This window comes from Bubalus bubalis, chromosome 11, assembly GCF_019923935.1.
Source record: "Bubalus bubalis isolate 160015118507 breed Murrah chromosome 11, NDDB_SH_1, whole genome shotgun sequence".
Classification (NCBI taxonomy): Eukaryota; Metazoa; Chordata; class Mammalia; order Artiodactyla; family Bovidae; genus Bubalus; species Bubalus bubalis.
This window is the reverse complement of record NC_059167.1, coordinates 62,454,601-63,608,033: the sequence shown is the minus strand read 5'-3', so window position 1 is coordinate 63,608,033 and position 1,153,433 is coordinate 62,454,601. Positions and strand designations below refer to the sequence as shown.

General features: G+C 36.9%; 3 protein-coding genes, 1 long non-coding RNA gene and 1 pseudogene across 4 annotated transcripts; 1 reads left to right on the top strand and 4 right to left on the bottom strand.

Moving 5' to 3' along the window:
- Nucleotides 1–25,781: 25,781 nt before the first annotated feature.
- RPL10L (ribosomal protein L10 like) lies at nucleotides 25,782–26,571 on the bottom strand. Its single transcript, XM_006066160.4, has one exon. The coding sequence runs from the start codon at nucleotides 26,502–26,504 to the stop codon at nucleotides 25,860–25,862; it is 645 nt and encodes a 214-aa protein (XP_006066222.2). The 5' UTR covers nucleotides 26,505–26,571; the 3' UTR covers nucleotides 25,782–25,859.
- Nucleotides 26,572–103,271: 76,700 nt separating this feature from the next.
- On the top strand, nucleotides 103,272–108,549 carry LOC123328293. Its single transcript, XR_006543139.2, has 3 exons — nucleotides 103,272–103,441; nucleotides 107,156–107,214; nucleotides 108,247–108,549. It is a non-coding gene; the product is annotated as an uncharacterized LOC123328293 (long non-coding RNA).
- A 91,733-nt stretch (nucleotides 108,550–200,282) lies between these two features.
- On the bottom strand, nucleotides 200,283–1,112,330 carry MDGA2 (MAM domain containing glycosylphosphatidylinositol anchor 2). The gene is made up of 17 exons (XM_025295819.3): nucleotides 1,111,914–1,112,330; nucleotides 731,034–731,173; nucleotides 631,538–631,712; nucleotides 562,948–563,144; nucleotides 547,786–547,918; nucleotides 518,715–518,984; nucleotides 468,296–468,625; nucleotides 434,175–434,468; nucleotides 338,682–338,951; nucleotides 295,697–295,845; nucleotides 258,463–258,640; nucleotides 253,575–253,595; nucleotides 245,975–246,130; nucleotides 245,352–245,510; nucleotides 215,707–215,837; nucleotides 204,881–204,986; nucleotides 200,283–202,211 (listed from the first exon to the last, which is right to left on the bottom strand). Exons 1-17 carry the CDS (start codon nucleotides 1,112,191–1,112,193, stop codon nucleotides 202,123–202,125), a joined length of 3,078 nt encoding a protein of 1,025 aa, XP_025151604.2. The 5' UTR covers nucleotides 1,112,194–1,112,330; the 3' UTR covers nucleotides 200,283–202,122.
- LOC102411540 lies at nucleotides 347,742–377,951 on the bottom strand (annotated as a pseudogene).
- On the bottom strand, nucleotides 1,040,330–1,041,575 carry LOC112587857 (thymosin beta-4-like). Its single transcript, XM_025295820.2, has one exon. The coding sequence runs from the start codon at nucleotides 1,040,726–1,040,728 to the stop codon at nucleotides 1,040,609–1,040,611; it is 120 nt and encodes a 39-aa protein (XP_025151605.2). The 5' UTR covers nucleotides 1,040,729–1,041,575; the 3' UTR covers nucleotides 1,040,330–1,040,608.
- Nucleotides 1,112,331–1,153,433: the final 41,103 nt, after the last annotated feature.

Genomic DNA, 1,153,433 nt, shown 5'->3' with positions numbered 1-1,153,433 from the left:
GAAAAGCTTGCCAACTTCTGGTCTGTGTCATACTAAATATTTGGATTTTTTTTTAAGCCCAGTAATTTTATGGTAATCTCAGAATTTTCCTAAAGGTTTATTATTGAAACGTTCTTCTTTTCTTCAAGGATGTCAGTGAGCCCAAACACAATGGAAATCTTGATACTTCGCCCTGATCCAGTACTTTTCATCTCTGCTAATAGCACCAAGTTTCCTAGAGAAAATTTTGATTTATATCCTTTTCTCTTATCCCCACACTACTATTCCACCTTCATGTTTTATGGAAACTAGCTCCAAAATATCTCCTCACACTCTTCAATCCTCTTTCTTCCCTCCCCCATTCTACTCCAAGTCATCTCTGTATTTATTTGCTACTGCTACTGTAATAAGCACGTGTACATTTAATGGCTTAAAACAACCAAATTTTTCCTAGTTCTGGAGATCTGAAATCTAAAGTGGGTCTCACTAGGCTAAAATCAAGGTGATGGCAGCTGGATTCCTTTCTTAAATCTCTGGAGATAATCCATTTCTTGATCTTTCCCTTTGCTAGAGGTCCCCTTATTTCTACAAAGCTAGCAATGATCAGCTGAATCTTTCTCATGGACAAGCCTGCTCTCCAGTTCTGAATCCCCTGCCTCCTTCTTTCTTACTGTGGACCATGCCAGCATCTGGATAATCCAGGGAAAGTCCTAACCTTAAATTTGGATATTAGCAGTATTATCTGATCTACAGCTTTATTCTATCTTCCTCTTCTCATTTAACATAAAATATGTGTTGTATTAATATATCTTAAAACTTCCAAAGAGGTAAATCTGACATTGTATTCCTTTTGCCAAAAGATATAACAATCAATAAAAGGGTGAGTGGAAACATTTGGAAGAGAGAAATAGTTATGTGGCCTACATTGTAAGGATAGTTTCTAGGAAGTACGCTGTGCTGTGTGCTGAGACGCTCAATCATGTCCGACTCTTTGTGACTCCATGGACTGTAGCCTGCCAAGTTCCTCTGTCTATGGGGATTCTCCAGGCAAGAATACTGGAGTGGGTTGCCATGCCCTACTCCAGGGGAGCTTTTCAACTCAGAAATCAAACCCAGGTCTCCCACATTGCAGGCAGATTCTTTATCATCCGAGCCACGAGAGAAGCCCAAGAATACTGGAGTGGGTAGCCTATCCCTTCCCCAGGGGAACTTCCCAACTCAGGAATCAAACTAGGGTCTTCTGCATTGCAGGCTGATTCTTTACCAGCTGAGCTACCAGGGAAGCCCTCCTGGAAGTATATTTGTCTCCAAATTCATCAAGTTGTATATATTAGTTGTATACAGATTTTTTGTACATCAAAAATTTTTAGTAAAATTTTAAAAGTTATACATAGACTTATTATATGACCCAGCAATTCTACTCCTAGATATATACCTAGAAAAAATAAAAATATATGCCCACACAAACTTATATACAAATATTCACTGAAGCATTTTTGTAACAGCCGGAAATTGAAATAACTCAAATGTCTACCAGCTAATAAATGAATAAACAAAATGTGTTATATCATTACCATAGAAAGGATTCAGGAATAAAAAAATATATGGAGTACTGATACATGCTACAATATGCATTAACCTTGAAAACATGCTATACGAAGAAACCAGACACAAAAAGCCACACATTGCTTGATTTCAGTTATATAAAGTGTCAAAAATAGACTATATATATATATACATAAATATATATATAGAGAAAATAGATTAATGCTTGCCTAGAATTGAGGGTAGGAGAGAAATGGGAGTGATTGCTAATGAGCACGATGTTTCTTTTTGAGGGTGATGAAAATATATAGCTATTTGTGGTAATAGTGGCATAACACTAAGTATACTAAAAATCACTGGATTGAACTTTGAATCTGTGAACTGTATTGTGTGTGATTATATCTCAAGGTGTCATTAAAATAAAGATTAAATTACAAATGGAATTTGTTTTTTTTACTCAGGGGAAAATATTTTCCATTTAGAGACATACAAAAAATAATAATATATTAAGTCTAGTCAAGGCTATGGTTTTCCCAGTGGTCATGTATGGATTTGAGAGTTGGACTGTGAAGAAGGCTGAGCACTGAAGAATTGATGCTTTTGAACTGTGGTGTTGGAGAAGACTCTTGAGTCCCTTAGACTGCAAGGAGATCCAACCAGTCCATCCTAAAGGAGATCAGTCCTGGGTGTTCATTGGAAGGGCTGATGCTAAAGCTGAAACTCCAGTACTTTGGCCACCTCATGCAAAGAGTTGACTCATTGGAAAAGACTCTGATGCTGGGAGGGATTGGGGGCAGGAGGAGAAGGGGACGACAGAGGATGAGATGGCTGGATGGCATCACCTACTCGATGGACATGAATTTGAGTAAACTCTGGGAGTTGGTGATGGATAGGGAGGCCTGGTGTGCTGCAATTCATGGGGTCGCAACGAGTCAGACACGACTGAGCAACTGAACTGAAGTTGTATATAGTGAATTCCCAATAATTATCAGCTAATACTATATGATTATTATTTTCTCCAGTAGAAATAGTTCCCTAATTTTGTTTTCAAAGGTACATTAGGGCCCAAGAGCAAGGGTAAGGAGCAAGCAGATGATTGTAATACAACAGCTAATGATTATTTTTATTATTTTATGATCACTGTGTGAAGCACTATAGTCTTCCCAGTAGTTGAGTATGGTTGTGAGAGCTGGACTTTAAAGAAGAGAATGCCAAAGAATTGATGTCTTTGAACTGTGGTGCTGGAGAAAACTCCTGAGTCCCTTGGACATCAAGGAGATCAAACCAATCGATCTTAAGGGATATCAAGCCTGAATACTCATCGGAACCACTGATGCTGAAGTTGTAGCTCCAGTATTTTGGTCATCTGATGCAAACAACCGACTCACTGGAAAAGTCCCTGATGCAAGGAAAGATTGAGGGCAGAAGGAAAAGAGGGCAGCCGGGCATGAGATGGCTGGATGGCATCCCCGATGCAGTGGTCACAAACTTGGGCAAACTCTGGGAGATGGTGAAGGATAGGGAAGCTCAGCATGCTTCAGTCCATGGGGTCGCCAAGAGTCAGACTCAACTGGGTGACCGAACAACAACAACATGAAGCACTTTACAGAGATTATCTCATTTTTAACTTTGCTCCAAATTTACACAAGGAGAATCTCACATTTCAGGAACTTTCACAACTACTCAGTGGTAGTGATGGGGGAAACAAAACACATCCAGATGCCCACAGAAACTCATGAGCTCTGGGCATATGAGCTCAATTGCCGCAAAGGAAAGGAGGATTGATTTTGAGTTGTTTAGACAACAAAGAAATAAAAACACCTAAAATATGAGGAAATGAACTTAGGCAGAAGAGCATTTTACATATATAGTGAGTGGGAAGTGGGACCCTCTCCTAAACACACTCCAACCTTTGTCTTGGGTCCTGCCATAAGTTAGAAAAAAAATTAGTAAAAATGTTATTCTAAGCTAATGATAACTGTAATAAAATTCAAAAGTGGCTTATAATTGTTTAAACTAAAGCTGTCCCTAAAATCAAATTAAAATGTGTTCATATATAAAAAGGCTTTCAAATAATGATAAACAAGAACAGTCTTGAAACAAACCCTGAAATGCAGCAGGAGAGTATGTCACCATTATAAAAATGCAGCTTCAAAATGCCCAGGGTTCCAAATTCACACAACAATCACACAAAAATGGATATGGAGCTCATGTCTATTTTCGAATACATCATTTGTCTTCATTAACAACTAACGAATACATCTATCATGCACTCATATTGATATCTGTGTAGGAGTCAAAATTTTATCAATTTTGAAAAAGTAAAAGTTCTCTCAACAATGATATCACAATTAACCATACAAAGCCACCACTCGTGTATGTAAATCTCCTTCCTTCTTGCTCAAAACATTTCTTCTCCCCTCTCCACCTTCTCAACTTTTAAGCTATGTGTGATGGTGTGTATGTGTTTGTGTGTGCATTTTGTGGAAGACAAAATTCCTTAATGAGATGATTCTATTCAGGCTATTGCAATAAGGACAGCATTCTTTAATGAGAGACAACTCAGAAAAAAAGAAAGGAAGAAGACCTGGGATTTTATAGAGACAAGTAGACAGTGGAGTCTCATTGAGATTTTGTTTACACAAAGTAGTAGGCAAGACTGTATAATATAATGACTATAGGTACAAACATTGACAGCAAGCTTAAAAGCAAAGCAAAGGAATTATAAAAATCAGAATGGAGTCCTTTTAAGGAAGAGGTAGGAAAGGGGATCTGTGAATGATAAACAGGCCATTTCTAAGATGCTGGCAATTTTCATTTCTTATTCTGCGTGATGTTTTCTCCTTGTAATTACTCTTTAAATTCTGTTTATGTTTTTATTGTTGTTACTGTTTAGTTGCTAAGTTGCGTCTGACTCTTTTGCAATCACATGGACTGTAGCCCACCAGGTTCCTCTGCCCACGGGACTTCCCAGGCAAGAATACTGGAGTTGGTTTGCCATTTCCTGCTGCAGGGAATCTTCTGACCCAGGGATTGAAACCACATCTTCTGCATTGGCAGACAGATTCTTTACTGCTGAGCTACCAAGAAAGCCCATATATGTTTTTATAAATCCTCTATGAATTCACAAGTAACAAAAGTTAATTTCATTTTAAAACTATAGTTTGTTGGTTGTTCTTCCACCACGTATTGAAACAGTGCATCATTTACTCAGTGATCTGTAATGCTACTTTTGTACTATATCAAGTATTTATATAACTGAAAGTAAATGCTAAATTCAATTTGAAAATTTGATAGTAGATTAATATCTGGTATACATGTAGAACTTCCTCAAATCAATAGACATTTGACTGTTAGCTCTTTAGGAAAATGACAAAAGACATAATCATTTCACAGAAGAGGAAAATAAGTGTCCTCAAATAACATGTATATTAATGTAATTAAAATCGTATAAAACCCAACCTTCACTTTTTTAAGTCAATTTTTTTTTATAGAAGTTTTAGGGTCACAGAAACTGAACAGAGAGTATAGAGATTTCTCACATATCTCCTGCCTTGATATTTATAGCCTTGTGCATTATCAACATCCCCCACCAGAGGAGTACATTTATTATAACTGATGAATCTGTATTGACACATCATAATAACCCAAAGTCCATAGTTCTCATTGCCATTCACTCGGTATTATACATTCTCTAGGTTTGGACAAATTTATAATGATATGTACCCATCATTATAATATCACACAAAGTATTTTCACTGCCCTAAAAATTCACTGTGCTCCTTCTATTTATCCTTCCACTACCACCCCTCACTGACAGTAACTCCAGACAAACCATGATCCTTTTTAGTATCTCAATAGTTTTGCTTTTCCAGAATATCATACGTTTGGAATCATATACTTATGCATACAAGTTTCCTCTATGTCTTGAGAGCTCATTTCTTTTCAGGGAGAAATAATATTGCAATGTCTGGGTATACTACAGTTTATTTATCCATTCACCTACTGAAGGACATCTTGTTTGCTTCCAAGTTTTGGCAATTATGAATAAAGTTGTTATACATATCCACACCCAGGTTTTTGTGTGAACACAAGTTTTGCACTCCTTTGGGTAAATACCAAGGAGCATGATTGCTTTAGTTTAGTTTTGTAAGACACCTCCAAACTGTGTTCCACAATAAGATACCATTTTGCATTCCCAGTAGCAATGAATGAGAGTTCCTATTGTTCCTCTTCCTTACCAGTACTTGGTGTCAGTGTCCTAGATTTTGGCCATTCTGATAAGTGTGAGTGGTATCTTACTGTTGCTTTAATTTGCATTTCTCTGATGACAAATGATATGGAATATTTTTTCATATGGTTATTTGGCATCTGTATGTCTTCTATAATATTTATTCTAGATAAAACTCTATGATGACTAGAAAAGGACTTATTTAATCTGATATGATGTAATGATGTATCTATTGAATCACACAGCAAATATAAAGCAAATGGTAAATGTTAACGTCAATTCATAAAATTATGAGCAGAACAAAGATGCTTGCTCTATTGGGCTAGAAGCCTTGTAGGGCTTTTCAAATTCCTTTGAGCCTCTTCTTCCCTCTTGGTTAACACCCCTCCAGTTTCAGACTTAGACAAAACACTTAATACAGATACAAACAATAGCATAGGACATGGGATCTGACTTCCAGAGTAGCCACTAGATAACATAAAGCAGAAGTTCCATCAAGAGTGGGACTTGCTGGCGAAAAGTAAGGAACAGGAGAGGGCTAGATAAATTCTCCTCCCCTCTCTTCTGGAGAAGATTCTAGCATGTAGTCCCTCCTTCTCTGGAAAAGCCCCACATGCCACACCTAATTATCAATACGCTACGATTCTTTGTGGCTCATTGTCAGTCATTCAGTTCAGTCGATCAGTCGTGTCCGACTCTTTGCAACCCCATGAATTGCAGCACGCCAGGCCTCCCTGTCCATCACCAACTCCCAGAGTTCACTCACTCACGTCCATTGAGTCAGTGATGCCATCCAGCCATCTCATCCTCTGTCGTCCCCTTCTCCTCCTGCCCCCAATCCCTCCCAGCATCAGAGTCTTTTCCAATGAGTTAACTCTTCTCATGAGGTGGCCAAAGTACTGGAGTTTCAGCTTTAGCATCATTCCTTCCAAAGAAATCCCAGGGCTGATCTCCTTTAGAATGGACTGGTTGGATTTCCTTGCAGTCCAAAGGACTCTCAAGAGTCTTCTCCAACACCACAGTTCAAAAGCATCAATTCTTCGGCACTCAGCCTTCTTCACAGTCCAACTCTCACATCCATACATGACCACAGGAAAAACCATAGCCTTGACTAGACAGACCTTTGTTGGCAAAGTAATGTCTCTGCTTTTCAATATGCTATCTAGGCTGGCCATAACTTTCCTTCCAAGGAGTAAGCATCTTTTAATTTCATGGCTGCAGTCACCATCTGCAGTGATTTTGGAGCCTAGAAAAATAAAGTCTGACACCGTTTTCACTGTTTTCCCATCTATTTCCCATGAAGTGATGGGGAAGCCTAAAAAAATAAAGTCTGACACTGTTTCCACTGTTTCCCCATCTATTACCCATGAAGAAGAGAAGCAAAAAGCAAAGGAGAAAAGGAAAGATATAAGCATCTGAATGCAGAGTTCCAGAAACTAGCAAGAAGAGATAAGAAAGCCTTCCTAGCGATCAATGCAAAGAAATAGAGGAAAACAACAGAATGGGAAATACTAGAGATCTCTTCAAGAAAATTAGAGATACCAAGGGAACATTTCATGCAAAGATGGGCTTGATAAAGGACAGAAATGGTATGGACCTAACAGAAGCAGAAGATATTAAGAACAGGTGGCAAGAATACACAGAAGAACTATACAAAAAAGATCTTCATGACCAAGATAATCATGATGGTGTGATCACTCACCTAGAGCCAGACATCCTGGAATGTGAAGTCAAGTGAGTCTTAGAAAGCATCACTATGAACAAAGCTAGTGGAGGTGATGGAATTCCAGTTGAGCTATTTCAAATCCTCAAAGATGATGCTGTGAAAGTGCTGCACTCAATATGCCAGCAACTTTGGAAAACTCAGCAGTGGCCACAGGACTGGAAAAGGTCAGTTTTCATTCCAATCCCAAAGAAAGGCAATGCCAAAGAATGCTCAGACTATCACACAGTTGCACTCATCTCACATGCTAGTAAAGTAATGCTCAAAATTCTCCAAGCCAGGCTTCAGCAATATGTGAACCTTGAACTTCCAGATGTTCAAGCTGGTTTTAGAAACGGCAGAGGAACAAGAGATCAAATTGCCAACATCCACTGGATCATCAAAAAAGCAAGAGAGTTCCAGAAAAACATCTATATCTGCTTTATTGACTATGCTAAAGCCTTTGACTGTGTGGATCACAATAAACTGTGGAAAATTCTAAAAGAGATGGGAATACCAGACCACCTGACCTGCCTCTTGAGAAATCTGTATGCAGGTTAGGAAGCAACAGTTAGAACTGGACATGGAATGACAGACTGGTTCCAAATAGGAAAAGGAGTTCGTCAAGGCTGTATATTGTCACCCTGCTTATTTAACTTATATGCAGAGTACATAATGGAAATGCTGGACTGGAAGAAGCACAAGCTGGAATCAAGATTGCCGGGAGAAATATCCCTAACCTCAGATATGCAGATGACACCACCCTTATGGCAGAAAGTGAAGAGGAACTACAAAGCCTCTTGATGACAGTGAAAGTGGAGAGTGAAAAAGTTGGCTTAAAGCTCAACATTCAGAAAACGAAGATCATGGCATCTGGTCCCATCACTTCATGGGAAATAGATGGGGAAACAGTGGCTCATTGTAACACATTGTATTTATGGTATCTTGTTGTTTTTGCAACTTACCTTGCTTCACTTCCTTTTTTTGTCACTGTTACAATTGTAGGCTTGCTTATACAGTAAGTTTCCCATGAATGAATGAGTTCTGTTTTGACAGCACATTTGTAAGTTCAATTTGTTTGTAATTCCAACAGAGTTAGCCTAGGTACTCAACTATCACAATTGGCTATATAGTACTGTAATGTAATAGGTTTAAAATACTTTTCACCCAAACAGTACATAAAAACAAATACAAAAATAAACATTTTATATCTTATAGTACAGTACCTTGAAAAGTACAGTAGTACAGTACAATAGCTGGCATACAGGGGCTGGCATCGAGTCAACAAACAAGAGAGTTACTGACTGGAGGAGGAGGGAGAGATGGTGGGAGATGGTAGAGCCAAAAGATCATTAGCAGTAGGCTACAGAGAACAAGGTGCGATTTCACTCACGCCTTACCTGATTGGACATGTAAGTACATATTCACATGATTGAAAGTTTGTAACTTGAGAGTTCATTTGTAGGGGACTCATTGTACCTCACAAAAATAGTACTGAAACTGAGCAGGACCCCTTGGGCTTCCTGGGCATGAGAGGCTTTCTATTCAGCCTCCATGATCTTCCTTGAGTTCTAAAGGACAGGTTCAAACAGTTGCTAATCAGGGAAGGGAGGGGGTGTAGAGACAAGGGAGGAGCAGCCAAGAAACAATAGAACAATCTTGGGGCCGAGTCCTAGTTCCCCCTCAGGTGATACACAAAGCAACATCTTTGAGCTCTTCCACAGAACCAAAACCTCCCACCCAAGGGAAGAAGTTAACTAGTTGTCACCTTGCCTATTTAATCAACAAACTCAAGTATGCAAATGATACCCCTCTAATAGCAGAAAGTGAAGAGGAGCTAAAGAGCCTCTAAGTGAGGGTGAAAGAGATTGAAAAGCTGGCTTGAATTTCAACATTCAAAAAACTAAGATTGGCTTTCAGTCCCATCACTTCATGGCAAAAAGAAGGGGGAAAAGTGAAAGCAGTGACAGATTTTATTTTCCTTGGGCCCCAAAGTCACCTCAGATCATGACTGCCATGAAATTAAAAGATGCTTGCTCCTTGGAAGGAAAACTGCTTTGCAGACAAAGGTCCATGTAGTCAAAGCTATGGCTTTTCCAGTAGTCATCTGGGCTCCAAAATCACTGCAGATGGTGACTGCAGCCATGAAATTAAAAGACGCTTACTCCTTGGAAGGAAAGTTATGACCAACCTAGATAGCATATTCAAAAGCAGAGACATTACTTTCCCAACAAAGGTCCGTCTAGTCAAGGCTATGGTTTTTTCTGTGGTCATTTATGGATGGGAGAGTTGGACTATGAAGAAGGCTGAGCGTCAAAGAATTGATGCTTTTGAACTGTGGTGTTGGAGAAGACTCTTGAGAGTCCCTTGGACTGCAAGGAGATCCAACCAGTCCATTCTAAAGGAGATCAGCCCTGGGATTTCTTTGGAAGGAATGATGCTAAAGCTGGAAATTCCAATACTTTGGCCACCTCATGCGAAGAGTTGACTCGTTGGAAAAGACTCTGATGCTGGGAGGGATTGGGGGCAAAAGCAGAAGGGGATGACAGAGGATGAGATGGCTGGATGGCATCACTGACTCAATGGACATGAGTCTGAGTGAACTCTGGGAGTTGGTGATGGACAGGGAGGCCTGGCGTGCTGCGATTCATGGGGTTGCAAAGAGTTGGACACGACTGAGTGACTGATCTGATCTGATCTGATCTGGGACTTCAAGGAGATCCTAAAGGAAACCAGTCAACCCTAAAGGAAATCAACCTTGAATATTCATTGGAAGGACTGATGCTGAAGATAAAGCTCCAGTACTTTGGCCATCTGATGCAAATAGCTGACTGATTGGAAAAGACACTCATGCTGGGAAAGATTGAAGGCAAAAGGAGCAGGGGGTGGTAGAGGATGAGATGATTAGACAACATCACTGGCTCAATGGACAGGAATTTGAAACACTAAACTCCAGGAGATAGTGGAGGTCAGAGGAACCTGGCATGCTGTAGTCCATGGGGTCGCAAAGTGTCAGACATGACTTAAGGACTGAACAACAACAGCCACAACTACATGATGAAGCCCTCTTCATCCCAGAGACAGTCACAGTTTGCCCACCTTACACTAGACAATCTAGATTGAAGGAATGAGGGCCCTGCACACACCCTGATCCTTATCAGTAACCCCACTCCTTGACTATAAAATTCCTCACAAACTACTCTGGGTTGGGACGTACTGTTTTGCAGGCCTTAGCCAGCAGTGGTCCCCTTTGCCTGGCAAAACAATGAAGTTATTCTTTTCTACTTCACCCAAAACTCTCTCTCTGACGTTTAATTTGATGTCAGGGTACAGAGCCTGGATTCAGCTTCAGCTGAAAGCACATTGCTTGGACCAAGAACCTCTTTCTACCCAAGTTTAAAGGCAGGAATATATCCCAGAATCATGAACCTCATTTTGATCATTTATACCAACTCTGAGTTGATCAATTTCTATATTGATAACCAGTCTAATACACTTTTTTTTTTAATACCCAAGAGAATCTTACTCTTGATAATACCTCTATCAGGAGCTGAAATCCTGTGGCTTACTCCAATTCTCAGGAATTATGTCATAATATCTATTGACAAACCTTTCTTGCACTGAGATTACTAAACCTCATTAGTCTTAGAATTCCCATAGTCTTTCTCCACCAGCCTATAATGATGCCTAGAACTTTCTTGAAATTGTATCAATTCTATTGACTATTTACCAAGTGTTACTTGTCTCCATATTCTCTACCCTCTAAAAGTTTTACTATCATTCTAGTGACTGTATTTCCACATTTCACTAGGTCTTGGTCTTGGTCTGCCACATCCCACTATAGATACTCAGTATACTGCACAGGTTCACTTAATAACTATTTGATCCAAAAGCACACTCATCTTAACAGAATACTATCTACCTTTTAAAAAGATACTTCATATTTTCATGAACAATGCATTCATTTTTTGTTGGTAAGAATGAGCTTCATTATAGTATTCAGACTGCATTTTGTTATAAGACCCCTCAAGGACATTATTGTAATCAGTTAGTAAGCTCAACCAGGTCTTCTAAAAGTAAATTTTAATTCATTTTTATTATAGGGTAAAATTTACCAGCATTGCAATTCTTATTTACTGCTCAAGATTCAAAACATAATACTTAATCTTATAAACATTATAAATATTTAGGCAAATGATTCATATGTAAAATTTTTTGTTCCAGAAGAAGTGATTTTTTCTTTCTTCCTTTTAGTTGATTGGTATGTTATTAGATTGGATGGAATATGATACTACTGAATTTGCTAGAGTACTGACTTACTGACAATTTCGAATGTATGTGTATATGTTGTCATATATATTCACATAGAGAGAGAGAAAATGTTTCCAAATCAGAATTTAGCATGAAGACTTATTGTAATTGTGTGTGAACTAGTTGCCTTGGTAAGGTTAAGGTTAAGTCCAAAATGAAAGACAATGTTTAGGCTAGCATTCTTTATGATCTTATGATTGGAGTCTATGTGTTTTATGACTTTAATTTATACAGTTCATTATTACATTTTAATATACCTTTTAAAATGCATGATGATAAATAAAAATTATTTTTCTAACATGATCATAAGTTTTCATGCTTCATCAAACCTATAAAAATATATACCAATATGCTCCTATAAGTTATAAGTTGGAAATAGTAAATTTTTACATTTTACACTTCTTTAAAATAATTAATTTTTAATATTCCACACCAATAATTGTTTACATAATTACAGTTATATCTAAGTGCTTCAAACAATATAGTAACAGGAAGTAAAAGGTTAAAATATGGCAAAATTGTACAGGCTGCAATAGTTATTTCACAGAAATTTTAGGTGCCTTCAGTAGAAAATCAGAATTAACTTACCAGGGAATACTGAGTATGAAAGCTATTAGACATTTTCACACTTGGATTCAAATATTTCATTATTGAGCTTACACAGAAAAAAATAGGTGTAATGTATACTTTAAATATGAATTTTTAAAATAACATAAAAATATTTTGATATTCTGCAATTAGAAATAAGTATATTAATATTTTAGATTTTACTTCATGGTCAGGATAATTATATTAATAAGCATAGCTAATACACAGTGAACTCCTTTAAAGTTCTAATCATTTAATAATAAATGATGATAATAAGCAACACTTATTCTGAGCATACTATGCAACAATAACTGTGTTAAATGCATGCTCTCATAACTGTCACAATAAGCTTCAGTTATGGTTGAGATTGTTTTGAAGTTTAGACAACTTACTAAGCCTCTGAAAACTTCAATAAACTGCTCAAGGTGAAAGAGTACCTAGAGGATAGAACCAGAATCCAAATAAAAGTCTAGGTATTTCAAATGCTTTATTTTTTCAATAGCTTCACCAAACTAATTTTTGACATGTTCTTGATTTTAGCAATCATTCCTATATCAGCTAGAGTTTGCTTAGGGTATACTAAGTGTAATATGGAATAAGAAATGTATTTTAGGAATTAAACTTTGCAGAATAATGAGAACAGCTGGGAAAATAATTCTGAAGGGGATAGTAGGGTGATCAGACAAAAGTCACAAACCAGGAACCATAATGAAGTCTACAGCCTCTCTCCTTGCAAGGGCCCTGAAATTATCCCAAGCCAGAAAGACAGGCAATAGGGAGGGAGAAATCTAAATGCAAAGTGAAGAGAAATATGGATAAACTTGATCCCATAGGCAAATGAAATTCATGAGGGCAAATGGAACTCCACAAGAACAATCTGGAATCCAAGTCTGTCTGTGTATCAAATTCCAACAGTGTTACTAAACACTAGTCTGTTCCCTTCAGCACAATTGCACACGTGCCTGGCCTGGGTCTCAAAGAAAGTAAACGGGAAAATCTACTGCTGCTGCTGCTAAGTCGCTTCAGTCGTGTCCGACTCTGTGCGACCCCATAGATGTCAGCCCACCAGGCTCCCCCGTCCCTTGGATTCTCCAGGCAAGAACACTGGAGTGGGCTGCCATTTCCTTCTCCAAAGCATAAAAGTGAAAAGTCAAAGTGAAGTAGCTCAGTCATGTCTGACTCTAGTGACCCCATGGACTGCAGCCTACCAGGCTCCTCCGTCCATGGGATTTTCCAGGCAAAAGTACTGGAGTGGGGCACCATTGCCTTCTCCGGGGAAAATCTAGCAGGGGCTATAAACTGAAGTGAGGATGTTGCCATCCATCAGTGAGGTGAGTCAGCATATCAAAGACAACATTCATGAACTACAGAGGAGCCTGTGACTCTGCACCAACTTCGAGAGTTTAATTGTTGTTGCTTTCCTTTTGCCTTCCAAATATCATGCAAATTTCTTTGTGATCAAGCATGCTAGGAAGAAGGGAAACATATTTTCAGCTTTTGTAGAGTAAGATAACATAGTAAAAAGCCATTGCTTTGCACACAGTAATTCAGATCTAAATTTTGAAAGTAGGCAATGCAATTAAAAACCTTATAATATAATATAATATGAAATCTGTATATATAAAGTAGGGTTAAGTTACATAGTTTTTTTTTTTTTTCAAGGTACATGCACCAGATTTTAAAATATCACAGAATTTCCACTTAGTAGGAAGACCATAAGTGTACTTCCAAGTAAAATATAATTAGTTTCTGCCTATAATCTTAACTTTAGTCACATTTCTAGGTTGCCTAGAAAATAAGAAATCTCAAGAGACCTAAAAATAGAAGCAAACAAACAGCAGCAAGTTGATATTGAAGCAGAAACCTGTGAATGGTTAGAGCATTCAAAGTGGAGGGGATATATTTTCCAGACTCACACAATAATATATAATCTTTACAGAACCTACATGTAGCGAAGTCAGAAAGCTTGGCCTGAGAACTCCACAGTCTTGATCCCTCATGACAAAATAAATTGGTTCCAGTATGATAGTGTCCCAGGGAACAGGAAAAATCCACTACAAATCCTTTCTGGTGGAAAAAATACCCAACGTAGACCTTGGTATGCCAGAGAATAACTTAAGCAAGATATATCTAACAATGACAAATAATGTTAAAAGAAAACAAGCCAATATGAAATAACAATGAAAGTAAAAGCAACAAATAATAAATTTAGATCCTCTATGATCTCAGATACTGAAATTATTAATTATAAAATTAAAGCAATAATGTATAAGAAGAAGGAAGAAATACATATGGAATAAAGAAAAGGAGTAGTGAAAATGTTATTGTTTTAAGAAAAAGCTATAGCTTCTGAAATAAAAAATGCAATTCCAGAAATTAAAATCTTAACAGATTGGTTAAACAACAGTCTAAAGTAAGCTAAAGAAATAATAATGGACCGGAAAATAGTATATTCAGAATTATGCAAACTACATGCAAGGAAACAAAGAGATGGAAACCTGAAAGAAATATCAGGAGACATGGCAGGGGGGGAGGGGTGGGGAGGGTACAATAATATCTAATACATAATCTGAGTTCCAGAATAAGAGAATAATGAAATTAGAAGAATAGTAATATCTGTAGAAACAATAGATGAGAAATTTTCAGATCTGAAAAAAAGAGCTCTACAATCAGAGACAAAAAAGAATAGGTTACAGCAACCAGTGTTACATAAAAAGAGAAAGTAAAAAAAAAAAAAAAAAAAAAAAGAGATAGATGATAGAACAATACAGAATAGCTAGGGCCCTGGGGCTGTGATAACCCATTACTAGGAAACATTCAGGAGTCACCAACATCCTCATTCAATACCATTTAGACCTGCAAACTTCAGCATCTGTGAGCTAGAGGTGGGAGAGAGACCAGTGCTAGGCAGAAGGACACTGCTTCCAATTCCATGATTCTTTCCTGCACATTGCATTCCAGGAAGATTCAGTGGAGGATGGCCTACAGGTATCCTGTGGCATCTAAATGCCACAGGAGCTAACTGCTGGCTCTCAATTTTATCTTTGCTTCAAGAGACTGAGGACACTTCCCAAGCTAGAGTCAGTGGGAGTAGCCTAGGGTCAGCCTGGACAGACTGTGGTACAGTTCTGACCTTTTTGTGTTATAATTCCAAGCTTAGAAACCTGCCTCGGTAGAAATCTTTTGTTTTTATTTGGCTTTTTCAATATTGTGTTGGGCACTTTTACCCTCCGGTTATTGTAAATGGAAAAATTTTAGTCATATTTCCTTAGATATAATTTTTTTTCCTTCCAATCATTTGCTTCTGCAATTTCTTTCTGCCTAATTACATTGCAACATGACCAGAGGCTCAGTGCCCCTACTGTCTGGGTCACATGCCACTTGGTTTCTTCAGTGCTCTAAATAGAGCAACCAGGTGTTTGTTGTTTTAGATTTTATATATATATATATATATTCCTATGTAATATACATACATATATATATATATATACCTCCACAAAAATATAAAAGTCAGAATATTTTCTAAGCACTTTAAACGTTAGATTAAGGTAAAAATCTTCCCTAACACAAACACACACACACACCCACACACACAGACACACACACACAAAACAACAGGATCAAATGTTCAAAACAGAGTTCTAACAAACCTTTCAGGGAAAATTATAACAGTATTATAAGTCTCTTCTAAAATAGAAACGAGGGAACAGTACATACTAACTCAATTTATGAGGCAAGAATATCTTTGAAATGAACATGAAATAATAGTATAATATCAAACTTATTCAAGCTGAGTGTTTAAAAAATTGCACAACCAAATTAGATTTATCCCATGAACAAATGGGTGGTTTATTATGTAAAAATATATTAATGCAAATCACATCATTTAGATATTACTACAGAAAAACTTGAAGTCATCTAAACAGACACACAAAGACATGAAAAACATTCAACTTTTAGATTTGAAAAGACTGAAGAGAGAAAAAAGAAAACAAATAAAAGAAGCTAATTTTGGCCAAAATTGAAAATTTCAAAATTTTTTTATCCTATGGAAGAACATCTGTCACAAAGATACAAGGAATATCATCCTTAAAAGTGGGAAGTTAGAGGAGAAAGTTTAGGATTAATGTAAGAATACTGTTCACTGCTGCTCCTGCTGCTGCTAAGTTGCTTCAGTCGTGTCCAACTCTGTGCAACCCCATAGACGGCAGCCCACCAGGCTCCTCTGTCCCTGGGATTCTCCAGGCAAGAATACTGGAGTGGGTTGCCATTTCCTTCTCCAATGCATGCATGCATGCTAAGTCGCTTCAGTCGTGTCTGACTCTGTGCGACCCCATGGACAGCAGCCCACCAGGTTCCTCTGTCCACAGAATTCTCTAGGCAAGAGTACTGGAGTGGGTGCCGTTTCCTTCTCCATTCACTCCTACTATTTCTATTCAAATCATATAGAATCATCATATGATTTAAATCATATAGAAGCAACAGTAAGAATAAGAAATGTATTAAAATATAAATATTTGAAAGCAAATGGCAAAATTATTAATATTAGCAGATATTTTGATGTCTATGCAAAATATGCAAGAGAATCAACAGAAAGACTATTAAAGAGTTAGTAAAAGAGCACTTTTAAAATGTAATAAGTAAGATGACCTTTTCAATACCAACAACAAAACATAAGAGCAAATCTAACAGAAGATGTGTAAAACAATGATGGAGAAAATTATAAAGTATATATTGAAAAACATTAAAGGAGACCTAATAAATTAGAGGTACAATTTGGAAAGAGGAAGACTCATTTTCATAGAGATGTCAGTTCTCAGATTACTCAAGAAAGTTACTATAAATTCAATAAAAACTTTATTAGGTATTGTTGAGTGTGATAATTTCACAAGCTGTTTATTGAATTTATCTGGAAGGGGAAAGTTCCAAGAATAGTCCTGACATAATGAAAATAATGAGCTGCAAAAGCTCGCTTTCAAAGAGAAAATATTTATTATAAAGTTATCATAATTAGCTAGTCATATGGGGAAGAAAAGGATCTCTTGGTAAACTATACAAAACAACAAATTTCACAGGTTAAAGATTAAATCTGAGTAGTAAGATTTAACCTTTGTAAATAAATCAGAGTACTAGATTTCAATATCAGGATAGATATAATTTCTTAAACAACACAGAAAAAAAATGCTAGCAACTAAAGAAAAAATTGATAAATTCTACTACACTATAACTAAGAATATATGTATTGCAATCTATTATTTATTAGTTATCTGTTATTGCATAACAGTTCAGCACAAATTTTGGGTCTTAAAATATACACGTTTGTGTTACCAGTTTCAGTGAGTCAGGCGTCTGAGCATAGCTTATCCTTAGTCTTCTGTAAAGTTGCAAAGTGTTGGCTAGGGCTGAGTTTTCACCTGGAGGCTGGACTTGGGAAGGGTCAACTTAGAGATTCATTCAGTTTGTTGACAGTTTGCTTATTGGTAGCTCTAGGACTCCTAGCAGTTTGCTTCTTCAAAACCAGTAAGGAGAACCAGACTCCAGAAAAGTTTAGTAGGAAAATGTCCTACCATAGTCTTATATGTAGTATCATAGTTCTGGGAGTGACATTCCATCACTTTGGTTATATTTTGTTAGTTAGAAATATTAATAAGTCACAGGTCCTGCCCACACTCAAGGGGAAGAGATACATGGGCATGAAATATCTGGAGGTAGGAATCTAGAGAGTCACATAAAAGTCTGTCTGCCACAGGTTTGTCCATTTTGAATTACAATAACTAAATAGATACCCTTGAACTCAAACTCCAAAATATAAATTAAAAAATTACTAACATCATTTAATCTCTTGTGTGTACCTTCCATAGACCATGTCTATTACTCCCATGCCACACTATGTCCCACCCAACCAACCATTAGCCTGAATTGTTGTTCTTAGCATTCTTTAAGAAAACTAGATTTATCATGTTTTATACTTTTTTCCTCTAGTTTTCCTTGTTTGTTAGCTTAAAAAAGCTCATTACACTATTTACAGTCTTTTATTTTCTTTTTTTCACTTAACACTTTATTTCTTATGTAAGTCTCATAGAGATTTATTTATGCTGTATCTGTAGTTCATATAGTTTCACTCTGTATATATCCCCCATTGTGAATATACCCCAGTGATTATATTTGTGGATTTATCTTAGGAATTAAGAGTTAGTTTTGGGCTTTCTTCACTTTTTGTTATGATGAACAGTGATATCAAAGCTCTTGCATACATCTTCTGATTCACTATTGGGTTTTTCTAGTATAGATATCTAAAAGTGGTATTTCTTTCTCTTAGGGCACAAGCCTCTTCAAATATATTATGTAATTTTAAAATTATTTTCTGAAGTTAGAGGGTTGATAGACCTCAAGTTCATTAATTCATTTAATAAGTGGTGGCACTTGTCACAAATATGTCATTAGATGTAGTTAAGAATCAAATTTATATAACCTCAAATTTGCTTTTTAAATAAACTGGGTTAGGACTTTGTACATACTGTTATATTTTGATGATTTTCTATTATTTTCAATGTCTTGAAAAATATATAAAACTGTGGAAATGGCATTTTTATCAATAATCCAGTTTTGCTTCAAGAACATGACTTGTAATCACAGAGCAAGTAGTTCATAAATTGAAGCAGTCCATTGTACATAAATCAAATCCCTACCAACTAGACAGAAAATAAAATTAATAGACATTGTTTATGGGTAATTTGAATAGAGCCACGTGAACATGGGCTTCAGTGACAGAAATTTAAAGCACGCTCACACTTAAGGTGCTCAGATATGGTAGAAAAGTAGAGGGGCCACAGGTAAATGGAAGTTGTTTAGAAGCGATATGGAAATTTCTTTTTGTTGAATGAGGTTTTATTTTAGTCTGGTGAAATTTCAATGCCTTCTAAATTTTAGTAATTCAGGCATTTACTGGCATGGTGTGTGGAATTTTTTCATCCAAATGGTTTGACAGGAGAAATATTGAAGTGAACATGAAATTTTATTTTCCTGGAAAAACTACCAACTGTGCTCCAGTGAAACCATATTGCTTTTACATTAGCATGTTTCCTTAATAATATCTAACCCTCATCTGCAACTTTTCAATCACTTTCAATTCCTATTCAAACCTCCCATCTGTTACTTTAAAGCAGCCTAGACTAGTAGTTTCAGTTTCTTAGAGCAGGAAAGAAGAAATTGCCTGCTCTTATTCCCCTAGCTCACTCTCCCTCATTCCTTGATATGTATTACTGACAACAGAATCTGAGCATAGACAACATTCACTGTGTTAAATGAAGGCTCCAAGTCACAGAAAACTAGTTCCTTTTCAGAACTGCTGGTGATCTTTACAGCGCTGCCTCCTGCTTCTCTATGGATCTGATGTCCAAATGCTCACTCTTACGAGGTCTTTTTGTAGGTTCTTTAGAAGAGACTGGAGTTCCTCTCCCTATTAAATCCCCTCAAGAGAAATCTGGTTAAAGCATGGCTCATTCCATGCCTTTAGCTGCCACCACAGAGGAAGTCTCCGGGGCATAGAATCAGCAGTGTTACATAAAGAACCAGAATGGCCCCATATCATGGGATATTTAAGTCTTATCCTTACTATGCCAGAAGTTGAGGACTGTCCCCCAACACTCTATCTCAGTCCCACCATCTCTTTCCTGTCTTCACCCCCAGTACCGTCTTCTTGTTTGTGGTGGTGGTGGTGGTGATGGTGGTCAGTGACTCACAGCATTCAGGTAAAAGAAAATCGTCATTGGGAATTCCCTGGTTGTCCAGTGGTTAGGACTCTGTGCTTTCACTGATGAGGAGATAGGTTCAATCCCTGTTTGGAGAACTGACTGCAAGTCATGTGGTGTGGCCAAAAAAAAAAAAAAAGGTCACCATTTCCTAACAATTCAACGTCCTTTTCCCCACTCCATTCACCCAGAGAAGGGAAGGGATCCTTGTTCCTTTAAGAACTCTGCATTTGTGCAAAAGACACTATCCTCCTTCACAATCTCTAATATTCTCTTCATCAGTGACCAGTCATTTTAGGACAACAGGGAATTTAATGAATAGGATACTTGAAGAATTTGATAATATTATCTAAAAATACAGTAGTTTCTACCGTGAATATACACCTATTCTTTAAGTATTTGGAGCATAAAAATATCAATAACTCTCAGGTGTCATTTTAACATATAATTAAATTATGTAATTAGCTGATTAGGTAATTATTACATAACAACATAAAAGTTGTCAAGACATGTATGAACAGAACACAAAATTTATATTTCTAGAATTTATATTAAAAATTCTTCAGTATGAACATATATGCATAATTTGTATTTCTAGATGTTATATTAAAAATTCTTCATCTTGATTATCATAGTCATTTTACCTATAACTTTTTGAGATCCACACCAATAAAAGATAACCAGAAGTTGCTACAAAACATGTGGAAGCATATTTCTACATGATTTGTTTTAAAGTTAAAATTTCCAGAAGTAGATAACTTTTAGTATGATATTAAGACAACTTCTGGGTGAATAAACTGAAACAAAACAGGATCAAAGAATCTCCTTCTCCAATATAATGAAGTGAATGATATAGAAAAAGAAATACATCTAAAACCCACCAAGGAAAGGGTCATGTCATAAATTTAGGAGAGAAGACATAAAATGAAGACAGTATTCTCATGTGTTCTTCTAGCACTGTTTTTTTTTTAATTAAAAATTTGACTTCAATAAAATGTATATAGAAAAAATTCTGGCTAAATAGCTTTAATATAATTACTATAATTATATATTTTGATGTGTGGGGAGAAATAATAGATTATATAATGATGATTTATGAAATGTACTTCTTCAAATTCTTAGAAGCATTCCTGAAGAAACATGAAAATTTAAAATGCCTCACAAATGTCCTAATATGGAGAGAAATGTACTGTACATATAAGTTGTTACATAAGGGAAAACTGGGAAAATTCATGGACAAGTGTAGCTCCAAATACCACCAAAGATCCTCAGCATTTGGATGTGCCATTTTCTAGGGTTCCTCACTGAATAGGCGCAAGGTCAGGATAAGAAATACACCATAGATAGACGAGCAGACTGCACACTTGAAAGACAGGAGTGAGCTGTGATGTAAGAATATTTAAAGGGATTTCAGATGAGGTGTCTGTCATCCATCAAAGGCTGTAACTATTAATCCTTCAATTTCTCTCCTATCCTTATCCCTCTCATCCTGAGGGTATGGAAAAGAAGATAGATAGCAATACCCAGTCCTCAAACAATGCCATGCAAAGAGAAGGCTAAATGAACCAAACACTGCAAAAACTTTGTGAAAGGGTGACTAGAGATGTTCCACTATTTAAAATTTCAGAGTAAATATGAGGTCTGGGTAGAACAGTATATATATCACACATATGTAGTAGGAAAATAATGTCAGGACAGCTATATAATCAGTCTCTTGAGAAAAAGGAGAGGAGAAGTAAAGAAAGAAGTAATAAATATTGAATGAAAAAGATAGGTAAGGTAAATTATCTAGTTTGGAAGGAAAACATAGATAATAAAACAAATCTCCATGGTGAATAATAATCATATGTAGAGGATAACTGGTAAAGCATAACATTTTTTCAAAATAAGTTCCAAAAAGAGATGACAAAATAGAAAAATATGAAAATGGAAATTTATAAAACTAAGGAATATAAAACCAGAGGGAATTATGGTTGCAAAACAGAATATTAACAGTGTCAGGCTTTATTTTTCTGGGCTCCAAAATCACTACAGATGGTGACTGCAGCCATGAAATTAAAAGACGCTTACTCCTTGGAAGGAAGGTTATGACCAACCTAGATAGCATATTCAAAAGCAGAGACATTACTTTGCCAACAAAGTTTCGTCTAGTCAAGGCTATGGTTTTTCCTGTGGTCATGTATGGATGTGAGAGTTGGACTGTGAAGAAGGCTGAGCACCAAAGAATTGATGCTTTTGAACTGTGGTGTTGGAGAAGACTCTTGAGAGTCCCTTGGACTGCAAGGAGATCCAACCAGTCCATTCTGAAGGAGATCAGCCCTGGGATTTCTTTGGAAGGAATGATACTAAAGCTGAAGCTCCAGTACTTTGGCCACCTCATGCGAAGAGTTGACTCATTGGAAGAGACTCTGATGCTGGGAGGGACTGGGGGCAGGAGAAAAGGGGATGACAGAGGATGAGATGGCTGGATGGCATCACTGACTTGATGGACGTGAGTCTGAGTGAACTCCGGGAGTTGGTGATGGACAGGGAGGCCTGGCGTGCTGCGATTCAAGAGGTCGCAAAGAGTCGGACACGACTGAGCGACTGATCTGATCTGACCTGATCATGAAAAGAGTAACACTACAAACAACAACAATTAGGAGAGAGGCAAGAACAAATGTAACAACAATAACTTCAGATTCAACTGTTATAAGTTAACATTGATTTTGTGTACTTATGTGCAAGCCACAATCCTATTCATTTTCTCAATGAATTATCTCATATAGTCCTAAAAACAACCTATAATTATAATGTCCTAATCCTATTTTATAGTTTAAAATTAAGGAATAGCTATACTAAATAACTTGCCTGTAAGTGAAGTAAAGAGATTCAAATCCAGCCATCCTGACATCAGATCTTCCCTTATTATCCACTGTTAAGCACGATAATAACCTCACTTTGAATTATGATTAATGGTGCAATATACTTTTGGCTTTGCTCATTGATTTTTACATTATTTACTTAAAAAAAGAATGTGTAGATATTTTTAGGAAAACAATGAAGTCATTACTCTAAAATAAAAAAGCATATGTTATTAATATAAAGGCAGGAATGATCTCTCATCTCAATCCTTAGGTCAGTATTTGACACTCTTTAAGAGACAAAAAGCCCAACTTGAATTGTGTCAGGGCAGGCAGTACAAAGCTGCTAAAGTAGAAATAAAATGCCTGCCAATATTACTGATAACCAATTCATGTAAGAGCTGGTGTATATTTTCATAAAAATTAAGGATTTTAAGCAGGATTTGCTTAATATAATTCCATATTTTGAGAGAAGGAAAGAAATGGTGGATTATACAATAATTATTGGTGGAATATGTTTTTCAAAACTAAATTGGAATGATACATGGTCTCTTTCCTAACAGATTCGGCCAGTATTTTCCATAAAATCTGAAGAACTCCAACAACTAAATCAGAGGGTTTTGCAAGGCAATATTTGCTTGAATTTAGTCAACTGTATTTGGGTTTTTATTTTAAATAGGCAGATAGTTCTGTTTCATTGCAGTAGTGGATGAAATTCTGAATACATATGTTCCAAAATTAAATTTTCCATTTTGAATAGAAATTGAAAAATAATGAAGAGCTCTACAATATAAAATTAAATTTCAGTTCAAATGTCTTATCAATTTTTAATAACTAGAAAATAGGAAAATGCTGATAAAACAAAATTATGGCTTATAGAACATAAGTTAGCATGATGTTTGTTAAGAAAAACAAGTGAAAATCTTCTATCAAAGTTAAAGGAAATAACTTGATGACACCTTCCTCCTAGATGTTTAATGTACTAATTTTTCATCTTTAATTCACCTTTCATTCACCTATCTATACGCAATAACAATCATAGTTACCAACCTCTTAGAGCAAAGACATTCATGGGCTTATGCGTTCTGTATTTAGTGAGTATAGAGCTCCATATATGAAGGTTAAAATGTTTAGAATGTTTGAGACTGAAGATAAGGATAAATAATGAAGATAGAGAATATTTTCAAAGCTGCATCATATTTGTATTAACATGTGACCAAGGAAGTGCTTTCTTTGGCATTTTGATTTTTCTGAAGCTGAGGGTTTTTTGTTTTTTTTTTTTTAAAGATTATGTGGTAAAAAATTAACAGGACTGGACAGGAGTCAGAAGATCTGGCTCAAGTATACTTTAATTTGCAAGTTGCATAGTACTTAATCTCCTAGAAAATTTCAGGAGATTTAAAGTATTAATATCAAGTAAAACATGTCAAGTGCTACTTAAGCTGAAAGGTCCTTTCTATATATTCATGTAATTTAGTACCTGCTATTCTTTTTGTTTGAGCTTCCCTGGTGGCTCAGCAGTAAAGAACCTGCCTGCCAATACAGGAGATGCAGGAGAGGCGGGTTTGATTCCTGGGTCGAGAAGATCCCCTGGAAAAGGAAATGGCAACCCACTCCAGTCTTCTTCCTTGGAAAATCCCACAGACAGAGGAGTCCAGTGGGCTACAGTCCATGGGGTCACAAAGAGTCAGACAGGACTGAAGCGACTAAACCACTGCCATCCTTCTTGTTTAGGTATAATAATAAGTATAGCTTAAAACAGCAACTACACAAGTAGGTAATATAGTAAGAGCAGAAAAGAAGTATCAAGGCAGACACAAAATTTTAAGATTGACATAGGAATTTTAACTAAATGAAAATAATTTTAAAAGGATGTCTTTCGATACTGCTTATTTAGTATTCCTTTTGTTCCTTAAATACAATGACTTCGAAAATGAGTAGTTATAGAAAACTGAGGGCACTGTTTGCAGGATTGAAATTTAGAAAACTAAATAACATTAAGAACCAGAATTTTAAAATGTAGTAGAGACCCAGAAACTTTAGTTTATGTAATTTCTAAACTAAAACATAAACAACTAAAAACCCCACTTGCATCCACAACATAACTCTAATGTAGGGCAAGCACCGACAGATTGCAAATTATCTCTGGGATCTTTTAAATCTGCACAGATACCTGATTTAGTGTCATTTTCTTTTCTGTTCATTCTACTGGGACTCAGGTCAAGCAATATGAACTTGGATGTCAACCTGTGACCTTTCTGTGATGAAGAAAAGATTGGATTGTCCTCTCTTGAGTGTGAGATAATGAAAGGCTTGTCTGGGGAAATCTTTTGCAGTGATCCCCAATTGTCCCAAGGCTGATAGTTGGAGTTGATAGGTAGTTCTAAAGAAAGACAATGTGCAGAAATGTATAAGGAAAACCTAAGCAACAAGTTTATTAGACTTTTTCATTTCAAAGAGATCATAGTTGAAACATGACTAATGCCTACCATGATTTTCATTCCTATTATTTTCTATAAAAGTAATTCTTTTCTGTAAATCTCAGATTCTTCCCTACTTTTTTATTCAAGGTAATAACTGTGTAATTTATGACTTCTCTAAAAACAAAACTTCTTACATATTTCCCTTGGCTCTCTAGGTTAACAGCATGAATTAGAACTGCAATAGCTTTCCCTATGAATGGCAAACAAATCGTTCACTTGAAAGTAAATTATCATTTGTTATTTAAATTCTTTCTGATAATTTTAATAGAAAAATTATTTCTCTAGTAGTCTATGTTTTAAAAATTGGATATTTTTAAATGTTTAAAATATTAAAAAATCAACAATTACTTTTTGCCAGTAAATACAATTTATTGGTGAACAAAATTTAGACCAGCATGGCCAAAGTTGGCAGTGTTGTCAAAGACCTCAGGAGTTCAGAGCTCGCCACTTGTCCAAAGGTCCACGGTTGGGGACATATTTGACTCCGCAACCATCGGGAATGAGGCGCTTCTTAGCCACTTTGTCTTCAAATTCATCAGCATTAAACCTGGTAAAGCCCCATTTCTTGGAGATATGAATCTTCTGGCGCCCAGGGAACTTGAACTTGGCCCTGCGTAAAGCTTCAATCACATGTTCCTTGTTCTGAAGCTTGGTGCGGATGGACATGATGACTTGACCAATGTGGACTCGGGCCACCGTACCCTGGGGCTTTCCAAAGGCACCTCGCATACCTGTCTGAAGCCTGTCAGCACCAGCACAGGACAACATCTTGTTGATGCGGATGACATGGAATGGATGGAGTCGCACTCGAATGTGAAAGCCATCTTTGCCGCAACTTTTCACCATGTACTTGTTGGCACAAATTCGGGCGGCCTCCAGGGCTTCGGAAGAGAGCTGCTCATATTCATCAGACACCATGTGGCCACAGAGTGGGAACTCATCCACTTTGGCCTTCTTCCGACCCAGGTCAAAGATGCGGATCTTGGCATCGGGGACACCTCGGCAGAAGCGAGACTTTGGGTAAGGCTTATTCTTACAGTACCGGTAACAACGGGCAGGGCGGCGGCCCATGACAACAGGAGGAATCTCTGAAGTGCGTAGTAGTGAAGGAGGCGCTCTCGCTCATGCCTGCGCATGTGCTATATGTACATTGCCCATCTTTAGGTGCGGGAACCATAGAGTACTTGAAGACTCTCTTTCACAACATCCCCACCATAGATGCAGATATACTCTACGCATGCGTGTGGGAGATTTGAAAAATGAGCAGGACCGAGAGGCTATTGACTCAACTCCAGTGTTTTTGCCTGGAGAATCCCAGGGACAGGGGAACCTGGTGGGCTGCCATTTATGGGGTCAGGCAGAGCCGGACACAACTGAAGTGACTTAGCAGCAGAGAGGCTATTGAATATATTGGCATGCAGGCATCCTGGTGAAGCAGTGAGCTTTCCAGCAGCGGCCCTGTAAGGCTGTTTCCTTCCTCCTGTTCATCTTGAGCCTAAAATGTTTGCTGTAAGGTTTGTCATAGGTATAAAATATGTACTTTCCCAGAATTTGAATGAGGAAGGGCTCTCTACCTAGTAAATATACTTTGTGTCTGGTTTGTTCAAATAATGCAAGAGCTCACATCTCCTATCACCGATTGTAGATCAATTGCTATTTGTCAGAGTATGTGCTCACCTTCATGGATAAAGTGGTTTCTTGGTATGAGCTTCCTGGTGAGGCTCAGGAAGAGATGAAAGTAGGGGGGAGAAGGAGAAGTTATCTGTTGTACATGTTGCTTGATAATTGTTTTAGAAACATGAGTTTGGTTTTATTTATTTATTAATCACGTGGAAGGATTTTATTGTCAAAATGTCATCCATAATATTGGAATACCAACTAAACGTTTTAACTTTAAGGCTGTTTGCATTTTCAAATGTTGCTGCTTCTGGGAACTGTATAAAAAGTAACTGTTGGGAATTCCTCCATGGTCCAGTTGTTAGGACTTGGCACTTTCACTGTCGGGTCTGTGTTCTGTCCTTGGTTAGGGAGCTAAGATTCCACAAGCCAGGAGGCAAGGCCACACACACACACACACACAAAGTAGCTATTTATGCTTTATTAATGTATTACACCTTACTGAGAAAGAGCTTCATAGTTTGTTTTCTTCTATTATTTGATTTTATAAAAATATTATGATCAGGATCAGAGTGTGGGGAAAGAGAGAAATGAGAGGGAGAGAATCTACAATTAGTCAGTCAGTTGAGTTCAGTTGGTCAGTCGTGTCTGACTCTTTGTGATCCCATGGACTGCAGCACAACAGGCCTCCCTGTCCATCACCAAGTCCTGGAGTTTACTCAAACTCATGTCCATTGAGTCTGTGATGCCATCCAGCCATCTTACCCTCTGTCGTCCCCTTCCCCTCCTGCCTTCAATCTTTCCCAGCATCAGGTTCTTTTCCAGTGAATCAGCTCTTCGCATCAGGTGGCAAAAGTACAGAAGTTTCAGCTTTACCATTAGTCCTTTCAATGAATATTCAGGACTAATTTCCTTTAGTATTGACTGGTTAGATCTCCTTGCAGTCCAAAGGACTGTCAAGAGTCTTCTCCAAGACCATAGTTCAAAAGCATCAATTCTTCAGCCCTTAGCTTTCTTTATAGTCCCAACTCTCAGATCCATACATGACTACTGGAAAAACAATAGCTTTGACTAGACGGACCTTTGTTGGCAAAGTAATGTCTCTGCTTTTTAATATGCTGTCTAGGTTGGTCATAACTTTTCTTCCAAGAAGCAAGCGTCTTTTAATTTCATGGCTGCAGTCACCATCTGCAGTGATTTTGGAGCCCAAAAAACTGTTTCCCCATCTATTTGCCATGAAGTGATGGGACCAGATGCCATAATCTTAGTTTTCTTGATGTTGAGCTTTAAGCCAACTTTTTCACTCTCCTCTTTCACTTTGAACAAGAGGCTCTTTAGTTCTTCTTCACTTTCTGTCACAAGAGTGGTGTCATCTGCATATCTGAGGTTATTGATATTTCTTCCGGCAGTCTTGATTCCAGCTTGTGCTTCATCCTGCCCAGCATTTCTCATGATGTACTCTGCATATAAGTTAAACAAGCAGGGTGACAATATACAGCCTTGACGTACTCCTTTTCCTATTTGGAACCAGTCTATTGTTTATGTCCAATTCTAACTGTTGCTTCCTGACTTGCATACAGATTTCTCAAGAGGCAGGTCAGGTGGCCTGGTATTCCCATCTCTTTAAGAATTTTCCACAGTTTGTTGTGGTACACACAGTCAAAGTCTTTGGCATAGTCAATAAAGCAGAAGTAGATGTTTTTCAGGAACTCTCTTGCTTTTTCGATGATACAGTGGATATTGACAATTTGATCTCTGGTTCCTCTGCCTTTTCTAAATCCAGCTTGAACATCTGGAAGTTCATGGTTCACATATTACTGAAGCCTAGCTTGGAGAATTTTGAGCATTACTTTACTAGCGTGTGAGATGAGTGCAATTGTGCAGTAGTTTGAGCATTCTTTGGCATTGCCTTTCTTTGGGATTGGAATGAAAACTGACCTTTTTGAGTCCTGTGGCCCCTGCTGAGTTTTCCAAATATGCTGACATACTGAGTGCAGCACTTTCACAGCATCATCTTTGAGGATTTGAAATAGCTCAACTGGAATTCCATCACCTCCACTAGCTTTGTTTGTAGTGATGTTTCCTAAGGCCCATGTGACATCGCATTCCAGGATATCTGGCTCTATATTGGTGATCACATCAGCCTATTTATCTGGGTCGTGAATCTCTATTTGGATTTTTCTAGTTGTTTGATTCCTTTTTGCTCTTTCACAAATCCATGACATCATGGAAAAAAATCCTTCCAGTGTGAATATATTCTGCTAGTGCTTTCTGTTTAACAGGGAAACATAAGTTGTGAGAAAATAACTCCTGCTCTTAAAGTGAGGTTTTATAAAATACCCATGTTAGAGTAGAAATATTAAAACTCCTAGTGTAGTGAACTTCCCCACATTATGTAGAAGCTTGCTTAATTCCCATTCCTTCCATCTTTTCTGCCTTTCTATTTTGCTCTTCTATTAACTGTATAAACTACTATCTGTGGAAATAGAACAGCAAGTAACATTGCACTGCCCTCATTGGGTTTACAAGTCTACAGGATACACTATATGTTATTCAGATAATATGTCATCATATTACAAAGTACAAATTATGGCAAAAAGGAAAGGCAAGGTGAGGTCTGAAAGCCTGGGATGAAACCCTAATCTTGACTGAGGATTGGACAGGAAAAATGAAACAGGCTTCACATAGTGATAAGAGCACATGGAGCCTGGTTTTGCAGAGACAGTAAAGCAGGAAGAACATGGACCATTTGAGGAAGGAACTAGAATAAGGGCCATATGACTATGAATGAGGGGGTGAGTGGCATAATGTGACTCCAGTGGGAGCGGCAGGGGGGCGGGGGGGGCTTTCATGTCACAAGGGCCATTTTAACAAGGTAGTGATCCTACTCTTCTGTTTGAGAACAGAGTAGCTTTACACAGGTTTTATCACTTGATATATATGATATAGTCAATAGAGTGGGGGCTTCCCGGGTGGCTCAGTGGTAAAGAGCCAGCTTGCCAGTGCAGGAGTCGCAGGAGATGCAGGCTCCATCCCTGGGTTGGGAAGATCCCCTTGAGAAGGAAATGGCAACCCACTCCATTATTATTGTCTGAAAAATCCAATAGACCAAGGAGCCTGACAGGTTACAGTCCATGGGGTTGCAAAGAGATGGACATGACTGAGCAGTAGAGCACACACGCACGATAGACTGTAAGGGGCCAAAAAAATGGATGCAGGGAAGTCAGGAAGGAAGGCTTTTCAACACTGAAGAAAGTAAGTGAATGTACCTTGAATATGTTTGTAATATCTTTCACTTTAAAAACATATTTATATCTTTTTTTTACTACTACATGCCCAGAATATATCATAGTTCTGGAAGAGATGAATATGTGAGGTCAAAGGAAGGTACCCAGCTGCAGTTCATGTGCTATCTCACACTCACCATCACCTGTCTAGGTCATGCTTTGTGGTTTCAAAACCCTAGAAATCTCTGACCAGCAGATCTGTGACTATCTGGACCTGCTTGCATAACCCTCTTTCCTTAATCCAAAAGATGACTGATCACTGTTTGCCTGGGACTGTACCAGTTTTAAAGCCCTGCATTCCCCCGAACCCCTCAATCCAAGGCAAAATGAGGGGGTTGATCACCCTACCACATTTAAACATGGGCCCCCTTACAGTTGTAGGCTGGAGTCAGAGGATGGGAAGTGAAGGGGAGAGCCAGACTGGGGTTCTCTGTTTAGACTCTTTTCGTCTTAGTCCTACAGATATTAGAGGGGAGCCTGTGGAAAATGGCCGAGCTACACCATTCTACTATTCTTCTATTAAAAGCATTATCCTCAATCAGTTCCAAAGTTTTGAGTGTTCCTCTGTCTCCCAACTCCTGGTACCCACAATGTGCTTCATTCTAAGCAAATCTTGCAACAAAGTTTAAAACTTATCTGCTTTGAAATAACCTGAAATATGGTCAAGAAGAAACACATGGGAAATAATTTAGATCTCATTTATAAAATTTATTACTTTGGTAATTGCAATAAAAGTTTAGCAAAGGGAGACACTGCTGCTGCTGCTAAATCACTTCAGTCGTGTCCGACCCCATAGACTGCAGCCCACCAGGCTCTGCCATCCCTGGGATTCTCCAGGCAAGAACACTGGAATAGGTTGCCATTTCCTTCTCCAATGCATGAAAGTGAAAAGTGAAAGTGAAGTCGCTCAGTCGTGTCCAACTCTTAGCGACCCCATGGACTACAGCCCACCAGGTTCCTCCATCCATGGGATTTTCCAGGCAAGAGTGACATATAAAATAGAGATGTCTTAAAGAATAATTAGAATATGTGAAAGTGAAGTAAGGAATCAGGTGAGAAAGGGGCATGGCAACTGCATAAGATTGATTAGATCTAGGAGAACAAGAAATTTGTTTAGGTCATTGGTTTTGCTCCCTATTTTTGACAAATTGTGTGACCCATAGTACAGTTTTTTAATTAGTACCCAGGACTACTGAGGGACAACTATGTTGGTCAATGCTTAACAACCTGCCCCTTGAGGAGTGGGGTGAGGGGCCCCCAACTTGTCGTGCTTGTTGATATCTCTAGTGTAGATACTCCATTATCAGTTTCAGCCACCACTGTGATAATGAACATGAAATGGCAAGAGACACACAGTAAGCTCCTGTGTGTCACTGGGTAGCTGGCTCTAGCATGCTACCATTTTGCTGTGCATACCCAAGAAAAATAGAAAAAACAAATTTGACTAAAGCTAATAATCATGTTAGAATAATGCATTTTGGCATAGGTAGGGAAAGATCATTTTCTTGGAGCCCTTAAAAAGCAGGCAGGGAAACATGTTTAGACAATGATTCAGGCTGTGAAGTCTTTCCTCCATGGTTTCACATTCCTGTTCCATAATTCCCATAGAAGAAATCTGCACTATTCTGTACTTACTGATTATGTATTATTCATCAAGGCAGCCTTTATGTACTTAGAATTAGCACTGTATAGTATTAAAAATACAATCAAATTCCCAGTATCCTCTGCCTTCATGCAAAGCCTAGAAAAGAACAGTTCTGTGTATCAGTTCAGTGCAGTATTTCCTTTCCTTCTTTGATTTCACAGTTCAAACATTTCACAAAGAGCTAAACCTGATTTTGTTCTCAAAGAATATGCACTGGAGTCTAATGTATTGACTGACGTGCACCCTGGATACCTTCTCCTGCTGCTGGGACCGCCTGCATTGTTGATCACTGAGTCATTAAGTAGCGTTCCATCACTTGGTGTTTGACAATATACTGTGATTCAGAGAGCATGTTCCCACTTGGGCTCTCAATGAAGTGTGAAGCCTCCACTGATGATGAACAGTCATTTTCATCTGTGTTTTTTAGTAACTTCACCATGGGAGCTGTAATCTCAATATTTTTAAGAGTCTAGATGAGCAACTTGGCTGCATTTTCCTAGAGTTGAGTTGTGACTATAAAAGAGTCATGGTTATGCTGGCCTTTTCTTCAAGTGAGCCAATTTTGTCTATTGTCGTGGCTAAGGTGTGGTCCCGCTTAGCTCATGTCTCACACACCTGATTCACAATGGTCTTCTTTATCTGTTTGAGAAATGTATATTCTCTGAATAGAAACACAGTCAGGTGATTTTAACTGTTTAGTCCCGGGGGCCTAGTGAATTTTCTTCTTTGACTGATATTTTATACATTTTGATTATTCTCCTTTTGTGAATCTGTTTTTTATTTTGTATCTAGGAACTGAGTATATATACTTAACCTTTATGCTTTTGTGGTATAGGATGAATTCTTCCCTGATGAGTGAATTTTTTTTTTTACATTGCTCCATAAAATTGGGGAAAAAATATATGAGGATTAAATCAGGAAGAAGTAATGCATAAATATGCTCATTAGAATTTGAGTTTAGTTTGTAAGCTTTACTTGTTCATGTTTCATCCTTGTACAGAATTTATAAGCCATTAATCAGTTTTGGTATTTAGTTAATGTGTAGTTTTAAAATTATAAATATTTAAGTAATGCTGTAACAAAGATATAATTTATAATATATAATAATCATAATGTTATAGAAAAGCATACACATAAAAATGCTATACTAAAGATGGGCCTTTGCTTCTGGCTCAGCTAGTAAAGAATCCGCCTGCAATACAAGAGACCTGGGTTCAATCCCTGGGTTGGGAAGATCCCCTGGAGAAGGGAAAGGCTACCCACGCCAGTATTCTGGCCTGGAGAATTCCATGGACTGTATAGTCCATGGGAGCACAAAAAGTGTGACACGACTGAGCAACTTTCACTTTCACTTTCATACTAAAGATTAATTGACTCAACATAAATAATCTACTTATACCTTTAAAAGTCCTTCTCTTTTAATGCTACCAAACCAAAACTTGGATCTGCTTTCTGGTGTGTAGTAATGCTAGTCTACTGACTCCATGCTGTGTGAAGCAAAGTACAGTGTTGTAAGGTGCCATACAAGTAGTCTGGGACTGGTGATGCTCAAAAATTCCAAACTCCCTGATGGCTTTTAGCTCAAATGCTCCTTACATTTTCAGGGCAAGGTGAGGCAGGGGAGTCCCTAGGTACAGTTATCAACTCTTACACAATTCACTGATTGCTTGTTGGTAACAGGGGGGTGTCATAGGGGTTAACTTATCAATCCTTGGGCTTCAGTGGGCCTGGGGGCCCTGTGTTGCTGGTCATCAAGTAGTAAATTTCTTTCATTTGGTGAGGAGTTTGGCCTCTGTAAAACAACTCAGGAAATGTGCATTAGATACTATTGTCTGTGTACTTCAGAGAGGAGTTAAAGCAGAGGATGTGGGGAAGGAGGGGGTCTGTCCTGGGAATGCCTCATAGGGTCCTGTTCATTAAAGGGCTTAATTCAGCCTGAAAATTTCAGAAACACAGATTTAGGATCAGGGTGCTGTGTATGAAGCTTGTCCTCCCACATATTGAGTACATGGACTTTCTCTCCTTTAGATCCAAGTCTTCGTTCATTTATTTTAAAAGGCAAAATGCTGTTATTTTATCCCTGATGCCCAAGTTTCTTGCCAATAGTATTAATATGAAGTTTTATGTGGTTTACTAGGTTTACAGACATGCTTAAAGCAAATGTTTAGTTAAATACTGAGATTACATATTGACATACCATGATGCCCAATTGTATTTCAAGTTGAATGAATCTTGTATGTTTAATGGATAACCTCTTTATCCTCTGAACTGAACATTTTCTTTGTGAAAGTGTTTCTTTATGAAAGTGTTTCTTTATGAAAGCATCCTTAACATTAGATGTAAGCATTCTTTAATTACAAAATAAGTATTCCAATTGATAAAGTGCTGACTTTGGAAGGCTTTTCAAAAAGCTTTGCTTCACCTATCAAACATTTTAATCCATTCATATTTTGTTTTTTTCCCTGGGAAGCAAACATTAAGAAGTAGATGAGAGATAAATTACCATGCTAATTGGTATACATGGTAAACAAATACCTGCTTAATCCCTATGTAAAGAATTTGGCCCTGCCCAATTTTCTGTATTTTCCTTGAGCTCCAAAATCACTGCAGATGGTGACTGCAGCCATGACATTATAAGACAAGTGCTCCTTGGAAGAAAAGCTATGACCAATCTAGACAGCATATTAAAAAGCAGAGACATTACTTTGCCAACAAATGTCTGTCTAGTCAAAGCTATGGTTTTTCCAGTGGTCATGTATGGATGTGAGAGTTGTAGTATGAAGAAAGCTGAGCACCAAAGAATTGATACTGTTGAACTGTGGTGTTGGAGAAGACTCTTGAGAGTCCCTTGGACTGCAAGGAGATCCAACCAGTCAGTTCTAAAGGAAATCAGTCCTGAATATTCATTGGAAGGACTGATGCTGAAGCTGAAACTCCAATATTTGGCCACCTGATGCAAAGAACTGACTCATTTGAAAAGACCCTGATTCTGGAAAAGATTGAAGGCAGGAGAAGGAGATCACAGAGGATGAGGTTGTTGGATGGCATCACCAACTCGATGGACATGAGATTGAGCAAGCTACAGGAGTTGGTTATGGACAGGGAAGCCTGGCATGCTGCAGTCCATGGGGTCACAAAGAGTTGGACATGACTGAGTGACTGAACTGAACTGAAAGATTCTGGGCTTCCCTTGTGGCTCAGCTGGTAAAGAATCTGCCTGCAATGCGGGAGACCTGGATTCGATCCCTGGGTGGGGAAGATCCCCTGGAGAAGGGAAAGGTTACCCACCCCAGTATTCTGGCCTGGAGAATTCCATGGACTGTATAGTTAATGGAGTTGCAAAGAGTCGAACACGACTGATTTTCACTTCACAAAGCTTCTGGGAGGTAATTTCTAGTGTCTTTTTTTGCCTAAGGACTTTGGTCATATTGGCTGGTCTGACAATGTGATTTAGAGTGAGGGCTGACTGTGCCAGAAAGACCGCTAATGTGATGTAGGTATCGTTATCTTAGAGACTTACAGCAACCTTTTGCAATCAGTCAATCAATCATGGCTGTATAATGGAGTCTCTATAAAAACTCTGGGGCTTGGGCAAATTTTCTGGTTGGCAGTGTTGTTCTTGTTCAGTCACTAAGTCCTGTCTGCCTCACTGAGACCCCATGAACTGCAGCATGCCAGGCTTTCCGTCCTTCACTATCTCCCAGAGTCTGCTCAAACTCATGTCCTTTGAGTTGGTGATGTCATCCAATCATCTCATCCCTTGATCCCCTCTTCTCCTCCTGCTTTCAATCTTTCCCAGCATCAGGGTCTTTTCCAGTGAGTCAGCTCTTTGCATCAGGTGGCCGAAGTATTGGAGCTTCAGCTTCAGCGTCAGTCATTTCAATGAATGCTAAGGGTTGATTTCCTTTAGGATTGACTGTTTTGATGTCCTTGTTGTCCAGGGGACTCTCAAAGAGTCTTATCCAGTGCCACTGCATGTGGCCATTGCTGAGTTTTCCAAATTTGCTGGCATATTGAGTGCAGCACTTTAATAGCATCATCTTTTAGGATTTGAAATAGCTCATCTGGAATTCCATCACCTCCACTAGCTTTGTTCATAGTAATAATTCTTAAAGCTCACTTGACTTTACACTCCAGGATATCTGGATCTGGGTGAGGACCATACCAATGTAGTTATATGGGTCATTAAGATCTTTTTTTGTATTGTTTTCTGTATGTTCTTGCCACCTCTTCTTAATCTCTTCTGCTTTGGTTAGGTTCTTGCTGATTCTGTCACAGATCAATGTTAGAAGAATAATGCATCTTGATTCAATGGGGAGAAGGCAATAGAAGCTCCCTTGGTTGATTATAGTCTGTCTTGTTTCCCAGCAACAAACTGTAAGCATAATCACCTGCAGTGAGTTCTGTGAATTCTTATAGTGAACGATCAAATCAGATGATATTTTTGGAAATCCCCCAAACTTGCAGTTTGTGTAAAAGGTGAGGAAAGTCTTGGGGACTGTGAGTTCTCGCTTTGTAGTTGACTCAAAAGCTCTGGGATTTCTGTTCCTCACCCCTAGAAATCTAAAAATCCATTTGTAAATAAATGGTGCGGCATTGAAACACAGAGGAGAATGAAATCTGGTTTATAGTATCTAGTAGAGTTAAAATATAATAGGCTTAAAAAGTCATAGTATTTTCTACTTAAAAGTATAATACAAATTTATTGAAGAATTAGCATATAATTCATGACAAAAATATAAAGATAAACAAGATTTGGGTGTGTTTTCTTGCAATAATTTTATATGTACCATTCTTATATCCTGATTTTTCTTTTCTTAAGCTGTTTCTGTAAGAATGCTTTTCACATTCTTGTAATAATGGCAAAATATATTTTATAACGTGCTTAGTTACAGATCCTTATATAGATATATTTACTTTCTAGGTGTCCATTTCATTGTGCTAGTTATATATTCAAGAGCTAATACCACAGAACTGTATAAAAGGCAGCTTCAGCTTATTTACTGTGATAACTTGAGGTCAACATTCAGGAGCTAATTAGGCCTAAATACAGGCTCACTGCTTCTGATAAAATAGTCTTTATTTATTTATTTATTTTTTAGAAGTATATTTTCTTTTATATACAAAAACAAAGGCCCCAGGTATGATTTGCTGAAGTAGCCATCCACAAGATGTTAAATTACTTTTCCTTTGCTTTGGTTAAAACAGTCTAGGAACAGCAATCGGTTCCCCTTCTATGAAGAGCATATCAGTCAGTTAAGCAGCAAAACGGAGATTAGCTACAAATAGTGCTAGTGATCAGCATAGGAAAAGTGATGGTGCAGGGAAAAGCACAAATGAAAATGAGCAAAATAAGTCCGTGACATGCCTGCCAGTTTTTGGTAAAAGTCTTGATTTCAAAGAAATAAGAATTTGTAATTCTTTACTGGACAGTGGGAGGATTTGTAAAATACTGACTCAATCTGGAAGATAGCTGCTTCATATTTCTTTCAGATTGTGTAAAATAATATTTTTAAATTGTTCTATAGGCAATTTAAAGGCATTCAGGAGCAGAGCATATCCCAAAACTTTATTTTCTCACCATCTTATTTGAAAGCCACCTTATATCCTTTATGGAATGAGGTAGACTAACTATTTTTGCATGTATTTTATTAGTAAAAATGTGTGTCTTAACAAATTCATTTGAATAGGTCATTTTAGCAAAATTAAATTATATTACCAGGCTGTTTCTGGAAATTTAGTAAGTTTTGAAGATCATTTGTTAAGTTCACCATAATACCACAACATAACTCATGTATATATTAATAAATTGAGTAGAGCTGAGCTCAGGGATGACATATATCTCTTTATAAAAATATTTTCCCATACATTACTTCCCCAAAATAATTATCTTGCAAGGCATGGAAAGGCAAGTTAACCTGATTTTCAAAGTGAATAATTGATACTCAAATAGATGGGGAAACAGTGGAAACAGTGGCTGACTTTATTTTTCTGGGCTCCAAAATCACTGCAGATGGTGATTGCAGCCATGAAATTAAAAGACACTTACTCCTTGGAAGGAAAGTTATGACTTAGAGTCGGACACGACTGAAGCGACTTAGCAGCAGCAGCAGCAGCAGCAGCAGACAGCATATTAAAAAGCAGACACTTTTTTTTTTGCCAACAAAGGTCCATCTAGTCAAGGCTATGGTTTTTCCAGTGGTCATGTATGGATGTGAGAGTAGGACTGTGAAGAAAGCTGAGCGCCAAAGAATTGATGCTTTTGAACTGTGGTGTTGGAGAAGACTCTTGAGAGTCCCCTGGACTGAAAGGAGATCCAACCAGTCCATCCTAGAGGAAATCAGTCCTGGGTGTTCATTGGAAGGACTGATGCTAAAGCTGAAACTCCAATACTTTGGCCACCTCATGCGAAGATCTGACTCATTTGAAAAGACCCTGGTGCTGCGAAAGATTGATCAGGAAGAGAAGGGGACGACAGAGGATGAGATGGTTGGATGTCATCACTGACTCAATGGACATGGGTTTGGGTGGACTCCGGGAGTTGGTGATGGACAGGGAAGCCTGGTGTGCTGCGGTTCATGGGGTCGCAAAGAGTCGGACACAACTGAGCGACTGGAATGAAGTGAAGTGAATTGATACTCAGAAACAATACTCACCAAAATGTAAGATTTGGTAAGTGGTAGATCTTGAAGAAAACTCAATTCGTTTGTGAACACTTTTTCTAAAATTTTTTCTTCCTCAAAATTTGCCATTGGATGTCAGCAACACTGCAGCAGTCTACTCACTTAACATCTGATGGTTAAGCTGGCTCTAGGAGAATCCATGGATGGAGGAGCCTGGTAGGCTGCAGTCCATGGGGTTGCAAAGAGTCAGACACGACTAAGCGACTTCACTTTCACTTTTCTCTTTCATGCATTGGAGAAGGAAATGGCAACCTGCTCCAGTATTCTTGCCTGGAGAATCCCAGGGACGGCGGATCCTGGTGGGCTGCCATCTATGGGGTCGCACAGAGTTGGACACGACTGAAGAGGCTTAGCAGCAGCAGCAGCAGCAGGATGAATTGTAAATCAATAATGAGGCCCCTTCAGGGCCTGTTGGATCTGAAACTGATACAATTCTGAGGGTCCTCTTTAAGGAAAAAGATGCAAATTATTAATACAAAATTGAAGACAAAGAAAATATTTATTTTAGAATGAGAAAACAAATTGCAAATTATAACTAGCTATTAAAACTTAAAACACACACATTTCAAAAATAATATATTTTCATTAATTGCCTGATCCACTTTTAAAACCTTTCTTCCTTATATTTTCTGGCTGCATACTCTTTGGTCTTTTCTCTATTGGCCATTGTTTTCTAATATTTTTATGAATAATAAAAACTCAATTCAGTTTCCTTCTGTGGGATTATTGAAATTTGCATTGATAAAATGCAAAAGTTTCTTTCAACATCATAACTAATATCACTAGTGCTATGTACATCTTTAAAATTGTTGTCAAATTGAGGGAAATCTTTCTTTTTCACATATGAACTGTCATATATCTAAGAACGTCAGTTTTCTTTCGGCCACGATTGGCTGCAAAATTTATTGGACAATTCCTGTGAACCAATGTACAGTTGGTATCGTCCTTGCAATGTGGTGTTGGGAAGATATGAAGATATCTTCCACTAATTCCATCTGTACTCAAAAGAGCTGATTGTGTGCCTCTGCTTCCAACTTGGAGCTCAGTGATATCATATTGGTAGGTTGATTGGCTGTGATGGAAGTATTTACACCACTAGCAAAAACTAGAAATCAGCTTCTTTATGTTTTTTTTCCAGAGAGCCAGTTATTACATGTGTACCAACACACCATTGTTAATACCTACTCTCAGGTCTTCACTGAGATCAGCACTCCATGTCATGTCAGTTGGAAATTCAAATCTTTTGGTAATAAGTTCAAACAATTTATTATTCTCTATTAGGTGCATTTGGAAACAATCCAAGGGTCTATTTATAACTTCAGTTACAATTTTTGTTTAATTAATTAAAGCTGTTGATGGGATCTGAAATTTATCTTGGCAATAATTTGTTTCTTGATTACAGAAAACTTTCTATGATATTGTCTATCTTTATTCCAGTATCTTATAGTCCATCAGTTTTTGCTGTTTTGCTCATTTATTTAATAAGTAAAAGCAATGCCAAATGAGGAATCTGTTGTTTTCACTTGTGCCAAATGAGATGTCCCAAAATGTCTTTCCAGATTGCAATTAAAATAGTATATTTTCAATTGTGTCAAAATAGTACATGTTCAACTGTGTCAGTTATTTAAATAAACACCTCTTTGACCATGTGTTTTTGAATCACAATGGTAGACGAGTCAGCATACAGAATAATCAGAATATTCTTAGAAGCAATTTCAACACCAGAACGACTAGCAGCTACTAATCTGTATGTTGATATGACTGTCGACCACATAAATGTGCCTACTAAGCCATACTAAATGCATCCTCTAATAACTTCCTTTTCGCCAGAACCCCAAATTACAAAAGCCATTTCAGTACTGTCTGACGTCAGGCAGAGTGTGAAGGAAAGGAAGTGGGAATGCAGAGGAGACTGCAATTTTTATAAAAACAATGTGTGAACACAGTACTAGGGCCCATCCTAGAGCCTTGGAAGGAACCTGTGTAAATGAAGGGGCTTGAATCTGAAAAGATGCCTATAGAATAGGAGAAAGTGCTTTTAAATGCATATCTATTCAAACTGATTAACATATTCTGGCTAATTTTATGTAAGATTCAACTATGGTGTTCTCTAAACAAAATTTTTAATGACTTAAACCAAATCATAGCATAATTGGGATGTATCAAAATATATATTGGACCAATTCTAACAATTGTTTTTAAGCAAATTGAAATAATTCATGAGATGTACAGAGCGTCCTCATTAATAACATATTGCAATAGGGGAGCTAGCCTGCAAGCCTGCTAGCTTGCCTCTACTTTATGCTTTGATATTTTTAATACAAATAAAATACATATGTTTAACAAAAGAAAAAATAGTATTTTGAAAAACTGTATGATACAGATTTTGTTCAGGCTCAACTCTTCCTAGAAATAAATGTTAATATTAAAATGTGGATAGAATTAAATCTAAATGCTTTGGAGTATAAAATATTAAAATATTAAGGAAAGAAGTGATTATTGATCTACTTAGGATAAATGTGGAATAATACTCTTAAGCAAATTACTGAGATACTAGTTTAGCTCTTACTAATTTTGAAAAACATCAACCAAGTGTTTCAGGACACAATTTTTCTTCCATAAAACATCATTATTAGAAGATATAATTCTTGATATTCTAGATGTTGTAGCATTTAGATTTTGTACAAATTATTTTTGTCACTAATGTAATCAACTGATATTTACTTATGATAAAACAATTATCAAATAGTTAACAGTTAATTATTATAAAACAGGTTAATAGCATAAATATTTGAAGTTGAAATATATAAGACATAAATATTATAGCACATCTTTTCATCCTTCTCATTGATCCTGTGTTGCAGTCCAAACTTATCAGTACTGTGTGATGGATAGCTTCACCCTCCCAGGAAACAGAAAGAATTTCACTGTCTGGCACATCAAAATCCACACATTCTCTTGTAATTATAACAGTGGCGGTACCTACTCAAGCAGTGGTGTCTACTCGATAAGTGGAACCTACTCAATCAGTGGTACAGTGAATCAGATTCTCTCTCTTGAATACAGCTGCATAATCTGTCAGCCTCAAGCTTATTAAATTTCAGTGCTTGGAATGACATTTCTTTATTTCTTAAACAAAGTCTCTGATTTTAATTAAGGTTTAAACTAAGATATAAAGTAAGATAAAACCTAGGTTGTGAATGAATTGCATGCTTTTTACCTAATTTAGTTAGCCACAGGTAGAATAGTTTTGAAATGTTTTGAAAGAGTCGAAGGCCAGTGTTACAAAATTAATACTGTAGATACGTTCTCACAACATCCTTGTAACATCTCTGTTTACAAATGCATTTATTGAAATTTCAGTTGACTTTGGATCAAATTAAAATTAGTAAAGTTTTTTGTATAGAATTCAAATGATCCAGTCAATTAATCAACAGAGATCTGTTGAGTGCCACATGCTCAGTTCTTCTCTACTCTGTGCCAGATATGTGGGAGAACATTATAAGAATAGATGTGCGGAAATCTAATTTGGAAGATAAGAACTTCATAAGAACATGACAGATAACTAAAAACTCAAATCACGTGTAGTAATATAACATGTGCTTTGGGTACATGTTGGTACATGGTACAATGTAGTTAGTACAATGTAGTATTCACAGTTAGAGCTATAAAAATTCAATAAAAGTAATAGTTCCCAGGAAATTTGACTTTGGAGGCCAATGGGGCTTGATTACAGAACTCCCACGATGGTTGAATGGCATGACTGACTCGATGAACTTGAGTTTTAGCAAGCTCCAGGAGTTGGTGATGGGCAAGGAACCCTGGCATGCTGCAGTCCATGGGATTGCAAAGAGTCAGACATGACTGAGCTACTGAACTGAAGTGAACTGAATAGTTCCTTAAGATTAGGTGATGCAAAATCTTATGGAAGAGTGTCTGATCATGAGCCCAAATGAGCCCTCTTTTGTTTATTCAAAGATGACATTTCTGAGTAGTGTCTGATAGTATCTGACAGGTAACTTATTTTTAAAGTTTCTGTATTTCCAGAGTCTCCCTTCCTCTTTTCTTTCTCTACCATTGGCAGTACCCTACAACCTGCTAGAATGAATGACACCATTTTTTTTTTTTTGAAAGAAGTGCTTAGACAAAAGTCTTGATATAATCACTAATGAGGCACAAAAATTAGATTTGCAACATGGTTAATAATGAACAGCTGTTGAGGCATACGCATACACTCATTTTTCTCCATTTCGTTTTTGGAACCTCAGGCTGGGGACCTTCAACAAGGTCTTCCTCTGATAGGAAGAAAAGTGGGAATCAGCTTTTCTTGTAGTTTACTTGCTTCTAGAGAGCAAATATATGTTTTTTATGAGTCTTTTTCTATAGTTTCTGGAACTACCTTAGCTAGATAACTATTACTTTGTTTGACAGGCATGAAGGTCTGCAGCCCATGCTAATATTTTTTCATTCCAGCACATCACCTCTTGATGGAATACTGTAAACTACTTCTACTTGTTGCCCTTGGTTCTGCCTAACATAACTTATGCTTTCAAGAAGTTTGGCATTATGCTCAACTTAAGTCTTTCTGAGGGGGAATAGCTTAGATAAATAGCACACTAAATTATTATTATTTGTTATTTTGTCACATAACTGTGTGATTAACAAATGCATGGTGATTTTGATTATCTTTATTAGTAACTACTAAATATATCCTATATACCCTATCAAGCATAGAAGAAATGATTCATGTTTTGTTTGAGACTAACAAGGTTCTCTACATTATCATTTAAGCTCATGTCACTCAGATTAGGTGAAAAGGGTAAGAGAACAAGTTTGCCTTAACTTAGTGCTAGACAATTAAGAAATTTATCAGTAATACTTAAAACCAAATCAGGAGAAAATGCAGTTTTAACCTTGTTAGTAGGATAAATGTTTCTGACTGTGGCAATTCAGTTGGGCATTGGGAAAAAGGAGAGGAACACAAGACTTGCAATAGGGAAGTGGCAAAAGAAACATATCAGAGCTGGGCTGTCAGGTAAATAAGAAAGTAGTTGTTTTAATCATTATTTTTCTAATTGTAATTGTTAATAACATAGTAATTATATTGATAAAAAATAAAAAAAAAAAAAAAAAAAAAGAAAGTAGTCACAATAATACAATACAGAGTGAAAGAAACCTTAATCCAGACAAAGGAGGGCATTATGTAAAAACAAGACTAACATTCTGGGCTGAGGAACTTGCTTAAGAACTGTGATATAGTGTGAGTTCAAAATATATTTGATTTTTTTTAAAAGACTCCTCTTAAAAATTGTTTTTCAATTAATTAGTATATTTTCTATTTAAAATAGGTACCAACCAAATAGGCAAAACTAATCCATCAGTTTAGAAGTTAGGTTAATGGTTACCCTTTCATGTTAATGGTTACACTTGACAGGGGGAGAGAGGAAGTTAGTGATAGAGTTAAGGTGTGCTTCTGGGGCTGGTAATGTTCTATTTTCTTGAACTGGTTGTGCTTACACAGGGGTGTTCTCAGATGGTGTAAATTCATTTTTATATTTACTAGATGTGTACTTTTTATGTGAATACTATTCTTCTATAAAGGGTTTTTTTGTTTGTTTTTAAGTAAAAAATTGCTAGATTTAAAAGGAAAGCCGTGCCTGTATTGCATCTACCTTAAGTGAATGGTTTTGTAGGGTACTCTCAAGCCCAGGAAAATGAGCCCGTGCAGCAGGATGGTTTCTGCCTCTCTTCTCCCTAGCCCACATCTATACTTCATGCATCAATGTCAGCTTAGAACACTAATGTGGAGAAGGCATCATCAGTCTGTGTTGGGGGAGAGAAATTACAATAATGACTTTGATGCTTCCCCACTCATGATACTAAGATAGGATATCCTCAAATACTGGGGCATTTTTCTCAAAGTAGACCTGGCTAACAGTGTATATTTGTAACCCCAGATGGACCAGAAAGTGACTGTATTTTGCTTCCGGGTTGTTGTGGTTGTGGCTATTGTGTTTCACCATGGACACCTTGAGCAGCTACATTCTGTAACCCAGATCTTAGTTTTGTTAGTGCTCCCTCCTCCCTTTGTTCTACCCCTGTCCCCCACACGCCATCCCCCGCCCCCCCCCAGCTCTTGTCCTTTATACTATAGTCAGGCTGTCATGGACCCTGTCTTCCACATGTTATTATATCCAGAGTAAAATCTTTATGTTCTATTGAATTTTTCATTCAAGTCAGATGGATATGGTGTGAGAATTCATGTGTCAACTTGCCTGGGGCACAAAGTGCCAAGATATTTGGTCAAGATTATTCTGGGTGCGTCTGTAAATATGCTTTTGGATGAGATTAACATTTGAATCAATAGACTGAGTAAAGCAGGATTGCCTTTCCTAGTGTGGGTGACCCTTCCCCAATCACTTGATGGCCTGAATAGAATAAAAGGTGGAACCTCCCAAGAGTAGATAGAAAGGAACTCCTCCTTCCTGGTTGGGTGAGCTGGAACACAGTCTTTCCTTGCCTGCAGAATAGACCTGAAACGTTGGCTCTTCTGGTGTCTTATGGGTGCCAGCTTTCAGACTGAAACTTACACTGTCATTTCTGCTGGTTCTCAGATCTTCATATTCAGACCAGAACTACACCATTAGCTATGCTGCTATCCTGGGTCTCAGCTTGCCAACTTTAGGTCTTGGGACTTCTCAGCTTGTGTGTGTGTGTGTATGTGTGTGTGTGTGTGTGTGTGTGTGTGTGTGTGTGTGATGTAGAAGGACAAGGTTATGATAACTAAAAATAGGCAGAACAAAATCAAAATATTATTCTAGCCAGCCAGATTGTATTAACTAATATTGATGTTACTTATCCACAATATCTAATTAAAACATAATTAAGCTGTTTTAGGAATAAAACCAATATATTTAATAGAGGAAAATTTCCCCCTCACAGGTTCACAAGTGTCAAATTTATGTCTTTTATTTCAGCCAAGTTTAGATAATCATACACAGAATTTTAAGAAAAATGTTTTTCTCCAGTGGACATGCTAGAGAAAGAGGAAGAATGTGGTATCTCTGGATAACAGCGGAGGAGTGATAGGTTATCCCTATTAAGAGTTGGTAGAATGACAAGTGGAGTGGCATATTTGAGAAAGCTTCTTTTTTAGTTAGAACCAAGAGCAGGGTCAAGAAAGGACTCTGCAGGTTTTTTAGACCTCACTATCAGGCAGACTGAGACTTTTTCTTAGAGGTGATAGTTATCTATTTCTGATAAAGTCAAGTACTTCCACCCTGGAGTGGGAAGTATTTATTCTGTCATTCAGCTGTTGTAGAGTGAAAATGACTACAAAGAGTTCTTGTTCAGGGGAAAGAGAAGTCAATTTGAAAATTTAACTTACATGCTAAAGCTTCAGATACTGAACCTGGAGAGCTAAAATGAAAAAAAAAAAGAAAAAAATGAAAAGATAGGAAAGGCACCTATTTGAGCTGTTATATAATAGGGATGTATACCCTGACTTTTTAATTTAGGGCTTATTTTGCACAGAGATTGTATTCAGTTCAGTTCAGTCACTCAGTTGTATCCAACGCTTTGCAACCCCATGGACTGTAGAATTTCAGCTTCCCTGTCCATCACCAACTCGTGGAGCTTGCTCAAACTCATGTCCATCACATCAGTGATGCCATCAAACCATCTTATACTCTGTTGTCCTCTTCTCCTCCTGCCTTTAATCTTTCCCAGCATCAGGGTTTTTTCCAGTGAGTCAGTTCTTCGCATCAGGTTGCCAAAGTATTGGAGCTTCAGTTTCAGCATCAGTCCTTTCAATGAGTATTCAGGACTGATTTCCCTTAGGATTGACTGGTTTGATCTCCTTACAATCCAGGGGACTCTCAAGAGTCTTCTCCAACACCACAGTTCAAAAGCATCAATTCTTTGGCACTCAGCTTTCTTTATAGTTCAACTCTCACATCCATACATGACTAGTGGGAAAACCATAGCTTTGACTAGAAGGACCTTTGTCGGCAAAGTAATGTCTCTGCTTTTTAATATGCTGTCTAGAATGGTCATAGCTTTTCTTCCATGGAGCAAGCATCCTTTAATTTCATGGCTGTAGTCACCATCTGCAGTCATTTTGGAGCCAAAAAAATAAAGTCTGTCTCTGTTTCCATTGTTTTCCCATCTATTTGCCATAAAGTGATGGTACTGGATGTCATGATCTTAGTTTTCTGAATGTTAAGTTTTAAGCCAACTTTTTCACTCTCCTCTTTCACTTTCATCAAAAGGCTCTTTAGTTCTTCTTTACTTTCTGCCATAAGGATGCTGTCATCTGAATATCTGAGGCTTGATGTTTCTCCCAGAAGTCTTAATTCCAGCTTGTGCCTCATCCAGCCCTGAATTTAACACAATGTACTCTGCATATAAGTTAAATAAGCAGGGTGACAATATACAGCCTTGATGTACTCCTTTCCCAGTTTGGAACCAGTCTATTGTTCCACATCTGGTTCTAACTGTTGCTTCTTGACCTGCATACAGATTTCTCAGGAATCAGGTAAGGTGGTCTGGTATTCCCATATCTTGAAGAATTTTCCACGGTTTGTTGTGACCCACATAGTAACAGACTTTTGCGTAGTCAATAAAGCAGAAGCAGATGTTTTTCTGGGACTCTCTTGCTTTTTAGATTATCCAACAGATATTTGATCTCTGGTTCCTCTGCCTTTTCTAAATCCAGTTTGAACATCTGGAAGTTCATAGCTCACATAATTGTTGAAGCTTGGCTTGGAGAAATTTGGAGCATTACTTTGCTAGCGTGTGAAATGAGTGCAATCGTGCAGTAGTTTAAACACTCTTTGGCATGCCTTTCTTTGGGATTGGAATGAAAACTGACCTTTTCCAATCCTGTGGCCACTGCTGAGTTTTCCAAATTTGCTGGCATATTGAGTGCAGCACTTTCACAGCATCATATTTTAGGATTTGAAATAGCTCAACTGGAATTCCATCACCTCCACTAGCTTTGTATATAGTGAATCTTCCTAAGGCCCACTTGACTTTACATTCCCAAATGTGTGGTTTTAGGTGAGTGCAAACAACGTCATGGTTATCTGGGTCATGAAGATATTTTTTGTACCATTCTTCTGTGTATTCTTGCCACCTCTTCTAATGTCTTCTGCTTCTGTTAGGTCCATACCATTTCTTTCCTTTATTGTGCCTATCTTTGCATGAAATGTTTCCTTAGGACATCTAATTTTCTTGAAGAGATCTCTAGTCTTTTCCATTCTATTATTTTCCTCTATTTCTTTGCATTGGTCACTAAGAAAGGCTTTCTTATCTATCCTTGCTATTCTTTCAAACACTGCATTCAAATGGGTGTATCTTTCCTTTTCTCCTTTGCCCTTAGCTTCTCTTCTCTTTACAGCTATTTGTAAGGCCTCCTCAGACAGCCATTTTCTTTTTTGCATTTCTTTTTCTTGGGGATGGTCTTGATCACTGACTCCTGTACAATGTGATGAACCGCCATCCATAGTTCTTAAGGCACTCTGTCTATCAGATTTAATACCTTGAATCTATTTGTCACTTCTACTGTATAATCATGAGAAATTTTCTTTAGGTCATACATGAATGTTGTAGTGGTTTTCCCTACTTTCTTCAATTTAAGTGAATTTGGCAATAAGGAGTTCATGATCTGAGCTACAGTCAGCTCCTGGTCTTGTTTTTGCTGACTGCATAGAGCCTCTCCATCTTTGGCTGCTAAGAATATAATCAATCTGATTTTGGTATTGACCATCTGGTGATGTCCGTGTGTAGAGTCATCTCTTGTGTTGTTGGAAAAGGGTGTTTGCTATGACCAGTGCATTCTCTTGGCAAAACTCTGTTAGCTTTTGCCCTGCTTCCTTTTGTACTCCAAGGCCAAATTTGCCTCTTACTCCAGGTATCTCTTGACTTCCTACTTTTCCATCTTAGTCCCATATAATGAAAAGGACATCCTTTTTGGGTGTTAGTTCTAGAAGGTCTTGTAGGTCTTCATAGAAATGTTCAACTTTAGCTTCTTCAGCATTCCTGGTTGGGGCATAGACTAGGATTACTGTGATATTGAATGATTTGCCTTGGAAATGAACAGATATCTTACTGTTGTTTTTGAGGCTGCACCCAAGTACTGCATTTCGGACTCTTTTGTTCACTATGAGGGCTACTCCATATATTCTAAGGGAATCTTGCCCACAGTAGTAGATACAGTGGTCAACTGAGTTAAATTCACCCATTCTAGTCCATTTTAGTTTGCTGATTCCTAAAATATTGATGTTCACTCTTGCCAACTCCTATTTGACCAGTTCTAAACAGTGAAAAAATGCAAAATGGCTGTGTGAGGAGGCAGTACAAGTAGCTGTGAAAAGAAGGCAAGTGAGAAGCAAAGAAGAAAATGAAAGGTATACTCATTTGAATGTAGAGCTTCAAAGAATGGCAAGGAGAGATAAAAAAGCCTTCCTCAGTGATCATGCAAAGAAATAGAGGAAAACAGCAGAATGGGAAAGACTAGAGATCTCTTTAAGATAATTAGAGATACCAAGGGAAAATTTCATGCAAAGATGGGCTCAATAAAGGACAGAAATGGTAATGCCCTAACAGAAGCAGAAGATATTAAGAAGAGGTGGCAAGAATACACAGAAGAACTGTACAAAAAAGTTCTTCATGACCCAGATAATCATGATGGTGTGATCACTCACCTAGAGCCAGACATCCTGGAATGTGAAGTCAAGTGGGCCTTAGGAAGCATCACTACAAACGAAGCTAGTGGAGGTGATGGAATTCCAGTTGAGCTATTTCAAATCCTAAAAGAAGATGCTGTAAAAGTGCTGCACTCAATATGCCAGCAACTTTGGAAAAATCAGCAGTGGCCACAGGACTGGAAAAGGTCAGTTTTCATTCCAATCCCAAAGAAAGGCAATGCCAAAGAATGTTCAAACTACCACACAATTGCACTCATCTCACATGCCAGTAAAGTAATGCTCAAAATTCTCCAAGCCAGGCTTCAGGAATATGTGACCCATGAACTTCCAGATGCTCAAGCTGGTTTTAGAAAAGGCAGAGGAACCAGAGATCAAATGCCAACATCTGCTGGATCATCGAAAAAGCAAGAGAGTTCCAGAAAAACATCTATTTCTGCTTTATTGACTATGCCAAAGCCTTTGACTGTGTGGATCACAAGAAACTGTGGAAAATTCTGAAAGAGATGGGAATACCAGACCACCTGATCTGCCTCTTGAGAAACCTGTATGCAGGTCAGGAAGCAACAGTTAGAACTGGACATGAAACAACAGATTGGTTCCAAATAGGAAAAGGAGTACATCAAGGCTGTATATTGTCACCCTGCTTATTTAACTTCAATGCAGAGAACATCATGAGAAACGCTGGGCTGGAGGAAGCACAAGCTGAAATCAAGATTGCTGGGAGAAACATCAGTAACCTCAGATATGCAGATGACACCACCCTTATGGCAGAAAGTGAAGAGGAACTAAAAAGCATCTTGATGAAAGTGAAAATGGAGAGTGAAAAAGTTGGTTTAAAGCTCAACATTCAGAAAATGAAGCTCATGGCATCTGGTCCCATCACTTCATGGCAAATAGATGGGGAAACAGTGGAAACAATGTCAGACTTTATTTTGGGGGGCTCCAAAATCACTGCAGATGGTGACTGCAGCCATGAAATTAAAAGATGCTTACTCCTTGGAAGGAAAGTTATGACCAACCTAGACAGCATATTTGGCCACCTGACACGAAGAGTTGACTCACTGGAAAAGACCCTGATGCTGGGAGGGGTTGGGAGCAGCAGGAGAAGGGGACAACATAGGATGAGATGGCTGGATGGTATCACTGACTCGATGGACATGAGTTTGGGTAAACTCTGGGAGTTGGTGATGGACAGGGAGGCCTGGCATGCTGCAATTCATGGCGTTGCAGAGTCAGACACTACTGAGGGACTGAACTGAACTGAAGACAGCATATTAAAAAGCAGAGACATTACTTTGTCAACAAAGGTCCATCTAGTCAAGGCTATGGTTTTCCCCGTGATAATGTATGGATGTGAGAGTTGGACTATAAAGAAAGTTGAGCACCGAAGAATTGATGCTTTTGAACTGTGGTGTTGGAGAAGACTCTTGAGAGTCCATTGGACTGCAAGGAGATCCAAACAGTCCATCCTAGAGGAGATCAGTCCTGGGTGTTCATTGGAAGGACTGATTTTGAAGCTGAAACTCCAGTCCTTTGGCCACCTGATGCGAAGAGCTGACTCATTTGAAAAGACCCTGATGCTGGGAAAGATTGAGAGCAGGAGGAGAAGGTGATGACAGAGGATGAGATGGTTTGATGGCATCAATGACTCAATGAACATGGGTTTGGGTGAACTCTGGGAGTTGGTGATGGACGGGGAGGCCTGGCATGTTGGATTCATGGGGTTGCAAAGTTCGGACATGACTGAGTGAATGAACTGAACTGAACTGAAACAGTGAAATGAATGCACATTTGTAAAATGTGGTACATTACCTTTTTGGATTGTAGAAGTTCTAAAATATGCATTAATTAACTCAACTGATGCTTTAAGCTAACTGCCTGACCTAATTTGGCTCTAAGGGCACCTAACCAAGTCTAATTAATTTTAGTGATGTCAGATATCACACCAGTTTAATAGAATTTATGAGTTTTTAAATGAATAGCAATCAAATATTTTGACAGAAAGCATACTCATTGTCACAGGATATTTTGGAGTCTGCCTACCAGCTTAACAAAGTAGTTCCTAGGGTGTATAGCATACTTATTGAAATATATTTCCAGCTAAACCTAGTGTTACAATGCTTCTTCTTAATTCAGAGGCTTCCTACATAGAAGTGTTGAGAAAACAGATTCTCTTTAAAATAATTGAACACTTGTAAAGCTTAGGAGTGTGTTAGATTTTAAATTTGTTAAAACGGATAGCTATTGTTTGGATGCTCTTCACAGACATTTCAGTGATCAATGGCTTATTATTAAACTTTCAAATTAAAATGTTTCTGCATCATACTCATGAATAAAATCTGAAAACAACAAGAATCCCAGGGACCGCGGTGCCTGGTGGGCTGCTGTCTGTGTGGTAGCAGAGTCGGACATGACTGAAGTGGCTTAGCAGCAGCGGCAGCAAACTTCACATCCTCATGGATAATGTGTAAAAGGGATAAATGATTGATTGGCTCTTCATCGTAAGAGTAGTACAGATTTAAGGGAAAAACAAGCAACATTTAGAAAAGTGGATAAAAATAGCAATGGAAAGATATGTGTAAGCAGGCATTTTAATTGTTCTGTTGATGGAAGTATAAAATGGCATACCTTTTAGGATGAATAATCAGGAAATTGTAATCCCAAATTTATCATGTGCAAACTCTTACCTTACTATTGTATCTTTAAAGTTTTATTCTAAAGAAAAAATAGATAAGATGGTGTATTTTTAACTAAAGTAGAAAATTAATAGAAAATGTATATGTCCCAAGGTAAGAAATAGGAAATAAATAATATAGTAATATACTGTTTAAAGCTGTTATATTAATGAATGTTAAAATTGTTTAAAAGGGTAAGATTGCACTGACATTGATGTGAGTTAATTAGACTATAAAATAAGCAAGCAAGGTAAAAAAAAAAAAAATTGGATTATTCTAGGTAAAAATCCCTAAGCACTGTCCACCTGATTTGTCCAAGCACCTGAGAGATTTCTGTGGCCTTTGGAATATGCTCAGCAAGCCTGAAATGCCAGGAAGTTCATGCTCATGTGGGTATCCTACAGCCTAAGTAATACCTGGGAGTTTGTGAGCTTCCCTGGTGGCTCAGATGATAAAGAATCTGCCTCCAATGGAGAAGACCTGGGTTTGATCCCTTGGTTTGGAAGATCCCCTGGAGAAGAGAATGATTCCACTATTCTTGCCTGGAGAATCCTATGGACAGAAGAGACTGGCAGGCTGTAGTCCATGGGGTCACAAAGAGTCAGACATGACTGAGCAGCTAACACTTTCACTTTATTGGGCCCTGATGGCTCAGATGTTAAAGAATCTGCCTGCAATGCAGGAGACTTAGGAGACACAGGTTTGATTCCCTAGGTTGGAAAGATCCCCTGGAGGAGTGCATAGCAAACCACTCCAGTATTCTTACTTAGAGAATCCTATGGACAGAGGAGGCTGGTGGGCTACAGTCCACACAGTTGCAGAGTCCAACATGAAACGACTTAGCATGGATGCACTTAGTTTCTCACTGGCTGGGGCTTCAAATCATGTTCACTACAGTTTTCCTGAGATTCCCAGATGGATTGGTCTCTGTCTCCCACAGGAGTAATTTATCCATTAATTCCCATAATCTCTCACAGGGGTAACTAATCCATTAACAGTAGACTTTCTTTCTGTCCGTATATCCCTTCTGCTCTATGGGTGCTCCTGGATTCACCTCCCAGATAAAACAGATTCCTCTGTAATTTTATTCAGAGTCTGCTTATAGGAGAATCCAATGTGAAACAATACTTTTGTGTGTGTTGTATGGCTTGTGAGTATGTATATAAGGCAATAGAAATGGACACCAAAATGTTAACATTCTCCATGTAGAATGATTATAAGTGCTGCTTACACTTGTCTGTGTTATATGATTTATTTTTCAAGACAGTGTGTTATTTGTAGAAGGAAATTTTATGTACCAGAAGAGGCAGTGCACTGGGCCTTCTGGGTATACTGAGTCCTAGACTGAGGAAAGAAATGCTTCAGATGCGGAGGGAAGAGGTTTGTAGTTCATATAGTTCCTTCTTCCAGAAGGATTGCCCCTTCTGTTCTGGAACTTCACAGGGTATAGGCTGAAGGTGAATTCCTCAGTGGACCTGCAGTGAGCAACTGGAGCAGGCAAAAGTAAAGGAAATGAGGGGCATTCATTATAAAAGAAAGAGAAACTCAAACTCCTGGCTTTCCTATAGCTGGTTGACTTAGCCGGCAGTAGGAATGATGTACTAAAAAAAGAATGATTTCTTCATTTCTTTTCTTGCTAGAAGACCCTGTCAGTCTTCTTTACTGCTGTTTTTTGTAATTGCTTTTAAATACAACTAACCCATTTAAAATAATTGAAGTTCATTAAAATAATGTAAAAGAATATGCTTATCAGTGTCTTCATGTCATGGTGAAGACATATTTATAACAGTAGCATACGTTCACATGAGGAATGTCAACACTGAATATATACTTTGAAGAGAATACAAATGTTTAAAAATAGAACTACTGATTACTTACAGTCTGCATTAATTTTTTCATTTTGAAAGACAGTGATTTATTATATTCCTATATATTTTACTTGCCTGTAAAATTCTCTATTTACTCCCTAATAATTAATAGTATAATAAATTTTTGTTATAAAAATTAGACATCTTGCTCAAAATTTGATTTTCACTTATTAAATTAATGAACTGAAAGATAAATTTAAAGACATACTTTTCTGTTATGTGATTCATTAATGTCATGGATTGGTGATTTTATGTTATTAAGCATTAATGTGCTGTTCACACCATTTAGTTCTATATTGAACAAAAGTTTAGCAAGATTTTTTATTTACTAAAATTGTACATATCAATGGTTCTAATATTTATTTTGTTCTACTCTAAAACTGAGACGGCAGGAAAAAACACAAGTTGGTTGTAAGTCACATTTTCAAATACATGAAATCTATACCATAAACATACTAAGTCAAGTAGACAGTGTTTGAACATTTTTGTGGAAAAATATAACAATATACATTTTGGTATTTTGATTCAGTTCAGTTTAGTTGCTCAGTCATGTTTGACTCTTTGCAACCCCATGGACTGCAGCACGCCAAGCTTTCCTGTCCGTCATCAACTCCCAAAACTTGCTCAAACTCATGTCCATTGAGTTGGTGATGACATCCAACTATCTCATCCTCTTTCTTCCCCTTCACCTTCTGCCTTCAATCTTTCCCAGAGTCAGGGTCTTTTCTAATGAGTCAGTTCTTCACATCAGGTGGTCAAAGTATTGGAGTTTCAGCTTTAGCATCAGTCCTTCCAATGAATATTCAGGACTGATTTCCTTTAGGATTCACTGGTTTTTTTGATTATGGAACAGAAAAACAAAAAAGATTAACTGCCAAATAAAATTTTATCACCTTTGTTATTGTGATACTTGCATTATATTCTATTACTGTCTATTTGGTCAAGTTAAATTTAAAGTTCTATCTGTTGCACTACTGAATGTCTATGGGGCAAAATTGTATTTAAGAAACATGTCATAAAATAATGCATAGGAGTTCTCTGTTATGTGTGGATTCATATTATTTGCTGAAACTCCGAATTGTTGTCACAAAGATTTAGCCTAAACTTTAGTACCAGACACAAGCTGATTTTGAAGTACTTCCACTTTGTGTATCAAGAAAGTAAAAATTTAAAATAGAATCAGTGACTCTCCTTGGGCACAATAGAAAATGTTGTTGTTGTTCAGTCACCAAGTTGTATCTGAGTCTTTGTGACCTCATGGATTGAAGCATGCCAGGCCTCCCTGTCCATCACCAACTCCTGGAGCTTGCTCAAACTCATGTCCATGGAGTTGGTGATGCCATCCAACCATCTCATCCTCTGTCATCCCCTTCTCCTGCCTTCAGTCTTTCCCAGCATCAGGGTCTTTTCCAGTGAGTCAGTTCTTCACATCATGTGGCCAATGTATTGGAGCTTCAGCTTCAGCATCAGTCCTTCCAGTGAATAGTCAGGATTGATTTCCTTTAGGATAGACTGGTTGGATCTCCTTGCAGTCCAACGGGCTCTCAAGAGTCTTCTCCAACACCACAGTTAAAAAGCATCAATTCATTGGTGCTCAGCCTTGGTGGCTCAGACAGTAAAGCGTCTGCTTGCAATGCAGGAGACCTGGCTTTGATCCCTGGGTTGGGAAGATCCCCTGGAGAAGGAAATGGCAACCCACTCCAGTACTCTTGACTGGAAAATCCCATGGACAGAGGAGCCTGGTAGGCTACAGTCCATGGGGTCGCAAAAAATAGGACATGACTGAGCGACTTCACAGCCTTCTTCATGGTCCAACTCTCACATCTGTACCTGACTACTGGAAAAACCATAGCTTTGACTATATGAACCTTTGTCAACAATGTGATTAAGCAAGGTTTATTATTAAGAAGGTTTTTTTATTACAAGGTTTATAATTAAGGCTACGACAGAGGATGAGATGGTTGGATGGCATCACTGACACGATGGACATGAGTTTGAATAGGCTCCAGGAGTTGTTGATGGACAGTGAGGCCTGGCATGCTGCAGGCCACGTGGTTGCAAATAGTAAGATATGACTGAGCGACTGAACTGAACTGAACTGATTATTAAGAATAAATTATTATAGTGTAAACATGGGATTTTATGTACTGGTTTATCTGTAAAATTTGATCTAATGGAACTAAAGGCAAAAAGTTGGAGTAAATATTTTAAAATATATAATAGAAAACATTTCTTATATAGGGCATTTTTATATGAAGTTTTAAAAATATAATATTTGATAAATTTTAAATATTTTATTTTAGCAAAACTCAAATGCAAATGTTTAGGGCAAGGTAAAAAACACATGCTGTTGAATAGACCTAGGCAATGTCATTTTTGTCAGTATATACAAATTGAAATATTCTTAAAACAAGCATGTGCTGTGTTGCTGCACTTAGTTGTTCAGTCATGTCTGACTCTTTGCGACCCCATGGACTATAGCCTGCCAGGTTCCTCTGTCCATGGGGCTTCTGCAGGCAAGAATACTGGAGTGGGTTGCCATACTCTCCTCCAGGGGATCTTCCCAACCTAGGAATCCAACCGGGGTTGCCTGCATTGCAGGCAGATTCTTTACCAGCTGACCTATCACGGAAGCCCCAAAATAAGCATAGAGAGCAAAAAGATGAAGCTTAGCTTGGGGAAATATTAATTGCAAATCAATCCATTTATTAAAGTATGCATTACAGAACAGCTTATAGAATAATGTTAGGCCTACTTTCTGATGTTATGAATAGAGCTGTGCATTTAATTAAAAGATAAATTCTAAATTAAAATTTCCTATTTGGAACAAAAAATTCTTGTTTGGTACAGAAAAGTCTCAAGTCTAAGACAGTGAACTGATTTTTTGTGTGCTTTGTGCATCTGTAATATTTTAACAGTCTAAAGCTCTGTCTGGGAGTTGGTGATGGACAGGGAGGCCTGGCGTGCTGCCATTCATGGGGTCTCAAAGAGTCGGGCACAATTGAGCGACTGAACTGAACTGAACTGAAAGCTCTGTCCTTGTTGACATTTCATTTTACTTGTATGACTCAATTTTAATGTTAAAAGAGATAAAGAGATAAATGATTAAAAGTACAGTGAAAGTAGCATATTATTTTAAAAAACATTTTTGCCTCATAAAAGAACCTCTAATTTCTTGTATTTCCATGCTTGACTAAAATGGAAAAAATAGAATAACCATCTGTTTATTAAAATGGAAATAATAGAATAACCACCTATTGTTATTAATTGTGGTGGTTATTTTATTTACTAATTGTCAGGTATTTTGCTAAGCATTTATAATACATTAATTCATGCAGTCATCAAAATAGCCTGGTTAAATAGATCATTGTTCCAGTTTAATAGATAACATTGTTGAAGCTAAATGCCCATCAAAGATCACATGACTTCTCTGCAGCAAAGTTGGGATTTCAGTAGGTTTATTTCAGAATGGAGGCTTGGATTACTTAGTATAACAGTGAAATATTCCTGTTGCTTATATGTAAAGACCATGCTGCTTTCCCTATTCTTGTGTTTGCAACTCTTTATAAGATTTTAATATTTTATAAAATTTTTTATATTTACAATATACACTTTTTTCTATATCCTTTGAAAGGCTGTCATATCAAAACACCATCCCAAAACTATTGATAACATACATCTTGTACTTAGTCTCCCTTCCTCGATTTCTAAGATTAAGAGAGAGTTTTCATTTTAAGAATAAAGTTCTGTTTTGTATGGGCAGTGACCAGGCCCATCAGTGTAAGGTGGTTAAAAAAAAAATCTTTCCTACCATTAGATTGCTGCCACATCCTTGTTCTACCATTTACCGACCAGCTGCCACTGGAAAAGTTAATTATCTGCTCTTTGCCTCTGATGCCGTCTTTGTAAAATAAGCAAACCAACAATACTTCTGGAGTTGTGGTGATGATTAATGTACATGCTGCTAAGTCACTTCAGTCATGTCCGACTCTGTGGGACCCCACAGACGGCAGCCCACCAGGCTCCGCCCTCCCTGGGATTCTCCAGGCAAGAACACTGGAGTGGGTTGCCATTTCCTTCTCCAATGCAGGAAAGTGAAAAGTGAAAGTGAAGTCGCTCAGTCGTGTCCAACTCGTAGCAACCCCATGGACTGCAGCCTACCAGGCTCCTCCGTCCATGGGATTTTCCAGGCAAGAGTACTGGAGTGGGGCGCCATTCAATGTACATACACTGTTTCAAATCGTGATTAGTACTTTCAGGTATTATAATGAAGATGATGATAGCTAATAAAATATATCAGGTGCTCATGTACTTACTCTGTACCATGGATTCTTATTACTATTTATTTTTACTTTATTTCCTCTTCCTTTTAAAATCTTGATGACTTGTTGGGGGGAAGATACTTCACTTTTTCGTTGCATTAAATGTACAAGCTTCCTTGACACAAAATAAAAACAAAACTTAGTGGCTTGTAGGAAGTTTATATTGTTTCTGTTCTTTTGGTCCAGTGTACCAAGTATAAATTCAGCTACTTTCTCATCAATCACTGCAAGTATGTGGGTTTGGCATTGCATACTGGTTGGTTAATAGCTCTAATGATGTTCTCAGCGGTAGGATGGCTTTTTTAGCACAAGTCTCAATCTTCACTAATATTACTGTGCAACATTCTCTTTTATCATTTTGTCACTTTCCTGATGGATTTTTGTACACTGAGGTATTTGTAAAATCTACCACCTGTCAATTTTAGTATTACATTTTCATTACAAAAGGTAAGCTTTCTAAATGTTTCATTTCTAGCTTACAAATGTTCACTTCTTTCCCTTTCAGGAGAATCATTTCCTTCTTGCCATGAAACAGTTTATAAAATCCAAATTCATCCTAAATTTCTTCTTCTGCAAAGGTACACAATAATATGTATCTTTTAGGTATTTTCAAGTAACTCTATATTCCTTTAGGTTCCATATTCATCATTATCCCAGTGAATTAGTAAAAATAAAATCATCTTTTGAGATGAAAAGAAAATGCCTTTAAATGTTCCTAGAATCAAACTAAGAGGATACATCTGCAGGGAAATTCTAATTAATCTATTTCTTATTGTATTGTCTTATTGTAAAATTTAGCATTCAGAATTAACTATTTGAGCAGAAGCTCCAGTACTTTGGTCACCTTGGAAAAGTCCCTGATGCTGGGAAAGAAGGAGTGCAGAAGGAGAAGAGGGCATCAGAGGAGGAGATGGCTGGATTGCATCACAGATGCAATGGACATGAACTTAGGCAAACTTCGGGAGATGGTGAGGGACAGGGAGGCCTGGCATTGTTCAGTCCATGCGATCACAAAGAGTTAGACCTGACTGGGCAACTGAACAACAGAAATTTTAAAATTTAGATCCATTATCAGCAAGATATATTTTGGTTGTTTCTGATGATTAAGTATACTTACATAGATAAACTTATTGTGTATCCCATTAAATTTAAATTTAAAAGGAATTGATTTTTTTCTCTACCAAATTTAATGACATATTCTTAGGAAAAAAATGTTAACTATTGAAGAGAAAGCAAGGCATATATGTCCTGGACCCTTTTCAAAATTACTTCTGAAACTTACTAAGGAAGGCTAATAAGCTAGAGTAGGTAGTAAGTAACAGACAGGAAACCAAATGATTACAGATGCATATGTAGGCAAACCACAAAGAAAGTGGAAATATTATTTTCATTAAATATAGACTCATCTAATAATCTAATTGGCCTTATCATTTTGAGGCTCCCAAATCCCTTGAAAACCTGATGATAAGTATGAACTAACCCCCTGCCACACACACACACACAAACCCGGAAAAATGCACATCCCAAAGTCTATCCAAAACAAAAAACAAAAACAAAGGTCAAGAATAATCTTAGTTCTGTCAACATAGCAAGTAGCAGTAAAGTTTATCCCCACTATCTTCAGTGGTACGTCCTACTTATCTTTAAATAAACTGAGATTTTCTTAGATCTGTGCTGTTCTGTTTTTTCATGCCCATATTTCAGTAGCCAACAACAATCTCCCAATTCAGTTTTCTCATCCCCATCAAATTATTGTAGAGGACATAAGTCCCTTGATCCCTCCACATTTTCACATTTAGTCTTCTGAGCAAACCGGTTTCTCCAGAGCTCAGAACTATTAACCATTTCAAATTCTCTCCCTAATTTCTCTGTGAGTCAGTTCTTGATTTCATCATATTTACTTGAGAACAAATCACTTTAAATCTGTCTTAGGATCTATCCAGGTTACTTCTACTCCAGGCTGAGTAGTGTTGCTAGAAAAAAAAAAAATAATGTATCTTCAAAATAAGTAGTTTATTGTCACTACAAATTTCTGATAGCACCAGTTATCCTCTGAAATTATTTTACTGGTTTTTGGTCAATTCAGTCTCCCACTCTTGTTTTTTTCCAAATACAGGCTATTTTTTCCAAATACAGGCTATTTTCCTTTAAGCCTTCTAACTAACTCTTAAACCTATTCACCAATGGGCAGATAATTCTTTTATTTCAAAGAAGACAGGTTCTATCATATGGTAAATACCTAATGATCTAAATTCTAAGTTGCCAGCAGAATGATCTTTCAGAGAGGGAGAAAAACACAACTACTTCCATATATTCTAAAAGGTAGTAGTAATAAGAAAATGGGGACCACAGTGGTACAATTGCTAGAAATTGATTCTTCTAATGATTAGAATGAATGATTTAATAAAAGATATTCATGTTAAGATATCCAATAGTAAGTTGGGTATTTAGATTCCATAACCTTCGGTTATACAGGTTGAAGTTCAACAGAGAAATTTTATTCAATGTGTAAATCAGATTACTATATATTAGAGCTGTAGCTCAGTTTGATAAGATTGTCAAGAGAGCAGACTATGAAAAACACCTGACTGATGGTCAGTATTCTATTCTAATCCATAGTCTAGTAGTTGACCCCATGTACTACTGCTGCGTCGCTTCAGTCGTGTCCGACTCTGTGCGACCGCATAGACGGCAGCCTACCAGGCTTCCTGTCCCTGGGATTCTCCAGGGAAGAACAGTCCATGGAATTCTCCAGGCCAGAATAGTGGAGTGGGCAGTCTTTCCTTTCTTCAGGGGGTCTTCCTAACCCAGGGATCGAACCCAGATGTCCTGCATTTCAGGCAGATTCTTTACCAGCCAAGTCACAAGGGTAGCCCAGTCTAATCCATAGAAAGTAACATTATCAAAGGGAAAGTTTTACAATGGTTTGCATTCAACTTCCCTTCTGTCCAATGGGGCAGACTTCAAGACATTCTTCTCTCTTGTTTAATCTTTTGTTAAGGTACAGAGTTTGTTTTGACCTAAGTTAAAATTTTTTACTGACAGCATAGTGGATACTTGTCATGGTTTCAAAACAAGCATTCCTTGTTTTGACTAGGTAAATATATAATTCATAAACAAATTAAGACAATTTTAGGAGAAAATAAAATATGAGCTATTAATAAATATACCAGGCCAGGACCCAGGACATATCTAGACAAACTGTATTATGCAGTAACTCTAATTTTGAGTTTATTTTCTATTTTCTATGAAAATAAAGAATTTAAACTAGGCTAGACTGGGATCATTTCTCTTGATTGCTTTTACATCCTAGAGAAGAATTTAAATGTCTCAGAAATCAGCGTCAGTGAAATCTGCCAACCTTGTCCTTTTTCCTAATCTTCTAGGATTTGTTCTCAGATTTTGGCAACTTCTAACAACTCTTGGGAACACAAAGAGTGCATTCTGTACCTTCACATTAGAGTTTGACCTCTCATCAGCAAGAAACCCATCTCCTTACTGCAAAACAACAGCAAGAGCAATATTAATCACTGAAGTGTTTTTCTAAGGGCTGACAACTCTCCTAGAATAACAGTTAATCCGTTTATTCCCTCCTTTGCATTCACACTCTTCCTCTGTCTCTTCAAGTGAGCAATCATGAGCAAAATCTTTCCCCTACAACAGAAACAAAATAAAATATGTATGTGAAATCCTCAATTGTCATTCTATCTCATTTCTTATAATGAATGCTTTCATCCATTGTGGCAGCCACTCTGGTTTTCCACCCAGTAGGCACTCCATCTGCCATTATTCTTCCTCACTGGAAAGAGGAGGAATTAATTTCCTTTGGGTAATCTTCTGACATGCAATCAGGATCTCAGAAGTTATGGTTATAATCCTTACTTACCTTGAGGCCTTGGGGTGAATGATGAGTGGTCTAAGCCAATCATAAAAGTCTTATTACTCTAGCTATTGATTGGTTTAAGTACAGCTCTGTGTCACAAACATAAGCAATGAGATGAGATAAAAATCTTACTTCTTAGAAAGTGTTCTTTTGCTAGACAAAAGATGAGAAAAATAAATAAAAAGCCCAGTACAACATCAGATGATGTTTCTCATGTGTTGCCTAAAATTGTAGAAATCATCATTTATTAATAGACTGAGACTTCACTGGCTAAGTAGGGCAAGAAAAAAGGATCAGAACATGCTCGATACCATTGAGCCCTGAAACCACTGAGTCCTGAATTAACTTTCCCTGGAATGACCTCTTCTCTGGACTTCATTATGTGTAAAAACAAAGGGCTAGTATTTAGCCTACTTTTACTTGGGTCTTCAGTGAAAGAAACCTATGTGACATATCCAAATTTCTTATACAGGTAGCCTTGAAAATATGTTTGTCTACTTATAATAAATATTACATTGTTATAAGCTTTAATAATAAACATAATAAAATCAAATGCATTCAACTGATGGAGATGTTATCATATCAAAAAGAGTCACCTGTGTGTATATCAAATTATGCAGTTTCTCATTTCCATTACCAGAAAATCAGATTCTTCATTGAAAATAACTATAGATCTAGAGTTGGTTAATAATTCAAACTATCAAAAATATTGGTCATATTTATCTAAGTTTTTACTTCTTCAAGGAAGTTGTGACTACACTGTCAGCTACTTTTTCTGAAAATTACACTCTTTTTCTTTTATACAAAATGTACATTTATTTATTTTGTGGCGACAAGTTTTATCATACATAGAACCAAAGGGCCTCCATTGTTTTCTGTTTATCTGTGCAGGAGAGAATCACCTTTATTTTTTTCACTTGCTTCTATTTTTTTTTTTTTCACGTGATCATCTCTCCCCCTGACAAGGATGTTATCCTGGAAACTTTCTGAGCAGTAATAGGAGATCCTTCTATCTAAAACTGCTCTTGTTCTACATCTTGATGCATATTCTTGTTACACGTCTTAGCTTTCATAAGCAACTCTGGTGAGTCACTTAAAACCACACAGGAGAGTTATAGTCCATTCTTCTGTGAGAAGTATATCACCTCCAACCACAGAAAATTAACACTTCACTGAGGGAGTAATTGCTTATGTAGGATTGCCAAAACACTTCCCCCAAATTTTGCACTTTGAAGTAGTGGAAGATTTTATTCTTTGTTTGAACTGAGCTTAAGCTTCTTGATGATGTAGTTATTGCTAAAATTTTGGTGAGCATGTTATTTACTGAAATAGTGCTTATTTTTTATAGAGAATCATGGTGATTTAATATCACTTGAGTCTTGATATCAGGGATTGTTATGCTTCTTTTAAAAAAATGATTCACTTTAAGAAATCATGTTGTTCCTTCTTTGAGTAATTTTCTAGAAACCTCATGAGTGCTCAGTCACTAAGTCATGCCTGACTGTTTGTGACCCTGTGGACTGTATAGCCCACCAGGCTCCTCTGTCCATGGGGACTTCCTGGCAAGAATACTGGAGTGGGTTGCCATTTCCTCCTCCAGGGATCTTCTTGACCCAGGGATGGAATCCGATCTCCTGTGTCTTCTGCATTGGTAGACAGATCCTTTACCACTGAGTCACCCAGGAAGCCCCTAAAAAACCTCAGAGGTAACAATATAGCCTATATCTAGAAAAGTGTAACCATAAAATGTATGTATAATTAATCTCACTCTGTTTCTTATTTTTATTGCTTTTCTTCTTGTCTTTAAGAGCAATTTTTTTAAAAATTTTGTGTTTATCATTCCTCTGCTTAAAAAAAAACTATTAATTTATTATTTATGGCTGCACTGGATCTTTGTTACCATGCAGGCTTTTCTCTAGTTGCAGTGAGCAAAGGCTATTCTTCCCAGCAGTGTGTGAGCTTCTCATTGCAGTGGCTTCTCTTGCTGCAGAGCACGGGCTCTAGAGCATAGGATTCAGGAATTGCGGTACCCCAGCTTAGTTGCTTGGTGGCACATGGCATCTTCCCAGACCAGGGATCAAACCCATGTTCCCTTCATTGGCAAGTGGATTCTTAACCACTGGACTACCAGGAAAGTCCCAACACTTAACTTTTGTTGAAATTTCCTCACTGATTTACCATGTCTCACACCTCCACCCTACTGCTGCTGCTGCTAAGTCGCTTTAGTCATGTCTGACTCTGTGCGATCCCATAGACAGAAGCCCATGAGGCTCCCCCATCCCTGGGATTCTCCAGGTAAGAACACTGGAGTGGGTTGCCATGTCCTTCTCCAATGCATGAAAGTGAAAAGTGAAAGTGAAGTCGCTCAGTTGTGCCCGACTCTTAGCGACCCCACCCTATTCTAATTCAATTTGTCATCAAATTATGAAGGTTGTTAAGTTTAAATCTCTTATTAAATTATTTAATTTCCAGTAAAATCATATTAGGACAGGTTCCTAGAATCTCTTTTTTAAAGCTATAAGAGTTATCTATGTTCCCGTTGGTTCCTCTCTAATCCATTCTGCTCACTGAAGGCAAGTGATCTTTTCAAAATAAAATTATAATTGTGTGCTTCTATACCATAACTTCTGTCAGAGCAAAATTAAACATAAAAAAATCTTCAAATTTTTCTAATTGCCCTGTATAAAACCACCAAATCTTTCAGGATTACAAGGCCTAAGGGAAGCTGTTTCCAGTGTCTCTTTGTTACTGGCCGAGATGATGAAAGAGAAACTTCCAACCTCTTAGAAGATGAGAAGGTGGTTTCCACCCTTCCTTCACTCTCCTTCCCTGTTCTTCACTAAAGATAACATATTTTATCTGGTTGGGGAGTTTGAAAAAGAGACTGAGAATACATATTTCACATCTTCTGCACACTTTCTTTGTCTCACAAACAAATAAATGTAAGTCTCCCCTCAAGGGGAATGTGTCAACTGAAAAAAATGCACAACCTAAAAGTTGAGAATTATGTTTTATTCAGCAAACAAAGCTGAGGACTTCAGTCCAAGATATAGGATCTCAGATAACTGAGAGACTGTTCCCAAGAGATAAGCAAGGAAGCAGGATATATAGGAGTTGTTGCAACAAAGATCAAGTAATCAGAACATCAAAAAGTTGCTATTAATTAAAGAAAACTAGATACCTCAAGGAATTTAGTGTTTATCTGTTTATGGAAAGATGGAAAAATCAGTACTCATTGAAATACGTTCTTTGATATGTACTTCTGCTATCTGGGGTCAGTACCCTCTGCTTTCTCATCCTGAGTCTTTCAGGTGCACCAGTTGGGGGATGATGGCTTCAGTGGCTAACTGCAAGATGGCAGGCATCCTGTTTCTATCCTGAGTTCCCTCAGGGCTCACCGTTGGGACAGCTGTAATGTGATGGTTTGATGGCTGCAAGCATCATTTACTGATATGGCAGGCAACATTTTTTTTTTTTTTAAATATAAATCCAAAGATGGGCTTCCCAGGTGACTCAGTGGTAAAGAATCTGCCTGTCAATGCAGGAGATGTGAGTTCAGTCCCTGGGCTGGGAAGATCCTCTGGAGAAGGAAATGGCAACCCACTATAGTTTTCTTGCCTGGGAAATCCCCTGGACAGAGAGGCCTGATGGGCTACAGTCCATGGTGTTGCAAAAGAGTCAGACACTGCTCAGTGACTAAATATTAGCAACAACAACAACTCCAAAGCTAGAGACTTGGCAGGCAGGAGTGGTGTATTCATTTCCTAAGGCTTCTGTAACAAAGTACCACAATGTGTGTAGCTTAAAACAAGAGAAATGTATTGCCTAGTTTTGGAGGCTAGAAGTCTAGAATAGAGGTGTTGGTAAGGCCAGGCTCCTGTAGAGGAGAATTTTTCCTTGCTTCTAACTTCTCTTAATAGTCATTGATCATTGAAGTTTTGTGGTTTGCTGCTACATCACTCCAATCTTTTCCTCTCTGCTCACACAATATTATCTCTATGCGTCTCTGTTTCTCCATATGACATTTTCTTCTCTGTGTCTCTGCCTTTATTTTAAATAAGGATTCCAATCTTATTGGATTAGGGCCCATGCTACTCCTATGTGACCTCGTTTTAACTAATTACATCTGCAGTAATCCTATTTCCAAATAAGTTTATATTCTGAGGTACCAGGAGTTATGGTGACTGCAGCCATGAAATTAAAAGAGGCTTACTCCTTGGAAGGAAAGTTATGACCAACCTAGATAGCATATTCAAAAGCAGAGACATTACTTTGCCAACAAAGGTCCGCCTAGTCAAGGCTAAGGTTTTTCCAGTGGTCATGTATGGATGCAAGAGTTGGACTGTGAAGAAAGCTGAGCGCCAAAGAATTGATGCTTTTAAACTGTGGTGTTGGAGAAGACTCTTGAGAGTCCCTTGGACTGCAAGGAGATCCAACCAGTCCATTCTGGGGGAGATCAGTCCTGGGTGTTCTTTGGAAGGAATGATGCTAAAGCTGAAACTCCAGTACTTTGGCCACCTCATGCGAAGAGTTGACTCATTGGAAAAGACTCTGATGCTGGCAAGGATTGGGGACAGGAGAAGGGGACGACAGAGGATGAGATGGCTGGATGGCATCACTGACTCAATGGACATGAGTTTGAGTGAACTCTGGGAGTTGGTGATGGACAGGGAGGCCTGGTGTGCTGCACTACATGAGGTCACAAAGAGTTGGACACGACTAAGCAACTGAACTGAACTGAATATCATTCATTTATTCAGATCTAGAAACTATCTACTCTACTTAGGCTCTAAGGTAGGTGCATAACAGAGATAACTGTGAGGATAAATACCCAAACACCAGTTACAGCATAGTGTGATAAGATAAGAGCTGTAATAAGGCCGTTAAACAAGTTTTATGATGCAGCTGAAGATGTGGAGGGTCAGTTAGAAGCCCAAAATTGACTTCACAGAGGCAAGCTTTGAAACAGTGGGAGAAAGATGTCAGGGAGGTTAGCTGAAGAAAGGCATATCTTGTGCAAAATATACAGGGACCTGGAACCCACCATAGAGGATCTACATTGTGTGTTACAAGATACCATTTCTTCAATCTAGAAGGCTCTGGACTCTCTCTCAGCCTGACAAATTCCTTCACACATATCACATCAAGTGATAACTTGAATAAAGGTATCCATGATTCCTCCAGGCAGATCTTATGCACTTTGTTGTTTACTGTTTGGAAAAATTTGCTTCATTCTCTTGTGAATTATTTGCTAACATGTATGCCTTTGGATTGGGAGGTAATCCTGGGCGGAGAGCATTTTCCCCCTACTATATAATAGTGCCTGTTGTATCCCTTGGTACAGAGCAGGAGATCAATAATTACTTATTGAATGAATGAATATCTACTCACAAGAGAAGTGTGGAATTGAAGTTCCCAGACTAATCCTTTAAGAATGTGTCTCTGAACATGAACATAGTTGAAAGTGTCATGAAGATTTTGTGTATTTGGATAATTATATCCAAAGTTCATTTTTCACAGTAAGAATTTTTCAATACGGAAATGATATTCAAGATTCAGTTGTGTCCAGATACAGAAAATACCTGTTTTCTAAATGAAGAAAATAGATATTATAGCCATAATTAATGTCAATGCAGTTGGCAGGAAGTTAGCATGGGAATATATTTATTCTGTCTTTAAAAATATAGATGTTATTTGAGTTAGTCCTAATGCTTCTCTTAAATTATATAAAACCTTTCATCAGTATTAACAACTGAATTCTATTTGGTCCCTATTTTTAACTGTCATCATGCTAGTCAAAAATTTTAGAGGCTGTGTTCTTCCAAAATATTCATTAGTGCTTTTGAATGAAGCTGTATTATTTTGACCAGGAATTTAATGTTTTATGTTTTATTTGAATAGCAAATTACCTAGGAGATCAAGATAGTTTAACCCATTTGATAGTTGTCAATTATACTAGGTTCTTCACTAATGTGGTGATCCACACAGTCAAAGGGTTTGGCATAGTCCATAAAGCAGAAATAGATGTTTTTCTGGAACTCTCTTGCTTTTTCGATGATCCAGTGGATGTTAGCAATTTGATCTCTGGTTCCTCTGCCTTTTCTAAAACCACTTTGAACCTCTGGAAGTTCACGGTTCACGTATTGCTGAAGCCTGGCTTGGAGAATTTTAAGCATTACTTTACTAGTGTGTGAGATGAGTGCAATTGTGCGGTAGTTTGAGCATTCTTTGGCATTGCCTTTGTTTGGCTTAAAGCTCAACTTTCAGAAAACTAAGATTGTGGTATCTGGTCCCATCACTTCATGGCAAACAGATGGGGAAACAGTGGCAGACTTTGTTTTGGGGGGCTCCAAAATTAGATGATGACTGCAGCCATGAAATTAAAAGACACTTGCTCCTTGGAAGCAAGGAGCCAACCTAGACAGCATATTAAAAAGCAGAGACATTACTTTGCCAACAAAGGTCCATCTAGTCAAGGCTATGGTTTTTCCAGTAGTCATGTATGGATGTGAGAGTTGGACTGGGAAGAAAGCTAAGTACTGAAGAATTGATGCTTTTGAACTGTGGTGTTGGAGAAGACTCTTGAGAGTCCTTTGGACTGCAAGGCAATCCACCAGTCCATCCTAAGGGAAGTCAGTCCTGAATATTCATTGGAAGGACTGATGCTGAAGCTGAAACTCCAGTACTTTGGCCACCTGATGCAAAGAACTGACTCATTTGAAAAGACACTGATGCTGGGAAAGATTGAAGGTGGGAGGAGAAGGGGACAACAGAAGATGAGGTGGTTGGATGGCATTACCAACTCAATGGACATGAGTTTGTGTAGACTCTGGGAGATGGTATTGGACAGGGAGGCCTGGCGTGCTGCAGTCCATGGGGTCACAAAGAGTTGGACACGACTGAGCGATGGAACTGAACTCACTAACGTAGAGAAGTTATAATATTTGATGAAATTCCCTCTACTTTCAGATCAGTTCTGATCTCATTGGTATCTATCTAGGAAGGGAAATAAGCAAAGACAAAGAACCACAAGTTGAACAGTCTATGATCAAAGTTGAAAAAAATGAATCTTTAGAGCATAGAGAACATTTTTTATATCACATTAATTATCTAAATAAAACAGAAAGGAGACCAGTTCACTCATTTCTTTCTTTTTTTTTTTTTTCCACTCATTTATTTCTAACCTAGATGTTTTGTAGAGATGTCAGGCACAGACATACGTTTGGATAACACAAACTACACATATTGTAGTTATCTAATGGGTGCACTTTAGGGCACTTTACAATCACTTTGTATAAAAACACACTCCCTGAAATTTAGTCACTACATAAAAAATTATATTTTGTATCTAAAATGTGATTCCCTATCTGTCTTAATTTTTATCTAAAGAAAGAAAGTGAAAGCGAAAGCTTCTCAGTCGTGTCCGTCTCTTTGTGACCCCATGAACTATACAGTCCATGGAATTCTCCAGGCCAGAACACTGGAGTGGGTTCCCTTCTCCAGGGAATCTTCACAACCCAGGGTTCAAACCCAGGTCTCCCACATTGCAGGTGTATTCTTTACCAGCTGAGCCACCTGGAAGCCCCCCTCCCCCTTTTTTTTCATCTAACTTCTCTGTAAAAATTCTGTATGAACCTCACAATTTTTGTCTTGAAGCAAAGATTTGCATTTCGGCCTTTATTTTTTTCTAAGTGTTAGTTTACTCACCAAACTAAAAGCAAGTTCCATATCATAATACATTTGCAGTATATTGTCTTTAAAGGTACTACAGAAAAAAATGATTGGGAATTTTAATAACTTCTCAGGTACTTCAGCAGCAAAGAAACTATTTAACAGAATTTGAATTATACAGGCTTTTGAAAATAATTTGCTCCTAGAAAATATAAATATGTTTATGCACATCAGAGAATAAGATATAACTAAATACAAAAAGTTAATCTTCAAAAAAATCAACAAGATGGGAGGCATAAGTTTTTATTAAGAAAATTGTTAAATAGTATATTATATTCTATATAAATAATAAGGCATAATTATCCTCCAAATGTTATCCTCCAAAAGTGGCAAATGAAATAAAAAATTAAAATTGAGCCCCCAAAACTCCAATTCAGACAAATTGAGTTTTTAAAGTGTAAACTAAAAGTAGAAAAATGTATGAGATTTGTCAGTAAACATAATTTTCAATTAAAATACTTCTAAGAGAAGACTAGGGAAAATATTTTATATGTGAATATAAAAGTCTCAATTAACATTGCATTTCCCCATAGGAACTTTGGGCAGAAAAATCCCATGGACAGAGGAGCCTGGCAAGCTACAATCTGAAGGGTTTCAGAGTTGGACAAAACTCTGAGCTTATGAACTTTAATGAAACTAGTGAGACAGTGCTTTTTTTTTTTGGATGGTTTGTAATGACCAATACAATTGCTTCCTTACAGTAAATGTAATAATAATATAATAGTGCTCAATTGTGAACCTCTCTAATGGAACCTGAGTTTAAAATTTATTTTCTTTCCTTCTCTATTATCCTGATGATGATGTTGAACAATAATTAGTATTAAGGCTGCAAAGAATAAAGATCTTTTTTTGAAGTCTTAGGAATTGCAATTCAGGAAACACAGATTTGGGTAATACTGAAAGAGTGTTCCAGGGAAGAGAAAGAGTCAGGAAGTTACAAAAGCTAAAGCAACAGTGTTGTTAAAGTTGTTTTGAGAGAATAACAATTGCCTCTGATGCAAAAGGCTTCTCTGATGGCTCAGATAGTAAAGAATTTACCTGCAATGCAGGAGACCCAGGTTTGATCCCCTGGTGGGGAAGATCTCCTGAAGAAGGGAGTAGCTGAAGTGTTGAAGTGTTAGTCACTCAGTTGTATTTGACTCTTTGTGACCGCATGGACTGTAGCCTGCCAGACTCCTCTGTCTAAGGGATTCTCCAGGCAAGAATATTGGAATGGGTTGCCATTTCATTCCAGTATTTTTGTCTGGAGAATCCCATGGACTGAGGAGCCTGGTGGGCTACAGTCCTATAGTTCTGGAGTCGCAAAAAGTCAGACACAACTGAACAGCTAACACTTTCACTGATGTTAAAAGGAAACACTTGCCCTTAAGGCACAGGCTGTCACTATTTAGTGTCAAAGGCTCAGATTCCATCTAGACTGAGATGTACCATTTCCTTAAGGGCCTCCAGCCTCCATTATAGAGAGTCTTTTAGCAACACAGACTCCATTGTAATTTTCTTTTTTCACTTGGTCCTAAATGTAGTCGAATAGCAATCAGATATAATTCTATGAGTCTTGAAAAAACCACACACAAAAAGTCTACTTGATTTTGCTTTTTCTCTTGATATTTCTAAAGATATAGCCTTTATTTCTTTCAATAGTCCATTGTTTTAAATAAAGTGTAAGTATATAGAAAAAGTCTTATTTTAATAGCTTCAATGGAAATCCATTTTATGTTTTAGTTGATTAAACCAGAAAATTAGCTGCATTTTTTTGTTTCCTGTATTATATCAACATTATGTTCTCTCAGATTTAAATTCTCATAGAACAGAATGTTTTATTTATTGTTTTATCCTCATCATCAATTTTAGGAACAACTAAATAGTTTATTAAATTAAAGTGAGCTATAAAAACCAGTAGTGCACCACTCTCTGGTAGTAGCTATTCCAAAATCCCAATGGAGGTATATTTGGCCAATTAAACAACATTTGAATGAGAGCAAATAGCACATTGTCTAATATCCTTCAAGTTCACAGTTAGAAAATCCTCTTAAATTTCTAGGAAAATAGCAGTGATATGTTTTCAAATATTCTGTATTGACTCAGTGAACAGCCAGAGGTAATGTTATCAATTGCTACCTTGGTTATACTCAATTCAAAGAGCCATTTTTTTAATCTGTCATGAAGCCTATATTTCATTTGAACATCAGCCTGGAATATCCTTGCAATAATTTGGGCACCTGTGTTTTTTATTTTAAATGCTGCAGAGTAGAGAAACATGTTGGGTTGATACAGAACCCACAGCTCACTGTAAAACAATCACAGGTAGCTATAGATGATCTAGTAACACAGGAGCTTATTCCCAAGGGAACAGTCATTCTGGTAGACTGGATAAAAGCCATAGAAAGTATGTTTATCCTGAAAATGGGGACTACCAAAATCCCTCTATAAATGCAAAATAAAACACCCCAGACAAAGCAGCAGATAAGCTTCCTATTCAAGTCAGGTGGGGGCTTGCCAGGTGGTACTCATGGTAAAGAACCTGCCTGCCAATGTAGGAGATGTAAAAGACTAGGCTTCAATTCCTGGGTCAGGAAGATCCCATGGAGGATGAAATGGCAACCTACTCTGGAATTCTTGCCTGGAGAATCCCATGGACAGAAAAGCCTGGTGGGCTACAGTCCACAGGGTTGCACAAAGTTGGACACAACTGAAGTAACTTAGCATGCATGCATTCATAATCCAAATGGGGCTGGCTTTATGATGATTGACAATTGGATGTTTTCACATTTGAAAATGCCCATAATCTGAGTGTTAGAAGAAATAATTTTCCTTTACCCTTCTATGTTATTTTGCTAGGTCTAAAAATGAAATTGATGTAAAACAAATCGATAAGAGAAAGTCAAACATAAGTTTAATAACATGAATATATGGTCAGTTCAGTTCAGTTGCTCAGTCGTGTCTGACTTTTTGTGACCCCATGAACTGCAGCATGCCAGGCCTCCCTGTCCATCACCAATTCTCGGAGTTTACCCAAACTCATGTCCATCAAGTCAGTGATGCCATCCAGCCATCTCATCCTCTGCTGTCCCCTTCTCCTGTCCTCAATCTTGCCCAGCATCAGGCTCTTTTCCAATGAGTCAACTCTTTGCATCAGGTCCTTCCAATGAACACCCAGGACTGATCTCCTTTAGGATGGACTGGTTGGATCTCCTTGCAGTCCAAGGGACTCTCAAGAGTCTTCTCCAACACCACAGTTCAAAAGCATCAATTCTTTGGCCCTCAGCTTTCTTCACAGTCCAACTCTCACATCCATACATGACCAATGGAAAAACCATAGCCTTGACTAGATGGACCTTTGTTGGCAAAGTGATGTCTCTGCTTTTGAATATGCTGTCTAGGTTTAGTCATAACCTTCCTTCCAAGGAGTAAGCGTCTTTTAATTTCATGGCTGCAATCAACATCTGCAGTGATTTTGGAGCCCAGAAAAATAAAGTCAGCCACTGTTTCCACTGTTTCCCCATTTATTTGCCATGAAGTGATGGGACTGGATACCATGATCTTCGTTTTTGAATGTTGAGCTTTAAGCCAACTTTTTCACTCTCCACTTTCATCAAGAGGCTCTTTAGTTCTTCTTCACTTTCTGCTATAAGGGTGGTGTCATCTGCATATCTGAGGTTATTGATATTTCCCCCGGCAATCTTGATTCCAGCTTGTGCTTCATCCAGCCCAGCATTTCTCATGATGTACTCTGCATAAAAGTTAAATAAACAGGGTGACAGTATACAGCCTTGATGTACTCCTTTTCCTATTTGGAACCAGTCTGTTGTTCCATGTCCAGTTCTAACCGTTGCTTCCTGACCTGCATACAGATTTCTTAAGAGGCAGGCCAGGTGGTCTGGTATTCCCATCTCTTTAAGAATTTTCCACAGTATATTGTGATCCACACATGTTTAGAGAATAAAATTAGCTCAGTAGACTGAAATATAGGCAAAGCAGACAAAGCAAACATTGAAAAGATATGAAAGACCAGGATTAGAAAGAGCCTTGAATAGAGGCCAAGATAAGGAGATTGTGTGTGTGTGTTTGTGCTCAGTCATGTCTCTTTGCTACCCCATGGACTGTAGCCCACCAGGTTCCTTTATCCGTGGAATTGATGTTCAGTTATTAAGCAAGCAAATCTTAGAAATATTATTTTCCTCAGATATCTTCTTCCCTGTTCATATCTAATCCCACCTTAGATAACCAGAGTCCCAAGTTAATGGTTCCCTAATGTGCCACAGAAACTTAAATATTGCTACCAAGCTGCTGCCCACCCAGTGTAGCACAGCCTATAGTCCAGTGCTTCTGAAGTTATTATACAAAGTTTGTATTAAGATTACATTCAAATGATGGTACATTGATCAAAGGGGTTTCATTCCCCCATTGTAGCACTTACCCCATCATATACAAAATCTAATAATACAAGATAGCTCATGCATATAAAAATGACAAAGTTTGTCTGCTATTTCAATTCTTTCAATCTGATTTTAGATTTCTCTTGTGAAAGGTGTATCTGAGTGAACAGAGGAAAAATGGTACTTCTTACACTAAAGCATAAATTTTAGCCTTATTTGCAACTGTCTTCCCAGCGTCAAGATGATTTTCCTTACTGGGTGGGTACCTATATCAATATTATTAATAACAATATCAAGTACTTATTAAGCACATGTACTTTGCAAAGCTCTCCAATATCTCATTTAGTCTTTCCACAACAATTTTCTCATTTTTCATATAAGCATATTTATAGATAAATTAATTCCCTAAAGTCACACAGTGTAAATGAAGGAACTGGTTTTTGAACCCAGGCCCATCTGATATCAAAACCTGAGCTCCAAATATTGAACTCTGTCAGTTACTGCCTCTCACTAGACCATGTACCTTCCATTTCTTAAAACGGAAGATTCTTTTTGATTTCTCATATGATTTGGGAGGAGATATAGAACAAATATTTAGCTTCTCCAATAAAGAGTAAAATAAAAACTATGCCTTTGTTGTCTACACAATGTTGTGTTACCTCATGTTTGCTTGTTTTCCTGGAAATCATTAAAATATTAGGAATAAAATTGCACGTGAAATCAACATTTTTCTTCTGGCTCTAAAGGATGTCATAACTTAGGTTTTATCATTTGCACTTCTGAATAAGCAGTTCCACCATAGCCACAGGCAGTACTTACTTCTTCTAAGGTATCATCTGACTGAATCAGACTACAGGAAAAGGAAATAATTTCTATGTTTTAGATCTTCCTCCTTACTTTAAGCAGTTTTAATCTTTGATTGTTTTGATAAGACTTATATAGCAGTTGCATATTTATCTTTCAATGAATGGTAAAATCATGACCTCTAGATATTGGGAAAATACATGCCAGTGTGATACTTTCAAAATAATTATCAAAATTATCTCTGTCATTTTACCTTGAGCAAAAATTATGGATAAAACTAAAAAAATATATTTTCAAGTGAGTAAATTTTCAAGTGAATAAAAACTTAAATTTGACATTGAGATTCCCAAGGAGGCCAGGTCTAGAACTCTGACCAGCCATTTGTCTTCACTGATACTTCATTTCTGATTCTAAGGAGCTAAATCATATTGTGCAAGTTTCTGTAGCTAAGATGTTCCTCATTTTTCTCATCTGTGAGTAAGTAAGAGGTTGGATAAAGTGAACTCCCATCATGTCATCTATTTCCAAAATAAATCAGTTCTCTGATTTATCATTCTCTTCATAATTTGGATTCTCCACTAAATTTAACTTTACATGCCTCATATATCTCTTCTACAATTTCACCATGCCTACCTTAGAGTTAGCCTTTTAAAACCTTTGTTTAAACTATTGTCCTTACTGTAGTCTCCCTATTCCAATCCATATGTTCTATCTTCATTGTATACTAATTTTCTGTGATACTACGAATCAATAAAGGGTGTGGTTTAAAGTTTTTATAGGATTGAAGTTTATATTTTCCTAAATAAGATCATTAAAATTAATATATATTTTATAGTCTTTTCAATAAATAATACAAAGTAGGAAACAACTTGTAAAAGAAAAAAGTAGTCTTTGCCAAGACTTTTTGATGATTTTTTTTCACATTCCTCTAGAACCAGAAAGGGCCTGAACAACTAATATGATATTAGTAATAAGTAGTGAAATTAAGAAGGCTTCCCCAATGTCTCAGTGGCAAAGAATATGCCTGCCAATACAGGAGACCCAGGACACATGGGTTCAATCACTGGGTTGGGAAGATCCTCTGGAGAAGAGAATGGCAACCCACTCCAGCATTCTTGCCTGGGAAATCCCATGGACAGAAGATCCTGGGGGGGTACAGTCCATGGGATCACAAAGAGTCAGACACGACTGAACAACTGAGCATGCATACATGAAAAAGGTCAAGAAGTAAAAATTAAATCCTATTGCAACAAAGTTTAAGATTTAAAAAATTTTCTCCTCCTGTTTGCTGTTTTATTCCTTGGAAAGTATACCATTATTAAGGCTTAAACACCTTTTCATCTAGAAATTTTTGGTAGAGTGTTACTTTGTGAAATAGATTTTTGACCTATAAGACTTTAAAATGTTGTTAAGGGGAAAATGTGTTAAAGCACTTGAAAATAGTCCTTTAAAGAAAATTATAGAGCAGTTCAAGTACTGTTACATACCACATACAATTACCTGGTTTCATCTGGAATGTGATCAGTGAAATCCAATTGTAGAGCAAGAGTTGACTCTGGTATCTTTCCTAGTATCTAAGAGAGGGTATGTGTCTATGAATTGCATCTACTGTATACAAACCACATCAATGTTTCAGTAATCTGTGCTTTTCTGATAAGTGAAAACTTTACATGGAATTTTAGTAATAATTTTTCAAATGATCTTGTTCCTCTTCAGGATCATATTTTTAATTAATCATGAGTTGAGAATTAATCTGAATATAGTCATTAATCCTAGAAAATACATCAGTGGGTTTTATATGCAATTTTCAGGAGCAATAATTATTTACGAGCAATAATTTTTAAATTGGATTTATAAAAATGAAGTAACTTGGTAACATTAATGCATGGACATAAGGCAACTGCCAAAATGGCATTTATAAATAATTACACTGATTCAAGATTACATATGGAAATTATAGTTCACTTTCTAAAAGACTCTTTTAACAGTGTTTGAAATGCTGATAAGAAGAAATTAATCCCTCAAAAAAGTTCACTGATATCTAGTACATTATTGTAAATAGTAGAACTTATATGGATTAAGAGTTAATTTTTACCTATTTTCTCAGATGATAAATTGTAGCAAGACTCTATAGATATCGGAATTAAATATGTTCTGCTACCTATTCAATAATGCTCATTCAATAATGGAAAATCACCACCTTTAAAGCTTATTCTTATTAATCAATTGAAATTAATTTTAAAACATTCAAAACTTAGAGGTCAATATTTTTTTAAATGACAGTAGGGAGAATTTTATATTGTTAAGAGAATTTTTTCACATGACTTAAAAATTTTAGCCTTTTTTCCCAAAGGAAATTAGTGTTTAATGTGTATTTTCTATTCAGACTTACATTTGTGATTTTCAAGATGAAACTCATTCCTACCTTGGAGCCTAGTGTCACTGTAGTGATAAGAAAAAAGATTTTGTAAACATTATTTTCACAGTTGATTATTATCTTAGAGGTATATTTGGACTAAATCTTATTTCATATGTTATTATGGTGTATACTATAATACAGAAAATATTAAACCTTATGAGCCAATTAGCAATTAAAAATTAAATGGAAAGATAGTTCTATGAGGCACTTCTAGCAAGTGAATAATCCTTCAACTTAGCTATGACTATTTAACAAAGCTTCCTGGCTATCATCTCTGTCATGTATTGAATATATGTCTGTTTTTATCGGTTGGCTATGAGTTACATTGGGCTTCCTCGGTGGCTCAGTGGTAAAGAACCCACCTGCCAGTGCAGGAGGTGCAGGTTTGAACCCTGGGTTGGGAAAACCTCCTGGACAAGGAAATGGCAACCCACTCCCATATTCTTGCCTGAAAATCTCGTGAACAGAGGAGCCTGGTGAGCTACAGTCCACCAGGTTGCAAAAGAGTTGGACAGGACTTAGTGACTAAACAACAACATGGGTTACATTATCTGTTTCTTTAAAAAAAGAGTGTTGACTCGTTTTGCAGGTAGTTACTTGTAGATAAGCTTGTTTGAGTGGGTCAAAATTGCCTTTGCTGCAGCTGCTAAGTCGCTTCAGTCGTGTTCGACTCGGTGCGACCCTAGAGACGGCAGCCCACCAGGCTCCCCCATCCCTGGGATTCTCCAGGCAAGAACACTGGAGTGGGTTGCCATTTCCTTCTCCAATGCATGAAAGTGAAAAGTGAAAAGTGAAAGTGAAGACGCTCAGTCGTGTCCAACTCTTAGCGACCCCATAGACTGCAGCCTACCAGGCTCCCCCGTCCCTGGGATTTCCAGGCAAGAGTACTGGAGTGGGGTGCCATTGCCTTCTCCGAAAATTGCCTTTACTTTAAGGCTAATCCTAAAGCATGATATTTTTGAGTTTTTACTGATTTTCCCTAGGTTCAGCATATCTCTTTTCTCTGGTGAAAATTTGAATAGTTTCTAGACTGTAAACTCAGAGAAATGTTTAATTTATAGCTCCCTGGTGATTGTTTTCTTGGTCCTATGGAGTTTCCCCCTATTAATGTGCAGATTAGTATTTCTTTTTTTTTTTTTTTTTTTTTCTGGAAGGCCATGCATTGCCTTCATTTATTGTATTTCAAATCACTGTACATTTACTTTTGTGAAAACACTGCCTGCATTTTCTAGTACAAAAAAAACCTAAAAATTGTTTCAGGAATGTAGACTCAAAAGGGATCTCTTGTGAAGTTCTGAAGCTTTTTCTCAGCATTCCCTTGTTTCTGATACTTTGTCCTGCAACTCGGGCTTCCTTTGTGTCCCTAAACTCTGAACTGTCTCTTCACCTCATCAGGATTTCCAGGCTCTTTGGACTCTCCTTCCCTATCAGAATATTTCATCTCACTAGAAAGTTGATATTTGTAGAGTTTCTCTTATGTATTTCCCTTCTCTCATGGATCATAATTGGACATTGACTCTTGTCCAATATGTGAAAACTTTTTTTTCGTGTTTCTTTACTTTTATAAGTATTTGCAGTGAGAGAAAGTGTATAGGCTCATTTACTCCTTAATAAGTAAAAGTAGGAAGCAATTTTTATAGCTGAATATAAGAATAGTAAAATTTTGTCAGATATATTGGAGATTTGGCATATTTGTTTTGAAAATATGAAATATTACTCATTACTTAATTCATACCTAATATTATCTGACCTGTGTCCTAAAGTGGTCATCAATACCAGCAAAGACGTCCTTAATCTTTATTTTGAAAACAGGATTGTCTTTTCAGATACGTGAACTAGTATATGAAATCAGTTGTTTGAATTCCACATTGTGGAACATATGTGTTGGGATTTAAGAAATTTTAAGATTTGATTTTACCAAAGTATTAACAAATGTCATTCAAAGAAGAAGATCTCTTAAGATTGTCTGAATTTCAGTAAGAATCATATTAAAGAGTTTTCAGCATGAATTGGAACTGGATAAGACCACATTGTGTCATTACAGAATAAATTGATTTACTGGCTGTCTATTTGACATTGGACGCTTTCTATTTGACATTGGAAATTATTAGTGTCATGATGCCAAGGTATTCTTCCTTGCCAAAATTAGCCAACATCCCAAATGTTTCCTAAAGAAACTCCTGGACCAGTTTAACACAGATCAAACCAACAGTATGGAGATATAAGTGAATACTTTTCTTCTCATTTACTTTTATAGATTGGTATGCATTCAGTTGCTAGAATAACAGTAGTAACTTATTTCAGAATGAAATTTAAAACAAGGTAAGAATATGCTAATTTTTTATTCTGTTTGGTGGTTAGGATTTAGAATTGAAATTTTATCACTTAACAGTTTTTGTTTAGTCTCATAATTTCTGTTGTTCCATTCTAGAGACTTAGAAAAGTTGTTTAGACTGAGAGTCCTATGGTCACAACTTATCAAAGTGACCCATCTTGTCAGACTTTAAATAGTTTAAGTAGTAAAGAAATGCATGTTACATACACACTGTGGTGGCAAAGAATAGCTAATTATTCATCAATCCTGTTTTCTGTTTTCTTTTGAGCACACATGCAGACAAATTGCCCAGCTTTCTTTGCAAAAAAACTACTTTATTAGTTGAATCTAGGTGGCCTTTGAACATTGGAATGTGAGAGTAGGTAGTGTATTTCCAGGCTGATTCATGATTAACCAGGTTATTCTCTCTCCTTCCACTCTTATCTCGCTGGCTCTAGAGAACTCCAAAAATATAGAGGGGACAGCCCAGTGACAGAAAAAGAGTCAAAGTCTCTGAATGGAGCACTACTCACACCCTTTCCCATGGAGTAGACTTCATATGATCAAGAAATAAACCTCTTTTGTGTTAAGTCACTGAGATTTTGGAGTTGGTTTGTACTGCCTGATTAACATAGATTTATAAATTCAAGTCATAAATAAACTGCTGTAAATTGTAAAGAGGGAGACCCGTGTTAGGCAGTGCCAAACATTTAGTTGGATAAATCTAACATACTGACCCTATAGCTCTGGGGGCAGTGGTTGGAAATACTCAAGGAGTGTTAGGTATGGCTTTTTATTTCTAGTTTTAGCAAAAGATTTCATGAAAGGAATAAGCTTAGTAAAAACTGCCTGGTTTTCAGAGAACAAAGATATTAGTAAGAGTCGAGAGAACATGGGTTTTGCAGGCTTGGAGAAGCCAACTGCCACTGGGAATCTAAGTGGTAAAAATAAAGATGAAAAAGGTTTGAGCCACAATGTCACAGTAAGACTTTTCAACTGAACAAAGAAATTCTGCAATAAAGCAAAGATCAGCTTAGGGGTATTATAGTCCCCTCAAGAACTATTCCAGATGACCTTAAATTAACCCACTGAGTTGAGAGAGATTTCTAAGTAAGGAATCAAAGAAATAAAGCAAAGACAATTATGTCAAGGAAAAAGTGAGTATAATTCCAGGCACATGGAAAGGCATTGCAGTAGATCAGAAGCTAAAGTAAATCGTTGAGAGAACTGTAATATTTGCACAACTGTGCATGCATGCACACATACACACATACACAGTCTTAGTCCATTTGGGCTACTATAAAAATAGAGACTAGGTAACTTATAAGTGATAGAAATGTATTTTTCATAGTTCTGGAGACTGAAATTCCCAGCTCAAGAGTGCTGGTATGTTTTTGGGTGGGGGACCTTCTTGTGAGTCACAGAATTCTTGTAACATGGTGGAAGGGCTAGGGAGTTCTGTGAGGTCTCTCTCTCTCTCTTTTTTTTTTTTTTTTACCAAATAAACTATTTTATTGTTTCTTTTCCATTGTGATTTATTACAGGAGATTGAATATACATCCCTGTGCTGTGAAATAAGACCTTGTTTACCCATCGCACATATAATAGTTTCAGATCAGTTCAGATCAGTCGCTCAGTTGTGTCCGACTCTTTGCGACCCCATGAATCGCAGCATGCCAGGCCTCCCTGTCCATCACCAACTCCCAGAGTTCACTCAGACTCACGTCCATCGAGTCAGTGATGCCATCCAGCCATCTCATCCTCTGTCGTCCCCTTCTCCTCTTGCCCCCAGTCCCTCCCAGCATCAGAGTCTTTTCCAATGAGTCAACTCTTCGCATGAGGTGGCCAAAGTACTGGAGTTTCAGCTTTAGCATCATTCCTTCCAAAGAAATCCCAGGGCTGATCTCCTTCACAATGGACTGGTTGGATCTCCTTGCAGTCCAAGGGACTCTCAAGAGTCTTCTCCAACACCACAGATCAAAACCATCAATTCTTCGGCGCTCAGCCTTCTTCACAGTCCAACTCTCACGTCCATACATGACCACAGGAAAAACCATAGCCTTGACTAGACGAACCTTTGTTGGCAAAGTAATGTCTCTGCTTTTGAATATGCTATCTAGGTTGGTCATAACTTTCCTTCCAAGGAGTAAGTGTCTTTTAATTTCATGGCTGCAGTCACCATCTGTAGTGATTTTGGAGCCCAGAAAAATAAAGTCTGACACTGTTTCCACTGTTTCCCCATCTATTTCCCATGAAGTGATGGGACCGGATGCCATTATCTTCGTTTTCTGAATGTTGAGCTTTAAGCCCACTTTTTCACTCTCCACTTTCATCAAGAGGCTTTTGAGTTCCTCTTCCCTTTCTTCCATAAGGGTGGTGTCATCTGCATATCTGATGTTATTGATATTTCTCCCGGCAATCTTGATGCCAGCTTGTGTTTCTTCCAGTCCGGCGTTTCTCATGATGTACTCTGCATATAAGTTAAATAAACAGGGTGACAATATACAGCCTTGACGAACTCCTTACATCTGCTAATTCCAAACTCCCAGCCCAGCCCTCCTTTGCAGCCCCTTGGCAACCACAAGTCTGTTCTCTAAGTCTCTGAGTTTGTTTCATTGATATATTCATTTATGTCTTACTTTAGACTTCACATATAAGTGATATCATATGGTATTTGTCTTTCTGACTACCTAGTATGATAATGTCTGAGTCCATCCATGTAGCTGCATATGGCATTATTTCATTTTTTTGTGGCTTTTTATAGCTGAGCAGTATTCCATTGTGTATATATGTATATATACACCACATCTTCTTTATTGCAGTGTCTCTTTTGTAAGAGAACTAATCCTATTCATGACAACTCCATGCTTTTATCTCTGAAGCCTCTACTTCCTAGTATCATTATATTGGGCATTAAGATTTCAACATATTAAATTTAGGGAGACATAACCATTTAGACCATAGTATTCTGCCCTTGGACTCTCAAAATTCATGTCCCTCTTACATGCAGAATACTACCACCAACTTAAAAAGTCTTAGTTTAAAGTCTCATCTAAATATCACTTAAACTAAATATGGGTAGATGATTCATTTTGAGGCAAATTACTCTGTAGCTGTTAATCTGTGAAATTCAACATGTTATTAATATGTGCTTCCAAAATACAATACATAAGATAAACACCGTCATTCTAAAGAAGATAAATATGAAACAAGAAAGGGATAACATGTCCCAAGCAAGTACAAAACCTTAAAATTGTCACCTTTCAGACATAATGGAACATGTATTTGTTATAGGAGCAGACCCACTTCTCAACACCAGCTATCTTTCTTAACCCTTTCAGACTGCTGCAACAAAAGACCAGACCTTATGTTGTTTAGTCGCTAGATTGTGTCTGACTCCATGCTACCCCATGGACTGTAGCATGCCAGGCTCCTCTGTCTATGGGATTTCCCAGGCAAGAATATTGGACCTAGAGATGGAATCTGAATTTCCTGCATTGGCAGGCGGATTCTTTACCACTAAGCCATCAGGGAAGCCCCAGGTAGCTTGTAAACAGGAATTTATTTCTTACTGCTCTGGAAGCTGGAATTCTGAGGTCAGGCTGAGGGCTCTCTTCCAAGTTGCAGACTTCTTTCTGTATTTCTCACATGGCAGAAGTTCTAAGGAGTTCTTTGAGTTTCTTTCACAAGAACACTAATCTCAATAGGACTCTACCTTCATGATTTAGGCACTTTTTCAAGAACTTTACCTCCTAATACCATCACACTGGATGTTAAAATTTCAACATGTAAATTTGGGGTAACACAAACATTCAGACCATAATGCACGTGCACACATACATATAAGCCCAGAGAAAACATCTTGGATTGTTTGAAATTTAATGTAGTTCTCAATCTGCCAAGGGCTTCCCTGATTCCTGGATTGGGAAGATCCACTGGAGAAGGGATAGCTACCCACTCCAGCATTCTTGGGTTTCCCTTGTGGCTCATCTGGTAAAGAATCTGCCTGCAATGAGAGAGACTTGGGTTCAATCCCTGGGTTGGAAAGATCCTCTGGAGAAGGGAAAGGCTACCCACTCCAGTATTCTGGTCTGGAGAATTCCATGAACTGTATAGTCCCTGGGGTTGCAAAGAGTCTGACACAACTAAGTGACTTTCACTTTTCAATCTCCCAAAATCACTTAAATAGAAAACCAGCTGTGAATCCTGCAATACTCTCAGGAAAGTATATTCCCCAATATTGACTTCTCCTATGTCCATACATGATGATGGTCTGGGAAGATCCTCTCAGAGATAGATTTGGAGTATAATCAAGGAGCATGCACTAGTCCCAGGGAAGAGGACCTGCCAAATACCTGCCAGGCAGAATATCAGAATTGATAGGGAACAGTAACTATTTCAGTTTCCCCTCATCTCCTTTTCAAGTGCAAGTTTTTATTTCAGTTTTCCTAGTCCTATTTTGACATTCCATATCAGGCATCGGGGAGAGAGACAACTTATCCTTTAGGTAATAAGGCATTAGACCTTAGAGAAGTACCTCCAGATCTTATGGCCAGATACAGAGAATGGCATATCTTCCAGCGATTGATCCTGGACTTTTGCTTGATACAGTGACTGCATGGGGCTTGGGGTTGTTTCACTTGGGGAAGAAGTGAGTTTGTTTCAGTATGTGTGGGGGAGAAATGAATAGATAATTGTGGACCTCAGGGGCAGAATGCATTAGAAAAGCTGGTCGTTCAAGTTGTTCACCAAACCTGGCTCCTCTTCCTTCTGATACAGAGGCAAGCTCCTTTTCCTGTCTTCACTTGGAGTTTGGTATCACCATTAACTATGAATGTGGAAAGTGGATGGAATTGATATAAATCATATCACTGCTCCAACCACTAGGCAGATGAAAAAGACTGTGAGGGTGTATGAAACGGGGAAGGACAATTTTCCTCTTGCACCACCCAGACTTGCTCCAGAATCCCCCCACCCAACCCCCACACACTCTGATTAGACTTTACAAGAGAACAAGTTGAATTTTCATTGTGCTAAATCTCTGAGATTTCAAGGCTAACAGATTGCAGCATTTAGTGTTACTTTAATTAGTACACATTAGCACATATGCATCCTTATATACAAAGCAATATAGGAAATAGCAAATATCATGGTGATTTAAATGCTTTTGTCTGATATTTGATATCTCTGAGTGCAGAATAAAGCTTAATAAAGTAGAGAAGTGAATTTATATATCTCTAACATTAATATCTACATTTATTGAGTGATCTATATGCTAGTCATTTATTCAATACTATTAAAGTGAGGATTATTGTTTACACTGCACTAGGCACTGCATAGTGGAGATATGAACAACATGGACAAAAGGCCTGCTCTTACGATGCTTTTGTTTTATTTAGACATCATATAAATCTGTTGTTGTTATTCTGTATACTACAAATGATTAAATGACAGCCCCAAAACTAAATCATTTGCCCAGACTCATACAATTAGAAAATGGTTAAACCCACATCTCTGATTATCAAGCTTTTCATAATTTTAGATATCTGAACATTTCAAATTAAATTAAATACTGCTCTTTACTTGTTTAAAATTTGCCTCAGTTATTATTTGGGTGTGATCACGTGGTCCATTGTTTAGCTTCAGTCTTTAATATTACTCCACTGTAATATTTGGTACAAATATTTCTGGTATAAACTTGATCCATTTAAGTCACAAAGCATAATTCAAAGCACAAAAAACTTTTAATAATTAAGAGTATGAATCACCAATATAATTTTGTATATTATATTTAAACAGTTGAATTTTTGACAAATTATGGATTATCCAGATACTTTTTTTATTTTCACTTTCTGCTTAATATATAAGGAAAGTCTAGAACTGATTGCTAGAATGAATGGATAAGCATATATATTGATAGTCACTGGTGAATTCTTGCCTTTCACTGTTTACATATTACATACTTTGAACTTGATTCTTTTTATTACTATGAAAATCTTTTGTGAATATTGTCTCATAGAGTAAGGAACTGCTTACGTAATATATGACAAAAATGCAAACTATAAATTAGAAAATAAAATCTTAGTTGATTTTCTATTGTAATTCAAGTGTGAATATGAGCAAATTAAAGGAATTTTATACACTTTGGTTCCATAATAGACTGTTGGTGAATGAAGTTTCCCCTTGTCTTATGGAAAGCTGTTAGATTTCATACCCTTATGTCAGATTTGACAAATGATGCACTGAATTAAGCACTCAGATTACAAATGAGAAATTATTACTCCAGGAGCAAATTGAGCGTTAAGAATATCACACATCACTTTCTGTTCGCCTCTCCAGAGAAAGTAATTAGTGAGAAAGTTGCTGAAATTATAACAATCTATATTGTAGTTATTTTAAAGATAAATCTAGAAGATTTTAGTTTCAGTTTGGTTGCAGTTATTTTTCAATTAACAGATTGGAATAATGAACCCTAGAGTTTCAGCACAACTCATTGTATTTTTAACCACAAAAATAAAATATTCCTAGTAAAATGGTTCCCTAAAAAAGAAAAAAAAACTGCTACCTAAGGAGACATTTAAATAATCTTTGCTTTTTTAAAGTCTTGGTTTCCAGTGAAATGTTACATAAACAAAATTCAGTTCAGTTCAATTCAGTTCAGTCACTCAGTCATGTCTAACTCCATGGACTGCAGCATGCCAGGCCTCCCTATCTATCACCAACTCCTGGAGTTTACCCAAACTCATGTCCATTGAGTAGTGATGCCATCTAATCATCTCATCCTCTGTCGTCCCCTTCTTCACCCACCTTCAATCTTTCCCAGCAGCAGTGTCTTTTCAAATGAGTCAGTTCTTCACATCAGGTGGCCAAAGGATTGGAGTGTCAGCTTCATCATAAGTCCTTCCAATGAACACTCAGGACTGATCACCTCTAGGATGGACTGGTTGGATCTCCTTGCAGTCCAGGGGACTCTCAAGAGTCTTCTCCAACACCACAGATCAAAACCATCAATTCTTCAGTGCTCAGCTTTCTTTATAGTCCAACTCTCACATCCATACATGACTACTGGGAAAACCATAACTTTGACTAGACATATCTTTGTTGGCAAAGTACTGTCTCTGCTTTTTAATAGGCTGTCTAGGTTTGTCATAACTTTCCTGCCAAGGAGTAAGTGTCTTTTAATTCATGGCTGCAGTCACCATCTGAAGTGATTTTGGAGCCCAAAAAAATAAAGTCTGCCACTGTTTCCATTGTTTCCCCATCTATTTCCCATGAAGTGATGGGACCAGATGCCCTGATCTTAGTTTTCTGAATGTTGAGCTTTAAGCCAACTTTTCACTTCCCTCTTTCACTTTCATCAAGAGGCTCTTTAGTTCTTCTTCATTTTCTGCCATAAGGGTGGTGGCATCTGCATATCTGAGGTTATCAATATTTCTCTTGGCAATCTTGATTCCAGCTTGTGCTTCATCCATTCCAGCGTTTCTCATGATGTACTGTGCATAGAAGTTAAATAAGCAGGGTGACAATATATAGCCTTGATGTACTCCTTTTCCTGTTTGGAACCAGTTTGTTGTCCATGTCCAGTTCTAACTGTTGCTTCCTGACCTTCATACAGATTTCTCAAGAGGCAGGTCAGGTGGTCTGGTATTCCCATCTCTTTCAGAATTTTCCACAGTTTGTTGTGATCCACACAGTCAAAGGCTTTGGCATAGTCAATAAAGCATAAGTAGATGTTTTTCTGGAACTCTCTTGCTTTTTCAATGATCCAGCAGATGTTGGCAATTTGATCTCTTGTTCCTCTGCCTTGTCTAAAACCAGCTTGAACATCTGGAAGTTCACGGTTCATGTATTGTTGAAGCCTGGCTTGGAGAATTTTGAGCTTTACTTTACTAGCATGTGAGTTGAGTGCAATTGTGTGGCAGTTTGAGCATGCTTTGGCATTGCCTCTCTTTGGGATTGGAATGAAAACTGACCTTTCGAGTCCTGTGGCCACTGCTGAGTTTTCCAAATTTGCTGGCATATTGAGTGCAACACTTTCGCAGCATCATCTTTTAGGGTTTGAAATAGCTCAACTGGAATTCCATCACTTCCACTAGCTTTGTTCATAGTGATGCTTCCTAAGGCCCACTTGATTTCACATTCCAGGATGTCTCGCTCTAGGTGAGTGATCACACCATTGTGAACATCTGGGTCATGAAGATCATTTTTGTACAGTTCTTTTGTGTATTCTTGCCACCTATTCTTAATATCTTCTGCCCCTGTTAGGTCCATATCATTTCTGTCCTTTATTGAACCCATCTTTGCATGGAATAGTCCCTTGGTATCTCTAATTTTCTTGAAGAGATCTCTAGTCTTTTCCATTCTATTGCTTTCCTCTATTTCTTTGCACTGATCACTGAGGAAGGCTTTTTAATCTCTCCTTTGTTATTCTTTGGAACTCTGCATTCAGATGGGTATATCTTTCCTTTTCTCCCTTGCCTTTCACTTCTCTTCTTTTCACAGCTATTTGTAAGGCCTCCTCAGACAGCCATTTTGCTTTTTTGCATTTATTTTTCTTGGGGATGCTCTTGATCCCTGTCTCCTGTACAATGTAATGAACCTCCGTCCATAGTTCATCAGGCACTCTATCAGATCTAGTCCCTTAAATCTTTTTCTCATTTACACTGTATAAAATTACATACCTAAATAAAATGGGTGTATTCTAAAGACTGGGCTCCCAGGTGCCTCAGTGGTAAAGAATCCACCTGCCAATGCAGAAGATATAGTGACAGAGGTTCAAACCCTGAGTCGGGAAGATCCCCTGAAGTAGGAAATAACAACCCGCTCCAGTATTCTTGCCTGGAAAATCCCATGGACAGAGGAGCCTGGCGGGCTACATACCATGGATTGCAAATAGACACGACTGAGGAGAGCACATTCTAAAAGTCGTCTTAATGTGTATTTTATTAACCCATGGAAGGAATATCTGTCTTCTAAAAATATTATTTTGAAACAATATTCAACTTGGTAGACTTAAATAAATTATTTATCATTCCATTCTATTTTAGTTTGCTATTGTTATTGTAACAAATTAACACACATTTAGAAGTTTAAGACAACATAGATTTATTATTTATAGATCTGGAAGTCAGAAGTTTGAAATGGGTCACACGGCTATGTTTCTTCAGGGAAGAAACCATTTCCTTAACTTTTTGAGTTTGTAGAGGCTTCCTGCACCTTTGGGCTTGTGGCTCTGAGTCTCTGGCCTCTGCTTCTATTTTCATACTGTCTTGTCTCTTTTGTCATTAAACTGGGCCTGTCCAGATAATCCAGAATAATCTCCTCATTTTAAAATGCTTAATTTACTTACATCTGAAAAGTCCCTTTTGCAAAAGTAAGGTAACATTTCATGAGTTCCAGGAATCAGGATGTGGACATCTTTGGGGAATGTCATGCATCTTTGGGGTCACAAAAGTTTGGACATGACTTAATGGCTGAACACACACACATATGCCATCTACCACACCTTTGTTTTCTGATATTTATTGGGCATCAGTTTTTTTTGTTTTTTTTTTTTAATGCACTGATGTTTTAGGCAATACAAAATTGAGAAAGACCTGATTTTATATTGAGAAGTTTATGAGATAGAAAGGAGAGAGAATTCAGACCTTGCTAAGCATTATTACAGATATAGAAAAAATGTTATGCAAGTTCAAAAGAATTACCTTGTCAAGTCACAACCAGAGTGTTTTTACACAGTCCTACAGTCCGAGGAATCACACTCAGTTACAAAGAGTAGCATATTCAGCCAAATAAATTAGAATTGTTATAGAAATAAGATAAAAAATCAAATGAAGCAAAAATGAAAAGAACTAAAAATATTTAATTCATGAAAGGAGCTGTGGTAACTATATTTAAATGTTTGAGGAAAAGTCATTTGGAAGTTGCCATAAACTTATTCTTTTTAATTGCAAAGACAAAACGAACACATTTAAATGATAAGAAGTCATACTCTCTTAATTCATTCAGGCTGCTATAACAAAATACCACACACTGGGTAGTTTATAAACAACAGGAATTTATTTGTCACCATACTGGAGGGTCAGGGTACCAGAATGGTTGGCTGAGGGCCATCTTCCAGGTCATCAACGTCTTGTCACATCCTCTCATGGTAGAAGGGAGCTTTGTGAGATTTCTTTTAGGAGAACATCAATCCCATTCATAAAGGCTCCACCTTCATGGCCTAAATATCTCCCAAAGGTCTCACCACTAAATACCATCACACTGGGCATTAGGATTTCAACATATTACTTTCAGAGGACAGAAACATTCAGATCTCAGCACATTAGCTCAAAATATGAACCATACTTTCTGAAAGTATCCAAAAGATGAGTGGACTTCTTCAGGAAGAAGGAAATTATTTTGAAATGAAACAGGATAACCATTTAGTCATATTATCATACAGAAGCTTCAAAAGTCAGAAGTGTGTTTGAAATAGATGACCCTGAGTTGCTCTTTTGTAAGATCTTCAGTTGTATGATTAAGAGAAATCTTAGAGGAAGTTGTAGTTATGACTCATATAGAAAGTCAAGTAGAATTTAGAAATCTTTTACTAATGAGAAGATGCATCAAATTGAATGAAAAGCATGAGCCAAAACAGCCAGCAAGGTGAGTTTGGTCTATAAATTCTCCTGTCAGAGTGCGCAGCTTGAGGTGAGGTGTGTGCAGCGTAGTGTTCAGGCATGTCCAAGGACATCTCAAGAGTTACTGGGCTAAGTCGGCTAAGTGTCTATTGTTTATTCACCTGAGAGCTCAAGAAATCTCCTGGCAAGGGAACAAAAATATAGATTCTCTTTTGTAACTAAGATCATTAGAAAAACAGATATAAATGATTCCTTCAGCTACTTCTCTTAGATTTGTTTTACAGTAATCTAAAGGGCTCTACTATTCCTGTAAAGCATTGAGCAGGAGAAATTTCCTTTCCCCTTGTTCTGAATTCCTGTGTGAGAGACTTCAGTTGAAGGAACATACTTGGCCTTTCTTTACCTTTTTTCCTCACCCTACCTAACGGTTCATAGGAGATACGTGAAGGGGGAGGGGATACGGTAGGGGATTGGACGACAATGAATTCTATTAGTGAGGTAGATGAACAGCTAAAGAAAGGAAGCCCAGTTTCTTCTTTTCATCCCCTTCTCTTTGTAATTTATCTCCCTCAAAACTCAGACATTCAGTTCCATCCTTCACACCAAATGTTTCACAAGGATAAGTCCCTACATGAAGAGGTGCATGGTTTACTGGCTGTTGTCAGGCTGAGTAATTCCTCTTAATTCTGGGGTTCAGTACTAAGAAGCTTCTTGTTTCCATACATCTAAAAGCCAGTTTCTTCAACATCAGCTTTATCGGTAATAAAAATGTATTCTGAGCTCCCACTGCTTTTCAATTGTTTCTGTGTTTAAGATCGTGGAAGAAGAGCTATTTATTAGAACTTTTCAAACACCAGTAGTGATGCAGTTAGAGGAATATTGATTTGTGACCGTTAAATTTAATGCTTTAGGCAACTTGTAAGGTGTTAATAACACTGCACAGATTATCTTTCTCATTTTATTCTTATCTGAATCAAAAGTACTTGCTGCTTCCCTTGATGCTTCAGAATTTTTGAGATTTTCAAAGTATTTTTAAAGTCTACACATAAAAACATATATAGAATATTCTATCAAGCATTAATCCAGCAAACAATTCAATGTCTTCAACTGTAGATAAATAGCAATGGAAGAGAACAAGCCATAGTTACATTCAAATAACCTGGATGACTCTCAAAAATGGAATATTTAGGTAGCAAGGCACTGAAAATAAATATAGTGTGTTTCAAATTATAAAAAAAAAATACAAAAAGTAGAACTAAGCCATATTTCCTAGAGGTGCGTACAAAGATATTACAACTACAAAGACAAGGAAATTGTAACATTAGAATAACAGTCCTAGGGGTAAATGAAGACATGGCAATCGAGCAGGGGCATGTGGTGGGTATCTAGGGTTTTAGCAGCATTCTGTTTCTTTACGTCAGTAGTAGTTACATGAGTATATGCCTTTGATGTTCTCTGCACAATTCAGACCTGTATATTCTTATTCTTATTCTTCACTTAACTTTTATCCTCCTTAAATTCTACTACTATTCAGCTATACCTGTTGGAAATTATAGTTTTCTCCTTTCTTTTTTGAGGAAGATAGTTCATATCCACTGTCTACAAATCTCATGTCTTCTTTTGTGATAGTGGCACACATTGAGGAGTAGGAACAAAAGTATCTTAGCATTTTTAGTTTTATTTTTCCCCACCTGCCCCTCCCTCTTTTCCTTTTTTTTTTTTTTTTTTTTTTCTTGCTATCCTGTCTGTCTTTCTTTTAACTCTGGTTCATTTATTCTAGGAATTTCCTCCCAGAGTCCTGGAGTACCATATAAAATTAAATCTATTTTTTAACAATAGAAATAGCTTATTTTAGGCCATATGCAGTTTAACTACAAGAAAAAGATAAAATGAATTTATAAGCACATGTCTAAAATCAAATTCTCTGTCACATATGAAGTAAACAAACCAAAAATCACAGTACCTAAAAGACAGGTAGGAAAAGCAAAGATGAAAACAAAACCCTACAACATTTTTTTTTCTTTTTACATGGCTTTAAGAACACATTAAGATGGCATATGCATCTGATTATATTTTGTATTAACATTGATAGTAAATGGGTACTTATGGTAAATAAACAAGTTACAGTAGTTTTTATGACTTATCTTTTGGATCTGGACTCTAAGTGAGAAAAAAAGCTGTAGGAAATTTTTCTCAGTGAGTCTTGATTAGGTGAGTAGTTGAGAGGAGCTACAAAAGGTTATAGATGTGAGTGAGTGTGTATGTGTGCGTTTGGAAGAGAGTGAAAATAAAGAAAGACAACAGCATTCTATATGCTGTTGATGGTCAAATCCTTATATCCAGTCTACATTTCTCTTCCTAGGTTCTTTTCTATGTACTCGGTTACTTTCTGAATTTTTTCATGTGAATATCTAAGACATTCAAAAACCAAATAATTTAAAATTAAACATATCAGTAATGAAACCTATTTCTCTTTATGTTTCTCATCATTTCATATGAATATACAACAAGCTTCTCTCTGGTCTAAGTCTCTAATTTTAGAAGTTCAACTAATTCCCTATCGTGCCACCACAATGATCCTTTCTCCTTCCCTTCCTTCTTTCCTTCTTTCCTCCTCCCTTCTTTCTTTTTTCATAGTGAATATGGAATTTATTATACAGCAGGACTAGATTCCTATATATCAGCAAGATTGCTGTTTTTGAAGGGGCAGATGCAATGTGGTATCCTCCCCACCTTACTTGTCTGTGCAGATTTGAGGCTCCATGACATCCAGCCTGAGTTCCAAGCCTAAGAAGAAACCTTCTCCACTGTCCTTGATGTCGAGACAAGAGAGTCTCACCAACATTGAAGTCCAGTACACTTCAGCTGGTAGCAGCTCTGACAGATCACATTTGTTTGGTTTTAGAAAATGACTTTGCAATTCATTTTATTAACTGTAACCTGCAAGATTTAAGAGCTGCCAGACAGACTGCTCCTGCTGCTGCTAAGTCGCTTCAGTCATGTCCAACTCGGTGCGACCCCATAGACAGCAGCCCACTAGGCTCCTCTGTCCCTGGGATTCTCCAGGCAAGAATACTGGAGTGGGTTGCCATTTCCTTCTCCAATGCATGAAAGTGAAAAGTAAAAGTGAAGTCGCTCAGTCGTGTCCGACTCTTAGCGACCCCATGGACTGTAGCCTACCAGGCTCCTCTGTCCATGGGATTTTCCAGGCAAGAGTACTGGAGTGGGGTGCCATTGCCTTCTCCGGCCAGACAGACTAGTTTGGGGAATATAAAACAGTGGGTTGATGTCACCATCAAGGAAATACCACACGGAATAGATGTGGGAAGTTCACCCTTGGAGGTACTGGAAAGAACAGGAACCTCATTCATTCATTCCCACAACAATCACCTGAGTGTTTTGGTTGGCTGTAACCAATGTGTCTCCAAATATGGTTCCAAGCAAAACTCCACCATCATATACCATTCATGTGGGTGCATCAGGTTTCATTCCAATTAGATTTTTATTCCAGATCTCAATGAAATTGGGCAAAACCCCAACCTAGGTGGATTAGGAGAGGGTCCATATGTGTTTGTAGATCCTTCATCACAGTGAAGTTATTGACATTGAGGTACCTGGATGTAGAATTATTGGCATTGTTCTGTAAGAACTTGGGAAGGTAACTAACTGAAATGTGCAGAGAAGTGTTTTTAATCAATATCACCGTCTTACAGCAAGTAGTGAGCACAGTCATATCAGACAAAACCATGTCAACTGTCAACTCAAAATGTGAAAGTTAGACACCTTGGTAATGCCTGAAAGTCTAATTAAATATTGGATTTTCTCTGGAAAAATTCAGCTGGCTCTGTGAACAGAGAAAAGTTGGCTTCTTTTCCTAAGAGTGGGGAATATGAAACACATATCTAATTATGTTATGTTTCTAAATTTTTGAGAATCAATCTATTGCCTTACAAATAAATTTATCTTCCTTAAAATAGACCCAATAAATCCCTAAATACTCTCACTTATACTTACTTTTCCAGGACCATCTACCTCATCTTTCCCACCTCCACCTCTCTCTAGCTACACTAACCTGTAATTTGTCCAAGTCTGCATGGTCTCTAGCTCCCATAATTTTATAACTTCCCCCTACCTCCACCTCATTCATCTACTTAATTATTACTAACCAACCTTTAAAATCTTCCATGTTCTCTTAAGAGCTTTCCCTGACTCTTAAATTTAGATTAAATCAATCACCGCATTTGATATTGTTACATTATGGACAGTGTTGAAATTTACATGAACTGTATAATCACAGAATACAAAGATGGCTGAGAAATCTCCCATCTCTTTACATCCAGAGAAATATCTAACTGCCAAGAATATTCCCTGCCATATGCCCAGAAAAGTCTCACCACCCCCTTGTTCAGTGTTGTTTATTTGCCTCTGTTAAACCTCAGATCAAACACCAATACAGTATACTAACGCATATATATGGAATTTAGAAAGATGGTAACAATAACCCTGTGTACGAGACAGCAAAAGAGACACTGATGTATAGAACAGTCTTATGGACTCTGTGGGAGAGGGAGAGGGTGGGAAGATTTGGGAGAATGGCATTGAAACATGTAAAATATCATGTATGAAATGAGTTGCCAGTCCAGGTTCGATGCACGATACTGGATGCTTGGGGCTGGTGCACTGGGACGACCCAGAGGGATGGAATGGGGAGGGGGGAGGGAGGAGGGTTCGGGATGGGGAACACATGTATACCTGTGGCGGATTCATTTTGATGTTTGGCAAATCTAATACAGTTATGTAAAGTTTAAAAATAAAATAAAATTTAAAAAAAAAAAAAAAACCTGTAAAATAAACAGATCACCCCAGACTTCTAATTCAGCTTACCTCCAACCTGTTCCAGATTACAAAGGGAATTTCCAATATAACATAAAGTAGGAATCAGAACTTGAAAATATCACCCATAATTCAAAAAAATAAATGAAAAAATAACTATAAAAAAAAAAAAAAAAAACCTCAGATCCTCTTCCTTTTGTTTGTTTCTCCATCATGAACACTCTTCCCACTGCAACTCACTCAATAAATTCATCTTACCCATCTGGTGCATCTTTAATATTAAGCACTGTCTCTGTAATATGTAGGACTTGGTATACAACTAAATAGGAATTCTCTGTTGCATGTTTTTTACTCTATTAGACTACTATTTGAAAAAAGAAACCATATCTGTCCTTTCCTCTGTAGTCTCTCTTGGACCTAGTGCACACCAACATCACTCACTTTTATTTAGTACTCTATGAGCTTTACCTTTATTAACTTATTATATCTTCACAACCATACAATGATCTAGACAACAACACAATTCACACTTTATAGATGGGGAAAATGAAACATGATGGAGGCAGACTAACTTCCACAAGATCAGACAAGTGATAAGTGAAGAGAATCTCTTCAATACTAACATAACTCCTGTTTCTGAGTTCCTAATCACTCACTAATATTCTCTCTCTTTGGAGAAGTAAATGGCAACCCACTCCAGTATTCTTGCCTGGAGAAGCCCATGGACAGAGGAGCCTGGTGGGCTACAGCCCCTGTGGTCACTTAAGAGTAGGACACGACTGAGCATCTAACACACATGATATTCTCTTGTCATGAATTTGTATTGGTTAAAAAATGAACAAGAAGATTCTAGAAAGACAGTAGGAGTTACAATATACAGTCTTGAATCTTAAGTCTCCACGTTAAAAATGAATTAAAAATGTAGCATGTAGTTAGCAAAACTAAACTAAAATTGTTTAGTCGCTAAGTTGTGTCCAACTTTTTTGCAATTCCATAGACTGTAGCCTGCCAGCCTTCTCTGTCCATGGGATTTCCCAGGCAAGAATACTGGAGAGGGTTGCCATTTCCTCCTCCAGGGGATGTTCCCAACCCAGTGATAGAACTATTTCCTGCATTGGCAGACAGATTATTTACCACTGAGCCACCAGGGAAGCCCAAAATTAGATTATCTTATATATAAAATAAGATAAAGCTGATAACTGTGGGCATTTTAATTCTATCATAATTGGTGTCCTTAAGAATTAGACACCACACTCTTGGTGTGGAATAAGGGAGGTACAAATATGATGAGAAGCTAGGTAAAAACCTGTAGCCTTGGATTTGTGTTGTATTAGTGTGAATTTATAGTTATCTTTATACATACATATTGTTCATGTATATCTTTATACATATAACTTAAAGGTACAGAAATATGACCAACTCAATATTCCAAGCCCCTAGATTGCAGTCTTAAAATATAACTTCCTATAGAAGAAACAAAACTTATTGGGATAATGCTAATATCTGGCCTAGAGCAGGAATTGTGTAATAGAGGGTAGGAGTTTTATAAAATCTGAAAAATAAGATCTCAAGGAAGTTATAGGAGGTCATGATTATTATGTTAATAGGGCTCAGAAGCCAAAATGAAGAAGCTCTTTATGGTTAAAGATAGGGCAATTTACAGTTTATTTGGTATATGAAGCACAATGGAATGATATTTATCAAATACACTTATAATTTTCCGTTCATATTGATAGTCAAAAGCCACAAATAGGCTAACTTCTTTGGATGACAGAAACACAATTTACTATCTTGAAAACCATGCAAATAAAATGAAGGAATCAATCACATTTAAAATCTTTCTGTATAAAACTACTTGGTTAATAAGTGAAATAATATGAAAGGATTAGAATATCGAAATTTTGCAATCCCCAGTGAATTAATGGATCTGGGCAACAAACATTAAAGACTGGTAATTTTACAAAAAAAAGAGAAACCAGACATTATGTGTACATATAGAAAAGTATAACAGTTTATAGTGTTGCAAAAGGGAATGAATATGAGTTTAATAAACCCGCTGAATTCAGTTGCCAACTTATTGGAAATACAGAGGACCAATAAGCATGCTGAGTAAGCCATGAGTATGCCATCAGTGAAGCCCAGATTTTCTGAAACTTTATGGGTAAATGCCCTGGGCTCTCTAATAGGTAAAATTAAAAGCAAGGGAAAGTTCATGGAGACCTACAAACAGATATTTAAAGGACATATCAAGTTAAATAGAAATTCATGGGAAAGACTAAACTGTACTGTCTAGAGATATAGAGATAAGAAAGCCTTCCTCTGCGATCAGTGCAAAGAAATAGAGGAAAACAATGAATGGAAAAGACTAGAGATCTCTTCAAGAAAATTAGAGATACCAAGGGAACATTTCATGCAAAGATGGGCTCAATAAAGGACAGAAATGGTAGGGACCTAACAGAAGCAGAAGATATTAAGAAGAGATGGCAAGAATACACAGAAGAACTATACAAAAAAGATCTTCATGACCCAGATGATCACAATGGTGTGATCCTCACACTCACATCCTGGAATGTGAAGTCAAGTGGGCCTTAGAAAGTATCACTATGAACAAACTAGTGGAGGTGATGGAATTCCAGTTGAGCTATTTCAAATCCTAAAATATGATGCTGTGAAAGTGCTGCACTCAATATGCCAGCAAATTTGGAAAACTCAGCAGTGGCCACAGGACTGGAAAAGGTCAGTTTTCATTCCAATCCCAAAGAAAGGCAATGCCAAAGAATGTTCAAACTACTGCACAATTGCACTCATCTAACATGCTAGTAAAGTAAAGCTCAAAATTCTCCAAGCCAGGCTTCAACAATACATGAACTGTGAACTTCCAGATGTTTAAGCTAGTTTTAGAAAAGGCAGAGGAACCAGAGACCAAATTGCCAACATCCGCTGGATCATTGAAAAAGCAAGAGAGTTCCAGAAAAACATCTACTTCTGGTTTATTGGCTATGCCAAAGCCTTTGACTGTGTGGATCACAACAAACTGTGGAAAATTCTGAAAGAGATGTGAATACCAGACCACCTGACCTGCCTCTTGGGAAATCTGTATGCAGGTCAGGAAGCAACAGTTAGAACTGGACATGGAACAACAGACTTGTTCCAAATAGGAAAAGGAGTATGTCAAGGCTGTATATTGTCACCCTGCTTATTTAACTTATATGCAGAGGACTTCATGAGAAATGCTGGGCTGGATGCAGCACAAGCTGGAATCAAGATTGCCAGGAGAAATATCAATAGCCTCAGCTATGCAGATGACACCACCCTTATGGCAGAAAGTGAAGAAGAACTAAAGAGCCTCTTGATGAAAGTGAAAAGGGAGAGTGAAAAAGTTGGCTTAAAGCTCAACATACAGAAAACTAAGATCATGGCATCTGGTCCCATCACTTCATGGCAAATAGATGGGGAAACAGTGGCTGACTTTAATTTTTGGGGCTCCAAAATCACTGCAGATGGTTATTGAAGCCATGAAATTAAAAGACACTTACTCCTTGGAAGGAAAGCTGTGACCCACCTAGACAGCATATTAAAAGGCAGAGACATTACTTTGACCACAAAGGTCCATCTAGTTAAGGCTATGGTTTTTCCAGTAGTCATGTATGGATGTGAGAGTTGGACTATAAAGAAAGCCGAGTGCTGAATAATTGATGCCTTTTAACTGTGGTGTTGGAGAAGACTCTTGAGAGTGCCTTGGACTGCAAGGATATCCAACCAGTCCATCCTAAAGGAGATTAGTTCTGGGTGTTCATTGGAAGGACTGATGTTGAAGCTGAAACTCCAATACTTTGACCACTTGATGCGAAGAGCTAACTTATTGGAAAAGATGCCGATGCTGGTAAAGATTGAAGCTGGAGGAGAAGGGGATGACAGAGGATGAGATGGTTGGATGGCATCACTGACTCAATGGACATGGGTTTGGGTGGACTCCGGGAGTTGGTGTTGGAAGTTGGGAGTTGGCTGGGAGTTGGGAGGCCTGGCGTGCTGCGGTCATGGGGTGGCAAAGAGTCAGACACGACTGAACTGAATAAAAGTATTAAAGAAATTCAGGGAAGTAATTTAATTGCCTTGGAAGTTCAGCAGGAAAAAGGAGTTGTGAAAGGGATCAAGAAGGGATTTCTGGAGTAGCTGACAACATTCTTGGAGAAGGAAATGGCAATCCACTCCAGTGTTCTTGCCAGGAAAATCCCCTGGACAGAGAAGCCTAGTGGGCTGCAGTCCATGGAATCACAAAGAGTTGGACACAACTGAACAATTTCACTTTTGACAACATTCTCTATGTTCTCAGTGATGTTTACAACTATGTTTACTTTATGTGCTGTGCTTACTCACTCAGTCATGTCCGACTCTTTGCAACCCTATATACTGTAGCCCACCACACTCCTCTGTCCATAGGGATTCTCCAGGCAAGAATACTGGAGTGGGTTGCCATGTCCTCCTCCAGGGGATCTTCCTGACCCAGGGATCGAACCCAGGTCTCCCACATTGCAGGCAGATTCTTTACCATCTGATCTACCAGTGAAGCCCAAGAATACTGGAGTGGGTAGCCTATCCCTTCTCCAGGGAATCTTCCTGACCTAGGAATCAAACTGGGGCCTCCTGCATTGTAGCAGATTCTTTACTAGTAGAACCACCAGGGAAGCCCTTGTTTACCTTATGCTACTTCACAAAGCCATGTGGTTTCTAAGCCTGTTTTCTCAATTTACCTTGATTTTAAAGTACAGTTTTTAAAAGTTCAAAAATAGGAGCTCCTAATGGTCACATCTGGAACAAAATAATGGTGGTATTGAATTATAACCCCAAATATAAAATCAGTATCTGTGAATCTGATGCCAAAAAGCTTGGCTTTCTGTGCACCAAGGCCAGAAAGAAATACAGAGACAGAGTTTTGGAGGAACAAGAAAAATGGCTTTAAGCTTTGCCTGGCAAAGGAAAAAACACAGCAGGCTAGTGTCTCAAGAACTGTGCCCCTTTCTTTGGGGAATAGGGAGAGATTTTACATCCCACAGAAGGTCTTGCTTTTTTTTTATCTTTTGCAAGATTTCAAAATGGTCACAGCTGGCATCAGGCAACTAGGTCTGTTGTTCCTGAAGTTATCAGCCAGTGACCTTCTTTTTGAAATGCAAAATGCTACAAGAGAGTGTAGGCAGGGAAGACTGCCAGGTGCAGAGAACAGCTCATATGAGAGTCAGAGAGCAATCAGCTTTGTTCAGCCTTGTGAAGGAAAAGTCCAGCCACAAGTGTTTGTTACCAGCAATAGCTAAGGAATAACCAAGATTGCTTACCTTTTTCAGGCCTGTTTATGTTGTTTCCTCAGCCTGTTCATCATTTCCTTATTTTCCTTCTTAATTAGAAAAGTCTCATTTCCATTTAAGAAAAGTTTCCTCTCTATTTTTGCTGCAACGAATCCATGCTGACAAAAATAAATGATTAGGCACATTGATAAATAAGGGAGATAGGATTATTCATTTTACAGAATTCTAAGTAATATATGTAGATACTATCCCTACTAGCAAGGGCAGCTTAATTCACCCTTTCCTTGAATTTGAGTTGGACTCAATTCTAACCAAAACTTAAGGAAACATAAAATGGTAACTTTATGTAGAGAAACCTGGAAGACACCACCTTAATCAAGTGACCAAGATTGACATCATTTTCTGCTATTTATCTTTTTAGAAAAGCTATGACAAACACAGACTGCATGTTAAAAAGCAGAGACATTACTTTGCCACCAAAGGTCTGTATAGTCAAAGCTATGGTTTTTCCAGTAGTCATGTATGGATGTGAGAATTGGACCATAATGAAGGCTGAGCAGCGAAGAATTGATACTTTTTAACTGTGCTATTGTAGAAGACTCTTGGGAGTCCCTTGAACTGCAAGGAGATCAAACCAGTTGATCCTAAAGGAAATCAATCCATGGATTTCCCCTTTGTTCCTTTTTTTTTTTTTCCTCGGCTTTTCCCTTTCTTTGTCTGTCTTTTAGCTACTGCCATTTTGGACTCTTTCTCTATTCTAACTACCTAAAAAGAGAATATTACAACTAAGACCTGGAGCAGCCAAATAAATAAAAATAAGCATTTTATAAAAAACACAGACCCAAACTGAGGGGTAAGTCTACAAATCACCTAACCAATACTATGCTATTCAAAATTACAAGTTCATAGTGAAAATGAGAGTAACTCAGTCGTGTCCGACTCTTTGTGACCCCATGGACTATAGAGTCCATGGAATTCTCCAGGCAAGAATAGTGGAGTGGGTAGCCTTTCCCTTCTCTAGGGGATCTTCCCAACACAGGGATCGAATCCAGGTCTCCCACATTGCAGGAGGATTCTTTACCAGCTGAGCCAAAATAGTAACAGAAATGGTAAAAATTGGAGTTGTCTAAGGAAACCTGTGGGCTTCCCTGGTTGCTCAGCGTAAAGAATCCTGCCAGTGCAGGAGATGCAGGTTTGATCCCTGGATTGGGAAGATACCCTGGAGACAGAAATGGCAACTCATTTCAGCATTCTTGCCTGGGAAATCCCATGGACAGAGGAGCCTGGCAGGCTACAGTCCATGGGGCTGCAAAAGAGTCAGACACTACTTAGTGACAAAAACAACAAGGAAACCTACAGCTGAATGCAGTGTGGTCTTCTACACTGGATCCTGGAAAAGAGGACATTAGTTGGAAAACAGATGAAATCTAAATAAAGACAGGAGTTTAGTTAATAGTATTGTAGCAATATTCCTTAGATTTGATAAATTTGCCCTGGTCATGTAAGATGTTACTATAAGTAGAGCTGGGAGAAGGGTATACAGGACTCTGCTATTTTTGTAACTTTTCTGTAAATTTAAAATTGTTCAAACTAAAATGTTAAATAATGATTTTGATGTACCAAAAAAATGAATGAAAAGAACTTCTGGTTCAAGATTTAATATCTCTTTCCTTCACTTATATATTAATTTATTCAACCATTCAGTGAATCTTTAAAATTTTATTATGTACATGTCAAACATATTTTAATTGTCCTTTTTAATTCTCCATATGAATGTTTTTCACTTAGTTCTTCAAATTTTCCATTTTGTTATTTCTTAATACTTCTGGTATTTATTTCAGTTTAGAAACTTTCACCACACATTTAAACTCATTCAGTAATATCCTTACTTGATTACTCATTATTAACAACCTCTCCGCACAAACTGATCTTATTGAGTCTCAATACTGTTGCTATAATAAATATTTTGATGAAGTTACTATTATCTAAATTCACACACATCCACATGCACACACACATATACACAACAAACACAACTGTTTTTAACTCTGGCTTTACAGGCTAAATAAACTGTGAGCTCCTCACTGGGGCTCTAAAGACTACAGAATCTGGATCCAAAATACCTTTTAATCTTATGCATAATTGTTTAGATTTCCAGGCCTGCACCCCAGGCAGTCCGTTCTTCCTATCTTCTGCATACAGCTTGTTTTTCTCAGCAACATTTCACCAACTGCTTAATATTTTTACCTTAAAAATATAAAGTTGTCCACTCTTTTGATACAAAATTGCACGCCTTTAAAAATGTGAACAGTGTTGAAAGTTTGTAATGCTTGTAAAAGCCTAGAGAAAGAAATAAAATCAAAGCAAGTTAAATATGCATATGAATCTATTATATTACTGTTTGAAGTTTTTGAGATTCCCCAAATGTTTACCATTTTGGTAATTTATTTCATGCTAAAATGTTTTGGGGCAAACAGAGTGGTTTGCAAACAAGTAATTAGATGTATGTGTGGGTTCTAAGTCTCTTCAGTCATGTCTGCCTCTATGAGACCCTGTGGACTGCACCCCATGGTATTCTCCAGGCAAGAATACTTGATTGGGTTGCCATTTCCTTCTCCAGGGGGTCTTCCTGACCCCAGGATCAAACCCTTGTCTCTAACATCTCCTGCATTGGCAGGTGGGTTCTTTACCATTAGCGCCACCTGGGAAGCCCAATAAGATATAGGATGTAGTCGCTCAGTCGTGTCTGACTCTTTGTGACCCCATGGACTATAGCCCGTCAGGCTCCTCTGTCTGTGAAATTCTCCAGGCAAGAGTACTGGAGTGGATTGCCATTCCCTTCTCCAATGAGATATATAGAACTCTACAAATTAAAATTATGGAATAATTACCCAATTCTTATATTTCCACAGCAATTATGGTGAGTATAGTATTTAATAATACAACACAGTATTATATTTATTTACTGCAAGATTACTTTGTGTATATGCAAATTGATATTTTTAAAAGTCACACTTAAGAGTGTTTAACACTTTAAATGTCATTTTGTAGAAAATCCATTGTTACTAAATTAGGTATAAATCATTATTAGATCCATTAGCTAAATAAAATTGCTCCTAAAATTAATACCAATTAGCTATAATGGTCTAAATAACATACAGGGAATTTTAGTATCCCAGAGATCCAGCTCTAATATTTTATTAATGAGTTTACAGAACACAATTTTATATTCTTGATATGTATATACTAAAATACAGCTATTTGTTAAATCAGTAGTTTTTATAAGAGAAGGAATAATGAAAATTCTTAAAAGTATGTTTTGTTTGGCTGTTTTTTTACAAAGTTCAGATAAAGATTTATATATCTTATACAAGGCATGGCCACAAATGTAAAACTAAATTTTTGCCTTGAAAAGGTAATTTTTAAAAAGATACTCCGAAGAAAAGCCATAGTGACAAAAATGATTTTGTTAAAACAAATCAGCTTGGCTCTAGAATGAGTATGATCAAAGTATCATCTAGCAATAGCAGAGACTGAATTTGAGATTAAAACTGGAAATATCAAAACTGGTCTCATGGTTATGATGAATAGTTTTAGACATTATGTGGGGAATAATTCATCCAAACTTTGGAGAAATCTAGGCAAAATAACTTGATACCTCAAACAACCTCGGCCAATGTTTTCACTTTTTCTATTACCACATGATCTGTTACTAAAAAACTGTTTGCCTAAGATGTTGTTCAGTTGCTAAGTCATGTCCAACTCTTTGCTACCCCATGTACTGCAGCACGCCAGGCTCCTCTGTCCACTATCTTCCGAAGTGTGCTCAAATTCATGTCCATAGGGTCAGTGATACTATTGAACCATTTCTTCCTCTGCATTCCCGTCTCCTTTTGCCTTCAATCTTTCCCAGCATCAGGTCTTTTCCAATGTGTCAGCTGTTCCCATCAGGTGGCCAAAGTATTGGAGCTTCAGTTTCAGCATCAGTCCTTCCAATGAATATTCAGGGTTGATTTCATTTAGGATTGATTGGTTTTTTTTGCTGTCCAAGGGACTCTCAAGAGCCTTCTCCAGCACCACAATTCGAAAACATCAATTCTTCAGTGCTCAGCCTTCTTCATGGTCCAACTCTCACATCCATACATGACTACTGGAAAAATAATAGCTTTGACTACACGGACTTTTGTTGGCAAAGTGATGTCTCTGCTTTTGAATACGCTGTCTAGCGTTTGTGATAGCTTTTCTTCCAAGGAGCAAGCATCTTTTAATTTCATGGCTGCAGTCACCATCTGCAGTGATTTTGAAACCCAAGAAAATAAAATCTGTCACTGCTTCCTCTTTTTCCCCTTCTATTTTCTATGAAGCAATGGCACTGGATGCCATGATCTTAGTTATTTTCATGCTGAGTTTCAAGCCGGCTTTTTCACTCTCCTCTTTTACCCTCGTCAAGAGGCCTAAGTGGAGGCATAGACAATTTTCTACTTCCTGAAATAGTTGTTAACAATTTTATTTGTAGTTCACCCACAAACACATACACAGTGTGATGCAGCTTACTAAGTGCTATGTAATACATTGGTAGTAAATGAGAAAAAGCTTTCCTTGCTGTTTTTTATTTTCTAAAACCATGTATCCCACCTTCATTTTAAAACCTAGTAGAATATTCGCTATTTCATGTGATATAATCAGTGTCTCGTATCTGAAAGTTACAAGTACTCAATGCATTGTTACTATTTGAGATATTACATAATATTTAATGTATATTCCTGAGCAATGTAAGAACAAACAAGAAAATTTAATACAGTTATCCTTGATACATTCTAAGTATGCTGTGTGCTTAGTTATTCAGTCGTGTCTGACTTTTTGCAACCCCAGGGACTGTAGCCTGCCAGGCTCCTCTGTCCATGGAATACTCCAGACAAGAATACTGGAGTGGGTTGCCATGCCCTCCTGTAGGGCATCTTCCCAACCCAGGGATCCAACCCAGGTCACCCACATTGCAGGTGGATTCTTTACCATCTGAGCCACCAAGGAAGCCCTTCTAAGTGTAAGGTCTCGAAATTATATGAGTGGTTTAACTTAGTTCATATTAATAAGAGAAATAGAAACAAGCACTATAAAAGTCTGTTTAGATATGGGATAATTAAGATGTTTAGTTACACAGTTAATTTTTAATGGCTTCTATAGCACAAAATTTAACTTGATTATTTAATTTTGAAATAAATGGTAAGGCATGCTGGAAAGGCTATAATTTTACTAAAGGAGATCCATTGAATATTAAGTTCAAACTCTGTGCCAGTGTTGCTTGAAGATGACCATCAAACACTTAGAAAACATAAATCACATATTATTTATGGTTATAAACAGCATCGCTAGTGCCACTTTTCCATTTCTACCTCTTAAATCATTCTGCTTCTTAATCGATGATCTTCCTCTCATGATTTAGCATACTCATGTATTTTATGATTTATTCTTTCATGGATATATAATGAAAAAAAATTCTAAAAGATATAGATATAGATAGATAGTAGATAGATAGATATTTGATGCCTTCTTTATCCATTTATCCTTTGGACACTTAACATTTTTCCATATCTTGGGTGGATGGCGAAAAGCTGCAGTGAGCATGGGGGTGCAACTGTCTCTTAGAGATACTGATTTTATTTCCTTTGACTACATACCCAGTAATATGTAGTTTCAAATGGTAGTTCTATTTTAATTTTTTGAAGAAACACCTTATTCTTTTCTACACTGTTGGCAGGAATGTAAAATGATAATTTATCCTGAGTTAAATTTTTCATACTTAATGATTCTGAGTTTTCTGTTCCACTGGTTTGCTTCTGCATCAAATTCAGTATTGATTTTCCTCGTGTAGTTCTTCCTGTGTGCTCTCCTGCAGCTGTCTATTCATCCCATCATATTACGTACCCCCACTGAATTGTAATTTTGTATTTTCTGACTCCTTTATACTCATTTTTGACTTCAAGTTCATGCGTGTAAGAGCTGTATCGATAATGTGCACTCTGCCAGTGCCTGGGGCAGATTAATCATAAAAATGTTAAATACGAGAGGGAAAGACTCTTCAAGTCTTCCTTTCAAAATTTTATGAGGTATTTCGCATATTTTCCCTTAAATTTCAGAATTATTTTGTTAAGCACCTCTCCTGACTCACTATAATTTTGCCTGGTATGATGATATTAAATATATGGATTCATTTGAGAAAAATATATAACTTTTGATATTGATTCAAAATTTATGACTTCTCCATTCATGAAAGTAGAGTGCATATTTTTTGAGATTTCTTCTAGGCTTCTCACTAAAATTTATACTTTTTCTTCATTTAGATTTTGCATGTTTCTTGTGAAGTATATCATGTGGTACTTATTATTTTATAAATGAGATAGTTTTTTGTTAAATCTCTCAACCATTTATTGCTGGTATAGTAAATTCTTATTAATTTGAATAGATTTATACTTCATTTTCATGGGTTTCCAGGTACAAAATTTGTCCTATGTACATTTTAAAAATATGTATCACTTTTCTGATATTGACTACTCTGGTTTCTTTTTATTGTCATTGACAGACTAGTATTTCCAGAATAGTGAGCATTATTTTTCTGTTGTCTTAATTTTTACAGAAATGACTCTAGAGTTTCAATATCGAGTTTAAAGTTGGCCCTTTGCTTTAGTGAATCAGGTATGAAAAATTTTTTTCAGTCATTTGTAAACGTTACTTTGTTTTTCTGGTAGTGATGAGAAACTTAACAAACATGTTGATAAGTGTCTTTGAAAATAATTGAAGCGCACTATTTAACCCCAAAATATTTTTTTCTGCTACTGCAAACCATGGAATAGGTCATTTTAAAAAGTATATTGTGCAACAAATATTTGGGCTTCCCAGGTGAAGCTCGTGGTAAAGAACCCACCTACCAATGCAGGAGACACAAGAGACGCAGGTTTCAGTTATTGAACTGTGATTTTTCAATGTAAAAATGCATTAAAGAAGAAAGTATGATATTAGAAATTGCTTGTTAAAGAACTATGTAGGCACCCGATCCTTGGGGCTGATTGGCCAGTTAAGTGTTTTCAAATGTGTCAGCTTTTAATCTCTTGAAAAGCCTATCACATCCAAAATAAAGATACAAACTCCAGGCCAACAGAACTAAATCGTTTCATCGAGGATTAAAAGCTGATTCCAGCAAATACTTGAAGAAAATGCGAGGGAAGTCCCATATTTGAATGGAATAGCCCCATATTTGAATCGAAGCCCCAGAACTAATCATTTTAGTGCTATCTTTAACTTGCTACTTACAAATGGGTTGCTATATAAATATCTTTGCTTAAGTTCTTTATTTTACTATGACTATCCCAACTGTTTGAAAGCAAATTCCGTGTAAAACTGGACCATGGAAGTTTTGTTCCTTGCTTTGGCACAGACTAATTTCTGCAAATCCAATTGGTTATGCTAAGATTCTCTTTCAGTTGTTTTAAATCTTGGCTGTAAAGTAGAATTACCTAGGGAGATTAATTTTAAAAAAATAGCATATCTGCATCTCCTCCATGGAGATTCAGATTTGATTGATCTCAGGTGCATCCTGGACATGGGATTTTCTTTTCCTAACTGTTCCTGTTTACTTTAGCCAATGGCAGTTTGAGAATCACTGATCTAGTCCATGATTCTTAAAATCCAATTAATACTTTTGAATATCTTATCTTCTCTTACTTGTAGGCAAAAAAAAAAAAAAAAGAAGATGCTTTCTTTGCTTCAAATTCCATGGAACAAAAGATATAAACACACAGTTTTGCAGAAAGGTAAAGATTTTTTAAACCTTTAAACCTAAAGGTAAAGGTCCAGGTAAAGATTTTTTAAACCTAATGCAATGTCTGATTCTATTTATATTTTCTTGACTATTTCTTTTAACCTCTTGAGAGACAGAGGAATAGAGAGAGATCTTTTTATCCTGCTATTTTCAAATACCCATAGTTATGTATCCTGAATGTATCTATAGCCTCTGGTCTCATATGTTATTTGAAGTTGTAATTTTTTTCCCACTCAAAGCAACCACATCAACAAAACACAAATGTTCTTTTCTTTCTTGTTCTAAGCATTACCTTGGTGAACTTTCAACGGCTTGTGCCATGATCACTACCATATCTAACCTCGAATATGCTTTTTACAAGCTTGTATTGAATTGAAAAAGCACTTTAAGCATTTTGAAACTCTTTCTCATTGAGAAATAGGAGTCCCTGAATGATTACAGAGAATAAAAGTTGTTCAATATATCAAAGACATTTCATCCTCATAACTGATGTCCCTCATGAGAGCACTGATAGCATGATAGCACCCCCAAGACCAATTCCCAGAATATGAATAAGATTGAACACAATCTGAGCTATACCTCTGTGTCAGAGCCCTCTTTTTAATTTTGAAACTCACTTTGACCAGGCAGAATGGATTCTGATAATATTATTCAAACAAAAGTGAGGCATCATTCTCTAAGTGATGTACCCAACCAAAAACATAAGCATCATCAGAGAACTTGTTAGAAGCCCAAATTCTCAGGCCCCAACACACATTTGGGAGAAATCTATGTTTAAATAAGCACCTCCCAGGTGATTCTGATACATGTTAAGCTTTTATTTTAAGTGTTGTTCCAAAGGGAAGATGGCTTTCTGGTGCCTAGAATAAACTAAATTCAACCCATGTAGGAGAAAGGGAGAAGACAAATAGGTATTCTTTTGTGCACTTGACACCTTCAAGAGTTGTGAAGTCTAAAAAAGGAAACATTTACCCCACATTTTAAAAAAAAATGATTAAAGAGTCACATTGCAGGTTGCTACAGTTTGAAGGGTGTTTAATGGTGTTATATAGAAAATAGCATGGCATTCAGGCCTCTGGACCATGGGAGGATTCTATAGAGGTTAGACCCAGTTAATCCCATTAATTCCAATGTGGAATTTAATCTTTCAGTCAAAAGGAATTGAGATATAATTCAGCTCAGTCAGAACCCACAAGAAACTGGCCAGGGGCACAAACATGTCTCAAAGAGACAGAGAACAGAGTCCCCAAGTGCCAGCCTACTAGACAACATTTCCAGGAAATAAGTTACCGGGAGAAGACATTTTCAGAGTACCCCTGAGGAATAAAGCTACCTCCTGTATGAATTCTCTGAAACTCAAAGCACAAGCAGCTGAAGCTCAAGAGATGGGTCAACAAAATCTGTGTTTATACCCATCCTTCTGCCAAAAGAAAAAAAGAATCACTAATGGCTTATTTTTTTATGTCTTTTTATAGAAACATCTTATCTTGAAATCTGAGTTTTATAAGAGGACTATTTCCTGCAAATAGTATGGAATAAGATAACATAAGATGATTAGTCTTGCCTGTCCACTGAAAGGAACAGAAGACGTTATGCAATAGTGAGTGTAGATCTCCATATGTGGCAAATTACTCACATGCAGTTATTCAGAGGCTTATATGAAGAAGGTTGGTGTTCTCAAAGGAGTGGTGTGGATAGCAGCTTGCTTCTATACTAGCTGGAGAGATTCAGAGGGATTTGAGTTTTCAACCTCATTCATGCCTCCAGCACATGTTGCCAGTCAAACATGTATCCTAAGGCCCTGCTCCTTGCCTTCTAGTTCCCCTGCTCCTGCTGCTGCTGCTAAGTCGCTTCAGTCGTGTCCAACTCTGTGCGACCCCATAGACGGCAGCCCACCAGGCCCCGCCGTCCCTGGGATTCTCCAGGCAAGAACACTGGAGTGGGTTGCCATTTCCTCCTCCAATGCATGAAAGTGAAAAGTGAAAGTGAAGTCGCTCAGTTGTGTCTGACTCTTAGCGACCCCATGGACTACAGCCTACCAGGCTCCTCCATCCATGGGATTTTCCAGGCAAGGGTACCGGAGTGGGGTGCCATTGCCTTCTCCGTCTAGTTCCCCTACCTTAGCTGAAATCTGTGCCTCCCAGTTGCCAAGAAAATCTGCATGCCAATGTGACACATTCTGAAGAGACTTATTCTGAATTCCATCAATACATACATATTTCCACCAGGATTACTGAGAGAATCTTTCATCTTTTATTCCTTTTATCTTTAAAAATAATACATGTTTGGAAAATAAGAACAATATTTGTGAGAGAAATTACTTTTTCACTGTGGAGTAAGAACAGATATTTTAAAATGAAAACATTGTGGGGAGAAAAGAGATGTTAAGGTTATGGCAGTTTATTCCTATACAGTCTACTGTTTTTCAGTGCTATCTTTTCTCCTTAAATTTTATTTAAAGCAAAATGGCAGAAACTTGCTCTTTTAAAAAATTCTATTTACTTAGTGTCAGTTAAGGAAAAAAAATCTCATATGTGAGAATAGTAGAGAGGATATCAATAGATATTTCACTTTCCATATGGAGAACATAACCCAATGGATTAGGTCTAGCTGTGACCACAGGAGTTTTCTAGCTGGAAGCAGATGGTTAGTTATAACTAGCACATACATAAAACAGCTACCTCCCTTAAAACCTCAGCAGTAATCTCATTTTATTTTCAGACTAGTTTTTCAAAAAGTGTATCTAAAATGTGGAGCAATACATATAAATTATAAAACTGAAAAAAATTGCTTTCTTTTTATCTGGGAGGAAGAGGTCATGTGTTACACTATAGCTGTCTTTTGGTGAGAATATCACAGCTTAATTTGATTTGATGCTTTTGAACTGTGGTGTTGGAGAAGACTCTTGAGAGTCCCTTGGACTGCAAGGAGATCCAACTAGTCCATCCTAAAGGAGGTCAGTCCTGGGTGTTCTTTGGAAGGAATGATGCTAAAGCTGAAACTCCAGTACTTTGGCCACCTCATGCGAAGAGTTGACTCATTGGAAAAGACTCTGATGCTGGGAGGGATTGGGGGCAGGAGGAGAAGGGGACGACAGAGGATGAGATGGCTGGATGGCATCACCTACTCGATGGATGTGAGTTTGAGTGAACTCTGGGAGTTGGTGATGGACAGGGAGGCCTGGTGTGCTGCGATTCATGGGGTCTCAAAGAGTCAGACACGACTGAGCGACTGAACTGAACTGAATTTGATTTGAATATGCCTTAATTGAGGCATATTCTTTTGAAATCAGAATGAATATATTCATAAGAAAACAAGCACAAAACTAATTACCTTGGTATAGAAATGGCTGTCTGGTTGGTTGTTGGGCAAAACCTGGAATGTATGTAACTAAGACTATAATTTTTATTATGGTTTACCTTATTTTCTAATGAATTATTTTACTCTTAGATGCAAATCACATTCTAGATTTTTTGCAGTTTTTCTTGGATTACTTCTTTCTTAATATAGAATTCAATGAGTCACTTGCTTAGGTGAAAAGAAAATCAGTACTACAAATATCCTATTTTTTTCCATAGAAAATCCCAAGAGAAATTATTCTATAATCCAATAAATTTCTTAGTGAAGAAATATATTCTATTACTCAGAAGTATGTACTCAATATGTCCTTAGTCATTTTACCCTGTAATATTTAATTATATTGCCACCCTGTTACAACAGTGTAAATAATTTTCTTTTATCTGTATACAGCATACTTTTAAGTTATATAATTCTTAGGTAACCTTTCAATTGGGGTTAAAAATGTCAAGGTAAAGACTGCCCTCTAAAACTGAAAACTGTAAAATTCAGTACATACATTAGAATACTCAAGTTCTTTATTCTAAGAGACTACCTTGAAATTAATTCTTAATGAAAATGTTTTGTCATCTCTAGTGAATCTGGGGGCCTCTGAAAACACCATAATCAATAGAACTATTGACCACATAAATTAGGTAACTGTTATTTTGACAAAGTAAAGGGCTGCTGATATTCAGAAGAAAAATCGTTAGTTAGAAGTGTTATTACCTCTTCAACAAGAGGAAAACACCTTATCCAGCTTACAAAGATTTTTATCCTCCTGAAAAATTTAATCAGAGTTTATCGGGTTTCTAGTATGAAGTGCATGTTCAGTTGCTTCATTTGTGTCTAACATTTTGTGACCCCATGGCCTGTAGCCTGCCAGGCTCTTCTGTCCATGGGGATTCTCCAGGCAAGAATACTGGAGTGGCAAATGCCCTTCTCCAAGGGATCTTCCCAACCCCAGATTTGAACGTGTGTCTCTTATGTCTCCTGCATTGGCAGGTAGGTTCTTTACTCACTGAGCCACTTAAGAAGCCCTCTACTATGACAATCTAGCATTAAAACCTTGGTTACAATTCTTCATCATACCTATGCTTAGCAAATAACTTCGGGTCATAATTTTATTTCCTTTATAAAGATCCTTAAGAGTGAAGGAGTAGGCTGATGATGTTATTTAAAATTTTTGTCCACTTGGCAGTTATACTCAACAGTGTAAACTAATACATTTTTAGAATGAAAAGCAATCATTCAGGATTTATCATGTCTGTTTCACAAAGCCCAGTTGCTTCAAGATGAATTAATAAAATCAATGTCAATGTTTAAAGACCAGGTATTAGATGTGTAAGGATCACATGAAAGTACTAAGACTTTGTTAGATTATATCTGAAATAGCAAAATGACTTCTGTTTTAACTTTTGCTGCACTTATTGTTTGAACAACTATAGAGCTATGTTCCAGGCAGTAGTCTAGACACTAAAAACACAAAAGCAGACTGGCAGACATGAACACAACCACAGTTAGTAAAAGTGTATTATAATAGGTGTTTTAATTGAGACATAGTTGGCATCTAACATTATGTAAGTTCACACTGTATAAATTTAAGGTGTGTAATGTGTTGATTTCTTTGCATTGATCACGGAGGAAGGCTTTCTTATCTCTTCTTGCTATTCTTTGGAACTCTGCATTCAGATGCTTATATCTTTCCTTTTCTCCTTTGCTTTTCGCTTCTCTTCTTTTCACAGCTATTTGTAAGGCCTCCCCAGACAGCCATTTTGCTTTTTTGCATTTCTTTTCCATGGGGATGGTCTTGATCCCTGTCTCCTGTACAATGTCACGAACCTCATTCCATAGTTCATCAGGCACTCTGTCTATCAGATCTAGGCCCTTAAATCTTTTTCTAACTTCCACTGTATAATCATAAGGGATTTGATTTAGGTCATACCTGAATGGTCTAGTGGTTTTCCCTACTTTCTTCAATTTAAGTCTGAATTTGGTATAAGAAGTTCATGGTCTGAGCCACAGTCAGCTCCTGGTCTTGTTTTTGCTGACTGTGTAGAGCTTCTCCATCTTTGGCTGCAAAGAATATAATCAATCTGATTTCGGTGTTGACCACCTGGTTATGTCCATGTATAGAGTCTTCTCTTGTGTTGTTGGAAGAGGGTGTTTGCTATGACCAGTGCATTTTCTTGGCAAAACTCTATTAACTCTTTCCCTGCTTCATTCTGTATTCCAAGGCCAAATTTGCCTGTTACTCCAGGTGTTTATTGACTTCCTACTTTGGCATTCCAGTCCCCTATAATGAAAAGGACATCTTTTTGGGGTGTTAGTTCTAAAAGGTCTTGTAGGTCTTCATAGAACCGTTCAACTTCAGCTTCTTCAGCGTTACTGGTTGGAGCATAGACTTGGATTACTGTGATATTGAATGGTTTGCCTTGGAAACGAACAGAGATCATTCTGTCGTTTTTGAGATTGCATCCAAGTACTGCATTTCAGACTCTTTTGTGACCATGATGGCTACTCCATTTCTTCTGAGGGATTCCTGTCCACAGTAGTAGATATAATGGTCATCTGAGTTAAATTCACCCATTCCAGTCCATTTAGTTCGCTGATTCCTAGAATGTCGACATTCACTCTTGCCATCTCTTGTTTGACCACTTCCAATTTGCCTTGATTCATGGACCTGACATTCCAGGTTCCAATGCAATATTGCTCTTTATAGCATGTGACCGTGCTTCTATCACCAGTCACATCCACAGCTGGGTACTGTTTTTGCTTTGGCTCCATCCCTTCATTCTTTCTGGAGTTATTTCTCCACTGATCTCCAGTAGCATATTGGACACCTACTGACCTGGGGAGTTCCTCTTTCAGTATCCTATCATTTTGCCTTTTCATACTGTTCATGGGGTTCTCAAGGCAAGAATACTGAAGTGGTTTGCCATTCCCTTCTCGAGCGGACCACATTCTGTCAGATCTCTCCACCATGACCCGCCCATCTTGGGTTGCCCCACGGGCATGGCTTAGTTTCATTGAGTTAGTCAAGGCTGTGGTCCTAGTGTGATTAGATTGACTAGTTTTCTGTGAGGTCAAGTGGGCCTTAGAAAGGATCACTATGAACAAAGCTAGTGGAGGTGATGGAATTCTACTTGAGATATTTCAAATCCTGAAAGATGATGCTGTGAAAGTGATGCACTCAATATGCCAGCAAATTTGGAAAACACAGCAGTGGCCACAGGACTGGAAAAGGTCAGTTTTCATTCCAATCCCAAAGAAAGTCAATGCCAAAGAATGCTCAAAGTACCGCACAATTGCACTCGTCTCACATGCTAGTAAAGTAATGCTCAAAATTCTCCAAGCCAGGCTTCAGCAATACGTGAACCGTGAACTTCCTGATGTTCAAGCTGGTTTTAGAAAAGACAGAGGAACCAGAGATCAAATTGCCAACATCCGCTGGATCATGGAAAAAGCAAGAGAGTTCCATAAAAACATCTATTTCTGCTTTATTGACTATGCCAAAGCCTTTGACTGTGTGGACCACAATAAACTGTGGAAAATTCTGAAAGAGATGGGAATAATAATAATAAACCTGACTGGCTTCTTGAGAAATCTGTATGCAGGTCAGGAAGCAACAGTTAGAACTGGACATGGAACAACAGACTAGTTCCAAATAGGAAAAGGAGTACATCAAGGCTATATATTGTCACCCTGCTTATTTAACTAATATGCAGAGTACATCATGAGAAACACTGGGCTGGATGAAGCACAAGCTGGAATCAAGATTGCCGGGAGAAATATTAATAACCTCAGATATGCAGATGACACCACCCTTATGGCAGAAAGTAAAGAGGAACTCAAAAGCCTCTTGATGAAAGTGAAAGTGGAGAGTGAAAAAGTTGGGTTAAGCTCAACATTCAGAAAACGAAGATCATGGTATCCGGTCCCATCACTTCATGGGAAATAGATGGGCAAACAGTGGAAACAGTGTCAGACTATTTTTTTGGGCTCCAGAATCACTGCAGATGGTGACTGCAGCCATGAAATTAAAAGATGCTTACTCCTTGGAAGGAAAGTTATGACCAACCTAGACAGCATATTCAAAAGCAGAGACATTACTTTGCCAACAAAGGTCCATCTAGTCAAGGCTATGGTTTTTCCTGTGGTCATGTATGGATGTGAGAGTTGGACTGTGAATAAGGCTGAGCGCTGAAGAATTGATGCTTTTGAAGTGTGGTGTTGGAGAAGACTCTTGAGAGTCCCTTGGACTGCAAGGAGATCCAACCAGTCCATTGTGAAGGAGATCAGCCCTGGGATTTCTTTGGAAGGAATGATGCTGAAGCTGAAACTCCAGTACTTTGGCCACCTCATGCAAAGAGTTGACTCATTGGAAAAGACTCTGATGCTGGGAGGGATTGGGGGCAGGAAGAGAAGGAGAAGACAGAGGATGAGATGGCTGGATGGCATCACTGACTCGATGGACGTGAGTCTGAGTGAACTCCGGGTGTTTGTGAAGAACAGGGAGGCCTGAAGTGCTGTGATTCCTGGAGTCGTAAAGAGTCGGACATGACTGAGTGACTGAACTGAACTGAACTGAATGTGTTGATTTGATACACTTATATATTTCAAAATGATAACCACCATAGTATTAATTAACACTTCTATCATATCACATATTATTTCTTTTTGTGGTGAGAACAATTAAGTTGTAGTCTCTTAGGAACATTGAAGTTTATAAAACAGTATTTTTACTATACTTTCTGTGTTGTGCATTAAATCTCTAGGACTTATTTTTCTACTAGGTGCAATTTTGTATCCTTGACCCCTGGTAACCACCATTCTAGTCTATGCTTCTACAAGTTTGTTTGTTTGTTTGTTTTTTAATTCTACATATAAGTGACATTAGCAACATTTGGGTTTTTTGGTCTGATTTATTTCACTTAACATAATACTATCAAGGTCATTTCATATTGTTGCACGTCCTTGCCAACAATGGTAATCTCTTACCTTCTTGATGGCAGCCCTTCTGAAAAGGATATGGTGATATTATGGTTTTGATTTTCATTATCTTGGTAACAAATGACACTGAGCATATCTTCAAGTACCTGTTGGCCATATCGATGTGTTTTTGGCAAAAATGTCTATTTAGTTCCTTTTCTAGGGGTAGAGTGGGGGCATCTCAGGGAATCCTGGTAATCCAGCTTGCCAGTGTGTGTGTTAGTTGCTCAGTCGTGTCTGACTCTTTGTGACCCCATGGACTGTAGCCCTGTGCATGGAATTCTCCAGGCAAGAATACTGGAGTGGTTTGCTGTTCCCTTCTCCAGAGGATCTTCCTGACCGGGGATCGAACCTTTAGATTTTACCATCTGAGTCACCAAGGAAGCCCAGTGTGCCAGAGTAGAGGCCAAATGAAATGTTGGAGGAAAAATTAAATAGGCCGGTTGAACCTAAACTGAAAAAATCCTTAAATTTCACATTTAAGAAGTGAGTGTGGACTCTTCAGCCTAGTGAGCAAGAAATAACGTGATCTGATCTGTGAAAATAGGGACAGGAGAAATGTGAATTTGAAGGCAGGAAACAAATCAATAATTATTAAAGACCATTTCAATATTCAAGGCAAGAAATGATGAGGATATGGAATGCAACTAATGGTGTGAGAAGGACCTTAGCAACATATTGGAGGTAAAATCAGGTGGGATTTGGTGGTAAGTTCATATATATTTGGGGATTCTCAGCATATACAGTGTGGTTAAATATAAGTTGATGGGATAAGGAAGAAAATGTAATGTGAGGAAAGGATGTAAGACAGGCTTCTTTACCACTGAGCCACCTGGGAAGTCCTTTACATAATTATAGCACACACAAGCATTCCGACTATAGCAGGCCTTGTAATATCTTGTGAAAGTTGCTCAGTCGTGTCCAACTCTTTGCAACTCCATGGACTGTAGCCCACCAGGCTTCCCTGTCCATGGAGTTCTCCAGGCAATAATAAGAATGGGTTGCCATTTCCTTCTTCCATGTAATATCTTGCCCCTAACGAAAATACAAATTTGAAGTCAGCCAAAATGGTCACAAATTGGTAAAATCAGATGATAACATAACCTGGAACATTCTAATTTTTTTTTTCAAACTGATCTTATGTAATTAAACCATTCCATAAACTATTGTGCATCTACCATATATCACCAAAAGGAGGAAAACAGTGAGCAAAGCAGAAATGGTACCTGCCCTCACATGTTGTACAGCCTATTCTGTAAATGAACCAAAGATGGTCACTGTGTTTTGGCCCTTAGCTTGTTTATTTCTTCAAAGCAGACTGAGGCCCATTAGCTCTAAAGCTTACTGACTCCAGACTCGTATTTTTACACGTTAAAGGAAAGCTCTTTCTCTACACACAGAATACATCTGGCACCAAATGTGTGTGTGTGTTTTTTTTCCATACTAACAACACATTCTCCAAGTTTCTATACACCAACTGAGTATCCTACAATTTAATTCTGACAGAAACTACCTCGAGTTAATACCAACCCCAAAGGTTAAGGGCCCAGGCGGACAAACTTTGGATGCAAGTGTGAGTCTTGGGTTGTCATCTGTATTTCTCACCAACCAGTTATGAACTGAGAGATTCCATAGTCCATTCTTAAGGCTCGATAATTTGCTACAACAGCTCACAGGCCTCAGGGAAACACATTCCTTTGATTACCGGTTTACTGTAAAGGATATTATAAAGAATACCAATGAATAGGCAGATGAACAGGTTCATAGGGTGAAGTACCAAAGGGTCTCAAACTCTGTAGCTTCTGTCCCCATGGAGATAGGGTATGTACCTCCCTGATACTGTATTTCTGCTGAACATGTGTGTTAATTTAAAAAAATGCTTCAAAATTTTAAAGTGCCATATTTGCATGGTATGAGAAGCTCTTTTTTTTTTTTTTTTTTTAATGTAGCCATGGGGATTGCATACATTTTCTCTTATCACTACAAGTTAACTCCCTATTTAGCATCAACTAAATGATTCTTATTTAGCATAGATCAAACTGAATACAGAATAGAAATTATATTTCCATTCCTTTATGAAAGAAAGCCACTTTCAGTTTAAAATTTCACTCTTATCTAAGATATCAGCCAAAACATCAAAAAACACTGTTAGTATTTGTATCTTGTGGGCTTTTATTACTATCTATCTAACCAATGTATTGTGGAAAAGACTAATGATTTTCTAAGAAAGATTTATATACAGAGTCAACTACTTTAAGAGGAACAGTACAATTTTAATTATTTTTATCCTACAATGTCTCTTTTGAATATATGTCACGTCTCTTGAGGAAAAAAGACTTTAAGTATTCACATAAAATAGGATTATTGATTCATTCAGCAGCCAATATATTGCCTCATAATTGAATTTCATGAAAACCATTGTGTTAAATATTTTAACTTGTTCATGCCAATTTAAAACTGTCAAAATGTACCTTGAAAGAATGACCAACCTGGAATCAATGGCAGGAATTTAAAACTTTGTTATATTTGTAATCCTTTTGAAAAGACCTGATCATTTCAATTGCTATATAAGGATGAAGAGACTCAATAATTATCTGGATAATTCTATACAATAAAAGTTCTCAGAAAAATAGAGAAAATTTAGGTGGATTTAAATGTATATGATTTTCCCCTTTAAATTGAAGTTAGTTGTCCTTATTTTGTGTGCAAAGAAATAAAATCAAGTCAGTTATTACTCTGTTAGAAACTCCTGCTTTCAGCATTCCTGATTTTTGTAAGCCTGTGTAGGCCTTTGCAGTAAATAAGCTACTTATCATTCCAATTCTCCACATTTTTAAAACTTGTGGTAACTATGTTTAAATAAAACTTCTGTCTCAAATATTTTCCTTCATAGAATATAAATAATTCCAAAGAGCATCATATTGTTTTAAGTCTCAATGAAAATTTTCCTTCAACTTTACTATATGCCTGTGAAAGTCGCTCAGTCGTGTCTGACTCTTTGCAACCCATGGACTCTATACAGTTCATGGAATTCTCCAGGCCAGAATACAGGAGTGGATAGCCTTTCCCTTCTCCAGGGGATCTTCCCAACCCAGGGATCAAACCCAGGTCTCCTGCATTGCAGGCGTATATGCCTAGGCTCCAAATAAATTCTGAAATCAATAGATTAGACTCATACAGATATGAAAATAAAGGGGACAGTGGTGATAGCTTACTTACCATTGTATTACTTTTACATATTCTCTGGATGATATATTTTTATTAAATAAGATGATGGGTGCTAGTTGATAAAACCATTAAGAATTGGAGATCTACCTAGGACATTTACTAAAGCATTCATAAATACATGAATATAAATGAAACAAACATAATTTCTTAAAATATTTTTCCTACCATACAAAAATTAATGAAAGAAATATGCTAATATTTTATATATGTGCTACTTATCCAAGCTGAATCTACATGTTTACTCCAAAACACTTGGGGGAAAAAAAGGTCGTTTGATATTTGATGAGTCAGTATTAAGCTACATTAAAGACTCCTTATTTGCTTGACCAATTTTTATACTCAAATTCAGACTTTCCAAATTCCTTAAGAGTTCAAATCAAATTCACATCAAATCTTTGAATCACACTGAAGTAGCTTTTCCAGACAAAACATGGCTAAGTGAAATATAGCATTTCATCTTTTTTTCACTTCCCTTAAAAGTAATACACTTATTCAGACTTTGAAAGTATTTCAGGTTCTTTGTATCACATTCAAACAAGGCTGAAATGCATAAAAAGAAAAATGAAAAATATACCACTTAATTCTGCTTTCAAGTTAGCCAGTATTACATTGTTAGTTAACTTTTAGGCCCTAAACTAAATATTCTGAATTAAGTACGATGAGATAGCTTACCACAACCTCATACCCCTAATTTAAGATCTCAGGAGTAGAAATATTAATGGATTAATATTTATCAATGAGATCTGAGTTCTCATATAACTTTAAGATAAAAAAATTTATAAAAAATTGTACTTTGTCTTGAGACAATTGTGGCCTTGAACTAGGTGCTCTTTAAATTCTCTTTAAAATTTAAACTATTGATTCCATAGTAATTCCAAAGTAATCTTTATTTCTGTAAGGATTACATTGAATCTATAAATCACTTTGGGTAATATAGATATTTTAAAATAGCTTTTCCAATATGTGAACACAGAAAGTCTTTGATTTTTTTGTGTCTTTTTCCATTTCTTTCATTGATATCATTTAGTTTTCAGTGTACAGATTTTCTACCTCTTTGGTTAAATTTATTCCTTAGTATTTTATTCTTTTTAATGATACTGTAAGTGGGACTGTTTTCTTAATTTTTCTTTCTGATAGTTCATTGTTAGTATATAAAAATGCAACTAAACTTTCTACACTGATTTTGTATGTTACTTTACTGAATTTGTTGATTAGTTCTAACATTTTTTTGGTGGAGTATTTAGGGTTTTCTATATATAATATTAGGTCATCTGCAAATAGAGACAATTTTACTTTCTCCTTTCTGATATGTATCTTTTTATTTATTTTTCTTGGCTAATATCTCTGGTTAACTTTTTTGTTTCATTTCTAGTACTGTGTTGAATAAAAGTGCTGAGAGTGGGCTTCTTTGTCTTTATCTTGATCAGCCATTTGCTGTTAAGTATGATGTTAGCTGTGGGCTTCTCACATATTGTCTTTACTATACTGAGGTCCGTTCTCTCTATATCCACTTACCATAATGAAAGGATAATGAGTTTTGTCAAATGCTTTTCTATATTTACTGAAATGATTATATGATTTTTATACTTTAGTATGTTAATGTGGCATATCACATTTATTGACTTGCATATATTGAACCATTCTTGCATCTCAACAATAAATCCCACTTGATCATGGTTGTGAGATCCTTTCAATATATTGGATTCATTTTGCAAATATTTTGTTGAGGAAATTTGCATCTATGTTCATTAAGCACATTGGTTTATAATTCTCTTTTCTTATAGCTGATCATTACTTCATGAATAACACTTTGATTACAATTAGAAAGATAGGAAAGCACTGAGACATTATTCCTGCTAAGAATTTATAATATGTATTTAATCCAGAGTATGATATTAGTAAAATAACATTAAAAATTATATATTTTGATTATAATTATCACTTACATAAATACCACACATACTTAAGAGTATTAGCTCAATTAATTCAGAAAAAGCAACTGAAGAAAATTTTACACCCATTCATAATAAAACTCTTAGTAAACAGGAATACAAAAGAATTTCCTCAAATTGAAAAAGAACATTCACAATAAAACCCAGAGCTAACAACATACTTGTGAAAGACTGAATGCTTATATTCTCACCATTTCTATTCAACAATGTATTAGAGTTTCTAGCCAGTGCAGTAAGGCATAACAAACAAGTTTACCATGTCCACATTAGAAAAGAAGTAAAATTCTCTTTATTTTCAATAACATTATTTGGCATGTTGAAAATCCAAGGAATCCCTCAAAATCAACTAACAAGCAAATTTAGTAAGGTTTTTTTTTGATACAAGATCAATGTCCAAAAATCAACTGTATTTTTGTGTATTAGCAACAAATAATCTCTCAATGAAATTAAGAAAGAAATTTCATGTATAATAGTATCATAAGAATAAACAATTCAAACAGAAATAGAAATCAGTTCAACAGAAAATTAATTTTAAAATATATACACTGATACCACATAACATTGCTGAGAAAAAAACTGTTTATGATTATTCAAAGACTGAGTACTGTCAAAATAGCAGTTCATCCCCAATTTATGTCTTTATTCAGTGAAATTCCTATAAAAAATCCCGCAGAAATTAAAAATGGAAAATAACCCTTAAATGCAATAGCTAAAAATATAAGACTTCCTGAAGAAAACAGGAGAGAGCGTCCATGAGTTTGGATTAGGCAAAGAGTTCTTAGATATGACCAAAAAAAAAAAGGACAACCCGTAAAAGAGCAAAAATTACAAATTGGATTTCAATATTTTTAAAGAGCATTTGAAAATTTAAATTGCGTTAAGAAGATACTTGGGAAAATTCTTTTTTTTTTTTGCTATTATATATTCAGAATATGTAAGGGCAAACAACCATTAAAATATAGGCAAATATCTAAAAGGACATTCTATCAAAGAAGATTTGTGAATGGCTAATAAGTGTGTATAAAGATACTTAACATTCAGTTCATTTCAGTCGCTCAGTCATGTCTGACTCTTTGTGACCCCATGAATCGCAGCAAGCCAGGCCTCCCTGTCCATCACCAACTCCCTGAGTTCACTCAAACTCATGTCCATCAAGTCGGTGATGCCATATATCCATCTCATCCAATGTCGTCCCTTTCTCCTCCTGCCCCCAATCCCTCCAAGCATCAGAGTCTTTTCCAATGAGTCAACCTTTTGCATGAGGTGGCCAAAGTATTGGAGTTTCAGCTTTAGCATCAGTCCTTCCAAAGAACACCCAGGACGGATCTCCTTTAGAATTGCCTGGTTGTATCTCTTTGCAATCCAAGGGACTCTCAAGAGTCTTCTCCAACACCACAGTTCAAAAGCATCAATTCTTCGGCACTCAGCTTTCTTCACAGTCCAACTTTCACATCAATACATGACCACTGGAAAAAGCATACCTTGACTAGATGGATCTTTGTTGGCAAAGTAATGTCTCTGCTTTTGAATATGTTATCTAGGTTGGTCATAACTTCCCTTCCAATGAGTAAGCATCTTTTAATATCATGGTTGCAATCACCATCTGCAGTGATTTTGGAGCCCAAAAAAATAGTCTGACACTGTTTCCACTGTTTCCCCATCTATGTCCCATGAAGTGATGGGACCAGACGCCATGATCTTCGTTTTCTGAATGTTGAGCTTTAAGCCAACTTTTTCACTCTCTTTCACTTTCATCAAGAGGCTTTTGAGTTCCTCTTAACTTTCTGCCATAAGGGTGGTGTCATCTGCATATCTGAGGTTATTGAGATTTCTCCCAGCAATTTTGATTCCAGCTTGTGCTTCTTCCAGCCCAGTGTTTCTCATGATGTACTCTGCATAGAAGTTAAATAAGCAGGGTGACAATATACAGCCTTGATGTACTCCTTGTCCTATTTGGAACCAGTCTGTTGGTCCATGTCCAGTTCTAACTGTTGCTTCCTGACCTGAACACAGATTTCTCAATAGGCAGGTCAGGTGGTCTGGTATTCCCATCTCTTTCAGAATTTCCCACAGTTTATTGTGATCCACACAGTCAAAGGCTTTGGCATATTCAATAAAGCAGAAATAGATGTTTTTCTGGAAATCTCTTCCTTTTTCCATAATCCAGTAGATATTGGCAATTTGATCTCTGGTTCCTCTGCCTTTTCTAAAACCAGCTTGAACATCTGGAAGTTCACAGTTCACATATTGCTGAAGCCTGGCTTGGAGAATTTTGAGCATTACTTTACTAGAGTGTGAGATGAGTGCAATTGTGTGGTAGTTTGAGCATGCTTTGGCATTGCCTTTCTTTGGGATTGGAATGAAAACTGACCTTTTCCAATCCTGTGGCCACTGCTGAGTTTCCAAATTTGCTGGCATATTGAGTGCAGCACTTTCACAGCATCATCTTCCAGGATTTGAAAGAGCTCAACTGGAATTCCATCACCTCCACTAGCTTTGTTCGTAGTGATGCTTTCTAAGGCCCACTTGACTTCACATTCCACGATATCTGGCTCTAGGTGAGTGATCACACCATTGTGATTATCTTGGTCATGAAGATCTTTTTTGTAGAGTTCTTCTGTGTATTCTTGCCACCTCTTCTTAATATCTTCTACTTCTGTTAGGTCCCTACCATTTCTGTCCTTTATTGAGCCCATCTTTGCATGAAATGTTCCCTTGGTTATCTCTAATTTTCTTGAAGAGATCTCTAGTCTTTCCCATTCTGTTGTTTTCCTCTATTTCTTTGCATTGATCGCTGAAGAAGGCTTTCTTGTCTCTCCTTGCTATTCTTTGGAACTCTGCATTCAGATGTTTATATCTTTTCTTTTCTTCTTTGCTTTTCGCTTCTCTTCTTTTCACAGCTATTTGTAAAGCCTCCCCAGACAGCCATTTTGCTTTTTAGCATTTCTTTTCCATGGGGATGGTCTTGATCCTTATCTCCTGTATAATGTCACAAACCTCCATCCATAGGTTATCAGGCACTCTATCTATCAGATCTAGGCCCTTAAATCTATTTCTCACTTCCACTGTATAATTATAAGGGATTTGATTTAGGTCATACCTGAATGGTCTAGTGGTTTTCCCTACTTTCTTCAATTTAAGTCTGAATTTGGCAGTAAGCAGTTCATGATCTGAGCCACAGTCAGCTCCTGGTCTTGTTTTTGCTGACAGTATAGAACTTCTCCATCTTTGGTTGCAAAGAATATAATCAATCTGATTTTGGTGTTGACCATCTGGTGATCTCCATGTGTAGAGTCTTCTCTTGTGTTGTTGGAAGAGGGTGTTTGCTATGACCAGTGTGTTCTCTTGGCAAAACTCTATTAACTCTTGCCCTGCTTCATTCCATATTCCAAGGCCAAATTTGCCTGTTAACCCCAGGTGTTTCTTGACTTCCTACTTTTGCATTCCAGTCCCCTATAATAAAATATAATAAAAGGACATCTTTTTTGGGTGTTAGTTCTAAAAGGTCCTGTAGGTCTTCATAGAACCGTTCAACTTCAGCTTCTTCAGCATTACTGGTTAGGGCATAGGCTTGGATTACTGTGATATTGAATGGTTTGCCTTGGAAATGAACAGAGATCATTCTGTCCTTTTTGAGATTGCATCCAAGTACTGCATTTCGGACTCTTTTGTTAACCATGATGGCTACTCCATTTCTTCTAAGGGATTCCTGCCCACAGTAGTAGATATAATGGTCATCTGAGTTAAATTCACCCCTTCCAGTCCATTTTAGTTCGCTGATTCCTAGAATGTTAATGTTCACTCTTGCCTTTCCTGTTTGACTACCTAACATTAAGGAAATAGAAACTAAGATCTCAATCTGTATAGTAGCTAAGTCTTGTCTGACTCTTTGCAACCCCATGGACTGTAGCCTGCCAGGCTTCCCTGTCTATGGGATTCTCCAGGCAAGAGTACTGGAGTGGGTTGCCATTTCCTCCTCCATAAGATCTCAGTAAGGTAGCACTATACATCCAATAGAACGGTTATAATCAAAAAGGTAGGCAATAACAAGTGATGGCAAGAGCACGTAGAAACTGGGACTCTTACACATTGCTGAAGGATCTAAAAGGTTACAGACACTTTAAAGAAAATTGTCAGATTCTTAGAAAGTTAAGCATGAATGGAGCATAAAATTCCATAGTTCCACTCCTAGGAATGAAGGTACCTTAGAGAAATGAAAACATATTTCCATACAAAGATATGTATGTGTTTTTCATAGGAGCATTGTTCATAATAGCCAAATGTTCACAACTGGCAAATGGATAATGCAAATGTGATGTGTCCATAAAATGGGACACTATTCAGTGATAAAAAGATGAAGTACTGATGCATACTACAACATGAATTAACCTCAAAAACATTATGGTAAATGAAAGAAGCCAGATGCAAAAATAAATACTTGTACTCTTCCTTTTGTATGATATATCCAGAGAAGGCAAACATAGAAAGCAGGGAAGTGGTTGCTTAGGGTTGAGGGTGGGAGTGGAATTACCGCTGGACATGAAGGATCTTCTGAGGGCAGTGGAAATGTTCTTAAACTGCAATGTTGTATAGTTGTGCAACTCTATAATTCATTGAAATTTATTGAATCATACATTCACAGCAAGTGAATTTTCTGATACTTGAATTCTCTTAATAAAGTTGTTTAAAAATTGAAAGTAAAATAATATAAAGAGGCAAGAAGTGATGGAAGGTATACATGTGATTAGCTGATAATTGTTAAAGATGTAAATGTATAGGTTTTCACTTCTTTTTATGGTTATCTAAAATTTCACAGTGTGTTCTGGATTTAGTTCTATTTTGATTCATTTTCCTGAATCATAGTTCTTTGGAGCTGGACTCTGAAAAGTATTCTTCTAATTTTTACCTCTATGTCTCCATTCATTTCCTGTTTCTCATTTCTGGGAATTGTCATTGGACAGCTGGCCTCCTAGATGGGGCTATACTTGCCTTTTTGTTCTTTTCAGTGTTTAATGTCATTTAACTTTGGAAGAAATTTTATTAACGTTCTCTTACCTTTCTATGGTCTGTTTTCTAACTTTATACATTTTACTCTCCAAGGCTGATTCCTAGTCTCTGAAAGTTTTCTTTTCTCGTAGCTTGCATTATTTTATCTCCCTAAGAACACTGATTATAGCCTTGAGACTTTTGTCTGCTGTTTTCAATTGTTATTTGTCTCTTAAGCTGTCTTCTGTACTGGATGCTTTCTTTTAATATCTGGTGTTACTTGACTTTCATATTTAGAGTGAGATTCTGAAAAAGACTGAAGTAGATGAAGGTGTGTGTGTGTGTATATGTGTGTGCATCTGTGTGTGTGTGTGTGTATGATTGCTCATGGTGACTTTCTAGAATTTCACTGGAACATCAGGTTTCACTATGTGTAGGGTTTTGTTTTGTCTTTTTCTTTCCAAAGCCCCTCAGTTTTTACATAGATGAATTCTGTAATCTATTACCTAAAGAAGACATACATAACTACTATGTTGCTGCGAACTGAGCCAGAGACAAGGCCAGAGTGAGGATGTCAATGTTCAGTATATATTGTCTTTCATTTGCTACCATTATTTGCAGTAAAGTACCTCAACATTTCATGCTGCTTAGTCTCAGCCTTTTTTTTTTTTCCTGTAGATATGGGAGATTGGTGGTTTCCATCTGCACAGATTTGCAGACAAGCTGGAAGTTTAACTGTTTTTTATAATGTCTTAAACCACCATCCGAGTTTTTGCTCCTTGCTCACACCCACTTTGGCTCCTTTTGCAGCAGTTTCTGAGTCCAGGTTTCTCTAGGATGAAGCAGTGGCTATTCGCTGGCCCTTCACTGTTGTTTGCTCTGCTGTGTCAGTCAATATGTCTTCCCACTGCTTTCCATTTTCCAAAATACCTGTTGAAATCTCCTGTCCTTGTCTACTCTTCTGTTCTCTTTGTGGTTGTAGATGATTATTAATTTTTAAAATAAATTATCCTTTTGCTATTCCTATAATGATTTTTAGAAGGAACAGAGCTATGCCCATGGAATTAAATCTGTTACTATTAAGACTGAATGGAAATCTAAATGATAGTCAAAAATCTTTGTTAAAAAATCCACGGATTCTGCTAGGAAATGGTAGCTATAGAGCAGAGGAAGTGAGAGTAGCTTCTGAACTGTCTAATCTTAATTAATAGATAACTGTAACATATGACTGCTAATGAGACCAATGACTGAAACTCAAAGAACATATTCCACAGCTTGTAAGAAAAATTATAGTATTAGCATAATCACAAAGGTGCTAATCTTTTCCGTGTTAAATTTGAAAAATACTGCAGCACTTTATTAACTTTAAAAATAAGATAGAAATATTGGGAAATGTAACAAAATGTCCAATATGATGAACAGACATCCTGTACACCAACAGCAGTCTCTGTTTTACATATTCTGTGTGCATCCATATTTTTTTTTATAAAATAACCAGCATTTGAAAATAATATTACAAAGAAGTACATATTTCTGCTCTCCTGAAATATCAAGAGATCTGGCAAATTCCCGTTAATGGTAGCTGAATCTGGGAATTACTTGCTCCTTCAGTTTGAACAAAAATGCTCTTTGGTGTTTGGTCACAACTCACATGTTGATACCAGCAAGCTGAAATAGAGCTAACCCAGAGCCCAGGCCAATGAGCATATGAGGAATAATGCCTTAGCTCATGGGAACTTGGTGGAAAATAATGTCCTTGCCCTCATGCTTGGGTGATGAGAGGGGAAGGGCAAGAAACTTTTAATGAATATTTAATATAATTGACTAAATTATAAATTTCAAATTGCTAAGTTTACTTAAATTTTAAAAAATTCTATAAAGTTGACCAAATTCAGTTTTCTTTCAGTTAACAGAAATGGGGCCTCATGAGCAAAGGGGAGTTTTGTTATAGACAAATTAAGAAAGTTACATTTGCTCTACTTATATTTGTATATAAACTTTATACTCACTATAGTTATACACAATTATAATCATATTATCCTCATATTTGCTAAATATTAATAAAGATTTTTCAAAATAGCTTTGTTTGCTTTTGATCTTTTTATTTCAGTGTTTATTTTCCAAATTAATTTGCCTGTAAGGGCTTAACTTCACATTCTGAAATCCTGTTTGGGAAAAAAATGCCAGCTTGGACAGTAAGATTTCAGTAGATGCTTTTTGCATATAAGAGTGAATAAATTTAAGGACAAGGAGTACTGTTTCAGTGGTTTTGTATACTAGATCTAGATCTATAGGTTACAGGTAAATTAAACAAGTTACTTTAAGTGTTTTGATGCCTCTGTATCCCCATACGTAGATTTTATAGTAACTTTTCCAACTTTTATAAATGTAGAGTGATGCTACACAAGTTATAATTATGTAATATCTCTTTAAAGTGATAAAGTAACATATATAATACTATTCATATTTTAATATGAATAATTATTATCATATTGAAATAATCCCCAGAAGTTTTCAATAAGACTAACTCCTTAAATTCATTCTTTCAAGATTGTGTCATTGAAGATGGAAAAGTAATTTGAAATTAGAATGCAAGATATAACTAGGGTTTATTTTCTTGTTATTGAATTAGTTCATTGATAAAAATTAGGTGCACCTATGAGAGATTTTTGGAGAAGGAAATGGAAACCCACTCCAGTACTCTTGCCTGGAAAATCCCATGGATGGAGAAGCCTGATAGGCTACACAGTCCGTGGGGTTGCAAAGAGTTGGACACGACTGAGAGACTTCACTTCACTTCACTTCACTTCATTTCATGAGAGATTTGGGGGCTTTCCAGGTAGTGCTGGTGGTAAAGAATTCACCTGCCAATGCAGGATATGCAAGAGATGAGGGTTCAGTTTCTGGGTTGGGAAGATTCCCTGGAGGAGGAAATGGCAACCTACTCCAGTAATCTTGCCTGGAGAATTCCATGGACAGAGAAGCCTGGTGGGCTACAGTTAATTACACCACAGAGTCAGACAGGACTGAGCACACACATTTCCATTGCCATGAGTCAGATGGAGAAAAAAATGTAGATTAGAGGGCAAGTTTCTGAGGGAGGAGGTGATTTTCTGTGGCCAGAATCGATAAAAAGTATTTCTTTCTTAGCAGTTAGCTTCCCATTCATCAGCTTTTGAAACTTCCTCAAGTGTGTCAGAGATAAAGTAATTCTTGTTGCTGGTAGTGATTGGTGGGGGCACAGTCTAGAGACTTCTCCTCCAGGTCTCTAAATGATGATGTAAACACCTAATTTTCTGTAGTATGTACTTTTTGATAAAACTAGCTAGATTGGATTTGTTGATTTTGTTGATTGGTTGACTCGTTAAATATTCAAGCATCCTATTGTATTTAGACAACTTTACCCCATTGTTTGACTTTTCAGGATTAGTTGAGTTCAGTTCAGTTCTATCTCTCAGTCGTGTCCAACTCTTCGACTCCATGGACTGCAGAACACCAGGCTTCCCTGTCCATCACCAACTCCCAGAGTTTACCCAAACTCATGTCCATTGAGTCAGTAATGCATCCAACCATCTCATCATCTGTTGGCCCCTTCTCCTCCTACCTTCAATCTTTCCCAGCATCAGGGTCTTTTCAAATGAGTCCATTCTTTGCATCAGGTGGCCAAAGTATTGCAGTTTCAGCTTCAACATCAGTCCTTCCAATGAATATTCAGGACTGATTTCCTTTAGGATAGACTGGTTGGATCTCCTTGCAGTCCAAGGGACTCTCAAGAGTCTTATCCAACACCACGGTTCAAAAGCATCAATTCTTTAGTGCTCAGCTTTGTTTATAGTCCAACTCTCACATCCATACATGACCACTGGAAAAACCATAGCATTGACTAGATGGACCTTTGTTCGCAAAGTAATGTCTCTGCCTTTTAATATGCTGTCTAGGTTGATCACAACTTTTCTTCCAAGGAGCAAGCGTCTTTTAATTTCATGGCTGCAGTCACCATCTGCAGTGATTTTGGAGCCCCCCAAAATAAAGTCTGCCACTGTTTTCACCATTTCCCCATCAATTTGCCATGAAGTGATGGGAACAGATGTCATGATCTTATTTTCTGAATGTTGAGTTTTAAGCCAAGTTTTTCACTGTCTTCTTTCACTTTCATCAAGAAGCTCTTTAGTTCCTCTTCGCTGTCTGCCATAAGAGTGGTGTCATCTGCATATCTGAGATTATTGATGTTTCTCCTGGCAAACTTGATTCCACCTTGTGCCTCCTCCAGCCCAGCATTTCTCATGATGTACTCTGCATATAAGTTAAATAAGCAGGATGATATATTCAGTCTTGACATACTCCTTTTCCTATTTGGAACCAGTCTGTTGTTCCATGTCCAGTTCTAATTGTTGCTTCCTGCCCTACATACAGATTTCTCAAGAGGCAGTTCGGGTGGCCCGATAGTCAATTGGGCCTTATGAAGCATCACTACACTATGATTTTCATAGATTTATTGTTCTATTTTATAAATATTATTGATTTGGCTAGTAGATGTCCCCCATGACTGCCACCTCCTGGTATTTATGTCTGAGCGACTTCACTTTGACTTTTCACTTTCATGCATTGGAGAAGGAAATGGCAACCCACTCCAGTGTTCTTGCCTGGAGAATCCCAGGGACAGGGGAGCCTGGTGGGCTGCCATCTATGGGGTTGCACAGAGTCGGACGCGACTGAAGTTACTTAGCAAGTGTAGATAGCCCTCAGTCTCACAGTCTACAAGTAACTAGAGGCAGCAAATAAAGACATGAATATGGTAATAGAGTCTTCCCCAGTCAAGCATCAAATGATACTGCAACCCAGGTTGACACCTTTGACTTGAGCCTTGCAGACAAACCAACTAAACAGGGCTCAGAAACTGAGCCAGCAAATATGTGTTGTTTTAAAGCATGACATTTGTGGTTATATTGTTAAACATCAACAGATGACTAATCTAGTTGTTTTAATGTAATTATAATTGTATTGTACCATAGAACTGAACACTTTTTTGTATTCTAATTAGACAGTGAAACACGGCATCTGAACCACGTAAGTAATGAGTAAAGATCGTTTGCATTTATAACACTTAACAGTACATTGTTGTAAACAACTGCTTCTAACCAATCCAAAATTATATTCAGAAATAATGTGTTAGAAAGTTTTTTATAGAATGATAATGGTTTCTAAAATACAGTTTCCTACAGATAATCTCCTGAAGAGAAATTCCATTTGGCAATAATGTTCAATAAATACATATTAAATATATGGATTTATTCCTGAATGACTTTTGTTGCTTTTTTATTAATGGGATATATGACACAGAGTCATACTTGTGTGAGTTCATCAAATTCTAACTGCATGACATTGTTTGTTCATATAAAGGCATTAATTAATTCACATTAAAATTATTATAAAAATATTAAATATACAACAAAGAAAAGTAATAACATAATTTCCATGAAAAAAATCATCTAACTTCAACAATTGACTCATACCAGTCTGATTTAGTGCACATCTTGATCTATTTCTTCAGACTTCATACAATTGCACTTGTAAATATTTCAATATGCATTTCTAAATTCCAAATGAAAAGCACACATAATTTTAATATCTTTCTCACAGCTACCAAGGTTCATAATTTCATCAAATATCCTGCTAGTGTTCAAATTTCCAAACATCTCACACAAATGTCATATTATTTACAGTTTGTTCATTCAAATCTTGAGCCATATAAATCACACAGAATCTTTGTTTAATCTATAATTTCTCCCATTTCTTCCTTTTTTTTTCTTGCAAGTTATTCGATGATGAAACCCAGTTTTTGTTCAGCATCTTTTTCACAGTATGGATTCTGTTGATTTCATCCCCTGTGGTGCTACTCAGTACATTTCTCTGTCTCTGTATTTTCTATAAATTGGTGTTTTGGCAAGATTACTTCACAGGCAGTGTTCGTCTTCTAACAAGTAGCACATGATGTCAGGTAGAATTTAATTTGTATTTTTAATTGAATAAACTGAAAAATGTAATAAGTGGTCAGTTATTTGAAAGCTTTCTAACTTTTGGGAATGGAGGGTGTTATTTCTCTTGTTTTTAATAGTCTAAGAAACCTTGCCATTGTCATTCTTTTAAGCAGAGTAACATTAGAAAAGCAAACATTATGTTGCATTTATGTATTAATTTCAATTTGTGAGTTCAAGCAAAATTACAATCAGTAAATCTCTTTTCTAGTGTATAGAAAGTATGCAATATTTTATTTTAGAATATTCAGTGTATTATAAATGTGTTACGGGAAGCACACTGACTGAAACTGCCCACCCTGGCCAGGCACCATAGTAACCATATGCATGAGTTGTTTAATGACAGGAGGTCCTGGTAAGGAACAGGGAACTAATAAGCCACCACCAAAAGGAAGAGTTAAGGAAAGGACAAAAGGAGACACCACATGTCCGACCACCTCCCAGAATCCTTCTCTCTTGCATGCATCTTGGCTGAACAAGGCGTGCACCACCAGTAAGGACTCTGAGTCAGAATGATTGGCTAAAGACATCCCGGAAACTAATCACTTCACCATAAAACCCGACTGCGAGCCACGTGGCAGAACTGTTCTCCTGGGTTCCCTTACCCTACTGCTCTCCACGCGGGTGCCCTTTCCCAATAAAATCTCTTGCTTTGTCAGCACATGTGTCTCCTCAGACAATTCATTTCTGAGTGTTAGACAAAAGCTCAGTTTTGGGCCCTGGAAGGGATCCCCCTTCCTGCAACAAATGGACCTATAGAACTTTACAGAGATGCTCAAGTGAGAGTAGTGTTTCATTCCAACTAGGTTTTTAGTGCCAGTTTTCATAAGCAGAACTCCAAAGGAGTAAAAACTTATGCAAAAATTTGAATGCCTCTTCAAGTTTTATTTATAATTACCTTTGATAAGTAAAACCACAAACACAGAAGGAAAGAGATGTTCTGTTGTTACAGAGGTTCTAAAATGCTGGACAAATAGTGAAATGTTTTTAATAATAAATATTTTCTTTAAAATTACACTTGAGCTTGCTAAGTGGTTTAATGTATGCAATAGAGCATTATGGATTTCCTAGTAGTACTCAAAATTGTTCGGTTTGAAAAGGGGGATTCATACATATTGCTTCCTTAGAATGCTACTGTGAAAACATTTTAAATGAAAAACAGATTTCCACTGAGATTTCTATAACAGAATTTAACAAAAGACAAAAATTTTCACTGAAACAGCAAAAACAGTATTTGTTCTATAAATTTTGTACCTTAAAATGTATAGAACAGTCTTATGGACTCTGTGGGAGAGGGAGAGGGTGGGAAGATTTGGGAGAATGGCATTGAAACATGTAAAATATCATGTATGAAATGAGTTGCCAGTCCAGGTTCGATGCACGATACTGGATGCTTGGGGCTGGTGCACTGGGACGACCCAGAGGGATGGAATGGGGAGGGGGGAGGGAGGAGGGTTCGGGATGGGGAACACATGTGTACCTGTGGCGGATTCATTTTGATATTTGGCAAATCTAATACAGTTATGTAAAGTTTAAAAATAAAATAAAATTAAAAAAAAATATATATAGAAAAGTTCTAGAGTTTTTATTATAATTACAGAATTTTTATAACATATTATCCACAGCTGTATATTTCTTTTGCCTTGTCCACCTAAAAATCTTAGAGAATTTCAAACTCTGAAGAGTTTGAAAGAAAAAAAAAATATATATATATATAGTCACTTATCAGACAACATTTGTTAGAGACACATCTGTCTCCCACATAAACACCAAGAGATAACAAAGATCCAGACAGGTAGATTAATAAACCAGACTGCTATTTGATAAACATATTGTATAATGTACTTCCTTCAAGTTTTGCTAGAAAATTATTCTTAGTACTTCCCTCACCTTCTCAACTTAAAAAACTGCAAAAATCTTCCATCAGAATTCCTTATTCTCCTTACTCTTTTTTTTTTTTTCTGAAGCACTTGTCACCTTATAATCCACTATGTTATTTATTTATTTAACATCTTTCATCTCCATCTTCACCCACTAAAGTGTCAATTCTTATGGATGGGGAATTTTTACTATTTTTCTTTCTAGCTGATTTATGCCCAGCACTGAAAGCAGTGACTGGTTCTTATTAGCTTTCAAGAAATATAAATGAGTGAATGAGTTCCAAAAAGCAAAAAGAAGAATTTATGGTGACTCAGGTTTTTTACTTTCTTGATTCTCAGATTGGTTTGGTGTAGGTGACAGGTTCAGTATAGGTGACAGTTTTGGTGTATCTGATGCCAGTGAAGGACAGAATTAGCTGTTATTAAAGTGATTTGCCTGTCAGTAACCAATGTAGATATAATACCAGAATGGAGTCATTAGTACAAATTCTATAGACATTAAAAAAATAATAAAATATTTTAAATGTATTTATTTCATCAATGAAAAAAATCTCTTAAAAGTTTGATGGGAATGTGTGAGCAAAGTGCTAAAATTATTGTTTCCTGCTTGTAAGTAATTAATGACAATCATGTATATATACTTATATTTAAAAGGGGATCCACCATATGAACACTTTCCTTGCAAAAGTAAATATTAATGTTCCAGTAAAATTATGAAATTTAAGAAATGTTCAGTAAGTAAAATTGTTTCAAACATTTGATTGACAAAAATGAATGGAACTTATATTCTATATTAAAAGGAGTTTTGATAAATGACAACTCTAATACTCTACTAACAAATGTATAATTGACGTCTTTTTTAGAGGAAAACCCAAAGATGTGTGTAAAATTTTTGAATATGAATATCCTTCTATCCAGGCAATCTACTTGCAAAACTGTATTCTTAAAAGAAACAGAACATGAGTACAAAGATATAGATTCAAACATGTTGGGTAAGCGTGGTTCCAAACAGAGGGAATTATTTATTTAGAGGCAATTTTGAAAAGAAATTATATTCAAGTGAAATACATTAAAATTATCAAAAGTGATGCAGTATTAAATTTATTATATATTATTAAAGGAAAGCAGATCACACATGGGCTTCTCTGGTGGCTCAGTGGTAAAGAATCCATTTGGCAAGGCAGGAGACATGGGTTTGATCCCTGATTTGGGAAGATCCCCTAGAGGAGGGCATGGCAACCCACATGGCAATCCAGTATTCTTGCCTGGAAAGAGGAGCCTGTAGGCTACAGTTCATGGGGTCACAAAAGAGTTCGATATGACTTAGTGAGTAAACAACAACAAAGATTACATGTATCCGCAGTATTTTTATTATGACTGCCGCTGCTGCTAAGTCGCGTCAGTCGTGTCCGAGTCTGTGCGACCCCTGAGACGGCAGCCCACCAGGCTCCCCCGTCCCTGGGATTCTCCAGGCAAGAATAATGGAGTGGGTTGCCATTTCCTTCTCCAATGCATGAAAGTGAAAAGTACAAGTGAAGTCACTCAGTCGTGTCCAACCCTCAGCAACCCCATGGACTGCAGCCTACCAGGAATAATCACCACTTTGTACAATCACAGAAGCACCATTCACCTACAATACAGTGTGAATGGCGCCTGGTGCATATCTGAAGAAAGGGGTTAAGGGCAAGAGCTCTGCCTCTAGCCCCTGTCTCCATGTCTGAGCTGTGTAAACTTAGGCAATTTATTTTTACCTCATGGGGCTGATGTGGAGATCAAATGAGCTAATTCAAGCATGTGCAGACCAATCAAATGCTTGACACAGATATGCATGAGTGAATTAGTTTTATTCTTCATTGTAAACTTCATGTAAATTCTGTTTTGCTCTCCACTGTATACCTAAATATAATTGATTTTTAATGTTTCGGATGTTGTCTATTTAAAAAATTTAATCCAAGTGTTCAGTGTTTATATGTATTTAGAGAAAAAATTCTAAGAGACATATGTCAAAATGTTAACAGCAGTTATCACTATTACATATAATTTTATTTTTCCTCTATATCTATATTTTATAAGGTTTTTAACTTGAATATGTATTATGTAAAATGTATAGTAAAACAATAAGATTACACTGGACAAGCTTGAGCACATAATTGCCCTTTAGCTCAACAGTTCTATTCATAAATGTTTACTGCAAAGAAATGGAAACAAGCAATCCTAAAAATCTTTTAAGACTTATCCATAAGCAAGACTGCTTATCCATAGCAGAAGTGAAGTGAAGTGAAGTCACTCAGTCGTGTCCGACTCTTTGCAACCCCATGGACTGTAGCCTACCAGGCTTCTCATCCATGGGATTTTCCAGGCAAGAGCATTGGAGTGGGTTGCCATTTTCTTCTCCAGGGGATCTTCCCGACCCAGGGATCGAACCCAGATCTCCCTCATTGTAGGCAGACACTTTACTGTTTGAGCTACCAGGGAAGCCCCCATCCATAGCAGTCTTGTTCACAACAGGCAAAAACTGGAAACTAGCCCATTTCCCATCAATAAGAGAATGAATAAACAAACTGAGGTACTTCATCTATATAAGAAAGTACTACTGCTCAGCAATGGAAAGGAATGTACTACTAGTACCTGCAACAACCTCTGTATTTATCTGTGTATCCTTGTATGCATTTGTGTATGTGTGTATTAATATGTATATATGTGTGTTTATTTATCTGCTGAGCCAGGCAAGTATACACCCATCTATATTATGATACCTTTATATCAAAATTTATAACAAAAGAAAAATAAATTGTGAAAAAAGTAAAAACAATTATTATTTCATGGAAGGTAGACTAAGGTTTTCCTGGGAAGGGTGGGAGGAATTTCCTGGTTATGATATAGTTCTGTATCTTGATGGGCTTTGTATTACACAGGTTGATGCATTTTTTAATGTATACATGCAGCAAAGTACACCTATGATTTTTGCTTTTCATGTGCATTTTTATGTAAATGTTACCTCAACAGAAAAAGACTGTAAGTGAATATTGAATACAAGTTAACATGCATGCAGAAGTGTTTAGCAGAAAGTACTCTGATGAATTGATGGATGAATAGATACATGGAAGATTAAAAAAAAAAGGTTAATAATAGAATCTAGGTAGGCTATATAGATAGTCTCTCTTAAATATAAAATTTCAATCTTGTGTATTTGAAAATGTCACCATCATATAATGTTGCCTAAAATGTGCAATAAATCCATAAAAAGAGATATGTGGATCCCTCATTCTAGACCCAAATTAAATGTGTTTAAGTAGTGGCAGAATTAGAGACATAAATAGCCCCTTGCAATACAGGAGCTGTCTTACAGATACAGGAAATCAGTCCTGAATATTCACCGGAAGGACTGATGCTGAAGCTGAAGCTCCAATACTTTGGCCACTTGATGGGAAGAACTGACTTACTGGAAAAGACCCTGATGCTGGGAAAGACTAAAGGCAGGAGAAGAGAACGACAGAATGAGATGGTTGGATGGCATCACGACTCTATGGACATGAGTTTGAACAAACTCTGGGAGTTGGTGAAGGACAGGAAAGTCTGGCGTGCTGCATTCCATGGGGTCCCAGAGTTGGACACGACTGAGCACTGAACTGAACTGAACTGAACAGTGTTTAGAGCTACAGTTTTAACTTTATATTCTTTGACATAAAATAACTTTAGTCAGTATAGCCTATAAGTAACAGTTAAAACAGTTAACTCTTACAGATTTAGTTTTATGTAAAATTTAAAAATGTATATTTCTTGTACTTCAAATGAAATTCTATTTATTAAAACTATTTGGTGCTTGTTCACCTCAGGCATATAAATATGTTTTTATTATTTATTCACAAATAAGTGCTTAGAATTTGAGGCTTAATTTATTTCTAAATAAATACAAGCTTCTTAGTATAGAGTACCTGACTTTGTGGTCTTCAAGGGCATTGAAGTGCTGGCTAGTCAGCTTTGGAGAAAACTGAAATGTATTTCAAGGGCAATTGTATTTAATAGTAAATATGAATTTGGCCTTCATTAACATTACCTATTTTAGGATTGTTAATTGGTGAATGGTTCTTTGGGTAATACTGTAAACTGACATTGTCATCTTTACAACTGCAATGAGAAATTAAATAATGTTTAGCTTTCTATATAGGGGGTTCTCTGGTGTCTCAGACAATTAAGAATCTGTCTGCAATGCAAGAGATCCGGGTTTGATCCCTGGATTGGGAAGATCCCCTAGAGAAGGAAATGGCAACCCACTCCAGTATTCCTGCCTGGAGAATCCCATGGACAGGGGAGCCTGGCAGGCTACAGTCCACAGGGTCTCAAAAAGAGTCTGACATGACTGAGTGACTAGCACTACTATGACTACTACTTTCTGTATTAATTAGAATAAAGGAATGCCAATTCCTTTTTAAAAGTTTTATTAGTGTAAGCTTTTTTTTTTTTAATGAAGTTCTTCACAGGTAATAGGAGCATGTGATCACAGACCTGGACTACACTTTGGAAGATTAGGCAAACAATACCTTATAATCATTTTAAACAGATTAATAGTTTTGCATTTAGAATTCAATTAAGTTGACACTTTTATTTACATTGCTCACAAAAAGAAATTTAAAATTCTCAGTATCATATGATGTTTGGCAGAGGAAAGGAATAATGGAGTAATTCATTCTTCCTTCAGAATTCCCCAATGTAAAGAAGGGCAAACTGGAACACAGCTGGGACATTGTGTTACATAGTTAGAGTCTGCTGTGTTGTGCTTAGTCAGGTTGGACTCTTTGTGATTCCGTAGACCAGGCTCCTCCCCAGGCTCCTCCATCCATGGGGATTTTCCAAGCAAGAATACTGGAGTGGGTTGCCGTGCCCTCCTCCAGGGGATCTTCTAAACCCAGGGATCGAAACCAGGTCTCTCGCATTGCAGGTGAATTCTTTACCAGCTGAGCTACCCAGGAAACCCAAAGTAAGTTTAGTTAATATCTAATCCCAACCTTTTTCTCCCTTGCTTTAACTATAAAGGTTGGGTAAATAAACATTAGCCTCTTCGCAGTAAGTCTTGACCATGTGACTGTCCTGAGTATAAAGTAAAAGTGCTTTTAACTTTTGGAAAAGTTTGAGAAGTTACTCTTTTCTCAAAGAAAGTGGTGTTTCAGTGCTCTTTTGCCATCTCAGAAATCAAACCCAAACATTTTGGATTAAAATAGGGGTTTGCAAACTAGATTCCTAGTGGTAAATAAAGTTTATTGGAACATAACATATTGTTAACATTAAACTTTTAAATCAAACTGTTAAATGTATTCAATGCAATCTTAATACAACAGCAATTTTAGGTATCATTTTGTTTCAAAATCATGAAACAGCACTTTTTTTAAAATTTTATTTTATTTTTAAACTTTACAATATTGTATTGGTTTTGCCAAATATCAAAATGAATCCGCCACAGGTATACATGTGTTCCCCATCCTGAACCCTCCTCCCTCCTCCCTCCCCATACCATCCCTCTGGGTCGTCCCAGTGCACCAGCCCCAAGCATCCAGTATCGTGCATCAAACCTGGACTGGCGACTCGTTCCATATATGATATTATATGTATTTCAATGCCATTCTCCCAAATCATCTCACCCTCTCCCTCTCCCACAGAGTCCAAAAGACTGATCTATACATCAGTGTCTCTTCTGCTGTCTCGTATACAGGGTTATTGTTACCATCTTTCTAAATTCCATATATATGCGTTAATATACTGTATTGGTGTTTTTCTTTCTGGCTTACTTCACTCTGTATAATAGGCTCCAGTTTCATCCACCTCATTAGAACTGATTCAAATGTATTCTTTTTAATGGCTGAGTAATACTCCATTGTGTATATGTACCAACCCTTTCTTATCCATTCATCTGTCGATGGACATCTAGGTTGCTTCCATGTCCTGGCTATTATAAACAGTGCTGCGATGAACATTGGGGTACACGTGTCTCTTTCCCTTCTGGTTTCCTCAGTGTGTATGCCCAGCAGTGGGATGTCTGGGTCGTATGGCAGTTCTATTTCCAGTTTTTTAAGGAATCTTCACACTGTTCTCCATAGTGGCTGTACTAGTTTGCATTCCCACCAACGGTGTAAGAGGGTTCCCTTTTCTCCACACCCTCTCCAGCATTTATTGCTTGTAGACTTTTGGATCGCAGCCATTCTGACTGGCATGAAATGGTATCTCACTGTGGTTTTGATTTGCATTTCTCTGATAATGAGTGATGTTGAGCATCTTTTCATGTATTTGTTAGCCATCTGTATGTCTTCTTTGGAGAAATGTCTATTTAGTTCTTTGGCCCATTTTTTTCTGGAATTGAGCTGTAGGAGTTGCTTGTATATTTTTGAGATTAGTTGTTTGTCAGTTGCTTCATTTGCTATTATTTTCTCCCATTCTGAAGGCTGTCTTTTCACCTTGCTTATAGTTTCCTTTGTTGTGCAGAAGCTTTTAAGTTTAATTAGGTCCCATATGTTTATTTTTGCTTTTATTTCCAATATTCTGGGAGGTGGGTCATAGAGGATCCTGCTGTGATGTATGTCAGAGAGTGTTTTGCCTATGTTCTCCTCTAGGAGTTTTATAGTTTCTGGTCTTACGTTTAGATCTTTAATCCATTTTGAGTTTATTTTTGTGTATGGTATTAGAAAGTGCTCTAGTTTCAGTCTTTTACAAGTGGTTGACCAGTTTTCCCAGCACCACTTGTTAAAGAGATTGTCTTTAATCCATTGTATATTCTTGCCTCCTTTGTCAAAGATAAGGTGTCCATATGTGCGTGGATTTATCTCTGGGCTTTCTATTTTGTTCCATTGATCTATATTTCTGTCTTTGTGCCAGTACCATATTGTCTTGATGACTGTGGCTTTGTAGTAGAGCCTGAAGTCAGGTAGGTTGATTCCTCCAGTTCCATTCTTCTTTCTCATGATCGCTTTGGCTATTCGAGGTATTTTGTATTTCCATACAAATTGTGAAATTATTTGTTCTAGCTCTGTGAAGAATACCGTTGGTAACTTGATAGGCACTTTTTAATAATTGAAATTTTACACAATTTTTTTATATTTGAACTTGTATTTCAATTTTCCATAGTGCTTTTTCAAATATATATTTATGACTGAACGTCTTTAAACTGTTTATCTTATGATGTATCTCAGCCATAAATTTTGAAAAATATGTTTTTTCTTATGACTATTTGGCTCTAGGAATCACAGATGGTTTTCTGGATTATTTTAGCATTCTTCGGTCACTAAGCCTTGTCCAACTCTTTGCAACCTCATGAACTGCAGCATGCCAGGCTCCTCTGTTCTCCACTATGTCCCATAGTTTTCTCAGATTCATGTCCATTGAGTTCGTGATGCTAACCATCTCATCCTCTGCCGACCTGTTCTTTTGCCTTCAATCTTTCCCAGCATCAGGATCTTTTCCAGTGAGTCAGCTCTTCTCATCAGGTGGCCAAAATATAGGAGCTTCAGCTTTAGCATCAGTCCTTCCAATGAATATTCAAGGTTGATTTCCTTTAGGGTTGACTGGTTTGATCTCCTTGCAGTCCCAGGGACTCTCAAGAGTCTTCCTCAGCACCACAATTTGAAAGCATCAGTTCTTTGGCATTCAGCCTTCTTTAAGGTCCAGTTCTCACACCTGTATGTGACTACTGGGAGAACCATAGATTTGACTATATGGACCTTTGTCAACAAAGTGATGTCTCTGCTTTTTATTAATAATATGCTATCTAGGTCTGTCGTGGCTTTCCTTCCAAGCAGCAAGCGTCTTTTAATTTCATGGCTGCAGTCATTGTCCACAGTGATTTTGGAGCATAAGAAAATAAAGTGTGTCACTGTTTCCACTTTTTCTAGTGCCAGGATCTTAGTTATTTTCATGTTGAATTTTAAGCCAGCTTTTTTACTCTACTCTTTCACCATCGTCAAGAGGCTCTTTAGTTTCTCTTCGCTTTCTGCCATTAAAGTGTTACTATTTGCATATCTGAAGTTGTTGATATTTCTCCCGGAAATCTTGATTCCAGTTTGTGATTCATCCAGCTGGGCATTTCAAGAAGTGTGACAACACAAAGCCTTGTTGTACTCCTTTCCAATTTTGAACTAGTCGGTTTTCTCCGTTTCTAACTGATGCTTCTTGATCTGCATACAGATTTCTTAGGAGACAGGTGTGGTGGTCTGGTTTTCCCATTTTTTTTTAAGAATTTTCCACAGTTTATTGTTGTGTGTTGATCCACACAGTTAAAGGCTTTAGCATAGTCAATGAAGCAGAAGTAGATGTTTTTTATGGAATTCCCTTGCTTTCTCTATGATCCAACAAATGTTGGCAATTTGACTTTATTTTAGCATTGCAGTTACATAAATAATGATCCAAACAACATAAGCATATCAAATTGTTTGAAAAATGATTATTAAACATAAAAGTACAATGTTATATGGAATGCATGTTTTAATAAAATGATTGTGTATTATTTTTTCCTCGTGTAATTCATTATGTTGATATAATATTACTTGTTGCTAGTACACATGATTAAAAATTTCTCAAGACATGTAAATGGACAAAAGAGATTGCAACGTGTCATTTCAGTGGAAATCCACAGATCCTCTGATTCTGTAGTGGCAGGCAGATTTGCAGAGCTTTCTCTTAACTACTCCATTTATAACTAAGGCTATAATGTCCAAAGTAAAAATTATAGAAGGCATTGCAATCTATAAAATTCCCATTCATGGCAATGAAAAAGACTTTTATCTGGTAAGGAGTGTAAATCATTTTTTTTAAAGATGATATTTGAATTCAATGTTTTTTAAATTTTATTTATTTATTTACTTACTTGGCTGTACAGGTCTTCATTGCAGCATACGGAATCTTTAGTTGCTTCATGCATACTCTTAGTTGCAGCATGTGGCATCCAGTTCCCCAACCAGAGATCTAACTTGGATCCCCTGCATTGGGAGTGTGGAGTCTTTGCCACTGGACCACCAAGGAAATGGAGAAGGAAATGGCAAACCACTCCAGTATTCTTGCCTGGAGAATCTTGTGGACAGAGGAGCCTGGTGGGCTGCCATCTATGGCGTCCCACAGAGTCTGACACAACCTACGTGACTTAGCATGCATGCATGCATTGGAGAGGGAAATGGCAACCCACTCCAGTATTCTTGCCTGGAGAATCCCAGGGACGGAGGAGCCTGGTACGCTGCTATCTATAGGGTCGCATAGAATCGGGCACGACTGAAGCTACTTAGCAGCAGCAGCAGCACCAAGGAAGTCCCAGTAATGTAAATCTTAAGTCAAAATCTCATATGAACAGTGTTACCGAGTTCCTCATTAATTAAAGAGTTAGAAAAGTCCTTGAGAGGTCTTCATTTTATATTTAAGAGTTATGATTTATGTTTTAAAAGTTGTAATTGAGCAAAAGAGACAACACTCATCATCAATTCCATTTATTTTTTTTTTGATGTAAGAACCGAGAAGACTCGTTAACATTAGAAAAAGATTTAATAATTACTTTTTTAAACTCTTTCAGAGTTATATGTCAAATATCACATATAATCTATTATTATATCAACTTATTATCATGCTCATAATATTAATAAATTTCATTTATTATTGAATTATTTTTAATGGTTGATTTGCTAACAATATTGTTTATTTACTATTGCTAAAAGCAAAGATTGAGAAACTACCACACTTGAAAAAAGATCTGTCACCCAGTCATTTGACCAGCCCAGAGGTTTCTATGTCTGGAGGCAATTTTCCAGTAAGAGGAAAAAACAGTAAGAGTAATAGTAAGTGTAGGAAAAAAATGAGTTATTCCTTCTTTGGCTTTGCTCTTAATTTGTAGGCATGTAAGTCCAGAGAATGGTACTTATCTAATCTACTTGAAAACTAATTCCCTTTCTCTCATTAAGAAAAGCTTCTTATAGATTTGGTATTCAGCATGCATCAGATTATTTTGTTTGTTTGTTTGTTTGTTGTAAGCATATATTCAAGGTAAAAAGCCCCTACAAGGACAAATCAAAGATCTACTATTTAAACTTTTCCCCTTTATCTGATTTGTATTTTGATATATGAATATACTGTTTCCTTTTACGCTGCAGAATCATTTTGAGATAAATAGTATTAATATATTTTTAAACATTCACATGATTAAATGAAATTCTGCAAATATCATTGAAACTTGTACCTAGAATGACCACAGATAAAGTATACATAAAGCATAGTTTGTTGTTGTTTTTGTGTTAGAGCTGATTCTGATTTGTAGTTTACTCACCAAAAGAAGTATGAGAATAATTAGGCTAAGTATTCAATATGAAAAGGTGAAAGTGAAAGTTGCTTAGTTGTGTCCGACTCTCTGCAACCCCATAAGCTGTACAGTCCATGGAATTCTCCAGGCCAGAATACTGGAGTAGGTAGCTATTTCGTTTTCCAGGGGATCTTCCCAACCCAGGGATTGAACCTAGGTTTCCTGAATTGCAGGGGGATTCTTTACAAGCTAAGCCACCAGGGAAACCCAATATTCAATATGCAGGGTTTTAAATGAAGCTCTTTTATAGGAGCAGAGGCATTCATAACAGGACATGGTCTTAGGGCTATTTTGTAGTCAGTGTTGTAAAAACAATGATTTTTAACTTGTAACTATTTTATAAGGAATACTTATAGCATTTTTACTTAATTATTTTATCTTTTATTCAGGATAAATTTGAAAGAGTAACTTTAATAGACCTGGTGTTTTGGGGGAACTGATAAAGCTACTAATACACAGAATTGAGTGAAGTTTCTTTCATGATGCCTGCGTCTATAAGGAGCTGACTTGTGAGGTAACCAAGAAGACCTTAGAATTGCTACAAATGTATATGGGGACCTTTGCAATAAAGCTGGCTAGAACTTGGGCAAAAAAGAAAACCCATAAATGATATATGACTGGACAACAAAACTGACCCATTTGAAACTGTCCTCATTTCTGATGTCTAGGGCAGAAGGAAGATTGACAATATTTTCCATGTAGTTAGTGCTTAATAGATGTTTTCTAACTTGAATTTTATCTAGATGATATCTCAGTATTGTTTTTCCATAATAACTTTTTACTCAAGGTGATTAGCCCTTTCAATTCTAGTTTCAATTCCTTAGCCTCTGTAGACACATCAGTTATTCCCTGATTTGGCATTCTCTTTTAGATATTTTTTTAAGACACTTCTGTTGTTTGCTGTGTATGTCTCTACACTTTGTCTTATGTGCTTTTCAGTGTGTCCTGTTCTACTTGGTTTTCATCACTCTGCTAGTGCCTTCCACATTCTGAAAATCTGCTGTTTCATAAGTCAAATTTTATGCCATTTTGATTCTTATATTTATTTGTTTCATTGATTATTCTAATTTCTTTATAGAAAAATTCAACATTAAAAAAATCATGATGGATATTTTCCTATCTTTGCATGTGAATAAACAAAAATTCTTTTTAAAAAATATTCATGCATTTCCTGTGGGAGTTTTGCTTTAAAAGGCTGATATTTTCTGTATGATTTTCTTTATTTTTAAATGATAGTATAGTTATTTTCATCGAGGTCTATAAATTTATTTTTCTCTCCTTGCTAATGTTTGCTTGCAATTATCTTGCTAATCAAAAGTAATTAAACGTAATAAAACATTGAGTACCGGGGCTGAGCAATCTATATACATTATTTTACTACTATGTCAAAAGAACTCTGTAAAATTGATACCACCATATCCACCTTTCTAACTGAAACTGAGGATTATAGGTTTTAAGTATATTTCCCAGTCTGGTGTTAGAACAATAGAAGACCTTAATTTTAAATCCTGATTTTTTTTAACTCTTCATTTTGTATTCTTCAACCATTCAAACATGCAGTTCATATTATTGTTCGGTTAATAACTGATGGTATCCATTTTGTTCAGATTCTAATGGTGCCTTTCATCAGCTCACTTAAAGGAAGAATTGCCCATGTAGACAAAGGACAAGTGACATGGCCCTTCAAGTGCTTTCTTTAGCGCACATTTGTAGGATTATATCTTAACAAGCATCCTTATTTGAGAAAAGGGCCACAGTTGTTTATCTGTTACTTAAGTTTTCTAACACTTCATGGATATTTTAATGAGAAATAGAAGCAATTACAAGCACGGGGACTCAGCTAACAACTTCTGGAAGTCTTGGCTTGTGTTCGTTGATGCAAATGTAATATTTGGACATCAAAGAAACCTTTGAAGTCAGCATTTTCTCACCCAGATATTAATTTAAAAATCTTTGCTTTTCCTGCCTGTTTCTTGGACTATTTTGTTTCAGATTAATACATTCTATTGCTCTAAATACATGTCTAAAACATAAAAAGATAAACTATATTAATCTGATTTTTAATGAGAAAGAATCATATAGAAACACTTCCCAAAAGAAAGAATTTGATAGAAATAATGGCATCAACATGAATAATGTAATTCAATTCTAAAGTAAACTGTCACCTTTATAATCATCTTCAAATTTTTTTAAAGAAACATGACTTAATTTAAACTTGAAAATTTATTCACAGATATTACCATCTGCCTGATAATAAATGCTATGAGATTCAAAACTCTAAGTCTGTTAACTAAATATTATTCCTGTTCTGAAAAGCATAATCTGTGTTTTGAATAATAAGAAAAAAATAACTTCTTGTCTCAGATCATTTTCAGCAAACTGTTTCTTAGTCCCTTCGATTGTGTGTGTCAGCCATTTTGCTTTTCTACCTTTATCTCTCCTCAGAGATTTTTCACACACAAAAATTAATTTCTATAAATTTCTATGTTTCCTGCCTCCTATCCTTCCAGCCATCAGCCAGGCTGTTTTCCACACTATGACCATTTCTTCTTGCCTGGCACCCACATACTTAGCTACTTTCCATTTCTCTATGGATGCAGCTATTCATTTCCAACCCCTCAGAGGTTTTCCTTCATCCCAAAAGGTCTGATAAGAATACTCTAGCTCTGAGCTCCACTCTCTGCTATTCCAGACCAATTTCATTCTTTCTTGTTGTAATGCTACTAACATTTCTTTCCATTAAATGCTACTTCCTGTCTTTTGCCCATCCCATTTTTGTAGACTCAGTTAAGCTCTATCTTTTACATGAAATCTCTGGAAAATACAAATGCTAACTGTCCTTTGGATTTCCAAACCCCTTATGATTAATACAAAAAGGTAAGACAAGACCTTAATTACTTGCTGTTGTTTAATTGCCAAGTCATGTCTGAATTTTTGTGACCCCATGGATTGTAGCCACCAGGCTCTTCTGTCCATGGGATTTCCCAGGCATGCATACTGGAGTGGGTTGCCATCTCCTCCTCCAGGGAATCTTCCCAACCCAACCCAGGGATTGAAACCGCAGTCTCCTGCGTTGGCAGGTGGATGGGTTCTTTACCAGTGAGCCACCAGTAAAGTCCAGAGTTACATTATGAGAACTCAGAAAGAATTAAGAGAAAGGTATTTGACCACACTGCTCTTCTCCATCTTGGTTTGGCTCACTCTTCTGGTTTGATTTTGCTACAAAGTACATATGGATAAGTTACCCTGTGACACTTAACAGGTCAGCAATCAGCCAACAAAACACAACCCAGCAGCCACCAATTCTGTCAAATAAACTTGACTAAAAAGAGCAATCTCTTTTTCTTGTGAAATATTTTGAGCTTTCCCTTAATAAAACTCACTCTTGCTACTCTTGCTTTTATTTAGAGTTATGACCTGTATGGAGGAGGTTGTCTCTTACGTATATGTATTGATATAGTTTTCAAAAAGATAAAAGCATGACTTTAAAAATTAATTCATCTCAAAGATTTTATTTCCTTAATTATTAAAGAAACGATATGAATTCAAATTCAAATTTGACATATATATGTCACATATATACATATATATGTATTTGCTACTGGGCAATGTGTTTGCATAACTATATACAACAAGCTCGTGCGGAGTTATCACTCTCCTACAACCTAAGTTGTTTTATAGCCCAGAAATCAAATACATTAGTCAAAAATAATGAAAGAATATAATACTATATGTCAATTATACTTCAATTATACATTTAAAAAAATGATAATCACCAGAAAGGTATACAGTATACCTAACACTCCATTGTCAGACCAGGCCACCACCTTTGCCCATTTTCTGACAGAGTAAATTAAATCTTCAGCCTTTTAGTAGTTTCTGAGCTACTCTTTGATAGTTATTAAGCAAGAATCAAGTTCTAGTAGGAATAGGAACTGAAGTTGCAAAGATATTTTGAAAAGAGGAGACAATGTTCTGATTCATAAGCAGCTCACAGTTATAGTAGAATGACATGTAAAATGAGACATAAGGCAATATTACAAGAAAAGATAAAAGTGTAGCATTGACATATATACACTGCCATGTGTAAAATAAGAAGCTACCTGGAAGCTGCTGTACAGCACAGGGAGCTCAGCTCCGTGCTATTTGATGGCCTAGAGGGGTAGAATGGGAGGGTGGGTGGGGGGCTCAAGAGGGAAGGCCTATATGTGTGCCTATGGCTAATTCACAGTGTTGTACAGTAGAACTAAACATTGTAAAGCAATTATACTCCAATACTTAAAAAAAGGTAAATGTATGAGTAAGTAAAAAAAACTGTTTATTTTTTAACTGGGAGTGTTATTGTAAAACACTGTTTTAAAAATAGATTCATTGAAGTTAAAAATAAGTGAAAGTGTTAATTGCTAAGTCACGTCCAACTCTTTGTGACCCCATGGACTGTAGCCTGTCAGGCTCCTCTGTCCATAGAATTCTCCAAGCAAAAATACTGGAGTGGGTAGCAATTCCCTTCTCCAGGGAATCTTCCGGACCCAGGGATTGAACCCAGGTCTCCTGCATTGCAGGCAAAATCTTTACTGTCTGAGCCACCGATGAATTAGACTCATTCTTTTTTTTTTTTCTGTTTGTTTCTTTAAATAAAAACAAATCTAATTCAAGAAAAACATCAAGCATCATGTAATAAAAGTAGGGAAGGCAGTACTCAGCTGAAATTTCTGAAAAACTGCAAGAAGCAAAAACAAATATGAAATCCATGTTTCAACATGCAGCAAGTGACTCAAATTCCCTCAGACTTATGATTGCCTTCCTCAAGTCTTCCTGCTTCTAGACTGTAAATTCTGCTCCCTTTTGGGGTCTCTGGCTTCTGCTTTTGTACCTTATAATGTCTTTACTGGAGCACAATTGTAGGTCTCTGAAAGCCTTGGCATCATTTATTCCTGTTTCTTTGTGTTTTTCTTCACCATCCTCTTTCCTTCATTATTGCTTTCACAAAATTATTACTGTGTTTGTTTATCTTTAGGGAGAAAAAAATAAAGGCTCTGCTTATTCTAGGAATTTTCCCTAATATATATGTAAAATTCTTACATAGGATTTTTTTTTTTTTTTTTAGTTTCAAGACGAGTAATCAAGCAGTCTTAAACATTTTCTTTCTTCAGGACCTGCACTTTCTCTAGCTTGCCTTCTTCACATCAAGTCAGAAAAAACACAAAACTAAACAATAAAAGGAAAATAGCTTCAGATGTTGTGTCTTTTGTTCTGTGTATGATTTATACAAGCCTCTAATATTATCTTTTCTTCTATAATAATATTAATTTGCATTATCACAATCAATTGTAGTCATTTTTTCAAGTCTCTTACTCTTTTTACTTTCAATATATTTGTTATTGAAAGAGGAGATTGAAATTATAAGAGGATTATAGGAAAGGATGAAGTTTCTTTGCAGATGCAAAGACTTGACCTGAGCCATCTTTGATGAAAAAAACATTAAGGAGATATTTTATTAGTACACATAAAAATATTGTGAGAAGTACATCAGAGAGCACAACTTCCGATTAAAATGCATTTAGAGATCTATCTCCAACTCTCCTTTCTGTGTCCTCTGTATTCTGGCTTTATTCTAAGTGTATTTCTCAAAAAAACTAGCATTTACTTTTCCAACTCTAGGATCATGTACTCACAACTTTGTGATAAGTGATAAAAGATCTCTTTTCTCCCACATACCATTGAACAAAAACCATGGAAATAAGCTTCTTTCTCTGACTTTAGTTACATGTTTGTATTTTGGACCACTTTGTTTACTGAAATGATCATATGAGTTTATTCCTTTATTCTATTAATATGCTGAATAAGATTAACTGATTTTCAAATGTTAACCCAACATATATTCCTGGAATAAACCACATTAGGTCAGTTTTCCAGTTATCTATTGAATAACCAACCATCCTAAACTTGTTGTTGTTATTCTGTTGCCAAGTTGTGCCTGACTCTTCATGACCCCATGCAACATGCTTGTCCCTCACCATCTCCTGGAGTTTGCCCAAGTTCATGTCCATTGAATCCGTGATGCCATTCAACCATTTCATCAGGTGCTATAATAACAAAAGTGATTTATTTATATTTGATGGTGCAGGTGGATTTTTTTTTGCTCACAGCCTCATAAGGTTGCAGTCAGATGGTGGTCCAGCTGGAGTGCCCCCAATCTTCATCAATGTGTAAGGGAGTTGATGCTTTCCGTAGGATGTGACTTTAGCAGAGGCTGCAAACTGTAATGTGTGTGTGCATGCTAAGTTGCTTCAGTCATGTCTGACTCTTTGTGACCCTATAAATTATCGCTTGCCAGGCTCCTCTGTCCATGGGATTCTCCAGGCAAGAATACTAGAGTGGATTTCCATGCCTTCCTCCAGGGGATCTTGCTGACCCAGGGTTTGAACCTGTGTCTCCTGTGTCTCCTGAATTGGCAGGTAGGTTCTTTACCACTAGTGCCACCTGGGAAGCCCACAAACTGTAATAGCTACTGGAAATGTCTCCAAGTGGTCTTGGCTTCCCTACTTTAATGACTGGATTCCAAAGGCACTTAGTCCTGAGAGAAAACTGGACAGGAGCTACTTTGCTCTTTAAAAATTGGCCTAGAGCCATGAAGCATCAACCATACTGCTTCCTATACATTAAAAGCAAGTAACTAAATCAGCCCATATCCAAGGGAAGAGTAAATATTCTTGTTGTGAGACAGTGAAAAAAATTGTGGACTTGTTTAAAAGCCATCACAGTCACGATTATCCTTTTTATTGAATCTATAACTAGGTGCAATTTGTTAATATTTTGTTTAGGATTTTTGTATCTGTGGTTGTGAAAGAGGCTGCTTAATAATTTTGTTTCTTGTAATTTCTTTGTGTGTGGTTGGACAGGATTCCCTCTTCTTTTTTTCCTGTGGAAGAGTATGTATGAGCTGGTATTATTTCTTTATAATGTTTGGCAAGATTTAGCAATGAAGATTTCTGTGCTTGAGGTTTAGTTTCTGAGAAAGTTTTTAATCATAAAGCCCATTTTCTGAAAACAAACACTGTTCAGACTTTTCTACCTTTTGTCTACTTTGTTACAGTTTTTTCTTTCTAGGTATATTTACATCTTATAACTTGTCAAATTTATTGACATATACTTTCATTGACATATACTTGGTAGTTTTCTAATGTTAATAAAATTTGTAGATGTGTATTCTTATTTCTGAATTAAGACAGTTTTCTGTCTTTTTCCCATGATCATAATTTTTCAATTTAATTTAACTCTTCAAAAATCCAACTTGGTTTCAGTTCTCTAGCTCCTTTTTTCTAGCCCTTTGATTTATTTACACATGTATTTTATTCTTTCCTTCTACTTATTTTGTTTTTTTTTTTTCTTTTTCTAGACTCATGATTTGGTTCCTTATTTATAGCTATTTTTAGAAAATATTACTTTAGTAACTACAATATACCTCATTAACATCTCATACTCACCTTGAGTATGAGATTTTACCATTTCACCATTTTAAATATAATGTAAGAAATTTACAATAACATACTTCCTTTGACTCCTTCTGATACTTTGTGTTATTATTGTAGCCTTTTTTCTCATATTATAAACTAAATAAGATATTGTTAAGAGTTTGCTTTATAATATAATTTGTAAGACTTATCAAGCAAGAAAAGTCCTATTGGCTCTACCTTCAAAATATATCAAGAATCTTGAGAGATGGATGTATGGATACCTGTGTGCTTCAGCACATATAATAAAATGTTACCGATGGAATATGGATAGTAAGTATATAGGTCGTCACTCTATAATTCTTTCAATTCTGTTCTACATTTGAAAAAAATTGTATACAACACTTTTAAGAAATGTCTTTTTAAGTAAACAAATATTGAGAGAATTCATCAAGTGTAGATCTACACTATAAGAAATGTTAAAGGAATTTGGGGGATGGGGGATGGATTTTGCATGTCCCCATAATTATGAGAGTTTTCTATCACTCTTCCTGTGGCCTATATTTTGCTTCATGGGAGAGAAAGGTGTGTGAAACTGTCTGGGTCTCTTTTCTAACTCTTGCTCTGCTCCTGGTCTTTCTTAAAAGCATTTGGTGATGACTAATGGAAAAGCTCTTGAGACTGAATATGAAATCACAGGGTTTCAGGAGACTCATATTGTCTAAGCTATCTTGTTAGCTTCTATTTACTCTTTAAGAATGTTTTAAATTTTCAGCTGATGTTTTTTCTTAACTGATTTTACAATATTCACTTTTTCTTCCAGTGCTTTGTCCAAAGTAAAACAGTTCCTTTATATCATCTCTTCCCAGGGAAATTTGTCACTCTAGAATTGAGAATACTTATTGTTTTGTGACCCTGTATCTCTAATGAACTTAAAACAGACAACAAAACTTTATATATTGTTCAACTCTTTTTTTCATTGTTAGTGAAGTAACAATATTTTCTTGGGGTTTTCAACATTGTAAACTGAAATGGAATTGTCAGCTTCACTACTAATAGATATTTTTGATAGATACAGAATTTTATGTTGACAGATCTTTTTGTTTTCTCTTCAACATCCAAAAGATATCTTGATGATAAGTAAAAAAAAAACTGGCTTTTGTCCATTTTTATTATGTCTCTTCTTTGGCTGGTATAAATAACTTTTTTCTTTATTTTGATTTTCAGCATTTGACTATCAATTATCTAGATGTAATGTTTATCATCCATCATTCCAGTAGTCACGTATGCATAGAAGAGTTGGATCATAAAGAAACCTGAGTGCTAAAGAATTGATGCCATTGAACTGGTGGTGTTGGAGAAGACTCTTGAGAGTCCCTTGGACTGTAAGGAGATACAATCAGTCCATCCTAAAGGAAATCAGTCCTGAATATTCATTGGAAGGACTGATATTGAAGCAGGAACTCCAATCCTTTGGCCACCTGATTGAAGGACTGACTCATTGGAAAAGACCCTGATGCTGGGAAAGATTGAAGGCGGGAGGAGAAGGGGATGACAGAGTATGAGATTGGATGGCATCACCGACTCAATGGACATGAGTTTGAGTAAACTCCAGCAGTCAGTGAGGGGCAGGGAGGTCTGGCGTGCTGCAGTCCTTGGGGTCGCAAAGAATCAGACAGGACTGAGCGACTGAACTGAACTGAGTGTTTATCACGTGTGTTTATCATGTTTGAAATTTTCTGAAATTCTTGGATTTATGAGTTAATAATTTCTTAAAATTTTTTATCAAGGTATTTCTTCAAGTATTTTTTCCACCTCAATTTTTATCTTCTTTTATTTTCTTCCTTTCCATTAAAGATCTCTTAGACTCTTTAATATAGCCACTTGTTTCCTTAAGGCTTGATCATATATGTATTGTTGACTGAAAAAATTGCACAGCCTAAAAGTTGAGAATAATGTTTTATTCAGCAGACATTCTGAAGAATTCAAGCCTGAGAGACAACTTCTCAGATAGCTCTAAGGGACTGCTCTTAAAGGAGGAACCAGGATATATTAGAGTTTATGTGACAGACACCAGGGAGACAGCAAAAGATAACTGATGATTAAAGAAAACCAGACATCTCAAATTAAACTTGGCTTTTCTATGTAAGAAAAATCTGGGCTCATTTAAGTCACTCCCTTGATATGTACCTCAGCCATCTGAGGTCAGTATCTGGTATTTTCCCATCCTGAGTCTCCTCAGGGTATATGGTGGTGGGCTGGCTGCAGTGGCCGATGGCTTGATAGCAGGCATCCTGTGTCCATCTGTGGTCCATCAGGACTCACTGTTAGGATGGGGATGGGGACTGTAATGTGATGGCATGGTGGCTGCAACATCCTTTTGTCTACTGATATGATCGGCAGGTACCATTTTTCATTTTCAGTGTATATAAACAAATAATGAGCCATGAAAAAAGAAATATGGAACCTAAGTTAGTTTTGGATAACTTAACTAAGTTTCCACACAGATTCTCTCTGTTTTAATTAGGATAGTTTTTACTTATCTTTTTTTTTTGCAGTACCTAATTTGCTGTTACGCACGGTCAGTAAATTTTTCATTGAATGATTTCCATTTTCTTCTTTGTTTATATTCTTTCATTTTCCATCTTTTTACTTATTATATCCATTGTTTCCTTTATATACCATTGACCTTTATATCATTTATAGTTGTGGTTTTAAATTCCTTGTCAACTTATTTCAAACTATACAGTAAATGAGTCTGTTTTTGTTTGTTTCTTTCTTTCTTTTCTTTACCATTTTCTTTCTTTTTTTGTGAGGGGTAGGAGACTCTCTTGGTTATGGGTCATGTTTTCCTATATCTTCATATTTCCAGTGATTAATTATATGCTAGACATTGCCAATCCTATGTTGCTTGTGGTCTGGAATTAATTTTTTTCCTTTAAAGGATGCTAACCTTCTTTCTGGAAGACTGTTGTTAATAAAATGATGAATAAGCCTGACTGTCTCAAGAGTGTTTCAGGTTTTTTGGGGGACATTCTAGCCATTTTCTAGTGTTATGGTAGCCTTATTTCCAAAGTATAGTTTTCATTTATAGTTACTTCAGGCTGAATCTTCTTTCAAAACCCTTTGTTTTCTTTATTTAACTCTAAATTTACTACTAAGAGAAAAAATATTCCTTCTTGGTTTGTTAAGACATGGTATCAGAGAGTTGGAAGGTTTGTCTGTGCTGAGTTTCATTTGTTCTATTGTGCATGAATTCAGACAGAAGGATAGTGGAGAACACTGATCTCATGCTCACTGTTATGAGCACTTTCTCATGAGCAATACAGACCAGACCACTTTACAAACCGCTATTACTTTTGGAATAGCTCCCAGTATGGAAGCGAATAATTCTCTCACTTCATCTTTAAGAAATTGTTGGATTTTGGTCATTACCCTCATTCTTTTGCCTTAAAATTGAATTTTTACTTTCATAGCATCAAAACATATGAGACCAGTGTATTAAAATGTATGAAGTCAGCTGAATAAACTAGGGCTGACAGTTTTAATTCATTTCCACGGCAGTCAATATGCTCCAAAATGAAGTAATTTATAAAAACAACTCAGAAAGCACTTCACAGGGATTGGTTAGTACTACATGATGAAAAGATAGTTTGAGCTTGTCTTACACAAAGATAAAAACAAATTTGCTACTTGGAATTAATAAAAAAGAAATTAAAGACTTTCTGCTATAAATATAGGGCCAGATGCATGCTTTTCTTTTTTTCTTCCTCTTTTTAAAGTGAGACTGGGCCTTATATTTGATGGGCCTTAAAATATGAAAAAAATTCAAAGTAAAAAATGTTCTTTTTCTTTTTTTTTTTTTACTTTAAAAGTGATGTTCTCTTTTATTTTATTTTTTTATTTTTTTTAATTTTATTTTATTTTTAAATTTTACATAGTTGTATTAGTTTTGCCAAATATCAAAATGAATCCACCACAGGTATACATGTGTTCCCCACCCTGAACCCTCCTCCCTCCTCCCTCCCCATACCATCCCTCTGGGTCGTCCCAGTGCACTAGCCCCAAGCATCCAGTATCGTGCATCAAACCTGGACTGGCAACTCATTTCATACATGATATTTTATATGTTTCAATGCCATTCTCCCAAATCTTCCCACCCTCTCCCTCTCCCACAGAGTCCATAAGACTGTTCTATACATCAGCGTCTCTTTTGCTGTCTCATACACAGGGTTATTGTTACCATCTTTCTGAATTCCATATATATGCATTAGTATACTGTATTGGTGTTTTTCTTTCTTGCTTACTTCACTCTGTATAATAGGCTCCAGTTTCATCCACCTCATTAGAACTGATTCAAATGTATTCTTTTTCATGGCTGAGTAATACTCCATTGTGTATATGTACCACTGCTTTCTTATCCAGTCATCTGCTGATGGACATCTAGGTTGCTTCCATGTCCTGGCTATTATAAACAGTGCTGCAGTGAACATTGGGATGCATGTGTCTCTTTCCCTTCTGGTTTCCTCAGTGTGTATGCCCAGCAGTGGGATTGCTGGATCATAAGGCAGTTCTATTTCCAGTTTTTTAAGGAATCTCCACACTGTTCTCCATAGTGGCTGTACTAGTTTGCATTCCCACCAACAGTGTTAAGAGGGTTCCCTTTTCTCCACACCCTCTCCAGCATTTATTACTTGTAGACTTTTGGATCGCAGCCATTCTGACTGGTGTGAAACGGTACCTCATAGTGGTTTTGATTTGCATTTCTCTGATCATGAGTGATGTTGAGCATCTTTTCATGTGTTTGTTAGCCATCTGTATGTCTTCTTTGGAGAAATGTCTATTTAGTTCTTTGGCCCATTTTTTGATTGGGTCATTTCTTTTTCTGGAGTTGAGCTGTAGGAGTTGCTTGTATATTCTCGAGATTAGTTGTTTGTCAGTTGCTTCATTTGCTATTATCTTCTCCCATTGTGAAGGCTGTCTTTTCACCTTGCTAATAGTTTCCTTTGATGTGCAGAAGCTTAGCAAGTTACTGCTTGATTGAATGTTTTCACTAAAAATGAAAGCTTTGTTTCATATGCTTTACTAAAAATTCCTATTAAAAATATATATTTATGAAAAGTAAATACATATATGACTTCTTATGTAAAAATAAATTATGTTAATAGGCAAATATATCTTAACAATTTTTAGTCACAATAGGATTTAATTTGATGCATATATAATTGTTAAACACAAAATAAAATTTTGAAGTACCAAACATATTCTATAAGATAGTCTTCTGAGGATGTCTATTTCTGGCCAATGGTGACAGAAATTCATTTCTTCGAATGAGTAAAACATTACAGAATATAGGAAATAATGTTTCTCAAGACACTGGACACGAGGCAACCAAGAACAGCGATTTGTGGGAAATGGGAGTCAACAAAGATGAACCCTGGGGTGACCCCAGCTTACTGCATGTAGAAATATTTCAGGCCAGAGAGCAGCTGGTGAGGCTAAGAGAAACACAACAGACCAGATGAGTGGATGAGGTAAAGCTCTGTGTTCAGGGAGGTAAAGAAAATACAGTGCTTAGGGCAGAATAATAGAAAGGAAAGAGCTGCTCATGGGATGAACTCTGATCGTTTGTAGTCAGTATCGCTCCAGAATTCAGCTAAGTAATAATTAACATTTACATATGAGGGAATTTGAGGTGAAGGAAGGAACACCTGAAAGAATTACCGGAACATCCCAGTGCTTCCGCACAGCTGGTCTAAGTGCCTTTTCACAACAGCCATCATCAGCCCAGGGTATTGAGTAAAGTGCTCAGAAGTATTTGTCTCTGGAAATGTGCAAATTGTCCCTGTAATTACATTGTTCTGGTCCCATTCAGTAAAGATTAAAACTTAATCTGCACATTTCAAAATGTTTCCAAGCATCTTAACTAAATTAAGATGAATAACATGGCAAAATTCACAGTACCTGGAATTTGATAAAACATTACTAAGCATGCTAAGAATCAAGAAAGTGCTACGCATAATAAAGAAAAAAATTGATCAGATATATTGACTTTGAAATGACAAATGTATAAAATGATGATCAGTTGAATAAAAAAGAACATTAGCTTAGTTTCTGTCACTGTATCCCATACGTTCAAGAGGATAGAGGAAGACTGAACATGATAAGTAGAAACAAAGAAGAATCAAAAAGATATAATTTAATTTTTAGAAATGAAACTATTCAATATAATGTCTAATTTAATTTTGAGAAATGAAACTATTCAATATAATGTCTAAGATGAAAAGTACACATGATACAATTAACAGAAGATTAAGTATTACCAAAAAAAATAGTGAATTTAAAGATACAGCAATAGAAATTATCTAAAGTAAAACACAGGAAAAACAAAGATAGAAAATCTAATGAATAGAGTATCATTTAGCTAAGGGACAATTTCAAGTGCCAAATATAATACCTGTGTAATTGAAGGAATTACAAAGGAGGAGTGGTTTTAAAATATGCCCACAAATTCCTTGCTAGTCCTCCTATATGAGATGTAGCCTAATCTCCAGTCCTTTGAACATGGGATGGACTTAATGACTTGCTTCTAATGCATAAAATAAATTGGCAATGGTTTTCAGAGATTAGGTCATAAAGGTCCTATAGATTCCTCTTCAATCACTCTCTCTTGAGGACATTAACTGCTGCAAAAGGCCCATGTGGAGAGAAATGAAAGCCTTCTGCCAGCAAGAATCAAGAAATTGAGACCTCCTGTCATCAACCAGATGAGTGAGTCATCTTTGAAGCAAATTATTGTTTTAAGCTACTAGATTTTAGTAGTAATATGGTATGACTCAGTTCAGTTCAGTTGCTCAGTTGTGTTCGGCTCTTTGCGACCCCATGAACAGTAACACGCCAGGCCTCCCTGTCCATCACCAACTCCTGGAGTCTACCCAAACCCATGTCCATTGAGTCGGTGATGCCATCTGACCATCTCATTGTCTATCGTCCCCTTCTCCTCCTGCCCTCAATCTTTCCCGGCATCAGGGTCTTTTCAAATGAGTCAGCTCTTCGCATCAGGTGGCCAAGGTATTGGATATGACTAATAGATGACTCATACATATTCTGGTACCTTAAAGCAGGGAATGAGCATAAAATTATCCTATAGGTAGGAGTGGCTTTAAAACCGGGCAATGGGAAGAATCTGGGAAAATTTAAGATTGTTTGTAAAAGCCAGAAAAGCCTAGAAGAAACTTTATAGAAGCACCATTGATTTTGAGGAGGCCGTGGATGAGGACTTAAAGAAAAGTGAGAAAAATCCTATTGAAAATTGGAGGAAAGTAGATACTTATTATTTAATGGGAGAGAACAATACTGCCTCCTCTGATAATATACAAAATGGAAAATATACTTAATGAACTACATGATCTATCTAAGGATATTTCCAGCCTAAGTGATGCATGCAGACTGGGTGGTATCTTGCTGCTTAGAATAAAATGTGAGGAGACAGACTATTACATAAAAATCATCAGAAGTTTTATATGGTTGAAAATTCTCAAACTTTCCAAAGGACTATATATTATATATATATGTAAAATAGAATTTTTTCTCATTTGATAAATGTCTTTCTCCCTACAAATTTAACATTTTTATTGAAGTATAGTTGATTTACCAAATAGAAGGGGGAAAAGTGTAGGCTGAAGTTAAAGTTCCATACTTTGGCCACTTGATGTGAAGAGTTGACTCATTAGAAAAGAACCTAATGCTTGAGCAAACTCTGGAAGATAGAGGAGGACAGAGGAGCCTGGCTTGCTGCAGTCCATGGTGTTACAAACAGTCAGACATGAATTAATGACTGAACAACAGAACTTGATTTACAATGTTGTGTTAGTTTCAGGTGTACAGCAGAGTGAATCTGTTATATATATATATATATATATATATATATATATATATATACCCTTTCTATTTTTTTAGACTCTTTTCCCATGTAAGCTATTATAGAGTATTGAGTAGAGTTCCCTGTGCTATGCAGAAGGTTCTTATTAGTTACCTATATTATATATAGTACTGTGTATATGTCAATCCCTATCTCCCAGTTTATCCCTCCACCACCATCACCTGGTAGCCATAAGTTTGTTTTCTACATCTGTAACTCTACTTCTGTTTTGTGAATAAGCTCATTTGTACCTTTTTTAAAGATTCCATGTATAAGTGATATCATATGATATTTGTCTTTCTGTGTCTAATTTACTTCACTTAGTATAGCAATCTCTAAGTCCATCCATGTTACTGTAAAAGGCATTTATTGGTTCTTTTTTATGGCTGAGTAATATCCCATTGTATATTTGTTGTTGTTCAGTTGTTCATTCTTGTCCAACTCTTTGTGACCCCATGGACTGAAGCATACCAGGCTTCCCTGTCCTTCACTAACTCCAGGAGCTTGCTTAAACTCATGTTAATTGAGTCAGTGATGCCATCCAACCATCTCGTCCTCTATCATCCACTTCTCCTCCTGCCTTTAATCTTCCCCAGCATCAGAGTCTTTTCTAATGAGTCAGTTCTTCACATCAGGTGGCCAAAGAATTGGAGTTTCAGCTTCAGCATCAGTCCTTCCAATGAATATTCGGGATTGATTTCCTTTAGGATGGACTGGTTAGATCTCCTTGCAGTCCAAGGGACTCTCAAGAGTCTTCTCCAACACCATAGTTCAAAAGCATCAATTCTTTGGTACTCACCCTTCTTTATGGTCCAACTCTCACATCCATATATAACTACTGGAAAACCATAGCTTTGACTATATGGACCTTTGTCAGCAAAGTAATGTCTCTGCTTTTCAATACACTGTCTAGGTTAGTCATAGCTTTTATTCCAAGGAGCAATCATCTTTTAATTTCATGGCTTGCAGTCACCATCTGTAGTGATTTTGAAGCCCAAGAAAATAAAGTCTGTCACTGTTTCCATTGTTTTCCTATCTATTTGCTATGAAGTAATGGGACTGGATGCCATGATCTTCATTTTTGAATGTGCAGTTTTAAGCCAGTTTTTTCACTCTCCTCTTTCACCTTCATCAGGAGGCTCTTTAGTTCCTCTTCGCTTTCTGCCATAAGGGTGGTGTCATCTGCATATCTGAGGTTATTGATATTTCTTTCAGCAATCTTGATTCTAGCTTGTGCTTCATCCAGTCTGGCATTTCACATGATGTATTCTGCATATAAGTTAAATAAGCAGGGTGACAATATACAGCCTTGACATATATACAATGACCCATTGTATATATGTACTACATATTCTTTATCCATTCCTCTGCTGATAGACATTTAGGTTGCTTCCATGTCCTAGCTATTGTAAATAGTGCTGCAGTTGAACATTGGGGTACGTGTATCTTTTTGAATTATGGTTTTCTCTGAGTATATGTCCAGGAGTGGGATTGCTAGCCATAAGGTATCTCTATTTTTAGTGTTTTAAGGAACCTCCATATTGTTCTCCATAGTGACTGTACCTATTTACATTCCACCAACAGTGTAAGAGGGTTCCCTTTACTCCACACCCTCTCCAGCATTTATTGTTTGTAGATTTTTTTGATGACGGCCATTCTTATCAGTGTGAAGTGATATCTCATTGTAGCTTTGATTTACATTTCTCTAATAATTAGTAATATTGAGCATCTTTTCATGTGCTTTTTAGGCATCTGTATATCTTCTTCAGAGAAATGTCTGTTTAGATCGTCTACCCATTACTTTTCCCACAGAATTTCAAGGTGATTTCTTTTCCACCATTTTTGACACAGTGCTTACATTAAGGCTTGAATATAGTAAAGCTTCAATAAACATTTATTCAGTAAAAATTATGACTTGCATTGTTATTAACACAACTGTGTTTAATGCAGTTTATATGATTGACAGTAATACAATTATAATAAAATTATTATTTTTATATGATCTGTTTTTACTCATGACACTTCTGACACCAAATATATGGGCTTCTTCCACACCATCAGGCAATTCTCCAACACTCTAATCACCAAACTGGGTGTCCTACAGTTCAATTCAATTCTGGCACCAACTATAAGGAGTTATTGTCCAGACTCTACAACTTAAAGGATTCAGTCCCCTTTCCTACCCATAATCCCCCATCCTTTCAGAAAATTGGGTAGAATGGCTCATAGAATTCAGGAAAACACTTTACTTACTATCAGCGGTTTATTATAAAGGGTGCAAATGAAGAGGTACATAGAGTGAGGTCTGGAAGAGATTCAAACACAGGAGCTTCTATCCCCATGGAATTGGAGTGCACTATCCTCCAGTGTGCTTGAAGTGCTCACTATCTGTGTGTTGCTCTGAACCCCTTTAGAGAGGGATTTTTATGGGGATTTCATTATGTAGGCATGATTGATTAAATCAGTGAACACTGGGGATTGACACAGTCTTTAGCCTTTGTCCTCTCCCTGGTGGTTGGGGGATGGAACTGGACTTCCAAGCTTCTAGTCAGACTGGATCTTTCTGGTAACCAGGGCCCTTCCTGAAACTTCCTAGGAGTTCTTGAGCCAAGAGCCATCTTATTAACATACCAAAAATACCACTGTCACCCAAGAGATTCTAGAGGTTTGGGGCTAGGACAAAGACCAAACATTTATTTATTTATTTTACCTCACACAGGGATAAAAAGTGTGATTAGAATTGTTTATTGGGCTTTCCTGATGGCTCAGATGGTAAAAAATCTGCTTGCAATGCGGGAGACCCAGGTTCCATCCGTGGGTGGAGAAGATCCCCTGGTAAAAGGAATGGCTAACCACTCCAGTATTCTTGCCTGGATTATACATGACAATTACTAGGAAAGAAGTTTTTCTTATATTTATACTGTCATTAATAAGAAAAAGTTTGAATAATGTGCTTGTCTACACAGATTGAAGTCTTTCCGATTTTTGGAGGCAACACAACAACAAAAATCCAGTGTTTCCTAAAACAGAACTGACTCAATTTCTCAAATATCGGTTAACTATTTTATTCATATATATATATATGGAACAGATAAACTTCCAAAATTACTTTGAAGTGATATTTTATAATATATATGACTTTAGTTTGCTTACTTCCCTGGTGGCTCAGATGGTCAAGAATCTGCCTGCAAGTGCAGTAGACTCGGGTTTGATCCCTGGGTTGGGAAAAGACCCTGGAGAAGGGAATGGCAACCCACTCCAGTATTCTTGCCTGGAGAATTCTATGAACAGAGGAGCCTGGAAGGCTATGTCCATGAGGTTGCAAAGAGTAGGACACAACTTAGCGACTAGCACTTTCACTTTAGTTTGCTTAGCTTATTTTTGTTAGTTTTAGTCTTTTGGAAGAGATATTCTTCTGTGTCTTGTTTTCTCATTGGAAATCTGAACTGTTAAAATGCATCCAATAATTTAAAATTAGATAGGCCTAGCTTGGAAGATGTTGAAGGAATGATATCGGTTTTCATGGAACTTGTCTCATTCTTCAGCCAACGGGGAAAAGAAAACAAAAACCAAAACAAAAGAGAACTTAAGCTTTCAGTTAGGCTTCTGAGAATTTCCACTGTTTTTGTCTGTTATATCAGGAGATTGAGAAGAAAACAGACAAAAGAAAATGACTTTACCAATGCCAGTGGTGATACTGTTTCTTTCCCAGCAAGGTGTTGAAATGTTAATAGCTGTTAAAAGAAAGGCATATGCAATTGACCTTTGAACATGGATTTTAACTGTGTGAGTTCATTTATAAGCAGATTATTTTAGATAAATATACTGAAAATTTTTTGGAGATTTGCAACAATTTGAAAAAACAAACAACATAGCTTAGAAACATCAAAAACATTAAGAAAAGTGTATGTTCTACTATACACATGCTGCTGCTGCTGCTAAGTCGCTTCAGTCATGTCCGACTCTGTGTGACCCCAGAGACGGCAGCCCACCAGGCTCCCCCGTCCCTGGTATTCTCCAGGCAAGAACACTGGAGTGGGTTGCCATTTCCTTCTCCAATGCAGGAAAGTGAAAAGTGAAAGTGAAGTCGCTCAGTCGTGTCTGACTTTTAGCAACCCCACGGACTGCAGCCTACCAGGCTCCTCCATCCATGGGATTTTCCAGGCAAGAGTACTGGAGTGGGGTGCCATTGCCTTCTCTGACTATATACATAAATATACATAAATCTACTATAAAAAGTTAAAATTTATCAAAACTCGTGCACACGCTTATAGACTATACATGGCACCATTCACAGTTGTGAAAAATGAAGCAAATGCAAAGATGCTGTGTTCGATCATAACTGCATAAAATTAGCTGTGACACATATTGTATTATTGTACTATTCTTTAGACACCTCCTGTTGCTATTCAAGTGAGGTCAAGTGATGCATGTATCTGCTTAAACGATCATGTGAAGGCAATCATCTCTCTGACCAGTTGGTCTCTCCAGTATAGTGCATACTGCAGTAGAAAATGATCTCTTGCAGTTCTTTTGTATTTTTTCATTGTGTTTAGTGCACACAAACTCATGTGAATAACACCATGGGGCCTATTTAAAGTGCCAGTAGTGATGCCGGAAGTGCTCCCAAGAAGCAGAGAAAAGTCACGACATTATTAGAAGTTGAATTGTTTGATACCACAGATTGAGGTCTGCATAACGTGATTTGAGAAAAAGCAAAGTCATTATATGACAACTTAAAGTAAATATAAAGTGAAGGACCTAAAACTTGAGAATTTAATGCCAGCAAAGGATGGATTGATGATTTTCGAAAGAGGTTTGGCTTCAAAAATGTCAAGATAACAGGAGAAGCAGCTTCTGCTGACTAAGAGGCAGCAGGTGAGTTCCCAGATGCCATAAAATCATTGAGGAGAAAGGATATCTGTATGAACAGGTTTTTAATGTAAATGAAAGTGCCCTATTCTGGAAGAAAATGCCACAAAGGAAGAGAAGCAAGAACTAGAATTTAAAGCAGGATGGAATAGCTAACTGTTCTTTTGTGCAAATGCAGTTGGGTTTGTGATCAGGACTGCTCTTATCTCTAAAGTTATTAACCCCTGAGACTTGAAAGGAAAAGATTAACACCAGCTGCCAGTCTTTAGATAACAAAAATGCTTTATCTGCATTAGTTCCATCGATGCTTTGTCTCTGAAGTCTGGAAGTACCTTGCCTGTAAGAGACTATCTTTTAAAATTCTTTTGATATTGATGATGCTCCTAGACACCCAGAACCCCATAAGTTCAATGCCAAAATTGGTGAAGTGGTGTACTTGTACCAAAACACAATGTTTCTAATTCAACCTCTAGATCAGGGGTCATAAAGTGCCTTTAAGGCTTATTACATCAGTACTTTATTGAAAGGATTGTCAACTCTATGGAAGAGAACCCCATTAGAAAGAATATTATGAGAGTCTGGCACCATTGAAGATACCACACTGACATTTGACAGTCTAGCAGAAGAGATCCCATTATATCAATATAAGATTGCTTTTGACTTCTTTTGCACCATAGACCCTTCTATGATACAGGTACTGAAACTGAATCAAAAAGGGGAAGGGCTTTACTGTATAGAAACAATTTTATCCAAAATGAAAAAGTAAAACAGTGTTTCACATTGTATTTCTGTAACGTTATACCAAGCATGCCTGTCTTCTTGCCTCCCTTTCCACCTCTTCCACCTCCTCTGCCTTTTCTACTATTAAAACAGCATGACCGTCCCCTCCTCCTCCTCCTTCTCCCTCTCCTCTTCAGCCTACTCATCATGAAGATGACAAAGTTGAAGACTTTTATGATGATCCACTTCCACTTTATGAATAGTAAATAATCATCATCATATGCATACAGACAATTTATCTGTTGTATGTGTCTTCATGTGAAAATCTAATAACTGTGTGGTAAGAATTGGATGAAACATTTTTGTGTCATCATCATCACCTAAGCATTCACTGGGTGAATTATTATACACAAGACTTGTATTGGATAGTCTATCCTTACACAGGCATAATGTGAGTGATATTTAATATAAAATTAATGTATTGGTTTTCTTACTGTTTTATAAAACTCTGTTCAAAGAATTAGGGCTTCTCCAGTGGTTCAGTGGTGAAGAATCTGCCTGCCAGTGCAGGAGATACAGGAGTCATGGGTTCAATCCCTGGGTCAGGAAGATCCCCTGGAGGAGGAAATGACAAACCCTTCCAGTATTCTTGCCTGAAATATCCCATGGACAGAGGACAGTCCATAGGGTCACAAAGAGTTGGGCACAACTGAGCACTTCAAAAATTACAGTACCATACAGTAAACCTCTCTCATAATTGGGGAGCAGTAAATCAGCCTATTCACAGGTAAATTATTTTTTACTAAACAGCCTCTTGATGAAAATGAAAAAGAGGAGAGTGAAAAAGCTGGCTTAAAACTCAACATTCAAAAAACGAAGATTATGGCATCCAGTCCCATCACTTCATGTCAAATAGATGGGGAAACAATGGAAACAGTGAAAGACTTTATTTTTGGGGGCTCCAAAATCACTGCAGATGGTGACTGCAGCCATGAAATTAAAAGACACCTGCTCCTTGGAAGAAAAGCTATGACTAACCTAGACAGCATATTAAAAAGCAGAGATATTACTTTGCCAACAAAGGTCCATATAGTCAAAGTTATGGTTTTTCCAGTGGTCATGTATGGATATGAGAGTTGGACTATAAAGAAAGCTGAGCACGAAGAATTGATGCTTTTGGACTATGGTGTTGGAGAAGACTCTTGAGAGTCCCTTGGACTGCAAGAAAATCAAACCAGTCAATCCTAAAAGAAAGCAGCCCTGAATATTAATTGGAAAGACTGATGCTAAAGCTGAAGCTCTAATACTTTGGCCACCTGATGCGAAAAACTGACTCCTTGGAAAAGCCCCTAATGTTGCAAAAGATTGAAGCCAGGAGGAGAAGGGGACAACAGAGGATGAGATGGTTGGATGGCATCACCAACTCGATGGACATTAGTTTGAGCAAGCTCCAGGAGTTGGTGATGGACAGGGAAGCCTGGCATGCTGCAGTCCACGGGGTAGCAAAGAGTCGGACATGACTGAGCAACTGAACTGAACTGATAGCAATGTTTCCAGTACTCTCTCATGAATATGATTGTAATAGTGTATACTATAAAAATTGTATAACAGTTCTTTAATTAGTGTATAGTTTGCTGCTGCTGCTGCTGCTGCTAAGTTGCTTCAGTCGTGTCCAACTCTGTGCAACCCCATAGATGGCAGCCCACCATGCTCTCCCTTCCCTGGGATTCTCCAGGCAAGAACACTGGAGTGGGTTGCCATTTCCTTCTCCAATGCATGAAAGTGAAAAGTGAAGGTGAAGTCGCTCAGTCGTGCCCAACTCTTAGCAACTCCATGGACTGCAGCCTACCAGGCTCTTCAGTCCATGGGATTTTCCAGCCAAGAGTAGTGGAGTGGGTTGCCATTGCCTTCTCCGAGTGTACAGTCTAGGCTACCATAATCCAATATTATTGCTACTTCTTTGTTATCAATGCATGAGTCATTATATTGTAAAGAAATATGAATTTCTTTTTTGCATTATTTTTATTTTGATGTAATGTCAGTAATATGCATAAAATCTATAATGTTTTCTATCATATAGGACAAGATTAATGTAAGTACTGACAGACAATTCATCTTATAAACAGACAATGTAAGCTATGGTATTGGTACACTGCTGTACTGTAAATGCATTTTCTCTTGTAATTTTCTTAATAACATTTTATTTTCTTTAGCTTACTTTAGTGTAAGAATACAGCAAAAGTGTTAGTCGCTCAGTCACGTCTGACTCTTTGTGACCCCATGGACTATAGCCTGCCAGGATCCTCTGTCCGTGGAATTCTTCATGCAAGAATACTGGAGTGGGTTGACATTTCTCCAAGATGTCTTCTCAACCCAAGAATAGAACCTGGATTGCCTGCATTTCAGGCACATTCCTTACCATCTGAGCCACCAGGGAAGCCCAAGAAAACAGTACATATATATACAAAATATGTGTTGTTTATGTTATTGGTATGGTAATTAACAGTAGCTACATTTATTACAGTTAGTTGCATCTTGGGGGAGTCAAAAGTTCTGTGTGGATTTTTGACTGCACGGGGAGTTAGCACCTGTAACCCCTATGTTGTTCAAGGGTTAATTGGTGAGTTTACCTTGCTATGATTCCATTGTTTAGCACATTCTGTAGTCCTATCTGAAGAACTTGGTTTTATAACATTATCAAATATAACCTGAAATGAGAGTAAAATAGTAGAAGACAGATTCTATCAGGATACAGTACAGTTGTTAAACATAATCAAGGAATGTCCCCATCATGTGCAAAAAAAGACAGACACACAGAGAACAGTTGAGCCACAATCACGCACATCCTTGAAGACCTGCTGCCCAGGTGCTTACCAAAGCCTTGGCTTCAGAGGGTATTCTAGTCCCAGCCACATAAAATTCCTCTTACGTGGATGTGGCATGCCAGGTCTCTTACACCCATGTATGTCCTTAATCTTACTCTTCACTGCCAGAAACATCCTGCGTGTCTTTATTCCCTATGATTTACATTATTTAGCAAAAACATAAGGAAATGGACTAGATTATGGACTGAAGTATTCATAAAATCTACTTCAAAAGAATTTCAGATCTCACTTAATATGTAATGAACTTATAAAATTATAACTGAGGAATATTCATGCAAGAGACTTGATTATTAAATATATTCACTGATATTCATCAATTATAACCACTTTTCAAAATATATTTACATAAAAATAACTAGTTGCAAGACTGTGTATCAATAATTCTTAGGATATACTTATTTTCACTTAGAAAGGCAAACCCAAGGGAATCATATGCAGTGATCATATTCAGGCTTCTCTTTGAAGCCTGAATTGAAATATGAAATTAAAACAAGCCAAGTTAATTCAAATGTCTGTAAATATTCAATATATATACTGTATTTATTCTTTTGCATTCTAGGTAGACTTAAAGTCAAATGTATTTTTTTCTTATTAAATGAATGACCTTTAATGTTTAGTTTTCTACTCACTAGTGGTTTCTTTTTCTTTACTTTTGAGGACCTTCAGATTCTGTTTAACAAGATAGTTCTTCCTTGGAATCTTTATTATTCTAAAAAGCTTGACTTCGTTGACTATAATTTTTCACATCAAACTTAATGAATATTCTAAAAATAAGGCTTTTAAAATCTCTGACTTGTCAAAAATCTGCAATTCCAAAACTGTTTATATTATGTATTTTTGTCTCTTTTGTTTTTCAGCACTCATTTTTAACTCCCCTTATTCTGCTCTTCTTGAATATACAGATGATCCAAGTGGAAATAAAGTGAGTGCTTATCTTTGTGGGGTGCATTAGATTTTTCTGGCCACTTGAGTCCATTTAGTAAATTGCTACTCCGGTGCATTAAGTGGAACTCCAATAGCCTAAAATCATTAATGCACTAATAATTTGGCATTTGCAACTGCCAGTGAAGGCCGTACATTTGCTTTCAGATTCTCATAGCAATAATTATGAAGAAAGAATTTGTGTCCCCCCAAAATCCATGATTAGCTATTAGAATTATGTAGGGCTTGTTAAATTTATAATAAACCCCTTTACCATCCAATACTAAATAAAAGATACTTCACCAGACATGGCGAAAGACTTTGTTTCTTCTCAAAATACAAAGTTTACTCCTGTTTCTCCCTGCAGTGAGAGAAACCACATACATATACTCTAGTATTTCAGTGCTTTACTTTCATTCTCTTTTCATACTTAACCAAATTACCACTTGAAAAAATCATGTAGTCTCTTTAAGCATTGGCACAGTAAAGAATTTAATGGTTTTGGTTGACAAGGGGCTCAATCCACAAAGTAGGAAACAAATTTTTTAATAGAAAAATAATAGTTTTTTTTTTAACATACATTGAAGGCATAATCACATAATTCTAATTTTGTATGGTTAATTTTAAATGAGTACTGTGTTATCATAGGCAGCCACCGGCGCCAAGTAATTAGTTTTAGTCAATAGACTGGCTTTATGGCTCACTGAAGGCCACTCATTATCTCTCACTACAGTGTGATGCACCTTTGTCAATGTAACATTCAGGGAAAAAGCATCTTTAGGATATGCATTTCCCTAAGGATAGGCAATGGCACCCCACTCCAGTACTCTTGCCTGGAAAATCCCATGGATGGAGGAGCCTGGTGGGCTGCAGTCCATGGGGTCGCCAAGAGTTGGACACGACTGAGCAAATTCACTTTCACTTTTCACTTTCCACTTTCATGCATTGGAAATGGAAATGGCAACTCACTCCAGTGTTCTTGCCTGGAGAACCCCAGGGATGGGGGAGCCTGGTGGTCTGCCATCTCTGGGGTCACACAGAATCAGACACGACTGAAGTGACTTAGCAGCAGCAGCAGCAGCAGCAAGGATAGGCAAATATTACAGGAAATCTAAATCACCCTCCAAGTTCTAATTCTAAAAGCTCAGCAAAATTCAGTATGTGTTTTTATGTATCTTCATTTCCTGGTATTCACTTCTTAATTAGTGAGAGGTAAACCAGGCTATGTAATCCCAGGGGGAATTGATGTGAGGGCTGAGTTTAATTGATGGTTTAGAATCCTTGGAAATTGCTGCTATCCTTAGAGTTAAGGTGTCTATCTATCATACTGGTGTCAGTATGAGTAGCCTTTATGGAGCATGACTCAATTTTTAAGCCTGATCATGAAACTTCTTCATATGCTATGCTTTTGTAAATTTTTTTGCTGTGCTCTGTGAAGTGTTTCATCTCAGATATAGACATAAAATTATTTTATTTATAATTGTTACTCACTTTGTTCTGTAATCACCATTTTTGCTGGAAATCAAAATTGCTTTTGGACTTCTCATCTGCTTCTACAGGTTTGTTATTCACCTTAGGTTATTAAAACAGCTCTATTCAGTTATTGAAATCCTGTTCTCCATGTTTTAAAACAGAGGTTCATGGTTGACTTAGTGTTCTTCCCATGCCCCCACTGCAGGCTCAGTGAGGCCCCAGTAGCTTGTCTTATAGGGGTTGGTGAACTTGGTCTGCTTCTTCCGATGTTGCCTTTCCTCTGTCTTTACTCCCAGGAGATAGGATAAGGAAAAGAAAGAGGTTTTGATTTTGAGTGTGTATGACAGTTTAGTTAATTCCTTGAGTTGTAATGTGGGCAGCAATACATTGAAGGTAGTTAAGCTGAGGTCCTTTTCATGGTGGTCATTGTGTCTCATCTATTTTGTGGTTTAGAGAATCAGTGAAAAGACAGGCAAAAACCTTACTGAGAAGATCCTGAATCTGGATTTTGTGGCTTATCATCAAGTTAACATTATTGCCAATGGAGTTGATTTATGCTTTACTTCAATGGAATTTAATTCAACAACCAATCAATCATTAAACATTATGTGCTGACTTTGTTAATCTTATAGAGGCAGACTTGAAAAAGGAGTCCACAATCACGAGAGAGAAAGATGTCTAAAGAGATACTTAAAAATAATTTAGGTGGATATACATTATATTTGGGGATCATTAAGGAAGTTGAAACTCATCAACTGAAGAGATGTATCATGGAAGGGGGGAGTATAAATCGAATCTTATGGAGTGATTAAATTTTGAGTTGCAAGATTAGGTTTTGTCCCCTGCAAGAGTATCAGCCTCCCCCAGTATCCACTCAGAGAATGTGTAGAAATTCTAGGGCTTTGTTTTCCCACCATAGTAAACTAAGCCACAGCATATCCAGCATTTGCCAAGAATTAAATCAGTAAAAAGCAGTACTGAACTAGAACAAGATGAAACAATATAAACTACCCTAGTGAATGATGAGAGAACATGCCCAAGTGAACATGAAATCAAAACGAGATTTTAGTGGGCAATAGTTAGTGAAGGATGGATCCTTGAAAAAACTAGTATTTGAGACAAACACCGAAGTAAAAGTATGCATAGGACCATTTTGTGAGCAAAGAAAAGATATCTTGGAAAGGAAAAATATAATCCCATTGTCAGGAGGGCAAAGGCTATAAATATCAGTAATGCAAAACAGGTGAGAAGAGGAATGCATTGGTAGAATCTGTGACTAATTAGATAATAGAAAATTAGGTGGCTCAGATGATAAATAATCTATCTGTCTGCAATGCAGGAGACTCGAGTTTGATCCCTGGGTTGGGAAGATCCCCTGGAGAAGGAAACAGCAGTCCACTCCAGTATTCTTGCCTGGAGAATTCCATGGACAGAGGAGCCAGGTGGACCACATGGGGCTGCAAAGAGTTGGAAATGACTGAGCTACTAATACACACAAGGAAACAAAGAAAGGAGTTGAAACTTGTCCAAAATTTTGAATATTTTATTTGGAGACATAGAGAAAAGTTTAAATATAAAAAAGTGAAAGTATTAGTTGCTCGGTTGTGTCCAACTCTTTGTGACCCCATGGACTGTAACCTACCAGGGTCCTCTATTCAAGGGATTTTCCAGACAAGAATACTAGAGCGGGTAGCCATTCCCTTCTCCTGGGGATCTTGCTGACTCAGGAATCAAACCCAGTCTCCTGCATTGCCAGCAGATTCTTTACCATCTGAGCCACCAGAGAAGCCCCATAAATATAAAGGCAAGTGATAAAAATTCAGAAGTCCAATGGAGTCAGAGTAATTGAAACAGAGCAGGTCCTTACCACGTCTATGAACTTGCCTGCCTTTTGTCTGTGGAAAAATTTTAGCCAAAGAATAAGTTTAATCAGAGAAGTGAGGAAATGCATAAACAAAGGGAAACCATCAAAGGAGACCAACTAATAACGTAATCCTTAAGCATAGTCAAGAACTTTTAGTTCCTTCTCAAGGGTTATAGATAATATTGTAAGCCATGTCCTCTGAGCTGTCTTATAGATACTGAAACTCCCACCAAGTGGAAGAAGTTAACAACATGATGACCAGACTGTAGCCATGACAAAAGCTGCCACAATTTCAAGAACTGGCCTCAAGAAATGGAAACAAACCAACCCTGGAACTGAAGATTAACTGTACCTAAAACAATTAAGATGACACTGGTCAGACCAGCAACAACCAATATGAACATGACTGTCAGAGCTGACTGTGCTGTTTCTGCATGTAGCCCCTTCCCTCTCTATATAAAATTTCTTGCTCCTGATTGTTGGGGGTGGAGGTGGGGTGGAAGTCAGCTTTTGATGAGACATCCAGTTCTCCACACCCCACCCCACTCCCTGGTTGCCAGCATCCAAAATAAAGCAAACTTTCCTTTCCAGCTTTTGAGCATGAGCAGCTGGACCTTTCTCATATTCTTTCTCATATTCTTTCTCATATTCTTGTAACTTTGAGAGAGGCAAGATTAAAAAAACAAAAACAAAAAACCAATCAAAGTAAACAAATAATAAGACCCACTTTATATTTGATGATTTTATATAATCTCTCTATCTCTTCTATACAATAAAAGTCAGCCTCATGAGATGAGCTGAGACTTTATATATTTAAGAGGGCACAGGTAGAAGCCCTTGTTACCTATCAAATAAATTTGTAAGAATCTAGAGTAGCCTTTTTTTTTCTTTCACATTTCTTTTTCTTGGGGATGGTCATGATCCCTGCCTCCTGTACAGTATCACAAACCTCTGTCCATAGTTCTTTAGGCACTCTGTCTATCAGGTCTAACCCCTTGAATCTATTTGTCACTTCCACTGTATAATTGTAAGAGATTGGATTCAGGTCATACCTGAATGGTCTAGTGGTTTTCTCTACTTTCTTCAATTTAAGTCTGAATTTTGCAATAAGGAGTTCATGATCTGAGCCACAATCAGCTCCTGGTCTAGTTTTTGCTGACTGCATAGAGTTTCTCCCTCTTTGGCTGCAAAGAATATAATCAATCTGATTTTTGTATTGACCATCTGGTGATGTCCATGTGTAGAGTCTTTTGGTTGTTGGAAGAGGATGTTTGCTATGATCAGTGGTTTCTCTTGGCAAAACTCTATTAGCCTTTGCCCTGCTTCATTCTGTACTCCAAGGCCAAATTTGCCCATTATTCCAGGTTTTCTTGACTTCCTACTTTTGCATTCTAGTCATCTATAATGAAAAGGACACTTTTTTGGGGGTGTTAGTTCTAGAAGGTCTTGTAGGTCTTCATAAAACTGTTCAACTTCAGCTTTTTAAGCATTATTGGTTGGGGTATAGACTGGGATTACTGTGATATTGAATGATTTGCCTTGGAAATGAACAGAGATCATTCTGTCCTTTTTGAGCTTGCACCCAAGTACCGCATGGAGGATTCTTTGGTTGACTATGAGGGCTATTCCATTTCTTCTAAGGGATTCTTGCCCACAGTAGTAGATATAATGGTCATCTGAGGGATTCTTGTCCACAGTAGTAGATATATTGGTCATCTGAGTTAAGTTCACCCATTCCAGTCCATTGTAGTTCGCTGATTCCTAAAATGTCGATGTTCACTCTTGCCATCTCCTGTTTGACCACTTGCGACTTGCCTTGATTCATGGACCTAACATTCCAGGTTTCTATGCAATATTGCTCTTTACAGCATCAGACTTTACTTCCATCACCAGTCACATCCACAACTGGGTGTTGTTTTTGCTTTGGCTCAATCCCTTCATTCTTTCTGGAGTTATTTCTCCAGTAGCATGTTGTGCACCTACCGACCTGGGGAGTTTATCTTTCAGTGTCCTATCTTTTTGCCTTTTTATACTGTTCATGGGGTTCTCAAGGCAAGAATACTGAAGTGGTTTGCCATTCCCTTCTCCACTGGACCATGTTTTGTCAGAATTCTCCACCATAACCCTTCCATCTTGGGTGGCCCTACATGGTATGGCTCATAGTTTCATTGAGTTAGACAAGCTGTGGCCCATGTGATCAGACTGGTTAGTTTTCTGTGGTTGTGGTTTTCAGTCTGTCTGCCCTCTGATGGAGAAGGCTAAGAGGCTTATGGAAGCTTCCTGATGGGAGAGATTGACTGAGGGTGAAACTGGGTCTTATTCTGATGGGTGGGGCCATGCTCAGTAAATGTTTAATCCAATTTTCTGTTAATGGGTGGGGCTGTAATGGTTGTCTGAGGAGGCCTTACAAATAGCTGAGAAAAGAAGAGAAGCTAAAGGCAAGGGAGAAAAGGAAATACATACCCATTTGAATGCAGAGTTCCAAAGAATAGCAAGGAGAGATAAGAAAGCCTTCCTCAGTGACCAATGCAAAGGAATAGAGGAAAACAATAGAAGGAGAAAGAGTAGAGATCTCTTTAAGAAAATTAGAGATACCAAGGGAACATTTCATGCAAAGATGGGCCCAATAAAAGACAGAAATGGTATGGACCCAACAAAAGCAGCAGATATTAAGAAGAGGTGGCAAGAATACACAGAACTATACAAAAAAGATCTTCACGACCCAGATAATCACGATGGTGTGTTCACTCACCTAGAGCCACACATCCTGGAATGCGAAGTTAAGTGGACCTTAAGAAGCATCACTACGGAAAAAAAAAAAAAAAAAAAAAGAAGCATCACTCCGAACAAAGCTAGTGGAAGTGATGGAATTCCAGTTAAGCTATTTCAAATCCTGAAAGATGATGCTGTGAAAGTGCTGCACCCAATATGCCAGCAACTTTGGAAAGCTCAGCAGTGGCCACAGGACTGGAAAAGGTCAGTTTTCATTCCAATCCCAAAGAAAGGCAATGCCAAAGAATGTTCAAACTACCACACAGTTGCACTCATCTAGCAAAGTAATGCTCAAAATTCTCCAAGCCAGGTTTCAATAGTACGTGAACTGTGAAATTCCAGATGTTCAAGCTGGATTTAGAAAAGGCAAAGGAACCAGAGATCAAATTGCCAACATCTGCTGGATCATAGAAAAAGCAAGAGAGTTCCAGAAAAACATCTCTTTCTGCTTTATTGACTATGCCAGAGGCTTTGACTATGTGAATCACAACAAGTTGTGGAAAATTCTTCAAGAGATTGGAATACCAGACCATCTGATCTCCCTCCTGAGAAATCTGTATGCAGGTCAGGAAGCAACAGTTAGAACTGAACATGGAACAACAGACTGGTTCCAAGTCAGGAAAGGAGTGTATCAAGGCTGTATATTCTCACCTTGCTTATTTAATTTATATGCAGAGTACGTAATGAGAAATGCTGGGCTGGATGAAGCACAAGCTGGAATCAAGATTGCTGGGAGAAATATCAATAACCTCAGATATGCAGATGACACAACCCTTATGGCAGAAAGTGAAGAACTAAAGAGTCTCTTGATGAAAGTGAAAGAGGAGAGTGAAAAATTGGCTTAAAACTCAACATTCAGAAAACTAAGATCATGACATCTGGTCCCATCACTTCATGGCAAATAGATGGGGAAACAATTGAAACAATGGCAGACTTTGCTTTATTGGGCTCCAAAATCACTGCAGATGGTGACTGCAGCCATGCAATTAAAAGACTTGGAATTAGGAAGACTTCCAAGCTTGCTCCCTGAAAGGAAAGTTATGACCAACCTAGACAGCATATTAAAAAGCAGAGACATTACTTTGCCAACAAAGGTCCGTCTAGTCAAAGCTATTGTTTTTCCAGTAGTCATGTATGGATATGAGAGTTGGACTATAAAGAAAGCTGAGCACGAAGAATTGATGCTTTTGGACTATGGTGTTGGAGAAGACTCTTGAGAGTTCCCTGGACTGCAAGGAGATTCAACCAATCTATCCTAAATGAAATCAGTCCTGAATATTCATTGGAAGGACTGATGTTGAAGCTGAAACTCCAATCCTTTGGCCACCTGATGTGAAGAACTGACTCACTGGAAAAGACCCTGATGCTGAGAAAGATTGAAGGCAGGAGGAGAAGGGGATGACAGAGGATCAGATGGTTGGATGGCAACACCAGTGTTATGGACATGAATTTGAGTAAACTCCGGGAGTTGGTGATGGACAGGTAGGCCTGACATGCTGCATTCCATGGGGTTACAGAGCCAGACATGATTGAGTGACTGAACTGAACTCAACTGAGAGTTGCCTTACCTTACTGCTATAGCTAGAAAGTGAAAGTTGTTCAGTCATGTCCGACTCTTTGCGGCCCCATGGACTGTAACCCACAAGGCTCCTCTCTCCGTGGGAGTCTCCAGGCAAGAATACTGGATTAGGTTGCCATTCCTTCTCCAGGGGATCTTCCTGACCCAGGGATTGAACCTTGTTCTCCTGCATTGCAGGGAGATCCTTTACTTGCTGCTGCTACTGCTACTGCTAAGTCACTTCAGTCGTGTCTGACTCTATGCGACCCCATAGATGGCAGCCCACCAGGCTCCCCAGTCCCTGGGATTTTCCAGGCAAGAACACTGGAGTGGGTTGCCATTTCCTTCTCCAATGCGTGAAAGTGAAAAGTCAAACTGAAGTCGCTCAGTCGTGCCCAACTCTTAGCGACCCCATGGACTGCAGCCTACCAGGCTCGTCGGTCCATGGGATTTTCCAGGCAAGAGTACTGGAGTGGGTTGCCGTTGCCTTCTCTGCCTTTACTTGCTAGGCATTTTTCAAATATCTACAGAGAAAAGTGATGCATTAAGAAATACCAAAGGCTTCAGAAGTTCGCTGATGTTCTTGGATGGACCCTATATGTTTAGACCACTCTTACTCCAGAATTGTTATTTTATTTACTTTTATGAACTAGAACTCAGTAAAGTCAAAATCAAGGAAAATGATGAACTAAGAAGGAATCCGAGCTGATTTTCAAGTCATAAGTCTGTGGAAGAGAATGATGGAAAAGTAGAAATAGTTATGTGTTGTTCTTGTGTTCCTTTGCTCTAGTCACACCCTGTGAAGGTAGGAAAGCCTGTCAGGAATGATGAGTCCTTGTTAATGTCTTTTTTTTTTTTTTTTGTATATGCTACTACAAACTAGCACCAAAAATGATATCATGAGAAGTAGCAAAGGAAAGTATATGTGTGGTTAGTTGTGTCCAACCCTTTAGGCTGTAGTCCTCAGGCTTCTCTGTCTATGGTGCTTTTCAGGCAAGAATACTGGAGTGGGTTGCCGTTTCTTTCTCCAGGGGATCTTTCTGATCCAGGGATCGAATCAGTGTCTCCTGCGTCTCCTGCACTGCAGATGAATTCTTTACCTGCTAAGCTACTGGGGAAGCTCAAAAGAAAGTATATAAAGTATATATTATACTAATATCAACTAAGTTCTAAGGCTCAGAGTTCATTTCTAATTTATGCAAATAAAGAAAATATATAAGATTAATTCAATAAGCTTTGTGTTCTTTTAATTTATTATTTTTTCTGTCAAAATATTACATCTTTGAATCTGTTCTCAAAGGTAGTTATACAGTAATGTAATAAAGGCACAAATATCTAAAACTGATGAAGTCTCAAATAATCACTTCAAAATTTAAAAATCAAAAGTGAGAAAAATTTCAAGTAATTCCAAGTCAATTTACATTTTTAAATAGAATTTTAACTTCAGAGATTCCCGATGATGTATATGCCTACATCTGTGATTTTGTTTTGTACATCTGAAGGGACTCAACTTTTCAGCCATCTAAATTGTAATAGATCACATAGAATTTTGGAAAGATAGAAGATTTGAAGGTTTGAGTCTTGATTTTGTGCTTTTGCTCAACTCATTTCTAATTATCAATACATTATCTTAGGTTCTTTGAGCATTAGATCTTAATCTATGATACTACTACCATCTTGTGTGTGTGTATGTTTTAGTCACTTAGTCATGTCCAACTCTGTGACCCCATGGACTGTACCTGCCAGGCTCCTCTGTCCATGGAATTCTCCAGGCAAGAATACTGGAGTGGGGTGCCATTTCCTTCTCCAACTAACATCATAGTAGTTAACAAATGCTAAGGGATAAGTGGGGCTTCCCTGGTAGTTCAGACCGTAAAGCGTCTGGCTGCAATGCGGGAGACCCAGGTTCCATCCCTAAGTCAGGAATATCCCCTGGAGAAGGAAATGGCAACCCACTCCAGTACTCTGCCTGGAAAAATCGCATGGACCGAGGAGCCTGGTAGGCTACAGTCCATGGGGTCGCAAAGAGTCGGATAGGACTGAGCGACTTTACTTCAAGGGATAAATATGTGAATGCATTGTTCTGAGAAATGTACATGTTTTAATCCATTTAATTCTCATATTAATTAGTCTGTGAGATACATACTGTTATTATCCTATTTTACAGATGGGGAAATTGAGACATATAGAACAGCAAATAAATAGGATCAAAAAGCTAGTAAATAGTGGAGCTAAGACATACCCAGGCTGGTCAACCTTAACCTAACAAATTTACTTTAAATAGTGCATAGTAATAATACTTAATTCATAGTATTATCCTACATATCAAATCAGGTAAAGTAGGAAAATGTTCATTGCCTGTGAGATGTGATCATTGATTTAAAATGTTGGTTAAATTACACTTTGCACAAAAGATTGTCCTGAATGAAGTCTAATTTTAAACATGATTACTATATTTAAAGGTTTACACACATTTGCATAAAGATTGTAAAAACCATCACATACTTCTACTTAATTTCTCCCCATATACAGAACTGTGATATATGTCCTGCTGATTTATGGGACAGTCTAAAGTCATTAGACACCCAGCTGTGACTTGGTATGCAATATATAGTTAAGACAAATCATTGAGATACATTTGCAAGTAACCAACACAGATTTGTCACAGTGCAAAACATTCTTATGTAAGCTAACAATAAATATGAAATTCAATGTTTAAACTACTTTTTATAAGTAGGCAGTAATTTGACTTTTATTTCTGATTTTCTTCTTTCTAAATTGACACATTGGAAGTTTGAGATGGCTTACATGTATCTGAATATTCTGTGGCCAAAAAGTGAGAACTTATTTAAAATTGCTATTTTCACCTCTTCTCTTAAATAAAAAAAAAAAAGTGACACAGCAGAAGGAAGTCATAGGTGCACAAATGATTTTCATATCAATATTTCATATTTGCGGAGAAGGCAATGGCACCCCACTCCAGTACTCTTGCCTGGAAAATCCCATGGATGGAGGAGCCTGGTAGGCTGCAGTTCATGAGGTCGCTAACAGTCAGACACGACTCAGCGACTTCACTTTCACTTTTTACTTTCTTGCATTGGAGAAGGAAATGGCAACCCACTCCAGTGTTCTTGCCTGGAGAATCCCAGGGACAGGGGAGCCTGGTAGGAGGCCGTCTATGGGGTCGCACAGAGTCCGACACGACTGAAGCGACTTAGCAGCAGCAGCAGTAGCAGCATTCCATATTTGAAATATGAAAATTTTTATATGAAGATTTTGTACTTCCTATTTAATAAAAATAAATTTCAACTTTAATCATTTTAGAGCTTTTTAGTTTCAAATCAGTTCTAGATAATGTGCAACTCTTGATTTTCATTTTTTCTGCCTCATTCCCCCAACATGGGAAAAAAACAAAAGGTGAATTTTCAGATAATTTTTATTGTTTTGTAATTTGATAGAGAATGAATATGTTTTTTTTTTAATCATTATTGCTGTATCTTTCATTGTTATCCATTTATTTCATAAATTATTCTCCAACTTATTAAGGGCAAATGATGGCATCAGTTCAGTTCAGTCGCTCAGTCCTGTCTGACTCTTTGTGACCCCCTAAATCACAGCACGCCAGGCCTCCCTGTCCATCACCAACTCCTAGAGTTCACTCAAACTCACATCCATAGAGTAGGTGATGCCATCCAGCCATCTCATCCTCTGTCGTCCCCTTCTCCTTCTGCCCCCAATCCCTCCCAGCATCAGGGTCTTTTCCAATGAGTCAACTCTTCGCATGAGGTGGCCAAAGTATTGGAGTTTCAGCTGCAGCATCAGTCCTTCCAGTGAACACCCAGGACTGATCTCCTTTCATACAATTCCAATACTTTCTTCTCCCCTGCTGTTTTTTTCTTTTTCTTTTTGTTTAAGTAACACTGTCCCTCTAACACATAATGTAATTTAGTTACTTTGTTGATGTTATGCTCCTTGTTGTTTGTTGTGGCAGTGGTGATGCTTATATTTCTACTTCCACTAGAATATAAGCTCTATAATAGTAGATTTTTGTTTATTTATATGGTTATGTTATTAGTATATGGTCTAATGCTAAGCTCACAGAAGTCACTCATTCGTGTTGTTAAGTGAATGGATGGTTGGTGGGTAGATGGACAGATGCATGTATACATCCATCAACTTAAAGATGCCCCTCACATTAGTTGTAAATAGACACATTTTATTACAGTTTAGTAAATCAATCAAGTAAAAGTTACATACCTTTAACCATAATGTCACTATGAAATGTCACTTCACAAAGTTATTGAATCTGATAGCAATTTTTATGGTTTGGGGACAAAATAGAGTTGAAATAAAATATAGCACGTGCTTAATTGCTCAGTCATGTCCAATTCTCTGTGACCCCGTGGACTGTAGCCCTCCAGGCTCTTCTGTTCATGGGATTCTCCAGGCAAGAATACTGGAGTGGATTGCCATTTCCTTCTCCAAGGGATCTTCCCAACCCAAGGATCGAACCCACATCTTATCTCTTTTGGCAGATTCTTTACCTGCTGAGCCATCAGGGAAGCCCAATAAAATATAGATTGTTGTCTAAATCCCCTGATATTATTTCTAGATTATCCTTCCTTCATAGTTGCAACTCAGTTCTGAAAGGTTTGATTGCAATAGCTAATCAGATAAGTATTACTTTACTTAAGGATAAGGAAAGTCAGTCTTGTAATAGCTTCTTCAGAAAAAGGCATATTTAGCCAGAGACTCAATATAGCTTCTTTCTCAGTTGACTGCACAGCATCATAGATTTCATTAAGCTCCTGGTAAGTATATTTATTTTTTTTAAGTTGCAGTTCAGAGCTAACCTCACAAAAAGATAGTTATGGTATGTCTTCAGAATTTTTAATACATTTGTTTCATATGTTTTACTAATAAGTTTCCAAAGTATCAGGACTAAAAAATGAGAGAACTCCCAGAAAGTACCTTCACAGATCCTGTCAGCACCCTTTCCTCACATGTGATCTGAAGAGTCTTTCCTTCCACTTGTGATCACCCAACTTTGGCTACTGTAACTGGTTCATAAGCTGATAAAAGACATGCTGGGTTAATGAGCTGAGTCCTTTGAGACTTTTTAAGAATGGTCCAAGAGAATAGAGTGTTACCCTATTTTCAATATGATCCCTATAAGTTTTGTCATGAAAAACAAGAGTGGAATCAACATACAGAAATACTAGGGTGGAGTATACTTAAAATATATTTACAGAAAATTGAATAGTTGTTGTAAGGCATACATGTAAATCTTTTACTCAAAGTTTATTACTGTCTATTTTCCACCCAGAAATTTGAAACTAGATTACCTTAACAAAGCAAAAGCCCAATTAATTGATAATATTAACTTGAGAATGGGCAGTGTCTTCCATCTTATTCACAATGCATTCCTGGTTCTTAGCATCTTGCCTGGCTCATAGTAGCATATTAACACAGATCTGTTCAAATAATGCATACTTGAAAAGATGAATCCAGAAGTGAAAAGGAAGTAGAATAGTTATAAATTCAACATCATAGCTGTAAAGCCTATAATCTAGTTAATATAGGCAATCTACCTGCCTTCCCCATAACACTAAAGACTCAACCAAATCACAAATGGGCTTTCCAGGTGGTGTTATTGTAAAGAATCTGCCTACAAATGCAGAAGATGCAAGAGACACAAGTTTGACCCCTGGGTCAGGAAGATCCCCTGGAGAAGGAAATGGCAACTTGCTCCAGTATTCTTGCCTGGAGTATTCCATGAACAGAGGAGCCTGATGGGCTACAGTCCATGGGGCCAGAGAATCAGACATGACTGAGTGACCAAGCACAAATCACAAATATAAAGAAAAGAAATCCAAATATAAAAAAATTACAAATTCAAATTTGTTGAAACATTTGACAAACCAAATTGTACTATTAAAACTATTTTAAAAGTTTGTCGGCAATTTTTAGAATAGAACTTTCCTTTCTAACCAAAGAGATTATGTTTCATATGGGGCACTGGTCTTATCCTATCAAGTTGCAAAATCAGTATGTTTTTAATCTAAAGGATAGTACATAAATTCATTTAAAGAAATAGTTGTAGAATATTAGATCTTTTACAAAGAAAAATGACATTCTTCTTGGTTTTTATAAATGTGAACAATCTCCACTACCTCATGAAACTCATCTCTATCAATTTCAACACACAATTAACATTTTAGAAATACTTTTTGATACTTATAGCCAGATAGAAATATAGAAATAGTCATAGTACTTCTCAACAAACTCTTTTTGGGAGGAAAAATTGATTTTCTTTCCATTGCTTTGGCAACATCAGTGCACTTGCATGCACTTAAATCTCTTATTTCCACCAGGTTCTCAGTGTGAGTGTGTCAGACAAAAAAATCTTTTATATATTTTTTAGTATCAAAACATTTCATGTTACCACTGTGACATTTCCAATTCTTCTTTTGAGCTTGTGTTCAGTGCTGAGGATGAATGAAGATGGCTGTTGAAGTTTAAACACCCTATCTTCCTTGTATAATTTCCAGTGTGGCTCTAGGTCCAAATTGCAAAGTGTCACAAAGAATCTGAATCTGGTTTATTCATGTTCAGGCAACTGTGTACAAACAATGCTAGAAAATTGAACTGGTTACAGCTATATGAGCCCTATTTTATGCTGCTATGTTACAGATAATTTCAAACTAAAATGAACATGATTATATTTTGATGAGAATAAATCTTTCTCAGTTTGTCTCCTTTGAGTTACTATATGATATAGGAATTGATGATTTATTGTCAAGAGATGAATATGGCCCTTAAGAGAGTCACTAAAACTGTTCTTCTAAAATCACAGAAAGGTTGGGAAAGATTATTGTGTCCCTAGAATTTACAGATGTTGCATAATGCACACATGCTGATATACATATATATACACAACCAACTGTGTGTATATACTTAACTGGAACAACTGATACATTCTCATTGTTGGCAGTCTCTGTTAAAGAGTTTTTCCAATGTTCCTATCATATTTCAGAATATCCTGCAAATATATTCTACATATAACTCTAGATAAAACAATTTAAAGCATTCCATTCCATTTGTGCATTAATTCACTTTACATTTGTAAACAAATAATACTGGGATTAGGAGACACTATGTTATGGAGACAAATGTCAAAATACCCTGTTTTTAGTTTTCCAGGGGATCTTCCCGACCCAGGGGTCAAACTCAGGTCTCCTGCATTGCATGCAGAGTCTTTACCATCTGAGCCACCCTTAGGCTCATGTTATGGTGACAAATGTCAAAAGATCCTGATTTTAGTTCTGACCTTCTTATCAGTTATGCTACCTTTAGTAGATTAGTTATAAAAATCCCTGTTCTACAGTTTCCTAACCTATAGACTGAGCATGCTATTATTTGTTCTATCTGACAGAACATTTGGGAATATTACATTAATGGTTTTATAAAAATTTTGAAAAAAATTAAATCATATGAACATAAATAATATTATTAAATCATATAATAAAACAAATGATACAGCAGGAACAATAAATTCTTTATTCTATACATTCTGTTGAACAAATTTCAGTAATTTCTTGAATATTTTTGCTATATATATACATTTTGCTTAGTTTGATTTCCTACATATTTAGTTTAATTCAACAAATATTAATTGAGCACCTAATATATGTCAATTCCTGAAACTGGCATTGCAAGGAACATAAAATGAACAAAATATAATTCCTGCTCTTAAGGAGCTTATAGTCTTTATTCAGGAAATAAGACAGGGGCTTGATTGTTATAATGTAAAGCAAAATATCTATTCCATAAAAGAAATGCCAAAAGATGTTATGAATTTCAAGAAAGATATCAAGTAAAAAGGTAGCATTTGACATGAATGTTCAAGAATGGGTAGAACTTTCCCCTCCCTACCACTCCTCACTCCCAACTCCCAAGACCATAAGCTAGAAGTCACTTAAGTCAAGTGGGATAGTAAGATAAAACTCAAAGAATTTAGAGAGGATGAATATGTTCTAGGAAATGTATGCTCTCTAGTAAAATTTCAACATATAGAAATCTGGCAAGATGTATTAGAAACATTTAAGAAGAGTTGTGGGTATACACTTAGGCATTTGTACCTTAGTTAGTATATAAAAGGTAGACACTAAGAATCCATGAGGAGGGGACCAATACACGAAGGCTCCACACTCTTCTAAAGCAGTGGGAGTCTAAGAAGACCAACTTGACATAGTTACGGTGAGGAATTTGGGAACAGGGTGCCTAAGAACAATGACATGATTTAGGATGCTATTACACTGTCTATACAGGAGAAAAGTCATTTTTGGTGAGAGTAGAATGGAGGTTAAAAAGAGTTAAAGATGACAGAAATGAGAAAGCAAGACTGATTAAATTTAAGACACAAGGTAAATGGAGACAGACAACTCTCCAGGTTTTGAACACAGTTTAACATGGTTCATTGGAAAATGATAGAACAACGGTGGTCAAATTAATGAGATGGATAAGTCAAGAGAAGAACTGAGAATTCAGGAGACAGATTTGGTTTTCAGGGATTAGAATGTTTGAGGGGATTATTGGTTTGGACTATAGAGATAATATTCAGCCTAAATCTTGAATCTATATAAAATATGCGGGCTTACAGAATGATGTCAATTTGGACATCATCCATTGAAGAGTTCTTCTGGTAGTGGATGGGATGGGACTAACAAAAACAAATTTAGACCACTGGAAAATATTTACACTTGAAGATAGAAGAAGAAACAGGTGGCATGCAGGTGTTAGTTTCCAAAGCAAGCAGGAAAAGCCTGCCAATATGATAACATGCAACAATGTTGGGTATTTTAAAAAGTTGGTAATTTTATAAGTGTGATAAGAATTTATCAAAAAGTAAAGAGAATGGATTTAGGGGGAATGTCTTTGGATGTGGCTTCTGAATGATCAGAGTGGGGAGAATATATTCATTCATCAATGCCTTACAAATATCTGACATCTTGTTCTGAATGTTTAAAAGATGGTAAGGAAAATAAGCATGTTTCCTCTGGCTTCATAGAACTTACAGTAAAGTAAGGGAATTCATAATAATCAACGCACAGATATTCAATTAAACATTTGAGAAATGTTTTAAGGCAAGATAGTGGGAATATATAATAGAAGAAACTGATTTGGTCTAAATGATAACGACAGGATTCCCAGAGGAATTCTTGTGTAAGCTGAGATGGAGAACAAACTGGGCAAAGGGGAACGAGGGCTGAGAGGATCTGAAACATGGGAAAGCAAGCAAAAGGCCCTAAGTGTGGAGGCAGCACTGGAGAAACTGAAGAAATGATGTGTCTGAAGCACCGTGGGCAAGTGTGAGAGTGGTTAATCATTCATTCCTTCATCTTAATTTATGAATGCCAATACATTGAGGGCTTCCCAGGTGGCGCTAGTGGTAAAGAACCTGCCTGTCAATGCAGGAGCCATAAGAGATGTGGGTTTGATCCCTGGGTGGGGAAGATCCCCTGGAGAAGAGTATGGCAACACACTCCAGTATTCTTGCCTGGAGAACTCCATGGACAGAGCAGCCTGGTGGGCTCCTGTCGATAGGGTGGCAAAGGGTCAGACATGACTGAAAGAAGTTCATACATCACAATGACAGAATGCATAATATGACAGGTATTGGGAAGTACCAGTGCCTAATGAACAAGTGAGGTGAGGCTGCTGCTGTTAAATCACTTCAGTCGTGTTTGAATCTGTGCGACCCCATAGACGGCAGCCAACCAGGCTCCTTGGGATTCTCCAGGCAAGAACACTGGAGTCAGCTGCCATTTACTTCTCCAATCAATGCATGCAAGTGAAAAGTGAAAGTGAAGTCGCTCAGTCATGTCCGACTCTTCGCGACCCCATGGACTGCCGCCCACCAGTCTCCTCCATCCATGGGATTTTCCAGGCAAGAGTACTGGAGTGGGCTGCCATTGCCTTCTCCGAGGTGAGGCTAGATTGGTGAAAAGAAGCCAGATCATACAGATCTTTCTTATGCTACTTTAAAGAATTCATTTTTCCTTGGCAAGCAATGGGAAGCCATTCAAAATGTTCAAGAAGAGGAGTGAACTTATATTTTTATTTTAAAATGTATTTTTACCTAAGCTACAGGGTGAAGAATGAGTGTCAGATGCAGAAATCCACAATAAGAGGCGAATGCAGTATCCCAGTGAGAATTCAGAGGCACTCTGTCTAGGGCAGTGACATCAGAGATGGTGCAAGAAGACAGATTCGGAATTTATTTAGAGGCACAATCAAGGCATGGTGATGGATTGGATACAGGGGTGAAGAAAAAGGAGGCATCAAGGATAATTCCCAGGTTTCTGGTTTACTTTTAATGACTGTTAGTGCTATTCTAGGTATAAGGAAAACTGAAGAAGTGATGGGTGGTGACCAAGGTAAAACAAGGTTTTGAAATTTTTATTCTATTACTGTGATGATGAAAATCATCAATTTAGCCACACAATCAAAGTCCTATTTCTGACCAGTACCAAGTGTTAGTTTGACTGAGACTATCAGTGTGTATCCATAGTGTTCATCTCTCTATGCACAGCTAATTAGGGGTTTTTGAATCTGCAGGACTGGCCTCATTAGCACAAGACCCAATCAACAGAGCTAACCAGGACAGAAAGATAAAAAGAAATGCACTCTTTGTGATGGAGACTACTTCCATGTGCAGGACACTATTTTCCAGAACAAATAAATATAGTAGAGAGATTATAATTGAGATCAACAAATAATTAAGTGTACAGGAGGGAAGAGAAAAAAATAGTCTCAAGGAACTTGTATATTATACTCTAAAACAGGAATTTTCCATTTCCTCCTGGCATGCAAACTCTTTATTGTTATTCATAATCAATGCACATGTTATCATTTTCATTAACTTATAAGCAAGGTTTTCACTTTTTTTTTTCAATTAATTTTTCAGTCTAAACTTTGAATGAAGTATGCTGCATTAAGTAGATGATATTTTGACTCTACAATATTATCCAATTTCCCCAGGCAACATTCAGTGATATTTTGGCCTGGTAATTATCCTGTCTTCACTATGCCAGCACATGGTGTTTCTCCTCACTCTCTTTTGCCTCCATGTAGAATGCCTAAAGCTATATTTTATTAGGCCATCTAAATCTAGAAAAGATCCAATTTTGAAAAAGGAAAAAAAAAAATCTTTCCCTATGCTGAGTCATTTTCCTCCTTTTGTCTCCCCAGGATTTTTTGTTACATTTTTTTGTTTTGTTTTTTTTCAGACTACAGAATTAGCATATGTTTAATGTCCAAAAAATTGAGAACCCAGGAATGAAATGAAATAGAATATCAAACTTTGCTAAACAAAACCTACCAGACAGGAAGAATGTTAGGAATTTGAGAGATATATATTTTTATAAATATATCAAACTATGTGTGATATTATGTAAGGTTTTAATCCAACAAAATATAGTAAATATAATTATGTTATATGAAATTCAAGCCCATTTAAAAAAAGAGATTTCTGCTTCTTTCTCCTACAAATAATTGTCTTAGTCTGGTTCTTTCAGAAGCAGGCCTTAAGACAAGGTTTAGTGCAATATTTTATCTGGAAGGTGATTCCAAGAAATTCTAGTAGGGATATGAGGAAGTGATAAAGGGAAGGAAAGGCAATCAATAAAAAAATTTCTCTTATTGAAGGAACACTGTTGTTAATGAATTTAGTCCTATTGGAATTCTGGAAATCTGTAGAACAGGCATCCTGTCATTACTCTTCCTTGGGGCTAGGACATTGTGCATTGGTTGAGGATTGCTGGTGCAGAGCAATGGAAGGGTTGGTTGTGGTGGTGGTACTTCCTGGAACTTTTGAACAATAGTGCATGGTTAGATCTCAGCTCCCGAAGAAATCTCCCATACAATTGGCAGTCTTGGGAAGAGCACAACCAAGTTTTATTCAACATTCCCTACTGATAGGCATTTATATTGTTTCGCGTTTTCTCACTGTTATAAGTGGCCACAATAACCTAATACATGACTATTTGCCAGGCTGTCTGACTTTCATTACACAATTTCTATAAATGAAATTAAGGAAGAATTAAAAAAAAAATGAAACCACTAATCTTTGGGTATGTTTTGAGATGAAGAGACATGACTTTCTTCTCTTTATATGGTTGTATCATATAACTTTAAATGTAACATTCAAAATTTTGATTTAATATCTAAAATATCGAAATTGTTAACTTCCTTTATTGCTTTAACATCTCCCACCATTGCTATGAGAAAATATTAGTATTTTTGAACTAAAATAAATGTACCTAACATTATAACAGGACTCTTAAAATGTATCCGATTTTCCATTGTAGGATAAAGACAACATTGCTTTTAAAAAACAGAGAGAAAATCTTTAATATCTAGCAATAGACAAAGAATTCTTAGACAACACCACAAGCATGACCCACAAAAGGAAAAAATAAGTTGGACTTCGTCAAGACTAAAACCTTTGATCTGCAAAATACCATGTGAAGAGGATGGCAAGACAAGGTGTATGTTGGGAGGAACTACTTAAAAGTCACATATCTGGCAAATGACTTTCATACAGAATATAAAAAGAGCTCTAAAAATTCACCTATTTAAAAATAGAATTAGAAAACAGCTAAACATTTCACAAAAGAGGATATTCAGATGGCAAATGAAAAGGTGCTCAACTTGATTAGACGTTAGGAAAATGCGAAACCTCAATGTGATAGCATGACACCTCAGTCAGGAAAGTTGAAGTAAAAAAAAAGTGGTGACACTAAATTTGGTGAGAATGCATGGAAATCAGATCATTCACACATTGCTGGTGGGAATGGAAGCTGGTGTGATCACTCTGGGAAACAACTTGACAGCTTCTTATAAAGCTAAACATACAACTACCATGCCACCCAGCAGTGGCACTCCTGAACATGTATCTTGGGAATGGAAACTTCCATTCACCAGACAATGTATACATGAATGTTCATAGCAGCTTTGTCTGTAATAATTCAACATTGGAAAGAACCCAGATGTCCCTCAATGGGTGAATGGTCACACAAACTGTAGGTACGTTCATGCTTCACAATACTGCTCTGCAATATAAACGTGCAAACTGCTGATACATGCTGCAATGTGGATAATTCTCCAGAGAATTAAGCTGAATGCAAAAAGATATTGCACTTATATAGTGCAAACTTAATATACTCCAAATTTATATAGTGTGTGATAGCATCTATATAACATTCCTGAAATGACAAAATTGTGGAAATGAAGAGCAAATTAACTGTTGTCAGGATTATAGGATGAATTGGAGGAGGGAGGCAGAAGGGAAGTGAATGTGGTTATAAAAATACAACACTATAGGGGTTCCTATGGTGACAGAAATGTGTATCTTGTCTGTGGTGGTGAATACATGAACCTACAAATGTAATAAAAATACACAGAACTAAATATACACATACAAATACACGATGTTATCACTGGGGAAACAGGATCTCCCTATATTATCTCTTGCAACTACATGTGAATCTATAATTATCTCAAAATAAAAGTTTATTTTAAAAAGTGAACAGCATCCCTGTCTAGAATATAAACACATATGCAAATATGAGTGGTTACCTTTGAAGGATGCCAAACTTGTACTTATTTACTATTGTCTAATTTTTCTAACAATTGTTTGTATCCTAAAATGAGCATAGCTACTCAAAAATTTTATATTATAAAGTAATGCCATGGGACTTACTTCATTTGAGGGGCTAATATACTTCATGCCAGATAAATAAGAACATTAAAATACTATAGAACATTCTTCCCTGGCCATCTCCAAGATAAGGAAAAGGAAATACGGATTAGCCATGAAAAGAAGTTTTAAAGAACTTAATTTGAAAGATCTCCCTTTATTAAGCCAATATCTAAAAAAAAAAACAAAAAAACAAAAAAACAAAAAACCACTTTTTGCCACATTCTTAGGCTGCATTGCCTCATTTACTCATCCCGGTGTTATGAAGTAAGTACTGTTATTATTATCCTGTTTTTGCAGATGAGCAAGAAATTATTTTGGAGCTCCCCTGGTGGCTCAGCTGGTAAAGAATCTGCTTGCAATGCGGGAGACTTGGGTTTGATTCCTGGTTGTGGAAGATTTGCTGGAGAAGGGATAGGCTACTCACTCCAGTATTCTTGGGCTTCCCTTGTGGCTCAGCTGGTAAAGAATCTGCCTGCAATGCGGGAGACCTGGGTTTGATCCCTGGGTTGGGAAGATCCCCTGGAGAAGGGAAAGGCTGCCCATTCTAGTATTTTGGCCTGAAGAATTCCAGGGACCATTTAGTCAGTACATGGGGTCCCAAAGAATTGGACAGGACTGAGTGACTTTCACTTTCAAGGAATTATGTAGTGCTTGTTAAAGACCAGCAGTGTCCTATATGTTTAACGTATATTAGTTCATTAATTAGATAACCCCATTTTATCTATAAGGGAGCTGAGGGAGATGATGTAATGAAGAACCTGATTGTCTGAATCTGGACTGCTCTATGGTGTCCCCAGGAACACTAAGGCATAGGACTTTTAAACCATCTGTTCAAGGTCACATAGCTACTAGCAGTAAAAATCAGGATTTGAACTTCCATTCTTTGTGCTATACCAATCTCTATCAAATCGTGGCTGTTTTGATCACAAATGTAAGAATTTTCAAGTGGCTTGTTTAAGATCCCATGTCTTCCCCTTTCTCCAGCCCTACTGAATCAAAACCTCTGGTGCCAAGACTCTGGAATCTGTATTTTCAACAACCAGTCTAAGAGATTTTTATTCACATTTAAGGCAGAATCCAACTGCTTAATAATACACAGGACAGGTTTCTGTAAGTTTCAAATGCAATATCTAGTACATTAAAAATAATGCCATATTCCATTAATCTTAAGATTCAGTTTTTTCACAATTTAACATCTTTAAAATAGGACTGCCTGTTATAACTGATGGTGTCTTGCAATCATATTAAAGATGTGTTTTTTTCCCCTTGTTAGTGATACACAAAATAATGTTGTTTTAGATTTCATATCATATGGAGGCTCCCTGTATAATAAAATACCAAAAACATTGCTTATTAAACATTGTTATTTTCAGTCCTGGATCCCTCTGAACAGACGGCCACCTACGTGTAGTGAGACTGAGAGGCAAGATGATGGAAAGAAGACAGGACATCATCTATCACACCTCAGTTCACACACCATGGAAAAGTCACCAATCCTCCTGGGTTAGAATAGATGAAATAATGTGTGTGAAAACACTTTGAAAATGATAAATCATATTAATGGCATATATAAATGTGTGCATATAAATGGGCTTGAAGTAAAATCATTAGAGAAAGTGAAAATAATTTGAAAATGCTCTGACACTTGTGGACAGGATAGACATTATGATTCTCAGCTTTACTCTTCTGTCTCTAAGAATATCATCCTATCAATAAAAAGTGTTCGTTCTCTTTACAACAGCCAAGACATGGAAGCAACCTAAATGCCCATCAACAGAGGAATGGATAAAGAAAATGTGGTACATATATACAATGGAATATTACTCAGCCATTAAAATGGATGAGATGCCATTGGCAGCAACATCAATGGACCTAGAGATTGTCATACTGAGTTAAGTAAGTCAGATAAGGAGAAGTATCATATGCCATCCTTTATATGCAGAATCTAAAAAAAAAAAATGATAGAACTAAACTTACAAAAAAGAAAGAAACTCACAGACATAGAGAATGAACCTATGGTTGCTGGGGGGGAGGATGCAGGAAGGGATAGCTAGGGAGTTTGGGATGGACATGTACACATTGCTATATTTAAAATGGATAAGCAACAAGGACCTACTGTGTAGCACAAGGAACTCTGCTGAATGCTATGTGACAGCCTGGATGGGAGGGCACTTTGGGGGAGAATGGGTACGTGTATATGTATGGCTGAGCCCCTTCACTGTTCACCTGAAAGGATCACAACATTGTTAACTGGCTATACTCCAATACAAAATAAAAAGTTAAAAAAAATAAAGTTTTTAAAAGTGTTCATTAATGCTTTGATATTCTAGGAAATTAAATGTCTTATGCACCTTATGTCATTTGAGCTTTCCGGCAGTCCTATGATATTATCCCTATTTTACAGAAGAGGAAACTGAGTTGTTAGGGACATTAAATATTAACTAAAATTATATAATTAAAAAATGGTGGAGAAAGAGTATGAACAGAGGCAGTCTGAAACAGAAACTAGCTTGTTGAAATACATCTTAAAGGAAAATGTACTCTACAGACTAAACTATGTACTACGAGTCCACAGAAGCAGAAAAGAGAAAGTGGACAGAGAAGCCATGTTGTAAACATAGTCACTGCAAAGGAAGGAAGAGAAAGCAAGAGGAGCATGTGGTGAATATTTGTATATATATGTATTGTAGCTCCTTTTCAGACTTACTTAATCTAAACATTTTATTTTCATTTTTTAGGTTATGCGCCTCTACAAAATACATCTGATTGTGCAATTTTCCCTTTTTCTCCTTTCTACTAGTGTGAACAATCTGGTGCGATCAATTTCATTTTAAAATGCATCCATCCGCATCTATTTGGAGAAGGCAATGGCACCCCACTCCAGTACTCTTGCCTGGAAAATCCCATGGACGGAGGAGCCTGGAAGGCTGCAGTCCATGGGGTCGCTAAGAGTCGGACACAACTGAGTGACTTCACTTTCACTTTTCACTTTCATGCATTGGAGAAGGAAATGGCAACCCACTCCAGTGTTCTTGCCTGGAGAATCCCAGGGATGGGGGAGCCTGGTGGGCTGCCATCTATGGGATGGCACAGAGTCCGACACGACTGAAGCAACTTAGCAGCAGCAGCATCCGCATCTATTTATATCGTCCCCTCTCTGTGACCTCATTGTTTATGTTTCCATCCCAGAAGCTCTCCCACTCTGTTCTTTGAGCTCTTGCCTATGTCTGACAGCCTGACATTCCTCTTATTTATATACTGGATAAGTAATCTGGACCTGTCCTCAGGAAAACTGTGAAATGAATGCAGTCTTTGAAATCTCACGCCTCTCCTCTCTGCATGTTTCTCCTTCCTGCTCTTTAGCCCCTTCCAGTAGGTCCAGGGTTTTCTCAGTCTATGTTGCTAGATGTTCGAAGACTGAGCTCATAAAATGTCACCCAAATAATAGGGACTAGTATGTTTTCCCAATGGGAATATTTATAGTTTGAAAGAAGATTAAATGTAGGAAGCTACACCAGGCATAAAGGACTGGGCTCCTGAGTGAGGAATCGCATGCCCTGGTGTGGGAGTTGACTCAGAATGGATACCCTTCCAGTGTCTCGAATACTCCGGTACTGCAAAAGCCTTTTGAGTACATATAACATCCCACTCTTGTATACAATACTGGCAAAAAGTAAATGAAAAAGAAAGGATGCAAGTTTATCTCATTAAAAATTATAACAGTGTACTACTTATTTTTTAATTAACTGTTTATTATCATTTTTGCCACATACTAGCACTGTACCATCTTTTATTTTGGGCTCATTGGGCTGTTGAATTGTGTCAGTTTTTGAAATCGAGACATATAATTCAAAGCAGAATCAAAATAAAATATTAAAATTAATAGACATCTGTTACCAATTTTGAAAATTGAATTATTTCTCATTATTTTGTTCCATGTTTAAGAATCTTGTATTTGATACCTAAAATATTATCCAGAACTAAATAAATATCTTAGTTTTATAATTCATTATTATTCAACTCTAAAATATTTGCATACTAAAATATACTTCATTTCAAATCTAATGGATGATTGGATCCCAAGATATATATATATATACACACACACACATACTACAGCAAACTCTAGAAAGGAGCTAAGGCTGAATTTAGCTCATGTGATCTCCTGAATGTAAAATTAAGCATAACAGTCTATAATTAATATATTTTGATTAAGAGAAGGGATTCTATGTCATATTATTCTCATGTATAAGGATAACATCTAACACAAAACATGCAGAATTAGACTCCTTTTCCTTAGTTTGTTTGTGGAAACATTAAAAAGGTTTGCCTTTTTATTAAGAAATACAATCATTTTCTTTTAAAGTAAGAAGTGCTTGAAAATTGTGTTGGAAATGGGTAAACTAATATTTCATTTGCCTCCATTCCTTATTTTTCTCAGCACCTAGGAGATGTCTTCTGTCTGTGAAATGTCACTGATTTTATAACTGAAAGTTGACATGACTGCTTATTTCCTGTGTTCATTGAATAAGTTCTATTTTAAATGTAGGTCTAAATCAAGAATTAATTTGGTAATCATTAATTCAATAACCTCTGTAGAACCTAGGTAAACTGGAAGCTCTTAAATCTGTAAAAAGACATAGTCCTTGCCATGGAGGTGGTTAACAACTTCAGCTGGGAAGCAGATGTGCCGACAACTAAAGAATAATTTAAAGAACATAAGTACCATAGGAATCAAATATGGACAAAGTCTTTAATTTGACTATTAAAACCGCTCATGAAGAATAACCAGGACTTTAATAGGCAGTTATGGAGCAATTAGGTAGTTGATTTCTGAGGATGCTTAATAGGTCTATTACTGTTAACTGTATTTCCAAAGTTTCAATGGATATAGAGCTATAACACCAAAGATGAAGGAAAAAACTAAGCTAAATAGGCAACAGGGAAATAATAATAAGCAAGTTTTAGGATTCCACTTATAGTTTGTTTCACTCCAATCATTGCCAAGCAGTGCTGTTATTTTCCCTTGGAAGACCTACATTCAGCACAGTGCCTCCATGAAATATGTGATTAAAACTTTGATCCTGGAAAACAGTAGTACTGTTAATCTGTAGTCAGTTATTTCACATACCATACAGAAACCCACAGTTACTAAATTGAGCCACCATTCTTAAATCACAGTTTATTCAGGAAAATTTTAGTGCTTACTTGTTTAACACAATCTTATAAATGATCCCTCAGAAAGGATGTAAAAATCAACACATATCTTTAATGGGCTAATTGTGCTTCACTGCAGTGTTGAGTCTATAAAAGCTGTTCAATAGTGAGAGAAATGATGGCATTTTCATCTTAATTTGAAAATATAATTGCTATTCGAAATATCTTTTTGTTTCTAACCTAAGTGCTTATTAACAGCAGAAATTTCCCCAAAACACTAGAAGAGTATTTAACATAATTTCATTTATTGAAAGAAAATCCAAGGGAAGATTACATACAGCTATCTGCAACTATTAGCAGAAGGAAAATATCAAAAGGAAAAGTAAGTTAAATCTAAACTTTGAGATCTAAAATGTAACTAATATTCGATATGAATTTAACAGCATATATTTTATTGAACGTATACATTTAAATATACTGATGCCTCAAGAAGTAAAAATGGTATCCTGGAAATCCAGGACAACAATTGAGAGCCATACTGAAACAAACTGAAACTAATAGGCTAATCCCTATTTCATAGAATTTCCCATCACTTTATTGAAAAATAAGATTACATTTAAACTCAATTTATGGAAAACTAGTACAATTGAAATTAAATTCATCAGTTGTAAATGTTCCTTTAAGAAAAACTATTTCAGTTTTTACCCAGAGTTTAACCCTTGCCTTATTCAAATTTTGAATTCCAATTCCTTAATTCCAATATACGCAATGTAGATTCAGAATAATGAAATCACCAATCATGATTTATTAAGCCTTATATTAATGTTAATAAAGAAGTCCATATACAAATATATGGAATATTTATCTCTCCCTAACCTAACTTTCACTTCTGTTTCCAAACAGACATGTACATATGATGGATTGATTCTGAACTGGCATATTTCACATTAAAATTTCAAGTTTTTAAGTCTTAGTTTTTCTATGTAATAACATACATATTTACTTATAAATATTATGGATATCAGCAGAGAACTTTTTATACCATATTTGAAAAAAAGTTCTAATCATTCTGCAGTAGCTTTTCTAAGTAGAAGTAGAAAATGCCAGAGACATTGCTTTTTAAAAATAAGCACTAAGAAAACTAATCAAGCCAGTTAGTCACAAAGGGAGCATTTTAGGAAAGGAAATAACTTGGGATTGAACCCTATGATTTTATTGTTTTCACAGAAAATGCAATAACTCCTCCTTGACATCAACTACCCAGTTGCAAGAAGAGTATACCTTCTCCCTTGTTGAGATGCAGACGAAGCAATTAGTAAGAAGTAGCCATCACCCAAGAAGAAAATGAATTCAGAACAATTTTTTTCCAGTTTAAATGTCTGTTGAGAGGCTCTGATCTTTGAAAGGCACATTAAAAAAAAAAGTTTGTTGATAAAGAACATGCATTCAATAGAATCCTCTGAAGTCATTCTATCAACTCTGATTATGTAGTCTGTCAGTATCTTTCAATTCACTAATCAAAACAAACAAAAATTGATCATGAAAAACACCACAGCCAGTTTCATACAGTCTTAAGTATGGAACTAAATTAATTGTTCTTCAAATTACACATTTTGACAGATAAGTTTATTATAAAGTCTTTAAAATAAAAATGCATGTTTGGTGAAAAGTTAGTACAGTTGTCATTCATATTTTGTCATATTTTAAAATATAAAAGTAAAGAATGGTATTTTTTTTTTACCATTTTTAACATGATGTAACTGACCAGCTGGTTTGCAATTCTCATTATTGTAATTATCACAATTCATTGCCATGCCAAAGTCGATGCTGTGATGTAGGTGAAATGAAATACCATTAGTTTAGCCTATTACATGATATTGTGATGCACCATGCATTTTTCAAATCTCTGAAAGAAATTTAATGGCAGGCCAAACTTCTAACACATTAAGTGCTATGAATCACAGAAAAACAGAAAACATTTTAATCCAGGGGTACGTGGCATATTGTAATTCATGATAGAACTAAAATACAGGTAGCAGGAAAAAAAGAAAAAGCAGGTCTAGGTTTGTATTATAATGTATGTAAGAGAAGACTCAGATTTTTAAAAAGAATAAAATTAAAGTTATGTTATTTTTAAATAATGTGTATTCAGTAAGTAATATAAATCCTACAAATATGAAGTGGCTATTATTTCTATTGAAAAGTAATAACACTGGGCAGGATTTGAAACTTTTGGAAACTTTGGTGAGTTTCAATAACTAAGATGCCATTGTTTTTAGGATGCACTCTTATTTTATATATCACTACACAGAAATGCTGCTAGTTGTAATTAAAATATGCCTGATTGCAGAGATGTTAGAATGTGGAGAAACAAGCAGCTTTGAACTGATGAAACAGAGTAATGCTTCTTATTAATTAGGATCAACTACTGGCAGTAGATCATATGATATAATCTTTCTCCCAGGAAATTAAAAGCTCCATTGTCTAATGCCTTCCTATGAGAGAACAACAACAACAAAATACTGGCATCAATTACACTTAAAATATTATCAAAAAGGAAAAGGGGATACACTGGAGAGTTCAACTCATATACAAAAGTATTAGGAAAAGGAAGGGAGTTGGTAAACAGATTAAGTGCTTTAAAGTTGTCATTATTATAACTAATATTAAAGAAGGGAATACCTCACAATTTATATTTCCTGTATGCCAACCTTTTAAAAATTTCTGCATTTTTATCCATTGCCTTTCAATTAAAGCAACTAAACATTTACTCTGAGTGAAAAACATTGATTCTATGTTTGTTGGTTTATATAAGCAATCTAGAACCCATTTGAGTTATATATTTTAATTTATTACCATACCAATAAAGTTGATTGATTTGCAGTTCTGATTACTCTTTTGTTTTTGGCACTCATCTGCAATTTCTCATTTAATCAAAATTACTTTTTGGAGTACCAGCCAGTTCTCATGAACTTCTGAAGGTTTGTGTATTCTTACTGTGTGAAAGGTTATAGAAAGACTTTACTATTTTGTGAATGTTAAGTAGTAGAACTGTATCTTTTGCTGACAGCAGTTTCTTTGTGCAAGGTGACTTCGGAGAAAAGACTTGATTCTTTTTCTGGGAAGGACATATACATATCCAAATATTCTGAATGTAGATTTTGTTTTGTTGTGATTTTTGCAAAAGCCTCACTCAAATAAAGATCAAGGAAAGAAGTCCAGGTATAATGAGTTAAGCCTCTCTTTTGATCTAGAATATTTTTATTGATATTATCAGAAATGAATATGCAGAAAATAAATCCAAAAAAATGATTCACAAATATGGGAGAGTGGAGAGAAGTGGTTAGTTGCCACATAAAATGGAAGTCAAGCTGAAGGGAGATTTAGTAAATATTAAGCTAAGTGCCTCAAATATTGTTTACTTTAATTTCTTTGGTTTGATAAAATAAATAGGTGACTATAATTTTGAAATTTTTTTCAATATGCCTGATCTGTTCAAATATGTTTTTAAATTCATCTGTTTATTCTGCTTAATTTAAAGAACTTGAGTTAGCTTGATTCTATTACTACTGGAATATTCAGACTGGTCCCCTCTTTAACTATGAAAATACACATTAAATTCCAAGTTCATATTTGTTTCATATTTTACTTTCAAAAGTTTGATTTTTTTAACATGTATTACATATAAGGGAGAGTGCATCAGAGATTCCCTATCAGAATTTCTTCCGGCAGGCATTACAGTATATGAAGCACTGAAGATTTATCCCATGGTAACATAACCAGTAAATTGTATAACTAGGCTCATTTTGGTGATAAGTGAACGTTGTTCAACAAACACACATACTGCTTTTCATACCTTACCTGGAAAGAGGCTTTATTGAACATAGCTGTAAAATTATCTTTTAAGTTGAATTACTGAATTTGCACAAACATTTCTACAGAATTTTCTTTTAAAAAAATCAAGCGTTGTCATTTTTCCACTACATTTTGTTGTGCTTTTTATGTTAATATTTGCAAATGTTATAATTTAATACTTATATCCCAATTACTTGCATAATCAGTTTTTTAATCCTGGGGTGTTGAGAGAACATAATAATAATAATAGTATTCTTCTTTAGACAAAGTCTTTTTAAATGAAGTTAAAAGCTGAGATAATTTAAGGAAAAAGATCTTCAAATTTTCATAACCAACAGGTTTAAGTGAAATTTACAATGCATTGGAAAACTGGCTGGTTAAAGGTATGATTTGTCCTCAGGTAGCTCAAAATCATTTTTACAGGTTTTTGTTTTTTTGTAAAAGTGTTTTTTAATCTTGGCAAAATAATAAAATAATATTTCACAATTTGCACAGAGTCTGACTAAAGGGCAGAGGCATTTTACCCTCAGTGTTTAGAATAAAGCCAGATTTTTCAGGCCCAGTTCCACTGTAGAGTTTGTATGCACTGCATTCACAGACATTTTCTTGTTCCCTCTAAAGCTAGGGCCAATTTCATTTCAAATGGAGGTTAGAGTAAAAAATCACGCTTGTGTTTTACCACCTTCTGCGCTAATTATTATCTTAACAACCTTTTGTTCTGGTTGACCCATTTAATAACCTGGAAGAAAAAAAGTGTTGCTCCCATGTCTGGTCTCAATGGAAGTTATTTTCTAATGGACAATAAGCCAAAAGGCCATGGCTGTCTAGGAGGTCAAACAACAAATATCTCGTCTGCATGGGCTTACGCAGCAGCTTCGGTCCTTTCTTCTTCAGAAGCGGCTTTGTTGTCTTGCCTGTAATTTGCACATTTAGGCTCTGTAGTTTGTTTATAAAATAGTTTTACACAAACCACTCTTAGCAGTGCAAGCTTCTGAGTTGAAAATTATTCAGGCTTGTCTCATTGAAGGCACTTGGTTTCCATGGCAATTTATAAAAGATGGTGGTTTGGTTTCTTCGTTGGAACAGATGACTTAGTTTGGGTGTTCAAGTGGCCGCAAGCAAACTCCGATAAGCCTGTGTAATGTGTAAGCCCAGGTTTACCATCCTGGATAGTAGTGCATGCAAAAAGAGACAGCATACAGTTATCTAGCTTAGCCATGGGAGGAAAACAAATAATAATAATAAAGTGGGGTAGGGATAAGGTGGGGAGGAAGAAGAATGTTTTAAATAATTCTGAGTTCGGGTTATTGTCAAGGAAGGGTAACAACCAAAGGTAAAAGGGCCTACGTTTATTTAATTCTCTATGCAAAACCTTCTCAAAAGGAAAATAAATGCCAGCTCTTCACGTACCCTGTTTACAGTGAGGTTTTCGTTGGCAGGCCATTAGGTTTCCATAGTAACAAGCAAACTATTCATTTGAAACAAAACCAGCCATGACTTTGTGCTTTGACAAGGATTTCTATAGCTCTTTTTTTTTTTTCCGAGTTCAACCAGATGACCAGATGATGCTGTATGTAATCTTTTTAGCCATAGAAGCACCTGAAGGTCTCTTCTCTACTCAGGTCAAGAGTTTCTTTTATTTGTAGTGTGGAATAAGTTATATTTCCATGATGTCTTTTTATCCCCAGTGCTTAAAAAATTTGTTTTTATTATTTTATTTTTGAGTCAGTAGTCAGTGGAGGAATCTTTGGTAGTTTGTTTTTTCAGTGTCCATTTACAAAGACTCTTTCTTCATGCTAGTGCCTGGTGAATCTTTTATAGCCTCTGCCAGGGTAAGGTCACCTTCGAGGACTTAAGATAGAGATGAGGACGATAACCGGAAAAAGCCATATATGTACTAAAATTCCAACAGCACCATCAACGGAATCTAAAGACAAGGAAATAAATGCCAAGAAACAAATGGAAAACGAGACTAAGTACCCCATGTAGCTACCAATACAACTTTAGTGAACTAACAAAACAATTTTAGTGCACAGAAGATATTTTTGGAAAACATTTGTTGTTTTGGTTTGGTTTGTTTTATTTATCAGATTCATTTCCAAGACAAGTGAAAAGGAAAATAACTTGAATATATGCCTAGAAATTTGATAAAAAACTATTTTCAGATTTTTGAATTGATATGATATGCTACAAAACCTGTTCAGAAGATATTTATATGAATTTGTGGCTTAGCTCAACCTGAGTTTTTTTGGCCACATGAAGGCATGCACACAGAGAAAATTCTCAAAAATCTAAAAGGTCAGCTTTAAAAAAAAAAGTTTTCAGAGATGTTTAAGCTTAAAGACCACTGAGAGAAAATCTACTGTATGAAAACTAGGTAGAGATTATTATGGGTAAAGGAATTAACTACTGCAAATAGTGGATTATATATATATATGATCAGTCAATTATCTGTAAATTAGGTAAATAATATTCTCCTTAGTGTAATTTTTTAAAGTGCTATGAAGTCTGTTCTAACTAAAAATTGTTACACCGATAAACCTTGAGATGCCTCCTGTAGCTGGTAATTTAAATTTCATATCCAGATGATACCTCTTAGAATGTGTAGTTTACCTAGGAGGACTAACAAGGACAAACCCAATAATTCATTAACCTGTCTTAAGTTACAAAATGGGTCTCACCTAGGAGTGAGCTGGGGTTACAGAGAGACACACAATCTCAGCTTTTGATAGCATGGCCAGAGTGCTACATTTTCTACTAGAGAGGGATTGGGAGCCTGAGCAATTAGGAAGAGGCCTTTGGTCTCCAAGCTGGTTTGCACTTAAAAATTAACATAAATTTAATATTCATCCAACAGTTTTCATCAAAATGAACTTTAAAAGTGATAGTTAAAGAGAAACAAATGTAATAGAATATTATCTCATAGCAAAGAATTTTTTTTGTTCAATTAGATTTATTTTCTCTGATTTACAGAGGGTAAATAAAGATACCGCCAATAAATACAGATATCTTACTTAAAATAGTTACACATTTTTCTGGACTTAGTAGTTTAGGAGAACAAAACTGATTATGAAACTGTTCCATCATATAATAATAAAATGCCTATGGGTTTTTATGGTCATTTCATTATGGCTACATTTCTCCTTTCTCCTTTTGGAAAAGTAAATTATGTTCTCTTGCTTTCCACATTTGGAAAGTGTATTTGATTTATAATAATTTTCAGTGATTTAATTATCAAAATGTAAGATTTCTGTATAAGATGGTAACTATCTTCAGTTAATATAATGTTACTGTCATGGATCCATGTTGTGAAATTCAAAAGATATCTGTTTTCCCTCTGAGAAGAATGCTTGCTTTTCTGTGTATTTGATAAACCTACTTCATTTGGATTTAGCTACTGGTTTTCTAAAGCAAAATTACCCAGTCATAAGGAGAAATTTTTACTAAAATTGTTACTTGAAATGTTAAGTGTAATGACAAGAAGGTGAAAAAAATGAGGAAAATGGCTCATTGTTATACACAATTTTAATTTTTGTCTCTTAACAATATTCAAAAATGGAGTCAATTCAGTTTTTATGGGCAATCAGTGGATAGTTGTATAAATTTGACTTTCAACATACAGACTGATATAATTTCTCACCAAATATACTCAATTAACAAAGACTCTGATTTGCTCTAGACTTATATAAAGTGGATTTTCATGCTGTTTTTGTAAGTGTTAAATAATTAATAAGTTATTTGTACATATTTAGTTTAATTGATACCTCTTTAAATAACTACAAAATTAAAGATTCCAGATGGTTCTATGAAAATCCTTCAATTGGAGGAATTTTTCATAAGAATAATTTTAAATTTCTCATCTTCACATGAATAACATAATGAGGATTTAAGAAAAAAAACAGCCCAATACATAAATGATACTTTTTGCATTATTTATAATTTTCTATATAAACCTCTTTTACTAAAAATGAATTTTTGGTGAAAAAAATACAATTTGAATATATCATTATATCATAATACTCAAACCAGAATAAACAGTGAAACCAAATTACTAAACAAGATTGTGATGCACATAGGAGATTAATCATACCAGGAAAAAAATCAGGCTACTCCATTACTTAATACATATATACTAAGACTCATCACAAGATTGAATCTGTTAAAATGGTTGGCATAAGTTAGACCTATAAAATACATTCATGAACTTGGGGGAATAAAAATAGCCATGGCTATATAAATGTAGGTTGATTATTTGGATTAGCCAGATATTTTAATAATAGTTTAAAAATCCTCTGAAATTAATAATATAAACAAAAAATATTTAAAAACCATAATTAAAAATCAAAGTGTGCTTGCCTTATATGAACCAAAATCAAAATTACTTTTATTTTAGGTCAAATAACTGAGGTCTAATGTCTACCACTGGATTTAATAATTTGATTTTAAAATATGTTTGAAATTTTAGAGTTTCATGCATAGGAAATTTTTGAATAAACAAACTAAAAATAAATTCATTTTAACAATTAGACCATATTGGCCTAATAGTCATTACTTTACTTTAACATCACACCAACAGATCCAAGAAGAGACACTTACTCTTAGTCGTCAGGTCTTGTTTTGCACATTCTCCTTCTGCAATTGATACATCATCAATGGCAATGTCACCTTCTATGCCAGGACCTCGAATACCTTCAAAAATGAGCTACAAATATGAACGAAACAAACCTAAATGTAGAACTTTGATTTGCAGATGAATTTTTACTGAGAAATAGAGGAGCCAAACCTAAAATTGACAATCCTGGTATCATTTATTATTGGTAGTCTTCAGAATTCTTGTTTGCAAAAAAACTTTCTCAACAAAACCAATAATAGGATCTTCCTTGTACAGCAGTTTTCCATTTTATAAGCTCTGTGACAATTTTAAAACGAAACTAAACCTAATTGAATAATAGAATAAAAACAGCTACAAAAAACAAATTATATCACTTTTTGCTTTCAAGGGTAAAGAATTTTTTTTTCTTCAAAATAGATTCCCTCCAATGTTCTCTAAACATATCTCATAACACTGGCTTTCTATTAAAGATACATTTTATGGATGAATCAGTTCCAGGTTCACTGTGCCAGTACTATGTTTACAGAAGCCCAGAACAAGTGTTTACACAGTGAATAAGTTAATCATATTCCCCATATGCTTTGTTTTTAAATACTTGAAGATATTTATGTCTTTTTAGTGGCAGATCTTCAAACTTCCAGTATCTAGAACAGTGGATGGCACTAAGTCTTAAGACATCAGTGTTGAAAGAGTAGATGGAATGAAATCAATCTACATTTATTACTAAATTCTGGATACAAAGTCAATATAAGGACAATTAACAATTTTTTATTTCATTTTTATAGACATAAGACTCTTCGTAAATTTTCTGTCTTGTCTCACAAATTCGCCTTGCTTCCAGTATCCTTTTGATAGAAAAAGTAACCTATGCACTTAGTGACTATATTCCCAGAAAAATTTCTATGTACCAAAATGAAATACCTAGTTTGTTCCTTCTGAAGAAAACTTAGCTTAATAAAGAGTTATGTTCAACATCAAACTAATGTGTGTAATTTAATTCGATCTCTAATCTTATTTCTTTGCAACAAATTACAGCAAAAGTCTATTTTTATGAATACAAAATTTTTTGTTTCTGTCTTATCTTGAGGGTTTAATATGACTCCTTAAAGGTAAATTTGTGGTGATTTTTCTGAGGACTTTCCTTTCCCTACTTAAATATGGTACATAAGAATGAGGATAAGTTTCATGATTTTATAGGATAAAAAGATTTGAGAAGTTTTTTTTATTATATTATTATTATTATATTTAATTTAGAATTAAATTAGATACGGAGAGGGTTTCTTGCTTACCTATTTTTAGACAAGTATTATATGTTAATAGTGTCCAAAGCCATTTCTTTGAAAAGCATCCAATTTGTCTTATATCACTGAGGCCAAAATAAAATGGCAGACCAGAGTTAAAATATTTAGAACCAAGTTGGCAGTGTATAAATGCTCCATCCTTAGACAGAATCAGGACTGAAGCCTTAGTTTGGCTGCCTGGGAATGATAATTTGCATTTGACTTAGGGTGGTGTTTTGGAAGATATCTGGGTAGTGGCTAAAAAACCCTCAGACGACTATTTAAATTACAAGAGAGAAGATTTAAATAAAAAATAAATGGTATAAAAATTCAAAAGCACTGAATATGGAAAAGGAGAAGTCATTTTAATGGCAGCAGAATAGTCCATGTTATTGATAGAACAAAATTTATTTAATCAGTATGTATTGTTATTATTGTTAGACAATAAAATTATTTTCTGTTATTCTGAACAAGGCTGAAATGAATATATTTCACATAATTATTATACACAATTATTTGGAACACATGGTTCTTCAGGATCATTTTAAATTGCCCTTATCAGCAGTCTATCTGTGAGAAAGTACTGCCTTTTTCCTAACCATGGGTTTTTAAGTAATGGGGCTTTTTTCCTTTTTTTTTTTTTTTTTTTAACACGTGCTGCTTACCTGGTAAAGAATCAATGTTAAGAGTAAATCAATGGTTATTCCCACCCCCTTCTTAGTTTCAGTCATGTGATGCTGAGTCTTCTCTCCTGAAGATAACAACATGAATGGAATGTTATCTTGGAGAAAGTCAGAACTCAAAATTCATGCTATTATGAGTCTGATTCCACAAAATCAAATATTTTCCACTTTCCCCCAAGACAAATACTTTACTGAATAGAAGTAGGATGTTATCATCACAATTTTTTCTTTTATGTGTGTATTTTAAAGATTGAATGGAAGAAAGTGTAGATTTCTGCCTCCCAGTCAAATTTTAATCCTGGAAGGAAGCATGAAGAAGGATGTATTATGCAAACTTTCCTTTCCACCAACCTGGCCTTATATTGACTATTAAGCAGTGAGCAGCCAGACTCTACCTTTCAGTAAAAGAATGATCCTGCCATTGCTCAAAGCATTTCATAACTTCTGTTACTGAGTTTAAAGTATTAAACACTTCTATTTTTCCTATTAATTCTCTTTTTCTTCCCCTCTTTCTGCCTCCCTGTGCAGCTTGACCAAAAACACAAGACTGAACCTAGGCTTGTGCTAAAAACAAAGCTCTCCAAGCAGCAAGGCCGTGAAGGATGCTGCCACCCTTCTTTTCTGGTCAGATTGAGAGGGAGTATTGGGGAACCTTTTATGGTAAATGTCAGGGAGTAGACTGACTGATGTATTTCAATATGTGTGCTGCTTGCCTACTGGCAATGTTGACCACAAGTGTGTAGTTGAATGAACAGCAGAAATACAAATCAGCAAAAGTTGAATTGTCATATGCCCAGAGGACTGCCTCTATCCAGAACACTCTTTTATAGAAATACTTCATGGTGATCCTAAATGAAGTAGTAAAAACTGATTTGTAAACTTATTGTTTATATTTATCTGTACAACTATAGATAATACAGTTTGTCTTCGAATAAAGTTGATTACTTTCCATATTTTTAGTTATTGTGTGGAAAAAAAATCAGAGAATTAGTAGCAGTTATTACTGGGATGATAAAAATAACTTTTGACTATCAAACTCTTGGTACAGTTATAACTGGTATTTTTAATATTTATTTGAATCTTGTGATGATAGGGAGATCCAATCCAACAGGCTAGAGAAACACTGTAACCTTCCTGATGGTCCTGCTTGGACAAGAAGAAAGAAAAATACACTGTGCAGTGTATTGATTTGTTTCCTTTAATTTCCATAGCAGCTTTGTTATTGGGAAGATATAGATTGTCTTTTTAACTCACTAGATTCTCACAAAGAAATATTTATTACATTATTCTCTTTATGCTCTGAACACCAACTACAATGCTATCTGAATTATTATGACACAGATTCTAATAGACTTATAAATGGCTTTGAGACAGAGACCTAGAGGGACACTTTCTCCTTTATATTGTTTTTGACTACGAGATAGATAACAGAGATAGGATGTATACATATTAAATTTAAATAATGTACCTTGGCCAAACTTTCAAGTGCTTTTAAAAATAAATCCTTGATGACAAACATCTTTTTCCTCAAATACAAAGATGAGAAACTATAATAGTCCATTATAATATGATGTATCTCAACTTGGAAGATATGATCTGTATGCAATGAAAAAAGTCTGAATTATATTCACTCAGAGAAGAAATTCTTTCTAATAGCTTAAATTATGTCATATTTTAATTAAGTACCATCATGATTCTGACTACTATTACATTGCAAGGATAAGACTACGTTCCTTTCCTCTTCAATACTTCTGACACATTTGGCTTAATTGCCTTCAAGAAGCAGTTAATGGCATCTAGATTCTCAGGGAGAGAATGTTGACGTTTAGGTCTCCTGAAAGAGGGTTCAAATTACTCAGAGCCTGTTCTTCACACAATCACACTGATCTTATTTAAAATGGTTTCCCTTAACTGAAGTGACAAATTTAAAATGGTAATATTTTCACAGTGTGTGCATGCAATTCAGCAAACTTAATATGTGAGAAATATTGCATGATCAGAAAATTAATTCCTAGTGAGTAAATGCTAGTGGGAGTTTAAAAAAAAAATGTGAATTTCTGTATTAGAACTACACTACATAAAATTAATTTAAGTCATCGATTGATAGTTTTTTACATTTATTTATAATGCTTTAAAGCATAAAGATATAGATATCAATATGTAGGAAAATACAGATGATGCTATTAGAGCTGATGTTCAAATATAACTTCTCAGAAAAGTGGGAAGAGCTACATGTAGCATTAATGAGTAAAAGCAGATGGGGAGTCAAAGATTACAACACAATTCTGATGATCTGACTTCAACATTAATGGTGCCTTCTGCAAATGTTTTCTTTCTGATGACATATATTGGTTCTGATCATTACTGCTAAGGCAAAGACTTGGAATGCAGTTTTAAAACTGACAGTGTACATCTTTGGAAAAACTTCAGGATGTGAATAAATTTGAAAAGAGCTATTAACATTAATAATTTTACCTTCATTTTATTACTGGTTCAGCAAATAACTATCCTTCCCCGCTCCCTTTTTTTTTTTTTTTTTTGATAGGCAACATGTGGATTTGTTCAGATGCAGAGAGAAGCGCACTCCACAGAGTGTGGGCCATCGCAGAAGGGGAGTATGGCCTTTTCCCTTAAGTGCAAAGAGCAGGAGAACTATCCATAACTAATACAGAAGAGATTTGAAGAGAGGTAACATAGTAAACAGGATAGGACAGGGAGGTCTGGCGTGCTGCAGTCCATGGGGCTGCAAAGGGTCTGACATGACTGGGCAACCGAACAATAACAGCAACAACATAATAAACAGGTGGGTAGCCTAAATTTTGATTTTTTATTTTTAGTTTTTCTTTTTTTTTTTTTTTGGAGAAACTACATAAATATTAACACTGAGTGTAACTTCTCAAGACTCTGCCAGTCCAACTTGCTGGATACATGTCAGTTGGTTGTCAAAGCTTCTAATCTCAAATAATAACATGAGATTTTGGCTGCTGGCAAAAACAGAAAGAACTAGATGGCACTATCAACTGCAATTAGAAAATGTTTTCAATTGTTAGTTACTTCAGGAGCCATCATCATGTCTATAACTGTCCTGGAATTTGGCTTAAAATGTCAGATATATATCTACACAAGCATGCAATGTCTACTAAGGATAACATTTTCTGGATTGTTATTATTCTTAGATAAATATAAAAGCAGAATGATGTGATGAGAGCATTATAATCTCTTTTCCAATCCCTATTTAACGTTAAGGATTTGTGTGATTTAAGATAAATTGTCTCAAAGCCTACTTCCAAATCTTTAAATGAGAGTATAAGAATAGAAGATCTCCAGAATTCTTTTTGCCTGTGACTAAGAAAATGTAAAGGCAGTCTCATAATGCCTCTATACTTTTCCCTCAGAAAATGTCTGAAAGGTACTGTGAAAGAAGTAAAGGATTAAAAAGGGCAGTTAAATATTTTCCTAGGTGTAGGATATAAAACAAAAGGGACACTGGAAGACTAACACTGTATTAATTTTACTTTTTAGAAACTTTTCCCCCTAATCCTTCTGAATATAGCTAAATATATTTTCATTACAAGCACTGATCATGCTAAATTAATTCTAGAAAAAGAGCCCTAAAGAAATTTTAGTAGGAGAAAATTTCTATTTGCCTGAAAAAGCACTACACAATAATGTTATTGTCAGCTAAGCAAATATATTGGACAGACTTAGACAAAGAAACTTTTCAAGTGGTAGTTTTTTATTTTTATTTTTTAGAGTTTATGATCAAACTAATTTGAATGTATACAAACTCCTAACAAATAAAACAAAATGTATAAATGTTAACAGAGGCTCAGAATCACTTATTTTTCATTTAAAATTCCAAGAAGTAAGAGAAACCCTATCCACTTGAATTAAAGACATCCTTGGATGCCACAAACCTACATTTGAATAATATTAAAACTTCTCACAACTTAATTTATATGGCAATATATTTCATACTTTTTTTTGCCATATTTTTCTGGTAGGCATCACACACCAAAGAAAGATTTTTGAGAAGCTTGATAGTTTATAAATGGCTTTTGAGGAAAAAAAAAAACAGTTGGAAAAAAAGTTGACAGCAACGAGAAACTTGAAAACAAAATTAAATTTTAAAAAATGGGGTTGGATGCCGCAGTTGTGTTTCCTTGAACAATCAAAATTTATGAAGTGAAGTAATCCTTAGCCAATAGACCTTGAAATGTCTTGGAGATAGAAGAACCTAGAGATCCAATATAAAAAATATTTTATCTTCATTTTTCATTAGTAATTTAAACAGCTTAGAAATTCATTGATTCAAAATCTTCATTTTTTGATTGGCTTCCCTCTAGGATAGAGTAACAGAAACCAGATTTACCCTCCCCACTGAAACAGCCAAAGAACTTGACAAAAATATTGAAACAATGGTATTGAGAACACTAGACGACATCAGGTAATTAAGAACAGTGAACCCTGAGTGACAGAAGTCAAATGAGGTCTGCTGTATGACTGCCCTATACAGAATTTATAGATTATGAAGAAAGCAGAACAAAGGTAGAGCCTACTAGAAAATCTGGGTTGAAGAGAGACCTGAGAGTCCAAGGCAGCTAGAGTATGTAGGGTAGAAAACCAGCAAAAAAATAACTGGAGAGAAAGAGACATCTGCAGAGGAACCCCCTGAAGTTCTCAGCAAAGTCCTGATTGGGACTCGAATGAAAGAAAAGTATGTAAGGCTGGGAAAGGCCCAGAGGGATGCAATTAAGGGAGCAGTGTCCAGCTAACACACTTGGGAAAATCTCATAATTCATGGGGCATTGGATAGAGTACTCAGAAGAGAAACAATCAGCCTGCTAGCAAAGACTATTCTAATCTCACCTAACAAATCTTTAAAGCAAGAACAAAAATTATCAAAAATTTTCTGAGTATTAATAACTAAACTACATCCACAGGACTTTCTCTGGTGGCTCAGTGTTTAAGGATCCGCCTGCCAATGCAGGGGACAAGGGTTTGATCCCTGATCCAGGAAGATCCCACATGCTGCTGAGCCACTAAGCTCCTGGGCCACAACTACTGAGTCCATTTGCCTGAAGCCTGTGCTCTGCAACAAGAGAAGCCACAGCAATGAGAAGCCCGCACACTGCTTACTACTAGAGAACAGCCCCTGCTCTCTGCAATTAGGGAAAGCCCACATACAAAAAAAAAAGACCCAGCAGAGCCAAAAATAAAGTAAGTCTTGAAAAAAAAAAAAAAAAAGCTACATCCACAAATAAGCTCAAAAATAAATACAAAAAAAAAAAAAAAAATCCATCACCTATCAAGGTAAAATTTACAATGTCTGACACCCAGTCAGACTACCAGACATGTAAGAAAGCAAGAAAATAATGACTTGTAAAGATGAGAAAACATTAATCAATCAAAACCAACCAAAAACTGGCACAGATGATATCATTAGCAGACATTAGTTATTATAACTGGACTTAATATGCTCAAAACATTAACTTAAGATATGAAAAGTATTTTGTAAAAAGATTCAAACTGAACTTAAAGAGATGGAAAGTATAATAGCTAAGATGAAAAATACTCCGAGTAGAGTTAAAAGTAGATTGCGTGAGTGCTAAGTCGCAGTCCTGTGCATGGACTGGAGCTCGCCAGGCTTCTCTGTTCATGGGATTCTCTAGGCAAGAATACTGGAGTGGGTAGCCATTTCCTTCTCCAGGGGATCTTCCCAACCCAGGGAAAGAACCTAGGTCTCTTACGTCTCCTGCATTGGCAGGTGGGTTCTTTTACCACTAGCACTGCTTGGGAATCCCCTGAAAGTAGATTAGATATTGCAAAAGAAATGATTAGTGACTGTGAAGACAATTAATTATGAATAGTGAAATAATTTTAGATAAGATGGTGGTTTCCTAATTTTCTTACCACCTGATGCATTTCTTAAGTGGGAACTCTCTGTAAGGACCAGTCATCTGGACTTGACCTGCTTTCCAGTTTGAGAATCACAGTTTTCAAATTCTGTGGGCACCAAACTTTCCTGGATCTTTTCCTTGTAACTCTAAAAAATACTACTTAGGTTCAAACTGTTCTTCCACAGTTTATTATTGATGATTGGTTTGTGTTCTATGTGGTTCTACTGTCTTTAATAACTGTTCAAATATGTACACTTTTCCTTGGAAATATCAATCATTCCCATAGTTTTGGGGAATGCATAAAGCCTAATGACTTACACACATGTTTGTCTTCAAAGTTTCAGAAAAATATATACAATAGCCCTCTGCACATCGTTAAGAGGACATTGCACAGGCGTGTTATATTAACATGTCCAGAACAGAAATAACCCTAATCATCCCGGAATTTTTTCTCTTTGTTATTTAAGATAATGGGTAAAATAACAGGCATTACTCAAGATTCTCTAGTTAGAAACTTCTTGGTCACTCATGGCTACTTCCCAAATTCCCAACATAAAAATGTTCTGCTAGTTTTTATACCCAAATATATGCAAAGAGTTGACTCATTGGAAAAGACTCTGATGCTGGGAGGGGTTGGGGGCAGGAGGAGAAGGGGACGACAGAGGATGAGATGGCTGGATGGCATCACTGACTCGATGGATGTGAGTCTCAGTGAACTCCGGGAGTTGGTGATGGACAGGGAGGCCTGGCGTGCTGCGATTCATGGGGTCGCCAAGAGTCGGACACGACTGAGCAACTGAACTGAACTGAACTGATATCTTGAAATTATCCTCTTTTCTTTGTACCACTTCCCTGGTTTGTCCCTTCAATATCCCTTATGTGAATTTTACAAGTGTCCTAACTGGTTTGCTGGCCCAATTCTACCTCCTTGAATCATCTTCCATACAACCACCTAAGTGATGCACCATCCCACCCCCTGAGTAAAATCTTCCATGACTCCCCAGTGCCTATGCTCTTGAGGTTCCTTAATGTCATCTCACATCAGTCTTTATTTTTGTATTCCAAATTCCAGATAAACATCTCCATGTTTCTCTGACAAATCCTGTGAGATATGACCTTCATGTTTTACTCTGAACTCTGCATTGATATTAGTATTAGCCCCTTTTCTGAGTTGCAATCCCTCTCTCCAGTTCAGGTTTCACCCCATGCTACAGGCTCCTCTTGCTTTTCCTCTATACTCTTCTTGTTCATTATGTGTTCTCATAGAAACTTCTGCATATTTTACTACTGACATTATTACATTATGTAATGCATGTGTTTAGATATGTATTCCCACCAATCTGAAGTAAACAATCATTATTAAATCTTTATGCCTAGCAATGTGCCTGACATACGGTACTAGCTCAATAAGTATTGAGTTGTTGTCTGTGACAATAAATGACTGTCCTGAAGGTGTGGTGGTGTTGGTTTAGTCGCTTAGTCATCTCCGACCTTGCAACCCCATGGACTGTAGCCTGCCAGGTCCCTCTGTCCCTGGGATTTCCTAGGCAAGAATATTGGAGTGGGTTGCCATTTCTTTTTTCAGAGGATCTTCCCAACCCAGGGGTTGAACCCAAGTCTCCTGCATTGTTGGCAGATTATTTACCACTGAGCCACCAGGGAAACCCATCTTGGAAGTACTTAGACTAAATTGATGTCTACAGCATCAAGGAATGACTCTGAAGGAAACATTAATATAACTATTTCCTTAAATGCTTAACATATATATATTTGATTTAATAATTTTGTGTTAATTAAGGCAGTGATATAGAAAGCAAAAATATGTCTTTTTAGAAAGATTTTTTTGATGCCTATAGAGGTATGCACATTTTAATATTAAGGTTACTTCTATCAGTAATGCTTTGGCGTTCCATCTTTACAAGTTTAATTTAGTTTAATAATATGCTGCCATATATTCCATTTTTACTATTTTATTCTTTTTCATAGAAAAAAATTATTAGGATCTATTTGAGTTGCTTTTATGTGTTTTTAGATAATCAACTAGACTTACTCCATTATTCCTTACCAGAGTGAACAACTGAATGCATTTTTATCATCTTGGTAAGTTTTAGTAATGCAATTTCTAAATCAAAATCATTACAGCTTTATAGATTAGGTTACCAAAAAAGAATATTCCACCAATTAAAAATTAGCATAATTGACACTGTCTGAATTTTCATACCCTTACTAAATGACATAAAATGCAATTAAGAACTCCCCAGTATGAAAAAAAAAACCTCAACCTGATATATAAAACACATATATAAAGTTATTAAAATCAGTAAACTACATTATTTTCTTCATTAAAACAGCTTCATGATAAATTGTTTCTAGCCATGATGACCACTAGTATAAACACTAAAATATTTTTTATATATTTGCAACTAGTTCTTTCTCTTAATCCTATCTAAGCCTTTCTTTTCTACATAAAAACAAATAAAAGCAATTTGTTTAAAGTTCTCTGACATTGAAAATCAAAGTAATAAATTACTAAAATGACAAAGATACACATTTTGTTAAAGCATACAAAATTCCATTAAGTAAAATTCAGATTGAGAACTGATTATCCAGCTTCTGTTATATAAGAATCTATGTTGTTTGTCTTCAGGGAACAAAATATACACATATGATTTTATAGAAATGGATAACATTTTCTCCAGGCAAATCATTTGAATTCAGATAGACCATTATTCAAACATATTACTTGAGAAATGTTACTTAATAAAAGAAAAGGGCATTTTCCCTTTATAACACTGCTTTTAGAACTAAAGGGAAACAATCATGTGATTTTTGTGATGCTTATATCAGAATTTTTACATACTATTTTTCTAATTTTGCTCAAGTTCTGCCTTTAACATTATGCTCAGGTGCAACAATTTATCCACAGACACGACTGTTGTTTTCTTACCTGAAATGAAGTAATTGGATATATATTAACATGTGCCTCATTCCATCGTTGTCCTTTGTTCCCACTTGAAGACCACAGTGGATTCTCTATGGTTGTCTGTCCTTTCAAACGTAGATAGACATTTAAAACACCTAAAAATAACAATGTAATTTTATTCTGTGTATTTATTTTGGCTTCATACTTGTTTCTCCTTAACTGAGCACTTGTAAACTTTTAAAAATGAAATTTCATGGAATACTCCAGTGTCTCCTCTTCTCTTCCTCTCTCATTTCCAATCTTCCTCTTAGGACACTTGGCATACATGGCGGGTCTCCAGAGATGATCTCACGCTAATCTATATAGAACCTCTGAATGTTATCTTATATGGCAAAGAGACTTTGCAGATATGATTACATTAAGAATTTTGAGACAGGAAGATTATTTCAAATAATCTCAGTGGGCCCTATGTTTAATCACATATATCTTTTTTTCTAAGATGGAGACTTGATACAGGAGAGAAGGTCATGTGAATGAGAAGATGCAACACTGCTGGTTTTAAAAATGAATGAAGGAGCTACAAGCTGAATGCAAGCAGCCTTTGGAAGCTAGAGATGACAGAGAGACAGGTTCTCCCCTAGAGCCTTCAGAAGACAGCAAGCCTGCTGACATCTTGAGTTTAGCTCCATTATACAGCACCCCACTCCAGTGCTCTTGCCTGGAAAACCCCATGGATGAAGGAGCCTGGTAGGCTGCAGTCCATGGGGTCGCTAAGAGTTGGACACGACTGAGCAACTTCACTTTCACTTTTCACTTTCATGCACTGGAGAAGGAAATGGCAACCCACTCCAGTGTTCTTGCCTGGAGAATCCCAGGGACGGGGGAGCCTGGTGGGCTGCCGTCTATGGGGTCGCACAGAGTCAGACACGACTGAAGCGACTTAGCAGCAGCAGCAGCAGCAGCATACTCATTTTAAATTTCTGTTCTCCAGAACTTTAAGATAACACGTGTGGTTGTTTTAAGTCATGAAGTGTGTGGTAATTTTCTGGCAACAGAAAACGAATACAGCATGTAGTCATGTACTGTCTTTAATGGTCAAAGTTTATCGAATTTTTTATCATCAGTTAACATCAGTCTTAGTTCATTTTCAGTTTACTTTTCATCCAAATCTCTTTTTCCCTAAAAGAATTGTCTTAAGAGAAAATGAAAACAGGTTTTGTCTCATGATTTGATGTATCTCAACAGTCTCATGTACTGCACATAGTACTAACAGTAATAATGATAATAATAATATGATATGTTGAACACTTCAGGTAAGAATGAATCCTCTCAACAATTCTGTGAAGTGCTTAATACTGTATCCTCATGTTATAGATAAGAAAACAGAGTGATTCAGTAATTTGCCTTATATCATACAATGAGAAGATAGCAGAGGCAGAATTTGAACCCATTGAGTTTTAAAATCTGGTATTTTAATGCTAGGCAATCAGTATTTTAATCGATGCAATTTAAAAAGTCAGCTTTATTAAGGTATAATTTACATGCAATAAAATTCATTTTAAATGCACAAGTCAATAATATCTGATCAATATATATTATAGTAAGCATCAATTCAGCAAGATAGAGAACATGGCAGGCCTCAGGGTCCCTCACTATTTTCTGGAGTTTTCCCAAGTTCATGTCCATTGAGTCGGTGGTGCTATCCAGACATCTCATTCTCTGTCATCCCCTTCTTCTCCTGCCTTCAATCTTTCCCAGCATTAAGGTCTTTTCCAATGAGTCAGCTCTTCACATCAGATGGCCAAAGTACTGGAGCTTAAGCTTCAGCATCAGTCCTTCTAATGAATATTCAGAGCTGATTTCCTTTAGGATTGACTGGTTTGATCTCTTGCAGTCCAAGGGAATCTCAGGAGTCTTCTCATTGAAAGAACTGAAAGCATCAATTCTTTGTTGCTCAGCCTTCTTTAAGGTCCAATTACCACATCCATACATGACTAGTGGAAAAACCATGGCTTTGACTATACAGACCTTTGCTGGCAAAGTGATGTCCCTACTTTTTAATACACTGTCTAGGTTTGTCATAGCTTTTCTTCCAAGAAGAAAGTGTCTTTAACTTTCATGGCTGCAGTCACCATCTGTAGTGATTCTGGAGCCTAAGAAAATAAAGTCTGTCACTGCTTCCATTTTCCCCCCATCTATTTACCATGAAGTGATGGAACCCGATGCCATGATCTTAGTTTTTTGAATGCTGAGTTTTAGGTCAGCTTTTCACTCTCTTCTTTCACCTTCATCAAGAGGTTCTTTAGTTCCTGTTCACTTTCTGCCATTAGGGTGATGTCATCTGCATATCTGAGGTGACTGATATTTGTCTTGGCAATCTTGATTCCAGGTTGCACTTCATCCAGCCTGGCTTTTTTCATGATATCCTCTGCATAGAAATTAAATAAGCAGGGTGACATACACAGCCTTGAAGTACTCCTTTTCCAATTTGGAACCAGTCTGTTGTTCTGTGTCCAGTTCTAACACTTGCTTCTTGGCCTGCATACAGGTTTCTGAGAAGGCAGGTAAGGTGGTCTGGTATTCCCATCTCTAAGAATTTTCCAGTTTTTTGTGATCCATACAGTCAAAGGCTTTAACATAGTCAGTGAAGCAGAAGTAGATGTTTTTCTAGAATTCCTTTGCTTTTTCAGTGATCCAATGGACGTTGGCAATTAGATCTCTGGTTCCTCTGCCTTTTCTAAATCCAGCTTGTATATCTGGAAGTTCTCAGTTCACAAACTCTTGAAGGCTACCTTGAAGGATTTTCAGCACCACCTTGCTAGTGTGTGAGATGAGCACAGCTTATGTACAATTATATGTTATAAAGTAATTTATCCTCCAGATTTTTAGATCAATTTTGCTTAATTATTTATTCATAAGACCACCTGTATTCATATTATACACAAATGAATAAATACAAACACCTAATTTTTAAACAATAAAAACATTGCATTCTTTATATCATAACTTTCACTTTCTAACTGGATGAGCTTGACGTGGTCTCTTAATCTCTCGCCCTTAATTTCCTCATCTAGTAAATGATTATGATGAGCGTAACTAGCATAAGTTTTCTGTGGAAACTGAAATTAGTTATAGTATATAAACCATAAATTGTCTCAAACATTATCTTCAGTATATTTTATCTATGAAGATATCAAATACTACCTCTTTATTTCTCTCTCAATGCAATAGATTACATCAGTATACATTTCTTAATGTTGAATTATGAGTATACTACAGGAATAACTTGGTAATAGACTACTATTTTCTTATTAGGTTTGATTTGATTTGCTAGTATTGTCTTTAGAAGTAATGCATCTATATTTACATATAATATTATCCACTTTTCTTTCTTGTTTTACCTTTCCATGTTGCATGTTCACTTTTTGCTTCAGACTCTATCATCTTCTATCTTTTTCCATCAGTGTAACAGATAATCTCAGGCTTGTCCTTCATAGTACAGTACTGATTCATTTCCCACAATTTGGATTCTATCCTTCTGCTCCTAATATCATCTTGATCCAGCTGTATTATTTCTGATGTTGCATTCTTTTCTGATCTTATCAAATTCCCCTTTATTTTGGTCCTTTATCTATTCCTTCTTTTCTAATTTCATTCTAAACAGTGAATGATTCCACTGTTGTATCATTCTTATCTTTTTAGTTTGTTTGTTTCATACAGTTCATTTTACACTTTCTTGAAAATATAAATTGTAATTCTTCTTTGACAATATGTGCTTATTTTACTGTGTACCTGTTAGCTTCTTTTTATACTGTGGGATCAAGCCTGATTTTCTCTCTCTTTCTCTCTTTTTTCTCTTCTTCCTCTTTATTCTTCTTAAATAGTTCTAAGTAATCCTGTGGCATTTTCCCTAAAACCACTAATGGGGCTTCTTTTATATGCGCAGCATGGGTGTGGATTGTTAGCTCCTCCTCTAAAATTTAAAGCTATAGGCCAGCTGCATGTAAGGTTTCACTACTATATAATGATTCAACAATCGAGAATAAATGGAAAAACATTTGTACCTTTGAGCCTTTTAAGAGTCGAACTTTCTGGGGTTTTTTCCCCTATACTCCGTGAGCTATTGTAACAGGGAGTAGCTTTCTAAATTCATCTTTGCTAGACACTCAGTGAGGCTCAGTTTTTCTTGCTGGCTGGTGGTGGTCCCTGTGTATCAGATATGCAATCTTATACCAAAAGGAAAAGTCACCACAGCACATATTTCTGTGTGGTGTAATTGCATTCTCTTTTTAAACATGAATCCACAATGGGGAGCGCTCCCAAGGAAATCATGCCCAGATGAAAATAAACTGTGTTAAACATTAAAGTGATAATAATTTTTTGAACCTGTTGTCATTGGATGAACAAAGTGTTATGTAACAAATACCTTTTGAAAATTATGTAGTGAAATAATATGTGTGGGGATTAAATAGGAAAGGACTGCTTGTCAATTCCATGGCCTGCCTCTAGCTATAACAGTGATAACTGTGCTGAACTAAGATCATTTCTACTGATTTCTACTTAAACTGCATTGCTTTTCCAGAAAGGAAAGTATCAATTATCTTACATTAATTTTTTTTTTTTTTTGTATTTCTTAAATGTATCACCTTAGCTTTTTTACCCAGTAGAGGTCTTTCAATAGCTTGCATGTAAAAAAATGAAAGGTGCTTCCTCTAAGCTACCAATTCAGTTCAAGTTATTCCATACATTAAAAAATTACCACTGGATACTTTAGTAAATGAAGTACTAATGTAAATAGATGGCAGTGAGTGAAATAACATTTTATACACAGTCTTATTTCTATTTTGATTGCAGTGAGAGGAATCAATTCTAACACCAAATCAATACACAGCAATATCTCTTAAATGTTAATAAAATGATGATATCCTTTTTAGATCTATTCATTTTAATTAGGCTAGCCAAGCACTGTTTACTCCATGTCTTTTATAATTTACTTACATAAATACATACTTTTGAAATGCTACTGCTAAGTCACTTCAGTCTGTCCGACTCTGTGCGACCCCACAGACGGAAGCCCACCAGGCTCCCCCGTCCTTGGGATTCCCCAGGCAAGAACACTGGAGTGGGTTGCCATTTCCTTCTCCAATGCATGAAAGTGAAGAGTGAAAGTGAAGTCGTTCAGTTGTATCCGACTCCGTCCACGGGATTTTCCAGGCAAGAGTACTGGAGTGGGGTGCCATTGCCTTCTCCGACTTTTGAAATAATATACATATTAAAAGATATGACTTACCACTACTATATCAATACTAATAATTATTATATCAATAGTGAATGCATTTTATCTCAGAGAATATGCTTTACCTGTGATCATGTTTACTTTTTTATTAACATTTTATTTTTACCTATGTAATATAAACTCAAACTTGGATTATTTCTATTTCTATTTACTAAATATGTACTATGTGAAAAGACTTTTCTTAGGTCTAAAGAGGCCAGGCTGAATTATCCTAGATTTTGAATTAATTTTTGAATAGATTTTATGGGTAGATTTTATTTAAAAGGAAGTATTACTTGTGTTTTAACAAAAAGACACTAGAAATATAATTGATTTAAATAAGTTCTTACAAATATATTATAATGTAATGTCTATTCCATTATCCAAATCAATAAAGACAAATTATTGATTCACTAGTCTATTTTAGAGTTGATGACAAAAATACTATTAATAGACAAATGATAAAAGGGAATTCAGTACCAGAAGTTACTTAAATTTATGTCCAGATCATCTTGGTCAACAAAGTGAGGACTTGAGAAACAGAATAAAGCTATTCAAGAGAAATTCAATTCAGCAAAGCTGATTCAGCCCATTATTATAGTATTATAGTAAGAAAATTCCAAAGTGAATATAATGGATTGTGTTAATACCCTTTAAAAGTAACTTTAAATCCTCAGAGGCAGTGTGTTTATGCTTTAGTAAGCACCAGATATCAATAGGTGTGTTTTTAATCATCCTGAAGGATTTTCAAACATTATGTAGTGCATGAAACAAGTTTGAAGTTGGTAAGCAAAACTTAACTGTATTTTTCTTCTGGGTTTCCTATTTCTTATCTTTTGGTCACCAGTCTTTAAGAGTCAGGGGCCAGAGTTAGGACACATTTGTTTATCTCATGCTTGGGGATTACAGTCAGAAAGACTAAATGACCTAAATGCTGTATTATCTCATGAGCTGTGACCTGCGTTTTGGAGTTATTCCTGGTGCTATTCAATAACACAATTCTTATTTTAGTACTATTTCATATAAACTGCAGTATAAAATATAATTTGCTTAAATATTATTTATAATTACTATTACCAAGTTCTCTTCCTTCATTAAGTCCTAAACATAAACTTGCTTCTAATTATTTTACTATAAGTATTTTTTATATATTTTAGATAAATAATTTAAATATATGTCCTAAAATGGGCATACTCTTTTAGAATAGATATTTGAAATTACCAAATTCATATAATCTCTAGCTTGCTTTACTCCAAAGCCTAGGGAATCACTTGCATATAAATTATGTTTTCATTCTAATCAGTAATACAGACTCATTAATTTGAGCTTCAAGATGTGCTGAAATCATCTAGCTCCAGGCAAGAGCTATGTCTATTGATAGGTAATTGGTAACATCATTTGTATTATACACACAGACAAAATGGGAAATTATAAAATCATTATTTTCTGCCTGAATAGAAACAGCTGCAACCCTTCATTGTTATTTTTTAAATATATAATTGAAATGATATCTTAAATTTTAAAAGTCAGTTTACTTTCTCCAGTCATTACCATGCCTTCTTGTATCCAGTTGAACCTCTATATCAGTATCCAAAATTTTACTAAAACATAGCTTTCATAAGACTTTCTATTTCTCCAATATATGTCAGAGACCATTATAGATTTTGTCACTATTTGCTTCTAAAACAGAGCAGGACCCTATGGGGCCCTCCCAGGTACAAATCCTTTTCAAGTCTGCCATTTTTTATTTATAGGAACAAGGCTTCAGTGTCCTAGACCTTCTGGGTCTACCAAAGGGCAGATTCAAATAGTTGCTAATCAGAAAAGTGAAGAAAGGCAGAAGCAAAGGAGGAACAGTCAAGAAAACAGAAGGGCAATGATGGGGCAGGGTCCTGGGTACCCTGAAGAAATATACATAACAATATCTTTGAATTCTTCTGCAGGAACAAAGGCCACCACCCAAGGGGAGAATGCTAACACCAGGCTGAACACAAGATTCCTGGAGCACCGCCTCATTACCTCACCACCAACCAATCAAAAGAAAGTCTCACACCCTGCAGTCCTCACCCCAAATTTTACCTATAAAACACTTCCTTGAAAACCTTCAGAGAGTTTGGGCTTTTTAGCTTGAGCTGTGCTTTCTCCTTGTCTGTTCTGCAATAAACTTTTCTCTGCTACAAACTGATATGTGGATTTGTTTGGCCTCCTTCTCTCTAAGGGCACATTAACTTGCTTGTATTCAGCAACAATTCTCTTAGAGGATGGCTTACATTTCCTTTCTTCCTTAACTTTGCTATTCTAGATGTTCTCTCCCTTGTTCACCCATGGCATGGGCTTGTCATGCGTTTTTGCTGTATATTACATTTTGACTTTTATTTTATTCAGCAATTTGTTATCCCAAATAAATAACAGACTATTTGATGGATAGTTCTATCATCCTTTAAATTTCTCTAAACTAGGCACAAAGCATGTTGAACTCATCTTACTGACTAGAAATGAGTGAATCTAAGACCTAATGAGACCACAAAGGGCCCTGTAGGGCTCCTGGGCACAAAGTATTTCTGTATCCCCCCATTTCTTTGATTACAGAAAACAGCCTTCATTCAGCCTCCATGTCCTTCTCTGAATTCCAGTGGACAGATTCAAGCTGTTGTTACTCAGGGAAGGGAGGGGATGTGAGACCAAGGAGAAATAAGCAGTGAAGAGCAGCCTTGAGGTAAGGTCCTGATTCCCCATCAACAGATACACACAAAGATATCTTTGAGCTAATTCCAGATATTGAAACCCTTCCAGGTAAGAGAAATGAACAATTACAAGCATGTAGATCCCAGACCAGTTAGACCCGAAGGTTGATGATACTGATTCCTACTTACCTCACCACAAACCCATCAGAAGAATGTTGTTGTTCAGCCACTAAGCTATGTCTGACTCTGCAACCCTATGGACTGCAGCATTCGAGACTCCTCTGTTCTTCACTCTCTCCTGGAGTTTGCTCAAACTCATGTTTATTGAGTCGGTGATACTATCTAATCATCTCATCCTCTGCTGCCCCCTCCTCCTTTTGCCTTCAATCTTTCCCAGCATCAGAAGAATGCCCATGGACTAACTGAGGAAGGAAGTAGATGCTCTCCACCCCCAGGGTAAGGTGATAGGAAATTTATTCCCTGTAGACCCAAAGTCGAAGATGAGAATAGCAGGGAAACTAAGAAAGGAGACTGGGCCTTTCCCAACCACATATTTCTCATTTTCAAAGTCGTGAGAACTCCTCAATTACACATAAACAGAAAGTCTCCTTGGAGGTCAAAAGGGGAGAAATGCTAACTGATGTTAGTCTACCCACAGGTCTCTTCAGTAGAATCCATCTTGGTTAAGAGATTCAAGTGCACATATGTGAAGATCCTGAGATATAACTAAACATGGTTCAGGTAAATCAAAACCAGAAAAAATGCCCCATAGGAGGAATTCAAACTGAGATAGGAGGTAGATGAGCCCCACCAGGGTAAAGTGATAGGAGATTCATTCCCTATCGATTGAAACTCCAAGATGAGAATAGCAGGACAGTTAAGGGAGGAGGCTGAGTCCTGCCCAGGCCACATATTTCTCGTTCTCAAAGTCAGGAGACCTCCCTGACCACATATGTGTGACAGCCTATTGGGCTGGCCACTACCCAGAAGCCCAAATTATAAACTTTGTAGTTGCTCAGGCACAAGGAATAAACTCCAAAATAGGAAGAATTATCTTAGGACATAAACTCTATAGACAAGGGATCACTCCAAGTCCTGGCAACTGGTCTACTCTCATTCAAAAGCTCTTCTCTGGCCATTCTGGGTTGGGTGCCCTGCACAGGGTATCATGGGAGCCAGATACAGTGTCAGAAATTGATGGGAGAGGAGAGGATGCTTGAAACCTCATTGGGATCCAAGGGATTTAGGGAATGCTCTGAATCCCTTCAGGTTAAAACCTCCTGGTAAATGGTTCCAGGACACTGTATTTCATTCTAGGAGCACTCTCTTATTCTTGGTTGCAAGTTACTCAACATGGGAGGATCCCTCTCCAAGCCAGAAGAAACATCTCTGGAGTGTTTCTTTAAGAACTGGAAATTCTTAAATCAAAGAGTTAAAAAAAGAGGAACTTATATTGTACCCTAGCAATGCCTGGCCTTTGTATAAGTTGAGGAATGGAGAAAAATGGCCTGAAAATGAGTCTCTAAATTATAAGACCATTCTGCAATTGGATCTTTATTGCTGCAGGATGGTTAAGTAGAGTGAGATTCCCTATGTTCAGGACTTCATGGTCCTTTACCAAAATATTGCCCTACACAGCTCTTGTAATTTAAAACCTGGAAAACCAGAAAACTCTCCCAACATTTTAGATGATCTCTTTCTAAGCTCTTCCATCTCTCCAGGGAGGAAACCTAGCTCTTCCTGTTCCTGACAATATCCCTACATCTCTGGAGCTATCTACTTCTCCCAGTCCCTCCCTCCAATTCCAAACTCCACCTCCCTATATCCTTCCATACCATCTGTTACCCCAAGAAACAGAAGTTAGTCCTGCTGGGGTAAGTTACAGTGGAGCTTCCTATCACCCAGGATCAGGGAAATTATGCCCTCTTAAGGAAGTGACAAATGGCAGAGACAATTAGAGTACACGTGACCTTCACTTTAACTGACTTAGCTCAATACAAATAGAAACTGGGTCAATTTTTGAAGACCCTTGTAAGTTTACTGAAGGGTTTCATGCCCTCACCCTGGTCTATGATTTAACTTGGAAGATGTTCAAGTAGCTCACAGAGAATCTGGACACCAGCTAGGGGCATGCTGATCAGCTTGCCAGAGTCCAATCTGAACATTATGCTATGAGTAGAGATGTAGTCCTGAATCAGGAACACTTTTGGAATCATAATTCTTGGGAGGGAACAGAAGCCAAGAAGCACATGATCCAATGTATATTAGAAGGCATGAGAAAGCATATCAAAAAATGAGTTAACTATGAAAAGGCTAAAGGAGTGACCCAAGGGGGAAAAAAATCCAGCCCTCTTTCATGGGTGGCTTGTGGAGGCATTTAGATAATATACCAATATATTGCATGCAGTCCCCCCATTTCCAAAGGTCATTCTCTGCTGGGACAGCATTTTATTAGCTAGTTTCCCACTCATATTGGGTGGAAACTCCCAAAGTTACAATTTGGCCCACAAACAACCATGCCCCAGCTATTAGATGTGGCCTTTGGGGTATTTAATGATGGGGACCAAGATAAGGAGAAAGAGAGAAACCAACAAGAGAAAAGACAGGCCAGTGTTCATGCACAACTGATAATCTTTGCTGTCAGCCATGCCTTGCAACCTCAGGACAGCCCAAGGGGGCTGATGAAGTCTACCTATCCATCCAACAAGGGGGAATGCTGTTACTACAAATGCACATCAACCAGCCCCAGGGCCTGAGATTGCCAGAAAGAGTCCCCTGGGCCATGCCCAACCTGCAAAACAAACAGGTCATTGGAAGAGGGACTGTCCTCAGTCTGGAAGAAGAAATGGGGTGCCCACTCCAGAGATGGCCATACTGAATGACTGAGGTGGCCCAGGGATTCTGGTGGCTCCTCCCAACCAGATGCCTATTTTAATGGAAGAGCCCCAGGGAGTCCTTGACATGGCAGCTAAGAAAGTCAATTTCTTAATTGATACAGAAGCTACTTACTCTGTGTTAATTTTTCACACTGGGTCTCTCTCCTCTAAAAGCTGCACTGTGACTGGTGTCAATGGAAAGTCTTGCACTCATTTCACTGGACACCTCACTTGCCAATTTTAGCAGCAGTTGATTTCGGATGCCTTTCCAGTTATGCCTCAGTGTCCTACCCCTCTCCTTGGGAGGGATCTTCTGAGTACCCTTGGAACCATACTCAGGTTAGGAGGCCCCAAGCAGCCCCTTATTTTAACTCTGACTGAGCCAGACCTGGGCTTCCCAGGTGGCTCAGTGGTAAAGAAGCCTCCTGCCAATGCAGGAGCTACAGGAGACCCGGGTTCAATCCCTGGGTAGGGAAGATCCCCTGGAGAAGGCAATGACAACCCACTCCAGTAACCTTGCCTGGAAAATCTCATGGACAGAGGAGCCTGGTAGGCTACAGTCCAGGGGGTTGCAGAGTCAGCCACGACAGGAACTGAGCATGCATGCAGAAACTGCCTATCTTAACAAGAGACAATATCCTAAAAATCGAAAGCGAAGAAGGGTTTACAACACTTTGTAGATAAATTCTGAAGGCCTCTTGGTGTTCTGCTGGTCTCCATACAACACTCATATTCCAGTTGTTGAGCCAAATCGGGTCTATAGAATGGTATAAGACCTCAGAGCAGTAAACAACGCAGTAGTCCCTATGCATTCCCTTGTGGCCAATCCTTATAGTATGTTAGCCCAAATCCCTGAGAATGTTAAAACAGTTCACTGTACTCGATCTCAAGGATGCCTCCTCTTGTATACCAGTTCATTCCTCATCAAAATATCATTTGTCCTCGAGTGGCCTAATACTGACTCAGGCCAAATGCAACAATACACCTGGACAGTATTGCCTCAGGGGGTTGGGGACAGCACACACCTGTTCACTCAGGCCCTAGGAAAGGAACTAAGGGAAAGAAACCTAAAAAGAGGTGTTCTTCTATAGTACACAGAAGATATATTAATATCTAGTCTCTCCATGGAGTCCTCAGATCAAAATACCATCGAAGGCCTTAATTTCTTTGGGGCCCAGGGTTATAGAGTCTCTCAGAAAGAGGCACACATTTCAAAGCAACAAGTTAAATATCTGGGATATATTTTAAACCCCATAATAGACAGTTATCTCCAAAGAGAAAACAAGCTATATTAGGCCTAAGCTGTTCCAAAGACAAAGAAACATCTCTATACCTTTTGGAGCATGGCAGGACTTTATAGAATTTGGATTCCAGGATTTGGGCTAATGGCTAAGCTCCTGCATGAAGCCACTAAAGGTCCAGACACAGAACTGTTACTTTGAAACAGGGAACAGGAACAGACTTCTAATGATATCAAGCAAGCTCTCAACAGAGTCCCTGTTTTGGGTCTCCCCAATTTGAGAAAGGCATTCACCTTGTATGTCACTGAAAAGCAAAGGACAGTTTTGGGGGTCCTTATACAGAAGCTAGGGGAAGCTCCTCAGCCTATAGGATACTTTTCCAAGCAACTAGATAGACTCCCTGCCCCTAGGTTGGCCTGCCTGCTTCCAGGTGGTAGCCGCCACATATTTATTGATGGAAGAAGCGAATAAGCTTACCTTTGAACAGCTGCTGAAAATCCAAACCCCTCATCAAGTGCAAGGGGTCTTAGTGATAAAAGGCTACCATGGGCTAACTGGAGGTCACCTTATCAAGTACCAGGCTCTGCTCCTTGACTTCCCAGAGCTAACCCTCAAAATCTGCCACATTCTTAACCCAGCTACCTTACTGCCTGCCAAAAGCTCAGAGCTAACATATTCTTGCCTCAAAACCCTCGACCAGGTCTATGCCTGTAGGTCTGACCTAACAGTCCAGGCCGTAGAAAACCAACAGTTCACTGATGGCAGTAGTTTTGTTAGAGGTGGAGTCAGGAGGGCAGGGTACGCTATCGTGAGCACTCATAGTGTCACAAAAGCAAAACCTTTGCCACCAATCGCCTTGGCACATAAGGCTGAACTGATAGATCTAACCCAAGTCTTAACCCTAGGGGAAGGATACATCAGATCAGATCAGATCAGTCGCTCAGTTGTGTCCGACTCTTTGCGACCCCATGAATCACAGCACTCCCTGTCCATCACCAACTCCCGGAGTTCACTCAGACTCACGTCCATCGAGTCAGTGATGCCATCCAGCCATCTCATCCTCTGTCGTCCCCTTCTCCTCCTGCCCCCAAACCCTCCCAGCATCAGAGTCTTTTCCAATGAGTCAACTCTTCGCATGAGGTGGCCAAAGTACTGGAGTTTCAGCTTTAGCATCATTCCTTCCAAAGAAATCCCAGGGCTGATCTCCTTCAGAATGGACTGGTTGGATCTCCTTGCAGTCCAAGGGACTCTCAAGAGTCTTCTCCAACACCACACTTCAAAAGCATCAATTCTTTGGCGCTCAGCCTTCTTCACAGTCCAACTCTCACATCCATACATGACCACAGGAAAAACCATAGCCTTGACTAGATGAACCTTTGATACATACACAGACTCAAAATAGCTTTCCTTGTTTTATGTACCCACATAGCTCTCTGGAAAGAGAGAGGACTTCTAAATGCAAGAAACCTCCCTATAAAATATGAGACTGAGATCTTACATCTCACAGAAAGAATCCAAAAACTGAAACAGGTAGTAGTCATCCACAGCCACAGGCACCGAAAGGGAAATTCTCAAAGTTCCCAAGGAAACCACAGGGCAGATGGGGAAGCGAAGGAAGCAGCCCTGATGCCCATAGCCAAAATGGCTCTAGTCGCATCTCTTAGCCCTTCTAACATTATACTCGGGTACTTGACTTCCAAAGAGAACTGGGAAACAGATAGAGGGGGACTGAGGGAACGGATGGCTGGTGGCTCATAAATCAGAAATTGCTTATAAATCTTTCTGACCAATGGAAAATTATTAAAGGGCTATAGAATTCTATCTGGGGAGAGATGCAATGTTTATGATTGTTTTCCTACTTTTTACAGGGGAAGAGTTACTAGAGACAATTAAAAGAGTCACTTAAGTCTGTGCCCTATGCATCACCCATAATCCAGGAGGCAATGTCAAGCCTCCTCTGCTTGTTAGCCATGATGAGGGACTTACCCAGGAGAAAACCGGCAAATAGATTCCACTCAGATGCCCTCCTTCCAGGGCTTCACATACTTACTAGTCTTTAAAGACATTTTTACTGGATGAATAGAGGCCTTCCCTACTAGAACAGACAAGGCAACTCAAGTAGATTTCGGTTTCCCTGCCACCTTCAGAGTGACAATGGACCTTCGTTTGTAGCAAAGATCACAAAACAGCTTTAGCAGGCTTTAGGAATTAAATTTACCACCTCCATTTGTCCCAGAGACCTCAGTCCTCAAGAAAAGATGAACAGACTAATCATACTCTATAAAGAAAACCTCAGGCAAACTCTGGAAATATCAGTCATGCTATCGCCTGCTGCCAATAGGCCTCTTAAAGGTCAGAGCAGCTCCTAAAACATCCACTAAATTGAGTCATTGTTACTCTGGACATGCTAACTAACCCAGAAACCCCGGCTCATCTTAAATACGTTATAAACCAAGGCCCGATTCGGAAGGCTCTACAAGCACATGGCAACAGAGTGCAGCCCTCTCCAGACGACAGCCCCAGGTTTTGTTGTTTGTTGTTGTTCAGTCCCAAAATCTCGTCTGACTCTTTGTGAGCCCCATGGCCTATACCCACCAGGCTCATCTGTCCATGGGATTCTCCAGGCAAGAATACTGGAGTGGGTTGCCATTTCCTTCTCCAAGGGATCTTCCTGATCCAGAGATCAAACCTGTGTCTCTTGCATCAGCAGGCAGATTCTTTACACCGAGTCATCTGGGAAGCCAGCTTTCCTATACCTATTTCCCCTATCTACAGGTTGTGAACCAAAACTCCAAGACAAGAACTCAGTACAAATAATAGAGGAGGCTAGGTCCTTCTCAGACCACATATTTGTCATTCTCGAAATCAAGAGACTTCCCTAAATACAGAAGCACAGAAAGACCCCTTGGAGGTCAAAAGGGAAAAGATGCTACTGATGGAGGCTACCCATAGGCCTCTTCAGTAGGATCCATCTTGGCTAAAAGATGCGTGTACACACATGGGTGGATCCTGAGATACACCAAATATGAACTCTGAAGCAGGCAAATCCAAAAGACTGGCTAAAAAAAAGAAAGTGATATACAATAAAAGAATTCAAACCACCATAAGGGTGTGACTCAGGGATTCTCTAAGTCTGCCTGTGTGTCTATCCACACACGTACAGTATTCTTTTCCTCCTAATAAATACTTTACTTGCTTTACTACTTTCTGTCTTTGTGGGAATTCTTTTCTGCAAAGCCAAGGGTCAGGGTCTTGTTACTGACCACTGGTCTGGTGGCTAGGATTCAGTGCTTTCACTGTACAACCTGGCCTCAATCTCTGGCTGGAGAACTGAATCCCCACTTTAAGCTGATGCAGGTAGAGGCCATCAAAAATCATGATTATGCCTTCTTTGAATAATTACTATAAAACTTCTCAATATCTTCCCCAAGTTGGGACACATAGTTTTGAGGGCATTAGCTTACTGCATCTCCCTTTGCCTGGCAAAGTAATAAAGCTATCATTTTATGAATAAATGAGTGTTTAGTTGCTTAGTCCTGTCCAAATCTTTGTGACTCCATGGACTGTATTCCACTAGACTCCTCTGTCCATGGAATTCTCCAGGCAAGAATACTGGAGTGGGTTACCATTTCTTTTTCCAGGGCATCTTCCCCACCCAGGAAGCTCCTCGGATCTCCTCAATTGCAGGGATTTATTTATTTATTTTTTTTACCATCTGAGCTACCAGGGAAGCCTTATCATTTTCTACTTCACCCAAAACTCTTGTCTCTAAGATTCATTAGGCACCAGTGTACAGAGAAGCTGAGCTTTCAGCATCACTAAGGATACAAATATTCATCACAATAAATTTATATTTTAAGTTAAATTAGTTTCAAAAAGTATACTGGATGAGAAACAAAAGCTTTCAACTTATTTGCTTACCATTAATTCAATTGATGAAATAATACTGTTTATTAATTACATTGAAAATGAGATGTATATTTGAAACATCAGACTTTCTCAGTCACACTGTTAATTTTGTTTAAACATCCTTCTACAATACCTTGACCATCCCCAAGAAAAAGAAATGCAAAAAGGCAAAATGGTTGTCTGACTAGGCCTTACAAATAGCTGAGAAAAGAAGAGAAGCTAAAGGCAAAGGATAAAAGGAAAGATATAAGCATCTGAATGCAGAGTTCCAAAGAATAGCAAGGAGAGATAAGAAAGCCTTCCTCGGTGATCAATGCAAATAAATAGAGGAAAACACTAGAATGGGAAAGACTAGCGATCTCTTCAAGAAAATTAGAGATACCAAGGGAATATTTCATGCAAACATGTGCTCAGTAAAGGACAGATATGGTATGGACCTAACAGAAGCAGAAGATATTAAGAAAAGGTGGCAAGAATACACAGAAGAACTGTACAAAGAAGATCTTCATGATCCAGATAATCACGATGGTGTGATCACTCACCTAGAGCCAGACATCCTGGAATGTGAAGTCAAGTGGGCCTTAGGAAGCATCACTACAAACAAAGCTAGGGGAGGTGATGGAATTCCAGTTGAGCTATTTCAAATCCTAAAAGATGATGCTGTGAAAGTGTTGCACTCAATATGCCAGCAAATCTGGAGAACTCAGCAGTGGCCATGGGACTGGAAAAGGTTAGTTTTCATTCCAATCCCAAAGAAAGGCAATGCCAAAGAATGCTCAAACTACCGCACAATTGCACTCATCTCACATGCTAGTAAAGTAATGCTCAAAATTCTCCAAGCTAGGCTTCAACAGTATGTGAACTGTGAACTTCCAGATGTTCAGGCTGGATTTAGAAAATGCAGAGGAACCAGAACTCAAATTGCAACATCTGCTGGATCATCGAAAAAGCAAGAGAGTTCCAGAAAAACATCTATTTCTGCTTTATTGACTATGCCAAAGCCTTTGACTGTGTGGATCACAAGAAACTGTGGAAAATTCTGAAAGAGACGAGAATATCAGACCACCTGACCTGCCTCTTGAGAAATCTGTATGCAGGTCAAGAAGCAACAGTTAGAACTGGACATGGAACAACAGACTGGTTCCAAATTGGGAAAGGAGTACGTCAAGGCTGTATATTGTCACCCTGCTTATTTAACTTATATGCAGAATACTGCATGCAAAATGCCGGGCTGGATGAAGCACAAGCTGGAATCAAGACTTCCAGAAGAAATATCAATAACCTGAGAATTGGAGATGACACCACCCTTATGGCAAAGAGCAAAGAAAAACTAAAGAGCCTCTTGATGACAGTGAAAGAGGAGAGTGAAAAATTTGGCTTAAAACTCATCATTCCGAAAACTAAGATCATGGCATCTGGTCCCATTACTTCATGGCAGATAGATGGGAAAAAAATGGAAAGAGTGAAAGACTTTATTTTGGGGGCTCCAAAATCACTGCAGATGATGACTGTAGCCATGACATTAAAAGACGCTTGCTCATTGGAAGAAAAGCTATGACCAAACTAGACAGTGTATTGGAAAGCAGAGACATTACTTTGCCAACCAAGGTCCATCTAGTCAAAGCTATGGTTTTTCCAGTAGTCATGTATGGATGTGAGAATTGGACTATAAAGAAAGCTGAGCACCGATGAACTGATGCTTTTGAATTGTGGTTTGGTCAAGATTCTTGAGAGCCCCTTGGACTGTAAGGAGATCCAAGCAGTCAATCCTAAAGGAAATCAGTCCTGAATATTCATTGGAAGGACTGATGCTGAAGCTGAAACTCCAATACTTTGGCCACCTGATGCGAGGAACCAGCTCATTGGAAAAGCCCCTGATGCTGGGAAAGATTGAAGGCGGGAGGTGAAGTGAAGCGCAGAGGATGACATGCTTGGATGGCATCACCGATGCAGTGGACATGCATTTGAATAGGCTCTGGGAGTTGGTGATGGACAGGGAGCCTGGTGTGTTACACTCTGTGGGGTCTCAGAGAGTCCTACATGACTGAGTGACTGAACTGACTATACCTTGCCTGAGAGAATGTAGGGGAGCAGAATTTGACACTCTAAAACATGTCTCCTTGGCATATTAATTGTTTTAAGCCTCTTATTTTCTGAAAATCAGCAGAAATGGGAAATTCTCTGAAAAGCAAGTAGGAGCTGCTGCTTGGTAAGAAACATGTACACTTAAAAGGGAAATCTCCATCTATAAGACTGGGCATACATATGCATGCCTGCATGCATGCCAAGTCGCTTCAATTGTGTAACTCCATGTCCAGTTCTAACTGTTGCTTCTAACTCTTTGAGACCTGAAGGACCACAGCCCGCCAGGCTCCTCTGTGCTTGGGATTCTCCAAGCAAGAATGCTGCAGTGTGTTGCCATTTCCTCCGCCAGGGTATGGGTCTTCCTAACCCAGGGATTAACCCACACTTCTTAAATCTCCTGCATTGGCAGGTGGAGTCTTTACCACTAGAGCCACCTGGGAAGCCCACATAAGAAAGAGGACAACCAAATCTCTGGAAAGGCTTAGCAATGGTGAAGGTAATGACTTAAATCTGCATCACAATCACCCTTGATTACTGTGCTTTTCCTCTTATAAATGACTCCCCAGCCTCAACATCCTCTTGTCTTTAGCAGAGAAGGTTATTTAAAATGAGGACTTTGGTCATTTCCTCATTTGGTCATTTGGTTACTGTTTTACAGGGTCTCTCTCCTGTATACAGATTACAAAACTCTGTGTGATTTTTCTCCTGTTAATTTATCTCAGATCAGATCAGATCAGATCAGTCGCTCAGCCGTGTCCGACTCTTTACGACCCCATGAATCGCAGCATGCCAGGCCTCCCTGTCCATCACCAACTCCCGGAGTTCACTGAGACCCACGTCCATCAAGTCAGTGATGCCATCCAGCCATCTCATCCTCTGTCGTCCCCTTCTCCTCCTGCCCCCAATCCCTCTCAGCATCAGAGTCTTTTCCAATGAGTCAACTCTTCGCATGAGGTGGCCAAAGTACTGGAGTTTCAGCTTCAGCATCATTCCTTCCAAAGAAATCCCAGGGCTGATCTCCTTCAGAATGGACTGGTTGGATCTCCTTGCAGTCCAAGGGACTTTCAAGAGTCTTCTCCAACATCACACTTCAAAAGCATCAATTCTTCAGTGCTCAGCCTTCTTCACAGTCCAACTCTCACATCCATACATGACCACAGGAAAAACCATAGCCTTGACTAGACGAACCTTTGTTGGCAAAGTGATGTCTCTGCTTTTGAATATGCTATCTAGGTTGGTCATAACTTTCCTTCCAAGGAGTAATTTTAATTTCATGGCTGCAGTCACCATCTGTAGTGATTTTGGAGCCCAGAAAAATAAAGTCTGACACTGTTTCCACTGTTTCCCCATCTATTTCCCATGAAGTGGTGGGACCGGATGCCATGATCTTCATTTTCTGAATGTTGAGCTTTAAGCCAACTTTTTCACTCTCCACTTTCACTTTCATCAAGAGGCTTTTGAGTTCCTCTTCACTTTCTGTCATAAGGGTGGTGTCATCTGCATATCTGAGGTTATTGATATTTCTCCCGGCAATCTTGATTCCAGCTTGTGTTTCTCCTAGTCCAGCGTTTCTCATGATGTACTCTGCATATAAGTTAAATAAACAGGGTGACAATATACAGCCTTGACGAACTCCTTTTCCTATTTGGAACCAGTCTGTTGTTCCATGTCCAGTTCTAACTGTTGCTTCCTGACCTGCATTTCTCATGTCAATTTAATTCTTAGACCAGTCAGAACCCAGAAAGATAGAGTTAAATTTCTTCCTCCTCTGCAATACCATCATCAATGAATAATTAAGTAGGAAGAAACTATATTTAGGGGTAACTGGTGGTTCATAATCGGAGACTTAAAAGGTAAATGTACTAGATGTTACATATAGTCTTGTTGGAGAATCTGTGACAAGGTTCTGTAATAATATTTTGATTATAAGTGGTAATAAATCAGGGTTAAATTCTATCCACCACCCCCTTAAAAATACAGCTTAATTTAACAAAGCAATTTAGGGAATTAACGTCTTCTTTCTACCATTATTTCCTCACTGATGACACTGGCATTAGCAGTATTAACTATAAACAAGACTTCGCTAGAAGCATTATCTAATTCTTAACAGAAAGAGTACTTTAATATCAATTATTAACAAATAGCCCACTGTTGGTAACTATTCTCTTGTATTTAAGTGTAGAATATTAAACAACCTTATCTAGACTCCCAGCTACCTGAGAATTGTCTTTTGCAAGGGCCTTAATTCTGAGAAGTGGTCCAAATGCAAGTGTCTCAAAATTACACATTTATTTTGCTGAAGTACTTCTATAGTCAATGTAATTAAGACCCTAAAATAATAGCATCTTAATTTTTTTTTTTAAGCTCAAACTCTCTCACATGGTGTTTAAATCCAAAGAGGCGATAAAAAAGTGTATGAGCAGATTTTCTGTTTGATGAATGTATTTGAAATATAAGCAAAAATGTCGATTTAAAATTACTGATCAGAAGAAGTAGGATCTTTGCCTAAAACAACAATAAAAATCAGACTCCTAAAATCATGCAAAAGATTGTCACCTTTGTTTTCTTTATATCTTATATAAAAACATTTAAGTCTCCATTTAAAAACCTTTGAATGTCAGCATGGAGAAAGCTTTGATTCAGCTCTTGCTAAGGGATAAACTGAATATCATATTAAGAGAAACTTATCAAGAGTTTAATTTCAGATTCATTAATTTTTTCAGATTCATTAAATTTTATTTTTACATTTTGTTAGATCTTCATAATGCAACATATCTGTATCACAATATTTCAGCTGAAAACCCAAATTTTATTATCTAATGTATTATGCCCTATTAGTATATACAATTTTACTGTACATGTTTTATGGTTTTTCTTAAAGTTCTAAGTGAAGATATTGCTAAGAGTATAGCAATATCTATATAGTATAGAAATATTTGGGCCTCCCAGGTGACGCTAGTGGGAAAGAACCCACCTGGCAATTCAATAGACAGTAAGAGAGGTAAGTTCAATCCCTGGGTCGGGAAGATCCCCTGCAAGAAGGCATGGCAACTCCAGTATTCCTGCCTGGAGAATCCCATGGACAGAGGAGTCTGGCAGGCTACAGTCTATATGGTCATACAGAGTCAGACACGACTTAGTGACTTAGCACACATCCATGTAGCAATATCTATATTGCTTATAGGTACTGAGTCCTTTCCAGAGAGGCAATGGCATCCCACTCCAGTGCTCTTGCCTGGAAAATCCCATGAACGTTAGAGCCTGGTGGGCTGCAGTCCTTGGGGTCCCACAGAGTCAGACACAACTGAAGCGACTTAGCAGCAGCACTGAATCCTTTCACCAAGTACTGAGTACTTTCATAAAGATAAGTTTCCTTTTGAATTGTTAAGAAATATGCGACACTTTTGTTTTAGTCTTTGGTTAAGCTGCCATAAAACTTGAATTCACAACCAAGTTGTCAATGATTAACTCCTATTTTTTCTCCAACTTATCCTATAAGGTCTTGGTGAAACTACTTTCAATTTTCAACCTAAACTCATGCTTTCATTTCCCTCTTTTTTTCACTCTTTTAGAAGTTAGAAGTTAAAGTACCTGTTTGTATCATTTACAAAAGTCTATTGGGCAATTTGTTTTTTCCAGACGATTAAATATGAATAAATCATGCTTATTTCTCTCAAGGAGCTTATGGTCTATCAGGGGTCAGGGTAACAACAAACATGTGTACCAAACATGTGTACGAAGATGTGGACCAAGTGTTATGAGAACAGAATGAGCAGGGATGATGGGGAAGAAGTTTAGCAGATGTCCTTGAGATGGATTTTGAAGGAAGAATATGAGTTACCTATATGATTAAAGAGAAGTACTACTTCTACCATATGTTTTAAAAAACATTCATTTACTTAATAAATATTGATGGAGAGGTCACTTAAACATTTACATTTGCAGAGTACCATGTGATGGGAAGAAACATTGTTTCTGCTCTCCCCAAGCATACAGTTCAAGCAGGATAAAAAAAAAAAGAAAAAGCAGGAGAGAGACTGTAAAGAAGCTCTAGATACAACACAGATCAATTTGGAGAAATTCATGCAGAATTGGAATAAACGAGGGAGCCTCCCCAAGGAGAAGCCAGGGGATCATGCATCCCTGAGGTCTTTATGTTGTTAGTTTTAGAAAATGATCTTTACCCCCAGAAACTTGGGGCTAAAGAGACAACAAGGAAAGTAGTTAGCAGACTAATTCGGTACAATACACAAGAAGCGATGTAGAGGGACTTTCCTGGTGGTCCAGTGGCTGAGACTATATGCTCCCAATGCAGGGGGCTGGGGTTTGATCCTTGGTCAGGGAACTAGATCCCACATGCCACAGCTCAGAGCCTGCATGCAGAAACGAAGTTCAAAGTTTCCTGTGTCACAACTAAGACCCAGTGCAGCCAAATAAATAAATAAGGTATTTTCACAGGTATACATGTGCTCCCCATCCTGAACCCTCCTCCCTCCTCCCTCCCCATTCCATCCCTCTGGGTCGTCCCAGTGCACCAGCCCCAAGCATCCAGTATCGTGCATCGACCTGTGGCGGATTCATTTTGATATTTGGCAAAACTAATACAATTACGTAAAGTTTAAAAATAAAATAAAATTGAAGAACAAAAAAAATAATAAAATAAATAAGGTATTTTCAAAAAGAAGTGATGGAGAGTCAAACTGAACATTCTATACCAAAATACATTTAAAAAGGCTGAAGAATGACTTCTTGATCTCTAATCTCACCAGCTCTCTATATCCCTGATCAGTATTTCTTTTCATTTATCACTTTTTAAAAATGGCTTACTCTTTAAAATGCAACATTTGCATTTTAAACAGAAAACAAACTGTTAGGAAGACAAATTTTGCATCTATTTGCTGGTTTTTGCAACAAAGAATGAATCAGAAGCAGTTTTAATTGTTTTTATCCCAATTCAGTGGAAGAGACATGAGTATCTTTTTCAAGGCTAACCCCCACTAGATTTTTAAATTCTCATCTCTTCAAGAAACTTGCTTCATGCTGCTTTATGTATCTCTAAACCTACCTTTTCTATTAACTTCTTTTCCTCTTATTTACAATCCCACGTCATACAATCCACCTCACTCTGCTGTATCACTTCTGGCTCCCTCTCAGGATTCATGAGAATAGATTTCATTAATGAACTCCTCCTTTTCCTTACTTCCTATTTGTTTCATAGTGAAGGTAGCTTTCTAGAGACACAACTGTATTGAACCATTGTTATCAAGTTCAATGACTATATTCATAAGTGTCTTTTGTATTTTTATATTTAAATTCCTGGTATGGTTTGATGTTTATATTTCACATTCTTATTTTTAGAAATAAATGAAATATATATTTTACTGATTTTTAATAAGTTTTTGTCATATCCAGTGAACTCATATGAGGTTCAATTTCTTTGCAAGAAAGTTAGAAATTTAGCTGATTAATCAAGAATCAAATTGCTTACTTGTGGTTTAGGACTGCTGAAATAATCTTATGTTATTACAAATAGTCAGATATTGTGTCATGTACCTATGAATCAACAGTTAGTTTAAAGGTGACACATTATAGCTCTCATTTATTTTTTTCTCAAATCAGTTTTGATGAAAACTTAACAAGAAACTGTAAAAGTGTGGCAGACAATCTCTAAGATGCCACCCAATGATTTCAACCTCTTAGGATTAACACTTGTGTATCATTTCCTCCCCCGAATGTGAATTGGGGTGATCAACTCAGTTGTAATAAATAGAAAAAGACAGAAGCTATGGGATGTCACTCGAGTAACTAGGTTATAACAAATGTTAGGTGTGTATTTGCTCTCTCTCATGGATCACTTGCTTTGGAGGAAGTCTGCTGCCATGAGACAGTCTTAGAGAGATGTCCATATGGTGAAGAACTGAGAATGGCCTCTGGCCAACAGACAGCAAGAAATCAATATCCTTAGTCTAACACCTGTGAGGGAGTGAGACCTGCCAAAATGCTAAAAGGTGAGCTTAGAAGTGTATCATCCCCAAGTGAAGTCTTTGACTTAGGCTGAAGTCCTACCTGATTGCTTGTCTGCAGCCTCATGAGAGACCCAGAGCTACAAGCACTCAGCTAAGCCATACCTATACTCCTGACCCACAGAAAATGTGAGATCATCAATCTTTATTGTTTTAAGTCACGAAACATGGGAGAATCTTATCATGCAGCAATAATAGATAAGTAATATAACATATTTGACTTCATTTCAAAAAGGAAACTTTAATAAATAATGAATAACTGATCATCCATTTTTGTAGTATTTAAAAATTTGTGACTCTTTTCAATGATATATTGTCCATTAGTGCCAATCAAAAGAGCAAAGATTACTCATGGTTACTCAAGAAGTAATAATTGCAAGTACGTGATTAGAAATCCAGGACAAATCATTTTGAATCTTGTTTTCCAAAAGAATGGATAAAACTGAGACTAGTTTGTAAAACCAGTGATGATAAATGCCCACCCCCACCCTCCACCCCAAGTTAACAGATGAATGAATGTCTTAGAATAATATTTGCAAAGAGGGAAGGTTTTAGATACAGGCAGTATCTTTCTAATGAGGTAACTCACCTAACTGTTATTGACTGAGCAGTCAATGTCTGCGACAGATATTTTTGCCTAGATTTTAGCAGTTCGATTGTTTCTGCTGAGAGGGGACCCTAGTGATACACCTAATACCTGCAAACTTTAGGCCTCTGAGGAAGCAGAGAAATGGCATAGGTATCAAAATAGTAGATTTTTGAGAACATGGAAAAAATGGAGAACTGCCTTTTCTTTGAAATAATCAGAACAAAACTGCAGAACAAGTTGGCATTCATTGACAATAAAGTGCATAAGAATAACAGTGGTGAAGTTAAAAGTATACTGAAATTATCTTGAAACTCGGCATAAATATGCAAAACATTTGAGAGGGAATCAAAAGAAGCCAGCCTCACAAATAAGGTAAATGCATAGCTTGCTCAATTAAAGTAATTCAAAATATTCATCTTGAAATTATTTTTTGAAAACATTTTAAAATATGCCTGTTTCAAGGTATACTGGAAGAAAAGAAAAAAAAAAGTCCATGAAATATAGTCAAAATAGAGTATGTGAAATCATACCTGATTAAAGAGAAGAATTAGAGTTAAGCTAATCCTATATTGGTAATAAAACAGTAATCTCACAATAAATAATATGGTCTGGTAATTGTGTTGAGATTTATTTCCTTTCATAGTTCAGGCTGCAGTGAACCCATGACTAGTCTCATAGCTTTTTAATTGCTTTTCCAGTCTGTATTCTGTTTCTCAATACTTTTACCTATGCTTACGAGATTTATTTCCTCAAATCATAGATGTCACTGTACATGTTGTCTGTAGAAACTCTGTAGTAAGTTTTCCCTGACTGACAAAACAGCTAAGCTTTCAGGATATTCCAACAGTCTCCTTGCAGGTGAAGCAGGCAGACTACATGTCCAGCTTCCCAGATTAGTATTATGGCTTCACTACACATGGGTTCAATTCCTGAGTCAAGAAGATCCCCCAGAGGAGGCTAGGACAACCCACTCCAGTATTCCTGCCCGAAGAATCCCATGGACAGGAATCTGGTGGGCTACAGTCCATTGGGTGCAAAGAGTTGGACATGACTAAGTGCAAACACACACTTATCAGTTATGATATGATCGGCATGGTAACTAATGTTCTCGGTATTTTAATTTCATTATCTATAAAACAGGATAACATTTTTAATGAGTCTAAATGTCTATTGTAAAAATTAAGAGAAATAATTTATCACATGTTAGGAATAGTGTCCTGGTCCATTATGAGTATTTCATAAATATTAGCTATTATTTTATGATTGCTAATATTGCTCCTCTTTGAAATTCAAAGTAACCTAACATGAGTGTCTACCATCTGAGAGAAGATTTCATGTACATTATCTTATTTAACTTGAATTACAACAGTCTTTTTTTTAAAAAATTCATACTTAATTTTTAAAGATATTTTTGATGTGATCATTTTTTAAAGTCTTATTGAACTTGTTAAAATATTGCTTCTGTTTTTTTATGTTCTGCTTTTTTGGCTGTTAGATATGTGGGATTACTAATTCCCTGACCAAGGATGGAACACATACCAACTGCATTTGGAAGGCATAGTCTTAACCACTGGACTGCCAGGGGTGCTCTGAAACTACAAATTTCTGAAATAGGAATCACTATTCATATTTTAAAGATGAGGAGACCTAGATCCAGATATTTTAAGTGAATTCTGTACATTCTTACAAAGACTGAGTGCTACAACCAAATTCCCACACAGATTTCCTGACTTCATGTTGAGGGCATATTTTTTTTTTCACTGCACAGGAGTTTCCTTTTTTGAGTTTGTCACCTACTACTCCATTGTAAAGAATACTGGTTAATAATTTTGGCTATGAATTTGAAACCAGCATAAACAATTTTGTAATTCATACAAATTCACAAAGGTTAAACTTTCTTAAACTGTAAAAGATGGATAATGATGCTCATCTTTACAAACTTATTAAAAGGATTACTTCACTTAAATAAGTATAATAGCTGGTAATATGTGCACAAATTTATTAATTTATAGGAAAATGTTTATATTTTTAGGGGCTTCCTTGGTGGCTCAGTGATAAAATATCCACCTGCAATACAGGAGACATAGGTTCCATCCCTGGGCTGGGAAGATCCCCTGGTGAGGGAAATGGCAACCCACCAGTATTATTGCCTGGGAAATTCCAAGGACAGAGGAGCCTGGAGGGCTACAGTCTATAGTGTCTCAACGAGTTGACCACGACCTAGTGACTAAAGAAAAACAACAAATTTTCAGTTTTATATTTGTTAAATTTATATTAAGACAATTAATATTTCTCACATCCACATTTTGTTTTTTCATTACCAGACCCTAATCTTCCTAAGTCAAGTGGGCCTTAGGAAGCATCACTACGAACAAAGCTAATGGAGGTGATGGAATTCCAGTGGAGCTATTTCAAATCCTAAAAGATGATGCTGTGAAAGTGCTGCAGTCAATATGCCAGAAAATTCGGAAAAAGCAGTGGCCACAGGACTGGAAAAGATCAGTTTTCATTTTAATCCCAAAGAAAGGCAATGCCAAAGAATGTTCAAACTACCACACAATTGCATTCATTTCACACGCTAACAAAGTAATGCTCAAAATTCTACAAGCCAGGCTTCAACAGTACATGAATCAAGAACTTCCAGATGTTCAAGCTGGATTTAGAGAAGGCAGAGGAATGAGAGATGAAATTGCCAATATCTGTTGGATCACAAAATAAAGCAAGATAATTCGAGAAAAACATCTATTTCTGCTTCATTGACTATGCTAAAGACTTTGTTTGTATGTATCACAACAAACTGTGGAAAGTTCTTAAAGAGATGGGAATACCAGACCACCTTACTTGCCTCCTGAGAAAACCGTATGCAGATCAAGAAGCAACAGTTAGAACCGGACATGGGACAACGGACTGGTTCCAAATTGGGAAAGGAATACATAATGGCTGCATATTGTCACCCTGCTTATTTAAGTTATATGCAGATTACATCATGAGAAATGCCGGGCTGGATGAAGCACAAGCTGGAATCAAGATTGCCGGGAGAGATATCAATAACCTCAAATGTGCAGATGAGACCACCCTAATTGCAGAAAACAAAGAGGAATTAAAGAGCCACTTGATGAAAGTGAAAGGGGAGAGTGAAAAAGCTGGCTTAAAACTCAATATTCAAAAAATGAAGATCATGGCATCTGGTCTCATCACTTACTGGCAAATAGATGGGGAAACAATGGAAACAGTGTCAGACTTTATTTTCTTGGGCTCCAAAATCACTGCAGATGGTGGATTGCAGCCATGGAATCAAAACACACTTGCTTCTTGGAAGAAAAGCTATGACAACACTAGACAGCATATTAAAAAGCAGAGACATCACTTTGCCTCAAAGGTCCATATAGTCAAAACCATGGTTTTCCCACTAGTCATGTATGGATGTGAGAGTCGGACCATAAAGAAACCCAAGTGCCAGAAAATTGATGTTTTTGAATTGTGGTGTTGGAGAAGATTCTTCAAAGTCCCTTGGACTGCAAGGAGATCAAACCAGTCAATCCTAAAGGAAATCAGTCCTGAATATTCATTCGAAGGACTGATGCTGAAGCTGAACTCCAATACTTTGGCAACCTCATGCAAAAAGTCAACTCATTAGAAAAGCCCCTGATGCTAGGAAAGACTGAAGGCAGGAAGAGAAGGGGACGACAGAGGATGAGATGGTTAGATGGCATCACCAACTCGATGGACATGAGTTTCAGCAAGCTCTGGGAGATGGTGAAGAACAGGGAAGCCTGGTGCCCTTCTCTCCATGGGGTCGCAAAGAGTTGGACATGACCGAGTGACTGAACAAAAACAATCTTCCCTATGCTTATCTCTGTCTATTGAAAATGTACCCTTCCTTCATAGAGAAATGTTTCCCTTTGTCCCAAGGCACTGCCTTATCCTCCAAATAGATAAAGATCCACAGTCCTGTGCCAAGCTCTGTAGAGCTAGATACGCTTCACCATTCAGAATTTTATCTTATTTTGTAGTTAAGAGTGTGTCTTATGTAATATATAATCTGTTTTAGTTCTTAAAGTTTAGTTCTTTAGTTCTTAAGAACTAAAACAGAATCCCACAATTAAACACAATAATATTTTTGCTGAAAATAGTATATATGTTCATATTCATTTGGATAAATAAAGACTATACATGGGTTTATATCAGTTCAGGTCTTACATTCTAACATATGCAGATCAGGCTAGAAAGTGGTTGCCAAATAATTAAATTTAAAACAGTTTGTGTTCAGTTGTTTTGATTTTATAAAGAATTCTTTACACATAAAGAATTGTAGATCTGTATGAACTCCTTCTGTCCCCTACCTCCCTACTCTTAACAGGTTTATTAGGTTCTTTCTTGAGGTTATGTGGTATTCTGCCTAGCATGATTGTGTAACTACTCATCTTAGCTTCTGTCACTCTTAGGATCTTTAAGGGAAGGAAGTGTGTCTTCAACTTTGTATGTTTTTCAGGATCAAGGATATTCTTAAATCCTACTAGGTATGTTAGGCACACTTTACAAACAAGAAGCTATCACACCAATATTTCAAATGTGTACATATTGCTAAAAGCACTTGTCTTCCAAATGGGGCAATATTGCTTTTCACGGTCATTAATATACATTGAGTCATTATCCAGGCACATTTCTTTGGAATGAAACAGTGTAAATTATGCTGATATTGAGTTCCAAGAAGATCTCATGAAGAACTTAACCTAATTTAGGTTGGCCTAAATTAGGATTCCAGAGGAGGTAGGTAATGCACCCAAATTTCAAATTCTAATCTAAATTTGGGAAATTAGAACATGATGGGCTAACATTCTTTGCATCTCATTGTCAATGTGCAGTTGAGCCATTAAAAATTTAATGATGATATTGACTAAAATTGACTTCATCCTATGTGTTTGTGAACCTTTTTGTTCCAAGTTATGATTTACTTTAGAAGAAACAGTAATTTTTGCCATCTCACCTATATGTTGTCCATACATGTGATAAAAGAAGCTGAAACAATACGCAGTGTTTGTGGGTCCATAAGGGTTTTTGGGAGCTATGCTGAAAACAGGGCTGAGAAGTCGAGCCTTTTCTCCTTCCAATCTGGGTCGAGATGTCTCAATGTACATATAAAAACCTTTGAAAAGACAAAATGTGTAGACAAATTATTAGTAGGTGACATGAAATTTAAATTCACTGAGAGGTTAGAATTTTCATATATATTAATAGTAAAATTGATAGGCGAGTCTGCATCTTATTTATAAAATCTATATATGTAAACATAATACAAAAATAAATAATATACATAATTAAAAATAAAATTTTAAAAATGAGGCAAAACTGGAATTTTTAACTTGAATTGTCAAAAAAATTCCTAATCTCTTTATACAGGTCAGTAAGTTCTCAGTGAAAATTAATGATTACATACTTTGGAAATAACTGAATACTTGATACGGTAAATAAAAAATTTCATGTTTTATTCCAAAATATTTAAATCTATAGCTAAACATTCTCTTGCATTTCACATTTAGCATAATAGCATTTTTAAAAGTCCAGGCTAGAGTATGATTGATATGAACACACCGTTTCATACCCTCATACCTTCTTTGGAGCCACTACGATCAGCATTAGGTCCAGTGTTTGGAGTATATTTTGTATTTCTTGTTGCAGTACTTTGTTTTGTCCAGTCAAAATTATCTGTATCATCTTGGGTGAACAAACAAATGTTACCATCTTCAAATCCACAGTGAAATTCTCCTGTTGGCAAATTTTAATTACAATAAGTTAAATTAATACAAACATTGCAATAGTCTTCTAAGAAAAATTTAAAACATACAGCAATAATAATGCAAGGTTGCAATAATGGCACCATAGCCAAAATAATGTGCAATATGACAACTAAACCTAAAGCTACTTCAATTTTAATGGAAATGAAAAATAATCTTGATATGTAAATCAGCCTCTTATTTAACAATTTAAACCCAAACCATTTTCCTCTGAAATATCCAACTAATTGAAAATAAAGAATGTGCTGCCTGATTGAATTATGGCTGAAGAATTCCCCAACTTTCCTTCTTCAAGTATAGGAACAATCCAAACAGAACAATTAGAAAACAGTCTTAATTAAATTACCTGATGGTACTTTAGCTATCTACCCTCAGCCTACAGTATTTCATACCACGTCTGCAGATGCTGTCACGCATACTCATTTGCACAAATGGAGGCTTACTTAAGGAAAGATAATAGCAAATTATTTTTAAAAAGTAGTTATCTTTCATACTTTATTTGAATGTGGATTTGCCAGATGCTTACAATTCACTAGAAATAAAGTAATGAAAGTTACTCAGTCATGCCCGACTCTTTGCAACCCGTAGACTGTCTGTGGAATTCTCTAGGCCAGAATACTCCAGGGGATCTTCCCAACCCAGAGATCGAACCCAGGTCTCCTGCATTGCAGGCAGATTCTTTACAAGCTGAGCCGCAAGGGAAGCGGCTTGGACAATAAAGCATCTGCCTGCAATGCGGAAGACCCCGGTTTGATCCCTGGCTTGGGAAGATCCCTTGGAGAAGGAAATGACAACCCACTCCAGTACTCTTGCCTGGAAAATCCCATGGACAGAGGAGCCTTGTAAGCTGAAATCCATAGGGTCACAAAAGTTGGACATGACTGAGCAGCTTCACTTCAAAGTAATGAAAAGATTTTATGAAGAACCTGTGGAAGAACTGGGATTTCTTGGATGCCAGCCACATGCTGAGCTCAGACCAAACAAGAAGTTCAGAGAATGGTAGTAATATTTCTAGGTATTAAAGGGTTTTCTTACTGGAATGGGCCCTGCTTGAAACACAGGAGTAACTAATATCTTTAACTGAAAAAAATAAAGAAAGCTTGCATTATTTCATTCAATCTTTAAGAACTCTATAAAAATACAGAAATACTAACTCATGAGGTTCACAGAAAAGAAAGTTTTGGCTAATGTCAGCTAGTAAATAATGAAGTAAAAACTGAGTACAGATTCCCTTCAATTCACAAAGTTATAGACATCTAAATAATAAAGACTCCCATATTTTCCCCCTGCAATGGGTTAAATTTATGACATAGTCTTGGGAGTGGAGCCCTTGAGGTTGGAACCATGCTCCTGAATCAATCTGTGTCTCTACACACTAACAATGAGCTGCCAGAAAAGGGAATTAATAAAATTATCTCATTTTCAGCAGCATCAAAAAGAATAAAATACTTATGAATAAACTTAGCAAAATATATGAAAGATTTATACATTGAAAACTACAACACATTGATGACAGAAATTAAAGAGGACACAAATAAATGGAAAGACATCTTACATTCTTGGATTGGAAGAATTAGTATAGTTAAAATATCTTTTCTACCCAAGGTGATCTTTAGAATCAATGCATCCTCTCTGAAAATACCTGTGGCATTTTTTTTTTTTAACAGAAATAGAAAAAAAAAAGTTCCTAAAACTCTTATGGAACCACAGAAAACTTGTATACTATTGGTTGGAATATATATTGGTACAGCTATTATGAAAAACAGTATGAAGTTGCCTTAAAAAAATATTATCCAGTAATATCTCTTAAGAACATACATCCAAAGAAAATGAAATGAATACCTCAAAAAGATATGTGCTCTCCATATTCATTGCAGTATTATTTGCAAAATAATATTATTTGGAAGTCAAATGTTATTTGAAAAATAGTATTATTTGAAAGTTGTTCAGTCATGTCCGACTCTCTGCGACCCCATGGACTCATACAGTCCTAACCCAAGTTTCCATTAATGGATAAATGAGTAAAGAAGTTATGGCAGATATATGCAATAGGATATCATTTAGCCTTGAAAATGATTATCCTGGCATTTGCAATAACATGGATGAACCTGGAGGACAATATGGTTCTCTTAACAACAAATGATATTTGGTTTTAGTTAAAAATGCCAATCAAAAGAGTTTTTTTTTAAAAGAGCCTTCTGAATAGAAAGACCTCCTCAATTAAACTTAAAACATAAGTTTTTTGAGGCTAATGAAGAACAAGACTTACTCTATATAAATATTTTGGAAGTGGATATTTAGGATAAATAAGTTGATTTAAAGACTATGTAAGTCAATAAAATGCAAAAGGGCATTTAAGAGTAACTTGATTTATTGCCAATATATGAGGTCTCATATCACAATTATTATCATATTAAATGTAATATATATTTAAATATATTCTTGAAATCATTTTATTATATTAAACAGAATTGCAAATAAACTATAATTTTATATGTAAGCCAACATAAATTCAAACCATTTAAAAATTTTATTATCAAATGATCTTTTTTGGAAGAAATATTGCTAAATAGTAGTTTAAGAGTTAATGATGCATAAGTCACTTATCAATTATAAATAATATATAAGAAGAAAGATTTGGCAACATTTTCTTCATTTTAAGAAATAACTTAGAATTATAATAGAAATACTTAATGTTTGTATCATTGCTGTTGTTCATTCATTAAGTCATGTCTGGCTCTTTGCAACCCCATTAACTGCAGCATTCCAGGATTCCCTATCCTTCACCTTCTCTCCGAGTTTGCTCAAACTCATGTCCATTGAGTAGGTGATGCCGTCCAACCATCTCATTCTCTGCTGTCCCTTTTTCCTTCTGCCTTCAATCTTTCAAAGCATCAGGGTCTTTTCCAAAGAGTCATTTCTTCCCATAAGGTAGCCAGAGTCCTGGCGCTTCAGCTTCAAGAAGCAAGCATCTTTTATTTTCATGACTGCAGTCACCATCCACAGTGATTTTGGAACCCAAGGAGATAAAATCTTTCACTGCTTCCACTTTTTCCCCATCTGTTTGCCATGAAGTAATGGGACTGGATGCCATGACTTTCATTTTTTAAATGTTGAGTTTTAAGTTTTAAGTTAACTTTCTCACTCTCATCTTTTACTCCACTAGGGGGTTCTTTAGCTCCTCTTTGCTTTCCACCATTACATGGTATCATATGCATACCTGAGGTTATTGATATTTCTCTCTCACAATCCCAGCTTGTGAGTCATCCAGCCTGGCATTTCGCATGTATTCTGAATATAAGTTAAGATAAGCAATGTGACAATACACAGCTTTGACATACTCCTTTCCCAATTTTGAACCAGTCTGCTGTTCCATGTCCAGTTCTAACTGTTGCTTCTTGTCCTATATACAGGTTTTTCAGGAGCCAGTTAAAATGGTCTATTTCCATCTCTTTAAGAATTTTCCACAGTTTGTTGTGATCCACACAGTCAAAGGTTTTAGTGTAGTAAATAAAACAGAAGTAGATGTTTTTCTGAAATTCCCTTGCTTTATTCTATGATCCAGCAGATGTTGACAATTTGATCTCTGGTTCCTCTGCCTTTTCTAAATCTAGTTTGTACATCTGGAAGTTCTCAATTCATGTACTGTTGAAGCCTAGCTTGAAGGATTTTGAGCATTATTTTTCTAGCAAGTGAAATGAGTGCAATTTTAAGGTAGTTTGAACATTCTTAGGCATTGCCCTTCTAAGGGATTTGAATAAAAACTTTTCCAGTCCTGTGGCTACTGCTGAATTTCCAAATGTGCTGGCATATTGAGTGCAACACTTTTACAATATCATCTTTTAGGATTTTAAATAGTTCAGCTGGAATTCCATCACTTTAATTAGCTTTGTCTGTGGTACTGCTTCCTATGGCCCATTTGACTTCGCCCTCCAGGATGTCTGGCTCTAGGTGAGCGATCACACCATCATGGTTATCTGGGTCATTAAGACCTTTTTTGTACAGTTCTCCTGTGTATTCTTGCCACCTCTTTTCAGTTTCTTCTACTTCTGTTAGGTCCATAACATTTCTTTCCTTTATTGTGCTTATCCTTGCATGAAATGTGCCCTTGATATCTGCAATTTTCTTGAAGAAGTCTCTAGTCATTTCCATTTCATTGTTTTCCTCTATTTCTTTGCATTGCTCATTGAAGAAGGCTTTCTTATCTCTCCTTGCTATTCTCTGACATTCTGCATTCAGCCGGGTATATCTTTCCCTTTTTCCTTTGCCTTTTGCCTCTCTTCTTTTCTCAGCTATTTGTAAGGCCTCATAATTTGTAAGGCAAGACAATCACCTTGCCTTCTTGCATTTCTTTTTCTAGGGGTTGGTTTTAGTCACCTACTCCTGTACAATGTTACAAACCTCTGTTCATAGTTCTTCAGTCACTCTGTCTATTATTAGATCTAAGCCCTTGAATCTATTTGTTACCTCCACTGTATAATCATAAGGGGTTTGATTTAGGTCATACCTGACAGGTTTAGTGGTTTTCCTTACTTTCTTCAATTTAAGCCTGAAGTTTACAATGAAGAGGTGATGATCTGAGCCACAGGGAACTCCAGGTCTTGTTCTATGTCACTATATAGAGCTTCTCCATTTTTGACTGCAAGAATATAATCAATTTGATTTTGGTATTGACCATCTGGGGATGTCCATGTGTAGAGTTGTCTCTTTTGTTGTTGAACGAGGGTGTTTACTATGATCAGTGTGTTCTTCCAAAACTCTGTTAGCCTTTGTCCTGCATAATGGTTTTAATTACAGTGTTTTCTCAGATTTTTTTTTTCCTTGAACTGCTTCATTTTCATTTTCACTTCAATTTCATTAACAATATCATTACTGGGAAGGTACCTTTTAGTAAACTGTGGAGAATAAATACTAAGTAAGTTGTAGCTAATTTATAGCAAAATAATAGTAACATAAAACAAGTTTGCCAGGGGCTGAGGTACAAGGAAGCTGAACTACAAAGCAACACAAATTTTAGGGGTAATGAAACCTTGTGGTGATGCTTACATGACTGTTTAAACTGGTCAACTCTTTTTTCATAAGTGTACACAAAATATGGTAAATTTTATCACGTGTAGGTTATACCTTGAAAATAAATGACAAAATTTAAAATATGTAGCATTTAAGGAAAGTAGGTAAAAGTAGTCTTAGGGAATGAAAAATTAACTTTCCCTAGCAAAAATCTAAACTAAAACATGACCTTCTTGTACACACTGGCCTATTTTCTTTTCTTACTGAATAATGCATAGCTAGTGTATTAAGAACCTAAATCTATAACGAATGACTTTGATAGTGTACTGTTATCTGTGTTTGGGATCTGGAGGTAGTAATGAAGGTTAAAAAAATCAATTAATAAGAAAAAATGCATTTGACTGTCAAAAATATAAAAATAATTACTTCCTTTTGATAACTTAGAGAAATCATTAGGTAATATTTACTCATTTCTTTTTTCTAAACAACTCTCATATTCTACCATATTGACTATCATTAAAAAAAATTCAAAAGGTACACAGCCAATGGAAATTTTGGTATAGAATGTTATGTTGGAAATTACTTTAAAAATAGAAAATCCAATGCATCATTTGGATTTCCATTTTACACATGTGAAGTCCTTGCTCAGGAAGAGAAGTTGATAACTGTGATCTGAAGGACACAAGTTTTAAAGGAAACATTCAAATTCTAATAAATATTGTCCATATTTAGGGCACATTTCTGGCTTAAATAACTTTTGAACATTGTGCACCAGACAAATGGAGCTTTGTTCAGTTATTATGTATGTGAACATGATCTCCTTTTCAATGACAGGCGAGCCTTTCTTCACCTTCTTTATCTGAGGGACCTCTATTAAACTTTCAGGATCCAGCTTTGATATTATCTCTTCTGTAAGATTTTCTCAGCTGCCATAAAATAATGGTGCTCATTATATTGGACTGCAGTAATCAGTTAGCAGTCACTTCCTGTCTATAAATATGTATGCATTTTGTTCAGTAGATAGACTGTTCAAAATTCTTGCCTTGAATTGAAATACTTGTCAACTTTCCCCTGTATTTACTTTTAATCTTTCTGTGATAACTATTTTTAAACATTTCCACTGAAAGTGCAGTCAGAGAACTTACCTTTAAAGGAATCATAGTCAATATAGTAATTAATTAGCAATAGTCCCCTGAGTAGAAGCCAGGGAGAATTTTATTTACGCCATTAATTCATCTTGAAACTGTCATGTATTTTGTTCTTTTAACAAATGATCACTGAACACCTGCTAAACATGAGATGCCATTATAGACACAAAGATAGTGAAACATAGAGAGAAACTAGAAATGGATTTAGTTCTTAAGTATCTTACAGTTTACTGGAGGATATGAGAAAATAAAAAATAACTTCCACATAGATGAAGATAAACTGTAATTGAAAATCAGAATGAGGGAGTAATTAGTGGAGGAAGAAGCATTTGTGCTAAACATTATAAGAAAAATGAACCTCAAAGAGCTGATAAGAATAGCTGCATTAAAAGGTCATTGGGGTGATTAAATGAACTTTTATGCATTGAAGCAAGATGTGAACAATAAAGATCTATAAAAATATTCAGTATTAGTGTTTGACTATGCAAAAGCAGAGTAAAAGAGGATCTTTGGGAGGAAACACAGCAGGAATGGAGGTTATGTAATTTGGTCTTTGTTATATAATCAGTTAAAGGCCAAAACAGAAAAGAGAATACAGTAAAATGAAAAAACAGATTTGGACATTTTCTTCACTAAGGATAGGAAATTGAGAATGCTGAATGGATAGGAGTAAGAGTACAAAGATTGCTCTTCTTTCTTTGTTAGACCAGAACAATATCTTGCTAGACACAAAATAGGGGACAAAAATCAATTCTTAATTTTAAAATGAAATATTATTAAGAGGATGTAATCAAATTATTTTTTCTTCATATAAGACTGGAATATGGAATAGTGATTAGTGAAAAATCTTGATTGAACCATTAAAATACCAACTTTATAAGTGAATATAATATTTCATGAGTTGAATATAGAAATCAAATGGTGAAAATTAAAGAAATAAATAATAGCAATACAAATAATATACAATGCCACAAAAGGAATAAATAAACCACAGTTACACAAATAATAACTGTTAAGCATGTTGGAAAAATGGCTTAATATTTAGGAAAAGTTAAATATCTATATTAAATTATTTGTCTTTATGTCCATAGGCTTTGGAATTCAAAGTTTACAATTAACGCCAGTTTTACTATTTCTAAGACATTCTATGTCAACCCAAATATGAACAATTGATAAACAACCTTTTTATGTTTATGCATTTTTTATTTGTATAAATTGTCAAGTATAGTGCCATTTTTAAAGTGAAAATATACTTACTCAAATGAGGATTAACAGGAGCTACAAGAAAAGCAAAAAATAATGTTAGCATGGCTTAAATGTCTTTTATAAATAAAAGTCTAATCAGCATCTCATAAGTGCCTAACTAAAACTTAATGATCTTCCCCACTGTGGCCAGAGAGAATTATATCTGCAATCCATTTTGTTCTAGAAGACTGAATAGAATCTACTTTGGAACTCAGCAATAACAGCCTCAAAGTACCCAAATGATCAATGCTAAATGGCTCAAGGGATTTGATCATTTTCCAAGGTATAGAATAGCTGATTTTTTATGTCTTAACCAGTGTTAAACAAAACCAAGTAATCAAAACTGAGGCTGACAAGCTATACTCGTGGTGTTCTAAGAATGAATGCAATTATCTAACAGAGAACACACTTTAGTTTTTTTTTGCTATTGTCTACTTCTGTTTGAAATATATGGTATATATGAAAATAAAGCAATCCTCATATCATGTCATTGTGTGTGAGCCAAAACAAATAGCTACTTTGATGCTGTTTTAATTACTTTCACACACACACACAGTTTTCAAATGATAGGTAATGCATTTGCATTTTTACAATATTTATCTCAAGAAGAAATATTTATCTCAAAAAACTAATTGTGTTTACAGTGCCAATTGATTTCTACCTGAAAAGAAATGAATACTGTAAATATTTTTTTTAATTTTATTTTATTTTTAAACTTTACATAACTGTATTAGTTTTGCCAAATATCAAAATGAATACTGTAAATATTATTGAAGCAAAAACAAAACTATATCTAACCTAAGAGACAAAATGGTATCTGTATATATCGATTAAGCATTTATCACTCTGAGAGAAAATTTCATTCTGGATGAAAGAAAGCATTATTACAGTCTCCTAAAGAAGCAACAGTTAGAACTGGACATGGAACAACAGACTGGTTCCAAATAGGAAAAGGAGTCCATCAAGACTGTATATTGTCACCCTGCTTATTTAACTTCTATGCAGAGTACATCATGAGAAACGCTGGGCTGGAAGAAGCACAAGCTGGAATCAAGATTGCTGGGAGAAATATCAATCACCTCAGTATGCAGATGACACCACCCTTATGGCAGAAAGTGAAGAGGAACTAAAAAGCCTCTTGATGAAGGTGAAAGAGGAGAGTGAAAAAGTTGGCTTAAAGCTCAACATTCAAAAAACGAGGATCATGGCATCTGGTCCCATCACTTCATGGGAAATAGATGGGGAAATAGTGTCAGACTTTATTTTTTTGGGCTCCAAAATCACTGCATATGGTGACTGCAGCCATGAAATTAAAAGATGCATACTCCTTGGAAGGAAAATTATGACCAACCTAGATAGCATATTGAAAAGCAGAGATAATACTTTGCCAACAAAGGTCTGTCTAGTCAAGGCTATGGTTTTTCCAGTAGTCATGTATGGATGTGAGAGTTGGACTGTGAAGAAAGCTGAGTGCCGAAGAAGTGATGCTTTTGAACTGTGGTTTGGAGAAGACTCTTGAGAGTCGCTTGAATTGCAAGGAGATCCAACCAGTCCATTCTGAAGGAGATCAGCCCTGGGTGTTCTTTGGAAGGAATGATGCTAAAGCTGAAACTCCAGTACTTTGGCCACCTCATGCGAAGAGTTGACTCATTGGAAAAGACTCTGATGCTGGGAGGGATTGGGGGCAGGAGGAGAAGGGGACGACAGAGGATGAGATGGCTGGATGGCATCACTGACTCGATGGACTTGAGTTTGAGTGAACTCCGGGAGTTGGTGATGGACAAGGAGGCCTGGCGTGCTGCAATTCACGGGGTCACAAAGAGTCAGACATGACTGAGTGACTGAACTGAACTTAACTGAAGACTAAAATGGGCTGCTAATCTAACCTCCAGAAGATTGTCTATTTTGTCCCTGGTTCCTAGTGTTTGCCATTAAGCACTTTTGTTAAACTTGGACATAGTAGTAAAATACAAAATGAATGTCATAAATGTACAAACATGCACAAAGTATCTTCATATAAAATTTTTACATTTAGTACACTGAGATCAATTTTAACAAAGTGATTAGTTTATCAACAAATTACTTTTTACTATTTCTACATCAAGAAGACAGAATATTCCCATTATTTTAGCTGTTCTACTTGTACTTGCCCCATTGCTAATTATGAAATGAATAACATAGAGAAAGGACTATACATTTATTAGTTCCACTGAAAAACAAACAAAAATAATCCCTTTCTTGCAAGGTGCATGCGTGCTAATTTGCTTCAGTCATGTCCAACTCTTTGGAACACTATGGACCATATCCTGCCAATCTCTGTCCATGGAATTCTCCAGGCAAGGATACTGGAGTGGGTTGCCAGGCCTTTCTCCAGGTGATCTTCCACACCCAGGGATCAAACCTGCATCTCATTATGTCCCTTGCATTGCAGGTGGGTTCTTTACCACTAGCACCAGCTGGAAAGCCTCAAGGTATCAGTATATTTTAATTTGAAAATTAATTATTGAAATTAAATTTATTTTATAATTAGGATAATATAAATTTTAATTTTATATGTTGTTTTTGAAAGAAGTAAACATCTTTGAATTATAATTTAGTTCTAAGCAATGTCACAGCTATATGTTACCTGTGACCAGACTGAATTTTGAGACTTCTGCAATATTTTAGTCAGCAAATGCACTACAACCATCATGATTAATCTGGTAAAAATTTGCTATTCTAATTTGAAATATTGCAGTGAGTCTTCGTTTCTTCTTTAAAACTATCAATAGCATGTTGAATTTCTTACGGATGCCTATATACAATGTATGCTTACACACACTAAAGTATACTTTACCCAAATCCATAGTATATTAAAGCAAATTTCAATTAAAATGTTTAAGATTTTAATAAGCATGACAAGTTATAAAGTTAGTTTAAAAGAAAGTTGGAACTAAACACAGTACTGATTTTCCAGATGTATTTTTCATTTCTGTTTGTTACATCAGAGTTTTCAATAAAAATTAACTTGAGTTTCTGAAGATTTTTCCTATATCTCTGTAAGACAAGTTCTATAATTCCTAAACTAAGCAAACAGGTCAAGATTTCTGTCATTTAGGAGTGATCTCTAGTTTTCATCAGTTAGTCATGTCATATAATTGTTTAACGTGACAGGACACTGAACTTTCTGGGTCTTAATATCTTCACCTTTAAAAGAATGAGTATTAATTATGGTTTCCAGTGCCCTCCATATTACGTAGTTTACAGTTTTACACCTTGGAGGACAGGGAGCATAAATATTAGAAGGAGATAATTCATATTTTATAAAAATATTTGATGCTAAAACTTTAGACAATTATACTGAGATGTTTGTTGGATGAAATCATGAAAGTAGTTACAGAATAACAATTGCTATTTTGCTCTAATATTTATATCATTAAGATAAAAATGTACATTTTAAAAAGAATCATATTCAAGAAAATATATGCAGTGATTATAATGTTTTTATATTCCTTGATCTTGTATGAATATTCCACTATATATTCTATATTTCATTTTTTAATGAAAATTGAATTTGTCATGCCCAATGTGTACTCTGGTGAGAGCAAATACAGGTAATCTTATAACTCTAGTGAGGTTTTAATAATTTCACTTTATTTTTTACTTTGACAGTATTCACTGTTGCCCCCGTAAGTAGGAAAACGTACTTAATGCTAAACAGAATGGAAAACTTCAGCTGCCAAAACCCTCATTCTATTATCTTTTAAACTCAAGCCTTGATCAAAAAGAAAAATATTCCACTGAGGTAACAAAACATACACAACCTTGCAAAATACATTGATGATTTTAGAGCTAGGCTTTGAACACTATAAATTTCAGCCGAAAAATGCATATATATTTCAAATGATAAAATATTAATCTGTCAGTTATATATAAAAAATAATATCAAATCAATCAACATTATTCCTATTTGAACTATTATAAAGTTTTTGATCAACTTTGTTACAGTTTTACACTATTTTCTACATTTGTTTAAGGAGGACATTTAAATAGTAAAGAAATAGTAAATGCATATTGTTTATAAAGGAAAACTATCACTAACACATACACATTAAATTTAGTGTTCTAAAGGAAAAAAAAGTGATGAAAAAAAATCAACTAAGATGTTGTTCAATAAGTGAATGGTTAAACAAACTGTGGTACACCTATGCAATGGGATATTACTTGACAATAAAGAATAATGAGCTATCAGGCCACACAAATATATGTAAAAGCTTTAAATGCATATTGCTAAATACAGTAAATCAGTTTGGAAAGGTTATATGTTGCATGATTCCAACCCAACATTCTGGAAAATGCAAAACTGTGTAACATAAAGACTGATTCCTGATATAAACTATTGACTTTTATAATGTACAATATTTGTTAATCAATTGTTAACAATGTGCCACATTAATGTAAGATGTAGATTGTAGGGGAAGCTGTGACAAGGGAGAGGGCATATATGGGAACACTGCACTTCCTACTCAGTTTAATGTGAATTTAAAACTACTCCAGAAAATGAAAAAAACTTAAAAATTCAATCACATTTCCTAACTTCTTAATGATATAAATTTTAAAATCATTAAGAATTTGTAAAAAATGTATACATACTGCCTCATAACTATGACATAGAAAATAATAAGACATTCATGACATTATCTCTGAGGTCCAAAGTTAATTAAGCATTTGTCTATACCTCTATATTCAAAACTAAATATTACAATTTATGATTAAGTACTACGGGATTTTTTCTCACTTGACTAACGGCTCAGAAAATCAGTATGTTAAATTTTACTTTGTGTCTATATTTGGTAGATAGTTACAACTTTTTAGATAGTTTAGTATATAAATAAATTCTTTTAAACAAAAAGCTACTTACCACTATATTTGATGACACGAATTGTTGAATCTCCTTCGCCAAATTTGGTGAGAGGAGTCAGTCGGACTTCATAAGCCTCTGGTTTAATTAGCTCAGTCAAGTTATATGTAATTAATTCTCCCTTTTGGATATTTCCATTTATTTTAATCTCTTGTTCCCACCATCGCTGTTGTCCAGCCTGAAATTAAAAGAATTATATAATAATGTTTCTGATATTTTTAACTATATATTGATCATGTGGTTAAGAATACTATTGCTGGAGATTCTTTAGGGCCTAGGACAAAGTTATATTTCATTAAAGATGTACCTTTGTTTCTGACATTCTGCAAGGGGCATTAACAGTATGGTTCACTTTTACTTTAAATATCAAACCTTTGGTGTCACAGATTAAAATGAAGATGGTCTCTTTTTTTGGATGCTAAGCCAGTTCAGTCACATCCAACTCTTTGTGACCCTATGGACTGTTGCCCAGCAGGCTCCTCTATCCATGGGATTCTCCAGGCAGGAATACTAGAATGGGTTGCCATGCCCTCCTCCAGGGGATCTTCCCAACCCAGGGATCAAACCTGTGTCTCTTATATCTCCTGTGTTGCAAGGTGGGTTCTTTATACCTAGTGTCATCTGGGAAGCCCTTGCTTTGGATAGGACTTGGGTTTTCATTCCTTACCACTGCCAAACTATAAGAATCAAAGTTCAAGTTTGTCTGGGTTGGTTAATAACTGAAGGCAAAAGCAATATATATACTATATATGTTAATATGTATATACCATTGTTGTTGTTTACTCACTAAATCATGTCTGACTCTTTGGGACCCCATGGACTATAACCAGCCAGGCTCCTCTGTCCATGGGATTTCCCAGACAAGAATACTGGGGTGAGTTGCCATTTTTTTTCCAGGAGATCTTCCTAACCCAAGGATTAGACCTGTGTCCCCTGTATTGGCAGACAGATTCTTTACTGCTAAGCAACCGGTGGAGGGGGAGGGGGGGCGGAAATAACATATATATGTATGTGTGTGTGTATATATATATATACACACATATATATTTTTTCATATATTTGTTTATTTGCTTGTTTTCTGAGGGTGGGTTACTGTTAATTATATAGACTAGCCTGTTATATTTCTAGAAATGAAAATCTCAAGTACATGCTATTAGCACAAGATTAGACAAATGACAAACAAAATAATGAAATGGAACAGAAAGCCCTTATATTAATTTATGTGGGGAATTGTTCACATAGAAGACATGAAAATATATACCACTCAATTGCTTGGGTATATAAAAAAATACATGAATGTGATCCCTATCACATATCTTAGAAAGAATAGTCTCAGGAAAATCAAATACATTTAAAAGATAAAAGTTAAATCTTTAGAAAAACACAGAAGAATGTGATTATGATCTCACACAAGGTGTTATATTCTTAAACAGAATAGAAAAGCACAAAGAAAAGACTGATAAATTAGTCAATCTTAAAATTGAAATTAACATTAAATTCAAAATTTTAACATAAACATTTCATCTCATCAGTGCTGCCCAATAAACAGGTAAAATAAAGGCAGAGGTTTGGAAAAAAGATACTTAGAACAAATACAGTTAACCAGAATGTATGAAAAACCCCTATAACAAAATAAGAAAAATAATTCAATAGCAAAGAGTCTAACACGAACAGGTATTTCATAAATGAGAAAGCACAAATAAAGAATTACAGAAAAGTCCTAACCTCATTGTGAATCAAGGAAGTGAAAATTAAAACCACAATATTATTTCCCAGAAAAACAGAAGCTTATAAAGATAATAAAATTAAGGTTTGTTGTTAACACAAAACAATGAGAATATTTATACCTGTAAAGAATCTGGAGCAGGGGATGGTGGATGGGTAAGATATTAGTCTACTTACAAGCAAACAAGTTAGCCTGCAATAGTATCATGGGCCATGAGCAGAAGAATTCTGAATACTGGGGCAGAGAAAAGGATTCACATCACAACACAGAAGACAGCATAAGCTTTACTTTCAAACCAGTTCCCTTTGTCTCCCTATTCCCCCACCGTGATGAAGAAGTGACTAGTTGGATCTTGCATGTACTTTCTGTTTGTATCATATCTCTGGGATCCGGAGCTAAAAAGACTTGAATCTTTTATAAGTGACAATAAGAACCCAAATCTGTCCAACCACTGCCCAAGAGGGAGACATATTCATTATACTAGACATTAAACAAGCTTTCCTTCTGCTCCACAGGAGGTCTCTATATTCTAAGGATGTTTGCTATGAAAATAACCTTGAAAAGATAGACTGGAATAAAAAGACAGTGCCTCTGCACATATGATATGCAAAAAATCAAGAGATCTACAGAAAGCTCTCTTCTAAAAATATAGTCTTGAGTATGTAAATTGGTCTAAGTATGGAGAGCAATTTGGCAATAAAAACACAATTACAATGAGAACAGATAAACTTGTATACACAGGAAACAGAAATATTTATGGCATAGAAAACAGAGAATTATCTAAACATCAGTAGGAGATAGGATAATCAAATTGTAAACTTTTAATAAAACATAAATCAATATAGAGCATGAAAAATGAACCTACGCCACAATACATCATCATAGATGGATTTAACAAAAGTAATATTGAGGTAAAATCAACTTTAAAGCAGATGTATTATAAAATTTAAGTTCAAAATATGTACTTTGAAAAGGGATGCATACATATATAGTCAAGTATAAAGAAATGCAGAAAATAGTAAATACTTGGTCATGTGGGATAGGAGAGCATCAAGAAGAGAATTTGCAATTGTGAGGGAATAGTCGGACACGACTGAGCGACTTCACTTTTACTTTTCACCTTCATGCATTGGAGAAGGAAATGGCAACCCACTCCAGTGTTCTTGCCTGGAGAATCCCAGGGACGGGGGAGCCTGGTGGGCTGCTGTCTATGGGGTCGCACAGAGTCGGACACGACTGAAGCGACTTAGCAGCAGCAGCAGCAGCAAAACACTCAGGTGATTTTTAATTTTTTAGATTGGTAGCAGGTATATAAAAATACATTATTTTGCCTAAGCCTAAAATATTTCTTTGCTTTTCAAAGAGAGAATTTCAGAATAAGAGTTAGAAACAGGCAACCATGAGTTTTCTTAAAGCTTTTTCTCCCTTGAATTTTAAGACTGTTTCCTTGTATCAACAGCTTCCCTCATCTACATCTGTGGCTACTCATCCACTTCTGTGCAGCTTTTCCTTTTCCTGAGTTCAAAATGTTGATAGTCTCTGGAGTTTTGTATCTGGTGTGGTTAATACTCTGTATTAATGGTTCTCATTTTTAGGCAAGCATGAGAGTCATGGGACAATTGTGATTAAAAACCAAAAATTGCAAGTCTTAGCTACCAGTAAGTATTTTGCGTCTGTGAAGTCTAGAAACAATTTTTTGGTGAGTTTAGAAATACATAATTTTTTAAAAAGCACCTTCTCCTTTACAGGGTAATTTGGAAGCAGGTGATCCAGGGTCTGTATTTGGTGCAGCTCAGCAGGGCTAGAGTTTTGTCGCTAACTCTTGTCCAACTCGTGCGACCCCATGGACTGTAGCCCATTAACTCCTCTGTCCATAGGATTTTCCAGGCAAGAATACTGGAGCAGGTTGCCATTTCCTTCTCCACAGACAGGCTAGATCACAGCATTAATACTAGTGGTTTCTTCTATACTTTTACATTGATTACTGTCTAACTTGTGATTTCAGATTAGATAATAAACAACAAAAACATCCTGCTACATTAATTTGTATGTATCTGCATACTATGTCGGAGAAGGCAATGGCACCCCACTCCAGTACTCTTGCCTGGAAAATCCCATGGACGGAGGAGTCTGGTAGACTGCAGTCCATGGGGTCGCTAGGAGTCAGACACAACAGAGCGACTTCACTTTGAGTTTTCACTTTCCTGCATTGGAGAAGGAAATGGCAACCCACTCCAGTGTTCTTGCTTGGAGAATCCCAGGGACGGGGGAGCCTGGTGGGCTGCCGTCTCTGGGGTTGCACAGAGTCGGACATGACTGAAGCGACTTAGCAGCAGCAACTATGTTTCCGCCAGGCACCATGTTAACTGTATTATATCTACTGTATTTAGTCTAGCACAACCCTTAGTAAGCAGGAACTAATACCAGCCCTATTATACAAATTGAGGAAACTGAGGCAGAAGGAAGTTTCTGTAGCTCTCCTAAGGTTGTCTGGAGAGTAGCAGCTACAAAATTTGGTTACACCCAAAATCACTTTATCTAGCATCATCTTCTCCTTTGCTTTCCCAGAATTTATTACTCCCTTGTTTTCAGTAGTATTTTTATATATTTAGTTATAATACAGTTAATAGTACTTTTTTGCAGATAGATTATAAACAGGAACAATTTCTTATTAATTTTTTTTTACCTATAGCATCTGGTCATTAACTTCATAACGATGTGACAAGATTAAATTCCAGTACACAGTGTATATTCAACTGACCCAATGAGTGGAGCAGGAAATCTAACAGTGATAACTGCATACAGTCACTATATTTACAAACACTGGTAAAAATGTACATAAAACCTAATTCAACAGAAAGTAATTTACTTATGCATAGCTGATACCAGACATTACAAAGTTCCTATCTGTTTTGGAGACTAACAGTTCTATAAAATAATATAATATAATTGAAATTTTCTTTCCTTGTCTTTGGACTTTAAATTATTATGTGTGAACTAAGGGCAATGTACTATTATTTCAGATTATAAAAGTAGTTTAAAGCCACAGAATTTTAACATTGTTTTATTATCTAAAGGCATGCAATTTTAATCAAGGTATACTTTTCTGGATGTTAAATACGTTTAATATCACTCAATATTTATAACAGATCCCAAAAGGAGACTGTAGGTATTCTGTTTCTATAATGAGATGCTCTACTCAAGTAATTTTAGTTGGCAGATACATTGATGCTGTTATTTATTAAAACTCTTCAGTATATAACTTCATATGTGTATTAAAAAAGCAATAACTGATTCTAAATCTTTAACTTACAGCTATAATGAAAGTATATACTTCAGCAGTTGAGGAATAAGCAATTAAACACTTAATATCATACCTCAGTGAACTGTGCAAAATGTAAAAATAGAAAATTAAATGCATATACACAAAAGAAAATACATTAGCCCACTGTTTGGAGGCAATACCACAAAACCCCAAAGAACATAGGACCCAAACCATAACCACAGTTGACAGTTCCAGAGCATACCCGTGAGCATGTTGATATGAAAGCAATAAAGTATTTATCATTTCAATTTTTAAAAAAAAATTATGTAACTTCTTTTCCTAGCAGATATGTTCCTTTTGCATAGTCTAGAGGACCTTTTTCACTATTTGAAGATGAAATGAGCCATAATTTTTCTGAATGCTAAGATCTGTAACCTGAAGCACACACATTATCTGGAAATTCTGACTTCTAGAAAGGCTCAGAATAATTTTATAGCATGACATAGAAGAGTATTAGAAAGCTATATTCAGTAGTAACTGGAGAAAGTATCAATTTCATATGCACTAATGTGCTTCTCCTCAAAATTGGATATTCTTTATTTTTCTAAAATTGAATTCTACTTACCTCATTTCTGTTGATGAAATACTAATTCTTGCCAATCCAAGTTAAACTCAACATGTTCAGGGTTTGAACTTGATAAACTTAACCCAATCACTTTGTGTAGTGGTTATCACCTAGGGAAGTACTTAGATGGGGCAGAGGCAGGGGAAGCCCATACCCCAGCTTAAGTGCCCTTGGCCTGCTGGTGCAGGGGACAAGTGTTGCTTGGATTACTGTTTCCTCCTGATACTCTCTCGATTCAGTCAAATTCATTGGCTCTTTCTTGTTGGTACTAGCATCCCTAGTTTTTGCAACTGCCTTGGCCTACGGTCAATATTTGTATTAAATCTGCATCTTTCTTAGACAAATGATAAGTTATTTTGGTCTAAAAGCACCACCTCTGCCCTTTTTCAGGGCTTTGGGGAATCCTGTTTCACCTATAACACAGTAAAGCAAAATACTTACTAGACCCTAGTCTCTGCAAATCAGAGTCAGTCTATGAATACTCAAGGGATACTACAATACTCAAGGGATCCCTCAGGCAGAACCCAAAAAGGCAATTCCCGTAGTCTTTCAGAGCTACCTATGGGAAAGTGAGCCCACTTCTTTCTTATTCAAGTGGTTGTAGTTACCTTTCTCAGGAAAATTCTAGGACTTATGTTCTTGTTCTTTACTAAAATATTCCTTATACCTGAGGATTCTGTGTATTTGCACTGGAATATCTTCCTATATTTTTATTCTGAAACTCAATGCCTTTCCTCACTCAACCACCTCCAGCTCACTTATATGACCTCTTGTTTGATTTAAAATCTAGGCTTCTGAAGCTACCAGAGTTCCTTAGGTTTTATAAAATCTATTCAAATCTCATTTACTATCTTTTTAATTTTATACTGCTATGCATTTATGGGTTTGTGTTCATGTACTTGGACTATAAACCTCATCCTCCTTTGTTGTGATTTTAAATAATGAGACGGTAGCAGATAAAAGAGAATGACAAGATAAAAAGTGCATTTGTTAATATGTCAAATTCCCAATTGTCTTTTGAAATCAACATTTTAAATTTACATGGTATATGAATGTCAATCTGCATTTAGCTTTAAATATTTTGAAACTTACTCCCTGTAGTTTGTCTAATTTATATTTCTTATCAAAATAGTTACCTGATTAAAAAACAAAACAAAACAAAAACCCTCATGTAAAGACAGCATGGGGTGGGTATACAGCTTCAGTGAATCTGTCTTTCATGAAGTTTTCTGTCCTTGCCTACCTTGGTGAGCCTTTGCTGCCAGACAGAGGGCTACAAAGTGGATATACAGAAGTCTTTGGCAAACATCATGGTACATAGATGAAAGACCTTGTAAATATTTTTCAAGGATGATTTAAAAATTTGAGAACTAAATATTAGGTACATAGAACAAAGTCTTTAGTGACAACCTAATGAAATAGGACTGCCCAGTGATCCCAAAAATGGAAGAAATAGAAGTAGAAAAAAAACTAAGTCTAAGATTTCCTAAATATAGTGTGTGCCATGGCTTAAGGATCAACATTCAGATAAAACTAAGATTATGGCATCCAGCCCCATTACTTCATGGAAAATAGAGGGGAAACAATGGAAACGGTGACAGACTTTATTCTGGGGGGCTCCAAAATCACTGCAGTCATGAAATTAAAAGACACTTACTCCTTGGAAGGAAAGCTATGACAAAACTAGACAGCATATTAAAAAGCAGAGACATCACTTTCCTGACAAAGGTCCATATAGTCAAAGCTATAGTTTTTCCAGTAGTCATGTACAGATATGAGAGCTGGACCATAAAGAAGGCTGAGTGCTAAAGAATTGATGCTTTTGAAGTGTGGCACTGGAGAAGACTCTTGACAGTCCCTTGGACAGCAAGGAGATCAAACCAGTCAATCCTAAAGGAAATCAGTCCTGAATATTCATTAGAAGGACTGATGCTGAAGTTGAAACTAACACTTTGGCCACCTGGTGTGAAGAGCTGACACATTGGAAAAGACCTTGATGCTGGGACAGATTGAAGGCAAAAGGAGAAGAGGTCAGCAGAGGATAAGATGTCTACATAGCGTCACTGACTCAATCGACATGAATTTGAGCAAACTTCAGGAGATAGTGAAGGACAGGGAGGCCTGACATGCTGCAGTCCAGGAGTCGCAAAGAGTCAGACATGACTTAGTGACTGAACAACAATACGGCTTGAAGTTAAAAATACAGTTCTAGAAAAATGATGACAAATATTAGAACAGAACTCCAGATAAAAGGAGTTTTATTTATAAGATAAAAGGAGTTTGCTGCTGCTGCTGCTGCTAAGTCGTTTCAGTCGTGTCTGACTCCGTGCGACCCCATGGACTGCAGCCTACCAGGCTTCTCCGTCCATGGGATTCTCCAGGCAAGAACACTGGAGTGGGTTGCCATTTCCTTCTCCAAAAGGGAGTTTAGCACCCTACAAAATTGAATGCTGTGCTTCCTTGGTGGCTCAGTGGTAAAGAACTCACCTGCCAATGGAGGAGACACAAATTCAATCCTTGGTCCAGGAAGATTCTGCATGCCGCAGAGTAACTGAGGCCATGTGCTACAACTCCTGAGCCTGTGCTCTAAAGCCTGGAAGCCACAACTACTGAGCCCACATGCTGCAACTACTGAAGCCTGCGTGCCCTACAGCCCCTGATCCACGACAGAAAAAGCCACCATAATAAGAAGCCTGCACACACAAGTAGAGAGTAGCCACCACTCACTGCAACTAGAGAAAAGCCCATGCAGCAATGAAGACACAACGTGGCCAAAAGCAAACAAGTGAATAATATAAAAAAGTAAAGTAATGCTCAAAATTCTCCAAACCAGGCTTCAACAGTATGTGAACTGTGAGTTTCCAGATGGTCAAGCTGGATTTAGAAAAGGCAGAGGAACCAGAGATCAAATGGCCAACATCCATTGGTTCATCAAAAAAGCAAGAGAGTTCGAGAAAAACATCTACTTCTGCTTTATTGACTATGCCAAAGACTTTGACTGTGTCGATCACAACAAACTGCGGAAGATTCTTCAAAAGATGGAAATACCAGATTACCTGACCTGTCTCCTGAGAAATCTGTATGCAGGTTAAGAAGCAACAGTTAGAACTGGACATGGGACAACAGACTCAGATTCCAAATTGGAATAGGAGTATGTCAAGGCTATATATTGTCACCCTACTTATTTATCTTATATGCAGAGTACATTATGAGAAATGCTGGACTGGATAAAGCACAAGCTGGAATCAAGATTGCTGGGAGAAATATCAATTACCTCATATATGCAGATGACACCACACTTATGGCAGAAAGCGAAGAATGAAAGAGCCTCTTGATGGAAGTGAAAGAGGAGAGTGAAAAAGTTGGCTTAAAACTCAACATTCAGAAAACTAAGATCATGGCATCTGGTCCCAACACTTTGTGGCAAATAGTTGGGGGAAACAATGGAAACAGTGACAGACTTTATTTATTTATTTATTTTTGGCTCAAATTCACTGCATATGGTGACTGCAGCCATGAAATTTAAAAGACACTTGCTCCTTGGAAGAAAAGTTATGACCAACCTAGACAGTAAAAAGCAGAGACATACTTTGCCAACAAAGGTCCATCTGGTCAAAGATATAGTTTTCCAGTAGTCATGTATGGATGTGAGAGTTGGACTAAAGAGAAAGCTGAGCACCGAAGAACTGAAGCTTTTGAACTGTGGTGCTGGAGAAGACTCTTGAGAGTCCCTTGGACAGCAAGGAGATCCAACCAGTCCATCCTAAAGGAAATCAGTTCTGAATATTCATTGGAAGGACTGATGCTGAAGCTGAAACTCTAATCCTTTAGCCACCTGATGTGAAGAGTTGACTCACTGGAAAAGACCCTGATGCTGGGAAAGCTTGAAGGTGGGTGGCGAAGGGGATGACAGAGGATGAGATGGTTGGATGGCATCACGGACTCAATGGACATGAGTTTGAGTAACTCTGGGAGCTGGTAATGGACAGGGAGGCCTGGTGTGCTGCACTCCTTGGGGTCACAAACAGTTGGACATGACTGAGTGACTGAACTGAACTGAATGTTTCTGTAGTAGGTAAACATTGAGTAAAGACTAGAATTTTATACAGTCTTAAGTGTTTAGTGGGCCTCCGTGGTGGCTCAGAGGTAAAGAATCTGCCTGCAATGCAGGAGATGCAGGTTTCATCCCTGGGACAGGAAGATCCCTTGGAAATGGAATTGGCAACCCACTCCAGTATTCCTGCTGAGGATATCTCATGGACTGGCAGGTTACAGTCCATTGGGTCTCAAAAGATTTGGACACAACCTAGCAACTAAACAACAACAACAAATGCTTAGTACATATTTATCAATGTGACTTTACATTCTCAATGTGACTTTATAATGGAAGAGTTACATAAGAATATTTTAAATAGTTAATGTTTATTGAGTGATTGCTATGTACTAGGATATTCTATTTTGTTATTTAATTTAACCACAAACAATTCAAAGTGGTAGGTAAATAATTAACTTTAGATTTATTATTACATTTCCACTTATTCTATTAAATACATATAATTATTGTTTCCCAGATAAAAATATCTGATAAAAGTAAAACAATATAAACAAGGAGAAAATACTAAATATGGTACCTCAGAAGACATATAGAATGAATTGAATTTCAAATGAATCTTGCTAGTCTTTTTTTCCTGCCCCTTGAATGAACACTTTAGATACTTTCTAACATATTCGGCATTTGAAAGGTAACTGTTAACACAATTTAGGGAATGCTTCAGGGGAAAAAAGTTTTTTTCTTAACCCTGCAGAATATGTGTATCTTGTTATATGAATATGAGATAATTTCTTTTCTGTTTTATGAAGTTCGCTAAGTCGCTTCAGTTGTGTCCGACTCTGTGTGATCCCATAGATGGCAGCCCACCAGGCTCCGCCATCCCTGGGATTCTCCAGGCAAGAACACTGGAGTGGGTTGCCATTTCCTTCTCCAATGCATGAAAGTGAAAAGTGAAAGTGAAGTCGCTCAGTTGTGTCCGACCATCAGCTACCCCATGGACTGCAGCCCACCAGGCTCCTCAGTCCATGGGATTTTCCAGGCAAGAGTACTGGAGCGGGGTGCCATTGCCTTCTCCGGTTTTATGAAGTTAGTAATACTTTAATGGTGAATTGTAGGCATAAATGTAAACTATATCAGAAAATACAGTTTAAACTCACAATTAGATAGAATTTAAAAGTTCTTATATTTAATAGGACATATGAAGATATTGATTTAATACAAAAATGATCTTTGATTCAGTTTATAAAGAGTAGTTTTTTTGTTTTGAGTTAGTAATATAAAGTCCTAATAACTACACTTCATCTCCCAAACCATTTTCTGATGGTTTCACATTTTTTGGATAATGATGCACTTTATACTATGATTATAGTAAAATATTTTAAAGTTTATCAAAATTTGAACATATGGAAAAGCTCCCATCTAAACAAACATGGAGAAGGCAATGGCACCCAACTCCAGTACTCTTGCCTGGAGAATCCCATGGACCGAGGAGCCTGGTGGGCTGCAGTCCATGGGGTCGCGAAGAGTTGGACATGGCTGAGCGACTTCACTTTCACTTTTCACTTTCATGCATTGGAGAAGGAAATGGAAACCCACTCCAGTGTTCTTGCCTGGAGAATCCCAGGGATGGAGAGCCTGGTGGGCTGCTATCTGTGGGGTCGCACAGAGTCGGACACGACTGAAGCGATTTAGCAGCAAACTTAAGCACATGTGTTAATGTGTAATACAAATTAATATGGGTGGTTCTAGCTCAGAAAAATTGTCACTTTGGTCCTGGTCAAACTATCGTAACTCTACCTGTGGTGAAGTGGTCCCATTATGAGAAACATGAATTCTAAAGACACAAGAGGGATTTCCCTGGTGGCTCAGTGGTAAAGAATCTACCTGCCAATGCAGGAGACATGAGTTTGATCCCTCATCTGGGAAGATCCCACATGCCGTGGAGCAACTAAGCCCACGCACCAAACTGGCCTGTGCTCTAGGGCCTGGGAGCCATAACTTCTGAGCCCACACACTGCAACTGCTGAAGCCTGTGTGCCCTAGAGCCTGGGCTCTGCAACAGGAGAAGTCACTGTAATGAGAACCCCGCATACTGTTGCCGTAGCCCCCATTTGCTGAAACTAGAGAAAAGCCCCACACAGCAACAAAGACCCAGCATAGCCAAAAATAAAAAAAATAAAGAAATAAGTAAAATTGTAAAACAAAGACACAAGTGATGAGTCTGTTAAAAATGGAATATAAGTTTCTTTTAAAGAGTATAATACAACACTCATTTTTAATTTTAAAAATACAAATACAGTATATTCATATTTCAATACTATATCTAAAATTCTAGGAACAAACTTGACAACTATGGTGTTCTTTACATAGGCATTAAGAAATTAATCAAGAAGATTGAGCTTACATAAAGATTCTGTTTAATTATATACTTTCTTTGAGTATCAGTTCAGTTCAGTCGTACAGTCATGTCCGACTCTTTGCAACCCCATGAATTGCAGTATGCCAGGCCTCCCTGTCCATCACCAACTCCTGGAGCTCACTCAAACTCACCTCCATTGAGTTGGTGATGCCATCCAGCCATCTCATCCTCTGTGGTCCCCTTCTCCTCGTGCCCCCAATCCGTCCCAGCATCAGAGTCTTTTCCAATGAGTCAACTCTTCGCATGAGGTGGCCCAAGTACTGGAGTTTCAGCTTTAGCATCATTCCTTCCAAAGAATACCCAGGACTGATCTCCTTTAGAATGGACTGGTTGGATCTCCTTGCAGTCCAAGGGACTCTCAAGAGTCTTCTCCAACACCACAGATCAAAAGCATCAATTCTTCGGCACTCAGCTTTCTTCACAGTCCAACTCTCACATCCATACATGACCACTGGAAAAACCATAGCTTTGACTAGATGGACCTTTGTTGGCAAAGTAATGTCTCTGCTTTTGAATATGCTATCTGGGTTGGTCATAACTTTCCTTCCAAGGAGTAAGCGTCTTTTAATTTCATGGCTGCAATCACCATCTGCAGTGATAATTAGGATCCCTCCAATTCTGACTGCAGGGAGCTGGGTGCATTAATGATGACTTCTGTATAGTACGCCTTTTAATTCAGCCCCTGAACACAAGAAAGGCTGATCCTCTAAAAGTATGTTCAATTCATTTCCACAGTTTATGGAACTTTGGTAAGACAGTTGGTCATACTCAACTAAATTATTTAAGTAATTTTGTCTACTAAGAGAACTAAAAAATACTAGCTACTGAAGATTTTATACACTATTTTTCATTTAATTTTTATAAAACTCCAATGAGGTTAGAATTATTATATTTATTTCCTCAGTCAAGGAAACTGACACTTAAAGAACTTATAAACTTTTCTAGGTGACACAGTTGATAAGAAGAAAAAGATGAAATAAGAACTCAATGTTGTTCAATTTCAAGGCTACCCTTTTAATCTTGATCACTATTATTTTGTTCCTATTATTTATATTAATATGTTACCTTCACAAATTTTTCAAATCAATGTGTACTTTATTTGCATTCCCTTGGAAAAGTGATAAAGAATTTTTACACTTAGGAAGGCCTAATTATGTTGAACTTAATTACATAGCAATGGGTGATAGACTTAAGATAATGAATCTTTCTTTTGGAGGAAGGTTAAGCATACAAAAGGTTTTGATTCTGTGAGTCCTGACAGTTTAAGAGAATTCAGATTCTGCTTTTGAATTTTATTTCAGGACTCCAATGAATGTATGCTCTGTTTGTGCTGAGCTCTGCGCTCATAACTGTTACATAAATCAGTAAATGACAGAGTATTTTATATTGCCTCAGGAAGAAATTTGCATGTGTTATTGGTGTATCCCTTCAACCATGCTTTTTTTACTTTCATCTGTTGAAACAAAACAACTGAAAACTACCCAAAAGACCATGAATAACAGTAAAAATAATCATTCTTTAGCAGGTAGTGATAAATCACTATAGAAGAAAAACTCGTTTCCTATCAAGTTTGGAATTAACAATCTAATTGTTTTCTTGCCATGCTTAGATCAGCAGGTGCAAGGACGCCTCAACCTAAACCTTAATTCATCATGCATTTCTACTCTGATACCTTGGAATTAAGCAGTTCAAGCACCGTCTTTCTTCACAAGATACTCTTTTCAGGATATAAAATAGATCACTATTTAGGGTTTTGATTTTGGCATTTCATCTTGGCATATCATTTCTCTGATATAAAGGGGATCATAATAACACCTTTCCTTTTATGCATGTGTACTGCTTTGCATCTATTTTTTACTACTGCTATGCTCTGGATTTATAACTGATAGCCTTGTATTTTGACCCTGCAAATACTACCTGACCCCTCCGCATCTCATTAATAACTTTCTCTAACAGCCTTTTCATTAAATTTACTACCAGTAAATTCTGATTCTTATCCATCCTATACATTGCCACCAAAGTAACTTAATCTTATTATCCTGCTCCAATTATCTGAGTGCAATGATTTTGGAATGTTATTTATAATAATAGCTAACATTATTGAACACTTACTGGGTACATTGATGAACTATTCAGCTAAACTTTGTTGAAATCTACAATATCACCATGAATATTTTTAGGTTTTTTTATAATATGTTAGCATGATACCACTTAAATAGACAAATAGTTATCCATTTGGGCAATCAATTTGACACCTATAGAGAGAAGCCTCAAGTTAATATATTTTCATAAACTTTATATAATAGAAACTAGCTATATAGCAGTTAAATGTATTTAAATACTATAGTTTCATTTCAATATGCATATGACAAAAGTCTTAATCATCAAACTTTTTTCAAATTATAGGCATAGAAGAAAAGACAGTAACAAAAATAATGCTTACACAAATATATAAATAGAGATTAGCATCTCTTACTGCATTTTAGGAAAAAAACAATAATATTCTTTTTTCATAATAAACATTGCACAACAACATTGACAGATATTATTGCTCATTCTGATTTTTTTAATGAATGAGCAATAATATCTGTCAATGTTGTTGTGCAATGTTTATTATGAAAAGAGAATATTATTGTTTTTTTCCTAAAATGCAGTAAGAGATGCTAATCTCTATTTATATATTTGTGTAAGCATTATTTTTGTTACCCTGTGTATGAGACAGCAAAAGAGACACTGATGTATAGAACAGTCTTATGGACTCTGTGAGAGAGGGAGAGGGTGGGAAGATTTGGGAGAATGGCATTGAAACATGTAAAATATCATGTATGAAACGAGTTGCCAGTCCAGGTTCGATGCACGATACTGGATGCTTGGGGCTGGTGCACTGGGACGACCCAGAGGGATGGAATGGGGAGGGAAGAGGGAGGAGGGTTCAGGATGGGGAACACATGTATACCTGTGGCAGATTCATTTCGATATTTGGCAAAACTAATACAATTATGTAAAGTTTAAAAATAAAATAAAATTAAAAAAAAATCACCTAATTAGACTGGCATTAAAAAATGAAAATAAGGAGAAACTAAGCAAAATTCTTGTAACAGATACTGTACCTGTTGAACTGAAAATGGATGGTTGAGGAACAAGACAATGAAAATATGACATAAAACATTTTTAATACAGTTCAGATATAATTTCAAGTTCTGTGTACATTTTTTATGAGTCTTGGGAAATTTAGATTTAAAAATTTCCTGAGATACAAAACCATTACAGTTAGTGAGTTTATGGCCAATAAGATAAAATAATTTTTCTCAGTAAATGAATAATGTCACTAAAGCTGCTGCCGCTGCTGCTACTGGTGCTGCTAAGTAGCTTCAGTCGTGTCCGACTGTGTGTGACCCATAGACGGCAGCCCACCAGGCTCCCCCGTCCCTGGGATTCTCCAGGCAAGAACACTGGAGTGGGCTGCCATTTCCTTCTCCAATGCATGAAAGTGAAAAGTGAAAGTGAAGTCGTTCAGTCGTGTCCGACCCTCAGTGACCCCATGGACTGCAGCCTTCCAGGCTCCTCCGTCCATGGGATTTTCCAGGCAAGAGTACTGGAGTGGGGTGCCAGTGCCTTCTCCTAAGTCTAGTTAGTTGTTTTTAATTTCTATTTTATAACTATGAGTTGCTTTATCGGACCCATCAAGAAATTTGAGAGCTGCAGTTTCTTCAGTAGTGGTGAGGGTGGTCTTTAAAGTCCACTGCAGCACTGAAACTGATGAATATTTGAATATTATGTACTATCTAGTTCTATAGATGAGCTCCATTATTCATGCTATATCATAATCGACTATTTTTTTCTACTAATAACTGAGCTGGGTGAATACTTACTGTAAGTGTTTGAAGATCATTAGACTTGTGACCAGAAAAACCAACCATCTGTACTATGGAAACATTTTAATTTTAAATACTTTTGAAACTATGAAAAAGGTTAAAATGCAGAAACATATAGAGAATATATAAACTAATAACCATGTATTTATCAATAAAGTGAAATCAATATTTTATCATATTTTTCTTAGATATCCTTTAAAAACAGATAAAATCTTACAGATTTATGTAACCCCACAATCTACCTCTTACCTGATACATTTTTTTTTTCACTCACCACAAAAAGAACTATACATGGGATGTGCTTTTTTATCTTTTCCCAAATATGGTTTTATACTTTTCCAACATATATTTGAATACATAGAAGTTACATTGGTTGAAAAAGAAAAAACTATCTTCTTCCAAAATACAAGCTTTTTTGCTATGATAAAAAAAAAATTCGAAGACCTCCCTTGCAGTCCAGTGGTTAAGACTCTAGGCTTTGACTTCAGGGGCCTTGGGTTTGTTCCCTGGTTAGGGAAATAAGTTCTCACATGCTATGCAGACAAAACAATTTTAAATAATAATAATTTTTCTGTAACTGAGTTTTTGTTTTATTTTCCAAAACAACTGCACCTAAATGGTCATGGCATTGTGTTGATGTAGAATGTATATACACAAGTACCAGAATTCTTCCCGCTATTTGTCTATCTTTATGGTTTCATATGACTTCCCTGGTGGCTCAGATGGTAAAGCAACTGCCTACAGTGCAGGAGACCCAGGTTCAATCCCTGGATCAGGAAGATCTCCTGGAGAGGGAAATGGCAACCCACTCCAATATTCTTGCCTGGAAAATCCCATGGATGGAGGAGCCTGGTAGACTACAGTCCACGGTTTCATATATGGGTATAATATCCTTATATTATCAACTAATAATGACTAAGAATCTGCTCCATGTTCAAGGTAATGCTATTGAGCACTTTACAGCGGAGCAAATATGCATTTTTTCAAGATTGACACTACTTTGTATGGCAGTACTTCATTTGCTGCATTCTCCAATGCACTGAGAATATACAGATCTAGCTATATACACAGCGTAGTCAGTGTTTCTCTTTTCTCTTAAACAACCTAATTTCCCATTTTAATAGATTTCACCAGAAAATACAATTATCATTTTTATTATGTCAGGAAATATATTCTTTTAATTTCAGTGTTAGGGGAGAGTTAGCCCAGTGTAGCCTTTACAGATAAAATTGATGGTTTGTTATGTGTTTTGACTTTTTACTGTCTCAAAATAATAACTTTTATTTTGATACTTCAAAAGTTTTATTTTCTAATCTTGACCAAAATGTCCAATTCTATACTTGACTTGAGGTAACTTTATTCTGTTTCCAAAGAAAGTATTTTCCTTCCTCACTTCCATTACAGAGCCACTGTGTCAGATGGCCAATATAATTTACTTATTTTTCATCAAGAACTAGTTGAACTTAGACTAATACATGTGCTCATCATGTTATGTGTAAAAGTTCCTACTTTATCTTGTGTTGTGGTTTTGCTAATTAACTAAGCATTATTTGATTATTCATTATGTTAGTTTGGTTTACAAGGAACAGTTTTTTGAAGTAGATGTGATACTAAATACAGCAATTTTTTGATGGTTGCTTTTGTATTCATCTAATTAGAATTGTCAAATCTATAACATATAAAATAATTTTATACTAGCTAAAATGAATAAGCTTTTAAATTATTCTGAGTCAATTAGAATCACTTTGTAAACAGAGGTAGTTTTAAAATAAACATTTGTTAAAAAAGAAAAAAAAGATTATAAAAAGCTTCATAAAAAGAAAAATTTATGAGAATTTAAATTTTCTTTGAAATATTTTGTTACAAATCCCAGTATTGCCTTTATTAACATTGGAATTAATAATAAAAGTGATAATTTTAAACATTTTAACCCATAAAAGAATATATATATACCCAGAGCATGTCAGTGAGGCAGACTAAGTACTTTTCTGAACCTAATATAATTCTCAGATGAGGAACTAAAAACAGAATTATTTTAACATATTAAGAATAATTGAGAAAATTCATATGTGAGACATTTATTTTTATCAAATATTTTAGATGTTTTTAATCTACAAGTTAAAATATTTCAATGTTCACATTAGCAAGTTTCCCTTTAAAGAATTAGGGGTCCATAAATAGTGAAGGGACATTCATGCAAGGATGGGCACGATAAAGGAGAGAAACGTAAGGACCTAACAGAGGCAGAAGAGATTAAAAAGAGGTGGCAAGAATACACAGAAGAACTATACAAAAAAGTCTTAATGACCGGGATAAACATGATGGTGTGGTCACTCAATCTAGAGTCAGACATCCTGGAGAGTGAAGTCATGTGGGCCTTAGGAAAGCATTACCGTGAACAAATCTAGTGGAAGTAATGGGATTCCAGCTGAGCTATTTTAAATCCTATTAGATGATGCTATTGAAGTGCTACACTCAATATGCCAGCAAATTTGGACAACTCAGCAGTGGCCACAGGACTGGAAAAGGTCAGTTTTCATTCTTATCCTAAAGAAGGGCAGTGCTTAAGAATGTTCAAACTACCATACAATTGTGCCCATTTCCCATGCTAGCAAGGTTATGCTCAAAATCCTTCAAACTAGGCTTCAGCACACCTGAATTGAGAACTTCCAGATGTACAAGCTGGGTTTAGAAAAGGCAGAGGAACCAGAGATCAAATTGCCAACATCTTGTTGGATCATTAAGAAAGCAAGAGAATTCCAGAAAAACATCCACTTCTGGTTCATTGACTATATGAAAGCCTTTGACTGTGTGGATCACAACACTGTGGAAAATTCTTAAAGAGATGGGAATACCAGATCATCTTACCTGTCTCCTGAGAAACCTGTATGTGGGTTAAGAAGCAACAGTTATAACCTTAAATGGAACAACTGACTAATTCAAAACCGGAAAAGGAATATGTGAAGGTTGTATATTGTCACCCTGTTTAATTAACTTCTATGCAGAGTATATCATGAGAATGCCAGGCTGGATAAGCTACAAGCTGGAATTAAGACTTCTGGGAGAAATATCAACAATCTCAGATATGCAGATGATACCACTCTAATGGCAGAAAGTGAAGAGGAACTAAAGAACCTCTTGATGAGGGTGAAAGAAGAGAGTGAAACAGCTGGCTTAATGCTATGTTTTCATGACTGCAGCCATGAAATCAGAAGACACTTGATTCTTGGAAGGAAAGGTATGACAAATAGTATATTAAAGAGCAAAGACATCACTTGGCTGATAAAGGTCTGTATAGTCAAAGCTATGGTCCTTCCAGTAATCATGTACAGATATGAGAGTTAGACTGTAAAGAAGGGTGAGCACTGAAGAACTGAGGCTTTCGAAATGTGGTGCTGGAGAAGACTCTTGAAAGTCCCTTGGACAGCAAGGAGATAAAACCAGTCAATACTAAAAGAAATCCACTCTGAATATTCATTGGAAGGACTGATGCTGAAGCTCCAATACTTGGCCTCCTGATACAAAAAGCTGACTCATTAGAAAATACCCAGATGCTGGGAAAGATTGCAGGCAAAAGGAAAAGAGGGTGGCAGAGGATAAGTTGGATGGCATCACTGACTCAATGGACATGAACTTGGGCAAACTCTGGCAGATAGTGAGCGATAGGGAGGCCTGGCGTGCTGTAGTCCTTGGGGTTGCAAGGAGTAGGAAATGACTTAGGTACTGGACAACAACAACAAATAATGAATAGCATATATCATTCCTAAAAAAATTCATAAACTCATAAGATAAAACTTGACTAAATGCTCCAGACTTTTTTTTTTTTAATGCTCCAGACTTTAGTGAACTCTCCTTATCCAACTACAAGGTCTCAACAAACTTGCTTTTTAAAAAAATTACACTTGAATTCTTAGAAGTCTATTTCCTAGTCTCCTAAGTAGTATTACCAGGGTAGACCATGTATAACCATTGGAACTAAATATGAATTTCTGCTGCTGCAAGAAGGCATTGAGAAGTTCACAGCTCTATTAAAACAAAATTAATGGAAACATATAATGATAACCCCATGCAAAACAGATAATCAGAAAAAAATTTCAATCTCCCAGAAGACTCCTCTCTACACCTAGATGCTTATCCTTCATCTCACTTCATTCTCACAAGATCATTAAGTTATTTTGAAATAAACTGCTAAGTCTTTAAATTAGATGAAAAGTCCAGAATTTCACCTTATTTGGAGTACTCAGTTTATAGAAGAAGATGAATAAAGACAGAAAAGATTTCAAATGTTCAAAGCAATATCCTATGGTGCAGTGTCAAGATTGGGAAAGCTATTTTTGAGCATGTGGGACTTCTTGAAATCTATGTGAAAATACTAGGAAGTAACCCTCACATGAACACAAATAAAACCATGCCTCATTTTTTTTTAATTTGCCAAATGTACTCATTATCTTTTAAATCCATTTTATACTTTTATTTATATTCTTCTGATTGCATGCAAACTGTCTCATATGTAATTATTGATATCAATTTGTGTCATTATGCATAGGCAAACTAAACCCATACACACTGGAAATAGAAGCAAATGTAAGTCAATCAAAACAGAGGAGTGCACAATATTTTTGAAATATTAAAATATATCAAAATATTATTTAGCTATACAAAATGGTAGTAAAATATAGTGAACTACAATTATTTTATTGCCATTTGCTTTTAGCAGCAATATAACTGCTCAGGTAGTGACAGAAATAAATAATGGAGCATTCATAAGCATGGGCTTCCCCAATAGCTCAACAGATAAAGAATATGCATTCAATGCAGGAAACACAGGAGATATGGGTTCAATCCATGGGTCAGGAAGATCCCTTGGAGGAGGAAATGGCAACCCACTTCAGCATTCTTGTCTGAAAAATCCTGTGGACAGAGAAGCCTGGAAGGCTACAGTCCATGAGGTTGCAAAGAGGTGGACATGACTGAGTGACTTGAGTGTAATTTATTAGAACTCACTGCTTTTTATAACTGTCTGAAACTGGGTTAATTTATCCTCTATAATGCAAACTCCACATAGCAAACAATCTTTTTGTCACTGTGATATTCCCACAGGATAGCCTTGTACTTACTGAATTGATGTATTAATATAAGCATTATTGTATCAGTTACTCAGTAGAAAGATGTATCTTACTTTCTCGATAAGAAGAGAGACATTTTGCCCATCCTAATAAAATGTTTTGCCATTATTTAGATTACTGACAGCTAATAAAAACTCAAGTCCAACATCAAAATTAATTAACAACTGTCTCTCATTGAGCAAACCCAATTATGAACAAAGTTTCATTCTTTGCTTGTTTTAATTTCTGGAAAATCAGCTGTGGACTCTTCATTTTCATCTTCCATATAATATATCCTCTATCAGTCCTCTCATCTGCTAATCACGTTTCTAATTAGCAAAATGTCTTATTCTCTGCAGCTGGCCTTTTTGTTATTATAATAATCAGATTCATACAAAAAATTTTGTATTTGGACCTTCATTGTTTCTTTTAATAAAACTACTCTATTTTTCTAATAGGTACTGACAGATAAAGTGCTTGCAAAACTAAGTATAAAATGCATAATTTACATATGCATTTATTTCCCTCTGATATACTTATGTGTTGCTTTCATCTCTAAGTTCAATATTTTTCTGGCTCATAATTCTTGACTTTACTCATATCTGTATTCAACATCAACTCCTAAGAAAGGAGCCCCTGACCACACTCTCTCATATGGTACCAATATCACTCTTTACTCCTTGATCTTACTACATTTTACCCCCAAAACATTTTTTTAACTATCTGAAATCATAATGGTTGTTTGTGGATATGATTTCCTTATAAATAAAAAGGAAAGTTTCACAAGGTAAGGAGCTTTACCTGAGTATATTGTTAGGGCTGTTTCTATCTTATCAACTCAAGAGTGGGAGGCACATCTTTGTTCTCAGCTGCAGGGTATTAGGTACCAATTTAAAGGCAACAGAAGGAGTTCCAGGCAACATCATTGATACAATGTCCCACAGATGTCCCCCCATATCATCATACCACTGTTAGCAATGAAACCAGATGTTAATAAAGCCACATATATTATTTAACCATTTATTGGTGATAAAAACAAAATCATCTTTAACATTACTGTTCTTTGTGTTTGTAAGAAAATATGAGCTAAAAACTCAGAGTACATAAGACCTCATCCAGAATTTCAGAAATTAAAGGTCACCAAAAAAATTCCATTTGCCATAGTTAGAGCCATCTTGAAGTGGGGAGTAGCTACAGTTCTAATTGTCTATTTCTTAGTATCATGCATGCTGCTTTGGGCAACTCTTTCCTTCTCAGTTTTATCTTTTGTCACCTGTCTCTTAGCAGCTTGATACTCTTCTCTGAGTCACTTTTTTTTTTTGGGGGGGGGGGGGTTGGGGAGCTATTTAGGCTCATTATCCTAATTAAATAACTTTAGTTTTGGAATGCAAAATTCAAAATAATTATTTAAATAAGCAAGGAAATACAGTTATAATTGAAGCATTAGGAGTCTCAACCCTTTTGAAAGTAGGCCTTCTTGTCCACACAATAATGCCTCTTAGAATCTCATATGTTCCTCTTAGTTGTCAAATTCTTGTTATGCAAGTGATCTGCCTTGCAAAGTGTTGCATGGGTTTTTACATACTGACCAGTCAAAATATGTTCTCAACATATATAAACTGTATTCCAACTCAGATTTTTCCTTTTATTCCTGAACATAGTTAAGGATTATGAATGTAGCCACTGAATTTTTGGGTTATTTACTTTATTTCATTTAGTTTTTAGGAATAAATAACATGATGAATGCAGGAAAAGTTTATTATTGTTTAATTTTAGCTAATGTACTTGATTATTAAAAATTAGATTCCTTTTCACCAGACTAAATTATAAGTCCACTTCATGAGAACATGGTTTAAAAATTGTTTCAAAGTTATGAACTTGTGGAAAAAGTAGATAAACCTCCTGTTACTTCTCAAGTTTTCATAAGATTCTTTGAATACAGAGTAAATTTTTAAGATAACCAGTTTTCTTCTGTCTCTGTGTGTTGCATAGCATGAATCAATTTCTGGTAATATTCTATTGATTTATTATTTTGCTTTATCTTATGGTATCTTTGATCTGGTCTCTACCAGAATACAAAGTTCATGAGATTGTGGACTTTTTCTTCTTGGCTTACTTTGTATTCCACGTATCTATAATAGTATATAACATTTACTTACAAAATAAGAATTAATGTTGAGGCTTAGATTCTTAGAGAAGCCTGTGTAAGATTTTAGTATCCTTTTATGTAGATCATATGTATAATCTAATCTTTATTTATTGACTCAGGCACTGTAAAGACATGAAGGTCTTTGAATTCTTTATGCTTTCATTATTTGAAATAAATGGTACAATTTCATAGATAAATCTTTTTTTTTAGTATTTTAAAAGTCAATTAAAGAAGCAGATCTTTCTGAGATTATATTTTCAGCATAAATTCAAATGATATTTTAATATATTCAGTCAAACACTGCCTACCATAGAGACAGATCTGGGTAGGAATTTGAGCTCTTCACAAATACTTGATCCTTATATTCCTTGCCGTACATGAAGATAACACTTGTTTACCTTGTTTGGCCTCAGATCATGTCATAGGGCTTACTTTGGACAAGGATATTTGAACAGAAGTGATATGCGCTCTTTTCAGGGAGGATTATAAAACCTGGTGCATATTTTCAGCATGCTCTCTCCAAAAAACAACTGATATTGTAATGATTGTTTTGTATCAAAATATAGAAGTACTTAACCTAGTATACCAATATTTGTGGGATACTAGGTACTCTTGCCTGGAAAATCCCATGGACAGAGGAACCTGGTAGGCTGCAATCCATGGGGTCACTAAGAGTCAAACACGACTGAGTGACTTCACTTTCATTTTTCACTTTCATGCATTGGAGAAGGAAATGGCAACCCACTTCAGTGTTCTTGCCTGGAAAATCCCAGGGACGGGGGAGCCTGGTAGGCTGCTGTCTATGGGGTCACACAGAGTCAGACACGACTGAAGCTACTTATCAGCAGCAGGACACTTAAGGAAAGAGTGACCCATAGGTCATGAAGATCCCCTGGAAGAGGGCATGGCAACCCACTCCAGTATTCCTGCCTGGGGAAACCCATGGACAGAGGAGGCTGACAGGCTATAGTCCACAGGGTAGCAAAGAGTCGGACATGACTGAAGCAACTCAGCATAGGTTCATGTGCATGCACACAAGGAAAGGATAATACAAGAAGTACAGAGGAGATAACATAATGGGGAAAAAAAACCCACAAAATTATGTGTTAAGTGAAACTATTCTTATCAAAAAATCTTCTAGACTTTGTTTGTTAAATTTAGGACCCTTTATTGCAGCACCTTATAAAAACATACAGTAAGTCCCATACACATGAATGAGTTCTGTTCCGAGGGCATGTTTGAAAGTGCAACTTATTTGTAAGTCCAAAAAAGTTGGCCTAGGTACCCAATTAACACAATTGGCTATATAGTACCATAATGCAATAGGTAGATAGTATTTTTCACACAAATAGTGCATAAAAACAAAAACAAAACCAAAACATTTTTAGCTTACAGTACAGTACAATAACTGGCATACGGGGGCTGGCATTAAGTGCACAGTTAAGAAGAGCTTCTAACTGGACAAGGGAGAGGGATGGAAGATGGTTGAGCTGAAGGATCATCAGCTAGAGGGCAAGCTGCAATTTCATTCCTCTTCACCTTGATGGCACAGGTTCTGGTTCCTTGCTGGATTCAGTTCTAGCTACCCTCTTGAAAAAAAACCACAGTGACGTCTGGATAGCAGCTCTTTTTTTCTCATCATAGAATGACACTATAGCACTGGATTGCATTCTGAGCTGCAACCTTTGTGTAGCTATTCTATGTTCTGGTCCTATGCCTCAAAAATTAACAGTGCTTCCTCAAATAAAGAAAATCCCTTTGCCATTTCCTGCATCATGACTCTCTTCACTTCTTCAGTTACTTCTTCCTTTTTTCTTTGTCCTGTCTCTCGGCCTCTGCTGGGAGTCAGCGTGAGGAACTCTGCCTGTGGCAAAGGTCATGAGGAAGGAGGCTCGGCATACGCAAAGGCGGGATGGAGCCTCAGGGGTCCCCCTGGAAATTCTCGAGCATCTACCCCCAAAACCAGAGTCTGCCTACTTTACTGCTTTGTGCTCTCACCTACACCTCTGACTTTATGGGGGGCTGTCCCCCACCACCTCTCTCTGAAAAAGTTAACTTACAGCTCCAGTTAATAAAGTTCCTGGGCGTGACAAGAGTGTTTCAACCTACAAACTCCTTTGGAAGTCCTCTAGCCTGCCTGAACAGGTTCTTCTGGCCACATGTGATTGTTCACAGCCTCCCAACTGTGAGAGGCATGAGATGTTCTAAACTGACTAAATACAGATTCCTTTGAGCAGTTAAAAGATTGATTAGAAATTGTATTGGTGAAGAGTTTTTCACTTGTTGGGCCAATGTTTGCTGCTAAGTTTCCATATCCCTTACCTACTGTGTCCCTGGCAGTGTATTGATTAATATAATTGGTATATAGGAATATAAATAGTAGCTTTAATGTTTGTAACCTTGGACCCTTGAGTTAATTCTTTTCTTGTTATAGCCCACCACACCTTTACCCTATAGGAATGCAACTTTATCTAATGCTTTTGGAGGGTGGCACCTGACTTTAGAATAATCACCTTTAGAGAAAAATAAGTTTTCTGAAGAAAGGGTCATAAAATGTTAACAGGCATCCTGGCCAGAAGATAATGTAAATCACCTAAACTTTTGCATATGATAAGTTTGCAGGAAGAAAGCCTGGCTTACTGCATGACTCTACCCCTTCCCCCATTAGCCTCTATGCACAACTTAAGGTATAAAAACTACTTTGGAAAATAAAGTGCAGGCCTTGTTCACCGAAGCTTGGTCTCCCCATGTCGTTCTTTCTCTCACCTTCTGGCTGAATTCCCATCTGGACTGTGAAGGCTCGTCAAGCCTACTAATTTTGCCTGGGCTTCTAATATCTGACTGGGGAGGCCTTAGTGTCTCCTCTGCTTCGGGAGAACTGGAAGACGCCTGCAGCTTACGTAGGTGACGCAAATTCCTTATCTTGGAATTTTATTAGCTTTCCACGTAAACCAAGTTATTCAGCCTCTTTTCTCCACTGAATTTTCTCACTGAGCTATCCTTATTTAACCACTCTTTATATCTTTAATTCTATCATATCCTGATCACCGAAGCCATCTCCCCTTTGAAACCCCTGAATCCTGCCTGGGCTGGACCCCGGTAGGCCTCCACTTCCATCTGGTCTTCATCTGTAAGCTCTTCCAGTGGCGCAGCATGGAGTTCAGTGAAGTCATCCTTTTGCAAACCTAGGTCCAGGTTCTCCCTGAGGGTCACTGAGCTGTTGAAGACCCCTTTGGACTCCTCAACCACCTACTCAAATCCACAAAAACAGTGAACAAACTGTGGGAAAAGATTCTTCCAAATCCTTTCATGGTGATGGCTGTAACTTATACCAAGCAAAGTCAACGTGTTTCTGTGGCCTTGTAGATGTTATAGTCCTTCCAAAAGTGCCACAAAGTTGTTCCTGATTTGTCACTTGCCTTTACTGCCTGATGAAAAGCATGACATATTTTTTGAAAGTTGCTATGACTCCCTGGTCTCTAGGTTGGATACGTGAGGCACGTTTGCATCTTTGAAAGTTTGTTACTTTAAGGTTCATATGCAGGGACCTTATTGTATATGTTTGAATTTAGTATCTCTAAGCAAAGAAGCAGCTAACTAAATATAAGAACACTTCCTATCAATTTTTTAAGTCATTTTATTAAGACACATATCTTTTAGAATAAACAGTAACCCACTCCAGTGTTCTTGCCTGGAGAATCCCAGGGAGGGGGAGCCTGGTGGGCTGCCGTCTATGGGGTCGCACAGAGTCAGACATGACTGAAGTGACTTAGCAGCAGCAGCAGCAAGCTAAGCATACTTAAAACATTAAAAAATATTGCATAGATATATTAGTTCTTTATTTTACATTATAAGATGAAGCTTTCTTCAGATTTTATGTTTTTAAATTTCATCATTTTATACTTCCTTGAAAATATTTCATTAAATATATGCCTAATATTCATTTCAGTAACAGCTCATTTTTCTTTCAGTATAAACAATCATATTTAATAATATTTTCTTAACATATAAAGATAAGAAAACAAATATTACCATGTTTTAACCTAAGATTTTCTAAAGACAAGCACTTAGGTAGTGAATAGTTTCTTCATCTCTGCCTTCATGTTCTCTTCTTTTCTGCAACCTACACTTAATCATCAAATCCTTCTCATATTGCCATATGAATCTGTCTTCAATTGCCAATGCAGCAGCACTGATTCAGGTTGTTAATTTTCACTCGAAGTAAAACAACAGCTTTTACTCTATGGTGTCCCCTATTTTGTACCATTACTTGACTCCTCTGTTTTGGCTCTTCATGTGTCTCCCCACTTCTCTCAATGTAAAGTCCAATTTCTTTGGACCAGTTCATATGGCCCTCCATGATCTCAGTCCCTTGTATCACCACTTTGTCTCTTCTTTCTCTCTTGAACTATCAGGAAAGGTCTAGATATACTGTATTATTTTCACTTCTTAAATTTTATCCAGCTGGCTTTGTACCCAGGCACCTGTTAATTTCTCCAAGTCCCCTGATATGTGTAACTTCTCTTCAACCCTCTGGTATCAGTTTGCTAGTATTTATTTCATTCAGCATTGCTCACATCCAAAAGTTAACTTAGGTTTCCCTCCAATGTTTTCTAGTAATACCTTACAACCACACTTATTATCATACTTATCAAACTATATTGTAGTTTGATATCTACTTGGTTGGGCTTTTCCTGTGGTTCAGTGGTAAAGAGTTCACCTGCCAATGCAGGAAACCTGGATTCGATCCCTGGGTTGGGAAGATCCCCTGGAGGAGGGCATGGCAACCCACTCTAGTTTTCTTGCCTGGAGAATCCCAGAGACTGAGGAGCCTGGTGGGCCACAGTCCACAGCATCACAAAGAGGCAGACATGACTGAAGTGACTGAGCATGCCTGTATCTATTTGGTTGACTATCTCCTCTTATGTTTGTTTGTTTGTTTTTCTTAAATTTTTTGAAGTGGACCACTTTTCAGAAGTATCTGTTGAATCTGTTACAATATTGGTTTTATTTTATGTTTTGGTTTTTTGGCTGTGAGACATGTGGGATCTTAGCTCCCAGACCAAGAATTGAACCTAGACTTCCCTCATTGAAAGATGAAGTCTTAAACACTGGACCACCAGGGAAGTCCCTCTTCTCATATGTTTTAAACTCTCTGAAGACAAGAACTACATCTTAACTTCTGTAAGATTAGTTCTGTACCTAAACAATAGTGATAATACCTATTTTACAAAATGTTTTGATATTTAATATTATACTTAAATATTTTCCTAATTTACATTTTTATTCTTTTGAATCCAATTATTCTATTTCCATTTATCATTAAAAATTTTTAAAAGATATGATCATATCATAATCAAACAACTTATAAAATTAAAAGCTGAGGAGGGGCTTCCCTGGTGACTCAGTGGTAAAGAATCTGTGAGCTAAGGTCCATAGGGTCACAAAGAGTCAGACATGACTGAAGCAATAGCACACGCAAAGCAACTGAAGCACTTTGTTATATTTTGCATTTCTTGTTTGAACTTTTTAAAACAGAACAGAAATTTGGAAAAAAAAAAAAAAACAGCAATCCATAATCAAGCAAGCATGCAGCAGTAATTTGATGTAATTTTATTGATAATTGTCACATTCAACATTTATCATTTGAAGGTAAAATTGTTTCAGATATAGCAGTTGAAATATTTTAACTGCTGAAAAGAAGACACATTTCTGGTATAGAAATAGTGTGGAAGAAATATACCATGTCATGGATTGGAAGAATCATTATAGTGAAAATGAGTATACTACCCCAAACCATCTATAGATTCAAAGCAATTCCTATCAAGCTACCAATGGTATTTTTCACAGAACTAGAACAAATAATTTCACAATTTGTATGGAAATACAAAAAACCTCGAATGGCCAGAGAAATCTTGAGAAAGAAGAATGGAACTGGAGGAATCAACCTGCCTAACTTCAGACTATACTATAAAGCTACAGTCATCAAGACAGTATGGAACTGGCACAAAGACAGAAATATAGATCAATGGAACAAAATAGAAAGCCCAGAGATAAATCCATGCACTATGAGCACTTTATCTTTGACAAAGGAGGCAAAAATATACAATGGAGAAAAGACAATCTCTTTAACAAGTGCTGCTGGTAAAATTGGTCAACCACTTGTAAAAGAATGAAACTAGAATACTTTCTAACACCATACACAAAAATAAACTCAAAGTGGATTAAAGATCTAAGTGTAAGACTAGAAACTATACAACTCCTAGAGGAAAACATAGGCAAAACACTCTCTGGCATAAATCACAGCAAGATCCTCTATGACCCACCTCCCCGAGTAATGGATATAAAAGCAAAAATAAACAAATGGAGCCTTAATAAACTTAAAAGCTTTTGCACAATGAAGGAAACTATAAGCAAAGTGAAAAGACAGCCTTCAGAATTTGAGAAAATAATAGGAAATGAAGCAACTGACAAAGAATTAATCTCAAAAATATATAAGTAGCTCATGCAGCTCAATACCAGAAAAATAAACAAACCAATCAAAAAGAGGGGAAAAGACCTAAACAGACATTTCTCCAAAGAAGACATACAGATAGCTAACAAATCAAAACCATAATGAGGTACCATTTCACGCCAGTCAGAATGGCTGCTACCAAAAAGTTTACAAACAATAAATGCTGGAGAGGATGTGGAGAAAAGGGAACTGTCTTACATCGTTGGTGGGAATGCAAACTAGTACAGCCACTATAGAGAACAGTGTGGAGATTTCTTAAAAAGCTGGAAATAGAACTGCCATACAATCCAGCAATCCCACTACTGGGCATACACACCAAGGTAAACCAGAATTAAAAGAAACATGTGTACCCCAGTGTTCATTGCAGCACTATTTACAACAGCTAGGACATGGAAGCAACCTAGATGCCCATCGGCTGGTGAATGGATAAGAAAGTTGTGACACATTGCTGTGGAATAGTACTCAGCTATTAAAAAGAATGCATTTGAATTTAATGAGGTGGATGAAACTGGAGCCTACTATAGAGAGGGAAGTAAGTCTGAAAGAAAAACAACAATACAGTATATTAACACATATATATGGAATTTAGAAAGATGGTAACGATGACCCTACATGCAAGACAGCAAAAGAGACACAAATATAAAGAACATACTTGTGGACTCTGTGGGGGAAGGTGAGGGTGGGATGATTTGAGAGAACAGCACTGAAACATGTATATTACCATATATTAAATAGATGACGAGTCCAAGTTTGATGCATGAATCAGGGCACTCAAAGCTGGTGCACTGGGACAACCCAGAGGGAAGGGATGGGGAGGAATGTAGGTGGGGGGTTTGAGATAGGGGACACATATACACCCGTGGCTGATTCATGTCAATATATGGCAAAAACCACCACGATATTGTAAAGTAATCAGACTCCAAGTAAAATAAATAAATAAATTAAAAAAAAAGAAATAGTGTAAAAATAAGTATGACTCCACATTTTAAAACAACTTAAGAAACCTAAAGAAATACAACTGAAAATGATAAAGCTAAACAAATAGTAATTTATATTTTAAAATGAAAGGAAGCAATAGGAAATAGTTATCAATTCAAGACAACTCTGAGATTCATTCTTGAAATTTGAGGGAATGTTCACTGAGAAGTTGTATTTTCAGGTAGTCACACTCCTATGTAAAGCACTGAATTAGTCATCAGAATTACCAAATACAGTTTAGTTTGCACATACCATAATAAAGTAACTTTTAATATCTCATTAATATGTTTGTTATTTAAAAAATAAGTCTTAGAAATATATTCTAATGTAAGTCTAAGGAACTGAGTATATCTTGCCCAAAAGAACTAAAGAAAATATTTGCTTGCCATTTGGGTTAGTTCTCAGTCCATGGAGTAAATCTTGAAACTTAATAGTGGACTGAGCACAATATTTTACTAATCACTGGATTTGGAAATGCATCAATCCAGGCATAACTAGAGAATGCATCTCTTGTTGGAACTTAATATGTGTGTATGCTCAGCCATGTCCAACTTTTTGAGCCCATGAACTGCAGCCTGGCAGGCTCCTCTGTCCATAGCATTCCAAAGAATACTGGAGTGGGTTGTCATTTCCTTATCTAGGGGATCTTCCTGACCCAGGGACAGAACCTGGGGATCTTCTGCATTGCAGACAGATTATTTACCATCTGAGCCACCAAGGAAGCCAGTATTTATGAGATGATTAATTTAGTAAGAGTTTTGTTGACTGACTGGATAAGAATGTGAACATGATAACTCTAAGTATTTTAGTGTCAAGGTTTAGTAAGACAGGAACAGGGTGAATTAAAGTATTTTATTCAATTAAATATCCCCTATTCCAAAGATGAGAGTCAAAAAATCACATTCATTGTGGGTCTCTAAGACAGAGTATAAAAAGAAAACTATAAAAGTCTAAAATCCTTCATTTTTAGAACCTATAGTGTATATGTTCTGCTGCTGCTAAGTCGTGTCAATCATGTCGTTCGACTCTGTGCAACCCCATAGACGGCAGCCCACCAGGCTCCTCCGTCCCTGGGATTCTCCAGGCAAGAATACTGGAGTGGTTGCCATTTCCTTCTCCAGTGCATGAAAGTGAAAAGTGAAAGGGAAGTCGTTCAGTCGTGTCTGACTCCTCGCGACCCCATGGAATGTAGCCCACCAGGCTCCTCCGTCCATGGGATTTCCCAGGCAAGAGTACTGGAGTGGGTTGCCATTGCCTTCTGCAAGTGTATATGTTGCTGCTGCTGCGGCTAAGTCCCTTCAGTCGTGTCCGACTCTGTGTGACCCCATGGACGGCAGCCCATCAGGCTCCCCTGTCCCTGGGATTCTCCAGGCAAGAACACTGGAGTGGGTTGCCATTTCCTTCTCCAACGCATGAAAGTGAAAAGTGAAAGTGAAGTAGCTCAGTCGTGTCCGACTCTTAGCGACCCCATGGATTGCATCCTACCAGGCTCCTCCGCCCATGGGATTTTCCAGGCAAAAGTACTGGAGTGGGGTGCCATTGCCTTCTCCGAGTGTATATGTTAAATGGAGTTAAATGATACCTATGTTGTCTTGTATACTCGAATAACTCAGAAACAGTTTTTGTTGCTAAGTCACTTCAGTCGTGTCCGACTCTGTGCGACCCCATAGACGGCAGCCCACCAGGCTCCCCCGTCCATGGGATTCTCCAGGCAAGAACACTGGAGTGGGTTGCCATTTCCTTCTCCAATGCATGAAAGTGAAAAGTCAAAGTGAAGTCGCTCAGTCACGTCTGACTCTTGGCAACCCCATGGACCTGCAGCCTTCCAGGCTCCTGCGCCCATGGGATTTTGCAGGCAAGAGTACTGGAGTGGGTTGCCATTGCCTTCTCTGAGAAATAGTTTTGCTTGTTTCTTAATTCTTTAGATACTAAAAAAGCAGACATTCAAATAACTTTTTTCTCTTTCCTGTTAAGCAACAAAAGAAGCAAATAGTTGGGAAGCTAGTAGCTGTCTAAAGAGATTAAACAATTTCTTAGCTGAGCTTAAAAAAGTACAATTTAAGGACTTTAAGATTTTTAGAAAATTTTTTTCCATGCATTAATTTTTTAACTTCACATGAAATATCTGTTCTTTTTAAGTTTTTTAAAGCAGTGATTTCAGAATTCTAGTGCTTTTTTATAGATAGACTGCAGCAACATTTATGAAAAGTATATAAGCCAATAATCAAATTCTAAAATAACTTTTCTCATTATATTTAAATAAAGACCATACAATTTAATCAAAAGAGTCAGCTAATTTTACCAAAAATTTGGAGGAATGCTGGGTATAGTTACCAAACCCACCCAGCAAGGAGTTTAATGATACAGTACTGATTTTATAATCTTAATTTAAGAATAAATAAGTTTCTAACAGTTTGTGGATTAAAGAAAAGGTGGGCTCTTTTGAACTGAATTTACCATGAGTCTTTAAAGGTCAAATTTACTTTTCATGCTTCAGCAAATCAAAAATGTGTTGTATAATTAAAGTCATGCTTGATATTAAAAAGGAAAGTACTTTTCATTAGATAATAGAGATAATTTATGGATAAAAGAAATTATTTATATATATAGGCTCAAAATAAAAATATAGAGTAAAATAATGATTTTAAAATCATAAAGTATGTAATATAAATTAATAATCCATTAAAAAAACAGTCTCATAGTCAAAGACATAAATACTAATTATTAGAGAAGAAATCCTTTTTAAAAATTTATGTTGCTTAAATTTAAAATTTATTTTGTAGAAATATAAAATTTGCTACATTCCTAACATCTTTAAACATCATCCAAGTTACGTTGGTTACATTCTGAAGCTCATTGATTCAAAATTCTAACTCTGGGACATGAAAAGGCCATATTCATGTCATATAAAATCTCCACTACAATAATCATCAGATCAGAATTAAAGAAGGATTATGTTAAATGCTAGTATTTGATTGTGTCTTAAAATAATGTTAATATCTAAATGTGCATACTTGAGGAAGTAGGAATCTAAATTTTCTACGATAATATAGAAAAATGATTTTACTTAATGACTTTGTTTCCTATTATTAAACAGAGAATATTCTTAAAAATTATATCAATTTCATTGTATCTAGAATGCTTCTGCCCTACGGTCCTCAACTTTGGTGTGCAAGAGGATCTTCAAAAGAAATGATGTCTACTGAGGCCATTTTTGCATGTTTAGATTTTTCATGAAAGGGTTAAATGTAAAGAATATGGGAGTAGAATATGGAAAAAGAGTAGTGTTTATACTTGATCTTTCTGTTCTTATAATATATCTACAAACATTTCCTTTCTTTCACATTGGCAGGACAGTGGAAGGCCATTATTCTTTATTGAAACATCCCCAAAAGACAAATCAAAGTTTTTCTTCCATGGCAAGATACAGTGTCTGGGTAAATTACCAATTAAAATATAGTATAACAAAAACAAAGCATCCTAGGAAAAAATAATACTCGTTTATAAATGTAAAAGAAAATCCTAACAACAAAGAAAACCAGAAAATAATGCTAAGGCAAGTAAAGAGCTAGCTTCAGAAACTGTAAGAAAAAGGATTGTTTTTGAACCATGGTTTGTAACACCAGAAATATGTCTTCCTCTGGTGGATAGCATGAATCTCACAAACTTGGAAAGAATACTATTAGCATCAGGCTTACTGATCCGATCAAGAAAGCTTTAAAATAACTGATAGTGGAATAGAAAAATGTGAATCAGTAAAATGGATATTAGAGAAGACAATAGTTTTGAAATAAAAATAAGACAAGTGAAAAAAAATGGCTAGAAATTATTTTGTGAAAATCATGGCTTGGAATACTACTTAGATCCAGGATATACAGTGTTCTGAATAAAGCTGAAATAAAAATAGTACATATGTTAAACTCTTAAAATGCACTTAAAAACAAAAACAAAAACTGTTAACACATCCCAGGAAGATGAATTTAAGAATTACCACAGATGTTTGTGTAAGGAGTGCCCTGCATAAGGGAACCTGGCCTGTGGTACAAGTGGGGAATATATTTTACTCCACACTCCAATTACCTGACAGTATTATTATCTTTGACTTCCCAGGTAGGAGTCAAGGCTTCAGTATGTTCAGAAATACTGAATAGTACTCAAGGTTATATAACTCAATATGATAAGGCTAGATTGGCTAGAATTGGAAGCTAGGTGTGCAAGAAATTCATAATTTCAGCAAAACACAGTAAGGAGAAATTTATACACTACATGCATGCAAATATAATGCATTCTAGTGTAGCAGAATGGGGGGAAATTAACTAATTTGTTCACAAGGATGAACACAGTGACTGGGAAGTGTGTGTCACTACATATCAGGGAGTTATAGACTAGGTTTATGATCAGGAAGCAAAGACAGGAATTTAGAGATGTTCATGACAGGAAAGGAAAATTAAAAAAAAAAAGAGAAACTCATTGGAAAATAGCATGGCAATCCCAGGAAAAAATATTACAGAAGATAGTGTATTAATAATGAGTACAAGATATGGACAAGAAGGAAGGACTTTAAATAGTTGGATCCCTCTTAGGAGGAAGTTTAAAATCTCTCCATTTGAGGGGAGGACTTAGCTTGTAACTCTTCTGTCAAATATGATTTATAGAGAAGGTGATTTGCATACATAATAGACACTTTGGGAATGAAAGTTTTAATACTTTTAGAATAAAAGAAGAGAATGATAAGTAGGGTTGGGTAAATTAATTCTGCAGATGTAACCAGACAGCTCTTCAGCATACAGAAAGCAAAGGGCAGTTACCCAGACACTTTAAGAAAATATAACCAAGGAAGAAAGTGAGAAATTAAAGATGAAATTCTAACTCAAATGTTGGAGAACAACCTATAACCAGAAAAAAGGAAAAGACACCTAAATAAAATGATTCATTTTTACATTGCAGTTTGGCATTGTGTGTTGTGTTAAGTCGCTTCAGGCATGTCTGACTCTTTGCGACCCTACAGACTGTAGCCCACCTGGCTTATCTGTCTGTGTTATTCTCCAGGCAAGAGTACTGGAGTGGATTGCCATGCCTTCCACCAAGGTATCTTCCTGAACCAGGGATGGAACCTGCGTCTCTTATGTCTCCTGCACTGGCAGGCAGGTTCTTTACCACTAGCGCCACCTGGGGTCCTTTGTTTTTTAAAAACATGTAATAAAAGATGAATACGATTGCCCAAATCACTGGGTAAAGACTTGGAAAGGAATGTGAGGTATCTAAAGTCAAGAATGTGCTAAGATGCTCTAAATATAAAGGACCTAAAACCACTAACTGTGTTGAGAAAGAAAAATAAAAAGATAAGCCAATAAACCGGGGGAGAAAGGGCTGCTGAACTTTTTTGTTTCTATCCTTCCTATCAAGAAAAATTACCATTAAATTCTAACAAGTATAATAGAACAATTTTGACATGTATTTGGTATTTACTTAGGGACCAAAATAAATAAGGGTAATAGAGAAAATTTCCAAATGAACAATTCCTGCCTACCATGCCTGTGATCTGTGAATACTTAGACAAGAAGGATAAGAATATTTAACTTAAAATGTATCTTAATTTTAATGATATATCTTGCATAGTCTTTTATTATAACTTTGTTAACAAGATTAAAACAAACAATAGTTTTATGATTGTGAGACTGAATGGATTGGTGGTGATGGATCAATCTTTCTCTAAGCAAATTCAATGTTTTCTACTTTCGAAACTCAAAATGCTATTGTATGATTTAGCTATGAAAGTGGAAAACACATTTCACAAATCTCTGCATAAAACAAACATGTAAAAGAAAGCTAACAGCTTATGTGATAGTCAAATAAATTTTCAAAAATGTTTTATTATGCTGAAACAATCTTTCCAGATAACTTACTATATAACAGGAAATAATGAAAATACCTACATTTAAATTTAAAAAAAATATCATTTATAGCAGCAAAGGATAACTGAATTTAACACTGGTTCATTTGAAAAAGCTATGATATTTTTACAGACTCTATAATCTTCAGCTACTTTAGGAAAACACCCTACTTCATTGTTTTTTTCTCATTTTACCAAAATATTTCTATTCTTCAGATACATTAAATTAGCTTTTAAAAATCAGATATACTTTGAATCCCTGAGAATAAAAATATGTAGGATTTCTAGGAAATGAGACAAAGAATTACTCAGTGCAGGTAAATGTAAGCACATGTTAAATAAGTTTCTTTCACAGAAATTATACCATGCAATTTATATAGCATATCTAAATGATGAAGTATTCCAGAAAGCTCACTTTAGTATGTCTCACATCATAGTAAAAATGCATAAATTAATTTCAAAGATTTGTAAATAATTTGAAACAGTTCTTGGTAGTGTACTGTTACCTTTGATTTAGAAAAAATATGGTCTGAAATTCATTGAAAAATGATTAAAATTTATATCAACACATCATCATAACAAGATCTTCAAAGAGAATCACATAAGCACAAAAGAAGATAATTAAATGCCTCACCTGCCTAATACCCAACCGGTATGCAACAATCCGATCCACTGCATCAGGATTCATCTGAGTCCACTGTAAACTGTAGGAGTAAACACGGTGTCTGTTCTGCCACACAGGATTGTAGGTATCGTAATAGAATTCTGGAGCATAGGCCTTCCCTAGAAACAGAAAGAGACCTGAAAGTACACAGGATTGTAGGTATCGTAATAGAATTCTGGAGCATAGGCCTTTCCTAGAAACAGAAAGAGACCTTAAATTTAAATGTATATTACAGTCAAACCTAATTACTCTTTTTGTACCTTTTATTACTTTCTACTTCATGTTCCATAAGTAATTTTTATATTTAAAAAGTCATATGATTAAATTCAAATTAATTTATGGAGAATTTGAGAACAGATGCAAGATGATTTCCTGGTAGGTTTGATGAACAGTGTGAGAGGAAGAGAAGACCCAAGAATGACTACAAGTTTTTTGGTGTAAGCAACCAGAAGAATCAAATTTCCATCAACTGACATGAAAAGCTATGGGAGGATCAAATTTGGGGGGTCAGAAAATTATTTTTGAACAATTTGAATGATCTAAATGGAGACATCAAGTGAGCTACATTGGACTAAAATGCATGAGGGGCCAGGCTTGGAAATATAATCTTGCCAAATTTATATATGTTTAATTATTTTCATTGGAGCATAGTTGCTTCAAAATGCTGTGTTAGTTTCTTCTGTACAGCAAAGTGAAACAACTAAACATATACATATATCCCCTATTTTTTGGATTTCTTTCCCATTTAGGTCATCACAGAACAGCCAAAAACTTTATCAGCAAGTGAATGATAAGTCTGCCAAAAAAAAAAAAAAATCAGTGAATATGACAATCTGTGTTTATATTATCCATGTCTTTGGTCAGTAAATTGAAACTAACCAAACAAAACCTTAACAATGCAAGAACTCTGATCAATAACAAAAGTATTTTTTTTTCTTTTTAAGATTTTAAGGATATGTGAGGTGTGTGTGTGCTCAGTCGCTTCAGAGGTATCTGACCCTTTGAGACTCTAGGGGCTGTAGCCTAACAGGAGCCAGGATCCTCTGGCCCATGAATTTCTCCAGGCAAGAACACTGGAGTGGGTTGCCACACCCTTCTCCATGGGATTATCCCAACCCAGGGACTGAACCTGTATCTCCTGCATTGCAGATTCCTGTGGATTCTTTACCACTGAGCCACCAGGGAAGTCCCCATACATGAGGTACACAGTGTATGTAACCTACATAAACCATCTCAGGTTTTTCTTTTAATCGCCAAATTGAAAAATGTACAAATCATTGGGAATTATGGGTCCAACTCATTAATAATCTGAAATATAGACTTTTTACACCTTATATTTTACCAATAGTACATTTATTTATTAAATCAATATTTATTGAGAGTCTATTGAATGGCGAGTAGTGTTCTAGGCAATGAACAAAGAGGTATGGCCTTTGTCTTCCTAGAAATTGCTTCCATTTTCTCAGACCTTTCAGATAGCTTTACAATTTTTACTGGATTTATGATTTAATAAATTGTAAATTATTCAACAGACTTTATTTTTTTGAAATTAGATTAAATATTAAATGTCCTCCTGAGGTTTTCCTCCTGGGTTCCTATTTGCAGGGAATTTTCTTACCTGGTTTTCTTTTTCTTCATCATTAGTCACCTAACATCTAGGGATTAAACAAGAGCTGATTCATAAGAATTTATAACAGATAGTTAGAGAATGAATTTTGAAGACTAAGAATGAAATTTATGGTCTCTATTACCCTAGAGAGGTTTACCAGGAAAAAAATGTTAGATGAACTGAAGTTAATTTCTGATAAATTTACTAGTAAAATTAAATACATTGAATTAAATATATGAATTTTTATAACATTTGGTAAAGTCTTACATCAACATTGTGTGCTTTTAAAAATGTTCTATGAATGTTCATTCATTTTAATTGAAAATGGATTATTAATTCTATACAAATTATCTTGCATAGGAGGAAAAGAGCCATCACATTTGTTTTATTGCTTCTGTATTTTGTATATTTTTTACTTATTATTAACTAAATGATAGTGCAAATTCATGTTCACATCACTTAGTAAAATCTAGATGAGAGGAACACAATATACTGAATGAAGGGATCAATACCCAAAATGTCATTGACAACTTGCATTTGAGACAAAATTTCCCAAACCTGTTGAGGAGGTACATTTGATAGAAGCCTATATAATGAGTCAGGGGTTTTGACTAAAAGTAAATATCCAAAATGTATAAATGAAGTAATGAGCTGTTTAAGTGAGTAATGTCAATATACAGTGTTTTCATTAGAAATTAGTGTCTAGATTGAATTGAGGAGGCAACAGTATCAATGGTTGGTTTTTCATTTATTGCTTTTTATTTTTGCTTTTTAATTGAGGGGAGCAGGGAAAGAGGGGATTGCTTTTGTAACTTAGCCATGAGGGAAATACAAGGAGTATTAGATTTAGTGCTATCATTTGTATTTTCATTAAAAAAAATAGGATCAAGTAGAAATAACAAAAGAATAAAATCATAACCAGAGGCTATTTAGCATGAAAAAGAAAAAAAAAAATCCCTCAAAACCTGGCAAATGAAGTTTTCTGAGAGTTGAAACTCCACCACAGAGAAAGAGAATCAGACTATATTTTAACAGATCTATGAAAGATGAAAGCCAGTGCATATTCAGAGAGGATGCATATTCTGATTTAGGAATGTTCTAGCAATCCTCTCTGAATATGGACTATGAATTTTCCCTTCACTAAAGGTATGGCTGTCTGAGGAGTTCTTACAAACAGCTGAGAAAAAAAGAGAAGCTAAAGGCAAAGGAGAAAAGGAAAAATATACCCATTTAAATACAGCGTTCCAAAGAATAGCAAGGAGAGATAAGAAAGCCTTCCTCAGTGATTAATGCAAAATAACAGAGGAAAACAATAGAATTGGAAAGACTAGGGATCTCTTCAAGAAAATTAGAGATACCAAGGTAATATTTCATGCAAAGATGGGCGCAATAAAGGACAGAAATAGTATGGACTTAACAGAAGCAGAAGATATTAAGAAGAGGTGGAAAGAATACACAGAAGAACTATACAAAAAAGATCTTTATGACTCAGATAACCACGATGGTGTGATCACTCACCTGGAGCCAGACATCCTAGAATGCAAAGTCAGTAGGCCTTAAGAAGCATCACTATGAACAAAGCTAGTGGATGTAATGGAATTCCAGTTGAGTTATTTCAAATCCTGAAAGATGATGCTGTGAAAGTGCTGCACTCAATATGCCAGCAAATTTGGAAAACTTAGCAGTGGCCACAGGACTGGAAAAGATCAGTTTTCATTCCAATCCCAAAGAAAGGCAATGCCAAAGAATGCTCAAACTACCACACAATTGCACTCATTTCACACGTTAGCAAAATAATGCTCAAAATTCTGCAAGCCAGGCTTCAATAGTATGTGAACCATGAGCCTCCAGATGTTCAAACTGGATTTAAAAAGGCAGAGGAACCAGTGATCAAATTGTGAACATACACTGGGGCATTGAAAAAGCAACAGAGTTCCAGAAAAATATCTAGTTCTGTTTTATTGACTATTTCAAAGCCTTTGACTGTGTGGATCACAACAAACTATGGAAAATTCTTAAAGAGATGGGAATACCAGACTACCTGACCTGCCTCCTGAGAAATCTGTATGCAGGTCAAGAAACAAGAGTTAGAACCATACATGGAACAATGGACTGGCTCCAAATTGGGAAAGGAATACGTGAAGGCTGTATATTATCACCCTGCTTATTTAACTTATATGCAGACTACATCATGTGAAATACTGGGCTGGATGAAGCACAAGCTGGAATTAAGATTGCTGGGAGAAATACCAATAACTTCAGCTATGCTGATGACACCATGTTTATGGCAGAAAGTGAAGAACTAAACAGCCTCTTGATAAAAGTGAAAGAGAGTGAAAATGTTGACTTAAAACTCAACATTCAGAAAACTAAGATCATGGGATCTGGTCCCATCACTTCCTGTCAAATAGATGAGGAAACAATGGAAACAGTGAGAGAATTTATTTTCTTGGGCTCCAAAATCACTGCAGATGGTGACTGCAGCCATGAAATTAAAAGACGCTTGCTTCTTGGAAGAAAAGTTATGACCAACCTATACAGCATATTTAAAAGCAGAGACATTACTTTGCCAATAAAGGTCTATCCAGTCAAAGCTATGGTTTTCCAGTAGTCATGTATGGATGTGAGAGTTGGACTTTGAAGAAAGCTGAGCACTGAAGAATTGATGCTTTTGAACTGTGGTGTTGGAGAAGACTCTTGAGTCCCCTGGACTGCAAGGAGATCCAACCAGTCAATCCTAAAGGAAATCAGTCCTGAATATTCACTGGAAGGATTGATGCTGGAGATGAAACTCCAATACTCTGGCCACCTGATGCGAAGAACTGACTCATTTGAAAATACCCTGATACTGGGAAAGATTGAAGGCAGGAGGAGAAGGGGATGACAGAGGATGAGGTGGTTGGATGGCATCACTGACTCGATGGACATGAGTTTGGGTAAGCTCCAGGAGTTGTGATGGACAGGGAAGCTTGGTGTGCTGCAGTCCATGAGGTTGCAAAGTGTCGGACATGACTGAGCAACTGAACTGAACTGATCTGAGAGTTATTTAGTCAATACCTAACTACCATTTAGCAGGGATGAAATGGGTGGATGATTGCCAACAAAATGGCCTTTAAGGTAGGGCTCAGTCTCAAGTCTATAAGTTGCTATGAAGTATTTGCCTACTGTTTCTTGTATTACTTCAATTGTTTTAAGCACAATTGAATTTACTTATAAATTCCATTTAATATTTCTATTGGATTGGCCAAAGATGTTAGATAAAACCCTATTGAACTTTTTGGACAAGTCAATATTATCTATAGTCTGCTGCTGCTACTGCTAAGTTGCTTCTGTGCGACCCCACAGACGGCAGCCCACTAGGCTTCTCTGTCCCTGGGATTCTCCAGGCAAGAACACTGGAGTGGGTTGCCATTTCCTTCTCCAATGCATGGAAGTGAAAAGTGAAAGTGAAGTCACTCAGTCGTGCCCGACTCTTAGCGACCCCATGGACTGCAGCCCACCAGGCTCCTCCATCCATGGGATTTTCTATCTTATATTGACTGCTAGAAGAGTAACTGGCACATTAGTATTGGCTGCCTGTCATAAACGCAAATTGGCATAATCCTAGAACTGATTGTTTATCTAAATAAATCCTTTTCACATTATTGAAGCAGTTTGACACTGAAGTTAGAAAACAATTGGCTTGACCTATGTGAATAATATGAATTTGTTTATCAAAATCCCATTTTCAAGGTTGTGAAAAATTAAGATACAATCTAACCCTCATTTAAATATTCCAAGTAGATCACATTTTCCCATAACATATCATCACCATCATTATATTTAATGGTAGATTAATATAAAGCCTTTTCAATATATTCATGAAATATTTTATTTGTACTGACATATCTACATTATGTATGAGTGATATCATATATAATATATCTTCAGGAAATATTAGATTAGAGAAAGAAATAAAGATTACCAACTCCAATATCTTGTATGATAGATACATTATGGAACAGAATAGAAAAGGTGACAATATATGGATGTTGATATAAAATTTTATTTTAGTTGAATAACTGCATCACCTTGTTTTAGAATTTTAGAAATGTTTTTAGAATTAAAGAGGAAAAAAGCATTTTAGATAGTTCATAAGGAATATTGATTAGCAATAAATAATTACTGATAAGAAATGATTTTGAGTAGTTATGGTTAAACATGGACTTGCTTGCTATATCTCAGAGAAAGCATATCTATATTTTGGATAAATGTGATATACCTCTTTTGGATAAACGTGATAAAAGAAAGATACTTTCTGACTTCATCTGAGAAATCTATCTTAAAAGTAAAAAAAAAAAAAAAAACCCACAAATTTCCTCTCTGCTTTAAGAGCCACTCACATGCAATATTTATATACTCATTTTGTACGAAGCACATAGTACACGTAGTGATACTAAGGAAATACTGTTATAATAATCATAGGCTTTGACAAACAAACATGACATCTGCTGGTTGAACAGGGAAATAACTCATAATTTTCCTTCTTTTTTTATCCTTTAGGCATTTTTTTTGTTCTTTTAGCAAGCACACCAATTTTTTTCTCATTCTCTCTTATACCCCAGTTTTATTTTATGCAACATTGTTTGAGTTTACATCTTTTCAGATTAACTGACCTAAAACTACAGTCATTATCTAAAGTAGCAAATAAACTTTAGACATTATGCATGATTATCTATAGATTTTGAATTTTAAAATATTCATAAAATACATATATAGAGAAAAATTTAATTGTTCAAATTTTTAAATAAGATTTATGTAAAAGTAAATTTATTCTATTTTGCAAATAGCTTCTCAAAAAAGAGGATACTGAGTTTTCAAAATATTTTATGCACAAAGCTCAAAAGTAAAAGAGATGTTAAGAATATGCAACATGTCACTTTCCTAGTCTAAAAATGTTCGATTAAAGTACAACAAAAATCTTTCTTAGATGCATTTCTAAGTTTACAAGTTGAAAGGGAATTATTTATTAGGGGTCAAAAAAAAAGAACTGAAAATCAGACATTGAATAGGAGCTTAGGGAGAAAAATTGTTCTTGGCATTTGTACTCTTAGGAGTTGGAATTTTAAGTCCATAGGAGATGAGGTTAATGGGCCAACTCAAGATAAGTTGAAAACGAGACCCCACATATGAGTATAATCAGTGAAAAATAGCATTCTTAGCTGTAGAATATACTAGAAAAAAAGTGTACCTAACCAGCATAGGAAAATGAAAAATATATTCATATGAACAAAAAATAATTCTTGGCTAATGATACCACAGGATGGCTTGAGTAGATACAATATCAATTTGCTCTTTTTTGAAATTTAAGTATAGTTGATTTACAATGTTAATTTCTGCTGTACAGCAAAATGATTTAGTTATACATATATAACTGAATGGTTATGGGGTGGTATATGGATGTGGATAAGTTAAGCCTGACTCTTTGCGACCCCATGGACTGCAGCCAACCAGGCTCCTCTGTCCATGAGATTTTACAGGCAAGGATACTGGAGTGGGTTGCCATTTCTTTCTCCAGGGGATCTTCCCAACCCAGGGATTGAACCCGGGTCTCCTGCACTGCAGGCAGATTCTTTACTGACTGAGCTATATGGATGTGGATATAAACATGCATATACATATGTATGAATGTATATATATATATAAATACATTCTATTTTTAATATATTCTTTTCCACATGGTTTATCATAGGATATTGAAAATAGTTCCTTATGCTATACAGTAGAACCTTGTTTATCTCAATCTAAGACTTTTCAAATGTGTCTTTATTAGTATAAAAAGAGTAACTACATAGATCTATGGCAAATATCAACACTGATGATGCACTGATTAAAAGAGTTCTAAAAAGCATGCAGGAATCAGCTCTCTATGCATTTTTAGCAAAAGCTAACTGAAATAGTCAATTGCTTAAGAACCAGAGGTATATACTGCATTTAGACACAAAGACTAGCTGTGGATTACTCATAGCAATCTATTAGACATAATATACAATAAATATCTATGCAGTACTCAGTCCTTTCTCTGTAGGGTAGAAGAAAGAACATGTAATTGTTGAAACCATAACTATTTTCTCTTCAAATCAGTGAATCTCATTGTTGTTCTGGTTTCCCTGGTAGCTCAGTTGATAAAGAAACTGCCTGCAGTACAGGAGACATGGGTTCAGTATCTGGGTCAGGAAGATGCCCTGGAGAAGGAAATGGCAACCCACTCCAGTGTTCTCACCTGGAAAATCCTATGGACAGAGGAGCCTGGTAGGCTATAGACCATGGGGTCACAAGAGTTGGACACGACTTAGCAACTAGACCATCACCATTGTCGTTCAGTAGCTCAGTTGTGTCTGACTCTTTGAGACCACACGGACTACAGCACACCAGGTTTCCCTGTCCTTCATTATCTCCCAGAGGTGGCTCAAACTCATGTCCACTGAGTAGATGATTCCATCCAACTATCTCATCCTCTGTTGGCCCCATTCTCCTTCTATCCTCAATCTTTCTCGGCATTAGGGTATTTTCCGATGAGTCAGCTCTTCACATCAGGTGGCCGAAGTATTGGACTTCAGCTTCAACATCAGCCCTTCCTATGAATATTCACGGTTGATTTCCTTTAGGATTGACTGGTTTGATCTCCTTGCAGTCCAAGGAGGTCTCAAGAGTCTTCTCCAGCACCACAGTTCGAAAGTATCAATTCTTTGGCATTCTGCCTTCTTTATGGTCCAACTCTCACATACATACATGACTACTGGAAAGACTAAAGCTTGGACTATAAGGACTTTTGTTGGCAAAGTGATGTCTGTGCTTTTTAATATGCTGCCAACATTTGTTGCAATTGGACAGTTCTATGAAGACCTGCAAGACCTTCTAGAAGTAACACACACTAAAAACTGTCCTTTCCATCATAGGGGACTGAAATGCAAAAGTAGAAAGTCAAGAGATACCTGGAGTAACAGACAAGTTTGGCCTTGGAGTACAAAATGAAGCAGTGCAAAAGCTAACAGTAGTTTTTCCAAGAGAATGTACTGGTTATAGCAAACACTCTCTTCCAACAACACAAGAGATGACTCTATACATGGACATCACCAGATCGTCAATATTGAATTTAGATTCATTATATTCTTTGCAGCCAAAGATGAAAGTTCTATATAGTCAGCAAAAACAAAACCTAACTGTGCTAACTCGTGCACAGATAAGGAACTTCTTATTGCAAAATTCAGACATAAATTGAAGAAAGGAGGAAAACCACTCAGCCTTTCAGTTCAGTTAGTTTAGTTGCTCAGTCATGTCTGACTCTTTGAGACCCCCTGCATGCCAGGCCTTCCGGTCCATCACCAACTCCCTTAGTCTATCCAAACTCATGTCCGTTGAGTCGGTGACGCCAAATAACCATTTCATCCTCTGACGTCCCCTTCTCTTTCTGCCCTCAATCTTTGTCAGCATCAGGGTCTTTTCAAATTAGTCAGCTCTTTGCATCAGGTGGCCAAAGGATTAGAGTTTCAGCTTCAACATCAGTCCTTCCAATGAACACCCAGGACTGATCTCCTTTAGGATGGACTGGTTGGATCTCCTTGCAGTCCAAGGGACTCTCAAGAGTCTTCTCCAACACCACAGTTCAAAAGCATCAATTCTTCAGGTCTCGGTTTTCTTTATAGTCCAACTCTCACATCCATACATGACGACTGGAAAAACCCATCTTGTCTAGCCTTGACTAGCTGGACCTTTGTTGGCAAAGTAATGTGTCTGCTTTTTAATATGCTATCTAGGTTGGTCATAACTTTCCTTCCAAGGAGTAAGAGTCTTTTAATTTCATGGCGGCAATCACCATCTGTAGTGATTTTGGAGCCCCCCAAAATAGTCAGCCACTGTTTCCCCATTTATTTCCCATGAAGTGATGGGACCAGATGCCATGATCTTAGTTTTCTGAACGTTGAGCTTTAAGCCAACTTTTTCACTCTCCTCTTTCACTTTCATCAAGAAGCACTTTAGTTCTTCTTCACTTTCTGCCATAAGAGTGGTGTCATCTGCATATCTGAGGTTATTGATATTTCTCCCAGCAATCTTGATTCCACCTTGTGCTTCTTCCAGCCCAGCGTTTCTCATGATGTACTCTGCATATAAGTTAAATAAGCAGGATGACAATTTACAGCCTTGATGTACTCCTTTTCCTATTTGGAACCAGTCTGTTGTTCCATGTCCAGTTCTAACTGTTGCTTCATGACCTGCATACAGGTTTCTAAGAGGCAGGTCAGGTGGTCTGGTATTCCCATCTCTTTCAGAATTTTCCACAGTTTATTGTGATCCACATAGTCAAAGGCTTTGGTAAAGTCAATAAAGCAGAAATAGATGTTTTTCTGGTACTCTCTTGCTTTTTCAATGATCCAGAGGATGTTGGCAATTTGATCTCTGGTTCCTCTGCCTTTTCTAAAACCAGCTTGAACATCTGGAAGTTCATGGTTCACGTATTGCTGAAGCCTGGCTTGGAGAATTTTGAGCATTACTTTACTAGCGTGTGAGATGAGTGCAATTGTGTGGTAGTTTGAGCATTCTTTGGCATTGCCTTTCTTTGGGATTGGAATGAAAACTGACCTTTTCTAGTCCTGTGGCTATTGCTGAGATTTCCAAAGTTGCTGGCATATTGAGTGCAGCACTTTCACAGCATCATCTTTCAGGATTTGAAATAGCTCAATTGCAATTCCTTCATCTCCACTAGCTTTGTTCATAGTGATGCTTTCTAAGGCCCACTTGACTTCACATTCCAGGATGTCTGGCTCTAGGTGAGTGATCACACCATTGCAATTATCTTGGTCGTGAAGATATTTTTTGTACAGTTCTGTGTATTCTTTCCACCTCTTCTTAACATCTTCTGCTTCTTTTAGGTCCATACCATTTCTGTCCTTTATTGAGCCCATCTTTGCATGAAATATTCCCTTGGTATCTCTAATTTTCTTTAAGAGATCTCTAGTCTTTCCTATTCTATTGTTTTCCTCTATTTCTTTGCATTGATCACTGAGGAAGGCCTTCTTATCTCTCCTTGCTATTCTTTGGAACTCTGCATTCAACCTGAATAAAATGTTATGATTATACAGTGGAAGTGACAAATAGATTCAAGGGATTAGGTCTGACAAGACAGAGTGCCTGAAGAACTATGGACAGAGGTTTGTAACATTGTACTGGAGGCACTGACCAAAACCAAGAAAAAGAAATGCAAAAAGGCAAAATGGTTGTCTGAGGAGGCCTTACAAATAGCTGAGAAAGAAGAGAAGCTAAAGGCAAAGGAGAAAAGACAAGATATACCCATCTGAACGCAGAGTTCCAAAGAATAGCAAGGAGAGATAAGAAAGCCTTCTTGAACAAACAATGCAAAGAAATGGAGGAAAATAGTAGAATGGGAAAGACTAGAGTTCTCTTTGAGAAAATTAGAGATACCAAGGGAACATTTCATACAATGATGGGCACAATAAAGGACAGAAAGTGAAAGTGAAAGTGAAGTTGCTTAGTCGTGTCCGACTCTTAGCAACCCCATGGACTGCAGCCTAGTAGGCTCCTCTGCCCATGGGATTTTCTAGGCAAGAGTACTGGAAGTATGGATTTAACAGAAGCAGAATAAAGTAAGAAGTGGCAAGAATACATAGAACTGTATAAAAATGGTCTTAATGACCTACACATCCACGTTGATGTGATTACTCATCCAGAGCCAGACATCTGGAGTATGAAGTCAAGTAGGCCTTAGGAAGCATTACTATGAATAAAGCTAGTGGAGATGATGGAACTCTAGCTTAGCTGCAAAACCCTAAAACATGATTCTGTGAAAGTGCTGCACTCAATATGACAGCAAATTTGGAAAACTCACCCTAACCCTAACCCTAATTTCCAGCCACAGGACTGGAAAAGGTCAGTTTTCATTCTAGGACCAAAGAAGGACAATGCGAAAGAATGTTCAAACTACCTCACAACTGCACTTATTTCACTTGCTAGCAGGGACTTACCTCATAGCTCAGTCAGTAAAGAATCTACCTGCAATGCAAGAGACCTGGGTTCAGTTCCTGGGTTTGGAAGATCCTCTGGAGAAGGAAATGGCAACCCACTCCAGTATTCTTGCCTGGAAAATCCCATGGACAGAGGAGCCTGGCAGGCTACAGTCCATGAGGTTGCAAGAGTCAGACATGACTTAGCGACTAAACCATCACCACCACCACCACCACTTGCTAGCCAGATTATGCTCAAAATCCTTCAAGCTAGACTTCAACAGTATGTGAACCATGAAATTCTAGATGTACAAGCTGGATTTAGAAAAGGCAGAGGAACCAGAGATCAAATTACCCACAACGCTGGATCACAGAAAATGCAAGGGAATTCCGGAGAAACATCTACTTCTGCCTCATTGACTACGCTAAAATCTTTGACTGTGTGGATCACAACAAACTGTGGGAAATTCTTAAAGAGACGGGGATATCAGACCACCTTACCTGCCTCCTGAGAAACCTGAGTGCAGGTCAAGAAGCAAGCGTTAGGCCTACATGGAGCAAAGGACTGGTTCAAAATTGGAAAGGAGTACATGAAAGCTGTATATTGTCATCCTGCTTATTTAACTTATATGCAGAGTACAGCATGTGAAATGCCGGGTTGGATGAAGCTGAAGCTTGAATCAAGATTGCCAGGAGAAAAATCAGTAACATCAGACATGCAGAAGACACCATCCTAATGGCAGAAAGCAAATAGGAACTAAATAGCCTCTTCATGAAAGTGAAAAAGGAGAGTGAAAAAGCTAGTTTGAAACTCAACATTCATAAAACAAAGATCATGGCATCCGGTACCATAACTTTATGGCAAATAAATGGGGAAAAAATGGAAACAGTGACAGACTTTATTTGCTTGTACTCCAAAATCACTGCACACAGTGATTGCAGCCATGAAATTAAACATGAATCTTAAGTGATACTTTTTTAAAAAAGAAAATAAATGCTTCTACCGAAATGTGGATTTTTCTGCTTGTAATCAGGAATGTGATAGAAATCTACTTTTATTTTACAACTATAACTGGTGAGAAAGAAGAAAACGCATTGGATTAGAAAGAAACCCTCAGCAGGAAATTCAATAAGCGACTGTCTTAAAAAAAGAAAAGAAAAATGTGATCTGGAAAATGAATAAAGGCTGATTAATTCAAAAATCATTGCAGACAAACAACTGACCAGTACTTGTCCTCTGACTAGTACTGTGAATACACTCTTAAATTTCAACCATCAAAGACTAAAGGGACACCAGAGTCTCTGAGTTGAAAAATGACTTTATGCATCTCATCCTGGAAGAAGAATGAAGTATGATAACTCTTTGGATCCTATTCTACTGAAAGCTTATCCTTTTGATTCAAAGCCATGTAAAAAGTGTCATGAAGATGGTGTAAGGCATACTCTGAGGCTGCAACATTTGATCTGTGAAGTCAAAGGAAATTGTTTTAAAAAGAATCAATGTCCTAATCTTATTACCTATATTTGGTATTTAGTTATTTGACATTGAATATTAGGCCTAAATATTTAGTGAATATATTTAGTGAATATTTTCACTAAAAGTAATAAAGGAATTATTACTGAATTGGTGGTTCAATTTTCATATGAATAGAAAGGTGTAAATTAATATGAAGAAGGAATTAAAAAATTGAAAGTATGTAAATAACACTTAACAAAAATATTATTGTATCTGATAAGTGACAATTTATCTTAGAATTAAGGTGACAGTCCAGAAGCAATAAAATGAATGCCATCAAGGGTTTGTTCAACAATGGTAACTTGGAGATAGCATGTAAGAAACAAAAACACAAGATAAAAAAACATATAGCTGGGAAGTCAATGATATCTCTCAGTTAATAATTATTTGAAGTTTGTAAAAAAAAATTGCAAGACGTGACAATTTATAACTCAACTAAATCATTTAGGTGAAGTGCTTTTGTACTTGAAACATAGAACTGTTTATCCATACTTTGTCTTCCCATACGTTTTCAAATAAGCAGACATTGGGACATTATTTTTAAATTGCAACCCAACTGGTTTTATTCCATCCTCACATGGATCCATTTTCTTCTGCCGCAGTCAAAGCTATGAATACCATATTAATGGCAGACTGCCCTATGACCACACTTTAGCACTCAAGAACTTCCTTAGAATTTATATCCCTGGAGAACAAGTGTATTGATTAGATAAATAACAAAAAATATTGACAATACTGTCAGTCTCTACAAATCCCCTGGATCTTTGTAGAAAGCTGTTAAATTTGCTCAAGTATAAGGAATAGTCGCTTTGTTTACATTGTGATTACACTGTGATTTCTTTTGTAGGTTATGTCCTTTCAAAATAAAACAGCCAAAAAACAGGTTTCTCACTCTTCAATAAAATGGCTTAATTAAAAACATTTTGTTTTCAGTTAGTTCTCCTATTTCCTACATGGAAAAACTTCAAAAAAATTTTAGCACTATTTTTCTTTAAAAATCCAGTCACTGGAATAATATTTTCAATACATATATGTTCATGAATTTACTTTATGAACTGCTAAATTTCTAATAATATGCACAATGCATTTTTATAAAGGAAATAAAACAATGGGAACTTGGAAGAAATGTTATGGGATTTAAGTCTAAATTCCTTTATAAAACAAAACTTTGCCCATTCATCTTTGCCTCTTTTCTCTGTTGCATTTGAAGATTCATCCTTAGATTGTCTATTGTTTGTAACTATTATAGTTTATTCTAATGGCATCTAATTTCGCTCATCACTTCACACCATCAAAATACTTCTAACTCGGTGTTCCTTGTATAAATGAAGCAGTAAACTTCTCTCCAGCTTGTGCTTCTCTTGCCTATAGTCTCGTGACTCAGCTTGCCAGTGACTGAAATTTCCTAAAACTCTAGTTTTAGTCTCACACACATTTTGACTCCTTAAACTGAATGTCTTTCCTGGTATATATTTTATCTGCTTTTCAATTCTTTTGGTACCCAATCATGACTATCATTCCTTTCTTGATCTTTTTTCTATGATAATTATTTATACTATCATACTTAACACTTAATTAGGAAAACACAACACATTGTAATATTATACTGATATATAAGTACCCCTGAAAACATTTTCTAATTAACATTTTTTTTTCTGATTAGAGGCTCTTTCCCAGGTTTAGATATAATGTAATTGCCACCAGTAGAGCAGACTGAACAATGTAAAGCAACTACAGTCTTGTTTTAATCTTGATGTTTCAATTCTCACACATATAAACTTTAAAAAATCAGAATTGTGCTATAATAGCTAATATCTCTAAGTAAAGTCAGTTTTAATTAAATTTCAGCCATTAAATAAATTTAATGCTACTGGCCAAGAAAAACTTACCCTAGGCATACCTGTGTTTTTCATATTAATCTGTCAATGAAATATTTAGGGTGATTTTTGCAAAGAAAAATACATGGGATAGTTATTGTAATATGAATATCAGATTTACATGTTTTCATTTCTGATGGTTATTTAAAACATTATTTGGAGAGTTTTGATAAGGATACATTAACATAAATATTTATAGGTAAGGGAAGAAAAAGTTAACAACTCTGTAACTTGCTCCCTTTCTCCTCAAGGATGTCTGAGGTGCTTGTGACTCTATCAGACCAACTTCTAAACCAGGGTTTCAGCAAACATTTTCTGTAAGGGATCTGATAGCAAATATTCTAGGCTTTAAATTGTAATCATAAGATATTTGACACAACTATTCAACTGTGATATTCTGAAGAGGAAGTAGTCATGGACAATACTGAATGGACATGACTGTGTTCCAATAAAATGCTATTTATGGAGACTAAAATGTGAATTCTATACATTTCACATTTACTAAATTATTATTGCTCTTTTGATTTTTTGACCACCATTTAAAAATATTAAAAAGCATTTATTTATTTATTTTTTAGATCACAGGACATACAAAAGAAGATGGTGGGCTGGATTTGTCTCATGGGCCATGATAAACCCTATTATAAATCATTAGGGGATGTTAGAGTTTGTAATATTGTTTGTTTCTAAAAATTCAGGATGCAGTATATAAGCATCTGAAAATGCCTTGATTAAGCTCTATCTGCCCTATGAAATTGCTTATTTTTAATAAATATATTTATGAAGCAAGGCAGCAGTGAAGAGGGGAAGTTAGCTACACACCAACTCTCAAGACACCAAACCTATATTTCCTGGGCTAATCACATGTGTCACAGGAAATACCAAAAAAGGCAAAAGGAATATCAGAAGCTCCATCTGTTGGATTTGGGGATTCATATACAAATGCTACATCTGCATAAATTTCTTGCTTGTATACTGGGCTAAATATTAGTGAAAGACTTATGATTTGTATGAGCTTGTTTTGACAGAAATGGTATTGACATAACAGAAGCAGAAGATATTTAGAAGACGTGGCAAGAATACACAGAAGAACTATACAAAAAAGATCTTCAAGACCCAGATAATCACGATGGTGTGATCACTGACCTAGAGCCAGACATCCTAGAATACAAAGTCAAGTGGGCCTTAGGAAACATCACTTATGGACAAAGCTGGTGGAGGTGATGGAATTCCAGTTGAGCTATTTCAAATCCTAGAAGATGAAGCTGTGAAAGTGCTACACTCAATATGCCAGTAAAACTTGGAAAACTCAGCAGTGGCCACAGGGCTGGAAAAAGGTCAGTTTTCATTCCAATTCCAAAAAAAGGCATGCCAAAGAATGTTCAAACTACCACACAATTGCACTCATATCACACACTAGCAAAGTAATGCTCCAAATTCTCCAAGCCATGCTTCAACAGTACCTGAACCATGAAATTTCAGATGTTCAAGCTGGATTTAGAAAAGGCAGAGGCACCAGAGATCAAATTGCCAACATTTGTTGGATCATTGAAAAAGCGAGAGAGTTCCAGAATATCTACTTCTGCTTTATTGACTATGCCAAAGCCTTTGACTGTGTGGATCATAACAAACTGTGGAAAATTCTTAAAGAGATGGGAATACCAGACTACCTGACCTGCCTCCTGAGAAATCTGTACGCAGGTCAAGAAACAAGAGTTAGAACCATACATGGAACAACAGACTGGTTCCAAATTGGGAAAGGAGTATGTGAAGGCTGTATATTGTCACCCTGCTTATTTAACTTATATGCAGAGTACATCATGTGAAATGCTGGGCTGGATGAAGCACAAGCTGGAATCAAGATTGCTGGGACAAATATCAATACCTTCAGATATGCAGATGACACCACGCTTATGGCAGAAAGTGAAGAAGAACTAAAGAGCCTCATGATAGAAGTGAAAGAGAGTGAAAATGTTGGCTTAAAACTCAACATCAGAAAACTAAGATCATGACATTTGGTCCCATCACTTCATTTCAAATAGATGGGAAAACAATGGAAATAGTGACAGACTTTATTTTTTGGGGCTCCAAAATCACTGCAGATGGTGACTGCAACCATGAAAATAAAAGACACTTGCTCTTTGGAAGAAAAATTATGACCAACCTAGACAGCATATTAAAAAGCAGAGACATTACACTGCCAACAAAGGTCTGTCTATGGTTTCTCCAGTAGTCATGTATGAATGTGAAAGTTGGACTATAAAGAAAGCTGAGCACGGAAGAATTGATGCTTTTAAACTGTGGTGTTGGAAAAGACTCTTTAGTCCCTTGGACTGCAAGGAGATCAAATTAGTCAATCCTAAAGGAAATCGGTCCTGAATATTCATTAGAAGAACTGATGCTGAAGCTGAAACTCCAATACTCTGGCCTCCTGATGCAAAGGGCTGACTCATTTGAAAAGACCCTGATGCTGTGACAGATTGAAGGCAGGAAGAGAAGGGGACAACAGAGGATGAGATGGTTGGATGGCATCACAGACTCGACGGACATGAGTTTGAGTACACTCTGGGAGTTGGAGATGGACAGGGAAGCCTGGCATGATCCATGGGGCTGCAAAGAGTTGGACATGATTGAGTGACTGAACTGAACTGAAGACAATTTAGTTTATATCTCATAAACATTTGATTAAAGTACCAATTATACTTTGCAGATACATACAAGCAATAGTTTAAAATTTTTTCTAGGGCAAATTGATGTAGATTTAATATGTGCTGTGCTGTGCTGTGCTTTGTCACTCAGTTGTGTCCAACTCTTTGCAACACCATGGACTTTAACTTGCCTGGCTCCTCTGTGCATGGGGATTCTCCAGGCAAGAGTACTGGAGTGGGTTGCCAATGCCCTCCTCCAGGGGAGCTTCCCAGCCCACGGATGGAATCCAGATCTCCCACATTGCTTGCACATTCTTTACCATCCAAGCCACCAGGGAAGCCCATGAATACTGGAGTGGGTAGCCTATCACTTCTCCAGGGGAGCTTCCATACCTAGAAATCAAATCAGGGTCTCCTGCAATTCAGGTGGTTTGTTAACCAGCTGAGCTACCTGGAAAGCCCAGATTTAATATGTTCTTAGTGTATTTTCCTTCCAAAGTGGTCAATTGCTATATTACAGCCTTTTGGTATTCAGTATGGTATTCTCTGATATATTGACATCAGTAAATAAAAAGAAAATTTTTTTGGTAAATAATAATATATTTAGAATAGAGATTTAATGAGATGTTTAAAACATCACAATTTTAAACCTTTAAAAGAAAACATAACTAAAATAAAGCACTCATTTCTCATGCTTAAATCATTTTATACAAGACCTTGTTTAATGATGAATAAAAGCTAAAGTACAAGACTCCACTAGTCACACATACATGAAATTGAAGAGAGTTATTTTCACTGTATGTTCAGTAGATTATAAATACCTTGATGGCAGAAACTTCACTTTTTATATACTCTTCCTTCGGTTGAGGTTTTGAAGAAAAATAATTAAACTCATAAACTATCTCTGCTACAATTTTTAATGCAAATGGTCCTTTGTATGGTATTTTTGGGGGGTGGAGTGAGGAGTTATTCAGAGTTGTCATCCCTAGTACATTAACTGAAATTTTGTTGACCGGGAAGAGATTTTTAAACTTGTTAATATTATTGATGAAAAGATCTCCTCAGAACAGAACACTCAAATATGTACTGTCGATTTCTGTCGATCCTTGAAAGACTATTTCATCATTTTCCAGTTGTAATGTAGAAAAGAGTATTTTAGCCCAATTCCTTTCAATTTATTTTTAGAGTATTTTTTAGGATAAAAAAGTAATGTCAATTTAGTTGTAGTCTTGTCAGTGAAAGCCTTTCCGCAAATTTCCTTTTAAGTTTTATTTAAATAAATGAAAGTCACTGGAATAATCAATAGGTCATCAAATAATATTACTGGAATAACAAAAATTGATGCAGAGCAAAATAGAATAATGAGTTTGTACATTACCTAGAACTTGACAAATCTCAATTATTCTTGCTTGATCTGCATAGGTGTGAAGCTGATTAGGACTGGTAACATAATCATATAAAATGCATTTGGAAAAAACACCAAATAGCAAGATTCTCATGACATGCTAATGAAATAGCATCATAAAATTCATACTACTTATTAAAATGTGTTACCATGAAGGGTAACAGTTATTAAATCATTAAAATTACACAGATACCAATGCTCTTTTCCTAATTAATGACAACAAAAACAAAAAACATTAAAAGAAGATACTTAGACTTGTGTGGAAAACTTTAACTTAGTCTTTCTACAGTTTTCTTCAATAATTTAACAATCCCAGGGACAGAGGAGCCTAGTGGGCTGCCGTCTTTGGGGTCGCACAGAGTCGGACACGACTGAAGCGACTTAGCAGCGGCAGCAGCAACAGCATATAATTCAATTTTCCTTTACAGATACTTCCTAAAATGATTAGATATGTACAGTAAATGTGTTTATAGAAATATCTACTTGGAAAATTATTTAACCATAAGGAGTTCAAATTGTCTAAATTAAAATATCATTTTTAACTCGTTTTTTGAAACATGGAATGAACATAAGACTCAATTTTATAAATTTCCCTAAAGACATCTTCATTTGTTAATAATTTAGCCTTTTCCTTAATCTTTAGGAAGGCAGAGGCCATTAAAATAAGACCAAAGAATATGGCCTCTAGGCCTATTCGCTAGGAAGTAAAACTGAAAATGATGATCAGGTGCAAAGACTATAGAACTTACCAAGAATTCTGCCTTTGGTTGTCAAGAAGCAAATCACTCTGATTGAAATAGGTAGGCAATCAAGTAGGGTTTTCAGAAGTATTATGGCTTAGTTATTACTTCTTGCAAGAAAAAGGTCCATTTTATCAAATAACTAACTGCTCACGCCACACATATCCATATCAGTTGGAAGCTAATGTGATCTGTTTCTCACTGTAAAAAAAAAAACTGCCCCAAATTTATGACACTTCTCAGAAGAGTTCATGCTTTTATTTGAGTAGGGATCCACCATACAAAGTCAAGATTCTTTATTTAATAGAATATAGAATTAATGGCTTCCCTTGTAGCTCAGTTGGCAAAGAATCTGCCTGCAATGCAAGAGACATGGGTTTGATCCCTGGGTGAGGAAGATCCCCTGGAGAAGGGGATGGCAACCCACTACAGTATTCTTGCCTAGAGAATTCCATGGACAGACAGACCATGGGGTGGCAAAGAGTCACAAAGAGTTAATGAGCACAGTACAATCAGCCAAATAATGATAGATTCATGTGTAACTGTAAGGACTATTTCAATTAGGTTTTCGGGGTTCAAAAATAATAATTATTTCATAAAGTTAGCCCAGTTAAAAGATATTACTGGAGATGCAAATGGATCAAAATATAAAATTTATTCTGTTAAAATTACTGGATATAGTCTACATAAAATATCTAGTATCACACTGGGGAAATAGTATTTATTGAACATTAATCTCCATTGCACCCTCTCCCACAAAGAAAAAAAAAAGAACATAAAATTCTCTAGAAAAAGTTCCATAGTTTGGTTTCCTTTTTACTGTTTAAAAGCACAGAAACTTGAAGCAATGTAAAAAACTAAACTAGACAAAGTTAAATGAGTTCCTATTTGGTTTCTTTAAACTTTAATTAAGCACTATTTCAATACAGTTAAATTGCTTCTGACCTCTTTTGGGCATCAGCCTAGAAAAAAAATATATGCAAAGTAGTTATTGGCTTACACACCAAATATATACAGTTGTCTTGGGTAATATAAAGTAAATGTATGCACTTATCAGATAACATTTCAAATTAAATGAATGACCTTTTTACTCTAAATCCCTGAATGTACTTTGTCAAAAATGATGCTAAATATGAATAATCTCAAGGTTTGTTTGTTTTTTTTTTTTCCAAAATTGGCTTAAGTTAGGATCTAGTCCAAAAATATATAAGGTGATTTGGATTTGATGAAAAAAATAGCTTTTACATTAGGCATATAAATAGGAAATTGTTAAGGAATTAGAGGAAGTTTTGAAATAAAAATTATACATCCATTGATATTTTACTTGGAAATATCTAAGTAAGTTTTATGTGTATTAAAAAACACATGTTTTAAAGAAAAATAATCTGAGCACTCCTCTGGGAAAAAGGATGGTTGACTTTTGGATGAGAGACGTGTATAAAGAAAATGAAAAGTCAGCTCTTACATTCTGCACTTCAATTATATCTTTGTATAAGATATAGCTGGTCCAAGGCTTTTGCTCACTACTATTTTGTCCAGTATTCGAGACACCTACTGGAATTATTTGTCTAGGATTGCCACTAAAAGTTATTCCATTATAATTTACCATTGCAACCATGGGCTCACGGTGCAAGAAGAATCTTGAGAGATGAAAACTGTATCTTAAATTTGTATAGGAATTTACAGTTAAAAAGCACTTCCACAAATATTCACTTTTTTTTAGTCTTCACAGAAGTTGGAAGGGCAAATATACAGAGGGATATAACTTGGATTGATATAAGAGGGATATAACTGCAAGCCCTGGAAGTTAATGTGCATAACATAATTACCAAAATAAAAGGCAGACTACTATCTTTGTCCAGTCTGTGGATCATCCCTCAAAAAGATTCAAATGAGTATTTTGTGACAAGAAAGAGAGTTTACACCATTTGTTTAAATTTGCAAAGGTAGCTGGCTTACATCCCTACCTTCCTCAATGTATTTTATTTCAAAGATGTTAGAAGAAAATAAAATTATTAGAAATCTCTTTTTGGAAATATTGTTGCAAATACTCCCAAGGCAGACCAAACTTTCTTGTCATTGGTGATGGAAGCACAAGGTCAGAGTGGCTGTCTGGAAAACCACACTTGGCCATGTCACAACCATAGCTGTAGACTGATTTTGTCATTCTCTTTTGCTATCCCTTCAAGACTTATACCATTTCTTTCATATATCACAACTCTGCTTGTTAATGAGTCAATTCTAGAATATTTATGTATGTACTGGCATAAAGGGCTTCCCAGGTGGTGCTAGCAGAAAAGAACCCGCCTTCCAATGCAGGAGACATAAGAGATGCGGGTTCAATCCCTGGGTTAGGAAGATCCCCTGGAGGTGGGAATGCAACCCACTCATTAAAGACAGAAGCAGATTAAGAAACAGCAGATGACTAAATATATATGGGGCCCAAAATCCTGTTGCTTAGTCACTTCAGTTGTGTCTGACTCTGTGCGACCCTATGGACTGTAGCCTGCCAGGCTCCTCTGTCCATGGGATTCTCCAGGCAAGAATATTGGAGTGGGTTGGGATTTCCTTCTCCAGGGGATCTTCCCAAACCAGGGATCAAACCTGGGTCTCCAGCATTGCAAGCAGATTCTTTACTGCTGAGTCACCAGGGAAGCCTCCCAAATCCTGGGCTAAGCACAAATCCATTTTGTAGCAAGTATGCTGTTTTGTAAAAGTAGTGAGTGCACCTTTTCTCTCTGACCATGTCTATTTCCTCTGGCTAGTCCTATACATCCCTCACTTAAGAAATGCTGCTAGAAAATCACTGAAGTAACTAGCAATCATTTATTTAGAAAGTCAATCACTAAGACTTATATGGCCCAGAAGGAAAACAGAAATACTATTTGCATTCCCCTTAAATATGAATATTTATGAGCCAAAATATGGAATAACCAAAATCTCTGCTTATTTACCAATGCCTACATTTTTATAAAGCTCCAAAATATTTCTCTTCCTTTTTCTGGGAATCCCCAAAGGGTATTTCATATGTAATTCAAAAGCTAGTGATTTTAGGCTTTCTTGCCTTTTCTTTCCTATTCCAGTTTTTATCAAAGGGACACTCAGAGAATTTCTCCCTTGAGGTAGCGTATAGTGTGGGGAAATTTTATGTAAATCTGAATTACATAAAAGAAACAGTATATGAAAATCATACCAATGTTCAGATTTGAAATAGAATTTAAGAAAAACCACACAATGTTATATTAGAGATTCAATTTACTTTTATTCAGCTTTTTAATATCAGATACTGAAGGATTTTTTCCTTTCTTTTCATATAACACATGTATGTCTGTATATGGACAATTTCTCATAAAATTTTCATGAAATGCTTTCTTCTGGGGTCTTCCTCTTTGTAAGCCTGCTTCCAGTGTTCTATCTGTACACAGAAAATATTCTGATTGTGACATTATGAGAAAGTTTAGGGAACAAAACAATTCTTTCTAGATGCTTGATCTCTCCCAGGCAAAAATAAGACTATTAAAGGCACTCATGTGGTTGATTTTTCTATTTGCCAGGTACCATGTCAACCACTTGCATTACATTATGTTTCTTAATGTTCAAAATGCCCTGCAGGATGAGAATATTCTTATCATTTTCCTTTCACAAAAAAATGAAAGTAAGGATTAGAAATATTAAATGACTTGCCCTGTAGTAAGCAACTGTGGAGTAACAAAGTGGCGTTCTGAAACCATGTCCGAAGTCCCTTTTATTCTAACCCCCAGTGTCTTTGGATAGGGTTGCCACTACCATGGGTGACTGAAATCCAGGCTCTATTTCTCTTGTAATCACTTGTGTTCTGGTATGGGAGTTACAACTATTTGAAGAAAGGGGCACCTTTTCACTAATTCACACACACAATCTGTGCAGGCTGGTGGATTTCCTGATAAGATGCTACTTCCACTATTCTCAAAAGGATTCCTGCTTCCTTACTCTGCCCACTGTGAATAAAGAAACTTGAACTACAATTTACCTATAGGACTAAACCAGATTGGCCATACTACATCATTATCTGAGAGTATTATCAAGTCAGGAATTTCTAAAGATAAGGACTGACTAAATCTCTAGAATGAGAACTACATGTATTTAATTCAGAAGTAATGAATAGATAATCAGCTGCAAATAATTCAGTCTTTCCTAAAGCTTTACATTCCCTAAGAACATAGCAGTTCTAAAGTATCTAAAAGCCTGTGTTCCTTTAAAGGATCATTGGTTGGGGTGTGTGCATGGATGGGGAACAGATGGATGAACTGACCCAGCCACTCTCAGGCTGAGAGGACTGAATGTTCAATGGTGTACTTATAAAGCACATTAACTTCTTGGCAAGAGCCGCTGCTGCGCATGTGGGTGGTCCATTGCTGAATATGAATGTGCTGAATATCATTTAGGCAGGGAGCAAGAGGTGTTCAAGAGTTGGAAAGGAGCCCAGAAGGTATGCTGTTTATCTTCTAGGAACATTTATTTTCTCCAAAACATATAACTTGAATTAATAAAGTGGATTTAGACGTGAATAAAGAAAACCAGTTATTGAAACTGAATAACTGTGACTCTCTAAGAATAACCAAAAGATCTGTGAATATGTCTCCTGGAGCAAGAAAAAGATTACAGCACAAATAACCGCTCTTACCACATTGATAAGAAGCACAGGTCCAGATCCAACTGCAGAGCTGGTATCTGCCTGGAATTAGATCCTGAGGCTACTAGTAACGGTCATTTTGATGAGTTCTTTAGAAATAGACAAAGTTCATTGGAATGATGAAAGAAGGTGATTTAAGTAACACTTACATAAGGAATGTAAAGTTATAAGATTTTGGTTATATCCTCCAGTCCTAAATGCAAAAAGAATCTGTAAAAAGAAGATCTCTTTTGACTTTCTCAACTTACTGCTACGTCACAAAATATCCCTTGAGAAAAGACAATCAATCAGGTTGTGGGCAATTATCTGTGGGAATTCTCACCTGATTACCTTAAGTCTTGTTTCTGGCATATCTTTGGAACAAGTTTTACACTGTCCTCATCCATTAATCATCTCTCCAGGGTGATGGACAAAGGCCAGGTGCTTAAATAGACACTTGGGAGTGGGGGTGGGGGTTGGGAGACGGCTGTGATTACATTGAATTTAAAAAGTCCTTTGATTCTTTCACAGATGGATTTATTACTGCCTGTTATCCACTGAAAAAAAATCCAACTGAACTAAGTGTTATACATTCTCTTAAGAACAGAAATACTAAACATGTAATATTCATATACATAACGTGTTCAGTTCTATATTTGGGCTTCTTTGTTTTCTTCTTTTCTGGTGTCAAAGAATATTATGAAGATTCTTTCCTCTCAGGGGAAGCTATTTGTGATTTCAAACTCCTTATCCTCTACAAACTGAATCTAATGCCTGCTCGAAATAATATGAGGAAGCTGTGAGAGATAGTTGTGGAATATTGCGTCCTACCCTGTTATGCTGACATCTCTGTCTTCTCTCTATTCTACCCAGCAGTGACAGTATCATTTACAAAATGGTAATTCTCCAAAAATCTGCTTCGTATCTTTCTGATTTCACTTTGTATACATGACCTTTGTTACCAACGAACTGGGTCGTTCAATATTCTTAACGCAACAGTCACTATCTCTTAAAGAAAGGGATATACATTTGGGCAAAGATAGTAGCGGTTATCCTGGGAAGGGGAACTACTATGAAGATAACCAGTTTCGTGTCTTCTCCAAAGCATGTAATTTAGAGGTTAGGGGAAGGAAAAGGTACACAGGATTCTTGAGGAGCAATTGATTTTTTTAAAGAATCAGCACAACATGGATTAGAAAAAGTGTATATATAATAACATTAAACACCTCCTATTCCCAACCCTAGCTTATTTGTCAAATACTGTCCATTTTTTCAGTGAGACTTTATTGAAGTATAATTTACATACAGCAAAATGCATGTGTTTTAAGTGCAAATTTCATTGAGTCTAGAAATCTATGTAACTATAAAATCACCCATCAAGATACAGGGGATTTTCATCACTGCCGAAAGTTGTCTCCTACCCCTTTGTAATCAATCAACTGAACTTTCCAGCCCCAAAGAATGTAATTTCTAATACTAAGGGTTAGTTTTGTCTGTTCATGAAGTTCATATAAATGGATCATAAAGCATGCACTTTCTGTGTCTGGTTGTGTTTATTCAACATATTGTTTTTGAAATCCATTCATTCATGTATTGTGTATGCATTTTTCTCTCAGTTTTTATGAATTAGTAAAATTTTGCTATATGAGTAGATTAGATCACAAGTTGTTTATCCAATCAGCTGTTGATGGATATTTGGTTTGTTTCTAGTTAGACACTATTACAAATAAAGCTGCTCTTAAAGTTTGAGTATAAATCTCTGTAGAGACATTTGCCTTTCACATCTGTTGAGTAATCATCTAGGACCGGAATTGCTGGATCACTTGGTCAGTACATATTTAAGTTTGTGAGAGACTGACAAGCTATTTTAAAAAGAGAAATCCCATTTTACACTCCCTGGTAATAGTGTGTGATAATTCCAGTGACTATGATATCCTCACCTACAGTTGCTATTGTTAGTCTTTTTAACTTCAGTCATTATAATGCGTACGTAGTGGTATCTCATTGTGTTTTAAATTTCATTTCTCTGGTAACAAATGATGCCTCACTTTTAATACAAATGTTACTTAATTGTATGTCCTTTGTGCAATGTATATTCAAATATCTTACCAAATTTAATTGGATGGTTTGTCTTATTATTGAGTTTTAAGAATTATTTATATACTCTGGATAAGAACCTTTTGTCACAAACATATATTTTAAATATTCTTTTTTCCAGTTTCTGGCTTGCTTTTCCCTTTTTTTTGTTTGTTTCTTTAGACCAATAACTTGAAAATTTACTTGAGTATAGCTGATTTATGATGTTGTGTTAGACTCAATTATACACATACAGATATCCACTTATTTTTAGATTCTTTTTCTATGGAGGTCATTACAGAGTATTGAGTAGAGTTTCCTGTGCAATACAGTAGTACATATACACAGCTGACTACTACTTTACCATAAAAAAAAAGAATTAAATAATGCTATTTGCAGCAAAATGGATGGACCTAGAGATTGTCATGCTGAGTGAAGTCAGACAAAGAAAGACAAACATCATATGGTATTGCTTCTACATGGAAGCTTCTCCTTTTATAATGATGTATGTGAAGAGCAGAAAGACTGTAGTTTGAATGATGCTTGTATTGCTATTATTATTTATATTATTTTTAATTGATCAGTGATATTTTGGCTTACTTTCTATTCCAAATTTGCCCAAATCTTCTCTTAAGTTTTCTTTTATATGGCAAAACCAATACAATATTGTAATTAGCCTCCAATTAAAATAAATAAATTTATATTAAAAAAAGCTTTTTAGAATTTTACAACTTTAGCTCTCCCTGTTTATAGCACAGTCAATTTTAAATTAATCTTGTTGGTAATGTGAGGTATTGTTTAAAATTTATTTCTTTAATATGACTATCCAGTTGTTCTAGCAGAATGTATTCAGTAGACTAATCTTTCCTAAAGAATTACACAGGCTACTTTGAAAAAGTCAGCTGACCATATGTGTATTATATCTGAAGGTCTATTATAACCATATCATAACCATGAAGGTCTATTCCTAGATTCTTTATCCAATCTCAATGATCCATGTGTTCATACAAAAAACACACTATATTAACTGTTGTGACTTTACAGTAAGACTTGAAATTGTGTAATTTAAGTCCTCTAACTTTGTTCTTTTTCCAATAGGTCAATGTGGAGGGAATAAGTATGAAAACAATATTGATTTTTTCCAAAACATGAATTAGGGATATTTCCCCACTTATTTAGGCTCCTTTCCCTTAGTAATTTGGGGGTAGTTTTTAGTGTATCTCTTGTGTGTATTTTATTAAATTTATTCACACTTTGATGTCATTGGAAATGGTATATTTACATTTGCATTTCAGTTTCACATTTTTATAGATATTATGTGGAAATATGATTGATTTTATATACTAAATTTGTATCCTATGCTTTTGCTAAATTATCTTAATTCAAGTAGACTTTCTCATAGACACTTGAGTATTGTCTACAAAAACAATCAGATAATCTGTGAAAAGAAGTAACTTAACTTCTTTTCTGCTTTTTATGTATATTATTTACTTTCCTTGTATTACTGTAGTGGTAAGGACCTGCAGTACAATATTTGTGACTAATGAGAATGGATATTTTTCCCTAGTTCCCAATTTTAGAAGTAAACTGTTTGATCAGTGTATTGTCTATCTTGGTTAGCACTCCATGTGCACTCCATGAGCAGTCGCTAACTCATGTCTGACTCTTTTTGATTCCATGAACTGCAGCACATAAGGCTTCCTTATCCTTCACTATCTGCCAGAGTTTGCTCAAACTCATGTCCATTGAGTAGGTGATGCCATCCAACCACCTTATCCTCTGTTGTCCCTTTCTTCTGCCCTCAATCTTTCCCAGCATCAAGATCTTTTCCAATGAGTTGGCTCCTCACATCAGGTGGCCAAAGTACTGGAACTTCAGCATCAGCATCAGACCTTCCAATGAATATTCAAGGTTGATCTCTTTTAGGATTAACTGGTTTTGATCTCCCTGTTGACCAAGGGGCTCGCAAAAGTCTTTTCCAGCACCACAATTTGAAAGCCTAGTTCTTCAGCACTCAGCCTTCTTTATGGTCCAACTCTCATATCCGTACATGACTACCAGAAAAATCATAGCCTTGACTATATGGACCTTTGTTGGCAAACTGTCTCTTCTTTTTAATATGCTATATAGGTTTGCCATAGCTTTTCTTCCAAGGAGAAAGTGTCTTCTAATTTCATGTCTGCAGTCTTCATCCTCAGTGACTTTGGAACCCAAGAAAACCAAATCTGCCACTGTTTCCATTGTTTTCCCATCTATTTGTCATTAAGTGATGGGACCAGATACTATGGTTTTAATTTCTTGAATGTTGTGTTTTAAGGCAGCTTTTTCAGTCTCCTCTTTCACCCTCATCAAGAGGCTCTTTAGTTTCTCTTTGCTTTTTGTCATCGGAGTGGTGTCATCTGCATACCTGAGGTTGTTGATATTTCTCCTGGCAATCTTGATTCTAGAGTGTGATTCATTCTGCCTGGAATTTTACATGATGTACTCTGCATAGAAGTTAAAGAAGTACTCTGCATAGAAACCTTGACGTACTGCTTTCCCAATTTGAAACCAGTCTGTTGTTCCATGTCCAGTTATAACTGTTGCTTCTTGACCTGCATACAGGTTTTCCAGTAGGCAGGTTAGGTGGTCTGGTATCCCCATCTCTAAGAATTTTCCACAGTTTGTTGTGAGCCACACAGTCAAAGGCTTTAGTGTAGTCAGTGAAACAGAAGTAGATGTTTTTCTGGAATTCCTTTGCTTTCTCTATGATCCAACAAATGTTGGCTATTTGCTCTCTGTTTCCTCTGCCTTTTCTAAATTCAGCTTCTTCATCTGGAAGTTCTTGGTTCACGTACTGTTGAAGCCTAGATTGAAGGATTTTGAGCCACACATATTTAGAGCTGGGTAATTTTCCCTGAGGAGGGAATGGCAACTCACTCCCATATTCTTGCCTGGAGAATCCCCATGGACAGAGGAGCCTAGTGGGCTACAGTCCATGGGGTTGCAGGGAGTTGTACATGACTGAGCAACTAAGCACAGCACAACACAGCACAGCAACCTTCCTTATAAATCCCTCTTTTGCTATTACTAAAATTTCCTCCTTAATTCTTACAATTGTTCTTTCTTGTAGTCTACTTGTCTAGTAATAACATAGCCAAGTCAGCTTTCTTATGTGTCCTTTACATGTTATAAATTCCTCAATCCTCTCCTTTCAGTTTCTTTGTGTCTTTATATTTAATTTTTGGGTTTTTTTTTAATAGATAGCAGTGTCTATCTTCTATTTTTTGTTGTTTTTCTTTTTTAAATCCAGTCCAGTGACTTCTGATAACTGAAGTGTTAAGTTCTTTTACCTTTCATGTAATTATTAATATAATTGGGTTAATGTCTACCATGTGGCTCATTGTCTTCATTGTCCCTTCAGTGTTTTTGTTGTTCATCTATTGTGCTTTTCTTATGATATTTTGAGTAAATTCAAATGTGTTTTAGTTTCTTCCATACAACCCTTAAAAAATTTTTTTTTGGAAGTCTCTGTATGGCAAAAACTATGCAACTTTAACTTACTGATTCCATTTACAGTCAATATGGTATCACTTAACTGAATTGAACATATCAGACTTCATATTTCATGCTTCTCTGAGGTCCCATTGGCTTCTCAGTTCCCACTTCACAACTAATATAAACTTAGAACAATGTAACTCAAATTAACCTCATCATTTATGCTATTGTTGTAATACTTCAGTTAGAAAGATATTATAAACCCAAACTTATAAAAATGTTTTTGCTTCAAACCAAGTATTGACAGACTTTTCCTCAAAGAGCTATATGGTAAATATTTTAGGCTATGAGTCTTGTGGTTGCCGTTACAGCTACTCACCTCTCCTGTTGTAGCATGAATGGAGTCACAGACAATGTATAAGCAAATGAATAGAGCTATGTTCCAGTTAACCTTTATCTATAAAAACAGTTGTCAGGTCCCCAGCTGTAATATTCTGACCATTTCTTGTGCAGCTGTTTATTAAGGAAATTACAAAAACAAAAAAACAAACACAGTCTTTTATCTTTACCTACCTATTTACCGGATCTGAACATCATTCCATTTTTACCCAGCTTTATTGAGGTATAATTGGTATATAAAACAACTGCACATAATTAACATAATACAATTTGGTAAATTTAGACATAGGTACACCTCATGTTGCTATCAGCACAATCCAGGTAATAAATAAAAGTTTCCTTGTGTTCATGTGTGTGTGTGTGTGTGTGTAGTAGCCCAGAAATAAACTTTACTCATATGTGCTCAACTGGTCTTCATCAAGGGTACCAACAATATACAATGGAGAAAGCACAGTCTTTTGAAAAAATGATGTTGAAAAAACCAGATATCTGCATTCAAGAATGATATTAGACCCTTGTCAAAATTAATGAAATTGGATCCTTGCCTTTCTTTCAGTACACATAAAATTTAACTCATAATAAATTTAAGATTTGAACATAAGATCTGAAAACATAAAACTCACAGAAAAAAACACAGGAAAAAATCTTAAATGAGAAATAAAGAATCTTCTTTATTTCTCTGTGCTATCCTGGTTTCCACTGATAACTTTTCCTTTTAGTGTGAAGAATATACTTTGGCATATTTTGTGGTGCAGTTTTATTGACTACTAATTCTCTAGCTTTTATTTTACAGAAAAAATTATTTAACTATTTTCAAAGCATGTTTTCACTGGAAAAAAAATTATGAACTGACAGTATTTCAAAGAGGTTTAAAGGTTTAAATTGTTGTTTCATTGTCCTCTAGCCAACATTGTTTCTAACAAGAAGGCAACTATTATGCATATATTCAAAATGTCAGTTTTATTCTGGCTGCTTTGAAATTTTTCTGTCTTTGGTTTTCTGCAATTGGATTATGATGTGCTTAGAAGTGATTTTATTTACATTTTTTTCTTGCTTTGTGTTCCACAATATACTTGAAATCTATGGGCTTGAAAAAAAATTTTTTTGGTCCCACTCTCAATCTCTTATAGAACTTCAATTGCAATGATCTCAGACCATGTTTTATTATCTCCCATGTCCTTAGGTCTCTTTTCTTTAGTCTTCAATCATTTTTCTATCTATAAGATTGTCTCAGCTCATTTAATTTGCCTTCAATTTCACTGACCCTTCTATCTTTTCCAATATGTTGTTTATTCCATCTATGTACATTTTTGCATTTCTATTTTAGTTAAAGAATTTGCATTTGTTTTGTTTTTAGAGGACTTTTTCCCTCTGCTGAAATTTCTTATCCACTTGCTCATAAATGCTGTATTTATCTTTAAACCTTTGAACATATTTTCCTTTAATACTTAGATATTATTGTAATAGCTAGGTTTTGATATATGCATCTGGGCTAGCTCAGGGTTAGTTTTTAAAGACCACTGTTATTCTTGACTATGGACAATATTTTCCTATTTTCTTTGCATGTCAGATAACTTTTATTATTTATTAAGCAATTTTAGTAATTATTACCACATTATTCCTCTGTAATATATGCTATATAATGCAGATAACTGGACTATGCCCGTTACTTCTGAAAAATTTCAATGTTTATTCTAGTAAGTAAATCACTTACCTGCTGACCACCTTACACTTTTGTATTCTGCCTTTTTATATTTTATTTGGATGAGATGTACATAGAATGTAAAGTATTGCTCATCTATATTGGTGGAACTCTACTTCCAAATTCTACTTCCTTATGAATCTTATCAGGGCTTGGAGTTTGTCTTTGTTCAGGAGTATCTAGAATAAGCCTTTATTCTTAAGCATGGTCCTTATTCCTAAGGCTTAATCATTCTGATATCTCAGCAGGACGTTGGGAATTTTAAGAAAGTATATCCTCTTTCATGAGCTGAAAAAATCTAGCTTTCTCCAGCACTTCTTGAACTCTACGTCACTTCATGGCAAATGATGGGGAAACAATGAGAACAGTGAAAGGCTTTATTTTGGGGGGCTCCCAAATCACTGCAGATGGTGACTGCAGCCATGAAATTAAGAGACACTTGCTCCTTGGAAGAATAACTATGACTAACCTATACAGCATATTAAAAAGCAGAGATGTTACTTTGTGGACAAAGGTCTGTCTAGTCAAATTTATGGTTTTTCCTGTAGTCATGTATGGATGTGAGAGTTGGACTATAAAGAAAGCTGAGCATCGAACAATTGATGCTTTTGAACTATGGTGTTGGAGAAAACTCTTGAGAGTCTCGTGGGTGCAAGGAGATCAAACTAGTCAATCCTAAAAGAAATCAATCCTGAATATTTATTGGAAAGACTGATGCTGAAGCTGAAACTCCAATACTTTGGCAACCTGATGCAAAGAGCTGACTCATTAGAAAAGACCCTGATGCTGGGAAGGATTGAAGGCAAGAGGAGAAGGGGATGATAGAGGATGAGATGGTTGGATTGCATCACCGACTCAATGAACATGAATTTGAGCAAGCTCTGGGAGTTGGTGATGGACAGGGAATCTTGGAATGCTGCAGTCCATGGGGTGGCAAAGAGTCAGACATGACTGAGTGACTGAACTGAACTGATCACTTTTCTGCCCTGAAGCTGAAATAGCAGAGTGTGCTAAGCCTCAAAGGTTTCACTTTATCTGTGCAGCCCAATCCTCAGGAAAGGACTAGAATGAAATCAACAGTAATTCCTATGACCTTTTCTTTAATCAGCATTTTCTTCTCTGGTGTATAAAATAATGTATAAGTTAGAGAGAAAAGTGAAAGTGAAGTCGCTCAGTTGTGTCTGACCCACAGACTGTTGCCTACCAGGTTCCTCTGTCCATGGGATTTTCCAGGCAACAATACTGGAAATGGGGTGCCATTTCCTTCTCCAGGAGATCTTCCCAACCCAGGGATTGAACCCAGGCCTCCCACATTGTAGGCAGACACTTTACCATTTGAGCCACCTGGGAAGTTAGATTCAATATTAAAGTAAAGAGTTTGGTAAAATGTTTGCTAAATGATAGTATTAATTTCCTTAACTAATATTTACATTTTTATTTCTACCTTTTCAGAGTTATCATGGACTCACCTATATTTTGGGGCTTCTCCAGTAGCTCAGTGGTAAAAAAATGTGCCCTGCAATGCAGAAGACTTGGGATTGATCCCTGTGTTAGGAAGATCTCCTGGAGGAGGGCATGGCAACCCACTCCAGTACTCTTGCCTGGAGAATTCCAAGCACAGAGGAGCCTGGTGGGCCACAGTCCATAGGGTCGCATAGAGTGGACATGGCTACCACAATTAAGCAGTGGCAGGACCTACATTTGATCTGGCTTAATTATCCAAAAATTCAACTCCTTTAGAGTCACTAATAAAACAGTCACTGAAGTGTGTCAAAAAGAACTTGATTTGCAGTCAGAAGATACATATTTTATTTTTGGTTTCCTTAACCTCTATTAGCTTACCCATCATAGAAAGGTGATACCACTTCTACACACATGGCAGAATTGTCTGAATAAAAAGAATATTAGTGGAATCAGTTTATACAACATAGAATACATTGAGTTGTTACCACATATAATGAATTTTCTGCTCTCCAGTTTTCACACAATTGTAATTCATAAGGCTGACAGAAACACTGGGATCCATTAGACTATCTGTTATCATCATAAGTAAATTCTAATAAATTTAACACAATTCTAGCCCCCCAAATATTTGATTTGACATTGATGATTTTGCTTCTAGAGTTATCACAGGGAATTTTATTATATACTTTTGCATCAGTTCATTTGCTCTTACTTCTGGTAGTTCTAATGATTTTCCCATAGTGTTGTGCTGTTCATGTTTAGACTTAACAAACATGTATTCAGCTTAATAGTGCAAACATATGCATTGCAAGAAAATAAAATATATTTTCTATCTCATTACTATACAACTCAGTCTGACTTTAGAAAACAAGAATAAAACATTTTGATTTGGAGTCTAATGTGATTTGTTGTTTCATCCTTTTCATTCTTTAGAACTAAATAATGCTAAAATAATCCAGCACCTGTCTTAGGCACATTACAGTTCTCATTCATCTCTGGATTTCTTTACATTCAGAGTGATAGTATGTACTTCCTTTCAAAGAAATGTCTCACTCTTGCTTTATTTGTTCTTTAGGATCTATTTAATTTTTTATTTGTCTGATCTGCTGGTGCTGAATATGGAGAAAAGAGTAATCGCAAAATGTCAATCTGAATATTGTAATATATCAATTGAAAATTAGAGGATGAATAATCCCACTATATATACTTCTAAATTAGAGGTGAAAGCAACAGTCACAAGCAAATTTTTGTTGGTAAAACCCTGTTTGCCATGTCTATTGACAAGGGAATAAACTATGAGAGATTTCTTTAAATATTGCCATAGATAAAGCAGTTTGATACATAGGTTGTGTTTAGAGTATTCCTAGCAGCCAGAAAAGTTGATATTATGTGACAGACTGAACCTAAGGGGACTCCAGTGATTTCCACTTCTGCTTTTCATATCTTTGTATATAATTCGCTCCTTTTGAGTATGGCAAATAATTGTGATGGGATGTTCCTTTGGTAATTACGTTATTTTATATAAGATTCTGGGGCTCCCCAGGTGGTTTAGTGGTAAAGAGTTCACCTGCCAATGCAAGAGATACAGGAGAAGTGGGTTCGATCCCTGGACCCCTAGGTCAGGAAGATCCCCTAGAGGAGGAACTGACAACCCACTACTGTATTCTTATCTGGAAAATCCCATGGACAGAGAAACCTGGCAGGTTATAGTCCATAGAGTCGCAAAGAGCTGTGCTCTACATGACTGAGCACATAGGAACACATTTAAGATTCCATCTTAACAGACTAGAGCTAGAGATTCTTCTTCACAGCTTGATAAGTGAAGCAGCCATGCTGGAAAAGCCCACATGACAAAGAATTACAGGTGACCTCTAGGACCTGCAGAAATCTTCTAATACATAAGAGTGGTCTTCACTCAACAACCAGCAAAATCCTAGGGTCTTCTACCATGCAACCTTTAGAACGTTAAATCTTTTACTAACCTTAATAAGTCTGGAAGTGATTCAACTTCTTACCTGAGTTGAGCCAACAGATACGAAAATTTCACAAACATTCCGATTGCAGTCTTGTGAGATCCAGAAGACAGTATCTAGCTAAGTCATGCCTGTTCTCCTGATCCACAGAAATTTTGAGATATAAATGTATGCTGTTTAAAGATGTTAAATTTGCACTAATTGGTTGAACTGTAATAAGTAACTAACACAGTATCCTCAATTACATTGTTTACCAGTAAAAACTCTGTTGTTCACTTGCTTAGTCATGTCCAACTCTTTGTGACCCTGTGGACTGCAGCACACCAGACCTCTCTGTCCTTCACCATCTCCCAGAGCTTAAAAACTCTCAAGAATCTGTATTAAGCCAATTTAAAAAAATTCTAAATCTGAATGACCATGCCCCTGAGAGATGATTCTGATGATCAATGATGGTGTTAAGTATTACAGAGATAAAACCAGAGATCCTAAAGTTTCCTTGTCAAGCTCAATTTTATTTCATGAAACAGTTTCAATAAAGGCAAATTAAAAAAAATATATATATATATCTCATGTATATGTGTGTGTGTTACCTAATCTTCCTAGAATAAAATTATACCCACAGTTTTTATAGCAGTTATCACACTATGATTAAGTTGCCTCCAATGAGTGAAGAAGAACTAAAGAGCCTCTTGATGAAAGTGAAAGAGGAGCGTGAAAAAGTTGGCTTAAAGCTCAACATTCAGAAAACTAAGATCATGGCATCCAGTCCCATCACTTCATGGCAAAATAGATGAGGAAACAGTGGAAACAGTGGCTGACTTTATTTTTCTGACCAACCTAGACAGCATATTAAAAAGCAGAGAAATTACTTTGCCAACAAAGATCCGTCTAGTCAAGGCTATGGTTTTTCCAGTGGTCATGTATGGATTTGAGAGTTGGACTGTAAAGAAAGCTGAGCGACGAAGAATTGATGCTTTTGAACGGTGGTGTTGGAGAAGACTCTTGAGAGTCCCTTGGACTGCAAGGAGATCCAACCAGTCCATCCTAAAGGAGATCAGTCCTGGGTGTTCATTGGAAGGGCTGATATTGAAGCTGGAACTCCAATCCTTTGGCCATCTAATGCAAAGAGCTGACTCATTGGAAAAGACCCTGATGCTGGGAAAGATTGAGGGCAGGAGGATAAGGGGACGACAGAGGATGAGATGATTGGATGGAATCACCAAATCAATGGACATGGGTTTGGGTGGACTCCGGGACTTGGTGATGGACAGAGAGGCCCAGCGTGCTGTGGTTCATGGGTTGCAAAGAGTCAGACACGACTGAGCTACTGAACTGAACTGAACTGAATGAGATGCAATGGAGAAGAAAATGGCAATCCATTCCAGTATTCTTGCTTGGAGAATCCCATGCACAGAGGAGCCTCGTGGGCTACAGTCAATGGGTCACAAAGAGTCAGACACGACTGAGCAACTGAACAATGAGATGTAAGCAGAAAAGATAAATATAATAATAATAATGAAAAAAAACACTACTTGGTGGCATCATTAAAAAGAGGGGGAAAAAAGAAGGAATATGCTGAGATGTAGAACCATATTCTACATGCTAGAAGATGCTAGTAGAAGATGTAGCTACTTAAGTAGCTGTTAAAGCTATGAGATTGCCATCTACGGATGATGGTCAAGTAGAAAGATGGAAGGAATCTGGACCCCTGAGGACTTTGTGGGACAGAGCTACTACATTAGTTTCTGAAATAATACTTCAAGGTTTTAACCTGAATGAAATAATTTTCTATTCTATTTAAATCATGGTTTCATTGTTCAGTCCCTAAGTCTGACTCTTTGTGACCTCAAGGACTGCAGCACACCAGCCTCCTCTGTCCTTTACTATCTCCTGGAGTTTGCTCAAATTCATGTCCATTCGGTTGGTGATGCCATACTCGGAGTTTTACAGATACTTTCAGATACTCAATAAATATTAACATATATAGTTTATTTGTAAATTGTAAAATAATATATTATTACAGCCTACATTTCTGTATCTGGCTGAAGAGCAAAGGTCAATATAATCCTTGTCAAGGTACAAACAAAAGTCATCATGAATCTAGTAGAGGAATACACAAAGAGCTAGTATTTTAGAATAGAGTATCATGTGAACAAAGGACAGAGTCCTGAAATTCTGTAACTTAAGAGATGGCAGCAGAATCTAGTTTGACTGGAGTTTAAAGTAATTGATAGCATTGAAGGAGAAATGATAAACTTTTTTTAGGATATTAATGAATGGTTTAAAGATCCATGAAAATGAGTTTGCATTTCACCTATAAGCCGCAAACATTTATCACTAAGAGTAAGATCTATTTCCTGGAAAAATAAAGGCCAGTAGTATAGAAAATAGATTGAAAGAGATAAAGATTAAAAATTCAGCTAGCAGTTAAAATATATATAGAGGACATAATATCTTAGATAAGAGAATATAAGGCTAACAGGAGCAATAGGGTTAAAAAGAAAATGGTGGCTGCAGAGTACTGTGCAAATATAAAAATGACAAGACTCAGAAATATACATGCTAGGGGAAAGATTTTGAGAAGAGGATATTTATTGTTTTACTTCTGGTGTAATCTAGTACCTGACAGTCAGTAGGTACATAGTAAATAACTTAAATATTTGTCAGATTGCAAAGAAAATCAGTAGCAAAGGGACAATAATGGTTGTTTCATGCTGAATTATAATTTGTAGTTATGCAATAAAAAATTTTAATAGTATACATAATATTACCTGTTGAAAGAGACACCACTGTTTTATTATTTTTCATTTAATAGAATTTAAAACTGTCTTCATTGATTGAATCTTATATGATTCACAAGTTTCTGCATATGTAACTGTGTATATATACCCTCTGGAAGTTATAAAGACATTCTGTTTTTGCTCCTGGGCTATAATTGACAACCATGTTATTCTGCTTTTACTTTAACTGACTTAAAATATAGTTTAATAAGTACCCATGTATATACTGTCACATGAGAGCTTCCACATTTTATTCAAGTAACTAATTAAAAGAAGTAAACAGAAAAATTCGATTCCTTTCCTTGTCCAATCTGCTTTTAAGTCTTAATTTACTAACATCCATAAAATTTCAACAGATACATATTGTCAGAAACAAATTTGTTGAAGGAAAGAAATATGCTTATGGGATAGTTTAGAACTACCATCTCAATCACTAAATAATTTAAAAGACATAAGTAATTTAAAATTTTATTAATCAACTGTTGTCATTACTGTTTAGTTACTAAGTTATGTCTGACTTTTTGCAAACCCATGAACTCTAGCCTCTCTGTCTCCTTTATTCATGGGATGTCCCAGGCAAGAATACTGGAGTGGGTTGCTATGCATTTTAATTCAGATAGCCTATTTTTTCATATTCAAGGAAGTCATAGTGCATCTTCATTAAACCTGGGCATTTCAACAGAATCTGCCAACAGATTCTCTCTCCTCTGTTATCCTGTGTAATCAAGCTGCTGCAGACATCTTATCTTCACTTTATTATATAATGGGCATAACATTTCAATCTTGAAGCATCCCTTAGGGGTCTTTACCAATGTAGAGCTTAAACCAACATCAGTGACAGATGCAGGGGGTGATGCAACCTCCCAAGGTGCTTTTCCTCCCAGGCTTTAGCAGTTATAGCCTTGTTTCAGTTAGCTCTTTAGGAGGTAAAAGCAACCACTGTTTATAACTTTTCTGAGCTGTGAGAAGTTGCTATGCCTATTGTGCAGGGGTTTAGCCTGAGTAGGGTATCAGAGTTGAGGATATCTGGCAAAGCAGTTCTATTTAACTTGAAACATTTTAAAGAAAGGAGTTTATCGAAACACTGGTTTAACTGCATCCCTGCCTCTGTACTCACATTGCCTTCTCCTCTCTCAAAATTCCCTCTGCCTTATGTATAAGGTACACATTATTGCATTTAAGGCCAACATCAACCATCCAGGAAAAGCTGCTTGTGTCAAAATCCTTAAATTAATCATGCATTACTGTGTAAAATGATATTCACAGGTTTTAGGGACTAGGACATAGATTTACCTTCTTGAGGGACACTATTTGGGCTTCCTAGCTGGCACTAGTGGTAAAGAACCCGCCTGGCAATGCAGGAGACATAAGAGACACAGGTTCGATTCCTGGGTCAGGAAGATCCCATGGAGGAAGGCATGGTAACCCATTGTAGTATTCTTGCCTGGAGAATCCCACAGATAGAGGAGCCAGGTGGGCTACAGTCCATTGGTCACAAAGAGTCTGATACAATTGAAGCAACTGAGCACACACACAGGACACTATTCAGGCCACTGCATATTTTCACCTTGAACTATCCTTTTATCCTCATTGTTTCCTAATAAAGAAATGATATTCAGTAAGAGTCCTTCCATCTAATCATTCATCTTGGCCATCTGTTTCATCATCCCAGATTCCCTGGTTTTCTTTTCTGGATCAAGCTGTGTGCCAGGATCTAACCTAGCATGTTATTCACTCATATCTATAATATAATGAATGTGCCTACATATTTTGGAGTATTTAAAAACATTTCTTCCAAATGTTAATTTGGAGCATTTGGACCTGTGAGAAAGTGAAATCCATGCTCCAGTGGAGTGACATGCTGAATAGTACAGAACTATTTATTAATATAAAAATACTTATGTCTATGTATTTATACATATGTACTTAGAATTTCACATAAAAAGTGGATTTATTCTAATAAATTAAAATTCCACATTTATTTTTAGAACTTTTAAAAATTATTTAATAGAAAAATATGATAAAATGGTGATTGCATTATTGCTATAGATCACAAAGGCTTAAACCACAGAAACAAACAAATAAACACCAGGCTTAACTTCACTATAACAATACTAGAAAATAAAATAAATGAACTACACAGTACTTTGTAATATTATAGTTAATATTTCCTAACATAGATGGTGGATTACAAGCTAGGCTGGTCATTGTTCCTAAAATACCTTGCTTACTTTCTTGTTTTCCTTTCTAGGGAAATATTCTCACACCCTGCCTGACTTCTCAGTAAACAAAACCCTCCTCTTCTACCACTGAACACTGACACATATCACATACTCATGATATATATGAAGACAACAGGCCCAAACTTTTGAGCTTTCCCAGGAGCTAAAATAAATATAGACATGCGGCTGCCATTGCCTTTGTGTTCAGCTTTATACATTTTGATGTACAGTCAGACCAAATCCACTTTCAGGTGACTACATGATATTCACAACAAGCAAGTGGAAGTGTGTTCTTAAATTTGGTAAAATAGTTTTAACGATGAAATTTTAAATGTTTCTTAGTTAATTTGGGCCTCAAGGAAGGAAAGAGAATTGTCTTCAATGACCAGTTTTTTGGGTAAAGGACACATGCATAATGAATATATGCAGCCTTGCATATATTATATTTCCTAGTTCTCTTCTGCATAGCTTCAAAAAGTTTTGAATTGTGGGGAATTGCTACTAATTCTATATTATATACTAATTCATAGTATTGCTAATTATGCTATGTTTTAGTAGAAAAAGTAAAAGGCCTTTCAAAGTTTCTTCCAGATGTCTGATTCTATGGATACATTAATTTCTTTATATATTTTCTGGAATTATACTGTATTTGGGATTCAATAATTTCCTTTTCTCTTCTTCAAAACTTTGTTAGATTTTATGTGGAGATCTTGAAAAAAATGAAGCTGACCCAAAGACTGAAAAATGCACACTGGAAACAAATTAATGCCTGGGGTTATTTTCTTTCCCTCCATGGGGCAATCCACAACAGGTTTATCCCTTTCTGCAGCTATTGAAATCTACTTACCGCACCCCATGAATCTGGGATGGGAGAATGGAGCTAGTGTTTCTTCCAGTCTCAGCTTGTCTTCTAGCTCAAGAAATAGGATTTGGATCATATAATAAAGAACAAATGAAAATCTCACAGAGGAGCATAATCTAATATAGTCCAAGTTAGAAAACAGTGTCACCAAAGAAAAGCAGAATGTGTATAAAGCTGAAAGAATTGGAGAAAAGAGTTTAGTTAATTTTATGGGGTATTTTTATTTTGGAGGGATAATGAAAGAAAGTAAAGTACTCCATTTGTACCATTATGTGAAAAATAATTGCTTTTGAAAGATTCTTATTTCTTTGGAATTAATATATATATATATATATATATATATATATATATATAAGGAATGAAAGTATATCATGCCATTTAAATTACCCCTAGAGTAATACATTACATTCTCTTACCCTTTTAAATATTCCTAGGGATAAAAATTAGATCATCATGTAAGTATCAGTCCTAGGGATTTTTTAATTTTAACAGTCCACTTGAAGAATTATAGTAGAAAAGCCTTAAGTTCAACTGAATGTTAATAAAAGAGATTGCAAAACCAAGAGGTGGTAAGATCCAGTGGAGAGGATGTCTTCATATTCTTTGGTTAGTCAATTATATTTTACCTATTAATACCTAATATCCTATTTCAGGAAGTTAAATGTCCCAAGGCAATCCATATTAGAGAATTCTCTTATGCGTGAGAACTTATTAATAAGAATTTATATTACCAATGAACAAGATTTAATTAAGTTTGAAACATTTTAATCATAATTTTTGTGATTGCTTTATAGATAACATATAATATCCAGTTTCTTCTTTTAGTAGCATAAACACTATAACTGTTACAACAAACTTTATCTAGGACAAAATAATAATGAAAAGGAGTATATTCTTTTAAGATATGCCTAAACTCTAGCTCAAAAATAAGAGATTTAGATTACAAAAATAATTTAAATAAATATATATAATTTAACACAGATTTACTATCTCTTTAAATACAGTAAAATATAATGACATCAAAAGTGGTAATTTTCTCAATTCATTATATACCAAATACAACTATATTGATTTCCCTTTGAATATCTGTGATCCTATTGTAAGCCAATGACAAAATGTACATTCACCACACATTGAGTTAATAAATAAACAAGAAAAAGAAAGCACTCTTAAAACCAGCACAGATAATGGATTGCAAGAGCTTTTAGACTTGCAGAAAAAATATGTGTTAATATTTGCAATTTGATCTAAAAAAAAAAAGCTGGTTAAGATTTGTCACTTTATTACTGTGATACTCAAAATAACCAACCTCATCACCAAATCTATTCAAATTCACATAAGCTTCTGTTCAATTTTATAGGCACATAAACTATCTTAACTACTAAAATAGACTTGCCTTGAAAATAAATGAGTAGACACTCTAAATAGAACAGGCAAGCTGTTCATAATATGCTCTGTGGATTTGCAAAATGCTTTCATTCTTACACTGTCAAGAGCCTAAGCTCCTATGATCTAAAAAAAAAAAAAAGAAAAAAGCAAAATATTCAGCACCTTACCTGTAACAAGAAAGCTGCATCTCCCTGCTCCAGCTTCATTTATGATGCTACAATTATAAACCCCATAGTTTTCATTGGAAAGACTCTTCACTGGGTATTCTGTGTATTCTTGAGAGTCAAACTGACCCGTCCGCAATAATTTGTTGCCCAAGCGCCATTCATAGGTCAGCACCCGTATTGGATAGGCTCTTAGGACCCTGCAGCTCATAGTGACACTTCGGTCTTGTCCTTGCCGGATTTCCAGAAATGCTGGTTCCACAGCAGGAGGATCTGTAGAAAGAGATATTATAACAGATAAAACGGGTGATCTGCAATAAGCCAATGGCTACTCTTACTGTGAGAAGCTATTTTCAAGAATATATCTAGCCAAAGGAAAGGGCTATTATCAGATAGGTGGAGAACATACTTAGGTTAGGAGATTTTGGCTTGGGTGAAAGTGAAAGTGAAGTCGCTCAGTCATGTCTGACTCTTTGCGACCCCATGGACTGTAGCCTACCATGCTCCTCCGTCCATGGGATTTTCCAGGCGAGAGTACTGGAGTGGGTTGCCATTTCCTTCTCCAGGGCCTGGGTAGGGAAACATAATTCCTGAGAGTGGGCAGTGAATAGGATTAATTGCCTTAAAATAGCATTTGCAGGTGCGTGTGTCTGTGCTTAGTCTCTCAGTCATGTCTGACTCTTTGTGACATCATGGACTGTCATCTTCCAGGATCCTCTGTTCACGGGATTTTCCCAGCAAGAATACTGCAACAGGTTGCCATGTCCTCCTTCAGGGGATCTTCCAGATCCAGGTATTGAACCAAGTTCTCCTGTATCTCCTGCACTGGCAGGCAGGTTCTTTACCACTGAGAGACCTGGGAAGCCTCAGGTGAATCTAGAAGAGCTTTTTTTTTTTTTTTTTTCTTTCTAGCTGCTTCCCAGAAAAAACTGTCATCTGTGTGTTTGGTTTATAGTGTGTTGTGCTTAGTCACTCGGTCATGTCTGACTCTTTGCAACCCCATGGACTATAGCCCACCAGGCTCCTCTTTCCATGGAATTCTCCAGGAAAGAATACTGGAGTGAGTTGCGATTCCCTTCTCCAGGGGATCTTACTGACCCAGTGACTGAACCCAGGTCTCCTGCATTTCAAGTAGATTATCTACTGTCTGAGTCACCAGGGAAGCTCTGGTTTATACTGTTAGCAACCAAATGATTTTCTAGGTATAAAAACAGAGTATCCACACTAGCATGAAATTCTGCAGCAGATGAAGCCATTAGTTCATGTAAGCAAATTCTAATTATCCCATATGAATCTCAGTCCTTAGGATTCTGGATACCAAGTATTTAATAATATGGGTAACACAAGTATATAAATTTATTTTCTAAATTATTTGGTCAGAAAAAATGTGACAACAATTTATAATATTCATGTGTAAGCTTTAAGGAAAAAGAAAATTATACTACAAGTGGATATGGATTTCAACCCACTGTAATGGTTCATTTATTTGGCTTAATTGGGAATTTTTTTCCTGTACAATTAGAACTTGCTACATTAGGTACCTAATCTTTTTGTTTTTGATGGGAAGATTTCCAAAAGGTGTGACACACTTCTCTCATCATTTAGGTTAGGCAAAATATAGGCCTTTACTTAATGATGACTCCCAATGGTCATAATAAATAGTATTTATTTTCTGGGATCTAATGACATCATTCATTTAATCAAGGAAATCAGGTACAACCAATCAGGGTTTTCTGCAGTCAGGACTGCTCCATGCAACACAACCATATCCTTGACGAGATGTGTATGACACCCTCCTGAGTTGCGCAGTATCAATGCTGGACAGCTCTACCCGGAAAACCCTTCCTTGAAGGTGCTAACAGGTTTTAGGACTATCACACCAAATGTGCCATTTGATATTCTTTACGTGTTATTCCATCTACTTTTTATAGCTTTGCTCTCCTTTCTCACAACCAGTCTACTGACTGACCCTTCTTGCTTCTTTCAATAAATATGTTTAAGCTACCACATCAATTTTAATTTTATTAATAAGTTTAACTTTTGAGTCTTTCTTATATAAATGCTAAGAACAGAAAAAATGAACAAGAAAAAATCCTCTCTGCATGTAGTTTACAACTTAATACAATAGATAAAGATTTAAATAGCTAATTTAAAAATTGGAAGGAAAAAATATTCTATGGTAGAAAGTGAAGAAGTGAATAATACCATAAGGACTGATCAGGCAAGGAATGTGATGCTTGAACAGTATCTCTCAGGATATGTAGGAAATTGTCATGTGGGTAAACAACAGGAAAGGACATTTCACGTAAGAGGATAAGTAGGTACAAAGGTAGGGAGGAGACAGGGAGCAGGGAGTGTTCAGGGAAGTATAAGTTATAATAGTATAACTAGTGTACAAAAGGTGCATGAGAGTTTGGGAGGAAATAAAAATTAAAAAAAAAAGCAGAGATTGTCAAGGATCCTTGAACATCATGTTACAGAGTTTGAATTTTATCCTTGGTATTTAAGGCCTTTAAAAAGTTTTAAATGAAAGCTTTATATGAGTAAACCAATCTTTTAGAAAAAATAGTGTGCAGATAGGAGGAGTGTGAACCTCAAAGAGAAGAAACTCGAAGACTTGAACTAAAGCAGTATCATGGGACCATAAATGATGCTTTAGACAATGATGGGGATGAGATGAAGATGGGGAAAAAAGGAAAGGTATTTTGGAACTTGATAGACATATTAGATTTGTGCACGTATTAGTCACACAGTAGGGATACCTAATAGGCAGTTCAGTTCAGTTCAGTTGCTGACTCATGTCCGACTCTTTGTGACCCCATGAACTGCAGCACGCCAGGCTTCCCTGTCCATCACCAACTCCCAGAGTCCACCCAAATCCACGTCCATCGAGTCGGTGATGCCATCCAACCATCTCATCCTCTGTCGTCCCCTTCTCCTCCTGCACTCCATCTTTCCCAGCATCAGGGTCTTTTCAAATGAGTCGGCGCTTTGCATTAGGTGGCCAAAGGATTGCAGTTTCAGCTTCAAGATCAGTCCTTCAAATGAACACCCAGAACTGATCTCCTTTAGGATGGACTGGTTGGATCTCCTTGCAGTCCAAGGGAATCTCAAGAGTCTTCTCCAACACCACACTTCAAAAGCATCAATTCTTCGGAGCTCAGCTTTCTTTATAGTACAACTCACACATCCATATATGACCACTGAAAAACCATAGCCTTGACTAGATGGACCTTTGCTGACAAAGTAGTATCTGTGCTTTTTAATATGCTGTCTAGGTTGGTCATAACCCTCCTTCCAAGGAGTAAGCGTCTTTTAATTTCATGGCTGCAGTCACCATCTGCAGTGATTTTGGAGCCCCAAAAAATAAAGTCTGACACTGTTTCCACTGTTTCCCCATCTAATTCCCATGAAGTGATGGGACCGGATGCCATGATATTAGTTTTCTGAATGTTGAGCTTTAAGGCAACTCTTTCATTCTCCTCTTTCACTTTTTTTTTTAAATTTTATTTTATTTTTAAACTTTACATAACTGTATTAGTTTTGCCAAATATCAAAATGAATCCGCCACAGGTATACATGTGTTCCCCATCCTGAACCCTCCTCCCTCCTCCCTCCCCATTCCATCCCTCTGGGTCGTCCCAGTGCACCAGCCCCAAGCATCCAGTATCGTGCATCAAACCTGGACTGGCTGATGTATAGAACAGTCTTATGGACTCTGTGAGAGAGGGAGAGGGTGGGAAGATTCGGGAGAATGGCATTGAAACATGTAAAATATTATGTATGAAACGAGTTGCCAGTCCTCTTTCACTTTCATCAAGAGGCTCTTTAGTTCTTCTTCACTTTCTGCCATAAGGGTGGTGTCAACTGCATAAATGAGGTTATTGATATTTCTCCTGGCAGTCTTGATTCCAGCTTGTGCTTCATCCAGCCCGGCATTTCTCATGATATACTCTACATATAAGTTAAATAAGCAGGGTGACAATATACAGCCTTGACATACTCCTTTTCCTATTTGGAACCAGTCTGTTGTTCCATGTCCAGTTCTAACCATTGCTTCCTGACCTGCTATACAGGTTTCTCAAGAGGCAGGTCAGGTGGTCTGGTATTCACATCTCTTTCAGAATTTTCCACAGTTTATTGTGATCCACACAGTCAAAGGCTTTGGCATAGTCAATAAAGCAGAAATAGATGTTTTTCTGGAACTCTCTTGCTTTTTTGATGATCCAGCGAATGTTGGCAATTTGATCTCTGGTTCCTCTGCCTTTTCTAAAACCAACTTGAATGTCTGGAAGTTCACGGTTCACATATTGCTGAAGCCTGGCTTGAAGAATTTTAAGCATTACTTTGCTAGTGTGTGAGATGAGTGCAATTGTGCAGTAGTTTGAGCATTCCTTGGCATTGCCTTTCTTTGGAGTTAGAATGAAAACTGACCTTTTCCAGTCCTGTGGCCACTGCTGAGTTTTCCAAAGTTGCTGGTGTATTGAGTGCAGCCCTTTCACAGCATCGTCTTTCAGAATTTGAAATAGCTCAACTGGAATTCCATTATCTCTACTAGCTTTATTCATAGTGATGCTTCCTAAGGCCCACTTGACTTCACATTTCAGGATGTCTGGCTCTAGGTGAGTGATCACACCATGGTGATTATCTGGGTGGTGAAGATCTTTTTTGTACAGTTCTTCTGTTTATTCTTCCCACCTCTTCTTAATATCTTCTGCTTCTGTTAGGTCCATACCATTTCTGTCCTTTATAGAGCCCATCTTTGCATGAAATGTTCCCTTGGTATCTCTAATTTTCTCGAAGAGATCTCTAGTCTTTCCCATTCTATTGTTTTCCTCTCTTTCTTTGCATTGATAGGCAAGTGCTTATTTATTTTCAAACATATGTGTGCTCAGTTGCTCAGCCATGTCTGACTTTGTGTGACCCCAATGGACTCTAACCAGCCAGGCTCCTCTGTCCATGGGGGTCTTTGGGCAAGAATACTGGAGTGGTTTGCCATTTTCTCCTCCAGGGAATCTTTCAGACCCAGAGATCGAACCCATTTCGCTTGTCTCCTGCCTTGGCAGGTGGGTTCTTTACCACTAGCACCACCTGGGAAGCCCCCCTTTACGAACATATACTTATGTTTTATTTTCTCCCTGTTTTTGTGCTTAAATGAATTGTATTAAGAGAAAAAAATTCGTATGTTTTCAAATTTCTGAAATTTGCTAAAAGTGTTTTATTGTCAAGTATATTTTTAATTATTGTCCTGTGTGTGCTTGCAAAGGAGGAGTAGTCTGTTGTTTGGAATGTGATGAGAATCTATTGGGTTAAGTCTGATAACAATTCTATCCATATCACTTGTACAGTTGTTACATTTTCTGTGGGTTTTTTTTTCCCCCACCCATTTATTCTGCTTGGATTAACTTAGAAGTGTCAAACACTTCTAAACGGATGTAGCTTTTAAAATTTTTCTTCTTGTAACTCTGTTTCCTTTTTGCTTTACATATTTGATGCTATTACAAATGATGCTACATACAAATTTACAAATGATGCTACATACAAGTTTATAAATATTCTACATACAAATTTAAAACTGCTTTTTGTTATTGATTATTTGAAGCATTTATCATTGTGAAATATAATCTTTTATCTTTATTAATATCTTACCATTTAAAACTCTGTCTTCTATTTATATAAAGTTACTTTGGCATTCATTCAGTTGATATTTACATATTATGTTTTCCCCATCCATTTATACTTTGGTTCAGTTCAGGTCAGTTCAGTAACAGTCATGTCCGACTCTTTGCAGCCCCATGGACTGCAGCATGCCAGGCCTCCCTGTCTATCACCAACTCCCAGAGTTTACCCAAACTCACGTCCATTGATTGGTGATGCCATCCAATCATCTCATCCTCTATCGTCCCTTTCCTCTCCCATATTCAAAACTTTCTCAACATAAGGGGCTTTTCAAATGAGTCAGTTCTTTGCAGCAAGTGGCCAAAGTATTGAAGTTTCAGCTTCAACATCAGTCTGTCCTATGAACACTTGGGACTGATCACCTTCAGGATGGACTGGTTGAATCTCCTTGCAGTCCAAGGGACTCTCAAGAGTCTTCTCCAACACCACAGTTCAGAAGCATCAATTCTTTGGCACTCAGCTTTATTTATAGTCCAACTCTCACATCCATACATGACCACAGGAAAAACCATAGCCTTGACTAGACAGGCATTTGTTGGCAAAGTAATGTCTCTGCTTTTTAATATGCTGTCTAAGTTGGTCATAACTTTCATTCCAAGGAGTAAGCGTCTTTTAATTTCATGGCTGCGGTCACCATCTGCAGTGATTTTGGAGCCCAGAAAAATAAAGTCTGACACTGTTTCCACTGTTTCCCCATCTATTTCCCATGAAGTGATGGGACTGGATGCCATGATCTTAGTTTCTGAATGTTGAATTTTAAGCCACCTCTTTCACTCTCCTCTTTCACTTTCATCAAGAGGCTCTTTAGTTCTTCTTCACTTTCTGCCATAAGGGTGCTGTCATCTGCATATCTGAGGTTATTGATATTTTTCCCAGCAATCTTGATTCCAGCTTTTGCTTCATCCATCCCAGTGTTTCTCATGATGTACTCTGAATATAAGTTAAATAAACAGGGTGACACATACAGCCTTGACATACTTCTTTTCCTATTTGAAACCAGTCTGTTGTTCCATGTCCAGTTCTAACTGTTGCTTCCTGACCTGCATACAGGTTTCTCAAGGGGCAGGTCAGGTGGTCTGGTATTCCCATCTCTTTCAGAATTTTCCACAGTTTATTGTGATCCACACAGTCAAAGTCTTTTGGCATCGTCCATAAAGCAGATAGATGTTTTTCTGGAACTCTCTTGCTTTTTTGATGATCCAGAAGATGTTGGCAATTTGATCTCTGTTTCCTCTGCCTTTTCTAAAACCAGCTTGAACATCTGGAAGTTCATGGTTCACGTATTGTTGAAGCCTGGCTTGGAGAATTTTGAGCATTACTTTACTAGCATGTGAGATGAGTGCAATTGTGCAGTAGTTTGAGCATTCATTGACATTGCCTTTCTTTGGGGTTGGAATGAAAACTGACCTTTTCCAGTCCTGTGGCCACTGCTGAGTTTTTCAAAGTTGCTGGCATATTGAGAGCAACCCTTTCACAGCATCATCTTTCAGGATTTGAAATGGCTCAACTGGAATTCCATCAACTCCACTAGCTTTGTTCATAATGATGCTTTCGAGGGCCCACCTGACTTCACATTCCAGGATGTCTGGCTCTAGGTGAGTGATTGCACCATCATGATTATCTGGGTGGTGAAGATCTTTTTTTATAGTTCTTGTGTGTATTCTTTCCACCTCTTCTTAATATCTTCTGCTTCTGTTAGGTCCATACCATTTCTGTCCTTTATCAAGCTCATTTTTGCATGAAATGTTCCTTTTGTATGTCTAATTTTCTTAAAGAGATCTAGTCTTTTCTATTCTATTGTTTTCCTCTATTTCTTTGCACTGATCACTGAGGAAGGCTTTCTTATGTCTCCTTGCTTTTCTTTGGAACTCTGTATTCAAATGGGTATATCTTTCCTTTTCTCCATTGCTTTTGGCTCCTCTTCTTTTTACAGCTACTTGTAACGCCTCCTCAGACAGCCATTTTGGTTTTTTTTTTGCATTTTTTTTTCCTGAAGATGGTCTTGATTTCTGTCTCCTGTAGAATCTCATGAACTTCCTATCCATAGTTCATCAGGCACTCTGTCTATCAGATCTGGTCCCTTAAAACTATTTTGCACTTTCAGTAACCTTATATTTTACAAGGACCTCTTATATTTTTATATTTATTTATTGTATGTTTAGAGTAGAGATTTTATCTTAGAAGGATAAAGGTTGGAGTTGCGATAATGTTTGGCATTTAAATTCAGGTTTGTTTTAAATTTAATGTTAATCCATGCTGTGTATCAGTAAGAACAATACAAATTCTGTAGTTGTGGCTCCAGTCAGACATATATCTAGTAGTACAAATTCCCTACAAGTTACGCATATTGAACAAGAGGTTGAGTTAGCAAAGGAGGAGGGGTAGTGCTGGATTAAGAGGGTAGGAGAAGAAAGAAAGAACTGAACATGGATGCAGGCTTTTTCATACTACCTCTAATGATAACTTGCTTTGAAGGGAGAGTAAAATTAGGCAAGGATGAGCAGGCATGGATTGTTGACTTGTTACTAGAACCATACTTTTTAGCAATATTTCAGCAGAGTTTGAAACCCTTTTTTATAGCAAAACCATTACAACAATCCCCCAAACAACCTTTAATCACCTCCATCTAACATCCAATTAATTTTAAACACTGGCATAAAGTTCTACTTGAATAATCAGAAAAAGTGAAAATGATACCACACACATCTCTTCAGTGTGATTTACCTGTCTCTGGAGAAGGCAATGGCACCCCATTCCAGTACTCTTGCCTGGAAAATCCCATGGATGGAGGAGCCTGGAAGGCTGCAGTCCATGGGGTCGCTGAGGGTCGGACACGACTGAGTGACTTCACTTTCACTTTTCACTTTCATGCATTGGAGAAGGAAATGGCAACCCACTCCAGTGTTCTTGCCTGGAGAACCCCAGGGATGGGGAAGCCTGGAGGGCTGCCGTCTATGGGGTCGCACAGAGTCGGACACGACTGAAGTGACTTAGCAGTAGCAGCAGTAACAGCAGTACATGCTTGCATCACCTGAAAGTCTAATGGTTTTCAAATGTAACTTTCACTTCTAATGGCTCTGTTGCCATATCTGGCAGGAGACAATATAGTAATGCTGAAAAGGCCCTTATGCAGTCTTGTTAGTGTTTTAAAGAACCTAATGCTTGGGACCAGTGAAATCCACAGAAATTCACTCTTGCCTGTAAGAACTTATGAAAATCGTTTAAAAACAGCAACAAACCAAATAAGGCAGGAGCCTAAATTCTGAGACTGAAGGTAAAAAGTCAGATTTTGTGGTTCTCAGTGACCATTGGTGGATTTCCTAGAAGGGTGGGATGGGGAGTGTGGAGTGTTCAGAGGTGATTTCTCTTGTTGCCTTTTATGTCTCACAGATTTTCATCTTACACATCCTGCAGCACTTCTTTATTCTGCTCTTCACCATCACCCTGATGTCTGAAGTCCACAGTGCCAGATTATTACATAATACTGCTACTGCTACTGCTAAGTCACTTCAGTCGTGTCTGACTCTGTGCGACCCCATAGACGGCAGCCCACCAGGCTCCCCCATCCCTGGGACCCTCCAGGCAAGAACACTGGAGTGGGTTACCATTTCCTTCTCCAATGCATGAAAGTGAAAAGTGAAAGTGAAGTCACTCAGTTGTGTCCGACTTCGCAACCCCATGCACTGCAGCCTACCAGGCTCCTCCGTCCATGGGATTTTCCAGGCAAGAGTACTGGAGTGGGGTGTCATCAGCTTCTCCGTATTTAATAATAATTGCATGGTAAATGTAATTTTTATAGTTTTATTCACTCAACATATCCAGTTCTGCAACTGCGCCATCAAAAGCTGCTTTTGCCAACCTGCAGGCATGGTTTGTGGGAATTAAGAATTTCATAGTAGAATACAGAGAAATTGAGAGCAAGACCTAAGCAATTGGGATGTGTCGGTGGAAGTTCTGTTACTGCAATATCACTAGGAGCTTTAAAGCCACTAAGTTGTTCTCCGTAGCCTCCTTCTTCTCATTTCCAGAGGCAAATTCAGCCAGATACCTGTGGTAGTCCCCTTTCATTTTATAATAGGAAATCTTGGACATGCCAGTGTTAGCTGCTGGAATGAGGGGTTTGTTCAGTACATCCAGAATGTCACAACAGATTAGTTTAGCCCCAATCATTTGCCAATATTCCCTAATCATTTTGAGTTTGCCTTCACCTCCCTCATTTTCTTCTTTCTGTTCAGTGCTGCTGATTATTCTCCAGGAAGCTCTCTTAGCTCCAGTAGCATTTTCACATGCAACAGATGAGAGATTTCTTTATTCAACTGTCAAGTCCACATCCAATCCTGCTTTTTTCTTCATGGATTCCACCGTTTCGTCCTATTGCTCAGCTGGCTGGGCCAGCTCCTCCTGGTACACCAGATCCTCCCATCACCCATAACAGCAGTGGGTCAGGCAGGCTTTGAGTGATGGACGGAAGTGTAGGGTGATAGCGTCTGGGACTTTCAGTCTCTCACTTGACGTCCAGGAAGCAAAAATCAAGCACTTCTTTTAAACAGCACACAGTTATATTCTATTTTTTTTTTTTCAAAAAAGTCTGATAATATTTTTATTTTACCCAGAACACTTCGCTTTATTCATTTAGTATATTGACATATTTGAGTATAAGTGTTCCTTTTCATTTCATAATTTCTCTTTTTTGTGTTTCCTTTCTTTGTCTTTTTCATATTAATGGACTATATCATTATTGTAACCCTTTTCCAGATATTCATTGGGACTTTAACAGTTTCTATTATTTTGTTGATTGTCTTAGAGCATGCAACATACATATTTAAGTTATCTAAAAATATCAATTAATATCTTTACCATCCTCTTAAAATAAGAATCTTAGAACATATTGCTCCTTTAAATCCGATTCTCACATATGTTACTGAGTCTTGATTTTACAACTATTGAATATTATCATAACCTTAAACCTGTACTATTTTTTAAATTACCCATATATATGCTAGCTTATAGTAAGATAAGTTAAGTGAAAGTCGCTCAGTCTGTCCAACTCTTTGCGACCCCATGGACTATACAGTCCATGGAATTCTCCAGGCCAGAATATTGCAGTGGGTAGCCTTTCCCTTCTCCAGGGGATCTTCCCAACCCAAGGATCGAACCTAGGTCTCCTAAATGCAGGTAGATTCTTTACCAGCTGAGCCACAAGGGAAGCCCAGTAATACTTGAGTGGGTAGCCCATCCGTTCTCCAGGGGATAGTCCCGGCCCAGAAATCCGACTGGGGTCTCCTGCACTACAGGCTGATTCTTTACCAACTGAGCTATCAGGGAAGCCTTATTTGCACTTAATTCCTTCTTTCATTATAGACCTTCCAAATCTATGATCACTTTCCTTTCGCCTACAGTATATCATATAGAATTATCTTTAGTGAACTTTCTGATCTTTATTTTCTAAAAATTTATTTTTAATTTCATTCTTAAAAGACATTTTCCTTGTATATAGGGTTACATGTTGGCAGTTATTTTTTTTTTTTTTCAGCACATCAGGATATAATTCCACTCTCTTCAGAAGGCCATTATTGCTGTAGAGAAGTAAGCTCAATGTCTCACACTTTGAAATGAATGAAATGAAGTGAAATGAATGCCTTTCTCTTCCTCCAGCTACTTTCAAAATCTTTTTTGTTTTTGAGGTTCTACAGCTTCAGTAAAATGTTTCTAGGTTTAGGCTCCTTTCTATGTTTAGTTTGGATATATTGGGCTTCTTAAATCTCTTGATTTATGTTTGATGTCTTTCATCTAGGAAAGTTTTGGAAAATTCTCATCATAAGCTCTTCAAATAACCCCTGTATGTTTTTCTTTTTACTCTCACTTGAAGATCATTTTTATTCTGTCTTCCATGTCTCTCAATCTCTATTCCAAATATTCCATTTGAGGTTTCTGCATTGCATTATGAATAAATTCTCTGAGCTAATTCATTCACTAATTTTTTTTTTCAGCTCTGCTTAATAGGCTAAACTCATCCATCATGTTATTACATCAGTTATTAGTTATTAATAACTAATTATCAATTTTCATTTATAGATGTTATGTGTAGTCCTTTGGTATACTTTTATACCAATGTTTTAGTACATTTTCATTACCTGCAAAGGTAGTAAGACTTGCCTTTTATTTCTTTAAACAAAGTAATTGTTTTAAACTGTCTGATATTTCTAATTACAGTGTTGAGACAGATTTTCTCTTAACTTTCTCTCAGGGCACCTTGTTTCTGTGTATTCTTTGTTAATTTTAACTCTGTGCTACTCATTGTCCTTTAAAATTATTTATGAGAATATTTCATGCCAAAGATTATGGCTTCATCCTCTAGAGATCCATGTCCACAGGCAGCTCTTAGCATCAATATCTCATTGTTGTTCAGTGACTAAGTTGTGTGACACTCTTTGTGACCATATGGACCGCAACATGTCAGGCTCCTCTGTCTTCCACTATCCCCCAGAGTTTGCTCCAATTCATGTTCATTGATTTGGAGTTGCTAGCTGACTATCTCATCCTCTGCCACTCCCTTCTCCTTTTGCCTTCAATCTTTTCCAGCATCAGGGTCTTTTCCAATGAGTCAGCTCTTCCCATTAAGTGGCTAAAATATTGGAGCATCAGCTTCAGTATCAGTTGTTCGAATGAATATTTAGGGTTAATTTCCTTTGGGTTGACTGATTTGACTTCCTTACTATACAAGCAATTCTCAGAAGTCTTCTACAGCACCACGATTTCAAAGTATTAAATTTTTGGCCCTCATCCTTACTGGTCCAACTCTCACATCCATACATGACTACTGGAAAAACCATAGTTTTGACAGTGCAAACCTTTGTCAGCAAAGTGATGTCTCTGCTTTTTAATACACCATCTATGTTTGTCATAGCTTTCCTTTCAAGGTGCAAGTGTCTTAAAAGCCATTTCATGGCTGCTGTCATCATCTGCAGTGATTTTGGAGCCCAAGAAAATAAAATCTGTCACTGCTTCCATTTTTTCCTCTTTTATTTGCCATGTAGTGATGGAACCAGATGCCATAATCTTACTTTTTTAATGTTGAATTTGAAGACATCTTTTTCATGTTCCTCTTTCATCCTCATCACGAGGCTCTTTAGTTCCTCTTCACTTTCTGCATTAGAGTGGTATCTTCTGTATGTCTGATGTTGTTGATATTTTTCCCAGTAATCTTGATTCCAGTTTGTGATTCATCCAGCCTGGTACTTCACATGGTGTACTCTGCATATAAGTTAAATAAGCAGGGTGACAATATACAGCCTTGTCATACTCCATTCTCAATTTGAACCAGTCTGTTGTTCCATGTTCAGTTCTAACTGTTGCTTCTTGACCTGCAAACACATTTCTCAGGAGATAGGTAAAGTGGTCTGGTATTCCCATCTCTTTAAGAATTTTCCACAGTTGGTTGTGATCCACACAAAGGTTTTACTTCAGTCAATGAAGCAGATGTTCTTCCGGAACTCCCTTGCTTTCTTATGATCCAGCAAATATTGACAATTTGATCTCTGGTTCTTCTCTTTTATATCCAGCTTGTACATCTGGAAGTTCTCAGTTCACGTACTGCTGAATCCTAGATTGAAGGATTTTGAGCATTACTCTGCTACATGTGAAATGAGCGCAATTGTAGGGTAGTTTGAGCATTCTTTGGTGTGTCCCTTCTCTGGGACTGGAATGAAAATTGATCTTTTCCAGTCCTGTGGCCACTGCTGAGTTTTCCAAATTTGCTGGCATATTGAGTGCAGCACTTTAACAGCATCATCTTTTAGGATTTGAAACAACTCAGCTGCAATTACATCACCTCCACTAGCTTTGTTCGCAGTAATGCTTCCTAAGGCCCACTTAACTTCACACTCCAGGATGTCTTGACTCTAGGTGAGTGACCACACTATGGTGGTTACCCTGGTCATTGAGACTTTTTCGTATAGTTCTTCTGTGCATTCTTGCCACCTCTTCTTAATAGCTTCTGCTTCTGTTAGGTCCTCACTGTTCCTGTACTTTATTGTGCCCATCCTTGCTTCAATATTCCCTTGATAGCTCCAGTTTTCTTGAAGAGATCTCTAGTCTTTCCTATTCTAATGTTTTCCTCGGTATCTTTGCATTGTTCAGGTAAGTAGGTTTTCTTATCTCTCCTTGCTATTCTCTGGAACAGTCCTTTGAGTTCCAACTTCCATTGTTAGACACTTTCCCAGGAAACACCCTGGGTTTGGAATTCTACTCCTCTTGCCCCAAGATGCCATCAAAACTGAAGTTCAAATTTGCCCGTATCAGCAAATGCCCCCAGGACAAAAGTAGTCTCACTGTACTATATTCACATAAACTTGGCATGGCATTTTTAGCAACCACTTTAATGCTTTCATAATATTTTACCACTTTAATGCTTTCATAATATTTTAAGAATATTTCCTAGCATTTTCAGTTGTTAGCATTGAATGGGTTTGTGGCGTATTTTGGCTATTTTATGCTCAGAAATGCATGCCTCATATTGCCAAGAGGAATGTGTGTACATGCTCAGTCATGCAGTCTTGTGACACCTACCAGGCTGGTGTGTCCATGGGATATTTGAGTCAAGAATACTGGAGTGGGCATTTATTTCCTCCTCCAGGGGATCTTCCTGATTCAGGGATCAAACCCACGTCTCTTGCACCTCCTGCATTGGTAAGCAGATTCTTTATCCACTGAGCCAACTGGGAAACCCATCGATCTAAACTTCAGAATGGAGCAGTGACTGCAGGATATAGTGTTGTTAAGATATCTCAAGGTAAGTATAAACAAAGGCATTGTGTGTCTGTGGGTGTTCAATTGCTTAGTCGTGTCCAACTCTGTGTCTCCATGGACTGTAGCCTGCCAAAGTCCTCTGTACATTGGAGTTTGAATACTCCAATAAGTTTTATATATAACCAAAGAATACTGCAGTGGGTTGCATTTCTTACTCCAGAGGATCTTCCTGACCCAGGGATCAAACCCGCGTCTCATGTGTCTCCTATATAGGCAGGTTGATTCTTTACCACTGTACCACCTGGGAATCCCATAGTAAAGGCATAGAGAATGTCAAATTTGAATTTACTCTTGAATATAATCACAGAGTTTGAGGAAAATAAAAGTTCCTAAAAGAAAATAAACATAAACTAGCATAGATATATGCGGATCCAGAGAGTTGTGTTACAAAAATTAAAGTAGTCGTTTGTTTCTAAGAACAGGAAGTAATCAAATATGCCAAATCCTAGCAAGTCAGGAATTAATACTGAAAATATGTACTGTTTTTGACAAATTCAATATCATAATGATTATGGTGAAAGCACTTTCTGTGATGTATTTATAGTCTGGTTTACAGGGTTTTGGCATGTGTGAGGATGGTTAAATAGTAGAGGTCATCAATGACAGCTATTTGTTCAAAAATGTTGTCTGTGATTATAAAAGATGGTTACTTACATTGATTATACCTTCAAAATACATTAGGAGTTTGTTCATTTCTCTCAGTCTTCAACACCACCACTGTTACCTTTCACATGTGTGTGTTAATTGCTCAATCATGTCTGACTATTTGCGACCCCATGAACTATAGCCCACAAGGCTTGTCTGTCCATGCCAAGAATACTGGAGGAGGTAGCCATTCCTTTCTCCAGTGGACCTTCCCAACCCAGAGGTCGAATCCTGGCCTCTTGCATTGGCAGGTGGATTCTTCACCATCTGAGCCACCACAAATGTCCTGCAACAGTCTTCAACCAGGCCAACACGCTTCTTCTTTTGACCTTCTCTCTACCTTCTGAGATTGGCCAGATATTCTTTCAAAAGAGAAATCAGCTCCTTTATTCACCTTCTTAGAACATTTTATTGACTCACCCCTGCTTGTTAACCAGGCCTACCAGGCCCTACAATTTCTGGGTCTGGCCATATACCCATCTACTCTCATCTTGAACACTGTGCTTTAAAATTATATATTTTCTTCCTGCTTCTGTATGACAAACCCTTCTGGACAACAAACCTCTGATGTTCTTCCTTCCTAATTTGTTCTTTTCTTTATTCTTTCCTTTTACTCTTTCTTTTACTATTTATAAGTCTCATGTTTTAGATTTTTTACCTTGAGAAAGTCTACCCTTGGTCAACAGCAAGTGAAGCATCTCTCCTCCTGTGAATAATACAATGTTATCATCCATTGTATTTGCCTCTTGTGTTAGCTTTATTATAAAGAAACTTACACATTCCCAGTCATTGCATCACCCCGCTGAATCCATCAAGTATTATATTTGTGTGCTCAGTCACTTCAATCATGTCCAACTCTTTTCTGACCTGTGAACTGCAGCCCGCTAGGCTCCTCTGTCCTTTAAATTCCCCAGGCAAGAATACTGGAGTGGGTTACCCAAGACCTCCTCTAGGGGATCTTCCTGACCCAGGGATCAAACTCATCTCTCTTATACCTCCTGCATTGGCAGGCAGGTTCTTAACCACTAACGCCACCTGAGAAACTCCACCTAGTTTTTTATCTAGTGACAAAAATTATTGATTAGCAACCAAAAAAATGATTAAATTAATTGCATTGGTGTTTGAACACTGTTTTGGATCTCTTATCTCTCTTTTCTCCCTGAAAGTCAAGGAGTGGGGCTAAAAGTTCCAATCTTCCAACAATGGCGTGGTCTTTCTGGAGACCAGCTCACATCCTGAAGATATCTAGGGATCAGCCAAGATTCACCTTACTAGCATGAATTCAGGATGGTTGGAAAGAGCTTGTTATAAGTAATAAAGGGTGATCCTTTCACTCAGGAAATTCTAAAACTTTTAGGAGGTTGGTTCCATGAATGAAGAACAAAGATTTTATATAGATATATATCTCATCAATTTACAGCAATTAGTTATTGCCTTCTAAGAATTTGCACATTGATTATATTAAATTGTGTATACTTACCTATATTACAATATTATCTTTACACTGATACTATAAATTCCATGTTAATAGGAGTCATTTTTATTCATTTTTTAAAATATCTTATTATATAATCTCTCACCCAACATTATCTAAGAATCTTATAAGTTTGGGCATGGTTGATAAAAATAAAATATGGGTATTTTGAACATATATCTGTTTAGTAACATAAAGCTTCAATGTATCACATGGTCAGATCTAAATGGCTGTCTTAAAGGTAAATTAGCCTAGGTTCAAATATGTTTAGTGTCTCTCAATGGACATAAACAGGTTACTTTCATTCATCTTTTTAAAGTTCAGTTTCCTTAACATCGTTGTAGCTGTTCAGTCACTGTCGTGTCTGACTCTTTGCAACCCCATGGACTGCAGCATGCTAGACTTGTCTGTCTACCACCAACTCCTGGAGCTTACTCAAACTCATGTTGATCGCATCGGTGATGCCATCCAACCATCTTATCTTCTGTCATCCCCTCTCCTCCCACCTTCAATCTTTCCCAGCATCAGGGTCTTTTCCAATGAGTCAGTTCTTTCCGTAATTGGCCAAAGTATTGGAGTTTCAGCTTCAGTATCAGTCCTTCCAATGAATATTCAGGCATGATTTTCTTTAGGATTCACTGGTTTGATCTCCTTGCATTCCAAGGGACTCTCAAGAGTGTTCTCAAACACCACAGTTCAAAAGTATCAATTCTTCAGTGCTCAGCTTTCTTTGTAGTCCAACTCTCATATTCATACATGACTACTGGAAAAACCATAACTTTGACTAGATGGACCTTTGTTGGCAAAGTAATGCCTTTGCTTTTTAACATGCTGTCTAGGTTGGTCATAGCTTTTCTGAGCTGTATCCTTTATAATAAACTGGGAAGCTTAAGAAAAAGTGTTTTCTCAAGTTCTGTGAGTCCTTTTAGAAAATTATCAAAATTATCAAATGGGAGGAACTGCCAAGTCATGGGAACTCCCAAATTTATAGTTGGTTTGTTAGAATGACAACTGGGAATTGTGACTGGTGTCTAAAGTGGAAGCAGTTTTATGGCACTGACCCCTTTAGCTGGTAGGCTCTACACTAATGCTAGGCAGTTAGTGTCAGAAGTGAATTGATTTTTAGATACCTAGATGACATCAGAGAGTCAGAGAACAGGTGTTAGAAAATGCACCTCTTACTTGGTATCAGAAAGAACAGAACTGCTAGTCAAGTCTTAAATAAGCTTAATTTATTCAATAGGGAAATATATTATAAAGAATGGACTTGGAAAAAGATGACTGAGAAGTTTGTAGGATCTGGCTAATGTATCTAGAAAAGATAGAGATTGAAATGGCAACACTTATCCATTAATCTACTCTATATGACTGTGCCAGCACGTTTCACATACTTATTACCTCATTCAATCCTTACAGGAACCTTGTAAAATGTGTGTTATTATCTTCATTTTACACATAAAGAAACTAAATGTGAGATGCTATATTCTCAAGCATCCCACACAGCCCAGGTGACAGACTTCAGACCCAAAACAACATGACTTCAAAGTCCATGTTCTTTCCAACACAGCAGACTGAGGAAACAGTGCCAAAAGCAAACTGTAAATTAGTCTCTAACATAATGTTAGTCTAACATAGAAGCTTTTCCATTTCTTTTTCATGGGAAAGAAATGCAAAAAAGCAAAATGGCTGTCTGGGGAGACCTTACAAATAGTTGGGAAAAGAAGAGAAGCGAAAAACAAAGGAGAAAAGGAAGATATGTGCATCTGAATGCAGAGTTCCAAAGAAGAGCAAGGAGAGATAAGAAAGCCTTCCTCAGTGATCAATGTAAAGAAATAGAGGGAAACAGAATGGGAAGGACTGGAGAGCTCTTCAAGAAAATTGAGGATACCAAGGGAACATTTCATGCAAAGATGGGCTCAATAAATGACAGAAATGATATGGACCTAACAGAAGCAGAAGATATTAAGAAGAGGTGAGAAGAATACATAGAAGAACTGTGCAAAAAAGATTTTCATGATCCAGATATCACGATGGTGTAATCACTCACCTAGAGCCAGACATCCTGGAATGTGAAGTCAAGTGGGTCTTAGAAAGCCTCACTACGAACAAAGCTAGTGGAGGTGATGGAATTCCAGTTGAGCTATTTCAAATCCTCAGAGATGATGCTGTGAAAGTGCTGCACTAAATATGCCAGCAACTTTGGAAAACTAAGCAGTGGCCACAGGACTGGAAAAGGTCAGTTTTCATTCCAATCCCAAAGAAAGGCAATGCCATAGAATGCTCAAACTACTGCACAATTGCACTCATCTCACACGCTAGTAAAGTAATGCTCAAAATTCTCCAAGCCAGGCTTACGCAATACGTGAACGGTGAACTTCCTGATGTTCAAGCTGGTTTTAGAAAAGGCAGAGGAAACAGAGATCAAATTGCCAACATCTGCTGGATCATGGAAAAAGCAAGAGAGTTCCAGAAAAAACATCTATTTCTGCTTTGTTGACTATGCCAAAGCCTTTGACTGTGTGGATCACAATAAACTGTGGAAAATTCTGAAACAGATGGGAATACCAGACCACCTGATCTGCCTCTTGAGAAATCTGTATGCAGGTCAGGAAGCAACAGTTGGAACTGGACATGGAACAACAGACTGGTTCCAAATAGGAAAAGGAGTACGTTAAGGCTGTATATTGTCACCCTGCTTATTTAACTTATATGCAGAGTACATCATGAGAAACACTGGGCTGGATGAAGCACAAGCTGGAATCAAGATTGCCAAGGGAAAATCAATAACCTCAGATATGCAGATGACACCAGCCTTATGTCAGAATGTGAAGAGGAACCAAAAAGCCTCTTGATGAAAGAGGAAAGTGAAAAAGTTGGCTTAAAGCTCAACATTCAGAAACTAAGATCATGGCATCTGGTCCAATCACTTCATGGGAAATAGGTGGGGAAACAGTGGAAACAGTGTCAGACTTTAATTTTTAGGGGCTCCAAAGTCACTGCAGATGGTGACTGCAGCCATAAAATTAAAAGACGCTCACTCCTTGGAAGGAAAGTTACGACCAACCTAGATAGCATATTAAAAAGCAGAGACATTACTTTGCCAACAAAGGTCCGTCTAGTCAAGGCTATGGTTTTTCCAGTGGTCAAGTATGGATGTGAGAGTTGGACTGTGAAGAAAGCTGAATGTGGAAGAATTGATGCTTTTGAAGTGTGGTGTTGGAGAAGACTCTTGAGAGTCCCTTGGATTGCAAGTAGATCCAAACAGTCCATCCTAAAGGAGACCAGTCCTAGGTGTTCATTGGAAGGAATGATGCTAAAGCTGAATCTCTAATACTTTGGCCACCTCATGCAAAGAGTTGACTCATTGGAAAAGACCCTGATGCTGGGAGGGATTGGGGGCAGGAGGAGAAGGGGACGACAGCGGATGAGATGGCTGGATGGCATCACCGACTCGATGGACATGAGTTTGAGTGAACTCTGGGAGTTGGTGATGGACAGGGAGGCCTGGCGTGCTGTGATTCATGGGGTCGCAAAGAGTCGAACATGACTGACTGACTGAACTGAACTGAGCTGAATCGAACATAGAAGCTGGCAATATTGGAAAATGTAGTTTAACAATAAAATAGTCTATAGCATTTGTAAATAATTAGCAGGAAAGCAACCCCAAAGATCTGGTAATACACTTTACAAAATTATTATTTGCCTCTTTTCATAAACATTTTGAGATTGATAATAATCATTACTTCATATTTTAAGTAGTTTTCTCAGCAGGATAACATTTGGAGTTACAGTGTAGAATGATTGTTATGTGACTGAAAATATTGGTACATTTGTATTGTTCACATGAAGCACATGATGCATAATGTGTAGAACTGCTGCAATTTCTTTCTCATAACAAAAATGATAGTATACTCAGTACTCAAACCTTTTATGGAAGTTTTGCTTCTTATGATTATAGATACTATTTATTATTTAGCTCTAATGTTCCTAAGTGTAAAAGAAAGTGACAAATAAAACAACTCTAAATAATTAAAGGATGTTTGTCATAAAACAATTGATTTAATTATTTGGATTTTTCTAGGATATTAATTATGAATAAAATGGACTTAGCATCTGTCCATATAGGCAGTATAGCCATAGAAAGAATCTAAATGGAGCTCAAAATATTTTCTTTCTAACTCACACAACTAGATTCTTGATATATGTATAAACAGATCTAGAAACATCAGTATTCATGATGATAATAAAGGTCTTCTAAACCAGAAGAGAAATACATTTCTATTTTTATTTTTGTGTATGTTATAAGATGGTTGAATGGCATCACCAACTTGGTGGACATGAGTCTGAGCAAGCTCTAGGAGCTGGTGATGCACAGGGAAGCCTGGCATGCTGCAGTCCATGGGGTCACTAAGAGTCAGACATGACTGAGTGACTGAACTAAACTGATAAGGGTCCAGCTTCACTGTTTCACATGTGGTTCTCCAGTTTTTCCAATACCATTATTAAAAAGACTATCATTTCTCCATTGCATATCCTTGATGCCCTTATCAAAGATTAGTTGACCATATTACCTTGGGTTTATTTCTGGGCTCTCTATTCTGCTCCATTCTCCAAATGGTGCTGGAGAAGACTCTTGAAAGTACCCCTTGGACAACAGCGAGATCAAACCAGTCAATCCTAAAAGAAATCATGCCTGAATATTCATTGGAGGGACTGATGCTGAAGCTGAAACTCCAATACTTTAGCCATCTGATGCAAAGAACTGACTCATTGGAAAAGACCCTAATGCTGAGAAAGATTGAAGCCAAGAGTGAGAAGGTGATGACAGAAGATTAGATGGTTGGATGGCATCACTGACTCAGTGGAGATGAGTTTGAGCAAGCTCTGGGAGATGGCAAAGGACAGGGAAGCATGGTGTGCTACAGTTCATGGGGTTTCAAAGAGTCAGACACAACTGAGCGACTGAACAACAACAATATTCTGTTCCATTGGACCTGCTGAAACAGAAAGAGTCCCTTGCCTCTTGTTTGTAAAAAAAAAAAAAAAAAAAAGCCTCCTAGGCCTTCCCCAAGTTCCAAAGATCAAATTTAATCAAAGAAGTCATAGTTTAAATCAGAAAAATCAATTTTTAAAAGAAAATTCAGAAACAAAGAAAGTAGTCAAGCAAGATCAAATAATAACAGTTTAACCACAAAACAAAATCAAAGACCTTTAGTTCCTCCTCAAGGGCTATAGATAATATTCTAAGCTGTGTCTTTGACCTGTTTCTCACATATTAAATGCTCCACCAGGTAAAAGAAGTTAACTGCATGATGACAACCAGTAAGTAGACCCCAAAGTGGTTGGAGCCAGATAACTGATAATTGAGATTCCTGAAATACCTCCATGTTACCTCTCCATCAACCAATCAGAGAAATGTGCATGAGCTTATCAGGCACCCAGCAACCTTCTCCCTTGCATTGTTTTTAAAAACCTCTTTTTAAAAGATATTGGGTATTTCAGGTCTCTTAAGCTCTGGCTACCCATTCTCCTTGATTGGTACTCTTCAATAAACATTGTACTTTTCTTTACCAGAATCCATAGGATGGCTTTGCCACATGTCCAGCAAGTAGACATGCTTGGTTTGGTGTCTGATTTTATGCCAATATTGTATTGTTTTGATTAATATAGCTTTGCAATATAGTCTAAATATAGGAAGTACAATGACACCAGCTTTGTTTTTCTTTTTCAAGATGCTTTGGATACTTGGAGTCTTTTTGGTTGCATAAAATTTTAGGACTGTTGTTCCTATTTCTGTAAAAAATGGCACTGAAATTTTGATCATGATTGCATTAAATCTATAGTTTGTTTTGTGCAATACAGATATTTTAACAACATTTATTATTCAAATGCATGAGTTATTAATATCTTTTCATTAATTTGTATCTTCTTTATTTCATCAGTGTCTCATAGTTTTCAGTGTATAGATCTTTCAATTCCTTGGATAAACTTATATCCAAGTATTTTATTCTTTTCATGTAAATTGGATTATTTTCTTAATTTCTTTTCTTGACAGTTCATTGTTAGTGTATAGAAACTCAACTATTTTTCTATATTGATTTTGTGTCCTGAAAACTTACTTGATAGTAAAAAAAATCTACTCAAAATGGATTAAAAACTTAAACATAAGTCCTGAAACCATAAAACTCCTAGAAAAAAACTTGGTGGGTAAACTCCTTGACATTGATCTTGGCAATGTGTTTTTAGATTTGAATCCAAAAGCAAAGACACCAAAATCAAAAACAAATGAGTGGAATTACATCAAACTAAAAAGCTTCTGCACAGCAGAAAACAAACAATTTTTAAAAAGCCAAACAAATAAACAGAAAAAAAAAACCACTAACAAGCTGAAAAGGCAATCCATGGAATGGGAGAAAGTATTTGCAAACCACATATCTGATAAGAAGTTAATATTCAAAATATATGAACTATTTTATTCAGTCATGAGAAGAAAAGGAAATATTGCCACTTGCAACAACATGAGGACCTTGAAGGCTAAGGGAAATAAGTCAGGCAGAGAAAGACTTATATTGCATGATATCACTTATAAATGGAATATATCTATAACTATGATTATATCTATAATTTAAAAGGTCAAACTCATAAAAATAGAGCTAAAAAGTGGTTGGCAGGGCTTGGGAGGTGGAATAAATAAGTTGGTAAAGGGTACCAATTTTCAAGTATAAAATGAATAAGATCTGAGGATCTAATATATAATATTGTCATGACAGTAAATGACACTGTACTGTGTAATTGAAATTTCCTAAGACAGAATAACTAAATGTTTTCACACACACACACACACACACACACACACACACACACCCAGAAGGTAAATACATGATATAATGGATGCATTATTTCTTCTTGGAAGAATCTTTTCACAATGTATACATATATCAAATAATCATGTTACATCTTAAATATTATAATTTTATTTGCAACTGATACCCAAATAAGGTAGAAAAAATCTATTTCTTATTCTTTGTTCCTGTTTCCTTCTCATTGCCTTGTTTACATTTTTCTTGAGGTTTAAATGGTTAATGGTCAACTTTGTGCAAGATGTTGTAATCCTGAAAGATGATGCAGTAAAAGTGCTGCACTCAATATGCCAGCCAACTTGGAAAACTCAGCAGTGGCCACAGGACTGGAAAAGGTCAGTTTTCATTCCAATCCCAAAGAAAGGCAATGCCATAGAATGCTCAAACTACCGCACAATGGCACTCATCTCACATGCTAGTAAAGTAATGCTCAAAATTCTCCAAGCCAGGCTTCCGCAGTATGTGAACCGTGAACTTCCTGATGTTCAAGCTGGTTTTAGAAAAGGCAGAGGAAACAGAGACCAAATTGCCAACATCTGCTGGATCATGGAAAAAGCAAGAGAGTTTCAGAAAAACATCTATTTCTGCTTTATTGACTATGCCAAAGCCTTTGACTGTGTGGATCACAATAAACTGTGGAAAATTCTGAAACAGATGGGAATACCAGACCACCTGATCTGCCTCTTGAGAAATCTGTATGCAGGTCAGGAAGCAACAGTTGGAACTGGACATGGAACAACAGACTGGTTCCAAATAGGAAAAGGAGTACGTTAAGGCTGTATATTGTCACCCTGCTTATTTAACTTATATGCAGAGTACATCATGAGAAACACTGGGCTGGAAGAAACACAAGCTGGAATCAAGATTGCTGGGAGAAATATCAATAACCTCAGATATGCAGATGACACCACCCTTATGGCAGAAAGTGAAGAGGAACTAAAAAGCCTCTTGATGAAAGTGAAAGTGGAGAGTGAAAAAGTTGGCTTAAAGCTCAACATTCAGAAAACGAAGATCATGGCATCTGGTCCCATCACTTCATGGGAAATAGATGGGGAAACAGTGGAAACAGTGTCAGACTTTATTTTTCTGGGCTCCAAAATCACTGCAGATGGTGACTGCAGCCATGAAATTAAAAGACGCTTACTCCTTGGAAGGAAAGTTATGACCAACCCAGATAGAATATTCAAAAGCAGAGACAGTACTTTGCCAACAAAGGTTCGTCTAGTCAAGGCTATGGTTTTTCCAGTGGTCATGTATGGATGTGAGAGTTGGACTGTGAAGAAGGCTGAGCACCGAAGAATTGATGCTTTTGAAGTGTGGTGTTGGAGAAGACTCTTGAGAATCCCTTGGACTGCAAGGAGATCCAACCAGTCCATTCTGAAGGAGATCAGCCCTGGGATTTCTTTGGAAGGAATGATGCTAAAGCTGAAACTCCAGTACTTTGGCCACCTCATGCGAAGAGTTGACTCATTGGAAAAGACTCTGATGCTGGGAGGGATTGGGGGCAAGAGGAGAAGGAGACGACAGAGGATGAGATGGCTGGATGGCATCACTGACTCGATGGACGTGAGTCTGAGTGAACTCCGGGAGGTGGTGATGGACAGGGAGGCCTGGCATGCTGCGATTCATGGGGTCGCAAAGAGTCGGACAAGACTGAGCAACTGATCTGATCTGATCTGATCTGATGTAATATACGTGGGGAAAGTTTGTTAACAGCTATATAATTTTTTAAAATGTATGAGCAGTGTCTTACTAACAAAAAAGTGATACATTCCAAAAAAAAAAATCCTTGTAGTTATTTAGTTAACATACATGCACGTGGATATGTTTAAGAGATATTTTAGTGAAGTAGCATGATAAAATCGCAAAGGACATTAAACTTGTTACACTAGTGTTCAAGATTTATGATTATGGCCACTGATTTAACTAGAACATTTTTTGTTTTCAGCATTCATCACAACAAATCTGAAGCTTTCTCCTGTGTACTCAGTCACTCAGTCATGTCCAGCTGTTTGTGACCCCATGAACTGTAGACCGCCAGGCTCCTCTGTCCATGGGATTGCCTAGGCAAGAATACTGGAGTGGGTGCCACTCCAGGGGATCTTCCCAACCTAGGAATTGAACTTGCATCTCCTACATTGGCAGGCAGATTGTTTACCACTGTGCTACCAGGGAAGCCCTTCTTTAGGTTACTCTCTTTTAAAGCTGCTACCTGAAAAGATGTATCCCCTTTCCCATCTCCTTGCTTCTGTTGTTGTTCCCTGTAGTTGAATATTTTAAAAAAACAAGTTTAAAAAAACATCTACTAAGTGAGAAGGATTTCTCCAAAAGATTTATAAATGACAAAATTTATATCTGTTCACAGTTTTGCAGTTTCTGACTTGATCTTTTGTATAAAAATATAATGAGGGTGAAACAATATAATGAATACAATTCATACATAATTAAATCACACATAGGGTCAGAAAGAATCATGGTTTCACATTCAGTCATCTGTTTAAAGACTTTATTAAAGCTTTACTGAATATTGATTTACAGAAACAAGCTAAATAAAAAATAAAATTGAGGAGTTGCATGCTAAACAATTCACCTTGTCAAAACCTTATGCTTCTCATTTTTGTTAAAAGAAAAAAAAATCTTTGTTTCTCTTCTAAATTTCCTCTGTTAAAACTTCTTATCCTCTTTTCCATCCACACTGTACTCATTAGTTTGTTTCATTTTATTCTCTACATTCTTCTTACTGTGACCAAATGTCCTCAACATGTAATATTTTCACTATGTATAGCTCCCCTGGGAAGCAGCATTCTTCACCCTTTTCCATTGCTTTGATCAGGGGAATCAGTGCAATTGCCTCACTGTCTCCAACACTATCTCAAGTTTTAGTTAATAAAATTCTCTGACACGTTGCAAACACACAAGAAAAAATGTTGAGTCAGAAGAAAACACTTGGACTATTTCCATAATTTTTAAATTAAACATATAGCGCTTTTATTCAAAAGACCAACATAAAAAAGAGAAAATTTGACTGCAATATCACTCTTTGATGAAACTGGAGCCTATTATACAGAGTGAAGTAAGCCAGAAAGAAAAACACCAATATAGTATACTAACGCATATATATGGAATTTAGAAAGATGGTAACGACAACCCTGTATGCGAGGCAGCAAAAGAGACACAGATGTATAGAACAGTCTTTTGGATTCTGTGGAAGGTAGGGGGGATGATTTGGGAGAAAGGCATTAAAACGTGTATAATATCATATAAAAATAAATAAATAAATAAAATAAAAATGGAAGTAAAAAAAAAAAAAGTGGAGCACAAGCCCAACTAAATTACAATAGTGTATCCAAAGATTCTTTGTGCTCTTTTTCTAATATTAGGAAATGAAACAGGATCAATCATTTAAAATAGCTATTTCTACTTCAAAACTATGTACATATGGCTCAGCAAATAAAGAATCCACCTGCAATCCAGGTGACACAGGAAACTCGGGTTCAATCCTTGGATCAGGAAGATCCCTTGGAGGAGGAAATGGCAACCCATGCCAGTATTCTTGCCTGGGAAAATCCCATGGACAGAGGACCCTTCTGGGCTACAGTCCAAAGGGTCACAGAGTTGAATATGACTGAGCAAGAGCACAACCTACATTTGAAATGGTAGATGATTACTCTGAAGTATTACTTTTTTATTAAAAAATTATAACTGTGTGGTGATAGAAGTTAACTAGACTAATGACAATCATTTAACAATACATACAAGTATTAAATCATTATGCTATACATCTGAAATGTTATATGCGATTTATATCTCAATTTAAAAAATTGATTGGGGGCAGGAGGAGAAGGGGACGACAGAGGATGAGATGGCTGGATGGCATCTCTGACTCGATGGACGTGAGTCTGAGTGAACTCCGGGAGTTGATGAGGGACAGGGAGGCCTGGCGTGCTGCGATTCATGGGGTCGCAAAGAGTCGGACACGACTGAGCGACTGATCTGATCTGATCTGATCTGATGTATAGTTTAATGTTGAGGGACTCCTGGCAACATATATTTGGTAATAATTTCCCAGTGTAAAAGGAATTTTTAATAAGAGTAATATAACACCTATTCTTTCTGGGTGACCTTTTATATTTACTTCTTTGTTAATTTAGGAGGAAAGTATATTTAACACAGACATTGTAGAAACATTCAGCTGATAAGTTCATCCCAACCTAGATAGCATATTAAAAAGCAGAGACATTACTTTGCCAACAAAGGTCCGTCTAGTCAAGGCTATGGTTTTTCCAGTGGTCACGTATGGATGTGAGAGTTGGACTGTGAAGAAAGCTGAGCGTGGAAGAATTGATGCTTTTTAACTGTGGTGTTGGAGAAGACTCTTGAGAGTCCCTTGGACTGCAAGGAGATCCAACCAGTCCATCCTAAAGGAGATCAGTCCTGGGTGTTCATTTGAAGGACTGATGCTAAAGCTGAAACTCCAATATTTTGGCCACCTCATGTGCAGAGATGACTTATTGGAAAAGACCCTGATGCTGGGAGGGATCGGGGGCAGGAGGAGAAGGGGACAACAGAGGATGAGATGTCTGGATGGCATCACCGACTCGATGGACATGAGTTTGGATAAACTCCAGGAATTGGTGATGGACAGGGAGGCCTGGCGTGCTGTGATTCATGGGGTTGCAAAGAGTCGGACAGGACTGAGCAACTAAACTGAACTGAACTTGCCTTATGAGAAAAAAGGGCAACATGAAAGGAAGAAAATGTATCCTCAATATTATTATTCAGAAAATATTTTAAGGTCAATCATCTAGAGTTTTAGTAATTAATGTATAGTTTGAGGTTAAAGTCTGGTTCAAAAACTGTTACAGTTATGTGACAATATAAGGAGGTTGTACCAAAATGTAAACTAATTACATCACAGCACACTGCTAAATTCAGCTGATAATTTGAGTGGGAAACTTAGGAAATTGGTAAAAGCAATTATACAATGTATTTTTATTGATGAAGTCAGTTGTCTGATTTCCCTTTAAAGCCTCTTAGAGCTATCTTGTGGGTCTATATAATTCAACAAACTTGTCTCAAAGCTAAAATTAAAACTTAGATGAAAGCTGGAAAACTGAATTGCTAACAACAAAGTCAAACAATATCTGAGATGAAGTTCTAGCGATGATGCAGAGGATCCACAAGAAACTAGTCTTCAAAACCTCAGCCTGTACTGCCCTTGGTATTCATCAATGAAAGGAATATTTCAGACTCAGAAGCAGTAAGAGTCACTTCAATCAAACTGGCCTTTTATAATACTTAAACTCTAAGCCAACCAGTAGGTTCAATTGAGCAGAATAACATTCTCAGAAAATAAAATTTCAATACCCTCAACTTGTGCTCATGTTTGATTTTATAACACAAAGCATATGAAAAACAACATACTAGATTTTACTAAATTTTGAACTTGGTCTATAGACTATGATATCATGTAACTGTCCTTATATTTTGGAACTTGATGCATGCCAAAAAATTTTAGTTTAAAAATTAGTTCAATTTACTAAAATAGGTATACACCAATAAAAAATAAAAAGAAAAAATAATTAAATTTTAAATAAACTTAAAATAAACAGGATTGACTCATTAACCTATCACCTTAGAACAGGTTTCAGGACTCAACAAAGCATGGTAATCATCTAGTTCACCTTTTATATAATGAAAAATGACTCTATAACACAGAAGGATCTGCTTTTAAAAGATGTAGTAGCTTACCAATGATCACTGAACTAAACCTTAAAATCTGGGATAGGAAATTTTATATTTTATATTAAGTTTTACATTTAAGAAGTGACAACTTAATTGTTTCATGAAAAAAGTTTCCCAAGAGAATTTAGTTTCTGATGGAATTAAAGAAGAAATGAGAGATCTATAAAAGTTATTTGGACATAGAAAATTATATTTTTAACAATTAAAAAAAGGGTTGTTGAATACTGTATTTCCAATATGCAAGTAAGATATAAGAATAAGAAACATGAATTTACATGTGTGACAGGAATTCTTCTAGCAAATGTGATTCCTATTGGAGATGTCAAAAAAAAAAAAAAAAAAAAAAAGAGAAGAGACAATAGAAATAGGAATGTGAAGTAACCAGAAGGCAAGGTCAGAGAACACATTTTATGAAAATGTATTTTGGCAAAATAAAGGAAAGAGGGAAAGTTTAAGGTATTCAACAGAGTAGACATCCTGCATTTTTTAGGAAGGAAAGGTCTGTGGCACAATAAAGAGAGACTGATATATTCCTTGAGTACAGAGGAAAGAGAATAAAGTAGATCGAAGATACCCGTGCATCACCACTGTAGAAACTGAACCAAGGCTAATCCAGTTTTTTCACCCACTAATAGTGAACAGTCACTTAATAGGCTCCTCTGGAACGAATGGTTGCATTTGGTGTGTCTTTATAATTTGAATCAAAAAGTAAAAAAGCAGCCTAACAGTGGGTTAGAGGGCCAGGCAGGAGTTTGCCTTATATATCTGCAATATATGAAAACAAATTTACAACTAAGTCTTTGAAAACATAAAACAAGGCTGGTCCTCAAAAGTCTCTATAATGTCAGACATTAGCACATATAATGCCACTAGTTTAGTATACTGCATTTAGTGTTGTTGTCTTTATTGTTTTATTTAATGTCTTCCATTTGCTCACTCATTTTCTCAGTTGCCTAATACAGTTTTTGTTCTCATATTTTGCTGAAAATAGTTCTAAAATGGGTTTTTTTGAAACATAACTTAACAATTAGGAAGGAAATATTCTTTTCTTACTCATCTGCTCTTTAAGATTATATGTGTCATTATCAAAGATAATCTGCAGATAGTTGGAGATTGCAATTTTAATAAATTTGGTTTTAGGTGATACACAAACTGTTGCTTTATATCTTTCAAACGTCATCATTTGCTTGGAATTTAGGTAAGAACTTGAGAGATATTCAATCCAAATTACATTATTAAGAATATGGGGGCCAAGTTTTCAATTATGTGCTATATAAATTATATTTAATAAGGTAGGATATTAGGATTAACACAACCACATGCATGTCTATTGTCAAGCTCAGAAAGAGTAAAAGTTAACTCTAGAACTTTAGGAAAAAAATGTCAGTTTTCAAATCCTAGCCTCAGAAATCCTTTATAGTGTTACTTTTAGTAGTTAGTCTAGAGTTCAAGACTCTAACTTTTTTTTTTTTTTGAAGGATAATGTAAAGTATCTTTGAAAACATTAAATAAATGGACTTAAAATGAGAATGTTAAAATTTTTAATATTTTCTTCCTTTCACATAGACAAATATTAATAATAAAAAACACAGAGAGATTGCTCATTTTCTATGTTTATGTAAGAAATCATAATTTAAAAATCCACTTATTTTATTTCACCCCATATTTCTACACCCAAATATGAAATGGTTATTTGAAAATAGCCTCAATAGGTAAAACATGAAACCATGTGGATTTGCCAAAAATATATTTTAAAGGTTGCATTTTATATATAGACTTATTATACATAGGCATTTTGTGTTTGCTCTAAGTCAATGGAATATACTTAATAGATTGCTACTTTGACAAATGAAATATTAATTCATTCATCCTTTACAAATTAGATATCTAGATACTATGGATCAATGACACTATAGTAAACTTAGTAGATGTAGAAATTTTCAGAAATAAAGAGAGGGACTCAGAAAAAGTATTATCCTTGAAAACCCTGCTATGAAATTGAAAAGCCTAATCTTGGGCTAATCTTAGTGGAAGATATTTTGCTTTAGTCTTTCTGGGTTTGATCCCTGGGTTGGGACTATCCCCTGGAGAAGGCAAAGGTGACCCACTCCAGTATTCTGGCCTGGAGAATTCCATGGACTGAATAGTCCATGTGGTCTGAAAGAGTCGGACATGACTGAGCGACTTTTACTTTCACTTAGGCAGCAAAGAGCTATAAAAAATGAACTCCATCACCAAAATATTAGAAAGTAGAAGTTGCATGGTTTTCTGTTTTTTGCTCCTGGCTCCTTCAAAGTGCTTTTTTGGGGGTACATATTTAGTGGATTCTTTAGTTATCTTATTTTCTTTGAAGGTTAAATACTCTTCATGTATTGTCTATTTATACAAAAATATTTTCAACAAAAACAACAAATGAAACAAAGCAAGAAAACCAAAATGATTATAATACCTGTGGCTACAAATTACATCATCAAATATAGTTACCACATTGTTTTATTTTATTTGTTTGACTTATCATAACAAAGATAAATAGTCTGATGAAAAATACTAACAGGAACCACTCATAAGGAGAAAATATTTAAATTAATAAGTTACTCTAATTTAGGCTTCAAAAAGAGCATCTCAATTTCTCTTTCTGATTTTTCATTGTTAGTATATAGAATTTAAGAGAAATCAGGGAATCAATCCCATTCACCATTGCAACAAAAAGAATTAAATATCTAGGAATAAACTTACCTAAGGAAACAAAAGAACTGTATGCAGAAAATTATAAGACCCTGATGAAAGAAATCAAAGATGACATAAACAAATGAGAGATATTCCATGTTTCTGAGTAGGAAGAATCAATATTATAAAAATGACTATACTACCAAATGCAATCTGCAGATTCAGTGTGAGCCCTATCAAATTACCAGTGGCATTTTTCAAGAACTAGAACAAAAAATTTCACAATTCATATGGAAACGCGAAAGACCCCGAATAGCCAAAGCAGTCTTGAGGAAGAAGAATGGAGCTGGAGGAATCAACCTTCCTGACTCCAGGTTATACTACAAATCTATAATCATCAAGACAGTATGGTACTGGCACAAAAACAGAAATATAGACCAATGAACAAGATAGAAAGCTCAGAAATAAACCCATGCACCTATGAGTAACTTATTTTTGACAAAGGAGGCAAGAATATAAAATGGGGCAAAGATAGCCTCTTCAATAAATGGTGCTGGGAAAACTGGACAGCTACATGTAAAAGAATGAAATTAGAACACTTCCTAACACCATACACAAAGATACACTCAAAATGGATTAAAGACCTAAATGTAAGACCAGAAACTATAAAAGTCTTAGAGGAAAACATAGGCAGAACACTCGACATAAAGTAAGATCCTCTATGACCCACCTCCTAGAGTAACAGAAATGAAAACAAAAGTAAACAAGTGGAATTTGATTAAATTTAAAAGCTTTTGCATAGCAAAGGAAACTATAAGCAAGGTGAAAAGACAGCCCTCAGAATGGGAGAAAATAATAGCAAATCAAACAACTGACAAAGGATTAATTTCCAAAATATACAAGCAGCTCATATAACTCAATTCCAGAAAAACAAACAACCCACTAAAAAAGTGGGAAAACGACCTAAATAGACATTTCTCCAAAGAAGACATACAGATGGATGACAAACACATGAAAAGATGCTCAACATCACTGATTATCAGAGAAATGCAAATCAAAAGTTCAGTGAGATATTACCTCACACCAGTCAGAATGGCCATCATCAAAAAGTCTACAAACAATAAATACTGGAGAGGGTGTGGAGAAAAGGGAACGCTCTTGCACTGTTGGTGGGAATGTAAATTGATACAGCCACTATGGAAGATAGTATGAAGATTCCTTAAAAAGCTAGGAATAAAACCACCATATTACTCAGGAATCCCACTTCTAGGCAAATACCCTGAGGAAACCAAAATTGAAAAAGACACACGTATCCCATTGTTTATTGCAGCACTATTTACAATAGCTAGAACATGGAAGCACCCTAGATGTCCATCAACAGATGAACGGGTAAAGAAGTTGTGGTACTTATACACAATGGAATATTAGCCATAAAAAGGAACTCATTTTAGTCAATTCTGATGAGGTGGATGAACCTAGTATCTATTATACAGAGTGAAGTGAGTCAGAAACAGAAAAATAAATACCATACTCTAACATATATATACTGAATCTAGAAAAATGGTACTGAATAATTTATTTACAGGACAGCAATGGAGAAACAGGCATAGAGAGTAGATTTATAGACATGGAGAGAGGGAGGAAGGCAGGGAGAGGAGAGCATCTCTACTTATCATAATTTAACAAAGCATTCAGCATACATGCTAATAGTCAAGAAGTACATTAAATATGCTTGGGTAGAAGTGGGAGATATAGGTAGTAATTTAGATAGCCATGTGTTATGCTATTGACATTAATTACAGGGCCCTATAGTGGAGCTTTCAGGATATACTTCAGAACAGCTAGTAACTACCAAAAAATCCCACCTATTGTTTCACTATATTTTACTTAGTGATAATGGCAGAAGAAGCAAGGCACTTTTTAATCTGCTCCAAATTTTTGTATATCAAGTAACTATAAATCTGAAGTTGCAGCTTCTGGGAGTTATTGTTGGTAACAGAGGAAGAGATGTTTTTATTGCTTCTGCGAAGTCAGCGATGCTACATTTGCAAACACTGGAAAAATATTACAGAAACCCTATTAAAAAGTGCTAAATCTTTCCTGAATAACGATTCAGAGATGCAAGGTAATATTTATATCTCCATTCACACATTTTTCGATGTATTTTGGAAACTGTACATTCATATTAAATACTGAATTTTAAAAATAAGCCCTTTCCTAGACTTCCTGTATACATTAATAGATGCATTGACTGAACCATAAACACAGTTGGGTTAGTATTTGACTTCATAAAAATGTCTATATTCAAAATTTTGAAAAGTTCTGACCATCCCTGATTTTAAAGTACCTATTATCTTACCTTGGGAAAAAAGTACATATTTATGTCAATAAATAGATACACTGAGATGAGGAATTATGTGAAACAACCACACAGGACATTTTTTTCTACCTTTTAAGAAACTCTGAGCCCGAGCTAGTAGATAAGAAATAAAAATATAAGTTATACATCATAATACTACCAAATGCTAATTGTTCTGTCAAGCAATGTGACAAATCAGTTACATTTCAATAGAAAATTTAAAAACATAGAGAAGAGAGTTTTGACTAATTTTCTTCTTCAACAAAATGCAACCTCATAATACCTAGTGGGGTGCTCAATGAAATTATTTTGAATATTAATTTATTATTAACATAGAATTAATAGCATTGGTATTACTTTATATGTGAAAGTCTCTCAGTCATGTCCAAAGCCTCCAGGCCAGAATACTGGAGCAGGTAGCCATTGCCTTCTCCAGGGGATCTTCCCAATCCAGGGAAGATACTTTATAAGACTCCTTTTAAGACTATAAGTATATTAGTACTTTAAAGATACTTTTAAGATACTTTATAAGCATATTAGTAACAATATAGATTGGGCTTCCCAGGTGGTGCAGTGGTAAAGAATCCACTTGCCAATGCAAGAGATGCAGGTTAGATCCCTGGTTTGGGAAGATCCTGTGGAGTAGGAAATGGCAACCCACTCCAGTATTTCTTGCTTGGAAAATTCCACGGATGGAGAAGTCTGGCAGGTTACAGTCCATGGTTTGCAAAGAGTTGCCCATGAGTGAACAACTGAGCACACAAGAATATAAATACATAAAACATTTGCATGGTTCCAATGAATATCTCAAATTAGATTTCTGCTTTCCACACTTCAGGACATACCTACTGGCCTTTACATCCTCAGTCTTGACTCTTCACTTATTAAAACACTATACTATACGCAGTACTCAATTTTCCTGGTATTTCAAAACAGTATCTGACATGTATTCCTAATTCTTCAAACTGTAGTAGGTAAATAAAGCAGAATTGTAATCTCCAGGGAAGTGTTAATAATCCTATTTCCATTTATAAGTATTTTCTACTTTCTATGAAATGTTTAAAATGAGGTTATATGGTTTCCTCAAGCTTCTTTGCTTACCTTTATCTAACTTTATCTAACTGTAATTTTATGGTAAAGGTGCGTGCTCAGTCATGTCTGACTCTTTGCAACCCCATGGACTGTAACATGTTGGGGTCCTCCGTCCCTTGAATTTTCCAGGCAAGAATATTGGAGTGGGTTGATATTTCCTACTCCAGGGGATCTTCCTGACTCAGGGATTGAACCTGCATCTCTTATGTCTCTTGCATTACACACAGATTCTTTACCACTGTGCCACCTGGGAAGCCAAATCTTCCAAAAATAACTCTGGCCTAGGTTTTGCACTATCCTATAAGAAAATGTCTCAATGAAAGCTTATAGACGCAACACGGTATATGTTGTTGTTGGTTAGTTGCTAAGTCATGTCCGGCTCTTTTGTGACCCCACGGACTGCAGCCTGCCAGGCTTTTCTGTTGATAGGATTTTCCAGGCAAGAATGCTGGAGTGGGTCACCATTTCCTTCTTCAGGAAATCTTCCCAACCTAGGGATGGAACCCATGTCACCTGCACTGCCAGACAGATTCTTTACGACTGAGGAAACCCACACATGAGTATACCTTCTACGAAATCTCTCCCTTTTCCATGCGTATTCTCTTCTCTAAGACTGTTGAGTGTAAGTCCTTATTATACAAATATGAAAAATATAATCAAAGCACCCATAAAATTTCCACTTGGAAAATAAATGATTCCTGCTCTCATGTCTATAATCAGTAGATCAATGTCATCATGTCCAAATCAGGACAATGATTTCCAGTGGATACTTGTATCCAGTGATCTCCATCACATTTCTCAAGAATATTTACACAGTCCATCCATTCACCAGTTAAAATCTTATATAGTTGATTTATAACACTGTGGTTTCTCCTTACCTATTGAACTGGATGTGCTCTAGCAACCATATCAAAATATTGCAATAAAAAATGCTTGCAACTGCCAACTTATAAAAGAACTAGAAGTTATTTTCATGTTTAAATTTCATGTTAACAAATTTACAACATTTATATACAAGTGAAGTTTATATTTTGCTCTTTCATCCCTAATACTCAAGTCACCCACAAATTTCTTCTAGCTGCCCCTGTAGCATGTGGGATCTTAGTTCCTCAACTAGGGAATAAACCTGGATTGGGAGCACAGAGTCTTAAACAATGGACTACCAGTGAAATTTCACCAACAAAATTTTAGCATAAACTTAGTAACAGTCATTCGAAATTGTAGTTAGTACTGAAATCTCTAAGTAAGCGTTTGTTGAATTTCCCTCACAAATTTTCTTTTAAATAGGAATTGTTCTTCAATATGCAGTAGTGTGTTTTTGTTTTCATTTTTTCTCATTCATTTTCTGCTTTGGGGCCTTCCGAAGACAATAACATAGAAGTAAGAGAAGAATAAAGTACAAAGAGCTATAGACAAGGAACCAGAAGTCTCTTCCTACTACTGAAGCTGAGAGTCTAGGTGACTGGGAGCAAGTCACATACTTTTAATCAGGTTCGATTTTCTAGTCTATTTTGTGAATTTTAGGTACAGACTCAATTCTGTCTTTGTCAATGAGTTCTCATGAAGATTGAATGAAACAGATGTGAAAGTGGTTAAAAAGAAGTAATAAAAATATCAGTATATATGCTGTACATACTATACAGATTAGCACATATGAAAGATGCATGCTAAGAAATTTTATAGAGACATTCAATAAATATAGAGATTAGTGATTGTAAGCATTAGAGAGAATATTTAGATATTTTCTGACTTTATATATAGTTGACATAATAAATGTTCAGCAAGTGATGACCACTGTTACTGTGCAAAATTAGTATCATATTCTCTTCCTTGTTTAATAATGAAAGTGAAAGTGTTAGTTGCTCAGTTGTATCCAACTCTTTGCCACCCCACAGACTGTAGCCCACTATGGCTTCTCTGTCCATGAAATTCTCCAGGCAAGAATACTGGAATGGCTTGCCATTCCCTTCTCCAGAGGATCTTCCTAACCCAGGGATTGAACCGGGTCTCCTGCATTGCAGGCAAATTTCTTACCATCTGAGCCACTAGGTAAGCCCTGTTTAATAATAGCTGTCATCCAATATTGGCCCCAAAAGGCTGTGCTTAGCTTATTCTTAAACTGCAGGGAACATCTAGCTCAGGTCCATGCATATAGTAATATTTTTAAGAAAAGTTTAATTTTTCCTATTACATTCAGTTGTATTATTCTAATTTAGCAGTTTTAATAAGGAATACATTTTGATATGAAGACTGAATAAAGAAGTAATAACAATATAAGAGAGTACCATGGCAGGGAATAATTGATTTGTCAACATTATTTTCTGCTAACTTATTTTGTTTGAGAAAGCCAGTACAATTTTGTGAATATAAGTGTTTCTCCTAGAAAAAATGTTGGAAAAAAGTGAACTGACCATAAAGGAATATTCATTTATAAGTAATTTACAGGCAAGCATTTAGATGCCATAGGATGCTAAACTGATGTGCAAATATCTTGCTTTATCTTATTAAAGTTCCTGCTAATGTTTCATTTTTTAAAAATTCTAGTGGGTGTATGTTACAATGATTTATAGTGTGGTTAGGCCAGATAAGTTTTTGGAGGGAGGTTATTAATAGTTTTCTTAAATGCACACTCATCCCCTCCCTGACATACTGCTACCCAAAATAGCCTGTGTTGGACACAAGATACTGTGCACTTACAAAGAAAATGAGATCACAATGGGAAAATCCACTCTCCATGTAAGTAGTGGAATATGGCATCTCTCCTGCTGCTGCTGCTGCTGCTAAGTCGCTTCAGCCGTGTCCGACTCTGTGAGACCCCATAGACGGCAGCCCACCAGGCTCCCCCGTCCCTGGGATTCTCCAGGCAAGAACACTGGAGTAGGTATGGCATCTCTCCTACAACTGAGCAAACCTGTACTTGAATGGTTTACCCTGGAGCTAATAAATAATTGGCCATCAGAGGATATGGGGCAGAATTATATATTGATTATAAATATATAAGGAACATCTTCACAAATTCTACATTATTTCAATAATCATGTATTCAAGTGAAAAGGGAGGCACTGTTGGAAGAATCACAGCTCTCACCATCTTATCCTACAGGATTAACACAGGTGTCATCCACCTTATCAAGTCACCATTAACTATCTGCAACTGGGACATTTTTCCAAGAAAATAAAGGATTACGTTTTCTTGGGTTTTACATATTGCTCCATAAAAGTGATTCACCACCGTTCTGAGTACTATCCTTGCCTACTTAAAAGCATCACTACATTTTGTAAAGCTTTGACACCCTGAGGAATCCTTCCTGGAATATCAGGTTTCAAGTGAGTAGCAGAACACTGCAGTGCTCACAAACCACTGTTTTTACCCTATGGTGCCAGCACTTGGCACAAACACAAAATAACAGATGGCATGGAGATATCAATTGATTGCCATTCACGAGCAGTGTCATATACAGAACTCAATTATGCACAAATGGATACAGAAGCCCTTGGTACAAGAAGTTTTATCAGCTACCTTTACATCTGTGCCTTTATTATCTGTACCGAAAAAAAAGAACCCCTTCAGTGATTTTTTCTGGGTTAAGCTACCCCATTTAATTATAAAGCACTGGGATGCTTTACTCAGCACTAATGACCACATAAAATGCAAGAACAATATGAAGGCTGACAACCTAAGCAGCTGCCAACACTGATCCCAGAAAATCCAAATCACCTTCTCTGAAAATACTGGTGCAAGATTTTCTTTCTGATTCTCATTTACAGGCCGATTAAATTCATGTTTAATGTTATGGGGTACTATTGAGGAAGAAAGCTATAAAAGAAATATCCAAAAGAGAAACATCTTTGAAAAATTAAAAGTCTAACCGAAATTATCTACCCAAAAGGCACAAGTAGGTTTTTAGCATGCTATCTTTGTTTTCTTACCAACACGTCATACATTGTCCCTAAGTATCAGTGGTAAGCTATATCTGATTTGCTAGGACTGATTTAACTATTGAAGTCAATAGAACTTACTTGTTCTACACTTTTTAGCATAACCTGTCAAGAGTGTCTGATTTTCTATCAGAAATTATGTAGAAACCTTGGTTAAGAATGTTGTTGATTTTCAGGACCATTCTGGGGAAAGAACTTCACAATTCTTCAATGCAACTTCTCACATTTCCTCAAAGCAGCTTTAATTTGATTTCAAGCTATTACAGTGATGCTTACAACTTTGTCCCAGTCTCTGTATGTCTATTTGTCTATTTATTTGTCTGTCTAATGTGCTATCTATTGGAGAAGGAAATGGCAACCCACTCCAGTGTTCTTGCCTGGAGAATCCCAGGGGCAGGAGAGCCTGGTGGGCTGACGTCTATGGGGTCACACAGAGTCGGACACGACTGAAGTGACTTAGCAGCAGCAGCAATATGCTATCTATCTTTTTGCTTATTCATTAGCAGTTCACCTGACAAAATCTGTATTTACCTCAACTTATTTTAAGAAATTTATTCACAGAAAGATTATCTGAACTATCATTCTCTCAAGTAAAGGATTAAAGTATTAATATGCTCAAGGTGAATTTTGGGTGAAAGGCTTGCTGAGCAAACGGAGCTGAATTTCTCATTGCTAATACATTAGCACATATGATGAGTCAGTCTCATTACTATTGAGACTCTGTCACAAAATATTTTTTGTGATATGCCCTGTTGAGATGTAACTGAGAACTTGGCATTAAAATGGCCAAGGCAAAAAGTGTCATTACCATCACATATTCATATTATCCACAAGACCTATTCCTTCTCAGAAACCGTGGAGCAGTTTAAGATATTCTCTCTCCTATGCAGATGGGTGTAAGGCCTGGGTTCTGAATGTTCCAGGGTACAGAAGAAGTAACTGATACTTACCATATTGATAAATTGAGAAGAAAGTTACCTTGATGATCTGAAAACAGAAAATCACTTTAAGGAGCAAAACTAGTGTACATAAAATTTTCGCTTAATTAATTTCCTAAATATGCATAAGATTCACAAAAATGCTAGAATAATACCCACTTTGATAATCCATGGAAATGAATTTTAGTGATATTTACTAAGTTCCTACTATGTACTGGGATTTTAACCAGTACTAAATTACATCAAAATATAGTAATATAACACCATTAGGGCCTCCAAAAAGCAACATTGTTTTTCACTGATAAATTATTATGTCTTGTAAGGTATGGAAAATATGTACAGAAAAGGGTGCTGAGATAGAATATCCTAGAATATAATTTAATGTAAAGCATGCTACAGTTATTTAGGGTGAATATTAGTATGTAATGGTGTAATAAAATATAAATAATAGTGCTGAAATTAATACCATTAACATAATATCATGTAACATATTATTTAAAAATTGTCATAGAGAGTAGAATCTATTGAGACCAGAGTAAATGGAAACTAGAAGCTTGTAATTCTGATGTTATGTGGGAGCTGAGGATATGTCATGGAGATGGAGATAGATAAGAAAAGAAGACTAAGATGAAGGTCTTAATTTTAAAAGTAGAAATCAGACTGAATTTGTTTAATACAACTATTTCATAACATTTCAATCCACTCTAGAAAAATCTAATACACTTACTATCCTTTCAGAGAAAAGTAACATATTGTCAACATGACATTATAGCCAATAAGTAGATAATTATCAAGAGTTTAAAATACAAAAGTGAAGAGGCTATGATAATCACAAATAAAGACAAATAATATGTGTCCAAAACTAACTGTGAAAGGAAAAACAGAATATTAAATGTTCTAAAATAAGCATTATAGCATTAAATCAGTGTCCAATGGATATAAGCATTCAAAGGATGCAAAGTGAGAGTCCCAATACCTCCAATCAATAAGCTCATTCATTTGAACACTTTCAGTCTCCTGTCTTTGGCGTCATTTACTCTAAACATTTATTTTCTCTTTCTTCTCCCTTCCTCTAAACACAGTCATGAAAACAGAAAGACAGGGAGGACTATGTGGGAGAACAATCTAGAGAGGTCCTTCTCAGGAAGGCTTTCTGTCTCCAACCTGCCCACCACACCCACCCCATTCATGTCAACCTACACCCCTCCATCTGTTCAACACCTTGAAATTTCTCATGCCTACTCATCCCACTCTTATTTCCTACTCTTCTATGCATTTCCCTGTTTCCCCTCTTTTATTCTTTCACTTACAACCTTTGCCTCCAATTCACTCAGTGAAATTTACAATTTCAGCTTGCAGACAAAATTAGCATAGGAGGAAAGAGGAAATATGCAGTCAGAGTTCTAAGTAAGTATAAAAAGTGGAAGTGTTAGCTGCTTAGTCGAATCCGACTCTGTGATCCCACAGACTGAAGCCCTCCATGGCTCCTCTGGCCAATGAATTCTCCAGGCCAGAATACTGGAGTGGGTTGCAATTCCCTTCTCCAGGGGATTTTCCTGACCCAGGGATTGAACCCGGGTCTCTAGATTGCAGGCAGACTCTTTACTATCTGAGCCATCAGGGAAGCCCTAAGTATAAAAAGGGTAAATATAAATTTTGAAAATGTCATAAGTGAGTTATTACTCCATCATAAAGAATGTATATGAACTTATTGTAGCTCCAGGGAACCATGGTCCTAAATGACATTACCAACTGTCTTCAAGAAAGAGTACCTTTCAAATTTTCAGTACACACTCTCACTACTATCATAATGAAGATGGCATTTTAAGATGGTACTAGTTAGCAAGGCCATGTAGGAGTGTGGGAGAAGGGTTGTCTTTTGTCCACTTTCTGTAGGGTTGGATATTGTGTCTTCAGATTCATAATGGGATAATTGTAACGATTATTCCAAAAATTATAAAGAATAGGAATAAAAAATCAGGGTCAAAGAAAATTAAGCAGAATAATTAGGAGATATATACATATATATATATAATGGAATGGCTAGGACGTTGGAGTTGATGGAAAAAATCAAGTTTATTAGTTTAATTTGGAATCTACAACTCAGACAGCTATGATCACAAAGTTGAATTTGGTGATACAAAACTTAATAGAAACTGAGATACCAGGAAATCAAAGGTTATACTCTGCAATGTTGGCTGATAGAAAGGGTGCTGATGCTGTGTGTGTGACAACAGAGTTTCAGGTCGCCAGAGACCCAGTGCAGCAGTCTGATGCCAGAATAAGAATGTCATGTATCATAGACAGGAATAAGCTAAACAGTGGCAGAAAAACTTGCAGAAAACTAAATGCTAATAAGAAGAAGGAACAGGTACAGCTTTTAATATATGATAGCAAGGGTACCGTACATAAGATGGTAAGAGGGATGAATGAAGCAGAGCATTAAGAAATCTCAGGAGGATCTGATTTACCTGTATCTTCTCAGGTAGAATTGAAATTTATGTTATATAATGGTTTTACCAGTTGGAATGAGACCCATTTCAAACAGATATGTTTAGATGAGTGATTTTCAACTGTTTCTGCACCCTAACACCTGGATAATGTGTTCTCAAACACAACACAGTCTCATGTATGAGGAGCGAGGAGTGTACAGCACTAAATGATACATGCAGTTTCTGGAATGCGAACGTTACCTCCATCCTTCATTTTAAAGAAAGCACATCAAAGGCATAACCCAAGATTTGTTCTAATTTCTTTTATATTGGAAGCAAATCCAAGCAAATCACTACCTTATACCAATAAATATTTACTCATCACATGCACCTGTAATTCTCTGCCTAGTTTTCACTTTCTTTGTGTCTTTCCAGTAAGCTCTACAAATCCCAATGTCATTGTAAACTTCTGTGTTCTAGGTCTACATGCTGCCGCTGCTGCTGCTAAGTCGCTTCAGTCGTGTCCGACTCTGTGAGGACCCCATAGATGGCAGCCCACCAGGCTCCTCCATCCCTGGGATTTTCCAGGCAAGAACACCGGAGTGGGGTGCCAGCGCCTTCTCCACTGGGTCTACATAGTTAGCCCTAATTCTACTAGCAAGTCTCAGTGGCCTTTTACATCTGTATGGGTCAGAAATATTTACAGTGAAGTGATGGGGAAATGGAACTTGCCTAAAATATCAGTACAAGACAGTTGCAATGAAATAAAAGCATGCATGTATAGATAAACAGACGTTTATAAATAAAACAGAAGTTTCTGAGGAAATTCTTACTAGAAAATGAACAAAACATAAAAACACAAGGTGGCAAGATTACATTTTTTAATCTTGGCAGTTGACAGTACATGACTAATCTCTGTTTCAAAATCTCCTGAATTACATAATGTTAGCACTATGATGGGAGAGACTAAATATAGCATCAGCTTAAATAGTCTGTTGGCAAGAGCTACTCAAAACACATCCAGTTAACTCCTCAGTGACTGTACCAATGGAAGAACAAATGATAGAGGTAATATAAATAATGGATTGCTTCTTTCCAAATAGGTTCCATTTAGACTGCATTTTATCAGAGCTTGAACTACATACAGGCATTATACTTGCATTAAATGGTTAGCTACATAGGACCACACTGGCTGGCAGAGGATAAAGGTGGCAGGAACCACAAAGAGTGTCTCAGCAAGTGGATCTTGAATATTTCATAAAATCACAGAACTCTCAGTGTTGAGAGAAACATTAAAGTCAGAAGTTCAACAGCCCACTAGTGCCTGTTTTCCTGCTACTATTTTCTCAACTCAGTTTATTGATTTTATGAAACTAAAATTACAGCTTCAAATTCAATATATATGGTGCATCTTATGCAGGGCAGGTTATTATAAAGGCTCAGTCTTTTATATAATTTAGGGTACTTTAGAGTTCTGAGACATGAATCCAGATTTTATCCCTTGCTAGACATATGAGAGTGTGCCAGAAGAACTATGAACAAAGGTTACAGGAAGGGGTGATCAAAACCATCCCCCAAAAAAAGAAAGGCAACAAGACAAAATGGTTGTCTGAGAAGGTCTTATAAATAGCTGCAAAAAGAGAAGCCTTAAAGATATACCCATCTGAATGCAGAGTTCCAAAGAACAGTAAGGAGAGATAAGAAAGCCTTCTTAAGTGAACAACGCAAACAAACAGAAGAAAACAATAGAATGGGAAAGACTAGAGATATCTTCAAGAAAATTAGAGATACCAAGAGAACATTTCATGAAAAGATGGGCATAATAAAGGACAGGAACAGTGAGGACCTAACAGAAGCAGAAGCTATTAAGAAGAGATGGCAAGAATGCACAGAAGAACTATATAAAAAGTCATAATGACCCTGATAACCACCATAGTGTGGTCACTCACCTAGAGTCAGACATCCTGGTGTGTGAAGTTAAGTGAGCCTTAGGAAGCATTACTGCTAACAAAGCTAGTGGAGGTGATGTAATTGCAGCTGAGCTGTTTCAAATCCTAAAAGATGATGCTGTTAAAGAGCTGCACTCAATATGTCAGCAAATTTGGAAAAGTCAGCAGTGGCCACAAGACTGGAAAATGTCAATTTTCATTTCATTCCCAAAGAAGGGCAATGCCAAAGAATGTTCACATTATTGCACAATTGTACTCATTTTACTTCCTAGCAAGGTAATGCTAAAAATCCTTCAAGCTAGGCTTCAGCAGTAAGTGAACTGAGAACTTCCAGATGAACAAACTGAATTTAGAAAAGGCAGAGGAACCAAGATAAAATTGCCAACATCTACCTATCATCAAAAAAGAAAGGGAGTTCCAGAAAAACATTTATTTCTGCTTCATTGATTATGCTAAAGCATTTGACTGTGTGGATCACAACAAACTGGAAAATTCTTTTTTTTTTTTTTTTAAATTTAATTTAATTTTATTTTTAAACCTGAAACACTGTATTAGTTTTGCCAAACATCAAAACGAATCCGCCACAGGTATACATATGCTCCCCATCCTGAACCCTCCTCCCTCCTCCCTCCCCACACCATCCCTCTGGGTCGTCCCAGTGCACTAGCCCCAAGCATCCAGTATCGTGCATCGAACCTGGACTGGCAACTTATTTCATACATGATATTACACATGTTTCAATGCCATTCTCCCAAATCTTCCCACCCTCTCCCTCTCCCACAGAGTCCATAAGACTGTTCTATACATCAGTGTCTCTTTTGCTGTCTCGTACACAGGGTTATTGTTACCATCTTTCTAAATTCCATATATATGCGTTAGTATACTGTTATTGGTGTTTTTCTTTCTGGCTTACTTCACTCTGTATAATAGGCTCCAGTTTCATCCACCTCATTAGAACTGATTCAAATGTGTTCTTTTTAATGGCTGAGTAGTACTCCATTGTGTATATGTACCACCGCTTTCTTATCCATTCATCTGCTGATGGACATCTAGGTTGCTTCCATGTCCTGGCTATTATAAACAGTGCTGCGATGAACATTGGGGTACATGTGTCTCTTTCCCTTCTGGTTTCCTCAGTGTGTATGCCCAGCAGTGGGATTGCTGGATCATAAGGCAGTTCTATTTTCAGTTTTTAAGGAATCTCCACACTGTTCTCCATAGTGGCTGTACTAGATTGCATTCCCACCAACAGTGTAAGAGGGTTCCTTTTTCTCCACACCCTCTCCAGCATTTATTGCTTGTAGACTTTTGGATCGCAGCTATTCTGACTGGTGTGAAATGGTACCTCATAGTGGTTTTGCTGTGCATTTCTCTGATAATGAGTGATGTTGAGCATCTTTTCATGTGTTTGTTAGCCATCTGGATGTCTTCTTTGGAGAAATGTCTATTTAGTTCTTTGGCCCATTTTTTGATTGGGTCATTTATTTTTCTGGAGTTGGGCTGTAGGAGTTGCTTGTATATTTTTGAGATTAGTTGTTTGTCAGTTGCTTCATTTGCTATTATTTTCTCCCATTCTGAAGGCTGCCTTTTCACCTTGCTAATAGTTTCCTTTGATGTGCAGAAGCTTTTAAGGTTAATTAGGTCCCATTTGTTTATTTTTGCTTTTATTTCCAATATTCTGGGAGGTGGGTCATAGAGGATCCTGCTGTGATGTATGTCGGAGAGTGTTTTGCCTATGTTCTCCTCTAGGAGTTTTATAGTTTCTGGTCTTACGTTTAGATCTTTAATCCATTTTGAGTTTATTTTTGTGTATGGTGTTAGAAAGTGTTCTAGTTTCATTCTCTTACAAGTGGTTGACCAGATTTCCCAGCACCACTTGTTAAAGAGATTGTCTTTAATCCATTGTATATTCTTGCCTCCTGTGTCAAAGATAAGGTGTCCATAGGTGCGTGGATTTATCTCTGGGCTTTCTATTTTGTTCCATTGATCTATATTTCTGTCTTTGTGCCAGTACCATATTGTCTTGATAACTGTGGCTTTGTAGTAGAGCCTGAAGTCAGGTAGGTTGATTTCTCCAGTTCCATTCTTCTTTCTCAAGATAGCTTTGGCTATTTGAGGTTTTTTGTATTTCCATACAAATTGTGAAATTATTTGTTCTAGCTCTGTGAAGAATACCGTTGGTAGCTTGATAGGGATTGCATTGAATCTATAAATTGCTTTGGGTAGTATACTCATTTTCACTATATTGATTCTTCCAATCCATGGACATGGTATATTTCTCCATCTATTAGTGTCCTCTTTGATTTCTTTCACCAGTGTTTTATAGTTTTCTATATATAGGTCTTTGGTTTCTTTAGGTAGATATATTCCTAAGTATTTTATTCTTTCCGTTGCAATGGTGAATGGAATTGTTTCCTTTATTTCTCTTTCTGTTTTCTCATTATTAGTGTATAGGAATGCAAGGGATTTCTGTGTGTTGATTTTATATCCTGCAACTTTACTATAATCATTGATTAGTTCTAGTAATTTTTGGTGGAGTCTTTAGGGTTTTCTATGTAGAGGATCATCTGCAAATAGTGAGAGCTTTACTTCTTCTTTTCCAATTTGGATTCCTTTTATTTCTTTTTCTGCTCTGATTTCTGGGGCCAAAACTTCAAAACTATGTTGAATAGTAATGGTGAAAGTGGGCACCCTTGTCTTGTTCCTGACTTTAGAGGAAATGCTTTCAATTTTTCCCCATTGACGATAATGTTTGCTGTGGGTTTGTCATATATAGCTTTGATTATGTTGAGGTATGTTCCTTCTATTCCTGCTTTCTGGAGAGTTTTTATCATAAACGGATGTTGAATTTTGTCAAAGGCTTTCTCTGCATCTATTGAGATAATCATATGGTTTTTATTTTTCAATTTGTTAATGTGGTGTATTATATTGATTGATTTGTGGATATTGAAGAATCCTTGCATCCCTGGGATAAAGCCCACTTGGTCATGGTATATGATCTTTTTAATGTGTTGTTGGATTCTGATTGCTAGAATTTTGTTAAGGATTTTTGCATCTATGTTCATCAGTGATATTGGCCTGTAGTTTTCTTTTTTTGTGGGATCTTTGTCAGGTTTTGGTATTAGGGTGATGGTGGCCTCATAGAATGAGTTTGGAAGTTTAAGAGATGGAAATACCAGACTGCCTTACCTGCCTCCTGAGAAACCTGCACGCAGGTCAAGGAGCAACAGTTAGAAATGAACATAGAACACACTGGTTCAAAATTTGGGAAAGGAGTATATCAAGGCTGTATATCATCACGTTGCTTATTTAACTTATATGCAGAGTTCATCATGAGAAACGCTGGGCTGGATAAAGCACAAGCTGGAATCAAGATTGCCAAGAGAAGTATCAATAACCTCAGATACGCAGATGACACCACCCTAATGGCAGAAAGCAAAGAGGAACTAAAGATCCTCTTGATGGAGGTGAAAGAGGAGAATGAAAAAGCTGTCTTAAAATTCAACATTCAAAAAAACGAAGATCATGGCATCCAGTCCCATCACTGTGGTAACCAGATGGGGGAAAAAATGGAAACAGTGAGAGACTTTATTTTCTTGGGCTCCAAAATCACGGCAGATGGTAACTGCAGCCATGAAATGAAAAGATGCTTGCTCCTTGGAAGAAAATTTTTGACAAACCTAGACAGCTTATTAAAAATCAGAGACATCACTTTGCCTTCAAAGGTCCGTATAGCCAAAACTATGGTTTTTTCAGTAGTTATGTTTGGATGTGAGAGTTGAACCATAAAGAAGATTGAGTACCAAAGAATTGATGCTTATGGACTGTGGAGCTGGAGAAGATTCTTGAGAGTCCGTTGGACTGCTAGGAGATCAAACCAGTCAATCCTAAAGGAAATCAACCCTGAATATTCATTGGAAGGATGGATGCCGACGCTGAAGCTCCAATACATTGGCCACCTGATGCAAGGAGTTACTCACATGGAAAAGACCCTGATTCTGGGAAAGACTGAAGGCAGTAGGAGAAAGGGACAATAAAAGATAGGATAGTTGGATGTCATCACCAATTCAATGGATATAAGTTTAAGCATCCTCCAGGAGATAGTGAAGGACAGGGAAGCCTGATGCTGCATTTCATGAGGTGGCAACGAGTTGGACAAGACTGAGTGACTGAACAACAAAGACACATGACCTTGAAATATGTGAACTAAATTTCTATTAGGCTTCATGGTCACACTTGTAAAATGAGACTGATAATAGTTCTTAAGCCTCAAGTTTTTTATTTTTTGTAAATTAAATGGAATAACAAATATGAAGCATTTAATGTATTTCCTTGCCCCCAGTTTGAAAGACACTATAAAGATTCTGTAGTGCACTAGTCCTAGGAGGTTAATTACAACAACATAAGCTCCATGAGAGCAGCAAACTTATTCAGGGTTGTTTACTATGGAATTTCAAGTATTCATTATACACCTCTTGAATAAATCAAAAGGTAAAAGTTTGAAAGTAAAATTTGTTTGGAAAATTCTGCTTGTTCTATTCTTCTCTTGAGAATTCACACTATACTTTAAATCAAAGACGTTGAGAAGTGTTATAAAAGGTACAGGTAGTAAAACCTGTTGACATTTGTTAAGCTTTTTTCAAAAATGTTAACCATTCCTTTTATTTTTTGAGTTTCTGCTAATGTCTATAGTTATATGCAATGCACAATGGAAAATTATGTCTTTGAAATATTATATTTTAAAAAGTAAGATGAAATATGTAAAATAATTTCTAGCAAGCATATTAGGTACAGATAGGTAACAAAATATATATTTTATTTGTAAAATACGTCAAATTTTGCTGTGTTACATATAGTAATATGCTTAATTATTAAATTAAATGCTAGAACAGGTATAATGATCAAGCTTCTAGTTATTAAGCTGTCTTTATATAGAGAATCAAACATAGAGAAGACACATAAAACAGAGTTAGGAAATACAGGAGCAAGCTGTTGTTGATCACTTCCATAAACGATTATGGGATCGTGGCTATGTGTCAGAGCACACACTGAATTAGGCTTTCTGCTCAGTGATTTTTTTCCTGGCTACCATCTGGCCCTTCAACATGGGATAAGTACTGTTAGTATATTTACCTTGTCTTACTGGGGTCATATAGCTAGACACTTTTTATTCTAATGAATGTACTTCCTGTTCTGTTCTTTAATATTTCTATTTAAAGTTCTGTGGAAATTTATACAGCAATAGAAACTTTAGGATACCAAATAATAATAAGAAAGACATCCTTTTCTTTAGAAAGGTCATCTCCTAAGGATTATTTAAATTCTTGATGAAATATAAAGAAGATCTTATAGTTTCCAGAAAGAAAAGAAATAGTATTCTCATCTCAGTACTTAGAACACAATTATTTTGTTTCATATGGAGTCGTCCAGATAATTAATCACACAGAACCATTGTCAAATAGCAAAACCAGCCATAACTCAATAATTTACCTTAATAGATCCTAATATCTCTTTTCTTTTTTAATTTGTGTCCTAAGTCAAACAGGTAAGTTCAGTCATTGATAGCCTTAACATTGAAATTATTTGGTAACTTTATATCCACTAATGAAAATATGATAATTTTCATCATACCTTTGAGTTTAGTACAAGACTCTTTTGGATCCCTTTCAAAGTTTGAAATACAAAAAGAGCCTTGTATGTTAGCTTTTTGTCATGGAGTCAGAAAAATGAATAATTGTGTGACTTAAATAGGAGAAAAATAATTGCTTCCACCTCATATTTGATGATTTGGTGAGAACAGCTAGTTTTAAGTACAATCTTTTTGTCAAAGAGTATAACTGACAGTTGCTATCAGCAGTTGAGTTATACACCATGACAACAAAACTGCTTCCAGTAATAACAATTAAGAAATTCTCACACAGTTCAAATCCTTGGTGTGAGCATAAGTAAAAAAAAAAAAAAAAAAAAAAAAAAAATGCAAAGGAGAACAATTCTCAATGCCAAGTTTAAATTGAAATTTCACTGTTTGGAAGTAACTGGAGTTAAAATATATACAGTGAAAATAAATCTGCATTTTTAGTCAAAAGAAATAGAATAGACTGGGCAAATTCTATCAACATTACCAGAAGAAATACATGGTAATTTTCTATTTAAGTAATTACCCTAGAATTTTAAACAATATTTTAAAAATCTTAAGAGTTTTCTTTCTACAGCTTACAGTTCCATGTTTGTTATAATTAAGTGCTTCCCTGTTGGTTCAGATGCTAAAGAATCTGCCTGCAATGCGGGAGACCTGTGTTTGATCCCTGGGTTGGGAAGATTGCCTGGAGGAAGACATGGCAACCCACTCCAGTATTCTTGCCTGGAGAATTCCCATGGAGAGGAGACTGGAGGACTACACTCCATGGGGTCGCAAAGAGCTGGACATGACTGAACAACTAAACACAGCACAGAACAACTTTCTAATAACTTATATACTACAGTAGTAGTTGTTTAGTAGCTAAGTCATGCCCAGCTGCTTTGCAACCCCATGGACTATATAGCCCACCAGGCTCCTCTGACCATAGGATTTCCAGGCAAGAACACTGGAGTGGGTTGCCATTTCCCTCTCCAGGGAATCTTCCTGAGCCAGGGATGGAACACTACAATCTTGTCTTGGCAGGCAGATTCTTTACCACTGAATCACCAGGGAAGCCCATATACTACAGCAGTTTGTGATTTAAAAAAAAAAAAAAAAAAAAAAAAGCTCAAATTTATTATCCAGTACAAATGTTTCAGTGTAGTTTTTGAATGAGTGGTACAGCATGTGGGATCTTAGTTTCCTGACCAGGGATTGAACCCTTGCCCACTGAAGTGGAAGCACAGAGTCTGAACCACTGAACTGCCAGGGAAATCTCAGCAGTACAGTTAGTTTTATTTGTACAATGATTTTCCCTCTAGAAGAGAATATTCTGTCATATTGTTCTGATCATTTATCAGTACATTTTCAGAGTAGTTAGACAGATACCTGAGTTCAACAATAATATACTTATTTGTACTTTGCTAAAAGCTTCTATGTAATGAACATACCTATGTAAATTGTGTCACTTTCTATATGTCAGAGGAATTAAATTTTGAGCTCAGCTCTAAGCAATGAATTGTGAGACAAAAATAGCTTCAGAATTGTCCCAATGATTCTTGAACTATGCATGAAGTTGATTAATGACACAGCAATATGCCTTGACTAAACTAATCACTTATATATTTAATACTGACAAGAGGAAAATGAGTGATATGAAAACATTTTCAACCAAATATCCTGAAATTATATACCTCTTTCTCCAATCACTGGATTATTATTCCTTGAGCTTGACTTGTCTCTTTGATTATATATTGTGGAAATACACACATACAACATTTCTTCTAATACACTAAAAAAGAGTCACCTCTGATGAAAAAGATGTTAGATTATTAGGAAAAGATTAAATTTTTTATTTTTCTACTAATATGATGATTAGAGCATTCTTTTAATAAAATGACACTATTTATTAAGAATATCTTTCAATTGCATCCAAGTTATCCATAAAGTGATATGAATTGCTAAAAAAACACGTAAAAACCATTTCTTCTATCAACATTTCAATTCCAAAATGTTCCTTCACTACCTAGTTCAGTTATATTCCTAAAATGTTTCATACTGAATGTGTATGTGTGTCTACTAAGCAGCTTGAGTCATGTCCATTCTTTGTAACACTATGGACCATCGCTCACCAGATTCCTCTGTCTACAGGATTCGCCAGGCTAGAATACTGGAGTGGGTTTCCATGCCATCCTCCAAGGGTTCTTACCCACCCAGAGATTTAATCCACCATTCTTAATGTCTCCTGCACTGGGAGGCATGTTCTTTACCACTAGTGCCACCTGGGAAGTTCTCATACTGAATGAAACTGTGAAAGTCCTTCACTTCTGTCTGACTCTGTGACCCATGGTCTGTAGACCACCAGGCTCCTCTGCCCATGGAATTCTCCAGGCAAGTATACTGAAGTTGGTAGCCATTCCATTTCCAGAGGATCTTCCCAACTTAGGGATCAGATCCTGTTCTTCTGCATTGAAGGTGGATTCTTTACTGTCTGAACAACCAGGGGAGTAATTAATTTCAAAACCTATGCATTTAAATTGCTATTAAATAATATTTACAATGAATTTCACAAAATTATCAGTTTTTTTCCTATACTGTTCTTTATACTAGGGACCATGTTAGCTATCTCTAACTCATTCAAGATTTTATCTTTCTGCTTTAAAGAGCTGTGAGAAAAGGTGGCAAGAATATTCAGAAGAACTATACAAAGAAAAAAAAGTTCTTAATGACCTGCATAACTAGGATGTGTGGTCACTCCCCTAGAGCCACATATCCTGGAGTTGAAGTCAAGTTTGTCTTAGGAAACATTGCTACAAACAAAGTTACTGGAGGCGATGGAATTCCAGGTGATCTACTTAAAATCCTAAAATATGATATTGTTAAAGTGCTGCACTCAATATGCCAGCAAATTTGGAAAACTCAGCAGTGGCCACAGGACTGGAAAGGGTCAGTTTCATTTCAATCCTTAAAAAAGGCAATGCCAAAGAATGTTCAAACTACTGTAAAATTGCCCTCATTTCACATGTTAGCAAGGTAATGCTCAAACTCTTTCAAGCTAGGCTTCAGCAGTACATGAATTGAGAACTCCCACATATAAAAGTGAGATTTAGAAAAGGCAGATGAACCAGAAATCAAATTACAAACATCCACTGGATCATAGAAAAACCAAGAGACTTAAAAAAAAAAATTCTGCTTCATTGACTATGCTAAATCTTTGACTCTGTGGATCACAATAAACTGTGGAAAATTCTTTAAGATATGGGAATACCAGACCACCTTACCTGTCTCCTGAAAAACCACTATGCAGGTCAAGAATCAGAAATTAGAACTGAATATGGAACAATGGACTGGTTCTAAATTGGGAAAGGATTATGTCAAGGCTGTATACTGTCATCCTGCTTATTTAACTTATATGCAGAGTACATCATATGTAATCCTTGACTGGATGAATCACAAGCTGGAATCAAGATTGCCAGGAGAAATATCAACAGCCTCAGATATGCAGATAATACTACCCTAATGGCAGAAAGTGAAGAGGACCTAAAGAGTCTCTTGATGAGGGTAAAAGAGGAGAGTAAAAAAGCTGGCTACAACTCAACATTCAAAAAATGAAGATCATGGCATCCAATCTCATTACTTCATGGCAAACAGCTGGGGAAAAAGTGGAAGCAGTGAAAGATTTTCTTTTCTTGGGCTCCAAAATCACTGCAGATGGTGGTTGTAGCCATGAAATTAAAAGATGCTTGCTCCTTGGAAGAAAAGCTATGGCAAATCTAGACAGCATACTAGAAAGCAGAGACATCACTTTTCTGACAAAGGTCTGTATAGTCAAAACTATGGTTTTTCCAGTAGTCATATATAGATGTTTTAGTTAGATCATAAAGAAGGCTGGGCACCAATGAATTGATGTTTTTGAAATGTGGTGCTGGAGAAGACTCTTGAGAGTCTCCTGAACAGCAAGGAGAACAAACCAGTCAATTCTAAGGGAAAGCAACCCTGAATATTCATTAGAAGGACTGATGTTGAAGCTGAAGCTCCAATACTCTAGACACCTGATGTGAAGAGCCGACTCACTGGAAAAGACCCAGATGCTGGGCAAGATTGAGAGCAGGAGGAGAAGGGGTTAACAGAGGATGAGATGGTTGGATGACATCATCCACACAGTGGACATGAGTTTGACCAACCTCCAGCAGATACTGAAGGATAAAGAAGTCTGTCATGCTATAGTCCATGGGGCGGCAAAGAGTCAGACATGACTTAGGGCGTGAACTACCACAACAGTAAATAAGCCTTGACCAAGAGTGTTCTGGCTTTGACTTTCAGATTCTGGGATATACCTACACCATAACAAATAGAAACATCTTTATTCAGGGTGGGAGCTGGCCATACCAGACAGTCTTGAGTTTGTCACACCAGAATGACCACGTAATTTAGGGTGGGAGCTTTGGATTACACAGAATTAGGTAATGTGGAGACTGACTTCAATTAGGTGGGCAATCAATCATGACTGGTACACAAAATCTCTAAACATTGAAGCCTGAATAAATTTCCCTGGTTGGCAATACTCCATGCATATTGCCACACATTAGGTCTGAAAGGGTAATGCATACTGGCTCTTTGGGGAAGACGATGGAAGACTCACAGGTGGATCCTTCTGTGTCTCTTCCTCTGCCTTCCTCTTTAATCCATCTCCTTTGCCTGTAATAACTGTAACTTTGAATACAAAGCTTTAAATGAGTCCTATGAGTCCTTTTAGCAAACTACTGAATCTAAGAGTGGTTTAGGAGACACCCCTGAACTAACTCTTGCAATCGGTGTCAGAAGGAAGGGCAATCTGCAGAGAACTGTGTCCTAAAATTTTGTCGTTTGGTTGACTCCCAGGCAGAAGTGTGTAGATGACACATGAACTGAAAGCCAAACATACACATGAACACACTGAAAAATACCACACAGAAACTCAGTCTCAACATAAAAATGAACATAAAATCAAACCATAGATCAATAAATGTCAATAACGTACTCAGTTCTATATATGTAGGCTCTGAACACTTACACTTTAGAGTTTAATAGTTAATTCAAGTATTTATGCAAAAAAAAATTTAAGTATAAGAGCAAAACCCTTAAATAAAAGACAGAAATAGAAAGCCTTTAGAATGGAAAGTATAAAGCATTAATTTCATGTCTTGATGCTAAGGAAATAACACTTGACAAAGTGGAAAAATTCAATTAAATGTAACTGCTCATAATCTTTTCATGTTTTTAAAACACAAATGATAGTTCCTTTAATCAATTCTCTGAAGACATTATTTTCAGACCTTGCCTCATTACAGTATTATTCTTGTAGATGCATACATTTGTCAACATCAGTATTAAAATAAAATTTAAATATTTGTAATTCTTGATTCCAAATTTAGCTCGTATAGCTCAGAACAAAACGATATTCCTGAAATCTGATCGGAGTAGAAAGACATTTCTCTAATCAAAAAGGGAAGGTATACCATTAAATGGTTATGAACATTATTTTATGAAAATTATGTGAGACAGCTTTAAAACAGATGAATTAAATCAGAATTTTAAAATAAATCAAAATTAAATTCTATTTGCTCTGCTTTCATTTATGTTCTCTTAAATGATCATCTACTACAATGCCTTTAATGAAATTGTGTCCATTTGAACCACTAGTGAGTTTTTGGTTTCCAGATAATAACCTACGATATTCTGAATTGGCAGATTGGGTAGGATTCTGGGTTGCCACATTTTAGCAAGTTCTCTAAATGATTCTCTTGAATATCAAAATTTAAGGACTATTGATCAACTAAAGTTTCTTGAGGATTGGACCTAGCATACTGCTTTGGACTAAAATAAAATGTTCATGGAATTTTAATAAATCACATTCTAAAAGTCAAAATTTTCAAAACTGTACCATTTAATCAACTATGATTATTTAAATAATTTTTGTGATTTTGGTATGGTATTATATGCGTTTATTTCTATGACAATAGCTTTGTTGGACAGTATCTTTTGCTGAATTCATTATCAGAAGAAAACACGTGCTAGTTATTCTGAATGTTTTAAAGTTTCTTTTGATAATATTATAATCAGAGATTTTTTTCCAACAGAAACATCTTTAATATAATTTTATGAATGTGAAAATTCATTTATTCACATATATTAAAATAAGGCAAGGATAAATATAAGGAATCTATCATTAAGAGTTTTATGAAACGAATTAAAACAAAAATGGAATTAAAAAAAGTGCAACAAATTTCATTAATATAAAACTATCCTTTATATTAGTCATATAATAGGATAATAAGAATTTGCAATTAGGACAAGTTAGAGAGTAATTTTCTTGAATTCTAACGTGTTGCTTATAAAAGTAAAGTGCTTAATAGAGTTGGCTGCAAAAAACTGGGAATGCCATTCCAATTTTTTACATTAAAAAACTGGTCTATAGCCAAAATCTATTCACATAAAAAGCAGTGGTCAGTGTCTTGACCATATACATCATTAGTTATATGAGTAGGAAAATGTGAATAATTTCATAAAGTATTTAAGTATTTAATAATTTCATAAAGTATTATATCTAAGAATGATGATAGCAGTATTATTTTTATAGTCTTCAGGAAAAGCTTTTTATTCTCTAAGTTTTGCATATGCTCTCAAAAATCACTGAATTTCTGCTGAAGGGAAATTATTTCATTACTGAATTATTGCTTTAATTTTAAACCTCTTGTGAGCTCAACATTATTCCTATTCAAAATGCAAAGGGAATTTAAAGTATTTCTTGTGTTCTCAAGTATTACCTGTGGAATTCCATAAAAATGGAAAGGAATTAGGATGGATAAATTCTAGGTGTGACAAGTATCAATATCATAAACAATCAATTCTGCTGTGAATACTCCAAATTCAAAGGTCTATGAATGCAAATATTTTGTATGTATTTCATATTTATCAGGAAATTGATGGCTTTGTAAGATTAAGAATAATTTCTATGAAATATCTTCAGAAAAAAATGAAAACCAAAAATGACAAATTTAGACAAAGAGAAATGGATGGTGGAGAAGGAAAAGAGAATTGTTTTAAAAGAGCTCTAAGGAATAAAAACAAAATGAAGTGAAATATCATAAGGCTTAGAAAACAATTTCTCTATTTCATTGAGGAGTGAGGAAACCTAGCCACTTCTAAGAAAGTTAAATTCATGAAGCTATCTTGGGAGACCTGGGGTTATATAAACATATCTGTTGGAGAAAAGTCTAGAAACATATTGCTCAAAAAGTTTAATAAAGCTGAGTACCTTAAGCAAAGGTTACATAAACTTTGTTCAGTCTTAAAACTGCAAGATCAAGCTCTTCTGCATTTCAGAATTCAATAAGAAGACCATAAGCTAGAAACTATTAACAGCAAGTCATAAAATGAGAAAGATGGAAGATCAGATACTCACTCATAATTCCTTTAAAATAGGTATTTTCTGCAAAAATAAAAAGATACAAATAGCTTTTGGAATTTCCCACAAAGGAATCTAAAATTTATTTTATCAATTATGTATAATAAATGGGCACTAATTATATATTACCCATGACTACTAATTAATGGCTGTAATATCATTTATATGATTTTAACTGTGGATTGAATTTTTAATTATTTTTAAGGCTTTTAAAATAAAGGCCTTAATCCTTTATTTATAACCTTGATCTCCCATTTCTATTTCCCTATGCAATCTTAAGTTTGTTGTTCAGTCACTCAGTCATGTCTGACATTGTGACCCCATGAACTGCAGCACACCAGGTTTCCCTGTCCTTCACCAGCTCCCAGAGTGTGATCAAACTCATGTCCATTGAGTTGGTGAGGCCATACAACCAACTCGTCCTCTGTCATCCCCTTCTCCTCCTGCCTTCAATCTTTCCCAGAAACAGGGTCTTTTCCAATGAGTCAGCTCTTCACATCAGATGGCCAAGGTATTGGAACTTCAGCTTCAGCATCCATCCTTCCAATGAATATTCAGGATTGATTTCCTTTAGGATTGACTGGTTAGATCTCCTTGGGTCCAAGAGACTCTCAGGAGTATTCTCCAGAACCATAGCTCAAAGGTATCAATTCTCCCGCTCTCAGCCTTTTTTATTGTCCAGCTCTCACATCCACACATTACTGCTGGAAAAACCATAGCTTTGACTAGATGGACCTTTGTAGGCAAGGTAATGTCTCTGCTTCTTAATACACTGTCTAAATTTGTCATTGCTTTCCTTCCAAGACAAACAAGTGTCTTTTAATGTCATGGCTAGAGTCATCATCTGCAATGATTCTGGAGCCAAAGAAAATAAAGTCTGTCACTGTTTCCATTGTTTCCCCATCTATTGCCATGAAGTGATGTCCACTGGATCCCATGATCTTCATTTTTTGAACGTTGAGTTTTAAGCTAGCTTTTTCACTCTTCTTTCACCTTCATCCCTGGTGAGCTTCCCTGGTGGCTCAGATGGTAAAGCGTCTGCCTGCAATGTGGCAGACCTGGGTTCGATCCCTGGGTTGGGAAGATCCCCTGGAGAAGGGAATGGCAACCCACTCCAGTATTCTTGCCTGGAGAATTTCATGGACTGAGGAGCCTGGTAGGCTACAGTAATGGGTTGCAAAGAGTTGGACACGACTGAGCAACTTCGCTTCGCTTTCACCTTCATCAAGAGGTTCTTTAGTTCCTCTTCACTTTCTGCCGTAAGGGGGGGTGCCATCTGCATATCTGAGGTTATTGATATTTCTCCAGGCAATCAGCTTGTTTTTCATCAAGCCTGGCATTTCGCATGATGTACTCTGCATATAGGTTAAATAAGCAGGGTGACAATATATAGCCTTGACCTTGACGCACTCCTTTCCAAGTTGAATTTTAAGTTTGTTCAACTATAAGTTGTTCTACCATGGGAGGTCACTGGAACCTAACCTTCCTAATCGACTGTTTATTAAATTATCTCTCTTTAAAAAAAGAGTGGAATACAAATGCAGTTGGAATGTAATAGATGAAAAATACAATCTCAGATATAACCTAATTATCATTACTCCTTTGATTCTCCAGCTCAAATAAAACTTTTGAATGTTCTGTAAAATTTAAAACCTGGCAACTTGAAATATGATTTAAGTATAAATTGCAGAATCAGAAGGCCAAAATTTTATTATTATTTCAGCAAGTAACAAAAAATAGCTGCAATGTAGTCTATTTATTTTGCACCATACTCCTAATAAAGGTAATAGCTGATATCTTCAATATAATTTTTTTGATATGTGAAATCATAGGCAATATTAGAACACAGGCACTAACAGATAGTTACATAATATGTGGTTTGATTTTTTTTTAATCATTAAGTTTAAGTGCTTAGAAAGGTTTTTCAAAATTACAGATTTACCATTAATAGCCCAAACAGATGTAAAATTACTTGATTCTAAAGCTGGTGCAACATCTCAAAAAAATATATTTTTTTAATATAACTAAAGTCTAAAAACGTGTCTGTTTTGCTATTCCACTTTGCAATCTATTGATAGACATATTTACAATGAGGTAAACTTATAAGAATTATTGGACAACAGTAAATCCAATATTAAATATTTAAAATATTCTGAAGGAAATAAGGAAAGCCATATATTTCCTCTTCTGCCAGCTTGGAAACTACAAAAATGGCAATATCTCTCATTCTCTCTCTCCTTTGTCTCCCTCTACCTCTTCCGAAATTTTGAATCATCGTGACACAGATTTAAATTTATGTAGAGATAGCCAAGCAGGGCACAAATACCTAACAAATTAGGACATACTAGAACATCTACCGGAGAAGGCAATACTCCAGTACTCTCCCACTCCAGTACTCTTGCCTGGAAAATCTCATGGACAGAGGAGCCTGGTGGGCTGCAGTCCATGGGGTTGCTAAGAGTCAGACATGACTGAGCGACTTCACTTTTTCTTTTCACTTTCATGCATTGGAGAAGGAAATGGCAACCCACTCCAGTGTTCTTGCCAGGGACGGGGGAGCCTGGTGGGCTGCCGTCCATGGGGTCGCACAGAGTCGGACACAACTGAAGCGACTTAGCAGCAGCAGAACATCTACACTATCTACCCGCATGCGTTTTAGACAGTTGAATTTCATGAGGAGGATATATGCTCATCAGATACAATGAATAGGATTTAATTGTGGTGACATTTAAAGCAAAACACCTGGGTGGGAATCCTAGCATTGACCTTTGTTTACTGCACAGATTTTATGTCATTTATTCTTTACAACTTTAAGTTTTACTTCTTAAAAAATTACTGCAATTTTATGTGTAAGAAAAGAAAATATATTACACTGAAAAGCTATACTAATACTAATGGCTGCTATTTATTTGATACTTACTGTGTGCCAGGCAGATTTAATTCTCACAGCACTAAGACATTCTGGTATCTATTTAATACACAAGGAAGCTGAAGGGTAGAAAGCTTGACTTCAGAGTACATTACTGCTATTAAGAATGATAATACCTTCTTTAAAAGCCTAGGTTCCAGGCAGCTGTGAATATATTATTTAAAAATGTATGCAACTTCTTTGCAAATTAAATTGCTAACTGTGAGGTGTTAGGTATTATAATATAGCTCCCAAAAATATATAAGCTTTCAAAGTAAAAGGAGTTGTTCTAATCCCTAAATTCATGAAGAAATAGTATAGAATAATTATAGAATTTTTGAATCAGGAGTAAAGCAATATGTTATGGTAAAGGAAAGTAAGCAATTCAATAACATTTTATATTAAAATTTTAATTTAATATATTTTACATAGCATATCTAGTAAGATCTTTTTGGAAATGAATATATGCATTATTAGAGTAGCCTGTATTACCACTTTTATTGAGGTTTAACTAAAAAATAAACTGCATGTAAAGCATACAGTTTAATATGTATTGATATGTATTTTGACAAACCTATGAAACCATCATCAGAACCAAGATAGAGGACATGTCCATCACCCACATGTTTCTCTACACTGCTTGGTGATTCCTCCCTCCCAACTCCCCTCATTCCCAGGTAATCTGCTCTCTGTCAATATAGATTAGTTTGCATTTTCCAGAATTCAGGGTAAGTGAAATCAAGCATCACACATTCTTTTTTGTCTGGCTTCTTTCACTAAGACTAATTATTTTGAGGTTCAAACATGTTATTGTGAGCATTTAGTTCATTCCTTATACAGACATACCACAGTGTTTCTCTATTCACCTATCTGTGGACATTTGGCTTGTTTCTAGTTTTTGGCTATAAGATTCTGTGAATTTGTGTACCAGTCTTTGAGTAGATGAAAGTCTTCATTTCTCCTTAGTAAACATCTAGGAGTGGAGAGACTGGATCATAATGATAGGTGAATTTTTAATGATTAAGAAACCCACCAAACTGTTAGCCACATTTGTAACCTTTTACAATCCCAATCGCATAGTATGTGAGTTCCACCTATTCACATTTGCCAGCATTGGTGTGGTCAGTCATTTTAATATTAGCCATTAATAAACAACAAGTGTGTAGTACATCACATGTGGTACATCACTGTTTTAATTTGCATTTCCCTGGAGGAGGGCATGGCGACCCACCCCAGTATTCTTACCTGGAGAATCCCATGGACAGAGGACCTGGTGGGCTGTAGTTCATGGGGTCGCAAAGAGTTGAACACAACTGATGCAACTGGCGAATACAGTACTAATGTTGAGTAAATTTTCATGTGATTATTTGCATTCCATATATCTTTGGTGAAGTGTCTATTTAAACCTTCAGTTCAGTTCAGCTCAGTCCCTCGGTCATCTCTGACTCTTTGCAACCCCATGAATCACAGCATGCCAGGCCTCCCTGTCCATCACCAACTCCCAGAGTTCACTCAAACTCATGTCCATCGAGTCAGTGATGCCATCCAGCCATCTTATCCTCTGTTGTCCGCTTCTCCTCCTGCCCCCAATCCCTCCCAGCATCGGGGTCTTTTCCAATGAGTCAACTCTGCGCATGAGGTGGCCAAAGTACTGGAGTTTCAGCTTTAGCATCATTCCTTCCAATGAACACCCAGGACTGATCTCCTTTAGGATGGACTGGTTGGATCTCCTTGCAGTCCAAGGGACTCTCAAGAGTCTTCTTCATTTAAACCTTACCCACATTTTATTGTTATTTTATCATTATTGAGTTGAGAATTCGTTACATATCCTAGATTTGCGAATATTTTTCTCCTTTCCATGGTTTGTCTTTTCATTCCTTTATCAGTCAATGCCATTGAAAGAACAAGCTTTTTTTAAATAATATAATCAAATATATCTTTTTTAAAATAATGTTTTCATTGCTGCACAAAGCTGCAAAACTTGTAGAAGAAAATACAGAAAAAATCTTTGTAACCATAGATTAGGGAAAACTTTCTTAAATACAACACCAAAACACAATTTGTAAAATAAAGAAATGATACACATTACCAAAATTAAAAAAAAATTCTATTAAAAGAGACATAAAAGAATAAGAAAGACTGGGACAAAAAATTTGCAAGTCATATATTTGATAAGAAAAAAAGTGTGTATCCAGTGTATGTAAAGAATTTTCAAAACTCAATAGTGAGAAAACAACTTGATAAAAACTTCATAAGCTTTGGACAAAACTTTACCAAAAAAAAAGATATATGAATAGTAAATAATCATATGAAAAGATACTAAGCATTATTACTCACAAGGAAAATGCAAATGTAAATTCATGATAAGTTTTGTGTTATTTTTTGTTTGTGGAGCAAAGGATGTATTAAGGTTCATTTTGAAAATTCAGTTATTATGGAAACTTTTGTTGAAAAAATTATTCTCTCGCCAATAAACTGCCTTTACACATTTGCCAGTAATGAGGTGTCCCATATACACGTGGGTTTATCTATATTCTAGATAATAGTTCCATGAATCTATTTTTACATGAAAACCACACCATCTTTACAATAAGCCTTGAGATCATCCAACTTTGTTCTTCCTTTTAAAGTTGTTTTGGCTACTGTAGTTCCTTCATATTTCCACATGAATTTTAGAATCAGCTTGTTGATGTTTACCAAAATAATTTAGAATTTCAAATGAGTTTATTTGAATCTCTATAAGTTAAACTGATGACGATTGAGATCTTAATAATACTGAGCCTTATAATTCATGAACACATATATCTTCCACTTATTTAGGTCTTTAATTTCTCTCAATAATATTTTAAAGTTTTTTGCCATGCAGGCCTTTCTCATCTTTTGTCAAATTTCCTTTTGCATCATATAGTAGCATCTCATTTTAAAATTTTATTACAAATGGGATTCTTCTCTAATGCATTGTCTGTGTATTTGTTGACCATATATAGAATTACAATTGTTTTATACATTGACATTTTATCCTGAAATCTTGCTAAACTCAATTATTCTAGAATCTTTTGTAGAGTCTACTAGATTCTTTACATAGATCATCACATCAATTGTAACAAAAGCCTTTATATTTCTTTGTTTTCAACAAAGATGCCATTTACTTCTGTTCCTTGTCTCTTTGTACTAGCTAGAATCTCCAGTATGATGATGAATAGACCTGGTTAAAAAAAGACATTCTCATCTCTTCCTTAAGAAAGAAATCATTCACTATTTTCCCCTCATTAAGTATGATGATATCTCTGTTTGCTCTTCTTTTTAACACAAGTAGGAAATTTCCTTCTATTGCTAGTTTTCTAACAATTGTTTCTGCCATTTTTTTTCTTTTTTAGAAAAAGTTGTTGGATTTCAACAGATGCTTTTTATACATTTATTGAAAGAAGTATATGATTTTTCTTCTTTAACTTGTAAAGGGAATACCACAAAAACATCTACTTCTGCTTCTGTGACTGCGCAAAAGCCTTTGACTGTATGTATCATAACAAACTGGAAAATTCTTAAAGAGATGGGAATATCAGACCATCTTAGCTGTCTCCTGAGAAACCTGGATACAGGTAAAGAAGCAACAGTTAGAACCAGACATGGAAGAGTAGGTTGGTTCAAAATTGGGAAAGGAGTACATCAAGGCTGTGTATTATCACCTTGCTTATTTAACTTATATGCAGAGTACATCATGTGAAATGCTGGGCAGGATGCAGCACAAGCTAGAATCAAGATTGCCAGGAGAAATATCAATAACCTCAGATACGCATATGACACCACCTTTATGGCAGAAGGCAAAGAGGAACTAAACAGCTTCTTGATGAAGGTGAAAAAGGAGAGCAAAAAAGATGGCTTAAAACTCAACATACAAAAAACAAAGATTATAGCATGTGGTCCCATCACTTCATGGCAAATAGATGAGGGAACAATAGAAATAATGAAATAATTTATTTTGGGGGGCTCCAAAATCACTGCAGATGGTGAATGCAGCCATGAAAATAAGACAATTGCTCCTTGGAAGAAAAGCTATGACCAAAATAGACAGCATACTAAAAAGCAGAGATATTACTTTGCTGACAAAGGTCCATATAGTCAATGCTATGGTTCTTCCAGTAGTCATGTATGGATGTGAGAGTTGGACCATAAAGAAGGCTGAGAGTTGAAGACTTGATGCTTTTGAACTGTGGAGTTGGAAAAGACTTTTGAGAGTCCCTTGGACTGCAAGGAGATCTAACCAGTCAATCCTAAAGAAAATCAACCCTGAATATTCATTGGAAGGAGTGAGGCTGAAGCTGAAAATCCAATACTTTGGCCACCTGATGCACATAACCGACTCATTAGAAAAGACACTGATGCTGGGAAAGATTGAAGGCAGAAGGAGAAAGGGACAACAGACGATGAGATGGTTGGATGGCATCATCAACTCAATGGACATAAGTTTGAGGAAGCTCTGGGATATTGTGAAAGACAGGGAAGTCTGGCCTGCTGCAGTCAATGGGGTTGCAAATATTTGGACAGCACTGAGTGACTGAACAACAACATAACTCAACAGATGGTTATCCGGCCTGAACAGGCTGAAGACTTAGATAAGCTCTCTAAAGGGTGATTTAGGCAATGCTGTTTCTCAATGCAACCATCTTCTTCCATAAAATTATATAGATACAAGAAATTTTTTGGAGGGCACATTCCTTATATAGAGTTCAGCATTCTGGATGACTGATAAACTGAGTTCTATTGGAAAAGACTCTGATGCTGGGAGGGATTGGGGGCAGGAGGAGAAGGGGATGACAGAGGATGAGATGGCTGGATGGCATCACCGACTTGATGGACATGAGTTTGAGTAAACTCCGGGAGTTGGTGATGGACAGGGAGGCCTGGAGTGCTGTGATTCATGGGGTCACAAAGAGTTGGATACGACTGAGCGACTGAACTGAACTGATTAAAGAAAACAAGTTGAAAAACTAGTGTTCCTTCAGGATTTGTATCATATGGAAGTAGAAATTCTGGTCTTGTAAGTGAAACTCAACTCATGAGTCAAGATTTTTACAAAAGAAAAAGAAAAAAGGACTAATGCAGAGAGGTGACTGATTATGCAGAACATATATTGACAAAGCCAAATTATAGACATCTAAAACAAAGGATTTAAGAACACAAATCCAGTCCAAATTATTGCTACCCTACAATTTTTCATATCAATTATAATTAATTAATTGAAGGTTGAGATTTTATGTTGCATTTCTTCTATGTTATGATGCATTTGCTATAGGATTTGGTGTGTCTGGTGAGTAAAGGTAACAGAAAGTAGTTTGGTAGTTGCAAAGTGCTTACTATATACCTACATGTAAACCTAAAGGCTATTTTAATCAATATTAAGATTACATGGTATCCTGTTATTTGTGAGGGCAATGTGGATCACTTACTAGAGATATTTACCTGTGAACACTGCACTATAGGATTTAAGGAACTTTACATAGATTGTTCCTAATGTTACCATCTTGACTAAAGCAAGTTTGTTTCTTCTCTATGATTAGAGAATGGAAGAAGACCAGTCAGGTCAGATCAGATCAGTTGCTCAGTTGTGTCCGACTCTCTGCGACCCCATGAATCGCAGCACGCCAGGCCTCCCTGTCCATCACCAACTCCCAGAGTTCACCCAGACTTACGTCCATCGAGTCAGTGATGCCATCCAGCCATCTCATCCTCTGTCGTCCCCATCTCCTCCTACCCCCAATCCCTCCCAGCATCAGAGTCTTTTCCAATGAGTCAACTCTTTGCATCAGGTGGCCAAAGTACTGGAGTTTCAGCTTTAGCATCATTCCTTCCAAAGAAATCCCAGGGCTGATCTCCTTCAGAATGGACTGGTTGGATCTCCTTGCAGTCCAAGGGATTCTCAAGAGTCTTCTCCAACACCACACTTCAAAAGCATCAATTCTTCGGCGCTCAGCCTTCTTCACGGTCCAACTCTCGCATCCATACATGACCACAGGAAAAACCATAGCCTTGACTAGACGAACCTTTGTTGGCAAAGTAATGTCTCTGCTTTTCAATATTCTATCTAGGTTGGTCATAACTTTCCTTCCAAGGAGTAAGCGTCTAGGGAAATGTAATAACATTTAAAAGCACTGGTATTTTTCAATGATCTCTAGATCTCTGCTCTTGCTGCCCAATTATCATGATGTTTGGGTAGAACTTTTATTGATATAAATAAGTATCAGAGTATTTTATTGAGTGTGTAAATGACACTCATTTTAAAGCTGTGAGTTGTTTTCTCTGCTGGAAGTGTATTAAGTTTAGGTGAAGCAAATTCTAAAAATATTCAACTATATTCACTTCCAAATATGATTTAGGTTTCCCTAAATAAGCACAGGGTGAATTTTCCTGTGATAAAAATTACTTGGAAAACATCCAACTTCTAAATGTGTTTGTTTTATTTAGAACTTTCATTTGTGTCTACAAATCAAATTTTAAGTTTATTATAAAATGGCAAATGTTAAACAACCACTGTATAATCATACCTTTAAATATCCTATAATATATAAATGTACTTAAGTATAATTCTATACACACTTTATGAGGGCAAGATGTATGCTTTGGACAAAAGTGCACAGAGGAACAAAAACAATTCATAGGTCCTCAGGATAAAAAGGAAGAACAGTTATGAAAAAAAAAGTATAATTTAAATAAAAATTCCAAAGCTAAGGGTAGATCAAATATTCCTAATAGGCAGTGTTAGAGTAATTAGCTAATGTCTAACTGTTTCTGTTCCTGAAACTGGCTCATACAAGTAGATAAACAGTGATAACTCCCCTCTATATTTGGCATGTGGAAATAAGTTTTTGAAACCAGATATTCCCTGAGCCACTTTCCTAGTCAGTGTCAAATTACTAGGATTGGTCTGAGTGCACTGATTCATTCATATCCTTTGGGCTCTACAGTCAAAGAGCATGGTGTAGTTTATGTTTCTGCACAGCACAGACTTAAATATTTGAATATTTTGTAGAATTTGGCAGTATTGACATGAAAAACAACACTGACAGTTCCTGGCCCCAGTTCTGCCACTAATCAGGTGTATGATTTAGTTAAGTCATTTAACCTCTTAAGCTACCATGTTATTATCTACAAAATATCTTCTCTGGAAGTAAAGATAAAACAGAGTAATGTTCTTAAAGGAGTTTTTAAAAATTAAAATACTGTATAGTTAAAATTGTAGATCTTTCTATGAGATCTCACAGTCCCTTCAATAAAGTGTCTTTACTCTTTGTAATAATATTCATTTTATTTAAAAATATCTAAGATCCTGTATTGTTATTTAGAATTAATACAAATATTTATTCCTCCATGAGCACATCTTTGCTGTTAAATCATTAAATTTTATTTGGCAATTTAAGCTAACATGTATTCTTTCTATTTTTAACCTAATAACATGGAACTACATAAAAACACTTCCATTACCCAACTCAAACTTCATAAGCAAATATCACCAGGTTAACTTTGCTTAATCAGGTAACATAATTTGATGCAATGTTTATTCCATAGATCAATAAAATGGTATAGTATGGCACTCCAATAGTCCTATTAGTTTATATTATCACATAAACTGAGTTGGCACATACAATTTTTTTTTTTTACTTATCAGATTATCCTGTTTTCTAGAATAATGAACTATGGAAATGATCAAATAAAATGATTAGATGTCCGAGTAAAGTTAGCTTTTTCTTAAGATTTTTTCTTTAAAAAACCCTGTGGTTTTTTTAAGGTCACTATAATCAGAAAAAATCATAAATACAGGTGACTTCAATTTGACCACTCTTTAAACATGTGCCTTATGGATCAGATTACCTGAACCCTTTCCAGCTCCTTTGGTAATCAGAGAATCTTGACATGTAAACTGGCCTCTCTGGCCCCATCTTCCCAATATTTAAACCTGATGAATATCCACTTTTCTCTAGCACATAGCAAACATTATATGTTGTATTAGAAATACAAAGTTTAAGAAAAAAAATCAGACCTATAGTGACTAGGACTTCAGAAATATTATGCTATGATCAATGTGATAAAATGAGCGAGCACTATTTGTACATTAAACTGTGATTCCATCTCTCCAGGTAAAAAAGCGCATTTAATGTCCCTGTTGAACATATTTACTGAATCCTATTAAGTGTAGGCAAAAATTTTCAACTCAGTATCTCAGGCCAAGAGGACAGTGGAAGAGACACTCGGCTCTGTAGCTAGCATAGCAGGGCTTCATTCCCTGGTATCTTTCTAGCCACAGCTGTGCCTTCTTTGTCTTCAATTTTCCTCTAGCAGTACTGACTTCCTCTGTCATTCATAAACAACATGCTATTTCTAGTCCTCTAAGCCTCTGCTCATTCTGGTTTCTCTGCCCCATACACTGTCTCCAATCAATTAAGTCCTGATCATCCTTCAAATCTTAGTTTAGACATCACCTTAAGAAAGATTTCTAATTCTTCCCATTCTAGTAGACAAGACTGAATCTCCCTTTATTGATGTTCTCCACTGACTCTCAAGCCCCAGTAGAACATTTCCCCTTACAGACTAGCAGAGAAATGATGGATATTCTGACTACTCAGCCACATAGGAAATTCTTAAGTATAGAAACTAGACCTTAATAACACTTGTGCCCTCAGTACTCAGTCCAATTGCTGACATGTTCAATATATGCTTTTTGAACTTTTCTGACAAAATAGCTTAGAGATAATCAGAGAAGCTTTTGAGAGCTTCTTAAAAAGGAATTTAAATTAGATATACAAAAAAAGAAATTTCTAGGACATTAAAGCTGAATGTGTACACTCTGAGGTTGAATATTATGGTGTCTACCCAGTGAAAATAAGGGTCAAATTCATCTTTCTGATATATTTCAATAAGCAAGTCAATTTTTTCTTTAAGTCTGTGTATTGCAGAACTAATTACTTCAGTTCATAACTACAACTTCATAACCGAGTTTTGTTTCCTACAGTACTTGGGGTATTAGGTGAGGAGAGGTAGTCAATAATTCCAGTTATTTAATATAAAGATTGCATAGAAATGTCAGTGCTTTGAATGCCAACTTCCATTTTTTAACCAGGTAAGATTATGTTCATTAAGCTTGGTGTTTTAAATGAAAGTTACATATATCTGTGGTCTGCCTTAAGAATGTGTAACTCATTCTACTCGTACGGGAACAAAATTTACCACCATAAAATATGTCGTTTTGGCACGAGGATTAACATAGGCTGGTTAGTTTTTTCTTTTTTTTAAAGAACGCTCAGGAAGTTTTTCTTATTACCTCTCTCTTAACTGTTTAAAAGAATTTAGATAAGGGACTTGTTCTGGGAACAGAGCTATCAGATGGAAGAGATGCTTAGGGCAGGGTGTGCTAAAGGGCAAGGCGCTGCATGCCCTCTCCAGCTAAGCCATTCTTCCAGCGTCTCCACAGGGTCACTCTGAACCCCACCCTTGTGGGGTCTTGTCGAGGCATCATTAGATGGGCACAATTGATTAAATCATTGACCTCTGGTGACTAAACTCCATCTCAAGCTTCTCACCCCTCCCCAGTGGTCAGAGGTGGGACTGAAAGTTCTAACACTAATAATTATAACAACCTACATTTGAGCTTTGAAGAGTAACAAGGAGTATAACCATGTATATAAGTCTATTTTTTGTTAAGGAAAACAAGAAAAAAAAAACATAGATAACAATGAATAGTTTTAATAATGACAATTTAATCCTTTGAGTAATTGTTCTTATTTATATGATCCAAATTATATTATTGATAATACTTAAAATATTAATTTTTCAAAGAAGGTAGGTTCCATCATTCTATAGCATCCTTAGATCTATTAGATTTTCAAGGTTTGCATAGCACACTAGGCTAGACAATTTGTCTATTATTCAGATATTTTATTTTTATTTCACTTCGTATAGTGAACATAGATTTATCATTGTATATGAAATTAGAAAATAAATACACTGGAGAAGATGTTAGTATATATGTTTCAATGACTACCCTGCATATATTTTAAAATTTCCATTGGAAAAAGGAATAGAGCTTAAAACTATCATTATCACTCAGTTAATTTGGAATCTGCAATAATGCAGTTTAGAGCTTGGAAAACTGTCTTACCAAAGAAATTCATAGTGAATATAGCTAACATGTGTGCACTGTGTGTGTGTGCACGCCGTCACTTCTGTGGTGTCTGATTCTTTGCTTTTGAAATGAAGCTGTATCATCATTTTTTTGTAAATATGAAAGCATGAATCTAAACTTCTGATATATTTGTTAATACACCTAGGATATGTTCAAAATTAATAGAAATTATTCAAATTTTATATAACTCACAGACAAGCGCTTCCAAAACACTTGCCTAAAATACTTTCATATTTCCCTTTCTTGGTAGTCTTTTTTATTATTTTCTTCCACATTCTATACATTTTTCCTATTTATTCTTTATTTAAAAGAATGTTTCCATGTTGCAAAGTACCTGTATTTTATGGTACCACCTTTCTTATTTAGGAAAAGTAGATATCATATATCTATGTATGACTCTATTTCTCCTGGTTTCCATTTGTGTTTATCTACCCTGATTCACTTTTATCAAGGCACTTTATCCTTGAAATTGACTTTTCAAGCTTATCAAAGGAAAACATTTTCCTGAGTTCATGCTCTCTTGCTACCCATAGAGACAGGTTTCATTTTAGATTGAGTTAGGAAAACCTAGTTGCAGTAAAAGCCACCATCCAAGGGGTCAAAAAGAATTATTCTAGGCTCATACAAAGAAAAGGAATAAAATTCAAATCTACTCTTTATTTTTGTGTTGTTTTTGAAAAATATCCCATTAATCAATATTTTAAATCAAGTAGGAAAATATATAATAAAATACATTCTAATTCTATATTACACCCAGCTGTGAAAGAGATACAAACATAAGAAGAGAGAACTGAAAAAGCCAGAGAAATCCTGGTTGAATCTCAGGATTTAACCAAACCCTAACTTCAGAGTTCTCAAATTTATATACACACATGAAATTCAACATTTACGAGGGAAAAGGTATGAAAAGATTTCAATCTAAAATGGAATCAGAGGATATGAAATGGTGAACTTGACAAAAGAAGGCAGAAGAACATATTCATTTGATTCCTTAAGGAAATGGTTTTAAAATTCCACATAAAGCTGAAAAATACAATTATTAATTTTCTTCTTTTGTTTTCATTTATTAGAGAGATAAGCCCTACTTTCATGTTCCAATATGTGGGAAATAAATGCTTCAAATTTTAAGGGAAAGGTTTTACATAAATAGATTAACACTACCATCTTGTTTTGGTTAAATTTCAGTGTTGTTTATAGTGATATTTAAAACACAATGCATGAAGTAGGACCTATATGCTGCCAAGTTGTTAAAGAGGACCCCCAAGCAAAATCTGGACATTTGCTTTGGTATTCTCCTTTTATGGTCACTATATTGAATTTTCTATTCAATGCTTGTGGTGGTTGTTACTTTCTTCTTTTCCCAGTGCATTCTTCCTGCTCTATTTTTGATATGGTTTTCTGTAGACACAGACTTACACACACACACACACACACAAATATATACAAACACACAGAAACATATATTCACATGCCACACAGAGAAGGAAAGTAAAAATGTACTGTTTTAAAGCCCCAAGCAATTATATTCTGTGGAAATGCCTTTTTCTGGGGTAATTGTCTTTTTTTAATATATATCTTTTACTAGTCTGCGTAAAATAGTCTAAACAGGAGGGCATCACCATGAAAAGAATTAAATTGCTATGCATAATAAGAAAGATATATATGAGTTGTGCCTGCTACTGATGTCTCAGGGTTAGGAAGTAAAGATGTCACTTATAACGGAATTAAGGAAACAGCAACCAGAGAGTGATTGCTTACAGAAGGAAATTATAATGATGATTACTTAGGAACTCTGATAACTCATTCTACTCTATCGCCCAGCTTCTGGAAAGTTTCAGTAATCTCTTTTGCCTCTTGACCTTAGATTAAGACTACTTTAGGGAAATTATGAAGGGAGATTTTGTCCAATAAATTAAATTATGTGAGAGGAAAATTATAATTTGCTAAGGGAGGGATGATGGTGATGGGAAAGCTGAGAACATAGGAGGAATTCAGATTGAGAGATTCACAGAATTAAGAACCCCAGAAATTCTCAGAAATATTAGAGAAGCAGACTAGGAAACATCTCATAATTAACTGTAGGGCTCCAGTCACTTTATAAAGTTTATGCTGAGAGAATCAAAATGAAGTAACAGGATTGAAATAAAACTTTTATACATTCATACCTATCATTATTGGTGAAATTAAATGCAACAATACATACTGCAATATGGCTGTCAGGACAAAGCATAATTAGCTACCACAACCACCTCTTCTTTAATAATACGGTACCTATTACATAACTTATGTTCAAAGTATCTGTTTGATTTTACACTACATAATTCTCTTACCTGCATACAGACTACTTTTCTTTCTTATTTGAAAATTATCCTTACTATGAAACAAAAATTGATAGGTTATCAGTAAATATTCATTGAATTATATTAAAGCTTTCCCATTTAAATACCAATTAGCATGGAAAGAAGAAAAAAGTTTCATTACCTTGGAAAAGAATAAAACATTTAGCAATTAATTAAACATAACTAAGCCAGGAGTCAAGACAATGCCAATGTTTGAGTTTATAATGTAGGAAGAATTGTCACTGTTTTGAGCAAAACAGATGAAAGTGGAAGTATACAAAACAATCATGGTGAGGCATAAAAAACATACTGCAAATAAATGTTCTTTTGTACTCTGGCATCAATTTTAATTTAGTTCATTGTTATTTTTATTTTGTTATTTTTGTTTTAACAATGTATAAAGAGATTTGAAACTATCAATATTCTATATTCAAAATAAAGTCAAATTATTTACTAGATAAAAGAGATGCTGCTGCTGCTGCATCGCTTTAGTCGTGTCCGACTCTGTGCGACCCCATAGACTGCAGCCCACCAGGCTCTGCCATCCCTGGGATTTTCCAGGCAAGAACACTGGAGTGGGTTGCCATTTCTTTTTCCAATGCATGAAAGTGAAAAGTGAAAGTGAAGTCGCTCAGTCGTGTCCGACTCTAGCGACTCCATGGACTGCAGCCTACCAGGCTCCTCCATCCATGGGATTTTCTAGGCAAAAGTACTGGAGTGGGGTGCTATTGCCTTCTCCAAAAGAGATGAGACACTTTCAAAAACTAGCATCTCATCTACACTAAATTTATGTAACTTACTATTGCTAAAAGGGAAAGAATATACATTTCTATTCCTATCAATTTTAGTATATTCTGGAGAAGGAAATGGCAACCCACTCCAGTGTTCTTGCCTGGAGAATCCCATGGATGGAGAAGCCTGGTAGGCTGCAGTCCATGGGGTCGTACAGAGTCGGACATGACTTAAGCGACTTAGCAGTAGCAGCAGCAGGTGAATAACAAATCTCTATTTGAATTTTATGGAGAGACTGACTCCAACTTTTCAGCCCCCACTCAACATTAGAGCTGAAAATTCAAGGCACTGATATTTTGAGATCTAGTGTCAACAAAGAGCATGCATATTCAGATCATCAAATCTATTTGTTTTTTTCATTTAAGGGACTCTATCTAACAACCATATGAATAAGCACATCAGTGTTAAGAAATTCTGAATATGAACTAATTAAAATGCAAAATATGCAAAAAATTATTGCAGCCCAGAGTTGGGGGCTATATGATCAAATAAGATTCTTAAGAAACACTGGTTTATACAATGAGGTACCATCTCAGGCTGGTTAGAATGGCTGCTATCCAAAAGTCTACAAACAATAAATGCTGGAGAGGGTGCAGAGAAAAGGGAACCCTCTTACACTGTTGGTGGGAATGCAAACTAGTACAGCCACTATGGAGGACAGTGAGGAGATTCCTTAAAAAATGGAAATAGAACTGCCATATGACCCAGGAATCCCACTGCTGGGCATAAACACCAAGAAAACCAGAATTCAGAGACATGTGTACCCCAATGTTCATCACAACACTGTTTCCAATAGCCAGGACATGGAAGCAACCTGCAGATGTCCATCGGCAGACAAATGGATAAGAAAGTTTGGGTACATACACACAATGGAATATTACTCAGCTATTAAAAATAATGCATTTGAATCAGTTCTAATGAGGTGGATGAAACTGGAGCCTCTTACAGAGAGTGAAGTCAGTCAGAACGAAAAACATCAATACAGTATATTAACGCATATATATGGAATTTAGAAAGATGGCAGTAATTACCCTGTATCTGAGACAGCAAGAGACATAGATATAAAGAATAGGCTTTTGGACTCTGTGGGAGAAGGCGAGGGTGGGATGACTTGAGAGAATAGCACTGAAACATGTATATTACCATATGTGAAACAGATCACCAGACCAAGTTCAATGAATAAAACAGGGCACTCAAAGCTGGTGCACTGGGACAACCCTGAGGGATGGGATGGGAAGGGAGGTGGAAGGGGGGTTCAGGATGGGGACACATATACACCCATGGCTGATTCACGTCAATGTATGGCAAAAACCACCACAATATTGTAAAGTAATTAGCCTCCAATTAAAAGAAATAAATAAATTAAAAAAAAAGAAACACTGGTTTATTCAGTCATCAATGTCAAAATCCAAGAATTATGATCAAGTTACAAATTAGGATCATTTGTGCTCCATAGCATGGGATGGCTTGGTGCTCATCTTCAGAAGTAGGCAGAAAGGAAAAGATCAATAATTTCTCATGTAGAATTCTAAAGTATACTAGTCTGATTACTTAAAACAGACAATGGCAAGATGTGTTCCATCTTCAAAGAGCAACAAGCTCAAATTATAATCACATAAAAGTGTGCATGTACATATACATGTGTGGAGATATATATATATATATATATATATATATATATATATATATATATATATATATGGAGACGGGAGACAATATGGCAAGGCTTGGGGGAGGGAAGAGACAGACACACAGACAGATTTTCGGAAGGTAAGATTCTTCTGCTTCTGTTGCTGCTAAGTCACTTCAGTCGTGTCCGACTCTGTGCAACCCCATAGACAGCAGCCCACCAGGCTCCACCGTCCCTGGGATTCTCCAGGCAAGAACACTGGAGTGGGTTGCCGTTTCCTTCTCCAATGCAGGAAAGTGAAAAGTGAAAGTGAAGTCGCTCAGTCCGGTCCGACTCTTTGCGACCCCATGGACTGCAGCCCACCAGGCTCCTCCATCCATGGGATTTTCCAGGCAAGAGTACTGGAGCGGGGCGCCATTGCCTTCTCCGTCTGCTTCTGTTAGGTCCATACAATTTCTGTCCTTTATTGAGCCCATCTTTGCATGAAATGTTCGCTTGGTATCTCTAATTTTATATGCAGGTCAGGAAGCAAAAGTTAGAACTGGACATGGAACAACAAACTGGTTCCAAATAGGAAAAGGAGTACATCAAGGCTGTATATTGTCACCCTGCTTATTTAACTTATATGCAGAGTACATCATGAGAAATGCTGGGCTGGAAGAAGCACAAGCTGGAATCAAGATTGCCAGGAGAAATATCAAGTACCTCAGATATGCAGATGACACCACCCTTATGGCAGAAAGTGAAGAGGAACTCAAAAGCCTCTTGATGAAAGTAAAAGCGGAGAGTGAAAAAGTTGGCTTAAAGCTCAACATTCAGAAAACAAAGATAATTACATCTGGTCCCATCACTTCATGGCAAATAGATGCGGAAAGAGTCGAAACAGTGTCAGACTTTATTTTTTTGGGCTCTAAAATCATTGCAGATGGTGATCACAGCCATGAAATTAAAAAACACTTACTCCTTGGAAGGAAAGTTATGACCAACCTAGATAGCATATTGAAAAGCAAAGATATAACGTAGTCAACAAAGTTCTGTCTAGTCAAGGCTATGGTTTTTCCAGTGGTCAAGTATGGATGTGAGAATTGGACTGTGAAGAAAGCTGAGCACTGAAGAATTGATGCTTTTGAACTGTGGTGTTGGAGAAGACTCTTGAGAGTCCCTTGGACTGCAAGGAGATCCAACCAGTCCATCCTAAAGGAGATCAGTCCTGGGTGTTCTTTGGAAGGACTGATGCTGAAGCTGAAACTCCAGTACTTTGGCCACCTCATGGGAAGAGTTGACTCATTGGAAAAGACTCTGATGCTGGGAGGAATTGGGGGAAGGAGGAGAAGGGGACAAGGGGACAACAGAGGATGAGATGGCTGGATGGCATCACTGACTCGATGGATGTGAGTTTGAGTGAACTCTGGGAGTTGGTGATGGACAGGGAGGCCTTGGGTGCTGCAGTTCATGGGGTCACAAAGAGTCAGACATGACTGAGCGACTGAACTGAACTGAAGACTATTGGAGGAAACAACACATCTCTTTTAGTATTGGCACATGACTTATTACATGTTACTTTGGATGTAGCCCAAGGTCAAAACGGTTATTTCAATTAACATATTTTTCAAATCTAGACAAATACAGCATGTATCCTGAACAAATTAGGTTTTGGTTTTTTTAACCCAAATGAACTGATATATTAATATTTAAAGTACTAGAAGCAGAACTTTTTTAAAAACAGATTGCTCTCTCTGTTAAAAAGACTCAGGAACTTCTCAAAAAAGATATACTTGCTAAAGCAAACAGCTGATCTAATTTTAAAATTAGGTACTTGACATATTCCGGTGTTATTTTTTTAAGAAGATACTGGACAATATATTTATATTCTTTAAAAATATGTAATTCCAAAGTAATATATATTTGCACATACAATGCTTAGACTAGTACATATGTCCTATTATACATAGTGATCATTGTTATACAATGAAGTTAATCATAATTAAGAAAAGGGGAAAGTTTCAGGTAAAATGCAGAAGGCAACATCTTATATATATATTTAATTTTAATTTATCAGGCACTGAAATGTTGTCATTAAATGTACCAGGAATGCTTTTCCAGTAAGATTTAAAATGTGTTGCAATTTCTTTAATGAAAGAGATGCAAAAGAACCAAGCATGTAAAATTATAGGTGCCTCTAGTCTCCTAGTTTATCTTTTCTTTTATCTTTACTCTCATCTTTTAATTAAAACAGACATTTGGGTTATTTTAACCCTGAGTACTTATGTGATGAAATGTTTTCATCCATGTATCTTCTTTTTAATTCAAGTATGTAGTTTCTAGGAGACTCCTGAAACAGTTACTAGAATATGTGTTTTCTTTAATACATACATTAATTATAATGGCTTATTGTTAACAATTTGAAACTTCAAGAACACTAAGAGATCACCTTACTAAGTTCTTCACTTGCATAAAGAAATTAGTGGCAGAGACTAAGACAAGACTAATACAATTTAAAATGTCACCCCTAGAATTAGAACCCAGTACAGATTCAGAATCTATCCTACAATTTATAGTCTGCTACTGCTACTGCTAAATCGCTTCAGTCGTGTCCGACTCTGTGTGACCCCATAGACGGCCTCCTACCAGGCTCCCCCATCCCTGGGATTCTCCAGGCAAGAACACGGGAGTGGGTTGCCATTTCCTTCTCCAATGCATGAAAGTGAAAAGTCAAAGTGAAGTCGCTCAGTCATGTCCAACTCTTAGCGACCCCATAGACTGCAGCCCACCAGGCCCCTCCATCCATAGGATTTTCCAGGCAAGAGTACTGGAGGGGGGTGCCATTGCTTTCTCCGCAATTTATAGTCTATTTCTCCCCTATTCTAGTGTGTGCCCATATTCACAGTTCAGGTAAAAACTATGTGTAGTGTAACATTTTCATTAACAAAATTGTAACTGAAAAACAGCCAAAGCCAGAAGTACATATTTCAAATCGTTATTAAGTAATACAGTTACTGCTCTAGGCTCTTTTGGAAGAACCAATTATGATTCATGAAGGGAAGAGCTTATACTCTAGTGAGAAAAAGACAGAAAAAGGGAGAACAGAGACATGCATAGATAGATATAGATACAGATTCATAACATATATATCTGTATCTCTATCAATTTATCTATCAATTAGTAGTTAGAAGGTTGACATTACTAAGAACAGAAGAAAGGTCAGATTTAGAGGATAAAAAGATTACACCTAGCTGGAGGTCTCAGGTTACCATTAGAGAAAAGATATTTGAATGCTGTTTTGAAGGTGGTAAAGAGTTAGTTCATAGAGGTGACTCTTAAGAATATTCGTGACAAAGAATTTCGAATTACAAGCAACAGCAAGTTCAAAAGTACAAGGGGTAACGAACTGCTCACCCTGAGCGGAATATGGTATATGATTTCAGAGAAGGGTGAAGGATATTGTATTTCAATTTAGGAGTCTGAATTTTGAATCACAGGTAATGAGTAGTCATATAGAGTTTTTAAACAGAGAAAGAACAAGGAATGCTTGCATTCATGGTTTTGCATAAATTTGGCTTGGTTATTCAGGCCAAGAAAATCATGTCCCATTGGAGTTAATCCTTGATGAGAAGAAAAAGGGGCAAATTTGTCTGTCTGTTTTTTCAGGTACAGCTGGAAATAATGAGAACCACTAAATAACACAAACACACAGAGAATTGAGCTGATGGTTGAGATGAAGGTAACATTTAAGCTCCTGGAATCCACACTTTATTGCCCATAACAGTTAGAAAAGAACTTTCTGTTATTTTCATCTGAAAATGTTTTTGCTCATAAAGCAACATTCATCTGCTAGAAATGTTCTGAAGGGAAAGGGAAGATCAGAGATGGGGGAAATAGGATTTCTTGCAGGAGATAAAAGGGCTTCCTTTGGTAAATGAGAGTGGGACTGGAGAGGCAGGGATGAATTCAGAGAATGTTTGAGACATGACAGCTAACATTTAGTACTATCTATGAGTCAGGTCTGAGGAGGACTTACAAATAGCTGTGAAAAGAAGAGAAGCGAAAAGCAAAGGAGAAAAGGAAAGATATAATAAGCATCTGAATGCAGATTTCCAAAGAATAGCAAATGCAAAGAAAAAGAGGAAAACAACAGAATGGGAAAGACTAGAGATCTCTTCAAGAAAATTAGAGATACCAAGGGAACATTTCATGCAGAGAGGGGCTCAATAAAGGACAGAAATGGTATGGACCTAACAGAAGCAGATGGTATTAACAAGAGGTGGGAAGAATACACAGAAGAACTGTACAAAAAAGAGCTTCATGGCCCAGATAATCACAATGGCGTGATCACTCACCTAGAGCCAGACATCCTGGAATGTGAAGTCAAGTGGGACTTAGAAAGCATCACTACGAACAAAGCTAGTGGAGGTGATGGAACTCCAGTTGAGCTATTTCAAATCCTGAAAGATGATGCTATGAAAGTGCTGCACTCGATATGCCAGCCAACTTGAAAACTCAGCAGGGGCCACAGGACTGGAAAAGGTCAGTTTTCATTCCAATCCCAAAGAAAGGCAATGCCACAGAATGCTCAAACTACCACACAATTGCACTCATCTCACACGCTAGTAAAGTAATGCTCAAAATTCTCCAAGCCAGGCTTCAGCAGTACGTGAACCATGAACTTCCAGATGTTCAAGCTGGTTTTAGAAAAGGCAGAGGAACCAGAGATCAAATTGCCAACATCTGCTGGATCATGGAAAAAGCAAGAGAGTTCCAGAAAACATCTATTTCTGCTTTATTGACTATGTCAAAGCCTTGACTGTGTGGATCACAATAAACTGTGGAAAATTCTGAAACAGATGGGAATACCAGACCACCTGACCTGCCTCTTGAGAAACCTATATGCAGGTTAGGAAGCAACAGTTAGAACTGTACATGGAACAACAGACTGGTTCCAAATAGGAAAAGGAATATGTCAAGGCTGTATATTGTCACCCTGCTTATTTAACTTATATGCAGAGTACATCATGAGAAATGCTGGACTGGAAGAAGCACAAGGTGGAATCAAGATTGCTGGGAGAAATATCAATAACCTCAGATATGCAGATGACAGCACCCTTATGGCAGAAAGTGAAGAGGAATTAAAGAGCCTCTTGATAAGGCAATGGCATCCCAGTCCAGTACTCTTGCCTGGAAAATCCCATGGATGGACGAGCCTGGTAGGCTGCAGTCCATGGGGTCGCTGAGGGTTGGACACGACTCAGAGACTTCACTTTCACTTTTCACTTTCATGCATTGGAGAAGGAAATGGCAACCCACTGCAGTGTTCTTGCCTGGAGAATCCCAGGCATGGGGGTGCCTGGTGGGCTGCCGTCTATGGCGTCACACAGAGTCGGACACGACTGAAGTGACTTAGCAGTAGCCGTGATGAAACTGAAAGAGGAGAGTGAAAAAGTTGGCTTAAAGCTCAACATTCAGAAAGCGAAGATCATGGCATCTGGTCCCATCACTTCATGGGAAATAGATGGGGAAACACTGGAAACAGTGTCAGACTTTAATTTTTAGGGGCTCCAAAATCACTGCAGATGGTGACTGCAGCCATGAAATTAAAAGACGCTTACTCCTTGGAAGGAAAGTTATGACCAACCTAGATAGTATATTGAAAAGCAAAGATATTACTTTGCCAACAAGGGTCCGTCTAGTCAAGTCTATGGTTTTTCCAGTGGTCAAGTATGGATGTGAGAGTTAGACTGAAGAAAGCTGAGTGCTGAAGAATTGATGCTTTTGAAGTGTGGTGCTGGAGAAGACTCTTGAGAGTCCCTTGGCCTGCAAGGAGATCCAACCAGTCCATCCTAAAGGAGATCAGTCCTGGGTGTTCATTGGAAGGACTGATGCTGAAGCTGAAACTCCAATACTTTGGCCACCTCATGCAAAGAGTTGACTCATTAGAAAAGACCCTGAAGCTGGGAGGGATTGGGGTCAGGAGGAGAAGGGGACGACAGAGGATGAGATGGCTGGATGGCATCACTGACTCGATGGACATGAGTTTGAGTGAACTCTGGGAGTTGGTGATGGACAGGGAGGACTGGCATGCTGTGATTCATGGGGTCGCAAAGAGTCGGACATGACTGAGCGACTGAACTGTACTGAACTGATGAGTCAGGTGGCTTCCCTCATGGCTCTGTGGTAATGAATCTGCCTACAATGCAGGAGACACAGGAGATGCGGGTTCGATCCCTGGATTGGGAAGATTCCTTGGAGAAGGGCATGGCAGTCCATTCCAGTATTCTTGCCTGGAGAATCCCATGGACAGAGAAGCCTGGCGGGCTACAGTCCATAAGTTTGCAAATAATCGGACACGACTGAAGCAACTGAGCATGCACGCACCCATCTGTGTGTCAAGTACTGAGGTAAACACATATCAAACATCATCTAATTTAATCCTTGGATAGACCTATGACATAATGAATGAAAATAAATCTCTCTCATGATAGGTATTGAAAAAAAAACAATTATTGAGAGAAATGATGTTTAAAGTAGCAAAGCTAGAATTTAAATCACGTCTAATTTCAGAATCTAATATTCTAATTTTCAAAGGCATATTTAGAAAAAGGGAAAATCAAATAGTGACTCTATTTTTTTTTCCCCCTCAGGTGGGAGGCAGCACTCCCTGTGACTCAGTCCGCACATCTAGGCACATGAGGATTGCTGAGGCCAGCAGCAGGGAAGGAGGGGTGCAGAGAAACTCCACGGAGCTGGTCCTCACATCAGCAGCACATCATAGGTCTCCAGTTCACTGGGCAAGGTCTAGTTCAAAACCAGGATTCAGGAGGAACAGTAGCAGCCCACCCACCCTTCAAAGGATCCTCCCACATGATCTGAAACCACTACCAGGAGGTTCTGGGCTGTCTGGAGGCAGCTGGTAACCACTCTTGGGGTGAGGAGCAGAGTGCCAGCATGAGGGAGTTGGGTCTGGTGATCACTCAGGTCCCCACAGCGCTGCGGCCTCAAATCCAGGAGACAGCATCTGCTCCTCATGGCTGGCAGGCTCCTGCAAGGATAGAGCAGGCTATACTCTGGAAGAGAAAGCACTATTCCATCGACAGTGACTTGAAAAGGGAGGAGAGACATTCTTTAAGGTGAGACAGGGAATTCAAGAGGAGAAAAATAATAAAGGGACATAATTATAAACTTATTTTAGTCACATTAAATTTTAGAATTCATTAGGAGACAAAACTGAAATTTCACAGAAGCTGTCTGAATGTCTCAGATATACATGGAATAAGATCTGCGTAGCAATGATAGTTTAAATCATTATATTGCCAACCGAGACAGCAGAGTAGAACAATATGAGACCAAAACCTAATTTGGGGAAATAAAGATAAATGGCAGTAAAGACACAGTGAAAGTTGCTTAGTCTTGTCTGACTCTGCAACCCCATGGACTATACAGTCCATGGAATTCTCTAGGCCAGAATACTGGAGTGGGTAGCCTTTCCCTTCTCCAGGTGATTTTTCCAACCCAGGGATTGAACCCAAATCTCCCTCATTGCAGGCAGATTCTTTATCAGCTAAGCTACCAGAGAAGCCCTAATAAAGACACAACTTGAAGGTAAAAACAGAACTAGCATCTCAACATCATAAAAGACAAAGAAGAAAAAAACAGTAATGAGTGCTCACTCAATAAACATGCCCTCTTCAAGGAGCCTACACCAATTTAGATTGATAGACATTCTATGTATTTATATCTCTCTAAATATTTTCATAAAATGCATCTGTATCTATTTATATGTGATCAATCAGTTTATACATTTGTATCTTATGGTTTCAAGTTAGCACTTCAAGCAGAAACCTCATATAGTTAAATTACTTCTATTTTTAACTGAACTGTGGGGCTTCCCTGGTATCTCAGCTGATAAAGACTCTGCCTGTTATGCAGGAGACCCTGGTTCAATTCATGAGTCAAGAAGATCCACTGGAGAAGGGATAGGCTACCCACCCCAGTATTCTTGGGCTTCCCTGGTGGCTCAGCTGGTAAAGAATCAGGCTGCAATGTGGGAGACCTGGGTTTGATACCTGGGTTGAGGAGATTCCCTGGGGAAGGGGGATGCTACCCACTCCAGTATTCTGGCCTGGAGAATTCCATGGACGATATAGTCCATGGGGTGGCAAAGAATTGGACACAACAGAGCAACTTTCACTTTCACTGAGCAGTAAAGTGTTATATTTTATCTTATGTTGTATCTTATGTTATACACAGAGCAGTTAGCTTATGTTTAAGAACATATACTTCAAACAGAAGGATCAATAGGGAACATATTGACACAAACAGAAAGAAACTCAGAACAGCTGAAGAAATCAGATTACGTCTACCACTTCAACCATACATTTTAATACAAATAACTAAATGCTAAGAAATAACTTGGAAGAAAAGTTATGACCAACCTAGACAGCATATTAAAAAGCAGAGACATTACTTTGTCAACAAAGTTCTGTCTAGTCAAGGCTATGGTTTTTCCAGTAGTCATGTATGGATGTGAGAGTTGGACTATAAAGAAAGCTGAGCGCCAGAGAATTGATGCTTTTGAACTGTGGTGTTGGAGAAGACTCTTGAGAGTCACTTGGACAGCAAGGGGATCCAACCAGTCCATCCTAAAGGAAATCAGTCCTGAATGTGCATTGGAAGGACTGATGCTGAAACTCCAATACTTTGGCTACATGATGCAAAGAGCTGACTCATTTGAAAAGACCCTGATGCTGGGAAAGATTGAAGGCGAGAGGAGAAGGGGACAACAGAGGATGAGATGGCTGGATGGCATCACTGTCTCAATGGACATGAGTCTGAGTAGACTCTGGGAGTTGGTGATGGACAGGGAGGCCTGGCGTGCTGCAGGTCCCAGAGTTGGACATGTCTGAGCGACTGAAGTGAACTGAACTGAATAAATACTGTCCCATTTTTCTTAAATGTTTTTCTATTTTCTGCTTAATTTTGAACATTTTCTTCCCCTGATTAATTCTGCATATTTAAATTCCTCTTAAATTTAAGTACTCATGCTACATAATTGTCCTTCTCAAGAAAAAATACTTTTACTTAATTTATTGAGAAACAATATTAAAGAACAAAATCCACATATTGACCGATTTTCAAGATCATTATTTGACTCCTTTCCTTTTGGAAATACTCTGTAATTAAGAAGAAAGTAATTTCCAATTTTAAAATAATTCTAATAAGTGTGAAATCAACAGAGAATGTCTTTCAAATTCACAATACATGGTCAGTTTAGGTTTCAAAGTTTCCTGTTGAAGGATTTTTTGCTTTTGCCTATTAGAATCCTTAAAGTTTCAAGGAAATACTCATTTGCCAGAAGAAAGAAATTCATAAGATGATCAAAATGATCCAAGAATGAAATACAGCTACTGCCTCCCAAACCCAGATACCTGCTGAAAGTCCAGCAAAGAAAGAACATAAGCACACCAGTAAAACAGGAAATGAACAAATAGCAAGTTAAGAGACAAAAAGTAAGGTATATTGGAAACATACTTTCATAATTTATACAAAAGTAATTATTATGATAAAATGAAGAAAAACACTAAAGCAAAAGAATTACTAAGAAAGTTTAACAGATGCATTTGGAAAAAAAAAAAAATCCCTACTGCATGAGACTCTGACCTTCTTTTAAAGTTCTAGCTCTGATCTCCATGACAAGGGAAGAATGCCAACTATGTTTTTAAGCAACATTTCTGTATTAAGTTGTTTCTGGATTGAGAGGAACATTAATGTCTGATAAGATTAGACATAAATTAGAGCTTAGGGTAGTTGGTGACTCTTCCAACTTCAGGGACTTTGGAAGTTGTACCTATAGATTTGTTACAAGAGACATTGGTTCCTGTGGGGCAGAGAATTCTGCCAGAGTCCCCATCTCCAAATTACAGAGATCTTGTCTCCTAATACACAAGCTATCATCTAGGCAGAGGTTCTCAATGGGTATAATTTATACCCCTTTGGGTACAATTTTGCCCATCACAAGCATATCTGATGTGTATAATTTTGATTATACCTGGTATAATTAAGCATACCTGATGGGTACAGAAGACATCTGGCAAGGTCTAGATTTACATTTTATTGTCATGATATGAGGGAGGGGTGTGCTACTGTACCAAAAGATTAGAGGCCAGGGAAACCTCCAAGCATCCTAAAATTAACAAGATCTATTCATTAGATGCCAGTAGCATCCCTCTTCTAATTATGACAATCAAAATTTGTTGACAATTTTCAAGTGTCCCCAGAAGTGGGGACAGGTGGACATGCTGGCAAGCTGTGGTTCCTGTCTTATATCTGCAAAAGTGTATTTGAGTCCATATGTGTCTATAGTAACCCCATGAGTTGAGTTTGAATGTAGTTGAAACTAAGAAGACCCTCTGGTAGGTTATACAATAGAACAGTTCACTACTAGGTTAAACGTTATTCACATAATATAATATAATCCCCAATAATATAATATATGCAAAACTCTTTGGCTGGTGTTAAATATTAAAATATGATATTGACTCAAACAGCTGATAATACCTAAAGAAAAAATTGCTAGCACATAAGCTAAAATTCTATATGAGCAATGTTCGTAAGTGGATTAAACATTGGTAAATGCATCTCTCTTGCTGAAGTCATAGGAAATCATGTCTTCCTGTGACAATATCAGTCTTTGATTTCTCATTTCCTGATTGGTTCCATGCACTGACTGAAGTGCCTTTCTATCAACCAATTTCTTATATTGTTACCTAACTTCTAAGGTGCTTATGCTGTTTTTCCTAACCAGAAACTCATGTCTTTTGCATACTTTATATTTTCCTTTGCACGAAATGTTTCATGGCAGGTATATTTATAAAATAAACTGATCAAGTGACAAGCATGTTCATGGAATATATTATTGTAAAACTCTGTGTGTGATTTATTTATTATTATTATCTTTTTATTTTCATGGGAGAAAAGCACACTAGAAAATGCCTCAATTCTATATTTGGGAGGAATACATTTATTTTTGGATGAGGGAATAAACCCTTTTTTAACTAAAAATAATTTAAAAAGGCACAGGATTTTTGTAGTTACACACATATATTTACAAACATGTTTATGTTTACTTCTCTTAGAGGATGTATTTTTATAAAGTGAGGAAGGGAGAAGGATAAGAAAATAACCCAGGGAGAGAGGCAATGTAAACCTTCATTCAAACAACATTTAATCACATATATGAAGGCTTTCAAGAGAGAAAACCATCTTTTCAGTATTATGGAAATTCTACAATCTATTTGAATTCATATCTGCATAACAGGGGTGGGCAGAAGTACTTAACTGACAACAGCAGTCAACAAATACTTGTCTGAGTTAAGTTGTCAATACTTTTAATTATACTGTTAAAACTGGCTGGTTCCTATCTCACTTCTTTTTGCATAGATGCTGAAAATAAAACTTTTAATGAAAGGTTTTTTTTCTCCTAAATATTAAACTATGGCTGTATTCTACATTAAGATGGAAGCAGAGATGGCACCAGGAAAAAAAAAAATATGTGCTTATTTTCTTTACAAGATCCATATACTTGAGGAACTGATCATCTTTCCCAGTGATCTGTGCTTCACAGTTCAGTGAAGACATCTTGTCGGTGTTCTGCATTGAGAAGCTCTTTAGAATTGGGAGGTTAAAGAATCCATCTGCAATGCGGGAGACCTGGGTTGGGAAGATCCTCTGGAGAAGGGAAGGGCTACCCACTCCAGTATTCTGGCCTAGAGAATTCCACGGACAGAGAAGCCTGGAAGGGTACAGTCCATGGGGACTCAAAGAGTGGGACATGACTGAGCAACTTTCACTTTCACTTTTCACTTTAGAATGAGAATTTCCATTGTCTTTGACAATTTCCTTAGATTAAATACCCGATTGCCATCTCTGAAAGAGTGAGAACCAGGAAGCAAGAGGATAACCCAGGATGGCTGGAGCAGTTCAGTTCAGTTCAGTTGCTCAGTCGTGTCCAACTCTTTGTGACACTATGGACTGTAGCAGGCCAGGCTTCCCTGAACATCACCAACACCTGGAGTTTACTCAAACTCATGTCCATTGAGTTGGTGATGCCATCCAACCATCTCATCCTCTGTCGTCTCCCTCTCCTCCCACCTTCTATCTTTCTCAGCATCAGGGTCTTTTCAAATGAGTCAGCTCTTTGCATCAGGTGGCCAAAGAATTGGAGTTTCAGCTTCAGCATCAGTCCTTCCAAAGAAATCCCAGGACTGATCACCTTCAGGATGGACTGGTTGGATCTCCTTGCAGTCCAAGGGACTCTCAAGAGTCTTCTCCAGCACCACAGTTCAAAAGCATCAGTTCTTTGGCACTCAGCTTTCTTTATAGTCCAACTCACATCCATACATGACTACTGGAAAAACCATAGCTTTGACTAGATGAACCTTTGTTGACAAAGTAATGTCTCTGCTTTTTAATATGCTGTCTAGGTTGGTCATAGCTTTTCTTCCAAGGAGCAAGCATCTTTTAATTTCATGGCTGCAGTTACCATCTGCAGTGATTTTGGAGCCCCCCCGAAAATAAAGTCTGCCACTGTTTCCACTGTTTCTCCATCTATTTGCCATGAAGTGATGGGATCAGATGCCATGATCTTAGTTCAGCTAAAGTAAATTCATCATAAAGACTCTGCAAAATATCATGTCCACTTGGGACATTCAATTTTCAAATATTCAGGAGGAACATAAAAATAAAATCTTTAAACAAATATTTTTTTTTCAAGGCAGCTCCATTATAATTTCTCATTAAAATTCTGGGAAATGCAGTGAAGGATACTTATATGACATATTGACATGAGAAAAAAAAATTAGAGTATTTTATACAGTTTAAATTGTACCCTATCATATAAGGCTACAGTTTCTTCTTTTTAAAGACAAGATCTTAACTACTTGGGGATGTGGAAGCTAAGAGAGGAGAAAATAGCACAAATATTAATGTTCTCAAAATATTAACACTGCCTCAAGGTTTCATTGATTAATGCTTTTAACCTCTGCAAACATCAGAAGAACAAATATGGCAACTTAATTCAAATAAAGGAACTGTGTGTAATAAATACTGAGTTCCATTTAATAATCATTCATGTTAAAATATGAAAAGTGAATGCTTAAAATATTATTATCTTGGTAAATGTAAATATTTTCCCCAATCTATATTCACTTGAGAAGATAAAATTTTACATTTCTTATTACTAAAGTTTTAACTTTAACCTTATGTCAAGTACGGAGATCCTGGAAATGGATCAGTTAATCAAGAATCTACCAATTTTACAGCTGCTCTCATGCTAGAAATGTAACAGCTGCTTTGGCCCACAAAGACCTTAAGTTATAGCAGGAATGGATCAAAGGGTCTTTAGAGAAGGAAACAGGAAACAGTAAGGTAGAGGAGGAATAATTTGCACTAAGAAAATGGATAGTTTACATTAAAACATTTCAGAACTGATACATTAAAATGATAATCATCATTTCTATTTTGTGCTGCCTGGTGAGCAATATTCTAGAAGCTTTGCAAAGTTATTTCAAATAAATGTTAATTGAAAATGGAAAACATTTTTCTTTTCTTAGAAATAGAAAACTGAAGCTCAAGATATTAAGATATTGGCCATGGGCCATATACATATAATGTTAAATTCATTAAACAAGGAGGCCATTAGACTGAGGTGTAAGCAAACCAAAATCAAAGCCTATGAAAGGATCAAGGTTACAAAACTGAAATCTAAAGATGACCAATCACAGACAGACAACCAGGCTTGAAACTTTGAAAGTAAAAGTGACTCAGTTGTGTTTAACTCTTTGCAACCCCCATGGACTATACAGTCCATGGAATTCTCTAGCCAGAATAATGGAGTGGGTAGCCTTTCCCTTCTCGGATCTTCCCAACCGAGGAATTGAATGGGGGTCTCCTGCATTTTGGGTGGATTCTTAACCAACTCAGCTATCAGGGAGGCTTTAAACCGTAGCCAGTCAATATCTTGCTTATTTGTTTTTACATTTTCTATACGTGTCGCCACAAGCTCCTGTCTATGGAGCACTCCTAATCACTTCCAGTTTGGTGCTGGTGGATCAGAATCAATTTCTGCTCTAATATGAGTTTAAGAGCTTGCTTAAAATTTTCAACATGCCTCAGTTTACCTTTTAATAACATGGGTTGGGTGCGTGTTTGCTTAGTCATGTCTGACTCTACAGTCTATGGACTGTACCAGGCATTGTAAGGGATAAAAGCCATGATTCTGTGGGTCAAAGAAAATTCTTTAAATGAATACTCTCTTTAAAGTTATCATTCATACAGGGGCAGTGGTTGTATACTCTTTTGCTGTCATTACCTAAAATGTAGAGAAAATAAACTTGAACTTACCATTTCTGTATCAAATATACTCTTTTGAATAACCTTAAGGGTTTGTCTTCAACTTTTGAGTATAAATTTATTTTATGAGAGTAAACTAAGTCTTTTAGAATCAAGTCATACTGGTGAAAGAAATAAATCCATGAGAAGGACTTTTTGTGTTGTTCAAACTCATTCTATATGCCATAGTACAGAGGGTTTTGATGAAGTCAACAGTGAAATGGCTAGATAGCATCACTGACTCAATGGACATGAATTTGAGTAAACTCCGAGACATAGTGAAGGGCAAAGGAGCATGGCATGCTGCAGTCCATCCTCAGTCCTTGCAGTCCGTGCTGCAGTTTGCAAAGAGTCAGACACAACTTAGTGACTGAACAACAACAGTGAAATAATAGCCAATGGTTTTGAAAGAAGTATATCTTCTAATGTTATTGTTGTTGCCATCTAATAGGCATGTTGCAAATGCAGTTTTACTTTGAAGTTCTAACAAGGAGGGCCCTTCTCAGTAACTAATGGGCTTACTAAAGGGGGAGGACTGAGGCAGGACTTAAATGGTTAAAGAGTTGAAGAACTGGTGGGAAGAGGAGAATGGGGGTATAGAAGTCTACGATAGAGGCATCATTGAATTACCGTGTCTATGAGGCTGAGAAGAGATGGGATGGGATGAATTAATATGAAAAATAAGAATACATCTGAATAAGTAGAGCATTCCAGGTTATGTTAGAAGGCTTATTTTGTTCTTTTAAGTAAAATTATTGTCCATTTACTTATACATCCCCTTGTATAGCCTTGAACATCACCCTGTGTGAATGTGGCAAACTGCCCCCTTGTTTCCTCTTTAATCAACACCTTGTCTCTCATATTATCTTTAGATCAATTCAGTCACAATAGTTTTAAAATAACCCCAAAAGAAGTTATATTTGTTCAATTCAGTTATTCTGTATATCTCAACACTGTAGAAAATTACTCAGTAATTCATCTAACAATAGTCACCATGTCTGTTACATGATATTCCAATCTGTCTTTAATTTTCCTTTTAAGGCCCATGATATTCTGCTTTGGTTGAATATTCATTTGATTGAAAGAAATAAACATGCACTCTTCAATAAGCTTCTTGAGTAAAAGAGTAAGCGATAATGGCTTTAACCTATGGTTCGCTCCTCTTCATACAATTTCTGGTCTTGCTTTGGAAATAGTTGAGGAACAAGGGTCTTTCAATAGCTCTGATTGTTTCCTTTCATAGTTTTCCTTCATTTGGAAAATAGAAATTGTAAGTAAAGGGAGCATGGAATCTCATTTGAAGATAGCTGAAAGTACACACAAAAACTCCAAAACTGACAAGTGTTAAAATGTATTAACCATCTTTCAGTTGAGTTCAGTTCAGTCGCAAAGAATCGGACCCTACTGAGCAACTGAACTGAACTGATCTGAAGGATAGTTACTTAATACATTTTAACACTTGTCAGTTTTGGAGTTTTTGTGTGTGCTTTATATCTTATAAAAGAAATATCTTTAATTGTAGGTGCCTACAGATAATAAAGCTTTGGTTAAAACTGACATCCAATGTAGTATATATCTTCTTCAGCTGATTTTCAGGAAAATATATCTCAAAATATATTGAAATATATTTCTTCACTAAAATATTTCTTACTTCACTGAAAGATTTTACCAGTGTTTGAGATTAAACCATTTAAAGTTTGGCTTTTATTAAAAATAAAATGCTATAGTTTATGAAATCAAAATCACAGTATATAATATATATATATTCACTTCAAAGAGCAATAATTTCTTTTAGAGGACCATAGGCATAACTGGACTTCTTCATTTAATATAAATATTTGAATATATTCTTCCAATGACATTTTCACTTAATTACTATTTATATGATCATTATTTTACTGGATAAATGTAAAAATCACTTTAACTACAGCTACTCTGTTTAGGAAAGTGTTCTAGTTTTGTTCAATAGGCTCATGCATATTATAATTTTTAAATAATGAACTGATTAACCTATGCAACATTTTTATTTTCAATGATCTATTCTAATACTGCTTCACATAAATATAAGCAAGTTAAAAGAATTATTACATATTTTCAAAAAATGTGAATGAAATTAAATAGTGGCTGAATATTTAAAGGTCTGTTATTAAAACTGTACAATATATGTTGCAATTTCATCTAGCATTTTTAAAAATTTAGATGAATTTTAAACCACTATTTTTCAAGGCCTTATATTGAAACTTTTCATTCCAGTCTGTATCATTTGTCCTAACTTGCTATTGTAGAAATTAAAAATATTATAAAATAAGCCTCAGCTTTCAGGAATGAGCACTGTGCACAAAAATTTAATAATTTAAACCATTTCATTATGGTGATTAAGCTACTCTTAATAGGACATAGAAGGGTGTAAAATACCTCTAGGCTTCTGTCACTTGCTAAATCACTATCCACACATTTTAAGAAGAAGCAAATTAACTGGGGATAGTAAATAATTTAAAAAGTTTTACTAAAATGACTACTGTATAATTTTAACACATTGGCTAAGAACAAATCTCACTTGAAGATTTAGAACATTAAGCTAAGTGGACTGTTTCATTTTTTATGCAATATGAAAACAATTATATTATTTATACTTAGGCCTTACTACCTCTGCTCATCAATTACTAATACAATTACTTCTTTTGGTTGGTTATTGTTTAATTGGACACAACTAAAACTTAACAAGGGGAAATATGCTTTAGAGACACATTTTTGAGTGTTTTTTATCTATTATGACCATCTATTTTTCATTTTCATATTTCAAAAATGATACAATTATATATAAATATATGTTTTTAATATATATATATACATATTTTGTGTGTATATATACATATTGTGTGTGTGCAAAATAGACTGTCCCAGAATTTGTCAGTGTAATATATTTTAGGAAAGGAGATCTTAATAAACTAAAGTGTAGAGTTCACATACTGAAAAATGTGTTAGGTACAAGTCAGAGTATTTGACATCTCCTCCCTTCATACACTTGAACATTTTCAGCTGTCAAACTGTTATGTGGCTAGTCCTCAGATATTCCTGAACCCTAAATAATAAAGAACAAATTATACAAGAAGCAAGATATATATATATATATTCCATATATATATACATTCATTTGTTATATTTACTCCATGCATTTGCTGACTAGCTATAATATAAAATATATTATGCTGAGAATACAAAATGCATAAACCATAGCTTTATATATCAAATGGATATATGATATATAAAGTATATGAAATGACTTATTTTATATTCTATATGAATTATTTGCATATGTGGCACACCTATCCAAATTAAGCACAAATACCATATTATTTTCATTCTTTTAAGAAATCCCCATAAAAGTTAAATTGTTTATCATTTTAAAATATTATTAAGATTTCTGCATGACTAGTTTTACAGGAATAAGCCTTAAGTAGTTAAGGCTTCTGGAGTTGTTACCAGTTATTTGTACCTGGCAGATGCTCAGACACATAACCAGATTCTTCAAAAGAGTTGGGAATACATGAAAGCTTTTTGAAAGACATTAGGGCATTCTCACCAGCAACTGGCCAGGCTGCTGGCACCCAGCCGTGTTTCCTTGTAGGCTGGGGAACTTGCCTCTGAGAGGAAGTGTTGTTAGATTATACCTTCTGCTCTGCAAAGTCACCTTGGGATGCAGATCTTTTCCTGTGCATTAAATGAATTTGGCTTTGCCTATGTCTATTGATGTCTTTTAGTCAATTACATCCTTGTGACACTAGAGACAACTGTGCCAATTCATCTGATATTAACAGGATTGAATTTTAAGATCTGGTGCTGAACTTATTATATCTGAAATCTATTAGGAAGCAAAAACAGGGGAAGTTAGGTCACCAAAGGAATCCTAGAGGTTAGTATATTCTATGGAGATTAAAGATCCTGGCTCTTGAAACTTTAATTCAAAATTCCCTAGAGCCAATGGGTTCCACAGCTTTTATTTGTGTCAGAGCTTCCACAGAGAGGTGTGAGCAGAGTGAAAACAAATTGCCCAATAGCTTTAGGAACACTGAAACTTCCTGCATAGCTCTAGAGGAAAAACATATTCCTGTGATTACCAACAAGAATGAAGTACTCCAAAAAAAAAAAAAAAAAATGAAGTACTCCAAACTGTATCCACGTCCTGATTACCTGAGGGTGTCTCTTATTTATTGGAGAATTGAGGAGAGGTTTCTTTAAAATTTTGTTTTTCTTTCTGAAACTTGTTTTCACATGAACCTCCTACCCTATGAGTTTATTATCATGAGTATAAAGGCCAGTGAGAAAAAAAAGGTAACATTCAACTGTGGAATGGAACTTACCATTTAAGAGCTGCATTCTTTACAGATAAAACTAGTAAGATACTTGACAAGTATAAGTTTGCTTATCTATAGGACAAACAGCACTTTGAAAGCTGAGTTTCTAAAGTATAGGGACAAGAAAGGGTTAAACAGCAGGCAGAACCTTGCTCCTCCCATTACTCACACTCACACTCCTCATACATAAACATGTGTGTTATCTGTTGCAAACATAACCCTTCCATATTTCAATTATCTTTCCAAATTTAAAGTAAGATAATTCAATATGCCAACACCTTTAAGACTAATATAAAAATAGACATTTTGGACTGATTTCTATTTTCCATTTTCTGCATTAGGAAAGAACCACAAAAGAAAAGAACATCATTGCTTATTGAAGTGTATAGTTACTTCCACTTCATTCTTTTTCTTAAAGATTTTGCCACCATGTAAATAACAAATAATACCTCAATTAAAATTTACAGCAACATTCCTGAAGTTTGAACAGATTGTGCTTAGCTTGCTTCTTCTCTTCAGTATAACCCACACCACCTGCTATCCAAAATACCAGGGCATCATTCTCTAATAACCCAACACCAGTGGCATTGTTAAACTTCTTAATTTCATGAGTTTAGGCATTTTTACACTAAAAGCAAATACAAAGCACACTATGTCAGCATTTTTTTAGCCCTTTCAATGAAAATAGTTAAAAATCCATCATATTCAGCTCTCAGAGTTAAATAATTATCTGTTAGGAAAGTAAAGCAAAAAATCAGCACCTAATATCTGCCTGAATTATCTCAATATTACTACAATTATGTAATCTACTCTTACAATTTCAGATAGCAAAAATAGCATTGCAATGATTAGGTCTCCACAATTTAAGCAAAGGACACCCTGAGATAGGTGAATAATTTGGGCAAAGGACAGGCAATTGCTGAAGCAGAAACATAAACAGTGAAAACAAAGGAGTATTATAATCTGAATTAGCAATTACTTCCAATTTCCATTTTGCTTCATTGCACACAGCCAGTTTTTAACCATTAGGCTTGTTGATTCTTTGGCCTTAACCAATGACATAACACCATCATAATCATCACACACATACTAATACAATTCTTTTCCATTAGTGTGTATTGGCTCAAGTAATAGGCAGACTTGGGGAAATTATAGTTTAAATTGGGTAGCAATAATGTAGAAATATTGGGTCCTAATCCAACTCCAAAAATTATCTAATTTTCTTCCCTTGTCCCCCCAATAGAAATACATAGAGAAAAATGTACTTACACTGCACGATGAGCTGCACCAAGGCTTCTCTTGGTTTCACGTTAAATCCATTATACTGGCTGGTCTGACATCGATACATTCCTGACATTTCCCTAGATACATTCACAATTCTCAGTGTTCCATCATAACTCTCCATTTGCATATTCCCATCAGGCATTGCGACTTCTTTATCCGCTCTAGACCAAAGGATGATGGGTTTAGGTTTTCCAGTTACTTGACACTGCAGTTCTATTGTGTCTCCTTCTCTGGTGACCAAAGGTGATTTTTCCTGTGGAACAGTCAGATTGGGTGGAACTTGAAATGGGAAAAAGAAAATTTTTCAAGGTTAGTATATACTGGTAAAGCATATTCAAACACAGAAAATCATAAGGAAACAATTTCTGCTGGTTGAAGAAGTGTGACAATTCAGATGACAAAAATTACAGAGACCTTGGGAATAAGTGGCACATACCCTCATTTAAGTAATTCTAAACTGTTTTCATGTTCTCAAATGAGGACTTCAAACATTAGCAAGATAAATAAGCATTAAACTGGAACGCGAATGATCAACATAACAACAATCTACTCCATAATTTGTCATTATCAACCATTAACTGGGTCTTTAACATCTGCATTGCACAGAAGAGTGATCCTACTTGCTAAGTAAGGTAAGATTAAGTTTTTCAGTCTTCTCTAGGCCATTATCTCTTACCCAAGGATGCCATAAGAAGGGGATAAGAGATATTATAGACTTAGTAGGTACAGTAAATGCAATAGGAAGGGGGAAAAGAAGAACCTCTGATATAAAATCCAAAGTTCTGAAAACTGATTTTGAAACTGACCAAACTGCTAAGGTTTAGGATTTGTTCTCTCCCCTGAGAAAATGAAATGGAACAATGGATTACAATACCACACTCTGACAACTGAACGTATTAATCTTTTTGATTTTTAGTATTTTTTGACATTTGAATTTCATATGATTTGCCTTGAACACGTTTTGAGATCATTGTAAATAGGTTGTCATGACATTGCCGCTATTTCTATAAAATGTATTTCAAGTGAGTTTTGAAAAATATATTTCAGTAATTTAAGAATGTACTTTTCTCAAGTAAAGCTAATTTCTGATGTTACCGAAGATATTCATTAGATGGCTCAGATGGTAAAGCGTCTGTCTACAATGCAGGAGACCCGGGTTCAATCCCTGGGTTGGGAAGATCACCTGGCGAAAGAAATGGCAATCCACTCCAGTACTATCGCCTGGAAAATCCCACGGACAGAGGAGTCTGGTAGGCTACAGCCCACGGGGTTGCAAAGAGTCAGACACGACTGAGCAACTTCACTTTCACTTTTAGGTTGACTTTAAAAAATTGTGTATTATTATTTATTTTGGCCGCGCTGGGTCTTTGTTGTGTTGCGGTGGCTTCTCTAGATGCGGCGCGTGGCCTCAGTAGTTGTGGTGTCCAGGCTTATAGTTGCAGTATGTGGGATCTTAGTTCTGCCCAGGGATCCAACCCAGGTCCCCTGTACTGGGAGTGCAGATTCTTAGCCACTAGACCATCAGGGAAGTACTAGATTGATTTTATAGTAAGTTAACTTTACCACACTTGAAAACATGAACTAATAAAAGGGAAGTATTATTCAATGAGTTTTTTTTTTTTTTTTAAGGTATCTTCTGTTCCACTGGAAGACTTTTACTTCTCATACAAATGTATATGAATTCAAAAGTATTTATACAATAGAGGATCTGTAAGAAAAGCATGGGCTAAATTAGAATGGTAGAATAAGAATAACCAGAAACATACACATAATTCTATCCCTGTGAAAATGTCATGCATTTTCCCCTTTGGAGGTAATACTGCATATAAATAAAAAGGCAAAAATTTTATTTGCCCTTCTAGCATTACTGTGCTCCAGTGCCCAGGAACAAAAACAAACATATTTAACCTTTAATATATTTTTCTACTAATGTTGAACTATTTTTCTCTTCTACATAGAAAACAAAATTTACAAAGTGATATCAGAATTAATTATCTTGCTGTTTAAATATCTTCATGTCTACTTTTCCATTTAATTCCTTCATTTACTTCTAGTTTAAAAAACTATTTAACCATGCACAGCATCTTAGAAATTAGAAAACATGAAACGTTTATCACTATCTTCTTGAAATATATATAAATTCTAGGAAACGGCATAAACAAAAACATGTTTAAATATGGCTGCATTAAAAAAACCTATATGATTAAATCATTTACTCTTGTAAATATAAACAACTAAATAATGTAGCTAAATAATTTGTTCTTTTTGTAGTGAATCACCAGAGAATGATACAATACTAAACAAGCATCACCTTGTAACAACAGGATCAAAAAAAAGCTGAAATATTTATTCACCCTCCATGAGAAAGGATACAGAATAACAGCAATAACCTCAACATTTAACATTAATTATGCTTCTATTGTGTACCTGGCATAGTTAGGAATTTTACATTTTCATGAATTCTCATGACCATCCTTGAGTCAAATGTTTAATAATAAAATTTAACAAATGAGAAAACTGAGAATAAGAGAAGATAAATACTTTGATTTGAGCAGAATTAAAAGTGAGGCAAATTGATAGCAGGTAGCTGATGTAGAGATATGAACCCTGAAGCAGGCTTTAGCAAGCAAACTATGGTGTTTCAAAGGAATAACGAGTTAGCACTGGACTCCTCTCCTTTTGCTCATAATTACTTTGTTTCTATGGACAAACTGGAACAGTTTTCCCTGCCTGTCTCTTGGTTGGAATCTCAGGGACAATAAAAGAGTCTAGGTAGAAATGTGATGGAGTATGTAACACATATGTTGCAAATTACCTTATCTTTCTATGTTGTATCTTATATATCTGCCTTAAATATCTATATATAACAATACTAGAATAATTCCCATATATGGCAAAATAAATATCCAAATTATTTTACATTTGTACAAAATAAATGAAAATAAATTATACATTAAAAGACTATTTAATGGAGTGTTATTTAAAATCGAAAAATTTCACCTCTTACAAAAACAAGTCACACGACTTTGGCCAAGCTTAAACATTCTGAGTATGAATTTCTTCATTTTTGAAACTAAGAATTTATATTTAACCAACTCCAAGGGTATTAATGTTCTGATTATAGGAACAAACAGCAAAATATTAAAGATAGGAGAGGGCTAATAAAAGTATCCATTTTCTGATTTAATAAGATGAATATTCAAAGATCTTATTACATTAGGCCAGTCTAACAAAAAGAGATCCTTGGCTAGCTATATTCTTTTTAAGTTTATCATGCTAAATAGTTTTAAAAAAAAAAAAAAAAAAAAAACTCCCTTGTAAATGTAATCATTTGTTAGATAAACTTTTCTCCTTTTGTAATAAAAATTATAGAAATGTAAACCTCAGTTTTAATCTAGGTAAGTTACAAATTTATTTTTAATATATTTGCTCATTTTAAAATAAATACCAAAGTCCAGTTAAAATACAGCTTATTTTTCACCCTTTCCATGATGTTTTTGAAATTTTTATTTCAGAGTTAACCCTTTCTTTGCAACTTTCTTGGCTAAGAAGGTCCTAAAATGTTAAGTTTTTATAGGCTTCCCTCTTTCCACACTATATTTTCCATTTTCTAGAATGCTCTAAATTATCATTATTATTATATTTTTTTCTGTTAGGAGATTTTGTTTGTTCTCATGAATATCTCTCTGTTTTGTAGGGTTATAATAAAAATTATAACTTTACCTCAAGATTCTTTCAGTCTGTAATTGCAGCCTACTATGATTTTCCAAAATTCTTGCAAGTCCTTAAACCTTAACCTTAAGCACTATTTATTTCTTGACTTAGTTGATAGCTAATTATGAGGACACTTGATCTGCTAATTAAAAACCATAGACTTTTCTTTGTTTCAGCATTTATTCTAACTCATCACTTCCAATCAGCTGCTTTGGTTTGTCTATCAAATATCTCTCTTATATCTCCCCATTTCTTTTCATGGCTATAGGAAGATTTCTTAGTAAAGCCATCATTATTTCTTCTTGAGACAATGTCCTAAGTGGTCTTTCTGTCACCAGTCTAATTCTTCCTGTCCTCCTGCTTCCCTGTCATAAGATTTATCATCAGAAATGCAATTATATTTCTGTCACTATGAAAATTTCAATCCTCAATGAGAGTGCTCATCCTAATACTGCTTTAATTAAAAAAGATAAACTGAAATCAGACTGACAGATTTTATTACAAAAAATCATGATATAGTCACATAATAAATTATGATGCAGCATTTGTAAATGATGATGTAATTGACCCACATTTATTGATAAAGATATTTATATTGTTAAGCAAGAAAAGCATTCTTGTGAATAGTATGGCCAGCTATAACCACTATTAATAAGTGAGTAAAAGATGTTACTGAACCATATTATATTTTTATATAGAAAAGACACAAGCCAATGAATGTCATCAGAGCTTCTTAGAGGGGAGAATATACATGATTCACCTTTATATTTGCAGAATCCCCCACTCTCTTTTGCAGTCTCTGAGTTAATAGGAAGTCAGTAAAAATGTTTATACCAAATGTACAAATTAAGACAGTGAGGCAGTTGATCACTGAGTTAGAGAGGAAAATAAGACTTACATGGGGGACAATGTAGAGGAAAAGAAAGCCTAGAAGGAACTACGCTGAAACACTAACAGTAGTTCTCTCTGAATATGGAATTATTGGTAAGTTTTAGTTTTGGTATATTTTTCTTCATCTTTCACTCTTCTATAATATGTGCTATATGATTCCTTGATGGCTCAGAGGGTTAAGCGTCTGTCTACAATGTGGGAGACCCGGGTTCGATCGATCCCTGGGTTGGGAAGATCCCCTGGAGAAGGAAATGGCAATCCACTCCAGTACTATTGCCTGGAAAATTCCATGGACAGAGGAGCCTAGTAGGCTACAGTCCATGGGGTCGCAAAGAGTCGGACACAACTGAGTGACTTGACTTTACTTACTTTACTTACTTTTACTCTGCATATTAGCATATTGTAGGGTTCAAGAACTCAGAGAAACTTAAAATGTTAATGCAGCCTATCTTCCAAAGCTCATTTGATGAAAACTCCACTTTTCAATAACAACAAGAGTGTCAGTCCAGATACACTGGTCTGACAACACAGTCTTAGAAACGCTCTTCTAGAATCACTCACTCCTACAACAGTCATTTACTTACAGTTCCACTGACAGTGAACCTCAGTGCTCTCGCAGTTCTTGCCTGTGTTCAGCAAGTCTGGCCCTGTCTTCTAGCACTCCTGCTTGTCCCATGTGTTGAGATTCAGTTCAGAGTTACCACTTAGGTGATAACTTTGCCTACCCCTCAGCTGAGCTGGTTGTTCACTCTTCTTGACCACATATTGTGTGTATACCCATTTCACCCGTACTCATGGCTTCACTCTGTATTTTCTCCCATGTCTATATCCCTGACCACGCAGGTCTGTGAAGGCACAGAGTGCCATGCTCTATCTCTAAAGCCTGATGCCCTACTTTTCTGGTTGGCACAAACCAGGAAGTTATGAAATAACTGAGGAAGGAAGAAGGAGAGAGAGAGCAAAAGCAGTTAAGGAGAAAAGATAAAATGCCAAAACTATAACAGAAAGAAAAGTGAAAGCCGCTCAGTCGTATCCCACTCTTTGTGACCCTATGGACTATACAGTCTATGAAATTCTCCAGGCCAGAATACTGGAGTATTCTCCCTTCTCCAGAATACTTTCCCTTCTCCAGGGGATCTTCCCAATCCAGGGATCAAACCCAGGTCTCCTGCATCGCAGGTGGATTCTTTACCAGCTGACCCACCAGGGAAGCCCATAACAGAAATAAACATGATAGATAAAAATCATGAATATTTTTTAAAAAGCAATAATGACCAAATGTAATAATTCTACAATTATTTCAATTAGCAGAATTTCCTCTAAAATATATTGTTAATATAGATTTCAAATGTAGTAGTTATTGAGATCTGGGGAGGTATGTGAGAGTTAAGGGGATCTTTCTGATGGCTCAAAAGGTAAAGAATCTGCCTGCAATTCAGGAGACACCAGTTTGATCCCTGGCTTGGGAAGATTCCCTGGAGTAGGAAGTGGCTTCCAACTACTGCATACTCACCTAGAGAATTCCATGGACTGAGGAGTCTGGCAGGCTACAGTCCATGGGATCTCAAAGAGAGTTAAGAGAGTCAAAAAAGGGCTCTTGCAGTTTTCCTTTTCTTTCACCTTTCATTTAAGATTTGGATAGATAAATCATAAATTAAAAACAAACAACAAAAGTGCCAACAGGATATATTATTTAATTTGGTCATAATGGTTTTCATGCTTTTTCTCTAATCAACTAAGTTATTTTTCATTAAAATATTGTCTCATAACAAAAACATCAAATTAAGTAGAAAAGTAAGAAATGTCTACAGCTTGGTTTATTCATATTATATTTGCTAGAAAAACGTCTCCCTTATTAAAAACACAAAGATACATATAGCCTTTGATATATAGCCTATAATACGCTGCCCTTGCTTTGATCTTTCTTATCTAAAATGCTATTGTAGGAGATGCTATAATCAAAGAGACTTCAAAAACATGATATGGCACCAAAACTTCTCATTCCAAACATAAAAAAAAATAGGCAAGTAATTTGAGCAAACTGGTTTCCTGTGAACTTTTCCATTGTATCACAGGCTGTAAACTAAAGCAAGTGTAGAAAAAAAAATGCTTTCATTTCTTCATTAGGAAGGAAGGTGAGGAAATTCAGTCTTAGCTTTTACTCAGAAAATGGCGGGCTTATTTTCCTCATTCAAAAGAATACAGGGGAAAGTTAGTTCATCTCAACTATATGAGAAAATATCATGCTGTTAGAAACAAAAAAAATCAGAATATACTTATTATCAGCTTATTGCTTTAAAATATATAAATCTGTATAGTGTATTTTAACAGTAGATATTTAAATAAGATGCATTTCTTTAATACAAAAATTGAAATAAACTAATAAGTGGAATTGTCTCCAGAAGGACATCCAGATTCATATTTTCAAAATGCTAAAATAAGTATGGCACTAATTTAATTATATTTGAATTTAGGGAGAAGTAATTTATAAGACATATGTATGTTTTAGAGTGGAATGTATAACTCATATTTAAAACATAAATAAATAAGACCAAAACAATATATTGTGTTTATTAAAATGAACCTCAGAAATCAAAATTCAATCATGCCCATGCTGACTAGGTCTATGTAAACACATGTAAAAAAGTTAAGACTCAAGTAAATAGTGAATTTGTAGATTTAACTAATCCAACTGAACCAAACTGACTGAAACTCAAAGGTTTGAAAAATCCTTAATTCAGACCTCATCGTTTTCAAGGAAACATAGTCTCTCACACTTGAGTGCTTTGTCAGTATCTAAGTCAGCAGTTGTTTGTTTTTTTTTTCCCCTGCCAATACATTACACATTAGTTTTGTAAGCATGTGGAGAAGGAAATGGCAACCCACTCCAGTACCCTTGCCTGGAGAATCCCATGGACAGAGGAGCCTGGTAGGCTACAGTCCATGGTGTCTCAAGAAGTCACAGATGATTGAAAAACTTCACTTTCACTTTCCTGAAAGCATGAGACTTACACATGGATATAGTTGGATTTAGAGGTTTTGAAAAATCACAAAATGATTTTACATGGAGGTATAGAACTGAATAGATGGGGAAACAGTGGAAAAGGTGGCTGACTTTATTTTTGGGGGGAGCTCCAAAATCACTGCAGATGGTGACTGTAGCATGAAATTAAAAGACGCTTACCCCTTGGAAAGAAAGTTATGACCAACCTAGACAGCATATTCAAAAGCAGAGACATTACTTTGTCAACAAAGGTCTGTCTAGTCAAGGCTAAGGTTTTTCCAGTAGTCATGTATGGATGTGAGAGTTGGAATATAAAGAAAGCTGAGTGCCGAAGAATTGATGCTTTTGAACTGTGGTGTTGGAGAGGACTCTTGAGAGTCCCTTGGACTGCAAGGAGGTCCAACCAGTCTGTTCTAAAGGAGATCAGGCCTGGGTGTTCATTGGAAGGACTGATGTTGAAGTTGAATCTCCAATACTTTGGCCACCTAATGTGAAGAACTGACTCATTGGAAAAGATCCTGATGCTGGGAAAGATTGAAGATGACAGGAGAAGGGGACAACAAAGGATGAGATGGCTGGATGATATCACCAACTCAATGGACATGGGTTTTGGGTAGACTCCAGAAGTTGGTGATGGACAGGGAGGCCTGGTGTGCTGCGGTTCATGGGGTCACAAAGAGTCAGACATGACTGAGCGACTGAACTGAACTAAAAGAACTGAATGGGCCTCCCAAGTGGCTCAGTGGGTAAAGAATCTACCTGTAATGCAGGAGATGCAGGATAACCAGGTTCAATCCCTGGGTCAGGAAGATCCCCTGTAGAAGGACATGGAAACCCACTCAAGTATTCTTGCCTGGAGGATGCCATGAACAGAGGAAACTGAAGGGTCCATAGGATCACAAAAGTCGGACATGACCGAAGGGACTGAGCACACATGCAAAGAACTAAATAGCTTGCAATTGCAACAGTTATCAATGGCATATCAGTAATGCCTTTTAATAATGGACTATGCGTTAAGTATGGAGAAGGAAATGGCAACCTACTCCAGTATTCTTGCCTTGAGAATTCCATGGACAGAAGAGCCTGGCAGGCTTACAGTTCATGGGGTCACAAAGAGTCGGACACGACTGAATGACTGACACACACATGGGGTAAGTAAGATAAGCCTGTGGCTGAGTGAAATTGTCAGCATCTGGTTCTAACTCCACTCAATTTTCTTCCATTCAATTAAGTATCTTCAATCTAAGAATAATATCATAACTATAAACTATGTTTTAAGACCTTTACATACTAATGGTTGAAATATTTTATTTATCATGCACCTCATACAGCTATGAACACATTTTGATGAACATACCACTAAGATTTGGAAAAACAGCCTTAATATATGGAATTTATAAGTGGCCATTGGAAAACATTCATATGATATAAGGCAAATCTGATAACTCCCTTCAATATAAAAATAATTCTAATCCAAATATCCAAAATACTTTTTTAAACAAATAAGCTTGAATCATTTTCTTAATAATTTGTGTCAATTAAAATATCTAGTAAAATGTGTTTGAAAGATATTCAAGGTGAAAAAAGAAATCCAACATGCTAAAGACTCACTTAATAATGGGCTTCTCATATATGCTTTCTTTCAGAGACCATGATGGGTAACAATATTTGATGAAAGACAGAAACACTCTAAAAGCTCATTTCTCATGACAGAAGTAAAGGTTGCAATAGATACTTCCTGTTTTGTAAAAACATGGAGATAATATGGTGATTTATATGATATGCAGCACACAGAGTACTTCTGCAGTTTTTTTTTAAATATGAAGAATATCCCAGAGCCATAGGTTACTATAGTATAATAATATATTGCATTGCTGCACTTTCTTCTGAATTATCTTCCCCTTTATAAATAAATCACTAAAATCTAATTGATGATTTTTTCTCTCTCCTTCTAAAAAGATCTTACTATTTATGAGCTAATCTTCCTTTAAAATATTATTCTGCAATTCAAATAGCGTCAGCAGCTCCCCATTTTCTAGAACTAGACTAAATCCCATTGTTTTCCATCTTACCTGCCACCATTATTAATTTATAGTGCTTCTGTGAAAAGCTCTCTATTCAACTTAGATAGGTTACTTTTGGTCTGCTTTCGGGCTTCCCTGGTGGCTTAGATGGTAAAAAATTTGCCTGCAATGCAGGAGACCCAGGATTGATCCCTGGGTTGGGAAGATCCCCTGGAGCATGGAATGGCTACCCCTGGAGAAGGGAATGGCTACCCACTCCAGTATTCTTGCCTGGAATTCCATGGACTAAGAAGACTGGTGCCAGGCTACAGTCCATGGGATTTCAAAGCGTCAGACACCATTGAGTGGCTAACACTTTCACTTTGGTTGGCTTAACACTTGTTTCATTTCCTATTCATTGCCTTCCATCTTTCCCTGTAGGAATGATTTTTCCAAAATAATTCCCATCCAATGATTGCCAATTCTTCTAAGGCCCAATTGAAATTTCCTATTCTCTTAAGTCTTTCCTAATTTCTGTATCTTTGTATCACGCTCCACATCTCTGAATAACAGTGTGTCTGACTTACTCTATCAGTGTATTATGACAAAATGCCTACTCCCTTACATATGTAGCTAAAACAGTCTAAGGTCAGTATCAGATTTTATCTATTTCCTCAGAAATTGCTCCCATATTGTGTGATGTGTTCAAGTATTTTAGAGGTGCTTAATACATTTTTGATTGGTTGATGGAGCACCAATCAAGGTTACTAAGCAACCACAGTAAGAAAATTATTGATGAATAATCACCTCTTGATTATTTGAGATTAGTTATAAAGCATATGAATTTCGAGATCATTTTTTTTTACACATGAACTCTTTCTATTTTTCACTGAAAAAACACAAACATAATAGGTTTTCATAAAGTTAGGTCTTACACTAGATTTTAATTTGGGCACAGTAAAGATGCAAGGAAGTAAAAGATTAGAAATATTTGGTAGTAGTGAGTAATTCGGAGAAGGAAATGGCACCCCACTCCAGTACTCTTGCCTGGAAAATCCCATGGACGGAGGAGCCTGGTAGGCTGCAGTCCATGGGGTTGTGAAGAGTCGGACACGACTGAGTGACTTCACTTTCACTTTTCACTTTCATGCATTGGAGAAGGAAGTGGCAACCCACTCCAGTGTTCTTGCCTGGAGAATCCCAGGGACGGGGGAGCCTGGTGGGCTGCCGTCTATGGGGTCACACAGAGTTGGACACGACTGAAGCGACTTAGCAGCAGCAGTGAGTAATTTGTCTATTTTGTGGCTTTCCTCCATAATCAATAAAGAAAAGGCTAGTTGGCTTTACAACAGAATGTCAGTTTAGACCTGTATTTTAAGATTTGTATTACTTACAGTCTTTTTTGTAAATCACATATGAAATAGACATATTTTTAAACATGCCATCATACCATATGGCAAGCTTACTGTTTCTGTCCATGATATGAATAAGTATAAATACTTCTCTTATCATATGCTGTGAATAAAAACTGTCCTTTTTGCACTGACACTCACATTTTTTTTTTACTAACTCACCCATAATAAAGCAAAAGATGCTAATAAAGCAAGATTGACAATGATTTATAAATCTAGTACAAAGCAGAATGAAAGCCTGCATTAAAAACAAACATGAGATTAAAATACCATGATATGTGCTTTTGGAAATTCTAAAGGGAAATGGGCATGCATACACCCACATAAAACACATACAAGCATGCAAAATGCTTATTTTTTTAAAGAGTTAAAGAAAATCTTATAAGAGTATTGCTAGTGATTTGAAATCTATGGGAGGAGGCAAGATTCTGAAGAGTAGCAACTGTGGAAGGTTTAGTATTAGAAGATGGAGGACATGCAGTGTCACTCAATCAGGATAACGGGTTTGGCAGGCAGCAGTTGTGGCTGTTCCAACTCCCCTCTCCCAGCAGGTGCTGCTATGGCACAAGAATTGTCTCCGAGGGCTTCAGTGGAACACAGAGTATAAGATGAAATAGCAACACAGACAATCATTCCCTGAGTGGCATTCATATTTTCTCTGCTAAACAAGATACAGGGCCAGTTGCAGAAAACACAGGTTCTATTTTTGCTGCCTCAGAAACAGATAAGTAAATGGGCCTTAAGCTGGGGATGATTATGTAGCATTTGCTTAGATTTAGTTTTCAAGTATATTGAATTGTTATGATCTTCGCATAATCTGGTTTTCTAACTTGAACTTATACTAAAACATTTTATAGAATCATTAATAGAAATCTATGTCAAGAAGACAATGTTTTGCTGATATTCTGGGGAAAGATGTGAAAGCATATCTTTTTTTTTTCTGGGTTTAACTTCTCTTTCCTGACTTACTGTATGTTTCTTATATCTGAAATACAGAAGTGAATGATGGTCACTGACTGAATATGTAAAGTATTGCAAGTGAAACATTTGTTTTCTTTGGAACACCAACAACAATAAAAAAGAGACCAAGATCACTCTGCTTGCCGGTAACTCAAATTATGTTAACCTTTTAAAAAGTTAGGAATCTGAACTAGACTGAGAATGTTGGAAGATACAGACCACAAAAGAAGCACTTGCTTTTTTTCCGTAATAAGAAAGGAGACATTATAATAGTCAAAACAACAAATGAAGTGCTAAGATTTTAATTATGTAGGTTGCTGCAAAAGGAATCATGGTTTTGCATTGTTGGACTTTGCCATTTGATTTTGGAATACATTCTTAAATAAATGCCGTTATGTTACATATCATTTTAATGTGCATTTCTCGCTTTACATTTTTTTACTTGTTGCTTATTTTATATTTATTTTAGACTAGGGAAATGATGTTCAGTTCAGTTCAGTTGCTCAGTCGTGTCTGACTCTTTGTGACCCCGTGAACCGCAGCACGCCAGGCCTCCCTGTCTATCACCAACTTCCGGGGTTCATTCAGACTCACGTCCATTGAGTCAATGATGCCATCCAGCCATCTCATCCTCTGTCGTCCCCTTCTCCTCCTGCCCCCAATCCCTCCCAGCATCAGGGTCTTTTCCAATGAGTCAACTCTTCACATGAGGTGGCTAAAGTATTAGAGTTTCAGCTTCAGCATCATTCCCTCCAAAGAAATCCCAGGGCTGATCTCCTTCAGAATGGACTGGTTGGATCTCCTTGCAGTCCCAGGGACTCTCAAGAGTCTTGTCTTCTCCAACACCACAGTTCAAAAGCATCAATTCTTCGGCACCCAGCTTTCTTCACAGTCCAACTCTCACACCCATACGTGACCACTGGAAAAATCATAGCCTTGACTAGATGGACCTTTGTTGGCAAAGTAATGTCTCTGCTTTTGAATATGCTATCTATGTCGGTCATAACTTTCCTTCCAAGGAGTAAGCATCTTTTAATTTCATGGCTGCAGTCACCATCTGCAGTGATTTTGGAGCCCAGAAAGGTAAAGTCAGCCACTGTTTCCACTGTTTCCCCATTTATTGCCATGAAGTGATGGGACCAGATGCCATGATATTAGTTTCTGAATGTTGAGTTTTAGTCAACTTTTTCACTCTCCTCTTTCACATTCATCAAGAGGCTTTTGAGTTCCTCTTCACTTTCTGCCATAAGGGTGGTGTCATCTGCATATCTGAGGTTATTGATATTTCTCCCGGCAATCTTGATTCCAGCTTGTGCTTCTCCAGTCCAGCGTTTCTCATGATGTACTCTGCATATAAGTTAAATAAGCAGGGTGACAATATACAGCCTTGATGTACTTCTTTTCCTATTTGGAACCAGTCTGTTGTTCCATGTCCAGTTCTAACTGTTGCTTCCTGACCTGCATACAGATTTCTCAAGAGGCAGGTCAGGTGGTCTGGTATTCCCATCTCTTGAAGAATTTTCCACAGTTTATTGTGATCCACACAGTCAAAGGCTTTGGCATAGTCAATAAAGCAGAAATCGATGTTTTTCTAAAACTCTCTTGCTTTTTCCATAATCCAGCGGATGTTGGCAATTTGATCTCTGGTTCCTCTGCCTTTTCTAAACCAGTTTGAACAACTGGAAGTTCATGATTCACATATTGCTGAAGCCTGGCTTGAAGAATTTTGAGCATTACTTTACTAGCATGTGAGATGAGTGCAATTGTGCAGTAGTTTGAGCATTCTTTGGCATTGCCTTTCTTTGGGATTGGAATGAAAACTGACCTTTTCCAGTCCTGTGGCCACTGCTGAGTTTTCCAAATTTTTGGTCATATGGAGTGCAGCACTTTCACAGCATCATCTTTCAGGATTTGAAATAGCTCAACTGGTATTCCATCACCTCCACTAGCTTTGTTCATAGTGATGCTTTCTAAGGCCCACTTGACTTCACATTCCAGGATGTCTTGCTCTAGGTCAGTGATCACACCATCGTGATTCTCTGGGTCGTGAAGATCTTTTTTTGTACAGTAAAGCAAATTTTAGTGATTTTCTTATTTGAGTTTGAAATGGGTCATAAAGCAGCAGAGACAACTCACAACATCAACAATGCATTAGCCCCAGGAACTGCTTTGAACATATAGTGCAAGGGTGGTTCAAAAAGTTTTGCAAAGGAGATGAGAACCTTAAAGATGATGATCATGGTGGGTGGCCATCAGAAGTTGACAGTGACCAATTGAGAGGATCATTGAAGCTGATTCTCTTAAAACTATACAAGAAGCTGTCGAAGAACCCAACCTCGACCATTCTATGGTCATTTGGCATTTGAAACAAATTGTAAAGGTGAAAAAACTCAGTAAGGGTATGCCTCTGAGCTGATCACAAATCAAAAAATTGTCATTTTGAAATGTCATCTTCTCTTCTTCCATGCAACAACATCAAACCATTTCTCAATTGGATTGTGACAGGTGTCAATAAGTTGATTTTGTATGACAACCAGTGATGACCAGCTATGTGGTTGGACTGAGAAGAATCTCCAAAGCACTTCCCGAAGTCAAAGTTTCACCCAAAGAAAGCCACGGTCACTGTTTGGTGGTCTGCTGCCATCCACTACAGCTTTCTGAATCCTGGCAAACCATTACATCTGAGAAGTGTGCTCAGCAAATGCACCGAAAACTTCAATACCTGAAGCCAACATTGGTAAACAGAAAGGGCCCAATTCTTCTGCGCAACAACACCCTACCACACATAGCACAACCAACGCTTCTAAAGTTGAACGAATTTGGCTATGAAGTGTTGCCTCATTCACCATATTCACCTAATGTCTTACCAACTGACTACCACTACTTCAAACATCTAGACAACTTTTTGCAGGGAAAATGCTTCCACAACCAACAGGAGGCAGAACATACTTTCCAAGAGTTCATGGAATCCTGAAGCACAGATTTTTACCCTTCAGGAAAAAAAAAACTTATTTCTCATTGATAAAAATGTATTGATGGTAATGGTTTCTCTTTTGATTAATAAAGATGTGTTTGGGCCTAGTTATAATGATTTAAAATTCACAGTCTAAAACAGCAATTACTTTTTTAACAACCTAAATACTAAGATATGACCAGGTCATTTGATGAAAAGATAATCAATCTATAACCATTTCTGGGAAATAAAGGGCTAATTCCTCAACTCTCTACTGTTAATTTTGACATCATATTTGGTATATGTTATTTTTTTTAATAATGCAGAATAAAGCTGGAAAATATAGTTATTTAGGGATAATAAATTGATCAAGAATTTAAACTTTAAAAGTTGAATATCACATTCTAAACATATACAAACTAAAAGTGTCAAGCAGGAGAGTCCTAGAGCTTAGAAGTTAGCTCAGATAGTCCCAAATTCATAGAATGTTGATATTCCATAATACAGTTGTGCTCTTGCCTACTTACTCTAAAAATATTGTGCCATGATTTGCTTAAATACATTTAAATATATGTATAAATGCACTACCGCTTAAATTAACATTTTGGAGTAACAAAGGCAGATCTGCATATATGCAAACATGCACTAAGCAGGACTTATTACCAATTCATTTTAATACACATTTGTCAGCCCCTCAAGTAGGTACATATGCTTAAGACTGGGCAAGAGAGATAAATTAGACCTTTAACTACTTTTAGAACTTATAGTGTGCATGATGAAAGCTGATAAATAAGGAGAATTCTCAGTAACTGATCATTGTTCATAATCATTTTTAAGTCAGAAGGCCTTTTTAAATTGAGATGCACAGTTCGGAACAGTTGTAAGTGTACAAGAACAGAAATTTGACCTGGACTCAGTGACTAACCACTTAGTAACTGTACAACCTTGGGTTGTCCTTGTTTTCTCATCAGCAAACAAGGCTGATGAAAAGAAGAATTTAATGAGAATTTAAAAATAAAATGGAATAAGTTACATTAGAGCATGCTGTGAGGTGAAAAATATTTCAAGTTGTATAATATACTTTTAAAGAGCAAGGCTCAGGTCTGGCAGCCTGGATTCAGCTCTACAACCTACTAGTTGAATAACCTTGGGAAAGTTACCTAACCAGTATCTTAGTTTAACTAAAGTGAGCATAATATCACTTACTTCACTTTTATTTTTTTAGTATTAAACAGTATGCTGCTGCTGCTGAGTCACTTCAGTCGTGCCTGACTCTGTGCAACCCCATAGACAGCAGCCTACCAGGATGCCCCATCCTTGGGATTCTCTAGGCAAGAACACAGGAGTGGGTTGCCATTTCCTTCTCCAATACATGAAAGTGAAAAGTCAAAGTGAAGTCGCTCAGTTGTGTCCGACCCTCAGCAACCCCATGGACCGCAGCCTTCCAGGCTCCTCCATCCACGGGATTTTCCAGGCAAGAGTACTGGAGTGGGGTGCCATTGCCTTCTACCTAAAATCTTGACCATAAGGTCTATCATATAATAAATCCTCAAAATTCTCATCTTTGTCTTTTATTAGGGTGGTATCAACAACTATGAGGGATTCACTGGTGGCTTAGCAGTAAAGAATCTGCCTGCAAATAAAAGAGGTGTGTGAGGAGATGCAGGTTCAATCCCTTGGTGAGGAAGGTCCCCTGGAGAAGGAAATGGCAACCCACTCCAGTATTCTTGCCTGGAAAATCCCATGGACAGACGTGCCTCGTGGGCTACAGTCCATGGGGTCACAAAGAGTCAGACAGAACTTAGCAACTAAATCACCACAAACATTAATGACTATGACTGTATTTTATTGTTCTGTATATATATGTATATTAGGGCCAAGATTTTATTTTATTCATACTTCTGATGTCTCAAATACTGAAAAAAAAAAAAATATATATATATATATATGAAACTCCAATACTTTGGCCACCTGATGCAAAGACCTGACTCATTGGAAAAGACCCTGATGCTGGGAAAGACTGAAGGCAGGAGGAGAAGGGGATGACAGGGGATAAGATGGTTGGATGGCATTACCGACTGATGGACATGAGTTTGAACAGGCTCTGGGAGTTGGTGATGGACAGGGAAGTCTGGTGTGCTGTGGTCCATGTGGTTTCAAAGAGTCAGAAATGATTGAGCAACTGAACTGACTGACTGGTAATATATGTGTGTGTATATATATATGTATATAAAATTATATACTATATTTATATAAATTAAATATTTATTTACATTATATAAATGTATTGTTTATATTTTAATATTTTATATTTATTTATTTTATATTTATATAGATCTATTTATAAGTTATATATTTTATATAAATATATTATGTATACTTATAAATATATATTAAGTAATTATATGTATTGATTATACATTATATATATAATATATATATTATCATTGCCATTTTCAGCTTTCTTGGCAATATGTGTTTCATTTCAGATGATGACATTATTTGAAGAAGATAACATTTTGGAAAGGATAGGAATGAACCTTTTCAATCTGCATAGTCAGAGACATTCCCCAAAGCCATCCGAAGAAAGCAGGTTGCAGATTTCTGCCATTAGATACAATAACTTGATCTGTGTGTTTGGATAGAATTATAAAATGGCACATAATGCAGATATTCTAGGTCTCAGTCTATTTCTATGAAGTAATGAGGTCTGGACGTTCCTAAATACATATGTCCCTCCCTTATGAGGATGACAAAATGTCAGCGCTGTCCACTTTCACAAAGGTCAGGGTGTTGCCATGAAAACCAGGGACAAATAAGCAAAAATGAACTGTCTGATCATGTTAATTATGTGATCGCTTCTTCGGATGAGGAATTCTAAATTAAAAAGAGGATAAGCTATAAACTATATATCAAAGGTACTTAATGAAAGCATAGAAAAAAAAAGGTGCTTTAAAGAAATTCACAGTTTATTTTATTTTCAAGAGCAACTATTGGTCACAGAGGTAAACTCCTCAATGACAAATGGCTAGAAAAATCAATTTACTTCTATAATAAAAAGGCCATTTGTCTCCTTGTAGAATCCATGTGACATTGTTTGGCCTTTTATAAATGATCAGTCTGAATAATGTCTGTGGTTTACAAATTCCCTAACTACATCACTGATTATGTACCAATGAATATGCCTTATCCTGTGGAAATAGACACTCTCACCATTTTAACAAACATTTTAAGCTAAATAAAGCTGGCTCTTTCATGCTTTGTCAAGAGCATAGCGAAAACCAGTGAACACAATGTTTCACCAACAGATCTGGGCAGTTCTTTAGAACAAATGAGTTTTAATTAACAGATCCATTAGCAGACAATTGGTCAAATAAAACATAGATCTTTCTTATAACACATGGTGACTTTATTAAGAAAATTTCTACACATGCACGATTGCATTTTATGATTCAACCTGCCACTCTGTAGAAGTATAGAATGCTACAACAAAAATATGGGCCTAATTTTGGAGCCACATTAAAAACTCATATAACGTCATTGATAGGAAGGACATATAACTCATTCTAAGCTAACAAATGTATGAATAGAGTTTACTACCATTTTATTAATGTAGTTTTACATTGCATTTTATTCCTAAGCAAGGATAATTCCATTTAAATGTCAACTAAATATATTCTGTTTACAAGTATTATTTAGACAGTCTTGGTAAAAGTGGACTACTTATGTTTCATTTATAGGGCACTGTTAGTCACACTAAATGCATTTTAGAGTGCAGACATTTGAACTGCTTGTCATTTTATTATTTCTACTTTGCATATTTTAATTGCCAATATATTTCATATTGTGCATGGAACCTCTTTTTAAAGTGCAATCATATGCTTCTCAGTTCACATCTTTCTAATCTCATCATTATTACTGATAGAATATCCCTAAAATTTGGGAAACTCTGATTTATTTACCTGATTTATTTATGTACTTGAAAGAAACCTGGTATCCTCAGTTCTTCCATTCCCCTGGAGATTATCGTCTTGTTCTCTTTTCTAAAACTCTTTATTTCTGAGCCTAGGCTGTCTCTTAGGTTAACTTTCACTCAACTGGACTGCTCAGTCTCTAATTCTTTAGTCAAAGAGGTAAGAAGGCAGACATGACATGATTTGGGTTTTCTGAGACGGAGTCACTTATCAAAAATAAATTTCTCATAGTTTATCTCTTGAGCCTGAAATTATACTACCTGTGCTCGTTCTATTGAGAAGCTGTGTGTCTTTTGTAAAGGGCCTAGGTTTTGCAGTTAGAATTGACCTGTGTTCAACATTTTGAAATGCTTCAGCATTGCTAATACTTCGCTTCTTTAACTGGGTGTGTACACTAAGTTACATGCTTACAGTTCAAGCATTATTCTGTTTTTGTTATGCTGCTATAAAAGTTAAAAAAAAATATTTCATTGACAATGTTATCTACACTGGCACGCTGGAAGTTTTAATGTATAGTCTCAGGTTACTTTAACACATCAATTTACACCATTCAGGAGCACACACCTCTAGATGTGGTTAGGCAGGATTTTAAAGATACAGACCCTGGGTCCTCTCTTCTCAGGAAGCTAGGACAAGACAAGTAACATCATGTTCAATTGCACTAGAGGATTTTTAACCTAGCATAATGCTGAAAGTGGTCTTTTTTGATGAAAAGAATAGTGTTCAATCTATACACCTAGGTCAGAACAGGGTAAGGCTTTGTCTCATTTTAGTGACAGGGATAGGAGATAGGCAAACAGAACCTGACATCCTAACACACTTTGAAGTGATGTTCTCAGAGTAGGAGAGAGTGTTGTGCTCTGTCAGCAATCCAACACATAACCCGACTAGACTGTTACATGAATTCCTCTTAGAATATTTTAATACCTGTCTACAGTAATCCTTTCATGAAAGGCCCTTGTTAAATGGTATAACTGAATATAAGAATCACCTGAGATACTAAAGGGAAATACTCATTTAATGTAAGCTGCTGCAACCTTATACTGAATTTGGAATCTGAGATCATAAACTTGAATTAGGATGTGATCATAGGAAGTGAACAAGTACCTCTAAACTTTGGGATCCCATTTTCCACTCTATAAAATGAAAGGTACCAGGAAATCTATAAATGTCCTCAGTATTTAAAAACAATTCCAATAACCGAGACATTTAGAAATATTTTAAAATTGTTTTACAAAATAGATATCTAGGAACCTGACCAAATTATCTTTTGCTTTTATTTAAAAATAGATATCCAGAGTTCATAAATATCCTTAAATTGTGCCACCAAAATCCTAATTGCAATGCTTTACTAATTGTATTTAATCTCTTGTCTAACCTCACTGATATCTCACAATGAAGGATGAAAACTTAAGACTATGAAAACTAATGAGGCCCTTTTCACATTAAAATGTAAGCTGATTTAGAGGGCAAAGTCCTTTGCACTAATGGTAGTTCTAACTTCTATTTTGGAGTTATTGAAAGAAATAGCTTAGATTGAAGACATTCCAAACTGTAAAACGAATAGACAATACAAACAAATTATATCACTATAACAATTTTCTATCGACTGCCAGAGATCTAAGATTCTAGATTTATTGCTATTACATAAAGTAAAATAGTGATCAAACTGTTAGTCTATGGATCTAGTTTCTATAGACACTTCTATTTATTTCTCTGTTCTTCAATTGATAATGGTAGCTTGGTAGTGTCATTTAAAAATAACATAAAAATCCCAAGTGTTATCATAATTCTATCAGTAGTGAATCTCCCCACATCTCTATCTTCTCCTCTAGGCAAGAGATGCAGAGTCCTGGTATTGTAGCTTTAGTAATATACCCTGATTTACATCCATTCGCTACTATAAATTTGATGGTGACACTTTTTTTATCAGTTAATGAATATAATTTTCACAATTCTTTCTTTAACTTGCATAAAGTATTGGTAGTTATAACTTTAAGTGCAAATTAGGAAACTAACTAATGGTGTTCAGCCCTATAGATTAGAGGAATGTCTATACAGACATTTAAAATTTAAATAGTTTCCATGTCCCCATTGCTTGAATTTATAAATGGATGAAGGGTGTAGGAAACATAAATTGGGCATCCCTTCCTATTTCTCATTGACTTGTTCTTATCTCACTGTAATCTTGGAATTTTAAAAAGTGTTTAATTCTGCCAAGTGAAGGAAGTCCTCAACACATGACACAGTAATTAGACAACAGTTAATTAACCACTGTTAAACTATACAACGGGGGCTTCCCTTGTGGATCAGTGGTCAAAGAATCTGCCTGCAAAGAAGGAGACACAGCAGACACTAGTTGGATCTCAGGTTCAGGAAGATTCCCTGGAAGAGGCATGACAATGCACTCCAGTATTCTTGCCTGGAAAATTCCATGGACAGAGGAGCCTGGTGGCCTATGGTCCATGGGCTCCCAAAGAGTTGGCCACAACTGAAGTGAGAGAGCATGTACATAAGATAGAACCTTTGTTCTTAAATTTGAGGAAAAAAACTGTTGGATGTTTTAAGATGATAATTAGAAGAAAGCTGTAAATCTGATGTTATTTTCATCATTCGTTAGATTCAATTTTTTGAGAAAACCCTACTATAAAAACATGATTAATGTTTTATCAACTACTATAGAAAACAGAATTAATTTAATGCAGCCAATCTTTGCATTTATGCTCTCCTCAAAGTAAGCAGTATCAATATTGATAAAATTTATGCTTCTCAAAACAACTTTCAACTTCCTGGCAAGGCCAACTAAAAATGTTTCAAATATTCCTTCTCACCTCTTTAAATGATCTCACTGAAAACAGAATTAGTGTAATTGTTACTGTCTATAAATCTCTCTTTCTCTCATTCTCTCCCTTATTTTCTGTCTCCTTTTCTCCCACCTTCCCTCCTTCAATCCCCAATCCTTTCGCTTGAAGAAAATTAGAGCTTGCTTCTATTATCAAAATCTATGCATCAATATTAAAGTACTTGAAATAAATACAATCTTTCACATGCCTCTTCATGCTGATGAAAAGGTACTGAAGGCTCTAAAGCTGTTGTTCATGAAGGATGCCACTGGATATTCCTGTCTTTCACACAAACTAAGGCATTTTTTTTTCCTTGACTTCCACTGACTATTTTTTTTTTCTGCATGGTTTCTGCTTTTTCCACCATATTCTTGGACATTATTTTTGTTTGTTTTGCTTCATATTCTCTCCTTGGATAAGATGATCTACTTCTAAATAATGAAATTGCTTGTGAAGTCCATGTTCTACTTCTGAACTTTCTCTCAACCATCAAACCCTACTTTCTAATTGGTCACCAGAAACTTGAGGATGTCTTATCAACCCTTAGGGTACAACTACTCCCAAACCAATTTATCCTTTCAGACTTTTCCTTAAATCCCTCATTCAGACCTAACATCCTTCAATCAGAATGTGGGATTACCATATGCTGAAATGAAGTTGAACTCTTTGGAACCATAAAAAGAATAACATACTTTGGAAGGAATGGAAGAACTCATCTAAGCAAATGGCTTTCAACTACGTGTGCTTACTACTGTGTGCACACATATATGTTTTGTGAACTTGAGTCAGAATTCTCTGTCCAAATATAATCTTAGACAGAAGTTCTATATAAAAAAGAGAGATACTGATGTATAGATCAGTCTTATGGACTCTGTGGAGTCCATATGGAGAGGGAGAGGGTGGGAAGATTTGGGAGAATGGCATTGAAACATGTATAATATCATGTATGAAATGAGTCGCCAGTCCAGGTTCGATGCACGATACTGGATGCTTGGAGCTGGTGCACTGGGACGACCCAGAGGGATGGTATGGGGAGGGAGGAGGGAGGAGGGTTCAGGATGGGGAACACATGTATACCTGTGGTGGATTCATTTTGATATTTGGCAAAACTAATACAATATTGTAAAGTTTAAAAAAAAAACAGATAACTAATAAGGACCTACTCGATAGCACAAGAAGTCTACTCAGTACTCTGCAATGACCTATATGGGAAAAGACTCTGAAAAAGAGTGGATATGTGTATAAAATAGCTGAATTAGTTTGCTGTACACCTGAAACTAACCCAGCCTACATGTGTACTCAGTCGTGTCTGACTCTTTGCAATCCCATGGACTGTGGCCCTCCATACTCCTCTGCCCAAATGAATTTTCCAAGCAAGAATACTGAAGTGGGTTGCCATTTCCTATTCCAGGGGATCTTACTGACCCAAGGATAGGACTCACATCTCCTGCACTGGTAGGCGATTCTTTACCACTGAGCCACCTGGGAAGCCCACACCTGAAACTAACACAACATTGTAAATCAACTATACTCGAATAAAAATTTTAAAAGTGAAATATCAACTTTCTAAAGTAAAAAATAAAGTTATTACAAAATAATGACTATAAAAAAAAGAGAGAGAGAGGCTTTGTTATATTTGAAATTGGAAGGTAAATAAAAAGGGTAAAACTCTTAACTGGTTACTACCCTTCCTCCTGCAGTTTAGCAGCCCCCAAGGATAGTTTTTAGAAATCTCTAGTTGTCATTGGAACACCATTTAGAAATCAGTTATCCAGGTGATCCCTTTATTCTACAGATGGAAGTTTTGGGGTCTAGCCAGACCCAAGGTCACAATGCTATTAAGTAGTAAATTTGGGCCTGGACCCAAGTCCCAGGCTCTATACACACTAAGCTGCCTGATGTCAGTCAGACACTTCTCAAATTGACTTGAGTGCATTGGTCACTGACTTAACTGCCCTGTAACGAGGCTGTGTGTCCCTCAGCACCTCATTTGATTTCTATCAAACTCTTCAGCTGAATAAACTTCCACCCCAACCACCCACAAATACCACACACATGTTCTGATAGGTAGACTCTTTTTTTTTTTTAAGTCATATTCCATTTTCCATTCTGTTTCTTCAAAGTATCCTAAAGCTGTGGTGAAAAAGAACTGAAGATGTAAACAGGCTACCTCACTTCTCAGATACAGTTTGTGAGTGAGTCTCATGCTGTTTCTACCAGCTAAGCTTTTTGGCAACCCACTCCAGTAACCCTGCCTGGAATACTACATGGACAGAAGAGCCTGGTGGGCTACAGTCCATGACATCACAAAGAGTGGAACATGACTGAGTGACTAAGTACACACACACACACACACACACACACACACACAAGCTTTCTGTATTTTCTCTCACATGACACATCCATTAAAGAAATGTGTATCTCCAACGCCTTAATTTATTTCCTAACAAAATTTTTCTGCCTCCTCTTTCACATTATTGCTAAATGACTCACTGAATACCTTGCCATGATGCAAAGGTAGTCTACACTATTGGAGAAACAGAGGGAAGGTTTTCTTTCCCCAGATGATTGAGTGTGAAGCTTCTGAAATGTTTCTTGAATGCTCTCCTAATTGTTCACCATCCTTCCTCTAATTATCTCATTTTAGAACACTGCAAATTCATCCGATGAATAAGCCCTCCAAACACCAATCTGGTCATGCTGCTACAATGATAAAAGTCTGTGGCCATCCTTGGCTGTGTGAAGGAGATCTAATTACATTCATTTCCTTCAAAGATCTAATGCCATATTATTCCCATTCTTAATCCAGCTCAGACACCACCTGCTTTATGTGGAATAGACTGAATAGTTTCATCCTGTATTCTTCTATATCACTCTAATAATTTATAGAGCAAATGCAAGACTATCTGTTAATAAAAATTTTTGAGTTTTGGGGATATAAAACCCATGAATAAGATCCTACACATCTCTATTTCTTCCTGTATCCCTTTCCTTACAGTGGTTGTTTAATAAATATTTTGGGGGATTGAAAATGCACTACATTTAATGAATTAATCCCTGAATTGTAGATGACAGGTCTATTTAATTCCCCTTTGCCATATGAGGACACTTGGCATTATTCCTACTTGAATTATCAGTTAACCTTTGTCTCTCAACGTTAAATCTTCCTCCACTAAGAATGGATTTTCTAAGGCTGAGGGCTTGTGAAACAAAGGTCAGATATACCAAAAGGAAGGAAAAAATACCAATGACTTAAGTTGTAAATACTGTGTTCATTTCTTGTCGTGGGTTTCCTATTTTTTATAAAAAAAAAAAAATCAGAAGTTTCAGGAAGCTTCCATAAAGTGCTGTCAATTGATTTAACACATCTCTACACCTTTATTTTGTGCAATTTTAGCAATTTCTCTCCTAGGTCATTCAGCATATTTTAATGTGGCATTTGCTAAGCCTTCTGGAGGTATCTTACTCTAAAAATATTCAATCATGGATTTTTTTCTTTGACTGTTTGAATGGCTGATATCAATAGGGAACTGGACTTTAGCTCCAAAGAGTCAATGCTACCTGAAGCTAAATGATAGTATCAATAATAATATAAAAATAATATCTCATGTGGATAACTGACATTTTCTCAAACTTAATTTAGTGTCAGTACACCATTTTTGGACTTCCCTGTGGCTCAGCTGGTAGAGCGTCTGCCTACAATGTGGGACGCCTGGATTCAATCCCTGGGTTGGAGATTGGGGTTGGAGAAGGCAATGGCAACCCACTCCAGTGTTCTCGCCTGGAACATCCCATGGACGGAGGAGCCTGGTAGGCTACAGTCCATGGGGTCACAAAGAGTCGGAAACGACTGAGCGACTTCATTTCACACCATTTTTAGAAAACTGCTGTTTTTTCTTTTATTATTTTAAACATATAATCTGAATAAAAATTGTACTGCTCATTCAAACACAGATTCCAGACAATTACTCTAAGTACTCCCAACACTTCTAGACTGTTGTGTTCACATGTCTCCTATGTAGAAAATCTTCACCAGCTGCAGAACGATGAAAGACTAATAACATGAGCAGAATAAATAATTGTAAATTATTAAATGAATTTTATATAAAACACATTTAATTTACAGAATAAAACCTATTTTCTGATAGGCAACATTAAGCATAAAATTTTCTTCTTGGTAAAATTTTATATACCTAAATATGAGTTTTATAACCATGCCTGCCATGTAGGCTGACATTAATACCACCATTTACTGTGAAAGCACAAATGAATGGAATTAGGTATCTCTATGAGCATGCCACAGACGAATATTTCCTAAGGAATGTTCTGTGTACATGGTCAATAAAAATAATATTTAATAGTTCATTTTTTCCTCTGGTAAGTTCATTAAGCACTATAGGAATTTGAGTGTCTAAGAAGCACAGTAAAGATAATTGTTAGCCATGCTTAATTCCAGTCCCAGTGCTGGTGAAGAGGCATTTTCAGTTATGAAAAGAAAGTGGAAAAAGCTGTAGAAGAGATAATTCGAAGCTTTTAGGGGGACAGGTTCCCTATTGACACCTTGATCAAAATACTCACCTTCTTTTTGGCCCTTATCAAGGACAGATATAATATCCCTTGCAATCAACATAAGAGTCAACTGAAAGATAGGAATTTTCAACACCTAAAGAGTAAATACAATCTGTATGAAACTTTGCCTGAAGCCAATGTGAAAAGCAGCCAATCATCCATTCAGATGTTTCCATAAGCAGGAGAAGCTATAAAGTTCAGAGTATGTCTCACTGTTTTAAAGTTTGTTTGTTTGTTTTTTATTCTTTCCTCAGCCATTCAAAATTAAATATATAGAAATTGATTGGAAAAAAAAAATGGTGAAAGAGTTCACAAACAGAATGGAGACAGCAGCAGAAAATCTTGCCTGCTAGGAATGAGACGAGCAATTGCAAAGTAATCTCAGGAACCCTTGAAAACTGGGTAGCCTAGCAGAGAATGATTAATTTAACAAGAAGCCAGTAAAATATAGTTGACCTTGAACCATATGGATTCAAACTACATGGATTATCAATAGACAAGCACTATAGCACTGCATGATCTCGGGTTGGTTGAATTAGAGGATGGGGAACCTCAGATATGAAGGAATCTAGAATATGGACGGCCCTATTACAACATTATACTCTGATTTTCCACAGCTCAGAAGTCAGCATCCTTAGCCTCCATGTTGTTCAAGGGTCACCTGCATACATGGACATCTGAAATAAGGAATAACCAAGATTTTTGCCTCAATCATTAGAAAATATATTATTGTTTGTATACACAAATAAATTATATGTAGATTTAACTTAATTTCATAGTAAGTTCACAGAGTTCAGGTTTGTTATGATTTTCTTTCTTAATTAACAGGGTTTCAGAAGTCTAGGTTTGAGGTTAGCACACTACGGCCTATGGGCAAAATGTGGTTCACTACTTGTTTTTCTAAATAAAGAGTTTCATTAGAAAAAAGCAGTACCCAATCATTTTATTGCCGTGGCAGCTTTCCTACTGTATTAGCAAAGTAGAATAGTTGCAACAGAAACCATGTAGCCTGAAAAACTGAAAATATTTACTATTAGACTCTACAGAAAAAGATTGCTATTCTCTGTTCTCCATCAGTTATCTCCGTGTGGAGGTCATTTGTTGAAACTCACAGTTTTGGAGTCAAGGAAGAAAATGATTTCTGTGTCCAGTAATTTAGGAACCAATTCCATAACTTTTTGGCTACATGGAAGCTTCCTCTGGTCAAATCATTGTCAGTTCTTACATGTGTTAGTCTTACTTATGACTTGCTCTTGTATAAAGTGATCTATCACTCACTATTGTCATTCTCTAAAACTTTAGTTCTAATAAGCACAATTTCATGAGTCTCTACACCTCCATAAGTTGAAAATGGCAAAGAGGTAAATCCAATAAGATAATCATTTGTCTTTTGCTCTCATGCTCATTAACTATTCTTATTAGTTGTGTATCATAGTCCTATATTATCAAGAACTTTCATTTCAAAAATGGGAATACTTGCACAGACACTTAACTATCATAATTATAGTATCTAGTCAGGTAGTTGGAAGCAAAGAGAAAATTTCAAACTAACTTTCTCAATTTGTCACCTTCTCTGTGCACCTATGTTTATATTGCTAGCTACAGTTTAATCCTCTAAATCTTGCTCCATTTTCTGCTTTATAAAATACTCTTCTACCTTAACAGGGAAGAAAAAAAAAATTTCAAATTTGTATCAAGTCTTCTGTTATATTTGCCCACCAGATGTCTCACCACGGAATTCCACAGATCACCAGTCTCACTGTTTGTATTTTCTAGGCATAATGCAGGCTTCAAAGTTTAGTATAAACCTACAAGTTTTCAGGTCATGCAAAGGAACACATGCAAGCTCAGGAGCACCAAAGGACTTGATGCAGAACAATACTACAGGAGGCAATGGAATGTTATTCAGCAAGCCCTCTGAAAATTGACAATCTATAACATTTATACTTACATGAATGTATAATATCTATTTCTGCTTTATTGACTATGCCAAAGCCTTTGACGGTGTGGATCACAATAAACTGTGGGAAATTCTGAAACAGATGGGAATACCAGACCACCTGACCTGCCTCTTGAGAAACCTATATGCAGGTTAGGAAGCAACAGTTAGAACTGGACATGGAACAACAGACTGGTTCCAAATAGGAAAAGGAGTACGTCAAGGCTGTATATTGTCACCCTGGTTTTTTAACTTATATGCAGAGTACATCATGAGAAATGCTGGGCTGGAGGAAGCACAAGCTGAATCAAGTTTTCCGGGAGACGTATAATAACCTCAGATATGCAGATGACACCATCCTTATGGCAGAAAGTGAAGAGGAACTAAAGAGCCTCTTGATGAATGTGGAAGAGGAGAGTGAAAAAGTTGGCTTAAAGCTCAACATTCAGAAAACGAAGATCAAGGCATCTGGTCCCATCACTTCATGGGACATAGATGGGGAAACATTTCAGACTTTATTTTTGGGGGCTCCAAAATCACTGCAGATGGTGACTGCAGCCATGAAATTAAAAGACGCTTACTCCTTGGAAGGAAAGTTATGACCAACCTAGATAGCATATTCAAATGCAGAGACATCACTTTGCCAATAAAGGTCCATCTAGTCAAGGCTATGGTTTTTCCAGTGGTCACGTATGGATGTGAGAGTTGGACTGTGAAGAAAGCTGAGCGCCGAGGAATTGATGCTTTTGAACTGTGGTGTTGGAGAAGACTCTTGAGAGTCCCTTGGACTGCAAGGAGATCCAACCAGTCCATCCTAAGGGAGGTCAGTCCTGGGTGTTCATTGGAAGGACTGATGCTGAGTCTGAAACTCCAGTACTTTAGCCACCTCATGGGAAGAGTTGACTCATTGGAAAAGACCCTGATGCTGGGAGGGATTGGGGGCAGGAGGAGAAGGGAACGACAGAGGATGAGATGGCTGGATGGCATCACCAACTCGATGGACATGAGTTTGAGTGAACTCCAGGAGTTGGTGATGAGCAGAGAGGCCTGGTGTGCTGCGATTCATGGGGTCACAAAGAGTCGGACATGGCTGGGTGACTAAACTGAACTGAACTGAAATGTATAACAGTTAAGTGATAATATTTTGAGGATTATTTTGACTGTTACCAAAATTTTAGGCTAAAATTTATGTGCATTTTCCAGCAAGTATGTGAAGGATTTTCATTTTATAAGATTTAATTGCAACAGTTAATATTTCAGTATATTCATTTTTTAAGTTAAGAACTTGCCAGTGATTACTAAATGTTTTTTAAAACTTATTTGTAGTCTAGACACATAAAATATTCTTCATTAATGATAACAATAAAATAAAACAAACCAATAAAACTTGCTTTTATTAACATCAGCTGATATTAATTCTACATAAAAAGCAATAATCACATAGGATTTCTGGGACTTCCTTCATCCTGTATATTCTGCCGAATGTATTCTCACTTCACTGCCACTGTCACAGTGTTACTTCTATCAAGATTTAACTCAAATATTGTTTTTCTGTGGAATTTTCCTGGGCCAACATTTTGTCAATGTTGACAAAAACATTCACAATTCCTACAGAAGTCTAATCAAACTTTAAGTACAATATCTATTCCACTATATCTTGTGCCTAGTTTTTAAATCATCTGACAGCTAAGTAATTTGACAACTTAGACTGTAAGCTCCCAATGGGCAAGGCCCATTATCTGTCACCATGAGACATAGAGCCAGATACACAGAGCAGTAACATAGTAAAAGAATCTGCAAGGAACATGAATTCTAAATTGACAGAACAACAAACACTCATAATAAAACAGTCTGCATATTTGTAGCATCAGGAGGAAAAAATATTTCTAATAAGAAATTAAAGTAAAAAGAAGACTTAATCTATTATCACATATATCATAATTTTCATTATTCAATAAGATGTAGGAGGCAAACTCCAAAACACATGGAGCCTCTCTCTTTTAAGCTTTTTTTAGTCAAATCATTGTCTTTTATAAATAGTAATAATTCTGTAAACTAGGATTTACCTTCCTGAGATATTTTATATTTCAATATTAAAGTCTTCAAACACAGATCTGGAAATGCAGTTCTGTCATTTAAAGAAACAGTTTTCAATCTATTAGGCAGAACTATCTTAATGGTACCTCATTCTCTTCTTAATGAATTTCATATATGCATATTCAAACAGTAACAAATAAGATTCAATATAAGATTCTGTATGGAAAACAAAGGTTCGGATTTTTTTTAATTTAAAATTTCATCCTAAATTTGCTTACACTTAACATATACACAGTTTAACAAATAAGAAACAACAATTATAAATTTCTTAAACTAGTATAATAACAAAATGCAAAACAGCCTCACATTATGTACTTACGTCTAAACAGTAGTTTCCTTTTCTTTGACTTCACTCACCCAATTTGTGGGAATTTCCTCTGAATTCTATGTGGTTCATAGAATTAATATAGTTCAGGATTTTCCTGCATGCTATCAGTTCAATTAAGTTCAGTCACTCAGTCGTGTCTGACTCTTTGCGACCCCGTGGACTGAAGCACTCCCAGGCTTCCTTGTCCATCACTAACTCCTGGAGCTTGCTCAAACTCATGTCCATCAAGTCAGTGACGCCATTCATCATAGCATCCTGCATCCTATAGCTTATTCAAACTCTATTTCCCAGTAATCTCTCTATATTTCATATCAAAGCACTCTTTAAGTATTTTCCCTACTTTGTAGGGATAAATACAATTTTTATTGATACCAACTGAATCACACAATCTCCCGTCTACAGATCTTTATGTTGTAGTCTGGTGGTATTCTACTGTACTGTGAGCAAAATGAAACATCAAATCCAGTTTCAGCATGAAAACAGAATATGAAATCTCCTTCAGTGACTTATCCTTTAAACATCATCTTCTGTGAATCTCTATCAAAATACAATTCCCCACACAGATTGCCCTGCAAGCATGTCACCTGTGCAGCCATGTTTAGAAAGGCCTCCTCACTTGGTTTAATGCTTTGATATTGCCATCAAGAAATTCTTATCAAGTTCTGAACAAGGGATATGCCTTAACAATTTTTCACTGAACACCACAAATTATGGAGCCAGTCCTGTCCCTGAGAGTTGTAGCACATTAAATCATAGTATAAATTGGTCTTTTGAATGACTTTTCTTAAAGTCAGTAAAGAATTATATGATCAGGAATTACAACACCAAATGTCTATCTTGGGAAGGTAATAATAGGAGGAGGAAAGCAAACCTAAAGGGAAAGCTACATGCACAGATTAGTTTACTGTTTTGATGTAATAATTATTTATTATCTTCTAAGTGCCATGTAATGTTCCAAAGGCTGAGATCACAACAATGAACAATATGGACAGGTTCCCAGACTTCATGGAGTTTCCACTCAAGTGAGGGGACAGACAACCAGGTCTGTCTGTGGTGGGTAGGGCAGAAAAGGGAAATGTTTTGGAAAAAGATTTAACATATCTCCTTTAGAGATATCCTATGATATCCCTTATATGTGGAATCTAAAAAGAAATGATACAAATGAACTTATTTACAAAACAGAAAGAGACAGACTTAGAAAACAAACTTATGGTTGCTGGGTTGGGGTGGAGGGGAAGGAACAGTTAGGGATTTGCAGAAGGTCATTTGGGGAAGGTACACACTGCTATATTAAAAATGGATAACCAGCAAGGAACTATTATATAGCACATAGAACACTACTCAGTGTTATGTTCCAACCTGGATGGGAGGGGACTTTGGGGGAGAATTGATACATATATATGTATGGCTGAGACCCTTCACTGTTCACCTGAAATTACCACAACATTGCTAATTGGCTATACTTCAATACAAAATAAAATGTTTAAAACAAACAAACAAAAATATATCTCCTTTATTTTGGGTATTATCACCTTTGGTGACCAGACAAAATGATAATGGTTTAAAAAAACCTTATTACAACCACATTGTTATTACTAAGAGGTAATTTTGAGTGTTTTCTACTTCTCTGATCATCATTTAGCATTTTCCTGTAAAAATTTTTGGAAATTTCATAAATTAATGCTGGTAATTTACAATACATAGTTTCAAACAGGCAATATTATTAGGTTATATAAAAATGAGTGTTAGGATTCACTTGGTGAATAATTATATAATGTTCTTGTCTCCTCTCCATTTTCTCCTCCCTCCTCTCTCTAAATTTAATTGTATATAGACTGCTCTGTTTGGACAGGAACACTGCTTCTTTGCATATGAGTTTGTGTCATCAGTTCCAAAAAAGAAACAAGCAAAAACCAGGCAAACAAACAAAGCAATGGTCATGATTGAATGTAGATCACTTGAAAATTGTCTCTCATAAATAAGGGCAAATTCCACGGATCTCACAAAATTGTCTTACTCTTATAGGAATTATCATATATCAGGTGTCCCCTAGCATGTTGATGTAGGCATTCAATGGCTATTTGCTGATTGAATAAATACGTAAATGAATGATGACTGAGTATATCAACAGATTTCCTTATATATCCTAAAATTAGTCCATCTCCTAGGGATAACACAAATTTTGAATAAAATAGTTATTGTTGTGGTTTTTGATTGTTTGTTACCTAGGAAAGAACATCTTTCCAAACACAAGTACCATCCATCACCCTAGAATGGAATATTCCTTAGAAATGATCTAGAATGGTGAAAAGCAAGCACATTTGGTCACCCTGAAGTATGGACTATATCCCTTAAGAAGTAAAATAAATTCAGCGTGTATTGCAATTTGGAATCATGAGAAGACACAAAATCACAAGTCCATCTGTTAACACACAACAATCAAAATACTGCCTGACTGGAAAGAAGACGTTGACTATTTTAATTCCTTCAAAACAGAGTATGTTTGCAATCTACATTTGTGCTCTTTGTTTTCAACACATATTACTCACCCTCGGATTATATGAAAATTCTAAATTAAAACTCAGTCTAGTAACAAGCTGTCAAAACAAATAAAGCTACACTGGAGTTCTCCAAACGCATACTCATTGCAGTTCATAAAATTGCAGGGCTTCAAAACATCCTAAGAATTAAGCTAATATGTCCTCCATACCAGAGCCCTGCAATTTTCCTCACCTAAGGGTGTTCATTTGATTGAGAGAAAATTGATAACATATTTTTGGTCTTAAATTAATAGAAGAAATTTCACTCCAATATATTTTTATATTTAGTCAATCTCATTGTCAAGAGATCCTAACATAAAGGTCTACAAAGAGTCACATCTGATTATAATTTTAACACGTTTATCTTTTTTTATCTTGGTGGAAAATATATTTCTTATATAACATATTTTAATACTCAAATTATCTTTTGGTATTTTATTCCTAGGAATAAATAGTTTCTGTTTGTTTCAATTTTCTGAAAATTGTCCCAATTCTTTCAACATTTGGTATTTAACTTTATCATTTAATATAATTACAGGCTTTACAGAGAGTTCCTAGTTAATAATTTAAAACCTGGTACCATCTAATCCAGAAGTCTGTATATATTATAGGCCACATTATTACTTTTATGTGCATTATTTCTGTAAAACCTTATGTAAATCTAAACAAAACTTCATGTAAATCTAAATCTAATCAAATATCAAAGTCTCTTAACATGATATTTGTTGGGCATTCAGAATGTTAGGATTTTGGTTTCAGGAAACTTCTTGAAAAGAAGAATGTTCTTAGCTTGATTGAACACTATTTTGTATATTCAACATTAAAAAAAAAAAAGGTTCTCAATGTGAACATCTTTTAAATCATAAATATGCTTCTTACCTGTGCTGCTGGATATATTAACATCAATACTGATATCAGATATTCCGCCTCCCTTCAGAGATGCTACACATGTGTATGTCCCAAAATCCGTGAATTTTAAATCAATGATGTCCAAGTTGGTCGTTCCCGGGGAGACATCCGGGTCAGTCTGCGTAATAACCATCCGCTCGGAACTTCTTAACGGACGACCATTTTTAAACCAACTAAATGTTAACTCCTCAGAAGGAACAGCTTCTACTTGGCAAGATATTTTCACCTCACGCCCAATCTGGATGTTGTCATCTTTGTGATAAGGATCTGGTGTGATCCAAAATCGTCCTTTTTTTAATGCTAAAACATAAAAATTCCATAAGTAATTAATGTTACTTTCATAATGTTAGGGATTAATTCACTATATATAGGTAGTCATCTCTGGTCTAAAATAAAGTAAAACAAAATAAAATAAAATGTATATATGTTTCTTCAATTTCCAAGTAGTGTGCATATTAAAAAAACTATTTTAGGTAATTTAGAAACAACCGAAGTAACTAAATTACTTACAGACTCTAAAATGGATTTTTATAAATTGCACAATATTTTCCAGGAATATAAAAATGCTTTAAATATATATATGATACTTAAACATTGTTGCCTTTGAATTTTGAACAAATGATGAAATATGTTTATATAAAGTCATTTAGGTATTAGAATTAAAAATAATTATCTGGATCATTAAGCCCAATTTCTTACCTATGTCATACCTGTTAAGGCATCATTTCTCAAATAACTCAAATACTGTGAAAATTTCATATTAAAGAAAATTTTAAAGTTCTGTTTACATGCTGACCAAAACTAGTTTGGTAAGAATTCAGTTACTCCATATCACTTCACATTCATGAAGCACTTTAATATAGTATTGAAATAAACTGAATTGAAGAAGAATGTTTTTTCAAAAAAATTGCTATGATAGCTCTGTTCCACCATACATAGATGTCTTCAGTAGAAACCATTTACTGGCTATCTCATGCAGATGGCCAAAAGAACCTCTTGGCAGATGGCTTGGAAAACATGCCTTCTGGGTCTAAGGTCATTGCTGTTCTCATAGCCTGTGTCAGTAATCACGACTACCTGAAACTGCCAGAAGAGCATCTATTGTTTTTTTTAAGGGCTTCAGTTCTGAACTTTGAATGATCCTATGGTATTCAGTTTGTAATACAGCTTTGTTGTGTTTCTTTTTAATTGCCGTAATACTCTTATGTACACATTTTTCTCTTCTCCAATACCCTATCCATGCTCCTCTCCAACATCATCATGCCTACACGATGAAATGGAGCACATGCACTGAAACATAATTATAGGAATAAAATAGTGTTCATTCTCTTTTACCATTAAGCCTAAATATATGATGACACTGGCAAAAATGTTGTGAATTTAGAGGACCTGCAAATATTGGAGGCCTACTAATTGCATTCTGGGTAGACTTTCTTGAGTTTAACTTGATTTGCTCCGTTCAAAAAAGGCCAGGAAATACCACAGATTTAGAACTATTTGAGAATACACTAGAAATAAATTCATTTTTAAATCATAAAGAGATATTTTAAGTTTCTTTACTTTTCAGCCTCAAGTATTTTCATCTCCTTTCTTGTTTTTATCTTAATAAGAAGAGATAAATGAATATCACAAAATGTGTTTGTATGTCTTTTTTTAATTCAAGAAATATTTATGGGGCTCGTATTCAGAACTAGGTACTGGCAAGACCCTTATAACATAAGATGACCAAAATAGACATAACTTCGATCCTTACATATGGCAAATTGTGTATTCATAATTTATTGTTCAATCTATCTAACCTGTACATATGACACTTATGTCTAAAATATATGAAATGTTTAATGAGTTTAAAGAAGTCTGAACCACAGAGGAGACTTCTCCAAAATATTGTTTAGAAAATGCACAAGGCTGCAGTCTTAACAAAATCACCGGAAGACAAATATTTAAGTCAGGTTCTTACATTGTCGTATGTTACATCTTCCAAATGCAACTGATGGAACTTATTTATTCCAACCATAACTTTATCAGTACATGACTCTAGGATGAAATCAGGAGAAATTGTGTAATTCATTATGTAGAGTCACATGTATATATTTTAATAAGGAACTGAAGCATGTGACTTTACATTATATCTAGAAAGGGAAATGCGTTAAAAAAATCTCCACATCTGGCTACTCACATTTGATATGAAATACTGTGCACATATAATTCAAATATAGTTGACGTTCTACAGCACAAACAAACTTAAAAGATCACAGAATGTCATTTTCTTTTATTTAATAGACTTAAAACATAGAATGTCAAGGGGCATTTACTTTCGTTAGCACTCACAATTTTTAAACTAAAGTTTCCTTTCATTTGGTAAGAATTTTCCTTATCCTGTTTTTATAGAGAAATAATAAACCTACATTTAAAAGGATGAAAGATAATACATAATTTTCAAAAATAAAAAATTATATACATATTAATAAGTTCATATGGAGGTACATTTAGGATCAATTCCACTCCGAAGTTTTAAATTGGTTGTCATATACAAACACCACAAAAAAAAAACCCCTGATGTTTCAATGATTAAAATTTATTGATGAGGTAGCTATTGTTTTCTAGCTCTGTTCTCTGTACAGTGACATATTAAAGGGATACTGATGTTGAGAGAACTGCAAACTCATCAGACAAATGAGATTTAAACTACTAAACAATTCAAAAGCCACTGATAAAAAAAACAAGATATCAATATCTATATTAAACATCCTGGACTATTTTATTCATGAGAAAGAACTTTTAAAATTCAAAGTAAAAATATTAAAGATTATAAATGTAATAATCAATTCATAAATAAAATTATATTTTTAATAGAAAGCAATATAACCAAGTAGACTTTAAAGACTGAACTCCTTGCCACAAATATTTGTTGATCTCAGTATCAGACAATTCTACCATTTGGCCAAAGTCAATCATATTAGTCTCTCAAATGATAGACTCTGAGAGGGACAAGAGGGACAAGTCAGTCTGGCAATGAGCAAATGGTGAGGAATATCAGAATAAGTAGCATGGATTAATTGACTGCAGAGCTAGCTCTTTTGAGTTTTTTTTATATTACTCCATAACAAAATAACTGGTTTTACATACAGAACAGAAATGTTCTAAAGGAAAAAAAAAAAAAAAAGTGTGTGTGTGTGTTTGTGTATGTGTGTGTGTATGTGTGTAGCCATCTGACAAATTTACTTAATTTTCTAACGTACTTTAGGGGCTCAGAAAACTAAGAGCATAGCTCTGTTAACTAGGCACAGGTACATTAAGAACTTGAAGCCCCATTCCAGTTTTTCATTTCTATGTGGTCCAATATGGACAATCTAATTTTTATGGGTCAAGTGCATCATTTATAAAAATAGGAGGTGATAGTATTAGACTCCCTCAGAGACCCATTGTGAGAAATAGCTTATTAACAATAGTGTAGATCTTTGAAAATATAAAGTGTTTAATATAGTTAATCAACTGGGAAACAGGTTTCTTCATTTATAATTAAACACTCCTTTTCAGTGAACAATTTATAGTAGTTCATGCAATGTTAATTTAAAGTCATTTCCTGCTACCAGTTAAGATTTCAAATACTTAAAATCAGTCTGCGATTAGTACCAGAATATAACAGGGCTGCAATAGACATAACAAGACTCTGTAGAACTAAAGAAACTCTATGGAGAAAAAGAGAAATCCCTTTCCCCAAATGCAATTTCTTAGCCTGAATATAGAAAATCCCGTAACACCAGCTTCAGAGAACATTAGATTTAGCTTAATGTATCATAAATTGTGATGGATGAACCTCAAAAGGTACTTGTTTAGTCTGGCAATGCATGTAAAAGAACTGGCATCAAGCTGAGCCTCTGTTCTGGATAATCAGCTTAGAAACACTGCAATATAACCCACAGCCCCCTTTCATAATATTGTGAGAACTGAATGCAATTGGCCCGCGTTCACTTTCCAGATATTACTTGCCAGGACATTCTCATTGTACTCACTGAAGCCCTCTACTTTGAGATTTACAAAGGTACTTTCTGAATAGAATGAAACCAGTGTATAAATGAAAGCCCACTGCAAAGATCTGGGTACGGCTTGCTGCTGACCTTGTCCTAGAGAGAAAAGTGGATTTTTGCTTGTGGATGACTAAAGTTCCAAGGCAGACTTCAATTATTTAAAATTAGATTACTTCTTGAGTTTATCCTTGAGCTAAAGACCAGTGGCTTTGGAGAAGTCTATGCTCATGGCTTCCAGGAATACAATATGCATATAAAGACAATGGGGGCACTGTGGGATTATATCTTGTCTAGCATTATAGATTTAAAATGATAAAATGTACTGTTTGTCATATGTTCCAAGAATTATACAATGTATACTCAGATCAGATCAGATCAGATCAGTCGCTCTTTGTGACCCCATGAATCGCAGCACACCAGGCCTCCCTGTCCATCACCAACTTCAACTTCCGGAGTTCACTGAGACTCACATCCATCGAGTCAGTGATGCCATCCAGCCATCTCATCAAAACAACATTAAATAACATTTTTAAAATGTTTTAAATTTTAATGAGAAAGCATCTCTTTGGAGAGAAGAAATATCAGGTATCAGCTTCTGAACATCTGCTAAGAATCTGTTTCAGAAGGATGGTAAGAGACAGACTGACCACTGACCATCATTCCAAGTAGATAAATTAGTTAAAAACCTCCAAATACATCACTTATTATCATCTCAGTAGGATTCTAGTCAACATGAAACATTGATAAATGTTGCTGAGAAGAATGGATCTAGAGATAATTAATAGTGTAATCAGATAAATAAAAATTGATCTTCTATTCATGTATTCTCTGTAAAGGACAATGAATATATCTGAGTGAAAAAAGTACTTGCTAGTCCCACAGGATGCTAGCTAAATAAAGAACTGGAAACATATTACATCAGCAAAGCAATCTGCAATAGTAAATGACAGTAGATACAATCTGTCTTGGGGATTTCCCAGGTGGTGCTCATGGTAAAGAACCCATGTGCTGATGCAGGAGATGTAGAAGATGGGGGTTCGATCCCTGGGTTGGGAAGATCCCCTAGAGGAGAGTATGGCAACCCACTCTAGTATTCTTACCTGCAGAATCCCATGGACAGAGGAAGTTGGTGGGCTACAGTTCACACGGTTGCAAAGAGTCAGACACAACTGAAGCAACCTAACACACACACACACACACACACACACACACACGAATAATCAGTCTTAATAGAGTTAAATGCCTACCTGTCTTCTTAAAGAGATTGTGAACACCTGGGGACTGGGCCCATGCCTGAACCCCCCGTTTTGTCCCCAATCCAGAACCTGGTTCCTTGGTTCCTCATTACAGTTGGTATTTAACAGTTTTCATTAAAACAGATTAAAGTTGACTTAATTGTCAACTTTACAGCATTGACTTTACAGATTCCAATTGTTTCCATTCAGTCTGATCTGTCTATGTTAACTTTGTTCCTGCTTCGTAGTCTTATGTTCTAAGATGCAAGGGGGAAGCAAGATAGAGAAAATAAAATTCTCGATATCCTCCAGGATTCAAGGGTTTTGTTTAGGGAGCAAAATATATTTGATGAGATAACAGTATTAATGTACAGAAAACTCAGGAGACCTTATTCTATCACACTTACTGAATAGCTAACTTTGTGTCCTAGACATACAATGGTATAAGAAAGTCAGCTGCAAACACGGTATCAGTGACTCATCCCGGCTTCATAAAGGAGATGGAATTTCATGCAAAAGAGCTTGTTCATATGCTTTCGAAAAAGGTTAATAAAAATCATGTTAAAGAGGAACAAAAAAAGAACAAATAAACTTTGAGGATTGACTATGATAGTAAAATTTTTGCTTTTCCACAGAACTTTGAACATATTAATATGCACATTAAAATATTCTTGTTGTTCATTTGTAAAATCGTGTCAGACTCTTTGCCAGCCATGGACTGCAGCTAACCAGGCTTCTCTGTTCTCCACTATCTCCGAGTTGGCTAAAATTCCTGTCCATTAAGTCGGTGATGCTATCTAACCATCTCATCCGCTGTTGCCCTCTTCTCCTTTTGCCTTCAATTTCCCAACATCAGGGTCTTTTCCAATGAGTTGGTTCATCGTATCAGGTGACCAAAGATTGGGAGCTTCACCATCAGTCTTTCTAAGGAATATTCAGGGTTGATTTCCTTTAGGATTGACTGGCTTGAGCTCCATGCTGTCTAAGGGCCTCTCAAGAGTTCTCCAGCACTGCAGATCAAAAGAATCAATTCGTTGGTGCTCAGCCTTCTTTATGGTCCACTTTTCACATCTGTACATGACTACTGGAAAAACTACAACTTTGATTATGTGGACCTTTGTCAGCATAGTGACGTCTCTGATTTTTAATACACTGTCTAGGTTTGTTATACCTTTCTTCCAAGGAGTGAGCAGCTTTTAATTTCATGGCTGCAGTCACCATCCACAGTGATTTTGAAGCCCAAGAAAATGAAGTCTGTCACGGCTTCCACTTTTTCCCTTCCTCTTTGCTATAAAGTGACAGGACCAGATGCCATGATTTTCATTTTTTGAATGTTGAGTTTCAAGCCAGCTTTTTCACTCTCCTCTTTCACCCTCATCAAGAAGCTCATCAAGGTTCCTCTTCATTTTCTACCATTAAAGCAGTATCATATGCATATTTGAGGTTGTTGATATTTCTCCCAGCAATCTGGATTCCGGTTTGTGATTCATCCAGCCTGACATTTCACATGATGTACTCTGCATATAAGTTAAATAAGCAACGTGACAATATATAGCCTTGATGTACTCCTTTCCCAATTTTGAACCAGTCAGTTCTTCCATGTCTGGTTCTAGCTGTTGCTTCCTGACTGACATACAGGTTTCTTAGGAGGCAGGTAAGGTGGTATTACCATCTTTTGGAGAATTTTCCACTGTTTGCTGTGTGATCCACACAGTCAAAGGCTTTAGTGTAGTTCATGAAGCAGAAGTAGATGTTTTCCTGAAATTGCTTTGCTTTTCTGTGATCCAACAGATGTTGGCAACTTGATCTCTGCTTGCTCTGACTTTTTCTAAATCCAGCTTTTATGTCTGGAAGTTCTCGGTTCACATACTGCTGAAGCCTAGCTTGAAGAATTTTGAGCATTACCTTGCTAGCATGTGAAATGAGTACAATCGTACCGTAGTTTGAACATTCTTTGGCATTTCCCTTCTTTGGGATTGGAATGAAAACTGATCTCTTTCAGTTCTGTGGCCACTGCTGAGTTTTCCAAATTTGCTGGCATACTGAGTGCAGAACTTTAACAGAAGCAATCTTTTAGGATTTTAAAAAGTTCAATTCTGTCACACCCACTAGCTTTGTTTGTAGTAATGCTTCCTAAAGCCTGCTTGACTTCACACGTTTCTGGCTCTAAGAGAATGACCTCACAGTGGTGGTTATCTAGGTCATTAAGACCTTTTTGTATAGTTCTTATGTGTATTCTTGCCACCTCTCCTTAATCTCTTCTGTTTCTGTTAATTTCTTACCATTTCTGTCCTTTATTGTGCCCATCCTTGCAGGAAATGTTTCCTTGATATCTCTTTGTTGAAGACATCTCAAGTCTTTCCCATTGTATTGTTTTCCTCTCTTTCTTTGCCGTGTTCATTTAAGCAGCCTTGGGGTCGCTAAGAGTCGGACATGACTGAGCAACCTCACTTTCACTTTTCACTTTCCTGCATTGGAGAAGGAAATGGCAGCCCACTCCAGTGTTCTTGCCTGGAGAATCCCAGGGACAGGGGAGCCTGGTGGGCTGCCGTCTATGGGGTCACACAGAGTGGGACACGACTGAAGCGACTTAGCAGCAGCAGCAGCAGCAGCTTACCTCTTCTTACTATTCTCTGGAACTTTGCATTCAGTTGGGTATATCTTTCCATTTCTCCCTTATCTGCTTCTCTTCTTTCCTCAGCTATTTGTAAGACAACCACTTTACCTTCTTCAATTTCTGTTTCTTTGGGAGGGATTTGGTCCCTGCCTCCTGTACAATGTTGTGAACTTCCATCCATAGTTCTTCAGGCTCTCTGTTACCAGATCTCATCCCTTGAATCTATTCATCACCTCCACTGTTTATTCATAAGGGATTTGATTTAGGTCATATCTGGAAGGTTTAGTGGTTTTCTCTACTTTCTTCAGTTTAGGCCTGAACTTTGCAAGAAGGAGCTCATGGTTTGAACCACAGTCAGCTCCAGGTATTCTTTTCACTGACTGTATAAAGTTACTTCATCTTTGGCTGCAAAGATCATGGTGGTGGTTTGGTTGCTAAGTCGTGTCCGACTCTTGCGACCCCATGGACCGTAGCCTGTCAGGCTCCTCTGTCCATGGGATTTTCCAGGCTAGCATAATCAATCTGATTTCGGTATTGACCACTTGATGATGTGCATGTATAGAGTTATCTCTTGGGTTGATGAAAAAAGGTGTTTGCTATGACCAGTGTTGTTCTCTTGGCAAAACTTTAGCCTTTGCCCTGCTTCATTTTGTATTCTAAGGCCAAACTTGCCTGTTATTTTGGGTATCTCTTGTGTCTCTACTTTTGCATTCCAATCTCCTATGATAAAATAGACATCTTTTTTAATTTGGTTTTTTTTTTTTTTTTTTTTTCGGTGTTAGTTATAACAGGTTCTGTAGGTCTTCATAGAACCAGTCAACGTCAGCTTCTTCGGCACTAGTGGTTGGGAAATAGACTTGGATTACCCCTGTCATAATGTTCATGGGGGTCTCACGGCAAGAATACTGGAGTGCATTGCCATTTCCTCCTCCAGTGTACCACGTTTTGTCAGAACTCTTCACTATGACCCATAATGGCCAGGCTCATAGCTTCATTGAGTTACATAAGCCCCTTCACCATGAAAAGACTGTGATCCATGGAGGGGAAATATTCCTAGAGGGACTAATAATACTTAATAAAAACGCTTTATTTGTGGAACATCTTATCTTTCAGGACTGGTATTTCATAGGATAAAATTAAGAGAATCTATTAGCTGACAAAAATCATTAAAAGTACTCTAAAATTAGACTCCATTGTTGTTATAGGCATTTTCATTATAAGCACCACAAAATGATAGACACAATACAATTCTCTTGTAAAAATAAAATTTATAATTAGAAAAAAATAAAGGAAAAGGGAAATAACTTGATTTTTTTAAGTTGTGTCTAATGACACAATGAATTGCAAAACACACTTTAGAGCCATGAAATAAAGTATCTGCACTAACTCAAGTGTGGTTCTTTCTTTTCCCAAACCACCAGGACTTCTTCAAACTGAATTATCAGTTTGTTCCTATCTTGGAAATGCACATTTTGAAATATCCTACTGTCATGAAAAAGCAATGAAATGTGTTCACATCGGTATAAGTTGCAATTATTGATACAAGCTAAAATATAGTCTCACCCAGTTGCTTGAGTAAATAATAATAATATATAGTTATTTATATCGCAAAGAGTCGGACATGACTGAGTGACTGATCTGATCTGATCTGATTTATATCTTATTTTGATATAAAACGTATTTAAATTGTTATGATGTATATTAAAACTTCTAGAAGATGGATGGGGGAGGAAGTTCTTTATTTGTTTTTTATATACTATTTGCTATTCTTATACTCATTTCTTTTATATAAATACTGCCAATCTATAGTCTGAATGAAAGCTCATTAATAATGTAAGAACAACAAAAAAAATCATTACACCTATTTCCAAAAAGTAGTTTAAAATAGCACCCTTGATAATTTGAATGCCGAATTAAATGCTGAAAGGAAATTGGGGTTCTGTTTAATTATGAAGTATCAAGGCTCTATTTACTTTGTGAATTTACTCAAAGCTAATTACTGCAGTTAGTCATTCAAATTGTTTAAGCAAAGTATAGTTGAATTTTTAATTCTCTTTTAAATGCCCTTGCTCAGAATAACTGCAGGTAAGTATTTTGAGTAGAAATTAAAGTAAGAAAAATCTTTTAGGGGTCATAAATTTTGCTTTTTGATATAAGCCCTTCCTTGAGAGGAGAAAAAGAAGTGGACTAAAACAATATTATTACTATCATCCTTAGTATTTTGCTGTTCTTACCATTTTAGCCCTATCTTCAGAAAATATATATTAGCTATAAGTTATCAAAATGTCCATATAATGAAATAAATAGAGACAAATAATTTCATAGTATTGTTGCTTTTCAGTCACTAAGTTGAGTCTGACACTTTGCGACTTCAAAGACTACAGCATGGCAGGCTTCCCTGTCGTTCACCATCTCCCAGAGCTTACTCAGACTCATATCCATTGAGTCGATAATACCATCCAACCATCTCATCCTCTTTCACCCCCTTCTCCTCCGGCCTGCAATATTTTTCAGCATCAGGGTCTTTTCCAATGAGTTGGCTCTTCACATGAGGTGACCAAAGTATTGGAGCTTTAGTATCAGCATCAGTTGCTCCAATGAGTATACAGGATTGATTTCTCTTAGAATGGACTGATTTGATCTCCTTGTAGTCCAAGGGACTCTCAAGAGTCTTCTCTAACATCACAGGTCACAGCAGAAATTCTTTGGTGCTCAGTTTTCTTTATGGTCCAGTTCTCACATCCATACATGACTACTGGAAAAGCCATAGCTTTGACTATATGGACATTTGTCTGCAAAGTAATGTCTCTACTTTCTAATATGCTGTTTAGGTTTGTCATAATTTTTCTTCCAAGGACCAAGTGTCTTAATTTTATGGCTGCAGTGATTTTGGAGCCCAAGAAAAGAAAATCTGTTTCCGTTTCCATTGTTTCCCCATCTATTTGTCATGAAGTGATGGGACTGGATGCCATGATCTTAGTGTTCTGAATGTCGAGTTTTAAGCCAACTTTTTCACTTTTCTCTTCACCTTCATCAAGAGGCTCTTTAGTTCTTCACTTTCTGCCATAAGCGTGGTGTCATCTGCATATGTGAGGTTATTGATATTTCTCCTAGCAATCTTGATTTCAGGTTGTGTTTCATCCAGCCCAGCATTTTGCATGATTTACTCAGCATATAGGGATCCCCTGCTAGCTCAGCTGGTAAAGAATCCTCCTGCAATGAAGGAGAACTGGGTTCGATCCCTGGGTTGGGAAGTTCCCCTGGAGAAGAGAATGGTTACTCACTCCCATATTCTGGCCTGGAGAATTCCATGGACAGAGGAGCCTGGCAGGCTACAATCCATGGGGTTGCAAAGAGTCAGAAACAACTGAGAGACTTTCACTTTACTTCTTACTCTTCAGTTCAGTTCAGTCGCTCAGTTGTGTCCAACTCTTTGTAACCCAATGGACTGCAGCACACAGGCCTCATAATCATCTCCCAGAGTTTAATCAAGCTCATTGCCCATTGATTCAGTGATGCCATCCAACCATCTCATCCTCTGTCATCCCCTTCTCCTCCTGCCTCCAATCTTTCCCAGCATCAGGGTCTTTTCAAATGAGTCAGCTTTCACACAAGGTGCCCCCCACACATTGGGGTTTCAGCTTCAACATCAGTCCTTCCAGTGAATATTCAGGACTGATTTTCTTTAGGATGGACTGGTTGGATCTTCATAAGTTAAATAAGCAGGGTGAAAATAAACAGCCTTGATGTACTCCTTTCACAATTTTGAACCAGTCTGTGGTTCCAGTCTGGTTCTGACTATTGCTTCTTGACCACAGATTTCACAAGAGGCAGGTAAGGTGGTGTGGTATTCACATCTCTTTAAGACTTTCCCACAGTTTGTTGTGATCCACAAAGTCAAAGGCTTTACTGTATTCAGTGAAGCAGAAGTTCTTCTGGAATTTTCTTGCTTTTTCTATGATCCAATGCATGTTGGCATTTTGATCTCTGGTTCCTCTGCCTTTTCTAAATCCAGCTTGAACATCTGGAAGTTCCAATTCAAGTAGTGTTGAAGTTTAGCTTGGATATTTTGAGCATTATTTTGCTAGCATGTGACATGAGTACAATTGTGTGGTAGTTTGAATATTCTTTGTCATTTCATAGTATGGCTACTATGTATATGGTATCACTGTATGATATCTTACACTAGTTATCTGAATAGGAGAATAGTAATGAGCACAATTTATACATCCTATGTCATTAAATGGTGATTGCAGCCATGAAATTAAAAGATGCTTACTCCTTGGAAGGAAAGTTATGACCAACCTAGACAGCATATTCAAAAGCAGAGACATTACTTTGCCAACAAAGGTCTGTCTAGTCAAAGTTATGGTTTTTCCAGTGGTCATGTATGGATGTGAGAGTTGGACTGTGAAAAAAGCTGAGCACTGAAGAATTGATGCTTTTGAACTGTGGTGTTGGAGAAGACTCTTGAGAGTCCCTTGGATTGCAAGGAGATCCAGCCAGTCCATTCTAAAGGAGATCAGCCCTGGGTGTTCATTGGAAGGACTGATGCTAAAGCTGAAACTCTAATACTTTGGCCACCTCATGAGAAGAGTTGACTCATTGGAAAAGACCCTGATGCTGGGAGGGATTGGGGGTAGGAGGAGAAGGGGATGACAGAGGATGAGATTGCTGGATGGCATCACTGACTCGATGGACATGAGTTTGAGTGAACTCCGGGAGTTGGTGACGGACAGGGAGGCCTGGCGTGCTGCAATTCATGGGGTCTCAAAGAGTCAGACATGACTGAGCGACTGAACTGAACTGAACTGAACTGATGTCATTAAAAATTAGTAGGTATTTTGAATTCACATTTTCTATCAAATTAAATATACCCATTCAGTATAAGAACAGTGAATCCAAGATGAGTTATACTTTTATTAATTTTGAAAAACTTAGGACTAGAAACAGCCATAACATGAACTGCAACTTAGAAAGGCATCTTTGAGAAAATTGCACATCCTTAGTATTTATGGAATTGATTATGTAGTAGTGAAAACTGGAAGAAAATAATGAGATTAATAAACTAAAAAATCATTACTTTTTTTGCTTTCCTTATTTTCTGTCTCATAAGCTGTGTATTTTCTCCTTTCCAAAAGGATCCTGCCCATCTACCAATCTTTCTCCCTGTACCCTGGTAACCTGTACCCAGGTTATACACTTTCTTTTGAAATGTCAATAGTTTTAGGTAGTTAGAATAGGAAAAAGGAGTCCAGAATGGCGGTGGATAAAAGAAAAGGAATGGAAAAGCCCATGAAAATAGAACAAGGGAAGGTCCAAGGACCTGAATGAGGACCTCAGGTAGAATAAACAGCACTCCTGGCTAGCCCAATTTACATAGGGCAGGCCCAGGGGGAGGAAAAAACATATAAATAGAGGAGCCAAAGGGTCGGGGCTCTCTCTTGTCTCTTCGCATCTTTTGGGTCAGCATGCCTTCATGCCTCGAGGATGTATTTTCCTTTTATTTTCTAAATAAAACTGAGCTGTAACACGGAGATGTAACACTGATCTGTCTGAGAGCAATAACACGGTCTATCCGAGAGCTGATAGCTATAACATGGTCTGAGACCTGTGACACTCTGAGGGCTTTCATGTCTGTTGCTGCAAGTTTTTGTTGCAACGAGACAGAACCGAGGAGATTACACTCCCCTGACAATATGATGTTTTATCTTAGAGTAGAAAGTTGTTTAGATCACATTGAAACTTAGAAGATGTTCCCTAAATGAATAATCTTACAAATTATTTGTTTCCGTTTTCTTTAAAAAAAAATAATGAAAAGCCAATTGTCTCCTTGTGTCAAAATGCACTCATTCAGGTGGGCAGTTCACACACTAGTTTTCACTGGTGCTATTCTGACACTGAAGTCTCAAAGGTTACCAGTAACCTCTTACTTCATTAATACAAAGATATCTTCCAGGTTTTCTCCATGTTTGTATCACTTGTATTTCATACTTCCTATCACTTTACATTACTGATTCTTTCTTCCTTCTTGAAAATTCTTTCTACAGACTTCCATGACTAGGGAAGTATAATATTTAGAAAATAAATAATTGACTTTGCACACATGTATCACAATTGTCAAGAGCCATATCTTAGTTCTCTAGTTCATTTGAATTTTATCTTTTGAACAGCTGTTGTAAAGCTAGTCTTTGTTGAGAAAGAAAGGATTTTTAGAAATTACTTTGTCATAATTGCAGACCACAAAATTTTTATTTAATTTTCTACCTTTTAATTTGCTGCCCACGTTTAGGCACACAAGATTGTCATTTGTTTTGTTCCTTGACACACAAAAGATTGCAATGAGATCCACACACCTTCCATTTAAATTATAATAATTATTTAATCATTTGAATCCATTCTTTCATTTTTAATAGTAAGCAGCAAGGTAAATAACCTAAATATATTGAATGATCAGATGAAAGTTACCTGTATTTACTAGGAATTTATAAATGTTATCTTAAATTGTAACCTGTTTTGTGAGAATCTGAAATGTCAACACCATTGACAAAGCCAAGTAAACATTCCCCCCAGTGTGACTAAACATTAGATGTGTTTTGTCCTGACTCTAGGCCCCAGTCTTCCTTTTCCTCTGAGAGCATTTACCTTTAGAAAACTTTCAATGGTAGAGCAACTTTTCAGCTCCTTTGAGATGCAAATTTTATAAGCCAGAAATGGCTTTTTCAAGGAGGTAGGAGCCACCCACTTAAAAAGTGCTAACCTCAGAGACACTGTGGGTTCAATTACACAGCACCACTATAAAGAAAATATTGATAAATGGATTCACAAATTTTTCAGTTTCCCAGTGCATATGAAAGTTATGTTTACACTATGCTATAGTCTAGTAAGCATGCAATTTAGCATTATGTCTAATAAAGCATAGTACATACCTTAATTAAAGAATACTTTACTGCTAAAAAATGCTAATCATCACCATAGCTTTTAGCAAGTCCCAACTTTTTTGCAATAGTAACATCACAGATCACCATAACAAATATAATAATAATGAAAAAGTTTAAATACTATGAGAATTGCAAAAAACTATGACACAAGAGACACAAAGTGAGCAAATGTTGCTGAAAAAAAAAAAATAGTCCCAATAGACTTGTTCAATGCAGGATTGACATAAACCCCCAATGCAGGATTGATATAAACCTCCAATTTGTAAAAAAAAAAACCAAAAACCAAAAAAAACCACAATACCCGAGAAGCACAATAAAGTGAAGTTCAACACAATGAGGTATGCCTGTAAATATCAAAAGAGATAGTACTTCTAGCTCCCAGTTTCTATAGGAGGGTAGGAGCCTAAGTTTGAAAATGAAAAGACAACTTGGCAAGCACAGATGGCTTAATCGCATTGACCAACTTCCCCTCTGAAGTCTTCAGTACTTTTCCGGTAGCTCATCCCTGAATTTAAAAACCCTCTTTTGTTTCAGCATAGTTACATTGTATTTCTCCCCTCTTTTGCAACAGTCTTGACTCCTTTGCAACAGTCTTGAATATCACTGTCTTTGATAATTTATAAAGTGTCTGATGTAATTTTTCTTTTACATCATCGTGGTCTTTTATGCCATAGTCTTTTGTATTACTGAAATAGATGAAACATTACAGGCAGATTCTTCACCAGCTGAGCTATCAGGGAAGCCCTGAAAACTGAATACGCCTAGGAAATTCATTGCTATAAAGTTTCAAATGAAAAGAAAATAATGTTTAAGGTCACAACACACACATTGTAGTAGATTGTTCACAGATGAAATATCACATGAGTAAAAGTATATCTGAGAGTTAGGGAGGTTAATTTAATCCCTTTATAAAGCTGTGCTTCCTCCAATGTGGTAATCCCTAGTTCATATTTAATACCCTGTGGGTCTAGGATTTCTGATAATAGCCACAGGACAAGACTCTGGATTTGTGAGTAACCAAAAGATGACAGAACTGCTGAAGTGAAGTCTGAAGAGACTGACTCTAAAACTAAAACTTGAATGTATATATTATAAAGAGAAATGTATAACATTTCTCTTTTAAAAAGTACACCCTACCTTGCTCTAGATATCTTTAAAGCGAACTTTAGCAATATATGTTACAGTTTTCCTTTCCTCTTTTTAATGAGAAAATTGTGGCAAATAAGAAAATGGGTTAAGATCAAAATGATGGTGGTATAGAAATGTTTTTATATCCTATAAAATTCTATTTGGGCTACAAATTGGCTCTGATCTTTACAGGAACAAAGGCAAAGAGGAAAACACTAATTTCATGTTTCACTATATCTATAAGATCAAAATACCCCAATTTCTAACAAACAAACAACAAACAGAAAATATTCTTGGTCCAGAGATCTGAGTAGAATTTATCTCCTGAATCTGCATAAGTGAAATACACAACAAGCAGCATTATAACCACATCCTTATGATGATCATAACAATGCAATTTACTGAACTCGTTGTCGATGTGTCCATCAATTACAGGATTGTTAATTACATCATTTTATTCTGGAACCAAGGGCTTCCCAGGTGGCACTAGTGGTAAAGAACCCGCTTGCCAATGCAGGAGACATAAGAGATGCAGGTTCAATCCCTGGGTAGGGAAGACCCCTTGGATGAGGGCATGGTGACCCACTCCAGTATTCTTGCCTGGACAATCCCCATGGAGAGAGGAGCCTGGCAGGCCACAGTCCATAGGGTCGCAAAGAGTTGGACATGACTGAAGCAACTAAGGAGTCATGCATTCTGGAACCAAAGGAGTATGACCCAGGTACACAGGTATTCAGTCTCAATTTAAAGATAAATCCAGATAGTATTCAGTAAGTATTACACAATAGTAAGTGCACATTCACAGTCTATGAGACTGACCCAGCAAGGTTATCATTGGTGGTCATGGAAGGAGAGTGGTATTGCAGATGTCATATATTGAGGGTTATATGGAAATATCTGCTTTGTTAGCTGACATAGATGTAAGATTCACATACTTCTAGAAAGTAGAAAGAAGACAAGCCAAACTAGGACCCAAGCTCTGTAAAAAGATGGATAGTGGGATGCTTGGTTATAAGAACAAGACAGAGGTTCAACATGTTACTGAAACCCAATGAAAATATCACTTTAAGAAGTAAAAAATGCTGAGCATCTTAAGAAAAAAAAATGGTTTCACAATTTATCTCTCATGTCAAATCAACTGTTTGCATTACTTAGAGAGTCATGGCACTGGCTATAAGCCAGTTCACAGTGTTAGGACACATTTACCAGAAACAATGACTTTTGTGTTTGAAGAACTGCTCTTAACTCCTTCTTAAAGGAAATGATTAGATAATAAGCCTAGGAATACATTAAAGGTATGCATACTATTTGAAATTAAATCTATGACATCTACAGTTTAGAGCATTAGTATTTACAGTGTGGGTTCTAGGCCAATAGCAACAGCAAAACCTGGGAACCTATGGGAAATGCAAGTTCTTGGGTGCCCCTTACACCAAAACTGTCCTTCTTGGGGTAGAACTGAGCTATCCATATCCAAAAGTTTTGCTAGGTGATACTGATGTACTGTCAAGTTTGAGAACAACTGTCTAGAAAACAATTATGCTTGGGAGTTCCCTGGTGGTCCAGTGGTTAGGACTCAGTGCTTTCACTGCCAGGACCTCGGGTTCAATCCCTGGTCAGGGAACTAAGATCCTCCAAGCCACATGGTGCTCCCAATGAAAACAATTATCTTTCCATCCTCTAGAAATGCAGAGATAGAGGAGAAGGAGACAGGCCATCAGTTCATCCAGAGGATTATTAAATTATTAAAGAATATGCTAAAAGAGGCCACAGCATAACTTTTTTACTTTATAAGGGCCTCAAGAAATAGTTTACTGTGGTGAAAACACTTGAAATATTATTAAGGAAGAAATCCTACAAGTATCATTAAAAACAGGGTCTAAATTGACCTCACACAGCTTAATCTACATCTACAGTCCTTTCAACACAGCCAACTCCAGAGGAAAACTGCATAAAACCACATTATTTTTAGATTTCTTCACAAAATGACAAGGATGTTAAGGGTGGCCAACATAAAGTATCTTCCCCCTCTTTACCTAAGAAACTGTAACTATTGAAGTATTAAGAATGTAAGCAAATTTCGGTCATAATTTGTCATTGTCATAGACCATCAACTTTCTTCTGAGAGCCAATGGCATCTCAAGAGAGTCAACATATATAACAGTTAAGAGTAAGTATTCTGAGGTCAGATGTCTAGGTTTGAACATGATTTCATCATTTGTTAGTGGTGTGACCTTGTGTAATTTACCCACTCTCCTAAATCTGTAAAATGGAGATGATGATAAAATTAACCCTTGAAGCTCTGAGTATGCTGACACTAAGCAAACCATAGATGTCTGCTGCTTTTTCTTCAATGTCACCCAGGCACTCCCAACATAACTATCACTCTGCTGTCTACCAAAGGAACAAGGATGAAGAGCATTGTGGTCTAGAAAAGCATAGAAGTAAATAACTTTATTTACAGAGTAATAAAGATAAGGATTCATTGTACTACGTATTATGGAAGGGAATACTTAGAAAAATACAACTAGTTACCATGAAGCAGGCATTTCTCTGTGATTTCAACCAATCACTTCCTTTCTCCTCCTCCTGTCTCTGAGGATACAAGTTTGGTCCTTATTTCAGAGCTAACCTCTTCAACTGTGCTCCTGATCTCAACTCCAGCTCCATACAGACTATCACACACCTTCAATTTTTCCCTGTCTTTTTCTCTTAAATTCTCCCTCACAATGAGGCCCATCCTGTGTATCTATAAACATGATCAGAATCTCCTAATTAATTAAAACAAAACAAAGAAACCACTAAATAATACAGGGAACCTGTCCTCAATTTCTTTATCTCATGGAACTACTTCCTATTCACTCTCTTTTGTTTTCTCACTGTCAAAATACGAAAATATAAACCACTCACCTTTAACCTCTTCCAATGAGATCTGATTTCCACCAGTAACAGAACTTCTAACCGCCGTCGCAGTGAGGACTGTGCTCCAAGGAACTGCAGCTACCAACTCTATCTTCACTTCCTTTGTCCTGAATCTGTGCTTCTCTTTTCTCTTCTCTGTCTACACTATTACTTTACCACTTGCTTTTCCATCCATGGTTTCTGTCTTAGCACAGATGTCCCCTTAGTAAAATCCTCTGCACCCACCTCAATGAGTGATACTTGCTTATTTCCAAACACCTGCTAGCTTGCTATGTGATGGAGCACTTCAGAGTCCATGGGCCTCAATTAAAACTTTACAAATCACCACTGTAAGAAATATCTGTGTGACTCTCCTTTTTTCTCCTATTTTATCTGTAAATATAATCTTTTAAGTGAAATAAATATTTGAGACCATACTCTATGGGCCAGACACATTCCTTAGGAAGTCCACATGAAATTTGGGAGCAAATCAATGACAGTTTTATGATGCTGTTATTCTAAAGATTCTCTCAAAAGTTATTCTCCTGAATCTACTTATTTGACCTAGGTGATAGAGCCATACATTAGCCTTCTATGTTTTGTTTTATTAACAAAATATAGAAGTAACCAAATAGAGGATAAATTTAAATTTAGCTGATCTGGAAAATGTGTCCTTACCTGAACATTCTGCAAAATTTTACTCTTTTTATCTTTCCTCTTTTAAATAGATAAGGATTTTTGTTTACAGCAAAGTTAAAACTCAAGCATTGGAGTTATAAAATGTTTTTTCTGTACAATTAAAAATATATCATCTTAGGGCTACAGCTTTAAAAGAGTAAGCATTTTAAAAGCATTTATTTTAAAATATATTACATATGTTGCTGCCAATTTTAGGAAAGTAGTTGGAACATATTTTTCATTTTCTTTACGGTTTGAAAGCCTATCATAATCAATTTAATTTTGCCTAGAAAATCCCATGGAAGGAGGAGCCTGGTAGGCTGCAGTACATGGGGTCGCTAGAGTCGGACACAACTGAACGACTTCACTTTCACTTTTCACTTTCCTGCATTGGAGAAGGAAATGGCAACCCACTCCAGTGTTCTTGCCTGGAGAATCCCAGGGACAGGGGAGCCTGGTGGGCTGCTGTCTATGGGGTCGCATAGAGTCGGACACGATTAAAGCGACTTAGCAGCAGCAGCAGCATAGTTAGATACTAGGTATCTTCTCATTATGATAGAATTATTATTTTTTCTTTAATAAAGGCTGCAGGGAGTATTTTTAGCCTATGCATGTCTCTTTTTGGTCTCAGCCATTTTCTTTGTTGATGACTAACAACTCTTGTCTCCACTACCAGCATATGCTTAGTCAAACAAGTTTATTCCTCTCCTAATCTGTTCCTTTATCTCTTTTACAAAAGATGAGGTTTATCACATGCAGTTGTGCTGTTTCTTTCCATAGTTATATTTTCTGTCATTTTTTGGTTTTCTTTCATTGAATCTCAACTCCTAGTTGTACTCTTTTAAGTTAGTATGTTTGCTGTAAATGTGTAATTATCACTTGTCACTCTCTGCATGGTGGGATTTAATGTAAGTTAGAGGCTGCATTTATACCTTGCCATATTTTAAGAAGGACTTTCAACATTTATTATTAATATATTGCATCTTGCAGCAAAAACAACAAGAAACAAGGAATTAATGATTGAATCAAGTTAGGAAAATAAGGCAAAGCCAGAGTGAAGTTGATATGAAAAATAAATACAATAAACCTCTGTATAGTTATTCACTGAGGCAAGACAGAGATTATATACTAAACATTATAGCAGCCAAAATTATAAGGAAAACATAGCCAATTATAAGAGCTTCCCAGGTGGCTCAGTGGTAAAGAATTTGCCTGCCAATGCAAGACATGAGGGCTCGATCCCCAATCTGAAAGATCCCCTGAAGAATAAAATAGCAACCCACTCCAGTATTCTTGCCTAGAAAATCCCATGGATGTAGGATGTAGGATATAGGGCTACAGTCCATGAGGTCACAAAAGAATCAGAAACGACTTGATAACTAAACGACAATAACAGCCAGTTATAAAAGTGACAGGATCTGTAGAATAAAAACAAAACAATTGTACAAGGGAAGTGCAACCACTCCTAAGGTCCTCAGAAAAAACATGTGTGAGAGAGTAGGGAACAATACCTTTGAATAATTTAGGGAACAATTTTGGAAGGCTATTAAAAAAAATAAAATAAAAGTTCAATACAGACTCAAAAGGTGAGGCCAAGAGGAATTCAGCAAGGAGGATTCTAATATGTGAGGGTTGAGGCAATACACTATGCTATATCAATTTAGGGACCGATTTTAGATCACTGAGTCAGTGGTTCTCAACTAAAAGTAAGCATCAGGATCACAATATCTGATCCACATCCCCCAGGGATTCCAAGTAAGTTACTTTAGGGTAGGGTTTGGGGATCTGCATTTTTAGGCTACAGTACAGATTTTAATTTATGCCTTGGGATGAAAAACTACTGACCTAAAGGAACAGCTGAAAATAAGCCTACCTGAACTCCTCCATAAATTTGATATTTTTTAGATTCTAAAAGATATTGAGCAGCAATAACTTTGAGGTCAGAATCCCCTACAAGTAAACACAGGACAACCAATCTACCCTGATGGTCAACTACAGAGCCATATGCTTCAAAAGTCAGCCAAGTCAAGACAGCCTCCCATTAGAAACTGTGGAGCTTATATGTACCACATCTTTTTTATCCATTCATCTGTCCATGAACATCTAGGTTGCTGCCATGTCCTAGCTATTGTAAATAGTGCTGCTATTAACACTGGGGACACAAGGGGGAAGGAAAGAGTGAGATGAACTGAGAAAATAGAATCAACATATATACACTGCTGCTGCTGCTAAGTCGCATCAGTCGTGTCCGACTCTGTGCGACCCCATAGACGGCAGCCCACCAGGCTCCTTTGTCCCTGGGATTCTCCAGGCAAGAACTTTGGAGTCAGTTGCCATTTCCTTCTCCAATGCATGAAAGTGAAAAGTGAAATGAGGTCGCCCAGTCGTGTCCGACTCTTAGCAGTTCCATGGACTACAGCCTACTAGGCTCCTCCGTCCATGGGATTTTCCAGGTAAGAGTGCTAGAGTGGGGTGCCATTGTCTTCACTACCATGTGTAAAATAGATAACTGGTGAGAAGTTGCTATATAAAACAGGGAGCTCAGCCTGGTGCTCTGTAATAACCTAGAGGGATGGGAAGGAGGAGGTGAGGGAGGCTCAAGAGGAGGGGATACATGTATAATTATGGCTGATTTGTGTTGTTGTAAGTAGAAACTTACCCTAAATTAGCTCAGAGTATCGATGACAGAAACTCCTTACAATAGCAGCATATAAAATAAAACATCTGCATCAAATGCTTAAAATATAAATCTAATTTATATTGTAGATGTTAGTACAGCACATATTTAGATGTTAGTACAGCATAATCTATATAACTGTTTATTCCTTCTCAAATTTGAGTCAAAGTTACGAAGGGAATACCTTAGATAACTTCTCTCACATATTTTTCATGAGGGAAATAATCTTTCAAAAGTAAAGTTTTGAAAAAAATTATGTTGACTACTAAGCATGTCAAATATGCAAATATGTGACATTTTTAATCCTACTTCTTCATATAGCTATAGCCATTATCACACATTAATCCTAACAGTCCTTCCTATCCAGACTGTATAATACCTCAAAGTCATGTAGGACATCATACTGTGGGCATCACTAATATCTGATCAGCAGTTGGCATTCACGAAGAGACCTTTCCGAACTTCAGCAAGGTTACTTACTCTTCACTTGACATAGAAATTATTTCTTTAGAACTGATTCAAATGTATTCTTTTTAATGGCAGTTCTAATGAGGTGGATGAAACTGGAGCCTATTATACAGAGTGAAGTAAGCCAGAAAGAAAAACACCAATAACAGTATACTAACGCATATATATGGAATTTAGAAAGATGGTAACAATAACCCTGTGTACGAGACAGCAAAAGAGACACTGATGTATAGAACAGTCTTATGGACTCTGTGGGAGAGGAAGAGGGTGGGAAGATTTGGGAGAATGGCATTGAAACATGTAAAATATCATGTATGAAATGAGTTGCCAGTCCGGGTTCGATGCACGATGCTGGATGCTTGGGGCTGGTGCACTGGGACGACCCAGGGGGATGGTATGGGAAGGGAGGAGGGAGGAGGGTTCAGGGTGGGGAACACATGTATACCTGTGGCGGATTCGTTTTGATATTTGGCAAAACTAATACAATTATGTAAAATTTAAAAATAAAATAAAATTAAAAAAACAAAAACAACAACAACAAAAAAGAAATTATTTCTTAATGAAGGACTCTCTTTAATTTGTAAATTCTTTGGGTGATTTTTTTTTTAGCCATTGAAGGAGGGTACAAATTAGGATAATAAATGATTGAAAAACTGTGGTAGATAATGTATCATTAATGGATTGAGAGATGTACAAACTAGTAATTGCTCCGAAGAACTAAGCCACATTTAATTCTTGTTTTGATTATAATGTTTCTGTTTGCTAAAACTGAGAAAAATTTAAGCCACAATGAAATTTCATTACTTTAACCTTTAGGAAAGAAGACTAGCTCAAGTATATCTTCATTTTGAACATACTTGAGGTAGAAACCTGCACAAAATAATATTTGAATGCAGGCAAATCAAATGTGAAAAATATAGGTAATTGAGGGTAAATTTGATAATAAAGCTTAGTGATGAGGACAGCCAGATTCTCTGTCCCTGTGCACTTGGTTTTACTATAGAAAATATTTACTGAATCCAAATGTCAGTATTAATGCTGATAATAAGTAGTTTTACGGTGTGTTGGTAAAAAACAAATGCTACCAAATATACTATGTTATTTCAGTCAATTGTTGTTTTTCCTCCTAATTTCCATTTGTGATCCACCTGGAACTGAAAAAAATTGAAAGAAACAGCTATGGGTAGGGGGAGGTTAAAAACTCTAATTAAACAGATACTATATATCAGTTACATAATTCAGGCATTAGATCTGTTCTCTGTCATCACATATGCAGAAGAAAATATTAATCTAAAACAAAGCTGAATGTGATAGAAACTAAGAGTAGTAAAAATTACTTAATTTATATTGTATGTTTAATTCAATCATTTCTGGTTGAAGAGAGATCTATTCTATTTATATAGGTACTGGTTTATTTGAAGACACAGGATCAGACTAATTTTCTTCCACAAAGGCGTTGAATGAGTTTTACTTCAATGAGAAAACAATTTTTGACTATCTAGTTTAAAAATACCTTGTCTATAAATATTAAGAGCTATATGGCTTAATTTTATGTCAGTTGCTCAGTTGTGTCCGACTCTGTAACCTCATGGACTGTAGCCCACCAGGCTCCTCTATCCATGGGAAGAATACTGGAGTGGGTTGCCATTCCCTTCTCCAGGGGATCTTCCTGACCCACGCATTGAACCCGGGTCTCCTGAATTGCAGGCAGATTCTTCATCAGAACCACCAGGGAAACCCACCCTCATTGTATATTACTATTTATTTTCTCTCAGCCTTACCGAACATATATCTTTATTTCTTGAATCCCAGTCACCCCCATAATCTGTTGCTATCCGGCTTGTGATCCGCCTCTTAGTGTCACCGTACACCTGTGGCATCATTTTCCAGTTTCAGGCCTAGTCCACCTTAACTCTTCCAGACATCTTACAATTTTTTCAAGGCACAGAGAGTAGATTGGTCACAGAATTCAGTCACGGAATGAACACAATCAAAACTGGGTTTGCTCCGTCTCCTGTTTGCCCCAGTCCGGTGCTGTGCTTCTGCTTAGTTGCTCAGTCGTTTCCGCCTCTTTGTGACCCCTTGGACTGTAGCCCACCAGGCTGCTCTGTCCATGGGATTCTCCAGGCAGGAATACTGGAGTGGGTTGCTATGTCCTAGTCCAGGGAATCTTCCCAACCCAGGGATAGAAACCACGTTTCCTGCATTGCAAACCAGATTCTTTACCATTTGAAATACCACCCTTAGGCAGTGGCATTTGTGAAATATGCTTTTTTTTTTTTTTTTTGCCTCTGGAACAGCATAAGTTTCTCATTTTGTTTTACCTTGCAGACAACTATTTCTCGATTTTTAAAAAAATGCTGTATCCTCTAAATGTATACATTTCCAAAGGTTTATGTGAAGGTCACGTATACTATATTGCCCTTAATCTGGAGATACTGAAACAGAAGCATAGAACAACTTACTGAAAAGATATAAGTATCAATACTATAAAAATAAAGTATTTCTAAATAATATTTTAAATATTATCTAACAAAATAAATTTTAGAAAAGAATATATTACTCATGCATTAATGCAATCGCCAAGCTTAGATGTCATTTGTGCATTTGGGCTCTTTCTGTAGGGTAAAGAAACTCAGGCAGGAAACTGGGATGCAAAATGCTTTTGAAAAAAAAAAAAAGGACTAGAGTTTATTTGGCAAGGGAATACCATCATGAGCTTATTTTTGGAAATGATGTGTTTCTTAAATAAAATGGTTGAATTACACAAATTGCTATATCACATTAACTGGTAACTATGAACAGTTCCTAAATTATTACTGGAAAAATACATATCCATTAATGTATTATTTTCATTGCACAGTGCCTACAATTAAGACATTTCCATTAGCAAAGAAAGAACTGTGAATTTATTGCTCAATTAAAAGTTTTCATTATTTGCTGATTGAGCCATTTGCCAATTATTGTTTCTTTGCTGGTAATCATTATATTATGGTGGCAATCATTATATTATATTATGGTAAAATTCTGCTACTTAGCACCTTTACCATGTAAATATATCAGCTGCAAATCTTATCATATTCTATCAACTCTTTTGCTCCTAAAAAATGAAGAGGCAAAACTCTATTAGCCTTTGCCCTGCTTCATTCCATATTCCAAGGCCAAATCTGCCTGTTATTCCAGGTGTTTCTTGACTCCCTACTTTTGCATTCCAGTCCCCTATAATGAAACGGACATCTCTTTTGGATGTTAGTTCTAAAAGGTCTTGTAGGTCTTCATAGAATTGTTTAACTGTTCAACTGTTCAGCGTTACTGGTTGGGGCATAGACTTGGATTACTGTGATACTGAATGGTTTGCCTTGGAAATGAACAGAGATCATTCTGTCGTTTTTGAGATTGCATCCAAGTACTGCATTTCAGACTCTTTTGTTGACCATGATGGCTACTCCATTTCTTCTGAGGGATTCCTGCCCACAGTAGTAAATATAATGGTCATCTGAGTTAAATTCACCCATTCCAGTCCATTTTAGTTTGCTGATTCCTAGAATGTCGATGTTCACCCTTGCCATCTCCTGTTTGACCACTTCCAATTTGCCTTGATTCATGGACCTGACATTCCAGGTTCCTATGCAATATTGCTCTTTACAGCATCGGACCTTGCTTCTATCACCAGTCACATCCACAACTGGGTATTGTTTTTGCTTTGGCTCCATCCCTTCATTCTTTCTGGAGTTATTTCTCCACTGATCTCCAGTAGCATATTGGGTACCTACTGACCTATGGAGTTCCTCTTTCAGTATCCTATCATTTTGCCTTTTCATACTGTTCATGGGGTTCTCAAGGCAAGAATACTGAAGTGGTTTGCCATTCCCTTCTCCAGTGGATCACATTCCGCCAGTCTTGGGTGGCCCCACAGGGCATGGCTTAGTTTCATTGAGTTAGACAAGGCTGTGGTCCGTGTGATTAGATTGACTAGTTTTCTGGGATTATGGTTTCAGTGTGTCTGCTCTCTGATGCCCTCTCACAACACTTACCGTCTTACTTTGGTTTCTATTACCTTCGACGTGGGGTATCTCTTCTATCATCACTGCTCTTCAAATATATAGTCAGTCTCCTCTGCTACAAACACATCATTGTTAAAACTATACTGAATCAGACTTCCATTTCTGATTTTACTAGGGTCATTTGTAGTTGACCATCACTCCCATGGAGAAAAATTAGAAAAGTCAATAAAAATTCTTAAGTCTTTTTTGAAAGCATCAAATATCAGTTCAGACAACCTGAACCTGAGAAGTCAAAATCCCAGAGAATGAAAAAATCAAAAAAAAAAAAAAAAAAAAAAAAAAGAAAAAATCAAAAAGGTGAGCTAACATACTGCAGCCACTTTTCTTTCAAGTTTTTTTTTTTTTTTTTTTTTTTTTTGCCTGTAGTAGGAGGCTAAAGATCCAAATAAAAAGCTCCAGTGAATAGGATATTTAGTTGAAAACTGTAAAGAGTCATGCCCTAGGAGTGGGGCAAATAGCAGACAGATCATTGCCAACCTAGCCTTCAATCTGGTCATTTCCTAACTGAATTTAGATAATCAAACTATATACTCTCTGCCTGGAAAAAAAACTGAAAATAAATTTTCTGAACAAACACAAGATAATCCTGAGTCATTTTTAACATAGAATAACACACATTCAATAAGAGGATAAGGCTTGTCAAGAGACAGGACAAAGTCAAATAGAAGAATAACAAGAGACCACAGGTAATCAAGACACTGGAGTTCTCAGATAAAAATAATAAAATTGTTATGATTAAAATGTTTAACAAAGTAAAGCACTGGGGAAAGCAAAATGAGAAGATAGGAAGTTTCACCAGATAACTGAAATCTATAAAACTACACCAAATGTAAATTTTACAATGAAAAAATAAAACTATGTAAGAAATTAACTCAGTAAGTGTGCTTTATAATAGATTAGAGACAATAAAATACAGCATTGGTGAACCAGAAGGTGGGGCAATAAGAAATATTGAAGCATAGGTGGAGGAAAAAAGGAGGCAAAGATAGGAAGGAGCATAAAAGAACTATGAAACAGTGAAAGTCTAAATAGAACTGTAAATAAAAGTGTAAATAGAATCAGTGAAGAGGAAACAGAAGTGGAATAAAGAAAACAGACTAAAGTCCAAAGATATAAAATGCTCAGAAAAGTCCAAGCAGGATAAACACAAAATCACATCAAAGTACATATCAGGCAAGCTATTAAAATATCTAAGCAAACAAAAAAAACCCCAAAAGTGTTAGAATTCAGCCATGGGGTGGGAGTGGGAAACTGGAAAAAGAGATACACTCACAAACACTAGAAATAAATCAAATGGAGACTTTTAAAATTTAGTTATATTTCATGGGAAAAGTACATCTACTCCCCATTCCGGAATATACAAGTTCCCTATATTCAAATATCCACAGAAAGACAAATAAAAGAAAAAAAGTGAAAAATGGAAAACAAACAGCAAACAAGAGATAAGTGGCATACTTAATCTCTAACATTTCAATCACCATATTCAATGTTAATGGTATAAATGCATCAACTAAAACACAGATTGGCAGAGTGAATTAAAAAAGAATCCATGACTCAATTATACATTGTCTACAAGAAACTCTCCTCAAATATAATTAAGATTAAAAGTAAAAAGAAAAAGAAAGATACTTAACATTCAAACTTCAACAGCAAGAAAGAGGAGCTATATTAATTAATATCAGATAAGACAGACTTCACAGCAAAGAAAATTGCCAGATTCAGAGAGGGACGTTATATATTGACAATGGGTCAAGTCACCAAAATGATAGAGCAGTTTTAAACATGTATAACTGAAAACAAATAGACAAAAAAACAGGCAGCAAGATAGGTGAAGCAAAAACTGATACAACTGAAAGCAGAAATGGACAAATTTAAAATTGTATATAGAGACTTTGATATCCCTCCTTTAAAACTGATAGACACATAGTAGAAATTAGAGAGTATTTCAAATTTAATAATAATAATTAATATTACATACCAAAGTTTGTGAGACACAGTTATTATTATGTCTAGAAAGAGATGTATAGCTGTAAAAGCCTACACAGAAAATTTTTTAAAGGTTAAAAAGTAATAATCCAGTCAATGCTCTCAGAGATTTAAAATAATTTGCATTTTGAATCTACAAGTTTAGGAGTAATGAAATAAGGATAGAATTTATTATAATACAAAACATATGTACAACAGAGGAAAAATTTTAAAAACCATAAAGGTGCAGAGTTAGTCCTTTACAATAATTAATAACATTGAATGAACTCCAGAAAAACTAATCAATAAAACCAAATAAAGAAGACATAAATTTTCAATATTTTTATTTAATTACAAATTACAAAAGTAGTACGTTGGAACTACTTCATATCTGCCCAAGACAGCAAAATATGTGCATGTCTTCCAACTATACGACTTGAAATAGGTTGTTCTGATGATATATTGGCAAATATTATAAATCAAGTTATTTTTTCTCCCAAAACTGGTTTATCAGCACATCACTAAACCAAAAAAATAAAAAGTAACTACAGTACTTATAACAATTTTATACCAATAAACTCAACAATTTAAATAACACATGTAGGTTCTTAGAAAAACCAATTTTTAAAAAATTGAAATTTAATAGTTCTATATTTACTAAAGAAATTTTGCAGTTGAAAATCTTTGTACAAATCAATCTGCAGGTCCAGACAGTGGCTTCTCCTGAAAATTCTTTCCTAAACCATTAAATAAAAAGTAATACTGCATTTACTTAAACTTAAGTTTTAAAAAAAACTTAAGATAGTGAAAAAGAAAACATGCTTATGGATTTGGTTTTATATATATATATTTTTGTAGTGAAGTGTAATTTACATACAATGAAACACTAACATCTTAAATATACCATCTGATCGATTATAACAGATCTAGACCACTGTGATCTAGTGGGCTTCCCTGGTGGCCGAGACTGGTGGTAAAGAAACTGCAATGCTGGAGACCTGGTTCAATCCCTGGGTTGGGAAGATCTCCTGGGCAAGGGGATGGCTACCCTTTCCAGTGTTGTTGCATGGGAGAATCCCATGGATAGAGGAGCCTGGCAGGCTACAGTCTGTGGGGCAGCAAAGAGCTGGACAACACTGAGCGACTAACACTTTCACTTTCAGACCACTGAAACCCACATTTCCATGATGTAGGAAATCCTATCATCATACAAAGCTCTTCCAAGTCCCATCTTAGTGAATGAGCCCTTCTCAAGAAGCAACCACTAATATAATTTCCATTAAAAAGGATTATTTTGTCTATTCTAGACGTCATATAAATGAAATCATACAATTTTTACTTTTGTACATCTGATTTATTTAACTATGGTTAAATAGAATGGTTGTTATGATCCATCCTATTGTTTCAGGTACCATTATTTTGTTCCATTTTATTGTCAAAAGTATTCAACTATATATATAACTATATAAATAACACAGCCTATTTTCTATCTGTTTTAAAGATGATGGGCATCTGGACTGTTTCTATGTTTTGACTAATATGAAAAAGATGGTATACATTACACACAAGAATTTTATGTATATAATTTAAACTTCTCTTTGAAAAATGCCTAGGAAAAGAATTGCTATATCATAAGGCAAATTATGCTTAACTTTTTAAAACTGCTAATGCTATTCAAGGATTTATTACTTTATGCTCCCACTGGAAGTTTGTAAGTTCCAGGTGCCCCACATTTCCTACAGTTTTTGGTGATGTAAATCATTTTCATGAAGCCATTTTAGTGGGGATCTTGTGGACTTAACTGTTGTTTTAACTGGCATTTCCCTGATGAACAGTGACATTGAGTACTTTCTTATGTGCTTATTAGCCATTCACATACCAGTGTCTGTACAAACCTTTTCTCTATTTTTAAAAATTGGCTTGGTTGTTCTTTTATTACTGAGATGCAAGAGTTATTTATACCATCAGGATATAAGTCATTTGTCATAATATGTGAGAGGGTATTTTCTTCCCATCTCTGGCCTATTTTCTTAGTAGTTTCTTTTGAAGAACAAAAGCTTTTAACTTTCTTAAAATTGAATTTATCCATATGTAATGGCAACTTTTGTTTTTCATAGATTCATTAAGAATATGTCATCAGAGAATAATAATAATTGTACTTCTTCCTTTATAATCCACAGGATTTTCTTTTTCCTCATTTCACTAGTGGAAACTGCAGGAGGTATAATGCTGAATAGCTGTGATGAGAAAGGACATCTTTCTCTCGTCAGTCTTGGGAAGGAAAGTGTTCAGTATTTTACTATTAAGTAGGTTTTTGTTTTTGTGCTTTATCTGATTGACCCCTTCTATTTCTAAAATTGATGTTAAATTGTAACCAATATATTTTTTAAACCGTAGTGGGGCTTCCCAGGTGGCACTAGTGGTAAAGAACCTACTTCCCAATGCAGAAGATATAAGAGATGCTAGTTCATTTCCTGGATCAGGAAGATCTCTGGGAGGAGGGCATGGCAACCACTTCAGTATTCATGCTTGGATAATCAAATGGACAGAGGAGGCTGGTGGTCTATAGTCTATAGGGTCAAAAGAGTCAGACATGGTTGAAGCAACTTAGCACAGGATTTTTACTGTAGTAATTGAAATATTAATATTCTTTTTCTTTTGTAATCTAGTGATTACATTAATTGCTATTTGAATGCTAAACCAACACATTTTTAGATACAATCTACATGATTATTTGTATTATTCTCTTTCTATATTAGTGGAATTGATTTGATAACATTTGTTAGGATTTCTGTGTCTATGATTATAAAGGATATTGGTATAAATTTTCATTCCATGTAATCTATTATCATGCTATTTTGCTACTAAGGTTATGGTGGCCTTGTAGTATAAATCAGAGTTTCTTCTTCCCTTTAATATTACTAATTGTGTTTGTGTGTCTAGGATTGACATTGTTTATTCCAATAGATTTGATAGAGGTTACTAGTGAAGTCATCTGGACATGTTTCTTTTGGAAATTTTGAAATGATGAGTTCATTATCTTTAATTAATATTAAGGTATTCATCTTCAAATTTTTTCTTATGTTTTGATAAACTGTGTTTTTCAGTAAATGTGTTCATTTTACTTGTCAAATATATTTGCATAAAGTTGCTCATAAAACCCTTTCACTGTCCTTTTAAGTTTATAAATTCTTCAGTAATGATACTTCTTTCATACCTGATGTTAGAATTTTTTTTATCATTTTTTTTAATCAGCCCTTTTAGAAATTAACCAACTTTGTTAATGTTATCAAAAACACATTTTTGGATTGTTTAAGTCTCACTGTTGCTTTTGTATATTTCATTGACATGTGTTCTCTTTTATTATTTTCTTCCTCCTGCTTAATGTTTGATTTCTACATGTTCCACATATCCTCATTCACCTATTCTTCTTTTCTTGCATTGTTGGCAATAATTCAATTATTTTTATGGCATTTAGAACTCATTAAAAGTTCTTGGCCAGCTATGAACAGAACAGTATCATTAAATTGTCTGAATCATGGAAAAAGACCCTGATGCTTGTAAAGATTGAGGGCAGGAGGCGAAGGGGGCAACAGAGGATAAAATGGTTGGATGGCATCACCAACTCAATGGACATGAATTTGAGCAAACCCCAGGAGATAGTAAAGGACATAGAAGCCTGGTGTGCTGCAGTTCATGTTGTTACAAAGAGTTGGACATGACTTAATGACTGAACAATAAAAACAACAAGCCTGTATTTAATGATTTGATTCTTAAAACTTTCCCTTTGGCATTGCAAAAGGGAGAAGGGTACATAATATTCTACTGCTATTAAACATGCAATTTCAACATTTTTGGCAATGAAATAAATCAAGAAATATATATATATATATAAAGAAGTATAACTTTCATTATTTGAAGCCAATGAGATTATGTACAGAGAAAATTCAAGAGACTCTAAGATAATTATTAAAATCAATAACTGAATTTAGCAAGGTTGATATACAAAGTCATTTGCATCAAAACAAATAGGAAATAAATACATTAAAATAGGTAGGAAATAAAACTTTAAAAATGATACTATTTACAATGCCAAGAATAAAAACAACAAAATTCTCAAATACTCAGAATGAATCTAATAAAAGATGTTTAAGATCACTCTGTTGAAGATCACAAACTGTTGTGAAAGAAATTAAAGAAGACAAATAAATGGAGGGATAGAAAATGCCAATAATTGGATGATTTGCAGATTCAATTCAGTCCAAATAAAAATTTCAGGTTTTTTTAGGAGTCCAAGTAGAAATTGATAAACTGCTCATAAAATGTATATAGAAACACATGGGGCCAAGACCAACCAAGGCAACATTGAAAAAGGAAAAAGAAAAAATCCTTGCTCTACCAGATTCCATACAATTTTATAGTAATTGAGACATAGTAGTATTAACACAGGGATAAACAAAGACAAATGGAAGAGAAATGAATCCAGAAATAGATTCACATGTATTTGATCCTTTAATTTATGACAAATGTGATGAGGCAGTGTAATGGGAAGTAATGGTAAATTTTATCGGTGGTAATGATTTAACTAGATATGCAAATTAAAAACCAAAACATTATCTTTAGTCCTACCTCAAACTACATAGAAAAGTCAATTTCAAATGAATTACACATCAAATATTTAGGTAACATAATGAAACATTTAGCAGGACACATAAGAGAATATTTTTATTATTTAGGTTTAAGACAATTTTTCTTAAAAAGAATAAAAAAGATTTCTTAAATTCCTTTTTTTTTTGGGGGGGGGATAGTTTAGGCTGCATCAAAATGGAGGATTTTCCTATTCATTATAGAATGGCATTAAGACTGTGAGAAGGTAAGCCACACAGTAGAAGAAAAATTTTAATAAATATATTAAATAAATGACATATCAAATACATAAAGGACTCTACAAATGTAGAAGAGTAAAACACAAAACATGGGAAGTGGGCCAAGACTTGAACAGGTGATTGCCAAAAACAGATAATCGAGTGGTCAAAATCTTTTGAAAATTTACTCATTTCACAAATCATAAGATAAATGCAATTTAAAATCATACTATGATTCCATGACACCAATTAGCATGTGTAAAATGAAAAATACATATGACATTAAGTGCTGACAAGAACATGGAACAAATGGAATGCTTGCAGAAGTGTAAATTGGAAAATTGTTTGGTATTAGATATCAACATCTTCTTATCCTATGGTTATTAGGTACATATGTGATAGAAGGGGCTTCCCTAGTGGCTCATCAGTAAAGAAATCTGTGTGCAATGCAGGAGCTGCAGGAGAGGCGGGTTTGATCTCTGGGTTGGGAAGATTCCCTGGAAGAGGGCATGGCAACCCACTCCAGTATATTCTTGCCTGGAGGATTCATGGACAGAGGAAACTGGTGGGCTACAGTCCACAGGGTCACAAATAGTCGGACGTGACGGAAGAGACTTCTCATGCATGCATCTAATAGAAATATGTTCACCAAAAGACTGGTCCAAAAGTACTGAGAGCAGAATTTTTTCACACAATGGTCTCAAACTGGAAACAACTCAAAAATTCATAGCCAAATAATAATTTTGTTCTATGCATACAATGGTATATTATACTAAAATTTTAAAAGATCTTGCTATACATAACAGCATATGAATATCACAAACATAATATTGGGACAGAAATCTAGAAATAAGTTGTATTGTATATAATTCTATTAAAACAGCAAAACTAGTATAGGACGTTCAAAGTCAAAAGTCACATTTTAGTGAGGCTGTAAAAGAGTGGCAAGGGAGAAGCCTCCTGAGAGCTGCTGCTGCTGCTGCTGCTAAGTCACTTCGGTCGTGTCCGACTCTGCGCAACCCCATAGACGGCAGCCCACCAGGCTCCCCCATCCCTGGGATTCTCCAGGCAAGAACACTGGAGTGGGTTGCCATTTCCTTCTTCAATGCATGAAAGTGAAATGTGAAAGTGAAATTGCTCAGTCGTGTCCAACTCTTAGCAACCCCATGGACTGCAGCCTACCAGGCTCTTCCATCCATGGGATTTTCCAGGCAGGAGTACTGGAGTGGGGTGCCATTGCCTTCTCCATCCTGAGAGCTATTAACATTAATTCTCTGCTTCTCAATCACGGTGCTACAGACACAGATGTGTCCACTTTGTAAAAGTCCAATAAGGTATATACTTACATGCTGATGATTTCTGTTACACTTCTTAAAATAGTCATATTTTATATTACATTTTTAAGATAGTGTTTTAATATACCCAAATTATATTATTGCCAGGCAAGAGGATACTGTGTGACAATAATATATTAAAACTAATAACAAAAGCACAGGGACACCAAGTCTAGATTACCATTACTGTGAGTGGAAAAAAAGATGAAATTTTGTTATGAAGTGAACATCATTTCTCTGAGCACTCACGCCAAATAACTTCTAAATTAACAGACCAACTGCAATCAGTTACATGCCTCACTTTTCAGGTTTTCCTACTTCCGTCAGAATAAATTAATAGTCAATGTGAAATGAAATGAAATGTGCCACGGTAGAAACAGTCCTTCAAATTAAGTTTCAGTAAAGACAGTCAGTATTTAACCCATAGTGTATGAAGATAAGCCCTTTTGACCACATATGCACTCTCTATTTCCCACACACATATACACACACGAACAAGATAAATTAGGAGAAAAGTTAGAATGATTGATAAAAGCTACAGAAATATCTATTTTTTATTTTCCATCACCTTACTTTCATGCCTTGGATAATCTGACAGGTTATCTTCTAGTGCTACGGGAAACATGGAGATTGTATAGGATGTAAGAGCACCATACATGAAAAAAATTGTGTTTATTTGGCTGTGTTCATTGACTCTGTGGGCTTAATGGATGACCTGGGAGAGGCAGCACATCTTAGTACATTAATATTTACTACTAGAGTAAATATTACATTTCAAAATTAGGAAGCACATGGAAAAATTTTAACAAATGAAGTGAGACATGTTGGCAAATGGAGTATAGAGCTTCAGAGGAATGAGTCTAAGATACTGAGTAGGTAAACAATTGAGACTCACAGAGAAAGATCATTATAACCCAGGAGACAGGAGCTCATAAATACGGACCACAGAGAAGAGACATTGCTCAAAGGTGAGGGACAGGGAGGCCTGGCATGATGCAGTCCATGGGGTTGTACAGAGTCGGACACAACTGAGTGACTGAACAACAACAAAAGCTGGGCTACTTGATACATTTTTCCAAGATGCAGAGAAACAAGCAAGTCAGGTTAAGAACAACTGACAGCTGAAATTCTAAGAAATGTGTCAAGAATGATTAAAATCTGACATCAATGTTGTGTCAAAATGTACAGTGTTTTTGGAAATTAACTATGTGTGTGTGCCCACATCAGTGTATAGCTTTGTGACTCTTTCTAGCTGGCTATAAGGGAAACCTTTACCTAGGCCAGATTTTCTCAATAACATCACTATTTACACTTTGGACCAGGTATTTTTTAATATGAAGGTTGCCCAGTATATCGAATAGTATTTAACAGCATCCCTGGCCTCTACCCTTTAGACGTCAGTGGCACATCACACTCCTCATCATAACAATAAAAAATGTCTCATGCTAAGTCACTTCAGCCATGTCTGACTTTTTGCGACCCTATGGACTGTAGCTCACCAGGCTCCAATGTTTATAGGATTCTCCAGGCAAGAATACTGGAGTGGGTTGTCATTTCCTCCTCTAGGAGATTTTCCCCTAACAATCTAACCGATGTCTGTTATCTCCTACATGGGCTGGTAGGCTAGGGCTACCTGAGAAGCCCCAAATGACTCAGTACATTGACAAATGTCCTCTAAAGAAATACTGCCCCCAACTGAGAACCACTGATCTATGCAGATAAATAAAATGCTACTCTCTTCTATCTGATTTTTTGCAATGGGCTCACATCATCCACTCAATGATGGCTTAAACTTGAATGTGAATTGTGTTATCCCTGTGCATATTAACTAAATAACTGCATGTGGGGCAGAAATGATAGAAAGAATCATGGGAAGACCAATCCTAATGTTTCCATGACTGAAAAAGTTCTCTAATTAGAAAATAAGTAGCTGGTTTTTTTCATTAGCTTTTAAAAGTATTTTCCTACTTTTTGGATTTTGGATATTAATTAACTAGTTTTGGAATGAATTTATGAACTTTACACAGATAAATTTTCTCTTACTTATCACTCATATTTGATTGATTTTAACAGATACATTTTCGCTAAGAAGGATTGGAGCAACTGCATTGATTTCCACACACACAGAATTTTCAGATAACTATATTTGCTGAGACAATAAGATTTAAAAAAAGAAGAAATATAAAAGATTCTTTGAAAGCTAAAATTAAGAAATCATCTTATCAAGTCCAGATGAGTTATAATACACGAATTAGGTTGATTATCTCTATTTAGAGATGTCCTGAAGCATTTAGCAAAGGCACTAGTGTTAGAAAAATATTGGATGGAAACCAAGCAGAAACAGAAAACACAAACAGAAAACAGTAAACATAAAATTGACTAATTCAATAAGATTTTTATATAAAATCTTATGCAACTCAAGAATGCAAAATATTAACTTTTAGGCATTATTTCAAAATTGCAAAATAAAATGCATCAGATCAGATCAGATCAGATCAGTCGCTCAGTCGTGTCCGACTCTTTGCGACCCCATGAATCACAGCACGCCAGGCCTCCCTGTCCATCACCAACTCCCGGAGTTCACTCAGACTCACGTCCATCGAGTCAGTGATGCCATCCAGCCATCTCATCCTCTGTCATCCCCTTCTCCTCCTTCCCCCAATCCCTCCCAGCATCAGAGTCTTTTCCAATGAGTCAACTCTTCACATGAGGTGGCCAAAGTACTGGAGTTTCAGCTTTAGCATCATTCCTTCCAAAGAAATCCCAGGGCTGATCTCCTTCAGAATGGACTGGTTGGATCTCCTTGCAGTCCAAGGGACTCTCAAGAGTCTTCTCCAACACCACAGTTCAAAAGCATAAATTCTTCGGTGCTCAGCCTTCTTCACAGTCCAACTCTTACATCCATACATGCCCACAGGAAAAACCATAGCCTTGACTAGATGAACCTTTGTTGGCAAAGTAATGTCTCTGCTTTTGAATATGCTATCTATGTTGGTCATAACTTTCCTTCCAAGGAGTAAGCGTCTTGTTACCTAATTTCTGAAAATATTTACTATCAAATATGAAAGTTAAGCACAGTTATTTTTCTTTTAAAAAGCTATTAATAGTTTCTGATATTTCATAAATAAGAAAATGGAGAAAGTTCAAAAAGTTACTTAACATCAATATTCTGAGCAAAAAAGGAAAGAGGAACTTCATTTCTACATAGGAAAGGATTCTCACTTTTCAAAGACCTTCTCAAATGCCACCTTCCTGGGAATTTTCCTCTGTCTTTCTAATCAGAATTAACTGTTTCTTCACCTGAGCTTACAACAGCACATTGCCTATTCTACTGTGAAGTTGTGATCTTCCTCACAGTCTATGGAGTGAGTTGCCCTGCTGATTGTCTCCCTGTAAGTTTAAGAACTCGAGGGGCTCAGGGACTGTACTCATTCCTTTTCTGTCCCTTACAGCAACTGATACAGATCTAGTGTGGAAAAGAAATCTTTTAAACATCTACTGAAAGTACCATTTGCATTTATCTTCCTGGTTTAACATTCTAAGGTAAGAAACTAAAACAAATTTTTTTAAAAATAATTTAGTTTGAAAGTTCAATGCTTTTTAATAATCATATCTGTACAACTATGTATTTGTAATCACATATTTGTATGAGCAAATTTGTAAACAAAAATAAAGTGTGATTAAGTCAGATTTCATTCCAATCCCAAAGAAAGGCAATGCCAAAGAATGTTCAAACTACCACAAATTGCACTCATCTCACTTGCTAGCACATGAATGCTCAAAATTCTCCAAGCCAGGCTTCAATAGTATATGAACCACGAACTTCCAGATGTTCAAGCTGTATTTAGAAGAGCCAGAAGAACAAGAGATCAAATTGCCAACACTGGTTGGATCTTCAAAAACGCAAGAGAGTTTCAGAAAAACATCTACTTCTGCTTTATTGATTACACCAAAGCCTTTGACTGTGTGGATCACAACAAACTCTGGAAAATTCTTCAAGATATGGGGATACCACACCACCTTACCTGCCTCCTGAGAAATGTGTATGCAGGTAAGAAGCAACAGTTAGAACTGGACATGGAACAACAGACTAGTTCCAAATTGGGAAAGAAGTACATCAAGGCTATATATTGCCACACTGCTTATTTAAGTTATATGCAGAGTATATCATATGAAATGCCAGGCTGGATGAAGCACAAGCTGGAATCAAGATTGCTGGGAGAAACATCAATAACCTCAAATATGCAGATGACATCACCCTTATGGCAGAAAGTGAAAAAGAACTAAAGAGCCTCTTGATGAAAGTGAAAGAGGAGAATGAAAAAGTTGGCTTAAAACTCAACATTCATAAAACTAAGATCATGGCATCTGGTCCCAACACCTCATGGCCAAATATGGGGAAACAATGGAAACAGTGACAGACTTTTTTGGGCTCGAAAATCACTGCAGATGGTGATTGCAGCCATGAAATTAAAAGACACTTGCTCTTTGGAAGAAAAGCTAAGACCAACCTAGATAGCATATTCAAAAGCAGATATTTTTTTTGCCAACTAGACCAAGAAAGGTTGGTCCAGTCAAAGCTATGGTTTTTCCAGTGGTCATGTATGGATGTGAGAGTTGGACTATGAAGAAAGCTGAGTGCCGAATAATTGATGCCTTGAAATCTGGCATTGGACAAGACTCTTGAGAGTCCCTTGGACTTCAAGGAGATCCAACCAGTCCATCCTAAAAGAAATCAGTCCTGAATATTCATTGGAAGGACTGATGCTGATTCTAAAACTCCAATACTTTGGCCACCTGATGCAAAGAACTGACTCATTGGAAAAGATCCTGATGCTGGGAAAGATTGAAAGCAGGAGGAGAAGGGATGACAGAGGATGAGATGGTTGGATGGCATCAACAACTTGATTAATATGAGTTTGAGCAAGCTCTGAGAGTTGGTGATGGACAAAGAAGCCTTGTGTGCTGCAGTACATGGGGTCACAAAGGGTCGGACAAGACTGAGCAACTGAACTGAACTGAAGTCACAAATGGGCATAGGTCCTGGTATGTTTTGATAGTGTAGAATCATAGACTTTTAGTGCAAAAAGTACTTGAAAATTAGGAACTGCAATTTCTTGCTGTAGAGGAAAGTAAGCAGAAGCCTCTTTATTCATAATCTGGGAGCTAATTTAAAGGAAGCCATGTCCATATCATAGGTCTTTTTTCCTGCTATACTTTACTGTCTGCAGACTGTTTAATCCATATAGACTAAGAGTGGTGAGACAGTAGGCCTGGGAAATAAGTACCTCCCATAACAACAGGATAAAAAATCTGAATCAGGATTTTTCAAATTAATATCATTGTTTTGGTTCTATTTTACAACTGTAGGATATCCAAAAATGAAACAAACAAAAAGATATATAAATGCCTTCAAAGAAACAGAAGAAATTTAAAAGTAATGTACTTGAATAAGCTTCTTTTTTTCTGGCTGTTAAAAACTGATTGACATTTAAAGCACTACTACCAAGTAATGCATCTCCTTTTGACTAAAGTACATGTGACAGATTCCAACTACTAAGTGGGACAATCTAAGTTTTAATAAAATAAGATGTATGACTAAGCTGTCTGTATATAATTATATAAAATTAATTATAAGATTATACAATATCCAGATAAGCTTTTTACATGAAATTGTATTTTATAATTCCTCCTGTGTTATTTCAACAAACAAAGGAAGTTAGATTTATTTCATTTGTAAGAGAAAAGTGAGTTATCTATATTCAGATGAGAACTACCAAATTGGTAATTTTTACATTTTGTATAGCCCTGATTAATTTTTAAAAAGATAATAATGAAACAATTTCAGAGCTACACAACATAATACACTAAAATTCTCTATGGCGTTTTGGGGAGATGTAATTACTACAGAATATTAAATTGGGAAAATAGAAATAGAGCATTTAATCTACATGAGTAATTGGGACACCTGCACACAGCAAACAGTTTAGCTGTTGGAGAATGTTAAAGGATTAGGTTTTTTTTTTTTTATTTCAGCTATTATCATTACAGTTTTTATTATTGAAAGATTATGGAAGAAAACTATTGATGACTGGAAATTTAATTCGATTAATCTAAATGCTTGGGAGGAACTGGGCTCACCCTGTAATTGGTAATTTCACAAGTAATTTACATTTAGAAACACACTGGGAGCTAAATAAGATCAAATCTTTCTGGAAAATTGACCATCAACTCTGAATTTCTGATCAAGGGGAACACATGTATACCTGTGGCGGATTCATTTTGATATTTGGCAAAACTAATACAATTATGTAAAGTTTAAAAATAAAATTAAATTAAAAAAAATAAATAAAATAAATAAAATTAAAAAAAAATAGCTTATAGATATATACCTTTCAGCAAAAACAATGAGCACACTTTATAGTTCTTGTTTTGTTCCTTGTTTATACTAGATGTCTTATTTGTGCAGCTATTTTGTATCTTTGTCTTTCATAATTCAATTGATCTCTTATCATTAATAGAAATTATTTAACAATTTTGTACAATAATCTGTAAAAGTACAATAATCTGCCAATAAAAGTAGCAGAGTCTTGCTCAGTCCTTCAAATGTAATATTATTTAGAAAAATCCTAAACTACAAACAGTATGTTGGTTAGAACTTGAAGTATGCCCACCATCACTGGAGAAAAAATACTGATTAACAAAAACATGGGATTTCCTCCAATCAAAAATGATTGTATATAGGGGAGGGAAATAGTGTAATGGGAAGGACTATACAGTGTTGGGGATCTTTTTCTAATGTGTATAAAAATGTATTCAATTTACAACCCAGAAAGAATTCTTAGTAAGTTTTTGGTAAGGCAAGGGTAGAGGAAAATAAAAGGACATTAGTCAGTTCAATCTGGGGACAGGGGGAGGAGTTATACATTTTAAAAAACTTGGCTGAATTTTGAAAGGCGTTATGGTACGTTGGTTAAGACGGTGGCCCTTGAGCCATACTATGTGGGCTTTGAAACTCAGCTTCACTGATTAAATAAGGCTTGTACTTGGGCAAAGTTATTTCACTGCTTACTCCAGTTTTATTATTCTTTAAAATAGGGATAATAATATTTTTTACTTCATGAACATTTCAGAATTATCAAAAACTTCTTGTATATGGTGTACCTGGTAGCCTAGTACATGATGAATGCTCAAAACGATAAAATTACTGTTTCTTAAACAGAACCAGCATACTCAAAAAACTAATATTTTTTTAATAGAATTTTATAATTATAAGATTTTTTCGGTAATAATCCTAAAGATCATTTGGCAATATTAGCAGTGCTAATATTTGATATATTACCACTAAATGAGTTCTGAACAAATATGTTTAATATAAAAACTCAAGTTTTTAAAGATCTTAGTCCTTTCATGTGGATATACTAGAATTAGGTAAATCTATGCTTTTCAGAGCAGAGGTTATGATATTCCTGGAGGTTACAGTATATTTTTGTTCAGTTAGGAAAGTGTAAATTCATGCTTTGCTGAATACATATTGACTTCTTCCATAAAAGTTAAATCTATTTCAATATTGACCAAATGTTTCCTCCATATTAGGAATCTAAGATCATAGCCAACAAAGGTAAACTGGAGAAATTCTACAATTCAAAGAGGACATCTGTTCAGGACATCAATTTTGCAGAAGCCATGGTTCAACATAGGAGTTGATGAAATTAAGGAGGAAAGGGGAAAGACAGAGGCATAAACGTGCACTGAGGCAGCTTAGGAGGATGAATGAAGAATATGGCTTGTTGTGGTGGCTCTAAGACACACCTGCAGACTCTCTGCCTCATATCCCTCCAAAAGGTGAAAATATTTGATCTCCTCTTGGAACCAGGCCAATCTCTGGCACTGAGCTGATGAATAGACAATAGTAGTAATGATACTACATGACTTAAAAGGATAGAAACACCCCAGTCTGGGACTCTGTACAAGTCTGGGACCTTGAGGCTGCCAGGTGGAGAAACCATGCAAAGAGGCTATTGAAAATGAATGAGAGGAATGAGAGACCAATAGATGAGAGACAAGAGAGACTGACCTAAGGAGCCCAGCTGTTTAAACTTTCTGGTCCAGAAACCAGACATTTGATTGGAAAAGTTTTGAGGATGATGCCAGACCCATTATCTTCTGAGTGCAATTAAATGAGACCCTGGATGGCTCAGTGGTAAAGAATTCACCAATGCAAAAACCACAGGAGATACATTGTTGATCCCTGGGTTGGAAGATCCCTTGGAGATGGGCATGGCAATCCAGTATTCTTGCCTGGATAATCCCATGAACAGAGGAGCCTGGAGGGCTACACACCATGCATGGGGTTGCAGAGTCAGACACGACTGAGCATACACACACACAGTACTAGATATTTTAGCTAAGTTTGCCAACCCCCAGATTTGTGAGTAAATAAATAAATTATATCATTTCAAGCTATTGTTTTGTAGTGGCTTATTACACAGCAATGGATAATTAGGACAATGTGGCCTTTCAAATGAGTAGTCATCACATAAATGTTTAATATGATTTAACATGTTGTAGAATTTCATAATTTTCTTTGATATTATTTGTTATATACTCAAGAGTATCAACAGGCAATAGAAATCCAGAAGAAATCATAAAAAATGATGAATTTATTCAACATTTATTTATGAGAATCTACTATATGATGAGCAATTTTTTAAACTCCAGGTATATGTCATTGATAAACCTGAGAAATAGATAATTTCTTTCTTCCTGTATACAGTGCCATGAAATAGACAGACAGTAAGTTGTTTAAATGTATAAAATAACTCCAGGCATTTATGTGATAAGAAGAAAGAATAGATCATTCAGTGGATTAAGGGTTGATTATCTAAGATAGGGGAGTCAGGGGAGATATTTCTCTGAAGATGGTATTTGAAAATTAACATCCCAGGCTGAAAGAACAGCAAATGTTTAAGTCCCAAGTTGTGAAGAAGAACAAGACTAATGTATCTAAAGCAGAGTAAAGAAGAGAGTGACATGAAATGACCAAGCAAGGAATGTGAATTCCATTTTAGGTAAGTGGGAAGCCATGGGAGACCCGATCAGGAGAATGAGATAGCTCTCGAATGAGTGTAACAGAGATAGTTTGCAGTTGACCAAAACCCATGCCCTCTTACACCTGGCACCCAATGGTGTGACCATGTACCAACAGAACAGACTATGTAGCCAACAGAATGTGATTGGAACTAATACATATGCGACAGATAGAAGTCTTCCATGTGTGCTCATTCAAACTCCTTCCCACTTCCAGCTGACAGGGATGGAGGCAATACTCAGAGCAATCTTAGAAGCCATAGATTGAAGATGACAGAAACGTCATCACCCTAGGTGCCTAATGACTGCATGAAACAGACTCTCTACTCCTACATGCACCCATTTCACACACCAATCCCATATACAATGCCACTGCCAACATAATCAACTAGGGAACATCTTAAAGACTTCCATGATAAAAACTAGAAGATTTTTGTTTTGGATAATTACATGTATGGGTCTATTTGTTATCTTAGCCTCTTGTTATTGTTTAGTCCCTAAGTCATGTCCAACTCTTTTGCGATGCCATGGACTGTATCCCGACAGCGTCCTCTGTCCATGGGATTTCCCAGGCATGAAGACTGGAGTGGGTTGCCATTTCCTTCTCCAGGGGATCTTCCTGACCCAGGGATTGAACCTGCATCTCCTACAATGCAGGCAAATTCTTTACCACTGAACCACCAGCGAAGCCTTGTCTACCTTATATAACTCAGCCTGCTGCTGCTGCTGCTGCTGCTAAGTCGCATCGGTCGTGTCCGACTCTGTACGACCCCATAGACGGCAGCCTACCAGGCTCCACCGTCCCTAGGATTCTCCAGGCAAGAACACTGGAGTGGGTTGCCATTTCTTTCTCCAATGCATGAAAGTGAAAAGTGAAAGTGAATTTGCTCAGTCCTGTCCGACTCTTAGCGATGCCATGGACTGCAGCCTACCAGGCTCCTCCATCCATGGGATTTTCCAGGCAAGAGTACTGGAGTGAGTTACCATTGCCTTCTCCAATAACTCAGCCTAGTCCACCTTATATAATATAGTGGATAAACAGCCTCTTCTAAAACAGAGGCTGAACTAGAAACAAGATTAATAAAAAGACTATTTTAATCAATGAGGGGAAACATGCTGATAGCTTACACAAGAGTGGCAACAGTGAACTTGGCAAGACATGGTCCCATTCAGAATATAGTTCTAAGATAGAATCAAAAGGATTTACTGATGATCACATAAAAACATCAGCTAGAAATTCTGAAAATTCTTATAATCCTTCTATATTCTTGTGAAACCAGATAATAGAATAGACTTTTCCTGATTCACTCTTGACAGAGAACAAAATCCACAGAATTTCACAATGAGTATAAGGCAAATCTCCTTCTTATGCAGAATTTTCAAAAGTGAAAGGAACTCCATTCTATGATTCTAGGGATTTATAGCTAATTAAGCACAGAGATGGGGAAACAGTGGAAACAGTGTCAGGCTTTATTTTTGGGCTCCAAAATCACTGCAGATGGTGGCTGCAGCCATGAAATTAAAAGACGCTTACTCCTTGGAAGGAAAGTTATGACCAAGATAGACAGCATATACAAAAGCAGAGACATTACTTTGCCAACAAAGGTCTGTCTACTCAAGGCTATGGTTTTTCCAGTAGTCATGTATGGATGTGAGAGTTGGACTGTGAGGAAAGCGCAGTGCTGAAGAATTAATGCTTTTGAACTGTGGTGTTGGAGAAGACTCTTGAGAGTCCCTTGGACTGCAAGGAGATCCAACCAGTCCCATTCTAAAGGAGATCAGCCCTGGGATTTCTTTGGAAGGAATGATCCTAAAGCTGAAACTCCAGTACTTTGGCCACCTGATGCGAAGAGTTGACTCATTGGAAAAGACTCTGATGCTGGGAGGGATTGGGGGCAGGAGCAGAAGGGGACGACAGAGGATGAGATGGCTGGATGGCATCACCGACTCAATGGACGTGAGTCTGTGAACTCCAGGAGTTGGTGATGGACAGGGAGGCCTGGCATGCTGCAACTCATGGGGTCACAAGGAGTCGGACACGACTGAGTGACTGAACTGAACTGAACTGAAGCACAGAGAAAAGTATCAAAGATGAAAGTTGACTGGACACATATCTTTGAATAAAACTGTGAGATGACGCTTCTCAGGCTGAAGGCAGCCGGGAGCCTATTTCATCTCAGGCCTATTTAGGGGCATTTCATAGGACCAGCCAAAGCACTGAAATATTTTCGCTGAAATGATGCCTGGACATATCTGAGGAAATCAAAACCTGTGTGGCCATAGGCTAGAGTTGCTACCCTGGAATCTCTGTGCTCTCGCAGCATTTATTGGTAAGCACTTCTGCCTACAGCGGTGAGTCACACAGGGAGGAGAGGCAATATGGGCTTCTTGTCTTGGGCTCTTGTTGAACTGGCTGCCTCGAGGAGAGAGAAGCCTTCAGCAGACAGGCAGGAGGGATAAGGTACAAAATGCTCAAGGAATATGGCACAGTGATGGTCTTGGGACAATGCATGACTAGAGATCTCTCCTTGGGACACACATTTGTGTATTTCTTCTAATTTGTGGTCATTTAGTCACTAAATGAGTGTCATTTAGTCATTAAAGTCATGTTCAACTCTTTTGCACCCCCATGAACTGTAGGACTTCCCATATGGCTCATTGGGTAAAAGAATCTACCTGCAATGCAGGAGATGCAGGCAGATGTGGGTTTAAACACTGGGGTGGGAATATACCCTGGAGGAGGGCATGGCAACCCACTCCAGTATTCTTGCCTGGAGAATCCCATGGACAGAGGAGCCTGGTGGGCTACAGTCTACAGGATTACAAAGTTGGACATGACTGAAGTGACTGAGCCTGCATGGACTGTAGCCCACCAGGTCCTTCTGTCCAGATTTCCTAGGCAAGAATGGGTTTAACATTTCCTTCTGCAGGGGATCTTCCTGACCCAGGGATTGAACCTATATCTCCTGCGTTGGCAGGCAGATTCTTTACCACTGAGCCATCATGGAAGAGTCCATTAATGTGCCACAGAAGAAAAACAAAATTATATTGAGAAATCTTCCTACCCTACCCCAAGCCAGGAATATCAGGATCTGGCTATCAGTTCAGGGACAGGTTGGTAGAGAGAAGGGCAGAGGATAAATAGACAAACAATTAGAAGCCAACCAGACTAGTCCCCTGTTCCCTTGCCCACTGAAGGTCTCCAGCCCAAAGTTGCCCCAAGCTGTGCAGGAGAGAAAACTTTCCATTACATCAGGTTCAGTTCATTTTAGTTCAGTCACTCATTCATGTCCCACTCTTTGCGACTCCATGAACTGCAGCACGCCAGGCCTCCCTGTCCATCACCAACTCCCGGAGTTCACCCAAACTCATGTCCATTGAGTCAGTGATGCCATCCAGCCAACTCATCCTCTGTCGACCCCTTCTCCTCCTGCCCCCAATCCCTCCCAGCATCAGAGTCTTTTCCAATGAGTCAACTCTTCGCATCAGGTGGCCAAAGTACTGGAGTTTCAGCTTTAGGATCATTCCTTCCAAAGAACATCCAGGACTGATCTCCTTTAGGGTTTGTATTACTATTTTGCAGCATGCATACAAAACTCTGAACTAAATGTATGACTGTTATTTGAATGCACTGCAGGACTCTATTTCTAAAAATGAACCAAAGGTCCATGGGATCTGCCTGACTTTTTTTTTTCTGAAGCAGGGCAAGATTCAGCCACTGAACAAAAATTTTAAAAACTGCAGGACACTAAAATATAGTAATGTCTTGATCATGTTATGAACCATGCTTGCTCAACACAGTGGCTCATTCAATTCATAACAGAAGAGAAATGTGGGCATTTCTAAATACAGTGACTCACAACAACAGAGGACTTTGGGTGGGAAAGTGGGAACAGAGCTCAGCTCACCAACAGGTACCTAGGACAACAGCATAATTTTCTAATCAAATGTATGAAGGAACTTCTCTTCTGACTTGGGAGAAATGTAGCTTAATCACTATAATCTCTTAAAAGATCATAAGAAAAGAATTGCGGCTCTGTTTCTGAATGTCCAACAAAACATTAAAACCTATGAGATTCCTCTTATGGAGGAATCTATCTACATAGATGGTTAACTACATTATTTAAAGTGTTTTCTATTTTTAAAAAAGCAAATGACACATTCAGAAATGTTTCTAGAATTTATTTTTTCCTGTCTGCTCCCTACAATTTTATTTTGTCCATGGATATTCTCAAATGATAGTGGAAACTCTATGCATAGACTATCCTCATGCTTGCTTAGAAAACCTGGTCTGTGGCTCTTGATTTAATTATGGAAAGGAATGGGGGAAAATGAACCCAGAGTTCTATTTTTGTGTATCCATGACACAGTTAATCTAAGATATGGCAGAGTTCTACAAATTCAAAAGACTTGAAAATAATTTATTTGCTATAATAAGAAGAAAACCATTTTTTCTTTAACTGAATTCTTGCCCTTTGTGGCAGAAATCAAATGCCTCATATTACTGTAGCAGTTTTTCTCCTCACAATTTAATCTAGGACTTGTTAACCAAGGCTATTTCTATATTCAGCAAGATTACATACAAACTCAATTTTATAAATTATGTGAATGCTACTGCTGAGAAATTCTACTGGTAGTATGACTATGCAAATTGACACCAGGTAAATTAAAGGCATAAAAGAGAATTTATAAATTGAAGAAATACATTATAAGGGTTTATTTATTTTAGGTCATTCATGTCAAAGCTGAAAACTATCTTTAGTAAGAACACAGATGAAAACTGCTAGATGGGCTAGGAAGAAGCAAATCATTCTAGGAGTAGATATTTGCTGTGAATTGACTGAGTTCCTTATGGAGGGTCCCTGAGCAACACCACTATGCTGGACACTTTGCCACATATGCAGGAATTCAATACAGTTGCAGATGACTCTATGATTGAACTAGATTTAGAAATTGAAATGACCATAGTCACGAAAGATTGATATGAAAACTGACTTAGAAGTTGGGCTGGTTCTGTGTCTGAAGTTTTAGGAACAATTTAATCAAACTGATTTTCCTTGTTATACATGCTAATGGCTGATATATGGTTTATATGGTTTAAAAGCAAACCTAAGTATGAACAATACTTCTTTCAGTAACATTCGGTTTCATAAGACAACATTGCAGTAGCTGAATAGGCATGAAGTTTTATTTTATAATGATCCTAAGATAATGGTCTATTTGACAATTACTAAGTACAATCGCTAAATACATATTGTATGAGTACAATTTTGTGGCAGATAATGCAGTATCTGCAGTGTCTTGGTTTACATTGTAACATCTTGTGGTATTTTGAATGGAGTGTATTTTTAACCAAATAGTATATTTCTGATAGTTTAGATGGTAACAGATAACTATAGTCACTAAAACTACTAGTCTATGTTCACAAAATCACAAGTGTTTATCTCAATATACCCAATTATATTTTGTTATCATAATCTTCCATCAGGAGAAATTTTCATTTGTCTACTAGAAGAGGCCCATATGGATATCTATTTTAACTTTAGAGGCGCAGGTATCCATCCTCAATCCTGAAGCCAGAGCCAAGCCGGTGAAGTGAGACAAGAAGCATGCGCTCCTCGCACAGTGACTTTACCTTCTCTGAAATGGGAAGTTAGCATCTCCTCCACATGCAGCGCCAGTGTACCAGCTATAGAAATCACTGCTATTGACGTAGTGGTACGTAAGCAGTAGGTCACCACCTACTTTTTACATCAATTGCTCAAATAAACTTTACCTTTTCCTAACTCTAATTTTTCCATAACTTTAGCTAATCTCAGTCTGTTAAAACTCTACCCAGCCTACAAGACCTAATTCAAATTATTAGATATTCCCTAATAACATCTGCCAGAAACTACTATAACTTTTATTTTTATGCCCATGGCTTTTGCCTATGCTTGCCAAACACTGTATCATATGGCTCTAAATTGATACATTTATTTTTCACTCTCTGACAGTAGAATCCTTGAGTACAAGGAAATGTATAGATTTCAATGTAATCCCACAGTTTAAGGTTCTTCATATAATAGGGATTCAATAAATGTTTATTAAACATTAAATTGATACATTTGTTAAATCCTTAAAATTATACCCAATCTGTATAACAATGCATAATGTTCTATGCCACATTTGGGTTTTAAGCTTTTTTTTCTTTTTTTTTAGATAAAACTATTCCACAGTATCACTAAGAATGTGTTATGAAAACTATTCAAAGCAAATATAAAGCAGTGTTATTAAGACTCAGAGATATTAGGTTACTTTTATAATTAAAGAACATTATTTACAAACATTATTTGCTTTATCATAGCCTGGCTAACCTAGAAATTTATTCTGTAACATTCTCTAGGCAAACTCACCTCTCACAATGATGTTGGTGGACTTTTTTGCAGGGTTTCCCACGTTATTATTGGCAATGCAGCTGTAAGTGCCAGCATCTTCTGAGGTGATGGCAGGTATGGTCAAAGTTCCTCCATTCAAAACAGTCTTTTCAGGCAGAGTCCCAAAGGACCTGACCCATGTGAGAGATGGTACAGGCTCTCCTCCTGTCGTGACACATACTAATGTTATGGCCTCTCCAGGATTTACAACAATAGGGTCATCCACCAAGAGTTTAATTGACGGAGACGCTAAAAGACAAACAAAAGAACATGCGCCTATTTAGATCTACTAGAGCTAGACTTCAACAGTATGCTTCATATTTACACAAACAATTAAAATGAAATACTGTTCTCTTGTGCCAAAGTCTTATTGTATTGATCAAATTTAAACCTTATAGAATGGTTATTTATTTTAATTATGTGGCATAAACCTGTGGAATTTTACTAAGAATCTTACACATGGAGAGGGGAATTAAATTTTATGTATTCTTGAATTATTGTTTCACAATTAGAAAGCTGAGAAGAATTAAAGTTTTAAAACAAAAATCCCTTTCTCTTTTAATGTTGACAATCACCATTTGTTTTTGTCCTTCCAGGTTTAAATATTGAAGCTGTTTAGTTCTTGTATTTTCATGGTCAAGATCATCCTCAGGTCAAATGATACATATTTTGCAAACTGAACACAATCAAGTAAGGAAAAAGATTGCCAGAGGTTTTTACCAGGCAGTGGGCCTAGTTTTTCATCTTGAAAGGAATAACAAAATCATGTAATTTAAAGCATCTCCAATATTTCAGCTCTAACCTCTGTTCAGAAAGTTTAGGCAGTGTGAGTTCTCATAACCACTCTTTTAAAACTTAGAAGCAAATAAACTGCTTTTCAAAAATAGTCACCAAACTATGATGGCCACCACTCCAACATTTGAGTTTTACCGATCTCCAAAGTAAGTTGTTCGAAAATTTTCATGTACAAAAAATGTAGATAAATATCCATTCAATAAAAAATGCTTTACTGCAGACTTTTCATCAAAGAAAGTAGAAACTGCACAAAAATCTGTTCAGACACAGTACTTTCTTTTCTGCCTATATCACAGTGTCAGTCTATGTAGCACATTACTAAATAAGAACAGAAGAAATGCATTATGTTAATATTTGAGTTCATACATTCATAAATATTTGAGGCCAAATTTAAAACTGAAATCTATCCATATTTGGAATACAAAGTATTCAACTGTACTGTCTAACTGCTTTTAGATATTAATTTCAGCTCAGAGTTGGAGAGAGTTTTTCTCAGAATGAAAGGTAAACTCCCTATGGGGTTCAGTATTCTGCCTTGATGGAATATATAAATATTCAAATGAATATATATATTCCACTGTATATATAGCTTGCCTTTGGGGACATAGGTGTGCCTTGAGGGCATTATACTAAGTGAGATAATTCAGAGACAGATCCCATATGATCTCACTCATATGTGGAGTATAAAAAAAATAAACAAAAAGCAAAAGAAATGCACAAGCCACCCCCCCAAAAAAAAAGTAGATATAGAGAACAGAGTGCTGATTACCAAAGGGAAAGGAGTAGGGGAAGGGTGAAATAAGTAAATGATATCAACTGTATGGTGATAGATGGAAACAAAATTTTGGGTGGTGAGCTTGCTGTAGGGTATACAGACGTAGAAATATAGTATTGTACATATGAAACTCATAGACTATTATAGGTCAGTGCTGTCTCAATAAAAAACAAATTTAAAAAGATGCCAAGGGAGAATAAGAAAACAATTCCATGTTACAATTATGGTTCTGTGTAATGGGGATAGAAAGCCTGGGTGACATTTTTAAACATTGTTGGCCTTTCTAACATCATTGTAAGTAATATACAAGTTTTCAAAGTATTTTAATTACCCTTCTGAGGGGCTGACTACTAAAATCTATGATTAAAAACATGTTGGGAAAGTCATAAAATTAAAATGAGACAAAAGGCACTGCAGAGTTTGGTAGAAAAGAAAGTATTTCAAAATGCTATTTAATATTGCTAAACTGATAAAAAGATACTACTAATGAAAATTTTTAAAAATAGATAGTATACTTATTTATTGACACAGCATTATGAAACAGTAGTAGAAATTCTTACAGCCCAGTTTGAGGTAAACAGTATAATTTTACAAAGGTATTTAGTTAAAACACAAGTCTAGAGAGTCCAATAGTTATATTAATAAGACTCATTTGTTTTACACCATGTTTTAGTAAATTAAAAATCCCAAGGCCTAAGGACCATTAATAGTATATGTTTAGATTATGGAAACACACAATGGTGATATTAAGTCAAGAAATATTTGCCCCTGAAATTGACTTGTATAAGGATGAGTTGTTTTAAATATACTTGTATATTTTGAGGACACATAATAAAAAATTTATTAATTTTGCTTTACATTTTTAATTTGGAAGTTGAAACTATTGTTTTTTCAAGATTCAGCATTTTTTTAGCGCCTCAGGCAAAAGTGAATTGCAAGTGAATGGTATTATTTTAAACAGTGTTTTTAAACTCTTCGACCACATTGATTCCATGCGCTGTTTCTTATTTTGTACTTACATAGGTAATTAGGAAACTAAGAAAAATTGATCTCATCGCATTAAATCATGTACATGGCTGAGTGTTCTTTAAATGTCTATTGCATGCTTTGCTTGAACTACTCCATCATTACATAAGAACAAATGTACAAAGCCATTGAGATCATCAGCTTCCTTATAACCGTGAGACAAGAGCATTGGTCAAAACCATGTTGCAGGATCTAAACATCCAGTCATTCTTCACAGCAACATGTGAGAGACGGATTACTATTTGAAGTTCATTTTTAAGTTAATAAAGAAATGAAACACAGAAGTTAAAAAGGGACAAGAGAAAAACAGAGTGGACAGTATGTTAGTTTTTATTTGGAATGTTCATCAAACCAATGTAAAAAGTAGAAAAAGGTGAACTACATAAAGTAAACAAAGGCAGTTAAAGTTAAGTGAAGAAGCATTGAATGGACGATGGATGAAACTAGGGGGAGGGAAGGGAGGGAACATATGTTTACATATAGCTGATTCACCTCATTGTACAGCAGAAACTAACACAACATTGCAAAGCAACTGTACCCCAATTAAAAAATAAAATAAACATCACATATGATTTTAAACATGTTTATAGTTATCACCAAATGGCTCAAATTACATAAAAATTATTCCAACGAAGTCCGTTTTTAACATGACACACAATATCAGCCATAAATTCTCTATGTACACAGTGCTCATAAATAAGTGCCCATCTGACTTTCAGAATGAGAATCTTGCCAGCACTCAATGATGGAAGGCATGGGTCATCATAGCAATTGTCTCAGAGACTTGACTCTTTCCTTAAGATTATTATGTCAACATTCTAGCATGTTTGATATGCTGTGTGGTGCAAACACAGTAGATAGATAGATCTATAAATTATTGGTCCTGGGAGGGATGCGATGAAGTATAATGACAGGCAAACAAAGAGAAAGAAAGGAAAAAGAAAGGAAGGGAAAAGAAAGAGAGGAGAGACCAAACAGTCTGTGGTTTTTGTTTTCCAAAATCCTAAACCCTTTAATAACTATAACATGGAAAGTATATTTTAGGAAATCTCTCTGAGGAAGAGAACTCTTCCCAAGTTCTCTTCAGCTCCTCCCCTCCTGGCAAACAAAAAGAAAAGTTTTTTTTGGGTTGAGCAACAGTTACTTCAGTGGATCTGCGACAGAAAGAGGACGGGCTTCTTGGCTCCCACACCAAATCCCAAACATTTGGATATTCAAGAGTAAAGAGGATCGCTGTGTCCCTTCTTGGTTGAGGTCACTAAGTGTGACTGGCTAGACAGACATAGTGAGTCCATGGGGCAGGCTCCATGCCTCAGGGGAACAGCCCCAGCCCTAGATGATGGAATGGAAGAAGCGGAGAGATAGGTCAGAACTGAATGTGACAAGACAATTGGAATGAAGGAGATGTTAGGTGATCCATGCCCTTCAGAGATCCAAGTCTCATGTCCCACACCATGGTGAAATAAAAGCAACCCCTAGAATTTAAACAAAATCTGGTGGAAATGGGAAATCCATGTTACCAATTTCTGAAATTATGGCAAAATAGATAGTTGAAATAAAAATGAAGTTAAATTATAGAATAATAAAGATATATTTCTTTCAAACCTGAGTTTGTAGGCAGGGATTCATACCCATTAATTTTAGTGAGTCAGTTCCTCATGAGGTCCTCTGGATGGGCAATACAAAGGTTTAGCTTGGGGTTAATTAAGAATACATTCTGTAGGAAGAAAATACTATTTTAGCCAAGGTCAGTGACTTTTTTTGGTGCTTTGTTTGGCTATTACCTAACATAATAGCTTGCTGAAAATAAACATTTCTTAAAAAAATGAAAACAATGCAATAATAATCATCTTATATTTTTAGAGATTTAGCCCTCCATGGATCTGGGCAATTTTTAAAAAGGAACTTAGATTTCTATCCCTGACTCTGAATAAATGGATGTGAAGTAGTTAACTACAGTAAAAGCTGCCATTTATATTGAGTTAGAAATACCCTAAGACACATAATTCCTTGATTGAAAGGAAATTGACTATTGAGTCACAGAGAAAAATCAAAAGGAAGGAAGAACATAAAAACCAAACCAAAAAAAGAAAAACAACCACCATCACCAAAACTCACAAGAAAGAATTATAATAAAAAATCCATAGCTAGGATGGTATTTGTCTTGGCTTGAATCATCCCAAAATCCGGTCCTGATATAAGTAGATCATTAGGGTGAAGATCCCAGGAAGCATATTGAAGGAGTAGAGAAGAGATAAAGAAAGGGAAAACATTCAGTAATGGAACAGGAATGAGTGGTGGTCACTGTGGGAAACCTGACTCCCTGCTGTTGGGAACCCTCTGGGAAACTAGAAAGAACACATCCTCGAACTTTTCCTCTGAAAAATGAGGAGGCTGACTGGGGTGTTTATCTACCAACCCCTGTCCCTCATTAGTTAAGGACTCTTCTATGGGTTTTAATGTCCCAACATTCTCCATTGTCTGAACACATTGATTAGTCTAGAGAGTTTTCAGACAGAAGGACATGGAAAAGAAACTGTCAAAAGAAACAATAACCTCCAGAGCAAGGCAGTCACAGAGCCTCCTAGGGCACCCTTTCTGTGTAAGTTCAATGACCAATAGTTGGCCACATGGAGATAATGTGAAAAGTATACAGAAAAAAAGGAAGAAATTAGTGGTGAGTTGGGGCACATTTACTCATCAGGATATAAGCACAAAATAAAATGAGTAACAGCACAGCATGAATAAAACGAAGAGGAAGTGAAAATATATACAATTAACTTTCTGTTTCTTTTCCAAGGATCTACATTTTTCAAAGTGAAAGAATACTCACATGCTAGACAAACCAAGTCTAGCTTCTATATGGAGAGACATGCTATACATACAGATTTGAGGAATAAGATTTCTCTTGCAAAAAGAAGTCATTTAACTGAGATACAAGAATCACTATATTTTTGTGCATTTCATTGAAATTCATTTTAAACAGACATTTCAATGAACATTTCATATAATAAAAAATGAGAGAATATATTAGAAGTTGATTTGAAAATTCAAAATAATCCACCTATGTAGTTGAAGTTATTATTCTAATATTATCATTATTGACAAGTTGATTGATTCTCATGAAGTCCAGGAATAATATATTACTAGGAAATTCTATAAAACAATGCTCCAGGATATGACAATATTTGAATAGCAATCATAAATAGTCTCTAGAGCATGAGAGAGCCTCTGCTACAGATATAGAAGCTAACAAGCATTTTTCACTTTTTTTTTTAAATGTCCATAGCACAGACAGTCCTGCAAATGATTGAGAAAGCAGAATACATATGTTGCTTCATGGAACATAAAATTTTCCTAAAAGAGACATTCTGCATAATAGCATCAGTTCCAAAAAGAGTTTCACTAGATAGGTTTTGTTTTATTAACAAAATATTATTTATTGCTTATTTTTATTGTTACTAGGAATAAATGCTTTTAGATATTGTTTGTTCTGCCCAGTATAACACTTTTCAACATAGTCATTTAATACGTGTTTATTGAGCACCTACTGTGTATCAAGGCCTGTGACAGGCACCTGGAATATAACAGTGAACAAAACAGCCAGAGCTCCTGCACTCAGTTTTACATCCTAAGGCAATGGCACCCCACTCCAGTACTCTTGCCTGGAAAATTCCATGGATGGAGGAGCCTGGTAGGCTGCAGTCCATGGGGTCGCTAAGAGTCGGACACGACTGAGCGACTTCACTTTCACTTTTCACTTTCACGCATTGGAGAAGGAAATGGCAGCCCACTCCAGAGTTCTTGCCTGGAGAATCCCAGGGACAGGGAAGCCTGGTGGACCGCTGTCTATGGGGTCGCACAGAGTCGGAGATGACTGAAGCGACTTAGCAGCAGCAGCCGCAGCAGGACAAAAACCTGCTATCTCTCATTGTCTTGGGTGACTTCACATATTTAAATCATCTCCTGTTCTCTGATTTTGGGTGCATTTGTTATTCTTGACCAGAATATTTATGCCATCACAGAACAATGAGTAAAGAAATTTGCCAATAGGTATTCTTCAATGAAATCAGACTTTATAAATTAACACGGGTTTTATATATATCTGAATCCAGTCATTAAACAAGATAACAGAAAAAAATAGAACTACAACTTGGTTTCCAAGGTGAGCAAAAATACAAAAGATTAAGTCAAAGCTTATTTTAGTCAGTAAGTTATGTTAATAGCTGGGGTACTAATACTTAATGGCCTGAAAATTCTTTATAATATTTTTAAAACATGATGGGAAAAACATCATCACCACACATATCTCCGTCCTTTGGTCAACAATCCCTTACTGTTCCTTCCAACAGGTGAAATTGGCAAAACATGGTCTCATTCAATTTTATCAGAAGTGGGTGTCATCTGCAGTTGCAGCAGAATCCTTGAGGGTCATCACTCATGGAAAGAAAATCCAAGCTAAAAAGCACTTCCAACCAAGGGATCTGTTTTCCAAGGAATTTCCAGTTCTAGAAGATACCGGCTTTTTAGGGATAGGGCCAATTTGCAAAGATGCCCTCCTCACAAAATCAGCATAATGTGAACTTGCTATTCCTGTTGCCTGGGAGTTTCTTCAACTGCTTATTCACCAGGTAAATGACTTTATTATGATCAAATGTCAATAAAATTTCTTTACCAAATTCCTAGTTTTTGTCCAAAGCAATTGAATTCCTTCCTGCTTTGATTTATGTAAACATAGCAGCTCATAATAGCTCTCCTCACAACATACCCTTGTTTAGTTGCTCAGTTGTGTCCAACTCAGCCACCTCATGGTCTGTAGCTTGCCAGGTTTCCCTGTCCTTCACCATCTCCCAGAGCTTGCTCAAACTCATGTCCACTGAGTCAGTGATACCATCAAACCATCTGGGCTTCTGTTGTCCCCTTCTCCTCCTGCCTTCAATCTTTCCTAGTATCAGGGTCTTTTCCAATGAGTCAGTTCTTTGCAGCAGGTGGCCGAAGTATTGGAGCTTCAACTTCAGCATTCATCCTTCCAACGAATATTCAGGATTGATTTTCTTTAGAATTAACTGTTTTGATCTCCTTGCATTCCAAGGGACTCTCAAGAGTCTTCTCCAACACCCACAAATCAAAAGCATCAGTTCTTCAGTGTTCAGCCTTCTTTATGGTCCAACTCTCACATGCATACATGACTACAGGAAAAACCATAGCTTTGATTCTGTAGAAATTTGCCAGCAAAGCAATGTCTCTGCTTTTTATATGCTGTCTAGGTTGGTTTTAGCTTTTCTTCCAAGGAGCAAGTGTCTTTTAATTTCATGGCTGCAGTCACCATCTGCAGTGATTTTGGAGCCCAAGAAAATAAAGTCTCTCACTGTTTCCATTGTTTCCCCATCTATTTGCCATGAAGTTATGGACCAGATGCCAAGGTCTTTGCTTTTTGAATGCTGAGTTTTATTTATTTATTTTTCTTATTATAAATTTATTTATTTTAATTGGAGGCTAATTACTTTACGATATTGTATTGGTTTTGCCATACATCAACATGAATCTGCCACGGGTATACAAGTGTTCCCCACCCTGAACCCCCCTCATACCTTTCTCCACATACCATCCCTCTGGGTCATCCCAGTGCACCAGCCCCGAGCATCCTGTATCATGCATCGAACCTGGACTGGCAATTTGTTTCATATATGATATTATACATGTTTCAATGCCATTCTCCCAAATCATCCCACCCTCTCCCTCTCCCACAGAGTCCAAAAGACTATTCTATACATCTGTGTCTCTTTTGCTGTCTCGCATATAGGGTTATCATTACCATCTTTCTAAATTCCATATATATGCATTAGTATACTATATTGGTGTTTTTCTTTCTGCCTTACTTCACTCTGTTTAATAGGCTCCAGTTTCATCCACCTCATTAGAACTGATTCAAATGTATTCTTTTTAATGGCTAATACTCCATTGTGTATATGTACCACAGCTTTCTTACCCATTCATCTGCTGATAGACATCTAGGTTGCTTCCATGTCCTGGCTATTATAAACAGTGCTGCAATGAACATTGGGGTACACATGTCTCTTTCAGTTCTGGTTTCCTCGGTGTGGATGCCCAGCAGTGGGATTGCTGGGTCATATGGCAGCTCTATTTCCAGTTTTTTTAAGGAATCTCCACACTGTTCTCCATAGTGGCTGTACTAGTTTGCATTCCCAACAACAGTGTAAGAGGGTTCCCTTTTCTCCACACCCTCTCCAGCATTTATTGCTTGAAGACTTTTGGATAGCAGCCCTTCTGACTGGCGTGAAATGGTACCTCATTGTGGTTTTGATTTGCATTTCTCTGATAATGAGTGATGTTGAGCATCTTTTCATGTGTTTGTTAGCCATCTGTATGTCTTCTTTGGAGAAATGTCTATTTAGCTCTTTGGCCCATTTTTTTGATTGGGTCGTTTATTTTTCTGGAATTGAGCTTCAGGAGTTGCTTGTATATTTTTGAGATTAATTATTTGTCAGCTGCTTAATTTGCTCTTATTTTCTCCCATTCTGAAGGCTGTCTTTTCACCTTGCTTATAGTTTCCTTTGTGGTACAGAAGCTTTTAAGGTTAATTAGGTCCCATTTGTTTATTTTTGCTTTTATTTCCAGTATTCTGGGAGGTGGGTCATAGAGGATCCTGCTGTGATGTATGTCAGAGAGTGTTTTGCCTATGTTCTCCTCTGGGAGTTGTATAGTTCTGGTCTTACGTTTAGATCTTTAATCCATTTTGAGTTTATTTTTGTGTATGGTGTTAGAAAGTGTTCTAGTTTCATTCTGTTACATGTGGTTGACGTGTTTTCCCATCACCACTTGTTAAAGAGATTGTCTTTAATCCATTGTATATTCTTGCCTCCTTTGTCAAAGATAAGGTGTCCATAGGTGCATGGATTTGTCTCTGGGCTTTCTATTTTGTTCCATTGATCTATATTTCTGTCTTTGTGCCAGTACCATAGTGTCTTGATGACTGTAGCTTTCTAGTAGAGCCTGAAGTCAGGCAGGTTGATTCCTCCAGTTCCATTCTTCTTTCTCAAGATTGCTTTGGCTATTCAAGGTTTTTTTGTATTTCCATACAAATTGTGAAATTATTTGTTCTAGCTCTGTGAAAAATACCATTGGTAGCTTGATAGGGATTGCACTGAATCTATAGCTTGCTTTGGGTAGTATACTCATTTTCATTATATTGATTCTTCCAATCCATGAACATGGTATATTTCTCCATCTATTAGTGTCCTCTTTGATTTGAATGTTGAGTTTTAAGCCAACTTTTTCACTCTCCTCTTTCACTTTCATCAAGAGGCTCTTTAGCTCCTCTTTGCTTTCTGCTATATGATGGTGTCATCTGCATATCTGAGGTTATTGATGTTTCTCTCAGCAATCTTGATTTCCGCTTGTGCTTCATCCAGCCCAGCATTTCACATGATGTACTCTGCATGTAAGTTAAATAAGCACAGTGACAATAGACAGCCCTGACAAACTCCTTTCACAATTTGAACAAGTCCATTGTTCTATGTCCATTTTGAAATGTTGCTTCTTGACCTGCATACGGGTTTCACAGGAGGCAGGTAAGGCAGTGTGGTATTCCCATCTCTTTAATAATTTTCCACAGTTTGGTGTGATTCACACAGTCAAAGGCTTTAGCATACCCAATGAAGCAGAGGTAGATATTTTTCTGGAATTCTCATGCTTTTTTTATAATTCCACAGATGTTGGTAATTTGATCTCTGTCTTCTCTGCTTTTCTAAATCCAGCTTGAACATCTGGAAGGTCTCAGTTCACGCACTGCTGAAGCCTAGCTTGGAGAATTTTGTACATTACTTTGCTAGCATGTGAAATGAGCACAACTGTGCGGTAGTTTGAACATTCTAGCCACATACCCAAGCCATCATTAGAATATTTACCTTCCCCTTTCATTCTGAAATATTTAAGAATTGAATTATCTGTAAAAAGGTGATGGTTTTCATATTTGTAACAAGAACACTCATAAAATTGTTCGCAAAGAACTGTGAGCTCAATAAAGTTTTATTGAAAAAAATGCTGAATTTAAAGATTACAGAACAGAAACTCCACATAAGATCTATTTGTCATAAACTTAACCCCCCCAAAAAAAATCAGCATGAAAAACTCAGAATTTCATGAACCTTTCATTAAAAAGTACTAGTTATGAAGACCTTTCAGGTTTTTCATTGTTTAACCCATCTAAACTTAACCATGCTTTATGTCACTAACAAGATGATAGCAAAGAATTTCTCTATCAAAATTTAGAGCACCACTCACAAAAATAATTACAGCATATTATTTATACTTCTTTGTACTTAATTTTTTGCTCAGTTTCAGCAAACATATTACTATTAATAAACCATCTGATTAAATCAATTATGTCCCTGATACCAAAACTAGAGGCATAAGCCATTTGTCATAAGAGGACAGCATGTGGGTAATTCAATATAGAATTTTAAAAACTCAGTTAAGATTTAAGGTTCTTCCTTAAGAATGATATAGCAGCGGAACAGATAAAAACATCACCTCTAAAACCATCTGGTGTTGGTCTCCTAGCTATACTTCTTGAGGCCTCATTAGAGTAGCAAAGAAAACAAGACAATAAAATTCTGCTTTGGCCATCACAGCTGCTGAAATGGAGGCAGCTGGCATTTCTACAACCAGTATTATAACATAGAGGGATTGTGCAAAAAGGCATTCTCTTATTAGTCAGTCTCTTACTCCATCTTATTGGTCTTATAAACGTTAGATTTTTTTTTTAATATTTTTAAATTAATTCTTGTACCTTTTTCTTTTTTAGGCTGCACTTGCACTGCATAGGTTCCCTGATGGCTCAGATGGTGAAGCATCTGACTGCAATGTGAGAGACCCAGGTTCGATCCCTGGGTCGGGATCCCCTGGAGAAGGAAATGGAAAACCACTCTAGTACTCTTGCTGGGAAAATCCTGTGGACAGAAGACCTGGTAGGTTATACTCCATGGGGTAGCAAAGAGTCGGACATGACTAAGTGACTTCACTTGTAGTCCATGGCATGTGGGATCTTAGTTCCCATTCCAGGCATTGAACCCATGCCACCTGAATTGGAAGTACAGAGTCTTAACCACTGGACCACAATGGAAGTTTCATTTTATAGTAATTTGGCTAATGTGACTCATAGCTAATCTTAAAGAATAATGTTGAACAGATCTAACTCCGCTGGGACTCTTTTTGCCTCTCCAGGGGAATTTATTAGTTTCCAAAGTACTGCCCAGGCCAAATTTCTACCTTGATTAGGAAAAAACCTTGGCATATAGTCTCCTAATCTTATGACATATCTGTACTCAGGTTACTCATATATCTAAATTGGTTCCAAGAGACAGCAAAGATTAGAAATCACATCATGAGCTTAATTAGCCAGGTCATTGATAGCAACTAAATAAATTGATGGCAAACAAAGGAATAACCTATGTTTTATTTAAATAAAAACTGTTAATTCAACATATATCTATTAAGAGCCAACTCTGTGTCAGACTGTTCTAGGCACTGGAAGTAACAGGACAAAACAGACAAAAATCCTGCCCTGAGCTGTTTGCAATTAGATGGAGACAATCACAGACCTTAATGCGTTCCAGGCACTCTTCAATCAGTTTTACACATATTTCTTATGTAATTTTATGAGACGACTAGTATTATTACCTATTTTACTTAGTACCAATCTGAGAAACAGTGTAGATAAGTTTGCCATGGCAACATACATAGTGAATGGCTCCGGAGCTGAGATTCTAATCTAGGCAGTCTCACTTCAGATGGATAAACACAGTAAATAAACTCCAGAGTGAAATAAAGTTAATAATTTTCAAGCTCTAATTAAATTCCTGGTGATATTTATGCCAGAGGAAGAATTAATTCTGCGGGTCTAATAGAAGGGATAACATTAATATCATCCATTATAATAAAGCCTAAGGAAGGAAAAAATAGACATAGTTTGCTAGTCAGGCTTATAGAAATCTCTATCATTTATAATAGCAGACAAAAAGGTCTTGTGAACCCCCTAAGGCATGATTTAAAAGCCTAAATTCTGAAGTGATGGTAAAAGAGGCTCTGAGGCCATTGCTCAGTGTTTTCACTTCTAACTTATACAAAACTATAATGGGCTGATTTATTTAAGTTCTCAGACTTCACAAGGTAAGGAGGAGAAATTTCAACAAGGAAAGGATTCCTTAGACAGGAAAATGGAGAACAACAGTGTATCTGACAGCATGCCACTAAGGAAAGAGTAAGAAAAACAAGTGTATTATTACAAGGAATAGCAAGCAAATTCACAAAGATGAACTTATTAACCAAGTCTTCTTCTATTTCAACTGTCAATCTTAAAATATCAGATTAGGCAGGTACAGTTTTAAAAGGCAAGAAAAGAAGAAATATAGCCGTATCTTCAGGTATTAATCATGGAATAAAGAGAGAGAAAAAGGGAGAAAGAGAGAGAGCCTTTTGCTGGTGCTTCTAAAGTAAACTATCAAATACTACTTTGCAAAGGACAAAAGTGGTCATATTTTGCTAAATACAATACTGGACCAACGGTCAGATTAAATAAATCAAAGTATATCAATCATGCATACATTCATATTTAACACATTTAAGCATTAAAATGATTATTTATGTTAGCCTCTAGAAGTAGTTTCATAAAACAGAATATCATATCTTGATTGCTGAATTGGGTCACAACTCAAATGGCACTTGCATCATGGGTACCTCAGCCCTTACCAAGTATCTATTACAACTTTCTAGCTGGAATTTCTGCTGCAGCCTGAAAATGTTGGAGTGAGGAATCTAACTCTAGGAGATGAGAGGTGCTTCAATAAATCAAGGACTGCCCTGGGAAATGTGAGCACTATGTACATTTTCATTTATAAAGGGCTAAATATGTTTTTTAGGAGATGTTCTCCTTTCAAGTACACAACAATTAACTATTATTTACTTTGTGCTTACATTGATATTCTTTCCCCACGGTTAATTAAATGAAAAAGAAAGGAAAAGAGAGGCTGAATCAGAGCATAGTTTGTTAAAAATGAATGTGCCAAAGAAGAGGGATTTGATTCCAAGTTTTGTGTGTGGTTAGGAGCCAATTTCGGAGAAGGCGATGGCACCCTACTCCAGTACTCTTGCCTGGAAAATCCCATGGACGGAGGAGCCTGCTAGGCTACAGTCCATGGGGCCGCTAAGAGTCGGATACGACTGAGCGACTTCACTTTCACTTTTCACTTTCATGCATTGGAGAAGGAAATGGCAACCCACTCCAGTGTTCTTGCCTGGAGAATCCCAGGGACGGGGGAGCCTGGTGGGCTGCTGTCTATGGGGTCTCACAGAGTTGGACATGACTGACACGACAGCAGCAGCAGCAGCAGGACCCAATTTATTGGACTAAATTACAAAACTACAAAATTGTGGTTTGCACTTCAGAAAAATGACAATTTTAAACTCTAGACCTTGTAATGGGTGTCAGTACTGTATCATGTTGACACACTGTAAATACTAACTCCTGTTTAAGAATTTTATTAGAGACCTAATTCCAACATGAGTCAAAAATAGCTGTTTCTTATCTTGGGATTTCAGACATTCAGAGTACTTTTAAATATACTGTTGCCATATTCTGGGACAATGCAGCTATATTATAAGGGAGGCATTTCTTTTTTTGAGTAAGATAATACTGTAGTGTAACATATGTGAAGGAACTAAAAAAGCTGCACAAAATAAAATGTTGCTTAAGGAAAGACTAAAAGCCAATAGAACTTTTAAAATACGATTTTAATATAAAAGATAAAACATTTACTGAATCACCTCTGAATTCAAATCCTCTTGACACATGAGAAATGCATGTACAAAAAATGTCCTGCTGATATTTTATTTCTCAAAACTATTGAAAATATAATTTTCCCTCTCTAGTTCCGATGCTTTCAACATAGATTTTGCTAAACCCATATTTCCCATTCTGCATGATTAATATGCACTAATGAAATATCTTTGCAGAGGAAACAAATACTTACCATTTGTTTGCAATGTTGAACTATGCTTTGTTTTTCTTCATCTTAATATTGATATGTATTGAATTGCCTATTAAACTCTCCAGTGACTTGAGAATTAAATCCATATTACATATTCTTTGACTGTGGAACTGTATACATATAATAATGCTTTTCTAAACCTGTTCATATTTAACATTTGACTTAAACACACAAAACAATGCTTAGCACACAGATCGTTACATAGTCACTGAATTTTCAGCTTCTCTGAAATCTAGTTATCATTTTGCTGTGTTGTCCACACTGTCATAACTCTACCTGGATACCGTATCTGATTGCTGTTTCCTTATGGTTCCAAAATGGAAAAGACATAAACGTTACAATTTTCAACAGGTTGACCTAATTCTAAGCCTGAAAGACAAAATGCAGTGAGGCAGGACTTTAGTTAAGTATTCATGATCAACACCAAGAGAAATAGAAAGATACAGTTAAGAATAGAAGGAGTTTTACTTCTTTTCACCCATTTCATACCTCTCAGACAGTTATCTTAGTGGATTCAATCCCAGGGAAATTTATAAGAACCTATATCACACTATTTGTTTTTCTAACAGCCTGTTCATTTACTTCCTGTTGTGTCTTTTCCCTTCAACTTTGAAAATATATATTTTAATTTGTACTCAATATGTGATAATCATTTTGAAAAAATTTCTTACTTACGGTTACTTATTAAGTCAAACTATATGAAATTGCCTATATTTTACCATTTTAGAACTATAAACTATTTTGGGTAAAACAAAGTAAACCTATCTTGCCAGATCCTACTAAAGACAAACCAGTACCTAGAAGTTTTTTACTTGACTAAAAATTCTGGCTCTTGCTTGGCTGTGCACAATGTTGCAATGCAAAATCAAAATGCAACTTAAGAGTAGCTTCATACAAGTGTCATATCTATTAATGCCAAAAAATTGTACACCCAGTTTATTGATAATTTTCCTTTTTGTCAAAGCAGGGAAATAGGTACCATTAACTGAGGAAATCAGTCCTGGGTGTTCACTGGAAGGACTGATGTTGAAGCTGAAACTCCAATATTGTGGCCACCTGATGCAAAGAGCTGACTCATTTGAAAAGACCCTGATGTTGGGAAAGATTGAAGGCAGGAGGAGAAGGGGATGACAGAGGATGAGATGGTTGGATGGCATCATTGACTCAATGGACATGAGTTTGGGTAAACTCCGGGAGTCGGTGATGGACCGGGAGGCCTGGCGTGATGACGTTCATGGGGTCACAAAGAGTCGGACATGACTGAGCGACTGAACTGAACTGAACAAGAGGACAAGGCTACTATCCATAAATCACTAGTACACAGTGTGTCTATCAGAAATCAATAATGTTGACTTTACCGCACAATCACTCAACAGTATGTGATTGAAGGGTGCAGTCAAAAAAAAAAATGGTCACGTAGTACAATATACCAAGTAGGGAAGAGTGACTAAAAGGACCTAAAAGAAAGAAATACTGCTCAAAACATGAACTAAGGCATATTACTAAACAATTGGACATACCTATTTTCTATAGCAATAGAACAGTAGCAAGAAAATAAAGAAGAGTATGTTGTTTCAAAAAAAAAAAAAAATGTGTCTCCTAGAACAGATGTTGCAAAAAAAAAAAAGAAAATGGAGGGAAAAGCCAAAATCTTTGTGATGCTCTGGAAATAAGTGCCCCAAAAGCAAACTGAAAGTACAAACTGCATCTAGACTTACAGTCAAAATCTAGACTTAAAGTCAAATTTCTGATCAACTATCATTATGCTCCAATTCAGCTCTCTCATTTTAGTCCCTGAAACAATACCCGAGATACTTTACTCTCAGGATATGGACTACTGTGTGGATTTTCTTAATTTTCAAATTTAATTCAAAGCCTTTTTTTTTTTTTTTTTTTACTTTGCTAGTTATTTTTATTTATTTATTTTATTAATTTTATTTTATTTTTAAACTTTACATAACTGTATTAGTTTTGCCAAATATCAAAATGAATCCACCACAGGTAATTCAAAGCCTTTATGAACCAATGTGAATCTTTTAAATTCTGTCTAGATGTTGCTCAAATGATTGTATGAATTTAAGTTAACAATGGCCGCAAGGCTAATCTTAGCCACACCACAGGATGTTAAATTGTATGAGAAGTGTGGTTAAGGTCAGAACTCTTTGAAAAAACAAATATTTCAGCATGACGTTTTAACAATAATATGTGTATTTCATCATACCAGAATATCAGTGGGAAAAAAATCAGATATTTATGGCACATTCCTTTCCTCAACAAAAGTTGTTTGCATTTTTCCTGTTCTTTAAACTAGAAAATTTATTCTAGAAGTGTTCCCTGATGAGATAATAATCAATCTCTACTTCTTTTTAAAATTTACATTTACTTGGTACTGATGAGTATACTTGATTTTAAGAAAGGGTAGGAATATAAATTGTATTGATTTCTTCATTATGAGAGTAAGTACATTACCAAAAGGTTTTATAAAAATTTGGCAGAACTAATGTAAAAACCTACTCATTACTAATACACATATTAGTGATATGATATTTTGGGGCTTCCCAGGTGGCACTAGTGGTAAAGAATCCACCTGTCTATGTAGGAAACATAAGACACAGGTTTGATCCCTGGGTTGGGAAGATCCCCTGGAGAAAGGCATGGCAACCCACTCCAGTATTCTTGCCTGGAGAATCCCATGGACAGAGGAGCCTGGTGGGCTACAGTCCACACGATTACAAAGAGTAGGATACAACTGAAGCAACTTAGCACAGCACAGCTAAATATGATAATTTACATTTAATGAGTATACAATATTTGATATTCACTTATTTCTGTAACCATTGAAAAAGTTGGAATTTGTGATTTAATATTTCTGCTGAAAAGTACAAAGTAGTCTACTGTAACACTGATACTTTCAATAAGTAAAAAAGGACAACCAAAGAGCTAAATGAGATTTTGGAACTCCTCATTGATTTCTTCACAATGGTAATTTTTTTTAATCTAACAACCATAATACCACAATACTTGCTGCTGCTAAGTCGCTTCAGTCGTGTCCGACTCTGTGCGACCCCATAGATGGCAGTCCACCAAGGCTCCCCCGTCCCTGGGATTCTCCAGGCAAGAACACTGGAGTGGGTTGCCATTTCCTTCTCCAAAGCATGAAAGTGAAAAGTGAAAGTGAAGTCGCTCAGTTGTGTCCGACTCTTAGCAACCCCCATGGACTGCAGCCCACCAGGCTCCTCCATCCATGGGATTTTCCAGGCAAGAGTACTGGAGTGGGGTGCCATTGCCTTCTCCACCACAATACTTAGAGCCCACCATTTTCCAGGCAATTTAAATACAATATCATTTAATCTTCAGTTTGTGTAATAAGGTAAAGTTCTATGGGGAAATGTGTACTTTTAAATGTCTTAGAGCTGGAGGCAGGACAGTGACCAAGAATATATCTTCTCTTGAATGAGATGAAAACCTCTCTGCCAGTGACTTTTTGTAAACAAAATATTGAGGGCTCAAGATTTGCAAAAATTTTCTCAAGAAGGTTCATGAGTTCCACGGGTTATTTGTTTGCTATTTTTTCTCAAATAGTAATGTAAGCCTCATGTATGAAAGTACAACAGCACAATGAGGTATTAATCTTATCAAATTCTGCAAGCCTGAAACTTGCCTGCATCAATGTTGGAGCTTAAGAGTATCTGTGTACATATAGGCTGTATCTACTTCTTTGTAGCCATCTCATTTCAACTAATTTTCCATTGATGTTAGTGTTACCATGCAAATAAAAATGAAATCTGAGAGTAAATATTCTCTTTCTATCAATCGATTATCCACCCATAGCACGCTGTCAACATGGCTTAGCAAAAAGCAGGTTCAAAGAGTCAAAGGACTTGGTCACACAAGTGGGGAGAGTCAGGATCTACACCTTTGTTTTTTTCACAAATGCTTCTTTATGTAGAGCTGCTTAAGGCTGCATGCGAAACAGTGTTAACAACTGACATTGAGACTCATGTTCCATACGAGGGTAGGCTGCATGTGAATTAGATTATTAAGTGGCCAGTTATACTAGCTTGCTTGAGATTATAGGATGTGAGACCTTCATTGAGTCCAGGACAAACTTGGATGGTTGGAAACCCTCAAGACCACTGATATAATCTATTCTAGGATTTTGGGTAAAAAAAAAAAATATGGGATTAGCTACATGCACTTATGGAAATTTTTGTATATCATCATGAGATCCAGTAATGTATTAAACTGGAGCCTATTACACAGAGTGAAGTAAGCCAGAAAGAAAAACACCAATACAGTATACTAATGCATATATATGGAATTCAGAAAGATGGTAACAATAACCCTGTGTACGAGACAGCAAAAGAGACACTGATGTATAGAAGAGTCTTATGGACTCTGTGGGAGAGGGAGAGGGTGGGAAGATTTGGGAGAATGGCATTGAAACATGTAAAATATCATGTATGAAACGAGTTGCCAGTCCAGGTTCGATGCACAATACTGGATGCTTGGGGCTGGTGCACTGGGATGACCCAGAGGGATGGTATGGGGAGGGAGGAGGGAGGAGGGTTCAGGATGGGGAACACATGTATACCTGTGGCAGATTCATTTTGATATTTGGCAAAACTAATACAATTATGTAAAATTTAAAAATAAAATAAAATTTAAAAATAAATAAATAAATAAATCAACTTTGTCAGTGAATGATCATAAAAATATTCCAAACTACAAGTTGTACATGGCAAGTTCAAAACCTTATAAGAACCTTAAAGTGCATTTCCAGCAACTGAATTATTATCTATAATAACACATTTCTCAGAAGTTTCACTAGAACAATAGAACTTTATTAAGTACTAAGCCAAGGTCTACAAATCTGCAATCTAAAATTAAAAATTAATTGTCCTAGCAATCAGAATCCAACAACACATTAAAAAGATCATACACCATGACCAAGTGGGCTTTATCCCAGGGATGCAAGGATTCTTCAATATCCACAAATCAATCAATGTAATACACCACATTAACAAATTGAAAAATAAAAACCATATGATTATCTCAATAGATGCAGAGAAAGCCTTTGACAAAATTCAACATCCATTTATGATCAAAACTCTCCAGAAAGCAGGAATAGAAGGAACATACCTCAACATAATCAAAGCTATATGTGACAAACCCACAGCAAACATTATCCTCAATGGTGAAAAATTGAAAGCATTTCCTCTAAAGTCAGGAACAAGACAAGGGTGCCCACTTTCACCATTACTATTCAACATAGTTTTGGAAGTTTTGGCCACAGCAATCAGAGCAGAAAAAGAAATAAAAGGAATCCAAATTGGAAAAGAAGAAGTAAAGCTCTCACTGTTTGCAGATGACATGATTCTCTACGTAGAAAACCCTAAAGACTCCACCAGAAAATTACTAGAACTAATCAATGACTATAGTAAAGTTGCAGGATATAAAATCAACACCCAGAAATCCCTTGCATTCCTATACACTAATAATGAGAAAACAGAAAGAGAAATTAAGGAAACAATTCCATTCACCATTGCAATGGAAAGAATAAAATACTTAGGAATATATCTACCTAAAGAAACTAAAGACCTATATATAGAAAGCTATAAAACACTGGTGAAAGAAATCAAAGAGGACACTAACAGATGGAGAAATATACCATGTTCATGGATTGGAAGAATCAATATAGTGAAAATGAGTATACTACCCAAAGCAATCTATAGATTCAATGCAATCCCTATCAAGCTACCAACAGCATTCTTCACAGAGCTAGAACAAATAATTTCACAATTTGTATGGAAATACAAAAAACCTCGAATAGCCAAAGCGATCTTGAGAAAGAAGAATGGAACTGGAGGAATCAAGCTACCTGACTTCAGGCTCTACTACAAAGCCACAGTTATCAAGACAGTATGGTACTGGCACAAAGACAGAAATATAGATCAATGGAACAAAATAGAAAGCCCAGAGATAAATCCACGCACCTATGGACACCTTATCTTTGACAAAGGAGGCAAGAATATACAATGGATTAAAGACAATCTCTTTAACAAGTGGTGCTGGGAAATCTGGTCAACCACTTGTAAAAGAATGAAACTAGAGCACTTTCTAACACCATACACAAAATAAACTCAAAATGGATTAAAGATCTAAACGTAAGACCAGAAACTATAAAACTCCTAGAGGAGAACATAGGCAAAACACTCTCTGACATACATCACAGCAGGATCCTCTATGACCCACCTCCCAGAATATTGGAAATAAAAGCAAAAATAAACAAATGGGACCTAATTAACCTTAAAAGCTTCTGCACATCAAAGGAAACTATTAGCAAGGTGAAAAGACAGCCTTCAGAATGGGAGAAGTTAATAGCAAATGAAGCAACTGACAAACAACTAATCTCAAAAATATACAAGCAACTCCTACAGCTCAACTCCAGAAAAATAAATGACCCAATCAAAAATGGGCCAAAGAACTAAATAGACATTTCTCCAAAGAAGACATCCAGATGGCTAACAAACACATGAAAAGATGCTCAACATCACTCATTATCCGAGAAATGCAAATCAAAACCACTATGAGGTACCATTTCACACCAGTCAGAATGGCTGTGATCCAAAAGTCTACAAGTAATAAATGCTGGAGAAGGTGTGGAGAAAAGGGAACCCTCTTACACTGTTGGTGGGAATGCAAACTAGTACAGCCACTATGGAGAACAGTGTGGAGATTCCTTAAAAACTGGAAATAGAACTGCCTTATGATCCAGCAATCCCACTGCTGGGCATACACACTGAGGAAACCAGAAGGGAAAGAGACACGTGTACCCCAATGTTCATCGCAGCACTGTTTATAATAGCCAGGACATGGAAGCAACCTAGATGTCCATCAGCAGATGAATGGATAAGAAAGCGGTGGTACATATACACAATGGAGTATTACTCAGCCATTAAAAAGAATACATTTGAATCAGTTCTAATGAGGTGGATGAAACTGGAGCCTATTATACAGAGTGAAGTAAGCCAGAAAGAAAAACACCAATACAGTATACTAACACATATATATGGAATTTAGAAAGATGGTAACAATAACCCTGAGTATGAGACAGCAAAAGAGACACTGATGTATAGAAGAGTCTTATGGACTCTGTGGGAGAGGGAGAGGGTGGGAAGATTTGGGAGAATGGCATTGAAACATGTAAAATATCATGTATGAAACGAGTTGCCAGTCCAGGTTCGATGCACGATACTGGATGCTTGGGGCTGGTGCACTGGGACGACCCAGAGGGATGATATGGGGAGGGAGGAGAGAGGAGGGTTCAGGATGGGGAACACATGTATACCTGTGGTGGATTCATTTTGATACTTGGCAAAACTAATACAATTATGTAAAGTTTAAAAATAAAATAAAATTTAAGAAAAACAAAAACAAAAAAAAACAAAAAATTAATTGTTCTAAAGTGTAAAAATTCTATTACTTTATTTTAGCATGATCTCATCCAACTTGCTGAAAGAAATATCACATGACTTGAACTCCTTTACTCTTGTAAATAACTTTTAAATTGTTTAATTATAATTATAATTTAATAGCATTTGAAGAATAACTGTGTAAAGCTGGGAAATATCATCAATGAATTGTTCTAGATGTTTGCTAAAATACAGACTATTTGACATGCTTCAAAGTATTTGGTTAAGTTGTAAGGCAATATTTCTTCAATGATATTTCTTCAATGGCTCAGATGGTAAAGAATCTGCCTGCAATGCAGGAGACCTGGGTTTGATTTCTGGGTAGGGAAGATCAACTGGAAAAGTGAATGGCAACCCACTCCAGTAGTCTGGAGAATTCCATGGACAGAGGAGCCTGGTAGGCTATAGACCATGGGATTGCAAAGAATCAGACATGACTGAGTAACCAACACTTTCACTTTTAAAAATGGGATTTCAATAATTTATACCCTTTTATCATAGTGTTGCCTTTCATTTGATTAACAGTTGTTTTTTTTTCTTTTTTAATCTTTGCTTAGCTATCTACTATATCTGAGTTATGATGTCTTCTGGACAAGTTAATAGTTTATGAGGAATATTGTATATAAGGGTTCACAGTCTAAGTTCACTTTGGATGTAGTGAACTTGAAAAATTCATTGCTAGGACAATAAAATGCACAGGTGTAGAGAGATCCCAGAAATATGCATACTTCCTGTTACTATAGTAATAGAATTTTGGAAAATTTAGGTCACATTGTTATTCAGAAAATAGTCTCAGACAGACCAAAGTTGAAGCCCCATAATGACCATTGCTTCTGTCCCCAGATTCACTGCATACTCAAGATCTGTATGCTCATATTATGAAGCTACATTAATGAGGATAGGGCATATATAGGTTCAATTACCATAGGAAATGATGGAGCACACAGACGAAAAATCTGTTACATATCAACAAAAGTGCAAGTTTATTTAATTCCTTATCACTTTCACACAATAGTATTTTATATTTCTGATAAACATTTTGTCAATTATAGTTTGATGGACATATGACAGAAGAAGTATTCATTCTTATAGATTTTTCTGGAAAATAGTAGTACTTAATTTATCCACTGATAAAAGTAATTTTTATTTGAAGACTAGTAATCAATGACTGAAACTATATACCATATCCTAGCAAAAATCTAAGATTCTTGTCCTCATCTCACCATGATTACTGATGATACCGATTTTATTCTTTATCTCCATTATCAAGGTTAACAGCCCAATGATGACTACTCTTTATTGGATTTGTTATGTGCTGGAATCTCTAAAAGTTTTTCATTTAAGGGCATTTACAGTCTATAAAACAAAATAATATGGATCTCTGTGTCATCTCTATTTTAAAGAGGGGAAAAACAAGTTTAGAGAAGCTAAATAAAATCTCTAATTTGAGAAAAACAAATATGAACCTTAGGCTTTTGAACTTCAAAATTCATGCAAGAGAGTTGTAGGAAACATCTCATTCTCTAATTATATGGCCTATCATTAATATTGTACTAGTATTGCTTGTATTCTTTTGGTGTCTTTAGTAGTAAATACTGTTGTTTAGAAAACCTGCATTATGTATAATTTTAAAAAATCTGCTAAAGCATTCATATTCCCAAGATTTTACTATAAAAAAATAAAACATTTTTTACACTTCTTCTCCTTTTTCTTCCTTCTGTTTCTTCTTTTTCTTTTAATAAGTGGTGCTAATAACCTGTTTGGCTAGATGCTGTGGAGCTCACCTAAAGGAAAGAAGTTCAAATATACACACGGCTAAGAAATATTTATGAGGTTAGTACTCATAAATATACTCCCAGTCATTTCCTTTCATCTTTTTACTAGTTATATATGAGAATGGGATATACTATTTTACAAGAGAAGGTGCTTATGTCCACACTATTCCTATTACAGATAACTCCATAAAATTCCAATAACTGAAGTATTATTTATTTAATCATAACACTTAGATAATTTAAATTCCTCTAAACATAGAAGAGAACTACCATGAATAGATCACAGCATACACAACATTTTATATTAGGTCTCACAGAAATTGCTGAGCATTACAACTGTTCTACAGGTTATATAAAATAATAAGAACAGATAATGGTTATATAATGAAGGGAACAGATGTTTCCTAACCTCTTTCTTTTTCCACGGTAAAATTTACTGGGACAGATTAGAGAGGAAAAAAATGGAGAAAGAAGAAAGAGAGAAAGCAGAAGAGAAGGAGGATGTAGATGTTTCCCGTATTTCTATAGTCAGTAATATTTTGGGGATGACTTGGTTCCTAGATGTAATACACATTTATGGAAAACATCCTAATTGGATAATTTTATAAATGCCAAATTTGAGCAGACTGAATCAGAAGACCTATATAATTTAGTAAAATTAGCCCCACCTGTTTTATTTCTTTATGGAATTCATCATAACCTCCCAAGTAGGTACAAAATATGTATTTCATCCTAAAATAACATGCTTAATTCTTATTTGCGTTTGAAATCATGTCATCAACATATAAGTGCTTGAAATATATTAAAATAAATTAAATCTGTTTTATTATAATTTATAGGTGTCCTCGTGTTAGAAATACACATAATCTGAGAAATTTCAGTTTATAGTTACCATAATTATGATATTTAAAAATATACTTTCATTTATTAATATTCTAAATTTTCAAATTTGAACAGGTTTATTTTAATAAACTATGAAAAATACAAGGACATTAAGAATTTACCAATCAAAATGTAATATTCATTTTCTTCCAAAAGGGAGTTGAAAAACTATCAAAATGATTTTTAGACCTTGCTATGAGGTTATGACAACTGAAAATCAACAAACATGCTATCTTATGTTTTATAAAATTCTATGAATTGTTCATGATGAGGTCTAAGACAGCTAGATTCGTATGATAAATAATAATAATATTTATGTAACAGAAAATTTTTCATAGCATAGCAAGTAGTCAACAGAGATCAACAAATGATTGGATACTCCATGACTGATATATAATTTCAAGCTCTACTATGATGCTAATTCATAAGAAAGTTAAGAAAACACATTATTGGTAAATCTATAGATGACACTGACTTTTAAAATGACACCTAGCAGTTGCTTTTTTAAGCAGGTCTAGAATATTGATTTTTATCAATGGGAGTTTCTATTCACAAATGTTAAGAGTTTCATGGAAAACAGTCTGACAATAAAGACATTTATTTTCCAAAGCATTTATATATGTTAAAATGTATACATTGCCAGGTCATTCCCTAGAAATTCTAATTCAGTAGGTGTGGAATAGGCTTAGGAATCTATACTACACAATGCAATTGTTCTGCTGCAAAACCTTTTAGAAACCCTCATCCACAGTAGACATTATTTCCATCTTCACATGCTTTATCATTTGGGCATTGTGCAAGTCCAATCGATAGAGTGATTGAAATTTAAAAGTTTATTTGACTATAAAGATATTTAAATGAAATTTTGTCTATACAAAATATACATTTTTAGTAAAGTATTTGATCTCTATACAAAAATTATTAATATTTCCAAAGTTATACTTTCTTAAGTATATTACAAAGGAGATTAACCAAACATTACAATATTTATAATAGAATATCTTTTCCCTCAATAAGTTACACATTTTCCTTGACATTGTGTACACTAAGAAGTGTGAGAACTTTTTATTTAGAGATTCACAAGAAGGAAAACTTAAAAATACCTGACTCTCATATTGGTTATGGCAGTGGTGACTTAGGATCTCCTAATGGTAGTAAAACTATGGACTTATTTGTTAGTTTACAGACCAATTTGCATGGAGATGATGAAAACTTATTTGAAATTCATGGACTCTTCTAACTTTGAGCACAACCAGAGGGGAAATGTGCTTAAGCAAACCTGATTTGAATATGAAAAATTCAAAAATTCACCAGGCACATGACATACCTGACTATGTCAACACAGAATCAAACAAGGTACTAGTTCATATTTTTCTATTCGATTATTTACCATAACTCTGAAGCTCATTTTGTAATGACTGTCAATCTAAATTTTGTGAAATATTTATAAAAGAGAACATTCAAAATATTCATAAAAGAGAATAATACTTTGTTTGTTCAGTCTAGACATATAATATTTTTGCTTAAAAAATAATGGACCAGAAAGTGATCTTGTGTTCTTCATGGGACAGGTAGTCAAATCTCTGCTTTCTGAGCTAATGATTGTTAAAAATTAACTTGGAAATAGCCATCCAGCTGCTTTACAAGACTTTAGGAGTTGGAAAGCCTATTACTTCTTGTGATAATCTTCTCCTTTCCACTTTAGGATAAATCATTTATTTCTAATAAAACACTATGGCTGAGATTTAAGTTCATTTTCTCAGATTCACAAAAAGATCTGAATAGCTAGTCAGTCTCCTATTTTAAAATAACCCTTCAAACATTGGGACCAAGCCTATCTCCATCCCTTCTTAGCTGTGGAAATTGGAAAGTAATAAAATGACACTTATGTTCAGCATAAAAAAATGCAATTTTATTGTACTTTAATCTTTAAGAATTTTTGTATGTCTTACTTCAGTTTATCCTCAAAACAACCCAATGAGGATACTTCTTAAATAAAATTTTTTTTTTTAATTTTCATTTTATATTGGAATATAGTTGATGAACAAGGTTCTGTTAGGTTCAGGTGTAGAGCAGAATGATTCAGGTATACATATATATCTATTCTTTTCAAATTCTTCTCCCACTTATATGTTATTATACAGTTCTGAGCAGAGTACTTTGTGATATATAGTAGGTCCAAATGAAAATATTTTAATTGCTGTAGGTCAGTTTGTTATGTGTCAGATGATGGGAAAACACGTGACTAAAAAACCCCACCTGTTTACATCTCAGTAGTTATAAAGGTAAACTGAAATGATAAGCATTAAATACTTTTAAAATTAATAAAGCACTTCTCAAATGCAAGGCTGTAACATAAGTAATAATATATCCACTATCATGCTATTCCTCATTTCACTGAATTGAAGAAATATTCACACACATTGAGATATGGTGAAGTCAGCTTGGCTTACACATGATCTGGCTTGAACTAGAACAGCCTGTCTTATCATCTGTCAACATGCACTGTACCTTTGCCTTAATCATTAATAAAAAGGATGCATTTAAAAATCAAAATGGAGTAACTATGGTTCAGGCATCCAGGATGGAGCTGAGGGGTCTCTTCATTTTCTGCCATTAAAGTAGTATCATCTGCATATTTGAGATTGTTGGTATTTCTCCCTGCAATCTTGATTTCAGTTTGAGTTTCCTCCAGCCCAGCATGGAAGTTAAAAAAGCAGATGTACTCTGCATAGAATTAAATAAGCGGAGTGACAATATACAGCCTTGTTGTACTTCTTTCCCAATTTTGAACAAGTTGGTTGTTCCATGTCTGATTGTAACTGTTGCTTCTTGACCTGCATATAGGTTTCTCAGGAGACACATACAATGGTCTGGTGTTCCCATCTCTTTAAGAATTTTCCATAGTTCTTGTGATCCACACACTCAAAGGCTTTAGCATAGTCAACGAAACAGAAGTAGATGATTTTCTGGAACTCCCTTGCTTTCTCCATGATCCAAAGGATATTGGCAATTTGATCTCTGGTTCCTCCAACTCTTCAAAACCCAGCTTGTGTATCTGGAAGTTCTCAGTTCACATACTGCTGAATCCTAGCTTGAAGGATTTTGAGCATAACGTTGCTAGCATGCGAAGTGAGCAAATTGTATAATAGTTTGAACATTCGTTGGCATTTTGGCATCCCTTCTTTGGGATTGGAATGAAAACCAACCTTTTACAGGTAAAAGTATGAGCACACAATTTTTTCATCTTTCCAAAAAGCCCCAGATTTAATATTCTACCAAATGAGTAGATGGAGTTGCTGACTACTAGCTTATTGTCAAAGGAACAAATAAGTGTGTCCCATATTCTTTATACATTAACTCATAAATCCTTTCCTATAACTTTATGAGTTTATGAGGAAACTGGGGCAAAGAAGAGTAAAGTGACTTGCTCAACAAGATCTAACAAGAGCTAATAAGTGGCAGACCCAGGACCTAAACTGAAGAAAACCAAAACCTGCAGTTTTCAAGGTTTTTGTTAATGGGTAAAGCACTTTTTAAAGTACTATACTTTTAATATAATAACACAGGATCAAAAACTCATTAATTGCCACTGAAAATTTCTCAAAATCCATTCAAATTCTAATTTATTATGGTGATTTTTTTATATACAAACTTACAAAAGTAGCTCATTCACATGCTCTCTCTTTGCTCTTTCATTCAAGCATTTCTTCTCAACATGTTTGCAATTATTCTGAGGTCTATATTACTAAACACAGGCTAACTTAAGTGGAAATCTTGTTAATGTTTTGACATTTTCTACAAAAATAATTTCCTAAAAATACCTACCTGAAATTACCAATTAGCTTTCTTGACATTAAACGTAGTAAGGGAAAGGCTCTTTTACTCAGCTTTGGAATCACAAAACACTTTAGCAACTTGGAGCATAAATTTTCATATGAAAAATCTAGTATTTCTCTGAAATTTCTTTGAACAAAATATAGGCTGATTTGTGATATCTAGGAAAGCATTATTTTAAGGAATTATAATTTGATTTTCTATATAAACAAATGCCCTACAGGGGAGCCTATTGCAGTTAAATTTTACAGTTTCCAATTATAAAAATTTTTCATGTATCACAGAATTTTCTGGAAAGAAAAGACACTGTTCCTACATATACTATAGAAATCGTTTGGTCTGTTAAAAAGTTATAGAGACTTTTAAAACATTTGTTGTGGATAATGAACATAAAACATTCAGATTGCAGTTCCATACCTGTTTTATTGGAAAGTCTAAATGACACCATCTTATCAGGGATATTACATACATTCCTCACTGAAGCAATGCAGCTATAATTAGCATAGTCCTGTGGTCGAAGATTCTTTAGTTTTAAGATCTTCGTTTCACCCTGAAAATGTAGAAAAAGTCATTAGAAAAAGTTAGTGGTAACCGAATTAATAAATGGATGAATCATGACACTGTATTTTAAATCATATTATCAGAATATGGAAGATTGTCATTTATTTAAGAAAAATGCCCTAAATTTTAAAAATATATTGCTTTTAAAAATCATACTGCCATGTGCTTGGAGATAAAAGCTAACAAACAGCAATGAAAATTCATAACCATTTCTTTGCAAACCAGCTTCCTAAGGGGAGGATCTATTTCTGGTGGTAGTCATGCAAATTATTATGCAAAGATCAGAACAGTGTACTTAATAACGGAGTCTATTCAACAAACAGTGTAATCTATGCAGACTTCAACATGAAATGTTATGAAAGAAAACGATTCTGAAGATGAGACAATAAATGAAACACTGTTGGTAGAACAAAGTTAATGAAGTCAATCTAACAGTAGATAATTAAATTTATATACATAAATATTTTGTGTATATGGAGCAATGGCAGATGATAGATCTAAAACTGCATTTAAAGAGTATTCATGATGTTTTTATATTATTTTTGTTCTTGTTACTTTACATTCAGGACTTTAAAGTCTAAATCTCCTGAGTAAATCTGCAGGATTGCAGATAGATTCAAATTAGGCAAGTTGCCAAAAATGTCTTATCCACTCTTGATGAACCAAAAAGCCCATACAAAAACACTGAAATTATGCAAAAGATAAAAAGAACCACCAACAACAATAAGATGATGAAAAAAACTTGCCCAATTCAAATAAGGTCTCCTGGGATTTTTTTCTTTACCAGCTAAAGTTATTAATGCATCTCTCAAAATAGTTCCTTTCACAAGTAACTTAATTATGGAGATGGTAAAAATGTCTCCCAATGACATCTTATTTGGTATAGCAATTTTCAAAATGTTAATTTTTCCAGATAACATCTGTACAGAACCATGTGTTTCTTTTATTTTACTTAAGGACTTCATTCAAGTCCTAAAAATTGCAATACTTTCATACATTATTCAAAAGAATCAGAATACTTAGTGATTTAATACGTAAGACATGGCCTATTCATTTGCCAACAAAAAGAAAAGAACCGCACCCCGCAAAAAAAAAAAAAAAAAAAAAAAAAAAAAGCATAGGCAGGTACACAGTGTTTTCGAAATGCCAAATGAATATTCTTCAGTGTGTATAGGCATTTGGCTAACTCCTTTCATTCATTGGTAAAATTCAGTCTTAAAACAGTCACACCTTAAAACAATATTTTCCTCTCTAGGATAAATAATAATCATATCTTGAATTTTTTTTGTATGAAAGACATTGCATTTTTTCTGTATAAGCAGATGCAAATACACCCCACAGAAAATACAAAGAGTCAGTATGTGTTGTTCTAGAATTTATATTTAAAACATGTTCTCAATATATTACAGAGCTTTCACATTATCTATATACAATGCATATAAAAGTGTGCTTAGTTAGAAAGCATAGAGGAAGAGTATGTTATACTAGAGCCAATTGACTCAGATAATTTTTTGAACAAGATACTACATCTTCCTCCTCGTACCTCTGAATATCATTGCTTAGATTTCTTTACTTCTCTTTCTTCCCTTAACACTTGACTGTTGGTATTCTCTGGAATTCTATTTGTTCCACAGTTAATCACACTTTATAAAATTTCCTTAAATGATTTTATCCTTGCTGATGAATTTATACTGCAAGCCCTATATTCCTGTCTTTTTCTTCAAGTCTTTATCTCTATTCCAGAATTGTCTCAATTTCAGATGTATACAGCAAAGTTTTTACGTGAATTTTGTCTATTTTTATGTCTCGTAGATACCTAAAACTCAACATATCCCGAAATAGACTTCAAGTCTCTTCCTCTAAATCTACTCTCTCATTCTTTTTTAGCAACAGGAATCTTAGATTTTCAATTATTATTTCATATTCTTATATTCAGTATCTCCATCTCAGATTCTCTTATTGACCTTGCAACACATCCAATCTTGAACATTCTTTTATTTATATTTAAATATAATACTCTAAGCCCAACATTCAGCTGAGAAATTTGATTGTGCTTAGTATAGCTTAAGAATCCAAGCAACTTTGATCATCTAATCTAGAATCAGGACTTTTTTTTTTTAACATGGAAATCTGATTATGCCCTCTCTCTGCTTAAATCAAAAGAATGCCATGTTATTGTTCTTAAAAATAAACATAATAATTCTTAACATGACTGTCAAGCCTTTGTGACCTGCATTTTCCTCGCCTCTCCTGTCTCCTCTCATTTTCCTAATGCCTTCCACATATTCAGTTTCCTGTGGCCACAGACCCTCTGCACATGCCTTGTTCCTTACTTTATGCATAGCAAATTTTGTCTCATTCTTCAAACCCAACACTCCTCAGTTCCACAGGTAAGTCTTTCCTTACTTTCTGGAAAAAGAGGAATCCTTTTTTGTGAGGTCTGCTTATATCTTGTTATAACACAGTTTCTTTTTTCCACTTATTTTGGTAATGGATTTATTTTCTGCCATACTCCCCCCTTGCTAGTAAGGGGGGAGATTATGTCTGTCTTGTTCTCAGTAGTATGTCCTAAGCACCTGCTGCTGCTGCTGCTAAGTCGCTTCAGTCGTGTCTGACTCTGTGCAACCCCATAGATGGCAGCCCACCAGCCTCCCCTGTCCCTGGGATTCTCCAGGCAAGAACACTGGAGTGGGCTGCCATTTCCTTCTCCAATGCAGGAAAGTGAAAGTGAAAGTGAAATCGCTTCAGTCCTGTCCGACCCCTAGCGACCCCATGGACTGCAGCCCACCAGGCTCCTCCATCCATGGGATTTTCCAGGCAAGAGTACTGGAGTGGGTTGCCATTTCCTTCTCCAGTCCTAAGCACCTAGCAGAGGATTTATCATAGGTGAGATACTTTTTAAACAAATTCTTTTGCAATTAAAAGTACTATGAATACTTATATTTCACCACTCAACGTTTTGCTTATACATATTTATTTCCCCAGAATTTATTTCTGCTTGGCATCTGATATGAATTCAATAGACATTAATAAATATAGTCAGTATTCTAAAATGAGCCAGGCAGTGATAACAATTCTTAAATATATAAAAGAATAAATGGTGCCATTTAGATGCATATTTGATGATAAAGTCGCTTTATTTACATAGAATTGATTATATTCTGCCAGTGTTCCTTGTTTCTGTTTCCACTGGCAAATTATATTTAATCCATATTTTCTGGATATTTTTTCAACACTTCACTGAAACTTTCAGTGTCACTAATAATCTCTTTTGTTAAAATTTAATAAATCTTAATAAATCTTCATTTCCTTTTTATGTGTGTATACTTTTCCACTTCCCTCTAATACTTTAGATTACCTTTGCTATTTTGACAGCACCTTGTGTGTAGGTAAAAAACTATAAATAAAATAATTTAGAGACATTTTGGTTACATTTATTTTCTAGTATACAAATTTTAGTCTGCAAACTTCTACTATTACTACTTTTCTAGACCAATCTGATGCATTATCATGGTTTCAATTAGCATTTATGTATAGATACCTAACAAATTTCTAAGCCAAAACACACACACTTTTGGAAAAATGGCCAATAGTATTGCAATTAATGAAATTCTGCTTTTCCAAAATTTTCCTTTCTTTTTAGTTGCAATGTTTGCTAGCCATTACATTACACTCTTGTACTTGAGTGTCTCCACATCCCATCTGCATCTCTTAAGATATTCTATCTTGGTTTTCTAATTCTTTCTGACTCTTCTTTTTATTGTTATTTTCCTTTACTGACTTCTACTCTTCCTGCAATACAGAGCTCCCACCCCCAAAAAAGCCACTTCATATTTTGCCAACAAACAAGTTAGACTTGTCTCTCATTTCCAGCTTGAATTTGTTCTCTCTTGGATTCCCCTTGACTTCTCTATGAATGTCCTCGCCCACCATTTCTATTTATAACTCTGACCTCTGACCTCATCTATGTATTTTGATAACTGCCTGACAAAGATTTTCATCAGCAATACATAGAAGGTCATACAAACTCAATGAGCTCATCATTGCACTCTACTTATACTTACTGCCTCACCTCATGTAAATTTTCTCTTCTGACATTCTGCTACATTTTAATGATGACCACCATCATTTTCCCCTATTCCAGACTCAAGACTCTTGTCATAATTCACTCTTCATTGTATCTCATTACCTCACATTCAATGGCATCAAATGCCTTAGATTATTTTTTAGTTTTTTCTTTATAAATGGCCTTTACTCTTCAATCTGTAGCCATGTTATTTGCTGTAGACCCTCATCAACCATGAATTTAACAAACACAGCTTGAGTGTCTATTTTGGCTAAAGTAATGTACTGCCTACTATTGAGAACTGCTGTTCTACTTTATTCTAATCACTCTGCATACTTCCACCATAAGCATCATCATCATGTCATTGTCATGTTGCTGCTGCTGCTGCTAAGTCACTTCAGTTGTGTCTGACTCTGTGCAACCCCATAGACAGCAGCCCACCAGGCTCCCCCATCCCTGGGATTCTCCAGGCAAGAACACTGGAGTGGGTTGCCATTTCCTTCTCCAATGCAGGAAAATGAAAAGTGAAAGTGAAGTCACTCAGTTGTGTCTGACTCTTAGCGACCCCATGGACTGCAGCCCACCAGGCTCCTCCATCCATGGGATTTTCCAGGCAAAAGTACTGGAGTAGGGTGCCATTGCCTTCTCTGATTGTCATGCTAGAAAACCCTGAATAGCTCTCCTACTCTGAAAGTTTATTTCAAAAACCTTCAGTGGCTCATTTGATACTCCATGCAGTCCAAGAAAATTTTTACTTTTTTTCCTTATTCCTCACACAAACTAATTTATTATGTATTCATTTATTATTTTTATTTAATATTTATTCACACCAAGTTAGTTCATCACTATTTTAAGATGACTTTTCATAATTTTAAACTGTTACTGTTTTTTTTAAAGAAAACTACTCCATATGAATCTTTTTAAGTTGCAATAAACTGAAGTGCAGTTTAAAAAAAAGTTGTATCTACTCTGTAAAGTCTATTTTTTTGTAAATATATTGTATACATTATTGAAGTACAGTTGACTTACAACATTTCAGGTGCACAGCAGCATCATAGATTATTACAAGGTATTGACTATAGTTCCCTGTGCTATGCAGTAAACCTTTGTTGCATATCTATTTTTTTAAATTAGAAATCTAGCATTCTATTCATACGAAGTCAAACAAGCAGTCTTTTCTGACCTTCTCAGAAGTAAATTCTCTTTCTTTGTAACTTCTATTACATTTTTATACCAAAAATATCTATTTATAACTCATTCTTTAGTATTTGGTTGTAAGTTATTACTCAACGTGCTGACATGTTCTTTAACTGAAACATGAGACCCGTAGTGGCAGAGTCATCTTATATCACTCAGAATACTGAATAGGGAGCCTTTTGTATCATTGCTTAATAAATATATGTTGATTGACAGGATGTACTTAAAATTGGTCTTCCCACTGATATATTCTACAAGAAGTAAGGTGTTCATAGTGTATAATTATAATGACTCAAAAATAAAATGTACAAAAACATAAAATCTACAAAAATTAGACCACATTTTCCCACCACACATTCTACCCTTTGCTTATGATGTTGTATTTCTTATAACATTCCCCTGACTTTCTCCGCCCTTTCTATAATACTTGCCACATTAATAATCAATTGGAAACTTATTAACTTTTTAATAATCAATTGGAAAATAGATAGCTAGTGAGAATCTGCTGTAAAGCCCAAAGAGCTCAGCTCAGTGCTCTGTAATGAATTAGATGTATGGGATGGGAGGTGGGACGGATGTCCAAAGGAGAGAAGATATATGCATACATAAAGATGGTTTACTTCAGGTTCAATCCCTGGGTTGGGAAGATCTCCAGGAGTAGGAAATGGCAACCTGCTCCAGTATTCTTGCCTGGAAAGGTCCATGGACAGAGGAACCTGGAAGGCTACAGTCCATGGGATTGCAGAGAGTCAGATATGACTGAGCACACACATACACACACACAGCAGAAACTAATGCAACACTGTAAATCAATTGTAGTCCAATAACATTTTAAAAAATAAAAGAATAGATCCAACTCATTGTTCTGAACATAATGTGTTCAGTAAAAATTTCTGAACCACGTTGACTCTAATTTTAATAGTAAGAATGAAAAAAATATTAATATTAGGGTAAGATGAACGATAGACTTAAGAAGCTGAGTTAGGGACCATCCACAGAAGAGTTGAACAGTCCAATATTAGTAAGCAAAGGTAAATAGGAAGCAAGCCCCAAGGGACTGATGAAACCATCAAGTACATTCAAACCAATAGCAATGAAGCTCTGGCCGTTAAAATAGAGGTCATTCTTGTAGGGAATGCATTCTTGAAATATTATATATACTTGAGTTCTTGTGGTTAGAAATGCTGCTAGTGTTTATGTTATCTAAAAATAAAGACTATAAACTAGGTAGTGATAGTAATAGTGAGTTTTTAAAACTTTACTTTTGAGATAATTCCTACACTTTAAAGACCAACAGATATGGTTCAATAAATATAATGGTTTATGTATAGCATATCCTAGTTAATTCTTATGCAGATCATAGCAGCAAAGTGAACACATGAGAAGGACAGATGGGATGGAGAAATAACTTACTGTGACTTCTAGGTCCACCGTTTCCCAAGGTTAAGCTATCATATGAATGCAGAATTATTTGGGTTGAACTAAAATGATTTATATTTTCATGTGAATTTCTATGATTTGTAAAAAGGAATTTTCAGTTAATCATTGTCTAATTGTATAATTAGTCTAATTAGCCTAATTATAACTAATTACATAATTGATGTAAATATGTTCAGTCTTGCAATTAGATGGTGTAATTACAATGCACAAGATGATGTCATGAACATCTTTATAAAAGCTCTGGAGAAATAGCAAAAATACGTGTATTTTGTAAAATTTAAGTACAAGTTTCTTTAATATTCACAAGATTATTTGAAACACACAGATTTAAACTTTTAAAACTACTTTTTAAATAAAGGGAAGCCCCTTACCAAAGGTGATTATTGCCTAATGAAATAATACCCATAACCTGAAACAGTATTGCTATTTTACTTAGAAAAGGAATTTGAACTTTCTTTTAATACTTTCATATATTAATAAAAAGAAAAAAAGTCAATTCACACTCATTTTTTAGCTCTAAAAGTTAATTTATTTATTTACTTCTAAATAGATAACAATATATGCTGTCCAGCACACCCAGTATTAAGTGAGTGCAAGTATGAAAAGCATAATTATTCCTCTTAGACTTATATGCTTATTAATTCATATCCACCTAAGGAACACAGATCAATTTCATTCTGAAAGCATGATCTATAAAAAGGTACAGTCAAGGTTCTATATTTCTACTGTATGGTAAAATAAATATTCAATTCAAGTTGATATAGTTATTAACTTAGTATGAATGTGCATGTGAGGCAGATGTATCCCATTACCTTAGAAATTCTATTTTATTAAAAACAAGACATTGTTATTGAACAGCAAAACATATATCTTTAAAACAAATGTAATTCTCTAATATTAAAAATAAGCAGATTATGATCTGTCATTCGAATCCATCCACAGTATATATAGTCCCAATATATCTTTTCAGCTTTGTGGTCCACTGTTGCCCCCATATACCAATCATTATTCCAGCCAACCAGAGGGGTGGCCAATCTTTGAAGATATTACCATCGTTCTGTATATTATACATGCTATGCTTTCCATCTTGAATGTTCTCTTTGATTTCTCCCCGTAATATCAAAGTTAGGAGGAGCCTTGCCTAGTAACCTCTGTATCTCTGATAGAAAGGTGCCTGAACCTTGTACAAAACAGATCTCAATCATTTTTAACTGGATCTTATTTACACTATGTAGCCACAGAGGACTTAGGGTCTATGAAAATAAATCAAAATATCACTGCAGTGCTCCAAAACAAACAAAACTAAAATGGAAAGTTTTTTTCCTTATAAAGTACACATAGCAGTTTTTTGGAAACAACAGTCTAAGAAATCATTAACACATAAGAATACATATACATACACAGTAGCCTGATAAGCAAAAAGAAAAGTATTGGTAAAACTGGAAATAGACCTGCCTTATGATCCAGCAATCCCACTGCTGGGCATACACACTGAGGAAACCAGAAGGGAAAGAGACACGTGTACCCCAATGTTCATCGCAGCACTGTTTATAATAGCCAGGACATGGAAGCAACCTAGATGTCCATCAGCAGATGAATGGATAAGAAAGCGGTGGTACATATACACAATGGAGTATTACTCAGCCATTAAAAAGAATACATTTGAATCAGTTCTAATGAGGTGGATGAAACTGGAGCCTATTATACAGAGTGAAGTAAGCCAGAAAGAAAAACACCAATACAGTATACTAACGCATATATATGGAATTTAGAAAGATGGTAACAATAACCCTGTGTACGAGACAGCAAAAGAGACACTGATGTATAGAAGAGTCTTATGGACTCTGTGAGAGAGGGAGAGGGTGGGAAGATTTGGGAGAATGGCATTGAAACATGTGTAATATCATGTATGAAACGAGTTGCCAGTCCAGGTTCAATGCACGATACTGGATGCTTGGGGCTGGTGCACTGGGACGACCCAGAGGGATGGAATGGGGAGGGAGGAGGGATGAGGGTTCAGGATGGGGAACACATGTATACCTGTGGCGGATTCATTTTGATATTTGGCAAAACTAATACAGTTATGTAAAGTTTAAAAATAAAATAAAATTAAAAAAAAAATAAAGAACTGCAAAGCCATTACAGGAAGGCAAAAAAAAGAAAAAGAAAAACCTCAATATTGGGAAGCATTTTAAAGATACAAAGCAAAGTTAATTTTAAATCTAAAGCAACTATGATACATACCCCAAATAATCGATGCTTTCATTTCAATTACACAATTCTGAATAGTTGCTTAGAAATGTTTGGGTTACGTTTCAATGTAGGGAAAATCTAGATATGATTAACTTCGTAAATTAGAACCTACATAAAATTTTTGTTTTATCATTGTAAAAATAGAGACCACAAGCTGTATCTACTGTGTTCCTTTCTCTTCCTGGATGATCACAGTTCACCATGCTTCCAAATTTCCAGTGCAGCTAGAAAGTACTAAAGAGAATGCTGTTTGTTATCAAATAAATTCATGGGTTAATAAATGTTCTTTCCCTGTAAATAAGTGTTCTTTACATCCTATGTGTCTGTATTATAAAAATGTGCCCTAGAGGCTGGAATGAGCCCTGGAATTATCAGTGTGTTAATTCTAATTTTTTCATACAAGATAACTTTTAGAGAAATCCTGCTTATTCTATAATTCCCTATATTCGCAATTATACAAAAGTAGTAATGTTATCATATGTGTCCTCCCCTCCTGAAAAAACTGTGGACTCAAGCAGAACTTCCAAATGGCAACCCTGATGGTCAGATATAGAACTCTGGCAGCAACAGGTCGTATATTGTTTTCTAAAAAGCGGGCATACACAGAAAGCCTGCTGCTGCTGCTGCTAAGTCGCTTCAGTCGTGTCCGACTCTGTGCGACCCCACAGACGGCAGCCCACCAGGCTCCCCCGTCCCTGGGATTCTCCAGGCAAGAACACTGGAGTGGGTACACAGAAAGCCTAACCAGTTATTATTTTCATACTAGCCCCCACAGATCACATATTTATAGTACCAGATAGTTTAGTAGGCATCTGCATTTGTGTTTCTGCACAAAAGTAAACATACTATGGACCAGTAGATAAACAAAACCAAAAGCTGGCTTCCCCGGTGGTGCAGTGGTAAAGAAGTGGCCTGCCAATGCAGGAGACGCAAGAGACTCAGGTTTGATGGCTGGGTCAGGAAGATCCCTCCAGTATTCTGGCTGGAATACCCCATGGAGAGAGAAGCCTGGTGGGCTACAGTCCATGAGGTCACAAGGTGTCAGATGCAACGGAGTCACTGAGCATGCACGCACCCCTTAACCAAAGAGGTATTTGTTTTAAAGAAACCCTTGAGAATTTCTTAAATAAATGATTAGCTTCCTATCCATTTATGATAAATATCCATATATACATGAAAATACTCTAAGCAGTATCTAAAAAATTAAAAAATGGTATTGAAAAATCTTACATATGCTCTTGAATTTTCATAGAACAATACTACACATGATAGACAAAACCAAAATGGAGCAGATCAGATTTTTCTTTGCTTGGTATTAATACATTGCCAATATCAATTATCCTCCATTCTGTAACTTGAATATCTCAGATTGATCTACAGATTCAACAAAACTTCACTCAGAATCTTATCACACTTTCCACAGAAATCAAGATGATCCTAAAACTTAAGTGGGAATGCAAAGAAGTGAAAACATCTAAAACAATTTGAAAAAGATGAACATGGTTAAGGGACTTATTCTTTCTCATTTTAAGATTTGTTATAAATCTATAGAAATTAACACAGTGTGGTATTTAAATAAAAACATATAGATCAATGGGACAGAATAAATAGCTCAGAAATACTCTAATACATAGGGGCAACTGATTTTCAATTTAAGTGCCAAGGAAATTCAGTGATGAAAGAAAAACATTTTCAATAAATGTTGCTAGAACACATGTATATCCAACTGCAAAAGCTGAAGCTCAAATGCTTCCTTACACATAAAAAACAACGCAACATGGAAAAAAGGACATATATTGGTAAACTTAAATGAATAATGATTATTTCAAAGGACAAAAAAATCTTGTTGATTTTAAAATATATGTAGAATTAGAGTACTAGACAAAAAATAGCATAAAATATAAAAAGGGTAAATATTGCTAAGTTATTCTAGAGTTCTATCATTCTTGAAGAAGAGCTAAAGTAATAATTAAGCATGCATGGTGTAATTTTTTAAGGTAACCAATAAAAGGTATTCAGATAATTTTAAAGTTTAGTTAAATAGATGATAAAATGAAATAATTAAAATATCTTATAAACCCAGAAGGCAAGAAGAGAGAGAAATAAAATAAAAGAAGAGCCTAACATGGTAAAAAAAAAAAATCAATATTAGTCATTGGATTAAATGTACTAAAAGTTAAGATAGATCCACTGGCTTAAAACAACAACAAAATCTATATTCTGGTTGTAAGCAATGTGTTGCAAATATGAAGTTTGAAAGTAAAGAGATGAATATTTATTACCCTCCCCCACCCGCTAAAGAGGCCCACCAACCAAAGGAAAGCGTGTATAGTTACATTGATGACAGACAAAACAGACATAAGGCAAGAAACACTGCCAGTAGTACATTTCTGAGTGATAGCTTACCAGGAAGATATATCAGAAAGATAATACGCTCAGATAATCCACTGCTGCTGCAGCTGCTAAGTCGCTTCAGTCGTGTCCGACTCTGTGCGACCCCATAGACAGCACCCCACCAGGCTCCTCTGTCCCAGGAATTCTCCAGGCAAGAACACTGAGCGGGTTTCCATTTCCTTCTCCAATGCATGCATGCATGCATGCTAAGTCGCTTGAGTCATGTCCGACTCTGTGTGACCCTATGGACAGCAATCCACCAGGCTCCTCTGTCCACAGGATTCTCTAGACAAGAATACTGGAGTGGGTTGCCATTTCCTTCTCCAGATAATCCACTAGGAAGATATAAAAATTCTAATTGTGCAAGTTCTAGCAATATATTTTCAAAATATATAAAGCATAAATTGATAAAAATGAAGATGAAAGAGACCAATCCACAGTCACAGTCACAGACATTAACTAAATTCTCTCAACAGCTTTTAGAACAGCAGACACAAAAAGTCAGGAAATATGTAGAATACCTGAACAACAAAATTAACAAATATGACCCAACTGAAACTCAACAATCTTGGAATCACAATTTGTGGGTGCATAAGGATCATTCATGGAAGTACATCACAGGCAAGTCTCAACTTCTAAGGACTGAAACTTTCCCACCCAGTGAAATTAGACTAGAAATCAATTAAAAATTACAACAAGAAAATCATCAACAGTTCATAAATTAAATACACTAAAATTGATTTAATTTTAATATCATTCTCATTCACATTTCACTAAGCTTTCTTTAGTGGGGAAAAAGAAGAGTTGTAGAGAGTGTTTCAGGATTTACTAATAATTTTAACTATTCCTTGGGCTTCCCTGGTGGCTCAAATGGTAAAGAATCCACCTACAATGCAGAAGACCTGGGTTCAAACCCTGGGTTGGGAAGATCCCCTGAAGGAGGACATGGCAACCCACTTCAATATTCATGACTGGAGAATTCTATGGAGAGAGGAGCCTGGTGGGCTTTAGTCCATGGGGTCACAAAGAGTAGGACACAACTGAGTGACTAAGCACACATTCCTTAGTTAAAAATCCAGACATCTTCATGGGAATATTGGCTCAATATATTCATTGAGATTCTTCCATGTGTCAGGCACCATGTGAGTTATTGAAAAGACAAAGTAACTATAATTATTGAGTTTATGTCCAGATATACAAATAAGATAATTTTATAATTTTAGTGCTGTAGAAAAAAATAAAAACAAAAAAACTGAGTTTTAGGGATGAGTAACTGAAAGGGAAGAGATGTTACTTCAGATAGATCTGTCAGGGAAAGCTTTTCTCAGGTGATGAGTTCTCAGTGTTAAGAAGAACCCTGCCATGTTATCTAAGTAGCATTCTAATTGGAGGAATCAAGAACATGGAGACCCTGGGCATGTCTATAGTGGGTGTGACTAGAACAGTGAATGAAGTATAGAAGGCTAGATAAGCAAGAACAAGGTGGAACAAGATCAAAAATGGTCTTGTAGGCCACAATACTTGGACTTGTGTGCAATATTTCAGCTTGTGTGGTATGAAGAAAGACAATAACATTTATCCACGAGAAAGCCAACATTCTCTGTCATAAGTACTTTCCATGTGCTGCTGTTTGAGAGTTTTATCAATCTTGCCTACAAAAAATATGTTTAGTATGAACAAATTAAGTACATATATAACATAAAAATATTGAAGTATTTCTTGCTTATATATAATTTTTAAGACAAATATAAATACATAGCCATTTTAGGAGCAGAGATAAAATAATCAAGTAACCAAAGGCAGGAAAGACATTTTAAAATGGAAACTAAAATTATATGCTATTGGCAATTATAAGTTACAGCAGGCGAATCCAGAGTACAGAATTTTAAGAACAATTTGTTTCTTAAACACTTTTTTAAGATAATTAATTTGAAGGGTCCAAACAGCAGAGTCCTAAGTACAGTAAAAAGCAGAAAAAGCATGTGTTATGTAGCACAATATAATATTTACATCAAAGAAAGTATCAGCGTTGAAATGTTCAAATTAAAAAGTTGCTTTTCTCCTAAAGAGTGGGAGAAACATAAAGAAGGAAGAGAAAATAAGTAACTTTTAAAAGGCAGAATCAACAGCTACTAGTCTGAGAGCTTCTTTAAGATACATTCTTTGAGTTGCTAACACAGAAACAGCAACAAATTTAAAAGAATGAATGAAAAATTTGATTGTGCTTATTTAAAGCTTTAAAACAAATTCTTAATTGCTTGGAAAACATAAAAGTTTCTCCCAAATTTGGGCAAGACTCATGTGTTTATTTTTAAGTGACAAGACCCTTCTTCAAGTAAGAGCTGCCTATGGTGCTTCAGTACTTAGTGAATATGTGTTTAGAATTGCCTTAGTATGGTAAATATCATGAGAACAGAAAATTATGCTTTCTGAATTTTAACAACATCTATATTTTAAAAGAAGTTGACAATAGAAGAAACAAATAGATGATAGGTGATCATTTATTCAGATTTCTAAACCTTAGGGACATCAAGCTACTAAATAGTGTTAACAAATTTTTAAGTTATTTTGCTAACTAAAAACAGTGAATTTTAGTAAAAATTACATAATGAACTGAAATATGTATTTAATGCTGCATTTAATAAAAAATGGGATGATGGGAAATTTATAATCTCAGGATAATCTTATATTACTAGAAAGCTGTGATGTGAAATGTAAAAATCTTTAACATTCTGAAGTTAATATATTTATAGTATTTTAAATTTAGTTATATGTTTCTCTCCTTATGGACATTTGATGCCTCAAACTTTAACAGTGTAGTCAGATTCTTGTTTATCTTGTTACCTATATAATTAAAAAAATAATAGTCACAATTACTTGGAAAATTTTTCCAAGTACATTTTTTTTAATTTAAAATCTTTTCTTTGTTAGTTAGGTTTGTGTTCTTTTGTAAATGTCAAAAAATATCTTTATAATTACAGCATTCAAAAATTCCCACAACTTCCATGTCTCCTCAAGAAGCATTAATTCAATCAGCTACACTTCAATAAAATTTTTAAAAAATGCATTACAGAAGAATGTTCCATATTACATGCACTCTATATAAAATTAATTCAAATGTTCTTTTTATTAAATAAGTTTTTGATGACTAAGTATATTAACTTTTATATAATTATGATTCTATTCTTAAATTAAGCCAAAATCGAAAAAGAACAAAGAAAATTTGATAGATTTTTTTTCCCTAAAACCAAATATATTTCAAATACATTTCTTCATTTTCTTAAAGTGAATTTACCATTGCAAATGTGGGAATCAGAATATTTTAAGAAATATTTCTTACAAAAAAAGAAAACAAAGCAGACAGCCAATGTATAATTATGGACTTTAGGGTGAAATCCGGGCAAACCTATGGACAAAGAAATATTTAGGATACATTCATTTAACTTGTTTTCAAGAGGTAACTTGATACATGTAACTACTACATGAAAAAGAAACAAACTGTCCTTCATTGAGTCCTCTGACCTTTCAACTAAATATATATTGCTTTAAAAAAACAACAACAACAACTATCTTTTCAAATAGAAAAGTATTTGAAGTAGTGCAATGCTGCCAGAGTTAGGAAAGTATCCAGCAGAGTGGGGTGGAAATACCATTATATCAGTTCCTACCTGGGTAAAGAAGGGTTCATAAATCTCAACGCCTTTATCAGATCCTTGTAGCAATACCTCCTGGCCACGTCTCCAGCTGTACCGCACAGGTGGATTGGAATTCGCAACACACCGGAGGAACACTGTTCTCTCATAATAAAACTGTTCTTTAGCTTCACCTATACTTTGATGAACAGTTACTACTGGATCATCCAAATCTAGAAAACATAAAAACAGTGTTATGAGTTATAGGGCTTTAAAGTACTGAACATATAAAACTTAACCAAAGATTAATTTTCTTAATTGAATGTATTACTTTTAATTAGACTCTTTTTTTATTGAGTTCATTGAAGTCATTTGCAGAGAAATTTCCAATGATAGAAGGTAAAGACAAATAATAGTTGCTTCTTAAGATCTCTATTTGCTGAAATAGTACAAATGACTACATATTTCTAATACATTGTCAACAGCCACATAAAACAGAGTTCCAAGAGAGAGATCAGAAAATTCAGGAGGTTAGCCAATGAATTATAGTCATAGTCAACTATGACTATAATAGTCAACCAAGCATCTCAGTTGACTCTTAACTTTACCATACTTCCTTTTCCAATTCATAAAATATATTTTAAAAATACAATAATATGTTTATTAATTATTATAACCTTTGTAATAAGAAAATATGACCTTGTGCCAGTTTAAATTTTCCTTCATCTCAGATTTTATATTCCACTTTGGCTGATTTAAAATGTACTAGCAGAAAGTACTATTAAAATGCATTAATATTTCTATTATTGAATATTGGAACTAAAATTTTGCTGTTTTGCATACATCCTAAAGAACGGATACACAGGAATTAGACTCCTTGGTTTCAGACTATACTACAAAGCTACAGAAATCAAGACAGTATGATATTGACATAAAAACAGAAATACAGATCAATGGAACAAGATAAAAAGCCCAACGATAACCCCACACACTTATGGTAACCTAATCTATGACAACAAGAGGCAAGAATATACAATAGATAAAACATACTCTCTTCAATAAATGATGCTGGAAAAACTGGATAGCTATAAATAAAAGAATGAAATTAGAACACTCCCTAATATCATACACAAAAATAAACTCAAAATGGATTAAAGATCTAAATGTAAGGCTAGACCCTATAAAACTCTTAGAGGAAAACAGAGGCAGAACACTCTTGATGTAAATTTGAGCCACCTCCTGGAAAATAAAAACAAAAGTAAACAAATGGAATGCAATTAAACTTAAAAGCTTTTCCACAGCAAAGGAAACGATAGGCAAAACAAAAAGAAAACCTTCAGATTAGAGAAAATATTTGCAAACAAAACAACCAACAAAGGATTAATCTCCAAAATATAAAAACTGCTCATGCAGCTCAGTATCAAAAAAAAATAAACAACTCAGTCAAAAAATAAGGGGAAGATATACCAAAAAATAGACACTTCTCCAAAGAAGACATCTAGATGGCCAACAAACACACAAAAAGATTCTCAGCATCTCTAATTATTAGAGAAATACAAATCAAAACTACAATAAAGTATCACCTCACATCGTTGAGAATGGCTATCATCAAATATCTACAAACAATAAATTCTGAAGAGGGTGTGGAGGAAAAAGAACCCTCTTACACTTTTGGTGGGAATGTAAATTGATACACTCACTGTGGAGAAATGTATAGAGGTTCCTCAAAAAACAAAAATAGAACTACGAGATGACCCATTCCTGGAGATATACCTAGAGAAAACCATAATTCAAAAAGATATTAAAGACACACACTGCAATGTTCATTGCAGATCTAGTTACAATAGCCAGGACATGGAGGCAACCTAAATGTCTATCAACAGAGGAATGGATAAAGAAGATGTGGTACATATATACAATGGAATATTACTCAGCCATTAAAAAGAATTAAATAATACCACTCACAGCAACATAGATGTACCCAGAGAATGTCATACTGTGTGAAGTAAGTCAGAAAGAAAAAAACAAATATCATGTAATATCACTTATATGTGTAGTCTAGAAAAATGATACAGATAAACTATTTGCAAAGCAGAAACAAAAACACAGATGGAGAGAACAAATGCACTGACACCAAAAGGGGGAGAGGGAGTGGGATGAACTGGGAGACTGGAATTGACACATATGCATTAGTAGGTATAAAATAACTAATGAGTACCTACTGTTTAGCACAGGGAACTCTATTAGATGCTCTGTGAGAAGGGAATCTAAAAATGAGGGGATATATGTGTGATTTACTTTTGTTATACAGCAGAAACTAACACAATATTGTAAAGGAACTATACTCCAATAAAAATTAATTTAAAAAAGGGGTGTCCATGATGTGTGTGCTTAGTCACTTCAGTCATGTCCGACTCTCTGCGACCCTATGGACCAGGGCCTGCCAGGCTCCTCTGTCCATGGGATTTTCCAGGCAAGAATACTGGAGTGGGTTGCCATTTCCTTCTCCAGTATCCATGACAGGGTTTAACCTATATTTTCTGGAAACAATTTATGAATATCTTGTGCTTTGTGGTTCACACAGTCTTTATCTCAACTGTGATAAACTCTATCATTATAATGGGAAAGCATCCAAAGACAACAGGTAAATGAATGAAAGATGAAGGTTGCTGAGCTCCATAAAACTTCATTTACAAATGCATGTGCCACAGCTAGATTTGGCTCATGGGCCACACTCTGCACGGATTACCAACCTCTGATACAGCATATCCCAGGTTCTTAAGAGAAGAAGAAATCAAGGAATGTATTAGCTTTAAAACAATTGTACTGTGTGTTTGAAACTTTCTAAGAGCATAAATCTTAAAAGTTCTTATTACAAGGAAAACAAATTCGTAACTTTGGTGACAGACGGTAACTAGAATTATTGTGGCAATCATTTTACAATGTATGCAAATTGGAATCATTATATTGTATACTTGGAAATAGTATAATGCTATATGTCAATTATACTTCAACTAAAATAAACACACACAAAAAGTTTATACTTATGTGTTAAAATAATAAAAAGGCAACCAAAATGTAAAACTAAGTGCTTCCTTAAGGAATCAAAGTAAAGAACAAAATTCCTAATTTACCCAGTTTTTAAAAAGCTTTTTTCCAATATGAATTGCTTGACAGCCCTACTTAGATATCTAGTTTTGCAATATTCTTATTTTTTATCCAACATTAGAATCTTTTCACAGCTACCTCAATGGCCTCTAATTTTAGTAGTGAAAATTTAGAGAACAACTGCTGGTTTTTTGGAAAAGCTGTAGGAACTTTCAGTTTATATTCATTCTATTAGCTGTACAGGAATATATGCCTGGTTTTAATAAGCTGCAGTATTCAAGGATCCCAGCATCATTACCATGAAATGTTTAAAGGTCTTTAAATTTCATCAAATGGTCTCTTATTTGATGATTAGGCTTTTAACATATAAATCAAATCCTACAGGAGACTGATGAGCTGAATTTCATCTCAGTGGCTTGAAAAAAGGTACTGTGAGTCCGTTGTAAGCAACTTATTTTCTCTTATTCAAAACATAATTTCTATTAGTTACAGTCTCTTTTTAGAGATATGAACTTTGTTATATTGTTAAAAAAATCTGCAGTTGGAAAGTTCTGGAACAAAGTATATTTGAATGAGAAACAGGGTAACAATGGTAACGCTCTTTGGGTTCTAAATAGTTAACAGTATTGTACTTTTCAACTTCCATTCATTGATGCATCCCTAGCTCTTTTCACATTAGGTAGTGGTGTCCATAACTGCAGTCAGAATAGACCCAAGCTGAACAATCCTTTAAACATGCTCTTCCCTGACTTGGATAAGTTTCAGGTGAGAATCTGATCCTATGACAATGGTTTACAAAACACTGTGTTGCAGAATTACCTGTTAGATTCACCCATGTTTAGGAATTTCTATTTCAGAAAACTCCAGGATGATTTTTTTTTACACTTAAAAAACAAATACGCCACTCAGGGTTACCTTCCTGTACAGTATAAGACATTTCTGTCTGTTATTTTTATTACTATTTTAAAAATCTAAAAAGATGTAATAGTGAAAGTAGTAAACAAATAAAACCAAATAAGCCAAAAACAAGACTTCTGTTAGACAAGTCAAATAATGGCATGGCTAAAAAAATATTTTAAGTAAGATTATACATTTATGTACACATACATATATACATATATGATAGTTTAAGTGACATAGAAATACATATCCTTTAAAATATGTTTAATATCTATTATTTATATTACTGAATATAGACTGAAGGTGTGTATTTGCTTTAGGTCAGGTTTCTTGGAAGAGAAACTCTAAGACAGAGATATGTGTTCAGAAAGTGGAAATTATCTTCAGCACTCATGAGGGAGTAAAGGAAGTAGACTGGTTAAGAAGGACAGTGGAATAATAACAGCAGTTGCATCTAAGTTTCACAATAGCTCTAGAGAAGATCTGGAGCCTGAGGTCCTTCCAAACTGGAGGGGCTGTACTGCCTTAAGACAAGGAAGCTAAACCTTTATATGTCAACCCTTTCCCTCATCAACCAGTCCTGGCAAGTGTCCTGTTCTCCTCAACTTTGGAAGGGGCAGTTCTGTCTGGCTTGGGATAATTTCTAGAGAAGGAGTTAGCTGACAGTCATCAATGTTAAAAGTTTTAGTGGCTTTCAGAATAAGTGCTTCAGCCCTGAGGAAAGGATCTGGGAGTGCGCTTCAGCATCCACTCAGATCTACCTACCAGATACAAAAAGTCACTGTATCTGAGAAAAGCTATTCCAGGATTCTCGATAGTCACCTTTCCCGGGGAATCTTGGGATGATAATCATCATCTCCTTCTACTATTACCATTCCGGATTGCTCTCATCCTGGGCTGGTACATCTTTTGATATAAGTAGTTTACCTAGTGAGACTACCAGATCTTTGTCACTGGGGATGTTGAGCCCCTGGTAAGCATGCTCTTCTCAAGCCATTAGTGATGCGTTTGTCTGTTTACCACCAAAACTGGGCAACAGAATAGCAAGAAACGGCTCAGTGGATCAACTGGGTAAGGAATATATTCTTACTGCCTTCTTTTATAACAACAATCTTACCTTCAAGCTGACCATATGGGCCAGTTACTCCTTCCAGGATGGTGATTCCTCGCATCTGCTATTTCCTGACACAGGAAGCCTAAAGTAACAGCAGCCAACTCTTGAAGATTAATGGGATTCTTGCAGTGTCATTTAAGAAAAGCTTTTTCCCTTTCTGAGAACTAGAGCATCTAAACTGGCAGAAACCAGCACTGTGGGGAGGGAAACATAGATTCCCCAAGAGAATCACTGAACATGATGGTAGTAAGTAGGGTCCCTACTTAATTCTGGAACCTATGTATTCCACCAATACCCCCTACCCCCAAAAAAGAAAGAAAGAAATGGAAATAAAAGCATCATAAAATGACTGTCATTGATTTAGGATGTATACTGCATCTTGGAAGATGGCACCCATTCCTTACTGGATATTATCTCTCCAAGACTTAGATGCCTCCTCCGAAGACTATTCTATCACTCTAGTAAGTAAATATTTTAGGTGGTATTGAATATGATATGACTAGAGATTCCCACAGCAATGTTCCCACTGCTACATCTTAACTGCTATAAAATTTGCTTCTGGTCCCATGGGTGTTTAGGTAGGATCATGTATTAAGAATAAAACATTCTAAAAGGCTTTTGATTGGACTGATGCTGGCTAAGGTCAGCAGAAAAGTTCATACTCAGAGTACGCATCAAATTCAATCAATATGATACACTGTTATTTTCAGGGTTAAAAAAAAAGCATTCTAATATAATCTACTGGTTGGCATTTTTGATGGATAATGTTTTATCGTGAAGAAGTGGTGTCTATTGTTGTCAGATTATATATTCAGTAGTGGCATTACAGTAGAAGGCAATGGCAACCCACTCCAGTGCTCTTGCCTGGGAAATCCCATGGACGGAGGAGCCTGGTAGGCTATAGTCCATGGGGACAAAGAGTCGGACACAACTGAGTGACTTCACTTTCACTTTTCACTTTTATGCACTGGAGAAGAAAATGGCAACCCACTCCAGTGTTCTTGCCTAGAGAATCCCAGGGACGGGAGCCTGGTGGGCTGCCGTCTATGGGGTCGCACAGAGTCGGACACGACTGACATGACTTAGCAGCAGCAACAGTGACATTAGACAGGCCAAACTTCATGAATGATAACCAAAATTTAAAACTTATGCATAGCCTCTCTTCCTATCATTATAGCTATTCTTTTCATGAGTCTGTTGTCCCAACTATGGGCAGCCAATGACAGAAACTGGTTGGTATCAACTGTCTGCATTACTGTCAACTTCATTATTTTGTGCTGCTTCTATGGTAGATAATTTTTGGTGCTCATTAGCATGCAATACAAATGTTCAATATTTCATGGCACACCCACAGGTCCATCCAAATGCTTGAGCATATCTCCCCTGTTCACTCAAAATGACTGACCAGGTACACTGCCCAAGTCAAAGTTCTATCCACTGAGATAATTTTCTGTTATTACCTGTCTATCAAGGACACCACAGAGTGGAATTCTTCTGAAATAACAATCCAATTTCCAGCCTGCATACGTGTACTGAGCTGACTCATTATGAAATAAGCTTAGCCTTTTTGCCCTACTATTACCACAAAAGACACCCTTTATAATGGTCATTATGATTTTAGAGAGAGAAACTGGAAAAACACTGACAGCTGTCATGAGGGTCTGGGCACTTGCTTGTACAGCGCTCCTGGGCACTCTGGCCCTGGTCATGCCTCATCTTAGATGTACCACTTCCATATGATGATGGACTACTGATAGCCTGCCCTATTTTATGACTGAGTGCTTGGTAGATATGACAAAACCCAATGCATCACTGGTATTTCAGGACACTGGTGTCTGAAAATTACCATGTTCAACAATTGAATAAGGAGTCTTGACTTTTTATTAGATCACCATATTCAGCCTCCTGATTATCCATCTGTTTTAACTGTGTATATGAGGCAATACCCTTGTTGACTATCCACTTATTTTGCCCCAAGGGATGCTATGTTCTATCGACCATCTCTAGAGCTCTCTGTGGACTCCCTACATGTGCTAGTGGTGAATCCACCTGTCAATGCAAGAGACTAAGAGATGCAAGTTAGATCCCTGGGTCAGGAAGATCCCCTGGAGTAGGATATGGCAACCGGCTCCAGTATTCTTGCCTGGAAAGTTCAATGGAGGGGATGCAAAGAGTTGAACACAATTAAGCAACTGGGCACAAGCACATGTGTACACACACACACACACACACACACAACTCTCTGTGAGTCTAGTGCACTGGATGCATTTGAACTGTCACCTCCCCACTATTATTCTGTAATCCCAGCATCCCATTGGTATCAGGAAGACCAATTCTGTAATAGCATCTCCGACTATGAACATTTGTCTGCAAAGAACAGTCACCCCTAAGCCTCAGTGATGCCTGCATCTCAGTCATCAGCACATTCCTATTGATATAATAAATGTGGTGTCTTTTGAGGCTTTACATAAAATATACTGAGTTGATGACATGTTTAGGCTCTAGGTAGTAAATTCATTCTAGCATGCTTACATATGGGTCTTTTGATCTCATTTTATTCTATATACACAGTGTTTGTGGCACATATACTTCTTTCTGTGGGGCTCACTGCTTTCCCCAAGCTTCCAAACACCATCCTAACAGCAGCAACTATCTCCTGCTATCCTGGCTAGGGTCTGCATCTTATATTATGGGAGAATGCTCCCACATCAGTAAACTCTTATTCTTTCTCTCCACTTGATCTTATTCTCCATCTCTAATCTTAGTCCATCTTACTGTCAGCCCCACTTGATACAGCAGCCTCAGGATCCTACTCCCTGTGTACTCTCTTGATTCTTACTAGAAAATATTGGATAGGGTCTGCAGCTCATTTGAAGGATAGCATAGGCTCTTCCTCTCCTTTAGAAACCAAGCATTTCCACGCCAGATCATGTCATCTGTTGACCCTACATGCTAATTTGCTGGTAAGAAATGAAGGTGAGGATATACCCTAAGAAGGGTACATATTACCACAAAAGGAAGAAGATTCTACAACATCTTTAAGTGGGATGGAAGTTATACCCTCCAATTGGAAGAAATGGTACACTTATGTAGGTCCACAATGTTTAAGAAAATCTAGGTTTTCAACATTTTTGAGACCATAAACTCAGATACAGCCCACCTCTCCAAGTCAGGGTTCTACTTATTCCCAGCTGGGGTTCAGATCCAATTTGCTGAGGCTGAGGAGTCACACTTCTCTGGAACTCTGCTATACTTTTAAATAAGTTCTAAGCCTTATTATCAGCTTTTATAACCTCTGGCTAAAGAAGATAAGACTTTCTTTATATTCTGTAAAGAGACTTTCTTATCCTCACATATCACCTTCAACTCATGATTAATCACACTCAGTCTTTTATTCTTTCTCTTCACTGTATAAATAGAACTCAGCAGAAATGGATTATATTGTACTTATTACTTTCCATTGAATTCCTCAAAAGCCAAAGATATTGAATTCACAGAGCATTACCTTCCATTGGTACCCATCCTTGTTCACCATCTGTGAAGGTTTTAACAATCTCACCTCTATAGCATTCAAAGGCTATCCATGGTCTACCTACCACCAGCAGTGGGATCCTCACTGCCAGCTGGTTAGTGAGCTGATGAGTGATCTAACATCCTATTTTAGACTCTACTTCCTCAGACCATCTAGAATTATTCCTTGAAAATATGATTCTCTGATGAAGATATACTTTCAGGAAATTTACAGGGTAGTGCTCTCAGGATCAATTTTTATGATTATGTGCAGAAAAGAAAAAAAGGGGGGAAGATAGCATTAGGTAGTGAGGGGAGTTAAACTGTGATACATCACTACAAAGTCTCCATATGATCCAGAGGAGCTCCAGAATTGAGATGGTCTTTCAGAGTTGTCCTACAAAGGATAACGATCAGTTACTAGATTAGGCCTGGTAGGGATGAGGCTTGAACTTGGGTTAGGCAGCTGAGGTAGTTTCATGAGAGGGATTCACTTGAGAGTCACGATCTTCCAACACTCCCAGGATATAGAGAGTACCTGCTATACTGTTTCACAGTAGATAACTTTCTACATTTACTCATCATCAATTTTCACACTAGTGGCTTAGATACTGTTAGCAAACCACGTTGGGCTATCTTATATTATTGATGATATTTTACTGGCATTTATTTCTTCTCCTTAAATTTCTTTCAGTTTTATAAGCTAAGTAGGTAAAATTCAAAAATCTAGAGATGATATTCATCAACAAATGCAAAGTGCTTTTTCAAACCAAGAGATTGATTTTATAAAATTTAATGGAGGTCAAACTTTTCATATTTATCAAATAAACCATTGAATGCAATATTTGAATTATGAATATTTTATATATTTTTAAATAACAAACCTAATATAGTTTTCTATAAAACATAGCCCAGTGTGCATAGGATCTATATCTTAGTCTTGTTTTATTCTTAGAACTGGCATAGGGATAAAAGTACTCAATAATGATCTAATAAATTAACATGAAGATAAATCTTTAACTATATGCTCAATGTCAATTTTCAATAATGCTATACATATGTACTATAATGAGAAGCCTAAGGAAAATTCATTTTTCTTTCTAACAAATGCTACCTATCCCTTTCTAATTGAAATAATTTTCTGGAAATTTTTTCTTTGATTAAATATGCCAGCAACTGACAAATTAAAGCCATATATATATATATATATATATATATATATATGTATCTTACCAGTTACCCAGTGCAGTTCATGTAAGCTTCTAAGCGTACATGAACTGACATGTAAGTTACATATATATGACTTACATGAATATATTAGTTACATGAACTAACACACACACACATATATATGTATATATATGGCTTTAATTTGTCAGTATATATATATATATATATATATATATAAATAAAATGATGATGAAAACTACCTTTCTTAAGCTTAGAAGCTTACATGAACTGTACTGGGTAACTGGTAGGATATATGGCTAAAGAAAAGGTGAGAATTTTTTTTTTTTTTTTTTTTTAATTTTATTTTATTTTTAAACTTTACATAACTGTATTAGATTTGCCAAATATCAAAATGAATCCGCCACAGGTTTACATGTGGAAAAGGTGAGAATTTAAGAAGGACCTGGCTTGGCAGCAGACAGTGCATTAACTGAAATAGGAAATGTAATGATAGACCTATATCTGGCCAGAGGATGGAGTGAAGGAAGACGTGATTAGAGAAAGGAGCTATTTCTGTTTAGATCATGCTCAATGTCAAGTACCTATCACTCTCTTAATCATAATGTTTTAAAATAGAACCAGAATGAGAAGTGTGAGCTACAGATGTTGAACAGGAGACACCAATATTCTGTGTGTGGCAATGATACAATTCAAGAAGTGTGCATAATGAAAAGAGGAAAGGACAAAGAAGAGAGCTCTGGTCTCTGGCCCACAACTAGTGGAGCCAAAAATAAATAAATAAAATAAGGGAGATATATGAAAAAGACAGAGGAAAAAAAGTGATGAGAAAGGTGGAGACAAAACAAATCACTGGGATAGAAAATAGACTTTAAAAGTATTTTAAAATGCCCTTACAGGGATTGGAGAACAGGATAAATGGTGAAACAAAATCAAGGTGAGAACAGAACTGGAAAGGGATTTTAAAATTGGCAAGAGATATACTACTTGTGAGCTTCATCAGAGCTGTGCCAGTGGAGTTGTGGGACCAGTAGTCATTTTTCTATATCTTTGAAAGTGAAAGTCGCTCAGTCATGTTCAACTCTTTGCAACCCCATGGACTGGAGCCCACCAGGCTCCCCTGTCCATGGAATTCTCCAAGCCAGAATACTAGAGTGGGTAGCCATTTCCTTCTCCAGGGCATCTTCCCAACCTAGGGATTGAACCCAGGTCTCCCACATTGCAGGTCGATTCTTTACCATTTGAGCCACCACAGATGCCCTTTGAAAGACAGATAAAAACACGAAATAACTAATGTATATAATTATTTCAGGTAACTTGGCTATGACAAGAAAGAGTTTGGGAAGTAGAACACAGCATGCAATCACGAGTCCTGATGTGTTTTCACTGTTTTGTTTTCTTATAAGTTGAGAGACATATATTTAAACACAAGTGGGGAATAGTCAGTAGTTTACAAGGAAAAATAAAATGATGGGGAGTTCTAGGAAAATGATAGATGCTTGAATTAGCTGCCTAAATAAATAATGGTCATTTCTATGATATAATTATGATATGAGTTTTTACAACTCAACATTATTTAAGATTTCCTTTATCAGTAGTATGTCTGTTTTTAGATGTCTTCATTCAAGCTTTCAGTCTTTTATGCTAGAAAATTTGGAATTATTTCTAATCCTTCCCTCTCTTTATATATATGCAAGATAGTTTACCGTAAAAATCCAAAATTAGTTCTTACATACATTAGCTATCCTTGTTTGAGATAAAGTTAACTAAGTTGTGGAAGCATTTGTTTAGTCTATTCTCCACTTAAACTGGGATACCCTAGTGGCATGAGGAGTTAACTCTCATCTCCCAGTATGCACTGGCACAATTAATCTATGTGCTTATGGTTAATCAGTTATTAACTGCAACTGAAGTCATGGGTGTAGTTACAAGTTAAAGAATCAATTAATCTCAAGAATAATCACAGCAGAAGCCTATTTTCCACAGGGGTTTATTCCACCATTTGGTCCAATTTTTCTGTCTTTAATCTTTGAATTAAACCAAATGAATGTGAAGACCCAGATGGCAAAGACACACTAAATACTGCATTGGATGTTGCCTTTCCCTCTGGGAAGTTCCGAAAATCATATGCAAAAGAAATCCAGATGTGTTTTCTTAAGGAAAATGACCACACAATAAACTCGTAGGCACTAAAGCTAATCAAGTATATTACTTTTTCATTTTATGGGTAAAAATGTATGTTACTATTATAACTACAGGATGGATGTACATAACAATAGATAATGCTGACAGACTAACTTGAATAAAATTAAGTTGCTTTGAAGTTACAAAAAACTAATTGAATCATTATTAGATATATCAATAATTAAGAACAAGGCACTTTATTATAAACAAAGCTTTTATGTCAATAGTTTGTAGTACACTGTGCAGATACAAATACAAAAGCACCATCTTTTAGATAAATGAGAAATTTATCTAAAATTCTGTACAAATACTGAAAACAAGAAATACTTCATATGTTTTTCTGCATAGTGATTTTTGAACAATGACTAATTTTATATAATTTATAAAACAAAACAGACACAATGAGTATTTATAGCCAAATTCTTAACGTGGGACATTTATAAGAGAGAAGCTATCAGTAAGATTTAGATTCCTTCTTTCAAATTTTGTTCATATCTACTCACACTGGTTAGAATACATTGTACATTCTATAATTTAAAAATGCAGCCAAATGTTTTAAATGGGGACTAATTAAATTTAAAAGCTTTTGCCAGTAAAGGAAATTATTACCAACACAAAAATACCTACTGAATGGGAGAAAATATTTACAAATGCTATGTCCAATAAAGGGTTAATATCCAAGATACACAAACAGCTCACATAACTCAATATAAAAAAAGAAAATCAAACAACCCAATTAAAAGATTGGCAGAAGACCCGAGTAGACATTTTTCACAAGAAGGCATACAGATGGCCAATAGGCACATGAAAAGATGCTCAACATTGCTAACTGTCAGGGAAATGGAAATCAAAACCACGATGAGATACCACCTCACACATGTCAGAATGGCTATCATCAAAGAAATCACAAATAAATGTTGATGAGGATCAATCAACATTTGGAGAAAAAGGAACCCTTACACACTGTAGATGGGAATATAAATTGGTGCTATTTACTGTGGAAAACAGTAAGGAGGTTCCTCAAAAAACTAAAAATAGTTACCATGTTTTCCAGCAATTCCACTCATTCCACTCCTCGGTATACATCCAAAGAAAAGGAAAATACTAATTTGAAAAGATACACGTGCTCCACTGTATAGTAGCATTATTTACAACAGCCAGGATACGGAAGCAACTTAATTGTCTATATACATATGAATATAATGAAGTATGATCATTTTGTCTTGTATAGGTTTGGTTGGTAACATGAGGTAAAGTCTGCCTCATTTTCTTCTTGATTGCACATGAAGTCTTTACTCTCGTAAAGATTCCCATCTCTTGATTTATATATATATACAATTTATATATACATATTCTATATAAACATATACATGTGTAGTAAATACACTTATATTTTTAAAAAGGTTATTTTATAATGTATCAGCAAAATTTAATTTTTAAAATAATTTCATCAATAATTTTATTTTCCATTCTTAGAACGTGTACTAGAAATCTAAGACAATATAAAAAATAAGAGTGCAAACAAGCATCCATACTGGATCCTAATTTTACCTGAAATTATTTTAGTTTTCTCTTTTTGTCATTTAGGATTTCTAAACTGAATAGTCTTAGTTTAAGTAGTTTTTTTTTTTTTTCTTTCTACTTCTAATTTATTTAGAGATTTGTTTTAAAGTTAAGATGGCTGCAAAATTGTCTTAAATGCTTTTAAAACACCTATTGGTAATGAGCATATACCTTTTCACATAGCAGGAAAATTTTTGTATCCTTGAATAGACCTTTTTTGATAATATTTATTGCACTTATAATTCTACTGGCTAGTTAATGTGCTAAATTTTAGTTAAGTTTTTTCCATCTCTGCCATAAAAATTCATCTATAACTCTCTCTTTTGTTCATAATTCTTAATCTGAAGTGACTAATTTAATTTCATGAAAATAAGAAAATATCTCTGGTTAATAAATATGACTCTGTGTTCTAAGCATACTTTTCAGCAAGGTATGTTATATGTACTAACAAAATCATTATTCCTAATATAACCCTGATATCCACAGAAAACAAAATCATAATGTATAGCACTTTGTAACTCTTCTGTTTTCTCCATTACTTAGTTATTTAAAGAAGTGAATTTGAAAACATACATATCAGTAGTAAATTAAATTTCTATTATAATTCAGTGAACTCTGTAGCATAAACTTCAAAAAAGTACCTTCTGTATGACCATATGACCATATACATTGCATAAATTAACTAGAAAGTAAAGAGAGTAGAGGGCATTCTTGTTCCCAGAGATATATGTTTATAAGCAATATCAATGAAGAAATGTCTCAAATTATTCAACATAGATAAAGGGGACAGTGTATCCAAGTAAAAATTGTGTACTTTTTGGTAAATATATATATATATATTCAAGTAATAATGAACATTGATGAGATATTACGAACTGTTTCTTTAAACATGTTTTTTGTTTTTATCTGCTATCTATCCAAATAATAGAAAAATATGGAAAAGTATAAGGAAGGATGTTAAAAAAAACATAATCTAGATGAAAGTATAATTTGGATATATATCTCTCAGTCCAAAATTCAGATTGCATACATTTTAAATATATTTCTTGCTTATATCATATATATTATGACATCATGTATTTTTCATAAGCATTCACCATATTCCTCCTCTCATTTTCCAGGCAGTAGTCTAGGCACTAAGTTTTCAATAGGAAAGAAAGGAAGGAAAGAAGAAAGAGAGAGAAAGGAGGAAGGGAGGGAGAAAAAGAAAGGAAGTCTAGAGCACTAATTACCAAAATAAGTGATTAGTAAAAATTCTGAATTATAATTATGATAAGGGCTAGGAGGAAGGTATAGGATGCTATGAGAACCTGTAAAAAGGGAACACATCAGTCTAGCATCACGGGAGGAATTGTTAAGGGCTGGTTGAGGAGAATATCAGACGAAGTGTGGAGTATTCAGAGCCCCTGGAATGGGCAGAAGCTTTGTGGATTCCAGAAACTAAGATGAAAGTGGCAATGATCGAAGCAAAGGCAGAGAAATGGAGGGAAACCTGGGGTGAAGCTTGAGAGTTAGACAGGGCTCAGTGGAACCAGGTCATACAGCATATTAGGCAGTGGGAAGCCTTTGAAGGGTTTAATAAAGGTTTACCACAAGCAAATTTGACTTGATAAAGTTGCTCAAGCTGCAACCCCAAGATGTTGAATAGCAAGTAGCAACAGTGAATGTGTGGAGACCTGTTCATATGGCTGTCTAAGGGGCCAGGGTGGTGTTAATAGAAATGGAGTTCAGTTCAGTCCTTCAGTTGTGTCCAACTCTTCGCAACCCCATAAATCGCAGCATGCCAGGCCTCCCTATATATCACCAACTCCCAGAGTTCACTCAAACTCACGTCCATCGAGTCAGTGATGCCAGCCAGCCATCTCATCCTCTGCCATCCCCTTCTCCTCCTGACCCCAATCCCTCCCAGCATCAGAGTCTTTTCCAATGAGTCAACTCTTTGCATGACGTGGCCAAAGTCCTGGAGTTTCAGCTTTAGCATCATTCCTTCCAAAGAAATCCCAGGGCTGATCTCCTTCAGAATGGACTGGTTGGATCTCCTTGCAGTCCAAGGGACTCTCAAGAGTCTTCTCCAACAGAACAGTTCAAAAGCATCAATTCTTCGGCGCTCAGTCTTCTTCACAGTCCAACTCTCACATCCATATATGACCAATGGAAAAACCATAGCCTTGACTAGAATGGAGTAACTGTGTTCAAATGGCTATATGATAAACCATGGTATTATTGCAAACACAATTGGATACATCCACCCTAAACTTTTGGAGAAGGCAATGGCACCCCACTCCAGTACTCTTGCCTGGAAAATCCCATGGACGGAGGAGCCTGGTAGGCTTCAGTCCATGGGGTCACTAGGCGTTGGACACGACTGAGCGACTTCACTTTCACTTTTCACTTTCATGCATTGGAGAAGGAAATGGCAACCCACTCCAGTGTTCTTGCCTGGAGAATCCCATGGACGGAGGAGCCTGGAAGGCTGCAGTACATGGGGTCGCGCAGAGTCGCATCAGTCATGTGCGACCCCATAGACAGCAGCCAACCAGGCTCCCCCATCCCTGGGATTCTCCAGGCAAGAACACTGGAGTGGGTTGCCATTTCCTTCTCCAATGCATGAAAGTGAAAAGTGAAAGTGAAGTCGCTCAGTCCTGTCCAACACCTAGTGACCCCTGGATACCAGGCTCCTCCATCCATGGGATTCAGCAGCAACCATAAACTTTGAATCAGGAGCTATTCATGCAAAGAAAAGATGTGTTCTCACAGCATGTGGTGGAGGTGGCAGCAACAATACTGAGTTTCCTGGGGAGCAGGGAGAACTGTGCTAGTGGCAGAAGCCAGTGTTTGACAGGAGCCACAGCAGGGCACTTTGGGAAATTCAGTGCACCTTGCCTGCAAAAGTAGTTTTCCCGACCTCACTGGTTTGTGGAGGGATTAGGTGTGTGCCACCCATGTCATTTACCCTTATTTGTCCCTGATTGTTTTCTAAACTTCATTCTGAAGCCTGAAGGCAAGTCTACAAAATTTAAGTTTATTCATTCATTCATCCAGTTTAAATCTGGCAGAGTCGAAGTTTCCTGCTTCCATGTGGCGGTTTACTGAATTAGCAGTATTTAATAGCAGTAAATCAACTTTATTCCTTCTGCCACTGTCATTAGATAGCCTACTTCTTTTCCTGCTATTGGATAAAATTGGGGGACATATTTCACAGCTTTCTGAGTTCCCTGTAGTCAGTCACAGGAACAGTCCCCTTTTTATAGTTAAAATGTCCAGTTCAATAACTTAAAAAGAAGACCTGTGAACTTTCCAATTAAGACTTTCTCCATTGCCTCCAGCTGTATACTAAATTAAGCTTGATATCCTGAAAGTCTGAGAGCAACAAATGGAGAGTGTGGGGGGTTTACTTAGCTCCTGTTTTTCCCTTGGCCAACAGTTGTTGTTTGACTCCTCCCTCCTACTCTCACTAGCCACAGGGGCTAAACTCCTTCAGGACTGTAGACATGATGAGTGAAGGAGAAGGAGTAGGAACTATGGAGCCCTGTCTTTTGTAAATGAAAAAGTCTGCAGAATCTTAAGGTGAAACTCTTGAAATTCCTCTCATTTGGCTGGAGGAAGCATTACCATCTTAATCCACCTTAGAGTGTTCAATGAAGCACTCTCAACAAAGAATTCCTGTCCTCCATCCCTAGGTCCCAATCTCAACTGCTTATAGAACAGAAATGGGGAGTCTCAGATGCTGACATGGAGGGTCTAGCAGTTCACTTTGCAAGAGGTACTGGGCAACTTCTAAACTGATCATCTATTTGCCATGAAGTGATGGGACCGGATGCCATGATCTTAGTTTTCTGAAAGTTGAGTTTTAAACCAACTTTTTCACTCTCCTCTTTCACTTTCATCAAGAGGCTCTTTACTTCTCTTTCTGCCATAAGTGTGGTATCATTTGCATATCTGAGGTTACTGTTATTTCTCCTGGCAATCTTGATTCCAGCTTGTGCTTCATCCAGTCCACCATTTCTCATGACATACTCTGCATAGAAGTTAAATAAGCAGGGTGCAATATACAGCCTGAAGTACTCCTTTCTGGATTCGGAACCAGTCTGTTGTTTTATGTCCGGTTCTAACTGTTGCTTCTTGACCTGCATACAGATATCTCAGGAGGCAGATCAGGTGGTTTGATAGTCCCATCTCTTTAAGAATTTTCCACTGTTTGTTGTGATCCACAGAGTCAATGGCTTTGGCATAGTCAATAAAGCAGAAGTAGATGTTTTTCTGGAACTCTCTCGCTTTTTTGATGATCCAACAGGTGTTGGCAATTTCATTTCTGGTTCCTCTGCCTTTTCTAAATCCAACTTGAACATTTGGAAGTTCATGGTTCACATACTGTTGAAGCCTGGCTTGGATAATTTTGAGCATTACTTTGCTAGTGTGTGAGATGAGTGCAATTGTGTGGTAGTTTGAACATTCTTTGGCATTGTCCTTCTTTGGGATTGGAATGAAAACTGAACTTTCCCAGTTCTGTGGCCACTGTTGAGTTTCCCAAATTTGTTGGCATATTGAATGCAGCCCTTTCACTGCATCGTCTTTTAGGATTTGAAATAGCTCAACTGGAACTCCATCACTTCCACTAGCTTTATTCATAGTGATGTTTCCTAAGGCCCACTTGACTTCACATTCCAGGATGTCTGGCTCTAGGTGAGTGATCACACCATCGTGATTATCTGGGTCATGAAGATCTTTTTTACACAGTTCTTCTGTGTATTCCTGCCATCTCTTCTTAATAACTTCTGCTTCTGTTAGGTCCATACCATTTCTGTCCTTTATTGTGCCCATCTTTGCATGAGATGTTCCCTTGGTATCTCTAATATTCTTTATTTTGGGGGGCTCCAAAACCACTGCAGATGGTGACTACACCATGAAATTAAAGACGCTTGCTCCTTGGAAGAAAAGTTAAGACCAACCTAGAAAGCAAAAGTGAAGTCGCTTAGGTGTGCCTAACTCTTTGTGATACCATGGACTGTAGCCTTCCAGGATCCTCTGTCCATGGGATTTTCCAGGCAGGAATATTGGAGTGGGTTGCCATTTTCTTCTCCAGGAAATCTTCCTGACTTAAGGATCAAATCCAGTTCTCCCACACTGCAAGCAGACTCTTTACCATCTGAGCCAACAGGGAAGTTCCTTGGAAGAAAAGTTATGACAACCTAGGCAGCATATTAAAAAGCAGAGACATTACTTTGCCAACAAAGGTCTGTCTAGTCAAAGCTATGGCTTTTCCAGTAGTCATGTATGGATGTGAGAGTTGGACTTTGAAGAAAGCTGAATAACAAATAATTGATGCTTTGAACTATGGTGTTGGACAAGACTCTTGAGAGTCCCTTGGACTGCAAGGAGATCCAGTCGGTCCATCCTAAAGGAAATCAGTCTGAATATTCATTGGAAGGACTGATGCTGAAGCAGAAACTCCAATACTTTGGCCACCTGATGCAAAGAACTGACTCATTTGTAAAGACCCTGATGCTGGGAATGATTGAAGGCGGGAGAAGAAGGGGACTACAGAGGATGAGATAGTTGGATGGCATCACCAACTCAATGGTTATGATTTTGAAACCCCAGGATTTAGTGATGGACAGGGAAATCTGGCGTGCTGCAGTCCATGGGGTTGCATCGAGTTGGACACGATTCAGTGACTAAACTGAACTGAAATGAAATTGATCTCAGCCTTCACGTTCTCTGCCAAAACTGAGATACAAAGAGACTCAAGGCAAACTGTTCTGTCACTCTTGCAGCTATGAGTCCTGACAAAAGAGCTTTTTGAACTTTTAATAAGCCTTTTTTTTCTTAAACTTCACGCATTTATTGATAGGCAGGATAAAGACACACATTTTTTTTTGTCCTACTTCCTATTTTATTTCATACCTAAGAATAGCATCAGTGGCTGATTAGCAAGATAGTTCAATTTTTGTAGGTCATGATACATCTGCTCTACATTTTGATTTCTTCAGCTTTGTAAGTAAGCCCTGTTTACTGCTTTAATCCATTACTTTAATTCATTCTTAGAAATTTTTAACGGTTTAATAGTGAATACATATATACTACTTAATTCTTCATTCCAAAAAATATATATTTCTATGCAATTAATTACCTTTTCTATTTTCTCAAGGAAATACAACATGTATCTTCCTGCTTTTAACAACCCTGGTTAGTCATCCATAATACACGTGTCAGCACCTTTCTGGTATTGGGAAAAGTATCTTTGGTAACACATTATGTAAGAATAGGTCTTTGGGAGTAAAATAAAAATACCTCAAAACAGAGGAATCCTAGGTGAAGACTAAAATGTCTGAAAGAACAAAAGTGGAAGCAGCTTATTATTTTTGAAAAAAGGGCAAACATGAATCAGCTCAACAAAAAACTCACCTGAGATAAAGAGAGTGTTTTACATATGACTCCAATGCTGGCCTGATGGTACAAAGAAAAGAACTGGCTTTGCACCTCCTACTGATTACCAAATGCTCCTCATTCTAATTATTAATTTAAAAACTAATCAACAGGGACTCCACAGAGGCAGACAAGACAATCTGTGTCAGCTAGAATATATCAGGCAATCTAGCCAAGTATCCAGCATATAGGATTCTGCTTTCAGCTGTCGTCTCCTAATGGTCTGGATTTAGCTCTCTGAAAATCGGAGGAAATTAGCAATACTGCCAAATGTAGACTCTGCGCAGTCACTACTGGCAAGCTCCACTTGTGAGAGTCCACCCACCTTTATTACTGAAGTTGATACCTGTTTAAAAAGTAACAGAATGAAACTGATTCCAATTAAAGGTGAATAGGAATCAATTTAACTTGCTGCTTACACAGAGAACAGGTAATCTCCCAGATCTCTGCTCTAGTCTTTACTAATACTGCAATTTAAGGCAACTTACTTAACCTCTCTCTGCTCCTGTGTCTTCTCTTGATATCAGCTCTGCTGAGGGAAGCACCACCAAACCAGCTGATCGTGAAAAGCAGAAAGGACTTTCTGATTGAGTAGAGAGGGAAAAGAGTACTGGAGATTAACCAGCAAGAGAAAATCAGTATCAGCGAGCAACCTTCTCACAAGAGACAAATATCAGAGACCAAAGGAGCAGAAAGGAGGCAAGAGTAGCAGAAATGAGCAATTTCCAAGCTGTAGGAGGTGGTTTGATTAAATCAGTCTTTCCTTCTGGGACACCAGATTTAAAGGGGCTAAAACATCTTTGAATCATACATGCAAGCATCTCAGGGAGTTACTGGAAATACTTGGGATGGCCAATCCTACAAAAAGATTTAGATTTCCTTAACAAATGAGTGATACAGGTGACCATTTTACTTTAAACACAACTGTTTCATTTTATATTCAAAATCTTGTAAAATCTGAGAATTTTTGTAGAGTGGTTTCAGAATGATGGGTGTACTGCTGCTTCTATAATGTCCCAAGCAAATAATTTAATTGCATTTCCAACATGACTGACTATTTTTAGTGTATATTTTAATTACACAAAATGCACAGCTCCCTGGAGGAGGGCATGGCAACCCACTCCAGTTCTCTTGCCTGGAGAATCCCACAGACAGAGGAGCCTCACAGGCTGTAGCCCATGGGGTTGCAAAGAGTTGGACAACTGAAATGACTTAGCCACACATGTGAATAGGTAATTTGCCAGGATGCTATGGGGTTAGGTCTACATCTTTGAGAATTGTCTCCTCTTCTCTACCATTTCTGTTTGTTTTTCTTTTATGGGATTTCCAAGAATTGTTTTTTTTAAATAGCCAAATAGCAACCCTTTGCCACTTCCACAAAAGAGATACAGCAATCTCCATCAAAATAATGAGAATTTTAGCAAGAACATCATAAGCATCACAGAGATGGAATCAGCATGGGGGTGAATTTACAATGCCTCACGCCATTTCTTTATTTGCCAAAACATAGAAGGAAAGGAAGTTAGGGACTAGTGTTCTGCTATTGAGAATGACAGAAGAATCTAAGATTTGTGACTATGAGGAATCAAATAATTGACTTTGGTCAGACATACTGTTTCAGCAGAACTAGAGGCTATCAATCAAAATGATCGATAAATTAGTAAGCTGGGTGGGATCTCTCCATACTAAATGTTAACTAAAACTATACTAAAAAGTATTTTAAAAATAACATAAATTACATCATTCAGAATTAAATGCAACTAAATAGCATAAACCGAGTTATACAAAGGAGGTAAATTTAATAAATGTGTGCTGATTTTTATAGTCTGATATTAAGCTATCAACCAAGTTCAGTTCTAAGGCACTGCCACAAACTTAAGTTACTGCACTTTAAATTATATTTATACATTAAACTTAAGAAGCAGAAATTTCTCAGCAAAGTAATAAGATGTTAATAAAGCTAATGGAAGAAATTTTGCCTTTGAGGCACTAACTCAATGAAAGTCTTATGTTCCTCAGAACAGTTTCCCTTTGGGAAACGATTGACCTAAAATATCTCATCTGTTGAACCTTAGCAACATTTATACCTGACTGATGTTTATAAATGTAAGTCATATGAAACTGACTTAAAGACTGAAACACTAGTCTTCTATTGTCTCATTAGTTATAACACTAATTGGTCTAATTTTGGCTCTTTCGAATGCACATTGAAGGAAATTTTACTAATTAACTCATGGTATGTGTTTATTTAATCAGTCTTTCCTGGGCATTAAAATTTCCCTTCCAAATAGACATAGTAGGGTGACAAAAAACAACTTAAAAGGTACTTTGCTTAATTTGAATATTTCAAAATAGGCACGCTGAGCACACTGAAATTCAGTTTATGAGCTCAACAATACGACCAACAATAATATATGACAACTTTAACAACTGGCTCCTTTTCAGAATATTTTCTGCCATTCTTTGCTCTGAAAAATGCCTAAAGATATTTGTACACTACAATCAAAATGCATCTACAATTTAAAAAATTATTCTGCTGGCTCCAATGACCTACAAATACTAAGAAAATGATTCATATTTATCAGAAATCAACAATTTTTGCTAAGAATTTCCAAATATTGTTGACAAGGAAATGAAGTATTACTAAAATATACAAATAAAAATTTAGGACTTTTGAATGATGATTTTCATAAAATATTAGTCATCTAGAAATTGAAAAAATTAAGTATATTGTTACAGAATCTCCCTCTCCCCTTTTCCACATTCACGCTGTTTCAGTCAGGCAAAGAAATACAAGGTATTATTAAATAAATATCAAATGGTAGATATATAGAATAATAGTTCAATTATTCTGACTTCATTTATCTATATTGGGGACCCTGGTGGCTCAGATGGTAAGGAATCCACCTGCAATGCGGGAGACCTGGTTTCAGTCCCTGGGTTGGTAAGATCCATAGATAAATAGAATAATAGTTTAATTATCCTGACTTCATTTATCTATATTGGCCATCACCCAGAACCAATCCTAGCATTTATCCGTAAACACAAGAGACTTCTGAAGGAACAAAATGTCCATATCATTTACTGATAGGACTCAGAACTTTTCTCTGGCCTCCAATCCAATCTTTTAGATACAATAATAAATTGCTTCCTGGTTTAATTACTAAGTTCTCAGTTAACCAAAAGGAGAATGGAAGAGGAAAAATGGCAACAGCAATAAGAAATAGTATTTGAAAAGGTTGACAGTTTTCTTTAATAATATTATGGCCCAAAGCTTAATGAATGTTATGGAAAAAAGTGAAGGTGCTAGTCAATTAGTTGTGTCCAACTCTTTGTGACCCCATGGACTGTAGCCCACTAGACCTCTGTCCATGGAATTCTCCAGGCAAGAATACTGAGGTGGGTAGCCATTGTCTTCTCCAGTGGGTCTTCCTGATCCAGGGATGGAACACGGTTGGATCTCCTACATTGCAGGCAGAGTCTTTACCATCTGAGTGACCAGGGAAGCCCAATGAATGTTACAAATACTTTTAATTCATATACTAGGAAAAATAAAAATAATAAGGTATATCAATATCAATATATTACATATATATTGCTTTCATTGAAATAATTTGAAAATCCTTATGTTTAACTGGAATTAAAAAACTAAAAATTAATAAAAATTAAACTGAAGTCTTATATTCTTGGCCTGAGCAAAGGTCAGATTTCATAGAAAAATGGTACTACTTTTCTAGAATTCTCCTCTATTGTTTCTTATTGACACATGACACAAAGCAAAGTAGGTGATATCTCATTGTTCAAGGGAGATAATTTCATCATGACAACATCCATTTTAGATAGGTGGTATAATCATTTTAGCATCTATATAAAATTTTATGCCAATTTATTATATATATGTATATATTCTTTACCAATTTTCCATTTGTCAACTGTTTAAGGCCAAAGGTTAATAGAGATGCTTAGCAGATTAACTATAAATATATATATTAAATTTCATCATAACCGATTCTGCTCTGTGGCTAACAGTGTTACAAAGATTTCCCTTTGAATGCATCTCAGGGAATATAAAACACATGTTGAGGGAATTAGGTGCTGACCCTGAAATCTAAAAAACTTAGTCCAGAATAGCTCCATTTTCCTTAATAGAAACTTTTAAAAGGCATTAAATAGTATTAAAATTCATAACTAAACTACTATGGTGTTTCAAAGAAAATGAATAGGTGTCATTTTCTGCTTTAACAAAGAAAATGCACATTTGGCAAGTCTGAATCCCAGGCCTCCTCTGGAGCGATTATTTCCTTTCATAAATAAAAAGTATTCAGAAGCATCTCTACCAGGCCAAACCCACCAGGCTGACTTTGACCTTTTTTCACTATTCATAAGTGGGTATTTAAACCTGGTACTATGTTAGTAAACCTTTGACTATTTTGTCTTTTGTCTCTAACTTTGGTATTTTGCAGGTATTTAAAATATCTTCTCCCTAGTCTATTTAGAAATTTTACAAAATGCATTGATAAGTTAATTCATTTACTCTATAAATTCTTTCATGTCTACCATTTGTGTATCAAGCATTCAGCTAGTACAAAAATAGAAAAATAACTAAAGGAAATGACTACTTGGGATGATCTCACAACTCAGTGAAGCAGAAAATAAAGAAAAATAAACATCCTCAGGTGGAAGGTGCTATGGTAATGATGGGAGACAGCTTATATTATAGATATACGATTATATAACATATCCAAAATTTTACAGAGATCCAAGGCAGAAATAGCAACAGATTTTGCCTGATGGTGGAATACAGAGGACACGAGCTGAGGATGGAAAAGTGAAGAGGCTAACCTTTTTCTAGCAGAGGGATGAGCAAGCACTTGGAGGTATAAAAGAATATGGTATACACAGGCAATTGCAAGGACTTTGAAGTTGTTGTGTGTGTCCATGCTCAGCCTCTAAGTCATGTTCGACTCTTTGCAACCTCATGGACTGTAGCCCACCAGGCTCCTCTAACCATAGGGTTTCTCAGGCAAGAATACAGGAGTGGGTAGCCATTTCCTACTTCATGGAATCTTTCTGATCCAGGGATTGAACACACATATCCTGTATTGGCAGGCAGGTACCTTACCACTGAGCCTCCTGGGAAGCCCCTCAAAGTTGTTAGAGCAGTACATGTTTTTATTCTACATATTTGTATTCTTATGAGCAATGAAGATCACCAGAAACTTTTGGGAGATGATGAAAACAACTCTATGTATTAGAATGTTAACTTGCTTGATAAACAATTTTAATTGAGAATCTACTATGCCTGGCCATTTGTTAGGCCATGGAAAAAAAATTGTGTTCATAGCACAGTGATTGTCCACATGAAGATGAATATTAAACAAATAATTATAAGTAACAAATATTAAACAAACAATTCTAAATATACGATGTTATGGGAAGGGAAAATCAATGAGTCATCAAGTTCAAATATGTAATTTAAAAAATCTGTGTTTTCATTTATGGTTCACCATTACTTGAAATTTTTACTGTTTTTCCTCTATTTATATCTGTAGTAAGTAATTCTTTACTATTTAATATAACAATAACATTTGAGGGCAATTACTCTCATTTTTCATAACATTTTCTTTGTTTTTTTTAAATCTGATTATTATTCCAAACAAACTATTGGGTATCTATGAAGAGCGACCATCTCCATACTATTCAGGTTCTTTTTTTTTTTCTTTCTTTCCTACGTTTTAAATTATGAAAACATGACAATATAGTTACAGGAGACTTGAAAAAATACAGAACAAAGTTACATATAGTTCCACTGTATATCACAATTATTTTTTAAGTAAATGTCAATTTTTAGAGCTTCAATTTCAAATTATTTTTCTGTCTATTCATATTATTCAGATTCTTAAGCCACATTGATAATATATATCTGAATCAATTCAAGTCCATTTATGCATCATTAAAAGTTTGGAGCTTTCTTTATAAAATCAGATATACTTTTACTATATATTCTAATAGACTATTGCTGATATATAGAATTTTAATATAAAAAGGAAACAAAACACAAACCTGTAGTTTCTATGGAAACACAAAGGGAGGTAAACATTTTAAATTAAGTTATGACAAATATTTAATTGCTAAACCTCATTATTTAAACTTATCAGTTCAGTTCAGTTGCTCAGTCATGTCCAACTCTTTGCAACCCTATGAACTGCAGCACGCCAGGCCTCCCTGTCCATCACCAACTCCCAGAGTTTAATCAAATTCATGCCCATTGAGTAGGTGATGCCATCCAACCATCTCATCCTCTGTTGGCCCCTTCTCCTCCCGACCCCAATCCCTCCCAGCATCAGGGTCTATTCAAATGAGTCAGCTCTTCGCATCAGGTGGCCAAAGTATTGCAGTTTCAGCTTCAGCATCAGTCCTTCCAATGAACACTCAGGCCTGATCACCTTTAGGATGGACTGGTTGGATCTCCTTGCAGTCCAAACGACTCTCAAGAGTATTCTCCAACACCACAGTTCAAAGGCATCAATTCTTTGGTGCTCAGCTTTCTTCACAGTCCAACTCTCACATCCATACATGACCACTGGAAAAACCATAGCCTTGACTAGATGGACCTTTGTTGGCAAAGTAATGTCACTGCTTTTTAATATGCCGTCTATGTTGGTCATAACTTTCCTTCCAAGGAGTAAGCGTCTTTTAATTTCATGGCTGCAATCACCATCTGCAGTAATTTTGGAGCCCAAAAAAATAAAGTCAGCCACTGTTTCCCCATCTATTTGCCATGAAGTGATGGGACTGGATGCCATGATCTTCATTTTCTGAATGTTGAGCTTTAAGCCAACTTTTCACTCTCCTCTTTCACTTTCATCAAGAGGCTCTTTAGTTCATAAATTCATCAAAATATTCTAGTGGAGGAGTTACAACAAATTCAAGCAAATAATGATTCTATATTCTGTTTTAACCAGAAGAGCATCATTTCTTAATAACTTAATTTGGATTTCCTAAACATGGCAATATCAAGAGACACACTTTAATCAGTTAATGTTTTACTAGATTCTAATGAAGTAGTCCTCTGTTTTTATTCATCATGTGACTGCATTATTCTATTCTCCATTCTTTTAATTAATTTATTTTTTTGCTTTCTAATTAATCATAAATATATTAAGATAATCTTGATTGGTGAGTTTTAAAAACTATAGCTTATTGCTTATCATTTTAGATTCATAAGTTACAGTTCATTTTAGCTGATACAATTTAAATTTTCTGTTTTCAATGATTTAATTTTCTTTCCTATTTAGTAAGTGGATATAGCTTCCCTTTCTCTTCCTTTTTCTCTTCCTTTCCTCTCTTACTTTTTATTGTTATACTGTGCTTTGCAAATAACATTACATCCATCATCATATATCATTAAATATCATAGGTGAAATGAAACAGGAGGATTAATTCCAGACCCACTTTTTCTATTCATTAAGAGTGTGACATTGTAAAAGGCAGTTAGACTGAATTTTAATTTCATCATATTTATACCAAGAATTTGAAAGTAACTGATTTTTCAGTTCCCTAATATAAACTTCTAATTGTCTACATTTATTGTCTGGTGAACTTCAGCCATGTTTTCTTTCAACATTAATTCACAACAATAATTCAACATGTTATTATATGCTAGGAATTGTACCAAGAACATACCATTAGGGGAAAGCACTCCCCATAAGCTTTGATTCTTGTTTACCTGTGACATCAGGATAGTATAACAGATTATTTTATCTCTTTGAAAAGAGCTATCTTAAAAGTAGATTATTTTTCTCGTGAATAAATTTTGATTGAGGCATTTTTTATCACACAACTTATCAGAATTTTCACCTTATATTGATACTGTTGAGTATCAACTGTTCACCCCAAAATATATGTTCACCCCAAAATGTGAATATTGAAGCCCAATATGACTATACTTGGAGATATGACCTTTAAGGAGTTAACTAAGGTTAAAAGAAGTTATAAGAGTGGGTCCCTAACCCCAAAGGACTGATGTCCTTATTAAAAGAGGAAGAGACATCATGTGTGCATGCATAGAAGAAATGCCATCTTGAGGATAAAGTGAGAAGGCAACCATCTGGAAGCCAAGAGAAGCCTCATCAGAATCCAACTCTGCCAGGACCTTGATCTTAGAATTCCTGCCTGCAAAACTAAGAGATACCAAACTGCTGTTATGTAAGCCACCCAGTTCATGGTATGAAGTATGACTTCATTTTCACCTGAATGTTGAGCTGAAGTTTCTTCTGAACCAAAATCCAGTTTAGCAAACACTTGCTATGCATGTACATTTTGTTCTTCTCTAAACATTTGTTATCTATACATGTGTAAGATTGGACTCATCATCTTCCCTTTATATCCTTCTGTGTTCATCATTCTAGGGACTAGAGTCATCATAGACCAAATTTACCATGTTCAAGATATCTTCATCAACCTTGATTCAACAGCTGAATTTAATAAATCTCTAAGCCAGTAAGGTCTATCCCCTAAGTCCATCTTAGAGCCTAACATGTCAATCTCTATTGCATCTACCAAATTTAGGCATGCACCACAATTTAGACATCTCTGGCTTATATTTTAAGTATTTCTCCCTCTAGTTTCACTCCTTATATTCCTACATCCATTCATTACAATATAGCAAATGAGAGTTTCTATATTTTGAACTAGACCCCTACCCCAATAGCTGTCAAATGTCACAAAATAATGTTCATATGTTTTCGTGAGGTTTATAAAGCGGGTCATAATCTTCCCTAGATGACTGCTGTCTCCCACCATCATATCACTCAATTTTTATATGTGTTCAAGTTATGTTGAAATAACTGCAGGGTCTTAAACAGGCAACAATGATTACAGCAAAGATAACAATAATAACTGATAGTATATTTATTAGTCACTTACTCTTGGCTAATAATGGCACAAAACACATACACACATAAACAGATCAAACTGATAGAACATACTTTTGATATACATAATATTATCATTGGAATTCATCAGAGTTTTAGAAATTAAATGACTTCTACAAAATAGTTCAACATCAGAATTCAAATCCAAGTCTTCCAGAAACCAAAATGTATGTGGGCTATGCTGCCTCCCTGAATTCTTTTGTCTCTGGGCCTTAGAGAGTTGCCTCTACCTGAAAATCTCTATCCCTTTTTTGCATATCTAACTCTTATTTGATATTTAAGGTTCAGATATCAGTTCTATGAACAAACATAAAATAATGATCTTCCCCCTCAAATAATGGCTTAAACCCCTTATTTGATTTAGCACAGACACTATATTTATCATACATTCATTATATATCTTATATAAATTAAGTTTAAATGATATGCACATACATATATGTGTGTATCTAACTAAATACATGGATGTCTACCTATGTATCTCCTTATTCTGAAAGAAACAGAAACATTTATGCATAGGTATTAGCATTTCTTACTGTTGAAGTTTCAACCTCCTTTAACATTATTTATTTTGTTGATTTAAATTCTCTGCTTCAATATTCCTTAATTAAAATGTGTTAATGGTCAATATTTCCTTGAAAGCTAGTCAAGCAGTCTTTATTCATGCATAATTGCTTTGCAGATAATAGTAGGGAAAACAATCAAACAGCTGCAAATTAGACCTCTATTGGGATATTTTAGAACATTTTTTTGTCCATGTAGTTAATTAGAAATCAACCCATATGATGACAAATTTTATAAACTGATACTGGTATAAATTTGGATCACTTTACAAAATAGCCATGTGGTCCAGATGCAGCTTTCTATTCAGTCTCTCTCCATTTCCCTCTGTCATTTCCTCTTTCCCTCCCTCCAACGTTGCTGCAATATTTTCTAACATGTAAGACAAGCAAAATTTGCATTTTCAAAGAAAGTATAGCTAATCAGAATCAATTTGAGCATTGCAGAATAAATGTCATTCTATCCATACCCTCCTTGAAAATGCTGTTAAATAGATAATAGTCAAGGTAAAAGATATGTTTTATGAACTAAAGTATGGTGTGTGTGTGTGTGTGTGTGTGTGTATGCCCGTGCACGCTCACTCAGTCGTGTCCAACTCTTTGTGGCCCCGTGGACTGTAGCCTGCCAGCCTCCACTGCCCATGGATTTTTCCAGGTAAGAATACTGGAGTGGGGTACCATTTCCTCCTCCAGACTGAGCTACAGAGTTAAAGATACCTAAAACTCATGCATTATGAAGAGAGCAGAGATACTGATTAAAGTTTAACATAGGTTGAATACACACACCAAAATCTAGGTTTATCTATTAAAATAGAATGTGTGATTTTAGAACACATGAAAAGAATAAATAAAACTAGAACAAATAAAACATATAAAGGAAATAAAGCAAAGCATTCCTATAAAATGAAATTAATGAATAATGCTAGAAATGTAAAATATATGTTAATACTAATGTAAGTTGATAATATAATTTAAGAATTTTCTTTTCAAAAGTCCAATGATATGGTCTTTACAGAAGACATACCTAAATAAAATGTTAAAATAATGCTATAAAATATTTTAAAGAAAAGGATGCATAAGAAAAGGCAAATATTAACCATGATAATATTATGGCAGCACCATTAATATGAATAAAATAAGGCAAAAGTACTGATAGTGATAAAGTGTGTCATTATTGTATAATTTTGAATATTATTTTTCAGAAAGACAATGATGATATATATATGCTGGGTAGCAATTTTAAACATTTTACAGTATTATCCTAATTATCTGCAAACACGCTCATCAGATGTGGGAAAGTGATATAAAATAAATACAATTTAAAAAGAAAGAACAGAATCATCCTTGTTTACAGATTACATGATCATATATATATAGAAAACACTAGGGACCCTTATTAAAAATACTTTTAGGACCAGTAAAGGAATTCAGTGAAACTACAGGAAACAAAATCAACATACAAAAGTCAGTTGCATTTCTATACACTAACAATTATCTGAAAAGGAAATTATGAAAACAATCCCATTTACAATAGTACCAAAAACAATAGTACCCCCCCAAAATAAAATACTTATGAATACACTAAGTAGATGAAAGAGTATACACTGAAAGTACAAAATATTAATGGAAGAAATTTTAAAAGATATAAACAAATGGAAACATATCCAATGTTCACATTGGAAGAATTAATATTGTTAAATATCCATGAACCTCAAAGATATACATATTCAATACAACCCCTATCAAAATTCCAGTGGTTATTTTTTATAGAAATAGAAAAACAAGTCTAAAATTAATATGGAATCACAAAAGACTGTGAACATCTGGAACAATCATTAGAAAGAAAAACAAAACTGGTAACATCACATTCCTGATTTGAAAATATAATTTAAAACCATAGTAATTAAAAGAGTATCAGACTGTCAGAAAAACAGACAAATAGACCGATGGAACAAAACACAGGGGCCAGAAATCAATCCATGAATACATGGTCAATTAATCAACAAAGGTACCAAGAATACACAACAGAAAAAGGATAAACAAATGGTGCTGAGAAAACTGTATTAGATCAGATCAGATCAGATCAGTCGCTCAGTTGTGTCCGACTCTTTGCAACCCTATGAATCGCAGCACACCAGGCCTCCCTGTCTATCACCAACTCCCAGAGTTCACCCAGACTCACGTCCATCGAGTCAGTGATGTCATCCAGCCATCTCATCCTCTGTCGTCCCCTTCTCCTCTTGCCCCCAATCCCTCCCAGCATCAGTCTTTTCCAATGAGTCAACTCTTCGCATGAGGTGGCCAAAGTACTGGAGTTTCAGCTTCAGCTTCCTTCCTTCCAAAGAAATCCCAGGGCTGATCTCCTTCAGAATGGACTGGTTGGATCTCCTTGCAGTCCAAGGGACTCTCAAGAGTCTTCTCCAACACCACAGTTCAAAAGCATCAATTCTTTGGCGCTCGGCCTTCTTCACAGTCCAACTCTCACATCCATACATGACCACAGGAAAAACCATAGCCTTGACTAGATGGACCTTTGTTGGCAAAGTAATGTCTCTGCTTTTCAATATGCTATCTAGGTTGGTCATAACTTTCCTTCCAAGGAGTAAGCGTCTTTTAATTTCATGGCTGCAGTCACCATCTGCAGTGATTTTGGAGCCCAGAAAAATAAAGTCTGACACTGTTTCCACTGTTTCCCCATCTATTTCCCATGAAGTGATGGGACCGGATGCCATGATCTTCGTTTTCTGAAGGTTGAGCTTTAAGCCAACTTTTTCACTCTCCACTTTCACTTTAATCAAGAGGCTTTTTAGTTCCTCTTCACTTTCTGCCATAACGGTGGCGTCATCTGCATATCTGAGGTTATTGATATTTCTTCCGGCAATCTTTATTCCAGCAAATTTGGAAAACTCAGCAGTGGCCACAGGACTGGAAAAGGTCAGTTTCATTCCAATCCCAAAGAAAGGCAATGCCAAAAAATGCTCAAACTACCACACAATTGCACTCATCTCACACGTTAGGAAAGTAATGCTCAAAATTCGCCAAGCCAGGCTTCAGCAATATGTGAACTGTGAACTTCCTGATGTTCAAGCTGGTTTTAGAAAAGGCAGAGGAACCAGAGATCAAATTGCCAACATCTGCTGGATCATGGAAAAAGCAAGAGAGTTCCAGAAAAACATCTATTTCTGCTTTATTGACTATGCCAAAGCCTTTGACGGTGTGGATCACAATAAACTATGGAAAATTCTGAAAGAGATGGGAATACCAGACCACCTGATCTGCCTCTTGAGAAATCTATATGCAGGTCAGGAAACAACAGTTAGAACTGGACATGGAACAACAGACTGGTTCCAAATAGGAAAAGGAGTTCGTCTAGGCTGTATATTGTCACCCTGCTTATTTAACTTATATGCAGAGTACATCATGAGAAACGCTGGACTGGAAGAAGCACATGCTGGAATCAAGATTGCCAGGAGAAAACTGTATAGCCACACGCAAATAAATGGAATTGGATCATTATCTTACACCTTACAGAAAAATCGACCAAAAATGGATTAAAGGTTTAAGTTTATGACTGGAAACTGTAAAGATCAAGAACATATGGGGGAAATGCTTCTGGATATTGGTCTTGGCAAAGATTTCATTGATATGACTCAAAAGCACAGGCAACAGAAGGAAAAGTAAACAAATGTGACTACAGCAAACTAAAATTTTTCTGAACTAAATGAAGCAAATAACAAAGTGAAAAAGCAACCTGTGAAATGGGAGAAAATATTTGTAACCATATAATAGATAAAGGAGTCAATTTCCAAAACACATAGGATCTCATACAGCTCAGTAGCAAAGAAACTAAACTTTATTTAGAAATGGACTAATAAGTTGAATAGACATTTGTCCAAAGAAGATATTAAAATGGCCAAAAGATATATGACAAATAGTGAACATAAGTGAAAGTGAAAGTCACTCAGTCGTATCTACCTCTTTGTGAACCCATTGACTCTACAGTCCATTGAATTCTCCAGGCCAGAATACTGGAGTGGGTAGCTATTCCCTTCTCCAAGGGATCTTCCCAACCCAGGTCTCCTGCATTGCAGGTGGATTCTTTACTGATAGAGCTACCAGGGAAACGCTAATCATCAAAAAAATGGGACACGACTTAGCAACTAAATACCACCAACTAATCATCAGAGAAATGCAAATCAAAATCACAATGAGGTATCACCTCACACCTATTAGGATGGTTATTATCAAAACAGCAGAAGTCAACAGTATTGCTGAGGATGTAGAGAAATGGAAACCTTTGTAAATTATCAAATTTACAAAGAAATGCCTAACAGTGCAACTACTATGGAAATAAGTATTGAGATTCCTCAAAACATTAAATATAGAACTACCTTAAGATCCATTGACCAAACTTCTGAATATTCATCTAAAAGAATTTCAATCAGGATATCAAAACCCCTCAAAGTAATTGCAGCCTTATTTACAACAGCCAAGATATGGACTAAATTAAATTTCCATCAATAAATAAAACAGAAAATGTGGTTTATACATATAATGGAATATTATTCAACTTTAAAAAAGGAGAAAATTCTGCAACATGAAAAAGTGTTGATTAACCCTAAGGGTATTATGTTAAGTGAAACAAGCTAGTCACATGAGAGCAAATACCATATGATTTCATTTAAGAAAAATAAAGTAACAGTCTGAGAAAGGATACTTGTAACACATATTACAATAATTAATTTTAAAAGAATTTAAGGTCTTTCTTAAAATGAAAAACAACAAAAATGACCAGTCTAAAAATAATTGAGAAATTGTATGGAAGGCTAACTTACAGAAAGCTAGGCTAGTGTTCATAAATATGCAAAAGGTATGTGTCCTTACTAGTAATTAAAAATATCAAATAAAAACTTTCAAGATACCATTTAAGACCTCTTTGATTGGCAAAGTAACAACTGCTGACAAGAATATGGGAAACAAAACATCCAACAAATTCCTTATTAGAATGAATTTTAACACAGCCACTTTGAAGAGTATTTGAACAATATAGTTAATATAGTTGAAGATGCACCCTCAGACCAAGTAATTCTACTTTTAGATATATACATTGAAAAATATTACAGATGTGCATATGAAGACATTTATACAAATATTCAATTAGTTCCTAGCAAAAAATTAGAGAAAAGTTTTAGTATCACTACTCAGTGAGATTGCTGTACTATAGTTTAATAAATGAGCTAAACCTTAATGTATTAACTTGCTGCTGCTGCTGCTAAGTTGCTTCAGTCGTGTCTGACTCTATGAGACCCCATAGACGGCAGCCCACCAGGCTCCCCCATCCCTGAGATTCTCCAGGTAAGAACACTGGAGTGGGTTGCCATTTCCTTCCCCAATGCATGAAAGTGAAAAGTGCAAGTGAAGTCTCTCAGTCATGTCCGACTCCTAGCGACCCCATGGACTGTAGCCCACCAGGCTCCTCTGTCCATGGGATTTTCCAGGCAAGAGTACTGGAGTGGGGTGCCATTGCCTTCTCTGAATGTATTAACTTAGATAACTCCAAAAAAACTTATGTGGAATAAAAAAAAAAATTAAGCTGTAGAAAATGCATTCTGTTTTGTAATATTTTAATTACTGAAATACAAAAATACTACATATGATATATGCATACAAAAACATGTAACAAATGCAAACAATCAAAACTTGGATAAGAAAGATAAAATTTTTGTCTCATATTCCATGTAATGCTGGGAGTCCAATGCAATACATTTTGATGACATTATTTAATAATTATAATTATTAATTAGAAAGTTAATTCTAATATTAATAGATACTATAGGTAAATATATATCTAATATGGGTAAGGTGAACATTATTAGAAACATAATTATTTTCATTAAAAATAATACATTAACCATTTTCAAATAATTAGGAAATCATACAATCTATATGTCTAATAATAAATGCTAAAATCTATAGAATGCTTAAAGATTATTTCCTTTTCTACAAGCTTTATCAATACTAACTCAATACTAACAGAAATCTTATGAGGTTATGAAGATTACAAGTAAGCAAAAACTACAGTATTTAGGAAACTTCTCATGATGGTATAACCCTTAAGTGACTGAACTGAATTTCAAACCCAGACATGGATTTGAATAGCATGGTCTAATTCATGCTATTAAACATATATTCTACTGAATCTTGTTTTGCCTTAAATACAAGCTGACTTTTGACTGAGACCTATAGTCACTCAATCCTTCTCAAATTACTCTGGATTTGTAAATCAACAGATGGAGCCCAATCCTCTCTCTAAAGAAATATATTTACTGGATCACTTTGATTTTTCTGGGATGATCGTGTATTGTTGATTACATTATTACCACCTTCTTTTGTTAATTTGTTCTCTTGTTTTGCTCTGAGTTTATAATCATTTGTTTTATTTCATTCTGGATGTGGCTCTGTTTCTATGATGAGGCTGGGCCAATATTCCCACTTATTTCTGCTGCCAATAATGAAGAGTTAGAAAGATCCTATTTACACATGTTATTATTTTCAATGTAAATAGTTAGCCACAGCTGCTGCAATTTTCCCAATTGTTAGGCAGAAAAATGAGGTGGGGAGATGAGGGCACAAATACATCATCTGTCTAAGCATTCAGAATGAAAGATGAGACAAGACCAAGAAAGAATTTGTTTCCAGGACACCAAACTTCAAACTGAATGGATCAATATATATCCTATTAACACCTACCATGTACAATAAGCATATTCTTAAGACAGGGTTTGAAATTAGTCATTAAAATGCTAACACATGCCAGGAATTTTCAGAAATATTTTTTCTAATTACCTCACATAACTAGTTGGTGACCTGAAGAACAACAGAATATTAGATGACACAATGCCTTTAGTGATCCAATAAAAAAGGTTCTGTAAGTACATTTTAAATGAGTAACCAAGAATAATATTAAACCACTTAAAAATTAGTTGAGTGAACATATGTATTATTTAAGATATTCTATCTCCAATTTAAGGTTTGTGAGATGAATTCATGTTAATATGTGATTCCAGTTAATTTATTTCCATTATGATAATATTTAGCTTTATGAATATACCAAAGTGCTCATCTCCATTCTAGTAATAAATATGAATTCTCCCTTTTCTTGTTCTGCTGTTATGATTATTGCTTTTTTCAATGACCTTTAACATATATTCTTGGGAGCATATAAACAGATAAAACAGAGGGTCAAGAAGCAAAATAGTAGTATATTGTTAAATAATGCATATATATTATAAAATCATAAAAATATATATTGAAAAGAACACCAAAGACAGAACAGAAATTATCCCTAAGAAAGTAGGGGTACACAGGGGATTTTAGCTACACTGACCTTGCTCTGTTATTAAAGTAGGATGTAGACATTAGGTGTTTGTTCTAGTATCTCTACATTTTCTAGAGTTCCCAAATACTCTATCAAATTATGCAAATGTAATCCCCTTACATGAAAATACAAAGATAAAATAGTTTTCCCATTTGAGATTTTGTAAAACTGACTAAGTAACCTGTCTTTTTTAATTTTTCTTTAAAAACTAAAGCCACTGGTTAAAGTTCCCATTCGTGGTAATTGGAAACTTCTAAAATGAATCCCAGTGACCCCTCTTTCTGGTATGCATGACCTGTGTAAGCGTCTCCCTTTGAGCGTGGGCTGTAACTCACTTCTAATACATAGAATGTAGCAAAAGTAAAAGGATTTCACTTCAATGATTAAGTTATAAAGACATGGTGGTTTTCTTCTTGGATATCCACTCCCACCCTTTTGCTTGTCTGGTCTATGAGAAACAGGTTACTGTGTTGTGAGCTGCCATGTGATAAGGGACTTTTATCTCTGGGGAATAGCCAATGGTGTCATGAAGCCTGCCAACAATCATATGATTTAAGATTGAAAGTGAATCTTTACTCAGTCAAACCTTCAGATGGCTATAGTCCCCCTGGCTCACAGCTTGGTTACAGCCTTGTGAGAAATCCTGAGCCCCAAGACCTAGCTAAGCCATGATGAAATTCCTGACACACATAAACTGTGAGATAATAAATGTTTGTTAACTGTGAGCTATCAATATTTGTTATTTTAAGCCACTGAGTTTGGAGTAATTTATGATGCAACAATAAACACTGGGAAAGGAAAATAAACTGGACCACAGGAATGTAAAAATATTTCTAGAAGTAAAGTTAAAAAGAATAAATATGAAATATTCTTCATATATTCAAAAAGATAACTAGAGGGGATTAATTTCTAACACGACAGAGCAAGGAGATCAACAAATCCTCTCCCAAAGAAGGCAACACACATTCCAACCCTCTGAAATTGACTCTAGGCATACAACCTACTGAAAAACATTTACTCACAAAATTCCTGAACTTCAGGTAAGGACAGCACAAATCTGTGATGCTTATGTTTGTGGCTACTTCTCTACCCCAACCAGGCGCTATCTTCATCATACTTTAAACTAGCCTTAGAAAAGAGAAGTTCTGCTGCTGCTGTCAAAGACAGCTCATTGACTGAGAGGTTTTCACTTAAGGCAAGCAAACAGGACAGCTGACAGCTATGGGATCCTGAGTTTGCAACCTTATCCTCCTGTGGCATGCATGTTCAGACACGCACACACACATACACACACACCTACACGCTAAAGTTTATCAATAATTACTTTTCAGTTGCTGCAACTGTCAGTCCCCAAGGTGCAGGAGCAGCTTGAAGCCTTCATACTGCTCCTTTATGAAAAATGTTCTTCCCAGAGTGACTTGACAAGAAAGCATGGGAATTATTGCTTCAGAGCCATGGGATACAGTTGGCGCAGTACCTCTTTTTAAGTCTCACCAAAGTCACTAGATGGCTTTCCCAGGTGGTGCCAGTGGTAAAGAACCTGACTGCCAATGCAGGAGACATAGGGGAAGCAGGTTCAATCCTGGGTCAGGAAGATCCCCTGGAGGAGGAATGGCAACCCACGCCAGTATTCTTGCCTGGAGAATCCCATGGACAGAGGAGCCTGGTGGGCTACAGTCCAAAGGGTCACAAAGAGTCGGACACAACTGAAGCGACTTAGCACAAAGTCACTAGATATAGGCAAAAAAATATTATTCTTGGCAACTACAGTTATTGAGTCAGCTGTCATTTCTGTTCTTCCTAGTATAACATGGAGATGGTTGAACCCATCCACTTTTCCTCCTCCCAATCACCTCTTAAACAAAAAATCATTATTGATTTTCAAGTTTAATGGTGACTGAAAACAAACCTATGTCATTAGGCAAACAAGCATCATTTAATTTTAAGCCCAAACATCTTTCCTAAATCATGGAAGTAATGACTAAATTTCAATTTCTATTTAAACCCTGATTGTGAGAAGCACAGCTCAGTACATGGTTCTCAAGGGAACAGATTTAAACATTCAATCACCATGTTAGGTAGGAGATGGATTTAATAGGTTTATCATCATATTTGGTGGTCTCTCTCACTGATCTGGTGATAATTAACACCTAAAAAGCACATCAGTTCAGAAATAAAAAGAAATAATGAGGTTACGCTCTAACACCCTAGTAAAATGTCACTCTCTCGATTACTTCTCCAGAATTTCACTTGTCTGCCAGGTCCAATTGTTTCTCTCATTAATCTGTGGCTTTCACTGTAGGGTAGTGGCAACATCTTACAGAAGTGCTCAGTCTTCTGGCCTCTATATTTACTAAACAAACAGCCCTTGATAAATTCATATCAGTTTGACCTGCCATAACATCCAATGTGAGGCTAGAGTTGATCCCATCCAAATTGGAATGCACAGCATCTTCTTTCTGCTTCCATGCAGTGCCTGGAAATGGCCACTTTGCTAATCTACGAGTTGGAACCTAATGACCCTTTGCAATGCTGCTGTGGTAAAATAGCATGAATATGTAACAAGTCTCACTGACTTTAATATACACAGCCTCCCAGGATAGCAAGCCAGGTTGAAATCAATTATGTGGGTGGAAAGGGCTGCCTATTCTCTGGGCTGAACTATTAGGCAGTCAAGACATGCTGCTTTTTATATTATTATATTAGCACATCTGTTTTCAAGGCAAGTGTCCTTTGGAATTTTTCTCATAATCTCTGGTGGAAATATATAAACATCAGCAAATTCAATAAACTGCTTCACAGATCAACTTGAATGTAAGGTCAAAGTTCTCAGACATGACACATCCTTAAAATATTATCTTTGGCTATGAAAAAAATAAATGCATTGCTGTGAGATTATCATATCTGTATGACATTATATAACATTTAGACTCTTAATATTTGGAAGATCATCATGGCGAATAAACCATGGAGCACTTTTCTTTCCATTTTCCCCTTTATGAAATGAACATTACTAACAGAAATTGTTCCAGTGGGGGGAAATATGGCTTAGCACAGAACTATCTAAATCAATTTTCTTTTCACATCCACAGTAGAATACAGCTATGAGTTGCTGGAGTAATATAGTAGAAAACCCAATGTAGGAGACTTGCGTGTACACTGTAGTTTTCAATCTTATTACACTATCTTGTTTGAAACAATATAGTTGGGGTCAGGGTACTTTTCTCCAGGTTTTTCAGAGGCACTCATTCATGTAACTGTTTCCAAATGTGGGAAGTTGAGATTTGTTCTACATGCTGTTACCTTCGATTTAGGGAAAGTAGATAGTTTTTCAGCTGAAATGTTAAAAAGTGATTTTCAAAAGTTTAAAAGATACTTTTAGTATATGAACTTAGCTAGTGTCACATATATTTATGTATACACAAATGCATTTTATATTTTACATATACATTATATATTTGTATGTACTTATATATATGGACTTCCCAGGTGGCACTAGTGGTAAAGAACCTGTTTGCTAATGCAGGAGACACAGGAGACATGGGTTCGAACCCTGGGTCAGAAAGATCCCCAGAGGAGGCAATGGCAAACCACTCCAGCATTCTTGCCTGGAGAATTCCATAGACAGAGGAGCCCAGTGGGCTACAGTCCATAGGGTTGCAGAGTTGACATGACTGAGTGACAAAGCAGCAGCAGCAGAAACCGGTTTATATTAGGATGCCAGAATTTTTAAAATAATATGAAAACCCTAGAAAACTGCCATAATGTTCTTTCTTTTTTGAAAGCATTTAAAAACATCCTTTACAGATCTCCTAAACTAGTACCACTTATTTCATTCAAGAGAACAAAAAGTGCTTTCTACATACAACCATTGATTTCTGAAGCTTAAAAAATGAGGAAATGCTAGAAATTTTACCATCAATGCTTACTTATGGTATCCATTTTTAGAAAAGGCTATCTCAGGGCCATTTTATCTTTTTGAAAATTGTCATTGTCACATCTATAGTTAATGTCTTCATTTGATTAAGGTTTCAATTACCTGCTTCAATTTCTTGCGAAACTCTTTACTAGAAAAGAATTCTATGTCCATGAAGCTAGCAGATTACCAAGCTAAGTATAATAATGCCTTCTGAATTTTCTCACTAATAATAGGTTGTAATTGCCTACTTGTTTCTACATCTGCTGTTCAACCTTTGTAATTAATGAACACACCATGGTTAAATGGTAAATCTAATGCACTGCAGTCAGAAAATACTTCGTAATGTCACACACACACACACACACACACACACATTTTAGCTTTCCTTCTCAAACTCAAAACACAGTAATATGGACCTACCTGTGGAGCACACAGTGAAGGAGTAGGAAGCAGAGAAACCTAGATGCTAATCAAACGTACAGAGTGTCACAGTTCATACAAATGAAAAATCACCCCAGATAGTGAGTAATCTACTGCCTGCATCTTACTGAGCATATCAGAGAAAGCAGCTATCGTAGCTATAGGATAAATGAGGTCTCCTCAGCTGAAATCTGAACTGTACACAAAGGCAGACTTTGAGAACTTTTTGCAATTAGTATAATAATAAAGGAAGACAATGCCATTACCTGTGTAGATGAGTGTGAGATCTACGAAGAGACATTTGTGCGTGCTTTTCTTTGACTGAATCTTGGTAACTCCTGCCCTGAAAATGGCATTTTAATATCTAGTCACTTGTTATTTTTTTTGAATCACTTTTTCATTGAGGTACAATTGACATATAAGATTATATTAGTTTCAGGTATACAACAATGATTCGTTATTTGTATACACTGCAAAATCATCACCACAATAAATCTATTTACCATCTGTCACCATACGAAGTTATAATGTATTTTTCTTGTGATGAGAACTTTTAAGATTTACTTTCTTAGCATTTTTAAAAATGCAATACAATATTATTGACTGTAGTCACCATGCTGTACATTACACTCCTACAACTTATTTATTTTACAAGTGGAAGTTTGTACCTCTTGATCCCCTTCAGTCTAAAATTACTTTAAACATAAAAGCAGCAGACAGAGATGAGCTTCTAAATAGTAGATTTCCACTAATTTAGTCTTAGAGTATATTTATCAAAGAGTAATTCTAATTAGACTTAGAAGAAATACTTTGCTCATTAACCACTAACATAAACAGCAGAATATATTTTTTTAACTCTCTACAGAAAAAAAAAATTGTCTCAACAACCACTTGCCCAGAACACTGTACCTCAAAGGAATGTGTAAGAATATTTCCTAGATATGTATCATATTTGTGTTTGCATTATAATATATTGTATTCTAAGCTTCTCTCATGGCTCAGCTGGCAAAGAATATGCCTGCTATGTGGGAGATCTGGGTTCTATCCCTGGGTTGGGAAGATTCCCTGAAGAAGGCAACGGCTACCCACTCCAGTATTCTGGCCTGGAGAATTCAATGGACCATATGGTTTATGGGGTCACAAAGAGTCCGACATGACTGAGCGACCTTCACTCACTCATATTGTATCCTGGACAAAATTATATTCTTCTAAAAAAATTATATTCTGAAAAAAATAATCTCCACACATACCATTAAATATCTGAGGTGAAATGTTAATTTAGTAAAATAACAAATTCAGAAGATCCAGGCTCAAGTTCATTCATATGGATCATTAATATTCCATTGTTTTGGCTGAATAACCAATAATAAAGGTTTTAACAAAAGTGTTTAGTTTTATGTTCTATGTATTACTGTATCATCATTTTAATCATAAAATTTCAATTATAAGTTGTTTTTTATATGAAAGTTCAGTTAACGCACCTGTTTTGATATATTTTTACCCTTTTACAATATTCATACACAGAAGTTTTTGTGCCCTATAAAAATAGTTATCTTGAGATCGTTCCTTTGTCTAAGAGAGATTACTGAAAAATTATTTTTCAACTAGGTTAATTGGCCCCTGGGAACCTCCTTAGGAAGCACAGTTTCAAGATAAATACTTGAGCCTGATGAAGTAAAGCAATCAGCTCATAAGAAACCAGAAAACCATAATAAAACTCCAGTATTGAACTGAAGATGCAGATAAAGAGACAGCACACAGGTAAAGATGTTTTAAGTTACCCTAGAATTGCAATTAGATAATTAGATGAATGGATAAATATTTGTCTTCTCTTCCCTTCTTCTCTCTCTTTCTCTTTCTTCATAACAGCTTTGCAAAAGTTATTGCTATTGTTCCTTTTTTAGCAACAGAAAACCTGACTTTAAAAACAATTTATGACCTTCTCACAGTTATTTAACTATAAATATAGAGACAGGATCAAATGCATTGTTCATTTTTCTTATTGCATAATACCACTTTCTTATTTATTTGATGTATTCTGAAAGATTGTGATATGAATGTGCTTGATATAAGACACAACTCTCACATTTTCTCTCCTGTGCATTAAAGTACAATCCCTGTATTTTAGCACAAACCTCAGTATAATGGTTAAATAAAGGTTGCTGTTCAGTAGCCCAGTTGTGTCTGACTCTTTGCGACCCCATGGACCACAGCACGCCAGGTCTCCCTATCCCTCACCATCTCCTGGAGTTTGCCCAAATTCATGTCCATTGCATTGGTGATGCCATCCAGTTATCTCATCCTCTGTTGTCCTCTTCTTCTGCCCTCAATCTTTCCCAGCATCAGAGACTATTCCAGTGAGTCAGCTTCTCACATCAGGTGATCAAAAGACTGGAGCTTCAGTTTCAGCATCAGTCTTTCCAGTGAGTATTCAGGGTTGATTTCCCTGAAGATTGACTGGCTTGATGTCCTCGCTGTCCAAGGGACTCTCAGGAGTTTTGGCGCTCTGCCTTCTTTATGATCCAACTCTAACAACCATATGGGACCACTGGGAAGACTGTAGCCTTGACTATACAGAACTTCGTCAGCAGAGTGATGTCTCTGCTTTTCAACACACAGTCTAGGTTTGTCATAGCTTTCCTGCCAAGAAGCAATCATCTTCTGATTTCATGGCTGCAGTCACTATTCACAGTGATTTTAGAGCCAAGAAGAGGAAATCTTGGTAGTACATGTTATATTAAAAACAGTGGGGTGAAAATTTTCATTCTTTCAACTTTAAATTGTATTCTTTTTATGTATACATCAGTTATATTCTGAGATTCTATTATTGCATTTAATTCTTCAAATTTCCATCACTGTTGGCAATAGTTTTTATATTTATTGAACCACCTTGAAAAGCATCGTCTTGTCAACAAAATTGTGGCTTAACAGTGCAAAGATAATAATACTGTAATTTGGCTAGGGAATACAGGAAATATTCTTATGTACCCTAGGAGCACTTTTAAATCCTTAATTTAAAATTTCAGTCTCTGAAAACACCTATCATCAAAATGTGAAGACATTAAGGACCAGAATTTGTACTATATCTCACCACAGGTTGTGTTTAATGAACAGTTTTATTGGACTATGTGGAAATGATTAATACAGACTTAAATCTGCAAAGTTTTCTAAAGTTTTTGGAAAGAAACTTAAAATGCTATTGCAGCAATGATTCACAGTTTGCTTCAGTCCATAACTGACAACTGGAAGATAGGAAGACAGCTAAGGAACTTATAAGCAAATTGTCTATTCTCTTCAATTTATGGAGCATCTTTTTTTAAAAAAATAATTATTTTTAATTTGAGGAGAATTGCTTTACAATGTTGTGTTGGTTTCTGTACTACAACAAAGTGAATCAGCTATAAGTATACATATATCCACTCATATATCCCTTTCCTCTTGAGCTTCCCTCCCACAGCCCCCATGCCACCCCTCTAGGTTGTCACAGAGCCCCAGGCTGAGCTCCCTGAGTTATAGAGCAACTTCCCACTACCTATCTATTTTAGATTTCTTAAATGCCAGAGACCTAAAGCAGAGAGCTATAGACAGACATCCAGAAACAATGTATGCCTAATAAAGGAAAATAATGAATTAAAAGCTCCATTTAAAATAAAGTTAAAATCAGTAAGGGTGGGATAGAGATGGATTGGGAGTTTGAGATTAGCAGATGCAAACTGTTATATACAGAATGGTTAAACAATAGGGTCCTGTTGTATAGCACAGGGAACTAAACAAATGCAGCTTCTCCTTTTTCCTTATTCATATTGCATCATCTGCTGAACTGTCTATTCCATCAACTTCTTAAGGAAATTTTTATACCTTAAGAGTTTACAACCTCTTCCTCCATGTTTCCTTCCATCAGACTCAGAGATTTCAATATCCATATCAGTGCTGCATGAATCCTCACTAGCTCTAAATTCCTTAATTACCTCTACTGAAAGGTAATTAAGGTACTGATGGTAAGTTTCATTCTACCCGAGTCACCCTTTAACAATGTTTTACCCAGACTTGAGATGACACATAGGCAGCCTATCCCTGCAATTATAAACCCAGATAGTTTGTTTTCCTACGTGGCCTCACTATTGTTTCCCTCTGCCTTGCCTGGTGGACCTACAGATAAAACTAATAGCTTTTCATGATGTTTCACAAGCTACCCTCCTTGAAATAAACAGCATTTCCCATGCCTCACAAATGCTCAGATATGCAGAATTTCTTCAGCCCTCTAAGCCTGTCTCTGTCCAAATTCTCATCAAATGACTTTTATTTTAGTACACCAAAACGTCTTCACCTTCTCAGCCACTGCCAGCCTACTTAATCTGTATCTTTCTCGATTTTTTTCTTTCCTGTCTTGGTATTACAAAGCAAGAAAGTTAGATTTTATTCAAGTAACCTATCTGAGGTTTTTATTGTATTTCCTCCAGTATCCCATCAAATAGCCCTGCTGTCTTATACTATTTATGTTTCTTTATATTCAATTTCATTATTTGTAAAATGAAAAATGTGCAAATTTAATAAATTAACATACGATGTATTTGAAATACTGCCTAGTGCATAGTTAATGCTATGAAATGTTAACTTTTATTATTGTTGAGGAGTAATAATATTAATCATGATATAATTATTTTATGTGCTCAAGTCTCTTGCACCTATACATAAACAAATAAAATCAATATGATACATCCCACTGCCTCTTCTTTTCATTCCTAGACTTTTTCTTCTAGATATCCTTTACTGAATTCTTACCATGTACCTTTATAGTTGTAAGAATGAAATAGTAAAATCCTTAAAATGGGCTCAACACTGCTGAGCAAATAGTGGGCACTTGATTAATGCTAGTAAATGCAGTTGTGATAATTAGGCAATAACAACTATATGGACTAGATTATCATTGCCCTTTAATAAGGAATTAAGCAATTTGTCCAAAGTCAGAAAACTAGTAACTGTGTAGATGGTTTCTTGTGATTAGATTAACTCACTTAACAATCCTAACCCTTGGAAGGGACCTGCAAACTTAGTGATTTTCTCAGATATCAATTGGTATAAAGTTTCAAATGGTGACAATGATGACTATCCTACCTGAAATTACTCCTTAGTCTGTTATATCCCTATCGTGCCACATGTCAGTAGTAATTAAAAGGACTTTCCTGAGCTTTGACTTTGTGTCAGCCATTGATTTAGGAACTTTACATGCCCTGATTAATTTTATCCTTGAAACAACTCTCTCTATATAAATATATATATATATATATATATATAGAGAGAGAGAGAGAGAGAGAGAGAGAGAGAGAGAGGAGAGATGGCAACTCACTCCAGTATTCTTGCCTGGAAAATCCCATGGACAGAGGAGCCTGGCGGCCACAGTCCAAAGGATCACAAGGAATCAGACACCACTGAAGTGACTTAGCACACACTCATATATATATATATATGATATTATTATCATCTCCATTTTCAAAATGAGCAGAATTAGTTGCATGGTATTCAAAAAGTGAAAATAAATGGATTATATGGTTACACCACTTAACAGGTTTGACAAGGGTAGATCCAGGATTGTTACCCAGCAGCTTGACTGAATGTCTGTAGTCATAAGGATGCCACTCTACTGACTGTAGTGTCCAGATTCAGTTCAGTTCAGTTCAGTTGCTCAGTCGTGTCCAACTCTTTGTGACCCCATGAATCACAGCACGCCAGGCCTCCCTGTCCATCACCAACTCCCGGAGTTCACTCAGACTCACGTCCATTGAGTCAGTGATGCCATCCAGCCATCTCATCCTCTGTTGTCTCCTTCTCCTCCTGCCCCCAATCCCTCCCAGCATCAGAGTCTTTTCCAATGAGTCAACTCTTCGCATGAGGTGGCCAAAGTACTGGAGTTTCAGCTTCAGCTTCCTTCCTTCCAAAGAAATCCCAGGGCTGATCTCCTTCAGAATGGACTGGTTGGATCTCCTTGCAGTCCAAGGGACTCTCAAGAGTCTTCTCCAACACCACAGTTCAAAAGCATCAATTCTTCGGCGCTCAGCCTTCTTCACAGTGCAACTCTCACATCCATACATGACCACAGGAAAAACCATAGCCTTGACTAGATGGACCTTGATTCTAGGACATGATCATTAAAGAGCTGCTTTCTATATAATTATTATAATAATAACTAACTACAATGTTAAGATAAATCATTGCAATACTGGAAAATAACTTTTCTTTACAATTCTGGTGTTTAAAACACCTGAAAGAGTTATCAATCATCATGTTTGACTTGAAGGTAAATGTTTGCTCTTATGGTCTCAACATACCTATACATAAAAAGTATAAGCAAGCAGAGTCAATCATAGATATTGTTTAGGCACTGTGCAGTTACAGAGATCCAGATATTCCTTATGAAACTCTAATGAGGTAGAGGAATTTTATTAATCTACTACCTGAAACTAGTTCCCTCAAGGAAATCACTCCTTTGAAAATACAATTATAGGTGATCAAGGTGAAGGTGAAATTGGAAGGACTGGAGACAGAGCCCACTAGATTTCAGAGGAAGGTGATGCTGTTTTTCATGAGGGAGGAAATGGTGACAGGTGGGAGAGACTGTTGTACTGTACTGAAAGAAAGAGGAAAAGAATGTAGGGAAGGAAGAAAGGCACCAGGAAGACACAAAACATCTGAATACACAGAGAGAACCCAAGATCAATGATTCCATCAAGTCTAGGGAAAGCTGTTTGTATTTCTGCGATGCAAATTTGCTTCCATCATAGCTGGACAAGTTTCAGTACAGTTTACTGTGATCATGGAAACTTGGTAATTATGGAGTTTTGAGTAAAATCAAATGGGCCATGCTTCCTGACTGGGCAAAAAAGGACTGCTCAGTGATACAGACAGAGAAGCGGATGCTCAGGAGACAGAAGGCTCAACAAATAAGAGCGATTTTCAAAAACATTAAGGGAACGCTTTGGATTTTGACAAAGTAGAAAAAGTTCAAAACTTTGAGGCAGATACCTAGTTTTGAATCTGGAGGTTGACTAGGATCTATAATTTTTAAAGGTCTATAAGAGATTGAGATATATAACCAGAGAGAAGAACCACAATATGGCTTCAGGACCATGAAGAAGAAAGAAGCTTCTCCAACAACACCTCCTGAGGACACACTTTAGTTGCAAAGAAGCAGATGTATATCTGTGGGGTCTTCAAACAAGGTTAGTGGAATGCTGAGTTCTGAGAGGTGTCCATAGGAAAAATTAGGGTGAGCATAGTGTAATATTTGGAAAAAGAAGTATGAAGAGATATAAAAACCCTACAATTAGAAATGTGCTCATACATAGTAAACATTTTGACAGGGCCATATAATTTTTATTGAAAGGTTTAATAATTAATTTTATATGCATATTAACTGGGGTCATTCCATCTCATTTTTTCTATCAATTATAGTAAAAATTATCAATTATAGTGATTCATTTCTGTTTTAGTCTAACACCACAGACTTAACACGTAGCAATAAGAGACTATGTAGAAACGAGTTGCCAGTCCAGGTTCGATGCACGATACTGGATGCTTGGGGCTGGTGCACTGGGATGACCCAGAGTGATGGTATGGGGAGGGAGGAGGGAGGAGGGTTCAGGATGGGGAACACATGTATACCTGTGGCGGATTCATTTTGATATTTGGCAAAACTAATACAATTATGTAAAGTTTAAAAATAAAATAAAATTTAAAAAAAAGGATAACAGATGATAACGAAAAAAAAAAGAGACTATGTAGAAGAGAGAACTTACTACGGTGAGTGAGAAAATTCAGGAACAATACATTAAAAATAACTGTTATGATCATAGGGAACTCTGTGACAACCTAGAGGGGTGGGAGAGGTGGGGGGTGGGCAGGAGGTTTAGGAGGGAAGGGACACATGTATACTTATGGCTAATTCATGTTGTTGTATGGCAGAAGCCAACACAATATTGTAAAGCAATTAACCTCCAATAAAAAATAAATTGAAAAAAAAACTGTTATTTTAAAGTTATGCAGATATGTCCTTCAAAAAGATAAAATTCAATGAGAAAGAAAATCATGTAATACAAAAAGAAAAACTACATCTTCTAAAATATAATCTGTTTCCTAGGTTGGAAAGATTCCAAGGAGGAGGAAATGACAACCCACTCCAGTATTACTGACTGAAAAAGTCCATGGACAGAGAAGCCTGACAGGATACAGTTCATGGGATTGCAAAGATTTGGATTCCACTGAGCATGCACATATACTGTTACCTCATTTCAGATAGATTTTGCATTGTCCTCCAAATTAGAGCACAAAGACTATGTTTTGGTTCTTCAAAATATACTCTCTCATTCTTTTTCAAAATTCCTATTAATTGTAACACCCACTCCACACTCAGTATTGCTTTATAAAAAGTAGACCCTCAAAAATGTGTGTTCACTAAACCCACTTATTGATAATAGTTTAAAACAGCTCAGGCTCACAATGTTTTGCTGAGTTCATGAAAGATAACATGCTAAAAGATGAAAATTTACCAGAGTTTCTTTATTGCCAACATTACATCATTCTAAGACAACTTCACCATGATACCAAACATTGTGCTGTAAAGACTCCAAAAAGCTATTTAAATTGAGTGATCCAAGTCACAGTGCAGAAAATGAGGCCTTTCTTGCTTTCTCTCTGCATCTTTCACACTTCTACTGATTTTTTTTTTCTTTCTACATTTCAAAGAATACACATATCCTTGCTCAGCATTTCAACCAGGGCTCCTCACTCCCCACACAATAATAAGTAAACCACTTAAAAGTTTGCATTCCAGGCCACTGCCCAAATATCCAGAAAATATTTGCCCTGTAACCTTTACCCAAATTTCTCTCCCACCAAAGTAACAGAATCAAGCTCTCCTAACTATATAATCCCACATTCACCCTTGGCCAGTCCCATTCTTCCAGTCAGAAATATTCTCCCTTCTTCACCTCAACAGATCTAAGTTTTCTCTTCCTTTATTGCTTTCTTCCTTCAATCATACCAATATTTAGTGAACTCCCTGAACTTCTGTAATATACCTTGTGTTTATGAGCTTATGCCTATTCACACTTGCAAAAGCGGCTACAACTAATAGTATGCTTTATACATGTTAATATCCCAAAGCCTAATAGGTACCCCACAATATTTACTAAAATATAGTTATAATTATTAAGAACTGTTCTTAGGGGACAAAAGTAAGTTTTTGTTTAATAGAGCTTTAATCTCTTCCATGCCCCAGCACTTACTCAAAATCTTCACTCTAAATGCTTTCTGTTTAATCTGAAGCAATCTTTCTATAAAATATTCAGAATCGAAGAATATAAAAATTCTGGTGGCAATTAAGGATATTTTAGTTCTATTTATTCATTTATAAAAAAAGAAAAACCCATGAGACGCAATAAATTTGTGTCTTTATTCATAATTTAGAAAGTTCATAATTTAGAAAGTTTCAGGGACAACATAAGAAGACATGAAACCATGATTTCTCAATTTTAACTCAGCATTTCAGCAAGTATCTTACCTATCTCTCCTGGATCGTATTCTCTCTCATGATATGATTTGTGTTGATTTTGTATAACACTCTGTTTCCAACAAAGATTGATATAAAATCTGCCACACATACACCAGTTAAGAATTGTTTATTGAGTGAATACTGAATGGCTCACTGCGTGTGATAACATATAAAGTAGAATTTCACTTCCACAAAGCACACCATTCAAAGGCATTGTTTTCCAGATGTCACCCCCTTGTTGACAGCATTGCTTCATACTTATAAAGAAAAAAAAAAATAAAGGAAAGAAACTGAGTTTTCTAACTCAGAGTTTTCCAACTACAGCATAGCATCTTCTTGCAGTGAACTGCCTCTATCAGAAGCTCTCTTTTTCCCAGTGAACATATACCATCATTTAATTGACTGTATCTTTACTCTGAGGAAATTCACTGGCACACAATTGTTAAGCAGTTGTTTAAAAAAAAAAACACAGTAAAGAATTTACATATTATTAATATTTATTTGGCAATGTTATGACTAGAATGGGGAACCACAGGATTTAAGTTATATATGCTATTTATCAAGAATTTGGAGGTCATAAAAGAGGGGCCAGAAGTCTAAGAAAACCTAAACACTCAAATGTACATTCTAAATGAGATTAAATGAAGTAGTTTGATTTTGGTTCTAGGTGCCTCTCAGAAACTAATCTATCCCTCCACAAACACCTGTTTCTTATACCCTTATGCTAATTCAGCACTGAGCTGGTCATCTGGAAAGGACTAAATAACAACATAAGGTGATCCTTGCTCTCTGGGTGTTTAAAAGACCTTCACAAAAACAAAATTTACAGCTATGAATCATTATATAATACCTGTCAATGTACACAGTAATATTAACACAGATCTGTAATTTTTATGTATGATTCAACAATTTCTTCTACACAATTCTGAAGCAAAGATTTTTCATAACTCATTTGATAACAAAATCTGATACAACTTGACTATTTTGATGACAAACATTGCCTTCAAATGATTTGAGTCTATATATAAAGTTCATTTCTCCTGCTTCATGTTTGATATAACTCAGGGTATAGAGAGGGTGATATTAATAGAATATTAATATTTTTCATCATGGTGATGTTACAAAAGTACTGTATATTAATCATAACTTTTCTAAAAATCTGAAAAACTGAACTGTGAAATAGCCTGGAGGATGTACAAAACATACTGTAGACCTGTAGCTTAAAGAGCCTGATAATTGCACTATTTGAAGAACAAAATAAAAAAAAAATGAACTTATAATTTCCAAGAGTGGAAATGAAGAAAGAATTCAAGCAGTCAGCAAGGAATCCTAAATGGTAGACAAGGTTGGGAAACTGGACAAAAGAGAGGGGAGAAGGATGCAGAAGACACAACAGGAACACAGTGCGGAGGCGGAAGGAAGCCCAGGCTCCTCAGCAGAGGAGAGGGCCGAGGCCAGCTAGAACAGGCGGAAGGGGAAAGAGAAGAGACCTGGGGAGAACACTGGTTTGGGAAGATGAAGGATTACACGTCAAAAAGGAGGAGAAAAACAAGCACAAGGAATTTGGGGGTTATGAGTGAAAAAGAACAGAATGAATGCAGAATTTTTGGTGACAAGTATTATGATGAACCCTGAATGAAGAGAGATTGATCTGGCCATGATACGCATATAAACTCAAGGGGAGCACTGCTGCTGTAGAAGAGGTCTACAGGAACCAGGTGTGAGGTTCGGATGAGGGACTAGAATAAAATAGTGGAGGTGGGATTACAAAACGGCATCTGTTACCCTTTCTCTAATTTAGCTCATTCTGAAAATTGGAAAAGATTTCTAAACGCCTTTCTTTATGTGTTCACTCCACATTTTGAATGTAACTTAGGGATGGACACCTGAAAATGTTTGAAATTGAACAAACCCTTCATTTACTTCATTCACAGCCATCTGGATGCCTTGAATACATATATGCTTCACAGTTACCTCATAAAACATGGATTTTATATACTAAGCCCAGTGACAAACCCAAGTGACAGTGAATTAAAAAACAAAAACAAAATAAATCTAACAAACAAAAACCACTGTACTCTTCTCTACCAAGGTTTAACTGCTTTCATTTCACTTTCAATTTAAGAGTTTGAAAGTAGGTGTATGCTTCAGATACTTCAATATTTGGTGTTCAGTCATACCAGTGGTGGCTCAGATGGTGAGGCATCTGCCTACAATGTGGGAGACCTGGGTTTAATCCCTGGGTCGGGAAGATGTCCTGGAGAAGGAAATGGCAACCCACTCCAGTATTCTTGCCTGGAAAATCCCATGGACGGAGGAACCTGGTAGGCTACAGTCCATGGGGTTCCAAAGATTCAGACAGGACTGAGCAACTTCTCTTTCACTTTCATACCAGTATGGGACTTCCCAGGTGGCTCAGTGGTAAATAATCTGCCTGCCAATGCAGGAGATACAGGAGACACGAGTTCAATCTCTGGGCCAGAAAAGATCCCCTGGGGGAGGAAATGGAAACCCACTTCAGTACTCTTGCCTGGAGAATCCCATGGACAGAGAAGCCTGGTGGGCTACAGTGCATGGGAACGCAGAGTTGGACATGACTGAAGCAACTTGGCACACACACATAGCAGTTGGGACAGATGCTAAAAATGTTAATTAAACTTCTCCCTCTATCAAGAAAACAGAGCTAAGTCTTTCAAAATATGAAGTATCAAAGAAAGGTAAGATGTTTCATGTCCTTGACCAGACTGAAAAGAACTATTTTCTTTAAATGTCAAAAGAAAAAGAATTAAATAAATTTGCTTTAATATTGGAGGTAGGACTCATTTTAATTTTAAACAACTTCTTAGTTTGTGTAAATCTAATCACTTTTTTACCCTTTACAAGAATCTGTCTACCTTATCTTATAAAGGTAGCCAAGAATTAATAATTCAAATAATTTAATCTGACTCATGGTATAGACAGAGCTGCAGAAGCAAAGTTTGCTAGATTTTCTTGGGACTGTTATAAATTTGAGAGTATAATACATTCTTAATAAAGTTAGAGAAACTACTAGTCACATAACAGCTTCATGTGCAATACTTTACTATTCAAACTTTTACTTATCCTTTCAGTGAGACTCAGAACTTTCTAGATTTAAAAATATGTGAAACAAATCTAATTAAACATCTTCATACATTTTCAGAATACATCTTCATACATCTTCATACATTTAAATCATTTTATTAGTTCACATTATTTTATAAATATATTGCTTTTTTTTCTTTTTTTAATGAAATATGTATGCAATCTAGATTTGAAAGTAGTAGACTTTATCCTCAGGGAGAAAACTGGATTCAGAGAGTCAATGAACTGGAACTCAGAACACTGAATGCCAATCTCAAATCTCTGGTTCACTCAGTAGGAACACATGTCTGCCATTTGATTTTAGGCTAAGCAATTTCACAGAGATTTCTGTGGTCTGTTTTCTCAAGGGCCTTTTACTCCATTTAATTAATGAATTTATCATTTTGAAATGACAGATGAAACTTTTAAAAATACTTTTTAGATATGAGAAAGAACTTTTACTGCATTTGGATACAAAGACTTTGCTTCCACTTGTTGGTAAATATAAGCATAAAAATATTAACATAGTTGCTCATCAGAATATTCAATATTTGTGAAAAACATTGCTTTTGTTGTTCAATTACTTAAGTCATGTTCGACTCTTTGCAACTCCATGAACTGCAGCAAACCAGGCTTCCTGGTCCTTCACTATCTCCCAGAGTTTGCTCGAATTCATGTTCATTAAGTCAGGGATGCCATCCAACCATCTCATCCTCTGTCGCCCTCTTCTCTTCCTACCCTGTCTTTCTCAGCATCAGTGTCTTTTCCAATGAGTCAGCTCTTCGCATCAGGTGGCCAAAGTATTGGAGCTTCAGCTTCACCATCAGTTCTTCCAATGAATATTCAGGGTTGATTCACTTTAGGATTGACTGGCTTGATCTCCTTGCTGTACAAGGGACTCTCAAGAGTCTTCTCCAGTCCCACAACTCAAAATCATCAGTTCTAAGCTCAGCCTTCTTTATGATCCAGCTTTCACATCTGTATATGACTACTAGAAAGACCATGGCTTTGAATATTCAGATCTTTGTTGGCAAAATGATGACTTAATTTTTTAATATGCTGTCTCGGTTTGTCATGACTTTCCTTCCAAGGAGCAAGCTTCTTTTAATCTCATGGCTGCAGTCACAGTCTGCAATGATTTTTGGAGCTCAAGAAAAGAAAATCTGTCACTGCTTCCACTTTTTCCCCTTATATTTGTCATGAATTGATGGGACTGGATCCCATGATCTTCGTTTCTTGAATGCTGGGTTTCAAGCCAGCTTTTTTACTCTCCTCTTTCACCTTCATCAAGAGGCTCTTTAGTTCCTCTTTGCTTTCCGTCATTAGAGTTATATCATCTGCATATCTGAGGTAGTTGATCTTTCTCCCAGCAATCTTACTTATCAGTAAGTAAGTTTGTTTAAGAATTCAGTTTTACACAACTAACAACTAAGCAGTTAAATGCACATTGATGTAATAATTGTATCTATTTTCTTGAATTCCTTAATATACCTATGGAAAGACTTTCTAACTGATGTCATATTTTGTATCACTTTTCTTTAGTATTTTTTATACACATATTCACTTTACTAGCCAGCCTATTCTTCAACCATGTTGTCTTTATGGCTATTTTTCAAATCTCTAACTAATTATTAACTTTTTTAAGGCAAAGGCCTTGTAATTTTTCTTTAATCTCTCACAATAGCTTCTAGTTAGAATGTTTTCCATATAGCAGGTCCTCAAAATTGCAAACTGACTGATTTTAATTGGAAATGTCTTTGGGTGCCTCCAGTCCAGAAAGTTTTGAAAGCTTTGGATTTTCAGAATCAGGATGAATGAGCACAAGGACCTAAAGGCAGTAGGAACAGGTGCAGAGCAACTGAGAGAAAGTTGCTTCTAGCTACTTTTGTTGTGTCTATGGAATCAGGAAAGGATTCCTATAGATGCTCTGTGAATAATGCTTAAGAGGTTGTGTTTGATCAATAATGAAGGCTTGATAAAGATATGACTAAATTGGTTTACAAGCAACTCCTCCATTATTATGTTCTCTGAATAAGAAGCAGTGAACAGGTATGAAATAGGCAATGTTTATTAGGCATTTGGAGAAGGCAATGGCACCCCACTCCAGTACTCTTGCCTGGAAAATCCCATGAACAGAAGAGCCAGGTGGGCTGCAGTCCATGGGGTCGCGAAGAGTCAGACACGACTGAGTGACTTCACTTTCACTTTTCACTTTCATGCACTGGAGAAGGAAATGGCAACCCACTCCAGTGTTCTTGCCTGGAGACTCCCAGGGACGGGGGAGCCTGGTGGGCTGCCATCTATGGGGTCACACAGAGTCATACACGACTGAAGCAACTTAGCAGCAGCAGCACCAAGGTGAAAAATAAGGTGAAATTAAGTAGGATGAAATATAATATTTTGCCTTTAGGCTACAATACGATTAACTGCACAAATATGTTAACAGAATGTACATTTTCAAATGTCTATTTAAAAATATTTTTTCCACAAGCCAAATTCAAATCAATACAGTGAAAATATTATTGCTTTTTTTTTTCAAAAGTCAAATATTTTTATTATCAAGAAAGTAAATTTCTTGATTATATGGATTACACTTCCAATTTACACTATGGATTAGCAGATATCTAAAGTTGTTTGGGGAAATATTGACAAATTTAAACGTGATATGAAAGCCCACTATAAGTTAAAATATTTGGAAACTTTCTCATATCAAGAACAATAAATTAAGTGGAAATAATAAATCAGTTAAAAAAAAACTGCAGGGGGTCAGAATGCCACTGTTAAAATATTCTAAATGGCCACCTGAAAGGGAGAGTAGACATATGTTTGCATACTAAAAATTCTAGGAAAGGCATTGACATTTTTTAAAAATCTATAAAAGTGGCACAAAGAACTGGACAAGCATTTGTAAGTTGAAGATATATTACAGTAGCTAAGTATACTTTATGTAAGACTCTAAGCAGAAGAAATTAGATGGGTTTAAAAGGAATGTAATATATAGCTTTATCTGCCCATTCATATCTAAGATTACAGGAATTCAAGTATTCTCAGCATGATGTTGACACGGTTTGATAGGAGTCTCTACATTCTCACTGTGGCTTTCACTGAAGGGTTTTTTGTGTGTTATTAAGTTCTTTTATTGGTAATGCTAATACTACTTGGGAATTAGATTGGTTATGTTTCCCATGAGTAAATAACTCTGATAAGTAAGCATTCTTCATTGGCAGCATACAAAAAATTTGCAAAATTTTGTCTTGAAATTTATTAACAGGCTAATTACCATGACAGCAACCCATTTTTAATAAGCATTGTAATTACCACATCAAACATCATTAAGACCTTCCAAATCCAAGGCTGATGTTTGGGGAAAAGGGGTGGTGCTAAGACAATTATGCTTAATGAGATTGACTTAAGACATTATTTTTCTTCCAGAGTTTATCTTGCTACCAGAATCCCCATTAGTTGTTGTAGACCTCTTTCTAAACTTTGTTGTCCAGAAGTCATGTTGGTGAGTCTAATGAAAATAAACTCAAATAACTCACTGTCGATATTTTTTAACTGTGAAGTTTACCATTCTTTCTAACACAGGTAAATTGTAGTTGAAGAATAAATTGATAACATGTCATCCTAATTTCCCGTTAGTTTCTCAGGTAAAACAAATCTAACAGACAAGGACAAAAAATTTGCCACTTGTTCTGAATATAATGAAATGCAACAATCTACCTAAGTGAAATGAAAGTGGGTAGTATGTTCAGAAATAAGATGCCTTAGAAGGCTTATGTTTAATAGATATTGGAAAAGATTTGTCTCATGTGTGAACAGTGTCTGCACAGATGGAAACTTATTAAGCTAATGCCCCTGAATCTAATTTCTTTCTGATTTAAAAATATGTTTTAATCAAACCCTAACCTTTAAAGTTGTATGACCTCCATTACCCCATGAGCAATACAGTCATGGCTGAGAATAAGTGAAAGAATTACAGAAACATATTCTCAAAAAATTGTTTAAATGCCCTTAAGAATCTCAAAGTAATATTTATTTCAGTATGAGAACTTCAAAATTCTGTGAATCTACTTTTTTTTTACATAGACTATACTCTCTTCCTCCAAAGACAGATACTGTCTTTTGAGTGACCATTGCTTCTTTGGGCAAGTGAACCAGTATTAATATTAGGAGAATGCTGGCTCTCATCAGTAATTCTGAAGTCCTAAAATTATAATTTCTTCATTTTACATTTCACATAAACAGCAGATGGTCATTCATATCATCTGAAAACGTTAGCAGTAAAATCTTAACACAATATGACAGCCCACTTTGCAAATTAAGCTTTCTTTCTTCTAAACCCACCATTTGAGTCACTGTTCCCCCAAGCACAGTTCTGTCTTCTGTATTTCTAATCAGACAGCTCACTCATTACAGAAGAGCATTGGCTTTCCCCTCTACTTATTTAAATCTATTGTGTCAAGAACTCTGAAGAGTTGTATGTTTTTCAATTTACTAGCTAACATTAGTTTGCCAGAACTTCATGGAAGCTGACAGAAGATGACTCCTGGGTCAGAACTTAGGACTTTATTATCCAAGTCTCAGATGAGAACTTTATAAGTTCTCTCCCTCAGTTTCAATAGGAGCAATGTGAAAGGAGTCTAGATAAATGTTGTATCAGTTTGTGACACAGTTAAGGAATTCTGAATTTAGGAAACTTCTGATCTTTAAAAGGTCCTGCTAGCAAACCTGCCTAATCTTTGCCCCTAAGGGAGACATTGCCTTCAATATCCTGATCAGGAAGCAAATCTTCTTCAGACCTGGAGGCAGACACAACCTCTAACATATAAGGCTGTCTGCTATACAAACAGCCTTGAAAAACAGAGTTCAGGACAAAAAAATGCCAAAAGACATGCAGAAATGTATATCAAACCCCATCTTTCAAGCTTCAATGTAAATCCTACTTCTTTTATGATCAGAGGCCACAGTAACATTTTGCTATACATTTTTGGCTCCGTCTGACACATCATTCATGTTGTGTGGTGTTATGCATGTTATTTATTTTCTTGCTTAACATTTAGGTCCCATTTAAATAAACTATATATTTCATGTTGTCTCCTTAAGTACTTCAAACTCAATGAAGGTACAAATTATAATATTAATAAATTCCTTTTTAGCCTCACAAAATTTAATGGGATTATATTTTGAACAGTCTCTCAAATATTTGTTGCATGAAGAAGGGTCAAACTTTACTTTGTTAATGTTTCATCATAAACCACCAGTAAACAAATGGTTGTGAAAGAGTTTTACTCTATCAATTTTTTTTTTTTTTTGGTTGGGGGGGGGAATTAGTTAGAATGTGGCAACAACATTCCCTATGCTGTCGTCTATCCTTTTCTTAAAGCTTTTCAGTCAACTTTGTTGGTGTCAAATATCAAAGAATGTCAATTCTCTATGTCTGTTTCTCCACTGTTGCCCTGTAAATAAATTCTTCAGTACCATTTTTCTAGATTGAGAGGGGAGGAGAGGGTGAGATGTATGGAAAGAGTAACATGGAAACTTACATTACCATATGTAAAATAGATAGCCAATGGGAATTTGCTATATGGTTCAGGAAACTCAAACAGGGGCTCTGTGTCAACCTAGAGGATGGGAGGGAGATGGGAAGGAGGTTCAAAAGGGAGGGGATATATGTATACCTATGGCTGATTCATGTTGAGGTTTGACAGAAAACAGCAAAATTCTGTAAGGAAATTATCCTTCAATAAAAAATAAATTAATTTAAAAAATATCAGAAGTGTCAATTCTTATGGAGAATTAAAGAAAAGTGTAAATATAATTAGAATTGACAACAATCTTCTGATAAAATTTGGAATGAGATTAGTTTTCACTTCTAGGAGCTTAATAACAATGCCTCAAGGCAAAATCTTCAAATCTATATTTTATGAATTGAAAGTTATCAAATTATACATGCACATAAGTTAGAAAGTCAAATAAGTATATAAAACACAACCTCAAGTACTTCTAATACGCCAAGGCAACCTTTTCTAATGCATCTTGCAACTATTCTTGGTTTTGCCTTCATATTTATAGAAGTTTAACTGCTATTACTGGTGACTCAGAGGGTAAAGCATCTGCCTGCGAAGCAGGAGACCTGGGTTTGATCCTTGGGTCGGGAAGATCCCCTGGAGAAAGAAATGGCAACCCACTCCAGTATTCTTGCCTGGAGAAGCCCATGGACAGAGGAGCTTGGTACTCTATAGTCCACAGAGTCGCAAAGAGTCGACACGACTGAGCGACTTCACTTCACTTCACTTCACTTCAACTGCTATTAACAGATTCTTTTCTTCCATTTTCACATTGGCTTACTGATTTCTACCTGTTGAGAGAAGTTTTTTTCTCTCTTATACCAACTTTCCTCCTTCCCCATATTCCTTATATTTACATCCTACTTGTTAAGTGAAGTGAAAGTGAAGTCGCTCAGTTGTGTCCGACTCTTAGCGACCCCATGGACTGCAGCCTACCAGGCTCCTCCATCCATGGGATTTTCCAGGCAACAGTAATGGAGTGGGATGCCATTGCCTTCTCCCTTGTTAAGTCAACTGCTATTATTACCACTGACTACACAAGTCTATCTTCAGAGTTGAATTTTGTAATATATTTCAATTACAATTCATTTCAAATAACTTTTTTGTGTTCATTAATAACACCCACAAGTTGTTTCTTCAATCATGTACACACCCATCATTACCATATTATCAACTTTTCTATGAGAAGTGTAGAATCCTTCTCTAATACATCAAATGATCCACCAGTTGCATCTCTTTTATGAAGACATCCTTCATGAAAGCTCTTCTGGCAGCTTCAGTCTGTCTTGAATGTTCTTGAGTTCCACAGCATAGCTATCATCATGGTGTTTTGCTTCAATATCACTTTGGGAGCCCATTCTATACTCTCTTATATACAATACCCTATATTTTAAATTAGTTCTGGTAGAACATTCATTAAAGTAGTGTCAAAAGAAAAGGAACATAGCAGAAAAAAATTGGAAATCTAAAAATGTTTTTTTTTTCTTTAATAACTGAAAAAATATGTCTGGTTGGGTGGAAAATTCTAGTTTGAAAACCATTTTCCTTCAGAATTTCAAAAGTTTTACTCAGACATCTCCTAGCTTCTTAACTTTTACTATGTCATTTTGATTCTTAATTCTTGATATATGATTATTTTGGGGAAAAAAATGAAAAATTCATTGGAAATGTTTAAGACCTAGTGTTTTAAATTGCAAGTGAATGAGTTTTGATGAAGATCTTGCTTACTCTATGTGCTAGACACGTAGTGGAAGCTTTGTAATTGAAAACATTTGTCTAAATACTGCTACTGCTAAGTCACTTAGGTCGTGTCTGACTCCGTGCGGCCCCATAGACGGCAGTCCACCAGGTTCCCCCGCCCCTGGGATTCTCCAAGCAAGAACACTGGAGTGGGTTGCCATAAAGGGAAGTTGCTCAGTCGTGTCTGACTCTTAGCGACCCCATGAACTACAGCCCACCAGGTTCCTCCATCCATGGGATTTTCCCAGCAAGGGTACTGGAGTGGGGTGCCATTGCTTTCTCCCTGTCTAAATATGAGATAGTTTTATATTTTTTAGAAAATAATTTCTTAATCTCTTTTTATTTTGTAATTCTATTCAAATGTTAGATTAGCTGGACAAATTCTCTAATTTTATTATCTTCTCCTTCTTCTATCCCTTTGATTGTTTTATTCTCTGTAAGATTTTCCACCCCTTTTATTGATTTTATATAGTAACATTTTTACTATTCTAAGAGTTCATTGATGTCCTCTGAAAATTCCTTGTTTCTATTTTCCTATTCTTGTTATATGATTGCAACACTTCCCTTTTTTCTCTGGGAATACTAATTAAAAATATATATAACTGTCATTTACTTTGTAGTTCTGTTCCTTGCAGCATTTTTGTTTCCTGAGTTTTTTTCCCCATTTCTTTTTCTTGGTTTCTCCCTTGTTTTTTAGATGACTATCTCAAATATTTGGTCATCTGGTATACTCACACCTAACACTCAGTTATAAAACAGCTTATTGGTAGCTCTGTTGATCAATAGTGGCCTTCACTGTGAGTGTATTAGTATATCCCTGTTTCACCAAGGATCACCTTGTCAGGATCTGTAGCTGTTTATCCAGAGTTCATCAGTTTTACTAGATAGGTTCTCCAATATTCCTACAGAAAGGCATTCTCAGAATCAAGTGTGAAAAGGGGCTGTGAAGAATATATAAACTTACATTTAATAACTCTAATTAAAGAGTATATTGCCTTTTGTTTTTGATTATTTCACATTTCTTAGAACAAAGTTTCTCTGGATGGACATATCATAAAAATAAATTTCTAGTCATCTGTAGGGATTTAACTAGGAAGTTGGTAAGAGAACAGAGATAGTTTGGTGTTGAACTGTGTGAAATGTGAAAGATCTGGGAATGTAACTCTTCTTATATAGATTTTAAACCACTTGTATTTAGACTGAATTACTCAGTATGCCAGCAAACTTGGAAAACTCAGCAGTGGCCACAGGACTGGAAAAGGCCAGTTTCATTCCAATCCCAAAGAAAGGCAGTGCCAAAGAATGCTCAAACTACCACACAATTGCACTCATCTCACACGCTAGTAAAGTAATCCTCAAAATTCTCCAAGCCAGGCTTCAGCAATATGTGAACTGTGAACTTCCAGATGTTCACGCTGGTTTTAGAAAAGGGAGAGGTACCAAAGATCAAATTGCCAGCATCTGCTGGATCATGGAAAAAGCAAGAGAGTTCCAGAAAAACATCTATTTCTGCTTTATTGACTATGCCAAAGCCTTTAACTGTGTGGATCACAATAAACTGTGGAAAATTCTAAAAGAGATGGGAATACCAGACCACCTGACCTGCCTCTTGAGAAACCTATATGCAGGTCAGGAAGCAACAGTTAGAACTGGACATGGAACAACAGACTGGTTCCAAATAGGAAAAGGAGTACATCAGGGCTGTATATTGTCACCCTGCTTATTTAACTTCTATGCAGAGTACATCATGAGAAACGCTGGGCTGGAGGAAGCACAAGCTGGAATCAAGATTGCCAGGAGAAACATCAATAATCTCAGATATGCATATGACACCACCCTTATGGCAGAAAGTGAAGAGGAACTAAAAAGCCTCTTGATGAAAATGAAAGAGGAGAGTGAAAAAGTTAACTTAAAGCTCAACATTCAGAAAACTAAAATCATGGCATCTGGTCCCATCATTTCATGGGAAATAGATGGGGAAACAGTGGAAACAGTGTCAGACTTTATTTTTTGGGGCTCCCAAATCACTGCAGATGGTGATTTCAGCTACGAAATTAAAAGATGCTTACTCCTTGGAAGGAAAGTTATGACCAACCTAGATAGCATATTCAAAAGCACAGACATAACTTTGCCAACAAAAGTCCATCTAGTCAAGCCTATGGTTTTTCCAGTGGTCATGTATGGATGTGAGAGTTGGACTGTGAAGAAAGCTAAGCGCCAAAGAACTGATGATTTTGAACTGTGGTGTTGGAGAAGACTCTTGAGAGTCCCTTGGACTGCAAGGAGATCCAACCAGTCCATTCTAAAGGAGGTCAGTCCTGGGTGTTCATTGGAAGGACTGATGCTAAAGCTGAAACTCCAATACTTTGGCCAACTCATGCAAAGAGTTGACTCATTGTAAAAGCCCCTGATTCTGTGAGGGACTGGGGGCAGGAGGAGAAGTGGACGACAGAGGATGAGATGGCTGGATGGCATCACCGATCGATGGACACAAGTTTGAGTGAACTCCGGGAGTTGGTGATGGACAGGGAGGCCTGGCTTGCTGCTATTCATGGGGTCGCAAAGAGTCAGACATGACTGAGTGACTGAACTGAACAGAACTGAAATGTATAACAGATAAGTGATAATATTTTGAGGAATATTTTAATTGTTGCCAAAATTTTAGGCTAAAATTTATGTGCATTTTCCAGCAAGTATATAATGGATTTTCATTTTATAAGATTTAATTGGAACAGTTAATATTTCAGTATATTCATTTTTTAAAATAAATACTTGCCAGTGATTACTAAATGTTTTTTAAAACTTATTTGTAGTCTAGACACATAAAATATACTTCTTTAATAACAATAAAATAAAACAAACCAATAAAACTTGCTTATATTAATATCAGCTGATATTAATTCTCTATAAAAAGTAATAATCACATAGTATTTCTGGGACTTCCTCCATCCTGTATATTCTGCCAAATGTATTCTCACTTCACCGCCACTGTCACAGCGTTACTTCCATCAAGATTTACCTCAAATATTGTTTTTCTCTGGAATTTTCCTGGGCCAATATTTTGTCAATGTTGACCAAAACATTCATGATTCCTACAGAAGTCTAATCAAACTTTAAGTACAGTATCTATTCCACTATATCTTGTGCCTAGTTTTTAAATCATCTGACAGCTTAGTAATTTGACAACTTAGACTGTAAGCTCCCAGTGGGCAAGGCCCATTATCTGTCACCATGAGACATTCATGGGGTCGCAAAGAGTTGGACACGACTGAGCGACTGAACTGACTGACTGACAGTCTAAAAGCTAAGTGATGTCTCCAATTCCTGACTTTTTTAATGATTCTATAATTCTGTGCCACATTTTATCCTCCATACTGACAGCTTTGATTCAAGCTTTCTTCAGTATGTTGAACAGTGGTCATTTCCTGATCTATTTCCTACAAAATTGTTTTTCTGTCAACTCCTCTTCCACTTTCTCTATCACTGTTCACATGCTTGGCTATTGTTGTATTCCTTTATTATTGTTTTAGTATAGTTTCAGGGAGAAGACACAAAGAATGAATATTTTGAAAACAGTAGGTTTAAGTAGAACTAACTCTTTATTTTTTCTTAAACATATAGCTGTTAGTATTCAGACCCTCAGAAGCTATTTCCCAGCAAATGAAGAATTGTAATTGAGTAGCTTTGGGTCAGAAATATTTGTATAAATAACTAGGTAAGATTTCTTTTTTAAATGTAAGTTATCTGGTTATGAAATCTGTTTGTTTATAAATATACTTTTTAAAGAAATTATATTCATTTTGAAATGCTTAGAAAGGAATCATAGGTCATGATAAACTGAAAAACAGGTATATCTTCTCCAAACAGTAGCACTGAGTAAACTATTTTCTAGACTGAAACAGCAAAGAGAATAATAATAGTACATTTGGTAGTTTCTTTATGGAACCTACAAGGTCCAATTACTACAAGACATTTTAGAAAATTATGTGGGAAGGAACTGTTAATTCAAATTAAAAAGTCTTCCCAAACTGATCAAAATATTAACACAGTATCACAAATATGTTTATATTACTATATAATAAAATCACCTCATTTTATATCAGTCAGCATTGTGGCAGGTTTCTCTTCAGAAAATAAATTTCCTTATCAGAATAATTTTTTTTAGGATGGTATTAGCCATAAAATCTAGAAATTTACGATCACTGAATGGGGTTTAATGTGAGATATACATTTTTGTGGTTATGAAATCTCTCCAGGATGGCTATAAAATTGGTACTTTATAGAAGATTTTTAAAAGACAAACTATCATGAGGAACTCAAGGCTAAGTTCTAGTGCCATTTATTAGAATTTTTGCTAAATCTAAGCCATAGTCCACCTCAGCTGACTGTTGCAAACATGATCTATGCATTCTATGCCTATACTATTTCAAGTTCTACCAATGTGGATGAACCAGTTTAGAAAAAGAAATAGAAATGTATAGTGTATTGATGATCCTAAAACTATGGCTTAAAGCATTAAAAAACACAAAATTATTCCTATCATTTTTGCATTTTTCAAAATTAAGGTAAAAGCACCTGAAGTAAAGTTGCTCAATTGTTTATGGTTTATAAAATGAATTTCTAGTCAATCAACCAGTCTGACATCAAATCAAAATCCAAATAACAGATGAATCTTAAGACTATAAACCAATTTTAGATGTCAAGGTTGTCAAGTTTCAATCTAGAACTAATACGTTACTCATGTTCCTATTGACAATGATAGGGGAGGTTTTAAAGAATAAATATTCATGTAAAGAAAACATACTTGAGCCTAAAAACTGTAGATTATATATAAAACATAGATTCCCCAAAAGATCTGTCACATTTATTCATAGAGTCCATATGAATGGACTACTTGTTTACATGTTATTCTCTGAATACATGTTATTGTCTCAAGTAATATAATTTTAGACAGCCTTCTACTAAATCCTTGTCATCAAAAACGTATTGAAAGTCGTACTCCACTATGGTATGCATCACCATGACGTTTCACTTACACAACAAAGAATAAGATGTTTGTCAAGTTCAGGTTGTGTGGGAAAAATCCCAAAGTAGATCAAAGAAGAAGGTAATAGAACTAGCGCCTTCTAGCATGGTTTCCTGGAAGGTGACACCGGCCTTAAAAGACTAACAGGGCCTGGGGAAGCGAGGTGCCTTGTGCTGTCAGTTCCCCCCAAGTATGCAATGTGAACTGAGATCCTGCGGCACAGCTGAGTGGGCAGCAGGGCCCTGAGCAAATAGAAAAGAGGGAGAATCATGCACAGCAGTGCTGCAAAGGCTTTGCAGTAAGAAGAGAAAAGAAGCTTCTTTTCGAAAGTCTTTTAAAATGCCATTTCTCTCTTGTATTAGATTTTTAGTCCAGCAATACAATCTTATTGTTTTATCAAATGTATTGCAGTGGGAACACAACTCACAATCTCTTATTCAAAATCGTAGGGAAATGTTTTTCTGAATATTTCAGATTTTAGGAAGATATTACAGTACATATTCCTTGTTTTATATAACACACCCAGCAGGCTCTGTGGCAATACTGTGTAATCAAACACATTATTTCCAAAGCAAAACATATGATTATTCAGATGGAGTAGGGTAAATAAAGAAGAGAAAGTATTTTCTATTTTTGCGTTCAAGTTATTTCAGGTTAGATGTCACCACCAAACTAGTTCTCATAAGCTTTTGCTGCAAAAAGTTACTAATAATATTTAACAAAACATCCATTCAATCACTAGAACTTTTAAGATTTTAGAATTGTGTCTAAGTTATCAAGTTGTGTATTATAAAACTTCATGACCATAATTATAACAAAAATCACATGTATGTTCTTTCTAAAAGTTAGATTCATTTCAGTTTAGTTCAGTCGCTCAGTCATGTCCGACTCTTTGCGACCCCATGGATTGCAGCATGCCAGGCCTCCCTGTCCATTACCAACACCCAGAGTTCACTCAAACTCACGTCCATCGAGTCAGTGATGCCATCCAGCCATCTCATCCTCTGTCTTCCCCTTCTCCTCCTGCCCCCAATACCTCACAGCATCAGAGTCTTTTCCAATGAGTCAACTCTTCGCATGAGGTAGCCAAAGTTATATTATAAAAGTGTTTGACTCATTTAAATTAAATTTAGTGCCATTTAAAATTATATATGAACAAAACACCATACATAGTCTTTTTTAAAAGTGTATATTACCATAAATATTTGATTGGGAGGCGGGTGGGCAGAGGATATACTCTTCAGAAACATACATGTAAGGCCAACCAGAAGGCCCATAAGAACAGGGAGAAAGCAGCCTCTGGGATACAGATGCCTGAATTATTCCAGGTCATGCGTGAAGGTCTGGGAATTTCTAGAGGGATTGGGACTTGGGCTTCTCTTTCATCCTTTCCAGGAAAAGTGAAAGCACCTGAATGTGGAAGGTGAATCACAAATGCAACCCTGTCACTCACTTGTCAGTCACCTGAACAATTACATGAGATGCAGCATAGGATCTGGTCAACCACATGTAATTTCAGTCACTTTCCTAACTATGCAACTATATCCTGTATTGAAAGGAAAAGAAAAAAAGGAAAGAATGAAAGGTGGGTAAAAAAATGAGAACGCCTCACTTGTTACTTATATCTGAATCACTAAAAATAAACATCTTTTTATTGTAACACTAAAAAGTTAACAAATAAAATGTAAGTATTTGCAAAAAAGACAATGGAGCAATAGAAACCTATACAAAAAACTGAACTGAATGTAGGCCCTTAATTTCTTTTGGTGGGGAAGACAGTATTGAGACCAAGAGGACTTTAAATATATTCGCTAACAGCCAAGAGCAGAAAAATGAGACCAAAAACAAAAATAAATCAACAAACACATTCCAGGAGGCTCAGCATCGCCCTAGGTACTGATTACTTTTAACAGAATTGGATCAAAACAGAGTCTACACAGAGATTTTGGCCTTTTCCAAGCCAGTTCAAGTAAGTTCACTCATGAAGTGCATTTTACAAAATAAGAATAACTGAAATTCACATAGGTTAAGTTAACAAACCAGTCACCATATCCACAGCATGATTTTTTCTTTATACAAATATAAATATGCATTTATATACTTATATAGAGAGATAAAAAGTATATACCTTCAACACTAATAGTCATTAATAGGATTTTCAGTGATATTTATTTTGTTTTAATCTAATTTTTAAATGTTCTATAATTAATATGTATTATTTAATCATAAAAACTGTGAAAATTTCTAATGGAGATTCTACAGGAAATATGCTAAATGAGCTATCTTAACGTTAAAGACGTCATTCTCAACTAAATATATCTCTATTTTTTTGAACAAACTCTAGTATTTCTCAATAGATGTAACAATAAAAATAGTTGTAGGACAAAACATATCTGCAGTTGACTTAATTATAGATTTCTGGGACATTTACTTACAGTACACATCCACTCTGATTGACTTTATCGCTGGGGACCCCAGACCATTCTCTGCTTTACAGTAATAGCGGCCTCCTTGATGTCGCTGAATATTTGTAATCCTCAAAGTCTCGTTGAAGACACTTGAGTCTTGGAATCTGTCAGAGGCACTTCCTGCTGTTTTGGTCCACCTGATCTGAGCAAGCATCAACAAAGATTGTTACTTTAGGTTGGCTTTCTCACTGAAAAATTAAATACTAATTACTCATATGGAGGGAATTCCCTTATGGCTCAGTTGGTATAGAATCCGCCTGAGATGTGGGAGACCTGGGTTCAATCCCTGGGTTGGAAAGATCCCCTGGAGAAGGGAATGGTTACCCACTCCAGTATTCTGGCCTGGAGAATTCTACGGACTGTACAGTCCATGGGGTCACAAAGAGTCGCACGCAACTGAGCAACTTTCACTTTCACTCATTTGGAGAGCTGGCATTCAGAAACTGCTACAGTGCCATTTTTGGCAAGTTATTGAAAATTAAGAAGAAAAGTTTATATAACAATAAAATTATAAAATTGTAAATGCAGTTATCATTATATAGTGCATATAATTCTAACTCAATTGCACAGAGTTCATCCATAGTTTCATCAGTGTGAAGGACAATAAAAATATTAATATATACAAAGGAAGTTAAATATAAGTAGTACATTGGAAATATGGATTAGTTTCTTTTCCTTGAGCACCTAAAATTCTATTTTCCAAACCCTGTAAGGCATTTTTTATTTACCTAGCATAGGAACAAGAGGTAGGCTCTCAGTTTCTTTTTGGACATGTTTCATTATTTTATGCAATATTTTCTATTTGATTTGGTTAATTAAAGTATATTACCAGAGTAGCTTATTGAGATTATGTGTAATTTTATACACATGGTTGTTATGAATGATTTTTATTTCATTTTTATAGCTTTGCTGTAATAAGCCCACAAATAACTTGTCTGTTTGATAATTAGAATTCACTTTATATCAATAATTATTTTCAAAAAATGTGTAAACTTTTCCAAAGAGAACATTGCTATTAAATTGCCAAAGCACTTTGAATATCTAAAATACTCTGTTATAAACAATACTGTTCTTTTCAACACAGCTGTGTACATCAGATTTGGCTTTTACCAGAAATAAAGACTAGCGTTCAAGTAAACTTTTGTGTATTTTAGCTTATATAAACCTGAACAAAAGCCAGGTGATGGTACTGTAAAGTGATACAAAACAGGATGTAAAAAGATTCAGTTTTATATCTCTCCTTCTCCCTGCTGTATAATATATGCTTTATTTATTTTTAGGTTGTAACTCTGCTGATAGAAATCCTCTGCTAACACAAATGAAGAAACATAGACAAATGCAACTAAATAGTGGGTTATCAAAATTTAAATCATTTAATACTACTATTATTTATGCTATTTTGATACAATGTTAATTCAAACTTACAATCTAATGACACTAAGCAGCTTTAAGAAATTCTCCAAATCATTACAATATCAGTATAAATATATGCATGTTTGCCCTTAATTGTGTGTGAAGTTAAAATTTTACTATAAATTAATAAAAGTTGAGTAATTCATAAAAATACATATCAAATATTTATCCAAAACTTTTTACAGAAAATATATATAAAAATTAAATGGGGTGATTCTTGATTTCAAGTAGTTCATAAGCTAATTATTAATATTATCATAAAAAGACAAAGAATAACATGGGCACTGATTTGATAAATACCATTTCCATGGGAAAATCTAGGGTTCTATTTTAAGTTAAATTTCAAAATTTATAGGTAACAAAATAAAAAAAGATTAAAATGAACAAGCAAATTACATATTTTTGCTTTGTATATCTTATATAGATATATGCCAATTCTCTCATATATATATATATTTCTACCTAAGATGTAAATAAAACACAATTCCTATTAAATGCCAAGTTTTCCTTGACTATCACAATATGGTACCAATATTGATTTTTAAAAATAAACATTTCAGAATATAAAAAGTAAGTTCAGAAACAAAAGAGTTATGGAAATGGCCTATAAGTTTTGGATATTAAAAACATGATATTAAGACAATAATTTAGTTTTAGAATACTGTTATAGTACTGGTAATTGTCCAGGAATTGGGGGATGTAGAGAATAAGAGTGTGCGTGTGTGTGTGTGTGTGTGTCTGTGTGTGGGGGTGGGGTGGGGAGAGAGACAAAGAAAGAGAAAAGAGTGAGAGAAGAAATTATGATATAGACTATCAAACTTTTTGATCTTAGAATACCTTTACATCATTAAAAATTATTAATGATCTCAAATATCTTTAGCTATTTAAATTATATCTATTCATAATCAGTGTAGTAGAAACTAAAACTAAGATAATGTTAAATTATGTGTTATTAACTCATTTTAAATCATTTTAATAAACTGAAGACATTAACTTAAGGAACACTTTTAATTTTTCAAGACAAAAATAATTGAGTAAAATGAATGGAATTGCTTTATAGTTTTGCAAATCTCTTTCGTATCTTCTTTAGAGAAAAAAAGCCGGCTAGATAATTATATCAACATATGCATGCAATCTGTGGCAGCATGTTGGGGACTGGCTATAAAGGGAGTAGTATTTCAATAGCCTTTTTAGATAACTGTAGACAGTCTTCCTTGAGACTACAGTAAAATTCCGTCAGTGTTAGTTTCCTACTTGCAAAATAGAATTGAAAACCACATGTATACATGTATACCTGTGGTGGATTCATTTTGATATTTGGCAAAACTAATACAATTATGTAAAGTTTAAAAATAAAATAAAATTAAAAAAAAAAAAGAAAACCATATCAATGCCCTTTTTGCTCTTTGTGACACTAAAACCCATTGGTCTATCTTGCACTTTTAATAGATCATTTTCTCATGCATGATTTTGTAGCAACATAGATTAGTCATCTGGAAAATATGAATTCATTGAATTATGAAGATCTTCCAGATGTTGAGATAGCTCAACATATAATACAATTCACATACACTAATATCATCAGTCTTCATAGAACAGTCTTCTATAAGGATTGGTGAAATTAGTATATGTGTCTACCATGCTATCATGCTTCTGTTGGCAGATTTTCAAAAATTCTAAATTTTCTCTTAAATATGTGAAATTTATCATAAGCAATAACCATTGTTAAGGTGTTTTATTTGGGATGATAGGTTCATTTCATTCATTTCTGAGGAAATATTTGCCAAATACCCAAGTCTGAATAACCATGTATAAAAAGCATCCTTTAAGTAAAAAAAAAAAAAAAAAAAAAAAAAAAATTCTATAAAAAAAAGTGGGTAATTCATCACAAAACTCATTCATACAAGACTTTGCCTTGAGACAAACTCTGTACTTTTGTAAGCAGCAGAAATCCTTTTTAGGAATTTTCCATTTTGCCACTTAGGATATTAAAAATATAGTGACTGTGTTCTAAGATGTTAAAAATTAATACTGGAACTTCCCTGAGAGTCCAGTGGTTAAGACTTTATCTTCCAATGTAGAGGGTAGGGGTTTGTTCCAGCACATACCTCAAAAAAAGACCAAGAGATATAAGACAAATTCAGTAAACACTTTACAAATGAACCACATTTAAAAAAATCTTTAAAAAATGAATACTGATTTTTACTGATTTATCAAAAATAGTGACACTGAGCTTTTATTATTATTAATACTGTGAGTAAATAGTAGTGAATTAGCGAAGAATACAAAGACTGCTAGTACAATTTGATGCCACAGCTTTGTTCTGTGCTAACAGGCTGCCTGTTTTATCTTCCTTTACTACGAAAGCAGCACAGTGAGAAACATTCTTCTTCATGAACTCCCTGTAAAGATCACAGGGTCCCCAGAGAGATCTAGGGACCACACAGGAGAACACTGTTAAGAGTACAGAAATATGTATATAATTTAGGATTTCATACAGGAAATATTTTAAATGAAAAGTGGAAAGAAAGTTTGTTTAGTAAGTGGTGTTGGGGAAATTGACTATATATCCATAATGGAAAAAAAAAAGCTGACTCTCTAACCCACCCTTCATATCAAAATTAATTCTAGATGCAATAAAGATTTCAAAGTAGAAAATTGAAATCGTTCCATAAGAAAATATGGAGTGATCTGTCTACAATTATTCAAGTGAGCAGGGCTTTTAATACAAATTCTAAAAAAAAAAAAAACCTATCACTTGATTAACATGTCACTCTTTTTTAAAAAATTATGTAAGACAATTTACTATTAAAAATGTCAGAATTCAGGGTTAGTTTCCATAATATATACATATATATATAATATATATGTATATGTACATAGTATACTAGATGAGTAAGTTCATGGATAAGAAAAGAAAAGGGAAAAAATAGAACTACAAATTGGTATTATTTAAGTAAAGAGATGTTCAATTTCTTTCTTTTTAAAACTGTAAATCAAAGCATGAGAAACCAACTTTCACCTATCGAATGGCCACAAACACTATCTCATACTATCTTGTGCTGTTGAGGTTTCATAGCTGGGATCAGAAGGGTAAGATGGTAAAATCTTCCTTTTTGGAGCAGAATCCAGTAAATTATGTCCAAAAAATGAACACATTCAGACTTGGACCTAGCAATTATCTAGTTAAAATATACCTAACATTTGCACAAGAATGTATAAAATGTCTATGTAATAGTACAACACTGAAAACAATACACTATCAAAAGATAGGGAAATGGTGACAAATTAATTGACTCTAAAGCTGAACTGAATAGAGAAATGGAAAGAATAAACATACAAAATGTTTTATCAAGCTAACAAAAAATGAGACTATTCTCATCTGTGTAAAAAGAGTACATGTGTGTAAATGCATTTGCACATATATACTAATATGTTACTCCTGGAGAAAGAAATGGCAACCCATTCCAGTATTCTTGGCTGGAGAATCCCCATGGACAGAGGAGATTGGCAGGCTACAATCCATAGGGTTGCAAAGAGTCAGACATGACTAAAACGATTTAGCATGCTGGCATGCACTAACATGTTAATAAATATTAATACATAAATGGAGCACATGAATACACACAAAATTTAACCTTGATTAATTCTATGAGTGGGACTGGTAAAAGAAAAGAATATGTAAAATATTCTTTTCAAAAATTTCTTATTTAAAATTCTTATTTACACTTTATTTTACTATGAACAAATATTGAATGTATTATAAATAAGTTTAAAATAAAAAAATACAATGCAGTTGTGAAATAGAAAAACCAGAAAAGTATAGAAAGAATACAAAATAATCACTTATGGAAAGGGTTTTTCCCCCTCTACTTAAAAAGATAAATAATGAAAGGAAATATTCCTGAGTTTTGGAAAGATAACTTTACTCATTAAGGGGGTTTACCAAGTTATACATCTAATTGATGAGAAAAGAAACCCTCATACCATCCATGGAATTCTCCAGGCCAGAATATTGGAGTGGGTAGCCTTTCCCTTCTCCAGGGGATCATCCCAACCCAGGGATCAAACCCAGGTCTCCTCCATTGCAGGTGGATTCTTTACTAGCTGAGCCACCAGGGAATCCCAAGAATACTTGAGTGGGTAGCCTGTCTCTTCTCCAGTGGATCTTCTCGACCCAGGAATTGAACCGGGGTCTCCTGCATTGCAGACAGATTTTTTTTACCAGTTGAGCTACCAGGGAAGCCCATAAAGAAACCCCAGGCATACTCTGATAGAACTTGTGACCTCAAACTCTACAAAGGAGACTGTATAGGCTTCCAAGCAGAAGGAACAAACTATTACAATAAACTATTACAATCTGTTAGAGTCTGCCCATTCCCTGATGTTGATTTCTCCTTCTTCCACAGAAATTGAATCCCACAGTATTCATCAGGCACAAGGTTGCCCAAAACAAAGGCATTTACCATTTCAGCTACATTCTTGCCAGTGTGTTTCAAGAAGAAATATTCTTATAGGGAAGCACCCCTCCACATTTTGCTCATTTCAGCACATTACCGCTGTCTGTCATCTTGGACCCTGAACTGATATGGAATGAAAGTCAAGCACAGAGAATCCATAAAACAGAAGAATCTAAATCTCTGACATCATGGGAGTTTCACCTGCCTAACCTGAACTATGTATAGTTTCTGGGTTTCTACATAGGAGAAAAATACAATTCTATCTTACATCATACTTTGGGAGGGGGGTGGTTTCTATGATTAACAGCCAAACTTTAATTGATAAACATGGAGTGATAAGGAAGAACACACACACATGCACACACACACATGCACACACACACACATGCACACACACCATAGACATACTTTATGGATAATTCAACTCTGCATCCCAATCCTGATTAGTTCAGTAGATATTAATTCATTAATTTTACAGATTAAATGTAGAACTTGAGTTGAAACTTGAGGTGTTGGTGGATATAATTCAGCTGTGAGATAGACACATGAAAGTTGCTCAGTCATGTCTGACTCTTTCAACCCCATGGACTATTACAGTCCATGGAATTCCCTAGACCAGAATATTGGAGTGGGTAGCCGTTCCCTTCTCCAGGGGATCTTCCCAAGCCAGGGATCGAACCAATGTCTCCTGCATTGCCAGCAGATTCTTTACCAGCTGAGCGACAAGACAAGCCCCCAAATACGGGAGAGGGTAGTAGCCTATCCCTTGTCCAGCGGATCTTCCCGACCCAGGGATCAAACTGGGGTTCCTGCATTGCAGGTGGATTCTTCCCCAACTAAGCTATCAGGGAAGCCCAACTGAGCTATGAGGGAAGGTGGATATAATTCAGCTGTAAGATAGACACATGAACAGAGATTTATACAAGATAAATTTAGATTCCATCATGTAAAAAAAAAAAAAAAATCTGGAGTGAGGCAGACCAGTGAGAATTTAATGACTCCGCTCAGGGACTCAGGCTCTTTGAAACTGCCTGCACTACCATGTGCTGCTGGACCTCAAGGCCCAGAATAGCAGCTACAAATCTAGTTTGCACATCCCAATCCTAGCAGAAGAAAAGAGGAAAAGACAAAAAAGTGCCTACCACATTGGGTTTACAGAAGGCTCTAGGATATTGCCTCAGGACACTGGCTCACTTCCGATAGACAGAGCGCCACCCATAGCTACCAGAAAGGCTGGGCAGTGTACTCTTTACTACCAGAGCTCCTGTCTCCCAGGTTTCTTCTAAAATCTAATTCTATAGCTCTTGGAAAAGAGGAGATGGGTTATTTGGGACAACTTGCTAGTCCCAAAGCAGGAATAAAATACATTCACTACTCAGATATGCTGCATTGTTAAATATAATTGTATTTAAACCCTTTTTATTTCCATAAAAATAACATGTACAGAAAAAGAAAGATTGTCACACTTTAGGGGGATACTCTTTATGGTAACTATATAATCTAAAGGAACAGCTTGGAGATACTCCAAGGCTGCAGATCATAACACTTCACTTAGAGTCACCCAACTCTCATCAGAGAATTTTCTACTTTGCTTTTTGCAAATAATGATATTTCTGAAACATCATTATTTTTATGTAGTCTTAAATAAAATCACTGTTGACTAAAATAGCTTAAGAAAATGTTAAAAACCTGAAGTGCAGACCAGAGAGAGACCTAGGTGAATCCAAAAGAGTGCATTTCATAGATAGTACAAACTCAATAAGTAGTTAGCCCTTGACAATTCTCAGACTTCTAGGTTCTCCCCTTTAATTAACATCTAGTGAATGAGGAGTTTTGTGAATTAAAGGTAGTTTCTATCAGTTGTCAAGGCATTAGGCTTTATTCTCCTGTCTCTTCAGGTCAATCTATAATGACAAATATGAGCTTTGTCCCAGCCTTGTTCATATTCTGAAAAAAAGCTACTTTATCTGTAAAAGACATCCAGAGAAAAAGTAAGATAAACATCATCTGATCTGCTATAATTATTGGGGTGATTTGCCACCAGAGCCTTTGGGCACTAAACAAAGCCAGTCATGGCTCTTGTCATTTCCAGAGTGATAGTCTGAAAAAGCATAAAGGTATGATTATGAGTAACAGTGCTCTTTACAGTTTTGAAAATAAAAGTTATCCTCTTATCCTGCACTAATATCAGGGAAAATAACAGAGAAAATATGTTCTCTTTGAGCTACTCAATACAATAAATAGAACTCTGAATAGAACAGGACTCCAGATCATATGGGTTCAATTTTTCATAAACTGTATCAGTCTATTATAAATGATAGAAAAATGTCACTCTTGTTTCTAAATATTATACAAAAATTTTCTGTCAAAGCAACAAATTTTTAACCTGAAAATTTCTGTAGACTGTGTGTGTGTGCTCAGCTGTGTCTAACTATTTTCAACCCCATAGACTGCAGCCCTCCAGACTCTGCTGCCCTTGGAATTTTCCGGGCAAGAATACCGGAGTGGGTTGCCAATTCCTACTCCCTGAGGGTCTTTCCAAGCCAGGGATTGAACCCGCATCTCCTGAGTCTCCTGCACTGACAAGTGGATTCTTTACCACCGAGACACCTGGGAATCGAAAACTTGTTCACTCTGTGCATGAACATTATATTTTTCTAGCATGCTGACCAATATTAGAGATCACTGCTATCACTAATATGACTACTACTAAAAATAATTTAGAACTTCAAAAGATTCCTACAAGTTAGAGTTATTATCTGTTAATATTGTCCACATTGTGATAAGGAAGAATTGTTTAAAGTGTGTAGTGTGAATAAGAAGCTCAGGGAGGCAATAAAGAAAAGAGAGTCTGAACATCAACCTGGGGTCTTCTCACCAGCCAAAGAATAGAATGGTGAAGGAGAAGGAATCATTATGGTAAATGCATTGGAAACAAAAGGAGAATTTTGAGGTGAGGACATGAGTATTTCTGAAAATGAGATACGCCTTAAAGCAGAGAAAACACTTTTTTTCTCATTATTCTCTTGACTGTGGCTTTTCTTTTGAACTTAAACTTTGAAGACTTTATTCATCTCTTGTGAAAATAAGCAGTGAGAGATACTAAGTAAATTTTGTGTTTATCTTTAACAACGTTGATTCCTACCTGTGTATGGGGAACTACAATAGGACCTGGTAGCAGTCTATCAAACCAAAGGTGACAGAAGAGGGTACATTTTGGTGCAAATGCTTTAAAAAGTGTTGGGGGTTACTGCAGATTGCTTCGTTGAAGGCTTTTTTTTTTTGGTAGCATAACTAAGATATTAATCACGGACTCCAGACAACCAGTAACAGGATTTTATGTATACCTGTGGCGGATTCATTTTGATATTTGACAAAACTAATACAATTATGTAAAGTTTAAAAAATAAAATTAAATTTAAAAAAAAGAAAGCTCAAAAAAATAAAAGTAAATAAAATGCTTTTTTTAATTTTATTGGTTGATTTTAAACCCACGACAGGCTTGAAAGGTAGGAATTTTTTTTTCCTATGTGTCTGTGCCTTTGTACACCAGGATCCTCATGAAATGAAAGTTCTCCTTTTTTCCTTCTCATTATCTAGTTAACTCCCTCTGATCCTCCAGAAATCATTTTATTAGAAAGTCTTCCCTCTCCCATAGAACTCTATTTCATCCTGTCCTCAGTGTTGCCGTAGCACCTTGCAAATCTCTCTGCCAGAGTTCTCATTATGTGTCATATAAATTAGCTATTTCTATGTTATAGATAACGTGTTCTGCCTGAATCTCACGTAGTCCCTTTGTGCTTTCCATGTGCATCTCCTAAGGATGCCCTCTTACATTTGGAAGGTCTCGGGTCTGTGGGGCCACTTTGCTCTCAGAGGCAGAGTCTGAGAAACGCTAGAGATTTTCCTCTCTATCCAATGGCTTTTTAGTGACTATGTAAGCCCAACTCCCTTTGTCTCCTTTAGGACAGATTTTGAAGCATAACTTACACTCTAGAGCTCCTTCCACAGGATCGAGTTGAGGCTAGTCCCCTAAAATCACACCCTTGCCTGGCTTCTTCCTTTTCCTGTCTTGCTTTTTTACTCCACTAGCAGTATCTCCTAAAAGCGTTTCCCTAATAAACGCCTTGGACTTGAATTCTCATCTCAAACTCTACTTCTAAAGAACCAGACGTAAGACAACTATTTTGCCTTTAATAAACTACAACATCAAGGACTGTTCTTGATTTTGGTGTCTCCAATCCAATGCACTGAGTCTAGGATATGAGAATAATTAACAAAATCATTGTTGCTTGAATGGATTACTAGCACTATAATTCTACTGACAATGAAACATAAATAAGAGAAAAATCCCACTCCACAAGGCACCCACAATATAATGAGTTTCAATTAATTGAGGTGTTGAACTTTTAATAAACATTTCCTCAAATGAAAACTGAGTCTACTCAGACACGTTCATTTTGAAATATAACAGAGGGATTTTGGGGTAAATTCTATAATTTTAATAAATTTAATATCTAAATAATAATATTTTCATTTATCTTTATAAACATAGGATTATACATTGAATATGGATGGATGAATTTAGAAGAAAATATCAAATGGTACTTCTCTATTGTCAAATTTTAAATTCCTACTGAATCAGCAGTCGTACTATCTAAGACAAGAATAAAATTTGATAAATGGAATAAAGTAAATTTATAAAGCTAAATTCATTCAAGAGAGCTGGAAATGTTGGAGAAAAATAATATAAAAATGAAAACATTGTGTACGAGACAGCAAAAGAGACACTGATGTATAGAACAGTCTTATGGACTCTGTGGGAGAGGGAGAGGGTGGGAAGATTTGGGAGAATGGCATTGAAACATGTAAAATATCATGTATGAAACGAGTTGCCAGTCCAGGTTCGATGCACGATACTGGATGCTTGGGGCTGGTGCACTGGGACGACCCAGAGGGATGGTATGGGGAGGGAGGAGGGAGGAGGGTTCAGGATGGGGAACACATGTATACCTGTGGCAGATTCATTTTGATATTTGGCAAAACTAACACAATTATGTAAAGTTTAAAAATAAAATAAAATTTAAAAAAATGAAAACAAAATAATTGGTAATGTGAGTTATGAATTTATCAGAAAACCATCCAAATTTTAGAAGATAGGGTGTTAAATGAATCAACATTGCAATACAGCTGGCATAAAAATATCAAACACCATGCTAAATGTACTCAGATATGATTAAAATGTAAAGATTTGACTTCATTTCCAATAACCTCAGATATGCAGATGACACCACTCTAATAGCAGAAAGCGAAGAGGAACTAAAGAACCCCTTGATGAAGGTGAAAGAGGAGAGTGAAAAGCTGGCTTAAAAGCCAAGTTTCAAAAAATTAAGATCATGGCATCTGGTCCCATCACTTCATGGTAAATAGAAGGGGAAAAATGGAAACAATGGCAGATTTTATTTTCTTGGACTCCAAAATCACTGTGGATGGCAAGTGCAGCCATGAAATTAAGTCACTTTCTCCTCGGAAGGATAACTATGAAAAATCTAGACAGCATATTAAAAGGCAAAGACATCACTTTGCTGACAAAGGTCCGTATAGTGAAAGTGACGGTTTTATTACTAATCATGTACAGATGTGAGAATTGGACCATAAAGAAGGCTGAGAGCCAAAGAATTGATGCTTTCAAATTGTGGTGCTGGAGAAGACTCTTGAGAGTCCCCAGGACTGCAAGGAGATCAAACCAGTCAATCCTAAAGGAAATCAGTCCTGAATATTCACCGGAAGTATTTATGCTAAAGTTCAAGCTACAGTATTTTGGCCATGCAGCCTGGCGTGCTGCAGTCAACTGGGTGACAAAAGAGTCGGACATGATTTAGCGACTGGACAGCAATGCAAGCTATAAAAAACAGGGGGGAAAAAACAGCAAGATATATTCTCCCAAGTTTCCACAAGGTGACTGGAAAGAGATTTGTTTTGCTGCTTCCTTAACTGTCCATTCAGGCTTCCCTGATAGCTCAGTTGGTTAAGAATCTGCCTGCAGTACAGGAGACCCCGGTTTGATCCCTGGGTCAGGAGGATCTGCTGGAGAAGGGATAGGCTACCCACTCTAGTATTCTTGGGCTTCCCTTGTGGCTCAGCTGGTAAAGATTCCACCTGAAATGCAGGAGACCTGGGTTTGATTCCTGGGTTGGGAAGATCCCTGGAGAAGGGGAAGGCTACCCACTCCAGTATTCTGGCCTGGAGACTTCAATGGACTGTATAGGGGGTGGCAAAGAGGCTGACACAACTGAGCAACTTTCACTTGCACTTTACTGTCCACTGCTTCCTAGTCTCCTTTGGTGGTTCCTACTCATCTCCCTGACTTTTAAATGTATGCTGAGTGCCATAATGCTTGTTCCTTTCCATCTACACTCACTACCTTGTTCATCCCATCTGTACCTTAAATGCCACTTACGTGATGATGACTTCTAATTTAATATTTGTAGTTGAGTCCTCTCTCTTGAATCCAGTCTTCTGGCACCACCACCTACTCTCTGTCTACAATGTAACATATCCAAAATTGATCAAGATATAAACTCTTGATCTTCCCTCCAAACAAACGCTCACCATCTTTCGATTTCAGTTAATGACAACTCCATTCTTCCAGTCATCAGATCCAAAACTTTGCAGTCATGGTGATGAAAAGAGAAGGCCAATAAAAATTTAAAATCTTTGTACCAAAAAAAAAAAAAAATCACATCTGTGATAGACCTTAAAATGTGTTTTATAACTTAAGTGACTGAGTAAGCATTCAGTCATTTACTGAATTTTCATGTTTTTTTTTTTCAAGAGGTCTCCAAGATCGTGTCTAGGTTTGATGACTCACAGAGGACTTATAGGACTTGTGATATAGTCATACTCATGACTATGACATATTACAGTGAAAGGATACAAAACAAAATTAATAAAAGAGAAATGTGATGTGGGGGGATGACATTTAAAGGGAAACAGGAATAAGCTTAAAAGAATCCTCTCCCCATGTTGTCACAAGGAGGCACTTAACTCCCCCAGCACTAGCTAATGACAACACTTAGGAAATATTCTATCAGGGAAGCTTACTAGAGATTCAGTTTTTACTGGGTCTGGTCACATAGGCTCCGTCTGCCCTGCCTATATCAAAATTCAATCTGCAAAAGTAAAGCAAGTGTTCCATGCCAATCATATTGTTTGCAGAAAAAATTTAAGCACAATGAACCATTCTAATCAGAGGGGGACTGGAGCAACCCTTCCTGAAATCCAAATTTCCAGATGCCAAGCAAGGACCAACCTTTCAAGCAGGCCTTTCTAAGTACAGTATTCTCAGACTTGGTAGATTTATTCTTTCTGTACATATGTATACCTTGTAGCAGAAGTGTTGTGAGGGACCTCTAAAGAAACTCCTTAAAAGAGAAGGGCATGGACCCATTTCTGTGTTTCCCATTTCTTCCTTCCTGCCTGAAATTCAACTGTGATAGCTAGGGCTGCAGAACGCATCTTATATTGTGAGCTAACTCCAAGGCAGAAGTCATATGTGCTAAGGATGGGTCCCTCATGACACCATGAAGGGATCATACTATCTCAATAATTTTGACATCTAGATTCATTTTCTAGGCAGAATTGAACCTTATCTTGTTTAAAGTACTATTATTTCTGCATTTGGTAATTAGCAGACAAAGACAACTTGTCATGAAAAAAATTAAACAATAAGAAATCCATTTTTAACATTTGCAGACCTTATAAACATTTGATTTGTTTTTCCAAATGCAAAATAATCAAAATGCTACTCTTGAGGAAATAACTAGAAGCATTCAAATAAATAAACTGTATATATTGGAAATGCTCTATTTAAGGCATCTAAAAGATCAGAGTGCCAGCTCAAAAGACAGAGAATAAACCATTGGTTAAAAAATAAATAAATCCTTACACTGAGTGTTTACAACTCAATCATCAATATGTTATTTTTATGAAGGAGCAGGTGCTGTAATGGCATACAGTATATTCCAAACACTTTTTTTTTTTTTTTTGGCTATTTGAGAATATATACAGGAGGGTAGTCAAGTTTCACTATAGTGTTTCTTCCAGAACTTTAAAAGTTTCCTCTGATTTAAATTTAGCACTTTTATACTTAATAATCAATATTTATTTAACCACAAATTTTAACTATTAAGTATTTTTTCAGTGTTGCTGATGAACAGCTAGTTTTCTATTTTCTTCCCTATGGGTTTCTTATGGGGCATTTTTCACCATCACACTTAACCTTGCTGAAAGCAAAGCAGCAAATTCTTTAATGATTTTATAATAGAATATAATCTAAATTAACAGTATTTCCGACACTGCAGAGTATTAGAAATGTAATAAAAAAAAACTGCTTTGCCTCACTCACTCTGAGTGCACCCTGCTAAAACTGCATTTAAATTTATTCATAAGATAACAAAATGAACTTGTGCTATTTGAAATGCTGAAAAAACACCAACACACTTTAGAAAAATGACAATGTCTTTTGGCATGTAGGCTTGGCAGAAATGTTCGTAATTATGATATTCTGACCTTCTCCTAATAAATAAATTTAGCCAGATTATACCAAATATATAATAAAGTACAATTCTATTTCATGTTTTCTAATAATTCATCTAAAATACTGAAAGAAAGGTACATTGAATTGGCCTAAGGATATACTTGAGAGTAAACTATCTGTCCCTCTGCACTTCTCTGGGCACCTGAAACTAGAAAGAGAAATTAACATCTTCAATTCCTATGGGTACATTTTCAATCTACGGAAAAATCTTTATCACACACTTTTCCCCTAAAACATTTGAGCAACTTTTAGAAAAACAAGAATAAGAAGAGTAAGATACTTTATGGGCACCTTACAACACAAATGATCTTTACTCATAGCTGTTGACTTGGAATTTAAACTTGAGGCAACATCCAGGTGATTGAAAGCTATCAGAAGAAGACATGCAAAACCAAACGGAGGCATTATAAATAATAAAAATGAAAGAAGTCCATTTAAATATTCAAGCAAGTGGCTTAATTTCAGGATCTACAAATCAGAGAGTATTAATGGTGTGCTAATTTCAAACATACTTGAAACATTTCTGCCCTCTAGATTAATGTCATAGTAAAATATTGCAAGAATTTCTTTTTGCCTTGTTTCAATTTTGGATAAAGCTCAGACAGGGAAGATATGGGAACTAATATTGTGTTAGATTCTATATAGTCACTTCTGCATAATTGTCTTCATAAAAAAGCCTAAAAGAAAATGTTATTATACTTAATTTGCAAATTACTAACTTGAGATTCAAAAAGGTTAACTATAATACCTTTCCTAAGACCATACAATCAATAACTAGTGGTTAAAGGATTTTATCAAGCATCTGTATGACTCTGAATTTCTACTAAAAGTAGTCAATAATTTACCAACAGTTTAATCTGGAAAATGCTTTATTATGATATCTCATTTAATTCTCACAGTCATATCAATTAGGTACTACAGCCCCACTTTACAGATGAGAAAACTGATGCTGAAAACAGTAAAGTGATTTGTCCAAGGTCCTACAAGGAGTATATGGGGACGTTCTCTCTGAAATCAGTCTGGTTTTAGTCATGCACTGGTGTTACTAACAGAAATTCAGGCTGATAGCTTTGATTCAAGAAGATCAAAGAATTTTTCTCTCAGAACAGACAGAAAAAAGGATGGTGCCTAAACTCTTAGTAAAGAGAGAACACATCATTCAACTTTATCAACACACTGTAATATTTCTGGCACATATTTATATTTCTGAAAAAAAAAATAAAAGTGTTAGTCACTCAATCATGTCTGACTCTTCACGACCCCATGGACTGTAGCCTGCCCAGCTCCTCTGTCTGTGGAATTCTCCAGGCAAGAATACTGGAGTGGGTTGCCATTCACTTCTCCAGGGGATCTTCCTGACTCAGGGATCAAAACCCACATCTCCCACGTTGCTGACAGATTGTTTACCATCTGAGCCACCAGGAAAGCCTAATTTATATTTCTACCAGACTGTTTTTCCCAATTTAAATGGAAATGAACAATAAAGAACAAAATTATCCTGTGATTCTCAGGACTGAATATTTCTGCGACAGGAAGGAAATAAGAATATCTGTAGAATATTCTTATTCTTATTCTGCAGAATAAGATTTCTGCAGAATAGAATCTGTTTGCTGGGCTAAAAAGAGAGAAGAATTTTAAAGTTAGAAGAGGTCTACAAAGAAGTCTGTCCTAAGACAGAGTGGTTTCCACAAACAACAGGAAATTGATATAATATCTTCAACATGCTGACAACTTCAAGACTTACATCCTTGATGATAAGTTTGAGATTTTGACTTTTGTCCAAATATGAGCATGTGTGCTCAGTTGCTAAGTTGCGTCTGACTTTTTGTGACCACATGGATGGAAGCCCATCAGGTTCATCTGTCTATGGTATTTCCCAGGCAAGAATACTGGAGTGGGCTTTATGTCCTCCTTGAAGGGAATCTTCCTGACCCAGGGATGGAACCTGCATCCCCTGCATTGGCAGGAGGATTCTTTACCACAGAGCCACCAAGTCCAAATAGAGTGAAGATCAAATTGTTTCTAGAGATAGATGAATGTGAAATCATCCCATATAATTGCCCCCTTGGACCACAAGATACAGTTCATTGGTTGCTTGCATCTCTTTCAACTTCTGAGTAGGATGCCTTCTTACAATCTGAAGCCAGAAAGCTAAAAATTACATTTACCAGATTCCTTTGCACTAAGGTTGCAAACAGAATTTCTGCTTTATCAATCAAAATTCAGAAACAAATTAGGTGGGAAGAAAGATATTTTCTGAGGAATCAATCATAACTAAGATCCATTTTTTTTTTAATCCACTGGCAAAGAAACTACTTTGTGATTCTAAAAGAGGAAACAGTTCATTGGTGGGTAAACACTGGAAGTCATTCCAGTAGAAACAGCCTTACAGCCTCCTGCAGCCCTTAAAATTAGCTTTGTAAGCAATTAATTACCTCAATTAATCCATTTATGCTGAAACTAGCTAGAATAGACTCTGTTATCTATAACTGAAACCTGACTGATAACAGCCATTTTCTCCTCACTCTCATCTGACATCAGATTCACCTTCAAAGCAAGGCTTAGCAGAGTAATGTCAGCACTATTTTGTCACACCAGGGGCCCCCAATCTCCAAAAGCACGTTCCTCTCCTTGGATTTACCTACATTAGTATTTTCTGGATACTAGAATATTTATTCCATAGATATAAATGAGCAGCATAAAATCCAGCTGCCCAATGGGATGGATAATAGACAGGACTACTGGTCACATTAGTACAAACAAAGAGAGGCTGCTCTAGAATTTCTTACACAACCACAGGAAAACTATGTTTTTTAAAAACTTATTAAAAGACTCATACAAAATTTCTTATCTAAAAGACTACTCCACTAACAAAAACATGACTTTCAGTTCAGACTCACTAAGAAATTCCTGAGAACATTTCACTCTTACCCACTAGAACTGGGGGGAATTCAAACATTTTTAAAATCATGAAATAGGGCCTCTAACAATGGATGTTACCAACAGCTCTATACTTTGAATTGAGGTCCTTTAGGAAAGTAATTGAAACAGATGAAACTCACTCAGCTTATTGCCCCTTGAGGTATTAAGAGTAACCCCTAAAATGTTTTCAATTACTTGACTGGTTCAAAATAAAACTAGTACACATAGCAATATAAAATATCTTTTATAAATATCTTGATTTCTTTTTATTAACTTTATTGTAGATTTTGTTGTTATTGCTGTTTAGTCTGTAAGTCGCATCCAATTCTTTGCCACCCCATGGACTTTAGCACTTCAAGCTCCTCTGTCCTCCACTATCTCCCAGAGTTTGCTTAAATCCATGTCCATTGAGTAGGTGAGGCTATTTAACCATCTTATCCTCTGTCACCCCCTGCTCCTTTTGCCTTCAATCTTTCCCAGCATCAGGGTCTTTTCCAATGAGTCAGCTCTTTGCTTCAGGTGGCCAAAGTACTGAAGATTCATCTTCATCATCAGTCTTTCCAAAGAATATTCAGGGTTGATTTCCTTTAGGATTGACTGGTTTGATCTCCTTGAAGTTCAAAGGAGTCTGAAAAGTCTTCTCCAGCTCCACAATTCAAAAGCATCAATTTTAAACTCTCATCCTTATTTATGGATCAACTCTCACATATGTACATGATTACTGGAAAACCATGTTTTGTTAGAATTCCACTATGACCCATCTGTCTTGGGTGGCCCTGCATGATATGGATAATAGCTTCTTTGAGTTATACAAACCTCTTTGCCACAACAAGGCTGAAACCAAAATCACATAGCAAGTGACAGAGATATTAATACGTAACCCGCCTCTCATAATTCTGGATACTGCCCCAATAATATGTGTGTACAAATACTTTATGTATGATATAAGTATATATTCAATACATAAAAATGTTTATATTTATATATACATATTTACATTCTTTATATATATGCAATTATATGAAACTACAATCATATGTTCTCCAGTAAAACAACAAAGACATAAAAAATAACATGAGGTGTAGATACTGTTTCTCAACTATTAATTAAAGTTTGGACATAGTTTTCTCATCAGTGGTTTTCAAATATGTATTAAGTACAGAAAATTATAAGTACCTAAGATCTCATTACCATCTGAGCAGGAGACATGAGACTCGGGTTGGATCCCTGGGTCAGGAAGATCCCCTGGAGGAGGACATAGCAATCCACTCCAGTATTCTTGCCTGGAGAATCACCATGGACAGAGGAGCCTAGTAGGCTATAGTCCATGGGATTGCAAATTGTTGGATGTGACTGAAGTGACGGCACACACATGCACAAGATCTCATTGTTACAGATGTACATCAACCACTGTTAACTTCTATGCCTAATGCCAAGAAGGGCCCAAATAGCAAATATATTCAAATAGTCAATACTTTATAGCAGTGGCTCATGTTGAGGACACAATACCAGAAGCATATAAATGCATGTTGAACTGAACAGATAATAGGAGATGACGTACCTTCTAAGATGCTACCATGACATTTAATGGAAAGGATTTTTGCCTCTTCTAATAAACTTATACATTCACTATTTCAGGTAAGATGCAATCTTGTTATGTCTTACTGTAAAATTAATACAGTTCCTATCAAACTTCTAATAAACAGAAAATGCTAGAGTTCACTGAGAGGTAATTTCAATAAATATGTATTTTTATTTTTCCGTGAAATTTTTTGATGGAAGTATTTATTTGATTTTTGTCACTTCAGTCAATTACTGTTTATTTACATAGTTAAAATAATTGTGAATACTTAAGAAATTAGTGTTCACATGTGTAATCATTTGAACATGCAATTATGATATCTAATTATACAATTATAAGATATACCAAAATGATCAAAATCTTCATTATCTTATTGGTTTTAAAAGAGTGAATGATATTAAGTATGTGAAAGAGAAAACTTTCAAGTATCACTTATAATACTGTCTTTAAAATTGCTTACTATCCAAAATCAACTACTACTAGATTTTAGAGGGAAATATAGAGAATAATGACACAAATCTTATATATCCATATCAGGTCACAAATTTTGTTGCATTGTTTCATACTATGACATGCCAAAAAGCCTATTAGTGAAATCTCACCATTCAATGTATTCACTTACGATGCATTTATTACAAGTTTTGCCCAGGGATAGATTTTTTTTTTAATTCCTGGAATAATCATGGGGAGGGGGGAAGGTTTTATGTCTTCTGAAAAAAGTTTTTGTTTTGTTTTGTTTCAGAACTAATAATAGAAATAATGATATGAACAACTGATGGTAACAGTGTAAGCAGAAGGGGATTTTATAAACCCTTCTATTCTCTACAATCTTTGCTAAATGAATAGAAAAACAATGCCATCTATCTTGGTCCCAATCCTTTAGAAAGAGCAGTGCCCAAAGCAAGACATTGTTGACAGTTTCTTTGGGAGATGCAAGTCTAGGGAAATGAAGGGGGGTAAAAAGCAGAAGGTGTGATTGAGGCAAGGAAAAACGTAGGGCAATGAAAAGGTATGTTGCTCCTGCTGCGCCTGTTTCTGCCTGCAGGATTATCTGCAAGATTTGCAGACTGGAAACATACTCTCATTGCAGTTCTCTGAAAAATGAAATAAAGAGAAATGTATTCATCTTATCTCTTCCTGTCTCCTGCTTCCTACTTGTCTAGATTCCTGCCAAGAAAAACTAACTCTCCTACATGGTCTCAGTGGCTACTCAAGATGCTAGATCTGAAGACCCAGAAATGGTCCTCAAATCAAGGACTTTACCAATTTCAAAGCCTGGGGTCAAGGGTCAAGGTAAAAGAGAGGAAGAATCACTGTCAGAGAAAACAGGGTTACAGAGAAGAGTCCACTGTGGGGAGATGATTTTATTTTAAGTGTCCCAAAGAACAAAAGGGAAGGATGCAAATACCTTTAGTTGGAATTGTTTAGGAGAAGTAAATGCTTGAGAAAAGTCATAAATAGACAATATTGATGGAAGTAGATTGAGAATCCCACACTATTTCTGGAATGAAGGAATGCTAAGTAGACAAGATGTCATTTCCCATAGGTTATTCCCATAGGTTATTTCCCATAGGTTCCATTCATTAAAGCACAATGAATGCTAACTTGGATTACTTTCTCAAATGCTTCCCTAGATGTTGGGTAAGGATTGATGATGCAATAATTGTTGGCACCATACAGAACACTAATAATGATGGTTAAATGAATGAATAGCCTCTTCAGTGTCTTCAGGGAGGGAATAAAGGTTGTGGTGGCTTTTTCTACATTAGCAAAGTGTTAAAATACCCAATAACCAACTTGTTTGAAATATTTAAAACAAGTTAATAGGCAATATCAGCCTTAAGGATAAAAAAGCTAATATTTCTAGAAACTTTTTCCTTCTTCCCTGATCCAGGCCATAAAATATAGAAGAGAGTCTTCATGAAAATTCACTCTTTAACTTTGCTTTGCAATATAAGTTAAGTTGTAAAAAAAAAAAAAAAAACTTATAAGGTACCGATTTAATAATTCTCTGTGACCCAGTTCTTAGAAATCTGCTATTGAGTTACCTATTAATATAACTTACTAGTGCAAACACCCTGAATATGCAGTACTTATAATATTCAGGTTCCTGTAAAAATAGCTATTGCCTCCCCCAGAGTAAGGCAAGTTTTCCCTTTCTCACAACCTAAATCTAATTTAGACAGACTTATTATTAATTCAGAATACCAGAGATTCTGGTGCATAAAAAGTAGAGCTTTGAAAAAAAAAGTCACATATTTCTTGAACCCAATCCAAGAAAGTAAGGTCATGATATCTAAAACACCTTAGTTCCCTGATAAAAATTAAAATCAAGTTAAGCAAACTGAAGAAGTCTAATTTATGACATAATGAACTGACTTGCATTGTTCATCAAAATTTGAGATGAAACAGACACAAGAATCCAGATAATCTTTCTGGAATGAATCACAGATTTTCACTTTTTAGCACAAAAATGTTAGAAACCAAAGATCTGTTACACAAACATTTCTGTTGATAAAGGATGTAGAGGTCCTTAAAGTTTACTGTTAAAAATTCAGTAGTCAAAACTCCTTGTTTGTATATACGGCACCCACCATTTGTTTAGCTCCTAAGACCAAAATTCTTGAATCATCCTTGACTACTCTTCTTCTCTCACCCTCATACAAATATTTATCAACAAAAACTTCACTCGAAATATGTTTGATCCATTTTTTTCTACCAATTCCAAAATTAGCCCCCTTGCAAATGTCACCAGTATACCTGAACAGAGCAACAAATTCCCTCTTCTGCTTCAACTCTTCTTTAGTTTCACCTTGCAAGTAGGATGGAACCCAATCCCTTTTCATCAGACCCTCTATCTTCCTTCATCTCCATCAACCACCTCTCAGTCACTGGATTCCAGTCATACTGATCTTCCTCCTCAAGCACACCAATATTCCTTCTGCTTCAGGCCCTGTGTCTTTGCTGTTCTCCTTTCTCTTGACTTCATTCAAGGCTATGCTTAAATGTCATTTAATCATTGTAGACTTCTCTGAGCATCCTATATAAAATAGTGGTTTCTGTTACTCTCAATCATCTTATCTAGTTTAGATTTCTTCAGGACACTTAATGTCAGAAAGCAGAATATATGCTTATTTGTTTATTACTTGACGTCTGGGATTCAGGAGGTCTGTATCCTAACCCAAAAGAGTGTCTCACTGTTTGCAGGTGCTTAATGCTCACCTCTTTATATATGGCATCCACTTGCCTTTTCCCAACTCCCTGGATAGTCATTAGAAAGTATAAAGGGCCTCATTAACACTCCATGTAATTCTGAGGGAATACTGCACTCCATTTAAGAAACTCAGCTTTGTACAAGCTCACACACACACATACACACACACACACCAAAAAAAAAAAAAAAAAAAAAACAGGTTACCCATTCAGCAATAATAAAAGCATTATTAATTTAAATGTCTGTGCTTTAAGTTACCCTATAGACCTCTTCAAATAAATGTGAAAACACCATGTTCCCAGAAGGGCACTTTATTCACAGAAGTTTTATGAAAAGAGTTTAAAGCTCAGCAGTTTTAGGAAGAGAAAAAGTGGAAAGCTCAGTAATAAAAAGGAAATACATTCCAGTAACTTCTCCATACCTAATGATGTAAAAACAAAATAAAACTTAACAAGATAAAACAAAACAAAACCTGATTTAAAAAAAAAATAACGAACCCAGAGGACTCCAAATAATACAGAGGGATATAGAGGAATATTTTTAATTAATAGAAAATAAAAATAAGTTAAGAAGTAGAAAATCCAAAATAGGAAACCATTTTTTAAGCATCTGATGTATATAATCTGTGCTCAGTTCTGCAATTACCTGCTATTCTTCATCAAATATTCCATTATAGCATTTATATAGTTGGGTTATTTCTAGAAAGTTATCTAAGAATTATCTTCTGCATCCCTTGAAGTTTAATGAAGGTCTAATAAAGCTTTACACTGACTAGGGGAACCAAAGCATATTTTGTGTGATCCTGAAGACCACAATGTATAAGGAAGACAAAATGTATAAGACAACTCCTCTTCAGTTCAGGTCATTCACTCAGTCATGTCCGACTCTTTGCGACGCCATGGACTGAAGCACGCCAGGCTTCCCTGTCCATCAACAACTCCCAGAGCTTACTCAAACTCATGTCCATTGAGTCAGTGATACCCTCCAATTATCTCATCCTCTGCCATCCCCTTCTGCTTCTGCCTTCAATCTTTGCCAGCATCAGTGTCTTTTCCAATGAATCAGTTATTCACATCAGGTGGCATAAAATGATTTCTAAACTTTCTTAAAGATGAGCAAATCAGCCTCCTCAAGAAGATGTTTTTACAGAGGAAAAGGCAAGGAATATTTTTTGATCAGTTTATTGTGAAACATAAAACTTTTCCTCAATATAAACATAATACTAGACATTCACTTTTAATTGAGGAAGATTTTCATTAATTTTTAAAGTTTCAAGGGAATGTGTATCAAAAGGAGCAGTAAGTGAAATAGTTATTTTATTATTACATTTGCAATAAAACAATAATGTATTGGAAAATACATTTCTTCTTTAGAAAAAATGTCTTCAGTGCTTGCCAAATGAGATCATTATAAATTCAATTATCTGTCTAAAAAGTCACTATTTTAATAAACATTTCATTAGATTTTTTACATCCTTTGCTTACACATTTGCTATGGCATCCTCATTTTTTGAAACAATAAATTTTAAATAAAATTTGTAAATCAGCCTTTCTATGGTACGGATATATTTTTTTTCTGAAGTATAGCAACAATCTTTCTCTCTAAACATTTCATTCCTTGAAATATCTTGGGTACATTCAGTTATTCTAACCTTGTCACTGAAGTATCTGATAAAACAAAGTGATCTTCAGTTTAGTTCAGTTCAGTCACTCAGTCGTGTCCATGAATCTCAGCACGCCAGGCCTCCCTGTCCATCACCAACTCCCAGAGTTCACTCAGACTCACGTCCATCGAGTCAGTGATGCCATCCAGCCATCTCATCCTCTGTCGTCCCCTTCTCCTCCTGCCCCCAGTCCCTCCCAGCATCAGAGTCTTTTCCAATGAGTCAACTCTTCGCATGAGGCGGCCAAAGTACTGGAATTTCAGCTTTAGCATCATTCCTTCCAAAGAAATCCCAGGGCTGATCTCCTTCAGAATGGACTGGTTGGATCTCCTTGCAGTCCAAGGGACTCTCAAGAGTCTTCTCCAACACCACAGTTCAAAAGCATCAATTCTTCAGCACTCAGCTTTCTTCACGGTTCAAATCTCACATCCATACATCACCACTGGAAAAACCATAGCCTTGACTAGACAGACCTTTGTTGGCAAAGGAATGTCTCTTCTTTTTAATATGCTGTCTAGGTTGGTCATAACTTTCCTTCCAAAGAGTAAGCGTCTTTTAATTTCATGGCTGCAAACACCATCTGCAGTGATTTTGCAGCCCAGAAAGGTAAAGTCAGCCACTGTTTCCACTTAAAGTGGAAGTGGGGCTTGCCTTAAAGTGATGGGACTGGATGCCATGATCTTAGTTTTCTGAATGTTGAGCTTTAAGCCAACTTTTTCACTCTCCTCTTTCACTTTCATCAAGAGGCCCTTTAGTTCTTCTTCATTTTCTGCCATAAGGGTGGTGTCATCTGCATATCTGAGATTATTGATATTTCTCCTGGCAATCTTGATTCCAGCTCGTGCTTCTTCCAGCCTAGTGTTTCTCATGATGTACTCTGCATAGAAGTTAAAAAAGCAGGGTGACAATATACCGCCTTGACGTACTCCTTTCCCTATTTGGAACCAGTCTGTTGTTCCATGTCCAGTTCTAACTTTTGCTTCCTGATCTGCATACAGTTTTCTCAAGAGGCAGGTCAGGTGGTCTGGTAATTATTCACACTTTATTGCAATTAATTTAGTCAGATGTTTTCTTCATAACATTCAGCTTAGTCAGCTGAATTTAAGAAATTTTATACATATAGAGAGTATGAAAAGGAGTGTATGTGTGTTTTTGGAAAATGGGTTATATGAAAAAAGCCTAGCCTAGATATATCTGATGAAATGACTGCAGGTTTTCAAATTTTACTCACTAACTCTTATGAGGATCTTCCCAGATGTCTCAGCAGGTAAAGAATCCACATAGCAATGCAGGAAACATAGGAGACATGGGTTCAGTCCTTGGGTCAGCAAGATCCCCTGAAGGAGGGCATGACAACCAACTCCAGTATTCTTGCCTGGAGAATGCCACGGAAAGAGGAGCCTGGAGGATGACAGTCCATGGAATTGACAATCCACTCAGACATGACTGAGTGACTAAACACACTCTATTAAGCAACTCATGATTGGATGCCCAGACCAGAAGATGGGGATTCAGATTCACTTGATGCTTCAAGGCTGAGTATATAAAATGCCACTTTAATGCTTCCTTTAAACAGGTGTAACTCAACTACTAGGAACATTACCATGACTTGGGGAGAGGCACTGCATCAAGTAATTCTACTAAAGTCAAGTGTTTGCTTTAAAGTTGGACTTACAAAAGGGAAAACAGTGAAAACACTAGTTTCACTTAGGTTCCTATATCTATTTTTGATGCAGAGCCACACATATTTCTATTGCTATAGGGTATCTCCACAGAAGCAGAAAATATGAAGAGTTGGCAAGAATACACAGAAGAGCTATACAAAAAAGATCTTCATGATCCAGATACCCACGATGGTGTGATCACTCACCTAGAGCCAGACATCCTGGAATGCAAAGTCAAGTGGGCCTTAGGAAGCATCACCACAAACAAAGCAAGTGGAGGTGATGGAATTCCAGCTGAGCTACTGCAAACCCTAAAAGATGATGCCATGATAATGTTGCACTCATGTCAACTAATTTGGAAAAGTCATCAGTGGCCACAGGACTGGAAAAGGTCAGTTTTCATTCCAATCACAAAGAAAGGCAATGCCAAAGAATGCACTCATTCAATTGCACTCATCTTACATGCTAGCAAAGTAATGCTCAAAATTCTCTAAGCCAGGTTTAAACTCACATGAACCATGAACTTCCAGATGTTCAAGCTCAATTTAGAAAAGCCAGAGGAAGCAGAGATCAAATTGCCAACATCTGTTGGATCACTGAAAAAGCAAGAGAGTTCCAGAAAAACATCTACTTCTGCTTTATTGACTACGCCAAAGGCTTTGACTGTGTGGATCACAACAAACTGTGGAAAATTCTTAAAGAGTTAGGAATACCAGACCACCTGACCTGACCTGCCTCCTGAGAAATCTGTATGCAGGTCTAGAAGCAACAGTTAGAACTGGACATGGAACAACAGGCTGGTTCCACATCGGGAAAGCAGTATGTCAAGGCTGTATATTGTCACCCTGCTTATTTAACTTATATGAAGAGTACATCATGTGAATTGCCAGGCTGGATGAAGCACAAGCTGGAATCAGATTGCCAGGAAAAATATCAATAATCTCAGATACGCAGATGACACCACCCTTATGGCAGAAAATGAAGAAGAACTAAAGGGCCTCTTGATGAAAGTGAAAGAGGAGAGTGAAAAAGTTGGCTTAAAGCTCAACATTCAGAAAATTAAGATCATGGCATCTGGTCCCATCACTTTAAGACAAATAGATGGGGAAACAATGGAAACAGTGAAAGACTTTATTTTGGGGGGCTCCAAGATTACTACCGATGGTGAGTGCAGCTATGAAATTAAAAGATGCTTGCTCCTTGGTAGAAAGGCTGTTACCACCCCAAACAGCTTATTAAAAAGCAGAGACATTACTTTGCCAATAAAGTCCTTCTAGTCAAAGCTATTGTTTTTCCAGTAGTCATATATGGATGTGAGAGTTGGACTATAAAGAAAGCTGAGCATTGAAGAATTGAACTGTGGTGTTGGAGAAGACTCTAGAGAGTCCCTTGGACATCAAGGAGACCCAACCAGTCAAATATAAAGGAAATCAGTCCTGATTATTCATTGGAAGGACAAATGCTGAAGTTAAAGCTCCAATATTTGGCCACCTTATATGAAGAACTGACTCACTGGAAATGACCCTGATGCTGGGAAAGACTGAAGGTAGGAGGAGAAGGTGATGGTGGAGGATGAGATGGTTGGATGGCATCACCGACTCTGTGGACATGGGTTTGAGCAAGCTCCCGGAGTTCTTGATAGACACGGAAGCCTGGAGTGCTGCAGTCCATGGGGTCACAAAGAATGAGACATGACTGAGCGACTGAACTGAATTGATCTCCACAGAGATTCTTTCAACCAGCTGCAGAACCATATTATCTTGCCCATTAAAATGTCAATTCCTTCTGGAGCCAACAGAAAGAAAAAACATGTGTGTGTATAAAGTACTGACATTGATGAACGATGTAGAGGTTCTTTAGTTCATTGTCTTAGCAAAGAGGTTTCCTTTAATGAAAGGTCATCCTTAAACCAAAAGAAAAGGTCTCCTGTAAATTATTTGTGACCTAAATTATGTGTATGAATTTCTATGGGGAAATAGTACAACAGATTCCCCAGGCTCTTTCATCCACCAACCTTTTTCTCTGATTAATTGTCCTACTTTCTAAAGTATTTCATAGTATCATAAAACTCTATTATACATTCTAAGATCTTTCCCACTAGGGTAACAATAATGCTTAATACCCAAATAGGCAATTCAATGTTTATCTATCAATAATTTTTTTTAGGCAAGGGAACAATAAAATACTGCTTATATAGAATGCTAGATTGAGATCCCTTTTATATTATAATTGCTTTGTGATCTTGCTGTAGAAATTAATGAACAGGGGCTTCCCAGGTGGCATTAGTGGTAAAGAGCCCAGTGGTCAATACAGGAGAGGTAAGAAATTAATGAACAGAAGTTAAAATAGTACAGAGGCCAGAAAAGAGAGCTCTCATTTCCCAGGAAGATAGTCCAGTCCAATAGGAAGAAGAAAGAACATCCTCTTCTTTCCTGGCCAGAGTGCAGTCAATAAGAGACTGTTGGAATTCAGCCAATGAAAGTCACTGTACTTCAAACTCTCAATTCCTCCAATGGACTCTTTATTTACTATATCTCTCCCAACTTCCTTTTCCCAAGGATAAAGGAGTTCTCTCCTTGTTGCACGTGGTGCATCGTGTTTGCAGACCTTGAACTGCAATCCCAAATAAGCCTGATTTGCTAGAGAGATAAGTGGCAGTCCATTTGTATAACTCTGACTCTGGTATAGCTACTCTGTTTTCCTAGAACTTCACATTCCACATTAGCAAAATGGAAACAATTATACTTAACTCAGAGGGCAACTGAGAAGCAAAAAACGAGATAGGATTTGGCTAATGATGAGAGAATGCTTTACTGTTTCCTTGGCAGTAACCACCCGAAAAACTTACTCTAATGTTTTCTTCCAATAACCTATAGCTAATATTCATCTACCATATATTAATTGTTAACTTCAACTATACACCCTCTACCATACACACCAGCAGCTCTTTTTTTCAATAATTTTATGTGTGCTCAGTCGCTCAGTTGTGTCCAACTCTTTGCAACCCCATGGACTGTAGCCTGTCAAGCTTCTCTGTGCATGGGATTTTCCAGGCAAGAATACTGTGCTTCCCTTTCCTACTCCAGGGGATCTTCTCAATGATTACATAATTATTAAATGGTTCTATGAAATAGTGCCTTGCCTAGAGGATATTAAATCCTGGTGGAACCAACCACTACATTTCAAGTGGTAACTGGAAACCATGTCCCAATGGCATCACATCAGAACATGCTTAAGTTTTGCCTCTGTCTCTTGCTACACTTTATTCTAAGTTTCAGTTTATAGGTCTATAATACAATTATGTAAAGTTTAAAAATAAAATAAAATTAAAAAAATAATAATAATTTTATAATTCTACTCATTCCTGTCCTGATGATTTTTCCTTGATGGCATTTATCATGCTTTGCAATTGCTTCCTTATAAATTTCCCACTTCCCTAACATTCTGCTTTTGAGGGCAGAAACTTAGCTCTCACTTTAATTATGCTATCCTCAGCAGCTAGCAGAATACCTGACACAGAGTAGGCTTTTAAAACTACCTATTAATTTTTAAAAACTATCTAAGGTAGTCTCCATAAAAACTACCTATGGAATCACAATGAATTAGTTTAATGAATCGGAGAAGGCAATGGCACTCCACTCCAGTACTCTTGCCTGCAAAATCCCATGGATGGAGGAGACTGGTAGGCTGTAGTCCATGGGGTCGCTAAGAGACGGACACGACTGAGTGACTTCACTTTCACTTTTCACTTTCATGCATTGGAGAAGGAAATGGCAACCCACTCCAGTGTTCTTGCCTGGAGAATCCCAGGGACGGGGGAGCCTGGTGGGCTGCCGTCTATGGGGTCGCACAGAGTCGGACACGACTGAAGCGACTTAGCAGCAGCAGCAGCAGTTTAATGAATGAACAAATGCCCACCATACTGAAGCAGAAAAGATAATATAGGTTTATTAATTTTAATGTGATATGTCTTCTATTTTCCTTTAAGCAATGTACTTTCATTATAAGTCATGCACCTTCCAGAGTTAAATAAATAAGATTCTTTGTATGCAATTTTATATTCTTGCAATTTTTTAATTGGTGTATCCATCTTTTCTGCTGCAGTCTTTGCTACAGTCAGCAAACAGTCTTTGCTCTTTGAAGGCCTCTCCCTGGCTTTCAGTATCAACATATTTTTTGATCACGTATATTGTCATACCCAATACATGTTAAAATAATCTTATTTACACCTTTGTAAATATAATCATTTAAATTCTTTAAAATCATTTTCCACTTATCCTTTCAGTGTGATTCTTGTATCTATGTTAACACTGCTTTTCAAAGCTTCTGTAAAATAAGAGTCAAGCTTTCAAGGCAAATGGTTGTCTAGTTTGTGGCACATAGATGAGGCAGCATTTTTCAACGAAACAACATCTCAGTTAAAGGGATAGAAGATGCTATATTCTGAAAAGGCAACTGAAAGTGTGGGTTCTGTGTCTATGTATTTTTATACACACTACCCAAAACAGTCTCTGGTTCCCTTCGTCTCTTGTATAATGATAAAAACAGAATAAGCATGGTCTCCGCATCATTGAGATGACAGGGAGCAAAGGAAAAATGGCCGCAAGATATGAATAGTTAATTTGCAGCTAACTTTTACATGGAGATTTGTTGCTAGCAGCCTCAGATTTAAAGATACGTTGACAAGTAAACTACTCCTACGCTGGTGCCAGGACTTCTCCAACCCATCATTAAAAGATACCTGAATTTCTCACCCTCACTTCCTAAAGGAATCGGTTCTGTAACAAACAGTGGTAAAGGTGATAATATAAAATTCTTGTAACTTTTCTTGAGGTATTTCTTCAAATTCCTGAATAAAACAACAGAAAACAAAGGCTCTTTTTTTCCCCAAGTAAAACAGACTTTTGGATGATTTTCTCCCTCAGATTTTGCTCTTAAAATCTAGCTATGAGGAATCTGGAAGTATTATAAAATTGTAGAAAAACATCCACTTCCCTCTTATAATTTTCTTTAAAAAAATTTATGTATAATTTAGCAGCAAATGATTTTAAGAAATTTGTCTTTAAAATACAAATGCTACCGAAAACCCTGTGAACTCATTCCCTGCCTATCAGAGAAGATAAATATCAACTCTTCTAGTTTATTTTTATGACATTGGCTTCCACATACCTAAATAACATTTATATAGTTTCTTCTAACTTTTTTATTAGAGTACTCTGTATTGGCATCCCATTGTAGAAAATGGGAATTCTTCTCCATTGCCCATACTCACTCACCCTTACCACAAAGACACACGTATTAGACATAAAACACACTTCTTATCCCCATATATTCTGAAATATAATTATGTCTATTGTTTTAGCTTAATCACTCTGTTTATAGTACTGTGTCTGTAAGAATGCTATTCAAGGCTGAGCTCTAGAGGATGCTATGTAATCCATACTTTCTTATTCCAGTTTTGGCTTTCCTTGAAATAAATTACTGTGAGTTTGCTTGTCTGATCTCTTTTTTATACAGTTACTACTAATTCATTCTCAATTGTCAACAATATGCTTATATATCTCAGTATATACAAATACATTAACTATTACATTCACTTCTCTTATGGAAGATGCAAAAGCATCTACCTTTCAAATCTGGATAGACTGCTTTCTCAATTTCCTTAGCAGCTGTAATCTAAGAATGTCCATGCGTGCTAAATTGCTTCAGTCATGTCCTATTCGTTGGGATCCACCAGGCTCCTCTGTCCATGGGATTCTCCAGGCAAGAATACTGGAGTGGGTTGCCATGCCCTCCTCTCCAGGAGATCTTCTCGAATCAGGAATTGAACACACATCTCATAAGTTTCTTGCATTGGCGGGGGGTCCTTTACCACTAGTACCACAAGGGAAGCCCACCTTCTCACCTGTGGTCTTTTTATGATACGGGAAAGTCTTTTAGTTCTTTTTTTTTTAATTTTTATTTTGTTTTTAAACTTTACAATATTGTGTTAGTTTTGCCAAATATCAAAATGAATTCACCACAGGTATACATGTGTTCCCCATCCTGAACCCTCCTCCCTCCTCCCTCCCCATACCATCCCTCTGGGTCGTCCCAGTGCACCAGTCCCAAGCATCCAGTATCCTGCATTGAACCTGGACTGGCGACTCATTTCACACATGATATTATACTTGCTTCAATGCCATCCTCCCAAATCATCCCACCCTCTCCCTCTCCCACAGAGTCCATAAGACTGTTCTATACATCAGTGTCTCTTTTGCTGTCTCGTACACAGGGTTATTGTTACCATCTTTCTAAATTCCATATATATGCGTTAGTGTACTGTATTGGTGTTTTTCTTTCTGGCTTACTTCACTCTGTATAATAGGCTCCAGTTTCATCCACCTCATTAGAACTGATTCAAATGTGTTCTTTTTAATGGCTGAGTAATACTCCATTGTGTATATGTACCACCACTTTCTTATCCATTTATCTGCTGATGGACATCTAGGTTGCTTCCATGTCCTGGCTATTATAAACAGTGCTGCGATGAACATTGGGGTACACGTGTCTCTTTCCCTTCTGGTTTCCTCAGTGTGTATGCCCAGCAGTGGGATTGCTGGATCATAAGGTAGTTTTATTTCCAGTTTTTTAAGGAATCTCCACACTCTTCTCCACAGTGGCTGTACTAGTTTGCATTCCCACCAACAGTGCAAGAGGGTTCCCTTTTCTCCACACCCTCTCCAGCATTTATTGCTTGTAGACTTTTGGATCGCAGCTATTCTGACTGGTGTGAAATGGTACCTCATAGTGGTTTTGATTTGCATTTCTCTGATAATGAGTGATGTTGAGCATCTTTTCATGTGTTTGTTAGCCATCTGTATGTCTTCTTTGGAGAAATGTCTATTTAGTTCTTTGGCCCATTTTTTGATTGGGTCATTTCTTTTTCTGGAGTTGAGCTGTAGGAGTTGCTTTTATATTTTCGAGATTAGTTGTTTGTCAGTTGCTTCATTTACTATTATTTTCTCCCATTCTGAAGGCTGCCTTTTCACCTTGCTTATAGTTTCCTTTGTTGTGCAGAAGCTTTTAAGTTTAATTAGGTCCCATTTGTTTATTTTTGCTTTTATTTCCAATATTCTGGGAGGTGGGTCATAGAGGATCCTGCTGTGATGTATGTCGGAGAGTGTTTTGCCTATGTTTTCCTCTAGGAGTTTTATAGTTTCTGGTCTTACATTTAGATCTTTAATCCATTTTGAGTTTATTTTTGTGTATGGTGTTAGAAAGTGGTCTAGTTTTTTTAGTTCTTTGATAATTACTTTTTCTCCATTTTCACTCTTTACTTTTTTTTTCTCTTCTGAGACTTATATTATTCAAATGGTGAACCTCCTGGAATAATTCTCTATTTTTTTTCCTCCTAATTTCAACTTCATTGCTTGTTTTACTTTCTGATATTTCTGAATTTCCAAAGTTCCTATTCAGATTTCTCTCACAACTCTCTGATCTTTAATTTCCAATAGTTCGTTTATGTCTGACAACTATTTTAAACCAAATACTATTGTCTCATGGATGCAAAAGTATGTTTTATCACTCTAAGACTAAGTGCATGCTAAGTCATTTCAGTCATATCTGACTCTTTGCAACTGTATAGACTGTAGCCCCCAGGTTCCTCTGTCCATGGGATTCTCCAGGCAAGAATACTGGAGGAGGTTGCCATGCCTTCCTCCAGGGGATATTCCAAACCCAAGGATCAAACCCTTGTCTCTTATGTCTCCTGAATTAGCAGGCAAGTTCTCTGCCACTAGTGCTCAGTCGCTCAGTCGTGTCCGACTCTTTGCGACCCCATGGACTATAGCCCACCAGATTCCTCTGTCTGTCCATGGAAGTTTCCAGGCAAGAATACTGGAATGGCTTGCCATTTCCTACTCCAGGGAATTTTCCATACCCAGGGATCTAACCTAGATCTCTTGCATGTCCTACATTGGCAAGCGCATTCTTTACCACTGTGTCACATGGGAAAGCCCACTCTAAGATTACTAAAAAAAAGGTTTGAAGATAACTTCACTCCCTGTTTAGCATCTCTCCTTATATATATAGTTTTCCTTTTTTTTTTTCCACCTCTACCTTTCATCTTGTATGACTTCCTTAATTATGTAGTGGTCTATAGCTCTCTGTTCATACTAAGAGTAAAATATCAAAAAGTTGATTGGAAATTCCATGCCCATGCATGGAATTTGTTAACTGTGGTCTTTTATATATGATGATCTTCTGAGCCATTTGGGGACCTGTGATATCAGTATTTTCAAGATTCTATGCCCATCCACCCAAGATTACCTATACAAACAGCTTCCATTTTCATGCCTGCAGTATGTACACCATGCTTCCAGCATCCTGGATGTGAGGTGGCAGGAAGCTAGGGCTGGGTATGAGGCATCTCAACTTAAGCACTCAACGCTCATTTGCTCACCTTGTTTTACTTTAGTGCCCCTCTCCTTTCCCTAGGCAGAGATTCTCTCATTTGCTGTTTTCAAAATATAACATATTTATCTTTTGTCAGAGTGTGAGACGAAGAACTATCAACCACACAGAGTTCACGAGAGAGGATCAGGGTCTAATTGCTTTTCTAACAGTTTTCAGCCACTTTTCCCAATTTTTTTAGTTTTGCTATTTCCTCCACTTATACAGGGCTTCCCAGGTGGCACTACTGGTAAAGAACCCGCCTGCCAAAGCAGGAGACATTAGAGACCTGTGTTCGATCCCTGGGTCTGGAAGATCCCCTGCAGGAGGAAATAGCAAACCACTCCAGTAATCTTGCCTGGAGAATCCCATGGACAGAAAAGCCTGGTGGGCTACAGTCTATGGGGTTGCAAAGATTCGGACACAACTGAAGCAACTTAGCATGTATGCCACTTCTACAGATACCTGATACAGTAAGTTTACAAGGCTGTGATGTTGGAAAGGAAGGCTCCTGTAAGGCAAATCCCATTCCTTCTCTTTTGTAACAATGCTGGCTTAGAATTCAGCTCTCTTTTCCCCCTTTCTGCTGCCCAGCTGCTGTTTATATTCCAATGATTTATTTGCTTAAGTCTCCTTCCCCATTCAAATTGTCATTTTTACAACTTTATAACAAATAGTCTTAACACATGTATTCAATCCATTATTTTTAACTAGGTTTAAAAAGATTATGTTACTTCACGTTTACTTTTGCCACTGCTCTCTTTGCAATATTTCACATGATTACACAGGTGAAGGCTTTGTCCGCTATAGAGAATTGGAAGTTTTATAATAGCAAGAGCTATTTCCTCTTTGCATTGGTGAGGCCCAAGTCACTCTAAATAACAACAAAAGAACCAGATACTGAATATGACACCCCGTATAGGATTGCAAACTGCACGCTTCTAAGAAGCCACCTGATGCAAAGAGCCAGCTAACTAGAAAGGACTGATGCTGGGAAAGCTTGAAGGCAGGAGAAGAGGATGACAGAGGACGAGATGGTTGGATGGCATCACCGACTCAATGGACATGAGTATAAGCAAACTCCAGGAGACAGTGAAGGACAGGGAAGTCTGATGTGCTGCAGTCCATGGGGTTGCAAAGAGCCAGACATGACTAACTGAACAACAACAACAAGGAATCTGAAAAACTGCAGTTCTCCTGTAAACTACAGTCAATCCATAATATGGAGGGAGAGGAGTAGAAGAAATTATTTCAAAGTTCCTTCCTAACTCTAAACAACTATGAAAGCAAATATATATATATATATATATATATATGTATATATCCTCATATGCAAACATGTCCAAGATATATTATACATGAAAAAAGCAAATTATAAGACTTTAGGTACAGTGGTCATATTTTTGGCAAATATATAGAATATTAAGTTTATTCTTATTTCCAACACAAAAGAAAACACTGCTATAAACATTAAAAAACTTTTTTACCTAATTAAAAGTTTAATATTTTAACATCTTACTCTTATTTGCAACTCTCTGCTTAAATAGAATGATAATAGCAACCACTTATATTACCTAACTCTAGGAGTGCTTTTTAAAACGCTTTAAAAACATTAACTCATTTAATACTTATAGCAACACTACGAAGTAGTTGCCATTGTTACCCCTATTTTGCAGATGATGAAATTGAAGTAAGGAGAGGTCAAGTGTCTTGTTCACAGTCATACAAAGCTAGTGATCAATAAAGAAGAGCTTAAACTCACGGCATTTTGATTCACAAGCCAGGTCTTTTCAGCTCCACATACTACACTGTGCTGTGCCATCCTCTTCACTCCACAGCCCATTCAGAACATTAACTTGATATTCAAGCTCATTGGTGATTTGATTTTATTAATATATTTACCTTCTGTCAATTTATTTTACATACATTGAGCACCAGCTTTGTGCAAAGCATTGCTTGTTAATCTCTGTTGATGAGTTCCATTTTTCAGTCCTCTCCCCTTAATAGCTAGACCCAAATTTATCAGTCCTTCTCAAGGTCCTGATCCAATCATTTCAAAATATTTCTAATATCATCATCATGAGTAGAAATATAGAGGAATTAACAGGTCACTCAGAAATATAGACACAACCTATCTCAACACTTTCTAGAGGCCACCATTTCCCAAACTCCCTGCATGCAACTCAAAATACTCACATGTTAGAACAGATACTGTATATATACCAACATTCAGGAACTCCTGACAGGTGTGGAAGTTTGACTAAATAACTCCTAAATAATTATGGAATGAGTCACATACTCAATATCTGTGACCCTAGAAGAACAAAACTTTTTCCAGGAAAGAGATCTAAGAATATGGTCAGAAAATTTCACAAACAGGACAATTTATTCCTTTTATTTTTCAAATGTCCAAGTTTGTAAGGTTTCTACTAGAAACTAAAGAAAGGCTACAGGAAAGAATCAGTAACTCATGAATTCTGAGGGTAGATGAAGAAGAAAACAAAAACAAAATGCAAACTAAAACACTTGAATATATAATATCAACAAATAAAAACCACAAAAGCCAAAAGGTCCTTGAATGTGTGATACTGGGCAGAGGCAGGGCCGCAGTCCTGGGTCTGAAAGAGACAGGAGGGCAGGTGATACTAGAACAGGTTACTGCTACTCAGTGGGATCCTTAGTTAACAGATAAATGGTTTGGATTTTTTTGCTGATACATTTCTGTTAAATACAAATACTTTGTATTTCTAATACTGAAACTGTTCTTCAGGCTGTATTTTAACTGGTTTGTTGGAGCCAGGACCAGTTTGGTCACAAAGAAAATAAGAGCCTTGCAGGATAAGAGGCTCTGCATCTGTACACCTTAGACTGAGGGAGAAGGGTAGCTTTTAAGCAAGGGAGCCAGATGTGGCGCTCCTCAGGAAGGACGGGGGTATAGAATTAAATATGTATATATTCTATATGCCTAATATAGTGTCAGGTTGATAGAGTCAATATAATTTGTTAAATAGGTGAAAGTATAAATTAGTACATTAAAGAATAAGTATACTATGTATTATGAAAAGAGAAGAAAATGATGACTCCTCGAAAAACATGAGATTCATAAGATGGATAACAGCAATAATGAAACATAATGTAAAGAGAGAACCCCTTTTCACATCTTACATAAGTTTCATAGAAGCAATGGAGGAAATGTCACGTTTAAAAGTTTAGGAAAATAATGAAAGAAGATAATTTTCTCCATGAATATGCAGAAAAACAGAGCTAGACAGTAGCTACAAGAAGTGACTCAGACGGTAGTATTCAAAGCCAAAAAGAAAATGATCTTTAAAAATTTACATGACAAATCCCTAATGTCCTGTTAAAGTTATACAGTTTTATAGTAATAAAATGAGCCTTAAAATTGGCAGGTGGTTGGCAGCAATAAAACTATAGTGTCTTGGTTTTGTTTATTTTTGTTTTGCTTCCAATTTGGAGAAACATACAATCCCTGAGCATCAGAATAATCATAAATCTTATTAGTGGCTGGAAAACAAAATAGTGTGCAAAAAGCAACAAACTATTAGGTTTGTCAAAGTAAATAATTTCAAATAACACTGCTACAGCATTTAAACACTGCTATAAGAACTTAGAAAAAATTAGTATATTTGATGTTAATATCATTGTCTAAAACCTAAAAGTTAGATTCATGCTTCAGTTCATCTTTTCTATCGAAATCCTTATGGTCACTCTACCTTCTTCAGAATTTGTTGGATAAGACAGGGATTTATATCTGTTAAGATGAGACAGGGATTAATCAGAGGCTCCCTTATTTTTATTTTAAGAGAGAAACAGATTTAGATATTCCTATAAAAAGTAGGGCAGGAATGAGCTTAAAAGCTGAAAAAACTCATAAAGGTCTGTTCTTTGTGTTTTCTGTTATGTAACACTTTGTGTTCCTAAAAATTGGTAATGAGAGGATGCAACCGGAAACCCTGCACCTGTGACCTGGTGCTTCTACGGCAGGAAACAGACCTTCACACTGTGCAAGCAGCTCTAAGAGAAGACCCACGGTCTATCAGGGTTGTGACCAGAGGGACTAAGGGATGCCTTTAAAGAGTCTCAGGAAGAGGAGTTAAGAGATAAAATTAAAAAAAAAAAAAACAGAAAAAAGAAAAAAGAAAGAAAAAAAAAAAGAGAGAGAGATAGGATAATGAAGGAAAATTCTGGGGTAGAAGGAATACGTCTCTGTTACAGTTGTATCTAATGTTTTATGTTAGATTATACACTGAGTCAATATACTCCTGCCCTTAGACTGCGGCAAAAAAAAAGCGACACCAGCATAGATCTTCTCACAGCAATGCTTAACTGCTGAAGTCAGAATAGTTCTCTGGACTACTCAAAGTCTGCAAAAGATGATGTGGGGGCAGGCCTGATGGATTCTGGGAGCAGGACTGCCACCGGGGAATTCTGGATAGCACTGCATTTTTAAGTTGTGTTATTTACTTATCTTCTTATCTATCATTTATTAAATCAATACACCCTTCACACACATATATGTATATTGAAAAAATAGGATTTAAGATATTGTGGTAATTTTAAAACACAGTCAAAATCCTTTGGTTTTCTCCCATTGAAAGTTGGAATCTGTGCTTTTATCACTGGAATGTGAGCAGACTTTGTAAGTGCTTTGAATAACAGCAAATGGGCACAAGTGATGCCATGTTTCTTCAAGGTTAGGTCATAAAAGGCTATTCAGCTCCCCCCTTATTCTCTGAAACACATTCTGAGAGCTCAAGCCACTCTATAGGATGTACAACTCCCTTGTGGCTATCATTCCAGAGATTCCATATGTAGGGACTGCAGTATCCTTCACAGCGTGCTTAGTCTTTCAACCATTTCTGACAAGGCAGCACACATGTCAGTAAAGCCTTATTGAATCATCTAGAACGGGTTGACTACTAAATCAGTTCAGTTCAGTTCAATCGCTCAGTCGTGTCCGACTCTTTGCGACCCCATGAATTGCAGCACGCCAGGCCTCCCTGTCCATCACCAACTCCCGGAGTTCACCCGGACTCACATCCATCGAGTCTGTGATGCCATCCAGCCATCTCATCCTCTGTCATCCCCTTCCTCCTGCCCCCAATCCCTCCCAGCATCAGAGTCTTTTCCAATGAGTCAACTCTTCACATGAGGTGGCCAAAGTACTGGAGTTTCAGCTTCAGCATCAGTCCTTCCAATGAACACCCAGCACCGATCTCCTTTAGGATGGACTGATTGGATCTCCTTGCAGTCCAAGGGACTCTCAAGAGTCTTCTCCAACACCACACTTCAAAAGCATCAATTCTTCAGCACTCAACTTTCTTTATAGTCCAACTCTCACATTTATACATGACCACTGGAAAAACCATAGCCTTGACTAGATGGACCTTTGTTGACAAAGTAATATCTCTGCTTTTCAATATGCTATCTAGGTTGGTCATAACTTTCCTTCCAAGGAGACTACTAAATAAATGCCACCAAATAACTTTGGCAAAACAACAACAAAACACAAACAAACAAAAACAGAAGAATCATTTAGCTGAAGTCTAACAAAATTCCTCACAAAATAATGAGCTATAATAAAATGATTATTTTAAGACACTACGTTTTGAGGTAGTTCGCTACATGATAAATAATAGGAACACACAAAAGATATATTAAATAATGGACATGTAAGATATTAGGGGATAAAATAATGTAATTTATGAGTGGAAAAATAAATGGTCTAGGATATGTCCTACTGAACATTTCCAAGCCTTCTTTTATGACGAGCTCACTCTCTGTAGTCTAAGTTGTCTCATGAGCTCTTCATTCTACCTGGAGCCACAATGCCACCAAGATCCTTTTGCTAAAATCATTCCTATAAAACTATCGTTTATGTCTCAGCGCCTTGACCTCAAGAGGGTCTTACCTGAACATTCATTTCCTTGCTCTCTTTTGTACAGTAAACTTTTCAATATTATTATTAGTGGTTCTCAAGATCTGAGAAGGGGCTGTGATTGTTACCCTACTTGAAAACTAACAAGCTGAAATAGCCTACTACCATTAAAAGAACACTGGCAGAAGACAAGAATCTCCTGAGTGAGAGGTAAAAGAATTTATTATTCTTGCTGCTGCTGCTGCTAAGTCGCTTCAGTAGTGTCCGACTCTGTGCGACCCCATAGACGGCAGCCCACCAGGCTTCCCAGTCCCTGGGATTCTCCAGGCAAGAACACTGGAGTGGGTTGCCATTTCCTTCTCCAATGCATGAAAGTGAAAAGTGAAAGCAAAGTCGCTCAGTCGTGTCTGACTCTTCGTGACCCCATGGACTGCAGCCCACCAGGCTCCTCTGTCCATGGGATTTTCCAGGCAAGAGTACTGGAGTGGGGTGCCATTGCCTTCTCCGATTTATTATTCTTAGGTGAGAGGAAAAAAAATTGTCTTATAATATTGCTATCACAGCATTGCTGGAGAAGGGATAGGCTACCCACTCCAGTATTCTTGGGCTTCCCTGGTGGCTCAGCTGTTAAAGAATCCGTCTGTAATGTAGGAGACCTGGGTTCGATCCCTGGGTTGGGAAGATCCCCTGGAGAAGGGAACAGTTACCAACTCCAGTATTCTGGCCTGGAGAATTCCATGGACTGTATAGTCCATGGCATCGCAAAGAGTCAGACACAACCAAGTGACTTTCACTTTCACTTCACTTTTTAATCACAGCATTAGCAGTCAACAGAGTGCCAGCATTGGCTCCAGTTCCCAAGTTTCTATTTCAAATAAGGGCCAGATGACATTTGCACACGTGTCATTGGAAGGAAAACTTGAGCTTAGAGAACATAGGTTTTTTTTTTTTTTTTTTTTTTTTTTTTTTATACTGGACAGCAAGCATATCTTCCTGCTATTCCAGACAGAGTTACTATTTCTGTACTTCAGAAGACAACATATTTATACAGTTAAACATATATATATATATATGAAAGTGAAAGTGTCAGTCACTCAGTTATGTGCAATTCTTTGCAATTCCATGCATTGCAGCACACCAGGCTTCCCCGTCCTTCACTGTCTCCCAGAGTTTGGTAAAACTCATGTCCATTGAGTTCGTGATGCCATCAAATCATCTCATCCACTTTCATCCCCTTCTCCTCCTGCCCTCAATCTTTCCCAGCATCATAGTCTTTTTCAATGAGTCAGCTCTTTGCAACAGATGGCCAAAGTATTGGAGCTTCAGTTTCAGCATCAGTCCTTCCAAAGAATATTCAGAGTTGATGTACTTTAGAATTTACTGGTTTGATCACTTTGCAGTTCAAGGGACTCTCAAGAGTCTTCTCCAAGATGACACTTCAAAAGAATCAATTCTTTGGCACTCAGCCTGCTTTATGGTCCAACCAACATCCATACATGATTACTAGAAAAAAACATAGCTTTGACTATAGTGACCTTTGTTGGCAAGGTAATGTTTCTGCTTTTTAATGCACTGTCTAGGTTTGTCACAGCTTTTCTTCCAAGGAGCAAATGTCTTTTAATTTCATGGCTGGATTCACCATCTGCAGTGATTTTGCAGCCCAATAAAATAAAATCTGCCATTGTTTCCACTTGTTTTCCCCACCTATTTGCCATAAAGTGAGGGAACTGGATGCCATGATCTTAGTTTTTTGAATGTTGAGCTTTAAGCCAGCTTTTTCACTCTCTTCCTTTACCTTCATCAAGAGGCTCTTTAGTTCCTCTTTGCTTTCTTCCATTAGAGTGGTATCATCTGCATATCTCAGGTTGTTAACATTTCTCCCAGCAATCTTGGCTCCAGCTTGTGATTCACCCAGCCTGACATTTCATATGAGGTAACTTGCATATAAGTTAAATAAGCAGGATGACAACAAACAGCCTTGATGGACTCCTTTCCCAATGTTGAATCAGTCTGTTGTTCATGTACGGTTCTAACTGTTGCTTCTCAGGAGACAGGTAAGGTGTTCTGGTATTCTCATCTCTTTAAGAATTTTCGACACTTTGTTGTGATCCACACAGTGAAAGGCTTTAGCATAGTCAATGAAGCAAAAGTAGATGTTTTTCTGGAATTCCTTTGCTTTTTCTATGATCCAGTGGATGCTGGCAATTGATCTTTGGTTCCTCTGCCTTTTCTAGATAGCACATCTGGAAGTTCTCAATTCATGTACTACTGAAGCCTAGCTTGAAGGATTTGGGGCATAAACTTGCTGGCATGTGAAGTGAGTGCCATTGTGCAGGAGTTGGAATATTCTTTGGCATTGCCTTTTTTGGGGATTGGATTGAAAACTGACTTTTTTAGTCCTGTGGCCACTGCTAAGTTTTCCAAATTTGCTGGCATGCCGAGTGCAGCACTTTCACAGCATCATCTTCTAAGATTTGAAATAGCTCAGCTGGCATCCCTTCACCTCTTCTATCTTTGTTTGTAGTGATGCTTCCTAAGGTCCATTTGACTTCACCCTCAAGGATGTCTGGTTCTAGGTGAGTGTTCACACCATCCTGGTTACCAGGTCATTAAGACCATTTTTTATATAACTTTTCTGTGTATTCTTGCCACATCTTCCTAATCTCTTCTGCTTCTGTTAGGTCTTTGCCATTTCTTTCCTTCACTGTGCCCATCTTTAATTAAATGTTCCTTTGGCATCTCCAGTTTTCTTGAAGAGATCTTTCCTATTCTATTGTTTTCCTCTATTTTTCTGCGTTGTTCACTAAAGAAGGCTTTCTTGTCCCTCCTTGCTATTCTCTGGAACTCTGCATTCTTCTCTTCCTTTTCTCCTTTGCCTTTTGCTTCTCTTATTTTCTCAGTTATTTGTAAGACCTCCTCAGACAACCATTTTGCCTTCTTGCATTCATTTTTCTTTGGGATGATTTTGGTCACCACCTCCTATACAATGTTAAGAGTTCATAGTTCTGTCCATAGTTCTTCAAGCACTCTGTCTATCAGATCTAATGCCTTGAATCTATTTGTCTCTTCCACTGTATAATCATAAGGGCTTTGATTTAGGTCATACCTGAACGGCCTAGTGGTCTTCCCTACTTGCTTCAATTTAAGATTGAATTTTGCAATAATGAGCTCATGATCAGAGCCACAGTCAGCTCCAGGTGTTGTTTTTGCTGACTTTATAGAGCTTTACTCTATCTTCAGCTGCAAAGAATATAATGAACCTGATTTCAATACTTACCATCTGGTGATGCCCATGTTTAGAGTCGTTCTTGTGTTGTTGGAAGAGGTTGTTAGGTATGACCAGTGCATTCTCTTGGCAAAAGTCTGGTAGCCTTTGCTCTGCTTCATTTTGTACCCCAAGGCCAAACTTGCCTGTTACTCTAGGTATCTCTTGACATCCTACTTTTGCATTCCAATCCCCTGTGATGAAAGGGGCATCTTTTTTTGGTGTTAGTTCTAGAAGGTCTTGTAGGTCTTCATAAAACCATTTGACTTCAGCTTCTTCAGCATTAGTGGTTGGGTATGGGCTTGGATTACTGTGATGTTGAATGGTTTGCCTTGGAAACAAACTGAGCTTTTTGTTGCTTTTGAGATTGCACCCAAGTACTGCATTTCAGACTCTTGTTGAGTCTGAGGGCTACTTCATTTCTTCTAAGGGATAATTTTTTTTTTTTTTTCTGCTCATTTTTTATTTATTTTTTTTAATTTTATTTTATTTTTAAACTTTACATAACTGTATTAGTTTTGCCAAATATCAAAATGAATCCGCCACAGGTAAACACAGTAGTAGCTAAGTCTACTGAATTAATTTTGCCCATTCCCACCCATTTTAGTGCACTGATTCCTAAAATTTCTATTTATTCTTGCCATCTCCTGCTTGACCATGTCCACTTTACCTTGATTCATAGACCTAACATTCCAGGTTCCTATGCAATATCATTCTTTATAGCATCACACTTTACTTTCACCACCAGACATATCCACAACTGAGTGTCATTTCCATTTTGACCCATCTTCCATTCTTTCTGAAGCTATTTCTCTGCTTTTCCCCAGTAGTATATTGGACACCTAAAGACCTGGGGAGCCTCATCTTCTGGTGTTGTATCATTTTGCCTTTTCATGGTGTTCATAGGTTTCTCAAAGTAAGAATACTTGAGTGGTTTGTCATTCCCTTCTCCAGCGGCCAGGTTTTGTCAGAAGTCTCCACCATGTCGTCTACCTTGGGTGGCCCTACAAGGTATGGCTCATAGCTTCATTGAGTTATACAAGGCTGTGATCCATGTGATCTCTTTGGTTAGGTTTCTGTGATTGTGGTTTTTGTTTTGGAGGCTGTGAGACTGTAGTTCTTATTTCTTCTGTCTGCCTTCTGACGCATGAAGATAAGAGGTTCTGCAAGTTTCCTGATGTGAGGGCCTGACTATGGGGAAAATTGGGTCTTGCTCTGGGGGGCAGAGCCATGCTCAGAAATTCTTTAATCCAATTGTCTGCTGATGAGTGGGGCTGTGCTCCTTCCTTTTTAGTTGTTTGGCTTGAGGCAACCCAGTTCTGGGGTCTATAGGCTCTATGGTGAGGCAAATGGCAACCTCCAGAAGGACTTAAACCAACGCATGCCTCCCAGGACTGCTGCTGCCAGTCCCCCTGTCTTCCAGGCAGGCCACTGCTGATCCATGCCTTCATGGGAGAACCTCAAATACTCACAGGCAGGTCTGACTCAGTCTTTTCTGGGAACATGGATCCTTTCTCTTGGGTCCTGGTGCACACAGGGCTTTGTTTGTGCCCTCCAAGAATCTCTGTTTCCCCTAGTTCTGTGGAAATTCTGTTATCGAACCCTGCTAACCTTCAGTGTCAGGTTCCCTAGGGATTCCCAGATCCTTTGCAGGATCCCCAGATTGGGAAGTCTGATGTGGAGCCTCGAACCTTCCCAACAGTGCAAGAACTTCCTTAGTATTATTGTTCTCCACTTTGTGAGTTGCCCATCAGGCAGGTGGGTAAAGAACTTGCCTGCCAATGCAGGAAATGTAAGAGATGTGTTCTATCCCAGGGTAGGAAGATCCCCTTCCCCCTCTCCCGAGAAGAGCATGCCAAGAAGAGCCAGTATTCTTTTCTGGAAAATTCCATGGACGGAGGAGTCTGGCAGGCTACAGTCCATGGGGTTGAAAGAGTAGGGCACAACTGAAACAATTTAGCATGCACCCATGCACACGCATGCATGCACATCCGGTAGGTATGGAATTTGATTTTAATGTGATTGCACCCCTCCTAGAGTCTTGATGCAGCTTCTCCTTGGTCACTGGACATAGAGAATCTTTTTGGTGGGTTCCAGAATCCTTCTGTTGATGGTTGTTCAACAGCTAGTTGCAATTTTGGTGTTCCGGAGGGAGAAGATGAGCACATGTCCTTCTACTCCACCATCTTGCGTGTATTTAATTACAATTTTGTACATTTCTATTATTATGGGTTAGCTACTTATTATTTCATAATCTATTGGGCTAGTTATAGCAGTAAATTTTAAAATTATTTATAGAATAAATATGTAGAATTAAGAAAATTTATTATGTTAATGTGTTTTTCTTTCAAATTGAGACATACCACTATTATTTCATTTTGGTGATAAAACATGAGTGTTAACAGCAGCATAGTTTGGAATCACAATCTGAATTAGAAGCTCAGTGCATATGGAAATGCTATACATATCTGCATGTTAGAATATAGACAGAGACAGCAAAAGGTGAGGAAAAGGATAGGTGAAAGTGATGTTTCAGAAAAGGAAGAAAACAACATTTACATGTGACATGTTACATATTTTAAGTTTGCAAGAAAAAAAAACACTTTTCTAACAGTAATAAGAAAAACAGAAATGCCTAAAATAGGAAAAATCTAACATATGGTCAATATCTCAGTCAATACTTCTTTGGCAGCTTCCTTTACTTTTTGAAATTGAGAAAATCACTTGCTATTCAAGATCAGCCAACTATGAGTAATGTTCATGAAAATTAAAGTCTATCCTATTTACAAAATAGTTAATGGATGGAAAACTTGCTCAGGCAATGGTATGGCTCTGCTGTCCAATGAATATGATGTCTGAGTACCTCTTGGTGATTTGATAATTTTGATTCTTGTTCCCCATTTAGTTCTTTCTTTCTCTTCCCTTTTTTTTTTTTTTTTTTAGGTTGGGTTGAAATTGCTGGGTGATAGAGGGAATGGCAGATGTTTTTACTCTTAATTCACTCAATATAGTTAGCAAGATGTGATAGATATGTGTTATGGATCATTCATTACCAAACTGTGGGGATGCAAGGGAGACTAGACCTTGGATTGTGCCTTCATGGAGCATACAATCTCAAAGGAAAGACAAATAAATACAGAGGCAATTAATATTATTATTATACAATGGTGCAATTGCTAATAGAGATTGGGAGGAATTGACAAAAGGGTAAGGAGAAAGAAAAGTGTGATTAATGCCTCAATAAAAGAAGAAAACAAACAACTGTTTTCTATAGCTTTTTTTTTTAACAACTTAACCATTTTCAATTGTACAGTTCAGTAGTGTTAAGCATATTTACATTGTTGTGCAAGAGATCTCCAGAACTTTTCATCTTGAAAAACCGAAACTCTATATCCATTAAGTCGCTTCTAAAAACCTTCCAGCCACTTTCCCTTTCCCTTCATTCCGATCAGGAATTTATCAGTGGCTGACACTTAGCAAAACCATACAATCAGTGATCTTGTCTCTGTTTCCTCTCTCCTTCTGTCTCACTATCTGACTCTCCTGCTCTCTTTCTGTGATTCCCCTTATTATCAAATTTCAGTACATTTCTCTGGTAAAACAGTTTATTTATTTGCTTCTTTCTTTCCAACCAAATCATGCACTCAAGTGCTTACCTTACACATTAAAAAAAAAAAAAAAAGATATTTTACAACAATAAAAAAAAGTCATTTCTCTGGAGAAAAAAATATTCTTATACTCCAACAGTGAACAAAGTGATTTTACTTGTCATTTTAAATAGAATATTTTCTTTCCTCATCAATAATTAGGGTGACCTTACCTCAGGGATCTTGTCTTTGCTATTTCTTCTGGAATGTTTGCTTCACTCCCTTACTTCCCTTCAGGTATTTGCTCAAATACAAGCTTCTCATTAAGTTTTTCCCAACAATTTACTGAAACTTGAAATTGCCCCTGACTACCTCTTCCAGTTCTCCTCATCTATTATTCATTTTTTAGTTACATATTTGTCCATTATCTGTGTCCCCTTATTAGAATATCCATGATAACAGGGATTTGGGTCGTTCATTCATGGCTGTTTTGTCCAGGGCCTAGAAATGTGTCTGGCACATATGTTGCTCACTGAGATATTTGTAATGGTTGAATCCTAAAGATATTACCAGTTATCTGACTAATGTATAATTAATCACATGTATAGTTCTTTAAGAGGTCTACCAAGACGGAGCCCGTTAGCCTGAGAAGAGGGGAAGGACATGGGAACCTGAAAATGAGAATAAGAACCTTAAATCGTAGAACAATACTTCCCAAAAAGTATTAGGTAGAATTGTGGTTTCCACACACTTTGGGGGCTCCTAAAAGACTTTTGAAAAACCAGGTACCTTCATATATTTTTTTCCTCTTTAAACTTGCTCATATGAATAAGAATATAAGAATTTGATTCTTTGAAATTCTTCCAAGCTTTGGGAATAATATCATTAGTCCTATGGTGCATCATCAAAAATTACTTTCAGTAACCTGTCAGCTGATAACTCTATTAGATTCACCTTAAATTTCTTGAAAGAAAAAGAAATAAAAACCAACTTAGTTGCAGTAGAATTTCTTACCCAAACACAGATACTCACTTTTTGAACATCAAGACTTATTTCCATTTGTGCCCTAAAAACTTTTTCACCCTCCAGAAATAATGTACTAATAAGATCAAAGTTGTGAACTATAATTTTTTTCTTTATAGAAAGGGATAAGAGGAATTATCATGAGTGGGGAAAAAGAATTTAAATACCACCAACATTTTCCTCAAGCACATCAATTTTAGGAAAGTGTAAGGAACCGGAAAATAATAAGGTTAATTCCCTTAACATTCTCTATCTACTGACCCTTGTTTGAAGTTATTGCTTGAACTTTTTTTAAAAAAGTAAGTCTACATAAATGAGCATCCTAAAATGTTTACAAAGTAAACTTGTTTCAAAAATGTTGTTTTTGTTCTTCCCCTTTGAAGAAATTCACAATACTCATTGGTCTCTGGGGAGGAAACCTGTTTGGCTTATTTAATTTGTATTTTCTAAACCATATTTGAACCCAGAACCCTTTTTCTTTATAACATTATTTGGCAACCCACAAACTAATATTTCATTGTTACATGATTAACACTAAAAGCAGATGCTGCCACTGAGAGGCATGGAGAGATTATCTATTTATCTATCTTCTTTTAATAGAAAACTGGCTTTCAAAAATAAGGACTTGCTGTCATAGGAGAATGAATTCTGAGAACTGAGGGATCTGAGAGTTGAGAGGGATCCAGGAGCTGAGCAGAATACTGCATATTCATAACAGAACTAGTTCAAGAAGGTGGGGGAGGGAGAGGCCAGTGTCACCACCAAAATATTATGTACGAGATTGACAAAACTGTCCAACATCTAGCATACTTCATCTATATTCAACAGATAAAGCTGCTGCTGCTAATAGACTGTTCTTTCTTCTGGAAGCTAAGTGTGGGAACCTAGAAAGAAAATAACTCTGCATCTCCAGAGATCAAGGGAGAACATTCATTCAGCTTCAAATTGGTTCTAGGTATGAAAATGGTGATTTAAGGGCGGGGGGGATCAAGATGGCCTGGCCCAAAATATAATGCTATGTAGAAAACTGAACTGACTGACGAAAAAGATTAAAAACTCCAGATGAGAGCTCCTTAAATTAGTGTAACATGATAATATCTGACAAAGGAAGAATTTATATATACATATATAAGAGAGATGGAGAAGGCAATGGCAAGCCACTCCAGTACTCTTGCCTAGAAAATCCCATGGATGGAGGAGCCTGGTAGGCTGCAGTCCATGGGGTCGCTACAAGTCGGACACCACTGAGCGACTTCACTTTCACTTTTCACTTTCACACAATGGAGAAGGCAATGGCAACCCACTCCAGTGTTCTTGCCTGGAGAATCCCAGGGACGGCAGAGCCTGGTGGGCTGCCATCTATGGGGTTGCACAGAGTCAGACACGACTGAAGCGACTTGGCAGCAGCATATAAGAGAGAGGAAAAGAGGTTGTTTTTGCCTTTTCTCAGAGATTTTCTAGAACTATAAAAATTTCTGTATGCTCAATGCAGTGCACATATGTTAGAAAAGTATGACAATGGAGAAATGAAAGGGAAAGTCAGGTTTTAAGCAGGAAGTAAAATTTTTACTGAGCCCTTAGACAGGAAGAACAGAATTCACCTAAGACAGAGAGCAGATAGGAAGTATCTAGGAGTCTTACAGAGATTTCTTGAATGTGTGCTCTCTCATTTTGGTTCTCAGATTGTAATTTTAAAAAGTTCAGAAACATTAAAAAATCATCACAAAGATAAATAAGAGAAAAGCAGCACAGAAAATGCCCAGAGTGAATAAACACAATTTTTAAAAGTAAAAATTTGTCCATATAATCCCTGCAACATTTAGACCAGCATCTTTCTTGGGTTCTCTGAACATACATCTAATGAAGCTGGGCTGAGTCTGAACAAATCATAACCTTGGGGCTAAAAACAGATGCCACTGTATCAACTCCTCTATCAACCTAAATTTTCACTGTCCTTTTTATACAAAGTTCATGCTCAGCCCATACAGTTTCTAAAGAATGCAAATACTAGCAATGATTTAAATGTGAAATCCAAGAAAGAAACTTATATTTAGCTTTAATATCAGTTACTATGACAACCAGTGGGCTATTTAAAGTTATTAGCATTCTAGCCCACTCAGTTAATAATACTGACAAAAATGGCATGAATGTTGAGAAAAAGCAAGTTACTTCAGTGTCATATCACATAGCAATGACAGTGAAAGCCACATAGGCTTAGGAAGGTTCAGAGGGTTTGGAGAAACACAGTTTAAAAGACGAGTCAATCAGCAGCTCTTAGAACATGGAATATATTGATGCCTGCTCCCTACCATACTTTTCAAGATTTTTTTGTTTTGTTTCATTATTTTTTTTAATTCCAAGTTCAGAATTTAAACAAGACCCAAAATTTATACTGGAATGGACAAATTGATGTTTAGCCAGAATCTTTTACAATTACAAGGACTTGATCTTACTGTTACAAGAACTTGATCTTACTGTTCCCTGTTTTATCTCAAGTATGTGGTGAAGAGTAGAATGTAAAGTTAGCTCTGTGATATCCAGATAATTTTAACAAGGAAAAAGGTGATGTAATAAAGAAGACAGGATCGAGTTTTCATGAACTTCCCTGTGAAAGATTCATCTGCTAAAAGCAGCTAAGAACGCTATATCATAAGATGTTAAAACAGATGGCTGAAGTCACAGTGCTACATCACAAAAGTATGGAGACTAGAACTAAAATAGCCAAAGTAATATTTCTATTAACAACATGCCAAGTACAGCAGCAAAAATACCTTGAGGAAGAATCTCACTTCAAAAAAAAAGGTTTTTCCTCCTTACACTTGATGTTATTTTCTGAATTACTCTTGGTTTGTTGCATATGTTTAACCATCTGGGTGCTTGCCATGCTCAGATGAAAGAAACTAACCTCTCCCCTTGAATGAGGTGTCCTTGTCTTATAAGCCTACCTGTGTTATATAGACAAACAAGAGTAAACTAAACAGGCAAGGAGCAGCGTGCTATACTGAAAACTTTTGCAGAGAATTTTTTTTTCCACAGTACGCAAGCAGAGTGAAGAATTCTCCAGTCTTTATATTAGTTATTAAGAAAAGAACACTCATTAACCCATGACAGTAAATGCTATGGAAGTGACCTTAAGATTATTACAGATGATGTCAAAAAATCACTTCAAAAACGTGAATATACATGGAAGTGGTTGTAAGCAGTGAATCATGATTACTCATAGACATTTCGACTACAAAAGCGGGCACACAACAAGCAGATCAGAGTATGGTATAGTCAAAGACATGTGAAAGTTTCTTCCAAATCAGAAAGAACCCGCTGAGACTTACACAGACGTATCAATAGATATTGTTCACTAATGCATGTGGATTCATTCATCTATTAATTATACTTAGAAATTACCTTTGGGAACTGGCATGATGTAATAGTTAAGAACATAGTCTGGTGCCAGACAACCTGGTGTGCATCTCAGGTCCACTATTCTGGACAAATTATGTGACCAATCTGGCTTCATCTGTATTTTTCTTACAAGGCTATTTTAAACATCAAATGAGTTACTTTAAAAATCAAAAGAGTGATTTTAAACATCAAATGATGTTCAAATTTGATTTAAACATCAAATGTGTTTAAAGCTCTTAAGTATCCAACACATGGTTTGCACTATATACTGTTGACTATTATCATTATTTATTATGTACAATATAAAATATATTTAAATATAAAGTATATTTAAATATAAAATGTTGAAAATATGCACAAATAAAAATCATAATATTGTTCTCCCATGAATTTGCTTCCACAACTCCACCAAGCCCATCAATCTGAAGGACAGAAGTTTTTAATAACTTAGAGTCAAAAGACAAAGATGGGGCACTTCGCTGGTGGTGGTCCAGTGGTTAAGACTTCACACTTTCAATGCAGGGGGCATGGGTGCCAACCCTGGTTGTGGAAATAAGATCCCACATGTCACACAACAGAGCCAAAAATAAAAAAATAAATAAAATAAAGTGCAGTTCTTAAAGGCCCAGCACCAAAAAAAAAGGAAAAAAAAAAAATATCCTCATCTTTTTGTCCCTGATCAAGCACAGGAAAAATATGATACAAAAGTCTTCATATTTGCTCTGACAGGGTTTGGGACCTTGGATTTTACTCTACAGAGACAAATAGAACAGATTTTTGAAACCTAATGTCATTTTATCTTGAACCATAAACCTAACTCGCTTGATCAAAATGTAGCTTTCCTTACAGCTTTCAAGTAAGGAAAAAATATTCTACTCAAAGAATGAAACTACCACTTTACCAGCTCAATTTCTCTAAATAAATAAATGAATGGATAAATAAATGAAAAATCTTTCTGCTTGAAAACTTGAAATTATTGTGGGTTTTGTCATCATGAGTCAGCCTACAAGTTTACTGAAAAGTTTGAGTTGTGTGGCCTACCAGGCTGTGGGGCAGACACTGAATAAAGGAATATACACCAGGATAATTCCTCCCTGTATAGCCTTCGCCTGGCTGGCTGGCTGCATCTTCCTAATGACATCCTAGCTACTCAGATACTATGGCTTTAAATTTCTCTAAGTTGAATCATAGAGAATTGGCACTGCTTAATCTCCAAAATCACTGCAGATGGTGACTGCAGCCATGAAATTAAAAGACGTTCACTCCTTGGAAGGAAAGTTATGACCAACCTAGATAGCATATTCAAAAGCAGAGACATTACTTTGCTGACAAAGGTCCATCTAGTCAAGGCTATGGTTTTTCCTGTGGTCATGTATGGATGTGAGAGTTGGACTGTGAAGAAGGGTGAGCACCAAAGAATTGATGCTTTTGAAGTGTGGTGTTGGAGAAGACTCTTGAGAGTCCCTTGGACTGCAAGGAGATCCAACCAGTCCATTCTGAAGGAGATCAGCTCTGGGATTTCTTTGGAAAGAATGATGCTAAAGCTGAAACTCCAGTACTTTGGCCACCTCATGCGAAGAGTTGACTCATTGGAAAAGACTCTGATGCTGGGAGGGGTTGGGGGAAGGAGGAGAAGAGAATGGCAGAGGATGAGATGGCTGGATGGCACTGACTCAATGGACGTGAGTCTGGGTGAATTCTGGGAGTTGGTGATGGACAGGGAAGCCTGGCATGCTGTGCTTCATGGGGTTGCAAAGAGTTGGACACAACTGAGCAACTGATCTGAACTGAACTGAACTGAATATCAAATCTTAGAACTTAATCTATAGAACCAAGATGTATTTAAGTATGTGGATTTTAAGCTGTCTTTGTTTTTCTTTTCTCATATGATCTCATCAAGGAAATTTTCACAAAATTTCCTATATTATTACTATTCCATGAATCCATGAATAAAATCAAGAAGCAAGCTCTTTAAATCAAGATGTCCCTGTGTGTTAGTTGCTCAGTCGTGTCCAACTCTTTGTGATGCCATAGAAGATAGCCTCTGTCCATGGAATTGTCCAGGCAAGAATATTGGAGTGGGTTGCCACTCCCTTCTCCAGCAGATCTTCCCAAACCAGGCATTGAACCTCTGTCTTCCAAATTGCAGGCAGATTCTTTGCCATCTGAGCCAAAAGGAATGTCCCTGGGGAATAATTTAATAATTTGAGATGTTTTCAAGGAGAAGATTGGTACTGTTTTTGAATATCTCTCTTAAAATTGTACCTCTGGGCTTCATTTTTATTGTGGTCACTAAAAATATCACCAGTTTTTATGTTCTCAAATCTTTGGCAAATTAACATCTTTATAGACATTACCAGATAGTTGAAATGAGGTGGACAAACCTAGAGTCTATTAAATGGAGTGAAGTAAGTCAGAAAGAGAAAAATAAATATCATATATCAATGCATATATATGGGATCTAAAAAATAATTGCAGAGTGGGGATAGAGATGCAGATGAAGAGAACAGACTCATGGACACAGCGGGAAAAGGAGAGCAGGGGATGAATTGAAAAAGTAGAGTTGATATATATACACTAAGTTCGGTTCAGTTCAGTTGCTCAGTCATGTCCGACTCTTTGCGACCCCATGAATTGCAGCACGCCAGGCCTCCCTGTCCATCACCAACTCCCGCAGTTCACTCAGATTCATGTCCATCGAGTCAGTGATGCCATCCAGCCATCTCATCCTCTGTCCTCCTGCTCTCCTCCTGTCCCCAACCCCTCCCAGCATCAGAGTCTTTTCCAATGAGTCAGCTCTTCGCATGAGGTAGCCTAAGTACTGGAGTTTCAGCTTTAGCATCATTCTTTCCAAAGAAATCCCAGGGCTGATCTCCTTCAGAATGGACTGGTTGGATCTCCTTGCAGTCCAAGGGACTCTCAAGAGTCTTCTCCAACACCACACTTCAAAAGCATCAATTCTTCGGTGCTCACCCTTCTTCACAGTCCAACTCTCACATCCATACATGACCACTGGAAAAACCATAGCCTTGACTAGACAGACCTTTGTTGGCAAAGTAATGTCTCTGCTTTTGAATATGCTATCTAGGTTGGTCATAACTTTCCTTCCAAGGAGTAAGCGTCTTTTAATTTCATAGTTGCAGTCACCATCTGCAGTGATTTTGGAATCCAAAAAAATAAAGTCTGGCACTGTTTCCACTGTTTCCCCATCTATTTCCCATGACGTGATGGGACCAGATGCCATGATCTTCGTTTTCTGAATGTTGAGTTTTAAGCCAACTTTTTCACTCTCCTCTTTCACCTTCATCAAGAGGCTTTTTAGTTCCTCTTCACTACCATGTGTAAAATAGCTAGCTAGTGGGAAGCTTCTATATAACTCAAGGAGCCCAGCTTGGAGCTCTATGATGACTTAGAGCGGTAAAATGGGGTGGGTAGAAGGGAGACTCAGGAGGGACAGGATATTAATATACATATAGTTTTGACTATTTCCAGTTGTTACATGGCAGAAACAAACACCACATTTTTTTTGCCCCTGTTTTTTTTTAATATAAATTTATTTATTTTAATTGGAGGCTAATTACTTTACAATATTGTATTGGTTTTGCCAGACACTGACATGAATCTGCCACAGATGTATATGTGTTCCCCATCCTAAACCTCTCTCCCACCTCCCTCCCCATCCCATCCCTCTGGGTCATCCCAGTGCAGCAGCCCTGAGCACCCTATCTCATACATCGAATCTGGACTGGCGATTCATTTCACATATGATAATATATATGTTTCAATGCCATTTTCCCAAATCATCTCACCCTCGCCCTCTGCCACAGAGTCCAAAAGACTGTTCTATACATCTGTGTCTCTTATGCTGTCTCACATACAGGGTTATCATTGCCATCTTTCTAAATTCCATATATATGCATTAGTATATATATGGATGAGTAACCTGGTGGGCTGCAGTCCATAGGGTCGCTAAGAGTTGGACATGACTGAGTGACTTCACTTTCACTTTTCACTTTCATGCATTGGAGAAGGAAATGGCAACCCACTCCAGTGTTCTTGCCTGGAGAATCCCAGGGATGGGGGAGCCTGGTGGGCTGCCATCTGTGGGATCGCACAGAGTTGGACACGACTGAAGCAACTTAGCAGCAGCAGCAGCAGCATACTGTATTGGTTTTTTTCTTTCTGGCTTACTTCACTCTGTATAATAGGCTCCAGTTTCATCCACCTCATTAGAACTGATTCAAATATATTCTTTTTAATGGCTGAGTAATACTCCATTGTGTATATGTACCACGGCTTTCTTATCCATTCATCTGCTGATGGATATCTAGGTTTCCTCCATGTCCTGGCTATTATAAACAGTGTTGCGATGAACATTGGGGTACACGTGTCTCTTTCCCTTCTGGTTTCCTCAGTGTGTACGCCCAGCAGTGGGATTGCTGGGTCGTATGGCAGTTCTATTTCCAGTTTTTTAAGAAATCTCCACACTGTTCTCTATAGTGGCTGTACTAGTTTGCATTGTAAACTACAGTGTAAGAGGATTCCCTTTCCTCCACATCCTCTCCAGCATTTATTGTTTGTAGGCTTTTTGATAGCAGCCATTCTGACTGGCGTGAAATGGTACCTCATAGTGGTTTTGATTTGCATTTCTCTGATAATGAGTGATGTTGAGCATTTTTTCATGTGTTTGTTAGCCATCTGTATGTCTTCTTTGGAGAAATGTCTGTTTAGTCCTTTTGCCCATTTTTTGATTGGGTCATTTTTCTGGAATTGAGCTGCAGGAGTTGCTTTTATATTTTTGAGATTAATTCTTTGTCAGTTGCTTTGTTTGCTATTATTTTCTCCCATTCTGAAGGCTGTCTTTTCACTGTGCTTATAGTTTCCTTTGTTGCCAACACAACATTTTAAAGCAACTTTTTTCCAATTAAAAAAAATTAATTAATTAAAAAAAAAAGATGTTGAACAGAAACCAATGAAATAATTATTACTAAAATTCACAGTTCTTTCCTCCAAGTAGGCAAAAAAAAATTTAGGTAAGCTGCAGTTTTCAATACTTTTAAAGCATGTTTTTGAACACAATAAAATTTCCTTCTGTGACACTGCTGAAGGAGAATATCTTTAAAAACAAGTTTGGTGGCTCAGCCTTACCAACAACACAGGGCTTAACTAAACTAAGTTTTGTAAATTCTAAGCTTTGCTGGCTATGGAAGCGCCAAAGAATTTTTTAAAATTTCGTAGTGATTAGTGTTTTCCTTGACTTCCCCCTAGTCAATATCATTCAGATTAGCTTTAAAAATACTTTAGACTTTCCCTCTAAATGTTTATAATTGTTTTCTTTTTAAAGTTGCTACAAGAGTTTGATCCCTAACTTACCCCTTTGTTCAGTGGCGGGCTATTAAATATTTAACAACCAGCTCACCAAACAAAATTAAACAAAAGTCTTGATTTGTAACATTTACCAATTTCTGTGATGCAAATACTTCCAATGGGGCTGATTGCAAATTACCAATATAATGACATTGAGAATAGAGTTAAGAAGAGATGCATAATACAGCATTATGTAACATTTCCAACATTTAAATATAGCAGATATAAATAACTTCAAGATCATCACTAATAAGATGCAGTAAAATAATTAGAATGTGATTAGTTTTGATGATTTATTATCTTCAGTTTTAATGTAATTTATTCAATAGTAAGATCATATCATTTAATTTTTAATAGTCTCCATGTTTAACAATTATTTTCACAAGCCATTAAGAGCTGGCTCTGGCATACCACTGCCTGCATTATAACAATTGATTAATATTTAAATGCTAATATATGCATATAAATATTTTCATGATAGCAAAATCCGTATTTCAAACATTTAAATACATTCCACAGTTTTGGCATTTTTTTTTTCTTTTCTTTTTTTTAATTGGTTGCTAACTTCTCTACTCATGGTAGCTGGTATTATACTCATGGTATTCTACTATCTTCTTTGCTTTTAAGTTCATGGAGGAAAGACTAAATGTAGTGGCATAAACTTGACATCACTGTGGAAGCCAGTGTTTCATCTTGTTTTATAAATTATATACCTTTAAACTGGCTGATTTATGATATGACAATTTTTTTTTAAATGGCTGGGCAAATCTTTGAAAACTAGAGAGATCACAAGTCTTCTGTGAGGACCAGTGACATTAGCATAATTGTTTTCACCTCAGAGGCCTTCATGTTAATACTGACCAAACTAGTGGGACCAAATTCTTAATAACACAGAAGTTCCACATTTCCTAATCAAGCATTTTAAAAAGAAAATCACATATTGCAATACTTTCTACACAAGGGATACAAAAAATCATAATCTCCACTCTCCAAAAATCTTCACTAATATTATTAAAATTAATGTTATTAATAGCTAACACTACTGCTAGGCACTGGTCTAAGCTGTTACCTTTATTACCTCACTCTACCTTACAATCACATGTAGGAGGTACCCCTGCTAACCCCAATTTATAGGTCAAGAAACAGATAAGATTCATTTTGATATTTGGCAAAACTAATACAGTTATGTAAACTTTAAAAAAAAAAAAAAAGAAATGTAAAGATACAAAACAAACAAACAAACAGATAAGGTTTAAATAAACTAATAGTCCAAATAATGGTAGGGAAATAAACTAAGTAAATAGTCCAAATAATGGTAGGGATAAAACTGGAACCAAAACCTAATTCTGGCTAACTCCCAAGACCTTTGTTTACTCCACTGTGTTTATTAAACTTATGATAACTAATTCACTATGTCATCCTCCTAGTGTTCAAACTAGAAACGCTACACTTTCTAAATGCTGTGTAATCCTTCACCCTCACACTTACTCAGTGACTAAATCCTATTGGTTATACCTCTAACATGAGTCCAACATTTGCTGTCTCCACTGTCACTACCCTGGTAGAGGTCACCCTCACCTCTGGCCTGGGTAACTGAAATAATCTTCTACTTAGCTTCCTTTCCATTCATTTTGCCACTGTACTCTGCATCACCATGCTCTGTCATTTCTCAGTGAATAGGAAGAATAGGCTCTAAAGCTAAAGTCTGATTCTATCAATATCTTAATTAAACTACTTCAGTGATGGATCACATTAAGCCCAGAGTCTTAGACAGACCTCCCCAAACTCTGCAATTTGTTCCCTGTTATCTCATTAGGCTCTGGCATTGCAGCTTCCACTTTTTTATAGTGACTGACTCCTGGTTCTCTGAAAGTGCCAAGCTCTCACCAACTTGCTTTTGACAGGTGTTTCCTTATGTCTGAAGTGCTAATCTTCTGTTCCTATCCTTCTCCAATGCTCCTGGTTTACTCCGGTTAATTATTTAATTCTCAACTTAAAAGTCACTTACTCTGGAAAACTTTCTAGACTCTTGCAGCCTAGGTGAGATGTCCTACTTTCTTGATATCCAGAAATTCTCCATTTAAAACATTTACTACACTGTATTATAATTGCCCTGTTAGTTCTGTGAGGTCAGAAACTATGTCTATCTTATTTATCTCTATATGTCCAGCTCTGAATATGGAGGCTTAAATAGTAAAGGCAATCAATAAACATTCGTGGAATGAATTGATGAGTTTGTTCTGCAGATTATAAGGGGATAATACTACAAAGTACTTGGTCACACAGTCCTTTTCAAGAACCTAAATATATAAGTATAAACATAAATGGAAAGAAAATGACTCCTGCACTTTCAGTCCTGAAGGTGATCCTTTTTGATGAATACATATAGTTTAATAATAATTATACCAACACAAATGTATTTTAAGTGTGAAAACAAACCTTAAAATTAAGATTGCAGGGTGAAGTTAATTCTTTGAAAAAGAAATTAAGTGATTTACATTCTTCTGGTTGAATATTTTCATTTCAGTCTATCATGTCTGATGTTAATTACATAAAAAAATTTGATTCACCCATTTGATTTTGTTCATTTCAAAATTTAATTGGGATTTCTACCACTGGTTGTTTTTTGTGTTCATTTTGCCTGTTGATTCCAAATTTCTCAGGTTAAATTTGGCAAACAGAAATTTTGTCAGGATAATTTTATTTTCCATTATTTTCTATAAATGATGTTTTTTAAGTTATGCATATCTGACCAATATCAGTGTTTTATAGATTATACACAAAACATGCAGTGTTTTTTCTTCCCACAGTTTTCTTTGTTTTAATTTAAATTTATTTATTTTAATTAGAGGCTAATTACTTTACAATATTGTATTGGTTTTGCCATACATCAACATGAATCCTCCACGGGTGTACACATGTTCCCAATCCTGAACACCCCTCCCACCTCCCTCCCCATACCATCCCTCTGGGTCATCCCAGTGCACCAGCCCCAAGCATCCTGTATCCTTCATCAAACCTGGACTGGCGATTCATTTCTTATATGATATTATACATGTTTCAATGCCATTCTCCCAAATCATCCCTCCCAACACGTTTTCTTTTAAAAATTTTATGTTTTTTACTGTTCTTTTCTCTTTTCTTAAAATTGATTTTTAATCTCGTAGCATTGTGGTTGGGAAATATGCTTGATATGATTTCAATTTTCCTAAATTTACCAAGGCTAGATTTATGGGCCCAGCATGTGATCAAACCCAGAGGATGTTCCATGTGACCTTGAGAAGAATGTGTATTCTTCTGCTTTTAGATGGAATGCTTTATAAATATCAATTAAGTCCATCTGGTCTACTATGCCATTTAAGATCTGTGGTTTCTTAACGATCTTCTGTCCGGATATTCTGCCCATCAATGAATGTGAGGTGCTAAAGTCCCCCATATTATTGTGTAACTGTTGATTTCTCTTTTTATGGCTCTTAGTATTTACCTTATAAATTGAGGTGCTCCTATTTTGGGTGCATATATATTTACCATTGTTATATCTTCTTTGGATTGATCCCTTGATCATTAGGTAGTGGTTTTCTTTGTCTCTTGAAACAGTCTTTACTTTAAAGCCTATTTTGTCTGATATGAGTATTGTTACTCCAGCTTTCTTTTGATTTCCATTTTCATGGAACAGCTTTTTTCCATCCCCTCACTTTCAGTTGGTATGTCCTTAGATCTGAAGTGGGTCTCTTGTAGACAGCATATATATGGGTCTTGTTTTGGTATCCATTCAGCCTGTCTATGTCATTTGGTTGGAGCATTTAACTTGTTTATGTTTAAATTCATCATTGATACATATATGCAGTTATTGCCACTTTGTTAATTGTTTTGGATTTATTTTTGTAAGTCATTTTTTGTCCATTCTTCTTTCATGCTCTTCTCTTGTGATTGATGACAAACTTTAGCATTGTGTTGGATTCTTTGTTCTTTTTTTCTATGTGTTATCTCTTGTACATTTTCAGTTTGAGGTTATCATGAGGTCATCATAATGTTTGTGAATAGTAGTCTATATATAAACAAGATTGTTTTAAACTGTGTATTTAGGAAGACTTTAAGAACCCTGTTTGCTGACAGGTGGGGCTGTGTTCCCAACCTGTTGGTTGTTTGGCAGGTGGCATCCAAGCACTGGAGCCTGCAGTGTTGGGTGGGCCTGGGTTTCGGTGAGAAAATGGCAGCCTCCAAGAGGGCTGACTCCAAAGAGTACTCCCCAGAACTACCACCACCAGTGTCCTTATCCCCATAGCGAACCACAGCCCCCCGCCAACTGCACAGGAGACCCTCCAATACTAGTAGGTAGGTCTGGACCAGTCTCTTATGAGGTCACTGTCATTTTTTCCCAGGTCCTGGTGCACACAAGACCCTGTGTGTGCCCTCCAAGAGTGGAGTTTCTGTTTCTCATCCTGTGGAGTTCCTGCGATCATTACCTGATGGCCTTCAAAGCCAGATTCTTTTTTTTTTTTAATTTTATTTTATTTTTAAACTTTACATAACTGTATTAGTTTTGCCAAGTATCAAAATGAATCCGCCACAGGTATACATGTGTTCCCCATCCCGAACCCCCCTCCCTCCTCCCTCCCCATTCCATCCCTCTGGGTCGTCCCAGTGCACCAGCCCCAAGCATCCAGTATCGTGCATCGAACCTGGACTGGCAACTCGTTTCATACATGATATTTTACATGTTTCAATGCCATTCTCCCAAATCTTCCCACCCTCTCCCTCTCTCACAGAGTCCATAAGACTGTTCTATACATCAGTGTCTCTTTTGCTGTCTCATACATAGGGTTATTGTTACCATCTTTCTAAATTCCATATATATGTGTTAGTATACTGTATTGGTGCTTTTCTTTCTGGCTTACTTCACTCTGTATAATAGGCTCCAGTTTCATCCACCTCATTAGAACTGATTCAAATGTATTCTTTTTAATGGCTGAGTAATACTCCATTGTGTATATGTACCACCGCTTTCTTATCCATTCATCTGCTGATGGACATCTAGGTTGCTTCCATGTCCTGGCTATTATAAACAGTGCTGCGATGAACATTGGGGTACACGTGTCTCTTTCCCTTCTGGTTTCTTCAGTGTGTATGCCCAGCAGTGGGATTGCTGGATCATAAGGCAGGTCTATTTCCAGTTTTTTAAGGAATCTCCACACTGTTCTCCATAGTGGCTGTACTAGTTTGCATTCCCACCAACAGTGTAAAAGGGTTCCCTTTTCCCCACACCCTCTCCAGCATTTATTGCTTGTAGACTTTTGGATCGCAGCCATTCTGACTGGTGTGAAATGGTACCTCATAGTGGTTTTGATTTGCATTTTTCTGATAATGAGTGATGTTGAGCATCTTTTCATGTGTTTGTTAGCCATCTGTATATCTTCTTTGGAGAAATGTCTATTTAGTTCTTTGGCCCATTTTTTGATTGGGTCATTTCTTTTTCTGGAGTTGAGCTGTAGGAGTTGCTTGTAAGCTCCTTCCACTGCCAGACTCTCAGGATAGAGAGCCTGTTGCAGGGTTTATAACTTTCACTCCTGTAGAAGAATTTCTGTGGTATAATTATTTTCCAGGTTCCAAGCCCACGTGGCATGTATGGGATTTGATTTTTATCATGATTGTGCCCCTCCTGCCACCTCATTATAGCTTCTTCTTTGTCTTTGGATATATCTGTTTTGATAGGTTCCAGCATTTTTTCTTTATATTTTTCAGCAGTTAGTTGTGATTCTGATGTTTATAAGATGAGGTGAGTTCATGAACTTTTACTTCACCATCTGGTCTCCTCTTGCTTCTTTTACCAACTTTAAAAGGCTCAGTTTTATACATTTTTGGCTTTATTTTGTATTATTATGGTTACCCACATTATTTATTATAAGTAGTATATAGATGGCTAATAATTTGATTTATTTTTAAAATAACTCTTAAAAAATGTAAAGCCTTTAGTAGGTCAAAGGTATACCTGAAAAGTAAAGTGCTCATCATTATAGCCAAAATGTGCTTTACTTAAGAAATGTGCTGTACTTAAGAAACATTCATTGGTTGTCTTGAACAATGTCCTTTCACTTTTCTTTGAATTTTAAACATTAGTTATTTTCCTTAAGTACTTTGAGTAATATGACCAAGGCTTAAGCTATTTAAGTGTCCTCAAAAACTTTTATTTACCTTTTATATACAGGAATGGAATTTTCAGCATGAAAGGAATTTTGGAAAATTTAATAAAAAAGAATAGTACTACAAGAGCAGTGACTGGAATATCTCAGATATTTAAGTAAGACAGGGCTGCAGGAACAGCCAAGGAATAGAATTCAGAGACAATTTGTCCTTACATGTGGCAATGAATGAGAAGGCAAGATGGAAAATGATTTCAGATCCTCTATCTTTTAAAACATGAATTGTTTTTGTCAAAAGTCTAGATATAATCCAGATCTCTTCTGTGTCAAAAGATGATACAATTATTTATGAAGCAGAATGCAATCTGGGTTACAAAGTTCTCTCTGACCTGTGATGATCTGAGAATACTATCATAAACTCTACTTCAAACTACACACAAAACATTCTCAGCACTCATGAAGCATGAACTCTAGGAATTAAATATGTTATTGTCAGGGTTGACAGGAATCAGTGTTTAGGGATAAAAACTGCAGAGGAAATGGCAACGATAGCAAAATATGATTCAAATTCATAAGTTTTAATTTTTAAAAGATGTTAACACTGTTGTGATTATAGACTTCCCCTGCTAGCCCTCCCCCTCCCTTCTTTTTTTCCCATAAATGTTACTTTGCTTTTTTTTTATTTTATTTTATTTTTAAACTTTACATAATTGTATTAGTTTTGCCAAATATCAAAATGAATCCGCCACAGGTATACATGTGTTCCCCATCCTGAACCCTCCTCCCTCCTCCCTGAAAGATCTACATTGGTAAGGTAACTGCTTTTTTGTAAAAGAGAAAATCCTCTTTGGATTTCTTTTGATTAATTAAAAATAGGTATGAATGTAAGTCTTTCATAAAAGCCAAATGGCATAGGTGAACTTTCAGAAAGGGTAATTATATGGTTTTCACAGAGGACTTTGAAGCAAGGCTCACCCCTATGAACAAAGACCTCTTGCTTAATACTTGAGGAAGAAAGAAGTCCTTATTGATCAAGGAAATGTCCAATGGGAGGACAACTTCATGCAATTAATCAGTTGGAAATGGCTGAATGATATAATTAAGGAAAATACACTCTAACAAGATCACTGCTTGATACTGTATAATTGTACTTCATGGGTCTTTGTACAAACTTTTTCTTCAGATAGCTTATGTAATATATTTGTTTTTGTAGAGAGAAACAACAGTTCATTTCAAATGATCCGTTATCATCATTAACCGTATTCATTCATACCACTCTTTCAAGTATGAACAGAGAAAGTTAGTTAACATCCCAGGCACCAGTTTCCCTATTGAAAAAATGCAGAGTGGACCAGATAGTTTTTACAGAACAAGTATATACTTTACATTTCTAAGTTAGAGGACTCTACCTTAACTGAAACAGTTTCGGGGATCATAATACAAGAAGCTGTAGTAATACTTTTATTTTCTAAGAAGCAAGTAGATTTTGTTAGGAAAATTCCTGAAACATTATAAATAATCAGCTTCTGAAAGAAGTTGGATAGTTGCACGATACTGAATAGAAATGTTTTACTGATATACTCTTCACTAATTTCAGTAACGTGTGTGAGGGACTTGAGAATTAAGAATGAAATGCCCCGCATACAGATTTTTCAGATGTCAACTTAAAATTCCCAAATTTTGGGGTCTCTGTGAGTACTCAGATGAGAAAAATTGAGTAGGAATAAGAAAACGATATGGTCTTTCTCTATAGACACTTTCAAGGGGCAGTTTTTAACCTAGGAGCCTAGATTCTTTCAACACACAACAAAAAGACTGGTGAAATGAAGTCGGGAAAAATACCGCTATGCTTTCCCCTTGCAGCCTATTACATCAGCCAGCATTTCCCTGTACTTGTGATTATTACATTATGACTTGATTACTAACTATTACTGCCACAGTTGGAAAAGTGAAAGCACAGCATGGAGCCATTTCCATTAAAGGAATATGAAATTCCATAACAAGCTCTGAGGCTGCATGGCTGCTGTGGGTTGAACTCAGAAGAGCATAAGTATCTACTTAAGATGCTCTTTGAAGGAGCACCCTAACTTACATCATTATTTCATTTAGTTTGAACTGTACCATGGATTTTTTCCATTAAGCAATATTAGATACTTAAACACTATATCAAGGTTATTTGTGCTCTTAAAAAAAAAAAGGCAAGGTAGTTTTTTCTGCTCTTTTCAGAGTACCAGAATTTTCTATCTCATGTATATGCAATCGTGATTTTGTCTAATAGAACAAACTAAATGGTTACATAAGCTAGACAACATCAGTCCTGTTGAAGTGGTGTAACTAGGAAGAGAAGCATTCATATCCGTGTTGGTAACATGGGCATCTGTCATTTAGGAAACCTGAGAGAAAAGAGCTTCATTGTCTATTATTTAACAGGCCAAGAAAATGTAAAATAAAGAGTCTAGCATATTCAGAGAATATAAATTAATGTTATTGGAGAAAAGGAATGATGAAACTCTTTATATATATTCTTGGTTTATGTATCACTAAAATGATAAGGTGGCCTGAGATTAGAAGTGGGCTATAATCAAGTTCTTTCACAGTGTTTTTAGGACAAAATCTGTTGGTGGAAAAACACTAAACTACTTAAACAGTTTATAGAGGGATGATCATCACTTAAAGAAAGTTACAAATTATTATATACTTAATTTTGCTTAGGACAGATTCTATGCATGTGTGTATATGAGCATGTGAGTATGTGTCACTATACACCCAAAGTTAAGATAAATAGCTGGGAATATATGATTTTTTTTTTTTAAACCACAAAGATCTGTTACTTCACGTGATTTCACGTGATTTCTTCTTATGGAGAAAATCTGTGTTTAGCATGATTAAATCTATCTCCAGAAGCTTTCTTGAGGTAAAGAGACAGTGACTTGTCCTCTTCTGTCTCATTAGGCTGTTGTCTTCCCTGCATGGGACTCCTCACTTGGACACGAAGGCACATCCTTTGACAGTAGCCAGTGCAAGTCTTTGGATCCTAACTGTGAGAGAGAGGAATCTAAAATGGTTCCAAATCTCAGTATCAGCATCAGTTACTTTCTCCTTCACCCAAAGCCTTGGCTACTCCCCTTTCAATCATCCTTCCACTAGTATTATTGTTAACGTCACCTCTGAATGCCTGCCTCCATTTTATTTTTAATCTTTTAAGTACACTTAAAATCACTAATATAATTCTGCCTTCCTCCCACCAATTTTGAAAAGAAAATACCTACAAAAGTATAGGAAACCATGTGAGCAAGTTTGCTGGCTTGCTATCCAAAAGTGTGTATAGCTTTTTTTTTCTTTCTAAAAATGGAAATACAGATGAAATTTAAAAGTCTAAACTATGATTCTAGGCCCTCCATAAAAGAGGATGACAAACGAGTATAAGTGGAATCTGGGAAAAAACAGAGACTGTGATTTAAAAAGACCCTGGAAGCCTGGAAAGAGGCATCAAAGGGTAGCAAGAATGATAACCTCAGAGTTACTATCCCGGCCCTTGACTGGCTGTGTACCTCTTAATTTTGAATAGGTAACTTAAGCTTATGAAACTATTACTTTCTTTAAATACATCAACTCCAAGAACATTAGAAAATACTTCTTTAAAAGTTATTAAAATTATAAATAACTTTCAATCATTAATAAAAAAATGCACTTATAAGTGATTCCCTAAGGCAAATATTAATTCCCTATTTCCTCTGAATTTCTAAAATAATTTTCTTTCTCCATTAAGAATGATTAACTTCTATAAAAACTATTTAATCTAGGACTTCACACTTACTGAATCACATCATATGGAAAAACATTGTTTATTAATTTCAGTGTTGATATTTCACTATTTTGTGCAGACCAGTTTTTATGATTTAAATATTCATGAGTAATAATGCTTTGTTTTCCCCTTTTAAACTATTTTATTAAAGCACACCCAAATTAAAGGCTTCAGATGTCAAACAAAAATGCTCAGCAATTTTTTTCATCAGTAAGTAAAAATGAGAAATACAGTAAATGTTAAAAAGAAATTTAAGGAAGAGAGAAAAGAGGGAAAAGAAACAGCTAGTTGAAGGTCAACTGTTAATATTCATAGAACCCTAATTACAAGCCAGACTTTCTGCTAAGTGCTTTACATGGACTGTATCATTTAGATAACATGCAACCCCATGAGGAAGGTGGCATCATAATCTTTCTTGCTTAGATGAGGAAACTGAAATTAAAGCTAGAGCTTTATTTGAAGATTCTACTCTGGGTGAACAGCAGAGATGAGACAGATACTCAGGTATGTGATCCAAGGAGAAAAGAGAGATTGAGATCAAGAAGAAGATAAGGAGTGGATGGATATGGTTCCCTCTTCATTCATTCCCAAAGTCACATTCAGGTTATAAGCAATCCCCATGCCAGCTGTTACTCCACTCTTTACTCTGTTCTCCTATTAGCACTTTTAATTAAGGGGAAAAAAAGGAATAACATAATTTTACTGTAAAAATAACCCTGATTTTTTTCTTTTACTCAGGTGAACCATTTGTGGAAACTGGCACTTTAAATATTTCTAGTAACATATTACATGCTATCCATTTCATAGCTGTTTTTATCAGCTCAATGTATCACCACTGAGTTAACCTATTAATGCTTTTTTATAAAAAATACTCTAGATAAAACAATATGCATGTGAGATGGGTTACAGTGTTTAATAATCAGTTAGCAAAATGCCATTAACTTAGCTTAGTTCAAGGTAATTGGTTACTATAAAAAATATAATACCCCAGGTGCAGAGAGATGCAAAGACCTACTTTCCACCTAACTAAGGCACGGTTTTTCACTCTAAGGAGTTTTAGGCATTCTTTGGAGGTGGCCCAAGACAGCACTGTGGCTAGAGGCTGGGTCTCTTGACCCTCTTTCTTAATTCCTAAAAAGGAGAATAACTCTATTCTTATATGATTTATATACTGGATTTTGAATATGATTTTGTTTAGGGAAGAAGAGTTCAGTTCACAAAATCTTGAAAATCACTGAGGTAAAGGACTTTCTATTTTCTTGGAGAATAATTTTTAATGTAAAACAAATTTATAATAGTTTCATAAAGATGTCTTCACAAGTCATATCAAATTATATTCATTTTATTAATGAAATAAGATGACAATGAAATATTGTCATAAAACCATAAAATAATATTTTAGTAACAAAGTTTTAGTTGTTCAATACACTTTTCAGTATACTTTTCAAGTATACTGAGGAAAGGAAAAGGCAGAGAAAATTAACAGCGTTTGAAAAGTTTAATGGTGCTTTAAAAAAAGATAAAATAATCATAATTGATAAAGTCTATACTATGAGAAAAAATCAAATTGAATCTGATCTGATTTTTCTTTCATAAGACCATGACATTAATGGCCCAGTATATTCTATCACTTTTTGCATGCAAATATTGATTATCTGCTCTTGAAACTTGTCTTTATCATCCATAACTTCAAGGCAAAACCTCTCCTACATTAAAAAAAGAAAAAACGAGTATTACGCATGGCATTTTCTACCAGTGGCTTGGTGGTAAAGAATCTGCCTGCAATGGAGGAGACGTGGGTGTGATTCCTGGATTGGGAAGATTCCCCTGGGGAAGGAAACTGCAACCCACTCCAGTATTCTTGCCCGGGAAATCCCGAGGACAGAGGAGCTTAGCGGGCTACAGTCCATGGGGCCACAAAGGGTCAGATACAACTGAAGACGAAACAACAACAGTAAGGAAATGATTACTTACTAACTGTCCCTAAGTATTTCAAAATTGATTTTAATATTATAAAATTGTAAATAGGCTCAAAAGGGTTACATCTATGCTAGACTCTGGCAAAATAATAATAGCAATAGTTATTATGAGGAGGAGGAAAAAGAGGAAGGGAAAGGAGAAAGGGAAGAAAGTAGAAGGGGGGAGGAGAAAGGAGCCAAAGGAGAAGGAGGAGAGGAAAAAAGTGAAGGAGAAGAGAGATCAAACTAGTCAATCTATAGAAAATCAACCCTTAATATCCATTGGAAGGACAGATGCTGAAGATGAAGCTCTGATATTTGGCCATCTGATTCAGAGAGCCAACTCATTGGAAAAGACACTGATGTTGGGAAAGATTGAGGGCAGGAGGAGAAGGAAACAACAGAGGATGAGATGGTTGGGCGGCATCACTGACTCAGTGGACATGAGTTTGAGCAAACTCAGGGAGACAGTGAAGGACAAGGAAGCCTGGCATGCTTCAGTGCATAAAGTCAAACACAACTGAGTGACTGACCAAAAACAACAGTCTCTGATCTTGAAGAACTATTAGCTTAGAGGTAAAGCCATCCACATGAGGAATTTTAATGCAATATGACTGATAATATAGATACACCAGCAACACAAAGAAAGGGAAATGAGCTCCAAGTTAAGTTTCAAGAAATTTTTTCTAGAAGCCACAGTTAAGCTGAGGGCTTTCTTGAAAACAGCTTTATTGAGATATTACTGAGGAATAATTCACATACCATATTATCCACTAATTTAAAGTTTACAACTCAATGTTTAATATATTTGTATGGTTTTGCAACCAACATCAAAACCAAATTTTCAACTATTTTGGTTCCCTCTAAAATAATTCAGTAGCCATTAGCTGTCCATTCATCATCTGCCTCCACCACCTTCTGTTCTCATCCTCACAAGCCATAAGTACACACTAATCTGCTTTATGGCTATGGATTTGCCTATTCTGGACTTTGCTTGTAAACTGGAGTATATACTAGGTGGTCTTTTATGACTGACATTTTTTTTACCTGGAGTTTTCAAAGTTCATCCTGTTGTATGCATGTGCTATTATTTCATTTATTTTTATTGCTGAATAGTTTTCCATTGTATGAATGTGCTATATTCTATTTACTCATTCATCAGTTAATGGATATTTGGGTTGTTTCCTCTTTGGTCTACTGTAAGTAGTGCTTTAAAAACATCTGTGTGCACATATTTTCTGTGAACTTGATTTTACTTCTCAAGTATATTTACACATAAGAGTGAAATTCCTGGGTCATATGGTAACTCTATGTTTATTTTTTTGAAAAATTGCCGAACAGTTTTCCAAGATGGCTACACCATTTTACATTTCCACTAGTAATGTAAGAGGGTTTCAATTTCTCCACATCCTCACTAACACTAGTTATTATACTTCTTTTTGTTTTTAGCCAATTCAGTGGTAATGAAGTGTTATATTGCTAAGGTTTTGATTTCCTTAATGACTAAGGATTTGAGCATCTATTTCATGTACTTATTGTCCATTTGTACATCTTCTCTAGAGAAATGTCTATACAGATCCTTTGCCTGTTTTTTAATTGATTTTTTTAATAACTGATTCATAAATGTTTCTTATATACTCTCATGGCTTAGACAGTAAAGAATCTGCCTGCAATGCAGGAGACTTGAGTCCATTTCCTGTGTCTGGAAGATCCCCTGGAGAAAAGAATGGCTACCCACTCCAGTATTGTTCCCTGGAGAATTCCATGGACAGAGTCTGGTGGGCTACAGTCCATAGGGTCACAAAGAATCAGACATGACTGAGCAACTAACACTTTCACTTTCACTATACAAGTTCTTTATCAGATATATTACTTGCAAATATTTTCTCTTTTTCATGGGTTATCACTGCCTTCTTGGTCTTATTGGCAGCACATGTGTTTCTAATTTTGACATAGTCTAATTTATCAATTTTATTATTGTTGTTGCTATGCCTTGTGCTTTTGGTGTCATATCTAAGATACTATTTGGGCTTTGGCCTCAAATAAAGAGTAGGAAATAATCAAATTAAGAAGCTAATTCTATGCAAAGATAATAGAGCAAGGAATGACAGGGAAGCATGATGCACTGTGAAATCCTCCCCTATTTGTACAGAACAGGGGAGATTCCCACAGAGTCATACTTAATAACTTTGGCACACCATCATCCCAGTTTTATAATGTACAGTATAGGTCCCAAAACGGTATCATTAACCCAATATTAGGTTAAGTTCAGTTAAAGGAGTATTTGTTCTAAAAGAAGGACCATATGATGCAAACATTTAAAAAATATATTCTTTTAAATAATTAACTGATTCGCGTCCTCTAACCGGAAGGTCCTAAGGCAAAGTTCAGTTTGTGTATCCTAGTTATTACTCGGGATTCGAAACTCCATCTAGGAAAATGTCAACTAGATCTCAAGATTTTTTTTCAAGTATGATAATTCTGTGGAAAGGTGGTAAAAAAAAAATATGTTCTTCCTTTGAACCCTATAGTGATTTATTTTTACTGTTCCTACAACTTTGATGAAGTTCTCTGTGTCTTAATCTACAATGAGAGTCTAAGCTCCTTGATGCTATCAGGGCTAGGAAGCCTGGAAGTTATAACTTACACTGTAGACTTTCCCCAGGATCAGGCTGAAGCCACTCTCTAAGGGCCTTTGCCTGATATCACATCCTCTTTGGCTTCCTTCTGCTCTGCCCTTGTTTCCCCACATCTTTACCAGTCTCTCCTATGAGCACTTCCTTAGCAAATCCCTTACAAACCAGTCTTCATCTCAGTAACTGCTTCCAGGAAACTTGATCTAAGATACTGTGATAGAAGATCAACAATGACAAGGATATGCAATAAGGATAAATAATGAACAAGATGGATTTCTATTTTTCAAGGAGGCCAGTCTTAAATAACTAACTGTACATTCAGACCTTGATCACTTTTCTTTGATTAGCATTGCACTAGAAGATACTTCATAACTATGTGTTGGGTGCACAATTATAAATAATTTAACTAACAAATATAGAACACATATACCCACTAACCAATTCCTGTGCATTTGATTGGGCCCTGACCAGAGACAGATTTGAGAGAAGAAATCTATTTAATTGCAAATAATAGGCTTAATACTAATTAGGGGAAATTGAATATATCAACTAGGGAAAAGTACAGAAGTCACTTGGACCTAATCCACCAGAACTATGAAATGTTCTCCAACAGAAATGAAAGGAGCAAGGAACATAGCAGGACTGAACAAGGATTAATTAAAAGCTCTAGAAGCTTAAATTGTTAATGCACCATTTTAATGTCTTGGCAATAAGAATTAGACACCTTTGAACTTGCTGACAAATCCTACTCCCTCAATTTTCCTGGAAATGCTGATAACCACAAACCTCACACTATGTATGTAATTTCCCTATATGGTGCTGCTGTGTGACAGAGTGAGCAGACATTTTCCAGGGCTGGCCCAGGGATGGAGTGAAGAGGAAGAATACGACAGGCAGGAGGATTACAATCAGCAGCCAGCAGAGGGGGAAAACAGAGTTAGGGAGGGGAAGCTCAAGGAATTACAGAGGAGGTTAAAGGATAAAGAAAGGAAAGAAAAACCTCTTAGATACATAATCTACATGGCTACAAGAATGAACATGGAAAACCAGAGAAGTATCTACAGCAACTGGGAGTGAATTTAATATGTAAAATGATAGTTATCCTTGCTTAGTATTGTCCAACTCTTTTGCAACCCCGTTGACTTTAGCCCCCAGGCTCTTCTGTTCTGAGATTTCCCAGGCAAGAATCCTGGAGTGGGTTGCCATTTCCTTCTTCAGGGGATCTTCCCAACCCAGGGATCAAACCTGTGTCTCCTACATTGGCAGGCCGATTCTTTATCACTGAGCAACCAGGGAAACCTAAAAATTTACAGTAGTAATGATGACATTATAAACCTTGGAATATATATTCATAAGGCTAGAACTGATACTGGAAAGCTGGCGTGGCATTAGGGCACACTGCTCCCTTGGAGGTCCTTTATGTACTCAGAGAAACCAACTTCCATCACAAACTGACAGGAGCATAGCAACAGAAAGATTTGTCAACCATCCAAGATACTTAGTGAAATATTAAATAGGGCCCCATATTCTGGCTCAGGCATCTGAAGACCTGCACCAAGCAGTGAGCTTACTGAAAGAGACTCATTGGACTAAGACTTTTTTTTTTTTTCCTTTCAGTTCAGTTCAGTTGCTCAGTCGTTTGTGACTCTTTGCGACCCCATGGACTGCAGCCAGGCTTCCCTGTCCATCACCAACTCCTGGAGCATACTCAAATTCATGTCCATTGAGTTGGTTATTCCATCCAACCATCTCATCCTCTGTCGTCACCTTCTCCTCCTGCCTTCAATCTTTCCCAGCATCAAGGTCTTTTCTACTGAGTCAGTTCTTTGCATCAGGTAGCCAAAGTATTGGAACATCAGCATTAGTCCTTCCAACGAGTATTCAGGACTGATTTCCTTCAGGATTGATGGTTGGATCTCCCTGCAGTCCAAGGGATTCTCAAAAGTCTTTTCCAATACCACAGTTCAAAAGCATCAATTCTTTGGCGTTCAGCTTTCTTTATGGTCCAACTCTCACATCCATACATGACTACTGAAAAAACCATAGCTTTGACTAGACAGAATTGTCAGCAAAGTAATCTCTATGCTTTTTAATATGCTGTCTAGGTTGGTCATAACTTTTCTTCCAAGGAGCAAATGTCTTGTATATTTTGATTTCATGGCTGCAATCACCATCTGCAGTGATTTTGGAGCCCCCCAGAATAAAGTCTCACACTGTTTCCATTGTTTCCTCAACTATTTGCCATGAAATGATGAGACTGGATGCCATGATCTTTGTTTTTTGAATGTTGAGCTTTAAGCCAAATTTTCACTCCTTTAGTTCTTCTCTGCTCTCTGCCATAAGGGTTGTGTTATCTGCATATCTGAGGTTATTTATATTTCTCTTTGCAATCTTGATTCCAGCTTGTGCTTCATCCAGCCCAGCATTTCACATGATGTACTCTGCATATAAGTTAAATATGCAGGGTAACAATATACAGCCTTCATGTACTCCTTTCCCAATTTTGAACCTGTCCATTGTTTCATGTCTGGTTCTAACTATTGCTTCTTGACATCCATACAGATTTCCCAGGAGGCAGGTAAAGTGTTCTGATAACCCCATCTCTTTAAGAATTTTCCACAATTTGTTGTGATCCACACAGTCAAAGGCTTTGGCGTACTTAATAAAGCAGAGGTAGATGTTTTTCTGGAGCTCTCTTGCTTTTTTGATGATCCAACAGATGTTGGCAATTTGATCTCTAGTTCCTCTGCCTTTTCTAAATCCAGCTTGAACATCTGGAAGTTTTCGGTTCATGTACTGTTGAAGCCTTGCTTGGAGAATTTTGAGCATTAATTTATCCTCACTAATGTTTTGGGAATATTACTTATTTTTTACTTTAAGTTAAAGAATAATTAATATATATATATATAAATTTACAATTCAAAGAAACATGAAATATATATAGTTAAATATAAGTATCTTTCCCTCCATCCTATGTCTCCCTTGATAAAAATAGGATATGGTATTATTTCTTTGTTTTGTATGTTCTTTCAGGGCTATTTCATGAATTTTTCAGACCGATGTTAGCACTCTGTTTTTCCCCTTGTCTTGTCCTCCTCCTCCCCCTCACTTATTTAACAATATATCCTGGGACACTATGCAACAACATACCTTCAGAATATGTATAAAGATTTTATTGTTTTTAAAAACTTCATAGTATTCCATTGTATACTTTATGGGATGGTGAGCATGTATGTGTGTTAATGGATTTATTTGTCTCCTTCTCTATTTTTATACTAGCAAAAGATGTTTCTATATTTTTGCTAGTATAAAAATGTTGCAATAAAAATCTTTGATCCATATTTATGTAACATCAGAGACATATATGAGAATATAAGGTAAATGCAGGGCTTCCCAGATGGGCTCAGCAGTAAAGAATCTACCTGCTAATGCAGCAAATGCAAGTTTGATCTCTTGGTTGGGAAGATCCCCTGTAAAAGGAAATGGTCCTGGCCATTCCTGCCTAGGAAATCCCATGGATAGAGGAGTCTGGTGGATACAGTCCAGAGGGTTGAAGAGTTGGGTACGACTTAGCAACTAAACAACAAGATAAATGTACGGAAATATAATTTCTGTCAAAATCTAGATTCATTGCTTTTAATTACATTTTGAAACTGACAACAAACTTAGTAATTTATATTACACCAGAAATAAATGAGATTATTCATTCACTCACATACTTGCAGAGAGTGAGGTATAAATCACTATTTATCTTAGCCAACTTAACAGAATTTTTAAAAGGCCTCCATTTTCAATTTTACAAGCTTATTATATGTGTCACACTAAGCTAATCTTGGGCTTCCCTGGTGGTTCAGTGGTAAAGAATCTGCCTGCCCATGAAGGAGAAGTGGATTCAATCACTGTGGGGAAGAACCACTGGAGAAGGAAATGGCAAGCCACTCCAGTATTCTTGCCTGGGAAATGCCATGGACAGAGGAGCCTGACAGGCTATAGTTCATGTGGTCTCAAAGAGTAGGATACAGCTTAGGGACTAAAGAAGCTAATTTTGGTCTCTTTAAGAGACATCTGTGTTTCTTTTTCTGCCTAATCACATTCTTTGAATTTATTTCTCTTGAGCTGCAATACTTTCTCTTAATATGCCCTGCTTTTATTTTGCTGAAAGCATTACCTTTGTCTTAGATATGAATAGTAAATATTTTAATATTCTTTCCCACTTTGGCACATGTTTTTAATTTAGAATTCTTCCCAAAACTTATTTTGTATTATTATTATTTAGTGCACCAGAACATACCAGTTTTTTGTTTATGGCATCAGGGTTTCATCTTTAAAAAGATTTCCTTACTCTAAGATTAAAAACAAAACAATGAATCATATTTTCCTTTAGTCTTTTTCATTTTTTATGTTTAACTCTTAGACCCCTCCAAACACACACAAGCACACATTTTTTCTTCGTTTTTAAACTCAGATTATGTTGTACCCTTGTAGGTACAACAGGCTTATGTTGTACCCTTGTAGGTACAACAAAGGCTTGTAGTTTGGACATCCCTTGTAGCTCAGTCGGTAAAGAATTTGCCTGCAGTGCAGGGGACCCAGGTTCGATCCCTGGGTTGGGAAGATCCCCTGGAGAAGGAAATGGCAACCCACTCCAGTATCCTTGCCTGAAAAATCTCACGGACAGAAGAGCCTGGTGGACTGCAGTCCATGGGGTCGCAAAGAGTCGGGCATAACTGAGCCACTAACACACACATGTTGTACCCTAGATACAGGTTTACCAGATAACTGGTTTTGATGTCTAATTTTTAATAATAAAAAGAACTATCAGTTCAGGTCAGTCGCTCACTAATGTCCGACTCTTTGCGACCCCATGAATCGCAGCATGCCAGGCCTCCCTGTCCATCACCAACTCCCGGAGTTTACCCAAACTCACATCCATCAAGTCGGTGATGCCATCCAGCCATCTCATCCTCTGTCATCCCCTTCTCCTCCTGCCCCCAATCCCTCCCAGGATCAGGGTCTTTTCTAATGCGTCAACCCTTCGCATGAGGTGGCCAAAGTACTGGAGTTTCAGCTTTAGCATCATTCCTTCCAATGAACACCCAGGACTTATCTCCTTTAGGATGGACTGGTTGGATCTCCTTGCAGTCCAAGGGACTCTAAAGAGTCTTCTCCAACACCACACTTCAAAAGCATCAATTCTTCGGCACTCAACTTTCTTCACAGTCCAACTCTCACATCCATACATGACCACTGGAAAAACCATAGCCTTGACTAGATGGACCTTTGTTGGCAAAGTAATGTCTCTGCTTTTGAATATGCTATCTAGGTTGGTCATAACTTTCCTTCCAAGGAGTGTCTTTTAATTTCATGGCTGCAATCACCATCTGCAGTGATCTTGGAGCCCCAAAATAAAGTTTGACACTGTTTCCACCATTTCCCCATCTATTTGCAATTATTTCTAAATCCAATACCTTTTTAAAAGAATATTTTCACACATTTATCTATCTAGTCACTAAAAGAAAAAGCAAATTAATTCTTTGGTATACTTTATTAAATATTATATAATCAATTTTATGATGAATATAAGGGGAAGTTATTATGTTTAATATTTAAATTTTTATGAATGTTTTTACTGACATTAAAAATAACATTTGACAAAGATAAGGTGTCCATATGTGCATGGATTTATCTCTGGGCTTTCTATTTTGTTCCATTGATCTATATTTCTGTCTTTGTGCCAGTACCATACTGTCTTGGTGACTGTGGCTTTGTAGTAGAGCCTGAAGTCAGGTAGGTTGATTCCTCCAGTTCCATTCTACTTTCTCAAGATAGCGTTGGCTATTCGAGGTTTTTTTGTATTTCCATACAAATTGTGAAATTATATGTTCTAGCTCTGTGAAGAATACCGTTGGTAGCTTGATAGGGATTGCATTGAATCTATAAATTGCTTTGGGTAGTATACTCATTTTCACTATATTGATTCTTCCAATCCATGAACATGGTATATTTCTCCATCTGTTAGTGTCCTCTTTGATTTCTTTCACCAGTGTTTTATAGTTTTCTATATATAGGTCTTTAGTTTCTTTAGGTAGATATATTCCTAAGTATTTTATTCTTTCTGTTGCAGTGGTGAATGGAATTGTTTCCTTAATTTCTCTTTCTGTTTTCTCATTATTAGTGTATTGGAATGCAAGGGATTTCTGTGTGTTGATTTTATATCCTGCAACTTTACTATACTCATTGATTAGTTCTAGTAATTTTCTGGTGGAGTCTTTAGGGTTTTCTATGTAGAGGATCATGTCATCTGCAAATAGTGAGAGTTTTACTTCTTCTTTTCCAATTTGGATTCCTTTTATTTCTTTTTCTGCTCTGATTACTGTGGCCAAAACTTCCAAAACTATGTTGAATAGTAATGGTGAAAGTGGGCACCCTTGTCTTGTTCCTGACTTTAGAGGAAATACTTTCAATTTTTCACCATTGAGGATAATGTTTGCTGTGGGTTTGTCATATATAGCTTTGATTATGTTGAGGTATGTTTCTTCTATTCCTGCTTTCTGGAGAGTTTTGATCATAAATGGATGTTGAATTTTGTCAAAGGCTTTCTCTGCATCTATTGAGATAATCATATGGTTTTTATTTTTCAATTTGTTAATGTGGTGTATTACATTGATTGATTTGCGGATATTGAAGAATCCTTGCATCCCTGGGATAAAGCCCACTTGGTCATGGTGTATGATCTTTTTAATGTGCTGTTGGATTCTGATTGCTAGAATTTTGTTAAGGATTTTTGCATCTATGTTCATCAGTGATATTGGCCTGTAGTTTTCTTTTTTTGTGGGATCTTTGTCAGGTTTTGGTATTAGGGTGATGGTGGCCTCATAGAATGAGTTTGGAAGTTCACCTTCCTCTGCAATGTTCTGGAAGAGTTTGAGCAGGATAGGTGTTAGCTCCTCTCTAAATTTTTGGTAGAATTCAGCTGTGAAGCCATCTGGACCTGGGCTTTTGTTTGCTGGAAGATTTTTGATTACAGTTTCAATTTCTGTGCTTGTGATGGGTCTGTTAAGATTTTCTATTTCTTCCTGGTCGAGTTTTGGAAAGTTGTACTTTTCTAAGAATTTGTCCATTTCTTCCACATTGTCCATTTTATTGGCATATAATTGTTGATAGTAGTCTCTTATGATCCTTTGTATTTCTGTGTTGTCTGTTGTGATCTCTCCATTTTCATTTCTAATTTTATTGATTTGATTTTTCTCCCTTTGTTTCTTGATGAGTCTGGCTAATGGTATGTCAATTTTATTTATCCTTTCAAAGAACCAGCTTTTGGTTTTGTTGATTTTTGTTATGGTCTCTTTTGTTTCTTTTGCATTTACTTCTGCTCTAATTTTTATGATTTGTTTCCTTCTACTAGGCAAGAATATACAATGGATTAAAGACAGTCTCTTTAACAAGTGGTGCTGGGAAATCTAGTCAACCACTTGTAAAAGAATGAAACTAGAACACTTTCTAACACCATATACAAAAATAAACTCAAAATGGATTAAAGATCTAAACCTAAGACCAGAAACTATACAACTCCTAGAGGAGAACATAGGCAAAACATGCTCTGACATACATCACAGCAGGATCCTCTATGATCCACCTCCCAGAATATTGGAAATAAAAGCAAAAATAAACAAATGGGACCTAATTAAACTTAAAAGCTTCTGCACATCAAAGGAAACTATTAGCAAGGTGAAAAGACAGCCTTCAGAATGGGAGAAAATAATAGCAAATGAAGCAACTGACAAACAACTAATCTTGAGAATATACAAGCAACTCCTACAGCTCAACTCCAGAAAAAGAAATGACCCAATCAAAAAATGGGCCAAAGAACTAAATAGACATTTCTCCAAAGAAGATATACAGATGGCTAACAAACACATGAAAAGATGCTCAACATCACTCATTATCAGAGAAATGCACAGCAAAACCACTATGAGGTACCATTTCACACCAGTCAGAATGGCTGCAATCCAAAAGTCTACAAATAATAAATGCTGGAGAGGGTGTGGAGAAAAGGGAACCCTCTTCCACTGTTGGTGGGAATGCAAACTAGTACAGCCACTATGGAGAACAGTGTGGAGATTCCTTAAAAAACTGGAAATAGACCTGCCTTATGATCCAGCAATCCCACTGCTGGGCATACACACTGAGGAAACCGGAAGGGAAAGAAACACGTGTACCCCAATGTTCATCGCAGCACTGTTTATAATAGCCAGGACATGGAAGCAACCTAGATGTCCATCAGCAGATGAATGGATAAGAAAGCGGTGGTACATATACACAATGGAGTATTACTCAGCCATTAAAAAGAATACATTTGAATCAGTTCTAATGAGGTGGATGAAACTGGAGCCTATTATACAGAGTGAAGTAAGCCAGAAAGAAAAGCACCAATACAGTATACTAACGCATATATATGGAATTTAGAAAGATGGTAACAATAACCCTGTGTACGAGACAGCAAAAGAGACACTGATGTATAGAACAGTTTTATGGACTCTGTGGGAGAGGGAGAGGGTGGGAAGATTTGGGAGAATGGCATTGAAACATGTATAATATCGTGTGAAACGAGTTGCCAGTCCAGGTTCGATGCACGATAGTGGATGACTGGGGCTAGTGCACTGGGATGACTCAGAGGGATGGTATGGGGAGGGAGGAGGGTTCAGGATGGGGAACACATGTATACCTGTGGCAGATTCATTTTGATATTTGACAAAACTAATACAATTATGTAAAGTTTAAAAATAAAATAACATTAAAAAAAATAAATAATAATACTGATCATAAAAAAAAAAAAAACATTTGAAAAACAGGACCTAAAGATAAGTTACTTCCATATTAACACAGTTTTTTTCACAATAGCCAAGGTATAGTTAACACCTATGTGTCTTGTCAATGGATGAATAGATATGGCGTGTATGTACAATGGAATATTATTCATCCATGAGAAAGAAGAACCCTGCCATTTGCTGTATTATGGATGGACCTTGAGAGCAGTACACTAAGTGAGATAAGCTACACAGAGAAAGAAGAAAACTCTGTGATATCACTAATATGTGGAATCTAAAAATCCTGAACTCACGGAAACAGAGAAAATGATGGTTACCAGAAATTGGTGGTGACAGAAGTGGGGAGAAGTTAAAGTGTACAAACTTGAACTAGAAGATGATTAAGTTCTGATGATCTAATGCAAAGCTTGGTGATTGCAGCCAACAGTACTGTATTATGTGCATCAAAGTTACTAAGAAACTAATTCTTGAACATTGTCACCACACAAAAACAATGAGAATCAGGTGACACAATAAAGGCGCTAGCTAATGCTAGAAATGCAATCATATTGCAATACATAAATGGGTCAAATCAACATGCTATAGATCTTACACTGACACAGTTATTTATTAGTTATATCACAGTTAATTAATTTTCTAGGTATTTAGATATTTAGCTTATCTGCTTTAAAATGCTTTCCAAACTAAAACTCTCCCTGTCCAGCTCTGATTTATGTCACTCTGCAGACTCAGTTGTCATCTATGTGCTAGATTCAATCCAATGTTATTTTGATATTTATCATAATATTCCAGCCTGTGTTTCCTTCAGCCCAGCATTTCTCATGATGTACTCACATATAAGTTAAATAAGCAGGGTGACAATATACAGCCTTGATGCACTCCTTTCCTATCAGGAACCAGTCTGTTGTTCCATGTCCAGTTCTAATTGTTGCTTCCTGACCTGCGTACAGGTTTCTCAAGAGGCAGGTCAGGTGGTCTGGTATTCCCATCTCTTTCAGAATTTTCCACAATTTATTGTGATCCACACAGTCAAAGGCTTTGGCATAGTCAATAAAGCAGAAATAGACGTTTTTCTGGAACTCTCTTTCCTTTTTCCATGATCCAGAGGATGTTGGCAATTTGATCTCTGGTTCCTCTGCCTTTTCTAAAACTAGCTTGAACATCTGGAAGTTCACGGTTCACATATTGCTGAAACCTGGCTTGGAGAATTTTGAGCATTACTTTACTAGCGTGTGAGATGAGTACAATTGTACGGTAGTTTGAGCATTCTTTGGCATTGCCTTTCTTTGGGATTGGAATGAAAACTGACCTTTTCCAGTCCTGTGGCCACTGCTGAGTTTTCCAAATTTGCTGGCATATTGAGTGCAGCACTTTCACAGCATCATCTTTCAGGATTTGAAATAGCTCAACTAGAATTCCATCACCTCCACTAGCTTTGCTCGTAATGAGGCTTTCTAAGGCCCACTTGACTTCACATTCCAGGATGTCTGGCTCTAGGTCAGTGATCATACCATCATGATTATCTGGGTCGTGAAGATCTTTTTTGTACAGTTCTTCTGTGTATTCTTGCCACCTCTTCTTAATATCTTCTGCTTCTGTTAGGTCCATACCATATCTATCTTTTATCGAGCCCATCTTTGCATGAAATATTTCCCTGGTATCTGTAATTTTCTTGAAGAGATCTCTAGTCTTTCCCATTCTGTTGTTTTCCTCTATTTCTTTGCATTGATCGCTGAGGAAGGCTTTCTTATCTCTCCTTGCTATTCTTTGGAACTCTGCATTCAGATGCTTATATCTTTCCTTTTCTCCTTTGCTTTTCGCTTCTCTTCTTTTCACAGCTATTTGTAAGGCCTCCCCAGACAGCCATTTTGCTTTTTTGCATTTCTCTTGCATGTGGATGGTCTTGATCCCTGTCTCCTGGACAATGTCACGAATCTCCGTCTATAGTTCATCAGGCACTCTATCTATCAGATCTAGTCCCTTAAATCTATTCCTCACTTCCACTGTATAATCATAAGGGATTTGATTTAGGTCACACCTGAATGGTCTAGTGGTTTTCCCTACTTTCTTCAGTTTAAGTCTGAATTTGGATATCTTTAGGGTCTATTATTTCACTTGAAAACAACAACAACAAAATAACAACAATAATAATAGTACAAAAATAAAAGCCTATTGAAAGTAATTTAGTCTTTGTTTGCAGTTCTTCCTCCCTGCCCCCATTTGGGATATAATCCCACTAACATATGACCAAAAGACTATAGTTTAAAATAACTTGAGATCATTCTTCCTTCCTTTTGTGACTCTATCACCTTGATATTGACTTCAGTTAATTTGCTTCAATTATGTTTAATTTATGAATTAAAAATAATGAATAATTTTTGAAACTATATGAAAATACATAGTTTCAACATCACAAATATAGAATAAAATACATTCAAATATATCTAGGTTAACCTCTGCCCCTTCATCCTTGTTCCTTACATTCCATAATGGCAACTATTTTCATTATTTTTTCTTTCATTATTTCTAAAAATATCAAAATATTTGTATAGGGATAAATACAGATAGATAGATGATTGACAGACAGGTCTCAACCATAGAAATTATTCTGTTCTAAAGTAGGATGATGATCATCCTTTCACAGATGCCTAGACTTCCATGAATAGATTTACCATGTCTTTTTTAACAGTGTGAAATGTGAGGGAAAGATTTAAATGTACTTTCTTTTAGAAAGACAACATTTTAAGCTAAAATGACTTATTAAACAATACATGTTTTCTCTAAGGATTTGAAATACCATGTTTATTTTATATTGTTTGTTTTTCATATTTCTCTTTTTTGTTGTTTCTTTCATATTTTTGTTTCTTATTCTACATTGTTTGTTTTTCATATTTTTTTCCAGGGCTTCATAAACTGTTATTAGTCTGTCTATTCATGCAATAATGCCATGCTATTAATATTTTAATTATTGTTATATGTTTTAAAATATGACAGCATAAGTGCTCCTATTAATTTACTATTTTATAAAAATGTTTAGATACATTTGATTTCTTATTTTTTCCCACACAAATTTTGGAGTAAGCCTACCTAATTTTTAAAAATCCTGTTGATTTTTTAAAAAAAAATTTTACTAGAGTATAGTTGAGTTATAATGTTGTATTAGTTTTAGGTATATTGCAAAATGAATTGGCTATACATATGCAAGTATCCAGTTTGTTTTTTAGATTATTTTCCCATATAGGCCACTACAGATTATTAAATACTGTTCCCTGTACTACATATCAGTTTCTTATTAGTTATCTATTTTATATATATCCGTGTGCATATATTGGAGTCCCATTCTCCCAATTTATCCCTCCCCTTTCCCTATCCCCTAGTAAACATGTTTGTTTTCTACATCTATAACTCTATTTATGTTCTGTAAATTCATTTGCACACTTTTTATACATTCCAAATATAAGCAATATCATATACTTCTCTTTTGGTGTCTAATTGACTTCACTATGTATGGCAACCTCTAGGTCTATCCATGTTGCTGCAAATGACATTATTTTGTTCTTTTTTTATGGCTGAGTAATATCTTATTGTATATATGTACCATGTCTTTTTTATCCATTTCTCTGTTGATGAACATTTAGGTTTCTTCCATGTCCTGGCTATTGTAAATAGTGCTGCAATGAACATAAAGGTGTAGTATCTTTGAATTGTGATTTTTCTCCAGGTATATGCCCAGGAGTGGGATTTCAGGGTTATATGGTAGTTCTATGTTTAGTTTTTAAAGGAATCTCCTTACTACATATGTTTTTATTAAGATCATAATACAAGAGAATACGTTTTTGAGATTGCATGAGAAATAAAGGGGCTGTGAGAAACAAAGAAATAAGCTGCTGTGAGTCACAGAAAAGCAGACACTGGTGTCAAAGGCAGCAGCAGTTGCCGGTAGTAGTATGCACTCTGTGTAATACTATTAATACTAGCAGTAGTGATTTAGCACCTACACTAGTGTCTGACTTTTGCCAGGCACTGTGCTCAAATTCCTTATGTATCTTATGAAATTTCAGGCTTCTCTGATGGCTCAGATAGTAAAGAATCTGCCTCTAATGGCAGGAGACCTGGGTTTGATCCCTGTGTTGGGAAGATCCCCTGGAGAAGGGAATGGCAACCCACCCCAGTATTCTTGCCTAGAGAATTCCATGGACAGAGGAGCCTGGCAGGCTACAGTCCATGCTATCACAAAGAACTGAACATGATTGATTGACTAAGACTCATATAAACCTTTTAAGAAAGACAAATGTGAAACCTAAATCTATATTTCCCTAAAGGTTATAACGAACCACTACATTCCACTATGTCTAAGGAAGCAAATCTGAAACAATCTACTAAGTATTATCATATATTAACTATACTCTGGAAGAGAATTGCCTTCAAAGACTCAGTAAGTGTAACGAGTAGGAGGACCTCAGTGACAATAAAAGGATTGTCCCTGCCTGCTGGATAATGCCGTTTGTGGAAATTAATAATATGCACACAGTATCTCTTATAAGATAGGTAAATATCTAAGACCCACATAACCCTGGGGTTATGTATGAGCTTCTTGGGATTTTCTTGACTGCATCACTATATAAATCCATAAAATGAATGACCCTCAAACTTTAAAATGCATCAGAATCATCCGGAAGATGTATTAGAACATATGTTGCACACTCTTCCCCTGTAGTTTCTGATTCAGCAAGAATTTGTGTTTGTAACAAGTCCCTGATGACACTGATCCTGTTGTTTTGAGAACCACAACTTAAATCACACAGGCTATGCCTATAATTGGTAATAATAAAAGCCAATCTAAGTAGTGATCAAATAAATTAATTTTCAGGTTATCAAGTTGAAAAGTGAAGTTACTAGAAGGGGACAGAATGGGTATATGCGTTTAGAAACACAGAGTTGGTGGAGCAGGAGTATGAGGTCAGCAGTCTGACAGACACCATCTAGTCTCTATGGCTAAACAATCTGAGTAGCCTTGACTTAGTCACTTAACTTCTCCAGGCTCAGTCTGCACATGTGTTAATTGCAGAAAAAGGGTAAAATATATTGAAAGAGTACTGGGATTCTAATAAGATTTAATAAGGTGCACCCATCCTAAAGAAATTAGAAATATAGAAGCTAAGTTGTCCTCAGAGAAGGCAGTTATCATTAAGCAGTACAATACAGAATAGAGATAATGCAAGGTCAGCATAACGAAGGCACCACATTAGCACATCTCTGGGACAGGACTATGTAACTGAATGTATTAATACTAAAACTAAAGAAACAACAGGCCAATCAAAACATAAATTGGTCATCCTTGAGAACAGAAAAATAAGCTTTCAGAAAGATTGGCATGCAGTATCTAATTGGGAACTGTCCAAAAGAGAGAAAAATCTTTACTACTGCACTCAAGCCTTATGGTCTCCTACCTCAAAATAGATTAGACAGGCTTCAGATGTTCCAGTTGAAATTTCTTGCTAATCAACATGATTTTTGTTTGGCTTCTTGATTGGTTTGCCTACTGAGACAGTGATCCTGTTATACAAGAGCAATGCTCAATCAATTTGCCATTGCACATTAAAATTTTGACATTTTGATCAATATTTTGCTTTGAATGTAGTTTACCTACACTGATTTACAGGTGGAATAATTTGCTGTAATCTGCAACTGCATTTCTCATTATAGATGCCTAACCTGACTTTTGTATTGTTTGTATGTGTATTAGTCTTTATAACTTAAGAAACTGCAAATTCATCCCTATCTTCTTTCATTATATGAACAAAACCAGACTTGTGATCCCACAACATGAGTATTAGAACCTAATGTGGCCTTATTTATCAAGGTGAAAGTCCATCTGTGGAAAACTGCCTGGAAAGCCAGCCAGCATTCCCCAGGTGGTACCCCTCTCCACTGCTGTGATGGATTCCTGTGACCTGTTTGTTCATAAATCTGTTTTTAGGGCTTCCTCTTTGCCTCTTGATGAAAGTAAAAGAAGAGAGTGAAAAAGTTGGCTTAAAACTCAACATTTAGAAAACTAAGATTGGCATCCAGTCCCATCACTTCATGGCAAATAGATGGGGAAAGAGTGGAAACAGTGGCTGACTTTATTTTGGGGGGCTCCAAAGTCACTGCAGATGGTGATTGCAGCCATGAAATTAAAAGATGCTTACTCCTTGGAAGGAAAGTTATGATCAACCTAGACAGTATATTAGAAAGCAAAGACATTACTTTGTCAACAAAGGTCCGTCAGTCAAGGCTATGGTTTTTCCAGAAGTCATGTATGGATGTGAGAGTTGGACTCTGAAGAAAGCTGAGTGCTGAAGAATTGATGCTTTTGAACTGTGGTGTTGGAGAAGACTCTTGAGAGTCCCTTGGACTGCAAGGAAATCCAACCAGTCCATTCTGAAAGAGATCAGCCCTGGGTGTTCATTGGAAGGACTGATGTTGAAGCTGAAACTCCAATACTTTGGCCACCTGGTGCGAAGAGCTGACTCACTGGAAAAGACCCTGATGCTGGGAAAGACTGAGGGCAGGAGGAGAAGGGGACGACAGAGGATAAGATGGTTGGATGTCATCACCAACTCAATAGACATGGATTTGGGTGGACTCCGGCAGTTGGTGATGGACAGGGAGTCCTGGTGTGCTGCAGTTCATGGGGTCGCAGAATCAGACACAACTGAGCAACTGAACTGAACTGAACTGAACTGAACTTTGCTCTGTATCACTCAGCAGATGCTAAACACTTGCAGATTATATATATTTTCCCAGACTCTCACTGGTTTCAAACAACAGACTGACACTGGCATGAGAATGGATGACATTAAAAAGAAAAAAAAAAATAGAAGAGCCATGTATTGATTATTTTTTCCTTCTCAGCCTCTTCTATTCCCAGTCATTCATTTCCCTTGTTAAATTTCCTCAGCTTTAAATTCAGAGGTTTTTTTTTTTTTTTAATAAATAAATAAACAAATGAAGTATTATGTTAGATTCAGGTGAACAGCATTTTGTTTTCTATTTCTATTTTTTATTTTATTTTATTTTATTTTTAAACTTTACAATATTGTGTTAGTTTTGCCAAATATCGAAATGAATCCGCCACAGGTATACATGTGTTCCCCATCCTGAACCCTCCTCCCTCCTCCCTCCCCATACCATCCCTCTGGGTGAACAGCATTTTGATTCACTGCTTTCTCTTACCAATTATCTTCCATTATAAGTTATTACAAGATATTGGGTATAATGTCCTGTGCTATACAGTAAACCTTTGCTGTTTTTTGTAAACTTAAAAGTTTGAAATAATCCCAATGATTTCTGTTTTCCTTGTACAAACCCAACTAATGGCCATGTAACATAAGAGCTTACTAGTAACTGCCACCATCTGTTCAAGAAGTATCAAGTATGTACCCATGGATACACAGAGAGAGAGACCCATAAAATTATATAAATCAATAAAAAATTTGGTTTACATTTTTTTGGGTTAATTATACTAGGCAGCCACATTAAATAGTCACAAGCCAAGTGTGTGACTTATTTTGATTACTAAAAAGCACTGCAAGGAGATCCAACCAGTCCATCCTAAAGGAAATCAGTGCTGAACATTCATTGGAAGGATTGATGCTGAAGCTGAAACTCCAATACTTTGGCCACCTGATGCGAAGAACTGACTCATTGGAAAAGACCCTGATGCTGGGAAAGATTGAGGGCAGGAGAAGAAGAGGACAACAGAGGATGAGATGGCTGGATCGCATCACCGATTCAATGGACATGAGTTTGAATAAACTCCGGGAGTTGGTGATGGACAGGGAGGCCTGGCGTGCTGCAGTCCATGGGGTCGCAAAGAGTCAGACACGACTGAGAGACTGAACTGAACTGAACTGAAAAAGCAGTCAGAGCAAATCAAAATCTCAAGTAGACAAGTGATTATGAGGGCACTTGTAGAGTTAGAGTATGTATGTGTCTAATAAGAAAGTAAATGTAGTTTTCAATTTAATCTATGAAGAAATCAAACTGCTGGCAATATTCAGACTGAAAAACGCAACATTACAGAATGTCATGTATTGATGTACAGAACATCACAGTATTGGAATATTTACCTGTTTTGTTAACTAAAATATTGGCAAAGGCATTGCATTTTTCTCTCGGGTGAATTCAAATGTGAGAAAAAGTGCCTAAGGTTCATCCATTCAATATAATGCATCTAAATTCCCTGTACTTACAAAAGAACTAACTCTCTTTGGATTTTCTGTTTTACCATATGTACAACTTTGACACTATGCTCTCTCAAAGCCTTTCAGCCAAATTAAGTGGGGCCAGTTGACAATATGAGGTCAAACATGTCTTAGCATACACTTTTCAAATTCTGTTCTACTTTATATCGATGTTAATTTTTCCCTTTTCTGATGAAAATTACACTTCCATCTTTTCCATGTTATTTAGACATAATACTATGACTTTGTAGTTTAAAGTAACAAAGTCCAAGCAATGAATTACCAGGTTTTTGTAACTTAAGAATATGCTACAGTCACTTGAGTCCCCAATGTTGCCCTTTTATATCTATAATAAAAAAAAAAAAGTGTATTGTTGTCAAAGTGGCATGAGGGTTTAAAACTAGACTCTTCTCCAACTACAGAGCTATAATAGCTTCATATTATTGAGCCCCATTTCCCAAATGTCTTTAAATTCTTGCTGGGTAGTAAAATAAGAAGACACATTAAAAACTCGTGGAGACTACCAAGGGAGCATTAAATGCAACCTTGAAGGCACTGAGGTATGTGGCTTCCAACAGTGCCTACACAAGTGAATTGAAGATTTCCTTAAATGCTTAATTTTCAGAGGTAAATGACACAGGCATTTACAAACACACTTTTGGACTTCTAAAAAGGAAACAAATTAATTAAAATATTCAACAATTAGCCCCAAGTGATAATGCCTGCCACATTTACTCCTTTAATAAATAATCGAGAACCCCTCTGTGAAAACTTTTATGTTTATGGTTCCATATATTTTATCCTCCAAAGTAGGATACTTTTGGGAACTGAAAGACAATGACATCAACAAATGTACCAGAGCACTAGCTGTAAACCAGGTCTGTCCCAGGCAAATCATGACATATGTTCATTCTGAGATAGAAAATGGGAATGCAGGACCCAGCCCTTTGTTTTCTAGGAGTTTACAGTTCAGTGAGAGAGAGAGGAAACAGAAAAGCGACATGATTATTCTATTATTTCTATCATTACTGTCATTGTTATTCACGATTTTTGTCTCCCTTGCATGGCTTTATTTGATCCTTGATGAACAGATGTTTACTACTACAATTGTCATTTTGTACATGAGGAAAACAAGTGAAATGGAAGTTAAATATATTGAGTTGGCCAACAAGTTCATTTGGGTTTTTCTGTAAGATGTTATGGAAAAACTCAAAAGAATTTTTTGGACAACTGAGTATTACCCATATTCACAGGGCTGAAAAAGTAGAGAAGGTAAAATGTGAAACTATGGAATTTTGCTGCAGAATCTGAAATCTCACTCACTCCCCAAAGCAGGATCCTATGATGTATTATGGTAAGAAATGGCTTGGTATTCTGGGATCACATAGAAAGGGTACTTGAGCAAGCATCTTTGATCAACCAGGGCTTTATGGAAGAGGTGACAAATAAGCCACTGACTCAGCTGGCCAAGGGGAAGGGGTGTAGGCAAGTGGGACAACAAATACTAAATCATTAGGCAAAACACTGTAAATCCCTTGAAGATTAATGATGCACAATAGTCACTGCATATATAATGTGCTCTTTAAAAGCAGCCCTAGTATATGCATAAACCATGGAATTTAAAATGACAAATGAGTTGAGTTGTGTGCCCCTAGGATATGTTGGAGCCTGGTAGGCTGCAGTCCATGGGGTCACTAAGAGTCGGGCACGACTGAGCAACTTCACTTTCCCTTTTCACTTTCATGCATTGGAGAAGGAAATGGCAACCCACTCCAGTATTCTTGCCTGGAGAATCCCAGGGACAGAGGAGCCTAGAGGGCTGCCATCTATGGGGTTGCACAGAGTCGGACACGACTGAAGCGACTTAGCAGCAGCAGCAGCAGGATATGTTGAAATACTAAATGCCAGTTCCTCAGAATGTGATCTGATTTGTAAACAGGGCTATTGCAGATGTAATTAGCTAAGATGAGATCTTACTGGAGTGTACCAGTATGACTGGTATCCTTATAGGAAGAAGAAAATGCCATTCAACAGACTGACAGACACACACGCACACACATACAGGTGACAACAGAGGCACAGATTGCAATGATGTGGCTGAGACCCAGTGGACACCAATCTTGATGGTTACCACCAGACACTGGGAAGAGGTGAGGAAGGGTTCTACCTAGAATCTTAGAGACAGCATTCGGGCACTGCTGACACATTGATATCACAACTGTAGCCTTCCGAACTGTGAGAGAATAACTTCTGTTGTTTTAAGCCACCCAGTTTGTGGGACTGTATTGTAGCAGTCCTAGGAAACTAACACAATGTACAACCATGAAATTCAGACACTTATACAATTCTGGAATTAGGGTTCTCTTCAGGCTATTATTGGGCTTCCCTGGTGGTGGTAAAGAATCTCCCTGCAATGCAGGAGACCCAGGGTTTGATCACTGGGTCAGGAAGATCCCCAGGAGAAGGGAATAGCAACCCACTCCAGTAGTCTAGCCTGGAGAATTCCACAGACAGAGGAGCCTGGCGGACTACGGTTCATGGGGTCACAAGGAGTCGGACACAATGAATAACACTTTCACTTTTCACTTTAAACTAATATTATACTTCAGCTGATATATAATTTAAATATCTATGAAATGTGTTTACAAGCATTTTATATAATAACACATGTAATACTTTTGTGTTATTAAATGACTGGCTATAGTTCATCTTCTTGATGGCACTGTAAAGAATTATTCAAGATGGTAAATTGTTCTGATTATAGCCTGGCATGCTGCAGTCCATATGATCACAGAGCCAGACACGACTTTACTGACTGAACAACAACAGCAATAAAAGCAATGTAAAAGATCAGTTAGATTCGGTACTATACCATACCTGGATGCCTAAAAGTTAATCTTAAGAAATACAGATTACTATGACAAAGAAAACTGGAGTGGGTAGCCTATCCCTTCTCCAGTGGATATCCCCAAACCAGGAATCAAACCAGGGTCTCCTGCATTGCAGGCATATTCTTTACCAACTTAGCTATCAAGGAAGCACAAGCTGGAGTCAAGATTACCAGGAGAAAGATCAATAACCACAGATACACGGATGACATCACCCTTATGGCAGAAAGTGAAGAGGAACTGAAGAGTCTTTTGATGAGGGTGAAAGAGGAGAGTGAAAAAGTTAGCTTAAAACTCAACATTCAAAAAATGAAGGTCATGGTCTTTTCACTTCATGGCAAGTAGATGGGGAAACAATGGAAACGGTGAGACTTTATTTTCTTGAGCTCCAAAATCACTGCATATGGTGACTGTAGCCATGAAATTAAAAGACGCTTGCTCCTTGGAAGAAAAGCTATGACCAACCTATGCAGAATATTAAAAAGCAGAGACATTACTTTGTCGACAAAGGTCTGTCTAGTCAAAGCTATGGTTTTTCCAGTAGTCATGTATGGATGTGAGAGTTGGATTATAAAGAAGGCTGAGCACTGGAGAATTGACACTTTTGAACTGTGGTGTTGGAGGAGCCTCTTGAGAGTCCCTTGGACCAAAGGAGATTCAACCAGTCCATTCTAAAGGAAGTCAGTCCTGAATAATCATTGGAAAGACTAATGCTGAAGGTGAAACTCCAATACTTTGGCACCTGATGAGAAGAGCTGACTCATTGGAAAAGACCCTGATGCTGGGAAAGATTGAAGGCAGGAGAAGGGGGTGACAGAGGATGGGATCATTGGATGGCATCAATGACTCGATGGACATGAGTTTGAGCAAGCGCCGGGAGTTGGTGTTGGACAGGGAAGCCTGGGGTGTTGCAGTCCATGGGTTTGCAAGGAGTCAGACATGACTGAGAGACTGAACTGAACTGATGACACCTAACAGTGAAGACACTAATTAACTAAGGATTTTGTTATTCTCAAGCTGATCCAACATCATCGCCAAAGGCAAGTAAGTAAACAAGAAGGGACCAAGTTTTATTGAATAAAGATTCCTCATGTTCCCTGGGAAAAAGGAAAAAATCAATGTTTGTTGATTGAAACAGATAAAACTGTCAGGAAAATAAATGTTATCTTTAGGTTTTTGTTAAGACTGGCACTAAAAGAAAATCAAAATAAAAGATTAACCATTCTAAAAAAAATAATAATTGAGTCATTCCGAATAACTATTTTCTCATTTTTCAGTCCTAGAAATACTTGTTTTTCACAAGCACTTTTTTGTGTAGCATGAGTTAACTTTTTCAGATCATAGATAGGTTTTACTACTTATTGATTTTGTTTGAAGCATCTCTGAGAATTTCAGGAAAAGGCTGTGATGAGCCTAATTTGAAATAAATGTGTCATGCTTACAACCAGCACCTGTATAGATTATTAATTACAACTGATAGCATATTCTTTAACATAGAACTAGATAGGTAGTTGTTTCTATAATCATAATTAAAATTATTGAAGCTAAGTCTCAAATCTCAATATTTTAAAGTAAACCTAAGGAGTGGTACATTCAATTGGAGTTTCAAAACTAAATTCAATTCTCTTAATTGGCATCTTTAATATACTAGCCAGAAATGAAGAGGGTAAACTTGATTCAATAGGATCACAAGTAGATCATTACTATTAATATATTTGTTTTCACACTACCTTTTTAAAATAGCAGGGATTCATATAACTATAAATGAATGCTTAACATTGAATGTGCCCCCAAAACTCACACTGTATTGAGTTTATCTTTCTCTGTGTGTGTGTGTATACATATATATATATATATATATATATATGTATAAACTTGAAAATAGAGAAATTTATTATCATCCCATCATGAAAAAATTCATTAAGACTATGTTGAAATTAGTGCATTTAGATTTTGCTGACAGCTCAAGTGAAAGTGATGGAGAAGGCAATGGTACCCCACTCCAGTACTCTTGCCTGGAGAATCCCATGGCCGGAGGAGCCTGGTAGACTGTAGTCCATGGGGTGGCTAAGAGCCGGACATGACTGAGCGACTTCACTTTCACTTTTCATTTTCATGCATTGGAGAAGGAAATGGCAACCCACTCCAGTGTTCTTGCCTGGAGAATCCCAGGGACGGGTGAGCCTGGTGGGCTGCCGTCTATGGGGTTGCACAGAGTCAGACACGACTGAAGCGACTTAGCAGCAGCAGCAGCAAGTTAAAGTGAAGGTCGCTCACTCATGTCCATCTCTTGGTGACCCCATGGACTATACCGTCTGTGGAATTCTCCAGGCCAGAATACTGGAGTGGTAGCTGTTCCCTTCTCCAGGGGATCTTTCCAACCCAGGGATCGAACCCAGGTCTCCCACATTGCAGGTGGATTCTTTCACAGCTGAGGCACCAGGGAAGCCCAAGAATACTAGAGTGGGTAGTCTATCCCCTCTCCAGTGGATCTTTCCAACCCAGGAATCAAACCAGGGTCTTCTGCACTGCAGGTGGCTTCTTTAACAGCTGAGCTACTAAGGAAGCCCTGACAACTCAATAACTACTACAAAAAATATTAAAAATCAAAGAAAAATATATATTGTAGGGTATCTATCACTTAGAAATCTCCTCATACATCAATTAATACATACTGAAAGTATATCAATGGGAGTCTTCTTCTAATAATAAAAATACAAAACCAAATCATCAATGTCTATGTAGTTATACAACACTTCTACTTTAAAAGAATCACAGCTATTTATTTTAAAATGATCCATGTTAACTATGTACAATACAACCAATAGATCCTCAACTATATATTGATAGGCAATAGTGATTTCCTTCTATCTTCTGAAAATGCCCTGATCATTTTAAAAAGCTTATTTCATGTCAACTGCTGTAATAAAATAATGATTATGTTCTCATAACTCATACATATTATATTTTTCTTTGAACAATGCAGATTTCAAAAAGACACATCTAATTTCAAACTTCCATGTGATCTGTATATGCAATAATTTTGACTTTGCTTTGAGATCCATTTTCCAATCACCCTGGAGATCCAATTTTGATTATGAGAGGCAAAACTGTTAAAACCAAACAAATCCTCAGTTGGTATTTATATAGGAAATCTCCATCACATGACAATCCTTGCAAACTTTCAATGCATAGATTTAATTCAAGTGCACAACATTTTTTTCAAGAGGAAATAAGTGAGGACATTATAATCTACAGCCATGCCAATTATATTATATAAAAGTCTTAAGAAATAAAAGCAGAATTTAATTGAGCATCCTACCTTGGCTAGTGACATGTGGTTTACCTGTACAAGTCTTCAAGAAAAGTAGAAGTACAATAATCCTGAATCAGAATTAAGCAACATTAGGTCAGCAGCAAGGAAGCACAAACTAAGCTTAGGTGGATAAATATGCTAGCTCCTCATGAGGTTTGAGTCCAGAAGACAGGTACTGTCTTATCCTGGAGTTGCCTCAGGAAGGAAAATCTGAGACAAGAGATTACAGGTAGTAGTTTATTTTCAGAATTAATTCCAGGGAAGCAAAGTAGGTGACTGTGAACAGTGACACAGAGAAGGAGAAAAACCAATAAAACAAAGTGTTATTACGCTAGACATTGCTGAGAGTGACTGGGGCTCCATTCTTCTGGGACCCTCCAAAGAACCATGTAGAAGAAGAATGTGTTACAAAATCACCTGACCAAGGGGGCAGGTATCAGCTGGATCCTACTTCCTATTGACCAAAGAGCAGCTTTTCAAATAGCAATTAGCCCTATGCTGTAGAAAGTCTAGTCTTGTTCTAGAATCTAAAGGTTTCTGCTGTGACTCTATTCTTAGGACTCTAATAAAAGATCCACACATTATCCATAAACAGCATCAAATCTTCTAGATCATCATGCTTGCGGAGCAGGCAAAATGATGTGTTATAATCAATATAATGGACTAGTATAATGTTACGTAGATTATGAAGATGCTCAAGTTCCCTGTGCACTACAATGTTACACAGAGTGGGACAGTTCATCTTGAGCTAGGGCAGAACTGTGCAAGTGCCCTGCTGTCCATCTCACATAAAAGCAAATTTTAAATCCTTCTCCTTGAGAATTGAAAAGCGGTCACTTATCAGATGACTAGCTACATACTAGCTAGTATCAGAAGTGTGTCAATTTTTTCCAGTGTAGACACAACTACTGGCCCAGACCACAGGTAGCTCAAAATACATGAGCTAAATCCATGCTTGTGACCGAGCCCAACTTGAATGAGAGAGTAAGAAATACCCTACCTGTTCTATTGGGTTACCTGCAATTGAGTAGTGATGACAGTAATAGTTTAGAATTATTAAGTTTATAGAAAAAATATTATTTTGTATTGGTAATACAATCAGAAATACGATGATGACTAAGTATTTACTTTTTGCTAGGCACTCTGCTAAATGATCTACGTGTATTATCTCATTAAGTACATTGACTAATGTTGCTTTTGCAAGTATCTGGAATTGTCTGATAAATGTTTCTTCTAAGCATCAGGAACTGTTTATGGAATTAAACAAATGATGAACTCTGAAATAGCTGTAAATAAATTCAGCTCTCCTCAGGAAGAAAAATGACCCTTTAAATTCATGAGGATTTTTATTAAATGTTAAAAAGTCTTTGGTTAATGCTGATGTACTGGGCATAAAAAGTATCAGTACTTGTACAGTATATTAGTGTTGAACCAAAAGAGTATTTCTATAGTCTATATTAAAAGTAATAGTAACAAAACTATTTGAAGGCATGATATTAATGATCAGAAAGGCTATAAGAGCTATCTCCTAAACAAGCTATGGGAGTACATTTTCCCCACATAACCATGAACTTAATAAAGATGTATATCATCAGGGGGTGAGACTTTCTGTGCGTATGTGTTTGTGTCTATGTGTGTATGGGGAAAACTGTGAAGGTAGTTATTGATATGAAATTTGTGATTAATAAATTTTTGGATATTTCTCCTAGACCTTCCCATATCCTATCCAAAGATATACTGAAAAAATATTGTTTTTTTCAATAAAGTTGTTTCAGCTGGACAGTCACTCACCCGATACAGTAAACAGATCCAGTCTGTTAAATATCCTATTGTTTAAATCATTTATAGGAGAACTGTATATGTAATTTATTTATTACTGGTTTTATAACATTAAAAGAGAAGAGAGGAAGGAAAGACGAAGAAGGAGAGAAGGAGAGAAGGAAAAAAGGAAGGAAAAAAGAAAAGAAGGGAAAAAAGAAAAGGAAAATTAAGAGTGTAATTAGCTGAATTCTGAAATTATGAATGTACAGAGGTACAATAACACTAGGTTGGTAGATTTATTGACAAACCCTTGTCTCCATTCTTACTTTTCCATATATTAATATCTTTATAATAAGCCTTTCTTAAATGAGGAGGACTTAGTTCCAGTCCTCGCAAGCTAAGAAAAGTTAATTAACAGAGATGCAAAGGCTCTGCAATGCATTAAAACACAAAAATAGTGAAATTTATTGAAATGCATCTAATTTAGACTACATAAATGCTAAGAACCATTTCTAAAATTTGCTTATTTCAAATATGTTCAACAGTAGAGACCAAGTATAAATTACTTAAAATAATAAAAAGCCAGTATATATTTTATTATGTGCCATCTGTTTATATGTACATATGTAACATATGTGCATATATTTTTATAACCTGCTTTTAACTTTTGAAAGGAGTCAATGTATAGATATGATGGTTACCATTATTGTATTATATAGACAGGAAAACTGAGATGCAGAGAGCAGAGAGGTTAAGGAACTTTCCCAAAATTACGCTAGTAGTCAAGAAGGATCCTGGATTATACCCAGGCAGTCCCACGCTCATAACCACTGCTATGTACTGAATTTATTCACTTATTTTAAAGAAATTTTACATTGCTGCCTTAGAATACTTGTGGAAATGGAAATCCTTATGACTCTCATTGCCAGAGAAATAGGTAACAGATTAAGAAATCTGAAAAGTGAATGAGGAACTTCTCTTTTTCACTGCATTTCCAAATATTATCATATTCAGATTAAACAAAGGAGTAAGAAAACCTTTTCAGGTTCATGGTATCAGCCGAGAAAATTCATCCTGAGAAAACCAGCTGCCAACTGCACGCCCTTTAGTGTTTGGACAGGATGTGAAGGCCCAGCTGTTTTGTCAGCCTTCCTTATACAGCTTGTTGACAAAGAAGAGGCCTAGTTAATTTTCCAGAGATGCAATATAAACTGAAACTGATTCACCTGCAAACACCTGAATTGCTTCTAGGAATGAAGAAATAATGATCCCAAAATAATACATTTTTAATAGGATTAGAATACACTGAAATGATTCCAAAAATGGAATTTATCAGGAAAAATGAACAAGGCAATAATCTACTTCTGTTTTTCAGAACTTTTTTTAGATTTCTCAGAGCTCAAAGATTCCTTCCAGATTGCTGAAGCATGAAAGGGAAGATGTATGGAGAAAATAAGAAATGTCTGAAACTGAGGGAATGTAAGTATGAAGATGGAGCAGAATAGCTGGATGAATTAAAATGTAAGTTGTATTTTTAGTTCAGAATGTGCAGAATCTGGTACGGTCATTGTAAGAATAAGGGGATCGTCAGTGAGTATTCTCTTGTGTCTTCTTTTAGGTTTACTTGGACATTCCTGTTTTGATTTCAACTTTTTTACTCTGGAATTTTTATTCTATGCATATACATTAAAAAAATAATAACAACACTGAACTTTCTTTGGGATAATATTCTTGAGTTAATGGTATCACTTTTTAATATAACTAAAATTATTTTAATTGGACTACATTATTTTCTATACAAATTTTTAAATAAAAATGCTATTTAAATATCAACTTATTTACCTACATCATGTTTCAACAATTATTGCTTCGGGGCTTGTGTATTTAGTTTGGCAATCATTTTTTTCTACCAAATCTAATTCATTGGGTCAAATTTTCTGTGTATGTATGCTCAGTTTCTCAGTCATGTGTGACTCTGTGACCCCATGGCTCCTCTGTCCATGGAATTCTCCAGGCAAAAATACTGGAGCAGGTTGGCATTTCCTACTCCAAAGGACCTTCCTGATCCAGAGATCAAACCCACGTCTCATGAGTATCCTGCACTGGCATGCGGATTCTTTATAACTGCACTAACTGGGAAACCTCAAATTTTCTATAACTCAATTTTATTGAGACAAATTTATTCTTTAATAAATTTTCAGTTCTTAGAAAGTATCATAATTTGCAATTTTAGCCACTATGGATCTTAATATTTTAAAATAATTTTTAGATTACTTTTATTGTTTTCCATATTTTCAAATATGTTTATAAAACATATTTCACCATTTCAGTTTACTCATGGTCTCATCAATCCATTGCTTCATTCTATAAAGTTCACATGCTTATTTTAATTTGCTCTTCAGGGTCAAAATGGCAGAGTCAAAACATCCTTGAGAATTAAAGAGTAAACGATGACAAGACCAAAAGACAAGATTAAAATGATGGGAGATTTTATAATCTTCACACTGTTCTTTACTTTTCCCTGTACAGTCATGTGTTAACTGGAATTTTTTTCTGTAATACAAATAAAAAATATAACTTTGTCTACCAAATGAGACTTCTTTTTCATAACAGTGTTTGTGTTGAATAACAATCTATATTTTGAACCAGTCAGGTTAAATATATGACAATAATAACTGGCAATTAATGAATAAAACATCCTGATAATTTTGGATATGAATTAAATCTTTAAATCACAGATACATAACCTAACAATATTATTTCCTATCTAAGCGCTTTTTTCACTTGTACAATTTTTTTTTCTTTGCTCATTATTTATCACTTTAGTGCCCCTTGAAAGTCTCAATTTCTGTTCCTGGTACTTAACTTGTAAAAGCTGTAGCTGCTGACTCTGAGAACCTGAATTCACACAGCACCTGCAAACATCTGTTTTTCAAGGTTTTCTCTGAATATAATGACTAGGAATAAGGAAAGTACCTGTGACCTCGTGCATCACATTTTTAGAACAAACGCCTCCTCCACTGCAATTATGTCATCATGAAATCATGTTCCACATTCTAAAATAAACTCATTGCCATATGAATTGTTATCTGACAGAGATATTTTTGCAGTTGTCTTTTTTAACAGCTTCCTTAGACTAGTGTCTTTTAAATTTCTCACAATACTAAAACAAAAAAAATTTTTTTGTCTATTCTACATGTTTACTTAAGCTTGAATGTTCAACGATTGCTACCCTTATCCTACATTGCACATATAATATGGATTTCACATACACACACACAAACACATATACATTTTTAGCTAAATCGTCTAAAATAAACATATATATATATATATATATATATATACTTTTTTTTTTCTGATTTGCAAGACAAGTCAGAGAGTTTTCCACAATTTCACGGTTCAGGACTCACCTGTGGACGTGGATGTCCCGTGACTAGACAGGTCAATTCCAGGGTTTCCCCTTCCCGTATAGTGTAGACCCTTTCTGAGTAGCGCTCCTCTTCAATGTTACAGGCCAAGCCTGAATGCACAATACGAACCGTGGGGGGAGCTGTTGAATCAGAAAGAAGATACGTAAAAAGATAAATAAACTGTCATCCAGTGAATCATCATGGTTGTAAACGGCAATTCTTATTAGACTTTAGCTCTGTCAGATCCATCAGTCTTAACACTTTGAACATCCTCAAGGGATTAAACATTTTGCTGGACAGAAAGCTTCAAATTTATCTAAAAGTCGCCAACACATTCTGAAAATGGAAAATGGGAATAGGGTGCTGAGGAAAACTGGTGATTCAGGAAATCACCATCATTACAAGACCTGTAATAAAACTTGACTGCTAAAATGTGATAGTTCCCCTCATCTCTGAAATATAAAATTTAATTTGGTAAAGGATGTTGTCCAAAGTCTATATAGTAGTAGTAGTCGTTCAGTCATGTCCGACTCTTTGCAATCTCACAGACTGTGGTCCCCCAGGCTCCTGTGTCCGTGGGATTCTCCAGGCAAGAATACTGGAGTGGGTTGCCATTCCCTTCTCCAGAGGATCTTCCTGACCTAGGGATAGAACCCAGGTCTCCAGCATTGCAGGTAGATTCTTTACCGTCTGTGATACAGGGACTATGGTGGTGAAAAAGATCACTCAAAGGAAAAAGTAATCTAAATTAAAGACATTTCCATTTTTCTGTTAATGTTCTAAGTCCTGTGTTAAAACTAGGAAGCTAAAGAATAGGAAGATTTAGCTGTCAGAAATTGAGTATCAACTTAGTTTTCAATATTTATAGACTCCTATATTAATATGAACAAAAGCCACTGGTGACGATCATAGATCACTGAGGCCTAAGTATAAAATTCTGACTCAAGATAGACTTAGTTTTCATGAAATTGTATAAATTCCTAAGTACAATTTCTCCTACTTCAATGCTACATGGGCCTATAAAACTTGTCTAGGACTCACTGACTTACTCTTTGTTACCCTAGGGACTATATAGCCCACCAGGCTCCTCTGTCCATGGAATTTCCTAAGCGAGAATAATGGAGCAGATTGTCATGTGCTAAGAATTGAACCCATGTCTCCTGCAGTTCCTGCATTGCAGGCAGATTCTCTACCACTGAGCCACTGGGGAAGCCCATAGGAAACCCATTATATGCAAAAACTCTTTTGGTCCTGAGAAATACTTAGATAATAGGATAGGCTTCTTGCCATCAAGGAGATTACTGTAAGTGACTAGCTTCAAATTGGAGATCATCCCCATTTGTGAATTCAGCAATTTTGTTTGTAATATATTTGGAATAGAGAAGAAAAATTTGTTGTGATTGGAGAAAAAGCTTTGTCTGTATATAAGAACAATGATCTCAAGAATTTACTGATAGCAATCTCAGCCTCAACAGCAGTATTATCAGCAGAGACTGTAGTTGCTTAAAAATTAATATGACTATATTTGGAATTTTTTACTTAACATTTAAAAGATCATGAATATTGTTAAATTTACAGATAAATTTGGTGATTTATGGAGGAAATAAGATTATTATAAGTCCAACTTATAGGAAATTTTCTTTTGGGACAACCTATGTTCTGAAAATAAAAAAAGAATAGTTTCCAATACTAATACTTTGTTTTACATAACAAGAATGTATAGAATTCTCCTAGAGTTTAAGAGCTGAAAAGGGCAAAGTTTGTTATTGTTCTTAATTTCAAACTGAAAGACAGAGAAGTCTGCTTGTAAATAATAGTAATAAAACAACCAGTTATTTCCGTTTTCTTTCTGGATATCCAAGCAAAGTACTGTTCTTCAACCTTTAAATGCAGGATCAAATTTAAACTTCAATTTAGATACATAATATTAGAAAGCCACTTATTTTTAAACATCTGTCACACAACTGTATACATATTATGGAGGTTAACAAACTGATGACAATCAATTAACACTTTCAAAATATAAATAGAAAATTGTTAAGGAAGAAAATAGAGATTCATTACCTTGAAATATATTTCTATGCCAAATAAAATTCTAGCCTAACAATTGATAGTTCACATGTTTATTAATATATCTAATTATATAGTAACATGGCATCTTTTCTAGATTAATTTACAATGTTATTTTTGCTTTATATCAATGAATAGTATTATTATTTTAAGGATCATCCTTCCAAAGAATCATTATGCAAATAAGTAGCTTTATTTTAAAAGTTTAAATTATACAGTAAGCACACTGTCTTCATCTACAAGGGTTAATTTTCTGCTATTTTCTTCCATATTTTAACACATTCTTGGAAGAGGCAATTGCCTATATATTGAGCCTTCCACCCATCTTATAGGAGGGGGAATATTCTACCAAATTATAAGTGTTAAAGATGTACTTTACCTAGTATGCATTAAAATATATAGTCAGTACTTCAGAAGCTCAATGATAATGTGAACATTTTGGAAGCTCCCATGAACTCTTTTGGTCTGCAGAAAGCTCAACTGAAAGGTCTTAGAATTCATGCAGGTCAATGATCTTATTTCCGAATTATGGAAGGAAAGTCTGAGAACATCAGGTGACCTGGCAACAGGATTGCAGCTAGCTGTGGCCTCAATGAGACCAGGACCACCGGTTCTAGGCTTTCTTTACTAACTCATGCTATTAATTCTATAATATTAATAGAATGCTATTAATTCTAAAAGTCAAAGCACTTTTAAATAACTCCTAAACTATATCTAGACTAGACTAGGGGGTAAAAAAAGATTGAGAAAAAGTTCATGAAGTAGTTACAGCACCATAACTAGATCAACAATATTAATTGTATAATTGTTCCAAACCTAGCCAGTGTAACATTGTCACAATTTTTGTCCTGTCTCCAATCCCTAAAAAAATCTTATGATTTCCCAAACAATATGTCGTAACTTCTTTTTTCATTATGTTGAATTTTGCCTAAGAAGGACTTCCCAGGTGGCGTTAATGGTAAAGGATCCACCTGCCAATGCAGGAAACATAAGAGACTTGAGTTTCATCCCTTCGGGAAGATCCCCTGGAGAAGGAAATGGCAACCCAGTCCAGTATCCCTGCCTAGAAACTTCCACAAACAGAGGAGCCTAGGGGGCTATAGTCCATGGGGTTGCAAAGAGTCAGACACGACTGAGTAACTAAACAGCATGAAATTTCACGGAGTCCAAATCACCCTACATGGCATTTAGTCCCCCGTAAATGGGCCACATATTGACTATTCAACATGAAATATCACTTCTCTGTATCATCAGCCCAATATCAGTGGAAAATTAAAGAACACTGACGATTCAAGTTATTTGATCATGATGTTCCCCCATATAGAATTCCCACACTGATCTTTGGACCAATGTTGCGAAAGCTTCTTGAATTTCTTAGCAATGATTTTCTTCTCTTTTTTACCAGGAAATGTGTATTGCCCAGTGATTCTCCTTTTTCTTAACATTCTAACTTGATAAGAAGCACATCATTACAAGAATGAACATCATTTTGAGCATCTGTTCCACATTACCTAATTCAGAGCACGGAGTAGGTATTTAATAAATAATTCATAATTTTTAAGCATATATCACTATAAGGACTCTAACCTCCTATTTTACAAAAATATCAACTATTAGAACACTGAATTTGCCTACTTTAAATACAAATGCAATTTGCAGTACTATATCTAAAGCAAGACATGTTTTATCCTCTGCCTTGTTAGACAAAAATCTTAACTCATCATCCTTATTGGACTAAGGGTTATGATCCCCTTTGCCCTATAGAGTCAGCAATGAATTAAAATGTTAAAATATTGCAAGAGACTCATATTCATCCAAATTTGCTTGCAGTAAACCAAATCCCATTACATAAAATCATTCCTAACACTAATTCTATCAACTCCCTTAATCTGAATAAACTGGCTTTGGGCTCAAGAGGTCAGCCTAAAAGGACAAAAGAGAAACATTCTCTTATCTTGTTAGAGTATACTTTTCAAAGTCATACCAAATTCTCTCTGTATTCTGCTGGAGAAAGAACACAAATAAATTCCCCAATGGCAATAGCAAAAGCATATTTTAGCCTTTTATCTCATAAAAAGACTTTCAAACATATATTTTTTGAGCAACTGCTATAGATGAGGCATGAGGCTATGTGCTAAGGATACGAAGATTGATGCTATGAGCGGTGCCCTCTATGGCCACAGCCTATTGTGTTTTCAGCCTATTGGGTCTGACCAATTTGTATACATACAGAAATCATTCAAAAATTACAATTGAACAGAAGAGTTATCTAACAGAAGAAAGTGAAAAGTACTACAACAGGACAAAGCAGAAACTGACTAAATCTGCCTGGGGGATTCCGACAGGTTTCAGGAAGCCAATGACATTTAACAAGGTTTGGAAAGATACATGCAGTGGAGGCAAAAGAGGAAGAACATTCCAGAGAAAGGAAATAGTGTGTTCAAAAGCATGTAATCATGTCTTTTGACATGATACTGTCTGCAGTGTTCAGGAAATAACTACATGAAAATGTGATCCACACAAATTTATAATCTACTCAAAACCTCCAGACCAGTGCCACTCTCTCAATCTACCCTAATGTCTCCAGGCATAGGAAAGAGACCGTGGGCCCTGCCAATGGAAAAGATGGGAGAAACCTACGTGAGAGTTCTTATTAGACAAGGCTTGAGGACTGATTGATGTGGGAGTGAGGGAACATGAATTCAGATATCACTGAAGTTAATATTTTGGTTAAACAGGTGAAAGGCTTTTTTTAATAAAAAATATTCTCTTGATCAGTAGGGGCTCCACATTATTCACAGTTGGGACAGACTTAAAATGAGGGGATCTGAGCCCAAATAATGGAGTGCTTTGTAAGAGCGAGGACTTAGACATGCTGTGTTTTTGAGGGAGAAGCTTTTTCCATGTTCCTGAAGGATATGCTGCTATTAGCCATTAATAAGTTTCATAATAAGAGTTTTCTTTCCTCTAACAACTTCAAGCAAGAGTATTGTACTTTTGCATATCCTTGAAATCCCTGGTCCAACTATTCTCTGGGAATTCAAGTTCCAGTAATGTCGTACCACTTTGCTACACTAGTTCAAGGTAACTTGGGGTTACTGAGTTACTAGTTTAAAATACTATATAAGTCTTCTCCTCCCTCCTTTTTCCACAATGATTTCCCATTCAAATTTTAAATTAAGTATTATGTCTACAAGCATGGGGCTTCCCTTGTGGCTCAGACAATAAAGAACCTGCTGCAATGCAGGAGACCCAGGTTTGATCCCTGGGTTGGGAAGATTCCCTGAAGAAGGGCATGGCAACCCACTCCAGTATTCTTGCCTAGAGAATTCCACGGACAGAGGAGTCTGGGGTCACAAAGAGTTGGACACAACTGAGTGACTAATATTTTTACTTTTCTCTGAGTATATTCTATAATTATCCCTCTTCTTGGTGACAATTCTTTTGCCTGATATCTTTCTCCTTAGGCTCATTATATCAATATATATTTAATATAACAAATTCAGATAAGGAAGCGGAGAATATGAAAATTTGGGAGAGGAGGTGAAAATTTTAGTTTTAGATGCTGATGGTGAGCTGGCCAACAAATGAAAAGTTGCTGCTTGATATAAAGATTTAGAGCTTTTAAATGGTAGCTGATGTTTGACAGCAATAGAATAGATGCAATCCCTAAAACAGAGCACGTAGAGTGAGAAATTAAGAGAATAATGATAAAATCATAAGGAATGTGAATTCTTGGTACAGAGCTGGCGTGGATGTGAATATGGATACAGTGAGGCCAGGAAAGCAGACTCAGAGGCAGAAGGATTACAAATAAAATGTAATGCTTCAAAAGTTACACAAAGAGATGCTTGAGGATGGTAAATTGTCCAAAACTGTCACTTACAACAGATTTGGAGGTGCATAAACAAAAGATCACTGCCAATGATAATTAGGAAGGCATTGGGAAATTTCAAGTGAGGCTGTAGAACAACAGGGGGAAAAGATGAAGGAGGTGAGGTTTGAGAAGGATAAAAGTCTTCCTGGGTCAACCAAGCTTCAGGCGAAAGGTAAAACTGCTTTGAGGTTTACCCATATGTAAAAAATGAGGAAGCATACAATTAAGCATTCTAAAATACTATACAAATGTCTCAGGATTACAAAGACTATTTGCATTGTAAGAAACAAACCATAATGTCTGTATTTCCGACATAAACTGTAACTTTTAGCCATACTATACTATTTTTCTACTATCTTTCATCATGCTTATAAAATTAATTTTCCCTAAAATCTGGCTTTCTTTATTTTCTTTCCTTTTTTCTTATCTTTCTGCTCTTTTACAAGTTTAAATCTTGTAACTTTGGTATCCTATATGCAGAAATCGCTCAAAACAGTCTAATCTTTACTCCAAAAAAAAAAAATCAAAGTTAATCCTCACAGCATATAAATATGCTTAATCTCTCCCATATTAAAGACTGGAGACAAAACATTTATCCTCTCATTACAGGTCTCCTCTCATCTTTGCTTTACAGCCTAGTGATTGGAACTAATGGTACCCACTCTATGCCACACTTTGCATGTTTTTGCAATCCTCAGGCCATAGCAGTCTGGCACCAACCCTATCTTTTGTGTTTATAAAAGAATAAGGAAGAAAAATAGAAAACTGTTTTCTTTGCTCAACTGCTAATTTTTGTCATTATTTCGATCCCTTATATCTCCTTCAATCTTAGTTTGCCTGCCTTCATTTCTGCAACTATAAGGATCTTTTGAAATTACACATTTGTCCTACCCTTCAAAATAATATAAACTATTATTATATCCCACTATTATTCTTACAAACATGAATGTAAGCATATATTAAAACATGCAGATAGCAGAATATTCAATTTCTATGTCTATTACAATAATTTCTGCAAAAAATAGTTAAAATCCTTCTGTCACTGTCATTTAAATAATCCCAAATAGGACAATATCTTGATATATAAACATTTTGCAGATTATTTATAATTGGCTTTTACTCATTTGGTTGTTTTTAATTAACTACTATTTTAGCATCAGAGTGAATTTATTTTCCTTTACCCTTATCCTTCATACTTGGTTAACACTGAATGCTTGCCCACCATTTTTATCTTTAATATGATGAGTTATAAAGTGAAAGTACTAAGATCATATTGATCATATTCTGGATTTAATCAAAAGATCATATCTACCTCAGTATGACTTTGGTGAAGGCTCTGAATATGAAAGGTTTTGAATATTTTGTATAATTTCTTCAGCACGTGTTGAGCAGCATTGTTATAAATTAATTGAGCTGCCTTGAGAAATTCTGCAAAGCCCAGAGTAAGGTAAGAAAATTAAACCCTGAAGCCTCTGGTTCTAGAAAGAAGCTATTAATTTTTCCTAAATAACAGAGGTTTATCTGATTTTTTAGGTTAATGTTAGTCAAGAATTTAAAGCAAAGAGTTTATATTTTTAATTAAAAAACAAGTTATCTGTTATATGTAATAGATACTATTTAACAAAATGAAGAAAGTTTGTCATTAAAGAAAATGACAGTAAATAACAATGTAATTATGTTCATGAAAGTTTAAAGTTAAACAGAAAAGAACACAAGCAATTTAAATTTTAATATTAAAAACAATAATAAAAGCAATAATGTTTTGTGTAAAAGAATTATCTTTTAATGTAATCTTAAAGCATTCTTGAATATAGGTGCTAACTTTACAAAAAACTGAGTGTGTGCCTGCTAAGTTGCTTCAGTGGGATATAGCTATTTGCAACAAAAAGCTGAATACATAATGGCAAAATATTAATCTAAATCATCTTCTACAAAATGACATATTTGATTCTTATGTGTCTTAAATGAAACAGTATAAAACTTATAAATATTATTAAATTAAGGTTTTTACATTAACAACTTCAGATTTCATCAGAAATAACCTTTTTGTTTTCATCTCAAAACATAACCTATAATATAAAGCTAAAACTTCAAAGACTCTTGTATGTTTTATAGATACAAAAAAAAAAAAAAGTTTCACTGAACCTATGGTTCTTAACATTCTTTTCAAATACAGCATTTGACAACCTCTGATATGTGTACCAGAGAGGAACTGTGGGTCCCTAAGTCTGACATACATAGCCATCCATGCTTCTACATGGATATTCCCAGCCCAAGCCATTCAGCCATTCATTATGTTCTTCCCAGTATTTCCCAGGAGAAATATACGACCTATATGTAAGCAATATTTGAAAGCTTATCAAATAGTTCATTAAGCTTGTATTGTATTTACAAAGGACTTATGTGAACTAAGCTTTGTGCTACAACTTAAGGTAAATATTGTGGTGAACTAAGCTTTACCTAAGAAGGTGGAAATGTGAGATACTATGCACAAGTTCCTGTTTCTATATCAGATCCAATGCCAAATCGTGAAATGTCTCCAACTAAAGACTGAGTCATGTTTCTATCTAATCAGTAAATTTTAGTAGGAAAAACAAAAACAAGAAACAAAAAAACAAAAACAACTACTCCAGAAATTTTGGGGGCTAGGGCATAGACTATAAATACAAAAAAAAAAAAAAGGAAAAAAAAATGGCAAAGACAGAAGGAAGACTCCTCTTGCTTTTATGGTACCATTCTGTTACATGCTTTGAGTCATCTTGGAAGCATAGTGAAGGAGGCAGAGAAACTATTATAATGCTATGAGAGAGAACAGCATTTAATCTTTAAAACCGTGGGTAAGTTTTACCCCCTCTAAATCAACTTCGTGATAAGGCTTCCTCTTAATAATGTCTAAAGTTATATATCATGTGCTCAGTGAACCCTCTAAAGTTCTTTGAACCAAATCTTTCTGATTCATCAATTATCACATCTTATGAGATCAGGACGCCTGAACCCACAGGTACTAATTACATCATTTTTAAACACTCTGGACTGAAATGTATACTTAAATGTACTCACCTCCTCTAAAATTAAGGGCATTTCAGCTTTCTTGGAAAGAACTACAAAGCCCCAGCAAATATTAACTAAAATGAAATTAGTATCATCATTGTGCTCTAACTTTAATCACTATTTGGTTATTTAGAGACCACTATTATTTCTTTCAGTCTAACTCATCAACAAAACAAATGATATTTACTAAAAAATATGCCAAAAATGAAAACTTCAATTTGCTTCTCCAAGAGTGGCAACGGCAGACATAGGATTTTGAGTATCTGGCCTGCTGACTTCCCTATTGTTTCTCTCCATTGAGTAATGACTACTGCTGTGTGTGACTAGCCCCAAGAAGGACAAGTCCCTCAACATGTTACAAAAATGCCTTTGAAACTCCAGCACAGAGGAATCTGTGTGGTAATGACACAACCCAAAGTCTCCTTCAGAACTAAAGGGAAGAGCAATTATCACAAAGCCATAATGATTCCAATCCCACCAGGCAATATTCATAGACTAAGAACTCAGCAAACGCCAGACACTTGTGCAAAGCTTGGTATTTTTTGACACATTTGGTAGTTCTTTCTAAATCCCTAAAATGTGTATTTTAAATATACATTTGAAAAAATAAGACATCTCCATTGAAGGTTAGTGAATATTCAAAGATTAGTTTCATCTACAGTTGTCTTCCCTAGGTCGGGAAGATCCCCTAGAGAAGGGAAAGGCCACACACTCTAGTATTCTGGCCTGGAGAATTCCATGGACCGACTGTATAGTCCGTGGGGACGCAAAGAGTCAGACACAGCTGAGCAACTTTCACTTTCACATTCACAGCTGTCTTTCTCTAGAAACAAATTGTGTTGTGTGTATTTATATATATGTGTGTGTGTGTGTGTGTGTGTGGTTGTTGTTGTTTAGTCTAACACTTTCATAGATATATATATATATATATATTTAACACTTTCATAGATACATATATATATATATGTACACACATATATATGTATGTATGTATGTGCATGTGTGTGGGTGCTCAGACGTGTCTGATTCTTTGCAACCCCATGGACTATAGCCCACCAGGCTCCTCTGTCCATGGGATTCTCCAGGCAAGAATACTGGAGTGGGTTGCCATTTCCTCCTCCAGGGGATCTTTCTGACCTAAGGACTGAACCATTTCTCCAGCATCTCCTACATTGCAAGAGGATTCTCTACCGCTGAGCCACTAGAGAAGCCTATATATGTACGTAGGTATGTATATAAATAATGCCATGCTGCATCCTCATTTTTAAAGGATAGACTTTATGTCTTTAGAATTTAGAGGAAAACACCAGAATAAAAAAAATAATTATCAATCATTTATATTCCCAAAGACAAAGAGTATTTTTATTAAATTAGTTGGTACCATAAGAGATAAAAGTAAAAACATTTTTATAAACCATTAAATGTGAAACATAAGCACTTATTAGTAAATATTATCACTCAACTTCTAATTTTGTACTTAAGCTTGAACGTTTCAAAGAACTATACACAGGAGAACTGAGGAAATGCCCACAGTTTCTGTTCAAACAATTTAATTTCCATCTATTTGAGGATGAAATTTTGAAATTGACCTTTTAAATATCTCAGTGGTTCACCTCTATGCAGTGTGAAACAGCATTCCCCAGGAAAGCTCTTAGACCTGTCATCTCTCCCACACCCCTCTCATCTCAGGTCAGGACCTGGCGTGCTCACTTTCCTGCTCAATCACCTGTGCTCCTTGAGTTTTCCATGAAGCAAGACCTTGCTCTCCACTTCATGTTTCACATTCTCCTAAATGAATTCATAAATACCTTTTCTAAGAATTGTCATATTTGTTATTAATGTCAGGATTTGTTAATAAAACAAACAATATGAGAAATCTGCAGTATCATAAAACCTTAAAATCTTAAGAGTGCTAGCAAAAACATGGGTGATACACAACACTTAATAAGTACATAAGGTTTTTTAAATTTAATTTTATAGCTTTAACCTGCTTTTTTCTATTACGAACTTCTAATTAATATTTACCTGATTTTTTTGAGCAAACAAAGGAATCTGTAAAAATCTATAAACAATTGCTTATACCTATAGCCCCTTATGTTAAATATAAAACTGTTATGCTTAAATTCTCTTAGCACCATCCACCTAGCCTCAGATATTATGCTTGACATCCTTCTAATTTTCTCTGCAGAACCTAAGAGATCATATCTGTTTGATGTTAAACCAAATGAGTTATGCAGATTGTAAGCAGTCTGGGTTGTAACACAGCTGGATCAGTGCCTTTCAAACATTCTTCCAAACACAAGTGGTCTGAAGACATGTTCAGTGTTGTTCAATCTGGATAATTTTTAAAGAAATTTAAACCACTATAGTATTTGCTTAGCCAAAGATATTGATAAAGATAATAAATAAATGAAACCTAATGTTAGAGTAATCCTGAGGTAATATATATCTCCATGATTGTTAGATGAGAATCAGTAGAGTTTTTTGAGGATGCAGTTTGCCAATTTAGATTCCAAACGTAAATGTATATATAACATTTGGGCCACCTCTAAAACAAAAACGACTAATGAGACAAACTGCCAGAAGGTGCACAAACAAATATTTCTTCTTTTTTTTTTTCCAAATATTTCCACTACAGTATTTATAAGTGAAAAACTGGAAACACCAGAATATTTGGAAAACTATTGAGTTGCTATTTCCTTCTCCAGGGGATATTCCTGACCCACAGATCAAACCTGCCTCTCCTGAGCCACCAGGGAAGCCCACGTTAAACATGGGTATGTAGCTCCAAATTTATTGATATATAAAAATGCTGATGTCATTGATTTTTTTAAAAATTTAAGAAGAGTGTAGATCACACAGAATGCTGTGATTATAAGCAAGGGCTCTGATTTGAGGTGTCCAGGTTCAAATTCCCACTATGACACTTACTGTGTGACATTGAGCAAGTGACCTGATCTTTCTGTGCCTTTGTTTTGCTATCTGTAAAACTAATTAAAAATAAAACCTCTCTCAGAGGATTTAGTGACAGTATGATAAATAATGCTCATTAGAACAATGTTCAGCTCATCAAAGCTGGCAGCAAGTGTAAGTAAGCCATTAATATTTCCAAATGTACATGTAAAGTTTTCACATGTACAAATTCGATATATGTATAAGGAGATATATGCATGTGTGTACAGATAAATATATCTATCTATCTATATATATAGATATATACACACACGCAGGTATATATACAGGTGTGTATACATATATTTTTTCTTTTAATTAAAAAGTCTCTAACAGCAAGAATTGAATCTTTCTGATATTGCTAATTTAAAGTACTGGGTTTGGAGTTGGGTTTCCTGGGTTGGAAACATTAGCATATAAACTAAAATAATCTTAATTTCTTCATGTATAAAGTGGGGATGAAATGACTTTCTACTTCATACAGTTGTAGCAATAATAGTAGATAATCATATCTAGGGTTTACCATAGTACACAGCTCTAGCATTAAGCATTTAAAATTTTAGTTTTTCTTAGCAGCCTAAAATCTCCATGTATAGAACAAACATTGCAGGAATAATAGTAGCAATAATGGTAGGTAATCATATCTAGGGTTTACCATAGTACACAGCTCTAGCATTAAGCATTTAAAATTTTAGTTTTTCTTAGCAGCCTAAAATCTCCATGTATAGAACAAACATTGCAGGAATAATATTATTTCTGATTAATAAAATTATAACAAATTCTCATCCCAGTAACTAATATGAAAAAAAAAAACTAGAAATGAAGAACATTTGTAAAAAGTGACACTAACTTTATGTAAATTGCTCACATAATGAAATGATCAAATTTGTCAGTGAATCTAAATTTAGATTCAACTGGTGCTTTTCAAAAGTAAACATGGGAAAATAACAAGGTAAATACTATTTAATTTACTTAATTAATGTCACAAACCAATTTTAAATAAATAAAAGTAAGGAAATACCAAATGAATAACAAGTGTACTTATCAACAGAAAAACATTTCAGATAGGCTTTTGTCTAATTAATCACTACATTCAGCATTCTTAGAAATAATATTTTAGTACTCAGTGCACAAATCATGTAGAGCCAAACATCTGTAGAAATTTCAAAGACATATCCAAAAAAATTATAAAGTGACATTTTCAATACTGAAGTTTCAATACCGAAAATGAATAACAGAAGCCAAAAATGTTATTATGCAGATGAAGTCTCCATTTTAATTAAGGGCTGAGAATGAGAGACCTGAGGGTCTAATTCCAGAGCTATTTTGACATATATCAAATGTTCCTTAATTTACACTGAAAAGCCTTTCTAACAAGTTCTCATGTCAATATGTTCCTATTAGCTACCAGTACCTTTAAGTGGTGTTTTGTCACTGACCTACATTAGTATATCAAATTATGACAAGAAATTAATGGCTTCTCACAATAATAATTCAGATTACACTCTCTAGCCAAATACTTAGAAGAGAACTTCAAGAGCAACAAAACATGAATATCTGTTTCTACTTTATTTAACAATAAAAAAAACTTGAATATAACAGTAGATAACTATACAGGCTCTCAAAATATTCACTTAGGATTTTGTACAAAGGTTCAGTTCAGTTCAGTTCAGTCACTCAGTTGTGTCTGACTCTTTGTGAACCCATGAATTGCAGCACGCCAGGCCTCCCTGTCCATCACCATCTCCCGGAGTTAACTCAAACTCACGTCCATCGAATCAGTGATGCCATCCAGCCATCTCATCCTCTGTCGTCCCCATATTCTCCTGCCCCCAATCTCTCCCAACATCAGAGTCTTTTCCAATGAGTCAACTCTTCGCATGAGGTGGCCAAAGTACTGGGGTTTCAGCTTTAGCATCATTCCTTCCAAAGAACACCCAGGGCTAATTTCCTTCAGAATGGACTGGTTGGATCTCCTTGCAGTCCAAGGGACTCTCAAGAGTCTTCTCCAACACCACAGTTCAGAAGCATCAATTCTTCGGTGCTCAGCTTTCTTCACAGTCCAACTTTCACATCCATACATGACTAATGGAAAAACCATAGCCTTGACTAGACAGACCTTTGTTGGCAAAGTAATGTTTCTGTTTTTCAATATGCTATCTAGGTTGGTCATAACTTGCCTTCCAAGGAGTAAGCGTCTTTTAGTTTCATGGCTGCAAACACCATCTGCAGTGATTTTGGAGTCCAAAAAATTAAGTCTGACACTGTTTCCACTGTTTCCCCATCTATTTGCCATGAAGTGATGGGACCAGATGCCATGACCTTCATTTTCTGAATGTTGAGCTTTAAGCCAACTTTTTCACTCTCCTCTTTCACTTTCATCAAGAGGCTTTTGAGTTCCTCTTCACTTTCTGCCATAAGGGTGGTGTCATCTGCATATCTGAGGTTATTGGTATTTCTCCTGGCAATCTTGATTCCAGCTTGTGCTTCTTCCAGCCCAGCGTTTCTCATGATGTACTCTGCATAGAAGTTAAATAAGCCGGGTGACAAATACAGCCTTGACGTACTCCTTTTCCTATTTGGAACCAGTCTGTTGTTACATAATTCAATTCTGGAAATAAACTCCCTTTTTAAATAAACAGAACAAGAAATAACTTTGAGAAACAGAAGACTAAGTCTTTGACATGTTATATGTATGTATATATTTCTGGAAACCTCAACTGAAAACACTGAACTCATGTTGACCTGATATTTGTCTCTAACTTTTTTCTTCATATAAGGTAACATGTTTAAATATGTGACTTTTTATCATTCCTGAGATAGAGATGACTAACAGTGTGCTAGGGAGCTAAGGGCTTTCAGAGTTTTTGAGAATCTGCCTAACATTCTCAAGATATTTCCTCAAGAAAAGCTTCCTACAGTGCTTACCAAAACTAAAACAATCTTCCCTTAGAATGATCACATTTTCCCACTGGTCATTTATATGGGGGGGGGGGGTGGGGAGGGAGGGGAGGTAGGCCCTACCAATTTGGTTATCTTTTAAAAAAAGAGGCAAAGACATTATATGCCACCCAGGGTTCTTTGCAATCATTTTTACTCTATAGGACACTTACATTAAATTGTAGAATGACATATCTATCATCTATTTAAATGGCTCACAAATTCATCTGGCCAACATAGACCTTAGGCCTGCTCTCTGTGCCTATGTATCCAGTTGGCTACTCAACGTTTGTCTTGAGTATCTTTATATTCCAATATATCCAAAATCTAATCTAGGCCTCAACACTCTCTCAAAAAAAACATGGAAAACAAAACAAAAGTCTATTTCAGGATCTCCTATGTCACTGAAAGGGCAAAACTATCAAAAAAAGTTGCTTAACTAGACACGGAGAACTCATCCCTGCCCTTACCCTGTTAATCAGCACCCTCCCTCCACCTTCACCATCCCAAAGTACAATCATCTCTCACTAAGACTACTGCAAAAGCAACCTAACTGATGCCCTCTTTCCAATTGCATCTCCAGGCAGCACACTAGCAATATTTCAAAATGACTGTATCAACCTCTTACTTAAGAACCTTCAATGGCTCCCTGATGCTTTCAAAATCAAATTGCTTAACAGGACTCTGAAAACCCTGAAAGCTTTCCCTTTCCCACATGGACATGAAGGCAGAGATTAGGTATGATGTATGCAGCCAAGCCACAAAACACTAAAGCTTGACAGCAACCAGCATAAGCTAGGGGAGAAGCATGGAATAGATTCTTCCTCAGAGCCCTGAAAAGTGAAACTGTCCCACAAAGGTCAACAAAAACTGATAACTAACAGAAATTCTTGAGCTCATTTTCCATGTAGGTTCAGTCACGTCCAACTCTTTGCAACCCCATGGACTACACCCCACCAAGCTCCTCTACCCATGGGATTTCCCAGGCAAGAATACTGGAGTGGGTTGCCACTTCCTCCTTCCGACCCAGGGATCAAACCTGCATCTCCTACTTCTCCTATGTCTCCTGCACTGAAAGCAGACTCCTTAATTCTAAGCCACCAGGGGAGCCTATCTTACAGAACAACAAATAGAGAAACAGCCTATTAAAACTCCTTTACTTTTAAACTGCCTTCACAGATGATGTTCACTTTAGTTATTTAGTTTTTTACTCTTTAACTGAAAACCTTCGCAGCTTCACAGATCCAGTTGATTCACAGGATTGGAGTCAGCCCTTGCCTGGTGCGAGCTGGTTAGGGCTTGTGGGAGCCACTGCCTCCAAAACTAGGCCAGATGCCCTGGCTGGAAAATTCCACCCTTCAATCTTACTCAGAGCGTCCTTCCTGAACATGCAGAGTCCCCTAACAAGATGTGGATTACTAGTTACCTCCCTGTCTTCCCTGCCTCCAATCACCTTTCCCCACCCCTGCTAAGTTGCTTCAGTCGTGTCCAACTCTGTGCGATCCCATAGAGGGCAGCCTACCAGGCTCCCCGGTCCCTGGGATTCTCCAGGCAAGAACACTGGAGTGGGTTGCCATTTCCTTCTCCAATACATGAAAGTGAAAAGTGAAACTGAAGTCACTCAGTCGTGTCCAACTCTTAGCGACCCCATGGACTGCAGCCCACCAGGCTCCTCCATCCATGTGATTTTCCAGGCAAGAGTACTGGAGTGGCAAGAGTACTTCTCCATTCCCCACCCCTAAGCCTGCCCAAATTATCCCATATATATCCTAACCTCCTCACTTTGGGGGAGGCAGCTTTGCGTCTTGTTTTCCAGTCTCCTTGCTTCGCTGCCTCATAGATAAACTTTTTCGGCTATAAACCTCAGAATCTCAGCATTTCGCTTGCTGCCAATGGGACAAATGGAACCGGTTCCATAATAGAAGTCCTGCCAATACCTTGGTCTTAAACTTCAAGCCATTTATCTTGTTTAAACCATCCAGTCTGTGGCACTTTGTTATAGCATCCCTAGGAAACTAACACACTATTGAACAATTAGTGAGAAAGATGGGATGGGCTATTTATAGCTTGGCATTTCCACCTAATTATATAATGATAGGCTCCCTGGTGGCTTAGGCAATAAAGAATCCACCTGCAATGCAGGAGACCCAGGTTCCATCCATGAGTCTGGAAGATTCTGTGGAGAAAACAATGGCAACCTACTCCAGTATTCTTGCCTGGAAAATCCCATGGATGGAGCAGCCTGGCAGGCTACAGTGCATGGGGTTACAGAGAGTCAGACATGACTGAGCAACTAACATCTTCGATGGGAATGAAATAATTGCATCTACTTATCTTTCCTTCATTTTAGCCCCTTCTATTTTCCTTTTTCTTCTACTGTCCCTTCCTTCTTCGCTATTTTTTCTGTCTTCCTTCTCCCATTTCTTTCCTTCCTTCCTTTGGATAACATGCTAAATAATTCATGGCCAGTACCATCAAGAATACCATTAAAAACAAGGGAGTTTTCTGAGCAAAGAAGTCAAATATTTTGTACTTGAATTCAATGAGAGATGGTTAAATTAAATAGCATCTAAAATTTTTATCAAAAACATAAAAAATTCCCCTGTAGTTTTTCCTGGAAGGGATGGCCTGAACTAGAGGATTTAAGACTGTCTTGGGTATCTGCACTGAAGTCAGAAGAAAGTTTCTATCTCTGCCATTTACCCATGGAACACTGTAATCCATATAAAACTAAACCAAACTTATAAGAGATGGTGGTCAAAGGGGATACAGGGAAGGATTTCATTGACTGAGGAATATCAAGGACATCCTATGGAATACTATGGTAAGTGTGGGACCTTCTCAGGACACAAAAATATCTGTATGTGACTAGAATGATACATTTGAGAGTGAAAGATGGCAGAGTCGATTGTGGCCCCTGAGTGATTAGTTAGCTTGAGAGTGAAAACACACACACAGACACACACCAGGATGACATTCTAGTTAGTGCTGAGTAACCCTATACATTTGTTTTTGAGGTTCCTCCTTTTGTGGCAGGCCTAAGCAAGGTCACTGCAGTAAAGGAAGGGTCTGTTGATATTTTATGTGTCTTGCAATTAATTGCTTTTTGACACAGATGAAATTCAATGGAGCATTATTAACATCACATATTATAATTTCTACAAGTTTTATCAAATGGAAGGTCTTGGCCAAAGGATATATTCCACTGCTGCTGTTACATATCAGTTGCACTAAAGGCTGGAAATTGAAACCCAGCCTCTAGCTGCTGGGCTTGTCATTGTTCAAAGCAAGTTGTCTCTGCCTAAGAATAAGGTTGTGTGTGCATGTGTGTATGTGTGCTCAGTCATGTTCAACTCTTTGAAACGCTATGGACTGTAGCCCACCAGGCTCCTCTTTCCATGAGATTCTCCAGACAAGAATACTAGAGTTGATTGTCATTTCCTTCTGCAGAAGATCTTCCTGATCCAAGGACCAACTTTCCCCAATTCTTTGGTATTTTCTGTGCTACAGAGAGATTTAGTAAGAACTACTAAAGATCATTAACAGCCAACTATTACCCTGTGGCTCTCAACTTGGTTTTTCCAAACCAGAGAAAAAAGAAAAATTCCAACACTATTTGTGACAGTTTTAGCCATACAAGTCAAAGATGCTTACAAAATGCAATACAGTGATATTTATAAAAAAAAGTAATCATATTGCATTACCCAATCTTTCACAATCTTTTTGTCTGAAAAATTGACACACCCTTACTTTCATCTCACTTGTTTATGAATATTGATCACATATATTCACAAAGAAAACAGCAATTACTTAACAATACATTCTGTAATAATTTATTTTAACAAGGCCCCTTTCAGTTCTGGAAGTTATAGCTTTACAACAGTGTGCAGCATTCTACTTAGGCAGAAATATGTATGCTACTTGTTATTAAAATGCTAAAAATGGCTTTTTCCCCCCAAAACACCAAACTTTGAATGTAATAGTAACCTGAGTGAAGGGAGAGTGATAGAGACAAATACAGATTTCAGTATATTCTATACAAAGAAAAGCATTTTCCATTCACAGTGTTCTATTGGGATTGGTTCAGTGTCAGTGGAGACACTGGCTGACCAGACATGAGCCATATGTCACTAAGCACAGGTTTAACTTCACTGCAGGAAATGCTATAAACAGCAGAGTAACCAGTGGTAAGCAGAGGAAAGCTGAGGGTTCCTACATGTAACTAAAGCTTCCTCATCCTCGGTATTTTGCTGACAAATGTCAAAATTAACTTACCCTCTGACAACAGTTTTGGAAAGTGTTTGCAATGTAATTTGTTTAGCCACTTATTATTATTATCTTAATATCAGTGCCCTGTAACAGGAAAATAAGAGATTAAACAATGAAACTAACTGCTAACATTTGATGAAATCATCAAATGATGAAATCACACAAACTGACAAAGAAAAACAGAATTTTAATTTGATTGTATCCTACAGGAACAGTGCTGGAATAGACAAGGCAGGACTTCTAATGCGACACTATCCAGAAAAAATGACCTGCGTATGAAGAAAGTAACTTCTATGGCATAGTCACATTTCATATTCTATTTATCATCCATGGGTACTCAGTTTCTCCATTTGGGTTGAGATGGCATAATAATTTAGGATCTATGAGGAATTGGTCAGATGGTCGATACAAAAATCAGATTGATTATATTCTTTGCAGTCAAAAATGGAGAAGCACTATACAGTCAGGAAAAACAAGACCGGGAGCTGACTGTGGCTCAGACCATGAACTCCTTATTGCCAAATTCAGACTTAAACTGAAGAAAGAAGGGAAAATCACTAAACCATACAGGTATGACCCAAATCAAACCCCTTACGATTATATAGTGAAAGTGAGAAATAGATTCAAGGGATTAGATCTGATAGACAGAGTGCCTGAAAAACTATGAACGGAAGTTCATGACATTGTACAGGAGGCAGGGATAAAGACAATTCCCAAAAAAAGGAATGCAAAAAGGCCAAATGGATGTCTGAGGAAGCCTTACAAATAGCTGTGAAAAGAAGAGAAGCAATGGTCAAAGGAGAAAGGGAAAGATATACCCATTTGAATGCAGAGTTCCAAAGAAGAGCAAGGAGAGATAAGAAAGCCATCCTCAGCGATCAATGCAAAGAAATAGAGGAAAACAATAGAATGGGGAAGACTAGAGATCTCTTCAAGAAAATGACAGATACCAAAGGGAACATTTCATGCAAAGATGGGCACAATAAACGACAGAAATGGTATGGACCTAACAGAGGCAGAAGATATTAAAAAGAGGTGGCAAGAATACACAGAAGAACTATACAAAAAAGATCTTTATGACCCAGATAATCACGATTGTGTGATCACTCACCTAGAGCCAGACATCCTGGAATGCAAAGTCCAGTGGGTCTTAGGAAGCATCACTATGAACAAAGCTAGTGGAGGTGATAGAATTCCTGTTGAGCTATTTCAAATCCTGAAAGATGATGCTGTGAAAGTGTTGCACTCAATATGTCAGCAAACTTGGAAAACTCAGCAGTGGCCACAGAACTGGAAAAGGTCAGTTTTCATTCCAATCCCAAAGAAAGACAATGCCAAAGAATGCTCAAACTACCGCACAATTGCACTCATCTCACACGCTAGTAAAGTAATGCTCAAAATTCTCCAAGCCAGGCTTCAGCAATATGTGAACCGTGAATTTTCAGATGTTCAATCTGGATTTAGAAAAGCCAGAGGAACCAGAGATCTAATTGCTGACATCCACTGGATCATCAAAAAAGCAAGAGAGCTCCAGAAAAACATCTACTTCTCAAGATTGCTTTGGCAATCTTGAGAAAGAAGAATGGCATGGAGAAATCAACCTGCCTGACTTCAGCCTATACTACAAAAAACAATCATCTAGATAGTATGGTACTGGCACAAAGACAGAAACATAGATCAATGGAACAAAATAGAAAGCCCCAAGATAAATCCATGTACCTATGGACACCGTAACTTTGACAAAGGAGGCAAGAATATACAATGGAGAAAAGATAATCTCTTTAACAAGTGGTGCTGGGAAAACTGGTCAACCACTTGTAAAAGAATGAAACTAGAACATTTCAAACACCATACACAAAAATAAACACAAAATGGATTAAAGATCTAAATGTAAGACCAGAAACTATAAAATTCCTAGAGAAAAGCATAGGCAAAACATTCTTTGACGTAAATCATGGCAGGATATTTTATGACCCACCTCCAGAGTAATGGAAATAAAAGCAAAAATACACAAATGGGACCTAATTAAACTTAAAAGCTTTTGCACAATGAAGGAAACTATAAGCAAGATGAAAAGACAGCCTTAAGAATGGGAGAAAATAATAGCAAATGAAGCAACTGACAAACAACTAATCTCAAAAATATACAAGAAACTCCTGCAGCTCAATTCCAGAAAAATAAGCGATCCAATCAAAAAATGGGCCAAAGAATTAAACATACATTTCTCCAAAGAAGACATACAGATGGCTAACAAACACATGAAAAGATGCCCAACATCACTCATGATCAGAGAAATGCAAATCAAAACCACAATGAGGTACCATCTCACACCAGTCAGAATGGTTGCTATCCAAAAGTCTACAAGCAATAAATGCTGGAGAGGGTACAGAGAAAAAGAAACCCTCTTACACTGTTGGTGGGAATGCAAACTAGTACAACCACTATGGAGAACAGTGTGGAGATTCCTTAAAAAACTGGAAATAGAACTGCCATATGACCCAGCAATTCCACTGATGGGCATACACACCGAGGAAACCAGAATTGAAAGAGACACATGTACCCCAATGTTCATCGCAGCACTGTTTATAATAGCCAGGACATGGAAGAAACCTAGATGTCCATCGGCAGAAGAATGGATACAAAAGCTGTGGTAGATATACACAATGGAATATTACTCAGTTATTAAAAAGAATGCATTTAGATCAGCTCTAATGAGGTAGATGAAACTGGAGCCTATTATAGAGAGCCAAGTAAGTCAGAAAGAAAAACACCAATACAGTATATTAACACATATATATGGAATTTAGAAAGATGGTAATGATGACCATATATACGAGACAGCAAAAGAGACACAGATGTAAAGAACAGACTTTGGGCTCTGTGGGAGAGGGCGAGGGTGGGATGATTTGAGAGAATAGCATTGAAACACGTATATTATCATATGTGAAATAGATCGCCAGTCCAGGTTCAATGCATGAGACAGGGTGCTTGGGGCTGGTGCACTGGGATGACCCTGAGAGATGGTACAGGGAAGGAGGTGGGAGAGGGGTTCAGGATGGGAAACCCGTGTATACCCATGGCGGATTCATGTTGATGTATGGCAAAACCAATACAAAATTGTAAAGTAATTAGCCTCCAATTAAAAGACATAAATTTATTAAAAAAATAAAACTCAACATTCAGAAAACAAAGATCATGGCATCTGGTCCCATCACTTCATGGCAAGTAGATGAGGAAACAATGGAAACAGTGACAAATTTTATTTGGGGGGGCTCCAAAATCACTGCAGGTGGTGACTGCAGCCAGGAAATTAAAAGACGCTTGCTCATTGGAGAAAAGTTATGACCAACCTAGACAGCATATTAAGAAACAGAGACATGACTTTGCCAACAAAGGTCCGTCTAGTCAAGGCTATGGTTTTTCCAGTGGTCATGTATGGATGTGAGAGTTGGACTGTGAAGAAAGCTGAGTGTGAAAGAATTGATGCTTTTGAACTGTGGTTTGGTGAAGACTCTTGATAGTCCCTAGGACAGCAAAGAGATCCAACCAGTCCATCCTAAAAGAAATCTGTCCTGGATATTCACTGGAAGGACTGATGCTGAAGCTGACACTCTAATACTTGGCCACCTGATGCAAAGAACTGACTCATTTGAAAAGCCCCTGATGCTGGGAAGGATTGAAGGTGGGAGAAGGGGATGAGGATGGTTGGATGGCATCACCGACTCAAAGGACATGAGTTTGAGTAAACTCTGGGAGTTGGTGATGGACTGGGAGGTCTGGCATGCTGCAGTCCATGGGGTCCCAAAGAGTTGGACACGACTGAGCAACTAAACTGAATGAGGAGTTGAGTGTTATTTTTTTAAGTCTGTTCATTTTCCTAAAGTATGAATGAGTTTTTTCAGACCCACAAACCATGATGCAAATACAGGGAATATTTATCAGCACTGGGTCAAGTCTGGTAATGTATCATTTCCACCACCACCACCTGGTCTCACAAGCACGTATATTGTCCTCCTCTGCAAGATGGTTAGTATTAACATAAAGTTTGCCATTGCCACAAACAACAAAGGAGCAAATGGTCCTAAGTCTGTGACATAGAATCAGAGAGAAAATTTTGGGATTGTAAAAGATTCTTCCTCTTCTTTAGGGAATAACTTTACCTACTGTCCTGCAGTGAACTTTGTTAGGTTTTTGATAAGGCTAACCCCAGGGAGAAAGAAGTCATGCATTTACACTGTATATAGTTCCAGATGACAGTTTTGACTGACTACACGTAAGAGTTCAAAATAAAGGGCTTCAGTTTAGTTCAGTCACTCAGTTGTGTCCGACTCTTTGAGACCCCATGAATCACGGCACACTAGGCCTCCCTGTCCATCACCAACTCCAGGAGTTCACTCAGACTCACGTCCACCCGGTCAGTGATGCCATCCAGCCATCTCATCCTCTGTCGTCCCCTTCTCCTCCTGACCCCAATCCCTCCCAGCATCAGAGTCTTTTCCATTGAGTCAACTCTTCGCATGAGGTGGCCAAAGAACTGGAGTTTCAGCTTTAGCATCATTCCTTCCAAAGAACACCCAGGCCTGATCTCCTTCAGAATGGACTAGTTGGATCTCCTTGCAGTCCAAGGGACTCTCAAGAGTCTTCTCCAACACCACACTTCAAAAGCATCAATTCTTCGGCACTCAGCCTTCTTCACAGTCCAACTCTCACATCCATACATGACCACAGGAAAAACCATAGCCTTGACTAGATGGACCTTTGTTGGCAAAGTAATGTCTCTGCTCTTCAATATGCTATCTAGGTTGGTCATAACTTTCCTTCCAAGGAGTAAGCGTCTTTTAGTTTCATGGCTGCAGTCACCATCTGCAGTGATTTTGAAGCCCAAAAAAATAAAGTCTGACACTGTTTCCACTGTTTCCCCATCTACTTCCCATGAAGTGATGTGATCGGATGCCATGATCTTCATTTTCTGAATGTTGAGCTTTAAGCCAACTTTTTCACTCTCCTCTTTCACTTTCATCAAGAGGCTTTTTAGTTCCTCTTCACTTTCCACCATAAGGGTGTAACCACAGTTATTCATTAAATAACTTGTGGCTAAAATTGATTAATAGATGTGATAAAATAAATAGTTCATTTCCTACATAGGAGAAGAAGGAACAAAAAAAGAGAAAAGAAAGCTTTCTATAACTTACAGAGTTACTAAACATTCTCAACTGCAATAATATCCTCAATTAGAATTAATTTGCAATCAACTTTGAAAGTAGAGGCTGGAAAAAGCAAAGGAGGGAAAAACTTCAACCAAAAAGAACTATGATAAGAATGAAAGTATGAAATAGCTTGGAAGTAGATTTGAGAAAAACTAAATCTTGAATCATTCCATTCAGTTCATATTAGGAAATATTTAATTGAGTAGATACTCTATATAAATGTTGCATCAAGATCTGTGAGTGATACAAAAGTATAAAAAACATTATTCTCTTTTTCCTAGAAGTCCAAAGTACAGTGAGGAGAATCAGATATCTCAGTGTTGCCCAGGGACCAGCTGTACCAAAATCACTGGGACTGCATGTTAAAAATGCACATTCCATTAATCACTCAGAAAATGTAAAAGTTACCTTCCAACTGGAGATGTTCAGAATATTTTCTTTCTTCAGTTGAAATTAGTCCAGAACCTTGAATTCTCTGTGGACCTATCTAACCGAGAACCATTGGGCCAAATTATTATCATATCAAAATTATAAGATAATTTTTTTCATTTTTTTCTTCTTAGTTTACTTGAAAAATAAGATGGAAATACAAAGGAAACAAATTCATTCATATTTTCCTTCCAACCATGAACATTTGCATATTTCAGATTCTAACATAGGATGATTAAATTGTCATCTTTTGTAAATTGTTTGAAAATTTTAAGACGTGAGTTTTTTTTTCCCCTTGATTTCTCATCAGTGGTTATCTTAACTTGATAAAAGAGGAAAAGATGATAAGTAATCTAAGTGTTGTTGTTCAGTATTGTATGAGAGAGATGGAGAAATCAAGCAATTAGTCAGCCTTAGGAGTAACTATGGAGAAGGAAATGGCAACCCACTCCAGTGTTCTTGCCTGGAGAATCCTGGGGACGGGGGAGCCTGGTGGGCTTCTGTCTACAGGGTCGCACAGAGTCGGACATGACTGAAGCGACTTAGCAGCAGCAGCAGCAGCAGGAGTAACTAATTTTAAAAGATGTGGACTATACATATGACAGAGCAAACTTTGGGAAAATGGATCAAGAAAAAATAGTCATGTGTATCTGAACATAAAGCAGAACAGTGCTAAGACAGAAGTAAATACCACAACATGATTACTGTGTTGCAGCAGTTTTGGAAGTAAAAATTGGCAAAAGCAGGAGAGGACATAAGAAAGAAGTGAAAGAACAAGAATGTGATCAAATGAAAGAAGGAATTAGCACAGAAGATACGGGTATAAGACATGACATATTCTGATTTTTTCATTGGCCATTCAAGATCTGATCATATTTCCCAACTTACCCTTAATTAAGAAACTGAAATTGAGAACTCAGCAATGTTCTCGTCATGAACCAAGTGTAGTTGAGATGATTGCATCCATCTATTCATCTCAGGGGCAGAAATTTCAATCATGAGAAAATTATGCATACCAAGAGAGGAGCTTTGAGGCTGGGTGTTGAGCAGTGTCAATCCTTTTCTCTTTGATCATTGATCATCATACATGCAGGTGTGCATGCGTGCTCAGTCACTAAGTTGTGTCTGACTCTTTGTGACCCCGTGGACTGTAGCCCACCAGGCTCCTCTGTCCACAGGATTTTCCAGGCAAGGATACTGGAGTGCATTGCCATTTTCTCATCCAGGGGCTCTCCCCATCCAGGGGTCGAATCTGCGTCTCCTGCATTGGCAGGCGGATTCTTTACCATTGAGCCACCTTGTGTTAAAGCACACAGACCTGGTAAATCAGAAACTTTTGGATCAGGACACCCAAGAACCTGTATTAATGACATTCATACATAATCAGAGATTTTATTTTCTAATTTAAGAACACGTTGAGAAATACTATAATGTATCTTCACTTAGCATAACATAGGAAAGGGAGGAAGAGAGAGAACATAACTTAAATGGGAGAAGGGGATATGAAGAGCATCTCTTCGAGAAGCAGATTGATGAGCTCAGCAGAATGATTGGTATTTTCTTGGGTACATATAGAAAAGATGGATATATATCAATCATAGGGAATAGTTATAACAAAAGCTCAGAGGCAAAATAAATCAAAACTCTCAAGGATATTTAAATAGCTGCTAATGGAGTACAACGAGAAAATAAAGCAATATAAAAGATGGGCTAAACCAGTGAGAACTTTGAATTCTAGATAACTATTATGGATAGTAAACACCATATAATCAAAAAAATAAAGAGGCACAGATGTCTGAGGATACACAAGACGAAATCAGATAAAGTTATATAAAGGGCAATTCAGGTGAGAAGAACCAAAAGAAAGATTCACTAGGGCAATATGGAGGAATCTCATAAATACAGTGAAAGTGAAAGTGTTAGTCGCTCAGTTGTGTCTGACTATTTGCGACCCCATGGACTGTAGTCTTCCAGGCTCCTCTGTCTGTGGAATTCTCCAGGCAAGAATACTGGAGTGAGTAGTCATTCCCTTCTCCAGGGGATCTTCCCGACCCAGGGAACGAACCCATATGGCCTGCATTGTAGGCAGATTCACCATCTCAGTCACCAGGGAAGCCCCATAGATATAAAGGGATCAACGTAAGACATAGTCATTGTGGAAGATACCTAGAATACACCTGAATTTAAAGGAATTTGGGTTTTATTTTGTTATATTTTGAGCATAGGAATGATAGCATCTGACATTAATATAAAATGGTAGCAATGCAAATTTTTTTAAAAATGAAATTAATAGAAATTACAAAATATTGAAGATCTGAACTTTAAGCTAAATTATCCACTTCAATAAATGACAGCAAAAAATCACATACTGCACCAAATTATATATCTGCAAGACTTCCCATACACATCCTCTTCACCATACACATTCCTTTCACATCCACAAATGTGCTATTAATATTAATAATATTTAAGGTGTATATTATATAATGCTTACTATGTACCAGGAGCTATACTATGTATCTTAACATATGTTAATTTAATCCTTACTCTGAGATAGGTACCATTCCCCTCATTTGGCAGATGAAGAAATTAAGACTCAGAAAGATGAAATTATTTTCCCAGGGTCACAGAGCAGGTAACATGCTAACCATTGTGCCCTAATGCCTCCTAAGCAATTTCCAAATTATTCCTCTCCAGTACCTTTTCCTCTTCCTGATCTGATCAAAGTTACTCTCATCTCTTACCTCAACTGCATGACAGTCTCTAAATGAATGTTTCTGCCTTCAGTTTTATCTTTTTTCAAGTCACTCTCCATGATGCCATCACACCAGGTGTTCTAAAATGCAAGCCATAGCATTCCTTTGCCCTTAGGCAACAATAAGATATATTGTTTATACAAAACACACAGTTGCAGAAACTCTTAATCACAGAGAGAGAAAAATTCAGGCAAATTGGTCACGGCTTGTCTTGGTTTTATAAATAGAGATATTAAGTGCTATCGATCTCTGGAGTAGAATAATCTATCATTCCTTCCTCTCTACAGAGAAATCATTAATTTTGTATCATTGAAGACATTTGTATCAGTCAAGTTCTTGTCAGGAATCAGATGCCACACTCAAAAAAGCACGCTAGAAAAGATAGTAATGAAGAAACTGTTTAGCAAGGAATAGGTGGAGTTAAGGGAAACAGCAAGGGCAGTGAAGACCGCCAGGACCAGTAAAAGTAGGAAGTCATGCCCCCACCTGGGCAAGGAAAGACAAGTAGTCTGAATCCAGCCAGATCAATGAACAGAGAGGGAAACCCACAGGAGTCACTGATTAGGCAGAGAACAGAGCCACTGACAAACTGTGGTCCCCTAGCAAGCTAGTGAAATAACCAGCTCCAACTTCCTCTAAGGACCAATCAGGGCCTGTGGTCCCTCGGGCCTAATCAAGTCAGAACCTGGATGAATAGGGAGCCCAGTCAAGTCAGCCCACATAGGGCTGCCTGTCATGGAACAGAGCGAGGTAGACAAGGGAAGACAGTGAATAAGAAAACAATAATAGGAGAATATCCAGCACATTTGTCTGCCTTTATATGTAACAGTCTAGTTTTTGACACAGAATTATGTGAATTAAGGCTTATCTGAATGTAAGAAACAAGCACATCATTTGACTCAGCAACAGGGAGGCTTGCTGGGCTTCCATTTTCTATTGCTTTTCTATTGCCTTATGGCTGGAATTGTCTTGCCTCTCATTTACCACAAAATCAATGATTTTGGCAGGTAGAGACATGTATAAACCTTTATTGCCAACAAATAAATCCTAATGCAGAGTAAGTCCAGATTAGTGTACTCATTTTCCAGAAATATATTTCTTTACTCCTCAAGGCTCTTAGAATTGCTTACCATCATAGTTTATTTATAATGTAAACCACTACACAAAACATAAATATAGCATATACACATGCATATGTGTGTGAATATTTTATTTTTTTAATATACCTGGCTCTGTGTTACATATTTCATATAACATTACTCATTTAACATTTACTAATTTTGGATAGTGTGTATCATTCTCATTATCATTTAGCATGGAAGAATTCTGAATAAAGAAGAGGGAATGCCAACAACAAAAGTTCACATTTTAAGGAAAAAGTGGAAGCAAGGGTTGAAACCACAGGAATCTAGTGCCACATTATACTAAGTCACTTCAGTCGTGTCCGACTCTGTGCGACCCCATAGACGGCAGCCCACCAGGCTCCCCCGTCCCTGGGATTCTCCAGGCAAGAACACTGGAGTGGGTTGCCATTTCCTTCTCCAATGCATGAAAGTGAAAAGTTAAAGTGAAGTCACTCAGTCGTGTCCGACTCTTAGTGACCCCAGGGATTGCAGCCTAACAGACTCCTCCATCCATGGGATTTTCCAAGCAAGAGTACTGGAGTGGGGTGCCATTGCCTTCTCCGAGTGCCACATTATACTCAATGTTTAAGTTTTACCACCTACAGCTATAGACTCACATAGAGTAATGTACTATCATATATTTGTTTCTGGAGAACAAAAATACTTGTTACCCCAGGGTAACATTAACAAATTTAGTCTAGAAGCTCGTTCATGATAGAGGATTGAGGTAAATATTTAAGCACCACTTTATGTCTATACATACACACACACACACTTTTTTCATCTGAGAACTCCACAGCAGCAGAGAGGAATAAATGAAAGTGCTAAGCACTGTCTGAAACACAATGTGGATTTAGGCACAAATTCCTGAAGAAATAGAAAAGGAAAGATTTTTCTCTACACAGTGTTCATCTCCTACTGTGAAATCTTCTATTTCTACCAACCCAGGGAAACTTCAATGATCAGCTGAGGGCAGTTCAAAACAGAAGTGTGCAGAGAACATATAAATCAGAGGATCTATTGTTCATCTTTCAGTGCGTACTACCAAAATTGATGCTAATATCATGCTGAATTTTAAAGATTTTAAGTAATACAAGCCTATTTTCACTATTCATGCACTTTAAGCACTATCAGAAGAGCCCTCCTTATTCCCACTTTTCATCGCACTGCCATACTCCTGGAACAAATTGGTGGATGTGAATTCATAGGTCTGTCTGAAAGACCTGTGTCCCTGATGCATGTGTATCGGCCGGTTTTGCTTTTTATTTACTTATTTTTGTTTTTATTCTCTCAGGAGTCACTTCAGTCGCTCAGTCGTGTCTGATTCTTTGCGACCCCATGAATTGCAGCATGCCAGGCCTCCGTGTCCATCACCAACTCCTGGAGTTCACCCAAACTCATTGTCCATCGAGTCAGTGATGCCATTCAGCTATCTCATCCTCTGTCGTCCCCTTCTCCTCCTGACCCCAAGCCCTCCCAGAATCAGAGTCTTTTCCAATGAGTCAACTCTTCGCATGAGGTGGCCAAAGTACTGGAGTTTCAGCTTTAGCATCAGTCCTTCCAAAGAACACCCAGGACTGATCTCCTTTAGAATGGACTGGTTGGATCTCCTTGCAGTCCAAGGGACTCTCAAGAGTCTTCTCCAATACCACAGTTCAAAAGCATCAATTCTTCGGTGCTCAGCCTTCTTCACAGTCCAACTTTCACATCCATACATGACCACTGGAAAAACCATAGCCTTGACTAGACAGACTTTCTTGGCAAAGTAATGTCTCTGCTTTTGAATATGCTATCTAGGTTGGTCAAAACTTTCCTTCCAAGGAGTAAGCGTCTTTTAATTTCATGGCTGCAGTAACCATCTGCAGTGATTTTGGAGCCCAAAAAAATAAAGTCTGACACTGTTTCCACTGTTTCCCCATCTACTTCCCATGAAGTGATACAGGATGCCATAAATAACAATCATCAAAGAAGTAGCCTTGCACAAAATATTTTATTGAAGTTAGCATTATAAATATGAGACAAGAAATAACATAAGTGGATAACCTCAGGGTTTTGGAAAAATAAGTAGTGGGTTCTTTTAGAATCTGCTGTCTGTCTAGCCAATTAAGATAAAGGAGAATGCAAGTGTTTTAGAGGGCACTGCATCCCCAAAGAAATGAGATGAGAATCATGGCAACATTTGTTAACACTCACATTTTGGATAACCTGAACAGAGCAGATGTGACAAAATTCTTAACTGAGGCTGGGCTTTGATCTTAACTGATTACTTGATAAACAACATGTATGTGATGTCCCATTAACCAATCCATATTTTTTTAATGGTGTGTATATTATAAACTAGGGGAAATTTTTTTTCAAATGCTTAAGGGGACACATCAGATATCATCTGGGACAGACCAGAAGACAGAAACAATAGGAAGAGAGAGGTAGGTTATGCTGAGAACCAGAAAGAATTGGCCCAGTGAAATATGAAACGCAGGGGAAAAGTACGTGCTCTTACTCCACACCAACAAGTAGTGGCCAGGTGAGAATATGGTCTCATTGTTCATAAATCTCTTTTTTTTTCTAAAGACAAGAGGAAAATGCATGCATGTGTGTGCGTGTGTGTGTGTGTGTGTGTGTGTGAAATCTCCTCCCATTTCAGTGCTGGCAACTGATGCAAAAACCTTTGAGACATTGTGCAGGCAGGCATTCTGTACTCCATTCCACACACATCTGCAGGTATGCAACAGCCCACAGGCCACCAACTGTGCCCTCAATTATAGATAAAGGACATCATTTTTATGCATGTGACTGTTTTCTCTATCAATGTTCTGACAGGGTTTTGTTTGCTTTGTTGATTTTTTAACAAAGTTAAAAAATTTTTAAACTTTCTAGGTTTCAAATTATCATCCAGCAGCAAGATCCCCATTTCTTTTTTCCACTCTGAATTGCCAAAGTGTTGAACTGGATCAACTCATTTTTTACATATATTTATAGCATAAGCAAGGCAAGATTTTGTTGTTTTCATTGGATTCAAGTAGTCTTGTTTATCATTATTTCTTAAACTTTGTATTCTGTTTAAGAATTACCTAAAACCACTACAATATTGTAAGTAATTAGCCTCCAAATAAAATAAATAAATAAACTAAAAAAAAAAAAATGAATTACCTAAAACCAAAGCAGTACTTGTATGCCCTAGGGGTTTATTTTCTTAAGTATGTCAAGAAAGAAGAAAGACAAAGAAAGGGAGGAAGAGAGGGAGAAGAAAAGCAGAAAAGGAAGAAAAGGAAAAGAACACAAGAGATGGTGTCAAACTGCTATGGGAAGGTTCAAGTGAATCTTCCTAATTGCCGAAATAGAAAAATACCTGCATGTGTCTGAGTTTATGGAAAACTTTAGAAGTTCTCACTTCCCATGAATAAACACAGTATGTGTTCGTACTATACGATTCAAGTGTGGTTTATTTTCTTACAGAAACAAAAGTAGAGATGTTTATGATCATTCAGTAAGTTCTTTTTCTGAATGTTCTGACTTTGAAGAAATTTTGAAAACTATAAGTCATAAATACTAGGTCATAATGCCTCAAAATCTCATAGTAAAAATTCCAAGTGTTGACTATTACATATTAATTGCTGTTAGTGAATATGTAAAATCTGACACTGAGGGATAATCAGAAACAGATACAAAATTAATTATCTCAAAACTCTAGGTAAGCTAGCAGTCATTTTATAATGATAAAACTGAAGCAAAAGGAAATTAAATGATTTCCCCAAAGTCACTTCTTTGGAAGTCAGAGTGAGACTTTAAAATTTAGTTCAAAACATTAAATATGGAGTGAAATAAAGTCCTCTCTATTTGTAGAAAGAAGCAAAATCAAAGACATGAAATACTTAGATGTAAAATATCTTATGCACAAACATTTCAATAATATTCAGACTGACATTGTTCTATTTTATTTTCTAGAAATAGCTGCTGGAAAACCATTTAGGCTAGAAATATTAAGGCATACCAATTTAAAAGGAAGAATATTAAAATAAATGTAACCATATCCACATGTATATTTCATAAATAGCAATTTTAAGTGGGTTCCATTCCTGTCATTTTTATGAGTGATTTACAGATTACCTAATAAAAATTTTCATTTATATTAAGCATTTTATATATCAATTGATTTATTTTTACATATTTAGACCTAAAATTGATATACATGAGAATTCTTCTATACATTTGTGGTACATTACTCTATATATATAACATAAATTCTACTTGACACATTAGCTGCTATAGTTTGTGCTTTGAATAACTGGGATATACAAAGAAATGAAGAGAAAAGAGGATATATTTTCCAAGGATTATTTATATAAGATATCCCATAATTCAATAAAACATTAAAAGGCATAATCTATGAACATTTGGTAAACTTTAATCCGGAAAAGCAGTACTCTGACAGTAAAATTAAGTTATGCCCGTGAAAAGTGAGGCTTAAATGTACAGTACGTTTTTATCTATGACAAGGTATAAACAGAATAACTTGTATTCCCCTGTCCATTTCAATCATGACATAAGGTAATAGACCTTTTATATCATAAAGATTTTTTGCATCAACAGAAAAAATTCAAATATTTTATACTTAGACCCCAAAATCTATGTAAGTGATTTCTCAAAGAACCACAGACTATTACAATCTCCTTTCTGACATTCAAATATGAATGAGTGAAATGAGGAAGCATTTAAACAGAATGGGAAAGACTAGAGATCTCTCCAAGAAAATTAGAGATACCAAGGGAACATTTCATGCAAAGATGGGCACAATAAAGGACAGAAATGGTATGGACCTAACAGAAGCAGAAGATATTAGGAAGAGGTGGCAAGAATACACAGAAGAACTGTACAAAAAAGATCTTCACAACCAAGATAATCATGATGGTGTGATCACTCACCTAAAGCCAGACATCCTAGAATGTGAAGTCAAGTGGGCCTTAGGAAGCTTCACTACGAACAAAGCTAGTGGAGGTGATGGAATTCCAGTTGAGCTATTTCAAATCCTGACAGATGATCCTGTGAAAGTGCTGCACTCAATATGCCAGCAAATTCGGAAAACTCAGCAATGGCCACAGGACTCTAAAGGGTCAGTTTTTTTTTTTTTTTTTTTTTTTTTTAATTTTATTTTATTTTTAAACTTTACATAACTGTATTAGATTTGCCAAATATCAAAATGAATCCGCCACAGGTTTACATGTGTTCCCCATCCTGAACCCTCCTCCCTCCTCCCTCCCCATTCCATCCCTCTGGGTCGTCCCAGTGCACCAGCCCCAAGCATCCAGTATCGTGCATCGAACCTGGACTGGCAACTCGTTTCATACATGATATTTTACATGTTTCAATGCCATTCTCCCAAATCTTCCCACCCTCTCCCTCTCCCACAGAGTCCATAAGATTGTTCTATACATCAGTGTCTCTTTTGCTGTCTCGTACACAGGGTTATTGTTACCATCTTTCTAAATTCCATATATATGCGTTAGTATACTGTATTGGTGTTTTTCTTTCTGGCTTACTTCACTCTGTATAATAGGCTCCAGTTTCATCCACCTCAATCCCAAAGAAAGGCAATGCCAAAGAATGCTCAAACTACATCACAATTGCACTTATCTCACATGCTAGTAAAGTAATGCTCAAAATTCTCCAAGCCAGGCTTTAGCAATACATGAACTATGAACTTAAAGATGTTCAAGCTGGTTTTAGAAAAGGCAGAGGAACCAGAGATCAAATTGCCAACATCCGCTGGATCATTGAAAAAGCAAGAGAGTTCCAGAAAAACACCTATTTCTGCTTTATTGACTATGCCAAAGCCTTTCACTGTGTGGATCACAATAAACTGTGGAAAATTCTGAAAGAGATGGGAATACCAGACCACCTGACCTGCCTCTTGAGAAATCTGTATGCAGGTCAGGAAGCAACAGTTAGAACTGGACATGGAACAACAGACTGGTTCCAAATAGGAAAAGGAGTATGTGAAAACTGTATATTGTCCCCCTGCTTATTTAACTTCTATGCAGAGTACATCATGAGAAACGCTGGGCTGGAAGAAGCACAAGCTGGAATCAAGATTGCTGGGAGAAATATCAATAACCTCAGATATGCAGATGACACCACCCTTATGGCAGAAAGAGAAGAGGAACTAAAAAGCCTCTTGATGAAAGTGAAAGAGGAGAGTGAAAAAGTTGGCTTAAAGCTCAACATTCAGGAAATGAAGGTCATGGCATCTGGTCCCATCACTTCATGGCAAATAGATGGGGAAACAGTGGAAACAGTGTCTGACTTAATTTTGGGGGGCTCAAAAATCACTGCAGATGGTGATTGCAGCCATGAAATTATAAGACGCTTACCCCTTGGAAGAAAAATTATGACCAACCTAGATAGCATATTCAAAAGCAGAGACATTACTTTGCCAACAAAGGTCCATCTAGTCAAGGCTATGGTTTTTCCAGTGGTCATGTATGGATGTGAGAGTTGGACTGTGAAGAAAGCTGAGCACTGAAGAATTGATGCTTTTGAACTGTGGTGTTGGAGAAGCCTCTTGAGAGTCCCTTGGCCTCCAAGGAGATCCAACCAGTCCATTCTAAAGGAGATCAGGCCTGGGTGTTCTTTAGAAGGAGTGATGCTAAAGCTGAAACTCCAGTACTTTGGCCACCTCATGCAGAGAGTTGACTCATTGGAAAAGACTCTGATGCCGGGAGGGATTGGGGGCAGGAGGAAAAGGGGACGACAGAGGATGAGATGGCTGGATGGCATCACCGACTCGATGGACATGAGTTTGAGTGAACTCTGTGAGTTGGTGATGGACAGTCCTGGCATGCTGCAATTCATGGGGTCGCAAAGTGTCTGACATGACTCAGTGACTGAACTGAACTGAGTGAATATCCTTGCCCATCTAAATCCAAATATCTTCAAAAAGTAAAGAAAGAAAGACAGTTTCAATGAAAGAATTACATATTTCTGGATAATGCAATGTCTCTGCATGCTTTTATGAGGTTTAGAGCTGCAGGATTTATCCATTATAATGAACTTCAGAATGGACTAGTTTTAGTTTATTTTAATAGCTTTTTTGAGGTATAATTGATTTACAAATTCTGACTATATTTCATGTGTACAGTTCATTGAGTTTGAACACATGCAAACATCCATGGTACCATCACCACATGTGAGGGAATAAACACAACCAACATTTCCCAGATATTTCTTGGTTCACTTATTTATTTTGCATATGTAGTAAAATCACTTAATATGTGATGTCCCCTTGTAAAAAATTATGAAGTGTGCAACACAGCATTGTTAACTCTAGTTACTATGTTGTATGGCAGAAGTCTGGTCATGTAATATAGCTGACACTGTAGGCACCCTGAATAACAACTCTCCATTTCCTCCACACTGCCTTATGATCCAGCATTTTCACTTCTGGATGTATTAATATATTCAAAAGAATTGAAATCAAATCTTAAAGAAATATTCGTACTCTCCTTTTCATTGCTACATTATTCATAATAGCCAAAATATGTGAATAATAGATGAATGCATAAAGAAAATGTGATATACACATACAGTGGAATATTACTCAGCATTAAAAAGAAGCTAATCCTGCTATTTGCAACAACGTGGATAAATGTGAAACATTTTGCTAAATGAAACAGCCAATCATAAAAGGAAAAAATATTGCATGATTCCACTTACATGAGTTATCTAAAATAGTCAAATTCACAGAAGTCAAGAATACAATAGTAGTTGCCAGGGATTGGGGATATGCGGAAAATGGGCCAAGGCCCTTTGTTTCATACTGTTTTTTTTTTAAATTGGTATTTAAAAATTCATTTTTTAAAATAGGTATTTAAAAATTCAATTCTTAATACGAAACAGGTTTACTAATAAAAATTTTTATGATGAAACTTTTGTGAACTGCAGTACTGATCCATGAAGATATTCATTAAATATTAATTTAAAAATGTCAAGATTAAAGATGAACATACATAGCTGCATAAGCATATATCAATTCAGAAAAGGGCAATATTGCTTTCAAGATCAGAGAACATATTTTCATGAAAAAGTACTCTTCTTATAAGATGACATAATTCTTCAATCAAATGCTCAGATTAAAAAGAAAACATAATTTCTGTATTTAGCCCTGAGCAGTCTGGTGTGAGCATGAAAGGAAAAGGAGCAGAAAAATCACTCTACATGTCATTATGCCAAGGAATAAAAAGGTGCTAAAATAAAATTCATACTGTAAAAACCAGTATTGTAATTTACCTCTACTCAGTTTAGTTTACAAACACAGACATCTGAAAAAAGTTCTGTTTCACAAAAATGAGCATCTTGACACAACTGCCTTACAGACTCTCCCACTTCATCCTACTCTGCCTCATGCAGTGTTTCTCAACAAGTCACTTGATATTATTCTGGTTAGTTTGATATTTTACTGGAAAGCTACTGATGCTACTTGATTTTTGTTAATAAATTAGCATACTGGGACTATCGGAAGGATAGGATTATTAGATTATTTGAATAGGATTAACGAAGACTAGCTGCCTTATTTTGTATATGCTTCATAAATTAACTAGATCACTGACATATTTGCCATTAATGACTGGTAAACTTTCTATTTTATTGGTAAGCTTTCATTTGTAAATCTCAAATGCTTAAAAAGAAGTCCTCTCTTCTTTTAACAGTGGACCCACAGATATCTTTTTCTAAAAGAAAATCCAATAAACCAATTCTCATTTAGTACATAGGGATATTTCAGCATAAAGAAATCAAAAAATTTGAGGAGACATGAATAATAGAATCAGAGGAAACAAAATCCAGGTTTTCTCATGTCTGGTCACAGTACAAATCTTTAAAATGACCTGTAGGCACCCCACTCCAGTACTCTTGCCTGGAAAAGCCCATGGATGGAGGAGCCTGGTAGGCTGCAGTCCATGGGATCGCTGAGAGTCAGACACAACTGAGCGACTTCACTTTCACTTTTCACTTTCATGCACTGGAGAAGGAAATGGCAACCCACTCCAGTGTTCTTGCTTGAAGAATCCCAGGGACGGGGGAACCTGGTCGGCTGCCAGACGTCTATGGGGTCGCACAGAGTCGGACACGACTGAAGCGACTTAGCAGCAGCAGCAGCAGTACCACGTTTACAAACATAAAATAGCAATGTTAAATTTGATTGTAAGACCATTTCATTCATCCCATAAATACTAGAGACTAGTCTCAATTCCTCCACTAACTCTCTGTGATCCTGCACAAGTTAGTCCTCTTCATTAAGCCTCAGTTTCTTCTTCTGGAAAACTAAAGCATAGACAATGCTGAAGTCTCCCATAAGCTCTTAAGCTCAGATAATTAGTGATTGATTTCCATTTGGAAATTGGCTAAGTGACCACCCTGGCTTTACTCCAGTTGAAGTTGGCAATGGCATGTCAGCACTTCATTAGCAAAACTCAGACATGCTGTAGGGTCCAAACAACACTAAAACAATGATAACAAAAAGAATTCAAATAGCCAATTTGAGTTAACACACAAAACTATAAGCCTATCATGAAAAATCTTCCCAACCCAAGGATAGGACCTGGGTCTCCTGAATTGCAAGCCGATTCTTTAAGGTCTGAGCCAACAAGGAAGCCCAAATATGTAGTCATAGTACATAACATTATTCCAAATTACAGCAAATACCAAAAGTCTAAAATATTCATTTTCATAATCATGTCTTCAAAACTATAATTCAATGATCTAACCACTTTTGTTTAACAATATGAATCTTCGTTTTACCATAATACTTACAAAATTAATTTTTGAAACTTACTGCATTTAATAGTAGTGCTTCTATCACTGCTAGCCCAAGAAACAAAACTAAGTCTTCCTCTCTCCTTCCTCCCAGTCTTCACCCTCCACTCTGATGCTCACACATGCACAAACGGAATAAGTCATTTATTAAACAAAACAAGGAAATTATTTCACAAAGTAATTCTAAATCTATTTTAGTAAGTAAAGTGTGGCAATATTAAAGGTAGTCTTAAATCCTATTTTGAACTGACAAATGAATAAGAAACAACAGTATCCTAAGGCCACATTTAAAAAAATACTTTAGGAAGTTCCCCAGTGGCCCAGTGGTTAGGACTTGGTGTTTTCACTGCTGAGGGCCCAAGTTCAATCCCTGGTTGCAAAATAAGATCCCATAAGCTGTGTGACTTGCCAAAATTACACTTTATGAATTGCAGTAATTTGTGTTTGACATGACTTCCCAGTTCCAGGTGATAAACTAACAAGTAATATTTCTAGATCCCTGAGTATTTTGAGTTGTGAGTAAGATATTCCCTCTAGCAAAATGTTGATGTTCAGACTTTGAGGGAATCACAGCTCTCAACAGAGATGATAATGACAAACTTAAAATAAGTCTAGAGTGGAGTCGTGATTCATCACATTCAAAAGGTGATAGCTAGGAAGGTTTGAAATCTCCCAATGACACACAAAAACAAAACAAAAAATTTCCTGGTTTTTTGAGGGAGAACTCTACAGCACAGCTGCACTGGAGAAAAGTTTTTTTTTTTTTTTTTTTTTTTTTTTTAATTGTCTAGATTTAAAATAGAGTAGACCTATTTTTTTCATGGTGAAACATATTATATATATATGCATTAAAAATCCTTTTAGTAGGAAATCTGCAAGTTTAAGTGCAGTAAATCTATTATATATAGTGTCATTTTAAAAAATACAAGTTTCTAGAGTAAGGGAGCATTATTTTAAGTTCTAATTTTATTTACCTCTTGTATAATCACATGGAGAAGGAAATGGCAACCCACTCCAGTGTTCTTGCCTGGAGAATCCCAGGGACGGGGGAGCCTGGTGGGCTGCCGTCTATGGGGTCGCACAGAGTCGGACATGACTGAAATGACTTAGCATAGCAGAGCATAGCATAACCACAGGTAAGTCACTGGATCTTCCTAAATATTAGTTTTCTCATTAGAAGTAGAGGCATAATGATCCCTCATAGGCAACCACACATTCATTCTCTAAGTCTGTGAGTTATCTTTCTTTTTTGTAAGTTCATCTGTATCAATTTCTTTTCCAATTCCACATATAGGGGATGTCAGGTTGCTGGTGGGAGGGATAGGGGAAGGAATAGTTAGGAAGTTGGGGATGAACATGTACACCACTCTGCTATGTTTAAAATGGATAACCAACTGGAACCCACTGTATGGTTTGCGAAACTCTGTTCAATGTTATGTGGCAGCCTGGATGGAAGGTGAGTTTAGGGGAGAATGGATAACATGTATATGTATGGTGGAGTCCCTTCGCTATTCACCTGAAAAATATGAAAATATTGTTAATCAGCTATACCCCAGTACAAATTTAAAAGTTTAAAAATGATACCTCATAGGGTTATTAAGAGAATTAATGAGATAATCAAGTCAAAATACATAAGAGAATAGTGGCTATATTTAAAAATTATTTAAATATATCACTCAATATCTTGCATTATTTCAAGGTTAAAGACAAATGAGCATTAGGTTACCTGAATTATTTATATTTTGCTGATGATTTTGCAAGCAAAATGCACATCTTACTGGTGTCTGACTACATTTTAAGTGTCAGAAGAACTCAGGCTATTACACGATTGATAATTCAAGTGGAATCAAATGCAAGAGACTGTGATTGCTCAGAAAGCTAGTCTTATGTGGTGGAAGGATCCCTGGGGTGCAGGTCAAGACCAAATCTGTCTTTACATAGAATGAGCAATATCTGTTGAAAAAGCCCTTAAAATCTTTGAGACTTGGATTTCCTACTGAAAATGTTAAGGAGCTATACTGCATAATTGCTAAAATAAATCTCATCTACCTTTAAATTGAGTGCTTTTTTAATATTTAGAAATAAATTATTATATTGGGGAAGGGTTTACTATAAAGCAAAAAGCATGTCCTTTATGTATAATGCTTCATTTAATTTCATTTATTAAAAGCTATTATTAATATTTACTATGTACTAACCCCTTACTCTTCTCACAATGTTGGGATTCAGCAATGAAAAAGCAGAAAAAAAATAAAACTGCCTTCATAACTTCCACATGGTAGTAGCAGAGACAGAGTGAGATAAATATATATGCCATGGTATTTGGTGGTAAGTATTATAGAGAAAAAATATATAAAGAATATAACAATAAGATTTAAAAGAAAAATTTCTGAGGTTGACGAGCTGCAATTTTCAAGAGTGGCTATGGAAAACATTCCTGAAGAGAAGACGTGAGCTAAGTCTTGATGAAGATGAAGAGAGAGAGCCACTGGGATAGGTAGGGGGAAGCCTTCCAGGATTCAGAAGCAGCAAAGCAAAGACCCAAGGTAAAATGCTCTCATTGAACAGGGCAACTGAGGGGAGAGGAATGGCAAATGAGGTCAACAGTTATAGGAGATCAGATCATGGAGGACTGTTTCATAATGGCTGAACAAGGTAGAATGTTATCACAGTCATGAGATGAATTTAAACAGCAGAAAGATATAATCTGACATACAATACACACACACACACGATCACTCTGGTTGTTGTGTTGAAAATAGACTAAAGGGAGACAGAACTTGAGGCAGGAAGACCAGTGAGGATGCTGTCAGTTTAACTCAAACAAGAAACAACAGTGGATGATACATGGACCGTTGATTATAGAGTATAAGAGAGAGAGGGCCAGGACAGCAACACTATTTGCATGACTCAGAGCAAAATAAAAAGATGCAGTTCCTGTTGAAAAACATTTAAGGAATTCAATGCAGGGCAAGCAGAACAATAAATCAAGCACAGAACTTTTCTGAGTGTGGAGCCCTGTGTGATTGCATCACAGAGTCACATACTCATGACGCTGGTCCTAGAGAGAATTCAAGGATGACTCCAAAATTTCTACCTGCGTAATGAAGTGATCGAGCTTCCACTAATACTGATTTTTTTTAATGTACTGGAAAGGAAGTTTGGGGGCCAGGAGAAAGGTCAGGAATTGTACATTCATGAGATGTCTCAGACTTCACATAGAGATGCCAAATAAGTAGCTAGATCTATGATTTGGGGGTTCAGGGAGAAGTCTGGGCTAAAGATATATATATTTAGGTATAATTCACATATCAACTCACATTAGGCCTAGAGTAAAAACAGACAATAGAGGGAAAAGGTCAACTCCTGAGAAAATGAGGAGGCTGAGAAAGAGTGGTAATGAAGAAATATAAATTCAATGGCTCTGGAGGCCAAGAGGGAAAAAAAAAAAAAGAAAGGAATGATTGACTACGATGTTAAGTGGTTTCTCACGGACTAATAAAATGATGACTAAGAATTTACTTTTACATTTAACAATACAGAAGTCATCACTGACATCAACAGCACAATTTTGGTGGAAAGAGTAATGGAGTCTGACTGTAGTAGTTTTGAGAAAGAATGAAGGAGAGAAATTAGCAGCAGCAAGTACACAGCCACCACAAATTTAGCTGAGAAGAGAAGCTGAAAATGCAGAATGGCAGTAAGAACATGGTAAAAAGAAATATATTTGATAGAAGGAATAACTGCACTTTCATAATAATCCTTTAAGTTGGCATTATTTATTCTCCTTTATTAAGTTTAGGTAACTTGCCCACAAAACTGCTAAGTGCTTCAGTCGTGTCCAACTCTGTGTGACCCCATAGACGGCAGCCCACCAGGCTCCCCTGTCCCTGGAATTCTCCGGGCAAGAATACTGGAGTGGGTTGCCATTTCCTTCTCCAATGAATGAAAGTGAAAAGTGAAAGTGAAGTCGCTCAGTCGTGTCCGACTCTCAGCAACCCCATGGACTGCAGCCCACCAGGCTCCTCTGTTGCAATAGTATGAAGCCACAGGTGATTTTATTTAAATGAACGTGCCACTTTGCATCACTGCCTTAGATCAATTGCTTAGGATCTTAGCATCTCAGGGTTTACGGTGAGAGACATTATATAAACACACTGGCTTAAAAATGGTAGGGTTTAAGATTTCAGGTTAAATGTCACCTCTTCAAAGAAGAGTAGGCTCCCTCAAGATCTCCACCACATCATATAGCATGCTTCTTTCATAGTACTCAAAACATGGGTAGTTATTTCACTTATTTCTTAATTTTTTGCTTATGTACTTTTTTTTTCTATTTCCTAACTGTAAATGAATTCAGAATTTTTTTTTAATTGGTCTCAGAATTTTTTCCACAGTACCCAGCACAATGCCCACAGTAGTATATGCTCAATAAATATTCACTAAATGAATAACCATCTTTATTTCATCCACCCCTTTCATAAGCATGCCAATGTAAAGAAAAGAAATATATATCTATCTTCAGGGATAGTCTTCTCTTTTACCAGAAGCAAAAGTACAAATATTCATTCTCTTCTAATATCTGATTCCATTTACATTTCAAACTCTAATACTGGTTATGAATGTGATGTTACATTAAATTATGGTGATAATATTTTCATATAAATTATATTATTCACTCAGCTTCTCATAAAAACTACCAGTTAAATGAAATATAAAAACAAAGGTGATATGTATAAAATGGTAATAGTGAAAAGTGAAAGTCACTCAGTCACATCTGACTCTTTGCGACCTCATGGACTATACAGTCCATGGAATTCTTCAGGCCAGAATACTGGAGTGGGTGACTGCTCTCTTCTCCAGGGGATCTTCCCAGCCCAGGAATTGAATCCAGAAAAATGTAGAGACTATGTTAAATCAGGGAATCTAGTTGTTCAAAGAGCTTCAATAATGATAATACTTTAATATATTTCACACATATAGCCATAAAATGTATCATTCAAAAATATTACTCTTGAAGCATCTGCTTAAGAATCATTCTAGCTCCAAACAGTTCATTTGCTATTTAGCATTCTACATTCCATGTTCAACGTTCTACATTGCCTACATTCTCTAACTAAAATATTTGCAACCCAAAGAGCCTTCAGTTACAACATGGCAGTTAAGATTTCATCCTGACTATAAATCTGCTGGTTTGGTTGCTACTAACAGCCTGGGAGGGTGCGGGTGGGGGGGGGAGCAGGCTCATTTGAGGAAGAAAGAGGAAAGTAAGCAATAGTTGACCTTTTTGGGCAAATTTTCTTTGTGATCAATATGACATAAATCTGCTTATACATTAAAGCTCCCATCTATCTGATTGTCAAAACAAAAACAACAACAACAAAAAAAAACCAAGCTCTCACACTTACTAAGTGAAAAGAGGAAAGAAAGAAGAAAGGAAGGAAAGAAGGGAAAGAAAAAAGGAAAGAAGGTAAAGAATGAGAATGAGAACGAGAAGAGGTACTTTTAAATTTTTTAAGGTATGGCTACTAGCAACTGATAACACAGTACTATTTATTAAGAAAGTAGCTGTAAAAATAAAATTAAGAAAAATCAGAAATTGCTTTGATGAAGCAGGAGAAACAGATTACAAAAATAGAAGGATAAATAAGGTTTTCAGATAATGGCCATTGTCTAGGCCACTTTTCCCCTTAGGTTCATAATCTAAATCTAAATTTAGATTTAGGATTAGACAGTATTCAGTGATCATGATCAAATTTTGTATACTGCTGTATGATATTATATAAAATATCAAGAAAAAAATGCATATCATCACATTCCTTACTTTATTTGGAATAAGCTCAGTTCAGTTCAGTTCAGTCGCTCAGTCGTGTCCAACTCTTTGCAACCCCATGAATCGCAGCACGCCAGGCCTCCCTGTCCATCACCAACTCCCGGAGTTCACCCAAACTCATGTGCATCGAGCTGGTGATGCCATCCAGCCATCTCATCCTCCGTCGTCCCCTTCTCCTCCTGCCCACAATCCCTCCCAGCATCAAGGTCTTTTCCAATGAGTCAACTCTTCTCATGAGGTGGCCAAAATATTGGAGTTTCAGGTTTAGCATCAGTCCTTCCAATGAACACCCAGGACTGATCTCCTTTATGATGGACTGGTTGGATCTCCATGCAGTCCAAGGGACTCTCAAGAGTCTTCTCCAACACCACAGTTCAAAAGCATCAATTCTTCAGCACTCAGCTTTTTTCACATTCCAACTTTCACATCCATACATGACTGCAGGAAAAACCATAGCCTTGACTAGATGGACCTTTGTTGGCAAAGTAATGTCTCTGCTTTTGAATATGCTGTCTAGGTTGGTCATAACTTTCCTTCCAAGGAGTAAGCGTCTTTTAATTCCATGGCTGCAATCACGATATGCAGTGATTTTGGAGCCCAAAACAACAAAGTCTGACACTGTTTCCACTGTTACCCCATCTATTTCCCATGAAGTGATGGGACCAGATGCCATGATCTTAGTGTTCTGAATGTTGAGCTTTAAGCCAACTTTTTCACTCTCCTCTTTTACTTTCATCAAGAGGCTTTTGAGTTCCTCTTCACTTTCTGCCATAAGGGTGGTGTCATATGCATATCTGAGGTTATTGATATTTCTCCCAGCAATCTTAATTCCAGCTTGTGCTTCTTCCATCCCAGCGTTTCTCATGATGTATTGCTATTGCTATTGCTAAGTCACTTCAGTCGTGTCCGACTCTGTGTGACCCCATAGACGGCAGCCCACCAGGTTTCCCCATCCCTGGGAATCTCCAGGCAAGAACACTGGAGTGGGTTGCCATTTCCTTCTCCAATGCATGAAAGTGAAAAGTGAAAGTGAAGTCGCTCAGTCGTGTCCGACCCTCAGCGACCCCATGGACTGCAGCCTTCCAAGCTCCTCTGTCCATGGGATTTTCCAGGCAAGAGTACTGGAGTCGGGTGCCATTGCCTTCTCCATCTTATGATGTACTCTGCATATAAGTTAAATAAGCAGGGTGACAGTATACAGCCTTGATGTACTCCTTTTCCTATTTGGAACCAGTCTGTTGTTCCATGTCCAGTTCTAACTGCTGCTTCCTGACCTGCATACAAATTTCTCAAGAGGCCGGTCAGGTGGTCTGGTATTCCCATCTCTTTCAGAATTTTCCACAGTTTCTTTTGATCCACACAGTCAAAGGCTTTGGCATAGTCAGTAAAGCAGAAATAGATGTTTTTCTGGAACTCTCTTGCTTTTTTGATGATCCAGCGGATGTTGGCAATTTGATCTTTGGTTCCTCTGCCTTTTCTAAAACCAGCTTGAATTCTGGAATAAGCTAGTCTATAAATAATTATTTTTAAAATTCTTCAATCTTCAGGTTATGATTTTCTTAATTACACACACACTAGAACACTGTGCTATAGTTTCTATTACATAGTTTGATTTTTCTTTTGAGAGTTGGTTAAATAATTGTATGGTGTAACAGAACAATTTTGTTTTGAAGGCATCTTAAAATAATCTGTATGTTTACTTGATTCTTTAAAATTATCTAGGAGAGACAAGCCTGGTTTTCAATAGCCGTTTTATCCTAATTGTGTATTTGTTCTTTTTAATTAACAAGTCATCAAACTAGAACATGTGATTAGAGTGAATGATATATTATTGCATTTGATATGGTTTGCTTTAAATAGTCAGTTTGTGTAGGTTTATTGAAATAATTTAACTATCTAGGTAGGATATGTTAAGTACATAGCTTCTGAAGATCTCTCTTAAGAGCTAGATGACATCATAAAAGGATTCTTTTTAGCAAAGGAACATGTTGCTATGTGTACCCTAACAGGCTATATACCTAGTTAGTAACATACACATAAGTGGGCTCTAAAGTCTGTCTATATGCATGTGTATTCCTGATATTCAATCTTTTTTTTTTCTTTTTTTTTTTCTGATATTCAATCTTAAACGTAAAAGAATGATCACATTCTCACTGACTTATGCAATTTTGTAGTGCAATTAAATAAGAATGAAATTTGATAAGTGCTTCATAACTTATAAAGCTTTCAAGCACTGCAAGAGAAATGGATTTGACATAGTTATTATACTTTGGTTTTTAAGGACAATAGTAACAAGTATTGATTATATCCTAAATGGCTTATGCAAATCTATAGGTTCTGATACTAGCATAAGCTATTGTTCAAAAGTCCACTAACATTGTTCAAAGTAGAGAACATAATGTGTCCTCTTAGCATTATCAGATTACTTTTGTTCTACCAAAGCCCCAGTTCTTTGTTTTCTGAAAGCCATAAATATTAATTTCTGTCTTAAGAAAACATATTAATAACTCAGTTGTATGTTTGGAATTATAACTTAAGTCAGTGTCCATATAATACCTAAACCAACAACCAGTTTTAGGAAAACATTGTTCAAACCAGTTAAGAACAAAGTGGATCTTTTAGTCAATCTGTCAAGAACCTACAGTAAACAATCTGCAGGTTCACACATCCCTCAAAATTCTACCCACAATATGACAACTTCTTTACTGAGAAATAAAAGGAATCTGTTGACTCAAATAAGGATATTTCACAGAAGCATTATAATTCAAGACATTAGGTTTTTAATCTACAAGATATGATGATTTGCTTCCTCAACTCTAAAACGTTCACAAACACATAAAGCCCAGCTGTCACTATTTTCATTTCTGATTCTCAGTGTGAAGCAACATTAAGGGAGTGTATTATTGTTCATATGATATACAGTCCTTTAAAACTGAATCACAAAATACTAAACTAATTAACAGAGGGCAATTAGCCATTACCTTCACGAGGAGTTGGATATTTTGAAAATTTCTACAAGCCTATGAAATATTTAAGAGGAAAAAAAAATGTCTACTTTATTCTGGTTTAAATTAATCATTAGTTATAAATTTGTAACTTAAGTTAAAATTGTTGAAAGAGATTTCATGTTTCTCATGAAGAGGGAAAACAAGTTATAAAAGTTTGAAAATAGTATAATGATTAGCACATATTAAAATTTAAATGAGAAGGCAAAATTTCTAAGACTAATTTATATTTATGTAAGCATATATATTTGTTTTTATATCTGTATACATATATATATGAGTTTGTATACACATAGGTGTTTCCCCTACTAATGCGACTATTCTGAATTGTCAACAAACACCATAACTTATATAGCCTCTAAAAATAATATAATTTATCAAACATGTGCCTTCTAAAAATAAATATACAGGTAACACATTGCTTTGGATTTTAGACTTTTTTAGGATAAAGTGAAGATGTAATAGCAATGAGGCTAGCTGGCCACTTGGGGAGGCCTTGATTTTGACTGGACATTCATAGTTTAAGGTCATCAGTTTCAAAAGCAATCATTTAATTTTCACAACCACAGATCACAGCATGTTATACTCAATGAGAAAAATTCTGGCTCACCAAACTCTCAACACATTATTGCTCAAATCAATGTATAAATAGATTTCCTACCTGTTAATTTATAATGAGAAATATGAGTACTAAAGAAATTTTTGATCAGTGTGGTCTCTCCAATCAAGTAAAGGACTACAGGGGATAAAAAATATCCAGAATACTGATTTTAGTCATCATTTTGGGGCCCAAGGTAATTAAATAGATGACATCAATAGCTAGTACCATCTAGTTATGCCAGCCTATAGAATCCATCTCAGCCACAGGGATATATTTTCCAGATGGATTTCTGATAGTGATGGCATTCTCACTTTTTAGCACTAGAACCAAACCAATAATTCATTCCCAATTGCCTTAAAAAAAATTCCTGATCTCCTAGAGTTTGTAAACATAGCGTTTACAAGATAGAGTACCCAGAGGATTGGCAAATCATTTGCTGCCATTCCTTGACTGTATAAGATGGCAGACGTCAATTCTAGCTCTCTTTTGTGATAAATCTGGACTGAGTCTTAGAGTAGCAAGTAGCCCACTGCACTCACTATCAATTGATTATAATTGTCATTTTAAATGAAATTCACTTGCCATCCTGGAGTTAGAATTAACTTTCAGACGGATTATGTATTCAAACAGTCAAGATTCAGTGCCATGAAATTCTCCCTGCTTGTGATAATATTGTTTCTGTGATTTCAGAACCATCACTTACAGAATATTGGTTCAGGTGGGTTGTTTATACAGATGGTTGGTTGATATCACCTTCTATATTTAATACTCTATAACTTTATTTTCAATGAATTTCTTATCTTCAAGTTTTGGAGGCAACTTGCTGTTGCTTTCCATGTACTAACGCAATTCGTTTCATCTGCTATCAGATAATCTTGCACTTTCCCCTACACTGATCTTATTTTAAATTATCTTTTTAAGAACCACTGAAATGTAATGATACGTAAAAGAACAGTTCCACATACTAGGCTGGACTGGGGAACTGTTTTTTAGGGAATACAAGTAATAGTACATTCAGTTCAGTTCAGGACACGCTGAGCATGTCTGACTCTTTGCAACCCCATGGACTGCAGCACTCCAGGCTTCCCTGTCCATCACCAACTCCCGGAGCTTGCTCAAACTCATGTTCACCGAGTCAGTGATGCCATCTAACCATCTCATCCTCTGTCGTCCCCTTCTCCTGCCTTCAATCTTTCCTAGCATCAGGGTCAATAGTACATTAGGGCATTACTAATAGTACAATAGGATATTAATATTAATAGTATCTACTATAATAAAAATACAAAAATTCTGGACTTCTTGATGCAATGGTATATAACCAAATAAATCTTTTGTGATAGATGTTGTACAGTGAAGTGAATAAAACTGATTATTTTTTCAACACTGATAATTATAAAATGGAAAAGAAATCATATCAAAAATATAAGACTTATCTGCTTCTTGGTAGGTCATTTCCTACTTTGGGGTAAATTTTAAGTTGTTTTGTTGTTGTTGTTGCTGTTGGTGTGTTAATGCAAAGATAAAACAATATACTCAGTTTCTCAAGAGGGTCTGAAAATAGGGAAGATACCTCAATGCAAATAAGGTTAGCTTTGATCATGCACTAACATTATCAGTATGTAAGGATATATCTGACCAGCAGCTTTATTGTAAGAGTTTAAAATGTTCACCTTAGCAAGTTTGGATGTTTCTTTGGGGAAAAGTGTTTCTTGCTTCCCTTTCCCTAGAAGTGACTGGCTGTTCTTGAGCAGTCACCTGTGCTATTCTTTGAGCAGCTATTTGCTGAAGATAGTGAGCTGGAGAGAACAGTGGCAAGACCCTGTAGGAGAGATTGCTACTAGGACGTGAGCTGGTTTATTCAGAGATTCATAAACTGATCTGTGAGTTCCTACATAGAGATTGCATTTTAAAATATTTTTTAACATTTAAAATGTATGCCCAGCTCAGATAAAATGTTATATAACTATACGTAGTCTATCCTATTCTTATATGAAATTAAGAATTCATATAAAATATGAATTATAATTATATGAAATATTATAATTCTTATATGAAATGAAGTATATGTCATATATATACTTAAATATATATAATATAGTATATATCATATCTTATATGATAATTCTTATATGAAATGAAGAATCATTATTTCCATTCTACAGATAAGGAAACAGAAGTTCATAGCCAGTGAGCAGCTAAGCTGAGCTTCCTTCACAGCCCAAGTTCTTATAGTCCCTGTTGCCTCACACTGAATAATCCAAAACTAGAGAAATGTACTCCTTTCAGACTACTGTTTTCTTATATCTGTGGATAATGTTTGTGGTGGGTTTTCTCTCAGTACAGAATGAAGTTACCTATTTTACTAGGAAGAATTCATAATGAGACAGAATATGTGAAGTCTTGTGAAGAGTTTTTTTCTTTTTCAGGAAGGCACCCTCAGTTTAAAGATGTAACACTTGATTGAGGGGGTTCTCCCTTAGAGAGGTAAACTGCCCGAGACATGGTATGGTCATGAAGTGGCCTATGAGCAAAGTTAAAAGCAGCCTGTTGTCAGACAGTAAAGCGTCTGCCTACAATGAGGGAGACCCAGGTTCGATCCCTGGGTCGGGAAGATCTCCTGGAGAAGGAAATGACAACCCATTCCAGTACTCTTGCCTGGAAAATCCCATGGACGGAGGAGCCTGGTAGGCTACAGTCCACGGGGTCGCAAACAGTCGGACACGACTGAGCGACTGCAGTGTGTGTGTGAGAGACTTCATGGAAACAGATCTGTATTTGGGTGGCCTGAGAGGAGTTACAATTGTAAGTTCTTCTCCATATTGTATTTCTCTTCTGTTACCACAGAAAGCTTCCTTAGAGACATGAGGGCTAGGTTCTGCATGAAAGAAACAAGAAGTCATTTCGTACTTGGGACAGATGAATGAAAACCATATCCTTTCCTCTGAAGTCAGAGTAATGGCAGCTTTGCTCGGCAGAGCACTAGCTCGAGGAAGCCATCACTAGAGTGGGAAAAGCAGGTAGCAAGACTAGAAGGCCAGGAGGATCCCTAAGGGACTTATACCTGAAAAGGGAGGCCATAGCCCGGGGGACAGGTGCTCAAGACATCGTTGATGGATTCATGAAATATTAATAGCTAAAGTTACTTTGAGAAGGACCGATTCCTAATGACCTTTCTGATAAGGTCTCAAGACATTAAAATGAACATGGTCTAATGTTTTAGACATTATTGAATACTTGGCATCACATCAAGAAGGCAATGTCACTTAAATTATAAGTGGTAATGAGATGTGGTGAATCTGGGATGAATTGAGCATTCCCATAGCTGAAAGGAGGCCACAACCTGAACTAAAAAACCTAACTTTGAGTCCAAAATAAATACATCTATTCTTTCCATCAACATCACTAAAATTCGCTTATCTATTTTATTAAGGTATTTCCATTCCCTTTCTTTACTTCTTTTTGTCATTTTTCACTCTAATGTTTTCATGATGGCTTTCTTTTAGCTTTATCTCAAATTGATATGGTGTAATTAACTGGCACAGAGTAAAAATATTTTCTCTAACAAAGAAGGCAGATCCCAAGGAACAAAAATGGCATTTTCACTCATTATCTAAATATAATAACATACATGCACAACAGGAAAGTTGTTTCTCCTCCTAAAAAATGTTTTGAATTTAGGTTATGATAATTTCATATTGCTTTACTAACTGACTTGTTCAAACTTTCCCTAGTGCTTTGTGGCTTTTCTTTCCCCTGTGTATTCAAGCATTGCACAATTATATGGGCTGTATGCATTTTAGAATGCATTAAAAAAAGAAAACAGTTAAGGTAATATGCAATAATTCAGAATAAAATAGCCATATGTTTCTAAAAACACAACAGTTATTCCATTCAATTTGATAATGGAATTCACCTCTTAACAGCTTATTCATTTACCCTGACTCTCAAAGAAATTAGAACAGCATGCGCGCCTCTGCACGTCTAGGATTAACTGAGCTGTCCCTGTCACCCCTCCCAGAGGGCAAATAGCTGATCATTGTTTATACACAGTCATGCTCAACCACAACTGTTTCCCTCATTTTCCTTCCAATTTCCTTCTGCTTCTTTATCCTTGCATTTATCAAAAACATGTCTTCAGAGGGATAGGAGATTTCTTTATTTCATAAAGAGAAGAGCATTTTTAGTTTTGGCATGTGCATACACGAAGTAATTTTTAACTCTGTGATGCTGTCAGGAGAACTGTTTTGTCTCTCATCCTATCGTTAAAGATTGACCAGGGTAGGGCTGACTGACATTCTTTTGTGTGAAGAACTACCCTTCCATAATACAAAAAAAAATAGTCTTGAGGCAATGTTTTGTCAGACAAAACCAGAGCCAATTTTAAAACCATTCTTTCCTTTTACACTAGTTTGCTATCCCCGAAACATGACTGAAGAAAGTGAGCTTCTCTCTCTCTCTTCCAATTTTGCATCTTCTAGTCAATATCAGGGAATTTTTTTACAAGCTGTGTGATGACTAATAACAATATACTATATATAGTCTGGGATTAGGGCAGATTGAGAAAGGCAATGACAAAGAATGTTCAAACTATTGCACAATTGCATTCATTTCACATGCTAGCAAAGTAATGCTCAAAATTCTCCAAGCAAGGCTTCAACAGTACATGAATCGTGAACTTCCAGATGTTCAAGTTGGATTTATAAAAGACAGAGAAATCAGAGATCAAATTGCCAACATCCGTTGAATCATCGAAAAGGAGAGAAAGTTGCAGAAAAACATCTACTTTTGCTTTATTAACTACGACAAAGAGTTTGATTGTGTGGATTACAACAACTGTGGAAAATTCTTAAAGAGATGGGATTATCAGACCAACTGACCTGCCTCTTGAGAAATCTGTATGCAGGTCAGGAAGCAACAGTTAGAACTGGACATGGAACAACAGAATGGTTCCAAATAGGGAAAGGAGTACATCAAGGCTGTATATTGTCACCGTGCTTATTTAACTTACACACAGAATACACCATACAAAATGCCGGGCTGGATGAAGCACAAGGTGGAATCAAGATTGCTGGGAGAGATATCAATAACCTCAGATATGTAGATGACGGCACCCTTATGGCAGAAAGTGAAAAAAACTAAAGAGCCTCTTGATGAAAGAGAAAGAGGAGAATGAAAAAGTTGGCTTAAAACTCAGCATTCAGAAAACTAAGATCATAGCATCTGGCCCCATCACTTCATGGGAAATAGATGGGGAAACAATGCAAACAATGAGAGACTTTATTTTGGGGGGCTCCAAAATCACTGCAGATGGTGACTGAGGCCATGAAATAAAAAGACACTTGCCCCTTGGAAGAAAAGCTTTGACTAACCTAGACAGCATATTATAAAGTAGAGACAGTACCTTGCCAACAAACGTTCATCTAGTCAAAGCTATGGTTTTTCCAGTAGTCATGTATGGATGTTAGAGTTGAACTATAATGAAAGCTGAGTGCCGAAGAATCGATGCTTTTGAACTGTGGTGTTGGAGAAGACTCTTGAGAGTCCCTTGGACTTCAAGGAGATCCAACCAGTCCATCCTAAAGGAAATAATCAGTCCTGGATATTCATTGGAAGGACTGATGCTGAAGCTGAAACTCCAATACTTTGGCCACCTGACACAAAGAACTGACTCATTGAAGGCAGGAGGAGAAGGGGACAACAGAGGATGAGATGGTTGGATGGCATCACAGACTCAATGGACATGGGCTTGAATAAGCTCTGGGAGTTGGTGATGGACAGGGAAGCCTGGCATGCTGCAGTCCATGGGGTCACAAAGAGTTAGACATGACTGAGCGACTGAACTAAACTGATTTGGGCAGATTATAAAAAAGGAAGTCTGGTGTGGTCTTTACCATTTTTTACAAACTGGCCCCATGGCTCCTTGGGATCAGATATTTCTATGAAACTTCTTAACAGTTTCTTATGATGAATTTAATATTTACTATCCTATATAAAATATATATTAATTCAGTTTATCTCTTTTTTATGTACCTTCAATTTGGTGAGACATTTTTATTAATAGAGCACTATTTAATATTTGAGAGCTAAGACTTTGCACCAATGACCAAAAGTTAAATATGAAAAAATACTTTCTGAAGAGCCACAAAATATTGTAATTTTACATTTTTATTACTTTACCATAAAATTACAACTTAATATACCCAATATGGAAAAGTGTGTGTGTGTGTTGGGGAGGAGGGGTGATAAGCATAATATCAATGACTGGTAATCATTATTTCATAACAATTTATATAAAATAGATGAGACAGAGAAATGAAAGAAAAGTTTTGGCATATTTGATTTTAAAATTCAACCTAATATTTTGTGAATGAAAATTAAACGCCTACATTTCTTTCTCCTATATTCTTTCCCTTGGGCATTTACAACATCTTCTAGGAGAGTTCAAAACCAATGAAAAAAGAAGCAAATTCCATTTGATATTTATTTTTAGCAAGAACTTGGCACAACCAGATGCCAGGAGTAGTTCTACCATTCTGAATACTAAATATTCAACAGATGGCTCTTCTTAGATTTCATCCAATCTGGAAATGCCCCAATAGGAAACAAAGATGGTCTTCAGATTGTCCCTTTTCTAATAAAATATACTTCTCACACATGCTATGAATAGGAAGGTAAGAATTACAAGCTCATTCTATAAAACAATGAGTTTAAAGGACTATACCAATATTTATTATGTAAATAAATATCTCAAAGAATAGTTTACATATCCATTTGTAAGTGAAGTATTAAGAAAAGAAAAGATGAAAAAAAACCTCAAAGATGGTTTGGAACTCCTAGTAACTTGACAACTCTTAACTACATAGTGTCTTTACAATTTAAAAATTTAAGTTGCCGCCCCCACCCCGCACCAGCCAAATTCTCAATGAACCTTGGTTAAACAATAAAACCACTGAGATCTGGCAATTTCCACAGCAAGAGGATCCTCTGCTGTAAGACTTCAGATGAATTACAATGAGGCTCAAAGAAAAGTCATAAATTAGCTAACCCAAATACTAGATGTTTTATATTCTGTAGAAGTGAAGCATGTATTGTCTGTTTTCTTCTCATTATAAAGACAAATACATTTGCATGTGGTATCTTAATGGGTTTAGTCAAAGTGAATTAGTTCATGTAGTTAAGCTAACATCAATTGAAGGACAACTAGTAAGTAACACAGCGAATATTCAACAAATGGTAACTATTATTCTTGTTTTATTGTTAGTACTAATCAGTTAGCCATACTAGTTTGTGTCTTATATTACTACAGACTTGTCTAATAAACAATGTATGAAAATTTTGTACTTCTAGCACTTCCAAAATTCAGCCAGTGAGATACACCAAAAGCAGCCAGGGGCTGCTTTGAGAAGTCAGGGGCTCTAATTCTATTTTTTTAAACATTAGCTTTTACTTTAGGCAAGTCATTGTTTTCTTTTGTTTGTTTTATTTTTGCATTTCAATCCTCTTCTGTATAAAACAAATAGTACCTCTATTCAGAGAACTGTCTTTAAGATCACATGGTGTAATGTATATAAAACATTTAACAAATTGCATATTAATCCTCCGACTAAAATAAATGTGTCATTTAATTACAATTTTATTATAGCATATCACTTACTTTTAGTAACCCATTCAAGAAATATTTATTAAGCATTTATTGTGTCTGGCACTGTTCTAAGTGCTGGGGATTTAATGATGAACAATAAGGACATATTTACCACCTTCACAAAGCTTACAATCCTTAAAGAATATAATTCATATAAGGTAAAAACAGAAAAGCAAGCAATTATAAAGCTGAAAGAGTTTATATGGTGAAGTATACAAAGTAGGAGGAGTTTTACTTATCTTGGAATTCAAGAAAGGCTGAGAAGAAATTGGTGCCTAATCTGAGAACAGAAAGATGAGCCTGGTAGAGGGAGAACTGGGCTGGGGAAACACACCACAAGCCCAGGGAGCAATCCATGAAAAGGCAAAGAGTCGGAGCAGGAGTGTAGACATAAAGAAATGAAAGGCTGATTCTAAAGGACATAGAGAAAGGAATGAGAAGTGATCACACGTTAAGTTGGAAACCATTTAAACAGAGCTCAGTAGCCACATTAAGGAGTTGGGACTTTAAGAACATTGGAGGATTTTAAGCCTATAAGTGATATAGTCAGATGTTCATTTTAAAAAGTCATTCTGTTAGCAATTGTGGGTAATGAGTTAAGCAGGTAAGGATGGAGATCAGAATACTTTTTAGGAGACTGTGGCAATAATTCCAGTAAGAAATAAGGATATGATATACTAGAGAAAAAGGAAGAAAAAGTGCTAATGAGAATGGATAAAAGGGATCAATGGAACAGATATTTAGATAGTAGAATTAAAGAATTTACATTTTATTGACTAGTGATGGAGGCAGGCATTAGGGAATGGGGAAATTGGTTAAGTCAAATGGACAAATGATCCCAAGGTGTCTGGCTTAGAGAACACATGAGGAAATATGAGTTTTCTGGAAGACTTTGCATTCAGACCTCAACATTTTGAAGTTAAGCTGCTAACCGCACCTAAACATAAAACAAAGGACAGAGATCTGGACAGGAATAAAGATTTGAATAAATCAGCATACAGTGCAAATGAGTCATGGGAGTCTAAGAGTTCACTGAAAGAATATGAAGCAGAGGAGAAGAGTGTTAAGGACATCCTTATGAATAACATTAACATGCAAAGAATGGACAGAGTAAAGAGCCCACAAAAATAACTCAGAAAAAATGGTCTGGCATATGGGTATATAGCTGGGAAAGAGCAATGTTATAGAATCTAAAATATAAGGAAATGTTCAATGGCACCAAGTGCTAGGAGGAAGTCAAGGAAAAATAAACTTTTCATATTTTCTCTAAGTCTTGTTTTCTTCTTATGTAAAGTGGAGATAAGTTATAAGAACTAATTGAGAGAACACTTATAAAATGCTCAGTATAATGCCTGACACACAGGGGTTCAAAAACAAATGTGACATGTTCTTACATGTATTATAACTTATTATCTATCCCACGGAATTATTGTGAGGAATAGATGAGATTATATATGTAAAGGCTCTGTTTAAATTACAAATTACTAAATATATATATATATTTTTTGGAAAAAAAAAAGCTATGACAAACCTAGACAGCACATTGAGAAGTGGAGACATTTCTTTACTGACAAAGGTCTGTCTAGTCAGAGCTATGGTTTTTCTAATAGTCATGTATGGATGTGAGAGTTGGACCACAAAGAAACCTGAGTGCCAAAGAATTGCTGCTTTTGAAATGTGGTGTTGGAGAAGACTCTTAAGAGTCCCATTGACTGCAAGAAGATCAAACCAGTCAATACTAAGGGAAATCAGTCCTGAATATTCATTGGAAGGACTGATGCTGAAGCTGAAACTCCAATACTTTGGCCACCTGATATGAAGAACTGACTCATGGAAAAGACCCTGATGCTGGGAAACACTGAAGGTAGGAGGAGAAAGGGACGACAGAGGATGAGATGGTTGGATGGCATCACAGACTCGATTGACATGGGCTTGAATAAGCTCCGGGAGTTGGTGATGGACAGGGAAGCCTGGCATGCTGCAGTCCATGGGGTTGCAAAGAGTCAGACATGACTGAGTGACTGAACAACAACAATCTTCCCTATGCCAATCAGTTGCCATTTCCTTCTCTAGGGTTATGATTCATAGTAAATTACAAATCTTTAAAAATAAAAGAAATAATTTTGACTATCTTGAGTGTGTGTGTGTGTATATATATATATACTAACACATTAAGTCATTCCATTTTTAATTAGTCTAATGATTGATTATTTTGTGTTTATTGTCTTTCCAAGGTATGGATCAACTATACCAAGTACACACCAAAAAATGAAAATTTAATTACTAATATTCTTGGTTGCATTTACTTTTATTTCTTATTCTGCCTTATATAGATTTCCCCTCCATTTTATTTTATGTTTTTTATAAATGACTTCTTTGAATTATAAGCTTACAAAATTATTAGGTAAAACTAAAAAAAAAAACCAAAAACTAAAAGTCATTAGCTTCTAAGTCTCCCCAAATTTTTTGAAGGGATATTTTATCATGTTTAATAAAACTCTTTTTTTATATTTTGCTATCTCTTATCAGTCTGTTATTTTGCTAGTTATTATGATATTAAAAATTGAAGCTTTCTCAATGGTTTTGACAATAGGTATTATTTCATTTTACTTACCCTAAATTACTTCAAAATAAATACATCAGAGACTAATGGACTGAACACTGGCAGTAAAATCTCATACTATAGAAGCACTTGGAACTAAAATTGCATGATAATTTAAAATTTATATATATATATATATAAATTCTTGCTGCAAAAACAGTAAACCTTTAAAAATAATTAATAATTTAATCATTAAAACTGTAGCACAACCATAAAATTGTAGCACAATTTTATATGCTCACAAAACAGCATTATTTTCTTTCCCTCAGGAAAAAACACATAGAAGATAAAGATATTAGAGTCTGTGTTCATCATTGATAATATGACAAACTATGCAGGAATGCCTTCCTCTATTTGCATATATCTTATTTTCATATATTTTGCATACACTTTTAGATGTACAATTCTATTAAAAATGCTTGAATACCTGTGTTGTATCAAATTTGTATGTTTATAACAAATCCTGATGATGGATCCAAGTTTCAAACAGCTCCTACTTATTGAATTATATCACAAAATCATGCAGCACGGTAAAAGAATTGGTAAACATTTATTTTATAAGCAAGGGCCAGAATAAGAGACAAAGAAAGAGAAGGAGGAGAGGGAGGAGAAAGAAGGAAGGAGGGAGAGAGAGGAAAGGGAGAGAGACCTGAAGACAAAACAGATGAGCTACGTGAGTTTTTCTGGGGAAGTACTAGTCTAATTCTGTATGTGAATATATATTTTAATACTCAGTGCATGTCTAATGTATATTTCATTTGCTTTGCACCTTTTAAATTTAGAACAGATACTTAAAAGTGCTAATACATTTCAAAACAGGAGCTGCCTGAATAAAAATGAAATTCTTAGAAATTTTGAATTAAAGGGGAAAAAAAAGATAGATCACCTACACTGAATCACACGGCTATAGATGAAGCTCACGTAGAATTTGGGCATTCCCAAATGTTTGACACTGTCATCTTTATTTCAGATAATCATTGTCGTGATTTTCTCTGAGTTTTATTAATCCTAATTCAACAATGCATATATATGCTATCTCCAAATAATAGGTATACATGTATACCTTCAATACTGAATCCACTAGTATGCTAATCATGAATTATATTAGCCGGAAGAGTATAGTTCTTCTGTTAAATGACAACCAAATGAAAACGTATGCAACTGATGCTAAATTGTGTTGCACAAATTTTCACTGGGGAATTGACTCTCTAGAGATCTAAACATTCCCTGGTATTCTAAGTTGGATCTTAAAGCTAATTTCTTATACAAAGAGTGTGAGGAGAGTTGCTTAGTAAAGTCAAAATGGAATATTAGTAGTTTATAGGTAAAAACAGAATTTCATGGTCTCATCTAAAATTGAATCACCAAGTAAAATAGTACTTTCATAATATAATGTTTATGAATTCTAAGAAACAACTAAGAAAACTTGAACGAAAACCATCTGTAAACACAATAAAGTTCTTTTGGGGAAACTGTAGTTTGATTTCTACACTATTCAATGGAATTTCAACTAAACAGGCACTCGAGCTATTATCAGAGAAATCAAACAAGATTCAAGTCCATCACCTCCTCACCTCCATCCATTTCTCAAAAGTATATTATATCTGAAAGAATTACAATGAAGCTCACTTTTTTCCTTCTGCATTAGAAGGAAGACATGCCTTTCTGAGCACAGCTGGAAAATGTGCCCCTTGGTGGCCCACACCTGTCTTTCTTGTCTGTCCAGGTTTACCCACGGAAGCTAGCAGTATGCACAGCTGCTGAGGCAGAGATAACTTCACCAATAATAAAGGACTGGAGCTCTTTACCCCATGAAACCTAAAGAGCTGATTATGTTGGAATGGGCAGAATCACCACAGCTATGCTGCCTACAACACAATCCTCTGCCATTCCTAAGCTACTTAGTGTCATGACCAGTTAGTACCAGGAGAAAAAACTTGGAAAAGGCCAAGAACACCCCGTGACATTGCACAGTATTTTTCTTCAAATATTATTTCCTCACTTTTATTCTCCTTTTTCTCTCACATTAAGCAGCATAAGACAGTTGTTTCAGATTGTGAATGGTAACTCACTCTGCTTCCAAGTACAGAAACAGCCAGAATACCTACAAAGGAGACTCAGTGAAGGACATTAAGTACAGTCTTTAACTTTCTCTTTCTTGCATAACATATTGCTTCATTGGACCATTGTAAAGACTTTTCCTTCTCCTTCTGTTTACAAATATTTATAGCTCCAGTATGCCACCACATCCTAATTTGATGCCAAGCCAAAGCATATCCATTCTTTTAATCTTTTCTCATAAATCAATACTTCCAACTCTTTCATCATTTTTGTGGCTTTTCTCGGAAGCTCTTTTAATTTATTTAAATCTTTCCTAGAACTGAGGTGCCAAGAACTCAATCATAAAGACAATCTAAATGACCATGCATGAAGGAGAAAAGAAGAGGGAAAAGTCCCCAGTTCAAAATCACTCTTAAAAGTCACATTTTCAGCAACTGCAGTTCTCACAATAGGACCTATTCTTCCTATATCACTAGAAGCATTCAAGGGCTCTTTTCTACACTTCAAATTTCCCCCGTTGAGAGCTTTAGGGCCTTGGGTCTTGAAGGTAAGTTGGGAAAACTATTACAAGAACTCTGGATTGAAGAGCCCTATTCTTCAGGAGGGGCAGAGGAAACTTTTTTTTTTTAATTGGAGGATAATTGCTTTACAGTGTTGTGTTGTTTTCTTAACAATGTCAATCAGCCATAAGCATATTATATCCCTTCCCTTTTGAGCCCCACCCCACCCCACTCCCACCTCCCAGCCCACCTCTCTATGTCATCACAGAGCATTGGGCTGGGCTCCCTTGTGTTACATAGCAGCCTCCCACTCGCTGTTCTACATGTGGTAGTATATATATGTCAATGCTATTCTCTCAATTCATTCCACCCTCTCCTTCCCCTGCTTTGTCCACATTCTGTTCTCTATTCCTGCTCTGCAAATAGGTTCATCTGTAACATTTTTCTAGTTTCATCAATATACAATTCATTTTCTAGATTCATTAATATATAATGCTTGTTTTTCTCTTTCTGAGTGAATTTCAAAATGTGAATGTTCAAGGACATCTGGGTCTGATGTCATAAGTCTGCAAAACTTCAGAGTTCTAGAGTTTCTCTAAAGGGAGAATAATTCCTTCTAAGCCTACTGGCATTAGCCTGGATGAACCTGTTTCCCATGGTCTTTTTTAGTGAAGGCTAAAATAACAGCAATATGGGGATTCCTTCCTAATTTTTCTCTTCATTCTGTTTACTTTCACCAGCAGTGATGATGTAGTAAGTGCTGGATTCATTAGCCAGTAAAATGGGCTTCCCTCGTGGCTCAGCTGATAAAGAATCTGTGGGAGACCTGGGTTCAGTCCCTGATTGGGAAGATCCACAGGAGAAGGGATGGGCTATCCACTCCAGTATTCTGGCCTGGATAATTTCATGGACTGTATAATCCATGTGGTCACAAAGAATTCGACAGGACTGAGCAACTTTCATTTTCATTTTCAAAATGGTCAATGGTCGTCCCTGATGGCTCAGTGGTAAAGAACTCACCTGCCAAGCAGGAGATTTGGGTTCAGTTCCTGGATTTGGAATATCTCCTGTAGGAGGAAATGGAAACCCACTCTAGTATTCTTTCCTGGGAAACGCCATGGACAGAGGAGCCTGGTGGGCTACAGTTCATGGGGTCACGAGAGTCAAACACGACTTAGAGACTAATCAACAACAAAATGGCCAATATAATATGTTCATCTGTTACAATGATTATACAAGTATATATATATATTTTTTGGTTTTTAATTTTATTTATTTTTTTAATTTTACTTATTTTAATTGGAGGCTAATTACTTTATAATATTGTAGTGGTTTTTGCCATACATTGACATGAATCAGCCATGGGTGTTTAAATTACATATTGCTTAAATTTGCATCCTCAATTCAGTTCATTCACTCAGTCATGTCCAAGTCTTTGCAACACCATGGACTGCAGCACGCCAGGCTTCCCTGTCTACCACCAGCTCCCGGAGCTTGCTCAAACTCATGTCCAGTGAACCAGTGAGGCCAAATAAATGATAACGATAGTAAAATTGAAGAACTCTATACTGATTAAATATAAATGAACTAATTTGCATCCCAATTCATTTATATTTAATCAATATAGTTTTCAATTTTAGTATCATTATCATTTATTTGCCTTTGTTCAAGTGATTATGTTATTTCATCAGAAGCTTTTAAAATATTATATAAACTTCAATCCATATAAACATACTTATATCTAAGCAAGTTGGCATACCTTAAACATTATGTGTGATACTGTGTTTTTACAAACGTTTAAACAAAATGCAGTCATTTCACTTTGACTTTGGTTCATCAGTCTTGCTTCTAACAGAAGAAAAAAAGAAAAGTTGATTTGTCTGTAAAAGTAAGAACTAATAACAGAAAGCTTAATCTATATGGTTAGAACTGTTACAAATAAATGTGTTTCAAAGCCAAATCGTCTGTCATCAAATGAAAGACTGAGAGTTACGAATAATAATGCAATTGGAGCTTATTAGCTAATAATTGCTAACATACACTGAGAAATAGAAATATAACTGAGCTATCTTAATTCTGCCTTATAGTAAGCATTAAAACACAGTAGTATTAACTCACTCATTAACTCACATCATAATACTGTGAGTAATTTCACAATATTCTGTGTATTTGCAATGATACCTATCCATCTTTCTTTCAGAGTAAGATAAAGTCCTAGAGTTTTCAAAATCACTTAAATCTTTCCTAGAGATATATATATATCTAAAAATGTCTTTCTTAAAGCCAGTGATACTGTATTCATGCGTGAATGCTAAGTTGCTTCAGTTTTGTTCAACTCTGTGCAACCGTATGGGCTGCAGCCTGCCAGGCTCCTCTGTCCATTGGGGATTCTCCAGGCAAGAATACTGGAGTGCGTTGCCATGGCCTCCTCCAGAGGATCTTCCCAAGCCAGGGATCAAAGCCACATCTCTTATGTCTCCTGCATTGGCAGGAGGGTTCTTTACCACTAGCACCTTGAAACCCGTTTAATCTAAATTATAAATCACCTGGTTTTGACTCCCATTTAAATTAGGTACACAGATGTCAATTACCGAAGCAATTATTTTTATCTTACTTTCTTAAATAGGAGTGGTCACTACACAACCTACAGTCCTAAAATTATCTTAAATCTCATCAACATTCAGAAAGGGCATAAAAATGTTCTAAGTTTCTCACTTTGGAAAAACAGACTTGTTTTCTGAGTTATATTTAAGAGACAAAATAAAATAAAACCTCTTCATGAAATCCATCATTTCTAGTAAATAATAGAAGACAGATACTAGATACGGTTTAATGTAATATGATTTCTGATCTGATAACTGAATGCTGATAAAGTTGATTGTATTTGATACTTCTCTTTAGCTGGACCATAAAAAAAGTAAGAAATCAATTAAGAGGTCATATAACCAAGATGCTTGTAAGAGACTAAAGTGTAGCAAATTCTTTTAACTAGCTAGGATAAACTTTAAATTAAAGTTATAATTACTTTCATATAGAATTAATTTGATTCTGCTGCTGCTGCTGCTGCTGCTAAGTCGCTTCAGTCATGTCCGACTCTGTGTGACCCCATAGACGGCAGCCCACCAGGCTCCACTGTCCCTGGGATTCTCCAGGCAAGAACACTGGAGTGGGTTGCCATTTCCTTCTCCAATGCATGCAAGTGAAAAGTGAAAGTGAAGTCGCTCAGTCGGCAGCCCACCAGGCTCCTCCGTCCATGGGATTTTCCAGGCAAGAGTACTGGAGTGGGGTGCCACTGCCTTCTCCTAATTTGATTCTAGTACTACCAAAAATACTCTTTCTCAGGTAACCAAATGACAAGTTGTCTAGTTGTGCATAATACCTTCCCAGAGTAAAACCACAGAATGATGGGCCATTAGCCACTAGACTATTATGGAGAAAATATTCTGAAAATTGTTATTCTTTTCTTCCATAGTTTGCCAAACAAATCTTAATTTAAACAAGAGCACCAATTACAAGCATGTGCGTCTTGATCTTCTAATCCCCTTTTTTAAATTCAGTTTTCTCTGCTTTACCTAATTCCCTTACTTGGCCAATATACCTTTTGGTATTTCTCCAAACTTGAGTTAGGGTGACTCTAAAGAAGGTTGCCAATTACTTAGGCAATGCTCTTATTATCTGGGAAAGTAAAAATATATCTTTGCAAAGGCAAATTGTCCTTGAAACAGAAAATTTATTATTTTTCCCTTAAAGTACCAAAGTAAATTACCCTATGTTAGCCATGCTTCTTAAGAAGAAAAAAAAAGGAATATATGCCAAAATAATCTGGAACTGAAATGAATAAATGATACAATAGATATAGTAAACACTAACTTCAACAAGATATATCCACAAATTAAATATTTCTTGCATGGAGGTTAGATGGTGATACAAAGGAAAATAGAATTGAATAATTACACAGTTAATTGGATCTTTGTTCTGTAAGTTCATAGTTGAAAAATAAAATGATTTAGAATTTTCCTTATTAGATGTGTGCTTTCAACTATACACTTGTGAAAAGAAACATGAAATACTGCTGGTCAATGGCAATTTCACACCACTTTTTATTTAGGATCTAAGATATATAACTCCAACTATTTCATCTAATTGTCATAAATAGTAACTATGATAACACCAACAATTCTAAAGGGTAACCTTATTTTTTTTTTTAATTTATTCAAGGTTTACACTGTCCTTAATGTAAGAAATTAAATTCAGAGTTCACTGAATTAAAGTTGTATTATAAAGTGCATTAAAGTGTATTATAAAGTGAGCCGTAGGAAGCATCACTACCACAAAGCTAGTGGAGGTGATGGAATTCCTGCTGAGTTATTTCAAATCCTAAAAGATGATGCTGTGAAAGTGCTGCACTCAATATGTCAGCAAATTTGGAAAACTCAGCAGTGGCCACAGGACTGGAAAAGGTCAGTTTTCATTCCAGTCCCACGAAAGGCAATGCCAAAGAATGCTCAAATTACTGCACAATTGCACTCATCTCACACACCAGTAAAGCAATGCTCAAAATTCTCCAAGCCAGGCTTCAACAGTATGTGAATAGTGAACTTTCAGATGTTCAAGATGGATTTAGAAGAGCCAGAGGAACCAGAAATCAAATTGCCAACATCCATTGGATCATTGAAAAAAGAGTTCCAGACAAACATCTACTTCTGCTTTATTGACTACACCAAATCCTTTGACTGTGTGGATCACAACAACTGTGGAAAATTCTTAAAGAGATGGGAATACCAGACCACCTGATCTGCCTCTTGAGAAATCTGTATGCAGGTCAAGAAGCAACAGTTAGAACTGGACATGGAACAACAGACTGGTTCCAAATAGGGAAAGGAGTACATCAAAGCTGTATATTGTCACTGTGCTTATTTAACTTATATGCAGAGTACATCATGAGAAATGCTGGGCTGGATGAAGCACAAGCTAGAATACAGATTGCTGGGAGAAATATCAATAACCTCACATATGCAGATGACCCCACCCTTATGGCAGAAAGTGAAGAAGAACTAAAGAGCCTCTTGATGAAAGTGATAGAGGAGAGTGAAAAAGTTGGCTTAAAACTCAGCATTCAGAAAACTAAAATCATGACATCTGGTCCCATCACTTCATGGCAAATAGATGGGGAAACAATGCAAACAGTGAGAGATTTTATTTTGGGGGGCTCCAAAATCACTGCAGATGGTGACTGCAGCCATGAAATTAAAAGACACTTGCTCCTTGGAAGAAAAGCTATGACCAACCTAGACAGCATATTGAAAAGCAGAGACATTACTATGCCAACAAAGGTTCATCTAGTCAAAGCTATGGTTTTTCCAGTAGTCATGTATGGAGAGTTGGACTATAAAGAAAGCTGAGTGCCAAAGAATTGATGCTTTTGAACCGTGGTGTTCATATCATACAAGTACCAATTTCCTTTGTGATGTTTCTAGTTTTAATGTTTAAAACATTACTCCTTATTCAATTTTGTGGTCATTTTTTAAAATAAATAACTCTTTAATCATTCTGACATTTACTTTGAAATAAGAAGTAATGTACCAGGCTTTTTTTTTTCTTTATTGTTGTTTTTCCTTATAGGGTAATCTTATTCTCTCAACAACAATCAATGAATAATAAACTCAATTGCTCAATAATTCACTCAGGGGTTATTTACTAAGATACCATGAGCTTAGTATTGGTGTAGGTAATGGGATCCAGCCTTTGCTGGAATGAAAGAGTGAAACAGCCTTTGCTCCCATGAAATTTACATTCCTGGGGAAGAGAGAGTAACAGATAACTATATAATATAATGGTATGTGTCGACAAATGCTTTGAAGAAAAAATCAAAAGTAGATTAAGAATATAGAGAAGGCTGTGCATGTATGCATGGATGGGGGATATTTAAGACAGGTGACAAAAACGCCTCTTCTAGGAAAAGAGAGTTGATATAATTTTGAATGAATATTTTGCAATATTCTGTTTATTGTTTTAATATGTATAAATGTAAGATTTTGTGTTTGGACATCTAGAAAGAAATTTATGTACAAGATCTAATAGTCTATGTTAAATATTTTTGCCAAACTAATTTAGAGATTATGCTATTCACTTAAATAATTTTGTTTATATTGTATTTTACTCAAACTGAAGTCATTGAAATATTCACTATGGTGCTAAATTCATAAACATTGTCCATCTGTAATTTTGTAAACTATTAATGTCAGATAGCCCACCCCAACTTCTTCTAAGCATTTGTTGTCCAGTGATTCAGCCATGCCTAACTCTTTTCAACCCCATGCACTGCATATATCAGGCTTCCCTGTCCTTCACTGTCTCCCAGAGTTTGTTCAAACTATGTCCATTGAGTCCATGATTCCATCCAACCATCTTATCCTCTGTTGCCCTCTTCTCCTCCTGCCCTCAATCTTCCCTGAAATCAGGGTCTTTTCCAATGAGTCAGCCAAAGTATTGGCTTTTACACTAGAGTTTACACAAATATTCTGTGTATGTATAAAAATCTTTTACACAAAGTTTTTATACTATCTAAACATTTATAAAATTTTTATTCTGTTCTAGTTAATACCTTCCTGAGTTCACATTTTATATCTCTAACTTTATAACAAAATCATCAAGATTTAAATATATATTTCATATTTAGTAGACAGCACAAAATAAATTATAAAATATTTCTTGACGTGAAAAAGTTTGTAAAAGAAACCAGAATAAAATAGGGGATGAAAAAGTATATATAATGATAATTTTACAATTTAAAATAAACTTGAAAAGTGGAAGATACTTTTATTCTTCTCTGAGACAAAATTACAAGCCGAAATTCAGTGGTATGATATGGAAATTTTTTTTCATAACTGTCTAGTTTAAGAGATTTTATTATTAGAGTAACAATTATGATCTTTTAAAAAGTATGCATGAGCCATTTTTAAATATTGTTCTTTCTAATTCAATGAAAGAACTACTAAATTTTAGTACAAAATTATAAAACCTAAAGTCACTATATAAAGTTTCAAATATATACCCTTTTGGAAGTTACTTATTGGAAATATCAATCTGTTAGTCCACTAAATTAATGTACTGACTCTGTCCAGCCATAAATTGTATTCAAGTTAGGATTTAATATGTTTTCTCATAAAATATTTACTTTATAGTGATTAATCATTTTAACCCCAGGCACATTTTTATATTCTGAATAGAACAAAGAGAAACAAAGAACCAGATAAATAGCTCCAGGATAACAATGCAAAAAAAGTAGTTTCCAAGATGATAATATTCCTGCAATTCCCTCATCCCAAAAATGTACTAATCTAGAGGTTTCACATAAACTAAAGTTTTTCCATAGTGCTAATGCTTTTCCAACTTTAAAAATAATGGATTCTTGTTTCCACTGAAAGGGTACCAGAAAATAATGTACACCAAGATAACATCTAGACCTACAACTTGAATATTTTATATCATAGCACCATATTAATCAATATTCCTCCTTTTGGTTAAAAATATCTATTAGTATTACTTTACATTATATATCTAATAGCATTGTTAGTAGCTGTTTTTTGAATTAAACATTTATAATATATACTATCATTTTTTTCATTTTCAAACATAAAGACATATGTACAATTGCATTTTATAAAATATTCTGAGATTTTAAAAAGCATTTGATATTTACAAAAGGGACTGTGAAGAAAATGTATATCATATTAACAGCAGCTAACTACTGAATATCTTAAAAACATTGTGTTCTTTTGCTTAAACATGATACTAGTGTCAGGGGATGCACACTGACTGAAACCGCCCACCTTGGCCAGGCACCATAGTAACCATTTGCATGCCTGCATGCAGGAGGTCCTGATAAGGAACAGGGAACTAATAAGCTGCCACCAACAGAGAGAATTCAGGAAAGGTCAAAAGGTGACACCAGGTGTCCAACCACCTCCCAGAATCCCTCTCACTGATATCCATCTTGGCCGAGCAAGGTGTGAACCACCAAGAAGGACTCTGAGTCAGAATGATTGGCTAAAGACAACCCAGAAACCAATCCCATCACCATAAAACCTGAGACTGTGAGCCACCTGGCAGAGCAGTTCTCCTGGGTTCCCTTACCCTACTGCTCGCCACCTGGGGGGCCCCTTCCCAGTAAAATCTCTTGCTTTGTCAGCACATATGTCTCCTGGGACAATTCATTTCCAAGTGTTAGACGAGAGCTCACTTTCGGACCCTAGAAGGGGTCCCCCTTCTTGCAACACTAGCTGAAATGAATTAAATTTTTTAAAAAGTATGAAAATAATCTTATTACTAGAAGGCAGAAAAACTTTCTTGAGCAAAGAAAAATGACTGAAAGAAAGAATAGATATATATGAGCAAATTAAAAAGATTTATATAGTAAAAGACAAAAACAAAGTCAAAAACAAATGATAAAATATTTGCATCACAAATAATAAGCAGATATTAATATCCCTAAAATATAAAGTGCTCCAATAAGTTGCAAGAAGAAAGCAAACAAACTTGATGGAAAAAGAGCAAAGGGAAATAATTACCAATTCACAGAATATGAAATTTAAATTGCTAATTAACATATGAAAAGATTTTCCCTTTCCTTGCAGTCAGAGAAGTTAAAATTAAATCCACAAAGAAATAGACACATAAAATTGGCAAATTTAAAAAAGATTGACTATATCAATCTTTGGATTGTGGAGAGGCTGTGAAACAGTTACTCTCATGAACTGCTGGTTGAGAGTATGATTTGCTATATATATTTTTGAAAATAAATTTAACATATATAAAAATTAAGGATGACTATCGGCTCAGCCACTCTGTTTAATGGAAGCAAGCCTATAGAAGTTAATATATTACTTATAAAAAGTATATGTTCAAGGATGATTACTGTAGCTTTCTTTATAGTTGTGAAAAATTAAAAGGCAAAGCAACTAAATTTGAATACTCAATGAGAGGCAAATGTTTCTATTAATTCTGTTATACCAGTTTTATGGAACATTGTGTCATCATTAAGAAGAATGAGTTAGAGTTACATCTTTTGGCTTAGAAATATATGCAGGGTATGTTTTTAAATGAGAAAAACAATTTGCATTGCAGAAAAATGCAAACGCCAGGATTATTCCATTTCAAAATGTCATACAACAAACCCTCATATGTGTGCAAATATAATTTTGTATTTGTATAAGTTTGTATGTATATTTTATAAATTCAGTAGCATGAGAGAACAGTATTGGGATATAGAATGATATACATTAGGCTATTACCTTTGGATATTTGGAGGGCTTAATGAAAAGAAGAAAGGGTAGAGAAGATTATTAATTGCTTTTTATTTATATATATGTATATATATATACATATACCCACATATATCTCAACACTAACACATTTAACTAATTTGGAAAAATACTGTGACATTTAAAAAGACTATTACTGGTAACCAATTAAGTATGTAAATCAAGTCCTAGCATATCAGTTTAAAAATATCTGTGATGCTAGGTAATATATTCAAGAGACTATGTAAACAAACATTCATGGGATCATTATTTATAATAGCCAAAATGTAGAAATAGTCAGATATCCATCAACTATATGAATGGATTAATAAAATAGGACATATCCATTCAATAGAATATTTAGTAGTATTGAATAAAAAGAAATTAAGTACTGATATATTCTATACCATTGGTGAACCTTAAAAACACTATGCTAAGTAAAAGAAGTTAGTCACAAAAAAATACATAGATTATCATACCTATAAATGAATTATCTAGAAAAGGCAATTATAGAGAAAGGAAGTAGATTAATAGTTGGCTAGGGCTGAAGCGGGGGCTTCCTTGGCGGCTCAGTGGAAAAGAATCCGCCTGCAATGCAGGAGATGTGGGTTCAGTTCCTGGGTCAGGAAGATCCCTGGAGGAAGAAATGGTAACCACTCAGTATTCTTGCCTGGGAAATCTCATGGACAGAGAAGCCTGGCGGGCTACAGCCCTGGGGTCATAAAAGTGTCAGACATGACTTACAGACTAAATTAACAACAGGGGCTGAGGAGACTGACAGGAGGAGGAGAAGAATGAGTATCTGCTGGCAGGTACAAGGTTTCATTTGAGGGGGACAAAAATGTTCCAAAGTTAGATGCTGGTGATGGGTGCATAACCATGTGCTATGCCATGCTAAGTCACTTCAGTCTTGTCTGACTCTTTGAGACCCTATGGTCTGTGGCATGCCAGGCTCCTCTGTCCATGGGATACTCTAGGCAAGAATACTGGAGTGTACTGGAGTGGGTAGCCATGCCCTTCTCCAGAGGATCTTCCTGACCCAGGGATCCTAATTCATGTCTCCTGCAGCTCCCACACTGTAGTAGGATTCTTTACAGCTGAGCCACCAGAGAAGCCTGCACAACCATGCAAATATAATAAAAATCATTCAACTCTGCACTTTTAAGTGGATGAATTATATGGTATATGGATGATAGATAAATAAAGTTGAAAAAAAAAAAAAAACAAGAAACTAGGATGACTACTTCTGGAGCATGCCAAGTTTCTTCTAAAAATTCATTTTTAAGTGTTATGCTCAGTAAATCAAGTACCTTATAATCTATCATCAAATAAGAATATGGTATTCCATATTACTAAAATTTCCTGTTGGTTGAAAATTTCCACTTAAAATGTCAATGCTTTCTTTTCAACTTTAGATATTTTGGTTAGAAAAACAATTCTATATATTTTTTAAACTTACTTGAATTTTTCAGCAGGGTCCAATAAAAATAAGGCATATTTGTTTTGAAAGTTATAGTCAATAATATGAATGTCATCTTTACTATTATGATATATTATAGTTTAAATATCATATTAACATAAAAAAGGTTTAAAACAGTTCTGATTTCTCACTAGTTTTCTTTGAAAGTAAATCTCATTAAATGTACAACAAAAGAATAAATCTTGTTTGAGAGAAAGCATGAACTCCCATGAAAAATGTTTGTTGGTGCTGTTCAGTTGCTAAATTGTGTCCAAATCTTTGTGACCCCATAAACTATAGGCTTCCTCTGTCCTCCACTATCTCCCAGAGCCTGCTCAAATTAATGTCCACTGAGTTGGTGATGCTATCTAACCATCTCATCTTCTGCTTCCCCCTTCTCCTTTTGCCTTCAATCTTTCCCAGCATCAGGGGCTTTTGCGATAAGCCGGCTCTTCAAATCAGGTGGCCAAAGTATTGGAGCTTCAGCATCAGTCCTTCCAATTAGCATTCAGGGTTGGTTCACTGGTTTGATCTCCTTGAAGTCTGGGGGACTCTTAAGCATCTTCTCCAGCACCACAGTTCGGAAACATCAATTCTTCAGCCCTCAGTCTTCTTTATGGACCAACTCTCACATCCATACATGACTACTAGAAAAAGCATAGGTTTGACTTGTTGACGAAGTGATGTCTCTGATTTTTAATATGTTGCCTATGTTTTTCATAGGTTTCCTTCCAAGGAGCAAGTGTTTTTTAATTTCATAGCTGCAGTCACCACCCTCAGTGATTATGGAGTCCCCAAAAAGAAAATCTGTCACTGCGTCCACATTTTCCCCTTCTATTTGCCATGAAGTGTTGTAACTGGATGTCGTGATCTTAGTGAATAATGTACCTGACCTTAAAAGGTTACATATTGTGAGTTCAGTTTTGACTATTCAGATGTCTTTTCCTTCAATTTTTAGTTCTTCTCTCTGGTTCTGTATAAACAAGCTTGTCAGACACAAGCAAAATATGATAGAATAATTTTCAGTCTGGGCAGGGCCCCTGATAGTCTCTAATATTCAAATTTTTAACATTTTCAGATCTATTTTTACTCCCTGGGGGATTACAATTACTGCATGAATATCTATTTTCAGACTACAGTTTTCCAAACATGGTTTTGGCAGTAAATTCAGCCACGAACATTTTCAAATTAAACACCAAAATGGTTTCCAAATCTGTGACAGATCAATTTAGGGGTGTTATATAAGAACCAGGAAAAGTTGCAGGTGCTGGAAGAAACACAGACTGGATTTTCTTCTATGGTTTTATGCACATTTGTTCCTCAACCTGATTAAATTTATTATTTAGTGTTAAAATATGTGATCCTTTCTGTTCCAAACTGGTATTTGTAATAGTATGTCTTCCAAAATATATTTTTTACCCATACCTATATATTATTACATGTCAGATGGACTAAATATAAAACCTATTACCTCTCCAGTGTTCCCCTAAAGAGGCATAGTCGTCTTCAACTCAGTTTTCTTTTAACGTGGCCTTACCCTGATAACTCATCATTTAACAACATTACAAAAATGCTTTTTTCAGTGTTAAAATAGTAAGCACTTGAATTTTGAAGTCAAATAGAGCTTATCTTGAATTTTGGCTCAAGTGTTTTGTAAGTTTTTACTTGGTCACTTTTTTAATCTTTCCAAATCTATTTCTTGACTGACAAAGTAAAGAAGAGAGTATATGTTTTGTAGAGTATATGAAGAGAGTATATGTTTTGTAGAGTATTTGAAGAGAGTATATGTTCTGCAAGGGGGTTAACTTAGTCATCATTTAAAAAAAAAAAAGTCTAATATAGTGCTTTCTTTTTAAAAAGTGACTCAATAATAGTTAATTTTTTAACCATTTTAGCCCACAATTTCCATCTTAATAAAAACCCTTATCATGTTGATTGATCTTTTTGCCACATAGGACAGCCTGTTTTATCTTTCTAAAGCATAGTTCATGTCTTCATTCCTCAAAAATCTTCGATGCCAGGTTATGGGATTAATTTGACAAATAAACTCAAAATGCTTAAACTTCAAGAGCCTTCTTAACCTGGCTTCATCTTTCTTTTATTTTAGTAAAACTGACGTATACTTGAAATAACTTGTTTTCCCAAAATCTGCCTTTTCCTAATGTCAACTTAAAAAAAAAAAAAAAGATTTAACTTTTAACTTATTTTTCTCTGCTTCCATGACTATAAACAGTTTACAATTTTCTTTTGCATTTAACAATATAATGACATTATAGCTGTCCCCAGATCTAAAATTTTACCTACTTTGTAAAACTTTTCCTAATATTTCTAACTGTGAGTCATGTCTCTCTTCTTCAACCTCTAAAACAATAGCTTTTAGACTTTGTGATGTAAAAATTTGTATTTTTATTAAAGTTCTGATGTTATTTCCTTCTATTGCTTTCCTCTTTTGTACGGCTTGTGTGTGCTTTTCTTGAAAAAGCACAGCACACATGTGTAGAAAGTACTGTGTGCTCAGTGGATAGTCTATGACCAATTGTAAGTCTTGATTTGCTCCTCTTCAATTAGTTCACTCTCAGGTCAATCAATCAATTGAGTTCTAACTATCTGTACAAAAGTCACATCCTTCTGAACCATTAGGAAAATAAAATTCCATTGTATTCACTTTATAAGACAGAAAATATTTCTGTCAAATTTCTTCAAAATAGTGAAAAGGTATTTTTAGAATTTCACTTAAATAGAAAATGTAGTTTATTCCAGTGCTTTAATCTCAAAGTACATTCACCAATTTTATTTTATGCTAACTACATTTGAATGAGTTTAGGGCTTTTGATCATTTATTTTTGAAAATCTATGTGCATAATGTCAAGAGGTACTGCAAAAAGGTAAAAAATGCAACAGATACTAGAGTGCACTTCTTATAAATCGGCCAAATGTTTTACACATACTCATTCCACATTTGTTTTCCTTATAAATATCATTATCATCTGTACTGACATGTCCACTGCACATAAAGGCTCATATGGGTAACAAAAAGGAGAAAAAAAAATTACAGCTGTGTAACCTAATTATTATTGGTCAAACTCAGACCTAGGTTTGTTCTCTTTTTCAATTAAAAATAAATTATAAATTTATTACAAGCACAAATTTAAAAAAATAATTTCTATTTAATGCTAACTTTCAAAACCCTATCTTCTCTGCCTGTACTTATTTATTTTCTCCTTAATAAGATATATTAAAATTTGGGAAATATTTGATGATTTCCTTTGGCCCCTTTATTTTATGCAGTTGCTCTGCACAAGATGTCCATCTTAGCATCCATCCAAATCACAGTTTTCTAGTAAAACCATTAAATGATTTCCTAAGCAAGAGTTTACAGAAAGTCACTTTGCGAAGGAAACTGACTTAGGTTCTAGAGAAGGTTGCTGAAAAATATAAAAATGCATAGTCTGAAGGGCCTTTCACATTCAGTTAGAGCAAAATAACAAACATGAACTTTCCTGAAGATTAACTTTAATCAGTTGAAAAAATAAATCAGCATAAGTATTGTTGTGGTTGTTCAATTGCCCAGTAGTGTTCAACTCTTTGCGACCCCATGGACTGCAGCACAGCCAGGATTCCCTGTCCCTCACCATCTCCCAAAGTTTGCCCAAGTTCATGTCCATTGCCTTAGTAATACCATCCAGCCATCTTATCCTCTGATACCCTCTTCTTCTGCCCTCAATCTTTCCCAGTAGCAGGGACTTTTCTTCCAATGAGTCAGCTATTCACCAGATGACCAAAATACTAGACCTTCAGCTTCAGCATCAGCCTTCCAATGAGTATTCATGTTTGATTTCCCTTAAGATTGCCTGGTTTGATCTTCTTATTGGCCAAGGGACTTTCAAGAGTCTTTTCCAGCACCACAGTTCAAAGGCATCAATTCTTTGGCACTTTGACTTCTTTACAGTCCAGCTCTCACAATCGTATGCGACCACTGGGAAGACCATAACCTTGACTATATGGATCTTTGTCGGCAGAGTAATGTCTCTGCTTTTCAACACACTGTCTGGGTTTGACATAGCTTTTCTGCCAAGAAGCAATCGCCTTCTGATGTCATGGCTGGAGTCACCACCCACAGTGATTTCAGAGCCCAAGAAGAAGAAACCTGTCATTACTTCCACCTTTTCCCCTTCTATTTACCATGAAGTAATGGGGCTGGATGTCATGATCTTAGTTTTTTTTTAATACTTGGGTTTAAGCATAGAATACCAATGAAAAATGATTAAAAATATATATATATATATATCTCCTTGACCAAACCTTAGTCAGGATCCTGTGAATTCTCCTTTCAACTAGACCCTGTATTTGAGCTTTTATGTTCTCCTTTGCATATTCCAATATTAACAAAAACCTTATTGTCAGTCCAATCAGAATCCCCCACCTTGGTAACTGATCATCCTCAAAAATCTGATCAAGTTCCTCATCCCCCACAGTTCTCCAGGTGATGTCTATACCCCTGGCCTCCTTTCAACAAGAATCCTGTTAGGTCATTCAGCCAGAATCATCCTCACCAGATATGTGGTATTTCCTCTTAGCAATTTTCCATCCACTGACCCCTACTTTACAACTTGGCTATCAATTCCTACCTTTCCTTGTTGTGTTTTGAGTTGAGTCTGATCTCTGTCCTCACAAAATCCCATGTAATAGGCCCCTGAATAAAGTCTGCATTACTGTCTTCAATAAGTCTCATGAATAATTTTTCTTTAAGAGCATTGATGGAATACAAAATAAAGACATGGATAGATTAAAGAAAAGGTTATTTATTTGGATTTCATGAGACAAATTTTAGAGTTGTGAGCCTTGGAAGTAATGAATTAACATGACAGAAAAGTTATGGTTGTCTGTGGAAGAGAGACGGCTATTAAGAGGGGCTTCCCAGGAGGTGCTAGTGGTAAAGAACCTGCTTATCAATGCAGGTTAGACGTAACATACATGTGTTAGATCCCTGGGTTGGGGAGATCCCCTGGAGGATGGCACGGCAACCCACTCCAGTATTCTTGCCTGGAGAATCCCATGGAAAGAGGAGCCTGGCCAGCTGCAGTCCATAGGTTGCACAGAGTTAGACTCAACTAAAGTGACTTAGCATGACCTATAAAAAGACACCGAAGAGAAATATGAAAACTGAAATTAGGGCATTATACACTGGTGTAGTTGAAGCAGAGGTTTCAGAAGTTGAAGAAATAGACACTAAATTAACAGATTTAGTGCATACTGAATGCCTACCTAATAAATTTCAGGTATTAACTAACCAATGTGTACAATCTTTGATTACTTAAGGAAGCAATAAAGTACTAAGTGAAAAGTGATTGAAACATATTGCATCCTTTTTCTGAACACAGATTCATAAGAATTTATCATGCACAACCACTCTGTGGAGAATATCTGATCAGCTGTGATCATGCTTGAGACAAAATGTTGCCATCTATGGACTGCCAGTCCTTGGAGCCAGTCTGGCATAAAGTCACTATGTATGGCGTTCCATAGACAGATACATACAGCATAATGGTGTTCTATATTGTTAGTGACTAATCTCAACAATTATTCTATCAGACATTTTAATATTAGATATACGCGCTGTGTGTTAAGTCACTTCATTCATGCCTGACTCTGCAATCCTAAGAACTATAGCTTGCCAGGCGTCTCTGTCCATAGGATTCTCCATGGGGATCTTTTCCAGGGGATCTTTTCCAGGGGATCTTCCCAACCCAGGGATTGAACCTGCATCTCTTATGTCTCCCGTATTGGCAGGCAGTTTCTTTACTACTAGCACCTCCTGAGAATCCCAGATACATATTTAGTGACTGATAAAGTACTATAACATAGAAACTTATATAGATGTAACAGAAGCATCCAGGAGGCAGTGAAGAAAGTAGAGATTTCATCCTTGGCAGCACTGATAGATGTAGAAGGACTAAGTCAAAAAAAAAAGAACATTATGAGAGTTGCTGCTGAGCCATGACAGGGACTGCAGAATCCAGACAATTCCAAAGTTCAACTCCAAGGTGAGGCTGTGACGAGGATAAGTTCCCTAAACTTGCTTAATTAATTTAATTAATTAAATTCATGATGATCTAAAACTTCATAATAATCTTAAAACTTGGAAAAATTTGAATGTGCAAACTCTGTTTTTCCTGAAGATACATTTTCTAGATTATTTCTCATAGAATTATTATTCCGTGTATTATTCTATATTCTTCTTCCTTCCCTTCTCTCTTGTTTTATCCTTGGTATGTGACTACACTTGGCACTATACCAGATTTACCTTTATTTGCATCTCCCCCTCCCTAATCGGGACTATTTCATATTTCTGTGTTCTGCAGTATGGCTGAAAGGGCAACTTCACCACATCCTGCCATCCGAATCACTGCTCCTGATTGCTGGGCTGGATGCACAGTACTGCCACACAGCTCCCTCCCAGTGGCTCCATCCCACCTGATATACCCACTTACAGACACTCCAGTAGAGAAGAAAATACTGCAAAACACATTCAAAGTCACTGAACAAATCGGGGTGTTAAGCCCAGTCAAGTGAACCAGATGAACAGAACACTGCAGAGCTAATCAGGAAACTATGCAACCTGGGAACACAAAGATAGCTGAGCCCATAACAATGGAGCAATCCTACAACGAGTACTTCTGATGTCTTCGGCTATTTCAAATTTGTCTTGCTAGGGTTTTCCTAAAAGAGAGCAAACACTGTTCTTAATGTGAGCAGACATGATTTAAAGTCCCAGCTGTGCTATTAGCTGCTTGTGTAATCTTGGGCAAAGCGACTGAACAATCTGTAGAGCCCTAGTGGGAGAGAATACCGACCATCTCATGTATATAATGTATAAATATTTGTGAACTAATTAGAAGTATAAAATTATATTTTTATTTCTAAGGGTTTGTTATACATATTTTTAATAAACTGCGTGTTAAAACCTAAAGATTTTAACTATATAGATATAAATATCTACAGTGCCCCTGGTAGTGTCTGAGTGCAAACAAAATTGATTGAAAACAGTCACATTTATCAAGATTAAGAGTTGACATTCATCCCCTTAAAACACAGTAAAATACATTTACTAAAAATTAAAAAGGCATTTCTGAATAAGTGATAAGTGTAATTTATTCCTGAGAGATGTTAGGCCACATGCATTTTATTTTGTATGTGAAAATACTTATCAGATTAAAAATTCAAACAATCAAAAATATTTTGAAGAATGGTGAATACATAGGCCATTGTTTCAAAGACAGAGTTATAATACTCTTATTGAAAAGATGGACACCAATCATTATAAAGCTACATTTTCCTTGTAATGTTTTACATATTTCAAAAACAAGGCTAGTGACCATCAATGATTCCTTCTAGCCTCCTTCTTTGCTCATCCATTAGCAATGCCCTCACTGTCTCTATGTGTCCAGAGCAGAGAAATCACATATTTGCTCACTGTTGAAGAAGGGGCTAGCTTTAGTGTGACCACAATGAACAAATTATCCCTAAGATGTCCAAAAAAATCAGTGATGATAACAACTGAGGCTACTGCTTACTCATCTTTATAATGTCGATAAACCCTGGGGCTGGAAGCGTTAAATGCACGACAGAGTAAAAAATAATAAATGCAGATTATCATTGAGAACAGTATAATGAAATAGAGGTATCCATATCATGTCCATCAGAATCTTTTTTTTTTTTTTTTTAAAAGTACAGACTTCATTTATAATATTCTCGAGGATTCTGATTTCACAGGGACTGATTATGGTGGATTCTAGCAGAGGAAAAAATGCAACCATTGATTGATAATACGTAGTTAACACAGAGATAATCATCACCATTAGTTTCACAGTTAAATGGCCACCATTCCTCAAAGATGTGAAGATAGTAATCATTTCAGAAAAAAATAGCAACAGAAGTGACAATTACAAGGTGAAAGAGTCCTTAGGAAATGACAATATAAAATGCTAGCCTTGCTGAAAGGTACTGATTAGCTACAGAAGCAGAGTGAAAACACATAAAAAGAAAAGAGACAAATGGAGGGACAAGTACCAAACTATCAATACCTGTTGAGGTTGGCCTCTTACAATTTTTCAAATCAAATACAAAATGAAGCAGCTTCCACAACTATGCATGTGCTTCATTCAGATTACATACGAGCCACGTAACGACTCCATGTACAGACACGGTTGTAAGCATTGATTCACAAGGAAGACTGCTGGCTTCAAATCCTGTTCCACCATTCAATAGCCCTGTGATCTTGGAAGCTTACTTTCCTTATCTGCAAAATGGGGGCATTAATAGTTACTTCACTGGCTTTGTAATAAGGAGTAAATGAAAGATAGTACATATGGCACTTGGCAAGAAGTCAACAATGTTTTAAAATATAATAAATTAAAAATAACAAAACAAATATAAACAGACTATATACATCACATAAGTGAGTGCTATTTTTCAAAGTCATCTTCAAAGGACATGACTATGATACCTGTAATGACCCTGTAGTTTCTGAATACTATTCTTAGAATTTATTTTTAGGAGCTGGCTACTCTATAGCCTTAGGAAATAAAAGGGTTTCTCTAACCGTTACTTCAAAATTTTGTAGGCAAAACTGATCCTGGATTTCTATGGTCAATACATCAGAATAGCTCTCCATTTCTTATCTCTCATCATTGTCTACTAGGTATCTCTTCTTCTCATCAATCTCTCTCTCTGTAACTTTCTCATACACACTTGATGTAAATAATTTCAGTCAGAGAAAATATTAGAAAGTTGCTCTAAATTGTGCTTTTCAGTAAATCAAAGTGTTTAGATGCTTCAAAAATTTTACAACAGAGAACACTTCTTTGTTCAAATGTCATCATGTGGGCATGATACTGTTTAACATATTTGCACTTTAAATATCTTTGTGTCAATGATTAACACATCCTGTACTCTAATCTGATATACTCTATACTTTCTGTAAAATGGATATGACAACTTTAAAAGTTATAGATCTCACTACTTTTGTAGATTAAGGGTATGTTTATATGTAAGCAGACCCCTGGACTTTATCCAAACCAGTCTTTCTTTATGGCTGGCTCAGGCTTCCCTGGTGGCTCAGACTCTTTTTTTAGAAACCACCTGCAACGATCCCTGGGTTGTGAAGATCGCCTGGGGAAGGGGGAATGGCAACCCACTCCAAAATTTTTGCCTGGAGAATTCTGTGGACAGAAGAGCCTGGCAGGCTATAGTCAATGGGGCCGTAAAGAGTAGGACACAACTGAGCAACTAACACTTTCACTTTCACAGACAAATTGTGGGGCTTCCTGTGCTAGTGGTAAAGAACCTACTGCCAATTCAGGAGAGATAAGAGACACAGGTCACATCCCTGGGTCAGGAAGATCCCCTGGAGGTGGGCATGACAACCCATTCTAGTATTCTTGCCTGGAGAATCCCATGGACAGAGGAGCCTGGTGGGCTACAGTCCATGGGATCACAAAGACTCAGACACAACTGAAGCCACTTAGCACTCAATGGACATGAATTTGAGTAAACTCCGGGAGTTGGTGATGGATAGGGAAGCCTGGCATGCTGCAGTCCATGGGGTCGCAAAGAGGTAGACACAACTGAGTGACTGAAGTGAACTGAACTGAACTGGAAGCCTTAGATTCCTGTTTTGTTTTAACACTCAGGGGAGCCTTAATCCCAGATGCCCTGTCTCAGGACTCGGCCCCACACAATTTGGTATCTCCTGCTACTGGACAGGACATGGGGGGAGAAGTTAAGAGATCCTCCACAGAGTGGGAATAAAGGAAGGATTTGTAACATCCTGTTCCTTAATAGTCTTTGCTACTTGTCTCTCCCTTTTGAAACATTGTCAGATTCAATAGTCTTTCAATAAGACAGTCTTCTGTAAATGAAATGCCCCCTTCATAGAAAGGCCCACCCCATCTAACACACTCTTTTCCCTCTCATCTACCAATGCTCCTTCCCACCGCTTCCATCTCTACTTGCACACTCTGTATCCTGCCTACCTTACTTCTTTTCTAAGAGTTGTTTTCCTGGCAGTCATCCAACCAGGTTTGGAGAAGGAAGTGGCAACCCACTCCAGTGTTCTTGCCTGGAGAATCCCAGGGACGGGGGAGCCTGGTGGGCTGCTGTCTATGGGGTCGCACAGAGTCGGGCACGACTGAAGGGACAGCGCAGCAGCAGCAGCATCCAACCCGGTTGCCCTTTTGACCTTGCTTGACCAAATCAAACTCTTAAGCTACTGAAATCAGGAGTTTGAGATGCCAGTCAACATTTGACAGGCACTTAAACTGAGGATATAAAAACTTAGGATTTTGGAGAATGAGTTTTAATTCTCCTTCATGTGCTGAAAATAAACTAAGCTTATTCCAGGAGAAAGGAGATAGTGATGCAGATGTTCACAGAAAAGTGCAGGTAAGGGGAATCTGTTGCTGTTGTTCAGTCGCTCAGTCGTGTCCGACTCTTTGTGACCCCACAGACTGTAGCATGCTGGGTTTCCCTGTCCTTCACCATCTCCTGGACTGGAACTTGCTCAGACTCATGTCCATTGAGTCAGTGATGCCATCCAACTATCTCATCCTCTACTGCCCTCTTCTCCTCCTGTCCTCAATCTTTCCCAGCATCAGGGTCTTTTTCAATAAGTCGGCTCTTAGCACCAGGTAGCCAAAATATTGGAATAGATGAGCCCAGATTCAAAGAAAAGGTTAGCACAGGGCCACTGTGGCTTTCAGCTCTTGAGACCTAAGTGTAACTCCTGATCATACTATGACCATGTCCACCTCCTCTCAGTACAGGCTGCTTTCTCTTTAAGCTGGCTGAATGGCTTTCTGTTAGTTGCAACCAGGGGTCCCAAACAAGACACTGACTATCATTCATAGTAAAGGTCACATTTCACTTTCTGTGTGATGTCTTCTAAGATTATCCCTTATTGATTTCTGAGTCTCAGAAATCCCACTGCTAAAGAGGCTGTGAGCTACAGAAGTCTGCACTAATGAGGCTTTGTCTTTGTCTGTTAGTCACATCTCATTGCCAAGATTGTAAGCTCTTGTGATTGGCATCAAGTCTCTACTTTTTCTTTATTTACCAATACATACAACATGCTACTAGCACATAGTTGTGTTAGATAATAATTTTTACTTAGCACTATATTCATTTTGATCCATGAAGTAGAAACACAAATGTTACATAAATTTTGCATAGAGAGAAAATATATGTAAACATATAAGCATGTTGACTCCTAAAATAGAGGGGGCATTATACAAATAAGTTTAGTTTTTTAAAGTTTACAAACTAACATATAATGACTAGAAAAGTATGAGTAATATATTTTTTATGTTTCTTAGGCTAAACGTACTAATTTTGTGATTTTAAAATGGTATATGGAAATATTCATTCCAACCAATATATTTTTGGTTTGTTCCCTTTTGGGGGGGCGGGCTGTAATGCAGTCTTCAAAGAAAAAAAAAGAAAAACCAACAAAACAGCTTTCTTGAAATGTATAGAAATATTTGCACCAGGAACTAACAAGTGTTGTAGGTCAGTTATATTCTAAAAACAAACAAAGTCATAGTAAAAAACATCAGATTTGTGGTTACCATAAGCTGGGGTTGGGGGAAAGGGGAACTGGATGAAGGCATTTCAAAGGTACAGAATTCCCATTATAAGATAAATAGTACTAGGGATATAATGTAAAACATGAGAAACAAAAGTAAAACTTCTGTATGTGATATATAAAAGTTGTTGAGAGATTAGTTCCTAAGAATTCTCATCACAAGGAAAAACAGGGTTGTTTGGGTTTTGTTTTTTTTTTTTGCTTTTTCTTTTATATCTTGTCTATATGAGATGATGGATGTTCACTAAACTTATAGTGGAAATAATTTTATAATGTATGAGTTGACTGAGAAAAATGCACAACTTAAAAGTTAAGAGTTATGTTTTATTCAATGGACAAAACTGAGGACTTAAGTTTGGGATAGAGCATCTCAAATAACTGAGAGACTACTCTGAAGAGGCAAGGTGGGGAGCCAGGATATACAGGAGTTTTTACAACAAAGATCAGGTAGTTGAAACATCAAAAGGTTACTGTTAATTAAAGAAAATAAGATATCTCAATATCTCAAGTTAATTACTTTAGTGATTTTTCTACGTACCTGCTGTGCCAAGTCACTTCAATTTTACATAGTCTTTTACAACTCTATGGGCAGGAGCCTGCCAGACTCCTCAGCCCATGGGTTTCTCCAGGCAAGAATATTGGCTTGCTAGGAGAAGGCAATTGCACCCCACTCCAGTACTCTTGCCTGGAAAATCCCATGGATGGAGGAGCCCGGTGGGCTGCAGTCCATGGGGTCACTAAGAGTCGGACATGACTGAGCAACTTCACTTTCACTTTTTACTTTCATGCATTGGAGAAGGAAATGGCAACCCACTCCAGTGTTCTTGCCTGGAGAATCCCAGGGACTGGGAAGCCTGGTGGGCTGCCGTCTATGGGATTGCACAGAGTCGGACACGACTGAAGCGACTTAGCAGTAGCAGCAGCAGGCTCTCCTCCAGGGGGATCTTCCAGACCCAGGAAGATCTCAACCCAGGGATCTGTCTAACCCTTATCTCTTCTGTCTCCTTCTCCAGCATTGGTAGGCAGATTCCACTGGGAAGCCCTTTCTGTATATCTCTCTGAAAAAGGCAAGGTCTGTGCTCACTGAAATCATTCCTTTAATATGTACCTCAGCTATGAGGGGTGGGGTGGGGGGCAGTATCCTATGCCTCTCATCCTGCATTCCCACAATGTACACCATCTGGTGGCAATAATGTGATAGCTTGATGGCAGCAACATCCTCTGTTTACTAATTTTTTTTTTATTCTCACATAAGTGAAATCAGTATACTTCACATCTTAAATTTGCACAGTGCTACATGTCAATTATAGCTCAATAAAACTGGAAGGGGAAAAAATGTAAAACTGTTTAAAAACAAGAAATAAAGGTAAAACATTGCTATCTAGGAATGTGTTCAGACAATGGGATAAATGAATAGAGTGTTGTATGAACAATTACAAAGGACTTGACAAATTTCCTTTTTCGGGGAAAAAAAAAAAAACCTTAAGAGAGCAAAGTAGTCTTACCTTCTGCACAAGAAGAATTAGACAAAGCTATGCCCTACTTTGCAGCCCTTGAGCCTCAGGGTAAAAAAAGTTGGGGGGAGGGGAAATTCCCAGAGAGCTGTGAATAAAAACTGTTGCCAGAGTCAAGTGCTTCAAAATGCCTAAGGGCAGAGGATTCCAACATAACTCTCTCAAACACAAACAACATTTTAAGCATTAGGCCAACTGACTTTAAAAAGATAATAAGAAAGAGGCCATTTAACTATATAGTAGTCAATTTCCTGATTCTTACAGAGAAAACAAAGTAGGCTGGCTCCTTCAATATGCTCCTCCAATACTGAGGATACTCTCAGACTTAGAGGACTGGCCTCTTTGAGCTAGAAAGAGTTTTTTCTCTTGACTCTCCATTGTCCCAGCCCTTTTTGAAAAATCCTTGGATTTCAGTGTTTCAGGTAGTTAATCAACTAATTTACTCTCAATCTAAAACTGTTCCTAAGGGCACACATAGAAGTTAAAAATTAGAGGCTTAATTCTCGCTATTGAAAGTGAGGGAGAGGCTTCTTCCCACTCTCTTTTCTTGGAGCAATTTCTTAAGAAAACTTGTGTTAATATTTTAAGTTCTTAGTGGCTGACTTTATTTTTCTGGGCTCCAAAATCACTGCGGATGGTGACTGCAGCCATGAAATTAAAAGACACTTAATCCTTGGAAGGAAAGTTATGACCAACCTAGACAGCATATTAAAAAGCAGAGACATTACTTTGCCAACAAAGGTCTGTCTTAGTCAAGGCTATGGTTTTTCCAGTAGTCATGTATGGATGTGAGAGTTGGACTCTGAAGAAAGCTGAGCGCAGAAGAATTGATGCTTTTGAACTGTGATGTTGGAGAAGACTCTTGAGAGTCCCTTGGACTGTAAGGGGATCCAACCAGTCCATCCTAAAGGAGATCAGTCCTGAGTGTTCATTGGAAGGACTGATGTTGAAGCTGAAACTCCAATACTTTGGCCACCTGATGCGTAGAGCTGACTCATTAGAAAAGACCCTGATGCTGGGAAAGATTGAGGGCAGGAGGAGAAGGGGACGACAGAGGATGAGATGGTTGGATGGCATCACAGACTCAATGGACATGGGTTTGGGGAGACTCCAGGAGTTGGTGATGGACAGGGAGGCTTGGCGTGCTGTGGTTCATGGGGTAGCAAAGAGTTAGACACGACTGAGCGACTGAACTGAACTGAACTTCTCTTTGAAATGTATGTAGCTCTTTTTATTTTTTAATTGAAGTATAGTCAATTTACAACATTGTATAACTGAAACACTTTGCTGTACGTAACTCTTCTTGAAAGCATGGTAAGCCTCCTGCCAGCTTCACAATACAGCCATGTCTCTTTGAAGAACTGGACAATCAACCCTTTGAAGTGTGATTATCATGAAAACTGATACCCTATCTCTTAGTTTCTGTTTGGTGGGTAGGTGCCTAACCCTAGCACCAAAACTACTTCTGTCAGAAAAATTATTTGTTCTTTGGATAAAGCCAACTAGCTAACACAAATGGCCACCCCAATTATCAAGTGAATTTAGGATGAATTACGTGTAGCACTTGGTGTTTTCGAGTCCTCTTACCTGAAGACTAATTATTGTATATCTTGAGAACATGTATGTGATAGCTCTTTATGAAAGGATGAGATGTCTTTCTTTCTTTGCAATCTTTTAGCAGGTTGCCTGTGACACATCATATTCTGGTTTAATCCTTATTCAATACTGAAACTGTTTTCTTTCTCTTCTACACTTGTGATTTTAAAGTAATTAATTGAAGGGACCATTAGATTGAGGTGCCTTAATAGCAATCAAAACTGATGTTAGAGTCAAAGCAGTCGAGTCCAAGAAAATGAAACTTAAGAACCACCAATCCCAAACAGCCAACAAGGATTTCCCAGGTAAAGCAACCACTTAGGCTGCTGCTGCTGCTGTTAAATCACTTCAGTCGTGTCCGACTCTGTGCGACCCCATAGACGGGGTCTATGGGGTCGCACCAGGCTCCCACCAGGAGCCTGGCAGCCCACCAGGCTCCCCTGTCCCTGGGATTCTCCAGGCAAGAACACTGGAGTGGATTGTCATTTCCTTCTCCAATGCATTAAAGTGAAAAGTGAAAGTGAAGTCGCTCAGTCGTGTCCAACTCTTAGCAACCCCATGGACTGTAGCCTACCAGGCTCCTCCGTCCATGGGATTTTCCAGGCAAGAGTACTGGAGTGGGGTGACATTGCCTTCTCCGACCACTTAGGCTAGAGACAATCAAATAACATTCTTGCTTTGCTTCTCTATCTTCTCTATAAAAGCCTCTCTTAGCTGTTGCTAGTGGAGTGTCCCAACGACTTTCAGTCTGGCACTGCGTGACTCATATAGATGTATACTCAAATACACTCTTGAAAATGTAAAGTGCCTCAGTTCATTTTTTAACAGTTCAAAGGTTTTCTGGGATAGAATATTTTGTTATTTAACTATATTGTCCCAACACCAGCTCTTGACACAGGGTAAGGGATCCCTGGAAGAAGAGAACCAGGCATAGCTTTCTCAACAAAAGTGAAGTCATTTTTGGCCTAAGTCATTCTGTGAGCAAATCCTGGCTACAATGTTTATCCTTGAACAGGTCTCAGTAATTAATGATCTTAAGGGAATAAAAGAGTGAGGAAACACTGCCTGTTATCAGGCAAGTGAAGTAGCAATAGCAAAGATAATGTATCAGTTGTAAAGACTCCTACTTCTGTTTCAATGGTAAAGATTAGCCTGAAGTTCTCAATCACCAGATCAACTGGAACCAATGAGAAGATGATATTGACCTTTTCTGACCCCTGTGACATCAATCAAGGAAAGCTTGGACTCTGTGATTGCCCAAGCCTCTTTATGAATATCTATATACCTTTAGCTTAAAACTTGCCAAGTTCTACTGCTCAGGGAGGCACTGCTTTGTGCAAGTTCCTGGGTGTTCTCCTTACATGCAACAAGTAATAATAAACCCTTCTTCTCCTGACCTTTGGCTTGGTTGTGTCTTTTGGCCCATCACCCACTAAGAGGTGAATCTAGTTTTTGGGTAACATCTCTCTGCCTGCCTTCTTGGTCCCCTTGGTTGAATTATCTTTGCTAACATTGACTGGGCCAGATTTTTCAAAGTTTGGTCCCTTTCCACCTTTCCAAACTGAGCTTTTGCCAGTCCAGGCTCTACCGACCCCTGCCCAGCCAGCCCTTGTACACTCTACAGTCAAACGACACTACTAGTCACACCGTAGTTTTGATTCTACCTCTTTAAGGTGCTGTCCTTTCTGGCTGGAGTCACCTACTCCTCTGGTTTGATCTCCTCTGTTAAGCTTTTCCTGACCAGACTATGGAAGCAATTAACTACTCCCTTTGCTGCACACTCTGCTCTGATTTCATGCTGCCCAAATCATCTTCTGATTGTAAATGCATATAGTATAGATTTGCTGAAGGAAGAAAACGCACTGGCCTGCTCCAGAATTCTTGTTCAGAGACAGTGGTTTCTCATTATTAAATTGGCTGGCATTTTATATATCAGCTTCTGGGAGTAGGTGAGTGTGATACTGCTTTTTAAGAAAAGGGACGATCCATTCAGAGAATTCCCGAATTTGTGAGGCTATGAAGGTCAGACTCAAGGCAATGGTAACCTTTGGGACCCTGTGAATGCCATCTAGTCGGGCTTCTCTAGTTATATGCCTTCCTCACCTCGCTCTGAAGTCTGTTAAATTGTTCTAGTTGCAACCATGCATATAAATACAACCACTAATCAAGACAAATCATTTTTCTGATCTTTGTTTTGTCACTCATAAAATGTCAGATTGACTTTGTTTATCTCTAAAAGTCATGCCCACAATGAGGTACATGTATCTATAAATGTTTTCTTAATCTGCGGTGTCAACATCAGAAAATACTAGGAATCCTCATGTATATATAATTAGTGTCAGACATTCCATTTTCTCCTTAGTGGGCTGTTGTGAACTATAAACCCCCTTCATCTCAAAAATTTCATATGAGGAGCTGACAGGCATTAAACAAAAGTTATTTTTTTTTCCATTTAATTTTTTTCCCATTTAATTTTTTTCTAAGTAAAGTTTCTATTTTCTATCTAATCTTTTAAAAAATTAAAGTTTATTTCCTTTATTAATATTTTCTTCTCTTTTTGTTACTTATTTTCATATGCATCACCCAAAAGGATAGAAGGTTTAATAAGATTACTTGGGGCATATCTATGTGCAAGTTGCTTATAAGACAGTGACATGAAACTAAGCTCCCTTTGATCTTATCAAACTCTCAGAATGCCACTCTTTTAATTCTGAGATTGCCTAAGGGCTTTGCGTTAGTCACTCAGTCCTGTCCAACTCTTTGCAATCCCTTGGACTATACTGTCCATAGGAGAAGGCAATGGCACCCCACTCCAGTACTCTTGCCTGGAAAATCCCATGGAAGGAGGAGGCTGGTGGGCTACAGTCTATGGGGTAGCTAAGAGTCAAGCACGACTGAGCGACTTCACTTTCACTTTTCACTTTCATGCATTGGAGAAGGAAACGGCAACCCACTCCAGTGTTCTTGCCTGGAGAATCCCAGGGACCGGGGAGCCTGGTGGGCTGCCGCCTATGGGGTCGCACAGAGTCAGACACGACTGAAGTGACTTAGCAGCAGCAGCATACTGTCCATAGAATTCTCTGGGCAAAGTACTGGAGAAGGTAGCCATTTCCTCTTCCAGGGGATCTTCTTGATCCAGGGATAGAATCTAAGTCTTCCACACTGCAGGCAGATTCTTTACCATCTGAGCCACCTAAGGGTAGCATCAAATAAGTGTGTATAGTGGGAAGTTGCTTTAAGAGGGAGAAACACTTTAAGAGGGAGCACTCAGAATAGTGCTCTCTGATGACCCAGATGGGTGGGATAGGAGAGTGACAGGAAGGATCAGAGGGAGGGGATATATGTATATATACAGCTGATTCACTTTGTTGTACAGCAGAAACAAAGACAATACTGCAAAGCAATTACATATAATCCAATAAAAAATATTGTACAAAAATGTATGTGTAAATGAGTAAATGAATGATGGAAAAGTAAATAAATAAAAAATAAATAAATACACATATACAAAATTAATTGAGGGTGAAGCTGAGGAGAGGAAAAAGACTGTTAGTTATCAAAGTAAAGGGTGAAAAAAAGCAAAGCTTAGAAATGATTAATTGCAATTATTTGATTAGGCAAATGTTCCAACATTAAAGTGATGGGAAATTATAGTCATAGTACATTATAATGCAAAATCTAATTTTTGCTGATAGTTCATGCTGACCTACATCAGAATGTTTATTATAATACAGATTCATGCAGTAAGGCCTTTGAGTATAGGCCAAATTTCAGCAAAAGTTTTATTCATTTAACAAATATCTTTGAGTGAAAGACATAATGGTGAACAAAATAAATATAGTCCCTGCCCCAAATAAGGTAGTGGATTTATAGCCAAAATGTCCATAATGGCCTTATTGGAGCTTCACATACCAAGCAATGCCTCTTGGAAGGCAGGAAGGGCCAGAACAAAGGCCTGTGAGCATCTCCTGGGAACAGAGGAAGAGAGCAGCTGTGCATGGTAACTTGGCTCAGCCTATACTTTGACTTAAACTTGCTGTCCAGAGACAGATTTACTTCTTGACAAACAAAAAAAGAAAATATATCCATATTTAAGAAAAAAATCTGATGAATGAGATTTCTGAATTTAAAGAAAAAACACACAATTCTATTATTGCCTGAATGAAATAAAAATCACATTTAGAGAGATGAAAAGGCTCTGGAGTGTGGGAATAATGTGAGTTTAGGGGTCTCATTACTTTTATTTCTTTCATAAGCCAAGGAAATTCTATTGGGGAATATCAGATCAGTCTCATGTTTTCTGAGAAGCTTTTATGGCTAAAAGAGAAGTTAGTCTTCCAACGTCTTAAAAACTAAAGTGTTTGCTAGATGAATCTTAAATTGTTGCAAGCTAGCTAAACAGAACTGATAATAAAAAAGAATTGCAACAAGAAGTACATGTATCTACCTGTGCCAGAATCTTTTTTCTCTACTGATTGACAGGCTTGAGGAAGAAAAGCAACTTTAGAGTTGCTTCAATTGCAAGATCCAAAGCATTAACTCGTTTTACATCCTTGAGAATCTGGGTAATGTGTTGCAGCAATGTAACACCCAAATACTGTTGAAAACTCCAGACCAGATCTCTATGCATTTTATTTTTTCAGAATTTAGGTTTTTGTTTTTTTTTAAGTTTAAAAAAAGTGTGCTTCTCTATTTAAAATGACATATAATTGCATATTTAATGCATGAATGTATTTGCTATTTAAAAATGAAAATTCAACAGCTAAAAACTATTTCTTTTAATTTGTGGGTGAATGGGGGGGAGGTGGATTTATAACCAAAAGCTTCCCCTGTGGCTCAGACAGTAAAGAATCTGCCTGCCAATTCAGGAGACCTAGGTTCAATCCCTGGGTCTGGAAGATCCCCTGGAGAAGGGCATAGCTACCCATTCCAGTATTCTTGCATAGAGAATTCCATGAACAGAGGAGCCTGGCAGGTTACAGTCCATGGGATCTCAGAGTCAGAAACAACTGAGCGACTAACACTTTCATAACAGAAGCAAATTTCCCATAAAGCTTAATCTTAAGTCTCTTATTTGTACAAGGCCCTACCTCAAGCTTTTTATTTGTTATTTTATATACTATTTCTGTAGGAACTTTTCCCCCTCTACCTCAAACCTGTACAAGTTTTGGGAGTCAATAGTCTGAGTGTAAACAGTGACAGACTTCATTTTCTTGGGCTCCAAAATCATCGCTGATGGTGACACAGCCATGAAATTAAAAGATGCCTGTTACATGAAAGAAAGACTATGACACACCTAGAAAGTGTATTAAAAAGCAGAGACATAACTTTTTTGGTGAAAGTCTGTACAGTCAAAGCTACAGTTTTTCCAGTAATCATGTCCGGGTGTGAGAGTTGGACCAGAAAGAAGGTTGAGCTGAAGAATTAATGCTTTCAAACTGTGCTGTTGGAGAAGACTCTTGAGAGTCCCTTCCAAAGAGATCAAATAAGTCAATCCTAAAGGAAATCAATCCTGACTATTCGTTGGAAAGACTGATGATGAAACTGAAGCTCTAATACTTTGGTGACTTGATGTGAAGAGCTAACTCACTGGAAAAGACCCTCATGTTGAGGAAGACTGAGGGCAGGAGGAGAAGAGGGGGAGGGCAGAGAATGAGATGCTTGGATGGTATCACTGACTCAATGGACATGAGATTGACCAAACTCTGGGAGATAGTGAAGCCTGGTGTGCTTCATTCCATGGTGTCTCAAAGCGTCAGATATGACTAAGCCACTGATCAAGTCTGAATGTGATACCAATAATTAACATTCTAAAACTGCAAGATCCTCAGCTACTTGTCCACAGTTCAATACTGAGAATATTCTGTGATTTACGCTTGAACTGGAAGTGAGAAAGTGTGTTTGCAAACTGACTATGTAGTCATACTCATTAACCAAGGTCTGAAGGTTTTCTCGGGAAATGAGACATCCCATGCTAAAAACAGACCAGCTGGTCACGAGAACACTGAGCTGGACAGTGGTTTAAGAAACAGAAGGAGCAAAATAAAGCCTGTTTAATAATGTTCCCCTAAGACAAAATTGTTGTTAACCTACCTTTCCCTGGCCCTGTCTTTTCTTTCCATTAAATTGAAAATGCACATTTTCATTAGTTTTATCACAAAGATAATTACATCACAATAAAAATATGTATATGTATATGTACATGCATATGTAGTAAAACACACTATATATTTGGAAGTGTGTGACATTATTTTTACTGATTGCTTTTACAGCTGTTTATTCATTTGAACCTTTAAAGAATCCATCAAGGTAGACAATATATATTTTACTTTTTTTTTTTTTTTTAATTAAAGCAACCAGGCTAGTAAGGTTTTGAATCACCAACTGAAGGACAATTGTTTGTTAAAGCCTGAACTAGAACCTAAGTTTCTTGAATTAGCACAACAGATCAGCAAGAAGTCATCTGACACATTCTGGAAAATGTCCCTGACTCCTAATATTTGCCAGTCAAAACCCATCTTGATATTAATCTAAACCATGCTAGCAATTTAAGCAAATCAGAAACCATATCACAGAAGCAGTTATTTGACTATAACAGAAAGCAAGAAGTTTTAATGCCAAACCAGATAAGCTACTGTATTGCCATTTGGGTGGATACATCTGGTATAGAATGTGAAGAATACCTATTTCCCTTCGTATGTTCTAACATGCATTCTTTTCTACTTGTAGTTGGTGGTTCTCTTTAAAATTACAAGTTTAATTTGAGAATCTCACAAATCACATAACTATTAAAATATGTGGATTTTCTTCACATTGTTAATAGGTAAAGTGTCCAATTAGACCAAAAATATTTTAAGATCATAAATTATGCTCAAAACCAAAACCAATAAAAAAGTTTTTAAGTTAAACATTATTAATTACAAATGCAAAGTTATGTAAAGTAACATTTAGTTGTGAGCTATAGGCAAAGAAGACCCTGCCTGCAGTTTTAAGAGAAACTACTGCCCCTCCCTTAACTTTCTAAAAAGAATTTAAATTGGGGCTATTTCCCAGCAAAAGAGATATTACCAGAGATAAATTGTATCTAAATGGCCCCATCTAAATGGCAAGGCAAACATCTAGACACCACACATCTGCTCTTTCTCTTATGGAACTCTCCTGAAATGACCCTCTTCTCCTTGGAAACTCCAATCCATATCCCATTTCTTAGCTCAAAATGACATACATACCTCTTTCTATCTTTCTGTGTTTGAACTTTTCATGTATTTGAGGTCTGTGACCTCTCCAGTATGTAGGATTCTTATATTTACAAAATTAAATTTGATTTTCTCCAGGCAATATGTATCATGTCAATTTAATTCTCAGATCAGCCAGAAAAACCTACAGGGGACAGGAAAATCTTCTTCCTTCCCAACATATCAGAATGTTTAAATGTACATCAGTTAGAAAATAAATAAGATTTTTTTTTTTTTTAACTAGGCAGGAACTAGCAACTTCTGCCACTAGTTGCCATATTTACTTTTGCGTGTAGTAAGCAGGGAGGAGAAAATTAAACTCAAAGTCTGAGTATTTTCTGAAGCCTAAGGTAATGTACATATTTCATAAGTGTTGGGCTGGGTGAAATTGAGGTGAGGTAGTAAACTGTGCATTAATCTTCAAAAAGGAACACACAAATCAATTTCTAATAATACACATGACTTATAACTTTAAGTGAATAAACAACCTTTTTCTAATAAGCATATTTCTAAACTTAAGGAACTTTAGAGGTTTCTTTTTTTTTCCTTTCTTTATTTTATATAAATCAGATGGCTACGGTGACTACAATTAGAGTCATATTTATACTCATTGCTTGCTTGCTCGCTCAGTCCTGTCCAACTCTTTGAGACCCCATGAATTGCAGCATGCCAGGCCTCCATGTCCATCACAATTTCCCGGAGTTCACCCAGACTCACATTCATCGAGTCAGTGATGCCATCCAGCCATCTCATCCTCTGGCGTCCCCTTCTCCTCCTGACCCCAATCCCTCCCACCATCAGAGTCTTTTCCAATGAGTCAGCTCTTCGCATGAGGTGGCCAAAGTACTGGAGTTTCAATTCAGCATCATTCCTTCCAAAGAAATCCCAGGGCTGATCTCCTTCAGAATGGACTGGTTGGATCTCCTTGCAGTCCAAGGGACTCTCAAGAGTCTTCTCCAACACCACACTTCAAAAGCATCAATTCTTCGGCACTCAGCCCTCTTCACAGTCCAACTCTCACAGCCATACATGACCACAGGAAAAACCATAGCCTTGACTAGACGGACCTTTGTTGGCAAAGGAATGTCTCTGCTTTTGAATATGCTATCTAGGTTGGTCATAACTTTCCTTCCAAGGAGTAAGAGTATTTTAATTTCATGGCTGCAGTCACCATCTAGTGATTTTGGAGCCCCCAAAAATAAAGTCTGACACTGTTTCCACTGTTTCCCCATCTATTTCCCATGAAGTGATGGGACCGGATGCCATGATCTTCGTTTTCTGAATGTTGAGCTTTAAGCCAACTTTTTCACTCTCCACTTTCACTTTCATCAAGAGGCTTTTTAGTTCCTTTTCACTTTCTGCCATAAGGGTGGCGTCATCTGCATATCTGAGGTTATTGATATTTCTCCCGGCAATCTTGATTCCAGCTTGTGTTTCTTCCAGTCCAGCGTTTCTAATGATGTACTCTGCATATAAGTTAAATAAGCAGGGTGACAATATACAACCTTGACGTACTCCTTTTCCTATTTGGAACCAGTCTGTTGTTCCATGTCCGGTTCTAACTGTTGCTTCCTGACCTGCAAACAGATTTCTCAAGAGGCAGGTCAGGTGGTCTGGTATTCCCATCTCTGTCAGAATTTTCCACAGTTTATTGTGATCCACACAGTCAAAGGTTTTGGCGTAGTCAATAAAGCAGAAAGCTTTAGTTTAGTAACTAACACTTAACATGCCAGTTAATATGTACCACATACTGTTCTAAGCACTTTTATATATTCCCATTTTATCCTTACAGAACAGGATTGTTATTATCCTCATTTAACAGAAAAGCATTTGAGGCACCATAAATTTCCACACGACTAAAGTCATTTGTAAGTGCTGGATCCAAGAATCAAAGCCACCAGTAGTTTGGTTCCAGATTTTACGACCTCCACCGCGTGCTGTGCTGTGCTTAGTTGCTCAGGCGTGTCCGACTCTTTGCGACCCCAGGGACTGTAGCCTTCCAGGCTCCTCTGTCCATGGAATTCTCCAGGCAAGGATACTAGAGCGGGTTGCCATGCCCTCCTCCAGGGGATCTTCCCAATCCAGGGATCGAACCCAGGTCTCCCCCATTGCAGGCAGATTCTTTACCACCTGAGCCAGTAGGGAAGCCTGACCTCCACTGTAATGCCCTTCAATTAACTGTCTAGGCCCAAAACTGCCATGATAAAAATCTGTGGCTTAAAGACAGTCTACCCCATTTACTTATAACTCTGAAACTCTTGAAATTTAGAAATCAAGGTTATTTTTACAGGAACAATTTCACATGCTTTAATTCTAGCAACCATCTTATAAGAGGCAGCATGAAGCCAGGCAGGTCTGACTCCTAGTTCAGCTCTACTAACTCCTGCCTCCGAGAGCTTAGGAATATGTTTTAACCTTCTTCAGCTTCATTTTAATGTGTTATGCTATGTAGGGGAAAAAGCATTCTTTTAAGGGTTGCTATGAGGGAAGATCCCCTGTCGAAGGGGATAACTACCCACTCCAGTATTCTTGCCTGGAGAATCCCATGGACAGAGAAGCCTGGCAGGCTACAGTCCATGGGGTCAGGAAGGGTCCAACACCACTAAGCACGCACACACACATGAAGGTAATAGAAACTGTATATGTATTTTCTGGCCCGTTCACAAGTACTTTAGAAATGACCACCACGATTAAGCCAGCATTTTTATTCCCATGATATCTGAGAAAACTGAGGTTCAAAGACTATAAAAGATTTCCCTAAGAGAAAACTTCTGAAGTAGCAGAGGTATACCTTGAACCTGTCAGGTTCCTTGATACTATATGTGAGGCAACTTGCAGCACATCACATTGTTTCAAAATTTCCCTCATTGCACAGCACATGTGTTATCCGTTCCATTTTTCCCTAGTTAATTAATTCCACATCAAGTTTTCTTGATTTTGAATCTTTATGTTGTATATCATTTATAAGATACAATTTAGTATGTAACTACTTCTAGATCTGTATACTGGTGCTTCTGTAAGAAAATTGCAAATTTTCTGAGGGAAGATAACCAATATCTGTACACAACTGCATTTACATACAACTGTATACTCAATAAGCAATTTTACTTGTTTGCATTATAGAACAATGTTCACTTTTTCAACAGATAAAGTCTACTCGAATTCATCTAATGGGACCTCTGAGTCTCCAGGAATTCTTTCCTCTTCAGTCAAGAAAGAATATCAGGTTTTGTCAAAAATTTTGTTATTAAAAATAATTTCTGGTATCATCGACAAGTAAGGAAAATTTGCAGAAGCAACTTATAGTTAGATATACAGAAAGAAAAAAAAGGTTAAAGATGAGACAAAGGAAAGAAGTATGCAACAATCTTCAAGAGCAGCATAGAGAAGGACAGGTCACAGGGAGGAGGAGGAGGAGGGACAGGAAGAGGAATAGATCTGACAAAGAGTTTATGGTACACAATCACAGAGGGACCAAAATAGAAAGGAGCAACAGAGACTGCAAAGTGCGAAAAGTAGGTAAAGCCATATAGGATTGGGAGTGTCTATTTGCATAACAGGAAAAGGGAGAAGGAGGGATAATAACATCCAGGATTTGCTTCTTTGTTCTCAAAATAAGTAGCCACTTCTCCATTATCTTAGAAGTAGATTTACTTCTGTCTGTTTTGAGACCTCAGAAAACTATGATTGAACAACATTTTTTGACCCTTTTGAATACCATAGCTGACTAACGTTACTGGCTGTAGAGAAAAATGCCTTTCTCTTCCACAGGACCGACCTAACACATTAACAGGTGCCAGAGCCTGGGTTTCCTAGGGAATTTTGTTTCCATGGCTTTGCAAGTATAGGTTCACCAACTCTCTGAATAAAATACACAATTAATGAAGACAATTTAAAAAATAAAAGTTCCTAAAGAAAAAAAAAAAAAAAAAAAAACAGGTGCCACGTGCCAGGGCAGACTGATGAAGCATGTGTTAATAACACACAGCAAAAACTGGATGTTTTATAAATGTTTCATTACTTCCATGAAGAGTTTATAAAAAGTTCAGGAAACAAAGAATGTCTGAATTAAAAGGAAAGCAATACTATGTAATAATATATGGTAACTGTCAAATTTAGGATATAAAAATAGCAAGCTTTAGGATTTTAGAAGAAAGGAAAATCACCATGGGTCAGCTGATATGGTCAAAAAAGGCATCCATAAGGAGGTGGGTCTGGTCATCAGCCAAGTCTCTTACTGTGGTACCGAGAGTATATAATTAAGCAGTGACACCTAAAAGGCTGACCATGGCACAAAAATAGCATGTATTTCCAATTTACATCCTGTTTCCCACTGACGGTGTTTTGCCAGTTTAGATGCATAAAGTTCTGGTAAAAATAATCTTGTTGACAGAACATTCATATACAGAAGAAAATTTCTGGATCTATGACAGTTGAAAATGCATGATTATCATGAAAAAATCTTTTGAAAACTTGTATACTTATATTTTTTTTTTCTGTTTTCTTCCCGATTTAATGTTAACATCTTTATTTTCCAATATAATTAGTTCCTGGTCCCAAGCTACCAGAACTCTATCATTTAGCGTGAATTCTTTCGCAGACTCACTCAACTTTATATTCAGCTACTCAGCATTTACTCTTCTTGTCATGACTATCATTTTTAAAAATTATTTTCTGGAATGTTTACCTTTTATGCAGAATAGTCTTTTAGATTGGAGAAGGCAGTGGCAACCCACTCCAGTACTCTTGCCTGGAAAATCCCATGGACGGAGGAGCCTGGTAGGATACAGTCCATGGGGTGGCGAGGAGTCGAAGAGTCGAACATGACTGACAGACTTCACTTTCACTTTTCACTTTCATGCATTGGACAAGGAAATGGCAACAAACTTCTGTATTCTTGCCTGGAGAATCCCAGGGACAGAGGAGCCTGGTGGGCTGCCATCTATGGAGTTGCCCAGAGTCAGACACAACTGAAGCGACTTAGCAGCAGCAGCAGCAGCTTTCAGATTGCCTTTTCTGTCCCCCATACTTGTACACTGATATCTAGCTCCAAATGAAAATCTACCAGTGACATTTAGACAATAATAAAATGGATTTTACAGAACTTATATCACTAACATCTACAGCTACGGTTTTTCCAGTAGTCATGTATGGATGTGAGAGTTGGACTGTGAAGAAAGCTGAGAGCCAAAGAATTGATGTTTTTGAACCGTGGTATTGGAGAAGACTCTTGAGAGTCCCTTGGACTGCAAGGAGATCCAACCAGTCCATTCTAAAGGAGATCAGTCCTGTGTGTTCCTTGGAAGGAATGATGCTAAAGCTGAAACTCCAGTACTTTGGCCATCTCATGCGAAGTGTTGACTCATTGGAAAAGACTCTGATGCTGGGAGGGATTGGGGGCAGGAGGAGAAGGGGACGACAGAGGATGAGATGGCGATGGACAGGGAGGCCTGGCGTGCTGCGATTCATGGGGTCGCAAAAAGTCGGACATGACTGAGCCACTGAACTGAACTGAACTGAACAGCAAATAAAATCATTGGAAGAAAAACAACACATCACTTTTAAAATCACTGATGCTAAGGCAAATATTCCCCCCACCCCGTGTTTCCACTAGTGTTATAGGTATTTTTCTTGCCTAATCAAAGAACGTCAAAAAAAATATTCCAAATAAATGCACAAACTATTGAAAAAAGTAACAAAACAACTGCTCATTCTTTGTTTAATCTATTTAGTTAATCATTAATTCTTGTACCCTTTTATTCCAGTAGACACTTTTGGGATAAAAAGACAGAAGGGAACTTTAGCCTTTGAAAAAGTAAAAGAGGGAATGGAGGAGGACATGAATGTGAATAATTTAAACAGACGCTGAAAGCTTAGGTTGCCAGGGTGTTGTAAGATAAGATTCAGAGCCATAAGATGCATGGGAGCTGAAGGGAGAAAGAGAGAGCAAACCAAGGTTTGTTCTGTTTGCCAGAGAAAAGCGCTAACATGGCCTAATAATTATGAACAATCAGTATGACTGGAGAAGGCAATGGCAACCCATTCCAGTACTCTTGCCTGGAAAATCCCATGGGTGGAAGAGCCTGGTAGGCTGCAGTCCATGGGGTCGCTAAGAGTCGAGCACGACTGAGTGACTTCACTTTCAATTTTCACTTTCATGCATTGGAGAAGGAAATGGCAACCCACTCCAGTGTTCTTGCCTGGAGAATCCCAGGGACTGGGGAGCCTGGTGGGCTGCAGTCCATGGGGTCACACAGAGTCGAACACGATTGAAGCAACTTAGCAGCAGCAGCACCAGCAGTATGACTAAAGTTAGCATTAGTTTAGTCACCAACTGCTTGAATTTTTACCAATGAATTACTATACAGCTTGGCTATGTTTACAAGTCAACACTGAATGATGAAATGTAACCAAACTGTGAATTGGGGTCCCAATGATGTTTGGTACCAGGCAACCTGGTGGCAAATGACAAGCCCCGGCATAACCTACTGCTGTTGTGTGTCAGGCTCTGTGCACTCAATCATATCAACCCATTCAGAAGTTGTGTCTGTCCTCCCCAGCCATGTCTCAACCACAATCAACTGAGAGTTCTTTTTCTGGAAACCCATGACAGCCAAAGTAGATTCTGGCTGGGCCACTGATTGCATTTGCTGATTTAATTAAGTAATAAATTATGATGTGTGCTGAGAGACAAAGTTTCTTTATTGTGAAGCTGACTTAATGCAGTGGATTTTCAAGGAGTGGCAGGTGAGAGGCAATAAATAAACAAAATCCAAATACCTTATAACAAGTGAAGACCTGACTTTAGGACATGGCCTAAAGGTATGAAAAATCAATGGCCATCAAAATCCATTTTGTGGCAAAAGTTATCACAAACAGGTAGTTTATTGATGTTTATTTCATATAGACTAGGAATATTTAAGACTTTTTCATGTTTCTTGTTCTGTAAATTACATTTTTTTTCCCTATGCCTGTGTTCATAGATCTGCCACAAGTAGTCAACACATCTTTAAAAGGCATTAAACGCAGAGATCCAGACTTAAGGAGCCTCCAGTATATCCAGAAGGATAGAAAGAAGTTAAATCACAAGCTAGACGTTTTTTTGTCACTATGTTTCCACAAATCTGATTTAGGTTTTCACAAACCAACAAAGGACTGACATGCCAGAACAAAAAATCCACAGACCACACACACACACACACACACATCCTGCTACCCTTTTATTTCCTGCAAGCAGGGGAGTAAACTTAACCTCAGGTACAAGTACATTTCCACCTCACCAAGGAGTACATTATTTCCCCAATGCAATTCTGTAAATGATGCAGAAGTTCTCTTTCTTGCCCATAAAATATATTTATTCTGTAATATTGCTGGAACAGTATGGTAAAAAGAAGTGACAGAGGAGAATGTCAAAAAAGAACAAAAAGAAGGATAAGAATATAAATTGTTTTACTTTAGTATTTTGCATCTGTATAGCATTAAGTAGTTTACAAAATATCAGGTACACAGGTTTCATGTTACCTTAAAAATGGTGTGTCATCAGGAAATTACAGACGAACAGAATGGAATACCAAGAACATATTAAAAGTGTCCATTAAGAATGATAACTAATTTGAAAGTTCTTTTCGGCTTCATTAGCAAAGAATTTCTACTCCTGTGGGTAAATATTCTTCACCTTTTCATCTCTTTAGCTATTTGGCACCATTATTTAACTCCCTTCCAAATATAGTTTTTTCCCTCTTGACCTGCTTTTTCTCCCTTAACATAAAATCATTCTTGAACTTTTTCTCAGGTTAAAAACAACAGCTGTTCTCTCAGCACTGTCTTTCCCCAGCCACCAAGCTATGCTCTCTTCTTAACTTTTTGAGATTCATCTCCAGTCGCCTCCCTCCATCCTTAACACGTTTAACTTAGTTTCATCCTTCCCAACTCTACAAATGCACTCTTGCCAAGTCCAAAGACTCCCCAGATGCTAATTCAATTGGGCATTTTCATTTCTTATCCAAGTTGGTATCTCTGCTTCATTTCACAGTGTCTTTCTCCTCCCTACAGCTCTTTCCATTTTCCATTACAGAATCTGCAAACCACTTTCTTCACCTTTCCCCTCTGGACATTCCTTATCAGTCTATTCTGCAAACTGCCTTTTCTCTGCTGTCTAGATGAATGTTAGTTGATCACATTCAAGGTCAATACTGCAGTCTTCTGGGATCTTTCCCTCTCCCTTTCACCACTGCAATGAACTGAACACCAGGGACCACCCATTCGACCAACTAATCTCTCGAAATTCCAATTTGCCCTCTCCATTTCTGCTGCCAGTGCCTCAACTCTACTCCTTGCCACCTATCACAGTTTATTATACAATCTGCTAACAGTTCTTACTGCCTTTTCTCAACCATCTCTATCACTATGACCACCACCCCTGACAACAACCACTCATTCACTCTTTATGCAGATCCCCCCAAAATTATTACTTTTCAACTTTATTTGGCAATCAGGATGCAGTTTTTTCAAAATAGCAAGCACATTTTTTAAGGTCTTATTCCTTCCTTTTAGTTTCATTTATTGCTAACCTTCAACATGGATTTTTAGTCCAGTTCACACAACTGTTTTGCTCCTCTGTGAGGTTATGCTGCCTTCTCATGCCTTCAATCTTATGGAGGTTCCATTCCATAGACAGTGGTCCCAACCTTTTTGGCCCCAGGGACCAGTTTCTTGGAAGACAATTTTTCCACAGAGAGGGGTGGGGAAAGTTTTAGGATGATTCAAGTGCATTACATTTATCATGTGCATTTTATTTCTATTATTATTACATAAGCTCCACCTCAAATCATCAGGCATTAGACCCTGGAGGTTGGGGACTCCTAGGAAAGTCTTCTCTGATGCTTATCTTTGAAGGCCTCTGTTAACTGTCATTTCCTTATAAAAGTTTCCCAAGACTTCCTAAATTGTGTTTGAATTTGGTAATGGCAACCCACTCCAGAACTCTTGCCTGGAAAATCCCATGGATGGAGGAGCCTGGTGGACTTCAGTCCATGGGGTCTCTAAGAGTCAGACAGGACTGAGTGACTTCACTTTCACTTTTCCCTTTCATGCATTGGAGAAGGAAATGGCAACCCTCTCCAGTGTTCCTGCCTGGAGAATCCCAGGGATGGCGGAGCCTGGTGGGCTGCCGTCTATGGGGTCGCACAGAGTTGGACACGACTGAAGCGACTTAGCAGCAGCAGCAGCAGCAGCTTTCTATATCTACCATTTTTAAGCTATTATGGGGTTGTTGGTTTATTTAACTTTCCTATAAATTTTTATGAAAGTGATTATGTCATAGATGTTAAGGATTTTAAGCAAACTTCTAATTTTACGCTAAAATATATCTTAGATAATCTGTTTGTATAATAAAGCCTTTAAGATAGCAAAAATGAATAAACAAACTGCAGCTCAGTTTCAGAACACACTATTTCTAAGTTTTGGAATTTGATGCAATGAATAATGTTTATAGCAATCATTAATTAATCAGTGCTTTCTAAGTTATAACTCACAAAACATTTTCTCATATATTTATTCTCTGATATACACATGTATTCTTATGTTTCTGTAAAAATGATTAATAACAAGTGTGCCTTGATGCAACTTTATCAAAATACAAAGTGATCAATTAAATTGCCTTTTAAATCAAGGAGATGTAATGTGTCCTTCATCTTAACTGAATTCCTAAATAAAATTTAAGTCATAGCCTCATCTTGTGTTTTATACTTGTCTCTCTCCTGATGAATATGAACTCTGATGCATTACTGCTACATTGTAATATTCTGTCATATCTATAAATTCCACAGTCTTAAACCATAAAAAAGATGGCTACACGCTGTTTTTTTTAATGTCTGAGAATTAATCATTTATTTCCCTTTCCTGACATGTCTTTTATGCTTTGCATGTTTTTCAAAGATAAGGGGAGTAGTAACGTTAAGCAATATTACTATCCTGACCAGTGGAAGAAAACAAAACCATCAATCCCCAAACAAATCTACACACTTGACTTTGAAGGCGCAGTAGTTTGTCCAATTTCTGAGTATTTTCCAAACACCTTTCCTTGAATTATGAACTGCAGAATCACTTTGACAGTTACAGATTCTATTTTTAGAGTCTATACCTTTTGTCACATAATTTTACATAATCTTTGAAATACTTGGAGCATGAAGACAATAAGAGGGAGATATAAACTGCTTGAACAGTTATAATATAAATAACATATGAAGCAATCACATAATTCAATCAACAGATATAACACCACAAAGACTGTTTCCAAAAATTATCTATGTTCATGCATAATTCAGCATTATTAACAGCATCTGCATAGTCAATGTTGGAATAAAAGAGAAACAATTAAGAACTTTAAACTTAAAAATGTACAGCCAAATTTTTTCTATAAAATATAAATCTCAAGCCTGGTCCATAGAAACTGAAATTCTTTGGTATCTTTAGGTGGAAATTCTATGCAAGTGGTTTAACGAAAGACAAGACCAGAAGCAAGAAAGGAGATGATCTTCATTGTGAGAATTAACACACATAAAAAAGCTATATTCTCATACCGCAAATTAGTGATACATTATGGAGAAATATAAAGATAATTTTCAATAAACCTAATAAATTTTACACAGTTAAGTCAGAAATTTGTTCTTAAGAAATAATGAGAAACTCATATATAAATTAAGTAGTTCATTGTTGCATATTCTAACATAGCAAAGCAATGAAAACAATACAAAATTTTGAAATTATAAGTGCAAATATGGTACAAATAATTGACTATATGGTAACTATGTAATTAAGTGTGCTACCAATTAAGGATGGCCTATTAGGTGACCACTAAAAAACAGCAGTACATATGGAAACAAAACATATAAAACCTGAGGAGCAGAATTTATCCAAGAAAGTTGGGAACAAAGAGGAAACATAACATATTCTAGTCTTCACATCCAGTTACATTTGTATTTTCTTCTATGCATCAAAGAGGATAGATAACATAGAGCTATGAAGTATTTCTAGTAATAACTGGGTTGTTACTTCTTCATCTCTTTCTACTCTTTGTACTTAGTGAACATTAACAAAACATGTTGTATTTATTCTGTGACTGTTTATTCATATGTATCACTTTTTTCAATTGAATTTTTGTGAGTTCTTTATAGATTAACCATGAAATATTTAAATGTTACTTCCCACATCAATTTTACCCCTGAAAATATGGTCTACAACTAGACTTTGGCTCTTAGTAGATTTCCTATATGGTATATTCTTAGAGAAAGTTAAAGTAATGAATTTGCGTAATCAGATTCTGACTTAAAATATGTATACAAAATAGACTTGTTTCCTTCATTCTCTATATAGAGAATTACAATTAATTCTCTATTTTTTCTCTGAATTTTTCACTATTCACCACTAATTAACTGCACATTTCACCATAGTATTATGGTGAAAATGAAAGTGTGTATTCAATAATATTTATTAAGCAGCTACTAGCAGAAAGACTTCCTTCTAGGCATTTTGAATACGTTAGTAAATAAAATAGATGGAGACGTGTATCTGCGTGAGGTTTTCCTAATTCTAGTAGGGAGAGACAGATAACAGACAACATGTATGAAGCAAAACAATGGGTCCTCAGACATGTGCATACCCTAATCCCCAGAGCCTATGACTCTGTTACCCTACATGGCAAAAAGGACTCTACAGATATAATTAAGGTTGTAGACATTAGAATAGGGAGTTTATCTTGATTTATCTGGAGACCCCATCTAACTTAATGAGCCCACAAAAAAGAATTGTTTCTGGTTGTAAATGGAAGGGAGATGATTCAAAAAGGGAAGTCAGAGATATTCCACAACTAAAAAGTATATTATGAGCCATTTCTGGCTCTGATATGTAGGGAACCACATGCAAGAATTAGAGACAGAACTCTAGGATCTAAGGGTGGCCCCAGCTGACAGCCAGCAAGGTCAATGAGACCTCAGGTACATCAACACAGGGAACTGACGTTTGCCAAGATCCTGAATGAGCTTGGAGGTCTATTCTTCCCAAATCTTCTGACAAAAACCCAAGTGACAAACACTTTGATTTCAGCCTTATGAAATCCAGAGCAGAAAAAACAGCAAGCCAATCTGGACTTCTGACATACAAAATGGGGAGATAATAAATCTGTCTTGTTTGAAGCAGATGCTACATCTGTGGTAATTTGTCTTGACAGCGAGAGAAAACTAATAAAAAATGTATAATTAATAATTAAATTAGATGCTATATCAGAAGATATTGAATGGTCTGGGAAAAATCAAAATTAATGTAAGGCCAGAAGAATCAGGAATACTTATACCAGGAGACTGGACAGATGGAGCATTAACAGGTGGCCAGGTTAGGCCTCATCAAGAAGGTAAGATTTGAACAAAGGACGTAAGAAGGCTGGCCAAGTTAACATAAGGAAACAGAGGTACCTGCTATTGGAAAGACTCTAACACAGACCTGGCATGTCGGGGAAGAGGAAGGAGCTTTGTATAGCTGGGCAGGAGTAAGTTGGGGCTGCACAGGGTTAGTGGAGATGAGGTAAGAACATTTGCCATCTCAGCCCTTGGAAACCTGAGCCTTTACTCAGTGAAATAGAAATCCACTGAAAGGTTTTGTGATATGATTTAATATACAAGTTCTGAGACCAATCTTGCTGCTGTCCTGAGAACAGGTTGTTAGGGGAGCAGGAACAGAGATCAGGAGACTTGTTCATAAGTCCACAATTTGCTCATTTATCCACACAAAAGATGACCATGGTTTGAATTAAGTTAATGAAAATAAAGATGATAAGGAATCCTTTTCTGGAAATAGTTTTGTTTTTAATTTTAGGAATATGACATTATAGGAATGTATAACATTTAAGGACCTCTTTTTTCAGGAAGCTTTTGTGACACACTTAGATAGCTTTACTTAATTATCACAACACATCACACTATTTTCATAGCACTTATCACACTCTCTGGTCTGAAATGACCTGCTTACTTTTTCTCTCCTTCTAGACTTCAAGTTGGACTCTTAAAAAGGCAACTGCATATTTTCAGATGAGCCTAATAAAAAGCTACATGCTGCCAGCCTTATCTCTAATCTGTACTGTAGGTACAATCCAGACTTCTGAGAAGAGTTATCTTTTATGACACACCAGAAGTCCTCCAGGCCACTTCTCTCAGAAGCTACATTATTCAAACAACTTCGATGACACCTAGATGTGAAAATCAGGTTCATATTATTTTGATTTGTTTTCCAGTAGAAGAAAAACCTCAAAAATAGTATAATCACTAGTATAAAGACAGTCTAAATGGAATATTGTTTCCTAGATTTTAATTCACTGGTTTTCCCTTCTTGGATTGGAGCATTCTAAAGAAAAGGCCTAGAACAATCCAAAAAAGAAAAGTGGGTGGTGGAAGAATATTCACATATCACTTAGGAGTGAGATGCAAAAACCTTTCAAAGCCAAGAAGTTTGTTTCACAATTGATTTCCATGCAATAATAAGGACCATATCATTCCAGACTATAAATTAGATTCTGTTTAACTACTTTTTAAAACCCTTTTATTTTGTATTAGGTTATAGCCAATTAACAAACAATGTCAGGTGAACAGCAAAGGGACTCAACCATATATATACATGTATCCTTTCTTCCCCAAACTGCCCTCCCATCCAGGCTGCCGCATAACATTGAACAGAGTTTCCTATCAAACTACCTTATTTTTTTTTTTTTTTTTCTGCCCTACCCTTATTCTAACAAGAACAAAAGCCAACTAATACTTGTTGTTTTCAAGCAAGAAACTTGTCAGGGTGTGAGAAAGGACCATTTTGCATTCTAATCACTGCTTAGTAGACCTACCTATAAATTAATCTCCAGGCCTAACAGCTTTAACCATTTAGTACCCAGAGAAGCATCATTTATCCAGGGTAAGCCTTTGTTTCCTACAACTTACTTAAGAGGAAGATTAAAAAAAAAATGCTGAGAAAGTTATCACTTATTTCTAGTTTTTGCAAATTTTATGAGCAAAAATGTTAAAGGTATTCCAACAACCAAGAACTTATTTATGTTCTTTCCTTTCAACTATATTGTACTAATTTGATATAGGAATTACCAGTTTTCTTTTTGTTTTTATATATTTGAGGTTCACTTCCTCACTCTTTTTAAACTATGCCTCTGTAACAAACTTATAAGAAGTGATTTCAGACAATGAATGATATACTGACAATAATCATTTGCACAGAGATATTTGATCACAGTTAATAATGGAGGAAAAGCAAATCTCTAATCAGAAAAGGAACACTTGTGAGTTACAACGAGAAAGATAAGATAATATTAATTAATCTTCATATAATTATAATAGGAATAGATAGAAGTTTCTTTCTCTCCGGCCCCCGACCCCGCCATGGGCCAGGAGTTAGCAATTAGACAAAGAAATAAAAAATAGCCCCAAGCCTTGAAAGTACACTACAGAATCCCATTCTATTGGGAAAAAGGAAACAGCGTATATAAAAGTGGCTTGTGGTTGGGTTGGAACATTCCAGAGTGACTTGGAATTAAAGCTGTTTCTTCTAAGCCCAGGTAGGCAGACTGTAGCCAAACCTTATATACACTAAAATGATTAAGTACAAGTTTATCCAAACTTTTGACCTACATCTCTTAAATTTCATTGCATCTCTGGGAACTTAAGAGTAGGTACTGGGAAACAAAAAACAACTATAAATTGAAAAACTCATGTAATACCAGAGAATAGGAAAATAAAGCATGTGGAAATGAAAAAGATTAACTGGTAGTAGGCTCATGTAGGATTAGGTAAGAAAAATGTCAGCAGTAATCTACGTGGAAAGTGGGAAGAATACAGCCATCTGCTTTATTGGTCTGTTGAATTTATGCATTTTTCCTATCAATGCATGTATTCCAGGATGAACCATGAGGCATAAGCTCTTATCTTTGAATCAGAGCCCTGACTACCTTAGGGCATTTGATAATACCTCATTGCTCAGGCAGGTTTTCTATGGAGTGCTATGTACCAGGCACTGTGAATGTATTAACTCCTCCTCACAACAACTCTAAGAAATAGGTACTCTTATTAGGGGTATTACCATTTTACAGATTATAGAAACTCAAAGCTAAGTTAAGAAATTTACCTAAAGCCCCAGAGTTAGTAACCCAGGTGCAGTCCAGTTCCCATTTTTTCTGGTAACATTTTCTGGAATGAAGACAGAAAATGCAGCCATCAGAAGCTCATAACTGTTTTCAGTCTGTTTGATATGAAGTATCTGTGAGCCTCCATGGAAAAGGATAAGGATGAATCATGTGAAGCAGTGAAAAGCGTGAGACAGGAAGTTCTACAATTACTTAGAAGAAAAACAAAATAGAAATGAAAATATTTCAAGTGGCAAAAATAGTTTTACAATGTTGTAAATGGCTGATAATGTCTAAATTATGCAGTAAAAAAAAATCATTCTGATAGATTTTCTGTGGAAGAGACAGGTTGGAATGAAAGTGGTCCTCCAGACTGTTACCAATGCCAGACCCCTGAATTTCCCTGGGAAAGAGGCCCTGAGGTTTACAGATGCTACTGATGTACATACACAAAGCAAGCCACACATTGCTCAGACAATTTCAAGGTGTGTTTTGGGGAAAAGGCCTTTAGAGCTAAACAGCTTTGCATTCATCTGTTGGAGGAAGTGATCATGAGGCCTTAACCACTGGTTGACCTGTGAAATGGACCAAGGAAACTAGAGGTTCCTCATCCCCTAGCATGTCCTTGGAATGTACACTCTGCCTATTGTTCCCACAGTGAGCTGATGCAAGGACACAGCCTTGAGAGAGTAATGTGTTGCTAAGACCATTAGGCTGTGTATAGTGACTGAACCCTGTTAAGGGTAAACTTTTAAGATTTGAGAGGACAGGTGTGGAGATCTACTTGTCATGTGACTACCCAAGACAAGCCTAATAATAACTAAGTTCTCTTGCTCATTAAGCCAGTCCCCTGCCAAATCTGGAGTGCTCTGTGTCTTTCTCCAATCTCTCCTTGCTCTCTGTGTATGAAGGCCACTTTGCATACCAACATCATCCTTTATTATAAGGCTTTTTTATTTTTTTGGTCATATGGCATGCAGGATCTGAGGTCCCCAGCCAGGAATCAAACCTGCAACCTCTGCAGTGGGAGCAGAGAGTCTTAACCAATGGACTGCCAGGGATGTCCCAAGACAAAAATTTTAATTCATGGGTTCTATGAAAACTGAATATATTACAAATAAAGGAATCTCTCAGCTATCCATTCATTAATGTGCTTTTAAAGCTATCAACCCCTCATTGAAATTTCATTTGATTTTCTTCAGAACCATTCAGTGGTCCAGAAAATTGTGTAATGTCAAACCTTTTTATTTAGTGAGAAAAATAACATTCTATCAGGCTGCTGCTACTGCTGCTGCTAAGTCGCTTCAGTCGTGTCTGACTCTGTGCGACCCCGTAGATGGTGGCTCACCAGGCTCCCCCGTCCCTGGGATTCTCCAGGCAAGAACACTGGAGTGGGTTGCCATTTCCTTCTCCAATGCATACTGAGTATTAAATTACGTTTCAGTATTTCAAGCTTATATTAAACTTGACCTATCAATATTAAACATCTATCAAATGGCAAAGGTTTTCACTAGACTACAAATTATTTGACTGTTGGTAAAATAATTAGATGGGCTTCCCAGGTGGTACTAGTGGGAAAAAACCCATGGGTTCAATCCCTGAGTCAAGAAGATGCCTTAGAGAAGGAAATGGTAACCCACTCCAGTAATCTTGCCTGGAAAACTTCATAGACAGAGAAGCCAGGCCAGCTAAAGTCCATAGTGTTGCAAAGAGTTAGACACAACTGAAGTCACAGCATGTATGCACACAAACTTTAGACATACAGGAAAGCACATTCTTAAACTCCAGGTACACAGGATAGAACCTCTGCCTGCCTAATTTTTAAAGTTGTGAGCTTGTCCATTATCAAAATTAAGCTCAGAAAATTATTATTAAGTCCCTACTGTGTTCTATGTATTGCATTAAGTAACTGAGTTTCTAAGGATGAAAAAGACAAGCTCTCTGCTTCTAAGGGAAAGCATAGTGGGAACAATAGATGTTACATGAAAAAGGGAAATGAAAAAATAAAGGCATTGCCCATATTCTCAATGATTTTATGAGGGAAAGATTACAAAATGTCTACAAAATAATTGGAGGGACTTAACAACTTACAAGGGGAACACAAACAAAAGGTAAGAGATTGGCCAGCCTGCTCGATGGTCTATTCATCACAGCAATAATAAGCCCAAATGGCCTGTTCTATATGCAAATAAAGAAAAGTTGCAAAAGGACATTAAACAAGCAAGGGAATAGAGTGGAGAGGAAGTAAATCAGTTGTGGCAACAGCAAGTTTAGAGATGTGTTGGGACACAGTTGGGGAGTTCTGTCTTTAGTTCTGTCATCAATGTCAACAACACACACAGTGCTCTGTCACAGTCTTTCAGGTTCCAAGGAAAGAAAAGAAATAGATACATGCTCTCTGGGACTTGAAAGTCTATTCAGAAGATGACATTTATAAAATGATAAGTCGCATTTCCTAAGGCCAAAAGAAAATAAATTTTCCTATAGAAATTAAGAGAAGTGTAAAATATCAGTGGAATAAGGTTGTGTTGAAAAAGTTTGCATAAAATGGAGTTACAGTCCTAGAGTATTATTAACCTCCTTATTCTTAATGAAATTTCTCCATCTCCAATAGCTCATGAATGTGGTAGTCAAGACCACTAGCTAGTAACAAACAGCACCTTGTTATAACCCAAGAGCCGTCCCTTACAAGTTTTGTGTCCTTAGCCATATAAAATCCTTTCTAAGATTACATATCCTCAACAGAGTATGAAAATGATAAAATGTACACATCATTAGTTTTCATAGATTAGTTTTTAGAGTTATATTATATAATTCATTAAAAATCCTTAATACATACCAATGTTTTTAATAAATGTTAGCTACTAATAGCAAAAATAATTTTCTTTGCTAAATCACAAATCAGTCTTTAGAAATAAGTTTCTTGATATATATATACATACACACAATATATATTCACACAGACATAAGAACATGGAGGGTAAACACTTGATGATTCATTAATTCAAGTAAAAACTAAAGAAAAACTTTACTAGAGCTCTACAAAAATGTTAACGCACACTATACCTATGGATATAAAACCTGAGGAGCTTGGAGTTTTCAAAATTACTTTCTTTGATTCATATTTCATTGTATACATTACTACTGTGTTGCACATTTGACCATTATTAAGATTTATGAAGTTCTGTCCTGATTTAAATTCATACTGTGTAACCAAGGCCCAACAAAAATTTAGATGCAACAAAATAGATATTGAAAAAGAGATAAAAGCCAGTCAAAAGAACAATAATTAAGATTAATGCAACTGTCATTTTACTAACACTGCAAGAATTCAAATTTAAATCTATAACAAATAAAAGAAGACTCAATTTTTGTTTGAAGATCTTTAGTTAAAATATAAATGTTTGTGTGTGTGTGTGTGTGTGTGTGTTAGTTGCTCAGTCTTATCTGACTCTTTATGACCCCATGGACTGTAACCCACCAGGCTCCTCTGTCAACGGAATTCTCCAGGCAAGAATACTGGAGTGGGGAGCCATTCCCTTCCCCAGGGAATCTCCCTGACCCAGGGATCAAGCCCGGGTTTCTTGTATTGAAGGCTGATTCTTTACAGGCTGAGCCACCAAGGAAGCCCAAATGATTGTGTATATTTACATATAAATTTGGGTATTTTCATTAGGGTCATTCTTTAGTTCCCTCATTCCCTTTAAAACTAATGCCACTATTCTGACATGAGAAAACTTATTTTGAAAACTCTTCATTGAATAAACCCAAGTGGATTCAAGATGAGAGCAATATCTACACCAATAATTCTTGAAGTGTATGTATAATTTTGTATGATAACATATAAAGAAGCGTGGATTAATCAACAGAGGTGTTTTCAGTAACAAACTCAAAGATCTATCATTGCCTCATACTCATGGAGAGCAAACGCCCTCATACATTTTATAATTTAACCAATTTTAGTCATTCTACCTTGTTGAAAATATGTTCTATATACATATTATTTGGAATTTGGGTATCTATATTTATACACATATTCGTGCTCAATATAAAGTAAATTAAATTACTTTAATCTTCAAGATTTACTTTCCACTTTTATTCTAATGTAGTAAGGCTCTTCTTTAATTACAAATGTGTCAATCTTACTAACCCCATAAGAATCACCATATAAATCTTAACAGAATACATGCAAGGCATTGTACAAAATGGAATTCCCTTCATAAACTGCAAAGTCCCAAAAGTACTGTGCACAAATAAAGTAGGCAGTCACCACCATGGTTGAATTTGAAGGAAATGAAAGTTTTTCCAGATTGAAAGGCTCATTCAGTCAAAATATCTTCATAGCCAGTTTACCAGATTACCTAAAATTTCACCAGTAGAGATTTATGTCTTTGTTATTATATAACCCAGCTTCTGACTCATTAAAAATAAAACAAACAAACATGGGTTTTGTAAGATAAACATATACAGTCATCATTTATTAACATCTTAGAGTAATAAGTTTTTTACTTCGCTTTCTAAACAGGTAGGAAACAGTAGAACCTAGGTTTGAGAGAACAGGAAGAATATTACATCTGAAATGCTGTCAAGGAAATCAGCTCATTGGGGAGTGTTCATTTGACCAAAAAATAGTATGCTCTTTTAATCTAAGTGCTCTATGAATTCTGGGGACAGAAACTGGAATAATATTTATATTATTATATAATAATATAGTTATAATAATATAGTTCCTGCCCTATATAGAAAGTATAGGTTAAACAAAGATTAAAGAGATGTTAAAGGGAAATTAAAGAGGGATTCAGACACATAGCTAAATAGTTCCAGTTTACTTTTAAGAAGTGTAACTTTGAACGAGTCATTCACTTATATATAGGGTATATCAGTTATCCATCTACCAATGTTGAAGTTGATTTTCAGGCTGATACTTACATTTGAAGAAAAACTACAGAGACCAGCAAAGGAAAGATGATTCCAAGCTGAAATGGCATTAAATGCAAAGGCAGAGAAAAACCACACACTGCCCCCATGTTATCAATATTGCTTACATGAGAGAATAATTTAGCAAAGGGAGCTTTCTCTCAGTCTTAACAAGGATTCAGATATTGAAAGACCAAATAAGAAGTCAACAGCTATGCCCTAAAGAAAGTAAGATGGTCAAGATCCTTAAACATACATTCAGTAATCATAAGAAAAATGATTTGAATATGTCTTCAAGTAGTCTTGTCTTAAATAACATACCTGAGCACAGAAGAATGAATCTGATTAACTGGATTTAGGACTCTTGTATTCTTATTTCTATCAATCAAGACCTTTCCTGACATATTCCTTACACAGGTTCACTGCTCCCTTATACATGCATGTATGCATGCTCAGTCATTTCAGCCGCGTCCGACTCTGTGACCCTATGGACTGTAGCCTGCCAGGCTCCTCTGTCCATGAGATTCTCCAGGCAAGAATCTGGAGTGGATCGTCATGCCTTCCTCCAGGGTATCTTCTCAACCCAGGGATCAACTGTCTCCTGCATTGCAGGAGGATTCTTTACCTACTGAGCCACCTGGGGAGCTCCCCTTGATACATTCTTAGTATATTTTAGCATCAAGTGAATTAGTTTAATTAAATTCTAAAATCATGTAAATAAAATATACCATATCTCTCAATATACACAAGACCAAATCTATTATTCAGTAAAATATGCTATGCTATGCTATGCTATGCTAAGTTGCTTCAGTCATGTCCAACTCTGTGCGACCCCATAGCTGGCAGCCCACCAGGCCCCGCCGTCCCTGGGATTTTCCAGGCAAGAATACTGGAGTGGGTTGCCATTTCCTTCTCCAATGCATGAAAGAGAAAAGTGAAAGTGAAGTCGCTTGGTCGTGTCCGACTCTTAGCAACCCCATGGACTGCAGGCTACCAGGCCTCCTCTATCCATGGATTTTCCAGGCAAGAGTACTGGAGTGGGGTGCCATTGCCTTCTCCATCAGTAAAATATACTAAATATTAAAATTTAAATTTTAAATTGACAGTTGTAGAATTGGTTTGATAACTGAGTAGGGAGTAAGAAATATTCTCCTGTAAGGGTCACTTTTGAGGGGCAAGAGAGACCTATCTCTGAGGCTAAGCATACTTACTAAAAGCTGAGATGTTTTTTAAGGGAATACATGGAACATTCATATATGAAGAAAGGTAACCCAAAGTTATACAAAGGTAATAAGATATAAGTAAATAAAAGCTAGAAAAAAGAAATGACTCAAATAGTAAAAGAATGATGGGCTCTGAATATAAGAAGCATTACTTAGCAAATTATATGAATGGGTTTTGACTGGAAGAAAGAACAAAATAGATACTGTACAAGCGATCAAATCATCTAAAATCTGCATATTCTTGTGCATGTAGACATATACCTATATGTAACATATATGGTAACAATTTTTAACCAATTTTTAAAAATGATTTTCAGAATACTTAAATTGAAAGTCACATAAGCAATGCAAGCTTGATAACTGACAAGTCATCAATTCGCATGAATCTTTTTAGAAATAAATCTGGTAAAGTAACAAGACCATGTAACAAGATAATGATGATGATAAAGTATTCAAATGTAAGAGAAAGAAATAGACTAGTTCCTAATATTCCATGTTATTTTAAGCATAACAGTATCTACTGTGATTCCAATAAATTCTACATGTGGGAAAATTATACAATGAATTAGCATTAAGGGTGACTTAGATCTTTAAACTAACATTAAGGATAGTAAAATCAAGAAAAAAAGGAGAGGAGATGAGGAATGGGAAAGAAGGAAAATCAGAAAGGAGTCATCCAAATATATTTGGTGAAGCAAACAGGCTGCAGATTGGAGAAAGGATAGGAAGAGAGCTCCTCTGTTGTTCCTAGAAACAACTCACAGGATAGGAAAATGTCGTATTTTACATGGACATTCAATAACCTCTAATGCAACTGATTAAAAAAAAAAAAAAAAAGACAGAATGGAGTCCTAAAATGGAGTCCTAAAGTCCTAAAATGGAGTCACTTGTGCTAAGCCCCAGCAAACTGGGGACTTAATAACCAAACTAAGTAAGTTCAGTTCAGCTCAGTTGCTCAGTCATGTCCGACTCTTTGTGACCCCATGGACTGCAGCGTGCCAGGCTTCCCTGTCCATCCCCAACTAAGTAAACTAAGTGAACTAAGACTTAATACCCAACCTAATTTCAATTACAACTTTCTTCAGGAATGTATTCTAATAAGTTAGTCTAAAATGATCAGGTCAGCACTAGTGAGGTAATCTGCCACAGTCCCCTTCTGTCCTCCATGGATAGGTTGCCTAAACCTAAAACAACTGCAAATTTCCCCTGCTGTCTACAAAAATCTCCCATGTTGTAGAGTGCCTTGGAGCACTTCTCTACTTGCTAGACAGGATGCTGCCCCATTCCTGACTTGCTCCATAAAGCCAATCATATCTTCAAATTTACTTGGTTGAAATTTTGTTATTTAAAAAATCTGAGCATCTATCTTTGAAACTGTATACAAGCTCCTCTGTCCCTGTACTTTGAAATAAAAGGCTTTTGCTTTAGTCTTCCAGGACTCCCCAGAGTCTCAAACGGCTGGCTCAAGAGTTAATGATTAGGAAATGTAAAGACTGAGAAACAAAGAATAACTGTTAGGTCAAGAAACTGGTAACGACTTATATTATAAATCAGCTACAGAGCAGTCACTGAACTCCCAGTTCCCTGAAAGATATAGATAAAGATCTGATACATATTCCTAAATTGTTTTTACAGGACCCCCAACAGATTAAAAGTGCTGATCAAATGCATGTAAAACCCAGACCAGTTGAAACCAGACGGTTAACGAAGCTTCCAAGTTCACCTTGATGCCAATCGATCCAGGAACTGAGCACAAACTGATCATGCACCCTGTGGCCTCCCCCCTCAAACTACCTTTAAAAGCCTTTCCCTAAGCCATCAGGAGTTCAGGCTTCTGAGCATGAGCTGCCCATTCTTCTTGCTTGTTGTTGGTGCTTAGTCACTAAGTTGTGTCTGACTGTGACACCATGGGCTGTAACCCACCAGGTTCCTCTGTCCATGGGATTCTCCATTCAAAAATACTGGAGTGGGTTGCCATTTCCTCCTCCAGGGAATCTTCCTGACTTAGGGATCAAACCCGTGTCTCTTATGTCTCTGGCATTGGCAGGCAGGTTCTTTACCACTAGTGCCACGTGGGAAGCCTCTTTTTGCATGGTACCCTGCAATAAACCCTGTACTTTCCTCCACCAAACCTCGTGTCAGGTGACTGACTTTACTATGCACAAGTGAGCAGACAAGTCCAGGTTCAGTAACCTTTTCTGTGTATGATGCATTGGAATAGATCTGGAGAACTTCATGCTAGTACCCCTCTGTAATATACACATTTTAAAACTTTGTTACTCAAAGAGTATGAAGAAATTAAAAATTATCTTATGAGATTAAAAAGTCGGAAGCAAATCAAAACTTCAAACTGTGGAGAAAAAATCTGCCTTTACTGGTTAATGGATAGTCAAACAAAACAAACAGCTTTGAACACTGTGATTCATGTTACCAGAAAAAGATGGAAGTAGAACACATATTTCATGAACTTCTATTCCTTAATATATGGTCAAGCAGAAAAAGAAAAGAAAACAAAAGCAAAACTGGACAGGAAATTCCTTGAGTTTCTTGATTTTCAGTACAGAAAGGGTAAAATCAAATTTTATTGACATCTACAGAAAATATTTGCTTATATCAGTCAGTTCAGTTCAGTTGCTCAGTCGTGTCCAACTCTTTGCGACCCCATGAATCGCAGCACGCCAGGTCTCCCTGTCCATCACCAACTCCCGGAGTTCACCCAGACTCACATCCATCGAGTCAGTGATGCCATCCAGCCATCTCATCCTCTGTCGTCCCCTTATCCTCCTGCCCCCAATCCCTCCCAGCAACAGAGTCTTTTCCAATGAGTCAACTCTTCGCATGAGGTGGTCAAAGTACTGGAGTTTCAGCTTTAGCATCATTCCTTCCAAAGAAATCCCAGGGCTGATCTCCTTCAGAATGGACTCTCAGAAGTCTTCTCCAACACGACAGTTCAGAAGCATCAATTCCTCAGTGCTCAGCCTTTTTCACATATAATGGTGCATTAATAGATTTGTGAGTACCCCTGATATATCACTGAACTACTACTGGGTATCAAATATACATTAACTGATATTTGTGAGGAAAAGTGTCATATTTTAAGAGAAATCTCTCTTTCATGATGCCTTAAGTTAAAGTGTTAGTTGCTCAGTCATGTTCAATTCTTTGTAACCCCATGGACTATAACCCACCAGGGTCCTCAGTCCATGGAAATCTTCAGGCAAGAATACTAGAGTGGGTTGCATTTCCTTCTCCAGGGGAACCTCCCAACCCAGGGGTTGAACCTAGGTCTTCTGCATTGCAGGCAGATTCTATACTGTCTGAGCAGACTATGATGCCTAAAAACATTTACTTACTATTAACAGATAAATTTTAATAGAAAGAGATGATTCTTTCATTGTGAAACCAGATTATATTTCCTAAATGTCCTTAACTTTTTCAGAAATTTAAGAGTGTGCATTTTGCTTACTTTTATGTTTGCTTTGGTGTCAAACTGTTTACTAATTGTGTTAACTTTTAAATTCATTTTTCCAAATTAAAGAAATCAAGCACCTGACAGTTTTGGAGGTGTGATGACTGTACTTTTTATAAAAACCTGTATATTACAACTTTGACACTATTCTCTGAAGTTGTCATGTCACTAAACAGAATATCATCTCTTCCTAAAACCTAAAATTTGCCCTCTATGTGCTATGGCACAGACATTCACACTCTCTCTTCTGTTTACTAAATTGCCAGACTTGCATTTTCTGATTTTTATCTCTAAACTCATAAATTTTCTGTTCTCTCCTTTAGTAAAGCATTCTCAGCATTCTGTAATAGCAATAAATTAAAAACCTGAGTTCATTTGTGAGAAAAATCTCTATAGACTAAAAGGCAAATCTGACCTTCCAGTTACCTTTCTTCCTAGTGAAGCCTGGGTTTTCTTTTGGTTTTTATTAGCAAACTGGCAGTCTTCTCTTGTTTCCCAGTTACCCCTACTTCCCGCCTCCAGATTCTAGGTTAGCAAAAGTAAAATCTACTGAATTGACAATGACTCCTGAAGAATAAGAGAATCACCAAGGTACTTCTGAAGTTCATATAAGAATTTTGAAAAACAAAGCTCAAGTGGAAAAGAAGCTTATATTAAAGGCATAATTTATACTGAGTCGAATTTTGTTTTCCTCACTCAAATTTTCAGTTTGAAGTTTTCTAACATTTTACATTGGAACTTCTATGATGTAGGGTCTTTTTTAGCTGTCCTTCTCGCTCCACTCCTTCCATATTCCAAGGTGTCCAGTCAGTTGACTACAAAACAAAGTTAAAAAAGGAACTGTATTTGGCTAAAGTTTTGCATGAAAAATAAATTTGAGTCTTTTTTTTTCAAACACCACCAATAGGAAAGCCAAAATGCATGTCTCTTCTATACATCAGGTAATTTACAAGGACTGAGTTAGAACTGTCACCAAGGAAAGGAACTGGAAGGCTGAAACAGCATTAGTCTATTCAACATATATATGATGATATACCCATTCCCCACATATCTTTGTGGTGTGCTTAGCATCCCATTCTTGCCATCCTTAGGGGACCCTATCATTATCTGTGAGATACATTATTTTAGGAAATAAATATAAAAAGAATGGAACAATGAGAATATATGCTATCTTCTTTTACCTCACAGAGATAATTTAGAATTAGTTTTTAAAACGGAGAAGGCAATGGCACACCACTCCAGTACTCTTACCTGGAAAATCCCATGGATGGAGGAGCCTGATGGGCTCCAGTCCATGGGGTCGCTAAGAGTCAGACACGACTGAGCAACTTCACTTTCACTTTTCACTTTAATGCACTGGAGAAGGAAATGGCAACCCATTCCAGTGTTCTTGCCTGGATAATCCCAGGGACGGGGAAGCCTGGTGGGCTGCTGTCTATGGGGTCGCACAGAGTTGGACACAACTGAAGTGACTTAGCAGGAGCAGTTTTAAAAAATTGATCAAAGCACAAACCATATGTTAAATTTGAAACTGAAAAATCAACTGATGAGCTATGAACTCAAAAGACAGAGTTTCATAGAGCTACAAATCCCCATTCTATAAATTTCAGTGTTTATAATCTGTTTCAGCAACAAATTAAAGAACAATGTTGATAGTACCAGTAACATAAAACGTCTACAAATGACAGATTATTGGACAGTATTTAAGCAAGTGTCTCAAGACAAAGTGTACCTGAGAACGATCATGACAACTGAACTCTGGATAAAATTGAAAATATAGAAAAATGGAGCTTTGACAGGAATAACAAAGGTCATCTACTGGATAATTGATAGGTTGTTCCTAAATGATTATTTCCTAAACTAGAGGATCTTAACAGTAATCTCCTAACTAAAGAACTAGTGTTTTTGTTGTTTTTTTTTTGGCCCACAAAGTCTTTTTTATGCCATGATTCCTATTCAGATACAAAGAACACCCTGTATATCTTTTAAGAAATATGTTTGCCTTATACTGTCTTCATTTAGTAATGGTACAAAATTAATTTGAGACTAACAATTATGGATATGTATGCTAATTTCAGATATGCCCACCATGATTTCCAAACATATGCAAAACTTCCGCAATGCCTGATAATTGTTTCAGTGACCGACCACATCTTAGGCTATGTTCTGTAAAGCTTCAACATTCCTGAATTAGCACGTGCATTTATTTCCTGCACAACTAGATGAGAAACTTAAATAGCAGAGAATGCTCTGTCTGCTTTGAATAACAAAAAGATGATTTCATTTTTCTCTGTGTGCTTACAATTCAAGTCTACAGCTTTATTCCATTTTCATGAAATAACAATGCCAATGGCAGCATCAGCCCCACAGCACTTTCAATTCCCTGATGTCCTGGATCCAGAATTTCTAATTTCCTTTAGTGAGGAGCTTTCAGTCTTCAGTCTCTTCAGTCCTGAGTTCAGTTTTATAACGCTTTAGGGAATATCTCCATTAAGATATCAAGCTACTTACTTCAAAACTAGCAATGCACATGTTCATTATTTTACAGGGTATAAACATTTTTCAAAGCAATTCTAAATTATTTTCATTTTCTTGTCTTCTCTATTTTCCTATGCCTTCAGTTTGAATGTTTTTGAAAAGATTATTCTGTGATTCCCCAATCAGGTGGAATGTCAATTGCTTTCTTCACCCGTACTTAGTGTTTCTAGAAGACAGTCCTGATGAAGTAACCAAGTGTCCTACAGAGGGAACTCTGTTTCTCAGAAGGAAAACTCTGCCAGTTCTAAGGTTCTATGGCTAATATCGTCAAAACGGTTTGAAAGAAGAACTTTGGATTGTGGTTGTGACCATTTATAATTACCCAAATTAATATTTCTCCTCAAACACTTTTGATCCACAAGTTATTAAGCTCTGTTTACACCTTGCCTTTTTTCTTTTGAAAAGACAACTGCATCTATAATTACTGGTTTACTACATGCCTTCCCCATGTGACCATAAGGGCAGCCTTCCTGAGGGCAGGAAGAAACAGTCATGCCTCTGCATTCATCTCTGTATTCCAGTGTCTAGCATAGGCTGGCATATGGCAGGAACTCAATAAATAGGGAAGAAATGGATGAATAAAATTATATTAACACTTGGGTCCTGGTCTGCCAACAACCTCTTCAATAATCATTTATCTTCAAAATTTTTATCTGCATTTACCTAGGTCATCCAAAAAAATAAAATAAGGGTAATAGTTTTAAACTAGAGCTTTCAAAATGTCTTCCTTCAAAATTCATTATTGAGAATGTGATTTATTTAAACTATGTTACATATGTTAGTGGTATCAAGACCGAGAGAGCAATTTTCAATGTATTAACATATAGCATTTTCTTTCACTGAAGTTCTTATTTGAGACAACATGTCTTTTTTCCTTTTTCAAAAGTACACAGAGAGTATCAGGAATTTGTAAGGCCTTTGTTCATATAATTAATAATATAAATATATTAATATTTAGACTAAAATCATATCATTCTTTAGGCATACATTTTCAGCTAAAAAACACCATGGAGAAATCCCTTCTACTTATAATGGCATTAGGAGAGGAGTCAGAAAGTACGTATAAAGCAACATAAATACACAGATTTTTTTATTCCAAGGACTTATAAATCTAACTGGGCAGATACATATGAGACAACATAATATGAAACATATCAACTGCTGAACAAAATTTAAGCAGAATTATGACCTCACATAAAAGCATGAGATTTCCTCAGTCATCACATGTGGAAATTAATTCAAGAATATCTGTATAACGCTGAAGGTGAAATAGACTTTTATCTTTTGTCATAGATTTTTAATAATTTTTATAATTTTTAAACATTTATTTTTTAATTGGAGGAAAATTGTTTTATAATCTTGTGCTAGTTTCTTCTATACAACAATGAAAATTATCCTTAATTATACATATATCACCTTCCTCCTCAGCCTCCCTACCCTCCTCCCATCTCACCCCTCTAGGTCTTCACAGAGCACCAGGCTGGGCTCCCTATTTTTTCAAGTACAAAACAATGAAATAAAAATATCCATATGAAACCCAATTATCCTGCAAAATATTTTTTAAGTGTCAGATACAGACATGTGCACAAATACCCATAGATAGGCCAAATTATTCAGTTATGCAGACCTAATGGGTATTCTCTTTCAAGAGCTGATTGTTAATGCTAATCTTCACTAGATAAAGAAGTTTATATAAATCATGTTCTACCTACATTCATATCTCCCTCACTTTGTTCCTTAAAGTAGTAATATCTTGGGAGGTTAACAAGGGTATTTGAAATAAGGTTTAGTCAAATATGTTATAGAAAGCTGCATTAGGCAAATCTGAAGAGGTTTCTTCATTGTAGGACTTTTCAGTCTTTAGTTATCTGATACGTATTATAAACTTCTGGAGAAGGCAATGGCACCCCACTCCAGTACTCTTGCCTGGAAAATCCCATGGATGGAGGAGCCTGGTGGGCTGCAGTCCAGGGGTCGCTAAGAGTCAGGCACGACTGAGCGACTCTGCTTTCACTTTTCACTTTCATGAATTGGAGAAGGAAATGGCAACCCATTCCAGTATTCTTGCCTAGATAATCCCAGGGACAGAGGAGCCTGGTGGGCTGCCGTCTATGGGGTCGCACAGAGTCGGACATGACTGAAGCGACTTAGCAGCAGCAGCAGCATTATAAACTGCCATTTTTTAAAAAATGCAATATAGACAGAGACAATTTTCCAGTGACTAATTCTTTGCCTGTTTTTAACTTTCCTAGTTTTATTGTCCACAATAAAATTTCAAAAATGTAAAAAGTAAAGTATATCTTACTTCTGTAATAAAATAATATTACTCAGAAACCCTCAATTTTGCAGAGAAAAACTGCACCCCAAGCAACATTTGAAATATGACCAAATTTCTTCAGTAGATAATTAGTAGTAAAGCCATAATTTGAACTTACCTCTACTGTTATGCATTTCCCATTATAAAATATCAGAAATATAACATTTAATGAGTTCTTTCTATTTGCTCAGTTCAGTTCAGTCACTTACTTATGTCCAACTCTTTGTGGTCTCTCGGACTGCAGCCCACCAGACCTCCCTGTCCATCACCAACTCCCGGAGTTTGCTCAAACTCATGTCCAGTGAGTCGGTGATGCCATCCAACCGTCTCATCCTCTGTCGTTCCCTTCTCCTCCTGCCCTCAATCTTTCCCAGCATCAAGATCTTTTCCAATAAGTCAGTTTTTCGCATCAGGTGGCCAAAGTTTTGGAGCTTCAGCTTCCTATTTGCTAGGCACCAGGATTAACATATTAAATAGATTACCACATAAAATTCTTATACTACTCATGTGATATGTGCACCATCACTCCCATTTACACAGGCCCTTTGACTGAAAGATAAATATAAATGCCTTTAAGTAACTTTTATCATTAAATTTAGAAAACTCTACTTATTTTCCCCACTCTTTAAACTGGATGATTAAATTTTACATTTTGTACTTTCTGCTCAGTTTTGCTATGAATCTAAAATTTACTCTAAAAAAATAAAGTCTGTTGACAACAACTTACATTGTAAATTAGTACCCACAGTTGAGTGAGTTGCCTTCACTTATAGTGGCATTTGTAATCTCCAATTAACTGTTTGCGTGTGTGCTGAGTCACTTCAGTTGTGTCTGACTCTTTGTGACCCCATGGACTGTAGCCTGCCAGACTTACTGTCCATGGGATTCTCCAGAAAAGAATACTGAACTGAGTTACCATTTTATTCTTCAATATATAATACACACACACAACACACACACACACACACACACACACACACACATATGTATAGTGCATGCATGTGAGAAAGAAACAATCATAGGGAAAAGCTCCATATATAACAGAATGGCTGCACATATATAAAGCTCTCTATATAGAACAGTGACAGGGGAAAAGCTCAGCTGAAAGTAGGCTGTCCCAGTAGGGCCTATTATTTGGGTTTGACTGATGATAATAAGATATCAGAATATAACAAATTTATGTATGAGAGTTTTGGAAGCAGATTCTTGAAAACTTCATTCTTTTTAAGGTAATAACACTTTTCATTTTGAAAATAACAGCACATCTCAACTAATAAGAATTAAATATAAACTTGATTCTGAAAATTAGTCTCTATTTAGGCTAACCAGGATTTCTTATTTTGTAATAACAGAGAATAATAATTTACTATGAAAATTTCATTGAAATCTTAAAATAATTTCATAGCAACATTTTCAGTGAAACACAAACTTTAGAATGGAACATTCATCTTTTTTCACTATGAGAAGGACTGAATGATACTGATATGGTATTCTTCAGATTAATTATCCATACTCATAAGTAATGCAGACAACAAAGTGAGAAAAAAATACTCTTTTTTCCCTCAATTTCCAATTATATACTGACTTTGAAGTGGCACTCAAAATAGAATGATATATTTTCAATGCAAATCATCCCTAGAAAAGTTTCTCCGTGAGCTGATCATCAAATTAAAATAGCGATTCGGAAAGAAGAAAGAAAAATCTGGCAAGATCAATAAATGTGTTTTAGTGAAATCAAGGAATAATTTATCTTTCTTAGGAGTTTGGCACCAGTTTATTTCCTTCTTAGGTGCAGCTAATCCATAGATCTAGACTAACAGCATGATAAATTTTAATCTTGGCATGTTCCAACGATAGATCTCTTAATAATGAGAAAGAAGCACATCTCTCACAGAGTCTGCACTGAATCAAATGTTTAGCAGAACCACATGAAGCTTCCCCTAACTCACTGTTCATTGGCACTTTCTAAGAGAGAAAGAATTGCTAGACAATTCAAACAAATTCACCATTTGAGAAAGTATCTGGCATCACATTAAGTCCCAGGAAAGAGAAAAATGGCTGTGCTTTTCTAACTCCATCTCTTGGCTCCTACCACCTAGCTTCCTGACAAATACTCAATTGCAATTAAGTTCTGCTTCCACTGAGAATTTTGCAAAAAAGGGAGAGACTTCAGAAAGTGAGGAGACTTCCTGTGTTTGTAACTTATGTTTAGATAAATAATAACGAAATGACATAGAGAACCTGGATCCAGAGACTTCTTTTTCCTTATTCCCTTGATCAAACTGGTGATGCTAAGAGTAACTGCAGTTCATGACTGCAGCCATGAAATTAAAAGACGCTTGCTCTTTGAAAGAAATGCTATGATAAACCTAGACAGTGTATTAAAAAGCAGGTCCGTCTAGTCAAAGTTATGGTTGTTTCCAGTAATCATGTATGGATGTGAGAATTGGACCATAAAGTATGCTGAGCACCGAAGAATTAATGCTTTCATACTGTGGTGCTGGAGAAGATTCTTGAGAGTCCTTTGGACAACAAGATCAAATCAGTCAATATAAAAGAAATCAACCCTGAATATTCATTGGAAGGACTGATGCTGAAGCTGAAGACCTGATACTTTGGCCACCTGATGCAAAGAGCCGACTCACTGGAAAAAACCCTGATGCTGGGAAAGACTGAGGACAGGAGGAGAAGGGGATGGTAGAGGATGAGATGGTTGGATGGCGTCATCAATTCAGTGGTCATGAGTTTGAGCAAACTCCAAGAAATAGTGAAGGACAGAGAAGCCTGGTATGCAGCAGTCCATGAGTGAACACCTGAACAAGAATAACAAAGACTATTTAATATTGAAAATATAGTATCTATAAGCCCAAACATCAAAAAAATCATAATAATCTTTCCTCTCCCTTTATTTACCACCCCTCAGTTGACTCTTGCTACTCCATAACCAAAAATTCAATCATTTTCCTTAAATCTTTGTATTGCCATCAGTTTCTGGCTTTGAGGGAAGCACGAATAATAAGGTTTTTTTTGTTTGTTTGTTTGTTTGTTTGACCTTCAGAGAGCACATTTGAAATACAAAAAAAAAATGTTTTTTGTTTTTTTTTTTATCATTTTGCTATATTGACAATAGCAGCATGACAGCAGCTTACGGGAAGCCTATGTGGATTAAAACTAAGTAGAGTTATTTAAATACTGCCAATTGAAAAGAAATCAAATTCAGCAGTGTTTTTATTTAAACTATTACATAGTTTTAAGAACTTCTGATGTTCGATGGGCTTCCCTGGTGGATTAGACAATAATCTGCCTGCAATGCAAGAGACCTGGGTTTGATCCCTGGGTCGGAATGATCCCCTGTAGAAGGAAATGGCAACCCATTGCAGTATTCTTGCCTGGAGAATTCCATGGACAGAGGAGCCTGGCAGACCACACAGTCCATGGGGTCGCAAACAGTCAAACATGACTGAGTGACAAACACTTCACTTCATAGTCTTAACCTATTACCACTGCTGTATATTTACTTCCAGACATTTTTTTCCTATGGTTACAGAAATACACAAAAATTCACAATAGGTAGAGAATTCCAAAGCGAGCTGTTCATCTCAAAGCAGAATATTATGTATTTCCTTCCTCTTCTGTAAATATAAATCTGTATCATACTTTAAAGGTTACATGTTTCAAATACTATTAATTTAATCAATCCCTTATTGTTGGACATCTAGATTTTTCACATCATTTTCTTTTAGATATACAGACAGATACCTACATATATAGATAAATCACACAAGTATACCTGGTGGCTCAGAATAGTATATCAAAGTTGCTAAAATGAACATGTTTTTCCTTAAGCTCTCTGGGAAAGGGGGCTTTTAAATTACACTTTAGTGAAAAATATCTTAATGCCTTTCAACATCCCTGTACAGAAAATAATCTTACTTGTTCCTGGAAGTGTCCAGCCTCTAATGGTGTCTGTGTGTGTGTGTGTGTGTGTGTGTGTGTGTGTGTTTAATATTTCTTTTACTCTTAAACATTTTAATAACATGATATTGGCTATTCTTAATGGTTTCCATTAGAAAGTATTCTCAGGATTTGATGTTGATACATACTATTATTTTGTACTTTTAGGTCACTTTTTTTCTATATTTATTTCCTACAGATATCCAGTGAGGATTTACCTGGTTTCATCTTATTTTCTAGGTGCATATGTGCACTATCACTAGAAACTAGTTTTGTCAGGTAGTTCTCAACATTGATATCCCCAAATATGAAGTTTGTAATGTGAATCTCAGTGTTGGTGCAGGTGCTCCCAGTATATTAACATTGAACCATATTTTTCAAGGATGAGGATTTTGCAAATTTACAGAAATACACAAGGGCTTATGAGATTTATCAGATAAGCTAAATTTAAATTGCCTAATAACTTTAAATGAGAACTTGTGTTTGAAGATCTACCTTGGGAGTTGCTGCAATTCCCATCACACTTGGGCTACTTCTTGGCTGGATCCTCCTAACTATCTTTATTCTTATACTCTATCTCTTTCTCCCTATTCCAGGTTTCCTTCTTCTGCAGTTTTCCAACATCAGATACCACTTCATCATGTTTCTCCTAAAATGACAAAAATTAAAACTATGAGATTATTAGTTGCTATTTCCTTTGGCTTATTGATAACTAGGTGATGGGAAGACAGGTGGAGGATATGATCTTTCATATTAGTTTGTGAAATTATAAAATACATTAACCTATGAAAACAGAAACATGAAAAGACCAGTTACCCGAGTCACATGGCCATGTACAGCTCCTCTAAGAATCTCTAGCTATAAGAACCTCTAGCTCCACATTGCACTGATTATACAATTTTATAAAATTTGTGTATCATTTAAATTTTTTTTTAGTTGACGGATAATTGATTTACAATAGCGTGCTGGTTTGTGTCGCTCATCAACACAAATCAGTCACAGGTATACATGTGCCCCCTCCTTCTTGAAACTCCCTCCTATCTCCCACCCTACCCCACCCCTCTAGGTTGCCACAGAGCACTGGGATGAGCTTACTGTGTCACACAGCAAATTCCCACTTGGTATCTAGTTTAAGTTTGGTAATGTGTATGTTTCCACGCTACTCTCTCAATTCGTCCCACCCTCTCCTTCCCACACTGTGTCCACAAGTCTGTTCTGTATGTCTGCATCTCCATTATTGCCCTGCAAATAGGTTCATCAGTATTATCTTTCTAGGTTGCATACACATGCATTATATACGATATTTGTCTTTCTCTTTCTGACTTACTTTACTCTGTACAATAGGTTCTAGGTTCAATCACTTCATCAGTATTGACTCAAATGTGTTCTTTTTATAGCTGAATAATATTCCATCATATATATGTACCACAATTTCTATTTCCATTCATCTCTGGATGGACATCTAAGTTGTCTCATGTCCTAGCTATTATAAAAAGTGCTGCTTTGTAAATTGATACAACCAGTATGGAAAAAGTATGGTAATTTCTCAAAAAAATTGGAATAAAACTACCATATGACTCAATAATTCCACTACTAGGCATATAACCTAAGAAAACCATAATTGAAAGAAACACATGCCATGTATCATTTTGAGTCAGAATCACCTCTATCATAATCATACATATTTAAGAGTGAGGTATTTCTAATGTACACATTAGATTGTTTAAGTGGTAATAAAGTCCTGACACACATGGGAAGATGTAGGGCATTAGAAAGAACAGTGAAGTCAAGAGAATTTGGTTCAAATGCCCACCTATGTCCCTAACTTACTCAGTCATCTTTGGAAAAGTGAACAATCTCTCTGAGCTGCTCTCTCAAAAATTAAACAAGGCTTTAAATAATGGATTAAAGCAGATAAATCATATATTAGTTCTTGAACACTGTGTGTGTATGTGTATGTCCACACTCATATACAAACATATATTTTGGTTTAACAATCTCAATCAGCAGAAAAATTCAGTAGGAAATACCATATTGAGTTCTAGCACATGATTCTTTAAAAACCACATAAGTAAGAAAGTAAAGAATACTGATGCATAAAAAAAAATCTTAAATTTCTGTTTCCATCTCATCACCATACTGAAGCTGAACAGCAGAGAGAGAAAGACACACACACACACACACACACACACATGCACACACACGCACACACACATGCATGGAGACAGAGAAAGAGAGAAAACAAGCACTGGGTTCAAGTCTGAGCTCTGACAATTAATTAGTAGCTCCGTGATCTTGGGTAAATCATTTAAAATTTTGAGCTTCATTTTCCTGATCTGTCAAGTTGTTCTGATGACTAAATGAAACCAACAATGCACGTAAAGGGCCTAGCAGAGTATATTTTACATGTAGACCAGTATTCAGCAAATGTTAGTCTCCCAGTCATTACTGATAAGTATTAGGTGTATGTAAGTTAGTATCGAGAAGGGAGAAAAATGACCAACAGAGATGAATTACCTAGGGATTTAAAGACTTTTTATTTTTTTCCTTATTTTTCTAATCAACAATAAGTAGAAAAATGATTAATTTCAAAATTAGGTCATGGTTCTATCCATGGGGGTAAAATTATTTAATACATAAACACAGACAAATGTGTGTGTTGTGTATGTAGGAGTAATTTGAAAGAAAAATGTAGAGAAAACAAGGATTTAGTATCTAAACATTGGAAAAGAAACTGCCTACTCATGGAAATATCTTCCCCACATATGAAAGAGAGAACAACTAGCTATTTATAGATGGTTAGGAGAAGACAAGATAATCACAAATTATAGATAAGATAACTCTATCTATATGTATAATCTGTCTATCAATGGCAGACCCACAAATAAGTATCTGAAGAATAACATGGGAGTATAGTACACATAAATTCTGATTTGGTCACTCTGGTCTCAATATTTCAAGACCCAGTAAGGAAAGCAATATTGTGCTTTTATTAAAATTCATCCTACAATAGTACAAAATTGCATTTTCCATGGACAATATAGTTATTCTATTTAGCTCTAGTAGGAGTATCACCGGAGAAGGTGATGGCACCCCACTCCAGTACTCTTAACTGGAAAATCCCATGGGCGGAGGAGCCTGGTGGGCTGCAGTCCATGGGGTTGCGAAGAGTTGGACGCGACTGAGCAACTTCACTTTCACTTTTCACTTTCATGCACTGGAGAAGGAAACGGCAACCCACTCCAGTGTTCTTGCCTGGAGAATCCCAAGGACGGGGGTGCCTCGTGGGCTGCCATCAATGGGGTCGCACAGAGTAGGACATGACTGAAGCGACTTAGCAGCAGCAGCAGCAGCAGCAGGAGTATCACTGGTGCACTGTAGTCCATGAGGTTGTGAAGAGTCAGACACGACTTGGCAACTGAATGACAAGAGTGTCACTCTCAAGGAAAGGCAGCTGCACCTTTCTAAAAGTATGAGTCCCTCGTGCTGTGCTGTGCTTCATCACTCAGTCGTGTCCAACTCTTTGTGACCCCATGGACTATAGCCTGCCAGGCACCTCTGTCCATGGGACTTTCTGGCTAAAGATTTCCTTTGTGTTTTGCCAGACATTTCTGGATGCAAGTATTTCTGTCTACTGTGCTTTTTTTTTTTCTTCTAAATTTCTCATCATTTTGTGAATGACGAATTATGCACACATCTCAACAGACCCACATATTTGTAAAAGTATGAACTCTGAAATGTGAACCAGGGCAAGCATGTCTTAGCACAACCTGGGAATCAGCTGTCTTGAACTTAGTTGTTTTCACTCACAAAACCTTTTACTCACAGTTTAACAACCTGACTTGCATTTTATATGACCTATGAAGTATGGCTATTGTTGCCTCCAAAATGACTAACTTGTTTTGTAAGACTTTCTACGGTCACCATAAATTGCCATTTATGTTCATGGTAACACCAGGCAATATTTAAAAGCTTATTAAAAAAACACCTGTCCTGCCAAGGATTTCCTGTACTGAGGAACACATGGCTTTATGGCCCTGCCACTAACATGGTGATGGAGGCTGACATTCCTTCATGACCAAGTTATGGGCTTCCCAGATGGCTCAGTGGGAAGAATCCACCTGCCAATGCAGGAGATGTAAGAGAGGTGGGTTCAATTTCTGAGTTGGGAAGAGCCCCCGGGTAGGAAACGGCAACTCACTCCAGTATTCTTGCAGGGAAAAAATCTCATGGACAGAGGAGCCTGATGGGCTACAGTCCATGGGGTTGCAAAGGGTCGGACACAACTGAGCATGCATGCATGCATAGCCCAGTTACCAAAAGAGTCTAACTCAGCCCTCTCAAATTAATTCCTTATGAATTTGACAGAATATGACATATCACACAGTATTTGCATCATTCAGTTTCTCCTGGAATATCTAGAGTGTTCCCACCTGACCTATCTAAAACCTTCAGCCTTATTCTAGGGCTCCTTCCCTTCTTCTCTCTCATCATAAATCTGGTTACTTCTTGTCAGAGAGCCTATCATTGTCATAAAAGGCCTCCTCAAGCTCCACTGTGCATTCTATGCAGCCAGTACTTCAACGCTTAAGTCCAGAAATCAAAGTTTTCTTCAAACTGGGCCATCTCACAGAAAACTCATCCATGAAAATACATCTCTAATAGCCCAAGTCTTCCCTTTTCATACTTGAGAGGTGGCTCTTCTCAAGGAGATGAATGGAAGCTGATAATAAGAGATTTGGGTTTCAAAAAATGGTTGAAATTTTTCAGTCCTGGATGAATACTTCAGGCATTCTAGTGGAACAGGGGTAGAAATAGGTTTAACATTAAGTGATATATGTTTCACACTTGTGTATAAACTGAATTCCATACATGTTATGTTTCTAGTAATGCAGACAAGCATAGAAAACAGCATTTCCTTCTAAATATAGTATGTATAGTATCATTTAGGACTTCCCTGGTGGCTTAGATGGTAAAGCATCTGCCTGCAATACGGGAGACCCAGTTTTGATCCCTGGGTTGGGAAGATCTCCTGGAGAAGGAAATGTTAACCCACTCCAGTATTCCTGCCTGGAGAGTCCCAGGGACGGAGGAGCCTGGTAGGCTACAGTCCATGGGGTCGCAAAGAGTTGGACATGACTGAGCGACTTCACTACACTTCACTTTGCTTTTCACTTCATAGTATCATTTATATTATATATTACTATATGCATATAGTATAGTATATAATACTATGCATCATTTATATATAAACTACATATCTAATTATATAAATGCATACATAGTATCTTTAAAGAGGGGACCCCCAAGTAGTATTCAGAGAGTAGAATGAAGAAAGAGAAGAAAAATAGACACATTCACCTTCTAAACTGCTCCATACTTTCTCGGTCAACTCAACATATAATGCCCCAGGTTTCCAGGGAAACTGCAGAAAGTGTCCTGCAGCCGGTTGCCTTCTCAGGGAGGGCACTAGCTCCAATCTGAGTTCTGGACACAAGCCCACTGCATGTGCACCTGCAGGAAGGAGCGTGGTATCTACTCTACATTGTGTAGGCTCCTCTGTGTTCATCATAGTCGCACACAGACCCCACCACTGCACTTCTCGGTCTGTATAATGCTGACTAGAGAGTGTCACACTGCTTGATTTCTGTCTTTACCACTGCATGGAAAGCTTCTTAAGATTGGGCACTGTACTTAATCATTTAAGTAGGCCTTTTTTCAGTTTCTTTAAACTTACCTCTATGAGAAGTAACCTCTTCAGTCCAAAATAGTTATATAGAAACATGGCCCTACCCTAAAGTACAGGGTCCCAACTGGTACCAGTCCGGGTGGTCCATTAGGAACCAGGCCTCACAGCAGGAGGTGAGCAGTGGAAGAGTGAATGAAGCTTCATCTGTGTTTACAACTGTGCCCCGTTGCTCTCTCATCAGCCCCAGATGCGAACTGTCTAGTTGCAGGAAAACAAGCTCAGGGCTCCCACTGGTTCTGCATGATGGTGAGTTGTATAATTATTTCATTATACATTACAATGTAATAATAACAGAAATGAAGTACACAATAAATGTAGTGCACTTAAATCATACCCAAATCATCCACCACCATCTGTGTAAAAATTGTCTTCCATGAAATCAGTCCCTGGTGCCAAAAATATTGGAGACCACTGCCCTAATGGATAATTATATTGGCTACCAGGCCTGAAATCTTAAAGCAAGATATTTAACCCTTTTGGACTTCAGATATTTCAACTGGGTTGAGAGGATTAAATATTATCATGTACCCAAACTTAGCCTATCCCAGAGCATATGGTAAATTTCAATAAACATTAGCTATTATTTGTATTGTATTTCATAGCTTTAATAGGCTTCCAATTGCTCAAACCATATCTAGTGTATGTTGCCACTACAGAAAAATGGCAAGTTGCTAGAAGACAATACCACCTCTATTTCTTCAGTGGTTATAGTATTTTCCCATGACTTATATTCATCCACCCACAGTTTGTACACAGAATGGGTTCCCCAAATTTTGAACAGTGCACTGGGCAAAATGGAGGCAACAAATGACAGGAAGTTACTGTGTAAAACAAATGAGTTTTCAAATGTGATCAGGAAACTGGGGTCATTCTTGTACTTTAAAGAGTATGATCAGAATTTCTTTCACAGCTGATCTTTTAAATTAAACAAACAAGCACAGCTGGAAAAACAAATGCAAATTTTGGTATTTCAGTCCAGCAATATGCAAGCATATCCACAGTAAGAGTAATTTGCTGAAGAAGCCTCATTAATGAGTTCGAGCACTGGTTTATTACGAGAAGTCATGCTATACTCTAATAAAGGCAACATTTTCCTGAGTGCTGCATAAGGTCATGTCTATGCACAGTGTCTTTCCCCATAAAACACCAGTCTTCTGAGTCAAGAACCTTCTCCCATTATGAATAGTTTGCCAAATACACACATGGCTCTGTATTTATCAGCACCTCATTCTGAAGTAACTCTGGACTGAATTATTATTAACACATACTGTTCTACATTAGGATGTAATTCAGAAACACCAGTGGACAGACTGGATACAATGGATCCATCTACTAATTATAGTCTGTTATTTGCTGTTCGTACATTGATTTAACTCCTTACTGCTGCTGCTGCTGCTAAGTCGCTTCAGTCGTGTCCGACTCTGTGTGACCCTATAGGCGGCAGCCCACCAGGCTCCCCCGTCCCTGGGATTCTCCAGGCAAGAACACTGGAGTGGGTTGCCATTTCCTTCCCCGATGCATGAAAGTGAAAAGTGAAAGTGAAGTCGCTCAGTCGTATCCGACTCTGTGCGACCCCATGGACTGCAGCCTACCAGGCTCCTCCGTCCATGGGATTTTCCAGGCAAGAGTACTGGAGTGGGGTGCCATTGCCTTCTCCAATTTACACTGCAGATTTAAAGCCTAAAAGTAGAATAATCTGAAATGAAACATGTTAACTCATCTTTAATGTAAGAGGAAGGTAAGATTCTGCAGTGATGCAATGGGAGGATCACCAAGAACATACTAAGGGTGAATGTCTCTCTCTAGAAAGAATGGTTGGTACAGTGTCCATTAAGCTTTAGATTCACCTTGCAACTCTCATAGTGGAAATATTCAATATATAAAATATCACTGGATATACCTGATGGGGGACACTGTTCTGACTTCATAGCTCAGCACGTTATATTTGTACAAAAGATTTCAAACATTCCTAATCAGTCCTTCATCAGGAAGGGTGATGCTAAGCTGAAGCTCCAATCCTTTGGCCACCTGATGCGAACAGCCAACTCATTAGAAAAAACCCTTGCCAGGGTCCAGCCCCAGCTGATCCAGGGTATTCGAAGGAGAGACGGCATAGGCGAGGGTCAGGAAACAACTGCTTAATTACACGTTAATTAAGGATACAAAGAGTAATAGAATGAAGATAGCTCAGTAGGAAAATTCAGTAGAGAAAAGAGGCTGAGTAGCTTGGTTTACGCGGGAGACCAATAAAACTTCAAGACAAGAAGTTTGCACCACTTACGTAGGCCGCAGGCGTCCTTCCGTTCTCCCGAAGGAGAGGAGACACTGAGGCCTCCCCGGTCGGATCTTAGAAGCCCAGGCATAATTAGCAAGCATGGTGGGTTCCGCGCTCCAGATGGAGACTCAGCCAGAATTTGGGAGAGAGAGCGACATGGGGAGACCAAGTTTTGGTGAACAAGGCCCGCACTTTATTTTCCAAAGTAGTTTTTATACCTTAAGTTATGCATAGAGGATAATGGGGGAAGGGGTGGAGTCATGCAAGGACAGCAGTTCCTGGTCCTAATCGAAGCCAGGCTTTCAAACTTATCATATGCAAAAGTTCAGGTGATTGACATCATCTTCTGGCTCGGAGGCCTGTTAACATTTTAAGAAACTTATTTTTCTCTAAAGGTGATTATTCCAAAGTCAGGCACCAGCCTCCAAAAAAGCATTGGACAAAGCTGCATTTTACATTTCTATACACCCATTATATCAATCAATACACTGCCAAGGACACAGTAGGTAAGGAGTATGGAGACTTAGCAGCAAACACTGGCCCAACAAGTGAAAAACCCTTCACCAATACAATTTCTAATCAATCTTTTAACTACTCAAAGGAATCTGTGTTTAGGCAGTTTAGAACATCTCCTGCCTCTCACAGTTGGGAGGCTCTGAACAATCACATGTGGCCGGAAAAACCTATTCAGGCAGGCTAGAGGATTTCCAAAGGAGTTTGTAGGTTAAACACTGTCACACCCAGGAATTATTAACTGGAGCTGTAAGCTAACTCTTTTTTCAGAGAGAGGTAGTGGGGGACAGCCCCCTGTAAAGTCAGAGGTGTAGGTGAAAGCACAAAGCAGAAAGTAGGCAGACTCTGGTTTGGGGGGTAGATGCTCGAGAATTTCCAGGGGGACTCCTGAGGCTCGATCCCGCCTTTGCGTATGCCGAGCCTCCTTCCTCATGACCTTTGTCATGGGCGGAGTTCCTCACGCTGGCTCCCGGCAGTGATAGAATTCCAGTTGAGCTATTCCAGATCCTGAAAGATGATGCTGTGGAAAGTGCTGCACTCAATATGCAATATGCACTCAATATGCAATATGCCGGCTCCCGGCAGACCCTGATGCTGGGAAAGATTGAAGGCAGGAGGAAAAGGGGATGACAGAGGATGAGATGGTTGGATGGCATCTCTGACTTAATGGACATGAGTTTGAGCAAGCTCTGGGAGATGATGGACAGGGAAGACTGGTGTGCTACACTCCATGGGGTCACAAAGAGTCAAACACGACTGAGTGACTGAACAGCAACAGTCAGGCTCTAAGTACCTTCCACTCCTCATATATATAAGCCAGTATGGCACTTTACTCCTCTAGTTCCATGATGCCATTTTCAAGAGACAGGAGCCAAAAATATGTTGCAGCTCTAGCCCTGCAGCTGAGACTCCCAAGCTGAAAGAAGGAAATGTCAGCAACGCAAAAAGTGAAAGAAGAAACAGACCAGTTGGCACTGCTATTGCCTGATTTATTAGCATGGGCCAGGGGTTATTTGCCAATGTAGAAAAAAAAGCTGGCACAAATGCTTGGCAACATGCTCCAAGCTCTATCAGGGAAAGGAATTGATATTTGGATAAGTAAAGAAAAAAAAAAAAGTCTCTCGCTGCCTCACTGTGTCTCTTATGTGTGGTGCTACTGTACTGCTTCAGGAACAAGCATAGTGTGTCTATTTTTAGGGCAAATGTGCCTACTCTGTCCTCACCAACTAAATCTTTCTACATGACTAATTTGCAAGTTGAATTATCTTGGTAAATAGGCTGACTCACTAGCAAATAATCTGCAGAATTTAACTATGCATTAGGCTTCTGTAGTGAATTAGGTCTTTCTGTCTTGCTTAGAATGCTGAAATGAACTGCAGTAGTGCTTTGGTTAATAAAAAAAAAAAAGGAAGAAAAGTTATTCCAAAGGCAAGACGAGTCTTTCTTTAGAAGAGTTTGGTATGATGGAGATAAATATAGCAGGCTATATTGAGAGACATAGCAGTGACTTAAGTCAAATAAAGAAATGAGCCACAGTTCAGATAGATGTATGCATAGTTGAGATAGTTGAGTGTGCATACATAAGATGCATTTTATGTATGTATGTATCCTATACATATTTATATAACAATTTATACTTACATAATCATTTATCACACTGTGCACAACAATCAGTACCCAGCAGTTGTTCAAGAAACACTTGTGAAATGAACGAATTTAAATGCTGGGTTAACATTATCACACTGGATCAAATGTCCTGTCCCTCTGCTGCCCCACCCCCTCTATGCCTGTGATGATTCAGTTGTAGAAAGACACATCTTATACATCATAGGTACATAAATTTTTTTCTCTTGTTTCTTGTTTTGTTTCTGTGTGGTTTAAAAAGATTACTAAATAATTTGCAACTACTAAATAATTTGAAATATATGTCATTGCAATTATTGCAATGACATTCAAAAAAATACATATATTGTCCAAATATTGGGCTTCCCTGATAGCTCAGGTGGCAAAGAATCCACCTGCAATGCAGGAGACCCTGGTTTGATTCTTGGGTTGGGAAGATCCGCTGGAGAAGGGACAGGCTACTCACTCCAGTATTTTTGGGTTTCTCTTGTGTCTCAGCTGCTGAAGAATCTGCCTGCAATGTGAGAGACCTGGGTTTGATCCCTCAGTTGGGAAGATCTCCTGGAGAAGGGAAAGGCTACCTAGTCCAGTATTCTGGCCTGGAGAATTCCATGGACTGTATAGACCAGGGGGTCGCAAAGAATCAGACACGACTGAGCGACAGTTTTAAAGCATGGTAGGAATTAAAATTTTATATACTTGAGTACCTAAGAGTGGGCCAGGATGGCAGCACACCAAGTAAATGTACACGGGATAGGTAGAAAGGGGAGTCAGAAGCATTCCATCAGCGACAGTATTCAGAATTGCTGGTGCATGGTGACAATAAAAAGAAGACTGACTTTTAGCCAGTTTTATTTTATGTTCGTTTGTAAACCCTCAACAGACAGTGTACTTTCTTACTGCTTGCCCTTAGAGGGTACCACCTATGTCAGCTTCCCTTCTTGGGCCAGGATCCTTGGCAGAAACCGATGTCAGAGTTCAGGCTGAGGTTGTAGCAAAGTCAACGCCCTCCCACACCTGTGCTGATGTGCTGATCATTTACCAGCACATGCGCTGGCTCCGACATGTCCTCACTCTCAGCAACAGGCACCTGTGGCTCCCTGGGCGAGGGCTACCCTCCAGCCTCTGGACTCGGCTTTGCAAGTACCCAGGAAGAGATGCACCCTTGAGGGCAGATCTTGCTGATGACATATAGATGTCATGCCCTCAGAGGACCATTCGGAAGTGTGATCATCACCATCTCCAGAGACCCCTGTGGGGCTGACTCCAGCGTACTTTCCATGGAACTTTGTTTAAATTCCATCCTTACATGTCCTGCCCTGTGCCATTTCCTTACTCCTAGGAGTACTTTCTAAGAAACCATCATCTCATGAAGCCTTGTCTTGGGGTCTGATCCGGGGAGAGACAGGGCAATCTTAGATACAAGTGACTGTTTACCTTAAAACTGGAAGAATCATGAATTGCTGGGCAATCTTACACACAATCTCCTTAGAAAAGAGTAAAAAAATAGACTAATCTAGTTTGTATCTTGGTAGCTCCAATTTCACAAAAGAAAAGCTAATATAAACCCCATTGTCTTACTCAGCACGATTCTACCCTTTCTGTAGTTTTTCAGAGGTTCCCTGGAAAGAAAAATGTCAAAAAATAAAATGACCTTTTTCTCAGTCTAACGATATTCTTTGCCTTCCTCGTTATACATAGATGAGGGAAAGATGCAGTTGCTTTCCCTGGAATCCAAGGCATTATTACATAGAAATTCTTTTCACTTCTATCTCACTCCCTTATCCCTTCCAAAAGTAGAATTAAATTCAAGATCACAGCTAAGGACTGAATACATGGCAAGCCCTGATTCCATCTAGGGACTGCAAATTCACATTCTAAAATATTCTCTACCGTTGGTATCACAGTGTAATTGGAATGTCAGATCTGTGCACAGCAACTGTAAAGCACGGGAGAAACTATATGCTTAAAAAAAAAAAAAAAAACTATAAATAAAGGTTTATGGGAGCTGAAAGGTGAGGTGGATGAACTCTGAACAGGGAAGCCAGGCAAAGCAGCATGGCCAAGGTGGCCCTTGGGGAGATCCTTAATGTGTGAGTTTGGTCAGAGGGAGTCAAGGAGGAGCCTTCCAAGGTGACAAGAACATAAGCGGTTGTGATATGCAGAGACTAGAGCAGCAGGTCATAGAGGCAAATACAGGGAGCAAAACTGGAATGGGGCAAAGCTTGTGGCAGGGATGCACTGAAGACCCAATGGCTATTTCATGATGACTGAAATTCCACTGACCTCATTCAAATTGCACCCTTGCAAAGAAGTGTAATTGTAGCCACGTGGTCACTTTTATCTTGAAGTGAGTGATTTCTAAAATAGTCTGATTCACAGCTGGCTTTGACAGAGGAGAAGTAAGATGAAGTTACTACTTCCTTAGGCCAGAGGAAAAACCAAAGCACATTTTGTCCACTTTAAACATTGAAAGTTTCAACCAGGCTTTTTGCAACAGCCACAAACTGAATAAGAAAACAAAACATGAATATCCAGCACTCTTTCTCACAATGAAGGAAAGAGGAATCGTAAACATCATCAATTGATATTAACAATTTTTTCAGATGCACACTCTTGGATGTAACAGAATAATTATCAGCTATAAATAGTATGGCGACTTTAAGCGATTGAAATCTGATGAGAAATCATAGCTAGAAATGATAGCACAGAAGATTAGGAACTAATCCAGACACAAGGAAAATAAATTTGCTTAAACCCTATAAAATCACTTGACAACATAAACTATAAAAGTCAAATAAGTGACTGAAGCAAGGCATTTTTTAGCCATATTGAAGGACTTATTGGGAAAATTAAAAAAAGGAGTCAGATCAGATCAGTCACTCAGTTGTGTCCGACTCTCTGCGACCCCATGAATCGCAGCACGCCAGGCCTCCCTGTAGTTTTAACTACCAAAATAAGTACATGAATAAATATTGTGTCAACAAACATATACTCAACAAACATATACTGAATACCTATAAGTACTAGGACTGCATTGTTGAACCAGAAAGACTCATTTTTCTCATATGGAACTAACAGTGAAAATCAGGTTAATGACAGGTAGGTACAACATGTGACACCTAGCAGAGAGAAAACTAAAAAATTGGTTGATAAACTTCATACATGGATACAGGTTATTATGCCAATAGATAGAATGGTGTTAATACAAACACAAACTAGTACCTAAAGTTTGAATGAAACATCAATTAGACCCAACATCATGAGTTCAAAGCTGAGAATAATTACGAAACAGCTACCACAATATATCCTGGGATAGAATTACAGTGTCAGATGCACACATTCTGTGCAACAAAACATATCTTTTCCAATTTAATTTCAGAAAATATATAAACCAGTCAAATATATTGATTCAAGGTTTCACTTGGGGAAAAAAACTCAGAATATAGCAGAAAAAATAAATAGGACTATGGTGTAGAAACTGTTTTAGACACGCTGTTCACTGTGTGAATTATCATAGGTTGGCATCAATTTGTAATAATCATATTGATAATAATAATAATGGATAACATAATTTGAGTTATTATGTGACAAGCAGTCTGTTCAGGGATTCAAAAGCATTTATTTGCTTGTTCCTATGTTCATCGAAATCATGCTTATTTTGGTTCTATTTCATGTTAGGCATTGTCCCAGATACTACAGACATAATGATGAATAAAGAGTTGAGTTCTTGTGTTCTGGAGCTTACTTTCTAGTAAGCTGGAGAGACAGTAATAGTAAGGTGGAGAGACAGTAATAAATACACACAGAGGAAGAATGTAGTCTAATTCGAATACTAAAGTAAAATCAACAGGATAAGAAAATAATGAGTCCTTTGCTAGCTATCCTGGACTCGCTGATGACTGGGGGAGGGACATAAGTGAGAGTCAGGCAGGTGGCTGTCTGAAGGCTCAGCCTTCATGGAAGAGGGAATGGGAAGGGGGGCAGCCAGGAGTGAGGGCACACGTGACCTGGTCAGAGTCCCCACTGAAGGCTGGAGCACAGGGGTGGTGTGAACAAGAAGACTGGCCCAGGAGGCCAGTGGTGAAGGCAGAAGCTAAGCATCAATGTATTTATCCTCACAATGATTCTACACAGTAGGTGCTATTATATCTGAGCCAGTAGCTCAGATGGTAAAGAATCAACCTGCAATGCAGGAGACCCATGTTCGATCCCTGGGTCCTAAAGATCCCCTGGAGAAGGGAATAGCAACTCACTCCAGTATTCTTGCCTAGAGAAACCCATGGTCAGAGGATTCTGGCAGTCTTGATTTTCCCTCTTACATAGTTCTGGGGTTACTCTTTATTCTCCATATTTATTCTATATCTACGAGATTACAACCTCACTGAGGGCAGGTCTTAAGTTTTTGTGTATAGCACAGTCTCTAGCATTTAAGAGACACTGAAGAAGAACCTGTTTAAATGAGAGATCATCTTGCTTATGATAGAGGTTTCCCTTCCTGTAGACACCTTTCTGGAGATGAAAACTTTTCCTTGGCTTATTGCCCATAATGCATGCATGTATAACTTCTGGGGTTTTCTAAAGAGTCACTTTGTATTGGAGCCTTGGTTATTTACTAGAATTGTTAACAGAAAGGAAAAGTGAATTTGGTGAAAGCAGGTATTTAGACACACTAGAGACTCTGCCTCATAGCCTTAGCTTGGAATAGGGGTAAAATTATGTATGGCATGAGGGGTCAATAAGATTGGATTTATTAGCTAAACTTATTTTCTTAGATGTAAAATAGATATTATACATTGAATCATTATATATTATAATTTCATTGAATATTGCCACATACCTAGTTTGCCTATTAGAAGATGAATATACTTCAAAGAGAAAAACATCCTTCCTCACAGTAACTTCTCTGTAGGAAGGATCCTACAGAGTAGGCATAAAGAAAGAACATGGGAGAAATGTTAAGTGCTGAATCTAAGCTGTGCATGTGTGTGTGTGTGTGTGTGTGTGTTAGTATCTCCATCATGTCTGACTCTTTGCAACCCCATGGACTATACTCTGCCAGACTCCTCTCTGTCCATGGAATTCTCCAGGCATGGACAAAGCTGAGGGTAGAAGCATAGATCTTGCTGCCTCTTTATTCTACTGTGACCTTTTCTCCCTCTTTGAAAACAAATGGAGTTCAGACTTGGGCAATTGGTACCCACAGCAAAGCTATGATAAGGAGGATAGGAAAAAGAAAAATGAAGGAATAAAACACTGAAACAGCAGCAAGGTCATGGAAGAATATCTGTTTCTGGCACCTCCATCACCTGACTGTGGGCTTCCTTGGTGACAGCTGGTAAAGAATCTGCCTGCAATGCAGGAGACCTGGGTTCCATCCCTGGGTTGGGAAGATTCCCTGGAGAAGGGAACAGCTACCCATTCCAGTATTCTGGCCTAGAGAATTTCATGGACTGTATAGTCCATGGGGTCGCAAAGAGTCAGACACGACTGAGAGACTGACTTTTACTTCTTACCTGAGTGTAGCAATCTTTTATGTTTATAAATGTCATTTAGAGAATAAGCATCTATGTGTTCTGAAAATAAAGGTGTTTTCTCATATATCTTTTAAAACTTGAAAAAGTAACAAGTGAAATTATTAAACTTGCAAATTATACCTTATATTTTAATTATATCTATTTGCAACAAAAAGGTTTTTTTTCTTTTTAATTAGTTTCATTTTAACCAATTTCATTTCAATTTTTATTATGATAAGGATAGAGTTCATGGAAATATTATTTTAATTTAGTTTTGATTGGAGTATAATTGCTTTACAATAGTGTGGTTTCTGCCATCTATCAACATGAATTAGCCATAGGTATACATATATGTCCCCTTTTAAAAAGAACTTTAATTTCTCTATCAATTCTTTCTCAACCACCGGGATGACAAAACATAATAAGACCAAAAAAAAAAAAAAAAAAATCCTGAGGCGATGGCAATTAGGAAGAGAGAAAATAAGAAAATGAAGAAGTTTTGGGGGAGTCAGGAAAATGGGGGCAGGGGGAGAGCAAAGTCACTGTGCGCCGCTTCAGTGAATGCCATGCGGCTCCTCTGTGAATGGTCTAGGGCAGGGATAAGTGCAAAAGGAAAAGGCAAAGCAACGATTCAGAAATGCAATTCAATTTCTTGATACCACAGTAGTACAGGCTATGCTGACTGGCAAACAGAAAAGAAAGGAACACAATGGAACAAAATACAATTTATTTCCATATCTCTCATAAGGACACAGAAAGCAATCTGGGCCAATACTCTGTGTATGTGACAATTGCCTAGCTTTGTAGTTTTAGGCTACTTGGTCATTTAATTTTTTTTCAAGAACTCTCACAAGCCTATCCCCTCAAACTGCTAGAGCTTGTCTCTATGTGCCAACAGAAGGGGAAGGGATTATTTATGACTTAAAAAAATGTTCGTAGAAGTAATAGATACAAATAACTGCCCACAATTTTATACTCACTGCCTTAAAAAAAAAGAACTTGTATCAGAGTTAGCCCAATGTGGAATTTTTAATAAAAATGGCTTGTCAACTGAGAAATTTTACCTGAAGATATATATGAGCACATGTTTTGCTGTAACAAAGCAAAAACACCTTAGTAAATTATGTGTGAGCAGATTATACAAGAGATCTGGGTGGAAGTTTATGCAGTTAGTAGCTTTTAGCAAAAATGTAATGTGTTTGTCATCCAGAATTTATCCACAGGCATAAAGCATGAAAAGAAAGCTGCTTAAATGGACACATTACTGGTTTCCTCACCTTTTGGGGTACAGCTCATTGTGAAAGAAGAGGAATCAGAAACATTTTGACCCATGTTTCTTCTAAATGATACTAAATATAAAAGTAGGGAGCACTTGTAGGACTGACATGAAAAGATAGTTTCTCCCCACTTGTCAATAAGATCATCCACTCCCCTCTTCTGACTCTCTCAGCTTTGTCCTAGTGTTAAGCTAAATTAAAAAGCCTGAGCCAAGGCATGTGGGTGTACGAAGAAAAAGTAAGAAAGAAATTAATGGGGGAAGGTCAGATTGGAGAGCAGCCACTTTCCAAGGTCAAATTTGAATATGTGATGCTAATATCCAACAGGTTCACTTTATCCCCCTGTCCTACAGACCTAAGTGGGGCAGACCAGAATTCTCTTCTCATAGTGGGAATGAATTTCATGCATCCTTGTAGTGACTTTCATCATTATATGGAATGGGCTGAACTCAATGGCATGTAATCGGAAAACAATTTATTTTTTTTTCCTCACTGTTCTCTTAAACTTGACCCAGGGACTCATTCTTCTCTAACTCATGGATGAAATATTTTCCTATTAGTTTCAGATAATAAAATATTTTATGTTGCTCTCACATAATAAATATTACCGTTTTAGCAATAAGAATGTCTAGTCTAGGGAACTCCTAACTTCAATAGAACTTAATGCTTTCTTCCACTTCCTACCTAAGCTAACCTTGGAACTGATTAGCCTGGGAAGATTTTGATGAAGATGAGGAAAGGTCAGAATCTTTTCCCATTCCTAGCCGCACTGCCTGTCGTTGCCCCCAACCAATGTTTTGGAATCCATTTAGGGAGTCAGATCAGGGAAGGAAGGGGCCAAGGAAAGGGAAAGGAGAGATCTTTCTCCATTTCTTCAGATGCTATCTGGCTGTGGGTCTTCCTCCAATGGTAGGTTCTCAGTATAAATGCTGTCTCATTTTGGATGCTTCTGTGGGTTACATGGGAATTCTTCACAGTGCCTGGAGCTGTGGCAGTTCACTTCTCAAACTGGCCACTTCTGATGTCAATCCTCAGCTCTCTACCAGGACATGTAGCAGCCCACTCCACAGAGACTGTCCTACACGGCACTTCTATATGAAGCCCTTTTAAATTCACTCTGGACAGGCTCCATCTTCTGTAATTGGTTATAGTTTATGGGAAATTAGGAGTTTTGTTCCTATCATCAGCAGAAGTGATTTCATTCCCAACATATAACCTCTTTAGTAGACAGTTAAGTCAGCTGCTGCTGCTGCTGCTAAGTCACATCAGTTGTGTCCGACCCTGTGCAACCCCAGAGATGGCAGCCCACCAGGTTCCCCCGTCCCTGGGATTCTCCAGGCAAGAACACTGGAGTGGGCTGCCATTTCCCTCTCCAATGCATGAAAGTGAAAAGTGAAAGTGAAGTCGTTCAGTCATGTCCGACTCTTCGCAACCCCATGAATTGTAGCCTACCAGGCTCCTCCGTCCATGGGATTTTCCAGGCAAGAGTACTGGAGTGGGTTACCATTGCCTTCTCCAAGTTAAGTCTGCAGCTCAAGCCAAAGACTATTGCCTGTGAATTGCTCAGATGGAAACAAATATCAGAGTTTTGGACTCTTCTAGATTCAAGGAGATCCATGACAAGATCTGTGATTGACATCTTAAAACTCCTCTCATGTATACCTGTGGCGGATTCATTTTGATATTTGGCAAAACTAATACAGTTATGTAAAGTTTAAACATAAAATAAAATTAAAAAAAAAAAAAAAAAACTCCTCTCACGCAATTTGAGGTGAGAAGGAAGCATTTCCCCAATTCTATTCATAGGGATCTTAACTCTGGTTCTTCAGCTTCTAATGTACATGGGAAGTAGATGAATAGCTAAGAGGCACTAAACTGGTATTCTGCCACTGCTTTTGCCTGTCCTGAAACAGTTGTCCAGTACCCTTCTTTACAATGTGAAGGTTCTTAGCACTTATTTTGTTTTTTGCCTCTGGAGTCCCTGCCCTATCTATGTTCAAGAATTTACTTCCATTTAAACACTCCACTAAACTCACAAAAGTACAATTCATATTTTAAATCCATATTGTATATGGTCTTAAAACAGGAATAAATGAGGATTTTCTTACAGAAACTCAGTCAGATTTAACTGAGAACATTATAAATTAATTTATGATCTTATGATAAATCAATCATAAATTGATTTATTTTTTAATTATAAATTTAATTAATTTATTTTTGTGTGTGTGCTATTTTTTTATTACTTTACAATATTGTATTGGTTTTGCCATACATCAGCATGAATCCGCCATGGGTGTACACATGTTCCCCATCCTGAACCCCCCTCGCACCTCCCTCCCCATCCCATCCCTCTGGGTCATCCCAGTGCACCAGCCCCAAGCTTCCTGTATCCTGCATCAAACCTGGACTGGCAATTAGTTTCTTATATGATATTATACATGTTTAAATGCCATTCTCCCAAATCATCCCACCCTCTCCCTCTCCCACAGAGTCCAAAAGACTGTTTTATACATCTGTGTCTCTTTTGCTGTCTCGTATACAGGGTTATTGTTACCATCTTTCTAAATTCCATATATATGCATTAGTATACTGTATTGGTGTTTTTCTTTTTGGCTTACTTCACTCTGTATAATAGGCTCCAGTTTCATCCAAAAAATAAATAAATAAATTTAATTTATTAATTTATTAACAAATGTTTGTGCCTTGCCACAGTCTTTTCTCATAGTAGGGACCAATGAGGATTTGCCATGCTGGGAGTGTTATTACAAAGGAGAATAACTTTTTGTTTAGAAATAGAAGTGAGTTTTGAAGTCATCTAGTTTATATTCTGGAGAATCCCAGGGACAGGGGAGCCTGGTGGGCTGCCGTCTATGGGGTTGCACAGAGTTGGACATAACTGAAGCGACTTAGCAGCAGCAGCAGCAGCAGCAGTTTATATTCTTCAATAATATAGATTTACCCGAGAAACTTAAACACACTTGCAAAGTCACTAACATTATCTTACAAATAACAATCACAAAAGATAAAAGGGAAGATGGCAAAAGTTTTTAAGTTTCAAGATTTCTAAACATACACAACTCTGAAAAGCAAAAACAGAACTGCCTAGGCTAATATTGACAAACTACTTCATTCATTGTAAAAATATTCTAAGAACTGCACCAGAATATTTCTCTAAACATGGGGTTTCTTAGGCAAAAAGAAAAAACTGGTGACTTAAGAACAATTACTATTTTCAACAGCATTTCATAAAGTCAAATTGTTTCATATTTTTATAATCCTTATTGACAGCCTATATGTTCTTAATTTATATCTTCTTGTGAGGATATTTTGAGGGTAAATAGCTCTTAGTACTTTTGAAGTTCACTGGCACTTTATTTAAATAGAGCTACCTAACACTTGGTAGCAAAAATTAGATTCCCATTGTATTTACACACAGTTGTGTGGATCTGTCACTTTTCTCTTTTTGCATCCTCTGAGCAAAGACCTTTTAAACACACCTTAAGTCAAGGCAGTTGGAGAAAAGGTGTATCTCACAAATCGTGTAAAGGAGCATCATCTACTTCCAGCCTAAATTAAGTTGCAGAGGGGAGCTGCTGGGTCAAAAATTGGGATGTAATCTTCTGCTATATTCTTACCGATATATAGTGTGTGCATGGTCAGTCCTGTCCGACTCTGCAGCCCCCTGAACTGTAGCCCACCAGGATCCTCTGTCCATGGAATTCTTTATGTAAGATTATTGGAGTGGGTTGTTATTTCCTCCTCCAGGGGATCTTCCCAACTCAGGGATTGAACCCATGTGTCTTACACCCTCTGCATTGCAGGAGGATTCTTTACCACTATGTCACCTAGCAAGCCCATATATAGAGAAAGCAAGGGAATTCCAGAAAAACCATCTACAGAGATCACGGCATTCAGTTCCATCACTTCACAGCAAATAGAAGGGGAAAAATTGGAAGCAGTGATAGATTTTATTTTCTTGGGCTCCAAAATCACTGCGGATGGTGACTGAAGCTATGAAATTAAAAGACCCTTGCTTCTTGGAAGAAAAGTTGTGACAAACCTAGATAGCATATTAAAAAGTACAGATATCACTTTGTCAACAAAGGTTCATATAATCAACACTATGGTTTTTCCAGTGGTCATGTATGGATGTTAAAGTTGGACCATAGATAAGGTTGAGTGCCGAAGAACTGATGCTTTCAAATTACAGTACTGGAGAAGACTCTTGAGAGTCCTTTGGAGTGTGAGGAGATCAAACCAGTCAATCCTAAAGGAAATCAACCCTCAATATTCATTGGAAGAACTGAAGCTAAGGCTGAGGGTTCAATAATTTGGCCACCGATGTGAAGAGCTGACTCATTGGAAAAGACCCTGATGCTGAGAAAGATGGAAGGTAAAAGGAGAAGGAGGCAGCAGAGGATGAGATGGTGAGGTAGCATCACTGACTCAATGGACATGAATTTGAGCAAACCCTAGGATAGTTGGAGAAGGCAATGGCACCCCACTCCAGTACTCTTGCCTGGAAAATCCCATGGACAGAGGAGCCTGGTAGGCTGTAGTCCATGGGGTCGTGAAGAGTCAGACACGACTGAAGCAACTTAGCAGCAGCAGCAGCTAGGAGATAGTGGAGGACAGAGGAACCTGGAGTGCTGCAATCCATGGGGGTCTGTCCAAAGAGTTAGATAAGACTTAGTAATTGAATAACAACAAATATAAAGGCAAAATTTTAAAATATCAGTGTCAAATAATGCTATTTTCTTTTACCACATGTCATTTGAGATTATCTATATTTCATTTACCAGTATTAATTAATACATTCTTGTCTTAGAATTAAGACACTGTAATCTTAACCTAAAGGACAATTACTTACAGCCTTTATAACAATGGAAGAAATGTTCTGTGAGTAAATATGAATAAGGGTAACATATTTTCAAGCTGAAGGGAAGCACAGCAGTTGCAAAAATTGTGAATAATTTTTTTCAAATGGCCGCTGTTGGAATTCATAATAAAGTTTAATGGCATAGAGAACTGAAGGTCTTGCTTTTTAAATGAACTTAAAAATTCAAATTCAAAAAGCTTAGTTACCTGGAGCACTACTGGATGAACATTTGGATAGGGCAGGTGTTTTCAACTTGGTTTGCTCCCTAACTCATCAGAGAGATGTGAGAGAGACACACATCTGTTAGTAACTACAGTTTACCACAAAGAGATGCTAAGATGGCAGCCATGCTAGAAAAAAGTACCACAGCTCGTCACTGTTACAACTCCTCCCAATCCCTCTTTCTTAATCACTGGAATAAGGCTTACTATATGCAAATTATAAAGACTTACTGAAATAGCACACTTTAGAACCTTAAGCTCAACTTCTCCAAACCAGGGAGGAAGGTCTCTGATTTGGACCAAGTTCATTAAAAATTCTTTAAAATATCCAATGGGGATCATTGTGATAAAGGGAAAAACTTTAGTGGTTTTGTGGACGGAATAAAGTGATCATATGAATCTGAACTGGGGCAAATATTGGTTTTTTTAATTTTTTAAAAAAACTTTCTGGTCACTCTGTAAATTTCAATTATATATACACCTGGCATTAAAGTGGAGCCTGGGAACACATTCACATGAATTTCCTTGTCTTTGGAAGGTGAGAGAGATAGCAAGGTGTGGTTTGGGGAAAAGACAAAATGGAACTTTCTATTGAAACCTCCTTCAAATCTTAATCTAAATGAACCTTTGAAGCCAACAAACATGTCAACCAGTCTACCAGGATGGAGAAATGGATGCAGATAATAGACCAAAAACCTAGAGTAATCAGGAAAATTTTAATCACAGATTTCCATGTGCATCTATCTTTTGGTACCTACACAGAATTGACTATGGATACATTAGGTATCTACCTGTTTCGTGTAACGAAATTTTGATCCTGGTTATAGGTTTTATTTATCCTCCCCTATGTAAATGCAAACTCAGTAACATATATTATAATAAAATACTTGCCATTTCATGCAGAGAAAATACTGGACAAATAGAAAAATACAGAAATAGAAGACGATGGAAAGACTCAGCAGTGTTTGGAGATTGATGATACAAGTCATAGGGTATATTGTGTATAAGTTTGAGGGTACAGGGAGACACAATTTCTTTGTGTCTGAAGAATATTTGAAGAATCCTGATGCAGAAAAGTATTAGATTTGCTCAATAAGGTACACATTAGGAACCAAGGGATTCAAGAAGATATGTGTTTTAGTTGCTAAAAAGAAAACTTTGTAATACAATTCTTTAAAAATGGACAAAGCAGTCTTGAGTGGTAACAAGTATGCTATCACGTGTGGTGTTCATGCATAAGAAGGTTAAAAGTTTCTCTGTGTTTCTTCCCCGCCAGCACACACACACGGCATAGATGGAAGATCCCTGTACAGAGATTAGACAGCTTGTGAATTATGTAGAATTTCCACCATGCTATCTGTGTTCTCTTTCCAACAAAGATACGTGTTGCTGCAAAGCACAAGATCAGCTAAGGGTATTTTCCCCAGACTCACTGCATCTAAATAACTAATTCTCTATAAAGTAATGTTTGCATAAGTGAACATGTCAGTTCTAAACTGAAATAGCTGAGGAACTGTTATATCTTCATCATGCTCTTATTTCTTGTCTTCTGGTTAAAGACAAAAATATGGTTAAAAAAAAAATCTCCAATGCTGAGGGGATGGTAGAGACATAAAATTAAAGGCATTTAAGTCCATGGATCACAGTGTGGAAGGCCACCAACTTTACAAGCACATTATAGTAACTGTTATATTAGTGAGAAATATAGTTCTATTATGTTATGTCACTAACATCCTAGGGTTAATTTGTTATAACAGTTAATCTACTTTGAGCAATAAAAATTATGATAATGTCCTTTTCTCTAATAAAGTTTAAAGTATTTCACACATTCTTGCCCTATAATAATATAATAATATTATTACAATTTATTGGGCACTCTATTACTAGGTACATTTATGGCAATGGAAGAAATGTCAAAAGAGTAATTTTAAGTAAAGGCTACTCTGCTTTTCAAGAGTGATCAACTGCAGACTGGGCCTGAGCTTAGTTTTTGATTACTCCAAATTTCTCATATGTCTTAAGTCCCCTTGGTTTTTGTCCTCTTAATTTAAAATATAAAAATCTTCTTTACAAACAGATGCTATAAAGTTTCAACTTATTTTAAGGTCTTTTGTCTTTGACAAATTCAAGACCTAAATTGCAGAATTCTGAAAAACAATGAATTTGTCTAAGCTACAACACTACCTCCAAAAGTTGTACCTTATACAAATTCATTATTTACTCGATAGACGTGAGTTTGAGTGAACTCCAGGAGTTGGTGATGGACAGGGAAGCCTGGCTAGCTGCAATTCATGGGGTCTCAAAGAGTCAGACATGACTGAGCAACTGAACTGAACTTGCTACTCAGTAAAAAATAATTCCCTCACATGGTAAATACTAAGTAAATCTTGAGCTTTCTAGATGTCTTTTACTTATTTCTCAATATGTTTACTATTCTCTTCCCTCCTAATTGTACCTCCCTCTAACTCTGTTATCTATGGGCCAATCTGAAAAGCACAAGGTTTGAAATCTCCAAAGAGTAAATATCTTCAGAATATGACTAATTAAATTTTAGAAATATCATTCTGATAAAAGTTGCTTTATAGACATATAATTTCAATACTTTGGTAACAACTAAATAATTGACTAATCCCTAGTCAATATATAAAAGGAACTAAAGAACTGGAAAGAGTTGGAGATATCTGACAAGATCTGCCTTTGGGTCAGCATTGACATCCATCAGGCATAGTGAATTAGTATTATTAGCTAATAGTTCAATAAAGGCTATCTCTGCTTCTGCAAGGCTTTTAATCTCACAGAAAATTAAAGCCACATAGATAAGCCTTTAAAAAGATGAGGTAACAGATGTTAAATGTCATGCTAAAATTACTGTTTACAGTATTTGAAAATCTTTTGATTTGTCATTGGATAGGCTACATACCCCCTCTGCTCCTAGAATTGTGAAACAGGCCCCAATAGGGAGGTTTAGCTTAATAAATGTAGCTGCTTTGTTCTTCAGATGGCTGATTCACGTGATTGATCAAAGCCTCTATTTCATCCAGGGAGGTGGGAGAGTGTGATAGGCAGCAGACTGTAATTTCTGATGTCTCACAGAGCAAATGAAATTCATGTGACAGAATTCCTCTTCCCCTCCAAACTGCATCAATGTGTATTTATGATGAAGGAGAAGGTGGGTGAGAAAAGTAGTATTGTTTACCATAAATCATGAAGTTTTACATTCTGCTTTTTAGAAACAGGAATGACTGGTCTGTGGTATATTTACAACCTCAAATTTCTTTAGTATTTTAAATATCTAAAATGTAGAACTATGACTACCAAAAAGCTAGCTCTATAATACTTAATATCCTTAAGGGGTCAATGAAAATTATTATTCATTCTCCTGTTGTAGTTGTTTTTAACTCTCTGTGTAGGTTTCATACTCAGTGAGAGCAAGCTTTTACATACGTACTGGATACTCTGAGCTACATAATCATTTCTCAGTTTCAATAGTGGTGTCCCCATAAAAAGACTTCAGTTGAGAGCTTGCTAGTGGGCATCTATTATGATGCTTGAAATTAAAGGACCCGAAAGTGTGCTGAATGACCGCCTGAAGTAACAAATGGTAAAACATGGTATCTTTCAGGATCTTCTCAGATTTGGAATTCACTCTTCCGAGTAAGATAATTTCACACTCCTCCAAGCAAAGTTGATTTCAAAAGATAAAATGTGAAGAATCAGGATACATCAACACGGGGCAATGGGTAATGTTGGGAAGACAGCCTTGACAAAGGAACACTAATAAGCACAGGGGAGAAGTGGATACATAAGTGTGTTTGAAAAAGCATACATACATCTTTTCTTTCAGCTTTGTTCAATAGTCAAAAAGGATGAGGAAAATATTATCATTTAACAACTTTTAAAACATTAGGTTGTACAGAGCATGGACATTATGTTAAAACAAGAATGACGAAGCACATTATTAGTATAACATTCCTGTTGTATAAAATAATGAACCAGAAAGGAATATAAGGTGTTTATGAATATATATTCTCTATACTTTGATAATGCATAGAAGTAAAAGTACCCTAAGGAGGGGTATATTATATAGATTAATCTAAAAGGATATGAGGAAATATTGAATAATATGAGTTATGAAGAATTTTGATGTGCAAAATATAAGCCACAGAAACATGGCACTTTTGCTTTTCTTTTTTACACTGATGGGTGAAAATGAATCCCAGATTAAATATTATATTATTAGTGACAATGGGATATGGAAAATAAAATGTGAAGTTGCTTAAATGAATTTTTATCAAATGTAACTAAAAGGAAGATGATAGAAGGAGAAGCCTTTTACATAAGGCTTTAGAGGGGAGGGCATTTTACAATATTAATGATCATGGAAAAGTCTTCAAGAACAGATTATAACATTTATACTAAACCAGATAATTGAGTCAGTGTTAGCAAGAAGTTGTGTCAATTTTATAGAGTTAGAGAGATGTAAAACTATAGGGTGAGGGATGAATTAGAAGACAAATGACAAGTTAGAATGTCCCTATGTGAGAGATAAAATAATGCAAATGATTAGAGGAAGTCACCTCTTTGAAGAAAGAAATATGATGTCTGAATAATTCAAGAGCAGTTTTTTTCCCTAATGTTTTATAGAAGAGCAGTAGAAATATGGTGGCCCTTAGTTTGTGAATGTGTTTTATTTAAAAAATAGCACTAATCTTACTGAGCAAGTAAACAAGAAAACCACTTAACACATCCTAAAAAATGTCATGCTATCTGTAGACTCAGGATACAATTATATTCTAGATTTCAGTATAATGAGATATTTAGAGCCAAAGCTGACATATGATTAGTACAATAATTGATTGAATCCAATAGTTGGTGTGTTGAATGAAGGAATATTCTGATGAAGCACATACAAATTATAGTGAAATGTATGGTGAAAAGGACTGGGTTACTTAGTGCAGGAGTCCCCAGTCCCCAGGGCCTGGATCAGTACCAGCTATGGCTTGTTAGGAGACAGGCCACACAGCAGGAGGGGAGTGGTAGGTAAGAGAAGCCTCATCTGTATTCACAGCTGTTCCCCATTGTTCACATTATGGCCTGAGCTCTGTCTACTGTCAGATCAGCAGCAGCATTAGATTTTCTAAGAAGATCAAATCCTACTGCGCTTTGAATCATCCCAAAACCATCCTCTCCCCAAGCCCACGGAAAAATTGTCTTCCAAGAAACTGGCCCCTGGTGCCAAAAAGGTTCGGGATTGCTGACTTAGTGGAGTTAGGTAAACTGTATGAACAGTAACTGTAGTAACATGATATTATCAGTCTGGAGTAGAAAGATTTAGTATTTCTTGTTTGTATGTGGTTTCCCAGAGGAGAAAATATTAATCATATATTAGCAATCAGCATATATTTTAGAAGGCATGCTTTCTGCAAATATTTGATCAATGCAGTGAGGATTACACTAATGCAAACTCATTAAATTCCATATTAAAATACAATTGAGAATTAATACATGAAGACAAGTAATTCCAATTCAAGGTGCTATGTGACAAGTGGTTTGGAAGAATATAAACAATAATTTAGAAAAAAATGGAAAGGGAGGAGAAAATGCATTTTCTCCAAAGAAGCCTTAAATAGCTTCTAACAATATACTTCTGCTTCATTGACTACATGAAAGCCTTAGATTGTATGGATTACAAAAAACTATGGAAAATTCTTAAAGAGTTGAAAATATCAGACCACCTTACCTCCCTGCTGAGAAACTTTTATGCGGGTCAAGAAGCAACAGCTAGAATTGGACATGAACAACTGACTGTTTTAAAATTGGGAAAGAAGTTCAACAAGTCTGTATATTGTCACCCTGCTCATCTAAATAATATGCAGAGTACATCATGCAAAATGCCAGGCTAGATGAATAACAACTGGAATCAAGATTGCCAGGAGAAATATCAACAACCTCAGATATGCAGAAGATACCTCCCTAATGGCAGAAAGTGAAGAGGAACTAAAGAGTCTCTTGATGAGAGTGAAAGAGGAGAGTGAAAAACCTGGCTTAAAACTCAACATTTAGAAAACTAAAATCATGGCATTAGGTCCCATCACTTCATGGGGAGGAAAAAATGGAAGCAGTGACAGATTTTATTTTCTTGGGCTCCAAAATCGCTGCAGATGGTGACTGGCAGCCATGTAATTAAAAGATGCTTGCTTCTTGGAAGGAAAGCTATCAAAAGCCTAGACAACTTATTAAAAAGCAAAGACATCACTTTGCTATCAAAGGTCTGTATATCAAAGTCTAAGCCATAGTCTTTCCAGTAGTCATGTACGGATGTGAGAGTTGGGCCATAAAGAAGGCTGAGCACTAAAGAACTGATGCTTTTGAACTGTAGTGCTAGAGAAAACTCTTTTGAGAGTCCCTTGGACAGCAAGGAGATCAAACCAGTCAATCTTAAAGGAAATCAACACCTAATGTTCATTGGAAGGATTGATGCTGAAGCTGTAGTTCCAATATTTTGGCTACCTAATGTGAAGAGCTGACTCACTGGAAACCCTGATGCTGGCAAAGATTGAAGATAAAAGAAGGGGGTGACAGAGGATCAGGTAGTTAGATAGCATCATCAACTCAATTGACATGAATCATAGCAAACTCTGGGAGAGAGCAAAGGATAGGAAAGCCTGGCATGCTTCAGTCCAGGTGGTCACAAAGAGCTGGACGTGACTTAGTGACTGAATAACAATAGCAACAACAAATATTTCTCTCTATTGCTTATTTGATTTTCTGTACTTGTTAACTCTACTGTTCATTTTATCATATTTGGAGTTAGTTATGCTATTTTGTTTCTGTTTTAATCTGCTATTTAAAAACTTTAGCTTATTTCCTTATTTCATATTAGCTTAAATCAGTCTATATTTTAAAATATGTTTGATCTTTTATTTTGACTTACTAGTCTCAGGTTGTATGGTCATTTTTCTTTTCCTTTTTATTAATTTGTAGTGTTTTTTTAATGACAATAGTTAGTAGATATATTCTAAAAATCATTCACTGTTACTATAGAAAATTATTTTCACAAGTACATTATTATTCCAAGTGGTTAAAAAGATATTACCTATTTTTATAATTTTTAAATTTTTCTATCTTTTCTATAAGCCTGCCCTTCTCCAATTTTTGATATCTTGCTCTGATATCCTAAGTTAATGACATATTCAGAAAGTCTTCTAACAGAAGCAAGATATGTGTGAATTAATCTTTTTATTCTCACTGTCCTCTGGAACTGAAAGAATATTCTACTTTATGGCAGGGCGGATATGCAGAGCTTCCAGTTCAGTTTTCAGTAATGGCCAGAAACGTATCTAGTCTGGCTTTGTGGGATGAAAGTGTATTTTCTTCTACCCTCCAACAGTTCTTTAACCAGGAGAAGCGTTTACATCCTAGTGAATTTGAGGCAGTCTATATTCTTTGACCAGAAAAATCCCTAAACCATCATGGCTCAGCCTATCTCTACTATTATGCAAAACATTATGCACTGGAAATAAACCTCAAGTAGACTATGCAATGCCTTCCATCCCTTTTCTAATAAATTCTCTTGTTATCTTTGAGTTGCTGACTTACCAATGAGACGTTAAAGGGAAATAACTCTGACATTCCCAAGAAGAAAACACAGAAAGCTGGCAGAGAGTGGGGATTGGGAGTACAAGACAGTGACCTGGTTTTGTCCATGGTCTAGGCACTGAATCTCCAAGAATAAACGTGACTGAAAGTTAAAGTGAAGGTTGCTCACTCGTGTCGGACCCTTTGCGAACCCTATACAGTCCATGGAATTCTCCGGGCCAGAATACTGGAGTGGGTAGCCTTTCCCTTCTCCAGGGGATCTTCCCAGACAAGGGATTAAACCCAGGTCTCCTATATTTCAGGCAGAATTCTTTACCAGCTGAGCTACCAGCGAAGCCCAAATGTGACTGGGCTGTACGATTGTAAAGGGAAAAGAATCCCTCCTAGATTGTGGCACTGTTTAATGGCTAGTTTCATTTTTTTCCTTCAGAATTGTGTTATCCATCCATCTATCTATCTAATCTATCTACCTTCCTTTCCTTTTTCCCATTATTTTTATTTTCTGCTTTCTGTGTTTGTATGTGTGTGTGTGTTTTAATAGCAGAAAGTTGTTAGAAAGGGTATATCAAACCTTTAAGGTGAAATGAAAAAAACTGAAAAAAAATCTCAAGAAATTTAAATGTAATTATTTCATAATTTTGTAAGTCTCAAATGCTATTGTTCTTATCAAAAATTCTATGAGATTAAGAATAATAAAATGAACTAGTATAACTCTTATGGTAACTACTTCTGCAAGGTCTGTTGAAAGTGTTAAGAAGAAGAATCATTTTCAGACTAGCAGGAAAAAGAGAAAAGTTTTAAGCTAGCCAAAAAATTCATTCTGGTTTTTCCATAACATGTGGAAAACCCAAACAAACTTTCTGGCCAACACAATATTTTCATAATTTCAAAAAAAACCCAGATAATTTATGATTGTATGATCTAGAGTGGATATTTATGTATTTGAATCTCTTTTCTTGAACTTAAAAATTACAAAATAAGATATTTTCACTTGCTCTGATTCTGATCTTTTGTGAAAAAATGGTAATACCATTTTCTTCATTTGTACCTGTTGTCAGTATTAAAATTGACTCCCAAGAGATCTTCAACACTCTTTTTATAGACATGCCTAACACAGAACTTGTTCTGAGAGCATCTCATTCCTGTTTGGTGTGTTATAATCTTTGATTCTCTATAAGTGATCCTAAATCATATGTAATAAATACTGTTTCTGATCTGCCTGAAATTATGAAAAATAATAAGTGGAAGATAGGAAATGACTTTGAAATGGTTTGAAAATAAAATAGAAATAATGGAAATGCGTTAAAACTGAAAGGAGATATGTAAAAAAAAACAAGCACTATATTGCAATGTTTACAATTTGGTACATTTTTGTCTATTTCTAGAAAACTGATACACTAGAGTTGTTCACTGAGATGAAAGACAAAGAGAAGATAGAGGAAAGAATTACCCTACAAGAGGAAAGCATTCAAAATCCATGCAACATTCATAACTAAAGACAAAAAAGAAAGTTCTGTGCAAGTAAGCAGAAGACTTAAATAATATTTTATCTAGCAATCATATTTGGGTAATCTAGGACCCACCATGCAGCTAATTCAAGGGTGCACCCTCTTTGGAAGATGAGGTATTACATAACGGCGTTCTCCAGTGCTCTGAAAACAGAACCCAGGAGGCCATGGTTCTCTGCAGAAACTCTCAAAGAGATTAGGGCAAAGGATAAAATGGCATTCCTGATCCATATCTGCTCACCTGGAACATCTCCCCTGCTAACTTTAGAGGTATACAAGCCCCATGAGTAGATACAGGCAGCCCAAGAAAGTGATTTTTATCCCACTTGCTTGACTGAGAACATATATTCATTATCTGCATAGTTGTTCCAACATTAATGATCAATATTTAAATAAGAAAGCTCAATATTTAACAGAGCTTCACATTTTACAAAGGCAATGCCTCTGATTTGATTTAAAAGACAAACAAAAAAGGAAAATCTTGGAATCTTGCTTTCCAAATCTGATGGCATAATACACTTTGGTCATGCAAGCATAAAGCCGCTTATCAATTGCCCCTCCGTGTTTTAAGAACACTCTCTACTTAGATGGCTGTGAGTGCGTGCCAAGTCGCTTTAGTCCTGTCCAACTCTTTGTGACCCTATGGACTGTAGCCTGCCAGGCTCCTCTGTCTATGGGATTCTCCAGGCAATGGAGGATTGCCATGTACTCCTCCAGGGGATGGTCCCGACCCAGGGATCGACTCTATGTCTCTTTACGTCTCCTGCATTGCAAGTGGATACTTTACCACTAGCACCCACTCAGATGGTTACATGGCACCAGCTATCGACTAAGAGGATGATAGGAGGAGGCTAACTGTGCAGTCTAAGCGGAATAACCCCAGAGTGTCTTAATTATGCCATGAGAGAGTCAAAATTAAGTACTTTCATAGTTGCCTGCAGCTTAAGTTAAAAAACACCGTGAGACAGAGGCACAAAGCCAGCAGTCCATCCAGGCAGTTACACCAGGAAGAACATCTGGTCCAACTTCTGACTCAAACTAGATATAAGAAAGAGAATTGTAAACATCTTAGAACAGAGGGAATTCAGAGCTGGAAATAACAACAAAGAGCATATCTTACTTTTATGAAGAGAAAGCACTGTCCAAAAATGTAGAAGCAATTTAAATTTTCTGTGGTACATTTGTTTCTCAGGAAAGTGGCTTCCAACTGAGCATTCGCTCCTTCACAGACTCTGTGCTCAGTAGCTCAAATATATTCCAGCCCACAAATACCTGTAATGATTGCAGACTACAGACAACCACAATAAGGCATCAAAAAAGACAAGGGGGAAAAAAAAAGACCAAAGGAAGATACTTAATGAAAAAGATTTGAGCAATATATGACACTGGTTTTCTTATTTTCATGTGAAGTGAATTGATACCACTGAAGTTCAAAGCTGTTCGCTTTTCCCAGAAACCCAATTTCGAATTCTTTCAAAGGGGAACACTTTGAAAAGACTGAAACAACAAAGAACAAAAGAAATTCATACATGAGGAATGTGCTTTCAGAAACAGTCTCTAAACTGAAATCTGTGGGAACCCTACGTATTTAATTGAGGACAGTAAATTGTTCTAATTAGAAATACCTTGTAAGTGATGAAGACAGTTCACCAGCTAACAGCCCTCGTACGTCTTTGCCATTAAAAGAACCTTAATAAACTTTAACTGTCTTGCCACCTCTATATCTAGCACACAAGAAATGCTCCGAGAAAAACCAGTGATTGCGGTAGGTAATGTCCACAAGGATTTGTAACTAGGAATGAAGGGAGCAGGCAAGAAGGATAACTACTTCATACAGATGCTTTCCTAATTCGCTGGATATTAAAAATTGCCTGAGGTAATTTTTAAAAATATAAAATTCTGCGAGGAGTTATGGTTAAAAACACAAATTCCTGTTAAAATAACCACTTCAATCTAAGAGTCACTGACTAAAACCCCCCCCAAGAAGGAATAGGAAGTTGTATGCTCAGGGACTCAAAGGATAATTATCAACATGATAATTCTGGAAATAAGTGAAACCAATAATGGAACATTTCATGCAAAGATGGGAACAATAAAAGACAGAAATGATATGGACCTAATGGAAGCAGAAGATATTAAGAAGAGGTGGCAAGAATACACAGAAGAACTATGCAAAAAAGATCTTCATGGCCCAGATAATCACGATGGTGTGATCACTCACCTAGAGCCAGACATCCTGGAATGTAAAGTCAAGTGGGCCTTAGAAAACATCACTACGAACAAAGCTAGTGGAGGTGATGGAATTCCAATTGAGCTATTTTAAATCCTGAAAGATGATGCTGTGAAAGTGGTGCACTCAATATGCCAGCAAATTTGGAAAACTCAGCAGTGGCCACAGGACTGGAAAAGGTCAGTTTTCATTCCAATCCCAAAGAAAGGCAATGCCAAAGAATACTCAAATTACCACACTATTGCACTCATCTCACACACTAGTAAAGTAATGCTCAAAATTCTCCAAGCCAGGCTTCAACAGTGTGTGAACTGTGAACTTCCAGATGTTCAAGCTGGATTTAGAAAAGGCAGAGGAACCAGAGACCAAACTGGCAACATCTGTTGGATCATCAAAAAAGCAAGAGAGTTCCAGAAAAGCATCTACTTCTCCTTTATTGACTATACCAAAGCCTTTGACTGTGTGGAACACAGTAAACTGTGGAAAATTCTTAAAGAGATGGGAATACCAGACCACCTGACCTGCCTCTTGAGAAAACTGTATGCAAGTCAGGAAGCAACAGTTAGAACTGGACTGGTTCCAAATTGTGAAAGGAGTACTTCAAGGCTGCGTATTGTCCCTCTGCTTATTTAACTTCTATGCAGAGTACATCATGAGAAACACTGGGCTGGATGAAGCACAAGCTGGAATCAAGGTTGCCAGGAGAAATATCAATAACCTCAGATATGCAGATGATACCACCCTTATAGCAGAAAGTGAAGAACTAAAAAGCCTCTTGATGAAAGTGAAAGAGGAGAGTGAAAAAGTTGGCTTAAAACTCAACATTCAGAAAACTAAGATCATGGCATCTGGTCCCATCACTTCATGGCAAATAGATGGGGAAACAGTAGAAACAATGACACACTTTATTTTATCGGGCTCCAAAATCACTGCAGATGGTGACTGCAGCCATGAAATTAAAAGACGCTTACTCCTTGGAAGAAAAGTTATGACCAACCTAGACAGCATAATAAAAAGCAGAGACATTACTTTGTCAACAGAGGTCCATCTAGTCAAGGCTATGGTTTTTCCAGTAGTCATGTATGGATGTGAGAGTTGGACTATAAAGAAACCTGAGCACTGAAGAATTGATGCTTTTGAACTGTGGTGTTGGAGAAGATTCTTGAGAGTTCCTTGGACTGCAAGGAGATCCAACCAGTCCATCCTAAAGGACATCAGTCCTGAATATTCAAATACTGGAAGGACTGATGCTGAAGCTGAAACTCCAATACTTTGGCCACCTGATGCAAAGAACTGACTCATCTGAAAAGACCCTGATGCTGGGAAAGATTGAGGGCAGGAGGAGAAGGGGACAACAGGATGAGATGGTTGGATGGCATCACCGACTCAATGCACATGAGTTTGGGTAAACTTTGGGAGTTGGTGATTGACAGGGAGGCTGGCATGATGCAGTCCATGGGATTGCAGAGTCTGACATGACTGAGCAACTAAACTGAACTGAATGAAACATTTCTTTAAATGGGAATAATTGACTAAAGTAAGTGATAATTTTGCTTAGGTGACATCAATACTAAACAATTACTCTGGCTTCTCCTCTTCCCACCTCTCATCCTAAAATTATTTAATATATTAGCCACATATCAACATCACAGGGCTTCCCTGATAGCTCAGTTGGTAGAGAATCCATCTGCAATGTAGGAGACCCCGGTTGGATTACTGGGTCAGGAAGATTCGCTGGAGAAGGGATAGGCTACCCACTCCAGGATTCTTGGGCTTCCCTTGTGACTCAGCTGGTAAAGAATCCACCTGCAATACGGGAGACCTAGGTTCGATTCCTGGGTTGGGAAGATGCCCTGAAGAAGAGAAAGGCTACCCACTCGAGTGTTCTGGCCTAGTGAATTCCACGGACTGTATAATCCATGGGGTCACAAAGAGTTGGACAGGACTCAACGACTTTCACTTTCACTTTCTTCAAACATCAGATGCTCAGAGCACACATAGCTGGACTTTACTTGCAAAACCGAAGCATTTATGTGTAGTTGTGGTTTGCTAACAAAAACTTTGAAGAACTTTTTTAAAAAGAAATTTCATGTATATGTGTCAGAGAAATAAATATGCCAATCTCTAAGTCATAGAAAAGAGCAAGAATATTCAGTCATCAAACAATTCCTGAAAAGGTGAGTAAAGAACTGCAAAAAATAATAATAATAAAATAAACAATATATCATATATAACAGTTTTCAGCAAATTTTCATTAAAATTGCTTTTGTATTTCCTTACCCCATTTCACTGAAAAAACAAAACAAAACAAACATTCCTTTGAGAATAATTTATGTACAAACTCCTGAAAAAAATCACATGAATGCTTGCCTCCAAGCATGTAGTATAATGGTAAATACTGTATGGACTGTAAGTCAGCTCCTGTGTTTAGGATGTTCATGACTTAGGTGGACGGAGAAGGCAATGGCACCCCACTCCAGTACTCTTGCCTGGAAAATCCCATGGACGGAGGAGCCTGGAAGGCTCAAGTCCATGGGGTCACTGAGGGTCGGGTACAACTGAGCGATTTCACTTTCACTTTTCACTTTCATGAGTTGGAGAAGGAAATGGCAACCCACTCCAGTGTTCTTGCCTGGAGAATCCCAGGGATGGTGGAGCCTGGTGGGCTGCCATCTATGGGGTCGCACAGAGTTGGACATGACTGAAGCGATTTAGCAGCAGCAGCAGCAGCAACTTAGGTGGAATAAGATGGGGCACAGCTATCCCAAAACGAAAACAACAGTAACAGTCCATAATATAGCAGTCCATCTAACTGCATGTGATGCAATATATACACTCATATATCATCCAAATGAGACACCTAATGAAAAGTAATCAATCACAGAAAACTAACCAAACTGATCACATGGATCACAGCCTTGTCTAACTCAATTAAACTATGAGCCATGCCATGTAGGGCCACCCAAGACAGACGGGTCATAGTAGAGAATTCTGAAAAAAACATGGTCCACTGGAGAAGAGAATGGTAAACCACTTCAGCGTTCTTGCCTTGAGAACCCCATGAACAGTATGAAATTACAAAAAGATGTGACACTGAAATTACTCTGATGGTGGGAAAGATTGAAGGCAGGAGGAGAAGGAGATGACAGAGGACAGATGGTTGGATGGCATCACCAACTCAGTGGACATGAATCTGAGCAAGCTCCAGGAGATGGTGAAGGACAAAAAAGCCTGGCATGCTGCAGTCCGTGGGGTCACAGAGTCGAACGTGACTGAGTGACTGAACAACAACAATGAAAAGGAAATATGGTTTCATGTGTTTGTGTGTCACTCAGTTATGTCTGACTCTTTACGACCCTGGGCACTGCAACCCTCCATGCTCCTCTGTCCCTGGAATTTTCCAGGCAAGAACACTAGAATCAGTTGCCATTTCCTTCTCCAGGGGATATTCCCAACCCAGGGATCAAACCCATGTCTTCTACATTGAAGACAGATTCTTTACGACGGTGCCACCTGGGAAGCCTGGTTTCATGTATGTGAGACTAACTATTCAGCTAAGTCTTCACACAGCGATTAAGGTGAACTTTGAAACGGAGGGAAATTCATTTTAGCAAGAAGATGAAAATTAAGAACACTTAACTTCCAAGCAAACTTCTGGAGACAAGAACATATACACAGTATTGTTAAATAAAATATACACTTTTATGACCACCAGTTATATGCAAGGCATTGTGCAAAGTAATTTTCATATCATTTAATCCTCACATTATTGTTTTTGACTCTTTTCCAGCAATAGAAAGGAAATTCTAGGGTTTTTTTCTAATCATTTCTTATATAATGGTATCCTTTTAGTTTATATGGGTATAACTTAAAGTATGGATTCCCTGATAGTTCAGTGGGTAAAGAATCCACCTGCAATGCAGGAGACCCTGGTTCGATTCCTGGGTAGGGACAATCCACCCTGGAGAAGAGATAGGCTATCCATTCCAGTATTCTTAGGCTTCCCTTGTGGCTCAGCTGGTAAAGAATCCACCTGCAATGCGGGAGATGTGGGTTCTACCCCTGGTTTGGGAAGATCCCCTGGAGAAGGAAAAGGCTACCCACTCGAGTATTCTGGCCTGGGGAATTCCATGGACTGTATGTTCATGGGGTTGCAAAGGGTTGGACATGACTAAATGACTTTCACTTTTACTTTCAACTTAAAGTATAATGTTGTATTTGAAAGTTCAATTTAATGACCAACTGTTTGGTTGAGAGGAATGTTAGGACAGATCACCAATGTGCATAACCTAAGAATTTTATAACATTAGTCACAAGTTCTCACTAGAATAATTACTGTAAGACAAACAGTAGTTTAGTTTTCAACTTTTCAACTTGAGAACAAGTAAGCTCCTCTTATATGAATGACAAAGTACCTGATCAACTAGAGGAGTGGAATGGAGGGAGGGGAGGGAGGCTCAAGAGAGAAAGGATATATGTGTAATTATGGCTGATTCGCATTACTGTATGGCAGAAACCAACACAACATTGTAAAGCAATTTTCCTTCAATTAAAAAAAAGAAAAAAATCTTATAATAACATGGAAAAATGATATTTCAAAGGGAAGTCTTCAAATTAATCCTTTGAAATATGTGGGTATATACATATGCAAACACATGATACATTTGATTCATTAATGATATATTACTAATACCATATATTAGCACCACATTACATTATATATATATATATATATACTTTTTTTCTTTTGACAGATCTCTTTAATTTCACTTTCTGAAGCTTGTGCTTTCCTGTGCACAACATAAGTGATTGAGGGAACTGCAGAAAAGAGAAAGGGCAATTGAGTCACTGCTAGAAGGAAAGAGGCCAAGTGTTTAGGACAAACCACCAACTCAGTGACTGTGAACCAGAGCAATTATGACTAAAGAGGTATAGTCAGGGTGCCACTAAGGAGGTAACTCTATTCTTCAAAATGGCACCAAGATCATAAATTACTACTTTCTCTACAAAAAGCCACAAAAATTTATGATAAATGCCTGCCAAAATGGTAAAAAGGAAAAGCCAAAACAAGGCTGGTAGTTAGAGAGGGGGAAAAAAAGCAACAAAGCTCAGAGGAAGGTTTCCTTTATCCTCCTCAGACTCAGCAATACTTTGTATCCATGACTGACTATATGGGCAGCTGAGTGATCAAATTACATAGGAAGTATATGTGGTACAGGAATGCAAAAGAAACACAATTAAGCTTCAAGCAGTGGAAAATCTGGAAATGGAGAGACATGAATCTTGCAGCATGACAAGCAATAAAGTTCTGAATAAGGGTTCTGGGAAAAGAGACTGTCACCTTTCATCCTTTTCCCACCATTAATATGCCCTACAATGGCATGAATGAGGGCATCACTTAAAGGTTTTGATAGCTTGGCATAATTTTTAATATTGTGAAGGAGCTGAAGAAGCAGCATAATGCCGTAATGCAGTGGGGAAATGGACAGTCTCTCAGAGCCACACTGCTTGGGGATGCTTCTCACTCTTCCACTTACCAGCTTTTTGACCTTGAGAAAGGCATTTAGCTTCCTGTGTCTCAGTTTTCCTATCTGTAAAATGAGGGACAAATGAGGCTGTGATGATGACTTAATGAGTATTTGCCTATGGGCATGTAGTTAGAAACAGAGCTTAACTCATATATATGGTGTGTGCGTGTGTGTGTGTGTGTGTATAATTCAATATTATTTTAACCATTAACTAGTTACAACATCGCATATAAAATAAACTTTAACTCCATACCTAAAACAAGGCTAAAGTAAAAATTCTATTCATAGAGTATCTGTCACATAGTAAAACTTTTATATAAAGATGGAGCAGAAAGTGAGAAACACTGGAAAACAGTTAAGGAAACTGGATCTGGTCTTATAGTAATGGAGAGCCATGGAGGGTAGTAGCTTACCAAGGTTGTAGCTTACAGAGTGGAAGCAATGTGGGTTTGGCATTGCTGTTAGGTTAGTATAGGAGAAAAGAGCTGAAGGGTGAGGGCAACCAAGCCAGTGTTGCAGAAGTCCAATAATCCAAAGATTTCTGGGTGAGTGACAGTGACAAAAGCAGTCTTAGGATGGTTTCAAGCCAACTTCATGACACCTTGTGAAATTTTCTGAGGTCTTGCCTATCCATAATCTTCAAGATGTATCTCAATGAAGGGAAAGAGACAAGCATTTGTTCTTTAAGGGAATCACAAACTGACTAGAATTCTGGCAGCTCCAAAGTTGATGGATGCTCATGTTGGTTTCAGAGAAGGCAATGGCAACCCACTCCAGTACTCTTGCCTGGGGTCCATGCGGTCGCTAAGAGTCAGGCACGACTGAGCGACTTCACTTTCACTTTTCACTTTCATGCACTGGAGAAGGAAATGGCAGCCCTCTCCAGTGTTCTTGCCTGGAGAATCCCAGGGATGGGGGAGCCTGGTGGGCTGCCGTCTATGGGGCCGCACAGAGTCTGACACGACTGAAGTGACTTAGCAGAAGTAAGTAGTTTTTATCTTTCTGAAGCTTCTTCAAGTAAAGACTTGTATGGATAGTAACTGATTATGATGAGGGTTGGCTGCTGAGGCCAAAATTAATCCAAATCTAAACAATACTTAATAAATCAACTAAAACAAAAGTAGGTTGGAATCCTTATCCATGCCTAGTAGAGCTTCACCTGACCTTGTAAATTGAAGTTCTCATGGTTAGTTTTTCCTTTAACTAAGGAGTTAAAAATAGCACTAAAATCTAGATTAAACCAATGGAGAAAATCTTTAAAGTGTATTTTAGTTAAGCTTGGCACCTCTTTAGGATGTAAATGCCAGGTGCATTGCTTTTCAAATGACTTTAGCTCACTGCAAAGTGTCTGAGCATATAGGAAATCTTGAGAATTTACTATGCAAATAATAATCACTTAAAATTACCTTTGAAATGTCAAATCTGCTTCACATGAGGACTGAAAATTTGAAAAAAAAGATTTTTCTTTCATGTTTTATATCCAGAGGAAGGCTCTGGAAACAAATATGATTCTGTTCTATTATATATATATAAAATAGTTCAGACAAATATAAAAATCACATAACAATGACTTACATGATGTCATAATATACTCAAATATGTTGAGGTAACAATTCTCAAGAGACTTACTGAACTTAATTTGGATTAGAAATGGGAAGAAATTAGCATCTTCTTGTCATATTAGAAGGGCACCCTAGAGTTAATGCCTATAAAGGTAGATAGAGTTTTCCCTCATGCTCCGCTTGTCTCTCTTCTGTATGAAAGAAATTAAGACAATGACACCACAACCAGGCTCACTAATGTTCAGTTCTATCACAGTGTCAGCTAGCAGATTTTTATGAAGTTTCCCATGGGATCAGTTTCTCTAGTTTAAATGGAACTTCCACTGAAGGGCTTCCAGGTGGCAGGTCGATCAAGATGAGTGAAAAGCTCTCCCAGGAGAAGGTATTTCCAGTGCCAAATTGGTATCAATTAATTAAAGCATCAAATCAAGGTTGACTTTATACTCAGCTACGAGACATTATTTTTTCCTAAAGTTTATAATAGAAAGTTTTAGGAAGTGGATTTATGTTATAATTATCAGCAATGGTGGATTTGTTTACAAGTCTAATCTCAAGGTTGTAGTGGAGTGGTAAGGAAAAATTACTATTCTTCTCCACCTGGGGTAGTATTGGGGAGGAGGTTCTAAATCACTGTTACCACCGTTTTAGTATCCCAAAATATTATAGAGTGATGATAGTGCAAAAAAAGACCCTGATGCTGGGAAAGATTGAAGGCAGGAGGAGAAGGGGATGACAAAGAATGAGATGGCTGGATGGCATCACTGACTCAACAGACATGAGTTTGAGCGAGCTCCATGAGATGGTGAAGGACAAGGAAGCCTGGCATGCTGCACTCCATGGGGTTGCAGAGTCAGACATGATTGAGTGACTGAACAACAAGCGCAAAAAATGAATGAGGGTATTTTTGTTTTTTCTTTTTTTATCTCTCCAGGTAAAGCTAGATGGCTCTCAGAATAGAAGCCAGAAGAGAAGGGGAGAGATTCTAGAGCATTCTTCTATTTCCCATGACTAACGGCATTAATGGAGAGTTTTTTGGACTTTTTTGGGTTTTTTTAGTAACAGACTCTGGATGTTGTCATTATCATTTTAACACAGTCTGTGCTAAATCACTTAGTAGTGAGAGAAAGTTATAAAATTATCTTGACATTTAAAAATACATTGCCTTATTTCCACTCTATATTAAACTAGTTAAACATACTTTAAAGTCAACTCAAGCAAAACAAGGAGGAAATTCAACATATGAAAAAGTCTAAGAAATATAATTTAGTGAAATGCTTATTTATTTAAAAAATAATCATGGCAGCCTTTTTCCCATTTTTAGAACTTCTTTGGCAAAATGCTTTCTACTTTTCATTTAGAAACACCTCATTTTGGTTAAACTGATTTATTCAACTAAAATAAAATAACTAATACTAGATAATTTGCACAGTTAACTCTCACATAATTCCAAATTTTAAAACTGCCTGAATCATTTTAGTGGCATATTTTCTCTTTGGGGATTAATTTAGTAATAAACTCTATGAATGCAGAAAACATTAAAGGCTTGACAAAATACAATGATTCTTGGATTCCATAACAGTTCCAATTTTGTATTAGGATAATAATTTACTAAATTGGAAGACAGTAGCTGAAAAATCATTTATATCTCTTTCCTAATAAGTTTTAGTGTGTTACAAGATCAGGCTTCCACAAATAAAATGTTTATGGTATTGTTATATTTTCAGTGAATACTGAATGAAATCCTTTTTTTTCAAGGTAATAAAGTAAGTTACATCACGGACATTGGGGAACAGTATTGTTTTTCTTGTAATTCCATAAATGTAATATATCAAAACTAATGATAATTCAGAAAAGGAGAAAACATATAAATAATCCCATTATTCCAACCCAATGGTTCTATTATTGCTTATTCATCTTAGAGTTATGTGTATATGTATATTTTAGCTATTAAATATATATATTTTAGCCATAGTAATAGCATATATATAATTTTAGCTTTCATTTTTTTTACTTAACATTCATCTCCTATGATCTTCCATACTTTAATGTCATTAGTTATGATTGCATACTATTCTATCAAACAGCTACCCTATAACTTTTTCTTTTTTAAGAATGGCTTTTAAATTTTTTAAACTTTTTATTTTGTATTGAGGTATAGCCGATTATGGCACCCCACTCCAGTACTCTTGCATGGAAAATCCCATGGATGGAGGAGCCTGGTAGGCTGCAGTCCATGGGGTTGCTAAGAGTCGGGCACAACTGAGAGACTTCACTTTCGCTTTTCACTTTCATGTATTATAGAAGGAAATGGCAAGCCACTCCAGTGTTCCTGCCTGGAGAATCACAGGGACAGAGGAGCCTGGTGGGCTGCCATCTATGGGGTCACACAGAGTTGGACACAACTGAAGCGACTTAGCGGCAGCAGCAGCATAGCCGATTAACAATGTTGTGATATTTTCAGGTGAACAGTGAAAAGACTCAGCCATACATATATAGGTATCCATAACTTTTAAATTAAATATCTTAAGATTTTTAAAAAGTGAAATGATGATTTAAAGCAACTGAAGTTCCTTGGGGTTTCCCCAAGGTAAAGAACACGTCTGCCAATGCAGGAGACATAAGAGACATGGGTTTGATCCCTGGCTCAGGAAGATCCCCTGGAAAAGGAAATGGCAACCCACTACAGTATTCTTGCCTGGGAAAACCCAAAGACAGAGGAGCCTGGTGGGCTACAGTCCATGGGGCCACAAAGAGTCGGATATGACTGAGCAACTTAGCACCTGAAATTCCTTGATAATCTGAAACTATAAGTCAAAATATCATATACACTTTTGTGGCTGTCACTTGCTCAGATTTTTATCCTTTTTTCTTGATCATATACTATGACCTACTTTATGACTAAAATCATAAGCTTAAACAATTTCTTATGTCTGCCAATAACTAAAAGGTAAAGCTAAATTTTGAACATAGAATGTTTAATTCTTAGGGTATATGCGTCACTTCTGTCACACAGTTATCAAGTGCTTACTTTGTGAGACTTGCCATACTAGTCACTGGATGACAAAATAATTTGTAAGGCAAAACCCTTCTCAATAAACATAAGTCATTTATTTTCAGAAGTGAGGCAGTAGACTGTTAGTTCTACAGCCTCCACAGAGGCAAGCTTGGTTCAGTTAATGCCAGTGGTTGTTAAGGATGGAATGATTAGAGCAGCTTTAGTACATTATCAGAGAAGGCAATGGCACCCCACTCCAGTACTCTTGCCTGGAAAATCCCATGGTTGGAGAAGCCTGGTAGGCTACAGTCCATGGGGTCGCTAAGAGTCAGACACGACTGAGCAACTTCACTTTCACTTTTCACTTTCATGCATTGGAGAAGGAAATGGCAACCCACTCCAGTGTTCTTGCCTGGAGAATCCCAGGGATGGCAGAGCCTGGTGGGCTGCCATCTATGGGGTCGCACAGAATTGGACACGACTGAAGCGACTTAGCAGCAGCAGCTTTAGTACATTATCAGGTCCCTACCTAAAAATGACATCAGCAAAGAGTCAGGCAAGGCTTGGGGAACTTGATCACCCTGGAGGAGTATAGAAAGAGGGGCTGCGGGGTTTTCCTTTATCTCACCAGCTAGGCAACTTTAAAAGCCTGTGTTTTCATTTCCTTAGCTGGAAAGAATTTTAATAATATCAGGCTTCCCAAGTGGCTTACTCAGCCTGCCAATGCAGGAGATGCAGAAGACTCGGGTTTGATACCTGGATGGGGAAGATCCCATGGAGGAGGAAATGGCAACCCACTCGAATATTCTTGCCTGGAAAATTCCATGATCAGAGGAGCCTGGTGGGTTACAGTCCATGGAATCATAAGAGTTGGACACGACTTAGCGACCGAACAACAACTTTGTTGAATGGTTCTGAGATTCAGTGAATTTGTACTTGAAGGCTGCTTACTAGAATCTCTGTGCTAGATTAAAAAAAAAAAAAAAATTCCTCAAGACTGTTTATTTTTGTTGTTGATAGTATCCTCCAGCCAATTTAAGAGCCAAGAATAAGTTTGTATAATTGAACATGAGAAGGCAAGAGGTTCATTTAGGGAAGTGTTCGGAGAATACAGACAGACCAGGTGGAGAAAGTTCATGTGTAACAAAGGACCAGGAAGCAAGGCATGAGGACAAAGCAAATAAAAGGAGAGAGAGTCACTGATCAGAGCCAGGAGCAGAACACAGGGCAAAGGTTCAGTCAGCCCTGATGGTTGGCAACTCTGCTCTGCTCTGTGCATCCAGTTCCCTTCATTTTGAGTTAAGGCACCAGAGGTCTCTCTCCAAGCCATGGAATAAGACAGATTTGAACCATCAGCCATGAGTATGACAAGTCTCTCCTATTTTATAAATAATATCTCTTTAAATGTTGCATTTAGGCATTTAAAGAAACCATAAATGTACTCCAAGACAATTTCTGAAAGAGCAAGGACTTTAATATTTTGAAATAAAGCTCTTTGAAAGAAACTAACACAACATTGTAAAACAACTGTACTCCAATAAGAATTAATTAAAAATACTAAAATAAATAAACTAAAGTTCTTTGAAACCAAAGGCAGAATAAAAAAGAAAATAAATTGACTACATAATTACTAACCTACTTGAAATGTGAAAAAGCATCATGAAGAAAGTTAAAAGGTAAAGGACAAACTGCAAGGGGACTTGTACTATAAAGTCAAAGAGTTAATATCATTATATGTAAAAGACTCACAGGGCAAATTTCTAGAACTCCATGATGGACTAGGATATGTGTTTCAGGAAGCTCATTTAGAGAACAGCATGAATGAAGCAAAGCTGGAGGCTCCAAGAAAGCTACTGCGATGGTCCAAGAAGTGAAAAGGAGCCTGCACTAACAGCAGAGGCAGCAGGGTAGAAAAGAGAGGGAGGCAGAGCTTCAGGAAACATTGGGGAGATTGAATTTACAGTGACTGATTAAACACATGAGGAAATTTTCTACTTCGGGCAGGAATGAGGGAAAAGGATGGACCTAGAATACATCTGTTAGTAGCAAATTTAAATTTTATTCCCTATGTATGGACGCTTGGTATACTTGCTCTCTACCTGAAATGTGTTTTATTCTATTAACAAGAAAGAACTCATCAGTAAAATTCAGTCTGACATCAAAAAATAAAATAAAAATTCCATTAGAAAATGGATAAGTTCAAGGACAAAATTAATTTTTAAAAACTTTAATTAGCTCAAAAACATAGACATAAATGTTTAATCTGAGCAATGAAGATCTGTGAACATAAAAACTTACAAATTGTTAAAAGGAATAAAATATGCACACATATTTAAAATCTAGTGTTAGACATAGGGAAAGAGGCATCATACTTGCCAGGGGTATAAAATGTTAAAAAAATTATCTGGAACACAATTTGTCAAAATGTAACAAAGCTCTTAAAAATTTATAAAATTTTATCCTGAATATCCTAAATAATAAAATAAGAATATTCATGAAGGCTTAAACATAAAGGTAATAAACTTAGAACATTTTGCACTAGAACAATTTAAAGATATTTTTCAGTCAGTTCAGTTCAGTCGCTCAGTCATGTCAGACTCTTTGCGATCCCATGAACTGCCTCACCACCAGGCTTCAGTGTCCATCTCAACTTCCAAAGTTTATTCAAACTCATGTCCATCGAATTGGATATGCCATCCAACCATCTCATCCTCTGCCATCCCCTTCTCCTCCTGCCTTCAATCTTGCCCAGCATCAGGGTTGTTTCCAATGAGTCAGTTCTTTGCATTAGGTGGACAAAGGAATGGAATTCAGCTTCAGCATGAGTCTTTCCAATAAACATTCAGGACTGAGTTCCTTTAGGATGGACTGGTTGGATCTCCTTACAGTCCAAAGGTCTCTCAACAGTCTTCTCCAACATCACAGTTCAAAAGCATCAAGTCTTCAGTGCTCAGCTTTCTTTATACTTCAACTCTCATATCCATACATGACCAAGGGAAAAACCATAGTTTTGACTAAATAGACATTTGTTGGCAAGTAATGTCTCTGCTTTTTAATATGCTGTTTAGGTTGGTCATAACTATTCTTCCAAGGAGTAAGCGTCTTTTAATGTCATGGCTACAGTCACCAATGGCAGTGATTTTGGAGCCCCCCAAAATAAAGTCAGCCACTGTTTCCTCATCTACTTGCCATGAAGTGATGAGACCGAATGCCATGACACTTTTCTGAATATGGAGTTCTAAGCCAACTTTTTCTCTCTCCTCTTTCAATTTCATCAAGAGGCTCTGCCATAAGGGTGGTGTCATCTGTGTGTATCTGACATTATTGATATTTTTTCCTGGCAATCTTGATTCCAGCTTGTGCTTCATCCAGTACAGCATTTGGCATTATGTACTCCACATAGAAGTTAAATAAGCAGAGGGACAACAGATAGCCTTGATGTACTCCTTTCCCGATTTGGATCCAATCTGTTGTACCATGTCCAGTTCTAACTGTTGCTTCTGACCTACATACAGATTTCTCAGGAGGCAGGTCAGGTGGTCTGGTATTCCCATCTCTTTCAGAATTTTCCACACTTGGTTGTGATCCACACAGTCAAAGACTTTGGCATAGTCAATAAAGTAGAAACATGTTTTTCTGGAACTCTCTTGCTTTTTCAGTGATCCAACAGATGTTAGCAATTTGATCTCTGGTTCCTCTGCCTTTTCTAATTCAGCTGGAACATCTGGAAGTTCACAGTTCACACACTGTTGAAGCCTGGCTTGGAGAATTTTGAGCATTACCTTGCTAGCGTGTGAGATGAGTGCAACTGTGCAGTAGTTTGAGCATTCTTTGGCATTGACTTTCTTTGGGATCGGAATGAAAACTGACCTTTTCCAGTCCTGAGGCCACTACTGAGTTTTCCAAGTTTGCTGGCATATTGAGTGCACCACTTTCACAGCATCATCTTTGAGGATTTGAAATAGCTCAACTGGAATTCCATCACCTCCACTAGCCTTTTTTCATAGTGATGCTTCTTAAGGCCCACTTGACTTCACATTCCAGAATGTCTGGCTCCAGGTTGGTGATCACACCATTGTGGTTATCTGGGTGATGAAGATCTGTTTTGTATAGTTCTTCTCTGTATTCTTGCCACCTCTTCTTAATACCTTCTGCTTCTGTTAGGTTCATACCATTTCTGTCCTTTATTGTGCCCATCTTTGCAAGAAATGTTCCCTTGGTATCTCTAATTTTCTTGAAGAGATCTCTAGTCTTTCCCATTCTATTGTCCTCTATTTCTTTGCACTGATCACTAAGGAAGGCTTCCTTATCTCTCCTAGATATTCTTTGGAACTCTGCATTCAAACGGGTATATCTTTCCTTTTCACTTTTGCCTTTCACGTCTTTTCTTTTCTCAGCTATTTGTAAGGCCTCCTCAGAAACCCACTTTGCCTTTCTGCATTTCTTTTTCTTGGGAATTGTCTTGATCCCTGCCTCCTTTACAATGTCATGAACCTCCATCCATAGTTCTCCAGGCTCTCTCTCTATCAGATCTAATCCTTTGACTATATTTGTCACTTCCACTGTATAACCATAAGGGATTTGATTTAGGTCATACCTGAATGGTCTAGTGGTTTTCCCTACTTTCTTCAATTTAAGTCTGAATTTGGCAATAAGGAGTTCATGATGTGAGCTACAGTCAGCTCCCAGTCTTGTTTGTGTTCACTGTTAATAGCTTCTCCATCTTTGGCTGCAAATAATATAATCAATCTGATTTCAGTGTTGACCATCTGGTGATGTCCAAGTGTAGAGTCTTTTATGTGTTGTTGGAAGAGGGTGTTTGCTAGGACCAATGCGTTCTCTTGGCAAAACTCTGTTAGCCTTCGACTTGCTTCATTTTGTACTCCAAGGCCAAATTTGCCTGTTACTCCAGGTATTTCTAGACTTCCTACTTTTGCATTCCAGTACCCTATAATGAAAAAGACATCTTTTTTGGATGTTGGTTCTAGAAGGTCTTGTAGTCTTCACAGAACCATTCAACTTCAGTTTCTTCAGCATTAATGCCTGGGGCATAGACTTGGATTACTGTGAGAATGAATGGTTTGTCTTGGAAATGAACAGAGATCATTCTGTCGTTTTTGAGATTGCATCCAAGTACTTCATTTCAGACTCTTTTGTTGACTATGATTGCCACTCCATTTCTTCTAAGGGATTCTTGCCCACATTAGTAGACACAATGGTTATCTGAGTTAAATTCACCCATTCCAGTCCATTTTAGTTCGCTGATTCCTAGAATGTCGACGTTCACACTTGCCATCACCTGTTTGATCACTTCCAATTTGCATTGATTCAAGGACCTAACATTCCAGGTTCCTATGCAATATTGTTCTTTACAGCATCAGACTTTACATCCATCACCAGTCCCATCCACAACTGGGTGTTGTTTTTGCTTTGGTTCCATCCCTTCATTCTTTCTGGAGTTATTTCTCCACTGATATCCAGGAGCATATCAGGCACCTACCGGCCTAGGGAGTTCATGGTTCAGTGTCCTATCTTTTTGGCTTTCCATACTGTTCATGGGGTTCTCAAGACAAGATATTTTTAGTGCTTATTTATCAGGGGTTACTTAATAAAATATCATATATATTATCAGAATCTAATCTTATGAACAGTTATTGACATATAAATATATAAACATATCCCCAGGTGAAGAAAAGAAATTGATTTTATATAGGTAAATTCTATATAAGTGTGTCTAGAAGAAATCTGAAGGACATACAGTTTATCATTTAGCATGAGGTGGCATATTTTTAAATTAGCCTTCTTTTCCCTAATCATGCATTATACATTTTCAATAACAAATGTGGACATTTTAATATAGTTTTATAGTGGGAAAAATATTAAAATGTGTAATAACATGACCTTTGGACACAGTCAGATCAGGTATGGATAGCCAATTCTGCCAATGAGCAATCTCCTTAATACTTAGGTTTTAAGTTTAATCATGGCTTCCAGATTATAAAGTCACACATATTAAATAAAATAATACATGTAAAGTGCTTGATACAATGATTTCCGTGTAAGGAATACTCAATAAATCTCTGTTCAGTTTGTAGAAATTAGATTTGAAAGCACTTTAAGCTTCTGGATGTTAGAAAACATGATTTTAATTTAAATAACCCTGAAAGCTAAAATAGTACCAAGTATGAAATGAAAATTCATTTGAAATGGAAATGAAATTAAATGGAAAATTCTAAAGGAGGTGGGAATACTAGACCACATGACCTGCCTCCTGAGAAACCTATATACAGGTCAGGAAGCAACAGTTAGAACCAGACATGGAACAACAGACTAGTTCCAAATAGGAAACGGAGTACATCAAGGCTGTATATTGTCACCCTGCTTATTTAACTTATATGCAGAGTACATCATGAGAAATGCTGGGCTGGATGAAGCACAAGCTGGAATCAAGATTGCCAGGAGAAATATCAATAACCTCAGATATGCAGATGATACCACCCTTATAGCAGAAAGTGAAGAACTAAAAAGCCTCTTGATGAAAGTGAAAGAGGAGAGTGAAAAAGTTGGCTTAAAACTCAACATTCAGAAAACAAAGATCATGGCATCCGGTCCCATCACTTCATGGCAAATAGATGGGAAAACAGTGGAAACAGTGGCTGACTTTATTTTTCTCGGCTCCAAAATCACTGCAGATGGTGATTGCAGCCATGAAATTAAAAGATGCTTACTCCTTGGAAGGATAGTTATGACCAACCTAGACAGCGTATTAAAAAGCAGAGACATTACTTTGTCAACAAAGGTCTGCCTAGTCAAGGCTATGGTTTTTCCAGTAATCATGTATGGATGTGAGAGTTGGATTATAAAGAAAGCTGAGCACTGAAGAATCGATGCTTTTGAACTGTGGTGTTGAAGGCTGTTGAGAGTCTCTTGGACTGCAAGGAGATCCAACCAGTCCATTCTAAAGGAGATCAGTCCTGGGTGTTCATTGTAGGGACTGATGTTGAAGCTGAAACTCCAATACTTTGGCCACCTGATGCGAAGAGCTGAGTCATTTGAAAAGAGCCTGATTCTGAGAAAGATTGAGGGCAGGAGGAGAAGGGGTCAACAGAAGATGAGATGATTGGATGGCATCACTGACTCAATGGACATGCGTTTGGGTAGACTCCGACAGTTGGTGATGGATAGGGGGGCCTGGCGTGCTGCGGTTCATGGGGTCGCATACAGTTGGACACGACTGAGCGACTGAACTGATGTAATGAAATTTTGTGAAAATTGTGAAATGGAAGGAAGAATGAAGGCCTAATATGGAAAACATGCTCCTGCTACATTTGAATATCTCAAACAGAGTCCATATGTGATTCTTTTGATTTTTCAGGCCCTTACCCTAATTTTCATTTATGACCGTAACTCTGACTTTTTGTCCCATGGGACTTTTGCTTTTACCTGATTTAAATAATTATTGGCTTTCAACTTTGATTCTACCTTGGGTTTTATTTTTGTACATCAAATCGTACCTGATAGTTGACTCATGTTCCTCCACTGTAGCAACTTTCTTTTTTCTGTATTAATCCTTTGTCTGAGATATGAGAATGATATTCATTCATTTATAAGTGAAGAGAGAGAGATCCTCATAGATTCTATGTGTGAGAGGATCTTGCCCAACTCCATCAAGAAACCACTCATGATACTCCATAGATAGTCAAACATACACGTGGCACCAAGCACCCTGAGAGAACATCATGCAATCTGTCTTTTAAAGAGAACAAAATTGTGTCCCTGAAGGTCAAGGTGTCTGTCCATGGTTAAACAGCTAACTAGTAAGAGGACTCAGTTCAGGCCTTCTTATTTCCGGACCACTGACCTTCCCACAACATCCTGCGGCGTTTAAGGTACTTAAAAATAAACTCAGTGCTGCTGAAACATATTGATTTTGTTTTTAAAATGGACAACACTTCTAGTATTTTAGTTCACGATGCCTAAGGCAAAAATCAACCCTACATATTTTCTCTGACGAAAATAAAGTTCAGTTTAAATAGCTGCAGTTGACTGGGTAGAAATTTTGTTTTCCATATGCTAAAGCAATCAAACTTCAGGGCTAAACTTTCTATTTTTCAAAACACAGACATATTGAACATATTCTAAATGGACACATTGGTGGCCAAAACTAAGATACTTATGCAATATCAAATAATGCTTTCCATGCTACTTTTGATGAAATGCAATTATATTTACAAATATGGCTTTATATATGTTTTTATATCCAAGGGCAGTACTTATCTAGCAACAATGAATTCAAAGAATGTGTTGAAAAAATTTCCTGTGTTTGGAATTCAGTGGAGAATATTTCATGAGTGGATGACACAGCATGCTAAATAGATGAGGAAAAGACACAGCTTTGAAGTGCTGGGAATTTTTTGGCATCTTGAAGCCTTTGAAATGGCAGCTAATTTCTAGAGAACTTCACCTTTGGCTCTTTTAGGCAAGTTAGATTTGTCTGTAGTTCCCTATACTTGGCTCCATCAAAAGGAAATATCCACTTTGCTCACTTTAAAACAATGATTTTTGAGAGTAAGAATCGTTACATAACCTATTTCTTGTAACAGTCCAATAAATGATCATTTTTTCTCAATTAAACTGAGTTTGGAAGTGAGAAATAGATTTAAGGGACTAGATCTGATAGAGTGCCTGATGAACTATGGATGGAGGTTCGTGACACTGTACAGGAGACAGGGATCAAGACCATCCCCATGGAAAAGAAATGCAAAAAAGAAAAATGGCTGTCTGAGGAGGCCTTACAAATAGCTGTGAAAAGAAGAGAAGCAAAAAGCAAAGGAGAAAAGGAAAGATATAAATATCTGAATGCAGAGTTCCAAAGAACAGCAAGAAGAGATAAGAAAGCCTTCCTCAGCGATCAATGCAAAAAAAATAGAGAAAAACAACAGAATGGGAAAGACTAGAGATCTCTTCAAGAAAATTAGAGATACCAAGGGAACATTTCATGCAAAGATAGGCTCGATAAAGGACAGAAATGGTATGGACCTAACAGAAGCAGAAGATATTAAGAAGAGATGGCAAGAATACACAGAAGAACTATACAAAAAAGATCTTCATGACCCAGATAATCACAATGCTGTGATCACTCACCTAGAGCCAGACATCCTGGAATGTGAAGTCAAGTGGGCCTTAGAAAGCATCACTACGAACAAAGCTAGTGGAGGTGATGAAATTCCAGTTGAGCTATTTCAACCCCCAAAAGATGATGCTGTGAAAGTGCTGCACTCAATATGCCAGCAAATTTGGAAAACTCAGCAATGGCCACAGGACTGGAAAAAGTCAGTTTTCATTCCAATCCCAAAGAAAGGCAATGCCAAAGAATGTTCAAATTACCACACAATTGCACTCATCTCACACGCTAGTAAAGTCATGCTCAAAATTCTCCAAGCCAGGCTTCAGCAATACGTGGAACTGTGAACTTCCAGATGTTCAAGCTGGTTTTAGAAAAGGCAGAGGAACCAGAGATCAAATTGCCAACATCTGCTGGATCATCGAAAAAGCAAGAAAGTTCCAGAAAAACATCTATTTCTGCTTTATTGACTATGCCAAAGCCTTTAACTGTGTGGATCACAATAAACTGTGGAAAATTCTGAAAGAGATGGGAGTACCAGACCACCTGACCTGCCTCTTGAGAAACCTATATGCAGGTCAGAAAACAACAGTTAGAACTGGACATGGAACAACAGTCTGGTTCCAAATTGGAAAAGCAGTACATCAAGGCTGTATATTGTCCCTCTGCTTATTTAACTTATATGTAGAGTACATCATGAGAAACGCTGGGCTGGAAGAAACACAAGCTGGAATCAAGATTGCCGGGAGAAATATCAATAACCTCAGATATGCAGATGACACCACCCTTATGGCAGAAAGTGAAGAGGAACTAAAAAGCCTCTTCATGAAAGTGAAAGAGGTGAGTGAAAAAGTTGGCTTAAAGCTCAACATTCAGAAAACAAAGATCATGGCATCCAGTCCCATCACTTCATGGGAAATAGATGGGGAAACAGCGGAAACAGTGTCAGACTTGATTTTTTTGGGCTCCAAAATCACTGCAGATGGTGACTGCAGCCATGAAATTAAAAGTCGATTACTCCTGAGAAGAAAAGTTATGATCAGCCTAGATAGCATGTTGAAAAGAAGAGACATTACTTTGCCAACAAAGGTCCACGTAGTCAACGCTATGGTTTTTCCAGTGGTCATGTATGGATGTGAGAGTTGGACTGTGAAGAAAGCTGAGTGCCGAAGAATTGATGCTTTTGAACTGTGGTGTTGGAGAAGACTCTTGAGAGTCCCTTGGACTGCAAGGAGATCCAACCAGTCCATTCTAAAGGAGATCAGCCCTGGGATTTCTTTGGAAGGAATGATGCTAAAGCTGAAACTGCAGTACTCTGGCCACCTCATGCAAAGAGTTGACTCATTGAAAAAGACTTTGACGCTGGGAGGGATTGGGGGCAGGAGGAGAAGGGGAGGACAGAGGATGAGATGGACATGAGTCTGGGTGAACTCCGGGAGTTGTTGATGGACAGGGAGGCCTGGCGTGCTGTGATTCATGGGGCTGCAAAGAGTCGGACACGACTGAGCGACTAAACTGAACTAACCTGAATTTGCAATGTACACTGCATATAAACATAATAATTATCCTAATTATAAGTCAAATAGATGAATACTAGATCTTGATATAAACTCAGAAATACTTCAAAATTGATAACCACTTTCCCATTGAGATATAAAGTAGAATTACGATTCCAATGAGGTTTGCATCAATTCAAAATCTAGGTCCTAAGGTAAGGTACACATTGACAACACTTTGAATGCTCTCATCTCTAGACTCAAAGCTGCAAACTGTATGAGCTGTTAAAGGATCTCCTGCCTCCTCTTGGCATCTAATTTTAATTACAGGTTTATTCCTTACCAGCAATTATTGTCCTATACAAAGGACAATCACAAAGAGTCGGACACAACTGAATGACTTTCACTTTTCCAAACAGGACATAAATATTTAATGATGCAAACATCCCCTTTGGTGAAATGTTTTTCTAAATATCCACCAATAAACATTCACTCTCTCATCAGTAAAGAAAAACATTCACACAATACAAGAAACAAGTGATTTTAGACAGTAATTATTTATAACACATCCTATATTCCCTCCCCCAGTGATGTGCCGTGCTCTGAGCTAACCACACAAAAATCTGAATCATCTTACCACCACCAGTTTATTGCTTCCAGTTCATACAATCTCTCCAAAGTCAGATCACGTCTGCTCCATTTCTACAGCCCTTGACAATGTTCAGGTTCACATCTTATCTTCCAAAAGTCATGCAATAATATCCTTTCTGTTCTCTCTCCCTTCAGGTTCATCCCTCTCAAAGGCTTTACACAAAACTTAGGCATAAATATGTTTTAAATGTGGCTCCTTTACATATAAAATCATACAATTTTAATTATTTAGTAACTATCTCATACCTAATGCCTTTCCCTTCTTAATATTTACTTAAATGTTTCTAATGGAAAGTTCTTTAAATATCAGTCTTTAGCACATGTAAAATTAATGCATAAATACATATAAAGAATAAAACATTTCCATAGAAAAGAACCTAATATGTTAGTGTTTACAGTTAATCTAAGAAGTGCACAAATTGGACTAAAATTGTTTCTAGTTAAGGCATTTACGTTCTGGGGGACTACTTTAACATGTCAAATGAATTCTTCCCATCAAATGTCTTTTATATCTAAGAAACAACAGTTCTAAGAAAATGATGCCTTTAATTTGTCTAAAATAAAATATTTGACAACAAACTGACATTTACTTCCTAATTTCTTGTATTACTTGGTAAAAAATGATCATAAGAATTAATATTTCAAGCAGCAAGTACTAACAATCCAATATTTTCTGTCAAGAGAATACAGTGTAGATGTTGAGTATGACATTAATATTATGCAAAAGAAAAAATACTTTTTTCTCACATTTTCTTCAAAATGACGAAGATACAAAACACACTTAACTATCATCCCCATAACAGGAAAAAACAGATAAGCTTAGTCTACCAAGGTGGTTCCAGTGGTAAAGAACCTGCCTACCAATGCAGGAGACTAAGAGATGCGGGTTCAATCTCTGGGACAGGAAGATCTCCTGGAGGAGGGCATGGCAATCCACTGCAGTATTCTTGGCTAGAGAATCCCATGGACAGAGGAGCCTGGTGGGCTACAGTCCATGGAGTGGAAAAGAATCAGACACGAAAGAAGTGACTTAGCATGCACCAATATTGATTCCTGAATAACCACTGTAGCTTCTGAAACCTGGAATTGAAGATAAACTAGGAAAGAGAAGATTGTGAGGTTTTTGTTGTTGTTGTTTTAATTTTTTTGCCCAAATAGGAATCTTTAAGAAGAATGAGGTATTGTAAATCCCCCTGTAGTAATTAGGACAATGTGGTATTATAAAAATTCTCACATTATAGGATGATTATATTATTCTTTTTTACACTGATAGGGAGAAGCACCCTTGAGAATTGTTCTAATAGTAATAATTATCTTGCTATTATAATGGTAATCTCATAGTGTTTGAGAATAGAAATGGATAAAGAATGGGGACTAAAATCCTAAGACATTAGAAGTCTTTATATAAGAACTTTCTAACATTAAATCTAGCGGTACCTAAGTAGTGGCACTGCCATTGCAAATATGAGTGAAAGAGGTCCAATTCTCTGCCTAAGTTAATGTGATACTAAGAAAAGATGCTAGCGTTACTCCTCCTACTCTTTTACTCCCTTTGCCACATAGAAAGTGGTAAGTGTAGGAGGAAATCTGTCTTGGCAAAGAACCAGTACTATTTCCAATGTGCAGAAAACAGTTTCCACTTAGAAATTTTAAAATCAACATTAACTGAATAGACTATCAGAGGTTTTTTTGGACAGTGTTTACATGATGCATCAGTTTACAGGAAGTGAAATTTGCTAATGATATGGCTGCCCATGAAGCAAAACAAGGTTTACAGATGCAAGGTATTTTGTCCAACATGCTAATAGCCAAGAGGAAGAAGTTCTAACAGACACTAATATCCTGAACTTTCAGAACAATGTTTCCTCTGTGCCTTGAGTGTAAAATAGATCTGGTGCAAACATACCCATTCTCTACCTACAGATGAAAGTAATCAAATAATTCCAAAGTCATATAATCACTTAAGTCCTTTTTATTACCAGATAAAGCACATAAAAGAGAAGTAATGTTTTTCTTAGTTTCTCTATCCTAGGTAGAAGGGCTTCAAAGGCACTGAAACACTTACAGCTCTGAAATTATATTTGACTTAGTAATTTTGCAATGCCATGCTCAGTCATGTCCAACTTTTTGCAGCCCCATGGACTGTAGCCCTCAAGGCTCCTCTGTCCATGGAATTTTCCAGGAAAGAATATTGGAGTGGGTTGCCACTTCCTACTCCAGGGGCTCTTCCTGATCCAGGGATCAAACCCACATCTCTTGTGTCTCTTGTGTCTCCTACACTGGCAGGCAGATTTTTTAACATTAGTGCCACCTGGGAAGGCCCAGGTCTTATCATATCAGGGTTCTTTTTCCATTGATGAAAATTAAAACACTATTTCACTAGAAGTAGCATAGATTATTTCTGAATAATAAAAAGAAAATATCTAATGTGTACTGTATATGAGGAAATATATGAACTGTCAGAAATAAATAGCTGAAAACATATAATGATTTTGTTATCCCATATTTACATAAGGTTAAAGACATACAAGGACTATAATATAGGGTTGAAGTGAGTCGCTCAGTCGTGTCCAACTCGGCGACCCCATGGACTGTAGCCTACCAGGCTCCTCTGTCCATGGGATTTTCCAGGCAAGAGTACTGGAGTGGGTTGCCATTTCCTTCTCCAGGGGATCTTCCCAACCCAGCGGTCAAAGCCAGGTCTCCTGCATTGCAAGCAGACACGTTACCATCTGAGCCACCAGGGAAGTCTCTATAATATAGGGGTAGGTCTTGGTTAACGTATCTTTAGTAATATATTGCAGTGAATTAACAGACTCTGTAGGTTGAAGTTAGATTTCCCTGGTGGCTCAGATAGTAAAGATTTTGCCTGCAATGCAAGAGACCCAGGTTCAATTCCTGGGTTGGGAAGATCGCCTGGCAAAGGAATTGGCAAACTACTCCAGTATTCTTGTCTAGAGAATTCCATGGACAGAGGAGCCTGGCAGGCTACAGTCCATGTGGTTGCAAAGAGTCAGACACAACTGAGTGACTAACACTCATGCACCTCTAGTTAGAATTTATCATAAGGTTGTAATAGTGAATGTAGTGTGGCTCCCCAGGTAGCTCTGGGAGGCATTATAATTTCTAGGTGAAAAGCAAACAAGGGAAACTTTAACTCTGGAAGCTTTAATTCTCAGGTATTGAAAAATCATATTGTCTCAGGAATAACACTCCTTTAGGAAGAAGGGAATAGAGGGAAGTTTCCCTAAGATAAAGTTTCTGCTATAAAACCTTTTACAAAACAGCATGCTGAATGACACAGGATGCCAATCAATTCCTTACCAATAGTTTTCATTTTCATATTGGGAGTGGTACGGTATACTGGAAGGAACACTGGACTGTAAATTAGTCCCAGATCTAAATAAAACTATGACATGCACCATCCTGCCTGTGTCACTGGATCTCAGCTTCCTCATTTGGCAAAGACAGCATTAGACTACAGCTCATTCCAACTCCACAAAATCTAGACTTCTCTAATTTTCAAATGTAAAAGCATGCTAATTTATTTTACAAAACAATTTGAATCTAAGTTTCCAGATTGTGAAACAAGAAAAACATATCATGATATCTTTCTCTTCATTCTCCTTTCATTCATTCATTCATTCATGCATTCATTCATTCAATACTACTGACTACCTGCTTATGATCATTCTAACTTCTATATCGATAGACTATAGGAAGCAAGGTGGACAGGGGAGACCTATTAGAAAGCTACAGTGATACTCTGGGCTTGTATCAGGATGTTACTAGCAGAGGTAGTGAGAAAGCAGTCATATTGTAGATATATTCTGAAGGTATAGCCAAGAAGGTCTGCTGAAGGATGGGATGTAGGATAATGAGAAAAAAGAGGATATTACTACAATTTCTCTTTCAGCTATCTCAACCTTTTGTATTCTAAAGAATTTTTTCCTTTCCAATTTACAATATGATGAATATTATTTTACAATATTGAACTGGTACTTCATGAAATACTTTCAAGTTTTAAAAAAATTGAAGTGATTGACTTATATTTCTTTCATATCTTGGCAACTATAACCATGGAAACAGCCTTTTGAGTCTTTTTACTGATACCCATCCTTCCCTTTCCACAATTCTAAAACACCTCTCAAAGGCTTTTTTTTTAATCTGCTAACTTGTATTGCTGCTATTCCATATGACATTTACTTTCAATGACCACATATTTTATAATTTCCACGTTGTTCTTCCTCCTGCCTTATACCCATTGGCCTGAGTTTGTCAATCTTTCAGTCAGAAACACTGATGAGCAAGAGTTTGCCTCAGACACACACAATCACCATAATCATGATCTTTGTAGCTGCTTTTAATATTTCTTTCAACTCTTCGTGCCCCATCAACATCATGTCCAAAGCTGACCTGTAATGTTGAGAGGCTCCAATCTTAAGAATCATTCTTATTTCTGAGAGCCCACATTTCAAAAACTTACCCCAGAAAACTGCTTTAAATCTTGTCTCACACAGTGCAGAAGTCCACCATGTATGTACAGAGAAGTACAGATGGTTTAGACAAAGCTGAGAGCTCATGAGTGCATCACAGAAGTCAAAATAACAGTGGCTCTCCATCTGTTAACATATTCATATTTACCTCATTTTCCCACAAGTACTACTCTTTACTTTCCATTCACACTGGCAAATCTCAGCAGGCAATGAGTGGTTGGCATCTATTTTCATCCTGTAGTATAGTTCTTGAGACTTCGTTTTCTAAACAGTGTGCTATTATAAAGACAAGTGCCAAAGACATATTTTAGACCCCAAGATGCATTTGAGTGTTCTCACTCCTCAGCAATTTTTACTTTCGCTGCTCAGTATTGGTGACAAATGTAGGAGTCTATTGGTGTGATAACCCTTAAGGTACAAATTTTTTCTAATAGCTGTAAAATCTTCATTTTCATATATTTCAAAATAAACTTTTTCCAATTATTTTAATATTTTTTTTCTTTTCTTTCTTTTTTTTAAACTTTTGCCTGCACTGGTCTTCGTTGCTGCACGTGAGCTTTCTTGAGTTGCGGCAAGCAGGGGCTACTCTCTGGTTGCAGTACGATGAATGGGCTTCACATTGGGGTGACTTGTTTTGCTGTGGAGCACAGGGTCTAGGGTATACAGGCTTCAGCAGCTGCAGCACACAGGCTTAATTTCCCCATAGCATGTGGAATCTTCCTGGACCAGGGATTGAACCCATGTCCCCTGCACTGGCAGACAGGTTCTTAACCACTGAAGACCTAGTTATTTTATAAAATAAATTCAAGGAGAATTGAGTGGAAGAAATCTCCAAATGAAAATGTATGGCTACATAGATTTAATCACTTTACAACAGTTTTTAAGTTAGCTATTATTTTTTTAACAATGCTTCAGCTTTATCGTATCAAGTCATGTCATAATTATGATACAGAAATTATGGACCAGTAACTATAAATAAATAAATATTTATATATTTTCAAAGAATTTACTTTTAAAAACTGATAAAGGTTGGTTTTCACTTTTCACATTTCATACGATTTATACAATTTCATACAATTATAGGGGAATAATTTACATGGTTGCAAACTAAAGTATAATATTCTTTTTTTAAGTATAATATTTAAGTCCATCGAATAGAGCAGCTTTTTGATGACAACTGGTTAATTAGAAAAAAAACATGATTCATTTATTAATGCTTTACGACAGAATCTTTCAAAACTTGCAAAAACCGCTTGTTCATTTTCAGGAGGGCCTGATAACAAAGTTTTCTTTAAATTGTCAATAGAAGCAACACTATCTGTTAATTTTGTTCTCCTGCTTGGTGTTAACTCTATGGAGATCTCCACAGTCCAAAACAGCTCTTCAAATTGACATGTGGATGCCAAATTAGCACTCAAGTTTTTTCTTTTTTTCCCCTGTATCACTTTCATGTGTAAATGTGCTTGACAAGATCCATGCATTCATCATCAATTCACAACATTACAAATATAAAAGTCTCTACATTTATAATAGGCTATGAAAAATAACTGCTCAGTTTGAATGATTGCTAATTTCTTCTCACTTATCTCTTCCTAAGCCAAACCTTGAGAAAGCAAATAGTATCACAGACCCTGTTCAAAACAAAGAATGTAAGTGCCTTATGCAACACTGCCTTATTCAAATTCCCTGACAGATGTTCATGTACAACAAGGTTACTGTTTCTGATCCCAAAAGAGATGCAGTAGATCACATTCAACCAGATATAAGTCTAAGCCATCTAGGTCTGACTTTAGAAGATTTAGCATATTTTCCATAACCAGGAATATGGGCAGTACATTATCAAAACTTACACCTTGGGTAGGTTACTAAATATATCTGAGCTTTAGTTTCTTCATATATGAAACAAAAATTATACAACATAATCAATAGAGTTGTATAGGTTGAATGATAAAAGATAAGTGAAAGAGTGTGGTATGGAGCAGGCTCACAGTAAATGAGAATGTTTATCATCACTTCATGGCTGTTCATATTCACATGTTACTAGCACTTTGGCTCCATTGTCATGTCTTATAATGCTCTCTTCAGAGAACAGAATAATGGAAAAAATATCAGATAATTATTTGAGCCCAATATTGCTTAATGTCACTTTTAAAATGTATTTGGTAGTTTATTTCTAAACTTAGAAGCTGTACCATAAATAGAAAAACTAACCCTTCACTTGCTGTTTCATAAATTTAGATTGATTGACAATTAACCTTTCTTCCTAGCATTTCCAAGATTTCCCTCTTTCCTTTAGTTTTGGCAATATCTCAAAATGTTCATTATAAAAGTCTAATTTGCACCATATTAAAAATAGCTAGATTTTAAATTATCACTTATTTTCATATATCATACAATGATTTTCTTATCCATGGAGCATTGCTAGAGTAGGAAAGTAAAATTATTGGTGAATTAGGAATGTCTGTTTGAATGCAAGCTGTCTATCATCTTGTAGGAATCATTTCCTTCTATAGAGCCCTGGGGGCTCTCTGGGCTGTCTGACTGCTCCAGGTCACTCATTCTCTAGCCTGGTTAGAGTCTTGTGTATTCTAAGTATAAGTGCATATTTTAGAGAATCCAGTCACCCTATGAGCTGTCTTGTCAATCATGTGTATGTACTGACATGTGAGATTTCAAACCAAGACAGAGTGTACTTAGGCCAGAGAGGAATGGAACCATTTAAATTTCAAAACTTCAGTAAGTAAATCTCTTTACAAAGCCAACTTTTGCAAAACAACAGAAATAAGCTGACTAGTTTCCCCTTTCAAAGAAGCAACAGGCCTGGGCATTTTGTTCACAGATCAAATTCAAGGAAATCATTATGCTTTTAATATCTTGCCTCCTATAATTCTACTAGTTTACATGTGAACTTTGTGACAGATACATAGACTTCCTAAGAATGCATCATGAAAACACAGGCCACTCCTTTTATAAGGTGAAAAAATATTAACATAGACTTAAGGCATATATATTAATGAGTTAAAACCATACGAAAAAGAATAACAGAAAAATAAACATAGAAAAGAAATGGGATGAGGGAGAAGCACATAACTAAAGTAGATCATGGTCAAGGTCCCAGTTTTTATTTTCAGTGTGGTTCAGTTGAGTTGAGTTGAGTTCAGTTCAGTTCAGTTGCTCAGTCATGTCCGACGCTTTGCGACCCCATGAATCACAGCATGCCAGGCCTCCCTGTCCATCACCAACTCCCAGAGTTCACTCAAACTCATGTCCATCGAGTCGGTGATGCCATCCAGCCATCTCATCCTCTGTCGTCCCCTTCTCCTCCTGCCCCCAATCCCTCCCAGCATCAGAGTCTTTTCCAATGAGTCAACTCTTCGCATGAGGTGGCCAAGTACTGGAGTTTCAGCTTCAGCATCATTCCTTCCAAAGAAATCCCAGGGCTGATCTCCTTCAGAATGGACTGGTTGGATCTCCTTGCAGTCCAAAGGACTCTCAAGAGTCTTCTCCAACACCACAGTTCAAAAGCATCAATTCTTCGGCGCTCAGCTTTCTTCACAGTCCAACTCTCACATCCATACATGACCACTGGAAAAACCATAGCCTTGACTAGACAGACCTTTGTTGGCAAAGTAATATCTCTGCTTTTCAATATGTGTGTGGTTAGTGAGTGCTTATTAGAGATTTATAAGCAAATAAAAAAGTTCAGTCAGTTCAGTCACTCAGTTGTGTCTGACTCTTTGCGACCCCATGAACCGCAGCACACCAGGCCACCCTGTCCATCACCAACTCCCAGAGTTCACCCAAACTCATGTGCATTGAGTCGGTGATGCCATCCAGCCATCTCATCCTCTGTCATCCCCATCTCCTCCTGCCCCTAATCCCTCCCAGCATCAGGGTCTTTTCCAATGAGTCAACTCTTCACGTGAGGTGGACAAAGTATTGGAGTTTCAGCCTCAGCGTCAGTCCTTCCAATGAACACCCAGGACTGGTCTCCTTTAGGATGTGCTGGTTGGATCTCCTTGCAGACCAAGGGACTTGCAAGAGTCTTCTCCAGCACCACAGTTCAAAAGCATCAATTCTTCAGTGCTCAGATTTCTTAGTAAATAATAAATAAGTAAAGGCTTGGAACAGTATTGAAAGTACATAATGAACAAAGGATACTAATGAATCCATTTCTGCACAGCACAAGTTGACTAGAAAAATGAAAGAAAAAATGTGTCATTAGAAACACATACCATAATCAGCTGAAGTGGAGAGATGACTGCAGTATCTCCTGTTAGCTAATAAGAGGTATCCCTTATATAAAGCATAGGACCAAGTTATGGTAAGTGACCAAACAATCCAACTAGGAAATGTGGTTCCTGGTAATTATTCTTATGTAGATTTAGCTAAATTGTATCTAGATATATGGACCACTGAAGTTCCCTGTTATGCTATAATGATTTTGAGGACTGATGGGATTTAAAAACATAAATGGTTAAAAAGAAACCAGCATTTCTGTGATGGCTAAAGAAAAACAATTAGGTAAGCTTAATAAGAACTAACATTTACAAAACTAAATCATATTTTTAAAAGTTTTTCTTTTTAAATTTATAAATGAAGTTCATTAAATTATGTTTTTTATACTGAATTCATGATAACTTTTTCTTGGTGTATCTTAAAAGGATTCATCTACTTATTATCATGAACAAGCCTTTTAGTTTGTGTTTCATCCTTGAACATCTTATTCAAAGAACTGACAGACAACTAATTGCTGACAAAAAAATAGACATTTCCTAAGTGCTATTTTCTTTGGTTAACACTTTAATTCTCTTCCCCATCTATTTGGTGAAGGTCGCAGCGCTCTGTGAAATGCCAACACATCAGAACAAGACAGACAAGCAACACTGATGATTCAAACACTATTTTACATAGACAACATTTGCATAAGATAATTTTAAAATTTTCAAATTTATAATGCCATTAATACAATAAACACACAGGTTTCCGAGGTGGCTCAGTGGTAAAGAATCCATCTGCCAAGCAGAAGATGCAAGTTCAATCCTTAGGTCAGGAAGATCCCCTGGAGAAGGAAACGGCAACCCACTTCTAGTATTCTTGCCTGGGACATCCCATGGACAGAAGAGCCTGGGGGGCTACAGTCCACGTGGTCACAAAAGAGTCAGATACGACTTAGTGACTAAACAACAACAACAAATATAATAAAAATTCTGGAAGCATTCACAACAGCTACCATCTGATCTTTATAAAGGGAAAACTGAGGCAGCACATGGAATAGTGTCAAAGTCATGGAAATGCTCAATGAGACAGCTGGGTAGCACTTGTTACTTTCCACATCTAATGAAGTTTCAACATGTCTTCAACTCTCTTTTTTCCCATGGGATAAGTTTTTCTTTTTTACATAGCTCAAGCTAATCATCAGCATTTCTTTATAACTTAGTGGGTTACTTTTTAGAAACTATGCAACTTTCAAGATCAGAAAATTACTCAGCAGTTTTCACACTCATACCCTTTTGTGGCAGGTTGTTTTCTAAAGGTATCCTAACAAAGAATGACTATGTGCACCTACTTGTAATTTGGAAAATGGAAATGTGACAATGATTGCTGCTTTAATGAGAAGATGGTATTGTCAACACCAAGATAAAATCTATTCCCCAAACGAACACTTACAACAATGAGACTAGTGAGACTTTTTGCTCATAAACTATGTAGAAATTGCAACTCTTGGGGTTAGCTCATATAAAATGTTTTTGAATTTTAGATTTTGTTGTTATTTAAACAAAATCACTTCCCTGCTTGCAGAGAAGTTGAACTCTACTGACTATGCTAACAATACTGTGCATGTATAGAGGAATCATCTTCAGTAATTTGAAAACATTTCATTTAAAGCAAATACTATTGGAAGCTAAAGAAATGAAAAAGCTGTGAAAAATAATTTTATTCTGAATACATTCAAGAAAATAAGCCATTCTTCTATAATGGGTGATGGAAAGCATCATATAATACATCCTTGAGGACTAAGTGAAGATTCATTTTGAAACCAAATCATATGGTATAGCTTGATTCCTCTATGCAGATCACATTGACTTAATAATTGCTGAATCTCACTTTCACAATGTTTCATATATTTGTAGGAATAAAGAGAGATGATAAAACCCATATTAGAAGTAAAACTGGAAGTATCAATTTGTAGAATTTTAAGCAAAAGGAAATATAAAATAAGAATTTACAAAGAAAAAAAAAAACATGAGAATCTAAAACCATGAACTAGGAAATCCCCTGGAGGTCCAGCTGTTAGGATCTCATTCTTTCATTGCAAAGGGCCCAGGTTCAATCCTTTGTCAAGGAACTAAGATTCTGCAAGCCACATAGCATGGCCAAAAAAAAAAATAATAAATAAATAAAAACATGAACTAAGTGATAATGAAGCATGTTAGATTAGATGTAATAAGCAAAACAATCACCTTGTTATGGTGGACTCTGGAGAACCCTCTCCAAGGGTCCTATGATTCAGTCGCTCAGTAATGTCTTACTCTTTGTCACCCTATGGACTGTAGCCCGCCAGGCTCCTCTGTCCATGGGATTCTCCAGGCAAGAATACTGGAGTGGGTTGCCATGCCCTCCTCCAGGGGATCTTCCTGTCCCAGGGATTGAACCCACGTCTATGATTCACTACTACTAAGACCAGTGTGTGTACCACTACAGACAAGCTGTGTGTATGATATATGGGAGAAGGTTTCACAAGATCTCTGACAAGACATCTGTTATAAGTGCTTTCATTTTAGAAACTATTCATGACTTGCTTTATTTGTCTGTTAAAGCACTAGGAGAATTGGCCCTTGTTATATGATGGTAGATGTATAGACATATGGGTACCTAAACAAATGTAATCAATCACTCTAAAGACAGTTGATTTTTAGGAAATAATTATAGGAGGATATTGAGTGGAATTCTTTCTGTTATCTAAGAATTATGATTAAGGTTCATAGCTGAAAATGAAATTCATCAACTAGTCTGTATTCTAAAGAGATGTGCAAGAATACAGAAAGCCAGAACCAAATTCCACACAAAGTTTACTGAGTTAAGCACAGCCAGCCCCACTGCCACCAAACATCAATCCACCAATTGCTCCCTAGAGTCTCTTTGAAGGTCTTGTGATGAACGGAAAATGCACAATGAGAAAGATACCCTTTTCCCTCTGGTAAAAAAGGGAGAGAGGAACTCTCACCTATGTGAAGCTAAGTGAGAAGATTAAAAATGCTTACAGGAAGGAGAGACTAGCACTTCATCTCCCAAAATCTCTGCTTAACCAAGAGACTTGCTGATAAATGGATCTAATGATGACAAATATGGAGATCAAAATGGGGGCCTAAGAAGGTGGAGATGTTTTTGTATTTTTTTTAAGTTTTGTCTGGTAACTCAAATATATAACAGTGGTTAACAATCATTCTCAGGAGAACCCCGGGAATACTCCAGGATGATAAATATCTGCTACACAATTATTATTTTATGTTTATACCACATTTGCTATGTAACAAGTCTATTTTAAAGAAAAAGATATTAAAGCTATTATTCATTTCAAACTATAAAGTAGTATCTCTTAAAAAAAATTCTCTAACAAAGGCTACCACTTTTGACCAGAGAATCTTGGTAATATTTTCAAACATTCCTGGTAATATCCACTTTTCAATAATCTATTTATGGCAATGACATCACTTAGAAGCTGAGTTTTACCATTAAGTATGTTTGTCTACAGAGTCTCCAGCAATCTGTGACCATTCACGGACATTTTTTCTCTATGAACCAGGAGTCACAAATATAAATTCCTTTCCTTCCAATGCTTCCTCATGCCAAGAGGAAGTGAGTTCAAGTAAAGGTACACAAATTTTTCATTTAATCTTTAATTTCCCAGTACTAACATATTAACCTAGTTGTTTTTATTGTAATAAACCCATACACCAATCAAATTTGCTATCATTTCTGATTTTAAAGCCAGAATGACAGAGATGACCAGAAAGAGATCATTTCTTCATTCACTCATCTATTTAAAAAATTGTATGAAATCTCTATCTCTGCAATATTGTTATTTGTAAGAAATACATATTTGGTCCTTCTCCATGGTTACTGGCTCACAGCTTATAAAACCCTTGGAATTTCCTGAGAAATAAAAACCTTTGACTGTGTGGATTACAACAAACGATGGAAAATTATTCAAGAGATGGGAGTACCAGACCACCTTACCTGCCACCTGAGAAATCTATATGCAGGTAAAGAAGCAACTGTTAGAACCAGACATGGAACAACAGACTGGTTCCAAACTGGGAAAGGAGTATATCAAGGCTGTATATTTTCACCCTGCTTATTTAACTTATATGCAGAGTGGGCATCCCTGATAGCTCAGTTGGTAAAGAAACTGCCTGCAATGCAGGAGATCCCGGTATGATTCCTGGGTCGGGAAAATCCGCTGGAGAAGGGATACCAGCTACCGAAACCAGCATTCTTGGGCTTCCCTTGTGGCTTATCTGGTAAAGAATCTGCCTGCAATGTGGGAGACCTGGATTCAATTCCTGGGTTGGGAAGATCCCCTGGAGAAGGAAAAGGCTATCCACTCCAGTATTCTGGCCTAGAGAATTCCATAGACAGTATAGTCCATGGGGTTGCAAAGAGTCAGATGTGACTTTCACTTTCACACTTTCTTTTATATGCAGAGTACATCATGCAAAACGCCGGGCTGTATGAAGCACAAGCTGGAATCAAGATTGCCAGGAGAAATATCAATATCCTCACATATGCAGATGACTGAAAGCAAAGAGGAACTGAAGAGCCTCTTGATAAAAGTGAAAGAGGGGAGTGAAAAAAGGTGTCTTAAAACTCAGCATTCAAAAAACTAAAATCATGGCATCCAGTTTCATCACTTCATGGCAAATAGATGGGTAAGCAATGGAAACAGTGAGAGACTTTATTTTCTTGGGCTCCAAAACCACTGCAGATGGTAACTGCAACCATGAAATTAAAAGACACTTGCTCCTTGGAAGAAAAGCTATGACCAAGCTAGACAGCATATTAAAAAACAGAGACATTACTTTCCTTAGCTCTTGAAATAGCTTCAGAACCATAAAGATGAAGTGGGTGTCTAATTATTCATAACAAGACCTTTTCCACCATGAGAAGTGAAAGTGAGAGTGTTAGTTGCTCAGTCATGTCTGACTCTTTGCCACCCCATGGACTATAGACTGCCAGGTTCCTCAAAACACGAATAGAAGTATAGGACTAAAAGTGCTTGATTTCTTGCACAGGGAGGAGAGATGAACTGGAGATTGAATCAATCACCAATGTGCAATAATTTAATCAATTATGCCTTTGTAATGAAGCCTTCGGGACTTTCCTGGTGGCTCAGATGGCAAAGAATCTGCTGGCTTGTTGGAGACCTGGGTTCAATCCCTGGGTCAGGAAGATCCCCTGGAGAAGGGAATGGCTACCCACTCCAGTATTCTTGCCTGGAGAATCCCATGGACAGAGGAGCTTAGTGTGCTACAGTACATGGGGTCACAAAGAAGCAGACACAACTGAGTGACTAACACTTCACTTCTTCCAAAGTGAACTTGGCACTGTCCACTTCTTGACTGAACATAATAGCTTAGATATAATGGGTATGTAAAGCATCAGGAAGTCCTTAAACTGGGCTTCTCTGGTGGCTCAGATGGAAAAGAATCCACCTGCAATGCAAGACACCTGGGTTTGATCCCTGCATTAGGAAGATCCCTGGAAGAGGCCATGGCAATCCACTCTGGTATTGTTGCATGGAGAATCCCTATGGACAGAGAAGCCTGGTGGCATACAGTCCATGGGGTTGCAAAGAGTCAGACAGGACTGAGTGACTAATCACAGCCACAATGAAGCCTCCATAAAAACCCCAAAGGAATGTGGTTTGGTGAGCCTCCAGGTTGGTTAACATGTGGTGAATCAGAGGGAATGGTTCACCAGAGCAGACCTGGAAACTCTGTACCCCATCCCGGCTACATACTTAACCTATGCCTCTTTTCCAACTTATTGTTCCTATATTACACTCTTTTACAATAAACCAGTAATGCAATAAGAAAAAGGTCCTCTGAGTTCTGTGAGCCACTCTATCAAATTAATTGAACCCAAAGAGGCCATAGGAATCGCTGATTTATAGCCAGTAGATCAGAAGTCCAGGTAAAAACCTGGGCTTTTGAATGGTATCTGAAGTGGGTGGCAGTCTTGTAGGACTGATCCTTGTGGGTTCAAGCTTAGCTTTTGAGACAAATATAAACATTAATCAGACAGAGAATATGCTCTCAATGAGCTTACAATGAGTTGTCTTGATATGTATGTCCAAAATTATCAATCAGGACAGAAATGGAGAAATGGTAAAAGCAATTCAGAGAAAACTTGCTACTTCAGTGGAAGGAAAGATTACTTATGGCTGGTTGAGTTCATTCATTCAGTTCAATAAAGGTTAGTTTCTAAGTGATTTTTCATCCCAGTCGTTAAGCTAAAATATGATCAATTTCAGACCACATTATCTGAGCTTATTTTCAATAAGAACTGAGTTTAACTTTTCTGATAGGCAAATTTATTGAAAAGATATGGGTAATTTTTTTTTAATGTTCTGAACCACATCCAAGACCTTCCTGAATCTTATTAGCAATAATAAAATTATCTTCATGATACCAGATTTATGCAATATAATCTTTTATTTCATGATTCAAGGTAGGTCAGCAAGATCTTCCAAGAATCAAAACAAAACCTTGAATACTTACTTTACATGATTCTAGAGATATTCTCTTTCACTTTTTTACATTCTCTAAAATCAGAGTTTCCATACTGTCCGTGCAAATTTTGAAACTACTATATCACTTTTATCACTAGAATCAAGGTAATTAAGTGATAGCTCTCATAAATATAACTTACTTACATTTGTTAATGCTATGCTTTAAACTATTTATGAAATGTTTAATATAAAAACCTCAATATTTTCAGGTAATGGAAAGCCAAATATATAATACTAATGACATCCAATTGTGTCTTCATCTCAGAAAGATTTTAATAGATAAATACAACATTTTTCCATTAAAATGTATCTGAAATTCTGATATATTAAAATCATCTAAAATATTTAATATATATTTATTTATATTTAATAATATATTTAATGTATATTTATATTATATTATTATACATTTAATTCCATATCTTAAAAAGTAACTTTCAAATATCTTTTAAATTCCATCTTGGAATATTTTCCCATCCCATAGATTATCAATAATTACACTTAAATTATTGGTTCTTTTTGTTATTACCAATGCAAATGGTTCAATGGAATTCATGATTTAAAATTTCTGAATATAATCTATAAGACTTCAGAAAGAAGGTGCCATTCAAGAGAAAGATATAGATACCGAACACTCTATAACATATGTAAATCTATGTAACAAGTATTAAATAAACCTTGTTTTCCTGAAACCATTCCATAATGACCATAGTTTGATGACTATCCTACTGTTTTTAAACTGCAGATGATGGCCAAAGCTACATTTCCTCAGAGGATCTAGAACAAAACTTTTAGAAAAAAAATTTGGCAACACTGCTATGTTAAACTAGAGAGCATGTTATTTTGACTTTATCTATAAATCCTCCACAGATAATGACCTGATAAATCCAATCAACCAAGTCTGGAGTCAGACAATCCTGTTTTCAAATTATGTATCCTCTATTTACCATCTTCATGGTTTTGAGAAATTTTATTTACTCCTTATAGCCTCATTTTTAAAATCTCCAAAATGGAAAAGAACTACTGTTCCTATTATCATGGAATGGCATTTGTGATGATTAAATAGCTAAAGCAGATTTTAATAGTCTTATTGTACATGTCAGGAGGATGGTGATCACTGAATAGAAAGACAGAAATATCACTGCTTCAGATCTCCATTTCTGGATGCTTTACGAAGAGGCTAGATAAATTTGCATTCTCAGTGGCGGTGTATGTAAATATCCATTTTGCTATTCTATCATAATCATTGGGTTACATCATTTTTTAAGCTTTTGCTGATTTAGTGGTTGAAAACTTATTTTACTCTAATTTTAATTTAATCACTTTGAAAATTAGGAGATCATATATTTTTTCAAAGTTTATTTGATATTTGCATGTTTTGTAAATTGTCTCTTTACATACTTGGTATATTTACTAATTAGGATTTTTGTATTTATTTACTAAATGTATTCATAATTTGTCATTTTCTTATAATTCAGCCAATTTTCTAAACCAAATGAATAGGTGAATGAAAGCTTGAGAAGAATTTTTAGTATCACAACTAGAACAAATAATATCCTTAGAATTTACTTGTTGTTTTTACAAAATTGTAAGTATAATTTTGGAAAGATGGAGAGAAAATTTAGGTAAGTAATTTTAAAAGGAAGACTGATTTGCATTTTAGTTACAACTAAATACACTGGCATATCATTTTTAAGTATAATAATCTCTGTAAAGTGGAAGGTTTGAAATTTGCATCATTTTCTTCACAGATCACTACTGTCTCACAAATTTAGCAATCCTCAATATTGTTCATTAAGAACAAGATAGGAGATCCAACCAGTCCATTCTGAAGGAGATCAGCCCTGGGATTTCTTTGGAGGGAATGATGCTGAAGCTGAAACTCCAGTACTTGGCCACCTCATGCAAAGAGTTGACTCATTGGAAAAGACTCATGCTGGGAGGGATTGAGGGCAGGAGGAGAAGGGGACGACAGAGGATGAGATGGCTGGATGGCATCACTGACTCGATGGACATGAGTCTGAGAGAACTCCGGGAGTTTGTGATGGACAGGAAGGCCTGGTGTGCTGCAATTCATGGGGTCGCAAAGAGTCAGACACGACTGAGCGACTGAACTGAACTGAACTGAAGATTCTCAATATCAAGTCTTTCAATACTGAGACTCACTTAAACAAGTCACTTATTATCATTCATTGACTTGGTGAGGGATTTTGGATAATATGTTGAATTTGCCTGTGCTTCAATTTAATAATGGTTTTAAAAATTACATTCTATGAATAGCGTATGTGCTGATTAAAACAATAGGATATTAAAGTTCACATTTAAAAATAAGGACATTAGTATAAAATAACTAGTCTTATTAGAATATCTTTCCTTTTAAAATTACTTCATTAGAACATCCTCTCAAATTGTGATTATTATCTAAGAATATCTGTTTATATTAATTTCTGATGTATGCAAATTTAGGGACACTATAAAAAGTTACAGGGTCAGTGTGTACTGAATCAAGATAAACCACGACTGCTGACAAACGTGTCTGATGTTGATGCAAATTAATAGAAAAATACAATGTAATTTGCAGTAATTCATTTTGTATATTATTGTTCTGGTAACTATTACTTTAAGAATCAGTTATAATGTTCTCTTTTGAATGCTCTTTCCAAAATTTCAGTAATTATTCAACAAGCTTCACTTGGAAGATAGAAAACAGACAGTAAAAGAAGCATGGTTGAAAACAAGACGCTGACCAGGAAAACATAAAGTAGTTGACTCTCAATGCAGGTTTGAATTGTCCAGGTCAACTTAAATGCAACTTAAAAATGTGGGCCTTTTTCAAGAGCAAATACTGCAGTGCTCCAGTGTCCATGCTTGGTTGAATGGAAGGATGCAAAGGAACCATGGAAATGGAGGGGGGACTGAAGTTATACTTAGATTAAGTTCCCGAATTGTTGAAGAGTCAACTGTAATTACAAACCTTTGACTTTCCTATCAGCATCCAGATACCAGCATTTCCTATGGTGTGATTCTCTTCATTTCTGCACAGTATTCTGAAGCAATTATCCCCTCTTATCAACTCTAATGATATGTGTTGTTAACTTGTTAACTGAGCTAATATTTCTACAATAAAATGCTGACCCAAGGACAAACAAATTCTTTTTATCATGAAGCTGTTACTGAAACAATACAGACTTAGAAGACCCTTGATTTCCGAAGTTACACCAGTGCTCATCCTTGTACTCTGTTGTGAATAAACGTGTGTGCTCACAATGCCTTTTCCACCATGGTAGGTACCAGAGAAACAGGACTGCACAAAGGGAACAAAGAAAACTCCTCCTCAGGTATTCACTCACAAAGGATCTATTTAAGATACACTCAAGTCAGGGGGAAAAAAATGGCATTATTTAAATTATTATTAAATGCTTCCACAGTAGCAAAGCATATGAAATAAAGATACCCAATGCTTGGCAAAATAAAAATATCAAGAAACAAACATCTCAAGACTTGAATTGAAAGATGGGAAAATGTATAACAGGAAGGATTTCAGCACAGTTTTTGTCACACAAACATCCTGTGTATCCATACATATTTTGGTCTGAAAACTTGAAAAAAGAAAGAAGTTTCCTTAATCATTGTCATGGCCTCACCATTCATAGTTTATAAAACCACAGTTTATGAATCATGCCCACAATTTAAATACTTGACAATTTGGCACTTTCCTTATTCTGTAGGATTTCTTTTCATTGTATTAATTATCATGTGCTAATTGTTCATATTTCTCCAGCATAGCTAAAACTTGTTCACTTTTAAAACCAAAGGTGTGTGTTCATTATTTAGGCATATTTCTTCCTAATCACTCCAGCTGGAGCTGGTCCATAATGTAATGGAACAAAGTTGCATAAAATGAACCTGGCTCTCTTCCCACTGATTGGTCTTTGCTAGATTGAGATCTTAGGTTCATAGCAAATACTAGAGTATAAGAGGTATCAAGGTAAGTTTTGTGTGCAGACCTTTGTATGTAACCTTTGTATGCAGACCTTGCATATCTATTTCTTACTTTTGGAAAAAATCATTGAAAAAGTATTTTTATTACATAGACAAAGATAGTCTTTTTATTAAAAAAATTATTTAATTTTTAATCAAAGGATAATTCTTTACAGAATTTTGTTGTTTTCTAAAATGTATCAAACCTCAAAATGTATCAGCCATAGGTATAGGTATACCTATGACAAGGATAGTCTTGCCTACTCTGACTTATACAGAATTAAAACTATTCAGTCAGATTAATGCCATTCTACCTACAGCCACAATATATATAAACTCTATGCTTCCTATTCTTCCAGAACAAGAGAGTGTTTTACAAATTGTAAGCAGGTAATGGATTTACTTTAATGTGTACTGCTGGAATCTACCAGTGCATTTCTACTACAGCTCATTGCCACATCAGTCTATACATCTATAGTTTCCAGCAACAGAGATGAGTGTGGATTGGCTGTTCCAAAGATAAGGAGAGGAATAAAAGGTACAAAAGGAGGAGAGCCTGCACTTATCTTTTGATGAGTTTTTCTACTTACTAAATCAGGACAGCCAGGCTCTGCCTTCTGAGAAAAGACAGTTCGTAGGCACTGCAAATTCCATGCTTGAGAATTTACAAATAGATTTTCTTTTTCAATCAGATCTAATTTAGTCTCCTAAAAGTGTCCATTCTCTTGTTGTGTCCTGGCATTTATCTTTGCCCAGATAACCACTGGGAAATATGTACCTGTAACTTTAAAGATGAAAGAATATGTGAGATTTAGTAGTAGACATTGTTAAAAAAGAATACATTTGAATCAGTTCTAATGAGGTGGATGAAACTGGAGCCTATTATACAGAGTGAAGTAAGCCAGAAAGAAAAACACCAATACAGTATACTAACGCATATATATGGAATTTAGAAAGATGGTAACAATAACCCTGTGTATGAGACAGCAAAAGAGACACTGATGTATAGAACAGTCTTATGGACTCTGTGAGAGAGGGAGAGGGTGGGAAGATTTGGGAGAATGGCATTGAAACATGTAAAATATCATGTATGAAACGAGTTGCCAGTCCAGGTTCGATGCACGATACTGGATGCTCGGGGCTGGTGCACTGGGACGACCCAGAGGGATGGAATGGGGAGGGAGGAGGGAGGGGGGTTCGGGATGGGGAACACATGTATACCTGTGGCGGATTCATTTTGATATTTGGCAAAACTAATACAGTTATGTAAAGTCTAAAAATAAAATAAAATTAAAAAAAAAAGAAATTAAAAAAAAAAAAAGAAAATATATCAACACTAAAAGTATTTTTTTTTCCTTATCTGCAAGTCTACTTCCACTGAAAAATCATTTGCAGATGCTCAGAAAAGAACAGGAGAAAATACACATGACAATATGCACAATCCCCACACATGAGTCTGAGGCTCATATCATTTTGAATTTAGGGCAAAAAGTATGTTGCACAAATTTCCTCATATATTCCTAACTGACTGAACTCCTTGTTTATTCTAAAAGTTTTTTAAAAAGCCAAATTACTCCTGTGACTAATAGACCATTTAAAGGCCTAAATCAGTCACAGAAATTTCTCTCCAATTGAGATTATTTTGTACAAATAATATTTATGTAATATACCTGTGTGTATGTGTATGTGGTTAGCCTGTATCAAATTTGTGAATATTTAATTCTATATTTTGTTTCCAAATAAGGGGTTTCATTCTTTAAAGAGTAGTGCACTAAAGAAAAGATGTATAAAATGTGTAAACCTAAGATCTTCGTAACTTAATGTACATGGAACTTTATGATGCCCTTTCTTATAGCTGAGTGACATAATATTTGATGATTATTCTATAATAAAATTAATATCAAATATTATTGTTGTTGTTTAGTCACTAAGTCACGTTTGACTCTTTGTGACCCCATGGATTGTAGCCTGTGCATGGGATTTCCCAGACAAGAATACTGGAGTGGATTGTCATTTCCTTCTCCAGGGGATCTTCCTACCCAGGGATTGAACCTGGGTCTCCTGCATTGGCAGATGGATTCTTTACCACTGAGCCAGCAGGGAAGCTCAATATTGAAAATATCTGAGGTTAAGGAAGGTCAAGGACCAAAAACAGCAAAATTCTGTAAAGCAATTATCCTTCAATTAAAAAATAAATAAATTTTAAAAAATCTAAAGGAATTCTTATAAGACTTTGGTATTTTAACTGAATAGTGATTTATTTTTTTTCACATTTTCATTTTGAGAATTCTTTTTTTAATAGTTCTTAAATAGTTCTTTGGTCATAGAAATCATTTTTGAGTACTAAAAGACTGCTACTGCTCACTAGTTCTGATAATATTCAAAAAAGATGAGGATATGCATATTAATGTCTTCAATGTCCATCTTATCCATCCTCCATCATATTGTATCATATCACATTATATTTCATATCATGTTATAATATGATGAGGTGAAGAGTGAGGCTAGCACCTGCCCTTTTCATGTTTTATCTGCAGACCTATAATAATGCCTGTTGCATCATTAGGCACTCAGTGTTTGTTAAATGAATAAATAAACTCCTACATATAAAAATGAATTATCTAGGTCATTATAATTCATTCTAGTAAAAACAAGTTTTAGGATTTTTTGTGTATGAATTTTTCCTAGGATTTTTGCCATTATTTGCAAAGTTCAGACTAATCCTACTCTTCAATTAAACTTCAAATCTCAACTTGTACTGTAGTCTCTTGTGACATTAATGCAAAAGTAATAAAAGAATATAATTTGAGTTCAAATCCAGATTCATTTATCCATTGAATAATTCATAATCCCTATCAAGGCATTCCTTTATTCTACATATTTCCACTATGTATCTTGCTTATTTATTTTTCATTTTTTGAACCTAAATTTAGAAAAACAATAGCCATGTTACTCATGAACACTGAGTAGAAATGATACATGAAGCACACTCTTCTGAGTGGAATGAGAGAAAATTATTAATAAAGCAATGGTACTATTATCTTTGAACAGGTAGTTTGTAGGTGAGATAAGGCATGCACCCAAATAACTAATAAAATATAGGTTTCAGTGATAAGAAAGTACAGAAGAAAAAAAAATATCTAAGAGAGTTCAGTAGATTACTTTTAGCTGGAGTGATCAAACATTCTCCATGGAAGAAAATAGTGTTTCTACATAAACTGTTTGGACAAATTGAGTTTGGATGTCAGAAAGCACATCAAAACAGATTGACTAGGAAGAGCAAAGGCATAGCAAGGGGATGCATGAGATAGAGAATAAAAAGACATATGAAAAATAGACGGTGAAGGACACAGCCAATTGTGTTCTCAAAAATCTAATTTTTTCCCTTGGCCACCCATCTAGAAACTATATTTTTCAACCTTGCTTGCAGTCAGATGTGGCCATGTGACCAATGTCTTGTCATGGCACATGAATGCAAATCCCCTTTTTCTGCTGTAGATGAAATTGCCTGCCCTGAATTTTCCTCGTTTCTCTCACTTTCCCTTTCTCACAGGCTGAATGTTTCCAGCATTTGAATAGAGTTCAAGAACACTTGTGAAAAAAAAAAGTGCTCTAAATATGGGGCCTTGAGAAGAACGGAACCAAGGTCCTTAATGATTTCCTGGAGCAAGTCATTCTGGACACTGAACATTCAGACTTTATGCTATGCTTGAATGCCAGGATGAGTTTAGACATTTTGCTGTTTACTGACTTCAGTAGGTGAAAGAAGGATAGAAAAGAAGATAGTTTCCTTTTTTCCCACTTACTGTGAAGTCTTCCAAGTTATTTCATTATAATTTGATGAAAAGGATTTATCTAATGGAATGAAGTAAGAACAGATGACAAGATTAAATTAGTTAATATCATGTGTAAGAGAAGGTGAAAGAGAGAACAGAAGGTAAATTGTAAAGAACACAGAATCTCAGTTATAACAGATTACTGAGCTGTGATATTAGCCTAGGAGACAACAGAGATTGGGTTCCTTTCAAATTAGGTAACACAGAATAAGGAAAAGGATATAAAATGGGGAATTATGAATAGAGTTTATGAAAAAAATATTCATTATATATAAGTATATATTCATATAAAATATATATTCATAAACATATAATGAATATATTTCATTCATTCTTCTAAGTTACAAACTTAGAAGAACTAGCAAGAAAGCAGGACTGAAACTTGAGTTTAGAAACCATTTGCTCAAAAATAAGTTAAGAAAATAGCTCAGTATAACCTCAAATGTAAAGAATGTACAAAACAGGTCAGACCTGAAAAGGAAAGAGGACAGGATTGCACAGATCCACATTTGATCCTAGATAAAACAGAGTTGATAAATCTCTCACTCTAAGTTCCTTTCAAGTAGCTATAACATGTTAACTATAGATTATCAGACAGAAAAAGAAAAGTTTTGAATAGTGATTTCAACTTGCCCCTAGTAATAAAGGTAATGTATTATTCTCTTAGTGTTTTTCTTTATACTTAAAGGAATGTTTCCAGATAATACTAACATGGGTCTTATCTTCATTATCAGAACTGCCTAAATAATTCATACAGTTTTTCTTGCTGCTGAAATTTCGTCAGGAACTGAAGAAAATTGAATTTGGACTTCAGATCTCCAAGTTTATTGCCTAGGTTGTTCTTTATTCCATTCCAATACGGAATCTGAGAACTGAAGCAGTGATTGAAACAGTGATTGCAAGTCTATAGCAGCCAGCTCACCCTCATGCTTAAATCCCTCTACACCTCTCTTGCCTCTGTCTAAATATCACCAGGTACTTACTGACATCAGTGAAAGATAATCCTGTTTTTGAATGGCTCTATTTGTTCAGAAGTCTTCCTAATATAGTAGTACAATCATTTCAACACTCTAGAGAAAGCTCCCAGTATAAAGATAATTCCTTTTCAACATGACTACAATTCAAATATTCGAAGACAGTTATGTTTCCTATAAGTTTCCTTTCCAGACTAGCCATTTCCAGTTCCTTAAGTCATCTCGGATATAGCTGTTTGCACTACCTTTCCCATATTGATCATTTACCATACTGGGGACCTACATACCCATATTCTGCAGACAGCCAGAAGGAAAGAGATTTTGATCAGTGTGGAACAATCAGGAACTCTCATCTTATCTATTACAATCAAAATATTATGCTAAAACTAATTCAACCTTCTGCTAGCTTCAAAGCTTACTATGGGACCTTCTTGTATAACGATAAGTAACAGCAACAAAATGAAATAAGTCATTTAAAATTATCAAGCCTCTAAAAAATATGCTGTTATTAGTCTGTATGTGTGCAGCTCAATTTTTATCTAAGTGAAAGATTTAGTATTAATTCTTATTCAGTTTTACCTGAATGATTCATTTTCCCAACCTGTTGAGAAAATAAGTGCATACCAATCCTATACCCAGATTATTCATCACCGCTTTGAGTTTTATCATTACACTATGAATCTCCCTTTTGAAATAATAAACAAGAATATTTAAAGGACAAAATTGAAAATTGAACCCAGCAGAATGCCACTAGAGGCTTCCTCTAGGGTGATGTACATTCATTAATAAATTATTATATTATTATATATTATATTATATATTATTTCTATTTAATAAATTATTATATACTTGTATTTCACATAGAGTCATCCAACTCACTTATGAGATTAACTTAATGTATTTTATAATCTAGACATTGCTTTTTCAAATTAGTCAAAAATATTTAAAAAGTCATATTGTTATATTAATCTAAGTAGAAATAATATATACTATATGTACTATTCGGATAAGACAATGGCACCTCACTCCAGTACTTTTGCCTGGAAAATCCCATGGGCGGAGGAGCCTGGTGGGCTGCAGTCCATGGGGTTGCTAAGAGTTGGACACGACTGAGTGACTTCACTTTCACTTTACACTTTCATGCATTGGAGAAGGAAATGGCAACCCACTCCAGTGTTCTTGCCTCGAGAATCCCAGGGACGGGAAAGCCTGGTGGGCTGCCGTCTATAGGGTCGCACAGAGTCGGACACGACTGAAGCGACTTAGCAGCAGCAGCATATGCACTATTATTGAAAAAAAACTTCAGCTTTTCTAGTCTAGTTAAAAGAGAAATATAAATAAACAGGCAAAAACAATAGCAACTTAAGAAACTGAGGTCCTGTTGCATGTCTTATTCCTAATGCATATATGTGTTGCTCCAGGTGTTAAGTCACTATTAAGCACCTTTAATCATCTAATTAACAAGTCAAAGGAATCAATGCTGGTATCTAACCTACGTATTCAAAAGCAGAGACATTACTTTGCCAACAAAGGTCCGCCTAGTCAAGGCTATGGTTTTTCCAGTGGTCATGTATGGATGTGAGAGTTGGACTGTGAAGAAAGCTGAGCACCGAAGAATTGATGCTTTTGAACTGTGGTGTTGGAGAAGACTCTTGAGAGTCCCTTGGACTGCAAGGAGATCCAACCAGTCCATTCTAAAAGAGATCAGTCCTGGGTGTTCTTTGGAAGGAATGATGCTAAAGCTGAAACTCCAGTACTTTGCAAAGAGTTGACTCATTGAAAAAGACTCTGATGCTGGGAGGGACTGGGGGCAGGAGCAGAAGGAGATGACAGAGGATGTGATGGCTGTATGGCATCATCGACTTGATGGACTTGAGTTTGAGTGAACTCTGGGAGTTGGTGATGGACAGGGAGGCCTGGTGTGCTGCAAATCATGGGGTCGCGAAGAGTCGGACACGACTGAGCAACTGAACTGAACTGAACCTACGTATTATTATTGTTGTACTAGACTTTTTGTCCTTTTAAATATAAATACATTGTACACATCTCCAATGGTTTACTAATGCCCCTAAAAATACTGGAGTCATCCAGACTTAACTAGTACCAAGCAAGTATTTTCTAATTTTGTCAGTTGCCTCAATTTCTGTTCCACTGGTAATTTTTCTCATTTTTGGAGTATGTATGAGAAATAGAATTTTTTTTAAAATGATGACATTGATCTCCATATTTCCATTCATTGTTGGTATATAAAAACTAAGTCTTTAAGCAAGAGTGAGATAAGGAAATTTATTTTTTATTGTTTCATTATCTGTTTTGGGTGGTTATTTTTACATGGAATTGAGATCCGGTAGATGGTTTAGAGATTGTGTCATATTTTTGAAAGCAATTTCCCCAGTATAGGTGGAAATAAGATAAATGCACACACATGCATATAACAGTCTAGGCAAAATATGACACAACTTCCTACAAGACCACAGGGGAGGAATTGAGATGGTTACAGATATAGATAGGTTTCTATGAGAAAAGTTGAGTTATTGAGGGCTAGACAAAAAAAGAGAGAAAGTTAAAAAAAATAGTCACCATTTATAGGAGAGGGCTGATAAAAATAGAAAAGCCTGGATGAGAAATTAGTCAACACTGAGTAATTTGGTAGACTGTCATATAAAAAAGAATACTAGAATACACTTTGCTGGGATGGGGTAGGGTGGGAATGAGTGTGAATATATACAGTAACACCCTTGGAATATTTATTTCGGAACTAAGGAAAATGAGTTAAATATATCAGTTTAGGGATTATAAATGCAGTGGTAACCCATGAGTGAGGATGAGCTCATTCAAGGAAAGTGTCATGAAAGCACAGAAGAAGGAAGTTCAGGGAGGCCCTGTATGCAAGAATGAAAAGTGAAAGTGTTAGTTGCTCTGTCGTGTCCGACTCTTTGTGACCCCAGGGACTGTAGTCCACCAGGCTCCTCTGTCCTTGGAATTCTCCAGGCAAGAATACTGTATATATGGGTTGCTATTCCCTTCTCCAGGGTATCTTCCCAACTTAGGGATAGAACCTGGGTCTCCCACATTGTAGGCAAATTCTTTACCATCTGAGCCACCAGGGAAGCCCATGTAAGAGTGAGAGAGACAATGAAACATGGGAGAGACAAACACAGAGAAAGAGACAGAGAGGCAGAGCCTCCATGTTTAACCTATTGCTCTAAATAAACATCCCCCAAGGTCCTATTGGTTAGCAGTATTATAAACTTCATCTTATTTTTGGTCTATAGCCTTTCTGTTAGCTTGAGATCTCTGTGTAATTTCATTTATTTTAATTTTCGAATTCAATGTCTCTTTCCAAAATATGACATAATGAGCACAGTCTCAAATAACCATGCTTCCTTTACTATCCCTCCTCCCCCTTTTCTTTGTGGGACAAAAGACTGATGTCACCATGGGATGTAAGGACAAATGGGAAGCCCTCCAATTACTTCCCCTTGGTACAGCAATCAAATCTAAAGTCCTTGTGGTTGTCCCGTAAGTTCTTACAGGACCTGGCTCCTGCCTCTCTGATGTCATCACGTTTTGCTGCTAAGTCGCTTCAGTCCGACAGCAGGCCACCAGGCTCCGCCGTCCCTGGGATTCTCCAGGCAAGAACACTGGAGTGGGTTGCCATTTTCTTCTCCAATGCATGAAAGTGAAAAGTGAAAGTGAAGTTGCTCAGTGTCTGACTTCGTGACCCCAGGGACTGCAGCCTACTAGGCCCCTCTGTCCATGGGATTTTCCAGGCAAGAGTACTGCAGTGGGTTGCCATTGCCTTCTCCGGTCATCACGTTTTACCTTCCATCAAATATGCCTTCCTTTTGTCCTGGCATCCTCCAATATACTCCTACCTCAGGAACTTTGCACCTGTCATTTTCTCAGTCTGGAACATGAGTTCTTTGTTCCCATACTTTGAATCTCAGCTCAGATACTATCTTCTTGGCACAGACTTCCCTAGCTATCTTAGCTAAAGCAGCCATCTCTATTCCATGGTCCAGCCTTAGTTCCTTTATACAGTTATAATTATCTATACTTCTCTAATTTTTATTGGTTTGATATATGTCTACCAATCTACTTACATACATTTAATTCCATGAAGTGTTTCATTCCTAGTGTGTCTTCAGATTTTGGAGTAAGCAGGAAGAAGGCCCTCAGGATACAAATTTCATTAAATTGAATTCATGATTGCAAAAGACAACTTAAACTGTGCCCAAAGGAAACCTCACTACTAACAGAAATTTAATTTTGAAAGACTGAACCATAAAGTGAACATCAATTATGTTTACAGAAAAATATGACTATTTACAATATAGATTTTTTCTTTTAAATAAATATTTTAAAAAAATTCTTTCATGTGCAAAGAGTTAACATATAAGAGTGCTGATTGGTTGGTTGTTGTTGGGATATTTTTGCCCTTTTTTGATTTTTTTCAACTCTAATGGACCTAAACATGCCATGTATTTTCGTGAGAATAAAAATATTTCCAGTAACTTATTATTTAAAAGTGTTCGGTATTATATACATGGAAAAAGAAGAGGAAAGGTAGGATGTTTCACAGAGCACAGACACACAAACACACTTTTATACCAGAAATATAAATGTAACTGATGGAGCAGCCAGTTCAAGCTGAAAACCTATCTTCACTGTACTGAGCATAAAGAGGAGCAGGAAGAGAGTGTAAAGGAATGATGACCAGTCTGCAGAAGTACACATAATCAGGTCTGCTCCTCAAAGAAATAGGATTTTTTTTTTTTTGCTTGTTTGTTTATAATGAGTACTTGCAGGTCTACATACCCCAAATGTTCTAGCCATCTTGGACACATAAGCACAATAACTCACAAATAATAAAACTGGCTCAGTTAAGTGAAGTCCTTGTCAAGGGTCATAGAGCTGGTACGTGAAACTGTTTCATAGGTCATTGTAAGAGCTACTGAAAACTGCCCAGGGAACACCAGCATGTCAACTGTTTTAACATTTTATTTTCTTCCTAAATTCAGTAATATAGATGGACACATAAAAATATTAAAGAATAAGAATATTTTGTCTTTATCTGACTCTGACCTCCAACAATGAGTCAAACTGAATGTGTTAGAAAAAAAAAAAAAAAAGGCTGATGTAAATTTATCCACTATAAAATTTTTCTGATTTTTATGCATTAGGAAAATCATTAAAATATTTGGTATATATATTAATTCACTGAATATAAACATTCAATATGATCTCAATCTGATGATAGTTCAAAACTGCTCATAAAGATTCAAAGAGATTCCAAAATGAAAGGACTATAATGTCATAAATCAAATTCTCCACTTTACTTACTGAAATGGTATCAACCTTTCAAGTGCCAAAGATTTGAATGACTTATGAAGAGATGCCTTGTTCTATCGACATCATAAATCTATCGTAGTCCATGCCAAGGTCCATACTTAACAGTACTTCAACTGTGAAATGCTAATTAAAATCCACAGTTCAATGATTTTCTTAAGAGATGACAGCATAATGCTGAAATTATTGATGTCAGTCTCTTATACAGCAGATTCCCTGTAGAGCTACTCAAAATCCATGGCTTTCTCTCACTGTAAGGGTATCAGCCACCTTTGAGTTGGATGAAAGAATGGGAGAAAATATGACCCATGTTATCACAGTCATGTAACATATCCTCTTTTTTAAATTGCACAATACAGAGCCAAATGCTGAAACTCTGCTATGTTTCTAGTCAATGCCATAAAAAATCTAACTAAATGGCATTCAAGAAAAATTTTAATAATATTTATACTCCCAAAGTTAATTATTATATCATTTATTTTATGTACATTTTGGTAAGAATGTTCTATCTTGTTCTGTTGTATCCAGTCCATGTTTATAGTATATTAATTTCCTTCAAACAAATCTAATCCACTGCAAGAATTTTACAAAAACAGTATTTCTTAGATAGCTGTGTTATTTAAGTAAAACTTGTGATGAAAGTGCTTGCTAATTGAAAATAGGAAATTTAACAAACTATTTAAGAGAAGAATTCACTTCAATTCTTCCAAGACATATTGAAAACTTTCTATAGGCCCATACAGCAATGAACAAAGCAGCAATAGAATAGTTTATGTCCCAATGGAGCTTCCAGTGAAAGAAATTTTCTGCAATAATTACTATAGTAAACTCATGGGATAATTTAATATTTTCATTCTAAGGTTCCTCACATAAAAAATATTAGATGACTAAATCCATTTCTACTTAGCATATTTAGTGATCTTTTATCTACCCATGTAGAGAAATAGAATTATAATCTGGGAGCCTAAAAAATGAATGGATAATTAAGCATTTCATTCAGTAATAGAAAGCAGAATCAGTTGCAATGTAAACACCACCTAACATGTTAAAATCATAACCATACATAAGTGTTTGCTGCAGAATATTTGAAATTCCAAGAACTGTGAAGCATATTAAGTTAGTACCCACTATGTCTTAAGTTACAAACTAATTGACCTCCATTTCTGTGCTTAGTTGCTTGGTCATGTCCGATTCTTTGTAACCCTATGGTCTGTAGCCCACCAGGCTCCTCTATCCATGGGATTCTCCAGGCAAGAATACTGGAGTGGGTAGCCATTCCCATCTCCAGGGGATCTTCCCCACCCAGGGATCAAACCTGCATCTCCTGCATTGTAGGCAGATTCTTTACTGGCTGGGCCACCAGGGACCTCCATTTCTAATACTGTAAAAATTTACTGAAATGATTTCTCCAAATTAAGACAGTAAGCCATCAACCAACTTAACATTCATTGATTTTGTACCTTTGTTCTTTGTTAAGCACCTTTAGATGCCGCTGGGATCTAAATACTGAGAGATACTGAGATAATGTATAATATCTGAAACATAGTAAAGTGAAGTCGCTCAGTCGTGTCTCTTTGCGACCCTGTGGTCTGTAGCCCACCAGGCTCCTCCATCCATGGAATTCTCCAGGCAAGATTACTGGAGTGGGTTGCCATTTCCTTCTCCAGGGGATCTTCCCGACCCAGGGATTGAATGCAGATCTCCTGCATTGTAGGCAGATGCTTTAACCTCTGAGCCACCGGGGAAGCCCCAAAACATAGTAAATGCTCAACAAATCTTGTTGATTTCTAGGAATATTCTACTTGGTTAACATACCATGAAGTATGTAGTGACACTGAAGGGAGGGGGAGCAACTCAGAAGCTAACAGCAAAGAACATTTTAAAAAGAGTTCTGGTTTTAGCTAGGGTACCTTAACAGACTTTTTACTGAATTTTCATTTTGTTTGTTTTTCAGAGAGGTAAAGTGGTACTCATTAGAATTACCAGGTTAAGAGAAAGCTTCACCTAACACATGTTTTTCTTTTTTTTTCCCCCTACAGTGTTTCTCTTTCTTCAAAGTCAAACAAGATAGGTGGGTAAACGCTCCCCAGTTCCTGAGAAACATGATATATGCAAGCCATCCTTATTTGGGATCTCCTCATGGGCTTGGGAGGCAAGTAAAATTAGATCAAAAAGCCCTCCCAGGTTAACATTAACTTCTGAAATTCTGTTTTCCTTCTGAATCTCCTAGGATGATTGGAGAAGAAAGACTCTATAGGTACCTCAAATCTTTGTTTTGCAAAGGAGAGCACCAGAAACTCTTTTGAGACTTTTTCTGTAACACACAAATCTATTAATATCAGTCCTGGGTCCTGAAGAATACTTAGTAATTTTATCATCAGTGTACGTCTGTCAGATCCCATGCCTTGTAGTACACTTTATACAGGTGGTACTTAATTTATACTTGTATAAGGTAAATTCTGCCTTATAACTGAATGACCACCTATGAATAACATCCCTCCTCTTACACATCATTTTTCCTCTCAATTTCTTTCTCTGCTACTTCCAGGTACCTCTTAAGCTGCCAATTCTCTTGATTACAAGAGGTCACAACAATGTTAAAAGTTCTCCCAAAGTTATTTCTTTTTTCCTCATCTATCTGGTTGCCCTGATATTTCCCATTTCATCTGCTGTGACAATAATCTAAGCATAGCTGTCTCTGAAATAAAGATTACTTATACTTTATCTCTTCATATATGCAAAGTTCTACTTTTGTATCTGTGCCTACTTTGTATTTTCTTATAAGATTGACTAAATAAATAGAAGGTAAGTTGAAGAACAAAGAGCAGAAAAAGTGGTTCTACAGTCAGAATTAGAAAATGACTGGGGCTTCCCAGAAGGCGCAAAGTGGGAAAGAATCTACCTGCCAATACGGGAGATACAGGAGACACAGGGTTGATCCCTGGGTCATGAAGAACCCCTGAAGGAGGAAACAGCAACCCACTCTGGTATTCTTGCCTGGAAAATCCCATTGACAGAGGAGCCTGACAGACTACAGTCTATGGGGTCACAAAGAGTTGGACACAACTGAGCATGCACACATGGACAAGCAAATAACTCAAGCAAGAAAGGAATTTATTTCAGGATTTACAGTAGCTCATACAGTTAACTAGAAGGAGAGAATTTGGCCTAGATGAGGGGCCAGGCCACTGATTATACAGCAAGGTCTTGCCATAGGCATAGCTATTTAGGATGCCAGCCCAGACATCATCACAGTAATTTTCAGCAGTGCTGTCGAACTCTCAGTTTGGTTACCACCATGGTGAATTACCTGTGAATACCCTGCACACATGAAGATATAAAGTGCACATGTTATGGGCCTGGGTCACATGACCACATGTCTGCAGAGTAAGAGCAGGGGGAGGAAATACCTTCTTATTTATATTCACACAGAGATCAGCGTAGCATTGTTTCCTGCCATGCTATTTTGGAATCCCACCCCCAACACACACAGACACACACACTTGCACACACACACATAACATGCGCAAACCAATAAGAGAATGAATATTCAGTGGCTGGATGCCAAACATCAAATAAGTACTTAAGACAGAGACTGGAATCTCTGGTTTTGAGAGGTTTATTTCAAGTGTTAGAATATTATGCTTCAGCTTATATAGATATATAAGCCATGGTGGGCAGGTCTGGAAACATGAACAAAGCATCAAGTACCACAGTATTTTTTAGGAAGAACTATACAACGTTTGAAAGCCAGTGTAGCCAATAATGAAGAGCACAGACTGCAAGGTGCAAATACTGTTTCGGCCACTTATTAATTGTATCACTCAGGAAAAATTCACCCAATTTTCTTTACTTAAATCCTCTAATCTGATAATAGAACAGAATCAATATCTAAGTGTTCATTCCAAGTTCTGAGCTACCAAATAAATGCTAAAACCACATCCAGTTACTAGATTTAAGGCTGCCTGAATTCCATTGTTTGAAACTTAAGTCAAAGAGAATTTTCTGAGATGCAGGTAGAGACCCTTCATTCCCAGAGTTAATGGATAATAACCATAGTTCAATCATTAAGCCCAATTCAAAAGATCAGGAAACTCAAACAGGGCTCTGTATCAACTTAGAGGCATGGGATGGGGAGGGAGATGGGAGGGAGTTTCAAAAGGGAAGGGATATATGTGTACCTATGGCTGATTAATGTTGAAACTTGACAGAAAACAGCAAAATTCTGCAAAGCAATTATCCTTCAATAAAAAATAAATTAAAAAAAAAGACTCTACCTTTTCTTACATACTGACTGCATTTACAAAGTTTTCTATAGGTGATGCTTATGGCTGTAGTGGACCCCAATTAGCTTTTTCACCAATTTTTTATACATATTACTAATACCTCCCTCTACCTTCCACTTTACCAAGTGAAATCACTAAATATAAATGCATAGGACATTTTAAAAAATTGATACATTTTTCATAAGCTGTCCGTAAAATGGTCTTTTATGCATAGTCCTGGAGCTGACATTTGTTGCTTACCTCCTCAATAACTAACCTCCATTAAACTCTCATCAACAGTACCTAGACTTTCCTATAGCCAATCTGTGTAATATCATTCCAGGCTTTTTTTGAGCCTCAGGTTCAGAAAAGCCACATTGCTTAAACCAGGTAGTAAACTCCATACTCTGGGCTGCAGACTTCAGTTCAGGGATGATCAAGTCAATGGACCATAAGGCAGTATTCACCGGGGCTGCCAGAAGAGCAGTTCCTCTGCTTTGTGGGGGAGCTACCAGAACAGTTGCCTTCTCTTTCTCTGGACTTCATGGTGTGAAGTTATGAGGTTTGGCTCCTTTGTGGCCACCACGTGAGAAGACGACCTGAGTATCAGACCGGCACACAGTGTGCACAGCTGCAGAATTACAGAAAAAAGCCAGAATATGGATAACCTCATTAATATGTAATTCAAACTGTGTCTCAAGTCAGTAAAAGGCCTTATTTGGTAGATGAAAAGTGAAAGTGTTAGTAGCTCAGTTGTGACCCTTTTAGTGACCCCATGGATTGTAGCATACCAGGCCCCTCTGTCCATGGAATTTCTCCAGGCAAAAATACTGGAGTGGGTAGCCATTCCCTTCTCCAGTGGATCTTCCTGACTCAGGGATCAAACCTGGATCTCCAGCACTGCAGACGGATTCCTTACCATATCAGCCACCAGGGAAGGCTTATTCTGTAGATATATGTCAAATTAATTTTTATTTCTTATGCCAATTTGGGCTAGATTTTCCACCACATGCAAGCAAAAGATTTCCAATTAAAAAGCAAACTAGAAAACGATCAGAAAATATATTCTTACACATAAGGACAAAAATAATGGATGTTATATTTACCAAAAAACTGCCTACTGAAATACATTCATCAGAGAAACAATCAGAAGTTGAATCAGAAGGCATGGCAGATTGAGACTCAGAGTAGTTGTGATAGTAACAAATCGTTTACAAGCATCAACAAATGTTTTCACATATGACTATTTATCCTCCTTTTGGACTGAAAATGTCAGTCAGATAAAAGGAATCTTAGGTTTAGTTGTTTTTTTTTTTTTTTTTTTTTTCTCACAAGTACATGAGAAAAAAAAATCATACCTGCCAAAAATGCTTACACCTGACTTTACAGTTTAACTCTGACTGCAGGTGGGAGTCTTTCAATGACACAAATGGAGAGAAGTCAAGCTTAACATACCCCAGAGCTCTGAAGGGAAATTACAATGTCAAAATACATTCTTCAGCAAAAGTCAATGCAGAGACACTAGTGTGCTACTCTGTGTACCGTCCTCTCAAGGGTACAAAGAGAGAGAGAGGAAATGAGGATATTTACAGCAAAATATTTACAAAGTAGGTTATAACTTTCAAAAACATTAACCTTTCTTAAATCTTTCATTTAAAATAAGCAATTTGCAAACCAGAGAGAACCAATAAATCACATATGTTAAATGTCCCATGGACTGTAGCTCACCAGGCTCCTCTGTCCGTGGAATTCTCAAGGCAAGTATACTGGAGTGGGTTGCCATTTCCTTCTCCAGGGGATCTTCCCGACCCAGGGATCGAACCCAGGTCTCACACATTGAAGGCAAATTCTTTACCATTTGAACCACCAGAGAAGCCATATTATATGCAAAACACTACATTTAGATGATCAGGATAAAGTTAGCCCATTCCATAAAGATAGAGGCAATGAACTCTAAATTAGATTCTGCTGTGGAATTAGCTCGATGAACTTGAACAGTACACAGACACCTCTTGATTGTCTGTTATTTATTGATAACATATTTGTGCATAAGGGTACTGAAGACATGACATTGTTAAGATATAATGAAGAATAACTTATACTTGAATGCATAAAATTACAAAAATGCCTAATAATCTAATTATGTGCATTCATTTCTCCTTATTTACCAAAGTATTAGGTCTTAGCCAGGAAACTAGAATTTTTTGGTATAAAGAAAACATGCCCTCAACATATTGCATGTCTTAATTTCCTCACTTTTTCCTTATTCTTTCTTTTCAGTTTTTATTATTTTTTAAATCCAACAGTATAAAAAAGTAAGGTGAGGAAGACATATAATAAAGAGAGGGAATGTATATATGTGTGTGTGTGTGTGTGTGTGTGTGTGGGTGTGGTAGGTGTCAGGGGCCATTATGTAGTTGAACTAATGACATATTTTGTAAGCGGCTGGACCAATAAACAGTGAGGAGATACAGTATGCTGATATAAAAGAGCACATATATGCATATTATCAAGATGGGTTAAGAAATAATTATTCACCAACTGACTACATGATATTTCAAAATTCTAGATGCAGAATAATCTACCCAGAAAAGTATATTAAATTTGTGGGGGTGGAGGATGGGTAGGTGGTTGGGAGGTCAATAGACTTCATAGATATTGCAGTATTAATAGAAGAGATATGATAAATTTCCTCTGAATAAAAAGAAAACAATCATACAATTTTTAACATGTTTATATATATATAATTTATAGAGGAACTATATGCTAAAATTATATTTACACATGCTTAGTCACTTCAGTTGTGTCCGACTCTTTGCAACACTATGGGCTGTCGCTCACCAGGCTCCTCTGTCCATGAGGATTCTCCAGGCAAGAATAATGGAGTAGGTTGCCATACCTTCCTCCAGGGCATCTTCCCATATCTATATGTAGATACATGTTTATGTATGTATAAAAAATGGTGCAAACTGTTATATGACAGTAATTGTTTAACACAAAATACTATTTAGGCTTTCTGTTACTGATGTACATATCATACACTGTAACAGATAATTTGTAACAGTGTGCTTCCCAAAATATTGTTATTTTACACTTGCCTCATGCTTTGTTTTTCTATTTGATATTCTGTTACATTAGGTATCCCCATAGAGAAGCTTCTTTAAAAAAAAAAAAAAAAGGAAAGTTGAGGACTAATATATTAAAATCACTTACAGGAATTTGACAAATGGCTACCCAAGAGACCTAAGGTGTCATGAGCAGCACCCTGATTTATATAAGGTCTGGAGACACTGTGAGTTGTCACACACATATTCAGGAGACACACAGAACCAGGTTAAATGCTAGGTCATCATCATTTTTATTATTTTCACTTTCTATCTGTTGCCTAATTGGCAGCCACATGTCCTGTTTTTCTTTAAAAAAAAAAACAGGTTATTAAACCTAAATATTTTAGTGCTCTTTTGCTTCCTATTTTAGCAAGCACTGGTATCTTTATGGAATATTCATCTTTATTTAATGTAAAACATAGAAAACATACAAACAGAGAAAGCCCATCAATTAAAAATGTTTTATCCAATTTTATTTTTAGTGCTTAACCTATTTTATATTTCATACATAGCTATGTTCTAATTTAAAGGGCTGATTCAGACTTTTTGACTCAGTCTTCATGGGATTTCATCAGAGGGAAGATGAACATACTTTTGGCCACCTAGTGTGGGAGCTTCATTTTATTTTTTCTCATGCAATTTTTAAAAATTGCAATTTTATGTACAGTGTGCTACTTAAAAAATACTGCTCACTTAGTCAATTAAATTGCAACTCAATTTTAAGGGAAATAATTTAAATTTACACCTGATGCTTTGTTGAAGTGGTTGATTGTTTTCTCAGAAAAATGGGCAATAAAAGAAAGCACAAGAGTGGCAAAAAATGTTGTCCTAAGATTTCATTTGATTTTTTTTTCCTTAGAAGAGCAATGGAAATATTCTATTTCTTATAATTCATTATGATTATAAGTCACTTTGTCTCAAAATTCTTCTAAGTCATTCAGTCTGCAGGAAACAAAGTTTATACCATACACAGGCATTCTTACCTTCGGGTATATAAGTAACTATAGTTTGTGAGATAATGATTTCCAATTCATTAAGAACTTTCTCCCTCTTTTCTAGAATTAAAGAAGAAACAAAGAGTCTAACAAATTTTCCCCCTCTCTCCAATATTTGCTGCTGCTGCTGCTAAGTCGCTTCAGTCCTGTCCGACTCTGTGCGACCCCATAGATGGCAGCCCACCAGGCTCCCCTATCCCTGGGATTCTCCAGGCAAGAACATTGGAGTGGGTTGCCATTTCCTTCTCCAATGCATGAAAGTGAAAAGTGAAAGTGAAGTTGCTCAGTCGTGTGCGACTCTTAGCAACCCCATGGACTGCAGCCTACCAGTCTCCTCCGTCCATGGGATTTTCCAGGCAGGAGTACTGGAGTGGGTTGCCATTGCCTTCTCCGTCTCCAATATTTATCACAGCTAAATTATTGCACTGAGTTGGAAGGCCATTACTCTCTTTAATAATATACCCTCCCTCTCCATGAAGCCAGCCAGTTGAATTCACTGCTTGAGAATGAGGAGGACCATAACTGGAGCTCACTCAAATTTTTAAAAATTTAATTTCTGATTGGCAAAGTCTAGAGCTCCACGTCTATGTATTGGGCTTGGTAGATTGGGTGATTCGAGACCTCAGGCACTCTGAAGTGTAGACCTCTAAGTCACATTACCTGTGAAACACAGCACTGTTAAATCCTCCAACTTCACTTAATTCTCAGCAGTAGCTAAGAGCTTTCAAAGGATTTACATTCACCATGAGTTGTTCTTTCTTTAATTGTTTTCCTTTCCTGTTTTAAGCCACCATATGTTTCAAACTCAATGAATTTGTTTTCAGAAACCAGCTAAACACAATGCACTCAAGGATATCTACAAACAAAACAAAACAGAAAAAAACAATAACAACAGCCACTGCAACAAAACCCCTGTCTAAAAATCTTTTAACACTGAAAATGATTGTCCAAAGCACAGTGGCTGCTAGTAGAGCAACTCACGGGATTAATTTCCCAGAAGAGGCTGATGTCAATGGTAAGTAAAGCTACATATTATGAACCCATGGGAACTTTCTAATGCAAAAATCTATAAGATAGACATTAAAGTGTAAGTAGTTTGCAAGTCTTGAGAAATTATATTAGCCATTTTTTTCCTATGACAGATTACAAATGTAGTCAGAAAATAGATACAGAACACAGAACAGGAGAAAATTGACATTTTATTAACAACTCCATTAAAATACATGAGCTCACAGCCAAGCAAAAATCAAGAATCAATAAGTGTTTTAAATTAACCACCTGACATGTTAGAAATGAATGTACACGTCAAAACACTGAAGGAATCAGTGACCACTCCTTGAAATATGATTCCCAACTATTGGATTCATTACATGAAAGCCTCCAATAAATTTCTTTCAAGTTAAAAGATGAATCCAAATTAAAACTAATTACTGACTATTCCTAAAGTATAGAAATTGTGCAATCCAGAGGTAAGGGAAAACATTTTGTAAAACAATTTTAATACAGAATGAATTTCAATTCACATCAGAATTTTGTCTTTTTTAATGCCTATTGAAGAACACTGATACTTTGTCACTGATTTAAACTCAAGGGTAGTAAAACTGTCATAGGTATAACAATTAACAAAGATAATTTCCACTTTGTAGACATACACATACAGAAACTAAAATGGATTTTCCACCTTCCTCAATCTAGTTGCAATCTTTTCATGAAAAGACTTGTTTCCTCCTTCCAGGGTATCTTAATCTTTGGTTCAATGACTGGCATCTTTAATATTCAATTATTGAATAAGGCAATAGAAACTGAATTTGGTGAATTTTTCTTGGACACTCTCACATGCTTTCTTTTCAGCATTATTCAGTGTACTCAGTCAAGCTCCCTGACTCGTAATGAATGCATTTAAGGGTAATTATAATAAGAACATCCATCAGGTACACTGCTAAGTTTTATACATCTTGATCTTTCTACCACCCTTTCTCTTACAAAAAGAAAAAAAAAAACAACAAAAAAGAAAAAACAATACAGCAGCTGTAATTAGTCTCACTTTATAGATGAAAAACTGAAGATCAGAGAGTTTAATACTTTAACTAAAGGACCAAGGACAGTAATGAAGGGAGCTCACGTTTGAAACTTGATGTTAGTTACAACCTCCAAAACGCTAGAGCCATTTTTTAGAATGGCTTCATATTTAAAATACTGGAACTTTATCTTCCTAGGCATGTTTATACTTCCTTTTTGGATAAATAAACCTCAAATCTTCAATGAGAACATACTTTCCCTATTTCCCTCTTACTTTAAATACTCCTCTGAACTAAGAGAAATACATAAACTTATAAATATTAGCCCATGGTCAGAAACTTTTTCATTTCAGTTTCTTTCTATAGGCAAGTCAATGATTTTCTCTTGCAGTATAAATGTCTGCTTTTAATGTGTTACATAGGTTAATAAAAACAATGTAACATTGTCTTTTCATACGTGAATATCCAAAATAAGAACATATTTGTGAATATGTATATACACACATACTTTATAAATTACATGTACTTAGAAATGCTATATTCAGTTGGATATGTTCACTAAATAAATTCTCTTCCTGCTTTAAATAACTTGAGAGATGCAATTTTGAGCAATGTCATTGCCATTTGATCAGGGAGAATATTTAAAATTTTAATGTTTGAACAGTCCAGAAGAAATGAATGAGGTAATAACTAGTGAGATGGTATTTTTAAATTTCAAATGTTATCCATTGGAAGGAATAATATCTAAAAAAATACCACAGGTTATTTCCTCCAATTGGAATTAAATCAATTCAATAATTCTAGCACTGAATTAATTTAAAAGTAACTATTATGTTCAGAAATGTATCCCTAGCTTATAGTATTTCTAAAACCCATTTTTCTTATACAGTATTTCCATAATGAGGTTATATTCATTAAGATGCCAGAATTTCAATTTCCCAAAGAGACTGACACTTTCAGGCAGTCTTCACAATTTCAGATGCAATTCAATCTATTTTCATTTAATACTGATTAACATCTTTGGAAATAATGTGTAGTGAATTGCTGAGCTAATCAAGGTAAATATAGCCCTGCATTAAGCATTCAAGAATGTTATTCAATCACAAAATAACCCAAATTTTCGAACTCCAAATCAACAAAGTAAAGCTGCCCTTAGAAAACTTAATTTCAAGTTGGCTCATTGGTATTGTTGTACACATTTATATAGTTATCAAACACTAACAATATGCTCCTAACATAAGAAACAGACCATCTGCCCTGTTAAGCAAAGGCCAAATAAGACCAGTCCCCAAAATATAATAATTAAAATACAATCAAGTCCATTTATCTTGTTCATTCAGTTTTGAATGACACAGCACTCCATAGTACCCAATTTTATTAACAGAAAACCTACATTAATCTGAACCAATGAAATAATTTGGGATACACAGTAGGAGGGTAACACAAACCATAGAGGTTGAAGATAATTTAATGGACACTGACTCTAAGCTATTGGCTATTATTTTTATTCTAATCTTTTTTTTTTAATTTAAAGCAATTTAGGGAAAGAAGCCCCTTACATCAGTACACTTTAAACATAATCTCCTATTTGAAGTGGAAAAAAGAAATGACAGACTGAAGTGTGGAACATAGGCAGGTTACATCTGTAATCAGGCCATAAAATCTTGAGACTCTCTGGACCTAATTCATTTGAAACTTGGAGGGATGATGACAAGGAAGGACCATTCAGACAGATGGAAAGGCAAGGGCACCTGCACCCTGGTCTGACCTCCAGACACCCTGCCCCACATTGATGCCTGGCTTACGTGCCTGCCTATACATGGGTTTACAGCTTGACTATGCATAGGTTCATTAAGCCTTCAGCACAGGATCTCAACGAAAGGACATCTCCATTTTTATTTTGCCATCCATCATATTAGAAGCTTAGTTTGTGACTGAAACAAAACATCCCTATTTCTTTCTTCAGAAGCTTACAAGTTGAAAGGTGTATCAAATGGGAACACAATGTCACAGTTGAAACATTCATTTTCTCCAGAAAACAATCTTCAGGCAGTGGAACTGACAATATTTTTCAGTAATGTTTGAGGGCAAATCAAGGACAGATAAAAAGGACCTGAGATGCTTGGTATTTTCTTATTTTTCCCCTCCAGTTGAAAAAAAAGAAAAAAGGTGCTTCCAAAATGTAAAACCTCTTTTCTACTATGAAGACAGTTTTTAAAAATAGAATTTGGTATGAAGAGTACGTTTATGAAGATATGTGTCATAATCACATACTATAGATCACATGATCACATATTATAGACCACAGTGTAAGCCAACCCCTCAGCCGGGGTTATTAAAATGATAACATAAAAGATTGTCAATCCCATTAGATTTAATAGGAGAAAATGTTTGGGGTAGAAAATAATTGCAGAGGATTTTGATTTAATGGCACAGAGAATGCATTTAAAAGTTACTATTAATAACATCTTTTTTTCCTACCAGCACAAAAAGACTTATTTGATCACTTCATGACAAAGAACTGGAATCATTTCATTAACAACCAATACAAAAATTAGGGTTTGTTGAAGAAACACAAGATTGTTTAAACTGATAATATTGAGGCACCAAGCGTGCCTTCCAGAATTTTGAAGCAACAGTATGCCAAGATCACCTAGTTGTCCTGAAAAGGGTTATATTTATAGCAGTTGTGTTCAATTTGACAAACAGCATGTAATCTCCTCTGTAAAAAGGAATAAAATGCACATTTAGTGAGAATAAATTATTCTTTTACACTATTTAGCTCTGTTTTAATAATATATGTCCTATCTCCCCTTGTACAAAGTTATATTATAGTGACCTGAATAAGATAGAAACTCTCAAGAATAGGCTTTTCTCAAGTTCATGATTCAGATGATGCCAGAAACTGTGTCTTATGTCTCCTAGTAGCCAGCCCCTCTGCATGGGATGAGGCCTTCCATGAAGTGGGTACTCACTAACATTTGCTGAGTTAACAATTAAATGAACAACTTCTTAAATCAGTGGTAGTCATAAAAATAATCATTCACTTGGAATGCACATTACAGAATTATTTAACCTTGGAGTTGCAAGGAGTCGAGGAGAGCTCATTAAATTCATATTCAGTTTAAGAATACCTTCTACCTCTCAGAAGCTTGGTCATCAAAATCTCAGTTTTAAAAATTTTCCAATGTTTGGCAGTTCACTGTTCCATTTTCATCCAGGCCTATTTATTAAACTTTCCTGTGTTGAGTCACAAATTGCTTCCCTTCAACGTGCATCCTAGCTTTGTCCCCTGGATAACATAGAACAAGTAAATTGCCTTTGCATCCTGACAACACTTCAAATATTTTAAGACTACCAAAATTGTCCCACTCTTTTCTGGTTCAACATTCCCACTTCTTTCACCTTCTTATTATTTTCTGGTCTCTAGGCCCAGTCTCCAGGTGGTTTTAAGATCTGTGTACACTTGCCAATGGACATGATCCAGTTCATCAATCACCATCAATCACCTTCACATGGAACTCAAAAATGAACAAAATTAAAATGTGGCTTCACTGCTTTTATTATTTTTTCTCCTTTTGTTTGCAGTGGGTTATGATACACCTAGGTATGATTTGTCATTGTATCTACTTCCTTGGAGTCTGAATATTTTTGAACCTGTGGCTTAACTGCCAGTTTTTGAAAATTTTCATTGATACTTTCCCATTCTCTTGCACCTCTCTTTCTAAAACTCTAAATTATGTTTGGCAATTGCCACTTTTTTTTTTTTTAATACTCTTCCTCGTTTTCCAGCCTTATCTGTCTCTGGCTTTAATCTAGATATTTTTAGTCATTTATTTCCCAGTTCACTAATCCTCTCTTCTGACATGTCAAATCTGTTATTAACCTATCTGTTGGATCTTTAATTTTCAACCACTGCATTTATCAGGTTCCAGTTCACTAGGAAAATTCTGCATTTTTTTCTTCTTTTTTTTGAAAATATTAAGCATAGTTATTTAAAAGTTCCTATCCTCAGATATATTACTCCAATATCTAATTCATCCTCTGGGTCTCCAACTATAGAATTTTGTTTTTACTTTTAACTTTCTAGACTTCTTTTTGTGCATATGAGGTAATTTTTAAATGACTGTTAGGTATTATATGTTAAATACTGTTGCAAAGGTTCAAGCTGCTGCTGCTGCTGCTAAGTCGCTTCAGTCGTGTCTGACTCTGTGCGACCCCATAGACAGCAGCCCACCAGACTCCCCCGTCCTTGGGATTCTCCAGGCAAGAACACTGGAGTGGGTTGCCATTTCCTTCTCCAATGCACGAAAGTGAAAAATGAAAGTGAAGTCGCTCAGTCGTGTCCAACTCTTCACGACCCCATGGACTACAGCCTACCAGGGTCCTCCGTCCATGGGATTTTCCAGGCAAGAGTACTCCAGGCCAAATTTTATTTTACTCTGGAAGGCAAGTAGACTACTGGTATATTCAGTTAACCATGGGTTTTGGATTTTGTTAGGGTTTGTCTTTTTTCTGCTGCTGCTAAGTCACATCAGTCATGTCCAACTCTGTGCAACCCCATAGATGGAAGCCCACCAGGCTCCTCTGTCCCTGGGATTCTCCAGGCAAGAATACTGGAGTGGGTTTCCATTTCCTTCTCCAATGCATGAAAGTGAAAAATGAAAGTGAAGTCGCTCAGTCTTGTCCGACTCCTAGCAACCCCATGGACTGCAGCCTACCAGGCTCCTCCATCCACGGGATTTCCCAGGCAAGAGTACTGGAGTAGGGTGCCACTGTCTTTTTTCTAGTTCACCCTTATTCCTAGATCTTAGTACTTCTGGCATGACTAAAAGCCTATGAAATTGACAAGGGCCACTCTACTTTTTTGGGCCCTAAACTCTAACTTCTCTCTTACTATGACCACCAGGATACTGATTTCTTTGCTAACCATTGTGGTCTTTTGGGAAGAGGTTTCTAGTTGATTTCTAGGAGTTCCACCATGCACATGTATAGTTTAAAAATTAATCAATGTGATACACCACATTAACAAATTGAAAGATAAAAGCCATATGATTATCTCAATAATGCAGAGAAAGCCTTTGACAAAATTCAACATCCACTTATGATATAAAAACTCTCCAGAAAGCAGGCATAGAAGGAACATACCTCAACATAATAAAAGACATCTGCAATAAACCCACAGCAAACATTATCTTCAATGGTGAAAAACTGAAAGCATTTCCCTTAAACTCAGGAATAAGACAAGGGTGCCCACTCTCACCACTACTATTCAACATAGTTTTGGAAGTTTGAGCCACACCAATCAGAGAAGAAAAAGAAATAAAAGGAATCCAGATAGGAAAAGAAGAAGTCAAACTCTCACTGTTTGCAGATGACATGATCCTCTACATAGAAAACTCTAAAGACACCACCAGAAAATTATTAGAGCTAATCAATGAATATAGCAATGTCGCAGGATATAAAATTAACCACAGAAATCCCTTGCACTCCTATATGATAACAATGAGAAAACAGAAAGAGAAATTAAGGAAACAAATCCATTTATAATTGTGATGAAAAGAATAAAATACTTAGAAATAAATCTACCTAAAGAAACAAAAGACCTATATATAAAAAACTATAAAACACTGATGAAAGAAATCAAAGAGGACGCAAATAGATGGAGAAATATACCATGTTCATGGATCAGAAGAATCAATATAGTGAAAATGAGTATACTACCCAAAGAAATCTATAGATTCAATGCAATCCCTATCAAGCTACCAATGGTATTTTTCACATAACTAGAACAAATAATTTCACAATTTGCATGGAAATACAAAAACCTCAAATAGCCAAAGCAATCTTGAGAAAGAAGAATGGAACTGGAAGAATCAACCTACCTGACTTCAAACATTACTACAAGCTACAGTCATCAAGACAGTATGGTACTGGCACAAAGACAAAAATACAGATCAATGTAACAAAATAGAAAGCCAAAAGATGAATCCATGCACCTATGGACACCTTATCTTTGACAAAGGGGCAAAAATATACAATGGAGAAAAGAAATTCTCTTTAACAAGTTGTGCTGGGAAAACTGGCCAACCACCTGTAAAAGAATGAAACTAGAATACTTTCTAACACCATAAACAAATATAAACTCAAAATGGATTAAATATCTAACTGTAAGACCAGAAACTATAAAACTCCTAGAAGAAAATATAGGCAGAACACTCTCTGACATAAATCACAGCAAGATCCTCTATGACTCACCTCGCAGAGTAATGGGAATAAAAGCAAAAATAAACAAATGGGACCTAACTAAACTTAAAAGCTTTTTTCACAACGAAGGAAACTATAAGCAAGGTGAAAAGACAGCCTTCACAATGGGAGAAAAAAATAGAAAATGAAGCAACTGACAAAAATTAATCTCCAAAATATGCAAGCAGCTCATGCAGCTCAATATCAGAAAAATAAACAACCCAATCAAAAAAATGGGCCAAAGAACTAAACAGACATTTCTCCAAAGAAGACATACAGATGGCTAACAAACACATGAAAAGATGCTCAACATCACTCATTATCAGAGAAATGCAAATCAAAACCACCAGAAGGTATCATCTCACACCAGTCAGAATGGCTGCCATGAAAAAGTCTACAAACAATAAAGGCCAGAGAGGGTGTGGAGAAAAGGGAACCCTCTCACACTGTTGGTGGGAATGCAAACTAGTACAACCACTATGGAGAACAGTGTGGGGATTCCTTAAAAAACTGGGAATAGAACTTCCATATGATCCAGCAATCCAACTGCTGGGCGTATACACCAAGGAAACCAGAATGGAAAGAGACAGATATCGCAGCAGGGTTTACAATAGCTAGGATATGCAGGCAACCTAGATGTCCATCAGAAGACAAATGGATAAGAATGTTGTGGTACATATACACAATGGAATATCACTGAGCTATTAAAAAGAACACATTTGAGTCAGTTCTAATGAGGTGGATGAAACTGGAGCCTATTATACAAAGTGAAGTAAGTCAGAAGGAAAAACACTAATACATTATATTAATGCATATATATGGAATTTAGAAAGATGGTAACGATGACCCTATGTGCACGACAGCAAAAGAGACACAGATATAAAGAGCAGACTTTGGGACTCTGTGGGAGAGGGAGACGGTGGGATGATCTGAGAAAATAGCAATGAAACATATATATTAGCATATGAGAAACAGATGACCAGTCCAAGTTCCATGCGTGAAACAGGGCACTCAAAGCCAGTACTACGGGGACAACCCAGAGGGATGAGATGGGGTGGGAGGTGGGAGGGAAGTTTGGGATGGGGGGACACATGTACACCCATGCCTAACTGATGTCAATGTATGGCAAAAAACACTACAATACTGTAAAGTAATTAGCATCCAATTAAAATAAATAAATTTTTAAAAATTGAAAAATATTTTTGGAAGAAATCACATATATTATTGCTGGTTCAGTTCTTAGAGATTTCTTCCTCATGTCCTGATCTACTCAACAGTGCTGAGTGTTAAATTTTCTCTCTCCAGCTCAGCAAGTCTGTTGCAAGCCCCTTGGCTGACACTTTCCCTCAGCCTCTCTTCCCTTCACTGAAAATTAACAAGTTCTGTGGGGGAAAACTGAGGCTTCCCAGGTGGCCACTGGTAAAGAATCTGCCTGCCAATGCAGGAAACCCAGGTTCAATCCCTGGATCGGGAAGATCCCCTGGAGTAGGAAATGGAAATCCACTCCAGTACTCTGGCCTGGAAAATCTTATGGACAGTGGAGCCTGGTGGGCTATATAGCTCATGGGGTCGCAAAGAGTCAGACACGACTCAGAGACTGAGTATGCACCCAGGCACACATGTGAGGGAAAACTAGAATGATTGTTGGGATCACCATGATGGTCCCTTTACTCCAGAATGTTGGCCCATGTCCTGTCTGCATAAGGTTTTCACCCATGTCATCAAGACATCAAGATTTGAATATGCCATTTCAACTGTGCAGGGTGCAGTGAGCTTATTATAGTTCAAAAATGTTTGTTGAATATTTACTAAATCCTAAGCCCTGTGCTAAACAACTTACTAAGATGATTAAGATATGATCCCCACCCTGAACTTCACTTAACACAGAGAGTAAGGTTAAGTGTGTGAGGTGATAGTGGGTATGTCAAAGAAAGCACTTACTCTTGAGCAGATTCATTGTTTGTTTGTTTGTTTTTCTAATTAGAAATATTTTTAACTTCTAATTAAAATAGTAATTCACATTCATTTTCAAAAAATCAGAAAAGGGATAAAACTATGAATAATGAACTAGAAACTACCTCTTGACTCTCACCCAGGAGACAGACTATTTTACTATCTATCCATCAAGACTTTTATGGTTAGATGATGGAAAGAACAAAAGAAGGATGGAAGAAGAGAGAAAAGGAGGATAGGAGGTAAGTGAGAATTAAAACGCCAACTGCTATATCAATAAACAAAGGTTGTTACAACCATTAAACCATCACATTATAGCCACCCAGATGGTGAGCCTTGAGGGAACTCAGTTCAGTTCAGTTCATTTGCTTAGTCGTGTCCAACTCTTTGTGATCCTATGGACTGCAGCACAGCAGGTTTCCCTGTCCATCACCAGCTCCCAAATCTTACTCAAACTCATGTCCATCAAGTCAGTGATGCCATCCAACCATTTCATCCTCTGTTGTCCCCTTCTCCTGCCTTCAGTCTTTCCCAACATCAGGGTCTTTTCAAATGAGTCAGTTCTTCACATCAGATGGCCAAAGTTTGGGAGTTTCAGCTTCAGTATCAGTCCTTCCAATGAATATTCAGGACTGATCTCCTTTAGGATGGACTGGTTGGATCTCCTTGAAGTCCAAGGGACTCTCAAGAGTCTTCAACACCACAGTTGAAAGGCATCAGTTCTTCAGTGCTCAGCTTTCTTTATAGTCCAACTCTCCAATCCATACATGATTACTGGAAAAATCATAGCTTTGATTAGATGGATCTTTGTTGGCAAAGTAATGTCTCTGCTGTTTAATATGCTGTTTAGGTTGGTCATAACTTTTCTTCCAAGGAGCAAACGAATATTAATTTCATGGAACTCAGGATGGAGACAAATTGAGTTGCTCACTGCCAAGCCTATGTAGCAGTCAGACACTGTAGCCAGACCCAGTGGTGCAAACTCAGGATGAGAATACACAGGATACTAGCCTCAGACTGCTGTCCATATCAAAGGAATGGTTTTAGTGAGCCCAGACTTTTGCATCTTCCCATATATAGAAAAGCACTAAACTCGTTAACTAGAGATATCTGATTTTCTTCTACTAACAGTAATCCTTTAATGGTCCAATGACCTGGTGTTCTGTTGCAAAAACTTTCTAGATATCACGACTTCCCCCCTGGCCTCTTTGAGACAGTTTTGTCAGTTATCTGAGATGCTGTGTACTGGACTTGAAATGTTCAGGAAGTCCACCAAATAAAACATAACTCTCAACTTATAGGTTGTGCATTTTTTTTTCAGTTGACTTAGGAAAGAAAGAAAAAGGCAGCCATTAGCATATATGATGTGTTAAAAATACTAACAGTGGAAAGGATTATCTTTGAAGCATGTGTTCATGAGACACTCAATGGACTGAAAACTGAGGTGAGAACCTTGTAAAAAGCTAAAGTCTTATAAAAGCTGGAGAGGAGTGAGACTGGGGATTGGGGTAGTGAGAAAAGAGGAAACTGAAGACTCCATGAGCAAGAGAACAGAGTTTCAAAAGGATGACATGAGCTGAAGGTTAAAAACGCAGCAAAGATTATTGAAAACCCCTCTTCTTTGGACCCTCATAACACCAGCATGTGCTTGCATGTGTGCTAAGTTCCTTCAGTAGTGTCTTACTCTACAGACCATAGCCCCCCAGGCTCCTCTGTCCATGGAATTCTCCAGGCAAAACTACTCGAGTGGGTTGCCATGCCCTCCCCTAGGGGATCTTCCCGATCCAGAGATTGAACCTATATATCTTTAGTCTGCTACATTGGCAGGTGAGATCTTTACCACTTATGCCACCTGGGAAGCCCAATACCAGCATGAGTGACTTAAATGGGACTATTTTGTGTAGAGCAGTGGTGCAAACCCAGGTTTCACAGAGGTAAGAGGAAACGAGAAAAGAGAAATGGAAGACATCAGTTATCAATTATTCTCCTTGATCTTTGGTCATGAAGGAAGAAAGAGATAAAGCAGTGGGTAAATTATTTAGTTTTAACTCTAGAGAGACTTGGGCATGTTTAGACACTAAAGGCAGGAAACGATAAGAAGGCAGAAACTGAAAATGCAGGCAGAAGAACATGAAGCTAACAAAATAAGATCCCTTCCTTGGATGTTATGGTAGAGAATATGATCATGCCAAACATTTGTGTACCCATATTTCAGAGCAGGTGCACATTAAATTTTATGGTCAAATAAAACCAATACTTCTTTTTCATAAGAACTGCTACCAAGTTAGGCCATCTCTTATCTGTTTGTGCCCAAACAGGCTAATGTTCCTTTTCCTGTATCCAGACACAGCACTGCTAAATTCCATCTCTGCCCTCCAAAGCTTTCACTCAATAAATATTTAATCATTGCTTACTGTGGGCAGAGCATGAAGCACAGCAAGCAGAGTATTGTAGTGAACAAAACAGACACTGTTCCTGCCCCTTGAAGCTTATACTCTAGCTGTTCACAGAACAGTATATGCTCCATCAACCAACCACAGTGCTGTGTATGTTAGTCGCTCAGTGATGTCATCTCTTTGTGACCCCATACACTGTAGCTCTCCAAGCTCCTCTGTCCATGGAATTTTCCAGACAAGAATACTTGAGTGGGTAGCCATTCCCTTCTCCTGGGGATCTTCCCAACACAGGAATCAAACCTGCATCTCTGATGTCTTCTGCATTGGCAGGCAGGTTCTTTACCACTACCACCAGCTGAAAACTCCAAACATACTGCTAAGGGTCTCAAATACGGAAGCTCTTCAGTTAGTAGCTGTGGAAACTTGCAGCAACTTTCCATCTTCCAACTGAAGATAGAAATCACAGTCTCTTCTATAATTGCCTGAGAGTAGGTTTCTAGCAGATTTTCAGATAAAAAGATTAGAAAATAAACATTCACTGGAATCATAGATAAATTATGCCAACAACATTCAATATAATGAAATGTCTAAAAGTTACATTTAACCAGCTTATTTTTTAATGATCTGTGTAATAGAAATTATTGATTAAATTAAAACTTATTTTCTTTCAGATATATTAGCTTTTAGGCTGAATTGACTAAATCAAATAAAATTTTATAATTAGCCTAAAATAAATGGTCTTTTTGCACCAAACTGGGAAGCTCATGAGTAAGGATTATCAAAACATTTTATCTTGTAAAACAAATCATCTACTACACAGAGATAATTATCTAAACATCCACTCAGGTAGAGACAATGCTGCTGCTGCTGCTGCTGCTGCTGCTAAGTCGCTTCAGTCGTGTCCGACTCTGTGCGGCCCATAGACAGCAGCACACCAGGCTCCCCCATCCCTGGGATTCTCCAGGCAAGAGTACTGGAGTGGGTTGCCATCTCCTTCTCCAATGCATGAAAGTGAAAAGTGAAAGTGAAGTCGCTTAGTCGTGTCTGACTCTTCACGACCCCATGGACTGCAGCCCACCAGGCTCTTCCGTCCATGGGATTTTCCAGGCAAGAGTACTGGAGTGGGATGCCATCGCCTTATCAGGGGTAGAGACAATATTATTCCATAAAACTGTTTCCGAAAGTTTTCTGGACAAGGAAGGGGTAGCTATCATTATCCTCTATAGTATCAATGAGAAATATTTTAAAGACTCTTTTGTAACACACTACATCTATTAATACAATACAGTGAGTTACCATATTACCAAACCCCCTTTTGTAGAACTATCCTGAAAAAACTACAAAATCTACCATGAACACTTATTATTTGTGTTTTATAGAGAATATTTCACTAAGTAATAAAAAAGGAAAAAAAAAACGCTGTTTTTGTAAAGGTAAAATGGAAAATTTTTCCACTTTTCATTATTTCCACACTCTTAGTGACCTTTTACAGAGAGCTCTGTTCCAGCATTCTGAACTCATGACCTGAATTTCTGAATTCTTTTCTTTCATGAAAAACACTGAGAATGGTCAACCAGAACTCAACCTGCAGGAAGAATCTTTTTCAGTAGGTAAGAAATAAGTCTACCTGTTTGACCAAATGTTGTTCTGCAAATCACAGCTGGAGACTTTTCTATTTTGGAAATCCTGTCATTCAAAGCAATTGTACAGTTACACAGAAGAAGTTGCAGGAAATCTATGGCTATGATATTTATACAATTGCAAGCATCTTCCATACAGGGATCATGTTTTCATTAGTTTGAACTTTTACTACTCAGAAACATAAAGCTGCTGCTGCTGCTGCTAAGTCACTTCAGTTGTGTCCAACTCTGTGAAACCCCATAGACAGCAGCCCACCAGGCTCCCCCATCCCTGGGATTCTCCAGGCAAAAACACTGGAGTGGGTTGCCATTGCCTTCTCCGGAAAACGAAGGAGCAGAGTCAAAATGACACATAAAAGAAAGAATGATTTTCTTCTAGCATTCACCTTAAAGGTTTCCTTATCCAAATTATTAATTAATTAAACCCAGGTTATCTACATTCCATGAAGTTCCCATACTAAAATTAATTTTCCAAAGGAGGTTAAAATTGCCTGGAAAATTAACACTGAATTCCAGGGTCAAAGGGGCTTCCCAGGTGGCTCAATGGTAAAGATTCCGCCTGCCAATGTAGGAGATGTGGGTTCGATCCCTGGGTCAGGAAGATCCCCTGGAGTAGGAATACTGGACAACCCACTCCAGTATTCTTGCCTGGGAAATCCCTTAGACAGAGGAGACTGACAAGCTACAGTTCATGGGGTCACAAAGAGTCCCACATGACTGAGTGACAGCATCCACGCGAGGGTGGAAGAGGTAACATCTGGGAGTTAGGTACCACTCTTTCAGCAAAACTTCAAATACGATCACTCAAAATGAGGATACAAGATGTACAATCACAAAATGTGCACGTCACGTTGGCCTGCAAAAGCCAGTATCTAACGAAGCTTCATATTAAAAGGGAAAGGGAATTATTTGCACTATTTTAGACAGCCATCAGATAACTACAGTATTACTAGGTGTATAACTTAAACCTATCTGAGCCTCAGTCCCTTGCTTATAAAATGTGGATAATAGTAGCACCAACTTATAACATCGTTGTGAGGATTAAATGAATTAATTCACAGAAAGTCTTTACAACATTGCTGTGCATCTGATTGTGCTTCCATGTTCTACCTTGCACAGGAGGAGTTACATTTTAGCCTTTCTACTGTGGCCAATGAAACAACATCCTGTCCTTCCCTCATGGTAGCAGCACACAACTGCATCTGCTACAGTTCTCCAGTCCTCACATCACACACTCCAGGGCAGAAGACAACATCTTTTCTGAGAGTTTCCACACAAATCCTGGGGTTCCTTCTCTCTTGTTCTGATTTAGGTCAGATGTACACCCTTAACAAAATTACTGGATTGGAGATGGGCCTACTGAGTCAGAGGCAGCTTCAAGTCTTCCCACACCACAAGGCTTAGAATGGGGCAGATGAATCCTTTGAAGAAAAATCAGGGTACTGTGTCAAGAGAAGGGGAAATATATACCAGGGAGGAAAGCAAGTCCCATCAGGTGACAAACTCTTAGCACAGATCAAGCTGTATATACTCCTGTGCTCTCTCCTCGTTCCCACAGTATCCACACACAGAAAATCCGTAAGTTGATTCTTAATATATGTGTTGGGATTTACTGATTGATCTATAATGATTCCAACCTGACATACATATTTGGATAATAAGGTTTACATACATCTATCTAGGGGCCAGGTTAGATGCTTGGAGGAATACTAGTAGTAAAGTTTATGTTTGTTCACCTCTACAAACATAGGAAGGATGCTCAAAACATAACTGATGGCTCACATGGCAAAGAGTCTGCCTGCAATGCAGGAGACCCAGGTTCGATCCCTGGGTCAGGAAGATTCCCTGGAGAAGGGAAATGCAACCCACTCGAATATTCTTGCCTGGGGAATTCTATGGACAGAGGAGCCTGGAGGGCTACAGTTCACAGGATCACCAAGAGCTGGACATGACTGAGCAACTAACACTTCACTTTTTCACTTCAGAATATAATTTTTAAAAGTATATAGTACCCTGTGTGCGTTTGTGTGCTAAGTCACTTCAGTCGTGTCTGACTCTTTGTGACCCTGTGGACTATAGCCCCTCAGGCTCCTCTTTCTGTGGGATTCTCCAGGCAAGAATACTGGAGTGGGTTGCCATGTCCTCCTCCAGGGATCTTCCTGACCCTAACTATGTTCTAATTTGCAAATTTGAGAATTATGACCTCATTATACTGCCTATGCCCTGATATACTCTTACCTAACACTTGAATGTATTCTAATGAATATATATGTCCTTAGTAGACTATACAATTATTTAGTTATTTATATTTGTTTTTGATCATTTTATTAGTTCCAGAGTTCAGCAAAAGACATGAAGCATAGCAGGTCCCAAACATCTATTTGCTTAATAGTATTAACTATTATTCTACTCTTTGATTAGTAATTACAGAAAGCAAAAATGACATTCCTTGAATTATGGTAAATACAACTGGCCAAATTCATCACTGGAAGAAATTCTTTATATTTCATAGGAGGTCCTATTTTAATCAGCCTAAACCTTTTCACCATAGTATTCAAATGGGTCTGGATGTACCTTGGGAGCTTCATGTTAGAGAAAACTTGTGGGGAAAAAAATACCTTATGGAAGAGATGTGAAACTCAACAGAGGTTCAAGGACAGAGAGCTTGTACTGAAGAGGTAAGATTGCTTTAAGGTGGGGAAAACATTTGTCACTCTGATTGATCTGTGGTCCAGTATTCAGGTCTTTATACATAAATCCTAGGAAAGAAGTGCAGTGATTGGGAGACTGGTAGCTTCAATAAAAAAACAACTAACAATGAAAAGTGCTGGCTTTGAATCTGACAGCTTTGGCACCAGCAAATATAGTCGCTTCGTGGGCACAGGTTGTTTTGATAAGAACACTGGTTCCCTGAACTAGGTCTGAGGGCTCTGGGAGAATATATTAGGCACCAACAGCAGGAAAGGTAGAACATGTCAGACAGTAGGTGATAAATGAGAGGACCACAGTGAAGCATGTAACGTAGAGCCTCCCCGGGAACTTCCAGACTATGTAGAGAGAAACTGAAGAGCCTGAGTGTCTCACAGATCGGTTTATAAAGAACTCAAGGAACACAATACCACTGTCCTTCTTGCAGTCTTTGGTGAAAGCCACTCAGGTAGGGAAACATAGACTGTGCCTCAAACTTAGAAACTGAACTGTGAAAGATTATGTGACCGATAATTAATATGTCACATTAATATGACAACATGTTTTCTTTTTTGTTTATTCAGAATCTATTTGTCATCCTTAGGACTTCCAGGTGTTGAGCACTGATTCAGATCGTATTTTAGTTCTTGTCTAGCAAAAGGAAAAAATTAAAAAGCAGCAATATAAATTCCATTTATGTCAACTATACAATTTCTTGCACTGACACTGGATCTTCTTTTTCCTAAAGACATGATAACCACTGTAGTGTGAATGTATGTGTGTGTGTTTTTAAAAATGTCCTGTATACTATGAAGTTGACATTTTTTGAAATCATTCTGGCTGGGAGAGACTACTCTCCTTTAGTGGATTTTCTTAGAGACAGCAAAAGGCCCAGCCAAGAGCAGGCCTTTGATATGCAAACACTACTCCTCTCTGGGGACCTTTAACCCCAGGAGGCTGTATTTCTTTGCCTTAATCACCCCAGTTCCAATACCAACAACTAGAGATTAGTCTTATAGCTCAAAGCCCACCTAAATTATTCAAACTAGCCACTCTTAAACTGCTTCCCTGCCCTGACTTGTCCTTCCTGCAGAAACCCTAATAAAGGCCACTGGCCTACACTCTGCCATGCTTCTGCTTTCTGACTCCTGATACCCTACTGTTATTCCATGTGGTCGTGTGTGATGTGTCCTTCCTCCAGTCTCTAAGATCTGTGAGTATAACACACTTAACTTTGTCCTGAGACTCTCCTCTGTCTCCTCTTGTAGCTACATCTGATTGACCAACTCAGTAAGAGTACATGACAACTAATAATAAAGATCAAACTTCTATACCTAACACTGACAGCTATTTGCTTTTAGTCATACCAATAATAGAAACAAGAAATCCTATTTAGGGCAGATTCTTTGTTCTGGAAGGAGCTATTTTGTTTTCCTCTCTTGGGCATGCAGTCAGGAACTTCTAGTTTCTAAAGGTTAATTCCTAACTTTGAAAAGTTAAATCAAGTGCAAACAGTTTAACTGGAATGGAAGTAACGTCCTGTCTGACATTAGCAGGCAGAGGAAAGGACTATTTTGAAACATTTTATAAGGGAGTTGGATGACAAGGACAGGGTTTAGTCAGCTCTGGGTTACAAAAGAGGTGGGAGCAGTAGCTCTGAGTTGAAGAGGAGTGGATTCCAGTAAAATCGCGACAGACAAAATAATAGGAGATAATGGGTCTTCAGAATGGTGATGTCCTATAAAAATAACTCATAGACAAAAAAAAAAAGCAAAAACAAAAAAGAGGACAAATAAACATGAAATAGATGCCAAAGTAAAATTTTTCTGCTTCCCCTTCTAGTACAATAGTTTTAAAGTCAATGCATATACATAATCAAACCTAAATTTTAGCCACAAAAGTAATGCATAACAAACCACTCCCAAACTCTATTAAAATCTCGTTGATCCAAGCACATAATCTGCTTAAACCCAAATCAAAAAACGGATTTCTAACTCTAGTTTGCAGAACTACAGGGACTCAAAACAAAGGACAAGGGCTTGGACATGGTTATGGTGAAAAGTTAGGGGCAATACTTTAACTTACCACAAAAACAGTTAAGGAAGTGAAAATTACCAAATATGTACAAACACATTACTAAAAATAAATTTAAATGCATCCATGGACTGAATGTTTGTGTTCCCCATAAATGCATGTTGAAACCTACTCCCCTACATTATGGTATATGAAGGTGATCAGGTCACTAGGGTGGAGTTCTCAAGAATGGGACTAGCATCCTCATAGAAATAGCCCCTAAGAGCTTCCTTGCCCTTTTCACCATGTGAGGACACAGCAAAAAGACAGCTGTGTATCAGTCAGGAAGCAGGTTCTTGCCAGATATGAAATCTGCTAGGGGCTTGGACTTCTAACCATGAGAAATAAATTTCTTTTGTTTCTAATTCACCCCATCTACGGTATTGTGTCATAACAGCCTGAATGAACTAAGATATATGTTTCCCTTCCAGATGTTGGTCCAATATTTATAGACAAAGACTATCTGTAACCTTGGGCATTATGTGCTCAGATGTGCTGTTAACATTAGCACACACAAAAAAAGTAATTATTGTCTTGAAAAGTGAATGTTATGTTGCTCAGTCATGTCAGACTCTTTGTGACCCCAGGGCTATAGCCTGACAGGCTTCTCTGTCCATGGAATTCTCCAGGCAAGATTACTGGAGTAGGTAGCCATTTCCTTCTCCAGGGATCTTTCTGACCCAGGGATTTAATTCGGGTCTCCTGCAAACTTGAGCCACAGGGAAGTCCAATAATTGAGTTGACTCATTGGAAAAGACTCTGATGCTGGGAGGGATTGGGGGCAGGAGGAGAAGGGGACGACAGAAGATGAGATGGCTGGATGGCATCACTGACTCGATGGACGTGAGTCTCAGTGAACTCTGGGAGTTGGTGATGGACAGAGAGGCCTGGCGTGCTGCGATTCATGGGGTCGCAAAGAGTCAGACACGACTGAGTGACTGATCTGATCTGATCTGATCTGATGTCTGTGAAGTATGAAAGTTTCTGTGAGATTTACATTGCTAAAGTAGATGTGAATTTCCAAGTATTCTATTACTCAGAGTAAGAGTTTATAAGTACTCCATTAACTAGTTAAGCACACAAGTCAATAAGCATACCCCTTGAAACAGTGGTAAAGAATAAATACCAGAATATAACCATACCACTGTGAGACATAGACTTCCCTGGTGGCTCAGACGGTAAAGCGTCTGTCTACAATGCAGGAAACCCGGGTTCGATCCCTGGAGAAGAAAATGGCAATCCACTCCAGTACTATTGCCTGGAAAATCCCATGGACAGAGGAGCTTGGTAGGCTACAGTCCATGGTGTTGCAAAGAGTCAGATACGACTATGAGATTGTGAGACATAATTGAAAGTTTTTAATGATATGCAAAAGTTCCAGCAAGTCAATTCAGAACTACTAATAACTTCTTCGTAAGAAGTAAAAAAAAAAAAAAAATGCTTTTATCTAAGCTACCAATGATACTGACAGTCCAGCATGAATATTCTTTATAGTTGGCCATCAAGGCATTTCAGTGATCTAATTTCCATACAGGTATGATCTTGCCCTAAAGTTAATCTTATAGCAAAAGAAGCAGACAACATCTGTGTCTATTTAAAAGTTAAGTATGACACTAACTCTAAGCATGTAGTTAAGCTTATAGACCACTCCATGAAAGAATGGCAGACTAAATTGGTTAATCCACAAAAAAGACATTGAAAAGAGGCCAAGTGACTGTGGAAGAATTTAAGAAGAATTTTAAGAACTGTAGATTCTAGAAATGAAAGATCCTTCAAATGCGCCATAACAAATTGCACCAGCTGTTGATAACGAAGAGAGATCTTACTGTGCAATTCAAGAATTAATCTGAAGAGGAAACCTGGGGCCTACTATTATCCACTGGTACCTACTCATTTTAAAAACTTAAAAATAAGCAAAAGCTTGTTACAATACTAAAATGTGTCACATTACTCTTTAAATTCATCAGAGGTAGACCAACATTTGTTTACAATGGAACAGATACACTGATCCTGTGCCAAAGATGGGGAGGAGAGTGGGAGCGGGGTTCAGGACTGGGGGACACATGTACACCTGTGGCTGATTCATATCAATGTATGGCAAAAACCACCACAATATTGTAAAGTAATCAGCCTCCAATTAAAATTAATTAATTAATTTTAAATAGAAATAAAAAAAAAAACTTCCCCCTATTTCAGCTACCATATTAATTCCAGGGTTCACTGAGCCTCAAAAGAACAAGATAAAGATTTCAACATATTCCTCAAGGATAAAACAACCCCATGAGTTCATACTAGTAAATATTTAGGAATCAAACTTCCCAAGAAAACATAATGAATAATAACACAGGTGGGGAGTTTCATGTCCTAATGTATTATTTATATGATGGGACAAAATATTGTTAAATGAAAAGCTCTGTTACCAGCACTGATGTTTAAGGCCATGCAGATTCAGATAAATAGATCCTCTGTGTTTTCCTATTTGAAATTTAAATTACAATGTTGGAGGGGTTTAAGTCCTAATTATTTAAAAGAGGCAATAGTTAAATAAAGGTATGCTGTTCTGAATCTGTGCTAACACATTTTGCTGCTGCTGCTGCTGCTGCTAAGTCGCTACACATTTTAACCATATGTAAATGTATGCCCTGGATATACATGGCTTATTGATGAAATAAAATTATTGGGAGCTTTGTCTGCACTAATGTATTATTAAAGTTTGACTGATTGTGATTGGTGTGGTATTTCAAATTTGTGAATTAATTATTTTCTTCTAATTATGATTGGACAATCTGGCCAACAAATGATTCCATAAGTGTTGAGTAGCATCTAAGATGTTGACTTGATTACTCAACTAACAGGTGATTCAGTAAATTACTGTTCAAGAATAGTAAGTGATAGGTCAAAGTGTTTACGTCTTACAGTGAGACTAAGTGGTCTTACAAATTAACTTACTGATGCTTAGTGCTATACATAAAGGTAACAATATAATATTTATAGACGGGGTTCTCTACTGAAAATTTGCTCACACTCAAAACATCACTGCTTCTCAATGACTGGTATAATTGACCTTTCTGATACATCACTGCTCTGTCACCTCCATCACAGGTCTTACTACATCATGATGTCACTCTGCATGTGTGTGTGTGTGTGTGTTTCTTCCCCACCCCTCCCCACCACTGTTTGCTCATACTGTCTCTCCCATGCTACTGCTGCTACTGCTAAGTCACTTCAGTCATATCTGACTCTGTGCAACCCCATAGACAGCAGCCCACCAGGCTCCTGTGTCCCCAGGATTCTCCAGGCAAAAACATTGCAGTGGGTTGCCATTTCCTTCTCCAACATGCATGCTAAGTCACTTCAGTCATGTCCGACTCTGTGCGACCCCATGTACAGCAGCCCACCAGGCTCCCCTGTCCACAGGATTATCTAGGCAAGAATACTGGAGTGCGTAGCCATTTCCTTCTCCACTCTCTCCCATAGGACTCTAAATTACTTGAAAGGTAAAAATTCTCTTTATATGCTATGTGGTTTTTCTCAGTCCAGCAGTTACCGGCTGCCAGCACTTAACTGTGAGTTTCAGAGCAAGTAACACAGTTGCTTTACATGTAAAAATTGCTCAATAAGTATGCCTGTCGCTGAATTAAACTATACCTTTCTATTCCTTATTAAGTTCAATTTGCTTGTCAAGAGTGCTTTGCACACTTGTATCAGTTGCCTCTCTTATCCCACCTGTCATGCTCGTCTTACTCTTGAGTTTTCTGATAATGCAACTCAAGTAACATTTTGGCTGATTTTTTCAATTTGATATATCCTTGAGAATACTGACAAAATAAACATGCATCTTTAAGTTTCAGCATTAATATTTTGCTCTATCACCTGTAACATTTGTGGTCCAATCAGCGGTCAGAAACTATATCCTGATTTGAACAGGCAAAGTTTAATACCAATAATTAGGATGTACAGCAAATAAAATTAACTACTATTTAAGTTGTTAAATAATAAAGAATACTTAAGTTATCTACAAAGGCTTATTGAGAGCTCTAGAGAAAACTCTAGAGCTGAGGGAGAGTACCTGCAGAAGGTAAAACTGCACAGGGGAGGAGAGTTCTCCCAGTCTGGGACACAGATATAATTGATGAAATCCACCGAGTCGTCCAGGCCAGAGCTGCTTTACAGTTGCTATGCAAGCAGGGTGTACCTTCTGGGGTACAGGTTGCTCAGGGCTAGCAGGTGGGCATACTGAAGGAGTCAGGGTATTAGAGCCTGCTCACCAGCAGAGCAGCAGGAGAATTACTATATGCAGTATCCCACTGGGAGACCTACAGCAAGATGATGCATCAGACTGGATGCTCTGGGTATAGGGTTGAAACAGGGTACCACTGTTTGTTCCCACACCAGCATTCTTGCAATACAAGTAAGGAGCAAAACAGATTTAACATGCGAGCTAGTAAGGAAAGGCTCTTCCTTCAGCAATGTTGCTTTAGCACCCTCTACTGACAAAGCTTAATTTTGTGTAAAGGACCTAACTCCACTATAGCTGGGCAGGTAATGAAGGGTAGATGTGGAGCTGAGAGGCAATGAATGAATCACTGAAATAGCACTGAACAATCAAAAAAGGATCAGGATTAGCATTTCATCATTTGGATTCTCTTATCTTTTGGTCCAACTTGCATCCTTTCTTCTAACCAATCTATTGCAATGGAGTATCTATAGAGGTAGAGGGCACAGGTTATGTTACTTGTACTTTACAAAACTGGGACATATTAGAGCAAGTTCGGTATAAACTCACTTTCTTTAGGGCCTAATACAGTTCATATGCAGAGGCAGAGTGAAAGTTGGAGTGCTAACTATTTATAAGGCATTTCAAATAGAAATCACTGTTACCTCTCTTACAGGTTCACACCAGGCAATCACCCAATTCACCCCTCCGACTCCTCCCCCGACCCCACACTGGCCTCTTTAATGTTTATCTAACATACTAGCAAATCCATTCAGGGCATCTGTCCTTGATTTTTTCTTTTTTTTCTTTGCCTGGAAGACTTATCCCTCAAAGAGTCACAGGGATTATTTTCTTTAGGTTCTTACACAAATGTAACCATCTCAATTTAGACAGGAGAGTTATGGAAAGTCTTAATGAGAGGGTGACCATCCCTAATGACCCAGCCTAAAATAGAAACCAGTGATACTGTCCCCTTTCCACCTTTATTTTCTCCTTAGCACTTATAACAAACAAACTATATATTTTAGTTGATTACATAATTAGATTACGTAATGGCATATGTACGTTAGAACAGAATCTCCACAGAGGAACTTTTCTGACTTCTTCACTGTCCTATACATTAGGTCCTAGATCGGTACCTGACAGATGCCTGGCAATCAGTAAATACATATGGAATTACTTTTATTCTATAATCTAAGATCAGATCATTGCTGACTTTCTCAAAATTAAAAAATTCAAATGCCCACATATGCCAACAAGGGAATATAAATATCTGAAGCAGGCCAAGGTGAGTCCTTGGGTGAAGGGAAGAAAGCATGTCCTGTTGGAAGGGAGTTAGCTGTTTATCATCTCTATTGAAAATTGTGGCCACAAAGGAATAAGACCTAATCCTTGCTATTTTAAAACTTTTCAAAGTGGCAGGAAATCAAGACTTTGGGGTATATCTTCTACTTTGTAATGTAGGTACTGGTTCAATTTAAGAACAACAACAACAACACACACACAAATAAAACCAAAACACTTTTGCAAAACAAACAAAATATACCTGGAGCCTGAAAGCAGCCATGACAGACAGGAACACATGATGTTCCCTTACTGTGATATTATGGAAATACCATGCTTGATTTCTAAATGCATGTTTCCTGAACTTATGCTCAAATCAATGTTTCAGTCCTCTCTCTTATCACATTTGGCTCCCATAAAGACATCTCTTCCCTCTGTCCTCTTATATTCTTTATTCTTTCAGTCTTTTCTGCCAATAGCCTACACATGGTAAATTTTCAGAAGAAATATCTGCTTTGGAATTTAAAAAACAGAACTGAATTAAGGCTGTATCTCTTGATTGTTCTGAGAACTTGATTAAATTTCTACAACCCCAACCTCTAATTTTCTTATAGAATTTGAGTTTCCTTAGAAAACATGCCACCTTTTTCAAGTCTTTCTATCACTTTCCAATAACCCAGCTGTCCCCTAGGCCTCTGGCTGTGCTTCCCCAGAGTAGCCTGAAACCATCTCTGTTTAATAGAGAGAAACACAAAAGCTTGTCTTCTAAAAGAAGTCAAATTCTGGCACTAAAACCTCATTTTTACCATAGAATATTATTATTTAAGAAACGAGTAATTATTTTGTTAACAAGTATCCCTTGGAAGCAAAAGAATGGACTCCAGTCTTAAACCACTGCTTGTGTTCCATGGTTCTGTGACTACAGGGACTCAGTAAATAACTAAGAGGACAGAGTATGTTAAAGACACGAAATATTTATTTACAACAAAGCACTTATTTCTCCCTAATAGTTTATGAAAGGAATATTCTACTAATAATTTCTGTTTATGATACCCTTCAGTTCAGTTCACTTCAGTAGCTCAGTCGTATCCGCCCCTTTGCAACCCCATGAATTGCAGCAGGCCAGGCCTCCCTGTCCATCACCAACTTCCGGAGTTCACTCAGACTCACATCCATCGAGTCAGTGATGCCATCCAGCCATCTCATCCTCTGTCGTCCCCTTCTCCTCTTGCCCCCAATCCCTCCCAGCATCAGAGTCTTTTCCAATGAGTCAGCTCTTCGCATGAGGTGGCCAAAGTACTGGAGTTTCAGCTTTAGCATCATTCCTTCCAAAGAAATCCCAGGGCTGATCTCCATACATTTAAAAATTCATGTTTATTTCTGAAAAGATATATGGATAGCAAACTCTCCATCGGTTTTATAAAAACCTCTGGGAGGCACGTTTGATTGGTCCTTTAGCACACAACGGAAGATAGAGGTTGATTACAACTGGTCTATCTGATGATCTTTCAACTTTGAAAGCGTTAGTCACTCAGTTGTGTCTGACTATTTGTCACCCCTATGGACTGTAGCCCATCAGGTTCCTCTGTTCATGGGATTCTCTAAGCAAGAATATTGGAGTGGGTTGCCATTCCCTTCTCTAGGGGATCTTCTTGAGCCAGGGATCAAACCCAGGTCTTCTGCATTGCATCCGATTCTTTACCACTGAGCCACCAGGGAAACCCTGACAATATTTCATGTTCCTACCAGTAAATTCAGAGTCAATACTACTTTAGCCTTTAGACTACAGTATAGTTTAAAGATGAACAGCATTTAAAAATCATTTCAAGGCCAAAGACATAATAACATCATTTAGGTTTTAAAACAGTAGGTTTTGTATTGATAAAAAGTTTTTAAGAAAGATTATCTATCCATAACCTAAATGGAATAAAAAAATCAATTATGTTAGATTAAAAATTTTGACACTAAATGCCTAAAATGTTGTAAAATTTCTGCTTTATTTCTCATATTTTATATTATCAACTTATTTATAAATATCAAAACTGGTTAATGCAAAAATGTAGTATGCTTTGTGTTGAATTAGAAAAGATATCTATAAATGTATTTTATTTCTCAGGTTCTAAAAAGTAATACATACATTTTAACAAGCATGGGAAGTAGAAGAACAGAAGATAATAGAAAATAAAATGATTAATAATTTCAATTATGAAAGTATATCAAGTCACCTCAGGCACAAAGCTCACTGAGCTGTAAATAACTATAATTAAGACTTAATGCCTAAAGATATAGTAAAGCAGAGACTAAGCACTAAAACTTAAACAAGGGGGAAGTTAGTTAAAGTGTCTTAATATTCTAATTTAAAAGAGTTAAGGACACAGGCATGGTCCAAAGTGATGAATGGAATGTAACTTCTGAACAGGTGACATTATCAATTTTCCAGTTTTTCCCCATGGTTAATAAGTTAATGACCTTTATTCTTGCCACTTCAAATGAATTTACTCAGATAATTCAAAAATATCATGAGTTCTCTCATGAACCCTCCTAGAATTATAGTCATAAATCATCTAATCTAGCCACCAGACCCCATAAAAATCTATAAATCATCAAGGGAGATATGTTTGAAAGATGCTATGAAAGATAGATATTAAGCACTAAAATATCATTCAGCAAAGTGGATAGAGCAGAGCACTAGTCCAGTGAGATTTTCTAAGCAAAAAAAGGGGGGGAGGGTAGCTTAAGAACCCTCTCTGCAGGTGTCGCAAAGTATATTATTAACATATAAAGGCTCTGAGAACACTTGTGATAAACACAACTGATTGATTTTCTTTAACCCGGTATCTGCCATTATATTTACCAATGAAAAGTTTAGCCAAGCTTCTTCACTACTCCTCAAGAATATCTTAGAGGTTTGGGATTTGTTCATACAAAGTTCTAATAGCAAACATAATCAAAAGAACTAAGATAAAGTCCAAATGTTTGAAACATTTAGAAAATACATCACAGACTAAATGCTGGGGTTAATATCACCAGTGAGAAAATAACAGTTATCAAAAATATAATCGTGTTCAGGTTTAACAGTTATAAGACTAGTTTTTAAACACTTTTGATTTTTACAAAACCATTAGCAAGGAGATCAAACCAGTAAATCCTAAAGGAAATCAATCTTGAATATTCTATTGGATGGACTGTTGCTGAAGCTGAAGCTCCAATACTTTGGCCACCTGATGCAAAGACCCGACACATTGGAAAAGACCCTGATGCTGGGCAAGATTGAGGGCAGAAGGAGAAGTGGGTGGCAGAGGATGAGATGATTGGATAGCATCATGGACTCAATGGACACGGATCTGAGCAAACTCCAGGAGATAGTGGACAACAGGGGAAACCTGGCATGCTGGAGTCCATGGGGTCACAAAAAGTAGGACACAACTGAGCAATTGAACAACAGCAATTAGCAGATGAGAGCAGCCTTTAATTTACTTTCCAGATATAAAATGTACAATTTGTATATTTCAAACTTGTAGTCATGGACTAACAACTGTAATAAAATATGTGCTTCCTAAATGGCACATGTTTTTAATTTCCTGAAAGATCAATGTGAAACAATCACATTGATTCTAATTAACAAAGCTAATCAGATGGGCTCTCCCAGCCAATCTGACTGGAGATTACAAAGATTATACAGTGGGATCAAATCTGTAGAGAGAAATAAAGATACCATGAGAGTCACAATACAGGACCAATATGAAAGATGACCCAATAACTGCTTTGTATTACCAGAGATATGCAGGTTTAGGCTTTATTTAAGGTTTATTTTTAAATGTAAAGCAATCTTTTCTAAATTTAATCTAATTCACCAGTAGAATAGTACTAAGAAAAGTAGGTATAAAACAATGATCTAAATGATCTGGGCCAACTAAAATTGATTTTTTTCCAGAAGAGAATAATCATTTTTATTATTCAACTATGCAACACCAGGTTCAGTATTTAAATGAAATATCTTGGCTTTATATTACTATTGTAAAATCTGTCAAATTCTGTGACAAATGTTTCATATAGATGAATCAATTCTAAGTTACTGTTGGGTCTGTTTAATAATATTTGTGGAAATAAAAGGACAAAATATTCTGATACCACTAAGAGCTAATGGCTAAGCCTGAAATGTATTTAAGTGTGCATATTTAATGGTTGGGAAGCAATTTAAACTGTGTACCATAAAACCCATCAACACACACTTTTATTTAAAAAGGAAATCTCCATTTTGTGGTCAGATAGACTCAATATTTGGTTTGAAAACATTTCATGTTTTCATAGATTAGAAAAGATTAGAGCAGGGGCAGGGATCATGTGCTAGATACACTTTATTTTTCAAAAAGGAATATGTTCATGACTTGGTATACACTGTAAACAAGAACGAAAGCCATAGATTAAAGGTCTATACACATCAAAAGCCAAGGAAAACTAGGCAGGGTGCTACTTATGATGTATTATTTACACAGGTGAATTTCTGCCAACAGAGCTTTCCACCTTAAAACACATTTGAAATCTGCAGTGTCAATCAATGACATTTAACAACTCTGTCATGGTCAAAGAGAAAAAAACAACCTGCTTGGATCCTTACACTGAACATTTAATAATGATAATACGAAAACCCAGCAGCAGTCTCAAGCACAGCAGTGTGCTACCAACAGAAATGAAGATGATAGTGGAAAGGATTTGAAAGTTATGTCCATCAAGTGTACTGTGAACAATTGAAGCATCATGTGTTTACTGATATCTGTCAAAGAATACACTAGCCTGATTTATGAATAGCCTGTGTTAATCAAAGTATGTGATCTGTACTAGGCCCTTTGAGGGAATATTTAGATGTTTAAGACACAGTTCTTGCCTTTAAATAACTTTTATGATGGTAAAGTATTCATTGAAAGGACTGATGCTGAAGCTGAAGCTCCAATACTTTGGCCGCCTGGTGTGAAGAGCTGACTCACTGGAAAAGACCCTGATGCTGAGAAAGATTGCAGGCAGGAGGAGAAGGGGACAACAGAGGATGAGATGGTTGGATGGCATCACTGAGTCGATGGGCATGAGACTGAGCAAGCTTCAGAAGATCGTGAAGGACAGGGAAGCCTGGAGTGCTGCATCCCATGGGGTCGCAAAGAGTTGGACACAGCTGAGTGACTGAACAACAACAACATGATGGTGAAAAGGAAACCTTAACTGGGTTTAGGAGAATAATGAAACAATTACTATAAATGGTATATTTGTACCCTGAAATAAATGCAAACAGAATTATATGATTATTCATAAGGGAAGAGGTTACAGATAGTGGGGAGAAAATACTTTGCATAGAAATGGAAACTCCTAAAAGCCACCTGGGAAAGCCCCTTTGGTTCCAACAAGAGGTCTTTGGTGGGGTCTGGACAACGCAGAAGAGTAGTGGGAGGAGGGCTCCAGGTCTGGAGCTGAGGGTCTGGGGCTTCTAATTACTTTAAAACCTCAAAGGTGTTTCTTGTGTCCTCTAGTTCCTAAATTAGCCTCTTTATTTTCTTCAATGAACCTCCATAAAGCCAAGGCCTTTAACGTTGTTCACTTTGAGGCTGAGTGCTTAGAACAGTATCTGGTTCCTTTTAGGCTCAGTACACTGAATGAATTCATGTTTAAGTTATCACATTTATTTCAAAAATGCTTATCCTCCTGAACACACACAGGAACTGCATAGCCTGTTTTCACAAATTCTCCTCAAGGTATACTTTCCTGATGCATGTACTTAGGCCCTTGAGTATTTAATGAAGGCATCTCACACAAATTACTGAGAGAGGTTCTGGAATAAACCAGCTCCATTTTAGTTCAATCTATTTTTTCTTTATTTATAAGATATGTGCGTGCTAAGCCGCTTTAGTCATGTCCGATTCTTTGCAATCCTATGGACCTTAGCTCACCAGGCTCCTCTGTCCATGGGATTCTCTAGGCAAGAATACTGGAGTGGGTAGCCATGCCCTCCTCCAGGGGATCTTCCCTACCCAGGGACCAACCGACGTCTCTTAGGTCTCCTGTATTGGCAGACAGCTTCTTTACCACTAGCGCCTCCTGGGAAGCCATCTATAAGACAGTGAAAGCTAAACAATAGATGAAGCCCTGTAGTGGGTTCTTGCACATTAGAGAATGAACTAAGACTCAGCTATATCTCAAGAGAAAAACTGGATTCAGTCTATTTTAAGCATTTTAAGACAGAAAGCCAGCAAGACTGTATATAAAAAGCAGGAGTTAACGTGGACAGAATTGCAGTCAACAGCTGCCACCAGGCTCCTCTGTCCATGGAATTCTCCAGGCAAGAATACTAGAGTGAGTTGCCATTCCCTTCTCCAAGGGATCTTCCCAACCCTGGGATCAAACCCAGGTCTCCTGCAATGCAGGCAGATTCTTCACTGTCTGAGCCACCAGGGAAGCCCCGCCACATTAATTACAGTCTGTGAAACATCTGAACACTGGCCCTTTGCCTGTTCACCCTTCTGCCTACACTTTCTATCTCTCTGTTGGTGGTCAAAAGAACCAAAGACCGAATGAAGAGACTCTAGGAATTTGCTCTCCTCTCCTTCCTCACCTTTCCTCTTTTCTTTTCCCAGGTGCTTTTATGAGTTTCCCCCCAGGATTTGGCCTGAAGAGAAATACAAAGCAGGGAGATTAGGGGTTGGGAATCGGTGATGCCAAATAATGGTGACGTAGGAGATGAACTGGTTGTCGCTGACACAGAAATGGTATTTTCACAACTCCCTGACATTCCAAGGTTTATCCATGAATAAGCATGAAAACTGGTTATTGCTTTATGAAATTCTTTCAAAGTTAAAAATAGGTTAAGTACAGAGGCCCTAGAGTAAGAAGTCTTTGATTTAAAATCTGGCCCTGTGCTTTCCTCCTGATATGCCCATGAGCAAGTTACTTGGCATCAGTTGAGTATTTGTACATGGATATAAATTATATCCCTCACTTTACCTGTAGTTGTTATTATTAAATATGATAAATCAAAAATATTAGCACTGAAGAGAGAAGGCAATAACCACCAAGTATCACATGCTATTGCTATTACTGCCCATTAATGCAAATATATAATCATACTGTTGTTTAAAATGAGAAAACATCCTTACTGAGTGCATTTTAAATGAAGATTTATGTCTGAGAATTAAACTTGACTTATATATTGTAATATCCTGTGTATGGCAGAGTCTTTATAAAAACATGTTTATATATTCATTTAATGATGATGAGAAATCTAGTTAAAAAATTAGATGGACCAGTAATCTTTGTTCGAGTTTTGGTTATAAACCACATAACTAGTTCCAAAGCTCAGAAATTTCTGTTTATCATAGAGCAAATGTGGGGCAAAGCAAAAGCGGTGGGATTAAAAACAAGTGAGCAAATAAAACAAAACCTCAATTTACTTACTTTATTTGTAGTACATATACGGATGGTATCAGTAGCTCTAAACATCTAAAAGATGGTCATTCTTTGTAGAAAATTATTTCATCCCCATCATGAATACATACAATAAAAACTGTTAACTGCATAATAACCTTAGATATGCACATGAAATCACTCTAGTGGCAGAAAGTGAATAGGAACTAAAGAGCCTGTTGATGAGGGTAAAAGAGTAGAGTGAAAAGGCTGGCTTACAAATCAGTATTAAAAAAACTAAGATCATGGCCATCTGGTCCCTTCACTTCATGGCAAATAGAAGGGGAAAAAGTGGAAGCAGTGACAGATTTTATCTTCTTGGGTTCTACAATCACTGTGGACAGTGACTGTAGCCATGAAATTAGAAAGACGCTTGCTTCTTGGAAGGAAAGCTATGAAAAATCTAGACAGCATTTTAAAAAGCAGAGACATCACTTTGCCAACAAAGGGTCATATAGTTAAAGCTATGGTCTTTCAAACAGTCATGCACAGATGTGAATGTTGGACCATAAGGAAGGCAGAGCACCAAAGAATTGATGCTTTCAAACTGTGGTGCTGGAGAAGATCTTGAGAGTCCCTTGAACAGCAAGGAGATCAAACCTATCAATCCTAAAGTATTGGAAGGACTAAAGAATATTCATTGGAAGGACTGATGATGAAACTCCAATACTTTGGCCACCTGATACGAACAGCTAACTCATTGGAAAAGACCCCAATACTAGGAAAGATGGAAAGCAAAAAGAGAAGAGGGTGACAGAGGATGAAATGGTTGGATGCCATCACTAACTCAATGGACATGAACTTGAGCAATCTCCTGGAGATAGTGAGGGACAGGGAGGCCTGGCATGCTGCAGTCCATGAGGTCACAAAGAACCAGACACGACTTAATGACTGAACAATAATAAACAGCATAACAGTATATATTTTCTAAAGCTAAATTTCATATTCATAATCTTAGTAGTTCAAAAAGAATTTCTACCTTACCATTAACCATCACAATTGCTAAAAAATTTAATTAAATACACATAATTTTCATGGTCCTTACAATGGTATAAAAATATACTGCCTACAATATGCCCTCATTTCCATGAATAGTAATATCTTCAGTTTCAAAGAAGCAAAGTGATTTTTAAACAAGTTTGAAACAAGGTTATTTTACACTTTAAAATTGTGTCAAATGTAATTCTTTGCAGAAGCTAAATGTAAAGTTACTGCTATATCACTGGTGTCCTTTAAAAATAACCATTGCTACAACCATGGTAATAATGACTGATTTTCATGTGCAGAATTAGAAATTACATTTGGTCCCACTTTCACATAATATTTCTTAAAAAAAGTCTGAACTAGATCATCTGAGTAATTTAAGCATTAAATATGTATCTGTTATGCCCGACCGAGAAAAAACATGGAATCATGTGAATAAACTCCAATAATTTTAATGCCATAAAATCTAGACAGACTTTTCCTAAAAGAATATATAATCAGATTTTTAACTTATGTTTAATATACCATATACATACCATAACTATACCATGCATTGACAAATGAGACAAGCATGAACACTGTGGCCAGGCACAGGCCAACTCTCATGACTGAGAGAGTCAAGGCTAAAAATATTCAGTTTCTGATATCTGCTAATCACAGAATCAGCACAGACCTAATTCAGATCTGGCTTGGGTTAGAATGTCATGCAAACTTCAGAGTCAGAAAAGCATTTATGCATATAAATTTTATAATTAGATAGTTTTAATTTGATAATCGGAGAAGGCAATGGCACCCCACTCCAGTGTTCTTGCCTGGAGAATCCCAGGGACAGGGGAGCCTGGTGGGCTGCCGTCCATGGGGTCACACAGAGTCGAACACGACTGAAGCAACTTAGCAGCAATTTGATAATACCAGCAATCAAGCATAGTTATAAACCATGTATCTGTATTAAAAGAAAATCATCATTTTTTTTCACATGAAATAAAATGATAAAACTATGCTCCTTTGCTCCTTCATTTATGTTCTTTATTTGTCTCTCAGTCTCTTCCCTTCTATTTCCAAACATTCCAGTTCTCACAGGACTTATCTGTGATTCTTTTACTCCTTTAAATTGCATTGCCCTTTCTCTCCTGGTTATCTGAATTGTTAAATGTTATGGACTGAATGTTTAGTCAATTTCAAAGTCAATTTCAATTTCAAAGTACAAAAAAAAAACTTGCTTCAATTGTCATACAAATTTATATATTATAAACCCATCAGTACAGTTTTAAAATTATTGCTTTACACATTTGCCTTTTAAGTCAAATAGGAAAGGAGTACATCAAGACTGTATATTGTCATCTTGCTTATTTAACTTATATGCAGAGTACATCATGCAGAATGCCAGACTGGATGAAACACAAGTTGGAGTCAAGATTTCCAGGAGAAATATCAGTAACATCAGATATGCAGATGACACCACTCTTATGGCAGAAAGCGAAGAGGAATTAAAGAGCCTCTTGATGAAGATGAAGGAGGAGAGTGAAAAAGATGTCTTAAAACTCAACATTCAAAAAACTAAGATTATGGCATCAGTTTTATCATTTCATAACAAATAGATGGGAAAATAATGGAAACAGTGACAGACTATTTTCTTGGGCTCCAAAATCATTGCTGATGGTGACTGTAGCTATGAAATTAAAAGACACTTGCTTCTTGCAAGAAAAACTATGACAAACCTAGACAGCATATTAAAAATTAGAGACATTACTTTGCCGACAAAGGTGCATATAGTCAAAGCTATTGTTATTCCAGCAGTCATGTATGGATGTTGAGAGTTCCTTGGACTGCAAGGAGATCCAACCAGTTGATCCTATGGAAGATAAATCCTCAATGTTCATTGAAAGGACTGATGCTGAAGCTGAAGCTCCAACTGGACACCTGATGCAAACAGCCAATATATTGGAAAAGACCCTGATGCTGGGAAAGATTAAGGGCAGGAGAAGAAGGGGATGACAGAGGACAAGATGGTTGGATGGCATCACTGACTCAATGGATATGAGTCTGGGCAGGGTCCAGGAGATGGTGAAGGAGAGGGAAGCCTGGCATGCTGCAGTCCATGGGGTCACAAAGAGTCAGACATGATTGAGTGACTGAACAACAAAAACATTCGCTCTTCCAGATCTTCTCTTATTATGATATCTTAATATTAGAGTCAATCATTTTTTATTTAGTCCTCATTATTCCTGACTGCCAGACTTTTCCTTTGGATCTCATTTATTTATATTTAAAGCACTGATGATTCTACCTCCTCCCTGGCTTTGGTTTCTGTTACAAACTGAATTGTCTCCCCCCACAAAATTCATACGTTGGATCCTTAACTCAATGTAACTGGAGAGAGGGCCCATAAGGATATAATCAAGGTTAAATGAGTACGTAAGAGTGGGGCTCTGATCCAACATATCAGTGTCCTTAAATAAAAACACCAGATAGCTCTCTCTCCACCCATATGTGCCAAGGAAAGACAATGTGGGCATGTGCAGAGAGGGAGACTATCTACGAGCACAGAAGGGTGCATTCACCGGAAAACGGACAGTATTAGCACCCAGAGCTCAGACTTCCATCCTCTAGAACTGAAAGAAAAGAAGCACTATATCTGTGGTATGTTTTTTTTTTTTTTTTAAAATTTTATTTTATTTTTAAACTTTACATAACTGTATTAGATTTGCCAAATATCAAAATGAATCCGCCACAGGTATACATGTGTTCCCCATCCTGAACCCTCCTCCCTCCTCCCTCCCCATTCCATCCCTCTGGGTCGTCCCAGTGCACCAGCCCCAAGCCTCCAGTATCGTGCATCGAACCTGGACTGGCAACTCATTTCATACATGATATTTTACATGTTTCAATGCCATTCTCCCAAATCTTCCCACCCGCTCCCTCTCCCACAGAGTCCATAAGACTGTTCTATACATCAGTGTCTCTTTTGCTGTCTTGTACACAGGGTTATTGTTACCATCTTTCTAAATTCCATATATATGCGTTAGTATACTGTATTGGTGTTTTTCTTTCTGGCTTACTTCACTCTGTATAATAGGCTCCAGTTTCATCCACCTCATTAGAACTGATTCAAATGTATTCTTTTTAATGGCTGAATAATACTCCATTGTGTATATGTACCACAGTTTTCTTATCCATTCATCTGCTGATGGACAGTTTTTTATGGGAACCCAACCTGATGAATATAACTATCCCTTTAACCTGTTTCTCAACTCTTAAACCCACTTTTAAGTTATCAGCATGTATTTTTAATTTATTGCTTAGTATCACTTTCTTGATGTCCTGCTGGCTTCAGCATATTCCAACTAGAATCCATTAACTGTAGATCAGCAACTCTTCCTGCCTTTCTAAATTTTACTGATTCCCATTCCCAGCCACCCTTACCTATACCCTAGCAGAGTTGGTTCTATAAAATGTTTTCTAAAACTATCTAGTGGTCATTCCTAAGCAAGAAATTAAAGACTAGACAGCATTTTCTTTTCTTTTCTGTGACTTCTCGGTGAAAATAAAAAGTCCCATGCTAGCAGAAGTAGCTATAAGATACAGTTGTGTATGTTTGGCAAGCCAGCTCTGTATGTTAATACTTCTGTCACTTTCTACAGAATCAATAGCATCAAGCATACAAAGGCTATGCACTATAAAAAGAAAATTACTATTGCAAGAAATGTCGACTTGTCGTTAAACCTGTATTTCTAGTACCTCTAAAAAACCCACCAGCAAAACTGAAAATCTGATGAAGAAAAAGCAAAATCACAGCAATCCTTAGATGTTGCATAAGTCAAAATATGATTTGTTGGCTGATTTTTTTTCACTTTTTAGTTCACTGTTTAATTCACAAATAAATATGACTAAATTTCTGTCTCACCATAGTCTTATTGAGACTATGTCTTTGTAACTGTCATTGTCCCTGCCTTTAGCAGCAAGGCAGAATTCCTGGAATTATGTGAGCATTGCCAGAAGGGACAATGATTTTTCTCTTAGTTATATCCAGTTCTGCCTAGTGTGATCTCATTTTTGATAACCAGGTAACATACCAAGAAAACACCTCCTCATTGAATTTAAAGTCCAGAGATTGGCCTAAGGTGCACACTGAAATAGTTAGAGAGCCTCTCTCAGAATCCTTACCCTTTCAAAGTCGATTCTTGGCCACCTAGCTGAATGGATCTCTCTGCAGCACGAGGAGGAAAACCAACCCAGTGTTTTCAAGACACACAGTCTCATTCATTTTTGCATCTTGAGTATTTTTATCATCTAAAATATGTGTTGAAATGAGAATCATGAATGTTTAATGTTAATTTATTAAATATACTTTAAATTTGAAGTAAAGATGCAAACCAGAAGAGGTTTATAAAGAAATTAAGCATAATATGACACCTTCCAAACTAAACTAATACTATAATTATTACTTATTGAATACATATCAGAGGAGAGCTGTTGTTTTTGACTCAAAACATATTTCAAAATATACATACTTTTAAATTCTGCCTCCAGACAGCTTAGGTAGGTAGTTTTCCTTTTGCCTTTTTATCAGCCTTTAACCTATTAAAATGATTTCTGACTGTATGCGCGTTCAGTTCCTGAGTCATGTCTGACTCTGCAACCCTATGGACTGTAGCCCGCCAGTACCAGCTAAGAAGTCACTAAGCCTCGTCTCTGCCTGGGGATAAACATTTTTGCTTTCTGTGCTTTTCTATTAAAACATCTCTACCAAGTGCAACTGCTGTTCGGGATATATATTGTGATGTTCTCACTTCTTCACAATCCACCTAAAAGATATTGCTCCTCTGAGTCTTCACAAAATACTTTAATAGCATTTAATTTAAATAAAGGGTGTCTTGGGCATCTTATTGGATGGTTCTAACCCTTTCCCCAAGTTTGATCTCATATTAATCTCCAAGGGAGGGTTTCTGCGTTATTATACATTTTATATATGTTACAATCTAGTGTCTCCTGAGAATTAAGACAAAAAATAGAAAGCAACAGAAACAGACTCAAAGTCAGGTCTCCTACAGAGCTTAATATTACAACATGTTCATAACTATTCCTTGACAGAATGGAAAATAAAACAAACAAGATCAAAAGAAGTTGTAAGCATATTTCTAAAAATGTCTACTAAGGTCTTCTTTTTTATGGAATACTCATGAGGTAAAAAATCAATTTCCATTTGTCCTTTTTCAATAAACTCTATCTTTATTGAAGAAATTATTTTATCTATAAGAGGAAAGAAAGCAGCTGAGGTAGAAATAACATCAACAACAGTAATTACAAAAGGACTCAAGTTATATTTTCTGTTCCAATAGGAAAATATACTTCATTTTTGAAAGAGTTATAGTCATTTGGAGTTTATTCTTAAATTACTCTAAAAACAATATTTCAAGACTTCAACTCTCCTAGTTTTCTTACCTCCTCCCTAGCTATTCTATCTTAGTCTTTTGTCTCATTATTTGATATAAATAAATAATATGGAAAATAAATGATATATTTTTATTATTTGTTAAATTTTTAAATAGCTCCTTTTTTGAAATAAATATATGATCATCAGAAAGATTTTGGAAAATGTTAAAGGTGAAAAGAACTGTCATCTCTGTCTCAATACTATCAACATTTTGAAATATTTCTAATTTTTCCTATGTACACACATATACAAATATATACACACATATACACACATGCAATTTATAATACAGGAAGAAAAATACATTCAATTTTAAATACTTTATCAAGTCATTAACTATTCATCAAAAACATTTTAATAGTGTCATTATATTCCATTGAATGCATATGAATTAATTTATTTAAGCAATCCCATATTATTGAAATTTAAGTTATCTGAAGGACCATAAGTTCATGATCTTCCACACACAGTTTATTGATATGAACTCATCCAGAATCATTCATCAGAGATTTCATAGGATTGTAACTTACTTGTTTATATGAGAATATGGTTTTCTTATACTTTATTGCATCTATAGAACTTTCCATTGTTTTCTATATATTAGGTGTTCAACAAATATTTATTTACTAATCATGAAGAAAATTTGCAAATACCCTATACTTTCCTAATAGTAAAGTCACAGATAAAATGAAATCAAGCATTCTATTTGAGCTTCCCTGGTATCTTAGACAGTTAAGAATCTGCCTGCAATGTTGTAGATACAAGTTCGATCCCTGGGTCAGGAAGATCCCCTGAGAAGGCAATGGCAACCCACTCCAGTATTCTTGCCTGGGAAATCCCATGAACAGAGGAGCCTGGTGGACTACAGTCCATGGGGTCACAAAGAGTCGGACACAACTGAGCGAGTAACACACACACATTGTATTTATTTTCAGGCAGTGTTAGTTGTTTAGTCATGTCCAACTCTTTGTGACCCCATGGACTGCAACCTGCCAGACTCCTCTGTCCATGGGATTCTCCAGGCCAGAATACTGGAGTCGGCTGCCATTTCCTTCTCCATTTATTTTCAGGTAGGAGTACATCAGTTCTATATACTTTAGTTTGGATCTTGCTATTTTAACCCTTCCCCTATTTTTTTCTGCTATCATTTAAGAAATCCATTTTCTTCCGATGAGTGGTCATTTACTGAAATCACTGTCCATTATGTAAGAGCATTTGATTCCCTGGATGCCTGTGTCCTGGAGCTCAGAGTGGGAGTTCCATTACAGATGTTACTGATTTGGGCTGAGTTTCTTTCTCTGAGCTACACTCAACATTTGCCATCTGACTGTCTGATGATGAGTATATTGCACCTAAGTAGTTTTTCTGTATTTTATTTCATAGGAAAACGAAGATATGGATGGAAATTTGGCTGCTAGGAAAAATAACTTGAAGACTATTTTTTGAAATGTATGTTTGTTGGGTTTTGAGTGTGTATGTTTGTGCATAAGAACAAGATCATAAACTCAAAGGAATACAAAGAAAAACCCCATGAAATATCATTTTGTCTTCATAAACCACTCCAGCAGCATTAGAATTAAACTATCCCAGACAGATGACGATGTGTATCTATAGGCTTACTGGATGGCTGAAAAATTAATGATTCTTTAGGAAAGTTTCCAAGCAGCAGGCTAATTTTATTACCAGTACTTTTTAATAAATCTTTGTTCCCTAACTGTACTCATAATAAATAATTTTTAAAAGATTATGTGCTTTAATATGAGCTGATCCAATCTTCTGACTTTAAAGATATTAGTTTCCCATTTCATCTAAGAATCAGTGGTTGAAACTGGACTCTTACTATCCTGCTGCTGCTGCTGCTAAGTCGCTTCAGTCGTGTCCGACTCTGTGTGACCCCATAGACGGCAGCCCACCAGGCTCTGCCGTCCCTGGGATTCTCCAGGCAAGAACACTGGAGTGGGTTGCCATTTCCTTCTCCAATGCATGAAAATGAAAAGTGAAAGTGAAGTCGCTCAGTCAGGTCCGACTCTTAGTGACCCCATGGACTGCAGCCCACCAGGCTCCTCCGTCCATGGGATTTTCCAGGCAAGAGTACTGGAGTGGGGTGCCATTGCCTTCTCCCTCACTATCCTAAATCACCTGTATTAGGACATTTTGGTTATATTCAAATACAGAATCTAAGACGTTCACATTTGGAAGTGTCTAAAGCAATCACTTCCTTTAGTTCCTTTCTTTCGCTGATGTAGAAACTGAGGCCAAAAGTTATTTGCCACAAGCTGTTATGTCACTATCTATTTCACCTCTCTTTCCTTTTTTTCCTCATATTTCTCTTTTCTAATTTTCCCCAGCAGAATTGCAGAATAAGGTCAAATCTATACAAATAAGTAAGTTCAGCTCAGTCAAAAACAACATTATAAATGCTGAGTTATGTCCTATAAATGTTACAGGAAGGAGATTATTAGAACAGGCCTATTGCCTTTGTCAGAGTACAGGCTGGCAACAAGAGATAGGCTTCATTCTGTATACGTTCTCACTGACTGACTGAGGAAAGTAAACAAGGATTGCCAACGCTTTCTCTGGCTTCAGTTGGCAAATCTCTCTCTAATATTTTAAACCAAGGTCACAAAGCTAGCTGGCACTAGAATTAGAACCCAGAAACCCTGGCTTTCCATAACTTTTCATTCCTTAGCACGGCAATATTATTAATCATTGGGATTGCATGCTCATGAAAACTGGGGTGTGGGATTGTGGCATTTGTGAGTTCTGTACAATAGAGACTCATGAAATTGAGCGTGAAATGGAACTAACAATATATACTCCTAAGTCTGAGAAAGACACAGCATCTTTATTCTGACCAACATGTGTGCTGGGGCTACTTGACACTATATACTCTGGAGGATGATTCAAAAGTAGTAGTGTAAGTAAGAATCCTTCATCATGATGTTTAAGAAGTTACTTTAAATTACTATTTCTACATTACAAGAGACATATTTTTCAAAAGAAATCGAAGCAATATTGAGCCAATGAAAATGAGAATCACTGTTTCCTCACCTCCCATGGTAAAGTAACTCAGTTGGCCAAAACTGTTTGATTTCTTTTTAAACTGCTCCTTCTAACTCGTGTCCCCTATCCATCTCTTACCCTATGATCACAGCAATTTTTCAACAAATACTGCTCTATCTTTTCCCCTTCTTTCCACGTCCACCCCATTTGTAAACCCCAGAATCCTTCCACTCCCCCACCACCACTGAGAGCAAGCAGTGGTTCTGCAAACAGGCTGCAACCTAGAAAAACTGCTGTTTGGGCTTGAAGGTTTCCGTTACTTTGCACCTTGACATTTCTGAATTTAGAATCTCTCTGGGGCTCAGATTCTTGCAGTCGGTCTTGCTGAGTAACTTCCTTCCAGTTACCACCTTCCTGAGGCCCGGTTCTGCTTCCACTCTGGCTGCATCTCTGTTGGTAGGCTCAGCTGTATTTCTCCATTACTGGTCCTTAGGCTGTGCCCCATCTCTGAATTTGAAGTTGGTTCTGTCATTGCAAGTGCCACACAGCACGGGTTATGGGACCATTTTCCACTAAATCAAATTCCATTCACTGACCTGTATGACTCCACGATCTGACCTAACGAACTATGAGAACCTATCATTCATTCCCTCCCATTTCTCACCAAACAAGTACACCAGTCATTCCCAAACCTGCCAGTACCTTCCCACCACTGAAAGTTCCTGCACTCAATTCCCTGAGTTGGGAAAGCCCTTGTCAGAATCTTATCCCCACTGAGAGAACTCCACACATGTTCCAAGGTTGGATTTTTAAAAGCCACCTTTCCAGAGTATAGGCAAAAGTAATTTCCAAAATATTATCCTGTGAGAGGCAGAGCCATGAAGCCAGACTAGGTTTGAATCTGTGCTTCTCCACTGGAATTCTGGCTGGAAGAGTGTGGTCAAGTGAAGTGTTTTTAGCCTCCATATCCTAATCTTCAGAGTAGAGCTCTAATCATCCTAACTTCACAGAGTTTTAGGAATGACTATCCGAGTTTAAAGCAAAATGCACCTGGCATATGATACATGCCCAGTAAAGGCATGCTATTGTTAATACTTTGCCTCTAAGATACTTTCGAGAGAAGGTAATGGCAATCCACTCAAGTATTCTTGCTTAGAGAGCCCCATGAACACAGGGATCTGGAGGGCTATAGTCCAAGTGGTCACAAAGATTTGGGCACAACTGAGTGACTAAGTAGCAGCAGCAACAAGATACTTCCCCTACAATAAAAACTAAAACACTTTATGGGTATAGACTTCTTTTCTAAGTGTTTCTGGGATATTTAATATTGTTATGTGGTATTCTATAGTTTGTTAAAATTTCCATATATAAAAAGGTTTACCTATCCCCAAACTTTGTGTTGTGCCCATGAATTATCCCCATTTCATCAATAAGGATGACTGAGAGACCAAGCTGCTGGTCCAAAGATACACACACCCGGTAAATGCCACAGGCTCTGACATCAGCCCCACAAACTATGCACAATGGTGCAGCTTCCTTAGGCAGGCAAAATCAGGTCTACCAAATCCTTCTATTCCTCACAGCACAGAACTCATTGTTTTATCTGAAGTAGATACATAAAACACATGTCATGAATTATTATTCAGTGGCAAAACAGGAACAAAAAAGTCATCACAGTGGAGTAAGATTTATAAAACGAATGGAAATAAAACTTACAAAAATTTGTGAATGGACACATTTTAGCATTTAACTGATAATAAACATCCCAGAAGGCTTAAGAAGGCCTTCTTAAATGAACAATGTAAAGAAATAGAGGAAACAACAGAATGGGAAAGACTAGAGATCTTTTTAAGATAATTGGAGCTATCAAGGGAACATTTCATGCAAGGATGGGCAAGGTAATGGACAAAAATGGCAAGGATCTAACAGAAGCAGAAGAGATTAAAAAGAGGTAGCAAGAATACACAGAAATATATTGAAAAGGTCCTAATGACCCAGAAAACTACAGTTGTGTGGTCACTCATCTAGAGCCAGACATCCTAGAATGTGAAGTCAAGTGGGCCTTAGGAGGCATTACCATGAACAAAACTAGTGAAGATGAAGGAAATCCAGCTGAGCTAGTCAAAATCCTAAAAGATGATGCTGTTGAAGTACATTCACTATGTTAGCAAATTTGAAAACCTCAGCAGTGGCCACAGGACTGGAAAAGGTCAGTTTTCATTTCAATCCCAAAGAAAGACGATGCCAAAGAATATTCGAACTATCATATAACTACTCGTTTTACATGCCAGCAAGATAATGCTCAAAGTCCTTCAAGCTAGTCTTCAGTATTACATGAAATGAGAACTTTGAGATGTCCAAGTTGGGTTGAGAGAAGGCACAGGAACCAGAGATCAAATTGCCAACATTCGTTGGATCAAACAGAAAGCAAATGAAGTCCAGAAAAATATATCTTTTTGCTGCATTGACTAAGCTAAAAGTCTTTGACTGTGTGAATCACAATAAACTGTGGAAAATTCTTAAAGAGATTTTAAAGCACCAGACCACCTTACCTATCTCCTGAGAAATCTGTATGCAGGTCAAGAAGCAACAGTTAGAACCAGACATGGAACAACAAACCAGTTCAAAATTGAGAGAGGAGTACAACAAAGTTGTATCTTGTCACTCTACTTATTTAACTTACTTGCAGAGTACAACATGTAAAATGCTGCACTGGATGAATCACAAGCTGGAATCAATACTGCAGAGAGAAATATCAACAGCCTCGGGTATGCAGATACAACTCTAATGGCCGCAAGTGAAGAGGAACTAAAGAGCCTCTTGATGAGGGTTGAAGAGGAGAGAGAACAAGCTAGCTTAAAACTCAACATTCAAAAAACTAAGACCACGGCATCAAGCCTCATCACTTCATGGAAAATAGAAGGGGGGAAAAGTGGAAGCAGTGCTGGATTTTACTTTATTAGACTCCGAAATCACTGTAGACAGGGACTCAGCCATCAAGTTAAAAAATGGCTTTTAACTTGATGGCTTGCTCCTTAGAAGATGGAGCTATGACCAACCTAGACAGCATATTAAAAAGCAGAGACATCACTTTACCAACACAAGTCCGTACAGTCAAAGCTATGGGTTTTCCAGTACTCCTGTGTGGACATGAGAGTTGGACCATAAAGAAAGCTTAGCACCAAAGAACTGATGCCTTTGAATTGTGGTGCTGAAGGAGACTCTTGAAAGTCCCTTGGACAGTAGTAAGGAGATCAAATCAGTCAATCCTAAAAGAAATCAACCCTGAATATTAATTGGATGAACCGATGTTGAAGCTGAAGCTCCAATGCTTTGGCCACCTGATGCAGAGTCAACTCATTGGAAAAGACCCTGATGCTGAGGAAGATTAATTGCAAATGGAGAAAAGGGTAGCAGAAGATAAGATTGTTAGATAGCATCATCAAGTCAATGGGCACGAATTTGTGCAAACTCTGGGAGATAGTGAACGACAGAGGAGACTGGCATGCTACAGTTCAAAGGGTCCCGAAGAGTCAGACACGACTTAGTGACTAAACAACCACAAAAACCATCCTATCCTAGTAAGATTAGGGACATTCCAGATATTGGTTTGTTACTTTATCCCTGGGAAAACTTTAGACAAAGGATATAATTTATTTTTAAGTCAACTGATTTGGTTTTAACATCCCTTGTTTGAAGTGTTAGATCTATAAAACTTCCTGATAGTTCAGGCTCACAAATCAATCTTAAAGGCCCTACACATAGGTCTTTAAGAATCAGAGAACAAAAACAAAAAGAACCAGAGGAGAAGAGAGGACATTTCCAGTATCTGGGCAGGCCAAGGCAGGGAAGGAAGAGAGGGAGGGCAGATACAATGCTAGGAAGCTTGGAGTTATTGCTCAAAATTTAAAATTCTTCACAAATTTTACATTGTATACAACTTAAATCCATTTCTTTACTCATTCAACAAATGTTTACTAAGTACCGATTAGTAAGGCATGTTCTGTATCAGGTAGTTTGGCTGTAACACTGAACAAAAGGTCTGCTTGTTAAGAAGCAGTATACTTTACATAATTGTATTAGTTTTGCTAATACAATTATGTAAAGTTTAAAAATAAAATAAAATTTAAAAAAAAAAAAAGAAGCAGTATACTTATTCTGGGTCAGTTCTAGAACTGGTATTTGTGTGTATGCTCACATGCATGTGGACGTGTGATTGATTTGTGAGTAATTTTTAACACATTTTGATTTGACCTCCCTTTGTAGGCTTGTACATGCAAAACTCACCTCTCCACACTGTCATATTAAAAAGTTACAAACAGACCTGTAAGTCAAATAAATTGATTCCTGGATTACCTACATTTTTCATTAAAATTCTTTCACTTATCTCACGTAATTGAGATATAAGTCTGAACTGTCACGTTTCTGAAGATGAGTCATCATGGATTTTTTAAAAATAGAATCGTATGGAATAGTTGACAGTGAAAATGAAAGCAAGTGGAGCGGAGCATCAGAAAGAAGGCTGATAATATGAGACTATGCGTCTCTCATCCTCAGAAAATAAGATTCATCACTGGATAAAAACCTTGATAATCCCCATATATGCCTATGGATAGAAGTGTAATGCTTTTTAAAATAACATTATTCTTCAAACGCCTTCCAATCCTGGTTTTAAAAGATCTGTAGTAAAAGCAGCCAGGGTTAAGAAAAAATAAGTTTCCACTTTGATATCTTCACATTTTAGGTCTACACTGGTTAAACGCCAATTTTGGTTTTAACCCAACATCTGGAGGAAGTTATATTTTCAATAGAAAAATAATGTTTACTGAAAATGACTGACTCACCACGCAGTTTTCTGGGGGAGTATATTATTTATACCTAAACAAAATGAAGAACAACTGTCAAGAATCCAAAAATAATGAGTAAACATCTCTGTATTTTAGCAATCAATGATATGAATTGACAAAAGAGAGCAGTCTAGTGAATTTTATAATTTGCCTCTATCGTGAGGAAGAACATACATATGCACATCTTCTTTGTCCATTTTTATGACTTTTGTGCCTCTATTACAGTAAGTGTTGCCTCCCAGTCAATGACAGTATGCTTGTACTTTTATGAGTGTTTATAAATTTAACTCTTTCCTTTAGGGCAAACAGGGAATATACATTATATAATGACAGTTATAATAAAACCTAGGGTGAGTTTGTGCTGATAAATGATTATTTTTAATGACAGAACTTCTCACAGAACCCTGATTAAAGATTTTCCTGCATGCAGATATTTTATCTTTCTTAAGGGAGTAAAATAGGCACCTATAATCTGTAAACTGTACTTCATTTTCTTAAAAATTTTATATACCTATTTTATATGTGTGTGTGTGTATTATATATATATGGTTTTGAAAAATAGTTTTGCATGAAGTTGTTCAAGTTGGCATTCTCTAGGCAATAATACTGGAGTGGGTTGCCATTTCCTTCTCCAGGGGATCTTCCCAATACAGGGATCAAATCCATGTCTCTTTGTTTCCTGTACTGGCTGGCAGGTTCTTTACCACTAATACCACATGGGAAGCCCCAGTTTTATGCAGATGTCTCAAATAAGTAATCACTTTAAAAATATTAATGAATAAAGTATTATATAAAAGGATAACATAAAGATTATTTTTTAAATATTTTCAAAGATAATTCAAACATTCATCATAGATAAGTATTTGCTTGTATTATTATAGACCTTATCCCAAACAAGGTCTATAATAGAATGAGATGGTGAGCTTTACCTATGACTAACCAAAATGAGATCTTTATCAAATGAGGGACAAATACATCATACATCTAGCTACCAGAGCTCTTCATCTAGAAGCTAAATCTCACCTACTTTCTTTTTTTTTTTTTTTTTTTGGTGGAAAGGAAAGTTTGCTTTATTTCAGATGCCAGCAACTGGAAACGGGGTGGATTCGGATGGCTATCTGTCCAAAAACCAGCTCCTCCCTGCTGGCAACCAGTGGGGCAAGAGCTTTTATAGACAGGAGGGGGCTGCATGCAGAGACAGCACAGCCATCTCTGACAGTCATCTTCAGATTGGTCATCAGTGGTCTGACCAGTGTCATCTTGGTTGTTTTAGGTGCGGTTAATCTTCAGTTTCAAGGTCCACTTGTTCCCTTTTCTTTGAGACCAATTCTCAAAATCGTGGCAGCTTATGTCCAGGGCACAGTCTTGTCATCATGCAGTTAACTTCTCTGCCTGGTGTTTTGGTATCTGTAAGATAGCTCACTGGATATGCCTCAGAATATTATCTATAGCCCTTGAGAAAGTGCTAGAGGTCCTTGACTTTGCTTAATGACTGCATTATTATTTGGTCTCCTTTGATTGTTTTCTTTTGTTTCCATCTGTTCTCACTTTTCTGATTAAACTTATTCTTTTTTTTTTATTTTTTTTTTTAAATTTTATTTTATTTTTAAACTTTACATAACTGTATTAGATTTGCCAAATATCAAAATGAATCCACCACAGGTATACATGTGTTCCCCATCCTGAACCCTCTTCCCTCCTCCCTCCCCATTCCATCCCTCTGGGTCGTCCCAGTGCACCAGCCCCAAGCATCCAGTATCGTGCATCGAACCTGGACTGGCAACTCGTTTCATACATGATATTTTACATGTTTCAATGCCATTCTCCCAAATCTTCCCACCCTCTCCCTCTCCCACAGAGTCCATAAGACTGTTCTATACATCAGTGTCTCTTTTGCTGTCTCGTACACAGGTTAAATCTCACCTACTTTCTAAGCCAATCCTACCAACCACAAGGAGTGCCTCTATAGACAAAACACTGATGAGTAAGGTGAAATTAAGTCTTATTCTATGAGATCTAGTACTCACAGTATTAGCATTAGTGGGAAGGTTGAGTGTTTCACACCCCTGAGGCCATGTGCCTAGGCTTCTGGGTCTACTTTCCTAAACCAAGGACAGCTCACTTATCCTGACATTATGTCTATAGTTTTTTTGTTTTATTGGTTTAGTTTCTGTGTATGCATACACAGGTATATAGATACAGACAGATTATGGATATATATTATATATACATGCTACATACAAAATAAACAAACAAAATCTTGTTCCTTGTGTCAGTAAGATGTATTTTATTTGTTTTATTCCTAGGCCTGGCTGGAATGCTGCTTTAAACTGTCAGATTCTCTAAAACCTCCTGTCTCTCTGCTTGTTGGCATGCTCCCAGCACCTGGATGCTATCTGTGGACTTTCCAGGTTACTCCCATACCAGTCCCCGATAAGCAGCCAGCCCTATAGCTTTCCTGGGCTCACTCTCATGTTTCCACAGGATCCCAGTGTCCTTGTTTTCTTCACTAGTCAGTACTGCTAACAGTATGGATTTTGTTCCGGCCTGCCTGAGTTATGACACAGGAAGGTCATTAAAGTTAAAAGTTTTAAAATCACATGTGGGTTTTATGGACCTCATGCTGTCTATACAGACTAAAGCCATCAACCAACTGCTGTTCCGGGGAATTCTGCTCCTGCACTGCAAGTCAGAGTGTTAAGACTGCTCAGCTTCCCTTACCGCTGTCCACTTAAAGCATTCACCACCATCAGTCGCTTTTTAAATTTTTTTAATAAAATACAAAACTGAACAAATCATTCCAATTTAAGGAATTATTTGTGAGGGCTTCCCTGGTGGCTCAATGGTAAAGAATCCACCTGAACTGCAGGAGATGCAGGAAATGCACATTTGATCTCTGGGTAGAGAAGATCCCCTAGAGGAGAAATGGCAACCCACTCCAGTATGACCTGAACAATCCCAAGGACACAGGAGCCTCACCTGCTACAGTCCCCAGGGTCACAAAGGTCAGACGCAGCTGAGCATACGCAATTATTTGTGAATTCCTTTTTGTGACAACCTCATCTAAATTCCAGAGAAGGCAATGGCACCCCACTCCAGTACTCTTGCCTAGAAAATCCCATGGACGGAGGAGCCTGGTAGGCTGCAGCCCGTGGGGTCGCGAAGAGTCGGACACGACTGAGCGACTTCACTTTCACTTTTCACTTTTCACGCATTGGAGAAGGAAATGGCAACCCACTCCAGTGTTCTTGCCTGGAGAATCCCAGGGACGGGGGAGCCTGGTGAGCTGCCGTCTATGGGGTCACACAGAGTTGGACACGACTGAAGCGACTTAGCAGCAGCAGCAGCAGCATTTAAATCCTAAATATGACAGTAGGGACTATGGATTAATAACCAATTTTTTAGCAAAAGAAGTCACTGCCAAAAAAAAAAAAAAAGAACATTTTTTCTGAACAGTAAAGAAAAACTTCAAAATCTGTCTTTGGAAAAGGTAGCTAAATGGCTCAGAACTCTCAAAATCTATGCATATAGTCATTTATTCCAATTTCCATATCATAGAAATTTCCCCAAAACTATTCACCTTATTTTCTCTGGGGAGAATAAAAATGAAGATTTAGATAACTGCATTAAGAAATCTTTGTAGACTCATAAAATTATTTTTCTATCAATGGGTACAGGATGTACCAGGATAAGCTTGGCATATTTGAAATTGTTGCTGAAGTGAAAATAACTTTTTAAAACGCAGGATTTTCATGTGATCAATTTTGCTTTGATGTGGTCAACATTTAGTTTGCTGGTTATAAACTATATACTTTTTTTTTTTTTAACTTAGCACCGCTGCTCATGAACTATGACCACTATCTGGAGACCCTTACTTCCTATTGGTACATAAGTTCCTTCTATCACATTTAACTAAACCATGAAACTATGGCCACTCTAGATATAAACTTGGATGGTTACTGAAATAAATAAAGTCAAATTCTGTGTTCTTTTTGCTGTTAAGGCCTTTATTTGTTTTACAAAATAACTCTCTCATAATCAGAAGTCCTACAGAAAAACTAAGGTTGACGTCAGAGTAACAAGGACACTGGATTTTTAAAAAATGCACATATGTAGTGTTTAGGATCAAAATCTAATTCCTGTTTTCCTCTTTTCAATACAGAATTTTATTCAGATAGCCACCCCATCACCGCTTCTAGGGAATGCATCTTGATTGCTCTGAGCTATCCAGTGTTTAGAATTAACATGGCAACTGCCATTAGTCTGACCTAGTCAGATAAACATGAAGATTTACATTCCATAATTGGGAAATAAGTTCTCTGTTTCTCACTAAATATGAACCAAAAACATACAGTCCCAGGTCACAAATTCAGCCATCTTGTAGTCACCACAGAAAAGAGTCTGAGGAGCAGGCTAATACATCAAGGATGATACTGGAAAGCCCCCAGTGATATGGTTCAGTCAACAATCAATTCTTGAGCACTGACAAAATTCTGGAGATAAGAAATACCTTTATTGTTTAGGCTATTTCTGTCAGAATTTCCAGTACTTAAAGTTCACAGCATACTAACTGATTAAATAGTTTAAGAGTAATCTAGCTGAAAATTCAAACAATTATATTTCACATATTGACCCTTCTCATGGTATTGAATTCCACTGGCATACAATTAGTAATATGTAATATATTAATTTCAAGATCAGTTTTAAGAAAGAATTCACCTTAAGCCTGGGAAACAAAAAGTGCTTTTAAAGACTTACAGTTACACTCATAAAGCAAGAGCTTTAAAATGTTGAATAAACTGTTTAGGCAAAACAAACCACATTATTGATGAAAACTGAAAAATGTTTAAAATTAAATTAAGTTTAATTCTGCCCATGATTCAATTTAAGGAAAAAATGAAAAATTTGTTTTATACACATATATTATTAGAAAGTATCCAGTTGTAAGATGCTTTAAGTTTTTAACCTTAAAGGAATTTTGTTTTCTCTCTCAAATATACCCCAGAATTAACAGAAAAATTAAAATAAAATTATAACAATGCTTTAAATATAACTCAAACTTTGGTTGGACCATTTTAAAAAATTCTGACCCAGTTAAAACATTAGAAAGTGAAAGACACTCAGCTGTCTGACACTCTTTGCAACCCCATGGACTATACAGTCCATGGAATTCTCCAGGCCAGAATACTGGATTGGGTAGCCTTTCCCTTCTCCAGGGGATCTTCCCAACCCAGGGATCAAACCCAGGTCTCCCACATTGCAGGCAGATTCTTTACCAGCTGAGCCACAAAAAAAACATTAGACTTAGTCACTAAAGACATTCACCTAATGAGTTGGCAGTATTCCTCAGTTAATACTCAGCTTTTTGGTGAGTTACCTTAGAAAGGACCAAATAACAAATCAATCCTTCAGAGAGAAATTCCACAGAAACCTTGAAGAAGCAGCATAGAATCTTTTCAAGTCTCCTGTTTGGGAGATCTTAACTCTATACTCAATATAGCCAGCCTAACTCCTGGGAAAATGAAAAGCCAGGGTTGAAGGTACAGAAAAGTTGTTGTTGTTTTTTTTTTTTTAATCAGTGGAAATTAACCAGCCAAATATTAATGAGACTGGAGATTCTGTCCTTGACAGCGTCATTCAACCATGTAAACCAACCAGACCAGCAAACTCATTTAAATTACATACAAAAAACAAGTTTCCTCAATTTTGTATTATTTTGATACAAAGGTTCCTTACCTCCTGATTCTTTTCTTAAGCCCAAAGCAATAAAGGCAGAAATTATGCTAAGAATCAAACAATGTAATTAATTTGCCATGGACTTGTGTTTCCTTGAACAGATCCCTTAAAACAATGACCAACCCCTCTGCAACTGATTATTTCCCTAGCTTAATTCTGTAACTAAGCGTGACCATTAAGGAATTTGCTTCTCTGCCTACTTTTATCTCTAGAAACAATAATAGATATCAACTCCATCAAATTGTCAATGAAAATATGAAATACTATGAAACTTGATCAAGATAACAATAAAAGAAATAGTATTATTCTTTTAGTGAGTGTTTTCCAAGCAGTTAAGCATGAACTGTTGAGTAGAGAATCCAACATAATAGACACATACTATTTTTAGCCGTGGAAAAGTAGAATGTTATTAATCACATTATAATCCTTGGATAATGCAGGCAGATACATTAGTATACTTTTCATTGCCAGAATCCTGAGGGCTTGCTGCCTTACTGGATAGCATATTTTTTAACAAACCCTACATTTGGCTTATATGTGTCTTCATTTTAACTGTGAGAATCTAGTAGAAAACCAATCTTTCTCATGCTCAGTTTCTTTATCTGTGAAATGGGGGGAAAGTAATAATTACCTAATGTGCTCGGGTATTCTGTGGTTTAACTAATTAGAGGTTGTACTGCCTGATAAAGCACTAAGTGGTATTAAATATCTATATAGCATGCATTTACTGGCCGATGTGTTCTCCAGCTGCTTAAACACAGCTGCTGTTAACAAGCAGTAGAAAAATCAGCTAAAAGCACATGAAGAGCGGATTGGAGGAAACGACATGGAAGGAGTGTTTTACAAGTCATGAATTGGTTAACATTGTTTTTAAAATTAAGAATTGATTTCTTTGTAGAATGTCCATGTCTTTTAAAATCCTAGAAAGATGAACCTATAGAGGGTAAAGCTTAGAAATTATAGGAAGAATATACTCTGAAGTTCATGGACTGTGCCAAAAGGACTTTCAAACCCAAATTGAGATCCTTTGCCTTTTTTCCCCACTGTTCTTTCCCTTTGTTCTGCTGATGATAAAACTCAAGTGATGTATACAGATACAACCAAAGACAGTAGTTTATCAATGGCAAGTTCTTATAGAGAAGTTGGGTTCAGTGCACTGTGCTTCTTTAGCTAGCTAGAGTCAGACCAAGAAAGAGAGTGGATTAAACACAAACAGATACTAGGATACTCACTGACTTTTGTTCCTGCTGATGATCAGTATCTGTGGCCCTACCCACATCATGGCTTCCCTGGTACCACAGCAGTAAAGAATCTGCCTGCCAATGCAGGAGACGTAGGTTTGATCCCTGGGTCAGGAAGATACCTGGAGAAGAAAATGGCAACCCACTCCAGTATTCTTGCCTGGAAAATCCCATGGAGAGAGGAGCCTGACCATGAGGTGGCAAGAGTCAGACGTGACTGAGCAACTAAACCAACACTACAGCTTGGATTGGGGCTATACTATGCCATTGTAGAACAGAGGTGAGTGAGTATATGTGTGTCAGTATTATAAGATTAACAGTGCTCTACTGTTAGAACACAATATTTTTTTGTTTATTTATTTATTTCAGTAAGACTTGCTCCTGAGTTTACCGTTACAAGTTAATTTTGAAGCAAGCAGATTAGGATAATTTCTAATTATCGTTGTCCATTGTACAAAACGCACTCAGTATATAACTTAGCACAGGAAATGTAATATCCTTTTAAATACTGATGACATAATTTTAATCATTATAATGGATAGCTCTCAAATAAAATAGGAAAAAAAAAAAACCACCCTGGTCCTAATATCTAAATGTTCAAAGAAATAAGAGCTCAATATTAATTCTATCAAAAGCTAAAGCATTATTTTTGGCAAGTAACTGAAATAATTTGGTCTGTATTAAACACTACGCAGACTCACAGAGAAAGTGCACCATGTCACTTGGAATCACTTATTAACTGGCTAAACGTGGTGATCTTAAATATAGGACTTACAACATTTCCAGGCATAGATTAATTCTGTCATGCCAACATCCCAGGTCATCATCAGATAATAAACCTCAGATGTTTGTCATCCATTACCATTCAAGAACAAGAAGTGATGTTTAGGGAAAATATGTATAACTCATCCTTTCCTCAATGCTTTATATTTTATTAGAGATTAAAATCAGCTATTATAGAAGGATATTATTTGAATTGTATTAGTTTTGCCTTCACAGAATCACCTTTACTGAAAGATACTTTAATATTGTCCCCCTTACATTTTTTTGAGGGTCATAAAATATATATGAAATTTAATATGGCATATTATGTAAAATATAATTTAGAACTCTATTATATAAATTCATATCCAGCACATAAAAACCTACATGATACATTTTGGGATTCAGTGCTAAAAAAAATATCTGGTTCCTCTGAAAAACTGGTGTATATATATATTCTGGCTCAGTATTATAAGCTACATAATTACACCATGTTTGTTGTTTCCTGAATCCCAACTCCAGCTTTCTGGAAGCTGAGAGCCAAATCTGAGCATCAATCACACAACGTTTATAATATGCTTACATTGCTTATAATATGGCATCTTTCTATTTGAAACATATTTTCTTTTTTTTAAATTCAATTTGTATTTTACTATTTAATTACAGATTCCTATTTCTTAAAACAATCTCAAAGTTTTCATGAAACAGGTATGCTGTAAATATAAATATATAAATTCAAAAGTCAGCTTATCCTATAGATAATTTATCTTTGTAAAGTACAGATCAATATTTTAAAAACTGCTATTACAATGCATCCTTAATGTGGATAGTTGATATGATCTTAAGAACTAAAAAGGATTCCGTCTTCTCTGTAATTTTGACTCTTCATCTTGTTATCTATGTCTTACCACAAAATCAGGCTATACTTGGTGGTACAAATATCATTTCAATCAGTATAAAAATCAAACCGCCATATTTCCCACGTGTCAATCACCAGCGTAAACCTAGCAATATTGGAAAACAAGGAGGAACAAACATGAGAACAGAGCCTAGCATAAATATACTAGCTGGATATTGTCGGGGGGGGAGATAAAATGTTAATATTGATAGTAACAATATTAATAATTTACTATGAGCCAAATGCTCACGTAACTTTAACCTCAGAGCCCGTTCCAAAAAAATGCAATGTATGCTTGCTAGGTTTAATTTCTCCATCAGTATGTTTCCTCTTTCATTTCAACTTTGTAGTCTTAAAAAAAAGGTATTCATATCACAGAAATTCTGTCCTACAGAAGTTCCCTCTATGGCAACTCTGTGGAGGTTGGGAAACTTTATTAAATTCAGTAGGAAAAGGGAAATAAGATTTAATGAGGTCAGGAAGAAATTTCAGCACACTAACTTAACTTGGGTGTGATATTTCCCAGTCTTTAGTTGTTTCAAATCATAAATATTTTTCCTTTCCTTATAAAATAAACTCCACAAATGTACTCCCAATCTCCACTGCAAGGTCAGTGTTTCTGTAATCTTGTGATTACCTTCTCTGGAGTGCACACCATAAAAATGCTAACACAAACCCATGGCCTGCTATCCCATTTCCAAATAAAAATAGAAGGAAAAAAGCCCTGAAATGTTTGCTGTAGTAACCTAGTTATAGCTCTATTTTCATTCCCAGTTATTTGAACTTTATCGCAAAGCAACATATGCCCATAGAGCTGCGACAGCCAGCCAAGTACCTTCAAGTAGTAACAAGATGGTTCACTGTAAAGACACCACGTTAGCAGGTGTGCTTACTAAGGACAAATAGACTATTTTATAGGACACAAAACTGAGGATCAAAACCTAATCAAGGCTAAGTCCTCTTTACCAAGTGGACTGCTATACAACCTTGGACTAGTCAAATAATTAATTATACATTTTCTCTGTTTGCTGCTGCTGCTGCTAAGTTGCTTCAGTCGTGTCCAACTCTGTGTGACCCCATAGACAGTGGCCCACCAGGCTCCCCTGTCCCTGGGATTCTCCAGGCAAGAACACTGGAGTGGGTTGCCATTTCCTTCTCCAATGCATGAAAGTGAAAAGTGAAAGTGAAGTCACTCAGTCATGTCCGACTCTTAGTGACCCCATGGACTGCAGCCTACCAGGCTCCTCCATCCATGGGATTTTCCAGGCAGGAGTACTGGAGTGGGGTGCCATTGCCTTCTCCGTTTCTCTGTTTAGTCATTAGTAAAAGATGGAAGCCAATTTAATGGATAACTGTATGTGTTCCCAAACTCAGAGGCTTCTCAGGTGGCTCTAGAGGTAAAAAATCAGTCTGCCAATGCTGTAAGAGACATGGGTTTGATCCCTGGGTTAGGAAGATCCCCTGGAGAAGGGATGGCAACCTAGAGAATCCACGGACAGAGGAGCCTGGTGGGCTACAGTCCACAGGGTCACAAAGGGTCGGATATGAGTGAAGCAACTTAGCACACACCAAACTCAGAGAATAACCTATTAGTAAGCAGTGTTTTTCTGTTCTGTTTTTTCATGGTTTGGAATAGTGAACAGTATGCCCACTATGTATGGAGCATGTAGACCAGTGTTAGAATTTTGGCTTAGAAACTTAGCAGCACTTTGATCCTGAACAAACACCATTTTTGAGCCTAAATTTCATCAACTATTAAAAATAAAGATAATAATAGATATGTTGCAAATCGTAGTGAAAACTACCATTAAGAATAGCTGTAGAATTTTCATCTACATGATCAGCACATTACAGTTCCTTAAGAAGACTTAGTTTTCTTTAATCACTTCCCCTTATCTCAAGATACATTGTTCTCATCAAACCAGGTTTATTCTCACAGAAGCATTTAGGTTCATTCAATCTGTGATACATGTTTTGTGATTTTTATCACAGGTCCTATATGAACTGGGAAACCATCCCTGCCTTCAGAAAGCTTACAACCTAATTATAAAAGGGGAAAATAGGCCAGAATTTATAATTGAGCATCAAATAAAATATGGAGAGTTCTCAAATTTAAAACAACGTCTTGGTCTTCTTTGAAAGTTCACTTTCTTGCCTAGCCAGAATGTTCTTGAAGAAAAACTGTAACGTTACTCATGTGCTCAGTCACTAAGGCATGTCCGACTCTTTACGACTCCATGGGCTGTAGCCTGCCAGGCTCCTCTGTCCATGGGATTCTCCAGGCAAGAAAACTGGAGTGTGTTGCCATTTCCTCCTCCATCTTATTGTGCGTATTTCTAGGAAGCAAAAAGTTAACAGAAACAAGGGATGGAATTGAAGAATAGAAATAACCTGTTTAAGCAAAATGACTTCATAATGTCCCCAAAGCAAGGTGAACTTCCACCTAACTCTGTGGAAATTATCAAAATCTGAGTTCAGATCCCCAAACAAGCAATGATAATAAGACATGACCAAGGTAGGGAAGAATTCAGCCTAGCTAATTTTGATAATTTGCTTTCTTTTTTATAATTGAAAAACACCATAATTCATGATTTTCCTTTTAATTCACCTATAATCATTATATATCAGTTAATATGCTATTGCTTTTACTCAGCATCATAAATAGTTTTCTAAATTTCTATGGTGTTCACAATTATCCTTGTTAGAGGACATATCATAACTTATTAAAGGATTTTATATGTTATGCATTAATCTTGCTTCCATTTTTGTGCCACAATGAATTTCTTTTTCCTTGGGTTGAAATATTTTCCTAGGACAAATTTTTGGGAGTACAATATTAGGTCAAAGTCTATGAAGTGCTTACCCTCAACATACCAGAAAAAACTAATCATTACCATTTACCATCTTCATTCAATTTTTAAAATATAAATATATTTTAAGTTTTATCAATAATTGACAAAAGTGTAATGAGACAGTAAAACTTTATTACAATTTGTCGTAAGATTTTAAACATATCAACCTCTATTTTAAAGAGAATGTTTGTATAAAATATTTTAAAAGATAAACTTTCATCAAAATGGGGTGAATCAGGTTTTTGTAATAAAGTATTACATGATTAAATCTTTCCAGTTGAATGCCAAATGAAATGAAAATGCTACATTTATTTTTGTCCTTAAAAATGCATTATTCATCTACTTATTCTTGATTTGGGGAAAATTCATCTAGACTATCATAATCTGAAGACTCATGGTCTGAGGTTTCACTTAAAAAAGAAATTTCATCAACATCATTAAAGTCTAAAGTGCTACTGTCTCTTTCCATTCATCTTTTGATTCATTTAATAATTGTGAAACATCTTCCCTTAATTTTATTTTTTTAAGTCTTTTTCAGGATAGTTAGGAATCAAAGATGAAAAATTAACTAATTCTTATGATAATTAAATAGCAAAATGTTTAGGATATGAGAAAAATAATATCACTATATTCCATAATATAACTAAGATTTATAAAAGGGCCCAATGGACCCATATGATAATTATAAGACATGATGAATTCTACCCTAATTAAATAAACAAGTAAATGTTCTCTTTGTCCTTTGGAAAACTTCTAAGAATAACATTTATAATATATCAAGACTTACAAAGAGTTTCAGAAAATAAAAAATTAGATCCAATGGGCCCCATGGTATGTAGGGTAGACAGTTTTTTCTGCATGTCCATTTTCTAGTTAAAACAATTTTTAGGAAAAGAAATAGAAATCACTAAAAACTACTGGGCACCTATTACTATATTCAAGGCATGATACTATTATTTAATTTACAAAGTAGGGCTCCCCTGATGGTAAAGAATCCACCTGTAATGCAGGAGACACGGGAAATACAGGTTTGATCCCTGGGTCAGGAAGACCCTCTCGAAGAGAAAATGGCTACCCACTCCAGTATTCTTGCCTGGAGAATCCCATCGACAGAGGAGCCTGGTGGGCTACAGTCCAAAGGGTCCCAAAGAGTCAGACACAACTGAGCGAATGAGCAAGCACACGGCAGTTTACAAAGTAGGTCCAAAAGAGAGGAGTTTTAATTCCCGTATTAGAGGAAGTATTTGAACCCAACTCTATTTTATTTCCATTTATTTTATTTTACTCTATTTTATTTTTATTTATTTATTTTATGGCTCAAGCTTTTACATGTGAGTTAGTTGTCATAAATTGTAATCATATAAATAGGCTTCCACTCAACCTGCTGTTATAAACCATAAGAGGAGACAATATGAGATAAGTAGAAAAGGAATCTAGAAAAGAAGTAGTTGCCTGCAAGTGATCTCTGAAAGAGTAGAAATTATGCTATTTCTACACATTTGAGAACACAAAGAAACAAATGCCAGCATATCCCTTGGAAATATTTTTTTTTCTTTGAAACAATACGGATTTATATTTTCCTGAGGTTTTAAATCAGAACAAGGCACTGGTTTTCTTACCCCACGGTTTGCAATTATGAGAAAGAATGCTACTGCCACATAACATGATGCCTGTTGCTCTTAGTCAACTTGGTGACAATGCTGCTCTCCACAGGCCACACATCAAAGGGACACGTCAACAGTGGCTGCCTGGTGTCACAGACTTCCCTCCAACTCACACTGTTTTAGAACAGAACAATGATTGCTAACAAATTTAAAGCCACGATGACTCAATCACTGGGCAAGGCAAGGTTTTAATCATCTGAAATCAGGAAACACAAGTTATCACAGTGCCTTTAGTTTCTTCAGCAATTTGCTTTTAAAAACCTTTATTCCTTAATTCAGTTTTCCAGCTAATGAAAGCTCTAAGAATTTATCTTCACAGACACAGGAAAAAAATGTTTTTCCTGTCTCCAACCCATCCTGTGTTATTCTCTTCACTAGGGTCTACTGGAGGTTAGCAATATTTTTAGGAAAGTATTCAATAGTCCTCAACAAAATGTGGTGGTAGGGGTAGTATATAACTGTGGAGGTAGTATTTCCATACCACCTCTGCCCACTAATTTCCCTCAATCCTCAAGTTTCCAATAACTCAGCCCCTGGTTGAAGACTATAATTGGGCCTCCTAGATGGCACTAGTGGTAAAGAACCAGCCTGTCAACGCAGAAAACATATGGGTTCGATTCCTGGGTCAGGACGATCCCCTTGAGGAGGGTATGGCAATCCACTTCAGGATTCTTGCCTGGAGAATCCCATGGACAGAGGAGCATGGCAGGCTACAGTCCACAGCATCACACAGCGTTGGACACAACCGAAGGGACTTAGCCCACACACACACATACACACACGAGATAATTCGGGATTGTGAATAATTAAGTTTGTAGGGTAATATGTTTAAATATAGTCTCTCAAAAAGAAATTAGAAAGTCTACGGGATCCACTTAGCTGATAAATGTGGGAAGAACACAGAAGGTTTATCATATGGAATACATACAGGGCATGGTCCCACTCATGATTCTCACTCTGTGTGGGGAAATCACTTTCTCACCTCCTTGATTCTGAGCTTGGTAACATGACTTGTGTTGATCATTGGAATCTGAGCAGAAATGACAATTTAGCTATTTAAAACAGAGGCTACAGTTAACACAAAATTTGTCTGCTCTTTTGCTCCTTCATGACAAAGCTATCCCAGTAATCACTGGTCCCAAAATGAAAACACAGTGGAGTGGCTTGGACCTAAGAGGAAAAATAAATGTTTGTTATTAAAAGTCTTTGAACGCTGTTAGTTAGGGCTAATTATTGTATATACCTGACTAATGAGCATGGTATTTCAATAATTACTTTCCATCTTCATTCCCTTCATTCTGCCTACAGGTGCATTCATTACTTTAGGCAAAACAATGTCAGTTAAGCATGCAAGCTCTGAAATTCGATAGACCTTCAGTAAGCTAACTTCTGCAAACACAGTCAATTGTGAAACCTGCATAACAACAGTATCTAGTTCATACTGTTAAGACTAAATAAGATGAGATAAAGTCCATAGTACTATGTTCAGTATACAGCAACCATTCACTAAGTGTTAGCTATGATTTTACTATTTTTTCATTATTTACTCTTCATTATTGACACTCTATCATTTCACAAGCTGCCATTAAAGACCCAGGTAAGAAACATCTTTCCAATGGCCAGTCTCCCATGTTAGTGTAGTGAAAATGCTTTCATAAAACTGTGTATCTTCATAAAAAATGCAACATCAAAATAGAAATCATGGTAAGTTCATGTTTTAAAACTGTGATGCTGAGAATAAATGACTTTTTCATGTAGCTGAATAGGAATTCTTTCACACTGAAATTATTTTAAATCCTTTTGATGGAAATATTTCCAAATTTCATGCCGATTTGCCTTTCTTCTGTATACAAATTTCAATTTTTAAGCATTTTCCACGAACCTATATTTGTTTTATTTATTTTTCAATAATTATACCACTTGGCATTTTTAATATAAATTTGAGGTATCCATACTGATTATAGGATAAACACTACAACTTACATTTCTAAATATAATCTGTATAGCATCTTCTCCTTTGCTTAGTTTAAATAAAGGTAGAGTGAGTGCAGCAAGTATAGTTGCTTGGCTTTAGCTAGAGGACCACTGTCCTACCTCAAACAGATTGGCAAATCCAAGTATTAACCAGTTTTCCTTGAAGTTATTTTATACTCTTATTTTATACTCTTAATAAGATCATATTTTGTTTGCCAAGTATTTTCTCCTAATTCATAATTAGTAACCACTTCAACTGCTTTGATATGTTCAACTCAGTCTATCATTTCTATAAATGTCTAACTATGGAAAGTGACCAAATATGTATCTTATTTTGCGACAACACTCTTTGATGGGAAAATAACACCATCTCATGAAAACTTCAGATATTCATTCTCAAGTCTATCCATCCCACCTATGTTTTTTATTCATAATTCATTTATGTACTAAATCTTTCCAAATAGGAAAGGCATACATCAAGGCTGTATATTGTCACCCTACTTATTTAACTTATATGCAGAGTACATCATGAGAAACCCTGGGCTGGAGGAAGCACAAGCTGGAATCAAGATCACCGGGAGAAATATCAATGACCTCAGATATGCAGATGACACCACCATCATGGCAGAAAGCAAAGAACTAAAGAGCCTCTTGATGAAAGTGAGAGAGGAGAATGAAAAAGCTGGCTTAAAGCTCAATATTCAGAAAACTAAGATCATAGCATCCAGTCCTGTCACTTCATGGCAAATAGATGGGGAAACAGTGGAAACAGTGGCTGACTTTATTTGGGGGGGCTCCAAAATCACTGCAGATGGTGACTGCAGCCATGAAATTAAAAGACACTTAGTCCTTGGAAGGAAAGTTATGACCAATCTAGACAGCATATTAAAAAGCAGAGACATTACTTTGTCAACAAAGGTCCATCTAGTCAAAGCTATGGTTTTTCCAGCGGTCATGTATGGATGTGAGAGTTGGACTATAAAGAAAGCTGAGTGCTGAAGAATTGATGCTTTTGAACTGTGGTGTTGGAGAAAACTCTTGAGAGTCCCTTGGACTGCAAGGAGATCCAACCAGTCCATCCTAAAGGAGATCAGTCCTGGGTGTTCATTGGAAGGCCTGATGTTGAAGCTCAAACTCTGATATTTGGCCACCTGACGAGAAGAACTGACTCATTTGAAAAGACCTTGATGCTGGGAAAGATTGAGGGCAGAAGGAGAAGGGGAGGGCAGAGGATGAGATGGCTGGATGGCATCACCGACTCGACAGACGTGAGTTTGGGTAAACTCCAGGAGTTGGTGATGGACAGGGAGGCCTGGTGTGCTGCGGTTCATGGGGTCGCAAAGAGTCAGACATGACTGAGTGACTGAACTGAACTGAACTAAATCTTTACCAAGAACCCACAATGCATTGTTTTGGGAACCCGAGAGAAAGATGTAAAGCAAAAACAGCCTCACAGAGCTTAAGGGGCAACAGATAATGTGCAAGTAAATAAATGAATAAATGTAGTGTGATGCAGAGACTTAAGACAGAATGATGTGAGAGCAGGCAGTCAGATTAAACTGGATGACTGGGGAAAACACCTCTCTCAGGAGGTGGGATTTATGCTGAGCTCCAAGTGACAAGAAGCAGCTATCCAGTGGAACCAGAGAGCTTTACAATTCCTGGCTTAAATATGAATTAGAGCCTTTGATTCATCTTGACAATTCTCTTTAAAATTGTGTAATTGATTCTTAATTTATTTTCAGAGGCATCAGGGTATCAGACTTTGGGGTGGTGAATAAACAAGATTTTACTGAAATATATATATATGTCTATATGTATGTATGTCAACTATATACATATTGAGCCCTCTCTACCTTGAAAATTTGATATAAGTTTTATGTCCCATCAACAAAATCACATGCCTGTAACTCTCAAGGGGATGGAGAAATGATAGATTTTAAATATACCTGTTTATTAATCATTATCTATTCTTTATTTAAATCCTTGTATTTAGGTCTTGGATTAAAATAATATAAAATTGCTTCTGTTGTCAGGCCAAAATAAGATCCCCAGATAATATGTGATTACTTTCTCAAATTCTTTATCAGCTGTCTTTAGAAGTTGAAATTATTACCTTGTGTATAAACAGCACTTTCTCTGAAGAGTTTAGTTGTCCATTCAGACTTTTATTTTTAATTACTTTAAACCCACATAATCCTCAACACATCTGAGTGATGCAGAGGGAAGACAACCTTATCCTTACAATGCTAATTAGTAAACTGAGGCACTTGGCAATTAAATTACTTATTCTTGATTACCCTGTAGTCTGTATTTTCATGGTTTCAAAGTGTCAGGATAAAAAGTAATCACCTTAGCTAGTTATCTTCCTGATGACAAGATGTTGGCTATTTGAGAAACATATAGATGTTTATTTAAAAAATAATCATCTTTTTTTAAAATAAAACTTTTCACATTTTTTAACCCCCTGATATGTGTTCATTTTTCATTCACTAAGCAACCTTTAATTGTGCCCCTCCTATTTTCCAAAGACAGTGCTTGGCATTGAGTGCACCGTAAATGAATCAAATGTGGTCTCTTTTGACAATAATTTTTAATCTAATTTTAGAAAATATAAAACCTAATCACACCCATGGATAATCATCTAATTGTTATGGATTAACATTTAATCTGTACATATGATGATTATTCAATCAATACTTGCTACCTGATAATGTTTTGCTGTGTAGATGTAATCTTAATATCAAAACCACATATAAGATATAGCTTTGTTTACAACTGTTATATGGAGGAAGGTGTTGTTCTATCGTTGTAGTACAGACAACTAAAAAAACCACACTTCAGAAACAAAAGCATGCATTTCAACGTCCTATTGTGTCTCTTACTATCCATCCCCTCCTCTCCATCCCCACCGCTACAACCTTGGCCTAGAAACTTAGAGCCTCCTGTCTGGATTATCACAAAGTCTCCTCAAGGCCTTCCTGACCTCCCAACTTGCCTCAGCTAAAATCACTTTTCATTTTAAGTCTTCTTATGTTATCTTTGTGCATATAATTTTTAATGGTTTTTTGTTTTCTACTGGACAGAGTTCAGACTTCTTAGATTCCCACGGAAGTTTTTCCATGAAATTAATCATCAATATCTCACAACTCAGCCAAGCTGACTCTCAGTTCTGATGGTGTGCATTCTGTTTCTCGGTTTCATGCCTTTGCAAGTGCTCCATCTCCTTGGAATGCCTTCCTCTTCACCCCAAACAGCACACATGTATTCCTACTGACTTCATTCTGCACAGCTTTTTCTGAATCTTATTTCCCTATTTTAGTAAAAACAAATTCCCTCTTTAATGGTCCCTTATAATAGTTCATTTAGACTTAAAAATCATAATGTCCAGATTCCAATATACTTTAGGAAACATATATGTACACAGGGATATCTCTCCTTGGTTGAACATAATCTATTGAAGTTTAGAATCTTTTTTTCTAAATGGGTAATTTGGCATTCAAAGAAAATCTTTGAAGAATAAGTGATTATTTGAAAGACAGTATACAGGTGCTGTAGGGAACAAAACTGTGTATGCTAGGTGGTGGCTGCTTTTTCTCCAACTTTGCAGATGTAGGTCTGCCAACATTCTCTTTAAGGCATTAGCACCATCAGCTTTCAGAGCAAGGCCAGGTTATGAATGAACTCATACTTCACATTAAAGAGTCTCCTTCCACCACCACTAACAAGTATCTAAACTTGAGCAAATTATTTATCTCTAAACTTCAGTCTTCTTACCGATAAAATGGAAATAACAGAACACATCTTATAAAGCTACTGTAAGGATTAACTGAGAATATACACACAGTGCTTAGAACAGGGTCTGGTCCATAGTAAGTGCTCAGGAAAGAGAGCTGTTTGATACTTAGGGCTCTTTTTTTACAACCGAGAGACCCAAGATAAGCCAACTGACAATAACAGCAAAAGTGACTGACTGGTTCCCGTAACTAGGAAGTATAAAGTGCCTAAAAGGTTGCCATAAATCATTAATTCACTTTGACTTTCAGAATCAATTTCTCTCTCCCAACTCCTCTTCTATCCTTCCCTCTTTAGTTTATTCCTACACACATTGTTGCACTTTTTTTCCAAGTGTATACGGCCAACATCAGCCCCATTGCTCCACGCTTGCATCATTCAGCTTTGGCAAACAACTTAGCAAAACATGAGGCAAGAAATATTCTCTTTCTTAGCCTCAATTTGTACAATCTCTGTGAGGCTGGATGGTCAGTGGGATAGTCTTCCCAGGTAACTCTAGTGGTAAATAACCCAGTTGTCAATGCAGGAGATGTGGGTTTGATCCCTGGGTCAGAAAGATCTCCTGGAGGAGGAAATGGCAACCCACTCCAATATTTGTGCCCGGAGAATCCAATCCCATGGACAGAGGAGTCTGGTGAGTTAAAGAAAGTAACTCACATAGAGTCACAGAAAGTTGGACACAACTGAAGACACTTAGCATGTGCACACGCAACCCCCAAGATGATGGTGTTTGGAGATGGAGACTTTAAGATGTGATGAATTCATGAGGGCATGATTATGAACACTAGGTGTAACTGAGTATTTTACACAGAAAATGAAGTTATGTCTTCATTATTGTGAATTTAGTTACTAAAATGCAAAGAAGATAATACAGATCACTTAAACCAAAAAATGTTTATATGCAGTATGAATCTTAGGACAATTATAGCAACAATATCAAATGGTATCTTGTAATTTGTTCACTGCCCATCCATTAGACAAAGAAAATTTTAAATTGACTTAACCAAACAATATTTTTGAAATTTGATGAATAATAAACAAATAATGATGAAATGTTAAGGAAAATTTCAATTTAACCCAATTATAGGCTAATTTTGGAACAGGAGAGGACATTTCATCTTTATACTGTCAACAGACAAAACTCTGATATGTCATAAGGAATGATTCTCTTCTATGGACTCATTAAATTTAGTGCCAGTTTTACAAAAGAAAGTTTTTGATCTGCTTCCTTGTGACAATGGAAAACTGCTAATCTCTGGCGTGAAGATTCCCAGGCTTGACTGCTAGGACTGGACAACTGCCTTTCATGCTCTAACTTACCTGTTAAGTTTTTGCACCAGCTCAATCAATATGAAAGCTCAGTGCCAGTGCCATGTAAAGACAGTTCAGTCAAGGCCCTGACTGAACATACATGTTTAAATTATATTTAAAACCTAATTAAACTGAAAATACTAGTGAAATTATAAAATTGCCAGAAGTATTTTATAATGAAACATTTTTCAAAATAAAAACTATGAAATAAAATTTTTATCACAAATAATGCTTTTAATTATTTAGCTTCTTATAGTACTCTCATAACAGAAGCTGACACATCCATGTTGTTTAGTCTCTAAGTCACGTCTGACTCTTTGCAACCTCATGTCCTGTAGACCACTAGGCTCCTCTGTCCACAGGATTTCGAGGGCAAGAATACTGGAGTTGGTTGCAGTTTCCTCATCCAAGTAAAACTGTATTTTTCGAAATCAAAACCATAAAACAAATTGTAAAATATTTAAAAGCACTCAAGGCATTTTAGAAAGTAAAAAATACACTTTTCAAAAATCAATCAGTTCACTTCTCTTCCTCAGTTAAGGAATTCAGATCCAGTGTGGCTTGAGAACAACAGTCCTTGTAAAATATAATTAACTCCTACATGAAGGCTCGCTCTCTTTCAGGTTTTGTCTGAGATAAACATTAGACTAAATGTTCATACTTTTAAAGAGCCAGTTTGGGACTCTGGTAAGAACATGACTATAGATATCCTTCTGTATGCAATGGGCTTCCCTTGTGGCTCAGCTGGTAAAGAATCTGCCTGCCACGTTGGGAGACCTGGGTTTGATCCCTGGGTTGGGAAGATCCCCTGAAGAAGGGAAAGACTACCCACTCCAGTATTCTGGCCTGGAGAATTCCATGGACTAAGTCCATGGGGTGGCAAAGAGTCAGACACAACTGAGTGACTTTCACTTTCTTTATGTTACTTTGTTTTCTGACATACTTCTAGAATAACTCTGGTTTCGATGATTAATCTTATTTTAATTTTTAGCTTAAAGTGTTAGAAAGTAAAATACCTTGAGAGCTTGTAAATAAATTCAACATTCCAATAAGAGGGTAGATTTTTCTACAGATTTCTCTGAAGGGCCATAGTTGTTTCAATCAAAAAATACCAATTAATGGAAACATTAAGATTCAGGTTGAGTAAAACTGGGATTTGTCATTTTTTAGAAATGGACTTTTAGGTTCAGTGCTCCTCAGGGCTTAAGGGGGAAGCTACCTCCTAGGCATTCATGTTCTCAGATGTCAGAAACAATTGTGCTCATTTTATACACAAGGATGTGGTTCTTGACTGTAAGCACAATAGAGACAGAGCCAGGCCCCTCTAGTCTCTGTGCTCACCATGAAGTTCCATGTACCCTTTTTATTTTTTCAGCCAACATTTATTGAGTACCTACTGTATACCTAACACTGTGCTAGTTGCTGAGAATAGAGTAGGGCAAGGAAGCCTCTTTGTTCTCAAGTTACTTCTAGTGAAATGGATGAGAACGATTACAAGTTGTACATCACATTTACCTGTCTTGTCAATTTCCTCCATATCCTCCAACCTTTTGGCTTTCATTGGTACTCTCCTCCTTCATCTGAAAATGCCTCCTAACTCCTGACAATTAAAACATTATCTATATTCAAGGTCTAGCTAAATACCTAGATTCTTTCACAAATCCCACTCCAACAAATACACACTCTTCTAGAGCAAGGCCCATAACTTCAGCTTCTCTCACTTGCTGAAAGTGCCTAACAATAACTTATGCATACTGTAGAACCCTGATGATTTTTGGCATAAGCAACAGCAATAACTGGGATGTTCAAAAGATGATCTTTTTTTTAATTTTTATTTTATTTTATTTTTTAACTTTACAATATTATATTGGTTTTGCCATAAGATGTCCATCAGCAGATGAATGAATAAGAAAGCTGTGGTACATATACACAATGGAGTATTAGTCAGCTGTTAAAAAGAATACATTTGAATCAGTTCTAAAGAGGTGGATGAAACTGGAGCCTATTATACAGAGTGAAGTAAGCCAGAAAGAAAAACACCAATACAGTATGATAACGCATATATATAGAATTTACAAAAGATGAACCTTTAGACACTCTCAACCAAGTTTCTTTGCTGATCCTTAGCACTGAAGGAACATATAGAAATGACTGTACTCGAAGAAATATTTTAAAAAGAAGCAACTCACATAATATGTTCTGAGTTGAATCCAAGTGAAGAATTCACTCGAGGGCATAACAGCCTAATAGAGTGAGAGGCATTAATTATACCCTGAAGGCGCCATCCTCAGCCATGCAACTTAAATGTGTATCACCTGAAATGAGTTGCCAAGATAGGTCCCATGCTAGGCAGAGGCATGTAGACATATAGCAATCTCTGTTCCTTAACTCAATTTTTCCTGTATGATTTAGTAGTTTTCAAAGCCCTAACCAGAAATTGATGGTCTGCATGAGATATGATGCCTTTTCTATAAGAACAAGTCTGACTTTATAGGACTTCCCTGCTCAACAAAATAATTTAACTATTAAAAAGCATATCGTATAAAATGGTAAAATATCCAAAAATAAACCTGGATTGGTCAAAAATTTTGTTTGGGTCTTCTGTAATATCGTACCAAAAAACACAAACTTTTGGCCAATCCAGTATTTAAAGAAAATGTTAAAATATTCCCTCCATTCCACAAAAATACAGAAACCATTCTTAACTCACAGATTATACATAAACATGCATAGAACTGACTTAGCCCATGGACTATAGTTTCTCCCTTATAGATTTAATTAATTTTAAAAGCCATCAAATCAATGCCTCTATTTATTTGTTCAAGTTTCCTTTTTTTCTTTTTTGGTAATACAAACAATGCTGCCAAGAGTATCCTGTGCAAGACTCCTGGTACATATATATATATGTGTACATATATATATATATATTTTAAATGTATATATACATTTAAAATTTTATAAGGCCTTGCCCAGGACTTAATGTTCACAAGTAGTATATGAGAATTCTGGTTTCTTCACATTATTACCAATATTTATTATTTTCAGATTTTAGTTTCTGAAATTCCTGAAGAATGTGACATTAAAATTTCATTTTAATCTGCATTTATCTGATTTTTAATGATGCTAAACATTTTGGCCATTTGGATATCCTTTTCTGTGAGTTGCCTGTCAAAATTCTTTGGCCATATTTTTGTTGGACTATCTGGGTGTTTCTTATTAATTACATAGTAGAGAAAAAATAATTTGTGTGTTCTATCTTTTTTTCAGTCTATGGTTTATCATTTAACTTTGTGCTTGGTGTCTTTTGTGCAATATAAAAAAAATTTAATTGAATGCAAAAAAAGAGAATATCCTGTATGATTTCATTTATAGAAATTCTAAAACAACAACAAAAATTCAACCTAATCAGTTGTTGCCTGAGGCTAAGGTGGAGGACCTCGCTGCAGAGAAAAACCAAATAATTTGGGAGGGTAGGCAGTGAAAGTGCTCTATACCTTGATATAGGGGTATTAACACAGGTGCACATATTCTGTCAATACTTGTTGACCTGTACACTTCAGATGGATGCATTTTATTGTATGTTAATTATACCTCAATAAAATTTGTTTAAAAGTTAAAAAAGAAACCCAAAAGGCCTCTAAAAAGTGAAACTGAAGTCGCTCAGTGTGTCAGACTCTTTCTGAACCCATGGACTATTGCCCACCAGGCTCCTCTGTACATGGGATTCTCCAGGCAAGAGTACTGGAGTGGCTTGCCATTTCCGTCTCCAGGGGATCTTCCCGACCCAGGGATTGAACCTGGGTCTCCCACATTGTAGGCAGACACTTTACCGCCTGAGCCTCCAGGGAAGTTCTGGTGGACCTGCTGCTGCTGCTGCTAAGTCGCTTCAGTCATGTCCAACTCTGTGCGACCCCATAGATGGCAGCCCACCAGGCTCCGCTATCCCTGGGATTCTCCAGGCAAAAACACTGGAGTGGGTTGCTATTTCCTTCTCCAATGCCTAGGGTGCTAATAATTCTGGAATCAAGAAGTAGAATTTGATGAGAATTTTTTTTTTAATTATGCAACTGATTCATTCTAAGAACTGAAACCTAAGAACACAAGGAATTAGCTCTCCATTATTTTCCAAAGGTATTCCTGATTCATTCTTGAAAGTTATCTTTTTTGGTTTATTTTCTTGGTTATGTTTTCTTTTATGTCTCCTATATTCAGGTACATGATACAATTATTAAGCAGTTTGCTTCTCACCCACCCACCCATCTCCACTTTCAGCATTACTTTCCCCACTCTGTGTCCTCCCAGGAATACATTCTGTCCTCTCGTTTTTCTATGCCTCATATTCCTACCAAAAATTACAAGCAATATCATCAACAGCTAATGCTTCCTGAACACAGTATTTCCCAGACATTTTGCTACTTGGATCATTTATTTCATCTTCAGAATATCCCCTCTGATGTCAGTATTTTGCTTTAACCATTTTTACAGATGCAAAACTAGTCCTGTAGAGATGAGGCAATTTTCTCAAGTTCTAAAAATTAGTAGGTTTCAGAGTCTTGATTCAAGTCCCAATCAAGAGACTGTATCCAAAACCAATATGTTTTGATGCCTAAGGACATTCTGTAAAAGTCCCGCTCTTCATTAAGTGGTAGCTATTAACACTGGCAACCCACTCCAGTATTCTTGCCTGGAGAATCCCATGGACGGAGGAGCCTGGTGGGCTACAGTCCATGGGGTCGCAAAGAGTTGGACACAACTGAGCGACTTCACTTTCTTTCACTATTAACACATCAAACAAAGCATTTGTGCTAATGTGTTATTGAGTCACTGTATCACCACTCCGAGGCCACACATTCAAAATCCCATCAAAGTCTTCTTGTAGAAGACTGAGTTATTCTGTGAGAGATGGGTGTGCTCGAGCAATCAAGAGACCTTTCTTTAAGAAGCTGAAGTCACGAAAAATTTTCCTTTAAGATTAAATTTAGTAGGTAGTCAGTTAAAGAAAAGATAAAGGAATCATCAAAATAAACAAATTCTCTAGAACTATTTCTCACAGACTGACTACGACTGTCTGTTTCCATAGTCAAGAAATGACCTCTATGTAGAAGTCTGGCCATTTTTTTTAAAGAAAACATTATTTTTCAGTAAAACTCAATAGGGAAAATATCCTAGATGAAACTTTTTCTTTTTTTCTAGCAAATTCACCAACACTTTTCAATGAACTAAAAACAATAATGTCAGTAAAATATTCCAACTATAATATGACTAACCTTTGGGATATCTTGGAATTTATTATGACCCTTAACCTTGTATTTTTACATCTTAGAAATTAATTTTTTAAAAATAACTTTATGTTCCCTTTCAAAAGAGATATTTTATAAATATAAAAATGAAAAGTTAATAGTTATTTGAATCAAAATGATCTCTGCTAACATCCTTCTCCCTAATCATCATTACTGTAACAACTTTAAAACAGTTTCATATACCCTTGCTTGGGTTCAACAGCTGTTACAATGGCTTCCTCTTTTAAAATCTAGTAGATTACAGCCAAAAAGAATGTTACATATATGAAGATTTATTTAAAATAAAATAAGAACAGGGTCCGGACTTGCCATTCCAGGTATAATTCTTCAAGCCCTGGGAAAGGACAGATACTGATTTACTAGGACATCATGTATAAAGCTTAACAAACACTGTGTCTATAAGGTCTAGACACAAAGTATGTGTTAGTATATATTTTGGAAAAGAAAGCTTTGATAAGCACACAAAGAGGCATTCAACATCATTAGTCATTAGGGAAATGTAAATCAAAACCACAATGAGATATCACTTCATATCTACTAGGAAGGCTACAATAAAATAAATAAATAGTGCTGGCAATGATGTTGAGAAATTACGATCCTCATACATTGTTGGTAGAAATATAAAACGGTGTAGCCACTGTGGAAAATAGTTTATGGTTTCTAAAAAGCTAAGCATAGAACTACTATATGATCCAGAAATTCTACCCCTAGGTATACATTTAAAATAATTGAAAGTAGAACTCAAACAGATGTTTGTACACCAAATTTCATCAGTTATTCACAATAGCAAAAAGGTGTTAATAACTTGTGTCGATCAACAGATGAAATGGATAAAGCAAATATGATGTATACATATAGAATATTTTTCAACTACAAAAAAGGAATGAAATTTTGATATATACTATAGTATGAATGGACCTTGAAAACATGCTTAGTAAAATAAGTCAGACAGAAAAGTGCAAATATTTTATGACAAAGAATCTAGAATAGACAAACTCATTAAGACAGAAAGTAGAAAAAGAAACGGGAGAATTATTATTTAATGGATATAGAATTTAGGTTGGGAGAGGTAAAAAATTTTGAGTGTACACAGTGGTGATGGTTATAAAACTTTATGAATGTATATAATGACATTGAATGTGTACATTTACAAATGGTTAAACTGATAAATAGTATGTTACATATATTTTAAATGATAACAATAATTTAAAAGGAAAAAAGCAGTAATCATCTCTAGATTATTTGCCCTCAATGTAGTTCAGTGCTTCTCTCCACAGAAACAATGAACTAGGAGAATTAACTTTTGCAAATACATTATAAGAGGGGTCCCTAACACCCAGGCCACAGACCAATACAGGTCCATGGCCTATTAGGAACTGGGCTGCACAGCAGGAGGTGAGCAGCAGGCCAGCAAAGCTTCCTGTGTGTTTACACCTGCTCCCTTGCTAGCATTACTGCCTGAGCTCCACCTTCTGATCCGATCAGCAGACGGATTAGATTCTCATAGGAGCACAAACCCTACTGCATTTGACTCATCCTGAAACCAACCCCTCCCCTCAATCCATGGAAAAATTGTCTTCCATGAAACCATTCTGTAGTGTCAAAAAGGTTGGGGACTGCTGCATTATAAGAAAGGGTTATTTTTAATACCTAGACAGAATATAGCTTAGTAGAAGGAATCATGAAACTGGAACGCAACACCAACAGCATGTCATTCTCTATTTGTTTCCCATCAGTTTATTTCATCTCCTAAACTAGATAATAAGATCACTTGGGAAAGACATCATGTCTGTCCTCCTCTGGTATGCTTCACAGTATCATTATGAACAAGGAGGATATTCCATAATTGAGTCAATGATTTTTAACTTAAAAGGAATCTGTCAAATCATTCCATCTGAAACATAACTAGACAGAAAATCTGCTAGCAGGAAAGAATGAAGTCAGTTGGAAACTAAGACAAGTCCTGTTTTGTTTTGTTTTTCTATTTTATTCAAATGGCAGCAAATCAAATTAAGATAATTACTGATGTAAACTTAGGCACAGAAAGAAAAAGCAATACAGGGAACTCAAATCACTTACACACAGCTGAGAATTTTACTGCATTCAATATTTCTTCCAAGAAGTAGCAGAAAGTGGCATGTGCTTAGAATATGGAGTCAGGAGTTTTTCATTTAACTCCATCCATCAGTTTAACTCCATAAAAAAGAATAGGCTCTATATAAGTATCTGATTTTGTTTGCCTCAGTCCACGGGGTCGCAAAGAATAGGACACATCTGCAGCGATTTAGAACATAATACAGACTTAGGCGGACAACCTATTTATGTTCTGAATATACTCAGTAGTATCACTATCAGAGATGGAAAATAAGAATTGATTTAGTTTCCAGTTTATACCATATAGAATAAATAAATGTAATTCAAATTTACAAGGAAAGGAGATATATCTGATTTGCAGCTGTATTGGCTACATGGCTATGGTATGTTTTCTCCTCTCTAATACTGTACAATTGTCTCAGGAGGATAGTTTAATACTTTACCTAACTCTTATTGAATTAATAACTACATGAAAGAGATGGGAATACCAAACCACCTGACCTGCCTCTTGAGAAACCTATATGTAGGTCAGGAAGCAACAGTTAGAACTGGACATGGAACAACAGACTGGTTCCAAACAGGAAAAGGAGTATGCCAAGGCTGTATATCGTCACCCTGCTTATTTAAATTATATGCAGAGTATATTGGAGAAGGCAATGGCACCCCACTCCAGTACTCCTGCCAGGAAAATCCCATGGATGGAGGAGCCTGGAAGGCTGCAGTCCATGGGGTCGCTGAGGGTCAGACACGACTGAGCGACTTCACTTTCACTTTTCACTTTGATGCATTGGGGAAGGAAATGGCAACCCACTCCAGTGTTCTTGCCTGGAGAATCCCAGGGACGGGGGAGCCTGGTGGGCCACTGTCTATGGGGTCACACAGAGTCGGACACGACTGAAGTGACTTAGCAGCAGCAGCAGCAGCAGAGTATATTATGAGAAATGCTGGGCTGGAAGAAGCACAAGCTGGAATCAAGATTGCCAGGAGAAATATCAATAACCCCAGATATGCAGATGACACCATCCTTATGGCAGAAAGTGAAAAGGAACTAAAAAGCCTCTTGATGAAAGTGAAAGAAGAGAGTGAAAAAGTTGACTTAAAGCTCAATGTTCAGAAAACTAAGATCATGGTATCCAGTCCCATCACTTCATGGGAAATAGATGGGGAAACAGTGGAAACAGTGTCAGACTTTATATTTGGGGGCTCCAAAATCACTGCAGATGGAGATTGCAGCCATGAAATTAAAAGACGCTTACTCCCTGGAAGGAAAGTTATGACCAACCTAGATAGCATATTCAAAAGCAGAGACATTATTTTGCCAACAAAGGTCCGTGTAGTCAAGGCTATGGTTTTTCCAGTGGTCATGTATGGATGTGAGAGTTGGACTGTGAAGAAGGCTGAGCGCCGAAGAATTGATGCTTTTGAACTGGGGTGTTGGAGAAGACTCTTGAGAGTCTCTTGGACTGCAAGGAGATCCAACCAGTCCATCCTAAAGGAGATCAGTCCTGGGTGTTCATTGGAAGGACTGATGCTGAAGCTGAAACTCCAACACTTTGGCCACCTCATGCGAAGAGTTGACTTACTGGAAAAGACTCTGATGCTGGGAGGGATTGGGGGGCAGGAGAAGAAGGGGACGACAGAGGGTGAGATGGCTGGATGGCATCACCGACTCAATATACATAAGTTTAGGTGAACTCCGGGAGTTGGTGATAGACAGGGAAGCCTGGCGTGCTGTGATTCATGGGGTTGCAAAGAGTCGGGCACCACTGAGTGACTGAACTGAACTGAACTGACTGTTTTTGGATGTAATAGAATTGTTTTACTTCTCAAGGGCTCTCAGGAGTCTTGGTTCCTCGGAGTGTCAGGCTGTTGGGACCAAAGAAATGCACCCAAACCCACAGGTGGGGATGCTTATGGTCCAGAGTAACAGCCTCAGTCACTCTTGTCCTTAATAACTACTTCAGAAATATGTGCCTGCATGTCAGATCATTAAAAAAAAAAGCTAGAAAAAGCTCACTTAAATTGGTGTAATCTATCAATGTTGCTAAAAGGCAGCCTTAAGTGTCTTTTTGATAGCTGAATAAAACTCATTTTCAAACACTGAAAAGTTATGTTAACCAGTAAGTTTCCCCTGACTGAATGAACAACTTTAACAAGGAATTTTAATTTAGGGATACTAGATTTACATGCTGTTATTGCTAGCATCTTCTTGCAACATGAAGAGAAATGTGCCACAAAACGTCTAGCATCTACAAGTCTGTTATCACAAGATTTCCAAAGACAGTAGAAGCTGATGGAATATTTGATTTTGATATCAACTCAAACAGAAACACTAACCATTTAATTAAACAAATATTTTTGAGCATCAACTAGGTTATAGGTTGATGAGCTCCTTTTACTCTGCAGAATAAATGCTAGTTGATACCATCAGCTAAATCTGAGGAGTCCTACAGAGGGTATGAAGCAATACTGAAGGTCTGTAAGAGCTTCAGGGGCTTCCCTGGTGGCTCAGAGATAAGCGTGTGCCTGCAATGCAGGAGACCCAGGTTCGATCCCTGGGTTGGGAAGATCCCCTGGAAAAGGAAATGACAACCCACTCCAGTACTCTTTCCTGGAAAATTCCATGGATGGAGGTGCCTGGTATGCTACAATCCATGGGGTCGCAAAGAGTCGGACACGACTGAGCGACTTCATCTTGGTTCTTGGTAAGAGCTTCAGAGAGTAACGAGGAGAAACTGGAACAGCCTTAATTTCAGAGCAAGACTCAGGACCTGTCTGAGGTGACAGGCTATGTGTCTGCTGTGCTAGAAATCAACACTTCTGACTTTCTCCAATAGTCTTATGCATCCTAGATACAGAATTTTTTAAAAAGTGCATTGATTCAAAGTAGTTATTTTTCTGGAAGATTAGAAAATGTCAGGAAGCAAGAGCTTTATGTATGGCCCTTAAATTATAAAGGATTCTTACATATAAACCTATATTCTATTATTAGTCAATAGTCTAGGATGAAACAACTCTATTCACTTCCTTTTGCACTGTACTGCAACTAAATGGTTTAATAAAATATTCTTTCTTTTTTAAATAAGAAAGATAAGACTCTGTTAGAATTACATGCATAGTTGAGATGAAACTCAAATTTTGTTCTTAAAAACTATGGGTAAAAGATATTTTGTTCCAGTTTCAATGGCATCTGAGACAAGGCCATAGGTCATGACGCAGCTCCATCAGTGAATAGTGTTTGGATCTGTTAACCCAGTGTATATGTAGCTCTGGGAATGAAAGCAAGCTTGTGTGTATCTGGGTCCATACTAACAGATATTCTTCAGTAAAACTTGAACTCTCTTTTAAATGTAAGAAAGTCTCATGAATCCATACAAAGACAAAATTTATATTCTCTCTTTTAGCTTTGGAGTTCTGGTTTAGGTTTATTTTCCGGGAGATACTATGTACTGTTTTAGGTAAGAGCACTAAAGGAAATTCACTCATTTAAAAAGAACAGGAATGCCACAGTCGATGCTACATACTTAATTTAAGCAAGCTCCTCTCAGGACTATGGAAATCTATGACTACTTTAAACCTAAACAGAATTATTTTTTAAATAAGTAGCATGCATTTTACTTCAATCTTATCAAAGTGTGTGTGTGCTCAGTCATGTTTGACTCTTTGCAACTCTTTAGGCCCCTCTGTCCATAGGATTTTTCAGATAAGAATACTGGAGTCGGCTGCCATTTTCTCCTCCAGGGATCTTCTCCACCTAGGCATCGAACCCACATTTCTGGTGTCTCCTGCACTGCAGGTGGATTCTTTATCCACTGAGCCATCTTATACCAGCAACTTAATGTTTTTATGGAATGACAATGTTAAACAACTAACCAACGAACTGACAGGCCCAATCACAAAGGTGTACCATGAAGACCAGTTAGTCTAAATCCAAAGAGACAGCTGAGACCAAGAGGTCCGGCACAGAGTGAGTGCAGTAAAAGCACTAATTAGTGCCTGCTTTTAGATCAGACAGTGCCAAGAGGAATGAGCAGCATTAACTTTGAACAGATGCATCACTCATTAAAGCAGTATAGAATAATTCCACTTTAGTTTTTTTTTTTTTTTTTTTGAGGGTGTTTACACAGTTCTGAAGCTCTGTAAAACACAAACAATTGCAATTCCTCTAAAAACGGCAGGAAAAAGAGACCACCTATATTTCCTCTCTTACTAGGTTGAAATTTACATATATTTAGTTTACCGCTAGATCTCTATGGAAAACTTATTTCCAGCAAAGAAGACTTTAAAGAGGAATATCTTTGGGGAAAGGGGAAAATTATAAGCACCTAAATTCTTTGCTTGAGGCTTCCAAAGGCAAGAAAATGTAACCATCTGTTTGTAGTATATAAACCTGATGGAAGACGGAGCTTGGGGAGAAAACTAGCCCATCACCCATGCTTCCCTTGCACAGAGCTCAGGACTTCTCTTGCACAGGACTATGAAACATGATGACATGATGTACTGGATACAAGTGGCCCAAGAATTCAGAAGGTTACATTGAATGCTGCATGTTTTTGAACTTTGTTCTGATATATATCACTGGAGTCCAAGTGAGGTACTTATTAAGTCTGAAAGCTTCAGGCTATCAGTGAAAAAGGAAACAACATGAGCTATAAGTCATACATTAAATAGAGCCTATACAGAACTTTCATTCAATTACTGCCCACACAAAGCCACAGGAGCCTGCTTATCCTTGCAAGTTCATCTGGTCAATCTAGGGGCTTAGATTAATGAGCCTACATAAAATCTACCCCAATAAGAAACAGGACCATGGCTCTTTAACCAACAACACAGTTTGTCTGCCAAGAAACAGAGACAAGCAATATTTTTACTTTTTCCATCTTCATGATTTAAATAAAGGGATTCTAATTTTCTGTCTTACCACTAATTGATTTTGCTTTTACAATCTTTTCCCAGTCATTAATGAAACTACTCGATTTCATTTGAATGCATTATTAAACTAATACATCAGTCTGTACTCGTTCCTCACAGTGATGTATTAGTCCAAAGCATGGAGTACATCCTCAAATTACGTACAGTGGAGATAAAATCATCACTGCTCAAAGAAGTGCTGCTTCAAAAACGGGTGTTATTTGATGTCATGCTGAAAATGCTCCCGTGTCAGGTTGCTCCTCTGAAGGAATAAGAGATCTACATTCTGCAAGATGCTGGTTAGAAAATGCTTTGACTTGTCCAAAGACTGAGCTAATTAGAAATGGATTTATTTCCTCTTCCCCATTCATCTCTTACAGTCTCTCTCTGCTGCCTTCCTTTCTCTTCCTTTCCCTACTCCATACTCATTGTCTCTAAATCCTTGGAAAACTTTGCTGCACATACACGTAATTGATTGATAGTCCTTGAGTCAAATGGGAGTAAAATGTGAAAGGAATACTGGTAACTTTTACTTGGATACTACAGATGTCACTTTTCTCTCCTCCTATGCACCTCCTTCCTTCCGTTTTCCCCTTTTCCCATCACTACTCTCATCTCTGCTCCTCTTTTCTCCAGAATCTTGATCTCACTCTAGTTTTCTCAAATTACAAATAGTCACACTTTATGGGCATTTCCTTCCCTCAGGAAGCAGAATCCCTTTTGAACCTGGGCAGGTTTTGCGATTTTCATGGAAATGATACCCAGCAATTTCCAAGAAAGACTCTTTCTCATCCTCTTGTAACCCTGAGATCATCATACTGCAAGAGAATCCTGGACTGGCTTCCTGGAGGTAGAAAGACAACATGAAGATAGGACTACCTGTCCCACGTGACCCCCTGCTGACGCATCTGTAAGACAGAGTGCAGGCAAGAGCAGCAGAAGAACCACTGCACCAGGCGCAACATCCCAGGAACAATGAATAGCTGTGTTTAAGCTACTAAACACCTGGGGGATAGTTTGTTATAGAGGAAAACACAGCAAATATACTCTGATTCTCATCCCACTTTTTTTTTCTCATTTTTTCTCTACAGTTTAAAGTATTTTGTTCTACCAATGCTATTGGCATGTGCCCACTAACAAGAGTTTCCTCAGGTTCATATTTTGAGTCCAGTTCAGTCACTTAGTCATGTCCAACTCTTTGCAAACCCATGGACTGCAGCACACCAGGCTTCCCTGTCCATCACCAACTCCCAGAGCTTACCAAACTCATGTCCATCGAGTCGATGATGCCATCCAACCATCTCATCCTCTGTCGTCCCCTTCTCCTCCCACCTTCAATCTTTCCCAGCATCAGGGTCTTTTCCAGTGAGTCAGTTATTTGCATCAGGTGACCAAAGCCCTAGGCTTTCAGCTTCAGCATCAGTCCTTCCAAAGAATATTCAAGACTGATTTCCTTTAGGATGGACTGGTTGGATCTCCTTGCTTTCCAAGGGACTCTCAAGAGACTTCTCCAACATCACAGTTCAAAATTATCAATTCTTGGTGCTCAGAGTTCTTTATAGTCCAATTCTCACATCCATACATGACTACTGAGAAAAACAGCTTTTACTAAACAGATCTTTGTTGGCAAAGTAATGTCTCTGATTTTTAATATGCTGTCTAGATTGATCATAGCTTTCCTTCCAAGAAGCAAGTGTCTTTTAATTTCATGGCCGTAGTAACCATCTGCAGTGATTTTGGAGCCCCCCAAAATAGAGTCTCTCACCATTTCCATTGTTTCCCAATCTATTTGCCATGAAGTGATTAGACCGGATGCCATGATCTTAGTTTTCTGAGTGTTGAGTTTTACGCCAACTTTTTCACTTTCCTCTTTCACGTTCATCAAGAGGCTCTTTAGTTCTTCTTCACTTTCTGCCATAAGTGAAGTGAAGTGAAGTCACTCTGTCATGTCCAACTCTTTGTGACTATAGCCTACCAGGCTCCTGGGTCCATGGGATTTTCCAGGCAAGAGTACTGGAGTGGGTTGCCATTTCCTTCTCCAGGGGATCTTCCCGACCCAGGGATTGAACACAGGTCTCCCGCACTGTAGGCCAATGCTTTACCATCTGAGCTACCAGGGAAGCCCCTTCTGCCATAAGGGTGGTGTCATCTGCATATCTGAGGTTATTGATATTTCTCCCGGCAATCTTGATTCCAGCTTGTGCTTCATCCAGCCCAGCATTTTGCATGATATACTCCGCATATAAGTTAAATAAGCAGGGTGTCAATATGCAGCCTTGACATACTCCTTTCCCAATTTGGAATCAGTCTGTTGTTCCATGTCCAGTTCTAACTGTTACTTCCTCAGGAGACAGGTCAGGTGGTCTGGTATTTCTATCGCTTTAAGAATTTTCCACAGTTTGTTGTGATCCACATAGTCCAAGGCTTTGGCATAGTCAATAAAGCAGAAATAGATGTTTCTCTGGAACTCTCTTGCTTTTATGATGATCCAACAGATGTTGGCAATTTGATCTCTGGCTCCTCTGCCTTTTCTAAATTCAGCTTGAACATCTGAAAGTTCATGGTTCACATACTGTTGAAACCTGGCTTGGAGAATTTTGAGCATTACTTTGCTAGAATGTGAGATGAGTGCAATTATGTGGTAGTTTGAGAATTCTTTGGCATTCCCTTTCTTTGGGATTGGAATGAAAACTGGCCTTTTCCAGTCCTGTGGCCACTGCTGAGTTTTCCAAATTTGCTGGCATATTGAGTGCAGCCCTTTCACAGCATCATCTTTTAGGATTTGAAATAGCTCAACTGGAATCCCATCACCTCCACTAGCTTTGCTCACAGAGATGCTTCCTAAGGCCCACTTGACTTCACATTCCAGGATGTCTGGCTCTAGGTGAATGACCACACCATCATGGTCATCTGCATCATGAAGATCTTTTCTGTATAGTTCTTCTGTGTATTCTTGCCCCTCTTCTTAATATCTTCTGCTTCTGTTAAGTCCATGCCATTTCTGTCCTTTATTGTGCCCATCTTTGCATGAAATATTTCCTGGGAATCTCTAATTTTCTTGAAGAGATCTCTAGTCTTTTCCATTCTATTGTTGACCTGTATTTCTTTCCATTGATCACTGAGGAAGGCTCTCTTATCTCTCCTTGCTATTCTTTGGAACTCTGCAATCGGATGGATATATCTTTCCTATTCTCCTTTGCCTTTAGCTTCTCTTCTTTTCTCAGCTATTTGTAAGGCCTCCTCAGACAACCATTTTGCCTTTTTGCATTTCTTTTTCTTGGGGATGTTCTTGATCACTGCTTCTTGTACAATATCACAAACCTCTGTCCATAGGTCTTCAGCCACTCTGTCTATCAGATCTAATCCCTCGAATCTATTTGTCACTTCCACTGTATAACCATAAGGGATTTTATTTAGGTCATACCTGAATGGTCTATTGGTTTTCCTTACTTTCTTCAATTTAAGTCTCATTTTGGCAGTAAGTTGTGTATGTGTGTGTGCTCAGTCATGTCTCTCTCTTTGCAGCCCCATGGACTATAGCCCACCAGGCTCCTCTGTCCATGGCATTGTCCAGGACAGAATTCTGGTGTGGGTTTTCATTTCCTTCTCCAGGGGATCTTCCCAAAGCAAGGATCAAACCCACATGTCTGTTTCCTGCATTGGCAGGTGGATTCTTCACACTGGCACCATCTTCACATCAAATCTACAAAAGATGGTGGAGGATGGCAGTATAGAAGGACATTCACTCATCTCCTGCAAGAACTCCAAAATTACAACTCACCGCTGAACAACCGTCAACAGGAGAATGTTGGATCCCACCAAAAAAAGATACTCCATGTCCAAGGGCAAAGTAGAAGCCCCAGCAAAAGAGTAGAAGGGGTGAAGTTGTGTTTAGAATCAAGTCCCATACCCACCAGAGATGCTCAGAGGGCTCAAACAAACCTTGTTCACACCAGGACTGAAAGACCCCACAGAAACTGAGCCAGAACTATGTTTGAGTGTCTCCTGTGGAGGTACGGGTCAGCAGTGGCCTGCCACAGAGGCAGGGGCTCTGGGTGTGGCAGACCTCAGTATGGCAATAAACCTCTTGGAGGAGATTGCCATTAACCCCACCATAGAGCCACCAGAACTTACACAGGACTTGGGAAACAGACTCTTGGATGGCACAAACAAAACCTTGTGTGCACCAGCACCCAGGAGAAAGAAGCAGTGACCCCACAAGAGACTGGCCCAGACTTGCCCCTGAGTGTCCAGGAGTCTCCATCAGAGGCATGGGTCGGCGGTGGCCTGCTACAGGGTTGGAGGCACTGGGTGTGGCAGTGGGAGCAAGGGACCTTTTGAGGATGTCTCCATTATCTTCATTACTTTCACCACAGTTTGACCTGAGGCCAAACAACAGAGAGGGAACATAGCACCACCCATCAACAGAAAATTGGATTAAAATTTTACTGAGCATGGCCCCCCTGATCAGAACAAGACCCAGTTTCCCCCTCAGTTAGTCAGGAAGCTTCCATAAGCCTCTTATCCTTATCCTTCTGAGGGCAGACAGAATGAAAACCAAAATCACAGAAAACTAACCAAACTGATCACATGGACCACAGACTTGTCTAACTCAATGAAATTATGAGCCATGTCATGTAGGGCCACCCAAGACGAAAGGGTCATGGTGGAAGTTCTGACAAAAGATGGTCCACTGGAGAAGAGAATGGCAAACCACTTCAGTATTCTTGCCTTGAGAACCCCATGAACAGTATGAAAAGGCAAGGAGATAGGACACTAGAAGATGAACTCCCCAGGTCAGTATGTGCCCAATATGCCACTAGAGATCAATGAAGAAATAACTTCAGAAAGAATGAAGTGAGTGAGCCAAAGTAAAAACAATACCCAGTTGTGGATGTGACTGGCGATAGAAGTAAAGTCCGATGCTGCAAAGAGCAATACTGCATAGGAACCTGGAATGTTAGGTCCATGAATCAACATAAGTTGGAAGTGGTCAAACAGGAGATGGCAAGAGTGAACACTGATATTTTAGGAATCAGAGAACTAAGATGGACTGAAATGGGTGAATTTAACTCAGATGACCATTATATAGCAGCAGTGGGCAAGAATCCCATAAAAGAAATGGAGTAGCCCTCATAGTCAACAAAAGTCCAAAATGCAGTACATGGATGCAATCTCAAAAACAACAGAATGATCTCTGTTCATTTCCAATGCAAACCAGTCATTATCACAGTAATCCAAGTCTATGCCTCGACCAGTAATGCTGAAGAAGCTGAATGGTTCTATAAAGGCCTACAAGACCTTCTAGAACTAACATCCAAAAAAGATGTCCTTTTCATCATAGGGGACTAGAATGCAAAAGTAGGAAGTCAGGAGATACCTGGAGTAACAGGCAAATTTGGCCTTGGAGTACAAAACAAATTTTTACCAAGAGAATGCACTGGTTATAGCAAATACCCTCTTCCAACAACACAAGAGAAGACTCTATACACGGACATCACCAGATGGTCAATACCGAAATCAGACTGATTATATTCTTTGCAGCCAAAGATGGAGAAGCTCTATACAGTAAGGAAAAACAAGACTGGGAGCTGACTGTGGCTCAGATCATGAACTCCTTATTGCCAAAACTTTTAATGAGTAACAGCATTTACCTATAAACACATTAATTTATTTAACCTCCATGAGAGAGAATGAAGGCAATCATTACTTTCCTGCTTAAAGATAAGAAATAAAGCTTTATTGACTATGCCAAAGCCTTTGACTGTGTGCATCACAATAAACTGTGGAAAATTCTGAAAGAGATGGGAATACCAGAACACCTGAACTGCTTCTTGAGCAACAGTTAGAACTGGACATGGAACAACAGACTGGTTCCAAATAGGAAAAGGAGTTCGTCAAGGCTGTATATTGTCACCCTGTTTATTTAACTTATATGCAGAGTACATCATGAGAAACGCTGGACTGGAAGAAACACAAGCTGGAATCAAGATTGCCGGGAGAAATATCAATAACCTCAGATATGCAGATGACACCACCCTTATGGCAGAAAGTGAAGAGGAACTCAAAAGCCTCTTGATGAAAGTGAAAGTGAAGAGTGAAAAAGTTGGCTTAAAACTCAACATTCAGAAAACAAAGATCATGGCATCCGGTCCCACCACTTCATGGGAAATAGATGGGGAAACAGTGTCAGACTTTATTTTTCTGGGCTCCAAAATCACTGCAGATGGTGACTGCAGCCATGAAATTAAAAGACGCTTACTCTTTGGAAGGAAAGTTATGACCAACCTAGATAGCATATTCAAAAGCAGAGACATTACTTTGCCAACAAAGTTTCGTCTAGTCAAGGCTATGATTTTTCCTGTGGTCATGTATGGATGTGAGAGTTGGACTGTGAAGAAGGCTGAGCGCCAAAGAATTGATGCTTTTGAACTGTGGTGTTGGAGAAGACTCTTGAGAGTCCCTTGGACTGCAAGGAGATCCAACTAATCCATTCTGAAGGAGATCAGCCCTGGGATTTCTTTGGAAGGAATGATGCTAAAGCTGAAACTCCAGTACTTTGGCCACCTCATGCGAAGAGTTGACTCATTGGAAAAGACTCTGATGCTGGGAGGGATTGGGGTCAGGAGAAGGGGATGACAGAGGATGAGATGGCTGGATGGCATCACTGACTCGATGGACGTGAGTCTGAGTGAACTCCAGGAGTTGGTGATGGATAGGGAGGTCTGGGGTGGTGTGATTCATGGAGTCACAAAGAGTCAGACAGGACTGAGCAACTGATCTGATCTGATCTGATCCAAAGATAAGAAACAAAAGAGCTCAGTGGTAACACGTGTGTTTGTATCTTTGTGTAAGTGCACATACATGCATGCATACACACACGTTTTTTCTTATAACTACAAGGAAGTCCTAACTACAAGAGAAGAATATGGACCCACAAGGATGGATGAGTCAGCTAGTAGATAAAGAGGAAATTAAAAACTTTTTCTATAAGACGTTATAGATAGAATAACATCATTTACAGGGACGGGGAAAATCACATCAAATCAGCCCAGCAAATATTCAAGGGAACAAAATTATGGTAATATCCAATGTTCTCATAGATCAGCTTTACAGTGGTTGTGTGTGTGTGTGTGTGTATGCTTAGTCATGTCCAACTCTTTGCAATCCCATGGACTGTAGCCCACCAGGCTCCTTTGTCCATGGAATTTTTCCAGGCAAGAATACCAGAGTGGGTTGCCATTTCCTCCTCCAGGGAATCGTCCCAACCTAGTATTCAAACCCCCATCTCTTGAGTCTCCTGCATTGGCAGGTGGATTCTTTACCACTGTGCCACTTGGGGAGTGCCTTTACAATGGTTACAATGAAAGAAATGAGTATCAGAACTCCTCAAAATAACTTTAACATGAATTCTGAGGCAGGTTTATGAAATTCCTTCTCACAAGTCAAAGAAGAGTAAGCATTTCTCCCCAAAAGAAGTAGCTTTTACAGTAGGTTCCAATAATCACTATTGCTATTTGATTATATAGTACTAGTGTATTTCATAATATGGTATCTAAGTAATCTATCTTCTTTCCTGTCTCTTATCATTTCCTTCAACTCTCTCCTTTATTTTGGTCTTGGTTTTTCTCAAACATGCTCAACTCACGCCCATGACTGTCTCCTGACTGCCATGAAAGTCTCTTCTCTGTGTTGCTCTCTCAGCGAGGTTGTCTCCAATCACTGTATTTAATGGTGCCCCCTCCCCATTTAATCTTTTACATATTAACAAGGTTATAAAATTTTTCATAGCTCAAATCACTAACTGAATTTTTAATATTTTTCTTCTTTTACTTTTTATTTTTCTCAACTAAAGTATGCAGTTTCTGAGATCAGTGACCTTCCTTTTCTTGCTCACTACTATGTCCTTAGCACCTAGAATATGTTACCATAAAGTATGAATTGGCAAAGGAACTACACAGACAGCGAGTACAGAACTGACTGCCTCACCAGTCAAAAACTCATACCATGTACCTTTTTCCTGACACATCACACAATTTGGAATCACTTTCCTTTTCTATCAAAACCAGGACTCAGAAAACAAAGGGAAATTTAGATCTTGCCACAAAACTCTTTTTAAATGGTATGGGAAACAGTGGAAACAGTGTCAGACTTTATTTTGGGGGGCTCCAAAATCACTGCAGATGGTGATTACAGCCATGAAATTAAAAGACGCTTACTTCGTGAAAGGAAAGTTATAAGCAACCTAGATAGCATATTCAAAAGCAGAGACATTATTTTGCCAGCAAAGGACCGTCTAGTCAAGGCTATGATTTTTCCAGTGGTCATGTATGGATGTGAGAGTTGGACTGTGAAGAAAGCTGAGTGCCCAATAATTAATGCTTTTGAACTGTGGTGTTGGAGAAGACTCTTGAGAGTCCTTTGGACTGCAGGGAAATCCAACCAGTCCATTCTAAAGGAGATCAGTCCTGGGTGTTCATTGGAAGGACTGAGGCTGAAGCTGAAACTCCAATACTTTGGCCACCTCATGCGAAGAGTTGACTCATTGGAAAAGACTCTGATGCTGGGAGGGATTGGGGGCAGGAGGAGAAGGGAACGACAGAGGATGAGAAGACTGGATGGCATCACCAACTCGATGGACATGAGTTTGAGTGAATTCTGGGAATTGGTGATGGACAGGGAGGCCTGGTGTGCTGCAATTCATGGGGTTGCAAAGAGTCGTACATGACTGAGTGACTGCTAAACTGAACAGAAAGGAACTTAATTTAATCCAAATGCTAAATACATATTCTGTATGTTCAAGATGTACTTTAGGGGACTTCCCTGGTGGTCCAGTGATTAGAAGTATTGGTTGCTCAATCGTTGTCTGATTCTTTGCGACCCATGGACTGTAGCCTGCCAGGCTCCTCTGTCCATAGGATTTCCCAGGCAAGAATACTGGAGTGGGTTGCCATTTCCTTTTCCACAGGATCTTCCCAACCCAGGGATTGAACCCAGGTCTCCTGCATTGCAGGCAGACTTTACTGTGTGAGCCACCTAAGACTTCACCTTCCAGTGCAGGGGGTGTGGGTTTGATCCCTGGTTGGGGATTTAGGATCCCACATGCCTCACAGCTCAAAAAACCAAAACATAAAGCAGAAGCAATATTATAACAAATTCAGCAAAGAGTTTAAAAATGATTCACATCAAAAAATATCTTTTAAAAAATGTACTTTAGAAATCACCATGTTGGGCACGAGATATCTGCTATTCCTCATCAGAAGAGGTAATTGAGACCTAACTGTGTAGAGTGAGCCCAGAATTGCAGCCTCCAGCCTCAACCTCACATCTGAGGCTAAATACTACAGGTACAGTTTGCCTGTGTAAGCAGATCCACCCACACCACTTTCACAAGGCACCACCCTTTCCTACTACACACAGTACACTTATAAAGATGTATGATATGATGTGCTTCCCACTGAGAAGAAACAGTTTGTAGGACAAAAAGAGCTGCTGTGAGTCAGAAAGCATGCTTCTTGTGCAAAACTGAAATGTCTCACTCCATGAACAACAAAGAATTGGTTTTTAGTTTTTGCTTTTAAAAAAAATAATAATTCACCAATTTGCTCTATTGCTTAAACTTTTATCAATAGCTTAATGAATGTGTGCATGCTAAGTTGCTTCAGTCACGTCCAACTCATTGCAACCCTACGGACTGCAGCCCTCCAGGCTTCTGGAGGGCTATAATCCTTCCTAATGTTTTTTAATGTGAATTATTGTTAAAGTCTTTACTGAATTTGTTATAACATTGCTTCTGCTTTATGTTTGGTTTTTTTTTGAGCTGTCAGGCATGTGGGATCCTAAATCCCCCACCAGGGATCAAACCCACACCCCCTGCATTGGAAGGTGAAGGCCCCTGTCCATGAGATTTTCCAGGCAAGAATGCTGGAGTGGGTTGTCATGCCCTCCTCCAGGAGATCTTTCTGACACAGGGATCAATCCCACATCTCCTGCACCTCCTGCTTTGCAGGCGGATTCTTTACCACTGAGCCCCGGAGAAGCCCAGTTTAAAGAATATTAACAAACAATATCATGCATTGAAGAGGTTGTAAAACTAGGAAGCTTTAAATTTTTTAAAACATGCATACACTAGAGTAACCAAATCGTCCAAAATTTTAATTGGCCCAGGAACTGTAGAATAATTGAATTTCAAAAAGTTTTGGTTATTGTTTGCTAAAGATTATTTGGGTAATAGCAAGAATCAAATTATTTTTAATGTTAAGATTTCCTATAACAAATACATGTATACCTGTGGCAGATTCATTTTGATATTTGGCAAAACTAATACAATTTTGTAAAGTTTAAAAATAAAATAAAATTAAAAAAAAAAAAAAGAAATACATGTCCAAGAAAATAAGCATGCATTTCTCTATTACAATGCATATTTCAGGAGAAAACAAATTACTTGACATTTGTCTCCAGATATATGTTGTTTCTGAATCTGTGTAGCTTTAGTCTCTGATAATAGAGACTGGAGTATGAAAAAGGAGAAAACAAAGCACAAGAAGATAGGTCTTTTATCTTCATGTTTATCTTTATAAAGACAGGTATTTCACTGTTGATTATGGAACAAGGGGACATTACAACTTATGATATACAAACTTTGTTCACTTATTTTTCACTTTCAGTTTTACTGCTGTTAGTGGGAAAAGAATAAAGTTATTTTAGTTGCTATATATCAACAGAACTACTTAGCTTAGGCAAAATAAAAATTTTAACACACTCTTCTGTGCCCTTTAAGACCAACATTTTCTTTTTACATTCTAAAACTTTTTATTTGTGTATTTAAAAAGTGCACGTTCCAGTATTTAAAATCACCTTAACAAAAAGGAAATGGCACTCTAAACTGTACTTCACAGCCCATAGGGCATCTTGGACCAGCTTGCTTTTTACTCTAAAGTTCACTGTGGTCCCACCCAGCTTCCTCTTTCACCAACTTTTCCTTTCTTTTTAGTCAGACAGGCAGATAAGAGAGAGAAGTGGCCTACACTTGTTAGTATTTCTACTTCCTTTGATGTGAAAAAGGGTAGCACAATCATTTAAAGCTGATCCAACCTCTTTGCATCTTATAAAGTTAACAGCAAAAAGAAGTAAAATAAGGCATTGCTTGTGGAATGTACATTGCATTCTGGCAGTGCAGGTATTGTGACTTCATTATGACTCCCCTGCTTACTTCTCCTGTTCAATAGTTTCTTTTGAAGGCAGTGCATTTTTCTCTTGTGTTTGTGTTTTCTTCAATTTCAACTTATCGAACTTCTCTACCTCAGCCTTATGGGGTTTGTCAGACATGGTTGCAGAGGGAGGGGAGCTAGCTGTGAGCGAGTGAAGTCTGGTTTGCACTGTGGCCACTGCCAAGAGCCTAAGACTAACATTTGTAGCCAGGAAATGGTTCACATCATTGTATGGTGGGGCAGCAAGGGTCAGAGGTAGCAGCGCTGATCAGTAACAACTTATCAAGGAGCCAAGCGAGGATGGCAGAAAGGACAAGGATCCCTGCAAGGAACAGGTTGGTAAGGATATCAGAACACACAGACACAGAAGCAAGGGTCCTTCATCCAGACGAAGTGGTTTTGATTGTACTGTGTAGGCCAGAAGGGATGTGAGACTGCATTTCAGAAAACTGGTTAATAAGCTAACTTAACTCAGTATGTTCAAATTAGTAGTCAATAGCTATTCAATTACTTAAAACAGGTTAATGGTCTTGCGTATATAGGAAATGGCCTAATCCAGCCCCCTGGGAAAATTATGTTTATAATGTGATAAGATCGAGTACTGATCTACTTACAGCATTGAGTGTTTTCCCCCAATGGGAGAAAAATATAAAAAGCTAAAAATCTTGCCAAAAAATCACCATGAGCTTGTTTTGCAATCTTGTGACCACACAAGTGGTAATGGCTTGAGATATTCAATGTGAACCATATACAATCAAGTAATATCTATACCTCATGGTGGAGAAGGCATCACTGAACAGCACAGTTGTACCCACTCCTTATGGATGCTGGCTCAGGAATGGTTGATAGGTGCTAGTAGTTCATTCATGAAGACCTCCCCACCATCTTCTGGACAAAACTGTGAGAAATTAATCATCTTAATATAGCTTGATCTTCCTGCAGCAGTAAGACAAGTGATTAATCAACTTCTGTTTGCTCCTGCTGCTGCTGCTGCTAAGTTGCTTCAGTCGTGTCCAACTCAGTGCGACCCCATAGACAGCAGCCCACCAGGCTGTGCCATCCCTGGAATTCTCCAGGCAAGAACACTGGAGTGGGTTGCCATTTTCTTCTCCAATGCATGAAAGTGAAAAGTGAAAGTGAAGTCGCTCAGTTGTGTCCAACTCCTAGCGACCCCATGGACTACAGCCTACCAGGCTCCTCCATCCATGGGATTTTCCAGGCAAGAGTACTGGAGTGGGGTGCCATTGCCTTCTCCACAACTTCTGTTTAGACCCCACCAAATCCATTTGTGTGTTAATCACTTAATTGTGCCTGACCTTTTGTGACCCCATGGACTGTAGCCCGCCAGGCTCCTCTGTCCATGGGATTCTCCAGGCAAGAATACTGGAGTGGGCTGACATGCCCTCCTCCAGGGGATCTTCTTGACCCAGGGATCGAACCTAGGTCTCCTGCATTGCAGGCAGATTCTTGACTGTCTGAGCCACCAGGGAAGCCCCCAGAACTATAATATAAACAATTATTTGGAGATCCTGAGTACAGCATTTAGAGGGGAAAACTCTGGCCATCTTATGTAGAAATATTTTCCAGGTCAAAATAAATACTTAATCCAAGAAATATGTTTACCCTAATCTGTACCCCAATATTACTTTTCTACAGGACTCACTACATTTATTTTATATTTAAACTATACGTTTCTATATTGTACCTGTTTCCTGTGTTTCATCAAATGCCTGTCTCTGGAATGGAGAGTGACATTTACTAGGTGCAGGATAAAAACTCACTGCAGAGAATTCACGTAAGTAATTTAGGAGGTTATGCACCCTCATGGAAAGACCACTGATATAAAAGAACTATTTTTTACTCTACTTTAAAATGAAAACATTTATATATATAAGCTTTAAAACAACCACAAAATAGGTTCTATAACTTTCTTAAGCTTGTCAAAGTTCTAGACGCCCAAGGTTATAACTACTGGCATGTGCATTTTAACTTTCATTAACCCCAAAAAGTGAATTGTCTTTAAGCATCTTATACAGCATTTATCATCTGATACTTTTCACTTTTGGCCATGCAAAGTTATTTGGATGTGCTCCTGTTTGAAAAGCCTTCAACCTTCTCCAAGTAATTTGTAACTGTTTATGCCCTTTAAGTGCTATCTGTATAAGGTGTTTTGTTTTGTTTTGTTTTGTTTCCTGAAATAAGTGCTGAAATAACATTTCTGGCTCAGGAAACATATTATCCACATAAAGTGGAGTATACTTTAAACATTCTACTTCCTCAGGTAAAAAAATACAAAGTAAAATTCATATCCAGTTTAAAATATGGGGTCGGTTCATGACTTGTTAGGCAAGTACGTTCCTAAAATCTAAGTCTGACCATATTAAAAGTGGACCAAGTTTGTCTGCAGGATTTCCTCCTCCTGGGCCTCGCAGACCCTCCTTTCTCAGCATCCTTTGAAGACCTACTCATACCATGTTTTCTCCTATAAGAGAAAATGGGAGTCAGGGAAGAGCTTCAGGCAGCCATTCATGTTGAGTTTTAAGCATCTTCCAGTGAAGGACAGGGAAGACTGGTATGCTGCAGTCTATGGGGTCGCAAAGAGTAGGACACAACTGAGCAACTGAACAACAGCAATATGCCAATTACTGTGATAATTGCTATAATTTTCTTATTTCTTTTTCACATCAACTCTGAAGTAACCACTGTTACCTTATTTTCCTGAAGAGCAAATTAGGACCTTAGAGTAAAAATAACTTGCCTATGGCCACTCAGCCAACTACCACCAAGAGTCAGTACCAGCTCTGTTGGGTCCTAATAGCCTTGTTTTTCATTAGATGGCAAACCGCCTAGAATATCTCCCAAGGAAATAATTGTTGCATGTTAACCCGTTAGTGAAGTCTTAAAGCAAAGAAATGTGCACGCTGTGTAATGTAGTTTCAGATATTCACCAAGAGATGAGAATGCATATTTTGAGGGAGAGGTTCTGAATTCACACTCTGCATACATTACCTAATTTATTACATACGCATGTACAAACACACTCACACTTCAAAAGACAAATTGTGAACTTCCTACAATATTGTTTATCATGAAAGAGGGATTCCTTTCATACTGTGAGGGTCAATCCTAACTGAACAGCCTAGGATACAGACTTACATTCTCTCTGCACATACATTTATATATAGTTCTCCTGACTTCCGCTGTGAATGACACAAGATGATCATATCATTTTCTTTATTAGGAAAAGGTTTCAATCTCATATAACTAACTTCCATATGTCACCAAAAATCAAACTTCAGGCACTTATTAGGATATTTTACTTGTACTTTTATATGAAATATTTTTAATTTCTTTCACCAGATAAGAACATATCTATAACATATGTATTATACATACACACACACACACACACACACACATATATATATATATATATATATATATATATATATATGGAGCTATATTTGGAATTGTGTTAAATATAGCTTCGCTACTCTGAAGAATTATGAACAGAATTTATGCAATTCTGAAAGAAATTCATATACATTATTTTAAAGTATATAAACTTGATTAAATAGTAAAAACTATGTAATAAGGTATCTCCTCACATCAGTCAGAATGAACACAATGACCATCATTAAAAAGTCTACAAACAAAATGCGGGAGAGGGTGTAGAGAAAAAGGAACCTTCCTACACTGTTGGTGGGACTATAAATTGTTGCAGCTACTATGCAGAACAGTACGGATGTTCCTTCAGTTCAGCTCAGTTCAGTCACTCGGTCAACCCGACTTTTTGCAACCTGATGGACTACAGCACTCCTGGCTTCCCTGTCCATCACCAACTCCCAGAGCTTACTCAAACTCATGTCCATCAAGTCGGCAATGCCATCTAATCATCTCATTCTCTGTCAGCCACTTCTGCTACTGCCTTCAATCTTTCCCAGCATCAGGGTCTCTTACAATGAGTCAGTTCTTCATATCAGGTGGCCAAAGTACTGGAGCTTAAGTTTCAGCATCATTCCTTCCATTGAATATTCAGGACTGATTTCCTTTAGGATGGACTGGTTTGATCTCCTTGCAGTTCAAGGGACTCTCAAGAGTCTTCTCCAGCACCACAGTTCAAAGCCATCAATTCTTTGGCGCTCAGCTTTCTTTATAGTCCAACTCTCACATCCATACATGACTACTGGAAAAACCATACCTTTGACTAGATGGACTTTGTTGGCAAAGTAATGTCTCTGCTTCTTAATATGCTTTCTATGTTGGTCATAGCTTTTCTTCCAAGGAGCAAGCATCTTTAAATTTCATGGCTGCAGTCACCATGTGCAGTGATTTTGGAGTCCAAGAAAATTAAGTCTGTCACTGTTTCCATTGTTTCCCCATCTATTTGCCATGAAGTGATGGGACCATATGTCATGACCTTAGTTTTTTGAATGTTGAGTTTCAAGCCAGCTTTTTCAATATCCTCTTTCACTTTCATCAAGATGCTCTTCAGTCCTCTTCACTTTCTGCCATAAGGGTGGTGTCATCTGCATATCTAAAGTTATTGATATTTCTACCAGCAATCTTGATTCCAGCTTGTGCTTCATCCAGCCTAGCATTTCACATGATGTACCCTGCATCCTTCGTAGCTCAGTCAGTAAAGAGTCCGCCTGCAATCCAGGAGACCCAGGTTCAATTCCTGGGTCAGGAAGATGTATAGCAGGAAATGGCAACCCACTCTAGCATCCTTGCCTGGAGAATCCCATGGACAGTGGAGCCTGGCAGGATACAGTCTATGGGGTCACAAGAGTCAGGCACAACTGAGCAAATAAACACATATACACACAGACACCCTGTATATAAGTTAAATAAGCAGGGTGACAACATACAGCCTTGATGTACTCCTTTCCAAATTTGGAACCAGTCTGTTGTTCTAGGTCCAGTTCTAACTGTTGCCTCTTGAGCAGCATATGGATTGCTCAGGAGGCAGTTAAAGTGGTTTGGTATTCCCATCTCTTGAATTTTCCACAGTTTGTTGTGATATATAAAGTCAAAGACTTTGGCATAATCAATAAAGCAGTAATCAATCAAGTAGATGTTTTTCTGGAATTCTCTTGCTTTTTATATGATCCAATGGACGTTGGCAATTTGACCTCTGGTTTCTCTGTCTTTCTAAATCCAGCTCGAGTATCTAGAAGTTCTCGGTTCACATACTGCTCAAGCCTCACTTGGAGAATTTTGAGCATTACTTTACTAGTGTGTGAGATGAGTGCAAATGTGCAGTAGTTCGAACATTCTTTGGCATTGCCTTCCTTTGGGATTGGAATGAAAACTGACGTTTTCTGGTCCTGTGGTCACTGCTGAGTTTTCCAATTTGCTGGCATATTGAATACAACACTTTGACAGCATCATCTTTGAGGATTTGAAATAGCTCAACTGAAATTTCATCACCACCACTAGCTTTGTCTGTAGTGATGCTTCCTAAGGCCCACTTGACTTCACATTCCAGGATGTCTGGCTCTAGGTGAATTGACCACACCATCATGGTTATCTGGGTCATGAAGATCTTTTCTGTATAGTTCTTCTGTGTATTCTTGCCCCTCTTCTTAATATCTTATGGTTCTGTTAGGTCCATACCATTTCTGTCCTTATTGTGCCCATCTTTGCATGAAATGATCCCTTGGAAGCTCTAATTTTCTTGAATAGATTGCTAGTCTTTCCCATTCTATTGTTGGCCTCTATTTCTTTGCATTGATCACTGAGGAAGGTTTTCTTATCTCTCCTTGCTATTCTTTGGAACTCTGCATTCAGATGGATATATCTTTCCTTTTCTCCTTTGCCTTTAGCTTCTCTTCTTTTCTCAGCTATTTGTAAGGCCTCCTCAGACAACCATTTTGCCTTTTGCATTTGTTTTGCTTGGGGACGGTTTTGATTACTGCCTCCTGTATAATGTCACAAACCTCCATCAATAGTTCTTTGGGCACTCTGTCTATCAGATCAAATCCCTCAAATCTATTTCTCACTTCCACTGTATAACCATGAGGGATTTTATTTAGGTCATACCTGAATGGTCTAGTAGTTTTCCTTACTTTCTTCAATTTAAGTCTGAATTTGGCAATAAGGAGTTTGTGACCTGAGCCACAGTCAGGTCCCAGTCTTGTTTTTGCTGACTGTATAGAGCTTCTCCATCTTTGGCTGCAAAGAATATAATCAGTCTGATTATGGCATTGACCATCTGGTGATGTCCATGTGTAGAGTTTTCTCTTGTGTTGTTGAAAGAGGGTGTTTGCTATGACCAGTGCATTCTCTCGGCAAAACTCTGTTAGCTTTTGCCCTGCTTCATTTTGTACTTCAAGGCCAAATTTACCAGTTACTCCATGTATCTCTTGACTTTCTACTTTTGTATTCCAGTTCCCTATGATGAAAAGAACATCTTTTTTGGGTGTTAGTTTTAGAAGGTCTTAATAGGTCTTCATAGAACCATTCAATTTCAGTATCTTCAGCACTATTGGTTGGGGCATAGACTTGGATTATTGTGATATTGAATGGTTTGCCTTTGAAATGAACAGAGATCATTCTGTCATTTTTGAGATTGTACCCAAGTACTGCATTTCAGACTCTTTTGTTGACTATGAGGGCTACTCCATTTCTTCTAAGGGATTCTTGCCCACAGTAGTAGATATAATGGTCATCTGAATTATATTCACTCATTCCAATCCATTTTAGTTCACTGTTTCTGAAAATGTTGATGTTCACTCTTACCATTTCCTGTTTGATCACTTCCAATTTACCTTGATTCATGGACCTAACATCCCAGATTCCTATGCAATATTGCTTTTTACAGCACTGGACTTTACTCCCATCACCAGTCACATCCACAACTGGGCACTGTTTTCACTTTAGCTCCGTCTTTTCATTCTTTCTGGAGTTATTTCTCCACTTTTCTCCAGTAGCATATTGAGTACCTACCGACCTGGGGAGTTCATCTTTCAGTGTCATATCTTTTTGCCTTTTCATACTGTCCTGGGGTTCTCAAGGCAAGAATACTCAAGTGGTTTGACATTCCCTTCTCCAGCAGACCATCTTTTGTCAGAACTCTCCACCATGACCTGTCCGTCTTGGGTGGCCCTACATGGCATGGCTCATAGTTTCATTGAGTTAGACAAGGCTGTGGTCCATGTGATCAGTTTGATTAGTTTTCTGTGATTGTGGTTTTCATTCTGTCTGCCCTCAGAGGATAAGGACAAGAGGCTTATAGAAGCCTCCTGATGGGGCAGGCTGACTGTGGGGGAAACTGGGTCTTTTGATGGGTGGGGCCATACTCATTAAATCTTTAATCCAATTTTCTGTTGATGGGCAGGGCTGTATTCCCTCCCTGTTGTTTGACCAGGACCCAGAGACCCCACAGAGACTGAACCAGAGCTGTGTTAGGTCTGGCTGGGTACTTACCCAGACTCACCTGTGAGTGTCCAGGAGTCTCTGGGAGAGGTGTGGGTCAGCGGTGGCCTGCTGCAGGGTTGGGGGCACTGAGTGTGGCCATGCATGCATGGGACCTTGTGAAGGATGTAGTAGTTATCTTTATTACCTCCACCATAGTTTGGTCTCAGGCAAACAACAGGGAAGGAACACAGCCCCGCCCATCAACAAAAAATTGGATGTTCCTTACAAAACTAAAAACAGAGTTGCCACATGATCCTGCAATCCCACTCCTGGACCTATATCTGGAGAAAACTCTAACTTAAAAATATACATGCATCCCAGTGTTCACAGCAGCACTATTTATAATAGCTAAGACATTGAAGTAACCTAATGAATGGATAAAGAAGATGTGGTACATATAAACAATGGAAGATTACTGAGCCATCAAAAAGAATGAAATAATGACATTTGAAGCAACATGGATGGGTCTAGAGATTATCATATTGAGTGAAGTAAGTCAGATGAAAAAAAAATCTCATAGGATAACACTTAAATGCTGAATCTAAAAACATGATACAAATGAACTTATTTACAAAACAGAAACAGACTCACAGACATAAAAAAAAAAAAAAAAAATAACATGGTTACCAAAGGGAATGGAGGAGAAGGGGGAGAGATAAATTAGGAGTTGGAATTAACATATACACACTACTATATGTAAAACAGGTAAACAATAAGGACCTACTGTATAACACAAGGAACTATACTCAATTTTTTGTAATAACATATAAAGGAAATGAACCTGAAAAAGAATATATATACATGTGTGTGTATGCATAAATGAATCACTTTGCTATACACTTGAAACTAATAAAAGATTGTATATTAACTATATCAATTTAAAAATATATAAACTTTTTATATAGTATAAAGTATACAAGGTTTTTAAAGTGTATAAATAAAAGTCATAAACTTAAAAAAAAAAAAGTCATAAACTTTAACCTATTAAAAACCTCTTTTCCTCATAAAAAAAAGTTAAATCTGTCCAGAAACAGGTTATTCACTTTTTAAACCAATGTTTTCCCTCAGATACACTCCACTCAATTACAGATCAGAAAGCCTATTTAAGACAACTACTGACCTTGTTGCATGTATTCATGTTATTTATGTTTATATCCATTATGCTAACCAATGGAATAATTATGGATTAATTCTCATACAACATTCTTTAATTAATTCATATTAATTAGATGTATTCACAATTAACTGATTCTCAGAAATACCTACAAGTGAAAACCTGTCAAGATTCCTAGTTTAGAACCCTCCAGTACAGCAAGGTTTAAAATGCTACCTAATCAGATTAAATCTCTACTGGTTCATCATTTTAACTAGGTAAAATAAGAAGAAAATGCTAAACAAGAATCGTAGCAATTTTTAAAATATATCTCAAACATCAACTAGTTCATTCAAAACATTCAGAAGATGTTAAGTAAGACATATGTTTCTAGGGCTTAACAGTGACCTAGTTCTTCCGTGTCCCTCCTTCTATAAAATGGTGCCAATAACAGTACTCACTACATGTGGGGTTTAAATTTTTTTAAAAGATTGTACCTATTAAGGATTTGGCTCTTTCATACATCTACGGCCATCAACAAGATGAGGAAATATAATTTATTTCTCTTGACCTCCTCAGGAATAGATGTTAAAGTAATATAAAAAAATGATACTATTCAGAACATGAAATAACATTTGATTTAATGGTGCTTTTGATTCCCACCAAAACAACTATTTCAACCACTCTATAATAATGTATATTTATTAAAAATAATGGAACATTTTAAATTCATGAATATTTTAAGGATAATTCCAGTTATCCAGATCAGTGGCTACACAGAGCATTAAGGGACTGTCCAAGATACCACTAAAGTGAATGACTCTAGCGTGAGCTAACAGACAAGACATTCATAGCATAGAGCCTGGGATAGTCAGAGAATGAAATGGGGGTTGTGCAAGACTACACTAAGCAAAATCGTAAGTGGGTATTTCAACAAGCGGGTTCTCAGTGTGGGTATTTACAGGGGTTGAAGGGGAGTGAGGTCAGTTGGAGAGAGGAGAGACAGAGAAAGCCAAATGCACTTATTAAAAGCTATTCCAGTGATTCTAGTGGACAATCTCAAACCCTCAGCCACCTTCCTCCCAGTGTAGGTGAGAACTATTAGAATTCAAAGGAATCTAATCAATATCACCCTTCTCCCCAGTCTGAGTTCTGAACTGGGAAATAAAACCAAATCTCACCTTGACAACTGATAAAACTGAAACTGTAAAATGTGGCTGATATCCGTGAGCAAATGGGTTTTCTGATACTGATCCCAGAACTGCATGGACTAACCAGCTCCACAAAGATTGCACACAATGATCTGAGCTTTCGCCTCCTGTGTAGGTTTTCTGGCACTACTCCAAGTGGGACTGGAAACACTGAAGAGTAGACCCTGTTCCTCCTCCCAACCTTACCAAGCAGAAAAGTCACTGCATCTCCCCTGGGAGGAGAGATAAGAGAGTGACAAGGAGCAATCAAGATCACTAAAACCTCAGCATAAGACCAGTAAGCCCTATAAGGTTATATCTTATAACTAAAATACATTTGACTCCAGTTTTGAAGCAGACAGTAAAATATGATGGAGTGTAACTGTTAAATTTGACTGAAGAATCAAAGTGAGTATCCGTGTACTATCTGATCTCTGCTAAAATGTCCAGATTACTTTGTACCTGGCAGTAAACCTTGAATTAGCCTGTTAGAGGGTTTATTTTAACACTGTCTGTTTGTCATTTATGCTACTCATATAAGTTTTGAGACAACAGGTGATTTATTATTTTATAGATATTTAATTAACAAGAAAAAAATCTAGATTTTATAATGCTGTTAAACTCTTGCTTCCTCTTTCCCCACCTGCCTGTGTAGTTTTGAAGCAAGTACTTCTTTAGCTCAGAAACCTTTTGCTGGAGGCATGTTTGAGTTTTCAAACACTGTCTCTATATTTTTACTGCTAATTACTGGGTCTGCTCTAAGTATAACATAATGGGCCAAACAGCGACTTCTCTTACTTTGGAGATTGTTACATAAATGGGAAAACTGAAACCCCACTGATTTCTAAAATTTTCACCAAAGTCATCATAAAAGACAACACAGCAACTTTTAAAATAATGGACTGCCAATGGAAGTTTATTTCCACATTTGTATGAGCTTATATATGGAATGCTCACTGGACATCACAATAAAAAACACATCCATCATCAGACAGCACTGATTTTACGGCATCACTTTTGGAATAAACTCATCGTTAAATGACGGACTTTAAGGAATTAAATTCATATGCATCCATACGATCTAATCTTTTTCTACACAGTAGAGAGCAGATATAATCTGATAAGCGAGGTGAATAATAAAGCATTTCTAAGATTATTTAAATTTTATCAGTCTTTTTTGAAATAAGTGAATTTGCATACTACTATCAATAACCACTACAAGTTTAAATTATTTCTGCACTAAAGCTACCCGCTCACTACAGTTCTTAGACTTCATAAAAAACCAAGACTACATATATATATATTATATTGATTTTATAAATATACACTGAATTTATAAATATATAATTAATATGCATGCATGTGTGCTCAGTTGCTTCAGTCGCGCGTCTGACTCTGCACCCAATGGACTGTAGCCCGCCAGGCTCCTCTGTCCATGGGATTCTCCAGGCAAGAATACTGGAGTGGGCTACCATGCCCTTCTCCAGGGGATCTTCCTGACCTAGGGATTGAACCCATATCTGCTGCACTGCAGGCGGATTCTTTACCATGAGCCACCAGGGAAGCACTATATGTTAATATACATTTAGTGTCTTGGCTGACACTCTCCAAGATAGTTTCTTATTCTGCTCTCTATCCCTCCTCCCTTCCCTCCCCCCATGGATGCGTAGTTATCTATCAGTATGTTTCCACCACTCATCCTTCCCTGAAAGTTACACATCCTTTCTTGAGACTCTCTAAAATTCTCCACTGGTACTCTTCTTGCTGCAGTATATATATTCCAAGTCTGGTGAAAGTAAGCCCTCTAGCTAAAACAAAATTCTATTTTATCTACTTTGGATTTCTTCTTTTCATTTGCCTTGCTGCAATTACTATTCTAGTACTTTTAAACAGCCACAAAATTAGAAAGAACCCTTAAACACAGAGCATGAACAAAGTTAGTTTAAAAACAAAATAAGTCACCCAAAAAATGCAAAATAATACAGCTTTGAACGCAAGTAGGCTAGAGCTGAAATTGCAGTTACCACAACTTAGAAGGCTTTGGAGCTTTCCAGACTCGCCACTGATGGCAATCATATAAGGGACTACATCTGTACAGTACACTAAAAGGAACAAAAAAATCCTTTCATGGTGGTCAGATGGGACCCATCCAGGGGCTCTAGCTTCCCTCGGCCCCTCCTTTCAGGTCTGAAAGCTCAAAGAACAAAACCCTGGAGTGGAAATCTCTGGGTTACATTGCTTTTGATGCATTAACATAATAGTATCTCTAAGCCACAATTTCCTAATTTTATATAGATGTAGCAATACTTTCTCTGCTGGAAAACAAGGTAAGTAACACATCAAGCATTATGTTAGATACTAAGAAGACATTCATACATAGTACCTACAAATTTTTGTGCCTAACAATGATACTCAATATATAAGTCATATGAATAAAACAATACTCTTCACAGAATAGTGTCAGGTGCATTGTCAATATCATGAAGTAGACTGCTCACAGACTAGCTGATTGATATTTTTTTAATGAGTAAGCTGAGCTTTAAGCACATTAAAACTGATATCGGTAATTTCAAATGTAAATTAAAGGCTTCTCTAGAACCAAACATCAAATGAAGGCTGGAAGGAGCCAAGAATTAGAACCATATATTCAGTCATGGATAAAGAGCTCCAGGAAACACCTCTCCAGCCTTCCGATGGCAGAGATGGAATCTCAGAATGACAGAGCCCGGAAGGCTCTCAAGAGACCACATAGCACAACTCACAGATGAACAGGTACTTGCCTGTATTCACAAGCTGAGCATAAGGAGCTCCAGTGCCCTTTTCAAGCCTGGGGACTGACATTTAAAAAGGCTGTTGATTTTATGTTTTGTTTCCTCTGACAAATGCAGTCATCTGATTGGACACTTTCCCCCCACACAGTCAATATTTGAACAGGTTTTCAACACTGATCTTAAACGCAATTGCAATTTAACTTATTACTTTGTTAGCCACAGCTGCTCCACTCTCAACAGTGGCGCATGATTGACCCAGAGATTGATTCGCTGCTGTCCTCATCACAGCACACAGCCATCTACTTGATTCAGCTGGCACAGACCTGTCTTCGTATCTTGGCTCCACAAGAGACCTCGATAAAAGGGTCACAGGAAGCTCCAGACTAGATACACATACAATCCTTGGCTTAATGCTGATATTTGAGATCTAGAGTTAAATATTGAAGAATGAAATGAATTTAGATCTAATAGTACATATATCAAGAAATCCAAGGCACCAAATAGATGCCAACTTTTATAAATAAATGAATCATCAGGAAGCTAATATCAATATAATAAGTCATTCATCACTATTTCTAATTCAAGAGAAAAATAATTGAGTTTCTGAATTACAACAATAGGTAGCAGTCAAGACACTGTAGCCTCTTCAAGGACATGTGGAACAAGATGATACTTAGTGGACTACATGGTGATGTTGTTAACATATATAAAGGTATCATTAAAAAAAAAAATTTATTTTGGAAAATATTTGGCAAGTACAAATTAAAACATCCCATGAAGTTCACATCTCTAAATTTTAAAAAGAAGGCATGTAGTTCTCAGTTTCCCAATTGTTGTTGTTCAGTTGCTAAGCTGTGTCCAACTCTTTGCAACCTCATGAACAGCAACACACCAGTTATATATTTCCCAATATATCATACCAAATCAACACCGTATAAACTTTTTCCCTAAAAGAAATAGAAACCATTGCTGATTCTATATGAGCAATATTTTTTAATTTTTTTAATCTGACTTCTAAATTCTTAAATCATAAAGATCCAATGACATGTAAATACATTTCATTTAATTGTAGGTATATGTTATATGCTTACAAATGCTTTTCCTCTTTCCTCAATTAATGAGAAATCAGAAGAACCTAATTACTTGCTGCTTAATTGTACCATAAATTTTGTCCCCAAAACTCAGAACATTTTAGTTTCTAAATAGTAAAATTAGTATATACAGTTAACCCTTCAAAGTGTCCAAAACATCTACCAAGAAAGTAAGAATCTGGTTGCCATGTTATGGCTTGATTGCAGGATAAGGGTTTGAGGAGAGAACAGAGCAATTCAAGTCAGTGGCTTCTGGTCTTTTGAACAGCAAATGTGAACATCCCCTGGAAATGCATGATTGGATATTTGTGTTCATTCTGACTGAGTTTGGCTGGCTGAGGCACCACCAGTCTAATCAAGGCAATGTGAAGCACATACAGGAAAAACTGCCCCACTATTTGTCACCTGAAGCCTAATTACAATTGTAATCACTGAGTATCCCCAATGCCGAAAATTAGTTTCAGTCATTTACCTCTAAAATACTTTAATGTAGCAAATAGTTGAATATTACTTAAATGGAACAACTCCTTTGCAACTCCAGTCACCTTCCTACTACCTGACCAATGCAACAATCATTATCTCTGAATACATACATTTGTCATCACAGACCAATCTCATGAACTCCCAACCCCCTTTACCACCACTTACACTTTTGCCTTATTAGAACTATATTTTCCTTTTTTCAAAGTCCCTAATCCTTTCACAAATCCCCAAATTATTAAATGCATTAACATCTAGTTCTTAATGATTATTTTCTTTTTCCTTCTATCTTTTCATAATAATCAGACAACCATAAGAACTCCTGTGCCCACTCCATATTAGTCACAAATACTTGCCTCTTTTGTTTAATTTTCTTGACCATGCACCTTAGCTAATAGCATTTATTTGTATTTGTTGTTCAGTCACTCGGTTGTGTCTGATTCTTTGCAACTCTATGGACTATAGCACACCAGGCTTCCCTGTCCTTCACTGTCTCCTGGAGCTTGCTCAAACTCATGTCCATTAAGTTGGTGATGCCATCCAGCCATCTCATCCTCTGTTGTCCCCTTCTCCTCCTGCCTTCAATCTTTCCCAGCATCAGGGTCTTTTCCAATGAGTCAGTTCTTCACATCAGGTGGCCAAAGTACTGAAGCTTCAGCATTGGTCCTTCTAATTAATATTCAGGACTGATTTCCTTTAGGATTGACTGGTTTGATCCCCTTGGCTGTCCAAGGGACTCTCAAGAACATATCCAAACATGGGCTTCAGGCTTGACTATGTGACTTTCCCTGGACAACAGAATGCGAGCACAAGAACAGAATGTTCCATAAGCAACTGCTTCTTCTGCTTAGTTCCCAAAGTGAGAAGAATACAGAGCACAATCACAACTAAAGCACACCTCACAGGTAAATGAAAAATAAACATATATTATTGTAAGCCCCTGACATTCTGAGATTATCTGCTATCCCAGTATAACTCAGAGAAAAGTAGTACAATACATCGTGGTTTATAGTGATAACTAATTTAAATAAGAGAATGTGAATGGTGATTAGCACCGTGCTGGTACAGGAAACATTCTATACGTGTGAGCCATTGTCAAGTCGGCATTATTCCACAGGTTATCTGTTTCATTTTCTTACATTCTTCAAATAACAGAACTATGTGTTTTATAAGCAGTAACTCCTGATATGCCTAGAAGAATGACAGGTACCTAATAAATATGTATTAAATAAAGTCAAAAGAAAAGGTAACAAAAAGATAACCTGAAGAGAGGGAGAAGAATAACAGGCAGAAGAATAGATTTAGAGGAGGGGGGAGAAAATGATGTCATCACTCTTTTTCACTCAATAAATATTTATTGAACACTTGACTGTGAGTCAGACATAATGATACACATTAAGGAAACAACTGTGAATGAGGCAATTCTGTCTTTCCAGAGAAGGAAAAAAAATGAAAAGTAGCAATTATATGTCCTCCCATGTAGAAAAGCACAGTGACTTTGAAACAACACAGAAATTGTTGAGAAGTTTTCTTCATTAAACTGAAAGGAGCAGAGGGAATAAAACCCACCTTTAGGGAGTTAGGTAACAACGGATGATGCCATTACAGACAGTGAGTGAGGAAGCTGACCAGAACTGAGGAAGCTTTCTAGGCACTATTGCTGACTTACTGGAAAGCATAGCAGTAGAGTGGCATCGATACTCAGAGTGCAGTGATTTTCTACAGTGATACTCAGACTGGTTATGCTCACAGGAAAGTAGACAGGTGGTTTGTGCCAGAGTAGTTTCTGATGCCAGATGGGTACACTGAAGCCAACAAGGAAATGGAATTGTGGATATTGGCAAGGATGTGGATGTTGCTATGGAATACGATGAAGATAATATTCCATCAGGAAAATAAAAGGATGATTGCGCTTCCATAGATACATGTATCAAAAGCATATGTTTTCCAGGAACTGGAGGTCTCAATGAAGCAAAAGCATGGCTTTTTAAAAAATTTAGTTTCCATGCAATATCTGACAGAACTGCTCTCTACAGGTATGACCAGGATATACTAAACACTTCCTTCTGATAACTTACATGATCTAACACTCTATTATTACTTTATTTGCAAGCACTTAAGTTTGAATGTTTTAATATTCATTAAAAATACTTAATTGACATTACCATGTGTGTTAATGGGAAACCACTATTAATATCTTTGTTTTGCAACTGGAAAAAATTGAGGTTTGTGCAAATTTTAAAACTTGCCTTAGGTTCCAAGGTGAGTTTGTGATGAATTATAACAGAACCCAGCTTATTACTCCTTTGATATGTGCCTCTTAATAAATATATGCAGAAAACTCAGAAACAGAGGCAGATTACCTATATGATATAATACCAGCATATACTGAAATTACCCATCATCTCATTCTCCTTTTGTGATTTCCAAACCATAGGCCAATGGCTGGCTCCTCCCGGTCATTCCAGGGAGAACAGTTATCTGTAGGAAGTTACTATGTCAGTCTTATCCTCATTTTTGAGGCATTGCTTTTGCTATAATGTGTACATTTATGATATAAATATAGTTTTATCTAATCATTGTAAACCTTAAAGGCTACATCTTCAACCTAGTAAGGTTGAAGGCCCTTATTCCTTTAGTTTTGGAGATCTTTTTATTCACCCTTGAGAAATAACAACTATACATTTTATCCAATTATAAGGATATATATAGAACCACATGGTTGGTTCCAGGACCTGAAAAATAAATGAATATTCTTATATTCAATCAGCTGAAAATAGCTCCAGGGTATGAAATAGATGGTAAACAATCTTCCTATGTGCTTCTAATTTTAAATTAAAATCAAGGTCACATTGAAGTGGTGGAAGTCAGAACCAATACAGTTTCTTTGATCTCAAACTAGGAAATATACATTTTTGCTTATCTACTTTATATCAAATAAATGCTTTTCATATAAAACAAAGATTGTACTACATATAAATAAGGGGATAGTATGGTAGGCACCATATAAAAGTATTTTCAAATGCAAAATAAGTTGATTATGTACAGATTGATTTTACCTTTGCCTGTGTGTGTGTGTGTATGTGTGTGTGTATATATTTCTATTATAATCACAATTAAATGGAGCACTCATTTATATCTGATTTGACCATGACCTTGACATGTGAAATTAAAGAAATCACTCAAACTCTCATTTTTTAGGTTTAGGTTTCCTTGTCTGTAGAGTAAGTGAACTTATTTGCCTTGACCAACTCTTAGGTCCTAAAAATTAAATGATTTGTTCAAGATTTTGTTGCAAGTGACAGCTAAGAACTTCAAGCCATATCTCCTGAAATCTATGACTCCTTTTCAAGTTATACTACAGTTGTTTCTGCAATAGGTTTTTATTCATCTTGGAATGATTTATTATAGAGTACTACAGTAGTCTCCATGAAAACCTGATCAAACTTCTTATATCTGCTGCAAAGATATAGACAAAGAACACAGATGATCCTCAATAATGTATAAGCAAAAAATAAAGTTAATTTAACTACAGGATGCAAGATTCTTTGTTGCACTAAATGACTTTATAACAATCTTCTACTTCAGTCAGTTCAGTTCAGTCACTCAGCTGTGTCTGACTCTTTGCAACCCCATGGACAGTAGCACGCCAGGCTTCCCTGTCCATCACCAAATCTTGGAGCTGGCTCAAATTTATGTCCAACGAGTCCGTGATGCCATCCAACCATCTCATTCTCTGCTGTCCCCTTCTCTTCCTGCCTTCACTCTTTCCAAGCATCAGGGTTTTTTTTTCATTGAGTCGGTTCTTCACATCAGGTGGCCAAAGTATTGGAGTTTCAGCTTCAGCATCAGTCCTTCCAATGAATATTCAGGACTGATTTCCTTTAGGATTGTCTGGTTTTATCTCCTTGCAGTCCAAGGGGCTCTCAAGAGTCTTCTCCAACACCACAGTTCAAAAGCATCAATTCTTCAGCATTCAGCTTTCTTTATGGTCCAACTCTCACATCCATGCATGACCGCTGGAAAAACCATAGCCTTGACTAGACAGACCTTTGCCAGCAAAGTAATGTCTCTGCTTTTAATATGCTATCTAGGTCTGTCACAGCTTTTCTTCCAAGGAGCAAGCATCTTTTAATTTCATGGCTGCAGTCACCATCTGCAGTGATTTTGGAGCCCAAGAAAATAAAGTCTGTCACTGTTTCCATTGTTTCCCCATCTATTTGCCATGAAGTGATGGGACCAGATGCCATGATCTTAGTTTTTTGTTTTTTGTTTTTTTTTAAATATTGAGTTTTAAGCCAGCTTTTTCACTCTCCTCTTTCACTTTCATCAAGCAGCTCTTCAGTTCTTTACTTTTTGCCATAAGGGTGGTGTCATCTGCATATCTGAGGTTATAGATATTTCTCCCAGCAATCTTGATTCCAGTTTGTGCTTCATCCAGCCTGGCATTTCTCATGATGTACTCTGCATAGAGGTTAAATAAGCAGGGTGACAATATACAGTCTTGAAGTACACCTTTCCCAATTTGGAACCAGTCCGTTGTTCCATGTCCGGTTCTAACTTTTGTTTCTTGACCTGCATACATATTTATCAGGAGGCAGGTTAGGTGCTCTGATAGTCCCATCTTTTTTTTTTCCCCCCACAGTTTTTATATGACCCAACGGATGTTGGCAATTTGATGTTCTACTTAGTCTCATTTTAAAACTACCTTGTACCTTGTACTCACATACCAATGCTAATATCTATAATATACCCCTAAGAGCAATGTTACACAAAATTTATATTGTGTTTTCAGGTCTGAAATGGGCTAACTGTGGTTTGCAACTATCATAATTGCTCAATGACTTTTGGCTATTAAATTGGTCATTGAAAAGAGACATACATGCACTCAGAGTTAAGAGTTCTAAGTTCTGTTCCTTCCTCTTCAGTTTCAATGTCTTAAAATAAGACTTCTTCACTTATTATCTGGATTACTGAAACATCTCTCTAACCGTTTCCCTACTGATAACCTTACCACTCTCCAATTTTTAGTCCACATGACCATCAGTGTTATCTTTCTAATATGCTCAATAGACTGTCATTTTTCTGCTTTATAGTTTTCATTAGTGTTTCACAGTTTTCAGAATAGAAGAAAAATTCCTACCTCAACCTCTAAATTTGTAAGACTTAGCTTCCATCCTTTCTTTAACCCCAGACTCTTCTGCCATCCTTATCAAGTTAATTAGAGGAGCCCAGGACTGGAGACCGAGTTTCAGACTTCTGTAAAACTCTAATACACTGTTTCTTCACCTAGGATCCTTGTCTGTTCCTCGCTGGTACAGCAGAGCTCACTGAAACTTAAAAGCTTCCCTCATGCATTAGTTTGCCCTTCAGTCTGATTAGATGCTCTCCTGTGTGTTCTCACCACATCCTCCTAACTGTCACATCCTATCAGTCAGTAATCTATGTTTAAATCTATTTTCTGCATAGCAGCTAGGGTATTACTTTTTTTAAAAAAAAAATTGTAAATCTAATCATATTACTAAAAAAAAATAGTCCAGACTTGCCCCCTGAATTCTGGACAACAGCCTCCAAAGGGTGCTACATGACTTGCCCAGCCCAAGCCTCAATCCTTATTGATCTGGTAACATATTTCTTCCTGCCTACTATGTCCCTGTCATAGTCTGGGGACAGAAGAAGAAAACCTGAACTTTTTCCCAGGTTTAGCATCTTCTCTTCCGGTGTCTTAAGTGTTCTTCTCCCCACCTTGCCCTTGCTCATCTCCAGTCTCATCTTACATGACACTTCCTCCGAGTCTTTACCCAAATCCCATTTTCAGGAAAATTCACCTCTCACCCCTTCTCATATTTTGCTTTTCTTTCACAGTAATTATCAAAATGTGCCATCATGTACTTATCTCTATGACCATTTGTTTAATGAGAATATGTTGGGTTTGCTCATCACTCCAGACTCAGTGCTTGTCCCAGTGGCTGGTGCAGAGTAAGGCTCGAGAATACTTCTTGAATGAGCTCAAAGCCTCTTTTACTAAGTATCTTCACTCTTGAGGAATGATTTTATCTGACTTTATAACACCAATTAACTGTACAGTGCAGAACTACCCATAGTGGGGTCTCACTTAATATTGGATCAATGAGTAGGCAGGCAGTTGTCAAAGACAGATCAAAATCTTACTATTAAAACTATGCTGAACAGTATCAACCTTTCTTTGATTATCCATACATGCTGAAGGATGTCCATTTAGGAGTGAAGACATTCCCTGAGCTGGTAGGAGTGTTGCAGGAAGATGACTCTCGCTATCAGCTCACTTTGGGGATGGCCTCAGCTGAAGAAAACCAGTATGTTTTGACTCTCATTTACCTACAGAGGCATTTTCATTCTGGTGTCCAAAGGTCCAGTCTCACCCCGACTGGAGACAATGCTGGACATCGTATATAGCTCTCCATGGGATCCACAGAAGTAGGCCAGGGACTGGATCATCATTCAACTTCTCCCTTTACCCACTCTTGCTTTTTTCTCTTCACTTCCATAGATGCTGACCTGAGGAGCCTTCCCTCATGAACATCTTGACTGCTACATATCATCTCAGGGTCCACTTCACGGCAAACCCTTCTGTGACAAGAAGAAAAATTAGCATTTATGTGGATAAAAGTGACAGATAAAGGACTTGTGGCACACTGATGTTGTGGAGATGTAAGCATGTAGTTTTTTCAATAGCATTATATGTAATAGCAATTCTAATTAGAGTTAAATGGATGTTTCCAGATATATTGGTGTTATTGTCCAGGTTTCTTTTTCTTAATATTAGTATTGTGGTCCATATTTGTCTGAAGAGAACAAGTACATTGTTGAAGATCTCTTTGTGTCAAGAGAGAATATGATGGAGGGTAAATATGCTACATTTTGTGCAACACCATGATAATTTTTATTGTCTTTCTAGAAAACGGGAGCTAATCCTTATAAGCATTGGTCCAGACCATAAATGTTGTAGGATAAAAGTGTAACTAGTTTCAGAGAAAGAAGAGATGCCTTATGCAAAAGGAAAAAAGTATAAGGACTTCCTGGTGGTCCAGTGGCTAAGACTCCATGCTTCTAATGCAGGGGGCCTGGGTTCAATCCCTGGTCAGGGAACTGGATCCCACATGCTGCAACTAAGACTTCTCATGCTGCAGTTAAGACCTGGTGTAGCTAAATAAATAGATATTTTTTTAAAGTATGTTTGTTTAGAATAAAGGAATTATCCACCTGACTTTGGGAGTCGCTTTTCAGCATACTACACCAACAAACATTTAACCCTATTACTTTTTCTCTTGTATCTCAGTTTTGCATACTGCATAGTTAAGTATTTTAAATTAAACACCTACCCTTTTCTAAAGAAATATGCATTCTCCTTCCTCTGTGTCGCATTAGAAAATGTCTAATGGGAAACGACAGGTTTCTTTTGAGGCATTTGAGCTTCTCAATCTTTATTATGAATCAAACCACCCAAAAGATCTTATTAAAGTGCACATTCAAAAAAAATAAATAAATAAAGTGCACATTCAAATGCAGGAAATCCGCAGTGAGATCACGGAGCCTGCATTTCTAACAAGCACCCAAGTGTGATGCTAGCAATCTATGGACCATACCCTGAATAGCAAGGGTATAAATAAACAAAAGAACATGTAACTAGAGCTCACAGAATATGATCTAGATTTAAGCTCATATTTCTGATATATTGTTCAGTAAGGGAAAGAAAAGATATATGTCACTTTTGAAGGAAAAAAATTATACACACAAGCATATGTTAAAAAAAAAAAAAGTTGCTCAGCTACTTTAATTGCACTTTATAAAATGAGTATACCAAAAGCCTAGTCAACCTTAACGAGTAGTTGCTTGAGAGGAGTTAAGTGAAAATCATTTCTGTAATGCAAACATCAAAATGTTCAGTGTTTTTGTAACTGTGAATTACATGGTACAATAAATAATTTCAGTAGACTGTTTTCATATTGCAAAAGCTACATTTTCAGGATGAAATTAGATACATATCTGTGTTGTGTGTGTATGTGCACACATCTCACACATACACAAATCAAAGTTTGTATGTCAAATTTTATGTACTACAATGACAGATAATACAGTTGATCCATACACTATCCTTGCTTCATGTCTTTTTATTCAGTAAAAGTCTTAAATTTTCTTTGCTTATAGAATTATCTAAACAACAGAGAACTTTCTTTCAAAGGAGATAAATACTCCCATGTGTCTTAATATTAAAAACAAAGTCAAACATGAAAACAGGCTAGTGTACATTGTCTGAAAATGAATTATTGTGATAATGCTAAAGAAAAAGGGAACATCCAGAACATCTATTCCCTTCATTCCAATGAAGCATTTCCTTCTCCAGGGGATTTTCCTGACCCAGGGATTGAACTTGTGTCCCCTGCGTTTCCTGCACTGCAGGTGGATTCTTTACCCAGTGGGCTATCGGGAAAGATCAATGAAGTCATGACAACTATTATCATGTCCTAAGTGTGCAGAACAGTCAGGTATTAGAAATGAAACACATTTCTAAGAGTCCTCATTTGGGGTACAAAAGAACAGAAACAATATTTATTGAGGATGTGCCATATTCCAAGGACTATACTAGTTGCTTTATCCCTGTGCTTATCCATTCCAAAAGGCAAACTTGTGTGGTAGGTCCTATTCCCATTCTACAAATGAAACAAATGTTTCTGGTCACAGAGCAAGACAGCTCCTATTTTTCTTTGTAAAGATATGTAAATCTTGTTAATAGCTGTCGATCACATTTACACAATGGAATCAGTCAAAGAGCTCTTAAGAAGACTAATTCTTGGATCCCACTCTTAGAGGTTCTAACTTAAATAGCCAGGTGTTTGGTCTTCATGTGCTTAGTCACTGAGTCATGTCGACTCTTTGTTTCCCCATGGACTGTAGCCCCGTCAGGCTCCTCTGTCCGTGGGATTCTTCAGGCAAGAATACCGGAGGGGGTTGCCATGCCCTCCTCCAGGGGATCTTCCCAACCCAGGGATCAAACCCACAGTGAGTGTAAAAGTCCCTTAGATGAGTCAGTGAAAGCTGAGAGCCGGGGTTCTGGAGCATCTGAATACCTCTTTCCTCATCCACTTCCCCTCAGTGTAAATACAGGACCTCATTTCTCAGTTTTTATTTCATAAGGAAAGTAGGCTCTATCAAATAGGGACTGCCTCAACTTGTGCCTGGAGAATCCCAGGGACAGAGGAGCCTGGTGGGCTGCCGTCTATGGGGTCGCACAGAGTCGGACACGACTGATGCGACTTAGCAGCAGCAGCAGCAGCAGCAGCAGCTTGTCACAACTATAATCTTGATACTGAGCTCTAATAATATTCTCTTTTCCCCCAATTTTCACTTTCCCCCCAATTTACATCAGAGATTATTCATTCTAATTCTAATGTCACACACCCCTAAGGTCAGTTCTTTTCCCTTAAGTGCAAGAGAGCACCTTCTTCCCCAGCCCCACCTTCAACTCCTTCCCTGGAAGCTTCTTGAATATACAGTTGTCTCTTTATTCTCTAACTTCAACTTGTCCCTCCCGGTCAACTCATGTCTATATCCATTTTAAAATCCTCACGGTTTTCCTATCTTTTAAAACAAAGCCCCCAAAGCCTCTTTCTTTGTCACCATAAACCATTCTAGCCTATTCTATTATACCCATCACATCCAAATTCTTCACCAAGTTATCCAAAAGGGCTTTTGACATTTTCTCCTCTTCATGTCCCAGTCTGATTTCTACCACAACATTCAATGAAATCCACTCTTACCCAAATTATAGATCTCCCTTTTCATCCAATACCTCACATCTTACCAGCCTTTGACTCTTAATCTTTCCCTTTTTCAACTGGTTTCTTTCCTTCTTTGCAACACTGCACTTTTCTGGGCTTTTTGCCTACAATTTGGAAGGTCCTTCTCAATCTGAAGGCTTCTTGTCCCATATATTGATGTTCCTCCTTGTATTTCTCTCACCCTATATATTACATAGACATGAATCCCACATAAACACCATTAGGAAAGTGAATCACCAGTATTGATACCCTGCTCGAATCTCTCTTCAACTGTGGATTTATATACCTTATTATAAATTAAACATCTCCAAGCTATGGAAACTTAGTATGTTCAAAATTAAACTCAGAATCTTCCCAACACTCTTTCTTATCTTATGCATCCTACCCTTTGGTAATGAAGAGTGCCATGATGTGGCCTCATCCCAGAAACATAACTACATTCCTGAACCCTCTCTCCCATATAAAAACGTTAAACCAATCGTTGTTGTTTTTGTTCAGTAGCTCAATTGTGTCTGACTCTTTGCGACCCCATGGACTACAGCACGCCAGGTTTCTCTGTCCTTCACCATCTCCCAGAGCTTGCTCAAACTGATGTCCATTGAGTCGGTGATGCTATCCAACCATCTCATCCTCTGTCATCCCCTTCTCCTCCTGCCTTCAATCTTTCCCAGCATCAGAGTCTTTTCTAATGAGTCGACTCTTCCATCAGGTGGCCAGAGTACTGGAGCTTTAGCTTCAGCATCAGTCTTTCCAATGAATATTCAGGGTTGATTTCCTTTAGGATTGACTGGTTTGATCTCCTTGCAGTCCAAGGAATTCTCAAGAGTCTTCTCCAACACCACAGTTGGCAAACATCAAATCTTTGGCATTCAGCCTTCGTTATGGTCCAACTCTCACATCCCTACATGACTACTGAAAAAACCAAAGCTTTGATTATATGGACCGTTGTCAGCAAAATAATGTCTCTGCTTTAAATCCTCTTGACTTTCAAAGATACCATCTTGACATCATCTTCTACTGCCACTCCCCTACCTGGTAACCACTATCTCGTACCTAGATGACTACGCCTAACTGTCCCCTCTGTTTCTACTTTTGTTCCCTCTACTGTATAATCTGCACATGGTCATCAAAGGAATCATTGTAAAAGACAAACTGGATCATGGCACTTTGCTTGAGGAAACTCTTCAATGGCCCCACATTTTCCTCAGAATAAAATTCAAACTTACTGCCTTCATTTAGAAGATCCTTCATAAACTGATCACTTCTTTCCTTGTAGCTCCATCTCAGGTTTTTTCTCTTTAATATTCAAAGAAATATCTATAATGAACTTATTAAAGTCCCTTCAATTTGTCATGTCTTTTCTGGCTTCTACAGCTTGGCACAGGCTCTTTTCTCTGCCTAGACTTCTTTTCTCATTCTTCACTGCCCCAGTCTGTCTCCCCTTATGGATAACGCTTCATTCATCTTTCAGGTGACAGTTCTACAGTAGGTGTTCACATCTCAGACTCAGGCTGTGACTGAGTAGGAATTCTAACATTTCATACTGAGTGTATATAAGACAGTTGTTTAACCTCCCTAATTCACAGTCACCTCATCTTTAAAATGAGGATAATAGAAATACTCATCTCACAGAACTACATAAAATTTAAATGAAAGAATGCTTATAAAGTGGTTGACACACTACCCAGCACATGTTAACTGTCAATAAATATTATTATTCACATGTTCTTGGAAAGGTTCCACTGACCCCAGAAATGTTTTCGGTCAGTATTCTAAGTATTCTTATCATGCTCTGTACTGCTCCTATCACTGACCTCACTATGTAGAATGACTAAGTCTTTTATCTTTTTATTTCCCACTATGTGGAAGCCTCTGAGGGTCAGGATCATGTCCATTTTACTTAATACTGAAGTCCTGACATCTGGCACAGAGACAAGCCAGTAACAGTACCAGTTAAATATTAGCTCAATAAAGGAGCAGGGGGTTCAGAATTAAAAAGAAACCATTCCAACTGCATGGACTGTGTGCTTCTCAAAGCTTCTTGCTACTTCTGGAAATAATAACCAGTGCGTGTATGTGTATTAATTAAATCATTAAGTAATAATCTTTAAAATATATGTTTAATTTGAGATGCTAGTTTATGTTATATGCATTTTAGTAAATGTAAAGTATAAATAATTACATAGATAAATTTTTGACAGAATGCTAAATGGACATATAAAAGAAACATCAAATTTTAATCTGAGGAATTCTGATATATTTTAAAATACTGGTGTCATATCACTAATTTCAACAGTAAACTATACAGAGCATTGTGCTTATTTTACAAAGGCCATGTGAAAGCTGCAAAGTTCTACTGATAATACTACAAAGACACTACAAATTTCAGTTGGTAATCCACCTTAAATGTAAGGCAGATATTTGTCCCTGGATCTATTTCTTAACCAAATCACCTTCAAAACCCTGTAGGTTAGATATAAGATCCCTGGGCTTTTGTAATCTAAGGGTTGGTGCCAACAGTATTAACTGGATAAAGATTGCTCAGATGAGAAACTCTAAATCTTGAAATACTGAGGAGATGAAAGGCTTGAAAAATAGATTATTCTTTTCTAGGATGAAATACACAGCAATGTGTACCTAACCAGTAAATGGATCCTTTAGGAAAGAAAATAAGGCACGTGTCTTTTGGAACATAATGTGGAAAATGTTTGTATAGCTTGACCCAGTATTCCTCCCTCTGGAAATTCACTTTAAGAAATATTCTGAAAGGAGAAAAAAGCTAAATGCATTAAGAAGTTTATTGTAGTATTTCTCAAAATAGAAAGGAAAAACTGGAAACTATATTCAAAATTAGGAAAGAGTTTAGTGTATTAAGGCAGATCATATGTACCCCTTAAAATTAAAATTAAAACTATGATCATATCATAAATATTTTATGTGCTATATAATATCAAATAAAAGCATACTGATTTCAATTATGTGGAAATGATACATGCATAACTTATTTTATTGAACTTCACAGGTATTGGGGTTTTTTGCAAACTGAATGTCTCTCTCTAACAACCAACCCTGTGTGGTGGTCAGTATTTTATAGCAGTAAAGTATTTTACATTAAGTGTGTACATTGTTTTTTAAGACATAATGCTATGGCACACTTAATACAGACTATGGTATACTATAAGCATAATTTTTATATACACTAGGAAACCAAATATTTCATGTGGCTCACTTTATTACTATATTTGCTTTATTGCTATATTGCTTTATTGCAATGGTCTGGAACTGAACTCACAATATCTCCAAGGTTTGATTGCATGTTCATATTGAAGAATAGATGAGAGTATGGCTAGGCAATAATTTATAAGAGTTGTATAGTTGTGAAGTCACTTTTTAATAAATTATTGGAAACATGTATATTTATTATAATATCTGTCCATTTTTAAAGTTTCCCAAATATAAAAATCAGTCCTAGAAGTTTATTAGTATTATCATTCTGGAAAAAAACAATTGCTTGTGAGTCTGGTTTCCAATAGAAAAGAAGGGCTTTTATAAACTGTATTTTTAGTAAAATAAAATGATTACTTCTATGTCTCAAGTCCAAAGCACAGGACTTCAATTAGAAAGACTGATTTCAATACCACTTAATTTGACTATGTGAGTTATGCAGCCACAGTTTACCTGGCACGAAAAATATTTTTATTTTTTTATTTGTCACAAATGAAGACTATGTAGAATGCTAGGTAAAAGGCACAATGTCCTTAGATTCTCCCGTGTTAATTATTATTATGTACCAGTCCTTTAACTGAATCATTTTAAAAGAGGCCATTAATGTGAAAGAGCTAAATTTAAGAACAGGCTGTGCAATCACATCATAACGCCTCATGTACTAAACTGTGTGGCTTCAGGCAACTTATTTAACATCTCTGAGCTTCAAATTTCTTGTCTAGATTATTATTATGAGTAATAATAATGCCTACTGAATAGAGTGGTTGTAAGCATTACATATATTTACAGATGAGAAGCACTTAAAACAGGAAGAGATATAGTATACAACATACAAATGTTAGTATAATCACTCAATATTAATCAGAGCTAGGTTTTATACATTTTCTTTTCTTATTTAAAGTTCTCTAAAAAGTACAGTACAAGAAGTGAATTTCATTCTGTTTTCCTAAGAGAAAGTCCTGAAATTCTTCATCTTGAAGTTGACCTAAGGTAAGTCGCTTTTTTCTCTGAGCATCAGATTCTCCACTAACAAAATGAGATTAGTATCTATATTTTAGGATTACATGAGACAAATAACAGAATCAGTGCAATACAATCAAAGCTGTTGTTGTTCAATTGCTCAGTAGTGTCCAAGTCTTTGTGACCCCATGGACTGCAGCACGCCAGGCTTCCCTGTCCATCACCAACTCCTGGAGCCTGCTCAAACTCATGTCTGTTGAGTTGGTGACGCCATCCAAGCATCTCATCCTGTTGTCCCCTGCTCCCCCTGCCTTCAATCTTTCCCAGCATCAGGGTCTTTATCACTGAGTTGGCTCTTCACATCAGGTTACCAAAGTATTGGAGATTCAGCCTCAGGATCAGTCCTTCCAATGAATATACAGGACTGATTTCCTTTAGAATGGACTGGTTTGATCTCCTTGCAGTCCAAGGGACTCTTAAGATTCTTCTCCAACACCACAGTTGGAAAGCATCAATTCTTCAGCACTCAGCTTTCTTTATGGTCCAACTCTCACATTCACACATGACTATTAGTATTCTAAGTTCATATGGCTTGGCATAGCATCTGACACAAAACAGATGATTTACAAATAATAATAATTTTTTAAAGTAGATATACTTGTACAAAAAATAATTTCTGAGGTGGACATTCATTTATAAATATAACATCAATGGGTCAAATGTCATGAGATGTCATTATTCCTTACTTACCAAATGTATTATGATACCAGAGTGACAACACCTTATCAATGTGTGGACAGAAAGGACTATGGTTATTACCTTAATTAAATCTATCTTCACAGAAAACAATCCCCAAATTCAGTGGTCCTTGACATCAGAAGTGCTAATTTTTCTAATCTTGCAACTCAAACTTTAAGGGACAAAAAGGCCCTTAAATGCTGACTTCTGTCAAGAAAAATTCATGCCTTGTTGTTACTTTCCATAGAGCTTAGGTTTCATCCGAAGCAGTGCATGAGGTATTCAAAAATATGGTAGAAAAGTATTAATTTAGAAACGGTAAAAGTAGACACACTTATGCAAGACACAATCTAAGCGAATGAAGGACATTCAACTCGCTGACAAAAAGTAAAGACCCTAGCAAATCTTTCTTCAAAAAGTCGCCTACTTTAAAATTCTCAGTGAGCAACTAAGAGGGAACAGGATAAATCGGAACATTTTTCAAAAAGCTGCTGAGGGAAAAGGCTTGCCGGTAAAGGACAATAATTTCTTACAACAGGGATATTTTATTACTACGTCTGATCTATTCATGGTAACACAGTACTTTCAAGCACTTTGTTCCCCTCAGACTCAGAAACTCCTTAAATAAAGGTATCCTTCTAAAAGTATAACTTGAATTTAAGCAAAAGATAACATGGAATATTAATCTTACTATTAAAAGCAACAATGTCTAAGTATAACTGGAAAGAAAACACGAAACCAAAAGGCAGTCTAATCTGCCTTCCCTGAATACAAATGAAGAAGACACCTTCTGTTGGTTTTAGGTTTGAATCAAACATAAGAGCAAAATCTACTAAAACTGTTGTAAGGCTAGAGACAGTTACATCAGTTGAAGATAGCTTACGGATAGTATCCAGAAACCAGCATTAGTAAAAGAATGTATACAAGTGTACACTCAACAAATTTCAGGAATTAAAAAAAAGTGTTTCAACATGCTAAGCCTCATAAGATGTATGGTACATGCATTCTTCTCATGTTAACCTTCAACTTTTGGAAGTCTGGTATTATATCCTCATTTACACATGCAGAAACAAGATCTCATAAAACATACCTGTCTACATGGATATGGATATGTATACAGAGTTGATTTTGCCTTGCCCAAGATCACTCAGCTGGCCAGAGAAACAAACATGCTTCAAATACAAGTAGAATAAATCCAGAACGTCTAACTCTATCCACTAGGAGAATATGTCTGTGTTTATAATGCCCACAGTTAAAAATTTGGTATCAAAATTTTTAATTTATGAATAAACCATTTAGCATTGGGCAGTAAATTAGTTAAAATAACTAACACAAAAAATATCAATAAAATAAAATGATTTTGAGTAGAATATAAAAATATTTTGAGAGAAAATTAACTTTTTAATGGTTTAGTTCTCTCCAGAGCAACACAGCAAAATAATCACCTAAAATAACTACTACAGGTTATAATTTTAAATAAATTTTCTAAGAATGATATCCCTACAGAGACTTTACAGAAAGAATTTTGAAGGTTAAAAAGTTCCCAAGAAAGATCACATCAGTCCTACCTCTAAAAAAAAAATCAAAATTCTGTAGATTTTAAATGTGTATAGAAAAGTGTTAGTCACTCAGTCGTCTCCAACTCTTTGTGACCCCATGGACTATACCTGCTAGGCTCTTTTGCCCATGGAATTCTCCAGGCCAAGAATACTGGAGTGAGTAGCCATTCTCTTCTCCAAGATATCTTCCTGACCAAGGGATTGAACCCATGTCTCCTGCGTTGCAGCCAGATTCTTTACATCTGAGCCACCAGGGAAGCCCTTTAAATGTGTATAGCTCTGCATAAAAGTATCCTTATATAGTATATTAAATAAAACATAAGCTAGTATCAAGTGACTATAGAAAATGCTATCTGATTTCACTGCAAGATGGTTTTAAATACGGCAAAATGTCAGACTTCAGATGCAATATATATAATCCTAAACTCTAGCTGGTCTTATTTCATTGTTATTCTTGAATGAACTATCATGCTAATTGCATAGCTCTGTTCCTACACTGCCCTTGGCAAGGCAAACAGCAACACGCTCAGATTAAATGTCTATGTGGTTACCCAAGGAGATGAAATGACATAACCATGATTCTTTTTGCTTACTGTCTCCTTTGTCATCATCATTCTCAATCAAATCCTACCAGGCTTTGAGCATGTGATTATGGTCTTCAAAGCTACAACAGTCAAAGAAGCTGGCCTAATGATGCCTAACACAAAGAATTTAGATGAAGCCCCTGACATCCAGAGGCAGAAACACTCAGTAGTGAAGAAATGAATGCCAATAAACCTGGGCACCTCCACAAAAGATGCCCGTACATATGGATATGTGTGCATATTTCTAGATAGGAATGTAAAATCCATTTTGCAGCTAAAATCATTAAAAATAAATTTAATTTGAGCAATAGGAGGAGCTGAGAAGATTCAAAGGCAAATGATAAATAAGAAATCTGGTTCTGCTATGAAAAAAATTTAGCAAAAAACAGTACCTAGAGTGACTCTTAGCATCTTAAATAGAACCTTTCCTCTGTGCTTCCTTGAATATGAAATTGAGTCTAAGGGAAACATTCATCAAATGCCTACCTGCAATTCCCCAAACTAGGTAAGAATTAGAACTGCAGACTCCCAAATTTCATCCTCAAATTTAGTCAGCCTAATTCTGCACAATTACTCAGGCTGAAATTCCCAAGGAGCTCTTAGTCTCCACTCTTTCTCTCCTACCCACAGCCAGTGCAATAACCAATCCCATTAGCCCCTACTTTCAAAACAGAAAGTCAAAATGTGAATCTTCATACCATCTCCAATTCTGATCCAAACTACATCATCTTTCTCAACTATGGCAAATGCCTTCTAATGGACCTCTCTCAGCCAATTTCAATTCTCTCCAGTTTACCATATATCCAGCAACCAGAGTCATCCCTTTAAAAACTGTAATAGATTATCTCACACTTCTATTCAGGCCCCATGATCTCCACTACATTCAGTCAGAATATGCTTTGTATAATAGTTAACAGTCTTTATTATGTGTAACACATTTAATGATGTTCAAGGCTTACTTGATTGGCCCCTGGTTCTCTCTCTGGTCTTTTTTTTTTTTTTTTTCCTGCAGGTCTGTGCAGTTCCCTGATAGTCTTTGAACACACGAGGCATTTCTACATCAGGGTTTTGGCACTTAGAGTACCCTCAGCCTGGAATTCTCTGCCCTAGCTTCCTCATGTAATTCAAGTTTCTGATGAAATGTCACCACCAGAAGTCTTCCCTGGTTTATTGTACTTTAAAGAGGAACCTCCTGCCACTGTTCCCTATTTTCCCATCTTAATTTATATTCTTTGTAGTACTGTTACCAGCTGATAATATAAATATTTATGTATATGTATAGATTGTGCTTCCCTGGTGACTCAGATAGTAAAGATTCTGCCTGCAATGCAGGAGGCCCGGGTTCAATCCCTGGGTTGGGAAGATGTCCCAGAGAATAGAATGGCTACCCACTCCAATATTCTTGCCTGGAGAATTGTATGGACAGAGGAGCTTGGCGGGATACAGTCCACGGGGTCACAAAGAGTTGGACACAACTGAGTGCCTAACACTTCCACTTTTTTTCAATCTGTATAGATAGATACAGATATAAATTTGTTGCCTATTTTGCACCACTAGACTAGGTGCACCACTAGACAAGGTACTATGATAACGATGTCTTTAGAGGATGACATTCAATTAAAAACTTGACAAGGAAACATATTATCAAGTACTGCTGACACCATCTCCATACATCATCCCCTCAAAGTATTTCATTATCTGGTCTACTCTGGCCAAGACATGGATAAATCCTTTCTCTCATGTCTACCCTCTTCCCCTTTGAATACAACTAAATACACTCTCTCCTTTCATAATCACTGATGAGCTCCAATCTAATTTGTATTTTCATCCCAAACTATTGCAAAGCTGAATTCTGCTGAATGATATTGTGAATCCTCTCGTTGTGGTATTATATAACACCTCTTAAATTCTGAATAAAAATGTCAGCTTTTATTCATCTTCTCGTTAAACCTTTCCTTATAGTTCACATAGCATACTATTTTATTTTTCCATGACTTTCTTGGTTCAACTCCTACCATCCAAAATACTGCTTCTTGGTCTTATTCAAGGAACTCTCCAGCATCATCAATCCATTAGATGTTAGTGTTTCCTAAAATTCCATAGTGTAATTTTATTTTTTCTCAGTGGAAACACTGCCTGGATCACCCCATATATCTACATGTTTTTGACTCCCAGACATCCTTATTGGCTCTTCTATTCTGAGTTCCTGGGGGAAAAGGGTCATTGCCTTCTCATCAATGAATTGCTAGCTTTAAGTATAGTACATGGCACAGAATGGATGGTAAGTAAATATATGCTAAATGAATGACCCCAAGGCAATGCACAACTCTAAGCCAGACCTCTCTCCAGATTTCCAAAGCCAAAGCTCTAATGGGGTATGTTCACTTTGACTCTGAGGTTCTTTGAACATGTACAAAAAACATGTTCACAAGTAAATCAAATATTTCCCTATTTTTTTTCTTCCCTCACCCTTAACTGTAAATTGCTCCCTTGTTTTATATTCCAAATCTTAAAAAATGAAACCCACATAAGCCAAGCATTTGAGAATCACGTCGTCATGTATATCCAGCTCTTACCTTCTATGGGCTCCTTCTTCTAATTGCCTCTTCAGTAAATCCTCCCTTGTTTAACACTGACACAAATATGTCAGTGCACGTCTTTCCTTAGCAGGTTTACTGCAGTGACTAAGTGTCCTCCTTGCCTGCAGTTATATCCTAATAGCCTTCCACATGGCTGCCTTTATGTTGCTGTAGGTGCTATTGTCTTTTAAGGTTAAACTATGTCATATTACTTGCTGGAAATCTGTGGAGGGCTTCCTATATTCTTCTAAAATGCTTACAAATCAATTTTTACCACATCACATAAAGCCTCACATCATACGGACCCCATGTCTTCTTTAGCCTCTTCTGTCTCTTTCCTGCTCTCACCCATCCCTATCCATCTGCTCCCCAGTACTTTTCCACTCATTGTCTCCAAGGGCTGACTTATTGCACATGCAGGTCTTTCCACCTGAAACACACACCCCACTCAACACTATTGATAGTTTTATGAAGACTTGCTCAGACATCATTTCTTCTAAGAAGTCTTCCTGTCTTGAGCTATCAGGTTCTTTGTGCATTTCTCTCATTGCACATATCACATAAGACCACAGCATATGCCTAACAGAGGCAGGAGCACCACCTCTCTGGTTTACAACTACACATAGAGAGGTTAGTATAATCCACACTTAGGAAGTATGTATCAAACATTTCTTGAAGACGTTAAGTGTACAATTATTTTTTTTACTTTTCTGTCTCTCCTACTCAAGTAGCTCCTCAGTGGCAAGAATAAATATCCATCTCATTATTCCCAGTGAATGAAACACAGCAAGTAGGTATTCAACATTTTGTTTTATTCATTCAACTAAGAAACTGCAAAAATATACATGTGTACCTATACATCTATATGCATCCAAAGCAAATTAAATATGTCTAATATTGGTATAGTTGGAGTCAGGCCAAGAAATTTATATTCTAACCAGGGATACAGATACCTACTTTGATGCCTGGTCTAAAGCACAAAACAGGTCCCGTTGCCAAGTGTATGCAAATCTGATTCCAAAACATAACCAATAGTTTCTTCACTTACATTATCAACTTTGCTCACTCTGGAAAGTTGTAATCCCTGATTCAATAACTGTCTCTAGAAATATCTCAGCATTTCTTCTTTTACTTGTTTCTAAAATGCAAATATGACTGTAAAAGTTTGACTAATGAAAACACTACAACAAGAGGTCAAGTATGAGAGAAAAAGAGAAGTGAGAGAGAAACTCCAGCAGAGGAAAGTGATGCCAAAGTGAAAGTGAAAGTGTTAGTCACTAAGTTGTGTCCAACTCTTTGTGACCCCATGGGCTATGGCCTGCCAGAATCCTCTGACCATGGAATTCTCCAGGTAAGAATACTGGAGTGGATTTCCATTCCCTTCTCCAGGGGAGCTTCCTGACCCAGGGATAGAACCCAGGTCTCCTGCATTGCAGGGAGATTCCCTACTGTCTGAGCCACTAGGAAAGTATTTGAACAGAGAGTTGAATGATGACCAAGAGTTCAAAAGTCCAGACAATGGTCAACAAGAAATCAACAGAAAGACTGATAAGCAGCAGCAATCCTCTAACAAGTTATTTGTCATTGTAAGGATTTAATCCTCTTACAAAACAATTTAGGCTGAATACTATGATAACCTTCCAAGCTAAAATGAAATAATCAGAACGTTTTACTGTAATACTTCACTCCTACATAACAATTTTAGCTTTAAGATTCTCAGGTGCCTGAGTGCATACTCAGTTGCTCAGTTGTGTCCAACTGTTTGGGACCCCATGGAGTGTAGCCCACCAGGATTCTCTGTCCATGAAGTTCTCAGATAGTTTACACAAAATGCCCCTTTAGACATACATAAATTCATTTACCAGTCCATTAGTCTATCCAACTTATTTGAACGATAGAGGAGAGGCAAGGACAGTAGAGAAGAAAGGAGAGAACAGAAGAGAATTGGTACAATCTACAGATGAGAACCCAAGGGTTAAGGAGTAGGAGTGGGATGTCATAGCTTTTAGCTACCTCATTCCAATTGTGACAGGAAAGTATGAACAAGTGTGAACTAGGCTAAATTAGGAGGCGGCGGCTCCTCTCCCAAGAGAAACTTGTTCCCACAGATTTGAACTACTTTACATACAGAGAATGGACCCTGGAGACAGAATGCCCAGATTCAAATCCTGGGTCTGTCACTTATTATCTCAGTGACCTTGGACAGTTTGCTATTCAGTCCTCTCATCAGAAAAATGGGGATTATTGTGGTACTTGTCTCACTGTATTGTTATAAGAATTAAATAAATCATTATTCTCAAGGCACTTAGAACAGAATCTGGTATATATGTTTGTTTGTTCAGTCACCAACTCGTGTCTGACTCTTTGCAACCCCATGTACTGCAGCACACCAAGGCCTCCCTGTCCTTCACCATCTCCCAGAGTTTGTCCAAGTTCATGTCCATTGAATTGGTGATGCCATCCAAACATCTCATCCTGTGTCACCCTCCTCTCCTTCTGTCTTGAATCTTACCCAGCATCAGATCTTTTCCAATGAGTCAGCTGTTCACATCAGGGTGGCCAAAGTATTGGAGCTTCAGCTTCAGTATCAGTCCTTCCAATGAGTCCAATTCAGGACTGATTTCCTTTAGGATTGACTGGTTTGATCTCCTTGCTATCTGAGAGACTCTCAAGAGTCTTCTCTAGCACCACAGTTAGAAAGCATCAATTCTTCAGCACTCTGTTTCTTTATGGTCCAACTCCCACATCCATACATGACTACTGGAAAGACCATAGCCTTGATTATATGGACCTTTGTAAGCAAAGTGCTATCTTTGCTTTTTAATACACTATCTAGCTTTCCTGCCAAGAAGCAATCATCTTGCCCGTTCATGAATCACTGTCTTTTCATGGTGAAGGGGCTTGCATAATTCAATGAAGCTATGAGCCATGCCATACAAGGCCACTTAAGACAAACTGGTCACAGTGGAGAGTTCTGACAAAATGTGATCCACTGGAAAAGGGAATGGCAAACCACAGCAGTATTCTCACCATGAGAACCCCGTGAACTGTATAAAATATCTGGTAGACAGTAAGCACTATATAACTGTGTACACTAAACATGTGTGCATTTCAACACAACAAAATAAGCTCAAAAACATGCTTTTCCAACAGATGAGAAACAGACAAGTACCTATATCAATCAGCCATTCTGCAGGAGAACTTGTACAGAGTTTTAGCTCCCACTCATTCTCAAATCAAAATCAACATTTTCTCAACTTCACACACATTACTAGGCAAACACAGCTTCATATCCTTTTCAATCAACCAATGTCCCTCTAAACCAATATGGTATAGCAGCCATAGGGCTCCTAAGGCTACAACTCCTAAATAGCTACATTAAAATGTGTACGTATATGTTAGTTGCTCAGTCATGTACAACTCTTCGTGATCCCATAGACTGTAGCCTGTCAGGCTCCTCTGTCCATGGAATTCTCCAGGTAAGAATACTGGAGTTGGCTGTCATTTCCTTCTCCAGGGATTATTCCAGACCCAGGGATCAAACCCAGGTCTCCTTCATTGAAGGCAGATTCTTTATCATCTGAAACACCAGGGAAGCCCAACTGTAAATTCTATACTCCAACCTGTTAACCTAAAGAGTTAACTTTGTAAATTCTATACTCCAATCTGTTAACCTAAAGAGTTAACTTTGTAAATTTAACTTCCAGAAGATGTCTATGTGGGGTGAATTATTTGCATATTCATGAGGATTACTGTTTAATAATATTTTTAAAATACAATAATGATTTGTTTTGAGTTCAGACTCAGATTGTCAGAGTTGAGACAGACTGACTGAGTTCAAACCCCAGCCGATATTTAATAGTTATGTAATTCAGATTTAATCTTTGTGTTATTTTCTTATCTATAAAATGAGGATAACAATTAGGCATATATGTACATATATATGCATATGTATATATATACACACACACACATATGTATATGTGCAACACATTTGGACTATTATCTGGCAAATAGCATTATATAAGCTTTTGCTTTATTATTATTATTGTTATTCTGGATAAAGCACAATGACTATACTCCTTTCCTATGCTGAAACGTATTCTACTCTTAAAGAAACAGCCAAACAAATAATGAATTCTGTGCATGTTCATTTATTTCAAATTCTGTTCATGAAGCAAAGGAAAAAAAAAGGAAAATATTTTAAAGTACTACATTATGCGATTTTAACAAAATGTCTATCAAAAGTTGAAAAGATATTTAATGAGCAGAATGTTTTAGTATCTCTGGTTCTTCTTGTCAATCATTATAAAAATCATGCAGAAATCACTAACATTCACCATTTTTGGACATGCATATGCAAATCACTGATTTCTCTAAGCCCATCAGGTATGCTGTAGGGAAACTAATGATGTAAATATGAAATGGCAGTTTCTTCCCAATAATTCCTCAAAACTCATCTCCAGAAGTAGTTTAACATGCAAGGAAATGGCATCCTAGTTACTGAAATAAAACCTTGCATCTTTTTATCACCAAGCATTCAAACTATTGGAAAACAAGAAGGTACCAACTGCTAACATACCTGATGGAAGCTCTTAATCTCTCCTTTAAAGCTCTGTTGTGCACATAAAAATATCAAGAAGTCATAATTTGACTGGCAGTTTCTTTATATAATAATAATCTTTTTTTACTGGAATAACGAAAATATTTTTAGTAAATCTCTTCCATTTACTCTGCAATGGTAAACTTGGGGATAACCAGTGCTAAAATAAAAATAAAATGGTTAGGATTCTCCACTCTTTTTTTATTTGAATAGAAAAAAAACTGTGAGAAAAACTAAGTCTTTTTTTTTTTTTTTTTTGGAACTTTTCATTTTTTTATTTTATTTTTTTTTTAAATTTTATTTTATTTTTAAACTTAACATAACTGTATTAGATTTGCCAAATATCAAAATGAATCCGCCACAGGTATACATGTGTTCCCCATCCTGAACCCTCCTCCCTCCTCCCTCCCCATTCCATCCCTCTGGGTCGTCCCAGTGCACCAGCCCCAAGCATCCAGTATCGTGCATCGAACCTGGACTGGCAACTCATTTCATACATGATATTTTACATGTTTCAATGCCATTCTCCCAAATCTTCCCACCCTCTCCCTCTCCCACAGAGTCCATAAGACTGTTCTATACATCGGTGTCTCTTTTGCTGTCTCGTACACAGGGTTATTGTTACCATCTTTCTAAATTCCATATATATGCGTTAGTATACTGTATTGGTGTTTTTCTTTCTGGCTTACTTCACTCTGGATAATAGGCTCCAGTTTCATCCACCTCATTAGAACTGATTCAAATGTATTCTTTTTAATGGCTGAATAATACTCCATTGTGTATATGTACCACAGCTTTCTTATCCATTCATCTGCTGATGGACATCTAGGTTGCTTCCATGTCCTGGCTATTATAAACAGTGCTGCGATGAACATTGGGGTACTCGTGTCTCTTTCCCTTCTGGTTTTCTCAGTGTGTATGCCCAGCAGTGGGATTGCTGGATCATAAGGCATGTCTATTTCCAGTTTTTTAAGGAATCTCCACACTGTTCTCCATAGTGGCTGTACTAGTTTGCATTCCCACCAACAGTGTAAGAGGGTTCCCTTTTCTCCACACCCTCTCCAGCATTTATTGCTTATAGACTTTTGGATCGCAGCCATTCTGACTGGTGTGAAATGGTACCTCATAGTGGTTTTGATTTGCATTTCTCTGATCATGAGTGATGTTGAGCATCTTTTCATGTGTTTGTTAGCCATCTGTATGTCTTCTTTGGAGAAATGTCTATTTAGTTCTTTGGCCCATTTTTTGATTGGGTCATTTATTTTTCTGGGGTTGAGCTGTAGGAGTTGCTTGTATATTCTCGAGATTAGTTGTTTGTCAGTTGCCTACCTGACTTCAGGCTCTACTACAAAGCCACAGTTATCAAGACAGTATGGTACTGGCACAAAGACAGAAATATAGATCAATGGAACAAAATAGAAAGCCCAGAGATAAATCCACGCACATATGGACACCTTATCTTCGACAAAGGAGGCAAGAATATACAATGGATTAAAGACAATCTCTTTAACAAGTGGTGCTGGGAACTCTGGTCAACCACTTGTAAAAGAATGAAACTAGAACACTTTCTAACACCATACACAAAAATAAACTCAAAATGGATTAAAGATCTAAATGTAAGACCAGAAACTATAAAACTCCTAGAGGAGAACATAGGCAAAACACTCTCTGACATACATCACAGCAGGATCCTCTATGACCCACCTCCCAGAATATTGGAAATAAAAGCAAAAATAAACAAATGGGACCTAATTAACCTTAAAAGCTTCTGCACATCAAAGGAAACTATTAGCAAGGTGAAAAAACTAAGTCTTTTTGTAATGCAGTAACTGCTAAAAGCTCATTATCAAGCACTCTCCTAGTTGTGTATAATTTACATAGTGAAAAGGAGGAAATGAGTCATTAAAGGGTCATTCAATGGATCAGAGCATAAAGCAAGTGAGTTTTCTCATGGCTAATTTTAAATTACTTTATTAGAGCATCTATACACATGCAGTAAGAATTATGAACATATGGTTTCATATTAAAAACAATAATTTACTCTATATTATAGAATCTGATTGTGGTAGACAGAATAACAACCCCCCCCCCCCCCACAAAATGTCCACATCCTAATTCTTGGTACCTGTGATTATGTTACCTTATATAGCAAAGGGAACTTTGCATATGTGATTACTTTATACATGTTGATATGTGAAGATTATCCTAGATTATCTTCCAGTGGAAGGATCCAATAGAATCACAAAGCTTCTCATAAGATTTAGCTAGGAGTGCTAGAGTAGGAGAAAGATTTGAAAAATACTAAACCTGCTTTGAAAATGGAGGAAAGGCCACGGACCAAAGAACCTAGGCAGACTCTAGAAGCTGGAAAAAGCAGAGAAAGAAAATCTCCTCTAGAACTTCCAAAATGAATGCTGTGAAAACATTGATTTTAGGCCTGTAAGACCCATTTCACATTTCTGTCCTCCAGAACTATTAAGATAACAAATATGAGCTTCTTTAAGCAACTAAGTTTACAGTAATTAGTTACAGCAGTAATCAGAAATAAATGTGCTGCTTTTACAAAAATAATGTAGCCTCTACTACATCATTCTTGAAAAGGAACTATCTTTTTCCTCTCTTCTACCTGTAAGGATTTCTGAGTGATCAATCTTTATTTTTCTTCTGCAAGTGAAAATTCTAAACAGAAAAAAATTGCTTTCAAGGACTTGTTAGACATGTCTGTTTTGTTATTACACAGTTTTTAAGTTCTCATTAATCTAGTACCCAGGGATCTTAACCACATCTCCAATGTCTTCCTGCATTGGCAGGAGGATTCTTTACCACTGAGCCACCCAGGAAGTACCCATTTGGCTTAGAGACTGAGTATAAGATTTCTTATCCTGAATGAAAAAAACTTAACTGGATAAACAAATCTTAGCCTTTAAGAAATACTACATAAAATATGATCTCCTTTTGTGCACAAAAGTAATCATATTCCTCATTTTAACATTTAATTTACACTATTCCATGCAGTAGAGTAATACTGATGTGGAACCACAAAATAACATAGATATTTGATATCCATATGTCCCAAATATATATATATATATGCTGTATAACTGTTTTAAAAGCTTTAGAAAATTAAAAATGAAATATAATAAAACACAAAACCAGCTATATACCTTATAGCATCTTTTATCATTTTATTTTCTCAATTATAAAGAAATTATTATTAAAATGGACACATTTTTAAAAGCTTACAAAACAACAATAAAGTGTGCCTACCAATTAAATTGTATTCTCAAGTATTCAAACACACACAACTTCAAACTATGTTTCATGAAAAACCTCCAATTCTCTGCCCATGTCACGATGTGCTATTTTATATTGTTCAGTTCAGTTCAGTTCAGTTGCTCAGTTGCATCCGACTCTTTGTGACCCCATGAACTGCAGCATGCCAGGCCTCCCTGTCCATCACCAACTCCCGGAGTTCACTCAAACTCATGTCCATCGAGTTGGTGATGCCACCCAGCCATCTCAGCCTCTGTCGTCCCCTTCTCCTCCTGCCCCCAATCCCTGCCAGCATCAGGGTCTTTTCCAATGAGTCAACTCTTTGCATGAGGTGGCCAAAGTATTGGAGTTTCAGCTTTAGCATCATTCCTTCCAATGAACACCCAGGACTGATCTCCTTTAGGATGGACTGGTTGGATCTTCTTGCAGTCCAAGGGACTCTCAAGAGTCTTCTCCAACACCACAGTTCAAAAGCATCAATTCTCCAGCACTCAGCTTTCTTCACAGTCCAACTCTCACATCCATACATGACCACAGGAAAAACCATAGTCTTGACTAGACAGACCTTTGTTCGCAAAGTAGTATCTCTGCTTTTTAATATGCTATCTAGGTTGGTCATAACTTTCCTTCCAAGGAGTAAGCGTCTTTTAATTTCATGGCTGCAGTCACCATCTGCAGTGATTTTGGAGCCAAAAAATGAAGTCTGACATTGTTTCCACTGTTTCCTCATCTATTTCTCATGAAGTGATGGGACCAGATGCCATGATCTTAGTTTTCTGAATGTTGAGCTTTAAGCCAACTTTTTCACTCTCCTCTTTCACTTTCATCCAGAGGCTTTTTAGTTCCTCTTCACTTTCTGCCATAAGTGTGGTGTCATCCGCATATCTGAGGTTATTGATATTTTTCCCTGCAATTTTATATTGTTAAGAGGCATGAATACAGATTGTGGTGTTCAACACTTGTGGCTTCTAATCTGGACTCTGGAACTTATTAGCTACATAACTTTTCAAAACTATACAATCTGTCTGAGACTCGGCTTCCTCTGCTGAATTTGGATATTCTGAAAAGACTATATTGAGAATTTATGAAATATGGTTTCTAACACAAGGTTCATTCTCAGTAAATGATGGTATCATTGGCATGGTTATGAATTTCCTTGTCTTGTCAATGGGAGTATATGTTTGTTTTCTGAGGACAAAGTTCATTCTCAAAACTGTTTGAATATTTTCCTGAACGTCTAGGAAGTACTAGGCTATGTACATAACATCTAACAATGATTCACTCAATGAACAACTGTAACCAAAGATAAATAGAGAACAATTAAGTACTAAATCAGAAGCACTGAAATACAAGTGCAAGGAAAGCTCAGCTTCACAGTGATGTGAATGGGCTGGTGTAGTCAGGGAAGGATCAATGGCAGACAAGGGACTAGAACAGGGAAGTGATACCCTTTCTAGATAGAGCAAGACTAAATAAATAAAATCACACAATGTTCTCAGCAGAATGTATTTCCAAATTTTAACCTAAGTGAAGGTACATAAAATAGGCTACTCAATTTTCTGATCTCTTCATGTGAGTTCAACTTCTTTAAATCATCTTTACATATATCTTCTTTAAAATGCTAACAGAAATGGAAGAAAGATCATTTACTTTTGCCTAAAATCATATCAATAACAATTATTGTACCTGAAGCTACTATGTTAACAACGATGATGGTTTATCTATGTATTCTACCTCATGTCTTATACCTAGCATACTTACTTATTTGGAAACATCAGTGCAATAGAAAATTTCTAAAATTAATTATGTAAAATGTCTGTATACTCGCTAAAATAACCTAAAAATTATTTCCATAGTCCTAAATGACTCATAGCAACTTCGAGTGTTCACTAAAAGCTTATGGGGTAAATTTTTCTTAAGGGATGAATAAGAAAATGGTAACTTTGTACTGGAAAACTTCCCTACTGTCCACTATCCTAAGATTTTAACAACTGCTTCTATGACAAACGTAAAGAGCTGCATCTATAGCGACAAACAATGACAGGGACCAGGGTGACGGCGGCAGCACATCTGAGACCTGCCCGCGGCCTGGTTAAACGGGAGAGAAGGAAGTGGCAGTGTCAAGTATGACTTCCAGGCAGATGATACGAACTATTGTGTAGATGAGAGTGACCTTTAATAAAAACAGGAAAACTGAGGAGAAAGATTTAGACAAAGATCAAGAGTATAGCTTTCAACATATTAAGTTTGTTGCATTTGAGGAATTAAGGTGGCATCGTGAAAGAGGCAGTTACCTACTGGAGCTCAGATCAGAGATCTGATATGGAATAAAGGTCTGCAAGTCATCAGACAGAGATGGTGTGCAATATGCCTAAGGCAAGAAGGTGCAGAGTGAGGAAAAAAGAGGGAGAAGAACAGAACTCTGAGAATCCCTAAAATCTGGAAACCGAGAAGAGGAGGAATTAGCAAAGGATACAGATAAGCTTTGGGGCTTCCCAGGTGGCTCAATGGTACATAATCTGCTTGCAATGTAGGAGATCTGGGTTCGATCACTGCGTCAGGAAGATCGCCTAGTGAAGTGAATGGCTACGAACTCCAGTATTCTTGCCTGGAGAATTCCATGGACAGAGGAGCCTGGCGGGCCACAGTCCATGGGTTCAGAAAGAGTGGGACACGACTGAGTGACTGAGCACAGGGTACACACTGATAAGCATTATCTATGAAAAAGATTTCCTTGTTAGAAAATATTATTTTCCTTTACTACAAAGTACTACTGGAACATCTCAAACTGTTTGGAATAAAGAAAGTTATTTACAGAAAACTTAATATAGACAATATTCATCTCACCTATTATTTCTGAGTATAAAGCTTCTAAAATAACATAATAAATTATTTAGAGAGTCACCTGAACTTTCATTATATATATACAACTATCAATAAAAGTATCAAATGACATACAACTGTTCTTAAATTTTGGATAAACAGGACTAACTTCAATGATGGAAAACTCACAAAGTAATTTTCCTTTATCTGAAAATATTAATTTATCCCATACTTATAACATATATATGTTTTAAAATAGAATTAGGCTGTACTTTACAATGTAAAACTTATGAAGATGCCATGAAAGTCACTTTGGGTTTATATAATTATTTCTTGAGAGAAAATAAGTCTTGGAAAATTTTGGCAAACCAGAAAAATGGAGGTTGCATAAGAAATCAGTACCTTATAATTTTTTAAATAATTTTTAAAATTGTAAGTACCTTTTCAGTATCATATACATACATACACACACACATATTTCTCCAATAACTGATAATTTAGAGTGGAAAAAATACATCACTTTGGGGGTTTGCCTGGTGGCCCAGTGGTTAAGACTCCACGCTTCCACTCCAGGGATGCATGTTTGATACCTGGTCAGGGAACTAAGGGTCCACATACCTCACAGAAAAACAAAAGATACCATTTTAAATTTTTTTCAAAAGAATAAGGATTAAAACTAGGAAATCAGGATCTCAAAATACCTAAAGAGTTGGGACGTATGATCAAAATTACCACAGAGGGTAGCTAGACGTCAGAGCCAGATCCAAGCTGAAGAGAAGATGATACTGACGGACAGACCATGTAATGTCCATTTTCACCCCCTTACTTCCAACAACCAATTCATGGAGCACTGGTGGGTATGGGTGCTATCCTGGCAGAGCCTTATTTGCCAGTAAGACTATTAGATGGCAAGAAAAAAAATTCAACATAAGAAAACCTGAAATTGCCATAGTTAAGGTCCTTTAAAATAAAAAATGTGTTGTCTAGAGAACATAAGACATAGAAAAAACAAGAAACAGTAGTAACAAATCCCAGGAGTATAGAATAAATTCTATACTGATAGCTCAGTTGGTAAAGAATCCCCACCTGCAATTTAGGAAATCCCAGTTCGATTCCTGGGTTGGGAAGATCTGCTGGAGAAGGGGTAGGCTACCCACTCCAGTATTCTTGGGCTTCCCTTGTGCTCAACTGGTAAAGAATTTGCCTGCAATAAGGGAGACCTGGGTTCAATTCTTGGGTTGGGAAGATTGCCTGGAGAAGGGAAAGGCTACCCACTCCAGTATTCTGACCTAGAGAATTCCATCGACTATATAGTCCATGGGGTCACAAAAGTTGGACACAATTGAGTGAGTTTTACTTTCATAGAATAAATTCATCACGGGAATACTGCAGAAGCAACAGTTCTTTGCTGAGATTTGCTGAGATCTGTGATGAGGACTGCTTGACCTTTTTGTGATTTTATCTCTCTCTTACCTAGACGAACAGAAATAATGACATGCAAGAGGAAGTAGTATGCAGTGTCTCAGGTACTGATAGGCTGGGATAAATAGTAATTATAAGGAGTGCAGATTCAGATGGTTATTGCTAGGGACTACCCATGCATTTGAGAAAAACAATGGAAGGTTGGCATCAATTTATTACTGTTGTTTACAGAACACTGCCCCATCCCTAAAGATTTCCACATCCTAATCCCCAGAAATTGACTATATTAGCTTGCATGGCAAAAAGGAATTAAGGTTACAGATGAAATTAGAGTTGCAACCAGCTACCTTAAAATACTAAGAACACCCTGGATTTTCAGGGTTCATCCAAGGTAACCAGAGGAAGATGTGACTATGGAAAAAGGGCACAGAGAGACACCACACTGCTAGCTTTGCAGATGGAAAAATGGGCCATGGGTTGATATATGGGCAGCCTCCAGAAGCTGGGAATATCAAGGAAATGGATTCTCCATTTCCATTTCCTTGGAACCCCTTTATCCTTCCCTCAAACACTCAGTAGTCTCAGTAACATTTAAAAATACTCCATTGTCATGCACTGTATTTCTACATCTGACCAATTATACATTTGGTTTCCAAGAGAATTGTTCCAGACTAAATTGTGTCCACAAAATTCATCTGTTAAAGCCCTAAACCTCTAATGTTACATTGCTTGGAGATTAGGCCTTTAAAAAAAGGTAATTAAAATTAAATAAACTAAGTTTAAAAAAGGTAATTAAAATAAAATTAAATTTTTTAAAAAGGTCATTAAAAAATTAAATCAGAAGGATGGGACTGTAAACCAAGAGGACTTTTGTCCTTGTAAGAAGAATAAGAAACACCAAGAAAACACCCACACAGAGGTTACAGAAATGCCAGAAACATAGCATATAATGGAAAAGTAGATCAAAAGACAGAGTAAATTTATTTCTCGTAAGGGGGATAGACGTGTGCTATCACAGTAGTTTCTTTTACTGAGCCCTGTGTTAGTTGGCAAGAACGGCCATAAGAAAATAACACAGATTGGGGGGTTTAACCCACAAAAAGTTCTTTTCTCTCAGTTATGAAGGCTGGAGATCCAAGTTCAAGGTGCTGGTAGAATTGTTTTCTCCAGAGGCCTCTCTCCTTAGCTTGCAGATGGCTACCTTCTTGCTGTGTCCATACCTGTGTGTGGGTATGGTTTCTTACATACACACAGCAGTCCTCTTGCTTTATTAGAGTCCCATCTTTTGATCTCATCTAACTTTAATTACCATTTTAAAGGCTTAATCTCCAAACAAAGTAACACTGGAGGTTTGGGGCTTTAACATATGAATTTTGTGGACACAATTTAGTCCCATAACAATTATCTTAGAAACCAAGAAATGTGTAATTGGTCAGATGTAAAAATACAGTATATGACAATGGAGTATGTTTAAATGTTACTGAAACTACTGGTTATTTGGAGGAAGGACATAGGGGTTACATTATCTCTGGGTTCTCCAGAAAATGGGGCTAACCAGACCAAACACTATACTCTTATCATAGAGTGACTAAAAAAAGAATATTTCTAAAAGGTTAAATGAGTGGGGAAGCTTGAGTGCACATTCTATTTAAAGCCAGACAAATCACCAACTGCCTATGTCTGTACCAGGGGTCTTGACGTTGCTGTGGTCAGAACTGACAGTAGGAGATGTCGTTACAGAATTGGATTCCCTGACAGCAGTAGGAACGATAGGATCTCTAAATAACAGAGGCCAGATCGAAGCACTTAAGCATCAGTAGCAATGCTGGCACAGTTAATCATAAAAAGCAGCGGAGTGGTAGCTAGGGTGAGGGATTCTCTAAAATGTCTATTATCTCAGCCCTAAACCAAGCTGCTGCTGCTGCTAAGTTGCTTCAGTCGTGTCTGACTCTGTGCGACCCCATAGACGGCAGCCCACCAGGCTCCCCTGTCCCTGGGATTCTCCAGGCAAGAACGCTGGAGTGGGTTGCCATTTCCTTCTCCAACGCATGAAAGTGAAAAGTGAAAGTGAAGTCACTCAGTCGTGTCTGACTCTAGTGACCCCATGGACTGCAGCCTACCAGGCTCCTCCGTCCATGGGATTTTTCAGGCAAAAGTACTGGAGTGGGGTGCCATTGCCTTCTCCATAAACCAAGCTAGCAAATCACAAACAATATCGTCTATTGGGAGGAATGGATGATATAAATGCCACTCTTAAAACCTGAAATGAGGCATTATGTCCTAATTTGATTCACTAGTCTGGTAAACACAACAACCAAATGGATGATGGAAGATGAGAGTGGACTGCCAGATATTCAACCAAGTAGTAGCATCAATCGCAGTGTGTGGCTGGTTGCAGTATCTTCACTAGAGCAGATTGATACAACTTTAGGTCATGGTACTTGACAACTGATCTAGGAAACGCATTCCTGCCCATCTCTATCAAGAAGAAGAACCAGAAACACTTCTCACTCGCATGGGGCAAACAGCAGTATGTATCTACCATCCTGACTCAAGACCATAGTAAGCTTTTCATCCTTTGCCATAATACAGTCCATAAGGATATGAACTTAATGGACATTATACAAAGTATTACCCTGGTCCATGTGCTCTGACCACCTCATGCGAAGAGTTGGCTCATTGGAAAAGACTCTGATGCTGGGAGGGATTGGGGGCAGGAGGAGAAGGGGATGACAGAGTATGAGATGGCTGGATGCCATCACAGACTCCATGGACGTGAGTTTGAGTGAACTCTGAAAGTTGGTGATGGACAGGGAGGCCTGGCGTGCTGCGATTCATGGGGTCGCAAAGAGTCGGACACGACTGAGCAACTGAACTGAACAACTGAACTGATTATATCAATAACATCCTACTAAGTGAGCCAGATAAGCAAAAATAGCAAGTATAATACTTCAAGAACTTAGTAAAACACATGTGCTCAGAGAATGCAAAATAAACACCTTAACAATGAAAGTTTTAGGGCTCTCATATCTGAGTAATAAGAGGACAACTCTGCATAAGGAAAGGACAAACAATTGCATCTCACATTATTCATCAATAAGAAAGAAGTAAAATCCCTATCAGGCCTCTTTCCATTCAGGAGGGAACATGTCTTACTCTAAGAACACTGCTCTCATCTACTTGACTATGTGTGACAGAAGGATGCTGGGTAGGAATGGGCCATAGGGAAGTCAAAGGCTTTGCAGAAAGTACAGGTTTTATGGAAGAAATCCTGATATTTCAGCAAAATGATTCCACAAAACTCCATGGTACTAGACAACTGTCGTGGGAGAAAATACCATATAGAATTTATGACAAACCCCAGTAAGAGAATTACAACACAGACACCTAAAGAGCCGTCTATGGGGTTGCACAGAGTTGGACACGACTGAAGCGACTTAGCAGTAGCAGCAGCAAACCATTTGCAGTAGAGAATTAAAAATAATTTGGAAACAGTGTATGATGTCCTGAGCCTCATTTAGGCAGAGTGCCTGATCATAGGCTATTAAGAGACACTGTAGCCAAAAATGTCCATTACAAGCTGGATTCTGTCAGTCAAGCCATGCAAGATCAAGCAAGCCCAGAAATAATCCATTATTAGATAAAAATGGAATATCTAGGAATGAGCACAAGTAGAGAATGCATAAGTGAGCTACATGCAGAGGTGGTCCAGACCCCTACATCTACCTGAATAATGAACAGTGGCTCACTAATCACAACTCACACCTGTGACAACATGAGAAGTCCCTTCTAACCACCAAGTCCAAAAATGGTGGTTAGATGGGTTGGCTTGATGTGATGTTGTTGTTTTTGTTTAGTCATTAAGTCATGTCCAACTTATGGACTATAGCCCTCCAGTCTCCTCTGCACATGGGATTTCCCAGGCAAGAATACTGGAGTAGGTTGCTATCTCCTCCTTTAGAGGATCTCCCCAACACAGGGATCGAACCCAGGTCTCCTTCATTGGCAGGTGGACTCTGAGCCACCAGGGAACACTGGCTTGATATGTGGTACAAACTAAAAAGACACTGCACCTGCCCTAAAGCCCCACTAGGGGGTGCCTTCAAAGTCAGTATGCCAAATTGCTTTAGTCCCCTGCGACTCTTTGTGACCCTATGGGATGTGACCCACCATGCTCCTCTGTCCATGGGATTCTCCAGGCTAGAATGCTGGAATGGGTTGCCATTCCCTTCTCCAGGGGATCTTCCCGACCCAGGGATCAAACCCCCAATCTTCTATGTCTCCTGCATTGGCAGACAGGTTCTTTACCACTAGCGCCACCTGGGAAGCCCATTCAAAGTCAGCAGTGAGGAGAAATGTAACCATGGACACAACTTCAGTGATCATACACTGTGTGTGCAAAGAGAAGTTGCTGAGGTAAGAATATATACTTATCTACTTGTGTATTTATTGGCAGTGAATAGCTTGGCTGGTTGGTTGGCTGGAGACCTAGAGTGGGCACAAAGTAGACAGATCTTTGTCTACCATGTTACTGCCCTCAATAGAGCATCCACCATGAGTCATGTTGCAGACTGTACTCTCTAAAGAAGGCTGCAACAATTTCTCTAGTTGCACAATGTGCAATGTGAACTTCTTGCAAAGTGAACTTGGTACTATTCCCATCAACTAGGGAGGTCTATAGTCCCTGCCTGTCAACTTGGATGGACGTTAGTCTCTGCTTCACACAAAAGCACATAGAATTGATGCACATAGTTTTCAAAGCAACATCCCAGAAGACCTCTTCTATTCTCCAGGCACACATGCTCTTAGCATCCAGCCACCACGCTGTGATGAAACCCAAACAATGGGAAAGCCCACATGGAGACACCACAGGTAGGCATTCCACCTGCCAACACACTGAGGTTCTAGCTCTCGGCCAGAATAAAGACATCCCCAGACGATTCCAGTCCTGAGAGGTCAAGACACCCTCTGCTTTCAAATCTTAATAGGTAAGAGTCCAGAAACTATGGGACAAGAATGAGCCACTCTCACTGTCCCTTGTATGAATTCCAAGCCCACAGAATCCATGAACATAATAAAGTGGCTGTTCTCAATCGCTAAGTTTGGATAGCTTTTTACAGAGCAATAGTAATTAGAGTAAAGCAATTAACGGCCAAATAGACAGAATGACTTGATCAGTTGACATCAGTCAGCTTGCTGTCAGTCACCTCAGTGTTGTTCGAGAGGTGCAAGAAGAAAGCAGCCACAGTGAAAAGTACGGACACTATGAGCAGATTGAGCAGCACAGGCTCCCATTCATCACGCTTATCCAGCTATTGCTGCTGCTAAATGCCCATCCTACGCTGATATACACCATTCCTCAAGGAGACCAGCCAGCTGTTCAGTGGTAATTGACTACACTGGACTCCATTCAGACATGAAAGAACAGACACATATTCTGGGTATGTCTGGGTATGGGTTTGTATTTACTGCCTACAGGGCCTTAGCAAGTACCTTAATCCAGGGACTTACAGAATATGTTATCTACCCAAACAGGATCCCTCATAACCTTGCACTGAACATGGGGACCCACTGAAGAGTAAAAAAAAAAAAAACAGAAAAGGTACAGCAGTGAGTATATGATCATATAATCCACTGGTTATATCACACCATTGCCATTCAAAAGCTGTTGATCTGACAGAATGATGAAACAGTCTTTTAAAAGAGCAGCTGACAGAGAAACTTGGGGATAATACCCTGAGTGGATCAGGCACCACACCCACAGGAGTAGTATAACCTTAAGTTAATGACCATCGTATGGAGCTGTGGACTTTTCTGGTGACTAGATAGTAAAGAACTCACCTGCAGTGCAGAAGACCTAAGTTCGATCACTGCTCAGGAAGATCTCCTGGAGAAGGGAATGGTTACCCACTCCAGTATTCTTGCCTGGAGAATCCCATGGACAGAGGAGCCAGGCAGGCTACAGTTCATGGGGTGGCAAAGAGTCAGACGTGACTGAAGCGACTTAGCACACAATCATGTGGGGCTGTGTCCTTAGCAAGTAGAACACACAAGTCCAAGGGTCCAATTTACCTTCACTCCCAGTAATCCACTTGGGGTATCTGTGCTTCTACTCCCCATAAGTATAGACTCTAAGTGGCTAAGATGTCCTAGCTTCCAGAGGTGTAACAAAAACCTCCACAAAAGAACAAAGATCTCAAACTCCTGTGACAGTTGCCACCTAGCCACTGTGCATTCCCATGCAAAAGACAAGCAGGCAAGAAAATTACCTTACCTTCCAGGCAAGGACAATTAACCCTGATTGTTAAGAGAAGGCAAGACTACTATAAATTTAATGTGAGGATGGAAGAAGACAGCAGGCACCCAGGTGACCCACTTAAATATCTGTCAATGCTCCCTCCTAATTCTGAAAGCAAATTGACAAATGTAACAGCTGCAGAAGTAGCTTGAGAAGGACACAGTGACCAGGATCCAAAGCTCTTTGGGGTCACTTCTCTGTGCTTGATATCCAGCCCATCAGAGTTGTTCACTGTGGGTAAGGGAGATCTAGAAAAGGTGGTTTAAAAAATAAGATATAATGAATATCAGAGATCAAGGATGATGATGGTTCTGAGATCAGGGATAGCAGCAGGGACTGAAATTCATTCCACAGACTTTCTTCTTGTATGTATCACTGAGAAAAGAGGCCTGCTTCTAGAGGACTGGGTACCAGATGTGATGAACTTTCATAAGCAAAAAAATATGAACTCCCTAAGGGGAGAGGTATAGAAGATGTGATGCACTGTCCAGAACCCTTTCTGCATGAAGACACTCATTGCCCCAGCTCCCAAGAGTGTTACCTCCTAAGCTTTCACGGTTGAGTTCCTCCTAGGATTCACCTTCAATCCAAGGGAGCCATCTCATCCTGAGATATGTTATGTCTTCCCCAGGGGCAGTCCACACCCAGTGATTGGTTAAAAGGAGCGGTGGGTGAAAAGGGGTTTTCCTCTATCTGGGACATCTCTGAAGTCTACTCCAACTTCACAGTATCCCATTCACTCAGTTGAGACTCTGCTGTAACTGAGTCACAGCTCAACTTCTCTGTCTGCTGAATGCTAGCTCCCTCCCTCTCTTCCAGTGGTAGTTCCAAGAGAGCACTCCCCAGGAAGATCCTCTGAAGAAGGCATGGCAACCCACACCAGTATTCTTGCCTGGAAAAGCCCATGGACAGAGGAGCCTGGTGGGCTACAGTCCACAGGGTCGCACAGGATCAGATATAACTATGCAACTAATACTCCCCAGGAAACCACCTGCACATTAATCTTCCTCTCAACCCCCGACAAGCAGACACCTTATCCTACCTTGATCCATTCCACTAATTCCCATGCTGCTGCTGCTAAGTCGCTTCAGTCATGTCCGACTCTGTGCGACCCCATAGACAGCAGCCCACCAGGCTCCGCCGTCCCTGGGATTCACCAGGCAAGAACACTGGAGTGGGTTGTCATTTCCTTCTCCAATGCATGAAAGTGAAAAGTGAAGTCACTCAGTCATGTCCAACTCTTAGCGACCCCATGGACTGCAGCCTACCAGGCTCCTCCATCCATGGGATTTTCCAGGCAAGAGTACTTGAGGGGTTGCCATTGCCTTCTCCAAATTCCCATGATGCAGGCCTATCTCCTTGTAATAGTGATCAAGTGATTCCAGCTGATTCTCCCTGTTTGGGGGCCAATATCATGATCAGACTAACTCACCTGTTGTTTCTCCACTTGCAACTTCAAATTCAATCCCCTCAGAGCAACACACAATACTATGTTGGAAGTTTGCTTTACCAGTTTTCATCTTTTGCTTTATCAAACACTTCCCATTTGTACAAATGCTGAGTTTTCATTAATAATGATAAAACCAAAAAAAAAGATAATGATAAAACCTCTGGGATATCACAATAATTGTTGGGAGGATGACAGTTATGTACAATGAATGAGAAACAGTCGATAGTTAAGCCACCAGAAAAGATTCTTAAGCAATTTTCAAATAATATTTAAAAATATATAGACTTTACTTTCTGACACAACTAAAGATATTTAAATACGATTTTCAACTTTATAAGCTATTTCATCCTTTGTTCTAAGAATATCTATTCCAGCTTTTTTAGACATTCAACTGAATTAATATTGTTAATACATATAATATTCAACTAAATGATAAACCATAACATACACATGCCCACAGAGGCTCCTCTGTCCATATAATTCCCCAGGCAAGAATACTGGAGTGGGTAGCCTTTCCCTTCTCCAGGGGATCTTCTCAACCCAGGGATCAAACCCAGGTCTCCTGCACTACAGGCAGATTCTTTACCATCTGAGCCACCAGAGAAGCCCTTAATATATATAATATTCGATTAAATTATAAGCCATAACATACAGACAAACTTAAATCTTTAGGTATATAATTTTATACCAAATCATTAAGACACTGTGCAACTTCATCCAAAACAGACCATTGCCTCCAAAGTATCATAAGACATAAAAATAAGAAGAAAAGAAAGATGCAAAAACAGGGAGCACTATTTTTTGTAAGTACTCTGAAATACAGCATTAAACATGTGAAGCAGTAAAAACATACAATCTATGCTTAAACACTTTTGAACAATGATTTCATTCATCTTTCACTATATTCCTTTACAAAAGTTTGTGATTTAATTTGAGATTTTTAAATTTCAAAAGAAATGATGGCACACTCCATTTAACAACATTATCACAATTTCCAGTGTGCAGATAGTCACAGACCACTAGTTTCAAGTATCTGGCTCAAGTATGAAGAAGCACTGTTCAGATAAAAATTCACAAAACCGATGTTTCTCCATATTCCTCAAATAAAGAGGTCTGACTTTAAAACGCAACAATCATAACACAGTTATACTAAAAATTAATGAATTCCCAATTGTGAACTGCGAGTGCATAATGAATTTCAGGGCACTTCTCTGGCAACCAGACCGAATTAAGAGTTAAAGTTCTAAAGCCTCAACTGCCTCTGAAAATTTGGGGGGTGGTGATCAGTTAAAGAAAACATCAGCTGTTTAGAAATGCATGGCACTACAGCTGAATATAATACCTTTCCTGTTCTCTCTTAAAATGGTTTCCTATCGAAGCAGTTTCTGTATCAATCACACAATAGCCAGAATGGTACAGGGTTATACTATATGACACAATAACCACATTCAAAAAGCATAGAAAAAAAATCACTTTTATAGTAGCAAATGCTGTAGCTAAAAGCCTAAAACAAATCACTAAACTGCACTAATTTGTAAGCTTTGAGGTTTGAGGAACTCCCTGGCAGCTAAGAGAAGGGCAGAGCTTGCAATCAACTGTCCTCTGGAGCACAAGATTTTCAAGAAAAGAAACCCGTTGATATAGTCTCTTCAATTAACTTTGCAAAAAAATGCCTAAGCAATACCCGGAGGGAATTCAAGGCAAAAATCAGGCCAGATACCACATTTAACTCTCAATCTTACCAAGGCCAGTGACTGTTAATCAGCCTGCGGGGAAGTAAGAGCTACACTTGACAGTGGTTGTTGTTTTTATAAGCACAACGCTTCCTATTTTACATGGACGAATATAACTACTTCTGCAGAATATCTAGTAGAGCCATGTCTTCATTTTTACAGGTCACTAATTATGAATGTGCTTAAAATATCCTACCACTCCAAAAATAAATTATAGCAGAGACAGCCCTCAGTATGGGCATTTTGATTCTAAAAAAAATGAAATTATAAATCATATCTTCCTTTTCCAAGTAAGAAAATTGTGATGTGAAGTGCTGACATGAGCTACCTATATATATATTTCTTGGCCAAAAAGCTAGAATTTATACCCAATCTGCATTTCAAATATAGAGTGTTTGAAATGTCTCATAAATGGCACAAAATGATTCAGGTAACTTGTATGATTCTGTCATAGTAGGTCTACACACACATATGTGAATATAATTTGATAATACATATAAGGATATATACAAATATTTATTTTGATATCCACTTTATATTTGATTTCAAATTCAGCCACTAGTAACTATATGGTAGTTAGTTAAACTTGATCAGTTTCAGATTTCTCATCTACCTCATTTAAAGATTATAGAGTATGGCATAATGTACATAAAACTCCTAGTAGAAGGTGTGGCATATAGGAGGCACTTGTAAAATGCAGTTATTCTATGAAAAAATTATGATATCCAATGTTTGATTATTTTTCAATGATAGATGGAAAAAGAAGATAGATAATCCAAGTAAATTAAACTTGGTTTAAAAATATATTTTAGAATCCACACTTGAAGACAGATCTGTCTGTTGCTCTAAAATCCCATTTTGGAAAAGAGGAAAGACCAGTATAAAGACCTGGCTACCAGAGCAGGAGGGATGGTCTTCTGGGTATGCAAGTGACTGGGCTTCAAGTTTATACATCACTATACTGCCGGTTTGAGCATTCTTTGGCATTGCCTTTCTTTGGGATTGGAATGAAAACTGACCTTTTCCAGTCCTGTGGCCACTGCTGAGTTTTCCAAATTTGCTGGCATATTGAGTGCAGCACTTTCACAGCATCATCTTTCAGGATTTGAAATAGATCAACTGGAATTCCATCATCTCACCTAGCTTTGTTTTTAGTGATGCTTTCTAAGGTCCACTTGACTTCACATTCCAGGATGTCTGGCTCTAGGTCAGTGATCGCACCATCGTGATTATCTGGGTCGTGAAGATCTTTTTTGTACAGTTCTTCTGTGTATTCTTGCCATATCTTCTTAATATCTTCTGCTTCTGTTAGGTCCATACCATTTCTGTCCTTTATCAAGCCCATCTTTGCATGAAATGTTCCTTTGGTATCTCTGATTTTCTTGAAGAGATCTCTAGTCTTTCCCATTCTGTTGTTTTCCTCTATTTCTTTGCATTGATTGCTGAAGAAGGCTTTCTTATCTCTTCTTGCTATTCTTTGGAACTCTGCATTCAGATGTTTATATCTTTCCTTTTTGCTTCTCTTCTTTTCACAGCTATTTGTACGGCCTCCCCATACATCCATTTTGCTTTTTTGCATTTCTTTTCCATGGGGATGGTCTTGATCCCTGTCTCCTGTACAATGTCACAAACCTCATTCCATAGTTCATCAGGCACTCTATCAGATCTAGTCCCTTAAATCTATTTCTCACTTCCACTGTATAATCATAAGGGATTTGATTTAGGTCATACCTGAATGGTCTAGTGGTTTTCCCTACTTTCTTCAATTTAAGTCTGAATTTGGCAATAAGGTGTTCATGGTTTGAGCCACAGTCAGCTCCTGGTCTTTTTTTTGTTGACTGTATAGAGCTTCTCCAATCCCAAAGAAAGGCAATGCCAAAGAATACTCAAACTACCGCACAATTGCACTCATCTCACACGCTAGTAAAGTAATGCTCAAAATTCTCCAAGCCAGGCTTCAGCAATATGTGAATCGTGAACTTCCTGATGTTCAAGTTGGTTTTAGAAAAGGCAGAGGAACCAGAGATCAAATTGCCAACATCCTCTGGATCATGCAAAAAGCGAGAGAGTTCCAGAAAAACATCTATTTCTGCTTTATTGACTATGCCAAAGCCTTTGACTGTGTGGATCACAATAAACTGTGGAAAATTCTGAAAGAGATGGGAATACCAGAACACCTGACCTGCCTCTTGAGAAATTTGTGTGCAGGTCAGGAAGCAACAGTTAGAACTGGACATGGAACAACAGACTGGTTCCAAATAGGAAAAGGAGTTCGTCAAGGCTATATATTGTCACCCTGTTTATTTAAGTTATATGCAGTGTACATCATGAGAAATGCTGGACTAGAAGAAACGCAAGCTGGAATCAAGATTTCCAGGAGAAATATCAATCACCTCAAATATGCAGATGACACCACCCTTATGGCAGAAAGTGAAGAGGAACTCAAAAGCCTCTTGATGAAAGTGAAAGTGGAGAGTTAAAAAGTTGGCTTAAAGCTCAACATTCAGAAAATGAAGATCATGGCATCCAGTCCCATCACTTCATGTGAAAGAGATGGGGAAACAGTGGAAACTGTGTCAGACTTTATTTTTCTGGGCTCCCAAATCACTGCAGATGGTGACTGCAGCCATGAAATTAAAAGATGCTTACTCCTTGGAAGGAAAGTTATGACCAACATAGATAGCATATTCAAAAGCAGAGACGTTACTTTGCCAACAAAGGTCCATCTAGTCAAGGCTATGGTTTTTCCTGTGGTCATGTATGGATGTGAGGGTTGGACTGTGAAGAAGGCTGAGCGCTGAAGAATTGATGCTTTTGAACTGTGGTGTTGGAGAAGACTCTTGAGAGTCCCTTGGACTGCAAGGAGATCCAACCAGTCCATTCTGAAGGAGATCAGCCCTGGGGTTTCTTTGGAAGGAATGATGCTAAAGCTGAAACTCCAGTACTTTGGCCACCTCATGCGAAGAGTTGACTCATTGGAAAAGACTCTGATGCTGGGAGGGATTGGGGGCAAGAGGAGAAGGGGACGACAGAGGATGAGATGGCTGGATGGCATCACTGACTCAATGGACGTGAGTCTCAGTGAACTCCGGGAGTTGGTGATGGACAAGGAGTCCTGGCGTGCTGTGATTCATGGGGTTGCAAAGAGTTGGACACGACTGAGCGATTGATCTGATCTGATACTGCCGGTTAAATAAACTTCACATGTATTGCTCTTATGCAGCTAAGAAACACTTCTCTTCTGTCAATTGCAAAAATACAGAAGGAAAAAAAGTAATGGGATTTTCTGGAGGTAATGTGGCAAATTGGAAATAGTACAAACAGGAATTATCACAAAAGATATTTAAAAACAAAATGAATCTTAGAGGAGATCCTGAACTCAACACTAAATCAGAGTCAGCTTTGTAAGGGAAGCAAGAAAGACATCCAGTCCCTCAAGCTCAGCCTAAAGTTTAGTCACTGCTCCATAAGACACACTCAGAAAACAGAGACACATACACTCCCACACTCACATGGAGAGTTACCGTATATGAGTATATAGTCTACAGTATATACATATATACTCTACATACAAATATAGGTGTAGTTTGTGTGTAGATAGAAAGATGGATATCTTCTTTACACTTTCTCTGAAGCTGGAGAGGTAACTAAATGTAAAGGTTTCAAAGTATTTACTTCTTTGCATAAGTAAACTTAGAGAGTTAAGACATTAACCAGTGAGTTTCAAATGATGACGGAAAATTAAAAACTTAAATGCTTTTTGAAATATCAAGCAAAATCACATCATTATAATTGAGTTCAACAGTAAATCATGAAATCACAGGGAGCAGGAAGAAGGCCACTTTGAATCCCAGCTGCTGTGACTGGAGGGATGCTTGTTGGTGTGACACAGGAAATCATCAGAGGATAAAGAGCCTCTGAGTGAAAAGCCTGCAGCCCACTGGGAGTTATTCTTGTCTTGGGTAAAAAGGGGTAAGTTTCTAAATCCCAAACTTTACAGTGATTCTGTCATTATATCATTGCAATAAGGCAGGGAATGGTCAAAATGGAATAGAGCTGTGCCTCCTTAGGAAATTATACTTACACAAACCTACATATGACTAAGAACAAAATTAGCCCCAAATGAGGTTTGATTAATTATGGACTAAAACAGAGAACTTTAATATTAATACAGCAGCTCTGAACCAAAAAAAAAAGGGTACAGGTAATATAGTCCAGTGTGAAACACGAACTAAATAAAAATATAAGTGAATTCAAGAAAATAAGTGGCGTTGGAGAAGACTCTTGAGAGTCCCTTGGACTGCAAGAGGATCAACCAGTCCATCTTAAAGGAGATCAGCCCTGGGTGTTCACTGGAAGGACTGATGCTGAAGCTGAAACTCCAGTACTTTGGCCACCTGATGAGAAGAGCTGACTCATTTGAAAAGACCCTGATGCTGGGAAAGATTGAGGGCAGGAGGAGAAGGGGACGTCAGAGGATGAGATGGTTGGATGGCATCACCAACTCGATGGACATGGGTTTGGGTGAACTCCGGGAGTTGGTGATGGACAGGGAGGCCTGGCGTGCTGCAGTTCATGGGGTCCCAAAGAGTTGGACACAACTGAGTGACTGAACTGAACTGAACTGACAAGAATAAGAGAAGAATCACAGCAATGGTGAAGAATAAGCCATGAAAAAGAAGAAACAAGTTCAGAACCAGGATAAAAACCATAACTATACAACTTCTTGATAATAACTTCACTAATTCTGATATATACCAACATAAGACTGACAACTACAGAACTACACATCTACTAAACCTGTGTGTGTCACAGAATCCACTTGTGTGCATACGCTTAAGTGACACGCCTAGCAAAGCTAATATTGTTTATTCCATATAACGGGCAAAATTACTTTCAACTAATAATTTTGTTGTCTGTTTAAAGTCTTAAGTAAAGATGACCTTTTGGTTTGGTTACAGAACCTTACCAACATTCCCAGCCATTATAGAGCTAATAATCTGACACTTATAAAACTAGTCTGAAGAATTTCTCCTATGTACTTAATTATGTGAATGGGTATTATCGAGTTGAATTATCTTTCACCCTTGAAAAGTAGAAACTAGTGTTTACCAAGGACAATTTAAATCCATTCTATACAAAAATGCATTTTTCAATGGTGTATAAGGTCCCAGACTTATCATTTAATTCTACAGATACTTTTTTCTTTTTTAATAACTACGTGACTTGATGGGAAACAGCAATTTTAGTCACTCACTTTTGGGCCAGTTCAGTTGCTCAGTCATGTCCAACTCTTTGCAACCCCATGGACTGCAGCACTCCAGGCCTTCCTATCCATCACCAACTCCCACAGCTTACTCAAACGCATGTTTATTGAGTCAATGATGCCATCCAACCATCTCATCCTCTGTCATCCCCTTCTCCTCCCACTTTCAATCATTCCCAGCATCAGGGTCTTTTCAAATGAGTTAGTTCTTCGCGTCAGGTGTCCAAAGTATTGGAGTTTCAGCTTCAGCATCAGTCCTTCCAATGAACACCCAGGACTGATTTCCTTTAGGATGGACTGGTTTGATGTCCTTGCAGACCAAGAGACTCTCAAGAGTCTTCAACACCACAGTTCAAAAGCACCAATTCTTCAGTGCTCAGCTTTCTTTATAGTCCAACTTTCACCTCCATACATGACTACTGGAAAACCAAAGCTTTGACTAGATGGACCTTTGTTGGCAAAGTAATATTTCTGCTTTTTAATATGCTGTATAGATTGGTCATAACTTTTCTTCCAAGGAGCAAGTGTCTTTTAATTTCATAGCTGCAGTCACCATCTGCAGTGCTTTTGGAGCCCCCCAAAAATAAAATGTCACTATTTCCATTGTTTCCCCATCTACTTGCCATTAAGTGATGGGACCAGATGCCATGATCTTAGTTTTCTGAATGTTGAGTTTTAAGCGAACATTTTCACTCTCCCATTTCACCTTCATCAAGTGGCTCTTTAGTTCTTCTTCGCTTTTTGTCATAAGGGCATCATCGGCATATCTGAGGTTATTAATATTTCTCCTGGCAATCTTGATTCCATCGTGTGCTTCACCCAGTTCAGCAGTTTTTTGATGTACTCTGCATATAAGTCAATGGCAGCCCACTCCGGTGTTCTTGCCTGGAGAATCCCAGGGACTGCAGAGCCTGGTGGGCTGCCGTCTATGGGGTCGCACAGAGTCAGACACGACTGAAGCGACTTAGCAGCAGCATATAAGTTAATTAAGCAGGGTGACAACATACAGCCTTGACATATTCCTTTTCCAATTTGAAACCAGTCTGTTGTTCCATGTCCAATTCTAACTGTTGCTTCTTGACCTGCATACAGATTTCTCAGGAGGCAGGTTAGGTGGTCTGGTATTTCCATCTCTTGAAGAATTTTCCACAGTTTGTTGTGATCCACACAGTCAAAGGTTTTGGAATAGTCAATAAAGCATAAGTAGATATTTTTCTGGAACTCTCTGGCTTTTTTGATGATCCAACGGATGTTGGCAATTTGTTCTTTGGTTTTTCTGCCTTTTCTAAACCCAGCTTGAACATTTGGAAGTTCACGGTTCACGTACTGTTGAAGCCTGGCTTGGAGAATTTTGAGCATTACTTTGCTAGCCTGTGAGATGAGTGCAATTGTGCAAATACACAATAAATCTGTGATAGCTTCATTTAATGATTTATTCTCACTTTATCTGGTTTTATTTTTAAATTATCAATTACTTGTATTCTTACAAATAAATCCCTATTTTTCCCATTTGGATGTATCATTTTTATAGTGCTATTTTTCATTTAGTCTCAAAATGGCATGATATGGAGACTATCCTTACTCTTTGATACAAAAGGGATATTTATACACATATTTGAACACATATAAATATACTCATTATGATAAGGTCAGGGTGACATTAATAGTCTCTGGAGCTCATAAATGAGGAGGGATACCAGCTCTCCACCCTGACCCCCACCCCCACCATTAAGGAGCAAAAGGACAAACTCCAAGGTTACGTGAATTCAGAGAATAGCCCAAGGAGCAACACCAAACACAGAGGTATACAAGATAGACTATCAAATGGCATTCTTGTGCACTATTTAAAATATACCACCTGAGTTATTTTCTCTTTGACAAATGAGAATTATTTTTTCCAGATTATAATTGCCTGGTGTCTATTACTTCCTGCCCCCTTACTGTGTTCTGAGAACCAAATGGCACTCCTACTAGAGTCCAATTGTTGCACCCCTGAGTGTGCCTTTCTAAGACAGAGGACAGTCACTATGTACTCTCCCTCTCCTCCAGATATAAAATGCAACCATACTTTATTTTTGCTGTTATTTATATTTTCCTTATGTAACAGTCCACTTTCCTAAAAGTTTATTAGATACAGAAACTGAGAGGTAGAAAGATTAAGAAAAAAATTTTTTTTTGCCTGTGGTCATGCAGTACAGCAGCAGGTGAATGAAAAGAAAGCCCAAGTTCACCAAGAGTTTTCAACTACATCATCCTTCTCTGAATGAGAATTTTTAAAAATAATAATAAAAGCACATATCTCTCTTTTCTTAAGGGCAATGAATTCATCTCAGTGGCTGTACATTTGTAAAGAACATGATGTTTTAAGTCATTCTGGACTCACAGTTCACTGCTTCTAAGTAGTAGACAGTCTAAAAAAGCTTTGATAAGTCTTTGACTTTAACTCCAAAAGGATCCCCTACGTAAGTTCAAAGCTTCCCAAGGCTGCCTGGAATTGGGGAGGGCTCAGTATCCTACAGGAACTTATGAGATAACTGTCTTATCTTCTGATGAGCAGGTTAGGTGGCTTCACATTGAACAGACACAAATCTAGGAATCTGGTGGACACAAATACCTGAGCAAGTTTCAGGGTATTATCCAGTAAAATTTATTTCACAGATTTACAAGCTTTGGGAAGGGAGAGTTACCAAAGGTTAAAGGATGGACACATTTTTCTAGTTGGAGTAAACTTTGGAGAAACTGCTTAGGCTTAATACTAGACAAGTGCTGGAAAAGACTCTTGAGAGTCCCCTGGACTGCAAAGAGATTAATTCAGTCAATCCTAAAGGAAATCAACCGTGAATATTCACTGGAAGGACTGATGCTGAAGCTGAAGCTCCAATACTTTGGCCACCTGATGCAAAAAGCCAACTCATTGGAAAAGACCTGACTCATTGGAAAAGACCCTGAAGCTGGGAAAGATTGAAGGCAAAAGGAGAAGAAGGCGGTAGAGGATGAGATGATTAGGTAGCAATACCAATGCAACAGACATGAATTTGAGCAAACTCCGAGAGACAGTGGAGGACAGAGGAGCCTGGCATGCCAGGAGGAAAACCCCACATACAGTCTATGCAGTCACAAAGAGTCGGAAACGATTTAACTACTGAGCAACAACAAAAAATTGCAGGGTTATTTTTCTCTCTGCCCCCCGTTCCTACAGCTGGAATCCATGTTGTAGCATTGCCCTTTCCTTCCTTTTTACCTATGTACCACCAACCTACTTGAAAGATTCAAATCATGATGTACCAGCTTTTTCAAGTTTCCTCCAACCATGGCAGCTATCAGTGCTTTCTCCTATCCTGGCACAAATGTTTGTGTATTTCTCAGTCTTGATTGTTTTTCCACTTGGCTTTATCTCCTCAATTAACTTGCAAACTCAGAGTTCATGGGGGCCTCCAACTCTTCAGTAATAAGTGGACCTGAGGTTTGGCCTGGATTCAATTCACAGCTCTGTAGAAATAACAGAGAGAATGTCCCAGTGTTTAATCTATGTCTATCTCTCCTTATGTGCAATCAATTAGCAGGTAGCATAATCTGATCCACTAGGCCCTATTTAAGAATTCTTCATTTTTCCCATTCAGGAAAACAGAAAAATCTCCCTGAAGACCCCTTTATGTCAAATGGTAGCCATTTTTTTCTTCCTCTGTTTGACATGCATGAATAAAGTTCTATTTAATTAAAAAAAAAATTTTTTTTGCTGTTTTTGCTGCCACTTAAAGGGCAGATACACTTTTCCGATACTGTTTTCAGGCTAGCATCTGATTTCCTGCTCACCTCTTTGAGATGTCCGTGCCCTTTATACTGTCCTTTAGTACTGTGGGAGGCCTAGCTATGAACCAACCCTTCCTCTCTCAGATATATATATATATGTATTTCCCTTTCCACAGAGTCACTCCATTATTTTTTTATCCCTCCCACTCTCATTACAACAAAACAGGACAAGAAATATGCTGCTTGCAGCGATGGTAGCATGTCACATATCTGACCCCATCTGCTAACCACATAATAGTCCTTGGTACAGTTTTGTCGGGGAACAATAAGAAACTGATGTCTCCTATCGTTATGCAAAGTCATAGAGGTAACTTACTAAAAGAAAGAATAAGTTACATCATAATTTCCAATACCTTTACTCCTACCATAATATGTCTTTAACTGATAAATTTATGGTAAATGTGTAACAGCCAAAGAAAAAAAAATGTTCCTAATATTTGAAATCCTTTTCTGTGAACTCCTGGGGAAATGTATGATCTGGATTATGAAATGGAAATCATCTTTCTTCTTGAATTAATCAATTACATCAACAGGGAAGAAAATAAAATGTTTTAAAACAAAGATTAGAAATGGTATCTTGGAAATAGTATCTTGGAAGAGTAGTAAGAAACCAATATAAAAAAGCTTAACTGGGATCAGTTCAAGGTGGTATAGTTAAGAACAAAAATGGAATTGTACTGGCATAAAATGGGAAATAACTAAGTGCATACCCCAATAAAGAAGATGAGGAATTTTAGCAAGATGGCAAAAAGTATCATTCCAGTGAGTAAGTCTGGACTGTGGAAAAAGAGTTGTGAAATTTCTTTCTGTAAAGAAAAGTCACAAAGAACATAGGACCACTGTCTGACGAGCATAATACAAAGCTATTGTGTCATAAATTAGTGAGATGATTTAATGACATCATAAAGTCTCTTCTTACTTGCAACTTTTATGATTTTACAGAACCAAAAGTTTATTAATTGGATTTGAAAATAAAAATAGGATACAGTGCTCTATGAATGAAATCATTTATTCAGTCTGCTCGAAGTAATATATTTACATTGACAGTCACTGAAGCAAGGAAATGAAATTTCATTTTGAGGGACTATTCAGTTAACGGCAATTACAGTGAAGCTAAAAACGTTCACCCTATTCATACTTGAAATGCATTCAGTATAATACTTTGCTTGTCCTTCCAAAAAGCCAAAAGGGAAAGTAAGATCTTCCCCAATTCAACTGGGAGCTGATAGCACATTCCTTTAGTTCACTGCAGCTGCCAAGAGCTCAGTTCCAGGACTAGGAGGGTATAACCGGCTCTTTGCCTTAGATTTTGTTGATTGCAAGGCTTGAGCCTATCTCTTCCAAGACTCTTCCCAAAGCATGAGAACCAGGCCTGAGAACATGAATGATGAATTATCTGTATAGATGGAAAGCAACCCAAGATCATGGTTCCTAACACTATCTTTTTTTTTTTTTAATTTTATTTTATTTTTAAACTTTACATAACTGTATTAGTTTTGCCAAATATCAAAATGAATCCGCCACAGGTATACATGTGTTAAGACATAAACTGAACCCATAGGCTAATGCAATTAGCTGCATCCACATGAGTCTTACCCTAGTCACATTAAAACAGTACATTTTAAGAATACAGAGCACATTTTTTCCTGAAGAATTTGTTCATACCCCATTTCTCAAAATCAGTTCAAGGTAGTTTGCCTTACAAAACAAAAACGAAAAGAATTTTACAATATCAGTAAGAAGAGTTGGTATCAGAGGCAATGAAATTAAGCAAAGATGATGAAGAAAAATGCATTCCTTGAATTTCTTTTATGACATCTATTTACCAGCATTGCTTCACCCCTAAATTTTTAACCTCTGATTCCTAATTGTCAGGACCCTGGCATCCTCACTGATTTGTTCACTAGAAAATGATTTCTTAGGCTTGATGTGCAACCTGGTCAATCTAAAATACTTAATAAATCACTTAGAGGCTTCCTGGAGACAAACAGGACATGAGTAATTAATACTGTATAAAATAATCTGCTCATCTGGCATGTGAATTTTCAGTAACATAACAGTAAGGACAACTTTGAATGGACAAAAATCATCTCGAGATACAAAGGACAGCCTACTTTTTCTTGTGATGGTGACCAAAGTGGTGATGATTAAGGATGTGCTGTGTGTGTGTGTGTGTGTGTGTGTGTGTGTTCTCAGGTGTACATAGGGATAGTGGAGTGAGAAGTGGGAAGAGAAAAGGTTAAAGCTAACTGTATACGAAAGAGCTTCAGAGTTACTTTTTAAACAACATTCAGTAAAGTCCATCCTCCCTCCTCCCATAGACTGACACCCTAAATATGTGTTTGGTCAAAAAGCAGTACCTGATCACAAGGTTTCTCCAAACTCAAACGGGCTAAAAATCACAATTCATTGCACCTTGGGATAATCTTGCCATGAGGATGGCAATATTCTGGGACCAGATGTAATGGTCAACTGACCTTCCAAAGCACTTTTATCCCTTTGGGTCAAGCTGTACATAATAGATTCAACCCACTGACAGTGTGAAATATCTTCCAGATCCTTCTTCTCTACCTTATCCTTTGGTTCTGAATTCCACCAATCTTTTCTGTCAGCTACTGCCTGAGGTGTCATTCTTAAAATTTGTAAGAATAATTGATATTACTTGAATTGAGAGCATATAGCTTGCTAATTTGTCATATATGTGTTGATAAATTTATTCTATTTACTGTTTCTAGCACATCCTGCAAGCTATTTATGGGCAGTACATTAACTATATTAAGACACCAAGTCATCAGTCGATTTGGCTCCCCTTAAAAACTATTCAAAGTCATTTACTTGGTTTTTCAATTGCAGTGGGGATTTGTCCTGCACTAATACAGTTATAAGGCTTCTCTGGTGGCTAAGTAAAGAATCTGTGGAGATGAGGGCTTGATCTCTGCGTCAGGAAGATCCCCTGGAGAGGGAAATGGCAACCCATTCCAGTATTCTTGCCTGTGAAATCCCATGTACAGAGGAGCCCGATGGGCAACAGTCCATGGGGTTGCAAACAGTCAGACATGACTGCGTGTGACTAAACAACAACAGTGATTATAAAGCAGTTATAATTTTTTATTAACCTCCTTGGAAATTCTGAGTATAATAGGTCACAGGTAAAAAATATAGTATTTTTTTTCCTTCTTAAAGAAGACAATTGTGAAGTTTACAAGAGATATGACTCTCAAAATTATGTAATCATCAACAGGTTCTCTAAAAAACAAGTAAAACATCCACAGAATAATTTACAAAGAAAGCTTTAAAAACTAGGAAAATGCTTTGGATCACTCTGCTCTAAGTATTGCACTAGTATACACTTAACTGGGGTCTGCATTTCGACCCTGAATGCTATGTTTACTAGTTTTCCTAAGCTTAACGCAATGGGTTTAGTGCAACAAAATTCACAATGTCAAAAATGGGTACCAGTTCACAGTTCTTTAATGACTTTTTAGTTTCAGTGATGTTTAATATAGTAAAAAGAATATTAAAATAAAACTTTACAATTCCAAGATTATTTTACTAAAAAGGTTTGACTACAAATAACTTTTTTAAATTCAAGATGGGACAATATATAATTAAGGAAACTGATTCTGAAGACTGCACAAATATAGATATCTACAGAGAAAAATATCATTTCGAAAACTGCTTTTTAATAACATCAGAATCATTGGTGAATGGTAGACAGGCAGATATAAATCAAAGGATAATCTTCCTTACCCATATGCCACATATCCACAAATCTCAGCTACTATGAATTGAGTCTGCTAAGCAATATTCCCAGATAAATGACGATAAGTTCCTAGTTCCATAGCAGAAACTTCTATACTTAAGTAGTTCACAAAGGACCAAACAGATCAAGCACAACAGGAAGACAATTAGAGTTAACTCGAGACAATATAAACTATGCATTAAAACAAATATTCCCAATTACTTTAAAAAAATCTGAATTTCATGCTCAGAATTTTCCAGGCGAGCAGTAGAAGAGTGAGGGACTGACCAGCTATTTCAAAGAAGAAAAGTCACAGTGATATATTTTTAAATCTTGTAATTAATTTTAGACCGCAATGAAATGATTTTGCCTAAACTACCTATAAAATAATTTTATTTCCTCTTGAATCTAGCTACTGGAAGACAAAATTAAGAAGTAATCCTTTGTGTGTACCATGGATGGTTTTAGATCTGCAAATACAGGTAAATAAAGGTATACAGGGGCATAGACTTTTATGCTAGCAAAGTTCCTACCGAGTCTTTGATGTGTCTATTTATAATTGTCCTGCTTTTTTAAATTAAATTATTTTCAAGACTCCTTATGTAAAATGTTCAAAACATACTTTTTGTAATCTTACACTAACTCTTATTATCTATGTCTATTTTACAGCTGATCAATGTTTTAAGCCTAAATAAAAATAAAATCTTCTCTTCCCCATAAATGCTTCCACAAATGAAAATAAAGCTACTTCAGGTTAAGAAAGGTCATGGTTTACAAAGTCAAAGCAATGGAATTTGCAGTTTTATCAGTGGTTCTCAGACTTTAGCTTATATCATAATCATCACCTGAGGTGAAAAACCCAGAATGTGGGTCCCACACTCTGAATTTCTGATTTAGAAAGCCTGGGAGGGGTCCGAGAATTTGCATTCCTAACAAGTTCCCAGGGGACACTGATGCTGAAGGTTAGGGGTACCCACTTTGAGAATCTAACTTCTGTGACACAAAAGACAGATTTGAAAAATAATAGATAAATATAGTTTTCACCCATCTAATAGCTATGACATTTATAACGACTAGAGATGCTGCCTAATTTTCACACAAAGCCAATTCTATTCCTAGCTAAGTGACTAATAACCACACCAACAGTAAAAAAAAAAAAAAAAAAAAAAAAAAAAGAAGAAGAAGAAGACCACTACCTTCATAACTAAGATCAGCTCAGTAGCAGAAATGCTTCCCCCCTTAATGTCAATCAGCTTGAGCACAGGCTCATTTTGATGCAATTGTTCTAGGTCCTAGATCTTATGCTTTGCCACTACCCAATATGAAACTTGCCAGGGCAAATAATCTAAATGGCAAAAAGTGACAGAAAAATGGAACACTGCCTCTCTAATCCAGACAGTTCCAAAACATCCCTTACCCCCCACCCAACTGTCTCACTTCTCATTATCTCCTACACACACACACACATTAAAAAAAAAAAAAAAGACCCCTCTGTTTATTTGGGTTAATATGAACCAATGGGAGAGAAATAAAGACTTGGATAAGCAGAATTCAGACTCTCTCAGACTAGGGAACAGCTTCCTGAGAAGGTTCTATCGTTTATCTGCAACATTGGTCCGCCCTTACAATCCCAGCCACTCTCAGATGCCAGACATCAGTGTCCAGCAAAAGTCAAAAGAGCTCTAAATGAATTCCTGCTAGTCAAGGCCCCACCTCCTGCCATCAGCCAAGCGGGTAAGATCTCCGGAGAGTCTCGGCAACTCTCTCCTACATGCAACACCACCACCAGCAAGAGCAGCGCTACCACCACCACCAAGAAAGCTCTCAATTTCATTCTGGAAAGAGGGAGTGCGGAGAGAGGAGATAATCAGATGCTTAGAGCTGGGAGAGAGTGAGGATCTCCTGACTAGAGCCAAGGAGGGAGGCAGGAAGACAGGCAAGGGGAGTGGCCGCAGAAGCTCAGCACAGACCAGTGCTCTCCGCTCCAGACCCTCTCCATCCACCCCCAGCACGGCTTAGCCCTGGACCAGACACAGGGGAGTCAAAGCTCGGTCGGATTTCGCGCCTCGGTTCGCAAGCAGCTGCCCACTGCGCACTCTAGGCTCCCAGAGTTCGAGGACTCAAGGTCCCCTGGCATCTGCGCCCACTCCGAAGTCACTTCTAAGGTCCGCGCTGCCACAGACACTCATGCCCTTTACCCCCGGGCAGCTTCTGTGGTGCTGGGGCCTCGGCCCCTAGGGAAATGGAAATCACAAGCCGGGGGTCGGGTTGGGGGCGGGGAGGTGTGTTGATGTGCAAATTTCATTTTTTCTGGATGTCGGCCTTAGCCTAGATGCTTTGGGGGAGTCTCGGCCTACTGTCCCCTCAAGGGCTGTTCTCCTAACCTTTCCACCATACCTCGAGAATACAAAAGTTATTTTTCCTTTGTGTCACCGCCTGCTTGTCCCAGGAGAAGACGTACATTTCAGTTCAGCCAAAGCCTGAGGGGGTGTGTGTGTGTGTATATCTTTCAATCCCGAAAGCAAGGATGCCAACTGCTGACAGGCAAAGGAACCTGGATTTGCTCTTGAGGACTTAAAAACATCCGAGTTAACAAGCCTGCCCTTCTCTCGATCCTAGCCCGACCAGCCCTGGGTTTTCCAGAGAACTGAGATTGTGTTCCAGTTGCAATGAGCTTGCGTCCTGCCCCGGAGCCGAGACGCGCGGACTTGGCTGTCCGTTCATTCATGCATTTGCTCATCCATTCACATAAACATGTTCCTTAATTGCGTCTGGCACCGAGAATCTTGACTTCTATTTTCCCCTCCCAAGTCAGTGCTCATGGCAACGGCTGGTGCAGGATGTAACTCGACTGTCAACCCACTTCCTGAGCCGGAAAATCAAGTCAAAGAGGCATTCCACTCCCCCCTCTCCCCTCAAAGAAGGAAAAGGTGGGAAGGAGAAAGCTGGGGGAGGGGGATGGAGGGCAGAGAGCAATGGGAAGCTCACTAGGGTCACATTCCAAGCTTCCCTTCGGGGGAAACGGCGACATCGACGCCAAAGCCTGCAAGGAGCCCAATCATCATTAAACCCAAGACCGCTAGAGCTCCGGTCCCCAGAGGGGATAAATCAAGTGCAAAGTCACTCATTCGCACGAGTGCGGGGCTGCCGGCTCGACCCAACACTGAACCCGAACCGAGGCGCTGGGAGAGCGGCTCGCAGCCCAATCCGCAGCGCGCTCGCTGCCTCCTTATCGCTCCCAATAACGTGATGAAGTGTAAATCAAAAGCCACGCCGGGAGGGGCCCCGGAACGGCGCGAGTCGTGCATTTTCGCTCACCAGCCTATCTTACCTAAGAATCACAAGGTCACGACAGCGTCGCGATTCCACTCACCGTACACTCCTTGGCCAGAGATTCCCTCCAGGAGGACTGTCAGCAGCCACACGAGACCGTACACTAAATCCATCTTCACGTGAACATGAACATATCCAGCCCGGGGGGGACGCAGCGGGATCTTCTGGAGGCCGGCGGCCAGCCGGGCGCGCTCCGCTCGCGCCTCAGCCGAGACGAGGTGCCCGGGAATCGCTCGCGGAAGAGAGAAGCGCTGTGCGTCCGTCCTTTCCTGGCGGCGGCCGAAAGCGGAACGCAGGAGCCCCGCACACCCCACACTCATGCACGCACACACACACACAGACACACACACACTCACACAACACAATACCCTGACACAGACTTCCACGCACGCCTCACTCACACCGGGCGCCTGGGAAAATCGCAGACGCCGGGGAGGAGCAGGGGGGCGTGCTGGGAAGCGGAGCCGCGAGGCGAAGGGTTCTTCAGGGGAGCCGGCTCGAGTCTCCGCAGCGGCGGCGGCGGCGGCGCGCTGGGCCAGCGGCGGGTGCGGGCGAGGGGCCGGGTGTGCCGAGCGGTGCGAGCCTGGCGCGGGCAGCCAGGGAGCAGGAAGTGGCCTCTGACTCGGGGCACCGAGCAGGGGCTTCCTCGCTTGGGTTCGCCTTTACAAAGTAACTCGCGAAGGTTCCCGGAGGAGCGTCAAGCGGCGGCAGCGGCCCGCCGGTCCGCAGTCCGGAGCCCCCAGCCCTGCTGTCTTGCCTTCCCCCATTCCATCAGTTGCCATTGCAACGCCAATCCTGTTACACGATACAGGCTCGCATCGCCGAGCAGGGAGAGGAGGAAGAGAAGGAGGAGGAAGAGGAGGAGTGGGACTAGGGGTTCGGGGGTGGGGAGAAAGGGAAGGGAGGAGGGGGAAGAAGGAGGAGAGGGACCGGCAGGGCGCAGAGTGTGCGTCTGGAGCTCTCTCGGGCACCAGCCTCAGCTGCCGCCGCTGCCACCGCCGCCACTGTTCTCCAAAATAGCCTTGAGCGCCCAGCCAGCGAAGAGGGGTCTCAGGCCCGCCGCACCAATTCCGGGATCCGAAAGCAGAGTCCAGGCACCGCCACTTGCAAGAGAGGGAGAAAGCCAAGAAGAGACCGGATCGCACACACGTCTACGCGTGCCCACCGGCTCCGCGCGCGTCCTCTTCGCTTCCGCGCTGCCCCCGCCAGGTGGAGGGATGGGGGCGGTCGGGACAGGCGGGAGTTTAGAGGAGGGAGCCGCAGAAGGGGTTCCCCGCCTGAGCTAACGTAGTGCTGGCATCCGGAGGTGAACGCGAGAGCAGCTGCCTGAGGAGGACCCCGGCTGCGTGTCCGCCGCTTGGGCCCCAGCTGCGGCAGAGGTGCCCGGGCTGGGCGGCGGAGCGCCGAAGGTTCGACGCCGGCCGGAATCCCTGGGTGTGCGCGGGGGTGCGCGCCGCGGAGGCGGAAAGGAGACGGAGGAGGAGGGCGAAGCCGAGAGCGGGCTGCTGAGCTGCCAGGCTGCCGGAGAGGAGGGCTGTGTGTGGTCACGTTGTGCGCTACGTGCTGAGAGCGCGAGCTGCTAGCCGCAGCCGGGCGACGTCAAAGCCGGGTGCGCGGCTCGGTTGCCTTCCTCCGCGCCTCCTCTGCCTCTTCTGCTCCTCCTCAGCTCTGCCTTCCTGTGTCAGCCCAGGAGCTCATCAGTATGGACAACGCCGAGAGGCTCCGCGAGGCCGGCGGCATCCGGCCTCCAGCCTTCCCCGTGAGCCCCTCGCCCCCACCTCCCGGACCTGCGCGGCCGAGGAAGCCAGTTATCATTGCTGATTCCGCTGTTGGCGTCTGCACGCCGAAAGGCCGGCTACCACCTTAGACCCCGGGTAACTACAGGACACACCGTCCCCTCCTCGCCGCCCAAGGTTTCCCAGGATCCGTTCTGCTTGACTAGAGGGCAGAACAGGCCACCACGCTTGGGAACGGCACCGTTTCTTCCCTATATCTGTTCTTTTAAAGAGAAATATGGCCATCACAGCAATGAAGGCTCTTAGGGAAAAACACCTAAGAGTTCAGAGATTAGTATGTTTAATATGCAATGTCGCCTACGAAAGTTAACCGCTTTGAAAAATCTTTTCTCTGAAAGACGGAGTCTCTCTAATTGGGGCAGAGCTAGCCCTGATGTTGGAGGAGCTTAAGAAATTCATAGTTACAAAAGGCTCAGGAAATGCAAAGCACCTGTATTTACACTGGAACCAGTGTAGAAATAGTTCACCTAAAATTAATAGGCGAAAACTGGGAATATAAGTAGTGGTTTGTGATTTCTGTAGCCACAATAATTAGTGCTTCCTGTGCGCAGTCCACTTTGTCGAATATATTCTTCACTTTTCAAACAACATATGGATAGGGAAGTGATTAAAATAGCTAAAAACGTGCATTTATACATGTGTTTTAAAAAAAAAGTAATTGCTATGGAAAATCTGGAGCATAGTATTCATTTATCCGCTCCCATAATAGACTGGTATAACACACTGCGGGTCCCTCTCCCTCTGCTCAGGCTGGGAGGGGTGAGGGCGCGGGGGATGGGGGTGTTACCTCCTAGCACTAGGAAATGAATAGTCCCCATTGTTTCCACCAAGGTCCTTTTCCTCACATAAGTGAATTATGCATATTATTTTTACTGAATGTGAGCTACTGTTTATGCTCTGTGTTTTCAAGTTAAGAGGACTAATGTTGAGAAGATCCCAAAGGATGCCTTAGTGTTAAGACCCCTTGTTTATGAAATGCCACTTTCACATAGATGTAATTAATTATCACTCTAGAAGCAAAACTCAATGTGTGGCATTTGTGAAGGGGAGTGAGTGGTCAGCTAAGGTCCGCTCAGGGGTCAGCCGAGGGGGACTGTCTTCCGTTTCAGTATATCAGTCTTTTAGAAGTAGGTGATTCCTGCATACTGCAGCAGCTTCCAGGGTAGTCGCAAGTGCAACTCCACTTTCAGTTGGCTGCTAATAATGTGTCTTGTCCATGAGGCATTTCCAGATTTTAGGCCTTCGTGTTCTGAAATACTACTTCACCTGTATATTTGTACTGTCCTTTTTTGACTCTTATTTATGGAACCAAAGGCTATTTGATTGACTGCAGGACTCTAGATGGAAATATTTTATCATCCCCAAAAGTCCGTATATCACTTTAACAAAGGAACCCCAAACTAAGTCAGTATCTCTACTGGGGATGACACTGCTTAACCTGCCACATCAGGATGGAAGCTTCAGGAATTTAGTGCCTTTCTTTTCCATGTAATGCATACCTCTTCCTAGGGAAGGACCAAACACCCATGGAGCCCCCAGCATTCCTGACTGAGATATTTGGAGCTTTTAGAGAACTTAGAGAACCCAGTCATTTTATAGTTTACTTTGGTTGAGGAAACAGCCAGATATAGCTACTCTGGGACAAGTCTTATCCTGGATATTGAACATTTTAAGATATACAGGACAGAATCCCTTCAAAAAAGACACTATCTAGTGGGCAGGGTCACGCAGGCACCACTACTTCTGTTAACGTTATATGTGTGTGCTTAGTCATGTCCGACTCTTTGTGACCCTATGGATTGTAGCCTGCCAAGCTCTTCTGTCCATGGGGATTCACCAGGCAAGTATACTGGAGTGGGTTGCCATGCCCTCCCCAGGGGATCTTCCCAACCCAGGGATCGAACCAGGTCTCCCACATTGCAGGCGAATCCTTTACAGTCTGAGCCACCAGGGAAGTCCTGACACTGTAAGTGCTATATAAAGAAACTCCCAGGGCAAATGGTGGCAGATTTTACGTGCGACCATTAATTAGGCTAAATGACAGAATAAAAATGGCACTGTACCTAATATGTTGTTTTTTCTTTTCCTATGAATTTACTAGATTGATTACTTACACAATGGGCCAGTTAAATCAATCACGGTTTTTGTTTGGTTCGTTTCCTTAAAAGTTAACAGTGTTGAGGATGCCCAGACTAAATAATCAGGATGTATCCAGCCGTACCTTAGCACCAACTGTTGAAGACCTCCAGGTGGTGAGCCTGAGCTAAGTCTAAGGACAATCAGGGAGCTGTATTGTCAGAGAGAAGAACAGATGCTCCAGAAGGCAGATCTGAAGGCTGTAATGAAATCAGGACCAGGATAATCTTTGTGGCCCAATTAGTGCACTCTTCTACACTTTAAGAATCACCAGCTTCTTGGATTTTGCGTAGTGAATATGGAAATTGTATAGAACCTCAGAGGAGTCCACATTTCATTACTACCAGGGACTAATACTTACTATTCTGTTTCTGACAGGAGCAACAATGGACACTTTATCATTTATGATGACAAAGCCAGGAAAATTTAGGGTCTCTCCTCTGACAGCCCTAATTAACTTAATAACCCATTCAACTTTTACTGACTATAGTGTCATTTTAAATTTCTATCTCTGTCCTCCAGTATAAGCAAGATGTTCCATCCTGGTTAGCATGAGAGAGGCAGTGTAATGCAGGGTGTCACAGTTTGACACAAAATCCACTCAAGATAGTGGGACAGAAATGGGAAAAACTAAAAACTCAGGAGAAACAGGTAAGTAGGCAAAATCAGACCAACAGTAGCAAATGTATCTGTTCTTTTTAATCTAGCTTCTTCCCACAGAGCAAATACCAGGTCTTCTATATTATTTATGGCTACTCCCTTGAAGGTGAAAGTGTTAGTCGCTCAGTGGTGTCAGACTGTTTGCAATGCCATGCATGGTCTGTAGACTGCCAGGCTCCTCTGTGCATGGAATTCTCCAGGTAAGAATGCTGGAGTGGGTTGCCATTTCCTTCTCCAGGGTATCTTCCCAACCCAGGAAACAAACCTGGGTCTCCTGCATTGCAGGCATACTCTTTACCATCTGAGCCACCAGGGAAGCCCTTATGGATCTTTAAATCACCTAGACTCCCATACAAATTATTCCATTTTTAGTTTATAAAGTCAAAAAAGAATGTAAAAGTTATCAATGGTATATAGTAATTTCTGGGGAATTGTGCATCCTGACCTGTTGCTCCATTCTTCTTTATGCTTGCTTTATTCTTCATGATCACAAGTTTCTGGCTCATATCATGGCTTGTTAGGAATATAAAGCTCCCTAAGTCATTCCTCATTTAGCTACATATTTGTATCCCTGGCCTGCTCCTTTAATCTTGAAGCTAAATATATTTATGATATTTTCCAAAGTCAGTCAAGACAAGCTCACTGTTCTATGGCCCAGACTTGTACCTGAGACCATGAAACATCACCTCCTCAACCTCTGCCCAATGGACCAGCTCTCTTTAAAGTTAACCTAGATGACAAGAAAGTTTGATTAACCCTAAATTAGAACAACTTCTGTAGAGCATAGTCTTCTATGCTGATAAATTTTATTTAGCCAAATGCCTGTTCACCTGGTTTATTTCCTACTTAGTAATAGCTTCCAGCATGCAAGCTTGGAAGTCTAAGCAGCATCACATGGAATTGACTGTTTCAGATGATAGATATTCTATCAGAGACATAGAGCGTAGCATTAGGGATTCCGCGCACGTCATTTCCAGGAGACAGGGTGGGTGGCTGCAATCGTTCATAAGAAGCAGAACCCAGACACTGGTGACAAGTATGAGACAAGGATTTCACTTTGGGAAATAGTATTATCCCTTGACAGGGCTTTAGTGAGAATGAAAAGGTCAATGAGAACCGGTAACTGCTAATATTAGAAATAAGGCGTGACATCAGATCTGCTTTGTATGGCCTGAGAGAAGTCAAGGAGACCTATGACTCAAGGAAACAGCAAGGTACTCAAAGAATAATCCCTAGAAATAACAAATCCAGGGTCCAAATAAAAAAAAGAGATGCCCAGGAGAGGCTGATTAGAAGAGGATTGTTTTGAGAGGATGCCAAGGTAATTTGTTGCCAGATGATGGGGCTAAGGTCTCAGGTATATTGTAGCTGCCAGTGAAGAGTACCTGACAAACAGAGGAAAGTTGAGGCAGAGACAGAAAGCATGAGACAAGGTCTTTGAGATTCTTAGTACTCTTGTCATCAGCTTAAAATACCAAACTTCTGAGAGTTTTTAACTCACTTGGTGAAGAGCATTCCCTCTCATAGGCCCTCCTTCTTTCAAGATAGAAAGAAGTGTCTGCTAGTTTCTAGTTGTAGATTTCCGGGATCTTGTGAAACATTCATGTTTTCTTTACAGTTTGTATCTTTAACCCATAACTAGTTTTAAAGGTCTGTCTTAATATACCATAGTCTTCTGACTTTAGTAGCTCTGCCCTAGATTTACTCTTATTCTGACATGTCTCCCTTGCACTATTATTATAATTCTGATACTATTTAGGGAACAAACCCAATGCTGATTTGTTCCAGAGCAGATGTTCTGTGCGCAGGTATGTAACACAGTAGGTAAAAGTCTGAGCTTTGACATCAGATTGCCCTGAGCTTGAATTTCTGATGTCAGTGTGACCTTGACATTTCCCGTATCCCATACAATGAAAAGGGCAAGAGGTTACTAAGAGTTTTATATAAAGTAATACATGAGTGTTACATAGCTCAGCACCTGGCTTAAGCAATACATTATTATAATTTTGATTATTGTTAATATTTTTCATCAACATTTGCTAATTGTTGGAGAGCACTAAAGGAGCTTACTCCTGGGTGTTCATTGGAAGGACTGATGCTAAAGCTGAAACTCCAGTACTTTGGCCACCTCATGAGAAGAGCTGACTCATTGGAAAAGACCCTGATGCTGGGAGGGATTGGGGTCAGGAGGAGAAGGGGACGACAGAGGATGAGATGGCTGGATGGCATCACCAACTCGATAGACATGAGTTTGAGTGAACTCCGGGAGTTGGTGATGGACAGGGAGGCCTGGCGTTCTGCGATTCATGGGGTCGCAAAGAGTCGGACATGACTGAGCAACTGAACTGAACTGAACTGAACTGGAATGGGCTCCATTTTGAGGTTAGCTGACAGCTTGGAACCTTTGGTTTCATAAGGATGATGAAATGCTTTTCTCTAAAAGCATTACTTCACTTGCTTTTATTCAGAGTTCATCTGTCCCATTTCTGTCCAGTCACATTGAACTCTGAAGTCTTTCCACAGTTTATCTGTAACAGTTTGGCATTTCAGTACTTAAGAATAGCTGATAAGTTGAAATTCTGAGAGTACAATTCTACTTCAAGATTTTTTTTTTTTTTGAAACTGCTGCATCCCTGGATGTATCCTTGGAGAACTCAACAGCTTAAATATTAAAGCAGAGAAGTTTCTGCTTATCACTATGCATGCTTTACTGTCTTAAAAACAGATTAGTAAGTGATGCTTACACATCTAGGTCACCAGATTAAAGACCAGATTAAAGGTCACACATCTAGTAGACCAGATTAAAGATCAACATCAATGTTGGGTTAGAAAATTTGGGTGGAAATATAAAGAAACCCACTGTTTCTGACAAGTGATTTGATTAAGCCACAAAGATATCAAGGACCACAAGAGAGTAGAACAAAAACTACCCCCCAAGATTCTGTATTTGGAGCAGTTTACAGATATGTATGTAATAGGAAATAAAGGAAAGGAAATTTGTGGCATAATCAGGTGGTAGATTCAGTTTGTCATTACAACATTGAAATCAATATAATACCAACTTTTAACTCAATAGCAAACAGGCTACTCATATCAACTAGCTATTAGAAAAACTCAAGGAAGTACAGTCTCTTCTTGGTTAAAACTTAGTCTCTCTCAGATAATTACTTTATTTTCCAGGGTTTCTCTTATATGCTCTTCTCCCTGTCCTTACCGTACTAGTGGTTGGCTCGTGTTTTGTCCTGATAATAAGGACAGATATCTTCCGTTCAGTGATGCTGTCCTCCACTTCATCACTGGGTGTCTGCAACTTACCCTGCTGCACCCAGTGCTCTGACCCCATTGGCTCCGAGTCATAAGGACTCAGCTCCTACCTCCTTCCCACCTCAAACTTCTCCCAGACCTTTAGCCGTGGAAGTATAAACCCATGCTGTGCTGTAGACACCAGGACTGTCTGGATCTGCCACCCATGACCCACATTAGGAAATCAAATGGCGCTATTCTTCATTCTCTCTCTACCTGAATATACTGTGTTGACATTTCTACTCATTTGTAGAAGTCCTGATTTGCACTCTATGAGGCATTGTCTTCCGAGAGTTAGGAAAAGATTCAAAAAACAAGCTTTCTATATGATGGAATTCTTAAAGTATAAGAAGGTGGCTAATCCCTGTGCTACCATGAGAGGACAAGGAGGCCCTCAGGCACATGTAGACATGCATAGACCTGTCTTCCAACTCCGCCTCTCTTTTTCCTTCATCTCTCTCTATGGTCCTCCATTCTCCCTGCATCCCCAAGGCAGAGGAGTGTTCACCTTCCTTCTAAAGGGAAAAATAGATTTCCTTTCAGTCCTGCCTTCTACCTACTCTGTGGTTCATAGAAAAATTGCTGTGGTCTGAATCTTCCAAGCTAAAGCTTAATAATTTAGAGCCTGGGTCTAGGAGTTCCCCCCAAAACATTTTTTCCTCTCAAATGTCTGACACTTCTTTTTTCCCTGGCTTCTGCCTTTTCTCTGAAGAGATGTTCAACTTCAGTAAATGTAGAATCCTGGAGCAGCAAGAATTACAGGAGGTCAGAAACAAATTGATTATGGGATAATATTTCAAAACAGCAGTTATAGCTGTACAATTTGGTCCCTTATAAATAAATTACTAAGGGAATAGGACCAGGTGACCCTACTTGGGGCAACTCAGGAAGGCAAACCATCCCATGGAAGTTCTAAGTTCAGGAGCTGATCCAAAGGAATGCAGGGCTGGGTGGGGTGGAGAGTTTCCAGAGGGAAGATCCTTGAAGGAGGGAGAAAACAAAACAAAACATGTAGGTAGGAGATGGTTTATTAGGAGATTGGAGAGACATATAACCCAGTATGCCATCAAACTGGCAAAGTAAGAGCAGCCAAGCAAACAATAATGGTTGTTGACGGGTGCGTGCATGCATGCATGCTAAGTTGCATCAGTCTGGTCCAACTCTTTGCAACCCTATGGGCTATAGCCCACCAGACTCCTCTGTCCATGGGATTCTCCAGGCAGAAATACTGAAGTGGGTTTCCCGCTGAGAGTTAATAAGTGAAAATACAAAATATTAATAGATGGGGGGAAGAGAAGAGGCACAGGGAGCTGTGGTGGGTTGGATAGTGTCCCTCTAATGCATGTCCTTCTCTGAATTTTAAAACATGATTTTATTTGGAGATAGGGTCGTAACAGATGTTATTAGTTAAGGTGAGGTAATGATGGAGTAGGGTCGGCCTGTGATCCAACATAACTAATGACCTTAGTAAAAGACATCACAGAAGTTGACACGCACAGGGGAGAATACCAGGTGACAACAGAGGCAGAGGCAGGAATAATGCGTCTACAAGTTAAGGGATGCCAAAAGGCCAGGGGAGAGGCAGGAACAGGTTCTCCCCCAGCATCAGAGAGAGCATGGCCCTGCTGACTCCTTGATTTCACACTTCTAGCCTCCGGAAATGCCAGAGAATAAATTTCTCTTACTATACACCATCCAATTTTTGGTGCATCGTCATAGCAGCCCTAGCAAACTAATAGAGGAACTCATGTGTGTCCCTTGGGCAACAGGCTACACAAAGGCTATTTGGCTGAAGCCTCTGGAATGTCTATCTTAAACCTTTTTCTGTAGGAAGTATTCTTCTAAATCACTATGGGTCACACTTTCCAAGTTTGGACAAATCAAATAACCATAGCCTTAGTAACACATGACTTCCCATATCCGTAAACTATATCACTGAGAGGAAAATGTGAAAGTTAAACGGAATGATATTTATTAAGATATAGGCTATCATGTCCTTTCTCAGGGAACTAGAAAGGACCATGGAACCTGGACTTGAAGGAGTCCTAGTTCCAAGTTGACTTTGCTTCCGCACACCCCAGAAAGAGGTGGGGAGGCTGTGCTGTTGAGAGAAGAATTTAAGTACAAGTCTACAGAGACGTGTGTGTTCCCCTGCATCTCTCTAATGACACCCTCTATTTAGCAAAAGCCTGGAAAGAGGAAACCTCCTACTTTGTCTTTTTCTCTCTTTCTTACTTTCCTGTGACCGGAAGAGGGAAATTGGCCTCTTCTTCCTGTCTATCTACCTTAAATGAAACTCACTTGGAGCAGCAGTCATCAGACTTTCTTTTCTTTCCATATTTTTAAACCTCAGCCCACAGCAATAAATGCATTTAATATGATGACTCAGTGTACATATACACACAAACACACACAAAATGCATCTTTTTCTCATAAAAGGCTTACCCTTACCAGGAGTGGAGTATTTTGATGTGTTCTTTTCTATTCCATTCCATTTCATTCTCTTCCATGTCACTCTACTTTTAAAAAGTGTGGTCTGACTGTATTGAATTTCTTCTGTAACCTGTTAGGGTGTCAAGCATCATATCGAGTGCAAATGCCTGGCTTTTGACATGTTGAAGTGTTAACTTTAAAAAGGCACTTCTCTATCTTAAATTAAAGAACATATACCCTAATTCTCTTTCCCTGAGATAATAAATCTCTTGGTTAGGCTTATGGGAGGGATAATTGTTAAAGATGTATTTTGAATGATAAATGTTTTTACCTATTTTGTATCCTATTTTTCACCATTCAATATAGAGTGACATCTTTCCATGGTAGTAATAATCTTCAGCAACAGTTTTAATGATTGAACAGCATCTCAATGTATGAATGTGATACAATTGTTCAAATCTGTTGGACATTTGGTTTGTTTCAAAAGCTTACATTCTAATGGGAGGAGACATATATTTCATATATTGTTATTGAACAATAAACAAACAAGCAAACAAACAATTAGGATAATTTTGCAATAAGTACTTTGGGCTTCCTCAATGGCTCAGTGGGTAAAGAATCCACCTGCAGTGCTGGAGACACAGCAGACGCAGGTTCAATCCCTGGGTCAGGAAGATCCCCTGGAGGAAGAAATGGCAACCCATTCCAATATACTTGCCTGGAAAATCCTGTGGACAGAGGAGCCTGGCAGATTACGGTCCATGGAATCTCAAAAGAGTTGGACACTACTGAGTGACTAACACTTTCACTTTAACAAATACTTAAAAAAAAACAAACAAAAAAAACAGTGCTGTGTTAGACTATTAAAGGGTTGGAGATTAGAGTAGATAATATCATTAGGAAAGTAATTTTGAGCTAGACCTGAGGGATAAAAAGTCCACCATATAAAGAGATCTACAGATAGAAAGAAAACCAAGAGTTTTTACAGATTAATACCTTGAAGGAAGAGAAGGAAGACTTTCTGAGAAGTAATTAGGGACCAACTCATGAAGAACTTTATGTGTCAGTAGAAAAAGAAGATTTTATTCTCAGTGTAATTGAAAGCTCCTAGGCAACTCAAAGAGAAAAAGAGAGAGACAGATGAGAGAAAGACAGACTATCCCAAGAGACAAAAGAGCCTATATTCAACAGATATGTTGAGTTAATTATGACTGAATCTATCTGGGCACTGACCATATGAAATTTACAGTCAATTTCAGAGTTCAGGAAAAAAAAAAAATTGCATACACCCAGGAATATGAACTGTTTCTGAATTCATTAAGACTTTTTCAAGTTCATAATACTTTTTTGGAGATTTGGTCGTGTATGCCTTGTACACTTTTGTAAAACTGTACTTCATTACCATCAATGAGAAATTTTAAAAATTACATTTTCTAATTGGTTATTGTTGGTATGTAGAAAAGTTATTTAATTTTTGTATACTCATTTGATAACCATCTGAAATTGCTTATTAGGTCTATTTTTCTTTTTCTTTGATTGTCTTGAGTTATCAGTTAGGGAGACAATCATCTAATCTGCTAATAATGATGATTTTGATTGCTGCTTTCCAGTAGTAATGAGTCTTCACTTTTCCTGTTTTGTAAGATTCTATTGGCAGGAACTTCTGTTACAAAACTGAAAAATGTTAGTGATAACATGTTTCAGATTTTCATTAGAAGGCCTCTAGTGTTTCCCAGTTTAGAATACCATTGAGTATTGATTTCAAATGGATGCATAATTCCCTGTTTAATGAAAGGCTTGTTTGTGTTATTTGGTGTTTTTCTCTCACCTAACTCACCCAGTCTACATGGCTGATGAATTTAACCGAATAACTTTTTGGCATAAATTGTAATCATTTTGTGATTGTTTTAAACCTAAGTTTATTGTAATGATATGCTAGGGTTCTCCAGAGAAAAAACTAATAGGATACATATAGATGTACACAGGGAGGGATTTATTTTAGAAAATGGCTCATGAGATTATGAAGAGCAAGAAGTCCCTTGGTCTGCTGTCTACAAGCTAGAAAGCAGGAAAGCCAGCGGTGTAATTCAGTCCAATTCTGAAGGCCTGAGACCCAAGAGAGCTGATAATGTAAGTCCCAGTCCCAATCCTAAGGCCCTAGAACCAATAAAGCTGATACTGGAGCACAGGAGAAGGTAGATTTCCTAGCTCAAGCAAAGAGAGGAAATTTGCCCCTCCTCTGCGTTTTCATTCTCTTCAGGCCCTCAAAGGATTGGATGATGTCTGCCTGCACTGGGGAGGGCAATCTTTTTTTTTTTTTTTTTTTTTTTTTTTTTTTTTAACCAAGTCTATGTATTCAAGTGTTAATCTCAGTAAAAGCGTCTGTCTGCAATGCAGGAGACCTGGGTTCGAGCCCTGGATTGGGAAGATCCCTTGGAGAAGGAAATGGCAGCCCACTCCAGTATTCTTGCCTGGAAAATCCCATGGATGGCAGAGCCTGGTGGGCTACTGTCCATGGGGTCGCAAAGAGTCGGACACGACTGACCAACTTCACTTCACTTCAGTCTCATCCAGAAACATCTTCACAAACACACCCAGAAATCATGTTTTACCAGCTATCCAGGTAAATACCAGAGATTTAGCTAAGTGTCTTAGTCCAGTCAAATGACACAAAATAAACCATCACAAATGAACAATAACAATTACCATGAAAATTTGTAATATGCTGGACTTCCCAGATGGCTCAGTGGTAAATAATCCACCTACTAATGCAAGAGACACAGGAGACGGGTTCGATTTTTAGATTGGGGAGATCCCCTGGAGTAGGAAATGGCAACCCACTCCAGTATTCTTGCCTGGAAAATCCCCAGGACAGAGGAGCCTGGTGGACTTCAGTGCTTGAGGTTGCAAAGCATTGCCCACGACTTTGCCACACACACACACAGACAACGTGCTAAGTATTATACCATTTAGTCATAATAAAGCTAGAAGACATACCATTATCCATTTACACTTGAGGAAAGCTGAGATGTAAAGAGGCTAAATTCATTGGTAGATGTAGACTTTTGAATACAAATCTATCTGATCTAAAACCACTTTTATGAGTTTTGATGTACAATCAATTTTAACTGCTATTAATATTTACAATAGATATTCATTGAGAAATTATAAACAAAATAAGTCATTTAAACTTATTAATACATTCAATCTTTGAAATTACTTTATGAGGTAGAAATTATCATTATTCAGTTTATAGATTAGGAAACTGAAGCACAAGGTCTTATTATGTTGAAATATCTCTGTGTATATTTCTGTAAGAATGTATTATGGCTTTAAATAAAGTTCTGGGTTTACTAATAATTTTATTTAGAATCTTCTTGTACTTATACTCATTTAAAATTAATCTGAAATTTCTTTTTTCATCATTAGGGTAACTTGTAATCAGTAGGGTAACTGGGAAGGTTTTAATTATTAGGAGTGCTGCTGCTGCTAAGTCATTTCAGTCGTGTCCGACTCTATGCGACCCCATAGACGGCAGCCCACCAGGCTCCCCCGTCCCTGGGATTCTCCAGGCAAGAACACTGGAGTGGGTTGCCATTTCCTTCTCCAATGTGTGAAAGTGAAAAGTGAAAGTGAAGTCGCTCAGTCGTGTCCAACTCTTCGCGACCCCATGGACTGCAGCATACGAGGCTCCTCCGTCCATGGGGTTTTCCAGGCAAGAGTACTAGAAGATCATAAAAATTATTACAGAAAGGTCTGTGACAGTCATCTGGACCTGCATGTTTTTGATGGGCATTTCTGTTAGTCTGTTCAATTTATGGTATCAGTAAGTCATGTATTTCTTAATGTTTACAGTTTTTTGAGTAGTGTAGTCTTAAAATGTAATATACATCTCCTCTAGATCTGTGTTTATATCAATTTTTTTAGTCTCAAAACTTAGTACTTTTAATTTTTTTGTGTGTATGTATATCAGTTTATAAGTTTTGTGAGTTTTCAAGTTTCATCTTTTATTGTCTCTTTAGTCAACCAGCTTTCAGACTTACCTGTCAATCACACTAGTTCATGCTTCCTAATTAAGTTTTATATTAGTTTTCATCTCTAATTATTCCTATCTTAGTTTACTTGAGATAATTTTGGCATTCCGATTATAGCTTCTTAGATTCAATAATTCATTTATTTTTATTCTTACCTATTTACTGACAAAAGTATTTAGATTTATACGTCTTCAGTATAGAATTTGCTGTTTGTATTTTTGACATATGCTGTCCTTCTTGTTAATTTGAATACAGACTGTACTAACTGTAGTTTTGAATTATTGGTTAACTGAAAAGCTGCCAGGAAGAATTTTAAAAATATTTGCTGTGATTAGTTACCTTCCATGCTAATTATTTCATAATGAGAAATGTAGACTGTACAATTTTTAGTTATTTTATGTTTGTTGAAATGGTCCCTGTGGTCTTTTAGATGGTTTTCTTCTGAGTTAATATTTTATGGATTCTGAAATACAATGTAATCTTCAATGTAAGACACAAAGTTGTATATGTAGATTTTAATGTACAAAACAACCTTCTTAATTAGATCATTTACCTACTATGTCCTAATGATATTTTGATACCTGCTGTGGCAATATGATTTGTCAATATTATTACAGAGGAAAGGTCTGAGTTCAGCTTGACTTTTCACTTGCTATAGATATTTGCTTCTTCTCCCTAAGTGCATTAAGTATTTTTACTTCATGTTTATGATTCACATATTTCATCAGGATGTATCTAGGTAAGGACTTTTTCCAGCAATTATACCTTAAATGTCAGTAATTCCTTTCTCACCTTTGAAATGTTTTCTCTTACTAATATCCTCTCTGTTTATTCTGGCTATATTCTTTAGGGAACAACTACACTTTGATCTATATTTACTCTTTGCTCTCTCTCAATATATACATTTCATATATCCAAGATTGATAGTATGTGTGTATATTAATTTTCTTATTATTTCAAATTTGTTATTTTCCTCTGTGTTTTTAGAAAGTTTCACATACTTCTGGTCCATATCACTGCTTTGATTGCCCGCAGCAGTGGATATCCACACTAGAGTCAAATGGAACTTTAACTTTATCATTAATTTATAATCATCATTGAAGTCTTTTGATAATACATTTATTGCTTTCTTTACCTCATCCTATTTCCTCTTATGCCTCCCCTGACACTTAGGGGGCTACAAAAATTGTCAAATAAGTAATTGTGATTTCCTTCTAGATATCACAATAAATTATTGTCGAAGGTGTACTCCCTCCATCCATTCCCTTTCTCTTTTGCTGCAATAATTTTTTATTAGTCTAATGCTGATTATTTTTCTATTTAATGAACATTTAGATTTATCAGGATTTAATTTTTGTTAATAGAAAATATGGATTGTCTTGGGTCCTACTCTCTCTTTACATAAGTAATGGTGAAATTCTCTCTTCTGAGAGTCATAGTAGGGAGTAGACTGATATAGCCTTTACAAGGAACAGGCCATGCAATTATTTATTACTTCAAGGTATTTTTCTACTACTTGCATATCTGGTTCTAACCAAAGATACTGGGTGAAGATTACAATTCCCAGCATGATGCAACAGGATTTGTTATATCTGTTCCTTCTTCAGTGTCCAGTTGTAGAGCTATATTTTCCAGAATGTGTGCACCTGAAATGTACCATTTAGTTGGGGAATGTACAAAGCATAGTTCTTATTTTTTTTTTCTTAATCACTTGACTTTAGTTAAAGATTAAATCCAGAGTAGATTTCTTCTTTTCTTTTTTTTCTTTCCTCAAACTGCTTCTCTTTATGTCAATGACTTCACTGCACATGGTGACTGCAGCCATGAAATTAAAAGACACTTGCTCCTTGGAAGAAAAGTTATGACCAAATTAGACAGCATATTAAAAAGCAGAGACATTAGTTTTCCAACAAAGTTCTATCTAGTCAAAGCTATGGTTTTTCTCGTAGTACTGTTTGGATTTGAGAGTTGGACTGTAAAGAAAGCTGAGTCCTGAAGAACTGATGCTTTTGAACTGTGGTGTTGGACAAGACTCTTGAGAGTCCCTTGGACTGCAAGGAGATCCAAACTGTCCATCCTAAAGGAAATCAGTCCTGAATAGTCATTGGAAGGACTGATGCTGAAGCTGAAACTCCAATACTTTGGACACCTGATGCAAAGAACTGACTCATTTGAAAAGACCCTGATGCTGGGAAAAATTGAAGGCAGGAGGAGAAGGGGATGACAGAGGATGAGATGGTTAGATGGCATCACCAACTCAATGGATATGAATTTGAGTAAACTCTGGGAGTTGGTGATGGACAGGGAGGCCTGGCATGCTGCAGTCCTTGGGGTCACAAAGAGTCAGACACAACTGAGTGACTGAACTGAAGTGAACTGAATGACTTCCAGATTCTAGCCTAAGGTTAAGTGTCTGTTTTGTTGAATGGTTCTATGAGGACCTACAAGACCTTTTAGAACTAACACCCAAAAAAGATGTCCTTTTCATTATAGGGGACTGGAATGCAAAAGTAGGAAGTCAAGAAACACCTGGGGTAACAGGCAAATTTGGCCTTGGAATACAGAATGAAGCAGGGCAAAGGCTAATAGCGTTTTGCCAAGAAAACACACTGGTCATAGCAAACACCCTCTTCCGACAACATAAGAGAAGACTCTACACATGGACATCACCCGATAGTCAACACTGAAATCAGATTGATTATATTATTTGCAGCCAAAGATGGAGAAGCTCTATACAGTCAATAAAATCAAGACCAGGAGCTGACTGTGGCTCAGATCATGAACTCCTTATTGCCAAATTCAGACTGAAATTGAAGAAAGTAGGAAAAACCACTAGACCATTCAGGTATGACCTAAATCAAATTCCTTATGATTATTCAGTGGAAGTGAGAAATAGATTTAAGGGACTAGATCTGATAGATAGCATGCCTGATGAACTATGGACGGAAGTTCGTGACATTGTACAGGAGACAGGGATCAAGAGCATCCCCATGGAAAAGAAATAGAAAAAAGCAAAGTGGCTGTCTGGGGAGGCCTTACAAATAGCTGTGAAAAGAAGAGAAGTGAAAAGCAAAGGAGAAAAGGAAAGATATTCCCATTTGAATACAGAGTTCCAAAGAATAGCAAGAAGAGATAAGAAAGCCTTCTTCAGCAATCAATGCAAAGAAATAGAGGAAAACAACAGAATGGGAAAGACTAGAGATCTCTTCAAGAAAATAAGATACCAAGGTAACATTTCATGCAAAGATGGGCTCGATTAAGGACATAAATGGTATGGACCTAACAGAAGCAGAAGATATTAAGAAAAGGTGGCAAGAATACACAGAAGAACTATACAAAAAAGATCTTCATGACCAAGATAATCATGATGGTGTGATCACTCACCTAGAGCCAGACATCCTGGAATGTGAAGTCAAGTGGGCCTTAGAAAGCATCACTATGAACAAAGCTAGTGGAGGTGATAGAATTCCAGTTGAGCTACTTCAAATCCTGGAAGATGATGCGGTGAAAGTGCTGCACTCAATATGCCAGCAAATTTGGAAAACTCAGCAGTGGCCACAGGACTGGTAAAGGTCAGTTTTCATTCCAATCCCAAAGAAAGGCAATGCCAAAGAATGCTCAAACTACCGCACAATTGCACTCATCTCACACACTAGCAAAGTAATGCTCAAAATTCTCCAAACCAGGCTTCAGCAATACGTGAACCATGAACTTCCAAATGTTCAAGCTGGTTTTAGAAAATGCAGAGGAACCAGAGATCAAATTGCCAACATCACTGGATCATCGAAAAAGCAAGAGAGTTCCAGAAAAACATCTATTTCTGCTTTATTGACTATGCCAAATCCTCTGACTGTGTGGATCACAATAAACTGTGGAAAATTCTGAAAGAGATGGGAATATCAGAGCACCTGACCTGCCTCTTGAGAAACCTGTATGCAAGTCAGGAAGCAACAGTTAGAACTGGACATGGAACAACAGACTGGTTCCTAATTGGGAAAGGAGTACGTCAAAGCTGTATATTGTCACCCTGCTTATTTAACTTATATACAGAGTACATCATGAGAAATGCTGGGCTGGAGGAAGCACAAGCTGGAATCAAGATTGCAGGGAGAAATATCAATAACCTCAGATATGCAGATGACACCACCCTTATGGCAGAAAGTGAAGAGGAACTAAGAAGCCTCTTGATGAAAGTGAAAGTGGAGAGTGAAAAAGTTGGCTTAAAGCTCAACATTCAGAAAACTAGGGTCATGGCATCTGGTCCCATCACTTCATGGGAAATAGATGGGGAAACAGTGGAAACAGTGTCAGACTTTATTTTTTTGGGCTCCAAAATCACTACAGATGGTGATTGCAGCCATGAAATTAAAAGATGCTTTCTCCTTGGAAGGAAAGTTATGACCAACCTAGATAGCATATTGAAAAGCAGAGACATTACTTTGCCAACAAATGTCCGTCTAGTCAAGGCTATGGTTTTTCCAGTGGTCGTGTATGGATGTGAGAGTTGAACTGTGAATAAAGCTGAGCACTGAAGAATTGATGCTTTTGAACTGTGGTGTTGGAAGAGACTCTTGAGAGTCCCTTGGACTGCAAGGAGATCCAACCAGTCCATCCTAAAAGAGATCAGCCCTGGGTGTTCATTGGAAGGACTGATGCTAAAGCTGAAACTCCAGTGCTTTGGCCACCTCATGCGAAGAGTTGACTCATTGGAAAAGACTCTGATGCTGGGAGGGATTGGGGGCAGGAGCAGAAGGGGACGACAGAGGATGAGATGGCTGGATGGTATCACCGACTCTATGGACATGACTTTGGGTGAACTCCAGGAGTTGGTGATGGAGAGGGAGGCCTGGCGTGCTGCAATTCATGGGGTCGCAAAGAGTCGGACATGACTGAACTGAACTGAACTGAGCTTACTTACCTATTAATTTTTAACTTTTTCCACATTTTTTTTCCATACAGAGGGCTGTATTAATGGTCTATTAGCCACATATCGTTTAAATGGTTATCACACTTACTTTTCTAGAGTTATTTATTTATAGTTTTATTAACATATTTTTAACTATGCTGAGTTGCTGCATGTGGCTTCTCTTTAGTTGTCATGAGTGGATACTACTCTTCATTGAGGTGCTCAGGTTTCTTATTCCAGTGGCTTTTCTTGTTGAAGAGCATAGACCCTAGGCTTCAGTAGTTGCCATTGTGGGCTCTAGAGCACAGGTCCAAGAGTTGTCATTCAGGCTCAGTTGCTCTGTGGGGGATCTTCCTGGATCAGGGATCGAACCTGTGTTTCCTGCATTGGTAGGCAGATTCTTTACCACTGAGCAACCAGGGAAGCCCCTAGAGTTATTTTAGATTAAGTTATTTATTCTCTTTACTTCCATTCTATAGACAACCCAAAATAAGTAGTATCATTCTTCATATTGTTACCTGGTAGTTATAAAGCATTTTTCCATGGGTTTTATTCTTTAGTTTGTTTTTTTTTTAATTCTGTTAAGCTGTCCTTATTGTTTACTAGAGATCTATAAAGAGAATGATGGAACCACAGGTGAAATCTTTTATAATACAGATCTCACTCTAGAGAAATAGAAATGAAACTGAGATGGATTCAACACATGTCATCAGTGTTGAAAATAAGAGAATTCTTGTTTCAGAATCTTAGAGAAAATGCTCAGAACCATGAGGGCATACAAAGTTCTTGTACCCTATATGTTATACATTCCTATTTTGTCTATTATTAACTTTATATGAAAGGAAAGGAATCTAAAGCACAAACTATAGATTAAAAGTCATTAGATGAGTAGTAATATTCATTCATTTTAAGCATTTGTTCATTTTAAGGTGAAAGTGTTGGTCCCTCAGTCCTATCCAACTCTGCGATTCCACTGACTATATAGCCCACTAGTTTCTTCTCTCCATGGAATTCTCCAGGCAAGAATACTGGACTGAGTTGCCATTTCCTTCTCCAGGGGATCTTCCCAACCCAGGGATCAAACCCAGGTCTCCTGCATTGCAGGCAGATTATTTACCATCTGAACAACAAGGGAAGCCCTTGTTCATTTTTAGTATTTGTTAAATCCATAAATAGGAAAGTGGCTCAGACAGTAAAGAATTCTACCTGCAACATGGGAGACCTGGATTCGATCCCTGGGTTAGGAAGATCCCTTGGAGAAGGGAATGGCAACCCAGTCTAGTATTCTTGCCTGGAGAATTCCATGGAGAGAGGAGCCAGATGGTCTACAGTCCGTGCGGTTGCAAAGAATTGGACATGGCTGAGCAACTAACACTTCAAATAGCAATAGTATAAGGCTCTGGCCTTCTCTCTTGGTCCACTCTGGAGGTCACCTGTGTTTTTAATAAAGAATTCATGGATACAAAATCCGTTTCCCACCTCAAGCACTTCAGTGTGAGGATATTTGCTAGCTATAGAAAAATAGTAGGTCAAGGAGCAGGCCAGAAATGCACAGGAATTAATGCCCACAGAAACAACCTTCCAACCATAAGGGACATTTGTTGGTAGACAAATGCCTTGGCTTCCTCATTCCTTGGTGGAAAAGTTCTCCCAGCAGAAAACAAGTCTAAACCCCAGTTGCCCACAGTAGTGTTCATTCATTACTGCATCTTGTGTCAGCTTTCCTCCCTCCCTGACCTCCCTTTCTTAATCCTATTTCTTCCTAGCACCTGGTTCTGCTTTGGAGGGAACCCCATCAAAGATAGGAGGAAAGTCCCAGAGGGTATATGTGCAGTGCATTGGCATATAGTGCAAGTGCTAATTTTTAGAAATGGATCTATCCAAGCAAACACTTCAATAAAATACAGCTCCAAGCCACTGTTTTTCTCAGTTACAATAGTGCTAGTTTTCCATGTAAAAGTTTCAAGAAGTCAACAGTGGTTGCTGAATCAGCTGTCTGCCTTGTATTATTTTACTTCATTTCGAAAACCTTTTTATTTTGAAAACTTGAAAATATCTCAGAATTCTAAATGTAGAATATAAAAATTCACATGTACTATCATCCAGTCTCTTTTTTTAGTGTCTTTTAACTTATTTTAAAATAGTAATTCCATATATTTAACATGTACAACATGATTATTTGGTATACGTGTACATAGTGATTGATTACTACAATCAAATAACATCTCACTTCTTCACGTAGTTACCATGTTTTTGTGTGATGAGGGCACCTATAATCTACTTGTTTAAGCAAACTTCCCATATTTGATACAGTATTACTGACGATAGTCACGCCTAAACATTAGAGCTCTAGACTTACTCATCCTATGTAACTGCGATATTGTACACTTTGACAAATATCTATCTATTTCCCTGGCCTTCTGCTCCTGCTGACCACAGTTCTTTCTGTTTCTATGGATTTGATTTTTCTAGATTCCACACAAGTGAGATCATGCATATTTTTTCTTTATGTGTCTAGCTTATTTCATTTAGCATAATGTCCTCTGGGGTTGTTGTAAATGGCAGGATCTGCTTCTTTTTTAAGATTGAATAATATTCTGTTATATATATACAGTCACCCTTTCATGGGCATTTAGGTCATTTCTATATCGTGGCTATTGTGAATAATTCTGCAACTGCCATCCAATTTTGATAAATATTCATATTTACTATACTTTTACATATCCTATTTTATTTTTTTGTTTTTTAAGATCTTCATAGATTGTAATATGCACACAAAAAATGACCATTCTAAATTTATAGCAAAATGGATTTTCTCAAACTGAACATATCCTTGTAACCAGAATCCAGATAAAATAAATAAAATATTACCGTCATCCCTAACTTCCATCCCTGCCACACACATATATTTTTTCAATTACTGCTCACACTAACAGAATTAAATACCAATCTGACTTCTAGATTGCAGGAGTCTTTTAAGCAAATAACACACGTTCTGTCATTTTACCTCTACATCTACCCTGATTTATTGTATATTCTTAAGTCGAATCAAAAGGCAAAACTGCTCTCCAGCTCTACCATACTTAACATACAAACATGCAAATAATTTTTTCTAAAACTTGTTGGAAATTTCTCTTCTCAATTTAGAAATGAACTAAAACCTGGATTTAGTGAATTGAAAAGACATGTATAATAAGGGAATAAAAAAGCATATTTTCACTATATGGTTTTGGACTAAATGGAAAGGCAGCATCCTGTGTTCAAAGATCATGTAAAAAACATACTAGCTTTTAGAGAATGACTACTCTTTCCCAGCCTGAACTGGATTATTTTGTTAAGAAATCCAATAATTACATTAAGAGTATCCTTTTATTATAGCATTATATTCTAACTTTAACCCAGTCTGCAAGTAATTGCTTTATTTGGATTTAAGTCACAATCTATGTTGAAAGTTATATTTTAGGATGACTAGAGGCATTTTGGAATGCAAATTTTTTATTAAGATACATCTGTTGATTAAAAGACTATTTTTGAATTTATAAAGTACTTCAAGTAATTAATTTTAACAGTGACATAATGCAGTGTATTTCTGGAACAGCCTTTCCCTACAGTGTAGAGTAATTCCATATTCATTAGATACTTCCTTATTTGACAGACAAATGCCTGAAGGAGACAATTATTGCAGTGTCTGACTCAGTGTACTATCTTTTCAGCTAAAATGTAGTCCTCTTCTTGTTAACACAGAAATAAAGAACTGATAGTGAACTTCATCAAGCTACTTATTTCAATTTCAGGATAATGCTTGCCTTTTATGTTCCTTTTCCATTTTGAATTAATAATTTTTAAAAAGAAAAATTGAATTGTAAATAGGAAATTGATAAAAACTATCTGATTAATCATCAATCTTTGAGAAATTCTAGGCCTGAAATAAAATGTTAATGTTTTTCCTCCTTTAATAATATGAAACAAATATACATTCTTAAAATTCAAATAGTAACATAATCATATTTAGTTAATAAAAAATTCAAGTAAACACAAATATTGATATCTACTGTTAAAAATTAAGTACAAAGTGATATTGCATATAAGAAGCTTACAGTTGTGATAATGTATTGAAAATATTGTTTCTGTTATTTTGATCTTAATTTTCAAACTACCTAAAGACTTTACTCTCAGAAACACTAACTTCCAGCATGCAGAAATGAAAATTCTCTTGTCCACATAGTTTATTCTGCAGGTAGCAAATACTTGCCATTTAAGCATTTATTTTTATTTTTTTAATATAAATTTATCTATTTTAATTGGAGGTTAATTAATAAGCATTTAAAGTATATCCATGTTTTTACTAAATTCATTCCTTGCAGATGTCCAGTCTATCCATCTAAATCAAGTTTTGAACAAAATATTTAGAGGCATAAACCCTATGTTCATAACAGCACTGTTTACAATGGCAAAGACATGGAAATAATTTTAATGTCTATCTACAGATGAATGGATAACAAAAATGTGGAGCATTTGCAGCAGTGTGGATGGACCTAGAGATTATCATACTAAGTGAAGTAAGTCAGAAAGAGAAAGACAAATATGATATCACTTATATATGAAATCTAAAATATAACACAGATGAACATGTCTACAAAATGAAAACAGACTCACAAATATAGAGAACAGACTTGTGGTTGCCAAGGTGGGGGGTGTGGAATCAGGAAGGATTGAGTTTGGGATCAGCAGGTGCAAAATGTTATACATAAGGTGTACGAACAGGGTCCTACTATATAGCAGAGAGAACTAAATCCAATATCCTGTGACAGAGACTTCTCTGGAGGTCCAGTGGTTAAGACTCCAAGCTCCCACTGCAGGCTGTATGGGTTTGATCCCTGGTTGGAGAACTAAACTCCCATGTGCCACACAGCATGGCCAAAACAAACAAACAGAAACTCTTGTGATAAATCATAATGGAGGGTTTCCCTAGTGGCTCAATGATAAAGAATCTGCCTGCCAATGCAGGAGACAAAGGTTTAATCCCTGATCTGGGAGGATCCCACACACCACAGAGCAATTAAGCCTGTGTGCCACAACTACTGAGCCTGTGCTCTTGAACCTGGGAACTGCAACTACTCAGCCCACTTCGGGCAACTACTGAAGCCTGTCTGCCCTAGAGCCTGTGTTCCACAACGAGAGGAGCCACCACAACGAGAAGCAACTGCAATGAGAAGCCTGCATACCACAACTAGAGAAAAGCCTGCGGAGTGATGACGACCCAGCACAGCCAAAAATAAATAAGTAAATATTTTTAAAAAACCAAAACTCTTTGTAATTCTGTGTCACACAATCTTTTTTTTTTTTAATCATAATGGAAAAGAACACAAAAAGGAATATATATAATAATATGTATGCATGTATAACTGAATTGCTTTGCTGTATAGCAAAAATTAGATACAATGCTGTAAATCAACTATACATCAATAATTTTTTTTTAAAATTAGGAGCATGAATTTTCCCAAAATAGTAATTCAGTAAAATTGTCTAGCATTAATCTGGCTCTCGAAAAATAATTCCAAGTATGTTAATCATATATAGATGAAAAAAACAAAACTAATTTTAAATATATTTTTTTCTTTCTCAGATCTCACTGCTGTCATGGCTCATTTGAGCCTGTTAAGAAATATCACCGGGTGGGGGGAGGGGGGGGCTTCATTCCTGGTACTGACAATCTAGTTAATTTTGATCAACACTTCCATGAGAGCACAATCAGGAGTTCAAATATAAATTTCTGTATATCTGCACCTTAATCTACATTTATCTCTTTGTCTTTCTCTCTTCTGTTGATATAGACAAGAGAATTAACAGTGCAGTGAGAATTGCAAGGCCAATATCTGACAGTGGTTGAAAACCCAGTGTACCAACCAACCACAGAATTTGTAGCCACTTATCCCCAACAAGAGTTAAACATTCGTAAAGAAGTGGCTGAGAATGAGAAGCAAGATTTTCAACATACTCAATGACTTGGAGGAGCAGAATTTGTGATCTTAGGCCTACCACATCATAGAGTCTAGTAAAATACCAAGTTTGAACCAGAACACCAAATAAATGTAAGTTAGGAGTAAGGATTAAACTAAAATAAACCAGCCCTCACTGGGTCTAAATGATAATATTGAATCAATACTTTGGCTACCCGATCCAAAGAACTGACTCATTGGAAAAGACCCTGATGCTGGGAAAGATTGAAGGCAAAAGGAGAATGGGGTGGTAGAGGATGAGATGGTTATATAGCACCATTGGCTCAATGGGCATGAATCTGAGCAAACTCCGGGAGATAGTGGACAGGGTAACCTGGCGTGCTGCCGTCCATGGGGTAGCAAAAAGTCAGACACCACTTAGCTACTGAGCAACAACAACAACAAACTCTAGCTCACATTGAATTAAAGGAGTCTAGAATTGCTGAGGAGAAGGCGATGGCACCCCACTCCAGTACTCTTGCCTGGAAAATCTCATGGACGGAGGAGCCTGGTAGGCTGCAGTCCATGGGGTCGCGAAGAGTCGGACACAACTGAGTGACTTCACTTTCACTTTTCACTTGCATGCATTGGAGAAAGAAATGGCAACCCACTCCAGTGTTCTTGCCTGGAGAATCCCAGGGATGGGAGAGCCTGCTGGGCTGCCGTCTATGGGGTCACGCAGAGTCGGATACGACTGGAGCAACTTAGCTTAGCAGAATTGCTGATGCATAGACTGCACACCAGAACCAATTGTAAACTGACCTTAAAAAAAAAAAATGCAGTATTTATGCTTAATACATTCAAGGAAATGAAAGGATAATTGATACAGAAATAGTAACTATTATAATAAACCAAGTTTAATTTCTGCAACTGAAAAATTCAGAAACTGAAATCAAGAAATCAAAGAAGAGTTTCATAATACATTTGATACAGATGAAGAGAGATTTCTAAACAGGATGAAAAATCAGAAGAAATTTTTCAAAATAAATGTGAATGTTTTAAAGAGTGGAAAAACACAGAAGAGAACATATGAGATAGCAGCTTAAGGGGGGGCGGAGCGGGAAAGCCTATGCAAACATAATTGAGGTCCAAAAAGGAAAAAAGGAACATATTAAAGATTTAAAGATGTACTAGCTTCGAATTTAAATAACTGATGATGACATAAACCTCAGATTAAAAAGCAAATGAAGAAAATGTACCCACACATAACAAGGTAAATGTGCTAAAAATAACAACAACAACAAAATAAAAATGACAAAAACATCTCAAGGGAAAAAAGATAAATACCGTCACAGAGGTCATAATAGGACAAAAGCCAGAGTCCTCAAACAGAAAAGCAAAATTAAAGCCATATGACAATGTAATACTATTTTCAGAGTATTCAAAGAAGTTAAATATCCTATACCCAGAAAATAGTCTTGAAAAAGTTAATGAAAAGGTTAAAAATAGGGGAAAATACTTTCTCCTATGATAACAAATGCAAAATAAAATTGTGCTAAAATGCCATTTCTCACCTATCAGAGTGGTAGACGCTGAATTTTGAAAATACTGTCTCAGCAAGACTTGGGGAACAGGCGTCTTCATATAGCACAAAAATCACTTAAAAAATAAAGAGAGAAATTAGGTAATTTGGCAAATGATATAGGTATTTTCCCTTTTCTCCAGCAGTTCTTCTTTAGTGCTATTTCAGACACATACTAACAGAATACATGAAAAGCCATATGCACAAGAAAATCTACTGTAGTCCTATTTGTAATAGCAAAAGAACAGAATGCAACTCTATCCATTAGGAACTGATTATGTAAACTATGGGCAGCTGTGTGGATTTCCTAGCTTAGTGTTGAAGATGTGACCTGGTTTATTTTTCCTGTTTATAGTAGAATTTGAGAGGAGATAAATGAACTGATGAAAACATTATTAAAGAAAAGAGAACCAGAACTGATGATCTAGGAAACTATCAGTCCACCCAGATGGAAAAGAATATTGAAGTTCAGAAATTCACTATCACAAAAATACTCTGGAGAAAATGCTGATGGTGTGACCCTAAAAGCCTTCCTAAGAACCTCAGAAGATCTCTTTGAGAGATTAAGGTATGACTCAAAAATCCCTTCAGTTAAACAAAATATCTTCTAGGAAACTTGAGGGCAGAGTCTTGTATCAGTAGAAACAAAAATCAAGAAGGGGTTGTTTAGATAAGATTTTTGTGGGAAATCCTTACACAATGTATATGTATATCAAATCATCACACTTTACACTTTCAATGTATTACAATTTTATTTGTCAGTTATATTTCACTATTAAAAAAAGTCTCTTGATGAGACTAATAGTCTAAAGAGTGAATTCCTGTGACATACACAGTGACAGAAAGTTCTTGGAATTCTTATATAGCAGAAATTCTGCCACTCCAATCATGAGAAAAACCTCAGAAAATTCTAATATAGGAGCATCCCACCAAAGACTTGACTAATACTCCTCAAAATTGCCAAGGTCCCCAGAAACAAGAAAAGTCTGTGAAACTTTTACAGCCAAGAGAAGCTTCAGAAAGCATGACAGCTCAATAGTGTGGTATCTTGAGTGGGTTCCTGAAATAGAAAAAAGACATTAGGTAAAAACTAAGAAATCTGAATAAAATGTGGACTTAATGTGTTAATCTCATTTTTAGTTGTAACAAGTGTACTATACTGACGTAGGACGTTCATACTGAGAGAGACTAGGTGTGGGCTATATGGGAACCCTTTGTAAGTGTATGTGTGTGCTTAGTCACTCAGTGGTGTCTGACTCTTTGCGACCCATGGACTGCAGCCTGCCATGCTCCTCTGTCCATGGGGATTCTCCAGGCAAGAATACTGGATTGGGTTGCCATGCCCTCCTCCAGGGGATCTTCCCATCCAGGGATCAGACCCATGTCTCCCACATTGCAGGCAGATTCTTTACTGACTGAGCCACCAGGGAAGCCTCCTTTGTAAGTAGCTCCTTAATTTTCCTGTAACTGTGAAACTGTTCTAAAAAATTAAGTCTTTTAAAAGATATAAACATATGTAAAGAAAGAACTTTATTAATTTGGTATAATTGTGTATATTGCAAAATTACCTTCATCAGTTTTTTTTTTTTAACTTGGAGAAATGTTTATTCAGATTCTTTGCCTGCTTTTTCATTGGATCTTTTGTTAAGTTTTAATATTTTTTGTTTATTCTGAATAATTACTGCAAGGAGATCCAACCAGTCCATTCTGAAGGAGATCAGCCCTGGGATTTCTTTGGAAGGAATGATGCTAAAGCTGAAACTCCAGTACTTTGGCCATCTCAGGCGAAGAGTTGACTCATTGGAAAAGACTCTGATGCTGGGAGGGATTGGGGGCAGGAGGAGAAGGGGACGACAGAGGATGAGATGGCTGGATGGCATAACCGACTCAATGGACAAGAGTTTGAGTGAACTCTGGGAGTTGGTGATGGACAGGGAGGCCTGGCGTGCTGCGATTCATGGGGTCGCAAAGAGTTGGACATGACTGAGCGACTGAACTGAACTGAACTGAAAGATATATTATTCACAAATACTTTCTCTTATTCTGTGGTTTGTCTTTTCACTTTCTTAATAGTGTCCTTTAATGCATAAAATTTTAAATTTTGATGAAGTATAATTTATCTATTTTTTCCTTTTGTTGCTTATGTTTTTGGTCTTATATTTAAAAACTGATGCCTAATCCAAGGTCATGAAGATTCATAGCTATGTTTCCAACTAAGAGTTTTCATAGTTTTACCTCTTACTTTTAAGTCTTTGTTCCGTCTTGAGTTAATTTTTTGTGTATAGTGTTAGGTAGGAATCCAGATTCATACTTTTGAATGTGAATAGCCAGTTGCCCCTTCACCATGTGCTGAATATGCTTCCTCATTGAATGATCTTGGCATCCTTCTTGAAAATCAACTAACCAGAGAGCTATAGGTTTGTTTCTAGACTCTTAATTCTATCCCATTGACCTATATATCTATCCTTGTGCCAGAATCACAATGTTTCTATTATTATAACTTTGTAGTAAATTTTGAAATCAGAAGTGTGAGCCTTTGTGTTTCTTTTTCAGAGTGTTTGGACTGCCTAGTGTCCCTTGTGTCCTAATATTCATTTTAGGATCAACTTTTCTCTTTCTAAAAAAAAGAACCAGATTTTTATTTTGGTGGGCATTACACTGAATTTGTAGATAAATTTGCGGAATACTGTCAACTTACAATATTGTCTTTCAATCCAGGAACAACATGGGATGTCTTTCCATTTACTTAAGTCCCTAATTTCTTTCAACTATGTTTTATAGTTTTTGGTGTGCAAGTTTTGCACTTCCTTTTTAAATTCTTTTCACAAGTTTTTATTGTTTTGATTCTATTGTAAATAAAGTTTTTTTAAATTTCATTTTAAGATTTGTTAATTAAAATTGTATAAAAATACAATTAAATTTTGTATATTGATCTTGTGTCTTGAAAATTGCTGAACTCATTTATTAGGCTTAGTTGTGAGTGTATGTGTGATTTCTTTAGAGTTTTCTATATATAAAATCATGGATCATATCAAGCACAAATACAGATGATTTTCTTTCCTTTTCTAGCTGGGTGTCTTTCATTTATTTTACTTGCCTAATTTCCCTGGCTAGAACATTTACTATAATGTTGTAAAGTATAAGTGGTAAACGCAGATGTCCTTGTCTTGACACCAGTCTTAGGAGGAAAGCTTTAGTTTCTTCATTGTTAAAAGTGATGTTAGGAACATTTTCATGGATGTGTTTTACACAACTGAAGAAGTTCCATGTTATTTCTAGTGTGTTGAATGTTTTTAAAAGTTGAATTTTGTAAAATGCTGTTCTGTAAATATTGAGATGACAATGTGGGTTTTTTTCTTCATTCTATTAATATGGTGTATTTCACTAATTAATTTCCATGTGTCGAACTATCTTAGGATTCCTGGGATAAATCCTACTTGGTCGTGGTGTGCTTGCTTAGTCACTTCAGTCATGTCCGACTCTTTGCGACCCCATGGATTGTAGCCTGCCAGGCTCCTCTGTCCGCGGGATTTCCAAGGCAAGAAAACTGGAGTGGGTTGCCATTTCCTCCTCCAAGGGAACTTCCCAGTCCAGGGATGAAAGCCACATCTCCTGTGTCTTCTGCATTGGCAGATAAATTCTTTACCACTGATCCTGTGTTTAGTTTTATTGATGATTTTTGGACTGTCATAATAAGAATTATTTATTTGTGATCCTTTTTCTTTTATTGTCTGTCTAGCTTTGATATCAGGATAGTACTGGTCTTATAGGATGAGTTAGAAAATGTTTTCTTCTTTTTTGGGGGAGGGATTGAGGGTAGAATATGATAAGGATTGTTGTTAATTCTTTAATTTTGTTTTCTTATTTCTGCTTATTTTGAGTTTGGTTTGCTCTTTTTTAAATTTTAGTTTTTCAAGTTTGAAGTTTAGGTTATTAACTCAAAATCTTTTTCAATGAAGGTATTTACTACTATGAATTTCCCTTTGAGTACTTTCATTTTATCTCATAAGTTTTGGTTTGTTGTGTTTTCTTTCAAGCATATAAAAGTATTTTCTAGTGTAATTTTTGATTTATTCTTTGATTTATTGGTGTTTAGGAGTTTGTTGTTTAACTTCTATATATTTGTGAATTTAAAAAATTTTCCTTCTGTCATAAATTTTTTATTGAAGTATAGTTGACTTACAATATTAATTTCACACGTACAACACAGCAATTTGACATTTTATAGTTTGCAATCTATATAGAGTTATTATAAAATATTAATTACATTCCCTGTGTTGTATCTTACATCCTTGTAATTTATTTATTTTATACCTGCTAGGATGTACCTCTTAATTCCCTTCACCTATTTTGCCCTACCTCCCAACCCACTCCTCTCTGGTAACCTTGTTATAAGTAGTGATTGTAATCCCCAGTAAAACTACTAAGAAAATAGCTAAAAAATAAATAGCAGGAGTAGTGACAAGGGAATTAAAATAATACACTAGAAGATGTCAGTTTTATCAAAAGAAAGCAGTAAAAGAGGAATTGTATAAAGCAAAAAGCACAAGGCTTATAGAAAACAAGTAGCAAAATGGTAGGAATGTTTCATCAGTAATAATAGTAAATATTTATGAATTAAATGCTTCAAATTAAATGCAGAGATGGATTAAAAAATCATCCAACTATTACTATCTAGAACTGACTCATTTTACATACAAAGAGATAGATTGGTTGAAAGTTAAAGGATTGAAAAAGATATTCTATTTGTGTTTGGTACCCCCCAAAAACTTAAAATTTCATAAAATACTGTGTCGGAGCTTCACCAGTGGCTCAGTGGTAAAAATCTACCTGCAGTGCAAGAGCGGCAGGAGACTCAGGTTGGATCCCTGGGTTGGAAAGATTCCCCTGGAGAAGGAAACAGCAACCCACTCCAGTATTCTTGTCTGGAGAATCCCATGGAAAGAGGAGCCTTGCGGGCTACAGTCCATAGAGTCACAAAGAGTTGGACACAACTGAAGCGACTTAGCAAAAATATTTGTGTTGGTGGGGAGAGAGGTCAAATGACATTCACAGAATTTACCTTCCGTATTTGATTATTAATGCAATGGGAAATTTTTGTTATTTCTTACAAAGGATATAACTGTTCTTACCCTCTAAAATCCATCTTGAGAGCTCTACTCACTCACTTCTCATTTAGTTAACCTTGTCAATGGTGTTATTTATTTATTACTTCTGAGCTCCAAATCCATCTTGTCTTGCCTTGCTTAATGACCCTGGACCTTCTGGACACTTCCCCTTTCAGGTAACTTAATGCTAGACTTCACCAATAGAGGGCACTGGAAGGCCATTGCAAGATTAGAGCACGAGGAAGGGACTTCTTTTCCTTTAAGGGTGTTCTGGGTTCACATGACAGCCAATGGATAGGTATGCAGAAGGCTTGGTACCCTTCACCACAGTACCAAGTCTCATAGACTAGAAGTTCATGCCTCTGAAAAGTTTCTCCATTCCATAGCAGCAGCCCTTGTGACTCTCTTTAAATCAGTATTCTCCAGGTAATTTCTCTTCCACCTAAAGTGCCGCTATGGCTCACCAGTCAAAGCAGAAGCTGACAGTAGGTAGGGGAAAGCCAGAGTCTTACTCCAAGTTTAACTCACAGTAGTTCTTGAATATGTAATTGAAATAGATTTACTGGGGAACTGGCAGAATCCCTGGGACAACTTTGTGACCCATAGATAAAGACCACAGTAAAAATCCCTAGATTTCTCCCTCCTATTCAAATATTAAGCCAGAAGCCATGTACATCCTTGAATGAATTGCAAAGATTTGTACTGTTATGAAACACTGTAGAGATAAAGCGAAACTATACTTATCACATCTTCATTTAACTTGACTGGCCTGTGCAAAACCTGGATAGATCTTGGAGAATAACTTTGGTGACTCTTTGCAGCCAATAATGCAAGTATAGTATTTTTACTGGAGTAAATCAAAACAGCCCTTGGGACTTGGTTTGCAAATATTGATCTGGCCTATTCATTTTTCTCCACACAAAAAAATTGCAGGGACCACTAAAAGTTCACCTTTTCTAACAATCAATAATACATCCTCATGTTTATACTTTAGAACTATTTCTACTCTTCTGCTCTCTGCCATAACATAGTTTGCAAATATCTTAAGTATCCTCACACACAGTCTCCATAAATTGATGATATTCTGATTAGAAAGGATGAAGTACAGGTATTAATAGGTAATAATTTAAGTGGCAGCTGAGTGACTGTCTCCTGAGTGTCTCCTGCTGTTGTAGCACTGAGTCAGGTGGGCTGCAGTTACATGAAGGTTTACTGTTGTGGAGGTCCAGGTTGGCTTACTCATATGGCTGGTAGTTGGTACTGGGTCTACCCCTGGGGTTCTCAACTGCAACCCTGGCCTCTGGCCTCCCTGTAGGTCTTGGGTTTCTCCTGGAGTGGAAAGTGGATTCCTGGAAATATTACTCTAAAAGCAAACTGTTCAAAGGGAAAGAAATGAAAGATACCAAGGCAGTTAAGAACTATGCCTAAAATGGTGTTACTTCTGCCATACTTTGCCTATACTATTCCCAAATGCTCTCATTTTTCTGGACTTCTGCTGCCATGTTAGGTACTAATTTATCAGTTGGTTTCCTTATATACAGCCATCATAAGCTGATTTTGGCAACTTAAGCAAACAACAACAAAAAATCCCTTTATTGATAGGATATCAAATTGTTCACAGAAACCAAGAAAGGAGCAGCCTACACTCTTGAAATTGAAAAGAAAAGGAAGCTATGCCCACAGCCTAAATTCTTTCCAAACAAAATTACTACTTACTCTGGTAGAAACACCGTTCCACAGTTCATGTTGCCAGTGATACACTGGGTACTGAACACTGTTGTTCTTAGAACCTTAGACCTGCCACCTCTCAAGAATTCTCTACTAGGTCTACTTCTTTGGGCTATTACTTCAAAACTCACACACCCAGGAGCTTTATAAACCTGGCCAAATCTAGATATATTCCTGAATCAAGGTTGTCAGAAGAAATGGGTAATTCAGAATCTGACACTTTCAGCTTTTGTAATTGGAGTAGGAATTTACTTGCAATCAAGACTCATAAAATGGAGAAATCTCCAAACAAAGGAAGAGGGCTCAGGTACTAGCAGCTCCTCAAATATCAAATGTTATGCACGTAATATATTTATTTTGGAAGAGAATTGTACAGAAATATTGAACAAATGCTATTCACATCTCTAAGGTAAGGGCTTATTAGTCAAATGACAAAATACAGATAAACTTTTAACCACACTTTTTATTAACATGTAATTTAATTACTGTGTAATAGGGTTCTAGTCTACCTGTTCTGATTACCAAAGAGATTTATTAGATAAATAATTAATAGAGTAATATAATTCCAAATAATTTAGGGTGATACATTGTAACATATTTTGTTTTTAGAAATACCAATGTGAATCAGAGTATTTTTTTGTGGACAGTGTAAAATGCTGGTTTGTACTCTTACTTTTGACATATATAACTATTTATCTGCTGTTATCAAAATTAAAACCATTTAGTTTGGGAAATAATTAGAGGAAATATAATGGCACCAGAGAAAATAACATCTGAATAATGATAATAAACTGTGGAAAATTCTGAAAGAGATGGAAATACCAGACCACCTGATCTGCCTCTTCAGAAATTTGTATGCAGGTCAGGAAGCAACAGTTAGAACTGGACATGGAACAACAGACTGGTTCCAAATAGGAAAAGGGGTACATCAAGGCCGTATATTGTCACCCTACTTATTTAACTTGTATGCAGAGTACATCATGAGAAACGCTGGACTGGAAGAAACACAAGCTGGAATCAAGATTGCCAGGAGAAATATCAATAACCTCAGATATGCAGATGACACCACCCTTATGGCAGAAAGTGAAGAGGAACTCAAAAGCCTCTTGATGAAAGTGAAAGTGGAGAGTGAAAAAGTTGGCTTAAAGCTCAACATTCAGAAAATGAAGATCATGGCATCTGGTCCCATCACTTCATGGGAAATAGATGGGGAAACAGTGGAAACAGTGTCAGACTTTATTTTTTTGGGCTCCAAAATCACTGCAGATGGTGACTGCAGCCATGAAATTAAAAGACGCTTTCTCCTTGGAAGGAAAGTTATGACCAACCTAGATAGCATATTCAAAAGCAGAGACATTACTTTGCCAACAAAGGTCCGTCTAGTCAAGGCTATGGTTTTTCCAGTGGTCATGTATGGATGTGAGAGTTGGACTGTGAAGAAGGCTGAGCGCTGAAGAATTGACGCCTTTGAACAGTGGTGTTGGAGAAGACTCTTGAGAGTCCCTTGGACTGCAAGGAGATCCAACCAGTCCATTCTGAAGGAGATCAGCCCTGGGATTTCTTTGGAAGGAATGATGCTAAAGCTGAAACTCCAGTACTTTGGCCACCTCATGCAAAGAGTTGACTCATTGGAAAAGACTCTGATGCTGGGAGGGATTGGGGGCAGGAGGAGAAGGGGACGACAGGATGAGATGTCTGGATGGCATCACTGACTCGATGGACGTGAGTCTCAGTGAACTCCAGGAGCTGGTGATGGACAGGGAGGCCTGGCGTGCTGCGATTCATGGGGTCACAAAGAGTCGGACACAACTGAGCGACTGAACTGAATGAGTTTCCTGTGAGACATGCTTTCTAATTTATAGTCCAGTCTTCTCAATTAAAGCATTTCTTAGGGATTAAGAAAAAAAAAAAAAAAAGCCTCAGAGAAAGCTACTTCTTGGAGTCTGAAGAAAATATTGACTTCTGGAGGAAGGTTAAAAAGAGTTAGCTGAAATGTGCCCACTGTGTACAGCTTTAGAGGAGCTGCTGGAGGAGTGAAAGTCATCTCCACTGACCAAGAGACAACAGGATCTCATACCAGTTAAACCTGTCCACAAACAGCAGCAAGGTCTTCCCAGGTGGTGCCAGCGGTAAAGAATTCTCCTGCCAATGCAAGAGACTCAAGAGACTTGGGTTCGATCCCTGAGTTGGGAAGATCCCCTGTAATGGCAGCACACTCCAGTATTCTTGCTTGGAAGTATCCTATGGACAGGAGCCTGGCAGGCTATAGGCCATCAGGTCACAAAGAGTCAAACACAACTGAGCCACTGAACACACACATAAACATGCACACACACAAATAACAAACAGCCTGTGATCACTAGAGAAACAGGATTACCAGGGATTAAAATATTGAAATATCAATTAATTACTAGGGACTCAGGAGAAATCTAGGAATCAGATATTCTTTGAACAGTTATAGGGGATTTAAATTATTCATGCAACTTCATTCCCCAATGTATTTATTATTTCTCTCAGTTACAGATCATTTATTGAAAACTTTCTGTTTTACAAGCAGTGAAGAAAACATTGGTGAAGCAAATGTTAATTTCTCACATATAGTCAAGCAGGGAAGAAAACAAAACCAATTAAAGTTAAATAAACAAACTCAGAAATAAAGCCACACAAATGGAAGTAACCAAGGATTATATGAAAGGACTATGTGGATGTAATATTTTGCTTTATAATTTTGATGCTGGTTATTTAGATGTGATCATTTTGTGAAAAGTCACAGGCCTAAACATTTGTGATTGGTATACTTTTCAATAAAAACTTGAAAATAAATAATGAGTAAAAATGATAGAAATAATATTTTGACTTTTGAAAGGATGAATACTCAGCTTTCTAAAAGTTTCTACTCATACAAGTGATCAATTTCCTAAATATCTAAATAAACAAGAATTTTTTATTTTAATTTATGTGATTTGCCAAAGGATAGCTGCTTCTCCTTTAAATTCTATTGTTGATCACTAGTTTACAAAAACAATGAGCTCTTTCCATCTAAGAACACTGTAAAATAAATAAAATCATTGAGATTAAAAAAATCTTCACGGCAATTTAACAATGGCTCTGCTGATACAATAGACTACCTGTTGGAGAACATATTAACAATATTTGGAGGACAATGTGTAGCTAATAAAAGAAATAGCTTGGGTGTACTCTGGTTATATATTAATATACAAAATTGGGTTAAACTGATTAACCATGTGTATAAATCAGAGTGTTTGATTGTAAGCTCAAAAAAACTGATCCTTATTAACCCAGAAAATCAGTTTATTGAAAGATTATTGGGTTGTTTTTAGTAAAATTGAAAAAAAATTGGGGAGTTAAATTCAGAAATTAGGTTAAATCAGTCAAGACTAATAGAAGAGATCATGCTTAAAAGGCTCTGTCACATAAATTATTTGGTTAAGACATTGCTGCTTTAAACCCATCATGATGTCCCTGGAGTTGTCATCGTAATGCCCACTGCTTGAGAATTTATCTTTACCATTTATGCAACTTTGGTTTATGATTTCAAGATTCAAACTCCCAAGTGGAAATATCTGATTGATAACAATTCCTGCTTCTCAAGAAGATTCATCCAAAATAGGAAGAGTGCCCAGATGTTGTTTAACTCAAAACAAAATCAACAAACTCACATTGTAGAAAAATAAAAAATAAAAGCAACTTCTCAGATTTATTTTCAACACCTGTGGCCTACATACTCCAGGATACTAGCTAAATAAAAAAATTACCACCTGGCAGCTATAAAATGATCATCTTAATGAATTATGTGAAACAGAGTCATGATGGCAAATCAGACTTTCTTTAAAAACACTGTGATCACCATCAATAGAGTGGATTTAGGGCTTAGTCATCTTTTTGGTTTTATTCATACACCATGTATATTTATTTTAAATAAAGTATAAGGAATTTAGAAGCTGTGGAAACTAGAGGATCATATATTCCAGGTCCCTCTATAATAAGTTACTAAAGTAAGAAATTAAGATAATGTAAAATATTCTATTTTCATATATGGTTTATGGTGATTTTAGAATCAATAAATAATTGTGATTTTTAGTCCATAAAGCTTTTTAGAGTCAAATATTTTTCAGATGTAAATTAAAACCTCAAGTTGTTAAACATTGAAAAAAATGTGTACCGTGGAGCACAGAGGAATTTTAGAGCAGTGAAACTGCTCTGTGTAATACTGTAATGATGGGTATATATCATCATGAACTGTCCAGATCCACAGAAGGTACCTGGAGAATGAACCCTAATGTAAACTATGGGCTTTGGGTGATAGTGGTTTGTCAGTGTAGGTTCATCTAATGTAACAAATGTAACATTCTGGTGAGGATATTGATAAAGGTGGAGGTTATGCATTTTTGTGGGCAGGAAGAATATGGGACATCTCTGTACCTCCTGCTGACTATTTCTATGAACTTAAAACTGATCTAAAAAATAGTCTATTAAAAATTATGACCATGATTTGAAGTTGGATACATCACAAACTATATCATACTTTCCAGTTAGAACACCAGACTTGGGAAAGAAGAAGCTGTCTTTCATGATCCATCCCCAGAGTAACACAGTGTAACACAAACTAGCTGCACATCTTAGCCCATCTGATTTTGCCAAATAATAGGAAATAATAAATGTGCTTTAAAAAAAAAGCAACCAAGTTTTGGGTTTGTTTCTCACATTGTGCTGTGTATGCTGTGCTAAGTTGCTTCAATTGTGTCTGACTCTCTGCGACTCTATGGACAGTAGCCTGACAGGCTCCTCTGTCTATGGGATTCTCCAGGCAAGAATACTGGAGTGGGTTGCCAAGCCATCCTCCAGGAGATCTTCCTGGCCCAGGGATCAAAACCATGTCTCATATCTCCTGCATTGGTAGGCGGGTTCTTTACCACTGAGCTACCTGGGAAGCCCAATAAGATTGAGGTAAAATATACATATGGGAAAGTGCATGCATGTGTGTTCAGTTGCTTCAGTCATATCCAACTCTTATGACTCTATGGACCCAGGGATGCAACCTGCATCTTCTGCATTGCAGGATGATTCTTTACCACTGAATCAGCAGGGCTTCCCATCAAAACAATTACTGACATGGAAAATAAAAATTGGACCTAATGAAGTTATGGATACATCTATTGTCAGGCAGAATTTAGCAAGTAAATTTGGCTTTCTTTGACTGTCTACAATAAGATATTGCAAGAAAAGGTTGAAACAGAGAAGGAATACTGTAATATTCAAGGAGACTACACAAGAATTTTGGAGCTACGTTACCTGTTCCTCCAAGCAGCAAAAGATTTTCAAAGTAAAAATGTCCTCAGGGCAAAGACCAAATACAGGGTACTGCTAGTAAAACATGGACTCAAGGTCAATTATAAGTGAGAGTTAAGAACTCAGGAATATTTAAGGCAGTTCCTAGAATCAGAGCCTTGTATTTAGACAAAAGTATTTCTAACAGTCTTAAGGTCATAAAGGCGTAGCGCCACAGTACCCCATCTCATAAAATGACATAAAGGATCTTTACCAGAAAAAGATTTATAATTATGGTTTTGATCTAATGAAATAAACCCCCAAGAAGCTTCACAGGAAATCTACAATGTTTTCAAGAGAATTTATTGTCAAAATTGCCATCAATGGTGGACTAAAAGGAAACAGAGTCAGGGAAAAAAAAAAACCAAAAAAACAAATGGAAGAGAGGTTTTAAGGCATGAAAATGTCTATGGGCAGAGAGCAGACTGAGAAGGCTACTCACTTGAAAATACTAGGCATTTCTAATGGAAAAAGAAAGAATAACTCAGACAGTAGGGACAAGAGACTGTGGAAAGAACTCAAGCATCATGTAAAATCATTTCCAAAGAGCACACATATATTCTAGCCAAGAAACATACCTTATACCTTCTCCAGAGGCAAGGGGAACTATTCCCTGTTGGATTTCAGAATTCCTATGGACTAATGTCTGATATTAGCCATCTGTCTACCCCTTCTTGAATGGGATTCATCCTATTCACCGCATGGCAACTTATGTTCTTTCACATGGCAAAAGTGTCTTTGCAGGTGTGATTAACTTAAGAATCTTAGATGAAAAGAATATCCTGGATTAGACTTGTGGCCTAGTATAATCACAAGAGTCTTTCTGAATGGGAAGCCACAGGGTCGAAGTCAGAAGGAAGAAAATGTGAAAATAGAAGCAGGGATTTTGGTGAGAGAAAGAGAGATGGTTGAATATATCGCGCTGCTGGCTTGAAGAAGAAGGAGAAGTTCAGCAGTCAAGAAAAGCTAGCTGCCTCCAAAGCAGGTAAAGGCAAGGGAACAGATTTCTACAGACTCCAGTAGAAGTGCAGACCTGCCAACACCTTTATTTTAGCCCATAGAAACTGATTTTGGACTTCTGTTCTTCAGAATGGTAGGAGAATATATTTGTGTTGTTTTAAACTACTAAGTTTGTGGTGATTTGTTATAGCAGAAATTAGAAATTAAAATGCTGTTTTACTAATGTGCATTGGTTACGTAGAGGAAAGATAACGTCTTTCTTCACAGGTCTCTGATCCTGGGGAATTGCATTCGTGTTTCTAGAAGGACATAGATAATGAGAAACTGGATTCCATGTCTGAGCCAGGTGCCACAATGGGGTGAGGCTTTGGAGGTCTAAACGTGTGCATACAAAGAATGTGTTTCAAATGTGGGAGGATTGTTAATTGTGTGGCCAGAGGGTGAACTGGAGTAGATATCCTCTAAGATAATTTGCCATCAATTCTTTTCCTTTCGGGCATGTACATGATGCTCTTCATATCAGGAGGTGAAATTTATTACCCTTATCCTTCTATTTGGTTTGGTTTTGTAGCTTTCTTTGACAAATAGAATTCTGTGAAAATAAATCTGTATGTTTTGGATCTAGCCTTTAAGAGAAGTGACAGCTTCTGCTTCCTTTCTCTCAGAAGTTAGCCACCATGTAGAAAATCTTGTGTGAAGACCATCATTGTGTGAAGAAATTAGGCACAGTTAGAGGCTACAGGATATTAATAAAAGAGAGTATCTCTATTCTCAGCTCTTCCACACATATTAAACAATTAAGTCATCTTGGATGAAGACTACAGGGACCAAAATACAACTAACAACAACAACAACAAAAATCCAGATACATCCAGCCTTATACATCTCATGCAGAATCATGAGAAATAATATATATTTTGTTATTATTTTAAGCTATTAAGTTTTAGGTTCGTTTGTTGTGCATTCCTGAAAAAGTTTCTGTGTTTGTAAGGAAAATTTTCCTAATTTCAGTATTTGGTTTTCTGCACTTTTAACATTAATAAATATAAAATTATCATTTTACTTTGTCCAAACAAGGAAAGTTTTAATAAAATGTGACTTGGATAAAGTGAAACCTCCCATTTTAACAAAAATCCCCTAGTATACCTGCCTCAGTAGAGATTGATTAGACTATAATTGCCTTGTTTTTATTGTTTACTTAGAGTTTTCTTTCCTTCAAATATTTTATTTTCATTTTCCTTGCCTGAGACTGTATGGTATAATTTCACCACTTAAGACCATAAAGTGTGTGTATAATGAATAGCACATTAAGAAATAAATTAAACTCTTGAAGATAGAATCAGTCATGCAAGAAGATTTTGCTGTCTCTAGACCTAATAATCTTGGCTGTTAATATTCAGATAGGGTTCACTTGGTCCAAATCTCTAGATAGAAAAATATATCAATGAATGGATAGACAGATAAATATATAAGCAGGCAACTAATTAGATGGATAAACAGACTTATAAGGCTGTATTAACTGGAGACTTTGTTGCACAAAAGGCAAAAAAACCTCTTAATGATCAGACTTAAAAAAAATGTCTGAAATAAGCACTATTACCAAATACCCAAATACCATGGATTCTG

What these genes read in the sequence shown, in the direction of transcription:
- RPL10L (XM_006066160.4), bottom strand. Translation starts at nt 26,504, where the DNA reads ATGGGCCGCCGCCCTGCCCGTTGTTACCGGTACTGTAAGAATAAGCCT.
- LOC112587857 (XM_025295820.2), bottom strand. Translation starts at nt 1,040,728, where the DNA reads ATGTCTGACAAACCCCATAAGGCTGAGGTAGAGAAGTTCGATAAGTTG.
- MDGA2 (XM_025295819.3), bottom strand. Translation starts at nt 1,112,193, where the DNA reads ATGAGTGTGGGGTGTGCGGGGCTCCTGCGTTCCGCTTTCGGCCGCCGC. An exon ending in CATGTATGGACAACATATAG is followed by an intron (nt 215,838 to 245,351) that starts GTGAGATGGCAA and finishes TGTTATTTTTAG; the next exon opens with GTGTTTTAAATGTCTATCTA. An exon ending in ACAAGACCTGACGACTAAGA is followed by an intron (nt 202,212 to 204,880) that starts GTAAGTGTCTCT and finishes CCTTGTCTTTAG; the next exon opens with ATTCCGTTGATGGTGCTGTT.